This window comes from Alternaria burnsii (assembly GCF_013036055.1).
Source record: "Alternaria burnsii strain CBS107.38 chromosome Unknown 732, whole genome shotgun sequence".
Taxonomy (NCBI): Eukaryota; Fungi; Ascomycota; class Dothideomycetes; order Pleosporales; family Pleosporaceae; genus Alternaria; species Alternaria burnsii.
This window is the reverse complement of record NW_024066113.1, coordinates 891,765-1,805,719: the sequence shown is the minus strand read 5'-3', so window position 1 is coordinate 1,805,719 and position 913,955 is coordinate 891,765. Positions and strand designations below refer to the sequence as shown.

Sequence of the window (913,955 nt, the reverse complement as noted above, 5' to 3'; positions counted from 1 at the left end):
CAGGTATAACGCTATTAAGTTATACTATATTATATTATAGTAGAAGTATACTTCTAAATACTTACTTAGCTTTACTATATATAGCTATATATATACTTATTTAGAAACTTATTAATTATAACTAAAGCTAATACTATAAGTTTTATATAGTTTTAAAGAGCTACTATAAAGTTTTAGAAAGTTACTATAAAGCTTAATATTAAAATAAAAGTATAGTTTTATTAGAGATAACTATAGTTAATAGTAAGTAACTAAAGTTTTAAACTATAGAATTTAAATTCTAAAAAGTATTTAAATATAGACTTAAATATTCTTGTTTTTTCCAACTTCTATATTCTAATATTTTATTTTTAATATATAGTAAGTTCTTATATAAAACTATATTATAAATATAGAGTAACTAGTTATAGAGAGCTCTATAGTTAGCTTAATAATAATAATAATAATAATAATAATTATAAATAATACGCTAATAGCTACTTATTAATATAGTAAAAATTATATTAAGCTTAGTATAGACTACTTTAGAAGTAGTTTTAAGTACTAAGTATAAACTATTATATAGTTAGTTAGCTTATTTAAGTTAAGCTTAAAAGAGCTTAGAAGTAAGTTAAGTAAAAAACTATTTATCTTTAAAGTTCTTTTTATTAGTACTCTTTTTATATAAGCTAAGATAAATATAAGTTAAGAAAATAAAAGCTTTACTTATAATTAGAATATAAGAGTAAAGTAATTATATAATATAGTTATAGCTTACAGCTTAAAAATTAATAAGTAAAATAAATACTTCTAGAATATCTTTAATAGTTTATTTAGTAGCTAGCTAGACTTTATTTATACTATTATTTAAGTTTTAGAATAAGTATAATAAGAAATAGTTATAAATATATAGTAGATACTAATAAAGTAGTAGATAATTAATTTAGTAACTTAAATAGCTTAAGGGATAACTATAAAGAAATTTAATAGACGTATAACTAATATAGTTACTTTAAATAATAGAAATACTACTAAGCTATAAGTATTTATAGCTACTTAGTAGTAATTATAATTATAATTATAATTATAATAGTACTTATACTTACTTTAGTAATAAAGTAATTACTATAATATATATAATACTGTTACTTAATCTAGTAGCTTATTATATAGGAGTAGAAGGTTAGTATTATAACGTTAGTAAAATAAGACATTTAAGTATATTTAAGCTTAACTACTTAAAATTTTCTTAATAACACTATAATATTATGCAATAACGCAATAACATAATAATATATAATATAGAAATACTATAGGCCCTATTCTTAAGGCCTAAGAGGGGAAGACGTTTCTTATATTAATTAGTAATAATATAATATAGTCTTATATAAAATTTTTATTATATAATATAATAAGCTTAAGCTCTTAGTACTATACTAAGTATTATTATTACTTTAAAAACTATAAAAGATAAGTATTATAAAGTTCTAATAGCTAAATACTTAATAAAAAATAAAGTACTTTAAAGATATATTATTTAAAGTTACTTATAATACTTATTAAGCTTAGTATTCTATTCTATTTTAATATCTTATATTTATTAAATATAGAAAATATAACTAATAAAGTATCTTAAATATAAAATACTAAAGCCTTTTTTATTTACTAGTCTTTTACTAAGTATCTATTAATAATTTTTAGAGTTTTTAGATCCTAGTATAGAAACTACTTTATAGTATTAAGCTATTATTAACTATAAAGATATAGTAGAGTACTTAATATAGCTAATATTATAGAATTTTATAACTAAACTGTACTATATTTATAAAAGTAGAAACTACTAAAAGCTAAATAGAAAGAGATAGATCTAATTACATATATCTACATACTATCTCTACGATTGTAATTCCGCTTCTATAAGGCTCTCTGCAACGCCTGGGTAGCTATATATTTGTAGACATTCTAATCCGGCCTTTTGCAGTATCCTTCGCCAATCCGATTCAGTTCTCTCATATACAGAGAGATGTGCTAACATCATCATGTCCATCGATGTGGCAGCAATAGTGGGCTTCTCTTCCGACAACACGATCTCGTTCAGCAACACCCGCGAGTACCCAGGCTTGAGTGCAGGTTTTAAGTTCTCGAGGATCTTGATTCCTTCCTCATCACTCCAATCATGTAGTATAGAATGGAGTGCATATGCCCTTGCGGCCTTGATTGGTTGCGGAGTGAAGAAATCGTGAGCCTTGCTGTCGAATGGCAATTTGTCCTTATCCTGGATACTAGCGATGACAGGTTCTAAGTCCTGGAGCACAGTCCTCCCAGGCTGTGCCTTGTACTGCGTCACGAACTGCTTGACATCATGTCCCCGGCCACCACCTACATCTACCAGCAACACTTCGTTGTTGGCAGGATTGAAGCCTTCGATCAGTCGGTCGGCCACTGGATAGAACCCTGGATCGAACCAGTTCGCCTTACCAGCCCGGTATGCTGACATGAAGTTACCGAATTCATCTAGATGGGGTGGGGTGGCCTCTAGCCATGGAAAGAATGGCAGCTGCGTTCCATGCGCCACTTGGAAAGGCCCATCCGTAGGCGAGGTCGGTGACTTGTATTCCGTCTTCTTAAAGTAGTCGGGAAAGCGATTGAATGACGGCCGTGCAACATCATAGCAGAAGTCGATACTTTTTTGGTAATTCTCTGCTGCAAGCCCATCGCTGAGGTTTGATCCGAGGAAACGGTCATTAGAGAAGGAGACAACCTTCATGGCGATAAGGTGACGCATGATCCGTCGTAGCAAAGTCGACTCAACGCCCGTTTTCCGTGCAAGATCATCAGCGCTGAGGCCAGCTTCGCCTGCATCCTTGAGATATTGGAAGAGCTTGACTTCAACGGCAATCTTGCAATGTGCAGATAATGCAGGCTTCGATACGATTAGCGCAATCGCCTCCATTCGGGGTTAGGCGACCAACCTCTGCCCAAAAACTTCTTTGTAGGAATTCACTGGGAATTTCGAGACTTGCTATGAGGTGTCTAGCAAGGTCGATTAAGTTCTCCCGTGAACCACTTTCGTTGCTTTCGAAAGCCTTGCCGGCCGACATGATGCGCTCGAGAATGATCGGAACTGATGTCGACATACTGCCTGCGTGTAGAATGATGAAGTCGATGTCTTTTGACCTTTATGGAAAAATCAAAGAGTCCAGACCCTTTATATAACAATCCCGTACGTACAGACCCCCTGGTAGAAGTCGTATGCCAGTGCGGCTGCTGTCGTCCTGTCGCGCCATGCGACGCTGCAGGTGTTCATGACTCGCACTATGTGTACGGCTTCCTCACTACCGCTTCAGTGACACAGCCGAGGGTACAAAAACGTTGTGTTGGCACATCAAAGCCACATCCACAAGGCGTCTTATGTCCAGCGCTGGCCGGCCCGAATAAGCGCGACTCTAAGTCAGAGATACCTACGTAGGTACTTGACGAGCTTACAGACAACTTGTTCAAATCATGGAGGGCCGCGCCTGTTACCATTCCATCCTTATCGCAATGTTGGATCGGCAAGGTTTGATCGGATCTGGATAGTTGGGTGACCTACATAGTATTTTTGTGGGGTGCGGGCTAGAGCGATGGCCCCAGGGACACGGCTTGGTCAAGGTTCCGCTACTGTATGAACATCCGAGAGAAGCCATGCACAGTACATAGCAACCTCTCTGGACACCATTATCCAGCACAATTGAGTAAAACCGAAGACATAGTTATAGCTTTGTTCATTTTGACAGAATGCTATCGTGAGTGAGGCGACCCTGCGGGTGGCATGGGGTATTGGGTAAATTTGCGCAGACGCAAACGGAGACATTCGTCCGAAGCAACTGTGCCACAATCTCACAGCATTCAGGATTCTCAAAGGATGAGACTAAACATCAATAAAGATTCTATGGATCATCCCTGTACTCTTCAACCAACGAAGTCAACAACTCTGCCGCTTCTTGGCTTGATGAAATAATGCAGGCCTTTCGATTTGAGGCACGATACATGGACACCGAATGAGCAGGTTCGTAATCCCTTTCCATGTTTCGTAATTTGTACCGTGGCCCTGGGAGTGATTGACCTCATCGTGTTGGTTTTCATCCCTTGACAAGAGTGCCATCCCAATATATATGCTCGCCTCGAGCTCTTCGTCGTATGTTCCTATAAATCGTCTGTCTGCATAGTGAAACTCAGCCGCGATTACCTTCCAATACTCACCAAAGTCTGAGTACTTTGTTTTCAGTTGCCTTGCCTTGCCTCCCTTTCCAATACGTAGAAGGCTCTGCAATGATGTCAGAGTCCGTGGATCCCACCGAGAACAGACAGACAGAGGTTCTGGTTGTAGCATGGGTCATGACTGGAGCTGCCGTTTTGACAGTGGGTATCAAGCTTTTTGCTCGAGTAAGGATAGTCCACGTCATTGGATGGGACGACTTCTTCATCTTTCTGTCACTGGTATGGAGTTGCTTCGCAACCTTTCCATCCAACAAGTCCAGATTCTCATAGTTCCAACAGATTTTCAGTGTCATCGCCTCATCGTTCGTACATTACGGAGTTCAATTGGGATTCGGCCAGCACACAGCAGTAGTGGCCGGAAAGCATGGCACCCAGCGACTGTTCCAGGGTGCTAAGGTTCAAATGCTCGGATATCGTAAGTTCGTCACAACGGTGGTTCTCTTCGAGCATTGTCTGAGCTGATATGTTTGCAGCTTTCAATATCGGTAGGTGACCTGCAACATATCATTACAGTTCCTCTCTCTAAGTAGCATGCGGTAGCTGCATTCAGTTTTCCAAACATATCTATCGCGATACTTGTTTGTCAAATTCTTCCCTTGAACCCACAGCGGACCATCGCCCTACATGCAATGGCGATCTTGCAGGTCATCTTCGCCATCATCACTATCGCCCTAGTGTTTGCACAATGTCAGCCAACTAGCAAGCTGTGGGAGAAAACCCTGCCAGGCTCATGCTGGAGTCCGGATATTGTCAACTACTTCTCTTACTGGCTTTGTGCATACACTACACTTACAGACATGGTTTTAGCAATTGTTCCATCACGCGCATTCTGGAATCTTCAGATGCCTCGTTTTACAAAGGCAGGACTGATTGCCATGATGAGCATGACCATGCTGTCCGCAGTCGTCACTATAGTGAAGGGAACATATCTACCACTTTTTACAGACACTACAGACCCATGTGAGTTCCTCAAGGGATGATGATAGGACAACACTAATCAATACGTAGTATGGAAACCCGTACCGCTCGTCCTGTGGGGCTTGTACGTCACATTCGTTCATCAAAACTGTGAAGCCTATGTACTAATTCTCTGGCAGGGTTGAACAAAACATCGTTATCATAGCTGCTTGCGTTCCCACTATGCGTCCTTTCTTTAATCGTGTTTGGAAACGCGGTCTCACATCGAGATCGGCCCCTCACTCAAGGTCCTTAGCTCTCGATCCCTTCTCGTCTGCAGCTGGAGAAAGGGAGCGATTGGGACGACAAAACAAATCAAACTCAGACCTTGCTCTTGTCGGCGCAGAAGTAGACATGCATACTCTCAACAAAGCGATAGATAAGGACGATGCAGCCAGTGGTGAAAGTCAGCGAGGAATTGTCCGAACAGTGGAAGTCAGAATGGATTGGAATGATAAGGGCATGTAGTAAGACATCATTAGTTGTAAGATGGTACCTTAAGTTTGCGCATTGTATGCACACCGCGTGCAGTTAGCATTTGCTAGAGCACTAGAGTGCTTATGTCTTGCTAAAGAGTTAAACTAAATACTAGCCCTTTGGAAAGGGCTAGGAATCGCGCCTCAATTTTTAGTTGCATGTAAGATGCGGGGTAACTAATCTGCAACGACGCGTATTTAATTGTGGAGATGTCCTCATGTTTCTGATGTAAGAGCACTTTGACAGGTTTTGCTCGCCCTTATCTTCCGTTCGTCACTCCCGCACTGGCTAGCTGTATCTGCAGATTGAGAGTCTGATGACATCGTGCCTCCAACCTTCCCAAATTGCAGGCACGCTGCAGTCTTACGGCTCTTGACACTGCGCTTTCATGGGGGCGGCGGGGCGTCGTGGCTTGCTAAGTCCGTCCGGCTGATGTGTAAGACAGCTGCATGTGAGACCAGCTGGATCTCGTCCACTAGGGATTGTAGCCCGGGCGAGAATCCAAGAAGACCATGGTATTCAGAAAGAAATGAGATGAGCTTCTGACGGAATACAATAAAGCTGGGCAACTGCTTCATCCGCCGGCTAAGTGACCTTGCCTGATCTCTGCTCAACCATCTCTTATCGACAATGAAGAACCTCTGGCTGGTAACCATACCTGCCGCCACGGTTGCTGTTAAAGCTTCGAACGATACGTTTTTACAATGTTTGGAGTCGGCTTGCGGTAACAACACCAACCTTTACTCCCTACCTGAAGACCCACTGTTCTTACAAGGGAACGTGACACCATACAATTTGGATTACGTCGATATTCCAGCTGCAATTATATCCCCAAAGACGCAACAGCAAGTATCGCAAGCTGTCAAGTGTGCGCATACAGCAGGAGTTGCAGTACAGGCGCGCAGTGGCGGCCATAGCTATGCGAACTATGGTAAGGCAAAGTCCACGAAGAAGACCCGTGGCAGTGGAGTTGCTAACAACTGCGTCACAATTAGGACTTGGAGGCTTCAACGGGTCCCTGGTAGTAGATATGAAGAATATGGGTGCTTTCAGTTACAATGAGACTGATCAGACGGCTACTTTTGGTCCAGTACGTCGCCTCCGAACATCAAACAGACTAGAAGACCCTGCGTTATTTCCTCAGCTGACTTGAACAACTTGTGTAGGGGAACCTTCTTGGAAACCTCTCGCAGAAGCTCCAACCCCTCGGGCGGGCTACAGCATACGGTGAAGTGGACGTCATCGGCTCAGGTGGACACATGACCATTGGCGGTCTCGGAACACTCAGTCGACAACTGGGACTGGCAACTGATCAGATTGTATCAGCGCAGTGCGTGGTCGCAAACGGTTCCATTGTGACAGCCAGCGCAAGCACGAACCCTGACCTGTTCTTCGCTATCCGAGGCGCTGGTTTCTCTTTCGCTATTATTACAGAGTTCACCATGAAGACTGCACCCGCGCCATCTGAGATTACCCAGTATGCGTATAAGATCACGGCCAGGGATACGACCTCTTTCACAAGCACATTCCAAGGTTGGCAAAGCCTCGTCTCGCAGCCCAATCTCAGCCGCCTGTTTTCCAGCACTGTCACTCTCAGCCAAGGCTCGATGATCATCAATGGGATCTTCTACGGGCCGCGATCTGAGTTCGATGCGCTAGGCACCAATTCTATCATGCCTACCAATAGCTCAGCCGTATCTGGGCAGAGCACCGTTGTCACGGTGCCATTCGTGGGCCTCGGCGATCCCACTCTTACAGCCACTGGCAGCTTCCCACTGCACTTTTACGCCAAGAGTGTCAAGACGACGAACAAGACACTGATGTCGAACGAAACCATTCAAATGATGTTTTCGTACATCAATGCGACAGAGAAAGGATCACCCGTGTGGCTCGTCATCTGGGATCTCGAAGGCGGCGCTATATCCGATGTTTCTCAGACGGCTACCGCATACTGGCACCGCGATGCGCTCTATTTCATGCAGAGCTACATCGTCAGTCTTACTGAACCCGTCAGCGATGTCTCCAAGAGCTTCTTGGCCGGCCTCAGCCTCCTGGTGCAGAGCGAGACGGGCGCAGATCAGAGTGCGTATCCAGGTTATGTCGACCCTGAGCTTGGGGAACCACAGCGGTCTTACTGGGGCTGCAACATGCCTCGTTTACAGACGGTCAAGGCGGCGCTCGATCCTGATAACGTCTTTCGCAATCCTCAGACTGTGTCGACTACCTATAATGCCTCAATGTGTCCGACTCAACAGTCTCCTCCACCGACTTCGGGCTCCGTGGCACCAGCGTATATGGGACAGTATACCCTGTTGTCTATAGTTGTGTTAGTGGTAGTTTTCTACTTGTGAACTTGAGCGATCTTTCAAATTCGGCTGGATATCCCGCACACAGTACTAGCAATGAGAAGTAGAGCTAGCACTCTAGTTCTTATGTGCGATAGTTGTCCTGAACATTGAGTATCCTTCCCATGAGCTTTTACACGTCCTAGGTCTGGCGTCGGCGCCGACATGTCTGCATGCGGCCGTCATCAAGGCTCTTTGTTTCAACATTGAATGCAAAGGCTTGAGGATGAAACGGGCGTAACCAATACCCGTTGTTGTGTTGCAGTATCGGCTTCTCTAGCCGTGGAGGGGTTCCACATAGTCTTGACGCGCTAAGGCAATCAAGCAGAAGCGATTTCCCGCCGTGCGCGGCTTAGCTGTATCAAGGCTGCACGCCAGCAGGCTTAACGCGTATCGACCAATGACAAGCTCAGACGATCGACGCGACACAGGCGCACGTCTCGGCTGGGACCCACTGCGCCTGTCCTCTTCCAATATCATGATGTACCTCGTTGCCGTTCGTGCCTTGCTACTGGGGCCGCTTAGGGAAGGCTGGATGGACTTGCGGCAAGCAGGCATGATGGTGCTTGCCCGATACGTGATGGAGATTAGAAGGATTGATAGCTTGGTTCGGAAGTCTGTTTGTGTCGATGGGTATTTCTCTTCTTCCTTCCCTCAACCGATCCACCCTCGCTGCGCTTTCTTTCTCCACGGCTCAGGCCTTCACTCGTTACTCACCGGCTCCGTCGCCGTTTGCTCTGTGCTTCTGGCGAGCTAGTGCATCTGCTCAACATCTGCGCAAAGCTATCGCGACCTGTTTTCTCCCGCAACCACACTCGAGGATCCAGCGGCCAAACCCATCACCTGTCGCAGTACTACAAGATGGTTCAGTTCCTATCGCTGAGCCTACTGGCAGGCTTGAGTGCTGTCGCGTCGGCTATTCCTACTATTGAGGTCAAGGGCTCCAAGTTCTTCACCAGCGAGGGCAATCAATTCTTCGTCAAGGGTACGAACGCCAGCTCGTGAAACCAAAACAGCTACTGATAAAAGCCGGCAGGTATCGCCTACCAACTGGTACCCGACGATCCCCTCATCGACGCGACGCAATGTGGTCTCGACTCTGCCCTCATGAAGACCATCGGCGCCAACTCGATCCGTGTCTACCATGTGGATCCTGATGCGGATCACACCGATTGCATGAAGACATTTGCTGACGCTGGAAGTACGTACACCGCACATATGAGATCAAGGCTGTGTCCATTAGGTTGTACTGGGGGCAGTGTATGCCTCTGGGGTACAGTTCGCTTCTAGCTACAACCTAGACATGATGAGCTTTTTAGACTCCATTGGCGCAAAGCAAGAGCTTTGTGGACACACGTCCTCCAAGGTGCATAAGGCTAACTCGTATTTGATAGTCTACATCTGGGTTGACCTGGACACGTTCGATACCCAAGTCGAGCAGAACACTCCTCGCTGGGAGACCGATCAACGCGACGCCTTTGCCAAGGTCATGGATGAGTTCCACCAGTACGACAACGTGGCTGGCTTTTTCATTGGCAACGAGGCTATTACCACTGCCAATGGCTCTGTTACCGCCCCTTACATCAAGGCCGCTGCCCGAGACATGAAGGCTTATCGCGATGAGAAGGGTTACCGCAATATCCCTATTGGGTACTCAGCTGCCGACATCGCATCTCTCCGACCTATGCTTCAGAACTATCTGGCCTGTGGTAGCAATGCGTCTGAGCGCCTAGACTTTTTCAGCCTGAATGCTTACTCTTGGTGTGGACAGAGTACGTACCAACAATCGGGTTATGACCAGCTGGAGAAGAACTCCGAGGATTTGCACATCCCAATCTTCATGTCGGAGACGGGTTGCAACACAGTGAGGCCCCGCGATTTCAAGGATCAGGAGGCGTTATTTGGGGAAATGTCCGATGTTTGGTCTGGAAGCATCATCTACGAATGGATCGAGGAGCAAAACGACTATGGACTCATCAGCTATGGCCCTCACGTCGACCCAGCCAGCCCTTCTGCGCCGCCGGATGGCTTCCCTCGCTCGGGTACGTTCTGTGTAGCGCACTCTACGCATGCATCTAGACTAATGACTTCCTCAGGAAAGCCTACTCCAGTCGAACCTGACTTCCCCAACCTCTCTGCGGTGTGGGCAACACTCAACCCAACGGGCGTGAAGGCTTCAGAATACAACCCAACAAACTCGCCTGTCGCATGCCCAGACTACACTGCATCGGTCTGGGAGGTTGTTCCTACATCGCCACTTCCTACGCTGGGTCAGAAGCATGACTTCAACGGAACCCCTACATCTGCGGGCTCCAGCGCAACAGCGACTGGAGGTTCCGGTGCGCAAGCGTCTGGCTCATCTGGATCTGGTGGAGCAGAAACCTCCGGACCTGCCTCCACTGGTGCTGCTGTGGACAGCCTAGCCAAGGAGCTCAAGGGCATGGGTGCTCTGTTCGCGGGTGTAGTTGCCATCTTCGCCTTGCTTTGAGTGCGTCACATATGACATCTAGAGGCATCTCCCCTGCGACTTGAACGTGGACAATTCTTTTGGTGAGGCATACGCGAGATACACGATAGCAAGTTTCGTTGTACATATCTTGAACCATAGATTTTTGGCATGACATTGTACGTATGATACGGGATTATGGATTGACGAAAAATGATTTTCAGTTGTACACGTTTCAAGAATATTAGTTGCAATCATCGCAGTGTGTTCCAGTTCAGTACCAATCCATCAAGCACCGCACATGGCTCACGCATGGATGAGACAACCCTAAACTTTGGCAGGCTCAAGTATAATCATATCAACAGTGGGGACAGGTGATCGTAGTAGTCATGGTGCAAGGTTCGCATTGAAGGACTGGGCGCCAATTAAGTACAACCCGATCGCCAGCACAGGGCTTTCCCCCATACCTCAAAGAAGCATGGATATCTTTCCCTCGTAAGCGCGTAGCATTGATCATATCCATCAAGACGACCCTCTCCACTGAAAGCATGGTATTCTTGAGTTTTTGTCAAATGGTCTTATTTTTTTCCTTTTCCTTTCCCTACTCCTACGCCGACATGCCAGTGGTTGTCAAAGACAGGGTATGTAAGAGAAGAATTGACGAAGATGCTCAAGATGATATCTACCACTGGGTAGTGGTAGCAGGGGCAGCAGTCTCAGCACCCCAGCCCTCGTTGCCAGTCTGAGCCTCGCCAGACGCAGCCCAGTCGGCGGTGTCAGCGTCCCAGCTGGTGCCGGGGGCAGCGGCGGCCTGGGCAGTGAAAGCACCAGCAGATGCGCCGGAGACCTCCCACTCGCTAGTGAAGCCATCAGCGACGGCACCAGGGCCAACCTCGTCGGCACCAGGGACCTTAGCCTCCTCAACACCAGCGCTGTCCTTGTTCTCCTCAGCCTCGGGGTCGCGGTAGAAGTACAAGTCAGTCATGACGTCCCACTCGGTCTCGCGGTTGGCGAGGGTGCCGCGGAGGCGGAGGACCTCACGGGCAAGCATCCACCAGATCAAACCGATGGCGTGGCGACCCTTGTTGTTGGTGGGGATGGCAACATCGACGTACTCGGTAGGTGAGTCTCCGTCACAGAGGGCCTGTCACATGTTAGTCCGCCTGCTTCAGCCGCTGGTTCCACGCGTTTTCATGCTTACAATGACGGGGATGTTGACGTAGGAAGCCTCCTTGATGGCCTGGGCGTCGGTGCGGGGGTCGGTGACGATAACCAGGCGGGGCTCCCTGAAGGAACGGGTGATGTAGTTGGTGAAGTTACCGGGGGTGAAACGACCAGCGATGGCGGTGGCACCGGTGTGCGATGCGAACTTGAGGACGGCACGCTGTCCGTAGGGACGAGCAGAGATGACACAGACTACACGGTGTCAGCCAAATTCCATTTTCGCACATGGTCGCATCTTTCAAGATTGTCGGTCTCGAATTGCGCGAGCAAACGTACTGTCGGCCGGGTTGTCAATGGCGACGATGATGCGCGCGGCAAGGACAATCTTCTCCCAGGTCTTGCCAATGTTCAAGACGTTGACACCGTCGGGCCTGGTCTTCCACAGGTATGGCTCCATGTGAACCTGGAGGTTCTTGCTGCCGAGATGGCACTGAGCAGCCAGGAGCATCTCAATGTCCTGCTGGGTGGGGTTGAAGATGGCGGGAAGGTTGGAAGGAGCCATTTTGACGGTTTGGCGCTGTACAAGCTGGTTGGTATAGAGAAGTTGTCGTGTTGCGTGCGAGGGAACTTTTGGTGGAGGGACTTGGACGATGCGAATATCCTGTGGGAACGGCTAGTCCCCAACGGGCTTCGCGTCACAGTGCCGCCGGCATCGGCGAAACCAGTCGCCGGTGATGGATCCGCAAAAGATTCGAGGGTGATGGCAGCGAGTGTGTAGCCAGCAATGCCGCCGCGAATACCAGCTTTGTCGTGCCTGCGGGCGCCGACATGTACGTACGATAGAACATTTTCCAGTGCCTCGTACTGACATGGCCCTCCAGCCTCATCCGTGTCATACCAACTCACCCTGCCCATTCGAACTTTCGCCTCCACATCGCGAGTTCACGCCGAATCAATTGAGCGACAGAAGAAGCGCCTGGCCAATGACCCATACATAGTCGCCCAGCGGAACAGAAAGAAGGCTGCCAACCTCACGCGCCGCGCTGAGCTCGAACAAGGCCGGGTTGCCAGTCTTGGAGACCCTGTCCGTGGCGTTTCCACACCATTCGTGCAGTCGTTCGATACTGGAAAGCCGATTGAACATGAACAAGGCAAAGACGTACCAAAGGACCAGAAGCACCTCAACTATGCTTTCGATCCCGAAACCGTTTACCAGCAGCTCCAGAAGAGCCAAGAATTAGCTGTGCCGCTGAGTGACGTTGAAGAGCACACCACACCTGCATCTACCCGATGGGGCAGTGACATATATGGTGGAAGGATAACGAAAATTGAAAAATCGGCTGAGGAGATTGAAGAGCAAAACAAGAAGGATCATGCCCGAGCTGCTGAGGCCATCGCCCGCATTACGGCCCTTGAAAACGGGTCGAGCAAAGATCGTATGCGGGTGAACATCTCACGTTGTATCGAGACATTTGGACGCCACAAGACCGACAAAATATTTCCACCCAAGGCCCCATCGCTGAGTCGGTCTGGTGCCGATGAAACGCGCGTTGTCCGCCCAGAGACGAACAAAGCAGCAGCCGCAAAGCGAGTCGGACCCGATACAGGCTCTTCCGAAGTCCAAATTGCCATCTTGACCGCCAAGATCAAAACCCTGGCAGATTTCTTACAGTCAAGAGGAAAGGGCGACAAGCACAACAAGCGAAACCTGCGGCTACTGGTGCACAGGAGGCAGAAGTTGTTACAGTATCTGAGAAGGAAGGAAAGAGGTGGCCCGAGGTGGCAGCATTGCATTGAAACGCTTGGGTTGACTGAGGGCACCTGGAGAGGCGAGATATCCTTGTGAGAGCATGATGATGAGTGCAGTGTACTTGTGGATAAACCTTGTAGAACAACTTTCGACTCTGTGTGAACATAGCATGCCTGTCTATCACAGCGTTCACGTCCACATTTTGCTGGCATGGACGCCATCGCACAAATGTCTTGTGACTTGTCGAAGCGCCTTTTGCAGTGACCCACGAACAGGTGAGATGGATCGAATTATTCCATCGTTTGTTTAACGGCATCCCCACTAGCCTATCTTAGGCAAGCTTAGTCCTGCATTCTTTCATTCGGCTCATGGCTAGCAAGGGCGTTTTTACGCGAAGGATGTTAGTAAAGGGCGTAATCACACCGAACCCATCATTGCAAGTCATTATCTACCTATCGACATATCTCCCACTCAAGGTCTGCCAAGTTGTTCAGTTCAAAGAACTTTGCAATCACTACTTCACCACAAGCTAAATTACGTATACTTGAACCCCTCGAGACGTCCTTCCTACCATAACCAGAATAGTTAAAAGCATGTCGACAAGGCCCCCGCCTCGGGCTGACCCATGGTCTAGTCAGCGGCTGCACTACCGTGCTATACGCCCAAGTGACATATCAGTCTTCCACGCCATAAGCGCTGATCACTCTGGTTTCGCAAACAGTAACTTCAACAATATCAAACTACCTAGTACTTCCGATTCGGAATCGTTCATGAAAGGGCTGCTCGACGACTGCCTCCTGGGTGCCATCATCTGGCTGCCCCACACAACGGAAACGAACCTCATGAACGAGGAGGAACGATCACAAGACTTTGCGCAACGAAGGAAGAATGGAGAAGTGGTCGACGAACAGCTTGGTACTGCCGTTGGCGAGCTCCACATGCATGCGCTGCCAATGCACAAACAACATCACCGGAACACCGAGATTGGACTTGATATCCTACCGCCATACCAAGGCAAAGGTTATGGTTCTGAAGCCATCAATTGGGCACTTAATTATGCATTCAAACGTGCAGGTCTGCACCGAGTCAAAGTCCGAGCCTTCACCTACAACGAAGGTGCTGTACGGTTGTATGAGAAGTTGGGATTTGTGCTTGAAGGGAGAGAGAGAGAGAGCGTGTGGTACGAGGGACAGTGGTGGGATGTGGTAATCTTTGTTATGCTAGAGAGAGAATGGCAGAGACTCAGTAGCGGATAGTGAACAAAAGCTACTTATGCACAGAACTATAGCTGTGATCCATGATTAGACGATAATGGCTGGGGGTTAAACTAGTTGCCGATAGTCTATATGGATCTTCCCGTCCGCTCAGGACATACCGTACTGCAACCCCTCCATATCTGTAGCTCTGATGACCATCGTAGCGTTATTGGCCCTTCTCTCCGCAGCGTCATAAAGCGCCTGTATATCTTGCTTCCACATTGTCTCGTTCATGCGGATAATCTTCCTGTCGTAAGTCATCATTCCGTTGACTTCCCCCTCCACGTCTGTGGTCTGTGTCCAAACGCCTCCTGAGCATGCGAATAGATCAATTTGCTCGCGCAGTTGCACTAGTAAGTCGTGACAACGATAGTTCCACCATCCGGTCCCATTGGTGAGTTCGTATGCAGTTTGGCTACTCAGCTCTTTGTACCAGGCGTGGTCAAAGTTATTTTCCACAAGTTGGGTTCCAATGCCACCGAACTCGCCTTGAAGGCCAATGCGCGAGCTATCGTAGGCAGAATCATAGCCGCTACCTTGGTTAGACCAGAATGGCGTTCCGCATTGGGGTGTGGAGTAATGGTGATTATCGTCAAAGTCACCTGCTCTGTGGTCGGTCCAGCCGCTGACAGCATTGACTAGACGAGTAGGATCAATCTTCCGGACCATATCCGTCAAATTGAACTCGGGCCACGGGGGGCCATCAGTAGCTTGGCCCCATTCTTCGTTGTAGATTGTCCAAGCAAATATACTAGGGTACGACTTCAACTGCTCGACCATCAAGCCCAGCTCCCGGTCAAACTCTGCTTGCGCGGCTTCGCCTGCTAAGCGCTTGCTGCCACATGCACCGTCTGGCAAGTCTGGTCGCAGCGAAGGCATGTCTTGAATGACCAACATTCCCATCTCGTCGCAAGCTCTGTAGAAGAGCGCCGGTTCTACTTTGATATGTTTACGTACCATGTTGTAGCCGACATTTTTCAGTACCTTGAGATCGTACACCATGGCTTCTACGCTTGGAGGTGTGTAAATTCCGTCTGGCCAGTAGCCTTGATCCAGAGTGCCAAAGGGAAAAATGAATTGTCCGTTTAGAAGCGGGCGCTGGACACCGTTGATGGCACCTCGGGAAACAGTCCTAAATCCAGTGTAGCTCTGGACAGTATCACTACCCATCTTAACCGTGATGTTATACAAGACCGGGCTGTTTGGAGTCCATAGCTCCGGTGAGTTAACAGTGAACGTAAATGAGGATCCACTTGTACCCGTCGCTGTCGCCTTAGCGTCATTAGAGTTCAGTTCATGAACCGTGATCTCGTATGCAGTGCTCGTAGAGTTGGCGCTACTATGCACAAATACATTCACTTCGTCATGTTAGCCATGGCATATGTGAAAACATGCTTTGCATTTACCATTGCCGTTCATGTCTCCTGTCAGATCGAGTTTGGAGATGTGCTCTTTCGGTGTTGATTCAAGCCAGACGGTTTGCCAGATGCCTAGATATACGTGTCCGAAGTCAGTGTATGTCCCACGTGCAGTTCGTACGGTGATAATTCTCACCACTGCAAGGCGTATACCAGATCATTCCGCCTCGGTTCAAGGTTTGCTTTCCGATTGGTATCTGAACATCATCCACATCTGTCGGATCAAAGGAATATACCAGTCTGCATTATCATCAGCTTTGTTCTCAACCCCTGAGCGGGTAAACTCACAGCTCATTCGTCCCGTTCATGTTCAAATACGGTGTCACATCTACACTAAACTCAAAGTATCCACCTCTATGGAAACCAGCTTTCTGGCTATTGACAAAGATGGTGGCTTCATAATCAACAGCGCCAAAGTTCAGAATGACACTGTTGTCACTGGGCCAAGACGTGGGCACTTCGAACATGGTCTGGTACCAACTCCACATGCGACCCTTACCTGTCACACCTTGGCAGCGTCAGTACCGTGTCCAGTAAGAATCCTGAGCGGACTGACCTGAAAGAGCACTCTCGAGACAGAAGGGGACTAGAACAGGACTTTCAAGTGTCTGTCCAAACGGAGGCGATGCGTCTGATCCATTGGTGGTATTTCTGTAACCCCAAACACCATTGAGGTTTTTCCAGTCAGGCCGTTGGAGGCGTGGTCGTGGGTATTCAGGCCATGGATTGGTTCCCACTATATCTGTCCAGTCTGTCTTCAAAGGGGTGTATCCGACCTTGTATTCCGTGCCATTGCTTTGACGTGAATAGATCTTTTTGTCGGTATGAGCGGTAGAGGCCAATGCTAAGAAGCTCGCGAGTATACCAAAATTAAGTTGCATATTGGCAGGACCGGTCACCAGGTGCGCATCCGGGTTGCGTTGAAGAATCGTCAAGATTGACAAGATGATGACGCCTTTTAAGCTTTCCAGCAACGAGGTGACTAATAGCTGCATAGTTCAATGGTACCTAGGTACCTGTGATGGCTGCGTAGCTGCATATCGATAATCTTGGCTCTGGGGATAGCGGCGGGATGATCCTGGTGGCTGTACACCTTGGACGATCACTGCAGTATTGGCATAGCTCGGCGCAGGTTTGCACATGCCAAAATAGTCGCGTGGCTGGACCGGCTGATCAGATACATGACTCCTGGCAAGTAGTTACAGTATGTCCAAGAGTTACTGCATGAGCATGTTGGCTCGAACACAGCAAGGCTGATAGTGCGAAACCACGACATGATTTTAGAGCAACGCAGTAGATGCATACCGGGTTGCATGTCTACCTGCCGGATGTCAGATGCAGAGGAAGTACTGATCAGCTGCGATCTGCGTCTTGGCTGTCAGACCGATGGATTCCCCGCACCATTCGGATCAAATGGGGCCGGATTGTGATTTCGAACCACTCAACAACGACCAGAAGTCAAGTGCAATATCCAGGCTACGCACTACAATGTGTCGAAAAGTGTGAGTATAAGAATCTTTGGGTTTTCAAGTGGACGTCTGCAAAACCGACTGACGTATGCCGAGCTTCTAGCATTGTTGTGTTAATGCTGAGACCTGCGCAAGTGACCTCAATATACTAGCGATGGACTATTCCATAAGGAGTGCAACAGGATCAGGGTTGAGCAGCATGGCCTGGGGTTGGGGTCGGGGTCACTAACAGTGCAGCCTTGAGTTCAGAGTAGATGCAACTAAGCGGGATACCGGGAGGCCCCGCTTCGGCAACTTTGGCTGATCAGAGTCAACCCGTGATGGTTTTGTGTGTGCAAAGCCGATGCTCAAAAGATCACTCGGAGAGACAGTATCTCAGCGTTTTCGTTGTTGGTGTGGATTAAGCATTCTTGCGCTATAGTGTAGTAAGGGTAGAAAGTACGCGTGTGGAACATGGGGTATGCACACGTCCGCGGAAGCACGACAATCCCTGCATCATAGCTCACCAAAGCCTTGTGTTTTCAGCAGCCACGATCCACGTGCATACCCCTCCTTCGCACAACAGCATTGTTTTCCTCGACGATTGCCTTCTTGATCCTGCTTTTCGGGTCACCTTGCGGTCCTGGGGTGAGTACTGCCACGTGCAGCCCAGGCTTGCCAATGTGTAGAACCCCGCAATCTCGCAAAGCACGTAGGGGGCCTAGCTATCTCAAGCTACCGATCATGCAATCGAGTGTTGAAGGGGATGCCTTCCTGAGCCTGATGCTGAGGCCAGACTTCTATCGAATCTCACGGCAACAGCATAAATGGCTTAGACCACGACTTTCCCCTTGATGAAGTCGGCCTCAGGGGGCTAGAAGGGCGGGCAAACGATGGAGATGCAGGGGAACGTGGCGATATAGGCGAAGTGGGAGAGCCTGGAGGCATGAGCGCTTCTCTAGGCGGCTCATAAGATTTGCCAACGTGGCCAGGGGCGATTATGGGCTCTAACGTCTTTATCGAAGAGCTGTCGTCTTCCTCAATCCCATGTAAGGTGGTTCGGTCGGAATAAGAGTTCAGTATCGAGCTCACCCGGGTCGTGCTTGAGCGAATTGTATCCGTGTCCGAGGTACTTGAGCTCATCGAACTCATTGTCGACATCGTCATTAGCGATGCCCTGTCCGAACCGGAGTACGAAGACGTTGCAACGCCAACATCATGCTTGTGGGCGCCACAGTGGATATCAGGAATAGACGTATAGTTGAAAAGAATATCGAATATCTTGTCGCGAACGTCGCGCGCAGCAGGACGTCCTGTGGGCGCTCTGCTAATCATGCTTCGGATGATCTGCAAGATGTGAGGTACTGCACGGAATGCGTCATCGTCATGCTCGAACGAGGCCTTTTCTAGCAGATTTATCCAAGTCTCGACCTTGTCAAGATTGACATGATACGATGAGTCCGTCCGGGAATTCTTGCCGCCAGTGTTGGTCCTTTGTTTCGATGTGCGGTGCTTTACGAAATCGTGCGGTTTCTTCTTGAGCATGAACGTAATGATTTCCAAGAACACGCAACCAAGAGAGAAAATATCTGCCGTCTCGGATTCGTGTACTCGCGATCGTTTCTTTGGCATTGGCTTCTGTTTTGACTTCTTGAATCCGAAGTTAAATCCGGAGAAATCGGTTGTAGGAGCCTTGGTAAGCTTCTGACGTTGTGAGCCACTACTGCTCGATGATCCAGACGAGCTCTTGCTCATTATTGATGCATGTCGAGTACTCGGGACGACGGGTGACGGTGCAGGTCCATTTGGGTCGAACGGCCCTGCGCTGTTGTTTGCCTCCGGTGCGCTGTATATGTAGGCATCCATGGCATCGGGCTTTTTATCCTTTTGAAACATTTCTAGACTACCAATGTCGCTGAAGGCTATAGCGTTTTGTTCGTCAACAAGGATATTGGAAGGTCGAATAGCAGAATGGCAGAACCCGTTCTGATGCAGTGTTGCAATGGCATCCGCCAGACAATGCATCCAATTGAGCACTAGCCATCTTCGATCGGGCTTCGGTAGTTTTTGATATTGGGTGGGATTACGGTGGTCGATGAATGTGCGAAGTGTATGGTGGCCTACGAAGTTGGTGACAATGTAGCCAACCCCTTTAGCGGTATACGAGGCCCAGATTGGCGCAAAGTGCTCATGCTCGACCATTCTAGCGCTCTCAACGTCCATCATGAAATCCTGCTCGAAAGCGTCCGGCATCTCTGCATCACCTAGCGCAAATCTTCTACGAACGAAGATGTCCTTGGGCTTTTTCGGGAGATGCATGCGCGACCAAGCTTGCAAGCTTACTGCCACAGGTAGCGACATGACATTTTCGACTGGAATCTCCTCATTAGGCGCATAGTCTATGTGTATGCCTTCTCGTAATTCTCTCAACAAGAACGTGAACTGGGTGTGATAGAAGCGAACATTGGCGTGATTATCGCGTCGGTTTGAGAGCGAAAGTTGTTCGATGTCGTCCATTTCGAGAGGTAGATCATCGTCGTCCCACGATCTGTCGACGACGGCGAAAATTCGATCCGCTTCGCCAATTTCTACCAATATCAGAAATAGTCGTCGCGCCTTCTCCAGTATCCATTCGATGTAGGTATCGTCGCTCAAGTCGCCGAAGCCTACAGACTGGGTGAGACGTTCCCTTTCTTTTGGCTGCAACCTCGAGGTCACATATTCGTGATTGACTTTCTCGTTGATTCGCTCTTCGGTCCACCATATCTGCTGGAGGGCGTGTTGCGGGGTGACCAGGCTGTGCCCCGCGTATCCGTAAATCAGTGCGTTAAGCGCAACGGTTTGATCGTTCACGACATTCGTTAACGTCCTGGCGCTCATCTTGTCGAGTGGTGGGACTAGGTAAAGCTCTTATGTTGCCGAATCGTGTGTGTTGGTACAAGACATGAGTCGCGCGACCAGTAGTGAGCTGATGATCATCTCCAGTGATGTCAGTGGGAATAAGATTGGATGACGCGGACTGACGCGGAAGAATGGCTTTCAGGCTTCAGCCTTCAGCAAGTAAGACGATACTGTTGTTAGGCGTCAGCGGGGCCAGAAACATCGGCTTTTGATTGTGGTACAGAATTTGATCCGCCTCTCGGAACGCTTCTAGTTGTGGCAAGCGGCATGGCGACGAATACATGGCTTCGGGTCGCCGCCCAGAAGCCAATCACCAGGAGCATAGCAATAGAAGGCGCATGCTCCAGCGCCGTTGGCATAGGGCGAGGTAGGGCCTTTTGCCTCGAAAGGTCTGCGTGGCCCCGAAAGCGGCCGCCATGTGCAATGTGACCAGGGTGTTTCCAGGCGGGAGGTTGATAAGACATGGTGCAACAAGCGAATTACAGACGCAGGGAGACGGATGCTAAACTAGCATGCCAGTGACTTTTGCGGAGGGCCGTTCCTGGAGCGGGGCGGCATCGCGTCTAGCAATGAGCGGTGCCGGGCTTTCTGCACGCCAACCATACCCAAGGGCGGCTAATACGTGACACTCTGTGATGGGTTTCTCATCTGGTCTTGTCCAAGCATTTTACGAGGGGTAAGAGACGTCGCAAGAATCAAGGGGTGGGCATGCTCCACTTCAGGCCTATCGCATATCGCACTCTTGCGGAAGCTGATCGTGCTGACAGAGGAAGGATCAGCACCTAGATGCGGCTCCATTTTGCATCACCCGATGCTCATGGCGCGATACCGCCTGCATTTGCTATCATGCAGTGGTATCATGCAGGTGACAGACGGCGACTGGAGATAGGACACAGCCGGTTGGGTACTCACAACCGAGGCTACACAAACTACCAACTCAACAGGTAAGATGAGAAAATGCAGTTGCTAGATGAAGGCAGATTGCGGCATAGCATTAGCTATGAAGGCTGTGCGGCAGCATCTCGGCTGGATGGTAACACCACCCATCATAGCTGGGTGGCTAGCAAGCGAAAACGGCGCAATGACTCGCGACCACGCGACTGAGGCCTCAGCTGGGGCAGCCTAGACGCAACCAGGCGGCAGTACGGAACAAGGCACAGCAGAGCGCGGCATCACACAAACAGCTGTCGGTCGCCATCCTCTAGAATATTGACATAGTTCCAGCATTGACTATCCTTTCGAGACGAAGTAGTCGAAACTGCTTAAGGGGGGCCGTCACTTGAGTTGGCAAGGCCGCTCGAGATGGTGGCAGGCTGCGCACACGAAGACCCAATTCACTTTCAGAGCACGGCCGACCCCACGCCTTGCACGCTTGACAGTTCGTCCACATTTGTGGCGACTACCACCTTGGACATTTCTGGATGGCTACTGGATTTGGTAGGAGCTCCCGATTCCCACGTGCGCTGTCGGTTGTCGAATCGAGTAGAGTAATGATCGCCCACCATACCGCTGCTAGTTATCCGACGATCGAAATACTTTCTGGGCGGTTCCAACGGCCGTACGACGTGAGCATAAACTCGATTGACTTGAACATGTCTGATAAGTCTTTCACAGATGTCGCTTCATCACGTTGCTCTACTGTGAGGCATCAACGACACACGTGCCGTTGTGGCAGTGACACTTAGTCAATTCCACCGAGCCGTTCTCGGACGTTCTAGTCCCTTGCACCTTCAAGCTATCTTTCAATGCTCAAGCAGCAGGATCGATAGTGAGAAATATGTTTCCCTCGCTCGGGGCTGAAGCGACCTGGCTACCTCCTGGATGAGTCCCGTTTGCCCACACGATGAGACCCCCATTATCTCCAGCAACTTCTAAACGGCTACCAGCAAAAGGATCCCCAAAGACGGTACTGAGGTCGTACCAGACCGAAGCACCATCCAGGTTATATGCCCATACCTGCTGAGGGGCGCCTGTGTACAGACCATCCCCGGTCTTCGTAATTTTGATAGCAATACCTCCAGACTTCTCATCGCGACGCATTTGTTCCCAGTAGATACCACCTGGAATCATCAGCTAGGGTTTGAGTCAAAACCTGTGTTGGTACCTACCAGCCTTAATATCATGACGGGGACCGACTGAGCCGCCAACAGACCACACGTAAACAGGCTCTTTTGAATTGTTTAGTACGACAGCGATACCAACAGCTCCAGCTGAGGCCGTCAATGCCAAGAACTGTGGAATCATGAAGCGCATGCTGTGCAATATGTTCAGAGCGAGTGTGGTGCAATCGAGTTGACTGTAACGACGGGAGTTATGGAAACGATGCCTTCCCAGCGGAGCGATGGATCGTCACGAAGGCTGCATTGCTGCATCTTATACTGTGTCTTAGCTGCCTTTAAGGTTCTCAAAAGAACGATACCGCTAAGTCGCAAGTCATCGTGCCAGCATTGACTATGGGCCCACTCCTTAGCTGACCAACTCACAAATCCATGTCCGGGATGACAGATTCGAGCACCAGTATTGCCAGACCAATCGTGAGTACTGTTCCTGACGACTAAACTTGCTTGGCAGATCCGCCAGCATGTATATTGTGGTTCTGTATTGCGTTCGGATAATTTCAATACTCCGATAGATTGCCAACACCTTGCCGTGCGCTGCCAGCAGAGCAGAGGCAATACATTTAATATGGCTATTCACGTTGACCATGCGGGCATGGGTGTTGACCTGTATACTAAGTATCGGTCGATACGTGCAAGACCATTGCGAAAAGAAGCTCGTAAGACTGTTCAAGGCTTCAAATCTGTTAATCCCTGTTCACTGGTTGTGATAGGAAAGTCGAATGGAGATGAACTTCAGCAGGATGAGTACCGAAGTCCAAACATTAGAGTACTTTGCAAAAGTTCAGAGAGTGACGACTAAGTTACAAACCGTTCTGAGAGCTGGACTCTACAGGCTTTTTCTATAGAATTTTCGTCTTGATCATTACCGAAATCGCTGCACGTGAACCTTATTAACGCCTTTCCTGTCTCTACACTTTTGAGTCATATTCTCTTTCTACCTTGCCGCTTTATCAAAATTCTAGTACATGAGCAAATTGATGCTTCAATGTACAATCGTCAGAAGTTTCTTCATAACGTTAGGTCATTCTTCATGTACCATCACCGTCATGGCTGCACAGATTTGATGCCAAGATTGTTAAAGTTTTTGTGGAACATCGGGTTCAACAACGACAGGTAAGGTACTTCCTCACGTGGTGAAATCGTGAAGTCGTACCTCTCAACATGTGTGCATAGTTGACGGCGACCGGCCTTGGCTTATCACCACTGCAACTGGTCATTGCGTGACGCGTTTTTGTACAATCATCTATTCGTTTTGTGCTCAACACAAGTTGTTACTTCGCTACAAGTCTTCGAAACACGGTTGAATGCGCCAACACATAACGTATCGGCTTTCTACTCATTCGTTCCATGCGTTCCCAGAGATCAGTGCTGGTGGGAGGGTAGCATCGAGCCCATCATAACATGTAGCTGATGCAACAACAACTGTCACACTAAGAATCAAGTATCTGGCGCATAACTCAAGGCACCGGCGTTTCTACGTTTGTGATTTGGTTTTCGCTGCTTCGCCTCAACAGCTGCGTGTTTGACGCAAGCAGCCTTGCGCGTAGCAGCTGTACGCGAACTCCACTCCGCTATTTTGCGTTAGATAGAGAACGCCTGATTCTGACGTAGCCCACTCACAGCAGTCGTCAGCGGCACATACGACAGCTGCACGGGGCTGAGGGCTAGATTTCGATAGCGCTTTGTTACCTGGAGTAGTCTAAGTTTATCGCTATGGGCGCATAATCTCCATTTATATAACATGTCTTCGAGGAACAGTTCTCCAGTTGCTCAGTCGTCGACAACTTTCGCAAACCACAACATATCTACACGATGGCCTCCAAGGGCGAAGACTGCGATTGCCCAACCCAGGCTCTATGGACATTCCCAGCGCCGGGCGACAAATCTCTGATGCCTGACAAGAATCCTCAGAGCTCTAGCTTCTTGGTCGAGCAATACCTTGAAACATCAGCTCATCATCCGCCTACTTCAGGCTTTGGTGCTACTCCCCTGTTCGTAAACGACGTCGTCGAGCTGACATGGCCTGGGGATTTTGATGTTCCTTTTGCGTTGCATCGAAATCTCTACTGCAAACCCTGCCAGCAGAAGATTAGGGATCAGAGTAGTCAGGAACAGTTTGACTGGGAGTCTTGTTGTAAGTTCATCTCGCTGCATGACTTGGATTACCAAGCATTCTCTCTGATGTTTCCAATGACATGAATTTGACCATGGTGTCAGACGAGAGGCCGAACCATGGGGGAATATGGTCTACAAGTTTCGACGTAATGGGATCGGGTATGGTCAAAGTGCCAGTCAAATTTGATTTCACTGCAGAAACGGATACGATGGTCTGCGCGTTTGGGTTCCCTGGAACGATGGAAGGCGGTCTTTCGCAAGCCTTTCCCGTCATCAACAAGACGCCACCACAAGACAGGGGAAGGCGCGCTTTCACGTCTGACGCTCCTCGAGGGCTGCCATATGAAGCTGACGAGGCGAAGCCATCGAGCTTGTACATGGTTGGTGGCATGGTTGTCCTTGGGCTTTGTATGATGTTCTTTGCTCGAATCCTCTGGCAAAGGAGGAAGCAAAGGAATGCGCTGCAAATCCTCCGGGTTGGCACTGAACAAGGCGGTCTTGTAGACGAGGCAAAGACTACAAGATACACCGACGACTTGTAAGCTATTACATGCTCGAGCTAGTTGGTCCGCAATGCGTCCAAGACGCCTGCGGGACACGGCCTTGGCGATGATAGTGATGCACGGCAATACAACTGTTTGGATATGCAGCTATGCAAATGAGTGTGATGAGAGATGCAAATGAGTGTGATGAGAGATGAGATGGGAAGAAGCAGGCTAAAACTAGCGGTGCAAGTGTGGGGACAGACTAGCTGCGGGAGGACGGCAGGCGGAGCATCCCAATCCAGACCGGCCGGCGTTGCGAGTTGACGTGAACACCCACCAACTCTCAGGCTCAGCAAACGACAGCCATTCTATCTTTTTTTGCGCGTCTTCTTGGCCTCGGCAGCGTTCGCAGTCTTTGCTTGCTTGCTTTGCGTGTCTTTGTTTTTCTGCTTCCGAGCCTGCATGCTGGAGGTGGACGCGTGGTAAAATGGCGTCCCCTATGCTCGAGAGTCGTATCGAGCCTCACAAGAAGGCGCACTTCAGCCTGCACATCAGCGACCGCATAGGCAGCAGCGACGATGCTCTCGGAGAACTCAGCAGCGTCAAATGTGAGTCCTGGCCGCCATTTCCCTCGTCCATGGCCGCTGGCTGATGCGCAGCGTAGACAACCACAAACCCTCGCAAACGACGGAATCGCGCTCTACAACGCTGACACCGCCCGCCTCGGCCAACCTCTACAGGCTCCGCATTGACGACACGAGCAGTTCGGGCGACAAGGACGTCTTCACCTTCACCGGCCAAAAGTCACAACTGAAGAAGTCCTATGTCCTCGTCTTCGATGCCGCGAACCAGCAGGCCACGCTTGAGCCTCTTTCCAGCAGCTACACGTTCAACCTCGCCACCAGGAACGGCAAAGACGTGTCGTCGCAGCACGCCAAGATATATCCCAAGAAGCTCAAGGACGATGCCCAAGACAAACACGACCAAGAGGACCTGTTTGGCGAGGCAGCAGCCGACGACCAGGGAGGCGATCCTGACGCGGACAACCCCTACGACTTCCGGCACTTCTTGAGCAAGGAGAAAGAGAAACGCGGCGACGAGTCGGAATATCGCTACGCGTCCTCGCCAGACTACAGGACAGGCACGGGCAGCGCCGTCAACACACCGCAGCTGGGCGCTCGCCCGACTGGGGCTGCGGCTCCCGCGCCGAAGCCCATGACTGCCCCGGGCCCCAAGAAGCGCAAGACAGCGACAGCGAACCCCATGGTGAAGCCCAAGAAGGCGCAAGCCACACCAGCCGTCCGCCTCCAACGCACCGCAACCGAGACTGCGTCAAAGCCCAAGGCCAAGTCTACGGCACCGCCAGCATCCAAGATCAAATCCTCCGAAGTCATACACTCGTCTGACGAATCCGACGGCGAAGTGGCTTCATCCCCCGCGCGCTCATCGCCCCCTCCTGACCAAGGCCAACAACACCACAGTGATGAAGAGGAAGATGATGATCGTCATGACGCAGAGGGTGAGTCAGATGACGACGGCGGTCTGGAGATTGAAGTGCCCGATGCCCGCCCACCACGACGCAACAACGGTGCCTTGGCCTCTCTAGGCCTTGGTCAGAGCCTCGGTGCAGGCTACTTGCGCTCACCCTCAAACGGTCCCATCTCCCTCGCTAGCGCAGCCAACAGCGACATCGAAGGCTCGCCAAACCCACACGCACGCAATCGCAACGCTCAAGATGAGATTGACTTTGGTGATCTGGGCGGCGACGACGCAGAAGGTGAAGACGACGATGACGATGACTACAATAACAGGGACATCGAGCCTATGGACATCGGCCCGCCTGCCCGACAAGAGACAACGGGCCACGATCGAAAGCCTAGCGATGTTGGTGAAGTCGCGGCAGCCGACGACGACGACGAAGATGATCTTGAGGCGCTGATGATGAGAGGCTTGGAGGGCGGAGATAGCAGCGAAGAGAGTGAAGAGGAGTGAAATCATCTTCGATTGATGGTTCTGTCAACTGTGCATCTGACGAGCCATCCTCCCAGCTCATCGCTTGTACGAGCAGATGCATGCTTGCTGGTCATAGCCAAATCACTTCGGATTGCCTTGCGAGCATGACACCTCCGTCTATGAGCCCCGAAGTCTCATCAGCTTGCTCTGTCGAGAGTGAAAGCGAACACTGCTTCTGTCGCTAGTGAAGACTCCAGCGATGTTGGTAGAGCCATTGGCTCAACCTTCACCAGCTGCGACACTACCCGCACTATCTTCTGTTTCTGCTGATAGTAGATTTCCCAATCTTTCTGCACAAGGTTGCAACGAGGTTAGCACCCGGTCCAGAAGCAAGCAATCACTTGGTAGCTCTCCACTTCATACTTCATTGGAAGCTTTCCACAGCTATGCCAAGGTACGAAGAAATACCCAGTCCACCACGTGGCAGAAGATGGAGCAACATGTTTCATGCACTTTGCATATACCATCGGCATGAGAGACGGTCTGTAGAAAGCTCATCAATCGGCACTCAAATTGCAAAATCGAGTCCCGCACCTATATAGCATTCGCGCTACTTCTAGCTACGGTTTACTATAGCGTTACTTAGTTTGTTAAGCCAGCGTGGGAGCTAGGAGGCTAGTAGCAGAGCGAGACATTACCGTCGACAAAGATTGTAAATTTTGTATAACTCCATGCCGTGCTTGAGCCAGGCCGATGACTGAGGAATTGATGAAGAAGCTGGTAGAGCTGCCCTAGCCATATCCCTCTACCCGTCAGTCACAGTATTGTAAGACGTAGTAACAACGTTGTCTTCGAACGAGGTGTATTGTGCTACTCCCTTGTGGATAACAAATCGGTGATGAGCTGCGTTGACTTTGATCAAAGCCGATATACCATTCGTTCTAGAGGGAGATCGGCTTCTAAAATCAGCATCCCCCACGTCGACGGTCCCTGCGCTAGCGTGCCGTAGCCCGAGGCTTGTGTGTACGCGTCGCCCGGCATCGTCGGCCATTTCCCGCCTCCTGGTGCGAACCTCAGCCAAATCGAACATTGGATTTCCTTCTTCTCTCGTTTTCGTTCAGCGTTACCATGCGTTCACTCGCTCTTCTTAGTCTCTCGGCCCTGGCTGCAGCGGCCATCACACCACAGAACATACTGGATCAGGATGAAGTCATCGAGAGGGAGGCGGGCCGGGAATACACCGTGAAACTGGGATGCGTCGGATGCCCTGTTCGTGCCTGGACGAGCCCTGAAAAGGCGGAATGGCTACATCCGTCTCCAAACAGCTCGCTAGTGGGTGTATCCCATCGCATGCAGGAGGCTGCGCTTGCTAACCATAAATCAGTTGCTCAAGTTCGACATGACCGAGTTCAGCGATGCGTTACTCCTCAACGGCAATCGCATCTTCCCCCTGGACCCCATGCCCCTTCATATCAATGCCGTACAGGTATCCACCAATATACAGCAGGACGAGATGGAATCCGGAGACAAAGACAACGACACATTGGAGCTAAACAAGCACAGGAGAATGATGTTTCCGCTCCAATACCAGCATACCATCTTTCGCGCTCAAAAGCCCGAACACTTGTGGCTTCAATTCAACGTGACTGGTCTGCCCTGGGGAGAAGGACCTGAGCCGATCAAGATGGGTCAGAAGGTCGTTCAGATATTATTACACAAGGAATATGATGAGCACCTTGTGTATGACAAGAACTTGGGCGGTCCCTACATCCTCTCCATCCAAGACGTACAAGTTGTTGAGGCAAAGAACAGAATGCAACCACCTAGGATGAAGTGTGGAAAGCTGGCTATGGTGCAAACGTCGTTCGATCCAAGCGAATGGGACGAGTATGGCAAAATTGGCACGTGGTCGAGAACCTGGAACTTCTTCGTTGGTAAGATACAGCTTGGAGGAAACACCCTGCTTCTTCCGCTCTTTGCACTGGTTGCGGCTAGCCTCATCATGGCTCGTCGCCTGTTTTTGCGAAGGCAGCAGGAAAATACAGGCACCGATTCGGATGCTGAGACTGCTTTGTTGGGCCGCGACGCACCTCCACCGTACGCAGACATCCCGGTGATCAAGATTGAAGAGTATGATTAGTTCGTTATGCGGGAAGGGCTGAAGGGCTGGAGCGCAATCAAACCAAGCGCGCCGGAGGCTCGCCCGTATCTCCGCGTCGCATTCGCCCTTTGTGCGCAAGCGGCATCTTGGCTGTATGTACGACATCAATCTCGGGTATTCGCTTTCTTGTTCATTCTTGTGCCCTCTTCATGCTTTTTATTACACCGACATTCTTGCTCCTGCACCCCTCGGGAGCACCCGGGTGAGAAGCGAGAGCGTTTCACAAGCTCGGTAGGTTTAGCCGACACATTGACCTGCTTGACCTCTATCAGGCATCGCCAGCTTGACCGGCTTTGCACTTTACTTTTCCCTTCTATCAGCGACCATGTCTGTCATCATCGAGCAATACAACAAGGAATGGCCGCAGCAATTCGAAAGTATCAAGTCGGAGTTGGAACATTACCTTCAGGACGTCGACTACCTATCGATCCAACACGTGGGTAGCACATCAGTGCCTGGCCTTGTCGCCAAACCTATCATCGATGTTGACATCATAGTTACTCGCGACAATGTCCAGCCTGCTATCGACACTCTCATAGCGAAGGCAAAGTTCGACTACCTTGGGGAACTGGGTATCGAGGACCGTCATGTCTTCAATGACCCCAACCAGTCTTTGCGCCATAACATCTATGTGTGCGTCGACGGTGTTGCACAAACGCGCAATCATCTCAGCTTACGTGACACGCTACGCTCAAACGTCGAGTTGAGGGATGAACTTGCACGTGTGAAGCTCGAACTTGCAGCCAAGACAAACAACATCATCGACTATATGATTGGCAAGGGAAATGTCATTCAGAAGATACTCAAAGCCTCTGGTGTTCTGACAAAGGAAGAACTCGCAGCAATCGCCCGCGCAAATATAAAAGGCGAACGCTTTGGCGCCATCAAAACACGTCGTTTGCTCCTCCGCGAATTCGTCATGAAGGATGAGGAAAGCTACTTTCTTCTCGAGGGAAACGAGCAAAACGCACGTTATCAGGAATGGCCCCCACGTACACGCCAAGAAGCTCGTCAGCTCGTCCTGGAGAACATTCGCAACCACAACGATGTGCCCCGGACCAAGTACGAACTTGCCGTCGAAAACCTCGACGAGCAGTTCATCGGCCGCGTAGGCGCCAAGACGTCTCAAGCAAACTCTGACTCCCTACCAGGAGAAACCACCATCAAGCCAGTCACCCGTGCCAACCTCTGGTTCTCCTTCTTGCCTTCTATGCAAGGTCAAGGTTTCGCAACCGAAGCCATGACGGCTTTCATTGATGCTCTGAAGGAACGACTGCAGGATCAAGGGAAACTAGAAATGGAGATTGAGTGTGATCCAAGGAACGAGGGAAGCTGGAAGTTGGCAGAAAGGCTGGGATTTGAAAGACACAGCCTCACGAAGGAGAAAGAGATGATCAAGGGGGAATGGGTGGATAGTCTGGTCATGAAGAAGGTCGTTGGGGACGTGTAAGTCATACTGTCTTTGGCATATATTTGGCAGAGAGAGGCTAATTTACGACAGGCCATATGCAGCAAAACATGTGAGAAGAGGCAGCAAAGTCAGCAGTAGTATGCGGCTGAGTGCGACGGAGCTATTCGAAAGCTGTCACTGAGAGAGTACTTGTTGCAGACCACCCATGGTGCAGGTTCTTGGCATCAAGGGGTCTTTCATTTATCCTAACGATCGACCTTCAAACCTTTTAAGGTCTAAACGACTTTGGTGCAAAACTTCGGACGCCGATTTCCTTATTCCAGATTCCCCTGTTATTCGTGTGTTGTGTCCAGGATTGCGTGAATGCAGATTACTACCAATGATCTTCCCGACATAACGGCATGAATAGCATTGTTAATGGCGTAAGACTTGGTCAACGCATCAAGCGAGTGTGTTAGGTTCAAGACCCAAAAAAAGACAATATGTACAACGAAACCACTTCCATCACAAGGCAGATCACAGTAATCCTCCAGCTCCGGGTTCTCTGACTATACCAATACAGCACGGTATCGTACCGACGTCTCTTCCGCAACCTTCCTCCAGTCTAATTCCATCTAGATCGGGGTCGCAGTGCTGATGTCGATCAACGTAATTGGCTCGATATTATTTGGTGTAGGTGCGGCGCCATCCGCATCTCCAGTGACGGTAGACAGAGAAAATGCCGTACTGAGATCGATCAATGTGATAGGTGTTAGGATATCACTTGTCTCTTGCGGCGTAGAAGCCTCACTGGGCTGCGTGATCAACGTAGTTGGTGCGAGACCATCGCCGGATGTCGCTGTCACGCTCGTTCCCGTGGTAGTGGTGTTGGGAAACGTTCCGTCATCTGTCGGGATGGCATTGATGGTGACGATCAAAGTCGTCGTTACGGTAATGGTGGCGGTGTCGGGACCATGCGACCAGGACTTCGTTCCCCAATGTGCGTCGCGTTTATAGACATTGGGTTTCAGGCGCTCGAGTGGTGCGACTAGTGCAAGAGTGGAAGGTATGATTGGAAAGAACAGGAGATATTTCATGGTGATGGTAGGGAAGATACGTATCTGGAAGAAAGCTGGAGCTGATGAGTGGTGAAGCAACGATACCATGTTGCGAAGACAAGATATATAGCCTTGCCGACCTCTATGCCACACGTAAGATCAAAGCTGGATGTCACCAAACTTGGGGTCCTGACGCGTGTACCTCCAGCATTTTCCGAATTAATCAAGCCACAGGAAACGCCCGCCGTGTACATCCCCTTGACGTCTTCTAGTATCCTGAGCACATCTCGGACAAGTTTTCAACAAGACTCATTGCTACTAGTACCACTTTATTCATGTCAGCCATTTCATGAGAAGGGTTTAACGATACACCAAAAGTTAGGCGATGTACTTGTATGATACAGGGGTTTCTTCCATCTCTCATATGCACTTGACCAATGCTCACTGTGGATAGCAAAAAGACATTTTGTAGATGTCAACAAACACTTTGAGTACTTCGGATAGGTCTCTCATACCACTGCCATTCTCGCGACATACGCGTCTCTTAGCTATATTCTGATAAATCAACAAAGCCATCAGGACTACGTATGCTGGCAGGCATCGGACTCTGCGTGCACCGGTATGTGCGTGCACGCTCTTGGCTCATACAGTCAGATTTACGGACGGAGGTCACGCAACGGACTTTTGGCGAAATCCGTACTCTGTGTGTCTGAACCTAGGCTGACACGGAGCCCAAGCTTCGGCGTAGCGAGTCAAATAGCTGTGTTGTCATTGCTGACTTTCGGGGCGAGCACATCTGACCCAGCCATGGGTTTCTAGAGTGGCGCAGCGAAGATAAGTCTCTTGCAAGAACGAATGGTTGCACCATGTTGCCAGCAGACATGAGAAGTACCTGCCTTAGCAAAACGACTTAGCAACACAACCTGGCCATTAGCACGCGCCTTCCTCCCGATTTGACCTATACATTCGCCTGAGCGAAACAAACTGGCGCATACCTACATCACTGCGAAGGATTAGAGGTGGGTTCGTTGCGATGTGCGACGAGCTGTCAATGTTTGCGATAAGACAAGGCTGGCGCGTGGCTGGGTTCGGGCATTTCAGCCAATGGCGCAATGCACACATGAGGTCATCGCCCCCTTTGATCAACTCTTCACCATCACGCACTTTACCTTGATCTTTGAACCACTGCAAACAAGAAAAGGTGGCGATCTGCTTCGGAATCTCTTACAAAACTGCATGTACGCATGCTGTTAGCACAGGTAGATCGATACGCATATACACTCGACCAGTTACTGGATCACTACTTTACCAGCGATGAGGATCATTAGCCTGCTGCTCACGGTATAGGTTTGCATGACAGTGGACGTATTTTTCCTGGAGTGTATCCGCCAGGCTCCTTTGCCTGAACTTCAAATTTCCATCAATCTTGATCCCCACGATTTACGATCCCCTCGATGCTACCTAGGAAATATGATATAGGGATAGGACAGCGTAGTTCAACATCCATATGAGTAGCCAAGATGACCTGATCTTGTTTACAGAATCCGCATGGTCTATTGCTAAGATCAAACAGACACGAAAGGCCACAGCAACTATTTACCATACCTACTATCTACGGATTACCACAATGTGTGAACTACCACATCATGCAAAACACGACTCCGTCTAGCTCACCACACATGAACTTAGTCTTCAAGCTACACCAGTGGCTCTGTGTCCGTCAATTCACTAGTGAACGTGAACTTTATGTGCTGGTTGTAGGTTCTTGGAATCTCCTTCTAGACTCATTCAACACACCCGCACCTTCTTCGACACGAACCGCAATTTCTCCAATGGTAACATCTTGGTAGTGTACTCACTTTCCCACACCACGCTGACATCCTTTAGCATCTTATCAATATGGCAACACGGCCACTCGCTTTCAGCGACTTCATGCGCCGTTGTTTCAGGCCATGCAGCGAGCGCGATCCATCCGATAAAGCTCACTGTCCGATATGTACCGAGGAGTACGATCGTGGTATTCATCAGGCGATCCGCATCGTAGTGCAGCCGCCCGCTCAGTGCAACCACGAGTTCTGTCGCCATTGTCTCGAGAAGATCTTCTCCCGTCGCAAAACCCAAGGAACCGCGAACCTTTGTCCGCTGTGTCGCACTAGATGGTTTCAAGCAGAGTACCAGGACGTATCGGCCCGCAATCAGAGCTTGGAAAACCAGGCAAATAATGCGCCTCTCACCCAAGATTCCGCGTCTCGACAACCTGCAACCTCGAATGAAGAGCATCTCAGAAGGCCTGTAACAGTACCACCCTCTCAGCGTGAGGCACGGCCATACATCCGCAATAGTCGACCGTTTGCGCCTGTAGCTCGACCACATGCGCCATCAAGATCACACCACGGTCAGAAACCTACGACTCAATTCTCTGGGGGGTTTCCCTTCTCCGGGGGGGTTCCTTTCTCTGGCGGGTTTCCCTTCTTCGGGACGTTTCCCTTCTCCGAGGGGTCTCCCTTCGCTAATGGGTTTCCCTTCTCCGGGACGTCTCCCTTTGGTCAGCAAGCTGCCCCAGTAACAAGCGCCCCAAACACGTCACAACAGCCGAACGGTAGGCCAACGAACAGACGGCCTGCGCCCGGAACAAGCGATCAGCCTCCAAGTAAGAGAGGTATTATGGGTGGAAGTGGATCAAGTAAGAAAGTACCGTCACCTCGTCCTAGAGAAGCCGAGCTTCAACGCCGTACATCAGCCCTGGATGCTCGTGAGAGAGATCTAGCACAACGCGAACTACGCGTCGAGAGGGATCGCCAAGAACTGCAGCGGCGACAACGGGAGTTTAACGCTATGACTGAGCATGCGCGAGCGTATCGGCGTAATCCAGACGCGAATGTGTAGCTTTTACAGAAAACTGTGAGACTCAACACAGGAAAGTGGCTGCAGGATTGTGTTGCGAAAATTGGTTGAGAGAGGTTGGGCGTGGAACAGCGTGAACAAGAATGGAGACATGTGCGGAAGAGTCAGAGAGGGATCCAGTCGCGTGAACTAGTCGTACTCTATTACCATAGCACGGTTGATGGCAGCCCGATGCAGCAAGCAAGTTACCTCCTTAGCACCTCATAGACTCGACTCTGGCGTGGGTTATATCTGCCAGCCAAAATTGCCATGACCCCAGATGAGTGCAGGATACATTACTACGGCATACATCTATCGATTCGCATACCGATAGCGCTCTCTCTTCCCTCCCCATGGTGTTTGCAAGTTTCCGTCCCAAGCTTTCATGAGTGCCTTTCTCTTGCAGTCCTAACAGCTCTTCTGAGCTCATGTCGCCGGGTCCGATACCTCGACAATCGGCGAGAAACATCCCGGAGCTGACGAAGCGAGTGGAGGGAGGTTAACAGATCCTTCATGAACCCGTTTATACTCCAAATAATGGATACTAAAATTTGTTTGCCTTCGATGCAGCAAGTTGAAGTGGTCGATATAACTTTGATCGTCCGCTAGAGTGGCGTGCGTAGGGGATGTTGAGGCTGCTGCACCGACTGTATCACAGTGAAGACCGAAATGCAGTGAGTGCCCGCTTGATAACACTCAGATTGTCTTGTCGTTCCGACGCAGATATCTAGGCAGCCAGATAGAGACAAGACAACACAAGTGGCTGATTATCTGGGCATACAAAGGAACAACTGGCGAAGAGAACAGTAGTAGACACAGAGAACAGAATTTTGCTTTGACTCACAAACACACGTTCTGGGGGATCACAGTGAGGTTTCTTAGACATGCCATTGTGACCAGAATAGGGCCATTGGGACAATGCGACGAGCTAATGGCTGTTGGCTTTGGATAGTCTCGCAGCTTCATGCCCTTGCCGAGATGTTATGTTACCGTTACCGAGCTTCATAACGCCAAAAAAGCAGCCGTGACGCTGGAGTCAGAGTGATGAAGTGAAATTATCAATGATCACTTCGTGAGACATTTTGCACAGTGGCTGTGTTCTGGCAGAGTACATTAGTGACTGATACTTTCGAGGCTAGCACGGAACCGACCTAGTCTTATCGCTTGCATTCTATCCCTGCAGGCACAATGTCGATCGCATTCAACTTTTGGCGTCTGTTAGGTGAATCCAGAGAAAGCACAACGACATCAGAGACAGCGTTTGACAATTATCACACTCATCTTCTGGAAGCTTTGAATTGTCCATTTCTCGAAAAATGGCGGATCCGACGGCCAACCCAGACGTTGCACCTACCACACAGCCAGAATCATCAAACTCAGCATCGTCACAACCCCCCATTGCAGAGCCAACGCCCACTTCCTCGTCGTCAACAGCACCACCTCAGGCATGTGCGCAATGTGGAAAGTCCCCGGACTCGCTTAAGCAGTGCATCAAGTGCCATAGTGTTACTTACTGCAATAAAGACTGCCAAAAGGCGCATTTTAAGGCGCACAAGAAAGCGTGCCCCATCCTTGCGCAGGAGTATGTGAAATTACACGAGCCGAAGATGGCGTCAAAGTCTAGTGCAAGTACGGCTGGAGGAAGAGAGAGGGGACTGCAGAAGTGGCAAGTACGTTATACCGCGTCTCATTTCCATGTTAAGGTTGGTGCTAATGTGGATAGTTTGATACTTGAATCTATGTCGACACAGTGGTGGCGTAGCAATTCGAGAGAAGTGCCTGGATGAAAAAAGAGCTGGACTAATGAGGAAAGACGGAGGGAACCCCTGAGAACAAGTCATAACAAGCTGCTGCACCACAGCTCACTGTGGGCTGTTGTAGTTTACAAGTGCAAACAGCTTGGCATGGTGTTTACGCTTCTCCGGCCGATTCTCTCATGCAGGCGGGTGAACAAGCAAGGTGGTTCGCTAGATGGTCCTTGTGAGAAATGTCTTGCAGCAGATGCACAAGTGGATCGGTCGCACATTTGATAGCGAACTTTTACGTTTGTAAACCAAGACTGGGATCAAACGATTAAACCCTGAATGCAGTGGCGGCAAGATCGAAATGTGCGCAAACGGAAGATCCCGTGACGAGCAGTACAGCGCTGATCATTAACCAAAGACGCATCCAGCTAAAAAGAAGTTTTCCAACGCTGTCAACCAAAAATGCGCTCGCTAGGCAGAGTTGAGAGACATCTCGATGGAAGCCTAGACTCGCATGACACCTATCCTTGTAGGGCAAAGCGTGTCGCGGCAGCTGAGTGTGGCTGTTTTGTGTGACTGCGGGTAGATAGCTTTGGCTTGTCAGACTATGCGCAGGGAAAGCCAAGGGAGTAGGGACACACGCGCAGTAAGGTCGCACCAAAACGTATGATGAGTGATATTGTGAGCATGGGTTGTGGGGCTGCTTGGGGTTTCTTCAGTTTGCCGACTAGTTGGGCAGAGTCAAAGACAGGCTGCAGTCTTATAGCGCAACGACAGTGCCGCAGTCAGGAAGGTAAGCGCCGTATTCGTGTACACTGGCACGACTGGGTCCCCACGGGAGGCGTGCGTTCAATTCGTATCAAGCAGCTTCAGGACTAGCCGGGCTTGTCGTACAGGAAGGACATGATAGACGTCGGTGGAAACAATCAACGGCACCACAAAGACCGATGGACAGACAGGCTTGACGGTGACCATGTATGCAGGGAGAACCACGCGCGGTCAGGCCATTCTGCTGGTGTGAATTGTTTGTGGCCGAGGTCTAGATCTCTGCTGATGAGACCCTGGTCCCCCAAAACACGCTAGTATCAACCGCAGCGAACATCGGGTATTCACTCCGCGAACCCAACCTAGCCCACCACCACCTAGTCCACTCGCTGCGTTGGCCTGGTGTGCTGCTGTTGCTTTCAAGTCTTGGAGCCAGCAACAGTCTCCCCCAGGCCTCCATTCACTCGTTTACCGCCAGCCCCTACTACCTGTCAATACTTCCACGCGGCCGTTACTGCCGCCGCGGCGCTACCGCGTTTGTACCTGGACGCCAGATCTTTCAGCCACGTCTCCGTGCGTCTGTTCATCCCACTTACCCAACACGTAGCGTGATTGTTCGCGTTACCGGCAAACATCTTAGACCTCGTTGGCCATGATGGCGGATCCCCAGTCTCCTTCACATCTTACACAGCAATTTCATGCTGAGACTGCCCCTCCTCACTTTCAGCAACCCTCCCACGAAGCGCTCCAGCCCAACTCTATCCCACCCACGCCGGATGAAGGCATAGATGCGGGTCCCTGCCCCGACATAGCGGTTCCCAACGACATCTCTTCGTTTCTCGACGCTTCTCTGCCGCAGCCTTTCCCGCAGCCTTCCGCCTTACCCCAGCCTCTTAGGACTCCCACCATCGAGGACCGGCCACATCTTGATCTGACCCTCAACCTTCCTCAAACTAACTTCTCGCTTCCCGCGTCCACGGTCCTTAGAAGTACGCACAATCTGCGTCTACCCTCGTTTGATGTACTAGGCATTGCTGCACCCCACCCTGATCGTATCCCAACTCAAGCACATCAGTCTTTTTCTCCACTAGGCGCTGGACCTCTCTCGAAGCCAGAGGACCCTCTCCATGCACTCAGCCCACCACTCGACTTCTTCAGTCACGCCAACGGGGCCAGCCATACCCCCGTTACCAGTCCCAAGGCAGCTAGAGCCCGCGTCGGACATCTTGTGTCAACTCACACGCCTCCCTCGGATACGGAGCCGGGGACGATCAGTTGGGGATCCTTTGTGAACGTAGGGACGGCTGGTCTGGGTTCACCTCCTAATTCTGAGCCAGGTGTGTCGCCAAACCTACACAGCACTGCCACTTCGACTGCTCCTCCCCAAGCCCCCATCGTTGTACCGACTCACGACGAGTTTCACGACGAGTTCAGCGACGCGCTTAGAATGGCAGCGTGGATAGAGGAGGCCAAACGCACCATCAGTGAGTACTTCTGACACTCGAGTGATGCGTAGTTTCATGTACTGAGCAGCTTAGTAACTGAATCTGGATGCCTGGACTTGGATTCAGTCAAGATACTATCCCATGCGCTTCCTTGCCCCTCGACATCAGGCCATATTTTTGGTCAGATTATTGCTTCGATCCATGACAGATCGTCAACGCAAACTTCATGGATCAATGTATTCCATGCGCTTCCTGGCCGCTACACGCTGATGGACCTGCCCAAGTCTCCACCATCCACCCCTGGTCCTGCCGTGGGAGGGGATTCATACTTTACCAGCAAAGTTTTCGACAGTGCAGTGGCCATTCCTGATTACCAACTCGATTCAAAACTCCTTCCTCCATCGCCTCGGCCCGTTGTGCCACCTGGAAGCATTAATGTCTCTATCGTAGAGCGATACATCCCGCCTACGAACACGAACGAGTTCTCTGAGATGTTCACGTTTCGGGGCAGATCCTTGTTGTACGACCGCCTGATTGAGCTGTCTAGTAACGATGGTGTCCTTCTCTTCATCTACCCGACTAAAACAGGCGCGAGGACATTCATGCAGCAATACCTTGGACCCATTCTCGACCCGCTTCTACGAACCGTAACGGTGGTCCATGATCTTCACTCTGAGCTAGGCAGGAGTCTAGGTCAAATGAGTTCAGTCAATTATCTGGATGAATACGACCACCTAGAAGCGCAAGTCCGCAAATATTGCGAAGCAATGGTTGAAAGACATGCAAACCCCGACAAAAGGGCGAACTACGAGGTCATACATGCGGCGAAAGAGGAGATCCTGTTGCAACGGTCGGCATGGGCGGACGATTGGTGGATCAAGCAGGAGAAGCCTCGTGTACGGGACGTTATTACCAGGTATTTCAGCAAGTCGAAGAAGCTCCCAAGCTCCGAGATGAGTGCAGCGACTCTGATCCAGGCTGTTCTGGAGGGAGTATCGGAGCGAGACTACCACGACGGTGAGCCCAGCAAAGGCGTAGAAGTTGGTGTCTTCATGGTTAAAAAGACAAAAGCTACTGCCAGGGTGCAGAGAGGAACATGAGGAAGCACATGTGGTGAGAAGATATGAACACTGGGCGTGAGGCAACGGTGTCACGGGTGTACGAAGATTATGATCTCGGGTCGCGATGATCTCAAATTTCGCATAGCATTGCGCGGCGTTAGCGGCATCGATTGAGACCTGTCTGGAACAGCACAAAAGGAAGCAAGTAACATAGTAATGATACCCAGTAATGATCGTCAATCCGTCTTTCTTGGGTGTCTTCAGATTTGACTCCAACACTATCGATCGCCACGACATCCCTACCCTCAATGTGCCAAGCCGCTAGCGCGAAAAACTGCCCTTTGCTCACCTACCGGGTCTCACTTTTGGCTCCAACACCATGTAGACGTGACTCTAGCTGGTACCTAGATAGTACGCACTGTTACAACACTCAAAGAAGTATTTTTCCTAAAAGAGCTTCTTCGCAAAGTGCGGTCACTCATTTCAGGTACGCGCTCTTTTAACGCGTTTTCCCGGCTCTAGCCTCTTTCGTCTGTCAAGAATAGAGTTCAAGATCCGGAAACATCACGGAGAGCTCTGCAATGATCACATACGATCTTTCAACATCTTGTCTTTTCTCTTGAACCTGCTAGAGTGAAACAAGCAATTTTTGTTCAAAGGAGTTATCTGACTTGGATATATTAGCAACCGAGGTATACCCGCCACACGAATCAATCTTGTGATCACTTGACACCCACGGTATCGGCTCGGAAGACTGCGTGAGCGCCGCGTGATCATCAACATGCATGTAAGTTCCACATTTGGATTCTGAAATCAATCTTCCAGTTGTATATTCCGATCGTACAATTTTCGCACTCGATCTTCTCCTCAACGTCCATGGATTACTTTGGCATCACCCTGATATTGTTCACTGATACTTCTGTTAGATCAAAACCCCCCAATCCGCCCTACTCTCTAACCATGAAGTCCTCCTGCATCTGCGGCAAGAAGACGCAGAATACACAGGCGCCGATGGGACGGATCGAAAACGCAAGAAGCCGTCTGGTCTCAACCACATGTTGCGAGATGTAGGTGTTCCATGATGCAAAGTATACTTTCGAACAAGACTGACACACGAAAGGGGCTTGCTTATCTGCAAACCCCAGATTACACGACTTCATCACTCGCTGACCAACATCCCGACCGACCCATGACGCTGTACCGAGGACCAAACAGCCTGTTCCGCGCGCTGGCGCCCAAGTACCGGTTGAACAAGGCAGAGTATCTCCAGTTGTATAACTTGAGGCCTACTACGCAAGTCATGCTAGAGTTGGTCATTGAGGAGGTAATGCTTGACTACTGATTAACCTCTTTCGCGTGCACGATCGCTGACGCTCAGAAAGGCGGGTACGCGTTTTACTGAAGACGAACTACATGACATTCTAGCCATTACTCAACAGGTCTTCGATGAGGAAGAAGGCAATATTCCCGCTGGAGTCGAGAACATGGAGATGCCGAAGATTGCCAACAAGCTGCTGGGTGCCAACAAGAAGAGGAGAAAGGCTAAGAGAAAGGCTTGAACTTGTTCTCAATGAGCAGTAGATGGGCGCTTGCTAAGGACAAACAGTTGGATGAAGGGGTCGGAACCACGTATCATATTCATTAACATTAGTCAACGGTACATCACCATACACGCATACAGCCAAGACAGTTGAAGTTTATGAACATGTGATTGTATGCTACCAACTGGCGGGTATCCATCCACCGCATCCCCATCATGCAACGTAAAAGGACTTGGAAAGATAAAACTACAGAAGCCCGAACCCTGATGCGCCACTCGCCTGAACATAGCAAGCTCAAACCCATACAACGCCGTACCCTCTTTTGTAAGAACATGGCTACAGATACACAAGTCTCCGTGGGGTTGCGACGCATCTAGTCCTTGCTCTTCTTCTTTTTCTTCTTCTCTACCTTCTCGTCACCATCGTCGGCTTTCCGCTTCTTGCTATCCTTGGTCTCCTTTCCGGCCTTCTTTGCCTCCTTGGCAGCCTTCTTCGCTTCCTTGGCCTCGCGCTTTGCGGCTCGCTCGGCTTTTCGTGCCTTCTTGGCCTCTTTCTCCGCCTTCTTCGCTGCCTTGTCACCCTTTGCGGCAGGCTTGTCTTCCGATCCGGAGTCGGATGAATCCTCAGCGCCGTCGGCATCTGCCATCTCCTCGTCACTGTCAACCTCTTGTACGAGCTTCTTGGGTGTACCGTTGGTCTTGGCGGACTTTGACTTCTTGGGTGCAGGCGCATCGGCAGCTGGCTCATCACCAGTGAGACCGTCGGCGTCTGGGTTGTACTTCCGTGCCTCCTTGACCTCCCACTTCTTCTGTCCAAGTGTTGTCTGGTTTGCATTTCCGGCAGGAATGCTCTTGAGCGGTTTACCCTCAAGGGCACGTAGTCTCCTCTCAATGGTGAGACGTGCATCGCGACCGAGCTGGGACTTCTCCTCTTCGGTGGGCTCCTTGGAGGTGTCCTCGGATGAGACGCCCCAGGTGCTGAGGGCGTCGACGCGCAGACCCAAGGCGGACTTGGCAGCGAGCATACGGGCAATCTTGCCCTTGTTCTTTCCAGTAGCTTGGCCAATGAGGGATGCGTGGTAGATGAGCTGGTAACATTAGTACAGGCAAAATACATTGGGGAGGTCAAATACATACACCGTACTTGGGTGTGTCGTGCTTGGTCTTCAGGGCACGGAAGAGGGCCTTCTCAGCACCGAGAATCTGGATGGTAGAACCAGGCGACTTGGCGAGGTTCATAAGGGATCCAGCATGGGCAATGAGGCGCGCACCAACGAGCTCGCCAACCAGAGCTGTCAGGTTAGGAGCGAGGGCCTGCATACGGTTGGACAGGTAGCTGCCGAGGTTTTGACGGTGCTCGGTCAGGTCGACAACCTGCTCGGCAAGAGCAGAGGTCGCCTCCAAATCCTCGTCTGTGATCTCGGTACCCATGGAGATCTCTGCAGCGGCCTTGACAGCCGCCTCAATCTCCTCGGGCAGAATCTCCGAGAGGTCGCTCTCACGCGCGTTGGTTCGGAAACCCATCTTAAGAACAACGCGAGAGTAGGCAAGGTTGTCGTTGAGAACTGCAGCAATAGTCAATAACGTGCTAGTGAAGCGGTGGACGTGGGCGCTGGTGAAACTTACTCTTTGCGAGTTCTGGGAAGTGCCAGCCGTACCATTCCTTGACGCGCATGGCGTAGGTGTTCAGCTGCTTGTCGAGCACATCGAGCGATGCGATGGACTGGATGATCATGGTGTCGACCTTGTCGGGCGAGAAGCGCAACTTGTGTCTCGACAGGGAATGGGCAAGACCAAGCCTGGTCGCGGCCTCCTCGGCGGGGAGTAGGTCGGGAAGGAGCGAGGTCAGGTTTTGGCGGATGGCACGGAATACATCTTGAGTGGAAGAGTCTGACACTGTCTTGAGGGAGAGACCTGGGAGTTGGGCAATCGAGTTGGAGAGCTTGGGGTCGGCAACGGCCACTTGAGACATGTTAGCTGCGACGTTGTATTTGCCGTGTCGGAATATGCGTACAAGTGGCTTTGGTCTCATCCTTGAGATGCTCCAAAAGAGACGACAGCATAGGCGTGACTTTTCCATCGTGGAGCGCAGCGGCCTGCTCGAGAGCGTCGACGGCGCTTCCGAACTTTGCGAACTTCTTGAGCTTGAGCTGCTCGACAATGTCTGACGACTCTTTGCTGTCTGCGCCCAAGAGCTTCTTGTCCTTGGACTTGAGCAGGACATAGCCTGCCGAAGTCTCGGAGAGGATGAAAAGACCCATTTTGCGAGTGGTCGGTCGTGGGGTAGGTCCAATGGCGATCGCGAAACGCAACTACCCTCCGTGGTGAATTTGGACGTGGTGTGGGAAGTCGCGATGGGAGTTGTCGCAAGCTCGAACAGTGCGGAATCCCAGCTCGAACTTTTTCCTGAGCTCGGGCCAACCGCCCAGCGCTAACCCTCGAACGCACAAGCTCCGTTTCTGGTAGCTACAGCAGTGACGAACGCCAGGTACAGGCAAGCGAAAGCGACGCTGCTGGGCCATTGAGCTTGTGAGGGCTGCCATGAACTAGCCACTTCCACCCCCCAAACATTGCCGCACTCCAAATGTCCTCTGGCGGCGAGCGCAAAGTCTCGGGCTCCCTGAGCCGCAGCACAAGGGGCACCGCGCCGCGCCTCGCTGACCTGGGAGAGTCGCCGCGAACACCCATCCTACGAACCATCTCATCCTCCTTCGGCTCGCCTGGCGGCTCCTTCCGTACCGAAGACGAATATGTCGTGATCGAAGTTGGCTCACGCTTCGTGCGCGCCGGCTTTCCCGGCGAGAGCGCCCCGCGATGCACCCTTCCGTTTGGGCCCGACGACCAGCGCAGGGTGGGCGACTACAGGCAGTGGGACCCCCAATATACGCACAAGAGACGAAGGCGGAAGCGGCGTCTGGACTGGGGGCACGAGTACGAGCTCTACCGGACGGACCTGAGCAAGGTCGACTTGGGGCTGGTCGAGGACAAGTTCGAGCGGGCAATGCGAGAGGCGTACGGCAAATACTTCTTGCTCGATACGAAGCCACGTCGCGTGCTACTTGCCATGCCGCCCCGCATGCCGCATGCACTCATGTCGACAGTTCTTGATGTGCTGTTTACGAGCTTCCAAGCCCCGAGCATCACCCTCATGTCCACGCCAGTGCTGTCGACCGTGGCAGCAGGATTACGCTCAGCCTTGGTTGTGGACATTGGCTGGGCCGAGACACTGGTAACCGCAGTCTATGAGTATCGCGAGGTGGCTGAGAGGCGCAGTGTACGAGCAGGCAGGCTGTTGAGCGAGGACATGGCCAAGCTACTCAACGCCGAACTCGACGACGCTGAGCCGGGCCCTACCAAGGCAGACGTATCTTTTGAAGAGGCAGAGGAAGTCCTTACGCGCGTCGGATGGTGCAAGCCTGTCCCTAGGTCAAACCGAAGAACCGTATACTTTCCCGCACGAGAAGCGCCTGTGCTAGAGGAGTTTGAAGACGCCGTCGAGTCACCGCCGCCTACCGTCACCATACCCTTCCCGAAACACACCCCTCCTACTGAACTCACCATATCCTTCGCATCACTAGCCAAGCCCACCGAGAATGCTCTCTTTGCACCAGAGTTAGCCATACACGAGTTCGACGACGAAGACCTCCCGCTGCATCACCTCATATACCGCGCCCTCGTCCAGCTGCCCATAGACGTCCGTCGACTATGCATGTCGCGTATCGTCATCACAGGCGGCGTGTCCAACTTGCCCGGTCTCAAGACACGCATACTGAAGGAGCTGGACGCTCTGGTACAACTCAAGGGCTGGGATCCAGTCAAGAGCTATGGGAAAGCAAGCGCGCGTCGCGAAGAGAAACTCCGAAACCAGAGGGAGGATATGGAGATGCGCCGACAAGAAGGTGAGGATACGTTCCCCTCGTCGCTCGATGCGAATGCACCGCCTGCCCAACTACCCGCAGCACTTCAATCGCCCCAAGAAGATCCTATAGACACGAAGTTTGCTCAGATGGCGATACGTCACGGTCCGCCACCTGCTAGCTTGGTCGGTGGCACCATCAGAGGCGTAGATACGTTAGGTGCGTGGGCAGGTGCAAGTCTGATAGCACAGCAGCGCATCAAGGGCATCGTCGAAGTCGAACGCGAAAAGTATCTCAAAGATGGTTTACAAGGAGCCACAAGAGAGAAGGACGTCTCTGTAATCGCACAGAGGCAGAGCATGGGCCCTGGACTTTCTACCAAGGGCGGAGAGAGAGCTAGCTGGACTCTAGGTGTGTGGGCATGAACCGCGTGCGAACTGTTATTGAGCATACTGTTCCTTTTTGATACCCCTTCAATTGTCTCACTTCTCTGCATCATTGGTCCGTCTTCCTTTCAATACATTTGTCCCTTCAGAGTACGGGACTACCGCTACAGCAGGCGTCTGGCTGCACGTTGCTACCATCAGATACACGGGATCTAAGAAGTCACTGTGACCATATAGGTGTCTGAATATGCATATCCTCATCTCAACAATTCAGTCTGGTATTCAAGCGAGTCAAACATAGCATTGACCGCTCTCTCCTGCAGCTCTCAGCCTTGTTTCGGTCTGCTAAATCGCATGTGGCTAGCTGCCCGCGATCTGACCTAATGGCGACCAGGCCTCCATCTACCTTACGCCGCCTCGCTCTGTCAGTGGTCCTTGGCATTTAGCTTGTAAGGCCATCAGGCATCTCTGAAAGTCCGTAAATCCTCAGGTCCTCAGATCGTAAGGTACTTATTTGTGCAAGCCATCTCCCTAAGCAACGCTTCAATTACGATGATTGGTTATGGCCGAGCGTTATAGACCTCGATGCCCACGCTCGTAAGCTTTCTCGATGTCCTCCTCGTCCTTCCTGCCTTGTGCTTGTTATGGCTACCCGAGATACCAATGGTCCTTCGACTTATACTATTCCTCTACAAGCTTCCGAAGGACTTCCATCTTTACGTCCAGGGACCAATGCTGCTCCGGGTGCTCACGTCCTTCCATATGGAGTTACACACGCACAGGAAGAATACCCAGCTCTGCGCCAAGACTTCGACTTTGTTGACCCCCCGCACGCTCCTCTTGCATCCGCATTTGATGTTGATGCGTTCATAGCAACATTTGATTTCACTGACGCCGGCAATTTAGTCGATTCAAACTCACCTCCACAAAAAGCAACTGCGCAGTCTTGGGCCGACAATCTTGAGGCTGATCCTGGTCCAGTACGACAGTCTGTCACGCAGCTCACAGGAAAAAAGAGGACAATTTCTTTGTCTTTGCCTTTGGACATTGTAAATAAGGTTTGCATATCAGTCCGTACTGAGGAGGCATCACTAATGTTGTTCATTATAGCGGCGAAAAAGCACCCGCAAGTCATTCACATCTCAAATCGAACAGCCGACATCATCGTTCTATGGCCTTCCAGCGGACCAACTTGTGACATCACAACAGTCCCCACATGTCTTGCATACCAATGTTCATTTGTCAAGGTCACAATCAACGCCCTCAACCATGACAGAAGAGGTTCAGAAATCCAAGCGCAGCTTACAATGTGCATTCCGGAAAGCTCAGGCAAAACTAGGTTTGCCTTATACATGTACAGCAGCCCCAGTTACTACGGTATCTGCAGTCCGAACGCATTTAACCCGTAGGTTACCCAAAGGAAGGCCTCCGCACTTACCCTTCCTCAAGCTTTGCACAACCTGTAACGAAGACTTACTGGACGAGCACGAATTCGAGGCTTACCATGCCAAAGACGGTCTCAAATGCGAGACCCCACGGCAACAGCGCAAGGGCGATGCGGGGCAACAGGAGCAGTATGATATCTTGTGCTCCAAAGTGGAGACCTACATCATCACTCAAGGAAACCAAAGAAGTGCAACAAACTCCACCACAGCCGAAATCGACGATAGGTTGTTGAGCTCAATGCCAATTTTACATGATCCAGACCTTACTCCAGAGCTCCCTGTGTCGACTCAGGCTTCAGATACAGTAGCTGAGCCTCCTAGCTCACCGCTTCAATGCAAAACGTCTTCATACTCACGCAAGGCAAAAGACAACGTAAGTACTTGAAAGCTTACTTGCCATTGCACTCTGACCGACATTAGTAGCCTCTAGAGGAAGGCCAAAAGCCACCGCTGTTCATGGAGCCTGACTTATGCATGGCCGATAGTCATAGTGGCACCGATGGCAGCGTGATAATAGCAGCGTATCAACACATATCCAACAACGTGGATGGGTCCATGGATGAACCTACGCTGCCCGAACGTCCTGGCGTAGGTTTCGCAACATGTGGATGTACCTCATCCCACGGCATAGATTCGGACGTAGGACGCACCGTCAGCATGGAATCAACCATGGACATTGAATCTATGTCGTGGAATGAGATACATTCACATGTTGCGACGCTGCATGAACCGAGCTGGAATCCGTTGTCCCTATCTCATAGATCTCCACATCCCGCCCAATTCTTCGATCACCCAACGTTCGAGATACGGCTGGCAACGCCACCAGCACGGCTCGTTCCTTCAGTGTCTTTCAGCGAAGACTCGTGGGATTCATCTATACAATCCACAACAGCATTGCAGTCAGAACACAGTACGACGTCCTCTTCGACTGACCCGCCTGAGTCTCATTGCGACATAGAAGGCTGCTCTACCGTATTCAGTGGTGTTCACCGTAAGGGCAACTTATCAAGACACAAGCGACTCAAACATTCAGATAGAGTCTATGTTTGTGAAGATGCATCATGCGGCAGAGTATTCAATCGGCAAGACGCCCGACTTAAGCACTATAGGAAGTATCACCTACAATTAGCTTCGCCGTATCTGGCTCGCCCTCAGCCAAGGCAATCGAACAGAGAGCGATATCCAGATCTTTGAAGCTCAAATTGGGGATGATTCGCTTGTACATAACTGTGCCTCTTAGTTGTATAATATCTTATTTCTGTACACGAAAACTTGTGTCCTTGTCAATATCACTAAACATCATAAGCCTATGTGTTGATTCGAACTTCTTCAGTGCTCGAAAGTGATCTTATCTTGTATAAACTTCGGTAATCGTAGGCATCAAGGAACTCAGCGAGCTCTATACTCTGCTCCAATATACACATGCTCAACGCCTACCTACACTTTCCAACATGAGTTAACTCTTCACGTGTTTCTTGTGACTGTTTCTGTCGTTATGGAACACATTTCGTAAATGCTATTACGATACCCTTGCACATGCATCCTTTAGACTCTAATACATGAATCAGGCTAGACTAAATTTGTAATCAAGCTGCTTGCCAGAATTGAGTCTTCCTGTAGGTATCGTATAACAGTAGCCAGGGAGCAACAATGATCTTAAGGTTATCGAAATAACAGGATTGTATGAAAACCACATTTTTTGCACAGTAAGAAGTGTTCCAAGTATGACAGACGTGGAAGATATGTTGCTTTCCCTGCTCTGGAAAGCATACCCACTTCTGTAACGACATTATCGTGTTATTCCGAGCTGTGTGTCAACATTGTTCATCATCCTTGTCTAGTTGGAACGTGCCATCCAAATACCACATCTTCGTCATATACCCATCCTCACTCATCTCGTCCGTCCAAACAACATCACAAACTGCTTCAAACTATCAGCCAACTGCACCGTACCACAGTGACTAGATTTCTAACCTATTGGTCTACCTCCGCTATCACTAGACTTGAAATTTGTCATTGTCATGCTCAAGATTCTCCTGTAAGTCGAAGGAAGGGTCGTTGCCCCATGTCCGCTTCTGCGCAGATGGTACAGATGAAGATTCACCAGCGCTACTGGCAGAGATAGAACTAGAGCTAGAACTGAGGTAGGACGTCAAGAGCGCGATTTCAATGACCTGGTATGATCCTTGACTGATATGTGAATAATCTGGTACGACTGGGGTTAGTTGAGAACACGCAACAAATGTGAATAGTATAGTTTTGATACGTGGAGGAGACAAAGAGAGGGAAGGTCGATAGAGAAGGAGTTTGCGAGAAAGTACACCATGTCAACCTCATCAAACGAAACAGGGAAGTAGTGATGAAGATGGCATGATTGTTACCATAGGAGCACGACACAACATAGTATAGAGAGGAAACATGATTCAATCCTCGCAACAGCACCAAGATTCTTTGGTGTCATGATTTCTCTCTTGGATCATTTCATTTCATTAAGCGGTAGGGTCTCAATCAACCTCTTTCCCGCGAGCTCATGTATCAACCATCCTAGTTCCGGATGTTCCCCCGAATGGAGTCATCACCACCGTTGTTGTTGATATAAGTCTGATTCCTCTCTTCAGGTGCGCCGACACCTCCGTGAGCAAAGTCACCCGCCTTGGTTGGTTGACCGTTGGCCTTGATGGAACCACCCTCGTCGAGCGGGATCTCGCGGTTGTTGCCAGCGCCGCTGGCAGCGGAGCCGTATTTTACTTCTGCGCCGGGGAACTTGCCCTCTACGTTTGCGGTGTCGACGCCGGATTCGGTGGCTGTGAAAGAGTAGAGTTAGTCGGTGGTTTTGTGCGATGGATTAATAAAGAGACATACTGGAAAGACCAACGTTGTGGCCCTTGGTAGCGCTATCGCTGCTGAGATCCTGCTCAGCCTTCTTGGCGATCTCGTTGACGTTGGTGTTCTTATATTCGGCAGACATTGTGATGTGTATAGGTTGAAGTAGTTTGGAAGGTTGTTGGTGAAGTGTGTACTGAAATCGGAGATATGGGTATCAAAGAAGTTGTGTGTGTGTATGTGATGGAGATACAAGCCGGAAGGACATGTTATAAAGGTTTTTTACCTACTGCTAGCTTTACAGCTCATCGATGATGATGAAAGAGTGGTGGACCCTGATGATGTCACGACGACCTCATAACTGCGGGCCGAGACAGGAAGACCCTTCGCGTTCTGGCAAAGACCTACCGATTAATGAAGGACTGGTAAGCGGGAACTTGAGAATTGTAGGGGCTAGTTGGTAAGTTTGCCGTGGTGGTCGCGTGCTGGTGGGGTGCATTGAAGACATCCAGGTACCAAATCCGAACGATGACGAAACAGATCGTGGAACAAAACACCACACGGTCAAGGAAAACATTTCTGCCAGCACACAATGTTGCATTCGTAACGAAATGCCTACCTAAATACGCCGTCGTTTCTCATAAAGCATGAAGTTCGTCCCTCATCAGCCACTCAAGACTCCCTCCAAACTTCATGCCACAGAAACCATGTCGAAGAACGCTATATAAACGCCATGCTCGCAAAGTGATATATGCGCAGGTATGTAAAGCGAATGAAGCCCATATAACCAATGAAAAGCTTTTGCACATCCCAATATTACTACTCTTCGTACTCTTCGTTCATTCAGCAAATGTCACATGCCTAAGCGGTGACCGCTGTAGCAAACTCTTGCTTGGTCGTTGATGGGAAAGGAAACGTGCGTCGCCCTTCTGTCCATTACTTTCGACCCAGCTATTGACTGCAGTTTGCCTGTTGCTGTGGGTTACAATGCTGGGTTTGAGATGGTTCGCCTAGAAAATCTCGGAATCAAGACTGCTACGGTAGCTCTCTAGAGACTCTTCATCATCTGTCGTACTTGTTAGTAACCTTTCTCAGTCGATACGTCAAGCAACATAAGACTCACCAGCGATAGGCTTCCTGCGAACAACAGTATCCGAGTGTTGCAGCGGACTCTGTGGCTGCGGGCTCTTGCTACCCATGGGCCTGGGACCGGTAACCCTTCGTTGTGGGCTGTCCATGCTAGCCTCAGAGCGGAGGTACTGGCTGCTCGGGCGAGGCGAGGCCGTAGGTGTCATCTTTCGCGTAATGTCAGCATTGTCGGCCATCTTCTGAGGCGTGAGCTGAACTTACGCGATGACCCCGATCGGTTTCAAGTGAGTAACGCACCTCTGCGATAGGTGCAAGCGGTGTCAAAGCGCCTTGGCTACCGAATTCATTCGGAGAGCTGTACATCTGCCTCGTCTGCCCATAGCCGGCAAGCAGCTGTGGCGGCGGGATGAGAGGACCGTCATCCGGGATCTTGGGAGGCCTGGGTGGGCCGGCTTGTTGCTCCGAAGCAGAGTGTTGGCTGTAGCCATCAGACGAAATTGGTGAGAGGTTGCCAGCATTCTGTTGAGCCGAGATACCAGACATCCGGTTTCGCGCAAGCGATGGCATGCTACCCCACTGATCAAAATCTGGAGACCCTATGCTTGAGCGAACAGGATTGTAGATTTGTGCTTGGCTCTCCAGTTGGTTCTGGTGACGACCGGTTGGCCCGGGTCGCGGCTGGGGGTGTTGCAGGTTCAACGAATTGCGATGCGCCTGGTACTTGGGGTCTTCCATCTCGTACTGATGCTCCTCAGGAATGAGAGGCGATGGAGAGCGTAGAGAGCGCGCAGAGCGGACGGACGCCTGATCGTCCCTAGCCAGCGAAGTGTTGGAGCGAAGCCTATCGTCACCATGCTGCTGATACGGCTCGTCATCATCGTAGTAGTCATCCAAAGAAGAAGACCTGGAGTGCGTGGATTGTGGTCGCCTCTCACCAGACACACTGTTGCGCGGCAGACTCTCAGGGTTGGTAGAAGAGGTTGTCTTTGACCATCGAGAGATCTTGGGGATACCGAAGATGGATGATGAGTTGGACTTATGCTTGCGCTTCGGTGTGGTCTCATGGCTTGAGTCTCGTGTCGACTTCGAAGCTTGTGGGGGAGTACCCAAGGATCGACGCTTGTCTGGGAAAGCTTCCTGGGTTGGCGTTGTCATGCGCTCAGTGTTCTCGTATTGGGGATTGCGCTCATCATACTCCTCGTCGCTCTCCTCTCGCACTGTGCTTATACGGTTTGTTGGCACAACGTCAAAGCCAGAGTGAAGATCTTGAATGCGCCGTGAAGAGGAAGGGTTAGAAAAGTAACCCGACTGATCAGGAGAAGGCGCAGTGTTGGCACGACCTTCTGGCTCGTAGCCTGCGTCATCGCTTGCTCGCAGATTCTCGTACGAGTTGAGACTATTCGTCCTCGCTTGTTGGTCCAACGAGAGCTGATTGACTTGCTTCAACCCCTCAACTTCACCGAGCAATTGGACGAGCATTTGCTCGATGTGCTTGATGTCGCCATCGCCCTTGCCAGAGCTTAGTCCCTTCAGAGCACGCCTGAAAACACTCTTCTTCTTGGTCTCAATGTCATCGTCGGAAGATGTGCGATTCATGCGAGGGGGTGTCATGGGCTGAGGGCGAGGGCCACCCAGAATCCTTTGCTCCGCCAAGTTGACTCGCTTGTCAGTGGTATTCATGATCATAGTGTCCTGAGTCTTGATGAACTGCTTCAGATCGTCCAACTGATTGCGCATCTCGGCAGCGCTTCGGACAAGAGTCACCAGGATCTCGGTATCGCGTGCATTACGCTGGGCATCGCGAACGGTGAGGTGGTCCATGAGTGCCACAATGTCTTTCGATTCGATACGATCAATACCTTTGCCGGTAGCTGCGTCGTAAAGAGGTGAAGTCATACCGTGGGAGTTGCCACTAACGTGTCGGTCATGTTTGGCACGAGCAGCAAACATGTCCGGGCTGCCAAGATCCACGCCATTGTACTCATCACCGAAGCCGTCATCATCAAAGATCTTTGAATGATTGCGGTTTTGAGGCGTGTACGCTTCACGTTGGTTAGCCGACTGGTAACCCTCGTCTTTCCAGCCGGTCTGGCCTGACGACAAAGGAGTGCGATTACTCTGCGCATAGCCTGCCTGCTCGTATTGTTGCTCACCTGGATAGGGATGATCATATTCATCTTCTACGGTGGCCTGGTGTCGCTGGTCGAACGAATCCGGAGTCTGTTGCTCCTGCCTTTCATAGGCAGCGGCGGCAGCCATGGCAGCAGCTCCAGCTCCGAGTCCAGTGACGCCTTTGCTGAACGAGGTAGGTGTACGCTCCCGCTCTTCTTGGCGGCTCAGCAGCTCGTCAGTACGATCATGATAACCATCTCCTCCGCCAATTGGCCCTTGGATAATTGATGGGTTGGTAGTCACATCTGAGTCGTCATCCATGCCGTACCCAATCTCGGGCATCATGTCGTCATTGCCAACGGGATAGGCGCTGTGATGCATCTGAGGTGCTTCAGATACAACCGATTGTCCGTCTTCAGACTGCGCAATGCTTTGCCTAGGAGAGTTCTCGCGTGCAATGTTTTGTTTTGGAGATTCCTCAGCACGTCGTTCCTGTACCAGTGCTTCCGCTTTGTCACGGATGGCGGCCCATCTCTGACCAGCAGGCACTTCTTCGGTTTGCACGTAGGCTGGGTTCGTGCTGACTTGCGAAAGCATACTCTTCTTGATCGGGCTTGAAGCCATTGAAGATCGAACACTAATGGTAGACGGGTCGTGTAGGGATGCGACGGCTGATTCTACTGCTAGTGGTGTGTGAACGTATTCAGGATTCGAGCCGACCTTGCGGAGGTCTTGAAGATCACCGATCTTTTGTTGTTGATCAAGATACTCTACGCCTGTGCTGTCATCGGTATACATGGTCATGCGGTTGTAGTTCACAGAGCTGTCCTCTAATTCTCGCCGGTACATTTCATTCTTCTCATGGTTGCGTTCGAAGAACTCATTTGTGTCCTTGGGCGTTGTGGCCTCGTTGAGGATAGACCTCTTGCTTTCGAGAGTGACGCCCTGAGGTCGTTTGCGGGTACGTGCCGCCTTGGTGCTCGCTGTTGAGTCCATTGATGCGATAGAGAGATTAGACTCTCGTCGCTCGAACTGATGGCCAAGAGAAGACACAGATGGCCCACTGCGGATGGAGTTGAATCTTCGTGGTGAGCCTGTGATCTGTGCGTCCCCCCGATAGCTAGCCTCGCTTTGTATCGGGCTGACAGTATCACCACGTCTTGATTGCGTGTCACTCTCAATCTCATACTGCGACGCTTGAGGTTCGGACCGCTCGATTGCGCGGGCTTTGGCCGCAGCTGCAGCTGACAGACTTGCGTCAGTGACTTTCGAGCGGGAGGTGTAGCTGCGATCGCTCTTTGGAGTCGCTGTGCGGACTTCGTTGGTTGATTTGTTACTGTGAGCAGTGCCGAGCGTTTGCTGAAGCGCATTAGGTGTGCGGGTTGGTGTGCGTGGAGATGGTGAGATGTAACCACGAGAGACCTGTTGCAGAGGCGTCTCAGCACCTGTGCCTGTTATGCCAGTGCTCGTTGATGACCTTGACTGCGGCCTCTCCTTAGTCTCAGTTTCTGCGGAAAGGATGGAGTCGCGAGTGAGCTCGGATCCTCCGATAAGCTCGCTGCGGTTGAAGGGTAGAGGTGGTACGCGTTCCTCGTGTACGCTTTCGGATACGCTCTCAGATCGACTGCTGCGAGAGGAGCGATGCTTGCGGTGTTTGCGCTCTTCCTCCTTTTCTTCCCGCGAAGTGTGGTGCTTGAGAGCGGCAGTAGTAAGGCCAGCTCCGGCAAGCCCAATTAGCGCAGAATCCCGTTGGGACAGTGTCTTCTCGTCCTTGCTCTTTCTCCGATGAGACTTCTCATCGCGGGTAGTCGAGTCTGCGTAGCTCGAGATGGAGCCGCGACTGGATCGTCGCTCGCTCTTGCGACTTGATCCGCCAGTCAGTGTCGTCCCTGGGTTGTCACCATCCCTGTTGAGGACGACCTTGGGCTTATTGCTGTGGAGTTTAGGCGCGCTCGAGGATTTGGAAACACGGCGTCTGGATGGGTCGCGAGAGCGGTCGGATTCCATAGTCTCGAATGTGGCTATGCTATCACGGTTGGCACGGTCGAACTTGTCCATATTCCTGGATGTGCGGTTCTCTTCTTTCAGCGCATTCAACTCAGGGAGAATGAGGCGCTTGATGGCGTCTTCAACTGTGGCTAGTAGTTTGGGGTTATTGATCGACGAAGTCCCGGAGACGTGAGAGCGACGGTCGGCGTTGGAGGAGAGCAGACTGGAGTCAGTGCCGCTCACTTGATCGACCTCTTTGCTCCTTCTTCGATGCGATTTGCGCGGTGAGGCGAGGTCATCTTCTCGCCGCCTGGAAACCTCTCTCGACTTTGAGGATCGGTCTCTGGACTTTGTGGTGCCGCCTTCTGCGGCCTGCTGCTGCAGCTTCTCCATGACGCGCTGTGTGATGCGGTCTTTGCTGAGACTTCTGCTTCGGTGGTGGCGGGGTGCTTTGAGGGTGTCCTGGATGGCCTCTGAGACCATGGACTCGGTGACTGCGTCCCTTTCGAGGCTCCGGCTCCTGCGCCGCGCAGGCGGGAGGATTTCTGTTTGGCCAGTCATGCTGTCTGCGGGCATGGACGATATGTCCGAGGGCATGGGGATGTAGCGCCCGCCGTCGCTAGAGTCGTCGTCGCTGTGATCGGGCAGTAGCTCGATGCCGACGGGCGGAAGAGAGGAGATGTTGGAGAGGTCGGAGTAGTCGACGGTGTTGCGGCGCGAGCTGTAGAGCTGGTCGTACGACTTGCTGTGGAGGGAGATGCGCCGCGAGTACGAGGCGGCGTGGGAATGGCGGTGGGTCTGGGTCTGGGTCTGGGTCTGGGTGATGTGGACGTGATCACTGACGGTGCTGTTCCTGCTCTTGCGGGAGGAAGGCGTGACCCGTACGCGCACACTGGGGCGCGAGCGGACTTGGCCTTCGGTTTCGCCTGCTTCAAAGTACTCAATGAGCAGCGACGTCTGCGAGGGGAACTTCTTGTGCAGGACGCGGCTGCCACGGGGCTTGGTGGGCGAGGTGGTGTTGATAGTAATGGGGGTGCCGTCTTCGGGGACCGAGTAGGAGGTCCTGTCGGTGCGGTTGGAGACGTTTGTGTCGACGTCGTCGGTGTAGTTGTTTTCGTCTGCGGAATCGAGAGTCGAGGGTTCAGTAGGTGCCGGAAGAGGAGGTCTGTCTGTATCTAAAACCATCATAGAATCCGAAAGATTCTAGAAGGCGGGGTGGGTGGCGGAAGACATGCCCGGCGCCGTTTTCCTCGAGGACGTTATAAGAGGGAAGTGTTGTTGTTTGAGGTGTGGGTGCAGGGCCGCACGGTGGCTAGTCCCCGTGTGCGCGAACCTGGATGTTGCTGGTGTTGGGTGCGAGCGCGAACAGCGATCGTGGGCGTGGGCGCGGACGATGCGCGGGAGAACCAGGACCTGAGGCCACCTGGTGCATGTGCAGTGCGTGCGACGCTCTGCGACAATGGCGAGCTGGGCGCCGACGGTCGTAGCGAAGCTGGCCAGCCAGTGTTAGCAGCTGCTCGGGCGTGGCAGGGCACGCGTCACGGGACTCACCAGACCAGGCCGCGCAGACAGCTCACTGCCGTCTCTCGGGGGTAGCAATGGCTCTACAAGCTCCGTCGAGCTGGTGGAGAGGCAGTCGTGGGAACCAACTCCAGCTGTGGTGGAGAGAAAGCCGGGCTGGGTCCAAGCCTAGAAGAACAGCAATCCTTGTCGGCGCTAACACGGCCGAGGTGAGGCTTGTTGGCCTGGAAGATCGCTCGCTGGATTTGCGTTGGACTATTAGAGCCGCAAAGGGTATTAGACAATAGTCGGGAAATAACAGCTGATTACGTAGAAAATGGTACAAGAGAGAGACAGAGCCTGCAAGCCCAGTCAGTAGACGTGCGACAGGTCGCGTCGTATCTTTGGGCTACCGACGATACATCATGACTTGTCCACAGCCCAGCCACCTTCCCGCGTCAAGGCCATACAGCGTGCCTGAAGTCCCTCGTGGACGCCGTTGGCCATGCATGTTCCGTCGAGCAGGCGCGTGTTTCGAACCAAACTCTGCCCTCCTAGACGACTGCCCGGCGAATGCCAGCCTCTACCGTCCCTCCACCCGGCTGAGCGCAGCAACAAGATGGCTGGTAGCAGCAAAAGCAATCACGCCGCTTATTCCATTCTATTCTTACCCCTCCCGTCGTCCCGCGCCGGCATGCACTTTTGCTGAAATCAGGTTATGCACACTCTGGGTTTTTTTATCTTCACTCCCATCCCTAGACAACCTGTCACTTCACACGTCTGTCTCACCGCCACATGTCAACACCGTCATGTAGGCCGTCTCGATACTACGACCGCTAGCTAGCTTCTAGCACCCGTGTCGTTACCAGGGGTGATTGTGCCGATTCCCCCGGTGGGCGGACGCATCCGCTTGCTTGTCTGCTCGACGTCATTGGTCATTTCGCTAGAGCGACTTGCCAGCGCATCCCCCATACAATCTGCCGCATAGCTTTTTCAAAAACTCGTAGGGCTGGGCTGCGCTTGCATGTCCATCAAGTAATATGTCAGAAGCCAGATATGCCAGAGAACCATATTCCGAAGGATGCAGACTTGATGAACTGGCAGTTGGCCCGACCTGGGGATATTGCTCTTCTGCTGTCTCAGTGGTTGCTGCCCAAATCCCACTAGCGCTCACCGGTTTGGTGGCGTTGAACTGCCGATTTTCTCAGAGACATTCATTTTGCTAACCATATTTTGCACCCACTAAGTTTCATGAAGCTGCCGAGTAGAGAGACCGTGTCATGGGCGCATCTGATCACGGCTTTCTGTGTGCCACGCTACATCACATTGGCAAATTCCACATCCCAAAAGCTACTCACGTCCTCCTGGGTACTGAATTAGATCATGCAGATAAAGCTATAAACCGTAGATCATTGTCCGTATTTGATTTTGTACGCCAAACTCCGATCGATGCCGTTCAAGCACCGTCTCAAAACCTCTTGCCTCCCCTCATTGGTCGTCGTTGCTGCTGAGGCTGGCTCCCGTATGCTCTCCGTCCCTCTACCTTCTTATCGCGGCTCAGACTCGCTCCAAGACTGATGTCGATACGCGGTGGTGCTGAGAAGCCGAACGACTTGGCTACCTTGACAAGATCCAGCTTATGCACATCGAACACTGAACGCAAGCTGTGTGACGCGTACGACTGGAGATAGGACCGGTAACCGTCCTTCGCACTCTTGTTGAGGTAGTAGTTCTTGTTGATCAAGGCTTCCAGTTGTGACTGTATGTTGAGGATCTTGTTGGAAGGCAGCTCGAACTCTACAAGGGGCACTCGGTTTTCCTTGAGGAGCTTGAGGAATCCCACCTCAGAGGGCAGGAGGAACATCAAACTCCTGCCTTTGCCGTTGGCACCTCGAGCTGTTCGACCGACTCTGTGGATGTAGTCTGCACATGTGTCAGTATATATTTCGTATCCATCGCGCATGTTCAAAACTTACCTCGGGGATCATCAGGCGGGTCGAATTGGATGACCCAATCTACTTCAGGAATGTCCAATCCTCGCGCAGCAACATCGGTACAGATGAGTGTGCCACTTTGTGCGTTGACAAACTCAAAGAAGCGGTTCGTACGGGCCTGTTGCTTAAGCTTGCCGTGCAGTCCAAGCACTGGCAAGTCAATGTAGTTGAGCAGTTCGCTGTAGAAGTCGACTGATGCGCACGAAGACAAAAAGACAATGACCTTCTTCTTCTGGTGCTTCTTGAGGAAGGAGAAGAGGAGCCTGAATCTGGTATCTGAATCGCACAGAACGTAACCCTGCTCCAGTCCCTGGACCGTGCTATGTTCGGCTCGATGATCGACGTTGATGTACAGAGGTCCTGGCTTGAGCGAGATCCTTGCGAGATCCTCAACCTTGGTGGTCTGTGTTGCCGAGAACAGCATGGTCTGACGCTCCGTGGGCAGGATCTTGATAATCGACCTCATCTCATCCTCGAAACCAACCTCGAGAATTCTGTCCGCTTCGTCGATGATGAGCGACCTCAGGTTCTTGAAAACGAAGCCTTGTGTGTTGTGTAGGTGATCGAGAAGACGCCCTGGAGTAGCGATGATCAGGTTCAAGCCCTTCCTGATCTTCTCAGCTTCCGCGTTTCGGTTCGCGCCACCGATACAGATACCAAACGTCTGGCTGTGTGATTCCATGAGCTCGCGAGCTACACCGAAGATCTGCAATGCAAGTTCTCTTGTAGGTGACACAACAATGACACCAGTTCCGTTGCGCGGCTTGAAACGCAATTGCGAAAGCATCTCGATGGCCGGAATAAGGAAAGCCAATGTCTTTCCACTGCCAGTCTTGGCCGCTCCAAGCACATCCCTTCCAGACAGCAGGGGTGGTATAGCCTTCTGCTGGATCTCTGTCATGTTCTCGAAGCCCATGTTCTTGATTGAAGACATGGTCCGCTCGCTCAGGTTGAGCTCATCGAATCGTGTTGGGTTCGCCGAAGGCATGGTAGTGCCTGACGGAAGGTCAAGAGCATTGCTACCCGTGCCAGAAGGAAGTTTGGGGAGCTTGTCGTCGTTGCCTCCATCGTCTTCCTTTTCGCTATCCTCGTCTTCGTCGTTCGCGGCACTGGCCTCGGCGGTAACCTCCTCTGCTACCTTCTCATCTTCTTCCCCATCACTCTCTACCTCGTCTGAAACATCCTCAACCACAGGCTCGGCTACAACGGCTTCCTTTCCCTTGCGCGCCTTCTTGCGCGCCTTGGTGGAATCTACGCCATTATGCGCTGGAACAGCCTCTGCTTCGGCGCTCTTTTTGCTCTTGTGAGACCTCTTCCTCTTGTTGCCTGACTCGATCGCGGCGGGCGACATGGTGTATTGAGCGTCTTGGGGGTGCTATGCAATGCAGTGACACGAAAAGTTCGATTTGGAGCGCATGCCAAAAGTTCGAAGACGGGGAAATAATTGTCGCGCTAGTTCTCTAGCGCGACAATCCCTGTCGGCGGCATCACTCATCGCCGCAGTGTCGAGTGATCACTACGAACACGAACAACGGGACAGAAACCACCTTGGCAGAAACCTCGGTATTTTGTGCACCCGCGCTGTGGCTCCCGAAGATTTTAGTGTAGCCCGATGCAAATGTCACAAATAATACATGCACTCACGCGACTCACCACTGATGCTGATTTCGGGAATCGTATACGCCTGAGCATGCTGAGGTCCACTTTAGCTCATCCTATACGCTTCGGTCTTTACGCTCATTGCTAGGTGTCTGCGCAAGGAAATTCTGTGTTTCGCATTCTCACAATGTCTTCAGATCGAAACTGTCTAACAGTCTTTCCATGCTCGTCAGAACGATCCATCTGTAAAGGCGCTAGAACGTCATTCCAGGCACTATCACACCAAGAGGGACCTGATGCCAAGTTGAATTACCAATCAAGTGGAGTCGCATAACTCCGTATTAATGAGTTGGGCCCTGCTGATAGATTATCTTTAAAGCCGCCTCAAGCATCTTCACTACGTCAACACCTTGAACAACTTTGTGGTATCGTGTTCTTGTCCAGTTGATCTTTGATCATGACACCCAAAGTTTTTCTGTATGTTTACATGCTCGCAGCTTCCAAGACAGACCACTAACTCGCACGCAGTACAGGAGGCACAGGCTACATCGGTGGTTCCGTCTTACATACTATTGCAACCGCCCACCCTGAATACCACATCACTGTTCTGTTACGCAAAACTCCTGAAAACTTCAAATCCACCTATCCCAACATCGACGTCATCACCGGTGACTACTCGAGCGCCGACCTCATTACATCAGCAGCGGAGAACGCTGACATTGTTATCCACAATGGCGATTCAGACCATGAGCCTAGTCTAAACGCTATCATCACGGGTCTTCTCCGCCGTCCAATTCCGGGCTACCTCCTTCACCTCTCCGGAACAGGAATTGTATCTGACTGGACCGATGAAGAGTATCTAGGGAAGTTGAACCCAAAGATATGGTCGGACATTGCTTCTCTGCCTGAGATCCGTCAGCTGCCCCCAAACGCACTCCACCGCAATACAGAGACCATTCTCCATCATACAGTTGCAGAGCACGGCGATAAAATCAACATAGCAGTCATGTGCCCACCGGATATCTACGGTCGAGGCACGGGGCTAGCAAAGACCCAAAGTGCTTTCATCCCGTTTTTCATCAAAGAAGTGAAGAATATGGGTGGTAAGGTAGTTTACCTCAACGAAGGTGCAAACACGCGGAGTTGGGTGCATATCGACGATTTGATGCGTCTGTATCTCCAAGTCGTGGAAGCTGCGGCATCCAATTCAAAGGACCTCTTCAATGATAATGGATACTACTTCGCTAGTACACAGGAGCATTCTCAGATTGATGTTGCGAAAGCGACAGGAGAAGTTCTACACAGACATGGTGTGATCGATGATGCGACACCCGTGCAGATTAGTTTAGAGAGATTGGACGCAATGGCGAATCTCCCTGGATTTCCCAGACTGGCCAGATATCTTTTTGCAAGTAATTCGCGCACGAGGGCAGAGAGAGCGGGGAAGGCTTGGGGATACAAAGGCGAGGCACCAGGCTTGTTAGAGTGCTTGGAAGCGGATATACTGGATGCTGTGCGTACCTAGTGTCTGACCATTGAGTGTGGATAGCGACTTGCACAACTCGAGCAGATTTTCTATGGTACAATGACAGGAGCTTCATACCGTGAGGCACCGTAGACGATTACAACACCATTTGCCAAGTTCATATATTGCGAAGACATTTCGGGGTACATATAAATGAATAGATTTTCGAGAGAAATTACATGGGGCTCAAACATTACCCAAATCCTTCACGCTCTGAACAATGAGAAGTTTCTTGTATCCAACAACATCATCTGGATGCAATCATCGCATGCGACCGTCAAGGCCTTGAAGGTCACGCTCCAAGTCGCTGCCGTTCCATCCACCCTGGTTGAAGGCTTCTTGTGGCCTAGGGTCTTCATAGCCGGCGCGGTCGTAATTGTTGGGTATTGGGACTTGAGGCGCCTGGTTCGCCCCAGCGCCTGCACCGGGTTGTACGCGGACCATCTGGCGGAAGCGGCTGACTTCATCCAAAATCATCTTCTTCATCTCTGGAATCTCCTCAACGACCTCAAACTGGAAATCAAACGTTGTTGGGCAGGAAGGCTCGTCGGAGGCGTCGTGCCAGATTTGTAGATACCTGTGCTCCAGGGCTTCTTCGACTGAGATACGGCTCGATGGGTCAAAAGCGAGCATGCGGTCGAGCAAGTCGAGCGCGTCCGGATTGGCGTTCCTAAATAGTGACTGGAACGAAATCTTTTGCATGTATGGTAAATTGCGAACGTAGTCCTGGGCACGAGGCGAGCCGATACGTGAGAGTGTTTCTTCGTTTGGTGTTCCAAGATAGTGCAGGATCTGGTTCAGTTGGTCGACGTAATCCCGGCCCTTGAAGAAGGGCTTGCCTCCGAGAAGCTCAGCAAGAATACAGCCTACTGACCATACGTCGACTAGCCGAAGTCAGCTATGTATTCAAACGCCGGGGGGGCTAAATTGGGTCCGCTTGTGGTTATGCAGCCCCTGGGTCTGTGGGGTCACCAGAATTTACACGGCAAAGCCATGGAACTCTGACGTGCACGAGTGGAACAAAATGGTAACTACTCACTGGCTTTCGTGTAGCTCTGGAAGCTCAACATGATCTCGGGAGCTCTGTACCATCGCGTAGCGACATATTCAGTCATGTAACCTGCATTCTCCTCGGGATCCATGGAGAAACCTCTTGCGAGACCAAAGTCACAAATCTTGAGCTCGCAGTCGGCGTTGACGAGTAGGTTACCGGGTTTGAGGTCGCGATGGAGGACGTTTGCTGAGTGGATGTACTTCAGACCGCACAGAATTTGGTAGATGAAGGACTGGAAATGGGCGTCGGTAAGCGGCTGGCCAGAGCGGATGATGGCTGCCAGGTCGCACTCCATGAGCTCTGCACCGTGTCAGCATCTCCTTGTCAGATGCCAAGAGGAGAATCTATACCTTCATAGAGGTAGCATTCGTTGAAGTTGTCCGGGCGGGGAATGTCCATGTCGTAGAGACATGTGATCTGTGCGACGGGATTTAGCATCGTGTCGGACGGTCTGCTTCTCGGACCAGGTGTATCTTACGTTGCGGTGGCCTGCCGGATGTTAGTCGTGGCAAAGCCGACGGGTGCGATCTAGACTTGCCTCTGAAGTGTTGCAGCAGCTTGATCTCGCGCAGGGCACGCTTTGCGAGGATCTTCTTGCTAAAGACGTTGGTGACCTTCTTGATGGCCACGCCTTCGCCCGTCTGGTTGTTGGTAGCCGCACTGGAAGGCACGGTCAGTATCCGCATGCGTCGCGCCGTTGCTCGGGTCGTACCAAACGATGCCATAAGCACCCTGTCCTAGCTCCTTGGTCACATTGTAGCGCTCGTCGACAATGAACTCCTGATTGAACACCTGCAGCCTGTAAGTACGCATGCTCGGGTCTGAGAGACGGATGCCACGCTACCTTGAACACCTTGCGGTTGGCGAGGTCGCCCATGATAGCAGATGCGGCGGGGTAAGAGCGAGGGGTAACCAAAGCAAGCTCTTTCAGTTTCTTTCAAAGAAGGAAGTAACGATCGGGGCGGTCGCAGAAGTCGAGCAGCAGAGAGAAGGCGCAGGCGGCAGACGGAAGATATGATATAAGGCTAGGCGCGCGGCCAATGTGATGACTGACAGGAGCTGCTTCAACACAAAGCGGGGCGGCGGCTGTCGAAACCGGGTGGGCGGTGGGACGGTCAAAGAAGGCGCAGAGTCTTCACCGGGAAGTATGAAGCAATAGGAAAGCGATTGACAAAGTGACGATGCAGAAAAGCGGTCGTCCTGTGCCTCGTCGCGGCCTCCGTGATGGCAATGGTGGGGTTGGTATCCAGTCGCAGCGCATACGAGGGGTTCAACTTGGCCCAAGGCGGCAAGGCGCTGCTATAGCCACCTTCCTCAGACCGCTTCGCCCGCGCCCCTGGCTCTGCCCTACAATCAGGACAATTGCCCGTTGCAGGCCCATGACCGTTTAGCCAGCCGACGGCCAGACCGGTGCCTCAGCGCGGTGCATGTCAATCGAGATGAACGCATGAGCCTAGCGCTGCGAGCAGCTTGTTGTGCATTTCTGCCGCACGGACTGCTGCTATGTACGTGGAAAGAGGATATATACAGCATAGACACTAACAAAACGTGGCTCGACTCGTGTCTACCACGTGCCTCCGTCTAGATGGGTATTCAGCCTCTGGCATGTACAAAATCAAAACTATCGTCTCTCAAACGCCATATCCGCAGTAAGCAACGGTGCCGCGTGTCGCTAAGCCAAGAGATCCCCGCCAGTTATGCCAAACAAAGTAAACGCCAGTCGTAACGTCGCTAAACCATCAGCTTTTTGGGTTTCATGACTCGTATGAGAACCGCCGTCGGGACATATCCGTAGACCCTTCCAGAGGCGAGACGGGGGAGAGAGGATCGTCATCCGATTCGGTGCGTCTTCCATCGCGAGCACGATAGGGCGGTAGCTGGAAAAATGTGTCCGAAGGTTCCAAGGACGCACCGTCTCGGGGTAACCGTGGTGTGACGGGCGACACGTTGCCAGTCGGTAGTTGACCGCCCACAATCGCCACTTCTGAGGGAGAGATCGGTGCAAGCCTTCGCGACTCGTCATGTGTAACGGGGGGTGCGTCTGGCATACCGGCCGGATCTACGCCGTTGTATATCCTCTCGCGTACCACCATAGACTCCTTCTCCGACAGTTGACGGCCGCCTGCTTCTGCAAGCACAGGCATGTCGCCAGGCATCTCGTAAATCTCACGCTCCTTGCCGTCTGCCTCATGCACCGGCAATGAACCCTTCTCTTGCGCACTGGAGCTCATCTCGTGATGTACATGAGACGTACCAGGCAGCTCAGCCTTCGGAAAGACAACTACACCCTCGGTACTACTTCGTACTGGAGAGGTCGGAGTTTCCTCCAAAACGGGTGGATCCATCTTGGTGACTGCAGCCGCAGCGGCCTCGGCCTCGTATTTCGCCTTGATGGCTTCCAATTTGCGTTTGTGTCGCCGATGCCAAAACCACCATCCAATTGCACACAACAATAAAGCAACGAAGAAGCCACCTCCCACGGCAATCCCAATGACTGCCGTAGACGATAGAGGCTTCTTTCTCGGGGGAGTGGAATGCGCTACTGCATAGGTAGGCGACACGATGGGAAGGATTTCTGGTGCCTTGCCAAATGTCCAGTCGACAGCTGACACTGTAAAGTTCTGACGTTCCCAATCTACAGTCAGGTAGGCTTCCTGCAGAAAGGTTCTGCCTAGTATCCACTGGCGCGACTCACCACCTCGCCTGATTGGAAAGTACCTTGTCTTCTCTTTTAGTCCTCTGTAGGGAGGGGTTGCCTCCAAGTCTAGGGCAGCATAAGGCAAGGTGATCTGTAGAGTGGCATCGGTACTGAATTTTTGACCAAGAGTGAACGTCACACTGGGGTTCTGCGCGAGGAGACTCTGGTGGAGCTTATCGTCCACAAGGTAGAGATCAGTCGCTTCGTCGTACTGCAATCCGAATGCGTCTTCGAAAGCTTGGCAGATTTCAACTGGCAGGTAGAGTTCTGCAATCGTGGAATCAATGTACATGGTGACGTCGTCAGTTTTCATGAGATCAATGTCTTCTTCCGACGTGGTGTTCGCTGTGATGCCAACTATGCCAACCACCAGGTCGCGCTCATTGTCCGGTGCGAAGATGAAAGTAAGGTCGTTGGGAATAAGGCGGGAGGCATCGTAGCCACCCAGCGTGAGACTTCCGAGGACGGTTTGGTCGCCTATACACACGAGTCAGTGATATACAGGAAGCATGTGGGACTGTCTTACGGTACTGTGCGCCGGCAGTGTAGCCAAAAGATAGACTGGGAATGCTCTTTTGTTCGAACAGAGTAGTTATGTAGCTCGGGACTGGGTCGTCGAAGACGGAGAAGTTGGTTGACTTGGAATGCACGCCTATATGCCCGAGCCAGAAGTTGGCCGTGACCAAGGTGCCGATTGTTGTATTCTGGACAGAGGGCCCCATCTCCCCGGCCCTCCCTAGACCCACCGAATCGAAACCGTACAGTCCGTTACCGACTAGTCCAAGGTACTTCTCAATCCACAGTTGGTAAAAGCCTTTTTGCTCCCATGTTTCCGAGTTGCTGCTGTTGAACAAGTAACCGCGACTAAGCTCGCACTCTGAGTCGAAAACGTTGAATGCTGTGATCTCTCCAGTCGTGGGGTCCGTAATATTTGAGATACAGGCCATGCGATTGATGGCCCATATTTGCTGACTTGCAGTCGACACATAGACCTGCACGTACTCCTGAGGCTCGCCTATGGCCAAGGTGAAGGTGTTCCATGCGCCATCAATTCCGATCCAGGTTTGGTCCGGCGCGACCGCGACGGGTGCTGGCACTGAGGCAATGCCGGGAAGCAACTTGAAGTTGGGCGTCTCGGTGATGTTTGTCTGCACATAGTCGGCGGCCGCAAGTAAGGGCAGGAGCAGGGCGGCGGCGAGGAAGGCGCATAGGGACGTGAGGCAGGCGCGATGCCCTTGCAAAGGGACCATGTTCCGTGACTAAGCGGCGCGTGGAAGGAGGCACGACTGAAGCCACTCAACCTCGAAGATTGCAGCGAACAGCATCACCGAAGGGCATTGTCTGTCCCCGCCAGCGCCACGAGAGAGGGGGGGAAAAGAAGAAGACACGGACAGCATGCAAAAGCACTCTCAGTCCGAAGTCTGGAGTCGAGCCAGATTGGCCGGATCCTGGCATGGATGCCGAGCGAGCAGGCCAAGGCATATATTGCACCAAAATGCTCTAACGGAGTTTGTCACTTGGCTACCGCTCCTTTCGACTTGACGTACCCGCCACTCGCCCCGATAGCACTTTTTGCGGGAACGCCGCAACCGTCGCGCTTTCTTGCGAGTCCTTTGCTGTGCTTCTTGATCATACCGCTTCAATGCTGCGTGGCGGCGGGCAGACAGGCTCGCACCTCGACTCCGTGAGACGGCCATTCTCCTCCCGTCGCTTTCAGCCGGTATTCTTCCGCAGCATCATTAATGAATGCAGCTGAGTGCCGTGAGGCACCCAACCCCTCGTTTCACCCCTACACCGATTGGCACATGTTCGCGCAATCTGGGGTGGGCCTCTGGGCTTTCTGGAGCTCCCATCTGCCACGGCAAGGCGCTGGGCTTTGGCCACCCAAGCCCGGACTCCAAGGCAGCCACCCCGAACGACAAGCTTGAAACAGTAGATTCTCGAGCACTGGAGCAGCGCATTCGCTTAGATTTCCCCTCTTCAGTCTGGCAGATCGGCACGCTTACCAGGAACCTTCCAAACGATCGTCATGCTCAACAGGACAGAACTATGAGTGTCGAGCCGGCATGCGTCGTCCATAGTGCTGGTCCGAATGCTGGTTATGCATTACTCCTGCCTCGCCAACGTGGCGTGTCAATGTCTGTCAGAGCCTCAACAATGCCTGCATGATCGTAATCAAACCTTCAGTACGAGGAACAGTAAGGGATGTCTGCAATGGTGTAGAGGCGCGCCGCACAAATACAAGCAATCGCCCATGCCGAGACAGGAAGGCCGGACTTTTAGTGGCTCCGCGCAAACCTCAGGAGAACCCGCAGTAACTTACTGTAGCAGTTGCGTGCGCCCATGGACCTGCGTGGCAGCTGCATTCGACTTGTTAAAAACCTTGACCGGATTCTTCATGTTCTGCGAGACCAGGGCATGTTATTGGTGACGGCCTGCAACTCACGTGCTGTCCGTCTCTGATCCCTGTCTGAAATAGGAGGGAAAAGGAACGTAACCAATGTACGAGCAGGTCTCGGACTTCGCCCAGGGGCCTAGTCCAGCTGCCTCCCGCGCTGATCTTCCGATAAATATGCATGCCTCTGCTCGGGACCACGCCAGTCGGTGCCGTCGATAGGCCAAAACACGCTGGACCCGCTCACCCAGATTGCCTCTGCTGCACTCTTGTATGTCCACCACTCTCTCGGGACGACTTGAGAGCACGACGTTCGTTATCCGTAGAGTGTCTGCGTGAGCAGCACTCTACAGCCGCCATGTATCTTAATCATCCGCTTTTTGCAGTAGGCTTCGCTTCGTCTGCAGCGGGGGCCGTGTTCCGTCGTGGTAAAGTCAAATCCCATTGCGCCTCGCGGCTTTGAATCGCTGCATGCTAACCGAGCCTCCAAGCCCCATATTCCAACGTTACTCTCGGAACGACCTTGCCTGCATCTGCTTCGACACTCGCAGCTATCCTCCCAGGAACCTTGTTACAAAGCGTTAGCACCTTGGGTACAGGGAGCTCTAGCGAGTATGGAATCCTTCAGCCGACCGATGCGGCCTCGATTGGATCACAGATTTCTTCTGTTCTACAACCGAACAGTACTTCGTCAGACGCCTATAACACAACATTGTCGCAGACCCAGTCTCCACCGCTAGCAACTTCAAGGATCGGCCCGTCTTCCATTAACGACACAGCAACACAGCAAAACCACATCTCCGATGCAACGTGCACAATCAACATTCCAAGTGCGAGTGTGGATTACTGGTTCGCTCCAACTTACAGCCACGTGGTGGGAATCATGACAACAGAGGCATCGAATTTCAGTAATATGAATTCGTATACCCTTGTTCCTTACACGACGACGTTTGATGTATCTAGTGCATTGTCATCAGACTTTGTGTGCAGCTATAGCACGTCGTATTATGCCGAATGGGACTTCACGCTTACGATGTGTGAAGAGTACACGGTAAGACCTAATGCAGCTACTACGTCGGTTGCCTATCGTTCTGCAGCCTACTCGCCTTTTCCCTCTGGAGGTGTCATCCCTACGTCAGATGCCGGACTATATGATCTTTACTATCCGGATACCTTCCCATCGGCCACTGCTACCATTACTCTTGGGCCGAACACCACAATAATTCAAACTTCTGCCACGCCGTTTGTCTACTTCACAGCTTATGAGATCGCATCAGGTCACATAACAGAGACAGTACAGTTGTACTCTCTACAAGCTTATCCTTATTGGTTGAAAGGAATTGAAGAGAAACCTACCATTGTAGGCCCAATACCAGATGGCTTTCTCGAACAGATTCCACAGTCTGCATGTGATGCTGGGCAGCTCCAGGCCGTCGTAACTGTTCTTGTCATTGTCGACCTATACTACCAAAACTGGCCTGGTATGGCCCCTCAACTCATCCACGCTGAGTCTTCTGTTCTTGGGTTTGACGATCTGCCTATCGTCATAAACAATTGGGGCACTGGCACCTCGAAGCCCATTCCACTTACAGTAGCTGACTGGAATCTCTCTGACGTTAACGGCGAACCGACTGCCACTGTTAAGCCAAACAACCGACCTGGCTCGATCCTAACAACCCAGGTGCGCGGTGGGAACAACAACAATGCCGTAAACCCCCCCGAACCCACCCGGGTTACCGTGGGGTTTGTGGGCACCAAAGCTGTCGTGGTTGGCCCGTCCTCCGAAGTCATTGTGGGCTCGCAGACCTTGCGGGCTGGAGCTTCACCTGTTAATGTGGGAGATGGAACTCTGGTTTCTCTCGCTCCATCAGCTACAGCTATTGTTGTGGACGGTCGAACGTCTAGACTTCCTCAGGCTGGTCAATCACGTCCTCCACCCGTCCTGACCATTGGTTCGACGACACTTACACCTAACGCTGCTACTCAGTTCTTTGTCGGTCCAGGACAGACCCTTTCCCCTGGAGGCGTCGCTACTATTGATGGCATCGTTGTCAGTCTGGCACCCTCGGCTTCATTTATAGTTATTGGAGGCTCCACTCAAGCTTTACCAGAATCACTACCAGTCCCAGGCAGTCCGCCGCAATTCGTAATTGGCAGCTCGACAATCACAGCGCAAGTCACTCAGGACAGGTCGAATAACCCCAACGGCCAAAACAATCATATGCCTAGTCCTACCTTTGTGGTTTCGGGGCAGACGCTCGCCCCCGGTGCTCCTGCCATTACCGTCTCGGGCACTACGCTGTCTCTAGCAGCTGCAGGAAGTGTTCTGGTGGTCAATGGGGCATCCTCGACGATACAATCACCGGCCTTTCCCAACATAACACCACCCGCACTCACTGTTGGGAACAGTGTGTTCTCTGCTCTTGATAGTCCGCGGAACTCGTTCGTCATCGCCGGTCAGACACTAGTGCCTGGAGGTTCGGCAATAACTGCGTCCGGTACTACGCTATCATTGGCATCTTCAGCATCTTTCCTTGTCGTGGATGGAGTTACATCCGTTATTCCAGATCCGGCTGCGCTGACTATCAATGTTGGCAACGAGGTCTTCGCTCCTATCTCGGCCCCATCTGGACCGTCATTTGTCGTTGGCGACCAATCTCTCATCCCAGGTGGCCCAGCAATCACCGTCTCGGGGACAACGTTATCGCTCGCGCCTTTTGCCTCATTTATCATTGTCGATGGAACCACCTCCTCACTCGTTACTCCTAGTCTGCAGTTCGGCAACCCTCCCGTGATTACTATTGGCGGCGATGTCATCAGCGCTCTTCCACAGCCTTCAGGGCCTGTTTTCGTGGTAGATGGTCAAACACTCGTTCCCGGTGGTTCAGAAATCACCGTCTCTGGTACCACATTATCTCTCGCTCAATCGGCATCCCTGGTCGTCATCAACGGCGTTACCTCCATTTTGGCTACCCCAGCTGCTCCACTGATTACTGCGCCTCCCTTAACTATCGGACATGCGACTTTTAGACCGCTTCCAGGGACTGGTACTGCATATCTGATTGGTTCAATATTGCTCACTGCAGGTGGGTCTATCGTCGTTTCGGGTACCACCATTTCTCTCGCACACGGAGCTACTGCCCTGACCATCAACGGAAAGACCAGCTTTATCTCGCCCGGGATTCAGCCCATTATCACCAACCCGCCATTACTTACTATCGGTTCGCAGACGTACACAGCACAATCTGGCAGCGGAACAACATTCATCATTGGCGATCAGACATTGACGCCAGGCGGCACGATTACTATCGACGGAACCACGATCAGTCTTGCGCCGGGAGCTACGGAGTTGATTTACGGAAGTTCAGGTCGCACCACAAAAAGTGCTTTGTTTCCCGCTACAACAACACGGCTCCAAAGCGTCACTAGCAGCGCGGCTGCGAGTGTAGGGGGCAGTAGGCCCAATGGAGAGGCTATAGCGACAGGCAAAAAGGAGGGCACAGCATCGCACTCGACGTACGGGAGGTCCATAGTATCTGCAGTCGTCGTGGTCCTTTATTCATATTTTGCTTGAGACAGCACAGCAAGTTCTTTGGTCCTTGGCATGGATTCGCGGTCTACTAATGAGTATAATGAGCATTGAAAGGGCGTTCCTGGGTTGTTGCTAGCAAGAGATACCACGTGTACAACAAGTAATTATCGGCGTTTAATCCAACCGGGGCGGTAGACATACGATGGCGTTGCGACGATGTAAACAATAATATATCTCCTCTGGTGACGAGTGAACTAAAAGTATGAGCGGGCGCATCGGTTTAGACGTGGTGCACCCCCGTAACGGCCGATTCCCAGAAGTTGGGATAGTTGGCAGACAATGAGAATTATTGAGCATATTTTGATCGTTCGACGGGTACTTAAAGCTACAAAGACTCCCGCGTTTCGTTGGGGCCAGGTAACCACAGCGGGCGCGATAATCCTTCATTAACGCCACTACACAGCGTCGTGCATCGGCGCAACGCTCTCCCCACACCAACAGTAAAAACAACGTACAGCAGGAATAGGCTTCGCGTCATATAAGCGCCGCGTTCTTATTCAATCGTCCAGTGACGGTTTCTTTGACAGCATTGCGAGGCACGGGCTGCGGCATTTTGACTGTTCATGCGAAGAGATTTTATAACCGGTGGTTCTTCTCATGTTGAGCACCATCATGAAAAGAAAGCGTCACGACTCAAGCGGGAAACGGTGTTGTTCCATGAAAGCCTCGGAAGTGTCGAAACATCACCATTGTCTTGGCAGGCACTGGCGCGCAATCTCCCCCACTAAAGGATTTCGTTTCATGTCATCTCGCGAACGAACACACCCTTCGCGGAACAATTCGCCCCACCACCGAGGTTGCGTCCCCAAATACTGCAGGTTCTAGAAGATTGGACCATAAAACATGAGAGTCATTGTAGACCGGTAGCACGAAGGGTGAAGAGTAGGGAGATTGCCTATTGCAGCCTTGCTGTTGTGAGGAACAATGCAGCAACGACCAACAATCAGTTCCCGAAAAAACGTTATGGCATAAGCAAACAATCAACTGCGAACATGTCGATGCAGCGTGCAGCGGGTGGTACGGACTGAACAACATGTTGGCGCTTCACCGCATGACGTTTCGTTAAACGCCGCGGCACGATGGTAGACTTCAACCGCTCAAGCTTTTCCGACATGGTTTCACGTTTCCCATGAGGCTCTCCCGTCATTCGACGCTCAGGATGTCGTACAGGCCATTTCCAGGCACATGCATGGAGGCGACGCCTTCAAATCTCGCCCCGACAATACCTCATCACATATTATGGGTCGTGGGAGCGGACAAGGCCTCGATTCAACGTTCTGCGGCAGCTAAACGAAGCCACGCTTCCGCTTGTGGTGCTAGTGCGGCGCGGAATAGATTGACAGGTGCTTGGCATCAATCCACAGACCCGGGTTTCATGCTGTTGGCGCTGTCAGGACTCTGTCAGTAAGGGCACTAGTCTTGTCATGGTGTGAACGTGCCGTGTAGGCGGAAGGAGTATAAGAGAAACAGAAGCCATCGTTGTTGGAAGGGCATCAAGCTTGACGCTGACACTCACTTTCACACGCTCTTTAGCATTACACTCACTTTCAATCCATTCGTCTCTCATTCATTCGTTCTTATTCTATCTTTGAAGATACGCTCAACTTTTGCAATCCAACCAACCAACCAACACAACAACCGCAAACATGTTCACCAAGACCGCTATCATCCTGGCTGCTGCCAACCTCGCTGCTGCGCACACCACCTTCCAGAGCTTCGTCATTGACGGCAAGGACCAGGGCCAGCACTTCGCCGTTCAGACTCCTTCCAACGGCAACAACCCTATCCTCGATGTCACCTCCACTGCCATGATCTGCAACGGTGGCAAGGCTACCGCCGACCAGGTCGAGGTTGCTGCTGGCTCCAAGATCGGCATGCAATGGCACCACAACGACCCCGTTACCACTGGTGACGGTGACGAGCCCATTGCTGCCTCGCACAAGGGTCCCGTCATGGTCTACGTCGCCAAGGCCGACACCAACGGTGAGGGCGCTGTCTGGACCAAGATCTGGGAGGACGGTCTTTCCGGTGGCAAGTGGGGTGTTGACAACTTCATTGCCAACAAGGGTCTCGTCGAGGTCACCCTTCCCGACCTTGAGGCTGGTGACTACCTCATCCGCCCTGAGATGATCGGTCTCCACGAGGCCAGCGCTGAGGGCAAGGCTCAGTTCTACAACGGCTGCGGTCAGATCAAGGTCACCGGCAGCGGCTCTGCCTCCCTCCCCGCCACCGGTGTCGACATGACCAAGGCTTACAAGGCCACCGACCCCGGTGTCTTGTTCAACATCTACGGTGGTGCTACCGAGTACACTGTCCCCGGTCCCGAGGTCTGGGACGGTGCCTCCACCGGTGGAAGCGCTCCTTCTACTCCCTCTAAGCCCGCTGCCTCTGCTACTCCTTCCCCAGCCTCCAGCGCCGCTCCTTCCGCCACTCCCTCTCCCGTTGAGGAGACCGAGCCCGCCACCCCTTCTGCCACCAAGCCCGCTGCCACTCCTGCTGCTCCTTCCTCGGGCAGCGAGTCTGGCTCTGCTCTCCCCGAGACCTTCACCATCGAGCAGTTCATCCAGTGGCTCAAGACCACCACTGGCTCCTCTGCCTCCAAGGCTCGCCGCCACGCCCGCGCTTTCCACTTGTAAGCGCCTTCTACAACGGTCGCAAGACGATCTTTCTTGCATGAACTGGTGTTCATGGTTGGACCTCTTTGAGACGTATCTTCTTTGATGGGAAACCCCCATACCTTTCTTCTAAGTAGACCGCGAGATCGGCTATCACTTCTTTTGATGTAAATATAGCATTCACGACGAATGGAGTTCGAAAAGTCACTGTAACCTTCCCGTCTGCTTGACCTGTGCCTATGCTACCTGTGACTCAGTGACTTGATTCAATACTTCTCATAACATGTTGACAAAACTGTCGTTTCCACTTCCCGCAGTCCCTTAGTATTAGCTCTGTTTCCGGAGCTTCTTTCACCTCCTTAGCTGCTTAGTTTAGGCTGCACCTGACTCCTCGAAAAAGTACAAGTCATCCTCGTATCGCTCCAAGATCAGATAGACATCCAGCCGTCCAATCTCCTGGGCACATCCTTCTCCTCAAACCATGCTACGTCACAGGCTTTCCGTTGTGCCATCTGTGTCGAGTAGACCGAGCATGCTTCGCACACCGAATCTTCTTCCTATCTAAGCCAGATGCACTCTCAACCTGTTGACAGAGTTCAAAGTTTTACGCTGATGGCTTTGGGCTGTGCCCAGAAACCCAAACGTGAAAGCCCCACTAAAATCGATAGCGCAATTTTGTGTTATTTTGCGCCTTCGTCCCTCTTCATACAAGCCTCCAACAACGCTCAACACACCATCTCAACTCGACCTATTCTCCGACCACGAACAAGCTTCTACAAGCTATCTTGGCGAGAGTCGAGCTAGGCACACCTCACTCACGGATCCCGGGCGTCAACTATCACGAACTTCCTATATCGGACTAGCAGCACCGCACCAACCCTTGCCAAGTGCACGCCAACTGATAAGCAACGACAAGCTTCTGATGCAGTTAATATATCCTGCATACCTACGCGACAAGTGCCATCCGTCTATGCGCCGGGCGTGTCCGTACTAGCGATTGCGAAATCCGATGGGGTTGAAGGCTGAGGTTTCGTATGGAATGAGTTTACATCGTAGACAGAAAGCGGCGCGAAAGCCTTGAGTTTGCGATTTCTACCATGTGGTAAGAACCTGTAACATTTCCGAAGATTTCACGAGTTCATCGCGCAGTATACGAACGTCCCCATCACACTTCTGTTTCCCGCAATGGTAGTTTCAACAGAGTGTTCGGATAGCTTCCCAGAAAGGCAGGAGGACCTGTAGATGCAAGCACTACGACCACATAGTCGGACACTGTCTCGTGCAGTTGATGAATATCTGAATGATTTGATAGGTGGACCTCGACCCATACACAAGAAGGTTCGCCCAGGGAGGTCTTCTGATATCGACTGGTCCAATACACATGCAGAATGTTCTACCATACCCTTGTACCGTCCGGAAATACACCGATCTCAAAATTCGAAAGCGCTCCAATGGGTAACTCAAGCTACCAATTAGTGATCTCTATCTCGGCATTTGACCTGATTGATCTTGTAGGCCGCTTTCCAATCCACCAAGAAGGGCGCATCTAGCTGGATAGCTTTGCACCTGACCAGTGGATATCAGGAAGGTATCATCAGGTAATGAGTCTGGACAATCGCGCCATCGTATACCAAAACGGGGCGGATATATACAACATGGTGTTCGGACTTGAGCCTGAGAAATATATAAGGAGCGTCAAACGCCGCTGTCAGACTTATCAACGCAGCAAGTTCCAATAGTCCATCGCTTCCTAAACATCCTCGCTCTCTTCGCCTCTCGTTCCTGAGTCTCAAGTTCACTCATCCTTCAACATGAAGCTTTCTATCGCTGTCCTCGCCGCCATCACAGGCGCAGTCCTGGCCCGTCCCTCAAACCTCGCCGAGCGCGTAAAGTCTCGCGCCGATGGCACTCGTCGTCACAGGACCCAGCCCATGATCTTGGTCGGCACCGCTGCGAAAGAGAACTCCAAGTTTGTCGCTGATGTGGACAACACTACCGCCCACGTTGACTATTCATCCAACTGGTCTGGCGCTGTTCTCGAACAGCCCTCCTCCGGCTACTTCAAGTCAGCCACCGGGCGCTTTACGGTACCAACACCCAAGCACGTTGGCTCCGGTGGAACCGAGTCCGCGTCGGCTTGGGTTGGAATCGACGGCGATTCATGTGCCAGCGGTCTGCTCCAAGCCGGTGTCGACTTCACCGTCAGCAGCTCCGGCGCCGTGTCCTACGATGCTTGGTACGAGTGGTATCCTGACTACGCCTACGACTTTAGCAACTTCGCCGTCAAGGCGGGAAACGTCATTCAAGTCGACATCACCGCCACCTCCACCACCAAGGGTACGGTCAAGCTCACCAATGTGAGCACTGGAAAGAGCGTCAGCCAGACACTTAGCGCACCCAGCGGCTCCGTTTTGTGCCGTCAGAACGCCGAGTGGATTGTAGAGGACTTTGAGTCTGGAGGCAGCTTGGTCGCATTGAGCAACTTTGGCACTGTTGTTTTCACCCAGGCTAGTGCTGCTCTTAGCACTGGTGGAACGGATGGACTGAGCAGCGCTACCATCATCGATCTCAAGCAGGGTAGCACTGTCTACACTGACGTTACTATCAACAGTGGATCCCAAGTCACTGTCCAGTATATCTAAGCGATGAACGGTAAAGAAGGAGACGGGGTCTTTCGAGGTCGGGATGAGTTTGGGATGTTGTATGGACTATGATTGTGGGTGAAACATAGTATTTCAGCATATTTCTGACAGTCATGTGGATTCATTCTTGCTAGTCCCAGCGCTGTATGACCTGATATGTAGACAACTTGAATACATCCAGCGAGTCCTCGTTTATGAAAGCACGTTGCTTCCTGTTCATGACTTTTCCTAGGGTGTATCTTGAGTACCATTTCACTTCTTTTCTCCGGACCCTACTGGCTGCCAGCGTTGGCGTTGCGGCCGCCAGGACCTTGAGCACGTGCCGCGAAGCCACCCGAAGGCACATCGCCGCCGCTTTTGGCCTGTGCGAAGCGAGATTTAGCATCGGAAACTGTACAAGGCTTGGTTTGGTATAGTGGAATGACCTGGTCGAGTAGACTGAATTCTGATCACGTCTGACTTGCCCATTGGGGCGGGAGTCTTTTCCCTACCACCAGTCCCGGACATCTCGTCGGAAGAAACTATGATGGTAGCGTGACGAGTATCATGTAGTTGCCTCGATGAAGTTTCGCCATGAAGCTGTGGTATCGAAGAAAGATTGCGATGCTTTCTTTCCTTTGGAGAGAAAATACCTTTCTATACCACTCTTTGCAGCCATTGTTCTGGTGGTTAGCATATTGCAGCGGAGTTAATCATGATTTGAAGGGTTATGCATAACGTTGTACAGCACTGGCACTTTGCCTTGTATATTAGAACGATAATGTGGGTACAGGGGATAACCTGCACCACTATTCACGATGAAGATAGTCCCACATGTCTAGAAGGGAATTGGAAATGGTTTTGGGTTGAGGAATGTATGAACTATCCGCTGACGAGCTCTCACGAGGGTTCATCTTAGCCGTATCAATCGATTCGACGCAAGCCCAGCTTCTTGCTATTCCTCTCCAGTCAGACTAAGACATTCTTCGCTCGGCAAGAATCAAAATAGGTTTGTACATGGCTCCGAAAATCCGGCATGGTTCCCAATGTATACACACGGCGTAGTAGATCAAATTGACAATGAAGATTAACGTAAATTTAACAAAGTATTGTGTTTAGCCTTCCAAATCTAGCATCTTTAGCATTCCTTCGATTTGGCGCTTATGTACCAAGCGATTTACGGAGCACTCTGCCGACAGTGTGGCAGTTTGTTGCGTATCACAATGATAGATACGATGCGCGTGGTTGTATTTGTACCATGCGCATTATCTGTAGCACTTGATATTCTCGTGACTCAAGATTTAAATCCGAAGTGTCGATCTGTACCCAGCCAATGTGCATCCTCTTCAGACAGAGTGGGCGGTGCGGCTTCGTATGGAAGACGAGAACTCAGATGCCCGGCGGAAACTCCAAATCGGCTTGACATGAAACGATCGAAAATGTCGCCAGCATATACTGAAATTGTCTATCCCATGAACGAAAGAGAAAATCTTCAGCATCTGTTATATACATCGCAATAACACTTTTCGTATGTGGGACAGCTTATCCAGATTAGCAACCACGCAACCCAATTCTATTTCGCGGAATGCTTACTAAACAGGTTCCTGACCAAACATAATATGCCAGAGATATTCAAAAACACGTCCGCTTGTTTCATCCTTCAGTGGAGTTTGCATCAACCACGTGTAATAATTTCTGTATACGTCCGATGGTCGCTTCTGCACTTGCTTGCTCGACACAGCAAATTGCGCACAGCAAGGGGTCGCCAGAACGTGCGGTACATCCGTATTGTTGAACAATTCTCGCCACGCATCTGGCATCGCTGCTTCGATTGTTCGATGCTCCTCAGGCGGATCACGGAACGGCATCACTTCGTGCGGACAGCCAGGATCGTTGACGCAACGCAAATTTGCGTATCCGTTGCTCTGAATAAAGTTGATGTTGAGAGTTTGCAGAGAGACCACATTGGAATGCTCGTTATTGTCGGTGTGCCAGGCGATGGGGTAGCCGTCTTTGTGTGGATGGATGAACGCTATCGTTGAAGGAAGACTATCGTAATTTTGTACGATGTATGCGAGGTATGCATTTGCTTCCATGCCCTTGTTCCGAAGGGTACGTAGAGTGCTGTTAGTGAGCGGATCCAGGGTGGACACATTGTGCGGAGTCTCTGTGTCAATGTCGTAGATAGCTGATTGCCAGTCTCCCAGGTCGGTATGCACCCACCGTGTGTCGTCGGTAGGAAGCTTAGCCATCACTACGACGCGATCAGGTAGCGATGTGCTAGGTGTCGCGACTGCAGTGCTTTTCGTCAGTGTGCTTGTGTGATGAGAGGTGGTGGATATCGACGATGTTTCCTCTTTCGTGCCTCCATGCGTGATTCCTTGCCCAAGTATATTTCGCTCTCCTTCTACTTCTGCTGTCTCAAGTCGTTCCGGCTTCTCCACACCACCAGCCTCAATAGACTCTCTTTGAACGCGATTCAAGCGGGCGTCAAACAGAAACCATGTGCAGAGCGCGAACACTGCTACCACCATGAACTCAGCTCTCCTACGGGAATGCAACATTGCTTGATAATAAGTGAGTGAATTCCTTGAAAAATGCTCGAGTTGGACATGTGATAATCCGTCTTGTACGTGCGTTCGAAGATGATATCGTGATGGCTCAATATTTGCTTCACACACAAGTGCGGGGGTGAAAAAAGTGCCTAGAGGTGACGCGGGTCACCAGGAAGTGAAGAGTGACTGGGTTGCGTGATCTTAAAACACATTCTCAAGAGAGACGCGGAAGGCACCTATTGCAACAAAAGGGGAAGCGTTCGTCGAAGCTAGCAGCCTGGCGACGTAGTATTGCGGCACAGCTCAGGTCTCATGGAAACACGTACAAGGGAGTTGGTGGGGTTAGCACTTGTTCCAGCACTCACCTCAGAGGCAGAGAGCAGCAACATTTTGAAGTCAAGCAATGCGCGGCCCGTTTGAATCCATTAAGTTGCAGAAAGTTCCGCGTCGGCGCTAAGCGGCGCTAAGCAGCGTTGGTCGATTGGTAACTTGACGTAGCTGGCGCTAACCTTCGGTGATTGCGATGCGGCATGGCATAGGCTAAAGAGTGTACAGCACCGAATTCGAATGACATGATAAGCTACCCAAGGAAGGATTATGGCTCGAAACCGCTGACCTGCCTTTTATTTTTCTCCCCTGAGTTGATGATTCCTACTTTAAGTACTTCTCCAGTCCTCTTTTACGTGGTAACCTTTGATAGAGTATTGCAATAGGCCCGCCAATGGGCCTGTTGTCGCCGTCTCTAGGAGACACACATTTCGTAAACTGTGCAAAAAGCCAGTGCCAGCCACAGCCAGTCGTCGCGCCTAATGAGAATGCATCTCTGTCTAATAGAATCGGTTCTCCTGTCAGAGTTGGGGTCTGCTGTAGTGCTGTTTTGGGTACGCTGTGGTGTGCATTCCCACTCAGTTGTTTTCGGGAACTCTAGATAGCTGTACCGAACGAGCGGTAACCGGTCTCTTAGGACGGGTGGCAAGCTCGACCATTCTAGAGCCGATTCAGAGGATTGAGATCCAGAACTTGCTAGGCATAAAGCGAGCCTGAGACGTGAACGAATTAAACCATGCGCAGATGAGACATTTCGTATGAGACTCCAACAGCGTAATCCTGCACCTAAAGCAACGGACATGTAGCAACAAAAAGAAGAAGGAGGCCGCAATAAATACAATCCAATAGCATTTCATAGTCTGACCGGTATGATTCCGGAAAATCAGCCGCGCAACCCCAAGCCTCGAGTTGCCTAACCAATCCAACATGTGCGGCAAGCCCTCCCGACCACCTTCCTTTTCAGGATAGAGATCTTCCAGAAGCCACCCACCACGTCTGTTGCATTGTACCTAATAGCTTTAGCAGTTCGTCTCGGGTCGCAAAGTAGAGGTGGGCTGTCGTCACAAGGCGAATCCCGATCTTACGTGAGCCTCCACACACGCACCACGAAGTCAAGATGGGATTTTGTAGACTAGATGTAACCTGCTCCATCTGAAATGTAAATCATTTGCGTCAGGGAACCGCCTAAACATACAACATGCATCATGCCCTCTCTCAAACAGCGCCCCGCCGACCCTGCGATAAGTGCACTCCACGTGCGAGTCTGGAGCGACCCCGCACACAAGCTTTGTGCAAGCTTTCTTCGACGCGTCGAAGCGTTCGCTAGCGACTTCTTATCAGAAACAAGTGGCCCGAATATCAGCTAGCGTGCCTGTAGCGTACGTTAGCGCTTAATGTGGCTGAGCGGTTCATTGATAACGTGTTGGGGTTTGAGCGATATTTGGGCGTTACGCAATTGCGCAAGTGAATACGTCGCAGGCTAAGATAGGCACAGAAGGTCCGACATTGGTGCTCTTCCAGACCTGCTGATATTCGTCCCCCTGACTCTACCCTGGGATCCCAGTCGGTGGTCCGCCACGCGAACGCGCTTGAAGCCAAAGCATGGTGTGCAGCAAAGAGACGCCAGAAGCACTGTTTCATTTTTGCTTGGAAGCGACAGCGCCATTCAGACTACCCGACACGTTGGAACATAACTTCACAACCACTCACGGAGGCCCCGGATCCGTCAGTCTACCATTGTGTTGCATGACAACATGGGGCGTAACCCTAGACTTACGAGGGTGCATGTACTATACCATTTAAGTACTGAACGCCGTGCGAGAGGGCCTGACATAGTGATTTGTGGGCGAAGATAGGCTCAGTCCCTGTGCGCGAATGCAGCCACCAGATGCCCGCCACTGATTGTCTAGCCGCGAGCTCTCTTCTCGAGTATATTACCGCGTCTCGCGCACACCTCGCAACTTTCACTTGTGCCCTACATCTTGGCCTCCTTTCTTTGATCGCCGCTCGACGTCCCAATCGTCTGCGATTTTTGACGTATTCACTCCGCCTGAGCCTGCCCAGGTGATCTGAGCGTCAAAAGGTCCTCGCCGGTCCTCATCACGTTTCCGCCACCATGAGTCTCGCGCACGAGACGGAAAAGAATCCCTATGGCGACCCGCCTCCAGTGCATTACTCCCTGGGGGATCACGCCAAAGGACATCAGCTCAGTGCCAATGACGAGGATGTCGCTATTGTCATTTCTGATCAAAATGAGCTCAGGAAGGACTTGAAGGGTCGTCATATGCAGATGATTGCCATGTCAGTCTCCCTGAACACTCCTCAATAGGGTAATTATGCTTTACCGCGACTAACATGCCTTGTAGTGGCGGTGCCATTGGCTCCGGTCTGTTTATTGGTTCCGCCTCATCCTTCACCAGTGGTGGACCAGCCTCTGTTATTATCGGATTCACTCTCATCGGCATTATGATGTACTTGATGATGCAGGCATTGGCTGAACTCGCAGTCATGTATCCAATCAACGGAGCCTTCACCATGTACATCTGTCGATTTATCGATCCATCCTGGGGCTTTGCCTGTGGGTGGCAGTACGCTATCAGTTGGCTCACTGTCCTGCCTTTCGAAATATCCGCTGCTTGCAACATTATCCACTACTGGTCAGGATCGCAGGGCATTAACAATGCTGCGTGGATCACACCACTTCTCGTGGCTTTGATCGCTATACAATTTTTCGGAGTCAAAGGTTATGGTGAGGTGAGTGTGCTACCGTGTAGCCGCTATGAGACAGTCAGACTAATATTTTCTTTTAAACAGGTTGAATTTGTACTATCGATCATCAAGGTTTCGGCTTGCATAGGGTTCATGATTCTGGGCATCATTATTGATACAGGAGGCGTGCCAACTGACGACAGAGGTTATATTGGCAACAAGTACTAGTACGTCCTCTTTACCCTGACCGTAGAGTTTTCTACTGACTATTCCTAGCAATATTCCTGGTGTGACCTCCGCAGGGTTCAGTAACGGCTTTCATGGATTCTGCAGTGTCTTCGTTAATGCAGCCTTCGCATACACTGGCACCGAGCTTACTGGCTTAGCGGCAGCTGAGACGGATAACCCAAGAAAGGAGATTCCCAAGGCCGCGAAGCAAGTCATCTATCGAATCATTCTATTCTACGTTGTCAACCTTGCTTTGGTCGGCCTAATCGTGCCGGCCAACAACGAGGCACTGAATGGTAGCGCTGGCGCCAGTTCGCTTCATTCACCTTTCGTAATCGCTATCCAGCTCGCTGGAATCAAGGCTCTTCCGTCGATCTTCAATGCTGTAATTCTCATTGCGGTCATGAGCGTTGCCAATGCTTGTACCTTTGGCTCCACACGCACGATGCAGGCTCTTGCGGCGAACGGTGAGTGTCCTGCACTACACTATGATAGTTCCTTACTGATCATCATCGTTATCTAGGTATGGGTCCGAAAGCCACCGCCTACATTGACAAGAAAGGCCGTCCAGTCGTTGTGGTAGTTATTCAGCTTCTGTTCGGACTGTTGGCATACATCAATCTCGCTCCCAACGGTGGAGATATCTTCACCTGGTTGTTATCCTTGTCTGGCATTACCGTACTTTTCGTCTTCGGTAGTATTGCTGTTGCACATATCCGTTTCCGCAGAGCCTGGTGAGTTCCATGCGACAGTATGCAAAGTCTCTATCGACACTAACGTTCTTTTAGGGCCTTGAAAGGGCACACTCTGGACGAAATCCCATACAGAGCCTCGTTCGGCGTTTGGGGCTCTTGGGTATGCTTCTTCATTTGCGCCATTGCGCTCGTTGCCCAATTCTACGTCGCGCTCTGGCCAGTCAATGGAGACGCTCTCAGCGCCGAGAACTTTTTCGAACTCTACATGGCGGCACCTTTCCTTGTTGTCTTGTACTTGATTTGGAAGGTGTACAGCTGGTTCAAATTCCCTTCACACCGCCCATTGTGGATTCGAACTAAGGACATTGACATCTATACTGGCATGAGGCAGGGACAGAGAGAGATGATCAGTGGCGAAGGTGTGACCGAAGGCCAGAGGCGCGCGAGCATCCAGGAGATGAACGACGAGAAGAAGAAGAAGGGTGTCAAGGCTCACGTTATGGCGGCTATTCATACAGTATTTTAGTGGTGGATCTGTCTTGCTGGTAAGCGTGTCCACAAAAATAAAATATTCTCGAGGGTGCAAGAGTCTGGCGGATTCTCAACATAAATACTCGTAGACATTGAAACGCAATCTATCTCTCCAACCACCAAATCCAATGAACTCCCCAAGCCTACGCCCCATGAGAATGAGAAGAATGGTCGAGAACGCAACGCGAAGGCGAATACGTACACGAACATAATGATACTCACCGCACACTCACACGAAGCGCATGAGGTCTTCTGCTGATTCAAGGGGCGCATTTGGCTTTCCATAAACAGCTGTAGAAGGGTTTCTATCCCTCGGAAAGTCCGTCTGAATGAACCTATCGTGTCAGTTTGGTTAACATGCCTCTCTACGAGAGAAGCTGCCTACACCTATGAGCTGATCAGTCTGTGCTCTATTTTACTAGTCACTAGTCTTGAATCTTGATAGCCCGCTTTAACGAAGAAAGCTGGCTCCTAATGGTCATGTGCGTGGTCACTCCTTTGACTTGACCTTGACCCTGTCAAACGAGCCATGTAAGGTAAAGCCTGATGTGCCTGATTGAAGGTGCTTCAGGCAATGTTAGCTCTTCTGGACACCGGCTGCCCACTACGTGTCTGGGAACCTATAGCAAACTATTGAGGTGTCAGACGGTGTTCGTAGTACTCTTCGCAAGCGTAACATACTCGCATTACTGCCCAATAGACATGCGATAAACTTGCAAAGCTAAACGAGATCATTGTAGCCTCTGCATCGTTGTGGGTGGGCGGGTTGAAATGGCGTATCGTTCAACTGCGCAACCGCCGGTAGGTCAGTGATATCCACTGTAAACTTTATTCTTTGCACTTGATTACAATGGTGTAGCGAAAGAGATGCGAATGCCCGGTTGCGCAGATGTTCTTGTTATACTCTAGTGACTGGGAAACAGGATCGCGCATGATGGCGTATCGGCTGCGCCATGGCCTGGCAGGGGTGGAGTCGGGCGTCTACCAAGTACTGTCGGGAGCCGACACGTGGAGCCGTTAGTACAGAAGTCTGTACGTGCTAAGTACCCCATTCGCCTAACCCGGGGTGCTGCAAACTGGAGAAATATGGGGTTTTACGTCGACGGGACAAGAGACGGTTGGTTCTCTTGTCTCAGCTGTTACCTGTCGTTGTACCGTAAATGGATCATTTACAAGCCCGTGTTTCGGCATCTGGTGTTCGACGAATGACCTCGGCCCCAACCACTGTGCCACATGCGACCATTAACCAAGATTATGCAAATCTCGGAACTGTCCAGCTCATCTATTATTATGACTTGCCCTGCCTTTCCCTTAATTTCACACGCGCGCTTCGCTCTGCTCGCCTTACCCAAGTGACCACAATACTATTGCGTGGGTGTTGGAAACTGTGTCCTGCTCCTTGGTTACTTTTTCCCTTTTCGGGCCTTTTTTTTTTGGATACAGTCTTCTATGCTGAGAACGAAGACACCGCCTGGAAAGGGAAAGCATAATCTTCCGAGCCTGCGCGAGCGTGCGCAAAAACAAAGCGTTCCGCAATCGCTTCCTGCTCATGAAACCGAACTGTGGATGATGGTAGGAACTTTTAGACTATTTCGACATGCTGGAAAGCTATGGAAAAAGTGAGTTCCACCTATCGACTGCCGCGTTAGCAAAAGCCCGTCGCGCCAGTGCGCATTGCAGAAGACCTGGTTCGCTTTCACAACGCGGCAGAAACAATAGTCTGACAGCCAAGTATCAACAGCTGTATGTATCAATTAAGATCTATACGCCTCACTACCAAGAAATAACGCCTTGACAGCTGTTGTACGCAGATGTATAGCCTCAATTTGATCGTTGTGTTGGTGTTCGGAGTGGGCATCCCGCCATCCCGGTACCACGCCGCAACCTCGGTACAGGCTAGCGTAAGCTTCGACCAGACAAGCTGCCATCTCACCAATCTTGTCCGCGCTTGACTACAATGGCTTAACACACCCTCATGGGATGTCCGATACACTCCACAGCACAAGTCCACATTCGCGCCAGGATAAACAGTCCATGGATGGCTTGATCTTTGTTGCCAAGGGAGACTTTTGCCGAGCTCGGGAGTTTCGCATCAGTCAACACTACTTCGTTCGTCGCCACGATAACACGCTTCACTACTCCAAACTCATCTGTGGTGTGGTCCAGAACACCTTCGCCTGTTGATCATGACTCTCTCACAGGAACAGCTTCTCGACCCGCATCGAGTGATCATGCATCTCTCATGCGCTCTTGAGTCGGGTAAGCTCCTACGTCCTGCCTTGGCATCGCTCGACCGGGGCGGGATTCCGGGGTCATGTCCGGTTCAATACTTCTAGAAGGGTTGGTGGCTGAGCCGCACGCCGTATCCAACCAATCAGACGAGTAGCCCTCGATCAGACCTGGCAAGACATTTAGCCTAATAGTGGTAATATCTACCCCGACCTTTGTGATCTCCTCTTGTGCGGCCCGCAATATGGACTCGCATGGATATACAGACTAGCATATAAGAACTCCCCTGCCCAGATGAGCACCAATTCTTCCCCAGTATTCACTCCACCTCCGCCTTGCAATCGTCGTTGGCCGCTGGAACAGTTGGTCAATACTATCCGCAATGAGCCCCCATTTCAAGCGTCCCAACCAGGCCAATGTGGTCGAGGCACAGGAAGCTGCGCCTGAGCTTCCACCGGTATCATGGAGCAAGTCACCCAACATGCGCAAGCTTTACTTCTACTGCATGATTCTTTGCGTCTGTTCGGCCACCACCGGTTACGATGGGTGAGTTCTGGGTTCTGCAAACAGAAAAGGTCCAGTGACTAACTATGCAAAGATCTCTCATGAACACTTCTCAGCTCCTTGACTCCTGGAAGGCCACTATGGACAACCCTTCAGAGGACACTTTGGGTCGTCTCAGTGCCATGTACTCGATCGGTTCCATCGCTTCACTCCCCGTGGTACCATGGCTCAGTGATAGATATGGGCGCAAAACCCCCATTACTGTTGGTTGCATTATTATGGTCATTGCCGCCGCCGTTCAGGCTGCCTCCATGAGCCGCCCACAGTATGAGGGAGGACGTTTCTTCATGGGTTTCGGCAACTCTATGGCTCAACTCTCCTGCCCTATGCTTATTACAGAAATCGCGCATCCTCAGCACCGTGCCAGGATTACCACCGTCTACAACTGCTTGTGGAATCTTGGTGCCCTGATCTGTGGTTGGTTGGCTTTCGGCACACAGCACATCCCCAACACCTGGTCCTGGAGAATTCCGACCCTCATCCAAGGCATCTTCTCTATCATCCAGCTCATGTTCATCTGGTGGATTCCTGAGTAAGCTTCTTCTCTATTACAAACTGTCTTTCGCAATTGGCTAACTTTGATTTCCAGGTCCCCACGTTGGCTGTTGTCCAAGGACAGGAACGACGAGGCGCTCCGCATGCTCTCTCACTACCATGCCGACGGCAACGATAGCGACTCCACTGTCATGTTTGAGTATGCTGAAATGAAGGAAACTATTCGCATCGAATTCTTGCACAAGAAGAACTCGTCATACTTGGACTTTATTAGGACTGCAGGCAACCGCAAGCGGCTCATGATGATCATCTCCCTCGGCCTCTTCTCCCAGTGGTCTGGCAACGCCCTCATTAGCTACTACGCTGGAATTATCTACGAAGGTGCCGGTATCACTCGCCAGACTGACAAACTGGGTTTGGACGCTGGAAACAAGGTTCTCTCCTTGTTCGTCTCCATCTCATGCGCTTTGTTGGTCGACCGTGTTGGTAGACGCCCGCTTTTCCTCGCTGCGTAAGTTTGCACATCCGCTTCATTCGACACATTAACTAACTTACAATAGCACCGGTGGTATGCTCTTGTTCTTGGTTTGCGCTACCATCACTGGTGAGCAATATTCGGAGAAAGGTACCCTTGCAATTGGCTACGTCAACATTGTCTTTGTCTGGCTGCACGGTGTCGCTTACTCCCTGGCTTGGTCTGGTCTCCTGGTTGCCTACACCGTCGAGATTCTGCCCTACAAGCTCCGTGCCAAGGGTGTGTTCATCATGAACATTTCCGTTCAAGTCGCCCTCACGATCAACAACTACGTGAACCCTATTCCCATCTCCGAGGGTGGCGGCTGGTACAATCAGAACTGGAAGCTGTTCGCCTGCTATGCTGGCTGGGTTCTTCTCGAGTTGATCTGGGTCTACTACTTCTATGTCGAGACTCGGTATGTCACATTTTGTCCTCGCCCATTTGAATCAAGGCTAACCTTCCCTCTAGTGGCCCCACTCTCGAGGAGATCGCTCGTATCTTCGATGGCGAGAACGCAGAGGTTGCTGACATTGACATCGATGGCAAGGGTATCACCAACCGCAGTGACAGCATCAAGGAGCCTCATGTGCAAATCGAGAAGGCATAGGTGATTCCACCACTATTCGTCAACCAGGTCATTTTGGGCTATATAGCAATGAAGCATGTGTGCGATTTAGTGTTAGAGCCTATGGCGTTAGCCAGAGAAAGAACAACTTACTAGCATCGAACCAGATACCCATTACCAAACCGTCGTTGCAGTAGACTGTGAATGCTACTTCCTCTTCTTCGAGTTGACGGCTCGTGGTCAGCAAGGATCCACATCCGCATGTCCAAACAAGACCATGGCGCATGCTGAGGTACTATACTTAATTGAATTAAACTCACTTAGTATCCGCGAACAGGACGAAGTTCATTGAGAGAAATTGCCCGAGATTCAATGCCGAAGCGAAGTAAGAGGTCAGAGACAAAAGTCTTGCTAGGAATCTTGATGTGGAGATCTCAAGGGAAGATCGAAGGTTGCCCCTTGCTTGCAGTATCGGACCTGTTGCATGGTCAGAGATAGGATGTTGGCACGCCAAGTTTTCGGAAATCCTCGGACGAGCGTCTGTAGCAAGACCCTTGTGTCTGTTCTCACATGTATGCAGATTGTCGATGAGCCTGTGCATCAAGGTTAGTATGGCCTTGAGTGAGTATGTGCAAGTAGGGTATATAGCCATTTTTTAGTTAGAGAAAGCACATACGACCATAGGACACTGAAAATTAGGCTTCCCGTCCGCTCAGCCATATACAAGCAGTGTACCGGCGGATTAGTAGTTAGGTGGGTGACCACTAGCGAATCCCCGCTGTTGTATGTTTTTACTTTTTGTCCCCTCTTTTCGTTTTGTTCTAGTACGAACGAACAAGTAAGGAAGAAGATGGTAACAACAAGGCCTATGCTCTATGGGCAACTCTGTGACAAATACGCAAGAGCATGCGTTGGAGAAGACCTCGAATTAGCTAGAAACTCATAGCTCTAGTAACGATTCTCAATCAACCAGTTGTGTAAGCACATCAGCAAGTCTGAATTGCGCTGCATCGACCGTTTGCCATCTCGTGACGGCAGTGCCAAGGTGGACAGGGGCTCGGTCGTTTTTGGTCGCGTATCGCCTATCTACGCGTCTTGGAGACTTCAACGGCTCGTTCGGACCTATTTTGTCAAACTCTGAAAGAAGAAAGGAAGGTTCGTCGGTTCCCGAGAAAACGACAGGCATTTGTGTGTCTGATGCCGCGTAAGGATGATATTAGCCTCCAATCGACTGGACAGCAGCGCCCAATTACCCCAGGGTCATTTGCGGAAGCCTGTAACGGACTGAAATGAAATGTTGTGTGCGATTGCACTAGGCCTGTGCAAGAGCCGTAAATCGAAGTGTCTGGAGCATGTTGTTTTGGAGCCCAAGTAAGTCAGGTGTCTGATACCCCACCGAGGAAATGGTTCGAACATGTGGCTGTGCAGGAAAAAAGCAGGGTCTGGAGCTGCGCCACGTCAACCCGCATGTGTAAACAAGGGGTGCCAGCTGAAAGCAACAAAACTCAAATTTTCTCCAGTTCATCTTGCGCGTCACATGCCACTGGCGTGAGCGGTCAGGGATAGGCTGCATACGCAATTTAGATCGTAGACGTAGTGAGACGGGATGTGGCTGCAATCTAGATCGTCGGTTCTCACAGGGGTGGGAGGCTGTCAATCCTTCCCGCTGTGTGTGAGGGGCGGCGGCTGCGTGTCAATCAGGTCAATCAATAGTGGCCATCGCTGCGGGATGAAGATGTCGTGGGCGTGATGTCCTATGTCTGGCTGTATGTTGATAGGGTGCGCGCAGAGTGCGGTGTGATAGCATCGTCATGGTTGCGGTTCGCTAACCCACAAACAACGCATAGTGTGCTCTGTGCCGTGTACGTTCGCGTGTATCACGATCTTGTCGGTCGCTCTTAGTCGAGCCTTGCTTTATTGTAACACGGAGAAGGGGTAGCCGGCAGAAAGCACTCCAATATTGACGTAATGTGCATACCGCTGCCAGGGCGATCGCCAGCGAGGCTGGGAATTGGCTGGGAACTTGGCAATTGTCTCTCAACTGGATTCGCGCCGCATCTCGCGAATCACAAGGTTGCTTTTGCGCCAACTCGGTAATTTCCTTGTGCCCTTGTCGCGCATCTTTACATGGGAACGCGTTTCGTATGCTGACCGATAAGAGTAGCAGTTGTATAGCCTCTTGGACGGCAATGCCGAGATGCATTCAACGCCGCACACTAGCAAGCCCGCGGCAATTGAGGCTGGTGATGCAGGTCTACGACTGCGTCCAGGGTCCAGAAGCTCGATGCGCGCACGCAGAGCTGAGGTTGCTAGCGCACTGACGAGTCGCGCGATAGGGCCGATTTGTGAAGTGTGCTTGGACCATACGTCACACTAGAGGCTTGTGGGGCTCCTTGTATAGCGCCCGCAGTCCTGTTTATTTGTATCTAGTTCCAGGGAGCCTCCTAATTTCCTGTCGAAGCATCTTCCCTTCGCAAAGCCTACACTCTCACCTCACGGGCGCACGACTGCCTAGCTGCCCATCATGTCGAGTTCTGTAAGTTGGAATTCGCTGCGACAACCAAACGCGAGCCTGCGCTGACCATAACGCAGGGTGGAGACATTGGCAGTGCCAAAGAGGGCTCCTCCAATTCCCTCTCCAGTTTCGTATCCACATTGGTACCGACTGCCATCCTCGCCTTCGCCTTCGTGGCCGCCTTCTTCGTTGCGCGCAAGTACTTCCGCCGCGTCTATGCGCCCAGAACCTACCTCAACCATCTGGGGCAGCAGCGACAGACCCCCGCGCCCAGCCCAGGCTTCTTTGGATGGATAAAGGACTTCAAGAACCTCAAGGACGAGTACATTCTCGACCACCAGTCCATTGACGGCTATCTGTTTGTGCGCTTCTTCAAGGTTCTCATCATCACCTGCTTCCTAGGATGCCTCGTCACATGGCCTGTCTTGTTCCCCGTCAATGCCACTGGAGGCGCAGGCCAAGAACAACTCGACCTGCTCTCCATGAGTAATGTCGACCCCGCAGGCACCAACGTCAACCGCTACTATGCGCACGCCGGAATCTCCTTCATCTTTCTCTCAATGGTCATGGCTATCGTTGCCCGCGAGTCTTTCTATGTTGTCAACCTCCGCCAAGCATACCGTCGTTCACCATGGGGAGCTAGCCGCTTGTCTTCGCGTACCATTCTGTTCACAAATGTCCCTACCACTATGTCCCAGTCGGCTCTGTTCGAAATGTTCCCTGGCGTCAAGCACGCCTGGGTTGCGTCCAACACCAAGGAGTTGGATGACTTGGTCGAGGACCGCGACAAGACTGCCATGAAGCTGGAGGAGGGCGAGATCCAGTTGTCTCGCGATGCTAACACAAACCGAATGAAGGCCGAGAAGGGCAAAAAGCACTTCGTTGCGAGCGACGTATCTGACGGCACCAAGTGGATTGACCCCAAGAAGCGACCAACACACAAGCTGAAGTTCTTGATTGGCAAGAAGGTTGACACCATTGAGTACGGGCGTTCGCACTTGGCTGAGCTCCTTCCCAAGATTCAACAAGAGCAGGACAAGCACTGGAATGGCCAAGGCGACTTGGTTGGAGCTGTCTTCCTTGAGTTCGACACCCAAAAGCACGCGCAAGATGCTTGGCAAATGATGCAGAGCAGCAAGACCAGGCCTGACAAGAAGCTCAAGGCGCGTCAGCTTGGTGTCATGCCCCAAGAAGTTGCCTGGGGTAATCTGCGCATCAAGCCCATGGAGCACCTCGTTCGTTGGGCACTAGCTACCGGCTTCATCTCCGTCATGATCATCTTCTTCGCGGTTCCTGGTAAGATCCACAAAACATATCCTACAGCATCCCACTAACGTATGCAGTTGCCTTTGTCGGTCTGATCTCCAACATCAACTACCTCGCTGATCGTTTCACCTGGCTCGAATGGATCCTGGACATTCCCAAGGTGATTCTGGGTGTAGTCACTGGTCTCCTTCCCGCTGTCATGCTTGCTGTTCTCATGGCTCTTGTGCCTATCGTGTGTCGTCTAATGGCCAAGTTGGCTGGATACGTTACATACAGTCAGATCGAACTCAAGTGCCAGAGCTGGTACTTTGCCTTCCAGGTTGTGCAAGTCTTCCTTGTAGCAACTCTCTCTAGTGCCATCACGTCCGTCATCAACCAGGTCCTCGACAACCCGGGCATTGTACTCAGCCTTCTCGCTACCAACCTGCCCAAGGCCTCCAACTTCTACATTAGCTACTTCATCCTGTTGGGTCTCTCATCGGCTGCCGGAACTCTGCTGAACATTGGAGGCTTTGTTGTAGTAGTGCTCCTCGGCCGCATCCTCCCCGGCAAGACACCTCGCAAGATCTTTGAAAAGCTTACCAAGCTCTCTGCTCCTTCATGGGGATCTGAGTACCCCAAGTGGGTCAACTTGGCTGTCATTGGTATCACCTACTCTGGCATCGCACCCCTTATCCTCGGTTTCGCCACGATCGGTTTCACCCTCATCTACATCGCTTTCAGGTACAACTTCCTCTACGTCTATGAGACCAACCTGGACACCAAGGGCGAGGCCTACCAGAAGGCACTTCGCCAGCTACTTACAGGTGTCTACCTCTCTGAGATCTGCCTCATTGGTCTCTTCGCCATTGCAACCGCCGACAACATCCAGGCTGTTGGTCCTCTGGCCATCATGTGTGTCCTTCTCTTCCTCACCATCGTCTTCCAGTTCACTCTGAAGTTCGCCCTGAAGCATGAAGAAGCACGCCTTGCCTATACTGATCCATCCCCTGCCCACGGCGGCCTCAAGGGACACATTGAGGATGGCATGCACACCCAAAATGGCGAGAAGGTCAACACAACCGACGCCACCCCTAGCTACGCACCCAAGCCTACTCGCATGCCCATGTTCCTGCGTAAGATGTTCAACCCCGAGAAGCACTCGATCCACAATCTCTCAGCCTCGCTCGACCAATTCTACCACCAACCGCAGGAGCCACTGCCAATCGAGATCCAGAAGCGTGCTTTCTTCAACCCATCGGTCACTAGCCCTACGCCTGTGTTGTGGATTGTGAGAGATGACATGGGCATCAGCCAGCGCGAGATCAGAGACACGCAAAAGATTGTTCCCGGACTCATCATGACTGACGAGCAGGCCACCTTTAACGAGAAGGGTAAGGTCAGCTGGGATGGTGTTGAGAACGGTCACTCTCGAGAGGCACCCGTCTTCGACGAGCGTATCGTTTACTAGTCTAATGGAGGATGGTGTTTTAACTAACGATGACGGATTACTGGAGTTCGATACCCCAAAGGGATGAAAGGAACGTTGTGCTTTCCTTATATTTGCAGAGTTTCCTAGCATGAGCAAATAGGTGACGGCGAAAAAGGCGTGTTTGCTCCGACACTTTTCTCTTCAGTAAACGAGTACCCCTACTACTTTAGCTATATATGAATAATAATGATCACTGAGTTGCGCATTCAATCTTCCACTGCGGGTACGTGTGAGCGATGCTAGGCACGAATCATGATGACCACACACATGCTGGTTGGGTGGAACTGGTGTATTGGGGTATCATGCTGTTGTGCGCCTCACCAAGATGGTGTAATTCAATCTTCAAACTGCGCCTGCCCTCCTCTTTTCAAGAATCTGCAACTTCAAACCTTCGGCAGCAACCTCGGTCTCCAACACTCTGCCTACACCCTTCTTCCATGTCTCCTCAAGCGTCTTGATCTCGCCGCTTGCGTTGTTTTGCTGCGACTGCCTCAACATGTCTGCCTCCTCTTGCTGCTTCCTCAGATCCGCCAGCTCTGCCTCGATGCCCTTCAGAATGTCCTCGAGCTGCGAATTGCCCACTAGCCACGCGTTCTTGCCAAACTTCTCCAGCAGGCCCAACTGTGTCAGCCTGCCCTGGACGTACTCGGAGCTTGTGTAGGCCTGCTTCAGCGCCTTGTTCCACCTTTGGAGCAGCTCTGGCCTCTCCTCGTCGCTGGTAGGGGTTGTGTTCTCGGGCGCATCGAGATCCTCGTAGCGCTTCAGGTCGACACCCGACAGCTTGGAAGTAGGGTGGTCGTCAAGTCGGGCATGTTCGCGTGCAATGAAGTCGGAAAAGGTAGGTGTGTATTTTGCGGCTGCTGGTATAAGCGCTGGGTGCATGTCTGAGGTATCTACGCCGGCGCTCCTGATATCGGCGTTGATAACGGCTCTGGCAGCAGCCAGGCTTGCAGCATCGAGCTCCGTATCGACATCTACAAGCAGTTAGCAGGCAATAAGTGGTTATCGTCACGCGCGCCTCGGCGGAACAGGGCGCATCGGACATGGGGCTGTTCCAGGCAATGGCAAATTGCACATACAAGGGAGATGGTCGTAGGATTCCTGGATGAGTGGCATTGTTGCAAGGGACCTGCAGGACGAGGGGGAAGAGGGTGTATTGGAGACGGCGAGGTATTGGCAGTGAAGGGTGTCGCGAAACTAGAGGCAGGCCCGGTAAATTTAGGCTACTGGGTCTGTCGCCGGGCCCCCCGCCAACCAGCACACGAGGAGCCCCGCAACGTCATCCTAGGCTCATGCATGTGCCTGGCGCGACTGTCGAGCTTCTGCGAGCTCTGGTGGCCAGCATCTTGTTTCCCCTGTGCCAGACGAGCCCATGTGCAGACATATAGGCGTCCGGCACGCGTAGCTCCATGTACCATCAGTAGCGTACAAGTACTTCTTCTTGCCTCCACAGCCGGCTCCTGCTTTCTTCCGTACACATCCGTCCACACCATACACACCTCATCGCGTGCATGGCGCGCTCACACATCGCCGTGGCCCTGGGCGCTGCCCTTGTCGCCTCATTAATCATCGCACAGCTCGTCATCAACTTGGGATTTCCTGCCGTCGACTTCTGGCACGGAAGGCTCGACAACAGCTACAATGGAGCCCAGCAGGACCGCTTCAACAGCGAGAAGCAGGATGGCGGCCTGGCCGATGACCCATCGTCGTACCTCATCGGTGTTGGCAAGGCGGACATCACGGGGTGAGTGGCGCGAACACACTACATGTGACTGTACTGACGACACCACAGTCCCGTTGTCGAGCTCAACATGATGGGCTATGCCAACTCGTCGCAAATTGGCTCCGGACTCCGCCAACGCCTCTACTCCCGCGCCTTCATCGTCGGCAATCCGAGCGAAACCAGCGAACGATTCGTGTACCTTGTCCTCGACACCCAGTCCGGAGACTCTGCCATCCGCAACGGCATCTTGGAGGGCCTTCAGGCCATGGGCTCCGAGTACTCCATCTATGGAAAGAACAATGTAGCCGTGACAGGTACCCACAGCCATGCCGGGCCAGGAGCCTGGCTGAACTACCTTCTTCCCCAGATCACAAGTCAGGGCTTCGATAAGCAGAGCTACCAGGCTATCGTCGACGGAACACTTCTATCTATCAGGAGGGCACACGAGAGTCTGACCCTAGGAACTGTCAGTGCTGGGACTGCGAAGATTGCCGATGCCAACATCAACCGCAGTCTGTTCGCCTACCTGGCCAACCCACAGGCAGAACGCGATCGCTATACTGACAACGTGGACAAAACCATGACACTCCTGAAGTTTACAAGAGCTAGTGACGGAAAGAGCATTGGAATCCTGAACTGGTTTCCTGTCCATGGTACGAGTTTACTCGGCAACCAGACGCTCATTGCTGGAGACAATAAGGGCGTGGCTGCCTACTTGCTGGAGAAGGACATCGAGGCGGACGCTAGCAACTCAAATGCTGCCGAGGGCTTCGTGGCGGGCTTCTCCCAAGCTAACGTCGGTGACACTACCCCCAATGTACTTGGCGCCTACTGTGAAGACGGCTCGGGCCAACAGTGCCGACTCAATGACAGCACCTGTGGAGGAAAGAGCCAGGATTGCCACGGCCGTGGACCATACTTTGGTCTTGACGACGGAGGCCACAAGTCATGCTACGAGATCGGCAGGCGTCAGGCTCTGGGCGCCAGGAGCATCTATGACTTCAATGAGTTTACGCCTATCTCTGGCAAGGTCCGCTCGTTCCACACCTTTGTCGACTTCTCCAATTTTACCTTCACCCTCAGCAATGGATCCGTCGTTCACACCTGCCCAGCAGCAATGGGTAACTCCTTTGCCGCTGGTACATCTGATGGGCCTGGCGCATTCGACTTTGTTCAGAACGACCCTGGCGCACCTTCGAATCCTTTCTGGAATATAGTTGGCAGCGCCATCGCACCACCAAGCAAGGAGCAGAGGGAGTGCCAATACCCGAAACCTGTCTTACTAAATGTTGGACAGGCTAACATACCGTACCCATGGTCTCCAAATATTGTCGACATCCAAGTTCTTCGTGTTGGCCAGCTGGTAATCATTGTCTCACCAGGTGAGGCTACGACCATGTCTGGTCGCCGCTGGCGCGAGGCAGTACACAACTACATTGTCTCCTCGAACATTGCTTCCTCGCCAATTGTTGTGCTAGGTGGACCAGCCAATAGCTACACTCATTATATTGCGACAGAAGAAGAGTATGGCATCCAGCGCTATGAGGGTGCATCCACCTTGTATGGTCAGCACACTTTGAACGCATACATCAACTCCACCCTAACGTACCTTCCCTACCTCGCCGACGATGCAACAAGCTCTCCGCCACCCGGGCCTTCCCCTCCCGATAACCGCGATAAGAGCATCTCCCTCATCACTGGCGTCGTCTACGATGGTGCAGGCTTTGGACGTTCATTTGGCCAAGTTACCAAAGACGTCCTACCCACCTATGCCCGTGGTGCCACCGTATCTGCCACATTTGTCGGCGCCAACCCGCGTAACAATCTCCGTCTAGAAGGTACTTTTGCTTCAATTGAGAAGCAGAACAGCGATGGAACTTGGGTGCAAGTGAAGAACGATGAAGACTGGGAGCTGGTCTACCAATGGAAGCGGGTCAACGGACTTACAGGAACGAGTGATGTTACAATCACATGGGACACCAGTCTCACAGCACCAGAAGCGGGTACTTACAAGATCCGGTACTACGGCGATGCCAAGAAGGTCGGTGGAACCGTTACAGAGTTTGAGGGTTCGAGCGCATCATTCAAACTGACGTAAACCACGCCTGTAATATGGTTTGATACACGACACTTATATGGGAATGCACAAACGAAGAGAGGAATCTATAATTTATACCCAATGTTGGTCAACGTGAAGAATGACATTATTTTGTTTCTCTATACTCACTTTCCAGCTTATAAAGGATACAAGGGGAACAAAACACCATTACAAAGCCGATGGCATAGGAAATGAGATTGTACACAACATCTTCTTTGGAAGGTGTTGCCTGCTGTCTACCCTCTCGATCACGGTCTTTATCCATTTATCATCCTAGTCATGTCCATGCACGTGACCATCGTCAGGCGGGTTTTTACAGTTCCATTCATTCGTATACCATCGTCCTTTCTGCTGTGTCCTACTTAGCTTCCATATTCTTGCCCTCACGCTCGACCAATTTCAGTGTACCGATCCACCTTGACCTTTCAACAGGCTTGTCATATGTGCTACCAACTTCACGCTTTCGCGTAGAAGCCTGTGCGCCTCTTCGGTCTTTGCCTTCTCTTGTCCGAGTTTGTTCTCAAGCTTGCCGACCTGCATGCCGTTATCTGTCTTCACCTCCTCAAATTTCTCGTTCAAAGCGGCTTCAAACTGTTCTTTCTCGCGCGCTATGCTGTTCTTGTACGCTCGTAGATCGCGTCTAGCATTCTCGCCATCCCTTTGTGCATCTTTCAGTTGTTTCTCTAGCTGGAAGATCTCCATTCTCAAACTTGTGCTTGTGTCGGCCTTCTTTTTGTTGGTTCCAATCTTCTCCAGAGGTACTTTCCTCAGAAGCTCTTGACGAAGTCTGGCCATTTTCTTTTCGAGGTTGGTGACATGTAGCGCACGTTTCTGTTCTTTTGTCAAGGAACCGCCAGCGGGGCTACGGTGAGCTGAATTTAGAGCCTTCTTTTTCTTCCTCTTCCTCTTCCTCTTTGCTTCCTGAGGAACAATAATGGCCTGGTGATGTTACAATTAGCTCATATTACAATAAGCAGTAGTGTGCGCTTGTACGGCCTGCTTCAGAGAGTGAGTACGCTTACATGATTGGCAGGCTCAGCCTTTAGAGCAAGAGTCAGAGCGGGTTTCCCGGGATGTTCTTCCTGCTTTACGTGCACATCATGTTCTCCGTGTTCTTCCCTCTTGACAGTCACTCCATATTGCCGGGGCGGACTCATGGTGGCAGAGTCGCTATGCCGAGTTGGTGTTGAGACGTTGTTGATGAGTCAGTGTTGAGTGTGATGTTTGTGATCTAAGCAGATGCCTGTACGCAGCGCCAAGGGTCAAGAATGGGGAAAGAGCAAGGTGAAGGTGAGTGCGTTGCCGAAGAGACGCGACCAAGAGGGCGGTCAAAGCGCGCATCGGTGAAGATTTATAGATGGAATTCCTCCATTTATGCCTACATATAAGGTCCAAGTGGTTCTTCGGAACTCTAGTTCAGGCTGTCTACATATTGTTTTGTACGATATCCATCGTGTTCCCACTTGTTTCTCAGACTACTTCGTTACGCTAGCCGGATAACCAAGCCACCATATCATCCCATTGCCTCTGCAACTTTGCCAATCGATTCTCGACGTCTTCCTTCTCACGCTTCAGCTCCTGGACCCTGCCCTCATCCCACAGATCTTGCGATTCTGCCTCTTCCTTCATTGACCGCAACTCAGCTTGTAGTGCTGACCTTCGCTGCCTTTCGAGAATCCGGGCTAGCTCATTTGGCCTCGGTTGATTCATCTCACACCACATCTTGACGCGTGTGATATCTTCTTTGTGTTTCATGTTGATCTCCATGAGCTGCCGAGCGTGGTTCTCGTTGACGATCGCGATGTCCTTTGCATAAGCTGCTTTGAGGTCATCGAAATGCTTCTTGTGATCTGCACGCTCTTTCTCGAGGGTGCTTGATAGACTGAGAACCTGCCACTCATGCCTTCTTGGATCCTTGATTAGGGAGGTGAGAGGCGATTCTGCAGAGCTGGCATGTATCGTTGACTGTAGCTTCCATTGTGTTAGTGTCTTCCTCACGGGTACATTGTGGTTTTCTAAACCTACAGAATTCGCTCGTGAAATTGGGTACGTGTCGTTACGAGGAAAAAGGCGTTTGAAGGATGGATTCCGACCACGTTTCGTTGGCTCTGTCCTTGACATTGTGCAGTCGTGGGTAAACGATTGAACAACATCTCGCAAACAGTACAGCTTATCAGAGAAGAGGATCTAGGAGGCTATCTTTAGGCTGCAGCTCTTGTGGGACGTAAGAGTTGGACAATACGACACGAACGGAGACGAGAAAGTTTGTACGAGCGGTGTAATCATGATAGTAAAAGTGAAGGTGAAGTTGGAACCTCAAGCTAATTGTCACAAGACTCATATGCGGTTCCTACTTTATTCCCAAACTTGGATTTGATGCTTTCGCTCCTTGATCTCCAGGTCTCAGCGTCTAGTCTCAATGTCCAGCCTCAGCGTCTTATCTACAAATGTGATAATTCCAACTAAACATGGTTCATGATCGTAGAGCAAGGCAGTCACTGTGTCCAACTCTTCCTCGATGTCCTTCAGCTCTGCCTACGCTCCCGCGATGTTATTCTAAGAAGTAGTAGCAAGATCATACACATAATCTGCTTTTGAATCCAAGCCTACCCACCTTCGGACCTACTACCACGCCTCAGCAGCAACGGTATCGAGGGCATCTTCGTCAACCTCTTAGCCTTCGCGTTCAGGTTTGGGCTCGCCTTTGGTGTCTTGACATTCTGTGCATGTTTTGAATCCTTCAATACCTCACCCTTCCCAGATTTGTGCGGCGCAAGGAGAGAGTCGAACGTCATCTCTGGGTTAGCCCGGAACTTCACTTCCTGGAGTAGCGGACTGCGACCACGTGTGGAGGTGTCGGATGATGATGGTGGACCGTAAGTCGATGCTAGGGATGAGATGCAGTGGACGTTACAGGTGCTTATCCGAGAATTGAAAGGCTGCGAGAAGTAGTCTTCATTGCTTGCTGCTCGAGCCTAAGGATCGACGTATGAAGTTAGCCAGATCTCATGCGCAGTTCATACATGAAGTCACCTACATGTGAGCCGTGATAGCGAGGCACGTTGTTCACAAACTCCTGAAATGATGGTGTGGATTTTGACTCGGGTAGTGGAGATGGTTCTGAAGGCAATAGGGCAGAAGAGCAAAAATTGTAAGTCGACTGACAGGAGGCGCGCCGGGTCTCTGAGTAAGCAGACTCTTCATCCTTTTTGGCGTCAATTGAAGCAATCCTGGTTTGAGCTTGAGATAGGCCCAAAAAATTACGCACCTTCTTTGTCAGCTTTGACAAAGCGCGCTGGCTGTACTGCTTATCATTCCCCATAGTCGTAAGTGCATTGGTTCTCTCCACATTTGGCATCACCCGTGGAACCAAGTCTCCGGGCCTATCATGACGAGTATCGGCGCTCTCGCCCAACCAATCTTGAAGGCTGTCGTCCTCTTTGCCCTGTGCAAGCGCTAGTCTGTCTTCTGCGGACAGTGCTTGGGCGTAGTAGCGCGACTGTTGTCGGGGTTGCTCGCACGAAAGGACTGACATGGAAGGACTTGAGCGATGGTATACGTTCAATCCGAAGGATTGGTGCTGAGTTTGCGATGCAGAATTTGCAGTACGGCCAGCTGCTTTGTTAGCACCAAAAGACGTCAATGGGCGGGAACCGTGTGGGCCGAAAGGCTCTCGTATGGGGATGGTGAAAGGTGATGAAGGAGTGTCCTGTATTGGCAATGCGACTGGCTGACCAAAAGGCTCCCACAAATTTGCAGCTAGATTGTTCGACGTATGGCCATCTGTGACCCTTGAGTCCGGGAGGACACATGACTCCCGCTGCTTCACCGTAAAGTAGGATGATGAAGTCGCATCCCCAGTGCCTACGATAGGCGGCCAATGGTTATCACGGACCTCACCATGACTTACATCCTTCTTGCGTAGCGATGACATTGCACGCAGCAGATGGTCCCTAATGTGCGATTCTTTTCGGCGTCGAAACTTGCGACAAGGTGAAGAAGGGGATGGTTGTGGTGTCGGACAAGCGACTGTGGTAAAGCGTCAGAAGTGGTTCAGGTTCGAAAGCTTGAGCTCGAGCTGCTGTTGCCGCTGGGACATTCTAGCTGGATCAAACGATATACGCGCACTAGTATAGTCATTGTGAGGACCTGTGAGCTCAATGGAACATGCACTGTAGAGATAACGAGTATCATCGTGAACGAACAGGGAAAAGCGACAGCTGATCTGTCAATTGTTTGGTAGTAATTCATTCACTCTTGAATGACACTTCAAATCAATACCCGTTCCCACATCTTGTCCCTATCTCTGGGTAGGTCAAGCCCTCTTTCTTCATACTCTATTCTTCTTTGCATCAGTCTCCTCTTCCCGAAAACCTGGAGTCTTCTCCATCAATGGCACCATATGGAGCTATTAAGCTCATCGACATATGTAATTCCTGGCTTCGTCGTTCCTTTGAGCGGCACCTTGATCACCGGAGTATCAAGCGGGCTGAGCGAGGAGCCCGGGGGTCAGATGCTTCAGCCGAGCCTCATCGTTGAGTTGCATGCTATGCTTAGCGAGCGAACACGAATGTTGATTACCGTCCTTTTTTCCGTCGCTGCACTCATATAACGACCCATTGGAAAAATCCTAGAATCATGGTAGCAGTAACCAGAAATGTTGATGTAAGGGGTGCGTGCCGGCTTCCGAGAGATGTGGGGTCGCCTGTGGGTCTGGGATCATTGTCAGCGTTCACATTCCTGAACTTGGCGGAACTTCCAGATAGGGTAATAGCATCATCGAGAGGCAATCTGCAGCCGCATAGTGGACCGCTCGGGTGAAGTGCGCGTGGGATTTGAACTTACTGCTTCATATGTAGACCCATGTCATCGATGGCATCACACCTCTGCCACTCCAGCTCGGGAACTGCCTCCATGGTCACGTTATTGTCGTCGTTGAAGCTCAGCCTTTGTCCGTTACTTGCGCTAAAGGAGTGCCAGTCCGGACTCTGAAGCTCTGAGCCTTTGGAGACTAAATATTCTGCAGCGTGTGTGTTGGGGTCAAAGCTTCGGATGAAGGACGCCCAGTATGCCTGCACGAAAACGCCAGCGGCCGAAGTAGCATTGTTCCAGATTGGTAGCAATTCTCCGACATGCGACGCACTTCCCACGTTCCACCGGTATTGCCAGGTTGGGTTCGTGTTGTTGATGGCGTAAGTATCGGTGACATTAAGAGCAGGGCAGGTATATCGGATGTACCCATAGACATCAGCGGTCAGTGATCTCCAGCGGGCGTCAGCAGTCGTCGCAATGTTACCTCCCCAAACTTGACGGATTGTATCCCAGTTCAAGGCGGGGTACTGGTCGGTGAGGAAATCCTGAGACCGAGATTGGGACATGATGCTCTTCTGAACGAAATTGATGCCATCATGCGTGGCACTGCCAAAGATAGTGGGCACGTTGACGAAATGACCAGCCTTCAACTCATTAAAAGTGTAGTCTTGCACGAAATCGTAGTCCAGGGTCGGATTCCAGAAGTAAAGCGGTGGATTCTTGCCGCCTGGGAATGGCATCTTCAATGTACTGACAGCATCTTGAAAAGTGACCGCATCGAGACTTGCCATGCAGTTGAGATCGGCGCATCCCGTCTGTTTGAGTAGCTCGTCGAATTGCCATTGGCTGTCTCCTACGTCTCGTAGCGATGGAAAGGCAGGTGATTCGGCAGCGGCAGCGTGGAAGAGACCGTCATCTCGTCCACCATATGCGGTAAGTTGGAAAACAACAGAGCCTCCACCAGCGCTTGCTCCTCCAATGGTAACATGTTTCGGGTCGCCTCCAAACTGTTGGATATGTTTTTGTACCCATTCGAGTGCTTTTCTCTGATCTTTCAGCCCATTGTTTAGACTCAGACTCGAATTCGCAATAATCTCACGTCCAGCTAGGAACCCATAAGGGCCTACTCGGTAGTTGAAGTTCACCACAACCATGCCGTCGTCGCCAGCATCAATCAAGTCCGCACCGTTGTAGTTTGCATTGCCGTTGAGATTGAAGCCACCTCCCTGAATGAAGACGTAGACCGGCAACTTGCTCTTGTTTGTGGCTCTCTCTGGCGCGAAAACGTTGATAAATAGGCAATCTTCTGAGTTGGTTCCCCCAAATTCAGCTTTCAGTGGTCTCTTGGTGCCAATACATAGGGGTCCGAACTAAAATGCTGTTAGTGTGTTGTCAACAAACATGAACGCGTCTTGAATACTTTTGTAGCGTTGACAACACCGGACTCATCTTTGGGATCTTGAGGTGCGGTAAATCGCAGTCCCTCTACACGCGATGGATTGCGTGCATATCGCATACCAGCCCAGCGTATGACACCATTGCCGAGATCTTTTCCGCGGTACTTTGCATATCCAAGGTCGATCGTTTCTTGCAGCGCTAAGGCATGCTGAAATAAGAGTGCTACACAAAGCAGCAGGCGAAACATTGTTGACAGTTGAGTAAACGAAAGGCGAAGGAAGGAAGGAAGGAAGGAAGGCAAGTCGCAAATAGGTACAAACAATGGGGTATCGTATTCGGTGATGTTTCCCCTGGTTGTCGCCGAAGGCTCGTTCCGATACGAGCTATGCTATAGTGCGGCAGGGCTACGTAGATCTTTGTTCTAGGGGAACGGGTCAGAAGTACAAAAGAAACTCAACAGTTGCATCATGCTATCATGACAGGGAGTTCGGTTGGAAGTGTGCTATTTCCGAAGCGTTAGCTTTCACATGTGACGTCTGTCTGCGCCGTGGTGAATAGTACAAACTGTGTGGAGAAGGATCAGTGACATTAGCACCACCGTGCTATTAGCAAACGTCAGCTCGCGGGCTGAGTCGATGGTAGTACAGCAACGAAGATCCACGTCATAAAAGAGCGGGCCCGCGGGTATAAGAGTGCCTGAGTGATTTGTTGTTGCTTCTAGTTATCGCTGCAATAGTCCTATCTGCACCGCCGCACTGCAGCATCGAACCAGGGTTTTGCAAAGATCCAGACCATTTGACTGCATGAGGGCGTGGGCGACTCTGCGACGGGATGACCCCAGGCCTCTGACAAGTGGGTGGTACCGACCAGGGTGATTGACCGACAGGCAGTAGCGCGCGCTGACGGTACAATTACACCGAAACTATTCCATTGCTGTGCCTCGTTGAACTCCTGGGGTCCGCGGATCCCCATTCGAGGATCAAGGACGGCGACAGGGGAAACGCAAAATGACGACTGGTGCTGAACGGGCACGGCAGATGGTGATTGACGACAGCAATGAGATCAGATCTACGATGTGAAAGCGGTTGGCAGGTGCCCAGCATTGTTGATCCAAAAGCCATGTGGGACCTGCAGCCGTGTCCATGATGCGAAGCCTGATCACCTCAAGGATGGGGAGCGGCATCCTTGCCGGCTTTCTACTAGAGGGCAAGATCGGCCGTGCGAACGCGCGAGCAGGACGGCTGAAACCTGGGCACAAAGATGAAACCACGACGCCTTGACGAGATTTTGTGGAAACACTCCAAATTACATTTTCCAAGTATTTTTGCCCTTCGCTTGGCCTCATCATCGAATGATGATGACTTCGTTCAGCATCAGTGCGAGCCTTTGGGATACTCGGCTCCGTCGCGATGCCCGAATGGCGTTTAAAAGCCACGTCGAGACGTGCTTGGTCGGGCCTGTTGCAGCGTCTGTGAATGCGTCGTGGCCCACGTGGTCTGTTGTCAGCCTCGGGCGCGTATTGGAGGTTGTGACAAGCACTTGAAGGCTCGCCAGCTAGGAATCTGCTTATCCTGGCGGCTTGCTTTTTCAGGGTCCACATGCGTCACATCTCAACGTTGTTGGATCAATACATGGCATCCATGGTTTGAGGCGGTCAACCAAACAGCACATCACTCTGCGAACCTACTGGTCTGCGGTGCAACACAGATGATCCCCGCGTTCACGCACACCATCGTGCCGTTAGGTTCGGTGATCCGGAGAAGCCCCAATGCCGCGCGGGATTTCCAAGCTATCCGAACGCCAGGCCTGCAAGCCACTAAGCCATCGTTCTAGAACTTCCACCACTCTTACACTTCACGAAATGTCTTTGAAGATTCTCCAAAGTTCGTAAAAGAGCATTCTACACGCGTTTCACCTTTGCAGAACACCGAGGTTGAAGCGTACTGCAGTGGTTCCGGATTGGGGAGCCGCAACCTGCACTCAACACTCTCCGAGTCCAAACTAGTGATATCTCATTCGCGCGTAGATTGCAGCAGCATGCGTGATTTCCTCAGCACAATCTGTTCCGTTTCCCAACACAATGATGATCTTTCGGAATGCGTATGCGGACCTTGACTCATTCAAGTAAATCATTCATTACATTTCAGTAGAGCGTGATCTTGAGTTCAAAGGTGCTGGATGGCAGTTCCGCAGCAGATGAAGGCGTCAAAGCACGAATTCTCTATAACGGTATCTAAACATCTCTTGGTCTTTGTACACAAGGATGTATCTCACCGCCTAAATCCTAGTTGGTTCTTTCCCTCCAAAGCTGTTCCCCATATATACAGATCCAGAACCCTACGCTGTTTCTGGCATCAATGCTCGTCTTTATTTCCTGTCTTCTCATCTGACACTTGAACCTGCATCTTCCATATCTAGCAACGCTTCTCTCAGAAGTCAGTAACCCTACCATTGTAGCTCCAATCACCCGTCTTTCCAGTGCTTCCCCACCTAAGAGGTTCATTCTTCGGTCCGCCCACCTCTCCCGTCTTGGGATTGACATCACCCTCAAACTCCGGCGGTGCCCCTCTCCTCATATTAGGATGAAACTCCTCTCCCTTCTTGATTTCCTTGCCATTCTCAAATCGTACTTCGGGAGCTGAGTCGAGTGACTGATTTATTTGTGGTCTTGACCTGGAGGCGGGGGAGGCGGGTGTTGGAGATGACGAATCTGGAGACTGGTTGATTTGCATGCGGATGTTTGGTTTGGAGGTTGGTGTTTCAATGTCTTTGGGTGTGCTGAAGGCGCCAGTGCTTTGCTTTTGCAGCTTCTCAAAGAGTTCTTGCTCTTCCTTGGGTAGGCGGGGTGGTGCTGGGCCCGAGCCAAAGGGTGCTTGAGCATGTCGAGCTGAGATGCTGAATGTGCGACGGGAGAGCTGGCGGGGAAGGCGCGCGATTGTGCACGTTGAGGTAGCCATGGTCGGTGGCTAAATGTGTGACGGGACTTTCGGGGGCGAATATACTATGCGAGATCTGTCGTGAGTACGGTGGAAGCTGTTTGCAAGTCGATGGCGAAGACGACCTTCTTGACTATAGATCGGGACCGCGGCTTGACGGAGCCAATCGGAGCCCTGCAGTGGCAACGGAGGTCGGATTTTCGTGCATCGTGGATGTGCATCACACTTCTCTTCTGCAACCTTCCAGTGTAATTGCACCGTGTTCCGAATTATTTTCGTGATATCAAAATCCCCAGTACATGTTGTGTCTAACTTTTCAGAAAGCTATCGTCCCTTCTGGGTCAGAAACGCCCACCGTCCTCTGCATCCAAACGCCAGGCTATCGTACAAAACTACAGCACACCATCTACGCAATGTATCCATTCGTCTCGCCCAGTGCCCGCGCACTCCTTCCTGCGTCCAAGAACAAGTTTTGACATTCTTCCACATCGTCAACCTCGATTTGCTTGTTCTCCCTTCCATTGACCTCTGCTAGTACACTCGCTGGAGCTAGGAGTTGCAGCGCATATCGCAAGCTAATCTTCTCGCCAAGCGCGCTGACCTTCTCCTTAGCTGGACCCGAGATGTTGAGTTTCTCGGTCGTAACCCGGGTGGAGATGATCGACTTGATTTCCGCAGGTCCGTATGGGTGTGTTGGAATAATAAGGAGACGTGCGAGGAGATCGGTCGGGATGCCGTGCGCCGAAGGAGGCAGGTTCTCCCCACCACGAATATGTGTGTTGCCGCGATTCGACGCGAGGATAACAAGAGGTGATAGGGGAGATTCAAGGGCACGGTTCAGGAATGTGAAAGCCTCGAGGTCGAGCATGTGAACCTGCGCATGTTAATCAAACCCAGACGGTAGAGAGTGGTATCTTACCTCATCGATGAAGAGGACACCAGGTACCAGGTCCGCGATACCTTGGTCAATGTACCTATTAACGACCTTGTTGATCTCTAGTCGCAGCTTCTCTGTGATCTCGGTCTTCTTGGGTTTCATCAGCTGTCCCATCATGCTCATGATGTCCTGTCCACCTTGCGGCCGCGCGTTGGCGACGTCTAAGTCGTGCAGAGTGACGTCTTGAACAATCTCCTTCTTCTTGTGAACATCACCCTTTGGTATAGGAACATACTCCTCTGCCTCAAGATCGAACTCGGTCGCGTAGGCATCTGATCGTCCGACACGCTTTACGGCACCCGTGTTGGCTTCGATGTAGATAACATCGCCTAGACGGACGCGCTCCTTCTGTATAGCCTCGTATATGGATGGGTCGAGTCGCAGCTTCTTCGTGCCCTTGGCCGACTTAAGGTTAATGAGGAGATGCGAGATGGTGCGGCCATAGCCTCCAAGCGGGTTTTCAGCTTCCTCAGGCGTAAGCTCCGTCACTTCACCCTCATAGACCTCCTTGGTTTCCTTGACGCGAAGACCTAGCGCAAAGTGTTAGTGCACTCTGTGCCCACAGATTGAGTGAATGCACACCTATTGCTCTCCTGAAGTTCTCCATGAGCGCCTCGGTCTTCTTCACCTCGGCAGAGTAGATCTCGCTGCCAACGATGGGGCAGAACGGCACCTTGGTACCCAACTCCTGGCTCACAGCCAATGCCAATGCCGTCTTTCCAGTTCCAGGACCACCTGCGAGTAGTACAGCTCTGCCGGACATCTTCTTCGCCTTGACAAGGTCGACGACTAAACCACACGCCTGCGCTGGTTAGTACCTAGGCTGAAGCAGCGAGCGAAAGTTGCAAGTACCTCTCGTGCTGCAGCTTGGCCGACGAAGCCACCAGCTGCGGGAGTTGCGCGTCCATCGCTTGATAAGCCAAGTCCTTTGATATGGGAATGCGCCGCGGTTCTGGCTGAGCGATCATGCGTGCTCTTGACTTCGCTGACAGGCACCGTCGTCATTTTTGGCGTCGCAAGCACTCAATTCTATCAAACGATAATAATTTGGTATCGGGATGACGGTCGCGTTCGTGTAGGCGGTGTGGCGATGGTGTGGATAGGTGGGCGCGCGTTGTTTTGGGTGTCTTGAGCTCGAAGTTTTGGGAGGGATGGCAGTTCGCGAAAGGCACAGCTAGCGCGTCGACCGCAGCGCCGGCGCTCTATGTCAGTCACCCGCTTGAATCCCCACCCTCCGCCTCCACTCACAGCAGCAGGGCATTCACGGTCCCAAGCCAGGACACAGGGCTGCCCGCAATACTGCGCTCTCGCTTGCTATCGCATCGCTCTCTGCATCGCAGCCTGCTGTTATGTTGGGGGCTTCCACCATCCCTCCTCCCTCCGTGGCGTCGCCTACCAGTGACCGTCACACGGCGGCGCAGTCAGGGTCACTGCCTGGGCCAAGGGCCAACAGAACGTACAGTATCTGACCTTCCTCTCGCTGTTCCGAGTACTGACCTTGCTGCAGACCACTACCTACAGGAGCACATGTTCGCGCCCTGAGTACCGCCATCACTGATATCCCCCCCTTCGGAACATCCTCTTCCGAACAACCAACGGCCACTCCTTCACCCTGACGGAACACGGACTATCTCGCGAAACGCCCCTAGGTCCGAGGCAAGTACGCACGCAAGACGCCACGGGATACACAACACCCTCAACGGCGATTTCCTTCGGATCCCGCCTCGCCTGATTAGTCGCATCCACTCTCGAGTACACTACCGAGCCAAGACCAGAGATTATGGAACATCACACACCGAGGCACAGCGCACATTTGGCAATATTATCTGGATTTTATTCAGGCCGCCGACCCGAGCAGCATATTCATACAGCAAAAGACTACTCGCATGTCCCCCATTTTCGGTAGAACCACCACGCCAAATGCTTGTTACGGCGGGCAGCCCATGCCTTCGACCAAAAGGACCTAAAAAGACAAACCTCGTCACTCGTAATCCGTTGTCGGCATTGGTACCATGATCATGGCACCTCTAGGGTGGGGTCGGTGGGCAAGAGAATACTATACATCGATGTGTTTGTTGGTTGTGTGTGTGTGTGTGTGTGGGTTTGGTGGTAAGTGAGCGCCTGCAAGCTCGAGCAAGCACTGATCTCTGTCTCAGATCTCTTGCCATGGCTAACGACGCCCGATGCGCACCGACCGCGGTATCAAGAAGAAGGCAAGACGCGCATGTTCGATCATGTCAAAGGAGAAGCAAGGAGATCGGACCAATCACCGAACCAGGATTTCACGCGAGAACAGGAGGACTATTTGCCGGAGAAGATTACTCTTCCTCGCTCTCGGAGCCGCTGGACTCGTCGTCGTCGCTGGATGCATCATGCACTACAAAGGTTAGTTGATGATTGAGAGGTGCACGCACTAACAACTCACCAGGCGGAGACTGGCTGGATCCCGACGCACCACCTTGGAACGACTGCAGCTTCTCCTGGATCTTGCGCATGTTATCCTCCTGTTCACTCTTGCCCATAGGCTTATTCTTCTTCGGTCGAGCCGCAGCTTGCTTCGTCACCTGCCTAGGTGGCTCAAAGTCATCATCGGCTACTGCACCTCCCTTGGGACCGCGCAGAGACTTGATGAACCTCAACAACTCCCGAAGCGTATCATCATTGATCTCGTCCATGTCGAGCTCCATTTCGTCATCGTTCACGGTCGCAAGATGTGGGCAGCCATTTCTGATGATTTGGACTGCCTTACGCATATCAAGGTCACCAAGCGTACTGATGCCTTCTGAGATCTCCTGTTTCTGGGCAAAACTCAGAGGCGCAGGAGCCTTAGCCTTCTTGACCGGTGCAGTCTTGATAGGCTTCGCAGGTGGTGGCACCGCAAGTGGAAGACTCTTCCGCTTGGTTGGTGGCGCGGCGGCCTTCTTCTTCTTGCCAGGCAACTTGGGTGAGGCACGTTTGCCACCAGTTTGCTGCTGCAGAAGTTGTTGCGCTGTGGCGTTCAGTTGTGCGATCTGTTGCTGGATCGCAAGAAACTGGGCCTGAGCAGGGTCTATCTCCTCCTCGTCTTCATCTTCCTCATCATCTTCATCAGAGTAGAGGTCGCTGGGCGAGTGTTCAGGAGCAGGCGCATGCTGGGCAAGCCAGTCGGCCTTCTCTTTCCACAGGCTCTCAAACAGATCCTCCATCTTGTGCCCCATCTGATTGACGGCGTCACCTTCAGGATTGAACTTGTAGCAATTCTGGAAAACGAGCTGCGCATCCGCGTAGAAGTCTTTGGCACTTTGGTAGACGCCATTCTTCAGGTTCTTCTCAATCGTACCAAAGTCCATTGGTTTCTTGATGATCTTGAGATAGGACGGAATGTTGAGCGCCACAGGATCTACCGGAGCAATGAACGGGTAAGTAACTGCACTGTACTTTGGCTTCATGAGCTCGGTAAGCACAGACTCGCAGAACTTGAGTTCTTGCGCAAACTTCTTCCTTCTCGGCTTTGCGTTGGTGTAAGGCAAATCCTTCGAAGGCCTATGAATCTCTCGCTTTGGACGACCGTCTATTGTAGACGAATCACGTCGAATCAACGGCGTACCGTCTTGCTGCAGAGGCCAAGCAGCCTGAGGTGAGGTTGCTGCAGGAGTAGCGACGGCAGGAGATTTGACATTAGGCGGTGCAACACGAGACTCACGTCGAGCCTTTGACGAAGTGTTTACTGATGGCTTCTTTGCCTTTGCCGGCTTGGGTGGCTCTTCAGCAGCAGCACCTCGGGGCATTTTACCCATGCCTTTCAAGAAGTAAGCGCGGAGGTTGTATCCTGCTTGAGTTACAGGATGTTGCTTGTTGTTGAAAAGCTCGCTGTTGGTGATCATCTGATCGAGGTCTGCCATGAAATCCCTGACGTAAGTGTACTTCTTGTCCTTCAGCTTGTGTTCCATAGTAGTCAAGTCCATGGGGTTCTTGACAATATCAGGGTAAGTTGGAATGTTGAGGGCTATGGGGTCAACAGGATCCTTGAACGCTATCGAAACCTTGATCTTCTTTGTGTTCCTTATCCGCTCAAGAAGAAACTTGTTCTGTGCGTCCGTCATCGGAGTGGTTGGCCATTCTTCCCAATCAACAGCCCTGTGAACACCTGATGCCTCGTGTGCAGAGTCGGAAGCCGGTCCTGGAGTACCGCCATTTGTGCTGGGTTGCTCCGTCTGATTGGGCAACTCGGGGAGCTTGAAGTCAGTCTGAGCACTCGTCTCTTCTTCGGTCTTTGTGCGCTTCGCGTCAGGAATGTCGTCATCATCATCCTCGCGGGGACGGACTTTGCCCGAGGACGGAGCATCTTCCATCTCACGATCTACAATAGCTGGAGACTGAGCAGCAACAGATGGGGGCGCAGTAGCCGCATCACTGTCGGTCTTGATTGTTAGGTCGTGCATTGGCTTTGTAGGTGCTCCGGATGACTCTGTAGGTTTCGACTCGCCGGGTGCATCGGCGGTGGTATCCATGCTGTCTTCAGCTGGCGCTTCCTCTTTGGCGACAATCTGGGTCTCGGGTACTTCTTGGGTGCTAGCGGCTGTTGCCTGGGTCGCTGAGGAAAGCTCCTCGACAGTCGCGGGTTCGTCGCGCACGTCTGAAGTTGGCGCTTCTACGGCGTTGGCAATGGTGGCACCAGCATCCTCGTCACCAAACAAGGAGTTATTATCTTGTTGGCTGTCAGGCAGAAACTGTGCGACACCGTCGATTCCAGCAGAGACGTTGGTAGTGGGCTCGACGGCGGGCTCCACTACAGGCGCTGATGCATCCATATCTACGTGATTGCCGTTGGTGGTTGGTTTTGATTGCGCAGTTTCGTTGAGGGTTGTCTTTGGTTCTGGGTCATCAAAGAGCACATCGTGAACGCTACTAGGTATTAGTAGGTGGCGCAAGATGAGAGAGGAGGCGTGATGAAGAGTAAAGGGAAGAGCGACTTACCCGTTTGCCTCAGTGTCTACCGCCATTGCGTCTGCCGGCGCAAAAGCGCTCGCCTTAAGGTCCAGGGAGGTTTTGTCGACAGTCGGAGATGTCATTACTGCCATAGGGCCATGAAAGTGAAAGGCGGGTTTGCGCGCGGCTGACAGAGGATGTATGGTGTTTGATGTTGTTGCTAATCTGGGGTTGTTAGCGATTGCCATTTCGGGCGCAGGCGACTGCGCAAGAATACGCGTGTTGACGACGGACACGGCAATGAGAGGGGTGAGTGGGCGCGTTTGCGGTGAGGGTGGGGTCAGAGGGTGAGGCTAGCGTCGGTAAAGTGACGCGAGGGATCAGGAGGGGCAGTGAGGAATATATGTTGCAGAGGCTGAAACGCACGTGACTACGTACCAGATGGTGGCGGCGGCGAGGTATCAAAGAGTGGACGGCGGTCGGTGATGAGTCAGACTTTATAGCGCCGACGCGTTTGTTATGGTGGGCCAAGCGCGTGGAAGGCAGAGGCAATAACGGAGTGGTGCAGCTGTGCGCCCTCTCTCAAGATGTGCGACAACAACACAAACGTTGGTGATGTAGTGCACGGATGGTGACGGCGGGCTGGATGCTCAGACGGGCGGGCGGTGAGCGCTAGTGTCAAGCGGGTGCAGACAGACGGGGGATGGATGCGCAATATTAATTATGTCGGATTTTACTTGGTGCAGCAGCCTAGACTTTTGTCGAGATATGACGGATCTCGGACAGGTGACGAAGGTGTGGCGGGGGGGTGCGAGTAAGGTTGGGTGATCGGGAGCAGGCGCGTATTGATTGGAGGCAGATCAAGAAAATGGACTCAAGAACGTCGAAGACAGACGCGAGAGGAGAGGCATTGGGGTTAAGTAGCCCGGCCCTTCCATCTCCGAGCCAAGCCTCGCAGCAGCCCCTGACCTGCCACTAACCTGGACGGGTACGTGTCCTTGCCGACCACTTGAGCATCCGCGCCCGCAACGCCGCGTTTTGGCATTATCTGCTCTTTTCCGACACGTGCGCGTTCAACTTGGACGGCTCTGCTACCCTCCCGATGACTCTGTTGCTGGAACAGATGCCGTCGACGCGTCGCAGCGAGTTGGACAGCTCTACACTATGATCCCTGTCAACAAGGCCCGTGCGTGCAGGGGTGGGTAATTCGCTCTTTCCAAATTTTTTGCGACCACTTGCATCTTGCGCATTGCTTCAGGCTGCAGCACCACAGCCTTGAACAAACTTCCGGTCAAGGCATCCACGCGCCCAGTCAGCGACCCCTCGAAATTCACTGTGCCTACCACAATGCCCGCCGCAGTAGCAACCCCGAAGAATCACGACCGCCGGCCGGCGAAGAAGCCCAAGTTGGCGCAATCCTCTGCGACAGTCCGTCAGAATGGTCTCAAAGCGTTAGTGAATGGAAATGCGGCAAAGCCCACAGCAAAGACAAGTGGCCCAAAGAACGCGCGAGCAGACAGAGTCGACGACGCCACTGCTGTTGTCCAAGGCCCGGCCGATGCGCACATGCTGGATGCAGACGTCATTGAGATCAGCAGCGCCGAGGAGGAGAGTGAAGACGATTCAGAGAGTGAGCACGAGGATCCCACACCAAACGGCGCCGCTGCCGATGACGACAATGCCGCCGAGCCGGAAGAGCTTACATTTGGGGACCGGCTGCGCGCAGAAGGCCCCGAGCCTGTTCAAGAATCACGAATCATCAGCGTAGAAGATGCATTTGACCCCAACCCCGAGCGCACAGTAACAACGACCAAGAACCGCCCTCTTGCACCGCCCAACGCAAACTCTCTCGGCACTGTCCTTACCCAAGCCCTGCGAACCAACGACAAGGAGCTTCTTGATTCATGTCTCCAGGTTGTGGATGTAGAGTCAGTATACGCTACTGTAGAGCGGTTGCCATCGCCATTGGTTGGCACATTATTGCAGAGGCTGGCTGAGCGACTTCACCGAAGCCCTGGCCGGGCAGGCATGTTGATGGCTTGGGTACAATGGAGTCTTGCTGTAAGCAATCCGCATCCGATTTGAACGAGGCAACAACTGACACATCAACAGGCCCACGGTGGATACCTGGCTTCCCAACCACAAATCGTCAAGCAGCTCACCGCACTTAACAAAGTTTTGAAAGAGCGCTCGAGCGGTCTCATGCCGCTCATGTCGTTGAAAGGTCGTCTGGATATGCTCCAAGCTCAACTTGATCTGAGGAAACGGAACCAAGCCGCCAACGACGATGCCGACGAAGCGCTGGTCTACGTCGAGGGTCAGGACGACTACGTCTCCGATGATGAGTCTGTTGATGGTGCCACTGCGACCCCGAAACGATCGCGTGCGGAGATGGACGATGAAGATGAAAGCTCCTCAGACGACATGGGCCTGAACATGGAGATGGAGGACGTTTCTGATGAGGGCAGCGAAGGTTCTGACGAGGACCTTATCGACGACGAGGCGGAAGAGACGGACGATGACGAGGGCGAGGATATGTCGGAACCCATGAGCGACGACCTGGAAGATGGCGATTCCGAGAGCGGAGACGAATCGAAACCGGAGCGACGGTCGACTGCCGCACGGGCAGGACTTAAGAGCCGGCGCTGAGTGCAGAAGAGGAGGTTCGTAATATTTGTACAGTCTACGACGGCTCGCGAACCAAACTGCTTGGCGCGTCCGATCATCCAAAATGGGATTCACGCATAGGCGTTCATCTAGGTGGCGTTGATACCTTACTTACGGCAATCTACACGAAGTTTAGATTTCTTCAACGCATCGCTTTTGCAGACACCGTTGGTTTGCATGTCATGGAATTAAAGGTACTTGATACAATCAGTCAGTTTGCTATTCTGAGACATGTCTTTGCCTTCTCGTCAGTCAGAGACAGTCCCTGCTGTGAAGCCTTGTCGCGTTAATTGTGCACAGCGAGCTGTCGTCTTATGGCACAATGTTCTGACGCTGATATTACAACATTTCCATAAATCTGTCAACATGAAATCCAACACACATGACCTCGACGCTATAATCCTGAAACTTAACAGCGAACCGTCCCAATCTGGACTTTATCCACAACTTCGACATAGAGAAAACGGACAGCTTTTCAACCATATCTACCCTGGCCAGCCGGAAAAAGTTTACGCTGCAGTCTTAGATTTTAACGGCGATCTCATCGACCGCAACAAACCGTACCCAAAGCTACGTCACACAGCTTCAGGCCATCTTTTTCGATACAAGATACTAGCTGTTAGGGACGTGAGTCGCGTACCTTCAATTCTCCGCAACTGGTTCCATTGACAATAATTGGACGAACTTACCTAAAGTGTGACTCCAGCCGTTTAGACACCACACTCGCCAGTCTCTCGGCACAACAATTGCGACGAAATAAAGACCGGCAACCCCACTAACCCTCACCAACGACACTAAAGCGGAAAATCATGGTTAATAGACGCAATGTTCGTCCTGCCTTTCGAAGTGAGCGCTTCACCAAAGAACAATTAGAGCAGAGAAACTTGGCTATCGGACACAAAATCCCTACGCATCACACTCGGCCCCTCACAAACGAGGAATTATCAGAGTCGAGAAATTGGACTACCAGTTCAGATACCAGAAATCGGACTAACATACCCATGGTTCCTACATTACACACCCAACGTATCGTACCTAGAGATTCATCACTGCCACAGCCTCAACATCTGACCGGAACGGCGTCTCCGTATACACTGATCCAAGTAGGTCATAGAAATGAATCACGGGCTCAATTTGCTCTGTATACAAACACGTACGATGCTGACCCTAGGCCTAATTCGAATAGAAGGCGTGCGTCGACGATCGTCACCCAACGCACGGCCGACTTGGCTGAGTTGAGTGAAGAGAATGAGACATTGCGTGAGTGGAAGAGGTGGATGGCGAGTAACAAGGACCCCGCTAAAGAAGCTATCGATGACTGGCGTACGACGGAACTTCGCCTCATAAGTAGTTGTTCCGATCTCCGGGCTCGTTTCAAACTTGATGGGGAACTCGCTGTGAACAAAGCTAGGGATAGAACATGCGAGCCCTTTTCCCACAATTTCGGCCACGGCTTTGATCGTGATGGCTTTTACGGCCGGATTAATAACTTACCAAGACTAAGAACCATGACGGTCATGAATTCAAAAACGGGCGAGGAGAAGGTAGTGCGTTTGGATCATCACATGCGTCCTGTTCTTCGTACTGAGGAGGAGGAGAGTTCTGAGACTGATAGTGACGATCTTTGGTCGCAAATTGCTCGCGACCGGAATTAGTTGAGGATGATGAAATATGATGTGAACTCAGCTGCGAGAAGTAGCAGAGCCACTGACTACAAATAGCTGATCTCCACCCTGCGCTGGAAGCAGTTGGATGACAACAAGCTGTTAGGCGTCGAACAGCTGGGTGATGACGAGGTGCGCAAACTAATCCGAGACATTGCTTTGGAGAGCAAGTAGTCTTCCGGATCGAGAATCGGGTCAGCTACATATGTGAGCCCCAACCAGGCGAAATGCATATTGAGTCGAATCACATATCTACATTGAGCTAGATGGTTACAGTACCTCAGTCTCATTGACGCTTGTAAAATTCAACATTATTGAGTCTTTGTCTTCTTCCTCGATTTCACTACTCATATCGCGTCTTTGATCTACACATATTGCGAAAAACAATGCCCTTGTCGAACTAGACCTTAATATACTACTTATGTGATAAGGACAACATACGTACCTGAACATTTTCTACCATATAACTCAGCTCTAATGTACATCTACGCAGCACTTATTCTCTATCGACTGACATGTCTTCCTTGGAAGGCACCGTCCCAGTTAACGCCACTCACACCAACCAGCCTTCGACCTACTGCCCCTCGGCCTGTCATTCAGCGATCTGTCATCCGTCGGCCCATCATCCGTTGACCCATTATCCGTCTTCGTCCTATGATGTATCCCACACAAAAAATGTCGACGATGCCTCGACGTCGTCAGGACATGACCATTACCACTAATCCTCCAGTTCAACAGACCTTCCTCCTCAGTCCAACTCCCACGACCACAACCTTCCATGTCAATCCACCTACCCTCCCTCCATTTGCTGGGTGCCAAACTTTCCTCCTCAGCGCCACTTCGTCTTCGAGCTCAACAAGTATTCGTGGCGATTCTCCTATCCTGCCTCCATCTCCCGTATTACCTCCATCACCACACCTCGCTCTCTTCCGCAATCGTCATCTCTCTACACCCATATCAACACTACCAGCCTATCCGACACCTCGTAGCTTCCACCATGACGGTATAAACTCCAACCCTTCACTATCCGTTCATTCGTCTATTAGCACAGACTTATCTACTGCCGACACAGCTGTGGAAAACAATTTGGCACCCCAGACGACACATTTAAGTGACATACTTCCCAGTGATATGGGTCTTTATGCTGAAGAACATGAAGAACATGAAGAACATGAAGATGGCGAAGATGCGACACGGTGGAGTAGAGACCTTACTGAAGAATTGCTGAATGTTGCTATAGAGCCAGATGTCGCTATCGAACAATTTGAGGAGTTGATACAAGTTGAAGCAATACCTATCCGAGAAGAAAACGTGGATGATGTGGTATTGGGCCCAGAGATTCAGGTCGTATTGCCGATCATCAAGGGACCAGACTTTAACTACTATCCGCCGCCGTCGCACCCAGCGGCGAGGGAGAGTGGGTACCATAAGGTGATTCAAAGACTGAGTCGTAGACTAGTGAAGAAGAACAGGGGTGACGGTAGCGGTAATGGTTTCAGGATTCTATGGAGGAGAATACAACGGAAGATTGAGAAGATAAGGAAGTTATAGTTAGATATGCTGTGCTTGCTTTCAGCATCTCAGACACAGCCTTGCGATCGATGCGTCGTGGGTGACTGAATGGATATCAAATCTCGACGTCTCTTGCACCAAGTTTCATCGGTCCTCCACGACATCTACACATCACTATCGATCACGGCCTCGACATCAGGTGGAGAAATCTCATACAAAGCAAAGCCACATCCGGCTCGAACCACGTGAATTCAAAGACTACACAAGAAACAGTATCTTAATCCCCTAGGGTATCGTATTAACAATATCCCTTTCCCTCTCCACTCCTTAGCAAATTACACTCTACAAGAAGAGAGCAGCAACGGCACCAACACCGGCAAGCGCACCGCCGACCTTGAGGCCGGAAGCAGCGCCAGTGAACTCGGGGTAAGGAGCACCGGTTCCGCTGCCGCTGGGGGCAGCAGTGCCGGAAGCGACGGGCATGGTGCCGACGGAAGACGCATCGGGAACCATGGGAACGCCGGTGCCGCCCATGACGGGGGCGGGGGATGAGGGGGTAGCGGCCATAGGGGTGGTGGTGGGGTAGTAGGCGCTGGACATGGAGGGGGCGACGGGTGTGTGTGCCAGAGTCCTGGAGGGGGTTGTTAACAATTTGACTATAGACGAGAAGGGATTGAATGTGACAGGGTGGCAGGGATATGCAAGGGCAGACGTACTCGGTGACGGTGACAGTGACGGCAGCAGAGCAGACCTCCTCAGAAGCAGAGGGGTACTGAGCAGCGACAGCTGCGATGAGAGAAGCGGCGACGATGGAGAAACGCATTTTGATGGTTGATGGTTTGTTGAAAGGTGTTGGTGAATGTAAGAAGATGGGTATCAAAAGAGACAAACGTCGAGTTGTTGGTAGTAAAGACTGTGGTTGGACTTGGCTTGCAAGGTAAAAAGAGTGGCTAATAGTATACTAAGTACTATTGATTATTGGAGATCGTAGGATGAAGAAGAATGAGAGGTAGGACACGAGGCGGTACACAGGGTCTTATACAGGGCTCATATTAGCAGTCATATGACGGAGAGATGGAAGGGTGGTATCGCATGTGGGTTAGGACGCGCCAGCCTCGCTCAACGATCGACTGCAGTGATTCATTTCCTCGCGGCTGGTGGTCTAGATTGGATGGGAGATCCTTGCACGACAGGTGTGGCGAGCTACGTGAAAGGTTCACAGGTTGGGATGAGCGATAGCGGAGATTGTGTTGGTTGATCGACGGGTGGTAGGAGCGCGATGCTTGAAGTTTTGAAAGCCGTAAAGTTGCGTCAATGGTAGTGGGGGAGTGTTGCGCGTCTTCTGGGCTTTTTGTGGTTTCCGTTTGCGCGCATAACTTTGCGTTGTACTTTTTTTCGTTTCATAGTCGTTGAATTCTTTGGCATCAAGGCACTCAATGTGTCTTTGGAGAACATGTCGTTTCGAAACATCCCCAATCAAACCACCAACTAACAAAGCGGCCGACATATGAAGGTCATTTTGATAGGAGCGGCACGATATTAGCACGCGGCGCCTTCCACCATTCTGAGACGTTGGTGGACCCCTGACGCTAGCCCCTTTCCGTTTAGGTTACTTGCGTGAACATGAATGTTCCGCAGGTAAGGAAATGTACCTGTCGATCTTGCCTCTTATTCTCGCTCAAATCCGCTTTTATGCATGAAAGGAGACCGCAAGCTGTGGGCGGGTAGTCGCAGACGTCATACTGGGAGAGCAAAGGTATTGCGACGAGACAACCATAGTAGGCTGATCGTCAAGTAGACAGAAGGTGATGTGAGGAACTTCGTATTCGCTAATCTAGCAACGAACAGAAATCCGGGGTATACCGTATTGCTCTAGAGTCGTTAGTGATGCCGCGTTCCGGTGGCTGCAACACTGACCCAGTATGAATACACCTCCAACGCCAGACATGCTTACGCCTCAGCAGCCGAAAAATGCCAAGATCAGCTCTACTTCACCCTGCCCATAATCGGATCAGGAGGCGACTCTTCCCCAATAGGTTCTGCAGCCTTTGCTTTAACCGCGTTCAACATGCTCCGGTCAAAGTCGTCCCTCGTCTTCAATACAGCTTCCACCCATGTAATAGTAACATCGCGATAAGCAGTCTTGAATTCAACGTACGCAAACTGCACTTGCGACTTGTCGCATTCAAGCAGCTTGAGGAACTCCTGCACAGCGCGCCATCGCTGCATGATGTCGGCACCTTGCTCGCCGAATGTCCTGAACCATTCGAAGGCTGTGAGAAGATCGTCCTTCATCTTTGCTGCAAACTGGTCCGTTCTCTTGAACTTGGCACCCTTGTTGCGCACGGCCCCAAGATACTGAACAAGCAGCTCATCGGCGAGAGAGTCGATGATAAGATCCCGCAGCGAGCGGTGAATGCGGGGGATAAACTCCTCCACATAGTCTTTGAAAGTTGTGATGATGGAAGCCATATCGGTCCTCGAGTACCACTCCGGTGTAAAGAACTTGCCAAGCACAGGCTTTAGATCGACAATAAAAATGAGCTCGCTAAAAACTTGTATGCAGTGAGATGAAATATCGATGTAACCGTTCTTCGCTTCATCCACGTTCCTGGCCAGCTTGTCGATCATATAGTCTTGCGAGACGATGGGCGTGACTTCGCGTTCAAAGACGGTCAAAAACGAGGCCCCACCACTACCATCGATGTCGTCGTCAATGCAAATGATTTGGTCATTTGCGAGCGCGATAAGCCATTCTTGCAAAACATAGGTCTCATCCTCGTCTTGCACGAAATTTGGTCCGAGATATTTAGTCTTTTCATCATCAATGAGCTGAGTCCATATACGCTGGCGAGACAACAAGGCACGGAACATGGCGTCAACGACGCCGTCAGCAACGTCAGGACGCTGACTACTGGCGGCGACACCAATGTTCTGACTGAAGAGTGTCCACATATCTCCCAGTGACCTAGTTTGGGTGATGCCGTCAAAGTTGGTCTCGTATGCTGTTTTGTCTTGCTGAAGGAACCTTTGTCTATCCTGATTGTTAATGCGTTCCATATATTGGTCAACGGCTTGAATGATGACGGAGCGGTAGGTACGTATCAGCTCGGGACTGCGGTTGTCGATGACATGTGGCTGCAATTGCTCTTCCGAGTACCCAAGCTTCTGCATCTTCACGTAGTACTTGTCCACCCAGTTGATGACAGCTAGCAGGTATTGCGGTCCAAGAGCTTCATCGTCGGCAAACTCCATAAGAAAGTCGTGCATCTGCTTGTGGTAGATGTTGGTATATGTGTCGAAGATGTTCCACTTTTTGGGCATGAGATCGACCATGCCCAACTTGACTGTGTTGAGGTTGTTGAAGTACCATTTGAAGGACTTTTCGATCTTGTCCGGGTCTTGCATGAATTCTTCTCTTGCCGCATCCATTTCCGCCTTGCAAACGTATTCGATGGAAGTAATGAACTTTTCCTTGTAGCCGCGAAGCTCCTTGGGTCCTTGGGTAATAGACTTGAAGCGAGACGCAAGATCACCGAACTCCCTCTGCGCATCCTGCAGGGCCTTGATCTTCTTGTCCGTCTTCTCTTCTTCCTCGACTACGACGGCCAAACGAACCACCATGCCTACATTGTCGGTCTGCACTAGCTGTATGAGATTTATGCATGCCTCCCCAACGTGTCTGTCAAACCACTCTACGACGTCATCCAAGCGTGCGAAGAGGTCTTGGACGGTAACGCCGCTCTCTAGTGTGAGATTGTCGATGAGCTCGGTGGAGGTATCGCTGTTCTTGATCTGGCCCATGGCCTCGTCGCGGATGTCTCGTAGCTGCGTCAGGCCGTAGTGGACTTGCAACAAATTAGGCTGGTTGGCGGGGTCTTGGTCGTCCTGTGCCAGCAGCATCTCGAGGTTCTCCAGGCGGTCTTCGAAAGCCTCGATGTCGTTGCGCATCTTCTCGACGGATTCAAAGTTCTTGTGTGTTTGGGCTACCAAGTTGATGTGCGGGAAGTCCTGAATCATATTCTGGGCCTCGGCGCATAGCTTGTCTATCTTCATCATCTCCTCCTTGATCAGGTTGACGGTGCGCTGGCCCTCGGTGATGCTGCTCATGCCCGATTGGGTCAACTCGAGCTGCTCCTTGAGACCATGGCGGAGCTGGCCGTCGACGGCCGCCTTCTTGCGCGTGAATTCGGCCTTGAGTCCGGGTATCTTGTCGAGGTCCTCCGGGTGTCGCAGCAGCTCCGCGAGCTTGACCGTCGCCGACTCGACATCGTCCATGGTGCTAGACGTGGATCAATTTGGCAGGCACGCGCCCATGGTAGGGGGAAGGTGGCAGACGGAGTGGTGCTATAGGAAGGCGGGCGGGCGGGCGGCGTGTTGCTATACGTGTTCGGAGCTTTTGGTCATGTGAATGGACGGTGGGTAGTAGCAGTCTGGGGCTGATGCAGGTCGAGGGCTAGCGTGCCGGAGGTGTGCTGCGGGCAAAAGTTCCCACCCCGCCACTTCCTCGCAGTCGCCGACAAACTCATCCGCTCTTTGCACGCACGCGCACGCCCACAAGACCATGGCCGACGAAGAAGTCAACCTCTACGACGAAGTCGAGATCGAAGACTGTTTCTACGACGAGACTCTGCACATCTACCACCACCCATGTCCATGTGGCGACCGCTTTGAGATTTCCATCTATGACATGCGCGACGGAGAAGACATTGCGCGCTGCCCCAGCTGTAGTCTGATGATCCGCATCATCTTCGACCCGGTATGCTGTGCCCGTCCTCACATGTCAGAAGCGAAGACTAACAGGCTGCAGTCCGATCTCCCACCCGAGAACGACGATGCGCCCAAGAGCGTTGCGATTACCGCCTAGATTCCCCAGTTCCTATTTTCATACTGTCGCAAGGGGACCTTATCCTAGCCTCGCAGCATCTACGGCGTTGTAATGCATATATCGGGCGTTTGAAGCATGTTGGTTGTACTATGTGGCCGCAGCCTGGGAAGCAGAGTTGAGCGTGCGCAATCAAACTTCATTGTCGCTATTCGCTATTCGCTATTGGCTACCGTTGTCCTAACGCGGGACCTCATCGTCAACACTGACGTCAACGCCCAGCTCTTTCCTGAGAATCTCAGTCAGCGAGCTGCCGTCCCTCAGGTACACCCAGTCGCCGATGCCTCCACCCTCCTTGAAGTCCATGCCCTCTTGTGCCACGACCCAGTCGAAACGCTTGGGACCGGATATCGGGGAGCTGAGCCAGATCTGCTTGTTTGGGGGTTGCTTGTTCAAAACGAAGGTATTCTGTTGCGAAGTGACTTCGAGGACGCCGGCCTGTGGTGGGATTAGTGTCAAGTGCTCGAGTATGCTGTGTAGTGTAGACCTACCGAGTAATCTACTTCAATCGCCGGGTCGTTCTCCTGAGCCTCCTCTAGTCTCTGCAGCAGCTCGCCCAGGTAGTGGTCTGCGCGCTCGTGGAACTCGTCTGTTGAGAGCTCGGTCGGCTTGCCAGGCTCGTCGTGGGCCTCGCTCTCCTTTGGCTTGGGGTCCTCTGAGTCGGGCATCATGCCCACTCTCATGCCCATTGATGCGTGGAAGCTGCGTACTGGAGCAGCATGGCTGATAGCCGGGGTCCTGCTAGCGATGATGCAATTGGCGGGCGACTGGACACGAAGCGAAGTGCGGGCGGCGCGACGGATGGCTGTGCCGGCAAATCGAGTGACTGGCTTCATTGTGATGGATGTGAAGTGGGTAGAGAGCAATTGATAGAATGATTATTGGTGGTGGTGAAGATTGGCGAGTAGGGCTGGAAGCAACTGGAGCTGGAGCATGGACCCTCGCCCATGTCCCCGCATCCTTCGGCGGGACATTGTCCAAAAGCCAATAGCAACACCACCAAAACATCACCACCATGATCAACGCCGTCCTTGTCTTCAACAACGCCGGCCAGCCGCGCCTGACCAAGTTCTACACACAGCTGGAAACCAGCGTCCAGCAGCGACTCATTTCCGAGATCTTCACCCTCGTCGCCAACCGTCCAAACTCAGCATGTAACTTCTTGCCGTATGTCGCCTCGTGAATTCAGCCCCGTACCCCCCTAACACACGTCTAGCCTCCCACCGCTCCTCGCCAGCAGCTCCAAATCTAGCACGCCCACGACTCCTCACAACGACACACCGTCACTCGTCACCTACCGCCACTACGCGACCCTCTACTTTATCGTAATCTCCACGTCTACCGAATCACCTCTCGCGCTGCTCGATCTTATCCAGGTCTTTGTGCAGGCGCTCGACGGCCTCTTCGAAAACGTATGCGAACTAGATCTGATTTTCAACTTCGAGACACTACATGCGACACTGGGTGAGATGATAGTAGGCGGCGTGGTGGTGGAGACGCAGTTAGACAAGGTCATTCAAGGCGTAAAGGCACAGGGAAGAGTAGCCAAGAGACCCGTCAACGAAGGGAAGAACATTGGTGGAGGAGGAGGCGGTGGTGGTGTCATGGGCGGACTGACATTCGGCGGTCTGGGAAGAGGAGACGGTATGTGGGCTGGGAGATGATGAAGATATTCCGCGAGGTTTGCGACGCCAGAACTTTCACTGTCAAAACCATTGGACCCCCCAGCATCACCCGGCAGCCCACATCACTACGCTGCCATCGCACCAAAAAGCGACAAGCAACGGTCCAACTAGAACTTGTTGCTCGAACAGGGCTTGGTTCTGGATCTGGCCCATGGAACGCTGTCAGACTCCTCGGCCCTACTCCAGACGCGCTCATGCCATCCACACCGACTCGGTAGACATTGATATAATTCTTCCAGACATTACGAGGCGTATACAGATGCATGGCGCATGCTTACACAACCTGTGGGGTTACTTCAGGAAATTTCCCCGGACCGGGTAAACACATGGTAAAGGTCAAGGGTCGGGAGATGTTCGAAACGTCGCGCGTGGAGCCTTTGCCGAGCTGGGATTAATGGAAACAAGCTTTTAATCTATACGCCTTTAGTTCCCTTCCAAGCACGACTAGAGGGCGAATAACAACCGTGGGCTCTTCATCTATGCTGTGGCGCCGAAGATGTGGGGAGAAACACTTTATTCCAGAACTGCGTGACCTCATTTCCGCTGCTGCTGATTGCTGGATAGTTTCGGGGAGATCTTCTTAATGCATACGGCATCCCTTGAACCGCACACACGCTTCGGCTGAAGACAAGCTTTATAAGAGGGCCCAATCCCAAGACAATTGAAACCACCCATCCATTCATTCATTCTCTAGTTAGCACCATGCGCTTCCTCACTGCTGTCACCAGCTTCCTATCTGTAGCCGCAGCGGCGACTCTCGGCAAACGTGCCGTGACGCCTGGCACCCTCTCCCAAGTCACCTCATTCGGTGCTGCGCCTACCAAAGCGGGCTTCTATATCTATGTGCCCAAGAAGCTTGCGGCCTCACCAGGAATCATCGTTGCTATTCACTACTGCACTGGATCAGCGCAAGCATACTACACTGGCAGCCCTTACAAGACGTTGTCCGAGCAGTATGGCTTCATTGTCATCTACCCGTCTTCCCCTCATGAGGGTACTTGCTGGGACGTTAGCAGCAAGGCGACGCTTAGCCACGAGGGTGGAGGAGACAGCAACACCATTGCCAACATGGTCAAGTGGACTCTCAGCCAGTACAAGGCGGATGCTTCCAAGGTCTTCGTGACCGGTTCCAGCAGTGGCGCTATGATGACCGTACGCTCGTTCGAATTCCACTTGTATTGACATGCTAACGTCTTTTCAGAACGTCATGGCAGCAACCTACCCTGAACTCTTCAAAGGTGCCATTGTCTACTCAGGTGTAAGCGCTGGCTGCTTCGTCTCTGCATCAGGTGGTGTCGACGCCTGGAACAGCACCTGCGCTCAGGGTAACTCTATCGCCACCCCTGCAGCCTGGGCCAATGTTGTCAAGAACATGTACCCCAGCTACACTGGTGCTCGTCCCAAGATGCAGATCTACCACGGTAGCGCAGACACTACCCTTCGCCCGCAGAACTACCAGGAGACGATGAAGCAATGGGTAAGTAGTTACGCGGTTGTCTGATGAGTCAGTCAGATGCTAACGAGACACAGGCTGGCGTTTTCGGCTACGACTACAACAAGCCACAGAGCACAAAGGCCAATGACCCCCAAAGCGGTTACACGAGGACTATCTATGGTCCTAATGTCCAGGGTATCTATGCACAGAATGTTGGACACACCGTGCCTATTCGGGGCGCGGACGACATGAAGTTCTTCGGCTTTGCCTAGGTCTGTGAAAGCGCAAAGATCTGCCATGCACAATAGCCAAGTCCTTACCGTGGCAGTATCGACGACACAGACCTTTCGATGTACATATTCCATCACTGCGTATATCACCGAGATATGGCAGAAATATATACTTTCTCTCCCCCTATTCATTGAACTTTGCTTTCCTGTTGCACTCACCACTAGAATCTTATTCACGAAGCCTATCGCTCATCTAGCTTCCTTACTCCAAAAAAGACGGCTCCAACGTTTGCGTTTCGGCGACTCTTCTTCATCGCTACTCCAGTCAAACTTACTACTGAGTTCTGGCGTCGGTCCATACGTGGGACTTTCCCCTATTCCCCTATCATACCGCTTTCTGCCTAGTGGCGGCATAGGCTCAGGGTGCGGGTGTGCTAAAGGATTGATGCCAACATGCCTATCTGAATGCAGACTACAACTAGTCTTGCGATACTGCTCATTCATGTACTCTTCGTCGTTATCCCAGTATTTCTGGCTGAGCTCATGGACACGGCGAGAAGGAACGTAATCTTCATACTCACTCTCATCACGATACCTACCATCAGTATATCGATTATTATTTGCTGTTTGCATACGCTCGTATCCCCCCTCCGTGAAATCGAAAATTGGTCCTAATGCCGCACGAGTAGCATTTGCCGTCTCGGAAACCTTTGTACGCCATTCGCGACTCAAGTTAGGTTGTTCTTGATATGCTGTTTTCCGGAAAGTCTTGTATGAAGAAGAGGGTAATGAGGGTTGAGCGAAATGGTATTCTAAACGTGAGCGGTCTTGCAGTTTTACTAGGTAGCGATATTCATCGTCCGGGAGGTAGTCTGAGGGGATGGATGGGCGGCAATGGAGGGCTGGTTGATAGGATTTGGGGTAATATTCTGTGGGTGTGTACGTGTAGGAGAATGTTGGTGACATTGCCAGTGTGATTAAGGGTTCTGGTGCTTTTTTGGGGGTGTTGTTGTCATTGTTTGGATTCTGTCTGGGATAAAGAGACTATTTGGCATCGAAGGGAAAACGTCCCTAGAGTCTATGGTGGAGGATGTTATGTGTATATAGTGTTACTGGGGTCGCACCGTAAGGTTCGTGAACACTGGTGACTGAGCGGGTAGAAATGCCAACATCGTAAACTTACAATACTATCATTCTTCTAATCGAAGCACTCGTACGCGAAACCCATTACTAAAAAATCCTGGGCAGTCTCAACGGTAACCATACCTGATGATAAACTGTTGTCCTTCTCTATAATTTATATCTAGCATGGTTCCTGGTCTGCAAGGTCACATCTACGACGATCCCGTCGGTCGGCTTTTCTTATCAGCCATCATTAGTCAAAACCCGCATCGCCGAAACAAGAGTTGCTGGGCTACACTGGAGACAGTATCTGACATGTGCTTTGATGGCTTGTGGATGTCGCGACATGAAGCTTGCCGTGCTTACCTACAGGAACGATGACGTAATGATCCCTTCCCAGCCTCTTCGACCAGAAGTAACGCTGGATTTCATCTTCCGCGTCCTTTTGCACCATCGTCACAACGCAACTGGTATTGTTGGCTGATGTTGGAAACAATGGCTGTCGCCTGTCTCGATGTTGATCCTTGATGGATGTGGTGAAGAAGCAAAGTTCTCGTGGTGGCAATGAAGGCGAAAACTCGGCTGCTTCGGCAATCTGTACTCAACGGTACCACTTGCAACAAACTGCGCAACACCTGTCTAATATACTTTTACTGAAGCCTATCGGAAGAAGCTATAAGCTAGGGGTCTAGAAGAACTTGGTTCAGAGCACGAAGAGATTGAATATGGCGTCTGCAGCAGTCAACGGCGATCGAGCGACAGATCTTACAGAGACTGTTGTCACGCTTCAACAAACGATACGGAAGTTTATAAGAGACGCAAAAGCAGGACGCGAGGGCTTTGTGTTAAGGCCAATAGCTTCTATCAACGATCAAGCGAACATAGCATACGTAAGCGTAACGTCTGCTGACGAGGAGACGGAGGATCAATTGCAAGTTTTGAAAGAACAGCTACAGATCTCAGAACAGCAGCTGCGATCCAGAGGTGACTGGCAGCCACCACAACAGCTACCCAATCTGTCAATGTCGACTATTCTGGACCTCGCTGACCTTTCCAACGCTGTTACGCTATTGGACCATTTGATCAACTCTACAAAATCAACTCAACAGAATACTCCACAAACTACTTTGTCATCATACACCTGGACTTGGGATCCCACATGGCATGAATTCTACACCTACATACCCGCTCAACAGGTCTGGGTCTATCTTTCACGATGGAAGTTAAACGAAATCAGGAACGTTTGGGAGCACGTGAGCATGTCTGGTGTCAATCTGATGCCGGACGTTGCAGCAGATATGCTTGGTGCTTGGGAAGACTGGGTCTGGGATCCGACTTGGCAACGGTGGTATCTGCAGGTGGACGAATTTGATACTAGCGAGAAGAGCCAGATCTTTGCAAGTCCATGGCGCATACGCGACGATGACGAATGGGTCTATGTTGGCGAAACAGAGGTTGTAATCTAGCTGGATTCGCCTCTTTGATACTGGTGCGATACCATGGACGACATGGCCTGCACTAGCAATAGTCTGTTGAACACCAAGACACATGAGCATTGTGCGTGAACCACACATGTGAGACTAAGAGGTTAGCTCAGCGAACAACAACAAAGCTCAGAGCTTCTATCTTCACAAAGCGAGCTTGCTATTATATCCAACAATTCCTCCAGCAGTTCACTGTTTTCTGACGTCGTTTACACATGTTTTGAGAACGTAGACAGAGCGATGAATAGTCAAACAGGCACACGCGTGGTCACACATTCCGGGACACGCGCACAACTTCGGCCTGTGGCCGCAGAAGACTATGTTTCTTACTGGCCATCGCTCACAAGCAACCGTGGACGTTATCCACCACCATTGCTTCTCAGCAACAAAGAGCCTTGCGGACCACTTGCTGCGGGCCCTAGAGAATGGAAATACACGAAGCTGTCAACACGCTCTCCAGCTTTAGAGTCGTGTCGCGATGATCATGGTGTCAGGTTCAAGCTGCGTGTTACTGTTCGAGATGTGCTGCTGGGTTGTAAATGGCATAAGTTGTTAGACGAAGACGCACCACCGTACAGAGCCAAGGATGATTGTCTAAAATATCTAGAGGTAACTTACAAGTCTTCCAAAGAATGCATGGCGAAATGTGGACGGCGTTTACGCGACTTCTGGACTTGGCTTTGGCGACAGCTAGTCTTCATGCCACCGGAGTTGGAAGAATTGGATAACGACGCCCTGTACATTTACTGGGAAGTCATCGAGCCGGGGACAATGTTCGACACAGAAGATGCTCAGCACCTGTTGGGCCATACTATCTAGCATGTGAGCGGACGGAAGCAACCACTGGAATATGCGTTAACAATCAGGAAGTGATAGAAATGCAGACCGTAGCCTCAAATCTGCAATGAACCGACCTGCTTAATGAGTATTATTTTCGTACTTTGCCTGCTTCGCCTGCTGTGACGCTGCTCTTCGCCGTACTTCCCTCGTACGATCCCGTCGATTGAAACATTAAAACGGCTGATTTCTTGAATCCTGAAAAGCCAGAATCTTCCGACCACGATCTAGTACCAACGATCTGGGACGCCTAAGTCCTAGGTGGGGCATGCGTCAAAGGACCGGCTCGCTAGCGGCAATGTGCTTCGTAGAGAGTATACTACGATCAGTGGCGATGTGACATCGTTATACTACCACACAATAAGTGATACGAACCCTCTCTTTCTAGAAGCAAAAAGATATCCGGTTATCGTAGGCTGATAGCAGTCATGTATAGTGCGACGAGAGGCGCCTGAGGTCAGTTGCACTCGTCGATGCCTTTATTTCCGGCGCCCCTCGGCTCCTGATAAACCGCGTTCTAGCCTGCAGGATTGGAGGCCTGGAAACAACGTAGGCAGGTAGATGCCAGCTTCGTATTGGTATGAGCATACTAAGAACGAGGAAGGAAGGCTGCATGTAACGTGCTGCGATGGTCCTCTACACGGGTGGAAGATCTAGGCAACTTTTAGTATAGTTGCAAGCCACCAACGTTGCGTTACCGGATAGGATACGGCAAAGAAGGCATCCGTCTCCGGCACATTGCTGTTCTGTCTAGTGGCATTAGTTTCTCCTGATAGTACCTGCAGCAGACCTTCCTTGAGAATCCGATGTGTTGGCGCAGGCAAACACGATGGCACGGACTCTCTAGTGGAGCTTCCTAACCATACCATGTGGAGCGTAGCAAGCCACAACATCACTGTACACTAAGGATTTGTGGAGATGACCTGATTGAGGGTGAGAGTCTGTACGAAGTGGTTTGTTAGACGCTGTGCCAGCTGCAAAGCCATTATAAAGTTATCCCCGAAGCATAGATTCGCAAAACACCTCTCTACTTCTCACTCCCAATTCTTCCTTCATCCACGACTACCATCCATCATGAAGACTGCGCCCCTCCTCCTCGCACCTATGCTGGCTGTAGCTAGTCCACTGAACCAGAGAGCGGCTCCAAGACCAGAGGGCAGCATTGATGTGCTCTTCAGAGGCGTCGGCAAGATTTACTTCGGCACGGCTACTGAGTTTGCTCGACTATCTGAAGGAGAAAATCAAGGCATCATCAGCGCCGATTTTGGCCAAGTAACACCAGAATACACAATGAAATGGGCCGAGACTCAACCAGAACGCAACGTTATGACTCTGGACAAGGCGGACAATCTTGTCAAATGGGCTGTAGCGAACCAGAAGAGTATCCGTGGCCACACACTGTTGTGGTGGGACTCAATTCCAGACTACGTGAGAGCCATAAAAGATAAACAAGGGATGAGGGACGCGATCACAGACCATGTGACGAGGTTGGTAGGGCGTGACGGCTGGAAGGGCAAGATCCGCGCGTGGGATGTGGTCAACGAGGCGATTGAGGGTGACCATATGCGCAGCAATCCGTTCTACGATGTCTTGTAAGTGCACTCGAATAAGCGACAAAGGCATACTAAGTTCGAAAAAGGGGAGATGAGTACATCAAAGTCGCCTTCGAAGCTGCTCGCGCTGCCGATCCGGACGCTAGATTGTACATCAACGATTATAATCTAGAGAATGTGATATACGCAGAACACAAGTTCATGGTCGCTAAAGTGAATGAGTGGAATGGCAAATGGCAGGCTGGTGGAAGACCTTTGATTGATGGAATCGGATCCCAGACACACCTTGACGCAGGTATGTTCATTCCATTTGTCCATTACAGCCTCATAAGCGTACTAATAGTGATTATTAGGTCATGCTTCTGGCGTGGAAGACGCGCTGAGATCCTTAGCCGCGGCTAACGTTGCTGAAGTCGCAATCACCGAGCTGGATATTCAAGGAGCTAACCCGCAAGAATACCGGGATGTCGTCAAATACTGTTATTGGGTACCTCACTGCGTCGGGGTAACTACATGGGGTGTCCGTGACAACGAGGCCTCGGGCAAGAACACCCCCGATGAGACACCTCTTCTTTTCGATTCGAATTGGGCCGCAAAGGATGCCTATTTCGCAATACGAGACTACCTCGCAGATCTACCTAAAGTAGACCGTACCTGAAAGCAGGGGATAGATAACTTGTACACGATGGTAACGAATGACGAGCTTTCAATCTACACACTAAGTTAGCTGCAATGAGAACGGGCTGATCAGCCACCTGTATAACAGCTCCGTTAGAATAACCTTGATTTGCTTCGTAACCATAATGTCTCGTCATCTCTGTCAGTCTGGTAGTCTTGTATAGCTCTGATATCTTTTGGATTGCATCGTTGCTTATCAAAGCTTTATATAGTTTGACAAGTCAATGATCCGTGGATGCAATGTGCCGAGGTGCATGTCAAGCCCTATTAACAATATGGAGCTGTGCCATCAGTTGACAGGAAGCGCGACCAGGCGATGAGAGAACTTGGAGCCGTCATCGAGGACGAAGATAATTGGAATGTGGGTAGGTCGGAGCACTGGAAGCTCGTCGCGCAAGAAAGTGAGGTGCTTGCCAACTCAGGACCATGATGTAGGCTCCCTGCTAGTCTCTCCTTCTGTTTCATGGACGCGCGTTCCACTTTCATTCCATTTCACAACCCTCGATTTGTGATTGCGCCGCTTGTGACCACAGTCACTGTTGAGCGCGAGTACCCGTCATGGACATTGCCGGCTGTCTAAGCAATCGTTGACCTTCAGTCTACCCCCTGCTTCCAGCCACCTACCGAAGATGTTAGATTAGGCGATCTATCCGTCAAGACTACTCCGCAAACCCACCAAACACTGTTGAAGCTTTGCTCGGCAGACGCAGTTTACAGGGCATCTTGATTGTGATAATTGCCGGTATGATCTGGGTATCCCACCTAGCATACCGAGAGGCGGGCACTCAGACTACTGGCTAATACCAGAAATTCACCTACGATATTGGGTATCTGCCCTTGCGTCAGCTGCACCCCACAATGCGCTCTCGCAGATATGAGCACTGCGGAGACTTGCTCACCTGCTGGTATTTTGCCGACTGATAACAGCATATTGTTGCGCCGGTCTCAGTCCCATTTTCTTGTGATCACACGACGCCATGTTCGCTCTTCTTGTAATCGTACTGTTCGCACCAGCACACTTGTATGCTCTCCTGCATCATCTCGCAGTTGGTACCACGAACGGACAGGCTTTGTACTCGCTGGAGTTAGATGATGAATCCAGGATGATATATGCTATCCAGGCGAGAGACGCGAGTGGACCGTCGCCGTCTCTGGCTCTCGACGTCGGTACTTTGGTCTCCGATACGAATCGAATCCGTTGACATATAAGCAAGCGTTCAAAGCAGCACCTCTTCAGCAGCCGTCCGAAAGATGGGACTCTGACCCGCCATTCCATCGCCCCAACATATGAGCTTATTAGCGAGGGAACTATGGAAATACCAGCATCTTGTCAGTTCTTTTTGCAGCACCTACATGGATCCATCTAATGATGTTCAGGTAACACTACTAGCTTTGAATCCCTCAAGCTGAGCTCTTCGACTCAGAATACGGCGATATGGGGCACCGCTAGTACTGGTACCTGCAGCATTGTATTTGGTCTGACGCCAGACGGTTACGAAACCCTACGCTCCCAAGAAATCGCCGGTGATGTGCACTCTATCGCTTGGAGTCCTAGCGGTCGCAATTTGCACGCGCTCGACTCACATAGTTCCCAGCAGCTTTCGACATCAATTTCTAACTTTCGCATATCTGAGGACCCAAATCTGCAGGACGTGGTTGGTGTTGACATCCTTGGTAATGTCACGAACGCTTCGCAGATTGTCGCGCACCCCACAGAGACCTTGATGTATATCGCTACCAAGGATGCAAATGAGCTAGTCGTCTTATCGTTGGCAGGTGACACTCTTGTGGACAACTCTACTGTTGTCCTACGATACAGGTTGCTACCGTCTTCTCTAGATTCGACAGAGTTTCATACCACATCCCTGGCTATTTCCGCCTCCAAAAGCACTCTGTGGACACTTTCAGAGTCATCTCGCCAAGCGGTCATCACATCTTTTACTCTCGACGTCACAACAGGCGAGGTAATAGATGTCGCTGCGCGAGCTAGCTGGCAGGGAGTTGGCGAAGGTCAGCTTACAGCAGCACCGTTCACTGGTGGGGATGTGATCGCCATCGCAAACTCTCCAACTGGGTATATCACGGTACTTGGTCTCGACCGATCCGTGTTCGATACCGCCGATGTCGTCCAGGATCCTGCCACCCACAATTACTTACGTCCAATGATTTTTGAGAACGAAGAAAACAAAAGCCTGCACATAGCTGCATCAAAAATCAAAAGCTACGGCCGTGCTCTCATTGACGATTACATCAGCTTGGGTGAAAGTATTTGGATCGACTAAGACCTTCTGCATTCGTTCTGTAACGGCTCACCAGTGGATTAGGGCAGACGCAGTGTGTCAACAAGCGTTAGAAGAACAAGAGGTGATGCGTGGATGATAGCGTTTTGACTGGTTTCTTAGCGTCAGTGTCATTGAGTAGAATGAATACGCAGTAGCAGTAGCGGTGTATCAATGGATACTATGATACAAGAAGATTGCTATTATAACTTACCGCGCTACAGCGCAAAAAACTTCATATTAGCTGTTGAATATCCCATTGTTGCAACTAAAATAGGAAGGTCAAAGTATCAGCAGCGGCATGCAAGGCGTTATCAGATCCTGCTAGGCAGCAGTGGTTATGTCCGAGCTGCGAGAGCTCCGATCTGATAAGATTAGATCCGAACTCCGAGCGCATACATCATATTAGTATATGAATGAAGTCCAGAATGACTAGAATCGGGTCTCAATAACATAAAGAGTTTTACTAGAATGTCGCACTCTGGAGACCTTGAGAAAACAGTTCAGCCTACCATTTTCTATCCAACCAACAACATATCTCAGAACAAGCATGAAGACTACTATGGCGAAAACCCGGAGATATCGTCTGCAATTGTCGACCTTGCCAACGACCGTCCAGTACATTTGAGCAATGAGCACGGAGTATGCCGTCTTTCTAGGTCGATGAAATTTTGCTAACAACCCAGGCAACATGGGCATCTCCAACAGATTCATCGGATCCTTACAACTGGAAGCCTTCACGCAAGTTCGTCATCGGGACGATATTCTCCTTCGGCCAGTTGATCCCCATCATGTCGGCGAGTATGATTGCGCCGTCACTTCCTTCGATCGCTTCAGATCTTGCTATCAGCGCTTCCACAGCCCAGATAACCATGTCGGTATACTTCCTCGGTATGGCCTTTGCGCCGTTCTTGATAGCCAGTGCCAGTGAGGTATGGGGGAGGAAGCCAGTCTGGATGGTTTGTAATGCCTGGTACGTAGTTTGGAACGCGCTGTGTCCAGTGGGCAGAAACACCGGGTTGATGATCGTCGGGAGGTTAATGGCCGGAGCTGGGGCAAGTGTTGGCGTCACGGTAAGTGACAAGGCTGATCAGATCCAACATGAAGATAGCTAATTTAGTACAGTTGAACGGTCCAGTGATGGCCGACATGTATGGCGAAGACGAACGCGGCAAATCTCTGGCCATGGTCAACTTGCTCCCCTTTCTTGGCCCAGCACTTGGACCCATCGTCGGTGGTCTAGTTACCCACTCTATACATTGGCCGTGGGTATTCTGGATCATGAGCACCTTCAATGCCTTCATCCTTGTTGTCGGTTTCTTCTGGATTCGCGAATCGTATACGCCAGTCTTGCTACGTCGTAAAGCGTTAGCTGATGGTGGTAACGTCCCTACTGCTAAAGCAGAACGCGCTCGTATTGCGCGGAACCTCTTGCGTCCGGTTCGCATACTTGTGCGAAGACCTATCATCTGGCTCAATGCACTGACCGCAACGTTGTCCTTCGCTGTTTACACCCTTGTGCTCTCGACATATGCGTCGCTGTGGATCGAGAAGTACGGACAATCTGAGCTGACCAGTAGCTTGCACTACATATCGATTGCGATCGGCGCGACACTTTGCGGCCAGCTGGGCGGTCGTATTATGGACTGGTGGTATCGACACCTGACCAAACGGACTGGTGGTAAAGGTGTACCCGAATTCCGCATCCCGTACATGGTTCCTGGGATGGTCATCATGCCAGCCGGTCTTTTCTGGTATGGTTGGTCGGCCGAACGCACACTCCACTGGATGATGGTTGACGTCGGCGTCATCATATTCACGCTAGGCAGTTTCATTGTGAACCAAGCGACAATCGCGCATATGATCGAGGAATTTGGCCAGTTCGCAGCTTCTGCAGGTGCTGGTGTTCGCTCAGTTTCATATGGTCTTGCGTTTGTGTTCCCGATCTTCGCGCCTGATCTGTACAAAACGCTAGGATATGGGTGGGGTAACAGTACGTTGGGGTTCGTCGCGATTGGTTTGGGACTACCAATGTGCGCTGTCTTGTGGTATTGGGGCGCCAGAATCAGAGCTGTCGGCAGGCCGACGTGAGCACAAAGATTGAATAGACGTATCCATGTAGAATGAAATGACAAGGATGAATGAGTAACGATTCGCGAGATGTGAAAGCTCGCTGCAGCGCTATGCAAGTCCGGACCATAGCTCTCTTATCATACTATCCCATGTTCCATTCTCGCATCTGAGAGACTCTCCTTCAACATGGCTGAATGCATCTCGTTCACTAGGAACAACTTCTGAAGACCCCTACCTTACATCGTGAGCTGAGATCGAGGTAACGCGACAGGGGCGACGCGTTTCGACTTGCGGTTGCAGAACATGAAATAGGCTGAGCGAACCAATCGATCCAAAGTTAGGCGCCTATAAGACGCGTGTTGAAGAGTTCCTATCAAACAGGGTGCAGATCCAGTAGGAGTTCTGGTGGTTGTGTCGACTCGCGATCGCAAAGGCCATTCGCGTGGTTTAAGCCACTAAGCAGATCTTTGCGCACGTCTTTAGTCACAGAGTGCCATGGAGGACATCAGTTCGATAGGTCGGGGACAAGAAATGAATACCAAGGTGATATAGGGAAGAAGCAATGGACGTAGGAACGAGCACGGCAAAGTTTGCGGGTGTTGACGTCATTGTTGATACAGCTGAGCCAAGACCCAAAGGGGCCAGCTTGATGTGTAGAGCCGCCGAATGCATCGGAGTTGCCAGCTGTTTGGTAACCCGAACGCGGTCTGCGCCTCAAGCCGTGGATGGATGTACTCTCCAATGAGCTTCCAATGAAGGGTGTAGCTTACAACCCGCGTATTCGTCTCGCTACGAAACGTCTGATATACGAAATCACAACGTTTGCAGTCAAGTATAGTAATGCGATACATCGAATCACAACATCGAGCGTCCTCAAATTCCAATTTATCAGCCCATAACCTTGACCATAGCTTCTCTCCACTTTCCACCCCATCTGCCCATTGCATAAAGCGCCGCACACCCTGTGACCACGCTCCAAATACCTAAGATCGTCATCAACCATCCGTTTCCTATGGCGCTCAATATCGGCTCTGCAACTACCGCTCCAGTGAAGGAGAAGATGTTTCTCACAAAATTGTTCAGCGCAATTCCAGAGGCAGCCCGCCGAGGCATGAACTCGGTGAGCATAGTGTTGACCAGCGCGAAAATGAGCATACTACCGATGCCGAAAAAGAAATTGCTAATCATGGGTACGATCCAATGGACGCCCTTCTCCGCTGTCCAACCATAAATGATCAGGGCCGAGGGCCAAAGGATAGCAGCAATCCACGCATTCTCCTTCATCCGGTCTTCGGGGCGAAAGATAAGCTTGCCTTTGTCGTCGTAACGTCCCGCTTTTCGGGCTTCGCGGTGCATGATACTGTCAATCCATTTACCGCCGAACAGTGAGGCGAGAAGGTAGCCGGCCGAGTTGGGAATGTAAAGTAGGCCGATGATGAGGGTAGAGAATGAGTAGGGTGGAGCGGCGAAGGTGGATTGGATGCTGATGTTGAGGATGTAGAGACTGCCGAATGTTATGCTGGCGTAATAGACGGTTAGGAGGACTGGTGGGAACCGGAGCCATGCTATGATGCGTAAGGGGTCGATGAAGATATGGCGGAGATGAAGAAGTACGCCTTTGGTCTTTTGAACGGTTGAGGCGCGGGTTGCGCTTCTTCCGAGTGTTGTACTTTGCTCCTTCTCGGTTTCGTTACCGGTTGGTGCTGCTGTCGGATCAGCAGACGGCTTTTCTTTCCTGTGCAGGGTTTCCGGGAGTGCGAAGATGATGAAGATGAGTGTCATGCCGCCATAGATGACCAGGAACCATTGTGTTGATCGCCAACCTAGACCTGAGCCTAAAGCACCACCAATGATGGGGGCGAAGAGTGGGCCGCAGAGAGGTCTGGATGTGCATCCATAAAGTCAGTTTGTGTCTCACGTGCAATTTGTACATGGGGATTACTGACCCAAGATAGAAGATACCCATTGCTCGTCCACGCTCTTTCGTCTCCCAGACATCGGCGATGGTCCCTGCCCCTACCGCTTGTACAGATGCTGCTGCGCCGCCAGACAGAACACGGAAGACAATAAGCATGGCGATGCTTTTGCTGATGGCAGAGAGGATGGCAAATACTACGAAGAGTATGAACGAACTTATGTATATAGTACGCCTGCCCAGTCGCTCCGAAAAAGAGCTCCACCACAAGGGGAAGATGGACATGCTAAGCATGTACACAGCAACGCTCATGTTGGTCACTGTCTCGGTCGCGTTAAAGGCTGTGCTGATTTCCTGCAGCACTGGCATGACAATCGCGCTGCCCATGGGTGCTGCCATGGCGCAGAAGGCGACAATGAAGGTCAGAAACCATTTCGTTTGCCGCGCATAATGCTCTGGGTTTTCGACCTCCGGGATGAGGGTAAAGCGAGCAAGAAGTCCACGCCGTCGCGAGCGTGGAACAACAATAGCATCGGGCAGGACTGAGGCAGTTCTGGCTAGGGTTACTGGACGTTGCTTTGAATTTGATGTTCTGGGCGGATCGGCATTGCTAGAATGCCCTGACGCGGTCGAAGCTCGGGACGATGAGATTGACATTGTTTCTTCTGTGTCTCTCTGGTTTCCCGTCCCCATGATGTCTTTTTCTGGTAAACCTTCATCCTGCTCATATTTTACGTCTTGGTCGGTGCCTCGGTCAGGTTCATCCTCCTGTTTCAACATCCTTGGTGGCGATCTCGACCTGTCATGATCTGCCATTATCGCCCGTCGCAGAGATTGAGGAAAGAAACCCAGACAACGTAACGTCCGAGTCTTTCGTTCAAGCAAAAGCTCGCTCCGGTTTCCGCATGCACTGTCGCTTTTCCGTATGCGTCGTAATACCTCGGTTGTCGACAGCCGCTATCTCTAGCTCTTCAGCATGCTCTCATCGCGCACCTGTACCCTGTGTTCAACACGGTGTATCCTCAACAAGTGAATTGCAAACGAAGGAAAGCTAAAGCCCGCCATGACTCCAGACACAACCCAGCGAGAACGCCGCTGTTGAGCGATAACTAAGCGCAACGGGTTGCCGAACTGGGAGTGTTGCTATGCGGAAACAAACCTGCTCTAATTATATCCGAAGCCATGGTGGGGCTAGAAGGATGCATGCATGCGATCCGGGTAATTGGAGCTTGATTGTACGGGATATCACGTGGGGACCTGTGGATCGACACATCCGTCGTAAGGCGGGCCGCGGCAATCGAGAACAAAGTTTCCGATATTTGTATTTGAACGACTGTCAGCCAAATCCAGAGACACTCGAGGTTGACACTGCAGCATCCGATGGCACCTGCACGGCCGTTAACGTCACCGTTAGCGTTGTCGCACGAGCACGTTTGTGGTGGGGTAAAGATGGGTTAGCTCAACAGCTTGGAGGGGCCTCGGCGTCCCGATTACCAGCTTCCAACTCATCGTCGTTCAAAAGCGGCCACACGACACCGTCAGGCCATTGACATTGAGCACGTACCCCTCCAACTCTCCAAGTAGCACATCGCCGATCAGCCATACCATGGCAACCCAAAACCAAGACCGCCTCCGTTCACACTTCTCCTCAGCTCCCGATGCAGAGCACAACGGCCGCTGGGACGATCTCTGGAGAGAGTCTACGTTCCTGCCTTGGGACCGTGGTCACGCAAATCCTGCGCTAATTGATCTGCTCCGGGAACGTGGTCGCCCGCTCTCTTCACCGGACCCCAATCCCTCCCTCGGTGCACCACCACCAAACAGCGAATCGGCGGGCTACGCTTCTCTCGCTCGGCCACTGAAGGATGACGGGAAAAGGAGGAGGGTGCTTGTCCCAGGTTGTGGGAAAGGATATGACGTAGCACTATTTGCGGCATATGGCTATGACGCTTATGGGCTGGAAGTGTCCTCGCACGCTGCTGACGCTGCGAGAAAGTACCTGGAGGAACCCGGAAAGGGGCCGTTGGAAGGAGAGTATACAGTCAGGGACGAGAAGATTGGAAGGGGCGCGACGAGAGTTGTGTGTGGGGATTATTTCAAAGACGGCTGGTTAGGAGATGTGGAAGGCTGGGAAAGCGATGAGGGGTTTGACATCATCTACGATAACACGGTAAGTGAAGCATTACATGTAGCGTGTGGGATGTGTCTAGCAGCATGTACTGACGCGATGGTCAGTTTCTTTGCGCACTCCCTCCCTCTCTGAGACCGAAATGGGCATCTCGTACCACCACGCTCCTCCGCCGTCCCTCACCAAACACCACTTCTACTGGCGGTGTGCTCATCTGTCTTGAATTCCCCACACATAAGCCCGCATCTTCTGGCGGACCTCCGTGGTCGCTTCCTCCACTTGTACACAGTGAGCTGCTCAAACAACCGGGCCAGGATATCTCGTATGACGACCAAGGGGTCGTAACCAAAATAGATCGAGAGGAGGCAGAGAACGCGCTGGTCAAGATTGCGCACTACACCCCCAAGCGAACTCACGAGATTGGCGTCATCAAGGGTCTCGTAAGAGACTGCGTGAGTATGTGGCGGCACAAGGCGGATTGTCCGGATGATCAGAAATGGCACTGAGTACGGTTGGCTAGGAGGACGTTGTATAGCTCCGGTAGACAGCTTACAAGGCACCCATGTTCGTATCGCCGATCCTATGCTCAGCCTGCCTTGCGTAGTGAATTGTAATGCTCGCCCAACCCATGACTGTGCTTGTAGTATCCCAGCCATATCTCCTCCTTTTCTTTGACCTCGTCTTCAGCCTCTATCTTGTCCACCTGGCCGTCGCTATGCAGTACGCATATCCTCAGACCATATGTCCTGGCCAGCGCAAGCAGCTCCAGATGCCCACCCCATTCACCCGTCTCTCTAATTTTGCGGACGTGCTCGGGCAACGGGTCTTCCATGAAGCCTGTAAAGTCGTCGGCGTGGCTTTGGATCCAGTCTGCCGCTGCGTGTCTGACGGTCTTGTATCCTTGTGGCTTTCTGTCTGACTCCTCGTCGCCCTGTCCGGTAATGGTGACACCTATTCTCGGCTTTAGGCCCAGTTCTCGCGTCTGCAACTGATCCGCGACCGCCGCATACAAACAATGACCGTCGGCTCGTATCTCATGCAGCACCAGCCCATGTTTGTTCAATTGTACCGCCATGCGTTCTCGTTCCAGTTCACGTGGGTTCGGTGCGTTGGCGGCCTCGCGCTCTGCTTCAGCGATCATGGAGGCTTGTTCGGCGGCGCGGCGGGCGAGGCGGGCTTTTGCGCGATTTGGCTTCTTCTTCTTGGGTTCGGCAGAATCGCCATTGGTACTGCTCTCTTTGCTGTCTGAAGCAGAGGCAGTTAAGTTGAGGTTTGCAACGTCGTCTTGTATATCCTGTGCCTCGTCTCTAGAGCTCTGTGCGTCTTCTGCATGCTCCTCAGCATCTACGGCCTCGCCGTTCTGGACAGCGACTTCATGCGCCTGACGCTCCTTCAGTTCGCGCTCAAGCCTTTCGCACTCATCGTTGACACCCTTGCGTGTCTTTTTGCTTGCTTGCTTCTTCTTCTGTGTGATACGAGATACAAGGTCGCGTTGCTCTTTGCGGTGTCGAGATTGTAGCGCTTCGAGGGTTTCTGGTTCGGGTGCAGGCGGCGCGTCGCTCATGGTGATTATGCAAGTGTCTAGTACAGAAGGGAGGCTGAAGACTAAACTAATCGACGCGAGATAAGGACCGTGGGTTATTTGCTGTGAGATCGGCACGAGGGCGGTGGGGTGGTGGGGAGCGCGACATTCTTTGGCGTCTTCGGTGAATGGTTTTGCCGACGTGAACTGTCATGCTTCACGTCCTTCTTCGCGCCAACCTCTCGCCTCTCGCACCCTGGCAGAGCTGGCCATATCTTAGTGTCCAGTACACAACTGGAATATCTACTAATGTCTCTGAGCTACGCAACGCGCAGTGACAAACCCATGCATCCTCCAACTCAATTTTGTCACGTATCCTGCCATCAATCTAGGCCTTAAGAGATGGGTTCAAGTAAGCATCCTTCTGGCATATCATCGTCTCCCCCTCTATTCCCGTCGCAAGAATGTATGGACGCAGCTTGCTCCCGGCTTTGTGAATGAACTGGGCTCAGCGACGTTCAGTCTTTCTGCTGCTCCGCCCTTCCGACATAGAACAGTAAGTTATGAGCGACTTACCATGCCAAGTCAAAATGCCATTGATACTATCGCAAGATGCGAGCTAGATCATGGGTTAGACTGCTCGAAAAGATCACGGTCAGGTGTGGTAAGACTTCCGTGTCTGCTCTTGTCATCAGTCTGAATCAACTTGGTGTGCTGAACTCAATAATTCTCGAAAGCCATCGAATTGCTGCCAATGCCCTCAACAAGATACTCTGAAAATTGCTGTATAAGCTTCGCTGCAGAAATCACGGTAGAATGAAAGTGAGAGCTCAATGTCCCGCTCTTTCACCGCACCTTCCTCGCGGTCCCGCACCTACTGAACGCACAGAACTTATTTCCTACCACAACATCACCACCACCACCATTACCCGCATCGACAACAGACATCTCTAGACATGCCTTTCCGCGACCAGGAATGGGAGGAACTGCAGCGCGACTGCGACATCTTCCCCGCCTATTCCGACTACCTTTACGGACCGGACCCACGCATTATAACAACACAGGAGCCTGGTCTACACCCTATGATATATCCCATAGATGCTTCTGCGCCTATTCGGTACACTAACAGTATGCCATCGCGAACTTGGTCGCACAAGACTACGGAAGACCTCGAGAGGTTAAAGAATGCTACCGCGCAAACGCTGTTGGCTGGACAGAACGAGCCTGGCAGCGACATGAGCGGAGCAAACAATGGTACAAGTACGCCCGGCTCTTATGTACGCCCCCAAACTGGTAGTCTCTTGAACCCGCTGCTACCACCACAAAGCGTTTGCACTATCTCTGAGGAGGAAATGGCGCGACGAAAGACGTTGAATGCATCACGGCGCCGACGTCGGTCTCAAACGGTGGTCCCTTTTAGTTCATCGCAGCAGCAGCCTGTGGGAATGACTGGGCATCAGATGCACACTAGGAATACGCCAGTCATACATAGTGGGGACGTTGAGCCACAACAGCCATCTTTCTTGCGCTCATCTTCTACTACCGACATCGACGAGACTCTAGTGCAAATGGACTCACGTCAAAAGTCTGATGCTCTGTCGTCTTTCGCATCACAGACGACGATGCTACCTCCACCCGCGAATCTTTCTCAACGGCAGCCACTGCATGCCATTGGCCTGTCCAACAACTTGCCTCCGATCCCTGCTCCAAACAATTCTCCAGAACCCAGTCAGCAGACATCTCTCCTACAACCGAATGATGTATTGCGCAACTCTCGCTACGACTGCATCAATCCCGCTAAGCGCTTAGAGATTGCAAAGGTCCTTGTTGACCGTTGGGTCGTCGTGCGAAACTCTGCTGCAGATGATGCTCTAGGGGTAAAGGCCATGTCGGACATTCGAAACATCACCAGAATGGTCAACAATTCAGTCACGAATATGCAAGCTGCAATGGATCTACAACAACAGAGGACACAGCAGCTTCATATGCAGGCGGTTCCAAAGAGAGCGCAGACGGACCATATACAGCATATTCAACAACGCCAACCTACTACTCCAACTCCGCAGGAATACGCCCAACCTCAGCCCCAACCGGGCATCTGGTCCGCTCAACTCACCCAGTCATCTCCAATCCAACCACCTTGGCAGCCAGCTTCGCAGGAATCATACTGCAGTGTTCCACAAGTTTCTCAACAAATGCAGCTGCCTCAACAATCAATACCCCAAGACTTTCAGACGCATCAACAGCCACAGCAGCGAAACCAGGAACAATACGAGCAATTCACAAGCCAAAATATCAATCTAAGCCCTGCACAACTCCACGCAAACACCAGTCGCCACATTCCAGAAATGTGGCGGAATTTCCTGATTACCCAAAACACCTCACTGCCTCTGCAGGACAGGATGAACGCGCGTCAGTGGATGGTGAATCTCAAGAACAATCTACCAGTTGAAGCGCATACGTACATGGTGCAAGTTTTGCAAAGGGCGATGCGGGAGCACAGTCAGGGTAGGGATGCTTTAGCATTCCTAAAGACGGTGAACATGGAAAGCAATTTGTTTGATGGTGGTGAGTCGAAGCATACCAGTGCGCAGGATGGCCTGTAGTAGATCTTCAATCGTCTTAGACGTGCAGAGAGGTGGATATCAATATGGGTTCTTGGACCAAGGATCTTGTAGTTGGCAAATGCCTAACATGAAATGCCAACATTACAACGAACATGCTCGTTGACTATCATGATGGGAATTCTCGCTCGATACCTGTAGAATACTTCAATGTAGTCAAAAAGAAGCTTCATCTCATGACTGAGAAGTTGAAGAATACCCTCGTTCTCCTATCTGCCGTCCACTTTCATGCACGGGATAGCAACACATAGTGGTGACGATGATCATAGTCTGACATACAAATTCGGCTGTGTGAAATTCTGCAGTCCTCCCGACACGATATGAACATAGGCAAGTTAGTTGGAGGCTGCACGTATGGACCTGGATGGAGGATCGGATCAAGTGTTGATGTTGGAATGGCTTACGAGACGTATTCCGTCAGACGCAGGCTGTGCACGCCGCTTTATTCAAAGAAAGCCAGTTTGATGGGATACAGGTGTCAGAAGGAATGTCTCGCTGTTCAATCAGAAGTGAGCCAACACGACGTGTGAGTGAATACGTCGTTCGTCGCTTGGACGATAATCAAATTACGTATCTTCAGCGGCCCCAGATTACGTCCTGCCTATTGCGGCTAGCATGCTGATCCTCCGCCCTTCACCTTCCTCAATGTGCATCTCTACACATCAACCTCCCAACCACCGTAAACACCCAAGAAAGCTTTTGTTTTGCGCAAAAGCTTGTAGCAACATTACAATGAGTGTCACAATGTCTTCGAACCCTTCCACCGTGACCCATGCGGGGTCTGCGCGCGGCTTTAGCGACCTTCCGCAAGGTACCGTAACCAACCTCGGCATAACTCATTCTCAGCTCACAGATGCGCAGAGGTGCGCAACAGGATATACATGCTTGCTGCAAATGACAAGCAGCGCCTTATTGAGCAGCATGTCAGCCGGCGCAGTATCACGACAACAAGTGAAGCTTTTTGGGCGGCTCGCGGTTACTACAGCTTGACCCAGGTGTCTCGACAGACGCGGCGGGAGTTTCGCGAACTGTATCTCAGGGATCGTGCTATATCGGTGCACATTCGTGATGCGCAAGACTACCTGGAGACCATCTACCCCTCGTCTGGCAAACATGCTGTCGATCGCAACACCATTATGGCCTGGCTCACGATTCGTACTGATGTCGAACGCCGTGGTAAATACGATACACCTATCGAAATCAGACCTCTGTTACTAAGTCTTTTCCATACGCCTGGTCTCGACTACGAGTTTACAGGAAAGGGTGGTGCAGTCTTCAACGAATTGTTCGTCGGTTACGAAAGAGAGTGGAAGGCCGCAGTCGACAACGTTTTCAAGAGCGTGGAGCTGAAAGAGCCGAGTGTTTTCGGACTGAGGCTGGTACTGAATCCCAAGAGCCTAATGCCTTGGGTCAAGCAATGTCCAATTTCTGTTACGAGGTTGCCGCACGTACCAGAGGATGCTTTGGAGTGGTTTAGTGCACTTGGACTGGATACGGAGAATGACATGATCTTCGTAAGGAGAGGTGCGCCAAAGTGGCTGCGCGGGGACTTTATCAAGAGTTCGAAATAGAGATGGTGAGGCAAGTCCACTGCACCGGGAAAACTGTCTTCTGGCCCCAAAACATAATCGTGTTAGAAATTCGAATATCGATGTTGACTTTTATAATAGCCTAACACCTGGGCCATGAACGTGATGATGACGACTGGCGGCCAAGTTATGTATAACCATATGGCTACCGTCATTCCGCGTACGCAACGATGAGGTATGCAACCAAGACTGCATGCAGAAGTGGGTAGGTCAATGCTGGGGTTCTACAATCAACCCGTTGCAAGCATGCCGCAGATCTCAGCCGTTGATCCGAGTGACCAAGCATACTGCTCTCTGCCCCGTTTCCCAAGTCTTTGACTACTGACACCGTTCTTGCTCATACATCTCCCTGCTAATCAATACGATGGGTCCGTGTTTTTGGAGTGCCGAAAACACTAGAGAACAGGCCTAAGCGGCAGTGCTTATTCTTTCGTCATCGAGGACGTCAAGGAAATGCGGCCTATGTGTACCGTTCCGAGCATGTACCGCGTACCACGATGATACGAGGACAGCACGTGCCCTGCTCAATATACCTATGGTCTGACCTCAGTAAGTGCTTGTACTCGTTTCATAATACCTGCATGCGCATCCGACTGACCACCTGTCCACGATGAAAGCTACATCCTCGTAGCGGATCATTTTCAGTTTTGCAGCGAATATGTCTACAGGCACACGGACAGACAGTGATGCCGTGGGCTCGAGTGCATTAGTATGAAAGAGCGAACAGGCCTGGCAATTATCGATTAAGAAGGGCCTTTTCCGGACCATCTAGCGCTGCGACACTCACCTTGAGCCTATGTTCAGGCCAAGCGATGCCCGATTATGGACATCGCTCGGACATGGCTCCGAAAAGAAAGCCTGTTACACGTCACTAGAGGTGAAAGCTGCGCTAGGTTCATCTTCATATCACTGCTGCGCGAAGGAACTACTAAACTTTCTTTTCTTATCCTGCTGGCTCGGTTTTCTCTGAAAGCGCGGTGAAATACAATGACATGAAGTTGCGATGTGATTTCGCCAGTGAGGGAACAACAATGGTCTTGAGACACTGGCAAATGCCGGAAGAGGGTACGCGGGTCTTTGTAGTTGTCGCACCATGGTTTCCAAGTGCTGTTAGCAATACCTAGGTATGAAAAGTTATTGTCACAATTATCGCTGTCGCATGCGCCACGGAAACCGGCAAGCTAGCCGGCCTTAGCCGACACGCGAAAGCCACATGACGCGAGCCACAGTTCCGCCTTTTCCGCACCGCTACTGCTTTCACCAATCACGTTGCGACCTGCGCAATACAAGCCGTGCTAAGCTTGGGAATTGTGGCGCCAGTTTGATGAGATTTCTGCAGTGTGATGGCGCGGCTAGTCCTGCATTGTAAGGTAGAGCAGTTGGCACCATGTGGCTAACGAGTGGCTTACGCATACCGTGGGGAGGGGATTGGGCAGAGTATATATAGCGTGACGCCGCTATGTGTGGCTGTGTGAAACGTACTACAACTATCATCGTCTATTACCCTTTTAGTCCATCTAAATCGCAGTGCAGTGCGGAACTAGCTTCATCAGGCTCTGCAAGATAGTCGCCACCATGTCCTTCGAAACCTACATACAACGCGCAGACGATTATATCACAAAGCAGATCCACAAGTTCGAGCAGCAGAAACGTGGTGGAAATAGATCACCACCCCGTGCGAAGGGATACCATCAGATGTCTGGATATCAGCATCAAGGTCGGCCGCCTTCCCAAGGTGGTTACCCTGGCAGCCCTGCTCCACAAGGGGGTCTTCCACCACCAGCGCCCCAAGGTTGGGCACAAGAGTACGATGCGAGGAGTCAACGTTGGTACTACGTTGACAGGGCGACAGGAAGAAGTCAGTGGGAACCTCCCTCTTTTGCACCACCGCGCGCCGCCACCTTTCAGCCTGAGGTCCGTATGCCCAGTCCGTACCAGCAATTCAGCCGGGAAGATGAGCAGAGTCAACGGTGGCGCGAGCGATCCAGTTCTCAGCCTCAACGTCCTGGATCAGGCGTAAGTGGACATGGAAAATTCCTCGATCCCAGGCAGAACGGTGGAAGTGGAGGCGGAAGTGCAAGCCCGGCTGGACTGCATACCCAAATACCACCGGGATCATATCTGGATATGAAGACGGGCAAGATCGTTAGTAGTATGTTCCCAGAAGGTCAGACACATCAGAGTTGGCAACAGGAAATACAAAGAATATGATATCAAGGAGCATGTAAGGAGAGAAATCAGTACGACTCATGATGATAAATGAATGGAGATGATGCGATTGGGAAAGAATAGCTTCGACAAGTCAACATGCTCTGGCGTTACAGGTGTGGGCGTGAACTTGAACTATTAGTGCGAATATGACATGTCTTGTCTTGATGAATACTTTGTCTCATCAACTCGTTAAGAAATATAATCACTTAGTGCTGCGAATGAAGTAATGAAGCAAAGCTGGTCATACGAAAATCCCTCGCCCGTTTCATGGAAGTTCTTCGGCGCTTTTTCGCTGCGAGTACGCATCATTTTCTTAGCTACAGCGCCAAAGTCACTATCGTGAACAAACAGCTTTCTTGCGTCCGTGCAGGAACGTGGGCGCATCACTGTTTTGGTCTCAGTATGGACTGGCAAGCAAGCTATCTAGACCTTGTCGCTCGTCTTGGTGTAGATCATAACGACTTGCTCCCTACTGCTGGTCTCGAGAATTCATCGCTCGGGCTGGTATGTGGCCATTTTCAATTCAGTAGGGAGCTGACGAAGATGCTACCAAGTTCTACACACCGTCAGTATATCTTGTTTGAGAAAAATGAGAACAAGTGACTACTGTTAAATGTAGTGGAGAAGAGAGAGGGAAAGTAGTTGTACCTTCCTTGAATTGTGGTTGCTAAGGTTCGCGAAGCTCTCGCTAGCAGGACTTGGTGCTGAAGGCGAGGTACTCGAGGACGAAAAGCCACAGTCATCTTCACCTTCACGGTACAGAAAGCTTTAAGGCGCAGGAGAAGCATTCATAAGAGTTGTGGACCTGCTTAATATGTACCGCCTGGCTACCATGTCCACTCGACCGCAAGCCCCACGTGAAATGGGCTAGGAAGTCGATTCCTTCTAGGCTGCGACCATGTCGATCGCATCGACACTCATTCCCGGACTCAAGTAGCCAGTAGAAGTTTTTCCAGAGATCACAGAGATCTTCAGCAGCTGGTATTCCCTCGCACTGTTCACCCAAGCACTTGCTGGGACGTTGAACTCATAGACGTAGTTATTGCCGCGATACGTTCCAACAGTCAGACTTCTAGTGTCCCCCTGGCCCTTGTCGGACTGCAAAGGAGCACTCCAACTGTTTATCACAATAGTTGGCCGTCCACCTGCAGAACCTTCTGTGACACCAATCCTGATCTTTGCACCCTTGGCCAATTGCGCATCAGTGAGGCGGAAGTATACGATGTGATCGTTGTTGATATCCTTCCAGATGTAGCCCGGAAAGTTGGCGCTGGTACTGGTACCTATGATGTAGTTTCCTGTGTCCCACTTTGCAAGCCGCGAATCAGACGGATGCATGTACGTCGGCTTCATGGGGCTGTCACCAAAATTGAGAAATCCCTTGGGTGTGCCATCCCATTCACCAATCCGCCATATGGCGGATGTATCTGAAGGGTCATTGCAGGTGATTGTGTTCAGCGCCACGGTTCCTCCAGCAGTGATGGTGACAGTGCTGGTATGAACTTCGAGCTCCTGGAGCGCCGCATTAGTACAATCTCCTTGAGGAAAGGTGTGGCTATCCTTACGCCCTTGTATACGTTCAAAGTGTATGAGCCTGGCAAGACCTTGCTGATCTTCCAGGTGCCGGTCCCTGCAGTAGCCCAGTACTGAGCCTGCGCACTCTTCAAGCCTACAACATACTGGTACCCGCTCTTCACATTCGCCAGACCAACACCAGAGACAGCGCCGCGCTTGCTAGCCGGGGTCCAGCCATCAATCTCGAGGGCATCAAACCAATCCCAGTTGGCATTGCGCGCAAATAGAGCAGTGTTTGGTGCAGCACCACCATCAGTGAAGTGAAGGACAGATGGACCTTGCAGGCCGAAGCGCATCACGTCGGTATGACCTGTAACATATCAGTAATCTCTCTAACTGAAAGCAGAGAGAAGCGCCGACGTACCCATGTTGTAGTGATAGATATCATATAGATCCGGCCCACCACTACCCCCGCGGCGTACTAAGCTACGGAAGAATGGGCCTCCTGACGCCTTCTCATGATTCGAACGAATCATATACATGCCAACATTGCTGTTCGTATATCCGACCCAGTCATAGTCCATTGTGCGACCGAATTTCTTGCCAGAGTAATGTTTGGACCACGTCTGGCCATTTAGACCATTGATATCACCAGATTCGATGGCTGGAGCGCCATCTGGAATCCAGTCAGTGTCCTCGTTAACATTGTTGGTGAATATGTTCGGAGGAATGCGAAGAATGTATCTTGACACAGTGATGCTGGTGTCTTTCTTGTTCATAAATATGTATACGTTGGGATTGCCATATCGAAAGACCAAAGTATGGATGAGAGTGCCAACTTTCATCGTCACCTTGATGATGTTGGCTGGAGTGGTGTATTGCTTGATGGTGACAGTTCCAGGTGCAAGACCAGATTCCACATGCGAGTTTTTACCATTCTGACCATTGTATTCGATGCCGCGGTACTTAATCGACGTCATGTCCCCGTTCGTCTTGCTGACCTTGACTACGAGATTTGCATTCGTATCGATCACATAGTTCTTGCCGTCGTCGGTGTAGCCCCATGCTGCAAAGACAGCAGTCGGCGCAAGAAAAAGAGCAGTGATAGTCGGTAGAAAACGCATTTTGAATGAATGGCTGCGCGCAGACGGTACTCTGCATTGCGCACGCCGACTTTAAAGTAATACTTTCGGAGGTGCAGATGCCTGTAAACCATTTCGATATCAACTTTACCGGTGGTAATATTGTAACAGATGCTTCAGTTAACCATTTCGAGCGGGCTCCGCGATCAGAACAGAGCACCTACGCCTTGCGGAGTAGTGCATGGATCTTATTGCGCGAGAGCCCAGCATGGGTATCTATTTGCCAGACTGTTGCAGTATTTCTCCGAATTTAGCACGTTCAAAAGCAGTATGCGCATTGTGTCATTGGTGGAGTTGGCTCTGGATGTTTCGAATCAAATCCGGGGAAATTCGAAGGATCACGAAGGAAGCTTGGGATGCCAAGCATAAGCGCACAGGTGACCATAAGCAACATAAGCCGTTGTCAGATAAGGACGACAGGATTAAAGCTTTCGCGGACAGGAGTCAAGGAGAATGGCGTGTGTTCAGGGTGGGCGAGGGGCGAGCGCACGACTGAACATGGGACTCGCGCTGCGGGCCGATGCGACTCCGATTGCAGGATGGTGCGCAACTGCCTATCGCAATAAGCACTTGCACAGCGTTCACCAACCTCAATGACCATCTCTCCTCCTTCCTCCATTCATCAGTACAGATCAGAGAACCCTGCATACCTGTATGATTGCCGTCCGCCAAACGAACAACAAAATGAGGAATGTTCGGGGGATAGTCCAGTCCACAGTGTTGTGAAACTTTCGTGCGCCTGGGCGCGACGCTGGCGATCCTGTTGGCAATCTGCGCGAGCGTCGCTGCTCCGAGCACAAACTCAAAGGTGCTATTTGCCTTAGTTTGTCAAAGTTAATGTTCACAACTGTAGTGGAACTCGATGTTTCCGACTTATTATATCAACGCCAACACTCTAAGTACCCTAAGAGCCCCTACAGTATTCTACCTAGATGAGCCAACAAACCAGAAACAGTGCATACTATTAGGGTACGTTTTGGTGTCACGTACTGTCCACAAGGAAATACTGTAGGGCCCCAGGATCAACCAAATCCAGATCCGATGTGGAGCCTACTGACACTGGATGCGTGGCTTCATCCCCATCCCTTCCTTGATGTCTCTTATCGTGAGGTTAATAGGAACCATATATCTAATCCTGACATCTTTGTAACGTCTGGTTGTGAGTTCGGCCACCTTGGCCTACCCCCATGGGGCTTTTTGTCGGACTTACTCATGGGTCTCGGATCTCGCGGTATGATGACCCGACGCGTTTGAGTCTACCAATGAACACAATTCACACCACAGTCTTGAAGCGTTTGGCCATCGGAACGGTGTCGTTAACCTAATGGAAAGATTCAACCGTGGCATTGGCCATTATTCGTGCCACCTTGGTTCATAGCGAAGTTTACCCATATCTCACGATAGTACATGATGGCTCTCAAATTCGAGTCGATACCCGGCAGGACTAGAACCTCTAAGTCGGATTGTAAAAGATCATGCGTTTCTCTCAGGCTGTGCATTCCTTCTGCTCAGGAAGAAACCAATGGCTGGGGTGGCTGAGAATGCGGGAGATCTGCAGACAAATAGCCAATTTGCTCCTCAGGCGGACTAAAACAGTAGCTTTACCAACATCTCTGGATGGTCTAAGCTTAGCAGGGAACGTATACGGTGGTCGTATCAAGACCTTATCATACAGTGTCAATCAGCAGCCTGCAGATGCATCTAAGGGTACCTCTCTTCACAAGAAACGTCAAGTTCGTGCATCACGTCACTACTGCATGACTGCTATGATTTGAACCTCGAATCGAGACGTCATGTGGCCGAGACACCAACCTTTGTACTTTATCTATCGCGGTCAGCTTGCACAACGCTATGACGCCATCGTCGGTACCAGCATTGCACACTTCCAGCCTCGAACCTCAATACTCTTTGGAGATAACAGAAACATTCCTCATTCTTGTTCGCACTTCATGATATACATCAGGATTATCACACATCTGCGTCTTTCCTGGCCTGGTTGTTTTTGTGCCATCCGTGCTCGTTTCGACGTGGTATCGAGGTGCAGTGGTTTGTTCACATTCTGTAAACTGTCGGTGGGCTGTGCGATGAAGGAGCCTGAAGTCCAACAGACTTCCAAGTGCCTCAGTACAAGCTACAGATAGTTCGGCAAACTTTGCCGATCTTCGATGGGCACCTCAACGGCCATTCTACTCCCATGCTACCGTTCACGACAGCATCAGGTTTCGCTTCTAAAGAGTTTCGGTTACGGGACCTCAGGAAATATATCCTATGGATCTCTAGATGCTCTGCAGATCCCCTCCAGTAACGGAAACTTGCATCGATACTCTTGACCGGCAACGACTAATCGGACAATGGGACGAGAACTCATTTACATGGACCTTTACAAGGAAGCTGCGCTGTGTAGTCTTTGGAACCCCTGGTCATCCATATGAATGTCGCATAAACGCGGTGCCACCGACGACCGTTCTAATACTCCCTAGCAAGAGTTCCGTCTGCCATGGCTATATCATTACGTTGATGTCGGACTAGAATGGGGTTGTTCGTGAAGATCATACATGCAACTGTCATGTACTTCATCAGACTCTAATGCAAAGACCTCAGAATGCAGCTACAGATACAGACGCCCTGGGTCATGCGCTAACCCAATGTCTTGCAAGATAGCAGCATGAAACTCCGAACCGCCGATTTACCCGGTTGCAATACGCATTCTTTGAATCCAGCTCCAAAATATAGCCTGACGATTATACATTGCGCAGGTTGCACAAGACTTTTGCGACCGAGTGCTGAGGCTAGGTGTCCCTTCAAGCAGGATGCCGTGTCGTCTCTCTCCTGCTAGGCAGCATCATTTAATTGACGACTGAGTAATCTTGTGTCGGGAGCAGATAGGACTATGTGGTTCAGCTTTGCTCGCTGCAGACTTTCGGATCTGTGATCCACAACCCAACAAGTCGGTCGCAGCATAAGCCGTGGAACAACCCGGACGCTTGTTACGGCCTGACGCGACGGCTTTATTTTCCAGTGAGACTATCAGGGAGATCAGAAGATGATTGGCTCACAAAGAAAAAGGAGCGGTCAGGCGCAGCGAGTTCTTCGTGTAATGGACCAGACTTTTGGTCAATGGAATGGCACACAGGCCAAGGTTGTGACGCTTTGTCTGCTTATCCGGAGTATGAACCATGATATATGTATCTGCGGAACGTTGCGCTTCGACGTGTATATAAAGTGGTCAGGAACCGTTCTTTAACGTCATGCAGGGTTCGAATAAAAACCGGATCGCGTGCTCACCGCTACATCGGAAAGGTGAATCTGCAGGAACTTCCTAAGCCGCTCATGGGCTTCTGGGGTTACACTTTATTGCAAACAAAGGAGCTTGTTCATTCGGCGAAGTCACAAGTGATGGATTGAGCCACGTTGACCGGTTTCAAGCGTGCTTCAAGTCTGGGTTGATCATGTCTTTACAGCACAACGAAAATCACCAGGACCGGGTTGAAAGCATGAAACGACTGACGAGTTTCCTTTCTGGCTCACAGAAGCGATATCATTGGCCATCACTCTGCACAATTCCTGGAGTGGTCGCCATAGAGTGGACCCTCCTCTTGACCCGCAAGTGAAACGACAGAACTGTCCGCTGGTTCCAGTCGACGTTTTCAATGAACATAGCCGCGCATATTCTGTTATCTAGTCCCTTAATGTTCCGCGAGTGGCAGCGCGACAGTCGGTTGAGAACAACCTTGAAAGCTGTTGCAATACACACTGAGACTGATGACGAGTCGTAAGCATGCACATCATCAGCACAGCATCGGAATGTAAGCCATATACTTAGAGTGGCATATAAAACACTTTGCTTCATGACATTACGAGTCGGTGTTTGCTCCACTACGTACTGTTGGCTCTTCTCTGGGCTCCGTTTCCGTGCAAGGCCAAACTCCATTATCAACAAGTTCAATATTCTGCAGATCATCTTATGCCTACTGCAATGTCACACGCATCCAACCAGATGTCTGCGGTCAGTCTAAGCCCACCATCGTGCTTTCTCAATCATCCACAAGCTGTGGTGACCTCCACTTGTCCGCTATGTAAAGGACATCCGTAAGTGCCTACACCTAATCGTATGATCATCGAACCCAACATTCTGACTAGGGTGTAGTCACCGTCAACCGACATGCACCTTATGTAATTCTCAAGGCTTTGTTCAAAAGAATTGCGACCCATGTCTACATTACCGAAATACGCTGCAGATGAAGGTACAGATTGTCCAAGCGTAGCTGGTCGTCAGATATATCAGAAGATCAAAGGCCTGTGGAAACCATTTGAGGAATGTGTCAGAGCTTTGATAACTACAACTTACCGAAATTGTGCACGGCTCTCACACAACAGAAGCCGGCCTCATGTCATTGGGTCTGATGATCATTTTTGTCTTCCCACCCACCGAATTCACCATTCAGGTGTCCCCATGTATCTAGCGTCTTCGGCAAATTCTATCCGAAACTTCCCTTCGTCATGCTCGTTCGGGTGCTCCGAAGCATCCACATACTGACTGGTTACGAAAGATTTATGGAGGCATACATATAAGTACGTAAATGAAGGGAACCTCACATACTGAGGTTACTAATAACTATCACTTAGTATTGGTAAAAAAGCATAAAGGCTAACGATATGTTACAATGTATTAGAACAATTAGTAGAAGATACAAAGGAAATATCATGATTACTCAAACAGGAGACCAAGCCGAGACCCAATATCGTGGCCCTGCCATCGATTTTGAAAAGAACGCCATCCAGTTGCCCAAGTCCCAGTTGTTACGCCACGTTATCTCGCAAATCCCGCATTCCTAGCTGAGTACTTCCTCCCACTCCCCACACTACCAGGCCTGCTAGCAGGTCCCGCACTGATCTGTCTCACCCTCCCCTCAACAACCTCGTAAATCCCATCGGGGAGGTATGTCTCTCGTTCACTCTGCGTCCTCACAACGCCACTTCTACCTCTTCCCCGTTCCTCGCCACCTAGCATGCCAGGGTAGTCGATACTCTCGCGGTCTGTGATGCCATCAGGGTGGTAGTCGTTGGCCTGGTGTTGGAAAGACGAGCTACTAGCTGCTCTACGGGGTAGAGTTTGCTGCTGTTGTTCGGCGAGTAAATCGTGGTTTACGAGCCGATTCAAGGCATTGTTTGACAGGCTTCTTTGAGAGATGCGGGACGAAGGCCGACCGCGGGTTTCCATCGCGTGACCTGTTCTGCTTGAGGATCTACTGCGCTGTGCCACTGGTATCGGGGCAAGATCGTCAGTCCACCATTCTGGTCGTACAGAGTTGAGTGAGTCGGAAGACGTGCTGCGAGTGTGGCGGTGGTGTGGCATGGTTGGTTGATGCGTTTCCGCTGAAAGACTGTTGTCATAGAGACCAAAGACGAGTGGTGGTGGCTGAGACTGGCTCATGTGACTGGCCAAACTGCTAGCGCTACTGTTGCGCTTTTGCAGTTTCCTGCGAGGTCGCTTTTGGCTGGTGATTGTTGTAGTCATTGTCGTTGCTGGACTGAGCCGTGGCGAATGGTGAAGTCGAGGATCCACAGGTGACTCTTCTGACCTCTTCCGTTCGCGCGCGATTGTAGGCGCGGCTGTTTCATCAGAATCCGGGCTCTCACCATTACTCCAAGGTCTCTTTTCAGTGTTACCACTGTTGGTATTGCTTCCACTGCCACTTTCGCGACTCAATATGCTCTCTACAAGTCTCTTGTGCCACGAGCTGTTTGCGTAGTTGAAATTGAGTCGCTTTTCAGGGTCTTTCTTTCCGAACCAAAGCGGCTCGCTTTGGGAGAAGCCAACGGCGGTGAGCCAAGGGTTTCCGGGCGCATCATGTGCGAGCTGAAAGATGACATCGACTTCTTCAAGCGACCGGAAGGCAGTTTCAGGATAGAAAAAATAGACAAGAGGAAGAATGGCAAAGTTAGTGACTGCGAAGATGATCCAAGTGCGATAGGAGATGCGTTGGAATGCGATTGGCGTGATGAAAACAATGCTATCCAATGTTAGTAATGTGACCAGAAAACCCAGATCAGTACAGCAACTTACACAAAGTTGAGCAACCAGTTGGCACTTGTCGAAAGTCCGTTGGCAGGCCCACGGATTCGAAGGGGTACAATTTCCACCTGGTACAGCCAGGCCATACCCTGCCATCCGATGGCGAAGAAAACCGAGAAAATGAACAGGAAAACGGTACTGGCGATCCTGCCAGCTTGCATGCTATGCTCAGACCACAAGTATTGCAGAATAGTGATAAGGATCATGCATACTGACATACCCGCAGCGCCGAACATCATGAGTGAGCGACGACCCCAGAAGCGATCGATACCAACGACGACGATGAACGAGGCAAGAAAGTACACAGTCGCTGAACACGAGGCCAGAAGACGAGCCAGCCATCCCTCATAAGACATGCGTGTGAGGAAGATCCACGAAAGGTATTGCAGAACCAAGTTGATGCCGGTACCTTGCTGGAACACCTGGACAAAGTATGCCAACACCACACGGTGAAAGCCTCTGCGCTCCTTGTTGGAGAACATGCCCGCGCTTGATCCCTGCGCCATAATCAAGATGGCATCCTTGATCTGTAGGAATTCGTCCTTGGTCTCGAAGCTGTCGGGTTCGCCATCATTCAGCGCCGCAAGGACGGTCAATGCTTCTTGTTCGCGTCCGGTAAGAATCAGCCATCGAGGAGACTCAGGAAGAACAAAGAGCATTGCGATGGCCGGGAGCGCAAACATGATCTGTAAGGCAATGGGGACGCGCCATGATGCCGAGGAGCTGGTGATGTACGCGAAGCCGAAGACGAACCAGTACGAAAGCGCAATACCAGCGGATACGAATGCTCCGGCGCTGATCATAAGGATTGTTCCTTTGCGATGAGACTTGACGCATTCTGCTTGGTACGCGGGGGCGGTCGAAGTGGTGAAGCCATTGCCTGTCGCAACGTCAGTTCTCGTGTCTCGAGTTACATTCTGCTGTATATGGGGGAGCTCACCGAAACCGGCTATCGCGCGACCGACGATGAATTGTGGGAAGCTATACGAAGACGTTTGGATGATCTCGCCAATCACCCAGAAGGTAAGGCCGAGAATGAGTGTGCGCCGACGCCCAAGCAAGTCACCAACGAAGATTGTCGCGATAGCTGAGACAATACAGCCCAGATGCCATGTTCCAACGGTAAGACCTGCATGTGTCAGGACCCTGCATTTCGCAGTACCATGTGTTGATGAAGATCAGTTTGACGTACCGGCGACCCACGCATTGTGGAACGAACTCTCGTTCACAATGTCGACCAGAGGAAATCTGTCCAAGAACTGCTGAACGGTCAAGAGACCGCCCATAACACCCTGGGCATAGCCGAAACATCTTTGACAGATTAGTCTACAGATAATCTGCAAGGCACCCAAAAGGGTGGTAACTCACAAAAAGCAAAGTCCACACGTGATGCTGATGGCGCTCGCTAGGCTACGACCTCTGAGACCTAGAAATCTCGCCATTTTGATGAAGCCTCGACAAGTCACGCAAGAGGGAAGAAGGTTGAAGAGACCGTCCTGCGGGCTGTCAAATGCAAGGAACGACCCAAACTCATATCAACGGAGGCGTTGCAGCCCGGAGCGGCACGTCTTTTGGATTAGACATTTGCCCATGTTGCCCGCCCATCCCAGGCCTCCTGGTCTGGCCATCACCCTAACGTCATGCCTGCAGGATCGTCGCAAGCGTGCCGTTAGGAAGTTCATAGCATCCTTGATATCGACATGGTCAGCTAGGCTTTGAAGAGATTAGCGAGCGTCGTCAAGATGCATTACATGTGCTAGACACTGGGGTTACCGCCAACGGCCTGTCAGGTGAAGTATATTTATGAGCATGCCAGCTGAGATTCGGTGATTTTCGCAGTGTAAATTTGATTATACGTGCGATGAGGCGCACAAAATTCTTTCGAAAGTCTTTTCTGCTTCCTATACGAATGCGACTTAGCGATTAGCCAAACGTCATGGCTGCACACTTCCCCCAAGCGTACCGTCCGAAGTATCATGCAACTTATGGTCCGGTACCGTGACACCAGGCTGAGGACAGATTAGCGAGGGATGGAAGCTGCACTAAAGTCTGCTAAGAATCGTTGCTGTCAGGTACGCGAGCTGTAAAGCAAGCCGAGTGGTTCGTGAAAAAAAGCCGATACTTGCGATCTCGATGACCCGCTGATGTCATGGACCTGTTAGCGCCGATCAAGCACGAGATCGAGGCCGTTGATACGCCGCACGGGCTCAGCATCCCACCAGTTGTCCGGACTCGAGATGACTCGCTAGTAGCCGAAACGGCTGAGCAGATACATGGTCGCGAACCTTTCGTGATTGGAAGGTTTGGCCGGCGATTCAATACTTGCTTTTAGACGGGAAGGATGCGTTGCAGCAGATATGAAAACTCCGGGGGCGATGCACATGGGGGTACTGCACCATTGTGGCTCCCAAATATTGGTTGGGAATTATCGGACAAGCCGTCCTGGCGAACGAGCGGGCGTCTTGGCTAACAGCGAATTCTGTCCAGAGCCGACAATTAGGAGATCAGCACCGAGAAGACAAAGGTCGAGCGGAGACGGATATTGGTTTACTATTTGGCTAAGAACTTCTGGAACGCTTCCTGCTCAATAACAACGCTGCCTACAGCCCTCAGCTTCTTCCTACCCTCCTTCTGCTTCTCGAGCAGTTTACGCCGTCTGCTGAGATCACTAGCATGCAGCTTGGCGAGGACATCCTTGCGGTACGGCTTAATGGTAGCCCGCGCCACGATCCTCCTGCCGGCTGCAGCCTGTATGATGACCTCAAACATTTGTCGCTCGACGTGCTCTTTGAACTTCTCAACCCATGTACGACCCACCTTGTCGACCTGTGATGTGTGCAGGACACGCGACACGGCGTCGACTGGGGAGCCGTTGACAAGTAAGTTGAGCTTGATGATGGAAGATTTGTGAAAGCCTGCATCTTCGTAGTCAAGAGATGCGTAGCCTTTGGTGCAGCCCTTGAGTTTGCCGAAGAAGTCATCGACGAGGTGCGACAGGGGGATGTCGTACTTCAAGATGACTTGGGTAGCAGTGAAGAAGGTAAGCTCCTTTTGGTCACCACGATTGGCCTCGCACAGCTTAATGACCTCACCAAGATATTCGTCAGGCATAGTGATGGTGGCAGACACGTAGGGCTCATGGACTTCCTGCACTCTGAAGTGTGCTTGGTCCTGGTCGGGGAAGTCGTTGGGATTGGTGATGATGGACTCGGTGCCGTCCTTCCACACCACCTTGAAGGGTACGGAGGGCGGTGTGATGATGATGTTTGCACCATGCTCCTGACGCAAGCGATCCTCGAAAACGGAGCAATGCAGTGTGCCCAAGAAGCCCAAGCGCCAACCTGCTCCCAACGCATCGGATGACTCCTTTTGCAAAGTGACACTGCGGTCGTTAAGGACGATCTGCTGGATGCTGTCTTCGAGATGTTCGTGGTTGTCCTGGTCGGTGGGAAAGGCAGAAACGAAGACCATGCTTTTGGGCTCCTCAAAGCCCGGGCATGGCTCTACTAGCTTCTCGGACCCGATCGTGGTGTAGGTATCGCCGACCTTGGCCTCTTGCGAGCGCTTCATACCGGGGTTGAAGTAGATGTAGCCCACCTGACCGGCCTTGAGTACTGTCTGGGGCGTCTGGTCAGGGTACATGATGCCGACCTCGCCCACAATGTACTTGAGCTTGGTGGCGAAGGAACGTATGGTATCTCCAGGTCGCACCTGGCCATCGAATATGCGCACCAACAAGATGACGCCCTTGTATACATCGTACCACGAATCGACGAGGAGCATGCGGAGAGGCTTCTTCAGGTCGCCGACTGGCGCGGGTATCTTCTCAACGACGGTAGGAAGGAGGGCTGCCACATTCAGGCCAGTCTTGGCTGAGACCTGTACGGCGTCTTTCGGTTCGAGTTCGAAGGTGTCGCGCATCTGCTCGAGCACCCGCGGCGGGTCGGCGTGAGGGAGGTCGACCTTGTTCAGCACCGGCACCAGCGTGAGGCCCTGGGCGAAGGCGAGGTAGAAGTTGGCGACTGTCTGCGCCTGCACGCCCTGGCTGGCATCCACCAGCAGCAGCGCTCCTCCACAACTGGCATAACTCCGCGACACCTCGGCCCTGAAGTCGACGTGGCCCGGCGTGTCCACCAGATGCAGCAGATAGTCTTCCCCCTCGTGTGTGTATATCATACTGCATGTCTGCGCCTTGACGGTGATGCCACGCTCCCTCTCCACGTCGAGCTTGTCGAGAAACTGCTTCTGGCCGCCGGGTTGGATGGTGCCCGTAATCTCCAGCAGGCGGTCCGACAGCGTCGACTTGCCATGGTCGACGTGGGCGACGATGCAGAAATTGCGGTACCGGTCGATGGGGATCTGGGCGATGCGCTTCTCGAGCTCTCCCTGGGGGCGGAAAGCTTGCGCATAACGTCTGCTGAGGGGCGGCAGGCGCTCAAGCAGGCGTGAGGTAAGCGGGAAGCCATTGCCGCGGACAGAGGCAGAGGCAGAAGGCGTCCGCCAGCCGTACAGAAGGCTGCTCGCAGTTCGAACGCATGATCGCATGAGTGGGCATCAAGTCGAATCCGTGCCTGGCTGCTGCTGCTGCTGCTGCTCGTCGCTCGGGCGATGGTGTCGACGACTTTTTTGATCTCATCTTATCTTATCGGCGGCAGGGACCCACCGCCAGACCAGACCTCTTCCATCCCAACTACGACCCCACAAGCATACTAGGCCTGACTCTGATCTTCCCACCTACTCGGCCACCAATTACGCCCCTCACTCGTCGGCCTCACTGCGCTGCCTCGCCGCTTCCTCTTCTGTCGGGCTTCCCAGCTTGCAGTTACCCATCAACAAACCCGTAAACAAACCCAAGCCAACCTTCACCGCCCACCACCACCGCCACCATGTCTGCACCCAAAACCTCGTCCAAGACCTCATCCAAGACATCTTCCAAGTCCAAATCTGCAAAGAGTGATTCCTCCAAGGTGCACAAGCTTGCCCTGAAGGGTTCTTCCAAAGTCGTCAACGAATTCGTAAGTCAGTCGAGCCAAGCATCGCATCCTACGCTTACCCCAATTAGTTCGAGTATTCCGTCAATACCATACTGTAAGGACAGAGCCCTCTTGCGTCGCCTTCTCTTTGCACAACTGACCCCTGCCAAGCTTTCAAAGAGGTGTTTACCCTGCTGAGGACTTCACCGCGTAAGCCTGTCCCACACTACAGCGCCAATCTTCTAATAACAACATTCAGAGTAAAGAAGTATGGCTTGACCATGATGGGTACGTGACCTGCCAGCTCGACTTTCAGCCTCTCTCTAACCCTCACAGTGACTGCCGATGACCAAGTCAAGGCATACATCAAGAAGATCATGGGTCAGTTGAAGGAGTGGATGTATGGGGGCAAGATCTCCAAGCTTGTCGTTGTCATTACGAGCAAGGAGACTGGCGAGCATGTCGAGCGCTGGCAGTTCGACGTAGGTCATGCAGAGTACGCTACATCCCAGTTTCTGATAGCGTCCAGGTTCAAATATACGGGAAGAACACAAAGGCAAAATCTTCCAAACAAACGGCGGATCAAGAGAATTCTGTCCCAGAGTGAGTGCGCCAGTTGACCCTTCTTGACCATGTGCTAATAGCTCCTAGCACTGGCGAAGCATCAGAAGAGAAGACCGAAGCCGAGATCCAGGCCGAGATCCAGTCTGTATTTCGACAGATCACAGCATCAGTGACCTTCCTACCCATGCTCGACGGAAACTGTACCTTTAACGTTCTAGTCTATGCTGATGCTGATTCTGAGGTGCCCCTCGAATGGGGTGACAGCGACGCCAAAGAAATCAAAAACGGGGAGAAGGTGCAGCTGCGAAGCTTCAGCACTAGTAACCATCGTGTAGACACTCTGGTGAGCTACAGGTGAGTGGAACCATTTTACCCACTACAGGAGCGACATGCTAATTCTTCAGGCTTGCCGACTAAACCTAATTGTCTTTGAGCTTCCGGACTTTCTTCATTGTTTCCAATATCTCGGTTCCCGGTTTCTTCACCCAGGCGCACGGTGTACACGGGTTGCAGCATGTATCTCAGGCATCCAAGAACAAGATTGCAGCATTTCCCAACATGTCCCGAACGATAATACTCATACACCAATGTCAATTACACAGCTGTCCTCGCGTTCCTCCAGACGCCAGCACGTCCAAACTTGGTCGTGCGCCTAGGCCTCAAATGTTTTATGAGTTTCTTGCTGCAACGGCACCCATCCTGGTAGTTGGTCAGTGATTCGTGGTTGCGGTGGCTTTGTTTGCTCGTACATAATTTCCCTTCGCTCTCTTTTGGTTCGTAGATGTGTTGGTGGTGTTACCACTCTTTCCTTGCGAATCAGCGATGCGCATTCGTCAGGCGCAGGGTCTCACTAACAAAGTCACTAGTTCTTGTCAACTTCGAATTGGACATCAAGATGGTTACGCGGTCGGCTCTGCAACTATGACGGAATTTCAAAACTCTTCGTATGCGCCTGGTCCGATGTTGCAATGATCCGCATGCCTATAGCACATCGTACGTAATCGATCTTTGTGTGATTAGGCATGACAAATGTCTTCTCATGTACGTACGGAAAGTGGGCATAGGGCTTTCTCGGATGTGCGATATTTCCTTATCGCCTCGTTACCCACGTTGTCATGGTCGGTACTGTCCCACCCTACGCACGGCCGTGTGCTGTGTCTTCGTACTCTCATTTGCCAGACCAATTCAACGTCTTTGCACGCCTCGGCCGCATTTGTCACTTATACCCAAAGTTGAGTCTTTTTTTTTTTTTGGATAACCTCTCAAGGTTACTGGCTCTCCCGATCCGATAAGGCCTCAACGTTGGTGATGGTGGTGCGCCGTGTCTCCACAAGCAAATCCGTTGCATGGACATTTAGTTGCTGTCGCCACTGGCTCTGGACTATGAGAAAACCATATGGTAGCGCACATGTAACAGAATACAGACACGATTGCCTGTTATAGCGCAGCTAGACTACTGTTATCTTGGGTACTGTGGCACCTTCAAGTTTCAAGTCCACCCAATTTTGCATGGCCCCTCCAAAACAACCTGAATCCAAGCAACTGCCAGAAGACCGGCTGACCCGCAATATATTACACCATTCTTGCAGAATTGTTCACAGAATCGTGAGTCGCTTACGATACTGTGTGTAATTTTTGACTGGATGTGCACTGGCTTCAGAACCATTCCGTTTTTCGATTTCGATATGTGCTTCGTTTTACCTCCTGACCTCCAAAATCTCACCTTCTCTTCTGTCGCTATCTATCATCATTCTAGAGTTAGCAATGGCCTTGAAGGATTTAATTTCTCGCAATGAGGGTGAAAGCTCTCGATCGCGCGACGACGCGCGAAAAAACGAAAGGCCGCCGCCGGAGAATCCTCTTGCACCCAAAACCAGGACTAGCAACGAATCCACGGAATCTGGATCCAAGCCGGCAAGCTTCACACCTATGCAACTTGGCCCATCCAGCGCTCAATCATCTCGCTCGTCTGGTAGCATCAATTGTAGCAATAGCACCGTAAGCTCAGATGCCGTTCGAGATGTCAAGGCCGAGATACTGGCGAACTGGCTCCATACCAAACAGGAGGAGCGAGTATGGACGTTTGGCGACGCTGGCGAAGGCGTATTTATGAAAAAGTCGAAAGGCAGCTACTCCTGTGCGCCTTTTGCGCTGCAAAGCGATGGCACAGGTCTTTATGAGGCAGTCACAGAATTGAATGTCAGGGTAAGCTGAGCATATGCACACCATATCCAGATCATTATCACTAACGTGTCTAGTGTGCCATGACTGTCAACACTAGGGTGATCAAATACATCCTTGAGCGGACCCAGGCCCAATATGTTCAAATCCAGACCGGTCTCCGGTTGCAGGTCGTGCCCGACTTTGAAGCTTTGCCGTACTGTCAAAGGGGCCAGTCGGCTGCATTTGTTGCTTCACGAGGCATATTGATAGTGTGGCAAGACGACCCTAAGTTGACGCTTGAACGTGCAGAATTCATCATCAACTGCTTGATGAGGATGATGTGCGGCGCTGAGTATGGCTATGATGCGCAGGACTTGGAGCTGGAAAAGGCACTAGGCAAGAACCCCATGGTTATAATCGAGGAATACGACGACGGATTCTATTCGGGTGACGGTCAAGAAGATGAACCAAGAGACATGAAGATGTGGCAAGCAGCCTATTGCGGACTGTCAATCCTTCTACTGACGGCTGCTATCGGCTCTGGATGCAGGCAGATTGCTATCGAAGAGTTCCAAGCTCCCAAACACTGGCTTCGACTACTCTTCCTGATCTGTATACCTGCCCAGGTTTGGCTCTCACTAGTAAGATATATCCGTACAATCTGTGTTTACGCTTCTGACTTTGCTAGTTCTTTTTCCAAGCTCTCGTCGGCAATCTTGCCCAGATTTGTGGGCCCACTCACCAGATGAAATCGAACAGCCGATATTATTCAGGCAAAGCGCCCAGGAAAATCAACCGTGATACTTTTGGCAAGCCGCTCCCACACGTTACAGTGCAAATGCCTGTATACAAGGAAGGTCTACACACTGTCATCGAGCCCACAGTGAGATCGCTGAAGCAAGCAATTTCCACGTATGAGTTGCAGGGAGGAAGTGCTAACATCTTCGTAAATGACGATGGAAGTGAGTTCATGCACCGGTACATATCGGGCTACACTAATCTGTTGTAGTGCAACTTCTTGGAGCCGAAGAGGCGCAAGAACGACAGGAGTTCTACGACGAGCACGGCATTGGCTGGGTCGCCCGCCCAAGGCACGATCCTAAAGGCGAGCACGGAGCAAAACCCTTCGTCCGACCTGGAAAGTTCAAGAAGGCATCCAACATGAACTATGCCCTCCGAATCAGCTGCAGAGTCGAAGACCTTATGGCACAACAGCCACGTGGAGAAGGCTGGAGTCAGCTTGAAGAAAATGCTCTTTACAAGGAGGTCATGGAAGCAGTTATGACTGAACATGAAGGCGAGGCCTGGGCCGATGGCAACATTCGTATTGGGGACTACATCCTTTTGGTAGACTCCGACACCCGTGTACCCAGTGACTGTCTGCTCGAAGCCGTCAGCGAGATGGAGCAGGGCCAGGAAGTAGCCATCCTACAATACTCCTCGGGAGTCATGAACGTCACCAACAACTTTTTCGAGAACGGCATCACCTTCTTCACTAACATGATCTACACTATGATCAAATTTGCCGTCGCTGGCGGAGATGTTGCGCCATTTGTTGGACACAACGCTGTTCTGAGATGGGAAGCGGTGCAGAAGATCGCCTACGAAGTCACGGAAGCCAACGGTAACAAGTACGACAAGTTCTGGTCCGAGGAGACGGTGTCTGAAGATTTTGACATGAGTCTGCGACTTCAGAGTGTAGGTTATATTATTCGTCTAGCCTCATACAAAGGCGATGGCTTCAAGGAGGGTGTTTCCCTCACTGTGTATGATGAGCTTGCTCGATGGGAGAAGTATGATTTACCCGTTTCTATCTTCTTAAGCAGATACTAACATAGATGTTCCAGATACGCGTACGGCTGCAACGAACTCATTTTCAACCCTTTGGTCTACTGGCTCACCAAAGGTCCTTTTACGAAGCTCTTCCGCACTTTTATCTTGTAAGTACCCTTTTTCGGGCTATGCCGAGCCTGTCTTTGTATACGTTCCTAGCTAACCTTTCAAAACTAGCTCCAACATGCCTCTTGCATCCAAGATCACTATCATGGCTTATATCGGTACTTACTATGCTCTCGGCTGCTCATGGGCACTTACTATGCTTAACTACTTTTTGATCGGTTTCTTCAACGGATGGCTTGATCATTACTACATCAACTCCTTCCGCGGCAAGTTCCTTACAATCCTTCACTGTGCACTTCTCTAACACCTCTCAGTATACTTCGCCATTGTGATCGTCTTCAGTGTCCTCGGCAACATTGCCCTCGCCGTCCTTCGTCATCGCATCGAAGAGGAAAACATTTTCCGTGGCCTCTGGACAAACATGAAGTGGATCCCTCTCCTCACCATCTTTCTCGGCGGCATCTCCCTGCACGTTTCGCAGGCTCTCCTCGCGCACTTCTTCAGCTGGCCGCTCGAATGGGGTTCCACGTCCAAGGAAAGCGAACGCGTTAGTTTCTTTGTTGCCATCAGCAGGGTACTGAGGAAGTTCAAGTGGAGCTTTATGTTCTGTCTTGGAATGACCGCTACTATGATCACTATGGCGTTCGCGCTGCAAGAGGACTGGAGGATCAAAGAACTTATCGCTGTTTGGCCTATGGGTACTGTGGTCGTTTTCCACTTTTTACTGCCTATTGTGCTTAACCCGCAGTTGATGACATTTACCTGGTAAGCTTTGTCCGAAGAATATATTGCTGGAAGGACGAAGAAAATAGCGGAGGAAATAGTAATTCACCCACGGGTGCTAATGTTTGAACTGTGTTTGGCTCTTCTGTACGAATAGGTACGACGTAGCCATCACTGCAAGCAACAAAACGTCAAAACCCAGCTTTTGTGCCCTATTTGCATGTTTCACCCCTTCAAAGTGTTCTTCTTCGAGACACATCAAGGCTTTCTATTCACCCACACCAAGTGACAAACTTCTCGACAACGAACTCGTCTAGCCCCCACTGTCCGTTCTGCCGTCCAAAACCACTTCCTTTGACACCACCTTGGCTCCCAGTCGGCGAAGTGTAGACCGAGATGCTGTTAGCATGGACTTGGCCGTACTCTAATTCTCGCGACATCTTCATAAAGCGTCCCATGTCGCGTGTCCAAACAGTAGCATTGAGACCATACGCAGAGCGATTCGCCAGCGCGATGGCTTCTTCGTCTGAGGAAACGACGTATAATGATGCGGAAGGACCAAAGGTCTCTTCGTCCAGTATACGGGAGGACGACGAGGGGTTGACGATGACCGTAGGCTTGAGCACAACCCCGCTGCTCGAAGGAGCAGCGTCAATGCCTCCAACGAGAACCTCGTCACCCTTCTCCTGCGCATCCCGAATAACATCCTCAGCATGCTTTGCAATACTCTCGGATACCGCCGATCCAGCCGGACCCTCGGCTCCCTTCATAGCTTCAGCGAGTAGTCCCTTGAACTTCTCCGCCACAGGCTCCATTACAATAATCCTCTCGGTACTGAAACAAATTTGCCCATGATGCAATACCGCACCCATAGCACATTGCTTTGCCGCTTCTTCCAACTCTGCATCCTCGAGTACAATGGCCGGACACTTCCCGCCGAGTTCCATTAATACGGGTTTGAGGTACTTTGCTGCAATCCCCATGATCCTCTTGCCCACCTCCGCACTACCGATGAATTCAATTTTGCGAATGGCTTCATGCGCTATCAACGTCTCGGTAACTTCTGCTGCGTTTTCCCGTCCGCATTGAATCTGATTCAACACACCAGCGGGACAATCCGCTTCTGAGAAGGCTTTTGTGATGAGTCCGTGGGTTTCTGGACATAGTTCACTTGCTTTGAAGACCACAGTGCAGCCTACTGCGATCGCACTTGCTATTCCCCGCGTTGCAAGAACGAGCGCTGCATTCCAGGGTGCGATGCACAAAACCGGTCCAACTGGTTCCTTGAACACAAAACCCTGGGTGTTGGGCTTCTCTGTTGGAGGAATAACGCCATTTACAGAACTTATTTGTGCAGCGATCTCATTGAGGTATGAGATTGATAGGTTGACATTTTGACGCGCCCAGGCTTCTGTGCAGGATGTTTCTGCGATTTGCGCGGCGACGAGAGCGTCGGCGTGGGTGCTATAGTGTGTTGCAACACGCTGGAGAAGGGCGCGTCTGGTGGTGTGCGAGGTTGAACGCCAGGATTTGAAGGCTGAGAGCGAGGAGATGGCGGCTTGAGTCGCTTCGGTGGAGGATGCAGAGGAGGCGTAGTGAGCGATTTCCTTGGATGTAGCTTGGGTTACCGGGATGGTGGTCTTGGTGTGGATGGGCTGGTTGTCGATCCAAAGGGGAATCGTGGAGTCCGTAGGGGAGGACATGGTAGGCAAACCTTTCTCCTAGCTTCTTCGGGACCGATGAAAAGTACACAATTGCTAGACCAACTTGAACCTGTTTATTAGAAACCCAATCTCTTCTGACAAGTGTCAGTATTTCAACGGTGCGGAGCACAGCTGCATGGCGAACATTGCGTCATCGCGAGGCGGCTAGCGGGCGCGAACGCTGATGACGATCTACGGCAGATGGAACAATTTTGCCAGCAAGGGAGATGGCATCGTGGAGGACATGATATGGTTCGCTAGTGACGTATGGAATTGGTGAAAGATACGATCTATGCTCATCGACGAACCTATCAAGACGTAATGCATGTACGCCGTGTAAAGGCTATGGAGAAGGACGCGTACGTAGTTTCGGAGATAAGCTACTGCATAATTCCGCTCTCATACGCGCTCACATTATCTCTCAAACTCCTTCGCAAAGTCTTTGACACGTAAAATATTTCCAGTAAGACTCATTGCGAGTCCTATTGAAGCTCGTTTAGGGACGTCTGTCGTAAAGTCATGGGACGGGTATAAGTAGACACGAGTCGGCTGCCGTCTGCAGTTTGGCCCCCAATGTCGTTTCTTCAGGCCTGACCGCTTGATGAAGCGTTCATGTATCTCATCATTGGCATTTGGGATTAGAAGATCACAAGTCAGCACCTGAGCAATATGGAACAGAACGATTGGGTCGAGCTTGTGATATAAAGAGGATAGTCAGCAAAGGAGCTTACCATGCATACAACACAGCCACACCGGTGAACCAGCAGGGCAATCGTGCTGCGACATCTGTTACATGCAAGAAGCACTTACTCAACCTTCATATTATGTGCGTCTCACTAACTCACAACTTCATCATGTCACATCTCGCTGCCATACTTCAATATAAGACTCTGGGAAGAACTGGAGATCTCTGCGCTAGCCTTCTGAAAGAGCATCAAGAGCTATGATCAACACTCCCTCCTCCAAGCCTTATATTTACCAGCAATTGCTTTCAAATTCGAAATTGATACGCGTTCTCGATGTCGACCCAGCGCAAACGAGCACAGCCGCCATAGTTGGGAGGCTCCGTGTTGTCGACCTAGCGACATCTTCAAGATTCACAGCCCTCTCGTATGTCTGGAGCTCGTCAGAGCCAGATCAAACCATCGAATGCAATGGCATGAACGTCGCTGTATCTGCGAACGGTCATTCTGCACTGCAGCATCTACGAACAAGTCTCGGATCTTATACAATATGGATTGATGCGCTCTGCATCAACCAAGCAGACACGAAGGAGAAAGAGCACCAAGTTTCGCTGATGGGAGACATATATTCGCGAGCTACGAATGTGTACGTTTGGTTAGGTGAGGGTGACGATAGCAGTGATCGCGTAATGGAGTACATGAGGACAGCCGGTTTTCTTCACTATTTTGCTGGGTGCACAAACAATAAGAAGGGCTTAAGTCAACTGTGTCTCGCAGCTCTTTCCGGCAGCATGGCACGGTATAGTCTGACGAGGCATCCCTTTCCTTTACGAGGTAAGATCCCCAAACGTATCCGTCTGACCACACTAAGTAAACCAAGCCTCCCCTGGCACATGGATAGGTCCTTTAGGCCCTACAGTTGTGCGCCTTTGGAACGGGAATCCGAGTTATGTAACCTTAAGGGATGTCGAAAACTTATTGCATTACAAGTGGATCACTCGGCTCTGGACCTATCAAGAAATCCTCCTTGCTGTCAACCCGACCGTCGTCTGTGGGAGGGCACATGTCCCTTGGGATCGCTTTGCAATGAGCCTCATCTTCCTTGATACTGCGATCGAAAGCCTTCGGCGACATCTGCTTCCCTGGAAAAGAGTCGCGTTGAGCAGGCAACAACTCATGGCTGCGGCGAATGTTCCTCCAAACCTTGGAATATCGTCTTCACTAGAACGATACGAAGTGTTTACACGTCGCTTCTGCAAGGCTCACTTTATTGCTTCTTCAACGCTTGACATTCTCTTTGTGATTTCATCGATCATGGCGCTTATACTTGGTCTCAACCAACCAACCAACCCTTTCGCTTCATATCAATCTAGCGCACTACCACCTAGTATTCTCGTAATGGCGGCCCTGTCGATCGCTGCCTACTTCTTTGCTCGATATCAAGCATTGGGCTCACACTTTAGGCCCTTCAAAGTAGACCACGTCTGCGTGGATGATCTCATCGACGGCACTTACCATCGAGAAGCCAAGAATCCTAAGGACATGGCCTTTGGCTTGTGGGCTGTACTGCAGCGACGCACTCAGTCTGTCATGCCGCGCGTGGACTATGGAGAATCGAAGGAAACAATTTATACGGTATTTTCTCGGCTTCTAGTTGAGGCTACTGGCTCGCCCCATCTGCTTCTAATTGCTGCCATGGACAACATGGAAGGACAGCCTTCTTGGGCACCAAACTGGGCATCAGAAGAGAAGCATGATAGTGACTGGAGAGATGTCGAGCACATCATCCGTTCGAACCATGGCGCAGATAGTCTGAAGCGGCGAACCGCAGACAACATACGTATCTCAATGCTGGACAAGCTGGCAGTATGCGTTCGAGGTCGCAGATATGGTGCAGTTGTTGCAACCTTCGTTTTCCAGAAGACGCAGTGTTCTTACCAGCAATCTGAGTTTTGTCAACACGTAAACAACCTGAAGCGAATGGTCCAGCTTCTCGATGCGTGGGACACAACTTGGCTGTACCATACAAACGCCGCGTCTCACAATCGCCTTGATCGTTGGCGACGTCACCTAATCAAGCATCGCAATCGAGACATCTATGAGCTGCTGTCGTTCTTACGAGTCGCGCCAAAGCATGGTAATCGGAATGCTTCCGCGAGTAGAGATCCAGAATTGCTCAGAACCCATATTGCCGTGTGCAATGCTTTGGCGAGAGATGGCCAAGTATTATTCCAAGGATCAGCTCCCGGAACACTCATCCCAGCTAGCATAGGCTGGTGTCGACGAGATGTCAAGGATGGTGACCTGATTGTCCGTTGTCCAGGCGTTCAAATCCCGTTGATCGTCCGTCCTTGTCCTGATGGTGGAAACGCCGTCCAAATTAAAAGCATTGCCTATACTCCAGATTATATGAATCGCGCAGGATTCTCAAAATCCGTCTATAAAAGACTTCCAGGAAGGTTGTGGACTGGCAAGCCTGTGGAAACCGAGCTAGAGGAGTTTCATGTTTACTAGGACTTTAGTCAGCCAGGGCACGCAACCATGATTAGGATCTCTCGTCGCTATCCAAACTAGTACATATGCATTGCGACACGCTAGATCTCAGCCGTGAATAGCAAAGAAGCTCATTTTGCTCTGTTTGGCGAGTGTTTATTTCCCCGAGGATACGATACAGCTCAAAAGGCATGAGTTTCTTCGTACCCAAAGGTCGCGTTGGTGGGTTCGGGCATGAGCCACAACTCCGCCTCAGCGACAGCTCTATCCTAACCGTCCCTCGACAGCCATCCTCACCACCAGCGTGAGCACAGCAACTGTCGGAGCCTCGCGAGTACACCAAATGGCAAAAATCGCATATGCGTATTGATTACAGACTGATGTCATCGCTGAATCCTCTAGCAGCACCCTCGTCCGCTTCCGCCCTTTTGCACAGCCATGCGCCCTCAACTATCGCATAAGGGCGAAGCTCCAAGGACAGTAGGATGCCTTGTGCTGTTGTGCCCAGCATCGCGCATAGCCATCAAGGATCGCTATAATGACGGCTAATCCTGATCCAACTTACACAGCTAGGCCTTTGGTTCGCAAGTCGCTTCAGGACTACCCTTCGACCTCCCCAGAATGAAGCAGAAGACACTCGAATGGGCAGGTCCCTATGGCGCCTGGTGTTCAGTCTGTTCTCCAGAGACCGAAGAGACGCACACGAACCTCCCTTTTGGTCTCGTTACTCTGCCTTCAGAACCCGCGATGAATGCCGCTGGCCGGACTTCAGACCACCCTTTCAAGGACCTTCGTTCCGCCCGCCGCACCTACCAACGTTCCAAGATATACCCTGAGCGCATCTATAGCGGCAACAAGCGTCGTCGCTCCGACAAATCTCTACTCGCTCGAGTAGCAGCATCATCCAAGGATCCGTACAAGCAGATAGAAATCCAAGAATGGGAGGGCGACTGGGACGCCGATTGGGCACATGAAATAGACATGGAGCGCATAGACGACATAGCTGCGTACTACCTCTTCGGCAAGAATGCCGACATCTTCGAATGCTACAATGATGGAGACATAATGGCTGGCGAAGACTTCGGGTCCTGGGCACGACGACGTATCGCAGAAATGCGACAAGTCAAGGAACATCGCATACACAGATACGGTAAACCTACAAGCTCTTCGCCACTATCAGTCTTAACGCATACGATGCGCAACGATTCGCGTCCCGGTCGTACCAGCGCCACCATCCTCACCGCGCCCCACGCAAACTCCCACGAAACAACCCTACCCACGAGTCTCTCGGATATTCGTGCGCACCTCACTCTAGCCTGCGCCCTTGCACCGTCCGAGAACCTCAAACAGCGCTGCTGTAGCCGCAACCTGCCAGCCTTGCCCATCATCTATGGTTTCAATTGGTGGGGCGAATATACTTGGCAATGGCATAGAAACATGTCTGGGTGTTGGTACCTCGGCTACGGGCACGCGTGTCAGGAGAATTGCGAGGAGCCATGCACACGGCCGTGTTGGGGTCATATGCTGTACGAATGCTATTGTGAGGAATTTGGTGTGGGAACGGATTGGGAGGTGCCAGCGCCGGAGGATGTGCAGAGGTGTAGTATCGTGGAGTGGGTTAGTGGAAAATTGAGGGAGGATATGGAGAACGATCACGACGAGGTTGTCTGGTGGAGGCTACAAGGAACAGTGAAAGAGGACGAACAGGATTCAGAAGCTGATCTTGGTCAACAGCGGGAGTATGGGAACTACTTCGAAGATGAATATGTCATCCTAGGAAAGAAAGACGAGGATAGTGATGCATGGAGTCTCATCAGCAGTGTTGACGGAAGGTCTTGTTCATAAACAATGATATGATTGAAGACTTCAACGAGCATTACCTATGCAAGTCGATCAGACTTCTAGCTTCTTCTCATCAACAAAACCGCCCTTTGCCCTCTCCGCTCTCTCGGCAGCCTTCCTCTTCTTCGCATCCACTCTCTCCCTGTCCTCCCTCATCTGCCTGATCAATGCACTCTTTTCTCTGATCTTGTGTCCGTAGAGGTAAAAGACTACCGGAATAGGTATCAGTGCGAACTCGATGAGCGAGAGCATCGTCGCACTCCAATGCGGACCAAGACTCTGGTACATTTTTGGACCTGCAAGGGGAAGGGCTCCACCCATGGCAGAACGCAACACGGCATTTCCAGCGAGAGCAGAAGCGGCGTAGATGCCGTATGAATGCACGAGGTAGTTTGATGCGTAGATAAAGACACCGCAGTTGCCGGCACCGAAGGGAATGCCGGCGATGAGGGGAAAGATCCAGTGGACGTTAGGAGTGCACGTCCTACACCATATTCGTTAGTAATGTAGCTCTTGAGGACGATAACTAATCGTGGAGCTGCACATACCAGGCAAAGATCATCTCGCCAACCGGGACGCAAACTGCAGCGATAACGACCACGCTGACCATGGCCTCTGGGTAGGGCTTGCCAGTCTCTGGATCCTTCTTATGACTGTTGATCATACGGCGAAGGAGAGGCTCTGAAGCTATCGTGATGACACCCCCAATACCAATACCCATATAACCCAGTCCAACAAGTCCAGGCGACCAACCTCGGAGCTCGCCGAAAACAATAGGGTAAGAGACGAAACACAGGTACAAAACTCCATAGACCAATGCTATATACACGTCCCAGAAGATGCAAATCGGTTCGTTGACCGCCATGCTAAGGGGTCGGTAGAGGTTCTCCCGAAGCAGAGGCCAAAAGGCTTTCTTCTCATCGTAGCGCGAGTGATATCGTGAATCAGAGGTTTCCTTGCGCTTGTTTGCTGACTTGGCGCGAAGGATTGCTGGTTTGTATGTTTCTGGGATCATGAAGACCATGAACCAGGATGTACCAGAGCCGATCATGACGACCCAGTTTGTCCATCGCCAACCCAGGGCTTGGAAGACGAATCCGCCAATGAGAGGCCCAATAACGGGACCATTCATTGGCCCCTAGTAGATCGCGATTAGATTCACTCAGCAGCAAAGTTAACAAAGTACTCACTAGAGACCAAATGGAGAATGCAAGGGCGCGATAGTCTTCCTTGGATATGTCAGAAACCGTGCCTGGGGCGTTCGATATCATGGCTGCGCCTGCAATTGCACCGAAGAAGCGCATGACGAGAATCTGGGCTAGATTGTTCGACAGAGCACACGGTATGATAAGGATCGTGAACAAAGCGACTGCGATCAGGTAGACCGGTCTCCTGCCGTACATCTCACTAAGTGGTGCTAGGAGCAGCGATCCAATTGCCAAACCGCAAAGGTAGGTTGTTATCCCCAAGATCACCAGCGTCTTCGACCGTATACCAAACGTCTCCATCATACCCGGTATGCCGCTTGTATAACTCGTCGAGTACATGACTACGACCAGTGTCGAAAAGCTCATAAAGAAGACGACAAAGGCCTTCCTCAACATGGGCCATTCCTCTGGGTCCTCTCCCTCCTCATAATCGACTTCGAAGCGCGGGTCTTGCGTTGCGTTCGTAGTGACCGTTGTAATCGCATCCTCCTTGTCGCCAGGCCACGAGTGCCCGGTGTTCCTGCTCCAAGTATGATGTATAGACGGACGTTGATCTGCTACCGAATTGATTGAGTCGGAATGCGTCGACGCTGACGATATGGAGGCGCGATCATCTTCGGTTTCGATGTCTTCGATGACGCGGGATTTGTCTGAATTATGCGACTTGGTGGACGGTGATGTGGCGTGTTCGTCTCTTCCTGGTGTTCTTGCGACGGCCGTGTCTTTGGCGAAATCGCTATGGGACATGGCGCTGATGACGACGCCGATAAAGACCCGACACGATACTGATAGCGAAATCGCACCACAAGCGAGGAGCTCTCACTGCTGTTTCTGTACGACAGGAACGGTGTAGTGATAATTGAAACGAGGGCAGGGCGTATCAAGCCAGCTGATCGTGGGACATGAGAAAGTGACTCAACCACGAACTGCTATGTCGCGCCATGGAGCTCGAGACGGGCTAGTCGCAAACGCCCTTTCGCACTTTCCCATCTTCATTGTGGCGACAAGTAATCTAGCGGGAATAAACCCACATGGAATAGCGGTGATAGCTGCTTGCCTGAGGGTGTAGCAGTTTAACCGAGGAAGGCAGGTGCTGCAGCCGATATGCCGTTTGCGGGTGATGTTTGCCTCGATTGGAGAGCGAGATCGGCGCCAACTGTATCGAGAGCTCGTTGTCCTCTGAGGGCCTCATTGGGTGAGTTCGAGAAAAGACAATGATTGCCATTGGAGCAGAGAGGTAAATGCAATGAGAATGCGGACTCTGGATAAGTTAGGGGAAAGCGCTATGGTGCTAGTCTTGGAGCTAAGCAAGGGGCTGGGTAAACATGAGATACCTCACGCGTTGTCAAACCTCTCACCACCACGCCTCTCTCAGCTATAGACTCCATAACTCCATCACACATCGTGGCAAAGCTCGCAGAGGTTCGTCAAAGAAATCATCGAGGGGATGTGGCGTGGATCATGCCTCTAATCTTGCCGCTACCCACTCATGCCGCGCCACGACGCGCTCCGACGACGCGCCTGCCTGAATGTCCTTGATGAGTATCCTGTCGACAGTGAATTCATTCCCACACGCCGGAAGGCCACCGAAACGAGCCTTCGCACTTTGGCTCACGATGAAGATTGACGCACCTATACTGACACGCATATACTCTCTTACAGCTTGCACACCACTGCGTCCAGAGTTCTTCAAGTCATTTCCGTTCTGTTCTCATCATCCAGTCTTGTTGCGTTCGTTTCTTTCCTGTCCTTTTCACATTCTACGTTACACAGCGTAGTGGGGTTCTGCTGATCCTTAGTCGTTTCCGCGTCTCAGTCTCTTCATGATTGGGCAGTGAAAACCATCCTTATGCAGGCGTCGAAGATGGCCAAAGACAAGCGTCTGTGATTTGTGTGCCACGTCCAATCGCGAGACTCAGCCTTCTCTGTTCTCTTGGAGCTGGCGAGGCTGAGGCCTCGTTGCGCCGTACAGCGCTTCAATCGACAATGTATTAGCCAGCACTCCATCCTCACGCGGTCTGTTCACCGGCGACATGAGACAATCGCTCCCACATTCCTCATAAAGCTCACTGGTCATCGTTCATCGCTGGGAGAGGCCGGTTGTGCAGTGCTGTCGCCTAATACGGAGATGCTTGGCGTCTAATTCAACCTTGGTACCTACCCTCGCTGAGTAGTCGCGTTTTCAGCAACAACGCGACAACGCGACAACCTGTCGCTTTTGTTACATCGCGACACCGCACCTTCGCTGTCTTGTAAGCTTTGACACAGAATTACCTTGCCCGCTGCCTCGTTGCAGCAGGCACTCTGAACCGTTATGGCAGCCGCCGCGCGTGTACCATTTCTCGAACAGCAGTACAACCATGTCGCGCTACCCCGCAACGTGCCTGGCAAAGAGGACGGAAACCTGCATCGTATCGAAGAAGCCTTGCTGGAACGCATGCTGGATGCTGCTGCAAGACTCACACCTCATGTCGCTACAGATCTCGCTTCCCATATCCAAGGACTCCGGGCGACACTACTCGCATGTCAAGTGCTCCATGTGGGCGGGACTATCGGCAAGGCGGCGCTGACTAGGGAGCTTCGCGATTTGAGCCATCACAAAATGCTTGTGCTGCATATTGCACCTCAGAATTGCGCTTTGCTAGTATACCGTCAAGAACTGTATGTAATCTTCACATGCTAGCATCTACTCCACTGACTTTTACAGGAATCCTGGGGAGCACACAATCGTGTTTGAAGCTTTCGAGACATCCGCGACAGCTGACAAGGTGCTTGCTGCCAAAGGTGCGCTACAATGGGACTGTAAGTGACCAAACTTCAGGCTCGATGCTACACATATGCTATTTACTAATCTCAATCATAGTCCCTGGTTGCGCGGTATCCGTACCGGCTTCGAAATTTTACGAAGAGGCTTTCCAGGAAGCTCTTGCCACCTTCATTGAGCAAGCCAGCAGCGAGCCAGTTACGAAATTCGCTGCTATCACCTGGAAGGCAGCCGCAACTATACCAGAGATCCGAGATACCAGTGATCCGGCTCTCATATCAGGCCTTTTGATGACCATACTAGAGGCCAATGGCACTGCGGTCTCAGTACCATGCTTACGAAAGCGTGTGCGCGACACCGTCGTCTTTGATAATGCTCGTACACCGTGGAGGAGATCCGCTTTTTATCTGGTCTTACGAGTAGCAGTTCAGCGCTACTTGTACTATCACCTAGGTGCAGAGGTCGGCAGACTCTACTACAAGACACTGATGTGTCTTCTGCATGCACAGCTGCTGGAGAACATCCTCAAGAGGATACCTCTCGACGCGGTCTTCTCGTTTCGACAGAAGCTAGGTCGTCGCCTTGCTAAGCTTGCCTCTGATGTCCATGAAACCAACAGGTCGTCCACAGGCAGGTACGCTGATCTTCTGCTCTCTTTCGAAAGCAGCTTCGAGACTACTCTAGTCACGACTGGAGGATACCTAAAGCGAGTCTGGCGCACTCACAGGGAGTCACGGGAACGATTCATTCCATTGTTACGCCAGTACGCCCTTCCACATGAGTTCCACCTTCGCATGAAGAACAGCGGCAGATTCTTGAGGGGTGTTCTATCTGCACGTCCAACTTATCCAAGGTCTGAAGAGCAAACATCTGACGAACGTTTACAATCATACCTCCAGTCGAAGACTTCTGTCAAGCCCTACATGAAAGCTGTTTCCAGCCACATCGCTTCTTCAAAGCTTGTCGAGGATGTGATCTTCCCCGCCAAACAATCAACGCAACCTGAAGGTCTTCTTGCCATACAGATGAGTAGGGTAATCCGGGACTACGTCGCCAGAATTAGCACTATGGACCTGGCGTATCCCAACCAGAAGAGCCAGCATCTCCTTCATGTGATGGAGCTTTGGGTTCTTATGGACCAAGACGCGGTAGCTTGTTATCCCTTGCTGAAAGAATACCATCCTGGGTTCGACGCTGATATCTTGGATCCCATTCAACTGCTTACACGGGAGGAAATGATACGCAGTAAAGAGGTGCGCAAGTACTTACACTCTCGTTATCGCGCACGGTCGAATGCCGAGTCCAAAACCATTTTCGATGATCCCGCTGATGACTGCTTCGCTGTACAGTACTACAACCGCGAAGACCCTCAGGGTGAGCTTCCAGTAATCCGGGAAGAGATCGAACAGGCAGCCGAGGTTGCGCGTGATGCTAAGAGCGTCGAATGGGAGAAGAAGAGTAAACATCATGCGCAAACCATCAACAAGCGAAACGAAAAGGAGTGCATCTATGACACTTCTGTCGGCTGGGACGGCACGACACAATCACGACATCGGCGGCCCTGCGACTGGCATGATCTCCACAACGAGGCCAAGGCATTTCGGATTCAGATTCATGAGCATCCGCTACCAAGCTACGAGCCGGCAGTCAAAGCAGCACTGTTTGAACTGCAATGTCCCGAGGTGTTCGCTGCGTATCGCGATGCAACTTGGCTTCTACTGTCTAAACTGTGTAACCAAACGATCGAGAAGCTCGATAGAATTTCGCTCATCCGAGAGTACTCGCAGCTCCGTCAATACGTCAACAACACCAGCTGTCAAGTGACTCTAGGCTCATACAAAAAGGCCCATCTAGAGTGTCATTACGCGAGCTGGGGCTTTCCAATCGGGTTGGAAGAGGTCATTCGAACCTGCGGTCTCAAGCCCAAGTACTATGACAGGCTCGGTGAGGTTTGGACTCACAAGTCCAAGAAAGCTTCCTTCTGGCATCATTTCCCTGTGAAATGTCCTCTCAACTCGCCGCTGGTGTCTCTTGAGCTTGACTATGCCATGTGGCCAACATCAAATGAAGTCCAGGCAAGTCAAGCCAGGTGTCCCCAAGGTGTCGGTATTCATGAGTTCACGGCGCTTCAAGGTCTTCTGACCGGCACTCATTCGAGATGGCTCGATCTTCTCAGAGAGATGGGATCGACTAATCTTAATTTCTCGTCAGAGTCCACCTGGGTTCTCGTTTTGCGTTTGGTGTTACAGCTGGGACCAAACACTGTAGCAGACTCTCTTTGCACAGACGTTCATCGTGCGTTGTCCGACGATGGCCTTTGCAGCAAGCTCCTGCAGCAGGTCCAATACCGATTAGAAGCGATCCAGCGAAATTGGCGCGAGCCTGTGCAGATGGAACTATTGATCACGGTTCTGCTCAAAGTTACTTCCCTGACTCTAAGCACGACAGTCCGCAACGAAGGCATTAGCCTTCTCCAAGAAGCCCGTAAGATTACCGATGGCTGGCGTAAAGAACTGCAACCCATGGTGACAGAGGATCCAAACGTATTGCAATCAGCTATATGGGCTTCCCTCTTGTGCAAGCGGACAATGCACGTTGATGAACCGCCATGGTTAGACCCTGAAAGCCTTCGCATGTATCTTGATGCTTCTATCTCACTGCAGTACAACCTTGCTGGCAGCTTCGATGCGATGCCATATAATATGCGCAACGCCATCGTGCAGGACATATTGTTCGCTTATGATTACCGCGAGGTTGTGAGCAGCGCTATATTGGCAACCCAAGAGACATTTAGAGCAGCTCTAGAAGCGGTATGGTACATACCTGACGACTACAAACTCAACGAGGCCGGTTTCCAAGGCGTTCCTGGCGCTTGGTACCTTTCATACACACTGCACTCACTTGCTGAGCAGCATTCCTATTTCGTACATTACAATTATGTCTATGGTACCTTACTCATCAATGGACAAGAGATGGGAACACTTCCGCAGTCGTACCGTATGGACAGAACCTACCAACACATTCTCGGTACGAAGAATCCGATCGTTTACCCCTCTCCTCTACGAGGCATGGATTTCGCGTTATCGGAGACCGTGCGTGGCCATCGAATCCATCTCGGCTACCGCGACAATCGCTTGATCATCCGAGCAGACCGGGGCGGCCAACTACTCGAATTCATTCCTAGGCATGCCTTTGGGTTGGAAGGTCCTACGCCCGATCTTCCTAGACCATTAGTGGAAGACTGTTACCACTGGCTTCACGTCTACAGCGGGCACATCGAGATTCGCCAAAGCAGTCAATGGGCATCGAAGCTGATGAATTGGTGGATACGCTGGCACCCCTCAGGCTTCTACCACGCTGTCCGGCGATTCCAAGAGCCAGAGCAGACAACATTGTTGGATACGGGAAGTGATCTAGTCAAGAGCGTCACTCGGATCTTCTCTCACTTTGAGTTTCCATCTCAGATCCTAGTATTCGCATCAGTCGATGGTAAAATCTTTGTGGATCTGAAGCGGATGGAGTTGAGCTTTCACATCAACCAGGAAGGCTTGTTACAGTCGCCAAGACTTGGTGGGATCATTCTGCAGAACCAAGATGCGGGCACCTGGTATGGGCTGATGAATAAGATTGTTGTTCACTCCATTGCCAATCGTCGACAAAAGAGCATATTGGTACCTTGGGGAGGTATCCGAGTCTCTAAAGACGGGCCTCATGTGTCTGTTGACATTGAGATGGGGCAAGGTGTTTACCTCAAATACGCCATCAATGATGTTCTGGGACGTATTGATTGTGCGCCTGAACCACGTCTGCTCTACATGAAAGCTCTACTGCACGCTTACACGTCCCACGCTATTGCCGACCCACTGACGCGGCGGACCGGAACTGAGGAAGCCCTCTACCTTCTCCAGACAGGAACTTACCAGCCTTGGAACCCATTACTGCCCGACGAGATAGCCACATTGCATCGCATCGCAGAGCTGTCGCCAAAGCGGGGTTACTATCCGCCAAACGCTAGGTACATGGAGACGGTACTGTGGGAGCCCAAATGCACTATCCATATGCAAGATGATCGGTATGCTACTGTTGTTGCTACAATACTGCGAAGATCTGCCAACTTGTCTCGGTTTTTCCTCGACCGCGAGGTTCAAGAGATCATCAAATTGGAACCGGACATCACGCATCTAGCTGCCAGGGCGGTTGGGAGGTCCAACCTCCAGATAGGGAAGAAAAATGGCAACCAGGACGTTCCCTATAGCGCACGTGATTCTCGTAGAGCTTCGCAGGATCGCTTGAACGTGCTCGAGGTATCAAAGTTGCTCCTCAACTGGGAGTCAACTTGCTCTTTGGACACTACACTGACTGCACTTCTCCACGATGCTCCAGTTCTGGGCGGTTACGACAAGTACTACCGGAAATGCCTGCTTACTGATCACCTCGCTGTCGACATCAAAGCCGAGTGGGGTGCGCTCGCTCAGAAATCACTCCAGTGTAGTGTTGAGGACAGGTCCAGCCTAATGTTTCTCCTCGGAACCATCGCGTTCTCTTCGGATGCAGACCTCAATCTCTTACGTGTCCTCGTCTCTTTCGCAATGATACCGGAGATACGCGCCATAAAAGCCCCTAGCCACGCGGCGTACTTTCATTTTCGAGCGGATGGAGCTCCTCCCGCATCTTACCTCATCTCGTTGATGGAGAGAGCACGAATGCCGTTTTCCGAGACTGGCTTCAGGAAGCGCTCGCAGTTAGTCAAAGCTGAGAGCTTACATGGTCCGAGTGTTGATCGAGCCTGCGAATTGTTGGCTGGCTCGATCATACAACAATGGCCAGCCTCAGATATCGACTTGCGGAGATTGGTTGCAATTGACCCTACATATCTGAACGTTGACCAGGCTCTAGCCGATGTGGCTTCAGAATGGACCCGCCTTACACGCAATCACGAATTGTCGCTGTATCTAGAGCAGGTGCAGGAAGTTCTCTCCCGTATGACTACTCATCAAACGAAGGCCAGCTTGGTCTTGATTGCAAGCTCTGATACAGAATTAATGCCATCGTCGCTGTATCCCGTACGATCGAGGGAGTATGACGACCAGTCACTCTCAGACTTGATGAAGGCACGAGTAGTCACAATCGAAGAACCCAGAACGACGGCGCCTCCTCACACTTCCTGGTCGTATGCTGGAGCTTTGACTGCCAGGTCAGGTAACACTACACTTCATTCTACCAAGATGCACAACTTCGTGGGTGTCGCTCAAACGAAAAAGGCACCATTGTATCCTCGAGTAGCTCATCCTCCGCCACAAGAGATTGGAATGCTTAGGGATATCGTTGCCAACTTCAAAGATCCGTCTTCTTTCGTGCAGTGTAGATATGCGAAAGAGATGGACGCAAGTATTGATGCTCTCCAAAAACATGTTTTACATGCGCGAGATACGACTCATATCACATTTCCTCAGGTCACCACAGCAGATATCTTGCCAGCCAAAGATGTCATGGCAGCGGCTGCCGATCGCATCCGTTGTTCACTTCAAGATCCGCAAGCGAAGTGGCTGCGGATGGCGGATGCATACCATAAGTTGACAACGATTGAGCTTCTGACGGAGCTTCGAACTACTGCAGGGACTGCTTTTGGCGCAGGCATGAAAGAAGCACTTGTGGCTTTTGGGGTGGCTGTAAGCAAGCTCCAGCGGTTACTTCGTATACAAGATGCTCAGAAGAGGTGGAAGAAGCAGCAAGAGCGAGATGAATGGGCGAATAAGGGGCATGGAAATTGGAGTCCCATGACTTTTCCGGACTGGCTATTGCTGGAGATTGACGGCGATATCCTTCTCCGAGATGAGCAGGTACAAGTCGCTCTAGCGACAGTCTCGCCGCAGACGAATGAGAACTCGGTCCTGCAACTCTTGATGGGTAAAGGAAAGACGTCTTGTATACTCCGTAAGTGCTGAGTTAATTACCTGGGTCATCATAAACTGACGTTTCATAGCTATGGTAGCAGCTCTCCTTGCTGACCAAGCCAACCTCGCTCGCGTTGTGGTACCGAGAGCTCTTCTACTACAGTCAGCGCAAGTAATGCAAGCCAAACTTGGTGGCTTGGTCGATCGCGAATTGATGCATATACCTTTCTCTCGAAAGACTTCTCCTGCCAAAGCCTTGATGAGTCTTTACAGAAAGTTGCACGAACGCTTGAAGGCTCGCCGTGGTATACTTATCGCATTACCGGAGCATATTCTCTCGTTTAAGCTGAGTGGACTACAACAGCTTTGTGACGAGAAACTCGAAACGGCTTCCATAATGATCGAAACACAGCGTTGGTTGGATGAACATACTCGCGATGTTCTAGATGAATGCGACGTATCCTTAGCGATCAGGACTCAACTCATCTATCCATCTGGCACTCAGGCGACAGTGGATGGTCATCCAATGCGGTGGCAGGTAACCCAGGCTGTACTCCACCTAGTCAAGGACTTCTCTTCAAGTGTCCAATCACGCTACCCTCGTAGCATTGAAGTGGTCAACCGTGGGTCCGCTGGCTTCCCTCTTCTTTACTTCTTGCGCAAAGATGCCGAGGATTATCTGATCGAGCTCTTAGTCAAGATCATCTGCAAGGGACAGACTCCGTTGATACTTCCTTGCGCCGAATACCCAGCCGCTCTCATGAAAGATGTACAGGGCTACATCTCGAAACCAGCCGTGCGCAGCCAAACCATATCCAAGATCACTAGCTTCTTTCGGGACAAACCAACTTTGATGCGCGCTGTGAACTTGCTCCGCGGCATGTTCGTGCATCGTATCCTGATAACAACCCTTAAGAAGCGCTGGAACGTACAGTATGGACTACATCCGACACGAGTACCGATAGCAGTTCCGTATTTAGCGAAGGGCGTGCCTTCTCCTACGGCCGAGTGGGGCCACCCCGATGTCGCTATCACCTTGACATGCTTGTCATTCTACTATCAGGGTCTCAGCGTCCATCAGTTCAAAGAAGCCTTTGCTCATCTAGTTAAGACCGACGAGCCGAGCATCCAGTACGAAAAGTGGTTCCCAAAGGGGATCGACATCCCGAAAGAACTAGACGATTATGCGGCAATCAATGCCGAGGATATGCGGCAATTAGGCGAACTTTACCAAGTCGTACGCTATAGTGCCTCCCTCATGGACTTCTACTTGAACAACTTTGTGTTCCCAAAGTATGCAAAGACTTTCAGCCTCAAGCTTCAGGCATCGGGTTGGAACCTTTTTCCGTCCTGTCAAGACAACAAAGGACCCCGTGTTACTGGTTTCTCTGGTACGAATGATTCCAGGCATCAACTTCCTCTACTAGTGCAACAGCAGGATCTTCCTCAGTTAGCGCATACAAATGCAGAAGTGCCATACTATCTACTAGCACCTCGCAACCAGTCATATGTGCGTATGACCTTCGCGAACGGAGCACGTTGGACTGAGACAGACATGATCAACAACCTCGCGAGTAACTACATGCATATACCAAATAACGGCCATTACTCAAACGGATCCGGTCAAGGTGGTCGGGTCAGGATCCTGATCGATGCAGGTGCGCAAGTGCTTGAGCACTCGAATAAAGACTTCGCCAAAGCTTGGCTAGATGCGGACCATGAAGCTGCAGCGGCTGTGTACTTCGACAACGATCATCGAGTATGGGTGTTGTACCGTACGGGTAGACGTATACCACTAGTAGCATCTCCATTTGTTGACGATCTGGATCGATGTGTCGTATACTTAGACGAGAGTCATTGTAGAGGAACTGACATCAAGTTCCCACCAAACGCGAAGGCCGCCTTGACTCTTGGACAGCATCTGACGAAGGATACCCTGGTACAAGCCGCCATGCGATTACGACTTCTTGGCCAGACCCAATCGGTCACCTTTTTCTCGCCCGTTGAGGTTCACCAGGGTATACTGGATCGATTACCCAAGGGGACTAGAGTCCACCACCAGCCAACATCAGGTGACGTGCTTCGCTGGGTGTTCGGTCAGACTTGTGAGACTATGGAACAGCTAGAACCGTCTTATTTCGCTCAAACCTTGCAGTACTTGCAGCAAGAGCAAGCCCGATCAGAGCATCCCGAGTATCTGCAGGACTTGCCATCACGAGAAGCTTTCCTCGCCACTGTTCGCATCAAAGAAGCTCTTTCTTTGAAACAGCTCTATGAGCCAAGGGGCGAGCTCCATCGGCGTGCTGTTGCTAACACAGCCATCATCTCATGGAAACCTGCACTACACAGCATCTACACTGAACTTGTGAATCGCAAGAAACGTTTCCAGGACCGAGGTTCTGCTGTCCATGCATCAGCACTAGAAGAGGTGGAAATTGAGCAAGAGCGCGAGGCCGAGCGTGAGGTGGAGATCGAAGTTGAAAACGTTCGCGAAGTTCAACAAGCACTGCTGTTCAAAGCCCACAAGGTCAAAACGCTGCACGAAGACATCAAGCATTTCGCAGCGTTTGGACGTCTCGTTCCAGGAAGCGATGCTTACCAGCCGATGTTTTCGGTGCTAGGACAAACGACTTCGCTGGGCCGCAAGCATACGGTGAACTCATCGATGAAGTCAGGCTTGCGGATCTCAGCTGAGTATTCTCGCACGATCGAAGTCTACGAGCCCAACGACAACTACGTCCGTTCTTCTCATTGGCTTCTTTGGAGTACAATCGGTCAACAAGCGCTGCTCGTCAGCCCAGAAGAAGCCGATCAGCTCATACCGGCCATGCAAGAGCAGCAGCAAACATCGTTGAATGATGGAAGCGTTCACCTCATCATCTACGCTGCCCCTGTCACCCGAAGGATGCTCCATTTCAACCAGCTAGACTATTACGCGATACCGGCTTTACCCACAGACTTCAAGGCACCTGTCTGGCTTCGTGTCGAGATGGGCCTCTTCGCTGGGCGGCTCTACCTGGAATGGGACGAGTACTATCAACTGCTTGAATACCTTGGTCTTGATGAGAACCTATCTCAGCATCGCGAGAAGAATACATTCGCAAAGAAGCCTCTCACCTTCGGTACGTATGTCGACATGTAGCAGGCAATGATACACTAACATAGGCATAGTACACGAGTGGCTTGCCCTTCGCCGCAAAGGTCAGGACTTCGAGCACACTCCCATGGGCTTTGTTACTACTGGTAAGCCGCTTACGGAGAATCATCCATTCTTCCGCAAACTCGCACACGGAGATGATCCTGCTCTACGTCAGCATGTTGCCCGTGCCGCACCCGGCCAGCTCGATTCTATGGAAGAGGAGGAGGACCATGATGATCATGATGATGAGGAGTTTGTTCCCGCTGTTCAGCATGTCGACGACTCGGAGGGCGAGGACGAAGGCTTTGAATCTAGCGATGAGGAGGCATTCGTTGATGCAGAGGATGGAGAGTGAAGTTGTGCGCTCAGCGCGTCAATTGGCACATGTATAATAGCACAATAGCGACAAGTAAAGACTCATATGCGTTTCGCGGTGGGCTCAAGGTACCGACTTCTCTTGTGCATGATACGATAGGTGGCAATCAGAGGTCTGTGGAATTCAACAGACCCGAGGCTAATGTGTTGTGATCTGCCGAACCAGTCGACTGGTAGGTAATAAATATTGTTATATCCATATACTATGGTACAATCGAAGGGTATCTCCGCACTTGGGGTAAGGGTACATAAGCTGCACGTCCTGTACTCAGCACCCCCTTCACCTCTTGCTCTTCGGGACCGCATTTCTTCTTTGGTGGCAGTGTGACACTGCCCCTTCATTCCGGCTATGCGGCTCTGCTAAGCCACACCTTATCGCGCCAAGCATGCCCAAGACATGTAGTGCGTGTCGAACTCGGGTCCAGCGAGGGAACTGCGCTAGTGGTGCCTCATACGGTTTCGGTCGAGTGGACGCGGGTGTACATGGGGAAGCGCGAGGTCTTCCACACGGCGAACTTCCTCACTGCGAAACTGCACGGTATAAGTCTACATTGTTTCACGATGGCAAGCCCGGAAGTTTTAACGCCACTCCGTCTATCGCGCTTCTACGGAACCACTGTATGGAAATGGACTTACTATATGACGAACAGCACAAAGATGAGAACGAAGATGTTGGCGACAGGATGAGAGATGGTCTGGTGTAGCATGCTCTTCGCGCCAGACGTGCGGTCGCCGCTCTCAGCTTTCTTGGCGAGATCAATGACCCATTGCGCTGCCTCATCACCGAACAGGTCGAAGTAGTTCAGGTGTTTTGACATGTCTTTGTTCTCGCTGTGGGGTGCACAAATCGGGTCGCCGGGCTGGCAGTATTCGCGGAGCTTGCCGGCGTCAGCATAGGGCTGGAGTCCTGCATTCTGCTCGGCTGTTCGTGGTGCGCCGCCGTTTGAGATCTCGCCGCCGCCGTGAGTGAAGGTTTGGTTTGCGGAACGTCGTGTAGGGCCGAATACGACTGCTGCTGCGACTGTGAAGATGTCAGTATGCAATTCAATTTCGATCTCATAGCTGGAACATACCCTTGGAGCCAGGCGCACTTGTAATGTTCATAGCCGGGTTTTCTTCTTGCGTGCAGCCCCATAGCGGACCACCTCCGCCACCAAGCACATCAAGCATGACGCTTCCACCCTGGCTGAAGCCCATCACGATCAAGTGGCTGTCTGGGCAGCGGGCAGTGTAGTTCCTCATCTGCTCGGCGCCGTTCATGGCACCCTCATGCGAGGATATGCACCATCGCTCTCCACCGTTCATGGCCCAATACTGCACGTCCTCATATCCGCAAGCCTTGGGGTTTTCCTTCGTATTGAGGGCATTGCACACTTTGCCGACAGTCTCGATGACGTGACCTGGGTAAGGCGAGGTAGAGCCGCGGGCGAGGAAGTGATGGTAGGTCTGACATTCATCGGTCTTGAGGGCTTCGAATTGGGGACAGTCTTCGAGCTTGGTGCACACAGCGAATGCGGTGGAGGCGTAGAGAAGCGCCGAGAGCGCTATCCGGGGTATCATGGCGGATGTGGAGAAACGAGAAGGCAAGAGCGAGGGACGAAAGAAAGAGCGACTCGTTAAGGACGGGTGGAGCGGTAGGTGTCTCGAGGACGGGTTACTAAGAAAACAGGGAAATCGGCAGCTTGTTCGCTCGAACAGACGACAAGGGAAAAGACGACGACTGAAGGTGAGAAAACAGAGGCGTCACATTGAAGATGGGGTGGACCAGGCTACCGATCTCCCGTTTCACCTCCTGGCATTCCTGGGGAAAGGCATGCGCGTACCAGAAGACGCCAAGAAGGCTGTCGACATGCTTGACGCTCCTGCGCGGCCCTGAATGGTTTGAGAATGGTGATGATAGTCGTAAGCCAAGCTTTTTGGCGCCTTCCCGCCCGGAAAGAACGGCTGGTAGTGCACCCGTGCGCCTGTCAGCCCGCCTCACAGCCACACCAGCGCCGCATCTTGAGGGACGCTGCCGAGCGCGCAATACGAGCGGACGAGGCGCAACACTATGACGATGAAGAAACAAAAGACGTGTTTTATGAGGCGACCCGAACCGCTCCAAATGCAGGATTCTCGCGGCAAAGGTGGGCCAGGTGGGAATTGCAAAGGATGCACGAGAAAATGAAGTCGCATGACTCAGCTTGACGCGTAACCAGAAATGCGTGTCCACTCAGTAAGGGGCCTCTCATCAACCCTTCCCTCCGCCCACGCAACCTTCAACCGAGAATACCCTCGACGGCATCCCACAATGATCACAATCTCTTCTCGTTTGACCTACTCGCTCGAGAGATTGCGGGAAAATACTCGGCATTCTGCTCGATATTCTGACACTGATCTGACAGCTTTCCATGCCAACACGGCCATCCAAGAGCAACACTTTCGTCATCCAGAGCGACATGCCAGCAGTAGAACACTGCGCGATTCCTATGCGACTTCCCACGCGACCCCACAGATACGGCCACTTGGTACCTTGCAGCGGAAATGGAGTGATGATTGATGTGTCGCGACCCACGCGAACTGTCCTGGCTGCCCTCTCGTTCGATTGCAATCCAACGCCGACGGCTACCTTATGCGACTCCTTCTCGGCTCCTGCGGCGTTGTACCTTGCAATAGCGACATCGATGCAGAGGAAATGCTTCCTTGTTCAAGTCTCGCGATCCCATCCGCGCTGTCTGGCTCGGTCTGGAGTTGATTCTCGACCTGCCTGGGAAACTATCAAAACGTATCGCAAACATCTGGCCTCGAGGTTTGTCGCGCGACACCGGGCTTGGCCATCCCAACTCCTCCACCATGCCAACCGTCCGTGCGTCTAGGCTTCCCAATGCCTCACTTTCACTGGATGTAACATGGTGAAATTGAGCATGTCGGCCGACGTTTTACCGCGCGAAATTTTTGCATTCACTGCCAATGCGACCCAGCGTAACCTTGTTCCGGGTGTCGTCTTCCCATCTCCTGGAGGAATTGGCGCAGAGCACTGATTCAACGTCTGTACATCGTCTGAATATTCCGAGAGCTGCTGGCATTGAAAGAACGCTCGCACCACTCGCCTTTTGAGACTGACATACATCGCGAGGTGCCCAGACCTTATGACGATGGTGGCCAAGCTGCCGGATGTCACACCGGCCTTCTTCGGCACGGGTCTCGCATCATCCAATGCGGCTCTCACTAGCGCGTTTGCTCCCGACGTGGATGGACATCAGACGTCACCACGACCCTTCTCCGCATGCGATACAGCTTTTGATAGGAACGGGAGTGTGGGAAGGCTGCGCATCGTCCGGAAGGACCCAGAGTGCCGCACTTGCGCGTTTCGCGAAACACCAAGTCGGTCCCTTTACTAACAGCTTCATCTATACGGCATCTGGGGAGGCCCACATGCCTGAAGTGGATAAAAGAGCCATTCGGCCTCCACGCTTCCAAGAGACCCTGTCCCCGGGTGCCACCAGCTATTGGGTGCACAGTCCCCGTTAGAGTTCGGACGCATTTCTCACCACGCTATCAACAGCTACTGTTCTTGGTCCGAGTGCGATGTGCGGTAGTACGTAATTCTCCATGTCCTTGGATTCCTCCACACTGCGCTGTGACGGTTTCATCTCTTTACCCATCCATCTCTTTATCTGCTCAGCTTAGCCTCCATCAAATCGTCTCCATCAATAACTTAGTCTCTTGACTATTTCCTCGTCATCCCTTCCAATCCTCCCACTTTCACCACATACAACACGAAAACGATATATGCAGGCGTAAGTGCTTGACCTCCTAACCATGGACCACAAAGATCTCGCTTCTGCCCACGGCGACGTTCCTATGCAACATACAAATGAACTCGACGACAAGCCCAATGCTCTCAATGCCCTACCTGTATCTGCCCAGCGACCTACTATTGCCCTTGCAGCAGACCCAACCTACGATCCGCAAGACCCTCTGCGACAGAAGAAGCACGGAGACCCTGAAAAACTCGAAACCTACTCCGAAAACGATACAAACCTAGGCGACGTCACCGACATCCAGAATGCAAGCAAACGACCCACAAGCAGTAGCGACGCGAAGAAACTCAACACCACACAAACTGTTATCATCTTCGTAACGAATGAGGTTGGGATTGGCATTTTGTCGTTGCCAGCCGCTCTCAACACTCTCGGGTTCTTCCCAGGCATCATCACCATCATTGGCATGGGAATGCTTAGCTTGTACACCGCCTACAATCTCATCCAGTACTGGCGCAAGTACCCCTACATGCTCAACATTGTCGACTACGGACGCGTCCTCGGTGGTCCCTGGCTTGAACTCGTCTTTGCCATTGGCTTTTTGATCAACATGGCCCTCATCAGCGCATCCGCGGTCGTCACCATCTCCATCGGTCTCAACACGGTAAGCGACCACGCGACCTGCACGGTCGCCTTCACAGTCGTCGCGGCCATCGCCATGTGGGCTATGTGCGTACCCCATAGCATGCGCTTCGTGTCATGGGCATCGTGGCCCTGCACCATCTCGATCTTTGCGGCTGTAATGTTCGTTATGATTGTCCTTGGTGTCCAAGGCCCCCGGAACGCGGGAGCACCACTTAACCTGAAGGCCATCGGAAGCCCCACTTTCACGGAAGCTGTTGCTGCGTTCTTGAACATCGCCTTTGCTTTCAGCGGGAACCAGGCTTTCCCTACTGTCATCGCTGAGATGGAAAACCCTTCTCGCGACTACCCACGCGCTGTCACGATTGAGAAGTGTGTCTCTACTTCCATCTACTGCATTGTCGCCGCAGTCGTCTACGCACTTTCCGGCGAGTCCGTCGCCTCGCCCGCGCTCGGATCTCTACAGCCTTTGATGGCAAAGATTGCCTACGGACTCATCTTTGTTGGACTTCTTGGAACTGGTTTAGTGTTTGGCATGACCGCCGGACGCTACCTACACGTCTATTTCTTGCGCGTGATTGGTACTCACCAGGCCAAGAAGAATGGTAGCTTCAACGAAGAGGTCTCATCTTCTTCCGGTTCATCACGCGGCCGTCGCGCCTCCGTCGCTATGAGCCACTTGGGCCAGAAAACTGAATGGGCTGTCTGGATCTTCTCTGTGACCTTGTTCTGGGTCGTCGTCTGGATCCTCGCCAACGCTATTCCAGTATTCAGCTCCCTTCTTAACATCTCTGCTGCGCTTTTGCTATCGTGGTTCACCTGGGGTGTTACCGTACTGTTCTGGTTCCACCTCAACTGGAACGGCAAGTGGCGCTCGAGCAAGAAGAAGATTGCGATGGCCGCATTCAACGTCTTCATCATGTGTGTTACCCTTTTCATGGTGGTTCCAGGCATGTATGCCAGTATCGACGCGTTGCTGAACGTGTTTGCCACTACGGATGTCAATGGCGCCTTTACGTGCGCAGACAACAGCATTCTGTAAATGCTATGTGCAACAAGATAAACGAATAAATTTTCCATTTCTACCGACTACAAGGTAGCCTACTTCAAATACTCCTTTCTTGTTGTGTTAACTTGCTCACTACACCGTTCAATTTACTTCGACTCATACGATATACATGATGCAACCCAATAGTTTCGAAGAAAACTGAGTGTTGCACCTCAAGAGACGTTGGCGTCGGCGCCGAACGCACACGCCATGCTTGAGGTTTCCACGATTAGCTCCCGGCTACCACCGAAAAACGGCCGCGACTACCGAGCCACAATCTCTAAACACATCTCTAGGTCCCTGCATATACGTCCATACTACGACGGACATGTTTTTTGTACAGTTCGGACATGAATTTGACATGTCCGCGTCGTGAGTACCGACATGAAAAACGTGGTGAAATGATTACATCACTTCTACATCATCTCGACATCCACCCCAAAACGTCACGCAGTTTTGCCCCCTGTATCTCAGGGTCTAGTCTATCTATTCCCGGACTTGTGCCACCCATGCAGGAACAACGGCTGCGCATAGGCTGTGAATTAATGTAAGTATCATTGCCGCATCATACAAGGTGCTCTGCTATAATGCCGACGACTTGCCGTCGCGTCGATCTGGCTGCCGCGCGAGTATAACACCACGCTGGAGGCAGCAAAGCATCAAAGTCATATTCAACCTCTGATTTCTACTTCATTCTCTTCTTCAGTCACGTTCATCCGTAAAGATGCAGCACGTTCTACAAGCCGGTCTAAGCTCAGGGATGTCAGCCGTGACTGGCATTCACAGCGGCAAGCACACCAAACCCAACGCAGTGGACCCTTCATTTGATGGACTTGCCGCCGTAATGTCAGAGGACTGGGTCCCAACTGCTGACACCAAGGTTGTATACAAGGGCAAGAACGGTAATGTCCATGCACCGCCACTATGCATCGGCGCATGGTCGTGGGGTGACACCTCTACCTGGCACTGGAAGCCTGAGGAAGAGCCCCATGTAGCTGCAGCCTGGAAGCACTGCCTCAGCAAAGGCGTCAATTTCATCGACACTGCCCAAGTCTATGGTACAGGAATGAGCGAAACCATCTGTGGGAGACTAGTCCGGGGCCTTCCCAGAGACAGCTTCGTCATGCAAGACAAATTCTTCGTCGTACCACAAGCAAAAGATGTCCTTCACCCTACAATGGCACCACTGAAGAAGCTCGAAACCTCACTTAAGAACTTTGGCCTTGATTACATCGACATCTACCTTGTCCATGGACCCATCCATCTCCAGACCATCTCCATGATCGCCAAAGGTATGGCAGAATGCGTAGAAAAGGGCATGACCAAGACCGTTGGCGTAGCAAACTACAGCCTCGCAGACATGATCAAGATGTCAGACGAACTAGCCAAGTATGGCGTTCCACTTGCCATCAATCAAGTCGAATTCTCTGTCCTCCGCCGAGAACCGGAACTCTCTGGTCTTCTCAAGGCTTGCAAAGAACGCGGTATCGTCCTGCAGTCATACTCGTCGCTTGCCCAAGGTCGCCTTACAGGTAAATACACGGTAGACAACCCGCCGCCAAAGACATATCGCTTCTCTAGCTATGATATGAAGGATATCGAGCCTGTCAATGCTTTGCTGAAAAAGATTGCCGAAAAGCGCGGCGTGCCACTGAGTGCTGTGGCGCTGAACTACAATATGTGTAAGGGAATCACACCTGTTGTCGGTGTGAGGAAGGAGGAACAGGCGGTCAGCAATTGTGCGGCGTTAGGATGGAGGCTCAGTAACGAGGAAATTAGGGAGATTGATGGGGTTAGCTTCCAAGGTCATACTACGGCTTTGTGGCAGCAGGGTTAATCTGGTAAACTGTGAAGAAATTCAATAAGAGATATTGTGTAGTATCAATTTAGTGATACCCCTTATCCGGAATTCATTCAATTTACTGCCTTGTGTACGGAGTCGATCACTAAGTGCGGTCGCACGTCGTCATCTGCACTTGTGTGAACTGCCTCGTATCGTGGAGATTGGATGCTTTGAAAGACCAAATAGATCGTGGGTGTAGAGTTTTCGTTTGTAGAAGCTTGAATGTCCCTCAGGTCCTGCTAATCCGCGCTAGTCTGCGATTGCAGCTACACCTGTACGTTTGCTTACTGACCTAACAGCTATTCTTCTTGACTCCGAAATTGGCAGGCAATGACCCATCTTCACTACTTGGCTGGAACATATCTGTTCATGTCATCGAATTTGCTTATCCACCTTAGCATCAAATATATTGGAAGATTGCGAGGAAAAAAAGACGACGTCAAGGCAGTGGAACACTGTATTCAGTCCGCAATCGTGGTCTCGGTACTGACCAATCGTGAGTAGTGGAGAAGTTTGTCTAGTGGTGGCCACCCCACGAAGAAGTGTCAGAGCCTCAGGTAATCTTGAACATGTTCATTCTCATCCTTTTCCTTTTCGTGTATTGTTGATGTCTCTCTGTGATCGGCAGTTTCCGTCCCGCACCCAATATCACCTGCCTCAAACACCTGATGTATTTAGAAAAGCACATTTTTGCGATCCCTGACTACTCACCTGACTCTTCATCTGCATTAACTTTCGCATTCGCTACCAGCAGCCGGCGTCCCAATCAGGAGATAAGGCGTTTACTTCTCCACTGCCTATCCGCCACCACCGTTGTCGTAAATTGTCCAGCGATCAATGGATCTTTTTCACACACTTACACTTCCGACAACCAATGAAAGTATCATGACTTCCCTCGCACTCTGCCTCGCCGTTTCAAGGCGTGCTGCTTACACGGTTTATTGGGGTCTGTGCTTGGTGATCTTTCGACACGTACGCGATAGGTGCCATACACTATCTATTAGTGTGTGTCGGCAGGTGGACATACTGACTTAGTCAATGTTGCTACTAGGTACTACGGACGTAGTATGATGAGATGTTCCTAAAGGTTTCAGGAGCTAACTAGTTACGGAAGGTAACTAGGTGCGCTTCACTACCCTGAAAATTATCTGGTAACAACGGATCGTCAGAACAACACGTAACTACTGCAGGGTAGCCTATAACTAGACTCCAGTGGAAACGACAGGCCGTGATAGTTGTCCTCGGAAGATGTACGAAGTACCTAGGTAGAATTCAGATGTGCAACTTGCAGCTTAAATGTCCCTAATTACGCACTAAATCACCGACCTTACTGCCCCCAGCGTCATCTACTTCGGCAGGTCGCAATGCTAAGCACTCGGCTAGTTGCTTAGTCCTGGACAAGAATGCTTAATACACTATGTCCGCTTCTTGTTGCGCTTCCGAGATAGATCGAGAACCTGTTCTCAACATGACGGACAACACAAACATCTTCAGTGTCTACTCGCTTTTGCAAAAGCCAAATCCCACAGCAAACATCTCGCGGCGGTGACGGCATACACAAAATAAGCCTTTGCTCAAGCTTGACAGCTCCATCTTTCGGCGACGTTAATGCAAGGCCCGCGACGCTAATGTAAGGCCCACGGCGTGGCGCTTGCCCTCACGGCTCCACGGCTCCACGGTTCCACGGTTCCACGGCTCCGTCCCGTCGCTCTCTTACCGCATACAATGCTAGTGCATTCCTTCATGAGTCCACTGCTATGTACTCTTCTCCATCTTTTTTCTGTGTTCCAGCCAATGACCGTTGCCATAAGGATCAGGCCTCCAGAAGACCCAAAGGCACATTCTCCGTACTCGTACTGTGTTTCTACGTCACTAAGAGAAGAATTAACATATAAAGGCAGCTTCTGTTCTGCTTCCTTCTTGTCTCACATCTGAACACACACGATCTCTCTTTACAAGAACTCCTACGAGAACAAGAATATACCTTCGAACGAATCTCGATTCCGAACACAATGCAGTTCAAAGCTCTAGCCATCATTGCCTTCATGGCCCTCACCGGCTCTGCCCAGAAGTGTGAAAAGGGCAACAACCACAACGCTGGAACGAGCTGCCACGGCGCGACCGGAAACCTAGCATGCAGCCACAACTTGAAGCACGTAGTAAGTACTTTGGCGACCGCTTCCAATCACGAGACCTCATCTGCTGTCAAGACTGAACTAACACCGTTCTAGCTTCGATGCGGTGAGGATGGCAACTGGGCTAGGACCGAGGACTGTAAGTTATGATCATAAAAGGATGACCTCTGGTGCATTTATTAACGTTTTGCCTGCAGGCGGTGGACTTTGCCTCAGTGGTTCGTGCCACTGTGGTTAAAGGTGATGATCTCTGTCATATTAGGAGATGTTTGATGATCTAAACATATGCGATCCGGTTGAGATGAAGCAAAGGGGGGAAAGGAGTGGTCGGGATTTACTTGAAGTGCTATGCATATAGCTAGAACAAAGAAATGTGAGGGCACCGCTCATCAATCGTTTGGATATGAGGATATGATGTTGTGACTATAAGTGCAAAGTGAGCTGTGATAGATATGATAGCTTGCATTTGCCTTAGCGCATTGTAGCTCGTGGAGGTGACACTGTATACGATGAGCGTCTAATGGCAAGAATGATCTGGTTTGATTATGTGCTAATATCGCGGCCAGCATCTGCTAGACTGAAGCCAGTAATAACCAACAAGTACTGTTCTATTGTAATATGAACTTTGTTATTATTAGAGGGTCTGATAATCTTGGAAGTCCTTCGAGGCAGACTTCCGTCAGTGTGCTCTAACAATGCTCCCCAAGCTGAGTTGATGTCTTAGGTTAATCGCGGACATTACTAGGGCTGCATATATCTACTATGAGGCCAAGTACGAAGTTGTGTCGACTCTTGGATGTATCAAAAACACTCAAGGCGTGTGGCGTATCTATCGACTGAGGAACGGTTAGCGTCTTAGCCTGAGTAGGCATACAGAGCTGAAACCTAAAAAGCAATCCATTGTCTCCGGGAACAGCAGTATCATTACCCCGGACAGTCGGGTTAGGGTCGATAACCAATACCGCTAAGCATACTCGTCCTTTGCCCTATCTTGACTTAAGCCACGTCAGAATAGGCGCCTTTGCCCCTGACCTCAACACCTAGGACTGGATACTGCCCATGCAGAGACATCATATCTGTTACCCATAAGGCACCAAGACACCAGCAGACGATTCCAGATCCGAGGTTGCCTGTCGGAGAGCGAGAAGTCTGTATTGCATACAAAGACAGCTGACCATGAGTCTTTTGATTGGCGCAGCATTTCCAACGAATGAACCCTAAGTACCTGTGGATGGCTGTGCGCCATCTATAAACACTCGAGTCTTGTCTGTCGTTATCAATTTTGCGTCAAAGACCTCACTTTGATTTGGGAGCTGCATCGTACCCGAGTAATTTACAAGTTGGGGGCGGAGGATACTGGGGCACGTATTATACTACGTACTCTTGATATAAAATTGCGCTGCGGCAGCTGTAGCACCCTACGAAAGACAGTGTTTGTGTTCGTCTAAGTAGTTACTGGAGCTCCTGCAAACAGATGGCGGTGCCGCTGATATAACCACAGAAGCATATCGACAAAGTCCTTATGAATAGCAACCAATCGCAGACGCATCGCGAAGGATCAATTCGCTTGCTTGGTCGTTCTGAAGACGATGAACGGGAAAGTCGAACGCACGAGTCACGAAAAGAAGGAAGGACTAGGAGGTGGGTTAAGTTTACACTGAACCGTTCATTGCTCATCCTCATTTCAATATTTTCAACTACTAGGTCGTTGTGCCGTGCTTGGTATGTGCTTGTTGATCGCGTATCCGTCATTTGGATTTTTGTGCGATGCACCCGTGTGGTTTATGAGAGGTTCATGAAATTCTCTTGCCTGACAGGTCCTCATCGTGAACCGTGATCTATCATGACGTCGTGAGTAAGATCTTTCCGCAACCCCAGCGGGGTTAGACTGCGATATCTGGGCAAGCTCGCACGTGCTTAGACGGCCTTGCGTCGAACTAGGAAAGGAGAACTGGAGAGTTCCGCTACGAGTAGTCAGTTGACCGATGCTTTTCTTCGGTGAATTTGTTAGCCTTGTTAGCATCTTATCCGAGATGAAACGGTGGGTGAGCGGGAGCAGGCTTGTAAATAGGAGTGCCTCGCAACCTTGATGAGATTGTAAGGAACGAGCAGACGCAGCATCTGCGCGCGCCGTTCCGCGGACTACCGGCAGGGCGAGAAAATGCGGGCATGATGCCAGCTGATGGAGTCGTGAAAGTGCCGCAGCACGTGTAGATAAGATAGTCAAGGTCAGAAGTGGAGATATCGGCGCCGATCAGGGGTAAAGCACGTACCTCACCCCGGTCATCCCGCTATGATAGCAATCTTACACACCACTTCATTCGCCCAATACGTTTCATCGATCATGGAAAAGGCTTAGCCCTCATTTTCACTAGATGCCGCAATCCTGGCCGGAGGAACATAATAGCTAGGAGACACCCCAAGGTAGATTGTGCCGGTTTACCTACTTTTGTACTACCTGCCCACGGTACTAGTCCTAACATCCACGCACCTTACGTGGTGGTGTGGGAGAGTAACCATGTCGTTTTTGGGCGACCTCTTCAGTTGTGGTCGGGCGAGACGGACGCGCGAGACGTTGACGGAGCCGCTTGAAACAAACGACGCGACGCCCGAGCCCGTCAACGCGCATGGAACTACTGCAACCACCGACCACCCCACGATTGAGAAGCCGAACAACATCCCTGCGTCCAATGAAGACGGTATCGAGCGCGTCGCAGGTCAAGTGCGAGCGGATGCACAGCCTGATGTCGAGAAACGTGGTAGCGGATTAACCAAGGATGGTGATATAGAGCTGGCAGTCATCCCCGAAAAGTCGAAGCCAACTACGGGATGGATGGTCGAGCAAAGGGTCCTTGTCACAGCTACGCCCGCCATCAAGCAGGACACGTCTGTGCCAGAGCCAGAGCAGGAGCCCCAAGAAAAGCATGAGCAAGAACACGAGACTCGCGCACCTACCCCACCTGTTCGTTGCGCCACGCCTGAGCAGGAACCATGGAACTCGACTCCGGTTGCGCAAGCAGCAGAGCCTGGAGTTTTCGACATCGCCATCAGTGCTCCTGTTCAGTGCGCGACGCCCGAACCAGAAACTCGTGCGACCACCCCGGATGAAACAGCGGTTCACGAGCAGACCTCTGAGCAGGCTATCACGCTCGTACAAGATGAGACCTTGGAACCCGCCCTCGCTGAGCCGGTCTCGTCCACCGTTGAACTCGATGATGCTGTTGAGCATGTTCCGACACCGAAGAAGTCTGCGCCAGTCCAGCTGCTTGACTTGCCACCAGGTATGTCAGACCATAGCCGCCTTCCCCATACATGCACTAACAAAACACAGAGATAAGGAACCGCATCTATGAGCGCATGAGCGAGGAGGTGCCCATCAGGATGTGTCGACACGACGACCCGGCGCTGGCTCAACGCGAAGGCGAACTCGCGCGCTCTCCGCGTAGACAGTACTACAACCTCACTCAGGTATGCCAACAGATTCGCAATGAGTTTCTGCCGATATACGCGAAGAAGGCGCACTACATCATCGACCTTTGGAGCCAAAAGTCGAATCTCGTCAAAGTGGATTCTCTCAAGGGCCAAGTTTCCTTGGACATCGATGCGGCGTGCTTCGATATGGAGCCCATCGACTTGTTGCCGCTTATCAGATGCCTCGTCCGCACACGCCGAACCGACTGTCGTTTCACGTCTACCGAGGGTGTAGTCTTCCGCAGTATCTCCGAGATCGTTGCCGAACTTAACAAGCTTCTCCCGAATCCCGAGAACAGCAACCAAAGCTGGCTGACCGCGGTCAACGGACCAATGAAGAGGATTGATTTGCATCTATTCCCTCACGACGACATCCGACAATACTATCGATTCCGAGGTGCTGAGCCTCTGCTGCGTGTAGTCTACCCATCGGCCGTGAGTGAGGAGTGGATGAAGCGGGCTTCCAAGTCGGAGGGATATGAAGCCTACTTACAGAAGACCGGATTGGACAAGTTTGAGATGCACGTTGTTGTCGGCCACGCCTCTCGACGGACTACGAACGAAGGCCGCCTGCCGCTTGATTGGCGCATGAGCTACCAGCTCTCGAGGCACTCAATCGACCGCGCCCCTCGCATGTCCATGGATATTGCAGCCGCTCGCATGTCTATTGACAGAGCCCCGCGGATGTCATGATGATAACTTGATAATGTTTTGATTGAGAGCGTACCTAGCTGCTAGTGCTTACGTTTTTGCACTTTTGCGTGTGAATTGTCTGCCATGTCAGGTATGGCTTTTTATGATTTCCACGAGTCGCAGGGCCCGTTTTCTTGTAATGTATTTATGGGAAGGCAATGTACCTGAAGATGCACGTTGTAAAAGTGCGTTAGGCATCCCTTGGCGAATGACGCTGATCCGCAGCTGTTATGGGCGGCCTCATTGGATTGTCCCTATTTATGTTCCTCCGTATACCCAGAAATCAACTTAGTGTATTTTCGTCGTTTCAATTATTGTATCATGAGTGAGAAAAAACCAGAAGAAGAGCAGTCTGCAGCTCCAAGATGTACGCCCAGCTACGACACCAGTGATCCACTCCAGCAAGAGGTCACCCGCGTACTCAAAGGTTTCAAGAATGACATTCTCGGCATCACATTCCTAGGCAACGATGGCGTCTTGCGCTCACTGACTGCAGATCGAAAAGTGCTATCTGCAGAAGGCCTCAGTAAGCCTCTCTTGTACGAGAACGGCCAGTGTTAATCCAGTCGGACAGGCGCTGAACTCATCGAGGCTTTTTTGGCTCGCTTCCCAGAAGAATACAAGGCCAAGATGACGGATGCTGTGTTTGCGGATGGCACCAAGACACCGAAGGAGAAGTGGTACGAGCCAGACCCAGGGAGCCTGCCGGAGCCGTTATCGCAGGAGGAGATCGAAAAGGTCAAAAACCAACCCGAAGAGCGGAAGAATATACTGCGAAAACGGTTGCAAGAGGACAGGAAGTGAGTTGTGATGGCCTGTTATGATATGGCTACTAACAATGCAAAGCCTCTTAGATTTGACTGGGGTGCTTGCTTGATTGTTCAATTACAGACGTCTGGCGAGCTGTCATGCGACGATGCGCCATGCGAGACGAGTGAGCCTACCAATAACGGGAATGATGGAAGATGGATGAGTTGTTTCAATCACCCAAAGGATATAGTCGCGTTCCGAAGTGTGTAATGTGTGACATCATCCACCCCGCATGTTAGCGAAGACGAATAGGCATTTCAAACCTCAATACCTTGTGCCAAACCGCCCCCATGTATCATGCGCGTCCACGTCAAGAGTGGCTCACAACTTCGTAGCAGACCAGCTTTCGCCTAATATTCACTACGACAAGCACCGTCTAGAGAACTCAGTAATACGTAGCTACATTGCCGTAAGATCCAACTAGCCAGATATCTTCGTAGATCAGATCTCAGCAACGTTGATACTATCTCGTCATCTGTCATACTGGTTCGGGTATAGCAATCATTAGCCACGGACTCATCTCCGCCTGTAACTAGTGATCAGCAATATGATTAGAAAACGGTAGGGTCGACAGAGCTTCAACGGTGCGTACGCCATGTAATCATCGGGGCATTTCCTTATTAACACTACACGAAATCATCAAGCCGGTCCCACTTTACTGCTTGGGGACTCGTACAGACTCTGATTATTACTCCGGAGCCACATGGCGCATCGCCGCATGCTGAATGATTACTGTGCTTGATAATTACATTGCAGTGGGCACAGACTTCACCATGGTGAGCTGCCATTCTGCCGACTTCATATCTCTTGGTCTTCCTCATTCCGCCATTCTATTGACAGGTCTGACATACCAGTGCAAATCCTAAATGTCTCGCAGAGCTTGCGCGATGGCACAAGCTATACTGAAAGACAAATCGAAGCATGACGGCATGAGAGCAGATTGCAAGATGTCCTGGTGACCTCGGAATCTACTTCCAGGTCTAAATAAAAGCTTTGAGCACCCTTATCATGGTTGAAAACTCATGAATCGTGTTGAACGCCGAGAACGCTTTAGAATAGCGCTAACTTGCGACTGGGTATCTGCTCTTGGCCCGAATCGCGGGTCCATATTTGAAGAACAAGAATGGAATGGGTACCATTCCTAGGGAGAGAAAACCGAGCAGCGAAGTCGCCCAACCGATACCGAGAGCGTCATACACTGGTACAAATGTCAGCTTGTGTAATATTGTTATGGTTGCGAGCCTGTCACAGGCGCACATCATGACATACTTTGTACAGTGAAAAGTGGAAAGACAGCCCCAAGTATGTATCTGACTATCCCGTTGGCCGCTATAGCCGATGCACCGTTCATCGCGCCATATACATCCGAAAGATACAGTGCAGAGGATGTCTATAAGAAAACGCTTGTCAGTGCCAACGTATCGCATGTTCAAGTTACGATACGACTTACGAAAACACAGAGATTACCCCATGCGAACGGTATAACCCCAATTATAGTGGGAGCCCAGTGAACGCCCTGATCAGCGGACCAGCCGAACCAGAACAAGCCAATGACCATGCCCCAGGCACCACCCATTGCGCTATACAAGCGATGCTCGGGGTCCACATGTGACTTGCCATTCGAAACTGTCTCTCGATATTTTTTCTGGTAGAGTGTGCGATCGACGATAATGGTAGTTATGCCTCCAAGAATGACGCCAATCAAGATGGGTATAAACACGAGACCAGACTGAGAGGGCGTGAAAGAGTACGGCGGCCTTGTGAAGACGTAGGGGAAAGCTGCGAAGAACAGGAACAGCACTGCAAAGGCAAAACCTGTATAAAGCGAGAAGAAGAATACCACTGGCTACGCAAGATTAGCTGAAGGCCAATTGGGACTGACCAGGCACTGGCAGACATACCTCCGTTGAAATCAGATGGAGAGGCCGAATAAACCTCATCACTATCTCGCTCGTCAGATCTGCAGTCTCCTGTTTTGTGACAATTCCCTGCTTCTTTGCTCGCTTCTTCAAAATCATCGGCTTGTACGTTTCACTCATTGGTAGAGCGGTAACATACACAAACAAAGCAAGGAAGAGGATGCACCATTGGGTCCACTTCCAAGTTTTGTACTGCGCAACGAACCCTCCAACAACAGGTCTGTCACTATCATTAGAATCGTAAATCTCATAGACTACAGGCTTCACCTACCCAATTGAAGGTCCAGCAAAGGGAGCCATCAAGAACAAGCTTGTAGTTAGGGCGCGCTTATGTGGTGGATATAGATCTGCGTTCGTCCCCGCACCGACGGCAAGCCCTGGACTACCCGCTAGGCCTGCGAAGAACCGACATATGATTAGGCTCGCATAGCTTTTTGAAAAGCCTGCACCGAGTGTAAAGAGCATAAAAATAGGAAAGAAGAATAAATAGACAGGTTTTCGGCCTTGTCTTTCGCTGAAGGGTGCGGTGAAGATTGGACCAAACGCGAGACCGAGCGTATACAATGTGACTCCGACAAGCGCAGCGGTTCGCGATACCTGAAAATCTCGCATCACGTCTGCAATTGCAGGTGAATACACAGACGTGCCGAATGTGCTGAATCATTAGTCTTTCTCAATGGTATATAAAAATCGGCTTAAAACTTACACAGCAAATCCAAAGACGGCTGGGATCGTGGTATGATAAGCTGCTTTCCATATAGACCAGTTGTGAGGGTTGTCGGGGTCATCAGGGCCGTTCCAGTCTAGAGAACTAACAGGCAGTGTGCTCGATTTATCCTTATCCGCTACTCGGTCGCTGGCGCGTTGTTCTTCCGAGATATTCGCAGTCTGGCCTGGAGGCTGATGCTCGAAATTGGAATCATCCTGCTTTTCATCAAGGGCATTCTCTGGATCATGGATAAATGTCCCATGTCCATTTTGGTGGTGACGGGAACTCATGACGAAGAGTCCGGTAGGGAGGTTGAGAGCAATGCAGATTGAATAAGGGCTTGTTGGCACTCCCTCTGATATGTAGTAGGCCAAGAATGCACGTCCAATTGTTTACTAGACTTTGTGATCCCATCGCTGTAGGGAGCCCGCAGTACGGCCGCACGATGAAGCGCCACAGATTCAGCTCTGGCATTTTGAATTACTCACCAGCCGTAGGGGGTATGATAAAAGAGAGGTTTCGACTAAGTTAGATTGGAACGGGCGGCATTGATTGGCTGAGTGCTAGGGATCCGAGGCTCGTTATTGTGTTTACTGATCATGCACTGCAGGTCTGAAGCAGTGGCGTGCTCGTATTGAGTCACATCACGAAGCACGTCAGAACCAGAGTAATATCACGTGTACATACTCGATTCCAGTAATCTCGGGGGGGGGGGAGCTGGTAAATGCGTATGTTTGTTGTGGTGATGAGTAGTAAAGAGAAAGGTTGAGAATCGGAGGAGCGAGATGTTGAAAAGCCACGATGACATCATTAGGTACATCGGGAAGTGCTGCCGAGCAACTTCAAACTTCGAGCTTATTACTGGGCATGTATCGGAAGTGCCCATCATGTTTATCTGTCTCTCTTGCTCTACATCAATTCGGAATAACCTTGTCATAGCCTCCCAGCTGCTGGCGGAAGTATCCTCTCAGTCCAAGACAGTTTTGCTGGCTCTATCACCCAAGCCTACGCAGAAGTTAGGCAACCATGCAACCCTGCTGAATGACTATTGCAAGTATTGCGATAAAGGCTGGAGCGAGGAGGAGCTAGAATGACTGAGAAGAAGCAGGAATGCGGGTAAGTAATAATAGAACGTAATGTATGTATATGTTGCGCCATTGTATTGGCAAAACGTATTGCAACGGAACTAGCGTCTAAGTATGCATGGTGATATAGAATGTGTGCGATGATTGTGTTCTTCCAAAGCTTGGAGCGGACGAGTGAGCGATCAACCGCGCGCGCGCATGTTGCTATCTGACGCATCATCGCTCGGCGCACACTCCATCTTGTTGAGCTCGGTGATTAAATTTCGATGCAACTTCGTTCTTTTAATACCAAAAGACACTAATAGACCCACTGCGCCGACAGTCGTGTAAAAGATCCACATCCCTCTCAGTGCACTCATGAACTCGTGGCGAACCACATGGGCCTGAGATTCAGTAAGCTCAGTGATGATGACGCTGTAAGATATAGCTTCGCCTCCAGTAAATTTCGAGGCGATGTCCTTCGTGACACCACTGTCAACAATCTCCTTGGGATATGCAGCCATGAGAAGCTGGAATACCACTTGGCCTAAGACAAGACCAATCGCACCTGAAATCGCGCGTACAAAGCCAAAAGCTGCGGTACCGGAGGCGATATCTGATTCCCGAATCCGTGTTTGCAGAGCGATGAGTGGTGCACCGAAATTGGGACCAAATCTGGTCTATTCATTAGTAGTTGACGTATGTATAGAGATTGCGTACACGAACCCTAGGCCGATGACAATCAGCACCACAATGATGATTTCGAGATTTGGCGAAGTACCCAGCGAGATAAGCAGGCCGACTCCAAGTGTCATAATAAAGAGTCCCATTTGAAGCGGCTCGAGAAAGCGACCAGTCTTTTCGATGACATGACCAGACACAAATGAAATTATCGCTAACGGTATTGCGATTGCGAGCATGTAAACTCCTGTGATACTTCAGATAGAAGGGTGCAAAGTCAGTATATGTTTCACATTTGGTCTTCGAGAATACCACTTACCCAGAGCTGCGACCAAGGACAACTTGGAAGTATAGAGGTAGGAAGTAAGCCACCGAAGTAAAGACTAGAGTGTCGCATGCACAAACAGCTAACGCGCAGAGGTTGCTGATATCTTTGAATATTCGCAATGGCATGATTGGGCTCCCACCATGTTGAGCTACCCAATGTTGTGAGAAAGGAAAGGCAATGTACGCAATCGGTCCAAGCACCAAGCACGTACGAACTCCCGCATTCGAGTATGATGTAATCCCACCTACTTGGAGACCAACAAGCAGCAGTACAGTAGCAGTGACTATTGTGATAGTACCCAGCCAGTCCATAGCTGCGAGGCCGGCCATGAGAGGTACTCGTGGGTTGTGAACGTGCAATGTAAGGTAGAGAACCACGATTGCGAGCGAGACGATTGGCATGTTGATGTAAAAACACCACGTCCAATGAAGACGTTGTGCAAAGACGCCACCAAGTACCGGTCCGAGAGCGGATGCCAGAGCCCAGATGGCGCCGACGGTACCCATGTAGAATGACCGATCCCGGATCGTGAACAGGTCACTGACGCATACATGTACTAGAACCACGACGCCCCCTCCGCCCAGACCTTGGACCACTCGACCAGAGATGAGCATGGAAGAACTTTTACTGATGGCGCACAAGACGCTCCCGCCAAGGAATACAGCGTTGGCTGCCAGGATGACCGGTTTCCTACCAAATACGTCCGAAAGCCTACCCCAGAAAGGGACGGATGAGGCATTCGCGAGAAGGTAGGAAGATCCCGTCCAGGCGTATACGGAGTCGGAGATGCGAAAAGACCGAGAAATCGTGGGAAGAGCCGTTGGTATGAGTACGGTGTCGAGTGCTACCAGGAATATGGAGAGACAGAGTGCGACGAAAGCCGCCAATACATGATGCGTGGGTCTGATCTGCTCCTTTGACCGTACTTCTCCTCGTGCGTTGCTCCTTGCCCACGAACTCAAGAATTTCATGATAATGTCACGGCTTCTTATAGGTTCCAGCTCTAGCGAAGAGTTGATTTTGTTCGTGTTCGATGTATGTGATGCTTCTGGCCTCTGGCTCTTGGTCGTCGTTCTGACCTCGCTCGATTCAAAGGTAATAATGATACGCGCATATGTAATGACAATAAACAAATAATGGCAGAACATAAACGAGGTAAGCCTTACTTATTGAGTAACTGTGAGCAATCTTGAACAGCCTGAAAAAAATGAGTTGGAAGTTCAATCGAGATATTAATAACTTATCCTAAACCTGCATCGCGACAACGCTTATGCGGTCGTCACTAAAGTCCCGCGGAATCAGCCCGGAAATCAGTTCTCCATAGGCGTGCGGATAAACGGGTTACATCCTTGAGTTTGCATGCGTCTTAGGCCTGGATACACCGGAACAAGGTATGGTCGTACTTGCAGGATCTGCCTAGCTGAGCTTAGATATCTGTGCATGAAACACTTAGACGTCTTTGAGACCCTGGGATTGTTAGGTAATGAGAGCTCGTAATTCGATCTTATGTGGGGAACATAGCGCATACCGACTTTGTAGTTCTTTGTTTCTTAGCTAGGTGGCCCAACACGGAGGGATCCTACCAAGGTGGAAATAGGCGAGTTCGGGTAAGGATAGAACAAAGCCATAGCGAAAGCCATCTTTGTATGTTGTAGCTGCAGGCTTGATGTGGCCTAGATGCATCCTATGCGTTTTGTACATTTAGAACTTACCTCAAGCACCGGTCATGTTATCCAATCCTCGGTGTTTGAGAGCCGCATCTCCATCCAGTTTGGTAACTCGATACCGGGATGCTCTATCGCTCAGTTAGACCCTTGCAGAATCACAAGCGCGATCATGCGATGATACTGGTATCGTGGTGTATTGCGTCTCGCCAGCAAAATTGCAGGCCAGTAACATGGGTAGCCAAGTGGGAAATTTTACTGGCACGAGCTTTTAGGCACTAAGAATTGCGCCCCAAGTGAATACATCGCATCCAAGCTGATTAGACAGGGTCAGATTCTGTGCGCCACCAACGCTACCGATATTTCTGGGTTTTATCGCGTGAAGCTATCCTTCCCGTAAAACGTTGCTATAGACGCAACACCATCAGTCGGGAAGCCGGGCGACTCTGAACTATGCTTCTCTAGGCAATGATATTCACACGGCATCTGCCAACGCCATTGTGATACGAGACACGTATGTCTTCATGTTCGCGTATTTGCGACTACCGAATGAGCCTGATGCGTCAAAGCTGCTGTAGAAATTGCTGGAACTTAAGCGGTAACCTGTATCGATCCGGTAGGCTGGTACTACTCTGCTAAGCCGGGTATGGCAACGTATCGGGTGAGCCTGCTCAGTGAGCGTACCAATTTCACCTTCAGTGCTCTATTCTAACGCGAGCTGGATGTGGAATTGCAACTAACTTTGGGCGCAGCTTGGTCCAACAGGATCGGCTGTCATCCATGTCGAAATGTTCTAAAATGATCGGTCTGATGTGGGAAGGTCGCGAAGGCATTAATCTTGCTCGTTATGATGGTGGAACCGGACTAGCTCAGTTGGTGTTCCATGGTGGCGAGCGCAATGCAATAACGGGTATCCTAGGAAGCTGTGATGATAACTAGAGTAGGTGAGCATCAAAGAAACGCGTTCATTTGGGTACTTGAGTGGCATGTAGATAGCTGCTCTCGATCTGCAAACCAGATGTCTTGTTCGAGACATATGAGTTGTTCATCGTCTGAATGCTGGGTTCGTGGAGATATCGTTGGTACAATGCACCTTCCGTGCTCAATGTCGCGCAGGGTGGATACTGTTCGGGAAGAACACGGGGTTCAAGCGCTCGTGTAGCGTTACGGGAACTGAGGGGATGGCACTGGTAGCACAATCGATTTGTATAGGGGATGCCGAGAACAATCCTTCAAAAATCCTCGCCGGGCAGACCCTAGTCCTGCTCTGCGAAGTACGTCGTCCAGCCGTTCCGTATCAAGTCTCCCCCACGTCACTTCACAAAGGATTTGAGACCGAGGAGCTACTGGCTTGTAAAAGACGAGCGTTGGAGAGACGGTGTTGAGCGTAGGGGAATGTAGCGACGCAGTAGCATTTGGAGGAGCTGACACCGGCCAGCAGCGGCCCGAACGCGCCGCCACCCCCAACAGAAACTATCACGAAGCACCCGCTGTACATTTACAACCCTTCCAGCAACGCTCCGACACCGCGCCCGAAACAACTCGCCGTTAAAACGTAGCTATACTAACAAGGCGGGATCTCGCCATATCGACGGCGTGACGACTGCCGCCGGCTGGCATTCGAAACCAGACTGTGGTACCAGGCTCTTACTCCATGACGACCTTCATCCCTACAGACTTCAGCATGCTTGCCATGTCTTGCGCTTCGTGGGACTCTCACGACCGGCCGTTCAAACTGCGGTGGACTTTATATCATATCAGTCGACGACTGATTGGATGAAGTTCACCCAGGCGTCAAAGATCGTATGCTTATGTGACTCGACGATTACTATGCCTTGGTAAATGCAGCGGCCGACACCACGCATACCCACTATACCGCAAGCGTTGACCATAATCACGTGCTGCTTATCCAACACCATGCAAGAACCTATCATCGTGTAAAGTCCTTGGTGAGTATTGTTAGAAACAACTGTCGCATTCCACCAGCATGCGGCGGCCGATGCATGAGAAACTTGAGGGGATTTCGAAGGTCGTCGTTTACATACTCCGATTATGAAGCATGACACCACGTCGTTACAATATACGAATGATATTATATAAGGACAGATGAACAGAGTTGAACTACAGATCATCGAGCAGAATTTGATCCCATTCAACAGGAAGAACCATTCACAATAAGCAGGCCTTCTTATGTCGAGCCACATAAAGACCGTTCTTATCCTCGGAGCATCCGGCTCGGTCGGCGCACCCATCCTCAACGCACTCCTCACCGAATCCTCCTTGAACGTCACCATCGTCAGCCGCGCATCATCATCAGCTTCTTTCCCGTCCGATATCCCGGTCATTAAGATCTCGGACGCCTTCACAACCGAAGAACTTACCGAAGCTTTCAGGGGACAGGAGGCAGTCGTAGTTGCACTTACCACTGGCTCTGTTATCTCAGGCGAAAAGGATGGTCTAGCGTTTCGACTCATCGACGCTGCGCTCGCAGCAGGCGTAAGACGCTTCATTCCTAGCGAGTTTGGCGCGAACAACCTCGACCCTCGAGCTCGTGCACTCGTCCCTACCTACGACCGCAAGGGCGAGATGTTGGAGTATCTTATGAAGGCCTGCGAAAACAGCCAAGGCAAGCTGACGTGGAGCAGCATCTGTTGCGGAAGTTGGCTAGACTGGGCGCTCGATCCTTTAAAGTCTGGCAACTTCCTCGGCATCGATGTGAAAGAGAAGAAGGCAACAGTATATGATTCTGGGACGAAGTGCTTCGCTGTCACAAGCAGCAAGAATACAGGGCTGGCAGTTGCGAAAGCTTTACTTGACCCAGCTATGACAGCGAACAAGCAGATATTCCTGTGTGACTTTTCGGTTAGCACGAGGCAGATCGTAAGCGCGCTAGAAGCGGAGACGAAGACCAGATTTCTTATTGAGGAGAAGCAGAGTGGTCCGGATATCAAAAGGTTTCGAGACCAGTTTGATGCTGGAGACCTGAATGCAACATTTCCTTTGCTAGCTATCAGTTTCGGTGCTGACGTGGATGTCGGGTATGACTTCGAGGCTGAGCAAGAGGTATGGAACAGGAAGCTGGATCTACCCAAGGTGACTCTTGAGGAAATAGTTCACGACGCTGTAGAGCTAGCGGCACGCTCTTAAGGCGTTAGACACATGATGGCCTTGGTAGCTGTGCTAAATTAACCGTTTTCGAGCACACGCTCGTTGCAGCCCTATGAGGACTTGAACATTCATGCAAAGGCAATTGAAGAGAGGATAACTTGGTCTCGTTTTCACACTATAAGATTACCCCTTTTATCTTCTCCAGGTGCTCCATCTGTCTCTCCTATTTGATTTCCTAAATAGTCTTGACAGGTCCGCCAGGTGGTGTATATCCCCTTTGCCCGGCCTGCACCTGCCAAAGCTGCACAAGCACTCCCTCCTTGTCATCTGGATCATACGAACCTGGTAGGCCAACTCCAGCCGGCAACGCCTTCGACCCACTTCCGCCTACGCTGATTTGAACACACGCAGGGTAGAACTGCGCACCCATCCTCGTCCCTGCAACATGCAGTCCCAGAATCTCGTGTCTAAGTAAATACTGCAGGTGTGAAGGCATGAAGTTAGTGTATATTCCATATGCCTTTCGTACAGACATAGCTTACCTCACCTGCCTTCAATCCTGCAGGTATTGTCACAGTCCAACTTGCGCCTTGCTTGGCCAAAAAATCCGAACCCCACGGAGGAGATTTAGTGGTATCGTAGCCCATTTGATCGAATTTGACCCAGGGTGTTCCGGTGTCACCTCTGAAGGTTGAGCAGTTGGTGCCACAGGAGGCGAGGTAGTTCATCACGGGGCCTGAGTGGGAAGAGCCCCATTGGTCCCATTGAAGTTTGCTTGATGGAGGTTAGTATCGAAGACATGAGTTCGTGTTACGGAGGCGACATTGAGGGGGCAAAAGAAGAAAGCGAGCATACACTTTGTCCCCTGGCATAACAGGTATGACACCCTTGGCTGGCAGGTTACCACCAACATTGCAAGTTATGTCTTTTGTAGTGAAATCAGGAACAGGTCCGTTATCCTTGATGCGACGAGCGTAGCGGATAGGCTCAGGAGTCAGATAGTCGTCTTGACCTACTTGCCAGGCTAGGTAGTTTGCGCCGCCGTTGACAGAGATCGACTTGAGGTAGCCATGGGCGGATGCGGTGGTGATAAGACCGAGAAGGGTGAGCGCGTTGACGAACATGGTGCGGCCAATAGATTCTGGGCTGTCTGAATCCTCTGAATTCGATGCCTCTGCTGTAGGCAGTGATTTATATAGCTCCAAATCCACTTCCTGATTCCATTCAGTGCAGATGTGTGTATCGTGCGACAATGCCCGACCCGGTTTCCGTATATTGCACCGAAGCTTGTTTCGAGATCATATGCAGTCTCTTGGTGGATTATTCCACGACTATTCTAGAAGGCGTGGACGTGACCTGAGATAGATTGGGCGGATATTGCTACAAGGCGGAGTGTGGCTTCCGTATCCAAATTGGGTGGCGAGGTGGAACGTCAAATGTCGTTTCCTTACATTACGAAAGCGTCAAGGATGAACAATGAGGAAAGAAGCAGTACAGAGACCAGGAGTTGGGTTGATCCATTTGATGCTGAAGCAGTCGGCAGGTGAGAACAGCCCGTGAATCTTGAGGGCTTCGCCGGTTGGATCGCCGTCTATAGAGTGTGCGGTGACAATGCGGCGGACCGGCTCGCCGTCACCCCACCTGTGTTGCCTTAGTATCGCGGTCTTTTTATTCAAATAAGAAAGTAGAAAATGGTAAAAGAGTTTGTCGCTCGCATGGCCGTGGACTACGTACGTGAGGCCTTTGAATTCCTTGGTAGCGCCATCCCATAGACTAACCCAGGCGGTAGATTCGCGGTCATTCGGGGACTGAGGCTTCTTCTCAACAATACCGAGGAGGATACAGCACGTGCCATGAGTAGGTGAGTAATGTCGGACAGGGTCGGAGGTCAGGTTGGCGACGTCGGGAAAGGCATTCGGCAGCACAGCAGCGGCAGAAACGCTGCAAAAACTTAGGAAGAGCACCAGAATGGCATTCAAGAGCTTCATGGTGAAGGTTTAGTCGTGTCCTTTCATATGCACGTGGGTAGTTGATTGGGGTTGCTGTGGGTTCAGCGATTGCTTTAGGATTGATAACCTTGCAGAAAGGCACAGTAAGGGAAGGAGCTTGGCTAGCAACAGGCTGCACTAGCGAAGATAGATTGATTCGAAGGAGATCCGCTAAGATGCTGAGAGTACAAACGCAGAGAGTATGACTGACTGTTTGTGATGCGCCAAGAAAAGATACAAACGGAAAGAGCACCCCAATGTGCATCAGCATCAGCATCAGCCAGCTGCTTCAACTCAGACTTTTGGTACAATGCGCCAGAAATAAAAGATAAAAGATTCGCTGTCATAAAGAAATACATATCCGGTCATAGCCCGTTCGCTCCAAACGCCAATATTATGCACAACAAAAACGGCTGGCTTAGGCGGAGCTTCTCATCTTTCGGTAGAAAACATAATCAGCCGACGATATATATAAAGGGCTTCAAGCAGCGAGTAATGGTCGTCGTGCATTTCGTGCTTCCTCATTGAGCTCTTCTTCTGTCGGGGGTGTCAAGCGAATGCTTCGAAGCCAGCCGTACCACCGTCAGACATGCTTGAAGATGACCGGGCTCTTCGGCGGGGTATCTACGCTGACTGAATCGATTCTCTTCCTTGGTGTGCCGTCGGGCGAACCCACATTGTCGTACTCGTACCAAACACCCTTTACTCGTCTGTTGAGCTTGCGCGGTGGCGGGCTGATGCGAGTTGCGAGGGCGTTGAATGAAGTGGTGGAGAGTGACTGGTTGCTCGCAGTGTCTGAGATGACATTCGAAGTGAATTGGGTAACGGAGTCGCCGAGGGTCTCGATGCTACGCATCATGCCCTGACATGTTTGTGAAAGCTCGACTTGATTCTTGGACAGAGTCTGGAGTTGAGACACAGTGGTCTTGAGGATGTCTTTAGTCTGCTCTTGAGATTTGCGTGTTTGCTCTTGGGATTTTCGAGTCTGTTCCTGCGCTAGTCTGCTCTGCTCGTGCGACTGGAACGATGTGTTGGAAAGGGCGATGTAGTGCGATGCGTTCTGGTCGACTAGCGCTTGTAGCTTAATCTGGGACTCGGAGATGGCCTTGATCTGGATGCTGTTCGATTCGTTGATCTCTTGCATCGCCTGCAAGCCTGTCGATTGCGCAACTGATAGCGCGTGAACCTGCTCTGCATTGCTTTCCACTACGTGTGCCAGTCGGGTCAAGCTTTCTGCCAGGCTGTCGAGAGCCGATGTGCTCATTTTCTCTTCAGCTGGTTGTGGAGGCGCAACGGCGGGAACACCGTTTGCATGCTGCAGGGGTAGAACTATTGGCGGGCAGGTCGGGCTATCCTGGCATGTGTAGAACCACTTGTTGTGGATGTCGGAGAACTTGGGGTCCTCCATAATGAGTTCCATGTCCTCGCTCCTGACAACGAAATATTGCGGGCTTGGACGCGACGACGATGTGTATTCCTGCTGAACGAGATTCCACCATTGCGAGCAGACTGCGGCCGAGGCGAATGTGAGTATGTACGGGGGAGATGCAGGATAGTCGCTCTATAGCATAAGTCAGTATGCCGCTCTTGCCCGGATGTTGGCACACAGTGCAATTCCATCACTCACTCTCAGCGCATAGGCGTAAAACAGGTTCCCACCCTCTTCCATTTCGACCTTCTTATCCTGGGCGGGTCGGCTCTGGCTGCGTTTGCGCGGCGAAAGTGATCCAGTGGCTGGCGGGGTGTCGGTGTTCATCATGAGTCCAGCAGCCAGCGAGATACTGGGCTTCTTGCGCATATGCTGGGGCTTTCGTTCGGGTGAAGTCTGTCTTCGGCTGTGTATGCGCTTCTCTATGTTCGAACTAGACGACTCAAAGACGGTCTGCGACATGGAAGACTCCATGAGCGCGGCGAAGTCAGGCATGCTCTGTGGTCGCGACATATCTGGATGAGAAGGCGATTTGGGCTCGGAAGTGTGGTGGCAGCAGAACGTATCGTCGAAGTTATTGGCAAAGTGACATCTGAACGACATAAAGGGACATGGGCGGCACGACTGGATATCCTGAACGCCCCAAGAACAAATAAAACCTCGAGCGACCGGGGAGGGGTTGGTGAGCTATGGTAGTGTATGAGGTTTGCGGCTGGCCGTCATCCTGGTCGATGACCTCACAGTACCACGGACTTACTGGGATTCGTGTGCGCTTGTGGGTTCAGTACCAGCGGAAGACGGGAAGTCTAGACGTCAATGGATGTCAATGTATCATCAAAAACCAGCCCATCCTGCTCGCGGGAAAAGCATCGCAGCGAACGAGGGGTTGCAGCCTGCACAGCATGACCTGACGCGCATGCTGTTGCTGTGCTACTCACCAAACGGTCCCTGTCTCATTCGCGAATGCAGGGGGTCGTGCATCAGGGTAGCGAGTTCAGGGGGAAAAGGAACACATTCCGCTGCAGATAGGTGGGTTTGGGGATCGCAGCGCCTGGGACAAGATAGCCGGTGCGATAGGTTCGGGACGAACGTTGGCGCGGAGCCGTGAGCGAAGTTTGGCGCGGCAGCTGTTGGCGAGCCATGACGTCGTGCACGTGCGGTCATGAACACACAGCGTCCTTGGAAAAACGTTATGCGCACCAATATAGACATGCATCGACAGTTTGCATCTCTTGTTCATATCCGAAGCATTGTGGATACCTGAAAAAAGCGTGGCAAAAGCGTTACGACTTCGTGGAGCATCTTGCACTATGATTGGCTGCTATAAAAAAAGACTGTAGATGTTTCTTTTCTGGAAACAAGCTACCTCAGCCACTCCATCTTGACAACCTGTTTAAGTGTATTCTCCGAGATCAGCGGTCACATTGGTGGAGACGAGGACTGGGAAATATTCAATCAAAGTATTGATTCATGCTAGATGTTGCTCAAGGCGTGACGTGCGAGACGCGTCGCCTGCGTATAGTCGTCCACCATCATCAACCTCGGTATGCTATCATATATGGTACCTCGTAAATCTTACCAATTCTGAGCAAGTCAACCAACATTCCGTAAGGATATCGGCCTAGGGGCCAAGAAACTTTCGTATGCGTCCGTATCAGGACGGCAAGTGGAAGAGAATGTCAACGTTGCATCAGACTGTTCAAGTCAATGCCGACAATTCTGATATATCAGCTATTTGGAGGCATTCTGCTCAACGCCGACCTTGACCTCGAAATACTCCATGCTACCAAAGCCGCGCTCCGCTAGCCAATTGGTAGGTGTCTTCGGGACGACAGACTCAAATTCAGTCATCCATGGCTCCGCGGTGTCTGTCTTGAAGATGATGTGAATGAAGGGCTTGATCGCAGCAGGAACAGGAGGCTGGACTCCAGCAAAGGTTGCAGCCGGGGCTGAGGCAGCAGTACGAGGGGCAGGCTTGCGGTGGATGCGGACTGAAGCGAGAGACCTGCTGCGAAGAATTGATCGCCAAAGGTTGTTCATGCTTGAGCAAGAGCGGTTCTTGAGTACGCGGCGGCCAAAGAGACGATAGCTGCAAGATGGTCAGTGGCCATGTTGTTCTGATGCTAAAGACAAGAAGACTCACAGATCCTTGGCTTCACCATCAGTCTCCGGAATGTAGTTGGCCTTGAGATAGCGTCCAAACCCAGCTTCGATCTTGAGGCTGTTGGACCAGATGTCAAGAAGCGGAAAGACTTCGATACCGTCTGAAGCACGCTCCAGATCGTTGGCTTTGTCACCTACAGCAATCGTAAGGTTTCCGACAAAGGGCGCGTCGTTCTGGCGCTCTCCTGGGGGTGCGAGCTGGGATACGACATCGTTAGCGGCAGGATAGAACGTCTGCAGATAGTCCACTATCTCAGTGAGATCCATGCCAATCTCTTGCTTGGCCATGTAGATTGGGCGATACTCGATCCTCATCTGCCGGCAAACTTGAGTGAGACCCCAAAATGGGCGATTGGTCTCGCGGAGCTCGGTCTTGACTTTGGACTTGGCTGAGCGGCCGGACTTGTTGCTGGCGCTCAGGATCTCTTCATCTTGTTCTTGACCAGCGAGGTCGGACGCAAGAGTACGCCCGCGATCTAGACGGGTTCGTGGACGGAGAGATGCGATGCGTGGCCTGTATACAAGCAGAGCTTGCTTCGGGCGACCGTGCGTGTGCATGTATACCTCGTTCCGGATTTCTACTAACAGTCAGCTGATGTCACAGTTGTTCAGAAGTAAAACACTTGCCACCTGGGAGATCCATGAATCGGAAAGGCTTCGGCAGAGCTGGAGCACTGCCACCGGTCTTCTCATTGATAGCAGCATCAATAACCTTCGCCATCTTGTCGTCGGATTTCCTTTTGGTCTGCTTCTTGACGCCAGCACCAGTACGTGCATTGCCCTTGCTCCTGTTCCTGCGAGATGGCATGTCCCGCAAGGGCGCGGCACTCACACTGAGCGATTCGAAGCTAGGAAGAGGCACTCCGGGAGAAGGAGGGACAATGGCATGCTCGGAACCCATCATGATATTGGCGGTGTCGTCAGAACCATTCTGGCGGAGACCTGGTGTTGACGGAGCGGGGCCAAGTGGAGGGTGCTTGAACTTCGTAGAAAACCTAGAAGGGGGCGGAGTGCTCGGACGAGTTGGACTGACTGTATTAGTAGAGTCCATATCTCCGTGCAAGGAAGTGGAACTTACGCCATTGCTTCGTAGTTTTTCGATCTTGTTTCTCGTGCTTGGGAAATTTTCAATAGCTCAAGGATATCAATAGTCAATTGTTGAGAAGTGCTTGCTGGGTGTAGAAGTAAAGGAGGGTGGACGGTCGGAGGGTTTATATGCACCCAACAAGTAAAGGTGAGTGAGGATGGCACGAACGATGATTGTCCCAAGCTGCTCTGACGGTGACTAGGGAAATCGCTAGAATCGAAGGTCACCTAGGCATTAAGCTTATGGTAAGAGAACAGCGGTTCTTGGCGTTACAATTACAGTTCTTTAGATTGGAGAGTAGCCAAGAGATCGATTGTATCGTTGTACAATAGCTGGCGCATGTCGCGTGGCGTAGTCGCGTGGTCGTGGGTGGTGCTTTCCCTTGTATTGTCAGTGTTATCCATAGCTATTGCGACATAATATACTCAAGGAAGCATCAAAAGTCAATGGGAAGGAAAGTTCTGGGCTCTTATCAACGTGATTTGTCGTAGTGAAGCGTCAAGGACGTTTGGGTTCTGCCTCCGATCTCGCAAACAGCCACATGTACACTTGAATCCAAGATGTGTGCCGTCAGCTGATAGGAAATCGTCCTTCTTGAGTCACATGGTTTTCTGCTTATAGATTCAGCATACTAGCGGCAGGTGTTATCGGGTGAGTACCTGAAGTGGGCAGAAAGCACTTTCTGTCAGCCAGCTTGCCAACTCCGGAGGTAGCAGCCAGCCATGCCGTGATAACGCGTGATTTCCTGCGAGCATAAGTATCTAGAGTGATGGAGTCATAAGTAGTCAAGATCGTTGCCGTGGTAGTTGTAGCTGGAAAAAGAGCGAATTTAGTGTGGAAAGTACAAACCATCTCCTTTTGTATACATGACGAACAACAGTGCTACGATTCCGTATAGGTTGTATGAGAGATATCTCAAGGCGATAATACGAGAAGATGTTTTTGAGGGGTAACGACCTGGTCGTGTTTGATATTGTCCGGTAAGGGAGGGGGGGATTGTGTATCGATGACGTGGATTCTGAAGCAGGGCTGAGAGAAGCGAAAGCACAGGCAAGAGCTTGCGCTAAGCGGCCGATGTTAAGCTTACTACGCGGCTATAAGAAATCTCAAGGCCCATGGTAGGCTTTGTACGATTGATTGTGTGATACAGCTACTGCATATAAAGAAGGGTGTATTTGCTGATGTGAAGTTCCAGCTGTTGGTCCATGATTGTCATCTGGAGACACCTACAATTCACTTCACTATGTACATGATAGGAAGTAGAGCTTCGAGTATCGAAACGCGCTCTCAATAATGGCCAATATCAATTCCGTCTTCGCAGTGTTTGACCACAAGGAACTTCCTAAAGTCAGGACTGAACCCCCAAGATTTCCACATATGGTTGAAGAACTCCGCCAACTTTTCTTTATCATCACCTGTACGAAACGCGATGATACCCTGGGGAATGTGACCGGACCCGAAAGACACATGAAGGCCATGAAAAGGCAAGGCCCAGATATATAGTCTGAGCGCAGTGATCTCGTCATTCATTATCTTGTCTCTCCAACATGCGTTTTCGTTGTTCAGCATTTCGTTCAGCGCCGTGACGCAACCTCTCTGGTACTCAATTTGTTGGATGCGACCGAAAGTTTGCAACGATGAATCGCCCTCGCGCTGATCTACATCCGCTTCGAACCTGCACCAAAAGGCAGAATTTGCGACCTTTGCCTTGACAAGAGGCAAGAGATCCTGTGACTTTGTAGTCCAGTTTTGCTCCGAGATGCAGATAGATTTGAAAGGATGGACGCGGTCTTGATCTGTTGTCAGGAAGGTGTTGACAAAGTCGTTGATATCATTGCAGCATATAGTGACATGAGTCACGCTGCGCTGTATCGGTCGATATTCGCTTCTCACTTGTTGGGAAACGCCCGTAAGCCCAGCGAAGACCCCAGATACTTCATCGGCCTTGCGAATCCGTACGTGTCTTTCCTCGTGGACGGCGAAGAAGTAGTAGATACGGTTGCGCAGCTCTACTTTTGTTAATTGACATACCACAGCTAGTGTAACCGCCACTTTTGCGCTTACCCGCTGCGAGCTTGAGAAATGGAAAGACCATCTTGTAGTTTTGTGATGAGATGTTGAGCGCGTCGCTAGGAAGGATCCGCACAAGGTCACTGCTCACATCAATTTGTTGTAATGTTCATGTGTGGGACGTGAAGGAAAGGATCTGGAAACTAGAGGCAGTGGCAACCTTGAGCTCTCCGTTTGCACAACAACCTTCGTTTCCAGAACACGAAGGCCTGTCCCAAGCGTACAAATGATGACCTAGAATCAGGCGCTAACAGAAAAGCAACAATGCCTACTCTTGAGACATGTGTTCTCATAACTCGCATAGTATTGATAAAGCGCGCTCCTTCATGTGTTTTACAAGTTCATCACTCCAACTTTTGCCACTAGAGGAGCGGTTTTGTTGAACAGTCGTAGCTATACAGTTGGTAAAGAAAGACGAATGAGACACCTTCGGCATTGTGATTGGTGTATGCGGAAAAGTGGTCGCAGCTGTAGCATCGGACCTATTGAACATATCTTATGAGTTGGAAACGTCGACAAAGAGTCACATGTGAGTGGAGAATTCTATACAACATTTTCGCACGATAGAGGAGGAAGGCAGTCGTAAGCAGACACCCGACGTAGGATCCCGCGCAAATTCAGAAGGAAGGTAAGCCGACCACCCCGGACACCAACCGAAGCCGGGAATCATCCCGCCGACTCCGGACGACAGTCCTCCAGACTGCCCCGCAACACCACCCCGTGACGCAACACCATCCAATGTGTTCCTTGGCGGGGTAAACGATGGTCCGTAGAAGCTTTCGGCGGTTGAGCCTCACTCGGCAAACTTGCCGCAGCTCTTATTCACGTGTCTAGATACAAAAGCTCTTGACCTCCGAGTCCGACTTCTCATATATAAAACTGTACTTACCATTATTTAAACTTCTCATACCGATATCCCGTGCTTCTTCAGCAAGTCTTCCTCACCAAAACCGCAAACATGTCAATGTCAATCGAAGAATGCCAGACGCCTCGCGCTGGCTTCCCCAAGCCTGTCCCCAACACTCCCACAAATGTCATGCAACAATTTAGTATGGCAGGAAAGACGATTGTCGTAACCGGCGCTGCTGAAGGAATTGGTGGAGCCGTCGCCGACGCCATGGCTGAAGCTGGCGGCAACGTAGCCCTCTGGTACAACTCCAACAGCGCAGCCATCACACGCGCAGAGACCCTCGCAAAGGAGCACAACGTAAAGACAAAAGCTTACAGCGTAAACCAAATCGACGCTGCTGCCGTGCAAAAAGCGGTTCAACAGGTGGTCGAGGATTTCGGCCGCATTGATGTTTTTGTCGCAAACGCTGGAACGGGAGACAGCAAACCACTTCTCGATCAGACACTCGAGAGCTACCACAATCTCATGAAGGTCAACGTCGACGGCCCAGTTTTCTGCGCCAAGTACGCAGGAGAAGTGTTCAAGAAGCAAGGATTCGGCAACTTGATTCTCACAAGTTCGATATCAGCACACATCGTCAACGTCCCCGTTGACCAGCCCATATACAACGGCACAAAGGCCTTTGTATCGCATTTGGGCAAGTCGCTAGCAAGGGAGTGGAGAGAGTTTGCTAGGGTTAATATTGTGAGCCCGGGATTCTTTGACACAAAGATGGGTGCCGGACCACAGGTTATCAACGAGGGACTGAGGATGATTCCACTAGGACGACAGGGAAACGTGAAGGAGATCAAGGGATTGTTCCTGTATCTGGGTAGCGATGCATCCAGCTACATGACTGGTAGCGACTGCATCATCGATGGTGGATACGTACTGCCATAAGCAGGTACTAACGAGAGAAGAGAAGAATTGATACCAAGGACCGTTCTCTATTGAGGGAGAAACATAACCAACAAACATTGTTGCAAACTCATGTATGACTGTGCCTTTTGATCCTGAGCGTTCCGTCGTGATGGAGAAGAAATGATTTCGAATTACAAAGGTATATGTTCGCTAAATGCAAATGGAAAGGTTGAAACAAAACTAAAACCGCTACTCGTCTTTACTCCTCGCCCTATCTATGCTCTCCCTCTCAGTCGTCTCTCCGCTTGCAGCATCAACGCCTTCAGCACCTTTGCTCTCCTCGTCCCTCCTCTTGTCTTGCGCGATATCCGGTGCAGGCGCAAAGGTGCTCCTGCCTCTGATTTTCTTACCATATAGATAGAAAACCACAGGCATTGGTACAAGTACAGCTGCTACACAGCCAAGCAGAGTACTGGCCCATTGGATACCCATACCGTTGAACATGAATGTTGCGAAGAGCGGGAAGACGCCACCGAAGATGGAGCGCATGAAGGTGTTTGCTGCAATGGCGGAGGCAGCAAACATAAGGTACGCGTCGACGATGTAGTTGAGGAGTGAGAGGAAGATGGAGAAGATACCGAAGCCAGTCAACAGACCACTCAGGACAGGAACAATCCAATGGATTTGACCGGTGTAGCCTGTCCAACCGAACCAGAAGAGGCCGCCCGCGAAGAGCACACCACCGACCATGCTGATGGGCAATCGCCACTCCGGGACGGGAATGTTGTTGTTGGCTTCCAGCTTTCGCACATATCGCGGATTGTCAGATACAATGATGATGAAAGCAATGACTTCACCAGCAACCATACCGAAGTATGCAAGTCCGCCAATACCGGCACTCCAGCCATATACTCCCTGGAAGACGAGTGCATATGCGGTAAGAAAGAGGTAGAGGAGGCCGTCTAGTGCTGTTAGCCCAGGTTCTTACAACTCGATGGATAGGTCAAACTTACAGATGAAGCTCATGTAGATGGTGATGAGCAATACAATTGGTTCAGTGAAGAGAATGCGCATAGGCCTGCTGACGTTCTTAACGATCAACTCCTTGAAGTCAACCTCGATTTCTTCCTGCTTCGCGTGTATACCCCAGTTCTTGGTTCGTCTCCTCAGCTCGCTTGCCTTGTTGATGAGTACCACGGGTGGGTATGTCTCTTCCATGAAGAAGAAGAGCAATGCAAACGATAAGAAGCCCATGAAACTACTAATGTATTCTGTCCACCGCCATCCTAGGTCACTCTGCGTGATGAAGCCTCCAATGAAGGGTGCTAGTAGAGGACCCATGAAGACAGTCGCGGAGAAGACTGCGACGGCGAGTCCACGAAGTCTGTTATCAAACATATCCGCAAAGACAGCTGCGACGATAGCGAGTGGGGAAGAGCCAAAGAGACCAGCGAAGAATCGACATATGAGAATTGTCTGAAGATCTTTGGCTACAGCTACGGCGATGCTGAAGATGGCGAAACCGAATGCGGCAATGATGAGGGGAGGTTTTCGGCCGTACAACTCGGAGAAGGGTGCCCACATCTAAGAATCGTTAGCATATTTCGTCCTATTTCTGTGGCTAGCATTGACTCACCAGAGGTCCAAAAGCATATCCGAAGACGAACAGACTTGTTCCTAGGGTACCCACAACATTGGCCACGCCAAATTGCTGTGACACTGCTCCAGTAGCAGCTGAGAAGATACTGCTGCCCATGGTCGCTGTGAGGGCATCGAAGGCTAGGATGGCACCAATACCAATCTTCTTCTTCATGGGCCAGTTCTGCGCGTGCAGTGGGTCTTCCTTGCCATCGAATTCGACAACGTATTCTTCCCTGTCTGGCAGGAGCGGAGGGAAGGGTTTTCCAGCTCCCATGTTGGGCAATGGCTTCTCAGTGCGGCGGCGCGTGAGAGTCCTCGACAAGCGCGAGTCGACGCGCGATGCACCAACAGTACCTGCATGCTGGCTCCTGTGTGTCTCGATGCGGCGGATGGCTTCGGGGTCGCGCTCGGTAGGATGCAATGTCAGGTAGTTGCCGCTCGAGGCTTGTGAATTGACAGTCGGTCGGCGGTCTCGTGGGGTTGAGCGGGCAGTGCGTATTTCTTCGAGGCGCGCGCTGTGTGTCGACGCAGAGCTGGCTGAACTTGCCGTCGAAGCCGAAGATGTGCTGTGTCGTGAGAGAGGCGAGGCGACTTCCTCTTCCTTCTCTCGGATGGGCGATGCGACTGCTTCCTGGGGAAACGACCGCTCACTCACGGTGCGCTCCCCTCGCTCGTGTGCCTCGATGTTCCGTAGCCGCTCATCGGGCGTCTGATCGTGCAGGTGTCGTTGGTGGTATTCTTCGCGGAATTGACGGTGCGGGTCCCAATCTGCGAAGCGCTCAGGGCTCGCATTGGCCTCGTTGCGCAGCATCTCGTAGTCTTCCTCCTGCATCATGGCCACGCTCTTGTTCTTCTTCTTTCCTCAAGGAACGTTGACCACGGCTTCGGCTGCGTCTGGGAACGAAGGAAAATCGCGGTCGTCGGCACTCGGGACCGAGTTCGTGAATGTTCGAGCCTGACGTCGAGCCCGTTGTGGATCGCGTGGATCTAGTGTGCGACGGTGCGACTAGTCGTGACCGTATTCCCGGGAGTTGAGTGCGGGTGCTGTCGATAGTGACAAACAAGCTTCAGCCCCTCTGGTAGGAAGCCGCGCGCCCTATGTATCTGACGTGCGTGGCCATGGGCGAAAGATTTGCTGGCCTATCCATCGCCCGCATCCGTCGCATGCAACATGGCGAGAATATTTGCCAGTATTGCCGACACCAGCGCCCTCATGCGGGATTCTGCAGCCTGAGTAAGCCACACCTAGCCGGGCGTACTAAGGCGGTCAGTGCCACTGCGAGTCTTGATTGGCCGCCAGTGCAAAGAAGTTCGCCGGCCGAAACACATCCTCGACTACGTCATGGGCAGATTTTGCTGTGTCAGCCATCGTGCAGACCGTCATCGTCACCGTGCATAATCTAGCGGCACAATGCAGGTGGGGCATCTCGTCGTCTCTAATTCATTTGCCGTCGCAAAAGGGGGAAATACATACAATTGATGCCCATTTTCTCTCCCACAAGAGCCCTGCTAATTGCAATTTCGTACATGGCAGAGTCTTCAAGCGTACATTGCAACCACCTCCCTCTCAAACATCTTACCTAGATGCGCATGTCGCAGCTCGCCAGCGGGCGACAGCTGCGTTGCGAATATGCCACACGTGCCGCCTTCGCGATCAATCCACCACTTGAGATTAGGTGCACCTCCCCATCGCAACATGCCAGCTTTCAAACCGCCATCCGCATCATTTTCCAATGCTACTAACCCCCCAAGAGCGTGTGTCCATTTCCGAGCGCCAGGAGTACCCATTGGGGCATCGCCAGGTATCATAATGGCAGCGATATGCGGCACAGACAAGGTCTGGTCGAGCGAATCCTGTGCAGTAGACGAAATACATGGCGTAAACATGAGGTCGATGCTCTCCGCCTCAAGGAGCTTGCCATCGTTCCGGAGAAGCGATTTCAAAAGTCGGAGATAGTCCTCCGTGTTGCTGAACAATCCTGCGCCACCATATTCGTCTTGAGGATTCAGCGGCTGTACCAGCAGGTTACCCGATGCTTCGCCAGAGACAAGATCTGCGTCAGGTGCAGGGCGAGTCGTCATTGGCATCAGTTTTTGCTTGATATCGTTGTGTCTGACAAAGAAAGACGTCTTGTCCATACCCAATATGTCCAACACATTGCGTCGCATGTATGCTTCCAGCGTGCAGTTGTTGGCCCTCGCGACCATCAATCCCACAAGATCCAGTCCGCCACCATACGCGAAGCCAGATCCAGGTTCGAATAGAAGAGGCGTTGTGAAGCACTGCGTGATGGGTACTTGCATGGATAAAATTCCTTCTTTGCGAACTTGTCTCCATCTCATCAAGTCAGGCGAGAGAAAATCGTAGCCGATTCCACTCGTATGCGTTAGCAATCTTCTTAATGTGATGCTTTCTTTTGCGGGTTGTAGGACGGGTTCATTGTCCGCCCAGCCAGTCAGGATCATGGGCTTCTTCCATTCAGGCAGTAGACGGTCGACATCAGCAGGCTCGTCTAGTGAGAATAGACCGCGTTCGACGCACTGCAAGGCTGCGACGGTCGTCACTAGCTTAGTACAGGAGGCAAGCCATACAGTCGTCTCGGGCGACACTGGCGGCGACTTGGGGTCCAGCTGCAATGTGCCATATGCAGCAAGAAAGTCCTCGGGATCTGAAATATCAGCTGTGGAAGACGTTAGCGGCGAACGGTGGGCCATGTAACAGAAACACAAATGACAGGCGAGGTCGCCGACGGTGCCAACGGCTACCAACATCCGATGGCTTGGTCGCATTTGCCCAGTCCATCTCAACGTGCCGCTGTCAAACACACGCTAAACTCAACGGCCCTGGCAAGTGTTTTGGAAGAAGCAAACATGCAAAACCAGACCATACCTTTTCCAAGGGCTCTTGCAGCACCGAGAGCCACGCCTGGCAAAAGGCGTTCAGGGCCAGGCGTAACTGCCGACACAAAAGCGTCATTGAAAGAAGTGGAGCTTGACATTTTGACTGTGTATACAATGGGCTGTGTTTGGATTACTGGTTATGAACCTCATCTCCAGGGACCATCCCATTATATCTGTGTGCATCTGAATTGAATCCTTCATCTTCACCTTCTTGTGTGACTCACAAGAGGGCGTCTGTTTGCTCGAGGATAAGGGAGAAGGGCGTCGTAGGAATGAGGATGCTGACATAGCTATCTTGAGTAGGTCTCTCTTGCAGGTTGACTGTCGTCGCACCTTGCCGTTCTAGATACTAGCGCAAGGCTGGAGCCATCGAATCCGCCTGATTACGCGCGGATGTCGTGTTTCTCCGCGCGACGTCTCTTTCTCCTGCGCCCTTCACGCAAGTCCTTCGCCTTACTTGTGCACTCACAGGAACAGGTATCCCAAAGATTGCATCACATGTCGCTCACAGCACCCTATCCTACTTAGGTAGACAGGCCGCTGTTGCAGTTCTCGCGTCCGCTTTCGCGCTCCAGACTCCACGCAGCCCCCACTTTCCGGACCCGATCCCACCACACGCCAAGTCTGATGCACACCAGCCAGGGGGGTGCGAACGCTTCCTCGTCGTCTCACCGGTACCTGACAGCTCCAGATCTATCCGGCTTTACTTTTTTGCTTCAACTCTGTTACCTTTTCCTGCAAATTGCGAGCTTATATTTCTGCGACCTAGCTGCGAACCTGTTATTGCGCACATGTGATGACGGCATGTTGCAACCCCCCGTCATCTCCGCATTTAACTTTCGGACCTGTTGATCTCGTTTTGGTTCAAAGTTGCAGTTCCACCTATTCTTCCCAATTCGAAAGTGACTGCATACACTCGCCACCATATGCAACTTTGTCACATCTGGGCCCTCTACACCACTTTGGACTGCAGACCCGTTTGCCTGCATGGCTGAAGAATTTCTAAGCTCGATAACCGACAAGATCACGTACGATGATATCGATCGAAAGGCGCCACTTCGGATATATTCTTGACAAGGACCACCGTGGCGGGAGTGCCCGACTTCCGTACATTCATATTGGCTCGAAAAATGTCGGTTACGCTTGTTTTACCACCCATGCAAGGCAACTCAAATTCGGATTCGCGTTTCGTCAATATCCCCATGTGTTTTCGTGGTCAAGCAAGGAAGAGCACCCTTAATCCAGTCGACCCGGTCTGACATCGTCACAATGCTCCTTACTCTTCCTGGGGCTCATAGTGTACGCGCAAGGAGCGGCAGTCGACGATAATTTCCTCGCAGCTACCCACACTGAAAAGATACCAGGGTCCAAGGTCGAGTGTTTATGCTGCAGTTACTCCACTTTGCCCCTCAATCAGACCACTGATCAGTAATGACCAGAGTAGGATATGGTCCCTGGAGTGCATGTTGTAGAGCTTGGCGAAGAGTCGGTACACCTGACCGATCAGCATCTTGGACACTAATACCAGCCACGCGAACTATTGCATACGGAGTATATCCCATCTCCGCGTTGAGGTTCGTATATGCGAGTGGGTACATAGCCGGAAAGGCTTTCGACTGCCGTTATGCGCTCGTTCAACGGCTATAATTCCCACCGCCTGCATTGGTCCATTATGTCTTTTTGTTTTTTGTGGTTGACCCACTCCCATCAAGCCCTGGTGGGTTTGTTACGCCTCCCCACGCCCCTACTCCATTTAACATGTCCCACACTTCAAAAGCCACCACGCACATATGGTAGGCATCCCTTCGCTAGAAAAGCCGTTGCTGAACTTTCTTATACTCTGGACGCAACCCGCGGAAGACAAAACTTTCTGACTTATTTACACAATGCCTGGCGGCATACATCCTCCCCTTGATGTCAAGCTTAGTTGGCCAAAACCCAACTACGTCGATCCGGTACTTCGACCAAATACCATCGTGCTGTTGGCCTGCATTATGGGACCAATCACTGTCGTGATGACTCTTGTAAGGATGTGGGTCAGAGTCTTTCATCAACGTTGTGCTGGTTGGGACGGTAAGTCAAGACCCTACGAAATACATGTAAGACATACACTGACTCCGTGCCTTCACATATATAGACTGGCTAATGTTCGCTGCCCTCGTAAGCTGCTCGTAGTGCCTAGCAATGGCTATGCTGACAATGATAGATCCCAACTATCGCATTGACAGTTCTCTATCCTCTCGGTAATATCCCAAGTCTCTCAGTGAAAACAAAGCTAATGCCTTTTAGCGAGTCGTCAAGCGTTCGATCGACACATTTGGGACCTAGACTACCTATTCGACCCCGAAGTTATCGTCATCGCCCGCAAGTACGTTCTGGCAACAGAGTGTATATTTTGTGTCGCAACTGGTCTTATCAAGGTCTCCATTCTGCTCTTCTACCGACGTCTCTCATCGCGAGCCGTCTCGAGGAAGTTTGTCTGGGTGACGTGGGCAAGTATCATCTTCATCATTGCCTACAGTATCGCCTTGACCCTGGCCCCGATTTTTGGTTGCCAACCAATCTCAGCATTCTGGGATCAAGTCAATATCATCAAGGTGCTACAGGGGTACGAATTCCACTGCTTCGATGAAGGTGCCGATGTTTTGGCTGCTAGCATTATATCAGTGGCGCAAGACCTCTTGACCGCTATACTTCCTACCTTCCTCTACTGGAACCTCCAGATACCGTTTCGACAAAAGCTAGCATTGTTTGGTATCTTTGCTATGGGTTATGGTGTTGTTGCCCTGGGATGCGTACGAGCTTACTACAGCTGGTACACATTCTATGGCACGTACGACGTCACATGGTCGACGTGGAACCTATTCCTCACTTGCATGCTTGAGCTTCATATTGGATGCCTGTGTGCGAACGCTCCCGCCATGAAAGTTTTCTTCAAGCATTTCTTCCACGAGAAGCTTACTCAGCGGTCAAGAACTAGGACTCCAGCAGGCTCCGATGATCGCCAGGATAGCGCGCAAACCAAGTCGAAATATTCATGGAGGAAGTTCGCGCCAAACCTCACAACCGGAAGCTGGGCGCACAGCTCCAAAGGGTATCACGACTCTCATACTGGCGTATCTGTCGACCCGCATGGTGGCGTACATGTCCACAAAGAGATACAAGTCACACGTTCGCCAGTGAGTACAGCGTTTCCATCCACCGGTATCCGACCATCTTCAACCATCACAACGGATATGATCTGCGACCGTGATTACGAAGACATCGAGCTTGGTCGCTACACCACGGCGCACAATTCCCATGCATCCAGCATGCGATCCACCAGGCTCTTTGAAGGACATGACTTGGAGGCACTTCCCCCGCTACCCAAATCTCCTGCGTCACCAAGATTCCCAGCTAGCTCTGCCTCCCTCGTGTCACATCCTCATACACCAACGGAGAAGTCGTCTTTGACGCCCTTGCCAGCCATTGTACTGAGTGATGAGGTCGAGAAAGAGAGGAGCGCAACGCCCATGCCACTGTCGAGCATGCATCAGTCGCCCTACCCACCACGGGGCTTAAGCCAGAAGAAGCCAAACTGGCAGTCGTGGTCATGAAGCGTGCCGAGCATGCCGCATGAAAGACTTGTACTATCTAAGATACCCCTGTCAACCTGCATTGATGAAAGGTAGGAGCTGTCGCGTTGATCGCGCAAGATCCTCACATTTTCGTCTCTTTCTGTAGCGTTTTTGTAATGTCCACTTTATGATACCATGTACGCTAGCTTGTTGTCGCCCAAAAGCACGTTTGAGATAGACCAGAAACATGCTTTTTTTCTTCTTCATCCTATTTGCATGACTCCGTCCCTGAATCTGACCTCTGAAGCTCGTCATCACATGAGGCTTCATTTCAATCTTGTTCAAGAATAGGCTTGCGGATCAAACTCCGGTGCTGGTTGTTATCCGAAGCGCTGGAACCTTGGCATACTTCCCGACATCCCAGCATGCTATAGCACCTGATCCAGATTTAAGTTCATCACCTGTTTCAAAAAAAGTAGAATTCTAGGCGGGACGCAAGACGGTTGTCAAAGTACGATGTGAATTCTAGACCGGCCATAGATCAGCCTAAAGAAGGTGTGTTGCCGTCGGAATCGAGAAAAAAAAAGCTATTCCGATTCCGACAAGGCGTCGGCGAGTACACGCCATGAGCCTCCACGCGAGACATCTCCATTATCCGCGCCCTACAGTATGACTCAATGGCGTTCTTCTTAATATGCAGAAGCTTTCTCTATCGAAGCTTGATTTTCGAAAGCGGCACAGCTTGATCGAGTAACCAAACATTCTGACATGACGACACCAAAGCTATCCAGCCCAACTCTTTTTACGCCACCGGAATTGAAGACCAATCCACAGTTATCAACGTCTATTACGCAGCTTGTCAACGACGCGTTCTACCGCTCGAAAGACATCGATCCGGTCAAATGGAGTAACACGACATTCCGCTTTTCGAATGAGGGGGAGCTACATACACTACTTGGAGAGGAAGGCAGCGTCATCGCGTTGATCTTTGATGAATCCGGCGTTGCGAAGGAGGCTGAAAAGGTCAATGGCAAGGAAAACAGGAAACCTGTTGCGTGCGCCGCCGCAGTACCCTGGAAAGGCGGATGGGCAAGAGAAGGCGCTGGGAAAGAGAGCGGGTGGGAAATCAAAATCGTGTCTGTTGATGGTGATTCAAAGTATCACCATCGTGGCCTTGCTGTTCAATTGCTCAACTTTCTCGAGTTGTATCTTGTTGCGAACGCGAGAGCTTCACTTCAAAGAGAGGGGAAACAGGGCGAAGGTGTGTTGACGCTCTGGATCTTGGCCGCGGAATGTATCAATGGGGTGTACTGGCGTAAGAAAGGATATCAAGAAGTGCGCAAGAAGGTAGAAGGGCCGGGTGTTTGGAGCTGTAAAACAAGTTTTGAGATGGTGGTACTACGCAAGGATGTAACTTTCAGTTGACGTTAGGGCAGGGTTATTTGATGAACAGTGTGAGAAAGAGAAGTAGAAGCGAGTGGACGATGATACATGATCTGATTTGTTGCCGAAATCCCATGACACTCACCTTCTCGCCGGGATAGGAGACCTTATTGCTGTGTTCATGGGGAGCGAGTTTCCAGTGGTTGCAAACGACCCCTACAAGCACAACTGCTATAACTTATCTAAACTGGTATCTGAGCTGAGAATGCAATTTCCATGAAGAACTTGAGTTCTCACTAGCAAAGCTTAGGAGAATTCCATGTGATGTGTTACTAGGTGAGACACGGTTCGGCTAGGACACCGGCTCGTACACATTTCGTTATCAACATGATTATCCAACGCGCTCCAAGCCAGGAAAAGCAATGAAGTCGCCCGGATAGATGTCGAGAAGCCCTATCCTCTTGAAGTAAGCATGCTCCATATTCCTGTCTTGTTCTTCCACATCATCCGACTCATCCTCCAGACTCATCCCGTCGATTTTGACATAAAACAAGGCTTGTGGCTCTGCCATTACACCAATATCACACAATAAGATTTTAGTGATCCTGCCGGTTTCGATATCCGATGTCCACTCTTCGCCGCGATGATTCATAACAATTCTTAGTAGCGCAGTATCTGCACAGAGACAATCTGCATGGTCCCCGAAAACAAAGTCTTCGAAATCGTGAGGAAGAACTCCCATCTTTCCCAGGCTTTCACCATAGTGGATGAAGTTACAGGTGAAATCAGGTTGCCGCAGCCCGACTTTGATCATTGGAAGTATGTCGAGCTCAAGTCCATTTCCACCTTGCTCTCCACGCCAAGGCGTTACTATTGTCATGTTCGATGGTATGAGTTCAACATTTTCGATCTTGCCATTGACTGTAGGGAAAAACGTGCGCATATAGCCGGGAACCTTCTGCCAATCGATGATGATGTCTCGCTTGATGCAGATGGGGCGATATTCGATACGAATTTGTTGGCAGGCCTGCGCAAGTGCAAGACATGGGAGTACGCAGCGCGGTAGGTCGGCTTGAGTCTTGGCGGTGAGGTCATATACGCGATTACGCAACTCTACTTAGATATATCAAACTCAGTCGTAAATCGGTTGACAAGCTTGCGCCTACCTGCTGGCAGGTGCAGAAACCGGAAGTAGTCTTCTCGACGACTCATATCGGCACTAGGCTGCTTCATCGGAGGGACTTTGTGGTGGTCGCAGCTCTGAGTAGTAGCTATCAATGTATGTAAAGAACAGTTGAGTGAGTTGAGAGATGGTGAGTGGAAGGGTCTAGAGAAGCAATTCCTCCAAGATTGTTAGCGCGTTACTAGTACTGATGCCTGAGTGGTGTTCATATTTGGAAGGCACGTTGTTTGCTACTAAACGCCGATCTAGCGAGACCTTCAAGAGTGAGAGTAAGTTGCGCCAGATACACCTCACCGGATACCAGACAGGTATGTGAGTCATGAGTATGCCGTACGTATGTGTCTTGGTGCTTTCGAAGATGGGGTGGGATTGACACACGTCGGTCCCGTGTCGTCCTCGCTCGCGACAGCGCTACCACGACACCCCGTGCTCTGAATCTACACACTGCTTTGTAATCCATCTAGGACAACTACCAAGAATAAGGTGAGTATGTTCAAGGTTCATCACAGTGCTACAAGGACCTTTCGTAGGAAAGATTGGATCGTACTGGGTATATACGGTACATGAAGAGCTACTCACTAGCGAACCTACTCGCAGTACAAAACTATGATACTCAGCCCACAACGACGTGCTTCAACTCTAGTCGCCTTTGATTCAACTGGGAAAGTACCGACGAGTTGCCAGAAGCCTCTCTAGCCAGGTAATGAGCGTAAAGTGCTTGTGAAATCTTTGAGCAACACCATAATGCCGATCTCCTTGCCGATATCTTGGGGTGAGACAGCCTTCATTTTCAGAGCAAATTTTGTGCTGAATACGAACTCGAACACTAGAATATTGTCTGCAGCGTTCTGGGTAGCAAAGATATTGGTAATCGTTCGTTCTTGTATAGCTTGCCGCCAAGTACGCTTGGCTTCGGCGGCCACGTTATTGTCTTGCTGGTGGTCTCCACGATTGATGCAACCAAACTGCACCAGTTCTGTGAGAGTTCTCCCAGCGTCGCTCTGGTCGTCGCTTTCCTCGCCCTGGATGAAGCGTATCTGCAACCCGGCAAATGCTAAGCCCAGGCGTACTAGATGTGTGATGTCCGTCGGCTTTCTGAACGTATAGTCGTGTTCCTGGTCGTAATGCAGGATCAATTGCTTAGGACCCTTGCCATAATCGCTCTCCTTTGGATAGAAAGCCTGTAAGAACGCGTGAATGGAGTGCCAATCGATGACGAACGTTGCGTGTTTGAGCCACATGGGCCGGTACTCAGATCGGATCTGCCGAGAGACTTGTGTCATTGCTATCCCAGTAGCGCGTTGGGACTGCTGTTGTAGCTGGAACCTCTCGATCGGTACAAGGAGCTGAGAAGGTGCTTCACTAGCAGCATAGTTGTACACTCGGTTGCGAAGCTCTAGACACGTATGTTACCTAACCGCCCAACCTTTCGCTTACAGGACTTGCTTACCTGCAGGAAGTCGCATGAAGTTAGAAAGAGGTGGTGTAGTCTGGGTGATCTTCTTCAATGGCCGATAGTGATTGCATTGCTGGTCATCGTCACGGCGTCGCTTCAAACGAAGCATCGACAACTCGGGCGCATATCTGTCCATGATACGGGTAAGGAGAATGTGTTGTCAACTCGCAGGTCAGCGCTGTTGATTGCACTTGTATCGTGATTCGCGTCGCGTAGAAGGCGCGTGGCAGGCATGCAGGGTCTTGTCAACTAGCAATATTGAGCTTGTTGTGATGTCACAGCCCGCGGTTGCGAGCGTACACTCAAGCATCTCACGACCGCTGATCCATCAACATTAGTAGTGTACATGATAATCATGTTACTTCCAAGAGGTGGGGAATTAAGATGCAGACATGGAGAAGCATTCCCATACTGGACTGGGTAGAGTGCTTACTCCGGCCCTACTACTGGGCCTCGTCTGCGGCCAGGCAGTGGGAATGGAAAATAGAAAAGGTAAGATATGTCAAGATCTATAAAGATCACACCGCTTGCATTAATGACCAGCCATCACGAGAACAGGAAATATCCTTCGGTTGATATCTGATATGCAATATTGAGCGGTAAATCGAGAAACCTAATCCAAGATTCCAAAAAATCAAAAATATCCTTGCACGAATCTCCATTACCAGGGCGCTGCGTTCACTCACGATGCGCAGCCCATCTCAGTGATTTAGTGTTCATTTATGGAACACTCCATGACCAGCTTATGGTCTTATCCCGATAGTCATCGAAAGGGAACTCGTAGCGACGAACATAAGGGCGCCAACTTGCGTTTTCATCAACATATGCAAGCCTGATTTCACGTATGCCCCGCGTAGGCTCAGCTGCGTCGTCCCAAATTCTAAAGACTGTAGTCTTCCACTGCCTGGCCATTTCTTCGTTCATGGTGATTCTTATTTTCGAATCGTCATTCCAGATCCTAAGCCTCAACTCTTTGATTGCCTTGGCCACGTCGCGCCACTTCGTCTGGGATGGATCAGCAAACAACGCCAGCATGCTGTTCATTTGTGCGACAGCGTGCCGTGCACTAAATCTACGCAAACGCTCATGTAATTCGAATTTGAATTGTACATTAGGCGAACGTGCGACAAGCTGTACCACACGAGCAATATCAACATCGTAGAATTCTTTCTCGCCATACGTATCAGAGCTGTGGTTGATTAAACTGATGATGCTTCCACGGTAACGTAACATAGTATCCTCGTCAGCTGGGGGGTAGAAATCGCGGATATACCGAGCGTAGTGGTATGTGGATTCTAGCCGAATGATTGTTTGGCTCCTATAGAGAGGCTGGAATTCGCGTCGGATTTGTCGACATGTCTGCATTAAGCAGCGGAACTTTCCCACTGGCTCAGTGTTGTCTTCGTGGCGGAGACGTAGCGAGACAGGCACCGGCTCCACGCAAAAGCTGTAGATTTTGTTTCGCAGTTCTGTATACTATGTCAGCCATGTTTGGATTGATCCAAACGAAGCACGCACCGCCCGGAAGGGCAAGGAGCCGACTGTCCTGAGTACTCATTGTGTTCTGCTGCCTCTGCGCTTACGCAATAACCATGAATGAAATTCACGGAATTTTGTTGGTTGTAGGTATTGTGTAAGAGATAAATGAGTGGAGAAGAGCATGCGACCGCCAAGCAACAGGGGAACATGTGTAACGCCAGGCGCTTACATGGTGTTTGGTGGCGGGGCTTCACCTTTACGTGTAGTACGTAATCAATCTGCAAACACGCTAGACAGTTTAGTAGACAGAAAACCTGTTCACATTCGACAACCTAACCATTTGAGTCAGGAGAAGTAAGCGATGAAAAAGATCTGGGCCGGTGAACTCCAGACATGACTACTTAAAGTAGTGGTGCAGAGCGCTTATACACATCCTCAGTCTCAGCTAAGAAAAAGATAGCGAAAGCGTTCATAGGCGGCGCACCCATCTTGATCAGCGCCTGCCGTGGATCCATAGTTCCATCCTGTTCAAAAAGATCCTCCATTGAGCGTCTAGATTGGAAAGTAAAGCGCATCTCAGGAAGCAAGCTGCAGGAGATGTCAACTCTTTTGATAAGGCGTTCCAAGTCCGGACGAAATACACCGGACGAGATTTTGGCGAAGAGGTCATCTAGGACGACAGCAAGACGGAGGGACGCACTTGCATCGGTGAAAGTGACTTTGAAATTGGGATGCTTCATGCAAAGGCGTGCGAGGGGTGTGGCATCGTACCGCTGGTTGAAGTATGACATAATCAGGATGTTGCCTTGTACGCTAGAATCGACGGTACTGCGCTCTAACAGCGACTCTTCGCTGGCGACTTCCGGCTGCCTCAGGTTGGGATAGAAGATTTCGAGAAATGCGTTTGCGGTGATTTGGTGAAGGACCATAACATTCTTGGCCATATATAGTGATCCGAACTCTGCTCGCATTTGCCGACACACATTCCGAAGGCTGCCATACAGTCGACAGCGGGCATGTGCGTAATGCTTCTTTGTACGCTTGGGGTACCTCGGCATGTACAAAGTTTTGGGTTCGACGCAGAATTCGTAGATGCGGTTGCGAAGCTCGCCGGGCAATGCTAGAAGTGGCGGAGCGGACATAGTGATCTCGTAGGTCTGAAGAGAGAGAGAATGGATATCGGATTGCTTGTGATTACCCGTGGCTAGGTATTTGTTTGGATGAAACATGGAATCGCGAATATGTTGCCTTATGAATAGCAGGTAGCCGAAGGGACAAGGGGCGCTAGAGTCCATATAGTTAGTCTGGCATATAGTGCTGGTGGCCTCATCTGGGTATCTCATTCATCTCCTGGTCGACTCTGGTGACCAAGTTTCCCTCCGATTTCGAAACATAGTTGGGTGACGGGTTCACAGGCTCATGAACCGGAAGCTGTTGCTGGACATGGCCATGTAAGCGGTCTTTTGCTAGACTGGAATGCTAGTCGAGAGTTGTACTGATGGTGTTTCGTGCTGCGGCTGTCAAGCTTAAAACCGTGTGGAGGGAGGAGTGGGATACTACTTGGAACTCATCCCGCAACCAGTTGTTGCTCTTGTCAGTACTTCAGGAGAGATGGTGATTGGAACTTTCACTAGCGCTCACAGGTGAGTAGTCGTAGTGAAGTGCCTCCACTTTGCATGTGCTGCAACAGATGCATTCAGCTGGTACTTGAGGATCTGAGATGAAGCTAAAGACAGAACGTGGTATGCCAACTAGCTGAAAGTATGTGTCGCTACATGGCCTTGCCTTCAGGCGTGCTGTTCCAAGCATGCTCGAATTGTTGCCATCCACCTTGTGGCTCCTCGCACATCTTCAGATCGCTGATGACGAAGTCGTAGTATCCGTCCGCTGGAAGTTTCCCTTGGTTCACAGTGCCGCCCATAGCGATGTTGATGAGTATCCTGAAGTCTTCCATGCGTCGGGTGCCCTCAGGTATGCTGCCCTTCATGACTGGCCGACCGTCGATGTACCAGATCATGCGCCCTCTCCACCCAGGTATGCCCTCTTCTTCGATCCAAGCGAAGCCGTAAGTGTGTGGCTGTCGTGCCAAGTCTGGCAGGGATGTCTTGACTACTCGATGCTTTTGTGCGTCCTCGCCGGTGTACGAGCCCCAGTGCAAGCACGAGTGATTCTCTGTCTCGCCGTTCCAACTCTCAGCAAGATCGACCTCGCCGTCCGTCGGCCACTTGAAGGGATCAGCAGGTAGCATCCAGTACGCAGGCCAGATGCCTGGTGCGGAAGGGGGTAGGCAGGTGGCCGTCAAGTATCCGCGCGGTCGCGATAGCGTCTGGTGCGAGGTCAAGCGCGCAGAAGTGTAACTCCCGTTCTGGACGAGGGCGCGTACAATCAGGCGGTTGTCGTGGTGGAACGAGTTTGCGGCATTGTCCGTGTACATCTGCTTTTCGTCGTTGCCCCAACCATGGTCGCCAATCTCATGCCGGAAGTTCTGGGACACGGGCGTCGCGATGTCAAAGGACGGCTTCCAGTACACGCGCTCGCCCTGTGGTGGGGGGATGTTTTGTGGCGGAGGAGGCTGCGCAGACTGCGGTCTGTTCTGTGGAATGGGCGGCGGTCCGCCAGGCTGAGGGGTGTGTGGCTTGCTACCCTGGGGGACGGGTGGTGCAAAAGACTGCTGCTGTTGCGGAGGCGGCGGGCCCCATTGTTGCTGAGGGGCACCACCCCATTGCTGCTGAGGGGGACCCCATTGTTGGTTCTGGGGCGGATACTGCGGGGGATATTGGCTCCCCGTGTACTGCCCTTGGTTTGGCGGAGGATAGCCCTGCGGTGGCTGCTGATAGCCTTGAGGTGGTTGTTGGTAGCCTGGGGGAGGCTGTTGATAACCCTGGGGAGGCTGCTGGCCCGGATAGCCCTGGCCCGGGTAGCCTTGTTGGTGATGGCCGCCTGAAGGCTGCCCAGTAAACTCGGAGAGCTTCGCCTTGCCTTTCGCTAAGAGTTTGTCAAGGGTAGGCATCTTGTTGCGCTGCCGTGGTACAAAGGAAGCGACGGTACGACGAGGTTTCCGCTTCAAGCCGAGCTGCCGAGCCACCATGGCCACGACCTCCCTCTACAACAACACGCCTCTAGGCATACACGTCGTATCAACAGTCTACCATCTCCCTCCAAAGGATACACGTCATGTAGCAATACTAGAAGAACAAACAACAGTGGGTATGCGCTGAATACTGCCATCTTCCTGCAAGGGCTAGCATCCTCTACTCTCATCGCGCCTTCCCTCCAGAACCCTCGTCTGCTTCTCTTTGTTGTCGAATCATCTGTCTCTGCCAATTAAAATCGTGCCTTTTCTGATAATATCTGATTCGTCGTATTTTCTTGCACAAACAGGCGTTCACCCACGTTACACATGTGACGTCACATCTCACCACAACAACGGCCATTCACCCGCAGAGCCAACCAGCAACGCTATGCAAGGCAGGCAAGAGGCAAGCCTCGCCCTCCAGATCGCCGGCAACAGCTGTTTGGAACAGCAAGTTTCACACACTCCCACGTAGGCCCCGCGTCATTCTCCGCATCTTGGAAGTCATCGACATGTCTTGATGGCAGTCGCGCCTTGTCGCACACGAACCAACACAACTTTTCCCACAAACAAGACTCTCCCTCTAAAGCTCCACCGCATCATCTCCACCTAACACTCTCGCCTCAGACCTGTTACACCACGCCACTCACCATTACCCACAAGTACAACCCAACCAACATGTCTTCCATCGTCAACGCGCTCAGCGACCTCTTCAAGTCTCTAGTCGAGCTTGTGTGGTCCTTCTTCACTACTGCCGGAGCACTAGTCCAGAAGACGGCCCAGTTCGCACTCAACTTCGCTACTGAGATCATCGACCTCGTTGTTAACTTCTTCCGTGGGCTTGTGGACCTTGCTGGCGGCATTGTTAGCTTCATACTCGGTAAGTGAGCAAAGAAACTCCCGACTCGCGTGCCAGCCTAAGCGCAAATACTAACCACGCGATAGGCAATGTCCTTATGCTTGGCGTCGTCGCTGCTGCTGTCTTTGGCTTCCTCCGGTACCAGCGCAGCCAAGGCAGACAGGTCACGGTCGGCAACAAGAAGCTAAACTAGCCTCTATTCATACGACTCAACCTCTGGGAATTATGGCGGACCAACCACACGATGTGGACAGACGTGAGTATGCTTAGCCACACGGCAGCTGCGTTTCGAATGGCGAGGAACTGTACGACACCCTTTGATGACGGTACCGATACTGCAGCCAGCGCGGAGAATTGATAGGCTAGTCTTCCAATCGTTTACCGAATCAAGATATCCCTTGTTGTTTTCACTCCGAACGCCCACACCCTAGCGCATCCTTCCCGCGCCCAAGGGCTTACCCTTTTCTATTCTGAATACAGTCTTCAGTCTTGCCAATAGAGTCAATCTAACCAATTTGATATCTCTAGCATGGGCCTTGCCACATGTACATATGAGCTTGCTCTTGACACCGCAGTATAGCGGCGCTTTTTTCTTCTACCATGCAACAATGCTGAGCCTCAACCTCTTCGCACAGAAAGCCAAGTCGTATCGTCGTTTGTCAACCTCGACCGAGGGAGAAGGCGACACATGCATCTCTCCAGGCGTGTCCGCTCAGAAAGAGGAACATGATGCAGATGAAGGCTTGCTGCTCGCTAAAAGGCTCCGACGGCCCTGGCATTGGTCCTGCATGCACATGTGCGGATACCTCTTCGTTGCTCTGCTAAGCTTTTCCATCGGTCTCGGCCTCAGCCAACTGTTCACTTTGGAGAAGGATGTTGATGGGTTTATTGGTATGTTCGCTCCATATCGCCTCCTCTGCATGAGTCTATTAAGCCTGCATGTAGCATTTTTCGCCATACTTACTAGACATCAGCACAATGGGGCAGTTCGCACCGTAATATTGACAACGTGTGGTGGTCGGCTAACGCCAGCTTCGCCGCGGAGCCTAGCCTCGAGACGCAAAAGACTTGGGAGAGCATCATGCCGCAAGGTCGAGGCTTCATTCAACACCCCAAGTTAACAAAAGATGGAGAGGTAAAAGCTATTGCCGTGTTTCATGAGATACACTGTCTGGTATGGTTTCCCACCTCTAGCTCACACGGCCCTCTGTCAATTGAATCAAATAGCACGGTCTTCGAACAGCCTTCTACAAGAACGCATACCAGCTCGCCAAACTCCAACATCAGCAACCTCAAGCAAGATCGCTTCCTAACACCGGCTCTCCCCATAGCGAACCCGAATCATCCTCCGAACATCACGTCGGACACGGCCATGACCATACGTCCCCTACAGTGTTCAAGCCGAACCCATTCATAGAGGCTCTTTTGTCAGCCAAAGATGAGGACGACGATCCTGGCCACATCACTCACTGCTTTGAGTACCTGCGTCAAGCACTCATGTGTGCTGCTGATACCAATCTAGAAGTGACTCACCAGATGGTTGGTGAAGATGGAGAGGAGTTCATCGGGACCGAAGGTTGGGATACAGCGAGGGTATGTAGGGACTACGAAGCGGTCAAGGAGTGGGCGGAAGCGTGGAGGGCGGGAGATGCTGGTGGAATCATCTGAGCAGGGTTACTAGTGATGTTGTCAAAATTGACTGCATTGAAGTTTTGGCATGATTCTTAATTTGGTAATTGACTCGGGCATTCTGTAAGTTCGCCGAGAAGTGTTCTATTGAGGTTGCATGTGTGTTTACTTTGAGTAAGTAAGGATATAGGACTAGATCTGGAAAGGGTAATAATGGTTCTATAGCACCAGTGGTCGCCGAGCCCAAGTTTACCATGTAATCACGAAACAGCCACCGTAAGCGACGACTAAAGAGATGTTGTACATCACACCTCGTCTGTTGTGAAATGCAGGACGTTGCGAAAACTGACAGGAATAGGTGGGAGGATAACACTCAATGCCTCCTGTTACTAACCGAATGCGGGCGAGGCTGAGTGGTGTCGTCGATATTGCATAGCCTCCACCATGCGCAAACGCCTAATGGGTGCTTCTTCGCATCGTGTCGCAGTCATGACAAGATGGCAAGACACTACTGCATAACACATTGTGTAAGATTTTGTAACCGACGGCAGATGTTTGTCTCGTGTAGTTCCGTGCTGGCTGTCTCCTTTCTGCGACTGATGGAACACATCAGCGCGTGTTTGCGGACGAGACTCAGCTCGGTGACGGCATACACGTATCCACCGAGCTGGCACTAGGTCTAGCTCTGAGATTTGATGGCAGACAATAGTCCTGCAAAGGGCATGTGTACTCGATATTTGTATTAAAGTATACAATAAGTAGAAGATAGCGCAATGAAGTGAAAAGAAGAGAAGAAAGGGTTGAGACGTTCCATGCATATATCAAGGCGTATAGGGAGGCGGCGGATCCCGCTCGCCCAACTCAGTGGACACGGTGGGCGCGTAATGTAGCCCTCCACCACCATGGCCATGTCCATATGTCTCCCAGTTGTCATCAATAGTCTGACTAGCACCACCCTGAGGCTCGGTAGCCAACTCGTAGGTCAGCCCAGGAGATGTAGGCGTCGCACCGAAAGCTGGTGTCGACACCGAGAAGCCTGCATTTCCATAGATGCCATGTTGTGGTACAGGTGAAAGACCAGCCGCGGGGCTAGTCTGTTCAGGTATGTCTTGTGGCCGTGAGCCGTTCGCGATAGGCATGCGCGATATCGTCGCAAAGGAATCGGTTCGTTGGAGAGAGGGTTGTATGATGATCTGAGGTTTCCGCTGCGGTACAGGCCGCCGTGGGATGTTGAAGCTATGAGTATGGGGAAGCGCGTGTGGTCGGCATTGAGGTTGGGATTGATACTGAAGCTGAGCCTGAGTTTGACATTGCGGTTGGTATATCGGTGGTCGAGGCTGTGCCGCTGGAGCATAGCACGCATACTTCTGCTGTGGTACCGCAGGTTGTTGCTGCTGCTGCTGCTGCTGCTGCTGCTGCTGCTGATGGTGTTGAGGACGGTGATGAGCTTGCGTGTTCCAGCCATTCTGCTTCGCCGGATTGGCACCAGGAAACGTGTTATGGCGTCTTTTCTGGGCTTCTGCCTCAAGTTGCTCCTTGTCGTTCTTCTTACGGTAGTGTCGGTGGATGAGGTATCCACCTGCAACAATCTCAAGGCCGCCAAAGATCATGATGTCGCCAATGTCACTGTAGCAAAGACAGAAGCAGTAGGGTTAGGGAGGGAAAAGTCTAAGGCTCGAATCTGTCCTCGCAAGGCAAACGGAGGAGGAGTGGGTGGCTGAGGCCATAATATCGGATTTGTGCTCAGCCTCTATTGTCAGACTGAAGACACGAGCTATTGGTGCCGTATCCTCCGGCGTGGTGGCGGAGTCGAGAGGTGCAGCGGCCATACAACCCAATCACAATGCCTCGCTTACCTGCCCGAAGCACTCGGTTGCATGCACCCTTATCAGCAAGCTATTGGGAGCACGAAGAGCTATAGAGCTTCTTATTCCCATCGTCACACCTGACGCCAGACGGGTCGAACGTTGTTTCCGACGACTCCTTATCCCATGGGTGCGGGATACAACAAGGCCTAGTAGCACCAACCGATGAGCGTCTCCCGGGTGCCGCTCCGACCTCCCATCATAGGCGAATTTGCGCGATTTTGATACAAGAGGTAGTGTTGAAGAGTCGTTTGAACATTGGCGATACCAGCTGGGCCCTTTAAAAGCTATTGTTTCAACGCGCAGAGCAAACACGCTAGGCGACTGCAGATGGGGACTAACGGAGAGGTATAGCTTACGCGAAGCCACCGACTCGATGCCATCGCAACAACACATCTCCTCAGTTTGGAGGTGCTGCAACCAACTCTCGCAGGCCAAGTATTCGCATTGCTCTGCTCGTTGACATTCGCATCCAGAATGAAGCAGAAGAAGAGATGGTGTCTACCGGCCTTGGTAGGTATCAGAGCAGTGGCTCGGATCGGGACGCGTACCCAGGACGCGTACTATTCACACTTGATCTCTGCATCTGCCGTCTGCGAGATCCAGATTGACCATAGACTCCGGGGAAAAGGACGATGTGCAGAACTGGTGTTTCTACCCTCGGTTCTGGAGCTAGATCTCAACACACTAGAGGCATCATGATGCAATCACTGAATCAGCGTCCGCAGAACTCCTAACTCCGCAAACGGCACATGCAGGTTTTAAACGTCATGTTCGCGCACGCGGTAGATACGTACAGGGTCAACAGCCGTTTCGTACTGCCTCCTGGACATAAATAAAGAGTAGAACATTGAATCTTCGAAGCGCATACTAGTCCGAGACTTCCGATACTGATCGCTACAAGAGAGAGAGCGAACGCGAGATGCTTAGCAACCAAAGCACACGGACCAGACGTGAAGGATACCAAAAAAATGAGATGGACCTTAAATCCGAACAATGGTATGCGGGGTATGTCTAATATCCAATTTGCGACCTCATCGCTCTTTTGAGGGGTGGATCCTCGGTAACCCATGCCGTCCTTTCTATACAAACCGAGAGCTAGGGGCCGAAGAGTCTCAAATCCCAGTCTTCGGCACATCATGGCAGCCGTTATGTGGCAGCTAGCCAATAGCTGGGTATTCTGTATCCTACCTGGAAAAGCTAGGCGTCATCCCGCCGCAAGGCTTGTTTTTTAGTGTCGCGGATCAACGGACGGCTTCACTCGTAGCATCTAGCACATCTTGGCAAGACGCACGATATTTCACCCGAGAACGGAGTGCCTGGTCAATCAAAGTCCGGTCATCTTCGGTGACGATGCGTCCGAGATTGGTAACCCAGCATGCGCATGCAATTTAAAAGTACCTGTGCATCACGCAGCCGAGCACCAGTTCAGACCTGTGTGTATCGCTTCCACTCATCATCATGCTATTTTCATCCCTCATCGCAAGCGTTGTGACCTTTTCGGGTGCAGTTTCTGCGCTACCTCATTCTCAGCCGTTCAAAGAGGTCTTGGGCAAGAGACAGAGTACTACGGCCAATGCTCTAGAAGTCGATCTGGGCTATGGAATCTACCAGGGTACCAGCAACACGAGTACTGGTATCAACAGTTGGCGAGGGTATGCTTATCCATCACTAATGAGGAATTGATGCTGATCTACTGTTTCAAGAATTCGCTTTGCTGCACCACCGACCGCTAGTTTACGTTGGCAACGACCCCAAGCACCATCCGTCAACCGAACTTCAACCATTTCCGCCGATGCTTATGGACCTCAATGCCAACAAGTCGGCTTCAACGGACAATCGAGCTTGCAATCAAGTGGTGCAACAACACCAACCTCGGAAGACTGCCTTTTCCTGAACGTTCAAAGCCCAGCCAACGCGTCAGATCTTCCCGTCCTTGTTTGGATTCATGGTGGTGGATATGGTGCTGGCAATGGCCGACAAGATTTTACTGAACTCCTTACGACGACTGGAAATAACTTTGTCGTCGTTTCAATCCAATACAGGCTGGGACCGTTTGGTTTTCTCGCGTCTGACGAAGTAGTACGAAAAGGTGTTGCAAACGCGGGACTCTTGGACCAGTTTTTTGCTCTTCAGTGGGTACAGACGTACATCGAACAATTTGGAGGTAACACTTCAGCCGTGACCATATCTGGTGAAAGTGCTGGCGGTGGATCAGTCATGCTTCAAGATATGGCCTATGGTGGCTCTTTGGGCGACTCTCTGTTCCGCAGCACCATCGCCGCGTCGCCATACCTCCCCAAACAGTATGCTTACGACCATTGGATTCCGTCACAGAACTACTATGCTTTTGCCGATCGTGCAAACTGCTCGGTTACCGCATATGGCAACGCATCCTCCACAATCTTTGATTGCTTGATATCACAAGATACGGAGACATTACAGAGTGCTTCTGTCGATGTGACAAACACTGCGACATTCGGAACTTGGGCTTTCTTGCCAGTGACCGACGATATCTTCGTTCAGGATGAGCCCAGCAGCCAGCTGCTTGAGAATCGCGTGAATGGGCGAAATGCATTGATCGGAAACAATGCTAACGAGGGGCCTTTATTTGTACCTCAAGACATCACCTCCGAAGACGACTTCCTTACCTGGCTTCGCAACAACTTGCCCGAATTCACCGACTCTGACATCGCAAAGGTGCTGCGCTACTACCCAATCAGCAACGCTGCAAACGATTCTAATGCTGATGAGTTTGCGACGAATGGTGTCACTGGACCTAGTGCGCTCGATCAAAGTTCGCTTGCTACAGGACAGCAGCAGCGTGCTAACAACCTTTACGCTGAACTGACTTTCGTATGCCCGTCATACTGGATGGCAGAAGCATACACTGGCAACAATCGTACATCATACAAGTACCAATTCAGCCCTCTCCCAGCCACCCATGGTGCGGACGTACAAGGATACTTCGGACAGCTAGGCTCAGTGCCATACCTAAGCGCCGACTTCCAGCGCGCATTCATGAACATGTGGGGAAATTTCATTACTCAAGGCAACCCATCAATATCGGCTTCCGTAGCAGCTGGCTCTACTTCGTCCGAAAATACTGCAGATATCACAGCTGCAACTCAATGGCCAGCCTTCTCGGTCGCTGAACCGTACCAGCTCGATCTCAACCAGACAGGTGGTGAAATGGCTATTGGTTCGCTGAATGTCAACTCACCGGTCAACACGACTTACTTCACCGGACCAGGTCTCATGAATAACTTTACACTTGTTAATGCATACACGTGGGAGGATGGACGCGGCATGAGATGCGACTTCTGGAGGAGCGTGGCCGATATTATTCCTGCGTAAATGATGGGACCTAGTATAGCAATGACTGCTGACTACCGTGTACACGTAAGGTGCTAGTAGGATTACTATAGTATTCCATCAATTCATCGACCATGCGTTCACGACTACTCGTCTTCTCATCTTCCACTTAAATCTTACACAACCATGTAACTCAATCGATTTGTAAATTCGATCTCGAATAGCTCAAAGTGTGTATAATCTAACACCAAAAAAACACCACTGTGTATAGGTATACCCCGCTCGCTCCGCATTTCGGAATACCACTATCACCCGAATCACATGCTAATGACATAAGGCTGCTTGGGGCACCACCTGTACGCTCTGGGCTTCAGTCACCATCTGTTTCTCCTCCCTGTCGGTCTTGAAGATCTCCTCCTAATGCACGTTGTGATACCGGAAATGCACATCCAGCGAGTTCTTCCTACCCAGCTGTCCGGTAATGGTTCTCATAACTTCCTAGAAATTTGTTTGTGTGACGCAAGTCTAGATCCTTGAGTTTGGGCGTGCGGACGGAGATCACCGGATCGTCGGCCAAAGGCATAAGATCAGTTGGGTTTGAGCTGTCAGTGCGACGATTTTGGCCGCCGACGCTAAGCAACAAGATCTTTGCTTATACCACAGAGATGGGTGGGACGCAAGATTCTGTGATAAAAATATCATATTCCAGACGAAGATGCTTGAGATTCGGGCAGGCGCGTGCTAAATATATCACAGTATTTTCACTAGTGGGTACATCCGTTCTATCCAGACGAGCTCCTAGGCCGATTTCTTCTAGATTAACACAAAAAGCTTACTCTGCAGTAGATTTAGTGTCGAGATGCGCGTCGTGACGTGCCTTAGCTGCGCGTGCTAGGTTGGGCCGTCCTTCAGGTCTTGGACCACGGATCTGGTCCGAACTCTATTCCGATGCCTACTATGAACCTCACTCTTCATGCTCTCACTCTTTGAGTTTGCTAGACACGCGTTGCAATTTCATTGGTCCTGCGCTAGCTAACGCACCTGATTGTCGCACGCTGCGTCCACGATTCTGGCCGTGACGCTTTTGGGCTCGCTCGGCTTCCTGCGTGCTGATGTGGCCGTGTACCCTCGCTTCGCTGGCGCTTGATACTCTATGAGACATTGGTGCTCCCATACAAGACGAAGTGAACCACCAGTAAATTGTAGTTTGATCGAAGAAAGATGTTGATGAAGGTGGAAATGCACAAGCTGGGAACGCATTTAAGGCCAAGCAAAGGGTCGTCAAACCGTTGTATAGTCTCGAACACAGATAACAGTGCCTTTCTTTTGGAATCATCAAGTAACGTAGCTCTTGAAACATCTCACACTATTTAAATTCGGGATTTAGTTCACTACTAAGAGTAACGCACACTACATGTCTTCTACGCATAGATGTAGCATAACGGTTCTCCATCTAGTGTGCTCATCATCTCCTCATTGGTTATCGTCGGCATATTAAGGTAGTTCATCTGGATAGGGTCATCAAGCCTGGCATCTCGGCTAGGTGGCTGGTTGAAGATGGTAATCGTGCCAGCAATGGACTTGGCTTGGTTGAGGTGCAGCGCCTGCCAAAGCCTGTAGAGGTAGAGGTACGAAGTCAGTCTTTATCTCACATACATGTCGTCCAGTCGCAACTTACCACCATAAGCGGTCGACCATAGCGTGATGTAGGAAAAAAGCAGGGTCGTTTGGGCTGCTGAAGACATCACCGCCATCACCGCCAATCGAGAAATGACCTGCGGCGTGCATGCCGAGAAAGCCATCGGGAAAGCGCCCCTGAAGTTCATCTTGAAAAAGACCGATGTTTTTGGAGGCTGCCCCAAGGGTGACGTTGTAGAGGTTGTCAAAGGTTAACCAAGTAGAGGATGCGTAGGAGGTAAGATCCCTTTTTGCGCAGCGTGGGTTCCAGGCAAGTGGCGATGATGAGGCAGTCTCTCCGGCCATTGATGGAGAGATAGGACCAAGATTGATTTGAAGACTGATCTTTGTTACAAATTTGCAAGTAAAATTTCTTCGAGGAGATCTTGCACTTACTTCTTGAATGGACCGTCCTTGATGCAACCACCTCCTGCACCGGAAGGTAGCGCAATTGTGCCTTTGCCACCCGCACTTCCGTTGTGCTTTACATATGAACCATCTCCGCCCATGCTCGTCGCAGTGCCGTCGAAGACAGGGTGCTTAGTGAGGTCGTCTGTATGGCTAAACCAGTTCCAGTAAGGCTGGGAGCCATTGTATCCGCACTCGTCTCTCAATGCCTTCTCGTAACCGTACACAAAGTACCTACAGATGTGGAGGCGTGACATCAGTTATACATCTAATATGCGACTTGGACAGCCACGACCTACCGGTGCCAGCTTAGAAAGTTACCAGTTCCGTGGATCGTTGTAGTCTGGTTGATGTGTTGTGCAACAAAGTCATCATAGCGAGTCCTGGCACCAGGTACTAGGGCCGGATCGGATTGGGATGGAGCGTTGTACATGCACTGTACAGCACTAATATATGCTTTTCGCTCGTTCACGCTCATGAAAGCCCTGGACATATGTTACTCTTCTCACGCACTCAGATGTATCAAAACTTTTACCAGTCTTTGCGAACTGTCGCGGTAGAAATAGAGCACTCTCCTATTCTCTCAAGTGTACCGTTTTTCTCTGCAAACTTCAGATTCTCAAGGGCCCGGTTCTGGAGATCCGAAAGCAAGTCCCTCTTCTCGATCACCAGTGATTGGACAGTACCGGCTAACGCCAGGACTGCGGTTGGGAAGTCATGGAAACGCATATTGAGGTTGGTGTAGAACAAGCAAGGAGGAGGCAGCCGAAAAAGACCCTAAACACTTGGCTGAGTGACAAGGACTTCTTTTGTCGCGGGCAGGTGCCATTTAATATGCTCGGCTACCCACATCGCGCAAAGAGCATCGCGAAGGTCTACGCATGCGGGGACGGGGATCGAACACTTCCAGTTAAAAGGCCGCAACTACGTTTCTACATATAGTTGAGGAGGTTCGGCTTTTGCCAGCATTAGACCCGGTGGGTGGGACATATTTTGTCCGGTGCAAGACCCGTTTATGGCATGTCCGGGTAGGCTGGGCCGGTGGGTATGATTTGCGAAACTAATGTTCTCATACGAAGGGTTTGCAGATACGATCTGCAACTTGCGATCTCTGGTCTTCTAAATATTTCTACATCAATAAGTATGATTTGATACTCTTGGTTATAAAAGGCTGGTCGAGTTGTACATGAGGACTTTAGTGGTCCTCTGACGTGCTCTTTGCTTGCTCTGGAAGGACAACTCTCTTAATGCGCAGAATGTTGCTGAAGAAATGAGGCCCACTGCTAAGCGAGCATCCGAAGGATCCCAGTACCAGCGACAGGCCTATGGGCTTGATAAGCTGTGAGTACGACTTTCAGCGCCAACACGCAGTACACGTGGATGGAAGATTTCATGTGTAGGTGCGGATGTTGCGATTGCTGAAGGGAGGGCCCTGATAATTAATCCTACACGGATGGGCTGCATTATCGAGAAGGATCCCGGCTTCATCTTGTATTCTTCCATAGCGGCTTGGTGCTGCAGGTGCTCTGGTGTCCACGGGTTGAGATAATTGCACTGCACCCCTGCACCCCTGCACGCCAGCTGGATCGTGCATCACGGCTGGAATGCATCGAACGCCGCGTCCCGTGTCAGCAAGGGTCAACACCAGTGCCGCCATAAGGGCTTGTTCGACCTACTTGAGAACATCACGGCCACGCACTAGAGCGTAGTACTATCGACTTATTGAAGGGCTGAACTCAACACTTGAGTCATTGCTGCTTCACACCCTGACTGAAGCCCATTTGTGCAAAGTCACCGAGTCGTCGAGTGGAAACCGATACAATTGATTCAAGGAGTGCGACAACTCGCGCGATTGGTAGCAAACCGCTCTTTTGTCCTCGCAAATCGATCTCAACTATGTTGTGTGGCATGTTGGATAGTAGAATGACTGATACAAGTGTTAACGACAAAACATGCGAGAGGCAGATGACGAATGAGGAATTGGCTTGAGCTGTGAAGCATAACATTCACGCTGTCAGCCCGTAATAATGCCTTTTTCTAGATCACCACAATCCTTGCCACGAGTTCCATGGTCTTGGGCTCAATGCTAGGGAAAGTCATTGCCGCTCCTGAAGTTTCTGGTGCTGTGCATCCACTGTTCACGGACTGTCCTTAGCGGCTTCATCACAACTGGCTCCAGTAGATCACGAGCATGCCTCTCCAATAAGGAAGCGATGGCAAATCTCTTCGGCGTGAAAATTTGTCAAACGCAGTTCACTCACAAGAATGGCAGGTGTTCATCCCGTACTAGTGAATGATGATACGTATAGTGTTACCGCTTAAGCGAGTCGTATATAATAACTAAGTGCCTCTCGCGAGGTCTGTCGATCGATCTAATAGAAAAGGACATACAGGCATACTCATACAGATGCCCACCCATCTTATGCTTATACCTAACGCCGACGCCCTGTTGATTAAGATGAAACGAGATCCGTCAATGGTATAGAACAATTCCGCCCAATCCAAAACGCCTGATGTCTGTCCCAAGCAGGACCTATCCAATAGTGGCTCGACTGTGTACTGCAAACTCACGTAATTCTCCTCTTCAAACCTCCAAACAGCCCCTTAAGGCCGCTTGACTCTTCCTTCTTCTTCCTTCTGTCACGTCGGTCCGTCTCACCACGTCTCGGTCTTGGCCGGTCATCGCCATAATCTCGAGCGCGGGGCCGATCAGATTCTACTCGACGACCCGATGGCCTCTCTTTCTCGACGACTGAAATACGGCGTGCCTTGGGGCGTTCTTCCGGTTTCGACATACGCCTGCTTCGACGGCGCTCGCGTCTTTCCTCGTCTGAGATTGAGATCTCACCGACGACGGCAGCTGCGTCCTCGATCACGGGCGATTCAGCCTGCTCAAACAATTCGGGCTCTGGCTCTGGCTCATATTCGAAAGGCTCTGGTGGTGGGGGAGGTAGATCCTCAGGCGGCGGAGGCGGCGGCGGAAGGGAAATCCCTCCATCCCGTCCACCAGACATTTCATGTTCGGGACGGCGCATATAACGTCGCTCTTCTTTCCATTTGTAGTAGTCAGCTTCCTCCTCAGCAGAAGCGAAGCGACGTTGACTGTGTGAGTGACGCCGACTGCGGTGCATGCGCTCGGGGCGCTCTCGGCTCTGGTCTGACGATTGATCTCTGCTTGAGGGTCGTTCGGCTTCAGGTTCTCTTCGCGATGGCTTGACAGGCGTCGTCTCCAGCGTGTTCGCACGGGCGCGAGTTGATCTGGATGGTTTCGAGCTAGGCGGAGTAGGATCAGGCTTTGAGCGACCAAAGATGCCGCCAAAAAGACTGCCGCGCTTCACGTTCGGTGGAGTCTCTCGAGTACTCAAGCGTCGGCGCGGCGCGCTACGAGGTGGTGTTTCGTCGCCTATGGGTGGCAATGGAGGGGGAGGGGAGGCGTTGTCGTCGTCTTCCTCTGCTGCTCGTCTGGCAGCATCGCGAGAAAGTTCAACCAACTCTTCCTTTGGCTTCAAACCAGCCGCTTTGGCTGCTTCTCGCTCCGCCCTCTTTTGCCGCCGTAGCCTCCTCGCCTCCTCTTCTTCACGCGCAGCCTGCTCAATCTTTTCCTGCTCCAAGCGTCTTGCCTCCTTCTCGGCCTCGTGCCGCTGCCGTCTCTTCTCATGTCGAAGACGTCTCTCCTCTTCTTCCATCGCAAGCCTTTTCTCCTCTTTAAGCTTCTTACGTTCCTCCATTGCCCTCATAAGCTCCTCTTCGGCACGCCTGACTGCACGACGTCTTTCACGATGCTCCAACTTTCTTGCTTCTTCCTCAGCCTTCAGGCGGGCAGCGTCTGCTGCAGCGAGACGCTCTCTTTCAGCTCTCTCGGCCCGTCGTAATTCACGTCGCTTTTGCCTTTCAGCTTCTTCGTCGACTTCCTCAACGGGTTGACGTTTGCTGTATCTCTCTTCGCCCCTAGTTTCTCGGTGGCGTGAGCGGTATTCGGGGTAGGCCTTCTCATACGCCTTCTCTCTGTCGCTGCCACTACTGGGCTTCTCAGCCTCGCGAAGTCTTTCCCTTCTTCGCTCAGCTTCACGCTCAGTCATGCTATCGCGCCGTCTTGTCCTTGGCGCATCAGGAACAGCCGAAGATGGCATTATTGGCCGCTCCCTGGTGCTAGCACCGCTTTCTCGCCTACGGCTGGACTGATGCTGGCTCTCGCGACGGGAGTGCGAATATCGACGACGAGTCTTCTCCCGACTGGGAGTGTCGGCGGACGGTTCATCTTCGACTGCGAAATCGCGCTCCCTGACCATATGGTCATCAGTGCTGTTGTCAACCAACGCGGCAACGACAGCAGGTAGTGGTGGTGGCGGTGGAGTTCTGCTCGGACTTTCACCAACATAGAGGGACCTCTCCGCCGTGGCGTCGTCGGCTGGTTGAGGTTCAGGAATATCTTCATTGGCCACTTCCGCTACAACTTCTTCCGTCTCCACTTCTGGGTCTGGTACCGAGACCTCATTGGCACCGTTCTCCACAATTTGCTCGACCTCTGGCTCCGCGGCTGGTTCAGCGGGTTCCTCAGTTTCTGGGGATGGCTCTGGAGCCAATACCGCCTCAGCCGGCTCCTCTGGAGCTGCTTCAGCTGGTGGCTCGGGCTCTTCAGCAGTAGCTGGCTCCTCGGGTTCGGGCTGACCTTCAACAGGGACTTCCTCGGGTGGTGCCTGTGGCTCTTCTTCCTCAGGCTCAGAGGAAGGTGCAGGTACCGGCTCTTCGTCCTGTTGGGGTTCTTCGGCTGCTTGTTCTGACTCTGCTTCGGAAGGTGGGTCTTGGACGACTGCGGCAGCTTCTTCTACAACGGCTTCTTCGAGTACTGGTTCAGCAGACTCCACAGGTGCCTCTACCGCCTCTGCAGCAGCCTCTTCAGGCGGTATATCTTCTGCTGGTGTTGGCTCCGGTGCGGACGGGGCTTCCTCCGGCTGGTCATCCGTCTCTTCGCTCACATCAACCGCTGAAGGTTCATCATCTTCCCCTGCAGCTTCGGAGCCATCATTTGAATTGGCCTCTTCAGCAAGTGAATCTGGTGCGTCTTCAACAGGAGATGAAGGCTGACCATCATCTGATTGCTCTAGAGGTGCAGGTTCGGCCGGTTCGTCCTCTTTGGCTATATCAGGCTCATCTCCAGGGGCCTCATCTGGTGTCGCTGCCAGTTCTTGCGCCTCGTCAGTTTCGTCCACATCAGCCTCTGGCTCAACTGGCTCCGCTTCAGCTTCCGCCGCGACTGATTCTGTCGTTTCTGGTTCAGTGGGCTGTTCCGCCTCTTGCTCAATCGCAGGTACATCCCCTGCTTCAGATGCTTGCGGCTCAGCATCAGCGACCTCATCGATCGCTGTTTGCTCGGGTTCTGGTACACCAGCGTCTACCTCTTCCGAGTCAATTGAAGTTTGAGTAGCGTCGATATCAGCCTCTACATCGTGTTCCGGTGGCGAGACAGACTCTCCAGCCTCGCTTTCGCTGTCGGATCTGCTCGCCAGAGAGACATCATCGGCCTCATCTTCCTCGTGCGCCTCTTCTTCACCCTTGGGTTCGTCGGCCGGTTCGTGCACTTCCACAACTGCGGGCGCCTCTTCTTCCGGCTCGGCGGAGCCTTCTGTTGATACTAGGGAGTCGTCGTTGGCAGAATCGTCCTGGGTGGCAGCACTGGTGTCATCCTCGTCGCCTGCTTGCTCCTCCTCCAAAACCGGTTCGAGAGTGGGAGCAGGTGGATCATCGACCTCTGATGTAGGAGCTTCTGCCTCCGGGATGATCTCAGACGTTGCGACATTGACTTCGAGCGATAGTCCCGGGTGCGTATCCGCGACTGGGGCGGACTCTACTGGTGACTCTGGGCTCTCGGCAACTTCATCATCATCGAGATTGGCAGCCTCCTCTACCGACACAGAGCTCTGTTCCTCTTCTTGGGCCTTTGAAGAAAGCTCGGAAGCAGAGTCGTCATCCAAACCAGCACCATCATCGATATTTAACTGATGATCCTCCGCCGCAGCGTCAGGCTCTACAGCAGCGATGGCAGCGTCTTCACTCGGCGGAGCATCTTCGGCATTGGTCGTTTCATCTTGAGCGAGTGCCGAGTCAGGCGTGTCGTCGAGCTGTGGAACTTCAGATGCAGAAGGCGCAGCAGATGCCTCAGACCCTGACCAGTCATCATCTTCGGACTCAGACCCAGACTCACTTCCCGCATCAGAATCCTGCTCTTTTGCTGACTCATCATCCGGCGATGGCCCAATGTTAGAGTCAACGGAAACCTCCGAAGGTTGAGGTTCCTCAGGCCCAACGTCCTCGGGAACCTATACGTGGTTAGTATACATCATCAAAGACTGAACAAAGTTTTGCGTATGGCAATTCAAAATCAATCGCATCCCCGTACGTACCACTTCCGGTGCTTTCTTGGCCGGCATGTCTGGTGCAGAGTCGTGCTCGGCTTCTGCTAGCGCAATGTTCGCTACAACATCATGATCGGTCTCTTCGGGAATAACTTGAACAACAGATGGATCGCCCACGGCGTTTTCAGTGTGATTCTCTTCGACCGCGAGCTGTTCAATGGGCGTATCAACGTCAGCCTCTTTTGAGACAGGGTCTGGGCTGACTTCGCTGGTCGCGTCAGCTGGGATGCTTGCACATGATTCGTCCGGGTTGTCGTCGAGGTTGGGTAGGGCTGCTTCAGTCTCGGCTACACCGGGTCAGCCGCTGTGGTGCATGGCCACTTTTGAGAGGAGAGAAATGTCGATGGTGTGCAAGTAGAAGTACAATCACAGAAAAAAAAAGAAGTTGAGATTCAGATGTGACGGGGATGTCGGGAGCCAAATCACAAGCGGCAGGGCTAGCGCGGAGCAAAACCACGCATCTTGGGACGTCGACAAATTGCGACGCATGTGTCGCAGCCCGAATTTGATGGCGACAGACAGGCTTCCACGTGACGATAAGCTAGTCGCAGCGGTGGCAGAAAGTCCGCAGAATGTGCTGGCAGGTGGGCCAGAGGAAAATATGGGGCGTCCAATGGGGAATTCCCACCGCTGCTCGCTAGCCCGATTCGCCGCCCAAGGGCGCGCTATCGTGGAAACGTGCGTAATTGAGCCAGCGAAAAGAAGTGCATACGACATAAAGATGTGAAACACAAAAAACATAGCATGTACGTACCTGTGCGTGCGTCTGGATTCTCCACGTCATCGGGTGCAGCCGAGACTATGGCCTGCTCGCTGTCCTTGGCAGCCTCGTCGTTCACCGCTGGCTCCAGATCATCGGCTGGCGATTCATGTGCAGTCGCATCCTCCTGTGCGTCTGTGCTTGAATCGGTGATGTTGTTCTCCTCTGATGCATCTGGCTGGCTAAGATCTGAGTGGGGTTCTGTTGGTGCAGACACATCCTCGATACCCGTAGTCGACTTCGCGTCTTCAATACCGTCTTGATTGGGCGTGTCAATTTCGACTTGAATTGGTTTTTGATCAGCTGCGGCTGTATCAGCTGGAGTGATCGTCTCCGGTGGCTCAGGAGGGTCTGCCGCCGGGCCAGAGGATGAGGGCTCCTCGTCCTTTGTCTGGTCTTCGGTTTGTTGAGTAACATCATTTTGCTCTGACACCTCTGGTTCACGAGTGGTGGATGTATCTTCGACAGTCTGTTCTGCCGCTGTGACTTCAATGAGGACTGCATCGTCCTCGACGGCGACATCGATGGGTGGAACAGAGGCTTCAGTGTCGATCTGCTGGACCTGCTCCACAGCCTCGCACTCTTGCTGATCTGATGGTTTCTCTGTCTCTGGCGTAGGTTCAGATATTTCTTGTGTGATGCGGTCGTCTTCGTAGTCTTGGTGCTCGGAAGGGTTGGTCTCACTCTCACCAGCCTGCGATGAAGCATCGGCATCGTCTTTTTCCCAGTCAGATATCTCTAGGTCGCTGACATTATCTTCGTCTTTTTCCCAATCGGAAATGTCTTGCATAGTCTCTGTGGCCTCCACATCTTCACCGTTTGCTTCAGTCTCCGCTGTCATGACTTCGATGGGCGCGATGATCGCCTCTTCACTCGACTCATTGTTGGCATCTCCCATATCGGCGACGCTTTCTGTCGGTACAACAGACTCGTCGTGTGTTACATCAGCCACGACTTCAGTCGCTTGGGTGTTCTCGGGAGGAGCTGTCGTCAAGTCGTCGTCAGTCGATGGAGAAGCACTTGTTGGGTCTGCTTCTTCAGGGATAGTTGTAGCCTCCGGTTCTTCCGTAGGCACCTTGCCTTCAACCTGCACAGTATTAGGCTCACTGTTGCCTTGACCAGATGTTGTATCGCTAGTGTTCTCGGCCGGGATAGGTTCGTTGGCGTCCACTGCGACTGGATCTTCGATCGTGCTATCGGCTTTCAACTCCTCTGTTATACTATTAGCATTGATAACAAAAGAAACGCAGCTCCGTGTTGCCTGCAGTCCAATGGTGAACCGAAAGTGGACTCACCCGTAATCTCAGCGCTCAAGTTATCTGACTCAGCCACAGCCACCACTGACTCAGCATTTCCTACTTCTCCAGCATCTGTGTCTTTAATCTTATCATCGTTCTCAGTCGATGGCGAGTCGCTGGACGTAACTGTCTCGGGCTCTGGAGCTTCTTCAGAAACGAGAGGCTCGGAGACGGCATCTTCGACAGCTGAAGATTCAGATCCTTGAGATTCCTCTTCGTTCTGAGTACTTTGGGACGCAACATCTGCGTGTTCTTCAACCGGTAAGGTCTCGACTGGAGCCTCTTGATCTGCGATAGGAGATGGTTCGACATCTTTATTCCCTTCCAGTAGGGACTGTTCTTGAGCAGCATCCGGTTCTGGGTTTGACGCGGCGGCATCTTCTACTATCTCAGCAACTAACGCTCCCTGAGCAGCTAGTATTTCCTCGACAACAAGTATATCCTCAACAGCAGGTGTCTCCTCAACAGCGACTGATTCACCAGCAGCTGGTGATTCATCAGCCGTAGGTACCGCTTCAGTGACAGTAGTGGCCTCACTGGCTGGCATCTTTTCTGTAACAGGTACCTCGTCGACAACGATGGCGTCTTCAGCCTTTGGTGCTTCGTCGCCTGCAGATGCTGCTTCGGCAGTAGGTGTGACATCCACAGCTGAGACTTCTTCGGGTACCGGTAGTTCTTCAGTAGGCGGGGTATCGTCAGTGGTGGGATTGTCTGTAGAAGAAATCTCTCCAGTAGCGGGCGTGTCTGAAGCATCAGAAGTACCGTCAGCCTGAGAAGCCTCTTCAACGGCGGCAATTGTCTCCTCAGCAATCGGTGCCGCTTCACTCGCAGGCGATGCTTCGGCCGAGGATGGCTCTTCAGTAACAGGGGTGACTTCAGTGGCTGGAGTATCTCCAGGAGCAGATTGTTCCTCATTGTCAGCCGGTTCTGGAGAAACAACTGTCTCGTCCGCCGCGAGTACCTCTTCGGCCGATGTTTGTATGCCCGCAGAGGTCGGTACCTCACCAGATGATGCTACTTCGCCACTAGAAGTCTCTTCAGCTGTGGATGTTTCCACTTCTCCAACAGCAGAAGTCTCCTCGGTGATTGGCGGATCGTTGATCACCGGAGCTTCTTCAGGAGCAGGAGGTTGTTCCCCGACAGCGGGTGCCTCTTCTACAGCAGAGGGTAGTGCTTCGATTGCAGTCGATTCCTCAGCGGTACTCGTGTCTTCCGCTGCTAATTCACTAGCAGCCTCGCCCACAACTGAGTCCTCTGCCGGTGATGGTGCTGGTGCCGCTTCAGCAGGGCTCTCCGCTTCGACTGGCTGCTCTTCGTCTGGAGAGGCCACCTTAGGCTCGGCCACATCTACACCGTCTGCCGAAGTTTGTTCTTTTTCAGGTTCCGCTTCGACGGGTGGCTTTGTATCCTCACTCATAGTACCTGAACCTTTCACCGGCGGCTCTGGTGTCGCAGCAGGTCCTTCGGAACCCGCGTCTGCTGTCAGCTCGTCCGAAGAGGCAGGGGTGTCTTCGATTACAGGATCGTTTGCGGTAGTCTCCTCTGCTACGGCTTCAGTAGGGGACTCGGCAACGACAGGCCCGTTGCCTTCCGTGGTAGGGCTGTCTGTGACTGCTGCTTCATCCTGTGCCTCCACAGTATCCTCACCAACAGCAACCTCGTTTTCCACAGTTGGAGCATCGTTCGGTGGTGGTGGCGGCGGTACGGCCTCGATTACGATCGATTCTGAAGCGTCTTCGGTAGGTTCCTCGATGATAACGCTTTCGGAAACGACCGAAGGGGATGCATCTCCGTCGATGATCACGACCGACCCGTCGTCACTTGGTGATATACTACCGTCATCACTGCCTCTCTTTCCTCCTGACTTCCTCATATCACCCTTCATCAGCTTCTCACTAGTGAACGCTGAGAACATTGAACCACTTCGCTCCTTTTTCATGATGCTGATTGGAACCATAGCATTTTTCTTTCCGTCCTTCGGCGGCGACGCAAGGGGAACGGATTTCGATGGCTTTCTGGGACGAACAAACGCGGTGGGCTTGCCTTTACCATGCTTCTTCTTCTTGCCAATACTTGCGGCGTCTGGGTCTTTGGTGTCAGAGGCAAAATGGACAAACTTCTCAGTTGGGGATTTCGGGGGCTCTTGAGCGGCCTGCTCGGACTCACCACTCTTCTCACTCTCAACGACTACAGGCTCAGGTGTTGCATCCGCTGGTAGTGCTGGCGGCGGAGGAGGCACGGGCTCACTAGGGGGTACTGGCAAAACCTCTGGTGTCGGTAGCCCTATTACCGGTACTGGCGAAGCTGGTGGAGGCGGCGATACTTCAACGCTCGTGGCATCGCTTGATCCCGGAGGTTCATCTTTGACATCCTCAGTCACAACTTCGGCTGCCACAACATCGTCTCCACTACTGGAGGCAGCCTCTGCTTGTTGTGTCGGTGGGTCTTCGGGTATAGTTTCTACTGGGACTGTTGCTACGGGTGTATCTGTTGTTATTGGAGATTCTCCTGGGGGAGGTACTTCTGGTATGGCTGGAGGTGCGGCCTCTGCTAGCCTGGCTTCTGCCACAGGTGGTAAATCTGAAGCATCTGGTGCTGTCGAGGCGATTCCTGATTCTACAATGGTCAATTAGACATGTTAGACATAACGTATTCCAAGCATACCTGCTTGATCGTCATCGGTGCGCTTATCATCAATCACATGTGCAACGCCCGTATAAGAGAATTTTGGAGGAGGCGCAACCACCCGGCGATAGAGAGGTTGAGCCGGTGGTTTGGGCGCGGTAGCATAGAAGTTATTGCCGGTGTTTGTGTTGGGGCCGGCGTATGGGTTCGCCCATGGCGATATCGAGACATTGTCGAACTGGCGCATGGTGGATCAAACAAAGTCAATGCGGTGTTTTGAAACCAGATATTCGATAAGTTGTGCTACACGCTATAGATGTTTTCTTCGTTCCATAGCTGATGACAACAAAAGGTAGGCATGCAATGGCGACATGAGACGTGGGGTGCGAGCATTGATTGCGGAGAGACGAATGAGAAACGGATCAGTCTAGACGGAAAGCACAGAGGGTGGAGGTATGCAACGTGCGTGGCTTCAATCGGCCAGAGCTGGACGCAGCACTGAGATCAGACGAAAGAGAGGTGCAGGACAACTGTCACAAGACATGATGCGAGAAATCGTAAGGAGATGCCTCGCATTGTGGGCGCAATGGTTCGGTAAGCCTCGGGTTGGCATGCGCGCATGCTTCCACAGGCTCACGCTGAGAAGGCGAGTTTGGCCTGTATGTCTAATTGGTCCACGTAGGGAAACGCAGTTCGTTCAGGTTGATAGAGTTGGAAGTCCGGAAGGTGGGGTTTTCGCTGCGATGGCTTTTCGATTATTGGCTCGATGGCGCTTTAGCTTGCAGTTGTGTCGCCAGCGTGGATCGTGGTGCAGCGTTGGGTTCAACGGCCAAATTTCCGGCACCGGAAGGCCTGAGAGCGTAAAGTGCGGCAAAGCATCAATTAGCAAGGTCTGCCCTTCTAACGACCTTCTCGACACCCAAGGGAGGGCCGGCGCTGCAGGGGCATGCATGAGCACGTATGGGAGAGTCATGGCAAAGAGGGAAAAAGTGAGGTGGTTGATGGATTGAGTGACGTGGCGTGGCACGCACATGGGGCCCGGGGAGCACTAAGCGACTAACTCATGAGGGCCGACCCGACTCAAGTCGTACCTGGCGACGTGGGACGCTCACAAAGAAGACACCATCGTGACCCCACCACCAAAACCCTTGGTACAACAAAGCAAAAGCATTGCGGCGTGGAGGGGCATCCGGTGACGTCGACTCTAGTCGCTGCTCCAGATCGCGATGCTGCGACTAGACTTCCTCGCCACGTCCAATCTACGACCTAGAGCATTGGTGACGTGCATCCAGCCGACGATAGGTGGAATCGGTTATGCAGCGGCTATCGAGGATTTTCGAAAAGGCGAAGAGGATGAGGAAGATTACCCAAGGTGGCGGGCGAATCTATTGTCAGTACGTGTTCGCAGTTCGGTGCTGCACGCCCCAATCAATATAGATGAGTAGATTGCCTATGCTGCCGACGAGCATCTCGTCAGATGCGCTCATGTAAGCAGGCATATATAAACGAAGTCGGATCACGTGTGTAGCTTACTTTGGATCAGAGAATCGTTTCGATGCTCACTAAAAGCGATCTTCGCTACCTAGGAACAGCCCGGAGTGTCTAGCACTCTTTTTTATCACGTGTTCACGTCGGCCCAGCTGTCTGACATGACGATGTCTCGAGACGGTTTGGAGGCTTGCAAACACAAGCCTTTCATCATCGTTCCAAATTCACAATGGTCATCTTGTTCGAGCATCTCCGCCTTGTCTTTTGTCTCGACCGTCATACCCACCTCCATGGCCTCAAGCCACTTCCGATTGACCTCTACGTCTTCTCTGCAAATCTCACAATTTACCTTGTTTCCTCTATGCTTCTTCTTCTCACTCTGCGTCGTTGTGATATGAACATCAGTTGTCGACCACTCGTTCTGCGCAAATGTGTGCCAAGTAGAAAGGTTCATAGTTGGCACTGAGGTTGACGAAGCAGAAGTGAGAGTTATAGCAGGGATCTTTTCGAAATAGTCGCTATCTTGCAACAAGATAATCTGAGGGCTTTGTTCTGCGAGGAATGCGTCTACTCTCAGCGGCGATGTGCAACGTCTTGTTGGATTAAGTGTTCTTACCAAGTCGAACGCTTCCCCCCACTGTGGGCTTCTCTCGGAGCCGCAGCGTTGCCATAATTTTCGTAATTTTGTGGCACTGATAGCGGGTAGGGTCCAGCGTGCTTTTGTTATGTTTGGCCGGAGCAGATGTGTTCTCGGTGACGATGACGATGAGGAGGGTGGAGAGCAGACCAGACATTTTGCTTGGCGTTCTGACTTGGGTTGAGAACATGCCCAGCATGGAGTGATGTTGGAGGACATGGCGTTCGCCTTGGCGTTATGTATGTAGTGCAGTGAAGTATGTGAAGGCGGACACGAAGTCATTTCGAAGACATCATAGGAGAAGACGAGGACAGAGCAAGAGATACTGGAAATATGAAGCAGGTGTCGAAAATTTCTGAGCTGTCCCTCCTTACAGGCCTGTTGGGTTTCCAGGCGTTATCTGGCGCGAAAATTGATATGGATAGAGCAAACCATGGTTCTAGTGCAATCTGTGGCGAAGCACTGCAAAGGCACTTAGGCAACACTTCGATCACAGCTAACGTCTTGCACCCTGTTTTACAGAGGTGCAGTCGTAAAATTCAGTGTTATCTCACTTATCTTCATCACTCTTTCCCAGTCACTCCTACAACGCAAGCCTATGATTTACGCTGCTTGAAATGGGAAGGTGCAAATGGCGACAGGCCTCTGTCCACGTCGATTCTCACATCTCCACTCGACGCCGTATTGCAGAGCCTCTCATCCATATCGCCTCCGTCTTCGCGCTCGCTGTTGGAGAATGGCGAATATCACCTCCGCAACACAAGATGGCGCGCGGTTCACCAAACCAGGTGAGCACCCACCTCCAGGGCTCGACTGCGCCTGCCATGGCATCAATTATATGATTACAAAGAATTTTGCCTAACAAATGCAGCGGATTGGGCTCTCCACATGGTAACCGCTTCACTGAAGTTCTCTTGTTCGAACGACGCACCAGTCTCGTACACCACGCCTGTTGCTGGACGCCTCGATGTGCTTAACGTACTCAATTGGCATGAGGCTCATGACGACTATGAATGGCCTGATTTCATCCAGATTGGTCATGACTTCACTCAGACGATGCGATTTCGGCGCGGTCTCGTGAATGATGTCTTCCTGGCCCTTGAGAAAGCTGGTTTTATCAAGATCACTGGTGAGCCTGGTGTACTCGGAACACCACAGAGCTCCGCGGTTAAGAGAAGAGCTGGCATGAGAGGTAGGTCTCGTGCACCTGCCTAGCCATCGACGTACTAACGAAACGAGTAGTTGCCATGCGTATGTCCGAGCGAAAGCGTCATTGCAGGCGTGAGAGCTCCAGCAACGAGATCACCTCTGATGAAGAAAAACCATACTATGAGACCGATCGTTTTCTTGCTAAGAGTATGCGTTGCTTGATCGAGTACGCTGGCTTTCTTGTTGATGACTGCATCGCTGGCCTTGAGGAGGGCGATCGTCTTTCTGAAGAAGATCTTGCAAACACCATCAAAGACCTTGTGGCCCAGGTCTGGAATGTCGAGGATGACCCACGATCCATGAAGCGTGTTGGGAACATTGCTTTTTCCAAGAGCGGCAGTGGACAGGCACCTAGAATATCGAGCCCCGAGCTCTGAACAAACAACGACAGAGCCCAGTGCAAACACCTGAATGCCACGAGCTCCCCCTTTACTCATTGAGAGAGCCAAGACAGAGGAATGATGGCTGGTGATATCAGTGTGACGATGTCCCAAGGGTTGTCTATTTCGCTGTGACAACAAAACAAGGACACCAGGAACTTGTCAGGACTGAAGAGGAACGAGTGTGAATGTACTTACATGTACCTACTGTACAATTCAAAACAAATCTATTGCATTGTAAATAGAGAGTCGCATTATTGCCGTGTATCTGGGTATAACTCGTCAATCATATCTTCGTAAATGACAATCATTGCCATACTTTCATAATAGCACCCAGTCCACGGCCACTGTCCACCTATCCTCTCCAACATCAACTTCCCACATGGGTGCGCGAATACCGACCACGCTCCCCGTCTTGACGAGCACACCTCCCGAGGCTCTAGCACCGCCTTGACCAGCTAGCAAGATTCTTATCGGGCTATCTTCAGCACCTGTACTCCCTGCTCTCGAAGCATTATACATGCCAGGCTTGGTATTGGCACGTACAAAGACGATGCCGCCTGAATAACACTCCACTTTACCATCTTTCTGCGGTCGGTCCCCGCCTCTCGACAGGTCGGTCACCATTACTCGCAACTTAACGCCATCCTCCTTATCACGACCACAGACGATAGCACTCCTGTCCTGCGCCGCAAAACCAGTGTTTGCCGTCTCTATGATCCAGCTCGTCACTGTCGATGCTAGACCGTTGGGTATGTATTTGCCGTTCTTGCGCGAAGGAGAGAAGATCTCAGGGAGCGGTCGGGAGGGCTTTGGTGGCGATGTAGGTAGCGCGGGAAGTATGAAATGTGGACGTTGCGGCGCAGCGGCTGGCATGGACGTCACTGCTGCAATGCTGGGAAATGGCGCAGGGGTATGTGGTGGGGGAACTTTGAAACGGTGCATCTTTGCGTTTGATACGGGTACCGGTGTAGAGGGTTCAGACAGTCCTTGGAGCGAAGGAGAGCTTTCTGGAGAGATGCGACGACGCTTGTTCGTTTGGACAGATTCGAAAAGCATGTCATCTTCCCGGTCTGCTTCTTGTTCTACCCAATGGCCCAGCTGTGTGTCTCCACCTTCAATGGACTGTATAATAGGCTCACCATTCTCATCCTGCCCTGACTGGCTTGATTGAGATGGTTCCTCTATGCTTTCTATCCGCTCGAATTTCCTTCGCGGCTTTGCAAGCGGCGTGGAGAGGGTGAATGTGTCCTCGTGTGCCTCACCGCGTTTCTCCTTGACGACTCCGACTGCTGGTCGTGGCGGCGCAAGTACAAAACGTTTCGCAGGCGTCAGTTTCTTAAGCGATAGCTCAGATTTTGGCTGCGCTGGTTTGGTAGATGCTGGTGTTTGTACAGCGAGAGCGTTGCGCAGACCGGATTGGGGTTTCTTCAGCTTTTGGGTCGAAGGCGACTTGGGTGCTAGGAAGCGGTGCGGGGAGGGCGTGTGGGTTGACATGGCGGGAGTAACATGGGCGATTCGGGCAGCCCTGGCACGGCAGGTAGGTGACGTTGGAGGTGGTTATTGTGGGCGGAGGTAGGATCGTGGTGGCGAGGCCGCCAACTCCAAAGCCAGCCTGCGCAAGCGCGATGCGGTCGCGATAACACGGATGCGCGCAGTCACGGGACAGGAACGTCACATATGCATCACGCTCACAACGGACGCGTGCAGGACTCTCCTACATTTTGGCAACTGTTCATCGTGGTTTAGCAACAACCTCGGCCGTGTGAGAGGCTGCACAATCTTTTTGCTTGCATAGCAATGACGCGACGCGACGCGACGCTCTCAACGTACTCGATAGGTGCGTGGGTAGCGGCAGTATCAATCGCGGATCACATGTCAACATCAAGGCGACTGAAGAGCATTCGGAACCTCGGGAATCTCTGCAGAGATAAGCTTCAACACGCTTAGATGTCTTGTGGATGTCAATTGTCGCTCGAAGGATGTACTGCATCCAAGCTTGGGCAAAATCCCACGCGCAATCTCCACAAAATGGATGATTCAAGGATCTTTCTTGATGCCGGGCGAATCGGGGTATTGCTGTTGGGCGGCAATTCGCAATCCGGTGATACCAGCCATCTTTCGCAGACCTGATTTGGGTCTGTGGGATCGCAATGGGGTGATCTCACGATTGGCGCCGGGTGATCAACGGTATCCTGGCTGAGCCTCGTCTCCATAGGAACATGCGCCAAACCTAGCACAGAAGAATCGAATAGACGCATGGACTGCGAGTAGCACAGAGAGGCAGCGCATGGAATAACCAAGTCAGGAACGTGTGAGATTTTAGCAGACGTGTTTTGTCTGGAGATGCATGGTCGAGCGTGGAGTGAAGATGATACAGTCGGACAGCTGGGGTCTTGCAGGCTCACGCAAGGCGGGTGCGAAAGCGGGTCAAGGACCAGATGCAGTGTACGTACTGCAGATGGGTGCTACGCGTGTGTGTACATGCCGGAGAGCCCGTTACAGCCGGCAAGTGTCGCGGTTAGTGAGGCGATGGCAGCAGACTGACCGGCCCAGCCACAGAATATGACATAGCCCCAAAGGAGTGCAAACAATAGCGCGACAGGCGTTCGCAGCGAGATGGGGCTAAACAAGAAACTTGAGACTTCGCGTCTGCAAGGGACGACCCTTTCAGCCTTAATGATCTGACCGGGGAAGAGCGTGGTAGGTCCACATGGTGGCTCAGGGCGTGTGATTGGTGCTGCGGGGGCTCAGAGAGGCTGGAGCCAGCCACATGAGGATGCGTAACATAGGAATAGAACAAGACCCGCGAACCCGATCCACCCCAAAACACGCTTGCATCTTGCATCCACGCCTAACCTCTGCTTCTGCACTGTCGCTCTTTTGTTTTGCCTCGCCGCCTATCTCTCTCACTCTCTCTCTCTCTCACTCCCTCGTTGCAGCTTCACCTCCTCCCCTCGTCTTGCAATTGCAGCGAATGCGCCTTATCGCCGCCAACGACGCTGCACTCGCGGCCATCCACGCCCACCACCCACTCTCGCTCGACGCGCCTTCCCGCCCCAAGTCCCTCACCCGGGCCATTGCCGCAGCATGGCGACCAAGGCGATGAATCTCCCCAACTTTGGCGGAGCTCATGCGGCAGGCATCTTCTCCGACATGACGGTCGACGGGCCGGTAATAGGCACTCTGGTTGTCATCATGGATCGCGCCCGAAATCTGCCCAACAAGAGGACCATGGGAAAACAGGACCCGTACTGCGCTGCCCGGTTGGGCAAGGAAGCCAAAAAGACAAAGACGGACAAACGAGGCGGCCAGACGCCCAAATGGTACGTCCCTCTTGGACATATTTCGAATCCGTCGCTGACACATGCAGGGACCAGGAATTGCGCTTCACCGTCCACGACTCGCCCGACTACAACCGCCTCAAGGTCTCCGTCTTCAACGACGACAAGAAGACGGAGCTGATTGGCGAGGCTTTTGCCAATCTCAACTCCGTCATCACGCCCGGCGGAGGACAGAGTGACGAATGGCTCGGCCTCAATTGCAAGGGCAAATACGCCGGTGAAATCCGGATGGAGATTACCTACTACGACACCCGCGAGAAGAACGAAAAGCCAGCACTGCAGAAAAGGAGAGAGTCAGCCAAGCCAGAAGGCAAGGCTGCTGTGGGTGGAGCGCGCGAGATGGCACCCGTCAAGCGACGTCCGCTCCCCAGCGACCCGACAGGCGCCACACCATCGCCCGTGCATACTCCAGAACAACGAGGACTGCGGGGTGTCAGGGCTGGCCCACGAGAGCTGGGCTCGCCGCGACACCAGCGGACACCAACTGAGCCGTCACCAGCACACCGGACCCAGTCGGATGCACCTTCACGCAGGCCTGTGCCAGAATCCTCCCCTCTAAACCCCGCGTCTACGTCGAGCCAGACCACCCCACAGCGCCCCGCCCCGCATGCGTCGTACAGCACACCTCCGAATCCACGCTCGTCGGCCCAGAGGATGCCTATGGCGAGGGAAGAGAGCTTCGACATGTCCTATGCTGCCCCCAAGCCATATGAAGTGAAGCCGATTGATCCTCTACCACAACGCATCAGACACTCGGAGCAGAGGAGGATGTCTCAGGAAGATGGTCAATCTCCAAGAACCCAAGCGTTGCAACACCCCGAGCCAGTACATTCTCACTCGGCCCCAACGGTCCCAACGCAGCACGCCTATGAGTCCCCGGCACAACAGCAAAAACTACAAGAGCAGCAGAAGCAGATTGAGTATCTCCAGCAACAGTTGCTTCAGCACCAGCAGCATGAGCCCCAACGGATCGAGCCGGCCCCGCAGCCAGCCCGGCCAGTTCAGCCACCTCAGTCGTACGCGCAAGACCAGTATCAAGATCCGACATACCAGGTTGCGCCTTTGCGAAGCAGTCGTAGCCGCGAGCATCCTCAGGAGCAGGCTTCTCCAATCGACCAATACTACGGTCAGCGATTCATCGAGGCACCGCCCCTACACGACGAAAGCCCTACGCATCGCAGACGTAGTGCCATGCAGCCCATGGTGGAAGACGAGGATGACATGCCGCCACCGCCGCCCATGCACAAGCGCAATGCCAGCACCTTGCCTCACCCTAACCAAGAGAGCTCTGACCGTTACCGCAACGACGGCCCAGCGCCACTCAGCTTTGCATCAAGGTCGAGAGGAGATTCACTTCCCTACAGCTACGATATGCAGCCTCAGCAATATGACCCCGATAACTACGCACCTCGACAACCCTCTGAACGGCGGTACACTCACCCTCGTATGCCAACACAGGGCTCAAGTCGTCCCGTATCTCGTGATGCTATGGTGCCGTCCCCACTAAGACAGGAAACACTGCGACAGGAACCACCGGCGCTGCCAACCAGTCTCATTGCCGGGCTGAACCCGGTGAGGCAAGAGATCGAGGCGCCACCTTACGAAGCTCCTCCTTCGTATGAGACACCGCCGCAATTGCGCCACTATTCTGAGCCGGCCGAGTATCGGGCCATCACACAATTTGAGGCACCCGTCCAGTCACAGGAGTTGGTCCATCATTCTGCGTACCAATCCAACGACTACTATCCCCATGACCCGCCCGAACAGCCTCGCCAGATGTCACCTCCTGTTTACGACCCCACTCCAATTGTCAAGCCTCGCGCTACAAGTCCTGGTGTAAACCCGCGATACTCTCCCAATCCGACTATGGACCGCTACTCTCCCAACCCGGATATGGATCGTTACTCTCCGAACCCGGTTACCGATCGCTCGTCTAGGATGCCTGCGCGAAGCATGCCGACCCGCAAGTCGGTGTCACCTCGCCCACCACCCGCGAGGGAAGACACAAGTGAACGAAGACTTTCTGGAGTAGCATTCAATCCCGACAGTTTCGATGTCTACAACCCCAGAATGTCCAAGTCTCCAATACCTTCGGACGACGAGCTGGAACGACCAGGTAGCCGCATGGAGTACAACGACAAGGGTCAGATTGTCACATTCAGTGGTCGGGTCGTCGATGCGTCGGACCATCTGCCTGTCGACAACTGGGCACCCGAGCCAGTACCCAAGGGCACAGTGAAGGAAAAAGCTCCTCGCAGCAGAGCGCAGCTTAACGGTAGCAGGGATCTCGAGGCCGCTATGCAACGTGAGGAACGATACCAGCGCGAGCGCGCTGACAGAGAACGCATCCGCCATGCAGCTAGCATGAACTTTGACAACAGCAATGCGCTAGTCACTACGAGACATGACTTCAACAACGATTACAACTCACCTGTCAATGCAGGTGCGTTGGTCCTTGCAAGTCAGAGTCAACACAATGCGCCTCCTAGTTCTACAGCACGTAGCAGGCCTACAAGGCGAGACCAACAACGTCCTGTATCTGCCTACGATACGCCACCGCAGTACAACCTACCAGACAGACAGGTTCTCCGCGAACGCGACAATCCCAACAGCTATGGTAGCAATCCTAGCTATGACAGACGCGGTACCCAGAGGCATAGTGTCGCAGCTCCACCCATTCCCGCCAAGGTACCCATCGATATGAATGGCGGTGGCTACGGCGCACAGAACGAGGACATGGCACTCAGCTTGGAGTTGCAGAGCATTGACATTGGACCAGGCTCTGGTGGACGCAGACCAAGAACCACGACAAGACGACAGTACGGATTCTAATGGCAATATGAAGACTTCATACCACACCTTTACGCATTTGATGGCGTTGTACGATAATGTTTTGTTGGAGAAGAAGCTTTGTTTCTTTACTTCTTTCTTTCCTGTTTCTTTGCTCGATGTCTGGACGCTGGAGCCAGGCATGTCGGAGTCTTTCTTCCTTCCATACTTCTTTCCTTTTTACAAGATGTCTTGCATAGCCTTTGCTTGCGTAGATCGGTTTCTTCACACGCCTTCGTGCGTTACTTTTTATACTTTCCTTGGTCCGAATACAAGAATCGATACCACTTTCCCAATTCAATGCATCTAATACACCATACATTGGTCACTCTGCACCTCTTGCCTCCTGTGATGATGATATTAAGCACAACTAATAAGTCACGAGGTAGCGAAAGAAGAAACGTGTGGTCTTGATAATGCACATACTATATTGTTGATTACATCTATCTCATAGACAATGTAGAGTAAAGGACTCCGAGCTGGGGTATCTGCACGCGAAATGCTCAAGGAAATCTATGCTAAAGCTGTGACCATCTTCTCTTTGCCATCTGCGCTATATGGTTCTTGACTCGTTAAAGACTGCTACGTCGAGTTGACCAATAAGCCTACTCATACAAATCTCTGTCATTTCGATCGTTCTTTGGGGGAGCACTAGCTGCATCAGGTGCAGTGGCCTGTTGTCTGGCTGAGTGGTCTGCTGAAGCATGACTCTCTATCACTGGTGGGATCTGCGGTGCTCCCTGCCCTGCAGCTTGAGGTGAGGATGCCGGCAGAGGGCCTTGGAGTGGAGGACTTGGAGCTCCCGCTAGCGGAGTTCCTACATTCGGTGGGGCACCATACGGCGTGGGCGTGTGCGCGGCGTTCTGATGGGTGGAATAGATTGGCTGAGGGGCTTGAGGGGCCAGGGGCGACACATTTTCCGCCTGGTTTTGCGATTGTGGGTGACTCATGGCGGAAACAGGAGACTGTGAAACGACCGTTCCATCTTTGGTCATGTCGCCATAGTAGCCAGCTTGCTGGGTAGGAGGATACATATAGCCTTGTGGTGGCACAAAGCCTCCGTTTGGCGCTTGAACCCAGCCTGGAGGTGGAGGGCCATAGTAGTAGACCTGACCTGGAGCACCAGGGACGGGCTGCAGAGCACCGCCACCAGACATAGCAGGCTGGAAAGCACCTGGTGTTTGCGCCATGGCTGGATACAACGGCTGGCCGGGTGGTACAATACCGACAGTTGTCTTGCTGAACTGACCCAACAACTCCTCTGGGTACCGATGGCGAAATCCCCATTTCCACCAGGCCTTGAAGGCTGCGCCACTACCCATATTCTTCCACTTCTCAGCCAACAGCTTCTGGTCTTCAGCACTACGACGATCTTGCATGCGAGTGAAGCAGAGCACCCAGAGTGAGATGAGTACCCAGCAGCATGTACCAAATCGCATGGCACTCTTGCCGAGCATGAGGCGGCGGAACCAGAACCAAGATTCGAGGAATCCAAGAAGGAAGAGACCGGGAATTACAGTTGCAATGATGATGATATATACGCGAAGGCGAGAGGTGCAGTAGTAATAATAGCACGAATCGTATGAGCTATCATCATCGTCGTTATTCAAGCTGCCACCGCCTGCACCACCGGAAGAGGAACCAGTGCGATAAGCTGCTGGAGGCGTGCTGCAATCCGCAATGTAGTATGAGTAATAGTAGTCTGATGTTGTGGTGAATGGCGCGGCGCTCTCAGACAGATACCATGTCTCCCAAACGTAGACGGTATTGTCGTAGGTAGTGCTGCTTGAGTACGTCTCAATCGAAGTTGGCGAGATTTGTGCGGTTACCTGGGTCGGAACATCCACAGAGGCGGAAGTAGTTACGGTGACTAGGGAGGCACTCCGAATCAGTATTTTGAAAACTTGGACAGGGAATGTTTTACTTACATGGTGTAGGGCACGAGGCGGGTGCCACCATGGTGACCGGCATGCTGAAATCAATGCTCGTGATTGTAGTTGTCGTCGAAGCCGCCGTTGTAGTGGCATAGTAATCATAATAGTCAGGCTCGAGATCGGACTCTGCCACTGCACTGGTAGTGTAGTAAGCGTACACGATCTGGAGATCATCGTTGTAGTAGCCATATTCGGACGTGGTCGAGTATGGTGAGATCGTGGGGGTGGCCTCGTCCTTCACGGTGCGGGTTACGGTATAGCTATCAGTGGTGACACTGTCGTCATAGTTTGTATACAAACTCTCAGACACGGATTCCACGAAACGGGAAGTGTATGTCCAGTATGCTGAAGCGGAACGAGTGGTAGTAGTGTGAAAGTCATCAGAGAATAACTGTGCCCGTGCAATAGCGGCATTAGCGACCGCCATAAAGACGAATCGGGCAGCCATGATGCTACGTGCTACGAAGGTAAACGATCGTGGGTCGCAAAACGCGAATATTAGAGATTAGCAAAGTCTGTAGGGCTATCTCCAAACATGAGGACAACGCTCTCATCTTAAACACCATCAAGCACCGCGCCGTCAAGCCGAACAACGACACGGCTAGCTCACCGGTCGTGCAAACTGTGCAGAGTTACATTTCGTTTCCCCTTAAGCGATCGATGCAGCCTTGCGCCTCTTCCAGGGTCCGACTCTCTCGACCAATCATATTATCGACGCGATGCGAGTCAGCCAATCCCGCGAAAAGTCTAGACGTTTAGCGGCATTGAGCCGTCTATCTTTGGGTCCATGCGGCTTGTGGCAGACTAGTCGCCGCCAGGGGTGAATGGGGCGCCTGAGAAGGATAAAGGGCTGCACTGCCCTTGCCTTTATTGAAAAGGTGACTCTGACCATGACTGAGCAGTGTAGCCATGCCATATTCGAATGACGTTACTGTAGACTTGCTGCAGGCCATGCACAGAACACGAGCTGGGCGCATCTTGACCTAACAATATGACCAGGTTGGTGATGGTTGTGTGGTGATTGAGTGTGGCGGTTGCGAGAAATGAGAGGTCTTTTTGGTGGCGTTCTCGTATGACAAGTGCACAACAACGTCTTGGCGACACATAAACAGTCATCCTCGGCAACTCCGCTCTACTCACCTGCCTTTCAGGCTTGTCGGCCAGGATACTCGACATGACCACCTCACATCCGTCGTCTATATTCGCAGGGTCCATGCCAACGGCTGCAAAGCACACTTTATGTTTTTCAACTGCGATAGCCACTCTACCATCCGTCTTACAGCGATAAGCGATCGAGGTCACCAACGTAGATGTCCGGTGTCTGGCACTTTCATCAGCTATGACTTCTTATGAAGGCAGACACGGTGCAAAAATCATCTCCCCATAGTGTATGTAACATGTAAGCTGGCAGGATACGGATCTTTGAGGGAACCTGCGGCTCTGTGTAAACAGCCGAGCAACTCGACGGATGGATCGACATACGCCGAGGCCGGTGATGGAACGTTGTAGTACATCGACTTGTTGGTCTGCTTATCGCCTATGCCGTTGATACCAATCTTTCAACTGTGCTTGTGCAACCGTTTGCACAGTCGCTAGAAGTACTCCAGTGCGACTCACATCTGGTCATCAGTCGTGATTCATGCTGGGTATAAAGATAATACTCCAAGTGTGTGTCTTCGAGCATGTCCTTTGAAAACTTCTCGCGAGCATATTCTACCATTGTCCATGCTCACCGACCTGACAATCGCACAATGTGGCAGTGTATCTGCACCCTTTTTGTCGGAAGAGGACCAACTAAGTCAAGTTGCTACAAGTGGAATCCCATCGAAATCTTGGATCGTCACAACGAGCCCAGAGCGAACAAAGTCATCAGTAAGTGCAACTACGATTTCTAGTTAACCTTTCCTAAATCAAGTCCTTGTCTTATAGGTACGCGGGGAATCCCCTCACGGACCGACACAGGAAAAGTCATCCTAGATATTCCTTGACTAGAGCTGGAGACACAGTCAAAATCGAGCGATCAACAGACAAAACCGAAGGAACTGGCTGTTTGGGAAATGGTTGTCCAAACAGGGGTGGCTGATATCGTTTCAAATGCGCTGTAGCACATTGTGGTTTTGAGATTAGGTCATCTTTGGATTCCAACCAGAACTGGGTGTTTAATCCCTAACATTTCACGAGTATCGAAACTCGCTTGTTACCATTAGACAGACAAGTGACGGATTCTGCAATTGTCTTGCTCGGTGATATAGTTCGTCAAAGTAGAGAACAGGCCTGAAGGTATGTAGGTATGACCAGCAACCAGCAAAGATGAGTACCTAACAGCCTGAAGATCAAGGAAGTTGAACGCATCGACTGTGGACCAGCCCAGAGATGATTTGTTTGTCATGGAGCGGTAGCCATCCAGATTGGGCGATCTTAAGCGCTGAATGCATGCTGGTCGTGCGCAGCGGAGCACCATGGGGCAGTGACCAGAAGGGTATAGTGTTGTTGGACCCCACTTTCACCAAGGCATCCAGCCTTCAGCTTCGCGCTGCACCACTGATCACCAACAGCGCTTTGAAAACTTGATGACCATCGCTTTGAAAGAGTCATGGGGTCTAAATCTCCAGAAGATCATCGTCAAGGTCCCGATGGTCAGTAAACTCGAATGGATGAAGGAACGACAGACATGCTGACACTCTTCAGGGTCCTCAGCAGACGCTGCAATCGCTATTATCAATCCACCTAAATCAGCCGCGGCGACTGGACTGCTTACGGGCGTTCTCGAAGGTCAAGGTGAAGACAGCGACGACAACGATGACGATATCGCGAGGCTTGGAGCTGACGTAAAGAACAACGATGGTGAGCTGATGCCAGGCGAGTGTAATGCTAAGACTAACTGCTCAAGGCACAAAGAAGAAAAGAAAGCGCAACAACAAGAAGAAGACCAAGAAAGTGTCACAAAATCAGCAGACGGCACCTCCCAGGGTACCCCTCACTGATTTATTCCTTGGTCGACAATATCCGGAAGGGCAGATTGTTAAGTATAGCATCAAAGATGACAACCTGAAGCGTACAACAGTTGGCGAACTTCGTCAATTAGCCGCCGTGGATAACATGGACAATGACTTTCTAAAGGACTATCGAAAAGCTGCCGAGGTCCACCGCCAGGTCCGCCACTATGCACAGACGATCGCGAAGCCCGGCATGTCTATGACTCGCCTTGCCGAAGAGATTGACGATAGTGTTCGCGCACTTGTCGGCCATGAGGGTCTTGAGACCGGAGATGCACTGAAAGCCGGCCTTGCCTTCCCGACCGGGTTGTGCTTAAACAATGTAGGTGCGCATTGGACGCCCAACGCCGGTGCCAAGGAAGTCATTCTTCAGCATGACGACGTGTTGAAAGTCGACTTTGGTGTTCATGTCAACGGCAGAATCGTGGACAGCGCCTTCACTGTGGCCGCCAATCCAATTTATGACAATCTATTGGCATCTGTCAAGGCGGCTACCAACACAGGCTTGAAAGAAGCCGGGATCGATGCAAGAATTGATCACATCAGTGAGATGATTCAAGAGGTGATGGAGAGTTATGAAGTGGAAATCAGAGGGAAGATCATTCCAGTGAAGGCTGTGCGCAATATCACTGGCCACAACATCCTACGTTATCACATCCATGGTGACAAACAGGTTCCCTTCGTCAAGACCAAGACCACTCAACGTATGGAGGAAGGCGACATCTTCGCCATCGAAACCTTTGGCAGCACGGGCAAGGCCTATCTTCATGACGATGTTGGGGTTTATGGCTACGGACGCAACGAACATGTCAGTGCCACTGGGCTCCACCACACATCTGCGAAGTCGCTCCTGAAGACCATTGACCAGAACTTTGGGACTCTGGTCTTCGCACGCCGTCAACTTGAGCGTTTGCCTGGTGTTGAAAAGTATCATCTCGGCATGCGAACGCTAGTCAACAGTGGCATCGTTGAAGCATATGCACCGCTTGTAGATGTTCCTGGCTCCTTCATTGCACAATTTGAACACGTAAGTTATGCTTCTTCCCAAGATACATGTCCCAACTGACTCAATATGTCCAACAGACTGTGCTACTCCGGCCCAACTGTAAGGAGGTCATCTCCCGAGGAGACGATTATTGAAAATCTACACTTCGCTGAGTCATAAACGACTTCAACAGTCTCTATGATGATATTCTCACATGGTGTTTCAACACACTTTGACTCAATATTCGCTGTTTACTTTTAGTACATATCACGCTCTTTTAAGTAGCTATTGTGAATCATATGACTCCATCAATGCAATCTGCGCATAAGAGGTTTATCATTGAACGTCTGCCGAACAAGACAAACTGATTAAATTCGTAGACACACATCTAACGAGCAAGGCTAAAACTGAAGGGCTAAAAATTCGTGACCAAGGAAGAAAAATATAGTGCCCTCATCCAAATACCAGCGCCCTAACCTCAATACTCTCCCTGCCAACCGCGCCCTCCGGTGTGCGAGGGTCTGTAAAAGCTGTGTGTGGTACGCGTCCCCATTGGCCTACAGTCTCGTCACTGTCAAAACATTTGAGAAGCAGACGGTCCTCGTTCTTCATGCCAGACCAATAGTACCACTTCTGCCCTGGGTTATATGCTACAGCTGCGGTCTGGCCGTTGCGATTGGGATAGCGATGCTCGATGGGTACCAGATCACCATCGCGCACTGTTTGACTATCGGCGACTGCAAGCGGGCTGCCCATGACAGGTCCGTTGAGTGGACGCCAAACGTTGATGATACGGTAACGACCTTGCAGGAGTTGTCCGGCTTCGTCAGGCAAGTGCAGCTTGACTCGTTCAGCGGCCGAGGAAGGTGTTTGGTCGATATGTACGCGTTGAACGGGGTTGCGGTTACCAGTCGGTCGGCGGATTGTGTGATCGAAGAGAAGTACTCTTTGTGCGCCTTGTACGTTCTTCAAGAGTAGATTCTCCACCTCTGGGTAATACACGCGTTTTATTGCGTCGTCGTCTTCAAACCCATCCCTGTCGAGCTCGCTCTTAATGTTCTGGTATGTGTCGAAGGCGTTGTTGTCTAGCGTAAACTTATGTTCTTGGCCTCGTAGATCGTTGAGCTCGACCTCGGTCCATGCATCTCCCCAATTCCGTTGTGGCACGCCTGGAAGCGGCTCAACGTAGTTGTGTGGTGGCGCACCATCCTCTGGGGCTTTGTAAAAAGATAGCGATGCTGTGACGGGGCCGCGAGGAATGGGTAGGCCTTGATAATTGACATCGGAAGAGGTGGTGTGGTTCGAAGTAGGTGTTGGGTTGGAGAGTTGGTGTGCGGGCGTGGGGAGGGACGCGGTGGTCGTCATTGTGGTAGCTGGAATGCTAGGTTCGTTCGCAATTGAAGTAGAGACTATACTGTCGAGAGGTTGCAAGGGCACAATCGTGGAGGAAAATGGCGGTTTGCTGGATCAATGGCTGTGCAATAAGTTGTCTGAGTATGAATCGGGAACATGTACAGATTGGGGGCTGTTATATACGCCTACGCGATTAGAAATGATTTCTACTGTTTGAGGTGTCAGGTCGCCCTTCATCCGCCGATGTTTCCCCTCATTCGACATCTCTGTGGCGATGATGCCATAGCTCTATTCCCGAGGCCAAGACTGTATTACTAAATCCCTGTCGTCCAATGATCGCTCATATGCTGACAAAATACACGTATTGCGTGCCGAGTATAACCATTTGATAATGCGCGTACGATGTTCTAGTGGTTAAGATGGTGGTTTGTAACAGTTCGCGTGGTTTCTAAGCCATGGTCACAAAGGCCATGGGCCGAGCGCCCGGAGACGGCGTGGAGATGATTCGGACTGAGGATTGCGTCATAGCCGCAGATGTGTGGCAGCCTCTACACCATCACATTTTGTTCAACCTTCAGACATCTAGAATGTGGTATTGCCTGTACATGGAGTTGATCTGAACAGTAATTTTTTTTATCGCATCTACTCTGTTGCATTGGATCCGTCTCGTCGCCATGCCTAGGGACAACTGAAGTTATGTGGCTTTGCATACCTAGGTATGGTATAGCTAAGATAGCTTCACAGCGCCTGTAGTCGTCCAAATCAATGGTAGTTTTGATCGTAGGGCATATGCGCCTCATCTTTACATAGCCGAGGCAAGGAACAGTGTCCAGCACATCTAGTTGCATCTGGTATCTGGCATTGCATCTGGCCTTAGCTCGCTCCTGGCCGTGATTGCCGTTCCACGAGCATTAGTCGATGCTAAGGTATGCTATTTGTTGGTGGCTTGCGCTTCCATCATTGGGAATATAGGGTTTCAATAATTGTATGCGCTCATAGTATGCATCGACCCATCGCGCCAGTGCTTAATTCGTTGGACCCCATCTTGGAGTACTCATGCGTCGTCTCAACGTCATCATGTTCGCATGCGAACGGTGACATCGCTCATCCACCTTTAAATCGCATAAAGGAAGCAGACATTACAACCATATCTCAACATGCTCAGACTCTTCTCAAGAAACCTTCCCACAGCTACCAAATCTATCACGTCCACAATACGAACAAATCAATTCATCCCAAGGACTACGTACCAAATCATCAGAAATATGGGTAACGGCAAGGCCAACACCGAGGACCTCAAGGGCTCCAAGCTCTTCGATGTTTCCCACGTCACCGCTCTCGTTACTGGTGGAGGAACTGGTATCGGCCTGATGATCACACAAGCGCTGGTCGCAAACGGTGCGAAAGTATACATCACATCTAGACGCGATGAAGTTTTGAAAAAGACGGAGGAGCTGTATGGAGGTGGCGGTCCAGGCCAAATTATTCCTCTCCAAGCAGATGTCAGGTAAGCACAATCATGTCCGATTTATGGAGAGTGCGGCGCTAACACTACCCAGCGAAAAGGATGATGTCAAGCGTCTTTACGATGAGATGTGTCAAAAAGAGCCAAAGGGAATCCAAATTCTGGTCAACAACGCTGGTATCGCTCGTGATGACAACACCAAGTTTTCCGCAAACGGCCAGCCAAACATGGAGGACGCCCAAGCCATCTCTGACCATTTCCTCAAGTCCCAGCCCGAGAACTGGGCCGACACCATGAAGACTAACGTCGGAAGCATCTTCTGGATGTCAATGACCTTCTTGCCTCTCTTGGCCAAGGGTGGCCAGGTGACTCCTGGATACACCTCACAGGTCATCAACGTTAGCAGTATCTCAGGGTACATGAAGGGTAGCAGCAACGGCCAATTTTCTTACGCGTCTAGCAAAGCAGCCGCCACACATCTGAGTCGCATGCTCGCAACAACCTTTGTTGGTACCAAGGTTCGGGTGAACACTATCGCTCCTGGTGTCTTCCCAAGCGAGGTATGTAGCCTTACTCCATACAGCTTACCAGTACATTATTTGAGCTAACACCACATCCAGATGACCACAGGCTCTTCCGATGAGGACAACAAGAGCCGCATTGAATCTGGCATGAGCAACCCTGCGGGTCGACCTGGTGCTGATACTGACATGGCTGCGACGGTTCTCATGCTGGCTGGACCAGGTGGTGTATTCTACAACGAGCAGGTCATGTACCCTGATGGTGGAAGCACGCTCTCGCAGCCCGCAGCGAGGGCTTAAGTGTCTATCACCCGTGAGCAGCCTCGCGGATATGAACTCAAAGACTACATATCGTGCTCCTAATTAAATAGTAATAATGGAGAATGTATGTTATAATGCATTGTGGTGGTTCTTTTTTCCAACAAGCACTTTCCGCGTTGTGCCCCACCATGCCGAAGTGTTCCGACAACCCCACCACAAGCGCAAACTCTTTCATGCTGCAAAGTTTCTACCCATACCAGCATGAGGATTGATTTTGGAGCTTTTGTAGAGAATGGCGATAAATAAGAGATCATGATTTTTGTTACTCGCCTAATCACCATCAATCAAACAACGGCCTAATGGCCCAATGGCAAGGCGCTTGACTACGATTCGTTCGATATCAAGAGATTCCAGGTTGTAAGTAGCACTTCAAAGCGCAGCCCGTTCGATTACAGACACTAACTATCATCCAGCGACCCCTGGTTAGGTCACAACACGTTGTATATAACAACTTTTTTGCGGTCTTGTGTTCCATGACCCTGTTGGGACACTAATGCCTCGTCCGATTCTCGGACAAGAATTCACGCATCTTTTTGCTTGAATTCTGTCCTTGTCTAGCTCTAGGACAACTGGTACACTCCCCGCCCTTGATAATTATGTGTCAGCCTACAAAATTAGCATGCATTCACACAGGTTGTATAGATCGTACAGATCTCGACATAAGAGGAAGTATTGACATCAAGGTCAGAATGTAGAATTAGGCAACACAAATCAACCTCTAGATGACATGTTATTCTGCCAATCGGGCAGCCATGCTTGAACAGGGATGAGAGAAGCGAGACACCAAAAGAGATGCATGTTGTACTTCTCACTGAAAGCACTAGTTCATGGAGTCGAGTCCAATACTGTACATATGTTTGTCGATATACACGAAAGTAAAATTACTTGCATTTCAACATGATTGAATTACACAGCCGTATATACGAAGTGACATCACATTCTGGTCTCTGCCACAAACCAATTCTAGACGGCTGTCATAGCTATTTACTCAAAGAATTGCAATACAGCACTCAATATAGCTTCGATGCCCGTAGCGCTTCTGTCGTGAAGGATCTCTTCAAGATTCTGCGGAGTGATCGCAGGCCTTTTGTGCTTACTGTCCAGCAAGAAGTCTTCTAACCGAAGCAGTTTGCTTGTTGCTTCTTCCCAATCATCTTTGGCGACGTCATCAACACGTTGTAATTCCACTTTGATCTTTGACGAGGAGCATTAATGGTACCGGTGTTTCCGTCGATTGCATCAGTGCCGTGAAAGTGAGATGCTACCATGTGGAGAGTGGTGACAGCCAGGCGTGGAAATTGCGGAGTCGGCCCGGTCAGCTTACCCTTCACGGTAATGTTGGATGGCGTCTTGGCGCCTCCAACGCGGACCTTTTCAAGTAAGCAGCAAGGGTAGGCGTGGGATCGCCGCAGGGCAGCCGCCCGTCAAACTTCAGACGCGACGTGATACTGCAGTGACACCACCATGGAATTCTACGCACACCGCACCGAACAGAGGCTGGAGGTGCAGTACTTAGGTTCAACTTTAATCCCCAATGACGCCATGTCGTAGATCTCGGCGAGGGCGTGGAGCCGCCACCTAGCGGACCGAGACGCTTTTCAGTCATCATGGCTAAAGATGCAGCGTCTAAGCCATTGGCTGCGCTAGCTTTCCAGATAGCAGCGGGAAGCAAAAGTAATCCTCGTTTGTACAGATACTACTCGGGCATCTGTTCAATGCGCCGGCCGTGTGTCTTGTTGTTATCTTTGCCTGCTCTGCTCTGCGCCGCATGACATGGCCTCGAACGGACAGCTACTTGCGCTGCACAACTACTACGGGACAACCGGCTATGTCTCGCAGCCACCGATGGCCGCGTCTAGGCCCAAGCTGCAGACGGCAGAGCGAGATTTGGCATCTCTAACGCTCCTCGACGCCCTCGACCGCGACGAGCGCCCTTCATTCGCAATCGAAACCTGTCCGTACCTGCGCCGCGACGAAACGCTCGACCTCATATATGCGAACACGGCGCTGCACGCCGTCGGCGGACTGCTGGCCAAGGTATCGGGCAACGATGCAACAAGCCTGTTCACGCAAAGCTCGGCACCGCAACTTGCCTTCAGAGACTGGGTTCGCGGCCATGTGAACGAGGATGATCTACAACGGCGCGGCAACGCGTATACGTTCGAAGGCCATACATGGAGCGCCATAACCCTAGGGCGATACAAGATCGTTAGCGGAGTGCCGACGCGGTTGCTGTGGGTTGACGCTGCACCGGGAGGAAAGAGCCACCGCACCATCATGCGCGAGCGGAAGGCGCCTCGAGGCAAACCTCGCGCCGACGCTCTACCCATGAAACCCCAGCTGTCGCTCGCCCACGCACCCCAAATGTCCGAGCCCAGCACCAGCTCTTCTCCGGACTCATCCGCAATCAACAACACGTCCTTTGACTGTACTTCTGATGTAGTCACGGGCGTGGTGAGAGCCAGCCCGCACATCGATTATTTCCGCAGTGTCGACTGGGCCAAGACGCCGTTGGGACCAATGACTTCATGGCCCTGTGATTTGCGTTGTATAGCCAACACAGTATTGAGCAACAACGTACCTGCTGTCATGTTCTGGGGTGACGAACTTATCATGCTATACAACGAGCCGTATGTTCAGCTGCTTGGCAGCCTCCATCCCTGCATGGGCGAAAGTGTTTGTATCAAGGCACCCGATCACTGGACTTCTTTCCAACCCATGGTCGACCACATCAAAGCCACTGGCGAATCCGTAGCCGAACCCGATATGCTCCTCTTCATAGAGAGGGACAGCCTTCTCGAAGAGACGCACTGGTCCTTCCAATTCGTACCTATATTGAACAGCCATGGCCAAGTGACAGCCTACTACCAGACGTTTTACGAAGTTTCCAACCATTGTATCCTCGAACGCCGTGTCTCAAGTTTGGTGGCCATGGGTACCCAAAGCGCAAATGCGAGAGATTTCCCATCGTTTTGGGATACTACGTTGCGCTCTCTAAGCTTGAATGACAAGGATGTACCGTTTGCCCTGTTGTATGCTGCTGAGCGACATGTTAGCGCTCAAATACCCTCAATGTCATCACCGGGCAGCATCCCCCCGCTGGAAGGTTGCATCCTCAAGGGTACCATTGGCGTGCCCGTCGGCCACCCTATCGCCCCTGCGACTGTCAATATCAACCAGGACTCGTACATTCTCCACGCATTTCTGAGTCGGGCTGCCAAATCTGGGAAAGCTACTGTTGTTCATCTCAATGACCTTCCTGCACCAACAACGGCATTGGAAGGCATTGACTGGAGAGGTTATGGTGACCCTTGTCGTACATTGGTCATATGTCCTATCATTCCAACGACAGGAAATCAAGTAGAAGGCTTTCTCATAATTGGCGTCAACCCTCGCCGACCCTTCGATGATGAGTACCAGCAATACCTCCAGGTCATGGTGCGATTGCTCGCCACGTCTCTTGCGTCCATTGTTCTTTTCGAGGACGAAGTCCGCCAAAGGGAAAACGCTATCATCCAAGCTGCTCAGATTCAAGAACACCTCATGGCTGAGATTCAACTCAAAGAGAGCAAATTTCAGCGCTTCGCTGAACGATCGGACGTAGGCATCTTCATCATCGATCCAATAGGCACCTATACCTATCGAAACCAACGCTGGTACGATATGTTTGAAGTTGCATCTTCTGACACCAACGCCACCGAAGCCTGGTACAGGATCGCTTTCGCCGAGGATGTGGCTTACTGCCAATCTATATTCTCGAAGCTCGTCACCAATCATGAATCTGTTTGCTTCGAACTACGTACGAGGATGCCATGGGTGCCGCCATCGGAGTCCAACGAGCTACAATCTGAAGACACTCAGCACTTCAAATGGATTCTATGCTCAGCCTACCCTGAACTGAGTCCGAATGGCGAGCTTGTAGAAATCGTTGGAAATGTCACAGACATATCAAGTAAGGAATTTGCGAATGGGTATTGAGGTGAAACATATACTGACATTTTACACAACAATTTAGAGCAGAAGTGGGCCGAAGGTATCCAGAAGATTCGCACCGACAGTGCGCTCCAAGGGAAACAGCACCTGGAGCACTTTTTAGACACAACAAGTCATGAGATGCGAAACCCTCTCAGCGCCATCATGCAGTGTGCGGATTCCATTACATCGTCTTATCCTCAAGATGATCGCAATGGCGAACAAAATATTACACCAACTGAATGGTCAGCTTTCATAGCCTCCACCCTGGACGCTGCTCAGACTATAGGGGTTTGCGCGACCCACATGAAGCATATCGTCGATGACATTCTCACTATTTCTAAACTCGATTCCGGTCTTCTAGACATGACACCGGTGATTGCGCAGCCCGAAAGCGGTAAGTCTTGGATGCACGAACGCATATCAAACATAAACTGACTTAGCGTCTCCATCGCTGTAGTGGCGAAGCATGCAGTAAAGATGTTCTCTGCGGAAGCAAGAGCTGCCGGCATCGACCTTGTGTTAGTCGTGGAAAAATCGTACCGGGACATGAACATCGATTGGGCGTCTCTGGACCCAACGAGGGTGCTGCAGATCCTTATCAACCTACTCACAAACGCCATTAAATTTACACGCTTGGAATCAACTAAGCGAGTTACGGTCACCCTCACCGCAAGTGCAACCGAGCCCGCATCGTCGTCAGCAGGGATACAGTTCAACGATGAGAGACTGGTAGGACAGGACTCTCATTTGGAAGATGACTGGAAAAGCGTGCAAGAGCTATTTTATCTCCAATTCTCTGTTACCGATACTGGTCGCGGTCTTTCTGATGAAGAAAAACGTAGCCTCTTCACCCGCTTCTCGCAAGCCTCACCTCGCACGCACATCCACTACGGTGGATCGGGCCTTGGGCTATTCATATCGCGCCGTCTGACCGAACTGCAGGGCGGTTCGATCGGTGTCGCCAGCGAATCTGGAAGAGGTAGCACGTTCTCCTTCTACATCAAATCACGTCGAGCCAGACCAGTGATGGCACGGAAAGGCAGTTTACCCCATGTTTTCCCTGAAGATATCAAACACAGACAGCCAATACCGCTCGTAAGCCTGACACGCCCATCTCCTCCTGTGTGCAAACCCGCAAGCGAGACTGGTCCACGATCTGACTCTGCGAGCCCAAAAGCACGACGCCGATCGATACAGTCAAGATCATCGCAGACTGAACACTCTCATGTTCGCCCCGAAGCTCTTGGGCTACCAGAAGGTCCTAACTTACAAGAATTGAAGCGCACAAAAAGTATACCAGATACGCTACACGTTCTTGTAGTAGAAGACAATCTCATCAATCAGCGTGTTCTCGCCAAACAACTGCGCAATTTAGGATGCATTGTCAGCGTCGCCAACCATGGTCAGGAAGCCCTTGACTTCCTGCCAAAGACCACACTTTGGAACAACGAGCACCCCATGTCGGATTCGATTGCACTAAAGGAAATATACGGCATCCCATCCACAGAGCCTATACCTAGTGGTCACCACGATGCCTTACCTGTCGAACTGAACCTTATCCTCATGGATTGGGAGATGCCTATCATGAACGGGCTGACGGCTGTTGCGGAGATACGAAAACTTGAGGAACAAGGTTTGTTGAGGGAGAGGGTACCTATCATCGGGGTCACAGCGAATGTGCGCCAACAACAGATTGAGCAGGCCATGGCTACAGGCATGGACGATGTTGTTGGCAAACCTTTCAGGGTTGCTGAATTGCTAGTGCGGATGAGGGGGATCGTTGCAGGGATGGGGCCCGAAGGCCCAAATGGCAACGCACATATGACGGAGGGGTATGCGAGCTTCGGGTGAAGCAAGAGCGACCTGATCTCAATTCACAAAAGACGAAGTAGTGTTGACTAGCTTCGGATTAGGGGCCCAGCCACCACTTAATCTGCATTGATCTCAAGGGATCTTCGACTCCCTTGGTGGCTTATCATGATACTGGACCACTAGAGCCACCTAAAATCGCTCTAAACGTCCGTATCGACTTTAGCCAGCTATCTTCATTACCCATACAGAACCGCGAAACAAGAAACCGATATCTCACACGTACAGTTCCATAGCCACAGCTTGTCGAAGCCACCGTGGGTAAAGACGGACCTCTACCTATCCAGCTCAAAAGATTTGTCGCTACTAGCAACTCGGAAGTTGTAATAGTACATTTGCGTTTGCAGATGCCATCAGAGGAGGTAGTGGTGTGGCTATGGTATGGTCAACAGATCGACTATTGCATGTAAGCCAAGGCAGCTGGTGTTCATATCTTGTTCCAATAATGCCATTATAGTGCAAGCTGGTGGCGGAGCCATAGCCACCTGCGTTGCGGCGATGATAGTGGGTATTACAAGAGAAAGTGTAGAAAGATACATAGTGGTCACGCGACAAGACTTTAAAAGACTGTGCCACATATCAAACACTAAGATTCGTGCGAGGGGAAGAAGCGGCTTCATTAGCTTGAGTTCTAGCTTACCTGGTTCGTGTTGTACCACAAGCTGACCGGATTGACTTGGACGAGTCTTGGGCTGGAACGTACATGCTGACCAAATAAGATAAGTCGGCGTTCTGCAAACCTGGTTCTCATTACTGTCATCTGAAGTGTATTGTGATTTCCCTTACAGGCTGATCCCACCACCCCTGCACCTTCTGCACATCTTATCGAGGGGTGGATTTTGTATATGACGGTGTGCGGACAATCACCACCGGGTCGCACCTCAAAGCATCGAATGCTATCTTACAATGTTCGGCATCTGTAGAATAGTTGCATTAGCGCATTCATCGCGTCGAAAGGCCTGCATACACATATACAGGCACCGAACCGAACTTCCCAGGACGAGGGGGTGCGAGCAGCATGCCTCTCCTTCTCTTTCGAATTCAACCGGCACTCTTCCAAGCTCAAACCGCAGTTGCTTGTCGCAGCACGACTCAACATCCCCAAACATGGTTCTTTTGTTGATCCTCAGCGTTTGGAATGCAATTACCGTCGTTTGCGTCATTTTTGGCTACTATGTTAGTTGGGTGATCTACTCGCGCACACTGCATCCACTTGCAAAAGTTCCTGGGCCTGTCTGGCCAGCAGTATCGCGGACATGGCTTATGTACCGGATGTACCAAGGCGGCTTGGAGACACATATGCGCGCAATACACAATAGGTTCGTATTGTGTTGTCGTGAGCACTGGAGTAGCGCTGACTAGCTTTCAGTGGGTATTTCCATTATCGTGGAGACTGCATCGCTCTGCGAAGGAGGCTTGCTTGAAAGTAGTAGAACGATCTGATCATCCGAAGTATGCTCATGGTTTCCTGGCGTATAGAGTACGGCTCGATAGTGCGTACAGCTCCAGACGAAGTTCATGTGAGTGACCCAAAGGTCATTCCCATCATCTTTCCTACCCAGCAACCTCTCAAGAAAACGGACTGGTACCTGACATATAGACCGGTCACTCTTGGTCCTGGTCCCGATCTATCTACCGATGATGATGAGAAGCACCACGCAGCTCACCGGCGAATCGTGGGTCCAGTATATACGCTAAGCAGCATGTTGAAAAATGAGCGCGCTTTGGATGACTTGGTGGAGCTGTTTGGGGACAAGCTTAGCGGCTTTGCGGACTGTCAAGATGCACTTGACTTTGGGCTATGGCTGGAAATGTGAGCCCGAAAACTATTGGGCTCATGGTGTACAAAGTCGTGCTAACATGTATAGGTTCTCGTTCGATGTTGTAGGTGCTGTATTCTTCGGCTCACCGTTTGGCTTTCTAGAAACTAGTTCTGACTACGGTAACTACATCGCCGCGGTACACACCGCCTTGCCACTAAACTCTGTTGTCGCTAAGGCGCCCTTGTAGATTCGCAGATATCTACTCCAGGTAGGCGTTATGATCCCAAAGGTTCTCAAAGCGATTATTGCAACAGATGGCATCCGACAGACTGCTGTCCGAGAGACAGGTGTTGCGCAAGAACGAACATCGAATGCGAACGCAAACCGTACTGACGTTCTGTCTCAATTACTGTCTATCATGCGAGAGAAGAACGACTGCCTCACCATTAGAGAGATTCATGTGGAGATGTGGGCTGCTGTGTAAGGGAGTTCAGAACGGTCTATCAATCTCCGCTCACACACAACAGTATCGCTGGTTCGGACAGTACCTCCGGTGCGCTTCGTGCGATCTTCTACTTCCTCATGAAGCACCCTGATAAATTAGCAAAACTGGTCCAAGAGATTGACACTGCTTATCTAGACGGCACAATCACCCATCCTGTGCAATACAACCAGGCTACTAAGATGTCATACCTCAGAACTGTGATACAGGAGTCACTAAGGCTGTGTCCACCTTTTGCTGTGCCTATGGCACGTTACGTGCCAGTCGGTGGCTTGCAGCTCTTAGGTCATCATATTCCTGCTTCCTTCAAGGTCAGTGATCGCACGTACTTCTTGTACCACAAGATTGCTAATGTAGGCCAAGGTCGGTATGAGTGCAATGGTCACGCAATTTGATGAAACTATCTTCGGCAAAGACGCGCGAGAGTTCCGTCCAGAACGATGGCTTGAGAGTGAGGAGCGATTTAGGCTCATGGAAAAAGCGATGCTTGTATTTGGCGCAGGCACCAGAACCTGCATCAGCAGGCATGTGAGTGTCGCAAACCGTATTTCAATGTAGCATCGCATCGAATGATAGTATTCCAGCTCTCAAATGCTGAGATGTATAAGTTGGTACAACACATACTTCTTCATTTTACTGTAGAGATGGCACACGATGGGCCGTGGAAGACGCATAATGCGATGTTTTTGCTTCAGAGCAACGTGGCTTGCAAGGTAAAACGGAGATCAGTTGAGAATAGACTTTTGTAGAACACAAGTCCGGGGTGGTACATATCATACTTGACATCGGATCCGTTCGCTGAGAAGGATGGGCGATGGTCGTAACGACGGAACAGTGCCACGTGACAGATTATGTCTATTTCAAGGTTTCGTTTCGCGACGCCATGGTTTTTCACATCTAGTCATGATTTGGTGTATGTGAGTTCTTTGTTAACGCTCTGTAAGAGCCTTATGCACGCATCTGCTAGCAAACCAATAGGCGTTGAAGCTACGAGCGATATAAACCCTGCGATGCACTTCTGGAAACATAATTCATGAACTCTCGTGCAATACCATACGCTTCTGGTAGAATACTTCGATGACAAGGAAGCCAGAGATATAATCCAGTCATAGTATATAATCTGCTAATACAATGATGTCATTGATAGTCATTTTCATTAACATGTATATGTATCCTTGTACATAGAACGAGAGTAGAAGAAGTGGTATATCGCTAAGTATTACAAAGATTTCTCAATTAAACCAACAGAGCTCTAGCTGGAGTGGCTGCACTTGGGATTGGTAGGAGGCGAGCTTCCGCCGAAGTACACCTTGTTGTACACGTTGTTGCCAGTCCATTCATCGGATGGAACCTTAGGGGGATTGGCCGGCCCACCTTCTTGCTGAGAGTTGGGGTAGAGGAAGTTGGGCGAGATGACGCTGTCAGGGCAGCCCAGCGCTGTTTTACTAAGGATGGGATCAAGAACGGAAAGAGCCCACGAGACGCCCTTGGAGATGTTCTCTTCAGTACCACCGAGTACAAGTGGAGTAATAGAGTTGATACCCTGGTATACGTCGCAGAGTAGGGTCTGGACGGACAATTTACCTGTACCGACCTGTGCGGCACCAGGAACGATGATGTTACGGGGATATATCTGAAGGAAACCGTCGGCGATGGCCTGTACCGCGCCGTAAGGAGTATCACGACGGTACCAGTTCTCGGGCCAGCGCTCAGGGGCGTACTTGAACTCCTTGGCATTCGCATCATACTCTGCGCCAATGATGCTCATAATGCTCTTGTAGTTGGGCACACCGCCTGCACCGTAGGTGCCGTTGGAGAAGAACTGTGGGTAAAAGGCGAAGGCACCCAGAGAGACAATCTGAGGGAACGGGAAGTAGTAGATGAAAGGGTTGTTATCCTTGGTGAAACCAGCCGATTTTGCGTAGTGTTTGGCCAATACGTCCATGGAAAACTCCTTCTTGGGGTCCTGGGCAGCATACCCGACCATCTGCTTCACGAGACGGGAAGAGAGGTGATGGTTATCACCGCATCCAAGGTAATAATCTATTACAACGTTAGTGATTGCTGTCTGCCTTTTTGATGTTGCAATCACGTACCTTCGCGGTTGGGCGAGACATCAGCCTCCACAACCGAGTGGCGGTTGAGACCACCAATTCCGTTTTTGCCTGAGCCAAGATAGAAAGACAGTCCATCGAGATCTCCACTTCCCAAGACAGCGAAGGTGGCTAGGACCGTTGCAAGGTCTGTACCCATGTTGAAACCACGTGCAGTGGCTTCGAGAACCTGCCCGTAATTGACATAACCATCGCGTGGGAGGTATCCGTAGTTGGCGAGCAAGTTGAGACCTGGGCAAGGACCACGGGAGTCTTTGGGACCGGGAGCTTTGAACTCGTAGCCAGGCTCGGGGCGCTTGTTATCTTGCTTGACAATAGCTTGGCCAACTGAGGACAGGAGTCCGTCGACAATATCGCCAAGCGACTCCAAGAGGTTGCCGACTGGGCTGAGAAGGCCACCTAGCTGAGCTTCAGCGGCACGGTTTGCAAGCTGTTCGCGTTGCATCTCCGCGCGAAGGTACTGCTCCATCTCTGCGCGGGAGCTAGCACCCATCATGCCAGGGTAGGCGGCAGTGATGGCTGGCAATGCCAGAGTGATTGCTTGAGTGAACCTCATGATTCTGGTAACACAGATTCGTGTATCTGAAGAGAGGGAAGGAGAAGAAACCAAAGATGATCCTGGCTGAAGAGCTGGAGATGTCTGCACGGCGAGGTGGATTTATACACTTTCCGTTCGCGCAGCTACTTCAAAGTGTACCCATCAGCTTGATAGGCTCAACACGGGTAGTATCTGTTGAAGTTTTCCACTTCGAGTATGATCTTCATGCACAGTCGCCGAGGAATTGAGTTACGCTACCGTTTTGGACGGTTGTCATCATGATCAGCAACTAGAACTGGGGAAAACCTAGTCGAAACGAGATGTCTGTACAGATCCACAGATAGGTGCGGGAGGACACGGCGATCCAATCATACTTCATCTGATTACTCTGCTCCATCATAGCCTGATGGCTTTCTCAACCAAGTGAGTAAATGCGAGTCAGGCTCATCGGATTCTGGTATTCGGCATAGCCTGGATGATCCACATATACCCACACCGTAGGCCAGCAACTCGCTTAGATCCAACACCAAAACCCCGGAACTAAGGTGAAGAATCGCGATGAGAAAGGAGGTTTTTCGATCGGTAAATACGGCTAGTATTCAGGCGGTCTGATCAAGCCACAATGGCAAATGAGTTCTGCTGTGACCAGAAGAGGACCATGGTGAGATGAGCTACTGAGAAAGTTCATGAGAACTGTATGGAGTACAACTACAAATCCAGACATTTTCATAGTATATGGCTGAAAAGTAAGTGTCTACGACGAGACTGTCTCCTACGAATGGGAAAATGTCTGGGTAATGATATCAGACAATTTCGTCTGACTGACGCAGCATATCTTGGTGCACTATGCAGTAGCTTGCAGCATCGGCAGGTAGAATCATAGCGTCGGCTTTGATGTAGGACGGAGAATTTGTGCTAGTCCTCGCCGAACGCGGATGATGAACAGGGGCTGATCTGAGGCTCGTCGACATCAGACCCAGCTGCCGGCTGACTTCATTGCAGCGTGCCAAGTTTGCACAGTATTTGATTGTTCTAGCGACACCTATGTCATCATGTTGTAGATAGAATTCGGTGAACTCGCCGATTGCGCTATGATGTTGGCTGGGATTAGGTCTGGAAATCGGCATGTTGTCGATACTGCATATGCCTATGGAACGAGTCGGGTAGATTCATGCGTCGATCCGGCTGATTGAGATCGACGGCGCTGCGTCCCGCATTCAGATCGAGTTTGCCTAAAAGATGATGCGAAAGTTGGAAACCCGCGTTCTGGCTGCATGGCGTTAGTCGCTCTGTTTTTGGTGTGCCTGACTGCGGAAAGGGAAAGGTTTTAACTGGCAACGTCATTACCCTACCGCGGAGCTTCCTAGCCGATGCTGATCATCAACGCTAGCTTCAACCTTAACCCGAAAGCGAGACGACGTGGCGCTTTCGCTCCTGACAGCGCAGAATATGGGACACAACCATTATGCCCAGGGGTGTTTTGAGCAGAATACATGCCATGCAGTATCAGTCACAGCGACTTGGCTTCCTAGCTAGGTAATCACCAATCACAATGTTGGGAGCAAGAACCTACGTAATAGTTTGAGCATGGAGAGCTGATTCTTCGTTCGGACAGTACAGCCCACCGGCAGAATTTGCTCAAGCACACACTGCATGCGATTTCTCTTCGTATTCCACTTATGGGGCTAGACATCCGAGCTTTTCTTCTCAGGACCTATTTCATCGGGAGCCTTTCATGACTAGCTTGAGAGTCGCTCAAAGACCGCAAGGTTAGCGACGACAGGCCCTTTTGGAGACCATTCTCTTTTTGAAGACGTATTGGAAGAGGCATGTTGGACATTAGCACAACAGGCCTCTCTGATTGATGAACTGTGAAAGAAGCAAGAGGTTATTGCACAAGACTACAGTGAGTACAGATACAATCCGTTGGTCTGATGCTAACCTTCAATCTTCAATGCACAGTCATGGCAGCTGCATGCAAAGCGTCTTCGATACTAAGCAGAATGCCAAAAGTGTAGCATAACCAGATTCTTTCAGGTGAGAGTGGGGGCACCTTCGAGACGTTTGCGCTGTCAGTGAAGAAAGGCACTGCGCAAACGCCTATACGTTTGACGAAGCGGTGCAATACAAGGTGAAAGAGAGAATTTTCCTACCACGCGACGCTCACTTAAGTCAGCTGCCTGTAAAGGGTTCTTTTTGCTTAACCCAATCTTAAGCTCAGTTAGAAGGCTCACTCGCCCTAACACTCCAGTTGAAGAAGGGTTAGATCCTCCAAGAACCTGGCGGAGATGGAAACGGTAGCTGTTACCCCGATACTCTTACCAATGACTCGTCTAGAGACATGTCTCAGTTCTTTACGGGGATATTTTGAGGCGACAACCAGTGTTTTAAGTTCTTACTGCGACTTGCTCGACTCATATCTATCATACCAAGCCGCCACTTCTGATGCATCACGCTTGATCATCAGGCTGTCAGCAACAGAAGAATGGGCAGAATTGCAGTCGAAGTTGCCGAGCCTACCCATGGGGACGGTCAAAGTGGTCTTGCCAGATTTTGAAGCAATTTGGGCTGAAATAGTGGCAATCATTGACGCTCTCCTGCTTCAAGATCCAACCAAACGCAGTCTGGAGTTCTGGAATCAGCAAGTCAACTACCGTGGTCTGAGAGTACAGCCCGTCGTCATACTAGTATGCGACACGCTCATGGATCTATCACCCGACTTCAAGGATTGGATCATGCATATCATAAACTCTCAGCCGCGCTATTATGATGTTCGGGGTGACCTCCAAGCTCAGTTCAAGGCACGTGAGTTGCCGGGCGCCAACACTATCCCAGAGATGGCTCGGATAATTACCACAAATCCTCATGATTACGAGACGATCAGGAGTGGAGTTGCTGTCTTTGCCAGATTGGTCCAGAATATGATTGATCATCACCAAGAAATGAGAAACTTCTCGGGCGATAATCCCACTCTCAACCAGTACCTCAACGAACTAGTGGATCATCATCGCGTTCTGGTCTCCGACCCCTTCACAATGATGCCCTTAGCACTACGTCAGCAACTTGCATCGTGTGATGTCCGTGGTACAGCCAGGCTACTATTATGGGATGCTGCGACTCTCTCGGACCAACCCTCTTATACTGGCCTTCCTTGGGACATGTTCAAAAAATTCGTCGACGCTCTCATGCACGTTATCGATGCGCTTGGACCAGTGTGTATCGGTCATGTACGAACAGCGCTCTTCGTGCTCCGATTAGATTGCTTCCTGGAACCCGACGCTGCGAAAGATGACACATAGATCTGGCTACCCGAGGAATGGGACAATGAGTACGAGTCTGACGGCGAGTTTGATCCAGATGATCTACCAGAAGTCTGCTTCGAACCTATCGGCCCCACTATCAGGACCGAACAGCACGCCTTCGCTGTCACCAATATTCTTGATCTCCCTGAAGAAGACTGCTCGATTTGCCGTGATACGCTCAACGTTCATGAGACTGTACGCGGCAAAGTCCCGGTCAAGATAGATTGTGGCCACACTTTCCACTACGGCTGTCTGAGTACCCTGATCAACGGTATTTCCAAGTTTTTCAATTTATGTCCTAACTGCAGGCAAAGGGTGTGTCCGAGAAGATCCGAACGGCTGAAGGACGATAAATAACTCCAGAGTACGCGATTTCCGGGAGAACAAGATGAGGTAGAACCAGTGCGTTTCCTCCAGTACAGGTTTGGCGACGTAGTTATGACGGACGAATGAGAATGCGGTTAGTACTACAATAGAGCATATTAAGAGCATAATAAGAGCAATAAAGATAAGATAGAACACCTAATAGACTACTGTTCTACTTATATTTGTAAGTATCCTTGTTAGAATATAGTGTAGGATGTAAGGTAGGAATTGTTGTTTCTGTACCTTTCTAGTGCGGGATAGCGAAGCGGAAGACGGGATGAGTGTCACAAATCTCGACATAGAAGTAGCTTCGGCATCTGATTAGCACCGAGTTGCTACCTCCTAGTTCACTCTGCCAAAGAGAGAAACTAGATATCTGATTTGAGTAGAGTACTCCTTCCTACTACAACAAAGCGTATTAGAGCTATACAGACATATATTCAGAATCTAGAAGTCTATAATAGTATTGATCTTTATTATCTCTCCTGTGAGGAACTAGTGTAAGCTGCAAACTAGAGCTTGCTATCTCTACATGTTCTGCTTTTCTCCTGTATTGGGTGATTGACATATCATACGTTGTAGTGTCTAATTGCTCAGTATTCACATGTACGGATCCTTCCTACACGTCAGTTTATCCGCAAAATTCGATAAAAAACATACCTTCATTCCTCAGTCGCACAGCCAAAGTGATCACTCCAAGGATAAATCGCATCCATGAAAAGGCTCTGATGAGCATCATAACCCAGATACAGCCCAAGAAGCGCTTTTTGTTATCACAGTCATCACCATGTGGAAAGAAGATGACGAGTCGAGAGTTAGAGGACGCAATGAACGTAGTTGAAACTGTGGTGGTGTTGTTGGATCTACATATAATTAAGAAAAGCTGTGACGCTGTTAATGGAAACACGGGTTGAAGTAGAATTCTTGACGGGGATTTAGCACCACATAAGTAAGCTTGTAGGTGTCATATTGCTTGTTAGAGACATGGGCCCGACGAAAAGCGCAATGATAGTAAACACAGTAAATGACAGGATCAGCAGTAGCACGATCTGCAAAGTGTGTAATCGGTATCTACAAGATAAGGCAGTTCGAGCTGAAGGCTTATACATTGCAGCATTGCCCGCATCTGGAGCCTCAGATCCGCAAGAGATACCGTCGTACCAGCGTTACTGCTTCAAGAGAGGATACTATGAATACAGATATCAGTATGACTATCCCTGTGCAGTGATAGGACTATCAATTTTACGCTAATATGGGGTGAAACAGGGTGCCAGATGTCTTTTGTTCGAGATGTTCAAATCTGATCAGCTTCACCGCTGGATATTCCATGTAGGACTACTTCGCCGACTATCAGTCTAGAAGATCTGCCACACGCACTCTGGTAATTTCGATGAAAATGGCGTAAGCTCAAGGCCGTGTTTCCATCTCGTCATGCAGATCGTTGGGAGGAAAACTTCATCCAAACGTGCGAACCGGGTTTGTCTAGTTCATGAAGCAAAACCTTCTACTCAGATCAATATCGAGGCGACGTGTCGGTGGGAAGGAACCGCCTGATCAAGAGCAGGGTACAGCCGTCCATTTAGGTTTTTGCTCGGTCTAATTTGTCCCAAACGAGCTCGTTCTTGAGCACCAATGATCGTACTGGCGATCTTTGCTATAGTCATGTACTTCTGCTGCGTTGCGGCACAGCGGAGCTCGAACTTCCGAACAAAGCTGTGTGACAGGACCTGTCGGCCTGATTGCGGCACACTTCGAACAAGATGCGGAGAGCGGCAGCGGCGGCGTGTTCGCATGGGGCACAGCTTATGAAGGATCGGAACGCAGCGCTTCACCGTTGCGGACGTTCCCGTAGAGCCACAGTTAGGCCTGCGTACACTGAAACACGATGGTGAAAAAGTTCCCCAGAATTGAGTACAAATAGCTGCGCCGTATTTGAGATAGGGTTGGAGGCCAGATGCTTCGCCGTACGTTCACGACTATGCCGTAGAGTCTGTAGCCGTGGGACGCGAATGCTTGGAACATGATACTCATAACATCTCCTTCAGCAAATGACCACGTTCATGGCGCTCGATAGTAATAATGTGTTGGTTTCGTGGAAAAATGATGAAAATTCTTTCGGACCGTTATGTTAATGGGGGGTGTATTGCTTGCGGTGCATTAGCGCGCTTATGCTTCAACGTTCCTGCCATGTGATGACCATTACTGATGCCTCCGATGATGATACGTCGGAGTATCAAAATGTCTTACTATGTTACATGTAGCCACAACGCCGTTCAGAGACATGTGCGAACTCAACCCAGAGGCTTCATCGTTTAGAAGGCCTATCGTTCCTCCTGACCGTATATGTAGCCGATAGACCGACATGTCAGTCTTCGTCAGTGTCCGACTATGTACCATACACTCGTACGTGGTCGTATTGTCGTTACGTTGACATGCGCTACTCAATGACCAGATCTGCGACCGCTGGTAGTGCATTCAAGAGTTTCAGTCTATTATGTCGGCCATCAGTTCGGCCGAACGCACATCTAAGCGCCGGCTCTTGCCACTACGATTGGTAAGATTTCTAACATCGATAGTGTAGTTGAGTTGGTTCCCAACCCAATAGCTGGCCAAAGTGGCTGTCGCGACAGGCTAACACAGTATATTGGCTCGGAAGCATCTTCAGGCAAATTGAAAAGAGGTAAGCTGCAGTAGTCAGGCGGCAGCGTAGCAAGTAGTAGCAGTGCAATGCACTCCGAACACATGGTGACCCGAGAGGAGGTTAGTGAGCTGAGCATGCAACTGACGAGAGATTGTAAAAAGTAAAGCATTGCCACAGCCAATACCTCGATTTAGGAGCTTCACATAGGGCTGAGCTACGTAGTTTGCGCAGGGCTCCAAATTCCAAGCAAGAGGCGTGATGGTGTAACGAGAGAGAAGGAGAGAGTGGTGGCTTGCTCGGCGGCGCTTACAGGTTTCGCGGTTGGGGGACTTGCATCGGCTACGGCTTACCCATTCTACATTATTCATCCAATCGGCGGATGACCAAAGGGCAAGAGTCCACGATGTATAACTCCGTGAGTGCCGGTATCGCGGGACGAGGGACAGCTGCCAGAGACAGTAGCAGGCTCGAGGGGACATGTGGATGCACGGTATTCTGGGCATGGCGGAGCCAGGCACGTGCAAGAGCAAAACAAGTTGCAATAGCATGCGGCTGCCTGCAGGCTTTGTTCCGGCACATGCACGGCTCTATCGGGGATGGAAAGTTGATTGCTAGTATCCGTGGTGCCGTCATTGCAACGAGCGATGCAGATGTCGCGATGATGAGCTGTGTAGTGATGACAGTTTTTGGCGAGGCAGACTTTGTTGGTTCAGCCTCATGGAGAATTAGCCGGAGGGCTAGACATGTAGGAGGAGCTAACTTTAGCAACGGGAAGGAACAGCACTAGGCTTGTTCGAGCACGCGCTTGGTGTGACTGCCCCCCCAGCACGAGATGTGAAAGATAGATATGTACAGCCGTGCGATGGCGGTGAGGCTGTGATGGTTTGGCGCACGATGAGGTAGGGTATGTGTTGATGGTCGACATAGAGGACGCTGCCCGGATGCGCGTATTGCATATCGCAATATTGACCGATGCAGACCAAGTAAGCGGCAGTGGGTGGGTGTAGGTCGATGAAGGATCAACTACCCAGCCGAATCAGATAGCTTTCGCGACAGAAGTGGGGCGCGCACGTGCCTCGCCGTGATTGCATCCTGAGATCAAGCCATGCCCGTTGCGACGGGCATTATCTGCAGCCTGAGGGATCCTACTGGAATTGTCCTGCCGTCTGATATATGCCTCCTCTTCCCAGCGACCTGTTTGCGGGGACGCCGACAATCCAACGCGGCATGGCTCTCGTACGTCATTTCGGCGAGCGCGACAGCGACACAATCACCATGATCTGATAGTGTGCACCATCTCCAGATGTTCAAAGCGGAAAGCCATTCATTGTAGATCTGTGGAAAGTACCGCCGGGATGACTTCGGTGTCTTTCCTGACCTCATGGGAGGAGAGCCAGCCTAGCCACAGCAGCCGCCTGAATCGCGCCATCTGCGGGTCGCGGCAAACAGCTCTCGACCTTCCTGTCTCACCCTGACCCACCAAAGATGCTCCACGCGAGGCAGTCCTCCCTAGACTTTGGACAACAACCAGGGCATGGTTGTGACGAGACTAACTCGGACGGCTGGCACGTGCCTTTCATTTCTCAACATCCCCCACTAAACCATCGCGCTTTGAACCTTTCCGGACGGGTCAACGGTGATCATTGGCCCTCTCGTCGTTGCAGAGAGCCTTGGATTGGTCATGTCGCAGCGCACAGGTCTTTGTCGGACGACGTTGATTGTCTAGCCCTACGGCTATTGAGCATCGAGCTCATAACCCGCCACCTGTCAACAAACACCAGCATCGTGGAGAGGGGCCACAGCTGCAAGTCAAGTCATCTCGCTTGATTTCTGTCTCTGGACACCCTAGGCGCGCTCATCAGCCGATGCGACCCAAGAGCTTGACGGCCTCCAACTCAAACACGTCCCGAAGCGTGGAGCCTGCCGGATCGAGTTTCGCATTCCTCAAGATTACCGGCTATATTGCGACTTACGCCCCCATTGAGCAAACAATGTCATTTATTCACACACATCCGGCTGGGCTTTCACCGCTTCAGTTTCAACGTGTTCTACAAGCGCTCAAAGGGCAGCTCCATAGCATGCGGGACGTTGCAGTTCATTTCCCATAACACTAAGCTGAAGTGGTACTATTAAGCGATTTCTGCCGGCTGGCAGCCTCGCGCAAAGATCGTGGGAGCGAGCGAAACCCGACCCGCCCACTCAACGCTTGAACTAAAACAGCAAATGGCATGGTCTTTCCTGCTAACGGAACGGACAAGGTTGTTGTTCAGTGAATCGCGAGAGCCGCCGACGGAGCATTGCATAGTTCATGAGCCGCCAAAGCATATCGACTTGAACCTGGATTACGCGCCAACTAGAAACTAATAGCTGCTGGATATAACCCACCACACAGGTTGCGATTCGTGTGCCCATGTCAGTCTGCAGAGTGCTTACAAGGGTCATCGCCATTACCCATCGTCTCGGTTGCGGAGGAGCTGAGCCATCATGAAACCGACAGCGGTCCTGGCCCGACAGTCAGGCTCGCCAGCGCCCAAACGCGCAACAAGCTGGTCGTCCCATGTGCAGTCGACAGCCATCGTCAATCTGAAGGCGGCTCTGCCAGCTGGGGAGCTATCCGCATGGGGTTTTGAGTTGCAACTCTCCGATGTGCAAATGCAGGAGCTTGAGCCCTGGAAACCGGTGAAGCCTACGTGACGTGCGTGATGCAGTCGTCCCTCTGTGCCAAGCAAAACGCGTCGACCCTCATCAAATCCTCAGTCCCCCATGCCTGTGCAAGCCAGTGCAAATCAATGCAAAAGTGGGTGGCATCGTCGTCCGGCGCCTTTCATTTGCCTTGTGCCTTGAAAGGCTGGAGAAGCTTGGTCGACGTGTTCCCAAGCTTTGCGCGAGCGGACGCGCTAAACCATAAGGCCCCCCGCTCTCACAAGTAGCCCTACGCCCATAGCGGGCTGCTGTGTGGAGATTGGGCGAGGGTCAGGGACTGCGGGACCACCTGAAGCCGCTTCATGTGCACACGGAGGGACTGCTTACTGTGCTTACGCCCTGGACATTTGCACCTTGACGAATGAATACAGCAAGACAATGGGTGAAATACCGTTTGCCAGAAACTATGCGTTACAGCTTTCGCCGTCATTGCCATCGCCGACTTGTTATTCGGTGACGACATGCCTTGCCGTTGTCCTGCGTGTTGTATGTACTCTGGCGGCATGGATCCCCGGCAGGGCTGGTTGACAGGCGAGACTACACATCTGCCGCTCAGTGCACCTAACAAATGCCATCTCCACCAATTAACTTACATGGCATCGCGAAACTGTCGGGCATATCACCCACTGCAGGGACGGATATCGCAAACCCGACGCCTGCACCAACGCGATTGCTCAGCGTCCCTCGACAACCTTCTCTGCAAGGGGCATCATGTGTCGTCGCGATGACAGCATATTGCGATGGTGCTGCATCTTGGTGTAAGCGGCAGCATGGGCGCCGTTGCAAGAGGGCTGAGCACGGTCATGCTCCACGCGAGTCTCTATTTCGGGTCCCCCATGGCTCTCACAAGCCACGCTCCTCTTAGCATCCAGCGTGAAGTTTGAGGCGGGAACGGTCCGCAGCCTGGCCTAGCGGTGTCCTCCAACTGCCCACTCACATCCTACCCATGTCCCAATTTTGGTGCGCGGATGCCTTGTTGCTCAGTGTGACTAACGGAACCGTTCGCCTGCACGCCCGCAGCCATGCCCGTGGGCTCAAGCCATCGACTTGCTATGAGATCGGCCAATGCACTGCCTATGGCGGATACCCTGGAAAGCACCATGTCTACACCCTGCACATGTTGGCTTGCAGCGTCTATGACCCTCGTCACTTTTCCAACCCCCATACTCGAGTACGCTCCTCGTTCGGGGTTGGCTCAGGCACAGCCCGCAGATATTTACAGTCTCTTCCTCTCCACAAACCTATCCGGGCGCAGCATTTTCTCCTACAATCGTCGCAAATGCCTTGTTTTGGTCCGGCTTTCCTTCCCAATCCAGTCTACTACACACCACGTTAAGTCGTCTCCCCTGGCGGCTGTTCCTTAATTCAACTTTCTATCCCCCGGCTGCCTATCATCACCCCGTAGGAACAGCACCGACTCGTCCAAGACATGATCACTAGCTCATAGCCGTCTGTCGTACCACTAGATCTGGAACGTTTAGCACACATTAACCACGTCCCCACTTGAGCCTCTGATCTTTCCTAGCCCCATCATTCTCCAACTTAAGATATATACCATCCATCGCCTCGTCCGTCCGTCATGTCCGAACCCACTGAGACAGGAGGCCTCCCATTGGATTTGAAGACCCACCAGCAACAGCAACCTCAAGACAGCATTATTCATCAACCAACACTACCCAAAGTCGAAAATTGCACAACATCACAGTCACCTAACAACTCATCCAAGGGAACCAAGGCTGCTAGCCCTCGCCGTCGTCCTGGAACCATCAAACAAGCGCCATCCGGCCCCCACACCGGCTCCTCCCGCTCTGAGCAACAGCCAGCCTTGAGCCCTACAGACATGTCGTCTCACAACCCATCAATCCACTACACGCGGACTGGTCGTATCAGCAAAGCAAAGAAAGGATTGAAAGTACACAACTGCGAGAACTGCGGAAGAGTAAGTCCCAATATACACATACTGCCGTCAGCTCCACGATGCAGACGTCTAGCTGCGTATGAGCTGCAGGTATTGCACCGTACCTTGTTGCAGCCAAACGTATCTGCTCAGTCACTAGATATTACTATCATGTCTGCAGTGTATCTTTGCTGACCAACTACTAGTCTTACACCCGGGCCGAGCACCTAAGGTCAGTTTTTATCCCCATCAGAAACCAAACCGTCACTAACAGCGTATGTCAGACGGCACCAGAAGAACCATGCTCAAGAAGACGCACTTGTCTGTCAGGTGTCAGGATGTGGCAAGACCTTCTTCCGGATTGATCTTCTTCATAGGCATCAGGAACGACAGTATGCGGAACCGATATGACTCCCAAAGACAGTATACTGACTTTGAGCAGCAACGAGCCTGGAAGAGACACTCCCCAGCAGAGTCCGGAGGGCTCACCAGAGCCAGCGTCTATAGCTATATCCGCCTCCATACCCGCTCTCGCGTCACCCATAATGGAAGTGACGTCGAACCCCCCAACGACTTCCTACTACCAGCCCGTATCTCCCATGCTGGAGACGGTGCCATTCACAAGGTACAACCACGCTTCGTTTCGTACTCCCGGAACGCCTCAAAATCTCTCGTCAAGTTCTAGTCTCATTCCTCGTTCTTCACCTCATACTACGTCTAGCCCCAAGTGAGTTTCATTGTACATGATCGAGCACTTCTTTCTTCTTTCTTCTTTCTTCTTTCTTCTTGTCTCGTCTCATATTCTCTACTTGAACGCACACTCATTCTGTTCCAGTCAACTCAAGCATCCCCGTTCACAATACAACCGATCTTCTGCAGCTGTGACTGTGCCCATGGATGCTATGACACCGGGTCTATGGCACGAACCGTACAGTCCCACCCCTGGGTACTCCTCCTCAAGCGGGTATGCATCGCCGATCGCATCGACCGACTTCCCCACATTTGGCAGCGCACCTTACCATCGAGCGCGCACACCTTCGAACGCATCTATTATCGACCCATCATGGTCATACCAATCACGGTCGCCAGCGTCTACCACCTCGACCATGGCATTCACATGGGGTTCGAACGACAAAGGATCGACTGCTTCAAACCTCGCCTACATGAATGCCTGTTCCTACCCAATGACGGCTATGTCGATCCCTACAAGTATGGATACAATGGCTGGATACGGACACTTTGGTCCACGGACAATGATTCAAAGAGACGAAGAGGAGGGGGTGATTCTCTTTGGAGACGAACAATATGGTATGGCTTCGATCGCACACACCCATCCATTTGAGCAATATCTTGACTATTACTGGAGGCTCTTTCATCCCACTTTCCCCGTCGTCCATCGATCTACCTCTGTGAATCCGTCCCCGATGCTGCGCGCAGCCATGATCGCCATAGGCAGCCAGTACTCGACCGGTTCCAGCGACAAGAAAAAGGGCCGAGACCTCCACGACCGATGTTTGAAGTTGCTTGAACGGGTAGGTTAGACGCATGTCCTACTGATCTCGACTGACGTGTAGCAGAGAGACCACGAAGCTTCGACGGAACCAGATCGTTTATGCGATTTCCAGACGATGTTTCTTATCGAGATACTATCCCAGTACCGTGCCCGACGTGCTGCTAAGGTTTTGTCGTCGCGCTTTGACAAAGTGTATCACAAGGTAGGTTGAGTGTCATTCGAGACGGCAGCAGACAGCTGACAATTTCAGGCTATTGAGAACTGCAGGAGCATGACTCCAAAGATGGCGGATTTGGTCGCAAGCCCTTCTCCGAACCATTGGGCTCGCTGGGTCGAGCTAGCCACCTGGCAACGCCTGCTCTTGTCTTGTTTCGTTCTTGAGTCACAGCAGCGTCTCCTACTCGCTCGTGAATCTTTACCTTCCTTGATCCACGATTGTCATTTAGACATTCCGTTGCCGGCAGACCGTTCTCTTTGGGATGCGACAACTTCGACCGAATGGGCTACGGCTGCCCAACAGCATCTCTATACACCATCATACGTTGACGAAATAACTCCCAGGTCTCTAACAGGCCCTCTTGATACTTTCCAATCATTTGTCATACTCGCCGTGCACTACAATCGCAACGAAACCCCGGCACCATACATTTCCTCCTCGACAGCTTCGAACCTTGAATCTCTTCTCGATTCTGCGCCTGCCACCACACGAATGCTTCTCGTAGCAAAACTGGTGCAAGTGACCCCTATCCGTGCACTTGTAGCCGTTGCGAGCGAATCATGGATCTTCTCGGAGAAGGTCGCAACCCCACAAGCCTTTGCTGCACTCAAGACTACACTTCGCACATGGGTCGCACAGCTATGGTCTACCAGCGAGCCAGAAGGTGTACCGGTTAAGGAAGCACTGAAATTATCAATCAAGATTCTGCAACAAGCTGTCGAGGAGCAGCGAGATTCTGTGCCATTGGAGGTGGGTACAGATATGAGCATCTTCTTCGCCGCTCTAGTTCTGTGGATCATCACTGTGGCAGCGAACACACGAACGAAAGGACTACACCAGATAGCCAAACAGCAAAGCCGACGGCAGAGTCATTCCGAATCGTCAACAATCTTCAATTCAGCCTGGGCACCTACAACCCCTTCAGCACCTTCCATAGGCCATGCTTCATCATCATCAGTTCGACACACACTAGCACCTTCCAATAGCCAGCCGCAATCACCAATCATTGAAGCTACAGCGGAAAATCCTCTTCTTTCGCATGCGCAGATCATCATCAACACCATAAGTTTCCTCACCGATACCCTAGCCCTTTCCGATAATACGATTGCCCTGCGCCAGTCTCCCGCAGATCATGCACGTCGTCAAGCAGGCTGTGTAAGCCTACTTCTCTGGGTCAAACTCCGACTTCGTGGCGTCCCGCTTGAAGACCAGAGTGGACCTGCCGATCCGTGGACCAACAAGTCCGGCGATGGGCTTGGCGAGCTTCTCGAAGGTGTCGTCGGATCCATTGAACGCATTCTAAAGAAAGGTTGGAGTGATTGGGGAATATAACCCAGTCGCTTGTTTCGTTCGCTCCTCTTTCCCACTTCTGAACCTGCACTCTGCATCTTAGATTTTCACGTCGCTTTGCATACCCTTTTATACTGTCCAATCTTCTCTGCTCCGATTCTTGTGTTTCGTCTCTGCTTTCTTCATAGCGCGGCATTGGGATGTATGGGCAAGAAGGATACGATTTCACGACTGTTTACGGCGGATACCCCTGTTTACTTGCTTTATGCTTCTACGATTCGTGATTTACAGTTTATACTCTAGAGTACGTCGCGATCACACTCTATATTTCGGTTGCCATACATAAGTTATATCCTATTACTCACGAAGATTGCATTGTTGGGACATTCGAACTAATGTGTTACATACCTGCTCCATGTTGTTTTGATCTTGGTTGAGCATCTTGTATATTACAAAGCCTACAATAAAGGCCATACATGGGCATAGCCCTGATGCTAAGAACCCAATCACCCTTGCGCTTATCACAAATGGAAGATGTTCGTAAGACTAAGAGGGCCATGTCCACTTATCTTCCTAACCAACTTGGCGGTACTCACATGCCGAATCCTGCAGGAATGCATGCTTATATGCCATTAGGCCACCACCACCCAACACGATGTGAAAAACATTCTAGATCATTCCCTGTTAGAGAAGACCTAAAGACCTGTATCCGTTCCAATGCTGAACATTGCCTCTCGGGCTACACGACTACGGCAAGCACCATACGTTAGATGATGTGAATCTGATGAGACGTGATCCCGAATGCCAAGTAAGGCAGGCAAGAATTTACCCCTCATATCCAGCGCCGTCCCCTAAGCCATTGTACCTCCTTTTCAGTCTTCCTCCATCCACGATCCTCAACTCTATTTCCTCTCGTCCTCACAAACACTAGCTCATCCCTTTCCTGCTGCACATGTGCATCATCCGCCTTCTTCTTCTTCTTCTTCCTCTTTTGGACGAGCGGGTATTCAGGTTGACAGTTCGGATAGTATGTAGTATAGCGATTGCTGTATCTTTCTGATCCAAGAGAGTAAATTGAAAAGTGTGACTTGTAGAAATCGTAAGTAAGACTCCTGTGCGCGCTTTCAGCAGCAGACATGGAAGCTGAAAGACGCTTGGGGATATATGGGTATATAGAGCCGCGTGATGTAAACCATGATGGGAGGCGCTCATAGCTGGACGGGTCTTGGGTGTTTCTGAAAGGGGATGGATGCACGATGCGTGTTCGACGTCCTAGTCCTGTTGAAGTTGACTGCATACTTGTATCTTGTCGGTAGTGTTCGTGACCGTGATAGTCGTTAGTCAAGAGCTCTCGCTGCATGGTCCTTGGGCTTTTTCCGTTGAGGAAGAACGGTGTCATTGTTGTAAAGTTGCTGATAGGCTGACTAGCGAACTTGAAATTATGGTTAGTCCGATTTACGGATTTGCTTCTATAATTGTAATATACAACGACTGCAGCAGAAAGTTTGTTGATGGACGTGAGACCTGGTGGTTTGCTTGTTGAGCTGGACACGTCCGGGCGTATCTAGTAGTCTAGAGACAAGCGGGGAGCGGGAGAATGTCTCAGATGGTTGTGGTTGAAGATTTGGCCTAGCAGTCTCGCCATGTGAATAGCACGGTTGTCGGAATGCGAGGTATGATGCGCGAATCCAAGGTGGGTCTTTTGAGTAAGAAGATGAAAGATTATGAACATCGCCAAGGTATACTGCCAGGTATAAACATATCACCCCCTACCATCTGTCTTCGAGATGCATCACCCCACAGCTCGTCCCCTATATCTTTGCCCTCCGCTGCAAATAAAGCCTAATGGCGACGGCCGCTACCTATGTTAGCCTGTGGAATAGTCTCTCTCCATCTTTTCGGATTCATTACTTACCAACGACAGCAGCCAAGCTTTTCAAGCCTACTAGACCCATAAACCACGCACCCCAGCCAAGTGCTCTACCCTGACGATCGAAGTTGGGTTTGACGTCGTTCATGCCAATAAACTTCTTCTGTTTTGCGAGAGTGTATGGCGGGTACCTGACGTCCATGAGACCCTCAAGCCAGGCTGGTGTGGTAGTCACACTCCGGCGGTGGGTAAAGGTATCGAAACTGGCCTTGCCTCTGTATGCGCCCTGGCCACTTGTTCCGACGCCACCAAAAGGCATGGTGGGTATGGAGCCGTGGAAGAAACCGTCGTTGAGAGAGGCACCTCCGCTGCGCGTTTGTCCCATGATTTGTTCCAACTCGGCCTTGTTTCCAAAGGCGTAGGTGCCGAGGGGGGTGTCGTGGATCTCGTTTGCGATGCGGATGGCTTCGTCGAGGTTGGCGACGGGCAGGATGGGTAGGAGGGGGCCGAAGGATTCCGAGGTGACCATGCTGTCGTTCATGTCGTTGATCTGGACGACGGTGGGTTCGATGAAGAGGTCGGATTCGTTCATTGTGCCGCCAATGACAATCTTGCCGTTGCTAGCGTCGAGCATCTTCTTCATGCGCTGGAACTGGCGCTCGTTGACTATGCGGCCATAGTCGGGCGAGTTCCGAGCGCCGTCTGGGTAGAATTCATGGAGCTGCTTCTTCATCTCCTCGATGAAAGCTGGGACGATCTCACGGTCGACAAAGGTGCAGTTCTGGCTGAGGCAGACCTGGCCTGCATTGAGTGTCTTGGCCCATAGCAACCTCCTGGCGGCGAGCTTTGGGTCGGCGTGCTTTGTGACAATGGCGGGGTTCCTGCCTCCCAGCTCGAGCGTGAGGGGCGTGAGCGTCTCGGCCGCCTTCTTCGCGATGATCTTGGCGACGACCTCTCCGCCAGTGTAGAAGATCTTGTCCCACTTCTGGTCGAGCAGGGCCGTCGTCTCGGGAATGGCGCCCTGGATGCACGTGTAGCAGTCCGGGTCGAGGGACTCGCGCAGGATCTTCTCGATTGCGACGGCGGCGTTGGGGGCCGACTCGGAGGGCTTGACGATGGCGGTGCATCCTGCTGCGATGGCGCCGATGAGCGGGCCGAGGGTGAGTTGGATGGGGAAGTTGTAGGCGCCAATGATGAGCACGGTGCCCAACGGGTCCTTCTTGATGCGCGGGCTGAGGGGCATGTTTGTCCACGGGATGTCGGTCGCCTTCTCGTCCTTTGCGAAGCGCGGCACGTTGTTGGCCATCCAGATGCAGTCGTTCATGCACCACGAGATCTCGGTCAGGTATGTCTCGAACGACGGCTTGCCCAGGTCGCGCTTGCACGCCTCCTTGATGAGCTCTTCATTGTCCTTGAAGCCCCAGTACAGCTTCCGCAGCTGCTGGATGCGGTACTCGAGCGGCTTGGTCTTGTGCGAGAGGAAGCTGGCGCGTACCTTGGCGCACGTGGGCGCGATGTCGTCCATGGGCGTGTGTTCCAAAGGGGCTAGTTCCGCCATGATGGTCTGCGTGGTATCGTGTGAGCGGGCAGGAGAACGGGTCCTGGGGCTGGTAGTAGACGCCAATGGCCAGCTATAAGCTTCAGAGCCATGTCAGCGACGGCGTTTCACAGGCGCGCAGTCGTGCCTCGGTCCCGTGCAGGTGCATCAGCAGCGGGGCCTACACTAGCGCCTTCTAGGCTTAGCGCGAACGGCCCCTCTCCAATATGTTCACCCGCCGGCCCGTATGCCATGCGAGTCCCGCCCGATCGACCATCTATACTGACAAGGCTGTTTCGAACCCTCTTGACACTCACATTGATTCGTAATACATGACTAACAACAGTGCGACCTAAACGTTGGGGGTATCTTATATATCTGCCATCTCGTATCGAGGTCGCGGCTGGCCTCGCCGCATTAATGCATATCCCAAAAACTCCGACCCGCATGCTAAGCTTGGACTGAGCTTTCCCTTAAACCTCATCTACTACTCGTGAGGCGTATAAGATCAGGCTCGTCCCCGCCAACCCTGGTCTTCTTGCTCTCCTTGCTCTCCTTGACAAAGTATGTATCCCGCTTTCCATGCAACTCCTGGTGCAGCAAATCAGTCAAGCTCTGCATCATAGCTGCCTCGGTGCTTTGTTTCGTTCGCTGTTTATCGATTGTGTGGTGCCTGATGAACTGGCCTGTACACTTGCTCGTAATCCATGTATGCTCTGTCAGACCCGGGTATCCCATCGCATCATTGCATGGTATCTCGACAATGTTGGTACCGTTCGGATTGAAATCGTATCGAATGTATTCCGAAAACGCCTTCTGCTCGTGTGACCACTCCTTGGCCCACCGCTTGCAGTCTGGATAGCGCACACCAGTCGGGCACTCTTTCCATGCGTCTAGCATATCGAAGGTATGTGGAAGGGACTGTGCAATAACAACGCCAGTGTTGAGGGCGAGCTTCCCGCGGCTATCTTCGGATGCGTGTTCGTCGCCGTTGAGCGTCTGTCGTGTATCGAAGGGCATGGCGATGCTGGTTTCCGGTGTGATGCCCCAGCGATTGAAGAGCCATTCGATCGGGACTTCGAGGTGGCTTATCGTTGCGTCGGCGTCAATAAAGACGACAAACTTGTACTTCTTAAGGAGGGCGTCGAGAACGTGCGGCTTCACCCAGGTGTTGTGCATTCCCTCCATGTCGTGCGCGTTGATGAAGCGGTAGTCGTAGCCGTGTATTTGCGCTGTACAATGTCAGTGCTACAGCGACGACGCCAAAATGGCAAATTGGTACGAACCGTAAAAGAAGTGGTTCATAAAGGCCGCGCTGACCATACCACCATCGCCCTCCGACTTCATCGTCTCCCAGTTCAGACGATCTTTATTCCAGAGCTCATTCTTCTTGTTGGGCACCCTGGTGTCGATGTCCACAATCAATATTTCGCTCCTAAGTGGCTCTCGCCACCACGGCGCGTCTTCTTTCACTTCGTGTATTTTTCCCGACGCGTCGGTATACGATGGATCGTCTATGGGGTGCCGTATGGATTCGTAGAGCCTGAGGAAGGAGTCGCTGATAGTAGGCTTGCCAAAAACTGGGCGGTCGTTGTTGCAGACATCGTTGGCTGCCTCCTTTGCGGATTCCTTAATCTTCTCGACTACCTTGGAACCGCTTTCATGCAGTCCAGCTGTCGTCGAAATTATCAGAATGCATATGATAATAAACACACCACTGACGATCGCCAGTTTGTTGTATGACATGATAGGGCCCGGCATGTTGGTGAAGCCTGGGAGGGTTGCCAGGAGAGAAGAAGTAGAGTTGGGAGGCAGGCCAGTCGTAAGAAGCGTGGCGAAGTCAGACAAGTGGGAGGGGGTGAATTAGCTAGTGGTCAACTCCCAGCCACAGCCTCGTAAAAGGAAAAAATTAGGAAAAGACAATGCAGTCATCACCGACTATGCAGGACTATCGAGCAAGATGCAATCATAAAAGGGGCCAAACCGTTTCCACTAACCAGCACTCCCAAGGCTACCACGGATGGCACCCTAGGAGAAGAACTCTGTTCTTTGTATCGTTACTGGTTCGACATGCAGGGCTGAGCATGCCGGGAGCGGCGGGAAGCCGTTCGAGATGATCGCTGACGCTAGGAGTATACATCACGATTCCCTAGAGCGATAGTGGCGTGTCGTCTAGTCCTTTTTCCCACTAGCTTCCCCATCCGTCAGCCGGCACATCCACGGTGAAATATCCCATACGTTGCCCAATATGTCCGAACCAAATAAACTTTCCGCGATGAAATCATCGCATTCGCGTCTCTCGTGTCGCTTCCTCAACACATCCCAACTCATGGCTGACAGAACCCAGCTGGAAATCTGACAGTACCGTGCACCATGCCGACGGGAGATATAATGCTGGAACAATGATCCCTCTCACATGGCGATGTCAACCTACTACACAACCCCTGAGCCCAGCTGGACAACATGCGCTAAGTAATCCTGGGACCTATCGCATTTATAACCAATCTTGCTGCGCCTCTGCAAGCCCACTCGTCTTCATGCTCCCGAAGTCGAGCCACGTCGTCGCACACTCTTGGCTGAAGCTACCTGGTCTTCACATTTAGCATATTTGACAAGGATCCAAGCTTCCTTTCATCTTTGTCAAGCTTTGTTCATCTGTGGTGATGATAGCGTTTACCACACGCATAATCATGAGACACAGTTTCCTTTGGTCACATCCCCCCCAAAAACGAAGCCTGCATCGAACAGTTGACCTGTATCAGGGCTTGGTATCGTTACTGATATGGTTAGCATTCTAAATGAACGTATCTGAACGTCTTGATAGAGGAGTCCGCAGCGAGTGGGAACGATCTATAAGCAAAGGATCGTGACAAAACATCATAAGGAAAAAGATACTGGATGCCTGATATAGACGCAGCCCTTGCATTTGACTGCTGGAACATGTTGTCTTCAGCTTGCCGCTATGCTTCTTTGATTGTCTGCTGACATTCTGGAAGTACAGCGTCAGATCCTTCGATTCGCGCTTTCCTCATGCGGGCTTACAAATGCGCTACATTACAAAGCAGCCGCCTTATGGGATATCGAAATAATTAAAGCATCACGAAATGGCAAACTCAAAGGTCTGTATTCAAATCTACAAAGGCATCCTTGCAACCATGAAATCAACTACTCAACCAATTCGTGCCGCGCTCATTGGGCTTTCTTCTTCAGCTGTAACATCGTGGGCTTCGGCGGCCCACCTTCCAGCTCTCCTTACTGCAACTGGCCGCTCGAAGATCACCATCAACGCATTGTCAAACAGCAGCGTTGACGCTGCAAAGTCGGCAATTCAGAAATATGGACTTCCAGACAGCACCAAGGCATACGGGTCGCCAGAAGATCTTGCGGCGGATCCAGACATCGATTTGGTAATATGCAATACACGGGTTGATAAGCATTTCGAGACGATCTTTCCAAGTGTCAAAGCTGGTAAGGATGTTTACGTCGAATGGCCAATTGCTGCCAACAGAGAACATATCAATGAGCTCATTGAAGCGGCGAAGAAGAGTGGATCGAGGGTTGCGGTGGGTCTGCAGAGACGCTGGGCGCCACCGGTGGTCAAGTTGCGAGATGTCTTGGATAGTGGAAGAGGTAGATTAGGCAAAGTGCTCAGCTCCGACGTTCGCGCTTTCGGTGGAACGATGGACAGGGAGATTTTACCCACAGGTTTGAAATACTTTGCAGACAAGGACATCGGCGGCAATCCGATCGTGATAGGTGTTGGTCATGGTAGGCACCTCATCAGCGCAAAACTTGTTTAGTGCTAACGGTAGCAGTGCTTGACGCCATACTTTCGGTCGTCGGCCAACTCGATCCAGCATCCGTCCGCTCTAAAACACAGATTCAGCGCCCCAACGTTCGCATAAGCGATCCTAAAAGTATGCAGGTTGTTGAGAACACAACATCAAACGTCCCCGACCTCCTTTCCGTACATGCCGCTATAGAACCCTCGCCGCTTACTGTTCCCAACGCGACACTTTCCTTTCTGTTTCGTCGGGGCCAGCCATTTCCTGGAACGCCGGCCCTCACCTGGACTATCAATTGCGAATATGGCGAGATCCGCGTTACGTCAGCCACGAGTTCGTCTTTCCAGAATAGCGAAAATGATGGTCCAGTAGTGATTCAAGTTCATCACTTTGATACTGAGCAAGTGGAAATTGTCGGCTGGGATTGGAGCGATATGCAGAAGGAGATACCGATTGTTGGAAGGGATGTTATGGGGTGCCTCTTTGCCTTTGCGGATGGCAATGAGGAGGGAGATGGGTGGGTGGGCTTAGGGGACGCTGCAAGGTACGCGCAAACGGTCGAAAGCTTCCTGGAGGAGTAAGCAGTATGATTGCGTGCTATAGTCGCATCAAATCTCCCCACTTTCATCGTTACTTTAGAGGTCACGTATGACCAATGGGCCTCTGAAAGTGTTCCAACTAATTCAATTGAAGCTCTTGCATCTTCATGCATCATACTCTCTCCCTAAGCTTCACGACTAACGGTTTTGCGCCAACCCTTGCTGCCTCTGCATTTAGCGCGTCAACTTCTGCTTGAACCAATGGAATGCCACTCTGCTCTCTTTCCCGCTGTTGTATCTGCTCGAGCTCACCTGGGAAATAGATCCTCTCTACCCCAGCTGCCTTCTCAGCACCCGTGACTCTGTCGTACAAGATCTGCATCCTCTCTCTGAAGTCATCTAAGCTCATGAAAAGGTCTGGTTTCACAGCGACGAGGAAGTGACCAACGTCCGATGGTCTAGACGGATCGTAAGGATTGGTTACATCGCCTGCAAATGCCGAACCGGAAAGTACGCCAGAGAAGACATCCATCATTACAGCTAGACCTGAACCCTTGGGGCCGCCCATAGGAAGCATTACGCCGCCATCTAATGCTGCTTCTGGGTCATCGGTCGGCTTCCCATCTTTATCCAAGGCCCAGTCCAAAGGTATCTTCTCTCCCCTCCTTTTTGCTTTGTAGATCTTTCCTCTAGCTGCAATCGATGGTGCCATGTCCAACACGAACGGCTGGTCTTTGCCAGGCGCGCCACACGCGATTGGCGAAACACCCAGCAGCTTGCTCTTACCACCCCAAGCCGGCAACGCAGGACTAGAGTTTGTGAATACCAAACTCATCATATCGGCATCTAGGGCCTTCTGAACTATCCAAGCGCTCATACCGAAGTGATTGGAATGCTTAATACTGGCCATGCCGATACCATACGTCTTCGCAGACTCGATACATGCAGCCATACCAGCATCGGCGGCAAGGAATCCGAAACCATTGTTGGCATCGATTTGGGCGACGACTGGTGTGACTTGAGTGACAGTAGGTGTTGCTGCGCTATTCAAGACGCCTTGGCGTATGCGTTCCATGTACGAAGGGATCCGGTTCATGCCGTGGGTGTCGACGCCACGGAGGTCGGCTGCTACGAGACATTTGGCGACGACGTTGGCGTTTTCGGGGGCGACTCCATTGCCAACCAGAACTGCAGTTACAAACGATCTGGCATCTTCTCCACTGACATATAGCTTAGTATCCATTGAAGATTCTGCCATGTTTGGGGTAGGAGGTCGAGATTGCCAAGGTGTGGCGAAGCAATTGATGCTTCTGAGAATGCTTGTGTTGTGTCTTATACCCTTCTACGATCAAACAAGTGACTCACGATTCTCGAAAACTTTCCCAGTTACAGATACGCTTGTTGGGGTGAGAGATGTCCAGGTGGTACGTCGGAGTCATCCCGCATGTGGAGACTAAAACCTGCGGACTTTCCCCGCTCTTCTCCGCACCGTCTCCGTTCCGTCACTGTCCAAGCTCATCGAGAGGGAAAACCTAAAGCTTTACCTTGACATCGGTTTCCTACTACTCTGGCCGGAGGTCTCCAACATACAAGTCGTATGGAGTTCAAGTAGATCGCAAGATCGTGAGTGGCTTCTGGTTGGTCGCTGAATGGAGAGAGCGTGGCGCAGCAAACAGAGTTGGGCCTTGGCCATAGCATCTGGATGGGTAGCATTCACTGATATGAGTGTCATTTTCTTCAAGTGCAGATCAATTGAATCTCACATCTTTCTATTGCTGGTTACTTGCTTACCCTTTTCGTAAAATTATTTTCGAGTACACTCATAGCGCAGTCGGTGTCAAGCATCCATACTCATTGCTATGCTTATCTGAACTTCAACAACTGCATCGTGTTTTTCATAGTATTTGAGCTTTTTGAAAAAGCTCGTCGTGTGAAATGTGAGGGTACTCAGGTCTTAGGCGGTTTTTAAGCTGTACAAAGAAGCTCATTTTTTTGGAACTTAATGTCTAAAGCTACCTGGTTCTGACATCGTCTCACTGCTCATCTTTCCTCGGCCTCGCCTAGAGCTTTTTGTCAGTATCAAAAGAGAGTGAGCAGTATGTCGCTTCCAGAAAACGCTGCTGTCGCTGCCTCCTCTTTCGCTGCCAAGCAGCACGTGTTTGCTCGTAACAAGTGCACCTGCCTCAGTACTCTCGCATCTCACCACACATCACTTCATTCCAGCTGGCCATCCGCACCACACGCACCAGAGCCTTGAAACTGACAGCATGGACGACAAAGGCCCTAAGTGGCGTCTCGGTGGGTTCTGAGCGCCATTTCTCACTCGAATGTCTGGTTAACAATCCATAGAGCAAGCTAATAGTGGTCAAGCGATCTGCAACCAGGCAGCCTGCAAGCGCAACAAGGTCAAGATCGTGAAAGGAGAACTACGTATTGGTACTCATACGCTGTACGACGATGGAGAATCGACTAGGTGGTACATGGCCTGGCGCCACTGGTGAGTAATCTACATGCATCTGCAATCCTAGAAGCCTAGAGTAGTGGTCAGCGAAACGTATTAATATGGCTTTAGGGGCTGCGCTACCAAGCACCAGATCGCAGGTTTGAAGGAAATCACCGGAGACGACCCAACAAAGGCACCAGGCTATGATCGACTCAGCCCGGAGAGTCAAGAACAGGTCCGGCTAGCTTTCGAAGAAGGCAAACCTGTCGACAAAGACTTCAAGGGCATACGTGAAGACCTAGCCAAGGACGCTCGGAAATACGCTAAAGAGTACACGGATGTGAGCTTCTACAAGATCGATGTCGCTCGCCGAGTGTGCGCTTGCCGTGGCGGCAACTGTCTCGACAAGAATGTGAAGATCACGAAGGGTGAACTCAGGCTAGGCCTGTCCATTCCGTTCGACGGGGAGCATGAAACCATGGTCTACAAGCACTGGGTGAGTCCTTCTTCAATGCTCATGCAGCACGACTAACGTCGACGAGATATGCATGTCCACCTACGACCTAGAACAAGTGTTGATCCGGGCGGGCGAAGACTCAATCGACGGCGTTGGTTCTCTTCCGGTAGACTTCGAGGAAGTTGTGACCAAGACTTTTGAGACGCGTAAGATCGTTGAACCGCCAGAGCGTAGAATCGAGTCACCCAAGAAGCCAAAGAAGGTGAAAGCCAAGAAGCCTGTTGCGAAGAAAGAGAAGGAGGAAGAGGATGCTGAGGCTTTTGAAGCTACGGCAAAGGCCGAGGAATCAGCACAGGAACTGGATATGAAGCCAGAAGATGTCGCTTCTCTGCCACTCCCTGCAAAGAATGTGCCAGGCATGAGATACCAGGTTGAGGAGATGGTTGTTTCACCGAAGGTTGCATCTGCTACTGTCAAGATGGAAGAAGCAGAAGGAGATGGCTTAGTCAAGACGGAAGATACTACAGCTCCAGTTGCTGAGCCTAAAGCTAAGAAATCGCGAGCGAAGAAGCGTTCTATAAAAGAGGTCGATGCTAGCAGCGAGGAAGAGCCTGAGTACATCCCCAAGAAGTCAAGGAGCCGATCCATTCCATTCAAGGGAGCAGTTGGTCTCGTGTAAATAGAGCTCTTGCGTTTCACGGCAAATATGCGATGGAGAAGAGATTACAGGAAAGGCGTGGCGAGGAGTACGAGAACGACAAGGCAAGGCAGCGTATGGAAGAACATCTAACAGAAGCATATATACATAGCCGAGATAATCTCAAGTGGGCCTTCTCCTGATCAACAGGTGTACTAAGGCCTCTCTGATCATCATGTGACTATCAACAGTGATCTCGAGCTTGTGTTCGCTTCGGCTGAGGATACATAGTAGGATGACGTTCTACCCTCCTAGCATACAGGGATTAGAGCTGACTGCCTGCATGTCTCCAACAACCAGGTTGTCTGGTCTTGTAAGATGTCTGCATATACAGGCACGCCTAGGATGCGAACCTGCATTTATCCGGTAATCCCACCATGACGTCTAGGTTCAAAACCCACCACTGTACTTATTTCAGAGTCTTTCTGGAACCAAAGATCAGATAGCTTGGCTCATCGCAAGGTAATCATGTTGTTACTATTGATCACCTGTTGGGACGTTTGCCTACACAGAAGGAGGATAACATCTGTTGTATATAAATGCAAATTTGGGCCACGAACCGGTGAGTTCGACTGTGCAAGCCACAAATGCGATGCGGTAAGCGTCAGCAGCAGTACACGATAGGATCGGCCCGCCAAGTGCTTGTGACCCGAGGCCTAACTTGTGGAAGCTTATTGAGACGCTAAAAACATCGGGCTGCTAGCTAAAGTCGCAGAACCTCCCGCGATATCAGCATCTCACACGAGCTGATTTCCACTTACAGAGCAAGCAAATGATCAACGCAATGATAGCTCTCCGTTGGATGCGAACCACATCGCAAGACGGACTTTGGTTAGTATCGACGAACCAATCACGTTTACGCTGGACTTTGTCTCTATCAGATATTGGACCCTCTTCAAATCCTTTGAGGTTTGATGTTTTTCTGGGTCACAGTTCATCGCTGAATGCATGACAGACGCGCGTTCAATCTTGCCACGTCGAAGCCAAACAGTCACGGCTAAACTCGATTGAGCGCCTCCATGTGTCATATCTAACATGCCTTACAGTCTTACTCCTTGATTCTTACAGTCTTCAACAGCCTTTGGATTTTTAGGCTTGCTGGATGACGTAGCAATCGTGCGGCTCTCAGGAATGAATTTGACGTGGCCACCTGTAAAATTAGGTGAAAAGTCTTGATGATTCATGCAATTCGTTTTGTATCTCCAGGAGTCTCCTATACTCGTGGGATTGCCCCGACGAACATCGCGCACTGCCTAGAACTTGGCTCGTTTTCTTTGTGCCCGACTATCCCCGAGCTCATATTTCTCATGTTACAAGTAGATCCTTTGCTAGAACACACCAACATCGACTTATCTAGCTCACTAGTATCGCTTCCAGTATCTGACAGCCGCTTTGACACAGTGCTGACACGATTGGTCATGCGTGGGGTACGCCGTGAAGCACTGTACATCCAAGCTCTCATCACCAACAACATCAGCACAAAAAAGGATGTTGCTACGCTTTCCCAATGTCCCAAAAAGTTGTTGGTGTCTCACCTTATCAGACTTTTAGAATGAAATTAGCATTACTCGGGGGATGGGCAGAAGTATAAAGAAGCATTCTCTTTCCGCTCTTCATGAATCTCATCTTCAGCTCAAAACCACAACATTCCATCTCCACTTTTCCCTCACTCAAAATCATCCTCTTGTCAATATGTATGCCCTCACCATCATCTTTGCCGCCCTTAGCCTGGCTACTGCCTCCCCGGCTTCAGATTTAGCATCTCGTCAGGTTGCTGTTGTTGCCTCTGTCGACCGCTTCACCGGTCCTGGCTGCACTGAAACCATTTGCAACATAGCCGGCTCTGGAGATCTTCGCGCCGGATGTAACGCCATCACTGACTCTTGCCAAGGGAGCTTAAGGCTAAACTACGCCAATGTTGGTTGCAAGGGTAAGTGTCTTTCTGATAGAAAAAAGGAGATTGCCTGGGTATAGCAGCTGATTCTAAACAGTGGCCATCTGGACCGACGCGAGTTGCACCAGCGTCACCCAGTTTGCTAACGTCACTACGCCTGGCCAATGCTACGCTCTTGGTCCACCTATCAAGGGTATCTCCGTTACCTGCTAAATTGTTTGTGGTAACAGTTGCTGTTTCACAGAATCAGGACGTGTTCCTAATTCCAGAGCATGTACGAGGTAGAGCACGATCTTCAAAGTAGACTTTGCCGCAAGGCACGATGAGGCTACGTGACTGTTATCCAACATAGCGGTCGGATGTAGCAGCTTGTAGCAATTCAATATACCACATTTCGTATGGATATGTGAAGGTTTGCGACAGTTCTGTAGATAAGGCCAATGATCGCATCTAGGATTGGACAATATTCACTAGTGCCAGTCCTCTACGGGTCAGAGTTAATGCTTTACGGAACAGCGGAAGACGTTTGCTATCGAATAAGAACGTTGCCACTAGGTGGAAATCAGTCACATCGGGAGTTGTAGGACGAAAACATGTTGCTGCCTACGAGCATCTATCTCTCCTTTTTCAGAGCTTAGCTCCGACAACGCTGCCGCCATCAAGCGCAATGGTAGCGCCATTGACGTAAGAACCTGCCCGGCTCGAAAGCCAGATACATGTACCCGCAACATCTTCCGGGCTACCAATTCGCCCTAACGGAATACCGCTCTCAATGACATCTTTGAATTTCTCTAGTGTAGCCTTCATCATCTTGCTTTGGAAAGGTCCGCAAGCAATTGTGTTGCTCGTGATACCGCGCTTGCCCAGGTGGCTCGCCAACACTCTGCTCATGTGGTGGAGACCGGCCTTGGAAGCGGAGTACGCAAAAGTCTCGAGGGCAGGGACGCGCAATCCATCGACGCTGCCAATATTGATGATGCGTGCTGGGGAGCTCGGGGTAGAAGCGGCTTCGAGAAGGGGTGTGACAGCTTGCGTGAGTTGAAAGACACGTTTCAAGTTGAGGTTGAGGACGCGATCCCATGCTGAGGCGGGATACTTGTCGAAGGACTCGCCCCAGTTGCTGCCACTGTTGTTAACGAGGACGTCGAGCTCTGCAATCTGTTAGTTTCTGCCACATTGCGATCTCGATGCTTTCTCTTCAAGACGAGATGCTGAAGACATACTTCCTGCTCGCTTCTTCAACTCGTCGGCGATGTTCTTGGCGGCATCTTCTTTGTAAAGATCTGCTGCGATAAAGTCGGCCTTGCCTTTACCGAGCGCGTTCAATTCTTTGCACGCTTGCTCGCAAGCCTTCGCATCGCGCGACGATATATACACCGTAGCGCCATTCTGAACGAAACCCTCGCTGATCATGCGGCCGATGCCTTTGGCACCGCCTGTGACGAGAACGACCTTGCCCTATGTACTCGTTAGTTGTCAATTGCAAAGGGTAGAGTCCATGTCAACGTTGACGTACTTTGACATCGAAAAGAGAGCTGTTATCCATCTTGAATACTTGAAGATAGTACAGGAAAGGAAGATAGAGTCCAAACAAGGATGAGATAAAACATCGCGACAGACGGGTAGAGGGTCGTCATCGGGGGTTACGCCGGAAGCTGAAAGCTGGGGTTGAGCCGAGGCTCGGTATCTTGTTAATCCGCTGCGCTCTTAAACTTCCGATCGGACATGACATCACGGCAAGCAGGCCCACTCAATCCTAAACATCTTCAGTGCATTATCAAAGTTCATTGATATCTATCACTATGCTGGCTTGATACCCTCAGGGTATCGTCAGACCCAAGTATCAGCTAGTAGAGCCATCAGTATTATTCAACCGTAGTCATGCCTACCGAAGCACATTTCCCATCAATGCTATGTGCTTTGTCACGCCTTGGTTGCATCAACGACGCGACTGTGTGGCTGTCCCAGTCCGCCATCGACAAGCCTCCATGTGCACTTTTCAAGAAAGGGCTGTGCTTATCGGCCAATTTGCTGTCTCCGATCACAGACAAGGGAAGAATAATGTCAATGAAGCAGAGGTAGTAATGATATTTTTGTTTTCTTCATTGAACGTAGATAACCAGTCTCATTACAACGTTACTCATAGGTGTACCAGCTCTTTTTTAGTTCTCTCATTGCGTCCTCTGCCTCCGCATACTTCCTACTTCCCTTTGGTGCATCGCCCAGCCACTCGGCTATCTGTTTCCTGTTCTTCATGTACTTGGCCTCCGCCCTCTTCCTCTCTCTTGCTTGGCTTTTGAGATATGAAAAGTCATCATATTTAAGAGTTTCTCTCCAAACTTCGCGCATCCTCTTACTCCATAGACAGCAACTTGATCCGACATCTGGATCCTCACCAGGCACTAGCTGAATCGACTTGTTGAATAGGTGTGGTATAGGAGACGTTACGGATTTGGACTGGGTGGCAGGCCAGATGAGCTCATCATAGCATTGCTCACACACTGTAAACTCGGGTAGAGAGGGGACAAAATGCCATGGTTTGCGGAATAAAGTCCTGGACCTTGCACACTCGCCCTTGAAAGAGTTTTCCCGGATCAACTTGATGAAGCGATTCAAATCGGGTAGTTGACCGGACAACTCAGCCTCCCTGTCAAGTTCCACGAGTAGGTCCAGGTATTTGGCGAAGCGAGAAGAGCTTGTACGTAAGCTACATGTATCCGAAGAGTCGATATAACCACGCGGAATCTTGGTGAAGCAACCCCGAAGTGATGGCAATAAAGCCTCGATCATTCTCCTATCACTCGAACATATAGCAAAGTTGGCTATGTGGGTGCCATCCCGTTGATTAGGAATGCCGTACCAGCTGACATTACGTTCTGCGCCGGCTTCACGATCTCCAGGGCATGGACTGACTACATAATCCATGATATCCGCGATTGCATAGATCAGATCGAGTGACGTGCGACGTTGCTTTACTGTAAGTAACCATGCAAGACGTGTCCAGGGACTGCTAAAGTCACAGGCCCGCTCGGCTGGCCAGTCGCCCAACCATATCTGTTTGAAATCCACGTCAAAAGGCGTTCCAGCAAAGACGCCTTCGTAACAGCTAGGACAGATGTTAAAGTTCTTGTGGCCTTGTAAAGCATACCAATCATCATAAGGTCCAGATTTAACAGATCTTGGGCAGTCAGGGAGTGGCCTGTCCATAGAAGCAGTCCTCAGAGACGACCTATCACGGCGGCCGTCCTGTGAACGAAGACTATCCGATCTGGTTCTTGTTGTACGTGCCGGCTCCTCTACTATCTCAGGGTCTTGTCTCCTAGGTCGCGAAGGCAATTCTCTCGTATACGGTGAGCCAGGAACCGACGGCGAACTCGCTCTCGGAATATCCACATAGCTGTCTCTTGGCGATCCAACAGTCGAGTGATCGAACTGATAGTGCTCTTCGGGCGGCATGAAGACATCGATGAGCTGATCGTCTATGGGATATGGTAAAGCAGAGTCGGAACTTGATTGTCTCGCCGGGGACGGACTGTGAACATCGATTCGAGGCCTTGGAAGCGGCATGGTATCGTATCTACCATATCGAGAAGGCTGTCTTGATCTGTCGCTGGTAGGTGCGGGAGGATACGTGGAGTGCCAATCCGCCTCTGATATGGGTACCCGACCACGGCCTGGCGAAGAAGGCTGGAATGTCGTTGAGAAAGACAGGGGAGAGGCTGGTCGAGCGCCACCGCGAGAGGATGGTCGAGAGTCTGGAGGAGAATCGCGTAGGCGTGTGGGTAGTTGGGGCGAGGGTGCGCGCTGCGATGGTGAGCCTGGTCTGGATAATGGGCGCGAACTGTTGGCGTAAATAGTGTCGACAGGCACAGGTCTTGATTTTCTTGTGCTGTTCAGCGAGGACGAGGATGAGCGCGGTGACTGAGCATTCGAGTATTCCTTTGAGGAGCCTGACGAATCACCCTTACGTATCGTCGGCAGTGGACGCTGTCCAGAATCCCGCCGATGCGATTCAGGCCTCTCGTGTGTCTCGCGCAGATTTGTCCTTAGGTCCTCCCGTTGTAGGTCGCTCTTGACGAAGCTGTAACGCGCAGGCTTTCGTTCGGTTCGCAGGTGGGTCGTGTTTTCGGTTTCGGATTCGGAGTCGAAGACGTACTCCTTCTTGGACGATCGCGACGTTGTGTAGGAGTTGTGCCGGCTTTCACCTGGTCTCGGTCTCGGTCTCGAGGGGGTCATGGGTTCTGGAGAGCGCATGTACTCGGCAGTAGACGGCACGGTAGACTCCTTCTGGGGCTTGGAATAGCCATAGGGGGTCCTCTCACGTTCGACGAACAGAGGGGGGTCCGGGACGTCAGTGTTGATGTGCGACATGCCCCCACGCTCCGCAAAACTCCTCCGGCGACGGTCCCGAAGCGTGCTGGTCGTATGCGTGCCATAGTCGTCGGGGCTGGTCTCGGACACGAGCACAAAGCGGCGGTCATGGTCTTGTGCGACTCTCGGCTGCTCAATCTCGTCGAGGAGCGAGTCCTGGTCGACGGTGCCCCGCGTGTTGATCGGCGGCTCACCCTCGGCCTGCCCTGACGACCCCACGGAGGAGGGCGCCTCTTTCGCTAGCGCGTCCCTCTCGTCCTCGACACTTGGAGACGGCGGCCATGTCCTCTTCTGCAAGTGCGGCCTGTATGAATGCGGCGCCGACTGTCGGGGTGGGGAAGTGCGGGGTTCGTAGGCGCTGTAGGTGTTGTAGGACGACGTATATGGGTTGCTTTGGCGCATGTCTGCCAGCTGCTCGCGAGCCTCAGCTAAAGTCTGGTCGTGCCGCGAGTAGGCATAGGCGGTGCTGTCGCGAGATGTATAGTGAGAGTCATGGCGCGGGCGCTGGTAGTGCCGGCTGTCGTATTCGTAAGACATGTATTTGGGTACGGGAGAGATGGTCAGGCGAGCAGTGTCAGACTAGTGGCTATCTTATGCATTGAGCTCTGGCGGTTGGCTAGGGCGGCTTCAAGAGTAACGAGATGGAATTCGAGGGCCGGGCAGGTATACATAGCGCGGCAACAACGGGCATTTTGGACGTACAAAGATGCTTGGTGACGCATGGAGCCCCGTCTGTGAATTGCGGGTCGCGCCTTCTTCGCGCAGCGTCCCCACCGCTGGCGGACCCTTATTTGTTCGCTTCATGTTCCCTACACGACGCCCACCGCCTGTTCGCCCGTCTTCGCCTTGCAAAGATGCCTAGGTAGGACCTTGCAGGTACCGTTACGATATCATCTTCTTCACTCTGCGCTTGCTGGTGCCATCATTCACATATGGTATTTTTGCCTGCTGTACTATACAAGTGCCGTATGAAGCATCGGATGCTCCCTCTAGCACCTTCTGAACCCTTGCCCCCAAGCAAAAATAGCAGTATTCGCCATCATGCTACGATGCAGTGACACTATGACTTCACAATACATAAGTGCACTTCTTCTCTTCACATATCCCTATACTTAACATGCCGCACTATTGGCGCAGACGTTGCGCTACATCGTCTATGAGCCTGCAACCCTTTGTGCGCCACCCTGATATGCTCAGGGAAAATCTTTCCAACCGTAGAGCATTTCTTCTATCTATCGTCTTCTTCTATCAGTGACAAGTACAAGTACTGCATGCTCTCCTCAGGTACAGAATCTTCCCTTGTCGCACAACCGGCCGCCTCCGGAAAAGCGGTAAACGGCACTCTAGCACCGCCACATTGTCTGCAGCCACCCTCACTAGCTTCGTCACGCGCCTCACCACTTTCTTAGCCCTTTTACAACCATATCAAGCGCAGTTGTCACATACAACGCGCTATCATTCATACTCGACACCAAACCATACCACACGGCGCGCAATACCGTCCGGAGTCGTCGACCGACCGGTCACAGTCTGCCTTGCGTCTCAATCTCCTGCTATTTGTACTTGGACTAATCCCACCGGTAGCCCAGGGCCCAGTGAAGCTCTCACCGGGTATGCGGCTCTGCATGTGCATCAAGGAATACACTTTTGAGCTTCTTACGATCACGTCAAGGACTAAAGATTTGCTAAGTCATCCGCGTGATGCATGTAACTGCAGGCAGTGTGGCTGTGCAGGGCATCTTTTCCGGAAGCGGCCGGTGACGGAGTAAGCAAGCACCGATGTAAAAGACAAGACTCGGGAACATGAGGTCGACGAGATCTCGACATAGACAGCCGTAGTGGTAACTCCGGTAAATCCAGTTTCCAAGAAAAATGAGTTATTTTCTCGTCGTCTTAAGCCCGGTAACTCCACCTGCAGTTTGACATAATGTATTCTGAGAAAGATCGTATCATTGCAATGACACAGGTGAGGTATCTATATAAAGCGTGGCAAGACTTCAGGTATTGTAGACCAAATCACAGAAATAATCTTTGTATTCATTACAACCATGGCCGACAAAGCTCACCTTTCCAACCTAACCACCCGCGAAGCCATAGCCGACACTCTCCACCGTTGCATCCTAGGTCTCGACAGTAACAACCGGTCTCTGGTGGAATCCGCCTGTCTGAAAAACCCTGAGATGACATTCATATACGGTCCATCAGGCAACCAAGCCACTTTGGCCGGCTGGGATGCCATCAACCCCATGTTCGATCGTGTCTTCGGCCTCATAACCACGCATACTGCAAGCAACATACGCATTGAGCTAGAAGGAGAAAACGCGAGTACGGCCCGAATGACGGCACATGTCATTTCCTACCACGTGAGAGGGGAAGAAGCGTTTGTCGAGGCCGATACCAGTTACACAGCGAGTTCGTTGTACGACATCGAAGTAATCAAAGACGGTAATGACCAAGGACTGTGGAAAATCAAGACATGGAAGGCTACAATGTTGTGGACAACTGGGGATATCAAAGTGTTGCATCCATAAAGACATAACTGCATATCGGCTACATAACGAACTTTCTGCTATAGTTTTTCCAATATCATCATCTTTTTTGTCATCTTTGTTTTATAACATAACGAGATGTTTATCGCAGAGAAACATGTTTCTAATCCAGACGCCGGCGCCGAACCAACATGCCCCATTGATTGCTATTTCCGCACAGACCAAAATTTCGGACGCACATGTGCCGCATACACATGTGCTAGGGTATCAAAAGCAGCTGGCACAGAGCCAAAATGGGAATTGAGAAGAAATCGCTGGATGTGGTCTGGGATTAAGAAGATGAACGAGATAGCCTGGTCCTTGATTGCCGAGCTTAGAAGTAGTTGCCCTTGGGGATGGCGCAGAAGATGCCGACGGCCACGGCGGAGATGATGAGAGCACCGATGATGGCCTGGATGAAGATGGTGTCTTGGATTTGGCGGAGAGCAGGTTCTTGAACCCAGACTTCGCGGTCAAACACCTTTCGGATAACATTGCGCTTCTCATATCTGGCGACCCATGGCTCATCTTCCCAGGAATTGCTTGATGCATGTGAGTCGATGCTCTGGGAAGAGTCGGACTTGATGTCATAGCTTTGCGGCTCGTCATCAGATGCAAAAAGCTCCCATGGACGCAAATGTCGGTGATGCATGCCATGCAAGACCACACACATACCCTTCCATGCTGCGATCAATGTCGAGATACCAATGAAGAATCCGATGAGAGAGATGACGCGCCATGCACGACCGGCACTGCTAAGAGTAAGGATGATCGCGACTATCAAGCCGGCCACGATACCGAAGATACCAAGGCCGCGAGCGAAGATGACACGAGGACGGTTGCCGTTGCAAATAGTCCAGCGGATGAAGTTAGGGTGCGCCTGGCAACGGAGCGACCACTCGACAGTAGTGATGATGTCACTGAATGCGGACGGGTGTGTCGTGTTCTGCAGAGCATGCAACAGTGCTGTGCGCTCTTTTGATGAGAGATTTAGTTGGCGCGAACCATTGTCGGCAATGTAGATGGAGATTATGCGATTGATCTCTTCTCGGTAGGGCTGGACAGATACTGTGGCGGATGAGCGATTGGACACTAGAGAAGAGAGGAGATTAGCAAAGGTTATACTCACGTGGTTTCCACTTTAGTCCTGCGTTGTCAAACGCACCAGCAGCACGTTGAGTGTGATCAACTTTGCCGGTGGTCATGCTCTCATCGTACGAGTCAAGAGAATACTCGCGCCCAGCAGGCTCGACACTGGTAGGTGTACGAGGTGGGGTGAAGAAGGGGTTGTTGCTGCCCTTCTCCGATTCAGCGACCTTGCCCTCGTTGGCGAAGTCGGTTCCTTGCAAGATGGCTGCAGCGTCGGCATTGAAGTTTGCTGGGACGTTTTTGGCGTCAGAGTTCTTTTCGCCAGTCCACTCGGGAGACAGAACCCTCTCGCTTTCTGGTAGCGCATTGAAGCGCTTGACGTAGTCGCGGTACCAGAGGAAGAATTGCAGATTCTCTGCCGACAGCTCAATGTATTTGAGGAAGTTCATAAAGTCACGGACCGTGCAGGGCTGGCAAGAGTCAGCATTGCTCCTCGTGAAGGTGATGCGGAGAAGAGTGGGCACTTACAGGGCAAGCACCGCCTGCGATGATGGTGTCAAAGGACAAGGCCTCGGGAATACCGTTGGACATGCCGCTGCTGCCAGAATTGACTGATTCATGGATCGACCTTCGCTGATGTTCACTCGAGTTGGTCGAGGCAGTGCCAGGACGAGGCACACGTTCAGGACGGCGATAGGACAGTGAGTAGACCATATTGAGCAGCCTCTAGCGTCAGGGTCTGATCAAGAAGGAACGTGGTGATGTTGCGGGGCAGTGACGACAACGCTTGTCAAGTCGCGTGGTCGTTTGTAGGTGATAGGCAAGAGCAACCGTCTACACGCACCGAGCCGCGCGTAGAGATGGAATGCTATATACCTACTCGATCGATGGGGCGAGTGGAGTACCGGGTCCAAGCTAAGGGAAGACTGGAAGAGAGCTATTGGGGTAGCCGTCCAGTAGTTGCGCACAGAGACGACCTTTGTGTAAGACAGGTCGTAGCGCGGACCTGACTAGTGATGGCGAACAAAAAGTGGAATGGAGGTAGAGGAAGTTTGCGCCGTGCGTCTCGAGAGGTCAAGTATGTAGAGATATGGGGTGTTTATACCCGACTCTCGGCATGGCGCTTCATTCGTGACAGGCACATGGCTCTCCACCTCTACTGCTTCCTGCCGCGTACGGGCATTTGCCCAAATGAGAGTCGGCTATAGCGTGGGGTCGTCAACGCCTGGTTGCACATGGGATCCTCGAGGTCGCCGACGAGTAGGCGCGCCCCACAGCAAGCGTAGACTGCAGCACCGCGACAGATGGCAGAGACTAGCATACCGGGACATGAAGATATGCACTAGTGCCACGCGCCGTGAGGAGTCGGTAATCTGGGCAGGACCCGTGTCGATCGTCTGGACCCGGACTAGCCCCCTACCACAATTGCAAATCTCTACCCGGTTTACCAACCTTCTGGCTGTGTAAAACACACCATGGCGCCGACGGTCAAATGTCACATTGCGATGCAGCCGTTGGGAAATGAAGACTCGACACACCCACCTTGTCAGAATGTCTTGGTGTTCTAGTGATGCAAGAGATACCTCAACGTTCGCAAGTGCGGGTGGAGAACCGAAGCGAGCGACAATCACGATGCTACTTTGAGAAGCTGCAAAAGCTACAAAAACGCGGAGTGACGTTCTCTCAGACAGCCACAATGTTCTTTTAGACAGCCACGATTTTCATAATTGTACGCGATCGACAGTGCATGCATAATGCCAGCAGCAAACGAACGCCAACACTCCAATCGGCAGCCGTCATCGTCGGGATTAGCGGTCAGGATGCGCGCATGCAGCCTTTGCCCGCGTCGCGCTCGGCCTCGAATCGTCACCACGCGTACCAAACTATGCGACCACTGCTTCGCTTAAGCCTGGCCATTCTGCAACACCTCATCAACAAAAAGTTTGCTTCGCACTCTCACCACTTAGAGTCGTCTTGTGGCTTGCGAGTCATTGCGATAACGTTGAACCGGTGGATAAGGCAAAAGCAGAGCTGATCGGATCCCAGCTCGCTGCCAATCTGGTATGCAGCAACGGCAGAAGCAAATGTGCCGCCTACGACATACCCAAGCTACAACCGAGATGGGGGAAAACGCCACCATGGCCAGGTCCTTGGAACCTCAAAGTCCGGACTCATTTGGTGCCAGGCTGATAGAGACAAAGGGGTATTACTCGGTGGAATATGTCGCGCGAATCCTATATTCTACTCTACCCCTATAAACAGCATCATCTTCGGCGATGCCTGAAGGGCCTTTTCTGCCGACACCCGTCGACGTCAAAGATGAATCGTGGACACCACGTCTCAACACTTGCGATGCCAGCACCAGGTTCTGAGGATAGCCGAAAGTCAAACCCTGTCCCCGCGGAATGTTGATCGATTATGTGGCTACGAACAAGCGTACGAGATGCGAAACTATCTGTAGCAAGCCCCAATCGTGGGTCCCTTGTGTTGCGCGTTGGTGCTGGGCTGCTAGCTCCAACGCTTCGTATATGCCGTACGATGGTAGAGATGTAGCGCTAGAGCTTAGATCCGCCGAAACTTTAGAATTTCAGAACTTTGACACTGAGTCGCAATCGGTCACTGCCAAAAGCGGATTCACATCTTCAGGGATTTCCTAATCAAGGTATGTGAGACATGATCTGCAGTAGCAACTTTGTACGCGTCCTACGATACTCGCCATCGCAAACTTTCAAAATATGATCTCAAACCTCGTTAACATCGCGCAGCCCGCTACGCATTTGGCCGGTCAAATTTGTCAAATCGCTCAGGCCAACAGCCCCCAATCAGTGGGACTTTCGATGCTAAGATCTAGGCTGCTTCTAGCGGCACGCGCTTTGGCCTCGCCGATTGGACTCAACCCACAGGTTGGGAAATTGACGCGATGTGAGCTACGCGTGGCTTGTACCTCGACGCATTGGACCCTGTGCATCCAGCCCGCGAACGGGATGTGTTTGCATGGAGTTGTTTCTTTCTTCTTCCCGTGCAACGTCCTCGCTATTACTTCCGAAGCCCTAGATCTAGCAAATGCTTTCTGTTGTACCGATAAGATGGGCTCAAGCCAGGATTGCTGTCGTATATCTTTGCTAATCGACTGTATACCAAAAGCTTATGGTGTAAGTTTCTGTACCCCGCTGCTCGGTATCCCTCAAACGTTATCGACCAGCAACATCCTCCCTGAGGAACTTCCATGTCGCAGCACCGAACGTTTCAACAGACGAATAACCGGAAAGAGGGCATGTGTACGCGATGACAGCGGGAGGCTCAGGGGAAAAACTGATGTTCGCGTAGACTGGCATGTAGCGTGACGCCTCCAACAAGTGAGCTCGTGTGACGCGATTGGTGCACTGAGCGGCACATGGGAATTGCGCATATCGCTGGCCCGTCTTTTGCAGAATCCCATGCCCTCATCTCCGTCCCGTGCGCACATACGATCGTGGGCTTCCTTTCGACCTAGGTCCAGCTTCCACACGACTTGAAGGACTGACCGCTTTGTGGCCGATGCTGCAGAAGCTGCTATGGAGTTGACGGCAAGCGGCTTGTATGCTGAAGAGCTGACAAACACAAATGCAATCCCGTACGCCTGGCGTTCTTGGTGGGCGCTAGCGATATATTAAACAGGTAGGTAGCTGGGTACGTCTGTTTGGTCTAGCAATAGAGACATCGGTCGCGAGCCGAGTCTATGCGTTGCAGTCCATGAAGGTGAGTGCGCAGCTCGGTGGACGTTGGGTCAATGCTGAGCGATAGAGGCAATGGCAACGTGTCGATGAATCTATATTGAAGGAACATCCGGTGACATCTGCCACGCTAACCAGTTGCATCCGACGACTGAAGAAGATGCGAACGACTAGAAATCATCGTCACATCACGATAGTACCACTGGTGTGTATATCTCACGGAAGCGTAGAATCGACAAATGCCTTTCGCAACGGATTATTCGACAAACAATGGTCATGTCGATTTCCAATGGCGATGGCGTGTTGTGATCAGAAGAGCATGGATTTGCATAACTTTGAACTTCTGTTCATCTCTCGTGTTCCTTTCAATTCTCCATTTACTGCACGTCGTCCACACATGCCGGACTATCTCCCTCTGATCATGGTGTTCGGAAAAGAGAGGTGAGCAAACGGAGACTCATGGTGAATGAGACCCTTAGAGACGTTCCATTCTTCGAACATGTTTTACGCAAAACAGCCCTTGACAAACAAGTTGTTAATCATCCAAATACTTTACTCCTAATGCTATTTCCTTCCATCTTCGCTCTACACATCGTCTAAATGGCACCTTCCTGGCGGGAACCTCAACATGCCTGCCGTACGCCAATCACCCTGATAGAAAATACCGATGAACAACCGCTCTCCCAGATTCCCCGAATAGGGTTCCAGGTCCTCCATTATCATAGATCTTCCTTGGATCCAGATTCCCCACTTATCGTAAATCTTATCGGCATTTATCACACCTTCGCCCTCGCCCAAGCGGTAGCCTTGTCCGAACTACAGCGTACATTAAACGATTGCCTCCGCATAGGATATCACGGCCGCTATTGCGACCTGATCGATTGCAGTTTTCGGGGGTTGATCACAGTGTGCAAGGAGAGTACGCTGGATGGTTATATGTTCATGCGCGAAATTCCAGTGAGCGAGTTTCGCTTGGAGAAGCTCAACATGTCGCACGACGCATCGCAGGCAGGAACACGTCTTGCAAAGGAGACCAAAACCAGCACGCAAGTGATCGACACCGCATGGCCACTCATTAGGCTGCCCGCCACACCAGAGCAGCACAAAGAACCAACAACTCCGAAACGCATAGCGAGGCGGGGAGAGCACGTTGTGATGCACGAGCCTGCTCCGCTATCTCCGCAGTTCCCTCCACTAGGTGTCCAGTTCGACGAAGAACGTCAGCCAGAGTGGTCACAGACTCGCATGCCATGGTTCGACCGGCGGGACGATGCACCGTTCCGTAGACCGGGCCAGACGCCATATGCGCAAGTCATGGCCTTCTCGACAGCTGCGCCCACTTCATTTACACGTTCTGTTCGGTTAGGATCTGGGCACAGCAGCGAGTACACAGAGGCAGCCTCCTGAGAGCCGAGCAACATATAGCATGAGAGACATTGTCTGGTGTGTGGGAGAAGAGGTCAGATAGCTACCTTGGTAGATGATAAAAGCAGCGTCTTCAGAAGGGCTGCCGATTGGTCATTGCGTATGATCGTGATTAGAGATCGTTCAATCGATACTTGAGTTTAGTACGAATAGTTCACATGCTCGTACAAGGGTCAGAAGCTGACTACTCAGAATGCACTCGAGGTATCAATAATATTTTTGCAGTGAGGAAAGGGCTTGTAATGACGCCGTGTTTGACTGATTGGTCATTTGATCTGGCGACCAGGCTTCATGCTGTAAATACAATGTCGCTGCACCCTTGAAACCTCGTCCCCATTTACAATCCCTTCCGAGAACCCACTCTTCCTGTAGGTTCTCGCCATAAACACTCTCGCGCTCAGTCAATCTGTGACACCCTCCCTACACACTCAAAATTCACGATACCAGTCGCAACAAAATCCACACCCTGCTCTGGCGAATCCTCATTTGGTCACTTTTCTTGGCGCTGCCGCCACTGCCTGGACCCCTGGCAAGTGCGCCCCCGGCACGTACCGCTGGAACCCCACCCTTACTACCATCGAAACGTGTGCTGTGTACGGCTGTATTCTGGTCTTACTTTATAGATCAAACACTTGGATTATCAATGCCGTTGACGGTGTGTTATACTGCCATGATGCTTGAATTCAAGGCAGCATGTGCACTATGGGGTTGAGTATGACGATGCGATTGCTTACTGTGATGCAGCGAACTTCGTTACGCCGATCAGAAAGGAAAGGAAAGGAAGAGCGCCCGTGTACTCACGCGAGGGTGCTTAAGTGGCTTACATGGGAAGGCTAATGTAGATTTCAGGCTAGCACATTCAAGTAGTGAACTGCGTTTTGCCATGCTTCGGTATCTGCTACTCCTGAAGATCTTCTCATATCTACAAGGCATGGGTGACGAATGGCTTAGTCTACTGAGCCTCCACAGACCAATCGGTAAGCATCAGCAACTACTGCACGTTAGAAAAAGGGTGTGTGGGGTTGCACTAACCATCACACAGGTGTGAGTGGGGCTTCGCGGAAGAGGCGCCCAACGAAGAAGCAAAACGGATACACAAATGTGGAGTACTCTTTGGTAAATGAGATCTGAAAGATCTACCTATCGAAATAGCAATTACACTGAATTCGCTGACGCGTGATCATGTGAGCGACCGTCGATGCTTCTCTGACCAGTTGGTTTCTGCGTTGTCGACAAAAGCATAGTAAGACAAAGGAATGACAGGGGGGTGATCTACGCGCGAAATGCCTTGAAAGTCGAAGTAACAGCCCGCGTCGCGTTCAAGTGCCCTGGAAGCGCGGGGATCCAGTCCTGATCACCGATGTCCTCGACGACCTTACGCGGCACGCTACAGTTGTTCATCATCTCCATGCTTTGTGTTTTCATAGACGAGCATCCAACGTAACATTCTTCGTCCATGATCTTCTGCAATGAGTCGTCCTTCCATCCGAAGACATAGTCGCCGTGATTGCCGTACCCGGTATGGTCACCGAAAGAGTAGACAAAGGGCTGGCTACCGTCTTCTGGCCAGAGCGAAGGGTCGTTGAACGGTGCGGTTTCGTAGATGACTTCGTACATGAGTTGAGGCATACGCACGGGATGGGAGGTTGGACAAGGGCCTTGGCTTTCAAAAGTACCAGATACTGGATAGGCCTACAGTACGTTAGATGGCACCATCCCAAGCGAGGTGGGGTTTCTTTTACCATGTGCGCCATGTGGTCTGGTGAATCGAGATCTTTACCATTCCAACAGCTACTACAATCAGCACGGCTCTGGCATCAAGGAGATATGTCATTGCTCACGTTGGAAATCTCAAGTTAACCATGATGCCTGCGGGGCAGGGCTTGGTAGGAAACGCTTTAGTCTCCGGAAAGCGGGTGCCTGGGTTTTGCAGACATGTGTACGTGAGTTGTGGGTACCTATCCGCTTCCGATTTTGTGGTTGCGGTTGGTGAACCGATTAGCATGCGAAAGCCCGGTTGAAAAGCTTTCACTTTCGCCTTCTGCTGGTAGTCGGCAAGTTGGTTCTGCATATAATAAACGGTCTTCATAGGCGGGAACAGTCAGTACACGTCCCTTATCTGGTTTGTGCTTTTGGGACTCACCATGCCACCATTCTGACCTTCGAACCCTGCATTGCCTTTCTGACTGACGCGCTTATATGTTCCGTTCCTTGCGCGAAAATAAAGAGAAGCGGTCCAGTAGTTAGAGAAATCGTCTGCAGGCTGGCATGTGGTGCAGGTGGACATTGCTGGTGGATCATGAACATCCGGGCTCATATCAGGGACGAAAGAGTTTCCTCCAATGATCTGATGGAGATGAGCTGACGGAGCGTTTCCAGGCTCAACCAAGGGATCAAGACGGTCTACCACGAGCTGCGAGCAACCGAACCGGATAAGAGCATGGGTCGGGGCAACGAACGCCAACGCGGTAAGAGACTTCAAAAGCATCTCGAGCTATTTTGTCGTGAGCTGCAGGTAAGTATAGAGAGATATTTTTGCAGGAGCTACTCCGACTTATGTGTTCGAGAAACATCAACTCTTCATAACAGAACGGAAGTAACAGACAACGCTACGGACGGGCCGCAGCGCAATTCATTACTCCGGCTGCATGCTTCAACCGATAAGAACATGAGTGCTACCAATGCCTGGCTCGAAAACTACATTAGCCCCACCTCATATATGTGAACGATTGTCGAATGTACTGTACTGTTCAGAGCAAGTGCCGGGTTTGATGGATCAGCGTTCATTTGGGCTTTGTCGAACACATTGGAATCAACTTTCAGATCCCTGCAATCGTGAATCGAATAAGTGACATCCAGCTCACACGCTGTTATCACTCGGCAGTCCAGAAGGGGAATATGTTGGCTGATAACCCGAATTGTTGGGGTCCACTCCCTTCTCAGTAAAACCGCACAGAATCCATGAGAAGAAAGCGAAGATAGTGGCGAAAGGAGGATAGCGCAAACCTGAGGGACATTCACACCGTATGCCATAAAAACCATGCGAGCGTATCATACACGACTGTATATGACACAGGACAGATGCGAACTCCAGCATGATCTTCCGCGTAACCGAGTTGACCCCACAGACCGTGCCATGAAGTAGATTGGTTTGCGGGGCATCAGCCCTAACAGCCACATTTTTTCAATCGACCTTCTGTTGCTTTGCTAAAGGTTGCTAAAGAGCATAATCGGTCATAGGCTGTAACTAGCCAGCTGTGCAAAGGGCCGCATAGGAATCTTGCGCGGCGAGGTATTGCTCGATCTAGGCATAAGTGGCTCATGGACGTAGCGGAGGGCATAACGCGTATCGCGCGGAACATCGTATCAAGCGTACGGCCGCGGAGTCCTCTACATGGTATAGATAACCTGTGGAGAGATGATGCCCTATCCATGGAAGTCGTAGTGGGATGGTAGGTGACAAGTGCGCGACAGAATGCTTCGCGACGCGACGCCGGTTGCGCCTACCCGAAAACGGCATAGGCAATCCGTAGACACGTGTCAGCCCAACCATCAAACTCACCGCTTGAGCCTCAGCTCCATCACGATCGCTCACTAGATCCTTCGACCTGCAGAAACGTAGATCTCAATGCAGGACCGCACCAATGATAGCTCTTGAAAGTTCAGGGCGCTGCACCAAGGATGCAAACGCTTATGTCTCACGTCGACTCTGCAGCATGAGCCCCACGCGTGAGGGTGCTCCCACGGAATGACTCCTATCGTACGTGCGCGATCGTTGAGGCTGTTGACAAGGCTAAACTTGGATGCAATGATCTCTTGCAGACCGCTCGGTGATGTCTTCCCCATAGCGGTGTGTTGTCTGGAGTGGATCTCGAATCTGGGGACGCGACTATATAGAATTGAACCTGTACTTCACACGTTGAGAATGATCGATACATCTTCCTCTACCGTCATATTGTTAGGTTCATTTTTGATCTTCGTCAGTCGAACACAGCATCATGCCCATCATGTCGCCTCACGTCATCACTGCTTTTCAGCAGTACCTGAGATGGGATAACGATATCAAACGACACCTCGATGCAAAGACTCGGGCGAGAACAGTCTCAATTACAAGGAGTAGCCGCACTGCCTCCATGGAAAGACGAGACCAAAAAGTGTGGCGCCCGAGCAACGTGAGGAGGAACTCAGCGGAGAGTGAATGGTCAGTGTAAATGATGGGAGGTATGGGCCTGAGTTGGAGAGGTATGTCTCACTCTCACTCTACAATTCGAAGACACTTTAGCATGCTTCACCATTCACTATGAGCATATGGCAAGCCCTGTGCCATGACAGAAGTCTTCGAATGAGACAGTTTTCTTGCTCAACCTCATCCTCGCCCAACCTCTAAGAGTTTCATTCTCGAGCATCACAAACTAACAATCAAATTCAGAACACCACAAGCAACTGCCACAGCATGATCAGAAGCCCATACCTCGACTACCTGTACCAAGGCCAGTACGAGTACGAGCTCCTCAACATTAAGAACAACGCCAACCAGCACATTGGCGACTACAAGGCCCTTGCAGCTGAGCCACCAGCCCAACACGATGCTTTCCTAGACACTGTTAGGGACCATGCTTACCACGTCCCCACCTCCTTCGACCTCAGCGAAGCGCCCAAAAATACACATGAGCATGCTAGAGAAGAGGTGAAGCTCGAATTTGACCCTCCACTCAGCCATTATGCGGAGCTTAGAGGTGGTCTGCCGATCGGCTATGTCTGGATCCCACCGAGTTCTCCTGAACCTGAGCGTATGCCGCGCAAGGAAACTCCGGAGCAAGACGTCGTTCCCGTCACTCCGTCAAGGCCAGCCAGGACTGTGACTACTATTAAGAAACCCAAGAGGAAGAAGACTGTCATTTTCGCCTTCAGCCCTTTGCAAAAGAAGCGCAAGCGAGAGACTACCGCCGAATACCATACGCGCTTCACCAGTCCGCTTTCGGAAGAGCTGTCGGATGCGCCTAGTGGTTTGCTGACACCTGAGCCGAGAGAACTCGTACTGCATCGCAGGTAGTAAGTGGGCATGATACGTTCAGTGGATATCGGTGGACAAGACCAAGTGGTAGATCGGGAGTGGGAGAGGTTGCTACGTATAGGAAGTTGGCTGATAATGGGGCTATAGTTCTTTCTTCCCATTTGCCTTCAATGCCGTACCGTTTGGTCTCCTCACACCCGCAAAGCCTTCTAATATACCGACCCACATCTGAACCAACGTAATGACTAACCTCACAACGTGATCTTTCCATTTAAGGAGTGGTTTCGTTCCACGCATGAACTTGGCATCTATCACCTCCCACCCAGCATCACCTCCTAATGCCTCTCCAACCTGCAATCCACTCCGACAACCATCCTCATGAAAGCCATAACCCGTCCATGCGCCTGCGTACCAGATACCTTGCTTTCCTTGAATCTCATGGAGCCGATCTTGCGCAAATACCATGCGGGAGTTGTACAGTGGATGTCGGTATTGGTAGGTTGCATGGGTCAGAGCCGGAGAGGGAGGATGTGGAGGATTGAGAGTGACAAGTACGTTGTTGTAAACTTCGCGCGGGATATGCTGCAGAGTGTTCATGTCGTAGGTCAGGCAGACGGTCTCGAGAGCACCCGAAGAAGTGGTCAGGTTTGCGTACGATGGGGCTTTAGATTTGGATGTGGTGATATAGTTCCAGGCGGACCAAGCTGTGCGTCGTTGGGGCATGAGCTAGACATTGTTAGCTACACTTGCATATATGGGACATTTGAAACTTACTGAAAGATCGGAATGCAGATATGCTGTATTCGGCGTAGTCTCGAATGCATCCATAATCTCCTTCTCTGCCACTGTCGCGTCGTCACCTAGCATCCACCTCGCCTGATCTCCGTGACAAGCAAGCACCACTTGATCGAATACCTCCGTCTTTCCCTCTCCTTTTCCACCCAGCCTTAATTCCACTTTTCCGCTTTTCCTAGTCACAGCCAGGACCGGTGTACCAAGATGGCCTTCACAGTTCCCAGCCAACTCCAATACAGCGTCGATATATTTGCTAGATCCTCCTTCAACGGTCAACCATGGCGGTCTCTCTGCAATCGTGCTGAGCAGGTGGTGATTCCACATAAACCGTACCAATGTCAATGCCGGGAACTCAAGAGCACACTTATCGGCGCCGGTACTCCACACACACGCAGTCATTGGAATCAGATAATCGTCTCTGAACGCGTCTGAATATCCTTCTCTTTCAAGATACTCGCCAATGCTCATCTCTGTAGCGGCGACAGCTGCAGGTGAGCCTGGAGTGATGGCCAGTAGATCCAGAGCAAACTGATTGAACCGAATGATGTCGAAGATCATGCGCCAGAACGAGGGTTTGAGTGCATTTTCAGGTTGCGCAAAAAGCGAGCTGCCTGACGTGCCAGACCATTCGAAAGCACCAGCGTCACGAGATATCCCAAAGGTCATCTCTGAGGCTACAGTCTTGACTTGCAAAGCCGATAGAAACTTTATGAAATTTGCTGGGCTTTGTTAGTACCGAGACAACACGGGCGCAAGTTGTGACAGGAGACGAACGGTATGTAGCGGTGTTGAGAACGATGAAGCCCGTATCCACGGGCGTGCTCTTGCCATTGTGCGTCCATGTCACAGTGTTTGTATGACCACCAAGACGTTCCTCTTTCTCGAAGAGATGCACCTCATGCTGGGTATTACGGAGTGCATAGAGGGCGCTCAGGCCAGATATGCCACTACCAACGATGGCTATGCGCTTCTTTTCCATCTTGCCGCTCATGATCAACTAGCGCGTATCTGTGGCGGGTATACTAACGGCCAGGTACACGATATGAGTTGACGCACCAGAGTGACGAAAGAAATTGAGCAAAGAAAAGAAGTTGCGCAGAGCTCCGAGTCATGATGTCATCGATCTGAAGCGGATGTCGTTTCAGTGGGTGCATGACTAGTACCAAAGGAAAACGAACACGTTCAAAGTGTAGGCATTGTAGATATCGTAAACTCTCAGCTTGATGTCCGGAGCACAGCGACTGGCAAAGAAGTCGACGGCATTGCACGCTGTCACTGGCCCTAGGGTTGGGCCCGCTCTCATGTGGGCACCGCAGATCTTGACCCATGGCAATATCAGAGTTATTGTGGAGTCGGTGTTGCATCTTTGCATGTTGCTGGTGTGTTGAGTATATGAGACGCTTGGGGGATGCTGTGACACGGCTGTTGTGCACACGGCACTGGAACGGCCAGGACGCCACCTACGTAAGGACGGCGACAGCACCAGGAGTGAAACTGACAGTATACTGTGCCAACAGGATAGCGTCAGACGTATCGGCAAAGCAACAAAGGAGAGGTGGAGATGTTACTAGAGCACAGGAACTCGTGGTGTCGTGCACCCCAGTTCTAGAACGGAAGTGACACACGTGACACGGCAGGGATGACCTTGGCAGGTGCGTAATGCGCCTCATGGACTCCGGCCTCCAGACTCGACGTTGCATTCACAAACATATCCAACCACGTCGCTATTCGCATTCACAGGACCATAGACATCGCCGAGCTTACACGACCCGAGCCGGTGCTGCCCATACCACATCGCAGCCATGTCCAATCTCATCGACGCAGATGCAGGCACCGAGCGCTTCAGCGGCTATGAAGCCGAGTTGAAGCTGGTGCAGGCCGACCTCAGCCAGCAAATAGAGCAGATCAAAGAGACAAGCGGAGAGCCCAGGAAAGCCGCCATCAGCAGAGCAGAGCGCGCGCTGGAAGAAGCCGAGGAGCTGGTGAGTTGTCGCCCAAACACTCATGTCGCGCCTATGGACAACAACAGCAGCTGACATAGACATGCGACAGATTGGTCAAATGCGCCTTGAAAAGTCCAACATCCCCGCAAACCTAAAGTCCAAATACAACGCGCGCTTCCGCAACTTTGAACACGACCTCGACTCCCACAAGCGCAAACTAGAAACCTACACCTCGGACAAGTCCAAACTCTTCGGCAACCGCTATACCGACGACCCAGAGAGCGGCGATGCCCAGCTGGAGCAGCGCCAACAACTCCTCTCCGGAACAGATCGTCTGAACCGGTCGAGTGGAAGGCTGAGGGAGAGCCAGAGAATCGCGCTGGAGACGGAGCAGATTGGCGCAGGCACGTTAAGTGACTTGCACAGACAGCGGGAGCAGATTACAAACACAAGAGAGAGACTGCTCGAGAGTGAAAGCTACACTGATCGGAGCATCAAGACGTTGAGGGGCATGGCGAGACGGTATGTGTACCTGCCACTCCCACCTGTCTCCTACTCCAGTTGATGTGGAGTGTAGATGGATGCCCTTTTGATATGGGTGACAAGAGTGCTAACGATTTGTGATTTAGCATGGCTACAAACCGCATCATCACGATTGCCATCATTACTGTTCTGGTGCTGCTTATCATCGCTGTCATTTACAGCAAATTTAGATGATTGTTCTCACGTTCGAGAAGCGTTTTCCGCCTGGCGTCTGGAGTATAATACGCTGTGCGGATGGGTGTTGAAGCTAGGGCTTAGGTATCAAATGGCATCCACTTCAACGGTTTCAAGGGGCAGCCGTTTATCACGGGTACAATAAATTGCAACTCTGCTGTGACGTTATGTGCGCTGATACGCATTAATTATTTTACTAAAACATTAGGTATCTAATTTACGCGTATTACATTACATCTCATTACTCCCAAACGTCCGCCATATTCCGGCTGCACGCGAAGCTCGTTCCCAGCCAGGAGCTATTACAATTAACTCAAACAACCCGGAAATTGTTATGCGTTCCGAAAGGAAGATACATGCTGTAAATCGCCCAGGAAAAACGTTGCTGTGAGAAGAAACCCGTTGTGACAGCGAAGACTCCAAGCCTAGAGTGAACCTGAAGGAAAGTGTATCTGAAATGTGTCGCAGAGCGAAGCATAAGAAACATGGAAAGAATGGCGGGGTCTTGCTATGAGCCTCGTCTAAGGGGTGACAACACATGTGACCTTCTCAGCTTTCCCATTATTGAACGATAAGAGTGTGTAAAGGAAAGGACGCGTGAACTCAGTGGACTAATTCCGCATCGAAAGGCGAATGCCGTCTGTCCACACGACTAAGACCTCTAGGGTTGCATGTGTCGTTATATACACATGGTATGGTAATACGACGAATGTGATAGAGGCATGTCGTGATCGAGAATGACCTCCGATCTGGTCGTGCAAAGCCTGTGCCGTTGGCGTACCCGAAGCAGCTGTGCTTCATATCTTCGGAAGCTATTCAGTCTTGTTCTTGGGTCAGGAGAGAACATATCCTGCGGATTTGGTATTTGTAACGAGCGTATTATTAAGGCTGATGGGTGTAGGCATCCGATTAAGTTGTTCTGCCGAGAGGTCAGCTAGAGGCTATTCAGTCTACTGAGCCGACTGGGAAAGGCGTGAGTGGTAGCTGCTTGTCAGCTCCAGGTGTTCGTGGCGGTAATGGAGAAGGCGCCCTCTGGCTGCTCGGGTGTCGGGTGTGGGAACCCAAGGCCAACGGCGATCCCGTTCGCAACGGGGCGGGCCATGGAGGGCTGAATGGTGTGATGGGTGACATGCGCAGAGGATCAGGCCTTCCTTGAAAGCGTGTAGCAGATCGCCCTCGCGTCGAGCTCTGTGTGCTTTGCGAACTACCGCTTGCATTGCGAGAGTGATTGTTGTAGCTAGGTAGACGTAGCGTTGGTGGACGACTACTGTTTGCGACAGAGAAGCGACCACTTGGGGTGCGAGAGAGCGTTGGCACAAGAGGTTGAAGAGGGATGTCGCTTTGCACCGAGTCGGCCCTCGGAATGGTTGTCTCGAGCTTGAGGGTGTGGGAAGTGCTTGATCGCGTCGTTGTTCGTGCTGTGCTGGGTCTCGTTACATGGGTGACGGTACCCGGCCCAGCCATGGTGGTGCGCACCGTACTGGGTCTTGTCCTAGTAGTAGTAGCAGTAGTTGGACGAATAATGGTTGTCCGTGCCGTGTTCGGTCTCGTCCTGGGCGTCGCCGTAGTAGGTCGGGTGTTCCCTTGGCGACCAGTTCTCTGTTTTTGGCGCTCGATATCGAGAATTCTAGCGTTGGTGTATTGCGGCACTGCTGAGAAGTAATGCGGCGCCAGCAGAGCGAAAAGAGGTCGCATAGCTGGTATGCAAGCGCATATAATGCCGACGTTTACTTCCACTGCAGATAATGTCGCATGATCCACATTATCGAACGATATGTCGGTTGAATTGGCGATATTATCTAGGGTGTACAGCCGTATGATAGAGACCATCGTGACGCTATTGGTGTCAGCATTCGTTGACCTTGCAATGTCTGGTCCTACCTCACCTAGCACCTAACACAAACACAGCCACCAAGCCTTCTTTTTGCGATTTAGGTAGATGAAGAGCCCTAACAATGGATAGCGGCATGAGAAAGATAACCACGTCTTGTGCAATATTGACACCGGCGTTTACAACCCATATGATGAGCTGATTCACACAACGCCCATCATCGATGGACTTATCCCATGAAAAGGCGACGGGGCTGCAGATAAACACGCTCGAGAATGTCGCCCACCCCCCATAAAGTATTACGATACTGAGCATAGCATAGCAAGCTATGCGGAAGCCTCGCACAGGAAATATGCGGAGATATTGCACGAGGATAGAGACCTTTGTGACCGCAAGGGTGAGGTTGTAAACCCAGACGCTTGCCCAGAAGGCCTAACTTCTTGTGAGTTGAAAGCTTGTGGAAGCATGGAGAATGAAGTTTGCTCAGTCAGCGTAAGCTGTGTACCTGCAGCAGATACGGCGTAACTTGCACAGGGCACTGTCGAAGGATAAAAGCGTTGAGGAACTTACTGTACGTAGAGTAATCTGCTCATTGATTTCAAGCCGCGACTTGTGTTCGCCCAACCCATTCATTACTTGTTCCGCCGTCAGCACGGCAAGTGCGACGGAAAGAATCTGTACGTGGTCAGCTAGAAGTGCACAGTTCGTGATTCAGGTTCACCTACCATAGCAACCACGATGCACGCATCCTCAAGCCCGGCTCCCTTCGATATTACCAATCGTGTAAAAAGACGTAGAAACACTATGAGACCAGAAACTAGTGTGAAAGCAAGTACAATGATATTAACCCGGGTACCAGCGGGCGTAGAGCTGTCGAGATCCATGATGGCCTTAGTATTAGATGGACGAGTCGACAGAACAGAAAGGAGAAGAAAGTCGAGACGTAGGACCTGCGAAGACTCGCATGGCTCAAGCCTTCATATTGGGTAATGCGGAGAAAATGGAGAATTAGGATGTTCGCAAGCTGATCGTGTTAGGAGATGCCGTGCGAGGTCAGTAGTACAGTACAAGACTGAGCCAGCCTCGGGAACGAATAGTGCTAGCGAATATGGCTCGTGGGATTGCAGGAAGAACAAGTCCTCATTGGTAAGGAAAGTGGGACGACATTAACCCCCGCACAGCTTGAGAGTGAGACGCAGCTTCCCGACGTTTATGCTGCATTTGGAAGCGCGAACAGGACCAATATCGCGTGGACTCCCCCCACCATGGGCACGTTCCTACAAAGAAGACCGTCTCATACGTGACGATAGTCGCAGTATGCAGATCCCGCAGGGCACTGGCCTAATGGCGCCTTGTGGTAACTGGCCAGGCACCAGGTTTGGCAGAGAACGTGCGAAAATAGTCGAAGAAGGGGGGTATAATGTCACAACTATACCCTTAGGGTCAACTCGTGGCAGCCACCGTTAGGAGGCCACCGGGTTAGCTTAGTTCTAGGTTAGCATGGCTGAGGCGGTGCTACGGAACTGTTGATGTCGCATGTCATTGACTAGATGCCGCTTTTGACAGATCCGTTTCGAAAGCCTGAAGAGTGTCGTACATGTGTGAACATGTCATGTGATGACTTTGTTCTGTGGCTTGTGATTGCAACGTCTGTCGCGCGCGAGTCTTGCATGCAAGAAAGCAGAGACCGCGTACCTGCATGTCCCGTACTGGAGGTGTAGCAGTTCGCGTAGGATGGCGCAAGGCTAATGACCCTGCTGCAGATCTAGCCGAACGCAGACCGTGCACCGAAACCTTGATGTCTTTCTTACGGGTCTGAAACGACCCTAGAGCTATCGGCGCGCTCCCCACCATATAGCGTTTTCTTTCAAGGCAGCTTGTGGCTATTCCTCACCATCTTGGTAGATTTGGCGGAAATAGACGATATTGATGGGTAGTTGACCTCCTTCGGTACCGTACAAAACTAAAAGATCACGCGACTAGCTTCGGCAATTTGGAGCTTGTTTTGCTCTTCGGCAGGCAGGGAACGACTGTGGCTGATATTCGGTTATTCGATCACACATCCGAGTCACGCTGTGCGTGATATACGGCTCTTACCGGCCTCAGACGTAGGTTGAGTTTGGCCGACTACGAACTTTCTTGGCTCACAACCTTCTTTGCATCTTCGGACGGTCAGTGTCTCTCACGATTCAGGCGACACGTGTATTGAACAGGAACGATGCAACCGTTGGGACGACCGGACTTTCAAGCGAGCAAGTAGACGCATCTTCCCATGGCCGCCCACGTCCGCAAAGTTCCGAATAAGGCTCGGTCCCAATTGTAGCCGTAACATTGCGATATAGTTGCAGCGCCTTAACGTCTGTGTAAGGCTGGTGGAGTAAAAAGCGCTGTCAGGGTGAAGAGCGAAGGGAGCGAGAACGAGAACGAGGACAGTAAGCTTCCGTAGTGTGGCGAGCTCGGCGTTGACGTTTCGAAGACGACTGGCCCTCGGTTTGATCTGGCGGAAAGATACTTTCCTATCACACTGTCAAAAAGATCTTTGCAATCAGCAAGGGATCGATCTATAGAGCAGCTGTACAGAGGTCGTGCATAGCCAAAAGAGTTGGATCTATCACGGAAGCCTAGAAACGAAGACGGCAATTTTGTCCGCGTTTTGCGGCCTCCGAAAAAGGTTACAGATCTTCGATATGTACGATGTTCGTGATGGTCACAAGCATATGGCCATGGATCTACCCGGTAGTACCTATTTGTGGGGTACATAGATAAACACTTTCCTTGCGAAAAGCTTGGGTGCTTTTTCTTATGACTCAATGGAGGATTGTCGAGAGCCGCCTGAAGGATCGTCGTGTGGTAGTATCGGTGGGTGCGACACGTAATTCACACGCAAAGCAAGAGCAACGCCGATGCCATGCCGGTAACGGACACTGCGTAGTCCAAGGGCAGTACTGATACACGCCCACTTTGTGCTTATCGTTGGTATGGCCCTTGGTGGGTATCCGGTGCGAGTGTGTAAAAGCGCGGGCATGCCTGCCGAGGAGCGGCCAACGATGGTGATACAACGCAGCAGCCAGACTAGCGACATGGGTTGTGTTGGCTAGGATGCTGACTGTCCGTAAGCGACGAGTACTTTCAGCGCGGAAGGACGAGGGAGAGGGGCGCACACTTAAGTGGGACATCAGGGAAGCTGGTGCCTAGCATAGCCTCAGAGCGTGCAAGCTGGCAAGAACAGCGGCATTATCGGTCAGGTCGGCTTCAGCATACAGGACTAAGGAAGTCTTGTCAAGACGAGTGAATGCGCAGGTGGTAGTGGTGGTGGTTCGGGCGCCGACAAACTCTTCTTCAATCAAGCGGCACGCCGCAAAAATCAACGAAAAGCAGCGCAAAGCTAGCAATGGGTGTCAAAAATTCCCAGCCGACCCTAAGGCCAACTGGAGCGGTCATAGTTGTAGTTTTCAACTAGCAAAAACGCTACCTCGGACGAATCCTCACTGGTAAGCGTAAAGCCCGAGCACTTGGATGCAGACGAGAAAGGAGGACGAGGGGGCGCGAGTTTAAGTACTGCCAGCAGAAGCGCTAGAGACTTGGCGCACTAGAGTCACATGACCGTGCACGTCCGCCTAACAGCGGGTTCACGCCGGCAAAGGCGTTTCCAACCAATGGCAAGGCTGCAGTGCGATGAAGGTGGAGCTAGGCAGCAATTCACACTTTTCTCAGCCTGCACAAGGTCTTGCTTTGTGGTTTCATAGGCACCATTCATAGGCACCAACATAATTCAAGCGTAGGACTTTACCTTCATTGGCCCGCCTGCTCATAAACACATCCAGCTGCAGTTCTTCGGATTACGCCCTACCTGCAGTCCAAGCTCACAAGACTTTTTTTTTTCCAATCTACAAACACGAGTCAAGAGCGCGGCATGAGCGCCATTCTTACGCGCGGTATGCGCATGCTCCTAGGAGAAGACGCTTGCGCACCCAGAGAACCTACATACAGGCGCGATGTTGCAAAGACCGAGAAATTGCAGGCTCGGCTCTGCGGTCATGCAAGAGTTGAGCACCGGCATCCCTTTGCGTGCTTCCTCCACACCGTTCAGGAAAGATACACTAGTCATAGTCGCTTACCCTGTCAAGCTAGCTTCTTGTATTGCATTCCAGGATATACAGAGAAGCAGCATCAACACTAACCTCGTCACTTGTAGCAAGAACAACTCCCGCGGCCGCATCCAATTACCCTGGATCCACTACCACGCTCAGAGTATTAGATACGAAGGATTAAATACATGGACTGATATGGGGCTTAGAGGCCAATCACCATCTTCTGCTATTGGACCCGCCTGCAGAGTGCTCACAGAGAACACCAACTGGAGACCAGACAAAGCCTGGGTACACGACCCGACATATGGTTATGCACGTCCGAGTCAGGATTAGAGCCTTTTGAATCCATAGTCGCTGCAGGATTCCACTCCGGGCACTGTCAGCTGCAGTATTATCCAGTATAGGTCAGGAGTGCCACAAGTTGTGAGGCTTTATTATACCTCCCGCGGCAACGGTTGGTCGCCAAAGCTAGGGTAAAGGCGGATCCAACTCCCGAGTCGTTTCGGTGCCAAATGCCGATCGCGTTCGAAACGAAGCTTCGCTTGTAGAGTTGCGTGAGGGCGTAAACATAGGATATAATACATGCATGTGCTCCCGTTGCGTGATGTTCCGTGCGTGCCTTTCTCCTGCTTTCCTTCGCTAAACGTCGTATTCACCAACACTACCAGTGGTACCACTGCTCATGGAGACAACACTTTTATCGGATATCTGTATCCTGCGCTGCCCGCTACCTCCCTTGCGCGTGTGAGGGGCACTGCCCGTTGCAGCGGCTGATACGTTTCATAGTTCAGGAACATGGCTACCTTGGACAGCAGCAAGCCCGACTTCTATCACTTCTATTGGGAAAGATCGCTTTCAATTACATGTATGTGCCTGCCCTACCTCTTACTAGACGTTCCCCACCTCATTTGGAGATAGAGAGCTCAAAACAAGAAGAACTCGTGCGTCGGTTGATGTACTTCTGCAGGGGTATTGGATACCGGCTGTTGCACCACCGGAAGCTCCCTCCGGTTCCAGAGACCCGAAATGTCGACAGCGTACCGTCTGGCCAAACCCTCAAAACAACTCAAAGCTATGCGATGCGCACGCTCTGCCACCGGGCCCTTCATCATCTGTAGCCAGCGGATCGCCGTCGTAACACAATGGATCATCTTCGCTGCCTCACAGGATGTAGATGTGGGATGTGAAAGGCCAAGAAGACAAACAGAGATAGCTTGCATGATATGGTGCACAAGGCACCACCAAGGGCACTGCTCATATAGCTGAGGACTATACTCATCTGGAAGTGAAGCAACAATCGTACTTGCAGCCTCGATACAGCTGTCCGCCATGCGTCTCGAAAAGCTTGCATCATTTGCATCCCTCCACGGTCGCCGCCTGGCAGTCAGACATGGACGTGTGAGCAGTATTCGTGCGCTGCAGAGTTGGAACCGAAGCAACATGCGCTCGCGGCCGGACACGTGAAGTGTTTTGCGCAACGGTTCATCTGGTCTTATTTCCTGGGGTAACGATGAAGCCCACTGATCGAGACGTTGGCTCAAGAGAGAGGCATCCTGTTGAATATCGATTGGCGACCGGATCATCGTACCCGCGGAGTAAAGGGACGTAAGAATGTTCTGGGTTATGATGGATAATTGAACGACGGCTCTGAAATACAGCCCCGAGTTGACGTGTGTTCCTCTGGGTCGTATCAATATTTGAGAAGCGTTTGAAGCGATGTTCGAAGAGCTGGAAAATATGGCGGATGTTGACGACGATGCGTTCGTCGTACGCATGCTGTGTGCCGCCTCCATTTCCCCCGCTGGATGTTCCTCCGACACTGCCACGGGCAACGGCACTGAACAGCAAGAATCCACGATAATGCTAGGCCTACCGGTAATGATACTCAGCGTTCTTTCGAGAGAGTATAAGCTCCACCACGTTTGTACCAAAGTTTGTCGTTTAGAGGCGCTTGCGGAAGGATCTTCGTTCCGTACGTGAAGGCCGAGGGAAAAGGCTGACCGAAGAGCTACCCCAACAAGCGTCCAAGCCCTACAATGGTCAGAAAACTTGTCCTTCGAACGGTATCTAAGTGTTGAGTGAAACTCACCGACTAACTTGTCCGATACTTAGCCAGTAAAACGCGAGAAGACCCAAGCCTTGGATTCGCGGCACATCAGCATGAGTAGTCAGAGAAGCTTCGTTCAAACCAAACGCCCGTGCCCTGGCTTGGAACACATTGGCGTCTCCTGTCGGCCAGTCCTTATTGTAAAGGTACGAATAATTTGCACCAACGGCGAAGACAAGATTCAAGATGGCCTGCCACTTGAGGTTGAGATGTGGGGCATTCCCCGCACGCAAAGCCGTGAAATACATGCGAGTTTGTTCCTCGAAGTTTCGTGGCAGAATTGGGAAGGAGTCGTGCACCCTGAGCATATAGCATCGTATCAAATGCTCAGCAAAGTCGGGTTGGGGCAGTTCGTATGGGTCCACGTAGAAATTGACACTCACATCGTCACAGTCAGCCCAGAAGCTAAACGAACTTATCTGCTCGCTACCTGGAGCAATCGAAGGGCGGCATTGAGACTCGGATCCAGGCCACTCTGTATCCGTTCTTTCGTGCTGGGCTAGGACCACTGCACGCAACCATTGTACCTCTGAACTCTTTCCAACGAATCCCGTTGATCGGGCCTCGTCTTTGCTATGCAAATCTTCATCCAGGAAGTCCAGGGCTTCGGCCTCATGATGCTCGAAGTATTCAGTACCACTGAGTTCTCCGCTTTCTTGTGAGCCACGCCTATCGTCCACGTCAAGATGCGATGGTGTTGGAGTCGGGGTGAGCCTGTTTTCTGACAAGTCCTCATCGATCTGACCCGTGTGAGTGTTCCAACGTTACTCCTTGCGTGATAGCGATTTGAAACAAACTCACCTCGTCCAGGATGTCAGTAATGCGGTCCCCATCTTCGGCGCTTACACGGTCTCTTATATCCTTAAGAAACTCTGCTAATTGGTGGCATTGTTCGGTGACGCTTTAGTCGTCAGCAATGGAAAGGTGATAGGCTAAGGACTGGACAGACATCTTCAGACGGTCTTTCCGAGGCAGGATGTAGACGCACTCGCGATTCGTCGTCGCGCAATGCTTACACCTTGGCTTCTCGCCAGTGCATTTGATCTTGTGGGAGCGACACTAAATGTGCCACCATTAGAACTCGTACCAAATCATAATGATGCCAGCCTATCGGATGAAGAACACGCCTGGTATTACTACAAGGCGTATAAAACCGGTTACCAATCGCTGCCGTTAGACACCCGTGCGCGATTCAGACTTACTCCGGTACAGGCCCGTGGAACTCGACGTCTGTCTTTCTGTCCACCCTGTCTTTGTTCAAGTCTTTGCAATCGTGGAATTGCAACTTTCCCTTGCCCAGGCAAGGACACTCCATAACTCGTCGAATAATGATGCTCGGGGGTGTTCGATGCCATGATTCAGGACAATGTACCGTGGATCGACGTGGAATTGTTGTTCAAAAGACCAAACGTTGGTCCAGGGTAGATGAAGGCGACGCGGCAACAAAGCGGATAATCCGAGAACCCCAGATTACGTCGGCTACCCGAAATCAACTTCAATCGCGTGCGGGCTCGACCTAGCGAACGCCATCAATCCAAACTTGGGCATGGAAGGTTATCCATAAGAGCCTGCTGGATCCTGGGGTGGGCACATATGGCCCTGGTTACTGCTGGATGTCTATTGAGCTAGAGTTTGTGATTCTTCACAGCTCGTTCGGAAATTTCAACGGAACCCTTCACCGCAGCCAATAAGCGCGATTACTGTAGCCCTGGCCCTGGCTCCTACATCTTGCCATGAATAATTATTGTGGGCTGATGTCAACCTTTTCCTAATATACGTGCTCAATGAAGACCGTGGAGCCAACTGGCATCGATTCAATACCATCGGGATTCGGCAATTGCATAATCAAGACGCTGGCTACCCCCGGGCCCAACCACATGCTATGCAGCCGCCTGTTCACTAGGATGCCTAATTAGGACTTCGCCTTCCTCAACGCTGTAATCGGGGCACTTCTTATGCGGCTACCAACGTCTACTGTACTGGTATTGCCACGAACCAGGATCCTACGTGACGCGGGAAAGCAGATCGGCAGGCAGACAGGATCTATTACTGCATGTGGTCATATAGTCACTTTTTCGTGACAGGTACGAACACCCCGCATGGGAAAAAGAGTACAGCTGGACCACGTAATGCTTACCCAGCCATTATGGAAGCACATCATTCGTACTGTCGTGGGTCATTGGCTTTAGTTGGTATTTTTTTTTGGCACTGTAACACAATCGGACGTGTCAGTAGTGTTGCGGGGCATACTGACTCGACATACAGGACCGCGACAGCACCTTTCTTACTTTGAGTCCGGAACACCTCGAGGGATTGAAGCACGTTTCGGCTCCGCGGAACGATGTCACAAGATAACATCCAGGTGAATCGCTACTTGTGACGACCATTAATCCTTCACCCCGGCTGTCACTCTTTACTCGAATAGACTAGCGAGTCTGCTTAGCGTGGCAAATGTCGCTTTAGGCCACATCCTACCTTCACACCCTCTTGTCGTGTCCTAGAAACTCGTGTCGAGAAAACATGTACGCGAGCATTACGTCGGGCCATTCGGTCCGTAACTCAATGTAAACGAAGCCTATTCGCATTCATCCGTTGCAGTAAGTGAATTCCTGGGTCGTCGTCATCTTGCTCGCGTGGCGGAACAAGTATAGTACTGATTTGACTCAAGGCCTGCATCTTGAGTGTATCAAACCTTATGAAATCTGTAGTCGATGCATGACGTTGGGCGTCCATAGTAACGCCAGCCAATCGTAAATTCGCCAGGATCAGCCTTGCACGTGGGGTCTGTCACCAAAGACCCACATGCCCGTTGTGAATGCGACTCGTTGCCGAATAAGAACTCGTGTTTTGATCTGGAAGATTTATCGGATGGTCACAGCGATGCAGGTGCCTCAATCCCGGTGTCGCAGCATCGGGTAGAGAATCTTCTGCCGCCTCCGCGCGTCTTTACAGCGCTTTGGCAGTACGCAAGGCGGCAATTTTAGTACCTAAAACTTTACGCCGATCCAAGCGCGCATGCGCCGATCTGGAAACGCCTCGCTGTCGCTCACTTCGCTTCGACTCGTGTGCGTTGCACAGTAATATACGGCAAATACGGTAGACTTGGTCAGTAGCCCTACGCCATCGTAAAAGAAGATGATGAGACCTTGAATATGCATCGCAGAATCTTGCTCTAGCCAACGTCGATCTGATTGGAGAGAAGATCGTCAGATTTCAATCTCGGCACAGCTAGCTGTGTCTGGGATCCGACGTCCAAAGTTTGGATGACACCAGCTAGTCGGCCGCGTCGAACACACATCCGCTCTTCCTCCCGCACGGTAACTAATTTACGACCATCGTCTTCACATGCTCGCATCAATGGTCGCATACTTTCAGTAACGATCTCTACGCCACCTTTGGCTCGTTGCTCCTTAGGCACACTTATTGCGCTCTTCCGCCTTCGTTGCCGCCGGTTGCCAACTTGCAACGGGTACCGGAAAGTGCACCATACGACAATTCAGTATTCCTAGGTGTGAGCCTGCGAGCGAGTTAAGAGAAGAACGAAGACTACAATCGCGTCACCGGACACTTCCCATTTTCAGTGCTTGGTACACACTTGGTGGCGCCCTCCCCGCAATTTCTGTCAGACAGTGCTTGCGATTCAGTATCTCCCACCGTTTTTAGCCGCACCGAAGAAGCCCTTGAGAACCTCCACTTCGCATCAACCCCTTGTGGGCAAAGATCTGGCAATTCTACACCATCTATTTGGAATCTGTTCTGAGTTTTCGGGTTCGGATTCGGGGCCTGAACTTGGAATAGCGAATTGGGGGTTGACATGCAACCACCATCTTACTCAAGGCGTGCAGTTGTTGTTAGTCTCTATTGAGCCTGCGACCGGCACTAGTATGCAGCTCGTAAGATGCTTGCATCGGTTGAACAATTCCATATCCCCGCGGCAAGGTCACCATGTAGTAGTTTGGACGAGAACAAGATAAAATTCAAACCCCTGCCTGCATCACTTGACGACGATTTACTCCTGCCACTTCGGGAGCATAGCATGATACAGTAGCGGTTGCGGTTGAATAGAAGGACGGAACCATCGAAGTGCTATGGCCCCCACTTCACATCCTTCAATCTGAGCTTCATACCGTTCCTCGGTTTACTGGTCAGCGTGCCACCCATGACAATCTCCTCGTTAGGATCTGCCAGCTCCATCTCGAAGTTACCCACGAATGTCGCAACAAGCGACCTCATCTCGGCCCGCGCAAACCTCTCTCCAATACAGCCCCTCGGGCCATGCAGAAATGTTAAGAAGCTGTAGTTGCTCTCCGCTCCACCGTTCATCGTCGCGCGACCAGTCGTCGTATCCATCCAGCGCTCTGGTATGAAGTCTTCAGCGTCTGGTCCCCAAAGCTTCGGATTTCGATTAATTGCCCACGGAACAATCCAGAACATGGTGCCACTGGGTATGAAATGGCCGCAGACTGTCGTGTCCCTGACAGCGACGCGCGATGTGAGAGGTACCGGGGGAAAAAGTCGAAGAACTTCGTTGCAAACACAGTTGAGATACGGCATACTCTCTAGAAGCCTGGCGACATTGAAGTCAGGGCTTGACAGAACGCCTGGATCGGGAATATACTTAAGGATTTCGGAGCGGAGCCGAGCTTGAATGGCAGGGTGTTGGGCAAGCAGGTAGGAAGTCCATGTCAGTGCAGAGGATGTGGTTTCGTGACTGTCTTGGTTAGCTCTGTGTCAGGGCGACTCGGAGATCGGGTATACTGACCCTGCTGCGACAAAGGTAAGAAGTTGGTCCACGAGGTTCTTGTCCGTCTGGTCGTTACCGCGAATCATGATGGACAAGATATCGCGACTTTCTCGACCCTCGGCCTTCTCGCATCTGATCTTCATCTTCCTTTCTACCAAAAACTCCGAACAAATCCTCCGCAAGTTCCTAGTCGTAACCGTTACCCTCTCATGCAACCTCCACGGTAGCTTTCTCACCAGCCATGGTGGTAAAATTACGTTGGTAAGATAGTACAGTACCTTCTCGGGTGTCGGCTCAAGGATCTCCTGGTAGTTCTTTGCCAGCTCGTCGTCCTTATTATACAGAGACCCCAAATCTCTGCCCATTCCGGCAATACCAATGATATCCAGCGTAACCCGTGTGGCATAGTAACAGACGTCCAAGACACTATCTGGTTGCGCACCAAGGTCTCTCTTTACCACGGCGCAGAACTCCATTGATTTCCCCCAAAACACCGGATATAACTCCTTGATATGTCGGAAACGGAATGCAGGAATGATGCTTTTGCGCTGCCACACATGCTCCTCTCCTTCACTCATCAACAATCCTTCCCCCAGGAATCTCTTGATAAAATTAGCCCCAACGCGCGGCTTTTCGAAATCATAGCACTTATACACTAGGACATCTGCTAGCGCCGCCGGCGTCGTCAGAAGGAGTTTGGTAGTATGCAGGAATCCTCGTCTGAGAATAATACCATCGTTCGGTACCGTTCTCATCGTGCGAACTTGCCAGTCTCGGCTCGGCTGGTGTTTTTTTAAGAGAAATCGTCCATGGCCAAAGAGTGGTATAAAGCCTCTGGGCTGCGGTAAATTGCATAGAGGACTGAGGAAGAAAGGGTATATGAACCATTTGTGTAAGATGAGGATACTGTTATGGAGAATGGTGAGCGTGAGCCAGTATTTCTTCAAAGACGTGTCTGGGAAAGTATTGGCAAGCAGAATGTATGCGGCGGTTGCTTCAAGAGCCGGGAGGACAAGACAATTTGCAAGGTTGAACTTCATGATCGTTTGGTTGCTTAACATACAACAAAGAGGGTGCAAGATCGCACCCCTCTTATGAAAAAATACTTTGTTCCTCTTTCCAAAGCACTGTTAGTATTTTGATTCACTAGAGTTGTACAATCACCCAACCGGCTAACAAAGAGCCCTGATGTTCCTCATGGTATCGTGCATCTGCTAGACGCCTGACGCTGCTATGGGACCGGGGTTATCGCCGTTCCGGCTAAGCACGAGAACCAACTTTTATTGCGGTGCAGTCGTCTTTGCGTGCAGAGGAACGCAGCTGCTTATCCAACGGTGTTGGTCTCGCATTCTTTTGATCCCTACTAAGGGGTCCGCTTTGTTGCTGTGCAGTCGTGTGGTAAACCTGATCTATTTTGACCTCAATAGGTTATTAGCCGACCTCCAGATACGAATCACCTATTCAGGAGTAAATTAGGAACCATCCGTTCCGCAATCTCGCCTGTATTTATTCCACGCTCTCGTTTCGTCGTAAGTCGCCCCCCTTCTCCATCAACTCAACCTTCTCTTCATCACCCACCAGCTTCTCTGCCAAACCGTCTTTATCGATCCGCGGATCTAACCCAGCACAACGAAGCACAAACCCACCAATGAGCTGCTCTGCCTCAAGAGAATATCTTGTTAATGCATGATCGTCTCGATCAAAAAGCTTCAACTCTTTATCACCTTCTGTACCATACATACGATATAGTTTTTCCGAGCACGAAGGACTCAGCGTTCGATCACCTGTACCGTGGAGGAGTAGAAGTGGTTTCGGCGCAAGTGAGCGTATACCCTCCGTCTCTGCTGTCTGACTAGCGACGGTCACACACCCGACCACTCTTTTATCTTGGCCACCAATAGTAAACACAGGAGCGCCACCAAAAGACCAACCTACCAGCACAAAGCGCTCGATCTGGTAAGGCTCTTCTAATTGTTTCATGGCTGCTAGGACGTCTCTCACGCAATACTTGTTGCGTGCTGGATATCTATAGTCGAGTCGCAATGCCGGCACGGCTTGCTTGAGCGAGGCTAGTTTATCTGCTAGAGAATGATAGATAGCCGATGGTCCTACGACATCGCCTCCTGCGCCAGAAAGGAGTATAGCCGCTGTCTTGGATGCTAATATGGCTGATATTGTGGATGGTAGGTGGAGGATCCCTGATACAGAGCCATCAGGCCCGTCTTCGACTTGTATTGATATCGGTTTGACGACACATGCCTTTTGCGTGCAGGGTGGATGCGATAGGACTACGTAGTCATTTAGACGCGCTGGTCTCGAGGGGGTCGATGGGCGCGAAGTGGCGGATAGAGAAGTACCAGGAGGTGACATGATGCGCGTTAAACTGTCGATGTGCCTTAAAAACCGTTTCATGAAAGAATAATTAGATGCTTCATGTGTCATGAGTGTACCAAACGTCCTCATCCGGGTACACTGTAGTATTCGCCACTCACCACCTGTTGCCTCATGCTTCGTCGGGTATGATGTCACATCACGGGCTATGCTACGCTGCATGCTCTTGATCTATCCGTTTGTCCGCACCGGAGAAATCGTTCTTCAGATGGCGCACTCCCGAAAAAAAAGGGGAACAGGTAGAGAATGAAGACCAGATAAACCAGGCGCGCCGAGTTGTGCCACGCTAACCTTCCGTCCTACCCAGGTTCTGCGTTTCTATAAGGAGTTGGCGAAGATCACGACCACATTACGATACGCAACAAAGGCGCAATACCGAGGTGTATAGTCGCACCAGATTACACGATCAAGTAAGCAAAAAGTGATACTAAGGACTATGATTACGTCTTATGCTACAGTACTAACGTAATATTGTCAGGGGCCAACTAGCCAACCTCCGTCATGCGCCATGTCATGCTCAGCCACGAGCTTTCTTATCATAAACGCCGTTTGCTCTAAATATGCAATGCATTGAACGCCAGTTTAGCCACACCACCTGAAGAAATTGATCCGGGATACCCAAGTCGTACCGAGTTGCGCCCCCATGTCCACCTTCCTACCCTAACCCCTTCATTCCATCGTCAACTTCTCAGTGGTTTCCAAGACCAGAATCTCGGTACCTGATTCAGAATCATCTGTACGACGATTCCCTATGTCTTCACTACCCGCTCTACTCCTTGATGGGTGTTGGGCAACAACAGGTGAATCTGCCCCGTCCGAGAAGTTACCAACGCTGCTCTCGCGTACCCGTTGTGCAACGCTAGCTGCGATTTTCTCGTCGAGCATGTTTACCAATCGTTCTGAATACTGATCCAGCAGCTTGACCATGACCGTCTCCTCAAAGGCCTTGGTTTTCACCTTGTCTCCAATCGCTCTGGCAGTAGCGGCAAGCTCCCTCTCGACCTCTTTTGCGAGTTCCGGGCTCATAGTATCGCTGGTGTTTGCTAGACGTTTCCTGTAGGCTCGAAGCGTTCTACATAGGCTCTCTGTCGACGCTCCTAAGCTGCCAAATTCGTTCACAGGGGCCTTCGTGCGGTTTCTAGCATCTATTGATGCACGGCGTTTACCAAGCTGCGGGTTTCTGGGACTAGGTGGCGATGGAGAGCGGTTCTTGTTTTTGCGCCCTGTGCCTTGTCCTTGCCATGCTGTTATCCGGCCTTCGCGTGAACTACTGGTTATAGGAGACGGTTCGAGTTTCGGCGTCGGGGCCAAGGAGAATTTGGATACCTTTTTCCGCAGCTTTGGTGATTTGTTACCGCTGGACGGTGGTGTTTCTTCTACAGGTGAGCGTTGAAAACGGGCCATTTCAGATTGCGAGAGGACGCGTCGTAATGGTGGCTTGCTAGACAGTAAATCCTGGTTGGAAGGCGTGTTTGGGGCGAGCAAATCCATAGACTTCGAGACGTCGTGACGATTAGGCTGCAAAGCCAGAGCCCATGCAAATATGGTTCCATCCACAGCAACTGTGACTAGCGACTTCTCGCTCGTTTCTTCACTTACGTGCTCAGGCGTCTCTACGAGCGCGATATCGGAAACGCCCTCCGTATGGCCCCAATCGCGAGCGACCAGGGAGCCGCTTTCATCGTAGACGCGTATCGATTTATCAGTGCTTGACACACCCGCAATTAGAGGAGCACCCCAGTTGCGTGGTATGTGGACCAAAGAAGACAGAACGACTGCATCTCCACCATCAGTGTCGCATGCACGGAAGTTGCTGAGTAATTGACCTGTTCGAATGTCAAATTTGTGTACCTGGCGATCGATAGTCGAGACTAAGAGAGCATCGTCCTGATCGATGTCCCAGGCCGATGACACCGGCGTCGCTTTTAACATGATAGCTCGTGACATCACAAAAGCTCGGGTTGTACCACGATCGTCTTCGATAGACAAAAGTTCGCGGACCACCAGACTTCGATCGCTTGAGGACGACACTAGACGCGTGCCATTTCGAGAGAAAGACACTCCATTCACTGCTCCTACGTGCTCGTCCAGAGTTTGCAGTAGATCCCAGGTTTCTTCTAAACGTGTGAACACTTGAACGGTACGATCTCGACTGGCACACGCGACGAGGGTCATATCCGACTCCTCATGTATAGCAATGCTGGTGATTTCGCTGGCATGTGCCTTGAACTCTAACGTGCAGGTTTTAGTGTTGCAATCGATGAAACGTAGAACACCATATTTGTCACCAGCAACGAGGAAAGCTCCATCAGTGGAGGCACGGACTGTCCTTAGCTCGTTAGGGACGGCATCAGGTTCGTCCAGCTGCTCAAGCTGTACTTGAAGCAAGCCCTTGAACGTCCCTTGACTCCAGAAGATAACCGTACCGTCAGCAGCCCATGTATAGTACGAAGCCTCGAACACGTTCGGTTGCGCGAGATCAGCATGTACTCCTAGTACAGCGTTTCCATGCGCAGGTAAGGTGTGGACGACATTACCCACAGCGCCTTCATCATCGTCGGAACACAGTTGTGACAATCGGATGGCTCGATGGGTGTCGACAGTGATGAGATAGTCTTTGAGACAGGCTATCACGCCGATTTGATTGCATTCCGTAACCGAGGTGGAGGGAGATTCAACGCGCGGTGGAGGTGAGGGCGGAGGAGTTAGCCTTCCAATCATCTCCTCGATGTTGAAAGTCTTGAGTGCTCCTTGACTACCAGCAACGTGGAGTCGCCCTTTCACGTCGACAGCTAAAGAGCTTACAGCAAAGCCGGCGTCAACCAATCTCGAGAAGCGATGATTGGATTCGGTGTCGTCAATAAGACATATATCCCCTTTGTCAGAAGCTACGACGGCCTTGTTTCGGGCTATGGCGACCACACTTGTGAATGTCGACTCTTTCAAGCTCTCTAGAATGCAATTCCTTCCTGGTAGCGTTTTGTGTGTGGAGCCGGAGAGAAACGAGACATCGCTTTGACGCGCCTTGGAGATGCGCATTGTCGCATTGAGGTCGTCTACCTTCCAAACTTTGACATGTCGGACACCGACAGTCACCAGCTTGTTTCCCATCCACGCCATTCGGTTGATATGGCTGACGCATTTGTTGCTAGCATGTAGCGTAGCAGCTCCGGTGCGGGAGTTGATGTGCCATATGTACAAAAAGCCATCGTTGGCGGAGCCCAAGCTGGCAAGGAAGCGAGAATCGGGACTGAAGGCTACGCAGTTGACGCCGAAAGTGTGGTCCGAGAGGGAGGTGAGTGGGGTATCTGAGGCGGCATCTGACGAGGCAGAGAAGATGAGTACGCGCGGTTTGTAACCCGTCTAGACTGTGTTAGAATCATACAGCGTGAACTGGATGTGTGTCTCACCTCTCCGACAGCAAAGAATTTGCCATCAGGGCTGAAGCTGACGCAGGTTGCGGCCTTGATCTTGTCTTTGGTACCCCAGGCTCTGTTGCTCGGCGAATCTGCCCAGTCGTGGGCACTAGGGGACGGGAGAGGGGAGCCTCCGAAGCCAGCGTCGCGCAGGGAGACGGCAGTGCGGTTGCGGCTCTCGTTCTGAGTGGGTGTCGAGGGCCCGCCGTATATGGATGCCGAGGGATTGATGGGATTTGTAGTAGGTCGTGCGCGGTAGAAACGCTGGGTGACGTGCCCTTGGGCGTCTATGCACGCAATGACAGCGGCAGCACCCGCCGTGTAACCAAAGCTGCTCCCCGACGGCAGGCTGTCGAAGGCATTGGCCGAGTTTGTCGTGGTCCCAATGACTTGGCGCAATGCAAGACTGGCTTCGGCACGTCCAGCCTTGACGGGCGAGCGCGGGGTGGTCTTGAAGAATGGGGATGGAGAGGGATTGAGCTTGATGCCGGAGCCGATGGCTGGGCTCATCATCCGGGGATTGGAGGGCGTAAGCGACATCGCGGCCTCCAGGTCAGTGGTAGAGGAGGTTTGCGATGGCTAGCAGACATCTCAGAAAGACGTCATGGCACTAGGCGCGCCTGCACGATGGGACGGGGTGAAAGGAATATCGCGTGGTTGGTGAGGGAACCTTTGGCACGCAACTACTGCGACTACGGGGAGTGGCCCGGCAGCTATCCAAAAAGAACGTGAGAGAGCGATTGAGCGGGGGACTACGTGTCCCTGAGTGGTGAGGGTGAAGGAGCAAAGGGCCTGCAGCTTGAGCGGTCGTGCATCAGACGGGCGACGCGCATCTGAGGGTGAATTGGCTCAACGGGGCATTTGTTTGGGCGGTCACGACACGCAAGGAAGCGACGATCTACAGCGCCAGGAACAGGCGGAGTAAAAGAGCTCGCTAACTCGCTAAACCCTATCACCATGCATCCGTCACAATCTCATCACTCAGCACCAGCCACACCAATTTCCCCAAGGCTCTCCTGTCGCCGTTACCACTTCTACATTTTGACGACGTTGCCAGAGATGCCAACATGCAGGGCACCCGCCTCGATGCACGTGTGGTGCGATCCACACATGCATCTCCTAGCTAGCATGTATACGCGCCGGATCAGTATCTGCACCGAGTGTTGCGACGTGGCAGAGCACACGTATCCATATTCCTGGTCCGAATCAATGTTGCGTAGCAACAGAAGAAGTTGTGGATATCCGGATCCCTGGTGTCCACTTGCGCCCGGCGGAGTGGAGTGGACGTGGGACGTGGGAGTCGAAGAGAGATAAAGTGGGGAAAGCACATGTACCCATCTTTTCGAACATCAGATTTCAATCTACTCCATCATGGCAAGAGCAAGACAGTGCGAACAAGCACGAGCTGACCTTATCAGGCAACTGGAACAGACTTATCAACGCAGACGTAGGCAGCGATTTGTCCCCCAAGTCGCACCCAGTACTCCAGCTCTCAGATCAGCGTACTAGCTTCCACCCATTCCCCCGCGCATCCAGCCTTCGAACATTCAGAAGGCATAACAGCGAAAGCGTCAACAACGCAGCGGTATAAACGATAAGTTTCAAGAAGTCTCTCCCCACCAAGTCTTCACCAGCGATCCTGGACACCAATGCACCGGCAATAGGCGTGCCAATAACGAAGCCGATCCCGCGTATGGTAATGGTCGCGCCGCTTTTGGGATAGTACATTTCGGCCCCAAACAGCATCTTCTGCGCAGAGTTCATGACGGTGTTGAAGACACCGCTGCTCAATCCATAGCAAACAGTCATACCAACGTATGATCCCAGATTGCTGGTCATTGCGGATGACAAGAACAACGCCCAGGTTGCAATGGCGTATACGGCGGTTGCAACTATGAGCATATTCAAATGTCCAATCTTGTCTGAGAGCCAGCCGGTACATATTCTTCCCGGAATTCCAATTCCCGAGTTGATGGCCAAGAGATATGATCCGTGGGTGATGCTGGCCCCTATAGACTGGGCAAACTCAGATCCGAATGCCGTAGGGATGGCCAGCGTCAATGCCATGATCAAGTTCACGATTGCGAGAGAAGCAAAAAGAGGATCTCGGAAAACCTTCCAACTGACAATCTCCGTAGACCGCCTTTCGAATTTTCGCGGCGGAAGGGCGAGCGCACTTGAGATGGACAGAATTGCGAAGCTCAATATAGAGAGGAGTCCCAACGTCCACCGGATTCCAATGCTTTCGAGTAATGCCGTTAGTACAAACACCCATACCATACCCCCTAGACCGCCACAAGCGAACATGGCACCCTGTGCAAGTCCGCTCCGTTGTGGGAAATACTCGGGTAAAATAGGCGCAAGAACGTAATTAAGGATGCCAGCTCCAATGCCAACCAGTAATCCTTGGCAGGCGACAAGCGTTGTCAGCTGTATCATTGTAAGCAGTTGTGGCGCTGGGACTGGGAGAACTTTACTTACATTATGGCTTCCTGCAGCAGCCGCGAAGCCAATCGTGATGAAGGCAGTGCCTAGTCCACACAAATATTTGACGTGACCTCCCAACCTAGGTAGGTGTGGATAGTAAAACAGCCCAAAGGCGGCGACGAGTCCACCGTTTCCTAATGAGCCTACGGCAGAGATCAACGAGCGTTGTGACAGCTCGGCTTGAAGAAGGACACCCTCTAGGGCAGATGCTTGCCGTCCGTAGTGTGCCTGGAAAACACCGAAAGACTGGTTGAGGCCTATTATCGTAAAAGCCATGAGGCATGTTGAAGCAAGTATCCTGCATTGCTGTGTCCGGGTTACAAGATCACCGTTATTCTCGAACTTGATTTCGGTGGATGAAATTGACATTCTGGCGTGCGACTTCCCGTCGAGCGAGGACTGGACTTGGCCAACTATCATCAATTTCAGTCCATGTTCATGAAAGCAGTGGACTTGGTAAAGCTTACTGGCTTGTTCGGAGTTGTGGACGCTCATCTTGTATTGCAGTGATAGGATCCTGAATGGTGGAAGGAGAGACGAGGATGCGTATCATGTCACCGATTATAAGTTTTACGTTGAGATTTTTCCGTTGTTTTTGTTCATCGTCGATGTCCCATAGGCAGCAATGTGTAAATTACGGTTCTGTTCAATGTTGAATTCCCCGTCTGCTATCGATCCATGGTACTGTCTGTCCACCTATGGCAAACTCGACCTTTCCAAAATCTACCAGCTACAGCCTGTGTGGACAACTTCAAGCCTTGAGACATTCGGTTGGCGAGCTGAGACGGAGTCAAGTCCTAGTTCAGATCATCCCAGGGTGCGTGGGGACACCATATACACTGCATTGGATAGCCTGCAGTACTGACCCACATATTCCATGGTAGCAACCAAATTCTACAGAATGCTGAGTGAGGCGCCAATGAGACGTCACAGCGCTGCCTGGTGCCGAACTTGAGGCTCATTGCCCCTTCCTAGATGTTGCTCTCGGTGGACATGTGAGTTGTATGGGCTACGTCATTGGCTGCTAATCTATGCGTGAAGGGGGTATACAGTGCAGCTACACCCAGGGAAGCTCAACGTAGTATCGATGTCTGTTCGACGAGACTAGTATGGCAGTTGCCAGGCTCGTCTATGGCAATGTGTTGTGGTAGAGATAGACTCGCAGGGCGGGAATAGCCGGCGTGTGCTTGGCCGTGGACCCTTGTTTAGGGAATATGGAAGAAAGTTGACGATAGTTTATCGCCAACATGCCACCACAGCCTACAACGACCCCTGTAGGCTCCCTCCTCCCCAATTCCTGGGAGTGCTTTCGACGTCCGCATGTACGCGATTCGATGCGCACTGCGAGTGTCTACGAACCGACCTCCAGCGCGCTTTATCCGCGGTCGCCGCTACCCATGCACACCACGACCACGAGCATTCCATACCACCCGCACCCTCGCACAAGCCTCAGATCCGCCGCCCGCTCCCAATAGCACGCCTGCCGATCAAGATGACGTCAACAAGACGGACCGAGACCAGGCGGCAGCAGGCGAGGAGCCAGCAGACAGCGCGGTAGCGCCAGACGACCCCGAGCTTCTCGCCCAGAAACTCCAGCGCTCACGCGAATCTTCACGCAGGTACTCGGCTGCCTTGCGGCGCCAACAGCGGGGGAAGAAGACGCAAGGCCTGCCGCCTGTACACATACCAGACTGGTTCCTGAAGAAGAGGGTAATACGTCGCCAAGACCTGTCCAGAGATCCACAGATACCCAAACCGCCCACGGTTCTGTCTGTGGCAGTCACTCATGCCGAGTCCGGAGAGCACGCCGCGTGCACCATTCCCGCTCGACGCGACTCAGACGCTGCCCAGATCCTCTCGCGACTAGTGCGTGGCCTGTGGAGCAGGCGTTTGGACGACCATGAAAAGCTCAAGGTCGACAAGTATCTCGAAGAGAGGATTGCCCCCGCTGACCACACCGAAACCCACCTGTCGCAATTACGGAACGATGAGGCAGTCGCCAGCACTGAAGCAGGACGACCTGGTGAGGTGCCCATAGCCACAATCACAGAAGACAGTGCTTTCACAGAAGCTTGGTCTAAGCTAAGCAAGCTAAACAACGATACCGACATGGATCCGCGCAACAAGATTGAAGCAATGAGGAAACAGAGTGCCAAGCTAGGCATAGCTGCTAAGAAACGGGAGATCGCCAGGACCCGGCAGATGGGTAGCTCCAGACGCCTATCGTCCTTGGTCATCGCTGAGATTCGCGCCACTATCGCTGCTTCCCTTTGCTCGCTGCAGCCAGCAGCTAGCGACTCGTTCCCAGCTGCAAAGACGAACCTCATACTCCATTCGCCTACAGCCGAGCACGAGGCCTCGATAGATGAGTGCGTAACAGCTACTGCTTCTGAAATGGGATCCGACGTCATCACCCTGAGTGCTCAAGATCTTGCTCACCTAGCTGGGGATTACCTTGGTGAAGGAGCTGAACCATCATCACGTTCAGTTCGCTCGCTGGGCTACGAAACATACCGAATGAACTCGGAGCTGAGCAATCTCGTGAGGGACATAGAGGACTCTTTCCCCGAAGACGAGACCGATTGGACGCAGTCTTCGTCGACAGATCAGTCTGATCCGACCTCAATGCGCCCTCGTGCTATGCCCCTTTCCATCATCGCTCTCACACCTGCTCTGCGCGCTATGACCCAGAACTTGAAGGGTTTTCGCATTCCAGAAGGTCAATTCGGGACAACTACTGATACGTTGACCGACGAATCTGGGCGCAGCCAGAATCCTGCAGACGTACAACTCGAGGATTTGAAGTTAGCTACTCTCTTGGATGCGCTGATCGATTCGAGCGACGTGAAACAAAGTCGTGGTATCGTCGGTGATGGCGGCTTTCCACTTCACTCCTCTGATGAATCACAAATACCTGCCAAGACCCCAGCATTTTTTGACTACTCCCTAACCCAAGAAGGTGCTGAGCTTGAACTCAACTCTACCTTACCAGCTGCGGCAAGGTCGGATATCAACATGGCTGTCAAAATTGGCTCAGCGTCGAACACTCCCAATGTCCCTGCCACTTCTAAGATTATCTATATCAAGGACTTTAAACAACTCAACGCTACGCACTATGGCGGCCGCATCATCCAGAAGCTGGAGGAGCTTGTCCGCAAGCGGCGTAATGCTGGAGAAAGTATCATGATTGTAGGAAGCACATGTTCACGCGATCTCACGTATGAACTATCACACAGGTAAGGAGTTCTTAAACCTTTGATATGGCCGAGCTAACAAGCCTCAGTGGGGTTCACGCTCTCCAGACTGAAGGCGAGAGCACGTTCTTCAGGACCATTGTAATTGCATCTGAGTCTGGCGGTAGCAACACACCAAACTTTGATGAAGCCATTGCATCATTAGGGGGTAGCTCTGCGTCTTCCGCTGATGTCTCACCAGCAGAGAAGAGTAAACTCCGACGCATCAATCTGTACCATATCCAAGATATGCTTCGCTCGTTAGATCCATCTGCGGCTGCCACGATATCGGACCTTGAGCAAAGTCCATCACGCTTCAGTGAATGGGCTCCCATATTCTCCGAGTCACAATTCAACCATGTGCTGACATACGATGAGGTACACAGGGTAGCGTTGACAACTCTTGGCCTGCTCATCACAAGCCCAGCAAGTGTGGCTGAAGTCTCTGCAGATGCACCAGCGCAACTCAGCTGGGCACATGTTGCTCTTGCAATGGGCTTGCTAAAAGCGAGCGATACCGTCAAATACGCCTATTTTGATAAAACTTTACAGGCCCCGAAGCGCTCCAAGAATGCTTTTAGCAATCTAGATGGAGATTTTCAAGCAGACCTAAGCAGAAAACGCCTCGATGAGAAAAGCATAAAACGTCAACAGAATCTACAGCGCATAACTTCTACAGCCAACAAACATGAAAAGCGGTTGATGCCCGGTATTGCGGACCCAGATCAGATCAAAACGACATTCGATCAAGTTCACGTTCCTACTGAAACGGTCGATTCGATACGAACCATCACCTCTTTATCACTATTACGTCCCGAAGCCTTCAGCTATGGTATCCTGGCGACGGAGAAGATATCCGGTGCACTACTGTATGGGCCTCCAGGCACAGGAAAAACGCTTCTTGCCAAGGCTGTCGCGAAGGAGAGCGGCAGTACCGTGCTCGAAGTTTCTGGAAGCCAAATTATGGATAAGTATGTGGGCGAAGGCGAGAAGAATGTAGCAGCAATTTTTTCGTTAGCACGAAAACTGTCACCATGCATCGTATTCCTCGACGAAGCAGATGCCGTTTTTGCATCCCGAGACGCCATGCGGGAACGAACGTCACATCGCGACATACTCAACCAATTTTTGAAGGAATGGGACGGCCTCAACGACCTTTCCGTCTTCGTCATGGTAGCTACGAACCGACCTTTCGACCTGGATGATGCTGTTATTCGCCGATTACCAAGACGATTATTGGTCGATCTACCCACTCAGGCCGACCGGAAGGAGATCTTGCGCATACATCTCAAGGGCGAACAGCTGGACGACTCTGTTGATCTAGCAGATCTCGCCAAACGTACGCCTTTCTACAGTGGAAGTGATCTCAAAAACATTGCTGTATCTGCAGCTCTCGCTTGTGTCAAAGAAGAGAACGAGCAAGCTGCAATTGCCGCAGCCAAGTCTACCGCAGAGCCTGAGCCTACATCAGAACCACCCACGACCTCCACGACCTCCACATCGCCCCAACAGCCTTCCTTGCCACCGAAAGTGCCACATCTCGTGCGCGGTCAAAACTATACTTTCCCCGAAAAGCGTACCCTCCATCCACGACACTTTGACAAGGCACTCCAGGAGATTAGTGCTAGTATTAGCGAAGACATGAGCAGTCTGAGCGCAATCAAGAAGTTTGACGAGCAGTATGGTGATCGCAAGGGTAACAAGCGGAGAAAGGACTTTGGCTTTGGTATGGTTGCTGAAAGAAACGAGAGCGCCGCGCGAGTGAGAATATAGGAACCACTAGCAAGAACATGGAACCGAGGAAAAGAAGCGACGGTGCATGTATATTTGTACGAGTAGACATTAGATATGAGTGATGAGTATATCCCACAGTACTAGCTGCGATTACGTTATGGACATGTGCTTTTTTGCAAGCTTCTACCATGACTGGACCATAATTTCTAGTGGGCTCAACCAATTGAATGGTTATACTACCCATGGTTCAAATCTTACGTCTTCTACGCAGAATTCACGCTTGAGAGATTTCTCCTAAAGCAACTCTCAGCATCTTGTTCTCTCTATCAACTACCATTCCAATTTCTGGCTTTCCAGATCACCGGAAAATCGAACAACGCGACTATAACCTCGATACGAACAGGGAACTATGAGCCCTATAGCATACACCATCAACAAATCCAACAAATCCTCTGCTTTCTGCTGCGACACCAAAGCACGAATTGGCCACTCTCGTTTTCGCATCCAACCAACGACCGCGAGCTTTTACACTCTATACTATTATCATGTCTACTTTCGGGCGTATAGCGCATGTCCGTAGCCACAATAACGTTCCGATTGGGTACTGCAACGCTTTAGCAGAATTGGGGTATTCCTCATACGATACCAAAGTCAATACCAACTGCTTCCTACGATATCGCGGTCACCGAATAGTCGATCTGTTACTCTCAAAATATCAACACGAACGACAAGCAAGTTAACCTGGATAGAAGGAGCATACTACACGGTAACTTCTTGAACAAAAGGCCAAAGAGGTTGCAGAAGATCCCTGGACTAAGACAAAGTAATTCACGAGAGTATCTTTGGATCGGTGACTTGAAGACACTGCAATGGGTCAAATATGAAGGGTGGTTATCGAGCAAGGGAAGGCGCAGTGTGAGCATATGATGTTTATCAGCGTAGTCAGACGATAGTCGTAGAAGAGTTCGATTGCTACTAGTCTGTATAAGGAGCCAGATATGTGAGCCAACTCTTCCTTCTATCGCAGCATCTCTTCGATCGTCTCTTCCAACGGCTTGGGTGTCCTCCCAGCCTCCTTGAGCAGGTTCTCCAATATTGGATCGTTAATCTCACATTCTCCGTCTTTCAACGCGTCATATGAGCTTGACCACCACTCCACACTCGGTCTTTCCATACCTTTACTGTTAACATAAAAGTCCTCATACTCTTTCCTGTCCACGATCTTGAGCTTGATCTCGTCGCCTCTCACCCTGCTAACAATATCTGCGATATCCTTCAGCGACCAGCTCTTCTTCTGGGAGAGATAAAATGTCCTGCCCGCCCACTGCTCACTCGGCGCTGCGAGTATCTTGGCGGTCCCGAATCCCATGTCGGGAATGCTGGTCCAGCTAACCTTTCCGTCACCCGCAACAAGCACTTCTTCCCTTGTTTCTTCTTTCAGCCCAAAATAATATCCAAAATACAACGGCCAACTCTCGTTATAGAGCCCCTCTCTGATGATAGTGACCTTACACTTTCCCTCTTTCTCCAACCCGTGTAGATACTCCTCTGTCCGGATGTGCGCGCGCATGACACTCGCTTTCGAGGGGTTAGCAAAACCAAGGGACGTATAGTATATATGCTGTATGCCGACTTGGATAGCAGCGTCAATGGCAGCACGGTGGTGCGCCTCTCGTCCTTTCCAGAGCGGCGCATTGTTGTAGTCCATAGCTATGCGTGGAGTAGAAACGAGGAAGAGAGATGTGCAGCCATCGTAGGCGCGCGTCAAGGATTCAGGCTTATCGAAGTCGGCCTGGCGGAGGGTTATGGATTGGTTGCGTAGGGAGGTGAAGCGGTCCGAGTTGGGGTCACTAGACGTCTGTAGTATCTGTCAGCTACGTGAAACTCGCACTAGATACGATAAGATCGTGAAGGGAAAACGTACGCATACTACAAGCTCCTTGGGATCAATGAGCTTGTTGTCCAGGATGGCGTTCAGCACGGCACCGCCCAGCTTGCCTGTTGCGCTGGTAAGAGCCAACACCATGATTACTGTATACCTGAGTCTCTAAATCAGACTTCAGTTTTTATCGAGAGGTTTGTTGCTGCTTTGTCAGAGACGCGTCGTGATTTCCAAAATGTTATTGCGATGACTTCATCGCAGATCAGGGTCCACGGCAGTTGCTGTGGGGCACATTGTTGGGTCAACCTCGGATTCGGCATTGCTGCGTCATATAATAAAAGACTGCAGTCGTGGTCATTGGCATGATGGTAAGCCACGAGAACAAATCGCGCTACCTTTCCTAGCACTATGCTTGCGATCAGCCATCGAAGAATCGCATTGCTTGCTGTAATCAACTCAAATAATACTTGTGATAATGAGTCTAGTGCTACGTATGTTGAAATACGGACGAAGAATGCAAGGATGAACTATGGGACTTTAATCATGCTTGCGAACTTTTACCCGTACAATCATACCCTCCTGTCTAGCAAAGAAGGTGTTTCTTGTATGCCATTGCGTCTGTCCCGCATCGTAGAACTCGAAGTGATAGTTCCATACCAATTGCGGCGACAACTTATGCAATTCGATCAGTGCGATATTCTTCCCTATACAGGTTCTTGTTCCACCTCCGAATGACATCATATACTTGTCCATCTGGTTCGCGCGCACTGGATCCATCCAGCGGTCAGGATTGAAGATATCAGCATCTTGACCGAAGACTCGCCGATCGAAATGCATGACTGCTGCGTTGATTCCAACAGTATAGCCTCCGGGTATGAATTGTCCGCAGAGCTCCATGCCCCCACGTGGAACGGTTCGTGGTAGGGAGAGCTGTGCTCCGGGATGAATCCTGAGCGCCTCCTTAATACATGCACACAGATAAGGAAGCTGGCTTGCCTGCTTATAGGTCGGCGGCAGATCCATACGACCTTCTTGGAAAGCCTCGTCAATCTCTTTCTCGAGACGAGCATAGACGTTTGGGCTATGCATTAAATGATAGAAGAGCGATCGGAATGCGATAGCAGTTGTATCGCTGCCTGCAAAGAGTGCGCCGTAAGATTCCTGTTCGACGTCGCCCCACGTGAAGTCCATCTTTTCGCCATTCTTTTCATAGATGTCGAAAACCTGTTGGGCCATGTCCGTTCTATTCACTTCATGGCGGGTTGCGTAAGCTTCTTTCATCAAGCGTGTGGAAGAGGAGCCTATGTTTTTTCTGGTGAAGATGTGTTAGTGTGCGGAAGTGGAAGAAAAAGCACAGTACATCTTACACGCCATTCCTGATATCCTGGCCGGCAGCTGTAAGCATGGTACTCATACCAATCAGCGGCCTTAAGATTGGAGGTGCAACGCCCATCAAGCACACGAATGGTATCATCTTGTCTAGCGACTTGATCCAATCGTTCTGGTCCTTTCCTTCGTCTAGAAAGCCGAAGGCTCTGCCATAGAACAGTTCGCCAATAATGTCAAAAGTGTACCTGTTCCAGTCTTAGTCAAGATACTCTCATCGAGCGAACAGTAGGAATAAATTACCAATGCAACCATTCACCGAGATCACAAGGTTTTCCTGACTTGGCAAACTGACCTAGTCGATCGACGAGGAGATTGCTACACGAGTCGACATATTCTTCAGACTTTGCAACATTCGTCATCGAGTAGATACTGCTGACGATTCTGCGTCTCCGCCCGTGTTTTTTGTCATCCTTGCAGGAGAATATGTCACCATGAACGCTAAATCCGGTCGTGTTGTACGGCTCGTAGAAACCCGACTTGTCCAACGCGTTGGAAAAACGGTAAATACTTGCGAAGGCTTCGGGGCTGCATGCGCATTAATTTCGCGTTCTGATAGAAGAACTGGAAGAAGGCATGTTACTACTCACTCAGAACACGACACCTCATTCGGTGCAATACGTATCAAGGGCCCGTGTTTAGCATGCAGAGCCCTCTCATACTTCTCGACGTCTTCCGTCCAAATCTTGCGCAAATACCAGAGGCGCGAGATCCTGGCCAGAAAGGGTCCCGGGACCCTACTCAGAGGATGTAATGTAATCGTGTAAATGATCCAACCTAAGACAATGATGATCGGCAGTGCCACCACAAGCCAGGCATTTGGAAGGCCAAAATTCAACAACATCGTATTGTGATAAAGAATGGGACAGAAGATAACTAGTGCTCGACAAATGATGGAGGATCCGTGTCAACATTGACAGGAACTTTATACTGTTCCAAAGTTTGAGTGAGCGTTAGTATTCAGAGAAATTGGTTGATGACTACCTGATGTCGGTCCCCAGCAGCCGGTGCCTTGTACGATACCTAGCACGTTCCTTCATGATTCCCCCGACCTCCGATGCTTGTTCGGCTCGATTATCCAGGCAAGTTCGATGTGTCCGTGATGTCCGTAAACACGAGGCTGTGGTTGTGCGGAGTCTTGTAGCAATATCGGCCGACACTGTCACCAAGCTTGGCCATGTACGATCACTGACGCATAACCATCGTACAACACTAAATATCCCTAGGCTGGATGAAATGGACATGCCCCCACTTTTTCGATGTACGACGCTCGATGTACAAATCATAACTGTCAAAGTAGGGAAGGACAAGAAAGTTTCGGTACAACCATGCCACCGACTGGCGCGGAATGCGAGAATCGAACATGTACACAACAAGGGATATATTTCACCGCGTCTATATCGACACTTACTCCTACATCTCACTCTTCTTCGATGCTATACAACAGGATCCCCCAAATGCAACGATAGCCTTCATGCCGACGAAGAAGAACCGCACAAAAGAGATAAAGAACGCCGATAACGATGCAAGTCTGAGCAAAAGCACTCTCAACCCCCAGTTTTGAACTTTCAACTGGGGTGTAAACGACCGTGGTATTGTTTTTCATAACCAAGTTCTAAGAAAGAAAAAAGCTGCTATGCATACCGCACACTACTTCTATGTACTGGTGGCGGCATTGGGACATTCCCGTTTGGCGCATGCGGATTCGGCGCCCACGGCCCAGACGATCCTTGAGATGGTGGTGGGCCTGGGGGAGGAGCAAAGCCATTGTTATATTGGCCCATAGGCGGAGGACCCGTGGGCCCGCCTCGATTGCGCCTGCTGCTGCCCTGGTAAGGCACCGGCGGATGAGCAGCAGCGTATTTCTTAAGCTTTGAGCGACGGCGGTAGGAACGCCAGCAGCAACAGAAGATGCAGAGCAAGAGGGCGCCACCGACTCCCGCGGCGACGCCGATGACGATGGAAAGATGGCGATCGATCCAGGTAGTGATCTCTCGACCGACGGAGCCACCTTCGCAGACACCCTATAGAATATTAGTATATCAGACGAGGCAGACAGGAATCTCGATGAAACTCACGTTGCTACATTTACCCCCACCGGTACAGCTTGTGCCATCTAAGAAGTTCTGCTGGAGTCCATAACATCTTGCTCCAAATTCTGGGCTTGCGCAGCTGAGCATACAATTACTGTTATCGCAAGCGTATGTGTCGTTGCTCTGCGTGTAACTACCCATGATAGTCTTGCACTGCATATCTCTACTCGTGCACTGTCCGGAGGCACAACTAAGGCCATTGCCGCAGCTTGAGCCATCATTCTTGGTCTTATCCTCGGGGCAGTATGGTGAATTGCCAGTACAGGTTTCCTCGGGATCGCACTCTCCGACAGAACTGCGACAGACAGTGTTGGCAGAAGCGAACTGGCAGTCGCGGCAGCAGTCTTCGTTAGAGTCATCGCAGACAGCGTTGTTGATGAAGCGGCAAGTCTCGGGGTTGCAGCAATTGTTGCCCTCGCAGCCCGAGGTGCCGCCGCAATCGCACTGTTCATCGCCTTCAACGATACCGTTGCCGCACCTTTGACCAGTGAGGAGCGTGACGTCGCGATTGTTGGTGAGACACTGGGATTTGACACTGTTCCGTCCAAGCGCAGAGCAGATGTTACCAATGGAGCAAGCGGAGAAGCGCGAGATACCGGGGGAAGTTGAAGGGTTCATAATGAAGCCACCATTGGCGTCGCAGGTGCTTTGGCTGAGGGGACAGCATTGCTGTGAGCTGACAATGTCGCTGTTTCCACATGTGTCGGACGTGCAGTCATGCACTGCGCCGTAAGTATGGCCTGTTTCGTGGGCAATGACCTGCCACTCAGTGCCAGTCTTGATGACAACGTTAGCACCAGCGACAGTCTCGCCAGAGTTGCCGTTGTTGTCCTGAGAGCCTGTTGTACAAGCTTGTCCAAGCCAGGCTAGTCCGACGGCAGATCCGGTGTTGCAGGTAGACAGCAGAGTCCAATGGGAGTAGGTGTCTTGCTGTTGGCCTCTCCATTGGGAAAACTGGTTCAAACGGTCTTGGATGGTAATCTGGCTGCTGCAGCCTTGGTTCCAGGGAGTTGCTTGCTGCTGCGATGTCGGGCATTCGGGTTCGGTGATGAGCACATTGGCCAGGCCAAGAGAGATGTTGAAAGTGCTCTCGAACAATTCGGAAGCCTGGTTCATGGCATCTATGATGTTTGTCTGGGTCCGGTTCTTGTCTCCGTTGAAAGAATTGACATAGGTACAGTCAGCGGCGACACCCACCAGCGCGACCTTGCGGGTACCGGGGCATCCGGCAGTGCTGCCAATGGTGGTGGAAAGGTCAACACCGGCGCCGTTGCCTCCGGACTGGGTGTCGTCGCTGTTGCTCTGGCGCTTGAACATGGCTGAGATGAGGGATGGCGACATGGCGGAGGATTCATCGCGGGCGCGCATGCTGGCATAGACGGGATGGTCCTCCTGCGTGTTGAAGATGAGGTCGTCGGAGGGACATGCGATGTTGTCTCCTCGCTTCCTCAACTCGGTATGCTCGTCGAAGCGGCCCATGTCCGAGTCGCGGAAGACGACCATGTACTCGCGGTCGCGCAGGTCAACGTCTGGGTCCTCGGCCTGGCGCGTCGACTTGTAGCTCGACGCCGTCTTGACATGGTGGTGGTCGTGGTTGACGGTGAAGGTGCCCTCGAACAGCGGTTCCAGCCCGTCCTTGCGTATCCCTATCCGGGCCCAGCCGACATTGTCCCAGCGGTTCCCCCTCTTCAGCCATGCGGTGCCCTTGTAAACCTTGTGCTGCAGCCGCTCAATGGGCTCCTGCCGCGCTATCGAGCCGTCGGCGTTGAGGTGTGTGATTTGGCCGCCGTCGACGAAAAGGTCGTGGTTGGGCTCGAGGCTGAGGCGGATGCGCTGCCCGGAGACGTCAAAGGCAAGGTCGAAGGTCGATACGGCAGTGACGCGGTGTGTCTGTGTGAGGATGTCGGCATTCTTGGCAAGCGCGATGCTTCGCAGCGGCGGGCGGGCGTGGGACGAGGCGGCTGTTATGGTGGCAAGGCCGATGGTGATGGCGGCCCTTAAGGTGCCGAAGATGCGCATTCTCGGGTGGCGGTGCCTCTCCGCTCAGGGAGAAGGTGTATTTGGGGTGGAAAGCGAAAACTAGGACAACGCAACGAGAGACATGGGTAGGCAAAAGTACGTGTATACAGAAGAAACGCTAGCAGAGGCAAAAGGCTATACCGCGTGTCAACGATGGCGAGCGACAATAGAGAGTCGTAATCGTCTGCACAGCCCCTGCCAGCCACCATCTTGGCGCCCGGCTTGCGGAAGAGGAGGGGGGTCTGGGCGCGACACGAATGAAACTATCAGATCTCTCCCCTGCACCGTCTCCGCCGTGCATCTGCTCCTCGTATCTGTATACGCCGTCGCGCCGTCATTCGCGCGTTTGTCCACTCGTTGCTCCACGCAGGCACAAGCCGACGCACAAAATGGCGAGTCAACGTAGAACCTATCGTCTGCATATTCACACTAAACATAGATGGGCGTACAGCGGCCGCCCAAACAAACACAGCATGGTCGTGCCTCAGCGCGCATACTGACTGCGTCTCACTATAGAACCGCCATTGCTCGGCACTTGTCATCCTCCAAGAACCACTGAAGCCGTCCGCCCCCGCCAGACTAGAGGAGCTTCGCCTGCTTGCTTACCATAGCAACCACTGCAATCCGAGCCAAGCAGAGCCGTTTATTTCTTCTTGGACTGGTGCACAATGTCGATGATCTTATCAACAACCGACGGATCCGAAAGCTGTCGGGGCAGTCAGCCAACTCCATCCCACAGAGTACGCGTAATCCTCATCGCCAACGGAAAATCTAAACAAATTTCACTTACTGTCGTGATATCGCCCAACTGGTCCTCCTCGCCTGCCAAGATCTTCCGCATGATACGGCGCATGATCTTGCCGGACCGTGTCTTTGGCAGATCTGGAACCACAAAAATCGCCTTTGGTGCCGCAAACGGTCCAATCGACTTGCGCACTTGCATTACCAAGTCCTTCTTTACCTGGTCATTTGACTCTGTGCCGTCTTTCAGCGCTACAAAAGCGTTGACAGCTTGGCCCGTCAGTTCGTCATTGATCCCCACCACTGCAGCCTCAGCCACTTGGTCTACGCAGCAGTCAGCAATTTGCATATCGGACTTTAGGGAGATAACAACATACGGTGCTCAATAAGCGCGGCTTCAATCTCAGCAGTAGACAGCCTGTGGCCCGACACGTTGACGACATCGTCGACACGGCCCCGGATCCAGTAGTAGCCCTCGTGGTCACGTCCGGCGCCGTCTCCAGTGAACTGCACATGTCAGACCCATACATTTCAATCATCAACTTCCTCAAACTTACATAGTAGCCCTGGTATACGTTCAGGTATGTGTCCATGTATCGCTTGTGTGCTCCCCAGACTGTGCGGGCCATGCTGGGCCACGGCTGCTTAAAGGCCAGTACACCCTCAACATCATTTCCGTGAATCTCGTCGCCAGATACCGGGTCGATGATCGCAGGTTCAATGCCAAAGAATGGCAGGGACGCGGATCCGGGCTTCGTGGGTGTGATACCACCCATAGGCGAGATGACATGCGAGCCAGTCTCGGTTTGCCAGTACGTCTATCTCAGTCAGCAACACATCCACGAGGGTATTCGACAACGACTTACATCAACAACATGTGCCTCCTCCTTTCCGACAGTCTCAAAATACCACTTCCAGACCTCAGCAGCAATTGGCTCACCGACGGATCCAAGAATCCTGAGGTTCTTCATCTGGTGCTTGACGTGCTCGTTGCCAGCACGCTTGAGCAGCCGCAGCGCAGTGGGAGCGACGTAGAACTGGCTAACATTGTACTTGTCGACAATGTCCCAGTAGCGCGAGAAGTTGGGGTAGGCAGGCGTGCCTTCGAAGACAACGGTAGCCACACCGAGCAACAGAGGTGCGTATACGACGTAAGTGTGACCTGTGATCCAACCTACGTCACCGCCGCAGAAGAAGACATCGTTGTCGTGGATGTCGAAGACGTACTTTCCGGTTGCCGCTGCTCCAAGGAGGTAGCCTCCGGTTGTGTGCATGACACCCTTAGGCTTGCCGGTTGAACCAGAAGTGTAAAGCAAGAACAAAGGGTCTTCCGAGTTCATCGGCTCCGGCGCAATGTAGTTGGGGTATTTCTCCACCTCCTCGTGCCACCACCAGTCGCGGCCCTTGGTCCAGGGCACCTCAGCGCCAGTGCGCTTGTAAACCAGACAGTGACTGATGCCAGGACATTGCTTGAGAGCATCGTCGACAATCTTCTTTGTGCTGATGGTTTTGCCGCCACGCTTGCCCTCGTCGGTAGTTATGACGACCTTGCACTCGGCATCGATGATGCGGTCACGTAGCGAATCAGACGAGAAACCTGCAAAGACGACTGAGTGAACGGCGCCGATACGCGTGCAAGCCAAGAAGGAAATGACTGCCTCGGGAATCATGGGCAGGTAAAGAGCGACAGTATCACCCTTTCTTACGCCCATCTCCTTGAGTGTGTAGGCCAGCTTCGAGACCTGGCGGAGAAGCTCTCCGTATGTGATGATGCGGCCATCGCCAGCGTCGTCGGCCTCGTAGATGATGGCAGGCCTGTTGGGATCCTTGAAGGCATGGCGGTCGACACAGTTGTAGCTGGCATTTAGTCTGCCCTCCAAAAACCACGCGACATCGCCATGTTCGAACGAACCCGATTGTACGGTTTGGAAATCGCGTTCCCACGTGAGCAATTCGCGCGCTAGTCGGCCCCAGAAGGCTTTTGGGTCGGTGATGGACTCCTTGTACAGCTTCTGGTACTCTTCAAGGTTCTCAAGATGCGGTTTCGAGTGCGGGTGCTTGCTGTAGTGCGCGCGTTAGCTGGGTGCCTCGTCTGGATGCGATCGCGATGGATGCTTCGGCCAAAAGCTCGGCGGCGCGGGGTCACCCCGCCCATTCGCGCGAGCTCTGGAGCTTGGATGACGCCGCAGCTGTCATTGTCTTGGTACATGATGTAATGACCAAATAAACAGTAGAAACTCACTCGTAAAACGCCTTGGGAACGTGGAAAGTGTCCACCTGGTGGGCTTCGGCCACGACGGGCGCACTGGGCGGCTTGACGTCTCCTTCGGACATGTTGCTTCTGTGGATGTGGACTAGCCGTCTGGCGGGGCAAAGGAGCTCGGCTTCGGCGCGCTGGAATTTCGCGACGATGACAGTCTAGGAGCTTTGCCAACGTAGAAACGTAGTTTGGCAAGACGCGGGACACAGGCCGACGGACGTCTAGAATAGATATATGTCTCAATTCCGGGTAAAGGGGTCGGCGGTACGCTTGGTTGCCGCAGGGGCCAAATTGAAGCTGCTCGCTGAAGATTCGGGGAACAGCTTGTCAGTCCAAGTGGAGCTTCGTGTTTGTATTAGAGAGCCGGGGTCGAGGCGAGACGGTTGGCGTGAAGCGGAAAGGGAAGGGTTTGTAATGCAAGATAGCTAGATGGGCGAACGGCACTCTTATGAACAGCTGCTTTGGCAGGCCGATGGCTATGTTGCCCTACCCCTCGCGTGCCTTCGCTGCGGGGACTGGAATATGGCGCTCATCCCAATGCTGGCCTCTGTCTGGGCCCACACTCCTTCCGTGGGCGGCACCATGATCCAATACGGATAGCATCTTGTGATGCTCTCTCCGTTTCTCCGGATCACTAGCAGAGCACGCCAGTCAGAGGGTACTGTTGTGCCGATCTGGCCGTCAATTGGTTAGACTGTCGATAATTGGCGATGTCCAAAATGCCCTGTATCACTTTTTGTAAATGAGTGCAGCAACGTGTTGGTTGATCAGTGCGGGCACGTCTTCGCCATCACCATATGTGTACGACCCTGAGGAAGGCAACCGGCCCGCAACTTCGCGACCGAACGTTAGCCTTCGGGCAGGCGCAATTGATCAAATTCCAACTAGCGCGTTGGGTCTATAGCGCGACTTGCAACAGTGTCATCAATATCGAAGAGCTCTCAGCAAGCTACCTAGGTACAGCTCGGCCCCAAAGATGCCGAACGCTCCTACGAAGCGCTTGGTATGACACCACACAAGCCGCAAACACCTGATATGGCTGGACTGTCAAGACTACAGTTTGTACACATCTGGAAAATGCTGTAGTTGATCGCACGCTTTTCTCTCCAGCGGATGGCCTGACCACGCGACGCCTGCAAGCATCAGCTTTCGGGCGTGGGGAAGAGGGCCCATCCGAGGCCCCGGCAATTGTTACCGCTGGGCTGGTCGCCATATCTGTTCACGCTTGCTTTACACTGTACTAGCTGTCCTTTATAGTGGAACTCCTTGGACATGACATGCTGGAAAACCACCCGAGTTAGCTGTGCGGGTGCAGAACGTGTGCGGTTCGCGCTAAGCTTTCATCGTCCTCGTGAGTAATATGCAACACCTCGGTTGGGACATCACGTAGACGCCCTCTGGGATGTGCTCCTGAGTCCATACTTGTACCATTCTTCGGTCCTTCATGGAAGTTTGCCGCAGCGTGAGATATGCGATCAACACCGCAATCGCAATGAGCCCACCCATACACAACTTGGCATCCATACGTCCATCGTCACAGCGACCGGCATACCGTATGGGTCTATGCCATGCGCATTGGCGGTTTCTGGGCACGCTGTAGTATGAAGTAGCCAATGGTGATTGACGGAGATATGTTAGCTGGGTGGAGCCCCACAGGACAGCGTAAGGCAGTTCAATTGCGATCGGTGATTCGCGTTTCGCGTCTAATAAGACTACTTAGAGGACTCAATCGCAAAAAATGAGAACACATCTCATTCGGTCTACATAGCAACGACGGCGCCTTCCACCAGCTGAAATATTGAATCATCGCCGTCACCCTCTTGACGTTTCCGTTTCAACAAACTCGGGTTGATGACGATACCTCTCTCTCCAACTCCCTCCCACTCAAATTCATAGGTGTCCAACTGCCCGAAGAGCCATATCCTCATTGTCAGTGTGTCTGTGATGATGCGCGCAAGATCTTCATCTTTGTCTTGGTCGCTGGACATAGGGTTGGCCCACGGGAAGAAAGTAAGAGAGAAGTGTTCCGCTGCTTCACGGATGTTCGATTGAGCCGTCCAAGATCTGCGACGATTTGGCATGCCGGTGATGTTGCTGTAGAGATAGACAGAGATGCGGCGATGCAGCGAAGTAGCTGCTACGAGATCCGGATCTATCTGTGGTGTTAGTTGCAATCTTTCTCAAGTGAAAGATGCATATAAGGAGCTTACCAGAAACAACATTCATACGATTCTCAGCATCCGCTGTGCAAAGCTCTTTGGGAAACAATGTCCCTTCATCGTCGTCTTTCTGCCTCGGCTCCGTTATACCCAGTACATATGTTACGAGGGCATGCTTCAGCGCCGCTGTTGAGCTTGTACATTCTTGCAGAAGTTCTGCCATGTCCACCTCCTTGGCTCCAAACTCGGCAATCTCAGGTTCCATACTCGGTGTAATAATGGCATTGACGTCTCGGTAATACTTTTCTACATGTTCATGCATCAAGGCGAACAAATGAGAGACTTCGTTCCACACCTCTTCGTTGTCTGCCGTAGGTGGTAAGAAAGCAGTGATATCTCGAGACGCACTTGCTGGTATGAAAACAGGGGCAGGAATTGGAGAAGGTGGGTGAGCAGCCAGCGGCGCTGGCAGGGGTATTTGCGAAACCTGTACGTAGGGACTATGTCGCCCTACTAGACTGCTGGCACTCTTGGATTGCATCATAGCTAGATCGGGTGCAGAGTCGCCATAGCTTGGATAATCTTTCCTGTTAACGTTGGCACTTTTGTGCTTGTTTCTTTGCTTAAACAGGAAGAATGCAGCGGCAAACGCCAGAATTGCGCCGAGGATGAAGGTTCCCATAGCGACACCGGTCACTTCTCCGGCGCTGAGTCTGTTGGTGCTGTGGCCATTCTCCGCGGCTTCCACGGTCCCAACAGTTGCTGGACCTGGATCTGGCGTTATCGACGTTGATGTACTGACTGTGGCACTTGGACTCGGTGGTACTGTAACATTGATCGTTGTCCTCATAGTCATGGTAGATCCCGCGTTATCTGTTACCGTAGTCGCGGTGCTAGTAAGATCAGGTTGAAAGAGATTGGGGTCAACGGTTTGTGTGTTGCTAGGCTCGAGGACGCCATTGACAGGAGTTGACAATGGAGCTTGGTTTTCGTCTACTCCCTGGGGATCTAGCGGTGATTCTTGCGGCGTCCATGTCGACAAAATACCATTGACTTCCACTTGTGAGGTGGGTGTAGAAAATGCGAGACATTCATCGTCTTGCCGACATGTCGGTATCATTTGCCTTTCAAATCCAGGAACTCTAGGATCTAGGAACGAGTGGAGCAACATCTTCACAGGAATCCAAGCCCGATAACCAAGGCTTGACTGAAACCACGAGAAGGTAGAAAAGAAGGGAGAATAGCAGAAACCTACAAATCTCGTTCAGCCCCGAGGCCACCATACAATAAGGCGATCCCCAGGGCGCACCCATCAGGCTTCCAGCTCAGCCGCACTGTGCATCCTACAAGCTCCGCCTCACGCACTGCAGCAGCAGCAACAACAACAACAACAACAACGAGCGAAACACCGGTCCTTTCAACAAGCACACACACCTTTGTTGCTTACTGTCGCATTCGTTCCACATGTAATTTGCGAACGTTTTGCTGCAAGTGCAACGCTGTTGGGATGGCATAGTGTGAAGGCAAGTAAGCACCAGTGTAAAGGCAAAGAAACGGCGATCATGTTACGCTAGGGCGAGATTTGGGGGCCATGTCTGGACGCAATGTGGAGAACGATGCGCAGCCTTGTCTGCACAGCCTCCATAAGGGTTGCTCTTGTAAAGGGCTTTTATATTGCTGGTCTCACATGTTGTCCTTAACGGAAAAGCGACATAGGGAGACGGTTCTGGAAAGGATGCATTCTTGATCTAAACCATATATGTTCTAGCGCTTCTCAGTGCTAACTCATGCCGCTCCGGCGAACTTCCCATAAGCCTCCCCATCGCTACAGGCAACTTGTCAGGCCCAGATCCACCAAGTTCGTGTACAGAATCTGGGCTCGCAAGCTCTGCAGTGCTGTATGAACCCTTATGTGCTAGCATTTCTATCCTTTGGTTCTGAGCTGAGACTTGCGCAGCACTCGCATCAGGGGCATGCCGCACTCTTTGTTTTCGTTTCCGGACAACCACAAAGGCGACGAGCGAGCCTACTAGCATCACCGTAACAGCCACGATACCAGCCACTATACCGCCTTTGACGCCAGCAGAAAGACCGTTGGATTTGGAAGGAGCCGCGTTCGTGATAGAGGAAGCGGAAGGCGTCGAGGTCACAGAAGTCGTCGAGCTTGCAGCTGGCGATGTAGATGTCGTTTCGTTCTGTATTCCACCATTCTTGAGAAAGCAACGCCACAGTCCTAACGTTAAACGGTCATCAGACAGCTCGTTCAAGAGGTCAGGCCCCAACATGGCGGCATCAACCACGTAGCCAGGATACACCGCCGTGTCAGCGTCAAACGTAGCGTTCATGAGCCAGCAGTTTTTTTTTGACGTCGCCGAAGGGTCTGAAACCGTATCCGTAACATAGCGGCTCTTTCTTGACGCAGCGAGTTATACAGTCGTACCAAGTCTGTTCGTCCGTCGGGTCCAGGAAGTCGACTACGGCGCCTATGTCTTTGCCGCAGAGGTTTTGAAATGGAACCACCAAGCCAGCATCATTGTAGGTGCTACTGTTGTCTGTGCATCCGACTTCGTCTTGTGCGGAGGTACGTGTGACGACTGTCAAAAGACACGTGAGCCACAGATGTAGGAATATGACAGACAGCATGATGATATATCGTCTCTGATTGGCAAAGTGATTCAAGATGAGATGAAAGATGCAAAAAGGCTCAAGTAGCACAGGAGCTCAGCAAGCTATAGGTGATTCTAGGCGTCTTGATCATTGCTCTAAAGGTCTATGATACGAGGGGTCGGCCCCCCAACAGACGCACTGAAATGCCACAGATGATCCATCCGAGGTCGGGACTCTGATCCTACCCAATGATACATGCTTTCTGTATCTTCACTCCAGCCACACAGACTTGGCAAAGCCCCAGGCGTTCTCAGCCCTGTGTGCTTTTTGAGCTATGTTCAAGAACTATTCCATATACGAAGAGATGAAAAGTAAAATTAGGTTGACGGACGGGAAGAAACAATACTTTGAAGTCCGCAGCATCATCTTAGTCTCAATTCTGCATGAGCTTGGGACCGAGTAATTGGCTAGCCTTGTCATAGCATATGAGATGTACGCCAAGATGTTTCCAGAGCTTATGTGCATTGTGCTGTTATGCTAATTGGTAATAGAAAGACGTTAACGATAGCTATGCAACTCACACTATCCTTGCTCCTGCTCTTGTCAATATGAAAACGGTCTTACATTATAAACGCTCTTCTTCTCCGGTAGTGGTGCAAGAGGCTTATCCAAAAATTCCGGATACAGATACCAGGCAAGATCTCTTTCTTCCATCTGAGCGATACTCCATCCATTACCTAGCCAAGCCATCCTGTTCGCTTTCTTACCCACACCATGTAGGTCGTTGTTAGCGTCTTGGCCCTCTAATTCATCCAGGTAGACGTAGTCGAAATCTTCCCAGCGCGGGCTCCGCATTGCTTCAACGCAGTGTAGTGTACTACCGGGCCAAAGTCCGACGACCTCCCCAGTACCCTTGTTCTTGTACCAACTTCTGCACTCATCGGCGAAGACTGTGCCTTGGAAGTATGCATCAACATACTCTATGAAGTCCTTTTCGCGCGCCTCTTTGACTGTCATGGCTGCAATGTTGTCTTTTTGGATCTTGCGGATTGCTTTGATGATGTAGTCGCCTACTGTTTCGATCATGGTAGTTAGACTACCAGAGCCGATGGCAGCGTTGGGGCCAAGCATCGTGAACATGTTTGGAAAGCCGGCAACAGAGTGCGAGAGATAGTTGACAGCGCGCTTGTTCCACTTCTCCGTGAGAGATAGCCCCTTGCTGCCGGTCAACGGAAACGGAGGCGGGGCAGATGCTTTGAAGCCTGTCGCACACACAAGAGCGTCAATCTCATGCGTCTTACCGTCAGCAGTGTGAATCGCAGATTCGGATATGCGCGTTATAGGTGATGTGACAAAGTCTACATTGGGCTGCGTCAGTGCTTCTAGGTAGCCTGGGCCTGGCGTCAAACGGCGACATCCTGGTGAGAATGACGGTAAGAGGGCTTCGAAGATTTCCGGCTTGCTCTTTAGTCTTTCTTTCATGTGCTTGTGGAACATATCCTTTGCGCCAAGTTGCAGTTCAGTTCCCTTCATCGTGACAGCGTGGATACCATTTCCATCCTCTTCGACTGAAAGCCTGAACTTGTAGTAGTACTCGGGGTCATTCGCAAAACGATCGCGGAGCTCTTGGGGGATTGCTGAGCCATTGAAACCGTATTTGTCGAATAAGTCCTGGCCGAAAGGAGGTGATATCCACGTCTTGCTACGCACAAAGGTGCTGATGTGGGTACCTGGTAGACGTTGTAGCGAAGGGACGATCTGGATTGAAGAAGAGCCGGAGCCAATAATACCAACTCGTTTGTTTTCGAAGTCGTACCTATAAGCCAATTCAGTCAATCTGCTACTCAAGACACATCGTGGGAATGCGCAATACCTCTGGTTCCAGACTGCAGAATGCATGACTTCGCCCTTGAATGTTTTCAGGCCGTCTATCTCAGGCCAGGAAGGTGTATTCAGATTACCTCTCCCTGAGATAATAACGTCCGCCTGATCTTCCAGCACTTCTCCTGTGGCAAGGTTCTTTACCGTGATGTTCCACTTCGCAGTTTTGTCATCCCAGTGGCACGCCTCAATCTGGTGACGCAACTTGATAAACCTGTCCGCGGAAAATTTCTGCGCGACATCTTGGAGGTACGACTGGATTTCCGCTGCCGGGGCGTAAAGCGACGACCAGTTTGGGTTCGGCTGGAACGAATACTGGTAAGAGTGTGCTAGGGGTAGTCAGCAGCGTACGTCTTGGTAAATGTGGGACCCGATACTTACAAGGGACGTCGCACGCGCAACCAAGGTATCTGCAATCAGGTCAGTAAGCACTGTGCAGAATGAAGACAACCAAAGACCAAGCGATGTATCTACAACAGGATCACCCGAAACCAATACTGACATGGCTGATATAGTCGTGATACTAGCGCACCAAGAGTCGTGAGATGGGTGTTTCTTACCTGTTTTCGTACCAAGTCCCCCCAACGCCAGCGTTCTTTTCATAGATTACCAGGTCGACATTTCTCAGTCTTTCTGGTATACGGATCCCGCAGTAGATACCAGAATAGCCGGCCCCAATGACGACAACTTTCAAACGTCGAAGATTCTCTACCGGCGCATCATTGAGCTTGAAAGACAAGTCTGCAGCAACACCATTCGCACCGCCGTTGGTGTGGATGCCGGGCGTGTCGATAGGAAGATTAGGAATAGCCGACATGGTCAATAGGAAAGAGAGAGTTGCACAGCAAGATCTGTCGCACGACACCTATCCAATGCTTAAGGTTTATTTAGAGGCTACACTCTCCGACGTGGGTAGTATACAGTAGGACAGAGAAAGGATTAGAAGACATCGGTCGCATAAGGGCGACAGCGAACCGTCATAGTTACGGACGCCGCTGACTATGCCCCTCGCCCATCGTCAAGGTTGGCCGTGAGGTGCAATTGCCGAAGCAATGGGCCCATCGCTAGCGAGACATCAAGATGTGGACCAGGCTAAAGGCCGGGTTCAACACACGGTAGACGACTTGACTGAAAGATTTAGCCTATCAGGGCGCGAAGGTCTCCGCATCTGACGGAGGCGCCACCCCGGACTCCACATGCGTCCCGCCTCGCGCTCTTTGCGATCTTGCATGCGCGGAATGCCCCCGCAATTGCCTGCGCAATCGACCCGACATGTTTTTCCTTCTTCCTGCACGATGCCGCTGCGACCCTGTGAGGGCCCACAATGTTTTGCGACGCGCTGCACAACGAAGTGATTCCGTTCGAAGGACGACCCCTGGCACTACCTTGGAACCGTGATGATGGCAATCTGTGTCGAGGTCAGTAGATGAGTATTTCTTGAGCTGGATAGTCATACCTGATTTCCGAGTGCAATGGATAGCCTGGAGCTGTCTGGCTCCCAACCAAGACTGAACTCTCCGTCTATACCAGGATTCCATTTGTCGCTTGGAGTTTCACTGGCGCGCCATGAGGCAATTGGGACATCTCTTTTTTCTATATCCCATATGGTGACAGCATCAGGTCCCGCAGCTGCTAAGAGCGAACCGTCTGGGGAAAATGCAGTTTTGAAAGCTTGTGTGCCATCTGTGGTAGGCAGATATTTGACGCATTTGAATGGTTCGTCGGCATTCCAGATGCGCGTTGCACCAGACATGGAGCTTGTTGCAAGCAAGACGGAGGGCAGAGTGGAGCCATTGGTGAGATGGTTGTTCTTTGCTTTGACGCGGAAGCCAAGATCGGTAGGGTATTCGTCGGGATATTCATGGGTTTGCAGTTGCAGCGAATCATTGGGGTGGAGAAAGCCAAGATAATACTTCCTATCCTCAATGCCCAAGACGGCGATGATGCCAGATGCAGCGTCATATTTTACCGTCTCCCATGTTACTGAGGTCTCAAGAGTTTGCTGGGTTGTCAAGGATTCATTGACCTCGTAGATTTTGAAGAGCTTGATACCGCAAACGACAAAAGCTGAGTCGCTTATCCAGTGCGCGTCGAAGATGGCTGTATCGGTGAACTCTGTCCAGGCTGGGATGGAGTCGCTGTCGTTTTTCCACACCTTGATGGAGCCCTTTTCGCCGTCTGTCGAAATGGATAGCAGCAAATTCCGGACCGGATTCCAGCGAAGCGTATTGATGAGGCCGGCGGTAGAAGAGACGACCTGGGAGGCCTGGCCGCCTTCGGTAAGCTTGATGAGCTTGTCCATCATCATCTTTTCGCCCACTTCATTGGATCTCTGCTCTCGCACGGAGACGGTAAGTTCGTTGTCCGAGTGCCAGCACAGCGCCGTGACGTTGAAGTTGTCGACGGGCAGAGGTATGTCGAAATGTTGGGTAGGGGGTTCTTGGCCGAGCTCCTTGCTCACGACGTGAAGCTGGAGGAGGGATTTGCCAGCTGCGAGTAGTACGGGAGACTCTATTGGCCCCCACAGGGTATGCTCGATTACCCGTGCGGGATCCGAGGGCGGGGGAATGGAGACGGTGGTGGGATTCAGATCAGCAATGGCAATGGCTTCGGTCTGGATCTCAGCGTCCTGGCCTATGCTAAGCGTGGATATGGGGATGTCAGCAAGCGAGGGCGACTCTGCTTCCGAGACCATGGGCTCCGACTCGGCCCTCGTGCTGTTTGTGACATGTGCGGCGCCGTTGTGCTCCATGTCCATGGCATCGCCGTTGACGTGGGGCTCGGGGCGCGGCTCGACGCCGTTGGTGGGCTTCGTCTTCTTGCGCTTGAGCGTCTTCTTTGGTGGGGGTTCCTGGACGGCGCCGTTGGCTTCGGCGGCGAGTTGGTGGGCGGGTATGCCCTTGTCGAGGGTCAAGAGGTTGCCATTGCGCGCCGAATATGGTCGTCCGTGGTCGGTGCCGAACCTGTATCGCGGCTCCGTCTGCGGCCGTCAGTACTGCTCTCTGCAGCGCATGCGTGCGACGTACATTGCAGGCCTCGGCCTGTAGCTGGTCGAAGCACATGCCATCCTGCACGAGCCTGATGAGTGTGTGCGGTTCGATGTTCTTCGCAAAGGGAAGCGTGTCGGGGTCGCGGATCCAGCATCGCGAGAGTTGCAGGGCTGCGTTACCGAAGCCAGCCTCCTGGAGATATCGCCATACTGCACACACACGCACACAAGTCAGAGGGGCCAGGCCAATCGAGTCGTCGAATGGGAGGGGGGGGGGAAAGGGTACCGAGATAGTTCATCGCGTTGCTGCTCAGAGTCTCCGCCATGGCGCATCCTGTACGCGCTGCATGCGCCCGTGGAGAGAAGAGGGTGTGTAGGCTGGAATTCGCGGCGTCTTGGTTGCGCGATCCGTGGCCGTCGTGGTCTCGAAGCTTGTTGGAGAATCGAAGGCTACCTGCCCTGCGAACTGCAACTACTCAGCGCTCGAGCACCGTGCACTCGAGCTAGTCCCCACAGATCTCCGTCCGAGCGTTGCTGATCCCTGCCCGCTGCCTTCCTTCACCCTCTCCACTTCAGCACCCGTCTGGAATCTCTCCTCCTCTCCCGGCTGCCCTCTCACCTCCCGGCTGCCCTCTCGCCTCCCGCCATGGCCCGGATCAACCTGCCCCCGCTGACTCGGGGCGTGCTCGCTGCCGTCGTATTCTTTACCCTCGTAAACTTCGCACTGCGTCCGCACGCAGACTGGGTGGAAAAGGTCGAGAAGCCAATCATTGGCGTGGGCAATGGCGTGCCGTGGCTCACCATAGTCCCTGGTTATTCGGTGCCTTGGTATCCATGGGTGTTTGCATTGGCGACGGTCGTGGAGCAGAATGTCCTGGGTCTCATCACCACCGCACTCACCGTCTTCTACGGCGGACGCTATTTGGAAAGAGCATGGGCGTCACACGAGTTCACCAAGTTCATGCTCTTCGTCGCCATGATACCCAACCTCCTCACATACTTGCTCTACATGGTTGGCTTCCTCCTCACGAGCAAAGGTTCCATCTTGTGAGTAGACAATACCCCTCCCTGTACTCTGTACTGACGCCGTCCAGACATACCACAATCTCCGGCGGCATTGCCATCCAAGCTGGTTTCCTCGTTTCCTTCAAGCAGCTCGTCCCCGAACACACCGTTGCCATCGCCAAAGGCCTCATCCGCATGCGCGTCAAGCACTTCCCCGCCATCTTTCTCCTCGCCAACACAATCTCTGGCATGATACTGGGTACTGAGACGGCTATGTTTCTGGCATACTTCGGCTTCTTCACTGCCTGGATCTACCTTCGCTTCTACCGCATAAGCCCATCACTATCGTCCACGGCAACCGGCGACGGATCCGTCATCCGCGGCGACGCCTCAGACACCTTCTCCTTTGCTCACTTTTTCCCGGAACCCATACAAACACCCGTTGGCGCTCTTTCCGACGGCATCTACAACGCACTGGTATCGCTCAAAGTGTGCACGCCCTTCTCAGATCGAGACATCGATGCGGGCAACGAACAGGCAAGCGCCCGTGCCGAAGGAGGTCTCCCAAGCATCATGAACCCCAACAGCAGGGGGGGTCGCGGTGGATCAACCCGTGTAGAAGCAGAGAGGAGACGTGCTCTGGCTCTGGAAGCACTGAATGCGCGATTGAACGCAGCGGCATCTCGAGGCCCAAGTGCTGCTGCTCCATCAGCACCTTCTGTCTCTGGACCTACGGAATCCTTAGGAGAGACGACATACGAACCCGAACGACATGAAATACCAGAAAGGCCGACGGCGTCATAGTACGCTCGCCCTCTATCTCCATCTTATCTCACATCTCTTCGATTCCTGCGCTTTATTAGACCATCACAAAAGTTTAGTGCAATTAGACTCGATGCATTGCGGCGGCGCCTTGTCAGCGTTACAGCGCCTTGTTTGCACTGCGTCAATGGAGCGCGAATGATACCACGGAGAGGACTTGTCACTATTATTGTACTCAATTATCATGTTCTAGCAGAATAGATCAAGGGAAGCGTCGTCGAGACCGCCCATCTCATTCGTCATCGCACATCTTCTAGAAACCATACTCACTGTTCAAGTCTCTACTTCCACAATTAGGTTCCATCCCCAACCCGTCTTGACGTCTCTTATGATCCTGCATCACCCATGCTGTCTCAATATCCTAGTCTTCATATTTGTGAGTCGTGTCTTCGGACAGATGGATGAGAGCAGCCTTCGTTCGTGGAAATTATGTCTCCCGCACCACTCCCGTTCAAGCTTAGTGTACCAGTCAGTTCGTCCGCGATCGTCATTACAATCTTCTTCTTGCCATACGTTCACCACTATATCCCCGCATTGTTTTAATGTTTATAGCTACGCATTCTTCTAGTGTCATGCACTACATCATACAGGTATTGCTTAGCCAATCATAGTGTTGCCACATGGCGTATTATTGCGGCTGTAGAAAGAACAAGATCTTCGCTGAGAGCTTACCCCGGTTTTCCCATACAGCACGTAATATATGCCGAACCCACGATCCAGGTCGCTTCGGAACTGACTCCTACCCGCACGAAGCTAGGAACCGTCTTCCGTGTTAGATTGGAGGCTCAACCACAATGCTATATAGTATTTATATGCCCATAGATGCATTTCCGTGATGCACTGCGCACTCGTTCGCCATCCATCGTCATGAAGCTCATCATCTCTCCGTTTGTACTACTGGCTGCTATCGACCATGTCACTGCCGAAAGATTTCTCGGACGCGTTAATCCGGATACTCGAGAACTGACATGGCCTGGAACCGGCGTATCCTTCACTTTCACAGGCTCATCGGCTAGTATAGAAATCGAAGCTACAACTGGTACCAACAGTGCTCAGCTGACCATCGACGGTGTGGCGACTGTCATCTCGGACGTAAATGGTACCTCCATCACAACACCCGCTGGCCTCCGGAACGGCAACCACACCGTCGAATTGCGTAAACGATCTGAGGCTCTCTTCGGCACCATCTCTGTTGGTAACATCACCACGGATGGCACATTCGGTCCGGACATGTACTCCCCTCGCAAGATCCAGGTCATCGGCGACTCTATTACTGTGGGATATGGCCTTGACGGCGTGAACCCATGCGTGAACACCGCCGCAGTTGAAAACAACCCCAAGACCTATGCTGCCCTCGCCGCGGATGCGTTGAATGCCGACTACGACATTATCGCTTGGAGCGGCATCGGCCTGACGAGGAACTACGTCTCTCCAACCCCAGACACCAGCGACATTATGCCTCAGCGCTGGACCCGGTACGGGGCTCTCGACCCCTTGAATAGCTACACATTCCCCGCCAACGCCACACCAGACGCCGTGGTTATCAATCTCGGCACCAACGACTTTGGTTACCAAACTGGCATCCGGGATCCCATCGTCCCAGCAGAGTACACCGCCGCTATGGTAAACTTTGTCAAGACAATTCAGAAACACTACCCAGACGCTGCATTTTTCCTTCTGACTTCGCCTATGCTCAACGACGGATATCCCTCCACTCAAGATGCGCAGAAGACTACACAGAAGAACGCGCTGAATGCTGCTATCGCGCAACTCCAAAACAGCACGAGCGTTAGCCTAGTGGATATTCCGAGTCAAGGTTCAGATGTTGGCTGTGACTATCATCCTAATGCGGCGACACATGCCGCGATGGCGGAAATTTTGGCTAAAGCTCTTGCTGGTGAGCTAGGTTGGTGAGAGGCGGACAAGAGTTGAGTAAGAATAGCGCAGTGCTTTGAAAACATAGCTGCTTGAGGACTGTGAGCGAATGTAAATCTCTTATGACTATTACATACATCGTTGCTTGATTGCTATGATCAACCTGCTAGTGTTGCGATATGAACAAAATGCTGTTGATTAGTACTGTATGATGATGGCCACAATGTATGCCTAGATATTTTGTATCCACTGCATACGACCAGAAGTTGTTTGAGACTTTTCAAATGAAGCTCAAGTTACCTCTTCCCATACCTGTGAATAGATAAAGAAAATGGTGTAGGTAGACCAACGACGAATTGCTCGTCTAGACGCATGCCGCTCCTATCACTGAATGGACGAGACAGATCGCACAGATTGGTGCATGTTTGCAGCGCGAAATAGCTCACAGATGCAAACCCTAGAAAAGGTCACGTATCTGTAAAGCGTGACGTTACTACAACTTCTGGCAAACACTGTGGGTTCGACGTATAGCTTCTCACCAATACCTATAGTTTGACCATTCACCCGACCATCATCCTAGTGTCTATGCACCATACATGTCTGGAAAGAATACCACGCCAACTATCCAAATCCTGAGCTTCCGATAACCAGACTTTTCACAAAGATAAATCCTACATCAGCTGCCAAGCCACTGGCGATACTACCTCACCTTCCCGCGTCGCACGCTCTGGGCGTACATCAAACCACACCGACTTTGAACCCCCACCCATTCGCTTAGTATTTGCAAATCACGACCTGTGCTCCGCACGCCCCCAAAAGCGCGTCACCTTCCCAGCCTCTCCATAAACTTTGCCTATTCGGGCCGTTATCTGATATAGATCTAGACTAGACCCGAATCTTGCCTCAGGGTCCAAATCGCATGATAGAGTTCACCTTTTCGGACCGCAAGGCTGTTTGTATCACAGTACATGAACCCTTGCCCAGTTTCCAGTATTTTGAGATGTTACTCGTAACGAGGCCTTTTTACCCGGTGGAGCGGGATGTGTCGTACAGCTGAATTGCGCAACATAGGGTTTGTTTTCGGACCGCTGGGAGGAGGGTTTTATGCTTTTGGTTTCTGGACGTGGGGTTTTACCATTTGCAAGGAGTGATGTTTGATACGAGACATGGGGGGCCGGGGGTTATGTGCATACGATCGTTGCACTGAAGCTTTCTTCTGACGCTCATTTTCGCTCGAGCGATGGCTGATTTGGGACCCTAATGCTTTGCTCGGTCATTGGACCTTTGAAGCCTGCTTACTTGTTTGTATGCATACGGTACAATACATGATGCAACGACTCGGACTATGTAAATCTATGAGGCAGCTCGGGGTGCCGAAAACTTTCCCGGACATGTATGGAGGAGTGGATTACTGTAGCTTATTTGACTGCGCGGCGTGCAGTTCCCTTTGTGGATACAGAGGGGTGCGCTTGGGGGTTTTAGACATAAACATTAGCTTCAGCTGAAAGCATGTGTATGAAAATAGTGAATTGGAAAGCAAGCATCGCATAAAGTGCAGGAGCCAATCGACTGAGTAAAAGTGCGTATAGATGGGTCGATTTCCTGCTCATGGGCAAAATTTTCGTTTCCTCGTTCATGTCGTATTGAACAAAATTCTCTCAGACTCACATGTTGATCACGATCCATAATCGTGTGCTTAGTATAGTTGCACAACTCGGTCGTCTACTTCTGCAACCGCTTGCAGACTTATAGCTACGAGCTAACTCATACTTCACCGCATCGCTCGGATCTGTCCTGTTCTAGACAAGCAGCGGTGGCTTCCCAGGTTACACGTAGTTCTTCAGCCACACACTAGACATGCTACCGCAGTGGCTGAACTTCGGCATCGGCACATGCGGCGCCAATGAAGGCCGACATCGTGAAACCTGAAAGTTTAAAAGCCCATCTTTCTCGGAAGTCCCCAGATCGCCTTTCCGGTCAACCCACAAGATAAACTTAGTCACGCATCGGGTCGGAGCGGAAGATCAAAATGGTTCAAGTGGAAATCGTGATCTCCAAGATGGTTTGAGGTCTCTGAATAGCACCGGCAGTCGCAGAAGATCTTCAGGGAATAAAAGCATCTTGACTCGGAAAAGTCTAGTGTGATTACTCATGATGTGACTCGAGTTATGGGAACGGAAACCGCTGAGTAGTGGAAAGTGGAGCTCACGGAGTCCGCCGAGTCTTGATTGCACGATCTCCGTCCGGGCATGCTCGTTGTGATATGTGGAGCGTCTGGAGGTAGCGGAGGCGAGCAAACTTGTCGGAGAACACTAGCCCTGAATGCCCACCTACGCGAGTTCGTCGATCATCGTTTGATGTCAGTTCGCGGGCGCTGACTGTGGCTGCATGCTGTGACTATCACCATGCAGACCAATACGTCGCGTATGCATGGTGCCACTAGACGTCCGCAAGCGATATTTAGCGGCGATCAATCATTCGTACTCAACATGCAGGGTACTGATCACAGAGATCCTGTAAGCCGTGAAACCTCCTTGCGGATGGTAGTATGTAGTTTGACGATGACATAAAGTTTGAACTGCTCCGGGCTAAAAGCAGACTAACCTAGTAGCTCGCATCACGCAACGTGACGGACTAGACAAGTGCCTCACCATGGCGTCCTTTGGCGCCAACATGTCAAACCCGGCTGACAGCGGATTTAGTTTAAACGCACCTGCCATGCGTTTTAGCGGGAAGAGGATGTTATAGAAACGTGCAATTTAATTTATGCACTTAGTGCGACGCCACGTGCTGCAGCAGTGGCTTCACTACTAGTTGCGTGATCTGAAAGGCGATCTGCAGATCTTCATAGACTCATGATGTCTGTCGTGTGAAGAATAGTTCATATCGTGATGTTGATCCTAACGCCTATACCGCCCGTGACGCCGTTAATTCATATGCTAAAGGGCTGCCGTTGGTAGAACGGTAGCGTCTTCCTTAGTCGACAGGCGCGTGCTTGAAGAGGAAACTAACACTCTCGCCATTGTGGGTACGCCTGCAGGCCTCGGCAAGCTGTTTGTTGTTAGAGCGGCAATCTTCGAAGGCATGAGTTACGTACAGTAGGACTGATGTCAATCGTCTCGATACGATCGCACAGCTCCTTCTTATCCTCATGAGGTACGGTATTGGTGACAACGATCTTCTTGAGTTTACTGCCGTTGAGAGCTTCGATGGCGTTGCCACTCAGGATGCCGTGTGTGACAATTGCGAGCGCATCCTTTGCACCCTCGGAGATCAGCACGTCCGCCGCCTTAACGAGCGTTCCGCATGTGTCGGCCATGTCGTCGACCAGGATGGCTGTCTTGCCTCGTACATCTCCGACCAGAACCATTCGCGAAACCTCATTCGGGCGTGTTCGCTCCTTGTGAATGAGGGCAAAGCCAAGGTTCAAGCCATCGGCTATCGAAGTTGCCCTGAAAATGCATTAGCACTAGTACCTTCTCGAAGCCGTGGTGCGGAGAGCAGTCCGACGCTCCAACATGGCACAAGGGAACGCTTCAGGGTCTTGAGTTTGCACCGTTGCATGGTTGCGCACTCTCGCACTCGGCACCAGATAGTCAAACCAGTGTTTGGCGAACGTATGTGGCGTGATCTTACCTCTTTGCACCTCCTGCATCTGGGCTGACAATAACACAGTCCTTGACGTCCAGATTCTCACGAATCCATCTGAGCGTACTCGGTTCTGCGTAGAGGTTGTCTACAGGCACATTGAAGAAGCCCTGAATCTGGCTGGCGTGGAGGTCCATCGTGATGACATGGTTGCAACCAGCAGTTTGAAGCATGTTTGCCATGAGTTTTGCCGTGATAGGCGCGCGTGACTTGTCCTTTTTATCCTGGCGAGCATAAGGGAAGTTTGGAATCACAGCAGTAATGCGGCGAGCAGAAGCCGTTTTGCACGCATTAATCATGATCAGCAGCTCCATGAGCGCATCGTTGATATCGCCTGGTGGCGTAGATTGTAGGATGAAGACTGCGTTGTGGTAAGCTGAGGAAAGCCGGACACATTGGTGCTCGCTCCCAGAGAAAGATGATGCATACCATCTTCGTCTCGGACCGACTCTCCGATAGTCACGGAAGTCTCCTGGTTCGAGTATTGAAGCACGAGGATCTTGGTGAGCTCGATTCCAAGTCTGTGATTCCGTTAGCGATCTTGCTCGAGCAGGTGCGCGACAGTCGAGCACCCTGTTTTAACTCTCGAAAAAGGAAAAATGATATGGTCGTCTAAAAATGTGCTCTATAGCTTTACAAGCCTAGTGATAGCTATATCTGTTGCGTGGTGGTAGTGATGAAGGCGTAACAACCGTTGGGCATGTGCATGCCAAGTCGTAGCCTCGAAGAGCGTCAAGAGGTAAGAACTTGAACGTACCGATCAGCTACTAGAGCTGCGAGCTCAGGATAGCTATTGCCGGTCAGTAACTTGATGCTGTTGGTAGCCATGGTGGCGAGAGTAATGGCGGGAAATATGTCGATTTCTGAAACTCGTCACGTCGTCGCCCAAAGAGTGAACTTTTTCGCGCAAAAACGCGGACAACGGCCCGTGCGGAGAAGGATCGGAGAAAGGTGGCGCCGGCACAAAGACTCTGGATAGTCATACCGCGGCAGAGCAAGCCGACCCCACCGATTACACTTATCTGCGGCATCTCGACCACAATCCACTTTCGCGCCTTCAAAGAGAGCTCATCTCTGCTAAACGGCAAATATACATCTGGTCTTTCAGGTTGGATACTCGATGCGTGCCGTGTGTTGGGATGTACCCAACAGTCATTTAGTCGCCTTCTGAAACTTGACGGCGGCCGAGATCCGTGTCCAGCTCGCGGGGTGTTCTAGGCGTGTCCTCTATCTCCGGACGGGTCCTCAGTTCTTGCTGCCATGTTTCTCGCCAAACCTGCAAAAGCTGGTTCAATCAAACAAGGGTGGGATCAAGAAAATTGACATGATTGCTGCGCGGATGTGCGTGCAGCCTTGCGTAGCACGTATAGACCCCTTGTAACCTATAGAAACGAGACTCTGCGCAAAGTACCCTCTCATGTTCTTGCCCCACCGTATTTCCGTTTCATTGGGCACCTTTCAAGGCGTTGCGATGCCCCCATTGAAACAGACTATAATGGCCATGTTATCACAAGGGCTCCAGCCTGGCCACGTGCGGTACGTAGTTCGATGAAACAATTTGAGCTCTAGAATACACAATTCCTGTCGCGCAAAGTACCGCTTGCTCCGCTGTACCTATGGGCAAATTACTTACTATCCTCGTGACAGTTGCTGTCGCAGGCCTATCCAGAAGAAGGAAGCTGGGCGCCGTACCTACCAGGGTCGTCAGTGTGATATCTCGTACCAGGTTCAAGCCGTGTGCTCGAGGCATGACGATGTCTTGAGTCTGGTTCTGGGCAGGATCAGTGCCACAAAAAATACTGGAAGAAGACTGGAACGTTTGACTTGAGATGTCATTCTTGATTCATCCACCCCTGCAGGTGGTATCTAGATACATACATGGTACGCCACAACAGCGTCCTGCCCTTGTCAAAGCTCAAACGTGAAACGCCACCCCGGCATGGTCATCGCCATTTTTGAAATCGTGATGTAAGAAAGTATTGATGTGCAAAAGAATACTTGGAAAAAAACTGAAAGGATGGGCAAAAGCTTGGGTATAGATGCCAACGTATACGATAAAGCAGAATGTCGATGATGCAATCGTTTCTTTGTGTACACAAACGTCAAGTCGAGCCAGTCCAGAAAGATAGAAGAGATAGCGGTAAGAGGAGCGTGTGCTCAGGTCGTTATGGTACAAATAAATGAAGTCGTGAGATGTCCAGAGGTAGAAATTAATGATAGGCCGTCAAAGGCAAGGAAGAGGGTATCGAAGTTGGTGGAATAGAAGATGTGTTTCTCAAGAAGCCCTTAGCATGTCTGTTCGCACATCTTGCCGATGGCCTTCTCGATGTCAGAGAAGAGATTTAGAACGTGGCCATCGGCGTAAATTTTGATTGACTCGGTCTCTTTTCGTTGATGTCGAGAAGGGCTATCGGCCTTTACAGGACTCCGTGGTGGTGTAGTTTCGGCTACCTGGTCCCGAGCGCTAGGGTTGAGCACGATAGCAGCAGCGACATGCTCAAGTAACTTTTGCCGGAGTCGCAAGCGGCGATTTTCGGCCTGCTCAAGTTTCAGGATGAACTCGTCGATCGAAATGTCCAGCTCGGCTAGGGCCTCTTCTTGTTTGAGGAGTGATTCGCGTGAAAAGATGACTGTTTCTCCACGCCTGAGATAAGCGATCATACGACCGTGCAGCTTTTGGCGACCCGCTCGCAAAGACTTGTAGGTCTTTCGGAGGTAATCGCAGCGCTCGTCGAGAGCTCTGAGTTCCTGTGGCGATGTCAGCTTTAGTCGATTTGACAAGGATGTAAAGAGCTTACTCTTGATAGTGATGCTACATCACGTTTGTGAAGAACCTCAAAATTGCCAGCCTGATCATATGCCTGTTTGTGGAGAAGCTTCTTGTCGGCATCACTCATTCGTCTCGCAGCCTCTGATACGCGCATGCCTTCGGGCAGCTTCCAAGAGTCTGGGATAGCTTCTGCACCGTCGGCCTCGGATACAGTCCTGCTGCGTTCTCTCTTGCTGTTGCGTCGTTTAGGTCGGCCTCTTTCCATGATCGACGACTCTGACATGTTTCGGTTGTGAGCTAACGATTGTGTTGCGATAGGATCTCTCCTCTCAGTGCGTGGCGAGCCTCTGTTGGATGCAGGTGAGGATGCATAGAAAGGATTGGTAAAAGTCGACGGTGGAGTAGGTAGTGGGATACTACCATTGGGCGATCTTCGAAGGTCCATCGCACTCAATGGTGTGTTACCTCCCGAAGTCGTCGAGGCGGGCGTTGTCATCTGTGGCCGACTTGTCTTCGAGTTGAGGATCAGCGGGGCTGGTGAAGTTTTACGCTCGACAGCGGGTGATTTAGGTGGTACTTGTGGACGAGTTTCTTCATCCATGCTGGCGGTCTGGACCTTGAGGTAGGGTCTGGGTGTTGCACCAGGACTAAGGATAGGAGAAAGTGGTCTTCCGGAAGCGTTGGGTAAATCAGAAGGAGGGGCGTTGATGATTTGAGCTGGAACGTGAGAAGGACCTGTTACGCAAGCCATCATTGCATCCCCAAAAGGTCCGGTCCTCCAGTTGGTACCCGGAGCACTACATGATCTCTCATGGCCAAAAGCTTCGTATGAGAGCTTACGAAGGGGTGGCCTCCCAGGGATGGTCGCTGATGACATTGTAAGCAATCGTTCGAACATTGTGGAATTTGAGGAGAAACTTACGGGAGTCGATGGACATCTCTTGTACAGTAGTCATAGTGCTTCCAAGCTCGGGCACACTGACTTTTCTTCTTCTTGACAAGGATCCAGTTCGCTGCCAAAAGGGTAGACTGCTCTCTGGCAGCACGGCTGTATCACTAAGAGATGTAGAAGATCGGCCAGCAGAAAGGGCGGCAAACTTGTCCGAAGATTGGTTTGGCTTAGATAGTCCTACTGGGCTTTTTGCAGAAGGCCAGAGTTGGTACTTGGATGCAGCAGGCTGATGTAGGGCTGCTAGCGAAGGACTCTTGGTGTGGGAAGAAGCACTTGGCGATTGGGAATCTCTGGCAGCCTGAATATCTCTGAGTGAGCGTGAACGTCGGGGCAAATGATAGTTCATTGCAATGGAGAGTGGAGCTGGGTGGCTTACCATCCTGGAGGACGTTTCTAGAGTTATATAAACAGAAGACTTGTCGGAATCAGAGCGCATGCAATTGGCAATGTGTGCCATGACGGACGTTTGAGGTTGCCGTGGCTCACTGTCTGAAGTACAAGGTTGGTGAGACTCGGGAGGCGGGCACGTCAAACATGAAGGCTTTCCCTGCATGTATGTGGTAAAAAAGACACTGCAGCGGGTTAAGTGTGGCTCACAGGCACTAGTGTTGATACCTGCAGCAACGAGGAGAGCCCCTGCAAAGGCAAAGTACCAATAACAGCAAAACTATCTAGGCTGTCGGGGCGCGTCCTAGATGGGGTTGGTGGGAGCTGGATGAAACGCGGGCCTAACCTCGCATGTCTGGCGATTCGTGGGGTAGGCTATATCGTCACGCAATTAATGCCTAGGGTGATCTGCACGATGTGCGCAGCGGCACCACCCTTAGCATCGAGCACAGCGCATGGTCGTGACGGATGGTGCCTTTTGGTTGCAACATGTCGATCTGCAGGATAGTGCGGAGGCGAGTAGCAGAGCTGGTGTGAAGCATCAGGTGCTCGCGTCTAGCGCAATGTAAAGCGGACCTGATGCAGCATATCGGCCATCATCATCTATCGTTACTCTTACGGACCGGCTGCTCAATTGCCAGGTGGTTTATCAATGCCGGTGATTTGCACCAAAGCGGTAGGAAAGCCGGCCCACCAGGTGGGCAGCAGGGAGAGGCAGCAGAGGGCCGCTGGCGATTGAATAATGGCCCTGGCTACTGGTGAGGAGGTGATGCGCGCTTGTGAAGGACGTGTTGTTGAGAAGAAAACATGTGCCCTGTGCTGTCGTAGTGCAATCGACTCGATGGTAGTTCGGTGAGGTTGTGCAGACGGTGCGCGCCTCTCCGCCATGCCGCGAGAACGTTGGTGAGTTCGGGGCAGGAGCGAGGAAGGTGCGCCTCAGGAACAAGGCAGGTGCGAAGCGAACGTTTAGAACTAGCAGGGGTTAGTCATTGGTTGCGGAAGCGGCCTCGTGGCAACCCTGGGCCGGAAACAGGGTCATCACGGCACAGCAGCAACAGCAGCCGCGAGTCGTAAATACTACGAGCTTTTCTAGACGATGACGCTCAAAGCTTATCGCATGCGTTGGTGCGACCCTTTAACACTGGTATGAGCATCTGCTCCACTACTAGCACTCAACCTTCAGCTCATACGAGCGGCCAAATATCGTGAGAAAAACGGCATATTCCACCGACACTGCTTCCCCTGTTGACACTCAGGTTTGGGCGCCCTCCTAGCGAACACTCGAGACGAAGACGATCACGTCTAGCCGTCGTTCCCCTCCGATCACTTCCACCGTCATCCCAAAGAGAGTCGGGCAAATAGAGCCACCATGTCCCACGCAGCAGTTATAGGCGAGGTCTAGTCTTATAGGCTTATAGCCGTCATCCGTCGCTTAAGCGTATGCCACAGCTGCCCAAAAAAATTCGGTTAGTGTGAGGAAAACATAGCAGAGTCTCGTATGGCGAACGTGCCTCGTGTCAATACCGCACTGTTACTAACTCATTCGCTACATATTCACTTGCCAACTACCCTCGACGGTTGCGTGGGATCAAGAGAGGTCCAAGCTGCCCGTGGGCCCTCGACGCTGTCTCTCCATCTTTAAACTTTGCACTATACTCGTGCATGCCTAGCTCTTCCATTCCTAGACGCGAACTGCGTGTTGACTTGCTTCTGCCATGCCGACGCCGACGCCGACGCGATCACGAGCGCGAATCTGAAAGACTCGCCTTGCGCCTTCTGCCTGCGATCGCTGTCTGCCGTGGGCAGCTCTAGAGTTCCAACTTCTGGATACGACTTGCGTCAATCCGCATCTGCCTCTTTCTCCCGAGTCTGGTATGCCGTTTCAGTCTACTATCCGTGCGGTGGCTGGTCATCACATGCCGTAGCCGAGCGTTAGACCCCCACGAAACATCATGCAAAGACATATGTGCCCACCGTCTTTGACATCTGGTCGAGATGATAGCGACGTTGCTGTCTTCAACGACAAAGCTTCATCACGTCAATATGCATGTAACTATGACTGGGTACACCACACTACTCAATTTCGGCTTCCCGCTCCGCTCGCATGCAAGTGCTTTCCGGCTTCACGCCAAGCGATGCAGTGAACGGGCCAGCGTCAGCAAGGAATTGCTGCATGAGGGCCACCAACTTTTTCACAGAGTCATTATCATCCGATTTTGCACCACATGCGGTTACGTTCTTTCCTGTTCCTTATCAAAAGCAACTTTTGTGTGCGGTTCATCTTGCTGCTCAGACTTTTGCTTGGACCGCCTTTCCTGAAAGGGGTCGTCTTGGCTTATCCTAGTGTGGCTCTTAACTGTTCTGAGTGGGGACTGCGTCTGGTCACATTCGGTCGGTTCGCAGGCAACGAACGATGCCCACCATGCAGCAACAGCTGGTCCATGACGGCTAGGTCACCTCGCGCAACAGCACTAGTTGATCCAAAGTAGATGGATTTACATCAATTCACATCGACGTGCATACGAACATTGAATCCTTCGTTAGGATTGCTGGGTCAAATCGACAACTTGTGTGTTTGTTTTGGTGAACGTGTGCCGGTTTCGATTGTTTCGAGAGCGCGCCACTCCATCATCTAAGGCGCGGGTGTCGGCACGCGGCGCTTGATCACCAAGGAAAACACAAGGCCTGTCTCCGATCAAACATCATACGGAGACTGTCCGTCATAGCCTTGCGATATTGCGCCGAACCCATTGACTTGTCTTTTCGAGTCATTCCATGACCAAACCCGCCGCGAGTTGTACCGTAACCGAGATACGAGTGGAACATACACGGCACCTCATTGTAGTAATCGCGACCGTATTGCTACTGCGGATCTTCATTACCATCATCTCCGACGTACACCTTGAGCAATTTGGGCATTTCGCGATTCCAAGCAAAAAACGTCTGTGTTCAAATGTCGCTTCTGTCATAACGCGAGCTTAATGCACATATGGCCCCACTCAAATCATACACTCAACAGTCACACAAGGACACCGAACATGCTCGGCTTGGAGGATGTCCTTGCTATATCAGAGCCAGACAAATGGATTGATCATTACCTCGGGCAATGACTTGATTTTATTTTCGGCATCTTTCACGGGAAATCATTGTGACGCCGAGTGATACGATAAAAGACGTTAGGGTAACATGACTGGCAAGTAGAGCCAGACTGAAAAGCTTGACTCTCGTACTGATGCTCAAAATCCCATAGAGTTTGCATGCTTCCAACGGATTGTTGCCTCGCATCAATCACAAATCCAGATTCTACACTTCTGACTTAGAAAAACAAATATCGACCCCTTACTGTCGCTCAGTATCCAACAACATACATCCCCATTGGTGGTTCTCCACCAACGACATCGCCTTACTTTGTGTGAGCCATTCTTTTCGGCACTTTCGGTTTTCGTGGGGAATCCATGTCAGTATACGCCTCAACTACGATCACCCATGTATGAGACATCTCCTGGTGGTGAGTTACGATAGAGATCGCGATCACAGCTTGATCGTCGACCTCCCCTAGCAGCCGCTCGGCTATGCTACATTGTACAGCAGGGGCAACACGCCACTCTGAGTAGGTTCGGCGGTAGGTCAGTTGGAATACGCATTGTCATGCAGTATCTTATCATTGGAGACACTCATCGTCGTGGTATGGGGATGTGAACACCTCGTATAGCGTGCGGAATTTGCAAATGTGCGCCCACAACACTGTCAACACGTATTCACGTCTCTTGGGGGCTGATCTGACACAAAGAATATGATTCCGAGCGGAGCATAGGTGGTCACACAGCAAGAAAGGAGATTCACGAAATCGACGATGTACAAAGCAAAGTAGAGCTTAAAGCCGCTTGGCATACTAAAGCACAGACAAGCTTACGAGAAACAGCTTCTCGAAGACGCGTGGAAGCCTGAGGCGCAAAAGCAACAGCGAAATTGCGCAAGCACCCGCCACACTTTCCCCTACACAAGCAAGAAACCCCTAAGACGCCAAAAAGTCCGCCATTTTAAGACTCGTACGGCCCTTTTTTCTTTCTCCGGAGTATGCTCCTAGCACCTTGGAACGGCAGCTAGAAGCTCTATCCCGCGCATCTTCTAGCTTCGGAATTCGGAATTTAGGAGTGTCGCTGGTCAGCAAACTAAACTTACACCAAACCTGCGCCAAACTTAGATGCAAAAAGACAAGATGTCGTCTTCAGATCGTTGAGCTAGTTTAGCTAGCGATGTGTTCGTTTCTAGGGAAGTAAGCAAGCCGCTGGCGCCGTGGCAATTAGGGTTTGGTACTCGAAATCCCGCAACTAACTGCAGGTGACGGATTGTGTGTGCATGTGTGTAGGTTCGAACGGCGCATCCCGTATCGAATCTGGTCTTTCTGGATTGAAGGATTGAACAGGGTCCTTGTGCCCCATCAGCTTGCAGCCTGCAGATACATTGAACTTGATGTGTGCAAACCATATTGCTTCCCGCATATTGGGCGAGCACCTCATGAGACACGCATTTGCTGACATGGTACTATTTTTGCCCCATCACCATATTCAAGCGTAGTGTAGTGTTGTCAAACGTTCATGCGCAAAAAGATGCCTTAGCTATGTGTGGAAACAGGATTTTCCTGCACGGTACTTGCATGCCCTGCTTTTTCCCTTCTTAACCGGAGTATGCGGGGTGCCGTGCATAAGGCGGACACCCAGAGAGAACGGTGATGCAGAAAGGAGGCACCGAGTATGGGACCCAACGGTACCAAGTACCAATTTTCAAGATGTAATAATAGATATCGTTATAGTAGAGTTGCGCTGGGGTGACATGTTTCTACACATCTATTGTACATTGCGAGGTTTTACGAGATACGAGCAACAAGACGCAAGCATGCAACCGTTGCCCGCTCCTTCGCTCTGCATGTCGGGCATTCAGCACGGCAGATGATATCGTGGCTAGGATTCCGAGGATGTGAACGTCGTGCATAGTTTCGCCACAAAGTACCACTTCATGCAGTGGACATCGCCGTGAGGAGGGAGAGGGTCGATAGCCGACATTAGTTCCCTTCTCTTGCACACACACACACCTACGCATCCGGCAGTCGTCCGCTCCCTTCGTCTCCGCCCTTTACCACACACGTAGACTCACTCCGCTGGAAACTCCATATTGCGATCGAGATCGTAGAACCCCATGGTCGCCATCCCTACCTTTCACGTGGCCGTGCTGCCTTCACACCCTCTCCTATCCTTATTTTTTCCATATCGGCGAGCTCCTTCCCGCACCGTTTTCCAACACCAAAAAGGATTTCCACCAGCTCCGCCTTCCCGATCAGTACATCTCAAACTCGTACCGTATGCCCCGTAACAGTCCTCCGCGACCGACGCTATCTTAGTTCAATGCCCAGCCTCTCCACAAGCAAGCCCCTCAGCCGCTCGTGCAGCTCATTGGTCTCTTCATTCGTGAGTGTGCGTTCCAGGCTGCGGTAGTTGATGCGATAGCACAAGCTTTTGCGTCCAGTCTTGGGATGCACGAATTCATCCGTGAGACGCACATCTTCCACTAGATCACCGCAGACCTCTCGCGCGATTTCCATCACATCATTTTCATGGAAACTGGAAGATGATGGCGCGGGAGCCGCTGGTGGAATTGGTGCACCGGATGTTGTTGTGGGCGTGTTGTTTGACATGCCTCCTGCAGGTGGATGAACCGCTACGGCTCCACCAGCAGCGTTAGAACTACTTCTCAACCAGAAGCTTACATCCTTGAAACATGCAGGGTGTTTGCTAAAGGGCACGAAGCGGCACATGGTTTTCTGCTCACTAAATTGCGATAAGAACCGATCATCCTTTGACCAGAACAGGCGTATGTCTGGGATAGAGTAGAGCAACATAGCGATGCGTTCCAGACCTATACCGAAAGCCCAGCCTATGCGTGTAGGGACCGAGGCGTTGTTCAAGATGGGTTGTGAGACGATGCCACAACCGAGGACTTCGAGCCAATCGCCTTGCCAAAAGACCTCGAGTTCCCACGAGGGCGAGGTGAAGGGGAAGTAGGCTTCTACCCATCGTACCTTTAGTGGCTCATTTGGTGATTCTGTATCGGTAGCACTCTTTGCAGCATTGAAAACCGTAACTACCATATCTTCGAGACTGCGTTTAAGATGTGCTGCCATGGCTTCGGCCTCTTCTGCTGAGTGACCTGTTTGAAGTGGGTTGCGCTCAGCATGAAAAGGAGGATTTGGATCTTCAACTGCAACATTGTGCTTAGGAATCTTCTCCACATCATCCCAGATGACTTTCGCCAGCGTCTTGCCTTCTCTTTCTGCTTGTTGGCGATCCCAAGTTCGCGCTCCCTCCATCTGATGGAACACGGGATAATGACTTCTGTCAATCGCATCTCTTCGGTATACATCGGCACTGATGAGGTACCCCTCGCTCTCGTTGTTCCGGAATGTGTCGGCTTGATGCGCTGAAGTATGTGTTCGTAGCACAGTGTTCTTGTTTAGGTAGTATGTATCCGTCCTACTACGACCTATGTGATCTAACGGGAAGCCAAGCGAGTCGAAATTTTGTCCAGTTGTGACGATAGGAAAGAGGTCATTGTGAGTCTTGTAACCTGGAAACCGGGACTCGATGAGTTTTCGTGTGATGGTCAAAGGGTGGTCTGGTTGCAGATGCAGGCGTCTTGTTACCACGTCAAGGATTGTTGAAGGGGTATTCATCCATTCGTCAGTTTGGTATGTCCGGCCTTCTATTTTGATCTCTTTTGGGAATGCTCCTGTTCGTACTTAGATGCTATACGGTTCATCGTTCGAATACAAGCTAAGCACGACGACCAGACTGAATAAAGACAGTGGTCTCTTTGATACGACAGATCCCGGATCTTGTATCAATGGATGTGACTATGATCGATTCGGTACAGAAAGCTAGGAGCCGCATCACATGATGACAAACTTACCGGAAGAATTGTGCCTCGCCGCATGACGCGACGGCCAAGGCGACACCGAGCTCCGTGGTATGCGCAGCGAGGCATTCTGACACAATTGACGGCAGAGAGCCGTAGAGGAAAGGGGTATCCGCATCTTTGATGGGGATGTTCGCTCTTTACCGTGGCGTCCACAAAACCGCACGCGACGCCAAGCCCTGCCCACCAGCTCCGAGCTTAAATCCGGAGGCAGCACGTTTTGCCGATGACGTCCGCGTGCCGAATTCTCGGTCTCTCAACTACCACCGACGCTTCACCAAGCTTCCTGACTTTTAAGGCGACAGCTTCCCTGCCCCTGCAGACTACACATGCTGTCGCTGCGCAGCCTTCAACTTGAACATGGCGGACGTCACTAAGAAAGTGAGCGTGGCTGAACTGCGGAAGAGCGAAGATGTGAAGCCTATCAAGAAGACGCCGGTACATTATCCGTTCTGGTTTGGTGGAAGCGCAAGTTGTTTTGCGACTTTCTTTACGCACCCGCTGGATCTTGGTAAGTCTCCCACAGCTATGCACGCAACATTGCACATTTGGCTGATAGTCTGAACAGTCAAGGTAGGCTCTTCAGCTGTCGCGTGCGCCAATTCGTACATACTCACTCGTTCAGGTCCGGTTACAAACACAAGCGACATCTGGCGTACGATTAAACATGATGCAAATGTTTGGTCATGTCATAAAGACTGATGGAGCACTGGGGCTGTACAAAGGCGTACGTGGTCTTGGGTCTTTTTTCACATGTTTCCAGCTAATGCGACACTAGATATCCGCAGCGCAACTTCGCCAAGGAACCTACAGCATGACACGCTTCGGTGTCTACGAAGCCCTTAAAGACCGCATGACGACCGCCGACTCGAAACCCTCGTTCCTGACACTGGTCGGCATGGCCTCTATATCAGGCTTTCTCGGAGGCTTCGCCGGTAACCCAGGAGACATTCTGAATGTCCGGATGCAACATGACGCAGCATTACCGAGAGAGAAGCGACGAGGATACAAGAATGCGATCGACGGGATAATACGAATGTCGCGGGAAGAAGGAGTAGCAAGTCTGTGGAAAGGCGTCTGGCCCAACTCGTCAAGAGCTGTGCTCATGACTGTGGGTCAACTAGCAACATACGATGGATTTAAGCGCGTGTTGCTGAATTACACGCCGTTGCAAGACAACCTCGCAACACACTTCACCGCATCGTTCTTGGCAGGATTCGTAGCTACAACGATATGCTCGCCGGTAGATGTTATCAAGACGAAAGTCATGAGCTCTAGCGAGAACGTTGGGCTCATAAAGACTGTTTCAGATACTATGAGAGCAGAAGGGTTCCGTTGGATGTTCAAGGGCTGGGTACCGAGCTTCATCCGTGTTGGACCCCACACCGTGCTTACGTTCTTGTTTTTGGAGCAACATAAGAAGGTCTACCGGCAACTGAAAAAGCTTGAGTAGGCAAAAGAGGCTCAGCATAAATACGCATGTGTTTTATACAATCTTGGGGTACGCGACAAGACGAATGATACCACATGGGCGGGCGTTTGGCGCTGACAGCATTTTGCGGCGCGAAATCATAGAACACGGTTCGATGCTTCGGCCGATATATATACGATTTATTTGTGCCTGCACGAATCTTTGAAACCCGAAGAGAAGTATACATTCCCGCCGCAGTGTTTCTCAACGCGCTGTTGTGCTTCTCTGATGCATATTAATCAGATCAAGCTTTCTTGGACGCCAAAATCCCACTGTTAATAACGAACCTAGAAGCTAATAAGTGAAGGAAGCAGGAGCTTTATGACGTATGCCTTCAGGTGGAGTGGGTTTAGTGGGTCATGTGTCCATGCTGTGACCGTTGTGGTGGATTGACTTACGGCCGTAGAAAGAGCAGTACGGCGGCAGGACTGCAGCCCGACTAAAACCTTACCACGGTCCATCTACCTTGTCAAAAGTGCGACACAAACCCACAATCATGTTTGTCCGCTTCGTACGAGACGATCTTCAACCCAAGATCCTGGTAGACGTTACGTTCTACGCAACAACGCCAAGTTCTCCGAATGCCGCAGCTATGAGAACATGGGTGTGGTAGTTCTACATATAAGGTGATGTCCATATCCACAATTTGACATTATCCGTTCACAATTTATATGCGTCCACTTGGATTCAAACAATCATGACTGCCATCGACACCGCCTTCTACTCCTCCTGCGCTGTCACTTTTATGATTGTAGGCTGCCCAAATACATTGACCCGATATTGACTAACAAGTTTGTAGGTTTCGCAGGTCATTTATAGACTTTACTTCCATCCATTAGCCAAATACCCTGGACCCTTTCTGGCAAGATGCACGTCTTGGTATGGGGCATACCAATCATATACTGGGAACATCCATCTGGACGTCCAGAGGTGTCATGAGAAATACGGTAAGTCACAAATCATGCGGTGAGATGTCAGGAACACTGACGTGCAGTAGGCGATGTGGTACGCTACAAGCCAGACGGTCTTATTGTGAACACTGTCGAAGGACTACAAGGTATTTCACTAAGCAAAGCTAAGGTTGAATGTGTCTGATAATCACAGACATATATATGCACCCATCCAAGACACAGAAAGCACGAGGCTATATAGGCTTCAGAAATGGCAAGCCTGAAGTCAGCATCATCAATGCGCTCAATCGAGAGGAACATGCGCCAAGGAGAAAGATGCTGAGCCGGGCTTTCTCTACTGTTGCTTTGAGAAAGTACGAGCCAATGATCTACAAAACAGCCAAAGTCTTCGGCGACACGCTCTTGGCGAGTCCTGAATCTTGCGACAAAGCAAGATCTTGTGGTCCTGGGTTAGACATCAGCCACCTAAGTATGTCGAAAAGCCCAGTGAGGATCACAGTACTAAGATTAACAGGCTCTCACTTCACTTTTGATATTATGTCGAGCATCGTATTCTACAGCCCGCAAAATATGATGACCGAAACACACGCTCGACCCTTCCTTGAAACAATCGACAGCTGCATGTTGATGGCTGGTATGGAAGTAATACAGCCACGACTAGCCGATTACCGGAATCTCAGAACTTTCCTCGCGCCGAAACTTAGCAAGAAAATTTCGCAGCTCAACGAACGGATTCGGACACTTGTAATGGGCAGAATAGAACTAGAGAAGAAGCAGCACGTGGACGATATCTTTGGAGACCTGATTGGGCAAGGAGGCCAAGAAGACTCAGGACTTACTAACGAGGAGCTCATGGCTGATGCACTAGTCATGGTAGTTGCAGGTAAGATGAACGAGCTCCATTATGCTGCCTATACCTCGTCGTTTTAACAGCCGCAGGTACCGATACATCTTCTGTTGCCATTTCTAGTTTTTTCTTTTACCTCGCACGTCATCCAGAAGTCTACAAGCGATTAGCTGCTGAAATCCGATCAACCTTCTCGACCCTTAAGGAAATCGCGCCTGGCCCAAAATTGACAAGTTGCTTGTACCTCCTGGCTTGTATCGACGAAGCACTACGGCTTGCGCCTCCAGTAGCCGCCCCACTGTGGAGGGAGACGAGGATGCAAGAGTCGATAGCTGGGAACGCCCTTCCAAAGGGCATAGATGTTGCAACTTGCTGCTACGCCATTCAGCGCAATCCTGCCTACTTCCCAGACCCCGACGAGTTTATCCCTGAACGATGGCTGCCGGACAACCAGAGTGAGGAGGCGCTCAAGTTGGCGAAGAGAGCATTTATCCCTTTTTCGCTGGGATCTCGGGGTTGTCTGGGTAAAAATATTGCTTATATGGAGCTTACCACAGCCTTGGCTCAGATAATGTTCCGAGCGGATTGGAAGCGTGCTGAAGGCCCAATGGGTACGATTGGGGAGACGCGGAGTGGTGCAAAGGGAGCTGTGCACTTCGAGATCAAAGGACATTTCACGAGCGAGAAGCATGGCCCTTACATCCAGTTTATTCCTCGAGATCTCGACGAGCAGGTATCAGCTTAGACGCCAGAAGCTCTTCAGAGATTACAGTGTGTTAAAGAGCTATCGAGAGTGACAGGATGATTCTCTTTAGTATTTGACGCGTATTGAATGCCTAGATTGAGGTCATGTAGTGCTGTCTTATTTGGTTAGAATGGTTAAATAGCTTTATCAAAATGCAATAAGACAGTGGCTTCAGAGGTCTAAGCCGCACTCGAATTTTATATGCTTTGCGCAAAGTAGCTTGATGTCTCATCTTGGCGATCTCAGCTTCACGCCTTCGAAAGGCTTGAATCACGCCCTTTCAAATCCTTGGGATTGCTCCCCTGCATCGTATCTCATAGTACGCAGACTTTTTCTAGCACCATCCCCACGTTGTCAGATTCGAACGATGATTTACGAACACCTGTTTAATCTCTGCTCCTTTCCCCTTGTAATCATTTATAGCCTTGTATTTATCTACCAAGGTGACCACAACTGTACCCATGCGTTTTTCTCTACCGGGTATCCAATTCTCTAAAGGGTTATGCATATGGCTCTCGACTTTGATCACAAGTGATTGTATCGCCACCCAAAGCATGTACCCCTTGTATTCATCGTTCGCCCTAAAGGTGTTTTACTGGAAAATCTAGCGGGAAATCAGCTCGGAAGTGCAAGCATTAAAGCGAGATTTCTGTCTGATCTTGGAGACAGTTCACTGATAATGGCATCTTCCTTGTCTTTTGTGTTTATTTGCCCAAGATCCTTCATCTTTCTCGGACTGACGAGGACGTCTCTGACCGCTTCGATAAAGTGTTGCGAATATCAATGGTGAAGGTGAGAGGGTGTAGGGTTCGTTCTCTCGCTTGCATCTATGGAAGCCATTGAAGACAAACGGAAGGGTGCGGCTCACTGTCTTGGTATAGCAAAAGACTATAATCGATCGCGAAACGGAATGATTACATGCACAGATGACCATAATTGCTTCATTGCATGTGCCACACGTTTGAGTAAGCTCCTTCAAAGGACATTGCAGATAGAAAAAGACGACCATTTTAGCCATCGGGTTTTCCTTCAGGTACTGTTGATAAAGCGACCCAAAACGCGTAGGGCAGCAAAAGCCTACGGTGTATTGCAGATAGTACGAGGCGCACTGAGAGGACTCGATCAGTGCAACACGTATGCGACGACAAAAGTAGGGAGAAGCTTGGTAGGGTGGCAACAGCTGTATGCAAGGCCTGAGGGGCCAAGAGTACTATTTGCAACCAAAATTTAGTACTTCAAGGAAAGGTCCGATGTTCGCTTTAATGTCATGTAATTGGAAGCAAGTACGAAAAGAACAGGATGTGAGGCAGATATATACAGTCAATTAGCCATGACCAACGCGATGGAGAGGGACCGATGAGATACGTCTGCCAATCAGATTTCGTAGTCAAACAAGATCTGGAAGTGTTCGAGTGGAATGCCTGTCGCATACGGCAAGATCATGGAGCGGTGGTGAAGTGATGCAATTGTTTATTGAGACAACTGCCTTAAGCAGTCAGTGGTATGAGAAGCGCCTATTCCCTAGAATGCCCGAAGTTTTCATTCAGATACAGGAGCCCACACCGTTATTTTCGTGCCGACGCCAATGTAATCATTCCACGACCCAATCATGAATTCATGATAACTCTCTAGTGCTTCATGGAAGACGCCCTCCTCTTGCGGGCCTCGTCGTGTGCGGCCTTGGCGTCGTTGATGCGCTTGGAAAGGATCTGAGCGTACTCGTTCTGTATTGGCATTAGTAGTTATTCTGAACGTCATAGTAGGGTATGGACGTACGGCAGCATCCTTGGAAGCCTCCGCGCGACGGCGCTTGAGTGCCAGCCTGTGACGCTTGTGCTGGAGACGCTGAGGAGTAACAAGACGCTGGATCTTGGGGGCCTTGGTGTAGGGCTTCGCGCCCTCCTTCTTGGGCTGGACCTCACGGCGGATGACAAACTTGCGGACCTACACATGCAATGATTAGTCTTCAAACCTTGAAACTTTACTAGCTCACTTCTTGTTGCTCAGACTCAATACGCTGCTTGTAGCAGGACGAGCGAGACTCAATCCGCTATGCGAAGCAGGATTGGCGAAGAAGCTATGAGGTAACTCACATCATCTTCCTTGCTGAGACCGAAGAAGCGGCGGATCTTGGTGGCACGCTTGGGACCGAGGCGCTTGGGGTGGACAATGTCGGTCAGGCCGGGAATGTCCTCGTCACCCTTCTTGACGATGCTGAGAGCAAGGACAGAGAGGTCCATGCCGACAATGCATCCACGGACGGACTTCCTCTTGCGCTCACCAGTGCGGCGGGGGCGGTAGCAGGAGTGGCCCTCAGCGAGGAGGAGGCGGACACGAGTTGGGTGCATGACACCCTGCTTCATCGGGAAACCTTGCTTGTCGTTACCGCCAGTGATCCTGACGATGTAGCCCTTGAACTCGTCGCCAATGCTGTCGGCAGGGACTTCTTGACCCATGCGGCGGTCCATGAAGACGCGGAGCTTGCGCTCATCGTCGACCTCGATCAACTTCTGGGTTCCATTGTTGGGGTAGGAGATGTTGAGCTTCATCTTGACTGCGGCGTCTCGACGGCGTGTGGAAGCTGCAACGTTAGTAGATTGTCGTGGTGTTGAAGGGTCGTCGGGTCGAAATTCATTTTGGAATGCTGTTCGCTTAATGCCAGTGCGCGCTAATCGGGTTTGGCATCATCACGTGCTAGCGCGACTTCCACGTACGGCAGTCGCGATCCGCAAACTAACTCGAGGGGAATCGTCGAGGCCTGGGGCATGACTCGCGTTCTAGTGGCATCATGATGTATATCCTGCTGAATCGTTAGGTTCACTCTGCAGCAAGAAGTCCGGATGCAATCTGTGCAGACATGCGAGCATTTCATCGTGAGGAGCACGATTGGGACTTGGATGTTGGTTCGTACAAAAGTGCGTCTATCGCCTTCGTCTTCGCAGATCGCATCATTCAGCAGCGTTTTGAGCCCAGCAGCGCGGAGCTTACGTTGCGTACACATATTCACCAGATTTTCGGAGCATGTGAAGCAATTGGATGTGCAAAATTTAACGTGTTTATGCTATTCAAGAGGGATATCATTCCATGCCGTGCCATTCCCTGACCATTAGACTCGTTGCGACTAAAGTCTTGCTCAGGTATTCTCAAACCCAAATGCTCGCATTCCCTAGCTTGCAGAGCCGTCCTCAAATCAGCAAGCCACCAACGCCAGAACTATGCATTCGCCATATCATTATGGACACAGGAAGCCTTTTTTGAAAACACAAGGAAAGAAATGATACGCGAGACCACTAAACTGTCTATTGCATGAGCTCGACCGGCGGCCTCGCGGTGCTGACTGTCATGCCCTGTGCCTTCTGCGACGCGATCGGTCCCTCAATCCCTTCCATCGCATCGATGGGGGTCAAAGGCTCAGGTGTCTCTGTTGTGTCTTCAACTGATATAGCTGGAAGGTTCGGTGAATCGCCGTGGTCTTCGGGGTGGTAAACTACAGTCGTGCTGCCGGTCCGCCTCCTTGTAATGGGAGCACCTCCGTGATCGGTCTCGGGTGAGGTCGCCTCGTGGTTTGCATGCAACCGCGCCAGCGCTGCTGCGAGGTCTTCAGGGTGCACAATCTTGTTGGGCGCATCCTCTTCCTTCATTTCCCAGCCCATCGGTGGTGAAGGTGGCGGCGAGATGAAAAATAGGCGATCTGACTTGGGTAGGGCGAGGTGCTGGTCTGAGGGGTTCATGGGTGTGTTTACACCGAAATATACGCGGATGCGATAGCCCATGAGCTGCTCGCCATCGAGGGCTTGTCGAACTTGTATCGCAGAGTCAATGTCGAAAAAGGATACCACGATGCGACGGAAGGACTTGAGCGGCGCCCATGTGTGTACTTTTGCATGTTGGTCGATGGTTTCGCGGATCTCGGTAAGGGTTGATAGTTGGAAGATTTCGGGAGCAAGAAGGTTCTGGATACTGTTAGATGCTGCCGCTGAAGTTGACGAGTGCAACACTTACGGTTATGATGAGTGTGTTTGAGGGTGGTGATGGCTCGACCAGTGGTGGCAGGTCTGAGAAGTCGAGAGAAAGTGGCGACTTGCTGCCCGATGATGCGCGCGAGCGCATTGGTGATGGCAGAGTAGCTTGCATGTTTGCGATTATATGTGTTGCGCAAAGAGTCCTGGGCGTCTGGTGTGGATGAGTTGCTGTGATGAGTTGAAGTGCAATGTCTTGAATGCCTGTGTCTTATACCAAAGTTCGCCTTCGCGGTGGTTGGTGGTTCCAGCTTCCGCATGCAAGCACACTGTTGCTCCGCCTCAATCCGCCAAGGCCAGAACTTCGGCCATGACATGTCCCGCGTCCACGTCCCATGTTCTGCTTCTTTCGCGCCATTTCCTGGGCGTTATTGCACTGCCCCGCCATGTTGCTTCCCAACGCACTGTGCTGTTAGAGGTCTCCGGACCTCGGCGGACGCGTCAATGACGGATTCAACTGACGATAGCACAACACGCAGAGAAAAGGAGAGGCCCTCAGCCTCGCTGATGCTTAGTCGCCCTCAACTCAGCCTCATGTCGACGAAAGAAACATCCATCAGTGTCTCGCTGGTTCCACAGAAGATAGTTTGCAGGCTACTCAAGCACCGAGTCGACTGTTAGTGCCCGACTTATCCATGTTAGGACTACACAGCATGCACACAATACTATCAGGGCCGTTATCTTGTCCGACTGGGCATTTTATAGGTCGTCACTCGGCGGCAGACTCGTCAATCCCCATCTGCCATATGCATGCGACGGTACGACGAGGACAACTGTCAAGTCAGTCAGCTCACTTTGCAGCACAGCCATAGGCGCTTTGCACCCGAGACCTGTGTTGGCCGATAACACCCTCACGTCTTGGTCTTGTCGTCACGCTGCAAGTAGTCTTGAAGTACATCATCCTACAAGAGTGTCTCATGTGCTTAGGAGCAAAGCTGATCGAAGGTCACGTCTTGTCTCGTGACTGTCTCACGCTCCGCGCATGCCGGACACACCCGCGGGCTCTGAGAGCATGTACTTGCTTCATACGTCCTTTGTTTTGCACAAACATACGGCACATCCAAACCTATAGCTCATGTTGTAGCAGCTTGGTTTGTGCCAGGCCATGAAATACCTAGGTATTGAGTAGACGCACGCAAACAGGTTGTCAGAACATTGCCGCTCGGTAAACTTGATTCAGAAGGAGATGAATTTGCGTATCATTGCGGATGCGGTGCAATTTCGTCGATTGTTGACCTGCATGACGATGACCACAAAGGCATGACAGTGGAACAGCTCTGGAAGTGTGGCGTAGGTGTGGCGCATGCTACCAGGCGCTAGGCTACGTTGGCTCCAGACTCACCTCAAAGAATCTCCATCACGGCAACGTCCCTAGCCAGCACACGCCATACACGTCAACACGTCTCTCTCCGCCTCACAATCTAATCGCCTTGCCACCTCGACTTCATCTCTCACGCCGCAAGCACCCAGCTCTCACCTCACTGAAACGACGACGCGATGGACTACGACCCAGATGGCGGCGCAATAAACGTCCGCTTCCTCGAGGTACACCGTCTGCTCTGGCTACCTCGCAACACGTCGAGCTAACACAGCCATGCGTAGGCAAACAGCCAGCGCGCCAACTTCATCGTCCAGAACTTTAATCTCGAAACCGCCAACTCGCTGCGCCGTGTGATGCTCGCTGAGATTCCCACCCTTGCCATCGACGTCGTAGAAGTCTTCGACAACACATCCGTTCTTGCCGACGAGTTCGTCTGCCACCGTCTCGGCCTCGTGCCCTTGTGCTCAAAAGGTGTCGAAGACCTGCTATACTCGCGCGACTGCGACTGCGAAGGCTACTGCGACAACTGCGCCGTTGTCCTCACCCTCAACGCGAAATGCACAGGCAGCGAGATTATGAAAGTGTATGCGCGCGATCTGGTGATTGAGTCCCGGACACCGAATGAGGATGTAGGCAAGCCGGTCATCACTGACTCAGAAGAGACGGGTAGTTGCATTGTCAAACTGAGGAGAGGTCAAGCGATCAGCATGAAGTGCATCGCGAAGAAGGGTATTGCAAAGGAGCATGCGAAGTGGGCACCGAGTGCGGCCATCGGTTTCGAGTATGATCCGGCGAACAAGCTGCATCATTTGGACTACTGGCACGAGGAGGACGCGGATAAGGAATGGTATGTGTGCTCTATTCCTTGCTGAGTACTCGATTACGGGCAGGAACAATCTGACAGCAACTAGGCCCAAAGACGAAGCTCGGATAAACCTTGACGGCGGCCCACCCAACCCAGATGAACCCTTCAACTACGACGCTGTTCCAACCCGTTTCTTCTACGACGTCGAAACAGTCGGTGGTCTTGAACCTGATCAGATTGTCACGCAAGGTATCTCTATCCTACAACGAAAGCTCGCCGAGATTATCAAAGAACTATCCGGCGGTATTGGAGGCCCAGAGGACTTTGGCGGTGCGCAGAGCCCAACACTGAACGGTGCTGGGTATGGTGACGCCGGCGGATATACTCCAGTCGGAGCACCGGGATACGGCGGCGCGAGTTCTTGGGGTGGCGCGGCACAAGGAGGTGCTACGCCGTACGGTGCTACACCATACGGACAGAACTGGTAGACAAGTATGGGCATGTCTGGGTGTACAACATTGCATGGGCTGGCGTTCTAAAAGGATGGGCGTCAACAGACTGCAAAACTGCCATGGAACGTAGTATCGTATCCTTCGCATTAACATTGGACACAGAAAGAAGGTGCAGATGGCTATCAAGAATAAGTTGAAGCAAATTCATTGATACTGCTTTGCTGCTCTTGAGTTTGCTCTTTCGCTCGTAATCTGTCATATCTAATATTACAATACATGCAAAGCCATTTCATCATTGTGCTTGCTCAACTTTTCCAAAATGCGTCTGAGAGGGGAATATTTGTACAATGTCCGATGAAAAACCAAAGTGCACCTTGTGGGTAGCACGAAAACGCCATACCTCCATTGTACCGCCGTGTCAACCAGTCAATAGAGCCGAACCGTAGTAGTCATACACATGCGAATGAAATGGTTGCGACAGTGACATAGGTCATGAACACCACTATCCGCATATATGGAACGTCATTCAGGCCTCGTTCAATCGTGCATTTAGGCGTTCTTGACAACGCCAACCTTGGCCGGTCGCAGTGTCCGTCCGTTGAGCTTGAAACCCTTCTGTTGAGTGTGGAAGCAAGTACCGTCCTCCTTGTCGGGTTGCGGCGCCTGGAAAACGGCCTCGTGAATGTTGGGGTCGAACTTCTCTGCGGCTTCGCTGGGGTCGAATCGCTCCAAGCCGTGCTTCTTAAGTGTGTTGATGAGGATGGTGTCGGTCATCTTGATACCGTCGTGGAGAGCAATGAGGTCGCTGTTGTCGCCCTTGAGCTTCTCTTGCGGGACAGTACTCAGAGCGCGGTCAAGGTTGTCGACAGATTCTACAAGGTCGCGTGCGAAGCGCTGGATGGCGAAGTCTTTTGCGGCCTTGATCTCACGTGCTGTGCGTTCTTGGAGGTTGCGGAAGTCGGCGACTGAGCGGAGGTATTTGTCCTGCAGCCGATTGTTATTTCCTTGTCTTTGTGCATCTAACTGGCTTATATGCGTACCTTGAGCTCGACGACTTCCTTGTCCTTCTTCTCCAGCTGCTCCTTCAATTGTGTTGCCTCGTTGTTCTGTGCGGGCGCATCCTCCTTCTTCTCGGCGGCTTCTCCCTCTTTTGCGGGCGCAGCGTCCGAGTACCATCGAATAGCAGGTGTGGCTACTGCTCTTGTGATGGGTGTTTGTTGACGTAGTGGCGCAAAAGCCCGTATTTGGCGGGCAGTCTGCTGTCTTGAGGCGCGGAGGATAGTTCTTTGCAACATTGTGTAGTGTGTAATATGGAGAAGCAGGAGATGCAAGTTATGTACGAAGGCGAGAGTGTAGGTTCGATGTGTGATGCGATGATGTCGAGGATGTTCGAGAAAAATTCGGAGCAGCTGCCTGTGCTCCCAAACAGGGTCCAGTCTTTCCGTCCCGAGGTCGGATCCTTTCCGAACATTGCCATCTGTCGGCCGCACGTCTTTGGCCCGTTCCTCGACAAGTTCATGCCATGATGCGTTATGCGTCCTTCGCCAGTCTTCTCCCTCCGCATACGCTCCTTCGTCTCTCGACATGATGTCGTTCCGCCAGACGCCACGGTCCAAAAGCCCATTGAGGCAGCTTATTACCGCGGAGGCACGTCGCGAGCTGTAATCATACAACCGCAAGCTCTGCCTAAACACCGCGCAAAATGGCCGGCCATCTTCCGCCAGATAATTGGCAGTGGCGATCCTTATGGCCGACAACTTGATGGCATGGGCGCGGGGATATCGAGTCTCAGCAAAATATGCCTCGTAGAACCCTACGGGAGGAGGATTGCCCTGCCTGAAAGAGGCACCCGTTTCCGTACTGGATTTGGCGGCATTGATGCAGCACGTGAGAGTGCGCAGGTTGCACAAACCCAGAAAGAGGCACACAGGGCGGAGGAAGAGCAGAATTTGGACATTGATTACACCTTTGTTGGCTTGGGTATTGAAAATGACGAAGTTGACATCGCAGGCAATTGTGGAAACATGAGTAGTGCGATTGGTCCCTATGCTTACAATGCTGGTCTTCTCCCAGCCAGAATATATGCTCAAGGTGATGGAGAGGTCACTGTCAAGATACGGAACACGAATACTGGGAAACTGATCGACTCCACCTTCGAGGTCATCGGAGCCGAGGCTGCTGTGGCAGGCGACTACAAAATTGACGGTGTGACCGGATCTGGCTCCAAGATCAAGTTGGACTTCAAACACCCATACGGTAGCAAGACCGGCAAAGTGCTACCAACTGGTAGGAGGGTAGACAAAGTTGGGGGCTACAGAGTGTCTTGCGTGGATGGTGCAAACCCATGTGTCTTCATCCGAGCAGACGATATTGGTGTGGATGGCACGATACTACCCAACGATTTCAACAAACTCCCAGAGAAGCTTGCATTGCTCGAAAGCATACGTAAGACTGCTGCCGTTGCCATGGGTATTGCGCCTACGGAAAACGACGTTCCTCGTACCATACCCAAGATCGGTCTCGTATCCCAGTCATCTTCGCATCCTGTGCTGTCAGGGCAAACACTCAAGTCGTCGCAGATGGATATAGTCCTCCGATTTCTCTCTGATACACAACCTCATCGAGCAATTCCCTTGACTGCTGCGTTGACATCAGCAGTCGCTGCGCGTATTCCCGGCACCATCGTTGAGCAAATGCTGGCCCCTGAACCTCTGATGGAGGGCGCAATCACGATAGGTCACGCAAGCGGTCGACTGCAGGTCAACGCCACTATGGGTACAGAAAACAAGCTTTACCCTGTCAGTGGCACGGTATTCAGAACTGCGAAGAGGCTGTTCGAAGGAAAAACATTCTGGTCGGACAAAACTGACAAGAGGGAAGAGGCTACGAAAAGTGACAGCCTGTACGGGAGCAATGGTAAACATTCCCTGGGCCTAGCTTTCGTGCTGGAGAATCGGGGTAAAAATTCAGCCCATCTTTTCGAAGACTCACAGTCGGCGCAACAACACCAAGGACTCAACGAACTTGATGTGGACGAAGACGCTGCCCAACAACAAACTTTGGAACAGATTGAGCAAAACGAACAATCTCAGTCAGAAGTAAAGGCGCCTATCCTAAGTCATAGACCGCTTCCAGATCCGCACAGAAAACGTCCAGACCTTAGAAAACAGACGAACAAGGAAGATGCACTCACACACGCTCTCCAAGGCCTTCATTTAGAACTTTCTACCCTGCTATCCGACACCGATCTTACGACTACCGCACAACACTCGACAAGCCTTCTCACTGCGGTTCTGAAAGCACATCGCTCAATTCAGATCAATGCCATCGCGCAAAAACGTTCAGCTAAGAAAGCCGTAGGCAAAGAAAAGAAATTGGAGAGAAAGAAAGCACAGACGGACGCTCTCACGCAAGGACGGCCAACGAGAAACGCTGCTGAGAGGATCCAGTAGATGGGGCGGAAGACGGTGAAGGAATGTCGCATGGCTTGAGGTCAACAACATGCAAGCGCACTTGTGTAATGACCAGAAGCAGAATGAGGCGCAAAGGCTGAGTAGGCAGCCCAGATCAATTTATCAACATTGAGACGACTGTGGAAAGATGCTAGCGACATGGCAGAAGAGAAAGAAGCGTTCAGGGTAAGCAAACGAGGATACCGAGGGCGTAAGATACAGGCGCAAATCTGAGAGTGCGGCTAAGGCTGGGAGAGGTGCACGTTAAAAGACTCGGGAAAAGTGAAAGAGGGGACCGGGGTGATGGAAGACCTTAGAAGACGATGACGATACTAGAACACCACTGGCATTCTTCTCTTATGAGCGAATAGTGCCTGGTAGTAGCATGTCAAACACAAAGCCAGTTCTGGATCAGAACCAAGACCTTGCTATACCTGGACTGAGAAGCTATTTTGCTTGCCTTATGCTATTGTCCTACTCGTTCCTCAAGGACTATCTCATATCTATCTGATTACCATTCCTGGCCGCTCAAAGTCACTAGCATAGCGGCCCTCAAGAATATCACTTCCTCCTAACAAGCCTGTAGTCTCACTGCCTAGCAGAGTACCGAAAGCCACACTTCCCCGTCTGTCACTCCAGATTTCATGGAACCGAATTGCCATGTCGCTAGCTGCAACGACGATGCAACCTTCCTCGGCGCCTCTTGTCGACCAGACTCCATCTTCACCCCTGGCCCTTCCACCATCGCGGTCTCCATCTATGTGCGAACCATTCAATGGACCGCCGGGGTAAGCGACTGCACACAGAGCCCGATTCTCATCGTACCACGGCACGGCAACGACTTGTTCGCAACCAGGCCAAGCGAAGACAGCGACACGGTATGGGTGTTCGGGTTGCGCGAAGCCGAACGTCGCTGCTATTTCACGGCGAGTTTGAGACCAGATAAGACTGGTGACTTGAGCTGCACAGTCGATAGTAGCAAGACAAGTGCCTGAGCGTGTGTGATAAAAGCGGATGCAGCGATCATTTGAGCCGCCGCCGACGGCTATAAGTCCGCGTTGCCAGGGGCAGAACGCCATGGCTTTCACAGCTGCATTGAGTGTCCATGTATGTTTCGCCGCCGATTGCGCAAGATGCAAGACGGGGTTGTTGTTGCGGTTGGTTACGGTGTAGATGGACTCACCACGCGGACCTTCACGCACATCCAATATGGCTGCTGTACTCTCGCTAGCAGCGTTTGGTCGAAGCAACTTCTTTGTCTCAAATAGATTGCAGTTGTTGTCGTTCCCTCCACTTGCAAAGAGCTCGCCGTCCGACGACCATGTTAAACCGCAAATCTGTTGGCTATGGATGGATAATCGAGCGAGCAATGTCATGGCACCATTCCAGCCGAAAAGTGCACTGTGTGTCTCCGAAGGCCACTCAACACTGTAGAAGTAGATGTGACTAACCTCATCTCCGATGAGTAATTCTTCGGTTGGTACATTCATTGCTCTATCCCGAAGTGAAGGTCGCTGTACAACAGTCGGTCTCCAAGATACGCATGATACAGGCTTGGGTTGCGTAGCATCGAATCGTGGTTCCGAGTCAAGCGGGCTCCACAGTAAGATACGACCGTCAGCCCGTCCAACCGCAAGAATTGCTTGCCCACCTGCTGTGGACGAGTAGTCCAACGACGTAACATGCTGAACATCTGAAGGTCCATTTGGTGGCACGGCGTTCAGCGAGTCTGGCGTACTGACGCCGCTTCTTTCGGACCATAGATGGACACAGTTCCCTAGGCCCACAGCAAGACACTTGGAGGTATAAGAATATGCGAGCAAGGTACAGTAATAGTCGTCTCGGAGATTAGGGGCATCAAGGACTGTAGGCTGGATTAGTATAAAAAAACCCCCGGTAGGTTAAGGACATATCTGAAAGGTAAAATGGGCACAGGTCTCCGCTTTGGCGGCGTTTTACGGGTATCTTGAGCTTGTGGTCAGCAACGACACAATGCTGAAACGTTCGTAAGGAACATAAACGAACTCGGATCAACTCCGTCCTTTAGCCAAGCTCCGTCTCGCCAGACATGTTTTGTCTGTGATGCAGGGCCGCTATTTTGCGAACGCGGAGAGGCTGCAGATGATGAGTGCTGAAGTATGCGATCAGTTTGATCAATGTCAAGTGCTAGTGCGAGACGTCGTTCATAGGCTTCAAGCTCAGCATCTGGATCTGCGCGGTTCAAGAAAGCAGATTTGTACAGTGGCGCGTTCGTTCCACTACCGAGCATTCCACCTCTGCCAGTGGACACTGCAACTACTGTGTCGCTCACAGCAGAAGGCCCACCAACGTTCCAGATAGCACCAGCGCTGATCTGGCGAGCGCCCAAGGTTAGAGGATTGCGCCTGAAGTTGAAATTCCTTCTATTTGCATTGGCACGCCCTGAAACCACGGAATGTGCCTCTCTGAGCCCGCGTAGTTCCTCATTCATGCGGCCACTTCTGCGCAGTCGGCGACTGAAAGCATCTGAGCCTCTGCGAGTACCACGGTTCATGTTTTGTTCCTTGTCCCTCCGCTCTGCAGGGCTATTGAGCTCGAAGCTTTCTCGAGTAACCGCAGGTGGCCGGCGGCTGGCGATGAAGCGATCTGGCGTGCTGGTTTGGTTTGGACGAGGTGATGGTAAAAGTCCGCCTCGCGTGACCCATTGACTGGGTCTCAGAGGAGAGCTAGCATAGCGCAGAGGTAGTTGACAAAGCTTAGCGGGCCGAGAAGTTACCCCAGAAGAAGCGTCAGTGTAGCGCAGGGGTGTGAAGTTCGAGCTTTCGATTGTAGTGGCAGTATCTGTAGGATTTGGCGAAGGAGATGGGTCGCGACTCAAGATGCTAACCAGGCTATCTGAAGAGCTGCGATTTGTACGCCTTGGTTTTCTTGCAAGAGATACATTTCGAGGCGGACTGGAGTTGCAGGCCTCCCTATCAAGAGGCAATGCAGCTGTAGTAGACGCTAAGGGAACGTTTGAGTGAGCGAGCGTGGTAGAGCGATTGAGAAAGGAAGAATTGAAATCGTTGAGTCTGCGATGATCTGGACAAGTCTGATCGTTTGATTGTTCCACTACAGCTTCACGCTTGATCGGACGAGGGTCTGGAGTAGACAGTGCCTGAAGACGGGAAGTGAATTTTGACTTGCTAGGAGAAGATGGCGAGATTAGACTGGAACTGGTAGTGTCACTGTTATTGTTGTTGTCACTAAAAAAGAGACAGCTGCGACTTTTGCGAGGAGACTGGGGTGTCCTGGGTGACGACCAATCTTCAGTGCAGACAGTCTTGGTGGGAGACAGCGGCGGTGTGAGATAGCCAGATTGAGATGGAGATGTTCCATCATCAGTGTCGCTCATGTTGGAGCGGTTTGCGTCAAGATGAGTAGACTGGAGAGCTTAGTTGTGAGTGTCAGCGCATGTGAAGTCGTTCGAAGGAAAAAGGCTAAAGGACAAGAGGTACTGCCTGCTGTCCCGGTGTTGTCGCTGCGAGGTTAGTAATGCAATGATGGGTCAAGGTCTTAGGATGTTGGCAGCAAACTGAGGGGTGACAGATGCAGCGAGTGTTGACGGCAACCTTCCGCGCGAGATGACGGAGGGGCAGCGGCTGCACGCGTGTAGTGGGGCAACATCCCGCCGAGGCTGCAGTCTGAGGAAACAACAGCCAAGCCTTGTCAACCGCGCAAGAACACATGGCAAGCGTATGTTGACATGAGGATAAATCGGCGACACTCGCTAACATGTATAGCACGGTATATCGCGTGGGTCAGGCCCGATAGTTCGGTCAGAAGAGGCGCGACAGAAGGAGCTTCAACAGATTGCGGATTACAAAGATCTAGCCGATCTGGTGAATGCAAAGGTACGTAATTCAAAATCAGATTGGGTCGTTCGGTGTTGACAGTCGCCCTTTAGGTTGCAGAGAAGCAGTATACCATCGAAGTCTTGGGCCTTGTCACGAAGCTCCTAAACGAAAACCCTGAGTATTACACGATATGGAACCACAGGAGACGCGTCCTGATAGCCCTCTTGACATCAGATGCTCTTGAGCAATCGCCAGAAGATCTTTTGCAAGGCGACCTGCATCTCACCTTTGCGCTGTTACGGAAATTCCCAAAGTGCTATTGGATATGGAACCACCGAAACTGGCTTCTGCGCGAAGGGGAGGCGTTGATGGGCGTGGAAGCATCACATAAGCTTTGGTCGGGAGAACTGCAACTCATAAACAAGATGCTACACGCGGACAGCCGCAATTTTCATGCCTGGGGCTATAGACGATTCGTCGTGTCGCAGATCGAACGGCTGGCGGCGTCTGAAGACATCCTCACGACCGGCACTACACCGAAAAGCCTCACAGAGTCCGAGTTCGAGTACACAACCAAAATGATCAAGACCAATCTTTCCAACTTCTCCGCCTGGCACAACCGCAGCCAGCTTATACCCAAGATGCTCTGCGAGCGCGATGCAGACGCCCAAGCTCGCCGCGCATTCCTCAACTCGGAACTAGCTCTAATATGCGAAGCCATAAACACGGATCCTTTCGACCAGTCTATATGGTTCTACCACCAATACCTCCTCTCGATATTGTCTCCGTCATGTCCATCGGGTTCGCTTGTTGTCCAGGATCTGACCAACGGCGAGCGACAAAAGTACTACGAGCACGAGATGGAGTATATCACGGAGATATTAGAGGACGAGGAGGATTGCAAGTGGATATACGAGGCACTGCTCGGGCTCGCAGAGGCGTACCTGGCGGTAGACGCAGGAACCGGGTCATTTACAACAAAGGACATGAAGTCGTGGTTGGACGAGCTGAAGCGTCTGGATCCGCTGCGGCAGGGGCGGTGGAGCGATCTCGAGCGTCGACTTGATCTTTAAATGCCAGTTACAATACCATCAGGGCTTGCTTTTGGAGTTTTCGGCGTTGCTAGTCGTAGGCACAGTCGCACTTTCCGTCTTGTTATCCTTCTTCCATGCCCAGAGTCCGAGCGTGTTCGACCACGAATTATCAGCAGGCGCAGAAGTGACGATATCTTCTTTCTTAGTCTGTAGCTGTATGGGAGCTCTGCCACCCGGGGCTGCTGGTGGCGGAGTCGCTGTACTTGTGGAAGCGGCAGCAGCAGCGAGTTCCCTGGTATGAGTATAAGTGAAAGCGGGAGAAAGCGCATGTGGAACCGTCGTACCGTTTGTACTCTGCCTCCAATCGTGCTATTCGCTGTTTTTTAAACTCGCCATCAAAAGTAGCCACTCCAATTGATACGCCGACTATCGTCGCCAGCGCGACTGGAAGGATGCGTCCTGCCATTCGGTTTGCTTGTTGTGTGGACTGTTGATTCTTGAATTTGGGGTGTATGACGAAAGCACTCCCGCGGGCAAAAAGTTCAGCCCTCTTCCGCCCCCGGCACACGCTAGGCGGAGCACGGGACGACGCGCCATGCCTTCAACAATCACCCAAAACCTCACTCCGTCAGCCTCGACCTCCGGTACGACATGCAGGCGCGTCCAAATGTCCAAATGGCGACAGAAAGGTTTTGTACAGGACTCGGATGAGGAAGAAGACGAGTCTCAGCTTGAGAGTCAGGGTTCCAGGCAGAATGGTGGCCTGAGTGGACGCGTCGAGCGCGTCGAAGAAGGCGTCGACGCGATCGGACGGCATAAAAAAGCCACGGAAGAGGAACAGGCGACTGTATACGAAGACAGAGAGAGGAATTGTGCTGCTCAAGGTAGTGAAGGAGTAGATAAGGAAGAGACGGTTATTACCACGCCCACCAAACGCAGCCCGCCCAGACGTCCTACGCCATCTCCCTTCACGCCCAGGTCTACGCACAGCTTCAGACGCGAGCTCACCGAGAGCCCCGATCCGCTACTCGGCTCGCAAACGCCAAAGATTCGACGGAATGTACCACCTCAACCATCCCTACGCCCAGCATCGCCAATACTTCAGCCAAGCTCTGCCGTATCCATACCTCAGCTGGACGACAATCATGCCGTTCCTGTTTCCGACAATCCAACCGTTCCCATACAGTCGACCATGGTGGGTGATGCACGAAGTCCCAAACACGTTCCAACCCTATTTCATGAGTTCGGCATTACTCCCTTGTCCGACAATTCCGATGATGATACCTCAGATCTCTCAGATCCACCAACGGATATGGAGTCGCCCCCGCTGGCATTTTCTGAGCCTCATCGTCGCACGGCGGTTCAAATAGTCATACCAGCCTCGACCGCCCTACAGAGGCAGATTGCCGACGACAGGGCAAGACGTGAGTTCCGCCAACGGAAGCCTATTCAGATGCATCCTTATGCGTTGGAGGGTGAGATGTACCGGAGAGAAGTACAGAGCAGAGGACTTAGACCGGTGCGAAGGGAGCGGTCACGATCACCCCAGGGCCATCGTAAGCAGCAGAATGACGAAACCCAGGAGCAAGAGTTTGATCCGAATCAAAGTCCTACAAGCAGTCCCCCAGATGTTGAAATACCAGTCTCTACGCCTGTATTACCACGACCGAGGAATGATCTTCTTCGTCACCCTGCCTCCAATTCTGCTAGACGAGTTTCGTCTACACAGCTCCGTCACCCTCATGCAGCCAAGCGTAGAAAGCTCAACATCTCGTCCACTCAGACTATCGCAGCACCAACAAGTATCTTCGAAGACCGTGACATGCGACGCGATATCTGGTCCATCCCTCCGAACTCACCTCCGTACTCAAGCAGTCCGCCATTGAACGGGAACACGTCAGCTCGTCGTTCGGCTACGCTACGTGCAATGACCCCAGCCCCCAACTTGCCTACGCCTTCCACTTCATCAGTCATGCAAGAAGATCCTCAAATTCTGATGGGATCAGACATCGAGCAGGCCCCACGTAATATGCAGAGGTCCGGTGGACAGCTTCGTCGACCGACCAGGGTAGTGATAACGGACAGCTCATCTTCGGCTGCAGAGTCTGCCAGTGAAGCGGAGAAAAGCGACAACGAGATCAGATACGTGGGCAGAAAGATTAAGGGAGTGTTGCCTGCTTCGTGGTTGCGACAAGATCGTCAAGCACAGGAGCGACGGCAGGCTGAGCAACGCGAACGAGACCGGGTGCGTACGAACACAGCTGCCTCTCCCGAGCCTACTGCGCCTGTGCGTGGGGTTGCTCAAAGGATCATGAGACCAGCCGGCCGACCCCGACAAGATGCAGCTTCTAAAACGCCATCAAGAATTTCCGTTGTCATATCAGACGATTCAGATGACGAGCCAAGACCTCATATCAGCCATCATTTGGAAACGGTGCACGATTCCATGGCTGACGCTTCTGCACTAGCTGCACTGTTTGAGGATCGTTATGCTAACGACAATCTATCGGACATGGAGCACGATCGTCTTCCCCTTCCGACACTTGGTGGAACCGGACCGAAACGGAAAAGACGGACTAAGCTTACAGATGCATTTGGAAAGTCTAAGAAAGCTAGATCGTCGGACGGTCTAGGGAAGAGTGTAGCCTATGAACAACGATTGCTCAACGGGCAGACCGGAAAGAAGAAGCAAGCTAACTCCAGAAGACCACGCAAGACTCCTTTGCCTGCCATGAGTGTCATAGATGCTGATCTCTCGCCATCTCGGCAAGGCGATGCAATACCGCAATTCCTCCGCATTGCCAGGCGGCAAGCGCTCCAAAGACCAGATCTAGCCCGTCAAAAGCCGCGAAACAAACAAATACGACTCCAAAATGCCGAAGATACAGAAGAGGCCAATGTTACTCTCAAACAATGGCAACGAGGCACAATTAGACCAAAGGCAAATGTCCCATCGCAACAACAAAAATCACGACATCCTTTGATCAATGGGATCGATAATCAGCAGCATGCAGAGCAGCTTCCAGTGAATGACGGAGGATCTTTGAAAGAGCTCGACACGCGATCCGAGGCTGCGACCGACGTCTCTCGCTCACGTTCCCGTAAATGCATTCCTACAGATCTTCACATTTTCCAACGCTCTACAACCCAGAATCAGATTAAGATGTCCACAAAAACAGGGAAGAAACGTGCTCAGCCAAACAGAGATCCAGGACGGGTTGTACGTCGGGCGCCTCTTCCTTTCAGAACCGCACAACTAGAAGGCGATGAGAACGACTTTGGCCGAGGTCACCGGAAAATCGCATTCGAAAAGGGCCTGTTACGTGTTGATCAGGAGTTCGGTATTCAGCTTCCTAGCAAAGAGCTTTTCGTAAATCCACAATTAGCTCGATATCTCGCAGATGACGGCATTGAACTGCCACCTCTCCCTTCTGCAAACGAGGTAGGGGAAGGCCAAACAGAAGGTTCGAGACACCAGCACCCTCCACCCAGAAAACGGTTGAAGCGAAAGGTCCAAGCGCAAAGAATTGATGTCGATGCGCGGGAATATCGACAGCCGAGCGAGCCGGCAGTCCAGGAGATACTTAAGACTGCTGATGTTCTTCAAGTACAGGACGCTGAGACTGAACAAGGCTCACCCATACTCCATGGACTGGGTCCTTATGGTACTCGATACCCCGTCACATTCGATGTATATTCGCTAGCGGCTGACACGTATTTTCATTCGTCTACTTTTATCGGGTCTGACGAATTTCGCCGAGCTTTAGTCATCAGCAAGCCCGACGGTCGCAGCTTTGATGATCCGGCTGGTCATTGCACTATTGCCCATGGTGCTCTTTCGATCAGATGCGGCCCATGGAATGACGACACGTTTTCAAAGTTGCAAGACCTTGTAAAAGCGGCGTCTGAGCCTTTGGAAGACCAGGAAGCTGAACGTCATATCCCATCGTCAGTCAATGAGGGTTTGACGCAATTGATTCGGTTGACACGGTCACTCATCAACTGGGTAACTGATCATCTCAGCTTCTTAGACCCGATCGATCGAAATGACTGTGTGTTTAAGTTAATGCGGCTCTACCAATCGCTCTTTGACAGCTTGTCGGTTGCTCAGAGAACTACGGCTTGTCAGAATTCTAGCGGCGTTCATGGCGTCATACATGCTATGGCCTACATCCTCGTCGCGAGCTTTCAGATTCATTGTATTGCTCAACATCCTACTGTTGATCAAGGCAATCGAGTCGAGCTTGTTGGTCTTGTCAAGAACCTGTCTAAGACTATCACCACGCAGCTGGTGCGACATGGTATACCCAATCTAGGCAAGTTTCTGGACCAAAATAAGCGACGCTCCGTACGCGAGAAGGGGATACAAGAGAATGAAATTGTCGTTGAAAGTATAGTCATCTGCACTCATGTATTGGATGAGATGGACATGCCAGCATGTAATTTCTGGGATTTGGTAGGCCAAGACCTGTGCTCTAGACTCGCCAATGCCACATCTTTGCCTACTTTCGAAGCTACGTGGGCTTCGATATTCACTTTCCTCCCCTACAACGAGATCGATGCATCGGGCATTCCGCTTAAAAGCCGGAGAGAGACCTTCCAGAAGGATAATTGGAAGTGTATCCGGGATCTCCTACGTCGGTTATTTGAACTATATCCGAGTACCTATAGGAAGCACAGCGCGTCACTCAACGACTATGTTCGTGCTAACCTCGCACGATGCCACCGGTTGATCACTCACTGGCATTGGAGTCGTCCGGAGCTGATGCTTAATGCCGTGTTGGACTTCTTCGGTAAGAATGGCCTCAAGAACCTGCGACGGGAATCAGGGGACCGATCGGTACCTTTTCTCAACAATCTTGCAACATCACCGTCGTTCGTCATCGAGCAAAACGAGAATTCCTTCCACATCGCACTGACATGTCTTGCTCTGGGCCTCCGGGGTATGACAAACGCTTACCCAGAGAAGAAGATTCGCAGCTTTGTCTTTCGGTCTCTACCTAACCACGGGCGTGCTTATCCAAAAGATCAGCCTCTAGACGAAGAGAATTTGGTAGCACTCCGCAATCATCATGACCTACTTTCCACGCTCTACTTTGCTGCGCCGCCAACCTGTCGTCCGAAATTGGATCACATTCGCGATCTTGTCAGTCACGAAAGCTCTCACCGCGAGGCCTGTAGAGTCAGCGTTCGAGCCTGGGCCAACCTCGCCACATTTCAACTATCGACCGAGGAGCCGTACACCTCTGCACGACCGTTCGCATTATGGTACAAAGACATCATGCATCAAACACTAAGACAGTACAAGCTGGCCAAAACCGAGGCAGATGACTACTTGAAGTCTGGCGTTCTAGATGGTACTACTGATATCTCCGCAGTGATGGTCCGTCAAACAATGGAGAGAAACCAGGAGCAGGTCATTGCGACACTACGAGACTGCATTGCCGGGATGAATAGAGCAATCCTTCATGCAAGAGACCACTTATCCATGAGAGCCCTCCTCATTGATTCCGACATTATGTGCCTGCTTGAGCTCCCTCATCTAGAAGATCGGCGCCTTGTCAGCATCATTCGCGACACTATGAAAGTTCTCCAGAGCTTTGCAAAGTTACAAAAAGCCCATGTGAAGAGGGACGTGAGTCAACAAACGAGTGACGAAAGCCAGGATTACGGCGACTTCCCCGACATGGATGACTTGGAAGGCATCGACTCTGACGTCCCCGCAAAGGTCATCCAGGAATCAGGCCTCGACTTCATTCAGAAGCCCCTCTGGCACCTGCTGTCCAACGCTTTTGGCGCGGAAAACTCCCCTGACGACAACCTCCTCATGGACTGCGTTGACACATGGGTTCTGATCGCAGAAGGTCAGGTAGCGTCAGGTGATAGGTCATGGACGTACTACTTGGATTCGTTCAGTCAGGTATCATGGAGACAGCTACGGCACACCGAGCAGACGCGTAAATTCGGCCCATACTTCATGGCCGCTCTTATCGACTGCGACTCGATCGCTTACGAAGAGCATCACCACGATTTCCTCCAAGCCCTAATGGTATGCTTGGTTGAGCGAGAGTCTTTGCTCAGGTTCCAGCATCGACTGTTTTATGCCATCGCGCGAACAGATGATCATCACCCACTTATGCAGAACCTACCCTTCTTCCGCAATACAGATACCAATGAGTGGGATATCACCGCTGATACTCTACGTACGCGACGCCTTGCGCTTATCTCTAGTATTCTGTCGAATATGCGCGACGACGTTCGATCGGTTGCTCAAGCTGAGCCGGCGCGCCTTGCTAACATAAAGAGATCGTACGCGTCTATGCTGAAGGACTTTATGACAACGATGAAGTACAACTATCAGCAGCTTCGTCAGGGTACGATGGTGACCGGCGCTTACGTCGAGTTCGTGCAGAAGATCGTTCAGTTCCTCAAGCAGTATACAAACGATATCTGTCCCGTCCTACCCTTCTTCACGGACTCCGTCGCTTTCCCACTACCAGCTGGGGATCCCACTTATGTCGTGGCACGCCTTTGTGGGTATGCGCCTAAACTGTCAGACACAGGAATTGCGAAACAACTATCAGTCTTCATACAGACGGTCGTGCAACAGGCTGCTGCCGATAACCAGCAGATTTACCTTGTCAGCCAGCTCACGACTGCTCTGTGTACTGACGAGGCACCAACTCCTGACAGGGTTGCACTGCGATCAGTACTGCTGCAGGGCATCCTTCCGGCGTACCTAGAAGAAGCGTTCTCATCAAGCACAACCTTTGCCATCGTTAGGCCAATATTGCAAGCGCTGCCCTCGTTTCTAGATACGATGATTTTCGATCTCCGTATCACTCAGCCTGACAGTCTCATATCCGCACTGGATTGTATCGTATCGGTTTCGCATGCCTTCATCCGCGGAACAGAACAACTCAAGGACAGTCAGCACTGGCTCCAGCAATCCCATGTCATCGCTGCACTTGCGCATATGATGAATGCTATGAAATCGATTCTTCCACCGTTGGAGTATATATGCAGTCGCACTATGCCCTCTGCATGTCCCAGCCAACCACCGCTCATTACATATATCGACCAACTCAGCATCTTCGTCATCAAACTCCTCCAAGGCACAACGCCGGAGACGATTCCCTCGTACATTGGCGATGCGCATGCGCCAATCCAGCAGAAGCAACACGCAGAACTACTTGCGTTCTGCCGACGAGGCTTGGAGGACGGTGTAAGAACAAACTGGAGCGAGAGCAACGGATCTATTTGGTTTGGCCAAGGTCACGCTCGGAAAGAAGTAGTCTTCGACGTTGGAAGCGTAGAAGAGGAACGGGCAACACTGATTGGTGGGATTCAAAGTTTCCAATCTACGCTGAGGAATTTATATGGTGATGAAGAACAGCCATATGAGGATTGCGAGGGAGAGGGGACCTCTACGTACGATTTCATAGTTTAGTGGTACGAGTTCAGTGGCATGGAATGGCATAAACTGGTCTTTTTGAGTTACATGAATAATCGTATCAACAAACAAGCGATCACAGTATTTTGTTGTTGACTGTACTACGTATTCTAGTTCAACGCGCACGGATTGCATCATCAGAACTGATAAATATTGCAACTACAACCTACTACTACTGCTTACCTACGTTCAAACGATTCGATCAAATAGCTAAACCAATAAGAGTACGAGACTTCAAAGGGAGCTCAACTAGTAGTAGATTTCGTCTGAGTCGCCCTGCCAGTGCAGCAGTCTATATATCAGATTACAGATGCGATATACTCCAATCTCATATCGACTGTTGCTACGATGTTGCTTGTATCTGTTGAAGAAGATAGGCAGTTTCACGCAATGTTGCTCAACCGTGCTGCATGTGGAAAGTCCGTTCATCGTTAAGAACACAGGCGATATATCAGCCTAGGGAGGGATGTAGTCAAGGATAATTAATGTGAGATACTAGTGTAATGAATTCATCGAGAGTCCTCTAGTGATATGAAACGTTGTCCTGCGATGTGTGGTTGTTCTTGAGAAGATATAAATTCATCCCAGGTCTGCCATTCATGGTCACCAAGTGCATCGTTAGGATTCGGTCGGGACGTAGATGTACTATCTATTCGAAACAAGAACGCTAGCTAAAAACTCCAAGCACGCATGAAAACGGAAAGCTCATAGTTTGGCACCGCCCTCTACATCCACGCTTCCTTTAAGCAAATCCCAGTCCGCCATGGTAAAAACAACATAGCCGTCGTCGCTACTAGTCTTGCCCTTGCCAGATCCAAGAGCAGCAGGGTGCCAGTACATGGTGTCGTACTCTACCTCTTCTTTCCCTTGCTCCTTGGCTTCCTTGTCCGCCCTTTCCATAAGCTTCCTCAAATCGATGCCATCGTTCCTCAATGGAACCTTGTTCTGCTTGTTGTTATGCATTGTCGTTTGTTGTTTCTGGACCCTCAAAAACACAGGTACTGCGTACTTTGGCAGCTTCGTCTTCGCATGCGCAAGCAGCGCGTTGAAATTGAAGGAGTCTAGATGAGCAGGATCGATGTAAATGGCTGCACAGCCTGCTCGACCATCAAAGCCAGGCACTTCGACACCATAAACGTTTGCCTCTTGAATTCCTGGGAAGGAGCCAAGTGCTTCGCTGACTTCTGCTGTACTGACGTTCTCAGATTTCCAGCGAAAGGTGTCACCGAGGCGGTCCATGAAGAACCAACGGCCATCAGCGTCGCGGCGGAGTGCGTCGCCAGTGCGGTAATAGAGGTCGCCTTTCTTGAAGACATTGCGCTCGAAGCGTTTCTCTGTGGCATCGGGGTTGTTCCAGTAGCCGACAAAAGCTTGCTCGCTTGGCATCTGGACGAGAATCTCACTTCCCTCCTCGTAGGCCTTTCGTTTGCAGAAGCCGGTCTTGGGATCACGGAGGAGATCTCCTGTCACGATATCGACTTCAACGGGGACGTAGGTATTGTGGGTTCGCCAGCGATCGATGATACCCTGGTGGCCGACTGATGTGGCGGTAAAGGGTCCACGAGAACCGTTGAACAGCGCCATGACGCCTTCTGTGCTGTTGAAGAATTCACCAACGACCTCGATGCCGAAGCGGTCAACAAACCGCTGCCATACGTCAGGGCGAAGGCCATTTCCGAACATGGCTCTGACATTGTGCTTCCGATCCAGATCGGTTGGAGGGGCGTTGAGAAGGTAGCGAGCGGTCTCTCCTACATAGACGATGGCGGTAGATCTCGAATCACGTACGTCGGTCCAGAACCTGGATGTCGAGAACTTGGTTCCGATACAGCATGTGAGACCGGTAACCATGCAGACGAGTGCTGTAGTGCCTCCGGTGCCGTGATATAGAGGCATGCAGACATACCATCTGTCGCCGTTGGGCCCGGACTTGAGCCCCATTGCACCTACACGTTGAGTCAAACCGACTGCTCTCTGGGTTTCGAAAGGACAAGCTTTTGGGTGTCCAGTTGTGCCACTGTCATAATCAGCACAGCTCCAGCAACAACTGCCATGATGCTCACTGACCTTGTATAGAACAGGAAGAGGGGGAACTTCCCCTTCATGCCCACCCGAAGCTCATCCTCGGGCCTCGCGGGTTCCAGCCTGGATATCTCTCCCTTCAGAGCCGTGTCGAGGACCAGGACAGTCATGCCCAGTTCGTTTTCCAGCCTCTCTCTCACAGCTTCGATACGATCTCTGCACTCTTGATCCTCGTCCACAAGCAGCACCTTGGCGCCACTCACTTTCAAACAGTGCACCAGCGCATCGCCTGCGAGGTTGTAGTTGATCCACGCTGGCGCGCTTCCTACGCTCCAGCTACCGAGATGTGCGAACACGAATTCGGGGCGGTTCATCATGTACATGGCGAAGAGCTGACCGGGGACAAGGCCATTTTGGCGGAGGTATTGGCCATATCGGCAGGCATTGGCGTAGGTTTCGGCCCATGTGTAGCAGCCGGTGCGAGACCAGATGCATTCTTCGGTCGAGGGCAGGCGGCGGACTTGGGCTTCGAATTGGTACCACAGAGACTGGCCCTTGCCTTGTGCTGGTGTCTTGTTAGAATCCAGCAGACGGACAGTCTACAGAGCTCGGGCTTACCATTTCTCTCGAGGTCGCGCGCGGCCGCCTTCAGGACGCGTTGGCTCTTGAGGTCTTTGGTGATGTGGTATTTGGCGTCGATGTAGGCGGCAGCTGCGGTAACGCCTGCAATTGCGCCTGCTACGGGTGCTTCAAAGCCGGGTCAGTTTAGATGCACGACGTGAGTTGGGTAGAGACATGGTTGGGGGTTAACGTGACAAGCGCGCCGCGGCTGTGGCTGCACGAAATGGGAACACGCACCGAGAGCCATGATGAGATGTGCTTTCTATGTCTCGTGGCTGGAGAATGTACGAGAGCAAAACACAGAAACACACCGAAAGGATAAGTCGCGACAAAAGTAAGCCGAAGTACGCCCAATGCTCCTAGATAATCTGCGACATGTTCGTCCACAACGTGATCAATTGCCGACGTGCCCTCGGCCTTTAAACCGCCGTTCCACCTGGGCACGCCAATGCACACGGCCCCATGGAGTAACCCCACGGCTAAGAGCCCCACACCCTCCTCTCATCATCCTGTTTACAGTCTTGGAACAGCATTTTCGTGTCATAAAATCATATATATTATTCCTTGTCGACATTGCTTACCTTCACACTAGAGCTTCGCCTCGGAACCCCTAGCCAACTCAGCATCCGACTCTACACTACCGCAGCTCTCGTGTCAAACTCACATGTGCTTGTGGAAGAAGTCCAACACCATCTTATACCCACGCTCATACTCTTTCTTAACCTTCTCCTGCTCAAGGTCACTGCGTGCCGCCATCCAGCCGTGAATCTGGTCTGGGAACCATTCTACAACGTGAGGAACCTTGATACCCTCCTCCCACTTCTTAACATCGTCTTTAGGCTCATCGCCCGAAGGAAGCATGATGTAGGGGATCTTGATGCCGGGAGCGTCGTCGCCAGCAACCATGGCGGGGTGGCACGCAGCGGCGACCTTGAACTTTGTGCCTTCCATGGACGACAAATTGACAATCTGTGCGGTGTTAGCACATGCATCAAGGTTGAATCACTTTGTTCATACCTTTCCGCCCCAGCAGAAGCCAATGATAGCCCACTTCTCAATGCCGTTCTTCTGGCTGAGCTCGTCGACAATCTTCGGAATGCGCGGCAGTGTCTTCGGAGGCGCAGCTTGCGACTTGAAGAACTCCCCCATCTTTTGCTCCTTCTCCTTGGTATCTGGCGGCATCCAGGAGATGTCGGCTGGGTTGCCCTCGAAGAAATCAGGCATGAAAACTTGGTACTTCTGGCTGTCGGTGTAAGCCAGGATATCAGCGCCTTGCAGTGTTTGATTAAAGAATCCGAAAATGTCGTAGACGACTAGAATTCCTTGTTTTGCGTCCTTGGGACCGGTCTGGTCTGTACAAGTTAGTTGGGACGTGACGTGATGTCTTGGTGTTGGACGTACAGGTCTTCAATCCGTCTACCTCAATATAATCACCCTTTGGCTGGTAGCCTTTACTGACCACCGCAGGTGTGTTGCAGCATGCCTGCGACTGTGTAGATTCGGTCGACATATTGGCAATGTGTTGTTTTGGAAGTACTTTGCGCGTTGGTATTGCTTGATAGCTTGTGAATAGTCGCGGCCTTGCGATTGAAGCTCTTCCCAAGTGTTGAGGTAAGAGCCGAGTCGTTGGAGTTTGAAGAGTTGAGGTCGCTCGGGCAATGACGCGCATTATGAGTTGCTACGGTATTTGTCAAGCTGTCAACGACTATTTGGCGGGGAGCTGCGCACCGAACCCCACCATGATGTCACCAATAGCTATGATGAAGTAGGTTCAACTAAGACAGCATCGCCTACTGCAAATCAGTCTGGCTACCAGCGCCATAGATGGATTGAATGCTTTTGGTACAGAAAGCTTGATTTTCATTCTGCTAACCAGGCTTGACAAAATACCTGCCTTATACTCCCTACGCCAGCGTACCCCCTAGTATGGCTCCAGACTTCCAGGCCCATTTCAGCTCATCTAGGATGCTTTTCCTGCTCCGTAACGGTACATTAAATAACATGCTAGACAAATTAGGGGGGCCTTTGGAACCTCATGTAGTGACTAGTGATTGCGGTTTCCCTTGAGTATAGTTGGAAGATGATGTACGCTTCATGGCAGGCAGGGACCATGGCATCCATCCAAAGAGAAGAATTGTAGCATCCACTGACTGTTACTGACGCGTATTCCTCGTCCTCACAGGTATCGAGACTGATTTCCCAACTGGTTGACCTGTGCCATGGACTGTGGAAGTGATCAGAAAAAAGTAAGTGCACTGCTCGCATTTCGCGGCGCCCAAGCCCGTCGCCGTTGTTCGCACGCATGGGCCTGTATCAGTTGAGCAGCCCAAAGCTTCTCTCTACATCCGGCATCCCGAGCGTGAGGCATTAATTCGACGTTCACAATGATGTTACCACCATCGGTTCTCCTTGGCCAGGCACACCGGTAGAACAGCATCGTCTCTGACCAAGGCGTCGCGGCCATTGCACTCTGAGCGCTTTTGACTTCGTTCAAATGCTCGTTCAGGCAAGCATGAACTTCGGTAACAAATTGCCTCAACGTAATAGACCTTCCATCTTCGTTCGAAACGATGAGAGAGGGTAAGGGCCGATAACCGTCGGGCTCTGGGTCAGAATTGTACGAGAGGTCGAACTTTTCGAGACATTCGCTGCTGCTCACCTCAATGAGGCTCAGACCAGGCTCACTGATGTCATCATTCGCAGAGAGGTGGTCATATAGCGGGCTGTCTTCTCTTCGTTTTCAGGCCCCACCACAATTTCGATGTTGTGCAAGTCGGCCAACAAATTCCACCGTAGTCGGCATAAGAGGTCATTACGGATATAGTCGTGTACCAATTCAGATGTCATAATGATGCGAGTCGATGTGAAAACGGCCAAGAAATCTAATAGGAGGTATTCTCCCAATGTGGGGGACAGGTGGATGGAGAAGGTTTCATAGAAACGGGGCGTATTTCTAGAGAGCAAATGATTTTCAACATTCGCTAAACATCTACCTGAGGTCTGGATACGTGCTGGAGATACAACTGTGTCGATAAGTGCGGTTAGGCAGGGGTGTTGCGCCTCTGTATTTTGCGGCACGACGGCAAGACCGTGTGCCTAAAGGGCTACGGTCCATGCAAGTGAATTTGCATTTAGCATGAAGCTTGGTTGGATTCTCTGTCTAAGCATCCAAGTTTAGCTTCTCAAGCAACGTATCTATCTTCCCTAGTAGGATTTGATAATTCATCGCATCTTGAGCAAATTCATCACCGACTTCCTCGCCATCCAGATTTCTAATGACACCAGCAGCAATTTGCTGCTCGACCGACGCCATGTTCTCATCTTGCTGCACCTTATTAGGTATACCGTCCTCTAGCGCAAAATCGCCCATGGCATCAACAAGATCTCCATCGGTACTGGCTTGCATAGCTGCGTTCTCATCCATCATCTCATCCAGCCCGCTGTCCTCAAAGCGAAGCCTGAATCGTTCCGACAGGTAGTATCGGATGTCGTCGACGAGTTCGACAGTATCAGTCTCTTGACGTGCTTTGACGCGATTTGCAGATTCCTGGACTAGCTCTGCAAACTCAGGTTGGTCTATGTAGTGTTCCAGCCGGTAGGCGATGTATCGCGCAGCAAACTCTTCAAGCCGCTGTACTCTTGTGTCCCACCCGGCTCGGATGACTTCATAGATATCCACTGCTTCATCTGCATCTGTAGCACCCCGTGGGTTATCTGACTCGACTGCTGAGGTTGCGCCATTACCCAGTGCGGAAATGATAATGGCGGCGCGTTGCTTCAGCTTCTCGATGAAGAGCTGATCTGCCGCAAAGAGCACATCGATTGCAATATCCAAACCAAAGTCAGCACGTTCGGTGTACATGAATGTAAGGATAGTCTCCAAAACTGCTGGCGAGCAGTCGATGGTCACAATCTGCAGATGCGGTGTGTCTTGTGCTTCCTTGAACTGTGAGCTGAACATGGTCAGGAAGTACTCAGAACGCAATAGCATAGCTCGGTGTGCCGGGAATATGGTTGATTTACGAGGCGCTTGTTGACGCGAAGGCGACCTCGAACGTGCGCGACCAGGTCCGACTGGTATTCCCAACAGAGGCCCTGGAGTGTTTCGCACGGGTGGCGTAGATGACTCTGATGGCCCTGGTGACCGATCGGTGCCCTCAGAATCTTGATCCTCGTCATCATCATCGGCACGCAGTAGTATGTCGGCGAAGATGGAGTTCTCCCTGTCCCATTGTATGTTGTCCACCTTTGCAGTGTCCACGACCCGCTTGTGCCGGAGGACGTTGTTCTTGAACCAGCCTTCTAGTTGATCTCGACCCCGTTCCAGTTCTTCCGCGCGTCGCTGACGCAACAATCTTCGATCCGAGACTTCTGTAATATCTTCGAACAAACGTTCTATCTCTAGCTGCTTGCCAATCTTCTCGATGCCGCTTAGCACCACTAGCTCCTGCTCATCACTTAATCCATGTAACGCTCTGCGTATTGAGACTTCTTGGAAGTAGAGATACTGCAATGCCACGCCTAGCGACTCTGCGGGTATGGTATTTGGTAGCTTCCACGAGGTTGTGTTCGGTGCCGCTTCCAGCTTCTTCGCAAAGTACGGCGATCGTGCCGCGAGGAGGAATTTATGAAGATGAAATTCTTGACCATAGGCTGTGATTGTGATATCCGTCGTCTTAGGCGAAGTCCTCGTGAGGAGTGAAGTAATGTGCGCCGCCAGCGGTTGGAGGGGATTGGAAGCTTTGGCGTAATCGTAGGACAATAGCAAATTGCGTATACGGTCGTTGAGGGCGTTGTACAGGCATCGTTCCCCTTGAAAAGTGTCTCTTTCACAGAGTGCGCCATTTTCAAGGAGCAACCTTATGACTTCGTAGTGACCGCAGAGACTAGCCTTCAGCGGTCAGCGCATTGCTCTTGTTCAGGCAACAAAGTGTCGAGACAAAGCAGAAGGGTGTCTTACTAGGATAAGAGGTGTATAATCGAATTTATCCCTGGCGTTGATGTTCACACCCGTCGAGATCATCTCCTGGCAAACCTTCAAGTCTCCCCTCCGACATGCCTCACAAAAGACCCTGAAATCATCGCTCAAGTCTAGCGGGTTCTCTTCCTTGAGCTGGCCCGACGAGATGGCCTGGGCTTCTGTCGCGAGGGCCGCCTCGATCTCGTACTTCTTCTTGACGTCCATGGCTGTGGCAAAAAAGTGGATTCATTCGCTGGCCCCGACATATTGCGAGAGTGACTACTGATTGTTATGCGATGACGAGTGGCGGCGTAGATCGGCGTGCTATCGATAAGGCCGGCGACGGGGGTGCGTCCCACCTGGCAACTGCAAAACGTGGGCGTTGCTGGGTTGACGGGCGTTAGCGTAAACAGGCCCAAACACCAAGGAAACCTGGCTTCCATCCCACCCATTCATTGTACATAATCTACACCCGTCACTACCTTCGACCTCTACTAACCCAGCAGCTTGCTACCCTTACCTACATTCCATAGTTGCATGTCTTTTGAGCAATAGCAATACCTTCACCATGCCCGAGGAAGAAAAGTACGATGTGCTCGAGAAGATTGGTACGGCCGGACCTTGGGACACGACGGGAGACGCGTACTGACATTGTATAGGCCATGGGTCCTTTGGTATCATTCGCAAGGTCAAGCGAAAGTCAGATGGCTATGTATGCAACCACGACAGAGCCTGCGCACGCGACTTGCTAACCGCCGCCTAGATCCTCTGCCGCAAGGAAATCAGCTATCTTAAGATGTCGCAGAAGGAACGCGAGCAGCTGCAGGCTGAGCTGTCCATCCTGAAGGAGCTCCGACACCCCAACATTGTCGCCTACTTCGAACGCGACCACATCAAGGCATCGCAAGACCTCCACCTCTACATGGAATACTGCGGAAACGGCGACCTCGGACGCGTCATTCGAGACCTAAAGAACAAGAACCAAGTTTGTGAGGAGGAGTTTGTCTGGAGCATTTTCAGCCAAATCGTCAGCGCCTTGTACCGCTGCCATTATGGCGAAGACCCCCCTGCGGCAGGCCGCAACGTCATGGGCCTGGTTGGCAACGCGAAGCCAGTCCGTGACCCACGCAAGCCTATGATTCTCCACAGAGATCTCAAGCCTGAAAACAGTCAGTGTCTGGTCCTTATCTTGTCGCTTGATTGTCCTAACAGCCCGCAGTCTTCCTCGGAGACGACAACAGTGTCAAGCTGGGCGACTTCGGTCTGTCCAAGATCCTCCAATCGCACGATTTCGCCTCTACCTACGTTGGTACCCCTTTCTACATGTCGCCCGAGATTTGCAAGGCGGAGCAATATGGGCCCCATTCCGACATTTGGGCACTCGGTTGCATCATATACGAGATGTGCACCAAGTCACCTCCCTTCAACGCGAAGACTCACTTTGAACTCATCTCCAAGATCAAGCTAGGTCGATACCCTGACATACCTGCTTGTTATTCAGCAGAGCTCCGAAAAGTCATCGCCAGCTGCCTCAACACAACACCCGATCACAGGCCAGACACTGCCGCCCTTCTCAACCTGCCCATTGTCAAGCTCATGCGCAAAGAGCAGGAGGTCGTCAAGCTGGGACAAGATCTCCGAGAGCAACGTATGCTCACAGCGAAGCGAGAGAAGGAAGCAAGCGAGGCCATTTCACGTATTCGTAAAGAATTGGACGACCAATTACGACGAGAGTGGGAAGTCAAGGCACAATTGGAGATCGAGAGGCAAGTGAAGCTCCAAACAGAGCAGCGGGTACAAAAAGAGCTGGCGCACCTTCAGGCGACGTTTGAGGGCGAGGTCAACAGGCGGGTAGAGCGCGCTTTGAAGATGTACCCCAACCGTCTGAGCACATCACCAAAGCTGGCTCCTCGTTCAAACACACCCACCATGGCGGCAACCGAGCCTTCGGCTTTGTTCTCAGCAGAGGCTGAAGGTACCGTTACAAACACTTCCCAGAACACGCTCAACACAGATTCCGACTTCGCAAGTGGAACAGACCTTTCGTCACTCTCCCTAGATGATCACACCGAGGACGTCACCATTGCATCCAAACCAAAGGCAAAGCGACCGTCTCGGGGCCCCCTTGTTCGCGCCCGCACAATGTTCTCCCAGCCTTCCACCACACAAGTACCCGATTCTCCCATGGATGTTCAGATGGCCGAGCCATCGCCCGCGCCTGCCTCACTCAAGGGACTTTCTCTTTCCCCCCGTCGCAACCAGCAACCTAAACAGAACATCTTCGCTGCGGCCAAGGAAGGTGCCAAAAAGTGGGAAGCCGATGTTCCTCCTTCGCCCACTGAAGCTGAGTGGAATGCCGACTTCGACGATGACGACGACCTTCCCGTGCTGCCATCTCCAACCCGCGCACGAAGCGCCTCTGGCGGTCGTCCTATGAGTGAAGACCCTTTCAAGGTGCTCGCGAACGCTCAAGCACCACTACTGAAGGCGAACGCCCGGCTCGGAAGCACACCAAACCTGTTGGGTCCCAGAACTACGAAGCCTCGCCCCGTTTCTGCCGTACCCATTGTCGCTGCATCTCCTTCTCGACAGAAGGCCAGGTCCACCGACAACCCATCGACGTCGCCGCGAAAGACCGGCGCCACAACAAAGTCCATACCATTTGCTGGTCTCCCGTCAAAGAAGGGCAACGAGGCGTTCCGTGTGCAAGCGATGCGCAACAACGGCGGTGTTCAGGGTCGCACATTGGTCGAGCTTCAACAAGCCCGCGGTATCCCTGTGCACACTATGAGTGAAGACGAGGGTGGCGCGAAGAAAGGATTCGGATATGGTGGCCGAAGGAGTCCTGTCAAGAGGACTGGCGGTATCAGTCCGCCTGCAGTATGGGATCCAGAGACCGAGCCGGAGATGCCATCTCCCTTCATTGTCCGCAGCAAACGCATGGTCCGGTAGGACGGACGATCTGTAACAGCTCCGGAACGATTACGACACTTACAACGACACGACGAGGAGTAGATAATGGGTGTGTTGGTTTACACTTCTCATGGCGTTGGGAAACTGGAGGGCAGATACCATTTCCTTTGTTCATCAAACGGAGTGGTGTTTCGGCGTTGATGATTGTGGATTGAAAGCGAGCCATTGGGTCGCGTCCTATCTACCATCTCTTCCCTTTGTCATCACTGCATCTGGTTTTGTTTTTTATCATCACATCTTCTCGCCAGCATACTAGCATCTTTTGGGCGATATTGTGGACTGGATTGGATAGGCGTTGAGGCGTTGCACCGTCATGAAACGGTTTGCATCTATAGTCTTATTTATTTCTCCGCAACGAATGTTACCACTACCATACTTCATTTACGGATGAGAGAACATTCACGATGTGACAGATTCAACGAACACTTATTGGTCGTTGGGGGTATCACCACCCAAAGCTCTCGGTATGCAGGTATACGCCTTGCGCGCCCGTTCCTTTATGCACTGCCCTCTCATCGCTCAAGCAAACGACATCTTGCTTCACATCCGCCACCAACCCCTGCGGCCCACACACCACCACAGCACTTTCTCCCAGCGCCTGTTCCAATGACCTGCGTATAATATCTCGTGTTCTTGGTCGACCCGAGTATACCGCTATCGCAGGATGTACGACAACTTTTTTACTTGGTTCGAGAGATGATGGAGTAGAAGGTACGAAGGAAGTAGGGCGAGATGATGCATTAGCTTTGGGTTTCGAGCAGGCACATACGGTTTTACCCGCTGGAGAAGACTCCGATTCGTCGATGGCAGCGCGGCAACAGCATGTGCTGTTCGGACCACAGGACGTTTGTTGAATATCGAGGCTTTCAGAATTGAGAGACGCGACTTCTTGATAACCTTCCTTCTCTGATTTTGTCGTGCTACTTTCTGTTGTCATCTGTTGAGGCGATCTGTACTGCACTGCGCCGTGCTCAGATTCCTTCTGCTGCTGTGCTGCGTTCGTGTTGGGTGCTGTCACACCCGAGAGTAAAGAATTGTGCTCTTCGGTAAAGGATTCGTCGCAGGTGATGTACACCGTCATCTCGAGCTTGATGTCGCGAAGTTTTTCTTGTAGCGCTTCGAACTCGGTATATATGGAGGAAAGTTGCTCAGAGAACCAACTGAGTTGACCTCTACTCTTAACTACCCATACGAAGCGAATATATCGTGTGACGGCGCCAGTTGGCGCTTTCAAGAACGAAGTGCTGCCTGGGCTATCACGAGCATTCTCCTTCCAGCCTTGGAGTAGATCGCGTAGGAGCGGAAGGGTGAAGGTTCCACCGGTGCTGCCCGCCAGGAGAACGACGCTGTCAAATTGACGAAGTGGTCTCAGAGTGCCATAGGGGCCTTCTATGACCACGTTTCTGGCTTTCGCAGTCACTCCAACCAGACTGCCAGATCTCTCAGCATGCCGAAAGAAACGTTTTGTCCCGCCTTTTTCAGCCTTGACATAGAACTCCATCCTTCCATCTTCTGGGATCGATGCCACGGTGAACGGGTGACTTTGGAGTGGTACTAGGGAATGGCAAGATAGGTATACATGCTGGCCAGGAGTCCAGCCGATAGGAGGGTTGGTGACAACGATACGTGTGGTGTTGTGTGGAAGGGGTGTGAACTCAGCTTTGCATACCCAGAAGCCATCGATCTGACCCCGCTTCTTCAACGATGGATGGAAGAAGGATGTGTTGATGTATAGTAGTCGGAGCGCGCGGAAGACACGGTCAAACAGGAAAAAGGCAACGGGTGCCCAAACATAGCCGTTCATTTCGATAGGGGTATGAATGTAAACGAACGCAAGGAATACCGCAAAGGAGACGATGTGTTGGATAACGAATATTTCGTAGTTCCAGCCACGAATGGGTGTCATAGAGCTGAAGACGATCCACGCCAGCGTGCACCAGGCGGCAAGGCCTTTCCACACAATCTTGTTGTTCTTGAGTTGGTAGCCAATGTAGTCGTACGGTGCCCAGGCACTGAAGAAGTACCCCATGTGCATAGTAGCTGTGAGAAGCATACATCGAGCGCACCACCGGTGAAGCCAATTGAGACGTTCATAGCTGACACCACTAAGACACCCTATTACATTATTCTTGCCCGCTAGTAGGACGATGATAGGTAGTTGGGCGATCGTAACCACACCGCAACGGAAGCCAATATTTTCCATACTGAACTGGTCCGTCACATCGAAGCCGTACAAACATAGGACGACTAGGACTACTACGTTTGCTGAAACCAAGGACGATCGGCCGACTGTTGGTAATCTGAGTACGCGACCCTTTAGTGGTATGTGGAGAGAGAAGTTAGACGCTTCGCGCGTTAATGCGAAGAGTGTCGCGTTTCCAAGAGCGAACCATGACCTCGGCTTTGCGGGTGTCTGCGATCCGCCTCTTATTGTAAGCATTCTTTGGCGGTACAGCACGTAGTTGTAGATGTTGAAAATTGTTGCGACGCCTACTGCTGCCCCTACTACTGCGTAGTAAAAATCTGGCCATTCTGTAAGCTCGGGCAACATGCCCATAGAGCCCATCGACATGTGGTTGTGGCTCATGATGGGCGCTGCTGCGAGTACACCACCGTCGTTTGGCAGATGATATCAGGCCTGGAACAGAAGCGAAGTTGGGCGTTTGCGAATGACGGACGGGCGAAAGCCTAGCCTTGGTGTTTATCGCATGCTGGCTCGGTCGAAAACAAGTCTAAGACGTAACTAGGGTGATGGTCCCGTCGACTGATAAGTTATGGGTACGAAGATATACTCTAGTACTTTCGGAGATGGATAGAATGTAGCAGTGTCATAGGAACAACGAAGACCGATAGTGATGTAGAGGAAGTGTCACACATGGAGCACCTCCAGATACGCTTCTAGCAATAATCCAATGTTTCCGTAGTGCCGAGTGTAATCAACCGCCTCCCACATGCAGGCTCGATGCACTGCGGGGCCTGGATTGAGGGCCAGTGGGCACCATCCTGGCCGTGGCGTAGGTCAAGCTTCGCGTGCTAACCCAAGACGGCTAATTATGCTCAAAGTCGCTCTTGGAACTCACGGCTCTTTGAACGTCGCCCGTCCGTTCATAGTCACCGGCAGCGCGCCATGGCCCACCCAAGCTGCAGGTGCATCGCTGCAGGCCGTCCGTGGCTTCGAGATTGCTCTCTCTTACTTGTAGGCGGGAAGGCAGTGCCGAGAAATGTGCTCACATGCCGTGACGCTTCACGCATCAGCCCAGACTTGACATTTTCTTGAGTGTCGCAAGATCCTACTCAATCACTTAACTCGTATACACTGCAACACGAAATCAACGCCCCCAGGTTATGCGTTCATGCTGAAGCGTCTTTACTTGCGCAATCGGAACCAGCGAACGTACAACCCCCCCAACGTACCAAGGACTCTTAAGCGATCATCTCCCCAGTACCGAGTTAGCAGTCTGGAACTCAGTACCTAGTCTTCGATATCTAATCACCCCACACAACCCAGACGTACACTTTTCTGAACCTCATCTTCGGAAAGATTCTTATCGAATACGCGCACACACACACACACCCAGTTTGGCACCATGGTCGCTCACGAGGGTCACGAAACGGCTACTAGTTCGATGGATATGGGCGGCATGGATATGGGTACTTCGTCACATGGCAGCATGGCGATGGCTTTCTTCACGGCGACGAACACTCCGCTATACTCCGAAGCGTGGACCCCTACGACTGCTGGTCAATACGCTGGGACATGCATCTTCCTTATCTTCCTATCTATCCTCCTCCGTGCAGTCTTTACAGCGAAAACCTTGCTCGAGGTCAGAGCAGTTAAGAGCGCCTTGAAGCGACGATATGTTGTCGTTGCGGGAGAAAGAGCGGTTATCGAGAAAGCTACGGATGACGCCAACTCGATGACTGGTATTCTTACAACAAATGGTGTTCAGGAAGATGTGCGGGTTGTCTCGGCACCTGTATCTCATATTCAGCCATGGAGGTTCAGTGTCGATCTGCCTAGGGCACTCATAATGACGGTTGCAGCCGGTGTCGGATACCTCCTGTAAGTCATATGCATGCTTGTACATTACCTTGGTCGAAACTGACTCCTCAACAGCATGTTGGCAGTTATGACATATAATGTGGGATACTTTTTGTCTGTTTTGGCAGGTGCTTTTGTCGGCGAACTGGCATTTGGCAGGTTCAACCAAGTTGCGGCCCATTGAGTCTCAGATTCTCAACCACACCTATGTATTCATAAGAAAACCTGTCATGAAAAAACTGCTTGATCACACCAGCGCCTCGATTAATTCATGCTTCACGGAACCTTTCTTATCGCTCCGTGCTCGGCCAAACATCTTGACCCGCGAAGTGCTAACGTTATCGTTGGGTCCACAAAGCTTGTTCCACACAAGATCCGAACATGCGATTCATGAACTTGTTATCCCCATGGTTTTGATCTTCAAAGCCAGTGTAGAACCATAGTCCAGGCCTCAGAGTGCCACGGGAATTCTCATGTGTGGAATAGATCCATGTTCGACGCTAGTCGCTTCGGCCATGGAACCACTGCTTTGGTAATAAACTTGCTCAACCAGCGCGCCACAACATACCATACCCTGATAACTTGCACATTAGCGAGTGACGCCGCCGATGCAGAATATGACTCACTTACTGTTCTTTGCTTAGATCGTCGGCCTATTTGAAACGCAGGTTAAATGCATGTGGCCATCAGTGCTCACGCGCGAGGCACGCGGTTCACTGGACGGAATACACGGCATGGTAAGATGTGTTCCAACCTAAGCTGCAATAAATACGGCAGGAGTTCCCAGCGTTCGCTTGCTGTTCATCGTTGCATTTTTGACTTTCTCGCGCTTCTCTATACAAAGTCAACCGCGTCTTCCTCTCTACCTTGACATCAATACCTACATCTACCTCCGAACCGTAAACATGCTTTCCAACAGCATCCTCGCACTCGCGTTCCTACCTTTTTCCCTCGCTCATTTTCAACTCAAGTTTCCTGCGTCGCGTGGGTTCACCGACGACACTGAGGGCAACTTCCCGTGCGGAGGTTACAACGATGTTCAACAACAACGCACCGACTTCCCCATTGGCGGTGGCCCAATACAACTGCACATGGAGCATCCGCAAACGAATGTTGCTGTGTACATGGCCATTGGCGATAACCCGGGGGATGGGTTTAGCATTGTCGCACAACAGCAGCTCCAAGTCTCAGGGCTTGGAGACTTTTGCTTAGGCTCGGTCGCTGTACCAGCAGGATTGAACGTTTCGGACGGCACCAAGGCCTCAATACAAGTCGTTACCAACAACCACGAGGCGGGTGGTCTATACCAGGTAAGCTTACTATTCATGGACTTCCCCATTACAACAGAATCGCTAATATCCATAGTGCGCGGACGTAACCTTGGTCAACAATGCCCAGATCAACTTCAGTGAAGACTGCAAGAACCAAACAGGCATGAGTGTCACCCAGGAGAACATTTCTGGAAACCCCAACGGAACATCATCAACAGACGAAAGCCCGAGCTCGGCGACCAGTGGAGGTGCAGCATCAGCCACACCGACCACCGGCGCAGCAACACAAGCGAAGGTTGCCTCGTGGGCTTTGGGTGCTGTTGGTATGGCTGGAATGGCAATGCTCTAGATAGTGGCGTGTTGAGGTAGAAAGCTGTATACCAATATTGATTAATCCCTTCTGTGCCTTGCGTCATTGTACCAGTAAGTGAAGCATGCATTTACGTGTCTCGAGAAACAGACAAGCATGCCATGTTGCGTAGATGCGCTGCGAGTGAGAATTGGCGCCCGTCGCGAGCTGACGGTCAGTCTTGAGATGCGAGCTTGATGACGGCGTGTTGGCGTTCATGCGTGTGGAATGACACTCTAACGTTGCGGGGATCTGGAGCTTCCAACAAGCGAGGCATGCACACAATCGGCGCTTCCGTAGAGTTTCGCCGATGCCCGCAACAACTTCACCAGCAACACCACACACCAAGTCTCGGCCACGATCCCGAATTTAGGTGCGTACGGATTCCGTGTTCACCCTGAGCTCAAGCCCTCGTTTAGATCTGCGAAGAAACCGAACCCGACCGCTGACCCTCGACTTGCACAGCTCTCCCCACCCAGTCATCCTTCTTCCTCAACACCGCAAATATGGATCAAGCAAAGTTGGCGCGCATGCAAGCGTCAGTGCGCATTGGTATGTACGCCTATTCTGAGCTGGAATTGCCTTGGGCTGCAGGCAGTCATATCACTCAAGATATCCATTGCTAACCTGTGCGTGTATAGGGTAAGCAAGCCTCTTGTCCTCTATTTTTGACAGCCCCGCACCACAAAATATCTTGACACCCCGAAACCACCACCACGACCACCAACCACTAGCGAACGGCATAGCAGGACTCAGATGGACATGGGGGATTCGAGGCTAATTCGATATATAGCGGCAAGGGTACTCCCCGCAGGAAGGTCAAGAAGGTCCACAGGGCCGCTGGTACCGACGACAAGAAGCTCCAGACCGCGTTGAAGAAGCTCAACGTCCAGCCCATCCAGGCCATTGAGGAGGTCAACATGTTCAAGAGCGACGGAAACGTCATCCACTTCTCGGCACCAAAGGGTACGTCATCCTAGAGCTCCGCACTGTGAGGAGGTTGAGAGGGGAGTTTGGACACACAGCAGACATGCTATTATCGAAACCCGCTCTCACATTACCCACATTCGCAACATACCATATACTGACGCGCACATTTGTTTAGTCCACGCCTCAGTACCTGCCAACACCTTCGCCATCTACGGACACGGTGAGGACAAGGAGCTAACAGAGCTCGTCCCCGGCATCCTCAACCAGCTCGGCCCAGATTCGCTCGCATCGCTACGCAAACTTGCCGAGTCCTACCAGAGCATGCAGAAGGAGAAGGGTGAGGACGGCGAGAAGAAGGACGACGACGATGAGGACGATGATGACATCCCCGAACTTGTCGCTGGTGAGAACTTCGAGTCCAAGGCTGAGGTCGAGTAAGAAGTTACATAAAAAGTAGCTTGACAACGACTGGAAAGAGCCAGGGAGGAGTCATGTGCAATGGCAGCCTACCGCATGTATATTGATATGGAGGACTTCATGGATGCAACGACCGTGACGGTCAGCAGTCGCGGTGGGTCTTGCATTCAGATACCGGACTGGCGTTATGTCTCGGAACAGATATGAATGAAAATCTTCTAGCACGCTCCCCATGTCATGACTGCGCACCAAACACAAGATGGGAGTCTCCGCGCATTTGACTCTGCGAATTTCCAAGGCCTATGACGGCGCACATGAATCGAATGTCGCGAATGAAGCTTTTCGAGATGGCAGTGCGACAAAGAGTCGTCGAAGATCCCACGAGTCAGCTGTAACGAATGTGTCAAGCCTCACAGCTCGTGATTTGGGGTATAGGCGCCAGAAGGACGACTTCGTAAGCGCAAATCTGTCTGCTGCCAAAGTTTATGCATCCGTATCATTGTCAGCAAGGGTTCGGCAACAATGGGTTCCGTGGTTAGGCGTAAAACAGCTAGCACGCGATCCCTAGCTTCCTTTTCCCAAGCCTCCAACATCTCACAATTGGAATAAGCAGCGTGGCCATGGTTGCGATTCATAAGCCCAAGCATAAGCAACGTCCAATGTCGGCTAAAATATTGATAAGGAAACTTTGAGAACTATTTATGAAGGGCTAACAACACGCTTACGATAATGAAACGTCTCAGTCACTCGATTCAGCCTCGACTTGACGATTCGGCGGCTCCCCACCTACGGCGTCCCTCAGGCTTGAAGCGCGCCTAGAGTTTATCATCAACGCGTCTCTCAAACGTTTTCTTTTTGCGACGTGTTTGTCCCGCTCATAATCTTTTCTTCACTCAGTATACTCATTTCAAGCGCATCTTTAATCGTCGTTCAATATGAGCACCGAAACTATCCTTATCCTCGGGGGTTCCTTCGCAGGAATCAGCGCCGCGCATTACGCCCTTAAGCATATCCTCCCGCAACTACCGAAGAAGGACGGAGTGACCTACAATGTTACACTCGTCAACCCCTCTAAAGATTTCTGGTGGCGCATCGCAGCACCTAGAGAAAGCGTTTCTAAGCAGATGATGCCTTCAGAGAAGACATTCTATCCAATCGAACCCGCTTTTACCTACGCATTTCCAAAATTCAAGTTCGTCCAGGGGACCGCTACACACGTCGACCCCACCAGCCAGACGGTTGGTGTTGAAACCGCATCAGGCGAGCAACAAAACATCGAGTATGCCGCGCTTGTAATAGCAACTGGATTCACTACACCAAGCCCTCTGTTCACACAAGCTACCGATCGCGAAGCCCTCGAGAAGGTACATACCGCCTTTCAGGAGGGCCTGAAGAGCGCGAAGACAGTAGTAATTGGCGGTGGCGGCCCTGTGGGTGTCGAAACTGCTGGAGAGGTTGCTGAGATTTTGAATGGTCGACCTGGTTTCATGGCGTCTGCGCCCAAGAACCCGAAAGCAAAGGTCACTCTTGTCTGCGGTGACAAGAAGCTTTTGCCTCTCCTCCGCCCAGCCATTGGACAAACTGCTGAGCAATTCCTGAAGCGACTGGGATGCGATGTCACCTATAATACCAGGGTTGTTGCGTCGACCAAAGCGGACGAAGAAGAAGGCGCGAAGACGAGGGTGGAGCTTAGCAACGGCGAAACGGTAGAAGCGGATATTTACATTGATGCAACTGGCTCTCGGCCGAACACTGGCTTCCTTCCCAAGGAGTGGCTCGACACGCGCAATCGCGTAGCCTGCAACGACAAGACGCTCCGCGTCGAACACGAATCCGCCGGTCCGCGTGTCTACGTCGTCGGCGACGCAGGGTCATACACCCGTGGAGGAGTCATGGACATGTCCGATGCTGTGCCTGCTGCCATGACCAACCTCAAGAACGACCTTTTTGCCCACTTGACCGGGGAGCCTCACAAGGGCGATCGTCACTACACAGCAAACCTAAAGGAGCAGCAGATCTGCCCCATCGGGACCCAGAAGGGTGTGGGCGCATTCAATGGATTTAGGGTACCCAGCCAGATGGTATGGATGATCAAGGGTAGGGATTACATGATCAGCCAGCTTGCTGAGGGCACGTTGAGGGGCGATCAATTCAAGAAAGAGGGAAAATGGACGCCTGTACAGCAGGTCGGTAAGGCTGGACTCAGTTCAGGATAGATTCGAAGCTGCACGAAGCTACAACTGCGAAGAGACTGGACAGATTGATCACAGAGATCGGATGTAGCTAGGGTTTGTGTTTGCATGTCGCGTTTCACGCACAGCGTATGGGAATACCCCGGGGCATAGCGCGTGGGTTATATAGTCTTAATTTTGTATCAAGTGGGATTGATTGCTATGATGGCCCAGGTATGCTTAAGATCTCCAGGCCCCACCCATTAAGCTTAACCTTAGCGCGTCATAGCTCAGAGCTCCAAAATTTCCCAGCGTCAACACAGGTGCTAACGACTCGCGCCTCGAATATCCCACCCACACTGAAGTGCAAACTATCGTGCAGTACTCTCGCCATGACCACCACGACCCAATCCTCCCCAGCGCTCACATTTCCTCGCCCAATCTTCGCCGCAGTCTCCCCGCATCCGTTTCTCCAAGCGCATCTCTCCGCTGAGAAGAAAAAGCCAATTCGCGCCAACGGTCGCACCGCAAACGAATTTCGCACACCAGGAATCAACACCGGGAGTCTAACTCACTGCAACGGCAGTGCGGTCGTGCGACTCGGGAACACAAGTGTGGTGTGCGGAGTGCGCGCCGAGATCTTGAAAGAAGAGGACATACCAGGTACCTACAAGTACCCAGGTCAGAATGCAGACAACAAAGACGACGAGGACGATGAGGAAGTGGAAGAGCTGAGGCTCTTGGTCCCAAACGTGGAACTATCTACCGGAAGCACGCCCTCTCACATCCCCGGCAATGCACCGTCCACATATGCGCAAACACTCATAACCCGCATACGCTCTCTCCTCAACTCAACACACCTTCTTCGCGCCTCAGATCTCCGCATACTATATAAGCCATCAACAAACCCCGAAGATCCAGACACGGACCCCGAGACACAACTGAAAGGCTATTGGGTCCTCTACCTCGATGTCTTCTTCATCAGCATTGATGGCAACGCATTCGATGCTGCGTGGATATCTATACTTGCCGCACTCCGCGATACACTTCTCCCACACGCTTACTACGACGAAGAGTACGAGGGAATACTATGCTCGGACGAACCAAATGAGGCGCATCAGCTTCAGCTTCGTGGTCTACCAATACCCAGCACATTCGCAGTGTTCGAAGGCAGGAGAGAAGAGGAAGAGGAAGCAGTAGACTTTGTACTCAGTGATCCAGATGCGTTTGAGGAGGGCGTATGCAGAGAAACAGTCAGTGTGATGGTGGATTGCGCTGGCGGAAACAAGGGTACAAAAGACTTGGTCATCAGGCGAGTGGAGAAGAGTGGTGGGGGTGTTGTGGGGAGAGAGACAATTGGAGCTCTGGTCAAGAGAAGCATTGATCGGTGGGGTGTTGTCGAAAGTGTGTTGAGTGGGAAAGCTTGAACCAGATGACATGCAATCGGCGCCCATCTAACATCGCGACGAATCTAAAATCATCAGGCGAGTTCGAAAGAACATCATGAAACGCTGCTCATCTGCGTGACTGACTCAAGGTTGCCCCAGTAAATGGGGCTTAGTTGGACCTACAGTCCAGACCGACATACGTCTCATCTGCATCAAGCGGTTGTACATTTGATCAATCTCAATATGCACAGCTATGATAGAGACGACGATCAGGACGTCAATTAGATTGATGTCCATGTTTCTCGTCGATTAGATGGTTTACAGGCATGAAGTACAAATACATATTGTACGTGCGAATCGCCAGTACAACCATTCAGGCGTTGATACGCACAGAACCCAAGTTGATGTGCAACAAATCTTCATTCACTCTATGGTTTGCCATTCATGGGCATCCGCCAAGTTGTTTTTCCACCTATGTTGCTCCTTCTCCTAGATACTGGGAATCTATTGGAACTTCCAGAAACAAAAGGCTCTGTTAACCCGACAAAACAAAGTTTTGTTCTTTTGCGGCACGCTGCCGCTCTGTTGTACCGGTCGCTTCGTCCCGTGGAAGCTCAACAATTGTGGTTCATTCACACCCACATATGTTAACACAAGCGCGAAATGTACGGAGCGCCTACCGGTAGTACAGGGATGCTCCACAGCGTATCACAGTACAAGTTTTTGTAGGCTTTCATTACGCGCCTTCCTTGTCGACGTCCTATTCATGGCGTTGAAACATCGCACAGGGAACATTTGCGCGCGTACAGTGCTATCGAGAGATACTGTCCATCGTTAGGTACTACAATGCCGGCCCCATTCGAGACGAATCATGACGACAGCGAAGTTCTTCGACTCCACGTCTGGGCAGGAACACGTGGTATGTCGATCAAGTCTGGTCCAGACCACACGTCTTCTGCTGTGAGTACTGTGCGTTTCACAAATAGTAGGGATGCTAATCTCCCTATCGATACCAGCCGTGTCTTGAGCTGTCGTTGAGACTTCAGACATCGGGCTAAATGGCAAAAGGTCCACGCTCCGACTACTGTGAACTTGTTGAATGGTGGCCGCTCTCTACCGGACGGAGACTTCTGCCAGGTACGCGCAGGAACACGTATCTTGCAGGCTTAGTCTTGAACTAGAGGAGGGCTGCATCGGTTCTCCTGGCTGCTAGACCCAGTCTGCAGGTCACCACAAACTTGTTATTCGACGCCACGCACATGCTGTGCCCAGGTACGGACTGTCATCTCTCACTGTGCCGTGCAGAGTGACAATGAGTTTGGAAAGTCCGTGTGCGGTTCTTATCGATTTACTTCCGCATACAGGATATGACAGGTCGTCAAGATCACCACTGCCCTGGTTCATATCTAAAGACAGCAAGCGGTCCTTGCGAAAATCTCGTTTCCAAATGCCGGGGCGATCCTTTGGGTGACTCCCGTCGCGGCCCAGCGGTAAAAGTACACAGCTCCACTTTGGGTGGGTTCGCTGTAAGAAAGCATCTTTGCCGGATTGTCCTCCTTATCAAAGCCCTTGCCTCGAAGCCCAAAAAGAAACTTTTGCAGCAGATCGAAGCGCGCGCGGACATTAATCTTAGGCAGGGGGAGTCAGCACCGTTTGAAGATCAGCCACCAATGCCTCGCCTCCGACGATCGTGACGCTAAGCGCCCCGAACACCGTCAGGAACGGCATGTGTGTTTCTGTCCTATCGATACGTTGACTACCGTCCAGACTCCGCGAAGCAAACAATGGGCGTCGCGTGAACCGTATATCGACTTGTTTCAGACAGCGACGGCATACTGCAAGCCTCGCTGCAAATTGAAGGCATTTGGGCGTCACTGCTAAGTATTTTTGTGACTCGCGGAGTGGGATCCTCTTATCCTACCCCTGACGCCCGCGCCGCCCACGAACTGCGCGCGGCTCCCCTGGCTTAGATCTCCACCTGGAAACAACGACGCACATACGCGAATCTAGTCACATAGTCAAACTTTTGGAAGCCTCAGCTAATCTCGTCCTAAAATGGGGCGCCTCAAGCGTGGACTGGCCACAGCAGGCTGCATGCAATCCCAGGTGTAGGTGGGTGTCGATGTATATTTACCCAGCACCCTGCCCGTCGTTTCTTACTCTTGTCGCTTGCTCTCCCATCGCTCTCTTTGGCTTCCGGTACGGGAATACCATTCTTTCATTCTTTTGGCTCTTCATATACACTCCTTTGACATCAAGAGCATCTAGAGTCTGTGACTCGGTCCTTTCATTAACAAACAGCTCACTCTTTTCGCTGTCTTAAAATTGAGATCCACTTCCATATACCCGAGCACTACCACTAAACAGCCATGCGTTTCGATATCATCTCCCTCACGGCTGGCTTTGCCGCAACTGCCTCCGCTCAATGCGTTGGCAACTACTTCAGCTTCTACAACCGTGCTGGTAATGCCATGAGCTACCAGCGCCTCGACCCCGGTCTATTCCCCGGAACTGAGAGCCCTCATCTCCACTCTTTCGACGGAGGAAATGGACTCTCCAAGTCCATGGGCTTTGCTGATACCCAGGCCTCGGACTGCACCACTGCTCGTGTCAAAACCGACAAGTCCTTGTACTGGCGCCCTACTCTGTTCTTCACCAACGGAACCAAACTTTACCGCGTACCCGAGCTGTCCACCAAGATCTACTACAAGTACGGGGATGGCAACAACTGGGCAAACGTCACGGCGTACCCAGAGGACTTCAACATGATCGCTGGTAGCCCGCTCAAGCGTTCGGATGGCGACAACCCAGCCGGTGTTCGTTGGGGCTGCCACGAGCCCGACGGTGGCTCCACAGCCATCTTCGCCAATGGTTTCCCCAAGGGCTTCAGCACCTGCAAGTACGGCTTCGCGTCCGAAGTCACCTTCCCCTCCTGCTGGAACGGTGAGAAGATGGACCCCAAGAACCCCAATGCGCACATGGCCTACCCCAATGGCAACGCTGGCATCGGTATCGAGAACTGCCCAACCACTCACAGGGCTGCGCGCTTCCCGACTCTCTTCATCGAGTACTGGTGGGATGTTACCAGCTTTACATTTGGTCCTGATGAGGCTCCTTGGCTCTTGTCCAACGGTGACCCAACTGGCTACGGCTTCCACGGTGACTTTGTAAGTTCTTCTACGCCTCTCTTATATGCCCTTACTAATATGACAACAGATGAACGGATGGGAGACTGGTGTCCTCGAGAAAGCTGTGAGTGAGAACGATGGCTGCAAGTGCGGCTGCGGATGCGGACAGGAAGAAATGGAACAGTGCTTCGGTTCCGAGAATGTCAACAAGGACAGCGACGAGTCCTGGGCAAGCTGCTCTGCCATAGAGGCGTACGGCGGCGATGATGGAAGCGTCCTCGATGCTCTCCCTGGTTGCAACCCTATCCAGTCTGGCCCTGCTTCTGCTACCTCAGCATCTGGCCCAGGCTGCACTGCTGCACCTGCCCCTGCTGGCAACAGCACAGCAACTTATTCCGCCACCATACGCCCAACTTCCGTGGCTGCCGTCTCATCTGTATATGGGGCTGCCCCCTCCGGCGTCTACTCCGCGGCCCTACCCAACGTCTCTTCTGCAGTGTCGGTAGTCGGAGAGGCCGCAACCCCTCTCCCCATGAGCGCCTTCTCATCTTACAGCGCCGTGCTTCCTGATAAGCAGATTGGCAAGCCAACTGGCGGCTACAATGCTGCACAGCCCACCCCAATTGCGTCTGAAGTTGCAGATGCTACTACCTGCACCGGCGGAGTTGTTGTCACTGAGACGGTAAAGGCGACAATCACCGTCACTGTCGACGGACATGCCGCTATGAACACAGGTTCCTACTAAGCTATGCTTTAAAGCAGATGACAGTTCCTCTACGCGTTGCCATGGCGCATCCGCATCTTGGAGCTTCCCTACCACCCAAAAAAGAACACTCAAGTCGTACATTTTCACGTTCTATGTATATACTTTGCCATTAACAGGCACACGAAGACTATAGAGGACAGATGAGATTTCCTCAGCCAATCGTTTACCGAAGACACTTTGCTGTTGCTTAATGACCCAACTTTGCGTATAGCGTGATGGGCAAGTGCTTCTAAAATGCTGGGTGTAGTGCAAGACTATACATGTTGATGTGTCGTGAGCACCACACAATGCACTCCATGTCTACCTCGTTGTCGGCACCAAGATGGTGCTCCAGGACGCGTGACTAAAGTTGCGAACTGGGCCCGCGTAGGGAAAATAGTGAAACCAGACGTGTAGGCTTTCTACGCTGCAGCGTTAAAGCCTTGCACCAAGCAGCCAATATATACGTCGTGCATCGAAGACGTTGTGGACTGTATCAACATTGGAAGAAAAAAAAAAGCCCCAAATTTGCGTTTTGCAACGTCCACCGTCTGCGAGGTCAAAAAGATGCTCACAAAGGTAGAAGCGAGCAAAAAAGGAGAGATGCGCTCTTGCGGACGCCGATGATGACTCATCGGAGGTTTGAACTCCGGACCTTCAGTGTACTGACAAGGCTTTCGAGGGCCTTTGTTAGACTGACGTGATAACCAACTACACCAACGAGCCCTGATTGATGAAATGAGGAGAACAAAGGACCAATATATTCCCAATTTATTGGACTCTTGCTTGCTCTGTCGCCTGGAATATGTTCGAGTTCAAGAAAGTGGGGTGCCGCAAAACTTGACCCGAGGCGGGCATCGTCGATTATTCGACCAGATCCACAAATCAGACAAGGTCCACGAGCTATCAGCTTAGCGTCGCTTCTTTCAATTGGTTGTTCCCTCGCAAGTTACCATGTTGACTCTTGCCAATGTCAAGATATCGAGAAAAGAGATGTCGACCCTGAAGCTGATGGGTCCTGGATCTTGGTCAATACTGATTAGGCGGTCCGAACGGAACTGCGCTTCCAAGATGAAGGTTGCCGTAGCCTGCTAGTAGCACGCACCTGTTGCTAATCCCCGTTGGGATCCGGGGAACCTAGCTCTGGAGAGGCGACCCCGTATCGTTTAAGCAGAAAGTATGTCGACAATGCTGGATTCGTATGGCAGTAGCGGGTGACAGACCAGCCCCTATAACATTACGTGTGCGATCGCATGGCCAACCTGCAAGTGGCAGTTTGTTGAATGTCGTCATACAATGATGCTGTAGGCGCCAGCTGCGTTGCTCTGAATGGGCGCTCGTAATTTGCTTGCAACGTGAACTGGACGCTACGAAGTACTCGCGCATCTAACAGGTATGTCGCGTTCGTCCCGTTCCTGTACCTCGTCTTCGGTATGGCGCAGGTACGCAGGCAAAGAACCAATCTCCTGTATGAAGTGCATGCCGCAGTTTGCAGATGTCGGTAGGATCGTGGACAAAGGTTAGTTGGGTCGAGTGGATAAGAGCTTGCGTTAGAGTTTTCTTGCGATTGGAAAGAACAGTCATCGCTGGTGGCTATGGTGGTTGCCTCTTCGGGCGTGTTTGAGCGCGCAACCGACGCGAGATGGAAGGAACTGACCAAACCATCCGCGCACTTACGGTCATTGGCTAGCATTCGTGCACCGATACCATTGATCCAAAAATAAAAAGAATATCCGTCGAACGTCACGTTGTCACCGTCTGCCAATCTTTCCTACAAAAGTCGCCCATCAAACATCTACGCGACATCCAGATCTCGTCGCTTCGCCGGCAGAGTGTTCTCCAGTTCGGCAGCGAAGCGAACCCCCCAGCAGCAGCACAGCCACGTGCTGTCGTTGACCCACTCAGAACGCTCCCCCAGAACATCCGTGCCAGGATAATCGGCAGCTCGACATGCGATTCGATCAAGAGTGCCATCCGATCTGTGGCTAGTGAGGGGCGAATCTGCGGGTACGCGACCTCATAACCGGCTGACGAAACCCTGGATCTGCATGACATTTTCCAAGTGCAGTAAAGAGACCGGCGGGCTGTGGTGACGATCTATAAGTCAATCGCCACTTTGCAACGACTTTGCTCGCTGCAACGAATTATGGACGTCGACGGCATGCAACAATGTACATGGGTATGAACAGGTCAAAAAGTATGGCCACCGCTGCTGCTGGGCGTCGGCTTCTGGATTGCTTGTACCATTGTTGCCAGACATGAAGCGTTGACACTGCGAACATTGACTCTCCGCCATTTGCTTTTATTACTACTGCTTTCTTTACAACACTCGCTCCGCATATATGCATTCGTTAAGAGGATGGAATTGGTTGGCTCTGGGTGGTCTGGTTGGACTGGTACACAGCGCTGCATTGCCTGTTATTACACCTGCGCCGCAACCAGACCGAGTTGGCATTCGGTCACTAAAGTATAGGCAAGACCCTGATGCGTAAGATGCCCTCTTATGTACAATTAAAAGTGCAACCGCGCTAACGTCACATCAGCATCGAAATATTACAGGTGCTTATTACTGCACTACCACTTTCGCTACGGCAAATCGCTGCGACGAACATACCCGCAGTCTCGAGCATACTATGGGAGGAATTCTTGGACGACAACCGGCCAGACTGGTTCAACGAGCTCCCATATGATATACAGTCTTACTTCATACAAGAATTCGGACCAGCGACGGCAGCGCCACCTGCGAGCGAAGCATTGCCCACTGATGTCACCGCATCCGCAACGGAGGTACCAACAGGGGCAGCCTCGAATACAGATTCGTCAGTGATAGAAACACTGTCCACTAGTGCGGTGGACTCTTCTAGGACATCAGGATCCGAAAGCTTGAGTACAACACCTACGCCTATGCCATCTTCGACTAGTCTCTTGAGCGATACATCCAGTCTGGCGTCATCCTCAGAATCTTCTTCTGCGTCTTCAACTATCTTTTCAACTTCGCCATCGCCATCAAGTTCCTCTGCGACTCCAAGCTCGACCACAGATCCTCTAGCGCCAGCATCCAGCGATTCTGGCCTGACAAGACGCGAGAAAATTGGGCTGGGTGTAGGTGTGCCACTAGCCGTACTTGCGATTGCCGCAATATTGTTTGGATGCTGCTTTATCCTGCGCAGAAGGAGAAGAAGATCCATTGAAGGCAGTCAACCCCCCTCATCACCCGGCTTCATTCCTCGTTTCTCATTCCAGGACCGAGGCCTCAGCGTCGAGAATTTCGAACACAGGCGACCCTTGAACCCCGCAGCACAACAGAAAAGCCGGTTTGTGGAAGACATGAACTGGGAAGATGATGGCTATGACCCGGCACCTATGTCTACAGCCTACCAGGGCCATACGATACCACCGGCTGCAGGCGTGTCTCACCCTAACCAAGGGTATTCTTTGCCAGTAGAATCAACACCAATGACGATGCAAGACAACCACACGCCCATTCTAGCGCCCGCGCTCTATCATAGCCACTCGTCAAACCGAGCCCGTGGCCGACGAACAAGCTACACTAGTCTTCACTCTGTGGCCGAAGTCACAGAACCTGACGACGAAATGAACGGAGAGTCCCCTATCCTAGGGCGTCACAACTCACCCCCCAAGACAGGTCCTCGAAGACCCGGTATGTCTGCCTTGGACACGCTACCTGTTGCCGCTGTAGCGAGCATAAAGCGAAAGCCTGTACCCACAAGTCCGATCAGTAGCCCTGCAGCGGAAGCATCCCGAGGCCTCCTCCGACCCTCTCTGGCACAAAACACCGCCGATCATAGTGGTAGCAGTTCCTCCGGTCTTGCCGTCTCCAGTATGTCTTCCAACTCTGGGCACGTATACCACTCAGACGATTCCGCGCCCATTTCTCCCATTACGCACCAGAAAACGTCTTCGAACCCCTTTGCAGGCGGATATTCCTATCTTGAGGATTACGGCCCTGAGTATTCGAACGATGGGTACAACGACCAGGATGACGAGCTGTATGGCGGACACAGGACTTTGGATCGGTATCCAGACCCCAATCCGCCAATGAGAAAAAGCAGCAAGACAGAATGGCCATTGAGAAACGTCATGGGTGGCGGTGGTCAGAAGAGGACGAGAAGTCCCATGTGGGATCGTGTTTATGAACGTGTATGATGCATGGTAACGAACGATTTCCTTTGTTGTACATATGCACATTTTTGCATGCTATGATCTGGCACTGGCGTTTTGTTTTTCAGGAGAATGAGTGTTGATGAAATCCACTCCTTGAAGCGACGATACACAGCGTCTTTGTACGCATGTTCTTGATTTTGTTCTTGTATACCCCCCTTCACAGTATATATAGGAGCCTCAGCAGTTGGCCCAGGCAAGAATTCATATCACCATCATGTCAGAAATGAAACCTGCTTGCTGAGATAATGATCGATGTGGTAATGTGCATGTAATAAAGCTCGCTAAAAGTTCCGAGTAGTCTACAAGACCTCGTGCATGTACAGTCTACTCAGCAAAAGCCCATTCTCCCAGTCCGACGCAGACCCCTTCCTGCCTGTGCTCCATGACGGCCAAACGCTCCAGTCTGATCACAAGCCAGCTCATCGTAACCGACGCCCACGCTAGTCTCTTAGTCATGGAACTTCCTGTTCTCGTTCTCTCCGAAAAGTGTGACCCTGATGGATGGCAGGGCCTGGGACTCGAGTAGCTTCAATCGTTCTTGGAAAGTGTTGTTGATGTCGATTCGGCCGTTGGTTCCAACAATCATAGCGCCACCAGCACTGTCTAGAATCAGCCATGTGTCAAATATTCCACGGCAACCAAACTTACGATCCCTCAGGCAGTGGGTCGCTCTCATCGATGGTGATGGAGACTTCCTTGCCAATGTTCTTCTTGTACTCGGTCTGCGCCTCCTCGATGGCCTTCTTAGTGAGGTCGTAGTCGGCCTTGCGCACCTTGACCTGCAGCTTGTCCTCGTTGAGCGCATAGGCACCCTCGACGATCAGGTCCTTCATGATGCTCTGGTACTTCTTCTTGTCCTTTGAAACGTCGCCCAGCTTCTTCTCGGCTTGCTCGAACAGCTTGTTGAGCAGCTCCTGGCGGGCAGACAGAATGCGTAATCGGCTCTTGTTGGAGACGGTGGAGCGGGTGATTTGCTGCGACATGCTGGCCTGTTTGAACTTCTTCTCATACGACGAGTCAATCGAGGCCTGTTCCTGGCGCACTAGCTTGGACTTCTCGATGGCGAACTCCTCGTCGGCCTTGAGGCGGATCTCGTTTGCCTTTTCCATGGCTTCTTGGCGGATAAAGGCCGTCATCTTCTTCAGCTCGCCGGCGACCTGCCATCGGGGTCAGTGTTAGCTGTGGTGTTGACGTAGTGGGTGGGGAGCTTGCAGCTGGCTGAAGCTGGGGGAGAGTCGTACCTGGTCGTCGGAGAGGGCGTGTACTTGCGACATGATGGCGGTATTGTGTGGGGGGCCTCTGGTTTACGGGGGGGGGGAGGAGATATATGGGTGCTGGCGTCGAGGGTATCGCGAGTGACGGAGCTTGGAGGTTGATGTTCAAGCTTGGGCCCCAGATGCTGCCCGCGGTTACCCAGGTACGCCCTCGAGCGATGCATGGCACGACGTCGCAGATAGACGCGGGAACAGTCTCAAGAGCATCACTGCAATTATACGTCTCTGCCATATCGTCTCCCTACCGACGCGACATCTTCTCGTTGCTGCACCCGCGCTGTCCTCGTCGACCCAACTACATCATCAGTCGGCTGATCCCTGCCACATGCACGGCGTCGGCTAGTCTTCCCCAACCGTCTCGTGCACTTCACCGACTCAGCGTGACGTTTCGCGACTCCCACGCCTGCGCTGTCCAAGACAGAAGAATACACGTTCCCGACTTTCCACACACACACACACACACACACACACACACACACACACCACACACAGCATGCGCCCGACATCCAGGTAGCCATAGGCGCAGTGCAGCGACGACAACCGACCAGGAAACATGGTGGAACTCTCGCCGGGCGCGAGCGTTGCTGTCAGTATACATGGAGCCATGCCGCCATGGGTATAGAGTGCTAACGCGTGGGCATGCAGCTTGGGGTAATGGTCGGACTCGCCTCCACCAGCATTCAGAGCATCGGCTTGACGCTGCAACGCAAGTCCCATCTCCTAGAAGAGGAAAAGGACGACGACGACGACCGGCGACCTCCATACAAGCGGCGGAGATGGCAGGTACGAACATGGCCAGATGACATGGCATTCACTCACTAATCTACGCAGCTGGGCATGCTCATGTTCGTCGTGGCAAACATCGTCGGCAGCACCATCCAAATCACCACCCTACCCCTTCCCGTTCTCTCCACCCTACAGGCATCCGGCCTCGTCTTCAACTCGATATGCGCCTCCATCATTCTCAGCGAACCGTTTACGCGATACTCCTTTGTTGGCACCATGCTTGTTGCCATAGGCGCACTGCTGATAGCCTTGTTTGGTGCCATTGCAGAACCGTCGCATAATCTCGACCAATTGTTGAGGCTGTTGGGACGGAAAGCTTTCCTCACATGGATGATCTTGACGGGTGTGGTAGTCGTCATGCTGGTCCTTGCGACGTGGCTACTGAAGCGCATGCATCCACGAACCACCCCTCGATTACGCCTTATCCGTGGAATGTTCTTTGGCTGCGTCAGTGGCATCCTCTCTGCGCATTCGCTCCTCATCGCCAAGAGTGCTGTCGAGCTTCTGGTCCGGACCATCATTGACCGTCACAACCAGTTTGACCGTTGGCAGTCGTGGATGATTCTGGTCGGACTAGTCGTCTTCGCCCTGACCCAACTCTACTACATGCATCGTGGACTGAAGTTGGTCAGTACGAGTGTGCTTTATCCTCTAGTATTCTGCGTCTACAACATCATCGCAATCATAGATGGCCTGATCTACTTCGACCAAAGCGATCGCTTGTCGAGTCTGCACGCTGGCCTAATTGCGCTCGGAACTATAATACTGCTCGCTGGAGTTGTCTGCCTGAGCTGGCGTCTCGAAGACAACGAGGAAGAACCCACATCACCAATCGCAAGCAAGCATACGGGCAGAGTTCAGATGCCCCAGACAGTGCTACAACCCGGCATTGGTCTTGCGCACGGCCACTCTTTTGACGACCCTGCATCACCTCTGGATATCGACGAAGAAGCCCCCGGCGCTCATGGCTATGCCTCCGAACAAGCCAAACGGAAAGCTGTCGATGAAAGAACACCACTGTTAGCTCGCGCCCCAACCGGTCCCGCTCTTACCCTCGCCAACCCGAAGAAGCGAGCATCAGTAGACGCTGGTGAACCGAAGAGTCCTCAAACACATTCCCGCAGACCCCAAAGAAGACGGCGGATGACTATTTCAGAAGAAACAAACGAGATCTGGGATGAACTCAACGACAGAGAGACTCTGCCATCTCCTGCCAGGCGATCTGTGGATCTAGAGCGACGACCAAGGTCAGGAACCTTACCGCCACGGAGAAACAATGCACAGTCGGCATGGCTCAATCAGATGCGTCGGCGGTCTTGGTTCGACGGGTTCGGTAGCGGGCGAGGCAGAAGTGTGTCGCAGGGAAAACAGCCCATGAATAGCTCTGCGTCACTTCTTGATCATCCCGATCCAGATGACGGCGATGCATCTGACGCAGACATGGAAGATACATCCCGGAGAAGACAGATTTGGGGATACGGCCAGAGGAGCAAGAGCCAAGATGCTTTGGGAGACTGGTTCAAGCTGAAATGGTGGCGCAAGAAGTGGAGAGAAGATGAAGACCATGAAGAAGAACGACCTATATGATATTACTACAACTTCCAGCAATTTGAATATACCCAGAATGTATTATCAGCATTTCAGACACGCAATACCAATGATTACTGCGCAACATGACTACCCCTCATAGGAAAGAAGAACGTCCACTTTACGAAAGCTAACCCAGTCATACTCGGAAGCCTCGTTTGAGCCTTAACCCACATATGCAGGATCCCAGATGGAGTAATCCTTTCCTGACGATAAGATAATAGCCAATCGCACATTGCGTCTTGTTGCCCCACCTACATCACCCCACTATCCGCGTACACTTCCAACACCTTGGAGCCGTCTTGCTCATCCCTCGCAGGGCGCACTAACAGACGTAAAGCAGTGGATATCGTGGCAAAGCTTAACTAAAATCTAGCCAGATCAGCTAGGTTTTGGTGCAAGCCAAGCGCCGCATCTAGTATCAAAGTCCCAGACACTACGCTGCTCTATGCTAATACAGCGGTTAACTGGATACCGGAAGAAGGGAAACTCCGTTTCACAGGGCGCAGTTGGTAGATGAAGATGCCGTTAGTCTCGATTATTGGGTCACGATGAGTAAGATTGGCGTACATAAAGCTGGCCGTGCTCTTGTAAGTTCCACTTACGGCGACCTTTAGGACACTGCATAGCTCCAGTCATCGTCAGGATCTTACACAACACAATACGAATTATAGGATCAAAAGCAGCATACCTTACTTCGTGCCACTGTGCGTCGAGCTCACAGAACTTGGACTTTGTAGATTTTCACTAACAACAGACAGCCACACCTTTGTTTCATATATCACAGGGTTCTGCTATACAGCCGCCACCATGCCAGCGATGCAGTACTTCGAGAAGGCGCAAACAACGTTCAAGCCGCCGCTAATCGCCAACGAAAACGCCTATCTCGGTGACGTCGTATCATCGTATGCTTGCCCTATATATTCTATCAACCCACCACCACCACTGACTGTTCTCTACCAGAGAGTCTACAGATCCAGAGAAACCCATCAGCGGTGGTTTCTACCGTCTGGAGAAGGGAACGCCGCTCGTGTACACGTATACGTATGATGAGATAAAAATCATCGTTGATGGGCACTTCTACATCAGTGACGAAACGGGCAAAGAAGTCAAAGCCGAGAAGGGTGATGTGTTCTTCTTCCCAAAAGGGAGCAAAATCACGTTCAAGACGGATGATTTTGGACTAGGGTTCTTTGTGGGGCAGAGGAAGAAAGATGGTGCGTAGACAGCGGGTCAGAAGGGAAGAACAAGAATAAGAATACAATGAAAGTCCTGTATCGAACGCACGGTATCGCCATAATTGCACAAATCAGCTAGTATGCCTTGAGATATCTCGCTTTGCTTACCAATATCAGCACGCCGTGTTCATTCGAAGGTATTGCACACATCAAATCGTTTAGCGTGTGCCTTGAGTTTCTCACGTTCAATGAATAGAGTCGTGCCGAAAGTCATCACAAATTACTCTGGATACGTATGGACGGGGAGGTTTCATCGGTGAGGTCAGCTTTGGTCTATGTCGACTACGTTTAGTGTTAACGCAAGCATAACAACGACGTACGGGACTGCTCCCATAGCCTTCGGTGAGTACATACTCATTTACAAGACTCTCAGGCTTCTTACTGGCCCAATGTCAGGCTTTGATCCTCTCTACCAAACCAATACTGGCAGGTACCATGGTAACGACTACTTCAACCACGAAAATCGTAATGCATCTCTAGTAGTATATTCGAACCTTATTGTCACACAGTGCTATGTCTTAAGTCTCATAAATTCTACCCGCCCAACCCCAACCCCAACTCACTCAAGCATACGAGCCAGTCTTTCCTCCAAGGTCTCAGCAATCGCGACTGGATGAGGATGGGATAACCGTTTGATACTAACGATTTACGTGTTTACAGAAGGTTCAGTCAGCTTTTTACTAAAAAAAAATACTATCTGGGAGATGGTGGGGATGGCATAGTCCACGCATACGAACACAAATCTTCCAAAGCACTCGTCGCAGTGAAAACGCCGCACGGGTTCACTTCTGAGTCTGACAGAATCAAGGCAACCAAGCGATTCGAGGCCGAAATTGAAAATCTCTCAGTCGTTCAACAGCACGCACACATCGCAGGGCTGTTGGCGTGGTCCTCTACTCCCATGGCAATCTTCCTTCCGTTCTGCGAGTTGGGTGATCTTACCAGTTACGTGGTCAAGTGGAAATCTGAACAGAGAAGGCAGCGAAAAACCATACAACGTATATCCGAAGTCACGATATGGAAATGTTTACATGATATGGTTCTTGCCTTGGATTATCTGCATAACAAGTGCGAGAATTACGGCTATACGCACAATGATATCAAGCCAGACAACATCCTAGTTGAAATACACAAGAGCTGGAAGATGGAAGACGGAATCACCGATGAGCCTATCTTCAGACTGACCGACTTTGCCCGTATGACGCGAGAGCATCCAACCGAAAGCGCACAGTTGACCTGCTTTTGCGGTACACCCGAATATGCACCACCCTTCAACGAGCGAGGGGCTTTACGACCGTCCGGCGACATCTGGGCTCTAGGCGGTACCTTGCAAACCCTCGCTCTGGGTGTCTACCCCATTCAATCTCACGAAGCTTTCTCCGATAGCAGAAGAAGTCAGGAGAAGTTGGTCCCTCTTCTCATCGACAAAAATACCTGAAAAAAAAAGCCACTGGCGTCATCTCATATCAATCACCTTCCGGGCCCTCTCAGCCACAAAAGAGGAACTGATCAATGACTTCGACGTCCATCATTCTATAGTCATTGAAGAATTCTATTCGAACCGTCCATGGGAGCATAACCCTTATAGCAAACGGCTCGATCGTTGGTATCAGTGGATGTTTGAGAAAGATGAGAAAAAGAGGGCCACTGCGAAGATATTAGTGAGGTATTGTGTGCCATCTATTGCGAGAAAGATTCTCGTGGCAAGGGAAGAGGAGAAGGCACTGGAATGTTTTGAGAGAGCAAAGGCGCTAAGAGACGAGATTGTAATGGAACAGCAGAGCAGGGTAGCAGAGGTCGAAGCGGAGTAGAATAAATGCATCGTCTTTACAATACGATGGTCAAAGAGTGCGTTGAAGATTTCATTCCTTGTTTCATTGCTGTAAATGGTCCATTGCTCCCACTGCTACCAACGAGCGCTCAGATCTAAGGCTTATAGTTCCTGCTTGGAAGAAGTGGAGTTCTTAACTCTGGAGATCTTGAAGCCACCAGGAGCTTGAGTCTGGAACATGCCATTGGGGTCATACTTCTTAGCAGCAGCCAGGATCTTAGCAACATTTGCAGCGCCGTAGCTACCAAGTGGGTCCTGGTAAGCATCGGCATAGTTCAGGTACTGCCAGTCTACTAGAGCATCTTGGCTGGCAGCGAACCTTTGCATATCTTCGGTAGCGGCCCTAAGTGCTTCCCTCGCGCGAACCTCGGTCTCTTCACCCTTGACAGCAATATCGAAAAGGAGCATGATGGCGTTGTCCTTGACGAGATCCAGACCCAAGACGTTGCCCCCACGTTCCGCACTGTGCTTGGCAAAAATGGTCGGAATAGCTTGGAACATGCATTGGGTGATAAAGTCGTGGTCTGTGTTATCCGCCTTCCATGCATCGACAAACTTGGTGTGTGCATCAACAATGTATTTAAACACGATAGGGTCGTTCTTGAAGGTCATCGTGAACCAGATGTCACTAATAGTTGTCAGTTTCATATATGGTAGTGGCCCCCTCTCTCCAATTGCAGGTGGAACATACCGGTATCCAGTGGGTTGCTCAAGCTCATCAGTGAGATTCTTGTGACTCGCCAATCTCGTGGTGTCGGCTATGGCTGGGATAGCCATAAATTTGTCAAAGCCTGCAGGAGCAACATTGCCAGCGACGTCTTCGTACGCAGCGATGATGACAATATCCTCCATGGTGGGAAGATAGCTCCAAAAGACGATACTGGAGCCGTCGGGGTAGTTCTCGACATTGTCGACCCATGCTGTGTAGGCATCGATGTGTTGCTGTGTATGGTTTTTGGTATGGATTCTCGAGCCACCCCAAAGATCTCCCGCGGTGAAAGTCTCCATATCATAACGAGTAACGATGCCAAAGTTGAATGAACCACCTTTGAGGGCTCGGAACAGGTCGCTGTTACATGTGACGTTTGCGTTGACGATTTCGCTACTGCATGTTAGTAACAGACCCCAAATCTTCGCCGCCCAGCTTTTTGGATACTTACCCATCGGCAAGAACGACCTCGTAATTCTGCACTTGGTCACAGGCGAAACCTCGACGAGCAGTGTAGAAGGAGTTTCCTCCTCCTGTCAAGAAACCGGCTACACCAACGCTGCTTGCTCGGCCACCCGCGACAGTGACACCATGAGGCTCAAGTGCTCCGTACACACCACCCCATCGGGTTCCGGGTTGAAACCGTGCGAGGTTTGCTTCCGCATCATAGACGGTTGTGTTCATGAGACCGAGGTCAAGTGTTACTCCATCGTTGATGTTGTTGGAGCCAGCCCAGGTTGCATGACCGCCACTTCGCACGGCGAATTTGCAGTTGCTTTGCGCACCTAGTGTTTTGATGGCAGTAGATACTTCTTCAGTAGATACTGGTTGAACAATACACTTGGGATGCAGCTGAGCGCTCACGGACCAGTACGACGCCGTCCGATTCTTGTACTGCTCATCATCCTCGTAAAAGATGTTTGCTAGTCCAGCATCCTTCAGCGAAGAACACTAAAATTGGTCAGTATTGCATGAACTTTGACCAGGGAGTACATAACGTACACAAGTTTCGTTCTTGCTGCCAAGAACCACGTCCCTGATGGCACCGAATTGGGTAGCATCGGCGCATAAACCCAGAGATGCAACGACGGTCGGTGCGAGGAGCTTCATGCTGTTTCAACTTGAGAACTTGGCACACTCGAAAACGTGGATGTCGAACCGATGCGTTGGGTCTAAGGGATTTTATTGTCGCCATAGCTGCAGATTGACCAGACAATGAGCGGCTAACAGTACCCGCACAAGAAACCGCTCTAACTTGGCATTTAAACCTGATCAGTGACATTCTTATGCGGCTCTTATGCTGATCTTAACTGGTATAGCAAAACGGTAAATATCCGTCCGCCGTCCCAACACGTGCCGTCTGCAACGACCTATTGGAGGTATGTGCTGTTCCTGGTCCCTGAAGTACGAGACGTCGACCCATATATTTTCATCGATATGATAGGCAAATATAATGCTCAAGAACGAGGCGGTCAAATAGAACCTATCAGGCCCCTGGCCGGCGCCGCGAGCGGCCCGAAGAATAAGCCCACAGTTACGGGAACAGTTAGTGCCGTCGGCCTTACCCGCCGAGGTTTTGGTTCCTTCAGATCACGACTCATCGCACGCGTCAGCATCGACTTTTTGCTCGCATCGCAGCCAATCACCTTTCCCCAGGAACGTTGATCAAGAGGGGAGCTGCTCGCATATCGAACACCTAAGCCGGTCGTGATATCTTCCGACTACATGGGGAATTGAGCCAAGTGAACAGAGGATCCTTTCGTAGTGTGCGTTGTTTTGGTCTGCTATACAATTTCGGTTGGTTTGAAGTCAGTAAGTCATTGATTGGATGAGTAGAAAGGTTTGATCGTGGTACTCACATGAAAGTACCTGACTTATCGTGAACATACCTGTGTAAGTAAAAACTCCGAATCGTCGCTTAGTGTTGTATTTAGTGTAATTCCAAGCCCGTGACGAAGTCAGGATTTGCGCGACGAAGTCAACTTTTCCGAGACAGGGCCTTCGTATCCAGGCAAGCAATTATGTGCGATCGACGTCGATATCCCCCACGCCCACTTCCCTCTCCCGCCCCTGGTTTGGGAACCTAGCGCAAACCTCGCTCTCGAGCCTCTAGGCAGTCTTTAGACTGAACCACGTCCCTCCTTTAGTCATAGGAGTAAGTTTCAAAGGTCCTAGGTATACAAGCTCTCCCTCGCAGGAGAGACCTTTAGCTTCCGCTCCCGAGCGACGTTGTGGTTAAATCAACAACACATTCTTTGTCCAGACTTTACTGCGTCATGTCGAATGTCAATGGCGTTATAACCGCCATTCCTCCACCTCATGGCTATGAGGTCAACTTTGCGAACCCGCAGAGAAGGCTGCTCACAGAAGCCTATGTCATCTTCACAATCGAGAACATCCTAGCGCTTATGTTCCTTGGGCAGCGGCTTTATACCAAAGTTCGTCTCATGAAGCAGTTCCAGATTGACGACGGTACTGTGTTTGGTAAAATCAGCCTAGAAAATCTACTGACAAAAGTTAGCCTTGGTTATTCTCGGTTGGGCCTGCTCGGTGGGAACCCAGGGTGTTTTGATCACTGGTTTCTCCACCGGCAGCATGGGCGTACACGCCTGGGAGATTCCAATTGAGAAGTACGCCTTTTACTCACGGGTAAGCTGATATCTTTTTTTAATTACTTGCGTTTTTTGTTCGTGTGCTAATGCAACGACTTCGTAGCTCATTCTCGCCGCCCCACTGGTTTATGCACCTTGCTGCGCCTTGACAAAGATCACGCTCTGTATCTTTTACAGTCGCCTCTCTCCATCCGTAGCCTTCCAATGGGCTGTTTGGACAACTGTCGTTATCTGCGCCAGTTCATACATCGCGATTTTCTTCAGTCTGCTATTCGCATGCAAGCCCATTGCTGCCAGTTGGGACCCATTGTTGCGCCCAACTGCGGCGTGCGTCAACCAAGGAGCGATTTATATCGCTACAGCTGTGATTGGGATCGTAACGGACGTGATGCTGATCTCGATTCCCATTCCGACTATCTGGGGCCTGCAAATGCCGACGAAACAGAAAATTGGACTAACTCTTATGTTCGGTGTCGGATCAATGTAAGTGTTAACCGGGGTGCAAGTCGTGCTCTGAATGGCTGCTGACTTGAGGCAGCACAATGGTCACGTCTATTATTCGCCTCATTGTTTTGATCCCAGCTCTAACAGATATGGACCAAACCTGGATCATAGCCGTAGGCTCTTTGTGGATGTAAGGCTTCCGTTATCGTGGTGTCTCCAGATACCTAGAATTGTTTCAACTGATCAAAACACAGCATCATCGAAAGTAACTTGTTCGTCATATGCTGTTGCTTACCGACCCTGCGGCGCTTCCTCAAGCACGTCGCACCGCGACTTATTGGCGAAAGTCGCTCGTCTGAAAACAAAGACTCGTCTGATCGCAATCACGGACTGCGGACTTGGGGAAGTGAAAACACAGGCCCGAAGCGCAAGTACGATACTTTGATGCGTACAGTAGACGGCACAACGCAAGGGGACGGCGATGACGAGATTCCCCTTGCCAGTGTCCCGAACAAAGCAGGCTTTCGCGACCGAGAACGCAAAGTACCGATCGGAAACGTCGAGATGAAGGGAGACAATGATAGCGAGGAAGCTATCTTGTACGAGCGGACCGTCCAGGTTACTTATGACGGCGGCGCAGGAGGCGACCCCGCGAATCCGTACACACGTCAGGTCTGGGCAGGGGGGCAACAGAGTCCTACAAATCTGTAGGCTTCGGGACAGCTCTATGCTGGAATCTCGGTTCTCGCTATGATCGCTTGCTTACGACAGTGTATGAGACTTCTAGGGGCATTTCGAAATGCAGTTAAGGATCGAGTTCAACCACAGAGCAGACAGATGTTGAGTGTGGTAGGGCTGGTACCTGTGACTAACTGCTTTGTGTTTAGATTTAGATCGTCCGGTAGCTTATATAATCATAGTATCATAGCCCACCCGGACAGTCGGGGCTTGTAGTGGGGCGCCAACGCGCGCACCCGCCTCCTCACGATCAACTCTTTCCATCAAGCATGTCTCAGTCTTGCCTATCCAAAGCTGTCGTTCATAAACCTCCCATTCGACCATCCGTTGACAGGCCATCTGTGATCCTCTACGGAGCCATACAGCCCGATCCCAGTAAAGACTGGCAGACCCATCTTGCAGCCTCACTCTCTGACCTCCCCATCGCTATCCTGAATCCACGCCGAGATGATTGGGATAGTAGTTGGGTTGAAGACATCTCTTTCGCGCCCTTCAAAGAGCAAGTTGAATGGGAAATGGACTACGCGCGCGTAGCCGATGTCATAGTTTTCTATTTCGCAGGTGACGCTAAAGCCTTACAGCCCATCACGCTGCTAGAATTGGGGCTTTATGCGGGAACAGGCAAGGCTATTGTCTGCTGTCCAGAGGGCTTTTGGAAGAGAGGTAACATACAGATTGTCTGCGAGAGATATGGTGTCGACTTGGTTGAATCCGTGGGGGAGTTGGGAGATAAGGTACGAGCGAGGCTGTTGGTAAAGCTTAATGAGGGGTCAACCGCCTCGAAACCAGACAGTACCCTGGAATAGCGTCCCGATCCGCGTCGCGCTTTCGACTACTTACACACATCTCTAGACGCCTGTGCCCAAGGCTGCCAGATTAGGCCATTCAATTTCTAATTGTTCAGCTGCCAAGCAAAGCCACCGTATCGTCCTTCGCGTTGGGTCTCTTGTATTTGCCGCTTAACCTTGTAAGAAATGAGTGCGTGGTTAATCACCCCAGGTCGTGCGCTCGGGCAAAGATGCAAGGTATCACGAGCGTATAGTAGCCTGATATCTGCAAGCCGTCGCATCGTGGGGGTCTAGGGCTAACGCCCTGTTCAAAGACCAGTCTCGAGCTAAACTGCAGATTGGCAGAACAGGCAGAACGCCGCTAACAGTGCTGAATTGCAATTTGTACATTTCAGCAACCTATCGCGAAAGTCCACGCCAGGTCACTGACACATGCGGGTTGAGCCTTGCCTTCGTCTTTTGACACTTTCAGATTCCACTTCTAACACACGCAATCTGCACGCTCCTAATCTCACGAAATCTCCCTGAGCGATCAGTGGTTATGGCTGGAGATCTTCGACTCCTCAGCCTCGATGGAGGAGGCGTACGCGGTTTGGCTTCACTTTATATGTTACGGAAGATATTGTCCTTGGTTGGCAGTCCGAAGCCTTGCGACTATTTCGACATGATCTGTGGAACGAGCACTGGGGGTTTGATTGCTATCATGCTCGGCCGACTGGAAATGTCCGTTGATCAGTGTATTGAGGCATATACCGGTATGATGGACGTTATATTTGACCCCAAAGACAAGAAAAAGCTGCCATTCAAGATTCGTAATGGCAAAGTTCAGCCTCAGTACAAGACAAAGTACATGGAGCAGGCGATCAAGCAGGTGGTAAGTTATGACTGTACGAAATGCATGTGAGACAAACACTGACTTCGTATGTCCACATCCATAGATGTCCAACGCTGGGTGGACATCGGATGACAGATTCAGAGGGTCGAAGAACTCGAGTTGTAAAACGTATGCTATCGATCCCTCCCATTTGGGGACTGGGCACTAACTCGACAAGGGTCGTGATTGCTTTGACGGCAGAAGGCAGAGCTCCGACACGCTTTACAGATTACGAGAGACCTGGCGAGCATTCTAACTTCTATAATGAAGTCAAGATCTGGGAAGTAGCTCGTGCTACATCGGCGGCAACATCTTTCTTCGCACCGATGGAAATCACCCATGCCGGTGAGCCCAGGCGCTTTCTTGACGCAGGTATCGGATCCAACAATCCTATCAATGAATTGTATCTGGAAGCAATGTCGCAATTCGACAAATCTGAAGAAGAGTTTGACAAGCAGATTCGGGTATTAGTGTCTATTGGTACCGGCAGGCCAGTATTGCATGGATTCGGTGAGAAGGTTACCGAAGTTGCAAAGAGCATTGCTTCTATTGCGACTGAAACTCAGGACACAGCGAATACGTTTCACCTGACGCACAGAAAACTGGCCAACCGGGGTGGATACTTCAGGTTTAATCCTCCCGACCTTTCTGGGGTGGCGATTGACGAGTCGAGCAAGAAAGGTATTATTGCATCGCGAACTGATACGTACGGCAACGACGCACTTACCTTGGAGATGGTAGAGCGCTGGGTGGCTGTGGCCGGATTTGAGAAAAGTGCGTCGACCCTCGCTGAATCAATTGAAATGATAGATTTCACCTAACGGTCTCTTACATGGGCTGCGTTACATAGTATATAGATCAATGCTGACTACTGGGATGTGATAGAACAAGTTAGCTCACCAGCGATACAACCAGCTCACGTAAAGTCTCCGACAACCAAACTCTTCTATTCGTTGCACAAGGGGCCTAAGTACATCAAAGAGTATGCGCCGTCGTACTGGCAGCATCTAACGCTCGACTCATACTACGTATACGAAAATATATACGACAGGTGCGGGCCCAAAGATCGAAAAGTCACTTGTATGTATTATCAACCTTGCAGCAGATCCCTGCAAGATCTAACAGCTCTCAAGTCAACGCATTCTTCGAACAATTTGATTCTAATCAGAAACCATCGCCCAACCACGTCTTCGAGACATGGACGCGTCTTCTCCGTGACAAGCAAGACGTGCGCAACAGTGTCCATCGTAAGCCGTTCGTGATGGCAGCATTATACATGATCCACATCGAGTCGAGTCTTGACGTAGCCAAGATGACAACCATAGACCCTAATCGACGCGAAATGCTCAAGCGGTTTACGAAATGGGTTCCATGCCAATGTGACGCTCGCTGTGGTCGTGATTGGAATTTTGTAAATGAAGTTGGGCTATCGCGAGGAGGAATCGGTGGAGAGGATTGCGATCTTCTGAAAGTGTTTAAAAGCAGTAACTGGAAGCTGATGTTCAGGAGCGACAAGGTACGCAAACTGGAGGCTACCAGAAAGATATGGGAGGCAGCACTCTGAAGGAAGTTTATACTCTCTTCACTATCGTCTTTTCCAATCCTATTCAACGTGTCTATAAGCGTCGAAGTTGGGCAGAGTAAAGTAGGATACAGAGTAGGTCGCCATCCATCTATCACGCTGATTCAGCATTCAATTCTATCGTGCTAGAATCATAAAATATCGAGCATACTGTCAGGGCTTATTCCACGGCTATACATCAATAAGACCTGTATCCATAGCCGCTGTGCTGTTCGTGCAGTGTCGCCATTGGCCTCGCCATGTCACTTGCAGTGACACCAGAATAATCACTAGCAGCGACAGATGGTGGCGCGTCCGGATTCGCTCCGAGAGGGGTTCTGCTACTCCAAGAGGGTATGTACTCAGAACGGGGGCCACTTGTGACAGTTGGCTGGTATGGCATCTGTTGAGGCCTGGTTTGTTGAACGATTTCTTTGTCCCGCTGGTGCTGCTTGAAAAACCTTTTCCAGCAACAGCAGTATCCGACCAGCAGAGCAATGATGAGAACAACGGCAGCGGCCACTGATATGAGAGCAATCGCAGTTGTACTGAGTGGACTACTGTTGGCGACAGCGACCGAAGGGCCGTTGGGTGCAGTAGTTGCCCCGGAACCGCTGGTGATTGAACGAAAAAGGTCATCAAGTCCCGTAGTGTCAGATTCCAGTGTTTGAAAAGTGCCATCTGTAACAGTCGCAAGCACGAGGATGTCATCTGAAGCTGTTCCGCATGCCCACGAATAGAATGTTTCCTTTGCTCCGAGTACAGAGCTGCGAGCATAACGGAAGCACTGCTGTGCTTGCTGTGAGCTGTATTCTGCGATCAGCAATCGTCGTTTCGCGAAAGATTTGGGAGACATACCATTGAAGGATCGAGCCGTATATGGAAGAGCAGGTATCCTCTGGTAGGGCTACACCCATACAGTCGGTCTGACCATATGGCCGGCATGTAGCCCAATCATCGAGACACTCGACATTGTTGCAGCATGCAAAGCCGAGTTGTAGGTTCTGTGTAGTGATGCAGGCATAGTCCTCTGCACATGTGATAGGTAGTGCTATTTCGGATCAGATGTGAACTACTTCCAGAAGGTGAAGCACGATGTACCTGAGTTGCCGCGAACGAAGCCGCATGTCGCAATAGACCTCTTGAAGACATCGCCGTGTACTAGAGGTGCTGGTGTGATAACACTCGCTGATATTGTTGCCTGCACTTTTGTGCTCTGTACCTGCAGATCGGGAATATATTTCGCAACGACCAGTGATGCAATCCGTAGGGTGCAGAGATAGAGACACAGTTGCATCGCGATCTATGTATAAATAATATGGTACAACTTCCTATGGTGTTGTAGATGCCAGCGAGAGATGCGTCGATGATCCACGGGTGCTGTACCTGTCCTCGGCTACCCTTGTTCCTCAAGCTGAGAAGGCAAAGCCTCAGCCTTCCTGCACAAGTCTACATGATTGTGACACATCGGTCTGGCCGAGCGCCACCAATAATCGTACCTCGTATCTTTGGGTGTCCTATGCGCCGGCGGCTTGTGGGACATAGGGTCAAGCGTGGGGTATATTCTGTAAGCTTATCAGAGGTGAAAGCGATGGTACGGCGCGATCTGAAAAACTTGTCGCAACAGGTATCTGCCCAACAGACTAGAGTAATATGATTAACGCGAAAATGGTGATGGAGCTTGACCTGCGAGTGGTATTCATGGATATTCAGATTGAGCGCGAAGAGCGTGCAGTCCGTCCCTGAAACGCCGTATGACACAAGGCTGGCACTGATACTGGAGAGAGACATTGGACTAATAATGACGCGAGTGGATCATTGGGAAGGCAGACGTTGGGGTTGAGGCCGACGGGCTGAACGCGCCCATCAGGAACCAGCATGGCTGAGCTGCACTGCAGGCTGTAACGCGCTCTGAAGCACACCCATCTGGCACAGTGCAGTCGGAAAGTAGCATGCGTGGATCAGGAATCAAGGAATGTAGATGAAGCTGTGCTGCCAATGGCCTTTCGCCAGTGAGAGAACTGTGTACTATGACCGTCATCGCATGTGGTAAGGCACCGTGCGAGGGAATGAGGCATCGTGTAACGGTGCTACGTCACATACGACGCTAACTCGTCCCAGCCTCTTCTATTTCCGTAAGTCGTTCCTTTCAACCATCACATACTCCTATCGAACGATAATTCAACAGGAAGGCACTATTAGTCTCAGGTATTAAGATAAACAGGCTTTGAAAGTATCGAAGATAAGTTGAATATGTCTACGCGCGTTTCCGCTTTGACTATTCTTATAAAGTGTACGGCTCCTGCTTCCATGAAACCCTTCTCTCGTCTCTCATCCTGTCAAACCTTATCACACTCTGCAGCAAAACTTGCGCGCCTAACGCACAGTCTTCCTCTTTACAAAATTCCCTTGGGTTGTGGCTCACACCTTCCCTGCATGGCACAAAGATCATGCTCGTTGGGCAGCGTTTACTTGCGTAGACGCTATCGTGTCCAGCGCCAGACGTCATCTCCATAGACTGATTGGGACCGAGGATGCTACGCGCAGATTGGCTGACAGAGGTGATACAATCTGCGTGAAACGTTGTTGCTGGGCTATCAAAATCCTCGATTATCTCAACAGTAAGTGGAAGACCGCCTGTGCAGCCGTGGTTCGAGCCCTCAACGTCTTCACCTGCAGCTATCTTGGGGAAGTCGCGCAAAACTAGCTCTTTCATCTTTGCAACCGTCTCGTCGTTTGGTGATCTGATGTCGAGACTGAATGACACATCTCCAGGTACTGTATTTGTCGAGCCAGGTTTAAGGTTGAGTATACCGGTGGATGCTAACGCAGAGTTGGCGGTTGCGAGGCGATGGGAATGTAAAATCATCTTGCTTGCTGTTAGTAGAGCATCAGCCCGTGACTTGAGATCCGTGGTTCCAGTGTGCGAGTCTCGTCCCTTGACCTTGATTGTCATCCATTTGTAAGCTTGAACTCCAGTGACAACTCCGATCTTTTTGTTTGCCATCTCCAACAAGGGACCCTGCTCGATATGCAACTCAAAGTGCGCCGCCATGGGCATGGACTTGTAGCTCGCTGGCGTACTTCCTAGGTAACCAATTCGCTCAAGTTCAGACTTCATGGTTGCAGCTCCAGGGTGAACTTCGCGGAGATTATGTGCCGTTCCAAGAGGGATTGACCCTGCCCAAACTCCGCTAGAGACCATCGACATTGGAAACCGAGCGCCCTCCTCATTGGTCCAGTTGACTACTCCGACAGGGTATTCAGTCTCTGTCCAGTTGTCGGAGAGCACTCTGAGCATTTCCACACCAGCAGTGACTCCCAGAATCCCATCATATCGCCCACCAGTAGGCTGTGTGTCTAGGTGACTTCCAACAAATGTAGGCGGCTTGTCATTTCTTAGTCCAGGACGAACGGCGAACTGATTTCCCATGGCATCAACAGTGACTTCACAGCCGAGCGACTTTGTGGTCTCTGCGAACCAGTCACGTGCGGCTTTGTCGGCATCAGAGAGCGCCAGTCGACTCATGCCCGTCTCCGTTGACTTCCTGTTATCGTCAGCTGCATGATTATCGAGTGCTTGGGCTACATACTCGCCCCAAGGCTCGCCTATACCCCATTGACATGTATGGTGTATGTCTTCCATCAACCTCGCCTGATTGACTTTCAGATCCTTCATCGAATCATCGTTCAGCTCCTTGGTTCTCATCTGCCATTGTGGCGAATGGGAGAAGCATCTGACATGCTTGCATCCTATCCTTATTCTTGAAGTCGGTACAGCTATCAATGCGGGGTAGCGCCTACTCGCAATGCGGAGCGCAACAGTGAACTTGTTAGCTGACAGAGCCATTTCGTGAAATCAAGTGAGAAAGAGAAGAGACGGAAACCATCGCGGCACGGGCTATGGAAGTCGGCATCTCAAAGGATGGCATGACATGGCAGGCGCCCAGTCGTAGGGAAGGAGTGGGTCGGATGTCCGATAACAGTAGCGCGGGACTATTCCGCTTCCTGATATGCAGGTTATCCGTCGGCTGAGGTGTGTCGGAGTATGCAAGGATAAAATGGTTATAGTAGTCTGAATTTTACCAGCGGCAGTTCTATTTGCTAGTATGTTAGTTGTTCAAGATGGAGACGATGCAGGGTTACAATGGCCAAAAGACCATGCTCCATGTACTAAGAGCATTTTCACTGAAATTGGGTATCTATCGACGAACTGGGTTAAATGATCATGGCGCCTTTGCATGCTGCTCAAAACAAACTCCTTGCTCCAAAACTAATTGCCTTTACGACAAGCCTTAGACGGCCTTTGCTTTTCCTTTCCCTTCAATTACTGGCTTCACGTCCTCCTCAGAGACATCGTCCTCTTCTTCGCTGTCGCTCATGAATTCTTCATCTTCATCGTCCCAGCCAAACATGGCTCGCTGTTGAACAGGCTTCGATGAAGAAGCGGCCGGTCGAGCGTCGTCCTCCTCTTCTGAACTGTCTCTTTGCGCCATAAGCATCTTCTCAATAGCTTCCCTCGTTTTGTTCTCTGCTTCCTCTTTGTCCTCAACCCACTTGCCATCAAGACGTGCTGTGCCTCTGCTATCCTGTAGCTCTTCCTGCTTCCGCTCGGTACTGGCCACAATGTCCTCCCACTTCTTCCGGCGCTCCTCCTTTTCACGTTGCTCCATCTCCGGCTTGATCGCTAGGTATTCGGCGAGTACCTTGGCTTCAGTGACTGTGCGCAGGCGTCGCCCGTCCAAGTTGCGGGACGATCCATTCACGTCGCCCTGCTTCTTCTTGCGCGAGGACATGCGACCACCTTGGGCGCGCAAGATTGACCCGAAACCACCTTTGCCACCACATAGCGGTACCGTCAGACGAAGCGATAAAAAAGTATCTGCGGGCGAGGAGAGGAGTGATGACACTGGTGCAGCGTCGTGGCGAACAGAGCGGCGCGAGTTGGTGGTCAGGATGTAGGACGAATTTTGAATCCATGGCGCACGTTTATAGAGCGTGTCGTAGATGCAAGTAAGAGGCGCGTCTTTTTGCGTTGCGAAGGCGATGTTTTGCCCGCGGATGCTGTTGACGATGATGGTAATCGGAGACTGCATGGTGGCGTCCATGGTTGCAGGTCACGATGCGGAGTGCGAATACAGATTTTGATGCTGTGGATTGCGCGTGGGAAGGGTGAAAGTTGTTTGGTTAGGCAGGGCGGCGGCGGCAGTTGAAGGTTGGGGAGCAGGCTGGCCTTGGCGGAACCACAACAGATGGTCATAGCGCTCGCTTAGACTAGCCTCGCACCTCTGCTCGAAATCGTCTTTCGGCCAGCGAACTTCTGAACTCATCGACCTTCAACCACTCCTAGCATTCCCGAGTCTTTCGCAACCCGTCAAGATGCTCATCCCCAAGGCCGACCGCAAGAAGATCCACGAGTTAGTCTACCCCTACCATCGTCATTGTCACGGCGCAGTCGAGGTCGGAGTTTCGCACGAAATGATACGACTTGATATGAGCTGAGCTACATTTGACTCTACACTATACTCGTCAACAGATTGGCTAACATTTGTCTCTCCAGGTACCTCTTCCGAGGTTAGTATCCCCACGTACTCGCGAGCCATGGCTATGGCACAATTATACATTTTCGCGGCTCTGCTGCATATAAGGACAGGCTGACACACGGTCACCACAGAGGGAGTTCTGGTTGCTAAGAAGGACTTCAACCTTCCCAAGCACGGCGAGATCGACACCAAGAATCTCTACGTTGTCAAGGCTTGTCAGTACCACCGACTGCTCCGCAACTCCGTCAGGTTCTAACAACCAACAGGCCAGTCTTTGACCTCGCGCGGTTACCTCAAGACCCGCTTCTCGTGGCAATGGTACTACTACACCCTCACCCCTGAGGGTCTCGACTACCTCCGCGAATGGCTCCACCTCCCTGCCGAGATCGTTCCCCAGACCCACATCAAGCAGCAGCGTTCTGCTCCTCCCCGGGGTATGCTCGGCGGTGACGACCGTGAGCGCCGTGGTGGAGGCCGTGGTGGACGTGGTGGTGACCGTGGTGGTGACCGCGACGGCTACCGCCGCCGTGACGCCGGCGAGAAGGCTGAGGGCGGCGCCCCTGGCGAGTTCAAGCCCGAGTTCCGTGGTGGCTTTGGCCGTGGACGTGGTGCTGCTCCTGCTTCGTAAGCAGTTGAGGACTTTCTGGAGTAAGGCTAGATACGGTTTCATCTTCATGTCGGGCTTTACTGCATTACAAAATGGGATCGGAAACGGCGAAATGACCGGATGATACTACGAATGGATCGCTTGTCTAAGTTGCGATGACGCAGTCTTGGACGACCATGTCCTCAATGATACCCCATAACACCTTCAGTGAGCCCTTCCTCTGACGTGTTTCCTATGTATGCGTCTCCATGTGGTACCTCGTATTGGGCAGACCCATGTTCGTATCACTGCTAGTAGTCTGGGGGGTTATGAGCTCTTAGTGTTCCGCTTCTGACCTATAACGACATAGACACATGTATCTCAATGCCCGCCTTTCGCAGTCTTCATCAGCCCATCGCCACTCTTCATCCACACGGCGCAAATGTACTCGATAGTCTGCCCGCCCATTTCTCGTTCTACCAAACTCCGCAAGGATGCCAGTTTCTCCTCCATATTTTTGTGGCTATTCCCACCTTCGTCTCCTTTGAGCGACTTCTTCCCCAGCACAGCCATATTCCTCGTACTCGGAATCCTCAAATGTTCTTTTTCGACAAGATACCCCGTCTCCTCGGTCAGATGACACACCCAACTACACAGACTAGCGTATGCAGAAGGCTGCTTGAGCTTCTTCGACGCTGCTGTGGCTGGATCAGCGATGATATATTTGGCGTGCGCCGGCGAGCGAAATCTCGTGCCACCAAAGTCGTGCGAACAACAAGGTATGGCGATGAAAGGCGAAGAGTTTAGTCGGGCTAGCAACGGCGTCCAGGGTGTCAATTCATCGGCGTGATTACTGATGATGAAGGTGCCGGATGGGAAGACACCGTTGTGGTGTGGCGTTGGGGGATCAGTCGAGGTTGAAGAATATGGCTGAACAATCTCCGGTACCAGAAGCATCTCTTTCAGCTTTTGGGCGTGTTCTGATGGGAATGTATCCCATGTCTTTCTGCGACGGGCGTCAAAGCCCCAACCATGCCAGCCTTCGGCGTTGAGAATGTGGACGAGAAGACCGTTTCCACATCCGATATCTACAAAGCCCGGAAAGTTGGCCTGTGCTATTTGCCTTTTCTGCTCCACCTGCTCATCTCCGTCATCTTGCTCGTGTGTACCGTTCTTGGAGCTGTACATGTCTCCCCAAAGCTCCATCAGAAACGCTGCAATGCCTAGATCCTCAAAGACATGTTTTTCGGCGGGTGTCTGCTCCACCCATCCCTCGATCAAATCTTTCGCATATCTGCCCTTTAAGTACGCATATGTATCTTGGAATCTTTTCTGTCCAATTATTTGGTCGTGATGAACACGTTTCGTATACCCAGCCTGCCGACCGCGTGAGTGTTTGTGTATGACTTCCAGAAGCTTAAGAGCCGTGCGGGAGAGACGATTGTCGATCAGAAGGTCCGGGAAGAAAGAGTAATGAATAGACAGATGCCCAGATGCATTGATCAGGGATGTAGGCGGTGAGTGAGAGGAAGTTGGGAAGTGGGTATATAGCATTGCTAAAGAACGAACTTTAGGATGGTAATAGGGGATAGCTTCCGATGTGGCAGCGTGAGGGATGTATACCATCATGTACCGCTCTGCTTTTACAATGTCCTCAGCTCCATCTGGACCGATGATGTTCACGTCCTGATGCGACACAAACATGTGACAGGTTTGCATCAACGAGTCATCCAACTTCGGATTCCGGGGTATGAGTTTCCGCACAACTGTGTACTCTAGCTCGTACCCTTCTATGCCTCCATCGATCAGTTGCGGTCGGCATTCTGGTCGCAGGTGCTTGACAATGCTTGCGAGATCCTCTGAAGTACTGGCTTTGGGGTTGAACGTAGCGTCTGTGAAACTTTGATACGAGAGCTCTGCGCGTGCCAAATGCGTTGAAGTCCGGTTCGGATTCTGAAGCAAATCGCGACTGACCTCGAGGAAATACTGAGGCGCAATATTTGCTGGCGCAGACTGTACGATAGCCCATATCTCGGATGGAAGGCCACTAGAAACTTTGGGTGCACTGGATACGTCGTAAGGTGAGAACTTGTCATTTGTAAGTTCTCGGTTCTCGACTTTCGTTACCGGTTGCGCTTCTTCCACCCCGGAACGATTATCTTGTGCCTCGGTAATGGATGATTCGTTTCTGTGACTCCTTGTTTGTTCGTCTCGACCCATTCTGGTTGATCTATCTCTTGGTTTGGAGTGACTAGCCCACAAACTTGATTCCAAAATTCGCACAGATCAAGCGTTTATCGAGTCGCGGTAATCCAGACAGCATATAAAGGGTTCTGTCACCGGTAGGTATCTGACTTCGAAGATTTTGGTTGGGTTTTATTCCTTCAAGATGGGTGATGGTGACAATGGTGTTGGTGTGAGAAGTGCAACCGAGCAAAATGGGTTCTAGTCGGTCCACCACAGTCCGAAAGAGTAATGAACACGACGGAGACCAACTGGGAACACATATCAAATGCGCTTTTTGATTCATTCTTAGCTGAAGCCCCACACGCGTCATGACGGCCGTACAGTCTAGGTTCCTATCTATGCTTGTACTTCGGGCGCAAATGTCGATGAAACCACGGAACAGTCGGAGCAGGCGCACGTATAAGCCATGACGTAACTCGATGGCTTTTGCACACAGCTTTGAGCCACTATGTCGTGAAAGCTCTAGTATGTAGCTGGAGTCTATCGAATCTCTATCTCTCATAGATCTAATAGTCCCTTCAAGCCCTAGAAAACGCCTCCATAATGCACGTCCCAACCGACCCCAGCTCAGCCCTTAGCGCCCGTAGTAATGCGCCATCTCGAGTCCTGCTCTCTTGAAGCCACACTTGACGTAGAATCCTTCATTTGCTTCTGAACAATCCAGAATAGTCTTGTAGCAGCCCACCTTTTCTGCAACAAAGTCGAGCGCCTGGATAATCCTCAGTCCGAGCTTCTTGCCCTGCTGGTCTTTGGCCACGGCAATATCCTCAATGTGTCCGACAAGGCCGAGCTGATGGATGAACTTGCGCTCGACGATGAGGGCACCAGTGCCGACAATGGCATTGGATGAGTTGGTGATGCAGAGAAGGTAGTATTCGTCGTTGCGAGTCTTCATCCAGTCGTAACGTTCGTTCCATTGCTGGAAAGCATGTTAGTGATACGCTTTACGCATATTTGTGAGGGCCCTGGGACTCTGGGACTCTGGGACTCTGGGACTCTCGTGTGCATATTCCAAGGAAAAGAGAGGATCTCGTACCTCCTCAGTTATGTCTCCCACCGTGGTGAGCACCCTGAGTACATCCAGGAAGCCATTGTGGTAGTCTTTCCTCTCGAGCGGTCGACAGCTGTAGCCCTCTGGGAGTGCTTTGAGGACTTCGGGGGAGATGAGCTCAGAGCTGAAGAGCGGGCCTTCCGTCGATGACATCGTGGGCTGAGATTGAGTTGAATCCGGGAGGTGAGAAGACGAGAGGATGTAGGAGAATAAGCAAGCTTGCGACGCGATCGACCAGTCTTCCGGAGCTGGTGGTACTGCGCGAGACTGGGGGTCGCGGGGCGTTTCTGCGACTTATCGATAAGAGGGGCGGTGAGAACAGAAGCACGATACCGAGGAGGGCTAGGAGCTTCCTGTGAGCTTCAACGATATGTTCAGAGGGCGACGTAAACCAAAAGTTAGAAAAAACTCCAATCTTCTTCAAGTGCAGCAAGGTGGCTACTATATGTGCTGTCGGTAGCTGGAAAACACGCCAAGCATTCAGGAACCAGGGCTAAATTTGGAACTTTCAGGGAAGCTTCGTCATGATCTTCAGGAGCATTCTCGTGTCCATAATGCACCAGCCTTATTCGGTCACAAGCAATCGTGACATCTCGTATTGCGACTTCAGGGTAACAACAGAGACCAACCCAACTTCCTAGTTGCCTCACCTACTGCAATCTCAATCCTCATTGCAAAACCTCAACTTGTCTGAGCGCCTTCAACACATTTTCAGGCCTCAAATCACCGCTCCCAAGTTCGAGCCCTAAAATCTTGGCCAACGCCTCTGTCAACTCCATGTTCTGTCTCTGCAACAGCATGACCCGCTCCTGCATTCGCGCCATCTTATTAATAATACTCTCATCCTCTATGCTTTCATCATGGACACTGTCGATTTCAATATTTGATTCTGAAAGCGGCTCTGGTGTATGCGCTGGTGTTGGCAAGGCTTCCACGACAACATCGGAATGCTGTTCTTTTTGCTCGCAGTATCCTGGTAATGGCTTTCGCTTAACACGCTGCAAGTCTCGCAGCTTCCGAGCTCTGGTTTGATATTCTCGACTTATTCGTGGCCCGAGCGGATGGTCTTCGATGGGTACTGCTTCGGGTGATTTAGGAAGCTCCTTCAAGCTGCGCGGCGATACCGGGATCGGCTCAGAGAATGAACGACTGAGAACTTCAGGGTCGGACATTTTGCGCTCCACGCCTAGGCTGGCGACAGGGCTAAGAATCTCTGTGTTAAACGTAATGGAAATATGTCGAGAGCGTCGTTGTGTCGGAAGCTGCGATGTTGGGACAGCCATCACCTGAGTATTGCAAGGACTCTCAGTAGGTATGACGATTCTGAGATGTTTTGCGCCTCCAGATGTTGTCATCTCGCGAGCGCACGTTGGGATAGGAGACTGTTTGCGTGCTCGCTCGGGAGAGCCTTCCACAGATCCTACGCGAGCAGCTAGGGTTTTGCGCTGTTTGACCTTGAAAAGTACCATCGTCTTCTTGCGCTGCTGTATGGTAGGCTGAGAATCCGTGCCTGGTCCAGTGTGCTTGAGGTAGTAACTGAGATCATTTAGGCCCAGATCAGCGCTTGCTGTCAGTGCATCGTGACTAAGAATTGGTGGCGCCAACCGTCCTACCTGCGAGGAACCTACGTGGCCAGCTTGTCCTACATCGAGGCGTTTTAATATTCGCTTCTTCGGGACGTGGAAATTATCTTCCAGCTTGTCATTCTCGTCACCAGACGAATGTTGCCCGTCAGCTACAAAGGCAAATTCGCCATGCGCAGAGATGGCTGACTCAGTCTGAGCTGGAAACGTTGGGTTTGTGAGCCGCTTCGGGCTACGGCCCGGCACTGTTGGTGGTAGCTCATTCAGATCGAGCTCACCAATAGCATGGATCTCCGTAGGCTTTCTGGTCATCTCAGAAACAGGTGGTTCAGGAGACATGGGAAGAGGAATATCTTGCGGGTCTGGCGAATAAGCGTGGCAAAGTGTTTCCGCTACAGATACTGGACCGCTCGTCTGGCTGTCGAAGTATCTTTGGATCACTCCAAAAGTACCCATTTCTCCAACTTGCTCCGTTTCCATCTCAGGTAGCAGTTCGCTCATAGTGTCGTAGCTAGCCTTGCGTCGGTACTTGGCAACTAGGGGCTCCAGTGGCGCATGTCGTGTAGCATTTGTTAAACTTGGAGTCGTGACTTTGAACGGTATTTGGCGCCGCTGGCGCTTCTTGTCTTGTGGGCGAGTTATTGGTGACCTTGCAATTCGAATGCTGACATCGCGGTCTGCATCTTCACAAGGGAAGGTAGAGCGCGGCTCGTATGTAAGCACTCTGGCCAAAGGGACAGACGACGAGCGTCGACATGTCTTCCCCGATGGCTGATAGACGTCTGATGATGATGGCGACGAGATCTCCTTGGAGTCAGGTTCGGTCGCATTCTCAAACTCGCTTGGAGTGGACTCCCCGGTTGTACGAGACACTATCGATGAGCTATAGGCATGTGGTCTGGTGGTAGTACAATTGTTGCTCACTGAACGAGCTCCTTGGGATGTCCTAGGACGAGAATAGTTCTCCTTCGAAGTTCCTGAAGGTTGATAGACGTTACATGGCTTTGTGGGCTGCATTTCGAAGTCTCGTGGGGTGTGGTTGAGAAAGCTGTGTTTGCGTCTTTGTTGACAGCCAAACTCATCTATAAACCGCACCGGCGGTGAAAGGTCGCAGCCAGTCGGTTGAGTCCCTGCAGTGGTCGGTGGGGTGTTTTCGTCCTGCGTCGACGCCGTTGACTTGCGCATGGACGACTCAGACGTCACGCTTGTGTTCATCTTAGAACTCTCTTCCAGCGCCCAGGCATATTCAAGAACACTCCACCTGGTGTGCCCGAACATTGGAAATGAGTTCAAAAGATTTTCTGTGGAAGTAGACGACATCATATCTGCAACCTGGTTGGCATTTACCCTAAAAACAGATGTCCGGATTGCGATACTCTTCTCGTTTTGATGCCTAAGCGCGAGCCGTGAGTATAGCTTAGCAGGGTACGCTGGGTGATAACGTGGCACAACCAGGAGATCACAAACTCAGCAGATGCAGTCGTGTTGTATTGCATGAAGTATGCTGATTGTTGGCTGCTACCCCAACCAGGGGTAAGATGAAAGGTTCGTATCGTTGATTGGCAGGGGCGGCTTTGATCTGACTTTAGTGTGTGGAAAATATGGCGACCGGCAGCCTTCTTCACGCTCAAGCTTGATGCAGATGAGACAGGTTCTCAGATTTGAGAGGAGGAAAGTCATGTAGTGTAATCAGGGGCGGATCTGAGGGTAAGGATCACTTCTCGAGCTCGTGGTGCTGAGAGGCGAGGCAACGTGACACTACAGCGCGTTGACAGCGAAGCCGGTAGTCGATAACGAGGTCGTGCACAGGTTGGAAGAGGTTCTTTGTCGCGAAAGATATTGAAATTGAATACTGTTAGTGCAAAGGAATGTCGGAAATATGCGTGAAGGAAAGGAAGACTGCATCCGGGGAGTATGAATTATTAGTTCGCTGCTCACAAAACATAGTGAAGATCGCACTAAAATGCATGCTGCAAGTTAGCCACGATCTGGGAAATGTGCGACTGGACGACGATGATAATTGGGTGCATAAGTATGTAGTACAAGTGTGCGAAGGTGATTGGCCGCCCGGTAGTACAAAAGATTGTGAATGCCATGCGGCTTGCCCAATCCGGCGGCAATAGGGAGAGCCTTGCTGATAGTACGCTTTGGTAGAAACTAGAAGAGACGCCATGCTGATTCATGCGTCAGACGGATCGTTGATTCTCGCTTGAAGAGTATGGGGTGCAGGATCCAACAATCGGCAATGGGCGGTGTGCGTCATGGTAGTACGGGAGCGCCTGACTAGCGGGACAAATTCATGGCCCTAGTGCATTCGCGACCACAGCGACCACAAATAGACGCGTTATACACGACGTGCGCAATGGACCAAAGATGTCAATTTCCGCATTTGGAGCCCAGAACATGCTGTAAATGTATGTCCCGGGGAAACGATTAAGCACGCGGCACGCATGTCGATCGTCACTTGCCGGATTTTAGCCACGAAGTGCCTTTTTAGGTTTCGTGGCCGATCTTCGTCCGATGTGATACAGGGCATATGGCCCCAGAAAGAGATAGTCTCGGATAGCTATGTATACATAAAGATATGAATGAACGCCGGGCAATGTTAATGAAAGTGTCCGCCCACTCAGAAGGCGCCAAATGCTAATAGAAAGAGAATATTGCTGAAGCATGCACATAGGAAAATAATGCTACTTCGGCCCCTCCCGCCGGTTCGGTTGTTGTACCGTCAGCCGTTCCTTGGCTTCTTATTTTTGATGAAAGGGTTTGGTGGTTCACGAGGCCGCCTACGGATTTTAGGCTTTGCCATCGACATGCCGCCGATGACATCTCCGGGCGGGGGAGCGACCACACCATTCGTCCCGTTGCTTGTCTCTCCATTGGGTGTCGAGCTCTTGCGCGATACATCAGCAATAGCGGCAGGAGTTGATCGGCCACTGCCTCCATTCATTGTATTGGAGGCAGAATCAGATGGAGCATCCTCCATTTCTGCATCGCTACTCTCAAGCTTGATTTTATCAAGACCAGCGATGTCTTGAAACTTCCGCTTTTCGTGATGTACCAGTATTTGTTCGTCGTTGGTTTCCGTCTTGACCTCTTGTTTGATAGACTTCGAGTCAGAGCCTGAAGATGTACTAGACTGGTTGCTTGCAGACCTGCTCATGGGCTCCGACTTCACTTCTAGTTTGACTTCTGGTTTGACTTCTGATTTGATCTCTGTTGTAGGACGGTGAGGTTGTACATAACCTTCCTTTGGTGCCGGAAATTTACTGGAATGTTGGTTCAGCATCTTTGGCACGTCTTGAGCAGAGAACCGTTTCCTCTCCTTCGCGTCTACTATAAGCTTCTTCCAGAATTCTCCTCGCATAAGCGAGTCAGAGTTTCCTAGAACCCATAGAGACGATTTGGCACGTGTGAGACCGACATTCATACGCCGAATGTCCTGGAGGAAACCAACGCCACCTGCTGGGGAGGCTCGTACGCAGGAGAAGATGATGATCTCGCTTTCACGACCTTGGAAAGCATCTGTGGTATTGAAATCAATGTCTTCAATGATATTCTGACCGTATGCGTTCATAAAACGCTGTTTCAGCTCGCGCAGTTGGCTCTTGTAAGGTGTGATTATGCCAATCTTGCCTTTGAAATCATAATCGGGGTAGTCGGAAGTGACTCGTTTGTACAGCTGCATCGCGACATTGATCTCAGCGATATTTATGAGCGAATGGCCCTTTGGAGCAGCTTGGTGTTGACCTTGGACATCGAAGAAGCGGTAGGGTCCAAGCAACATACTCTGATGCCATGGTCGTTGACGTAGACCAGCCATGTCGTCGCCATCCAGGAGGCGACCATCGTAAAACGTTCGACTAGGAAATAAACTGATTTCCGGGTGCATACGGTATTGTGTGTCCAACAGATGCACATCGTCTGGGTGATTCTTTTGCATGCGAACGAACAAGCTCTGCTCATATTGGAACCCTTTCGCCTTGTCCGAGAAGACTGTTGGAGGAAGTTGCTTTGGATCTCCAACCAGGATACACTTGGCGCAACCGTACTTGAGAGGAATAAGTGCGCTCATCTCAACACACTGAGCAGCCTCGTCGACAATGACAGTTTCGAACTCGATACTTAGCCCTTGGAACATTTCGTGTCCAGAACCGCTGAGTGTCGCACAGATAACGTGCGCGTCGTTCAGAACAGCTTCTTGTGCACGTCGTCTGTTCAGGTCTGCGTTACGACTGGCAAGCTTCTCGTCATCCTTGACATTGTCAATCTTGGTTCCCAAGGCTGTCTTGCGCCTGCGTAGCGCGTTGATGTCGTCGTCCAGCTTGGCCGCAGCTTCTCCTTTAGTCTCACCAGTATCTCGTTGCTGATAGGCTTGTTTCAATTGATCAGAGACTTGTTTGTGTTCCTGGAAGAGCTTCTGTGTCGCTTCTCGGTCGTTGCCGTTCGATGAGTCAACACCGAGGCGTTTATTGACAAGCTCTTCCAGGGTCACATCTTGTACACTGGCTTTGATGGCGTCTCCTCGACCCAAACGTACGATGTTGAGTTTGCGCGACTCGCCATTAAGGGTTTTGATGCCATCTTTGAAACGCATGACCAACTCGTCCACGGCCGCGTTACTGGGCGCGCAGACCAGTAGCTTCTTCTGAGCAGCATTCGAGTTTTGTTGGCCAGGAACAGCGATCGCAGTACCGCGGTTTCGAAGGCTATCGCTCAAGATAGCTCCTACAATAGCAGTGATGGTTTTCGTCTTTCCGGAACCGGGCGGTCTGTGGATATGGTTAGAAATTCACTCACTAATGTATGTATGTTGTGTCTTACCCTTGGATCAAAGTGAACGCATCATTGTCGATGGCGGATTTAATAGCTTTCGCTTGTGCCGGATTCACATTGTAATTAGAAATGAGTGGCTGGATCTGGCTATCCTTGTAGGTCAAAAGCGGAGAAGGCTTCGCCCGGATAATTTCGTCACACAGATCGTAATACTGGAGACCTTTCAGCGCACCGTACTCGCGCTCTAGAGATGTGATTGACTCGAGTTTGAAGCCAAGAATCGTATTGTTTGGTTGCAGTGCGGTCGAGAGAGGGTTACCAGGTACTACGCGGTACGAGACTTCGATGTGTTGCTGCTTTCTCTTTACACGGAACACCCTGGCGAGACATGTTGGCTCATCCGCAGAGGGCGACTTGGATTTGGCAAAGAGTATAATGTCACCTTCGGAGATGAAAACTTCCTTATTCTCAACATGAGTCATCGTACTGCCGACTTCTTGAAACATGTCGACAGCGGCTCGCGAAGTTAACCTTATTTCATAAGGCTTAGCTTGGTTCTCCTCACGAGCTTTGACGAAACCTTGCCATGCTTCTAGGGTCAGAAGCGGTTCGAAGGTATTTTGGTAATCGTTGGGTGTGCGGAAAGTACTGAGGACCTTGGAATACATGTCCGGCCGGGACTTGGGCGGGAACGGACCCTCATGGAAGTAGTTCCAGCTGAGAATAGTTCGATGAAGGCTGCTCAGATCAGGCGCCAGTCGAGCGCGCATGTCTTTGGCAGAACGCTGAGCCCGCTTTTTCTTCGTCGGCATTTGAATTTTGACTTCATTAACAATGTTTGTCTTGGGTCCAGTCTTGACTTTGGTCTTCTTGATGCCAAAGAGGTCTTCATCAATATCGCCTTCTTCGTCCGATGACTCGTCGGAAGAATGCATTAAGCCTTCTCCTTTTGCAGCCTGATCTTTGCCTAACACACCCAGGCCCTCAAGACCTGAGCCAGCTTCGGCAACGTGATTTGAGACGCCCCTAGCTGCCTTCAACTTAGCGATCGCAGCGGCCTTCTCTTTCTCCCGCTGTTGTAATGCAAGCTGCCGCTTGCGTTTGAATTCGGCCTGTTGGGCACTCTTCTTATCGTCGAGAGCTTTCTGCTGGGCGGCCTTCGTTTCAGATGCTCTCATCTGCTCCCGCCGTTCCTGAAACTTACTAGATCCAGAAGTCATACTAGCAAGCAATTTTGCTTTGGCGTCTGCTGGTGATTGTGTCGCACCCGGAGCCATCCATTTGCTGATCATGGCTTGCTTGGGTTTTGCAGGCTCCTCTTCCTTCACGAGTGGGCGGCCGAGATGCTCCTCGAGCGCTTGTTGAAGCTCAGCTTGTTGCGTGTCGCTCAGCTTCGCGCGGACGTCTCCTGAGAGCACGCGTTCCATGTATGAAAGAGCATTGGAATCAATGTCGATAGACACCCGATGCAGCCGAACAAGAAGCTTGCTGATCAAAGTGACGGACTTGCTAGACAAGAACTCGTCACGAAGACGGAGCCATTTCGCCAGACCCTCCATGGCATTCGCCGGCTGTGCCAAAAGCTCTTTGAGGAGAGCAGTCTTCGATGTTGTTTCATCTTCATCGGAAGAAGGCGGCTTCAGGGCAGTAGCAAAGATGCTGCATTGGTCGAACAACACATCAGCAAATTGCATAGTGTCTCGGCAAAAGTCCATCATCATGTTTTTGTCGTAGAAACCCAAGTTGCTCCAGGCTTCAGTAGTGGCGAAAATCATCGTAAGTGAATCCCATAGATTCTCCCATAGATTCATCGTCGCTGCAGCATCACCAGAATCGTATTCCCGCCCTCGCAAAATTCCGTCTTGAGAGTTACAAATAATGTCGATGATATCTGTGCATGTTCGGATCATACTTGGTGTAGGTGCAAACGCCTTCTTGAGTCGAACCTGCCGAACTGAATCTGAGATACCCCGAACGACGTGCCTATAATGAGCTCTCAAGATGTGTTGCAAAGCGCCACGACGTTCCTCTTCTCCACTGATGACCTTCAACAGCTCGATAGCAGAGTTGCGCGTATCTTCTGTGGACGAGAACATCAGGGAAACGATGGCACTTGCTGCAGGCTGTTGTCCGAACAAAGCTTGTAATAGGGTGGGCTCAAATTCTGACATCTTCTCCACGACATCGGTGATTGATTGAGAGAGCAGCCGGAATCGATCGTTGAAGTGTCGTACCTCTGGGGGCACCTTGTCGACACCCGACTTCATCTGAAGTGGTTCGAGCCCGATCAGGCCCCTGCCAGCAATCAGAAGATGTGTTGCAAGCTCTAAGCTGTCTGGACCTATTGCTCGTAGAACTGTCTTCCATATAGGACTGGATGGCGGTGTTTGGGTGGGCGATGGTGCTTTTGCAGAGATAAGTTGCCTCTCGATGATGAGGGACTGTGCTTCCAGCTTGAACGCATGCTCGATCACCGCAAGGGTCAGTTGCATATCCTCTTGATTTTTCTTGTTGTGTTTGAAGTTTTTGAGGCTTGTGACGAGGGACTGTATGAAGGTTGATAGCAGATCCAGCATGCCATTGACGGTTGGCTGCCCAACAAACTTGTCGATGCCTTTACCTTCTCCCATCTTGCGAAAGGTATAATCTAAAACTTTCAGGCCTTCCTTGTAGCAGTAGGCTCGAGCCACTGGGGGGTACCGATCAGACTGGAAGCGACCGAGCAACGCGTGTGCAAATGGCCGGACCGCCGGTCCAAGATTGGATAGTCTGATGGAGTCCAGGAAGACCGGAATCCAGCTGAAGGCAGCATGGAGGTTGTTCATATTCTGTTCGTTGCCCTCTGCAGTTGCGAGAAGGAGTTGATTCAGGATCGGGCTGTTGAACACTTGTTCTACCACTGTAGCGATTGAGGAAGTTACAGCATTCATGCCATCCCAGTAATCGATGGGGGATTTTTCTAGTAACTGCTTCATGGTCGCAATCAGATCCAGAAAGCCTTCGGACTTTAGTGAAAGATGATCAAGCATCAGACGATAGAAGTCTCCGTCAAGGCCGCGCAACGAGTCGGTGATCAGCTCCCTGTCCATCTTTGCTACTATGAGCCGCATGCCGCCCCAAAAGAGCGGTACCACGGGTAAGTCCAGATTGCTCATTTGGACCTTCATCATGACACTTGTGACGTAATCCCGTACAGCCCACTCCCACTCGGACTTGAGTATATTCCGCTTGAAGGTAGACCAGGACTCTGTCGCCCATTTATGCCGCCTATCAACCCTAGAGAATAAGAAACGGGTCATGGCCGGAAGGTATGTCTGAATCTTCAACCGCTTCTTCGTTTGGACCATGTCGAATGGTGCATCGAAATGTCGCTGGAGGAGTTCCTCGTTCCGTATTAGGGCGTCGCAGCTAAGCGCTTCGAAGAAACCATATGTGCATTCGTTGGGCAGCAGGCGGACTGAGCGCGTCTTGGGCTCAGCTTTAGTCAGTATCTCGTTGGCCTCGTCCAAGCCCTTCTGTATGCGCCCCAGGCATTGGTTGTCTACTACTTGTAGAAAGTCCCCAATGTTGTCCTCGTCGTAAGAATCAATCAGCCGTGTTCGCCATTCTGCTCTGCTCTGGTGGAAGACTCTGACGCAGACATCGCAGCTTTGCATGAGGCTGTTGAGGCGGCTGACGAGCCATTCTTTGTGTGGCGCTGCTTCCTCCCCGTCGAAGGCCAATATCTCGGCTGCCTTGAGGGCTGTCCATTTCCGGTCTTCGGCAGCTAGAAGCTTGAGCTTGCGGTCGGCGAGTTCGTTGGCATCGGTTTCGGGGGGATACGCGGCAACGTCTTCATCGTAGTATACTGATCCGTCGTCGCCGACGCGAGGACAGAACAGATGCTGTTCTTCGGGTAGCTCTCGGAGCTCACTGCGAGACACCAGATGGTTAGCCATGTCTGGTGTGCAAGGATGCCGATGGAAGGGAGCCCGAGTACTTACTTTATCTTCTCGAGAATCTCCGCCATGTCTCAGAGGGATGACAGCACGCAATTCGGCATTGGCCGTCCTCAGAGTCTCTACACTAGCACAGCGGAGTTGACAAGAGGAGAGAGAGAGAAGCTGCGCAGGCCGTCGACGAGTCTTGAACGTATTAAGGAGCGTCGGTGAAAGAGCGTGTTAGGCCCAAAGGGGCGAGAGTGAGGGCGCGGACGACGGTGGTTGCGATGTGTTGCGCAGAAGAAAGGCACATGGCAGACGTCAGTGCATCTAAGAATCATCCCCCATGCAAACGCGACGCGATCCACTAGCGCCCCACTCGCGCGCGTTTGACCTGCCAAGCCTATTAACATTCCTCTTTCATCTCCACGGCAACTTGCACACAGCACAAAACCGATATTTTAGACATGAACCCCGAATAAACTATCGACACTGAGCTCAGTGTGTCGAGAATATGACATACTGTGCACGCACACACAGTGTTGCTTCAACATCGCTCCTAATACCCGGGCAGATCCACGATTCTCGGAGCCGGGTTCACCCCTTCCTCCTTCCTTTCGCCGGCAACCACAAACTTCTTCCTCCCTCTAAACAGCCAATCTACACTGGCAATCAAAGCAACAATGGCATAGACAACGCACACATCTACACGTCCCGTCAGTGGTACACATATCAGCCCAATCGGCATCACTTACAGTTCATGTTCCCTGCCTCAACTGGCTTCGCATACGGAAACGAGTACATGATCAGTGTGAACAGCGTCCAGACAAGTAGTACAATATTCGCGAAGAGACCGACCGGACCGAGCCAGAACGGCCCGTGGGATATCTTATCGCGACCGCGGATGAGAAGGCAGATGACCGGAACAGAGTAACTGAGGTACAAAAGAACGATACATGCCGTTATCATCCTACATCTCGTCAGCTTTGGTACCCACACACACACACGAACAGCAGGGTGTCCTACGAGTTGAAAGCTGTCAAAGAAGCCAGATACAGGCATCCCATGATAGCCACGATAACACAACTCACTAAGTGGGCGTTGAGCGGCACGTCAAGTCCTTCATGTACCTTGGCCAGCCAGCGATGAGCAGGAAGCCCCCGATCGCGCGCAAAACTCCAGCATAGTCGACTCTGCCAAGTGTGACTTGCGATCAAGCAACCCAGTCCCGTAGCTATGATAAGCGCCTCAAGAACCGTCGCTCCAGCCTTACTCTGCAGCGCGCGAAAGAAAATCTCCAGAATAGGCACTCCAGTATCTGATGCGCCAATCTCAGCAAAGTCCCCCACAATCGAGAAGAAGATGCCGACGGAGAAGAACCAGCTCGTTACAAACCCAATTCCCACAGTTCCCATAATGGCTATTGGGACCATCTTCTCTGGCCGGTGTACTTCTTCGGCGAGATGCGTGGCGCAATCAAGGCAAGCGAAAGCCCAGTTAGTGTTCACGAGACCGACGATGAAGGCTATTCCATCTTGCTGCCAGCCCGTGTTATTGATAAAGGTCGCGAAGACGAAGCGAGCGTGCTGGTGTGTAGGCGCAACGGCTGGAACGGTGATGAGTATCACGGCGAAGGAAAGCAGTGAGATCCATAGTGTGGTTTTGCCGACTGTGGGAAGTATCTTGCCATAGCAGTTGAAGAAGAAGCAGAAGATGTTCGAGAGTTGGTAAGCCTAGTCATCGGCGTACAAAGTCAGTATTTGTCTCGCATGCAGTTCGTACAGGGACGTTACTTGCCAGGAAGACATGCCAGGGTTGAATGACACTGGGAGAATACTTAGCACAAGTTTCTTAGACTTTCAAGGACCTATCTAGATAAAGCGAAGGTATAGGAAAGAAGTGCTTACAAGTCAGGATGCCCAAGTTGATAACAACCCACCACCGCACTTCCCATAGCCAATGCCACAGACGCACTCGTAAACATAGCACCCCACCACGCCAACCATCCCGTCATGTAACTGGCGAGTCTTGTAAACCGTCTCGGCGCAAGTTCACCAGCCCAGAAGTACTGTCCACCCGCATTCGGCATCGCACTTGCCAGCTCGCTGAGACTGATACCCACGCAGGTCGAGATGAGAGCTATGAGCATAATGCCGTATATGACGAGCAGCGGGCCTCCAGAATTGATGCCAGTTATCAGAGCGGCTGATATACCAAACCAGGAGTTTGTGATTGAAAACCCGACGCCCAAAACGGACCAGACGGTGTACTTTCTCGCCATGTCTTGAGTGTAGCCCATCTCTGCTAGCTTGAGAGCGTCTGCATCAATGGAGGACTTGCCTTGTGTCTCTACATCGTGAGCGATGTGTGGAGTGGGATGTTTTTCTATCTTTGACTCCATGATTTCTGGATTTCTTTGGTGGTGCAGTTGACTTGAAAGCAACGCCCGAGTGACCGACGGATAATATAGTCGGAGCAAGAAGCCACGCTGTTGAAGCAAGTACTTGGCAAAAAGGCTTATCGCATCGCGCCAAGTCGACAACACAGTAACTATAAAGCTTATATGCTTCTCATGATGAATGTCGCGGTCTGGGGGCGGGCTACGCCTGGGCGTCAGACGTGGGGTGATGAGCAGGGGAGAAAGCAACGCTAGATAAGAGATAGCGAATTGAGACAGCGAAGCAATAAAAGCAATCGTAAAAAAGGTATAGCGACGCTCAGATAGTCCGTGGTTTAAGGCCGGGAGTAGCACCGAAGTCAGGATTTCTATACCTGAAAAGCTTGGGCTCATATGCACGAGTTGTTCGAGTCGCTATGCGGGGAACACGTCCGGCTTGGCTTAGTTGTGCTCGGTGGTGGAATCGCGTATCATCACTCGCATGTGTTTGAGTCGCGGATGTGAAGCTTTGCATTATATATTCTGATCAATGTTTGCGGGTGGTCCAGCTCTATGTGTCTGAACAGCAATCTGAAAGCACGACGAGATATCGGCGGAGATGTCAAGCCTAGAGCAACAAAGGTAGGTAGGTATAGCCGTCAAAGCCACGTTCTCTATTGTTTTCGCGACGGCTGGCAGCCTTGTACTAGAAGAGACTGCAATCATTATCTATCAGGTTGCGAGATTGAGCTTCCAATGTGTTGGTAGGAAGTTCCAAAACAGTCTATAGCAATCGCTATCTTGACCAAGGTCGAAGGCCATGGTATGGTAGATAGAAGGTATGAATGTAAAAGTTACGTCTTCATTGCGGAAGAGTGTCTATACGCGCGATTATTAACAGCCGGCATTAGCATGCTAAGGTGCGGGGATCGCTCGAACAAGTAAAGAGGCCTGCTGCGGGTAGACATCCGCACCCGAGAGGCAGGATGACGCGTAGGGTAGCACAGAAGCAATCAACTCCCGAAATCTTGTCAAATGGGTTGCTACTAGGGAATAATGCCGAGGCAAGAGAATAGACAGCTTGACGATCCTATATAAACGCTACACAGACAACATCAGGACTAACAGTAATGAGCAGCGCTTGGTATCGAGGCAACGCGCAGAAGAGGTTGTGCAAAGCGTGAAGCTTTTAGTCACACTACATTGATGCTGTGTCTATCGGCGCAAAATGCAAGTAGCCGTATGTATCTTTCGGCGAATTTCTGCGGCGCGGTCCGTAGTTGTAACCTTGTGTTGTTTGGCAAGAGGAGATCAGCCCTATGACGACAGCTGTCAGCACCAAAACTGGTCCTCTCTTGTATAAGCTTACACCTCGCTCCCACATCTAGAATTTGTTTTAAACACGACGATATCGAGTAAGAAGAGGTAACGGGATCAGATCAGAATGCCGCAGTTACCGCCAATGATACAGAGAACGTCTTCACACTTACACAGCCCCATACGCTTGACTGTGGCGCTCTTTGCATCTCTTCAACAATCTCGTTCTAGGTATCCCAGCCTTCGAGATGCTTCCAAAGTGGTTGGTGGCGCAACCCGTCGCGTCGATCGACTGCCTATGTACCACACGCGTACCTTCTTGTGTAACATATTAGCCAAATGCCGCAGTCACACAGTGACACGCTTGATGGAAGGATAATGCTGCGATCGTCACTCAGGTAGTCTTCATCGCAAGTAATCAAAGCAACGTCGAAAGGGGACGGTACCAGTGTTGCATTGGCTCTGGAAAGCTTCCCAGTACATCGAGTCGAAAAGTGCGCGTGGTCTTACCTGCAACAGTGCAATCTAGAGGATGCACAAGCTAAGTGCGGTCGTACAATTACGGATGTGACATTTCCTCGAGGGCATGCTCGAGTCTCTAGTTCAGACAACAATAGCCTTGCTTTCAGCCGTTATCGAGCCGTCATCGGGGTAGCGCACGAGCCTATGGGTAACGTTGCACCTTTCTTTTTCCTGCGAAACAAATGTTGCTGTCCAGTAGAGAGAGGCAATAGGACATTTTGGAGTGGTCAAGCTTTGTGTATGTGTGTGGTGGATGTCTCCTGCTTTGCTGAGCCAAATGCCGCGATGACTATGAGGAAGGCATGTCGCAAGCTACCTGTTCAAGTCACGTCCAAGACAGGTCCGCGGACACTTCATGATTTTGAGTTGTGGTGGCAAGCTTATTCTCCCAGAAAGGCAAGTTCGGGCGACGAAATAGGAAGCAATGCCCAGACCCGACTAAGCTCTCACGGATAGCGGCCCACGAGGCTAGCTTTGAGTGAATTAACGCACTGAATTCGACCGAGACTATGGGCAGTGGTATAGATCTGGTCTAAACAGCACCTGGTAAATGTGACAGGAGATGCTGAATATGTTGATTGAGAGCAAATGACAAGAATAAAGAAACCACAGACTGCGCCAATATCCACGTAAGACGTACAGTCGTTCGGAAGTGCAACTGCATCCCCCCGACATTGCGTGCCCACATCATATCTTCTCACTCTCACTACACTGTCGCATGCGAAATCGCATACCATGCACCTGCGTATTGCTTGTTGAGCGACACCGTGATTACTTTTGCCATTATGTGGGTATCCATATCCAGTTACTAATGCGCCTTCCGAGTAGTGACCTGCTACCGCGTGGGTAGAGTATGTGTGTATTAGGTTTAACCCAGCTTCTGGTCCTGGGGGTAGTGGCCACCAGGATGGCGGGGCATGCCTTGCTGCGCCATGGGATACTGGTTTGACTGCTGCTGCTGCTGTTGTTGGAGGTAGCTCTGGTAGTGCAGGGCAGCCTCGGGCGTCATGTAGGCTTGGGGCATGGCTTGGTTGTTAGGCGGCATGCCGCGTGGCTGGCCAGGCGGTACTTGGGCGTGGTTGTCCTCTGGCGATTCGACAGTGTCGTTGTCGACGCCATTTGCGTCGCCGCTTGATGGCTCGGGGGCGTTGAGACAGGCCTGCGGGGTGTTAGTAACGCGATGCGACAGCTTGGGCGGTGGCTGCAGCATACCTGGATGAGGTTCTTGCCCTCTGGCTTGGTGACTAGCGGTTGCAGCTTGGGTGTGGTAAAGGTGTAGACAAGACCAGTCTCGGAGACGACGAGCAGCAGCACTTGGGTGCCTGTCAAGACAGACAATTCGTAGGCCTGGGAGTGCCATGGTTAGCGGAGCGCTCGGTGCAGGCAACGGTTTCATGCGACGCGGGAGCAAATGCACCACGATGCGCGCTCAACGAGCACCAACGTACCTTCTTCATGATGCCAGCCTTGCGCTTGGAGAAGGTGATGTGCCGACGCGACTTGTCTTGGATGAACTTGATCTCAATCTTTCTTCGCTCGCGGCCGGGCTTGTCATCATCGTCGTCGTCGTCGTCGGCAGCAGCGCGCGCACGCTTGACGCCGCGGTTCTCCATGCCCATGGTGCCATTGCCGTCGTCGTGGACAGACGGCGACGCGTTCTGGTCGTGCTCGGTGATTTCGCTGGCCATGGTGGTGAGTCGCGACAAAGATTGGTTACCCGCAGTGTTTGGGGGACGAGGGCCCTAAGCTGTGTTGGGCCGAGTGTGGGGAGTTGGCAGGCGTTCTTGCGTGGTTTGGGCAGACGCGCAAAATGTTACAGAAGGAACTGCAGACGGCTTGAGTTGGGTTAGACTCTTAGGACGACCTCATACGGAAAAGGAAGCGCGGCCTGTTAAAAGATCGGGGCTGGTCCCTTTGTGATGGCGCAGCAGGAATGCAAGGAAAAGGTGCGCGGGGGAGGAAACGCTTGGTCGCACTGTGCTCGGTGGAAGGCACTAAATTACTCGGGGGGCCCGTGCTGCGCCAGTGGCTGGGGGGTGCTTGTGGAAGGGCTTGGTGCCGGAGAGCGTGACCTCGCGACAGAGGGCGGGCTGGGAGAGCGAAAAGGGTACGTACCTGGCCAAACGCACAGCGAGATCAGGTGCGGCGTGCTTTGTTTTCGCGCGCCGTTGGGTGGGTAGCAAAAAGACAGGTCGAGTGGTTTCCCGAACCCTGAGCTTGTGGAGCTTGGCGGGCACGCAGGGACAGACGGAGTGGTGCAGGTGTGTTATAGCCCGAGAGCTGTCTGAGGAAGGAAAGGGACGAACGGTATTGGGAATGAAACGGCGGGAGTGGTCAAGTATTTCTCTCGACGGCTGCTTTGGCTGCTTTGGTGCGGGCAGGCCCTCAACTATCCACACAACTGGGGGCGGATGCGCTTGAGCGCGACCCTGGTCACAGCTCTGAGTCGCAGATCGACAATAATTGCCCTGGACGGAGGCCCTGGACTGAGGTGTCGCGCCGCGCATGAAGGCACAATCTGCAGCGCAGCATGGCTTTTGTGCTGATACTGACTTTGACCCCTTCCCACTAGACCTTTGGCCTGTCAGGTCGCTTTTGGAGATGAACAGCAGCGGCCTTTCCACATGAAAAGTGCGCCGTCCATCTCAGGCCGAGAGCTGCGCTAGAGGCAGCTGAGCAGGACCCCGGTGTTTTGTATCATGTTGATTGGTGGAAAGACTGCGCTAGTCCCGCTCAAGTCAGATTGACGGTCAACTGGTGAAGGTCGGTTGCCCACTCTCCGGGCTTACAGGCCACGGTACGAGATGCTTGGGGGCAGTCGAGGAACGACTAAGCTGCAGGCCAGACTCGTCGTACCGAGTGGTTCGCACCGTCCTTGCCATCGTATTCTTTGCCCTGGACGCAGGCGTCGACTGTACCGCTGTTTGCCCTGTTCATGATAGGAGTGGGTCGTCGTGGGTGTCGTGGAAGCCGCGGCTGCACCTAGGCACGACCAAGCAAGTACCACCCTTACGCACCTTCCCCGTTTGATCTCGCTTCGCTTGCAGCGACGGTCTAGCCTGCTCCCTCATCCTGCCTGCCTGCACTGTTGGTGGCGCCGGCCCTGAGGCAGCAGCTCGATTCTCAACACCATCGCGCCTCGTGACAACCATAATGCCGCGGCTCCACCATCTGGTTCCATGTAGCCTGCCATCGAAACTTCGTCGTACTTCTTCTAACATTGTGCTTGTTCCCACTCCACCTCTGCGGCTCACCGACGTCGCAGCGCCAAAACATCGAACCATCATGCCTGTTCCCGTCTGTGATTGGCCCACCCGCAATGCTCCAACACTACTGAAACCACCCACGCATCGCCGTGCTCCAACTGCGACGCGCCCTCGCAGTGCTTCTTAATGCTCATAGTCCCCGTGTCCCCGAATGCCATGCATTTTCCGCGCGAGCGCTGGTCTTGCTACTTTCTCTTCATTTCTATCTAATAATTCTCCTTGCTCGACGCAGTTCACCAGAGTACGCCGGACGGCTCCGCTGCGCTCGACTTACATTCTTTGCTTCAATCCTTCTTTTTGATTTCACTTCAGTCTCTTCCGTCAAGCCGCAAGTCGCAGTACCGCCAACATGCCGACCAAGTTGATGATGGCCTTTGTGGGCATGGACCTACTCTTTGCCGGATGCGGAGGACTGTTGCTGGGCTTCTCCCTCATATCTGAGCAATCGATGCGCGCCACTCCGACCGTGGACAACGTCACACAGAACCTGCTGCTCGGCCAGTGTCCCTTGACAGGTACGACATTTATGAATGGGCCATGGTAGTAATGCTGGGGGAATCGATATCCTGGCACTACTGTGGCGGCGCATTGTCCCACGCATCGCACTGGAACATGCGGTTTTGGCAAACATCAACTAACAAATTATCCAGCTGGCGTAGTCAATGCAATCTTCGTCTTTGTCACATTCTTATTGTCTCTCCCGGCCCTTTTTCTACCAACGAATCGAGGTTGGCTCCGTACTCAGGGCTGGTTGGTAGTCATCTGCGCGACCTTCACACTTGGTCTTGGTATCGCTATCTGGGTAGAGACACTACAAACCCGCACGAACCTCAGCGTCCTTTGGGGACGCGAGACGCCGCTTATTCAAAGTCTTCTGCAACAGAAGGTGAGTTGCCTCGATGATCAGCATCAGCACTAGAAGCGTCCATCCGTACACAATCTTGTGGGGACGCTTAGCAGCCCTGCAAGAATACATCATGATCTACAGAAAGAAGCTGACAGGTAACAGTTCGACTGCTGCGGTTACGTCAACTCAACCACCCCTCCGTTCGTGCAGGATAGCACATGCCAAAACACCCTAGTCGCCGCTCAGAAGGGCGGATGCATTGGTAAATTCTCCTCTTTCGCCAATACATATCTGGATCGAGTGTTCACTGCCGCCTTCGGTATCGTCGGTATCGATATGATCCTTGTGCTTTGTGTCGCCATGGTCCTCAAGTATCGCATGGAGCAGGAACGCTACAGGCACATTGACGAGAAGAACGGACTGGGTGGGCTATAGACGATTGAAGAATCTAAAACAGAAAGAAGAGGGTTTTGGAAGAGCCGGCCAAGCCAAGTCAACGAACACACATGTCAATCGAACGACTCTTTCTTTCCCCCCCATAGTCTACAGCTGGTGATGTGGAAGTAATGACGGAGGTCCCAGCAGTGCTGATGCTCCATACGGCAAGCTTTCTAGGTCTTTGATTCGGTATCTTATTGTTTTTGCATTTAGCGTTCTCATGTATATAGATCTGGATACGACTCCGTTAATATAGTTTCACGACTGTTCTCGCATGGCGAGTGTACATGAATTATAGACTTCACATGGACAGTGTATCGTAAACGGATGACTTGGACATGATTGCACTCATGGCCCCAGCATCCCAGAAACGGCTCTCTCCAACGACTGACCATCGCCCCATCAGCCTCATCTCAAACCAGCTCAAAACCAAACACCAAACTAGCCAAGCCTCACTACACCTGTCACTTTGCACCACCATTCCACTTTTCGCCGTTCCCTCACCGGCAACAACGCTAAACCTCTTTTTCCACTTCCCACTTTACTTTTAACAAGGACCATCCCGCATGCCGCCAAACCGTTCATCGGCAAACGGCAACCTAGTTCAAACTCGGAAACTGCTATCCGAAATACAACGGCAGCCTCCAGGGCTGATACCCAATACCAAGGAACCCGAACGCACTGGCATGCAAGAGACATGGTAGCAAGCACCTGCGGACGGCAAGTAAGCTGGCTAGGCCTAGGGTGGTTTACCCACCGGTACATTCATTGACAGAATGTGGGAGGGATGTCGCGCGCGCGGTATTTATTTATTGTAGGGCTAGCAGATGATGCGATGTGTCTTCACTGGACTAGGCGCGCATATCGCGGTATTCACCCATGATGAGATCTAACTCACGCAACGAACACCCCTCAGCCTACGCATATAAATTACTCAATGTCCGACGCTCCGAAACGTTGTTTGTGGCTTCACGAGCCCGGCATTCTGGCGCGAAATCCGAACCGAGGCGATTTTCACTTTGTAGGTGGCCCCCGAATAACGCTGATTCGCGTCTCCATCACACCGCCTCAGATAGCGAGTCAGCAATTCGCGTGCGCCACAGCTCTTATGCTTGTCAGACATTTCCCACCTGCAGCCGTCATTGCAAGCGTACCCGTGCCGCAAGCCCACCTAGCAATCTATCGCTGTATCGCATCTCTACACGTGGTATTCACGGCACTCTCTGGCCCAGTCACTTGCTTCGTCATTTCGTTCTTGAGCACGTTCGCACGTACAGTAGCTATGTGAGTAAGCCGCCTCATCGCCTTGACTGGCTCGCTCGCTCTCCGACGCCCCGTAATGCAATGTGACAGGAGGAGATGAACTCGTTTCTGGGTCGCGACCGAGCTTCTGCGGACATCAGCTGGATCGAAAAGAGCTAGCTGCATAGTTTTCTCTCTCTTCTAGGCCCTTGACGCTAGCCGCTAGTTTTCGAAGGATTGCAGATTGCAGCGCGTGAAATTGAACTTGGTCTGATATTTCTTGCGAGGCGACGCGGTAGAGCGGAGCGTGAGTTTGAGTTCTCCTGTAGATCCCCCCTGAAGGATGTAGCGGGATGGTATGCCAAGTGCTGTGCCAACGTTGATGCAGGTTTCAGGGGTCACGAGGAGATGAGGTTGCGCGGGGTGCGACAAGTTGCTTGAAACCTTTCACGAAAGCAAGTAGAGGGAGGATATGGTTGTGATAGTGTTGAATGCCCGCAAAGGCTAGTACTATGGTATGGCCTGCATACAACTCGGTAGTATCGGCAAAGCCTTTGTCAAGTCTTTGTGGAATCCGCGACGTCTGACGACGCGTCGTCCTCTCCATCGAAGATGCCACGTAATGGTGCTGGGTTGCAGTTCTGCATTCTTTTCGTGAAGAACTTGTTGACTTTGAGCTGTGTATCCTCGTCATCATTCCCAAACACGTTATGAGCCTTCTTTCCGCCTATCCGTACGGCGTGCTCAAGTCGTGCGCGTAGTCTCTCTATAGAATCCTTCGTGTCCATGATGGTCAAATCCACTACAGCGCCAGCTTCGACAATAGAATTCCCAAGTAGCTGAAATTCTCGAGCTAGTGTATCCACCTGGTTGTTGAAGTCTCTCACCTCAGATGACGCAGGTACTGGAGCGCTGACTGGAGAAGAGCCTGCTTCTGAAGTCGTTGGACTTGATAGGGGTTGGTAAGGAACGTCCAATAAACCGGGCCCAATAGCGATGTCAAGAAGAGCCAAACGTGCAGCAAGATGACTGTAGTTCGTGTTCATGTTTACTTGGAAACTTGGCGAGTTCTTCATATGCTTGTAGATGATGTCGGAAACCTTCGGGTCCGAAAGTGGCATGTCGACTGTCGTCGGGTAAACTAAAAATGCGAGGGCCAGATGACGTTGCAAATATGCTGTCAACGGCGATGTCGTTGGAAAAGAACGAATCAAGTTTCTTTGCAGCAAAGGATGCGTCACTTTTGCAAGTAGTTGAGAGACGACATCGCTGAGCTGTGTAGATATTAGAGTGTGAATGTTGTGTTGTAGTGAAGGGCGCCCTACAGCGGAGGCCAGCTTGTGGTTATTAGCAAAGCTGCATATAATAGCTCCCATAGCGTCCTGTATGGTGTGCAGAATGGCAGCATCTGCCATTACTCTATCATCAAGACACACGTGGCTGAGTATGTATAGCGCACGACTTCGAGTTTCCGATTGCAAGCTGTAAAGAATCAGTAAAGCCCTTTACTCATACATAGTCTGCCTACCATGGTGCTGCTCGCTCAAGTAGCTTGGTGATAGAGATCAAAGGCAGAGGAAGCGAGACTCTGGTTTCGGATCGCGGTACAAAGACCGGCGTAAGTTCAGTTGATGCTTCGAGTTGTGCCATATCAGCGCCTATCTCCCTAAACAATGTTTCTAGTCTTGTACGGTCAAGAAGCGTGTAGAGATGCTTATTGTGTTTTTCAGACTGTAAAGGGTCAAATGTTGCCATGAGTTGAGAATATATGGGACCTTACCTCCAGGATTTCGATATACCTGTAATTGAGCGCCTCATTCCGACTCGAGGAAACTACAAATCTTAGCAGGTGCAAGTGTGCCGTTTGTGTATTACTAACTCTGATCAATCATCCAAGAAGCTAGCTCTGGAGGTAGCTTTTGTAGGTGAAATATCTGTTGAGCGAAGCCGGTCATGAAAGCTTGATCCCTGGCGTACGAGTCTTGAACATGTTAATGACTGACGCGACGTAACAGTATAGAAGCTCTACCTTCAAAGTTCGATACCCATCGATGGTTGGGTAAGCTTCTTATGGGAAATGCGGCCCGCATTGGTATCGAGTTCGAGTCTGAGTTGTCTTTGAAAAAATGGAAAGTGCTTTCTAGCTGCGTAGCGTTCGTTCTCTGCATAGCCTGGAAGAGGCGGTGCGCCTTGTCCGGATCATCATCGTCATCTACGACTTGGCCAAGCGTCTCTTCGTTTATTGTGATGGATGCATTCACAGGTATCTCCAGAGGTGTCTCGAGAGCAGTCTTGTGTTCCAGGATCTGTCGCTCTGTTTCCCGGTTCTTCTGGGCTGTTTGTACCAGTGCGCTGAAGTTGATCCTGTCGCCTTTCGCCTTCTTAACGGGCTTGCGTAATCCATCTACTTGATCTTCGGATGTGCGTTTTGAACGTGTCGTGGTCATGGTAGTCAAGGCCTTGACTTTTGTCACGGGTATACCAAAGTCCAGGTCGGGGAGCGAGTCATCGTCGGAGTCGGAATTCAAGACCATCTGCTGGCCATTGGACTCTATTCGCCTGCTTGTGCCTGAATTTGCGGATGTCTGAGAGGGGTTAAAGGGCGGCGCATCGGCACTTGCAGCTCTTGTTGTGGAAGGCGCAGTCGAAACGGAGGGGTTCGACGAGGAAAGCGGGGGGTGAGTGACGTGCGAGACGGCGTCCGAGAGGGCTGCAGAAGATTTTGGAGGGTTAGACTGACGGGTAGGCGCATGTTTTACATCTGCAGTGGTGGGATGGGTCAGCCTGAGGCAGCAAGTCTCAGACGGCAGGGAGCATGTACTTCTCTGGGGTAGGGTCGATTGCGAAGCAGCAGCAATTGTGGAAGTTGTCGGTACGGGAGAGAAAAAGTCTCGGATGCTTTTCTTGTGGGGTCTCATAGCGGAGAATAATAGAGGGGTGGTGATGTTGACGAGTGGGGGTGGTGCAACCTTGCGACGACGCGTGAGGCGTTTCCAGGCTAGATGCTAGACATGATGCGCGGCACGCTATCACGTGGCTGGAGACAACTTCACCCGGAGCTAAGTATCTGTGCGCAATCCGCCAACGCCTGGCTGCAGATGGGCTAGATTCATTTACCGTTGACGACATGCATCGGAATGCGAGTTCGCCGGCATCCGTACGTCGCGGGAAGCTGGTCAACTCTACACTGCAGAATATTCGTCGCCGCATCCGAGCTATGCCGCCGGCACTGAATGGTGACGTCCTGTTTCAACGGTTTCGCATTGCCCTCTCTACGCTGGCCTGCGACATGTTATATTAAGCACATGGGATACGGCTCTAGAAGCTTCATTAATCCGGGTGCCAGCTGTCCAAAGTCACTTGTACGAAGCACGGAGCTCGAGGATCTCCCGGCTACGACGACATAGACAGCTGGGTCGAGAGACGAGGGAGGGCTGAAATGACGCTCCACCCTGGGTGGTTGCTTAGAAGGGCTGCTGACTGGAGCCCGCGGATGCTCCGCTATGATTAGTCCTCGGACGGTCCCAAGCTGACATGGCTGAAGCAGACCAAGACCTTCGCAGAGTGCGAAGAGCGTTGTTGATGCTGTTATCCGCCGCCCAGAGGGAGTGAGATGGGGATGTGCACTCCATCTACTGTCTCTGTCTCTGCAGGCCCAGGCCACGCGTCGCCAACGCGATTGACAGAAATAAATCCTCCTGTGTTGGTGCGTGAAATGATCAGATCGCAGTGCGGGCCCTTCAAGGGGAACTAGTCTCGCATCTTGTTAAGACCGTAGCGTCCGGCCGAGGGAGTGTGAGGCGTGTGCTTCCCGCGCCGATGCTGTAAGCATATGGAAGCAACTAAAGCCCAGCAACGCATCAATCATTCATCAGGGTCTGCGCAGTACTTGCCGCTCCGCTGCCTTCCCCTCGTGCTGATTCTCCACGGCCCTGCACTCTGACGACCTCGCGCCAGCTAATCACTCCGTCGCATAATCTGACCGTCGCTCCGCCTCCAACGTCGAGTTTAGTGCTCGCAACCGCTGTTTCTCGTCCGGCATCTTTTAATATCCGAATACAACACGGCCGCCCGTCTCCTCGCACCCTTCGCGACGACCACCACCACCACCACCACCACCACCACCACCACGCCCCTCGACCACCGCCCGGCACTACATGCACTGCACCCCTCGCCACGTGCCAGCGTCCTCCGCGAACGAGTTGGCTTGCATTGCAGCGTAGAGCCATTCCGGCTCAGGCCGTCGCCGCCCTCCCTGCAGCGCCGCAGCATCCCCGACGACAAGCACCATGACGCTGCAACCCTACATGGAGCCCAACGAGACCGAGGTGTCACATCCGCAGAAGCGCATACGCTGTGAGTGACGCCCATCCGCTGACAGCACAGAGAGACGACAGTTGAGAGCATTGCGCTGACGGGACATGCAGGGGCAACACATCGCGCGACAGGCATCAAAGCGGCAAACAAGCGACACTCCCTCAAGGAACGTCTCCACCGGCGTATAGGCTCTGGCGGCGAGAAGCAAGACCCGTTGGGCAAGGAAGGCGGACTTCCGACCGACCCGTCTCCTGAGAGCTCAGATGCAGGCGCCGAAGAGGGAGACTCGGGGCGCAAAGTCTACTTCAACGTTCCCCTGCCGCAAACAGAACGCGACGAAGAAGGCCACCCCCTCGCACAGTACGCCCGCAACAAGATAAGAACCGCCAAATACACGCCGCTCAGCTTCATACCCAAGAACCTGTGGTTCCAGTTCCACAACATCGCCAACGTCTACTTCCTGTTCATTATTATCCTGGGCGTGCGTACCCTCCCGTCTCCTCCGAAACATCCGACAGCTAACTGATTTGTTCAGATCTTCTCCATTTTCGGTGCTAGTAATCCGGCCCTTAATGCAGTACCGCTCATCGTCATTCTCGTCGTAACGTCCATCAAGGATGGAGTAGAGGATTGGCGAAGAACCGTCCTAGACAACGAGCTCAACAACGCGCCCGTTCACCGACTCGTCGGCTTCAACAACGTAAACACGGCCGAAGACACGGTATCATTATGGCGGAAGATCAAGAAGGCAACCACAAAGAGCATAATCTCAACATGGCGGCTGATGAAGAGCGCCAAGAGCAAAAAGGGTGCAAAGGGCAAAGGAGGTGAGGACGGCGGCATGGACGGCTCGCGCCCTTCCCACGAGACCCGAAGAGCTTCCATTGCATCACGCAGAGAATCCTACTTTGGAAACGAGAACGACATCCAGATGACACCCGTGCCCTCACCGCTACCAGGCCAATCTCCTACGCATTCTCCTTCACTGACCCATGGACCCGGTGAAGGAGATAAAATTCGCGGCGCCGACTCCAATCCTGGCCCTCAAAAGAAGTTCTGGGGAAGTGTGCTGAACCCGTACAAGAATGCTCCAGAAAAGGCACGTTTCAAGAAAGATGCATGGAAAAATGTCCAGGTCGGTGATTTCGTGCGCCTATACAACGATGAGGAGATCCCTGCCGACGTGATTGTGCTTTCCACTTCTTCCGACGACGGCGCATGCTATGTTGAGACGAAGAACCTGGACGGTGAGACCAACCTCAAGGTGCGTAATGCACTCCACGCCACTCGAGATGTGCGACATGCTCGACACTGCGAGCGCGCTGAATTCGTCATCGAGAGCGAAGGCGCACATTCCAACTTGTACTCGTACAGTGCAGCCATCAGGTGGCAGCAGCACAACGCGAAAGATCCCGAGGCGCCGGCGTACGAAATGGTCGAGCCCATTTCCATTAACAACCTTATTCTCCGTGGCTGTCAACTGCGAAACACCGAGTGGGTATTGGGTGTCGTCGTCTTCACCGGAGAAGAGACAAAGATCATGATCAACTCCGGTATCACGCCCAGCAAGAGAGCCAGGATCTCCAAGGAGCTGAACTGGAACGTTGTATACAATTTCTTCATTCTGGCCGCCATGTGTCTGGTCTCCGGAATCGTGCTTGGTGTGACTTGGGCCCGGGACGACACCACCCATTCATTCTTCGAATATGGTTCCTACGGAGGTGCTCCTGCTACAGACGGTGTAATTGCGTTTTGGGCTGCCGTCATTCTCTTCCAGAATTTGGTTCCTATTTCGCTTTACATTACCCTAGAAATCATTCGTACGCTGCAGGCCCTCTTTATCTACAGCGACATACACATGTATTACGCAAAGCTGGACTATCCCTGTACTCCCAAGTCCTGGAATATCTCAGACGACGTGGGCCAGATCGAATACATCTTTTCGGACAAGACGGGTACACTCACTCAGAATGTCATGGAGTTCAAGAAGGCAACCATTAACGGAGTTCCTTACGGAGAAGCATACACAGAGGCTCAGGCAGGCATGCAGCGGAGACAAGGTATCAACGTCGAAGTTGAGGGTGCCAAGGCCCGCGAACAGATTGCGCGCGATCGTGTGCGGATGCTCGAGGGAATTCGCAAGATGCATGACAACCCCTACTTGTGGGATGAAGATCTGACATTTATTGCTCCGGACTATATTGACGACCTGCGCGGAGAATCTGGGATGGAACAAAAGAGAGCTAATGAGGAGTTTATGATTGCTTTGGCCCTTTGCCATACCGTCGTTACTGAACGCACTCCTGGTGACCCACCGAAGATCGAGTTCAAAGCACAATCGCCCGATGAAGCCGCACTCGTCGCTACTGCCCGTGATTGTGGCTTCACATTCGTTGGCCGCGAAGACGATCGTCTCGTTGTCAATATTTTGGGGCAAGAGCGCAAATACCAAGTCCTCAATACCCTGGAATTCAACTCCAGCAGAAAGCGAATGAGTGCGATCATCAGAATGCCTGATAACAGAATCGTCCTATTCTGCAAAGGAGCCGACAGCATGATCTACTCTAGGTTGATCCCCAACGAGCAACGACAACTCCGTGCCGATACTGGTGAGCATCTTGAGATGTTTGCGCGAGAAGGACTCCGAACACTGTGTATTGCTCAACGAGAGATCTCCGAGGAGGAATACCAAGAGTGGAACAGAGATTACGACATTGCTGCCAACGCTATTCAAGGACGTGAGGACAAGCTGGAAGAGGTATCCGATCGCATCGAAAACCACTTGTGGCTAATTGGAGGAACTGCCATCGAAGACCGACTTCAGGACGGTGTACCAGAGTCCATTTCTCTTCTCGGTCAGGCCGGTATTAAGCTGTGGGTTCTTACAGGTGACAAAGTTGAGACAGCCATCAACATCGGTTTCTCTTGCAACCTGCTCGACAACGACATGGACCTGATTATCCTCAAGGTTACAGACGACAACATCGATTCTATAGAAGCCCAGCTCGACGAGAAATTGAAGATCTTTGGTCTGGAAGGCTCTGAAGAAGAACTGGCCGCCGCTCAAAACGATCACGAACCACCACCACCTACGCATGCCATCATCATCGACGGAGACACTCTCAAGCTGGCTCTAGATGAATCAGTGAAGCGGAAGTTCCTTCTGCTTTGTAGGCGTTGTCGATCCGTTCTTTGCTGCCGTGTGAGTCCCAGTCAGAAAGCAGCAGTTGTCAACATGGTCAAGACTGGATTGGACTGTCTCACTCTTGCCATTGGAGACGGTGCCAACGACGTGGCCATGATTCAAGAGGCGCACGTAGGTGTCGGTATCGCTGGTGTCGAGGGCCGCGCAGCCGTCATGTCTTCTGATTACGCCATTGGTCAATTCCGTTTCCTCACTCGCCTTGTGCTCGTTCACGGTCGATGGTCATACCGTAGGCTCGCAGAAACCATTGCCAACTTCTTCTACAAGAACATCATTTGGACGTTTTCTCTCTTCTGGTACCAGATTTACACCAATTTCGACAGCCAGTATATTTTCGACTACACTTACATTATCTTCTTCAACTTGGCGTTTACGTCACTCCCTGTTATCGTCATGGGTGTTCTGGATCAGGATGTCGATGATAGAGTATCTCTGGCCGTCCCGGAGCTGTACCGTCGTGGTATCGAGCGAAAGGAATGGAGCCAGCCCAAGTTCTGGTAAGCAAAATCGGCTCAAGACACATGAAAGACACTAACATATCACAGGGCTTACATGGTCGATGGTATCTACCAATCCGCAGTTGCCTTCTTCTTCTTGTACGAAATCTTCGCACCCGCAACTTTTGCGACCTCCAACGGATTGGATCTGGCCGAGTTCCGACGCATGGGTATCTACGCTGCAACTACAGCTGTTTGTGCAGCCAACATCTACGTCTTGTACAACACATATCGTTGGGACTGGCTGATCGTCCTGATCGTCGTCATCAGTACCCTCTTCATCTGGTTCTGGACTGGGGTGTACACCTCTTTCACCTCGAGTGCTCAATTCTACAAGGCTGGTGCCGAAGCATACGGCACTCTCAATTTCTGGGCTTACGTTCTGTGCGCTACGGTAGCGTGTTTGCTTCCGCGCTTCATCTTCAAGGTGGTGCAGAAGATCTACTTCCCTCTAGATGCGGACATTATTCGGGAGCAGGTGAAGCAAGGCAAATTCGACTATTTGAGAGACAATGACTCTTACCTTCCTCCTCGACCAGAGAAGGTGGCTGGTGAGCAAGACTCCAACCAGTCATCGGAAGCCGATGCTTCGAAGTACAAAGCCGCTAATGCCGATGTCACGGACGAAGACGTTCGACCCATCTACCCACCATCAGTTGCTCCAACCGCTACGACGCACAACCCAAGAAGCCAGAATGGCAGCAACAGCACCGACTACACTTTCCGCCGTTCTATGGAGGGCCTCCCACCCGCCCCTACAACGGAAGCTCCTCCCCTCGCCCATCGTATGTCGACCGACTACCGCGTACGACCAAGCTTCGATCGCGCACGTATGTCTATGGACCGCGTGCGTCCTAGTTTCGAGCAAAGCAACGACTTTACCTCGGCCGCCATGCTGACACGACTCGAGTCGTCCCACAGCCGTAACAGTTTCCAAGGCCACAGGAACAGCTATCAGGGCGGTCCCCCCAATACACAACCGGCAGTCATGAGCCGGTTACGAAATGCGATCCGCAGAGCGACAATAACACGAGATGAGGCGCCAGAACATCTTCGTCAAGACCAAGAAGATGTACCGGAGGTGCCTGCAGTACCCAAAAGCCCACCACGTAGTCCGCGAAGTCCGCCCAGATAGAACCTGAGGTGACTAGTAGTAGGATGGGGGACGACTTGTTTGCATATTGTCTGTCCCTGTTTCCTCCTTTGACGAGCCTTTACGACTCCTTTTTTGTACATAACCCATCATATTTCTTTTAACTGTCACGTTTCGCATTGCGCTAGCGATCTGACCATGTTCCTCATCCACATATCATCATTACCACTACCACTACGCTTTATTCCCTGTTTGTGGTTTTCTGCCTCTCCATCAAAGATCAAATAGGCGTTTTGGGTCTCGATTTCCCGAAATGTATAGCTTGTGATTCCCTCGTTGAGCTTTCTTTGTTTCTTTCTTAGTCTTTTTCTGTCTACACCGATGTCAGAGCCATGGGGGAGTGATGAGATGTGCTCGTTGTGGGATGGAAGAATAGACCGGTGTTGATGAGTATGGCTGTAGATATTCTAATGATGTGTGACTAGCCTGGTCCTATCCTGGGCTGTCTCGACGTTCTAAGAGATCTTCGTATGAGTGGCTGATTTTCATGATATGTGGTCTATTCAAAACCACCTAGTGAATCTTGCCTTGAGTATATTTGTGTCTAGGTACTGTCACGCTTTCGCAGTCACCACGCTTCTCAGGCTCATTCATTCCCAACTGGCTGTGACTTGCTATGTTTGCAATCAACTCGCGCTAACCTTTCCAGTCACTTGGTACATTCATACCTTACACACTTACGACCTCGCAACACTGCCCACAGAGAAAGGCGTCAGTCACAACTAAAGCGCCAGTGATTGGTTCAGAGCCTTGCTAATTTTCACGTATTATCCTTAGGGGAAACCTTAACTAAACACCTTTTCGTCACGTTGTCGCTTGTTGCCTGGCGTTTTTAGTGGTACAACCACCAAGCGCAAGTGCAGCCTGAACCACGGGTGATATACGCGTGCCTTGTGAAAGAGTGTAATAAGCGTTCTATCTTTAAATGATAATTGGAGGACCGTAATCACCTTCAAGTAACTACAATTGCAACCCCACATCTTACACTCCTTCGACAGCCTCAAGTCTACTTCCGCGTTCGTAACAGACGCGCTTTATCATCCTTCCAAGGCCGAACACCGGTATGGCTTCCATAAATCCCAACAAGGCAAGGAATCTAGGGTCCACAAGGGTGTTGGGTGAGCGAGGCTTTCCGGCTGAGGGCCAGGCCAAGCATTCTTTGTCTATACAAGAAAGGGCCAGGAAGAGGAAATGGAACATATCTGGTGACGAACACCGAGTGTTCGAAGGAGGCGACGTCACCACATGGAACAGTTATACTGAGAGTACAGACAACTATAGAGTTGAAAGTGGGAGACCGCAATTACATGGCCCAGAAAAGACTATAAGGCTATACGCGTCTCATTCGAACGCTCTCGACCCTGATCGTAGCAAACGACATAGACATGGAGCACCAGACTACCCACGACAGAACAACCTCCGGAAACGCAACAAGCAAAATTTGGAGAAGGCACAGCAGCTTGCCCCGAACTATCCTGATCTCCGAGATATCGAAGCATGGCAAAAACTAGGCCAGAACATAGAGCCAAAGCTCCACAGAGAATACACATTTGTATATCGACAGTTGCGTTTGAATCAATGTCCTAAAGCGTTGGCATACATCGAGTGGAGGAAGAGGGTACAGCAAGAGATGATGCGATTGGGCTTGCAAAATGCATATTCTCAGCCTCTTGTAGATAGGATACCTGGAGGTGAAGTAAAAGATAAGGCTAAGGAAGAAATGGCCCAAGAGGCGATGAAGCAAGCGGAGGAAGAACGAGCACGGAGAGAAATGGATAGGATGATTGCGGATGATGGCCTTGATATTGATATCTACGGCGATGAAGAGACGAGGAGGAAGTATGAACCCTGGATCAGGAGTCGAATGGATCGAACGTAGACACCTATCTTCGCGATCCGCCCACGATAGCACTCGACTTCCTTTTTTTTCACGATACTTTGAATTACTTGTGCGATTGCTTTTGTGTCGCTTGACCAGCTTCGTCGATTTGGTCTGATACCACGCAGACAGCGATTAGTAGGGCCGCGGTGGCATGTCATGTTTACATCATAGCTATCCAAAAAAAAAAAAAACTGGCACTTCTATCAGTACCTTCCTAGTGTAAATGAAGCCATTTTAATTCATCATTGCTGGGAGTAGTTGGCTGAGATACTGTGAAGGCAGCAACACTAAAGTTCATGGCAGTGGTGCGGTGACCTATACCACACTCGGGTACTGATATGACCACAGTAAACGTCACAGTGAAGGATAGCCGCCAGCATGTCCGATCTGGCGCATGGTATCCATATTGGACTCACACGATCTGGAAGCGAGTCTGCAGAAAGCAGCTCTGAGAGTCTTGGGATGAGCCTGCCCTGCATGAGACCCCCCAGTGACCGTAGATCGGTAAACCCAATGTGTAGAGCTACACTCTTAATGTCTTGCTAAATTTCAGACCGCAACCGATCTTCCCAAAGGAATAGGCTTGCTACATCGTTGTGCGATCGATTGGCAATCTCCACCCTGTTTGTACAGCACATCAATCTCGATCGGCATGACAGAAACTGTGCACACGTGAGTGCGCAGGTATGACCATCACACAGATTCTCGGTACACGCAAGAGTTGATTTCATCATGATGTCGAATATCTCATGAAGAAGTATGCAAAAGAATGACGATGCCTTACTACGTGTCTGACTTAAGAGACGTGCTATTTGCAGAATTCTGAGACCAACTGGCGGAACAAGACCAACTCGAGAACATATTTGCCCTTTTTGATCTCTTTTTTTCGTAATCATGGACAGACCGAAGCAAGCATCGGCTGATGAGACTTCTTACCTTGTCTCTCTTTCTCACTACGATACACACAGCCTTTGCTCGGACTACGCATTGAGGCGCCACAAATACGAGTCTGAAGCCAACGCTGGATGTTATGAAGCGAGACAGGACTGGATCAAATACGTTGGGCCAATCGAAGAATTCGGAGGATGTAACCCTATCAACGGCAACTTCTCGGCTGTGGTCCTACCACTTACCAAGCCAGAAAGGTTGCGCATCATCGCTTATGTGCTTGAGTGTGCGATACCTGTACCATACGGTTTCCCTATGACCGAGGCAGTTTGCTTACTGACTACAGATGCATTCCTTTAGGGGAAACTTTTTCGGCCGCCCCCAAACGCTATTCGGCCGCCCCTAAAAGATCAGATGAGATGAAAGGAAACTAGACGAGATAGAAGCAAATAGGTGCCTAGAAATACTACCCTAAATTATGAGATAGAAGCAATCCGCTACCTAGAAAGATAGGATAGAAGCAATCCGCCACTTAGAAAGACTAGATAGAAGCAATCCATCCTAAATTATGAGATAGAAGCAATCTGCTACCTAGAAAGATTAGATAGAAGCAATCCTTTACTAAGAACTTGCCTAATTAGGCGATAATATTTTAATATTCTTACTACGTTTTAGTGGCTTAGAAACCTTCTATCTCGTCTAGTTTCCTTTCATCTCATCTGATCTTTTAGGGGCGGCCGAATAGCATTTAGGGGCGGCCGAAAAAGTTTTCCCTTCCTTTACGATAACATGATTGAGCTTGAGAGACCAGAAACGGTATGGTAGAAGTTCAACTGGTGTTTCAGATTGAAGATCACTGATGATCGTAGTCGCGTGCTGATAATCAATACAAAAGAGAGTGGGAAAACACGAACCCGGCACTGGGCAAGACACAGATTCAAGCAAAGATTATGATACAGCTTGCTTCCATCGACCATGCGTGTACTCAACGAGTAAAAAGTGTGTGGAAAGAGATGATTGATACGACTCTACGAGACAAGAACAAGCGCTTTACCCACCTGGAAGAGTACGTGAACTTCCGCATGGTTGATACTGGAGCGCCGTAAGTTTTCTCTTTGCCGTTGAATAAGTAATGCGCTTGTCACGACTGACCGCTTTAGGTTTGTGGAAGCCATGCTGCTGTTTGGCATGGGTGTGACACTCACCAAAGAAGAGGACATTCAACTCGAGCAAATTCGCAAGCCTTGTTACGCAGCTCTCGGCCTGGCGAATGACTTCTTCTCCTTTGACCGCGAATATGCGGACTTCGAAAAATCTGGAAAGTCGCAAACACTGACGAACGCGGTCTGGCTCTACATGCAATGGTACAACAAGGATGTAAATGCGGCAAAAAGTATGACTTTGGAGGCGACGAAAAGATACGAGGAGCAGTTTCTGGGGAGCTGTGCAGAGTTTCGGCAGAAACATACGCCCATACCTCAAGAAACTTGACAGATATTTGGACGCGCTGGCTTACCAGATCAGCGGAAATGTTGTTTGGAGTTTGAGTTGCCCGAGGTACCACCGAATGTACAGATATGACCCGAATGTGGGCATGGAAGATGGACTGACAGCGGAGTCACTTTAAAAGAGACTTTTTCTTGAGTATGATGCTTATATACGAACCGAGGTAAAGGAAGAGCGGGATGAAAGCTCCCGGCATTCGTCTACCGGTTCATCCCTTCAAGCCTCCGAAGACGACAGCTTCACAACGAGGGATGATGTTTCGATCTCTTCTTGTACATATGTCTCTTCTTCGACCTTGAAGGACGATCAGATACTTTGCAACGATCTGTTAGGCCAAGAGAATGTCCAGGCACCTTTCGATTACATCACTTCACTCCCCTCCAAAGGTGTACGAGACACCTTCATCGACGCTCTCAATGTCTGGCTCAACGTACCCGAGACCGTCGTATCCCGCATCAAATCACTAGGCAACCGTCTACACGCTGCATCTCTTATGCTCGATGATATCGAAGATGGGTCTAATCTCCGACGAGGTCAGCCAGCGACACACACGGTCTTCGGTATTGCACAAACGATCAACTCCGGATGTTACGAAATCCTCCTAGCTGTGAGTGAGGCTGAAGAATTGGGCGCCGCAGAGGTGAAGATTGTCCTCGAAGAACTCGCCGAATTGCACATCGGCCAGTCTTATGATCTCTTTTGGACATATCACACCCAGTGTCCGTCCGAGAACGAGTATCTGGAGATGGTGAACAAGAAAACTGGAGGTTTGTTTCGATTGTTGGTGCGGCTTTTGCTTGCGTCTGCAGATTACGAATTGTTGCGAGTTACGCGAGGCGCAGATATTGAGGAGCTTGTAAGCTGTATCGAGATACAATACCAGGTCCGCGATGATTATCAGAACCTTCATTCGGCAGAATACAGTGCTCAAAAGGGATTTTGTGAGGATCTGGACGAGGGTAAAATGTCCTTCCCACTCGTTCACGCGTTGAACAATTGCGAAGACAACGCTGAACTGTATGAGCTTCTTCGACAACGGCGGGATATCGGATATCTATCAGATGAGCAGAAAAGGCTTGTGCTGGGGCAACTTGACCGAGCGAGGAGCATGATGTACACGCGAAATACACTGAAGCGACTACAGGGAGAGATTCATGCTGGCTTGAAGAGAATTGAGAATGTTACTGGAAGGAAAAATTGGATCATGAGGGCTTTGCTGCAGAGACTTGAGGTGTAGATCGAAACGTAGTTGCTGGCGTGCTTTTGGCATGTTTATCGTAGCCACAACTGACCGTGATTGATGTAATAGCCGCCCATACTTCTAGCTCTGCTCTATCGTATTGAATTATATTGGTGTTGAGAAGAGCGTGACAAGCACAAAAGTGAAGGCCGTATCGCATACGCACAAAGAAGCATGGCACGCGCGACGAGTGGGCCAAGAAGCAAAAGGTTGACTATCAGCAGCGAGAGGCAAAACGACGAGAGCAAGCAAAGACGGACATTGGTGCAGAGATGGCAAGTGCCGGAGCTGCGATGGCGACTTCTTGTGAGGGTGACTTCGACATCGATGTTTACGATAATTAAGATACGCGCAAGGAATGCAGCATTGCTTCTTTGCATATTGGCTAGTGAATCACGACGCTATGGGCGGTGAGACTTTGAGACTGTTGCATACTTACGTTCCGCGACGGAAAGTTGCGTCGTTCAGACCCACTGCCAAAAGTATATGGCGCCGTTGCGACAGAACGTTGAAAACTACAGTTGTATGGGCTCTTGACGCTTTCGATGTGACCTCATACAAACTGCGCCTTTTTTTTGAGCATTTGAGGTGTGTAAGAAAAAGATGCTCAGAGTGAAGTGATGCCGGCTGCAGACGGGTGAAGAATGCACTAGCTCAAATTACACTAGCCGACCGATCGACAGGGCAAGTATGTCATCATCGATCGCGTCCCGACCACTTTTCGCGAAGCTCAGAAGCATCAAAAGATTGTCACGAGCATGGCATCTGTTGCTACCCTTCAATTGCTCCTATCGCGATGCCACCGTGGTCGCTGATCTCACCGGCCTCTCGGGGCATAGGCTTCGCACTCGCAAGACGGGTGTTGCAGACTACGAACGCACCTGTTGTTACAACAGCCCGAAAGGATCTCGATAAGATAAAAGAGGAGTTACTCGATGGTATGGATGTTGACGAGAAGCGATTGATGGTGTTGAAATTGGATGTTCTAGGTACGTATTTAGCACATGTGATGATGTGCACAATGGCGCTCGAGTACTCATCTTAGTCTAGACGAGACGACTATTGCAGATGCAGCAGCGACCTGCAAGAAGCAGTTCAGTGATGGCCCTCATCAGCTTCAACTAGCTATGATGGTGCCGGGGATCCTTTTCCCCGAGAAGTCACCCTCCCAGATCAACGCTGACGAAGCGTTATTGACTTTGTGAGTAATGGTCTTATCCAAACCGGACATGCGATGTGTACTGACTACGTACACCAATGCGTAGCCGAACTAACACTCTGGGTCCAATGCTTATGCTCAAGCACTTTTCTTCTTTCCTCCCAAGGAAGAGTGCAGTCGTTGACAAGGACCAAGAGGACATGACGGGCTTACCAGATGTAGCTACAATGGCTATCATGTCAGCTCGCGTTGGTAGTATCAGCGACAACCGTCTAGGAGGATGGTACAGCTATCGTGCATCAAAAGCTGGTGTCAATCAGGTAGTCAAAACCTTTGACAACCATCTGAGGACTGCGTCGGGCGACAACGCGATGGCGATTGCCTTACATCCCGGAACCGTCAAGACTGGTTTGAGTAAAGACTTCTGGAGTAACGTCAAGAAGGAGAAGCTGTTTGAGCGCGACTGGGTTGCAGAAAGGCTAATTGACGTAATTCGGCAAGTGGCGCCTGAAGGACGGGGCAAGTGCTGGGACTGGGATGGGAAGGAAGTGCCGCCTTGAAAGGCATACAAAATGCAAGCGCTCGAATTCACAAAGGCCACCACTTCTTCTATCTCGCAACTTTACTAACATTAGTTTCTTCTTTATCACCACCGCTTGTATCACCAACGGTATCTCTTCTCTGCTATCGTTACTCAACCATCACTCGTCGACTCATCACTACCATGGCAGATCCTGCTCACTCGCAAAGCGACAACAATCTGGACGCCATATCCACGCCCTCCGCCGTACAGACGCATGAATCAGAGCTACAAATCCCACTCGCTACCGAGCCCAAGGAATCTGAGGGTAAATCTGGGAAGGCGGACATAAGGAACTTCTCAAGGCGAGCGTGCTATTCTGACGTTCAAAGTGCTTGTCACTGACAGGCAAACTAGGCCTTCGAGGTCTGACTAGGAGTCAATCAACTCAGAACCGCAACCCGCATCTTCGACCTCCGAACAGGCCATACTCGCACCCGTACCTAGCCGACGAAGACATTCAGAGAGTACAGTGGGTCTTCCAGGCTCCGTCCAAGCCACGCTCAATCCGCGTGGCAACTTCACTCCATCTACCAATGATGCGAATCCAAACACGAACCCTTGGGCCAACTTCGACGGACATCACACTCATCCAGCTCAACGCTCATCGCCTACAATTGCGGGTCGAGATGCAAGTTCGTGGTGGGAGATTGGGGGAACTCCATCCTATGGCAGTATAACATCCGACACTCGGGTGGCTAGTTCCAGATCTGTGGACGGAAATGCTTCCAGCCAAAAATCTGCAGTACCCACTGCATCACCGACAGTCGGTCTCGCGCTACCAGCAGCTGCATCTAGCAATCCATACGAATGCCACGACAACGTGTCGTCCGGCCGCTCGATTCGTATAGAGCGGAGAGCGATGTCAGAGAACGATCTCACCGTGAATGAAGAATGGAGGCTTCCTATACGGGATAGACACTGGCATTCCAGTGCGGTCACCTTGCGAACACCCATATCTTTCTGGATATCGGCGAAGCGGTGGACACCTACTATCAAAGCGCAAGTCAAAGTCAATGTGACAAACAGACTTGCAACCGAAGCACCCGCCAACGCCGCAGCCAGAGCCAGAGCCACAACGGCCTATGGTGCTGGTGGCCCTCCTACCCTATGGAAGTGGCCATCACCAGAGAAGGCATGCACAGAAAGGTTCAAGCGCGGATTTCCAAAGTATCGCATTCGAAAGAACCATACTGATGCACCGCCGGGACAAGACTCAAAGTGCCTGGGCGCCGCTTTTGAAACTTGGATTTCTTCCTCGAGCAATGACGATATTTGGGTTCAGGCATACAGTGCTTGGCACGCTTTGCAGGGAGATATTCAGCAACCTATACTGCGACCGTCGGCACCGAATAATGGCGACCGACAGCTCTTAGGTTCAGGGAAAGGAGCTGAGCAACCTGTACCGCTATGGCGACAGCTACCTTGTCTTCGAGGTGGTGCTGGGACACCTGAACCACTGGACGATGAACCTCTCGAAGAGGACGAACCAGCGAACGGGCCTGGAGGCAGCCATATTCGCGGCCATGAAGACGACCATCTAACGGGAGATATACTCAACGAGCCTAACAATGGCTCCAGGATCGATGACCAAGGCGAATCTGGAAACAGCTCTAGGAACGACTTCATACTTCCCGACATAAACGATCCTTCCTGGATCCCCACGAATGATTATGGAACCTACGTGTACGTACCGGGCTCCCCTAAATCGCACTACTCAGCATTATCCGGGGATTCGAGCGACCTGTCAGATGCTGCCTCTTTGCATTTCCACGAACAAAATGCAAAAGCAGAAGAAGAAAAACGCACGGCTACAAGACTAGATGGAGTGTCAGCAGCATTGGAGCGGCTACCCAATGAGAGCAGAATCTTCACGCCAGGCGACGGCAGAGATGGCGGCAGTGATTACTCCTCTACCAGGGCTACCAGGAGGAGGTTTTCGTTCGAGAGTCGGCCGTCGTCTGGATCACGCAGTAAACGTACAAGCTCAAACCTGGATGGTTCCATAAACTGGCAGCCACAGTCTTCTGCACCACGCGACAGGCGCATAGACTCAGACGTAGATGAGGCCATAGATGCCATGGGTGAAGACGACCCCCTCATTAATCCACATCCAGCCCCCGAACCTCCCACAAACAACATTTCAGCCAGAGTTCCATCCCTTGAACACGCCCACAATCATAATGCGAATGTTCAGCCTGCCGTGCCTTTTGCAGGAGTGCGCAGACGCGATCTGCTTCGTCACGCTCTCAGACGAGATCAGTTGTGGGAACATGTTCTCCGGGCTTTGAGGAATATGCTTGTGATGGGTTCAGAAGAGAAGAAACGCTTACGCAAGAAGAAGTGATGGGTTAGAGGTATTGGTACTTGTACTGAGGTTTCTTGTGGTCATGGGCCACACATGCAGATAGCTGGTCAATTTGACTAATGCGTACAATTTTCTATCCTTGCTTGGTTTTTGCTAGAGTATGAGTAGATGTCTCAACTAGGAAGGTCGCTTTCGTCTATGCGTGGACAACCGTTGGAGAAAAGCCGGAGGGTCAAGGTCATACAGCTTGAATGATGCACAGTACCGCATCATGAAATTGAGCTCGTGTAGCAATTGAACTCTAAGCTACGAGGTAGCTTGTTGGCTTTAATTAAGAAAAATGCCGTGCTACCCCGAGATCACTTGGACCTGCGAACAGCTGCGGGCTGTTAAGAATCTTACAAACTTAGGTCTAGAGACAGCCCAGCATCTGCGCACAGTCGAGTATCTCTCATGCAAGTACTCACATGTTTAGTCTTATCGGATTTCTAACATGGTAGGTGCACATGCAATGGCACTACGTGAAACAAGCCGACTGAATTACTGACTCTACTTGCTCTATACATGTTCAGTACCGCCCAGTGGTAGTGTGCTTTCCAACTCCGACGCTTAGCCTATTCACAGCTAGAAGGCTTCAAGTAAATACTGTGGCGGAGACCTGCGCTAAATGCGAAGGAGGTTGCTCTTTGCGAGCTTCAATCTAATCAAATCCACCCTAGAGATACTTGTGGAGATTTGCTTGTATGGATCAACAGATGAGCAATAGTGCACATCTCTACCTAGGGCACGTATTGAAATCTGTGAGCCATTCGTTTCTTCTATAAAAACAGCTTTCTATCAAGATTTTGAAGAGACAAGAGGGTCCTGATAGCTGACCATTACACGAGTTCATGTCTTGAGCATACTCAGTATCAGCATGCATGGTACCCGTCGTTTCGAAGCGAATTGTCGATGAGCAAGTTAGCACCTCTATTTGAGATGCTTGTAAATGCCGCAGATTTATTGGACACGGTAGATTGCTGTATCGTTTCCATCGAGTCAGCAGCATGTACCGAGTGTACCAGGTGATTATGAAGTTGGGATAAACCATCATGACATAGCTCGCGACCTCTCTCATTCCACTCACACATACTACCAGACCGTCGTCACCAGCCCATCCGAGCAATTTCCTCCAGCCTCCCCCTCTCCTAGGCACCCACCCCGCGTCATCAACCAGAAACCGGCCAAACCGCCGCCCTTCCATATCTCATCTCCACTTTAACCTGACATATCGCGGTCCGGCGCATGAACCCAGATCCCTACCGCACGCACATGGCCCCCCAGCGAGGTCCAGCCGAGCTAACCCCTTTTCCGCTGCAAGAAACACGGTACGCTAGATCCTTGGGGCCGATGCTACAGGGCGCTAAGGATGGAGGCAATGGTGTGGGCAGTGGGCACGGAGAGGGTCAAGCACAGGGTAGGTCAGGGCTTCTTCCCGCTGCTCACCGCTGGTTTCGTTGGATGTGCGATGGATGGGGGGAAGGGAGGGGTATGTGCATACAATGATTTTAAGCGCTGAGAGCTTGTCGATAGTTTTGTTGGTGGTGGTAGGAAGTAGCGTAGTCAGGCATAGGATGATATGGCGTGTTGTGGGATCATGATTATGGCTATTGCGGTTACGCACGGCAGGGATGAAGACGATTCAATCGGCGCGTGTAGCGTAGTTCATTAGAATGAGCAAGGCAAGGCTGCTTGCTTCCTACCATTCTTGTGATGAGATGTGTGATGGGAACGCGGATTTCGACACGCGAGCACACACGGCTCGGGCGGCGGAACTGATGGGGTTGCAGGCGTACGTGGCACATTTGACATATCGGTTACAGCATGGCATGTGTGTTGGTGCATTGCAAGGGATGGCACGGAGGAAATGGGTCCAGGGTCAGAATCCTTTTGCCGGACGGACAGCGGCAACAGCACAGCACATTTGACCTGGCCAACAAGAAAAACTTGTGGAGTTGGGCGTCGTGTGCTTGCTCCCGCAAGCATGCAAAAAAAAAAAAGGATGAGACCATGGGTTGGTGCCAAGCGGATGTGACAGCCAGCCAGCCATGTCTAGCAGTGCGATGCAAGGGCAGCGGAAAACTGCCTTGGAGGCGATTAGCACTCTCGCTTTCCTAGCTTATCTTCCATCGAATTTTTTTAGTAAGCACTACCTACACACACTACAGCTACACTACGAGATCCGGACTTGTCCTCTCCGGAGATGCACTTGCGAAGCCAAAAGAGTGAGAAAGAGAAAGAGCGGTACGCTAACATGAGTAGGCAAGGAAGGGACAAGGTCTGGGCCCGCAATTGCTCGACTCAGCTTAGTTGAGCTTGCGACATCGAGCATCCCGGTTCGAAACTTCTGCTCGCACCGTCCCGTGACGGGCAACGACTATTTAGCTTGTACAGTCCGAATTCGGAGTTAGGGGGATTGACCGGGCACGTACGTTTTCGTCGAACAGCGATGTATCCCAGGCATATGTGAGGGATTGCTATTGCGATCGGCTGAAAGCGAGTCGCAACCACAAAGGCCTCCTTTCCCCCTGTTCCTGGCTCCTTTGTGGAAGCAAGATATTTCTTACTCGACTGAAACGCTGACAGGCTAATATTGATTCGTGACGACGTCGTTCGTTAGCGACGACAAACTTTCCCAGATCCGATTGCATTGCCGAAACCCTGAACCATGAAAAAAGACCTAATGGTCTATCCACATGAAAATTAAGTGATGCAAGCAAAATATGTCAGCTGGGTATTTGTTGTCTCGGCAAGCCAAGGAGAAGCATTCGTGTCGAGGCAGCAAAAGAACGGTACGCTAGGTCGCTTTAGAATCACAGTTTCTTTTTGTTGCAATTTTTGCCCTGCATGCTCTGGCAGTTCTCATGACGGAGTTGCTTCCCAGCGTCACGGCGAATCAAACCCTTCTCTTTCTCTCGCACCGTTCCGTTAGCGAGTCGAGGTTGAGCGGTACGCTATAGCGGCGACACCATGCAACGGCGGGCGTGTCAATAGCCAGTAGATGTGAGACAGGCCTATAGCCAAGCCGTCTGTTCAGTAGGACAACATCGGCGGACTGCGATCCAGAACCTGGCCTTTGGTACGATGCTGCACCGCACGGTAGCAGGAAGGGACGGGAAAGTAATAGAGTTTTGAGGGTTCATCAGCTGCTCCAAGACAATCGTGGTACACTAGGATTCTAGAGCCTCAACTGATATCTGGGGTGACATGTTGGTGCAAGTCAGTGCTGCGATACATTGAACTATTGTCGGATTCGCAATTGATAACCTCCCTGCGTCCGAGCGAGCCGCAGCACAAACTCGACGATACTGGTACTGGTGAAATCATTTGGATTGGAATGATTACATCGTGCATGCTGGAATGCGTCGCAACCAGCGATGACAGACAGCAACGTTCTAGTCCGACGGCCTTGGGTGTTTCCATTTGCCCTTGTACCATGGAAACTCATCCGTCCCGTGCCGATGTAGTTCGAGAATGACAGATCGAGACTTGTCTGATAGCAGCGCTCCGGCACGCCGAGACCCCGAATCTGTACCGTGGTAGACGTACTGTACTGTGCTATGAGAATATGCGAAATTCAGTCATGCACGTACACCTGTCGGGTAGATGTCAGTGAGGTTGTGCTACCGTGGTACGGTAATCATACGATCGAAGCCACGACAAAGTCTGCTCCCCATGGGAACAATATCGATAGGCGCGGATGGCTGAGTTCGGCTGTCCATTCTCTTGCGTGGGGACGTGCTGGCCTGAAATGGTAGGTGCAACACGTGCGTACCCGCTATCGTATACCTGTCATGTCGGGTTGCCCTGCGTGGCTTGTCGTACGTAACGTAACGTACCATGTGATGTCAACGTCCATCAGGCACGTGTCTTGGCATCGTGGTTAGACAGGGCCAGGCTGGGCGGGATCGCAAGCAAGAGCGATGGGTAAGCATGTGTGACGACTGTAGAAGAAGGTGTTTTGACAAGCAAGCCCAGCTCGGGATTCCGGCTATCAAGATCAGCACCGCCCGGTTGACATAGGCCAGGTACGGTGCCGCGTTCACAAAGGTGTGCAAAGAATAGATGGACTAAGCATTACACCAGCGAACATCTCCAATTTAGATAGCTAGTAACGAAAAAAAGAAGCCACTACGTACAGGATGATGCGAGAAACCTCAGCTCTCCCGAGGTGCTTTGCGAGTTTACGATCAGATTGCCACCCACCAGTAATAGTTCCCATATAGACTTTGAAATGCGGTAGAGACAGGCTAAGAAGGGGAATACCGCGAAAAAAAACACAGACGTAATAGGTACGATAGGAAAGAGGTACCAAAAAGCACAAGCGACCACTACCCCAGACAATATGCAGCGAAGCACATTGATACTGGACCCAACCTACGCTACGATGATGCAAATATCAACGAAGCCTCCATGTGATGATGCACCCCTAGTTCTAGATGTTTGCAGGAAAAGACAGAATAACCACCCAGTATAGTAGTTCAGGTCACACTCGAGATGAGATCCGGGAGGGACAGTGGAATGGATCCGTAAGTATTAAAATGGAAAATGTCGGAAGTTCTTTGTCGCTCTTGAAAGTTTCAGATAGCCGCCCAGAAATCACGCTGTTGCCAGCCAGAACTCCTTGCGATAAGCAAACGTCGATTGGACGAAAATACAGATTGTACATGGAAAGCAGTAAACGACGACTGACAGATTTGGAGGAGAAATTTTGCTCCTTGTTCTACGCTTGATGCGGGTGTGTGAAGCGCTCTCGTAAGACCAGCTCCGGAGTGTCTCCACTTGCGCGAGGCAGATTTTTACATGGGCCGGCGGTTGAGCATGTTGAGCATGGACGAATCGGTCGAGCTGCGAGCGGGGCCATTGTCGCTTACGAGGTCATTGATGCGCATGCTGGGTCTAGCCGAGGGCGTCGATGTAGGCGGTGGTGGGGTTCTGCCATCACTGCGCGCAGGCGGTGGCTGCAGGACGCCGTTGGGCTGCGGTGGAGCTGCGTAATAAGGCGTAGGAGGGGCACCGGGGGTGGTTGGTGCTTGAGAGTGTGGCGATGAAGAGGTGCGACTCGGCTCGTAGCGGTAGGCGCTCTGTGGAGAAGCTTGACGCGGCGGCTGTGCGGCGTAGTAAGGTTGGGCGGGAGGAGGCGCGGAGGAGTAAGGGGTGGGAGTGTTTGCTGTTGAAGCAGCCGAAGTTAGAGACGGTGGCTCTGGATAGGCATAGCCTTCTCCAGTGCCTCGATGAGGAGCCTGTGACGCTGAGCCAGGATGTGGCGGGGGCAGAGTAGGGGTATGAGGCTCAGGATGGAGTCTCTTCCTGCCTGCCAGCGCATCACGGCTCGCATCATCTGGAGAAGCACTGGGCGGGCCATAGTCAGAATGAGCTGGGTACGGACCTGCAGTGGGGCTGGGCAGATACTGCGGCTGGCGCGACGGCTGGCCATATGGCTCGCCGTGGCTGGCAGGAGGTAGTGGCTGCCCGTAGGCACCGTACATGGGCGGTGGCTGTCCGACACCGCGCCAGACTGTGTGTGCAGGAACAAAGGCCTGAGTCTGGGCAGAGACTGGGGTGAAGATGCAGTCTTGGTTGAACCTCATGCAGTTGGAGCAGCGGCCGTCTTCAGTCGCCTCGAAGCCGGAGCAGCGAATCTAGGGAGGGTAAGCAGGCATTCTCTGGGGTCAATTGCGTCAAATAGCATGTACCTTGCGGCGCCGGCAGTAGCGACAGGCAATGGCAGTGCGCTGTCGCGGGGCGGGCGGCTGGTGGTGTTGCTGGACATATTGGGGAGGCGGTGGTGGCTGCTGGCGATAGTCTGGCGGAGGAGGAGCGCGTGTCCACTCATTGGGGCCTGGCAGACGGTATGGCTGCTGGTGCTGGTACTGAGGATGTTGGGCCATGTCGGGGCGGGGCTCTTGGGGCGGTGGAGGTGGAGGTGGGAGCGTGGTGTTCATCTAGGTTGACGTCAAGTGTCAGCGAGCTGTCACCCAGACCAGCTTACGAGAGGGACATGACATGACGTGCAGCGCGCGTGACTGTTGGACTGTACTACTTACATGCGGAGGCTGCGCATACGAGCCATTCGCGGGCTGCTGGGCCGTGGGCGGTTGCCAGTGGGCGGGAAGCTGGCCTTGGCCACCCTGGTGAGGGAACATGTTTTGGGCTGCGTGGTGGAGCTGGGTGGTGGTGGTGGTGGTAGATGGCGGGCGCAACGGGGAGCTGTCACGGCGCGCTCTCGCAGTGCAACACAGCGGCCGGCTTGCTCAGCGTGTGTTGTGGGCGAGGGCGAGGGCGAGTGGTGGGTGGTGCGGAAAATGCTCTGGGGCGGCTGAGGTGTCACAAAATACTGGCAAGAGCGGCCCGCAACGTCGGCTGCAGGAGAGTGAGACGATGGGCAGGGCAGGCGGGCGGGTCGGAGGAATTGCTCTGGGCCGCGAGAGGGTGTGAGGCGGCGGTTGTGGTCGAGGCAGCAGTCGTGGCAGAGGTCGGAGAGGTGAGGGAGGCTGTGGAGTGAAAGGCTTCTCGAAGCGCGTGGAGGAGACGGGACCCAAGAGCGTGGAAGCGAAAAAGGAGATTCAGGTTGGAGCGGCCGCTATTACTACCCACCGCGTGCCCGAACTCAACCTTCTCGCCGCTTCTACTGGGATGGCGTTTTTTAACCCTGTCCGCCCCATGCAGCGACGACGGCGACGGTCCGCCAAACGCGCTAAATGCCATGCGGCACCCTCACTTGCAGCCAGACGTGCAGCCCACAACCACCCGCGTAGACGAGCTACACACACGCACACATACGAGGCGCCCCTACCACCTCGCCCGACTCCTCGTCCCGACACGACGACGGCGACGACACCCTTGCGCTGCTGTTTGGCCGGTGGATGATGATGACCTCGCCCATGACAAGGCCCACGGCGCCGCCCATGACCATGGCCGCGAGACAGGCCTTGTCCACCACCCATGTGCATGATGCTGCTGCGGCCCGGCAGCTTGCTTGAGATGTGTGACTCGCCAAGACCTCGGGGACTCCCGTCGCGTTGTGATCTACGAGCCTTTAATTACATACACGGCGCCGCAATAAATACTCAAAAGCCCAAGGCCACATCATCCTAAATGTCTCTCTGCCGCCCGCCTGCACGAGATGCCAGACTCTGCGCTGGCTGCACCGCGCTTGTGCGAGAGCCTACCCGCCGTCTGCACCTCGCATGCGTCTCAAGTGGCACAGTTGCCTCGACTCATGGAACCACCTCGGGCTCTTGAATCGTCTACGGGCCGTCTCTGCGTCCCTCGTGTCGCTTCCTCTGCCAAGCCCATAGCTCGCCCATTCGACAGCTCACGAACCACGGTACGCGCCTGCGTCCGGTCAGCTTGGTCGTACCGTGCGTGCTGGCGCCGGCGACCTGCTGCGAAGCCTGCTGTCCCGACCATGCTATGCTTTTTTGTACACACATGCATCGTGACGGCTTTCGAGCTTCCTCGTCCCAAATCAATCGTTGCTTGCCGCCTCCCGCAGCCTGATCCACGCACAAGCAAGGTTCGCAAATGTGCCTCTCCTCAACCTCCGGGACGCGGCTTGCCGTCTTTTTTCATCTGCCACCATGTCTGATAGGGCTGATCAACTCGGGGCGTCGGTCATTTTGCTTGACAAGGACGGGCACCATCCCTGTCCGACTGTTGGTGTGTACCACTTCGGCAACCACGTCTGCTAAGTGCTTGGACAACTGTGACGTGAGTCCTCTCTGCTTGCTAGTCAAGCACATGCCGGTGCGTCTCGGCGACTTCAGGCACTCCTTCGCGGGGCAGTGTACGGGAGAGCCGATGTCTTGCGCCGGGAGAACCGTTCGTCCAAACCAGCAGCAGTAGTTCGCCTTCTCAGTCCACACGAGCTGGTTGGTAATAGAGCCGATTCTGGCCAGTCTTGCCTGCGAGAAAAAAAATCATGTACCGACTTCCTCATCTTCAGCTGCTATTGCTTCGTGTAAGACGGCTGGCATGCGACGCAGCCCACTTTCGTCCTCGAATCACGCCTCTCAATCTGGCATCCACAATTTGGCAAACCGTTCATCCCTTGCGCCGGCCCAAGGCTTGCGAACTGGTGCCCATGGCAAAACGCTTCCCTGCGCCCTTGATTCGACGCCTCCACAATTGTCGAGACTGACGATACAGACAAGCCAACGGCACTTGTCGAGTCGTCTTGAGTAGTGGCGGTGCCGCATGTCCCGCCTGGTGACGAGTCTCGGACTTGTGCGGATGTAGGCACGGTACCATGGAGAATAGCGAAACGCCCAGTGCGTATTCAGCCTCGGCATCGCGCCGGCCTCTTTCCAGCTGGCCGCATATAGGTGACGACGCCGACACTTTCAACAAAGAATCGTCAGCAGTAGTTCGTGACTATCCACACATGCCAAAACACTCCGTTCTCTGCCTCGAGATTGGGGCGGACGGCCCGCACAATCTCGTGCTTAGTTTTCCACCGTCCAGGTCTCGGTCAAATTTAATCAACCAATCAGCACGTCCCCTGCCTAGTATTCAACTCTCTTGGGCAAATCTCAGCTTCGCAGCTGGCATGTGCCTTGCATCTGCTGCTCGACGGGTAAATCCTAATCGTGGCATGCGAGAGCAAAAAACCTTGCCTTGGTCACAAGACGTGTCTGCACCGGTCAAAGCCGTCATTCCGGACACGGTACCCTTTTCACTTATTGGAACTGTATCAAGCGGGCTGACAGCTTGCAGCCAATCGCATTTAATCTTTGTTGTGATTTGATTGTCTGCCACACCGCATTCCGGCTTTTGAGTCAGTCACCAGCCCATGATAGATGAGGACCGATGCAGTCATTCGTCTGGAGTCAAGTCGGCCTGGAAGAATCGGCCCACTGAGCAAGCTGCTACAATGACAATAAATACATGTCAGCAGCCTTGTCTTGCACACATCGCAAAGTGCCGTTGAATGCCGCTGATGACGGTTACACCAAATGAACGGATTGTGGGGTAGATCAACCGGGATCTGTTCTGGATGTGATCTTCAGCCGCCTCGGTCGGTTCACCCAAGCAAAATAGCCGCGTAACGTCCATGACTGCTGCGGCACGGAGCTTAGGCGATGCTCAGCTATCGTCTTCTTCATGGACGTCGGGGAACAGCGCGAGGGCAACTTGGAGATGCTCAATTGGTACCATGTGTGTCAGCGGCTCGGGACGAGAGTGGAATTCCCGCGTGTATCCCGTTGATATTTAGATTAACGAAGTTTGTGTCACCGAAGCCTTCCCGCAATATGCATAGCATAGCTGGAAATTGCGGAGGCTACCCTTTTGTGTCACCGTACGCAGTGCAAGCGGCCATGTCGCTTGTGCCGCGTTTCGTGTACCGCCATCTGCACGTAAATCCAGATGCAGATGCATCAGGCGGGAAGATATCGTCAAGCCTCCGAGACGAATTGTAGCCTGTGCCACTGTTCTAGTGTCTGACAGGCAGACAGAGTGCAAACGATGCTTCCACAGCGCGACCGTGGCCACTACAAAACAAACAACACTCACCGATCTGTCAAGGTGTGCTGGTGCGATAGAGGCGTAGTCAGTCTGGTGATGGCTATGCATCGGTGTACACGCAGTCTTTCGCATCCTGTTAGTACTCTGAATGCGCCGCAGCACCGCATCATGCTGATGGTTCAGCACAGAAGCTCCGTCCTTGCAGTAGCCATATGAGGGACAACATCCTGTCGGATAAGCGGTATTCCATCTCCGTCCTGTACCGCAGCGTCCGCTTGCCTCATCTTCGGGCAAACCGCCGTGTATATTCGCCTCACAAATCCGACGGGAGTGCTAAAAAGGGTAAGGCGACACGTTCTGGCTTTGCGAGATCCAGCTGTGTCACAAACGCCGGTAAATATCATCAGAGACGCGGAAGGGGTGGATAAGCGGACGCAAGCCATTGCGGGTCGATGGATCAGCCCGAAGCGTGCTAATTCGCGGAAGAACGAAATATCAGCGGCTCATCGGTGTGATGGACGGTGGGATTGAAGGACACAACGAGGTGCCCTACAAACACACCGCCTTTTGATGACGTGCTAAAGCATCAAAAGGCCTCGCAGCTTGGTTGACATGAAGCATGCAGACCTGCGATATACTCGACGCACTTGGTATTGCAGTTGTCAAGGTTTCGTGTTGGAGCTGCTGGCGTCATGCTTACACCATGTCGAGTGTGACCGAACAGTATAAGCCGCTCGACCTTCCGCTTCTTGTGCGTGTATGACGCAGAGCGATGCAGCAACTAACCGCCAGCGACTCAAGGCGCCGATAAAGACTCACTGAAGCCGTCGTCACGAAATGGAGCAGGCCATGATCAGACGCGTTAGGGCGGAAACCTTGCATCCCAGGACAACGAGTGCGCCTCGGGCCGTGGCCGTCTAAAGCCTAACGCAACGTGTGCAGCTTGTCACAGTGTCCAAGAGCATACTATGGAGAGGGCAGGTGATCGGGTGATTATACAAAGCGATTGCTATACGTCTCGCTTCTGCACTGTCATCGATGAGACTTTGGCGTCGATGCGGTCAGCCATGCACACCGGGTCATCATCGAAGACGAGTGAAAAGTGAGCCCCGTGCGCTGCCTCCCCTGGCTCGCTGGAACCAAGCAGAAGCCGCTAAGGAAAGACGGCAGGCCCGCGTTTGAGCGAGAGAACTGGGACCAGGGTCGTAGAGACGCTTTTCCTATTGCGATCTGCTAAACTTTAGTCTCGCATGTCTCGGTCCTACTCAGCCCACTAAGTAACGTGACCTTCTAGCGCCGCAGTGTCCCGCAAGCAGTTTGAACGGGCGTAAAACTAATGCAAGATGAGTTGGGACCAACCAGTCAGCGCCACTGCCGCAGGGTTACACAGGCGTCTATTGGCGGGCTTCGCGCTTGTGTGGCCCACTCCTCCACGCTCCACCAATGTGTGCATCCAAATGACTTCGGCTGGAAGAACCGCGCCTCGAACATGCGTTGTTGAAATTACCTTCATCAAGCCTCGTCATCCTCTGCAGCGCCGCTGTCATTGTCAGGCTCGGCATCGCTTCCATCGCCGTCGCTCGAGTCTGACGTGTCATCGTCGGGCATCGCGATGCTGTTAAGATAGGTGATCTGCCACAGTCGTTAGCGGCTTCGTGTGCAACGCCTCAGCAAGATTGCTCAGGCCTCTCTCCACACCTGGACAATTCCATAATGGGCGGGTGACCGCAATGCCAACACACTACTGGCCAGCATTATAGTCACCCCATAGCTTGCAATGTACAGGCACAACCCTAACAAGTTGCCGCCGCTTTTAACTTCGGCTGTTCAATGAACGTTTTATGCCATCAATGTCAAGAGTACGAATCGCTAGACTTACAAAGGGCACCATATTGGCTACGAGCTCACCCACACGCTCCAAACCTCCGACACCGACAATTTCGTCGTCTGTAAGCTTTCGCCCCATGGTAAAATTGCGGAGCCGCAGAAGTTCAATATCTTTGTGATCATGGTCATATCCCTGAGAGCTGTCAGCAAACTTGAGCAGTTACAGTGAGACTGAAGGTTGTTCGTAATAAACTCCGCAACTTGGCAGTGACGCTGCTACCAGCAGAAAACCCCGCCCGTTGAAAGGGTGCTAGCTATGACATCTCGAATTCAGCTTGAATTGTTGAGTGCGGGGCGATTTGAAACTCTATTTTGCCGGACGGCACACAGTTGTAACGCAAAACTGTCCAGTATGAGACCGAAGTTTAGTTGCACGTCATCGTTGTCGTGTGCCGTTCGCAAGATAATGTAGCGGAAGAGTTTCACAGCAGTGCATCCTTGTAGGCGGGAAGTTCCCGGGCTAGTTTTGGAGTTGATCTGTGCCAGGCTGCGGAGGACACCCGATCCCGCCATAGCTGTCGCAAAATCATCCAGAAATTACTCTGCCCTTGCAGGAAATTGGCAATTGAGACGCGTCTTCCTGCTTGGTGACCGACGTCTGATAAGACAGTCTTATACAAGGAAAGGTAAAGCAGAGGGGACTCGCCTTTGGATTGCGCTTCAGAGCATTTGACTGATTCATTGACAGACTCGTAAAAGCTTTGACAGCCTTCTTCTCGTCCTCTTTCACGCCACCGAGGAATGCCTCCCGAATGCCGGCGTCAGTCAGAACCGCCTTGAACTTGTGCGGTTTACGGTCGATATCGCGTCGAAGTTTGGCGAGGGTCGTCGCGTCCGGCTGCCAGAAGCCACCACCTCCCAAAGTCAGCGTATGCCTGTGCGAGTATGATAACAATAGCGGTAAGACAGTGCTAGAAATACTATCGCGCCATTGAATGTGTTGCTACTTGCGTAGGCAAGATGACAAGGCATTGGCATGCATTAGACAGGAGCACCGTCCCGACGACACAGTACCGAACACGACCGAACTTCGAAGCGATCCGACGCATCTTCCAACGGATATCGCACAGTATGGTATCGGGACTCAAGATGCTACGCTACGCTGTCCGACCGCGGATGCGAACACAAGACCAACAGCGGGGTATGTTGAGCACTCATGTCCCAGGCATGATCATGCTCTTCAGTACTGGCCAGGGTTGCCAATCGCACTAATGACGGTACCTTGTCATGTGTGAAATGGCGGTCGTGCTACGGCAAAATACAGCATGGAGTGCAAGGCTCGGTCACACGAGGACAAAAGCCGCCAGGCCTCGGCCCGTCCTTGATCTCATGGGCGACGGCAACCATTGGGTATACATGCATACATTATGCACATTCGATCGAAAGAAGAACCACGGCGGCCACGGGGTTGCGCTTCGCCTCGGTTGGGGTTTCAGGACAGCTCGTGGCTATAGCAATCGCACACATACAAGAGAAGAAGAGAATCAAACATACCTACAAAGCTCCCGCCTTTGGGTTGCACCTGAACGTAGTAGTGCGCGTAAGGACCTTTTCGTCCCTTGCATTTGTGTCCAATGTCAGTCTGTGGCTCGGATTGACTGCTGCACAAAGATAACTCACAGTCCTCGACCAAGCCGCAGAGAAGTAAGTCTAGATTAGGTCAGTCTGCTTGCACCTTGCCATGACCAAGCATAAGGACAAAATCATCTTTCGAGGCGCAGATGATATTGGGTTAGAGTCAGCTAGATGGCCAACAAGATCTGTCTGTGCATGTCGAGATATGACTTTGAACGCATTGCTCTGCCTTTTCCAATAAAACTTGAGATGCTTTCTCACCTTGTACGGGGTGGGGTCTTTTGAGAATCGAATGTCTTGAGTAGTAAGCGTGGTTCGATACAATCAAGCTTCAAGCTCACCTCTGTAGATACGGTAGATCTGTACGCGTTAGTGATGTCTCTCACGATAGCTAAATCGTCAATACCCACCACGTCTTTGACCGGTAGTTCGGGAATGGTCTCGTCTGCTTCAATAATCTTATCTGATACCTTCTCGGCGAATGTTGTGAAATCTTGAAATGAAACTCTAAAATCAGGGTCGTGGACTGTAACCTTTAGCGGGCGGTCTAGTGAAGTAAGCGTTATGAAGGGTTGCATACGCTTCAACCATTGACGGTCGTTATTAGCTGCTAAGTCCTTGAGGAACAACATTGTGTTTGGATGGATTGTGTGATCCAAATATGGCGTGTCGCCTGCATCTCGGGCCTTTGGCTTCTTGATGACCAGTTGCGTTCCTGGTGCCAATTTTGCTCCCGGTCTCCAAAGCTCTTTCTTATCGGCGGCCTTTTTGTGTATAGGGAGGTTCTTGGTGGTGCGCCCTCTCGGAATTGGCCGCTTGCTCTCGATGTCATCGTCAGTGGCAGTTTCATCGGGCTCAGATTCCGACGATGGATCCTTGTCGCTGTGCTCCTCGTAGTCGGAGGCTACCCCTTCATCATCGTCATAGTCACCGTTGGGTAGTTGAACTTTCCTTGGTCTATCCTCATTATCCGTGTCGCTCTCAGGCTCGACGTACGATTTCCGAATCGCTGCCCGTGCTCTTTTAGACTGCCTCGCTGGAACCTCCGGTGCGGGACGTTTGGAGGAACTCCTGGAAGCCGGCGCACTAGTACTTTTGGTAGCTTTGCGTGGCATGATGTCGATTTAGTTGGTTTGCGGAGCCGACAAGGGGTATGACTGGTTATAACTGCAGACGTCTACGTGGATGCTTGGAAGGGAATGTGAGCACAGACCATGGATGACGCACTCGAACGCGAAAATACGGCGCGTTGTCACGGGTTTCCCACACAGCCACAGTGCACGACAGACATGCCGACTCGCTTCGAAGTACGCAAGCAAAAGATCCTGGAACAACTCGATGCTCCAGATGGCGAGTACCACGATCTGTCCCCAAAAGGCTCCATTGATGCGCCTATCCGAGATCTAATCAGCGAGATCAATAAACTCCAAGGTCTCGTCACAACAAGCAGTTGCTCGGGGCGCATTAGTGTGTTTTTAGAAGGACGTAAAGCAGATGCCGAAGCATCAGACTCGGCTCAAGGGGAAGAATCACGTGCTGGTCCAGGAGGCAAAGGTGGTGGGGGTGCATGGCTGTTCATTTCGCATACGCCAGTTGAATGTGTCGAAGCAAATCATGATCTCATGTCAGAGTTTGGCTTGCAGAAAAACGAGACTGAGGAGAGAACACCTAGTGTTTCTTGCAGATACATTCATCTCAAGTTTGAACCTATGGTAATTTTGGTTCTTGCAAATCTTCGGCAGACTCTGACGAGGTACAGATACTCCATATCTTGAGCGCATCAATGGGCCATGCCCAAAAAGTCCTCACTGCTGCCTTGACTGCGGGATTTCGTGAGAGCGGGGCCGTGAGTCTAGGGTCACCAAACACGGGGGATGCAAATCCTATGGTAGCAGTCCGGTCAGCTGGATATTCATTCGACTCCATCATTGGCTATCAAGATGATGATGGAAGTAACGTTGCCCTGGTAGACCAACAGTATCTGCGAACGTTGACCAAGATTGCCAACGAGCGCTTCAAGATCAACCTTGATCGTATAAGTCGGTTTCGCCAGGCCCTTTTGCAGACCTACGGACCGAGGCTTTTGAACGGGACCAAGGCTGATTGGGAGGATGCAGAGGTCAGGAAGCGGCGCAAGAGAGAAGAAGGCCTTGCGCGGCAACAAGCTTTGCAGAATCAGAACTCTGGGGGCAATGTTGATGTATCGGAGGAAGCAGATGTGGGCAATATGATAGAGATGTTCTCTTGATACCGTACGACACGAACTATATAGGCGCGACGACACAAGATCGTTTCGATAAGAGGTGGTAACCAAGCACGCCAGGAAGGCTAGTAAGAATCGCTACTTTTTCACGATAGCCTCAAGCATTAGTCGTAATGACTCATCCACCATCGGTCATGACGGTGACTCGAAGGTCGCAGTCTACGGAGGCTTCTTTGTACCTTGTGGAGCCATATCACAATGTCTCCGGTAGCTGTGTCCACATCTTAGGTGCAAATTGGGCGATATTCGGAGGAGACCAACTGAAACCACATATGCTTTGACGAATCTGAACGGGGACTTCTTAGCTCCCTTTATTGCCGTATCAAACAGATCCTTTCGTATATCGCGTGGTTCTTGATACACGTTGTGACGCTCGGCCAATATAGGCTTAGCGTGCATATGTCTCCGATGCAGACCGGCGACATTGAATATACCCTCGCAACCTTCTTCAATCCATAAAAGGACAGTCTGATCGTCCCCCAAACCTCAATTGCTTGTTTCTCTTCAATTCCAGAATATTCTATAGATTTAATAACACTGCATCAGCGGCATCACAACCATAAAACAGACTTCTCACTCTTACAGAGAACAGCGTACCATTCAAGATGAGCTACGCAGAGGCAAACCGTCGGTATTTCGAGTACGATACATCATTCTGTGAATTACCACACACATGTATACTGAACATTCCACAGTGCCATATCGGACTCCTACGACAGCAAGCCTTGGTTCAATGTCGTCAACGACCGAGTCGCAGATAGTCTTCGCTCCGATCTATCTTGGGTCGGCATCCCCTTTGCCAACACAGGGTTCAGTACAGATGCCACTCAAGTTCGTCTTCTGGACTATGCATGCGGCACTGGGCTGATGACACGTGTCTTCGGACCCTACGTTACCAAGACCCAGGGTATCGATATCTCACCCAAAATGGTGTCTACATACAACACTCGTGCTCGCGATGCCGGTCTTCCAGAAGACGTTGTCAGCGCCGTGGTTGGTGATTTGTTTGTCAAGTCCGACCCTCAGCCACAATCACTGTCGGGACAGGAGTTCTGGAATTTTGATCTTGCGACTGTTGGATTTGGGTTCCACCATTTCGAGGATGTTGTGTTTGCCGCTAGTCAGTTGAAGGACAGGCTGAGGCCAGGTGGTGTGTTGGTCATCAACGATTTCTTAGAGGGAGGAGATTTATTGGCTGGCGAGGACGGGGAACCGATCGAAGGGAGCGAGGGCAATCATGCTCTACACAATCACAAGCATGGTCATGATCATGGAGGACATGGGCATCATCACGGTCCCGGCGACAAAAAGGCCTCCAATTCGCACGATCACCACCATCACGGGCATCAACGCCATCATAATGCTGAACAAAAGCACGACGTCGGCGACAGCGATCCTGAATTCCGCAGAAAGATGGAAGCTTCTGTCGTAGTCCCGCACTTCACTATTCAAGGTGTGAAACAATTTTTTACCGAGGCTGGGTTTGTGGATATTGATGTCAAAACGATGAAGGAGAGGAACTACATGGAATTCGCTGGCAAGAAACTGTGGCGCACAATCTTGTTTGCTAGAGGCCGGAGACCGATTGAAGAACAGGATGGCAGAGGAAAGAGTGAGTTGTGAGTATCACAAAGAAAGCAAAGTTGCACAATCGAGAAGCATCGCAGTGTGGATGGTAGTAAGATCATATTTAGCAATATGATGTATGTATGGGATATCGACAAATAACACAAATGAAACTCCAGCACCAAACCAGTCACAATTCTATGCAAGTAACGCCGCGTTACCACTTGCCCTCCAACGGTAAGTCTCTGCTCGAGAATCCTACACCAATACCGAACTCGCCATTAGGCAACACCCAGTTCTGCCTCTTTATATCCCAAAAACTCAGATCTCTTCTTGTCACCTCAAACTGCACAAGCTTTCCTGTGTTCTTCTCTAGATGTATCTTCTCAAACCCTCGCAGCACACGGATGGGGAAGTCAATAGGCTCGCCCGTCTCATGATCCTTGTAGTCTTGTGGGAACGCAATGTAGAGTTGGACTACTGACGAGCCATCCACTGGTCCCACATTTTCTAGTGACGCTGATACGGTCAATAGCGTAGTATAGAGATCGGGGTTGCCGCCTGGGCCACCGCCTGCTTCGCTGAGGGGAGATGGTGGGGCGGGGTTCATGGGTTCGGATTTCTTGATGTCCTTCGTAGAGTCGAGCCATGGGTAGATGTATCGCTCTACCTGGTTGAAGCCTTCAGGAAATAGCGCGGACTTAGAATCCGGTAATTCCGTGGAGTAACTGGGCGGTACCAGGCCATCAGGTCGGGGTTTGGGAAAGGGTGTTTTAGCGCCCTTCTCTTCGATCAATAGAGAAGACAGCTTGAAATCTGTGTACGAAAGACCATAGCCGAACTCGAATCGTGGAGTGATGTTCTGTTTGTCAAAGTGACGGTAGTCGATGTAGAGACCCTCTGAGAAGTTCTGTTGAGGCGCCAGACCATCGGATGGACTGGGAAGATACTTAATCTTGCTGCCTGGACCATATTCGTCGTCCTTCTTGGCAATAGTATAGGGTAAACGGCCAGACGGGTTGACATCGCCAAAGAGAATGTCTACAATGGCGTTGCCGGACTCGGTGCCAGGCAAATTGGCGATAATGACGGCCCTGACATTCATGATGTCGATGAAGTTCTCGAGAATGACAGGTCCAACAGTGTGAATGACAACAACGACATCGCCCATGCCTTCTCCACAATCTTTAGCAACGTCTTGGATCAGCTTGTCGCCACCCTTTTGCAGATTGAGGTCGTTCCTGTCACCACGTATGCTTCCGTAATGCTCGTAGCCCTCACCAGCGTCAGAGTTGGCGAAGACGATACAGAGATCCTGGTCTACGAGGATCTCCTTCTGGCTAGGAAGCTTGTTCTCCAGCCAGTCAGTGACGTATACAGTCTCGTTGTCGAAAGCGTCCCGAATGGCCGACATGGGCTCAACTAGATAGGAGAAGTTCACGGCGCCAGATCCCCACCCGGATGCTAGTGTTCCTTCGTCGCAACTTTGATCAGAGCAGTGATTGATTCCTTCATGAGGGAGACGTGCATCTTCACCGAAGACACCGACGCGGAACTTTGTCTTAGCCTTGCCGCCAGTCTTCCAACCCTTGCGGTCCAGGGGTAGCGTCTTGCCCTCGTTCTTCACCAAGACAGTGCCTTCGGCCGCGATGCGACGTACTAGGTGGCTGTGCGCCTCTTTCCCTTCTCCTTGCGCGTTGACGTACTGATTTACCACACCCATCTCATGGTTCGATGGGCTGCCCTCGTGAAGCTTGCCAACCTCGTCGTTGGTCCACGAAGAGAAGTTTGGTCCATCGTTGTCCCACTTGTCCTGTCCAACTTGATACCATGATGCCACGATACGAGTAACCATGTCGTTGACGCGATCGATTGGCACGCTGCCGTTGAGAACTGCCCGCGTGAGCTCAGGACCCCATAGACTATTGCCCTTGGCCCATCGCAAGCCATCTCCTGGCATTGTCATGTCCAAGCCCGCAAGAGCACTAGCCACACCAGAACGTTGTGCCAACCAGTCACTTTGGATGAAGCCCTGGAAGCCGAGCTCATCCTTCAAGACTCCGTTGAGCAACTTGGAGTTTTGACAAGCGTAACTGGAATTGACCTGGTTATACGAACACATGACACTGGTCACTCCAGCTTTGACGGAATCGGCAAAAGGCCATGCGTAGATCTCGTGCAATGTGCGGTCATCGATGTTGCTCGAGATAGCGTTTGGAAGGCCCCACTCCCATGCCTGCCGGAAATGCTCTTGTTCATTGCCGACATAATGTTTCGCGGTAGCCATGACCCCCTCATCTTGTATGCCCTTGATGGTCTGCGCGGCTGCGATACCTTGTAGAACTGGATCCGATCCGAATCCTTCCCAGTTACGGCCACCAGCTGGCATTCTTCCGAGAGGGCCCATAGCGGGACCTAGCAGAACGTTGACGCCCTTGAGTCGTGCCTCTTTGCCGTGTGCCTTTCCACGTAGGTACATGAGTTCTTTGGACCATGTTGCGCCGGTAGTGATACCGGCAGGAAACGCGGTGATATTGTCGGCGAATCGAATACCTAATGGGCCGTCCTGAGCATGTTAGTATAGTCCTAGCCACATGTCAACCGTACGTACCTGAAGACACAGGCTGGGAAATTTCAGCCGGTCTACGCGCCCAGTCTGGCCGACACAGAGGTCCATGCTCCAGCCTGTTCCCGTTGTGATGTTGACCTTTTCAGGCAGTGTCATCTGCTTTACCAGTTCCGCAGCCCTCTTGTAGCTATCCGCCCATGCCTTATCGGTGCCGCCCTTTGGCGAAGGATACCACGGTGGACTCAATCCATCTTCGGGCACCGAGACCTTGTATGCCCATATGCCTCCCGACGCAAGTATCAGGACGGTGGCGGCGATAAACACCAGAAGCCAGCAGCAGCAGCGGCCCGGTGCACATCGCGACTTCCTTTGCTGTGTAGGGAACGGCGCCGCAGACTCATTGTCTCTATACGACGCTTTCCGGACCTTGAGATCTCCGGCGCTCTTTTTGCGCCTGATCTTGCTATCGAACGCAAGTGGGTCGTGCTCTTCGAGATCTTCTAGGGTGCCGGTGGATTCGGAGGAGAAGCGCGTCGGGGTTTCGACATCGTCGACAGGGTCATCGATTCTCGCGTACTTGCCACGACGCATCTCGTGGGCTTCATAAGGCGGCATGGTGGTCGCGAGTCTGCTTCAAAAGCAGGGAAGGAGGCGGGTATGGATGATGCAGTATACGGCTCGATCGGCGCGGCTATCTGTGGCGGCGCGAGCGTGAAGCTCTACTTATCCTAAGACTAGCATTGAAGCGCGGCTGTTCTCCGACAGGCAGCGAGTCGAGAATCACAGGTAATTGTTATACAACGTTCAAGGAGGACAGCAACGTGTCTGTAGGACAAGAGGCACAGCAAACACAGTCGGAGTCGTAGTTGGAGATGGAGGTTTCATCGGGCTTACTTCAGCCGCGATGGCGTCTCGTACCTGGCTAGGCGTCGATCTAGCTCCCGCCGCGCTTGCGTTCACACGGATCTTCTAATCTTGCGCAACAGTGGATCCTCACCAAACCACTCTCAATTTGTTTGCAAAGCATGTCTGAATTTCTGGCTGTATCTCATGATATGTTGGTTAATTTGATGCGAAATTGTTCATTGTCTTCGTGAACCTCCCCGTCGTCCATCTACGACACCTACGCTTACGCGCCAACCTGGTCTAGTATACCCTGGAGATTGATGGACTTTGGACGCTCGATAGGCAGACCCAACGCCCTGTCCCAGATCAGCTGTGCGAGCGGGCCCAGACCACGGCTGACACCGAATGTCGCAGTGTAGTAAAGCGTCTCCTGGAAGCCGTAGTGGTGGAAGAGGACGCCAGATGACGAGTCGACGTTGGGGAAGGGGTTCTTGGTCTACAGTGTGTCAGCAGTGGCTCGGGGTGCTGGGCATGCCATATCTTACCTTTCCGTGCTCCTTGAGTACATCCGGTGCAACCTCAGAGTTCTTCTTGACCAGCTGGTATACAGGGTTTGCTGCAATCTCGGGTCGGGCATTTGCAAAGTCCATGAGAGCTTCGAATCGCGGGTCAGGCTTCCTAAGCACAGCGTGGCCGTAACCAGGAATAACACGTCCAGACTTGAGTACGCTCCAGAGGTACTCATTGACGTCCTTCTCGGTGAACTTCTCGCCGACGACCTTTTGCATGTCGAGGATAAATCGCAACACCTCTTGCGCAGCCAGGCCATGCAAGGGTCCTGCAAGACCTTGGAGACCAGCACTGTAGCTCAAGAACGGATCACTGAGCGCAGACCCGACCAAATGCGTTGTGTGCGCGGAGACGTTACCACCCTCGTGGTCACCGTGCAGAGCAAGGTACAACCTGAGGAGGTCTTGGAAACCCTCGTTCTCCTTGCCTGGCTTGCCCAGCATGGCAGCAAAGTTGTATGACCAATCTTGGTTCAGATCGATCTCGTTGGGGAGGGCGCCTCCGCCACGGTATGCGTTCTGGTAGATCTTTGCAGCAATGGTAGGTAGTTTCGCGAGGAGGCTGATGCAGTCATCGAAGGTAGGCTCCCAGTAGTCGGCCTTGTTAATACCCTTCTCGTAGGCTTTTGCGAACTTGGACTCGTAGTTGAGTGCCGATACAGCGCAGGCGAACTGTGTCATCGGGTGGAGATCTTTGGGGAAGTCGTCGAGCATCTTTTCAACGAACTTGGGAATGCTACCCTTTTCAGCGAGCTCTCGGGACAACGCGCGAGTTTGCGAGACCGAGGGTACTTCGCCTGTGAGTAACAGCCAGAACATTGCCTCGGGAAGCATCTCAGTGCCGGAAGTGCCCTTGGGTAGCACCTTTTGACAGTCCTTGATGGTTTTGCCGTGGAATCGGATGCCCTCGTTCGCATCGAGCACTGATCCTTCCCAGACCATGGCCTTGAGACCTCTTCAATCTCGTCAGAGCATGCTTGCGTTATTGTGTTTGGATATCATACCTCATGCCACCTAGCGCATTCTCGACCTTGACATCTCCAAGCTTCTTGTCGGCATGCGCCTTGACCTTCTTCAGAAGTTCGCGCTTTGCAGGCAGAACCTTCTTGAACGTCTCCTTGAGATCCGGCTCTGAGGAGGAAGAGTAGCTACAGGCTTGTACTGCAACGAACCACGCGTTAGGAACATGACATTTAGACTGGGCGATCTGATTGCATACTGGACACAAAAGGACGCGCCTGTTGAGCAATTGTTAGTTGTTTGTGTATTATACACAATCACACATTGTTCTCTGAGCTTACCTTGGCAGCCCGTAGAGCTCTGGAAGCTGATCGTGCGCTCAATGCCATAGCTCGGTTTACGTGGGGTAGATGCGGGGATAGTAGTTGCACTCGTCAACACATAGGACGTAGAACACAACAAGTAGTTCAAGACAATGGCGTTGCAAACTTCGCGAGTAACAAGCAAAGAAATGTTGACGGCAACTTTCGGCAATGCACCTCAATCCACCAGGCACGCATGGTCCGTTGATGCGAGTACAACATTGAACGAGGACCGAGGGGCAGTTGGACGCGGCTAGACAAGGGCTACATACCTCGGTAGTGACGTCGGTGATGGGGAACCCTGGAGAAGCGTTGCCGCAAACATGACGCGGAACTCACTTTTTCACGCAACACGGCCACGGACTATGCTAATTGCAAGCAAAAGAGACAATTGGACGTAAACACAAAAAGGCGCCTGTGGCAAACATTATCTCCGAGTTCTCTCCGACTTGCGGATATTTTTCCGTCAACAACTGTTGACTAACTCTTGCCGCCATCCTACTAAGATACAGAGCGAGCCTCTGCTGACCGCAGTCTCCCCAGTTCACATACGCCTAAAATGTTCCGAACAATATCGCGCTCAGTCGCGCGCCAGAGTCGATCGTCAAGAGTCACGAGCCGAACACCGCAACTCCTACGCTCCCTCTCTACCACCGCGTATCGCATGTCAAACTCGACACTCGAGAGTGTTAACCCTCCAGTATCGACAGCACTCCCTGGTGATTCCTTCCAACTGCTGCCTGAAGCTTCGAAAGCGGGTCAGGCAGAAGATGCGCTCTTCGAGGAACAGGTACAAGCCGTAAAGGACTGGTGGGCGTCACCACGGTACAAAGGTATCAAGCGCCCATACTCTGCCGAAGATGTTGTGAGCAAGCGGGGGGCGCTTCAACAGTCATATCCCAGTTCACTGATGGCGCGGAAACTGTTCAACCTTCTGGAGGAGAGGGCGGCCAAGGGCGAGCCAGTACACACCAGTGCGTCTATCCTAGTCTGTATAGATAGTATAATGGCTGATTACATGGTTTCAATATCCAGTGGGCGCAATTGACCCCATTCAAATGTCCCAACAAGCTGCCAACCAAGAAGTCCTCTATGTCTCTGGATGGGCTTGCTCTTCAGTCCTGACCACGACGAATGAAGTCTCGGCCGACTTTGGCGACTACCCTTACAACACCGTACCAAACCAAGTGCAGCGCCTGTTCAAGGCTCAGCAGCTACACGACCGCAAGAACTGGGATGCTAGGAGGAAGATGAGTGCAGAAGAACGAGCAAAGACGCCTTACCTAGACTACATGCGGCCAATCATTGCTGATGGCGATACTGGGTACGTAAAGATTGCTCTTGATGTCTGGCTAGAGAACTGACTTGTCACAGCCACGGGGGCCTTTCTGCCGTCATCAAGTTAGCGAAGCTCTTCGCCGAGAATGGAGCCGCAGGTGTTCACTTCGAAGATCAACTTCACGGCGGCAAGAAGTGCGGACATCTTGCAGGTAAAGTCCTCGTGCCAGTTGGTGACCACATCAACCGCCTGGTAGCCGCACGGTTCCAGTGGGATATGATGGGCTGCGAGAACCTTGTCATTGCGCGCACTGATTCAGAGAGTGGCAAGCTCATCTCCAGCGCCGTCGATGTGCGGGATCATGAGTTCATCAAGGGTGTCACAGAAGATAGTGAACCGCTGGCCGAGACGCTACAGAATATGGAAGCAGCTGGCGCACCCGGCAAGGAGATCGACCAATACGAAGCGGCATGGGTCAAGAAGCACAAGCTCGTAACCTTTGACGAGGCCGTGGTCCAGCACCTTGAGAAGGAGAGTGCATCTCAATCAACCATCGACTCATACCTCGATGAGGCCAAGCAGAACCCCAACTACTCTCTTCTGAAGCGCCGAAGCGTTGCGGAGAAATACACCAAAACACCTGTTTACTTCAATTGGGACATTCCCCGTACACGAGAAGGTTTCTACCACTACAAAGCTGGCGTAGCTGCAGCAACAAAACGCGGCAAGGAATACGCTCCATACGCTGATCTCCTCTGGGTCGAAACGGGTGATCCAAACGTCAAGGAAGCAGCAAGGTTCGCAGGTGAGATCCGTGCCGTTCACCCGGGAAAGAAATTTGTGTACAATCTATCTCCCAGCTTCAACTGGATGGGCCAAGGTTTCTCCGAAGAAGCGCTCAAGTCTTTTGTCTGGGATCTGGCGAAACATGGATTCGTATTCCAGCTCATTTCACTTGCTGGTGTACACTCTACGGCTACAATTACATGCGAGCTAAGTCGGGCGTTCAAGGACGAGGGTATGCTTGCTTATGTCAAGTTGGTGCAAGCGAGAGAGAAGGAGTTGGGTTGTGATGTGCTCACGCACCAGAAGTGGTCCGGCGCAGGCTACATTGATGGCATCTTGGGGGCGATACAGAGCGGCAGCTCAGGCAGCAAGAGCATGGGCGAGGGAAGCACTGAGACACAATTCTAAACTCGGAATGTAGAGTAGCATCTTAAGAGATGACCAGAGCGTTCAAAAGAATCGAACCAGTCCACAGCGCTGAGGCTTGTCACGGCTGATTGATGCTCGAATGCTTGACTAAAGAGGAAAGGCCGGATCTGGGGCTCTTGCCTCGGTCCAGCCATTGTTTCCCGACCGAGCAATCCATCACCGCGGTCGGAAGCGCGCCTACGTCCATTTCGCGTCATTTGCATCCGCTGTCTACTCGACTTCACTTTGAAAACGACTGTTGGTTCCACGCATAATGTCCAATAAGCCGGCAATCCCCGACTGGCAACGCGCATCTGCCGATAACGCCGCAGCGTCCCCAGAGCCCGAAGAAGCACGCGCGCAAGACGCCGTCGAAGCGCCAACACCGACCGAAGACGACGTTGAAGGAGAAGATGGGGGAGAGCAGCCGTCTCAAAGCTCAGAGCTGCTAGAACAAGCATCGCGCTTCCTTGAAGATGCCACAATCCGCGATGCGCCGCGAGAGAGGAAGGTCGCATTCTTGCAGTCCAAGGGCGTGAGCACAGAGGACATTGAGACGTTGCTAGGCACAGAGCCACAGGAGGACACTCACACACATGTCGAGGAAGTCGGGCAGCGGGCGTGGTCAGCAGTGAGTACACAACCCCCCTGGCCGCAGAGCAACGATGCTGACATTCGTAGCCGCCGCCGCCTCCACCACGCGAGATACCCCCAATCGTTACCTATCCAGAATTCCTTGCGAATACCGAAAAGCCACCGCCTCTCATCACCACCCAGCGCCTTGCGACAACCGCATACGTCACAGGAGGCATCATGGCAAGCATATATGGACTGTCAAAGTACATCATAGCGCCCATGACACACAGCCTTGCTGAATCAAGACAAGATTTTGCATCACACACTCAAGAACAGCTGAAGGAGTTGAACTCGAGACTAGCCAAGGCAGTGTCCGTTGATCCTGCTAGCAAAGTCAAGGCAATCGCAGACGCTGCAGACGATGTCTCAGAAGCCGACTCCGATCCTACTGAGCTTTACCATCGCGACTATGGCACCCAAACCACACCCAACCTCTCCCGTCGACCCTCTACTTCCGCTGCAGATCCCCACCCTACCGTGACAGCGCAAGAGAATCGCCTCAAGATTATAAAATCACATCTGCAAGAGCTGGAAACGAACCGCACCAACGACGGCAAATCGCGAGATGCGCTGAGGACAAAGGTGTCAGATTTGACCACATATCTGACTGAAATGGACTACCAGAACCAATACTATCCCAGCATGGGCCGCTATGGATCTACCTTCACTTGGTCTGGTCAAGGCGGTAGTGGACACAATGATCAAATGGAGGTGCTGAAGAACGACATTAGGGCTGTCAAGGGGGTCTTTCTGAGTGCAAGGAACTTTCCAGTGGGGGGAAGGGGTGCACCGCCAATACCTACTAGTAGAGTAGGTTCTTGAAGTGATAGTCTGGTTAAAGAAATAAAACCGGTCGAGCTTTGCGCGAGTATGTACTAAGATCAAGTCATTGCTGCGCACAGATGCCGGGACCTTTTCCATAAGATGAAGCCTGTCACGTCCTAAAAAGATACTTGACAATATGTTGATTAGTCCAAATACCTAGACACCCACGTTCACACTACTCCTCGGAAGTGCGGGTGATCTTCGACGTTTGGATGACATTGGACTATTTGTAGCCCCTGCCCCACTATACGTCATATCCAAGCAGCAACATCTCACCCTGTTATGCACATCTCCGCTGCGCAATCACTACACAAACTTCAACCCCTTCTTCAGCCAACTGTCAACTATCATGTCGAGTTGGGCTTCCAAGTTGACTTCCTTGGGCCATTCCAAGTCGGAGGACAAGGATGAGACGTCACTCACTACACTCCTCGATGCAGACCAATGCGCGGATTTGACGTTCTTGATAGCAACTATTACGGCATCCATGCGGCAGTCCTTGGTCGACACCTTCACCGCTGAAGAATTCGCAATCGATCCAAACACTGCCAGATCAGAGGAAGAGGTATTGCGAGACGCACCCTCCAATCTCGACGATGTCGATGTTGCCAAAGAAGACAAGATCAAGAAAGAGAGGGAAGCACGCGAAGAAGATGCAAGAAAAGAGCTCGCGCAACCTGAAGTGCAAGAACTGAAAAAGGAAATGCTCAAGTACTTCGATGGGTGGCGAGGCAACGTCATCAGCAGAATCGGCGAAGTACTCAATTCGAAAGAAAAAGCCAAAGAACAGACACGTCAGGTCGAAGGCAAGGAGGTAAAGCAAATTGCAAAAAAATCGGAAACTGGTCTCAAGAGCATCAGGAAGCTTGACGAGAAGGACGAGGACGAAGACAAGATGTTCAAGGATCTCTACCCCCCTGTATCCAACGCCCTCACTCACTTGGAGGAGAGCAAACGCGCCCTCATATTGCATTCGCTAGTACTCATACTCCTAAGTTTGGAGCACTACTCAGCACATTCTCGTGTCCTGATTCTCTACCTTACCAGTTCTCTCAGGTTGAGTAGAGCCGTTCTGAAGAAAGATGAGGAGACAGTCGCCCAAGGTCTTCTAGAAGCGGCATCTCAACAACTAAATGCTGACGAAGAAACCAAGCAAGCTGCTGAAAAATCACAAGCCGCTCGAAAATGGAAAGTCGGCCTCGCCGGTGTTGCTGGTGCTGCCTTGATCGGTGTAACTGGCGGGCTGGCTGCACCACTTCTTGCGGCAGGTGTTGGAAGTGTGATGGGAGGCATTGGTCTAGGTGCTACAGCAGCCGCAGGGTATCTAGGTACTCTGGCGGGTTCTTCTGTCCTCGTAGGCGGGCTGTTTGGCGCTTACGGTGCGAAAATGACGGGGCGCGCCATGGACGACTACGCCCGACAAGTGGAAGATTTTGCCTTCATACCTATTCACCGTACCCAAGACCCGAGGCATCAAGACAATGAATCTCGCCGCCTGCGCGTCGCAATTGCAGTCTCTGGTTGGTTGCGCGCGCCCGAGGAAGTATCAAAGCCATGGAGATACATCAGCAAGGGAACAGAAGGCTTCGCACTTCGCTGGGAGCTTGAGGCGCTTCTCAAGCTTGGACATAGCCTCGAAACATTCGTGACCAGTGCAGCTTGGGGTTACGCGAAGAAGAAGATTATTGAGCAGACTGTTTTCGCTGCGATGACGGCTGCATTGTGGCCACTAGGCCTGCTCAAGATTGCCACTATGCTCGACAATCCTTTCTCAGTAGCGAAATACCGTTCTGAGAAGGCTGGCGAAGTTCTTGCTGAAGCATTAATCAACAAGGTACAAGGCGAACGGCCGGTCACCCTTGTGGGTTATTCTCTCGGTGCACGCGTCATCTATTCCTGTCTCCAGAAACTGGCAGAGCGGAAAGCTTTTGGTCTCATCGAGAACGTGGTTCTTGTCGGCGCCCCTTGCCCATCTGACGTTGCCGACTGGCGGCGCATCCGCTCTGTAGTAAGTGGTCGCTGTGTCAATGTTTTCTCCAAATCAGACTACATCCTCGGCTTCCTCTATCGCACCTCATCCATGCAGCTTGGTGTCGCAGGTCTGCAGCCCGTCGTTGGCGTACACGGAATTCAAAATGTTGATGTCAGCGACCTCGTGGACGGTCATCTCCAATACCGCTTCATCACCGGGTCTATCCTTCGGAAGATCGGGTTCGAAGACGTCGACATCGAGGAAGTAGAGCGTGCCGAAGCTGATTTAGTGAAGGAGAAGAAGCAGGAAGAAGAAGAAAGGAAGAAGAACGAAGGGAGCAAGGGAGAAGGCGATGAAGAGAAGGAAAAAGAGGAGATGGAGCAGGCTGTGCAGAAGAAGCAAGAACAGAGTTGGATGCAGGTTACGCAGCAAAAGATGCAGGGCTTAGATATTGGTGGGTTTGTTAAGGGTCTACCGGGCAAGGTGGCGCCAGGATATGGAGCAGAAAAGGCAGCGAAGACACATACTGGAGATTTCAAGGATACTCAGTCGTGATCTGGGGCTAATGTGGTTCTGGGAATGGTTGCGGGTCGTGACTCTATACATCAGCTATGGGGGACAGCAGAGACGATTGTTACAATCCGCTCTTGTAACGAATCTACAACAATGATAGGCGTTGCAAGAGCATCAAATGAACACTTGAACACATGTGATCAGGTGCAAATTTAACCCAGCATATGAAACCAATGTACGCTCCTTTCATTCATGTGAAAGCTTTCCCCAGGTTATGTCTCGATATGGTTAGGCGATTTGTGGGGAAGCCGAGGCATTCGTTCACATGTCGCAGGTGACGCTTGTACAGCGTTACCTTCCGCGATACACTGATCTCACCAAACCTTACAACCGGACGCGCGCGGCTTCCTGCACCCTAATAGTTTGTTGCGCAACGGGGGAGACCATCCGCCAGATTATCGTAGTACAAAGTTTCGCAGCACTACCTACTGAGATCTTCCGTCAAGAACGACCACGCCACGACGCTTTGCGCACGGCGTCAACCTCTTGCACAACACCAATGCCTCGTCTACGGTAGCCATGGCTGTCTTTTCAAAACCTCTCTCTTCCCATCGCCTGACCAGCGCGTCTGCCAAAGCCATTGTCAACGACCTTACACGTCTGTACCTCCAACACCGAACACGCATATCGCGCGCCGTGTATCTTACCCTTTTCGTCGCCCTCATAAATCGTATACGAAATGCCATCGCCGAACAGAAAGCCGCTTCTTTACGGCGTGCTTCCAAATCAGCGGACAAGACAACAGCAGGCGAGGGCGAAGCAACAGGTAGGAAGAAGGTAGAGCTGAACAGGGAGTTCTTCAAGAACCTGCTCAGACTACTGAAGATATGCATACCTGGTTGGAAGAGCAAGGAGTTTAGGCTCTTGATCGGGCATAGCGTCTTCTTGGTGCTTAGGACGATGATCAGTCTGTACGTCGCGGAGTTGGATGGAAGATTGGTTAGTGCGCTCGTGAGGGGCAAGGGAAGAGAGTTTCTCCTAGGATTGGTATGGTGGATGGCTGTGGCTGTCCCAGCGACGTTTACGAACAGTATGGTATGTCAATCTTCTCACCTTGCCGCCAAAGCACAACATGCAACGGGAGCCGAAGACATAATAACAAGCCTAGCTCTCCTACCACCAGTGCAAACTCTCCCTCCAATACCGAACGCGCCTGACGAATTACATTCATTCCAAATACCTCTCTCAGATGACCTTTTACACGCTTTCTGCCCTCGACGACCGCATCGCAAACGCCGACCAACTCATCACTGTCGACGTCTCCAAGTTCTCCAATTCGCTTGCGGAACTTTATTCGAATCTCGCCAAACCCGTTCTAGACATCATAATCTACAACTACTCGTTATCGCGGAGCGTCGGTGGCGAAGGACTGTTCTTCATGAGCTTGCTAGTTCAGATCTCGGCCAACGTAATGAGGGCACTTACCCCACCGTTCGGCAAATACGTAGCAGACGAAGCGAGATTAGAAGGCGAATTCAGGTTTCAGCATTCCAGGCTAATCGACTGGAGCGAGGAGGTGGCGCTGTATGCGGGGCATGAGGCGGAGAAGGATACTTTGGATAAGGGTTACTTTACGCTAATCAAGCATGTCAACCGGATACTGAGGAGGAGATTCTATCACGGAGTCATGGAAGACTTTGTGATCAAATACTTCTGGGGCGCTCTGGGTCTGTTGCTTTGCAGTGTGCCAGTGTTCTTCAAAGTGCCAGGCACAGGTGGCATGACTATGGGGGATCGGACGGAGAGTGAGTACCCTCAAACTATACCGCCCCTTGTCCAGGTTGCGAGATATTCCTACTGACAACTGTGACTCCCAAAGGCTTCGTAACCAATCGCCGAATGCTCCTCATGTCTAGTGACGCCTTTGGTCGCGTCATGTTCTCGTACAAAGAAATCACCGAACTCGCTGGTTATACCTCACGCGTATCAACCCTCCTCGATGTAATCGATGATATCCAAGCCGGTCATTTCGAGAAGAAGCTTGTTTCTTCAGCTGACATCGAAGAAAACGCGTCCGTTTTGCGCGGCCGTGGTATCGTAACTGAAGGCGCCGATATCGAGTTCATCGATGTACCTATAGTATCTCCGAATGGTGATGTACTCGTTCGGGCACTTTCCTTCAGTGTAAAACCCGGCGATCACCTACTGATCGTAGGACCAAACGGATGTGGAAAGAGTAGTCTGTTTCGAATCCTTGGAGGTCTATGGCCTGTATATGGTGGTAAGGTACGGAAGCCACCATTCGAAGACATCTTCTATATCCCACAACGACCATACCTCTCGCGGGGTACGCTACGTCAACAGATCATATACCCAGACTCGCTACATGACATGCACTCCAAATCCATTACCGACAACGACATTCTTTCCATACTCGAGACCTTGAACCTCGAATCCCTTATCGACCGCCCCGGTGGCTTTGATGCCGAGGCGCAATGGGAAGACGTGCTTTCTGGCGGTCTTCAACAACGCGTCGCTATGGCGCGACTCTTTTACCACAAGCCTCGGTACGCAATTTTGGACGAATGCACAAGCTCCGTTACCCTGGAAGTAGAAAGAGTCATGTACGAAGAAGCGAAGAGACTGGGTATAACCCTGATGACAGTCAGCCACCGTAGAAGTCTCTGGAAGTATCACACCAGGATACTGCAGTTTGATGGTCAAGGCGGCTTCTATTTTGGAGGGCTCGATGCGGAGAGGAGGGCGATACTCGAAGAGTAAGTGCATTCTACCTTAGTCCGATAGTTGTACTATGTCTGAGGCGAAAACTTGTGCTAACATACTGGCAGTGAGAAAGAAGATATCGACCTGCAGCTCAGAGCTGTTCCTGACATCGAGCAAAGGATCAAGGAATTGGAAGCTTCGCGATGAGTGATAGTGGAAGCGTTATGGAGCAAATCTCATAATTGCGGCTGTGTCGGATCTGAAGGGCGTTATGTGTATGTGTACCATGCATTGAACGAACGTGCATGGAATAGAGAACCACAACGAGATGCCATCGCTTTTTATTTGGATCGCACGATCTGCAGCAAAACAAGAATAAATTCATTTGAGTAAAGCCAAGAGCCTATGATTTTACTAGTATCCAGTTTGTCGTTACAACGACATACGCAGTCGAGAGAATTCTGTTTCTGACGAGACAACGGTAGGTTGGACAAGTAAACAGTTAGTGTGATGTCTACGTAAGGGTAAGAACTGCGTCTGGCTATTGGTTCTATCGCCCCTACAGACCATATGATATTTCCTGCAGTTATGCGAAGAGCAGCTCAAGCTTTGAATTGGGGCGAGCGACGTATGTGGCGGAATGCATGACGACTATCGCCTGCACTAAGACGAAGACACATTGCAGACAGATGTCACCCAGAGTGGATTGGGACTGGCAGTTGTAGAGTGGGCTGATTGTACGTCAGAAAACGCGTAGATTGTGGGTGGGAAGCGCACTACAACGCGCTAGCGCCGGGTGTGTCCGTCGCACCCACGAACTGGCGTTCGTCCGAGCCATCGCCACCAATAGCGCGAGCCATCACCGTTCCTCTTGGCAATCATCCAGAGCTTAGCTAAATACTGCCACATCGCTCCTCTCCTCCACACCACACTTTCTGCAACTGCTCAATGCCACTTTCCACAACAGCACCACTTTTGAGCCGTTACTTCTGCATTGTTGCGTATCTGCTTCTTCTGCTCAGCACGCTCCAAACTTTTTCTGAGTCAGTTGTCCGCGACTGCACTCCTCCCCACTCCCAGCTGCTTCTCGACGCGTCGAGACTGCTCCATACCACCACGCAGTTCTCACCTTCTCCACCCGGCTCTCTCAGCATCGCTCCTGGCTAGCATTCGGGAGTCATGTCTGCCTTGAATATCAAGGTCGGCCAGACGGTCAAGACTACGGGTCATCAGGAGGGCGTCGTCAGATACGTAGGGGCTATTCACGTGTCAGAAGGCACTTTTATCGGAATCGAGCTTCCTACGCCTGACGGCAAAAACGATGGCTCAGTTCGCGGGGAGCGGTACTTTACGTGCGCTCCTGGCCACGGTCTCTTCATTCGCGACACCAGCATAGCCACTATAATTTCCGAGGCAACACCAACCCCACCTACACCCACACCACGAGCAGTTTCAAGAGCAAGAGCCCCAACCACCACTCCCAGGGCTCGGCCTTCCAGTGTGGTTGCTCCAAAGCCCACTACTGCAAGAACAACCACACTGAGCAAGCGACAGTCAGTCGCAGCTCCCTCAGCATCACAGCCACCTTCGCGTGGACCTGTTCGAAAAGCCAGCGTTGCTAGCACATCTAGCAATTCAGCCGCTGAATCCTCCCGCGCACAATTCTCCAGACCCGAGTCTTCCCGCGCAGAACCCACTCGCACCGAATCATCTCGTCCTGAATCATCTCGCCCTGCACCTTCAACATCCAGACCGAGTCTGGGATCCTCAGTCACTAGTAACGCTGGGAAAGCACCCCGGGATGGTCATGTCGAGAGCTTACAAACAACGATCAGACATATGGAGAAGCAGCATGCGGAAGACCAAGAACGGCTGAGAGAATTCGCGCAAGTTCGCGACGAGAAGGACAGGTTCAGCGGCCTAATACAGCGCCTGCAGACCAAATGCCAGTCACAATATACTGAGATTCAAGAACACAAGGAGAAGCTCAAGACCTTACAATCGGAACTAGAAGCCCTCAACAAGTCACTACAGGACCATGAGGTCGACTTAGAGGATGCTCTAGTCGACAAAGAAATGGCGGAGGAGAGGGCGGACCAGGCGGAGGCGGAAATCGAGTCTCTGCGCAAGAGACTAGAAGAGCAGACTCTAGAGCTCGATATTCTTCGAGACGAGGCAGAGCTCTTTACTACAGAAATGTCAGAGGAGCAAAAACAAGAAGCTGGCTACTACCGTCTTCAGCACGAGAACGACCGCCTGAGGGAGGCATTGATAACACTTAAGGAGATGACAGAGGAACGCGAACAGGATTTCAAGGCCAGAATTCTCGGCCTTGAGGGCGATATCTCACAGCTTGAATTCTACGAACGAGAGAATGGCACACTTCATGAACGCTTAAACGCATCTGAGAACCTTGTCGACCACCTTAAACAACAGCTGGACGCTGCAAACGAATGGGAGGACATGGTGGAGGAACTCACACAACAAAATCAAAATCTCCAAGATAGAATCGCGGAGCAAGACATGGTGGTGCAAGATCTCGAAAACTTACGAGAACTTAACGATGAGCTTGAAGCTCAGCACTTAGAGCAAGAAGAGGACATGCTTGCAGAGCTCGAGGCTAAGAACAATGAGCTCGCTGAGCAAGCACGGCAAATCGCAGAACAAACTGCCATCATAACCGATCATGAATCTCTCATCTCAAAATTCCGCGATCTCGTCATGGATCTTCAGGCCAGAATGGCCGACGCTGAGTCTTCAAAGAGCATGACGGAAGCTCAGGTGAAGGACACTACCGGGCGATTCAACGAGGTCATGGATCTCAACCGACAACTCCGTGCAGCGACTGTTTTATCTACCACCAGGGAGATTGAAGCATCACTCATATCGCTGAAGGCAGACCAGCTCGCTGAGCGCCTTGAAATCTGGAACGAGACTGAGTCCAAGGAATTTACTCGGAGCGAATCTCTCCAAGCCTATTTGACCACAGAAAGGATCGCTGGGAAATCTGACCTACTTATCAGTGTGCTGAGAAGCACTAATCGACACATGAGCAACGGTGGCCGCTTGGATGATGCTGTATCTAGGCTTGTTTGTGTCCAGTCCATCGTTTATCTAGAAGTCCTCAAAGATGGAAGCAACCGTCTCTGGTCTGCAGTTCGCGGCTTGTCACTCTCAGACTTTGCAAACATTGGGCCAACCTACCAGGAATTGATCACCGTAGAGCAGGTCCTTGACCAAGGCCTAAACGCGTTGAAGGCGGACACTATTAACTTTGAGGAATTTACTGGATCTTTGGAGCGCTCTACCAAAACCCTCGAGGCAATCCTTTCCAGCCATCAGGACGTCCTAGCCGGTCGACCGGAAGGAGAGATGCTCTCCTTGTTCGTCTCCATACATGCTCGACTTGAACACATAGCGTACATGTACGACCTCGCCACGTTCGTCCTCCAGAAAGTCCCCGATACTATACTCCACGAATGCGAATACACATTGGAGCACTTCAATACCCCTCTGGATAACACGCAAGCTGCGCTTACCGCTGCCGCGAAATTGCTACGTACCGTGCAGGCTCTCGCTCAGGACCACATGTATCCTCAGTTCCCCTATGGTCTCGATGACGCTGTAAAATACGACGAAGCGTTGGCGTCTGCTGCTCGAGGTATCGCCAGATTTGTTCGCGGTTTGATCGAAGAGGTTGCGAAATGCACCAATCTTTCGGACAACGACTCGGCTTCTGCTCGTGAGATCGCCGAGATCAAATACAAGATTGACGATCTCGATAATGACCAGTGCTTTGCCTTTTATACTGCCGGACTGAACGGCCTTACTGCTCATCTCCATGATTGGTCGGACCGTGCTGGCCTACTGGCCAACACCAAAGAGATCGAACACGGGCCTACGCCCTGGGCCCAGAAGGCTAAAGAAGTGGAGGCCTCGCGGAAAAAAGACGACGAAGCAATCCGTCAACTACAGAGTCTTACCGCAGAACATCGCGCTACGGTTCTGAAGATCCACGAGCGCGAACAAGTCATTGCTACAAAGGAACTCGAGATCGAACATTTGTTAGCCAAGATAAAGGATGCTACCAGCAAGACCGAAGGCCTCGAGGCTTTGCAGGAAGAGCTTGAGAGGCGTCATGATAAGATTATGGAGCTCCAGGCCTTGGACCGAACGCAGATGTTGGAGATTGAGTCCCTCAGGGAGCGCCTGGCGAATGCAGACGAGCCTTCACGCCACGATGTTGAACTCACTATGGAGAACACGACTGCTCCAGTTGAACAACCTCGGGAAGAAGAGGACCCACTGAATGTCCCAGGTAGGACTAAGACAATGTTTGATGCTCTTGTTAATGAGAATCATTGGCTACGAAAGCGCGAAAACAGTGTTGCGTTCGGGTGTAACCTGATGGAGTTGTTCGCCAAGATGGAAATGGATCGATCCTCTACCATGCGCAAAGAGTCAATGGCCAAGACGAACGCTATCTTTGAGCAGGCCTTCTACGAGCGAGCTTGCCTCACCGACGACGACTCAGAATCTGTTGAAAGCTCTTCAGAAACATCAAGCCGTGTTTTGGAACAGGAGGACTTGACATACCACATCCATAACACGCAAGGCTCCGGCAGACCTAAGATGTCGGCTGTGGAACTCACGGGAATCAGCCTGGGTTGGGAGCAGCTTGCCCACAGCCATAAGGTGGCATTGGAGCAGGCTGAAGAGGACTTTATGCACATGTCTACACTTGACCTTGACGACGAGGACTATGAAGATTTGTCATTTGTGGCGGCACATATCTAAAACATCATGAGGAAAGGAAGGGGGAGATAACACGATTTCGCATTCGTCATTACATACGCCACGGTTTCGGGAATTAAGCCGTTTTGGCGATACACCAAGAGCATAGCCAGTTACATCTACAGCGTCGGCGTTTATTTTGGCTCTTATCATTGACGTCTTCGAGCGTTGATGTTTTTTTTTTGGGGGGAGCTAGTTTGGTTTCTTGGCTTGGCTTGGTTTGGTGTTTTAGCGCGACGATACCCATGGGTCTGCATTCGTTGCATCATTGTTGTTCTTGTTTGGTTTTCATAGGATTGAGAGACATTATGACATAACCAACTTCACCCAGTTCTTGTCCATCGTGAAATTCTCTACAAAGCACTGCTAATCAACGGTTCCCCATTGTGGTGGCCCTCCTTCAATCTGTCTCACCTCTTTCTGCCGCTTAACATTCCTCTCGTAGTGCTCTTCCTTCTCCTTCAGCATCCTCCTCTCCACAGTGGCTCTGTGTTCCAGCTCCAATTTCCGCTGCTCAATCATCTTGCTTTCTGCCGCCATGGCCTCCCTCACCTTCCTCTCCTCTGCACTTTGTCGCGCAGCAGCAGCATCGCGCTCTTGTTCTTGCAACAGATTATGCCAAGCCACCCTCTCAGAGCGCTTCATGCGTTCCGCCTCTCTCACCCGCTGGACTTCGAATTCATGCTTCTGTTGCTCTAGCGCGGTGTAGTGCTGTGTTGCCTTTGTCTGCAATGCCAGCTCCACATCTTGACTCTCGTGCTTTCTCCTCAATACGTCTTTATGATTTGTCTCTTCCATCGTGCGACTGTGCTCGAACTTCTCCTTCTCGTGACGTATATCGAGTTCGTGCTCTTTTTGTTTGTCGACTAGTTTGGCTATTGAGGGTGGAATGCCCGTAGCGCCGACAGGTTGGAGTGCCGATGAGGAGTAGTACACTGGGACGCAGGCTTTGTCGCGCAGAAGGTCAAGAAGAGCCTGTTTGACAGGGGCGCGGGCAGGCGTGACTACGAGTTCAACGTAGGAGTATGGAGAGTAACGGAGGCCTGAGGCTGGGTCGCAGTAGATGTGTGCTTCGTCATTGAGATCTTGCCATATTTCTGTTTCCAGCAAGGCCTCAGCGACGGGGAGTGCGCTGTAGGCATTATCGAGCGCAAGGATGACAGTCGACTTTTCGTTACGGGCACGGAATTTGGGATTTGCGCGGTTGCGCAGAAGAAGACGTAGAAGCTGGCGAAGCTTTGAGCGATGTGCTGATGTGGTGACCGTTGCCTTGAGACATAGCTCTCCTAGAGCATTTCTACCGCCATGAAGACGGGAAGGATAATTCGGATCATGTGCATGCTCCAACAACACCCTCACTACTTCGATGTTGAGTTGTCTGACCGCCTCGTGTAAGCTCCCATCGTTCCCTAGCACGCGCGGCACTAGCGCCTTCACTGTGGCTTCCCCAGACAAACTGCTACTAGCGTAGTACAGTGCGGATTTGTTCCAGGCATCTCGAAGGTCCGCATCCGTACCCCGCACGACTAGTGCATTTACTATCTCATGACGTCCCTCGCGAGCGGCGAGCATCAGCGCCGTAGTCTCCGAAACAGGAGAAACTCGGGTTACGGATACTCCAGCTTCCAGAAGCGCGGAGATAACGGCGTCCGAAATACGCTTTTGTGGTTGTGCTAGTGCCCACAAGAGTGCGGGGACGGGTTCGGGTCCGCTGGACGAATGGAGAACCATGGGGATGGTAATCTCCGCGTCTAAGCCGTTTGTCAACAATAGTGTGAGGAGTGCACTATTGCGTGGGTACACAGTCATGGCGGTGATGAGTATCGGTGGCTTGTTGTATCCGATACCGACTTCTTCAAGTGTGCAACCGTGATCGAAGCATGATTGTATTGCGGCAACGACTACTTCGTCTTGAAGCTTGGAACTCAACAAGGCTGGGACAACTATGTTGAAATTGGGGTTGTGATGCATGAGCTTGTCAAAGATGGTGTGACTGTGCTTTTGTGCTGCGAAGATGAAGCATGAACCTTCTACCGTATTGACATCGGCATGATTTTGGAGTAACAGATCTACCCATGAGTCCGTGTACTTACTGTCGTAGTCGCTTCCAAGAACCGATCGTAGAGCAGCGTCGATGGCAGATTGTTCTACGCCATGAACCAATAGTTCTTTTGCCATTTCACCAATGTTCTCCTTGCTCCCGTCTAGTGATAATTTGTCGTTGGAGAATAACGTACGGAAGGATCGCGTGACGCTAGATCGTGATGGTTGGTGATGTCCACTGAGTAACAATACCATTAGCGAGCTGTTTCCTGAAGCTACCGCAACACTCAACGCCTCGCCATCGTTATGACTCACAGATGCTCCGTGTCCTAACAGCAACCTAGTACTGGTAGTGTCGTTTGTGGTGATGGCTTGTCGTGTCTCCGTGACAAGAGCCTGGTCGAGTGAGTCCTGCGGTACTCCCAACTTCAAAAGAGCACTGAGTATCGGTGCTTTCTTCTGCGGATCTTGAAGCGCTGAAGTGTACTTGAAAGCAGTGCTCAGTAGCCTAGGGCTTGCAGTAAGGAGTCTTTCGATGATGTCAATATTGTCGGGGCCGCCGTTGATGGCAATTTGCAAGGCTTGACCTGCTGGCTCCTCTTCAACACCGTGACTAAGGAGCAAATCTATAACCTCGAGTGTCTTCGAGTGTCGGCTGGACTGTGAGTCAAAAGCCAGAGGTAGGGCTGCCGAAGTCGACGAAGAATTGGGCCTGGTATTGCAGAGCAACCGCAGAAGAGACATGTCGACTTGTGTAACGGCCAACGACAAAGCCCTTTTATCAACATTTGCCCCTCCTCGAACCAAGTCTGTTATCAGAGCTCCATCCCGTCCAGCCGAAGTGTCTGCAATTGCATCGATTAGAGCCTGATCAACGCCGGGACCCCGTGCACCATGCTCGAGTAACAGTCTTGCGATCTCACGCCGCTCAGATATCGAGATTGCGTCGGTACGGAAAAGAAGGGGAAATAGATTAGCCAGGCTTTCTGGCGGAGGACGAGCGTTGAGAAGGGATCGAAGACTCCGAATATCTCTGTTGACCACTGCAAAATGAAGGGCACTGTTGTCGCTCACATCGACTGGCGCTCCTGCACTAAGGAGGAGATCTATCAACTGAGCGTCTCTCTCCTTAGTAGCTTGTGTGAGTAACGGGCTGAGGGCGGGACCCGTTGCGCCTTTCTTTAGCAAGGCGTCAACTACGCGAAGTCTATCCGACTGCGGGGTATTTGTTGGCAAAACAGAAAGTGCTACTGTCGCATGCTGAGGAGCGATAGGTGTCTGGAGGATAACGTCCACCAGGCCCCAGTTCGAGTTCTCTATGGCCTCTCTTAGACACTCAGCGTCATTAGTTGTGGTCGGTACGCCATAGCTGACCATCATCTTCGCACCAGAAGAGTCGTTACTTCTCGCCAAAAAGATAAGAAAGTCTGGTAGACCACGACTGTCAGGGGGAAGTCCACAGCAGAACAAGAGTTGCAAGAACTGTAGCGTTGCCTGGCGTGTGGGCAGCCGCATGGTAGTATCCAGCGCATGCTGGAGATTTGGCTCGTTTAGTGGTATCGGTCCGGCAACCAAAGCAATAGCTATTTTGTAGGCTTGTCTCCCAATAGCCATATTCAGAGCGCTTGCTGAGTCGAAATTCGGATCAGCACCATATGCAATCAGTAAAGATATGATGGCATCTGAACTTTGCTGAACTGCAGCGGGCAGGCATGATGAAATGATCTGAGGACGAAGTGGCTTCGGTGCTCTCAACAAGAGCTTGACGAAGTTCAGGTCATTTGATCGCACCGCATTCGCTAGCGCGTTGGGGAAATTGTTCAGGTCCGCTCCATGACGTAGTAGCAGACCTATGCTCTCTTGATCGTTGGCAGTGAGAGCAGCTTTCAGTCCTTCGTCTAAAGTTTGTTGGTCCGCGCCAGAGCTAGCGAGGATGTTGACACCATCAGCCTTCCTCAGACTCGCTGCCTGCTGTAAGACCGTGCTACGGCGTCGCAATGCTGTGTTGGCCTGGTTGCTTGATCTTCTCTTCTTGTCAGTTGTCTCGATGATATTGACTTTGGCGCCTAGAGTGAGGAAAGCTTGGATCAGCCCGGGTCCTGTCGTTGGACTGCGAATGACGGCGGATAAAGCTTGGTCGAGCTCCTCTTGCGAGAACTGCCCTGCATCTTGTCCTTTGTCCTTCTCTTTCGAGCTCTTGAAGATGCTTTTCAGCACATTCTTGCTTTCTGGGTTCTTAGCTCTTCGGTCAAGTAGAATGTTCCGGGCCTGGGAGATGTCCTCCTCACTGACTGATACCGCCGGCTGTGTTGGGGCCGGTAGAACTGCTTGGCGCTGGTCAACGGGTATGACGCCAGCATTCCGGATAAGATCTTTGAGACTGACTCTTCGCTCCATGATTGCCTCGGGGATGATTAGAATATCATGTCAGTTGAACTGAGGCAGCGTATTTCTACACAGTAATTACACAAAGGCGTTGCGTAGTGCACACACGTGTAGGCTGAGGCGGAGCTACGGAAAGAGCAAAGCGCTAGCTCGATCCGATTGCGACGAACTCAGGGCCGACGATACGCCCGTCGTATTATGATTCGGACCATGACGACGCGACTCTCCGAATCCCCAGCAACGCCGATAGATCTTACATTGCAATTTACCGTTTTTTCGAGTTCTGCCACGATCGTCATGTACGACTCGGACGAATATCGTTCGCGTCACTCCGCATTTTGCCACAAGTGCCGACAAACCCTTAGAAATCTAGGAAGAGGCTGTCGCACGGTCTCGAACCCGGACATGCAGGTTGACATCCTGATGGTCTTGCACTAATGCGGGACAACTCCTCCCTTCTACACCGGTCTGGGGTTTCTCTTACGTTCGTTGTCTGGGGAAACGGGCGATGACATCCTGCCTGCAGGTGACGAGCGGCACACGTGAATACCAACATTTGGGAAAAGCACTGTGGTTCTGCTTGATGACTGCGGCGTGGTTGGGCAACGGTCACGACTGTTTCAGCGTGATGGCAGACGAACTGTATGTTTCTTACCCACTTCGGCCCGCCGACTCCTCCCCACGTTTCAGGCTTTGTGGCAGGTCCTGCAGGTACCTGTATACCGTTTCAGCATCGTTACCTACCTTTCCTTGATCAGATGCTCCTGTATCCAGGCCGCAGTGTCAGGGTGAGATTGCGGCTCTTTTCAGGCGCGTCGCAACGGAGCTAGCGTTTCTCTTGCCTGAGGCTTGACGACGGAGGATCGTGGCACGTAGTACCACGGATCTTGTAACATGTCACAACCTCCTCCACCTCATCTACCGTTGATTGAGTCACTAGATCTCCAGGATGTTTAACAGCTTGGCAAGCGCAGATGGATCTACGGGTTGCCTGTCTGTGCGAACGCTGCAACCGCTCTTTTACCGCAAGGCTGGATTGATCGTTTCAACTGTCCGTCAACCACCCTGACTCGCGACACATCTCTTTACGCGAGACTTCCCGCCTAACAGCACGGCAACTACAACCGTTAATCCATGACCCAACGTATCCCAATCCTGCCGAAACACCAACATTGACCTAAGGAACATGTCAAACGTTGGAACACCTGGTCACTTGCATTCGCAATCTAAATCCATGTAAAAATTATCAGAGTAGGTCCGAAAAAAGAGAGACAGAGACTGTATATATATGTCTAGACTTCTTCGTTCTAATCGGACCATAGCCAGCACAGTCGTTCCGCTAATATCAAGAGACCCTCTTTTCTCATTCTTCACTCTTTTCCTCGGGCTCTGGTAGCTCTACATTCGTTCGTGTTCGCATTAACTTTGGGACTCAACATCTTCTTTCTTATCCACAGGTTCACGGTACACAAAAGTCTATCAACTCTCAAAAGCATTCGTTGTCAACAGCCATCACTATGCGTACTTCCATCTTCTTCACAGCCATCGCGCTCATTCCCTTCGCTATGTCAGCACCATCTCGCCGTCCATCGTTCTATCCTCGTCAGAACTGTGACAATGGCACTGCCGACACAACCACTCCTGACGAGCCCGCGGAATCCACAACTCCCCTTTGTGACCTCAGTGGCGTCCAGCAACCCCCTTCCAGCTTGCCACCACCAACAGCCGACATGTCTCTTGTCCTCGTTGCCCTTGGCCAAGGCACACAGAATTACACCTGCAGCAACGCAACGGCCATTCCTTCGTCTATTGGTGCAGTAGCCCAACTCTTCAATGCCTCCTGCGAAATCTCCTCCAATCCTACCGCTGGCACCGCCTCTCTAGGTTCCATCGAAGAGACCGCATCCATCGGCGCGCACTTTTTCCTCGACAACACAACGCCTGATTTCGATATTCTCGGCCTCGGTAACACTGTGGCCAAGAAGATTAATGATGTACCCGCGCCTGATGACGCGACCAAGAATGTGAAATGGTTGAGGCTTGAGGCACAAACCGGCTCGAGCAGCGATGTCAAGATGGTGTACCGTCTTAACACCGTCGGCGGCATGGCCCCAGCGTCTTGTGCTGGTTCGGCTCCCGGAGAGGTGGTTACTGTGGATTATGAAGCACAGTATTGGATTTACACTTAGAGCTTCGCGTCTCTAGGATAAAGCAGGCCAAGGAGCTGAGCTCTTTTGGCGTCTTGGAAAAGTATCGCCATGGATGAACAGTGTTATGTTTCGTTTCATTGGAATGGGGGCTCAAGACGATATACTCTTTTGTTTCTTTCTTCTTTATTGTTTTGTATTCACATCGTTCTGGAAGGTGGAAGACGGATTTCATGATCATGTACGATACGGGACCAGGTTAATGGACATTATTACGTAATGAGGAATTCCATCGATTTGACTTGCGAAGCTACTTGAAACCCATCACCACTAAGCTTTGGAGTAGATGAAACCTAACTGGTCGACTTCGCCGCCTGAACGACCAAGGAAACCGACAATGCTGAGGCCAGTATCGGCGGTTCGCGTCACACAGTCGCTGGTCTTGACACCAGCAGATATCGTCTTCCCAGCGCTAGTAGTAAACTGCGCATAGAAGATTCTGGTCTTACCGTCCTTCTGACCCTGACACAGCTGCGCAGAAGTAAGCGTCTCTCCAGTAGCCAAAGTCAAAGTAGTCGCTGTGCCACCAGTCCCACCATGCGAAAGCGTCTGTCCAGAAGCCAGAGTCATGGAAACTGCATCCACGCGCTCCGCACCACGAAGCGTAATTGAAGAAACTTTTGGGCCGGCAAGACCGGCGACGGTGCTCAGATCATTGTACCACGTACCTTCTTCGCCGCCAAAGACATCGGAGACTGCGACGCTGTTGACCAGACTCCAGGAAAAGTCCACGAGCACACCGTTATGGTCACTAAGCAGGTCGCCGTTCTCTTGGAGAAACATGTGACCTGCATAGTCGAAGGTCTTTGCCGTAAGTATCAACGCAGAAGATCCACGGTACCAGGTTTTGTCGACGATTTCGCATGTGTTGGTAGTGGACGGGTTCGAGCAGAGCAGAGCATCAGCACCTTTCGCGGGCGCAACACCGTTGCGGACAAGCTGCAGCCAAACATCTGTCATACCATTCTCGGTCTTGAACACGTCAGGAATGTCGTCGGTGCGCGTGTATCGCGAGTTTGAGTCGCCGAAGACGACCACTGCATTGCCGACTGAGTTGGTTTTGATGTAGTCGGATACCTGGCGGAGGTTCGCCGCGCGGGCCGTATTGTCCGCGGCAGTGGTACTGATGAAACGATGAGTGGGTGGTTCAAAGTTATGGAAGAGTAAAGATGACTTACCCAGCATCGGCGTGTAGGTTGTACATGTCCACCACTGCGCCTTCAGCCAGCTTAACGCGCATGAAAGTGAAGCCTTTTGGTGTGAGACAGTCTGCACTACTGTTCGAGGGGTACTCGTTAGTATCATACTGATGCTAATCTGTCATCCGCGTTTGTGCAGACTTGACTTACTCAAAAGTACTGCATGTGTTCCACTTGACTCTCTGAAAGCCTGTAAAAGGATAATTGCTCAGAGTGTTCAAGCCGCTACCAAAGGGCACTCCCCCGCTTGTAGCTGTTCTATAAGGATGGTCATCATTGGCGTAGAGCGTAGCATGGTAGTTGAAGTCCTCTTGAACGTTGATGACAGAGATGTCATATTTAGAGAACAGCTGGCCGATGCGGGCGGTGTTGGTCTCCTTATCTCCAGGAACATCGTTGCCGTTTAGAAAGGCAGGTAGGCCAGCGACATTGAACGTAAGAGTATTGAACGTCCCAGAGGTTTGGGCGATGGCTAGAGGAAGTAGCGTGGAGAGAGCACAAACAGACGTCAGGAAGGATACATACATCTTGACTTGTGATGAGAACTCGTCAACTTGATGGTGTAATCTTCATGTCAATACACCTTTGCTCTTAAGTATACAAAGACCTTGATGTCTGATGCAGTGACTCGCCGGTGTGGTGCTAGATGGGTTAGGTTACCTCAGACGTCATGGCGAATGGTAGGTCAGAGGGGTAGCATGTGTGTTTACATGCTGCACAGTGCACACATTACTACAGGTACTGGTCCCGGAGGTTTGCCGTTGCAGGAAGGACCAATAGATTAAAGGTCTCGTGTTGGTTAGTATGTCCGAGATCAATGCGAAATCAACCGGGATCCCTGCGCACGTGTGATGAGGATAGACGTTTGGTGGCAAGTTACTCGAGTCTGTTTGAGGAAAAACAAGAGCGTAGAGGACTATCGTAAAAGTGTGTCTGATTCCCGTGGTACATTTGGTACAAGATTGCTGCCCGCAGTTATAGTTTTGCTGCACCGTGAATCTTGACCCACAGTCCTTCCACTTTGAGTAACGGCTTGCCCTGTCGATCCCTCATCGTAGCTTTCGTCCTCATCTTGGTGACTCTGTCTTCAAGTACCTCCGTCTCAATGCCGACAACACCTGGGCAAAGCACCGGCGCCAGGAGTTTCACGTCCATTGTTGCCGTCGCTAATCGGCCCATGAGCACCTCTTGTGCCGACTTTCCATCATGGAGCTGTAGCCTCCAATAGTCTTCCTCAACTTTCATAAAGCCAAGGCCGTTTTCAAGCACTGTATTGGTGACAAGGATGTGCAGCATTGCTTCATCCATGAGCGTCAATAGCGCGCCACCATGACAGATGCCTGGAAAGCCATTCAAGCCGGTACCATATTTGATCAGAGATATGGATTTTGTGACTTTGGCGCCAGGCGCAGGTTTCTCGTAGAGCTCTAGCCAGTATCGGACGCCATTATTCGCGCGCATCGTGTCGCGGCAAAATCGATCCGTATCTTCACCTTTTTCGGTGCCTCGCTGGTGGTCGCAAGCAATCCAGTTCGGGGAAGTGAGGTACGGTGTAGCCCAGGTCAAGAGCGCAAAAGCTTCGAGATGTTCGGACGTTGCCGTCATGGTGGGAAGACAATGGCTAATGCGCGGCGTTGGCAACGATTCAGGCGCAGCGCTGTCTTCGCTCTCATCTCTATCATCATTTCGGTTCTGATCTTCATATGGGCGGTTGGTATTTGACCAAGTGCTGATGGGCGTCTTTCTGCATCAGGTATGTTACTGATGGTAGCTTTCACGTGATGGCTGCTGGTGAGATTGTGGCGAGATTTGGTGCGCAAAAGGGTTACCAAACCAGGACGAGGCGTCAGTAACCAAGGTAGGTATTGTTGGTCATGCTGTTAACCTTGGCTTGTTCGCGATGTCGCGTAACAGGTAGGAAATCTAGGGAGCATAGAAAAGACCATGGCTCGAGTCGTGGAAATCAAGGAAGCAGTATACAGGTACCACTATCAATAACAAAGTCTGCTTGTCATAACATTTGGCTGCGAGCGTAGACGCCGAGAGGGTTTCGCCTTCCGACGATGGGTTTGGTTGTACCAGAGGGAAGTAGCACGATGTGGAGTTGCGGCATCGGCTTGGGAACGGCGCCAAGCCCCAAAGAGCGGGAGTGCAGGTGCGGCGAGGAAAAAAATTGTTTATCATGCTGCCCCTTCCCCACTAGAGAGCTCCTACTTCCAATAACCATGAGCCCGAACGCCATCACCAGCTGGGACAACAATCCCGCGACGACGTTACGAAGACGACGACGCCCACATTGAGCACATCACCGCCAGAGTAGATGGACTGCTGCTACACCTGAGCCCAACGGCCATACTATCAACTCTTCTTCTCTTACCATATCCCCTCTTTGGTGAGACGTGCGAAAAACTTCAGGGTACGTTATTCCCGTTTGTCTTTTGCCTACCCACCGTCCCTATGATGATCTTGTCATATTACAAAGATGTTAGACTTGCGATTCCCAATGAGCGCACAACGACTTCCTGAGAGACCACCCCCCACTTACAAACATTCCGCGTCTTCCGAATTGTTACCGTAAACTGACGCGTCTTGTTAGCATATAAACCTTAGTTTCTGCTCTCAAACCCCTCATACCCCACCATCACGTCGACATGTGCGGTATTATTGCTGTGATCCACGGCGACCCAAAGTCGCAATCGGCTTCGGTCGAGGTGCATGACGCCCTCTACCTTCTCCAACATCGCGGCCAGGATGCTGCCGGAATAGTCAGTTGCAGTGCTGGTGGTCGCTTCCACCAGTGCAAGGGCAATGGCATGGCCTCCAAGGTCTTCCAAGACGGCGCCCGCGTGTCCGACCTTCCCGGCTTCATGGGCCTCGGCCACCTGCGATACCCCACTGCCGGTAGCAGCGCGAACGCTGAAGCTCAGCCCTTCTACGTTAACAGCCCCTACGGTATCTGCATGACCCACAACGGCAACCTCATCAACGCCCCCGCGCTGCGCCAGCGACTGGACCACGAGGCTCACAGGCACATCAACACCGAGAGTGACAGCGAGCTCATGCTCAACATCTTCGCCGATGAGCTCAACGAGACTGGCAAGGCGCGTATCAACGCCGATGATTGCTTCAAGGCGTTGGAGAGGATGTACAAGTTGTGTACCGGTGGATGGGCCTGCACTGCCATGCTTGCTGGTACGTCAACGAGATGCCCAACATCGTGACTGTATAGGTACTGACCATCGTCCCAGGTTTCGGTCTCATCGGTTTCCGCGACCCGTACGGTATCCGCCCCATGGTACTAGGTTCTCGCAAGTCGCAAGACGGCAAGAGCATGGATTACATGATGGCATCCGAGAGCGTAGCGCTGGTTCAGTGTGGCTACAAAGACTTCTTTGATATCCTTCCCGGCCAAGCCGTCATCATCGAGAAGGGCAAGGAGCCTGTCTTCAGGCAAGTCGCCAAACAAGAAGCATACACCCCGGATATCTTCGAGTACGTTTACTTCGCCCGTCCGGACTCAGTTATCGATGGTATCGACGTCGACGAGAGTCGACGCAACATGGGCTTCACCCTTGCAGAGACTATCAAGAAGCAGTTGGGACCCGAGACCATGGCCGAGATTGACGTGGTTATGCCAATCCCCGAGACTTCCATCACTTCTGCCCTGTGCGTTGCTGAAGCTCTTGAAAAACCATACGTACAAGGGTTCGTGAAGAACCGTTACATCTTCCGCACATTCATTATGCCATCACAACAACTGCGACAGAAGGGTGTCCGAGCGAAGCTGAATCCTATGAAGAAGAAGTTCGAAGGCAAGAATGTGTTGCTAGTAGATGACTCTATTGTCAGGGGTACTACCTCGCGCGAGATCGTTCTGATGGCGAGGGAAGCGGGTGCTAAGAAGGTATACTTTACCTCTTGTGCGCCACCTATCACCAACGCCCATATCTATGGTATCGATCTTGCCTCGTCCTCGGAGCTTATTGCTCACCACCGCGACTCAGCAGCGATTGCTAAGCACATCGGTGCTGATGATGTCGTTTACCAGAACCTCGAGGACCTACAGAGTGCTTGCGCACGCCTTTCCCCTCGGGATCCTGCGAACCAAAAGTTCGAAGTTGGTGTCTTCTGCGGGAAATACGTTACTCCGGTTGACGCTGGCTACTTCGAGCATCTGGAGAGAATACGTGGGGAAAGCCGCAAACAGAAGGTCATGGAGAAGGCACGCGAAGCTGTCGTACATGGCACAGCCAATCCCCAGCAGGTGCGCATGGCTGCCAAAGGTGTCGTAAGTTGAAAATCTGAGATGATCACTCGAGAAGACCCACTGTGACTAACACAAATGACAATAGGAGGTTGACCAACATGGCAACGTTATTCCATCGGATGGGAATGGTGAACCCGATTGGCAGCCGACCAACGGTGTCAGCCAGACTTCCACGGGTGACGCCCTGGCTAACGGTAACGGGGAAGAGCGACGCGTTACCAGTAGCCAGGACATCAGCTTACACAACATGAACGATTTCAATTGAGCAGCCGCTCAAGGGTATTAGCGCATGCTTATGCCGCTATAAGTACATACGCGATTTTGTTTTGTGCTATAGACGATGATGATACACACGTACCATTGAAAAGTTACGAAAGACACGACCAGGATACAGCAGAGGATTGCTATGGCGCAGGGGAGGACTTTGTGATCTCACAGGATTTTCCGATATAGACTTTGAGCCGGTGGCCTCAAAGCTGGATCTATGCCGAGATGGAGCATGCGCTGTTGCTTATGCTTTCTTGCTCCAGGATATCAATCCAACAGTCGTTTGCACAAGCCTTTTGGCCAATCATGTCAGCCGGGTCCTTCCGTCTCATTGGTGCATATGCTCGTGTCATTTCCGCACCAACACAGTGTATTATCCGTGCACGTTTTCTCACCGGCTACATTGCATTGCAGTTCGCACATGCGCGTGGTGTAAAGGAACACTACACATCACGTGTTGACGTCGAGAGCTTTTAGCCACGCCCACGAGGTCACAATCTCACAGATTCACCAAAGAAAACGAGCAGATGACGAACGAAGTTTTACACGCAATGCTCACTCTAATACCGAGATGACGTATATAGTGGTTTTCCCAAAACACAGGCCCTTATCGCACGAATGACCCCGGTCAGCCACGGTCCGCTAATGCATCCATTTTTTGGAGAGAAGGACTTCCTTGCGGGCCGGACTCTGCAGTTGCGGCCCGAAGGTCGCTGTGTTTCTGTTGTCAGCCACGTTGCCACGCTCAGCAATTGCGCCAATGGACAGCCTGCTTATAACTTCAAAGCCACGGCGTCAGGCGCGCGAGCAAACTTCCTTATACAATCATCAAACTCCACCTTTTCGGATGTCATCGCACGACGAGGCATATTCTGGTTGAGTCCAGCCACTCAAAGATCAAGCCCATCAGACATGATGATGAGACAGCTTCGTATTCTCTACACTTCGACAAGCCACGATAAGCTTTGTCAAGAGCTTCGAATGCGAGGAGACAGCGGCAAAGGCTGGGGACACTAGAGAATGAGGGTATAAAGACCCCAAAGAAGGACGGGATTGTAGGAACAACCAAGACAACAGCTTCTACCACATCGCTATCTTCAATATATTTTATCCCATCAAACCAACTTCCCAACTCCAATCTACAAGATGCAGTTCACTTCCACTATCGTTGCCGCCATCATGGCCTCAGTTGCCGTTGCTCAAATTCAGCTTGAGAACGTAGCTTCATGTATGCTTCCTTGAGGCCAAAGCAGAGTACATGTCCACTAATATCTACTCCCTAGTCGAGACCTACGCCAACGCCGACTGTGCGCCTCCAGCCAACCAGGTCCAGAACATCAACAGCAACACATGCACGTTCCTGCCCCAGCTGAGCGCCCGCATCTACTACCTGGAGAAGACACGTGCCAACTGCCGCCGTAAGCACTCCTGCGAGAACCAAGATCGTTATTGTAATCACTGCTAATGAATCTGATCACTGAAGTTGAGTTTTACACCGCCGGCGACTGCAGTGGTACACCGACTGATACCATTACCACCGTCCCCAGCGGTTGTATTGATGTGTCGACAAAGTTCTCGTACAAGGCCATCTGCTCTTAAGCAGATCACAAGCTCTTCGCGAACTCCGAAAAGTCATTTCAGAGAGAAAAAAGAACGACGAATCAAGATTAGACAAGAATTAGCTGGCAACAGCGTGCATGAATGGGAGGACAAATCCGGATGACGGTCTTTACAACACTCTTTCACTTCTTATATACTAGATTCAGTTTAGTCTATCTGCTGTATCCAACATATGGTGTGGACTAGACTGTATTGGAATTCATTGGATCACCTTTATGGATGTTCTTGGCTCAAGAAGCGATATTATTCTCGCTGTGATGACGTTTGAACTTACGTGACACGTATAGATCTACTTTGCGAAACCCAAAGCATCTTCTTGTCAGACACCAAACTGCCGCATATGTTGCTCACGACTTACCTTTACTCACAGCGACGACCGTATAGCGTTCTTGAAATTTCCTGGAGTGGACAACATGACCACAGAAATCTGTTCTTACGCTCCCTGTTTGCTATATCTAGCAAGCGCTTACCTTGATGAGACCCACGGGTTGTTTCGATGTGTCATGAGGCCGTGGCCAAGCTACATCTGCTACCACCCAAGGATTAGGTGAGAAGACGTAATCATAATGTTTGAAGGCAGGCATTGGTTTCAGTCAAGATACCTACAGGTGTCTTGGAGTTACCAAGGAATCTTCTGAACTAACGACTTGATGCCTGGCACTGTACCTTTTGGTACCGAAAAGCCAAAGAATATAAACCACCGCCAAATCCCTTCTCTCCGTCATCCCGTTGTGCTTGTACCATTGTCAATCTTACTCTTACTTAGCATCCGGTTCAACCATGCGGCTATTACTTGTTGTATTGGAATTGGTAGCAACCACTCTCGTATCCCCCGTCAGTCTCACCCGCCGCGATCCCATTTCAGATGCAGGATCTTTCACATCATGGCCGTGCTTTGACTGCGCAGTCAACAACCCCTGTCTCTCGTGGCCACACGACAATGTCGTGTCAGAAGCGTGTTTTTCACTTGAGCAAGGACAAGCGAGTCTCCAAGTCACCGCGGTAGCTAGTCCATGTGGTTGAGAAGACACGCAGTACAACTTTGCAACTTCGTAGATTGCTCCGAAGAGGTTAGGGTACCATACACGTTTGGCGACCCACCAACTTGTGACGCAGTGCCAGTGTTCAAGAGAGGCTATAAGATTATTTGCCAGAGACATAGTGTGAGGAGCGGCGAGAAGGATGTTGTAGCTTGGCGTACAGTGCGAAAATTCTCCATTGACTAGCTCCTTATGTTACTCGATTAGCCAAGAGAAATCGGACATGAGATATCGTCAGTTCAACACATGATGAAAACCGGACTCTTGGATTTTTCACTCGCCTTGTCATCTTCGCCCGTCTTGTGAAAGCTATCTGAGCACATGAAAACTCCTAAGTAGGTGCAACATTGGAAGTGTTGCGGCTTAATGATCGAGCATGCGGTGGAACATGCCCTTTCGTACTTCTGCAATCATCTGTTCAGAGCTTCGGTTCCCTTGAATGTCCCGGCACTCAACAACTTTTGCGAGCGATGGTCTTCACGAATTCTAACGAGTCCTCCACCGAGACCTACGGGAAGTCTTCTAGTTACGCACAGATCATAATTTTCTACAACTCACCGATACGATCAGCTCCAACATTGCTGGGTTCATTCAAGTGGCCATATGTGTTGGTCACGACACCCCAAGATACCTAGTAACGTCGGCATCTGCATGCATCACAATATCCTCTCATACTATAGCCAAACCAATGGATTCATTGGTCTCGAAGAAGACTCTGAGGCAAATGGTCTCGCATAATGGGGAATTCCTTGTGTGGTTCTATGGGTTAAATGTGGGGCTTGCCGTAAGTGTCGATCGAAAGCGCTTACTGCGTCAACGCCCGTACGGCCATCATGTGTGCGGGCTGAACCTTTCGGGAACACTGATGCCTCGAGAAGGCCTCCAGACCCAAGCCTTCCATTCAAGGTTTACTGAAGAAGTATGAACGTTTTCACGGGACGTGAGCTCGTACCCATGCTCACCGGTCGTGAACCCAGAAGTGTTGGTAGCTGTTCGTAACCACCATCCGTTGTAGTAAGAAGAGTTGAATCGAACCCATCGTAATGTGCTAGCATGAGCAATGCCGATTTGTATGAAGTTGCCCAGGAACCCACTTTGGAGGAGCACGGCTTCACATAACTCTTTCCAGCACAACCCAACAATCAGCAGTTCTAGCACAGTCTCGAATCAATTCCCAAATGCAGCTCACTTCTACCCTCTTGTCTAGCCTCGCCCTTACAATTGGTGCGCTTACTGTTGAAAAGCCACTATCCTTTACCACCTGGGCTTGCAACAATTGCGCGTCTCCAGCTGATACGGTCAATGGCCCTTGTGCTAGAACCGACCACCAGATCAGGCAAAGCGACATTTGCATCACAACCCCCCTCCCCCCCTTGACCAACCAAGGCAGTCTTGTCGTGGACTTCGCCAAACCCGGATGCACGCGTAAGTGATCACCCGCCTTCGAATACTTTCCAAATTGATGGGATATAAGAGTGATGGATCGATTCTACGGATGATGCTGGCTATACAGGTAGTACGCTAGTGGATGTGGAAGGCATCAATAACAACATGAGGTGGTTCTTTCCATCACAAATGACATGGTATTCCTATCGTACCACGACGTCACAGCTGACCATCGTTGTAGTTTTCATTTACGGCAACTCCAAGTGCGAGGGTCACGGTGATCAAACATGCGGCTTTGTGGTCTCGAATGTTTGCAGACCTATCGTGTTCGGCGCTCGCGCTGCGTACAAAGTCATCTGCTCCTAAGGGGTCATGATGGGGTTTGCCAACATACAAGGAGATATTTGGACAGAAGATAGATGGTTCTGGCAACGGCAAATGGATGAGACCTTTGGAAAACAGTCGTTACTGCATTTACACATCGATTTTCAGAATTTGGCGGGATGACTCTATTCGTTGTTAGTTCAACACATAACCCGGGTGGAACCTCTTCGCATTCGCTCTATCAGATTTTGCTATATCAAAGATGTCCGTGATCAAAGAATGTGCTAATTCATGAGTCCAATTAGATGATGTCTTGAGTTGTATCAGTAAAAGGTGTTGCTCTCTGTAATGTCCTTAGTGTTCGAAGACCGCACGAGACCCGCATTATTAGTGGAGAAATGAGGACACACTTGCAACATATGGTCTTAGTATCCTCCCTTTTATCCAGACCCGGTCAGGCTAGTCTGCATCGGCCCCGTTTCTAGCCTCGCACCCGGACAACACCTCGCAATCAACCTTCAATATCTACTTGCCTACCTCAAAGGCGTATTGCTTGACTCGAGTTACGCAAATTCTAAGCTAAACTTACTTGCTCTTGGTCGTTGTAGTCCATAGTAAATCGAAGTCTTCTCTCTTGACACCGTGTGATACCATTCACGGTAGTACCTCAAAGCACCGCTCGTTGTTCGTTCAATGAATGAGAGGGATGAATTTTGTAAAACCTCTTTTGGCCTACTTGGCCAAGACAGAGGACGCTTTCTAACTTTTGTCTCGGATCGTGACGGAGATAACCCTTATACCTTCCAAGTCGCACCAGGCTCTGCATAATTTTCTGCAAAACCTTCATGATGACTGTCAGTGTCTCACTAGTAGTCAGCTTGTAGTCTCCAGAGTTATGTAAATTATGAATCGAGGTTTCCCATATACTGTAGCCCACAGTGGATCTTTTGACATGGTATTATACACATAATTTGCTCTAATCGACCTTATAAGATATCAGTTGGTCAGAAAACAACTCATCATCCGAGTATCTTTAGTTCCAGTCGTTGTCCAAGTGCTTATGGTAGTGCTTTTGGTTTTCTTTGCGTCACATCCCTTATTACACTGTTCCTGGGTACAGTGGACATTCCCTCCTTCACAAGTTGGGCTGTGGAACTAACACAGGAGCGAAGTCGAATGTTTGAAGCTAATCATAACGAAGATTGTTTGTTGTATGCCTAGAATGCGAATCAAAATCTGGATCAGTGGATTGCTGCTCATTTGTGCTTACTGTAATTACGCCCATGTAACATTGACTAGCCCGGCCTACCTTGTGACCAATACTTGCATAGCGCAAATAATCACCAACTTCTTTCTTGATGTTGGCACGGGTCGCTTAAGGGGTATCACGGTCAAACAGGGTGTGCTTACGCGTTCCTTGTTCACGAGCCGCATTGATCGCAGACGTCAGCGTGGTCACAGTCCAGTAATACCAGTAAGACGATATGAGTTGGAAAATCTGCGAGGGTCCTGTCTTCGACGGAAGTTTCCCATATAAGATTCGACAACATTGCATCCGGGATAGACACATCTCTCGTAACCACCTCTCTTATTTCAACAACACCGGACTTTCTACGCCATCCAGCTTCTCCAACATGCAGTTCTCTACTACTGCTCTCGCGATCATCTCAGCATTCATTGCATCTAGCACTGCCGCAGATACCCTGTCGTTTACGATATCAACATGCTCTGCTTGCAGTACTGCATCCGGATGCTTGATTGAACGACTCGAAAACCTCCCCGCCAATAGGTGCATCAGGATCTTCGACGGCAACAAGAGTCTGGTCATTACCGCCGCCGCAAACCCCAGCTGCAAAGGTAGGGTTCAATCTTGCACCTCATTTTACACGGGAGTATAACAAGCTAATGTGCTGTTGGCAGTCAACCTTTTTACTTCTTCTGACTGCTCTGAGGGCGAGACCCCAGATGTGCACCAGAAGGTTGGTGTGTGTGACGATTTTAGTCCTAAGAACTCGTACATGATCACCTGTTAAACAAGGATCCGTTTTCGACACCGCTGAGTGCGGCGGGTATCTTCGATAGACATAGCTGGCAACGGCAACGGTGGTGACAGGACGACGTTCTCTACTGCTATGATTTTTGCTTCCTAGATAGAGTGGTGCTGCTTGCTGTTAGTTCAACACGTAACACGCGCGTGCCAGCTTTATCGAAAATGTTACATGCGAGATATTAATCTTGTTCACATGTCGGCTGATGTATCGTGTTTACGATGGCTTGCGCGGATCCAGGAAGTGCCGATAGACGTAATCAAGGACAAGAAGATTGATGAGGAAGAAGGGTTTGTCATGATTAATTCGATGCCCTAGGCAGATAGTACCGGCCAGTCCTCCAACAGTGCGGTGGCTATCACATGATATGAGGACCTGTAGTAATGGTTACCACTACGAACCTCCACCGACCTCTACCAAGATCTTGACCTGGTTGTCCTTGTCATTAATCAAACTCTTGAAGCCCTTCTCTTCGACCTCGGTCAAGCCAATTCTCCGTGTGATCATCTCTTTCGGATCCATGGCCCCTCTACTCAGCGCGTCTATGACTTCCTGAAAGTCACCAATCTCATAAGTTGCGATACCCATGTATGTCCGCTCCTTGAAGTTGAAGTCGTTGGTGAAGATAGTGCAAGGCTTTTCCCATATGGCGATGTTTACAATACAACCCCGGGCACGGGTAGCGTGGACAGCTTGATTGAGAGCCGCCTGGACACCAGCACAATCGTAGACTACGTGCACACCTTTGCCTCCAGTGAGTTCGCGACAGCGTTTTGCAAGGTCTTCTTTGGTTGGGTCGATGATGTAGTGCGCTCCGAACTTCCTTGCGAACTCTTGCCTCTTTCTGCTTACTTCAGAAACAATGATCCTATCGCACCCGTTCGCCTTCAGTGCTAGTATCGTCGAGATACCGATAGGTCCACCGCCTAAGACTAATGCAACCTCGCCTTTTTTGAATGGACTGATCTTGACAGCATGCCAGCCAACAGCGAGAGGCTCGACGAGGGCGCCAATCTCAAGTGGTACGTTATCGGGGAGATGATAAAGGGTAGAAGTTGGGACAACAATGTGGTCTGCAAGACCACCGCCCCAACCCGACAGGCCAATAAAGCCATTAGACCAACAGCAGTTCTGCAGACCTTCCTCGCATGCGCCGCAAGTGTCATCGTAGATGATAGGCTGGATGACGACCCTGTCTCCGGGCTTGTAGTCAGTCACACCATCGCCAACCTCTTCCACTGTACCGCTGAACTCATGCCCGAAGGTAAGTGGAACCGTTTCACCGGTGATTGGATGGGGCGTAGTAGGGCAGAGATTCGCGCCACCTAGGTACTCAGTTATGGATCGCATGCTCGTCATTCATGTACATACCCAAGTATTCGTGGAGGTATAAGTTAACGTCAGTCTCAGTGCTTCGACCTTCACATCTGGGTTCATACCTGATCCGCAAATTCCTACCCATGCTGGTTTTACTTTGACTTGTCCTGCTTTGACTTGTGGTATCGGAATTTTCTCGTATCGCAAGTCGTTCTGACCGTGGAATCGAAGCGCGTTCATAGTACCTTCAGCCGCTGGAGAGGCCATTGTGCTTCAATTTGTGCGGTATTATCAGAGGAGTCAAGCTCAGTGTGACCCTGGGACGATGGAAGAGAGGCTGAAGAGGCGGAGAAATAGTAGAACGTGGCGCGGCGGTATCGCTCATGCCATGGTTGGCAAACTGACCTCGCGCTCATTCTCCCGGATTCCGTCAGTCTATCACCTTCCGCTCACCTTCTACTGGCAAAGCGCCTCTTCACGCGTGCTCGTCTCGATCACGGAATGCCCAAACGGGTAAGCCTCTAGCCAATCACCCCGCATCGACAAATGCGGGGTACCGGATAAGAAGGGATTTGGGCGGAGGCTTCAAAGCGCAGGAGGTTCTACCATGGAAGAGTGAGTTTTGGAAAAGCAGATGTACATCACATCGACTTGTGCGCATGCTAATGTACGACAACCGCGTGCCATTATGCATTTTGCACGCTTCGTTAATGCTTTATCTAGCCTCTTTCGTACTCGCAGATTGTCCGACCCATCTTCCATCAACGTTGGTCAGCGCTACCATCAAATCATTTTCAGAGAGAAAGAAAAAGGAAAGAAGACAAACGAGACTGCAAGTTTTGTACGTTGGTGAAAGAGGCTGGGGATGTAATGAAGGTCTTGAAGATGACGTCGGCAACTCGGCACTCGGATCAGCTACTGTCGCACCTTGCCCGATCGAAACGAGCTCGGAAAGACAATCTGTCATCGTTTCTCTGGACTGATTCGCCGGTGTCTACCTACGACATTCTTACAAGAGAATTGTCGACGACAAATACCGCTGAAGCTATCTACATGCGATGACGAACCCCACTACGATTCGGCACGATCGGAAAGACCGAACGTATAGTGTGAGCTAGGGACTGCGACATGGCATGGTCCAGGGCCTAGCCCTCGACACCGTTGGCAGAACGCCGATGCAACGGTTAAAAACACGATCATTGACGCGTCTGTGACGGTTAGAAAAAGGTACAGCTGCGCGCCTCAACAGACAACGCGCTCGTGGCTGGGTGTCTGCCCAATCAGGGAGCGCCAGGAGCCTCAATGGCGGGGACCTTCTAGTTCCCGTCCACTGTTATGACCTCACTGCGCGAAATGCGATGGGCCGACTCTACCAGCTGGCAGGAGATTGACCGATGCTTGAAATACGTGTGCATGCCCCTCAACACCTACCCCTCCATTGTCTCTCATAATTCCCCAACACCAAATCACATACCTCAAAACACAACCACACACAAAAATGCCTTACCCAGAGACTACCGACGCCTTCGCGGTGACTGACATCAAGAACTGGAGCACGTTCAAGCGTCAGGAGGTCAGTAAACAAGCCAATTGACTAGCCCATTGCTGTTCTAACAATCCTACAGCTCCCTCTCAAGAAGTTTGAGGAGTACGACGTCGACATTGCCATTGACGCCTGCGGTGTCTGCGCTTCAGATGTCCACACCATCACTGGAGGATGGGGAGAGGAGCTTCCTCTTCCTCTTTGCGTAGGACACGAGGTTATCGGCAAGGTCGTCAAGGTTGGTGACAAGGTCACTCGCGTCAAGGTCGGAGACCGCGCCGGTATTGGTGCTCAGATCGGTGCCGATCTCACCTGCGACCAATGCAAGAACGACCAGGAGAACTACTGCCCCAACCAAGTCGACACATACGGTGCCAAGCACACCGACGGCACAGTCGCACAGGGTGGATACTCTAGCCATATCCGTGGCCACGAATACTTTGTCTTCAAGATCCCGGACAACCTCGACACTGCCCTCGCCGCGCCCATGCTGTGCGCTGGTCTTACCACATACTCGCCCTTGAAGAGGTTAGGGGCTGGCCCCGGCAAGAAGGTCGGTATCATCGGATTGGGAGGTCTCGGTCACTTCGGTGTCCTCTGGTCAGTAGCTATGGGCGCTGACACCTATGTCATCTCGCACTCTCCCAACAAGAAGGAGGATGCGTTGAAGATGGGTGCCAAAGACTTCATCGTCACCAAGGAGAAGGGTTGGGCTGAGCCCTGGAAGTTCCAGTTCGACTTCGTCATCAACACCGCCGATGCAACCGACAAGTTCGACCTCTCAGAATACTTCTCCATCCTCAAGGTCAACGGAACCTTCCACATGGTCGGCTTCCCTGACAACCCGCTCCCCGCCATGCCCGCCCAGGTCTTCGCACCTAACGGCTGCTACATGGGTGCTTCTCACATTGGTAACAGGCCTGAGATGGAGGAGATGTTCGAGCTCGCGTCCAAGCAGAACATCAAGTCCTGGGTACAAGAAATCCAGCTTAGCGAGGAAGGCTGCAAAGAGGCAGTCGAGCGTGTCTACAAGAACGACAACGTCAAGTACAGGCTCACACTTACTGGCTTCGACAAGGTCTTTGGTAAGAGGGCTTAAACAGCGACAAGAGTGGTGGTGTTGCCTTCTTGAAGCCTATTAAATAGCTATGAATAATAATGAACGTTAAACAAACTTCCTGTTCTCTACCTTCTCGATCTTGATGCTGGGTTGCTAAAGAACAGTGAGAAGAAAATGCACAGAGGGGTAATGACGGTTCGTATTCCAACTATATCCTGCCGGATAAGTGAGATGGCAAATTTCCGCTCTCAATATATGCCTTTTTTGCTTCCTTGTCCTCATTTGGGTGGCCCATCACACAGTGGCGGAGCGTCGCTAGGTTCCTTGGGCGGAGCCTGTCTCTTTCCTTGCACTTTCTCCGCCTTGACAAAAACGGGTATCACACCTCCGGTCTCCAGCGCAAACATCCTGTGACCAAATACCTCGAGCATACTTCTAATTGCTCCAGAATGGCTGGTTACACTCAACCACACGTTGTTGTCCGAAGCGAAGACGTCGTCCAGGAATGTGGCCAGTCGGTATCGTCTTGCGGCCCGCGGTTCACGGTACTCAGCTTCCCAAAGAGGATCTTCGTCCGAGAAACCAGGTTCGAACGTCAATTTCGGGTCGGTGAAGGTGTTTTTGAGGTGAGTTGCTGTACTGCGGCGATCACAGGTGTGTACGCCAAGGGCCTCACGAACGAGTTCCTTTATGTAGGGCGCGTAAGGCTGAGATGGCGGGAGAGGGAGGCCTCCAAACGTCAGGTTTGCTGTTTCGATCGTACGGGTCAAGGGGGAAACGTAATAAGTCTGTGGAGATGGGATCCCAAGGGGAAGTTGTTCAGCCCATAGCTTGTTTACAGCAAGAGCTTGTTCTTGACCTGTAGAGGTGAGGTTGGCATCTGCCCAGGTTATGCCGTCGTAGCCGTCGAGGGCCGCGTAGTAACACTTTATTCATGTCAGCAACATAGCTCTTCAACAGCGACTTTTACAAAACGCAAGTGAGAGCGAGAGAACGGTACAGCAAAAGAGTGAAAAACAACATGGGTGGGAGAGTAGGAGTGAAGCCGTGATCTACGCCTTTCAACAGATTGCCCGATTTGGAAGGAGTTTGAGAGGAGGTGAGATGGAATGTAACAAGTGATAAAGGAATAAACCTACATCCCAAGCTTTCGTTCCGTACTTTGCCTCTGCGACATTGTGCCATCCTTGACCATGACGACCCAGAAAGAGGACTTTGTACTTTTCTCCCTCTTTCTTCGCTGCCTCCAGACTAGCCACACATGTCTCAAAGCGCCTCCATTGTCGGTCTTCGCTGTCGGTCTCTCCAGGATAAGAACGATTGATTAATCCAAAATTTTGTGCCTTCTATTGGACGCGTTAGTCAGCCACCTTGCAAGCCAAGACGGAATGGCGTTTGGAGATGTTATGAAATGTGTCAAGACATGGAGGAAGAAGGCACGAACATACAAAATCAAAAGTCGTGTCATCAGTTTCGTCCTCACTCTGAGCGAAGAAGCCCTTTTGCACGGTATACTTGAAGTGGTAATCCAGTTCCGGTTCAGCCGGAGAAGGCACCAGGGACGAGTGATTAGAAGTGCTCATGCTGAAGTAAAGCAAGAACACGATTACGGTAGAGACGAAAAGGATGGGTCTGGCAGAACATTAGCGCAAATACACTGGGTGGAGGATGAATATGGAAAAGCGCCTGGGTAGTAGGACTGGAATTGAGGGCATGATTTACATAGGAATGCCGAAACCAAAGCTTCTTGTTTTGGATTGATAGGAGGGCACAATCATAGTATAGGAAGAAGTTAGGATATCATGGTTGGTGTGGTTTGCAGAGAGGATGCGTTGTGAATGCGGGCTGACGGCGAGTCGCTAGCGTGCAAGAGCCAATCACGAAATCAAGGCGCGACACGGACAAGCATGTTGTTGCTTCCAAATCTGCTCAGCGCTATATTAAAGAAACCAGGATTCGCTTGCTCGTACGAAAGGTAAACCGAGATCGAACGAGGCACTGTATGCCAGATGGCATCGATGACGTCAAGGGAATAGTTTGTACACAGCTGCAATATTTGCTCGTGAATCGTTGATTTTATCTAGCCTACACAGCTGCTCAATGAGACTAAGCTGCAAAGGCGCGCGATAAAGGCTAAGCCGTAGCTATCGCACGCTGTTCACCATTGTGGTATTCTGCCGTGATGTCCACCAAACGCCCATCCCAAGCCCGCTAATCCAGAAGAGATTTGTTGCAGCCAAAGCTGACTTTTGAAGCGCAAAAGATTGCAACGTCAGAGCCTGACCGTATATCTGCGGCTAGCATGTGACCTTGGCAATAATTCGCTCATTTCTTCTTGGGGAATTTAGGCTGCCCAATCTTGTCACCCCGTAGGATGACGTTGAGCACGCGCTCCATGTTTCCTAGGAGCTTCTGGTCTGGTGCCGCAGTACCGCGCTCAAAGTCCGCAATGATTGTGGGTGTGCTGTTGCACTTGGTAGCCAAATCCTTCTGCGTCATGGTAGTGCCCTTGTCGTTCTTCGCCTCGGAGCGTGCCTTGGAGATGGCCTGGCCAACAACGGTGCCAACGGTCTTGGGCTTGACGATGTCGTCGGAACGGTCGACTTTGGTGAGGCGTTGGCCTTCTGATGAAGCTCCCTGTGGCTGGTTCGTTAGCATTGTTTTGAGTGAACTGGTGGGGAATCACGAAGAACAAAGTGGTTTAGGCTAAGTAGACGTGTCAGGAGTACTCACGGCGTTGGCAGAAGCGAACTTCTTCTCTGTGGCGACGATGCCGCCGCTGCGTTGGGCCGCGTTCAAAGCTGACTTGCCCTTGACTACGGTTTCGCGAGGTCCAGCGGCACCACCGCGAGTGCGGCTGCCGATCTTGGTAACAGAGTTCCAGTCGTCAGACATATTGAATGTGGTATTGAAGGATGAGGGGATGAAGTTGTGGTTATTGTGTGCGGAAGGCTGAGTTGGGCGCAGACGTGGGGTGTTGTGCTTGTGAAGTCGGTGTTTGTTCGTCAACGAATTTGTCAATCGGCGAATGTATGTGTGATGGAAGGTGGTTTGAATGAGAAGAGCAATGGAGTAAAGAAGATTGAGCTTTTGCTTATGTAGAGGCCCAAAGAGCGATGCAAGGCCGCGATGAGTCGGAGCGACAGGTGAGGTCACCGCCACGCGCGCTAAGCTCGCTTAGGGCAGGGTCTCTCGAAGCTTCCACGTTCGCTGAGGCTGCAGCCCTTCTTCCGCCCTTCTTTCACTTCACCCAGCCCTCAACCTTCGCGATGACCGCTGTTACGGGCTTACTCATCGTGCCTCATAGCTCATGGAAGCCGGCTTTAACATACTGGAGCGATCCATCATGTCTGGATCTGACAACCAGTTGAGGAAAATATCCATGTCTGCGTCTTACATTGCGCTCGATCAAGCACGCGACAACGCGATCAGCGCGCTGCGTTCTCCCTTTGCGCTTATTTATAGCAAAAACCTCTTCAGTATACGTCGTCCTTCCTTCTCGATGATGGACTCGTTTGTCAAAAGCAGGAAGATCAGCCACAAACCCGTTTCAAGCCCTTTGCTTGTACTATTGACCTAATGCTTGGGTGTCTGCTCCATTCGTGGACAGGCGCTGGTGCTTGGGGCGGGACATATATAAACCATCTTGAACATGCGCTCACAAGCTTGCTAGTGAAGTTTTCATTGTTGAGGTACATGGTGCTCGGACGCTGAGATAAAGTGTCTATATGTGCCCTGCTCGCTCATGAACTTTTGACAAAGGCTCGTCTAATTTCGACAAGCACCCAACCCGACCGCCGGAACGCCATTGCATGCATACAGCCAAATCGAACCATATCAACCATTCTTCATGAGGTCATATCATTACAAGTTCGACTGCTGCGCGACCTCCCGCTCGACCTCGTACATGAAGTCAAAGTATGGCTTGTCGAAGTGGTGCACGCGCACGTAACCGTCCTCTCCTCCACTGCAGTAGCTGGTACCTTGTGGGTGTACGGCGACATAGTTGAGGGGACCAAAGTGACCACGCACACGACCAATTTCCTCCATGAAGATCTTGTGGTAGAAGCGGGCCTCGAACTTTCCTTGGCGCGCAGATGTGGTTGTGACGTCCATAGCTGCTTGTCCTCCACCAAGAATAACATAGTCCTTTACCGGAGTGATCGCCGCGGAGTTGAGGGGCGTGTCGGCAACGTATGACTTGAGCACGTTGAGCTCTTCGACGTCAACAAGCTTTGCGGTCTTGTCCTTGCTGGCAGTTATGAAATATGTTCGGTCGGGAGCCCACTGAATATCGGCTTCATTTTGTTAGTTCTGCTATAACCTGGGTTTTGTTCGAGGCACTCACTGATCTGCATGTCTGGCTCATGAACATCGTAGTTAGAGCTGAGCAGCTCTCCAGTCTTGCCATCCCACTGAGTTATCGAGCCGTCCTCGTGTCCACTGATGATGTATTTCGCGAGATACGAGAAACCAGCAACCGTCGCCTTGGACTCGTCGCATACGATCCTGAGCAGCTGCTCATCCGATTGTTGCGCTTCTGGGTCGGGGTTGATGGGGTAGACGCAGATGGTCGAAAGATGTCCTGAGCGCTTCTCAGTGACACCGAGTAGCTGCCTGCCGTCTGGAGAGAATTCGCAGCGCTTGATACTGGTGTTGAATTCCCAAGTGTGGAGAAGCTTGCCGGTCTGCACATGCCATAGCCTCATGGTGTTGTCTGCGCCACCGGTGGCTAGCAGCTCGGAAGATGGGTTCACGTCGACGGTCCATAGCGCTCCCTGATGTCCGTGGTATGTGCCTATCCGCTCGCCGTTGTGTGAGTACCATGCGCAAACGACGTGGTCCTACAAAAATCAGCTTCCACATATCAGAAGACTGGGAGAAGCCCGTACCTTCGATACGGAGAAAATGATGTCTCCATCAGCATTGTACTGTCTATTGTCAGTTTTCTCCCTCCCATTCCGCTACGCCTTGCGCATGCGTACCTTGACTTGCGTGAGCGCACGCTCGTGTCCCGAGAGAAGAATGGGCCTCATGATTGCGATGTGTATGTGGAGGTAGGGTGGTGTGACGGCTTATATGTGGCGGGCGGCGTCTCGAAATTCGGGTGACTCTTGTGCATATCGACGTTCAGCGGGCGAAGTGGGCTGCTTGGCGCTAACCGACTAGCGTGCTTTGTCCCGCATCCATGGATCAACCGCCATTCCTATAAACCTCATTCCTCTGTCTTGGCCCAGATCCTCAACACGAAGAGTCCACAGACTACGGGTACTGAGCTGAGGCTACTGGTCTAAATCGTGTTAAACTCAGCGATGCTTGTCAATGTGAGTCACGACGGCTCACCTCACCCCCATTTGGTCGTACATCAGCATGTGTTTACGTACTCGCGAACGACGCAACTTGTTGTGACTCATAGACCAATCTATTCGTACGTTGATTATTTGAAGCCATTCACAGATGATTCAGATAGTAAGTCCAGCTCGGGTGATTCGTCCTCTCTTCTTGATAGTCTACCTCTGAGTCAACACAGCCCTCTTTCTTTGGACCTCACTTCTGTGCTTGTAATTCATTACAAGCTGACGTCTTGACGTATGCCTTTCTTTTACTGTGTCGAAGATGTATACAGCATGGAGACGGAGGGTGCGTCTTTCCACGCTTCACTGCCACCAAGCTTCCATCTTTCTAAATCCAAGCTTGATCACATGCTCGGTACAAACGCCAGCTACGGGCGCTGTTGATAATCCAGGCATACAGTGTGCTTTCGAATTTGCTATTCTCGCTTTGTTTGGAGTTCCGACGTTTCATCGCTTTCATCTCCACCGGTGATGCAGGAATTGCACCTGCCCTTGAGTGTGAGCGCTATCTTGGCGCAAACACGCTCTTGCTTCCCACTTCGCCATTGGTAAGCACACAACACTCGGGCGCAGCTTCCGGAAAAGTCCAACATCGGATCCTTGATTTCTCCTTGTCGTGGGCAGGCAGCCGCGCGCAATTCCCACGTTCGATATGTCCTCCACATCGCCCGATACTGTTATCATAGCAGCTATGCTAGACAGGCTCGAGCCCCTGGCACCCAACGAGTATATAGTAGCCTTGAGTCGAGGCAGCGATCAGTTTATCGCCACACCGAACGGTTACATCTCGTAGGATAAACACGATCGCCCTAACTTAACATCCAGCTGACCGCTACATGCAGCACGTGTCTACCAAACAACTTACTCAGAAAAGTATGCGCAGGTTATATCAAGAGAATTACATGGGCTTCGTACGGCAGCAAACCCGGGTCGTGGTTTTTCGCGTGGGAGTGCAGAGACAGCACATCGGCTTTCATGATTGGACCCGAGATTCCGCCAGCATTACGGTCCTACATCCAAGCAGTAGAAGCTTCCGAGACTCTTCGTTCTGGTATTCGAGTACAACTTGGTGCCGCCGACTCTTTCGTCGTATGGTCAGGCACAGCTTGGGCATGCGCAGATGTTCCGGCGCAACTCGAGGCCAAGTTACGCGAAGGCAGTTCCGGATCCCGTAAGAGCAACCATATCACCAATGGTTCGTTGAGGGACTCTCGTACTCTGGATAATATCCAGTGGCACGCTAATGGGTCGTACTACATCAAGAGCGGCGACCGTCATCTATGGAATTTCCAGGCAAACCTGGTCTCTTTCGAATGGAACAAGCTGTGGAAAGGCGCGAGACAAGATGAGCGAATGATTAGGATCAACAAAGAGCTCGCTGTGAGTGTCCGCGCATGTTATCGTCCATTGCGGCTGACATTTTCTAGTACGTCCTGATTAGCCCGCATACCAAGAAGGGCGAGACCTTCGCATTCATCAAGAAGCACTCTGCCGGCTTGGACACGCCGTATATTGTCCATTTTGAGGGAGAGCCAATTCACACCAACTTTGATGGTGATAACAGCTCTGGCCAGCATACGCTAAGCAGTTCGCCTCCTGGCACTGTCTCTGACACCAACTCTTCTCGGAACTCATGTTCTCGCCCGCTCGCCCGCTACGAACCGCATGTTTCTGACCAGCAAATACGACATGTACCAAGAAAGACCGAGGATGGCATTCCCTTCCAGTGGGCGACTACCAAGAAGTCTGGTCGGCCGCATAGGGCGGATTCATGGGAGCTAGTGTTAAGAAAAGGTGAAAAAGTGAAGGTCATCCGCGACATGGGTCGCAACTGGTTTATGGTCACCGATAAGAAAGACGTCAAGGGGTTTGTACACGGCTCTTGGCTTGTCTTTGGTGATGGTGCAGTGCACAAAGACTCCAAGGCAGCATACGATCAGTTCGTGGAAGATATACGGGAGTTGCTCAAACCCGGGCACCTACAGAGTTTCCTAGCGATGACAAGCTACGTCGACGAGTGCACGGAACGGGACTGTCAGCTGCTCAAGGAAGATGTCTCGAAATTGGGCATCTGCACCCACGATCTGCGAGCATTGCTGCAAGCTTCCGGTAAATATTCGTATGAATGGCTCAAGGAGGAACGAAACCTATGGCACCCGGATAGGTTTGCGCGCTTCATCCACCCAAATCACATGGAGCGTCTTACGCTCATGGCGGAACAGATGTTTGTCATGTATGGAATCTTGATGGAGGCGTGCAAAGCCTGATCCGCAAGCTTAGAATTTTGGTGGCTCCGTTCGACAGTTGCGGATCCGCAGAGGTTTGTACGGAGAATTCAGGACAAGCCAGATGGAGAGCAGGATAACCAGAAGAGCGGGCTGGTTTGGTAGTACCACACTGTGTATGTTGAACCATGTTCGCGTTGCATGTTTTCCCCATTCCGACCGAGGACCCTGAGTGGTACGTAATAACGCGCACACGCGAGTCGCGGAGCAGAAAGTTTGGCGTCGGCGTACTTTGTTCTTTTCCCGGGGTCCATAGTGCTATCTCGTGGGCCAGACTGAGTCATTGAAAACATACATAGAAATGCGTATCATCACGTCGCGCCATACACACTAGACTTGGAAAAGATTCGCAGACAGGATTGGTAGGACGATGAAAGTGTATCCGATCTGCGGCGGACGCGTTGGTGTTCTCGCCCGTTGTTTTCCGCAAGCTACAGCTACCCCGCCGAGAAAATATTGGTGCTCGACTTCTCCCCGCCATCTATATACTGTCGTCAAGACTGCGCATAGTTCCAGGCAGTTTTCCAGCACAGGCTTCAACATGGCTGGACAGAAGATTGACGGCACTGCCATTGCCAAGAGCATCCGCGAGAGGCTGGGTCAGAAGATCAAGGAGAAGCAAGAGAAGAACCCGCGATACCGTCCAAGCCTGAAAATTGTCCAAGGTGAGTCGCGTACCATTGGGGGCGTGTTCAGCGACATGGAATGCTGACAGCAGACAGTGGGTGACAGGTCCGACTCCAGCACCTATGTTCGCATGAAGCTCAAGGCCGCCGAAGAGGCCAACATCGACTGCGAGCTTGTCCATCTCTCCGAAGACCTTACCGAAGGCGAGCTCCTGTACAAGATCTACGAGTACAACAATGACCCTGCTGTTCACGGTATACTCGTCCAACTGCCCCTCCCTAAGCACATCTCCGAACACACAATCACATCTGCCGTCGCGGACGAGAAGGACGTCGATGGCTTCGGCATTCAAAGCATCGGTGAGCTGGCCAAGCGCGGCGGCAAGCCTCTCTTCACCCCATGCACACCCAAGGGTGTCATGGTACTGCTCCAAGAGGCCGGCATCGACATCTCGGGCAAGAATGCCGTCGTACTGGGACGCAGCGATATCGTGGGAAGCCCCGTCAGCTACCTTCTGAAGAACGCCGACGCGACAGTCACTGTATGCCACTCGAGGACAAAGAACCTACCGGAAGTCGTTCGCCAGGCAGACATCGTCATCGCTGCCATTGGCAAGGCGCAATTCGTCAAGGGAGACTGGCTCAAGCCCGGTGCTGTCGTCATTGACGTTGGCACCAACTTCATCCCAGACGACACCAAAAAGAGCGGGCAGAGGCTCGTAGGAGACGTCGACTATGACTCTGCTGTCGAGGTCGCGTCGCACATCACCCCAGTACCCGGCGGTGTAGGTCCTATGACCATCGCCATGCTGCTACAGAACCTTGTCGACTCCGCCGACGCGACCTTTGACAGGCAGAAGAAGCGTAAGATTTCGCCTCTGCCCATTCGCATCGAAGATCCGATACCCGCCGACCATGCTATCTCACGCAAGCAGCACCCAAAGCAGATCACAACCGTAGCGAAGGAGGTTGGTATTCTCCCGCACGAGCTGGAGCCATATGGTGCAACAAAGGCCAAGGTCGACCTGTCTCTGCTGAGGCGACTCGAGCACCGCCGCAATGGAAGGTACATTCTCATTGCTGGTATAACTCCTACCCCGCTCGGCGAGGGTAAGTCAACAACCACAATTGGTGTCGCGCAAGCATTGGGCGCGCACCTGGGCAGGATATGCTTTGCCAATGTGCGTCAACCCAGCATGGGACCGACGTTCGGTATCAAGGGAGGTGCCGCTGGTGGAGGCTACAGCCAGGTCATCCCCATGGACCAGTTCAATCTTCACCTTACTGGCGACATCCACGCCATCACCGCAGCGAACAACTTGCTGGCCGCTGCTATTGAGACGCGCATGTTCCACGAGAACACCCAAAAGGACGCTGCTCTATACAAGCGCCTAGTGCCAGCCAAGAAAGGCAAGCGCGAGTTTGTTCCGGTCATGTTCCGTCGTCTTAAGAAGCTCGGTATCGACAAGACGAACCCAGATGACTTGACTGATGAGGAGATCTCCAAGTTTGCCAGGCTTGACATCGACCCGGAAACCATCACCTGGCGACGTGTGCTAGATGTCAACGACAGGCATCTGCGCAAAATCACAGTCGGTCAAGCGCCAACAGAGAAGGGTCAGACTCGCGAGACTGGCTTTGACATCTCGGTCGCCAGCGAGTGCATGGCTATTCTAGCGCTCAGCAAGGACCTTTCGGATCTCCGCGAGCGTCTTGGTAGCATGGTTGTTGCCAGCTCCCGCGCTGGCGACCCTGTCACTTGCGACGACATCGGTGCTGGTGGTGCCCTGACTGCTCTGCTTGTCGATGCCATCAAGCCCAACATGATGCAAACCCTTGAGGGCACTCCCGTCTTCGTTCACGCCGGTCCCTTTGCGAACATCAGTATCGGCGCTTCTTCTGTAATCGCAGACAGGCTCGCTCTCAAGCTGGCCGGTACTGAGCCAGACGAGGACCACGACGCTCAGACCGGATTTGTTGTTACTGAGGCTGGCTTCGACTTCACCATGGGTGGCGAGCGCTTCTTCAACATCAAGTGCCGCTCCTCCGGTCTTGTGCCCGACACCGTTGTCATCGTCGCGACCGTCCGTGCCCTTAAGAACCACGGTGGTGGCCCTGACATCAGCCCCGGTGCGCAACTCCCCGAAGTCTACCGCACCGAGAACATCGACATCCTCCGCGCTGGTTGCGTCAACCTCAAGAAGCACATTGAGAACGCTAAGCAGTACGGTGTTCCCGTCGTTGTGGCCATTAACCGCTTCGCAACCGATACCCAAGCTGAGATCGACGTGATTCGCGAAGAGGCCATCGCGGCCGGTGCCGAGGACGCCATTCCAGCCAACCACTTCGCCGAAGGTGGAAAGGGGGCTGTAGATCTTGCAGAGGGAATCATCAAGGCCTCTGCAAAGCCTAAGCCCGACTACAAACTTCTCTACGACGTCAACAGTGGTACGGTACAAGAACGCATGGAGACCATTGCCAAGAAGATGTACGGTGCTTCCGCTGTTGAGTTCTCCGAGCTCGCTCAGAAGAAGGTTGACACCTACGTCAAGCAAGGCTTCGGCAACCTACCCATCTGCGTCGCCAAGACACAATACTCCCTTAGCCATGACCCCAGCCTCAAGGGTGCCCCAACTGGCTTCACGGTTCCTATCAGGGATGTCAGGATGGCGGCTGGTGCAGGATACTTGTATGCACTCGCGGCAGATATCCAGACCATTCCCGGTCTTCCTACTGCCCCTGGATATCTGAATATCGATGTCGATGTTGAGACTGGCGAGATTGACGGCATGTTCTAAACTTGACCAAGAAGAGGGTGGCTGAATCGGGTGAAGCGTTCAACAAGCTTTACTTGAAATAATCATGTATGATGATATGAGGTATGGCGTTTTGGGCGCACTAGGCATGTTCAACAACATCTGGGTGGGCTTCTTATTCAACACGAATTGGGATGATATGCATAGCGTTTGGTATGGTGTCGAATCAACTTTGACTGTCTCATCTTTTCCATGATGGACCATTACAGGAATTTAGAAGCATCTTCCAACCTTTCTAACCTCAGAGAGCTGAGAAATTGTGCATGTTTCGTCCCTCCAGACAATCCATCATGGTTGCTCTAACTGTGTGGTATTAAACAACCTATGTCCAATATCGGTCAGCCCTTTCTCTTTGTACTTGTTCTTCGACTTGCGCAATGCAACGACGTGCAGCTCGCGATCGCCTCTCAGCATCTCGGCGAACGCATTGCCAGCCTTGATCTATCCTCTTTATCTGGTTTGATGATCACAGAATCAGCTTAAGCTATTCCTGTAACGACGATGATGTAGATTGACGGACACGACTCCCGCAACGGCGTGATAGAATTGACGAGACTTTCCCGAGTTGATCAACGACTCAATAAGGACGAGGTCACATTTTGCGTTGCAGATGTCTGTGTTAGTGATATCCGTGAATTCTTTCGCGTGACAAAATGCAGCGCGAGGTATCGCCTTGCTAACGCTAAAAGCCATTGGTCCGCCGCCTCTCATCAAAGGAATGATGATAGTGGCTTTAGTAATACAGTTTGGCTCATCATATACACATAGAGATGACTAGCTTGCTACTTATCAACGAGAGCAGATCGGTGTGCCGTTGAAGTTTTGCACGTGCAGAAACGTGTAGAAGACTTAAAAGTATCGTGAACATACTTCGCGACGGAGTTTACATGGAATTTAAACAGATCATCCGATCACGATTGGATCGATTGTACGTGATCCTAGCGAGTATTCTTCTTTTCAAGTCTTGCGGCATGCATGTTGTTCGATAAGTCCATGTCTGCGTAGTCATGTATGCTGTTTGTCTAGCCGAAGCCTAGGTAGTTCACTTATCGTCGTACGGATACACATGCTTACCAGGTCAAAGCGTCATAGCAACGGAAGCGCACGAGACGGTGAAACGATGTGGGGGAGAAGAGTGGCGATGTACTGATTACGGTATTTGTAAATAACAGTGGGGGTATCTAGCGAATGTCCTTTATGGCACGAAAAGAAAATGCGTACCTTCACCACCCATAAGCGCCATGAAACAGATCCCCTTTAGGAAAAGCCAAGTCATCCCCCCAATCCGAATGCCATGTTGTCATACACTGTAAAGTATGCCCTTCTCACAGCTTCGCCTTGACAGCACCCTTTAGCTCCTGCATCCACTCTTTCACATCAACCCTCTTGCTTCCATCCTTCACGAGCACCTTTCCAAACCACGCTAATAAATCGAAACCCAGGTCCCTAGACAAACTCTGCACCCTCTTCATATTCTTGATTCCCTGGTCGTCATGCCTCATGCACTGCAGTGGACATCCTGACTTGATCATCTCCCGTTGTTGGTACTTGTTGGCTTTGAAGACATCATACGGAGAAGAACCCAAGATGAGGAAGAGTAGGGTGATAGCCAAGGACCAGAGATCTGATGTCGCAGAAGGTGGGGTAGTAGATGAGGAACTGATGAGTGAGGGGTCGAGGTAATCCCATGTTCCCGCGCCCAAGGGTGATGCACAAGATTCGATAGTAGCATCAGGGTGGTTGAGAATTGTAGAGGAGAAGTCCGCGTAGACCGGATTTGACATGCTGGCGAAGGTAGACGAGGTGAGGATATTGGAGGGTTTGATGTCCGCGTGTGTGCAGAACTTCTCTTGCATCCATTGCAGACCTGCGAGAAGGGTGATGGCGATATGAGGGAAGACTGTAGCGAGCTTCCTTGCACGCGAGTCCTCGTCGAGTGTATTGAGCATCTTCTGGATCCAGCCTTCTAGCGTATCCTCCATGGCGCGAAGAAGCAGGGAGCCGGTGCGCATATCCAAGCCGTAGAAAGGCACGATGTGGTTTTCTGCATCGGGAAAGCTAGAAAGGTAAGATAGAATTCTTGCTTCTGCGCTGAGCACTTTCTTAGCGCTGGTCATGGCTGGTACCTTGACTGCGTACATGGGTGGCGTTATAGGGAGCCTGGTGAGATCTATGGCCGAGTCTACGGTTCGCACGGGAGTGAGTGGGGGTGTCATTTCTGGTCCACAGGGAGGCTGTGATAGTGACTGTTCGTTTGTCTTAGGAGGACATGGCTTTGCCAGGAATACATCACTCCATGCTCCTTCGCCGATGGTCTTCTTCCGCCCACGGTCGTCTGTCTTGAATTCATAGTCCGTTAAGTGATATGGGAAGGTGGTGAGTTCAGTGCTGCCAGGTTGTGGTGACGCGTCCAGTGACAGTCGAGGCCGGTTTAGTGACGATATAGAATCTCCACGCCGTAAGGTTGACAAAGAGGTCAGAAAGTCGGATGACGTGGAACTGGACTTGGAATGCGACACACTACCGGGTGTGATGGGAGGTGTAACTGCACCACTGTTATGCACGCTTCGAGGATCTGGAGCACCCATGGTCATGGACCGTTTTCTTGTTGGAGACATTGGTGGTGTAGAAAGTGTTTGAACGACAGCCGGTCCTGAGAATATGCTGTCGGAAACGGCAACCTTCTGCTGTTCGTTTGTTGCATTATCCGTAAGTAGGTGAAGCTGTGGTTGTTGCCTTTTTTGCGTAAGTGTTGCTTGTGACTCGAGTACCGCTGGTTCTTCCATTGGAGCAGGGAACGTGAATCGTGCAAGATGCGCCATGTTTATTTTACAGTAATACTTGCTTGAAAGTCTTCAAGTTTGACAAGTAACACTGTACGGTTACAGTGTGCGGGTGGCGCGTTGATAACTGTTGCCTGAACCTTGAAGCACAATGCGGGCAAGAGTTGGACAACGGACCCCAAGAGACGATGCGAGACAGGAATAGGATCTCAAACAGGACAGGAAATATGAAACGTTAAAAAGCGAATAGACGTCTCTTTTTTGTCGGCGTGTGTCGAAGCTGGGTCCGGAACCGAGTGATGCGAACCAACAAAGAAAGCAAGATGGTAGTACTACAGGTAATCGTACACGAGATAAGAGGATGGGTCCACAAACAGGCTTGGGCGCAGCCTAGTAGATGGTAAGAAGCATTGTGGATGACAGCCGCAAAAGATGATGGCGCGTGCGGAAGGCCCGCAGCCAGAGGGTTATGGCTGTGAATCGATGAGTCGAAAAGCGATCGGAGTTGCAAACAGGTCTATAAGCAAAGAAGGCTGCGCCCCGGGGTATCCGGGGACGGGTGGCACACATTCATCCCTACCCGTACCAACGCTGCGCAATCTTAGGCAGCATGTTGGAAGCAGATGATTCGTAGGGGGAAAAGACAAAGCGCGTCCCCTGGAAACAGATGCGTGATTCCAGAAGCGCAACCATTCACACGTCTTTCCTAGCCGGGTTGTCTGGCTTTGGCTAATACCGGTAGCGTGCAGATGGCGCACGATTCTTGGCCTCGGATCCCCAATTACTGGCCAGCATCGTGTAAACGTGCGTGGCTTGATTGGGCTGCGCGACGTCGCCTTGCCCCGTCGAGGATTCGCCTTTGTGTGCGATGGGTTTTGCTGCTGCGTGCCATGCATCGGGCTCTCTGCTTGGACAGATGCGACACTTGACGTCTTCGCTCGGAGGTATTCTGGGGACACTCGGTGCTTCTTCTCTGTGACGTCGGCATGAACACCGTGGCTTGTGGGGATGGGCTGCGCAGCTGTCACAGGTCAAGTCATGAGATCGCAACGAGTGTGGAGCTATCGTGAGTTATCGCTAGCACATCGTTGGCTCAAATCACTGGTGTATCGTTTGGCTGCCGTTCCGTCCGCAAATATGACAGCGTAACGTGGAGATGGGATGCGTTTTTTTTGCACGGCCGAGCATCGGAGAGAAGACTGATCAACTCCCAACTTCGACATCGTTTATCGTGGACGTGCCTGTGTCATCGCTCGAAAGATTCGTCATGCATCGTGACCATCGTTGGATTTTCTAGCCATCGAATTGGAGAAACTGCGCCGACACCCCCTCTTCTGCACTTGCAGCATCGAGCATCGTGAATAAACTACCCCGGATGCACATGCCGGTAGGCCAATAAAGTAATTTTTGTTGACGTCGCTGGGCCTCAAGCTTCGAGCTAAGGTTAGGACAACGGGCGTGGGCTTATCACCTGCAAGTGTAGTTCGCAGATTGCGCTAGGTGAGCACACATGGCTGCATGTGGGGGACCTATCAGGCTACTGTACCATCTCGACCTTGCTCATCGGGCGATTTCCAAGCCACCCGTTCGCTCCAGAGTTCAATCCGGATACCAGCCTCGCGCCTGTTGATATCACGTACCCCCAAAGTAGGCATGGTCAACGCTGATAAGGGAAATTTGACAGCCCGACCATCAACCTCAATAGCCGCCATGCACAAGAGTGGAGCCCAAACCGAACTTCATGCTGCAGGTTATCAGACGAGTATTTGGGGTTAGACCATACTTTGGTTCTCAGATATTGATAAGATTGTGTTGCTTCTTATCAGGGGCATGGTAGGTGTAAAAGGGGGAAATGGATAGTACTTGAATGCTTGAGGGATTGATTTCTCTGCTACTCTATCCCCAACTCTCCTAGTCACTATCCATTGACTATCTGCCCCACACCGGCAGCGCGTGCGATGATGCGAACAGAAACGCTGAAGGGAATTGGTAAATGTTCTCCCGATGCGCCCACGATTTAACAAAGGAGAGAAAGAGACCCAGACACAAGGAGAAAGGAGAAGCCGATGATATGCCAGACGGAGAAAGACTACATATATACGAGACGGATATATAGGTAACGTCGCCCCTCTATCAGTCAACGGAAACCCCAAAGATACAACTCTCTGCCCAACCGGATACAGAGAGGTCGAAGTAAAACGCCGGCTTCATGATGGGTAATCGTGTGATCGCGCCATTTGCACTGATGCCATGTGAACCCATTTCGATTGATGATTACAGTATATTGGTATGGATGCCCAAAATATGCACAAAACGCATAGATAGCTCAGAATCTGTTTTGTTGATTTTGTTGTTGCTGTTGCTGAGCGACCGAGGAGCGTTTGTACGAATCGATAATTTGGCCCACCTGCTCCTCGTGCTCGCTCTGGCGTCAGTGTTCATATCCTGCGCCTCGTTGCCAAGGGCTTGGGCTGTTGTTCTGGCGATACTGCTGCGGTTGGCCTTGACCGTTACTGCCGGGGCGGTATGACGGTGCTGGGCTTCGACGTTCGTAGAAGGATGGGGGTGACGGTGAGACAGTTCCGTCATTGCCTTGGCTTCGTGGTGGTACGGCCGCATAGTGTTCGTTGAAACCACCCTCCTTGGCAGCCATCTGTCGCTGCTCTTCGGAGGAGTAATCATCCTCGTCGTCAATACGGCTCCTTGATCCAGTGTAAGGGTGAGTACCCTTACCCTCACCACGGGCAGTCGCGCCGAGTGCGTCGAGCTCAGTGGTTAGCTGAGTTTGCGACTTGATGAAGGAGCCACGGTCGTCGCGCATGGGCTGGTAGCGGGTATCGGGGTTCTTGGTGAACAAGGCGAATCCGGAAGAGACAAGAAGCATGAGAAGGAGAATCAGAGCAAAGGCGGCGTTGATGATGAAGAAGATGACACCCATGACACCAGTGACGATGGCCTGTGGAGGTTAGCTTGAGCACAGTCACAAGAGTCTGCCTTACTTACCGGCTGGTTGAAGATCTCAGTGAACATCAACAAGAAGAAAGCGCTGAGGAAGTTGACAGCAGCAATGGCAATGTTGAAACCGTTGGTCTTCTTGTCCATCCATGGGCGAAGCACTGATACGCCAACAAGCAGAACAGCCTCGATGAGGACAAGTGCGATAGCCTGGGTCTTGAAGCTGCCTTGGGAGAGACCGACGAACATGGCCTTGATAAGGAGGTATCCGAGCCATGGGATGATGAACCAATAGGCGGCAGCCTTGAATTGGACGTAGAGGAAACCCCACTTGTTGAGCGCGACAGGGTCTGAGTAGAGAATGTATGCAGGGTTCTTGTGCATAGCAATGGAGCGTTGCGCGATTCGAACAACCTTTGAAGAAGCCCAGGCGAGGATGCCAATCATGGTGAGCATGGACAGAATAGCCAGAACGACCAGACCAGCGGAATCACGCTTGGTCAGTTCCCAGAAGCTCAAGACCATCATCTGCGGGAAGCCAATGAGGACAACACGGAAGAGGATACCCTTGAGTACAGTCTGCCAGCCATTGCGGAAGTCAACGAACTTGTCGTTCTTCATCCTGCCAGCCTTGACAAGACCTTCGCAGATGTACTTGAAGGCGACTACGCCAATGACTGTGAAGAGGACGAAGATGACGAAGAAGGTGTATCCGGTAAAGAAGATGTTGGTGGTCTCAATCTTGGCCTTGAAACCAACACGCTCGATGCCATGGAGAACCAAACGGTCTCCACCAGCCTGTGCCTCGGTGGCGGCAGCGTTACTACGGGCCATGAGGCGTCCGACAGCCCCAGTGGTGAAGTCGAGAGCACGCCTCATCTTCCTCTTCTTTTGTACTTCGACGGAGATGTACGACAACTGTGAGAGGTAGGTGGTTGGGCTTCCGCCGGTAGCACGCTGGTACCATGTTGCCATGTCCTGGAGAAACTGGACGCGGATGATACCCATGGTCCATTGGAAGTTCTGGGTCCAGGCGGAGACGATGGGGGGAAGAGGAACAGCGCAGAGACCGATGAAGGCCTGTGCCTGGAAGTAACCGAACAGTGACATGGCGTTGGCTGCGACGTGCGCGGCGGTGTTGGAGTGACCCAGTCCAGAGGTGATAGCAGATGCCATGAGACCCAGACCTGCGATGACAGCCGTCACCCATGCCACGGCCTTTTGGTCGACTGAATGCCCGTTTGACAGTTCTGCCTCAACGCATGCCAGTTGAACATGCGACTCTGCATCCCTAATCTTTACTCGTACAACAGCGTCGAGATCTGGAATTGTGTATGCGATGCCTATATCATGTCAGAAGTGTGCAACCACGACGTTGAAGGCGCGCCTTACCTGGAATTACGCTCATGACGTCCTGGCTAATGTCGATGTTGGATTTGATGGTCAGTGGACCGGCGTTCATGGGACACATGCCCTCGAGCTCCTTCTGGCTGCAGGGGTCGAGCTTCTGGTTCATGGCGGAGTATCCATATACGAGCAACTCAATGTCGGCCTCAATCTTGCCGGCGATGTTTGAGATTCCCTCGATGTTGAAGCCCAGACTGCGATTGCTGGGAGTGAATGCGACATTGAAGAGGGTGGCGGAGAAGCTGGAGTTGGACATGCACGGGTTGAGCGACTTGGATTCGATGACACGCTCAGCGGAGACGAGCGGCGCGGCGACGGCAGCGAGCCATAACAGCGACTTAGATAGGGAGAATTTCATGGTAGGCGGAGTTGCTGGGGTGGAGGTTGTGGTGTATTAGGTGCGCGGAGTCGAGTTGCCTCAGGCGCGGGCGTACTCCTTACGAGTACCGGGGAGGAAGGTCGGCCAAACCAGCGGCGCGAGGTTGTGGTTGGGGAGAGGGTCCGTTTGCGGTTCCTGAGCGTGAAGAAGGGCAGGCGGAGAGCGGGTGAATGTGAGTGTGGGGTGAGCGAGTGGCAGTCGAGAGCGACTAAAGCGGTGGTGATGTCGAAAGTGGTGGTTGCGCAGGACAACTGGGAAGGAAACCGGGAATCAGCGCGCGGCGAAGAGGCGGCTGGGCGACGCTAGTCCAAGGGGATGTGTAAACGACCGGACGGGAGCGATCAGCACTTGCACGCAACCCAATAAAAACAAATCAGCTGGCTATTGTCGTCACCGAACTCAACGTTGGTGTTTTGGAGTTGCCTGAGGAGTGCGAGAAATGGGGCAGACGGTGAGAGGAGGTCAGCTTGAAGGAGCAGAGGTCTATGCACCGCGTGCCGGCTTCAGGGGAGCGAGACGATGTTGGTCGCGGCGAGTGGGCCAGATGAATACGCGCGGCACCTGCTCAGCGCCCAGCCTCAGTCAGACAAGTCGTCCAACGGCTGTCAAGTTTGCGATTGAGGTGTCCTGGAGAGAAGCAGGGCAAGGCTGCGGTCAGTCTATGCCCGTCTGCTTCTCTCAGACTCTCTCCAGCACGACGTTTGCCTTCGCAGCCCTCAATCCGGCCGTCTTCTGCCCTCGCCAGGCTGGAACAGGCGGATGAGGCAGGGGCGAGGGGACAGGGGGCAAAGCTGCTTCGCCACACTCCTACGCAGGAACAATCTCGCCTGGCCAATCAACACGACGCTCTAGGCCTATTCTCGCGCTGACTGAGAGTTTGCGAGCCAGGTCCGCCCAGCGCTTCGTATTTTCTCTCATTTGAGCGCCCTATACGAACAAGACGCTCAACGCGCTCGTCCACCTCATCCCGGCCAGCTACACAGTGGTGCAACCTGAAAGGACGTTAACATTATGCCATTATGCCATCCGGCATCCTGCGGCACACCAAGTCTGGCCACAACCCCATCCGTGCTCTCGGCACCAGCGGATGGCTGCACGCAAATAGAGACGACCCAACCCCCTCAGCCAATCATGGCGGACCAGAGTGTGGCGCCCTTGGCCAGCGAGGTCAATGAGCCGTAGATTCACTACATCGAGATGGACGAGACTACACGCCCGCATGCGCCTGCTGCTGTTTCTGGGCGTTGTACACCACGGCTTCTCCTTCCGCGGCTTGCGTAATGCTCGCACGTGTCGTCAGTCTACACATCATTGTTTCCTCACATCGGACCTCGATTGACTGAACATGTCTAGCCCAACCACCAGCACCATTGTACCACCGAAGGATCATCATTCAGGTGGTGCGCCAAACGTCATTCAACCACATTGCGCAACGCGTGTCTGCGAACTATCAACAAACGTCTCGCCCACATCTGAAACACGGGATCTGCTCGTCTAGAAAATCTTCAAGGTGCTCGGCCCGCTCACATCTATCGATATCGTGCGCGCAGCCTCTACTTCTAACCTCCAGCACTGGATTGACCCTGAAGATCGTCATCTTTTCCATGCGCGCTTGTGGGTGGAGCTGCCCCACCAGCCTTGGAACAAGTGGGCGCAAACGCGTAACCGCACGTTTGGCCAACATCAGCAAAGTGACCCTTCATCTACCTCGCAACATCTGCCATCAGCTCACCCTGAGTAAACATTCTATAAACACGGCGCATTCTTGTACAATACTTCCAGATCGAAGTTTCGCGAAACGACTAAACGTGCCTCACAATAGGCTGTATGCAATCTCGTCAATTTGTTTCATCATCTTCATTCTTTATTTCTTCCAAAAACAACCGCAAATACAATCTATTTCTGGTCTCTGTTGTTCACTTTCTTGGTCCGTGGCTTGTGAAGATACATCGTTGCATCCAATCTTGCGATTCCTTTCCAGGTCAGGATGTGGATGGTAAAAGGCTTTCCTACACGTGTTCAATCTTGGATAGGGTTTAATATATTCAACTTGAACGACAACCGTCTTGGAGGTTTCTATCACACCCTGCATGTTACACAGCTGTTGCAAATCTGATACCTGGCACAGCCGCCTTCCTTCCTATACATCTCTTTGTTGTATTCTCGCGGGTAATGCTATGTACTACACGCCGTATACAGGCGCCACAGCTACCGTGTCTACGCAGCCTTCGTCTCCATCTTCCAACTGAACGCTCACATAGATCGGTTGACGTTGCACATATTCTCACGACTTTCAAAGAACTCTGACTGTTAATATGACCGGATGCTAGACACAAGTACAGATTTTGGTTGTCTCTACTAAAGATATTCAAAGTTGTACAGAAAAGCCTAATAGCGGATGAACTCGTATATGATTTAAGCATATGGGTTCAGGACGCCCCGTCGCCACACTACCCAATTCTCAAGATTATTCTGGTTACTTGTACTTGGTTGCTGTACACCACGTTGTGGCAAGTAAAGAAAGTGAAGAACACACATGGATTGAAGGACAGAACACGATCGATACGTTATGTTTTTTCTTCCACTCCATGATGCGGGAGGTGGGCATCATTTGTTTGCTCGTCAATGTGCAGCGGTGTGCAGGCGCTCGAGAGTATGCATGCTCCCGCCCTTCACCTACCAATTTCCCCACCCAACAAACGAACGGATTTGCGCCATGGCAGCCTGAACGCCGCTCAAGATGGACAGTCATATTTCTACAAGTCATAACGGTAATACACTCACCGCCGCTGCTGATTTTATCGAATACACAAGTCCATGATGCCAACCACCACCGTCGTCTTGGCGCGAAACACACATGGCTTTGACTTTGATGACTCCAAGAAAGCTGAATTGGAACTACTACTCAAGACGAAACTTCAGGGCGTACCAAATCACCATCTCCCTAGCCTCATCCTCAGCGACATACTTGATCAAACGCCACGAGCGCTAAACATTGCAAATATACCTCCAGACATCCAGCTCCAATTCTTCCTACAGAACCGCGCGGCGATCGATAACTACGCCGGAAAGGCGATCAAAGACGACGACAAACAGAGTTTTGATATAACACGGGCGATCTGGTTCTATAGACTCGATGAAGCACATCAATTCCAACGCTTTCACGACATTGTGCGATGGAATACCGCGATTTACGTTGCGCTGTTAGCTCAACATTCGAAAGTAACCAGCAACAAATACTCTTCTCACAGTGAAGTACGAGTGATCCACCATGGGCATAGCAGCAAGGATTCTTACAACCCGCGCAACACCAAAGACACATACAAACCCCTTCCTTCCGCAGCCATTCGTTTTATAACTCAATATCTCACCGCCATTCTCGAGCACCACAACACCCCTACCTCCAGCTTTGCCGCTCGCGAATCTTTTCTTCGAGCCTGGAAATCGGGCCCTTGGGATTTGTTCACAGTTTTTGGCGGTGCGCAGAAGAAGTTGATGAAGAATGCTATGAAGGTTTTGAGTAAGGGTTGGGAGTCTGAATTGGCTATTGCAAAGGAACAGATGGGCAAGGAGCGATATGAGAGGGAGGTAGGAAAGTTTGTTGGGGGGTTGATACCTGGGAGAAAAGATCAAGGTGTGGGTGCGTGGGAGAGGAGGGTTGAGGAGAAGGCCAGGGACGGAGACATCGATATGGAAAATGCAGCGCCCAAAGATCAGGGCGAAGGCAAAGAGTCGCATGGAAACGGGCTACTAGAGGCACTTCTCTCTCCGTATGTTTCACATACTAAGCATACCGAGAAACAAGCTGAAGCGGAAACTAGGGGTGGCATGACTGCGGTTCAAGGTACGCCGGTCATTGATATGAGGTATGCGATCACGATGGTGCAGAGGATGAAGCCTGAAGACATGTTGCCTGTTCTTATCTGTTTATTTCCTGAGTAGCTGCATGTGGTGGAATGAGCCGTGTATGACAGAACTAGTTACCTGAGGCAGCATGGCTCCAAAGAGAAACCGCGAGAATACTCACACCTCCTGGAAGCAATTTGGTTCATAATCACTCAATGAACATGAAGAAGTCGATAATTTCGAAAGATGCTACTGATGGGCAAATGTCACGACTCAGTCATCACAAGACAAGGGACAATAACTGTACGTTCAAACATATGAGATTCGTAAAATCTATCATCGGTATCTTCTGGTCATACTCCGTTCATTAATCTTCCATTATCCCATCAGGAGTGCAAAGCCATCCATCTACTGGGGCTTAAGAACACCACGGTACCTCATCTTGCCATCCCTCAGCGTGGTCATAGCCTCCTCAATACCGCTCTCGGTCAACGGGAACTCCATGGTGATGGGCTTGATGCCGTGTAGCGCGGAGAAAGCCAACATATTGCGGTGTACAGCCCTGGCGGCGACAACGGAACCCTGAACGGTGATACCCTTGGAGATGAGGCCCATGTGGGGGATAGCGAAGTCATCGAAAGAGACAGTCATGGGGAAGATGATGGCGTTCGAGTTGAGGACGGGAAGCATCATCTTCCAGTCTGGCATGACCGAGGTGGTGACAAGGAGAGCGTCAACGGGGCGGCTGACGCTAATCTCAGTCTTTCCCTTCATGGCGATGAACTCCTTTGCGCCGAGCTTCATAGCCTCGTCCTTCTTGTTGTCTGAACCGGAGAAGACGACGACGTCGCAGCCCATCTTGGCGGCGTATTGGATGGCCAAGTGACCAAGACCACCAACACCCATGACACCAACGCGGTCAGTAGGCTTGACGTTGTAGGTGTGGAGGGCGTTGAACACGGTAGCACCACCGCACATCAGAGGTGCGGCGTCAGCGTCGCTCAACTCATCGGGAACCTTGAAGACGAAAGACTCGCGCCAGACAGCGTGGGAAGCAAAGCTACCCTGGTCGAGGTTGTGTGAGCCGTACATCTCGCGCTGGTTGCAGTAGGTCTCACGGCCTGTAAGACATTGGTCGCAGCGGCCGCAGGAGTTGTGCTCGTATCCCCATCCGACACGGTCACCCTTCTTCAGCTCCTTGACGTTGGGACCAAGCTCTTCGACGATACCGACACCCTCGTGGCCGAGAGCCATGTCGGCCTCCTTGTAGTGCTCATCAGTTCCGCAAAGACCGGAGGCGGTTACTTTGATGAGCACCTGGTCATCCTGAAGGTCAGGCTTGGTAGTTTGACCCTTGACAATCTTGCTGTCCTTGGAGCCCTTGTAGACGGTGAAGGAAGGCATCTTGGTGGTGTTGAGATGTAATGTGATATACTGTAAGAGGTGGTGTAATAAGAAAACTTTTGGGTATCTTGTTGCAAAAGGGATGAAAAGTTGATGTTCAGTGGTTTGATGAACTCTCAACAGCAGCTGCGACCTACTATTATATACTTAGTTGTGAACACAATGAACCTACAGCTCATTCTTACATCTGCCATGCATCTCAAGCTACGTTCGAAAAGATTCTCTTGCATGACGTCGCCTATTGATAATACATAGGGTTTTCCGGGTTCAGGGTCTGGATATCGCCGTTGCCCACACATTTGGTGCATCGGCCGCCGCTAAAAAACGTGGTTTTGTGGGTCGCATCTCCAACATGACAGTTTCTGGATCTACCAATTCTGGTATAGTCACGGACTCATATAGTAATGCCTTGACGCAGTCAGCTGTTTATTCAGCGGAAGACCTTGCTCTTGCGACTGCACATTGTTTAGTATAGCATACAGGCGGACACTGATGCAACTTGTTGAGCGCGTCGGATTCGGAGTTCGACAGACATATCGGGGAGATTCGGCCTACCTATCAGATTTGTGTTGGAAAGCCGATACGTCCGCAATAGTGCGACGTGTCTGGACCGCCTCCGACTGATAGGGCTGTCTACGTGCCGATTGTGTGGAGCGATAGACGTGGTTCCTGGTCAGAACGTGGATGCGGCTCTGGGTGAAGGGTCAATGACGTAGGCGGTGCCGGGGTGCCCGTCCGATGGTTGCGCTACATCACCGAAACTGTTCGGCCCTTTAGCTTCATCACCCTGATTTTGGAAGACTACATTACAGATATTTCATCTAACGGCTACCTGTTCCGAGTACATGCATGTGTAGTGCCAATTGATGTGCAGGTCAAGCAGATGCTATGCAGCAGTCTGGAATACCTGACGATTATTGGCAAATGGGAGAGCATATGTCAGCTGCCAAGGCATAGCGGCAGAATTCTCGATGCTTCGCATCTTAAATCCGAACTGGTAATAAACAAAAGGATGCGATAGAATTCCTACAAATGCACAAGATGAATGTCTACGCGATCTGGGTGTAGGTGCTTCGTAATCTCACAACCCCAGACTCCACAAGATGAACAAGGACATGACGCAACAGTCTTCACAGCTGTAGCTCGAGCCTCACCTCTTATACATCTATCACGCTAAGAGCTTCACCAACAGTATCGAGTAATCTATGGCTGATGCGAGCGCTGTTTGTGCTGAGAACATTACCACGTGGGAAGGCGTGATTTTACAAAGTGTTGTAAGGAACGACCGCATAGTGCTAGGTCTCGACCCATGCACTTTGTCACAAATCTCAAACGCTTCAGGGTGCCAAAAAGGTGCAAGTAACTTATGGGATAATGCCTAATTGTCTGAGCAAGTGCAGTGTGCGAAGGAAGGCGGGAGATGACATACTCAAGCGGAAAGTCGGCAACAGTGTGAGGCATTACAAGAGAAGAGATACTGCTTTTATAGCAACATGATACCAGCGTACCGTTACACATATTATTCTCAAATATCGATAAAAGATAGACGATAATACTGTAAAGTTGTTTGCGAAGTTCGTGGACGCAACATGCAAGACAGGAGACGCTATCTTCAAAGCGGTATGGTGCGCGAAGTTTGACACGACTCTTCACAACATCAGAGCTTCAATCTTCACCACATCCCATATTGCACACTATCCCACACCAAGCGTTCTCTGATCTACCCCAGAACTCTGTGCTTACGCTTCGTGTTTGTACACTGCTATTTATTTTCTTGAGTCTTCTCACGACTATGTGTGTCCCTTCTCTCAACAGCCTACGTGCAGCGTAGACGCTATTGTAGGTTCTATTGTCACCCAACGTAAGCCTCGAGGCACTTTGTAGCCGGGTGTTTTCATTCATCCGTCTTTCTCCGGTTATCATTGTTCTTACTCGCTACGGTCGTTGGCTTCTTACCTCGCAATGTTGACGGATCGATTCTCTCGATTCTTTCTTGAGGTTCAAGGCTTGAGGTATACCACTCGCCTGGTCTCCTTGTCTTGTGTCTTTGTTTTATGATTCCCTTGACATTGGGGTCTTCCTTCACGACATTTTAGCCTCATCCTGACTGAGTTTCAAACGATACTCTCTCGCTGGACGACTTCCGGTTTGAGTTCCCTCATCAGATGCTTGCGAGGCTTGATTCTCTCGCTTAGTTTGCGCTTTACGCACTCACTCAGGTGTCGCTCACTCACTTGACCTGCAACCGCGCAGCGACCGCCTTCAGACGCCCTATCCACGTCTGTCACTGCTATAAATACTGTGATCTAGCTTTGGGGTGGGTATTTAAAGGTAATATTCTAGGATTACAATCACTAACCAACACAGCAGCTATAGTCTAAGTACCCCATCCATCATCAGCAGCTTTACTCACTTGAACAGGTAGGGGGTTTGAACTTGGTCGCTAGTTTGAGCCCCCGCCACGTCAGGGTCTGTCATCTCTTTCGAGGCGCTACCTAGGCACTCAAGAGATGGCAGAAGCCGCTTCAAAGATCAAATACCATTTTTTTGCTTCTATGTTTGGAGCTAACTGGGCAAGAGACATTCCTCTTTTTTTTGTTCTCCTCGTTCTCGATAGCGATTCTACTGTGATACGGATCTTGCCTTTATCCGTATTGTGAGATCTCGTTTTACTGCTGTTCTCTGTAACATATCGTTTACTTTCACTTTGTCTACCCCACTTGCAACAGATGACAGAGCCATGGCTTATGTCGCGATCACATGGTCTTATAGCCACTAGCAAGTATATAGCCTGCGTTTTTCGCCCTATCTCTGTCTCCCTGATCATCTTCTCTCGCGACCCGATTATATTGACCACCACTGCCACTACCACATTCCAGACCGCCTCAGTGTTCACCGTCACGGCAATCTTACCGCCGCTCACCTTCGACGATAAGGCTGCTCTAGCAGAGCTGCTTCGCCGTAGAACGGAGTATATTTCAGCCGGTGTAAAGCCTCACATTACTCTTTCTCTCGATACTATCCTTGAGCCCTCAGCGCAGCATCAATTCTTCCCACATCAAAGTGTGAGTTTTCTGACTATCTTCATTATTTCTTCTAATAGCGCGACAGCGACAATGTCAACAAAGGTGCGACTTTCGCCGGCATCCTCAAATACCGAGGCGACATCATGATCGCCCTCAAGAATAACATTCCCATGCAATAATGGAATGAGCAGATGATTCTTGCCTACTTCTGTTCTTCAGTAGAGGTTAATCTCAACTTCTCTAAACACCATCGTCAAACCTGTACCCGCCTACTTGCCAACCTTGCTGCCCGCCTCAACAACAACGACACGCCCCTCCAGGCCGCGTATACACTCGCCTGCATGGAGTATGACCGTCACGCTACCCTAGGCCCACAATTTGACCCCGCAAACCTTACAAAGCATATGTTGCGCTTCGCCTGGCACTTTAAACAGCATCCTGAACACTTCATCGTCCTTGGTCCGAAGCGCACGGATGCCTTCAAGGTCAACACAACTCAATACCTGGCTCAAGTCCGCAACAGTCCCCACTGGGATAAAACTAGGCTGGATACACAGGCGCTCTTCGACTTCTCCTTCAAGGGTGGCTTGGAGGACATCAATCTCGCCGCGGCTAAGGGAAGAAAGAAAAAAAATTAGGGGTAAGGGAAGGAACAAGAAGGGTTCAGGTGCAGCCGCTGATGAACCGTCTGCATCGGTATCTAGCCTTTCGGAGCTTCCCACCTTCTACTACGAGTCCTCGCGCATACATGAGCACTGTAGAGGCAACGCTCTACTACAAGGTCTCGTGGCTGCTATGCCTGGTGTCCGCAACATCGGTTCGCATGTGGAAGTATTCGACATTGGCGATTTGAGCGACTTCAAAGTCATGAACTTAGAGGAGCCGGATCAATCATACGAGGACGAGGTTGACGAGATGACGGCCAGGGATGATGATGCCATGGAGGTTGACGAGGATCTTTGTATCATTGATGGCGCTGATCTGAACCTGTGGATCAGCAAACGTGATGGACCAGACCTGTAGACACGCACGCGTGACTTCTCTTAGGATACCTTGACTTCTTAAAGGAGAAGTAGATGTAGACTTTTACCGTCTTCATGTGTTTTCGGATACATCACACTTTCTTGGTAATCATAGCGCGTAGCTGCTAGATTGGCAATGTAGTAGACTTGGAACTTTACTGAAAAAGCATCACTGTATACATATGTTCCATCTCCAAGCCATGACACTGTTTTGTTCCGAAGCGTATAGTCCCTAAGCTTTCTGTGCATTACACTCAATAGTTTACAAGACAGCATGTATAAGCTGCACCACCACTCTATGACTCTCGTACGCTACCCTGATCATTCATCCAGCCTGGTATACTGGGTTCTCCGTCTTATAATACATAGCCTTCACTGGCTGTTGTTGTGCCGCATACCGTACTCTTGCCTTTGCACTCTCTTCTCTACTCTTCATCTTCCAGTCCACCATTTGAAGTGCAAGGATTTGGTGGTCCGAGAGACCGGCGAGACCTTGTGCTGTACGTGGGGTGGTGATGAGATGAGGGTCATTGTTAGTGGCTCTCAAAGCTAGTTGTCTTGATGATGAGTTCATTGGAGTATCCTGATCTTGGTGCTCTGCTTGAGCGATGGCAGTAGTTTTGTTGGACAAGTGCCGTGAATGCGCGTGTCTTCGTCTGATAGGTTTCGATGTTGTCTCATCACCACGACTGTGTCGAGAGTTGCTGATCAACATGGATGGCAGACGTCTCTCCATCTTTGGGAGCCTCGTAACGGTCGCATCTGTCTGGCCATCCTTATTCTCTTGATCTGCTTCGAGATCCCAGAAATCGCCGAGTTCAGACATGTCGATCATGCAGTGTCCCTTGTCTCGCATGTGCGTTTGCACAGCTTCGACAGTGGCTTTCTCTTGTCCGCAGTATAGACATTCGTGGTATTCAAAGACTATTAATGCTAGGTATGAGAGCAGAGAATCCAGGGAGTAAAGTGCTGAGAGCGATGGGATGAAGAGGCCATGGTGGGTGGACATGTGCTCTAGGGCTGTTGTATAAGTGGAAGTGAGGAAAGGGCAGAAGAGACATTGTGTTGAAGGCGCCTTCCCGGAATGATCATCAGGTATGCCTTCAACATAGGCTTCGGAATTGGTGTCCTTCTTGATGTTGTCGTTGTACAATATTGTCCGCGGCTTCCGTAACATAGTATCATCGTTGTTTCTTGGTCGGTGTGTGACTTCTTCGCTCTTGCATTCTTGCACCTCGAACTCTTGCTCGGTCATGAATGGTAACCCAGCTACCTTGCGTTTTAGGTTGCACACACTGTGCATAACTGTCAGTGTTGTGAATACTAGTTCTTATGCTCAGTGCCATCTTACTGCCAAGGCTGTTGCATGTGTGCACGCTGGAGCGCACTTGTTGTGTATGTAAGAGAACATGTGTTACACGGGAACACAGTCCGCAGTTCTGAAGCCATTTTTGTCATCGCCTTTTCTATTGCTTGTTGGGAAGTCTCGAGCTAGGTAAGATGAAGAGTCTGTGGTAGGAGGGTTAAATTCACTTCTCGTATTGAGGTGAAAGAGTGATGGGAAACAGTCTTGCTGATCGGATCAACTGAGACATTAATGTGTTATATAGTAAGAATGGGAAGGTTGGCATTTGAGAGAGCGCATGTGCAATACTGAGTCACGTGTCCGCTCAGACGAGGCGCAGTCGCTCGAAAGCCACAATGAGTCATTTCCACTCACTTGCAACCATAACGAGCACAACAACTAATCCTTAGTGGCATGTAAATCACTTCCACCAAGACCCCATCATGGAGTCGCATGTTCAAAAGATTAGCAATTAATTGTCAAGTATGATACCCGGCTTCGTGCCAAGAGGCCCCTCCCTCTCTAGCCGCCTTCCTATCACAACTCAGTTTCTCCATCAATCCCAATCCATTCAGCTTGAACAAAACCTTTTCTACAAATCTACCCATGCTATATCTTTTTCGGCCTTCCCCAGCCGACAAAGACAAAAGCTCCTTATCTTCGATACGCAATTCTGCTTGCGGATCATATTCATCCACATCACCGCCGAAGTAATCTGAATGCGCGGACCAGCGGGGAGACGAAATGGAGTTTGATGGGGAACGATGCGCGTGGAAGATATGCCCATCATAGTCATATCTAAAACTTGTCATCTGGTCGTAGCCTGTTATATAGGGACGGCGGAGTGAGTCTAGAGTTTTGGAGTAGCGAGGTGGGTGATAGTCAGCTGTAAAGCCATCTCCGGTTGCATACTGTGCGTGTTGAGGGTCTACTGGTGACTGAATCGATGGGGGAGCTGCGAAGTATTGAGCTTGGCGTCGCGATGGATTGGAAGCTTCTGAAACGACAGAGTCGTGCCACACAAAAGGACCAGAAGTTCCGGCAGGCAAGGACTTGCGTTTAGTTTGCTTAGAGACTGGTTCGTCTGTGGGCAGAGATGGTAGGGATTTCTGCGTACAGGCCGCTGCACTCCTGCGGCCCTGCTTTGCATACGCCTTTCCTAAGCTGCTAGCTTTGCAGTTTAGGGGAGCGGGTGCCAACTGAGGCACTAAAACCTTTTCCACCACAGTCGCCTTTCTTCGGTAAGAAATTGCGGGATACCCACTGCCATCCCAATCGACAATCACGGTGCCTTTGCTCGTCGGTCGATCGTCTGACGCTTGTGAGAATTGCCATGATGCCACATGTTCGTCAATCATCTGAGATAGCTCCGCTGCAGCCCCGTAGCGGGCTCGAATGTAACGTGGAGGTGCGAGACGCTGATTGTTGATTAGAGCGCTATACTGCTCACGTTGTTGCTGTGAAATCTGGGTGTCCCGGTTCCCAGTACCTCTAGAGGAAGGACGGTGTAACATAGTATGGCTGGTCTTCGCGTTGATTGTGTTACTGCGTTCGATCATTCATTTGACTTTTGATTCGAGCTTTTGTCAACGTTAAACTTGTGTTGTTGTTACAGTTGAACGGCTGTCGGTTGTTTTTAATAATCTTTGCAGAACTATGTTATGATACGGTTGGTTTTAAGGGATCTTCTTGTACAGTACCGATGAGTTCTAAGTGAGTGTACAGTGCTGCCATGAACAGTCTCTGCAGATGAGAGTAAATCATGCAGTGAATGCATGCCGTGAGCGACGCCAAATTGGACGGCGTTGGGAATTTGATCTGACCTCACAGAGCGTCAGTCGCTTCGAATACATCGCTTGATCAGGGTGAAGCCCATTTGGCTGATGACGGCTAATAAGAGTGATGAGAGTAGAAAGAGGAGATGATTGTGAAGCAATTCTAACCCATCATCATTAGCAAATTAAATACAATCCCGTTGGTCTGTCAACATCCCATATCTCTTGACATTGACCAACTTATCCCAACTAGCCCAGGTATATTATGACTGCAATCTCTTTCGTCTACCCCAAGCTCGCCTGCTTCTCGAGATGCATATGAACAGAAATGACGCAACAGATTGCTATGGAACATGTCAGACACAGGAAGGAAATGGTATAGACCAAAAGCACAAACTCCGTGACGAACGATGAACAGGAGGGGTAGGAAGCACAGCGCATGGACCCCGGGTATTACGAAGCTCCAAAGACCCTCATGATGGATGAAGACGGCCTAAATGTGCAGACAAGAAACGGATGATCCATCTAGTGCTTGTCCTTGCTGGAAAGCTTGTCCTTGATCTTGCCGAAGAAAGAGCGACGCTTCTTCTTCTTGTCATCGGCACCCGAAGCGATGCTCTGGCTACCAGGTGTGCCCTTGGGAGATACGTCTGAGTCTTTCCTGAGGTTCTTGGCAGGAGATTCTGGTGCCAGCTGTGCAGCTGGGGCGGAGCTTGTAGCCTCAGTCTTGCTTGTTTCTACACCAGTAGTGACGGTTGGCTGGGTCTGCTCGGTGGTAGTTGGCGCTTGCTTGTTGAATGCAACGTCGGTGCTGGAATCGATGGGCCTAGCGTTCGGCGGCTGAGCAGGCTCGGATGCGGGCGCGTTGAGAGCATTGGGCTCGCTAGAAGACTTGAGTGGCTTTGAATCAACAAGAGCCTCATCAGAGAGACCGGCAGCAGCGTTGGGAGCGGGCTCGCCAGTAGCGTCAGTCGACTTTACTTCGTTAAGAAGTTCAGTCTCCATAGCACGCTTCTCGCTAACTGCCTCAGCGTTGGTGGCGGCCTCAGGACTAGCATGGGCTTCCTTTTGGCTCTCGGCGACGACGTTGGGAACCTCACGAGCGACGGCTTCGTTGACAGACTCATTGGCTGTGCCAGATGGAATTGCAGTGGCAGCAGCAGCAGCAGCGACAGGTGCAGTCGCGGTAGTCGCAGCAGTCAGTGCGGGGGCTGGCTCACCCGCTTCATCGGATCTTGGGAGCTTTTCAAGTAGCTCAGATTCTACGGCTGACTTCTCAGCAACAGCCTCACTGTTAGCAGCAGCCTCGGGGCTAACATGCGCCCCGTGTTGGCTATCAGCAACAACCTCGGGTACATCGCGAGAAACAGTCTCTGATTGAGCTACAGGAGCGGTGGTAGCTGTGGCAGCGGAGACAGCGGGCGCTGGCTCACCAGATTCGTTGGCCTTAGGAACCTCGCGCAATAGCTCAGACTCCATAGCGGTCTTCTCTGCGACAACCTCGGGGCTGGATGCTGCTTCTGGGCTTGCATGTGCCTCTTTCTGGCTCTCGGAAACGACAGCTGGGATGGCAATAGCCGGGGCAGGGAGACCTGTCTCGGTGGTCTTGGGAACCTCGCTGAGTAGTTCCTGCTCCATAGCCGACTTCTCAGCAACAGCCTCAGGGCTGGCGGCCGCCTCTGGCGCAGCGTGGGCTGCGGTCTGGCTCTCAGCGACAACGGAGGGTACGTCCTCCGCAGTAGTGGTGGTGGCGCTGGCAATAGCGGGGGCAGGCTCTCCGGTTTCGTTGGTCTTGGGAACTTCGCTGAGTAGCTCCTTCTCCATTACCGACTTCTCAGCAACAACCTCAGGGCTAGCTGCTGCTTCTGGCTCAGCATGGGCTGTGTTCTGGCTCTCAGCGACGATGGAAGGAACCTCGTCAGCAGTGCTGGTGCTGGGACCAGTCATGCCAGTAGCCTCAGCGGCCTTCTCTTTGGCAGAGTAGACGGCCGCAGTGAAGAGACCCGCACCAGCAGCGGCGCCTGCAGCAGCAGTAGCAGCGGCCGCTTTGGCAGTGTCGCTCAGACCAGCATCTCCACTGGCTGCAGGCGCTTCGGATACCTTCTCCTTCAACTCGTGCTCGACCTCCTTCTTGTCCTGAACGGCTTCTGGGTTGGCGGACGCCTCAGGGTCAACGTGGGCCTCTTGTTGGCTGTCAGTCACGGTCTCGGGGACACCACGAGGCTCCTTGGGAACCTGGCCGGCGAGTTGGGCGGTGGTGCTCTGGGTGGCTGAGGACTGAATCGTGACGCCGGTGTCTTGCTCAACCTTGGCATCTGCACCCATTGGCAGGCTTGACTCTGGAATCATGTTGCCCATGACTGGAGGAATGCCAAACATGCCACCATTGGCGTCGCGCTCAGCTTGAGGGGTGAAGGCGAGTGGGGGAAGAGCATCGGCCTTGTCATAAGATGAGGCGTCGGTGTTGATTGTGCTGTCGACGGTATTGGAAGTGAAGGTGCTGGCATCTGGCACCTTCTCGCCAGGCGCAAGGTGAATGGGGTTACCAGCACCTGCGGTGGCCGGGAGCGGCGAGATGCCGAGTGCTGATGGCTCCTGCTCAAGCTCCTTGTCGTGCTTGACAGTTGAGTCTACAGTGTTATCTGTAAGGGTGCTCGCTTCAGGAACGGGCTCGCCAGGCGCAAGCTTAATGGGGTTGCCGAGACCTGAGGTAGCGGGGATGGGCGCGACGTTGAAGGTCTGGGGTTCGCTGCCAGGTGTCTCTGCGTAGGGTGTCTCAGGGAAGGCGCCAGGTACGGGGGAGTTGGATGCATTGGTCTTGGCCTCCTTCTCGCTCTCCTTTGGCACGGCACCGGCTAGCGCAGCGGTTGTGGACTCGGGCGCGGCAGAAGACATGGTGTTGACGGGCTCCTCGTCGACGATGTCTTCGGGAAGGAGGACGTTGTTGATGATGCCGTGACCGTCGTCTTCTTTGCGCGCGCTGTCGTTGGTACACCAGTTACCATTCACAACGAACTGCGGCAGACGTGTTAGCAAAGTTTGCGCAAACGGGGCAGCCGATGCTATGCGATGGGCGGCTGCGTACCTTGTACTGGGTGTGGGTTTTGGGCAGCTCGACAGTCTTCTTGAAGATGCCATCTTCCTTCTCTAGCTTGACCGTCTTCCTCCAGTCATCGAAGGTGCCAGTCACGAAGACCTCATTGGCCGAGTGTTCCCTGCGCGCGTGTAAGCAGTTGCGATGGGCGACTTGAGGCAGTCGCGAACGAACCAGGTGAAGGTATATTTGCCCATATCAGCGCAGCGATGGACGTGGATCGGGGATTGCAAAAGTGGGAGTAGGGAGTAAGACCTGTCTTGGGCGCAGGGAGGAGGAGTAGTTCAGTTGTGGAGGTGGTTGGTAAGTCAGGATCAGGAGCTGCGTTCGGGTGGAGCTAGCTTGCGGCTTGAGGATCAAGCCAGTGCCAGTGCGCGCTCGGACAGTTTGGGGCGACGAAGCTTGCGACTGTTTCTTCAGACCAACAGAAGCGGAGACAATATACAAGCGCAGAGGGTCAAGGAGCGCGACGACTTTTAGATGCAGAATTGGCGAGGCTGGAAGGCTGTTTGGACGCGATATTGCACGGAATCTGCAAGATTAAAGACGGCGCTGTTAGCGGCAGGGAAGCTTGGCGTGATGCCGTTCATCGCGAGCCCTAGAACACGCGGGACCGACGGCCAGCATGTGCAATGACGAAAGACAACTGGCATGGTGCTCAATTGCAGCTACTCTACATAATTCTGAGCTCCGCGTGCACCCTCGAGTTATGCCGTGCATGCAATTCGTATTCGGTCGCTTCCTCTCGCAGCCCACAAATACATCACGGCCCCTCCAGTTTTGCTCCGCGTGCTCGTGCGCCTCACATGGCCGGCTTTGTGCGTCATCGCCATGTCCGGTCGGGATAGCTGGGCAATTCCGGGGTTCGCACGTGAGCAGCTGCTACCCATAGATGGTACCTAGGTACCAGACAACAAGTCTCTGTTATCGTTATATCTCAAATACCCTCCGGGACGCCTCTTTATCAGAGTTTTCGTCCTCTTGCTGCACCGCGCGTCTCAACATATTCATGGATGGATTCACCGCATCGCCTGCGCCGCGTTTGAGTGCCTCACCGCCAATTACAAGGTTGCGCGTATCCATGTCATGCTTCATCGTCGAAACCAATTCTCGTTGCTCTGATTGCGAAAGATGGAAGACGGCATTCACTAAGGAATTGTTTACTTGGGATAAATAGCTTCCACCCGAAATATCCTTGTTGGCAGTGCAGTAACTGAACAATGCACGCGCACCACGGCGTGCGCGACTTGATGACGCGAGCACGACTGCGATGCAGCAACCAAGTCAACACGGCGACTAGAGCTGTCCCAAGCGCGTGTGAGAACATGAACCGATGGCAGTCTTTGTCAATTACAGCTTGGAGCCGTACCTGCCTACATCCATTGTCCTATCTTGACAGTTGACGACTCAGGTGTGGCATATTGTTAGTGCAAGATGCAGTCTACGAGCAGGCCATGGGCGGGAGCTAAAGCACAGCTTGATTGGCATCGGCGGCCTGGTAGCTATCATAGCTGTCCTACACGGTGGCTACGAGAGCGCATTGAGCGTTTGAGTCACGACAGGCAATGCGGGTGGCACCCAATTGCATCTCCCAGAGCGGGCAGCCGTCGCCTATATGTCGCAGTGGGTGCCTACAGCGTGCGCGTGTTTCTAGAGGGCTTCTGGAAGATAATAAGCCCCAGGAAAGCTTGCCTCGATCCTTACCAGTAACTGCCCTGCCCGCCATCCCACACTCGTGATCCCCTCCCGCACCAGTCCCCTCTTCCTGCGCATCCTCACCGCGCTTACTGCGACCAAAGCCACAGCCACAGCCTGCAGCGTGCAATTGCGTTCCTTACTCCCCAATACACTCTGCTTAGACCTCACCTGTCCACCTCGCTGCCCGTCTTGCCGCTGACGCTACGTCCGGACCCTCGCAGCTCTACTGCCTCCATCCCTGCACGTCTCGCGACCGACGTCAAAGAGCTGCGCTTGACCCCTCATCACCACCGCCCTCATGTCCCTCCCTCCTGACTACTCCAACGAGATCTCCACTCTCGACCGCGAAATTCTCAAACACAAGCCCCACGACATCCTCCAGTTCTGCGCAAACTTCTTTAATCGCCGTCTCGAGTCGCAGCGAACCGAATATCTGCTGTCGCAACAGCACTCCAGTCCCCAGGGCCGTGCCGAGAACACCTTTCCCGGCAACAACCCCTTCAGCACCTCCCCCAGCAGCGGTAGCGGCTTCACCAAATCCACAATGCAGCGTCTCGAAGAGGAGGAGGAAAACGACACCATGACCTCCCCCACTGCCTCGACCTTTGCAGCCGTCGACTTTAGCAGGTCTCGCAGCAGCAACAACGACTCGGGTGCGAGCGCGTTTGGCGACTTTGGCGGCTTTGGCGGCTCCTCAAAGAATAACATCACCCAAATGCCGCCTCTTTCAGGCGAAGGCCAGAACTTCCCCAGCAACTACAACACCAACAGGCGCACTTCCGTCTCTGCTGAGTCGCTCAACCCCGCCTCGAGTGCTGCCGACAACTTCACCCCACCTTTCCACCAGAAGACGCAGGACCAGCTATCGCGCCTCAAGTCTGCCGTCTCGGGCAACTTTCTCTTTTCACATCTCGATGACGACCAGTCAGCCATGGTGCTCGGCGCGCTGCACGAGAAGCCGATACCAACAAAGGGCATAAAGGTCATTCAGCAAGGCGACGTGGGAGATTACTTCTACGTCGTCGAAAAGGGCTCATTCGACATTTATGTCAACCAGTCGGGTAAGGTTGAGGGTGGTTTGGATGGTGTTGGCAGCAAAGTAGGCACCGTCGGACCCGGTGGTTCTTTTGGTGAGCTAGCTCTCATGTACAACGCTCCCCGTGCCGCAACCGTCACCTCAACAGAGCCATCCACGCTCTGGGCGCTAGATCGCATTACCTTCCGTCGCATCCTCATGGACAGTGCCTTCCAGCGCCGACGCATGTACGAAGGCTTCCTAGAGGAAGTTCCTCTGCTGTCCACCCTAACGCCCTACGAGCGTTCCAAGATTGCCGATGCTCTCGAAACCAAAAAGTACCCTCCTGGAACAACCATCATTCAAGAAGGCGATGTCGGCGAGTCCTTCTTCCTCCTTGAATCCGGAGAAGCCCAGGTCTTCAAGCGCGGCGTAGACAGCGCCGTCAACCAATACAAAAAGGGCGATTACTTCGGCGAGCTGGCCTTGCTCAATGATGCTCCTCGTGCGGCATCAGTCATCAGCAAGACAGAGGTCAAGGTTGCAACGCTCGGAAAGAATGGCTTCCAGCGACTTCTCGGCCCTGTCGAAGGCATCATGAGGCGGAACGATCCCAGCAAGGCTGCTTTCGAAGGCGATCACGTAGATCCGCTGTCTACGACTTCATAAGCGTGACATCACAGGATATAAGAGGACATGATGCTGCACCTATACGAAAGGTGAGCGGCAATGTTTGCACAGACAGAAGACCAGGGCGTGGACAATGTTGGCCCAGCATGGTGCTGTCACTCTTCGGCGTTTTCGCGTGTATTCCTATACTTCCTACTGTCACTAAACATCGCTTAATGTCATGGAAGAAGGTACAAATTCCTTGGAACGAGGAATAGGCTCTAGTTACGAGCTGCTCTGCTACCTATGTTGCACAGCGTACGATATCATGGTTTAGACTTGTACATCATGTTCCAATCGCGTGCTGCTAGAAGGTGTTGTCGTGTGCTCTGCCCTCAGCCATGTGATGTCACTTAACTGTTGTCGTCCGTGCGTTTTCACCCGCCACGACCACAGGACGCCAGAGCTCCTTCTCTTCACTACTACGCCTCATGATTTTCACCCGCTTCAGCAACTCTAACATGGCAACGACATAAGGTCAAAATTGACAGACAGAAAGACATAATTCAGCGTGAAAACGTATTGGAGCTCGCAGAGTACACCCCTGCTCCACACCGCCCTGACAAATCGTCATGCACAGTCATCGTGGCGAGGCGTTCGCCTCTGAAGACATGGATGTCCAACTCGTTATAGTTCATGTGGACGGTGACTGCCAGATACGACTTACAGATGTAGTTTCGAGGATATTCCAATGCAATGCGCCCATCTACTGACGGAGGTTTAGGCGATTGAGCGTGGGCAACCCATAGCTTGCAGCTCTCTGCCCATCACCCGTTTTCGATGGATGCCTCTCTAGAACGACGTCTTGTATGCAGACTGCTCCACTCCTCGTGTGTATTAGCGAGTCTGTAGCACTCCAAGCAGAAATCACAGCACGCTTCGTGCCGTCGACGACCCACACTCATTACCTGCCGAGGTATTTCTCCTTACAGCTCTTGTGTTTCAACAAAGCAAAGAACGGCCACTCCGAGCAACTGCTGGCAGATGCAGGTGTTTATAAGTGGTAACTCACGCTTCACATCATCTGAAGTAGCAGTGATCTACTATACATACTTTTCTGGGGAAGCAAAACGTCATGCGGCACGGCTTTACAGCCACCACATCCAAGACTACGCGATTGCCGGTCCAGCACGCAGCATCTTGCATGCAAGATCGCAATGTTCAAACTGTTGCTTTTTAACGATACAGGCACGGCAGACGCGCCTAGCTGATAACCTAGTAGTGGGTAACCACCCCTGCATTTAGGGTGACGTCTTCGAATGATCAACGTTTCTGCGATTCACAGTTTGAGCTATAGTTACGATTGGATGATGCGACTAGACAAGCGGTCTCCAAGAAGCTCATAGCGACCCAATGACCAAAAGCCGCTTCAGTCTCCATCGCGTGCACCTGCAGCTTACATGCAGTGACTGGGGTGCGGCTCAACGCTAAGACTAAACTGGGAAAATGGGTTCATTAACTACAAGCATGATGGGGCCCGCTCGAACAAAACTTCGTCTTATCGTTGTGCTTGAAAATGAATCTCTGGACCAAGTGGGCGCAACGAGACGAAATCGACATTCGGATCAGACATGAGAAGCTGGTAGAGTACACAATGTCCCATTGAACGGTACTTTCTGAACCTTGCATGATCACAACGGTTCTTAGTTAGGACTCTTGGCATCATCAATGGCTATTGTAGCGGTCTGTATGCCGTGACAGGCCTGTCCACGTTCCCGGCGCTCGGTCCTCGACGATGTTGCTGCATGCATCAGCCACGCACTACGTTGAGGCTGTTCCTTCCCTCCCGCAGCGTTCTGCGGGTCAGGGAGCTTAGGATGCACCTCGGCACTCCTACGGAAGGGTGGGCGTTCACCGCATTCGCCAGGGAGAGCGAATATGCTCCGCTGTCTGGCATCTGTTCGGGTTTCGTTGTGGCAGGGCAGTCATACCGGCGTGCGCGACGCACGTTGATCATGAGCATCTGCAAACAGCATGTCCGCCTTGTGTATTGCTTGATCCATTTTGGATCGTTGCTACTGGCTCAGCTTAGTTTGAGGGTGGTTCTTGAAACATGGTCTTCCATTCACAGTTGCATGGGAATAACCGAAATTCAGATGGGCAACGGGCCCGGTTGGAGTTCCACCGCTGTCCCAGTGTGGCTATGGCATGTGGCTTCAGGGAAGGTTAGCACTGATCTGAAGCATCGCATACGGTACCTGGATCTTACGTTATCGGTCGACTGCCTACACGTCCCTCTACCTCCATCACCCAACATTGCCAGCAATACATAATGTCTGAAGCAGCATCGGTTCAAGTCGCTTCACAGCTCTGGAGCAACTTACACCTTGTGATTTTCTTTACGACATGGCTTCATCCAGCGATCCAAAGCCAACCAAGAAACGACCCAACCGCCAACGCAAGCCTCCTCTTGCACCAGGCCCTCCGCTCCAATTTGTTGTCGCCAGTCACCCAGATGACTTCAAGACTGGAGGAACCATGAGAAGAGTACGGTCACATGTTATGTATACACATCGTGAAGGGTTATCGCCTACGGACACAGGTGGCAGCCGAGAAGGCAGCAGGACACCCGTTATCAAGACTCGCACACCCAGCCCAGGAACAGGCGATTCTCGTAACACAACACAGGTAGACACTCCACAGGCGCCTGTAACCGGAAGGCGCCATGACACTGTATGGGAGCAGGATCGCTATGAGTTCCATACACTATCACCTTCCACACATCCTGTGCGAGTGCTTGCCGCTCGAATACATTCTGCGATAGCCGAAGCTTCAGCTCATAGCACGCCTCCAGTCTTCGGGGAGGTCTCTGGATATCCTTTTCCAGGGGTCGACGCATTGAGGCGTGAGCCTTTCAGTGAGTTGAAGCGTGATTGGATCCGTGCTACAACCTTCTACTGCTACGGTACGTGCGCATTATCTCTGCAAAATGTACCCACTAACGAATGCAGACCAAGCTTGGATGCAGTATGTTTGCGGCAATCACCTTTCATTCCTCAGTCATGTACACGCTACACTTGTCTATCAAGACCTTGATGAGGGCCTGTTATACGACAGTGACCTTACTGTGTATGCGAAGACCAGGGTTCTAGGATTGTTTCGGACCCGCTTGAACACCGATGATACCACCATAATTAGCATACTCCATATGCTTATCAGCGAGATCGGAAGCCCCGACGAAGACGCATTTGGTGTACACCAGGATGGCTTGGTGACCTGTTTGAGGAATCAACAGGACGGACTAGGTGCCAATATTGCGACATTTATGACTTTGTGAGTAAGGCATACTTAGATCTTGCCATCGACTAATCTTATCGAGGGTTATGCTCACCTTCGCCATCTGTCGAGGACAAGACGTGTCCGCAGAACTCACACCACGAGCGTCTTCTGAGGCCTGGCTTGACCACAACAATCCCATCTCGCCGCTTTTAGCTCCCCAAAATCATACGCCGCCTTCATACCGAGTCTACTCCGCAGCCGTAACTGATATCATATGGAAGATGCAGAGGTGTACCAACACATTTCTGGCAAGATGGAATCACAAAGGAGAACCTCATATGATCTCAAGTGGTCAGTTGGCATTATGCGACACAGAACTCCAGGACATATACTCTGACCTGCTTTTATTGCCTTCAGCCGAGGACGATCACTCGCTAGATTGGGTCTACGAAAGCTGTCGAATCGCCGCCTTGATCTACTGTAGATCGATAGTTCATGGGGCAACACTTGTGGAATCGGCAAACATTATGCACGCGGGCATATCTGGATCTAGTACTGAAAGCGGCACACTTCTATCAGCTTTACACTCCGCCCTTGGAAAGACGAAAGTCCAGACCTGCTGGGGCTCCGAATTGTCTGGCGTTTTTCTCTGGGTAGCTCTCGTGGGCGCAGCAGCATCTCGATCCTCACCGCACTCCTCTTCAGAAGAGACTTTGCAAGCATCGGCATGGATGAGAAAATGCTTTGCGCTATATGCAGTAAGGGCGGCAGTATCAGTTCCTTTCGATTATGCCGACGCCACAATCCACGCCTTACGCACGATGCTGCAGGTCCAACGGTACATCGCCATCAAAACCGGCCTGAATCTCGCTCACTAGTATTGTCGTATGTTTCCATACCTGTTCGCATGGCGTGTTTCCTCGCTGGTCTTCTGTAATTTATCTGGGCATTTTTTTTTGGTTCGGAGCAGTTATGCTTTACGGGTCGGCTGTCGCAGGGCGACACAGATCCAGTGGTTGTTTGCATCTTCTTGGTCACTTGTTCAACCAAAGTTGGTATGGATAAGCTCGCATTCTGCAATTCTTCATATCATTTTCGGTCTTGTATTAGATTGGCTTGCTTCTAGTCCGTCATTGAAGCACGGTGCTTCGAGTCAAATTCCATGCTGGTCATGTAAACATCTCCCACCCTTTCCTTACTGTCAACTCTGACTTCAATCAAATGACTCCAAATCGTCAACTCGGATGTAACAGTGCATGATCATACTCCCGGGCCGACCGGAGTACTTCTGATGTTCGGGCAACAGCCGAAGAGCGTCATGCAGCATGTAAGGCTGGATCGGCCGCACTTCACCGTTCATGCACCGTAGCCAGAACCACCAAACGAGGAACCGCACGACACGCGACAATGGTACCAACTCGCTTAAAGCGATCATGTTCATGGTACAGTCGCAGTCAGCTTCTAGGCCCTGCGTACCCCTGAGTTCCATCAACCAGTAAAATGATGTTGCGAACCCCCACGGTCAGCAGGGGCTACACCGTAGGAGTAGCAGTATGTAAATGAACTCTATCGGTAACCCTGCGGCCGGGTGAACAGATTACTAGCCACATACACCGCCACAGTAATCGACTATAGAATTGCGGCACGGTCTTACCTATCCTTTCTTACACCGCATGTTGGTGAACCGTAAGGTCGTCGTCTCGCTGGCGCGAAGCGCGACACCGATTATCACCCTTGTCATGGCTTGCCATACCACATAGGGCTGACAGGGTATGGGATCCTTCTATCTAGCTTGTAGCGAGCTGAGCTGCTGCTGCTGCTGCGGCTTGCGGGTTGAGATATGCAGCCTTGTGGGGCAGGGCAAGCTGTGGCGGGGTTTTCGTCCGCACCCTGCTCTCCAATCCATGCATACATATCACGATGTCGGAGCGCTTGCTAATCATGAAGAGTTTGGAGACGTCATGGTCAAGGGGCTTATGGCTGATGATGATGTTACGGCTGGTTCGCCGGAGCACGCCGAAGACGGGGATAAGGGAATAAGGCGCGCGACATGGTGAGCTTGTAGACATCATGCGCCTGCTCTCCACAACTTACATGGGTTCATGTAATCCTCATGATCGGTCGTTACTTTGACGACAGCATGCGGAATCAGAAAACAAAATCTGGACATAATATGGCAACGCAAGATCAAGAAAGATACTGGAGTCCATTATTTATACAACTTTCCGAAAAGTCATCACCTTGCCAACTCACAATGTCTAGTGGTTGAATAAATGTGTGAATTTTACCTACTCGCTATGCAGATAACCCCATTTTCGCGAACAAATCAGATGATCTTTACGCCTAGCCCATGCATACATACATCTCTCACCTCCCTTGCAACCCCAACTCCCCTCTCTTTCCATCAGAACTCAATCACAAAGCATCCCAACCCTCTTCAAACATAGTCTTCTTGATCTTGAGCTCCTCAGCACCAAGATACAATGGTCTGACGACTTGCATCGACCCAGTTCCGAGCTTGACACTCTGACCCATAATGATACACTCACTAACACCATCGATAGTATCTGTCTTGCCCCTCGCGGCTGCCTCGAACAGATGATCAGGCGTCTTCTCAAACGATGCAAGCTGCAAGACGGAATCACGCGTCTTCTGCAGACCGAAACGCGTGATACCAAAGACTTCACCCTTGAACGTCATGACATCGGCCAAAAGCTGCATATGACGAGGGTCAATGTCCATGTTACCCATGACGTCGCCGATTTCACGCACGATGGTTGCACGGGCAGCTTCGATGCCGAGGACAGTTTTGACTTCCATGACGTGATTGGACTTTGTGCTGTAAGGTTCTATACCTGGGGTGGTCATACAGTCGCTGAGACCGTAGCCTTCTACGAGGAGTTGACATTCGTATTGACCTTGGGCGTTGGGGCTGCTTTCCTTTTTGATGATGGCTCGAGAGCAGTCTGGGTAGCCCTTGATGACGACGTCGGGGATAAGTGCCTTTACTTGCTGGACGCGTTCGAAGAATTCTTTGTGGTTGCGTGTTGTCTTTGTAGGACGCTTCTTGGCTGCGTTGGGGTCGGGGACTTCGACGCGAATTATGGATGAGGATATGCGGACTTGGGCGCCAGCTTTGCCCCATTTGAGGGGTTTGTGGGCGTTGATCGCCGCGGCGATCTCGTGGGGCTGGACGTCGACGAAAAGCTGGTTGATGGTATCCCAGTCGATGCGCATAGCAATGTACGCGCCGGTAGGATGCCAGACATCTTCAACATACGAAATGACGTCGCGAAGGTAGGTCTTTTCGACACGCGCTTTGACGATTCGCGCCGCAGATTCAGAGACCTTGTTCGAAAGGTCGCAGGCGATGACAGGTGTTGAGATGGTGGAGGAGGCGTTGATAATTTCCTTGATACGGGGCACACCTTGAGTGATGGACATACCAGCGACACCAGCAAAATGGAAAGTCTTCAGCGTCATTTGCGTTCCGGGTTCACCGATAGACTGAGCACCAATGGCCCCGACAGCGTGACCGGGCTGTACTCGTGATCGATGGTATTTAGTTAGACAGAGTGTTATGAAGGCGTCCAGTGCGCTATGTGAAATCTTTGCAATACCATCGGCAAGACTGTACTTCTCCGCATCAGCTGCTGACTGTTTTCTATCCTTTCTGCCATCCGGTTGTACCACCCCGAGGTAAGCAAGGGTAGTCTCAAGCTTCTTTGCCTTCTTGAAAACGTAGTCTTGAACCGTATCGAGGAAGTCACGCATAGACTCCTTCTGGTCGATGCCAGCGTCGGTCCTGTCGCGATACTCCAGCGGCGTCACACCGTCTAGCTTGTATCTTGGGTACTTGTTTCGTTCGGTGTTCAGCCTTGCTTCTGTGTACTCTTTGACTTCTTCAGGCGTCAATCCCGATTCAGAGTTATCCCAGGTCGATGTGACGGCATGTGAGAATGTCCTGTCAAAGTGCACAGGTTTGGCCTTGCCCTCCATGTCCACGGGATCGAGGTTATCGTCTCCATATTGGAACTGGACTACAGTCCCGGACGAGTTCCGGACAGTGTCATCGTATTGTGCAGAAAGATCTTCCAGTGACTTCATCAATCGTCTACTCATGTAACCAGTCTCGGCGGTCTTGACAGCTGTATCGACTAGACCTTCACGACCACTCATAGCGTGAAAGATGAATTCGGATGGTGTCAGTCCCGAGAAGAAACTGTTACTAACGAAACCTTTTGACGCAGGCTGACGAGCGGCTTTGGGAAAGTGGGGTAGCGTTCGATGGTGGAATCCATCAGCGACACGAGCACCGCCAATCATTTGTTGTCCGACGGAAGCGACCATTTGAGAAACGTTGATGTTGGATCCCTTGGAACCACACTTGGCCATGAGCAAGGGCGAATTCCATCTGCTGAGCTCTTCGAAACAAATGTCACCAGCCGCTTGACGAACACCGGACAAGATACCACCTATCCTGTTCTCCATCGTCTGCTCTTCGTCGCAACCGGGATCGCGCTGCAGCTTTCCCTCCTTGAAATCTTTGATCAACTTGTCGCACTTGGCGTAGGCTTCTTGCACAAGGTCCTGCTTCTTCTTGTTGAGCTTTTCTCCAGGGGTGACGTCGGAAATACCAAGAGAGAAGCCGTTGTTGGAAAGCCATCGCGCGGATAACTTGGACAATCTGTTCATACCCTGGACGGCGTGGTCGGGGCCGAAATCTCGCATCATGACATAAAAGACGGAATCTTTCTTACCATCACCAACAGTGGCCTTGTCCATGACACCGCACATGACTTCAGAATTGCGAATGACAAGATAAGCATCGTTCTCGTTAAGATCAGGAGCCTGGTCAGGGGTGTTCTTGAACTGCTTGCATGCAGCTTCAAGGTTGATCAGCACTCTACAGCCCTTGTATGGCTTCATCAAAAGGTTGAAGACCTGCTTTCCAGTCCAAAGTGCTTGAGGCTTCCATACCACAGGAGGCGGAATGTCGATAGGGTGCTTCTTTCCTGTATCTGGATCAAAAGCTCCTTCTCCGTTGAACATGTAGTTTACGATCTGACAGAATGTCCGTCGATCGTAGAAGTTGTTCTTGTTACTTAGAAGATATGCTGCAGTAATGAAATCTTGGATAGCTGCGATAATTGGTGTTCCGTTCTTTGGGGTTGCGAGGTTGTACTTGACGCCCATGAGCTCTGTAGCTTCAGTTCGCGCCTCCTCGGTCTGTGGTACGTGCAAGTTCATCTCGTCACCGTCGAAATCGGCATTGTACGGATTGCAAACACACTCGTTCAATCGGAATGTCCTCCATGGTCGTACTTTCGCTCGATGACTCAGAATACTAAGCTTGTGTAGAGACGGTTGTCGATTGAAGAGGACAATGTCGCCATCCTCAATATGGCGCTCGACGATGTCGCCGATCTTGAGTCGCTTCGAGGCGCCCTCTAGTCGCTCACCGGTTGTGTCGAATCGCGAAAGACCGATAAGTGACGTCTTGCTAGGCTCCTTGTTCGGCCCTTGATCGCTAATAATGTAGTTGGCGCCGGGATATCTGTTTGACCCGTTCTTCACAAGTCTCCTTAGCTTGTCGATGTTGTATCGTGTGGCCTTTTCGGGGTACGTGAGGTTCTTCGCAATGCGCTCTGGGACAGCGACTTCGTCAATGCTCAAATTTGGATCGGGACCAATGACAGTACGTCCAGAAAAGTCGACACGCTTTCCGGAAAGATTTTGTCGGAAACGCCCACCCTTTCCCTTGAGGCGCTGAGAGAAACCGCGCATAGTCTTCTGCAAGCCTTGCTGTTTCAGACCAGGCGCGTCGCTGTTGATGTACATGGCTATCTGCAGCTGCAGGAAATCCCACTGCTCCATCAAGATCTGAAGTGGAAAGCCTCGCGCAAGACCGGCGCGTATTATACTGCTGATCTGGCAGATGTCTCCAATCTTGTTGGTCACATCGTCCTCGGTGGCGCCACCTTCCTGCATGACTGACGGGCGCAGCGCCACGGGCGGTACAGGCATGTACTCCCAGATCAACATCTCGGGTCGCGCATCCTCGGGTATCATGGCTAGGAGCTCGCAGTCCTCCGGGGAGATTTTTTTGAAAAGATTGAGCGTCCTCAGCGGATGCATATCGTCTACGGCCTTCTTCAGGTGTTTGTCTAGGTCTGGGTTGGCGGATTTGGCGGCATCGAAGGACTGGTCAAACTCGATCTTGCCTGCCGGTGGCTTCTTCGTCTTAGCCGTGGATCGGTTGAAGGCATCGTATCGGTTGTGGATGATCTTGAGCGGATGGCCGGGCACTTTTCTGACGGTACCCTGCAAAGCGCCGCAGTAGGGGCACGTCTTCTTCTTCCTGCAGTCGTCGAGGATCTTCTTGGTGACGGCGCCCTTTCGCAGCGTGTCCATGTCTGGCCTGCGCATGCTGCGCAAGTATCTCCGTCGCTCCACCTCATCCAGCAGTACGCGCGAACAATCTTTGCAGATACAGTTGAGCACCTCGATGATGTGCTTCAGGTATCCGACGTGGAATGCAGGCAGCGCAAGCTTGATGTGGCCAAAGTGACCGTTGCACTTGTCCAGGCCTTCTCCGCAGGTTCCACACTTTCCCTGCTTGCTGGATATGCCCATGTGCGTGTCCATGGGCCCGTTGGCCGTGAGGGAGCGCGTGCCGTCGGCGGCGGGCTGGAGGTCGTAGACATTGCGGTCCGAGACTTCGAGGACGGCCTGGTTCACGATGTCCTGGTTGGAACTGGAGAGTGTTACTATGCGTCTTTGAGTAGAGTTGGCACAGTGGTGTCCTACTAGATGCCGAACTGGATGTGCTTGATGCGCGCGGGGATGCGATCCACGACCTGCTGCTTGGCCGAGGTGCGCGGCGCCTCCATGATGGCGGGGATGGGTGTGGTGGGTTAGAGGGGCGAAGTTGATGCTACCGGGAGTCTTCACAGTCGTTGTCTTGTCGCATAGTCGTCGCGTCGTGAGTCATGTTCGGGGGCGACAGAAGCCAGAAGCAGCAGCAGCAGCAGCAGCAACTTTCTCAGTCGCGCCTCTGCAGATTTTGGGTGGGGAAAAGTTCCCGGAGCTAAGCCGCAGGCTAATGCAGGCTGATAAGCTGATAGTACCCCGGAAGGCAGTCGTGACCACGAGCATCACCGCCCGGTCGTCGCTGCCTCACCCCGACAACTCACTCTCTGCCCCGCCTATAGCGACGGTGCATCTTGCTGTCTCTTGCTGTGACGCCTCTCTATTACCGCTGTCCTCGCCCCCTGCAGGCAAGCACCACAACCATTATATACATAGCACTGGCCGCTGCTGCCTCTTGAACCACGGTACTACCTGCGCAGCCGTCCCCGCTCAACTCCACCCCGCCCTCACTTATTGTCCCTCCCAGACCAGGCTGTCTACGCGTCACCGTCTGGCAAGACACACTGCCCCTCATGACTTCCAGTGAGCCTCCTCCTCCTCCTCCTCCTCCACTATCTGCCATGTTTCGCTCCCGGCTCACTGACCTGCCAGTCTTCCGCATCGTCCTCAGGGACACAAAGCGCTACGACACGTACCGATCCCGTGAGTTTGATCTGCCACTCAACGCAGAGTTCCCCATTGGTCGGGCCTCGAGCAACATGTCCAAGAAAGACCTCATGGCCGCGCCTCACAACGCCTACATCGACAGCCCCGTCATCTCCCGCCAGCACGCTGTCTTGTCCGCCAACTCAACCAGCGGCGTTCCCGAAGTCTATCTTACTGATAAGGGCTCCATGCACGGCACCACTGTGAACAACCAAAGGTTGCCTGCCAACAAGCCAACTAAGCTGAAGGTTGGTGATGTACTTCAGTTCGGGACTGACGTTAACCGCAATGAGGGTACGTCCTCTCGTAGGCCCTCCACACAGCCCCTTGTCCAAGCTTCTGAACTGACATTATCTTGTACAGAGTTCTTTGTAGCCCGCACCTACACCTTCGAGTCACAGCTTTCACGTCCATTCTCTCTCGGCTTCACTGTCCCTGACCCCGAGAGCGACGACGAGGAAGTTGCCGAGCGTCGAGGTAGCCAGATCGAGCCCTTCGTCATCGACGACTCCGATGGTGCTGGACATCAGTCTGAGCAGGATGACCAGGAGGTCACAATGATGATGGAGCAGGTCCTCCACCAATCTGAACCCGGCCACTCCTTCAGTCCTGCCCAAGAAGAGTACCCCGAGTCTGCAATGCGTACTACAGTCGTGGACCAAGACTACAATGAAGAGGACAGACAAGATGCGGGTCTAGTCTGCGACTTCACCCCACGCCGCGATGATTCGCTTGTGCCTGCCAGCCCTAACGCATCCAGTGATGGGGAAGACGACGACGCTATTGGTACCGACTCCGACAGCCAGGCCGGAAGCATTGGTAGCTCAGAGATGATGTCCGACTCGGAACCAGAGATCGGGGATTCCGAGGATGAGGATGTGGACGGGACTGACCATAAGAATCCCACCGCATCTTCTTCCAACAAGGAGAACGAGCCTTCTGGCAATGCCGCAATCCCTTCCACGGCTCAGTGCTCTATGCAAAACCCTTCTACTCTTTCACTCCGGGATGTCTATATGTTAGACGACGTAGCCAACAGTCAAGCCTCGCTGCCACGTATCCACATATTTGGCATGCAGGGTTCTGACAACAACCCCACGTCCAACAGCAACGTGTATGCAGAGAGCGCACCTCCACCTCTTCCACCACGTCCTTCGACTTCCAGAGTAGCACCTTGGTGCAACCCATCCTATTCCGCATTCTCATCGCAGAGCGATCTCCAGGATTGGTACTCTGCTGAGGACATGTCGCAGCCGAATTACCTAGGTACAAACTTTGGCGACAGACCTTCTCTGTTCAGTCCAGCGCCTCCTCCAATGCCAGAGTCCTCTGAGACTCGTCTTCCCATGTACCACTTCGGTAACTGCGCTAGCCAGGCAGTCCAAGCCAACCGACTTCAGACGCCTCCACCCATGCCTATATCAGATGTCGAGACCTCCACACCACTGCAGCCAGGTCGTCGGACCAAGGTCTCCATTGAGGAGATAGTTGAGGAGCAGCCGCCCACGCCTGAATCTGTAAACAACATGAAGCGCAAAGCTGACGTGCTCGAGGCAGAGGAGCCTGCAGTAGCCTTGGATGAGACACCTGAAGTCATCATTGGTACCGAGAGTGCACACTCAGAACCGATAGTCGCTGTTCCAGCCGCCGATGTCACTGCCGTCCAGACAGCTGCAATCATCGCCCAACGTCCTAAGAAAACCCCTCGCTCTGTTCTTAGCAAGGTGCTCAACAAGGCTACGTACCCTCTGCTGGGCGCCACCGGTGCGGTCGTTTCTTTCGCTCTTCTTTCTACTCTTCCTGATACCTTCTTTGCCTAGGCTGTGACGGGCGCAATGCCCATGACAGTCCAGCATCTTCCTTCAAGGCGTACAGGGTGGGACCAGGCGTACATGGTGAGGCGATATTAGGATCATGATATCAGTGGAGCATATACTGATTACGGCAGTCAATACTGGTGGCGTTTCGAGTAATGCCAGAAGAGTCGGATTCTGCGCGCTATGGGTGGTGTATGGTTCCGGTCCGGGCGGCGTCCTGACGTTTCGGCTTTATGACACGCCACCATGAATAGCTACATTTCCTTTTGTCATGATAATGAGATATATGCCCTCAAGACACAATCCATGTAAACTGAGCGTGGCTTTCAAGTGATGTGGATGTTTTCCGTAGGTTCGTGTGTCATCTGTCACATAGCTGGCTGTGGAAATTTACCAAAAACGCTTACCCTCAAACGGTAAGGCGCGAGAAGCTTGACAACAACCTAGTTTCCATACAACTCTCAGTCACAAGAACAACAACAATTTGGAAGATACAAGCTGCTCCAAAAATTAATCGAGACCTATGTAATGCCTATAAGTGGCCTGGTAGAAATCTCCTCTTATTCGCCTCTGCCCAACCTTTATCGTGTGCAACTACGACCTCAACCTGCACTTGTCCATTGCCTTCCTCTTTCACGTTACCCTGCTTCAAAAACCTTGCGATCCTTTCCACAGTAGCAGCTGCTGCATCAGTGTCAGCGTGTACACTTCTCAGGCCACCCTTTCCATCGTCATAGAGCGCGATACCCTTCTCGCCACTCAAGATCCTTGGGTCATGACAGCAATCGCCGCCGAGGTACACCCATTCCTTTGGCCCAATGCGAGCGAGAATATTGATGTGTCCGAAAAGGTGGCCTGGCGCATCGATGATGTACAGTGATCCGTCTCCATAGAAGTCTACCGTAGCAGGGAAGCCTGCCAACGGTTTCCACTCGAGTTCTGCCAGTTGGTTCTTGAACGCCCGTGGCCCTTCTTCTTTGCGGACTGGAGGCAACTCGCTCGTTCGATCATCTGGCAACTCATCGGAGTTGAATATCTCAGCTGGATAAAGGGGCCCACCACCATTCGCGAGTAGATGCATAGTCCCACTTCCGACGACAAATTGCGCTTTCGTAAAATCGCCCGGCGTGCCAACGTGATCCCAATGCACATGACTCAGCATGACGGTGTCCACTTCTCTTGGGTCTACACCACCTCTTCGCAGACTTTCGGCCACATCTGGGCTAACACTAGTTGGCTGGCGTTGAGCGATATGATGCTGCTGCGCTTCTCGATAGCCGGCAAAATCGCGTTTGAGACCGAGATCAAAGACGAGATTGGATGAACCATGTCGAACAAGAAAAGAGAGGGAAGGGACTGTTGCACGCCTCTCCGGATCGGCATCTGTAACGAAGAGCTTCTCAGGAAGCGTGAGCTGACCGGCTTCCAGGGCTGATATAGTAACATATGTTTGAGTAGGGGCTGGTGCTGGAAGAACGACGACACCATTACTTAACGTCATGATGGACGACACAAGAAGGGGTTGGCGGGTTCACAAATATTGAAGATGCTGAGATGACGCCAAAGACCACATCGTGGTTGGAGAAGCCGCTTGCCTGCATCTCATCCTGCAGCCCCACCCCGCCTCTTCACTACCCCGCATGCGGGGTTAGTTCTTCTGACAGGAAGATTTGCCAAATGTTTGAGCGACCATAGCATGCAAGTATATCGAAAAACCACAAGCAAACGCAAGCTCGCTACGTCGTGTCAATTTGGCAAGCTTTCAACCCCATGATGTCTTTCACCCAACCCAAATCGATGCAAGCGCAGTATCTGGAAGCGTACAAGGAACCATACAAGCTGAGATCGGTTCCAATCCCTCAGCCATCTGAGTCGCACGATATTCTCATCCGCGTGGATGCTGCTTCGTATTGCCATACCGACTATGTTCTTGCAGAAGGACAGATGCCTGGACTGCCGAAGTCATTCCCACACATTGGATGTCATGAGTTCGCCGGAACGGTAGTTTCGCACTTCGAGAGCCCTAGCAAAGAGGCTAGCGCATTTGAGACCGGTGCAAGAGTTGGCGTACCAGGTCGCTCATTCCATGCTTGCGGTGACTGCTTTGAATGCAGGAACGAACGCGTGGAAGATCCAGTCGCGATGGATGAAGGGGGTTATTCGGTGAACTGTATCAGTGCGGAGAACAATGGGCTGAGTAAAGACGGAGGGTTTGCGGAGTATGCTGTGGTAGATGCAAGGCAATTGGCACCCATACCAGACACTTTAACAGCAGTGGAGACTGCGCCGCTGATGTGCGCTGGTGTGACTATCTATGGAGCGCTCAAGAGAAGTGGGCTGAAGGCGGGTGATAGAATCGGTATCCTGGGAGCTGGTGGCGGTCTTGGACACCTGGGATTACAATACGGCGTGAAGATGGGTTACAAAGTGCTGGGTATCGAGGCAGCAGACGAGCCTCTAAAGCTTGCGCAACATGTCGCTTCAAGACTCGATCCAAGGCCGTATATCGTAGATGCCAGGAAAAGAAAAGCAGCCGACGTTGTTCAGGAGATCGGTGGACAGGACGGCAAGAAGACTCTTGGTGAGATGGGGCTAGACGCAGTGATCGTGCTGCCTGAGAGCCAAGCAGCCTTTGACTACAGCATAACGCTTTTGAAATCACATGGGACGTGTGTCGTCGTGTCATTCCCTGAGAAAGGGTTTCACGTCAACTCGCGAGACATTGTGTTTCGTGACATCAGGATCATCGGCAGCCTGGTAGGAAGCAACAAAGTGCTTCGTGAGATGCTGGAATTCTCAGCAGAACATGGTGTTCGTGCATTGTCGACTTCGTTCCCTTTGGAAAAATTGAACGACCTTGTGTCTGAATACCTCAAGGCCCAGGGTGGAAAGCTGGTAGTGGACATGTCTCTTAAAGCGTAGATCAAGTAACGGGGTGTATCCGCGCCACCCATCTCTACCAGCATAAGGAGACTTCTTTGCACATGATATAGTGACAATAGAGTACCGTGATGGTGAACAAGGGCCTAATCCAGGAAATAATCAACCTTCGACTTGCTAGCTTGAGTCGGCTGCTCACCCCGACTCGAGCATATCAGCGTACAGATTGAGAGAGCTTCCAATCACATCAACTATGGCCCACGTTTGTGAGCCTTTGAAGATCATCGCCCAGACCCTGAGCACTCCTGCGCTTAGGTGTCGCGTAAAGTTGGGCGATTCGGGCGTGACGTCGGCTGGAATAGCAAACTCAGTCTCATCCAACATGCTCTTCACTATCGCAATAATTTTGTGCTCGTCTTCCGTGACCGGCGGGTCTGCTTCTTGTACTGATAGCGCTTCAAGCCATTTGCTCATGAGGTAGGCGCACTCAAGCGTACACAAAGAATGTTGAATGCTCCAGATGAAAGACTGCGTCTTAGCCACAAGACGGTATCCTATCTTGATAGGTATGGAAAGTGCGTGAGCCGAGTGCAGCACTGCCCTTGTAATCTTCGGTGAGCGCCTTATCGCAGGTCCGGCGCGGAAAGCATTGGCAATTAACAAAGGATCCCTTGTTTCTAACGCCCTGCCTGCTGTGTCTACGTATAGACGGATGTACGCTAGACGGAGTAAGGCTGTTGAATTGAAAGCAACAGGACCATTTTGGGACATAGGATCCAGTGAAGACTCGGGGTTTTGACGCCAGCCAATCTGCCAATTCCGCAAAGCGTTCTCGAGCGATGCGACGTCCTCTGTGCTGAGATCGCCAGGTCCTTCAAAACGGCAGCGAGCCACTTGTCGTAGGAAGAAAATATGCTGTATTAGAGCATGAATCAGAGCATAGTTTCCAGACGAGGAGTTACATTCTGTAACATCCCGACCATCTTTTGTAAACAAACGTTTTAGTGCATCCTGAAATAGAACTTCTGGTGCGCCTTTTTTCCTCGCTTCCCTCCACAAAGCTTCTGTAGGTGCCTTGAACTCTGCTGCACTACAAGGTAATGGTAATTTAACCTCGCTCGTTAGCATGAAGGGCGGAATGTTATAGACAATGCAATGTAGGTTAGAAAAGCCATAAACAATAAACTTAGTCCTCTTGGTCGTTTCGCGTCGGACCCAATCTGGCCAGGATATGTTCTCTTGAAGGCTTTCAGTCTCTAGCCCATCGTCTCGAATCAATGTAGCTAGGATGCTCTGGATCGCGAGCGCTTCTCGGAGAATTTCTTTATGCTTGGCCCAAGTACATAGTGCCATAAGCAGAAGTAGGGCTTGCGCGGTTTGCATAAGATCCTCTCCAAGACTAGGGCCATTAACGTCAGATGGCAGACCCAGAGGTCCCGAAACGGAGCCTTTTCGACGGGGACTTTGCGCATCATTCTGTTGGTTTCGTGGTGACGAGCAATCTGATTCAGAATAATGTTGAAGCTGCACCAAGCGCGAATCTCGCTTCCTGATACGCTGCGTTGCAATCGCTTTGCTTACGTTAAACAGCTCAACACCTTTTTCCCCTTCGAAGGTATATTGCGCACCGATAGCTGCTATTGCTAGGAGCAGCTCAATGGAGCATGTCTCCACTGACATTGTGGGTATGTGAAGAAAAGGCATGTGCTCGTGGAATCCGTTGATGTATGCAGCGATATACCTGCACAGCGCTAGGCGGGTGGGTAGGACAAAATCGCTGGGTATGACAGTAGAAAACTGGTGAAGCATTTCGATGATACTTTGCCGGTCCTGATGTGAGATATCTGCAAAGGACCGTCTGCGTGAGGGCTGATCTTCCGGTTGCAAAGAAGGGAATCGAGAACCGAACCGCGATAGCGAAGGCGGCTCCTCTAATTGAGTAGGTCTCCAGCCAGGCGTAGGCGCTGTTGTTCTATCTGGCTCGGTCAAAGCTTGCTGACCGTAGCCAAAAGAGTCTGGCGAGAAGAAAGGCATGGGCTGTTCGGTATTAATCCAGGACGCGAAATGATACGAGTTTAGGGGTTCACTATCGAGAAATGAAGTGAGACTGTCAAGCGACTCGCCAAATGTCGACTCGTAGCTCTGGCCAGAAGGCTCTGTAAGCATTGCTGAAGGTGGAACTTCCACCGACGCAGCGATAGTTCCAGTATGCGAAGGCATTGGTGTCTGCATCGCATCATGAGATAAACGGTTTGCCATGTTACCTTGCAGAGCTTGATACTCGGCTGCCATCGAGAGTGCTGTCAAAGAGTAGCCGCTGTTTTGCCCAAAAGTCAAAGAAGCATGTGACATTGTTGATTGGTGTTGAGACGATGGCATGTCCAAGACTGCGGGTGAGGACATCATGCTGGGTATCTCCGGCACTGGACGTCCAGCATCGAAGCTCGACCGCATTCGCTTGTGCGGCCGAGTTTCGACCGAGCTGTATGTACTCTCAGCTGGGGTATGCTGATGATTCTGCTGGGTAGTCTGCACTTTGCGATGGGTAAGTCGTTCATGGCGGACGAGCAGGTCACTTCAATGCAGTCTTTAGCCGACGCTACTCGTAGATATGAGCGTGCCATACCTGCGTGTGAACGAATAGTTGCATTCTGAGCAGCTGAAGGGCTTCACACCGCTATCTTGATGCATGTCAGAGATAGCTTGCGATACGAATCGCACGACTTACGAATTCGCTCATGGCGCTGCAGATGCTCGAGCCTAGCGAAGGCCCTTTGGCAGTGAGGGCATTGGAAACGCTTTTCCTTCTTCCCAGGCTGAGCTTGCGGAACTTGCTCTTTGCTGGTAGCGGCTTCCATCAAAGACTAATGCCGCCTCTACCACTTACACAAGACCCAATCGCAAAAGGCTTGGTAAGTGATACCCAGATTATGGAGCAGCTTGAGTAGCCAGACGGAGGTTGGAGACTGCAAGTGGTGTTCGACAAGGTCGGAGAATGGTTGTGGGATTGTGGGGAAGAGACGGGAGCGCGGAGACGCGACGGTTCATATGCGGGGTGCTGGAAAGAAGCGGGAGAGCGACCAATCATCACGTTTGTGGCATGTGCCCACAGCCCGAGGTTCACGTATCATGATGAAAAAGATTGGACGCAGCAAGGGTTATCGGACAGTGTCTTGTAAAGGGGAAGGTACTGTGAATGTTTGTATGCGTGTGGCTATAGCGATCATCGTATATGTCATCCCAACCCGGGCCGGATCATCCCGGGTGCCACGTTCCCAGCCACCTCCAGGGCTGCCACGCGATCTGACGCGACGCGTTCCTACTATCATCGTCACCAATTGATCACCACTATGCCCTTTCACTCCTGTTGCCCAATTCTCGCGGCATCTCGCCTTTCTCTGCCATGTCGTTTAGGACCTTTTCAGCTGTTTTCATGGCGTCGACGCCAGCTGGCACCCCACAGTATGTGGTTGCGTGAATGATAGCCTCGCGAATTTCGAGCTCGGACAGACCGTTATTCCTTGCCCCCCGCACATGTACAGCAAGTTCGGGGGCGCGGTTGAGCGCCATGAGCATACCGATGTTGATAAGACTTCTTTGCTTCTTGTCGAGACCTGGCCGCGTCCAAGCGTAACCCCAGCACATCTCAGTAACGAGCTCCTGCCCAGCTCGCGAGAATTCTGTAGAACCATTCTCCAGTGCACGGTCCACATATTCGTCTCCCACTACACTTCGTCTCATCTTCAGCCCCTCATCAAAAAGCTGCTTATGTAGATCGTCAAGCTTGGGGTCGGTCGACATACTGGCGGTGGTACGTCTTGATATGTGAGGAGAATCGATCTGGCTCGGGCGAAGGTAGCTTGTTCGACTTGCACAGAATGAGTATTCGAAGAAGAGAGAAAGATGATTGTTTGTTTCCTGTCGTTTCTCAGTATCAACCCTGCCTACCTAACAAGATATCATGACTACCCCGCGTGGGCCACTTCGTGGCCGGCCTTCGGCCTTTACCCCAAGTATCCCCAACCTACTCCAACTTCAGCATGACACTAACGGGACCGATCACAAACAGTGAATCGCGATCCAACTATGCTGAGATTGAAGAGGATGTATACGATCAATATCTGTTTATGCGCCATTCGTCTCGGTTTGCCAATCTTCCTGCCCACCAAGGTAGCGATACACTACACGCGAATCCAAGTCCCTACAACGCGGATCATTGGCAGCACCATCGTATGTCTGTAAACCAACGTCCCCTAAAACGTTTCGTGACCCTACCTGCTTCGCCATATCCACCGCCAAACCAAAGTCTTTGCGCATTAGCTGCACTTTAAAACCTTGCTTCCAGCCTCCCGACGATGGAGCCTCAGGGTATACATGTGGGACAGGACAGAACTTGTCGCAAATACTGTTCTGAGCAGTACCCGCAGCGTATACTTTGGCCAACGTTCGAGGGTCCAGTCCACTACGCATACCCATATCGAACGCTTCTGAGCAGGCTATGGCGATTATGCCCGAGAGGTAGTTGTTCGACAACTTTGCCGCAAGCCCTAGTGACGGTCCCCCACAGGGTATTACTTGCCCGCCCATCAGACCCATCAGATATGTAAGACGCTCGATATTTGGGTCCGACTCTGCACAGCCTAGAAAGAATGCGATTGTGCCTTTGATGGCTCCTACTACGCCGCCACTGACTGGGGAGTCATAGAACGAGGCCGAGGGAAACGTCTTCGCAATGTGATCCTTCACGGCGAGGCTTGTTGCTGTGTCTATTGTGGAGCAGTCGACGAGCAGCTTGCCCGAGATATCGGTACTACAGACACCATTCTCGGGATGGAGATACACAGATCGTACATGTGAACCTTCGGGAACCATGCTCAAGATTGTGTCCTGCCTGCTTGTCAGCGATCAGCTTATTGCGACGACGTGTAGACCTACAACTTGCTCCGCAACGTCTTTGGCGCTTTTTGCTTTCAACACTCGATCCGGAAACTCTGCACATGCATCGTCTACCATCTGTTCGACTACATCGTAGACCCAAATGCGTGAATCCTGAGGCAGTTTGTTGGCGAGATGTGAGAGCATCGGTTTTCCCATGGCACCAAGGCCGATGAAGCCCAGTCTTTTGAAGTCGTACGAATTCGACATGATGGAGTCGTGTGCTCAACGGGCGTTGAAGCGTTAACCCCAAAGCCCCAGGCTCTTCAGCCTGTTACGAAAGACTAGTGATGAATTCGAAAGGTTGTTTTTGGACGTCGAGAAACAATGCACGTCAACATTGCCGTTCCAGAACGCGTCGTGAACGAGCCGCGGCTGGCAAAGCGGGGTGGGACGTCCCCAACGGACACTACTGACTAGCAACCCTTACCCCAATGTCTCTCAACATCTGGGATGTTCATAGGCTAATCAAACAGAGGTTACACGTGCCATTTCTTTGCATCTGGATGTCTAGAAGAGCACTTACAGATGTCGCCCCAGTCAGCTGTAGTCTTGTGACACTATCTCTGATCGACAATCGCTGCGGACTACTTGACTGTCTCTGTTGAAGGAGATGGCTACCGACAACATATCTATGGATTCTGATCTTACGAACAGAGCTGTTGTTACTGTGCACGCATTGTCGAGCGGCCACTTTTCGCTTCCAGAATACCAATTCGTACACCCCGTTTCTCGAGATGCGCGCCGAACCGTTCCTTCACTGGCGTTTCTAGTGCAACATTACAATCATAGCACAAAGAAGCGGACACGCATTGTCTTTGATCTAGGGCTGAGAAGGGATGTCAAGAGATATGCGCCAGCAATACAAAAGCATGTTGAGACGAGACAGCCAATGAGTACCGACCCGGACGTTACGAAGAGTCTTGCGAGAGGTGGATTAGCACCCAAGGACATTGACTATGTGATCTACTCGCATGTAAGTCATATTACCTCGCGTTACAGATGGTAGGTAACATGGCTCCGGCAGGTACATTGGGATCATATTGGTGAACCTCGAGACTTCTCCACATCGACCTTTGTTGTCGGCCATGGCTCAATTGCTTTGCTACGTGGCACTTCACCATCTCTGCGCGGTGGTCATTCCTTTTTCGAACATGATCTCTTACCAGAGGAGCGGACAATTGAACTATCAGAACCTTCGGCACGCATGGTGAAAAAGCACGATTCATGCATGGCAGTAGGCGACATCAACTTCGGAGGCTCCTGGCAGCCACATGGAAACCTTCCCCAGGTTCTGGATCTCTTCGGAGATGGTTCACTTCTCATCGTCAATGCACCCGGTCATCTGCCAGGCCATATCAATCTTCTCGCACGAACTTCCCCTGATCATCAAATCTACATGGGTGGTGATGCCTGCCACGATAGACGACTCCTGACTGGTGAAAAAACAATTGGAGAATGGAACGATGCTCATGGGCATGTCTGTTGTATACACGCTGACAGAAAGCAAGCTGAGATGACGATTGAAAGGATCAGAACTCTAGAAAAAGAGGGCGTGGAAGTCATCTTTGCACACGACATCGAGTGGGAAAGCGATCCAAAGAACAAGACCCGATTTTTCGGCACGCAGGAAGACATGGATAACTAGCTGCGGAACGCATACATGACTTCTGTTCAACAGCACATGAGCGCACAAATCATCTCTCCCATCATTTACGACTTCGCAGGATCTGGCGTATTGGCGTCAGATGCGTTCCCTGTCATTCAATTAACAGGTGTTACCCTGTACAAGAGAAAGACTGAACAGGTAGAGATAATAAGCTCTACTTTGCAGCTTATGTTAGCTCCTAGCAAGAGAGATTATACAGGTTATTAGTATTGTAGGCTTCTAGATTCTCTATAGATGTCTATATAGCTCTAATACGCTTTGTTGTAGTAAGAAGGAGTACTTGGCTCAAATGAGATATTTAGTTCCTCTCTTTGGTGTAGTGGTGTGGTGTGTCGATCCCTGTGCTTCCCCACACTGAGGAGTTGGGGAAATGTGGGGCACTTCTGCTCACCAGCGCCTCCAACAGTACACCATCCGAGGTAGAAGCTAATGAACGCATGAGAGTGTTCAACTCGCGCCAATAGACGGAACATGGAAACTGGTGTCAGCGGTACTATATGCAACGTCTACTCTAGCTTCAACATTAACATTGCGAAGATTCTTACGAGTCTTCCTAAAGTACCCTTTCAATCGTCCGTACCAAAACAATAAATTTGCTACTTGTAGACCACTATGGAAAAGTCCCTTCTTTCAATTTCTCCAGAGAACCAGCACTTGAAAGACCGCTTCGATGCCGAGCTCGGCGCTGCAGCATTCGATGAGTCTTGGGCTAGGCTACTCAAACACTCCCCAGAGATGTTTGCAGCATCGCTACGCCTGACAGCAGCACCGAGAAAGACTGGTCATCTCTCTCCCAAGACCCAGGCACTGATCTCTCTGGCTGTAAGCTCAGCATCAACACACTTGCACGTTCCCAACATCCATCGATATACGCGTACCGCTCTCGCCACAGGCGCTTCGCGAGAGGAAATCGTCGAAACGCTATGTCTCGCATCCACACTTGGTATTCACGCCTCCACAGTCGGCGTACCGATTCTCTTTGAAGTGCTCGAAGAGCGTGGCGAAGCCATGCCAAAAGGAATGTCAGATATGAATCCCCAACAACTCGCCCTCAAGCAAGATTTCGAGACAAAGCGCGGCTACTGGAATGCGTTGTGGGAAGAAATGTTGCTTCTCGCACCCGAATTTTTCGACGCGTATACAGAGTTTAGTTCGGTTCCTTGGACAAACCAGGGTGGCAAAGGAGTACTTGAGCCCAAGGTCAAGGAGCTGATATATTGTGCATTCGATACTGCAGCAACGCACATGTACCAGCCGGGACTGAAGCTGCACATGCGGAACGTGTTGAACTATGGTGGGACGAAGGAAGAGATTATGGAGGTGTTGGAGCTGGCGACGCTTCTGAGTATTAGTACACTGGATGTGGGATTGAAGGTGCTAGACCATGAGATGGGTACCCCCCTAGTCTAAAGTCACTCTTTGATACGGTGGGTGTTAATATGTAGCCTTGGTAAACTTGAAGAACACCGCACTGATCTGCTAAGATGAGACTCGCAACAACTGCTTACACTTGATGGATTGCACCATGCCATAGTTCGATTGTCATGCCGTGCTTGTACAACGACCTGTCATGGCTCGGTGCTCACTCTATCTTAACGGGCTTACAGATCTTTCTACAGGACTACTTGTCCTTCCCGCGCCTACACCAGAAGCAAGCAGTTCAAGCCTCGAAGCTTGAACCCGATGCTTCTTCATAACTTCTACCCATTCTTCTTCAACATGCTGCTCTTCGGTCTCGTTTGTGTCTTCATTTAACTCCGCCCGCAAGTCTTCTTCCAGCACAGCAATCATCATGCTGAAGTCACCACCCAATCTACCTAGCGAACCAGCACAGTACAAGACCTGCGTGAGAAGCGAATCTCGTTGCGATCGGTCTTGTACGTTTGGGAGATATGTTTGCAGAGTGTCGAACAGCATTTCTACGAGATGTAGTGGGAACGTTGCAAGGGCTGATGGTATGGGTTGGAGGGGATTGGAAGTGGCGACTGGCTTTACAGCTGGGGCGCTTTCATCTGATCCGGGTGCTGGCAAGGCGGAGGGGAAGATGCTCTTGTACATGGATATAATGGCGAAACTCTGCTCGCGAAATACTTCAAGGTACTTCTTCAAGTACTTTTCGGTTTGTTGGCCTACCGCCCAGGCGGCGTCGCTCCTGGCGGGACTTGCCGTTCGCTTCTCTGTCTCTTGGTCGGCAAGTTCGCGTAGAGGATGCAATGCGCTGAGCATCAGCTCAAGGCAGACTAGTCGACAAACGAGAAATAATGCGCCCAGCGTGCCTTCTCCACTGCCTATGCCAGCTTGCTTGGCTGACCATGATTCGTCCAGTTCGGGCGCCACGCGTCTAAGCCATCCAATTGTTCGCATGGCACCTGCCAACTTGATGCCTTGACTCTGGAGTGAGCTTATAAGATTGGTGGTCATGGTCTTCATTTCCTGTTCAGCCTGAGCAGTGAGCGAGGAGACGAGTTCAGAGGTGGGGTATAGGGTGTGGAGGCGCTTGATGTGGGCATGAAGATCGAGAGCCGAGGCGTAGTTCGCGTTGGCGGTGGCCGTAGATGAAGAGGCTTGGGCAGCGGCTGTAGAGGAGCTGATGGCGGAGGAGAGGAGGGTGGGCAGGTCGAGCACATCGGATACGCGGTCAATGTTCCGAGATAGCAGCATGGCCTTTCTCCGTCTGTCTAGGATGGCATTGTCTGCCCCTCTGCTGTATTTATCAGAGAAGCTCTGTGCAGCTGTTTCCAGCCTTGGTAGTTCTTCCTGGACCGTTCCTGCATCTTGTCCTATTTGAGCGAGTGTCTTGCGTAGATGGAGCAGGTGGTCGGTCGAGGATATGATGGGCTTGTGTGAGCGTTTCGAGAGGGCTTGTAACGAGCGTAGTATAGATTGCGAGCTTTGTGACAGTGACTGTTGCTCTGAAGACGAGAGAGCGGCTAGGGGCAGGGTGGTGAGGCGGGCGAGGTACGTGTTGGTGATGGCGTCGTTCGGGGAGGGCCGTAGCTGCGCGTCTTGCGCGTCGAAATAGGGTATCAGCAGTTCGTAGAGGGGGTCGGCCATGGTGCGAGGTTCAATGGCTTGTCGAGAGTAGCCGTGGGGGTCTATCGGGCGGCGGGCGGAGGTGCCACGAGGCTGAACCCTGTCACTTTTAGCGCCCTTTGTACTTCACATGCGGCCTCTGCCGCTGCCGCAGGACTCATGGATCGCGACGACTCCCACGCAGACGACTCCAATCCTCCGGACCACGGCGCACACAGCCCCGAAACGCCCACCGTCGTTGAGCGATTTCTTGCTGAACTGTTCCAGAGCCGCCTTCTCATAGACAACTCGGCTGCCGACGAAGCTTCACCGATTTCGCCGCGACCGCTACAATCGAATATCAATAATCTCGTACCTTTCTTCAGCGCCTCGAGTACTTTCCCAGTGCCGCAGAACCCACAGGATACTACACAAACATCACACGATACAACGCCGCACGCCTCGACACGCCAAATGCAAAGCGCGCAGCATGTCGTCTTCTGCGTCGAGGATACCGTGGGGCTCAAGGACGACAAATACAGCGTGGGCATAATCGAGCGTTCTTTCGGCGACGTCGACTCACACGAGCCCCGGCCACAGCGCGACTATCCCGACGACATCGAGCGCCATGCCGACATTCCCCTCCAAGATTTCACAAAGTTCATGAAGGACGGCATCCCACCGCGGGGTACAGTGCTAGTATCATGGCAGACGCAGTACAAGACGGAATTGATACCAGAGGCAAACCTGCAATTGCTGGATCGTGCGCTGTACGTGGGCGACGTGGTAAAGAGAAAGGCGAAGGATCATATGAGCGGTACTGTCATTGGCACACAGGCAGTCTGCACCCTGTTCCCGGCCTCGCTGTTCAACGGCGGCCAAATCACACAAGCAACCACCGACGACTTATCGATACGGAACGTACCAGCCGACGAGCTAATCAACGTGCACGAGTTCGTCGAGGGCGCTTTGGTCGTCTACGGCGACTGGGTGGGGCGCGTAGAGAACGTATATGACGAGGTTGCCATCAGGCTGGCCAACAACTCGGTCGTAGTGGTCGAGGATCCGACTGAGTTGGAAATGGACGACACTACACTTGACCGATTCAGCGTGGGCGACACGGTCAAGACCAAAAAAGGCAACTTGCGGCGGGGACGCTGGAGATTCGGCGCCTATGATCCCAGTGTACCACCTGTGGGTATGGTTGTCGAGACACGACCATCAGATATCGACGTACAATGGCTATCAAGAAGCATCGGCGCCCGCAACGTCGCTTTCAACGCCGACGAGCCACCGGCAACACTTGGCCGAGACGAATTTGAGAGCCCCACCTTCTACAGATACGACGCCTCCGGAGGCACCGCCACCACACTCCCCGTTTCCGAAAACGGAGTCGACAAATCATACCATGTTACTGACGTGGCTGTGGGTGACCGGGTGCGGTTCAAGGACATTGCCGGCGCTGCTGTCAAGTACGATGGCACCAACACATTGCCCAACGGATATCCACAAGGGAAGGTGACACGCATTGCGCGAACCGAAAGTCTAGGCTATGACCTCAACGTCTTTTTGGTCATGCAGACTCATAGTCAAGTCACCGTACAATGGCAAGACTTGTCCATAACACACGATTTGAGCTCTTCACTACTACCGGATCCCAACATAGAAGACGACGATGAGGTCTGGCCTGGTGAAGTTGTCTTCTCGAAAGAGGGACGCGATGGTGACAATACCGAGAAATCAGAGACAAAGAGGCCTTCGAAAGTAGGTGTCGTTCAGACCGTCCAGGGTCGGGACCGAATAGCCACTGTACGATGGTTCAAGAATCCTTCCATTGAGTTCTTTGGCCCAGACCTACTTCCACCCTCCAAGACAGGAGAACTGAGCGATATTGTTGAGGACGTCAGTTTGTATGACATCTACTCTTTCCCAGCCCTTACACGAAGGCGTGGCGACTTCGTACTAGTACATCCCGATTCAATCGAAGGCGTACAAACACCCCTCAACGTTATAGGCCCCGATTGGTTTGGAGAAGTCATAGACTTGGGCCTAGACGGAAAGCTCACCGTTCGTCTTGGCGCTGCGAAACCTGTTGTAGACGTCAAAGTTCCTTACGAGAGTGTTACACTCGCCTACAGCAGCGACATGGCTGATGACTTCGGTAACATGGATCCGCTTGAGGGTGAATACATCGACGACTCTGAAGAAGAGGATGATTCCGATTTTGATACCGCGTCGTTCAATGAAATGTGGATTGAGTACGAGGGCATGGCTGGAGAGCACCCTGTAGGAGACGAAGGAGACTGGTCCACAGAGGAGGAGGACGATGATGAAGATGATGACGATGATGGCGATACTGATGCATCGATGCCCGATCTGGTGGACATCACAAAAGAAGACGTGGATACATCAAAGACCACTCCTGAAGACAAGTCACCCGAAATCAAAGAAGAGCACTCGATTGCCCAGCCCGCTGAAGAAGACGATACAGCGCCAACAGAACAAGAAAACACGGAATCGCCTGCAGATGGACCAGCATCCTTTCTTATCCTCGAAGACGCCCCACCATCTTCTCATCATTACCTCTCCCAATCGTCAGCTTCGTCATCAGCTTTTATGCGCAGGATAGCAAAGGAGCACAAGATCCTGCGAGGTTCCCTTCCGCCAGGAATCTTTGTCCGCACCTGGGAGTCTCGGCTTGATCTTCTTCGCGTCCTTATGATCGGTCCCAACGATACCCCTTACGAATATGCCCCCTTTGTAATTGACTTCCACCTCGGCTCTTCATACCCACAACAGGCACCAGAGGCCTTTTTCCACAGCTGGACCAATGGCAATGGACCCGTCAACCCGAATTTGTATGAAGATGGCAAGATTTGCCTGAGTCTACTGGGCACGTGGCACACCGACGAGCGTAACGAGAGCTGGAGTCCTGCAAAGAGTACGCTGCTGCAAGTTCTGGTCTCAATCATGGGTCTCGTACTAGTCAAGGAACCATACTACAATGAAGCTGGCTATGATGTCCATCGCTCAGCACCAGAGACAAAGCTGAGCTCCGCTCTTTACACCGAACGAGCATACTTCCGCGCCCGCGCCTTCATACATCATGCACTCACACACGAGGTCGCGCCGTTCAAAGACGAGCTACACTACTTATATCGAAGTCAAGAAGACAGCGCACCAAGACTTCTCGACAAAGCCATCGAAGCCGCCAAAGACATTGTTGATAGAAGCGCCGACGGCAGCGAAGAAGGGGAGCGCGATGGGTTGAGAAAAATAAGTCTAGGTGCTCTTGTCATGCTGAAGAGACAGGTCGAGAAGCTAGAGGCTTTGAAGCAGTCGGGTGCATGACCGGGTAGTAGAGAAGGTCTTGCGTCGGGCTCCAAAGGATATGGCTAATGCTGCTATGACTTGATGTTCTTATATTTTTCGCCTCTAAAAGTGGTTTACACCTTACCATTGTAGCGAAATAACGAAGCAAGAGAAATTAAACAATATACTTACAAGTGCCCATCAGCTGGCCTCAAATGTCACCATAAAAGTGCTTAGCACACTTCAAGAACTTTTGATATCGTACGCATCGCTACAGGAAACCTTGAGGCATATCAGGCTATCCTGTCTGTTGATAAGAACAAGTCATGACATTCCTAATCCAGTATACATCTGACGGAACCGAATATCAGACGATTCAAGCTTCACTTTCGCTCACTCTCGTTCAACCATTTATATACCACCCTTGCGTCTTTCCCTTTGTACCTTTCATCTTGCATCGCTTCGCCAAATGCCTCTAACGTCGGCTTGTCCAGTACAGTGCGTGCTCCCACCATCTCGGCAAGTTGGCTACCCATGCCTAGTACCTTTGCACAAAGCTCAATGCGAAATCCGCCTTCATATCCTCTCGAACTTGGTACGTTGGCTTGTATACCGGGTACTGGGTTACTTTTGCTAGTGACCCAACATTGGCCGCCAGACACATTGATCACATCCGTAAGCAGAGCGACGTCCAAGCCCATCTTTGAGCCAATGTTCAGTGCCTCGGAAGCGGCGAGCGATGTGATGGCACTGAGGTAGTTATTAATGACCTTGAAGGCTGTGCCTGCCCCGATGTCTCCACAGAGAAATATCGCATCTGGTTTGCCCATATGACTCAGATATCGCTTCACGGTAGGGAAGATGTCCTCGTTGTTTGCGCCAGCCATGAAGGCTAGCGTGCCATCCTGCGCACCCATTGGTCCACCTGAAACAGGCGCATCTACAAAGGTCAACATCTTGCTTGCGCTGGAGTTCTCCACTGTCTTCGCGACCTCGAGAATCGTTGCTGTTTCGATAGTACCACACTCCATGATCAGCTTTCCCTCTCCGCCTTCTGGTAGTCTCTCTGCACCAGCAACCACTCCTCTTTCCATATCAAGATACACCTTCTTCACGGCATTCGAATCCGGAAGCATCGTTATGACGGTGTCTGCTTTTTGTACTGCATCATATCCGCTTTGCACTATTTCCACTGGGCCTCGGCCTGAGGCGTCTGATTGGAATTTCTCCAGGGCGGAGGTGGATACGTCGCAGATCAGGAGGGTGTGGGAAGAGTCGAGACCTTTGCGAAGGTTGAGGGCCATGGGATATCCCATTACACCGAGACCTGTGGTTCTTCAGTGTCAGAGGAGATGACCAGATACCTAACCTGGAAGAAACACACCAATGAAGGCCACAGTCTTGCTTGGTGAAGACATGGTTTACAGAACCAGTTCGCTTTTCCGATTTCTGTACATGTGCTGCTGATTTCTTATGAAATATAGGAGTGTCTTTCGCAGGTTGTATCTATGGTTCTCGTAAACAGACGTTAGTGTGAACGACGTGCTGAGTAGCGTAATGTTTATTTTGGAGTCGCAGCTGCGACAAGCACACCAAAATCAATGCCCCCGCAAACATGGTACACCAATGATGTTCCACCGCAGACGATCTCGTCAAGCTCAAAGCTCTTCTTGTTCTGACAGGCGCGAGGATCCCCCAAGCCCAGCCCCGCATTTCACCCCGCTTTGGAGAACCACATGGTTCTCCACCTCCGCAGCGTTCATAGATCGAGAGCCGGCTAATACCTTGAACCTCGCCACCGACGTCGATATGCAGTTCCCTCATGTATTTTGGACTTTAGGCCTCCAGCGTATAGAAGGAAATGATGGAGTACCCATGGAAGTTGGAGAAGAGCTAACCAGCCGTGAACAACGGACTCCAGTAATGGACGCAGGAAAGCGCATGGCGCACCTGCGTGCCGGAAAAGCGTTTCATGGCCAATTATGCATAATGCAAGTAAAGACTTGGATCTGGCATCGAATGGAGCTTTGTAAATTGTTCTGTTCCTGTGTACCCACTAGTTCACCTTCGCTTTCAATCTCTCTTCGACATGGCGACAACAGATCTTCAGCGCTCAGTAACCGACGAGAAGCATGAAGAATTGCAGCGCGAATATCTTGAGCAAGATGAAGGTGCAGAAACGATCGAAAACAAGAAAAAGGAGGATGCGCTGCGTCGCAAACTGGATTGCTTTGTTGCGCCAGTCATGATGATGCTGATGCTCATCAGCTATCTGGATCGTGGGAACATTGGATTTGCTGCGACGCAGGGTATGACGACCGATATTGGGCTGAAGGGAAGCGAACTGAACGTACGATAATCCGCTGGCAGGGAACTGGGATATATATCAAGACTGACAAAATCACAGACTGCTGTATCAGTGTTTTACATCTTCTACATTCTCGCTGAAGTACATTCTGCATCTGACACCTTCAGCTCAGCATATCTGATGACATACAGTTTCCGACATCCCTCCTCGTTAAGCGCCTACAATTCAACCGAGTCATTCCCACGATCACCTTCTGTTGGGGTATTACATGTCTTTGCACAGGCTTTGTGCAAAACTTCGCCGGCCTAGTCACCACGCGCATCTTCCTAGGCTTTTTCGAAGGATGCTTGTTTCCAGCAATGACGCTGTTTCTATGCAACTGGTACACGAGAGAGGAGCTGGGTATTAGAATTGCGTATCTTTTCATAGCATCAGCACTCTCAGGAGCTTTTGGTGGTCTTATCGCATTTGGTATCCTCTACATGAACGGAGTCGCTGGGTGGTCGGGATGGAGGTGGTAAGTCTCAAGCATTACACATTTTAGAGGCCCTATCCTACTAACAGGCATCCAGGCTATATGTCATCGAGGGCATCATTACAGTAATATGGGCATTTTGTTGCATCTTCCTTGTACCAAAATCATTCGAGACCGCGTATTTCCTCAACGACGAAGAGAAGACACTCATGCGCCAGCGCGCACATCGGACACAAGCATACTCCGACTCTGAGGGCTCTGGTCATTACGGAAAGGCTGATATTAAAGAGGCGGCGAAGGACATCAAGAGCTGGGTCCATGGTCTCATCCAGATCGCAGTCGTGACGATTCTGTATGGATTTGGTACATTCTTGCCCATCATCATCAGGAATGGGTTCAATTTTTCTACAAAACAGGTATGCTTAAGTGCCTTATATCTTTTAACACAACGCTCACATGGTTAGGCGCAATATCTCGTCATTCCTGTCAACGTCTGGGGAGCGATCGTATATGCGATCGGCGCATATCTGTCAGATCGCTATCAAACTCGGTTCTTACCACTGATCCTGATGGCACCTATTGGCATTACCGGGTACGCCATTCTACTATCTCCTGTCAGCCCGTACGTACAATACTTCGCTACTTATCTTATTGCGACTGCTTGTTTTCTCTGCACTGGCGGGAACATCACCTGGTTATCCGCAAACTGCGCACCCGATGGCAAACGTGCCGCGTCTTTGGGAATTCTACTAACCCTCACCAATATCGGCGGCGTGGTATCTGGTCAGATTTACCAAAGCAACGCAGCGCCCAAGTATACTTTGGGCCATGCGTGGAGTTTGGGCTGTTTGGCTTTTGCGTGGTGCGGATGGTGGATTATCAGGTCGATCTACAAAAGGAGAGAGAAGAGAAAGGATGCTAAACTTGCACGAGGGTATAGTATGCCTGCTGGAAAGCAATACACAGATCGAGAACCAGACTTTAGGTATCAGATCTAGGCAAAGAATATCTTAAGCCGTAATGACGAACATAGAGTACTGCGATACGTGTTGTTGTATGCTTCAGAAACTTTTTGAGGATTTCATGTTACTCATAATCACATCGAGATACACCGCGTCGCATGATAACATCAAAACTGTTTGAGAACAAAGAGGCAGGTGAACAATGCTGTATAAAAATCTATTCGATAATGATGCGATGGTCACTGAGGTCGCTCCCAGCGAACTGTTGCACGACTGCACCATCCATTGCGCCGTGTATATAACAATCGCTTACGAGCTTGTGCCGGCCCTCTTTCGCTGGTGTAAGGAGAAAGGGGACGATTGCACCAAAAATGATACAACATACATCGCCAACCTCGACTAGTCCACCGTGCGGTATCATCCCTAATCGCCCATTTTCTGTCAAAAATAATTTTGAGCCGTCTAATCCTCTCAGACTATGTTCGAAGTGGAGTGCACGTCGTTTTTCTCTTGCCGTCAACTCTACAGTCTCCACACCACTCGAGCGGGCCACACAGGTCTTTTTCTTGTATGCTTCCAATTTTCCTTTTTGACGTTCGTCAGAAATCGACTCATTGGAACGTTCTGCGGGATAGCCCAACTTCAATGTACGAACGATGTCTTCTCGACGTACTGCAAATCCTAATCCAGTCGTTCTTTGATATACATGATTCAATAGAGTATCGATGGGCAACTCGTCTGATTCGCAGGCCGTCGGGTTCGGATGTGTGTAGCTCAAGCCTGTTCTATCAACCTGTATCGTGTTGGAACTCCAGACGACTTTGTCAAATATGAAACCCCCGACCGTCAAAAAACCTTCTTCGTTAGGACTGATTGTTGTAAAGAACTTCGTAGACCCATTAGCTCTGTACCAGTATTTTGGATCCATGATTCGCACACCATGATCTACACGAACATGCCATGCTGGTACCCATGATGGACAACCACTATTCAGAAGACTTTCTCTACTCCTGTGATAAACAGCTGAGAGTGCGAACGGTCCTTCTGTGGGACTTTTCATTAGCGCATGGGCGAGACGAATATAGAGGACGTGTATCGAGGACGTGTAATCTGCGTCTACCAGCGTTCGACCCTTTCCGTCCTTGGCGACTGGACAGCCCAAGAATGCGTAGACGTGATCTCTAGGATCTGTAGCCTGTAGATTTCGAGAGGCGCCAAGGATTCCACATAGAGTGTGTTTTTTGTACCTAATGGCTGTATAGGCCAATCCAGCTCGAGATTGTTGCCATGATGCTGGCCGGTGGGTATTATAGTGAAAGTAAAGTGCCAGGTCACGGCCAAAACGATATTTGATGCTCCCGACAATTCCTTGAATGGTGGCATAGAAGTCTGATTTTCTATTAAGCCACACACATATCTCCAGTACATCGGATATGTCGACGCTGGCTGAACCCCAGAACATGCGGCATTCGGCGGCGACAGCGACTTCCTGAACGGTCCATACTCTTTGGAACCATGAAAATTTGAAGAGTTTGACAACCCCTGACCATCTGTCCTGATCTATGCTGATAGGATAAGGTTCCTCGAATAGTTCCATTCTGGAAGCTTTGTTGCCCGCCTTCATCAAAGAGTACTTGAAATAGGTGTTGGCCTCGCATATTAGAGCGAACGTATCTTTGGCGACATTGTTGACATCGCATCCGAGCCAAACGAGCACGCACTTTGCGTTGGCGTACACTTGACCCATTCTTTTCACCTGGTGTCCCTTCTCTTGGTCATCTTTCTGGTTGATACACAGGGCATCCGCCCACAGTAGTCGAGGCTCGGAGGGATGTCGAAAGTTTCGAAGAGCGCTTGCAAGGCTGGCAGTAATCGGCACCTGCAGTCCATTACACCAAACGTCGACGGTGTGTTTGGCGTCGCCCCAAACGTACGATATCGCCTCGTATGCGTCCTTCGACGTTCCTATCTGAATGGTGTCGAGGCTGCACTGGATGTCGTCTTCGGCTTTGCCGGGCTGAAGTTTTAGAACACGTATAAATTCGCCCTGTGGGAGTGGTTCGTATATCGTGTTGGCTAGTCCTTTATTGACTTTTTGTAGTCGCTTAGCTTCTAGAGGTGGAGAAGGCGACGAAATGCTGCGTTTGGACATCCTTCGTTAGTAGGGTCTCACGACACAGGTTGTCAACAGATTTGTCGTGTCGGTAGGGGGGGCAGCTCAGAAGGAAGGCTGAGGCTGTGCAAGGGCGTAGCTGCAAGCCACCCACGTGACAATCCGCGAAACGTCATGCCCGCCTTTTGCCCTGGTTCGTCACATATGCTCGATAGACGTCAATGGACACCTGCTTAACAGTAACGAGTAGATATGATTAGACGCTCTAAAGAAGACGCTGTGCCCCAGTAGTATCTAATGCTGAACATAGGAAAAGTCCCAAAGCCGTGTATATGCCCAATACCGCCCCGAGACCAACCAGCCTCGTGGCATCAAGGACTCAACCCAAAGAAAAGTGGTATGCTGTGGTATCATCCCTATGCGAGCCAAACACCAAGAAACGCCATGTAACACCCTCGCAACCGACGCATTGCCTGCCGACTTTGCGAAGTAGTTGCTTACGGACAGGTCAGACTCCTCGTCCTCTTGCTATCGCCCAGACCCAGCACCTCTCCTCTGACATGCTTGGGTACCTGAGCCTTGGCCCAGCACTGCATGGCAACTCTGCGCATGAGCTCTACCTCCTCGTCGCGCAGTCTCAGTTGGCGCTTGGCTAGCTTGCTCTTCCTGAGCTTGACGCCCTTTTCCTGGACTGCTTGTCCTGACACAACAAAAGGAACAGTGGGATGTGTCAAGCCACGCTTTGAGACGGGGCGTTCGGTGGTAGGTGATGAGACGAGGGACTCGAGGTTTACGCATTCGGCGATGAGGGCTTGGATGCCGGCGGAGAGTTGTGTTGCGCGCGAGAGCATGTAGCCCCAGATGTCGGAGCCTTCCCAGAATGGGTCGTTGATAACGGCATGCTGGAGGGCGGGGAGAATGTGAGGGAGCGGTGGAAGGGTCTTGTCTTCAATGTCTTGCGGTGGCTCTTCTTGGGTTGGCGTGGCGATGTTTGCCGTACTAAGCAGGCTGGCTGCAATGGTCAATCGGATGTGGCTGTCGGTGCTCAGAGTTGCGGTGACGACGCATGCGGGACATCCACGTGTGCGGCACCAGTCAGCCTCCTCGGTGATGAAGCATTGGAGGCCAATGAATGCGCTGCGCGATTCGCCCGAGAAGGCGAGCTCGAGATCAGAGGCGCGCTGTGTGCAGAGTGCGGCGGAAGCCAGTGTTGACGCGCGGGAGAAGAGGGTCACGACGGGCATGATGAGGGCGTGGAGCATGTCGCGGTGAAGGAGATATGTCTGTTTGGCCTGGGGAGAACATTGCGAGTGTGCTGCGCAGAAGCTGCCATGTCTGTCAGTGCTGGCTCCTCGAATTGATGCTGTCGTGAGGCTGGGGCAGGAATGTGGAGGTGGAGAGCGATACGGCAGCGCGATAGATAAGCTTGCTTGACGCGGCAAGGGAACAACATACTCGGCATCTCTGGCCAAATGCCTCCTCAGCGCACAAAAGGCCTTGGAAGTGCCCAGCGCCTCGACATCCTCATGTGGGATCACAAAAGGGCTCTCCATGGGTGCAGCGTATCCGTAGTCCATCGTATCTCTCTGTCGGCGTGGCTGTCTCGCTTCGCATCGGTATGCAGTCGGTCTATCTCGAGTCGGCACGAACAAGCTTCTTTAACGAACAAGGCTAAAAAGCAAAACAAGAGGAGAAAGAGGGGAGCGAAGCAAAGCAAGCAAGATGCCAGGGAAAGAAGACTCGACGTTATCATTATTATTAGTATTCCCTGCAACGGACGCCGTTCCCTATTTCACCCCCGAATGACGCGAACGAGCCTCCCTCATGCCAGGAGTCCCACCCGCTGCTGCTGCCGGGGTGGATCCCATTGTAGATCTAGACTTGCATATGGCGCACCCCCCTTTCCTTATCCGCCCACGCTTGTGCATTGCCCGTATCCCACGACAACTCTATGTAGCCAACTAGCTGGCGCCAGATGGCTTCACTGCCGGCCGGGGACTATCTGCGTTTCGGATTCGGAAAGAAAACGCGGCGTTGGCAGTTAGTCGTTGTAGCGCATCAACAACCTTTTACTTTTCCACCGACCTATCGACCGACCGACCAACTTCACCCTCGCCGAAAGGGGTCGACTGTCTCCGTTGCGTCTTCGTTAATTTGAGGGGCGCCATGTTGCTTATCTCATACATCCACGCGTACGTACCCTCGACCTTCTCGCGCCTCTTCCCCTAAGCCAATTTGCGAGCATGATCTTCAAATGATGCAACCCAGCTTCACCGACCCCGACCGCACTGAGGCCGATCAAACCGCGCATCGCGATCGCACGACGCCCACGTCGTGAGTACAGCAGTTTGCTGCCAAGGACGACCTTGTCTTTGCTGCTGCAAACCCCACTGAAACACGTTTCGATAAACATAGTCCCTAGCCCGAGTGTTCGCGAAGCCACTAAAAACATCGCGACAGCGTTGACTGCCGCACTATTGGAATCGCGTAGCGGCAGAATGACAACATCAGCTGCGCCATTTCTCCTCATTCTGCAGAGGCCATGACAGCATCGCTTACACCTCAAGCACGAGGAATACAAAGGCACGACTGAGAAGGAGTCGGTTATGTTGCTGAACATGTCGTCTAGTTTATGAAAAATGGATCCGAATTACGCGTATCACTTGCTGTACCGCGGCTGTGGTCGGTCTCATCACTCGTCATGGTACACAACATGCTACATGATGAGCGATGAGACGATGCCATATTCTGTGGGACCGAAAAACACTCGCGACATCTTCTTAGTCAAGTGTTTTGGTGACACTGCCATGATAGATTCAGGTGCGAGCTGAAAGTACGAGTTTGCTGACGATAACGTTTACGCTACGGGCGACGGGCGCTCCCGTGATCGACACTACAGCACGATACATTCCCATTTTTCCCGCTCTAGATACACTATCTGCTGTCGTGGCGTAAACCATTCATCCTACTATTCCAATGACGCTGCCCAGCCAATATTACTACTGCTCATGTCCACAACTCTAGTCCTTGTTCGTTTTCGTCACTTTATCCTACGCGTATCCACCTCCACAGCCCATGACCCCCTACCACGTGTATGTGGAGATGCACCAGCTTGCAATCCATTAGAATGGTTGCTAGTCAGGAACGGCTGAAACGTGCAATCGCGCTATCGATCAAAATCTTGTCGCGCAAGCCGGAGTGGTGGCCGTTGAAGCATGGCGCCATATATAGCAGCATGACAGTTCCGTGTCGCGGGAAGCGACCCCAAGCTGGTGTAGACTTTGGATCTATCGGACTTGGCTACTAGTATACTGGGTGCCATGTACCAGGTTCCAGTTAGTCAAGTCGGCACGCGCGTGGTACGCATCTGTATCGCCATCTCGATAGTGATAGCTCCAACGAATCGTAACGTGTATCTGGGTCGATATTGCCGTCCAAACCTTCTCTGCCTCATTGAGTCGTCGAGAAGTGGAGAACATAACAACTTGGACGCTTCCTTCACCTGAACCAGAAAACCGAGTATGATCCATCGTTGCTAAGGATGCGCCGTTGGGTGCTGTCGGTGGCCTGTTTTCTTCCAAAAGGGTCCGTAAGGAGCATGGTAAGCTTCTCGGAAATTGGTCCCATTTCTTGCTTCGATACTGGTACAGGTGGGCTCAAAAGGCTCGGGTCAGGCTGGAGGATAGCGAAGATGCTGCTCTTCGACCTGCCGACCATCCGACGATGGACGTCCAGCAAATGATCGTACAGCGGCCAGAGGGTGTCCAGATAACGCGCCGCAACAGGTTCGCATGGCTTGCACGGCTCGAGCATTTCCATACACGATTTCGCATACGCAAGATCTGCCTCAACACTGTCAACCTGACCATCCATGAGTTTAGTAGTTGCGCTGAAGAGGAGGCAGATAGCTGCTGAAAAAGACCAGTAGATGATGATCCAGCAGCGCTTGGTCAGTGTCCCATCGAAGGAGATTAGTCCCAACATGCGAGCAATGTTCTGAGCTGCCATTGCACATTCCTGCCGATATCTCCTGACATCTTCGACCGATATGTTGTTCAAAGGAGATGGCGTGCTGTCGATAAGCTGGGCTTCAGCCGATGCGACCAGCAGCTGGCGATATAACAAGACTAGTGCACCAAGATACATGATATGTACCATGAATACTGCACGTCTTTGGTAGACTGTCAGATCCTGGGCTTCGCTCGAAAGAAGCGTTGGAATTTGTAACGCGTGTGGAATCTCCTCGCGCCATTTCTCCAACTTTGCGGCAAGCATCGTGACGTTTCCCTTGGTAGTCAATTCAGGAGAGGCCAATGTTTTCGCAACCTCGGCAGCGATCAAGTTGATCTTGCTAATTTGCATATGTATGAGCTCGTCAATGGGGAGCTGATCTGGATGGTTTACAACACAGGCAATCTGGCTATATTAGTATCATGGTCACCAAATTATGTGCCTAGCGACATACCTGAACATCATTGGTTGTCACCTCGGAGGGATAACCAAGGGTGTAACAGAGCCAGGAATCCATGAACACGAGGCTACAGAAGATCTTCTTCCAATTCTCGTCCGAGGCTGAGCGAGACCAAGCTTGCGCAGACGGACACTTCCAACGGGCGATCTGCAATCCCGCAGCTGTGGCTTGTTAGCTTGGTGGCGCGGTTGTCAAGAGGCAATGAACATACCAATCAAGTACTTGGCGCTCATGTGCTTCTCAAGTAGCGAGTAGAACGACAGAGAGAGCAATAGACGCATTGTACGGAAGTAGTCTTGTCTCGCAGTCTGCTCATTGAACTGGAGCGTTCCAGATGCGTATAGCAGTCGTCGCATGCGGTCCGGGAAGGCATCAATATCGTAATGTGCGCCCATAGCCGCGACCGTAAAACACTCAGCGAGCGTCATCTGATCCACCGGCTTGTGGGGTCGGTAGATGCGGTCAAGTATCTCGTTGACCTGTTCGTAAGTCCACATGAAGAGAAGCGATCCAGTCCCTCTCACAAACGCATACATGGACCGTCGAACACGATCTTCAGGAGGTAGAAAACCTTGATTGAACTGTTGAACGCCACCTCCGTTGAGTATTTCACCTCTGAGGGTGACCAACTCACTGAATGCGAGCGTCAATGCGTTATGACATGCTTCTGCTTCGAGTCCACCCGATACACTGGAAGATTGGAGCGAGACAGGACTGTCTGAGGAGATTGGGCTGGCACGTGAGTATGGTCTAGTATTGTTAGAAGTATCTGTCGTTGAGCGACTGTTCCCCGGTCGTTGTTTGCTGGAGACTGAGGTTGCTTGCTGTGTCTTGAAGTCGTTCAAGTAAGCTTGATACTTCCGCCAATTATCTGTTTTCTTGTATTCGTCCATCTGGGCTTCAAATTCTTGCATAGCTCGGGCGGCATTGCTCTCCCATACCCGCTTCTTCTCTGCAGGGAGCTCCTGCCATCTTCGGCCGACCTCTCGAGCTATATCCACAAAGGACAGTTGGCTGACCTCAGGGTCGGTGCGGAGCTGGTCAGCGAAGTTGACATCTGACGGCATGTTAGATCAAACACCGATGGTACTTTCGTAAGAAGAGCGTACAAGCCGTTTTTGGCTTCTTTGGCGCGTTTGGATCTGCCCGAGGATGTCGCCTGTACCTCCTCTTCTCTCGTGGCGGTGGGGTTGTTGTCTGTCTCGTGAAGCTTTCCAAAGCGGACGTCGATAAGGAAGTGGGTTCTGGTGAATTGGCTTCTGGCCCCAGCGATAGTGATTGAGGAATCCCACGGTACGTGGCAATCTCGCGCTGTAGTAATCTCCTATGGCCAAGCTTGAACTCGAGCGCCGTCAGATCATCCTCTGTAATGTCTGCAACACTCTCCCAGTTATGGAAACCATTTTTGGATAGTACCTGAGCATACTGCGTCAGACCAATCCGCTCCAGAACTTCGGTGAGGTCTGGGATGGGGGGACTAGAAAAGGTAGAGATCGCCATGATGAGTGACGTCTATGGTGGGAGAAGATGGGAAATGGGAGAAATGGCATATATGAGGGTAGCCACACTGCATGACAGATGCCGCGACTACGGTCTCACGGACAGGCAGAAGCTGAGAAGGACGTTATAGGATAGCGCGCAGTCGTGTCTGGTGGTCTGGACCGTGTAGATGAAAAGAAGTGTGTTCGAGGCTCTCACAGCCCCGACCCACTTTTGACACCCGCCTGTGGCAGAAACCGGCTGCTGCCACTAGCGGGAAATTCCATGGGAATTCAAGACGCCGCCACACGGTGCGTCCATGGTATTTGTATCCTTCCATGAGAGCATTGTTCATCGAATCCAAAAGCCATATTATTAACTCTCCGGGTCTTCTTCTGCCACTACAATTGAGAGTTTTAGTCTCGTTCAGTGCAGAACATGGCATCCCGTTAGCATCGCGCGCTGAGTCCAGACCTCGCACCTCGATGCAAAGACAACCATCAGAATCATGTGGCCCACAGACTCACCACCAGGACGCGCTGTCGCTCAATTTAGCTATCCGCGTCTAAGAGACAACATACGATGCTTCTGTACTATTTGTGGAAGAAACGCTACTCGAGGAGTTCAACGTTGACCGCCTTCACACCACTCAAATACCTGAAGCACCTCCGGAATTGCTTTCCACCTCCCTCTTCCAGTCAGAAGCCATCATCTGCACTGCAGTGTCCCATGAGCGTGTAACGAACGACCGGGGGCCGCTGATCGAAAAGCTGCTCGACGATCGTGTTCGTAAAAGCAACCTGGGAAGGCCTAGACTACTGATGAAGCTCCGGTACAGCGGCGCAGCACCTCGCCAGTCTTCTAGCCCGCCCACTCGGCTTCCCACTTTCCATGTGTGTCTGCGCCACAACTCCGCGCGATAATCAAGGGATATGCCTTCCCGTCAATCGGCACGCTTTCTCCACAAGCTTTTGCTGATCTCAGACATCGTAGATCTACACATCCCGGTCATTGGTAGATGGCATCTGGCCTCCACACACTGAAACAAACAGCCTTGCAACTGTTGTAGCACGTGCGCGAAGATCCGTTCATGATCCTGAAGCATGCAGCCACTTGTAGTCAGGCTCGTGCCTGAATCACACAACGATCCACGCTACACAAGCATTAGTATTCAAATCGGAACGGACTAGCACACCTGCCTTTGCACAGGAGGCTAAATGGTAGGCTTTCTTGCATTGGTATAATTGGTACTTGGCACGACAATCTAAGCCTCGTGCAAACAACTGCAGATGGTTCTATAGACAACGCTCTACTAACGCATTGTTGTACGCATCATATCCATCGAACAGAAACCACATTAGCACGATATCCTAGACGCTACAGGTACTTCTGCATAAGCTCCTTGACTCGACTCAAATTTAGCCCTTCGATCTTGTTTCCGTTGCCTTCCATCGTTTCCGCCATACAGACCACGTTGTATATAGCCTCTTCCACCACATCGGCACTCGCCTCGAATAAGGCATTGATAGTCTGGTCGTCAGTCATCTTTACTGGCACTTCTCTCGCTTTGTACGGATCGACAGAAGCTTGGCCTGCTGTGACAGTCTGAACGTGCAACTCGTTGGCTGTGGAGAAGGCAAGGAAGACATCGCCTGAAGAATTCGTGCCATAGCCGCCTACGCGTGATAGTCCAACGGTTGCACGTTTAGCCAGTCGTTGCAGTTGTTGCGGATGAAGCGGAGCGTCTGTGGCAAGGATTATGATGATAGACCCGTCTTTCTTATCCTTCTCTTTCTTCACTTTAAACAGCAAATTCGCTTGCGCCATCAGATCTGGGTCGTCAGGATTTTCTTCGATCTTACGCTTCTGCTCCTCGTAGATGATTCTGCCAATCGGCGCGCCTCCAATCTTGAAGTCCCACATCTTGCCGTAGTTTGCTTGAACCAGTGCAGCCACGGTATAGCTTTTGCCATCTTCACCCGGCACTACACGAGAACTCGATCCAGTACCTCCTTTGAAGTAATGGCAGATCATACCCGTACCACCTCCCGTGTTCCCTTCTTTTACTGGCTCGCTGCTGGCTTTGTCGATGCCATCCACAACGTGCTTCGGGGTCACAGCGAACTTGGATACATCGTGCAAGAAGCCATCAAAGGTTTCCGCAACGACAGGCAGCAAGAACCAATCGACCTTGCCGCTCTTGTCGCAGTTATCACGGATGGCGGATTCGTAGATGCCGTTATATGCTGAGCCAACGCCGAAGCTACCCGTGATGATGATAGGAGAAAACAAGAGGCCCATTTCCTCGATGAGGTGAGCTCCAGTCATCTCTCCAGAGCCATTGAAACGAAATATGCCTGCAAAACAGGCTTTGTGAAACCAATCTCTGCGCGGCAGAATGGTTGTTACGCCTGTGTTGATGTCGTTTGGTGGTGCGTCAGGATAGGCGGGCGATGAATGGATGGATTCCGTATGCACAAGTACACCAGGAACGTCTGTCAAGCTATTCTTGGGGCCAGGCTGATAACGGCCAAGATACAGCATTGGCAACAGATTACGAATGCGCTGGCGTGGAGTACCAGATGCTGACAGAGAAGACATGATGGGCTGGTTTCTGTGATTGGCAAAAGCGATGATCGTATGTTTGAGATGAAACTTAGAGGAGAAGTGTAGGGTAGATACGTGGCAGCCTGGATGCCTCACAATACTTGTACCTTGTCTTCAACCATTTACCCGCCTATACCAAGCTCACAGTCAGCGGGTTTCCACCTGCGCGCTTCTTGCAGGCACCAGCATAACATCCCTCAGAAGGGCGCAAGGCATGCGAACACCTAACGAGGGCGCCACACGGATGAAGAAGCTGCATCTGGCAGGTACGAAGGACTGTGGACCAATTTTTCGTCGGGGTTCGCGATGAACTTCATTGGACCATGGGGTTACTCGCCTTCGAGAGGTGGTAGATGTATGCTAGCAGCGAAGGAGCCGTGAGACGAAAGAGTCATACACGACGATCCGCTCCTTCGTGCATGATTAGCGTAGTGGCTGCTAATCGGGCGTCGCCCACCTCCTCATTTCTGACTGTTCTCACCGAGTATCGACTGCATCTGAATGCGACAGCTGTCACGGGTCATCATGACTGCACATGACACAAATTGCGAGCGGACAGACTGACGTGCGTAGTGAGCGGCCATTGCGCCCGCACATATCTCCGAACCCGTTCACGACTCAGCTGCCAAGGCCCGTCGAACCGGTTCCTGGATAGCGTATCTCCAACACCACAAGCTTGACCTTCTTCAGTCGACTTGATCTCCGCAATATGCCGTCTCGGGGTTATCTGACGTAGTCGGTCCGCTGTAAGGTACCCCCACCCTTGCAATAGAGAAGAAAAAGGCTGAGGTTCTCTTTGGAGGTTCTTGCGACCCAATCTTCATCACCAACCCGCAAGATGCTCACACGATTCCTTGCGGTAGGGCTCCTGAGCCTCGTGAGGCCTGCCCGAGCCAGCTATGGATTCTATGTCGGAAAAGGTCTGACCCAGGATGGTAGTGTCATGCTAGGTGGAACTGGAGAGGAAGTGTCTTCGCATTGGCTTCAGATTTTCCCAGCCAAAGATCACGCCCCGAACGCGACGATTACAGTTGGGGTAACCGAAGATGCATCGATGCCTGGCCAGTTGATGAACATCTCCCAAGTACCACATACCTTCCGTTATCTCTCTATGGAATACTCCGACTTTGAAGGCTTCCCCCCTCCTCTAACGAACGGCGGCGTGAATGAGAAGGGCGTTGCTGTTCGGGACATCTGGGCTCAAAACCGCGACGACCTCATTGCCATGACGCCGAACCCTCAGACTGGATTGCAATACTCCGACCTAGCTCGTATTGTGATGGAACGGGCAAGCACCGCTCGCGAAGGTGTCGAACTTATCGGCCAGATGATAGCAGAATATGGATATGCCGATTACGGTGGCAATTCACACCTGATTGCAGACGCGAATGAAGGATGGGTCGTATGGCAGATGTCAGGAGGCAAGAAGCTCTGGGCAGCAGAGCGCCTAGGAGAAAACGACGTTCGCGTGCTCTATCCGGGCTACATTGAGGATTTCCCTGTCGATTTCCAGAACAGTTCAGACTACATGGGCAGTCCAAACATTGTGAGCTTCGCTATCGAACAAGGATGGTGGAATCCGAATGATACCGAGCCATTCAACATTTTCAATGCATACGCACCTCAAGAGGAAGGATACACCGCTCGCGACGGAGGCGCGAAGTATATGTCGCAAGCCGCTCTCGAGGACGCTACCCGCGCGATGGCTCCCGTGACGGAGAAGGATCTCATCGAACGCGTTCGCGATTACCGCATCTCGGACGACGAAGCCGGGTATGGCCAAGTTGTCTCTCTCCGCGCAGACATGGATCCGGATCTGATTCGCATCTGGGTTGCACCGACTGGCTCTGTGACGGCACCTTTCAATCCGTGGTGGCTGGGTGTGACGAGCGTTCCACCTGAGTATGGTCTGCACCGCTATCTGTACAAGGACGCCGCCTCGACTTTCTTGGATACCGACTACCAGTACCAGGAGGCCACGCACTTTGCTGGTCGCATCTTCAAACAGGTGCTATATTACACTTGCTCGGATCCGGAAACATACCTACCCATTGTTCAGAATATGTTACATGGATTTGAAAACGCTTCATTTGCGGACATGGAATGGGTAGAGCGCACTGCCAAGACATTGGTTGACAATGGAATGCGCGACGATGCACTCGAATTTCTGACTTTCTATTCGCATACTAGGGCGGAGAAGGCATTGGCTTTGGGGAAGACTATGGTAGACGCGCTCGATGCATATGTCAAGCTCATGGGACAGTTCCGCATGCCGACTGGTGACCGCATCAACGACCCGGGACTTGGAGCTGAGACTGTGAACTGCCTAGTCGGTTGGGATCCTGATCAGCCAGCTGATAAGCAAAGACCGTTGAGGAGGTTCAGACGTCAGCTTTGAGACCATGATAAGAGTGGTGTGAGACAACCAAGGTCTTCATCGTAGTCATGGAAGAATTCGAGTGACATTTACACTGGAACTTGCTTGTGTTTAGTCGTGGAAAGATGCAAGTGACTTTGTGTGTGCTGTTGAGTACCGTCATATAACGTCCGGGTGATTTGATTTGCAGGTGTTGATGATGCTCAGTGGCGAATCGCATGTTGCAGCTTACTAAAGCCATATGCGGATGAGCCTCGGCGGCCGACCCGCTTGAGCTCCGTATGGCGCATCCATGCCGCAAGCTGTCCTCCCCGCCACAGCATCCACCATAGCAACTCGACTTGACGAACTCCCTGATCTGATCTGATCTCCTCGAGCGCTGCCGTAGTGTAACCGATCGTATACTAGAAATCAATCTACGAAATTAAACCCCGCCACCATGCCCGGCAAGATCATACCCGTGACGTCGTCTTCGCACTTCTCCCAGCTCCTCTCGCAGTCGACATACACGGTTGTCGACTTCTACGCCGACTGGTGTGGGCCATGCAAAGCAATCGCGCCCGTCTTCCAAGGCTTGGCAGAGAAGGAGACCAAGCCTGGCAAGATGCAGTTCGTCAAGGTGGACGTGGACAGTCAACAGGAGGTTGCAAAGAAGTACGGCGTTAGCGCGTAAGTGTACCACCACGGACACATATAGGGACTGGGAGCTAATGTCCATGGTGTAGTATGCCAACTTTTCTCATCATCAAATCCTCATCTGTAGTCGACACCATTCGCGGCGCCAACCCTGCCGCCCTCACAGCCGCCGTCCGCAAAGCTGCCAGCGACACATCTGGCCCAGGTGCCGCCTCTGCTGTTTTCCAGACCAAGGGTCGTACACTCGGCTCAGCTTCCGAACCTAGCCGGCCCGTCGGCGAGAGCCTGTTTGCCAATCTACAAAGGATGCTGCTCGGGAACGGCGGACTGAGCGACTTGGTCGTGAGGTTCGCAGCGCTGTACTTTGTCAGCTTGTTCGCCTTCGATTCATACAAAGCCGCAGAAGAGAGTCCCTTCAACGTCCGTGCAAGGCGATAGATGATAGCTGGAGACGGAACGATTAGTCCTGGAGAGCAAGTCGGACAACGCTCCACAGGGGCAGCGAGTTCCGCACCTCATCGGATATATGGCGTTTGGAATAAGAGCATGGCGTTCATGGTATACCATTTCGAGTCTCAGTGCCTTTTCAACACAAATATTGGCTACGACACCATTTACACAAATCACCTTAGATTCATCTTTAAATCTACCAACTTCTCTCCCGTTGCGTCATGCCAAACGTGTTGGCTTCTCTCTTTTGCACTCGTTCACGAATCTAGTGTTTTTCTTCGCACGCCTGTCGTGATATAGGAGTATGCTGGACCCCGCCACGTCTATATTGGGAGCGAGACAGTGCCCCCCCTTTAGAACGTCATAGCAGCCGAACTGTGGTCTGCATGCCTATGATGCTGAGCTTTCACTTTATCAAGTATTGCTGGATGTCTTCACAATTCGGTCCGCCGACGCTCTATAGATTGCCACAATCGGAACTTTACGCGTGATGACTTGAGATCATGTAAGTGCAGCAAACGTGGCACAAACAGCCATGATATACCACTCAAGTATCTTAACACTTGATTTCTTCTCTGCGCCAAGCATCAATTCGCCAGATCCGCCGACCATGCTATCCACAAATTCAACACACTTCACGCCCGAAAAGTACGATGACGCCTGGGAACGTGTCGACCTTGAGAGGAGCTACAAGAATCTTTACAGTGAGTATACCTTTCTTTCCGTGCAGCTTTCACGCGCCACCCGCCCTTTCGGAAGAGAGCGTACGATCCACAACCTACTGAATGCACGACTAAAACTTGAGCATGATCTCAAAAGCCTCAAAAACAAGTATCAAGAGGAGCAAACGGACTTGCAGCGTAATCAAGCAGGGTTGAAGAATGAGCCTCAAACGGACGAAGTAAATTACGACATTGTAGCGGAACTCCGCAAGGAGCTCCAGAGTAGCAAAGATACACTCGAGGATGTTTTGAATGGGATCAACCAATCCCAAGACACTAGCGGAACGGTCCGACTCATGAATGATATCGTGCAGTTGCGAGTTGAGAAGATTAAGCTGCTTGAGCGGCTGACAGACTTGGAAAAGAAGAAAAGAGAACTGGAGAAAGTGATTGACAAAACCGAAATTGGGAACTTGTTGCGACATATACGGCTAGATGAGGAGGAAGATGAAGACAAGGCGCAGCTGCGATTGTTGCTCAACCAATCTATGGACGAATGTGAAACATTGAAGAAGCGAGTCGAATATTATGCAGAGCTTCTGGGTTGAGCAAGGTACACAGACGCGGAAGCTATAACGGCGGCTTGTAGCAAAAGGAGCAAGAATCTTCGAGAGTATCTGTAATCTGGTGATAACATTATCGCGTTACATTCATCCTCATATCCTTCCTTTGATGAGACCACCAGGTCTGTTCCTCGTTGGATGCACTGGTGTATCCCCAATGTCCGCCATCTTATCTTCCAGCAACCGTGTCATATGTTCTACCACACCCCTGTATCCTGCATCGCCGTACACGTTGAACAGTTCTAACGGATCTTCCTGGCAATCGAACAGCTCCCATTCTTTATGCTCGGCATCCGCTGGTCTCGCACCTTCGATCCCAAAGTCCTCATTGTACCAGTAGATGAGCTTGTATCGCTGGTCTCTCACCCCGTAATGCGCATATGCCGCATGAATCATGTCGTTGTGCATCCAGTACCGGTGGTATGCAACTTGTTGCCAATCCGAAGGTGTCTGGCCTTGTAGCAGCTTGCGGAAGGATACGCCCTGCATATAGCTTGGTATGCGCAGACCCGCAGCATCAAGAAACGTTGGCGCGAAATCAACGTTGCAAATGATGTCGTCGCATACGGACCCTGCTTTAATCTCCTTGGGCCAGCGTATCAAAAACGGCATCTGGAAACTCTCTTCATACATGAAGCGCTTATCGAACCAACCATGCTCTCCAAGGAAGAAGCCCTGGTCTGAGGTGTAGATTACGATTGTGTTCTCTGCAAGGCCCTCTGCGTCCAGGTAGTCTAGCATTCGGCCCGTGTTATCGTCAATAGATTGGATGGTGCGAAGATAGCGTTGCATGTATCGTTGGTACTTGAACTCGGCGAGTTCTGCGGGGGTTTTGAAAGTAAAAACGGTTCCGTCGTCTTTATCGAGAAGGCGCATCTTGGTAACATCTTCAGGGTTAGGAATCTTTCGATCATCTAGTACCAAAGTCAGCACGCCGAGAAGTAGAAACGAAATGGGCTGCGCTCACTCCACCAGTATATATCGATCAGTTTCTCACCGACTTCGTTGCCGCCATCTGGCTGGACCAATCCCAAGTCATGATATGTGATGTCGTCTGCAATGCGCATCTTTGCGATCCTGGCAGCCCTGGCTCTATTCTTGTAGTCGTCTGTAAAGGTGTCTGGTAATCGAACTGGATCTTTGTACAGATGCTTGTGCTTCGGATCGCATTCCCAACTACGATGCGGCGCCTTGTGATGGCACATGACGAAGAAAGGTCTCGATTTGTCCCTGTTCTTGATAAAGTCCAGGCTCTTCTCGGCAATGATATCTGTTGCATATCCTGGAACCCGCTTTGTACCTGATGGCTCGATAAACATAGGATCGTAGTACTCGCCCTGCCCAGGCACAATACTCCAGTAGTCAAAACCTGTTGGCTCGTGTCCCTTACCTTCGCCAAGGTGCCATTTCCCCACCATCGCTGTCTGGTAGCCTCCAGCTTGCAGGGCTTTGGCCACATTGGGAAGGCGTTCATTAATCTCGGAGTTGAGTGTCATAACCAGATTGACGTGGTTGTGGGTCCCTGTCAAGATTGCAGCACGCGACGGCGTACAAATACTGTTCGTCACGTAACAATGATTGAACAGCATGCCCTCTTTGGCAATTCTGTCAAGATTCGGGGTGTGGTTGATGCCAGCGCCGTAGGCGGAGATCGACTTTGAGGCGTGATCGTCCGCCATCATGAAGATGATGTTTGGGCGGTCTTGTGTCGCCATCGTCGGTGTAATACTGAGAAAGCTTTTAACGCGCGCTCACTTTCGTAATCTCTGTCAGGATGGTAGGAATAACTTGAACAATCATAAATGAAGGAATGGTGGAAGAAGGGAGATGTCATGCTAGGGCACTACGCGTCTCTTAAACGCGTGATTAGCCGTCATGCGGACGAGCATAAGCCGCAACTGGCTCGAAGAAACTCGGGAACGCATCCTGCACTGTCTCATCGGTAACGCAAACTGATAGTAGCTTGGGCGCAAGAGAGCAGACGGGCTGAGGAGACACGCGATGCGGAGGTCTGAGTGGAGCGATCCCACGCTACGGGTGTCGGGCTCGTCCAAATCTGGTAACCGATGCCTGTCGGTAGCTCAACCAAGTGAGAACTCGTCCGACAAGACTTTGGCGCGTACCACATGATCTTGAGAGAGTACCGCGACTCATGTGGTATCGGATATCGTCATTATGGCCAGAAGCACGACTTGATCGCTGGTTAGGCGCGACCAACCGGAGCTGCAAACGGCCGACAATCCTAGGTGGCTTAATGAAATCCTGCAGGACATCTTTGCATCCCCAGATTTTGCCCCAGCTTCCATTACCCGCTTGCCGAAGAAGGCCCAATGAGGCTTGACCCAGTGCTGTATATAAGGTCGACTAGAAGCGATTCATACAGATATAACGCAGTTCAAACGCTGCGGAAATCATATTCCATTCCTGCCCAGACAAGAACGAAGCACGTTGACAGACTCTGATATTATGGCTCCAGATACCTCACAAGAAGAAAAGAACACGATGACCACGATGGAAGTTATGGAACCAGATAAAGACATTACAGGGTATGAAGACGAAGCTGCCCGAGGCACAGAACAGGAGAAGACAATGCCTCTGAAGGCTGCCTTCAAGTATTATCGAAAAGCCGTGTTTTGGTCTATTACTATCTGTGAGTAAGCGGGGTTGTGATCTTGTAACTATCACTTACGTTATCAACAGCCATGGCCACCATCATGGAGTCTTACGACATGCAGCTCATCAGCTCATTCTACGCATTTCCCCAGTTTAATCGAAAGTACGGTAAGCAATTGCCGAACGGTACATGGCAGGTCGATGCAGACTGGCAGCTGGGTCTAAGTCTAGCGTCACTGATCGGTCTCATCTTTGGCGTGTTTGCTAGTGGACACCTTGGTGATCGCTACGGACCCCGATATGTCATGATTGCAGCGCATTGCTTCCTGGCTGGATTTGTCGCTATAATCTTCACAGCGCAAAGCGTTGAGATACTTTTTGCAGGCGAGTTGTTATGGTATTTGATGGCACCCAAACATGATGTCTGGAGAACTCTAACAAGCGTAGTGCGTGTACCTGGGGCCTCTTCGCTGCAGCAACACCGACATACGCCGCTGAGATCGTCCCTATGGCACTAAGGGGATACCTCACGACATACGTCAATCTTTGCTGGGTTATCGGACGAATCCTTGCGACCGGCGTTCTTCGAGGCATGCTACCGGTGCAGTCAGAGTGGTCTTTCAGAGTTCCGTTCGCGCTCCAGTGGATGTGGCCACCAGTGTTGATTTTTGCCACCTGGTTCTCACCAGAGAGCCCTTGGTGGCTCGTTCGCAAAGGGCGTATCGATGAAGCAAGGAAGACGCTGGACCGCCTGGTAAGCGCACCTTCTGGGATAGTTAACAACGACCATCGTCTTGCCATGATGCAGCATACCATTGCACTGGAGCATAAATTGAAGGTTGGTGGATCTTTCCTGGACTGCTTCAAGGGCACGAATCTGCGCAGGACGGAGATTGCAATGCTCTCTTGGGGCGGACAAATACTTCCTGGCTTCATCATCCAGGGATACACGACCTACTTCTTCACCCTCGCCGGACTTGCTCCAAGCGACTCTTTCAATCTTACGATGGGCGTCTTTGGTATGGCTTTTGTTGGCACATGCGCGTCGTGGTTCTTGCAGCCTCGGATGGGGCGGCGCACCATCTACATTGCAGGTCTAGCCATCATGCTGCCGATCATGTGGATTGTTGCTTTTCTCGAGTTCGCACCAAACGCAGGCAGCAACTCCAGCATCAAATGGGCACAATCATCCATATTAATGATTTGGTTCTTCACCTACGGTAAGTATAAGCTCCTGATTTCGGATACTTGTCAGAGCTAACGCTGTGCTAGGCATAACGATTGGTCCAATTCCTTATGCTATCGCCGCTGAAGTCGGCGCAGTACAGTTGCGCTATAAGACAATCGCTCTTGGTCGTAACATGTACTACTTCCTTTCCATCGTCAACGTCGTTATCTCGCCGTACATGCTCAATCCGAGCAAGTGGGATCTTAAGGGGAAGGCCGCGTTTCCTGCTGCTATATTGAACGTGTGTTTGTTGATTTGGGCCTACTATAGGCTACCAGAAACAAAGGGCATGACACCGGAGACCCTAGATCATCTGTTTCACGAGAAGATTAGCGCTCGGAAGTTCAAAGCAGAGGCATCCAGGTTCCAATAAAATATCATGGAGCGCAGAGTCGCCTGAGTTCGAGAACATTAAGGCGCGAGGATATGGAGTCCATGTAACAGTCCAGTAGATTGCATTCATTTGCGGTATATCAGTCCACAACCATGAGGTGATTACAACTAGAAAAGTATTATCATTGCATTCATGAATTGGTTTACGTTAATGACAAACCTGAGAGTGAGCAGACAGTCCCGGGTTGTACTTCCAAGATCCACGGACGCGCTCGCTCTGGTTGTGCCTCTCGAGGATTGAGAGGACTGGTGCCACTGACAGCTGTCCGGGTCGCACTTGATGAGTGGCAGTCGCAGTTGGGTGATGACTCCCTAATCGTCGTTCAGAGCTATACAAATCACGGTGCTTGGGGAAAAGGCGACGAGTTTTGATGAGCTCAGCTGTCGACTATGTGGTAGAATGGATGGGATTGAACCTTGCAGACGTCAATGTCGTCGGGCTTGCTACAGGCCTGTGTAGTCCGCTCCAGTCATGTGGCCAATCGGCGCTCGTAGATGCCGACAGCCGGACGCTAATTCCTAGTTTGGCTTCATCCACTCTTCGCCATATGCCCCCTGTTTAGACACATCCAGCACGACTCGTAGGCCCGTACCGGATCTCAGTAACCGATGGTCTTGAGAGTATGATCACTGTCCGGAACTGTTGTGTTGCTACCATGTGGTGGTGGCTAGGATCTTTGGTGGCGACAACTCGCTCGGAAATTTGATGATAACGAAAGACTTGGTCCCACCTAGCAAACCTGTTCCGGCTGCAAAGAACGTCCAAAATGGTAGCCTGCGCTCAGTGTAGGCAAAGAAAGGTAGTGATTCTCGACTGTCTATACAGTAAATGCTTACCTCAGGTTACAGGTTCGATGTGAAGGCGGACCAATTAGTTGCGATGCATGTAAGCGACTGGGGTTTCAATGCTCCTTGGGCCTTGCTACCACCCCAATCGCCGACGTTGGCAACCTACTGGTGGCATCTCGAAAGCGAGGCACGCGAGCATGTGATGCATGTCGTTCTCAGAGATCGCGATGCACAGGTGAAACTCCTAGCTGTCGACGCTGTCGAGAGCTCAACCTTCCATGCAACTATACGCTTTCGGTTCGCCAATACCGCGCTGGAGAACGTCACAAAAGAAGTTTGGTTTCTGTCGAACAAGCTGTTAACCAATCGGGAGGGGATGATGTCGGCAGGGCAACGCATGGCACGCCGACAACCGGGAGTGAGGTCACTGCGAGTCCAGATACTTCTTCTACTGAACATATTGACAAGTACATGAACTCACTCAATTGAGACTATTATAGCTAATGGACCCAGAATTCTTGGGTGCGATCGAGCCGTCATCCGACAACATATTGACGCTTATTACGACTACATCTATCCAGTCCCAATTTTCAGCTTCTTGCATCGAGCAGAATTCTTGGGACAGTACACGGCTGGCATTGTTTCACCAGCGCTGCTTCTTGCCGTATGCGGTGTTTCGTCGCGCTTCTTGCCATCTGCTAGGGAACGAGCCGGCATGATCAAATCATGGATCGAGCAGGCTGAGACGATCATATTCCAGAATATGGGGAAAATGAATATTGCTGATGTTCAGGCGTTGATGCTCCTTGAGCTGCATTGCATGTATAATCACCAGAACGGCAAAAGTTTCACTTATATATCGTTGGCAGTCAGGATGGCTTACTTACTCAAGCTGCACAAAGAGAACAGCCAGCTGCCATTTGTTGAACAGGAATCTCGACGGCGGCTCTTGTGGTGCATGTTTGCATTGGATAGACTCCATGCTGGTGGTGTTCCGGTAAGTCTACGCCCAAGACGTCAATCTTCAGCGTTATCCGCTTGAAACTCTTCTGTAAAGAGGGCTCGGCGGATTTCGCATGACTTCACTCACTTGATACTGAATCAGTGTTGATTTGACAGCAGGAATACATCCTTCTGCCCGCGACCTCGGTACAGGTACAACTTCCGTGCCCAGAACACTTTTTCCAAATCGACACTCCTGTCGCGACACCACACATCCATGAAACCCAAGCGGACAACTCCAAGATTACACCCGCGGCGTTTTTACTGCGTATCTTCAACGCCCGCAACCATGTACTCCAGTAAAGCTATCCGACTATGGCCCTGTGTCGAGATTTCGCTAACATGGCAGGTATACAAAACAACTCCTGGACGCTTCGCTTAGCCCGGAGACTTCTCTAGCACAGTATCAAATGCTTGAAGGAGAGCTTAGGGAGATACACCAGTCTTTGCCCGCAGAGCTTGTGTTTAGCACACGTGCCTATCAACTCCGGACGTTCTCTCCCGAGCGCACGACTTTTACTATTCTACATCTTTACTTCCACCACTGTCATTGCGAACTTTATCGGTTGCTCAATCCAGGATACCGCGAGGCTCTTCCGCAATCGGTTATCTACTCCAGTTCACCCGAACTCGTTGCATACGCGCAGTCGAAATGCCTCGAGCACGCAATCTCCATAGGCGAGATCGTTGCATCAACCTACGGTCTGGTGGAGGTCAGTCCTTATGTCAGCGATACATCTTGCTTCGTTATCTTGTATCAGGCCTCGTGTGCTATACTCTACGCATGCCACCGTGACAGTCCTGCTTATGTCATGAAAGCCGAAACCGCACGGCGATACCTAGTCGCATTCATCACGACATTGCAAAGTCTACTCTCTTACTTCCCAAGGTATGCTATATACGTCAAAGACATCCGTAATATGCTTCGTAGCATTGACGAGCCGAATGTACCGCTCCCAGCTCAGAAGGCGTCCAATGAGGTGGACTTCCGCGCACGTATAGTACCTAGCGAAGAGAATTCGGATGAGGACAATTTGGTCAGCGAGATTGCGGTCTCTACTTCTAACGTCAGAGACGATACAGCGCATTCTACGTCTCAGACCGCTGAGGTGCCCGTTGGACCACTACCAGAACTCGTGGAAATGTCGCTTCATACACCATCCACCCTGGAAGGACAGGATCATTCGTTCGCTGATTTGGAGACATATCAGTACAACCTGGACCTTACAATGGATCTTGATCAGGGCTTGCTGTGGAACTGGGCAGATGCTTTGGGATCAGGCTTTAGCATATGAGTTCGATTGGTGAAAGCTCGTCTCAAACTGTTGCGGCATGCCAAGAATACACCGTTCGTTGAATGATATGTATGTGCGTCCATTGGTGGAATACGCTATATAACTTCCGCCAACGGTTCATCATTCGAAATTATCTACACCTGAAGTTCTACCAAGTCTATGCATAACCTTACATTCGATTACAACTAATCACAGCACTGGCTGTACAGCTCTTCCACAGGATCACTAGAGTATATGGGATCGGCGAAGCAAGCATAATTGCAGCAAATTTAAGAAATTTACCAGTTCCTAGGAAGGTTCATGTGGCTACAAAAAACATATATCGTTACCTAGTACGAGGATTTTCGCTTGCTAGACGAAGATGAGCTTGAGCCACTTGACGTGGGTCTGTTGCCAGCAACCCCGGCCTCGTCCTTCTTGCTCCGGACGACACGCTCACACCAGGAGCACCAGCTTCTGAGCTCACCTTTGACCTCGCGCTCGAGATATTGGATCGACTTGGTCTTCTCATCTTCGTATAGCTTGACACACTCTCCAACGCGCACCTGTTTCTTGTGTTTGACTTTTAGTACCCCGCCGATGCCTTCAATCTCCTGAGTGAGGTAGCAAGAACCCCTCCAGCGTTCGGGCGACTCTGGAGTTTGCGATCTCTCGATAGTGTCCAAGAGGTTCTGCTCGCAGGTCTCGTGCTCGACAATACGTGAACCCAAGCACGCACTGCCTCGCCCGCACTCTACGCCCTCGATACCCTCGCCAAACCCAACGCCTAAGCCGCCCAGCATGCGAGTGTACGTCGTGCGATAGCTCCAACCGCGGACATAGTGGGTGTCTGCATTTCGCAGGTCCTTGCCACATGGCGCGCAAAGCCAGACCACATTGTCGCAATTGCAGGGCGTACGTTCGAAAGCTGGGGCTGTGAAGGCTCTCGGTTTGTCACCGTCAAAGAGCACTGGATGTGTGTCCGGGGACCCAGGTGGCGACGACGACGACGACGACGACATTGACAACGTGCGCTGCTTTTGTGCAGCCATCAGCAGTGGGAGGGGCGCTTTGGCGCATGTCCGGCACAGTCGACGATGGCGCGCACGGAGTGTGGGCGTTGGTGGAGGTTTCATAGTGCAGTTCTACGAGGCCCGTTAGCTTCAAGCCTCTCCCTGTATGTTCGAGCGTCATACTCGGCACACAATATCTCCACACCGCTGACAATCGCCCACCATATCGCGTGCGCACTTCCCGACGCGACCAGTCGTCAGTCTATTCTCCAGGACCATACCGTGTCGCCCCTCTTGCAGTCGCGACTCCAGCTTCTCGCCGAGTTCGCTGTCTTCATTCTCGCAATGGAGTGTGTGCTTGACAAGTTGGCTGCGATACTCGAGTAGGTTGGCGCGGAACTGCCTGCAAGTACGCGAGAGGTCATGCAGCGTGTTGAGGTCGAGCTGAGCGGCGAGCTGGCTGACTATCCTGTGTGGTTAATGTGGTTAGCATACATCAAGGCGTGGAGTCAAGTCCATGCTATGGCTGGAGCTCACGAACGGATAGCAGCTCAGTGCCTGGCTGAATCCATTGATATTCGGGTTCGGCCTCTCGTAGCCCGCCGTCACGCTCCCTTCTGTCGGCGCATCAAGAGAGTGATACAACGGCTTAGCGTTAAACCGGCCAGAAGACGGGTGGGGATTCTCTAATGAGGTCGGCTCATCGTCGTCCAGATCAACTAAAACCACCATCGTGGGCAGCCGCAGAACGAGTGTGCAGCATCGAAGCCACACAAGGCTTGTATGTTCAAAAATGAGAGTATTGATGGATAGAGCGATGCCGGAGTCATGACGAACTGGAGACACGCTCCGTCGCGTTGGTGGGGCGCTTGGCGTTGCGCGGCTTTGCTTCCGTTCCACAGATACGCGTCTTTCCCTCATCGTGACGCTCGCAACTGTGCTACCTCAGAATCACGACTTCATCACCATCAGGTGTGCTTGTTTGCTCACGGGTGTTCAAGACTCCACGCAAAGCGGTGCTGGCACGCTGGAAAAATTAGTAACGAGCCTTACAGGGCTTCATGAGATGCAACGCAACCGTGAATGGGCAATATGTTCATATAAAACCACTTGAGCTCTAGATTTGAACTCTTTCTAAACTCTAGGACGAGCCGAAGGTGAATTCGGGAATCTCGATATCTGTGATTGTCCATGTCACACCACCATCACTTGTCGACATCTCGCCAGTGACACCCTGAGCTTTTCCCATGGTCTGGTCGTAGTTGGGATCCGCCTTGTCCAGTGTGATTGTAGTATCAATCCACTTGTGTGCCGCAACGGTACCGCAGTCCTCCGCAGCGCACTCGACAGCGCTGCCCCATCCCATAGCTTGGCCGTCGTCGGTTGACAGCGTGGACACTTGTCGGCCATTGACTGAAACGATCTGTGTATAGTTGCCGGTTGCGTCGTCAAACTTGTCTATAATATATCATCAGCGACTGGAAAGCAGAATGAAAGATACCTTTAACTACTCACAGTACATGGTAATCTTGTCTGCCTCTTGTGCCCTCTCTCCTTCCGTCTGAATCGGCATTTGGGTGGTCTCAGATGTGCTCACGAGCGTGTAGGCGTATATGTCCCAGTCATCTGCGTTGACATTATCCGCGATGGATTGGATTAGGTCACCATTCGAAGTTCCCATTCCAACCCATAGTGCAGTATCGCCTGACGATCCAGTTGGAGCCTTCGGGAGTACGAGTGTCGAGTTGGCTTCACGGATCCAAGAGCCAGTTCCAACAGGACCGGTGCTAAAGGCTGGTCCGAATGCCGCGTTCACCGAAGATGTGAGCACAGCAGTGGTGAGGACGGAGAGAATTTGGCGTGAAGATGGCATCTTGATTCGTTATTTTTTAGCGACGTATCGTGTGTTGTGAAAGTATTGCTTAGTGGTGTGGTGGTACAGATAGCAAGAGAGTGATCGCCTTTGAAGCTTACACATATCCAACCTTTTATGGGCTTAAAACAATTCTCAAAACTGGCAGAGGTGGAGTTGGTAGACAGGCCTCTCGTTCCTGTCATACGAAACCCATCGTACCCTCGAACATCGGTGCATTGCATCCGACCAGACTTGAGCCCTCAGACCATTCTTCGAAACTCGAGCTCGGAATATTTAGTAAATCCCCGATACATTGGTTGAGTTCGTGTATATGTGGAGCGTTTTTACACAGTCACGCATCGTCTCAGAGGTGGAAATTCTCGCGCAAGCTCACTCCGACCCTGGTATCAATGTCGTGTGTTTCACAACTGGGACTTGCTGTTGGTCTGTGGGAGTGGGTCATTCGTTTCAACTACCGACGAACCTTGCGTTGCGTCATAGCCAAAAACCACGCCCCGAGGCCCTCGATGTGGCCCCAATCCACCGTCTACCTTTCCAGGGTTGGACAGTCACGGTCCTTCCTACAGGCATTCTCTCGTTCTCGTGGTCACGGTCATCATGCCGGATTTGGGCTACAACATCATGGATTGCGTCTCCATGTCTTCGCATGAACTTGTAATCCAAAGGAAACTTGGGCCTTCGTATGCTTTCACGATTCCTGACTTTAACGAGTCAGTGTAGTTTCGGTCTGATGTAGATTAGCATCGCAGGTCGTAATTTAGCTTTTTCGGTGCTTGATTACTGAGATATCACACCATTCTCTTCAACAGACTGTCCTGTCTTGATGCATGCTATGCAAAATGGCCTGAGCGACTGAAGTGTTTTTCAATTACGACAATCTGGCGTTCTGCATCCATAGTGTCTCGCAGCTTAATATTGCATTGCTGGATCTGCTGTTAGAAGATTTCTCCCTGCTACCGACAGTCAATCAAGCGCTTGAGTTGTTGATCTTCCGCAATTGTAGCTTGAAGGGCGTGGTCCGTAGTAGACATCGGTTCAGCATTGCTTGAGTGCAAGATATACAGCTCTAACCTGCGGCGGCTGGGCATCACGGAGAGTGCGATACTGTTGCACTGATAAAAAAAAACGAAAAGATCTGGATGCTAGTCATTGGCCTGGCGATGTAACAGCAGATTGTTGAGTGAAAGAAGCAAAAATGGTGCCGGCTGCGGGAAGCGCCTTGACATGAACCGGGAAGAGCGCGACGCGTCTCGATCTTCCCCACCTGGCATGCATGCATGCCACGGCCACTTGTGGGCAAACCACCGCAGCGACACAACGCTCTTCCGAGAAGCAGCTTATGTTGATGGCTGTGCCTGCATTGATATTGTTCCAGCTCTTGCAACCCCTCACGCTGCGGCGGCTCGGCTTCGGCTCTCCACGGTGCTGGCCGAATCGGGAGTCTGCGATAATGAGTAATGACGACACAGCTATCGCGCTCATCCAGTCCCGAACACATTAGAAGATACTATCATGAGAATCCTGCGATACGATATACTGCTTTACGGTACTAGTCTCGCGGGCTTGAGACCCCTTCTATCCGTAGTACGCGGGCTGTATCCGGACGCTAATGCAACGACCCCATACAGGCGGACATAGCATGCAGCAGCCTGACCTAGGCGTAATCTTTTACATAAGCAATGTGTACAATACAGCGATGCGAATTGTTCCGTCTTACTCGCGGCCAGGAAACATCACAAAACTTCAGGCCTCCATCAGCTTACAGCCCATGCCAGGCGGGTATTGACCACTGCTTTTATGAAGACCGGTTTGCATCAGTAGCAAAGCATAGCAACAACGTAATCCCTTGTCCAGGTATCACCTCGAACTTCAACAACGCCTGGAAATATGACCACATTCCTCCTCCGCGATATCCGCATCTTTACTGGCGAAGAGACCATCGACGAAGGGTTCATTCATGTACAAAATGGCAAGATCAAGGCCCTCGGTCGGATGAGTGATGCGCCGCTCGATCCAGTAAAAACCTACTCCAAACCAGGACATACTGTTCTTCCAGGGTTAATTGACTGTCACATCCATGCAGACAAGGCCGATCCAGAAGCCCTGCCTCAAGCTCTACGCTTTGGTGTGACTACCGTGTGCGACATGCACAACGAGTTAGAGAACGTACAGAAGCTGAAGAAGCAGACCATGGAACCCGACACCGCTTCGTACAAGACAGCAGGCCAGGCTGCTACTATTGAGAATGGCTGGCCTATACCCGTCATCACAGCCCATGACAAGACTCCAGAGACCGCAGCGGCGATTGCGAAATGGCCAAAACTGACGGATCGGGATAGCGTGGTGGAGTATCTAGAATGGACTGGGAGAGAGATGCAACCAGATTACATCAAACTCATGCACGAGAGCGGAACTGCCATGGGTCAGAACTTTAGCTATCCTTCGGTCGAACTGCAAAGTACGATCGTTTCAGAGGCCAAAAAGCGGGGATACTTGACCGTCGCACATGCTCTATCCATGCAAGATACACTCGATGTTCTCAATGCAGGTGTCGACGGTCTCACACATACGTTCCTCGACCAGCTGCCGACCCAAGAGCTAGTAGATGCATACAAAAGAAATAATGCATGGGTCAACCCGACACTTGCTGCGATAGGCAGTCTGACGACTGAGGGAAAGGAACTGCAGCATCGATTTGCACATGATCCCAGGGTGGAAGGATTGATCAACGAAGATCGTGTAGGCAACATGTGCAGGTGCATGGGCTTTGCTGCTGGGAAAGGGAAAGTTGAGATCGCATATCAAGGCGTGAAAAGATTGAGAGAAGCGGGCATCGACATTGTGTGGTAAGTGATACTTTTATACCCAAAAGTTCAAATTGCTCACAAGAGTTAGTGGAAGTGATTCCGCAGGTCCTGCAGTAGGGACAGCATTTGGCTTGTCGATGCATCACGAATTGTACCTCCTCGTTAACAAGGTTGACATGACACCTGCCGAGGCTTTGCGCTCGGCCACAAGCCTGATCGCCAAACGCTTCAAATTCACGGATCGTGGTCGCCTGGCTGAGGGGCTGAACGCAGATTTGTTACTGGTAGAAGGAAACCCACTTGAAGACATTGATGCGACTCTAAATATCCGCGGTGTTTGGCGGGAAGGCAGTCTTTGTAGCACGTATCTTGCAAAGCTTGAAGCTGGTGTCGAGCCATTGATGGGTTGATTGGGCAAACCAGTGTTTACTGTTACAGGGCTTGGCTTTACGCTATATAATCGCTCTAAAAACCGAGTTATACTTCCATGTTTTTCAGTTCTGTCTAAAAGACAAAGCTACGAACGTATTCATGTATTGTCCACAATTTCACTGTATATGATTGCTGAACGCTTGAAGACAAAATAAAGCCATCTATGAGTGTCACTCTAGAAGATACGCGATGTTCTCAACATCGAGGAGCGTTGATTACGAAGCACGTTTGGGCGTCGCGCTTCAGGTGCCGGACGAAATTCCGTCTTTTATCCCCGTGCCGTCCGCCAACGTCATCGTTGTCGGCAGTCTGACTTCTCCATCAACGTGTGAGAGGCAACTCCTGGCATCAAGATACTCCCTCAAGAAGACCGCGAAGATGTCTCCATCTGTAAGATTAAGTTCCCATCTCTAAGCATTGCAGTTACCATGACGACCCCAGAGATTGTACTAGACTAGCCCTAACCGCTAACACTTGCAAGAGCACCAGCCATGATTTTGCTGAGAAAGACGGCCAATTTCGTCGGAAACCCTCAGCGTTCCGTAGCTTCATTTCTTCTGATCCAAATTCGGAGTTCCCAGCAGAGAAAGATCGATACGCCCTTTACATCCACATGGGCTGTCCTTGGGCGCATCGCACGAACTTAGTGCGCAGTTTGAAAGGACTTGAGCAGGTTGTGCAGTTGATTGTGTGGGATACCTCTCTGGTACATGAGAAGAAGGGATGGGGTATGTCCGGCAAACCCGGGTTCGAGAAAGAGCCACTCTATGGTTATACAAACTTGAGGCAGCTGTACGAAAGGGCCAATCCGGACTACGAAGGGCGTTACCTCGTCCCAACGCTGTGGGATAAGAAAAGACGTGAGATTCAAGGGTTCTGACGCATCATCAATATGCACTGACTTGCTTGCAGAGACAATTGTAAACAACGAGTCTAGTGAGATCATCCGGATGTTTTATACCAAGTTCGATGCGCTCATCCCAGAACATCTCCGAGAGTCGAGTAAGGGCGACAAAGCTATCTTGCCAGACCACTTGCGCAAGGATATCGACGCCATGAACGAGTGGGTGTACGATACCATTAACAATGGCGTAAGCAATATCCCTGTGCGAACTGCATATGAAACATACACTGAATTCATGAATCTACATCAGGTATATAAGACTGGTTTTGCGCAGAGTCAGGAGGCATACGAAGAGCACGTCTACCCCGTTTTCGAGTCTCTCGATCGGTTGGAGGAACACCTTTGTCAATCAGGCCACGGACCGTATTTGTTCGGCGATCACATCACTGAGGCAGATATTAGGTTGTATCCCACACTCATCAGATTCGATGTTGCATACTTCACAATCTTCAAATGCAACCTAAAGATGATCCGGTATGAATACCCGCAGCTTCACGATTGGCTGCGCAGGTTGTACTGGGATGAGAGTGAAGCGACAAACTACGGTGCTTTCAAGAAGACAGTTGACTTTCAAGCGGTATGTACATAGACGAGCGAAAGAGGTACTTGTTGCTAACTCACTTCTAGTACAAGGAAGGATACTCGAATGCTACGAAGGCGAAGATCGTACCTGCAGGACCCAAACCTGAGATCATGCCCTTATAGATCTTTCGGTCTCTGCTACCGTGGAGAACAACCAAGCAGTTTCTGCGATGGAGTGCGCTGCACTGTGTAGTGGCAAAAGGTAAGATCATGCGAGCGTAAAGACCCTTCGGAGAGCGGCTGCTAGCGTTCTTACTGCTTTTGGATTAGTCCCTGACCAGCACCCCGTCTCCAACCTGCCTTCTTTCTCGGTCGTTCATTTCTTACACCAGACGTACGGCAACCGCGTTTTCAAACACTGTTGTGCAATTTTTTTGTCATCTATTCTCGTGACGTTTTTTCTTGGTACAGCCGGCAGACATATCTCATTACAAATGTGCACAGCACTATGCAATTTCCTACTCATTACTCATCTCGGTGCACTGATGCTTACTGCGAACGCCGAAGCAGCGAACTGAGGATGCCTAATGTTGCACATTTGAAATCTAGTGAACTGTACATTGGTGACCATAGTCAACGAAATTGATATATTAGATGAGACATCCCACGATCATGGCGATACCACGGCACATTCATCGGACCTCCGCATACTCTCTGATGTTCAGTACCCACTCCGATAAGCACTCGTGACCACGACAACTCCTTCATAAGACCATCTTCCAGGTATCTGAAGTGATATCTTGACGATTCAAGATGCCTCACGCCATCGCCGACGTCGTTGATGTCTCGCCCAACCTTCACATACGTTCCAAACTGAAACCAAAGTCGCAGAGTCGCGAGGCGAGATCCCTATCAATTCAGCTAGATCGATACCAACTACACTACGAAGACTCGCAACTGGCGCAAACCATCCACCGGCAGCTGTCAGCGATGTTGAAGAACGCCCAGGGACCAATCACGAAGGTTTTATCGCTTGGTCTAGGTAGTCTTCTGGTTGCTAAGGGACAGTCAAGGCGGTTGAAGCAACTCGTCATCTTGTTAGCAATCCGAGACATCCTGCGACAGATACTGGACATATCGATACAAGTGTACGCCCAAGACCCAACATTCACGAGAAAAGATGAGTCGTTCTTGGAAAACTTGGGTATCCGAATCCTTCGAACGCCTTCCGGTTCGGAGCTCGGCGAGGCCTCGATTGTTCTCGATACTTCAACATTGGTATATTCACCATTCCTAACCCTGGAAGCATATGGACAGCTATTGGGAGACGAAAAGTCGGTGCGATATCTATTTGGAGATGACTTCGATGCGTTGTTACATAAATGGCCAAAACAGAGTGCTGAGCGGATGGAGGTAGAAGAGATAGTGAAGAATGGCTTGGGATCATATCGGAGAAGACCAGTTATTGATGAAGATTTCTGGACGACGGAAGATAGCACGTTTCCCATGGCCATATATGAGAGACCAAGGAAGAGCAGGAAGAGAACGCAGAACGCAAATCTATGAAGAAAGACTATTCGTTAAGACACATTTCATTTGACCTCATTGCAAACTTTTGCCAAACTGGGGATCTTATTCCTTCCTCTGTAACTTGGGCTGACGCTGTGTCTCCTGTGATAGATATGGCGAATATTTCATAAATTGCTACGACAGTGTGTTTTGGTGGATCGACTTGAGAGGCATACCAAGAAAGTAAGAAGGGCTGCGACGAGAAGAATCATCAGAACTGCGTGTTGAGTTATCAAGTGGATCTAAAGAGGGAGAGGTGTAAGCTCGAGGCACAACCGTAGCTGGTTTGCCAAAGAGCGTCACATCATCCTAGGTCTGATGACGCGCAAGTCGGTCCTAGCCTGAAATCTGTTTGAGTCGAGGCGGGGTATTTTTCTGCAGAAAGGCTTTAGACTGCTCATGCTGTTGGACGAATTCTTATCAATGGCTACGACGTGCCCGATGCAGAGATGCGTCGACTACCTTGGGCTTCCTGTCTCCACTATGTGTATAATGCCAGATTTAGGCCGGTGGCTTGATTACACTCCAGTAGAGCTGCAGCGACGATCGTATTCTTTTTCGCTTTGCGAGCGCATACTATCGGTACGTGATCTTGTCCGGCAATGGTCCTGCTACCATGTCCATCCGCGGCGACTCTATCGCATCCGCCTCGACGGGCCCTGGAACGTCCTGATGTGTTTGTCCAAATATGACAGGTTGTGGCTTCGCATAGTGTTGCCTCGTTTCTTGCGCAAAGCCTGTGTTTACGTCTTCAGTGCCTTCGACCTTGCTGTCCTGTCTGCTCACAACACCATGCTCTCCGAATGCGACAGGGTCTCTGCCCACCCAGCCCGTGCTTCTCAGCTTGTCCGTTTTCTCGATGACCTTCCTGCAGACATCGCGGTGGGCTTGCTCCATCTTGCCCTTGACAAACGGCATTAGCCACCATGCGCAGCTGACTTCGACGTCTTCGACGAGCACCCATTGTGCATCGCCCACGCCCATGCCCTCGCCCTCGACCTCGCTGCCCGCCTCGCCGTTTGCAACGACTCTAAACTCTGCCCTGACTATGACGCCTGCCGCTGCATCAGCGCGCGTCTTTATGCCCTGCCTGGTGTCCTGGAAGCAACTTGGAAAGGTAATGTACTTCTTCCCATACTGCCCAATCCCGGGAAACAAGGTTATGCACTCGGTGACGTGGTATGTCGTGATGGGGTATTGGTCGGGCGGGTACCAGTACGTGTCTTTGAGGGTCGAGGGGGCAGTGCCGGGCGCTTTCTCGTGCCCGCAGGTAAGGGCTTGGAGCGTGAGAGCTGTCTCGTGGTCGTGCAACGCGGCGATGACCCAAGCGGGGGACATGTGAGGTGGGATGTGGTGCGCCACGTGTAGGTTGTGTTTTGCGCTCATTGTAGAAGCGCGTTTCTCGAGACGCAAAGAGGACGAGGTTTAGGAGACCAGAACTCGTGCTCGTCGGACTAGTAAGACTGGCGGTATAGAAAGGATGGTGGTTTCGAGGCCAGCTGCGAGGTATTGAAGATGACGATTAACGACTACGATTACTACGTGCTATACAAGGTGGGTATCAGTGTCTTCACAGGATGTCAAAGGAAGAAAATTAAACGGGGAATATGTGCGAACCGCGAAGCTGCAGGGCGAGTAGCTGATGCATATTGCGTTGCTGACTGAGGCGCTTCTATCTTCAGCGCTGGAGCTGAAACAAAAGCATGGGTGTGACGCGACAAACAGGGTCCGGCAGTAAACGTCATCATCGCGCTGCCCTACTCCGTAAATGGCAAAGATCCATGTTCAAGCCCACCATCTTTCCAAAGTCGACTCTGGTAATCTGTGCGCGTTGGACGTGAATCGGCCAAGATCACGTAGCTGTTGAAGGTGTGATTGAAAGCTAGCGATGTGTTGGGACGATTCAGAGTAATCGTGAAAAGACTGCAACATTAGGACGCACTGCCGAAAGAGTACGCTCAAACGCCTTGGTCACCCTTGGTGGCCTATATAGTATAACGAAACCCGGCCTGCCCTTCATTTTCGTCCATAGGCTCGCCGTTCGCCCTCTGTCGATCAACTACCTTGTTTCTCCTCACAAAATACGTAGTAGTGCAGCACAGCACTAACAAAATGTAAATTTGGAGGCCGGTTGTCACCCAAAGCCCAGTAATGTATGTGGGTGCCTCCGTTTGCTTGAACGTCGTCGACGCGAGAATGCCGCCAATTGCACCGAAGCCAATCTGAAGAGCGCTTCCAACGGAACGCTTACTTTGGCCTCGAATATTGTTGCTCTGATACGCAAGGATAGCCGGGACGTTGCCCTGGCAGCCACATACCCCGAGGAATGTGCCAAAGTACCTTGCCCCATTGTTTTCGGCGTATGCAACTATCATGAGGCCGATGATGGCAAGGACTGATTGAGCGGCGATGACGGGAGCACGCACACGGTACTTGTCCCCTAGCCATGCGAATCCGAACGCTGTGATCATTGCGAACAGACTGGGAGGGGCTGAAAGGGCGTTGGCTTGCCCAGCAGAGTAGCCCATGCCGAGGAGGATGACGGGGAGGAAGTAACTGAAGGCGTAGGCGGGCATCGTCGTCGACATGAAGAGCGTGGCGTACGCCCAAAGCCTCAGGTCCTTTAGATGTTGGAAGAACTTAGCCCAGGTCAGAGGATCCGCTACTGAGTCGCCACGATCGTCTTCAATACGCTGCATGATAACAGCGGCCTCGGCAGACGTGAGAAAACCTTTCTTTTCGGCTTTGTCAGGAAAGTCCAAGATGATGAACCAGGCTGCGATTGCAACTAAACAGGTGATGATTCCTTCGATTATGAATATCCTGAATTTGGGTATGTGAGGTCAGCACATATCTCGCATACAGTTCGTACAGGGTATATATTACCATCTCCAGCCTCGAATATCACCGACACCTTCCATTTGCATAAGGCCGTATGCAAGGATGTTTGCAAGGCCACCAATACCGACTGAGAAGAGATAGAAGCCACCAAGTCTGCGTGTCCTGTAAGATACTGCTACCATGATACGGGTTAATGAGGGTCGCATACCGCTTTTGTGTTTCATAGCGACGGTACCAGCAAGTGATGAGATATACACATCCGGGGAAGAAGCCCGCCTCGAACGCTCCGAGCAACACACGGCATATGGCGAGCGAAATCCAACTCTCGACGAAGCCCTGTCCTATCATGACAGCGCCCCATGACACAGCGATAAAGGCCAGCCAGTTGGCACTACCAACTTTTCGAAGAACGATGTTAGACGGAAGTTCGAGCAGGAAATACGTAGGAAAGAAGAGGACCAAGACGATGGTATATCGATCACCGATCTGGAGGTCAAGATCTGTCCCCATTCCAGCAACACGCGCATTGGAAATCTGACAATTCTCTGCTCAGCAAAGTTTCCCTGAACAAGGGGACTAGATAAGGATTTGAACTCACGTTTGTGCGATCTATCAACGCGATAGAGTAGAGTGCACCCAAGATTGGTAGAAGTCTCCAATCAACTTTGCGAATCAACCTCTTCTCTTCAATCTGATCGTAAGCGTAATCCGCGGCATTGCTGTCTGTAGCTGGCGGGCTGTACGCTTCCTTGTGAACAGTGTTTTGCTTGTACTCGTCATCGCTATTCATGGTGGGCAAAGGAGTACTGGTTTAGTTTCTCCTCGGGAAGGATCAAAAAGAAAGGAGATCGTCACAAGGAGACGAGCAGTTGTAGATCATTCTGGCAGTCATGCATCCACTTATATTGATAAGACAATGACGCCTACCGAGGCAAGTTTCGGATTCCAAGCAGAGCGCTGTCTTTAGAGGTCTGGAGGCTTCGTGGCTGGGCATGCCGTGTGTTCCATTCGATCGATCGTATAGCTAACGTATATCGAGCCTAATGGTCCCTTCGTAATTCAAGTACAGATCCATAGGGGTCGAATAGACGAGGATCATGGTTCAATGAGATCTGTACCAAGCTACCAGAAGACCCGGACCTGTAAGAAAAAAAGTCTTGGACAAGGAGAAAAGCCCTAGAGAGGATACTGCTCCTTGTGCCAATCGACCCCGAAGTGCCAAAGTTGCCTTACCTCGCGGGGTTACTGTCATGCCGAGATGCCAACACCGAGAGTCGTCCAATGATGATGGTAGGAGAAAATGAGCGCAGATCTCATGTCCAATAAAAACACCGAGCAAGTCAGTGCTCAGCCTGTCTGGGCGTGCAACGGCGGGTTGGGCATTTTGCGGGGTTATTCTTGGGCCGTCTTGAGGCTCTTAGCCATGTGGTGGGGTTTCCAAGCGCACGTTTGGGGCGCGTGCCGGCGGCGGAACTATGGAATGACAGCTCTAGTATATCACATCGTGAAGACGGTGTCATTAGCGAAGAGCTGTTGATAGCTAGTTAGGGAGAAGGCGCAAACAACAGCTTGGTCGAATGTCTGGGCTCGACTATCTTCAGTGCTGTTCCGACGACATTGAAGGCTTGCATGGGTGCCGCGACATGGACTTGGGGTAGACAAGAAGGACGCGGTTGGGGTTTGCGGAAGATGAGAAGGGAAACGCGGAGGTTTAGCGCCACAGGCGCCTTGGCGTGGAAGGCCCGGATGTGAAAGGAGGTGCTCATGTCCGCACACTCTTCTGTGCACTACCATCACTTACGGGCCGCCACTCATCACCATCGCGAGGCGCTTGGGACTGCTGTCTCCGCAGTTGCGCAATGCGCTGTCATGACCCTTCATGACGTTCTACACAGCGTCATGAAGCCAGTATAAGCCTGTAATAGCTGGTTTACATCTACCACATGTATTTGTAGTACTCGAAGACCTCAATACTAATGATCACAGAGATTTGAAATAACGCTTGCAATCCCCAATTTCTTTCCTCTTGTCGTTTTGTCATACTGGGTGCGTCCAGTGCATGGCAGCGTATCGTTACGTAGAAGGGTTGCCACGATCAGTACTCACAAACACGACCAGTACAGCAGCGAATCTGATAATGTCAGTCGGCTGCCACTTCTTCGAGCTCATGATACGTACGCGGATGTCACGGCAAATACCTCAGCTCGCTTGGCATTGGCAAAGAACGTCAAACAGAAGCTCATTCCCACATTGAAGGCTGCGATCGTCCACAGCTTCGCTTTGAGTGACTCAAGTTGGATCAACACAAGAATGGATGCAATAGGTAGCATGGCTGCGATCATGGAAGTGATCCAAAGTGTGACCTTTACCACGGTAGTATCGTAGTACACTTTTCGACCAAGATGGTGATCTCCCTTGGTGAAGAGACCCAGGCCGTACTTGAAGAGATAAATTGCGCGCTCGGAAACCACACGAGAAAACTTGTCTGGGATGTCACGCGGATGAACGCCGACGATGTCAGGAGGATGATTGTCAGCATCGCCCGTTTTACCCCATATATCTGCATCTATGCCAGTCATATGTTCAGGAGCCATGTTTTCGCCTTCTAAAAAGCTTTGGAGATCGTGAAGATCAAAATGATCCGGCGCCTTGAGCTGTTGAAGAATCGAGATCTGAATAAGAGCTTTGTCTAATATTTTGTAAGATCAGTAAAGGTTTCATGTACAGGGTTTTATCGTCCTCACTGTATTGGTTCAGCTTCTCGTGCATCTTTGCAATCAGTCTGAACTGCTCTGACTCCTCTCCATGCGGCTCCTCCAACATGCACTGATAATCAGTCGCGTACTCAGATCTTCTGCCGCTAGTGCTTTTGTTGTCTTGCTGCTCGAGCCAAAACAAATTCTTTTCCAATGTACACAGCTCGGCCTGGAGATACAACAAGTGTCTTGCATTAAGTCCGTCAAATCGTCGATAAATTCCGGTTTCAGGCTTGAATGAGATGCGTTCAGATAAACGAGGATAGCCGACGGGGTGGTGCGTCCAAGCTGGCAGGTAAGGCGTAGCTTTTCTGGGGTCTCTCTTGATTTTTTCCGCGGCTTTCTCTAACATGCTGGTAGTTCTTGAGGGAAGTTAGTATAGAGGACACGCTGACGCGTAGCAGTGTGCAGAAAACGTCGCTTTGAGAATCGCCCTCGAGTTGTACACTGGCGTACCTTGTTACAATCACACTGCGTTCTGTGACTCTGTCTGTGTAAAGCTTCCTCAGCAAGTTGTCGTGCGCCAATCTCCGGTCGTACCACAGGATTAGATGTTTGCCAAAAACCGACAAGCATAGTGCGACCATGATCTGTGGCTGGAGCATGGCGCTTACATCTTGCAACAGCTGCGATCAGGACGCAAAGCATGCAATCTTCGCTGCGAGTACGCCTGAAATCATGCTTTGGCTCCGAAACTACAGAGAAAGCGTTACTTTCGTTTTATGGCAAGTTCGTCAATCTACGCGCTTAGATCGATCATGATTCAAGAGGCGTCTAAATCAAACCGACTATGAATTGTATCCTCGGCTCCTCTCAAGATTAAACCTATATTGCAATATGCGCTCATGGACGTCATAGCCCTATTTTACGTCGAGTCTGCGACCCAAGACTAATGGGTACATTTCTGATGCCATTACAGGCGGGCTTCAACATACGGAAGCCGCAAGAGCATCACCGTATGTAACATGGATCTAACAGCAACACATTTTACATCAACGAGGTTAGGTGTCGACTCACAACTCATTGTATTGTGAAATAACTGCCAACTCATGACCACGTCTGGTGGACGATGTGCGTGTGAAAATGTTGTCATCCGATGACTTAGAGAACGCAAGCAGACAGGATATATAATATCTTCAAAGCGGTTCCTGAGTACCTGATACCAAATATACCAGAGACATAGAAACAAGATATTGCTAGCAATGACATCGTGTGGATCGCGGAAGAATACCGGGAAGAAACTATTCCCAAGTAAAGGTCATAGCGGTTCTCGTGAACTCCCTGAGAAGCTGGATACGCTTGAGAATCTCGAAAACGCTCAGAAAAAAAAGCAGAAAAGGCAGCTCGGAGACAACCTAAGATGGTAATCAAACCTGGTTGGAGTTGTGGCGGCATTTCACCCACAGTTGGCCCTTGCCATATCAACTATTGTGGAAATGATCATCGGCTGTATGTACCATGTGTTGGCAACGATTGTCAGCATAATCGATGTGATCGTTGCTGGGAGGCGCGAATCTTTGATTCTGGTGTGGATAAGTCCGCAACCGGTTGGTTCCATTCTTCGTGCGGGACGTATTATGCTGGTATGGACTCACTTAAGTATTGTACAAGCTGCAACCACTCAGTTGCCGGTGATTTCAGGTATGTATGTCTGTCAAGGCCTTCACTAGACCCAGATTATGGAGGGAGAGGAAGATAGATAGACGATGTTATTAGCCATGGATGCGAGTTTCAGGAACGGCATGGAGTGTTTGGCTTCTACAAAAATAACTTGTCTCTCAGGAAAACTGTCTTTATAAATGTATACAGCAGTTCATATGATAGTGCATTATAATGTCAGCATGATTCTCGGACTACCTGGTTGCGTTTAAGGTTTGTGAAGATGACATCCCTTGGTTCATAATGTGATGTTTGATCAACGAGCGCTACTTTTACAGCAGCGAATCTGATCAATTACTAGTACTCCTCGTGGACTAAAATACTGCGCACTTACTTTCTGTGCATGTACTCACATTTTCGACTCATCCCACGCCTACGTAAAGTGAAGCTTTGACTACTATGGAGGTATCCTTTAGTCAAGGTACAGATGCCGCCTTGAACGCTGTGGTCTACTTCAACAGTAGAGATGTTTTGGTATAACTTATGCCAATAGTCTCCAAATCCTGACAGTTCGGTGTGTCTCCAGCTGAGTGCGACCTAGGCATAGGTAAACGAAGAAACACTGGTCCTACGGGTATTTGAAGATACATGATTGATGTAGAGCCTCGAGTGATGAGGCGATGGTCATGCGTGATGTGCATCACCGGCTTGTGTAAATCTACAGTCCCTTCGTTTGGAAGATGATGACGTCTAAGGCGAGCCGTGGCATATCCATCGGGATTTAGGAATGTTGTGGATACCTTTTTGACCAGGTGGAAGTCGCCAACTTTTCTCGTTTTTCTCATGAACATTTCCTTTTGATTTGCATATCAATCGCATCGCTCGACGAGCTTGTCAACACAGAAGTAAGATATTGTTGTAGGAATCGACATCAAAAAATTAGCAGGGTGTGATTAGTATCGATGCAGGATAGGTCATGCGCTGGTGTCGAGTTGAAGGCGTCGTTAATATTCACGGTTGGGCTTGGGCCTGCCGGCTGAATGAGAAAGTATGTATTATTGGCGAACCTGAAGACCATGTCAAATGGCCCGCTGTCCACGACACCCTTCTATCGATGAAGAAATCTCTGGAGAAAGAAATAAGCATCCTTTTTGACGCATGATCTATTTAGAAGATCTCTTGGTCGTCATACGCCCTCACACTCTCTAGGCGTTCTCTAACCTTCTTCGGATCCTTGCAGACATGCTTACTGTCCCAACCATCACTGCCACCATTGTGGTCAGGAAATGTCGTCTCCAGCCCTTCAAGAGCCATATCCGCGCTACACATGATAGCTTGGCGCATGTAGTCAAAGCAGTGGATCATGTGCCAGTGATGGTCTTCTTCAAGCTCATGGCCCGAAGTCATACCGGAATAGACTGCGACGACAGCATAGAGGCAGTGGAGCTGGTGGGTCATGGATGTCGTGAAGACAGTAGCGTTGGGCCAGACGATGGGAGTGGGAAGGTCGTGGTAGTTCTCTGGGTCAGGAATGCTCTGAAAGCCCATGCCGACTGTGAGGGATGTTAGTGGAACCTTTGAAGAATTCGGATGTTAGGGGAGTCGTACCAGGCAAGAGTTCGTTCCATGCTCGAAGTACTTCGGGCTTGAAGAACTCTGATGTGTTGTAGGGTGCAAATGTCTGGTTTATCTCGAACTTGGTGATCTGCGTTGGGACTGCATGGCTGTTAAACTGAGTGCGACAGTGGGTCGAATAGCAAGACTCACTGTGTGGGGACCATCCGGTGATATCGCCACCTACATCGTTGGCGCTTGTTGAACGTGCCTTCCACCGTGTTGAGTCGAGCATGCCTTGATCTCTGGCCAGCAGCCCGATGATTACGAGCTGCAACCCTATCACCAGTATCCATCGTATCGCTGCCACCAGCGGCGGGCACATTATTCTTCTTCTTGACAATGGTGCTTTGCTGTGGTATTCGCCTGCTGCCCATTGCTTCTCTCCCCCAACCAAAGATTCAACTTCCGTCGATGAGTCATCATCATGGTGATGGTCCTGCGAACGTACATCTGCGTAGTGGTGTTGTGGCTCCATCATGTCGATTAGTAAGTTGGTGACGCCAGGTCAATCGTAAACTTGGATATTAAAAGCGAAAGTGAGCGCAGCTGAGGAGCCAAAGGCAGTGGCGGCCTCCGTACAGATGTACTCGTACGTCAAACATGCTGGCCCACACCGAAACGCTGAGGCCGTGGTTCCTGGTCGGAGCTGTCATCGCCATTCATGGTAGACGCCGGCGACAGCTCGATGGGTAGTTCTAAGCGTGAGTTGAGAATGCTGAAACGGGTTCCTGGATACGCGATACGTGGGCTATGCCAAGTTTCGTTAGATCGCCGGGATGAAACCGAGGATGAATCGCCAAGAGTATGAAGCTATCTCGTCTTCCGCCTCAAGCGAAGATAGCGTGAAACCCAATGCAAACATCGAGCATGAATGTTTGTATGTAGTCAAATGCGGTTGGTGTTGGTTTATATATTCTTGAAGCGTATTGCCGGCTTGCTGTCCCCTTATTTCAACAAACTAAAGGAACTTGGTAATGATGATTAAACACAATACCAGAGTTGTTACATCAGAGAGGGATAGATTACTTGCGCGATCGAAAGGCACAGAAGAAAGATATGATGGGTCTTGGAGTGAAGCGTAGCGTGGTGTGAGGTAGCTACAAGAGCTAGGAAGCAAGAGGGGAGAATTCGAGAGATCAGGCTCAGTGACTAGAGAGGCAAGAATATTTTGATATATCGGTATTTGAGGAAGGCCATTGTATATATATATATATATATATGTGTGTGTGTGTGGTGGAACATGCCAAACCCGAACTTCGATAGGTGGACTACCCGAGCATGCATTAGTTTCCGGTCGCATGGTTTGACAGCTGTAGCCATGCGATGTCTTGTAGGACTTCATAGTGGGTGTCTACATCGTATTCGTCGATTTCGCAGTGCTGATAGCTGATCTGAGTAAACCTAGCAACACAACATATGGTTAGTGTCGCAGCTACCTGCGTGCATCCGTCGCATTCTCCCAACGGCCCCGTGAGATTACAAACTGCACTGGTAAGTTCAGAGATGTAATCTAGGCTTGCGACACAGATGTCGGGTGGGGTCCAGGAAGGAGTAACCTATCGCATCTAAGTTTTGGCATGCAAACCGCGTAGCTCAATGGCCATGGTAACACACACACAGCAACATACTGTGGCGAGATGTATTCGAATCCGCAAGTTTGGCTTGTTGTTGCGAATGCCAAGGTCAACTCTGTCCACTCGGAATAGCGTTGAAGATGGCGAGTCCTTTGGGGGTCGTTGTCTCCCAGCAGCACGACTCATCGCTTGACACACAAGTCGCTCCTGATGACCCATTTCTCGCCGCCGATGACCTCACGTCCTTCGTGCAGCATGCAGTCTGCGCCATGTCGATGCAGTAGCGCAAGACCAACTTCAAGGTCGACAACGACGGGCTCAGGTGGCGGATCCCTACTCTTCTTTCTTGGCAGGTCTGGGTAAAACACCGTCTCTCCACCCATGCAGCCTGTTGCTGGAGAGGTGAGATATATTAACAAGGTCCAGGTGGTACGCGCTGGTACCGGTTGCGAACCGGAGGGCTGGATCATTACATTATTGGAATCATCATCTGGCTCTGTCAGCATTTGGTCTATGACTGTCAGACGGCTTTGAACAAGCCGTTCAGTAGGGATGATGTACAATGCTGATCGAAGAACTGGCCCTTGGAGTACCTGTAGATGCGAATATTCTGGTTCAGGCCGAGCACCTCACCGCCCCACAGGTCCTTCCGCTGTTCTACACTGAGACCAAGCGCCCCTTCCTCAACATGTCCGCTGACCAGCTTTCTTAGCCCGGTCTGGCTCCACAGTCGTTCAGCGAATGCGGGATCATCAATCTGGTAGCGGTCGTTCACGCGCACCGCATCACCTTTCTTAGGCTTTCCGGGCGTAGTCGTCAGTGGTAGTGACGACAGGAAGGAAACGTACGTCTTGCATAGTGACGCCGTGAAGAAGTTGGGGATAGTGACGATCTGCTTGTGAAGCACTTCCTGCAGGGCAAGGTCCTCTTCTGGTACGAGAGGAGTGAAGGCGGGCCAGTTGGGAGGCTGTCTCGCCGGTTCAGACGAGGGCGCTGGCCGGCTAGATGCGCCTTGCTGGGTCTTCTTCTTGGGCGCCATGTAATGGACGCTTACTGGCAAACCGACGGGTAATGCAGATGTCTTGGTTCTGTATTGCTGCGATTGGTGCGGAAGGTGAAAGTTTGGATGGATCGCTCCTTCTACCAAAGAGCGGCCAAGGGTGCCGAAGAGCGCGTTCACCTGCGAGGCTGTATCTTGCTTGGAGAAGTGTGCACCCTCTTCCCACAGTCTTTTCACCTCGCAATTCCGCCTGCGCCGTCACTTCTTCTCAACCTGCTCTTGCTGCCACCAGAGTCCAATGCACTGACGATGAATCCAACAGAGGGAGGTCCAGAGAACGAGACGCTTTTGCGGCCGCTCAGATTGGAAGGTATCTTGGATGCACAGTCAATGTTCATCTCCCAAGCATCAAGTTGGTCTTTCTCATCGGCGCCGGACCGTGATGCGGAGATGGGCGGCCAAGACCCACGTGCAGCAGGATTAGGCCCGGCGCAAGCCTCTCATGAGCAGCGTCGACCGACATCCTCCGAAGACACCAACCCGCTGCGACAGCACGACGAAGGCCCTTTGCAAACAGAAGACCGCCTAGGCAAGCGCAGCTCCGCCTTGTTCGGACCTCACCTGGCCTGTACGTATTGCGCGACACTGCGACGCGGTTTGCTGGGCGAAAAACAAGCGCGCCGCTAACCACCTGCAGCGGACGGCATCCTAGACCACTATTCCCTCGACTTTGACTTCCCTTTCGCACTCCCCTACGCACTTCCCGACGAAGATGGCGGCGGCAGGATGGCCGTAGCCCCTTCTAACGAGCTTTTACACCATGTCACCCCCGAACATGACACTCCCGACGCCCTTCTCTCGCCTGCCCCCGATAAGCGCATTCCCGACATGGCAGCCGCGACCAGCGATGCGTCGGCCATGCCAGCCCTCGGCGGCGAGAAGCCATCTGCCGACCACAACATGATGGACACAACCCTCACCAACGGACTGCCGCTGCTCGACACACCCATCGACTTTGCGCAGTCCAACAACCTAAATGGCGCCGACATGACCGCCGACATGACTGCCATGCCCATGGACATGACGACCGCCTTCCCGCCCATGAATGCCTTCATGCCGCCCACGACCAATGAGCGCCTCACGGCCTTTGCGCGTCTGCGCTTCGATGACGGCTCCTACTACATGCATACCTATCAGATCACCCTGGGCCGCAATCTCGATCTCGCGCACAGAGACATGAAGCGCCTTATCAAGGCCGAGGCACTGCACGCAAAAGGCCATGTGCAGGCTGCTCGCGAACACTTGACTGGCATGGACGAGGCCAATGCGAAGAAGGACAAGAAGAAGAAGAAACACAAAAAGGGTGGCGCCCGTAGCGTCATCTCCGAGAAGGGCGGCATCCTCAGTGCACCCATCGAGTCGATGCCCATGGAGTACCAGCAGCGTCGCCAGAGCAATGCGTCGCACTCTCTCAGCTCAAACTCACACCCTACGGGCGAATCTGGCGAGGAAAAGCCTGCCGAGCGCGCGCCACAAGACATGATCATGCAGGCCTTCCCCGAAGTACCTGCCCAATTCGACGGCCACGTCCCCGAAGACCCCAACGACTGTCCATTCGTGCCTATACATCCCCAGCAGATCGTAGCCAGGACAGGATCGTTGGGTCCCAAAGGCATATCGCGGGAGCATGCCAAGATCTTTTTTGACTTTGACGCGGGTCACTTCTGTATCCATGTCCTGGGTAACAATGGTTTGCATCACGAGGGAGACTTTTATCCCAAGGGTGAAACTGTACCTTTGGATCATGGCGACCACTTGCAGCTGGGTGCTGTGAACATACACTTCTTCCTCCCAGACGTCGCGCTCACAGAGCAGCAACGCCATCGCCAGGAGTCTGGATCGCGACCTATGAGTTTCTCTTTCGAAAACGGGAACGGTCAGTTGGAAAGTGACGAGCATATCAGTTCTGAGAGCGAAGACCAGCAGAGCGTCAACCCGCGCCATGTCTACTACCACCATCCTGTCAGTGACAGCGATGACGATGACGGACTCGCCGATGAAGAAATGGACGATTATGAAGAGCCTGCTCCCAAACCGCGACAGAAGACAAGTCTCAAGCTCAAGATCAAGAATCTGCCTCCCGCTTCCTCGAAGGAAAGTAAGAAAGCGCACAAGAGGAAGCATCAGCAGCGCGAACTCACGCCTGAAGAGCCACCAACAAAGAAGGTCAAGCTCAAAGTCAAAGACACTGCGAAGCTCAAGGAAGCGATTCGTGAATCCACGAAGGAGCCAAAAATTCAGAAGGAGCGCAAAGAGCCCAAGGAACCAAAGGAACCCAAAGAGAAGGAAGTTGCGCCGCCCAGAGAGCCCAAGGAACCCAAAGAAGCCAAGGAGCCGAAAGACAAGGGCAAAGCACCAGCCAAGACTCCCGCAAAGGCACCTGTCAAGGACGAGACGCCAGTCGAGGAGCCTGTCAAAGATGTTCCCATGGCTCCAAAGCCCGAGCAGCCAAGTAAGCCCCCACCGAACGATAGTCCGCCTTTACTACGCAAGCCACACGAAGGCGAACTCGAAGCCGGAGATATCGATGGGCTCATTACGGAGGAGATGGCGCTTCAGCACAATTTGCCACGGAATCTTATCGGTCATGTCGTTGAGAAGCGCAAAGGACCAGGCAGACCGCCCAAGGATGGCATCATGTCAAAGCGCCAGCGTTCGCAGCTCATTAAGCAGGCTAAGGATATTGAGAGGGCAAGAGCTGCTGGCATCGACCCAGCTGACATTCCGATCCCGACTATCAAGCCGAAAGCACCCAAACGCAAAGAATCAAATGCTGGCGATGGCGAAGATGATGGAGTTATGGAGACAACGGAGCAGGGCGATGGTAGCTTGTCCAGTCTCCAGAAACAAACGAAGCCCATCAGACCGCCTCGGACACCTTCACCTGAGATGCGTATTGAAGACTACACCGAGGAACAGCTGCAACGACCCACAGCCAACTATGTTGTACTGATTCATGAGGCGATTTCGTCTTCACCCACTGGCCAGATGAACCTCCAATCCATTTATACTTACATTGAGCGGAAGTATCCTTGGTACAAGTTCAAGACTACTACGAGCGGTTGGCAGTCTAGTGTGCGCCACAACCTTGGTCAGCACGACGCTTTCATGAAGGGTGATAAGGAGGGTAAAGGCTACCTTTGGAGAATCAACCCCGAAGTCTCGATCGAAAAGGAACGTAGGAAGAGGCAAGCCAGTCCTCCACTTAGCAATGCTCCGCGACAGTACTACCAACCGCCGAATGGATATCAGCCGTATCCCCAGCCTGGATACCCGTATCACCCGGGCATGCCTCATGCGATGCCGCAGCCACCACCACCAAGACTGCCACCTAGTCTCGCGCAACCTCGCTTACCACCTAGTATGGCTCGTAATGAGAGCAACTCAGCTGCATCGAACACGTCTCAGAACGCACCCCATCCATCGCCTTATGCGTCCCCTTGGGGCGGCGGTGGTAACACTGCTGGGAGTCCGCCAGCGCCCAATGCTCCACGACCGTATCCGCAGCCTAACTCGCAGGCTCCGCCAACTTCCTCAGCAGCCGGTTCGAGTGGTCAGTACGGCGTTCTCTATCCCACGGCTGCTCCACAACAATCGCCATACAGCCAACCTCCGGCACCCAGCCCATACGGTGGTCCATATGCTAACACAGGCGCGAGCCCGTATGGCCCTGGTCCGCCTCGTCCCTACGGAGCATATCCACCACAAAGCCAGCAGTCGAATGCTCCTTCGGCGTCGCAGCCACAGCCTTCAGCGTCGCCTTACGGCCCGCCTCCGTCTCAGACGCCCTCACAACCAGGGCCTCCCAACGACGCTTCGGCACCTCATCCGTCTGGACGTTACCCGATTGGAGTTCATCCGGACCTTATTCGCCAGCTCGAAGCGTACCGTCACGTTTACCTTGACAAGAGGCCAGGCCCTGAGGAGCAGAAGAAAGTGGACAATGCTATCAGAGCTTGCGTAGACAGAACTGTACCTGAATCGACATTGACGGACCAAGAAAGAAAGTTGCTTATATCCATCTGCGGAGTGGAGAGCATTAACAAACATGTCAAGAGGGCACCTGATGTCAAAGATGAAGATGAAGCGAGTACTGCGGCAGCGTTCGCCGCAGCAGGTGCAGCCGCAAACACGATGGCTCAGCAATACCAATCAGCACCACAGTCTGCAAACCCAACAGGCACCGCGTCCCCAGCACCGACACGTGAGAACAGCGAGCCACAGAAGTTTACGCCAAACATGACTGGCGCATCACCAGCTCCTCCCATGGCACCTTCACATCGTCCGAGCGTCGAGCCCATCACGCCTGTGCCCGGTTCGCCAGCAGTTCAAAATGGCACCCCGCTGCGGCGTCCAATGACCGAGTTGACCGCAGACAGCGCACCCGGCACGGAAGAAGCCAAGAAGACGGAGAACAGTCAAGATGCATCGAAGAAAGCTGAGTAGCTTTTGTTCTTACGGCGCCTTTTCTATTCTTAATACGCTCGTTTTCAAAACCTCCTCGCCTGGCCTCTGCCTATGCGTGTCACTTATTTCTCTCCCCTCTACTCGGCGCTTCAAGCCTGTTTGGAGCTAGCTAGCATTTGAGTTTGGCGTTTTAGGCGGAAGCATTTTGGCTTTGCCAACATTGATACCCTTGACAGCGTAGCTTGGTTGGGGGTTCTACCAAAAGTGAGATTTCGCGTAGGTTTTTACGTCGAATATGGGATATATGCGTTATGGTATACATGACTGTTTCGAGTAGATAGATGATAGCGACAAGCAGCGGCAGCATCACATCGGCTATAAAAATGATATACAATTCTATAAACTTTGAGTGTCTTGTCTCGATCGTGTAGTATGTGGTGTATTGACACGGTACAGTTTTGCCTAGCCCGGCAACTTGTTTCCAATGTAGCGGAGAAAGCACCCTCTTTCAATCTCGACGCGCGTTCAAGAGCACATTTATTCAAGCTTTTATGGATGCCTGATCTGATAAGCTGTTGCCTGATGGGGTACCTCTGCGGTCGGAAACATGACGCACAGTGCACAGCTGTAGCTGATGGAATAATGAAGCTTTATACGTTTAAAAAAAAAGGGGGGCCAAACGGTAAAGAGTTTGGTATTGCCTGCGTATCTCGTAGGTAGAGTAGGTGCCTCGACACAAATCCAAAGCCCAAATGCTGCGATTATATATAGAAAAGAAGAAGCTTAAGCCCAAGATGCCGCTTCTGCTGATGTCGCCGTACGCCTGAAAACCCCGCCACTCGGACTCGCTATGCTCATTTGATAGCAATAGGTTGAGCCGGCACAGCCGCTTACATGGCCATCTCAGCCTGTAGCTTCCGCAACTCCTCCTCTTCATCGTCCTCCTCAACCCGCTGTGGTGCCTTGGGGTTGGTACTTGGTGCCTGTGGTAGCTTCTGTGACGATGGAGCATCGTGGATGGGCACGTTGCCAGTGTTGAGCATTTGCTCGTCGAGCTTTTCTTGTTGTAGCTCTGCGAGTTCCTCGTCCAGTTCGTCTTCGTCGATGCCGTTGGAGGCGACGCCCGAGGTGATGGCTTCGCTAATCTCTTCGCCGATTGCGTGTTGCTCGCGGAGGTCCTCCCTGCGCACATGGTCAGCAAACTATTCGGTAAGGCTTGTCTTGTGCAAAAAGCATACATGACATTGTCGACCTTGTCGATGGTCAGACCGGCGTGTATCTGCTTCATGGCGGTTCCTGCATTCTTCATGGCATCCAGCGTCTCCTTGTTGATATTGGCCGTCTCGATGGAGTAGATCTCTCTTTCTAGCGTCATGATCTGCGAACTGGTCTGCTCAAGTGAGTGCTCGAACTGCTTCTTTCGCCGTAACGCCGACTTGGCAGCTATGGCAAGCGTCAGCGACAACAGCAGGAAGCGGGATGCATGCGGACTTGCCTTGCTTGTTGGTAGAAACGTGTTTTCGCGCCAGCGCATCTTGCTCGTCCATCTGGTTTTGCAGGTGCTTCTCCCGCTTGTTCAGCATCTCAAGTTGGCCTCGAAGCTGGAGGATGGCCTTCTTTGGCGCCTCCTTCTTCGCCTGGCCACCGCCAAACCAGCCCAGGCCCCAGCCGCTCATGTTGAAGTAGTTCTGGGGGTCTTGAGTTAGCAACCTTGGTTCGCTTGACGCTATCGCAAGCCGATGCAGCTGACTTGAAGCCTATCAGAGTGTGGGTTGGCGGGGCTGCGGGGGGCGGTGCGTAGTTCGCACGTACTTTGTAGGAAATCCGGGTGTGTGTCCGAGTTATGGCAGGTGAGGAGAGTGCGCAGAGGTTCGTGTTGTTGGAGCGGCGGCGTTGGAGTGACTGAAGGGTGCCTGGCTGGTCATGAATCGGGCCTGGATGCACGAGGGTATGATGTCGTCCGCGCTAACCATGGCACGTGCATCTCGGCTCCGGTTTCCACCGCATTCTGCGGCGCCTTCACCACCATGTCTGGTCCCGTTGCCTCGAATTTGGTGCTGTTGGGTGACTTGCCCGCATGCGCGCAAGGCAACAAAGTCCGCTTTCTGGGCTGGTGCACCGAGTCGTCCCCGATCACGTCGCAGAGACTGACTGTATCGCAGCATCGATGACTACGTCACTGAGACCGCAACACTGCGCCTCAAGCACAACTACCCGACATCCAGCCCGCCCGTCATCGCGAACCTCAATGTCCAACACGTACTGGAGCGCATCAAGCATCTCGACGTAGACATCGGCACATGGCTCAACGTCATCGGCTATGTCGAGCGCAGGAAGGAGCAGGGCGTCTTTGTACAGGCCGTCACTGTCTGGAATGCCGGCAATGTCGACCTCAAGGCGTATGAAAAGGCCGTTGAGGCGCGCAAGGCCGTTGCATAAACGTCGCCAGGCTCATGCATTATGCTCATGCACGCTCACCCAAGCAACAATCATAGTATGATTGTGCAACACCAGTATCTAACACCACATGTGAGGTTCTCGTTGCACGACTTTGCCAAATTCAGCCTTGTCTGACAGATGGAGAATTCATTCATGAATATGGTGGGACACTACAAAGAACGCAGTCTGATATCAAACCACTATACTGTCCGAAAACAAACACTTGAAACGATTGATTCCACCGTCCTATCCTGCACGCTGATTGACTACTGATAGCCTTACGTGTTCATTTGGAAGCATATTCCAAGGTGACCTCCAATGGCTTTTTATCCTACGTCGCCGTTAGCATTTGTTACCGCAGAATCTGATCATACGATAGATCGTACCCAAAGTAGATATGTGCACTGCTCTCCCCAATCCCACCTGTCCAGATCATCCTTTAACCTGATATTGAAACTCCACAACAATCTCGCAAGTATCAGTCGCATCTCGTTGTTAGCAACCTTGGCACCTATGCAACTATGTCTACCCACCATAAAAGGCGCAAACGCAGCCATGTTGTCTTGTCCTGGCTTTGGATGTAGGAATCTCTCCGGTATAAAGGAGTTTGGGTTGCGGAAGTTATACGGTTGTCTATAGGCGGAGTATTGATTGTAGGTTACGTAGGTCTATTCAGAAGAGTTTAGTTAGGATGAGGTAGTATGGGAGCATGAATCTCTTACGCCTTCAGGAACCCATTGGTCGCACACAGTGTCTCCGCCTTTGGGAGCAATGCGAGGTACTCCGATGGCGTTGGGAGGGCCAAGTCGCATGCCCTCATTGATGACCGCGTTTAGATAAGGCAAGTTGCTTGTCGATGCTACCGTCATGTCGCTCTCGTTCTGGAAATTACTCCTGATCTCTGCTGTGAGTCGGTGCAAGACACCTCTGTGCTGCAACAACATTCTTACGATCGCAGTCAGAGCACTCGCTGTAGTTTCGCTCCCAGCAAACGCAATTACGAGTAAGTTGATTCCCCACTCAGCGTCTGTGAAGTGATCCTTCTGATCACTATACTTCTTTGTCGGAGTTACCCAGTCCGGCCGCTCTACATCCAGCGCTATTCTCTTCTGAGCTTGTTCCATACTCAACTTACGATGATCCATGCTCCTCTGCAAGATGCGCTTGGGAATGATGTGTCGGAGTAGTTTGTCGATGGGAGGGTAATGGTTGATCGAGCCGATTAAGGCAAGCCCTTTGCCAAAGTCCTGGGCAATGTCGACCCAGGGATGCGCTTTGCCATTTGCAACACAATCCCAAGACTCGCCATAGGTAAAGTCTCCAGAGATATCAAAAGTCAAGTAGTTCAACCATTGCTCAAGATCGACAGTCTTTCTTTTTTTCACTTGTTCCATGAAGAGATCAACATAGCTTTCAATGACTGGTGCTTGTTCTTTCAAGCTTTTCTCTGAGAAGGAATTTGCAAAAGCACGTCTGTACCTCGTATGATCTTCCTCATGCCAGTTCACGATTGAGTTAGGTTCGGTTGGTGACATCTTCTTGAATGAGGTACGGTTACGTTCGAAGGGTAGATGGCCCGGGCGTGTGATATAGATCTCTTTCAATGCACGACTGTCGGCATAGGAAAGTTCGTTAGGGGCCACACGTACAACTGGCCCATACTTGGTGTGGAACTCAGTAAAACGCTTGTGAATTTCGCCGCGGTGCGTCGAGATAACATAGGGAATGCGGAAGGATCGCCAAAGCAGTGGACCGGGGTAGTGACGTAACGGATGGAGGAACGCGTTGTAGAACGCGTATGCGAACGCTAGCTTTGTTGATGGATTAGCATCGAAGGGAGCCACTTTGCATACTGACAGGACACTTACGGCTGAGATGCATAATACACATGCTGCCACTGGATGCACGCGACTGGGTAACGATGACGAAAATTGGAAGCCCAGGGCATCACGACCGCCTTTGTCTGCCATTGCAAAATCTGGACCGAGCTACAAAGCTCAATTTCTTGTGTCGAATGCCCTTATTCTGTGTTACTACATCGCGATAGCAAGCATAGCTATTCGGATGTCGCGTTATCGTGACGAAAGGGTAGTCCTTGGCTTATGAAGTAAGGCACCCCGCTTTAGCCTTTCCTCTTTCGGGCATTATACTTTGCCATGTCCAGACCCAGACCTAGAGTCCTCACGTCGATGATACTCCAATGGGTCCTTTTAATCATTCGGATATGGATTTGACATGTACGAAACATCTTGGGGGAGAGAGGTGGATCGAAGAACACGAGCTGCAGGTTGGCGCACCGCTTCCGCGTTGGATGCGCCCTCAGCATGCGCCGACATCTCAAGTATCAACTCACGCCGGCCCGGCCAGAAGCAAACCCAACTGAACGGATGTAGAGCGGGAGACATATACTGTTGCGGTAGGTGTCACAGTCTTGACTGCCACCATGCAGCCAATGCAGGAGCTGTCAAGAGTTTGAAAAGCACTTCAGGATGCTGACAGGAGCCCAACATCCCGCGCACACGTGTATCCTCACCGTAATGAAGGGTAACTCCTGGAAGCGTTCGAGCGACGTTCATGAGCTGGGGAAGTGTCGCACGTTATGCGGGATCATCGCTGAAACCTTCGCTTGAGCTCTGACACAGCTCACTCTGTGAACTTCATGGGTTTCCAAACACTTGTTACTGTGAAAGATCCTTCGGCCGACCTGTCGTTCACAAGTCTAAACGAAACATTCGACTTACTCGCAATTGGCGTATGCAACGTCGTCCCGCAATGCACCACGAGTTTGCTCGCTAGATAGACGGGTGTGTCACGAGCTTACTGTGGAGCAAAAAAGAAAGGAGGCTAATGTCGCCGCTTCGACAGACTTGCAGGAAGCTAATGAGCCAACATTACCCCTCTTTCATTGCCAATGAGGCGATACCAAAGCTCTGTCAGACGATTAGAGGGCATTTTGTGGCTCGTGGGTAACCTGGTTCTGGGTTTGCTAGTCAATGTCTTCAGTACGTTTCTTACCGGATTGCAGCTTTCGCGAACGCCTTGCCGTGCGCTCATATTGGTATCGAAGACCAATGCGAAGGGACTGGCTGATGAGTGCCACCCCTCGTTTAAACCAACCATGTAATTTATGCCTGATAATAGATATCAGTCTTTGTGCGGAACAGGCATCATGCTCAAGTTCGCAGCATGGCAAGCTTCACAGTCGCCTAACCGCAGCCGTACGTAGCATCGGTGCCACCGCGGATGCAGACTCCCTGAGACGCCGACAAGACTTTCGCCGCATTTCTCTCCCAAGGCTACCCAGTGAACGCCTACACATTCCAGGACTCACAGTTGCCGCATTTTCCGTTAATCTCTGTCGAGTACCCAGTTAATTAACCAACATTTGGGCTTGAAGCGGGGCTTTCGATAGTTCGTGCATGCTACTATCGGGTCATTTACTGACTTTGCTCAGCCAGATCAGGTCATTTACCAGCCGTCCGATGCATGGCGTCTGCAGCGCACAGGCAACGGGTGAATGCCAGGGAGACCCCAGCCTTCTAACCAACCTCCCGTTCAAGCAAGCGCAAACCCAATTCCCAAAATTGAGTGCACTTCTGCCGACGTTTGGTGTTCGTCTGGAGGGCCTGATGCTGAAACTAAAGAATCCTTCGTTGGACGACCACTGAGGGTGTCAGGTCAACTGTGCCGCCTCCCTAAGGCAGAATAGATGCCTCGCTGTCAGACATTGCGATGGATGTGGAGGCCATGTAACAAAAAACCAACGTTCAAAAGACTAGGGAGCGCGAATGGAGGCTCAACACGAAGAGTGGACAGCGCCACTGGAATGCGGCTCACTACAAGGGAAGCAAAGCCCATCGTATCGCTCTCAAAATCCCTGCCTTTGATCGCAAGATTGCACGTATCAGCGCTTACAGCAGACACAAGCCTTTTACCCAGCTTGCCGGGAGCGGCAAGGTGACATGCGGAAAGAGGACTACCCTGAGACGCTAAAGCCACCTCCAGGTCTCACCAATTTGGCGTGCATATCGCTTGAAGGATAATAGTAGGAATCTGGTCAAGATGAAGGCCCGTGTTGACGTACACCCACACATGGCGGCGCATGCATGCCCATGTAGGCCGCCTGTCTAACGGCCAAGCGCGAAGGTTACAGATGAAGGTATAAGTCTGTCGAGCCGCCTGGTCTAAGAGGGAGTGTAACGGCGATATCAGCTTCGAGTTCTTAACAAATACTTATTCACCTTCACCATTGTTCAGAGTCTACCTGTGTTGCACAGATCATCCTCGCAAGATTTTTATACTGCCGCCACCCGACTTGCAGCGCACTTTTTCCACGAGAACAACCCGGATTCAGCAAACCCAAATCATCTTTACAGAACGCATCATCAACAGCGTTCGCTTTTCGCAAGGCTACACGCTATCAGTCACCATGCTGTTCTCCACAGTCACTGCGGCCCTTCTCTGTGTCGCAACTGCCACTGCAGCTGCTCTACCATTGCCTGGCAAGCCACAAACATACACTCCCGCGCGGAACCTCAAGAGCCTCTCCAAACTCTTTCCCCAGAGTACTCTTACTAGCCCAGACACACTCGGCCTAGACCTGAAGTACGTTGTCCTCGGTATCGGCACACAAAACTACACATGTAGTACGCCCGACGACAGCGTGACTCCTGGTACCACTGGTGCATACGGTAAGAACAATAAGAGCTCGACAGTAAAACATCTCTAACAGCCATCTAGCTACCCTATACGACATCGGCACGAAGCTCAACGACGACAAGATGGCCAAATGGAAGATTGGCTCCATTTCGCCTCTTGCACTCTCGCTGAGCGAATGGGCACCTCAAGTTGTTGACATGAGCCTCAGGTCGCAGGGCTACGAACATATCGCGGGTCATCACTTCTTCGCAGATGTTTCAGGAACAAACACGCCAACATTCGCTTTCGACAAGCTCAGCGCACCCTTCCCCATGACCCAAGTGGCCAAAATAGGCAATGTCGACGCACCAGCACACGCATGCCCAGGCAAGAATGGCCTACCTGCTGTTCAGTGGCTGTATCTCCAGCACAAGGCTGGTATCACTCAGGGAGGAATCGACACTGTCTACCGCGTCGAGACTGCTGGTGGTAACAAGCCTGCTACTTGCAAAGGCATGCCAGCTTCTTGGGAGGTCAAATACGCTGCGCAATGTAAGTGTACATGAAACCCTTAGACTGCTGTAGTGGTCCACTAACATCTCGCAGATTGGGTCTATGGTCCAAAGTAGTAGGCGCCTAGCTTGCGACGCTCGTTTCGAGTCAATTACGAATGCTTCTACCCCTCATGCCTTCTTTAGTCCTTCCATAGTTGGGTTAGTCGCGCGCGTCTATATTTGTCCCAGAGACATCTAGACAGTGTGCAGCAGGGCATGTGTTTTTTTTTCTTGCCACTTTTAATTTCGTCTTCTGAACTTACGATACCCTTTCTTTCCCATGGTTCGCACGGCTTTGCTAGGTCTCAATTCTTCTAAAACGGACATTGGCATGGTCATGGGCGTTTGAGGCTGTCAGCATTGGGCCATTATAGTGTACGCCGACTTAGTATAGATCTTGCCCTAATTCTAAAAGACTTCTTTTATCTTTTCCGTTCTTTTCTGATACTTTCGTGATTCCTCGTGGAATAGTTCACGGTACAGTACGCGAGTCGATGCGCGAGAAGCCAACAAGACGTGATATAGTGCAGGTGATCACAACTGCTATCCCACCAACACAACACGCTTACGTGGATTGAGTCTTACGACACGTACTAGATCGACCGATAACATCGTGGCACGACATGTCAGCCAACATGCGAAGCTCGCCGTATATGCCGCAGTAAGGCGCGCAAGGCTGTTTGCGCTATCACGTCCAATTCAACAAGGTTAAGATACTAACAGCCCTCATCTGCCAACCGCACGGCGTATGAGTTGCCAATAAACACTACCGGCCTCTTCACAAGCATTCATGTCTCTTATGGTTCTTTTTCGACTCGACCTCAAGAAAGCCTTGCTCCAATACATGACGTGAACCACTCGCCCAGTCCTGTAAACCCTTTCTTTACCCAAGATACCTGAAAACAATGCAGCCCTCCTGATTGGATGGCTGCTCGATCGAGGAGTGGTTCGTGCTACTTTGGTGGCTGTGGCAGCGGGTATTTCTCTTGGCAAAGCGGGTGTGGTAGGTGTGGCACAAGTCTGGTTTGACGGCGGCTAGAATACATCGGAGGTTTTTCTTAGGGGTTTGTATAGTTTTGGCTTGAACTCTATCCATTGTGTGGTCCTCGGAAAAAGAAACGCCCCATTGGCATGCACGGAAAAAGGGCTTCCGCGCGAATGATTTGGCGTAAATGTATTCTGCTCAATTTGGCGGTATTGTTCCTGTTTGAACCTTTGTCGGATCACATCCACCAAACCCATCGCACCAATGTTCACTCTGGGCCTTCATCTCCGTGTGGCCTACAGCGTATTCTGTAGTGCACCTGATGTCCTGCAGCTCTTTATCATCGACAGTGTTGTCCATGCTTCCAATTCGCTCCTCAGTGATGCTGTAAACCACACTCTTCTTGCCTTGGTCGGGAAACGTGAACTTCTCAATCACACTCTCTCATACACTACTTCTAGCTGATGCCTAGAGATTTTCGTTTTCCGTCTATGTATCATTCGTTTTCAGAAGGATCTTGCGACGCTTAGCATACTTTCCTGCACTTCGAAACACGTTTCGTTCGAGACCATCGTACTTGCTGGTCTTGAAAGAACTCGCGTTCCTCCTGAATAGTGGTTTGAGGGCGGTTACGGAGGTTGCGATACTCCCCACGTGTATTTGCATGCTGAACGAAGGAGGTCAGTGCTGACTCACAGTGCATCATTTTGTAAGAGAGAAAGTCTCAGGAGGATCACGTACGAACCCAGAATGTTCACTCTTTGATCACTAGACATCGTCAACTTGAGGGGTTGATGATTGTTGTAATGACCTTATAAAGTGCAAACCGGTCATTGTTGAAGAGCCAAACTGGTAATAAGCGTCTTTGGTGACTACGGTAGCTGAACTGTAGTCTTATGAGTGATTGAAGACTCGAAGATACAGTAAAAGTACGTACAGCCAGCTTACGCTCAGCAATGCCATGAAGCTCAAACTTGTTGTATCGAGGCATCTGTGGGTTTCGTATGACCGGTATAGATATAGTGGCGCATGCCACATCGGTGAACATGTTGCAAGCCTGGTGACGTTAATGTGATCAGGCATTCTTGGCTGGAAATGGCTGGATTTACCTGTGTTCGCTAACGCAGTACTGACAAAGAAGCCAATGAGTAGCACCTGGCATTGATCGTAGTACTCTAAGTACCAGATACAGGTGAGTATTGCAATGCCAAACTGAAGAATGCGAACAGGGTAAATGCCACGACAAAGGCTATCATTACCCATAATGTGCACCTGAACCAGGCGTTTTTCTTACTCAGCCTTACGAGAAAAAGCGTAATAGTTATTGTTCAGTGGTATTGAAGCAATGATGGCTGGAATACTGGTTTGGTGATAGACAGCCTGGTTGCTCCCTGCAAGATTGGATGGCGCCTAAGGCCATGGCGACTCTGGACGACGAAACATATCATCTTCGTCATTTCATCATCCTGTTTGCATCGAAGTCTCTTAGCGACATGAGGATATGTTTTCTTGGGGACTTACACATACTCACATGTTGAGTGATTATGCATTGCTAGCTTGCGTGACACAAATACGCCGCCCACAGCGATGTAGGTGACGGCATTTCATGGGATTCCCATATTTGTTAGGAACCCGAGGCTGCTATCACCTCCGCTACGCTCATTCTTTCGTGTTCGGCGGCTCGTACAGACTGTGGAGACTCTAAGCCAAAAGACCCAGTATAGCGATCTTTCCCGAGGCCCGCGTTGGATCAGATTCCGCTAGTAACTAGTGCCTGTGAACCCTGCCCAGGTGCTGATGCTGGCTCCACAGCGTCCCGTCTTACGGAACACCATCGAGACTTCCGCGAAGAAAGCGTCGAACATCATCTGCAACCTCTGAGTAGTAGTAGTAATAGTAGTATTAGTAGCTGGCGTCTTCCGTTTGCTTTACCCAGAACAGCACAACGGAGATCGACAGTCGTGGTCGTAAGAGACAGTTTTGCGAGCTCTTCATTTACCCTGCATGAAGAAATCTGCCGTTCCTGCGTGGCTGCAGCGTGCTCATCGGTTTCGCGACCTCGACCCGGCCAAGCCATCCCATCGGGGCTTTACGATTCAGCATTTGCAACCGATTGAACGAATCTCGACTCTCGTATCTTGGACTCATGCGACGCTACTGTATGAACATCTGGTATAATGCAGAAACCACGTTGGTTGCCTTAAATGAAGCCCTATTTCAGTAACTCCGATGCGGAAGACTGCAGAGAGCATCTTTCGCCTCCGCGACCACCTCGGATTCAAGTTAGCGAACCTTGCAAGCGTAGTCGTTGCATGTGTGTACAATTTTGATACGGGGCCAAATCGTATCGTCGACGCATATATAGGACTGTTGGCGCGCAGCTGTCGTCGCTCTATCCTAACGCAGCGCTTTACTTCTCTTGGTGAGATTCTTAGATAAAATGCGATTCTGTGGAATTTCTGCCATTGCGCTGGCTTTGACCAGCGTTGCTTCGTCTGCCGCGGTAATACCTAGAGATGATTTGCTTACAGATCTTCAAAATCAGGCCATGGAGGCACTGAAGCAGGCCGAGGCAAACAGTACACTTGCGAAGAGGAGCTGCTCTCTCTCCAACGCACATGTCCGTCGGGATTGGTGAGTGATTTCAGCATATTACTCGAGAAAATGAGAAGCTGACTTCTGCCACAGGAACTTATTGAGTAAAAAGGAACGAAAGTCCTACATCAAAGCTGTGAAATGTATGATTTCGTCGCCATCAAAAACACCTGCAGGACTTGTATCCGGCGCAAAAACACGATACGACGATTTCGTCGCTCAGCATATCAATCAGACAACGTCGATCCACGGAACGGGCAATTTCTTGAGCTGGCACAGGTACTTTGTGTACGGCTATGAGAAGGCTCTGCGGGATGAATGTGGCTACACAGGTTACCAGCCGTACTGGAACTGGTTTAGTTACCAAAACGATTTGAGCAAATCTCCCCTTTTCGATGGTTCCGAGACTAGTATGGGCGGCGATGGCGCTTTCCTCAAGCACAATGGCAGTGTCAGCGGTGGTGGCTTGATCCCCTTGCCATCAGGAAATGGAGGCGGATGTATAAAGAGTGGTCCTTTCAAGAAGTAAGTCGGGTATTCTCAAGTTCTCAATCATCCATCTAATAGCGGTCAGTCTGCAACTCAACCTCGGTCCTGTCCTCCCTGCTATGGAAGGATACGCTGCCGTAACGGACCCATTTGAGTGGAACCCAAGATGCGCTCGACGCGATTTCATTCCTACTACCGATGACTACACCTTCACCAACCTATTTAACATGACACTCGGCGAAGCTGCTCAGAGCGTATACACGTTTCAGAACGAGCTTCAGGGACGTTTTTCCGACGGATTTCTAGGTACACATACCGCTGGACACGTGAAAGTTGGTGGTGATGCCGCCGATTTCTTCAGCAGCACGAACGACCCTGTGTTCTTCCTGCACCACGCCATGTTAGATCGTGTGTGGTGGATGTGGCAGGCGTTGCATCTCAATCAGGCAAAGACAGTAGCTGGTACCATTACTATCCTCAACAACCCACCAAGTAGGAACACTACGTTACAGGACGTCATCAGCACGAATTTCCTCAACATGCCAGACAGGCCGATCGGAGATCTGCTGGGTTCGCTGGATGGAGAGCCATTCTGTTACATCTACTTGTAGTACATTGAGACATTGTATATACGCTACCTCGAATACAGTACATAGAAATGCACATTTGAATGTTCACATTTACGCCTAGCTGTTGATGACGGTAATACGCAGCAGGCAACGCGCAAAGACCCACAGAGCCGCGAACTAACACGTACCCACATTCCACAGCCCGCTAATTGGTCCGATCACCACTAGCCATCGTGATACTACTATCGACTCTATGACAACCTCTCAATCAATCTCATCATCGTCTTCTCACAACAATCAAGCGAAGCAGATGCTGCAGCCTATTCCCATAATCGGCGCTGGCATCGCCGGTCTAACACTGAGCCGCAGCCTCCTTCATCGCGGCATCCCAACCATTATCTACGAAAAGTCAAGCTCAAGCCCACGCTTCAACTACGCCATCACTCTTCATTCGACTGTCTACCAGCCCCTTCTGGAAGCTCTGAATCTTGATGATGTTTCGTTCAAGAAACGCGTCGCTGTCGATGCCGAAGATGGAGGGGCTGGAACAATCGGAGAGCAAGTAGATTTGCCCAGCCATGGAGGTCTATACGCAACAACATCATCATTTCGCGCCAATAGAGCGAAGCTCGAACACCTGCTTCGTGAAGGTCTCGACATACGTTGGAAACACAGTCTTCAAGGTGTTCAGAGGACTCAAAAAGGACCTAGGATACGTTTCAGTAATGGCGAATCGTGGTCTAGTGGGAAACTTGTTATAGGCGCAGATGGTGTGCATTCCGACCTACGGAAACTCCTGCTCCCAGCTTCATCACATCTGAATGTCCTTCCGTATGTCGTTTTCAATGGGAAAAGGAGAATGGAGAGGGAGGAGTTTGACAATATGTTCCGCGACGTGGCGAGGCCAAGGGAAACGAATGTTTGGGAACTAAAAGCTGGGGATGTGATGCTTAATGTCAGTGTTAACAAGACGACGAGTGAAGAGGTAAGCCTTAGCTGGGTCTACTCGCGTCCTGTGCGTAGCGACGAGGACGCACTGCATCGTCCTAATAGGCCGAACGAGGACGCGCAAAAGACACCCGATGAGCTCTTTCAAGAGATTGGTGAGCTGAGAAGTCTGAAGTCTCCCTTCTCGGACATATTCGATGCGAAGAAGATGCGCGGGGACAGGATACTGCATTGGCTGATGCGAACAACATCTACACCACTGTCGGATTTGCAGGATCTGTTTGCGAGGAGTGGAGTATGCTTAATGGGCGATGCAATTCATGCAGAGCCTATCGTGGGAGGTAACGGAGCTAACGCCGCTATCCTAGACGCATTGGCGCTTGCAGAGGTCATCTCGAGCGAAGAAAAGAGAGGTTTGGAACGTATCAACAGCGACGTGAAGAAAGGCGTATCGAAGTGGTATGACGAACGTTATCCGGACTGGGAGCAAGGGGCTGTAGAAAGTCAAAAAGCCATCACAAGAATGCATGAGCTGTCGTTAGGGGCGGATGCGCGGCTTTAAGTATCCATGTAGGAGTACTCACCGAAGTAAATTAGGGAAGCCACGTCAATGCAGACAAGGGTGACATGCTCGATAGATCTGTGTACTAAGAAACTAGTTCTTTCTGGATTATCCGACACTACAGAAGGTACTCTACAAGCACTTGCTGCACTTCCTAGTAATATACTTGCAGAATTCAAAATGCATTATGCCTTTGAAGCACGTCAAGGACGTGCAGTAGAGTTCAGTAAAACAATACCTGACTGTAACAGCATTTATTGGTCACTACAGAACAGAACGGACTTGGCTGAATAGAAAGCATCTCTGGTATTTTGTAGTCAGGTAAAACTGGGCAGCCACAGCTACCACGCAGTCAGACGACTATCAAGGCGTGTCGTGTCGGTATGGGTCTTTTGCTGGCCATTTAGACCGTGGTCTCTTGTTAGAAGTCGTCACAGGCATCTACCAGCCACCTCCGCCAGTGTCACCTCCCCATGAAGCCTCACCTCCAGCGACAGCAGCAGTATCGCCATCACCCGCACCCGAACCCGCACCCGCACCCGCACCCGCACCCGCACCCGCACCCCAATCACCACCTGAATCACCTCCATCCTCAGCAATAGGCCGCTTGCAGCGCTGCTCAGGTTAGCTTGTCGCACTTGCACATTGGATGATATCGAACATACCTTAACGGTGTGGCCCATCTCGTTACAGTTATTACACTTGACCTTAGACCAGTCCTTGGGTTCAGGACAGTCGCGGGAGAAGTGACCCGTCTTTTCGCAGTTGCGGCAAAGAGTCCTTTCCGGGTTCTTAGGCTGGTCGCAGTCCTTGGCCATGTGTTCGGTGGAATCGCAGTTGCGGCAAGCACGAGCGGCAACGTTGGGACACTGTCAGCTGTTAGTATGGGCTAGAATGATTCGTAGTCCCACGATACTTACATCCTTGGAAAAGTGACCAGTCTCGTTGCACTTGCGGCATTCGACGCCCTCAGCAGAGCGAGGCTCAGGACACTCCTTGGAGTTATGACCCTCCTGCTTACAGTTCTTGCAGGCGTAAGGGTTGACACGCTCCTTGGGGCAGTCACGAGCACGGTGGCCAACTTCCTGGCAGTAGACGCACTGAGCCTCGGGCACGGTGTTCTCGCGCTCAGCCTGCTCTTGCTTGCAGTACTTGCGAACGTGACCAAGCTCACCGCAGTTACCGCATAGCGGGACACCGCAATCCTGGACGTAGCCGCAGGAGGTGAGGCGCTCCAGATTCTCAGTAGGACTCTCAGGCCAGCCTTGAGCCATCTTGGCGCGACGAGGCTTCGCAGAGAGCTGGACGGACAAAACAAACTTGCAATCTGGGTTGCCGATAAGGTCGACGATAGTCATGTTAGGGGCGATCTCCTGCTGCTTGGCGATAAGAAAGATTGCGAGGTCATCCTCGCGAAGAGCCTGCTCGACGGCGGCAAGATTGAACTCATCCATGGTAGCGCGAGCGTAAGCCCTCAAGCAGATGCGGAAGGCGTCGAGGTCCTTCTCTTTGGCAGCATCGATCAGAGCAACCCAGGCAGCGGAGGCATCCATCTCAGGCACACCGGACCAGTCGACAATGCGACGAGACTTGCAGTCGACAGCGCGATGGCCTTGCTGATCGCAGAGTTTGCAGGTACCATCGAAAGCACGCTCTACCCTCTCGTTGGTACAATCTGCCTTGTTGTGACCAACTTGACCGCAGTTGAAGCACTCGCCAGTAAGACCGCCACCGCCCTCAGGCTTATCAGGGCAGTCGCGGGCGAAGTGACCGGGCTGCTTGCAGCTGTTTTATTGTCAGCAACATAAAACGAAGTTGGCTGACGAGGCATTGCTTACATGCGACAACCGTCGTCGTTAGCATCGCCTCCGCCTCCGCCAGCGTCAGCACCACTTCCCCAAGAATCGCCTGCACCGGCACCGGCACCGGCATCATCGCCGTTCCAGCTGTCGCCAGCAGGAGCCGGATCCCATGAGGAGCTGCCGCCTGTTTTTGTGTCAGTAGAGGCTTGAGGCTACCGCAGCATGTCGCATACCTGCAGTTGTACCCGTATCCCAGCTCATAGCTGTGGGTGATGACTGGGGGGATTGGAGTTGATGTCAAGTGTCTGTACGACAGTATGGTTAGCATACGCAACAAGTGGAGAGTTAACGCTGACAATCCGAGACTGTCGTCGTAATATGGAGTGAAGAACCAACCACCGGATGGGAGTGACTGACCTTTTTGTAGTCCAGTGACAGTAACGCGATCTGTCTGCAACAAGCACCGAAGAGATGATCAGAGTGATCAAATAGTAGATTGCGGTCGGTCGATCGACTGCTGGGGAAGAACTGAAAAGTAGGTATTGGGATTGGAAATTGTGTTGTGGACGCAACTTCTCTATTGATATGGGGTAAACAGGCGGAGGGCCCGTGCTGAAGCCCAGCGATAACAATGCAGGTGAAGGTGAGGTCAGTATTGTAAATCGCTATCAGTATCGGGAAGCTGTAGGTGTATCATTGGCGACATGCCACGCGATATGCTGGGTACGGTAAGAGAGGATACGTGTGGTGATATGTAAGGAACGTAAAGCGTCGACGGCCGCTTTGGGACGACAGCGAGAGCAGAGCGATAATCCACTTCAACAGAAAGAACAGGAGCAACGAGAATAGCAGGAAGACGAAAAAGAGAAACAGAGAGTCAGAAGCTCTTGTGAGCGTTGAACTGGCATTTGGCACATGAAATACGTAAATACTCATCCTGCACGCCGAGATCGCGTGCTTTTCCAAGAAGCTGGTATCATGTCATGAACCTCACCAAAGAAAAGGACGGAAGTCCTCACAGCACCACCCATAGTCATTTAAAACCTGAACGCCAAAAATGATTTCAACCCCCCAAACTGTCGACATCGTGTCTGATCATACACCACGGAACTGCAAATCGTTAGTATGTGCCTCACGTCTGGTTGGTGTTGCCCCAAAGCCATTGGTGCGTCACTTACCATTCGTACCACCAAGAACCACATAGCTCCGATGAACCTAAACGCAGCCAAGCCAGCAACACTGTAGAGAACTACTGCCAGGTAAATAGTGGCAGCGTCGTTCTGCTTCTGCTGAGCCTCGTCGGGACTACTGACGGTGAGCTCCAGGCCACCGGACTGCAGAACCAAAGCCGACAAGCCCAAATTGCAGAACATCCAGAAGAGCACGACACCAGATCGAAAGCCCTTGTAGTAATCTTCTTGCTTCTCGCTAGCCGAAGGAACCTTTTTCTCTTCCTTCCACTTAGCGCTGAAGACGCGGAGTTCTGTTTCGTACTGAGTGTTGAGATCGGCGTCGTCAGTTGGCGCCTGGATATCAGCTTTACCATCAGCCTTGGTGGTGACCGAAGGCAACTTTTCCGGTTTGTCGTCTCCCTTAGTGCCCCAAGTGATATCGTGGGTATTGCAGAAGGCGTAGACGTTGAGAATGTTGATGTAGGTGGGTGTCATGAGCAGGTATTGGAAGAACGACGTGAACATGTGCCATGGATCCAGGAAGATGATGGACACCACTAGCCACATCACATACGTTGATAGTAGTGATATAATCAAAGTGGCAAAGATCTTATCCTTGAACAGGTCTGCCGCGTTGAAGCCACCGTTGGTTTCGATCTGTCCCTGGACGGAGCGAACGGTGATGAAGATGGACGCGAACATGAGATAAGCCATGATAATGCACCAGAAGTAGACCATAGACATGTACCACTTGTTGGAACCCTGTGGCCGATTACCGAGTGATAATATGAAACACGTTATCAGCACAGCGATGTAGAGCCACTCAAATACGATAAAGAGTACTTTACCCGCCGTACCGAGTTCGTTCTGCAAGGAGGCCGTAAGGATGCGGAAAACCAGGAAGAAGTTACCAAGAGCAAACCAGGCAAAGATCATGCTAATAGTTTGATAGGCAAACTCAACGAGAAACATGGTTTTGCGCAAGAAAGAGTGGTCACTCCGGAAGATATCGAAAGAGTGAGCCAGGGCGTAGACAGCAGCGAAGAAGGATCCGTTCAACCAACGACGACGTTGACTGATGAATTCGGCCATGGTGGTCGGTACATCTGTCTCTCCGGTAGCAGATTTGACATACTGGAGGATCCAATGGCAATTTCTCTTGGAGACGAGCTCGAAGCAAAGAATACGATCCTCGGCCAGGTACATGTTAGCTGTAAAAATTCCAGCGTTGGCACCGTGCATCTTTTCACCAGCAAAGTACTTCTCCAGTGGCCCTTGTCCAGTCTTGTCGTTTTGGAGCGCTACGTAGCGGTATGCGGAGAAGGCACCAGGAAGCACAGAGATGAAACCAAACGCAGACTCGAGAGGCTTATCCAGGATGTTACTCATCTTGTACTCGAAATTCTGTGTCGCAACCAGCGGGTTCAAGAGCTTTTTACCATGCACTAGCATAGCCTTGATCTCACCACAGGCACCTGCACACATGGGCTCGAGATCAAACGCCTTCCACAGCTGGTAGACTGAGTCTTTTCCAGGCTTTGTACCAGCATCGATAAGCACGCAAACATTGGGATCCAAAACAGCTCCGAAAGCCTGGAAGAACCATCGATGGGAGTTGATCTTCTTCTGGTTCTTTTCTTTCAAACAGAACAGCATTTGGACGGGGGTGTTGCCTTTCTTGACGCCGACGACGCCCTTCTTGATGTCGAGCGTCATTTGCGTGGTGTACTCATATATATGGGCAGTCACATCCTTGCCGTTGACTTGCTGCTTGGCAATGCCGTCCTGGTAGACACCGAGGGCTGCTAGCACGGCGCGGGTCCTCGGGTTGATCTTGGCACGACCATCGCTGACGACGCAGACTACGATCTTCTTCCACGCGTCCTTGCCCCACGTCTTGCTGTTGGTTCGCGAGTTCATATACTCAATGTTCTTGATGACACCAATCATTGTCCGCGCAAACAATTCATCCTCCTCGTTGTACATGGTGATAACAATGAAGAGCTCAGTGTGCCTTGGCTTTGCAAAAAGCTTCTGACGCAAAGTGAAGCGCTCTGCATCGAAGTCTGCAGGGTCGCATGTGGCGGCCGAGTAGCGCATATGAGTGAACTCGTCACGCTCCGGGGGCTGTGCATGTGGAACCTGGTTCAGTAACCGCGGCGGAATTGGACAATCGAGCACCAAATTGCCCTTGAACAATTGGACTTCCTTGACTGTTTTCCATCGCTTGATTGGAGCTGGGCTAGGTGTGGGCGCGGGCTCGTCGTGGAAGGGGTTCTCTGGGTCCATGTCATCTGCGTCATGGGGATCCGGGCCATAGGAATTGGCCCCGTGTATCATCGGTCTGTTCATGTCCTCATCTTGCCAGTAATGCGTCGGTTGTGTGCCGTATCCTGCGCCTGGGCTCTCATCATGCGGAGTTGGGTCGTAAGGCTGGTTGTAGTATGCATCGTGATGCGCTTGGGGGTCGAGCGAGTAATCGGAGTCGTGATGTTGCGGTCGTGGGTCGTAATCGTCGTGATAGTTGCCAGCGGCGTATGGGATGTTCTCTACTGAGTACTGTTCTATGTGTCAGCCTGCCGAATACCTCAATCCACGGTTGAACGATCTGCACAGTCTGCATCGCTCGTCGTCTTCGGGGAGACGCGATACATACACTTGGTTGTAACGGCAAGCGGTCGCCGGAGGCTGCTGCAGGGTTGGGTCCCATTGGGATTTCCAAGATGCCCGAGGGTTGTGGTGACGCATAGCGGTCTTCTAGTTGATAGCCACGGAGAGGCTGCCCTGGCGAAGGAGTGCGCCCAACTTGTCTTCGGGGATCCATCTCGTACGGGTCGTCGCTACCGCCTGGTGCGCCTATGTAGTACGGTCAGCCTGACTGGCAAGTGTGGCACCTCGTGGTGGAAAAGGCTTGTTCGGTGGTTTGCGAAGGTGTCAAGGTTGACTGGCCTCTCCCATGCGACCTCGAGTCTGCCAAGTTATTACTCACCTAATCTGTTGTATGACATGTTGATGTGTTTCCAGCGTATGCTGCTGCGCCTTCAATCTTTCTGCGGCAATGCGACGGGCGGATCAACAGGCCAAAACACAAATACAAGGGGTTGCCCAGTTGAAAAGCCAAAGGTGCGACTGTTATGGTGTGCTATCGTATAGGCGTCGCGGGAAAGGCGACTGGTATATGTTCGGGTTTCAGGATGTGTTTGGTGCGTTTGGCGGGCCGGTAGCGCTCTGGGGTTGTTTACTGTAGCAACCAGCGGGTACGCATGGGCGGTCAAATGATGTAACACCAAGAAGAGCGCAAGTAACCGGCTTTCAGAGATTGTAACGACTGGGGCCTCAAAGCCTATAGAGATGAAGTGGTTGCAGCTGAGTTTAGCTCGTGGAAGACTGGCTCCTTGGAGGGTTCATCCATTCAAGTGCACCTGAGCAGCTGCCAAGGAAGCACTCACTGCGCAATCGTCGTGGGGTGCGCCACACTTCACAGCCCTGCGATTACGAAGCCCCAAGGTCTATTTCCGTCAAAGCTTTGCTCACCAACGGCTGTGAAAAGGCCGAACTTTATCGCTATCGATAGATGATTGGAGCATACATGTTGACTAGACGACATGGCTTTTCCTTCCTGCAATTCTCGTCAGCATGGCACTTTTACTCCTTGAACATCAGGCAAGTCATCAGGCGCATGCTCATGCGTATGCTGCTCTGGCAACTGGACGATTTCGGAAACCCCACCAAGGCCGAAGTGACAGGTCACTCGTACATACGTAGACGTGTGGCTGCCGCAGTGTGAGAATGGCTCGAGTGTGTGTAGATCTTTACACTACACTGCGTATTCCTACAAGTGAGCAGCAAAAGCAACTCAAACCTCAATTCAATATGATACCTGCGTTGTCTTATGATCATAACGCACTGGTGATCGCTCGCTGTCACGTTTGGCGTGCGTGCACAGTACCTGTCGATCCCACGTCATTTGCGGCGGTGCACATCGAGTCTTAAAAGACATCTCACCGTACCTAGAGTGTAATTATTGTCGCGGTATTAGTGTATGATACATGGATCGCCAAAGAATGTCACGCGAATCCAGGTAGCCTACTCTATCGCAAGTGGAAGCGCTTCAACTGTTGCTTGACCTAACAGGCCCAATCCCGACGATACGCCGTCCCAAGATGATCTCCGATCTTCCCAGATTCCTCGCATCCTCGTCTTCCCACAACACTCAATCGCAAAGGAACCTCACGCCTACCCAACCTACCCACACACGACCAAGACACCTCCCATATCGCCACAATGAGCGACTCCAAATCCCCTAGACCCGTCTCCGTCCTATTCGTCTGCCTAGGAAACATCTGTAAACACACCTCCACCCTTTGTATTCCACCACAGCACTAACCTCTCTCAACAGGCCGTTCAACAATGGCAGAAGGCGTCTTCCAGTCTCTTACCGCACCCTCGCACCCTCTGATCTCAACAATCGACTCTTGCGGCACGGGCGCCTACCATGTCGGTTCCAGCCCCGACTCACGCACCATGGCCACCCTAAAAGCGAACAAGATAACCACCTACCGCCACTCGGCACGAAAATTCTCTCCTGGCAGCGATTTCGAAAAGTTCGATTACATACTTGCAATGGACGATGAGAATTTAGAAGATTTAGAAGCATTGAGGCAGAGGGAGCTTAAGAAGAAGGGCGGAAGCGACGAGGGCATTGGGAGGGTTATGCTGTTTGGAGAGTTTGGGGGGAAAATGAGGAAGGGGAGGCGTGGAGAGAAGGGCGAGGAGATTGTGGACCCGTACTATGGAGGAGATGACGGGTTCAAGGCTGCGTACGAGCAGTGCATGAAGTTTGGTAAGGTGTTTTTGGAGAGGCTTGAGAAAGGAGAGCTGAGCTGAAGGGAGACAAGGTCATGGATGGTAGACGATTATTTCAAGTGTGGACTGGTTGTGTGTTTAGATACCCCATAGACTGCCCTAGGCTACAATGCATGTACAATTTCAATTGGACTCTAATAAGCCTCATTACAACGTGTGATGCTTCCAGGGTATAATTCGTTATCGTGTCGTATCGCTATGAGTTCCGCTTAATCTGCCTCTCAAGATCCAGTAGCTTCTCTACCAATTTCCCTCGCATAAAGTCGGTCAATCCCAAACTGCTTGTGTTAGCTTCGCGCCCAACTCTCTGGATTACAACAAAGATACTCACATCCCCTCCCTCGTCACGACGCGGTACGTCCCGCTGTTCTGCCAGCCTCCGTCTCCTCCACTAAAATGACCATTGCCGTCAACTTCGACACTGCCGAAGATGTCCTCGGGCCACGCAATGCGCCCATAGTCTGGTGGATTCCTCAGATCACTGATATGTATCCAACCTCCATGACCTGCTCCTCCCATGCCGCCTTGGTGATTTGCGCCGCCTGCGCCATCGTTCGGTTGCGAAAGGTTAGAGCCGCCTGGTGACGCGTAGACGGCTGCTTGCGATTGTACATATGGGTCAGAGATGGCGTGTGTGGCGAACACCGAGGATAGGATGGGAAGGAACTGTGGGTTCTCGGTGAAGTTCTGGGGCGTGGGTGGGAGAGCAGTGCATGTGCCTATGGCGAGTTGTGGTGTGGGGGGTTCGGTGGGCAGTAGTGACAGCAAACGTTTGCTCGGATCGAACGGATCTTTATGTACATACTGAATCGGGTCAGTAGGTGTTGTTCTAGAAACGTGGGGTACATACAATGTGTGGATTCTCTGGCAATGTCGAAGCATTCCTCGCGCCTCTGAGACGAAGTGTTTGCGCTGAAGGACGTACACGACGCGCAGAACGCACGAAGGTGTTCGCAAACATCTGATACAATACAGGACACATGAGTATATACAATCGTAGGGTCTGAGACTTGTTTACTATCGTTGCTGGAAATGAGGCCGAAACCTTATGCTCAGATGCTCGATTACTAACAATGACGAGGACTCGGGAGTCCGCACTAGCGGCAGATCAAGCCGCCCGTTGCTCCTTCCGTCTTAGTCTCGCAACAAAGTACCTTAGGTACCTCGATTGTCCATGACCGCATATTCGGGATAGCTTAAACAAATTTGCGATGAGTCCTAGATAGTGCCGTTGTCCCGCGTGGACCCTCGGAAAATCACACCTAGTTGTAACCCAAGTCTCGACCGCCGGCCATGATCATTCCCCAAACCATTGCTAGCGCTACCCCACTAGCCATGCAAAATGTTCGCATTGGCGAATGGGAGTGCCCACGCAGTTAGTGGAGGCATGACCGAACGGTGTATCGGCTTAGGTAAGTAGGGAAGGTGCTTCGTTGAGAAGTATCTGTTCCCCTTCGACTCACCAGTCTGTTTCGTGTTGTCGCAGTTCCACATCATGGCTTCGGACGCTGTGGAGATAGCACCCATCGAGAAAAGGGTCGGGGACACGAGCGATGCAAAGCAGACAGGGTTGCACCAGGATGTCGAAGTCGGACCCGAAATGGTCGATATTGATAGAATAGAGAGAGTTTACTCGTAAGTTGTCCATTTTCTCGCCATGAGTTATCGTGGATTATGCTAACAGCCACTCAGCAAGCTCGACCGTCGGATTCTGCCAGCGTTCTGGGTCTTGTACTTCTTATGCTCGGCAATTCGCTCCAACATTGGACTTGCTCAAACTATGAATCTGGCTGAAGGTCACGATCTTGGATCCGTACTCAACATCACGCCGAAACAGGTCTCTACTGGTCTGGCGCTGTTCTACGTCTGCTATGTCATCTTCGACCTTCCTTCCAACCTCATCATGTCGAGGGTTAGTCCTCACGCTTGGATGAGTCGCATCGTCACTTGTGTTGGTATCATCGGCATGTGTCTGACTGCTATGAACGCTGCCTGGAACCTTTAGTAGGTACTTTCCCTGCATGTTCTATTCAAAGACTAATAACAACACAGCCTTCTCCGATTGCTATTGGGTATCGTCATTGCAGGCATGTGGCCCGGTATGTCGTATTACCTGACACTCTTTTACCCTCCGTCTCGCACCGGCAAGCGCATCGGACGTTACTTCACAGCGTCCCAGATGTCTGCGGCGGTTGTGGGTCTTGTCTCAGCTGGTTTCCAGAAGATGGACGGAGTAGGTGGTCTGGTCGGATTCCAGTGGATGTTCCTATTGTACGGTATTGTCGGCTTCATCGTCGGCATATCGCTACTTTGGTGGCTTCCCGATAGGCCACTGCCTCCTGGTGAAGTTCGTCAACCAACTGGATTGGCGAGATGGCTGCCGCAAGGCAAACCAGCCCTAGAAGGCGAAGACGCGCGCATCCATTACGAGGATTTGACCCGCGTCTACAGCCGTAAGCTGTGGAATATGCAGGATCTCTGGCACGTCGTAATTGATTGGAGAATTTACCCCCTTGTCGTCATGTACTTTGGTGTGGTGGGAGTAGGCAATGGAACACAAGCTTACGCGACTGTTATCATACGCGGCATCAACCCAAGCTTGACGGGCATTCAGCTCAGTCTGCTTTCGGCACCCATCTGGATTGTAAGTATCTGAATCTTGTTGTGTGAATTGAGCTAATTGCAACAGATGGACCTCATCGCCATTCTCCTCGTGACGCCAATCTCTGATCGTTTCCACCATCACCGTCCTGCTTTCTTCAGCGGCGCCGTTGTCATACAGATTGCAGGTCTGTTGATCGCCACATTCGCCAAAGACTGGTCGCGTTACGGTGGTGTGCTACTTATCGGCTTCGGACTGGGCCCGACGGTGCCGATTTGTATGGCCTGGTCCAACGAGATCTTCCAGCCCCGCCATGGAGAGGTGGGTGTAGCAGCAGCCAGCGCACTTGTGTCTGGACTTGGTAATCTAGGAAGTATCTTGACTACCTACGCACTCTATTCTGGATGGCCCGAAGATGCCAAGGACGGTCCGCACAAGTACCGCAACAGCAACTTTGTCATGATTGCCATTCTGTGCGCTAGTATACTCAGCGCGGGAAGCATGGTGGTCCTACTGAAGATGTTTGGCGACAACAAAGGAAAGCAGGTTAGTAGTGCAAGCTCGACTAGCGAGTGCGAGGCTGCATACGTGGATGGTGCTGCTCGGCGCGAGGTCCAGCAGAGGGGTCTCGGACGAATGTTTTGGTTCCGATGAAGAGCGGGTGGAGAATGGTCCTGCAGGCGGTGATTGGCAAAGTGGCAGTCATGGAGAAGACATTGGTTGGGATGGGTTTCTGGAATTGCCCATGGGGCAGCCAGAGGGTCACGAGAAGGCGGAGCACTCGCGTGGAGGCGGGAACCAGGTCTACCTGATGCAAGTCAACAATCCCGGGCGGACAGCGCTGCTGCGACTGCTGTAAGACAAGATATACAAGTACCACCAAGCATAGTACGTTGTTCCGATTAGTGTGTCGTTGGGAGTGCCGTCGCAGGTGTGCGTGATAGCAATAGCCGACCGACGCCGGAGCAGCGGTTGTTCAACTCGCAGGCAGAGCCAAGAGGGGCTTCACGATACCCCAAGCTCCGTCACTTTTTGCGCCTAGCCTGCTTCCCCATAACTCCATCTTTTTCTTCACCCTGCTCCGCTTCCGGCGCCTTGCCTCGCGTAGAAATCCTCGCAACCTCTGCTCCCAACATCCAAAGCACCCCGTGTCTCATCAGGAGCGCGCCCCACCACAGCTGTCCATGCACTGCAGTCGACGATCTGACAATCGATAAACCGTGTCACCGACTCGGCCGCCTCACACCGATCAGTCGCACGCAACCGCTGCAAGCACGCGCTCCAGGGAGTCATTGTACACGCCCTTTCCCCTTCGCCCCCCGACACGTTTGATGGTGGCCCTCGCAGCGTAGTAGCGGGGCAGTGAGCCAAGCGCGGTATACTCGCAGCACAGAGCCCCAGGACCACGGCTTGCGCGCCCCGCTGTAAAGAAACAGACAGCAGTGACGTAAGTGCTCGTTGTTTGCCAGCACCCGCGTCCGTCTTCACATGCTTTTGGAGCCACCCGCTTGTCTGGCTCAGCCCTGCATCGGCATACCTGCTAACACCCCATGTATAGTCCCCGCAGGCGCTCACCAGCTACCACCCCGGCCAAAGCTCCAGCCAGTGCTCTCAGGCACGACAAGCCCCACTACATCACCGCCGCTCCATCAACACCACGCGCACCATGTCGGCCGCAATCGACAACGAAGACCTCGAGGAGCTCTCCATCTCCATGCCCGCCCAACGCCGGGGAGCTGGCGCCGCAAGCACCACCAAGGCCCAGGACCATGCCGTCGCGCCGCCCGCTGCGCTCGGCACAGCTGTGCAGGAGAGCAAGAGCAAGGACTCCAAGGCGAACCAGCGGCTCGGACAGTACACCATAGTCAGGACACTAGGCGAAGGCTCGTTCGGTAAAGTCAAACTGGCGACACACCAGGTCAGCGGCCAGAAGGTGGCTCTCAAGATTATAAATCGCAAGCGACTCGTCACTCGAGACATGGCCGGCAGGATAGAGCGCGAGATCCAGTACCTGCAGCTGCTACGACATCCTCACATCATCAAGCTGTGAGTGGACTGCATGTCCCTAGCTTTCGTATACTGACCGCCTGCAGGTACACAGTCATAACGACACCGACAGAGATTATCATGGTCCTCGAATACGCCGGCGGTGAGCTGTTCGACTACATCGTCAACCACGGGAAGCTGCAGGAAGCCCAGGCGCGCAAGTTCTTCCAGCAGATTGTCTGCGCCGTTGAATACTGCCACAGACACAAGATCGTACACCGAGATCTAAAGCCCGAGAACCTCCTGCTCGACGACGAGAGCAACGTCAAGATTGCCGACTTCGGACTCAGCAATATCATGACAGACGGCAACTTTCTCAAGACAAGCTGTGGAAGTCCCAACTACGCCGCACCCGAAGTCATATCTGGAAAGCTCTATGCAGGTCCAGAGGTCGATGTCTGGAGCTGCGGTGTTATCCTCTACGTTCTACTCGTAGGCCGACTACCCTTCGACGACGAGTACATTCCCACTCTGTTCAAGAAGATCGCGGCCGGGCAATACAGCACGCCAAGCTATCTATCCCCTGGAGCCACGTCTTTGATCAGGAAGATGTTGATGGTCAACCCCGTACACCGCATCACAATTCCTGAACTTCGACAGGATCCCTGGTTCACCAAAGATCTGCCTGCGTATCTTGAACCACCTGCCCAAGACTTCTTCGATAGCGGCGCTGACCCGAACAAGGCAATCGATCCCAAGGCTCTGGCGCCATCAGCAGATGCTCCCCGTGTACAGGCGCTACATGAGAATGTTGTCTCGAAGCTTGGCAAGACTATGGGTTATGCAAAACATGATGTGCAAGATGCGTTGGCGCGGGATGAGCCAAGTGCAATCAAGGATGCCTACTTGATTGTTCGAGAGAATGAGATGATGCGGAAGAATCGTAAGCCAGCTCTCACCTAAAACATGTACATGGCTAACAGTCTATCGCAGCTTTATTGACAGGTGCCGAGTGGGATCAAATGTCGCCTCCTACTCACGACAGTCACATGGATAGATTCACGCCCCAATCGCTGAATGCTGCTACTCGTCCACAGTTCATACCGCCATCAAATTCTGAACACGAACGAGTACGTCAAGGCTCGAATGCTAGTAGCCAGCTTGCAAACATTCGAAGTCCTGTCAGCACAGTTGCTATCTTGCCTAGCAGTCTCACGGAATACCACAAAGCCTATATGAAAGGTCATCCGCGACCTCTGAACAAAGTCCAAGAACATGATGGTCTCCCACCCACCCCAGAACAAACTGAAGAACAACGGCAGATCTCAGCTAGAAGGTTGAAACCGAATTTCCGCACGATGCCAGAAGCAGGCAGAAACAAACCCGAGCCAATGACAAGTCTACCAGCCAAGAAACCTCGAGCGACCAAGTGGCAGTTTGGTATCAGATCTAGGAACCAGCCCGCAGAGGCAATGCTTGCGATATTCAAGGCACTCAAAGCGATGGGTGCTGACTGGGAAGTACCTAAGATACGTAGAGCAGGCGGCAGAAGTGGATCTCGTAGCCGCAGTACCTCTCAGACTCCCGACGATCGCTCACCACCTAAGTCACGAAGTCAATCGCAAGACTCGATATCATCGCACTCTTCGCATGAAGATCAAGGAGCTAGAGTGAACTCGCCACATCGTGAGCCGCTTAGTATACGTAACAAAGATGCAAATGAACAGGAGACAAGAGGTCGGCAAAAGAGGCATTACAACCACACCAATGACTGGGGTTACCATGTACCGGAAGATCCGTGGGTCATCAATGCCCGCTTCCGCAAAGAAGGCATGTTCCCTCCTGGCGTCGCACATCCTTCTTCGACGCACTCGTCGCGCGTGGATCTCGCCAACGATCCCTCTGGTGTTCGCAGGCGTAGTTCGACCAACGCAAGCGCATCGAGTATTCACGGAGTGGATGGCATGACTCCGTCTGAGCGTGCAGCTTCTCGCGCCGCTTCCATTAGCGAAGGGCACCCCGACCCCGACGAAGCGGTCTACATATACATGTCCATTCAGCTGTACAGTATCGACCGCGACTTCTTCGTCGTAGACTTCAAATGCGCAGGCTACGAGCGTCTCGTGTCCAATCTTGTCCGTGAAATAAAGGCGTCTCCTTCCATCACATTATCTTCTAGTCATTCAAATCCACACCAAGATGGTTGGGATGACGAACAGGGCGTGTGGCGTAGACTGGGCGAAGGTGAGCCGCTGCCAGAGGATTTGGCGAACAAGCTCCGTGAGGGGGGAACAGATATTCTCCGAGAGCGGACGGAGCTTGTGGGTGCTGGACGGCAGGAAGGAGAGAAGATTGTCACTAGTCCTTTTCCTTTCTTGGACGTCGCCAGCACGCTTATTCTGCAGTTGAGCGGAGAGTAGTCATGGTGTTACAAGACGGATAGACTTGGCGCTGTTGGTATGGGCTTTGTGAGACAGGGAAACAATGCGATGTGCGTAGCATGGGATTCGCAAACTTTTAGATCGCGTATAGAGGCAGATATACGAAGAGGCTTTGATACCAATGTAGTATATTATGCCCAATACAACTACCTGGATCACACGCCTTCTGCCATGTCATCATAATCATCATCAACAAGAACAACAACCATGCGTACATTTACAACTACACACAACCAGGAGCAGAAGAGATATGGCAAACAAACAAAAAAACGCCCTTTTGTTGCTCGATCGTGCATTTCGTGCCCACCCAACTTTGGTCATCTTTCCAATCTCTGCGTCCACGCAACTGCCTATACTAAATACACGTTTTGGAACAAAGGGGTGAGAAGAGCGTAAGAGCAGGCCGCTTGGAGCAGAGAGAAAACAGCGTGCAAAGTGGCGTAGATAGGATAGAGAAGGTGTATTATGAACCGGACGTAGGCATCTATCGCATGCCACCTGCGCCAAAACCGCCAGCAGCGGCGCCCATAGCACCTAGTCTTGAGGCGAGCTTGGGGTATTTTTCTTGTACCTTGAGGAAAGAGTTAGTACTTGTTGTTGTTATCGTCTTGGAAAAGCGTGTTTGGTGACGTACCTCAAGTTGTGTCCTGGTTGCCTCAGCATAGCTAAGTGCGTTGACAATCTCGCCTTCTGTCCTCGACAGCTCGGCAGCACGCTCAAAGTACTTGAGCGCCTCTGTGACCTTTCCTTGTTGCAACAGCAACTGTGCCATGGTGGCAACAGCAATGTCGCACTCTGGATCGATGATGAGCGCCTTCTCGCACAGCTTCTCGGCATCGTCAAAGTCGTTCTTCCATTGGAATAGCGCAAGGGCCTTGTTGATGAGGGGCAGGACGTTCATTCCGAGGGGCTTGCTCGTCTTCTCCATCTCGACAGCAGTGTCAAACTTCTCGATAGCCTCCTGATATTTTTGCTGATCGAGAAGCAGTTCTCCGTAGTAGTTGTAAACGTCGGGTACCTGTGAGAAGTTCTTCATGCAGCGGCGGAAAGTGGCCATGGACGAGGCGATGCTGCCCATCTTGTATTGTGTGACACCAAGTTGGATGTGGGAGAAGATGAAGTCCTTGTCGAGATCGATCGACTTCTGGTAGTCCTTTGCAGCCTCGCCAAACTCGGACTTGATGAAGTGTAGTTGGGCACGGTGGTAGAAGATGTCGGGATCGCTGGAGTTCTGTTCGAGGGCGGCGGCGAAGTCGGCTTCGGCGGCTTCTGGGTTAGCAAGCTCCAAGTGCATGCTGGCGCGCTTGATGAAGCTCTGTGTTAGTGTGGGCTGAAGCTCGATGCTCTTGTCCATGTCCTTGAGCGCGTCCTCGTTGTCGCCCTTGAGGTAGCTGAAGGTTCCACGCATGTTATACGCGAATGCCTCGTGCTCTCCGAGATGTCCAAGCTCGACTGCGCGGTCGAAGGCTGCTGCAGCTTCCGTGTATCCATCGCCGGTCTTTGTTGCCATGGCCTTGAGACCCTTGCGCAGCTGGCCCTTTCCACTCTCCTCATCAAGCTCAGCGTCGTCTTCGAGGCCTTCTGGTGTTGGCTTGGGTCGGAAGCTCTGAAGGTAGTTTGTGACGAAAGTCGGGCTCGGCAGCTTCTTCTCCTTGGAGGCAAGGATGGCCTTGCCCTTGGCATCGGCCACCTTCTTCAGCAGACGCTCGACGCTCTGTGCGCTGCTCTCATTGCGGAAGCCATCGATGATGCAGCTCGCAGTGTAGTCAAGAAGGGCTTCGCTGTTGCGCTCGACCTGCTCGTATGCGTTTGCTCGTCGGTTAAGCGCCTTTACGTATTCGTTGTCGAGGTTGATGGCGGCGGTGGTGTCCTCGATGACCTTGTCCCACTCAGACATGGCATTGTAGCAGGCGGCGCGGTTCGAGTAGAAGACGGGATCTTGCTTGCAGAGGATGGCCTTGCCGTAGAGGTCGATGGCGCGGTTATAGTCCTTGGAGCCGTAGGCCTTGTTGCCTGCAGCCTTGAGTTTGGCGGCATAGTCTTTACGGTCCTGCAAGTCGTCAGCATGGAGACATGGTGGATGACGCATACGAGTGTCGCACCTCGTCTGACAGAGAGCCTACGCTGTTCTCGTCAACGTCTGGAAGCTGGTCTTGGCTTGTTTCTGCTACGGATGCCTTCTTGTCTGTTGCCTGGTCAGTCTATGCTGTGTCGTGGCCATGCATCTACCTACCAGAGTCTGCAGATGGCTTGTTGGGCGCCGAGTCCTTCTCGGCCCTCTCCTTCGCGCGCTTGCGCTCGCGTTGCCTCTTGCGCTTGTTCGCTGCTGTGTCTGCTGCGCTGTCTCTTGAATCATTCGAGAAATAGTAGACGGCACCACCAGCACCAACGACGAGCGTTATACCTGCAATCGTGTAGACGACGCCCTTGTTCTCCGAAGCCCAATTCGACAATCGGTCCCATAGCGAGTTGTTGGTGTCGACAGGAATCTGGACTGGGAAAGGCCCCGGGCCCTGCGGGGCAGGTGCATTCACGGGCGCCATGGTCGGTGTGGTCGAGAGTGGATTAGGTAGATGGAGGTCTAGAGAGCCCGATATTGTAGTGCTCAATGGCGTTGGGCGGTTGTGTGTCGAGTCGCAGAAATTTGGGCTAGGGCAAGCTTGATGTGCAGCGACATGAACGCTGTCGGGCCCGCTCGGACGTCATCAGCCGGACCCACTTGAGACACTCAGCCTGTGGCAGACAAGTGCACACATCTTGCCAACAACTGATTCAGACACGTCCGACAATCCATTATATATATAAACATTACATACACGCATGCAAGCATGGTTACCAAAAGGCTGACCTCACAGCATGCTCCTCCTGTTGGCCAACTTTTGATATTGTCGCGACGTCCTCGTATGACCATCTTCCATCTCATAGTCCGCTGACGCTATGCTACCCGGTCTTACAGTCGCAGGGGCTCGGAGGCTCTCTACACCACTTGCTGGCCGAAGCTTTGTCGGTGCCGAGTCTTTTCTGCTTAACCGCCGCTTGATCACCTCGGATATGTGAGAGAAATAGCCATTGCCAGCTTTGACCTCTCGTGGAGCGGCTTGGTGTACCGGAACGTGGGTATGAGTATGACTATGGCTGTGGCTGTGGTTATGCACATGCGCGTGCCCATGATCACCAAGAAGATGTGACTTTTCGCCAGGTTCCATGTATAAGTGGCTACCCTCATGGTTGACGAACCAATTCACCATGTATTGTTTGCCTTCTGGCCCACCGCCACAAGATCCAGCGAGAACGTGTGATGGAGGAGAGTTGACGGCAAGGGCGAAGAGGTTTGGTGGTTCGCAAAAGTCCGTCACTAGTCCGCGGTGGAGAATGAAGTAGATCAGGACAAAGATGTTCATGGCGAAGACAAGCGCAAGTATGAGGACCCACGCTCTAGAAGCACCTGGCATGCCGCCAGATGCGTATTGCTGGGCTTTAAGAGATGCTTTGAAGAATTGAGTTTGATAATCGTCGAGCATAGGGTGTGTGTAGTTCTATAACCAGGTTAGCAAGCCTGGAAGAGGTAGAGAGAAGAAGTTTGCGTACCCAGAACGTCACAAAGGGCGTATCTATCATACTGAGAAGCAGTGTGCATCCAGCCAAGACAGCTATCGCCTCTCCTATACTAGGTATGGCGTCGCTTAGATCCACTTTGAAACTTTCTGGAGCTGGGTCGCTAGGCTTCAGTATCAACTGTGTTAATAGTCTGGAAGTGCTCGCATTCGCATCCATGAGGCCTGTGCCGAGCGAAAGGCTGTTGGCCCAGTCAGTTCCTATGTCGCGCCAATTAGCCACGCCTTGGGTATTGACGCTGACTGTCTCTCCCGTCTCGACGAAAGCCATTTTGTCGTCACCAGCTTGTTCGCAAAGTGCTTCCATGGTAGCACCGGATCCTGTGACATTGTGTCGTGTACTGCATCCTGGTCGCACCATCAGGTGTATCTTGCACAATGAAAAGATACCTGTTCCGTCCATGCCGACGTCATCTGGGCCACCTTGCCCAAGCATATATATTGCAGGTCGTCCCCAGGCGTTGCTTGAATGATTCATGATCGTGTTGAAAGATATCGGGTATTTCGCAAAGACAGGCGGCCAGTTGAGGGTGGTTGTGTCATTAACGTCCCAGCCGAAAATCTCGTCGACCACAGTCCTATTGGTTGTGGTCGCGTTGTCTCGAATTCCGGGAAGACTCCCCCACGAAAGGAGATCGACCGTTTCATTGTTCCAGGTGTCGTATACGATAGGCTCTAACTCCGTTTTATTCATGTTGACGCATAACACATTCAAAACTGGTGACGGTACCGAAGCACGCAACGAGTAAGTCCCTTCAGAATTCAACTCTTCGGGTTGCAAAATCCCGTTTCTCTGGTCGCGGGCAGCAGCAAACACACCCGAGTGGGGCATTGCCATTGTTACGTTGTTGACAGCTCGACCGTACTTCTTGGATACTTCGGTAGTATTGATGATGTCGATCCACTGCCCACTGACCGTAGTATTCTCGTATAGAAGCCCAAAGCCCTGGGGTCGTAGCTTCTGAATCGCAGTACCGTTGCCATTTCTGGCTGATAGATCCCAATCTGAAAGGTAGCGCTGAAAGTTGTGGTATCCCTGACCAGCATGTTCCATTTGTAGACAAGTCTCTCCTTGAGCTACCTTGTCAGTTCGAATGGGGGTCTGGCACATTTGCTTAAGGTAGTTGATGTTTGCGAAATCGCTCTTAACACGACCAGCCAAGACCAGGCCGTTGTCCCAGTTACCATCTCTTAGCATGGGCTGAACAGTAGCTGCAGCCGCAGATGAATAGAGAGTCGCTAGAATAGCGCTCAGTAAACTCAAGATACCCAGGAAAGACAGTCCAGCATACTTGGCAGTTTCCCAATGCGTGATTAGAGTTCCAGGTTGAACGACCCATCTCCACATGCTGAGTTCTGACAGCGTTACACCGCGACCGTGGTCTTTCATGAACGCTCTTCGACTAAGCACCTGTCCAAGGAAGGCCACAAAAGCCGTGACGAAGGACAGCTCGATAAGTTTGGCCATGACAGTCGTAAGTAGAATAGCGTCAGATGGAGTAATGGGGCCGTGGCTAGTGATGCGCCGACCATAGTGAGGCGCGCGGATAGCCAAGGCTAGAAAGATTCCAGAAAACAAGCACGAGAACAACGAAATGACAATCAGGGACAAGTTAAGCCAGGTAAAGCGCGGATGATAAAAGTCTCGCGTAGTCGCACACTCATGTATTGGGCGAAAGTCGTTCTCATATGCCGACTTGATGGATGGAGCTGCCCCGCCTCCCCTGAGTCCCTCAGTATCTGAGGCATGTATGTACGTTTCGTAATCGTTCACACTGGTGTTGCTTTGCTTTGCGTTCTTCAGTATGCCATGCCGAAAGTCTTCGTATGTGCCAACGTCCGGACTTGCCCTGCCAACGTCGGGGCTGAACCTGTCTCGTCGTAGATCTGGTGTGGACTCATTTGAGCTCTTGGGGAAGCCTCCAAAGTATGGGTCAGCCGAACCTGGAGGCGAGAAAGTGCCAGAGGTCTTTGTGGGTGGGCTTTTGGGTCCAGGACCAACAGCTCGTCGGGGGATGGGTTGTATACTGACACGTCTGGCGGTCTGCGTAGTCGCACCAGACTGTGCTATCCCTAGCCCAGTATCCTTGCCTCTTTGAAAGTTTTCTGAAATATCCTCTTCCTCATCCTCTTCTGGTACGATGCTTGGTGTGTTGCGGCCGACAGCAGCGGTATCGCTCTGGTGCCGTGCGTAGTTCGGTCGTGCAGGCGGTGGGGTAGTAAGCCCCAGAGTGTGGGAGTTATTGGAGAATCCGAGCGAGGGCAGTGCGGGTGTGTTGTCTGAGCTCTCAGAAAGATCCGAGGACTCCTGCATGAGTGGCCGTCGATCGACCATGGTGCCTGGCGTGTACCACCCCTCTTTGTTGTCGCCTACGTTTCAGCCTTCTCTTCTTACAGTGCTCTTGCGGTCCGTATTGGCGGGAGGTTGCGTAGGGTCGCGTTTGCACAACCTAGGGCTGCAAGTGAGCGGCTCAGCGTGGTTGCGGCGGGAAGACTTCACGACAGGGAGTGGAAAAGATAGACTGTCGTAACAAAGTGAAATGACATGGTAAGGTCGGTCTGTGAAAGACCTGAGAGTTAAGGCTGGAGGGGATTACTATAGCCCGGCTGTCCGCAGTTGTCGCACGCACGTTCAGCTGTCTCTGGGCGTCTGCAAGCTATTCGCTTGTGGCGCAGGATTACGGCCCCCAAACTACATCCAGACCCATCTGCTGTGCCCTGTGGTGATCCATAGCCTCCATATTACCTCGCACGACCGGCCGCGAAGACGCCGCTGTCAATCATTGCTGCTTGCGCTTTGCGAGCGCGTCTAGCCGTTCAGGAAGCTTGACGAAGCCTATCCCTCTCTCCATAGTTTGCAGTATGTATGCGGGCCGTAAAGCAAACAATCAGAGTCAGGCTGTAAATTGGCGACATCAGGGTGTCTCAACAAGGCTGGTGCTGCATGGTGACTCTTTGTGACAAGCCGTCGGGTGCGGCGAGGGGGGGTACGCGGTGCCAGGTGGGTTGGAGTGTTGGTGTTAGCACGCGTCCCCGCAAACTCCCATGCCTCGCGTCGCGAGCTAATAAAAGCACGAACGAACACTAGAACTGAAGCCATCGCTACCAACCCCATGATATTCTAACTTTCTAATATCCTACCCAATAGCCTTGACATGGTCATCCACCAGACACTTCCAATCCGCACTCCCATAGTAGACAGTGTGTCCATCGTCATGCGTCAGCTGTCCAGTGCTCTTCACGGTGTCACCCAGCTGCCAAAACAAATCCGCCGCCATACCACTATCCTTCAATGACAGACTAGTCTTTTGCCAGCCACCCTCCACCGGACAATGGTCTTCCTTCTTCGGCACACCATATTCTTCGAACAAACACGGCTTGTTGAGCTTCTTACAAATCTGCGCATGTGCCTTGATCCAGCCGTCGCCAAACGCATTGCTCACGCCCCAGCTGTCAGGGTAGAGGTGGAAGGTACCGAAACTGATATTTCCCACCTTCAAGTTTGCCTCCCAATCTATGCCTTCACCAAACTGGTAAGGATAGGAACCATCGCCCGGGAGACCGAAGCCTTCGTCGCCGACAGTGATCATGTGGTCTGAGTCAAGAGAACGGATGTAGTTACTTGTCTTGCGGATCCATTCAGTCAGGACAGACGTCTGGCAGCCATTACAGCGCGGCTCGTTGGCGAGTTCCCACGCAAACACAGCATTGGAGTTGCGATAGCGGGCAATGACGGCTTTGATGTAGCTCTGGTACATGCCCTGACATCTGGCCGCTGTGTACCATTGTGCGTTGCTGCTTACGCCGCAGGCGGAGAAGTAGGCGGCCATACCCCCATAATCGGTCCAATTATTCACAAAGTTGATTATGAGCTTGATGCCGTGCTTTTCCGCAGCTTTGACTACAGCATCCAGGCGCTGGAGACCGTTTGTACCTGTATTTATGGTGGCAGAGGATCCGGAGAAGGACTGGAAGTATACTGTGCCAGAACCAGGGATGGTTTTGACGTCGTTGAATCCCCATACTCTGAGTATTTTCTGGCCTGACGTAGCAAGATGACCCATGATTACGTCGACATCATTGTCGTTCGTCAGGAAAGGAATCCAATAAGAGTTGGTACCAGCATAGTCTATGGTATTATGAGCGGTGCAAAATGATCATTAGTCTTCAAACTTACACTTCGTCACACCATCGATGTTGAACTTGAGACCGTCGGCTTTTGAGATCGAGGCTCGTGGTGATAGGCTAAATGTTGCAGGTAATGCCGCCGCAGCTGCGCATAGCGAGAGGATTGAAAGTAGCTTCATGGAATCGAGTCGCCGGTTGCTGGTGATGAGTGTCCAGCTACCGTGTTCGAAAGAGCACTTATAAGTGCTCATCACGACTACAGTCAATACCTACCAGAAACAGAACGGTACAAGACACTCCGCTTCATATTAGATCACATGGCAATCGCATGTCGAAGCGGCTCTAGTTTGTGGGGTAGTATGGTAGCCAAGGCCGTGGTATAGTCGTAATTGGTGCACGGAAATCGAGCGGGGCTTCCATTCAATTACCACGTTTAGAATGAACGCGACGGACCGACAGCCTCCGCATTGCATCTAGTAGACTATTTTCCCTCAAGTGCCATGTGAAAGATAGGTTTGCGCAATGGGCGACAGTTGGGCAGAAAAGTCGGCGTCCATGGAGGCAATGTTTCTGAATTCCTCCGGTGCTAACCAACGATGTAATATATCCGCGACGATCTTTCCGGGAACCAGCGTGACAATGAAACGCGAATCATGTCCGACATAGGAGGTGGGAACGAGAAGGCTAGCCATGACCACTCGATCAAGACTTGACAGTAAGAAAATCATATATACTTCTTCCGTGTGACGGTATAGACGTTCCAAACTGCAAGCTCAGCAGTTGTACTCCCATATAAGTCTGGTATTCTCGGGTTGTTCGAGAAAGACAACAGGCTTACTTTCGATGAAGTTCTCGTGCAGGGTTTTCGAGCGCCTATTGCGCGTTACAAGGCAGGGTAAATGAGTTGTATTCGCCCGTCTGAGACTGAAACGACCATGTGCGTCCTGGTCAGAATCGAGAGTGTGATGAGGAGATGAGAGTTGAAAGGAAGAGTCGGCCAGCAAGAAGAATTATTGCAGCGCCCGAAAGAAGAAACACCACGGCCAATTCAGTAATCCGTACGATAATGGAGTTCATTAGCCGGTGGTCGCCTACCGTAAAAGCAAACAGCCCCAGGTTTCGGACAATACTGGAACAACGGAAGAAGTCGTTGAGAAGAAGAAAGTTATTGTCCGCATCTGCCCTGCTGCTCGCTTTACCTGGATGATGTCGAGCATAAGGCTGCAGGACTGCACAAGCGCACGGAAACGTCTGCATGCACGTCGTCAAGCTGAGATATCAGTGCCGGTCCTCCCATTTCATGTCCCTGCGAAGCGATACGGCCTAGGCCATTTCAATGTGACACGAAAGATTGGTGCCGGACCGTGTACCACTGAACTACTCCTGCACTTTGTGTCGAAAGACCAAGCCAAGGATAGCTATGGTGTTGTTTGGCCCTCCCATCTCCATACTAAAGGTTGGAGAAGGCATCCGGAGAAGTTCACCCTATGATTTCATAATTCTCTTGCTGTCTATTAAAGAAAACAATGGGTTATGGAGCTGGAGGGGATATGCTGACGAAACGCCATTTGGAAAGGGTGCCCAAGCTAGACAACAAGTACTACGTGTTAGTCAGGTAGTTTTATCAAGGCGGTGATGGCATGGCAGATGCAATCTCGCGGGACGGACACCTAGTGTGGGGGTTGCTAGAGCTATGCAATGTAGACGAAGTTGACAACGCCGCCAACTGTCAGCAAGTCAGACCTCGATAGTGAGCAAACCACCGGTGAGTTTGCCTGACGTGGGTGGCCAATGTTGGATTCGAGTCATCCAATAGTGGGACAAATATTCGGGGTCACGATCCTTTTGGTAGGCGCCGTTTTGCGCCTTGCCAACTCGGAATATTCACACAGACCGTCGCATGCTCGATGATGCAGTCCATCCTGATCTGACTGAAATCGCGCACTGCCTCCAATGCCGTGCAACCCGCATCTTGCTTAGGGTTGCAGAGAGCTGACCTGGTGTAGCGGTGCACTGAACTAAGATCTGGGCTAGTGCCGTCGCGTGGCGTAGCCGAAGGTAGCGTCAAGGACGATGACCACGAGTCTGGTGTTGCTTGTCTTAGTCCCACACGAGGCGTGGCGTAAGACGTGGGCATCAGTATCGATAGTCGAAAGCGCACGGCGTAACTTGCCGTTCCAGCTAATGCCCCGCAGTGTCGCCGTTGAAGCCACAAAAGGACATGATCAGGGACGTCGTACTAAACGGAGCAAGGAGAGGTCTGTCCTAGGGTGCGTTTCAGACCCAAATTTGAGGATGTGAATGTGGAAGAGGAATGAGACAAGAGGGCAAAGCAAAACGTTGTGTTGTATCATCCCACACATCAGCTCTTCTCCAGGATAGCCCTGGAACGTGCTGCACATTGAGGCTCGGGCCGGTTAGGGCCGGAAATGTGACCTGGGCTATCAAGTCTGACCCCGGGTCCGCGTACACGGTTGATCGACCATAGCGGCCGAACGCGTACAGTATCGAATTTTCCGCGCTCGGATGCGGCAGAGCACTCTCACTGACAAGGATGCTGCACCTCCTGAATAATCTTCGTGTTGGTCAGACGAAACAGTGCGTGACCGGTTGCTTTGCGCTGAATGCTGCTTGATAACCTGTATTGTATTTGTGCTACACATCTCAACGGAGAGTAGCCGCAATTAGAAAAACAATCGCATCGTTCATGGAATTACTTAACGTGGTGTTGCCGAAGACTACCGAATGTCCGTGCTGGAACATTCAAATGGGTGTACGGCATGAAATTCGACAGCAAAGGCTGATCGTCCGTTGTCCGCGGCTCACCACCAGGGCGACATGACACGAGAACCAACATCTCGCGAGAGTATCAGATGGAAACAATAGGCACGAGAAATTGTCGTTCTTACTGGGAGTTTGCTCTGCCAATGACATCCTGTCGAGAATGACGCACAAGCATTTCAGCCACCGCCGATTCCGACTTTCTAAGGCCCGAGCCCTGCGAGCACCGTCACAGTTCCTCACCTCAGCCTCTCCCAAAACAAAATCTCGCCAAGGCTAGGCGGAAGCGGGGGGTAGACCGCGGTGCCCTAAAATCTCCTGCTTCTCTTGCTCCCTGTGATTCCAGCGACTAGCTGGCTTTCTTTGAGCGTCGTTTGTTGTCCCCAGGTCTCCCAGTCGCCATGAGTATTCGGATAAATGCGACGGTGCAAGAGGCCCGAACAGCTGCAAACCACAGCCAGGAACAATGGGACCGATTCTACGTAGGTATGCTCTTGTCGCAAGGGTATGCTTGGCTAACGAGACTAGTTCATAACCAAAGACGAGGCCAGGCAGCTTGCGGAGGCGCACCCTGACTGGAAAAGATGGATCCTCATCCCCGCGAACGAGAAAGAACAAATGCTGGAGAGGATCAACACCCGCCTTCGAGCTGAGGGTATTCCACCAGTCGAGATGATAATTTTGAAATGGCGGGTGTCGCAACTGCTCCGAGACATCCAACGGAAATACGGTATGTGCATTGGTGCCCGACTCTGGTGACTCGACTTAGCGGTCAGCTGTAGGGACACACTGTACAAGTACATTAGCTAATCCAAATGATTTCCAGAAGCCGGCAGTATGCTACAAGGAATGCCGGGTACGAGCTCAGGGTCAGGGTCGGGGTCACCAATACAAGTACAGACAGCCCAATCGCCTCCGGACAGCAGCGTTCAGTCATCGAGCCCACAGCGAACGGAGTATTCACCAAGCGAGACTCGTCCATACGACCCAATACGGGATGTGTAGTACCCAAGCCATCGGAGGAAATCTGTCTTTTACAGTGCGCGTTCAATGTCGAGAAAGGAACACCCGACCAACATTCGGTATTCGAGCCTGATACCCCAACCGCACAGCGCGGTATGGATAACGAGGATAGAGCGAGATAGCGAAACCACCTCACAATGAGACGGAGCGCGATAGGATCCAGCAAGCTATCTTTGTTCGATCGCTGCGGGAGGCTTCGAGGAGACGCATCGGCAAGAGACATCGATTCGTGAGAAGCCGACTATACGACCGCAGTGTTCGGTGCGGCTACACCGAGAGCGGTCGACTCGATCTTGTGTATAGTGCTTTGGTACGTAGCCCAGGCAGTGCTGAGGGTGTGGTGTACCGTCCAACACAGCTCTTGCCTACTTCCAATATCTTTTGCTTTTCCCAGTACCTGCAGTCTTCTAAACGTCTCAATTCTCCGATGCTGGCTACTCACTATTGATTGGTACACAGCCTGCACTTGGTCTTGGCGTGGTGGCTTTTCCGTCCGCGTGCATTGTGCATATGGCCCAATCTCGAAAGAGTCGGAAACAGTCCTAGGTTCTAGACCCTGCGTCCTATCTTCCGATCCCCTCTGGCGTTTTCTTTTGACACTGCGTACTTGCATATCCCAAACTAAGAGCAATGCATCGCAGTAATAGGAGTTATCACAGCTTTGTATACTGTGTTGTTTCAAGGGCACAACTCATTCGCTGCTAACAGTCGAAGATAGTACCACTTGCATCCATGGCTCGTGCCAACGTCGTCGCAGGGTAAGGACCGATGACGGTAGAGTCGAGGTGCGTAAGCGCAACGCAATCTTGTATGACGCAGCTGGAGACAGCATGACGGCGTATCCTTTGGAGCCGTGACCAGAATCCCTTGGTTTTTTTGGATGTTCCTGCTGCCGTGTGAGCTGCTTACCATGTGGGTCTGGTTCTTCTCAGAGGCACTCCTGTCCGTCGCTGGGAGTGCAGGCAATGGATAACCATCACCTGCAGAACCAGTCGGACATGCCTGGAGTGTTGCGATTCAAGGTACCAAAGGGCTACAGGCGTGCACACCTGTTCTCGGCTCGCTGGCGGAGAAGCTCTTGCGGGAGCGTCGTGACATCAGAGAGAAATCGCACGTTGATGTGGCAACCATGCCATCGTGTCGAAGAACATGAGCAGGTATGGCATCTTAGATGGCAATACCGAGATGGATGATAGATCGATGATGAAGATGAAAAGGTCGTGAAGGCTGGTGACAGAACGTGTCCGACGTGACTGCCTCCAGAGTATGGTACCCTAGCAACTAGTACTCCCCTCATCCATGTCAGAGGGCAGCCACACCCACATCCCATCTTCAAACTCTTGTAGACACCGGCCTTTTGCTACCTCTGTACACCACCGCCTTGTTGAGCAGACTGCAACACGCGTCGTGCACTCCACGCTCACGCGTCGTCACCGGGGGTGAACTGGGTTGCATAGTCGCCACTACTCGCATTGCTGTACCGCGTCTGCCAGCTCCTTCCCTATCGACGCCTTGAACACAAATTGGACGTTCCCCCTAATTTGCGTAGGACGAAGGTCAAACAACTCGAGATTTCAGCCAGAGAATAGCCCTAGTGGACTCAGCCTTCTACGAATCGACGAAACGTATTGCGCGCTTTGGACAATGCTTATGATGACTGACGGCCTTGCTGCAGCTCAAATCTAGACATCTCTGATGCCAATTAGTTTAGGTCCTGCCAAAAGAAAAGCTTCGCCCCTTGCCCAAGAGTCTTTCACTCTGGTGAGCTGCCAAGACCCACAAAAGGCGAGCACTAGCCGCCGTTGGACCGCTGCTCCTCTCCGTAGGCTGCTCCAACGCCTTCCCTATTCTCCTTCAGAGCTATGCTGCGTTTTCAATACCGCCGGCCTTATCGCGAGCTGTAAGCTGGGCTCTCTATGGAATCATCGAAAGTTCATGACAGCCGTTGAGATGAGATTGTCGGGTAGTGGCGACTATTTGCCTTTCGCCTGGAGGGAATTTCCGAACAGGACCAGTAAGTGGAACTTACAAACGCATCTCATGTTGACTGTAGGTATCCGTATGGTAGCACGACCGTGTGGCACAGCAGAGTGACGCGAGAAATACTGCCCTGCGACCTGCACCTTCATCGTAGCAACGAGGCGAACCACCCGGTGACCCCTCTACGTAGCGGACGTAGCTCCGTCACCAATACAGTTCACTGCAGACGTGTATCCACCGTATCCACCTCGAACCCGATGCCTGTGTCGAAGGCTCCACCCGCACCGCATTACGATCACGCGAATATGCTCGGTAGCTCGGCTTCGATGCCCACGTATACTTTTTGGTGGAGTACAGAGTAGTGCTGTCAAGATGACTGGGCCTAGCATCTGCAGTTAGGCTGGGCTTGTTACCGACCAGGCGCAGCTTCATGTACATTGGTGGAGCCTGATGCAGGAGCAGGCTTCGTGCTGCGTCTGACAGCACATAGCTTGCTGTAGCCGCATCATGACAGAAGTGAGGATGGGCCTGTACAAACCGTCCCACGTCTCTGACTCTCTGTTACACTATCTGTGACCCGTGCTATACTTTGGTGTGTGCCGTCGTCTGGTTTGAAGACTCCTTCTGGCGAGGACAAGAGTAGTACTGTCCAGCCCTGGGTCTTTGGGCGAAGAGTCGGCGTTGTTAGCTCGGACTGCCGCTTCGGCTTTTCCGCTCTACCATGTCCACAATACAGAGATCATGCTATGTCCAATGGAGCCATGGATTGGCAAGTCTAGGCTCACGCTACACTCACTGAACATACTAGCTATCGCTTCGCGCCAGCACTCGCCGTTGTTCTTGCATACATCGACAATACAGCCCGCGCTAGTCACTCTGTAGTGTTCATAGCTTACACATGTATTGGTGCTTGTGAAGATTAAGTAGGCGCCTTCGGATCAGATTGCTGCTAGAAGCAGGGCAGCACTACGCCGCTAGCTACTGTTCGCGTTGGTGATCAGTAATGGAGGTGCATTCCTAATGGCCTTGCTCACCAGACCACGCAGCTGCATAGATACTTTCAACGAGTACAACCGGCAGCCACGAGCCTCTTGCGTCCTAGAACTTAGTCTGAGAGAGTCCGTTACAATAGAATGAGTGTTGGTGCTAGGGTAAGATAACGCAGTATTTTCAAACAACTCTGTACAATAGTACCAGTGTGGTTGCATACACACTCTGTTCGCTAAATGCCACGTCCATGAGGGGACAGGTAGAATTTGTTCAGCCAATGCATGAGTTTTTTATGCTGAAGGGCCTTCGACCGTTGAGCCAGAGAATGAGTCTCCGAGTTTGTTGCCCCGAGACCTCTAATGGCGACATAATGAAATTACAATAGTGCAGACAACAGATCTAGGCGCGGATTGTCAAATTCTGCGGGACATCACTTTAGTCAGGACATTCAGATCAACAAAGACTTGGAACCGAGACGTTGCCCCATCGCAGGTGGACATAGTGTCCTGGTATCATTGATATCATAACCACAGCCAAACGTAGCTATCCAGAGATCGCAATGATTCCCTTTCCTATGCCACGAATGCATTCATGTCATAATTCATATCCCTTTTCCCCATTTTTCTGCTCTTTCATCTTCCCCTAGTCTGGAATAGACTACCCTTGCATACCGAACCCAGGCTCAATTCCAGCCTGCTTCAGCGCCTTGGCTTTCCGTAAATCGGTTTCCTTTTTCTCTGCTTTTTGAGCTGCCGCCAGCGCCCGTACTTGGTCTTCTTCGGCGAACATTGCGCCTTTGGGGTGTTCTTCTCGGTCGAGGTCGACGGTTGCGCATATGGTGACGTTCTCGCCTCTTACGGTCATAACACCAGGGAGTTTGACGTCGTGTATCAGCCAACGTGGGACAGAGGGATCAGATGCAGGTGGTGCGTCGGGGTTGCGGGCTGCTATCCGCTCATAGCACTCGGTAAGGACGAGGTTCGCTGTAGCTTGTTAGTTCAGATGCCAATGATGCGAAGATAGTTAATGGTAGACGCACCGAATTGGTCGTATGAACGTAATATACCGATATACTCTTTCTCGTCGCGCAGTAATACGTCAACCTTCTCTGAATTGAGTCAACGTTATATCCTCTGGGGCGCAATGCAAGGTATTTCCATACTGTCCACCATATCTAACAGCATCGCCGACGTCAGAAAGGCCTGCGGTGGGAGGTCGACGGGCAACACTGGCGGCGGCGCCTGCCCTCGTGCACCACCAAGTACATTGGGGCCATGCTGTGGTGGTGGAGTGGCACTGTACACGCCTTCGTAACCTGGGGCGGTATTAGCACTGCGCCATTGTGCCTGTCGGCGGTGGTAGTGCCTTACCAATAGACGGCGATGGCCCTCGTGGGGGTTCTGAGACTTGAGGCTGAAGCTGTCCAGGCGCCTGCATAGAGCGCTGAAGCATGGCATTGAAGTCCGGGGCCATATTCGGGGCACCTCCAGCCTGCGCGGGGCCTCGGGGTGGGCGCTGGTTGAAAGCCATTGTGTAGGGTTTGGCGGTAGACGGGGGGTATTGTAGTGAAGTTTCTTTAGCGGTTGCAAGAGGGCGATGGATATTGCGCTATCATGGCGAGGCGGCGTACGTGTTGTTCTACCTCCACTCTGTGTTTACGTCGTTGACGCTGCCCTAAATCGCCAACCGTTCGCGTATGCCAAGCCCCGCTAGTCATGAACATTGGAAGGCACGAGAGGCCCTGCATGCTTGAACCATCTGCTACTCAACTCTGGTCTATCACCTATGTTTCGGTGCGCTTTTTTGTAACCCGAAGAGTTGTCTGCCCAAGGCTGGTCTTATTGGGTGACAAGCCCTTAGGATAAAGACATCCGTCCACATGAACAGACAAGCTGGGTACGATTTACGCAGCTTCGATATTCAGACCAACGCATACACCATACAGACATGACTGCTGTTCTGTAGTCATCAAACGCATGTCTCAGTTAGCCTTGCTCGGGTATATGAGAGTCCCATTCTCTTCCATTGTTCAGTACCCATCGTTGTGCAATCGAGAGAGTTAGGCTATAGGAATGGGCGAATCGGAGCCGAGCTACGCCGCAACATAGCTACGTCAAGGGCCATCCTTGGTCTCTACACACTCTCTCTTCTTCGTCTTCACTCAATGGTAGTTCCGTCTCCCATGCAATAATCGAATTCCAGCATCTCTTTTTTCAACAATACTGTTCAGTCAAGTCCAGCGGTAAATCACGTACCATCGATTCTTCTGTCCACGATGGCTGCTGCTATGTTCAGGGTTTTCAAGAACAAATGGATCACACCACCAAAAGAAGTCCACGAAGACTATACCGGAAGGAACATTATTGTCACAGGTGCGAGCTCCGGGATCGGTGTAGAGGCGGTCTTCAAGTTTGCAAAATTGGGTGCCGCCAAAGTTATCATCGCAGTACGGGATTTGAAGAGAGGCGAATTGACAAAGTCTGCTTTGGAGGCTCGTCTAGGACGCCGTGATCAGCTGGAAGTCTGGGAATTAGACATGATGTCCTATGACAGCGTAGAGGCCTTCGCAACCCGCGCAAATGAGCTTGACCATCTGGACATAGCAGTGTTGAATGCCGGCACTCGACGTGCCAAGTTCATACAGTCAAAACATGGATGGGAGGAAGATATACAAGTCAACACACTGTCTACGACCCTATTGGCCATTTTGCTTCTACCAAAACTCAAAGAATCGAAACAACACACTGGTAAAATTCCAATTCTTGAATTTGTCAACTCTGGCCTGCATCAGAACGCCGTTGTCGCGCCCGAAGTTCGTCAAAAGCCCAGCGTACTTGACCATTACAACAAGAAAGAAAACCACAAGGAGGGAAGCCAGTACAGCTTCTCCAAAGTCTTTCTCATGTACGCGACAAAGAAGCTTGCCGACGAAATATCGTCAGGCGATGTCATCATTACCAGCGTCTGCCCTGGTTGGGTCAATACCGACCTAGGTCGCGATCATTTCTTTCCTGGTGTACACATATTGGCTTTCTTCTTCATCTTTTTGTTCATGAGAACACCTGCTGTTGCAGCAAATATGGTTTTAAGTGGGACGGCACAGGGTGAAGGTTTGCACGGAAGGTTTTGGCAACACGATAAGATTCAGCCGAACGGACCGAGCTTAACAGGGCCAGAGATGAAGGAGCTGAGTGCGAGAATGTGGGTTGAGATTTTGGATGCATTGGACAAGGATGTGGCAGGTGTGAACAAGGCAGTCGACGCGGCGCTACCGAAGCAGCGAAAGCTAGTGTAGCCAGAGTCGAGAGTGAAGACGAACAAGAATGTGGAGAAAGCTGATAGGCAACGATACTGTGCAATGGTGGTAAACTGCCAAACAAGATGCCGTCCGTGCCAGACCCCAGCTGTGGCTGCGTGGCTAAGCACGCGGGCTGGCGCATGCACCTCGACATGACGTATCGCAGCCGAATTGGAGCATCACCAGTGCCTAGGAGATCCGTCTCGTGTCCCCAAAGCCTGCACATATCGATCCTTCTGTAAAGCGAGACAGCTGCAGCCGCTGAGTCGGCTGAATGCCCAAATCGCCCTTTCGCCGCAAGCCCGCCGCCCACGCTCCCTCGTCCCTCTTCCGCTACCTGTTCCCCAGGAGTCGAGCACGCGCCCGCCTCCACCTTTCCAAACTCCGCCACGAGACATTTCCGTCGCTCAAGCAGAACGCCAAGTCGCGCATATACAAATACATCGTCTATCGCCAGGCTGTCAAGGCGCGAGGAAAACAGACCATCTTCCAGCGCCTACGGGGCTACACACGGAGGTTGAGTGGCCGCAGCTACCTGGAAGATGCCGCAAGGTTGCGACGACAACAGATAGCCAAGCGTCCTGAAAACACAGAATCGGGAAGTCGAGCAATGACGTACCAAGAGAGCTACGAGGCGCGGGAGCCTGGCACACGGAGACGCAAGCTGGCGGGCTACCTGAAGGCTGCAAATGAACTCCGACAGACATATACGCAACAGTATGCGTCCAACTGGAGTACCAAGGAAGCACAATACGACTACGAAGACGACACGCCGGGCGGCTTTCCAGATGCAGCCGTCGTCAGAAGCGGCCGCGAGGAGATGATACTCTTTCCTAGCTATGCTAGGAGACACATAAAGAGGAAGCCAGAAGCACAACCAGGCACTATACAAGAAACCGAAGGCGAAGGACGCGACGTTCGAGACTCAACGGGCGCCGGTGACGCCGAATTTTGGAAGCAGCAATGGAACAATTACGAGGACGACAATGCAGTAGTTGACGTTGATGTTCGTGGCTGGATATACTCACCGCACAGGGGGCAGATGTCGCGGAAGCAGAGGCTGTTCATTGGACTTGCACGCCAGCTCGTTGGCGTACAGGCGCCTGCCACGCCCTCCACTTCGTCTGGAGATAATAGCCGGGATACAAGCCCGCAACGGCATGGCTTTCGCGAACGGGCCCACTTGCGCGACGCTCAGCAGGACGAGGCCATTGCGGCCAAGGAAGCTGAGGAAATTCTACGCCGTGGTGAGAGAGAGGCAAGGGCGGCGGCACGCGGTGCTTACAGTGAGAAGCCTGCTAAAGACATGGACGATACACAATTATATCGAACAGAGACAGGGAGCAGCACGCGTCCCAACAATGGCAGGATCCATCAACTCGCCCATAGCACATCCAAAGATTCGATGAGAAGTGAGGCCAGCATTAAACCGCTGCAGAAACGAGGGTCATGGAACCAGCCGTCTGAAATGAGCCCGTCTGAACTCGCCGAGGCCAACGCCAGGCTGATGGCTCGCCTGCGACACTTTCTTGCAATACCAATGGCCAACACACCCATCAGTGTCTTCTTCTACAACGAGAATATATCCAAACAGAGGACTGTGTACACCGACGCTGCAGGACATTTCAGTATGAGCGCGGCTTTGGATTTTGTGCCCACCCACGTTCGCATCTTAGCATCAGACAAGCTCTCGGCAACAGAAGAAGTAATCGTTACTGCCTCGCAGGGAATCAGTGTCATTAGTGACATAGACGACACAATAAAGCACTCCGCTATTGGTAGCGGCGCCCGCGAGATCTTTCGTAATGTTTTCATCCGCGATCTTGTCGATCTCACTATCGACGGTGTCAGAGAGTGGTACAACAGAATGGCGGAGCTGGGGGTCAAATTCCACTACGTCTCCAACTCGCCCTGGCAGCTGTACCCTGTCATCTCAAAATACTTCGAGTTAGCTGGATTACCCCCCGGCTCGTTCCATTTGAAACAATACAGCGGCATGCTTCAGGGAATATTCGAGCCCGTGGCGGAGAGAAAGAAGGTTACTTTGGACAAGATCGCAAGAGATTTTCCAGAGCGAAATTTCATATTAATCGGAGATAGTGGTGAGGCTGATCTGGAAGTTTATACCGACTTCGTACTAGAGAACCCTGGGCGAGTCGTTGCCGTCTTCATTCGCGATGTCACCACAACAGATAGTCTAGGCTTCTTCGATCCTTCTACTGGATTTTCACCAGGTGATCACTCTTTGTCATCGACCCAGCGTACCAGTGGTGGGGGTTCCGCTGCTTCTACTAAGGCTCGACCGCCGTCTGAAGAAACCGATCCTGAACTGAGAGCTGCTATTGCAGCATCATTACGTAACATGGATGCGGACAATAGCAAGCGTTCTAAGTCAACATTTCCGCAGACCAACAATGAGCAACAGCCGAAGTTGCCTGCAAGGAAGCCCTCTTCGCAAAGTATATCACCGAGAGATTCTCCGGCCAATTTAATAGACCTATCATCCGAAGATGAAGTAGACGATTCGCCTGCCCTTAGGAAATTCAACAGCGAAACTCAGGCTGACAACGAAAGATACCGTTCCTCAGCCGGATCGAATGTGAGTACGAAGTTTGCGCCTGCGCCTCCCAAGAAGCCAGTCGCATTACGAAGCCCATCGAGCGAATCTACGTCTTTCAATACCCTGTCCTCCTCGAACCCACGACCACAGCCACCAAAACCTCGAAAGACCTCGACAGCAGTCGGTCAATCCAGCCCACTAGCACAGCAAGATCATGCCACAAAGAGCGCAAACACTTCAGCACATTTCAGACCTCCGGTGGGCCCCAAGCCGGCCGTAAGCTTCCACAGCCAAGCATCACAAGATCAGCAGTCGTACGCTGGCATGGCTCGGGATAAGCTGTGGTCCGTCTACAGTAATTTGCCTGCGTTGCGGTCAACGGAAGAGCCTGGCTCCAATGGGTCCAGTCTAGATGTCACTGGTGTTCGTAAAGGCCCGCCTCCACCTCCACCTCGTCGTGGTAATCGCGATACAGCTTCAAGCGCAGCATCTTACGTGAGCTCCAAAGCATCGTCAGCATGGCAACACGCTCCCTCAATGCCATATCACACTCGTCCACAGGTCACGTCTGCGCAAACATCTCAGCCTTTCTCTACTGCTGTGCCGCGACAAGGTATCAATCGCACCAGTACCGGTAGTACGCTGAGTGGTGCTGCAGGCGAGCAGTACGGCACGAAGAAGGAGCAGCTTTGGCGCCAGAGATGGGCGCACGCGGAACAAGTCCTCGGCGAGCAGGGTGTAATACTTCGAGGATGGAGGGTTGGAAGCGACATTATGGGCGAGGCAGAAAGTATAGTCAAAGATGCAGAGAAGAAATTCAAGCGAGATGAGCGACGAAGTGAAGGTAGCAATGGGAAAGCAAGCGAACGTAGATAGAACACGACAGTGCTTGAGTCGGCTTGATGGTTGCCATATTAGCGGGGGTGCTAAAGAGAGTACACATGAACACGATATTATTCTTCGCCTGCATCAAAACCTCCGATATGTGGAACCACATAGCTCTGCGATTTTCGTGGCGCCGTAATCTCCTGCTAGAGCTGAGATTAAACTTCCCTTCTCGCCAAGCATTCGATAGCGTCGCGGAAACCGGAATGGATGGTACACGGTGGCGCACGTGCAGGTGAAAGCCAATCCAGGAGTCGTGATGTCATTCCTTCTACCGGTATCAAAACAAAGCTACCAAGCGCACCTGGGCAGGTACATAGTTGAGAACGCGACCGCGACGCGACGATTACCTGCATACGAATTGAACTTTCACCTCTGCTACCTAAACAACATCGACAGGTTTATCACAATAACAAGTCCTGCAAAATGTATGTAGGCGTAGTTTTCTTCTCGTGTCGTGGTCGCGATTGCTATGGTGATTGTCCGCGTTTTGGTGGTTGACCTTACGCGCGTTCGAGCAGGTCTCCAGTACTTTGCGGCAAGACTTTTAACGCTTGATCATGTGCAGGACTTATCCATATCAAGTTTGACAATACGCATTTTGAAATTGGGCTGACTATGGATGTTCCCCTGCACAGGCCGTCTAGTAAGGGAAAACCAACAGATCCCAAGCTCAGGGAGAAAGTGAAGGAGGAGGTCAAGAACGAGACCAACAAGGACGGAGGTGGAAAGGGACAATGGAGCGCATGGAAGGTAAGTCTGCAGCCGCTTATGGCTGAGACACATCGCTTTGTACATAGACTAATACGACATGTAGGCTAGCAAGCTATCTAAAGAGTACGAAAAGAAGGGTGGAGGTTACGAGAACGAAGCTGGAAGCAAGAACGAGCCGAAGAAGGGAGCTCCACAACAGAAGTCCAAAGGCAAGAAGAAGGCCGAAGAAAAGGAAGAGAAACAGGGGGGTAAGAAGGAAGAGACAGAGAAATCAAAGGAGGAGGAGCCGTCGAAAGAAGACGACAAAGACGAGGGAAAGAAGGAGGACGACGACGAGAAGGAGAACAGAGATGGTGAAGAACAACAGGAGGAAGAAGAAGAAGAAGAAGAAGAAGAAGAAGAGGCTCCTCCAAGTGCGCAGAAGCCCAAGGCCAACACCGGCGCAAAGAAGACGGGTGCCAAAACTGGTGCTAAGAAAGCAGAGAAATCTGCCGAATCCAAGAAGTCAGCCGCACCGAAGAAGGAAGCAAAGGAGAGGACAGAGGGCACGAGAAAGTCAACAAGGGTTGCTGGGAAGAGGAAGACGTATGACGAAGATGAAGATGACGGTGAGGGAGAGGAGAAATCAACCAAGGCCAAGGCGAAGAAGAGCAAGGCTTGATTATGCGGCGTGCATCTCCATCGGTGTTGTAGTCACACGCACAAGTATTCGATAGTTGCTGAGAAAGCATAGCTTTCTCCCACTCACATGATATCGTCCGTGAGTAGCGCGGAGGGCCCAATGGGTATAATAGGTAGTTTAATTTATTTCCGAAATGTCTGTAGTCAATGAGGATTGCCGTTCGGCTCTAGCTCCTCTATGCAGTCTTTTGTCATCGTCCCTACTAAGCTTACTCGCACCTGCCTGACCGGAAACTGCAAGCCCGACGAGATAATCCGCACCGATGACACTAATATCGACCTCACCACACGTTACGCCCTGGCCCCACTGCACAACGTGGCTGCAGATCGCCAAGGTCTCACACCGATGATGTTGCTGATGCCGAGCTCGAGATGGTCGGACTCTCCGAACAAGTCACTATGCCTCCTCCGGTACCACATTTTCCCCAGGCAAGCGCACCCCGATCCTGCAGTTCAAACTTGGGGTCAGCGCTCTTGCCCGTACATTTCAGGCCTGTTGTTCTCACCAAAGCTCAAAACCAGCAGTATACAGATTGTCCTGTTGCACCTTTTGGGTCGTCGTCAAGGGTGTGTAGCGGACGTAATCCCGTTCCTGAAATCCGGCTTTCGAGACCACCGTGGCACCACAAGGCGTAGCGGATACTCCCTAGATCCTATTAACCGAGTAGCCTTCTCTTTGATCCAGTCGCACATACCAACATCGCATCATCAGAGTCTGCTAGTTGTGTACAAAAGCTCACGAGCCTTCGTGCATGGCCCCTTCGCCAATAACAGGGCGCCACTGCTAAAGTGCAGAGACGCATTCTGCCCTCGAGATGTCTATTGTTTCGCCGTCAGCGATCTCCATTTAGATGTATTGCCCATGCATACTTGAGCTTCGTCGGACGCGTGACCGCATCATAGATATTCGCAGCTTCAATACTTTGGTCTCTCTCGAGGTCATGAGCACTCAGCCGCTCATTGAGGTTAGCAAGCATCTCTGGAGGCTGGAATTGATGGGTATATGCAGATTCGGGTTTAAGCTGAATACTGCACACTCCTACAATGCCTCTTCGTCGCAGCGCTACCGACTTGAAAGACTCGCGTATTGCGTCGTAGACATGCTCAGATTCGTCTTCGTCGATAACGTCTTCGGCGACGAGTACCACACATGTAGGATCTTCCATAGCTTTCTTGTACTGGACAAAGTAAGAAGCTATCGTGTCCAAAGGGAACTTTCGATAATGGATACGCTGAAATTTGAACGTGGGTGACGAAAAGAACGCGGCAGCCGCAACAATTGAAATGCGATCCAAGTCATCTGGTGTGGCTAGGCGTACGCCTTCTACAGATGGGAAAAACATTATTACGCCCCGCTAGCAGTAAAGCAATGTAGTATTCGATTCGAAGACACATGGTGGAATCTACTCTCGCAGCTCGTTTAAAGCAATGCGGCATCGCACCGAAGCATGCTTACTCCGAGGGATGAAAGAAGACTATTCAAGGTTTCTTTGACAACCGTAAGCTGGTTTGCCCTGCCACTACACCCAGTGGTGCATGAAGCAAACTGAGACATTGAAGCCGGGTTAGTAGTCTACTTGAGGTTGGGTACTGGCGATTGGATGGGACAGAACTCCGTAGTTGGATAGATAGGCTTGCTGTCTCGGATGCGATTTTCCTGATCGAAGAACCTCGATACGGACGGATGGGCGGACTTGGTCGACACATTAACGGTAACGACAACAACAAAGGTGCGGCAGCGATTGACAAGCACCCGGATAATCAATAACGAGCTGTTTGGCTGCGGGAGCAAGACGAAAGTTATGTCTCTGTTCGGTACGCGAGGCAGGTTTGCGGGGAGATGCAGCCCTAACGGAAGCTAAGACATGCATGGCACCGACACAATGAACCAGTGTGGTTCTCGACCTGCCCTTGGTGCCTCCTCGAGCCTTCCTACCATCGAACTCGAAAAGCAACGATCTACCGTGTCGGCTTTGCTTTACGGTCCAGGCCGCCATCGTTCCCTGCTACACGGATCTTGCTCATTGCCTCTAAGCGAATGAGCGACACGCACCCTCGCGACACGTCCTCTGAAGTTGTACGCAGTCAGCCGCAGCCCTCCATGTCTACCACCAGTTCGCAGTACAGGAATGCCGCCCAAACTCCTTCGCACTACCAGGACTTCCCCACAAGCAATCACGACCCTTTGTATGGCTTGGGATCATGGCAGCAACATCATAACGCTCCCAGCCACGACTCGTACGCTGCCGGCCCGTCAACGGCGCAATTCATACATTACCCTCCGGTCGGAGTCGACTCCGCTGGTTCACATCCACAGTCTGCGCCAACTGCTTGGGCTGGTTACGTCAGACAAGCACCTCTGGAATGGCAGCATGCTGGACCAGAGCAGAATTACACGGCGCGCTCAACTGTCCCCTATTGCGATGCGGAGGGGACCGCGTCCGTGCCGCATCAACTTCCCACTGTTTCGCGGCACTATCCGCAGCAGCAGCAACAACAACAACAACAACAACAACATCAGTATCAGCACCAGCCAGCGCTAAGTTTAGGGCACACATTACCCCTGGCCTCGCAGGACCATGCGTTTCGAAGTACGGAACGCTTTCACGAGCTGCGCATTTCGTCAGTAAGTGCACACAAGCAATGTTGTGCCCTGCACTAGGTTCGCGACTAAGTCTTCCAGGAGTCCCCCGCCAATACGGTAGACCCACCATACTCGAATCATGCTCAGAAGCTACCTCCAGTCCCACAACTATCGCATTCACAACCACAGGCTGTTCTGTTGCACACAAACAACGCCCCACAGGTTCCATTGCACCATGATGTCTCCTGGGAAGCGCACCAGCAGTATTCGGGTCATGCTGGCGATGTCGTCAATACCAGAGCTTCAGATACGAGACATCATAGTTCATCTACCATTCCCTGGCCCATAGTCGACCCCGTGGAAGCTTCCAATGTGCCCACTGTTTACGAAGCGCCACAGAACATGCGTCGAGAATGGAACGTCGCCGAAGCACCAGCTGAACAGGAACTCTACTCCCAGCACCAGGTTCCAGTCGAGCATGCGGATCGAGCAACGCAATTGCTTGCTCAGCATAGGCCAACACCAAAAAAGAAAGCAGCCAAGGTTCCTTCATCTTTCGTTGAGCGACAGGAGAAGCTGAAGGTGTCCAAGCGAAAAGGCCCTCTCCAGGAAAGGCAAAGGGAGAAGACCCATACTATGCGCAAGACCAAGCGTATATGCGTTCGTTGTAGATTCTACAAATCTGGAGTATGCATATTCATTATTGGGACAGACACAAGACTGACAGACGTAGTGTGACGAAGGAGACCCGTGTGAAAAGTGTGAGAAGATCACAGGGCATGCAAGGTCGTTTCGTGAGCCGTGTTACAGAGAACACCTCGAAGATACAAGTCTTATACGTCGGTGTAAGTCATTGCAGTGCTTCTTGTTCGAAGCATTCTCACTGTTAAACAGGCAACGGACGTGAGCACCAAGAGGAAGCCGAATTCCTCGGTTACGACTGGATACACAACAGTCAATTGTACGAAATGGAGATCATCTGGAACCTCCCTGGCTACGGTCCTATACCCAATGCACAGCCTCTGCGTATCGCCTTCCGACCGTACAGCCCGACACGCGGTTCACTCGATGTAGCGACATCTGTCTGGTCCAACAGAGATGGACAAGTACCATCTGTCGAGCAGCCGGCATACGCCATTTACGACACCGCGAATCTCGTACTGGCTTATGAACGCTACTTCTCTAGCCTCCAACCTGCAATTGAAGAGTGGGTTTTTGCTCGCATTCGGCAGGACGAAGTCGCCTACCATACCTATCAGGAAGTGGTACGCATGCGGAGGGTAACTGGAAGCAAAGCCCTTGACCTCGCAATGCGACTTCAGTGTCTCTCGGTCGTCTCGCAGGGGTATGGTTCAGTATTCTCGGAAAACATACCTGGTATACGCGAGTACGATTATCGCAGACTTGGCCGTAGCGACTACGAAGCATACGACCGAAACTCCTGCGATCGCCCACTCCCAGGCGCCATAACCCACCAGATGGACGTCGCGGCTGTGAAATATCTTCGCAAATTGGAAAAGCTTTTCGTCAAGGAGCTAGCGACACTGATTTTCAAGCCTAGAATCAAGCCTTGGTACGAGCTTTTCCTGGCATTCTATGTCATTTTCTGGAACCTTGAGTATATCCACCATGGTGCGCAAGACTACATCAAGTCGAAAAATGGCACAGTAAGTCTGGCGAGCTTGTTATACAGATTTAGTTTTGTCTGACCCCACTAGTTGATCGAAAACCAGGTCAGCAACGTAGTGACCACTCAGATCAAGAAGTGGGAATTTGCTTTCCCGGTCCTGCTGTATCACTGGCGGTGCATCCTCCGCGGCTACTCGCCCTTCAAGCTAGCACGCGACAATCCGGAGGAACTCCGGGAGCGAGGTCATATTGATGCAGAAGGCTTCGCATATGTCACACTCATTGCGAATCTATTTGACCGAAATAAGCCCGGTAAGTTGGGACTGTAGATCCGCTACTGCAAGTCATTTGCTAACCAGCGTAGATCGCTTCCAGCCGCCGCTTACCGGGTTTGCCGCAACGCACTGGTCCACTTCAAGTGAATGGATTGTAAAGCTTTTCAAGGAAGCTGGAGCGTAACGTTCCGCCCGTGTCATGTCGTTCCACCATATTTTTTGATACCCAGTCATGAGAAATGGCTATCGCGAGTCATTTTCTAGCTTCCAATATACGAGTTGCAATTTATGGGGAGAGGCGTGGAACAAATCTGATGAATATCTGAGTATGTCTACCGTCGGTCTAATTAACAAAGAGGTCCGGGAAAGAGAGACCATGGATACAATAAAGCCACACCAATCCTCGCCTTGCAGTCGCAAGATGCATGCCAAATTGACTATGTCGTTCCAACTGCCACTAAGCCTGTTGTGATGTTTCGGGTAAAATTGCTTGCTAGAGTTAGCGGTTACAGCAGTATCTAGCCATGGCTTTCGCGGCCGCTGATGCTGCGCCATGGGTCCGTGTCGAAGACAGGGAGGCTCTGAGGTCTGCCGGGAGTGAACGGGTCGTCAAACTTGTCACGGCAGCTAGCCGGCTTCTCCCAAGCATTTGTGGAGTCGCGGAGGAACATGCGCAAAAGGTGCCGGGTACTAGCCTGGCCATCAATGCCACGGTACTCTGCACGGGCATGCAAGACAGACAGGTTATGGAGGAATTGGATGTCGCCCTGCTTCCGGTCGACTTTAGTGCAGAAGCGCCTAGCTAGCTCTTCAACGGCGTGCATTGCACGCAGCTGCTTCCGGGTAGCCTTTGGCATGCTAGGGTCACGCGGGATGGTATCAGTACCAAGAAGTGGAGCCTTGACTAGCTGGCACATGGGTTTGCCCTTGGAGAAAAAGAGGGTAGGTCCTAATTCGAGGTAAGGCGCTCCATCCCTGAAGTAAATTAGCAAACTCTCTTAACATCAGATACGACAAAAACATGCTTACTTTTGCTTTAGCTCAAAAGGCCAATTTGGCTCCGCCATCGTCTCCAAAACTTCTGGGTCCTTCTCAAGAAGCTCATTGTAAATCCTCGAAAAGCTCACGACGAATTGCTCGCCACCAGCATTGGGACCGCCGTCGTTGCGCACATACAGGGCGATGACATCGCCAGAGAAGCGGTCACTGTGAAAATCCATGGCGGCAGTGATCTTGGAGCCTGCAAGACCAATATTCTTGCAGTCTTCTGGAACTGTTTTTTTGGTGGCATCGAGAACATGACTCAGCGTTTGGTTTGCATAAGAATCGGTTGCTCGTTCTGGGCAGACGTATGAGCATACGCCCGCAAAAGCAATAACGGCCTCTTCGTCATTGAGGTAAGCACTATCCAGACCCCGGAGGACAACAACGTTTTTACCGTGATGAAGCTCTTTGCTGATAGACGAGAGCTTGCTAGCCAGTTCTGGGTTGCCGAGATCAAAACTTTTCTGGTTTATCTTCGTCCGCGGAAGCAGGGAGACTGGAGGCGTAAATCATCATTTGCTCATAACGATTAATAGGTAGTGCTCACGCTTGAACTTGATTATAGCGGCTCTGATATCCCGGATTTCGCGATCGTTAAGCTGGACTACATACTCGACTGGGTTCAGCTCGTCCCCTTGCCATACCATGGGTCCTGTCACTGCCGGGGCAAGTTTATCAGGAGAACTGAATACGGACGAAGAGTTGCTGTGCAAACTCTCGAAAGAGGACCTCGCGCTGAGTGTGGGAGACGACATATTTGACTGGTCGATTACTGTGAATGATGTAGAGGGAGGTTCAGATGGGATGTTCTAATGTTCGTATCGGTCCGCTGTAGATGTAGCTGTAATGTTGTGACTCAGGAGCGAGCCTGAGGAAGGCGTTCTTATACCGCATTCTCGGTGAATGGGGTTCTTTTGAAGATGTTTATCGCGTAATCGCACGCCGCTGTTGTCACGGTGTGTGAATTTAGAGCTGACGGAGCCGCACTTGCTAACGAGAGACTGACATCGAACTTTAGTCGCCGGATCATGGGAACAGGGCCGAAAACTATTCCCGCTAACCTTGACGGTTGCGGTGGGTGGGTGACCATGTACCTATGTGTATCCTGTCCGTCTTATCGTGATTCGTCACCTGATGCCATCTACGCTAATGCCTGCCAGTCAGCCGCCGTGGCAGTGGGAAAATCTTCACTGAACCACCCTACAACTCGGATCTACACAATCACGGGGGACACAGCGGAACACATCGAAGCTTTGCCACACGGGCGAAATTGGGTCTTCTGCCTCCACCAACTTCCCCACCGCAATGATCGGACTTGCTTACTGGCAGGACCTTCCTCGGGTCAATCATGTGGCCCCCATGATTGCCACAGCATCCACTGTAAGGATCGTTTTCGAGGCTCGCGTAGGCATCCCGGTGGCAGAAAGCAATGCGAAGATCCGCCGGAACGTGGCTCTGATTTCGATAGACGTTCGTGCGGCACATGGAAACTTCGATGTGTGCATGCGACCCTTGAAGAAACTCGGCCGATTATGAGCAGGCACTTCCTCATTGTGCCTAACAACGGTAAGCTCCATGGCATAGGGCTGATGCAAATAAGTGGTCACTATTCGCCCAGCTCTTGCATATGCAAGTGGGTTGAAACGGGCAGGCCTGATATCTTCATCAGATCCTATCTCCATCCACAACTCGCGCCATGTCAGCATGTGATCGATTGCACTAATCTCTGATCTGAGACCAATCCCGCGATTTGCGAAAATGATGGCAAGGGTTCATGTACCTCAGTATTGAGCCTTGGTCCTTCACCGTACTTGAGGAACAGCCAATAATCCAACATATCGACTACCATACATGACAGCGACCGTGGCTCACCGGAATCTCTCTGCAACGAGACGGTATGATAGCGTGCTGCTGAGGCAATACGGGCAGCGGTGGTCCGGGCCACGCTGCAGCTCCAATGCAAAACGCCTCGGAACCGCCCATCTGCGACCACGTTGAGCTGCGCAATGCTCAGGGTCTGCCGACATATGCGCCTTATTGGCCAGGTTGGTTAAAGATGCACTGCCGAGCTTTCAGCTTACGAGGGTGGCCTTTTGCTATTGGTGTATCTCGGCTTTTACAGTGTCTGCACCCCTCCTACTATGTATGCCAACACATCCTAGTGTCGCATCTGTTGGGCCCAGGGTTGCAGTAGTCGAATTCCGAGGAATACGGCCTACGTGTAGCAAGCATCTCCGGCGATTGCGCCATGACCTATATACCTTCGATCGATCGAATCATACATCGATTTGCTCACTGTCAAGGCATGCTACGTTTCCTAGCCGCCCTTATTTCCGATTAACGGAAAACCTATGTGTAGTGGAAGGTACTCCCGTATCGAGATCTAGCTCACCGCTAAACGCACTCGACTTTGCCTGATATGAATATGACACATCCGCTGCCGGGCCGTTCGCTTGTCACACGCATGTAGTGAAGAGCTAGAGCGCTTGGAGAAGGGCGTACTGCATTATGCATGACTAGGGTGGTATCTTTACCGTAGCCTCATGACATGCCTTAGTATGGACGCTTCAACTGCGCATCAGTTTAGTGTCGTATATTGTAGGGTGGATCAGCTGGATTCGCTGGATCCTTCATAATGGGCGTAGTTATTGCATGTATGTGCAGCCAGTCGGCTCATCGTATGTTAGGGAAACACACCATTTATAGCGCCTAGCTCGGTTCTAAGTAGGACGTGATTCTTTGTACTCAGCCTTGCATCCAAACTTCGTCGCTTGCAAAACGTTCAAATCGACCTGGCTTGGCTCTGACAACTTCTGAGGATCCGGCAAAACGCACACTGTCAATTTGGAGACATGTACGCCCGTAATTACACACGTGGGTCGTTGTGGGGTCGGATCAATATCTGCATCGGGATGCGTGTGTATCCATATGACAATTTCACCCTATATTCGCAGGTGGCTGTCATGCCACCGATAGACGGGGTAGCATAAACGTCGGCTCAGCATTAACGGCGCTCTAGACCTGGCTGTGCTTGGAATGAGCACATAGGCATTTAGATACCATGTTGATCGCGCACTGAAGGAAGTTTGGATTGGTGAAAGCCTGCTTGCAACGTCAGCTGAGCTGAGTGTGCTCGACGTCATAAATGAACTCCTAGGCGACATTGTTTGGTGCGCCGTTCTTATGAGTTTATTGCAATACATGCGAGCTTCAAGGATTTATTGCTAAATTGCGGCACAGGCTCGAGAAGACGTTCGGCCCAGTCTTACTAGCGTGTAGTCGGTGAAGTAGAGCATGCTCGCGCGCTTACAATGTGGCGCATACACCGGGCAAGCTCGCCCAGTCTCGAGACTATATCTTTCGGCAATGCAAACGCGCGTGGTCGCGAGCGCTGCCGTGTTAGGCATTGCTCTTCCACGCCTTGCCCATAGTCACCCACGGGACGCCCTGGTCCTTAGGGACGAAAGAAGTATTCGTTTCGTCGAATAAGCATATCTCGCACACGAATTGGAACGATTTTCAGGACGTGTGGCGTTCAATATATCGGCCCCAAATGCCGAGCTAACTCTTTTGATTCGTGGCGACTCCTGTTTTCTTCCAGCCTGCACACGTTCCTACGTCCAGAGTATCCGATAACGTCTATATATGAGGAGCAGCAGCAGCAGCAGCAGCAGCAGCTTTGTTCGCGAAAGCAAATCGTTGGTACTTATGGATGCGGGAGATCTTACCGAACCTAGCGGAAGAGCACCCGTAGGGATAAGGATGAGTTTGTGGGCCAGCACGGGTCGACGCCCTCGCTTGAAAAGCTGCCGACTGTATGGACATGGAGGAGAGCGCATATGGCGACCGTGACGACATGATGTTCCAATGAGGAGGTCTCGTTTGTTGTTGCTGATCGGTGAGCAGAACCTGGAGTGAAACACGAGGTGGGGACAGGGGATGCCGGATCGAGACTTTCGCAACTCTTGTGATTGTTATGGGCTGCGCCCCTGCGAAGAGGCTATCGACGATCCTATGTAGGAGGAGGACTTAGGAAAGAGGTTAGATTTCCTTACAGAGGTAGCGACCTCGCCCTTGTTCATATCCGCTGTTAGCTCGTACCTAGCATCCAATCGATATCCTGGTCAGTCCTTCGATTAGCGTTAGTAGGGATCCGAGCACATGGCCTTTTCATGCACGTCACAAGTGCTATAGATGCTAGCCCCGGCGCGTACCCATAAATACAAGGAGAACTGCCCCAACCTGTGGGTGTATCACAAAAGGGAGGCGCAGACGCCTGCTGTCTCTTACCTGCAGTACCAGACTTATCGCCTTCTTATCGACACCAAAGTTTATCCAGTATCCTAGGATGTTGGTCTCGACTCATCTCTCGATCTCTCAGGTGAGAGAAGTTAGTAGCCAGAAAAACAGCTGACATCCCATCACGAGAGTTGAATCAACTGAAATAGTAGATCATCACGATACCCCTTGAGACGATTCACGCAGGCCATGATTATTCATAGTTATCCTTAATCGATACCGGGATGATATAACTCTACTTGTATTTCGCGTTCGTCACCTCGGTGTATATAGCCCACTTCGGCTTCATGCCGGCTTTCCAGGATGTAGGACTACATATGATATCGTGACTGGGAAGCTATCCTCATATCTGGAGACTTGATGTGGGTATGCGAAGGTCTGGACCGCACCGGAACTTCAAAAGAGGAATGAGGGGGTGTGAGGAACAAAGGGGACTTCGGATGTACGGCGAATTTAGGTTAAGTTGATGTAGGATTCTACTGGCCTGAACCCTACCAATTTCGTTGTACGCGTACTAGCACACGCATCTCCTCCCAAGACCAATATGCTAGTATCACAACGTGCGAGACCAAATCCCCGGAAGGCTTTTCTGGAGACTGGAGAAGGAAAGGGATTCGTAGCGAAAAATCTGTCTGCCGCTCGGGCAGTCGAGACCCAGCTCCAATCTCACCTTTCGGTTGATTCTATTACCTGAATTTCTCCCCGAAGTAACTCAGTGCGGTCGCTAGAACTATGTGAAGTACTCGAGCGATTCCGTGTTATCTGTCTCGAAGGATGTCAGATGACGTCATAACTCCTGCTCTCTTGCTAAAGACACTAATAGTAACTTCGCAAGTGTGACAATCTGAGGATATAAAGATACTGTAGGTTTGGTAGAACATGTTTACCCAGCTAAGTGTGTATCTATGTTTTCATATCTGTATCAGTCAATCGTAGCACTGAAAATGAAACGCGTTCTGCGGCAACACCAGATCAGGACATTCCGGAGATAGCAAGCGATCTTCACTGTAGACGTCACTACCGCCATAGCCAGTCATGATGCAATCAACAAAGATCAAGCCTCGGTCAGCAGAACAACAGCAACGAGACCCCTACGCAAGACCATTTTATGAGTCCTGAAAACAACCTCATAATGTCACCCTCAGGTCTCGCCATTCTCATCGGGGCCGGTCCTGCTACTGTAAGTTGTCCGGCCAACGTAACAGCATATACACGACTCTAATGCCACAGACCTAGGGCACGGGCATTGCACGAATTCTGTCATCTCCTAAACATGGTAACCTCGCCATAGCGCTCCTAGCCCGAAGCCCAGAGAACCTGCAGACTGTCATTTCCAAAGTCCGCTCCACCAACGAGAACGCGGTGCTCGAAGCATTCCCGAGCGACACCTCAAAGGCATCTCTAGAGAAGGTATTCGCAGATATCAAGGCACACGAGAGCTTCAAGGGCCTAAAGCTGAAGCTAGCGATATACAGTATCAAGCACTCGAGCAAGAAGCCGTTCTTGGAGGAGACAAGGGAAGAATTTGAGGAAAGTTTAGAAACGTATGTTGGTGGAGCTTTCACGTTTGCACAGGAAAGTCTGAAGAGATTCTTTAACGATCATGGAGAGGTGGGCTTGATGGATGGAGGGGAGAAGAAAGGGGTAAGCATGGTCTCCGCTACGATGTGATCGAGCGTGAAGCTAACGGTGTAAAACAGACGCTCATATTCACCGGCACTCTTGGTGCGCTCCGATGTAGTGCACAATTCGCTGCGTATGGTGCTGGTCGCGCATCCGTCCGTCAACTAGCGCAAACACTGGCTCGCGAGATGAGTGAGAAGGGCGTACATGTCGTACATACGATTGGAAATGGCGCAATTGTCGACGAGGACGGGGAGGATCAAAAGGTGGGCAAGAAGATGAGCGCTGATGCGGTTGGTGAGACTTACCTTTGGTTGCATTCGCAGAAGCCCTGCTTGTGGACCCACGAGCTGGACATGAGGCCCGCTTGTGAGAAGTTCTAGACATGTCATGCAGAAAAAATAACATTTGAAGAGATCTATAGCGCTAGGATACAAACGAGTGTACAAACAGCAGAAAGCCGCCACGGGTTCAAGAAGAACAAGATAGCGATCAACGCCATCACCAAGAAACATCAAGCCAATCATTCCTCATAATCACCTAGCCGGTGGCTGCGTCCAACGACCCAACATTTGGCCAAGAGCCCAGTTCCATTCGTTGACGAACGCATTGGTGAGCTGAGTGATCTGCTCAGCAGAAGGCGTACGACCTGCCCACATGGCAGGCTGCGATGCCTGATAATGCGCATAATACGGAAGGAGTTGGCTGAGTTACATTAGCGAGGACTTCCGCAAGATAACGCTGGTCGTCAGACGTACTCAGTCTGTATCTTGTTCAGAACCAACCAACACAGATTCCACGAGCGGTTACTTGCAGGATCGGCGTAGACACGCCTCTTGGCTTCGTCCAGGGCATCAGAACTTTGTGTTGATCAGCCAATGCACTAGAAGATCCCCTTACGCATTGTTGGACTTATCGAGGGTAGCTTACCTGAATGGATAGTTCTTCGTCAGTGCGCGGAGCTCGGTCAATAAGCTGTGCGATTCGACGTAGTATCTCCCTGATGAGTGCTGTCAGTCTTCTTTCACAAATTCGCTGGGGCCGTAGCTCTTACAAGCCGATGTCATGGGTTCACTGCAATCTGGCGTACCAAGCTTCGCAAACGCCTGCTCAACGCGGATCAATTCGACTATAGTGTTGAACTGATGAGACCGTAGTGCTCGAATGTATTGTGCCTTTTCGGCCTATTGCGACACAGTGTCAGCATTACTGAGGTCGAAATCTTTACAGCACACAGAAACATACGGGAGTGATCTTTCTGGTAGAAGAAGACATGTTGGCGAACTGTGGTACTCTGTATCTGCGTACTAGTGGATTGCTGTGTTCACTATGCTCGGTGTCGGTGGTGGATGTAGAGCGAATCGACATGTATCGGTGGTTGAGAAGCTGTACTTGACTGAACAGGTGGCGCTGAAGGTTATGTATGCGGAAGAGTGAAAGAAGCTGTTTGTTGCGATGAGTCCATCAGTCAGTAGAAGATATTCAAAAAGTTGTATAAATATCCCCCATTGCTGATATGGCTGTAGCGTACGACTCTCGTAGTGATTAGTCCAGACACACCGAATATGTGCATGTCGTGAGGCAGCTCAAAAGCCAGCAGCCAAGATTCTGTGCAATCAGCAACTCTGAGAAGGTCAGCTTTGGACGCCATATCGTCATGATGAACTTATGGGAGTTCAAGACGTCAATGCCGAGCGTGGAAAGACAGCTGGATGTGGTCAAATGTGGAAGCATCAAGTAAGATTCTGGATCCTACAAGGGCAAATTTGATGAGCCTCGTCCTTGTGGATGTCTCCATGCCTTTGCATTGGATTTTACAGAAGGAGTACCATATTTCTGATAGGCTGGTCATCTTGCATCATATGGTCTGCGACAGATCAAATAACAATGATGTAGTCAGATTACGGGTCGTATATCAGGGCTATGCGACCTGCTGGGGTGTCCAGCGGCCCGATCGATCCTGAGTCAAGGAGCTGCCGTAGGGATACCATGATGGAACTAACCACAGATCTGATGCCGAGAGAATGGGAAGATCGCTCATTGGCCGTGTGTTTGACCCGTCCTAGCCTTGTGGGCAAAAGTGGGTCCGTAACGACGTCTAAAACGAGATCATCGCCGTTGACAGTGCGGATGAAACGGCCTATGGAGTTAGTGCTATGCTAAAGGTCAACACAGAGCGTCGTAGCTGAGCTGGATGTTGTAGTGAAGTGAAGTTGATCAGACCGGCGCAATTCCAACGGAGACTGCGAAACATGTTCGGAAAGTCGAATTCCCGTCGTATATCTGGATATGTCAACGGGACCAGGAACAGCTAAGCAGAATCAGTCGTTGTGAGACTGAGGCTGACGTCTAAATGTCTGTGTGCTGATGATCCAAGGAACCGGGACAGTCGGATTCGTGCGTTGTGGCTGTTTTAGCTTGTGGCTGAGCACTGTTCTTTCTCCAACTTCACCGCTGTTACCTTGGTATCCTCATATAATTCACAATCGCTAACAAGAGCGCTGTCCGGATGACCTCGTTTCCGAGAGATGCCTGATCAATGCGCTGCTGAGCAACTGAGCGCTTTGCGTTCCATGTTTGGCAATGTCCTCGAGCACAACGAACCTTCATCATTCATCTCATCAGCCACAGGCATAAGCACGACGACGAACCTACCTCCCGGGTTGTTCGGCCCGTAGAAGGTCTAGTGGCCTCGGACATTCTTCAGCGATGGCTCTTTGTCGTTCGAGGTTGGGCAGTGGGGCTTGTCGACACTAATCCCCGTAGGGCCTCTCACTGGTTCTTGACACGCGCATGCGGATAGACCCTTGAGGCTGAAATCGGCTTACCAACAGCCCATGTCAGAAAGAGCCTCGAGTGCCTAAGCTAATTTCCACGTGCACGCATCTGGATACAGCCACGTTAAGAATCTGATGATCGCCCGCTAGCAGATATGCTTGATATATCTCACCTCATCCGCAGATCAATCTCGAAGCTACTTCCGGTGCTTCAAGCTTGAAGAGGAATTCTCCAACGGAGACGGGTCAAGACCTCAAGGGGTAGATGCAATCTCTCATCCAATGACTTACACATGACGTGTTGCAGCTGAATTGTGCTAGTCCTTACCTGGTCACTCCCTGTAATGTCTTCCACGTCTTGCAACTGGCAAGTTTCTACTTGAGTTAGTCGCAAACCGCTCACATGCGTCGACAGAATAGCAGCTCGTTGGGCACCAAAGCTTTCGAAAGGGCCAAGGACGGCCACACGGATCTTTCGTGAAGATTCATGCTGATAGATTCTTTTACATGAGCAGGCGGGTAGTCTTTCGACTCCGCGATGCCTTGGAAATCATCATCCACCTTTTACACCCAGACACCTAGACTGGAGCAGCCTATATGCTCAGCGCCATGATGGAGTTTACGATATCGTTGTCGTTCTCCTTGAGGGCCTTGACAGCCTTCTTCCGCGAAACGCTGGCCTGCTGCATGACGAGCTCGATGTCCTTGGCCTCAAGGCCAGAGTCGTCAATCTCCTCATCGTCATCCTCCTCCTCCTCGTCCTTCTTGTCCTCGACGGCCTTGCCCTTGCCCTTGCTGGCCTCGTCGCCGTGGTCGTGGCCGGCGTGGTCGTGGGATGCGGCCTCGGCCTGAGCAAGCTGCTGGGCGGCGGAAGCCTGAGCCTGGGAGTTGAGGTCCTCGATCTTGGCCTCACCGAAGATGCTGGTGCGGGGTCAGCAAAAGTGGCAGGTGCCATGGAGGGGCAGCTACTCACATCCAGGTGTTGCTTGAAGGGGACTTGTAGACGTCGGGCTGGTTGATGACGAAGAGGATCTAGAAGGGGTGTTAGTCTGGTTGCTGGGAAGATGCATTGGTGCTGCCCGCAGCCCTTGTTTGTTGACTTGAGGGCTGCGGCTTCATCGACCCATTGCGCGAGAAACACTCACGTTCTTCGGTCGGCGGAGGGTGACGCGTGTGATGCCGTCGATGTGCTTCAGGCCGAGCTTGGCGATGGCCTTGCGAGCCTTCTTCTCGTTGCGGGAGTGGACAGCGACGGAGGAGCCCGCGGGCACGCTGACCTCGCCCTCCTCGCCCTCAGACTCGTCGCTCGACTCATCCTCCTCGATCTGAACGTTCTTCTTCTCGGGCTCGTCGGGGAGCTCTTCAATGCGGGGGTTGGCCATTTTGTCGGTTTGTGGGTGACTACAGGTGTTGGTGGTGCTGCAATATCGACGTTCGCGGAGTTGGGGTCGGAGCTTCCAAAAATGATTTGTGGGCGGTTTAGCGCGGGCAGCTCTCAGTACACAACTGGCAATGACGAACCATGGCAATCACTCGTTCAGAGCGCTTTCAAGCTCAGGTCGCCCATGTCACGCAAGAAGACATTTCAAAGGGGGAAGGGTATCAAATTGCAATTCTAGTTGCACTTTTCGTGTGTGTTCATGAATTTGTGGATTGAACTCTCTTGCTACATGTGGAATGCATGCGAGAGCCGAGTAAACCTGTCCCAAACCGAATTGCACCGTGCCAAACATTGGACTTATTCACCCGAAACCAGGTCTTGAATTTTTGAATGCCTTTGAGGTCGCCTTCGGAATGCTCATGAAATGCACGTCATGCCTCTCCCTCACCTGCATGCAGCGACCACCGCAACGCCTGTCTCCCGACAGCATCTAGACTACCTATGCCTTTGCGCTGGCGCGGATCTTGGCGAAGGTCTTCTGGACCTCGAAGCGAGCCTGCATCGTGTTAGCCTGCGTCTCTTCCGTCGCATCCAATGTGCCACATGCACCCTAGATTGTCGATTCTGGGGGCACAGATACACGGGGCAACGTACCTGCTTCCTCATCTTCATGACCTTGAAGCGCTCAAAGTCGTTCAGTCCCCGCCTCTTCTGCATAGCCGCACGCTTCTTGGCCCATGCGCTCTCGTCGAACTTTTGTTGGACCTTATGCTCCTCCCACTTCTTCGCGACGTGGCCGACACCGCTGGCGCGGGGAAGCTTGGGGATGACAATGGGTGTCAAAGACAGCTTGGCGAGCGCGACTTCCTGGCGAGGAATGGGTGCCTTCTCTGAGGGACCATCAATGAGGACCTATGTCTCTGTGAGCCGCTGAACAGCACCCGAATCGCGGATTCTCCATACACGCTTGTGGTCAATGATCTCGACAATGGCAGCGAGACGGCCCTCGAATGGACCCTCGTTGAAGAGGACCACACGGCCGACCTCGACCAGCCTCCAGGCGCTCGTTGTGATTTCGGCGTCACCCATTTCGTCGGTATGTGCTGCAATTAAATGTTAGACTACGAGAGACGTCAAGTGTTGCAGCGTCGAGTGCGTACCGGTCGGAAATAGGATTCGGTGTTGATGTTCTTGTCGGGAGTAAGTAAATGGCTGATGATCGGGCGACGAATTTCGCGTGCCCTGTGGTGCCGGGGCCGTGCACAAGCGAAAGGCGCCTTGGCACTAGCGCCGTCCTTAAAGTTTTCTGCGAGCGCGACTTCCGTTGTCTTCTCACCAGCACCGCAAACTCTACACTGTTCGCTCTGCTCTTGACGACCGTTGCGAGACTTTGTGTCGTCTCCAACACGGCTCTCGCGATCGCCTTGGTCTACATCATGCGCTGCGTACACGGTGATGCGATGCACGCTTGCACCTGCCGCTCCGATGCACTAATCTGAAGACCGACAGCTTCGATCCGACACCCATAGCTCCACTGGTAAGCCTCCAACCTCCACACCATACTTCCCCATCCTAGGATGACATAATTTGCGATTGAGCTCGGCGTCGGAGACCCTCGCCGGGGTTTCTTAACGGCGTCGAGTTTATGATATTCAATTTCTTACATATTCTGAGCTTGCTTTACCCATCCAGCCTCTCTCACCGCACCAAGCTCGCGACAAAGGCTGACCGCTACAGGCTTCCAAGAACCTTGATCCTCAGACGCCAAGCTCATTGCATTTGACATGCGACTATTGCAGCACACAGCCATCTTCCACAGGTCAGTCCCACCTCTTCTGCCTCGCAACCCAACCCCCTTCCAATGATTACAACATGCAATAGATAGTATATGATCTCTATGATTACTATTTTATCACCAAGATCACTGAGGAAGACCACAACTACGCATCTGCTCAATAACGCTCAGTTGGATACAACTTACTAACAAGCTTGCAGGTAAATTCTCTATCTAAATCCATGTGCTATCGCAGCCAACTGCAGCATGCGCCACCGGCAGTTGAACCATGACCCGACACTGCTTCAATCAAGCAGGCGTTGCTGTATTAGTAGCCCGCGATATTTATCCTCTGCGAGGAAAGCGTTGACCAAGTGATTTGTATCTGTAATGCTCTGCCCCTTTCATGTAAAGGTAAGCAGTATTTGATGGGTATCTGTTCTATCTTTAGGTATATAAACTGCCAGCATTAATCGTCAATTACATCACCTTCTGCATTTCTCTGCTCAGGCGTCATAGCCCTCCTCCGTGTGATCTTCCTTCCATAGTTCCGGTAAAGGTTCGTCAATAGCTCTCTGACGACACCATTGAACGCCGTCCTTGCATCAAACTTGCTCCCACCATACGGAAAGGGGACAATCTTGGGCCAGTCGGCATTGTCTTCGAAGTAAAACTCGAGGTCGAACGCGGCAGCATCCTTCAGCATGTCTTTGAGCGTCTCCCCTTTGTGGCCGTTAACATCTGCCCACGCCCATAGTGCCGGGTCATAGAAATCCAAAGTGCTTGGGGCCTCTTCGGCAAGAATCTGCGCGTTGAAGAGCAAGTGTCGGATGATGTTGATATTACAACCGCAACGAATGACAGCGTACTGCAGTAATTCGGTAGTAAGACCTTTTGGCACACCCAGAAGTACAGCAAGCGCTGCCACCGCGTGCTCGTTCTCCTCTTTGATAGCCTCTTTGATTCCCGCCTTTGCCGCTTCACCTGCCATACTACCTTCCCAGTCGATCTCTCCGTTCAGACTGACCAGTACGTAAAGCAACGACGCTTTGTCCACAGTCCAGGGTCCATGTAGCAACTTCTCCGGTACATGGAAACCCTGCGCAAAAGCCAGATGCGGGATCTTAGTAAACTTGTATGGCCACAGTCCGTCGAAGTAGGAAACACCTGGAATCGTGACTCCGGTAGCTGCCCAGGCCTTGCCGCGTAATTTGATCATTGCATCCTGGGCGCGCTGCACATATCTTAGGAAGAAGTCGTAGGTGAAGAAACGGCAAGTCAAGATGTCAGATTGAAGCAAAGCGTCGCTAGTTACAAGGCGGTCCCGGTAGTTGGTGCGGTGATCGACTGTGTGAAAGAAGGCTTGCATAGTGAAGTCCATCGCTACCTTGTGAGCAGAGAGCTTCTTGCCAAGATCCGGTGAGCAGCGTGGAAGCGCTGTGTTCATGCTGTAGAGGAAGATTATTTCCAGTAGCTCCTGGGGAAGGCCTTGAAGCGTCGGCATGGCGGGCGTGACGTCTTTCTTTGAGGATGTTGACCTCGTTTTTCGTTGTCGTTTGAGCTGAGATGTAGATGCTGAAGAGTTTTGTGCAGATATTGACGGAGGCTTGCTTTTAGAAGCAGCAAGTGCTGGGTGCAAGTGTCTCCTTTTCTTGCCACGTACGATGATAGGTGTGAGTTCCATCGGCTCATAACTGGCCGTTGTGACCAGGCAGCACTCAAAAGTAAGCCACTTCCGATTGCATGCAGCATACGCAAGGTAGATGGATCGGGAAAGGCTCCGCGTCACCTTGGAGATCGCGCCAGCGCCACACGTAATATGCACAGACCTCAGGTGGCTTTGCCGCGGCGTCCCTGGGGCTAGCGCTAACTTTCCGCTCGTCTTCTCGTCGCATAAACAAAAGACGGGATTACTACACCACGCGCTTTCGCGACAAATCGAAAAGTGAAAACTTAAAGAAGCATCAGGTCAAACATCTCCGAGATGCAGGTTCACGCAGTGCCAGACTCTGAGCGTGCGTTCGATTCGACAGGGAGGAAGCTGCCTTGGGCGTATGAGTTTGCGGAGTAAGTCAGTCTTTCATTGCCATTGCTGAATGGGCATCTTTCTCGTGGAAGGATCTAGCACGGTGGTAGAGAAAACTCGATGGAAATCTACACAAGCTTGTCCCTTTCTCTATTCAGCCTCACCACTATGGACGACCACAACTGCGACACTCCCATCCTCTCGCGCACACAGCTAACATCCACCCCTGATAGTTCAGATCAAAACCAACGGCGCATTCCAGAAGAAAAAGGCCCTTTTGGCAAAGCACGAAAACGCGGTACCTCACGGGCAAAGACGCCGTTGGGCGCCAACAATGCAGCCGACGAAGCGAGACTCCACAACCAGCGCGCAGAAGACGACATATTCGGCCGCTTCAAGGCAGAGGAAGACAAAAGGCGCTCAGTATCCGCGCGCCCGTCCACCGCACTACCTCCAACAGCCTCGGCGCCAAACCTCATAGATGCGAGCAACGGACTGGGCAACTCCTTCGCTGCAGGCGCGTCTACCAATGCTACATTTGCACAAGAACCCAAGGAGGTTATACTATACGGCTTTGGGTCTGAGCAGCAATGGGAAGCAATAGCATATTACGAGAAGGTTTCCAATGGGATGATCTACGAAGAATATGACCGCGAGCCACCCAACCCCAGACTCGGTTACAGTTTAGCTGCGCAACGCTCCTCGTACTATCCATCTCTGGAACCGAAATACATGGCAAGGATCAAGACATATATAGGAGGTAACCACTGGGTTAAGGTCACCTTTGATAGTGCGGAGGCTGCCGAGCGCGCCTGTCATTACAGTGGGAAGAACATCCACGGCTACATAGTACATGCGGAGATGTACCGGGGAACAGGACCACAAGGTGGTGACAGACCGTTGCGTGTAGAGGGAGGCATGTCACAGATCGCATCACCCAACACAGTATCTTCAGGGACATTAGGACTACGCGGCGCATCGCAGTCGTCCGCAACCGCTTCCTCAGCCACAGCAACAGCTTCCCAACCTCTAGCACCGCAAACCCTTGGACCACGATCAAACATGGAATCAGCCTTGCTACGCAGCAAGAGTGGCACTGGTGCTTTCCCAAGTCACATGGATGACATGCCCACTGAGCCCGCTCAACCACGAGAAATGCACCAAGCTCTTGATCCAAATACCGTCCCCGCACAAGCAACTACTACAGCGTTGAACCCCCGGTCTCAACGCGCAACCCTCCGACTCAAAGGCGCAAACGTAAAACCTGTTGTGTTCCTTCCACAAGAAAAGGCATTCCTCCCCGCGAAACCCCGCTGGCAGCAAACGTTTGGCTCGTTACCGGTCATTGGCTGGGTAATTGGTTCGGGGCAGGGCCTTATAGGCGATCATGTGCCGCGAAAGGAAGACGGAAGTTTCGATATGAACAGTGCCAGTCTGTATTGGCGGGTTTGGTATATGGTGGATAACTGCCTTGGCAGTGACTTTTGTGGTGTCAGGGATGCCGAGTACGATGAGTAGTCTAGGTGGGGTCACTTGGTGTGTAAGATCAAGGGTGTTTGATGAGCATTGGGCGGCGTTTTCGAAATGGCATTATAGCGAGGTGACTCGAGTATCGCTTGGAGGAGTGGTATCTCGCGGTTTTGGATGCACATGTAATGAAACACAACATTTCAAGCGAAAGGCGTGCCAACTGTAGCATATTGTTTCCGAGGTGCTCGCATGTAAGCGATATTCGAGCAATGCATAGGCATAACAAGGCGAATGGTCAAAATCTAGGGTGCATTTCCACTCTCTGGAACTATTCACAAATACGTAGGTAATACAACCCAGATCGGGTACATTTTGGCTACATGGAAAGAAGACTCTTAGAGGACGGACAGATCGCCGAACTTCTCCTGCGGGGTTGTTAGTATTCGTATAAAGGCCATTTTGCTGGTTCCATAAACTTGCCTTGTAGCCGGGAACGGCCCAGCGACCCTTGGAGACGAGCTGCTCGGTGCGCTTGTCAATCTCAGGCTGAGCAGCGGCGACCTCGTCCTGTGTTGTTTGGTTAGCTTCTTGTCCCCCACTTGCTCGTAACCGTATATACGTACAACGGTGAGGTCAGCGAATGGCCTGGCATCCTCGATGTTCTTCAGGGTCTTCTGGAGATCGCTCAACTCCTTGTCGACAACAGCCTTGGTCTGCTCTGCGCTCTGGACGGCCTGGGCCTCGAACGCCTCAATGGCCTTGATCTGCCTTCCTACATCGTATGTCTGAGGCTTGAAAGCGTTGAACTGCTTCTCGATGTCGTCGATAACGGCCTGGTTCTTGAGGATGCCGCGGTAGTGGTTGAAGTCGACGGTCTGGGACTGCTCGGAGAGGACGGTGACTTTGCGACGCGCATCGTCGTTGCGCTTCTTGAAGGACTGGAGGGCAGCAGCGGTTTGACCCTTGAGGCCGAGCTGGGTGCCCAGCTTGGTCCAGTCGAGCTTGAGGGCTGCGCTACGCTACAAGAGGGGACATGTTAGTTTTCTTGATCTTCAATTCGGAGGTGCCATTGCGGGCGAGGGGCTACTGCCGGCGCAGCAATGGGACATTCGAGAGCTTCGACGGATCTTCTGGAAGGGGTCTGACGTACTCCGACGGCCATTGTGATGGATTTAGACGGGGATGCGGTGGGTTTAGTTCGGGAGGGTTGATGTCCAAGTTCTTCGCGAGAGCTCGGAACAGCGCCGCCAAGGAAATCGCGCACGGGCCATTCAACTTCCGCCCTCGATCGCGGCCAAGTTCCCCCAACATTGATTGATCTTACCCGTTCACTCTCTACAGCTTGCTGTCATACTCCCAACCAACAGTCTAAACCCGAACACTTCTCGCAAACATGTGGATCATTGACTGGTGAGCACCCTCGTCCTCTACTTGTGCTGGCGTCGGACTAACCTTGGGCCAGGTGTAAGTTTACTACCCTCTCTTGTTGTATCCCGACCTGGACAGACCGACGTGGAAACATTCGTGGCATGATAGACTGAGGACAGTACCGTCGTTCCGCATGATACTGTTGTGTCTTTCCGACCAAGCCCTGCAACACTGTGCTTGAAATTACCAACATTAGGCTTATCACGGGCGCATCGACACTACACCACCGCATGTACCACGAACACCAGCGAGATGGATCAATCGCTTGCTTGTATCGTACTCGAACATGGGCTGATGATGTGCAACAGTTTGGGATGTTCTGTCCTCGCTTGGACTCATGAACAAGGTAGGCACGAGCATGGTCTAGACTCCATCACTGAAGCTGACCCAACATCACAGCACGCCAAACTCCTTTTCCTTGGACTGTATGTATCCTCGCATACTGATCCTTTCGAAAACACGTAGCTGACTAGGCTTCAGTGACAATGCAGGAAAGACCACGTATGGCAGCCCAACTGGACACGCGAGCTTCCGCTAACACAACTAGGCTTCTACATATGCTCAAGAACGACAGAGTCGCTGTCCTGTACGTCGCACATAGTCTTTGCCTCACAACCGTCAGCTCACATTTGTTCTAGCCAGCCGACTCTCCACCCCACCTCCGAGGAGCTCTCGATAGGAAACGTCAAGTTCACAACCTTCGACCTTGGAGGCCACGCACAAGCTCGACGACTCTGGCGCGATTACTGTAAGCCAGTTATGCTCCTCTGTTTCTTTGCATATAACTGACACTCTTCTAGTCCCTGAAGTTTCCGGTATTGTCTTCCTCGTTGACGCTAAGGACCACGAGCGTCTCTCCGAATCCAAAGCAGAGCTCGACGCTCTTCTGGCTATGGAAGAGTTGAAGAACACCCCCTTCGTCATTCTCGGAAACAAGATTGACCACCCCGACGCCATCTCTGAGGACCAGCTCCGTTCCGCGCTCGGACTATACCAGACAACAGGTAAGGGCAAGGTACCACTCGAGGGTATTCGACCGGTTGAGGTCTTCATGTGCAGTGTGGTCATGAGGCAAGGTTACGGAGAGGGTATCAGGTGGTTGAGCCAGTATGTCTAGGTGCAAACCTCCAGCAACCAGAAGGATGTCAGTTTGGCGCAAAGCAGAACAGAAAGCAGAGGGAGAGCATGTGACACTTTAGCTCTTTCGACGGAACGAGCTAGATGCAAGTACAAAACATGATTGTCAAACGTATGTTAGATGTACTCTTATGGGCGTTGGCGTTAGCTCTTGGAATGATATTGCATTGCACGTATCAAGATTGATATCCGTATGAAACGAGATCGTACCGACCAGGAGCGGACCCAGGAAATACAGCGGCATACACTGTGTAAGGCCTAATCAAGATCACAGTTGTAGATTGGACCCCAATCTGTTGGTATCCTGTTCACCAGGGACAGTTATTCCTGCTGCTGTCGAACTCTTCCTGTGGTCCTTTAAGCGAAGAGGAGATAGTACAAGGTGAGTGAGGAATGTCGAAGGAATGATTTCTTTACAGACGGGAAGGCTGACGGGAGTGATGTATGAGGGATACATCCATCCTCTTATACTCGGTGATCGTAGGTGCGAGCGAACTGGTTGATTTACACCTTTCAGAGCAACATTCAGATTGGCACACGAACTGGTTTTCAAAAGAAACGTGCATATCTTTACGATCGTCCAGTTGCGTACCGCTTCTAGGATAAGCAAATCTTGGGTAATAGGGCCGATGAAGCGATGAGCAAATAGGCAAAACGTCAAAATCGCACTTCCTGAACGTGCAGAAAAGAATCTGAAGCTGCGAGGAGGTGGTCTTGATAGAGCATCAGTCTCACACAAAGGGCGCAAGCGTGACAGCACCGTAGCGACCCAAGGAAATGACCTCACTTTCGCTTTACAAATCTTTTGCGACCTCGGCTCGATACTTGCAACAATCACCCACTGGTTCGTTGAGCAAAACTCTGAACCACGAACTCAATCTAGACCCGCCACCAAGCGAGATGGAAGGAAACGAAAGACGGTACGCAGAATCTCGCACCGCCACAGCTAGTGGATCTAGCCTTATCTTGAGCCTATTAATACCTCCAACAAGACTAAAGAGTACTCCATTAGGTACGCTTGAAGATAGTGCACCAGACGGCGCATGCTCCCAACGAATCTAGTGTATGCATGCGTGTCAATCGATAACGCGACATGAAACCTAATCTTTCTTGGTTCGACACGTTGTTTAAGCGATTAGTGGCTGTCGGAGTGAGCTGTCAGATGGGCTGTGTGCTAATGGTTCCAGGGAAGCAGGGACAGAGAGTGCATGCAGGGTGGATGTTGACGACGTTGGTCTTGATATTTCCTTTTTGCTCAACGACAATGACTTGTTTGTTTGACGGTGGTTAGAAGACTTTCACTTGTTGTTTTAGTTGAATATTTATGGCTTTTCAGATGGAAGGGATAATAATCGATGGATTGGACATGACGTGAAGTTGATTTCATAGTCAGCTACTGCTTACATACCACTTATCACTTTAATAATGAAACCTAGAGACGATCTTTACTTTGCCGGAAATCGAGTATTTACTCTGCAGGGATAAGAACAGAAACACATGCACGAAACTGGGCTTTGTGGGTGCATATATACGCAATCGAACAGTGTACTCCAGAATACAGTCGTTGGTGTAACAGCATAAGGTGAGATGGGCAAGACGGTGATTAGGATGTTGAAGCAGCAAATGCATGTTTGCAGCGTTGCGCAGAGTGCATTCTGTTGGATTGTTTCGCTCGGTGACCGCAATGGCTTGCGAGGGACCGAGATGAAAAGCATCGAACGATTGTAAACAACAATTCACGACTTGGGATGCAGACACACAAGACTTTAACCTGCCGAGAGAATATGCCACAATATAGCAAGTTCGTATGATATTATGATCGGGTTGCATTAATATCTTCGTCGCATGGTGGCGCTGTACTACCTATAGAACTAGCTAAAGTCATGGCCTTTTTCTCGAATACAATCATCCAAACACCATTCCGCCTATGCTTTAGGTATGTACATGGATGTCATATATGCATGCAGTCATCAAGGAACGTCGCAAGGAAATCGTATCATCCTCCAATATAACCTTCATTACATGATCGTCAGAGCGACCTGAATCCCTGTTTGGCGCGAGTAATCTCAAGCTGAATTCCCTTACAAGAGGGAGAAAAGGGCGAAGAAACCGGCAGCGAGAGCACCAATGCTGGCAGCGCCAGTGGCGGCAGCACCGGTGTACTCGGGCATGGAAGGCATGGTAGCGTTGCCGCTAACGTTGCTGGCGGGAGCAGATGCTTGGGGCTGGCCGTCAGAGATCTGGGTAACGAGGGGAGCAGAAGCCTGGGGCTGTCCGTCAGAGATCTGGGTGACGACCGGGGCGGAAGCCTGGGGCTGGCCATCAGAGATCTGGGTGACGACAGGCGAAGAGGCCTGGGGCTGGCCGTCAGAGATCTGAGTCACGACGGGACCGGGGGTTGAGGCTTGGGGTTGACCGTCAGAAATTTGGGTAACAGCGGCGGAGGTAGCCTGGGGCTGGCCGTCGGAGATCTGGGAGACTCCGCTAGTGTCTGCAGACATGGTAGCCTGGATATGGATGGGAATGCACTGGGCACCGGTGGACTGGCTGTACAAGTTGTAGAAGTCGCCAGACAAGCACTGGTAGAAGACAGTGGACCCCATCAGGGACATGGATCCGTTGCTGCAGAGACCGAAGCCTGAAGTCTCGCGGGCACCAGCTTGGACAGGAGCATCGAACTGGAACCTGATGGGACGTTAGTATCGATTGAATGTATCCAAGTATTATGCAAGACATACTGGTAGTTGGCGGCGATGTAACCAGTGCGGCCGGCCTGGTCGGTCAACTTTCCGTCTTCAAGGGACAGCTTAAGTGTGCCATCAAGCTGACGCCTCTCGATGCTGCGCCTGGTGGCAGATTGGGTGGCATTGACGGTGGTGATGGCAAAGGTGCCGTCAGCGGAGGACGCACACCCACCATCGGAAGAGGCCTGGGGGTAGGCAGCGACAGCGGCCACGAGGCCAGCAGCAACGAAGGACTTCATTTTCGGAAGTGGTTTTGTCGGTATTAGTGTATTGGGCGTACTTGACAGCGAGAGTAAGTAACGACGCGGAGGAGACTGATGAACGAGGTATCAGTCACTTCAAATATACAAGTAAGCAAGACTGTCGATGCTGGTATTCACTACAACGAGAGTGTGTGATGTTCTGGGTATGTAGAAACGCGGGATGGTAAGACAGCTATATAGCAATACCCAACCGAGTTGTTAGTCTATTCAATCTACCTCATCGAGCATACTATCGCAGATCGGACATGGACAGAAGCCTCAGCGCTCGAGCCAAGGCCATGGATCAACTCCACGCGTCAATGCAAAACTACAGCAGCCTAGCGTTGACGCTTCTGAAGGCAGTAAAAGAAGGCTGGAGTAGGCTCGTTCATGCCGTAACGATAAACGCTGCGGAGCCATCTACTGTATCATTGGACACCCATTCATCCGACCCCTCATTTAGTTCCCCACCATCTCTCTGGGAATGCGCGTGAACAAAGCCCGTCCCGCCTCTCGTCTAAACATATCTCATTCCCAGCCCTCGATTAACTTCGGGACGCAATTGCAGCCATTGATTTGGAAGCTGTGGATGAATAGTTACTGCTTGTCCAATTGATATGACCTGCTCGTAATCACGGCCGGTGAGATTTTGGGTATTGCAAATCTCGAATGTTGTGAGCTTTTTCCGCAATATGCAACATCCAAGACAGGTGCTGAACCGAAGTCTCGTATCAGTAGGCTTAGGACGATCGCTCCGCGGTGCATCCTAGCGTCTGACCTAGGGCAATATGCGTGCGTTCCGTAGGCCTCAAGGCGGAGTGTGGCGGGGCGTCGTTGTTCATCACTTCATCTTGTCTCATTGGCAGTCATGCGCGAGGATCTGCAGGGTGGTGTGTGGTGAGGATGTAGCTCGCTCAATCGGACTATTGAGAGGCAAAATGCAAGGATGGTGCTCGATGGGATTGGTGTCGAGGCGATAAATGCCTAAGTGATGTCAAAGATTGGTTCCCAATCCGGCATGACGCTTACGTGCACTAGCGCAGCACTTGTGGGGTACATGTGGCTTTCGCTTTCTAGAGTGTGTTCAGCCGCCCCATCCACCGTCTCCAGTGGAACCGTTGCTTGGGAACGCTTAAGACGGGCTGGTACGCTGGCCTCGCGGTTGCATACCGATAGTGTGCCGCTTGTTGTCTGGCTGGCTGGTACGCTGGCTGGCGCATTTGCCTTCGTTGGCGGGTTAATTCCAGAAGCCGCTTAGATCGCTCAAAAAGACTGGTCGACTTGGTGCGAATACTGTGCGATGAAAACACGGCATTTCGAAACACCAAGACTACACTTAGCTACGATGTGTAGATGCAGACGTTGCAATGGTCGAACGTACCTAAGATGGGACGCGCATGTCACACGTACCACTGACGTCACACGGATTTACACTCCTCCGCCCTTTGTGCTGCTATATCCCGCAACGATGGCGCTAAGCTTCTGCACGTACTGGACAACTAACAATCAGTAGTCAATCCTATTGCAGCTTCTCACTCCGTCAGTGACACGGTGAGGCTTTTCAGCGAGTGACGAAAGCGGACTTGATCATCTGACCCCGCACAGCTCCTGCCTTTCGCAGACACGCATATGTACATCTAACACCGCGACAAATGCATTACAGCGAACCGAGCCGACCGGGTCTGTGTTGGTGAGGTTATTCGGCCTCGGCGATCACGATCTCACGATGGATGGACCCTTCAGCTAGTCCATGGAACAGTGACGCGCCAGCCTATACTTTAGTCTCCACAAGGACTCCTTACTTCTCTTCGGTGTCCCTTGGACTGGAACTCCGATGCAGAAGCTGGTTGTCTGCGGACTGCGCCATGGTTGTGTTCTGCGTGCGATGCTCGTGTGTCTGTATATGGCAAGATAATCTTTCGGATTGACACATCCGAACAGATCGTCATGCTGTGGAGAACCTTCGGTGTACTCGGCTACAGGAATCTGAAGCATCCGGAAAGCTTCTCGTAGACGTCGCATCTTGTAAGCGCAGACCACTTCGGCGTACTGTTTCGGCAACGCAGTCTTGGACACATGTCTGATCACAATGCCTGCGAAGCCGATTAGAGTTAGTGCAGCATACTGTCGGGTCGCAAGTACCTTGCGAGATATGTAGCGCTAGATTACGTGAAATCACATGCTGGCAGCATCTTGTAGCTGTTTGTATTGCACTCCGCTCTCCAACTGTACGGCATGGCATAGTGGCAACATGATATCAGCCTCAGACCGCCACAGTATCTCCTTCTCTTGCGTAATCCTTGCTCGACGCTCATTTGCCCTCCCCAGCGCGCTTCACGCCTCCTGCTACGTCGTTTGCGCCTTTTTCGATGCTTGTGGAAACATCAGAAATACCTCTCGCAACAGGCCGACCGGCACTGCCCGTGGCGCCTTCAAGCTAAGCAAAGGCGCCCAAAGTCAGTATATGCTTCGAATGCAGTTAGTGGCATTTAATTTACCGTTTCACCAACACCTCGACCAAGTGCGCCAACAACACCTCCCACAGTGTTCGTAACGCCGCCAACCGTGTTGCCTACAGTGGACGTGACAAACTTCACGCCCGAGGTCACACCGCTTTCTTGTTGGCCTATGGGCATGATGACGATTGGGGTTGAATCCTGGTTGGGATCTTTGTTTGTTTCGTATTGCTAGGTGCCGGTGATGGTAGATTTCGTTAGAGTCCGGCTAAGGTGATGCGAGCTTGGTGGTAGTGCCTACAGCGTCTGTGCTGCAGTGGTGCATTTATGGATCAACAGACGGAATGACGTCAGGCGGCTTTGGAACAATAACGCGCAATGCCTTCAGGAAATCTTGCATTGCGCAACCGCCAACTTGCTCCTCGTGATTCAAAGCATGGCCACGATTCGGTCCGTGTCAGATCGCTGTCGCGCAGCTCTGTTATCGCCTTCTCCGCCTCTTTTGAGCAAGTACCAACCCCATATGTGGGAACCACAGGCGTTATCCGGGGAAGCATCACGAACGCCTCATTGGCATAGTTTCTTCGGCAACAGCTGCACGAGAGCCTGCCAATGTTGCGAAGACAATTGCTCTCGATCGGCTTGGCTATGAACTTCCCTGTTAACTTGACAGCGATCTTCCAAGGTTCTTCCTACGCATGTCGTACCAAGGATCTTCGAAAAAAAGCTCTGGGCATTGCGACGTTGTCGTGTGCAAACAGATGCAAAGATGCAGAATGTTCTTTACAGAGGCTGCCTTGGTACGGGCAGATTCGGAGGACGGAGATTCCAGAGCCAGGCGCGCAGGACGCCTGAGAGAACCGCAAGCCACGGAATGCGAGCGCAGCGCTTACCGGAACATCATTGGCAGAAAACTGCCATCGTCTGACAGCCAGTCAAGTTTATCGTAAAGAGACAGCAGGCAGCAATGTTACTTGCGGCCGAAACTCATCGCGACCGGCTTCGTTTTGTCTCCGACTTCAACTTTGCACCGGGGCGCAAGGACAGCGAGAATGCTCACATACATGTAGATAAATTGTGTCGCTCTCGTACAATCTGTACAGAGTATACCTAGAAAACTCCTTCGGATCGACTCTTTACCTCGTGGCACGTTGCGAGGCCCTACAAGCCTACACCATTTCTCAGAGCCCGTCCATCAAAGATCGCATTTGGCTGCATTTGACTCTGTACCCTCGAATCCGAATTTTGACGAGTTGCGCGAAACGTACAACAACATGACATCCCTCTTCCCACATCCACAATACGCCGAAGATCAACCATATGCACGTAGCATCCTCTACCTACACGTCATGCGCGCTTCAGCCATGTCCTTTTCTTTCTTCTCGCTTTTCCAGTTTCCGATCTCCGTCGTTGCAGCTCGTTCCCGCAAAATATCGGTCGATTACAAGACGATACTGTCTCGTACACTCAAAACAACTGGTCGCGGACTGGTTTTAGGCACAGCAGCTGGTGCACTCATGACTTGGGGACGTATGAGGGGTCGAGAGGAAATAGAATGGAAAGATCGTTCATGGAGAATACTGGAGAATGATGGGGAGGTGAAGACAGATTGGGTCACACTTGGCGCCGCTGGTGGAGGAGCTGTTGGGGCTATGTTCGCTGCACGAGGTGGTAGCTTGCCTCTAAGGCTGGGCCACGCCATACTCGGTGGGGCTGGTGTTGGGATGGCCAGTGGGGTACCGTACATGATTGCGACATTCGCATCAGGAAGGAAATAGTGGTTGGGAATGCAAAATTGGGATCGCTCTTCGATGAACGGGAGACCTACGTTGAGCCCTCAGTAGCACCGAAAGACATTTCCTAGCATGTTGTCGCCCCAAACTGGCGACTGATGACTCGAAGCTGACGTGCAGATACTGAATGAATCAGGTACTAAAATATGAAGCTTCATATTGAAAGAACGCTTCATCATCACAAAGTTGATCCTGGCCAATCCAAAGATACATCAGTGTAGACACGATACATTTCTAAGCCGCCGCATAAACACATCTCAGATGTGCAGCTTTATGATCGTCTGTAATTTACTGTGAAAGCTTGGTTTGTCCATCGCGACAAACATGTCATTCACCGGGCGGTGATGGCTAACATTGCGCTAATCTGACGGTCTCTCCTTAGATAGAAATTGAGCCTTCTACCAAGCACTCTTCGTGCTTCACTCCATAGTCCCATAACGTCCTCTGTCATTTCAGGTGTTTCTCTTGCAGGTCCGCTTCGGCACACATGCATGTGTGTTGTGGCCTCACATGCCATGACCGCGCTCTTGATGGAGGAACCTAATCAGGTTCGACTCGCCATGAGATGAAAACCTCGGTCATCACGCAATCGCACTCTCTACATTGTCGTTCACGATTCAACGTGACAAAAGGCTGCCCCGCCAGCCAATGACCTCATACAGTCAGGCTGACCGCCAGCGGCACAATATAAGAACGCACAGATCGTCGGCAGTTGCTTCCTGATCTTGTTCGTCCGACCTCCGCTGTCGCAATGATAGCAAATGAAGGTGTCCAATATGGCGATCTACAATGAGCACGCATGGGAACGTCAGTGTAACGGTCTGAAACGGTCTTGGGCCGAGTAGCTTCCGCCGTCGCATCGAGGGCGCGTTACCCAAATGTGTCTTCTCGAAACATCCCCGGAACGTGATACCTGTTGAACAGGCCTAAGCTCCTGGAATCTCCACGCATTCACGGCGTGACCCACCACGAATCCTTTAGCTCCGAAGGTATATTGCCAAATTGCGCCGTTACCATATCTCATCTTCTTGCTTGTGGGCATCCACACGCTATGTGCTGTTCGCTGCGTCGCATTTACTATGTGCGCCGCCCTTCATTGGGCCATGCACTTTAAGCGGCGGCCCCAGATTCGCTCACAACAGGGATCGGCTACTCGACACGCTGTGATCGGTCCAGGTTCCAGGAAGAATACGTTACACCAAGTCCTCCGTACTAGCGCTGGTGGGCCCCAGGTTGCGTGAGAACAATTGGCGCCTGCACAACACCCACTTCTCACGTCTCTGACAGCCACGAACCGAATCGCGGAAGAGCCCACTCTGATACCGTCCGGCTGCACAATTCCCGAGGCGTCGGAAACCAGCCAACTCGTATGTGGTTCACTGTTCATGTAAGAGAATTCGTCAAGGTAGACGGGAGGAGGGATGTCATGTTTGTCGCACCATGGAATACGACCGGCTTCCATAGCGACACCAAGCCTTTTGAGTGGCAGGTGTATAGTGTAGCTATCAATCAGATCCACGTGAGTGTGACCGACGGAAGACTAGACCGTGGGGCAAGTAGAAGGGCCTCTGCTTAACTCGTTTCTGTAAGTGTTAATATGCGAATTGCGGGGGACGTTTAGAGACGACCGGCTGTGCCTGCCTCGGGCGCGCACAAGTGAACAAGGGTTGCGCTGCCCTTGACCGACCCTGTTTCCAGGTTTATATGAGATTGCCCACCCACAAGCAGCGCGAGATGTGGTTTTCGCGATTTCTTCGGGTTCCTGACAGTAGGTCGTCGAGATGCCTACCTATCCTCTCCAACTCACCTGTCTGGGGGTCATCTACGGCACACCCCTCCTGGCATCGATATTCGTCATCCTGAGGATATATACGCGGCGGAAACTGAACCTACGGTTGAGCTGGGGTATGATAGCCAATGTGTCTTAAGTGAACGATATTAACGCATTCGAACAGATGACTGGCTCATCATACTTCCGTTGCTGCTATCAATAGCCCTCATAGGGCCGTCACATCGACGTAAGTACTAGAATGAGAGTTGATGTTCAGTCTCACTGACTCTGAATAGATGTTAAGATGTGGCACGTGGGTGTACATATCTGGCAGGTACCAGTCGATGAGATAGAACCAAACTACGACGAGTATTATGCTGTCGGTACCAATTCAGCATGCTAGATTGTTTTTACTGACTACTACAGGTTGTCATGGCATTCAATCTCTTGAACATCCCTATACTACCGCTAGTCAAAGCATCCATCATACTTCTCCTCCTTCGCGCTGGTTCAGTCATCGAATGGCTCAAACGGGTACTCTACGCCATCTTGATCTTCACCGTTGGCAGTGCCCTGATACCATGGTTCCTCTACATATTCATTTGTCCCCCTTTAACAGGCAATACCTGGAAACCAAGAACTTTCGGAGGGTTGCACTGCATGGGCAGACACAAAATGGGCGAGATGTTAATCTGGGTCACTTGCGCAAATCTGCTCACCGATGTTCTTATCCTTCCGATACCTTTCATCATCGTACGAAGGATGATGAGCGCTCGACTAAGATCCCGCCTGGTCGTACTGGTAGTCTTTACCTGCAGTCTTGCGTACGCTTTATCTATATGCTGCTTGGACAGATCGACTAACCTTTCTACAGTGTTACTGCAATCGGTGCTGCAAAAATCTACCTTTCGTACCGCGACCGACTTTACACATTGTTCAACCCTGACTGGACATATCCAATCGACTACTGTATCAACCACATCGAGAACAACGTAGCCATCATCGTAGCCAACATACCAATTCTCCGCGGTCTCGTTACACGATGGATCTTCAACTTCCGAACCAAAGCGACGCCCATGGAACGCGAGTTTCGTGGTGATTGGCAACATTCGAACAGATCAAGCTCTTCAGATATCAGCCGTTACACAAGAAAGAATCGTGTGGTACAGAAGATTCTCCCCTGTATACAGGACGACTTCTCAAGTAGCCTGGCTACGCGGTCAAAGGGCGACGTCAGCATTCGAGGAGAATGTCGACAAGACTTCCCGCCTCGAGTCGTCACCACAGGCGAATTACGGCATCAGAAACGAAGTTACTTTCCAAGATCGCGAAGAAATAGCTTGGATCGGTATGAGACGGCCGATTCCTGCGAGAAGGGTGACCTGTTAGAGACGGTTCGGAGTGTGGGTAGTTTGGGGTCCGCGCCGACGCTCGTTGAAAGCAAAGATATGGGTGCTGGGTGGAAGAGTATGGATAGTCCGACGCTGAGTCCGACAACCCCAACAATAAGGTTTTCAAACTCGACGCTCAGCCCAATTGCGCCGTTGACGCCCGCAAGGCTACGAGGTATCGAGGATGGTGAAGATGATGATGAGATATACCCATACCCAAGGTTATAGTGATCCTATAGCGGACGAACAATTTATGTTGAAACATTGACAACCCGAATCCTCCGTTACGTCTGCGCTCGAATACTGTTCTATAGATCTATGAATGGTGTTCCTAAGATGTGAGATACTGGAAAGTGTCCCCGTCTTTCCTAGATCCGCAAAACTGATGGCCCGAAAAACGTCGCAAGCCCAGACCACTCATGTCGGCAGTCGTTCATCTGGTACGTATCTGCCACTTTCGAATCCCGCACGCCCTATCCGCTATGCCGTTGTCTCAATTTTCCGCCAGAGTGACCAAGCCTCCCACCCAACCACACCAGCGCGGCGCTCAGGCCCGTTTGTCCGCAGGGGTGCGCATCAATGAATCTGGGGTCCAACTGTCGCAGTGCACTTACCATGTCAAGACGCAATCCGTGCCGTTCCTTACTGCAGGGGTGGTTTGCTGATCATGCTACCTGTGCGTCAGCGCGTGTCTCGTGTCGCGCCATGCCAGTGCAGTCTTCTTCCTACGATGAAATTGTTCGTGAGGTGATGCGCTACGAACGTTGTTCATGGTCTTTGTGTGTATGGCACTTTTGTTGTTACATTGGCAAAGATACCTTGCAGCCAAGCGTGTCCAGAACAACGAAAGACCGAGCACGAACTTTGTTGGCGATTGTCATTACCTCGGATTCGCGAGTCCGGAGGTTTAGGTCTCTTCTCACAAATCTCGTCTATCATCCAACGGAAACCTTGCTTGAAGCAGTAAGGTCATCCACTTGGGCAGGATTGTAAGACTACCTAGTTGGAGAGGTATCTGCATATAGGTCACCTCCATAGCAGTACCTATGCAGGACTCTCCTTGCGCAAAGCAAGGGAGCTTGAGAGGAAAGAAAGAAAGATCAAGACCTGAACGCCCGTCAACGGCTTTGCGTACAATCACACATCTCACACATGCGATAATGCATTCGACGGAAAGGATCTCACCGCGCCTAAGCGAGGGGTAAGTCGTTGACTTCTCCACTCAACACCCTCCTTCCACCACCCTCTTTTTCATCTTACTGCACCGCACAACGCGGATCACAAACCCTGATTGAGTGGCAAAGACCCCTCACAATCAAATTTTCCATGCCTTTCCCTAGTGCTACATTTTCTTGCCTTCGCTCATCACTTGTCCGTTAGTATCGTTAACAGGTTGCCCATGTAATATATCGGATTTCCCCTAGCGCCCGCGGCTCAATATGGATAATCTCTCTTCTCGGTACGGTGCGCGCGCCCATGGCGGGGGATGTGCAAGATTCAAATACAGAAAACTTGTTCGGTGGTGTCATTTGCCTAAATGAAAAGCGGGATGGGGCGAGTGAGTGGACTGGGCGAACGCGATCGGAAGTCGAGGATGGTGCCGTTGCGTAGGGCGTTTACAATATCCCTCCTCGGCTTTCTTTCTCGGATAGCGTAGGGAAGGGCGTTTTCCTGGAGGAGTATCGTGGCGATTTGTGTCATGAGCAATTCGTGTGAACAAGGGAGGATGCAGACGGTGGCGGCAAATGGTCCGACTATCGTAGGTCTGCTTTTTGTCAATTGGTTCGATTTGGGTGGTTTCTTGACTTTGCGAAGGGCCTTCATTTCAATTCCACCAACCGGTCTGGTTGATTCTTCGCACTAACAGTATACCTGATGAGATCTTCCTCCAACGTCACGCCATAACATGTGTTTTTCAAGCGAGTACAAAGAGGCTTATCATTCGACGTACGTTTTGCGCTGCCTCCATAGCTGCAAAAAAACGCCACTAGATGTCGCTATGCAATAACACAATCGTAATAGCATACAAGAGCCCTTCTCATGAACAAGAAGGGAGAATACGAAGAAAGGAGATTGAAGTCATAACAACATAATCGGTGACTCCGACACTGGAAAGATCGCGGAGATACGACTGCGTGCTGTTCTGGACGCGGTATGCTGTCTGTTCCGACACGAGTCTTTTTATTGGTAGGGTATCCATGCATGGAAGATGGGCTAGCCAGCTCCATCATCTGACATCTCCAGCCAGTCAGCATACGAAGACGAACGACAGAGAGGAATCAAAAGAACGTGACGATAGTAAAAACGGAAGAACGTGATGCAAAGCCTCGCGTCACCGATGCTATATCGATATTAAACCCAGTATGATGACGACGAAGAAAGCCATAGTGGAAGAGCTAGGCGTGAGGCTCTGAGCGGAAGACGCCTCGCCTGCAAGCACTTTATCGTCATTACGGATACAGTTTGTCTTGGCTGTAATTTCCGAAGGACAGACCACCCGTTTGAAATTTGCACTATGTGAAGTTAGCCGATGTACGTCATGTAGCTTTTGGATTGAGATTATGCTTACCTTGGATATGATGCGTCTTTGAACCAATCAAAGCGCCATTCGCAACCGGCTCTTAGATTTTTGGGTAGATTTTGGCAGTCGTCAATGGATTTGACACCCGCCATGTTTTCACCAAAGACAGATTGAGATACGCCATATTGCTGGGCGCATGCATTCGTTGACGTTGTGTTACCACCAGGGACCTAAGTTGATTAGCTTTGTAGTCATAATATCCGAATTGCAATGGCTTACTGCAAGTGAAAACCGATTCGCGTTGGTTACATCGTAGGCGGTATTCGAGGCTTGTACAATCATGCTCTTGCCGATCAAAGGCTCACTGGTGAAGTTGAGTTGATAGCATGCGCAACACCAGGCGTCCTCGATACCTCCATGTGTGAGGTCTGGTGTGATGTAGACACCAGCATAGCCATACGACAGAGTGTCGTTGATGGCCCATGGCTGCTGGTTGGAGCACTGAAACGCACTACCGCCGTTGCAACCAGTACCGGCGGCGATATCCGTAGGCTTGTCGTCGGCCGTACACGATTCTACCGGTCTCGAGAACTGTGCCTTCCCATTCCAACCACAAGACGGTTTGCAACAGTCCCAGAAGCGAGTCGTAACAGCCTCTCCAGTGTAGTTGAGATGTGCACATCGCGCAAGGACCGCGAAGAACTCGATAGTGAGGGCGATATTGCGGAGATGTTGCGGCATCATTGCGGAATGAGAGATGTGAAGTCGAAGTAGAAACCGAATGGCATGGTTTATTAGCTAGAATGATCCGCGCGCAGTGCCAGGAAATGATATTTGAAGGATACCAAAAAAGAGGGGTCCTTTCTTAGTCCGGCTGCAAAGAGAGATTAAACTGCTTTTGATACTCGAGGCCGAGAACCATCATGCTGTACACCTTGCAGGGGTCGGCGGAGCTTGGGTACTGAAACGGTACCCGGGGTAATGGCATCTGAGAGGTCAGACAGCCGCTGTCACTCTTCCCACTTCCTGTCAAGCTACCCGGTGCCTTGACTTGCATTGTCTTACCTTATACAACCGCCCCTGTCATTGCCTCGTGGTTCGTTTTCCCCACACTTCCCACGCAGCGTTGTATCGCTCCCCGCAATTCGGTAATCGCGGTGTCTGTTCACAATGCCGTCTACATGCATGCCGGAAAGGATGCGACAAACCGAGAGTCGTGCAAAGCTGGGGCCGCCCAGTGCGTTGCTCCGCGTTCCCTTTTGTGTTGACTGTAAGGTTTGCCCAATGTCTCACGCTCCGCCCTGCCCCCATCCAGGGCTCATCTCGGCTATTCTCGCGACCGTTCAAAACGAACTTCTCCGCTTCTTCAGCTGCAACCGTTCACACCGCCGTGTGACGCAACCTTGAAGGCTGGCAAAAGTCCGCGCACGCTGAGCACGCGGATCTCGAAGGGGTCGAAGGCCGTAGCTGCAAATGGAAGTGCCGTACCCGATTGGTTGCATTCCCAATATTGCTACCAGAGGCCAGACTCGAGCAGACAATGCATGCTTCGCAGGGTTGGTTTGTGAACAGGTGCCAGCATTGTTCCGGCTGAATGAACGTCGTCAGCATCGTAGTACGACCATGCGTAATAGTGTGTTTGTCATATAGCAATCGCCATCGCCAACATAGCTAGAGGATGTTTGCAGTTTCGCAATTGGGAAAGGACCGATATGCGTGGATACAAGTATGGAGCGGCTGTTTGGTTGAGAAGGGAGGCATGAACGGCTACCATGTCTACTATCCGCCAAGTCTCCGATACACGAACTCTGCCCCACTATACGTTCGCAGACAAAACCCACTTCTATGAGACGTCAAACGCTCAGCAACTTGGATACGAGATGCTGCCTGGGCATGGCTTGCGTTCGCGAGCACGATTGATGGAACAATGGAGTTGCATGCGCACATTGAAGCTGAAACTCATTATGCCGAATCAATGCTACTATTCATACATCGTCAACATGTGTACTTGCTTATGATATCTTCCTGTGCATGCCAAAAATGTAAATGCTCCTCAACGCCGTCAAGATATGCTCTTTATGCATGATAGCCTTGTCTCATCTCCAGTCCCTTTCTGCCACTTTTGTCGAGGCAATTGGAGACGTTCAATCACTTCTCAGCATGCTCTCCACAAGATCACCCAACGGACCCCAGAAGTCCTTGCTTCCACTGGCCAGACCATGTTCGTCAATGAATAGCACATAGTGCTTGAAGCTGGTGTTGAGATGTGGTTCCAGACCCAACTCAATGATGACAGGGTAATGGTGGCAGTAAATATGCGCATAGACACGGTATAGACGCTTGAACATGTTCCGGATGAGAGCAGGGAAAGTCTTGGGGAAGGGTACGCCGATGCGTGAGGGAAACATAGACTCGTTGTCGACGTTGGACTGTATCCATGCCATGAGGTGTTCGATATATTCTGGTGCGGGCATTTTGGTAGGCTTTTTGTAGTTCTCGGAGTCTTGCCAGAGGTACTCGAATCTGCCTACGGTTAGCTTCGCGCATATCAAGAGCTTAGTATAGGCTTACTCGTCGGTTGCCTTCATTTCAGGACAGCTTTGCGGGGAGCAGAACTCAGTGATAGATCCATAGAGCAAGTTGATTTGGTTGTAGAAATCGACAACTGCAATCTCATGTCAGCCTGACTTTCAACACTTCGAGCGATTCCGTATACCATTGACGGCTAGCCACTCATCCTTGTCCTCGCCCTCAGGCAGCTTGACGGCCTTCCTCAAACTGCCGCTACCAAGTGTAGCCTCGGCATACTGCTTCAACTGCCAGCTACTAGTGCCTCGGTTCTTTGACGGTTTGAACGGTGCGCGAGTTCGCGGGTTGCTAAAGAAGGAGACGAGTCAGCTGCCGATCGAGTTGTAGGTCCAAATGCCGTCACAGCCCCATTCGACCTCGACCGCGGTATCCTCAAGCCCCAGTCTTCTGTAAATTTTCCAGTGTCTGTGATGTCCCGCTCTTGACAGTTTGATACAAGTGTACGTATCCTGTGGTTCATGCGGCCTAAGTTAGGGGCGAATGGGGAAAGCATCGACTTCGTTCCGCAGGGCAAACTGGCAGAGGAGAAGAAGGACGACGAACATGGTACTTATGAAGCCCGACATGTCGACTCCCGAACCGTGCTATAGTGCTAAATGTCTCGACGGTGCCGCGTGCGTGCTATCGGCTGTAGCGCATTCCGATGGTCAGCCGGTCAAATAGGGAGAGTATTACGAACAATTGTACATACTAGGAGCACAGGTCTCGATACAATGACCTTTCAAGCGAGCGACAAGAAGAGTGTAGTAGAGAGAGGGAGTGCCAATGACGTTAAATTGCTGGGGTTGATTGTTTGGGCAGCGGGGACGTGGTCCGTCCAAACACCAAGCAAAGCTTATCGATAAGATTTGATTGGCTAGCCAGGCAAACGCCCTTTCGAAAGTCGTCTTCGACTACACCACTGAGTTACGAAATCTTTCTCAGAATGATTCAACCCATAATCCATCGCATGAGGGTATGAATTGGTTAGATTCATGATGTGAGTGATGTCGAGCTTCCTCTACAACTCCATAGTTTCCAACGACACGTTGAGGCAACAATTTTGACTTCAACTTTACCATACCATATGCACCGGATGATGGTAGTTTCATACGATACCTGTGCACCTGGGAGCGTTGAACGGCTCTACTGCAGATGAGATGTACTTGCTGGTGGACTCTCTGATTGAAATGGGAATGTAGGGTGTTTCTATGCGCAGATACATTGTTGCAGACGATTGCGAACTGGCGAACTCGATTACTAGGCATCGGTCAAGTTTGGAAACTTTGCAAAGGGCTCAGAGGACCATTGCGAGGACATGACGTAGGAAACATATTTAAGCCTGAATGAAGATGTCGCTGTATCGTGAAAAGGTCTACTCTAGGTCTAGGATATAGGGTTCGCCTGTTAACAACTTGTAACGCTGATGATTATCACTCCAAACCAGATCCCCAAACACCCTCTGGTGACACTCATTTGCTGAAATAGGGATCTTGCTCGAAGTAGTCACCTTTGTCGCGCCCACGTCCATTGCGACGACCATTCTGCGTTGTTGGCCTTGAGTCGGACCCGCCATCGGTCATGGTCTCGAACTCATCTGGCTCATAATCCTGCATGCCTGTCTTGATGCGCTGAAGCTGACCACTAACATAGTGATGGAGGCGATCTTCCATCGCGGACTTCTGCTCAAGCGCCTCTTGGTCCAGAACACCGACAGAGTTCTTGCGTTTTATCGGGCTTGTGACGTCGTCTTCCTCGCCATTGGTGGATGTCTCACCCCAGTCGCTTCGGAAGCCTATGCTACGGCTTGTCGAAGACCGGCGGAGAGTCTGACGCTTGGTTGGCTTGCCTGTCGTAGTGAAAACATCGTCAAAGTAATGGTCGGCAGCACCTCCTGGCGTACGTGGCGTTTGTGGAAGACGACAAGTCATACTACACATTATTAGTCAATGTATCATACAAATGTTGATTGAACTTACCCAGTGTCATGAATCATCTTCGCAATCAGTCCGGTCCAGCCGCACTGATGTGTCGCTCCCAAGCCACGGCCGGTATCACCATCAAAGAACTCGTGGTACCACATGTAGTCTTTCCAGTTCGGGTCAAAGTCCAACATTTCGTTGCCGTCGTTGATGGCTCTTCTACCGTCATCACCACGAGCAAACAAATGCTGAAGACGATGCTGAATCTCCTCTGCGACGTGACCGAGATGCATGTAGTCACCCGACCCAGTAGGGCACTCTACCTTCAGATCGTTGCCATAGTAGAGATGGAATCTCTGACAAGATTCTATTAGTAGGAAGTTGACGGCTAGCCAAATAGGACCTCGCCAGTTGCTGTTGCCACCAAAAAGTCCGCTGTCCGAGTCACCGGGAAGGTAAGCAACTTCGTACTTTTGGCCGTTCACGTCCATGGAGTAGGGATGGTCCTTGTGATATTTCGAAAGCGATCGGATACCGTGGTCAGCAAAGAACTCATCCTCGTCCAACATCCTCTTCATTATGCGCTTCAGTCGGTCTTCGTTAACAAGTGACAAGAGCATGCGGTTTCCTTGGCCACGCTTTGAGAGCGTATGGATGTTGCGCTTCGATTGTTCCGGGCGGTTGGCTATGAACCATTCGACTCGTTTCTTGAAACTTGGCAGGCGATTGATAACCTCCGGCTCCAGTGTCATGGTTGAGTAGAGAGGGATGAGACCGACCAAAGAACGGACGGGCATCTGGTGAGACCATGGGCCACCCCAAGAGATGGCATCGTAGTAGAAACCGTCCTCCTCATTCCACAGTGGTTTCGACTCGCCCTCGCTGCGGAACTGCATGGCATCGCTGATCATCAAAAAGTGCTCGAAAAACTTGGAGGCCATATCTTCGTAGATGCGTCGTCGCTTGGCAAGCTCGAGGCAAATGTTCAACATGTTCAAACAATAGAAGCCCATCCAGCCAGTACTGTCAGCCTGTTCCAGGACACCACCAGTGGGTAAAGGATCCGAACGATTGAAAAGACCAATGTTGTCGAGACCCAGGAAGCCACCTTCGAAAATGTTCTTTCCGTCAGCATCTTTCCGGTTGACCCACCAGGTGAAGTTTAGCAGTAGCTTCTGGAAAACGCGCTCGAGGCAGTCAAAGTCCTCGCGTCCGTACATCTTGCGCTCGATCTTGAACACCCTGAAAAGCGACCAGGCGTGTACTGGAGGGTTCACGTCGCCAAAATTCCACTCGTATGCTGGCAATTGTCCGTTCGGGTGCATGTACCATTCGCGTGTGAAGAGGTCCAGCTGCTTCTTGGCGAAGTCTGGGTCGATCATGGCAAGTGTAATGCAATGGAACGCGCTGTCCCAGGCCGCGAAAAAGGGATACTCCCAAGAGTCGGGCATAGAAAGGATATCGTCCAAGTACATGTGCTTCCATTCTTTGTTTCGTATAGCCTTCCGACCAGGTGGTGGAGGAGGCATGCCAGGGTCACCGTTCGCCCACTGGTCCCAGATGAAATGGTAATATTGCTTGCACCACATCATACCGGAAAAGGCTTGACGCTGAATGTTGCGCAGATCGTCAGCAATTGGAAGGGGGCTTATTCTGTAGTAGAACTCATCGGCCTCAGCGCGGCGCTGTTCGATGATGTCGTCAAACATTTCCTCGTCAAGGAACCCGTCGTTTCTCTTCGACAGCCTAAAGCGGACAACAGCGCACTCGCCTGGCGGGACACCATCGCCTTCGTCGAAAGCGTACCAGGCGCCACACTTGGTGCCAGTGTTCTCAGGGTTGACAGCGTCCAGCTGCTCATCTACGATGCGGCGATGGATTCCGTCTTTGACAAACGGAACTTTGTTCTCAACATTCCATAGCCCCTTGTAGTTGGTATCGTTGTCGGTGAAGAGAAGTTCAGGCTGAACATCCTCGCCACTTGGGCCGGTGCCAGGGGACGGTGAAAGCTGGAAGTAGCGGTCCCCTAGCTTGTGATGTTTTGACTGTGCCGTTGTTGGACCAATCTTGGTGATGGATGGTTTCAGCTTCTCGTCCTCATGACCCCATGCCCAGGTGTTCCTGAACCAACAGTGAGGTACAATATGCAGCGGCGCTGGTTCTGGTCCCCGGTTGTAAGCCGTGACTCGGAAGCACAACTCCTCAGGATCGTCTGCCTCCTTTGCGGTTTCAATGAAGATATCCCAATACCGATCGTCATCGAAGATGCCGGTGTCGACGAGGTTGTACTCCTTGTCCAATCGCGTTCGTTTTCCATTTGTCTCGATGAGGTCTTCGTATGGGAATTTTCGCTGTGGGAGTTTGTAGAGGAACTTCATGTACGAGTGCTGCGAGCGGAGTTAGCAGCATGTAAACGATGAGCCATTCCAACTTACAGTTGGCGTGTTGTCCAGATGGAAGTGACACTCCTTGAGCGACTCGCCGTGGTTACCCTGGGGGTTCGAGAGACCGAAAAGGCGCTCCTTCAGGAAGTCACTGCAGAGGAGTTAGTATACATTTCAAATACTGCATGCTGCACGCTTACTCCTTCTCGTTCCAGAAAGCAAAGGCAATGTTCTGGAAACCGTGCGAGTCGGACACACCAGCAATGCCGTCTTCGCCCCAGCGGAAGGCGCGCGACCGTGCCATGTCGTGCGTGAAATCTGTATAGCATTAGTGGCTGAGGATTGTGTCGGTCAAGCGTACTTACGGCTCCAGGCATCTCCGTCAGGGCTAGAGAAATTGGTTAGTAGCAGACAATGGCGGTGGCAGCAAGGGTACTCACGAGTAATCTTCGCGGACTGTGTACAAATTAGATTGGCTCGAGCATATTGATTAAGAAAACTGACCAGTTGCCCACTGCCTCTCGGCAACGTAGGGACCCCATCGCTTCCAATAAGCGGTGCGTTCCCGGTCCTGCTTCAGACGCTTCTCCTCTTCGCAGAGGTATTCTTGATTCTCAATGAGAACCATGGTGACAATGTGTGTCGGAGTGGTGTAGGAGGGGTGCTACTTGCGAGAAGTGGGCGAGGTTTAGGTGACGGCGCGTGGAGCGGTGTCGAGGGAATTATTTCCTGCAGGCAGTATGGAGAAAACAATGGGGTAATCAGACGATCGAGATAGTGGAGAAGAGGTGGGTGGGGTAATGTATACCAGATGAGATGTTTGGAGAGGAAGTCCAATGTTTGGAGGAGATGCGCAGAGGAAGAGACTGAATGACGGGAAGGTTTCTGGCAGGGCTCGTGTCTTGATGGTAGCTACCACAAGCCGTCGACGCAGGAACTCGCGATGCATCATAGGACGGCAACCGTGCATCGCGGGACTTATCGCGAACGGCTGACCTAAGCCCACTCTAGTCTAACGCCCTGCTCGGTCAGGTTTCAATCCCATGTCAAACGCGCCGCAAGGAATTGGCCAGAAGCTTGGAAATGCCCATGCCTATGGCGGCAGCAGCGTCGGCTACACGTGTCGGCCTTCTGTTGAGCCGCCTCCAAAATCTCTGCGTCAAAGTGTTGAACGCGCTTGGAACAAGCAACCACGATAAAGACGTTAGTCTCCGGGCCTCCCCACTGTGCCATCGCCGATCCCAACTGGCCAGCCTCGGAGGCCTTCTGGGGTATGGAGCTGTGACAGCGGACCCCGGCATTGCGATTCGCATGGCACCAGTATGCCATTCTGAACGCGGTCGTGTCCCTGCTTCCGCGGCATGCAGCACAGTTGAGAACAGTTGACATGCGCATCTCGTTCTACGCTCTAGACGCCAATTCACGTGATGTACCACCGACAACCATGGGCATACCCGCACCGATGCATGTCCTGAAGACCACGCCTAGCCTCTGGCGCTAGGTCCAGTGTGTGTGATGACGTCACTGATCGCGAGTTGCTAGATGCGGAATTCCGAGTTTGTCGGAATGAGTTGTGCTGTGAAAATGCAAACATGTGAACTGAATCGCCAGGGTTGAGGACAAAGCATAGACACCGGAAGACACGCTAGCAGCCAGCCACAGTGCTCTTGCTTACCATGGTACCCTTCTGTTGGACCAGCTGCGAGAGAGTGCTCAACAGCCATCTTTGATACATCTCTCGCGGCATTGTGGGCACATAGAGTCTCTCCTTGAGAAATGTACACATCAGTTGGAAATGTTTAGTTGTACACTTTAGGTCTTGTCGTCGACTCTGAACTTGGAAAATTCCCCCTAGCAGCACTCGTATGCTACATGGTAGTTGTAGCCAAGTCCATTCCTGTGCAGATACCGGCTGATTGTTCTGTATTCTCCAGTGGTCGATAGTTGGTAAATCATGCAAGGCAAAAGTAACAGGCTGTTGATCACTAGAGACATGACGCCCAGACAAACCTCGAACGACTGAATTTGAACATAGCAGGAACAGACTTCCAACTAAGTAATGATTGGCATGTACTCAGTAGTTTGGACGAGAAGACGCGAATTCTTTTTTTTTTTCTTTGGAGAAGGTTTGCAGGCTACATTGCAGGACATATCGTGGTTGAGCCGGGAGCGTGAGGGCTAGCGCCAAAAGCCCACGGCGATTCTTCGGGCCGCGCCAATGATGGTCAGGTACGCGGCTCAGCTGTACCAAACAATACACGTACGTTCCTGTAGTTCGACAACTTCAGACACTTTAGCACAAAATGCTCGTCTCCCTCACAGTCGGAAAGGTCGACGCCGGAGTAGCAGTGCTACTGACCGAAGACAAGCGTCTTGTGAGCCCCCTCAATGCCTCGCAGCGCCCAGCTCAGCGCAAACGCACCCTTGCAGTTCATCCTGGCTGACGTAGAGCTAGATCGAGTTCCCCTCCATATTGCTACCCCCGGACATCTCGTCTGGCTCTATGGTGGACATCGACGTGGGAAGGAACTACAAAGCCGAAGCCGACGCACAGAAAGCCTTCCACGAGCTCCAGTCTGAGATCTTCCGTACCTTTGGCCAGCGCACCCCCTCAGCCCCCGTCCTCAAGTGTCGCAATGCCACCCAGACTTCCGTCGTCCTCGAGTGGGATCCCATCGACATTGCGACGGCCGAACTGCGCAGCCTCACTCTATACCGTAATGGCAACAAGGCCGGCACAATACCCAAGCCGAGCGACGTACACAGCACCAAGCTCAGTGGCCTGGCAGTCGACACCGAGTACCAGTTTCACCTGGTTCTGAAGACTAGTGCGGGCACCTTCAGCAGTGAGAAGCTGTTGGTCCAGACACACAAGATGACAGACTTGTCTGGTATCACCATCACCCCTGGCCACATGCCCGCCGCTCTCCGCGAGTCGCTGCAGCGTTCCGTTGAACGAATCGGCGCTAAAATTGCGGATAACGTGCGCATCGACACCACGCACTTTGTATGCACTGAGGGCAGGGGACCGGCATGGGAAAAGGCAGTCGAGAACAACATCCCAGTAGTCGTGCCAGACTGGGTCATAGGCTGCGAGCGGGAAGGCAGAATTGTTGGTGTGAGGGGCTACTACCTGAACGCAGACCCCAGGTTACGAAGTGTCGGTCCGGGAGGCTCTCAGCAAGCACCTCAACAATCATCACAGCATCAGCAACCTAGAAGCCCTGTTATGAGCCCGCGCACAGAGGTGACACCACCCACACCCGAGCAACCAAGGCGCGATCGCGATACAGACGGAGCAGCACCGCCTCCTCCACCACCAAAAGACAACGTCAGTGAAAAGAGCGAGCGGAACTCGATCGAGCCCAAGACGCAAACCGAAGAACAAAAAGCCCGAACCGAAGATCTCAAACCACAATCGGACCAGGAGAAACAGCAAGACAGCGAAGAGGAAGATTCCGAGCCTGAACCGAGCGATGAGAAGTCTATAGAAGCAAGTTTACCGCAACGGCCAAAGCCTGGGCAGCCATCGGCCGAAGACGACGGTGACGGAGCAAGCTTTCAGGACGTAGAGATTTGAGGCTAAATCACACTACCGCGTTAATAGTGTTCAACCCTGGCTTTTCGGTCGAACCATTGATTGCAGCCAACCTTATAGCATTTAATGATACCAATTTTTGGCATTAGGATGCTGAACCTCTGAGATCTTCGTGTATACCGCCACCCGGCGACTACAACTAGCTAAACTAGTCATAGGCACACAAGTCAGATCACGGACCCATTCGCTAACGTACTTGAACGATTCTCATTGGACTGAACCAGCATGTCAGCCCTGTCTCCGACTACCCGCTGGACGCTGACAGACATGCCCGATCGAAGGATCGTGTAATTTCTTATTTAAATTTCACAATGTGCCGTCATGTATTAGTTCCTTCAACTGTCACTCCCTCATGCTCGCGACCGCACAACCAAACTCGTAGCAATGGCCCTGTTCCAACTGCCCCCTCAGATCATAACACTGCAAATCCCACTTTTGAACCTAGTCAACGTTCTTACCCTTGCCGTTGGATCCAGGCGTCAATTGCTCCGCGTGAGCATTAGTCTACCACTTATTGTTTTACTCGTCACGCAATCTCTGTATCGAGAATGGCATGCAGGCTGGGGAAATCACTATGCTATCAACTGCGCGGTATGGTGTTGCGTTTTCAATTATGTTGACTGGGTTTTACTGGGTAGTCCCGAAAAAGAAGGGTGGTACAAGATTCAGTACGGCAAGGATGGAAAGAATGGAGATGAAAACAAACACAAGGACAATGACAAGGTGTCAAAAAAGAGTTACGAAGATAAGCCAGGTGGTGCAGGAAGGACATTCCCGAGTAGAATGTGGTGGGCGCTTCGTCTCACGACAACGCCTCGCTACACAGGTTGGAGTAACCAAGTCAAGAACGTGTACATGGAAGTACCGGCCGACTACCCCCGTCTGTACGTACCATGATTTCCAGCTTTCCATTCCTAGCAGGACTAATGTCAACTCAGCACCTTTGTCGCTCGCAAAACCCTGCGAGCCCTCATCTTCTACCTCATGAAAGACGTGATAGTCTCCTACTCCGCCGGCTCTCCTTATGGGTCCTGGGTCGACATCCGCACTATTAAGCCTTTCCAACCCTTCCCACCGTCCTCACCGTTTCTCTCCCGTTTCTGGTATACCTGGATTCATATACTCCTCACAATGACATCAATGGAAATGGCAAACTCGGCTGTCGGTGTTGTGAGCGTAGCTACGCATCTCGCCAACCCACGGGACTGCCCTTCTCTCTTCGGCAAACTTGAAGACCTGTATAGTGTGCGTAGTGCATGGTCGAGGGTATGGCATCAGCAGTGTCGGCGCATCTGCTCCAGTCCTGGTACCTGGCTTACCAGGGATGTGTTGGGTTTGTGCAAGGGCTCTTTCGCGTCCAAATATGTCCAGCTTTTTGTCGCGTTTGGCGTATCTGGATGGGCTCATGGAGCGGCGAGTATGTTGGTGAATCGTGAGTTTGACGATGACGGCGCGCTCAAGTGCTTTCTCGGACAGGCAGCGATCATCATGCTGGAAGATCACATCATTGACTTTGGAAAGCGGATGGGGTTCAGGGATAGTATCTTCTGGCGTGTGCTGGGGTTTTTGTGGATGATGAGCGCGATAGGGTGGGGTATGGAGGAGTGGTTTGTTAAGACTATTGCGAGGGGTATGTGGGTGCATGACAGAGAGAGAGACTTCTTTGGTATAGGGCCTGGGGTTGTTGCATAGAAGTTTTTGGTTGATTCCTCGAAGGAAGGTCTGGTGAAGCGTCAATGTTCTAATGCAGCGTGAACACCTTGAGTGGCTTGCCGCTCTCCAGTGCTTCGCCGTGTATGTAATCATGGATGTAAACATGTCCAATATAACTCAACTCACCGCGCTGACCCTCCACACGAAGCGAAATGAGAGCCAAGCAGCCAAGAGGCACTACAGCGACGCCGTGGTGCTTCATAAAGTCAGTTCTCATACTTATGGGAAAACTTGCAGAGTCTTCAGCTGTCGTGTGTAAGCCAAACTGCAGCTCGTTCGCTAGCCACAACAAAGAATCCATTAGACAGCTATCGGCTACTGTCAGTGTTGCGTGCTCAGGGTGGACGAAGCATGTCTGATGGCAAAACTGTGGCATAATGATTAAAAGCTGGTGACCGGTTCTCGTGACTAGACACGAAGCCCAATTGCCCGGCCGTCTCGAAACCAACCGTGTACGCGCATTTGGCGGGAAACCTACAGCTACTGTACTTGTATCTGTGATGAGAATGAGGATTCTGGTTGGGTTATCTTATGCACAGTGGGCAAAGCATACCAACCGGACATCCGCCCAGCCTAGTCCTCCAAGTGAGCATGCAAAACGGCTCGATCGTAAGGCTCATGTCCCATGACGCCATATATGCATACATTTTTGCAGCTTGATTTACATGCGAACAGCACATGTCATTCCTGTCTCTTTGCATCTATTCGTAACCCTTCATAGCCTCGCCTGCCCTCTGCTCGATGTAGTATCCGGGATCCGGTCTCCTCGCGGCGCGCATTTGCTCCTTAGTCATCGGGTTCTTGACTTCTTTGACATCAACCAATTCCTTTATCCTCATGATTTGACCAGCGACGGACTGTGTTACGGGGTGGTAGACGGTCGTCATGCGTTTGCGGAGGCCGAGCGCTTTGAGTACACCTTGCGTCTTCTCAGGCATGCCAATGCCGGAGCGCATGAGTGTTATCCGGAAATAAGACATTGTGGATATGTGACGTGGACGATGAGTGCCTTCGCGAGGTTTCGGCGCGTTTGCGAGCGTGGGTAGTGGTGGGTGACGGGTTGTGGCGTTTGGCGTGTATTTTGTGACAGCGCAGGGGTGGGATGGGCTGGCGAGATGTCAGATTAAAGTGCAACAAATGCCTTGAACAGCTCCGCCTACCGTCTGTATGGATGGATAGCGTCGACGCTCGCCTGCGCGCTTGCGATGGCTGTCGTCAGTCAACTTTTCCGACTTTGGAGATATGACGCCATTCCTGATGGGGCTTAGATCGCCACGGAATCAAAACCAAACATCCTTCGACGTGCGTACTCCACCCTATCTTTCGTACATCTCATATGTGAGATGCTCATAGTATCATGGCCAGCCGACGCCGCCGAGGAAGTGGCGGTGAGAATATGCTGACAGGGGCAATCGCTACTCCACGCAGGCGGCTTTCCTTCCGTGTCTCTGGAGACGGTACCTATTGCGAATTCCCACCCCCATCGCAGACATGCATTGGTTTTCAGTACTCGGAAGGTACCGCACGCATACAGTCTTCAATATTGTATATTTGACGAATAGGATGCAATACCTGATACATCCCCTAACTGCATCTACCCGCTTACCTGCACGACCCAGTAATTTGGTTTTCATGAAATGACAAATCGGCAGCATCCCTATACACCTCTGACAATCCGAAAACCCAAGATTCAAAGCTTTTGTCCTGCCTCCAGTCCAATCAGGAGCCTCCTTGGAGAATCGGCTTTTCAATGCCGGGTTGGATTTATTGCCGTCACCAATTTTCCATGTCTGCATGTTTTCACTCTTCGTCTATAGTTTATTTCCCTGCTATTCTCATCTTCTTGCGCGATCTCTTCTATTCTAGAGTCTCCGATCAAGACACATCTGTAGTTTCAACTCTGTCTCGCTAAGACCCTTCTACACTGACATGTCTAATCTAAGTATAGGTGTTGCGGGTGAATGCAAGTGACCGTGACCTGCATATCAAACGGACATTGATCGGGAAAGGCATTTGAAGCGTTGACACTGAGGACCTGTACCACATGCACTTGGCCTAAGCTTCTCCACCAAACGAGGAACCCAACTACGGCACTGTACTTCGATACTGAATGTATCACGACGGTCCCCACAACCGGGTTTAACCTGCCGACGGCACGAGGCGTTGTATGTCGCTGTCTCTTTGTTGGCTTTCGGGAAGTCGACACTCGAGCAGACGGAACGATGTCCATGTGCCGTCGGGGAAGGAAGCCAGCATGAACAACGAACTCCTGATTCAGATGCATTTGTACCGTTTGACCGGCTCTTTTGACCGCTTCTCTGCGTATCGGACGTTATACGGGTGTATAGCGATATAAGAAATGATTCTGGTTCCTACTGTAATGATGTCTCCAGAAAAGTTCCCGTTCTTAAGTTTCTGATCACCATTCCTGGAATACGTCTTACAATCCTACAAAGAAGTTCACCTCCAGCAGAATATCTCGTTAGCTACATTCTGTATCCAACCAGAGCTTGTCTTTGGAGACGTATCGAATCCAGTGTCACCATGACAGGTAAGCTTTCAGGTTATTGCAAGTTTTCCCAAAATCATATACTGATATGAAAAACAGCACTCTACACGCCCACGCAGCCCCATCCTACCTATGCACCATCGGGGTCAACTTCTGCTCCTACCGCCTGGCCACCTCAAGTCTACCGCGTGCACCGCACAAACTCTCAGACTCGATACTCCTTCTCCACAGGCTTCAGTTCTAAGAACCAAACCACCATCGTCAACTACACCTCTGCACTGTCTCGATTTGGCCTTGCCCACCTCAACCAGCAAACCAACATCTCCTCTCCGTTCATCAGCGTCTATGACAACCTAGCTCACGCAGAGGTAGTAGCCAAGCACTTTGGTGAGCGGTACGGCGAAGATACGTGGGTCGTTACGGTGGATCCGGCCCATTTTGCTCGGGGTCCAGTGTTTCGTGCGATGGATATACTAAAGGACAGTGCTGGTGGTAAGGATGCAAATGCCGAGTGGCTGCATTATGGGGAGTATCTGGTCATGTATCGCATCCCACCCCAGGCGATACGCGATGAAACGCCTGTTTGCCGGGGTGCGGATCAGCGGTGGAGAGCTGTCGGTGTTATTGGCGGTAGCAAGTAGGTGTGGTGGTGGTGGATAGCAACACTGATACAACCAGATGGTTGCAGCTTACTTCAGCTGCTTACCAGGCTCGGCTACGTCGGCTCGCGTTGTCGAATCTATTTTCCTTTGTCTTTGAGGTGTTCGTTGGTAATTTTGTTCGAGTTCGGCTTGTTCGATAGTCCACCTCCTAATTTTGGCTCTCACTCTCGCGAAAGCTCGTTACAGCTTCCAGCCGTTTGAAAGCCTGATCGAAACACCAATCGATCCCACTCCAGAGTGCCTTGATGCCTAACCACAACGGAAAATATTCAAATCCATGCGTTGGCTCTTCTTCAGGTAGTAAAATTGGTGCAGTGATCTTATAAGCGGCAGCAAGGCTTTTATCTCGTGGCGATGAACGAGAGTTATTATTGCGTCGTTGAGGTGATTTTGGAAAGAAATTAACCTGAAGATTTGAGTGCGAATTTGGCGAGGGCATGATGGGAACGAGTGCGCTGTGTCGGATATCGTCGTCAGTTATGAAATCTAATGATACTTTTTGAAGATGTGGTGTATATGAAACAACCTGTAGTGTGGGTGGCAAGAACATACAAAGTTCTAAACCCAATAGAAGTATATGCGCATGACTCAGAAATTTGCATTGTTGATTGCATCGAATAGCTCTGGTAGGGACCGTGTAGTGGCTGTGATGTGTGAAGTTTGGTATTGGTTCACAGCTCCACGGTACTAGTTACCGCACCGAGAAGTATCATACACGTGAATTGAAATGAGCTCCCAGTACCTTAAATCAATCAAGGCTAATCTCTCAACTCTTTGGAGTGCCCCTAGCCTTGGACCCACGCATTGTCGCCACGTGCCCATCATCGCTTTGCGCTGCCTGCATGGCGTTACGAACATACGACCTAGCGCAGACGACTAACACAAAGGCCATCAGCGAAGTGTCAGACACTTCGGTAGGCCATGCTTTCATGAGGAGATATGCATCAGCTTTCTCGTGTCAGCATTCAACTCAAGACAGACAAACGAAGTTTGCTCACGTCCCATGGCGTACTCAATAACCCCATATAGATTTCTTACGGTATGAGAATGCTGACGATATCTAGGTATATAGCATTTCTAAGTAAAGTAGCTAGTTGAGTGACTTGGGCTTGGGCACTTTGGCACTATACTGGCTTATCCGCATCTGCCAAATCGCAGCTACAGCGATGAAGAATCTGATTATCACCATTTGCAAGCATAAATCTGTAAGAATGACTCCTTTGCTGAGGTTCGCACTGGAGTTGCTATTGCTGCCTGCGAGAATACCACACTCCGTGCAGAATATGGACCCACCAAAGGATGATAGCTCTTTACCTTAACGGAGATGGCATGCTGCTTAAGAATGGCAGCCATCTTCAACCATATTTATAAAGCCTCCTCGTGTGTATCGCCCAAACAACAACTCGCCAAAGAGCACGCTTGCCGTGACCGCAAACAGAAATCCGATATTGTAAGTCATGACAGCAAGCATCCTAACGAAGTATCAGTATTGCGGTCATTTTTGCTACATTTTTCGTCAAAGACATACAGAACATAGCCAATCAGTGCTCGAACAAATTCTAAAGCAGCGCTTATCCCATCTTTTCTTATGCTCCAGGGTGCTTGCGCTATCCAAAAACTCTTTGGGGATACGTGTCGGTGTCGTGGGAGGCCAATTTCCTCAGCCTCTACTAATCGCGGTTCTGCCGGACTCAAGGGCTCGATCTCTTGCCTCTCTTTATCATCCATGTCAAAAGGCTGCTGTCGTACGGCACGGCTCCATTGTCGAGCGTGGCCACGAACATTGTGATCGAGCTTCTCCGTGTTAGGTATGGAGGGCAAGGTGCTCTTAGTCTCGTGCTGTCCTTTCCATTTCATCTCCAACTGGCTTTTGAGCGCACTAAGGAATCGGTTGAAGATACCCAGGAAAAAGAGGAAGAAGATAGTCAACACATAGGTTGACGTTGTTGTCGTTGTCCATTCGGTGAACCATAGGGTGACATGCGTACTGCTCGAGAAGGTCGATGCCATTCCAGACATGCCCATGGCTGGTATGGAGGCTTGAGGACTCGCGGCTGACTTGTGATGTGTATGAGCAGAGGTCGAGGTTGGTGTTGACACCTCCATGTTCATCTCCATCATCGTATCCGTATGGCTCGATATTGAGACGTCATTAATTAGCCTCTATGGGCATCAGATACCAAAGAAAGAGTTGAAGAGACTGGAAAGGCCGATCCTGTAGTGCGAAGGATATGTCAACTGTCACGATATCAAAGAGAGAATCTCTAGGTTATGGACCACAATTAAGAGATGCAATATGATGACAATCGCCAAGATCGCTAGGAACTATGATATGCAGATGTATGCCACCAGATGAGCAGATTTGAGAGCATAGGCACGCTACGGCGCGCAATGCGGATTCACCACAGCCCGTTTTTGGATTCATCGCAATGATACCTATGGAGCTTGGTTGCGCTGTCTCTGAAATTTCATGTCGCTACGAGCTGATGATGGGTTACAGCTTTCAGCCATTTGCGAGAATAATGTCAGCAGGCTCTGCCAGCAAGGATCGTCATATATCCTCCGATATAAAAAAGCAATGTAAACTGTTCCGAACTTCGCATGACCGATCATGACGTCTGCAGTGCATGTGTCTCTGTCGCAAACCAATTCTCTGTGTTGGCAGGCTTCTGTTGATACTATCAGCTTGAGACCAGATTCGAGTACGTCCGCAAACGTTGCAGATCTACACATTCCTCCCACACACATCAGGTTCGACGCAGATCAAGGCTTCTAGAGCCTAGGTTTAGTAAGGAAAGTCTCCCAGAGTTCAGGTAGATAGGCACGCGGCCCCACTAATACTCCTTTTAAAACGGAAGCTGTGAAGTCGCGGAGACATTCGCCGCTCTTGGGCTCCAATGTTGCGATCCGCTATGTCTAAATAGACAGCTGTCTCGGTGTTTTGATGGTGGTACAACGGTGTTAAGGTCGGCCAGAGAGGCGTTCACGGTCGTGTGATGAGGAGCTGTGGCCGCTATAGCGAACCCTTAACGGAAAATGCCACTAGTGCACCGCCATACTGCCCTGCCACGACGCGCATGTTTGCGGCGTATGCAGCCCCATCTGAGGTGGCTCCACCGGCGCGGTTTCATCTCGTGGCTCTGTGCGTGGAGATCGCATGTTGACGAACGTGAAAGGCAAAGGACGCAAGGGGAGACGAACGAACAAAGATACGCAACTCGTGTCATGTAGGAGATATATCTAGCGTGCTCGGACCGTCGCTTGATCTGGAATGAACGTTGGCCGGGTGTGGAGTGGAGTTAGAAGCAAGGCGCCCGTGCTTTCGAAGGTTGGTGGCCCAAAATGAAGCCAAGACAGGCGGGAGATGTGCAACAAAGGTTATTCACCAATTAAACACCGGCTGTACTTTCCCCTGCTTTTCGAGTTCGGATACGTGGTTGCGAAAACGGTCAGATTGTCAGATGTAGAACGTGACGGAGTCAAGGGCCGATGCAAGTTCACGGGGGAGATGCACACATATTCGGTGCATTGACTTGGAACGCGTCGATGTGATGATGATATCCAACACTCGAGGCCAGGGCCATGCTGGCGATGATACGAAGCCTGTGCCCCGAGCGCCATGCATGCACGGCTGCTACCGAATGGCGCAGTCAAAGTTATCAACATTGCTGTCTACGACGAAACTTTTGTTTGCTGTACATAATTTCTTCTGACACGCGAGCCTTTGCCCTTGCACTACCAAAGCCATATTGTAATAACGCTCGCTCAGCTTCAACGTCGGACGTGCCCCGCTGACTGTAATAAGGTTCTGGACAGCATCCCCAGATTTCCCATCGGTAATCCCATCAGGGGCATCCTGTGCAGCGCACCCATCGGCACCCGAATCTGAAACTCTCTGGAAGAGCCCCCGAAACATACAACCTACCGTCAACTGCTCGTGATGCTCTGTCGCCGACTCCCCCCAATATAGCCCGACACGTCTGGTGCCATGCCGAGCTGGAGACCGCTCCCGCGCATCGCGTTCGCAATATGCATATACCCCTTCCAGCCCTCGTCGCCCGCCGACCTACCCCTCGAGATCGGTGACGAATTGTACATAATCGAGCAGGGTGGCCAGGATGGATCATGGTATCGAGGATACTTGGTGGCGCCGCCCTCGCTGCTGGCCGGCTTGACGAGTGTGAAGGGCCAAACACTCGAAGCACGCGTATTCTCTGGCATATTCCCACGGGCATGCGTCGAGGTGCGTGAGGTGCTAGGAGAAGGCAAGGACACGGCGAACCAAGAAGCTGCGAACGATTCAGGGCGTGGAAGTCAGTACGCGCATCCGACCAACGGCATCGTTACGCCTACCGAAAGCACACGCGCGACCTCTCCTTTTGCAAAAGGCTCCGGGCCCAATGCGCGACGAGCCTCGAAGAGTGACACCGTCTCTGTGCTGCCCTCATCCCTGACCCGCCCGCTGTCACGGCGCAAGTCTGCCCGAAAGCGCGCTGGCAGCACCCATTCGCAATGGACCTCCCGCGAAGAACACCTCCAGCAACTAATGCTTCCTCTCTCACCGATATCAGACCCGACCGCCCCCCGACCGCCCGCGCCCGTGCCCATGCTGAAGATTGGTGATGAGACGCCTACATCAGCCCAAGAGCCATTGGTCGACGAAATCGCGTCCTGCCTTCGAGAATGGCATTCCACAAAGGTACACGAGCTGCTGCTAGCACGCAAGTATGGTTCGTTGGACAAGATGTCGAGGCTAGTGAACCGCCTGGACACGGCACGCCGCCAGCTGTTGCACAAGGTGCTCACGGCCAAAGAGCTGGAAAAGGTACGCGAAGCGACCGTCTGGGACCTCGTGGCGGGCAACAAGATGCTCTGTGGGGATGTCATTGTGCGCAGCCCCTCGCAGCGTGGCCGCATCCTGACGGGCGACGACTCGGCCATTGAAGTTACGAAACTGCAGTCCATGATGAGTTTGCTGGACAGCAGACCAACAGCTCAGGTCGATGAGCACAACCTACACCATCTGTTCGTCAGCCTGAAAAACGTGGTGGGGGACGTCGTACAATGTGCGGCTCAGATCAGCATGTATCTGTGCCTGAAGGCGCCGGGGTCAGCACCACAACCACTTTCGGAGGCGTACTCTTTTGATTTGACTGGGCGAGACGGAGCAGCAGTGTCCTTGAGCGGCGACAAACTCCGCGCATTGCTTGTAGACCTCAGTCTGACCGACATTGGCGAAGGCGCAGGATCAGGTACTACCTTGTATCTCGTCTTCAGGCTGATGACAAACGAGCCACTTCGTTCGGCGACAACAACAGCAGCAGAAAAGGTAGGCACGAGCAAGGATACAGCACCAAGCAAAGGGTCTACAGTGCAGCCTTCACAACAAGGCAGCATCAAGGGTGGAAGGCGCAGCGTGATGTTTGGCTCTAAGAGGAAGGAATCAACCAACTCCCGACACACCGAATCACGGCATACAGACTCTTCGGATGAACGCCGCCGCCCAAGCCTTGAACAGACTCGATCGCAGAATTCCGATACGCGGCCAGGCTCCTCAGCAACCGCAAGCACACGAGCCCGGGCTCTCTCTCGAGACCAGAAGACACTCAAGAGGTCTGTTGCAGTCGGCGTAGCATCTGTGAATCAGATACTACAATCCAAGTCAGAGGCGGACCAAACCGTCAGGATGTACAGCACTGCAGTGGCTGGAGAAGACATCTTAGAGAGTGATGGGGGTTGGGACAGCGTGTTGACAGAACTATACCCAAGCGCCAGTGGCAAGTACAAGTTGAGCGCGCACATTAGCCGACTTACCATACACCTGAAGGCCTTTGTCCACGCCGATGCCGAGGGTCTGATTGAGAAGATCCCCACCATGTTGCACAACATCAGGCAATGTCGGAAGATTGGATTCTCAGGTGCGCCAACCAAGCCACGCAGTGACATCTACCTCACGCTTGTCGAGCCTTTCCTCCCAAAAAACGCGTTCCTGGCTCACCCGAAGACTGGTAGCGTTCCGCTGGTGCAGACCTCTCCAATGACTAACCTCCAACTCACGATCGAGGTCCGGAAAAGCTCTGGAGAGCGCATTGAGGGATGCATCTACCCTTCAACTAACAGCGCAGGCCATACAGCCTGGCGCACCACAGCAGCCCAGCGCGGCGAGGGCTGGAACTCGACAATCCGTCTTGCTATTGACCCCCAGGACGTACCCGGGTCACACTTAGTCATGAGCGTTGCCGATGCGCCGGGATTTCCATTTGCCCTTTGCTGGATGCCTCTTTGGAATCAGGACGCCTTTGCTCGTGATGGCGACCATGCTTTAACGCTGTACAGATACGACGAATACACATCGGGTATGATTGCCGGCAAAGGTGCATACCTTGGTCTGCCATGGAGTGCTAAGAAGAAGGACGAGCATGTCATGGGCCCCATGGCATCTGTTCATGTCAAGACCTTCCTGTGCAGTACACGATACTCTCAAGATCCGACTATCCTGGGTCTCATCAAGTGGCAGGAGCAACCACCAGGAGAGCTTGTAGGACTGTTGCGCCGCTTTAACTTTGTTCCAGAGATAGAGATCGTCAAGCTGCTGAGCGAAGTTTTCGATGCCCTGTTCGCCATTCAAAGCCATTACGCCGGTAGTGACGAATATGAGGATCTGGTCTTCAATGCCGTTGTCATAGTACTAGGCATAGTACACGACAGACGCTTCAACCTTGAGCCTCTGGTGGACCAGTATGCGCGAACCAAAGTGTTCCATTCTCTTGTTACTTCGTGCCTGATGCAAAGCCTCGGTCGACTTCTCGCCAAACCTACAGACTCCGAGATTTCTCGACGATTGCGCGCCACGTTCAAAGTCGGCAAACTCATCATGAAGTTCCTGGTCAACGCACGGGAGAAGCAGAAAGCGAAAGAAGAGAGCATTGGCATCAAGGATCGGACTCAGTTCAGTAAAGAGATGAAGACCCTCTTTACATCGCTGCAAGCGCTGATGGAAAATCCCTCGCCTGTTCTCATCGGAACCAAAACCCTCCTCGTACAGAACCTTCACTCGTGGCTTCCCGAACTTGACGGATGTATGCCGGCCACAGAAGTCTTCAAGCTTACGGCAGGCTTCGTTGACTCATGCTCCAAAGTACAGGGAAAGCTGATTCTCTACAAGCTTCTCTTAATACACCACCTCTCTGACCTTCAGATCTTCAGGTCTCCGGACGTACGTCGTCTGCTTTTAGCAAGTACTGTTCAGTGGTTAGCGCCGTACTGGGGTAGAGTGGAGACTGTCACCGACCAGTGGAAGGATCAAGTCCGTCTCTGCTGTTCTGTGGTTGCGTCGCAGGTTGAAGAGCTAGGAAAAGAAGCTTGCGAGTACATGCCAAAGCTTGTAGACTCATACCGCGCAATTCAAGCCACCCCTCGGCCGGCTAAGAAGACACTGTCGCTGCTGTTCCCAACGAGTTATCCATTCCAATCACGAGCGGCGACTGCCGAAGCTCCGTTTGACGAGGCAATGGCCGAGATATCAGCTGTGCTCGCCGCTATGTCTAGCCTGCCTATCCTCTTGCAGCCCGAGCTGCCCAAGGAAGAATCAGCAGAGTTTATCTTCACCGTACTGCAGGTCTACATATCGATTCTGGATTGCGAGGCTTACCCTAGCTCATGGTTGAGTGTACACATCTACCATCATAAAGCCACCATGCGTGCATTAGAGAAGCTTTTCAACATATTGCATGACTCTTTCCTCCCACTCCCTGACGAGGCCGACAGCTTCAATACAGAACTCTGGCGAGCTTTCTTCGATGCGCTGTTAAAACTCGTCGGTAGCGATGCTCTCGCGCTTGAGACTTTTCCGGAGCAGAAACGACGCGCTGTGTGGAAGATTGCTGGCGATGTTCGCGAGCATGGCGCCGACCTGCTACAACGTAGCTGGGAAGCGATTGGTTGGGAGGCCAGCGCTGAAGATAAGGGTCAATACGGGCTTGAAAAGATGGGTGGTTTCCAAGTGCAATACGTGCCCGGACTTGTTGCGCCTATCGTTGAGCTCTGTCTCAGTGTACATGAGGGCCTTCGCAGTGTAGCCATTGAAGTGCTGCAAACGATGATTATCAGCGAATGGACGCTCAGCGAGGATCTTGCTCTTGTACAAGCCGAGATGATCGATTGTCTGGACAATCTCTTCAAAACGAAACACTTGACCGAGGCGGTTTTGCAAAAGCACTTCATCCAGGAGCTGGTAGAACTGTTCGAGCCTCTTGCTCAGGATCCGGAAGAACCATTGCTAGCAGCTTTGAAAGACCTTATTTCGACCATAGATGAGCTACTGGACCTTCTCGTTGCTGTGCATAGCACCGACGCAGCTGGTGAAGTCTTCCACATCATGGACACTCTGCATCTTATGGAGTTCCTGAAGGACATGCAGAAAGAAGATATCTACATCCGTTATGTGCATCAGCTTGTGGAATTGCAGGTGGATGCGGGAAACTACACGGAAGCAGGCCTTGCGCTCAGATTACATGCCGAGCTTTACGAATGGGATCCGAACTCGACTGTGGATCCGCTGACCGAACCCAACATGCCGCCGCAGCCTGCGTTTGAACGTAAAGAGCAGCTATACTTCCAAATGATCGATCACTACGAAACCGGACAGTCATGGAATAATGCGTTAGCCGCCTACACGGAGCTCGCAGCCCAGTATGAACACAACATATTCGACTTCGCCAAGTTGGCTCGTACACAGCACGCTATGGCAAAGATTCACGAAAGTATTGCAAAGGGCGAACGTTCGAATCCACGTTACTTCCGCGTAGTATACAAGGGTTTAGGGTTTCCGCCAGGACTTCGAGACAAGCAATTCATCTTTGAGGGATCGTCCAACGACCGGTTGGCATCATTTACGGATCGAATGCAGCAACAACATCCTTCAGCGCAAATCGTCAACCCAGGTGGAGAGCAAGACCTCGAGGGCCAGTACTTGCAGATCTACCCTGTAAGCCCACAGAAGGACCTTACTCATCCAATCTACCAACGGGCGAAGGTGTCTCAATCCGTCAAGGACTACTATTTACTGTCTCGTCCGTCGCATTTTACATCAGCATCTCGTCGGTCGCCGTCTACCGTCAACGCAAGAGATGCAGCAGCAGAGAAAACGCTCTACACTACGGCAGAGAGTTTCCCTACGATTCTGCGAAGAAGTGAGATAGTAGCGGTTGGTACAGTGACACTTACACCACTGCAAATGGCCATTGAGCGAACCTCGCGCAAGACTGGGGAGCTCCTTGTAATCGAGAAACGAATTACGGATGGCGATGACACTACATTCAACACACTGACTCAAGAACTCATGTACGCAGTGGATATGAATTCTCGGGACTGTGTTGCGAACTATCATGATCTGCTGCCTCCTCCAAGTGAAGAGGATGACGAGGAACATGGTGAAACCGCACGACGGCCCAATCCGCTGGAAAACGGCTTACGGGTGGCGCTGATTGACTACGCTCTGGTCATCCGTCGCTGCCTGTCTTTATATGTGAGGCCTGCCCAGCAAGCCACCAAATCAGACCTCACGCAGCGTATGTACAGTGTCATTCCTACTTCGACTGGCAACTAACTATTTCAGGCTTCGAATCAGCCTTTTTTCGCGAATTGTCTACGCTGCTCCCACCAAACATGGCACCAACACTACGCTCGCCTACAGGGTCGTGGCTCGCAGCAGCTACCTCTCACTCTCAGATAGCGAGTCCGACGCCCGATGAGGCCCAAGTGAACGGCGATAGGGGAACGTCACCGGTTCTCAATGGTCGGGCTTCCCGACAAGACAAGAAGAGGCTCAGTCTAGCCTTTCTGACGAAGGAGTTCCTCATGGGTGAGCCCGAGAAGGAGAAGGAGAAGGAAAAGGAAAAGGAGGCCAAACCTGAAAAACCCTCGGCCGACGACGATGCGTCAACGACAGTGTCATCGCGAAGTCGCAGCAAGGAGACACACACGAGAAACCGCTTAAGTCTGAGCTTCCTCAACCATACGCCAAGCTCGCCTCAACCAGAAGCGTTGCCGAGCTTCTCCAGCCAGGCACCGACAAACCGAAGCGACGCCAGCCTCCAGCGACAAGCTAGCCAGAAGCGGCCAGAAACAATCAAGAGCCAAAAGAGCGACAAATCGCTGTCTTCACGTACCGACAGCGTGAAGAAGAGGCTTAGCTTCATGAATATCTCGAAGAAGAGCAGTAAGAGCAGTGTCCGGGGACGCGTTGATGATATCCTGGTGGAAGAGTAGTCCTTTGTAATTTCTTTCACTTTTGCACACGCTAGTTGGCTTGACTTCGCGGCAACTCACGAGTTGTCTAATGCTTGTTTTCAATAGAGGAGGGAATATAGGGGGCCGACTGGCGATCTGAGAGGGTTCAATGGGCACATTCGTCTGGATACCTGCGAGGCACGCATATTTGTACAAGGTTGGCGATGTTTTTGTTTATACCCTGGTTGTTTTCGTGTGCGCAACAGCGCATGATACTTGCGGAAAGCTTGCGATTACAATATACATTTGGATCGACATGATGAGGCTCTGAAATGATGGACTGCGTGAAATGTGAAGGTGAAAGAAGGTTCTTGGTGGAGCCAGTGGGGTTTAGGGCCGTGCAGGGCTATCGATAGCGTGCGGCAAGATCCCTGCCCTGTCAAAAAAGTTCGAGGCCAAAAAAGCGAAATGTTGCAGCACAGTCGTCTACAACAACGCCAAAGTTGCCCGTCATGTCGCTCGAGGAGAGACTGACCAAGATTCGGGACAGCCCGAAGCTGCAAGGCCAGCAGCATGTATGTCGCATCTCCTTTTTCCACGCGTAGTCGTGTCCTAACCCAAGTTAGACCCATGTCCTGCTCGCGGCCATTGAAGACACGCTCCGCCAGCAGAAATCAGAGTTCACTCCGACGGCCTACTTCGCAGCGCTGTTGTCGCTGCTTGGCCGCCAGATTACCGAGCAAGGGATTGCGAACAAAGACACGGCGACTGCGACCATCTACCTCCTCGACCTCGTCACGCCCAACGTCCCCGCCCCACTGCTGCGGAGCAAGTTCACCGACATCCTCACCAACCTCGCGCCTGCCCTCACAGCCCAAGATGCCGATGCGCCGCTCATCCGATCTTCGATAGGATGTCTCGAGTCACTGCTGGTGGTACAGGATGCGCGCGCATGGGAGCTGCCGCAGACGACTATCAGCCCGCGCAGAGCTGTCGCAGGCCTGTTACAAATCTCTGTCGACCACAGGCCCAAGGTGAGGAAGAGGGCGCAGGAAGCACTGAAGAAGGTGCTGGCGAACCCGCCGCCGAGCCCTGCTCTAGACCACCCAGCTGCCGATATGTGCGCCGAGACGGCCCAGAAGATGCTCAAGGACATCGCGGCAGAGGCGGCAGCCAAGGCGCGCAAACACAAGGGAAAGAAGGACGTAGACAACAAGGACCCCGATTTGATACATGCGCTGCAGCTCATCAAGACGATTGCAACTTCGTCTGGAGGCTGGCCAAGCAGCAAGATCGATGTACTGTGTGAGCTGTTGCTGAACATCTCCAAGTCGACCAACGAGTTCCTGACTATGGCTGCTTTTGAGATCTTCGAGGTCATCTTCGCCGGCATGGCTGATGAACTCGCCTCTGCTAAGCTTCCCAGGCTACTCGAGGTCATCTCTGAACTACAGCCCTCCAAGAACGATTCACAACTTCTTCCTCCATGGATAGCCGTCATCTCGCGTGGATACGAAGTCTCGGCGCAAATCGAGCCCGAAGACACTTTCATGAAGCTACCCGACCTGTTCACCATGATCGCCGAGTTCCTCACGTCCTCATCGCACAACATCCGTATTTCCGCCTCCGAATGCCTCATCTCCTTCCTCGTAAACCTCGTGCCCGACAGTGTTATCCTAGAGCCCTCAATATACGATGAGAAGACACTCGAGAAAGTCGCAAAGATTGCACAGGACCTGTTGAGCGTCAAATACCAGGCTGCGTGGATGGAGGTTTTCAGCGTCTTGTCTGCCATGTTCGAGACTCTAAGGTGGCGTTCAGACCCTATTCTGAAGCCTGTGTTGAAGGTGGTTGGAGACCTGAGGGGTAACGACAGCTTTGCTGGCAAGAAAGAGGCGGATTCAGTCATCTCACGGGCCATCAGCGCAATGGGTCCCAATGTTGTGCTGGACATCCTCCCATTAAACTTGCCGCGACCACCTCCAGGACAAACCGGAAGAGTCTGGATGCTGCCACTTCTCCGCGATTCAGTCCACAACACTAAGCTGGCACATTTCAGGACCGAGATGGTGCCGCTGAGCGAAGAGCTATACCAGAAGGTTATTGATCATGGCGAAAAAGAGAAGACAATGGAAATCAAAGTGTTCGAGACGGTCGTACAGCAAATTTGGTCGATTCTTCCCGGATACTGCGACCTGCCCTTGGATCTGGTTGAGGCTTTTGACCAGAGCTTCTGCGAAATGCTAGCGAACTTGCTCTATGGCCAGGCCGACCTACGAACGGACGTTTGCCGAGCTCTTCAGAACCTGGTTGATAGCAACAAAGCAATCATAGAGCTGGAGTCTGATGATGATCTACTTGCGCAGGCTCGGATATCCAAGGCCGATGCACAGAAGAACCTCGATCACCTGGCGGGTTTTGCGAGCAACATGCTTGCAGTCCTGTTCAATGTTTACAGTCAGACCTTGCCACAGTACCGCGGAACTATTCTCAGGACTATCAATGCCTATTTGAGTATCATCCCCGAGCGCGAGCTCATGGAGACATTCGAGCGAGTTGCGTCTAACCTTGAGGCCTCACTGCCTGAGCCTGGCTCTCAGACGCAGGCAGCTAAGCAGAAGCAAGAGACAGGCCCGAACAAGATGCCACCGATGAGCCATACCCTGATGGATCTTATTATTACCATTGCCCTTTACCTCCCACGCGACAGTTACCGCTCCCTCTTCCGCATGGCAGAGATCATGATTAACAGAGAGAACGAGCCGCAGTTACAAAAGAAGGCGTACAAGCTCATTCCCCGCCTCGCGGAGTCGGAGATGGGTAAAGCCGCTCTGAAAGAGCGTAATGGTGAACTGCAACAGCTGTTGCTAGGAAGCGCGGAGAAAGCATCAACCCCAGCCCGTCGCGACAGACTTAATGCATTGTTCCAAGTCATCGAGTCTCTACCTCAAAGCGATCTGCACTTCATCCCAGCCATTCTTTCCGAGGTAGTCATCTCCGCCAAGGAGACCAACGAGAAGGCGCGCGAGGCGGCCTACAACCTGCTTGTCGCCATGGGTGAGAAGATGGCAGAAGGAGGTCAGGTCGTGCAAGCCAAGGTACCAAACATGCCGGCCGATGCGCCAACCGTCGAAGCCTCGCTTGAAGAATACTTCACGATGGTCTCGGCTGGTCTGGCTGCGACCACACCCCACATGATCTCCGCGTCTATCACCGCCGTCACTCGCATCCTCTACCAATTCCACGCCCAGATTTCCAAGGAAACCATAAAGAATCTTTGCGACCTGATGGACATCTTCCTTCAGAACCCAAACCGAGAAATTGTACGCAGTGTGCTTGGTTTCGTCAAAGTTGAGGTCATCTCACTACCAGAATCGCTTGTACGACCACGTCTGAATACCTTGCTCAAGAACTTGATGGTCTGGAGTCACGAACACAAGGCACACTTCAAGGCTAAGGTCAAGCACATCGTCGAACGAATGGTACGGAAGTTTGGCGTCGAAGAAGTAGAACGCGCCACACCCGCTGAAGATCGCAAACTTATCACCAACATCCGTAAGACACGCGAGCAGCGCAAGAAGAAGAAGCAGCAGGCTACAGAGGATGGCGAGGAGCCGACTGAGAAGCGAAAGGGCAAGTTTGAGAGCGAGTATGACCAAGCTGTGTACGGCAGTGAAAGCGAAGAGAGCGACGGCGACTCGGAGGACGAATTCGTCAAGAGCCAAAGCAAGCAACAGCGAGGCGGTGCAAAGGGCGGAAACACGTACATCATCGAAGACGAAGACGAGCCGCTTGATCTACTCTCCAAACGCGCCCTCGGAAACATCTCTTCTACCAAGCCCCTGCGTCAACGCAAACAACCACAGAAGATGAAGGCCCGCACGAATGAAGACGGCAAGCTTGTTATCGGTGAATCTGATGATGAAGTCGAGACTAAGGGCAAGAAGTCCAAGAAGCAAGACGTCGCCGAAGATGACGTCCTCATGGATATTGACGACCAAAACACATCCCTTGAAGCAGGTATCAACGCATATGTTGATGCAATTCGTGGCCGCGACACAGCCCAGGCTGGCCAGAAAGGTAGACTTAAGTTCAGCAATAAGCGCACACACGAGGATGATGAGATGGACATGGATGACGATGGTGCAGAAGCAGATTGGCAAGAGATTCGAAAAGCAAAATCCGGTTCTGGAATGGGTAGGGGCGGTGTGAAGAGTGGAGGCGCTGGCCAGAAGAGTCAGAGGAGAGGATTAGGTCAGGAACGAACAAGAGGCGGCAACGTCAGTGGTGGAGAGGGCAGAGGAGGAAAGGGTAGAGTTGAGAAGACAAAGAGTCCACGCGGTAGAGGTGGCGCTCGTGGCGGTGGCTTTAGAGGAAGGGGAAACGGCCCAAGTGGCAAGTGGAGTGGTCCCAAGTAGAATGTGACGAGAAGGCAATTACCGCAGTAGTAGGACAAAAGGGAAAGGAGGCGTTGAGGTGTAATCACGATCTTTCTGCCAATTGAATATAGATATCCCCATGTTTCAGCTTCACTCTTTTCTCAAGGAATATGGGTCCAGAAGCCAGCGACGCAACCGCGAACTCGGTCGTCGGTAACGTCAGAGTGCGAACACGATGTGGCTACCAGCATGCTTGCAGGAAACTCCATCCCGCCAGGCGGTGGAGACTGCTGTAAGACGTCGAGATTGGACACTTCCGCTGTTTTACAGGCGGCGGATCTTATTGTGTTGCCGACTACCAGTAAAGTTAGGGCGGAGCAAGGTACATCATCGGTAAGCTTTCTCCACATACCGAGCGGAATCGCGCTATTGCGGGGTCAGCAGAGTGTTGCAGCCCTACAGTGTGCTTGCTACTAGCTAGATGTGTCTCACTATTCCTTGTCAAAACACAAGCATCTTACCCTTTTTGATGACTCCAAAGAGCCTATTGGAGAACAGTGCTAATGCACATGGTAAAGATATCATAGTTGAGCAGGTATTGTTGCGCTTCCCTTTGGCGGAGCTATGCGCCCGGCATGAACTAGGATACCTGTAGTATCTCAGGCACCTTTTACACCGCGAGTCGGAGGCTTGATTGCTGTCGGAGACAAAAATCTGCCGCTTCCGACCTGATCCGAAGGCACATAGCGGAAAATGAGCTCTGCTGGCCATTCTGTAATAGGCGGAGCACTACAGGACTTGGGGTGTCGGCAGATGGGAGTGTGGAGAAAGTACGTATGGTCAGACGATGTTTTGCTATGCTTGAATGAGTAGTTCCATGGGTACATAGAGATCTACGTGTGGATAAGTGTTTACCTGGTAAGTATATAAAGGTTGCTGTGCCGCTTTACACCGAATCCTTTCTATTCTACTACTCGCCCACAGCCGTCCTTCCCGTATACTTCCACCTAAGTAGCGACCATCTTAGCATCTTCCATAATGGCGAACACGGCTGCCGTATCGCTCCCCATTCTTACACGCGATGACTCCGCTATACCTTCTTCATCTCCTGCCAAGTCAGAAACAAAAATGTCCACACTACCACGCGTCCGCCTCCCCGCCGGCGCACCGACACCATACCTCCTTCCCTCACACATGGGCGAACACATAACAATTCCTGGCACAAAAGCAGTCTTCCGAATTATGTGCTCGGCAGCCGAAACCGACGGCACCATGAGTGTCTTCGGCCAAGACGGCGTCCTAGCCGACCCTCCAGGTTTCCACTACCATAATCATGCCCACGACGTATTCATGTGCACAAAAGGCCGGTTGAAGATCTGGGCTGGAGATAAATGTCGGATTCTCTACCCAGGTGATTTCGCGTACGTTCCACCGGGCGTGGTGCACCAACCACAATTACTAGACCAAGGTCCAAATGAATCAATGGGTCTGGTAACGCCGGGAGATTGGGTTGACTTCTTCCGTTTCGTAGGAGAGGATTACCAAGGCGTACTATGCGATGAGTTCGACAATAGGAATACGGGAGCAGTATTTGGACCCAAGATACGTGAGATCAAAGAACGGTTCGATGTTGTCTTCCAACCTCAGTTCCAGGGTGCGGAGGTGGCAGATTTCGAGGAAGGAGAGTGTGTCCTGCCCGAGGATCAGGAAGCGTATTTCCTGAAAGCGAATACTGGGCCATGCTTCTTGCTTGAGGGAGTTCTGTCCAGACCGTTCATTACTATGAAGCAGAGTAAGGGACCTTCGGGTAACTTTGCTATCACTAGTATTGAGTCTGGGAGTGAGTTGGAGAACTCAGTGCTGAGCAAGGGGTTTATGTTCGAGAAGGTACACCAGGTGTATCATGTCCTAGATGGTGCGATATCGCTTACGGTGAATGGCGAGGCAGGACATTTGGTCAGGGCGGGCGAGACGGCATTTATACCAGCAGGCACAGAGGTGGCAGTCGAGTTTGTGGATAGGTATGTGAGGTTCTGGTCATATGCCAGTGGAGATGGACTAGAGACATTGATTGCAGAGGCCGGAGGCGCTTTCGAGGGAAAGATGGTGCCTGATGAGATAAGAAATGTGGATGCGGATAAGGTCCGCGAGGCCGCAAAGCAGTTGAACATCAAGGTCAGCATATAGTTCATCTTGCCATACTCTCACCTGAGCGTGGAGAGATGGGCAGGCGTTGGCTGTTTGTACCAGCGATTGGCCGCTAATGCAAGAACCCAACAAATCTGTTTGCAGAAGGAAATTTTCATATGCATGTGCTGCAGCCGAAGTCCTCATGTGTTGATACAAAGCGAGCACCTCACTCCTGGCATGCATACTCTCTGATCTACTGCGAAAGTGGAGGTGGCAGCTCTATGACTACTCCCGATCTAGCTAGCATCTTTGAGCTAGAGATAGCTTACATAAGCTCAATTCAAGGCTAGTTGATGCTACGTCAGTGTGGTCCGTGTGATTCGATACAGTACTTCTACCCTAGCACGCCAGGGTTGTACACTTATGGAAGTCGGTAACAATGACAACACACATCGCAACTGATGACAACATCTTTGCGGGAAGCGACAGCGACAGTGATCATGAGGGCGGTTACAAACCTCGCCCTCAATTACCGCAGCCGAACGTCAATATGCGAAGTTTGGCGAATCTGATCAGTACCAATTAAACCTAGATGAATAGACGCAGATAGCACTGCTAAAATTTGTCAGAGGAACTCGACAGCGGCGTCATTGACGTTGATCCAGAATATCAACGTGAAGTTGTCTGGACAGGTAAGCACATCCAGTTTGGTCATCACAGAAGCACACTGACAGTGGTAGCCGAGCGTATGACAGGTCTGATCAATTCTTTGATGGGTATAGTTTCCAAGCAACGTCAAAGCCAGATCAGCTTGCTAACGATCGTATAGAGAACTATTACATCCCGCCCATCATTCTGAATAAGAAGCGGAGTGCTGGCACGGATGGTAGTACACCACGCGATACTCTTGTTTGTGTGGATGGCAAGCAGCGTCTGTCTTCTATTAGGGCATTCGTAAAGGGTATGATTCCTTGCCATGATCATAAAGGCGAGAGATGGTAGACAGCCCAAACATTGTCCTACAGTGACTCACTGACAGTCTTAGGTGGTTTTGCAAGACTCCTGGCACCAAACACAAGAGAGTGCTCTCTTTGGAAGCGCAAAAGATGTTCTTGGACAAAGATTTTGTCGCCTTCCAATTCACAGATCTTACTCAGGAACAAGAAGAAGATCTTTTTGCTAGAGTGCAGATGGGTGTTCAACTTACAGTGGCCGAGAAGATGCGCGCGAAGCAGGGCCCATGGCAAGAGTTGGCGAAACTTTTCGTCGATGATTTTCCGGCTATCTACGCCTTGATGAAGGATCGAGCCCGAGCAAAAGACTTTCAAATCACCTTGTCCTGCTTTAGCCAAATCATCGAAGTCAAGCATCCCACTGCTGCAAATGGTCTACCAGTTCTAAAGACGAACTACAACGCACTACCCAAACTATTGAGCAACACTGGTGCTGTAGATGATGCTATCAAATCACATCTTGCGAGCGTCTGGACTACTCTAAGAGAACTTATAGAGCGAGATTCAGACACTTTTACAAATGCTGACAAGCATCTGAGTGGTGTGCAAACGTTCGCGCCCATCGAGATGGTAGCAGCAACCGTTCTTATCTCGATGTACTCGGAAACACGTACCAACGAACTACTGCTTGGAGATATCAGAACTCTTCGAAAGGCGCTTCGTGAGAAGTTCAAGGATCTTCGCTTGAATACGACGGTTTGGAAATTTGTCTGGGACTTCGTCGAAAACCTGGAGGCCATCCGAGGCGCGGTAGATGGCACTACGGTGGATCGAAACCAGCAGGATCAGGCCTCAAAGTTGATGTCTTCTGGCGCCGCGAAAGCAACAGCAACCGTGTCTTCGCCACCTTACCTTGCAAGAAAAAGAGCAACTGCGAAAAAACAAGTCTCCACCTTGCCACCGCGGAGTCCAGTGAAAGTGAAGGAGGAGTCACAATCACACATCGCTACGTCAAAACGAAAGCGAACTGGTCCTGCACCTGCTTCCCTGGCTCCAGCCTCATACTTGTCGAATGTAGCTCCCCAAGCATACCACCAACACCACATACCTCCAACGCAATTGCAAGATCCACAGAAGTCCAACGTGCACACACCTTTCACAACAGAGCCTGAGGACCTGCAGGTCCTAAAGACTGGCATCTCAGGATCTGGCGACTATCGTACACCAATAGCTCCTATGCAGCAGTCAACACAACTCTGTTCAATACCCAATCATATTGCTGAGATGGCCCAAGGCTCACACAACGCTTTCGCGATATCACAACCTCCAAATGTGATATCATATCATCCTACAAGTCGCGGTGCGTTTGCGCCAACTCACACAGACAAGCAGTGGGAGGGCGTCATCGCATCCCCAGCTAAGGCTCCAGTCGCGCCAATTTCAAATCAGCCGAAGCGAAAAAGCGTTACACGCCCTACTCCTGCCCAGTACAAAGAGGACATCGATCTGACAATTGACAACGAGCTCGAAGGTGAACGACAGAATCTTCTATCCTCTTTCAAGGCCAAACCTATTTCTGCAAAGCAACCTTCTGCTCCAGCCATGCCCGCAGCAAAAGCATCCACTGCTCCGACGCGTCGTGATTACGTGGTAGTGCATGATATTGATTCCGACGAAGAACTGGCAACTGCAAATAACCCTTATGAGAAATTCCAGAGTAATCCTAGAGCAGGACTTTCTAGCTCGAGGGGAGGATAATGGCGTAGGGACCGCATCAACAGAGCAGGTCTGGGGGCATTTTCATTTATTTTGGCTTACATCTTAGACTTCTAGCATAGTGATAGCCCATTTGAAGTATATTTATGAACATGTTGTCTACCTATATCTCTTACTATTGGCGTGCATGCTGGGAAGCCGTAAGCACTAGCTGGTACCTACCCACTGTGTAGTAAGCACCTCACGACATAACATACTCGCGCTGGTAACCCGCACGTTGCATCCACATCGCCTTCACGCGTGGATATCAAATTATGAATCACTTTCGACTTGTAGACAGGACCCAAAGGGTTAACGAGACGCGTCCGATGAAAGACGTCATAGCGCGCTTTCGACCTCGGCATTTTCGCGACAAAAGCACCGCGAACGGACCGCTCCGTCAACTGGTACGTACGTAGTAGGCCAACTATGCTCCCGATCCCAGTGGGAGGCGACCAACAGGATATCCACGGAGTCTGAGACTACATCTCTATCGAACGAACAGCCACAACAAAGTACGCGTCCCGGACCAACGTGAAGGGGCATCTTCTATATCTTGTGCCATATCGCAGACCGTCTGTTTGCGCTGCTGTTGAACGGATACAACTTCGTCATACTCGCATCTTGTGAGAAAACAAAGCGCATCAACATGGGGAAGTCTTTCGACCCATCCAAGGATATTGGGAGCCTAGAGGGGAAGGTCATCTTGGTCACGGGTGGTACGTATCTCCCAATGTCTACCAAGCGCTGTCATACCATTGTTCTGACTTACGAGCAGGTAACGCTGGGCTAGGCAAACAAACCATTGCATACCTCGCTGCCCATAACCCTACGCGCATATACCTCGCCGCTCGTACCGAGTCCAAAGCCCGCGACGCTATCACCGACATCAAGACCAGCGTCCCGAATGCCTGCGAAATCGTGCATCTACCACTCGATCTGACATCCTTCTCTTCCATCGCAGACGCAGCATCGACGTTCAAGAGCCAGGAATCGCGACTTGATCTACTCGTTAACAATGCTGGTATCATGGCGTCCCCATATAGCACGACCAAAGAGGGTTATGAGATACAATTCGGCACCAACCACATGGGCCACGCGCTGCTCACAAAGCTCCTTATCCCGACAATGCTAGATACGGCAAAGCAATCCGGCGCCGATGTCAGGATCGTGAACCTGAGCAGCATGGGCGAACGTCTTGCCGTATCCAAAGGCATTGAATTCGACCAAAGAGCGCTCGAGAAGGAAAACACATGGCGTCGCTATGGCGCCTCGAAATTAGCGAACATACTCTTCGCTCGCTCCCTTGCCCTCGAATACCCTACGATAACATCTGTGTCTCTACACCCTGGTGTTATTCTGACAGACCTCTTCAACAACCTGCGCTCGAACGTATTCTTGAAGGTCGGGCTATGGATATATGGACTAGTGGGCATGATACTGCCGGGTCATTACCAGGGCCCTGAAGGTGGCGCGTTGAACACGACATGGTGTGCCACAACTGCAAAGGACCATCTGGAGAATGGCGCGTTTTACATGCCTGTAGGAAAGAAGGGCTCGGGAAGTGGACACGCGAGAGATGAGGGGCTGCGGAAGAAGTTGTGGGAGTGGACTGAGGAGGAGTTGAAGAAGCACGGGTATTGATCTCGAATGTCTTTCAGGTTAACTGAGTACAAGGAAGGAGATGGGAACTATGCCTGCTTGCGATAATACTCTACATTTCTAGCTTATATTATCACAAATGAAGACCAACATCCACGGCTCAGACTGGTTCCGACCGCAGCCTAGGCAACGGTGGTAACTGTTTCCCGCTAGTGATCTCGACTTTGAAGTCTTTCTGAACGTTAACCTGAATGCCATCGCCACTTGGTCGCTTGTTGACAATACGCTTCTGGCTTCCGTCATCACGTTCAGAGCTTATATTGCTGATTTCATCCAAGTCACCTGAAAGTTGGAGTAAGATGTCAGTAGGCGTCTCACACGCAGTTTGTCCGGTGACCTTACTAACCATAGATTTTTGTCTCGACACCCACATCCTTGGATTTATTGCCCAGATGGTTGTTCAGTCCAGTGCTCTCTGGTCGCTCGTCAAGCTCCATCCAGTGTTTCGATGCGGGATCGCCACCACGCAGTGAGCCACGGGCATATGGCTTCTTCGACGAGCCATAATTGCGTGAAGCTCCAGACCGGCTTCGGAACGAAGACGAAAAGTGCGAGATGAGGTTGGTGAGTATGGGACGGCAGGCGGGCAGGTTGGCGACAAACATGCCGACATTCATCTCGGCGCAAGCCCAGGCGAGGATCTCGCCGAGATTCTGTAGAAGCCTGTTCGGATCGTTCAAGCCAATGAGAAACTTAAGACGCACGATTGGAGCAATTGAGGCGCTGTCGTGTATATGTCAGTGGCATGGTCAGGTAGCACTGTTGCGCAAAATTGCAAATCCACTTACAAGACTCCTAGACCAAGCATGGCTATCACGGAGCTTTTGACTCGCCAGTCTAGTTGTACATCCCAAAGTAGGAATATGGGTAGAGTCGCAAAGATCCAGTCCGTTGATATCGACACCACGGCGACGGCGTACGAAAGTGCCGTCTGAATAGTGCGCTCTTTACATGCCCCTGGCATATTAACATACCAGTTCTTTCTGTCTCTTCGTTAGCTTCCAGCGTTTTCAAAACGAGAACCGCAAAACATACTGTACGGGCGAGCATTGGAAGAAAAGGTACATTCCCGTCCCGCCCATAATGATCGCACAAGACAACATGCATGTGTAGATGACCATCTCGATCCATTTCTTGCCGCTTGCGATTCGAATCAAGGCAAATCCGATGCTGCACTTGATCGCGATGAGAGTGAAGCACCACGGCTCTTGGAAAATGTAGAACCACTTTTCGTTGTTAATTCGTCTTCTCAATAACAAGTCTGGTCGAGGCGAGTGAAGACTGCGACATACCATTAAAGAATTAGAGTATTGATACTCGCTCAAAGAGCCATCGTACTGACCAACGCCACTCCAAGCCATAGCGATTGTGGCTATGGTACTCACCGACCAGAACGGCTAGGCTGATGTCAGTAGATGCTGAGCCTTGATATCCGTAATGCTCACCAAGTTGATCAACATAGCCCAGTCATCTGGTCCCCATGCTTTCCTTTTGTAACGGATCCAGAACCGTAAGATGGTCGATACGATGTCGAATGGTAATGGGATCAAGACCGCTAGGGCCATATCGCGAGATGTCGGTGGCGCCATGGCCTTGCTTGACCTTCAGGAAAGACTGAATCGAAGAGAAGGACAATAAGGTTCACCGAATCCACGCAGCGCAAGCACCGGGCATGCAGAACAATAAGAAGTACACAACAAAAGCTGGAGAAAGGAGCGCCACTGGCTCATCCACAGAACGCTCGCCCCCCAGCCTTTCAACACCCCGGATTAGGCTGTGATCGTCGCGGCTCCGAATCTCTGGGACACGATGACCGCTTGAGGCCGTGCAAGTTTGATATTAATAACGGTAACGGGGCGGTAGAGCGGCAGAGGCTTCTTAGTACCGGGACTGTCGTCCGCCTGCAGTAGTTCCCGGTTCGACACATGTCCGATGCTTTTGGATCTATTGATGCTCAGGAAACACACTCTCCACAGCAATCTCATATCGTACCAGCCTCGGAGAGCTAATTCGCTGGAGCTCTATATTGTTGAGCGTGATATGGTCCATGGATTTGTTCTTTGAGTGGTCGAGCATTGTCTGGATGGTGCTCCCATATCATTTCCGAACGAACTGATGCATTTTCAAGACCGAGTCCAGACTTTTGTGCAAGGCGGTGGACCGGAAAAACCCTCCTACGTATGTGCTGCAGTCCTGTTTCAAGAATTGTCCTGTACAAGGATTTGTACATCGCCAAGTGCTTTATGGACGGGGATGTGGTGGAGAACTGCCTGATGTTGGTGAGCGTCCAGGTCCGTTGAACGAATCCACACCCCCACGCACGCTGCTGTCAGGAAGAATGTGACTTCCAACGATACGGAAAGACTCTCGCGTTAGTTCCTGTAGCCCCTCAATCACCTGAAAACGCCAACACAGATACCATCGCAATACTGCCTCGATTGATATAGTCTTCTGATGCTCGGTATAGTTGTGCACGTCAGGCGCTACTTCGGGAAATTTAGTGTAAGACCCACATCATGAAATAAGAGTCTCCACTACCAGGCATTCCTACACAGACCCTAGAGTTTGAAGAAGTCAAGGGTTCCCCGCGCTACCGGTATCGCGCAAGCGGTGGGCGTTGTACACGTACTTCGTCCTTGGATACTTGAATAGGTCGCATACCCGTGATACATACCATAGAACTTAGAAGGTCCAATTATGTCACCACCTAGAGTCTTCGAAGGCAAGCTTGCCATCATTACTGGCGCTTCGCGAAGTACGTCCTATCATGAAATGATACTCCTCTCCTGAGCAATGTGAATACATACCAGTGAATGGGAAACTGACTTACGTCTAGGCTTCGGCGCCGCACTTGCCACACACTTCGCCTCGCGCGGTGCTAACGTTGTGATCAACTATGCAACATCGAGCTCCGACAAGATCGCAGCGGAGTTGGCAAATCATCTCTCCACAACATACAATATCACCGCACTACCCGTACGCGCCGATCTCCTCGACCCTTCCGCTCCCGCGACCATCGTCAATGCGGCAAAGGCTGTTTTCACGAACCCCACAGCCACACCCTCGTTCCAGATCGATATACTGATCAACAATGCTGCGGTCGTGAATGCGCAACCTATCCAAGAACTTGACGTAGAGCTATGGGACCAAACCTTCAATATCAACTGCAAAGCTCCTGCGCTTCTCATCAAAGCCGCATTTCCCTACCTTCCACACGACAGGTCTGGTAGGATCGTCAACATTTCTTCCGCGACTACGACATGGGGTCTGATCCAACAGACGTCCTATGCCGGCACAAAAGGTGCGATAGAGGCTATGACGCGTGTTTGGGCGCGTGAACTCGCTGAGCGCGCAACTGTCAACAGTGTGAGCCCTGGTCCTATGGATACGGGTCTTTTGAACGGGCTGCCGGAGGCGCCGAAGCAAGCGTTAAGAATGTACAACGCATTGATCCCGCTAGCAAAAGAAAGACCAGGAGTGGACAGCGAAGAAACTCTGAGATTAGCGGACGAGATTGGTGGTAGGCCGGGTACGCTCGAGGAGGTGGCAGGTATCGTAGGTATCGCCTGTTTGCCTGAAAGTGGTTGGATGACGGGCAATCAGCTAGGCGCGAGCGGAGGTGGTGCTTTCGTTAGATGAGAATATTCTCTTTGAATATGCGCGTAGCTGCAGGCAGCAAACTATATTGAGTACGGTTCCTTAATTCCTTTTCTAAGGCGTAGTAATGATTGTGACACGAGAAGTCGAGTGCTCTAGTCAGCTACACGATGCCAAGCTTTCTCTAGCGCCTCGTAGCGGAGATAGCATGCCATGCAACAGCAAGCGACATCCGGCTTTCGTGGTCATCATCGCCTGACAACATGACATCTTCATCTCGCTAAGAAGAATCTGTGGCACCCAGGACTCTGATACGACAACACATAAAATCTATAGTGGGGTATTCGTTGCAAGCACTCCAAGTGCGCGATGCGATGAGCGTGCTTGGCGCTTCCTTCGGCAACTGAAATCTGCCGCCTTCCTTGCTCCTGCAGCAACGATTTTCGCCTCACTTATCGCATGTCTACGGCACGGCAGACGGGCTCAGACACATACCTGACGATGAACACAGCCTCAGTTTGGTGTACATGATCCAGTCGGAAAATTTGATGAAAAGCGTCAGGTGAATTGGGACAGAAGCAGGTATCGCCTGCTTACCCGAGAGTGGTTGGATGACGGGAATCAATTAGGTGCAAGCGAAGGTGGTCGTTTCGTTAAGACTGCGATTGAGTTGGCACTCACGTCATCCTGAACATCATCTAGGGTGAGAGTGGCGCTTTCGTCTTCAATTTCGAATGATTTATGCCAGCCATCTAACTCACACTTATATCTTTGGTCACCAGAATATCCTTCGAGTGGCTCACACAACTATGAATGGTTGGCATGACACTCTCAGAATTATGCGCTTCGTCAACACGCCAGGAACGCGCATCGTGACCTTCCGGCGGTCGTGATGAGACCCTGACCGTCGTTTCGCATCCAGCCTTATATTGCCCTAACTCGAGTACTTCGCCAAACTCATCTGTTTGCTTCGCATATCCTAACAATCCAGGTTCTCGGAAGCTGAATCGTGGTGTTGTGGTAGACTGACTCTGTACGGCTGATCGCGCAGCTTCAAGAAAGCGATTGAACAGAGGCCTGAGCGTAGGCAAAGAGGCGGCCAAAATACCGACATCAAGCTCGATGAAGTTCCACATGGAGAATGTGTCATGCACGAAGCGTTCGGGGTCGTTCAAAATGGTTTTGCTTACATGGGCCTTCATTATCCCAGCAACAGATGCAAATATACCGAGCGAGAGGACGAGAGCGAGCATAATTTTGATGCGGATTCGAACTTGAAGACTGAATATGACCGGAATAGGCAGGAGGGCGAGCAAGAAGTCGGTAGCGATGTTGACGACTATAGAAAATTAGCAAAGGTTCATACGGCTCTGGTGTAGAAGACTTACTTGAGTTGAAAAGAGCAATCTGACTAAAGGTACTAACACTTAGACATAACGCGCAGCCTGTGCCCATGGGTGGCGGACGAAGCCTAAAATCCCATATAGCTGCTACTGGGAGGCACATAAAAACCTGGAAGTGGCAACTTGTTAGTGCTCTTCAATTCCCTGAGGAGTGGTGTGCTCCTTCATATGCTGTTCTTGGTAGAAAAAGAACTTACTGCAAGGCTGTCAGTTTGTTCTGTGGCTTGTCAGGGAGAGAACATACCAAGCGTTCCAGTACAAGCAATAATGAAAGCAACCAGAAACACGATCAGACTATACAGGAAGTACACATGACTCTTTTGTACAGCTAACCTCAGAAGCATGTAGCTCACAGAAATCTTGACCACTGTCACACCTGCAGTGACACAGATCTGATGAACCAAGCGGACTTTGAGTAGTTGTCGATATCTAGGTTGATCCATCTGTATGACGGCAAGATGTTTCCCAAGGCCTAAGGGCACTTCCGCAACATAACAACCAAAAGCTATAGTTGATAAGATCTTTGTAATGCATAGTCAGCAGTGTGTCATAGATAGAACGTTCGAGCAGTTCCGCGCACCATAGAGACTATGATGGTCCAATCATCCTTGCCGAAGGATTTGAGCATGACCAGGCGTACATAGCAGCGTAGTAGAGTTATTATCAAAGCGATCCCAAAAACGGTACCTGCCTGGACCATTAGACTCGAGGCATTGCTGTACGCAATATCTGCATCTGAGATGGGGGGGGGAGGTTGCTCATGATGATAGGGGGAAGAAAACACTAGTGTATGGGCTACAAAACAAGAAAGATAAATGCGTAACCAGCCCGGTATACGCAGACGTGTAGCAGACCATATGTACCACGACTTGGGCGTGGCACAGCACCTCGCGCAGGATGAAGATGGTGGCCAATCCGCGTAACATATTAGCCTTCCTCTTGTAATGTTATCACAAGGTGCTCTTTCGCTACTCGGCAGGAAACAGTGTATTTAGTCCCTTGAATCTTCGAAATCCTGCTGTAGAGAACCGGGCGTGTGGCGTGGATCTTGAGATCCCCTGATAGGACATTTGGTGTATTCACTGTGGAATACATATCGGTGATCTGCCAATCACAGGCCTTGTGCAGGAATGACTACCTTGCCGTGAGGTGGTCTGTATGATCTAAGCGACCCGTCTCGGATTATCATACCAGCTTTCGCTACCGACTAGATTCGCACGGTAAGCAGTAGGATGTGCAAGGACAGATACCTCAGCTGTAGGCGAGAGAGCGCGAGAGAAATATCACACAGCCAAGCTACTACCCAACCTCGGCCAGCTCTGACGTGATGAGCTATCTAATTACCTGAGTAAATTTCCCGCAATTACGACGAGTCCTCCCGCGTGTAGCAGTAGCCACAGTATGTTTGTCTCATCCATCCTTCCAAAATCATATTATACAGCGGAGATCATTGTCTCTTTGCGATATTGCAGATGAACCACCGGCAGATTATAGACGCCAGCTGGGCAAAGGGCGCCCCTTGCAGACGAACGCCACTTGCTGCAGAAACGTCTCTCGGTTCGTTTCTTGTATGCGTGCTTGCGACACAGCAACCATCTCGGATGAGCTTCCACGAGTGACCACAACGAAAACTTGCGGCTGGGAAATTGCTGTAAAACTACCTGGATACATCCCATGGTGCAACATAACGAGTGTCAAGAGGAGAGTGCAAAAGACCCAAGCGTCCTTGCTACAACATTCTCCTGGGATGATGTGGCGTAACCGTCCCTCATCATATCTGATATTCTTACATGGCGCCGTTCATGGGAAACTGCGCCACGGAACGTCCCACAACGTCCCACCTACCCGATCCGCCCCCGAACGCTATCGCATTTAGACGGCGCCACCAAGGTCTTGGGCCTGTCCCCAACCGCGGTGATATACCTCCGAGCCGTTAGTTCCTGTACAGGGAACACTACTGCTAGAGAATCCACAGGGATTCGAGAGGGCAACTTTTGCTCCTCTAGGGCTTCTCGAGATCAAAACAGCTGACGGCTAATGCGTAAGTTCCAAGGCTACCTACATAGCTTTAACCTCCACTGGAAAGCTGTACGTACAAGTCTAAGATCTAGAAAGGACACTGACTCGCTGCGAACATAAAGTCGGTCAGCTCGAACGTTATGTTTATGTCTGTCGGTACCACAACATCCAGGAAAGACGTTATCCAGTACCTTGTCATCCGTGCCTCTTAACATGAAGGCTACAACTTTGGCATTAGCTGTATTCTGTGGTGGCACTAGTGCCGCTATTTTAAGAAACGACGCCCTTGCTGCTCAAGCACTGGCAAAACTCTCGCTCAATGTGGCTCAACATGGATACCCAGACGCGGGAAAGTGCACATTGAAGAATGTTGCTGTTCGACAAGAATGGTAAGCAGTACAATCAGTCTGTCCGAAACGGCTCAACTTATGCAAGTTCAGGTCAACTTTATCGGAAAGTCAGAAGCTCAACTACATCGATGCAGTCAAGTGTCTGGGCAAGAAACCGGCAAAAACACCGGCAGCAATAGCTTCAGGTGCAAGGAGCCGGTTTGATGACTTCATTGTTACCCACATTCTGCAAACGATGAGTATTCATGGAACGGTACGTCGGTCAGGTACGACCATATGCACGTGGCTGATGTGCTCAGGGAAACTTCCTCAGCTGGCACCGCTACTACATCTGGGCTTACGAACAAGCTCTACGCAACGAGTGCGGATACAAGGGCTATCTCCCGTACAACAACTGGTCAAGATGGGCAAAGGATCCGCTCGCATCGCCCCTCTTCGACGGCAGCAAGACCAGCATTTCGGGTGACGGAGAGTACGTCGCTGGACGAGGATCTTGGTGCCTACCGAACGAGGTGCGCTGCATGGTCACCTTCCACTCGGCGAACGGTGGAGGCTGCATCAAGTCTGGCCCGTTCAAAGAGTATGTTCCCCTGATCCGAATCAGAATGGCAGCGGGCTAACACAAGCAGTTGGAAAATCAATTTAGGTCCCATACAAACGACCGCGAAGGGTGTACCACCAAACCCACAAGCCGATGGTCTGGGCTACAACCCTCGTTGTCTTAGTCGTGATATCAATTCTCAGGCCTCCAACGAGACACGAGACGAGATGGTTGTCGACCTTATTACGAACTACCCTGACATCCTTAGCTTCCAGAACAAGATGCAGAACTTCACCCTAGGAGTCATGGGCGTCCACAAGTAAGTTCTGCCTACACTAAATGCATGTGAGACATAAACTGACTTCGTATTTCCAAATCTGCAGTGGAGGTCATTACACTATTGGCGGTGACTCTGGAATGGATATGTATGTTACAACCGGCTTTGTTTACCTTATTCCTATCCTTGGATTATTCTTCGTCTTCAGCATAGATCATATATTGACCACACCGCAGGTTCAACTCACCAGCAGATCCATCTTTCTATTTCCATCACGCCATGATCGATCGAGTATGGTGGACGTGGCAAGCCCTGGATCTAAGAAACAGGCCGAATACTATTGCCGGAACCATGACTTTCCTGAACAACCCGCCAAGCCGTAATGCTACTCTTGACGATGTCCTGAGTGTAGGATATGTTGGCAAACCAAATATCACCATCAAAGACGCACAGAGCACGATCGCGGGGCCGTTCTGCTATGTGTATGCTTAGTCTTGAAGTCCTGATATGCAATGTCGTTTTTGTTAAGCTGTACCCTAAGAACGAAAGCCCACCTTAAAGGTACATATTGTTACTTTCGCTATGAATTTTCAATGCGGAATACAATGTATACTTTCAGGGTGTGGTATGAGCGAGGTAAAACCTAGAATACAAGCTCTTTCCGTCCTACACTTCTCTTTTTTGATGCAGGAAAGTGATCCGCTCTGCAGCGTCACCGTCCAGCCCACACAACTCGTTGAAGTTTCCGACTTCTTCTCCCCTTTTCCTTGTTCGGGCGGCAAATTCTGCTAGTGGACAACTCTTTCCGGGGCCACTGTCGCAGCCCGGGATAGCGGTGATACCGTCGTTGATGTTGAGTCTGACAAACTTGCCAGGCGAAGATTGAGTATCTGTCTTGCAGGAAAGTAGTTCGAAGATGATACGTCCATGCATAGGCGCTAAGAGTGGGTATACGAAGTCAGTATAGGTCTCACATGTAGTTCGGAGGGTGACACTTACAAACCTGAGACTTTCGCCATTTACGGTCGTGGGCGATGTGCGTAATGGGCAGATGTTCTTCGTCGTTGATGACATCAAGCGCACACATGAGTGGTGCGATATCACCGTCGTGATTGCTGTCTATGATCAGCTTATGTAGATACGAGTCGGTATAATAGAGGCTTACAAGCTGAAGAACAACGGACCAGCGTCCGGCCCCTCAACCAGCAAATTCGTCGTCGCGTTTAGCCACAGCCACCCCATACTTGCTGCATACTTCTGGCCTGGACCTAAAGTTGGGTGTATGAAGTTAGTGCGTGCCGCATGTATGTTGTACAGGAGACAATACTAACCTGCACGGTAGTAATGCAGAACGTCTCGTGCGTACTCAAAACTGAGGAATTCGTCCTGAGTGAAAACGTCACACCAGTCGCTGCGACCGCGTACTGTAATCTCAAACCCACACATCTCTTGCATGGCATAGATTTCGTGATCCTCGAAGTACATGTCCGTCTGCTTGGCTAGACGTTCGCGAATGGCAGGCATGTAGCTTGCCCGGTACTCATTCAACAGACGATACCCTTTTCGCTGGCCTTCCATCTCGTCTTTTTTGTTGGCTAAACATGTTCGTCCAGGTGTCAACGTATCGGCACCGAGTGAGGAATGTTCGGAAATGACTTGTAGGATAGCTTTGTTGGTGATATTGTAATCGATGCCGAAGAAACCTGCAGCAAAGTGCTTAGCTGTCTCAATGACACGGTTGGAATCACTAGCCCAGAACTTGGTGGGATGTTTTTCAAGAGAGGTACGTTCCAGAAGATGTTGGTATCGGGTGCGCAGACGAACACCAGTAGTGAAAGAACTGAGTGTCCCAGCAAAGATGCCGGTGGATGTGAGCTGCTCTAGATGGGTATCATCCGAAGACCAAAAGAGTTCCCAGTCGTTGAAGAACGCCAGGTTACCTGTGAAAACCCTCCCACTTTCTTTCATACGGTGCACGACTGCTTTCTGGGTACTGCCAGCTTTCATCGTAGGATAACGCTCAGCATGCCGAGACATCATATGGACCTGTTCCACCTCACACCCGTTCGGTAGTTTGATACCTCCATCAACAACATCGATAACCTTCTCTACCCACGGTCCATTGCCCCCAAGGTGGTATAGGATATTCCAATCTTTCGTTACCGCTCCTGCACCAAGACCAGAATTGGCTGCTGTGACGTCGCCTGTATCAGGATGAAACCATGTCGTCCAGCTCGAATGATGAGGTTTTTCGGCGCAATCATGGCCAGGATAATCAGAATGAGTGCTCGAAGCGGCCGATTGGCATGATGGACGACACGGCATTAGACCGAGCGCAGCGAGAAGTATGGACTGGTCATAGCTGTACGTGACTGCTACTATAGCTATAATGACAGCTATCAAAAGGTGCCATGGCATAGACATGGTGGCTTCGAAAATGAAGATGACGCGTGTTTAGAGGTCGAGGATACTCATCTTCGTCGTTGTCGTTGGACGATAACGCGGCGGTGAGAACTCAAACGCTCGTTCCTGCCCAAGAGTGGGTCAAACTTCTTGCATCACAGGTTCATGCCTGCTGAGCATACGCGCACACATGATAGAAAGTGGTAGTCGTGGTTGCCCGGCTGAGGTATGGTCTGCAACGCTCCGTCTGTCCTGCACACAGGGTTGCGTGCAGAACGCAAATGACGATGCAGGGCGCGTGGTGGTCTGGGCCTCGGCATGTCGATCGTTCTCCGCGATCGCGTCCTACGCGTCACTTCACCATTGACCACCCATCGGCTTTGCAACCAGTAAGTCTCCCACGACTTATTCTCGGCTTGCGCTGCAGTCAACTAGCGCTTCATGAGTCTCAGCTTGGATATCGTGAATACAGCACTTCTGGCACTTCACTATGTTTATACATAATATCCTGCATGTCATAGGTCAGATCGGTGTCGCGACCACCACATATTCGCAAATATATCAATCACTTCATAACATGCTTGTTACCTTTCAGTTTTTACGTTTAAGTGTTTTCAAGCGGACATGTAGTTGAATGTCCTGGTAGCAGTTTTGGGATATTTAATTTGAATATAGTTTTCCGTCTGCCTGCTCTCCTTTGACGCCTAAGAACTGTAGAACAAGAAGAGAGTATGGAGTTGATTGTTCCATGTACGAAGGAGAAATCCCTTGTTTATATAGAGAGGAGAGAGTACGCCGGTGCGTGAATGTGAGTGAATCACGTGGGAGGACGCAAACCAACAAGAACGAGAAATGTAGAATGTCGATATTTTTAGTGCTGTGTAGCTAGCTGTAAGATGGAAAGCAAAAACCGCTTCGTTTATGAGAAGACATACGGTAAATTGCAAAGTACATACCGACTTGACCGGAATGAGATGACATCAAATAGCTTAGTCGTCATACAGCGAGTCGTGGTCATCGTCCTCCTGAGCAGTCTGGCCAGCGGCGAACTGCTCATGAAATTGGTCTTCTTCTTCGTCCATGGAGTGATGCTCTTGAATCTCTCGATCTTGCGCCTCCGGCTGTTCTGCAATGCCTTGTGGATCGATTACCTCGTCGCCTTGGTTGATACCGTCCTCCTTTTCATTTTCATCGTCATCAGGCTCTTCAATGTCGCTGATAGCAAAGACTCGCAAAGCCTTGGCCTTTTCAGTAAGCTTGACGCCGATATCTCCCAGATATTGCGGCTGCTGAACGTCGAGCATGCCCTTGGAGCTGAGTCCAAGCACCATCATGAAACCCTGACAAGCGATAATCTTGGTGTTCTCAGTAGGCGGGAGGAGCTCCTCAAAAGTGATGTCTTCAACGTCAGCAGCTGCTTCAGTTCCAAGCACATCAGACATATGTTCTGGATGTGTTTGAACTCCCTCGCGCTTCTCGACAATGCGTTCGTTGACGAAGGTAAGAAAGTTCTCACCTTCTGTTGATAGAGCTTCGCGAATGCGTGCGGATGGTTCTCGAATCACTGGCTCAGGATAGTCCGAGCTGGGGCCTGGTAGGCAAAATTCGTCACCACCGTAATCGACATCGCTCGTGAGGTTCCTCAATCCCCCAAAGGTAATGGGATTCCCACGACCCTGTAGAGGAGAAGCAGAGACAAGGCGACTTCCGGGTCTACCCTGGGTAGCAGAGTGCATGACATCCACGCGTCCGTTCCGGGGTATGGCTGAAGAACCCCAGATGGAAGCACTCACGTTCCATGGCATCGCAGAGAAGATCTGCTGATCATCAAGAGCGGACACACCTTCACGAGGTAATTCGACAGCGATGTCATCGTCGCCAAGTATGGGAAGATCCTCGTTGTCAGCTGAACGACCGATCTCGGGTTCACCGGTTTTTTGACGCACGCGACGAGATTCTTCTTGAGTAGCATCATCAATACCACTATCGCGATCGTGCTTTGCTCCAGCTGTCTTGTTGCGAGTTAAGCCAGTGATAGACTCAAAGAGGTTGTCCCCGATGAACATGTCGAACGGACTAGGGCCTTGGCCACCGAGGATGCGTTGACCAATACCACCGATACCAGACCCCCAGACATAGTGCTCAGCATTCTTCTTGGCTTGGGCAGCAATGTGGCTCTTGGTCTTCTTTTGAGCGGCGGCCTTCATGTTCTGACGGTAGTTCTTTGTCCAATCTGCCAACTCCTTATTACGAAGCTCAATGGCTGAGTCGGTAGGAACAATCCGTGGAACTCGGCGTCGGTGCATGGGCGCGGCGAACGTGTCAGAAGATTCGACAACTTCCGAATGTGCACTGGACTGCTGCTGACCGGCTGAGGAGAATGCCTTGCCTTCAGCCACATCGTCGTCGTATATCGGGAATTCCATGTCGGCTTGATCACCAGGAAACTGGTATGTGTCAGTCTCCATCTTGAAAGACAAAGGTAGCGAGACATGTAACGATGATCAAAAGCGAAAGTTGTGAGAGGGTAGAGGAGATTCGGAGAGAGAAGAGGTGCAGACCACAAGGCAAACAAGGACGTCTTCATGCGCCCGAGTGGGCTCGGGTGGCAGCAGTGAGGTTGTGCGTCGCTGTATCCTGAGCCCAGGTAAGGGCAGCGAGGCCAGACCGCAAGACCAGTGGCTGATATCGCGATGCGAAAAGATATGAAAGAGCGCAGTATAACTTACCTGATTACCAGCCCAATGTCCCTTCATGTGCTCCTCCGGAGCCCACGCGCTCGTTCTAGCATCGCTAGACATCGTCGCGCCTGGGGTTCTAGCTGTGATTCTATCCACCGAACGCCGTGGTGAGAACTGAATGATCTCGCCGTCATCTGCGAACATGAAATCTGGATCTTCGATCTCTATCGTGTTGCGAGAATCCATGACACTTGGCACACCACCACTGCTCATTCCATCGTCGCCTTCGAGTCTAAACTCGCCTGCCACAACAGGAGACGATGTAGGCAAGATGAGTCTACCAATAGCACTAGCATGGGAGGTAGATAGTGATCGCTGGGAGCCGAATGGAGTCAGTGATTGGGAGTCTCCAGAGCGCGTAATGTCGAGATTGAAGTTGTGGTCTAGCTCTGAAAGCAAATTTGGAGGGAGGAGCGCGAGCTCGGGAAGAAAAGATGGATCATCCTCGAAGATGAGCTGCTCTGGTCTGTAAAATCTTGGTGAGCGAAGAGCTCAGGGTGCAATCATGGTGTTTGCTTACCTGGCTTTGCCAGCATCTGGATCAAGTGCAGTGTCCTTGACTGTGCGTAGCATCAGCCGCAGCGTATTATGCGCTTGCTCCGCGTCTGAAAGGATATATCCACATTGTTGTAGGTATACGCGTGATACACCATATCTGCATGCATTAGTGGATTGTTCTCTAGAGGAGGCATGTTGGTGTAACGTACAGCAGATTGCTCTGCAGGCGCAGAGCCATTGGCGCCACAGGATCGACGATGGTCTGGCATGCTTTGGATACGTCAACCTCGAGGATTTGCTTGCGATTGATGCGCCTTAGGCTGCTGGACTGGCCAAGCGTCGCGACAATCCTGCCACCTCTGTCAGGACTGGGAAGGAGTAGCTGGACGTCTTTCCGACATACCACACAGTCGCCACGCCATGTTTGCGCGACGTGAGTACTACGAGTGTTAGTTTTGCTCTTGGCATCTAAGGTCTCGAATTCGAGCTCACCTTCGTGACTGTAAAACATATTGTTGAAACCTAATGCATTGAATTGACAATCGTACTGGCGTAATGATACAGGCAGGAAATCGCGGCGTCTTGCGAGTAACACAACTTATTAAGACGGAAACGCTGTGGTAGACGGAAGAGAAGGAAAGAGCGATCCTCGAGGTGAGCGTAACGACCCTGGAAGAGCTTGGCAGCAGGCTCCGACGCACTTCTAGTACGCGTGGTGAGGTGAGGACGAAAGGGGACGAGAAATATTGAGATATGCCTCCGACACTGAACATGACACAACTCCTCTTGCGTATACATGCTGCATAGGAAAGGGTTTGCTGTACATGAACTGTAAGAGAAGATCCTAACAGAAACACACATCGTTATTGAAGTGCTCTCTTGACATACAGTTTTGTGAATACCTGCGGGATTAGTTGCTTCAAGCAAATACCAATACTGACATATGACACACTCTTGCTCAACAGCGTTGTGCCGGCACCAGCACGTCCATTGGATCAATAAGCTTCAATAACAAAGAGCTTAAGGTAAATGTCTAAGTCCTGGTATCATGGTCGTGAAAACGTGCACTTTGTCAATCTAATATCGTGTCTATTAATGCAAAGTCTTGAAGTCATGCCATCGTTACTTAAGCTCAGCGTACCATCTTGTTGCCTTTGCAGTTCGTACAACGCCGAATGCCATGCATTACATGCTGCGCCGATTCCGTTTACGCTTCGGCTTTCCTGTGGCCATCAGATGCCAGGCGTCAGGCATAAAGTAGAATGTCGAGTCAGCCTACGAGTCGCCCATCTGTACGTCCTCATCGATGACGGGTAGAGGAACGGCGCGGTAGAGGAGGATGAGAGCCGAATGGCTTTGGCCTAGAGCATGTTAGTAAATACTATCTCGAACGATCCGGGACACTTACCTCCACCAGACAAGGTCTGTATCCTCTCTGCATCAACCTCGGATACCTTCTCGTCGTTGAACCACCACCATTTTCCGTCCTCTGCCTTCCGCTTGCCAGTGTTAGGATCTTTGGCACCCTGCTTCTTGACAAAGGAGGTGTAGTGGCCACTGTCAGCGCTGGCGCCCTGATGCGTGATGACGCCCCTCAGTTCATAGAGACCAGTTTGGTTAGCGCCTTCGTCGGCACCCATCTTGGGATCTACGAGAGCGAGGAGCTCCTTCTTGGCAGCGAGGATGGATGCAGCACGTTCCGCCTCAACCTGAGCGTCAGTCTTGTACTCCACCTCCTCCATCTTGGTATCCTCAGCCGGCTTGCTAGCGTCCTCCTTCTTCTGCGCAGCATCCTTCTTCTTCTGCAGAGGCTCCTTGCGAGCAAGAGGATCACTGTCGTTCTCCTCACCAGCCCTCATACGCTTCTGTCGCTTGCGGGCACGCTCCACATCCTCCTCTTCCTTGCGAACTTCACGGATCTTGTCTCGGATGGGGATAAGCATCTTCCTTAGATCGTCTGTACAGAACTCCAACGCGTCCAACTCCTCAGGGAAAGTAACCTTGCGCATGATCTTCGCCTTCTTGTTGGTATCTTTCCGCCAGTCGAAACGCACAAAGTGAACGGGGAGGTGCTTCGGTAGACGGGCGATTTTGGATGTTTTGGTGTAAAGCGCGTTGCGGCCCAAGACGTCTGATCGCTTCTCAATCTGCTCCTTCAGGCCAGCAGCCAAACCGTCCCTCAAGTGGTTTGTCTCGACGTTGATGTGGCAATTGAGCTTGAAGAAGAGGTCCTCACTATGGACGGGCTCTTCGCCGCCCTCCTTTGCCGCAGGCTCATCGCACTCCATGACCGATTCAAACTTGCCCGCCATGTACTTGTCGATCCAAGAGATGTCCCTCTGCTTGTTTGCATCGGACCCTGTCTCGTTGTCGGTAATCTTCAGCTTTTGCCGCAACTGCGCAACTATCTGTGACCAAGCCTCCTCGGCATCCTGCTGTGCGTAGCCGTGGCCGTCCTTTGACTTCTGGGCGAACTGGGGGAATGCGGTTCGGAGAGCGTTGAGGAACATGAGTGGAGGGAACCCATTCTGTGTCTCGGACATCTGCTTGAAGAGGTCGCGGAGGGAGCCCGTAAGATCAGTCGAGGCACCAAGGCCACCGAGACCGAACTGGCTGAGCTGTGCGGCACTGGACGAGCTGGCGCAGTTGCTGGAAACAGTCAGTGGAAGCACATGCGGGCGATGAAAGGAGACGTACCTGTCCGAGTATCGCAGAAGCTCCTCTTGTAGCTCTGGAATAGAGCGTAGCGCCTGTAGGGTAGAGTTCATGTAGCAGGTGTTACCCAGGTTCTGCAGACCGGCGGGCGTGGCGCCCTCCAACTGCGCAGCTTCCGCCTCGTCCATGTCTTCGAGGAACTTGACAGGGACCTTTGGTTTTTCTATGACCATGCCCGAACCCGAGGGCGTGCCCATCATCATGAGGGTCTGGTTTGGCTTCAGGCCCAGCTTGGACATGTCGGCGTCATCCTTGAGTTGGCCGCCCTTGACGATGACCTTTTGGCGCTCTGGCTCGACACCGGTGATGGAGAAGAGTTGGTACTTGAATGTCTCGCCGGTCGAGGTGGTGTCGACGTCGACCTCGTGCTTCTTGCCCTGGTGCTTTACGATTACTACAAACGGTGTGGGTCAGTCGTGCCATGTTGCGAGTGGAGGTGCAGCGCTGGGCGTACCTGGTATAGTCGCCATGATGATGCTCTCAACTATACTGTGGATAGGGTATAGAAGACGGTAGGGGCGGCGAGGCGAGAGAGTGTTTATAATGCAGTCGTGGGGCAAAAGTTAATGGAAGCATGAGGAAGGACGGCCGCGCCAAGGTGAGCCGCCGCCCGGAGCTTCTACCCCACTAGCGCGACGAGCTGCAGGCACCGCCAACTCGCTGTACTGGCATGTCATAGCAGCCCGCTCTCCCCCGACGGCAGCCCTACCCTTCCAACATAGCATAGAGCTGGTGCTGAGCTCTATCCGCAATGGTATTATCCCGTCCTGCCGCTGCCCCTGCCGCTGCCGGCCAGTCGCATGCTCACGCTGACACTCGCAGTCGCAATCACTCCGCCCGTACCTCCAGTGCGTGCGCTCGTCGCTCACAGCCGCCCTCTCCCTCTCCAACTTTGCGTCCCAGGCCTCGGAACGCCACAATGTCCCCGAGATCGAGGCTGCGAGCTCGCCTGAAGTCATCCTGAACCCGCTTACCGTGTCGAGGAACGCCGAGGAACGCGTGTACATCGAGCCCAGTATCAACAGTGTGCGCATAAGCATCAAGATCAAGCAGGCAGACGAGATTGAACACATCCTGGTCCACAAGTTCACACGGTTCCTGACCCAAAGAGCCGAGTCCTTCTACATCATGCGGAGGAAGCCAGTCAAGGGCTACGACATCTCGTTCCTCATCACCAACTTCCACACCGAGGAGATGCTGAAGCACAAGCTGGTCGACTTCATCATCCAGTTCATGGAGGAGGTGGACAAGGAGATCTCAGAAATGAAGCTCTTCGTAAGCCAACCAAGGCCTACGTCTTTGGCCTGGAAGCTGACACATTTCTAGTTGAACGCAAGAGCACGTTTCGTGGCCGAGTCCTTCCTTACACCAGTACGTTGGACGCTAGAGACACCCGTGTACGCACGCTGACCAGAGCATAGTTTGATTGAGCGCATTAGTCATGACGGCGTTTGTATATATGGGCTTATTACGAATACTCGGGCGGACGCAGCTAGGACGGTCAAGGGCCAGAATCGATGCCTACGAACAAGCCATGTTGTGGAAAAGGTTGCAATCCAGGCTGAGCATTCGACCAGCATTCAATACAAATACGAACTTCCAATTCCATGCCGTCCTTGGCCCACACCGCCCATCGTTCCAACATAACTATAAACGCTACATGGATAAAAGTGGGCGACTGACGTGGCAGGACAACATCACATTTACGCTGCGTTTGTACACTGTCATTATTCTTGTTTGGGTATTTCGTCTACAGGGTGCTAGCTAGATCTGTTGACATGTGCAAAAGCCTCTCGACCACTGAGCTTGTAGCGCCTACAACTTGGCCAGAACGGCATCGGCACCAGAAACCTGTACATTGTTAGGAACAGACCATTACTCTCAGGACCACTAGATACTTACCGAAACCTCGCCGGGGCTCTTCTCGTTCTCGGCGTAGATGACCTTGCCGTGATCGAAGACCATAGCCCAGCGACCGTTGCGGTCGCCCATACCCGCAGGCCAACCGTACTCCTTGGAGAAAAAGGTCTTGGTATCGCTAAGGAAAAGGACATCGTCGTTCTTGACGCCATTGACCTTGCCCCAGGCGTTCATGACCCAGCTGTCGTTGCTTGCAATGGTAGCAATGATGTCAACGCCCTTCTCCTTGAACTCCTTGGCCTTTGCAATGTACGGAGGGAGATGGTATGCTTGGCAGCCTGGGGTGAAGGCGCCGGGAACGGAGAAGAGAACGACCTTCTTGTCCGCCCATTCCTTGCTGGCATCGTATTCTTGGGGACGACCGCAGACGGTAGGGTCGCTGTCGGTGATGGGTGCCCATCTGCACGGAGAAAATACAATGTCAGCATAAACCCCAAAAGCTTCGATGGTGAGCGGAGCTCGATACGACTGCACTTACTCGAACTTGACGCCCTCGGGGAGCTTGTCGCCAACTTGTAGAGGAGCCATTATGATTGATTGATTGGTGTTTTTGTGTAAAAGGTTATGTCGATTGAGGAGTTGGAAATTAAACGGCAGAGTGAGGTGAGGGAAAGTGACTTGTTATTGTGGACTACGCCGATTAGTTATTTGGAGGGGCACCCGCCTGCTTCCCAAGCTTGAAGCTTCGAGATCTCGTAGTGGGGCACAGCTCCGGCATGCGCCCGGCCGAGGCGTATGGCGTATGACGCCAGGTACCAGCCAACGCATTCTGACAATGCAGGGTATCTTTGACAAATCTTTTTGGCCTATTAGACAGGCGTCTGGGCGTGTACCTGACTGAGCAGATGGATAGGGCGCTGATGTTACGGACTCGATGCGACCTGTTGTGGTTGATGACATTTAGAAGCTTATTGATGAAAGCTATCTATTGGCACTCGCCAACCACACCCTGTTCTGTTCTCCAAGATTGGACACAGATGCTGGCATGTCTGGACCTCGGCGATTGGTCGGTGTACAACTGAGCGTCTCTATTGCTTCTTCCAGTTCCAGAATCTTCTTCCTCGGTAGAGCTTGTGTTTTCACTCGTCGGACCAACGTTCTACTCGCACTGGCTGTATGTCCTCTGATCCTCTTTAGGCGAGATCTCGGAGGTCTAAATGCTCGATGTCCATTTCGAAGTAACTGAGCTTCTTTCCACGGGGATGCATGTAAGCGCATGCCGAAGTGCCGATACGAGGCATCCATCGAGCGGCATCTCCTCACTCAGCACGACTCAACTTCACAGTGATCGTCTTTGTTGTTTTGATGATCTGCAATTGATTCTTTTTACAATCTGTCTGAATCTGTCTAGCTTTGCTCATTCCGAATATGTCACTCGTACCACCTTTTACTCAACAATCCGCCCATGCCAAGGTCAAGAAGGCACAGGACCTCTGGAATGGCCAGTATGCAGCATTGTGACCAACTACCTCATGCCTGCTAAGTATGCCAGGGATCCCAAGGCAATCGCACAAGCCTATACACCCGACTGTATTTGGCGCAATCGATCGTCTTTCCTCTCTGGTACGGCGGAGATTGAAAACTTCTTAACAAAGAAGTGGGAGAAGGAGAAGAATTACCAGCTGCGCAAAGAACTATTTGCCTTTACTGACAACAAAATCGCCGTGCAATTCTGGTATGAGTTCCAAGATGCCCATGACGGCATGAAGTGGAAGCGTTGCTATGGTCTCGAGGATTGGACATTTGCAGAAGACGGGAAGATGCGCAAGCGGCAGATGAGCGGTAACGATATCGAGATTGGTGAAACCCGTGAGTATTTCAAGCTTGCATGTATAGGCGGAAACATCGACTGAGATTCGCGTAGAACGATGGTTCAAGGACGGTGTGGATGTGAACGCAGTGGAGATTAGTGAGTCTCATTGGTAATTGAGGTTTTTGTTGTATTCAAATCAGAACGACTGGGTATCATAACGCTTGCGGGGATCGGGAAACATGTGCGATGAGTTGGTAGTATGGCCTATGCTGGAGGTGTATCGTGAATAGCGACGAGAATGAACTTGGGATCTGGAGACGTTAGCATAAGCCCCACCACTGCATGTGCGGGGAACATACCTGGCACGATGACCAGTTCGTTCTTCTTTGTCCGCAGTCGGAGAAGCTTGACCTCATCATCCTTGTCCAGCTCGTCTACGAGGCTCCCTGCTGCTGTCAAGAATGACCAGACCATGCTCGCAACGTCTTCAGCGCTGTGTATCCCACTTTCTTTCCTGCCGTTCGAGTAGTTGTCGGATGCAGCTTCCCCGGATGCCGGTAGAGTGCTGTTTGGATTCGCCGACGAGCTATTTGATATGAGGCCCGAAGTGCGTATTATGGTGCCGTTCTCGCGCGACAGAATCAGGGTGCTCTGAACGCCAGGCTTTTGGCTCAGTCGAGTGAGTAGCGAAAGTGTCTCGTCTGGCTATGCAGTCGTTAGTTTTCTGCTACTACAAGTACTGGCTAATACATACAGCGTTCTGAGCCATGTTGCATAACAGGTACAATGGAGACTAAGAGATGCAGTCGCTGTTTACAGATGCTAATAATGGCATGGTCGTACACCACCACGGCTAGACCCTGCCAAGAGCTACATGACCCATGCCTCTTTGGTATTAGCGGCATCTGTAGATCTTCAATTTTCCGCTCATCAGTAGGAAACGCGTCTTCAATCATTAACGCGAAGATTTTCGTTCACCTCCTCGACATTCCACACGCAAGGAGAAGGTCCTCGACTCAGAGGGTCGCGAACTTGATCTGCAGGGTTCCAATAGTCCGACATCATGACCGCCAGCTCAAAGAAGAAGAAGGAGAACAAGAAGAAAGACTTCCAGGTATGCATGTACAGGATCTCTATGAATTACAGAGCTGACCAAAACAGAAACCAAAATTGAAAGTCGGAAAAGCCAGACCCAAGGCAGCGAACAGCACTGATACCAGCTTCCGAGCCAAATGTGAGACTTACAACACTAAATTTCTCATTCTCAACTAACACATCGCAGCAATTTCTCTCAAGCAGCAAGCACTTTCTACCAGTGCTCCAAGTTTAGAAGCGCAATGCGCTCATCACCTGGGTCTACTAAATCACAAGTCAGATGCACAGCGGAAAGAATCCTTGGCCTTTTTAACATCAGCCATCACAAACAACCCACCTACAGCTCCATTACCGCAACCTTCGTCTGTCATCATTCCCGTGGCACAAAAGCTCATTTTGGACGGATCAAATAATGTTCGTCAGCAACTACTCAAGCTTCTGCAAAGTCTGCCACCAATCGATATCGCTAGCCACGCAGATCAGTTGCTACTGCACACAAGAGCTGCAATGACGCACTTAGCAACTGAAATCCGTGTATTTGGCCTCGAGGTGCTGGAATGGCTGCTTGTGGTCACAGGCGATGAAATTGTCAGTTGTGCTGGAGGGTGGGTGAAGATGCTCAAATGCTTCCTCACTTTGCTTGGTTGGCAAAGTGAAGCATCGAGCAAATGGTCGTCTGGAAAATCGTACGGAAAGGCCGATACGAAGATGCAAGTCAAGCAAATGAATGCGTTGACTTCTTTCCTCCGCACCGGGCTCTCTCATGCTCAGACAGCTGCTTCTATCGGCCTCAGCGACAACACTTTTCCGCTTTGGCATACGCAGCATCACGTGCTTTCCGAACGATCGAACGCCTACGCGCATCTGAACCTATTTGGTGCTGCCAGAGACGAAGAAGCAGAGATGTATGAAGACCGTGAAGATCGGCAAAGATTGTTTCGAGACCGAGCTGAGGCTGCAATCATCGCAGGTCTGGAGCAGGCAACCAAAGGTGGTGGGGAACTGGGCAGAGCGGGTGCGCAACTCCGAAAGGCTGTGAAAGAGGGCATGGCGGATTTCTACCGAGAAGAATCGACCGCTTAAGACCACGACTCGTTGCTCGACGCGCTTCAGTGAGTGGTGTGCCGTGGCTTGCCATGAAGTAGATGTGCGCAGCCATCGTTGTCCCTCGTTCTTGTGACCCGTCACAAGAGATCAGCTGAATCATCACCAGAATCGATACCGGATGAAGACTGGTGGTTCCTCCGTACCACGCCGCTTGCACCCCTGGTCAATAAGGGGGACAGACGGGAGGATGAGCGACTTCCCTACCAGCTTCATGCAATGTTGACCCAGCCATACCAAGCGACTACACCTGGTCCATGAGTAATCATATTGCACCAATAGTTAGTCCAATGACTCGGAGTCCGACCGACGAGTACCTGTCCTGCCAGCCTTGCGCATCACATTCTCCTCTACCACCGAGATAAAGAGTTCATTAACCAGTTCTGGCTGCCCCTGTCACCGGGGTCATACCCCTCACTTTGCGTCACCACTCGGATATCTCTTCGCTGCCAACGATGTCGTCTTCAATGTTAATGAACCCATCTCCACCGTTGTGGAAGAGGCATTGGGATCTTCGGACCTGATAAAATATCGAGCAAATTTGTGCACAGCGAGTTTGAAAGAAAGAGGCGCCTGAGAGCAGATCACGTAGAGGATCGAATTATGTGTATGCCATATGAGCATCCGGTCAATAACTATATTGAAAAAGGCGCCTCGCGTCCGGGCCTAATACAGACCATGGACATGGTAGCAGCAGAGTGCAGAATGCAGGAAGACAAGCAAGCAGTAACGACTGAGGCTACTGGCACGAGTATAGTTCCCCAAGAGGGCTGGATTGGAATTCCCCCGTTGCACCATCAGATGGAGCTATGGATCCCCGACACAGCTGAAGAACTCGCTCGCCAAACGGTGTCTTCGGCGGTGCACTTCCCAGAGACCCGACGACGCCATTGCCGCACAGCGTCGCCCAGGAACACCGATGTGTCATGGAAGAATATGCCTACTCACCTCGTCCCTTTTCTTCCTTACATTGAGAAGAGGAACCCAGAGGCAGACACTAGTGTGTTAGCTCAGGACGCTACGATTATGGATGTCGGCATCATCCAAACGTGGATAGATCGTTGCGAAAAACTACATGGAATACGCTGCCATGGTAGCAGAACCTCACAGATGCACTCGCCATTTCCGTCCTATTTGATTGATGTTGAGCGAGGGTGTTTGGTGGCGGCGCCCGAACGCCCACGTTATGTTGCCTTGAGCTATGTTTGGAGTGGGGCAGAGGCTTCAGCTTGCGCCACGATATCGAACCTGAAAGAGCTTCAAGAGCATAACGGACTCTACAACGGGATCATATCGCTACCTAGTCTTATCAGGGACGCCATCAATCTGATCAGGGATTTGGGGCTTCCTTATCTATGGGTGGATCGGATCACAATCATCCAAGACGATGACGCAACTAAACACCATCAACTAAGTGCCATGGGAGAGATATATGCAGGTTCACTCTTTACTTTAGTCGCAGCTCAGAACGAAGAAGCGAGCCTGAGTCTTTATGGACATCGTAGAATGGCGCTTGTTCATGGTGATTCTCCTTCAAAACAAGAGAAGAAAAGGGCAGACGGACAACATCTAGATTGCGCAAAATATATGCTTGATCAAGCGATATCACTCATGCAAACCAAGTGGTATTCGCGAGGCTGGACTTTTCAGGAATACATATTCTCTACACGAAGGGCCATCTTCCAAAGCGATACAGTCAATTGGGAATGTCTATGTGCTTCCTGGCATGAGTGCCAGGATATATCCCGACTTACACTCGCTCCTTCACACACCCCAACACCAAACTCTCATGCTTCTGCAACTGAAATGGATGTACCTGTTGCTGGTCTCAATGATTCACCTTGGCCAGATATGATTCGATACACAAGGCTCATGACTCTATTCAATGAACGGGACTTGACCTTCCCGGAAGATGTTCTTGATGCGTTCGCCAGTTGTCTGGCACATTTGAGCAGCGTGTTCCCAGGAGGTTTCATATCTGGTCTACCAACAATGTGTTTTGACGCCGCGCTATTGTGGCAACCATGGGCATTCCTAAAGAGGCGAAAACCGCGAAGACTGTCTGCTGGCGAAACAATCTTACCTTCATGGTCTTGGGCAGGATGGGAAGGCATTATCAACTTAGAGAGCTGGAAAAGTGCTGCCAATTACCAATTCGAGTATTGGCCTCTCTCAGATATACCACAATACACTTCCTGGCGGACCATCAGTACTATTCAATGGACGTATTCAAAAACGCTGACGTCGGAGCGTTCTCTGATCACTATGCCTTTGCAATTTAGGCGGCCAGCGTTCACCAAACCGGGAGATAGCCTCCCTCCAGGATGGACCTTGTCTACAAGCTTGGGAGAGGACGGATATGTAGTTCGACATTCGTGTGACCCTTCCGTACCCTTTCGCTTCCCCATCCCAATTTTGGACCAGACAAGCCCCCGGCAACCTGTGGTAAACGCTCGGTTTCTACATTGTATTACGAAACACGCCTTCCTTATACTGGGCAAAGAATTCCTCAACACGACGTCAGGCTGTCCTTCCATACAACTTCTTACAGATTCTGGTCGTTGGGCTGGATGTCTCCGACTCAATTTTATACCTTCGCATGCGCGTGACGAAACTTCAACCTCGTCAGCCCCAGCCCTAAAACACCGTTCTCGGGATACCTCTAAATCTCTTCCGAGCTTCTCATTTACTACACCCTTGCACACTGAAGTCGCGGATGCGCTTTACGACCCGGCTCGGATGGGAGATGAGCTATGTGAGCTTATTGAGATATCTGCTGGTTCGGTCGAAGATTGGGAAATCGATGCTCGAAGCTTTGACGAATGGTACCAAGAAGATTGCGGCTGGAAGCAAGGGCTGTACGAGTTCGTCAATGTACTCTGGGTAAGACGGGTGGAAGGAGCTGCATATCGCAAAGCGCTTGGAAGAGTGAGGAAGGACGTTTGGGAGAGCGAGGCAAAGGATAAGGTAGAAATTACACTTGGGTGAGACGCCAATGTGGGTGTGATCACGAAAGGGTCCTGTCAGTGCGAATGGCTTATTGTCTTTGTTCAAGATTGTATTGGCCTATGGTTTCGCGCTATCAGCCTGTTAAGATGCCCGCGCGGTCGAATGAGGTTCAAGATTGGGTATAAGTTAGATTAGCTACATGAAACTTCTATCGGCTAGGTCCAACATCGTTTGCGACTGGATACCTTGTTCTACTCTGCAGCGATTCCTTCAGGACGTAAGATGGCGTACTAGTCGTTTTGCGACGGTCTGACTATTCTTCAGGTGCAATCCAGCAGTTCAGGAAGTACGCATCGACACTGCCATTGGGCCATTCATGAGAAGGAGCTGCAAGGCAAGGTACTATGGAAAAGCGGTCCTAATTAACGCGGTGTTGGGCTGCACGTCTTGATTGACGTCACGGGCGGACGCGGGCTGGGATGGCGGGATGGCGGGACGCGACTTGCCACGGGCGAAACATTGTTGATACTCCCGAAAATAGTCGATGTGCTGGCCACATTGATACACATAACCCTACGCACGCCTCACGCCTCCTCTTCTGCATTTATCCTACCTGCGATAAATTTCATCCTCCTTTTCCATTGTTCAATCGCGGCTGTGGATATTTGTACACCTGATCAACAACGAAATCATGTCGATAGTATCGCAGACCCTGCAGGGCGCAGTGCTCAGCATAACTTCGAATGTGCTTGCGCAAGCCATATCGTCGTATCAAGACGGCGTACGCACAGTTGCGCAATTTGTGATTCTTTGGTGCCTGTAGCTGACACGTGCCCAGACGCCTTTTGCGCTCAATTATGCCACAGTCTTCAAGTTCGCGCTCTTCAGCGTACTCAGCACCCCGCCAAACATTGTCTGGCAAGGCTACCTAGAAGAGCAATTTCCTACCAATGTGCCCTCTGCTGCTCCACCGTCCGAGAAGCCAGGCTCGAAATCCGATCCCGCCAAGACGTCCCTCAACAAGACCAACGTCCTGATCAAGTTCCTGCTTGATCAGACCATCGGCGCAGTCGTCAATACACTCATGTTCTTGGCATATATGGGTTATGTCAATGCGCAGGGGAAATCTGGCGTCAACGCCATGGACGTGGTTACGAGCGACTGCGCGAACAAGCTATGGCCAATGATGAAGGACGGATACAAGTTTTGGCCTGCGATAAGCCTTATCAGCTTCTTGTGGGTGCCAGTAGACAAGAGGGTCCTCTTTGGCTGCTCTGTGGGTGTCGTGTGGGGCATATACTTGAGTCTGGCAGTGGGCGCATAGATGCGTGGGCGAAACAAGCGACGCGCTGTGGTCGTGGGCGTCTTGAGCGCGACATGTCCCTTCGGTGCAGCTGTTACTTCAGAGTGCTGAGGGCGCTGATGCGCTCAAATTACGAAAGAATAAAGGTTCGGTTTCACTGATCTGTATCTCTCAACAGAAAAACCTATTTCACAACCTAGAGGTATTCGCTATTTGTTACATGATCCTGTCGTCATCTTGAGACACGACGAATGCCTGTAAGGTGCTTTCGGTGGTAGATACAACTGTCGAAAAATCGAGCCTTTTCGTGCTGAGTGGCTCATCCAATCGCCGGTTCTCAGCCGTCAATCTTTTCCACAAGTACCCACACAAGACCAACAATCACCATATCTGTCTTATGGTTCGAAGGAAACATGTTCTCTTTACTGTGGAGCCTGGCGAACGGGATCTACTCGTACCAAGGGACTCGGTCGCTCTGTCGCGTAATTGGATTGGACCCCCCATTGAACATTCAGTCAGGCTTACGCTATGCGAACATGCGCTCTGTAAGTACATTGAAATACTGTCTACTGGCCACAGGGTTCCCGATGCGTACACGTGTGGTAAGTTTCGTATTAGGCGAATATCGAATTTGCCTGCTACAAAAAGTCTACTACTTTACATTATTCTCTCCTCCTATACTATAACACCAGCACATTATGCAGAACCTCACAGAAACCCCTGACATCATCACCCCTGTAGCCCGCTCGGGGGGCCCTTCAGAGAAAGTCCACAAATCCAAAAGCACCAACAGCAGGCAAGCCTTCAAGGGCAAGCAAGCCACAGGCTCTGGCTTCCATTACGGACCCGTACCAGGTCAGTATTTCCGCTCACGACGGGTTAAGCCCGAAGATGTGCAGATGCCGTGGCTCGACAAGCCGCACCCCAGGCAGAAATGGGGTACAATCCTTCCTCTCATCGGGCTTGGACTCGGTTTTATGGTAGTGGCTATCATGATCTGGGACGGCTTCAGAGTCATAGGCAGGCACAAATACTGCGAGATCTACCATGACAATTTCACCACGCTGAACGAGAACGTCTGGACTAAGGAAGTCGAGCTGGGCGGCTATGGGTATGTTGCCTCGAACCATTGTTACACCTGGACTGATTGATGTTTGTAGCAACGGCCAATTCGAGATGACTACAGGTACAGACGAGAACGTTTTCATCAAGAACGGCGAGCTCGTTATAAAGCCAACAATCCAGGACGAAACATTCATCGGCAGCAACTACATCATCGATCTCCGTGGACAGGGATGCACTGGCTCCGACTGGACCGACTGCGTTGCCACTACCAACACAACTAACGGTACAATTGTCAATCCTGTCAAATCTGGCCGAATCAATACCAAACTTGGTGCTTCAATCAAGTACGGCCGCGTCGAAGTCGTCGCCAAGATGCCCACTGGTGACTGGCTGTGGCCCGCCATCTGGATGTTGCCCAAGGATAACGTATACGGCGCCTGGCCTCGTTCTGGTGAGATCGATATCGCGGAGTCCCGCGGCAATGCTCCAGGTTATGCGCAAGGCGGCAACAACGTCGTCTCGAGCACGCTGCACTTCGGCCCCGACGCCAACCACAATGGTTGGTGGCGCAACAATGTCAAGCGCCAGGCGCTGCACACTACATATGCAGCCGACTACAACACCTTTGGTGTTGAGGTAATACCCCTACTTTCCTTTACATGTTATCGTGCGCGACAGTATTGACCATGCATTTAGTGGAGCGAGAAGTACATCTTCACTTATATCAATACACGCCTCCTACAAGTCATGTACACGCATTTTGATGAGCCGTTTTTCAAGTACGGTAATTTCCCTCAAGCCGATGCCAACGGCACCCGCCTTGAGAATCCATGGAAGCACACCAAAGGCAACACAGCTCCTTTTGACCAGGAGTTCTATCTTGTCATGAACCTTGCTGTTGGCTCAACAAATGGCTGGTTTGAGGATGGCAAGAGCGGCAAGCCATGGATTGACAGGAGCCCTCGGGCAAAGCTCGACTTTTGGGAAGCTAAGGACCAGTGGCTGCCTACGTGGAAGGACGATGGGCAGATGAAGGTTAAGAGCGTTACGATGTGGCAGCAAAGTGGGCACAAAGGCTGCAAGGCTTGATAAATGGGTGCACCATCTTTGGATTGACGGGCTTCATTCGTCAGATGCGAAAGTACTGTTAAGCACAAGCCCGTAGAAGGATGCTCATTCGTTTTGAGTAGTGCTACCCAATGGAATAACCTATCCCTAAGGTATGCGCCACATCTCCTTCAGTAGGATCATGACTCAGAAGGAAAAAAGGCGAACAACTCCGGGATCCTTTTTTGAGTGGATATTAGAAGAAACGAGCTCCCACGTCCGGACTTGCAGATGACTATTGAAGATGGTTTCTAGGCTGGACTTCAGTTTGGCGAAATCGCTTGTACAGAATGAGATTAGTGCAACGTAACCGCAACCTATGTTCAACGCTCCTTGAACGTACTGAATGTAGTTTCTATTGATACACGCATGACAAAAAGGCTGATGCATACCCTCTGTGGTACCTCGCGGTTGTACAACACGAATGGTCCGTAAACCTACAGGCTAGTGTTCAGTCGGGAAGGTGGGATGGCCGCCGGCTTGCCATTTCGGGTTATCATGATCAAGCAACCCACTTTTTCACTCCTGACGCCTATCTTCAAGCGCCGTGTCCGATGTTCGCATTCCGATACGTTGTGACTAAGCCCGTAATTCTCCGACATATATGCGTTTCGAGTCGTGGCCGAGCTGCTTTCACAATTTACCACCAACAACGTTCTGCATACCATCGGTCCTACCAGCGCCTCGTACACAACACGACCATGCCGTACTCTCCTAAGGTGGGTGACTCACTGGACTCGCTAGACACGCCATCCATGATCGTGGACTTGGACCTCATGGAGACCAACTTAAGTAAACTCATGAAACAACTGCTCCCTACTGGTGTCAATATCCGTCCACACCTCAAGACCACAAAATCTGCCATCATTGCGAAGAAGATGGTCGCAGCGGGTGCAAAAGGTGGATGCGTGGCGAAACTCAGCGAGGCGGAAGTCATGTGTGAGAAGGGTTTCACAGATCTGCTGGTTACATGTGAGATTATTGGTCCTGCGAAGGTGAAGAGGTTAGTGGAATTGGTCAAGAAGTACAAGGATGTAAGAATAGTTGTCGACAGCAAAGAGGGCGCGAGCGCCATTGAACAAGCACTATCAGAAAGCGATTTCGAGGGCACAGTTATGACGCTCATCGATCTCGATGTGGGATTGCATCGTACAGGCGTGCAACCCGGGGGACCAGCTTCGGAACTAGCTCGTTTTGTCACCAGCTCAAAGCATCTCAGACTCATCGGCGTACAAGGGTACGAAGGCCACCTGCAACATGTCCATGGTCTCGAAGAGCGCAAAAGCCAGTGTCTTGAGAGCATGAAGATCCTCACGTCTACTGCCGATGCGCTAAGAAAAGAAGGTCATGCCATCGATGTAGTAACAACCGGTGGAACTGGGACTGCAGAGTTCTGTGTCACCGTCCCTGGAATCACCGAGGTACAGCCTGGTTCTTTCCTCTTCATGGACACGGATTATCGCAACGCCGTTGGTTCTACGAACTACGCTCAGAGCTTGACCATCCTCTCTACAGTTCTCAGCAAACAGGGCGCGAATATCATTACTATTGATGCAGGACTCAAGTCGCTGACAACGGACTCTGGGCTTGCAGAATGCAAGACACCGGGGTATACGTATGGGGTTTTGGGTGATGAGCATGGCAGTCTTGCCTGGGAGGAGGGCAAGGGTGAAGAGTTGAAGATAGGAGATAGGGTCGAGATGGTACCTAGCCATATCGATCCGACGGTGAACTTACATAATGTCTATTATGCGTATCGGAAGGGGGTTATCGAGGAGATCTGGCCAGTGGATAGTCGGGGGTGTGTGCAATAGCAGTCTAGATTGAAAAACGCCTCCTAGACATCGAAAACAGGAACTGGCACATATCATCGTAAACGTGCATTACACTCTGACAGATCCTATTCATTACAACTAAGCTTCATCCAGTAGATTTTCCTTTAGATACTTCACCGGAATTTTTGCAAGGGGATCTTTCCCAGTGAACGACGCAGCTGCTCTGTCTGCCCTGGTCATCTTGGTAATGTCATACTTTTCACCACCCAATGTTTCACCTTGCCTCTCCTTGTATGCGTTGAACTTCTCATTCCAGTGCCATGGGTCTTTCTTCCCATTGTTCGTATCCTTCAAGTTCTCTGCATCGCTCAAACCCCTCTTCCTCTTGCCACTTGAAGTCGGTTGCGAAGAGACAGCCTTGTCGCCTGTGGCCTCTGGGTTTTCGTTCTCTTTGTTCGCGTCGTCGTCTTCAGGGATCATGACTGGATTTGCAGCAGAGCTGCCGACAAGCTTCGCGGTCGCTTTCTCAGCCTGAAGTCTCTCAGAGCTCGTCATCCCAGTCATGACATTCTCAACAAGTCCATTGGTTTCCTCGTAGTCGCCGTCGTCACCATCGAAGTTGCCTACTTTGGACAATTTCTCTATACGCAGCTTTGTTGTATAGGTTCCCTTCTCGGGATCGAGCTTGCCCTTCTTGAAATAATTGACGGCTTCTTTGCGCCAAGCTACACATTCTCCTTCAATGCCATATGCAGGGAGATCGTGCGATAACTCCAGGTAATATGCGATACCAAGAGTCAAGTCGAGAAAGCGGGAATCTGGCTTGAGCTCGCCTGCTGCTTCAATGATCGCAAGCACAGTTAGTAGTGCGCAGCCCAGTACGCCAAATAGCTCGCAGGTTGTCTCGCCATCTTCGTTGTTCGTGAGCGCGTCGATGTTTTCATCGCAATTCATCCAGAGGCCCACTGCGCTAACCACCGACCACATCTTCTCAATGCGGTCATCGTTGGCTCGGAAGCTTTCGTCGAACTCGATCAGCTTTTCATTGTCAGCTTTAGCATACTCCGTTGATTTTCACACATACCATGTTTTCCAAGATCTCCTGTATTCCCCATCCTTGCCAGTCCTGGTATAGCTGCATGCCGAAATCGTCAGGATCGCAATATTTGGTTTTCCTTCCTAGTAAGTCCACCTTCAGCCAAGCATCCCACATCATCACCCATTTGTGCTCCGGGAACTTGCTCGGCGGTGCTTTGAAGACACCATCTTTTCTGAACTTATCGTCAATAGGCTTGTAGAGCTTTTCGAAAACCTCCAATTTGTCTTCGATGTAGGCGTCCGGATCCAATGTCCAATTCAGCCAATTCCTGTCCTCTACGTCGAAGAAAGGATGAGGTATACAGACGTAATCATACGGCGCTGGATATGCAGGCTTGTTTGACTGGGTCTCATTCGTGCTGTTGTTCTTGCTTTTTGCGCCTTTCTCTTTGTCGTTCTTGTGGGTGCGCACCGTCTCAAAAGCAGAACCTGAGCTCTCACTGCCCGACTCCTCCAGGAAAACGCCGGAATCGTGCACGGTCTTCTGTCTCTTCGCTTGAGGCATCTTCACGTATCAGATAGTATGCGACTAGAGTTTAGTAGGATTTAACCGCTGAGTTGAGATGAATGCCTATCAATCTTGATGAGTTGTGATTGTAGCTGATGAGGTCGATTCGGATATTCGTTGAATCATGACATCAACAGGTTTCGTAATCGATCCGGAAGCCCCTGAGCAACGCGGATCTATCACGGCCGCACGTGAACAACGATTTTGTTGCTGTGCGACGCGTCTGACAGAAGACGGATGCCAGAAATTTCTATAATTCGGTATATCTAAGATCCCCTATTGCATTCTTTAATACAGTCGGGATTATACCAGGTGTAGCTGGCGGGCGTTGCACATTCCAAGGATGGTGAGTGCTGGGGGGACGCGTCGATGGCTGATGGCGGGTGGCATCGAGGAAAACATCCATCGATGCGTGCTGTGACCATGCTAGCTCCCCAACACAACTCAATCAGCTAAAAATTGCTTTTGTGTCCATGCTTTCAAACCTACAATGTGCTCCCCGCCAAATCACAATATTTGAGATGATGTATTAACCAACTCTCGTTGTGAGAATGCGGCTGAAATTTCCAAGCAGCACAGCCTTGCCGCAAAGGGAATGCGAGGGAAGAACAATATCAAGTCAAAGAATACCTCGCGACTGGTTTTTGCCTTACTCCTTGCAAACTTGTAACCTGGGGAGCCTGCGACACGTTATCGCGGACAATTCCGAAAAAATCATGACCTGGCAAGTTCTACATGCGTGAACTCGCAAAAACGAAAAAATAAATTGTCCCCTGCCAGACTCGAACTGGCGGCCTTGGGATATCTACTATGATAGTAGTCATATTTGGTGATATGAGACCCACGTGATAACCAACTACACCAAGGAGACTTCTTCGATGGAGAAGCGAGAGAAATATTGCCATATATTGTGGCTACAAATGGGAATACTGCTCTGCGTCGAAAATCTCATCTACCGCTAACGTATGGTCAAAGAACTATAATGACTTTTCAGCCCCACGCAGCGGCAGCGTGATCCTGGGCTTTTCCTTCTTGTCCCAGTCCCCAAAGTCGAGCTCTGATCTGGTGGAACGCCATTCGGCGGCTTCTCTCTCGGCGGCAGCTTTCTTCTCAGCGTCCGCCTTCTGCTTGATACGGCGGCGGACATTGCGCGACTTCTTCTTGCTACGTTCAATCAGTCTCCTGATCTCACAACACAACATGGTGGTAAGGTAGCTCACGCAGGCGGCACATCTTGCGCGTCCTCTTCTCACTTTCGCTTTCGCTCTCGTTCATGTGCCTTCTTCTCTTTCTTCTCTGCCCGGTAGATTTTCTTAACAATATGTTAGCTTGGGTACAAGAGCGTGGCTGCCAGCTCACCGGAGTTGAAAGAGATAGGTAGTGGAACAATGGGCTGTGAAAAGTGCGAGAGGTGAGAAGTGCAAGAGGTAGGAGGTGGTGACGTGGAAGAGCAAGACGTGGAAGAGCGAAGAAATGGAAGAGCAAAGAGATGGAAGGAGCGAGGCAATGTAGTTTTTCGGAGGGTGTGAGGAACTTCCAGTCGACCCACCCAGTCGAGAGGCGTTGGCTTCGCTGGCTTTGTGGTAGCATGAGTCTGCGATACTCGAGTTAGTCCGGTCAATGGTTTACAGGCACGGCATCTCCGCTGTGCAGTCTTACTCACGTTGGTGGCCATGGTGTCGGTTGTGGGCAGTGGAGTGGTGTGACGAAAGAGCAGGAAGTCTTGCAGGAAGACGCGAAGCAGCTACGCGTCACCACTCATCGGATACCCTTAAAGTCCGCTCTTCCAGTCAAAAGGCGCGTGTTGCTCGAGATGGCACAGTGCTGAGCTCAAAAGTGGGTCCATGTTGGTCTTGGAGGAAGGCACGACTTTTGCCACCTCTGCAGCTAAAGACACTCCCCGGCACGGTTCACAGCTACAACCTCTTAGATTCGCCTTTGGCGAAGTTGAGAGACATCTATTGATGGTGTCTGGTCATAGTAGTCGCCCAGCTCCACCCAGGTACACAGAATATGCATAATCAGAGTTGTTTGAAGTCTGGAAGTCTTGCTGAGTTGCTCTTTCAACGTGGGACGCACCTCCCTCTATCGCCCCTTCCTCACGCGTCGCTTCTTCCGCCAGAAGAGACCCGCGCTAGTAATGCAAGACGTGTTAGCCCTGTAAACACGTCAAGCTTCTTGCTGTTGAAGCTCCTTTCCACTTCGTTGTTGTAAGAGAACTGTAGCGTGTGTCTTGTATGCGTGTAAACTTCTAGCTATCGGATCACAGGCATGGTGACAAGACAAAAATGCGGATCAGCCTTGGAGGGTGTGTTTCTTCTTATTCTGTTGTACTTCTATCCAACCCAATCGATCTCCTTCTCGTACTGCCAGAAGCTACCCGTCTTGTTCTGAATGTCATGGATTGCAAGCAGCACCGGCGTTTGAGCTCCTTCTTCTACAGTTCGTGTTCCGTTGCCTAAATTTGGTATGCCAAGTTAGTTAATGCTTCCTTTGAAGTCCGCACAGGGGAAATTCTCACCTTTCGTCATATCGGTATTGACGTAGCCAGGACAGCAGACGTTGATCAACACTTTGCTTCCCTTCTCCTTCTCCTGTCTGGCCAGCGCTCGTGTACCTCCAATTATTCCCGCCTTGCTCACAGCATAACCTGCACTAGGAAATCCAGCGTCCTTCTCTTTGCCAGCCTCCACAGCAGAAACGAACTCCTTCATGATCTTTGTGACATCTTCCTCGGTCTTGGAGGCGAGGAAGCGGTTACGGACTTCTTCGGAGTACTTGTTGAGTTTACCAGCCATGCTGCCGAGGTTTACGATGCGGCCCGTGGGCTTCAGGAGGGGAAGGAAAGCGTGGCATGCCTCGAGCGTCTTGTAGTAATTGCAGTCGAGGGTTGTCTTGACAATATCAGCGTCTGTAGCCGTTAGCATAAGCAATACGTGGTACGGGAAGCGATACGCACTAAAGCCATCCATGGCAATTCCTGCGTTGTTGATGACAAAGTCAATGCCATCTCCGTGCGCCTGCTTCAAGTGGTCTGCGAGGGTTTTGATGCTGCTGCTGCTCGTGATATCAAGCAAGTGGAATTTAATCTCCGACAGCCCTCCGTCGGCCTTCAATGCCTTTGCCTCCTTGAGCTGCGCATCTTGCTCCAGGTCCTTGACGGCAGCTTCTCCCCTGCCTTGATCACGAGCTGTCAGGTATATCAAAAAGGGTCCACTGTTAAGCGGCGACTTGGGATATTGGAGGGCTAGCTGCTGGACGATTGCGCGTCCAATGCCCTATAGGAATCAGTTTAGTACCTGCGAAGGGACCGTGGATATGTATGAGTACCTTGTTCGCGCCGGTCACGACGCCTATTCTGCTGTATGACATGATTGTTGATATGCTTCAATCGATGGACGTTTGAAGAAAGGAAGCGGGGATAGTGATATGCAACACCATCTTCCCCACATCCGTACCATTAATCATCAACGAAAGAGCTACGTTGTTCGGAGTTAACAAGGTCGATGCGTCACTAATCATCGAATCATCGGTGGATCCCCTCGGCGGGTCTCTTCGGTCTCGAAACATGCCATACCCGATGTGGTTAGCACTACCGCGGACAGATCTCTCGCCTCTCTCGCTGTCTTCCAAGATCGATTTGCGGAGGATCACAAAACTATTCATATCACATTTAGATTAGTGATCGAAGGTCGGCGACCTGATGCGAAGCTTCTGCCTTTGCTACTTTGTATCTGTTCTTTCAAGAGCATGAACTACAACAACGAGTGGCCCAGCAGTAACAATCTTCAGCACAGACACGGTAGATGTATTGTCTGGTAATTACTGCACGTCCTTCCACTCGGAACATCGCTTCCGGTCTGAAGGTACAAGTCGTAGTAACTTGCGTCCGTCGATTTGCATACGAGGAAATTTAGCTCTACATCGCTTGTTAGCAACAAAAAGGGCGAAGCGTGCCTTCTACACCTCCTGGGATGCTTACGCCGACCATAGCTGCTACCTTGTGCAGTTATAATGGTGTCACCCTCCAACCCCCATGCTGTCGTATCCCCAGTCGTCCCCCATACCAATGGCTTGTAGCTTGTCGACGTGGTCGCTATGTTCAGGTACAGACTTGTCTTCTTCGATTGAATTGTGCCACCAATGGTAAATTCGTCAGCTGCAGTTTCGGGGCCCAGGACGGGTATGGATGCTATATGTGTTAACGGCAAACTACTGGAGAAGTAGAAAGAGGCAGGCTGATAGATGAGGGGTGGCATACCATTTTTAGAGTTGGCCTGGAGATACAGGTGGTAGATCGGATCGCGAACGCCTCGTATCTTGCCTACGGTTGCTGAATTTCCAGCGTTCTCAACTGGCACCGCAAGTACGCCTGAGACAATGAGCAAGACTTGAGCGAAAAAGGAGAGCATTGCCACAAGAATCCAAATTCACAATTTGAATACACAATGGGGACATTTACCTTGCTCTCCAGGTCTCTTTATATGTGCTCGCGTCTACGCATTGCTTGATCCTGGTCTGCAATATCGCGGATTGATTACAGTCGCGTCACACGTAGGCATAATTGCCACCGGATATGAAACATCCCTGACATTTTACAACTGTCGAGAAAACAACACAGAGCCACTCATGTCATCATCACAGTGATCTATCACTACCAAACAGGAGGTCCATCCTATTTCGGCTGCCGGTCAACCCTCATTTTGACCATCCGCGCTAACCCAAAGCATTAGCGCGAAACGCTAACACCGTCTACTTGGCGGTTGCCTCTCATCTCTATCTATCCGCTCACTGACAACCATTCTCGATCCGTGATCTGGTGCTAAACCGCTTAGGATTTTCGGCTGCTCCTGTCGACTCCAATGGTGATACACGTTTGTGATGGTTGGACTATCATCAATTGAGTTGGCCAATCCATGGGCAGTGGCCAGACATGACCATCGAGCGACACACAAGAAAATGGATAACGCGGCTGATAAAGAGATGAACGACCGTGAAGAAGCTAGGTCTGTGTCTTCAGCGTCTGCCTCTGCAGCGACCGGAGAGTCTACGCCAGTTACTCCAGCGCTCTCACCAACCGACAATAATATCAAAAGTGCGGAGACCAAGGCACAAGACATGGATCAGTACATCGCTCTTGGCTGCCTTCACATCGAGCACCCTATCGATATCATATCAGCTTCACCATCGAGTGGCGATTGGATTGAACTACTGTACCGCGAACTTCCGGACGAAGTCAAAACAGTTATTGGCACAGAAGCATCGAGACTGTTGGAAGCCCGCTGGATTCGCTTGTTTTTCCATAATAAAACGCTCAACAGCGCTTCTCTTCGAAGTCTCCTCCGCGTCTACTTGTTACCAGAAGACTGGGGTCGTCGATTTATCGACCGGAATAGCAAGAGTTTGAAGACGGCTTTGCGACAACTCCTACAAAAGATCGATATCTCATCGACTTCCTGGAACGGTGACTACAGGCAGGGTGAGATATGTTACTTTGATCCTTGGGCCAGCGCAGAACCGTCCTCGTTGTATTACCTGTTCAACAAGCTACCATCCCCTGCGCCAAATTTAGCGGCAATCAAGTGTCGTTATACACGTGCTGCTGTACAAGACGTACTAGAATCTGCAGCGGTATCTGAGTGGTCGGATCTTGGCGAACAGGCGCTGCCGGGGCTCAAAACCAGGCTTTACGCTTATCAGACACGTTCGGCGAGCTTGATGCTGCAACGAGAAGCCTCGCCACAGTTGCAGCTTGATCCACGGTTGGAGATTCGCACCGCACCAAACGGAAAGAGGTTTTACTTCGGGGCTCGAGATGGATCATTTTTGCAGGAGCCGCGCTACTACGAAACGAACCGTTGCGGTATTCTAGCAGAAACTATGGGCTTAGGAAAGACAGTCATCTGCCTAGCTGTTATATTGGCAAGTAAAAACCATCTTCCTAGAATGCCCGCTGCATACCGGCCAGTACCTCCTTCCCGAAATCGACCTGGATCATTGGCAGATATGGCGATCTCCGCCGCGGGCCGGCATTCTATCCCAGCCAAAGCTTTTTTCGAGCAATCTGAGGCAAACGGTGCGGGGGATATGACGAGGTTCATGGAAGCTCTTGACCGAGACATCCCATTCTATGAGATACCACCAGATCTCCCACGTATGAATAGGAACACCCGCATACCACTACCGCGCCAATTGGTGCTCTCTTCCGCTACCATCATTATTGTGCCTCGGAACTTGCTGCATCAGTGGCAGTCGGAGATACAGAAGCATGTTCTTCAAGGTGGACTGAAGATCCTCGTGGTGGATTCTGTGCCCAAGCGCTCAAGTAAGGCCAAGATATCTCAACAACCTAACGAGACTATGGAGTTCCGGAGCGAATTGCCAGCTCCTACCGAACTCATGAAGTTCGATGTGGTTTTGTTTACTCGCAACCGCTTCGAACAGGAGATACAGGACGGCCAAGACGAACTTGGACGACGTATGGTCTCGGGTGTCTCTCGTGTTTGCAACTGCCCTTACATAGGAGCAACCAGGATACCCGATTGTAGCTGTGTTGACACTGATAGAGTCTACGAATCCCCATTGAAGAAGATACATTGGCTACGTATCATCATCGACGAAGGCCATTCATTCTCGAGCTCTGTTTCGAATGCTGTACTGGTTGCTAAACAGATACAGGCCGAGAGACGCTGGGTTGTGTCAGGGAGTAAGTCACAAAGGAGAGTTCCTCATTTACACGTAGACTGACATTTTTTTCACAGCACCTGCGAAGGATCTAGTGGGTGTGGAGGTGGATATGTCCACAGTTGACGTGGAAAGCGACCATGCTTTGCAGCGCGAGCTCGCTATCGACCAGAGGAAATCGTTCGAGTTCAACGCAGATACCAAAGCTGCAAAGGCTCTAGGCATGCTCGCTTCAAACTTTCTCATGGTCAGACCTTGGTGCGACAACTCTGAAGCTAGACTCGATTGGGACGAATACATCTACCGTCACGAGCACCACTACAGAAAGACCTACTCCGGATTTTCATCGTGTTTTAGCCGAACGCTGGAAGGCTTGGTCGTGAAAACACGACCGGAAGATGTTGAGAAAGATATCATTTTACCCCCGATGAGACACCGGGTTGTCTATCTCAAGCCATGTTGGTTTGATAAAATGATAGCCAACCTCTTCGTTCAAGTCCTCCGAGCGAACGCCATTACAAGTGAAAGGACAGATGTCGACTACCTCTTTCACAAAAACAGCGTCAAAGCCCGTCATAGCCTCATCAGGAATTTACGTCAGTCTAACTTTACATGGACTGGATTCAGTCTTTCTGATGTAGTCTCCACGCTTGAGACTACTCACAAGTACCTTGCGAAAGAGGACAAAAGTTGCTCCCTTAATGACGCAAAATCCCTCTTGGAGAGCAGCCAAGTCGTATCAAAACTTACAGCTTCCGCCGAATGGATGGCATTGAGCACATCTCATGAGGTAGGCGTAGCTGTCGAGAGTTGGCCAAAGGAGGCTCAAGAGGCTTTCGCACTTGTTTACCCGGCGAAGCCTATCATGATCGGAGCCACACAACTCATTGAAGGTCAACTTTATGTCGATAGCAGCATACGCTCGCTGGATCCCGCTGCCGGACTGGAGGCTGTTGGGTATGCTGCGAAAGCAAAGGCTATCGCGATGGCTGAGGAAGAGAGCAAGGCCAAAGAGTCGAGCGAGGGTATGGTCGATGGCGCGCCCTTGCAAAGGACTGGAGTTCCAACTTCGTTGGTGCAGCCACTGACTAGTCGACGGGCATCGATTATTACAAGCAAAGCTTCTCCTCCAAAAACAACAGGAGCCAAGCCCGCAAATGGCATCAAAGATCACATAGACAGTGCATCACCTATTCGCTCGAAGAAACGAAAGCTCACCTTTGACGACGAGACAGCGGAACTTGCCAAAGACTCGAGTCTGCGGAACACACGTATCGTGGGTACGACGTCAGCCAAGCTTACCTATCTCTTAGATAAGGTGATGAAACATCAGGCGGAAGATAAAATTATCATCTTCTATGACGGGGATAACGCGGCGTTCTATATTGCCCAATGCCTCGAGTCGATGTATGTCAACCACCGCATCTACGCCAGAACACTGAACAACACTCTACGATCTGAGTACGTACGCTTATTCAACGAGGATCCTGACGTTCGTGTCTTGCTCATCGACGTCGCGTGTGGTGCTCTGGGGTTGAATCTGAATGCGGCGAGCGTTGTGCTCATCGTGAACCCAATCAATAGGCCTAACATCGAGGCCCAAGCCATCAAACGAGCCCATCGCATTGGACAGACGAAAGAAGTGCTCGTTGAAACTCTTGTTCTTGAAAACACGATTGAGCATGCAATCTTCGATCGCGCGAAGAAGATGTCTCGTGCTGATCATCAAGAAGCCAAAGAGCTTGAGGACGATGCTGGCATCGTTGAGATTATTCAGAACGCCCAGATACTGTCTGTAGGGGACGACGAGGGCGAAGGCGTCTCAAGCTTCGCACTATTGCAGACACCGCAGCAAGTTTTTGGGCGCCCGAACCGGCACAGGTACCATCGGTATGGAGTTGCAGAGAAGAAGACCGAAAATGCACCGCAGAAGAAGGCAAAGACTTCCAAGGGTGCAAGAAAAGGCAAGTTGAATAACGTGCATGATGCGCACATTGCGACGACATCCTCTGGGACCGACTCGGATCGTGGCTTGCCACTGCGAGGGCAAACTCACGATGGTAGTATGTCAGCGGCTGGTGCAACCTCATTCGCGCCATCGGCTAGTATCTTCGGCAATGGTTAAGGTACGACGGCCTGTATTTCACGTTCTGCGTACAATTGTAGGCTCATCCACCTCCAGTGACGATGGAGCGTTTCTTCTTTTCATCTATACCCGTCATTCTTGGCTTCGACTTCTGTTCTTACTGCTTCAATGCAATACCGTATCTGAGCGCGAACATCAATAATACACTCCTCTGGATACACTTCAAATTCATCTGCCTCATGCCATTTTGGTGAAATATGTACAATGCTACCTGTCTAGAACGCCGATGAACGCCATGCTAACCAGGACGTGCATTATCGCATCTCCTGTTGACCATCCGTACCCTCGACGTCATCGTGCTTGACCCATACACTCTCCATGGCCTGGCTCAGGATTTGCATACCCTCCTCGATTTCTGCTTCGCTGATGACAAGTGGTGGGACAAACCTCAAGGTGTTTGTACCACAGGTGATGATCAGGAGACCTCTTTCACGAGCAGCGGTAACGATGGGCGTGGGATCTACATCGAGTTGAAGGCCTAGGATAAGTCCCTTGCCTCTGACTTCCTTGATCTGGCTTGAGAAGCGCTTTCGCAAAATATCAAAGTGTCTGCGGAATGCTTGCTCTTTAGCGGGTATCGAGTCGAGAATGTCTGGCGATGACAGACGAGAGAGGATGTATGAAGCGACACGCGATCCGAGAGGGTTGCCGCCGAAGGTGGTGCCGTGGTCACCAGTCTTGATGTGTTCGCAGACAAAATCGTTGACGATAGTGGCGCCGATAGGGAAACCATTGCCAAGTGCCTTGGCCGTGGTGACAATGTCGGGGTGGCATTCCTTGGGATAGCCTGCATGTGCCCAGAAAGTACCTGTTCGGCCCAGGCCGCATTGGATCTCGTCGAAGATGAGTACTGCGCCGACTTGTGTGCATCTCTTTCGCAGCGCGAGAAGAAACTCGGGCGTTGCGACGTTTACGCCACCCTCTCCCTGGATTGGCTCGACAATGACACCACATGTGGCATCGGTGACTAGCTCGTTGACGGCGTTGACGTCGTTGAAGGTGCCGTACTTGAAGCCGGGCACCATTGGGGAAAATGGTGTCTGGTACTTGGGGTTTGGTGTCGCGCTCAGACTTCCCATAGTGCGGCCATGGAATGAGTTGTGGAAAGATACAAAGTCATGCTTGTCCTTGTCTGGTGACATTGACTTGCCAACCTTGCGCGCGAACTTTATGGCAGCTTCGTTGGCTTCGGAACCGCTGTTGCAGATGAAGGTGCGAGTCGCGCTGGCGAAGCCCCCGGTCGCGTGTGTGAGCTGAATGAGCTGCTTGGACAGCAAGCCGGTGTGCGGGTTGTGGTAGAGGTTTGAAGTGTGCATGAGTTGCTTGGCCTGTACAGTTGTCAGTTGGCTGTATCTTTGGTAGTGGTGGCAGACGCACCTGTTCTCCAATGACCTGGGCTACCCCAGCGTCGCAGTGCCCGAGCGCATTGACGGCAATACCAGCTGTGAAGTCCAGGTACCTCCTGTTCTCGATGTCCCACATGTAGCACCCCTCTCCCTTCTCGAACATGGGCGGTGGTCGTACATAGGTTGGGACCATGTACGGTAGCTGCTGGTTGACCAGGCCGGCTGTCTTGGAGGACGAGGACGGGTCGGGCGTGGCCAGTGTAGAATCGCGCTATACCGAGTCATTATGGAAAGCTTCAAAGGAGTGCAAAGTGGCTGTTACTCACGGCTATGGCATCCTTTACATCCTGTGGTAGACTGGATCCCCTAACTGCAGAGGCTGCCGAAGCAAACCGCGCCGACGTGTAGTTGGCGCGCGACGTGCGCAATGCAGCGCATATGCGCTTGGAAGCCATTCGTGAAGCCATTGCAATCTACAAACAAGTTCAAGGCCTCGTCCGATGCACGACAAGTGACTGTTCGCCGTGACGCAACTTCCCAAAATTTTAGCGTGCACGATAAGATAGGCCGACGTCGGAGGGTCCGAGAGGCGCCATGACATGCTGAGAATGACCATGACACTCTGTCTACGACGACTTCACATCGCACCGCACATGCAGTGCAACAACGCTGGTCGGCTCCGTCCCGAGAACTGCAAGCAGTCGGGATAGCAACCGAAAGAGTGTCGTTGCACGAGTCATGGTGGTTGACGCTGCGGGGAAGAGTCCGTCAGACACATCTTGGATATTGTTCTCCGCATCAGCATTGACAGCACCAGACTGCTGCGAGCACAAGGGTTTTGCACATTGCAGTGTGGCTGGCTTGGGTAGCCATAGTACATTCCAAAGCGATACAGGCTAATTCAAATGTGAAAGCAAGTACATATACTAGGGCCCAGCTGATACGCGTCGCGTTCCTGTCCCCACGAGCTCTTCACTGTGCATGCTTCTCGGGGAACCTATCTTGACGTGTTTCTAGTGTCTGAACGATGAGCAACCACGCGCTTGTTTACGGCGCTTCCGGTATCTCAGGGTGGTCTATTGTTAATGCCATCCTCAACGGATATCCCTCCAAAGATGCCTTCTCCAGAGTCACAGCTATGGTCAATCGGCCACTGACACGTGAGATGGCTCTCTGGCCCGACGACCCTAGACTCCAAATCGTATCTGGTGTCGATCTAGTCAGAGGAACGCAGGAGGAGCTGGAGGAGCAAATCAAAGAGAAGGTCAAGGACGTCGAGACTGTGACACAAGTGTACTTCTACTGTAAGTTAAAGGCTCTATGGAAATTTGCCGGGTCTAACACGACCAAGCATACAAGCAGATCGATGACCCCGACTCCGAGTGCAAGACCAATGAAGCCATGCTCGAGCGTGCCGTGACTGCGATCGATCATCTTTCATCCAAATTGTCATACGTAGTTCTTCCTACGGGCACCAAGATCTACGGCTGCCAGATGCTCGACAAGTTTCCATTTGCGGATGCGCTACCACTCAAGGAGACATTGCCACCGATTCCTGAGCCATATCTCTCACAACTTTTCTACTACAACCAGATTGATTGCTTGAAACGCATCTCCAAAGGAAAGAACTGGAGTTGGTGTGAGGTCCGACCAGACAACATCATTGGATTCGTACCAAATAACAACGCATACTGCCTCGCGCAAACGCTTGCCTTGTATCTTTCGCTCTATCAATACATTGAGGGCGAAGGCGCAAAGTGCCCGTTCCCTGGTACTGAGAAATCGTGGGTGAACAAGTACAATGAGTCTCCGCAAGACATGGTCGCGCACTTCTCGATCCATGCGTCTTTGAACCCAGAGAAAACTGCATCACAGAGCTTTAACGTGGGTGGTCAAGAAGACAGCTGGAGCGGCAAGTGGCCGATAATCTGTGATTGCTTTGGTCTAAAGGGTACTGGACCTGAAGAGGGCTCACCTCAGCCTGGAGCGTACATTGACGCGCACAAGAAGGAGTGGGAGGAGCTAGAGAAGAAGCACAACCTCAAGAAGGGCAGCGTAGATAGCGATATCACGCATCCGGGATTCCAGGTAAGTGAAGAGGATTGCTGAGTGTGTCTTTCGCGGGCGTGGTAGCTAACATGCACCAGTACTTCATCATGACGATGTTTGATTTCGACCGCCAGATGAGTATGGAGGCTTCACACAAGGTTGGATATACAGAGGAAATAGCAACTAAGGAAACATGGACGACTGCGTTTGATCGCATGAGGAAAGCGAAGGTTATACCATGATGTTGTGGAGGCAAGGCTCTGCTATTCATGTCAAAGGGTCCGTGCATAGAAGGGTCCGACGTAACGCCTCCTGAAGTCGTTATTGCCGGGCCCAGTGCCGTTTCGACTGGCGCAGCGGAAACTGAAGATGCATCCAGTTCGTGCTTACAACGCGCGTCTCTTAGTAAAAGTAGCACCGTCTATGAATAGCGCAATGCCCCTATATGACTAGAGCTATGACGTTCACCACCGACTTATAGCAAAACCCCTCACAGCTGCACGACCGCAACGCTTGCGAAGCGATTCAGATCTCCGCGACAAATGACAATTCTCAGCATTATACCATGTATCCATCCGTTGGAGGCCCGCGATACAAGGCTGTCCTGAAGGGTATAGGCCTGGTGGGCGTGATTTGCCTAGGTACGTCGCGATGCTAACGCTATGCTAATGCTATGCACGGAGTTGACTCAAATCCCCATTGAAGCATTGAGAACTCCACGACGCTGCTTGGAGAATGTAGTGAATATCTCTGTTCACTCGTGCATCAAGACAATTACATCTTGTGTATCGCTAACATCCTTGCAGTGATCCTACTCATCTTTGGCCTTCCCCACAGACAACCCGGCGCGAACCTCAACCTCCCACTACGCATACTACCACTTGGCGACGCAACAACATGGGGCTGGCAACCAAACCAAGAGAATGGAACAGACGGATATCGCGCGCGACTGCTACGTGAGCTCGTACGTGCGCGTTACCACTCGGTTGACTTTGTTGGCACACAGCACTCTGGGTTCATGGACAACAATGACAATGAGGGGCATGAGGGGCATACAATTAGCCAGCTGCAGGGCGTAATGAGAGACGGGCTACAGATGCGACCAAACTTGGTGCTGCTACACATTGGCACGAATGATCTGGCTCGCCCTGAAAGTATAGCAGAAAGATGGTCTGATGCGCCGAATCGATTAGCAAGTTTACTGGATGAAGTGCTGGATGTATGCCCGGATGCCGTTGTGCTCGTTGCAAAGATCATACAGGCAGAGAAGATGCAGACCAGGGCAAATATCGAGGCCTTCAACGATGCAGTGCCTGTGGTGGTGAGGAAGAAGCTTGAACAGGGCTTCAAGCTCGCGGTCGTCGATCACAGCATCATCGGGCCTAGTGAGTTGGTTGATGGGTTGCATCCGTCGTACGCTGGGTATTTTCACATGGGGGAGATCTGGCTGGAGGCTATCAAGACCATCAGTGCTCAAGGGCTAATAACACCGCCTATTGCGGTACAGTACCACACATGACCACCAAAGATCTCGAACATGCATCATTGGCCAGGTGTCAAGAATCATTTGGTCCGGTGAAGCTTCAAGGCGTATACTGCTACCCGACAGTACTCGGGACATAGGCCGGACGCTTCGTATCATTGATGTCTTACACGCACACTGAATATTGGTTGAGCAATCCATATTGCTAGACCGAGCACAGCAGAAGAGCAATTTGGGTGTGGCTACAAACTCGCTACAGGCGATTCCATCCGCTCCAGTCTTCATCGATGTCATGTAAGGCGCCTTGAATATTGTACTGCCTTTACGATTCAAGCCTCATCGTTCCGATGCGTTTCACGAGTCGCGTATCATTGACTTGCGCTTATTCGCCAGATGCAACTTTGAAATCCTGTGCGGGGTTAACATGCGGGCACGCGGGGCGTTCACGCTACATCACGCTAAAGCATATCCAAACTCCAACTTTGGAAATTCACCCTTCTCAAAGACGAGGTGATTGCTTATCCTAAGTTCGCATTACGGGCAATTACGCCTCAAGGCGACGGCATATGCTGTGAATCAGCACAATTCTGTTTCGAGAACCTCGCTTGACGGTCAGTTCTTATGGTCTGATGCTTTTGGCAAGTCTCCCATTTTCCTTTGCATACAAAGCGTCGGAAATGCTTTGGCGAGCAGCTGCCGCTACAGATAGACCGGATGACTACACATCGCAGTACTGGTAGCGTCATGGTCACAGGAGCCTGTCAGAATTGATATATTCCATCAATCGTTCGATTCAATTTTCTGTTTAACCTTACTTCATTCGATTCCACTTAGCCGTTGTCATCAGTCCTTCCTGGTTCTCGAATGTTGAAAAGATAGGTCAGAAGATAAAATTCGTCATGGGGTTTGTAGATGAAGATCGTCTTCGTCTGCTTGCTATATGGACGCCCGTCGCGGTACGTTCTTATTGAATTCGTGTCTAAGAACTGACCTGATAGCCCTAGTTTGTCACGTATGTAGTTGTGACAGCTGTGTACAACCTCACACTTCACCCGCTTGCCAAATATCCTGGACCGCTGTTATGGCGCATTTCTCCTATACCCTCCATCGTTTCTTTGCTTCGTGGTCGCATTGCCTTTGAGTACAAGATTCATCACGACAGATACGGGCCCGTCGTGCGTGTCATGCCCAACGAGCTCTCTTTCAATACAGCAAAAGCATGGGACGACATTTATGGACACCGGGTTGGACTTGCGAACATGGATAAAGATCCTATTCATGTTGGTGCAGTGGAAGCAATACCAGGTGCCACCAATCTGACAATGGCACCGGATATCCACCATGCGAGGCAGAGGAGAGCACTTGCTCATGCGTTCAGCAAGCAGGCACTGCTGGAACAACAGTCGATCTTGAAGGGATACGTAGATCTGTTTGTAGATCGATTGAGGGAGAAGGCGCACAGAGGTGAACCGGCGAACATGGTATCGTGGTTCAACTTTTGCACTTTCGATATCATTGGCGATCTTAGTTTTGGCGAGCCTTTCGGGTGTCTGCGAGAGGGTACGTTTCACCAAAACAGTACTTATTGCGACCTGTCCCTCACTTTGTACTGACAGACTATGCACAGGCGAAGGTTCGGAGTCGGCAAACTGGGTTGTGTTAATCTACGAAGCCATAAAGTCCGGCGCTATTGAACAAGCTACCCGCCGCTTCGCTAGGCCCGGTTCTGTCGCCCAAAAGTTCCTCATGTGGTGCATTCCTACGGTCGTCCGCGAGCGCCGTTTCCGCCATTTACGCAACTCGACCGAGAAGACTGTGAAGAGATTGAATCAAAAAGACAACGATCATCGCGATTTCATCTGGTATATCTTGAAACAAAGAGAGAAGAAGAACGAAGTCAGCGACGACGAGGTCATCATGAACGCAGCGCTGTTCATCGTAGCAGGGAGTGAAACCACTGCAACAGAGCTTTGCGGGTTGACAAACTACCTCTTGAGGAACCCAGAAATATTCAAGAAGCTAAAAGATGAGCTAAGAGGCGCGTGTAAGACTGAAGCGGATATCAATATGGATGTCCTTGGCAACCTACCGTACATGAATGCCTGCATTGAGGAAGGTCTTCGAATCTTCCCTCCCGTACCTATCGGTCTTCTCCGCACAGTGCCCAAAGGCGGGTCGCTGATCGATGGCCATGCCGTTCCCGAAAACACATCCGTCTGTGTCAGTTCCTGGGGCGCGTCGCACTCGGCGTCCAACTTCGTAGAACCCGACTCTTTCATTCCTGAGCGCTTCCTTGAAACGTCAGAGTCAAAAGGAAAGTTTGCTGGCGACTCCAAGAAAGCGGCGCAGCCCTTTTCAACCGGTCCACGAGGGTGCATTGGCAGAAACTTGACATATGTCGAGCTGCGGTTGATTTTGGGCGCGCTTCTCTGGAACTTTGATATCGAGCTGGCGGATGGAGCGCCGCTTTGGCACCCAAAGAATGAGTTCGAGGGATTGAAGGCGTACAATACTTGGGAGAAGAGTCCGTTGATGGTTAAGTTGACGGACATCAGGGGGCCACCTCGGTGATACCACCCTGTAAAGTTCACGTTTCCAAATAATCCATTTACCGCTATGTAAGCTAGAGAGTGGCTATCATTACCATGTTGCAGCGTGTCGTTTGGTTCTCAGAAGACCATCTAGCCTGTATGTCGCACGTGACCTCGTGATGACGCGAAGTGGGGCTGATGCTGTAGCTCCGAGTCTCATACGTCAGCGTCGACGCTCAATACATGTTGACAATCACTACCAATGCACAGACGCCTGGTTTGTTCCCTGGTAAAACGCATCCCGACCTCGACTCAACCCAGCCCTTGCATCACAGTCCAATCATCCAACCAGACTGTACTCAACAGCTTCCTCCCACGCACCTTCCATACCCGTGCACGACTCGGCGCAGCCTACAACATGCCGCAAGAACCAAAGATCATCAAGGTAGAAGAGCTTCCTGCAACCGAGGCCAAGTGGATCGAGTTCCAGAAAATCTCATGGCAAGATCAAACGGGTAGAGATCGCGTCTGGGAAGCCGCGGCACGCAAGACACGGGGCAAGGCAGGCGTCGATGCTGTAGCCATAACAACGATCATCCGCCACCCCTCGCGCCCGCCTTCCACTATTATCATCCTGCAGTACCGCCCACCTGTCAACGCCGTCTGCGTCGAGCTTCCTGCCGGTCTAGTTGACGAGAAGGAGTCACCTAGTGAGGCCAGCGTACGGGAGCTACACGAAGAGACTGGGTACAAGGGCAAGTTGGCCTTTATCAGCCCGACCATCGTCTCGGATCCTGGTCTGAGCACGGCGAACATGCAGCTGGCCATGGTGGAGATCAACTTGAAGGACGGTGATAAGGAGCCAGAGCAGGTGCTTGACGATGGCGAGTTCATCGAGAGGGTAGTGGTGCCGATTGATGAATTATACGACCGCCTAGTCAAGTACGACCAGGAGGGCAAGACTATCGATGCACGGCTCTGGCATTGGGCAGCAGGATGGCATGCTGCAAAGACTATGCTATGAGGAGGCTTGTCTGGGCCTGAAGCATTCATGTCGTAGGCAACATTAAAGCCTCACTCTACGTTACGATTGCGCCCTATTGCTAATTATTCGGCTCACAAGCACAATGGGCGGTGTGGTGCTGAACGTCACGAGAACACCTAATACCGGAAGTGTCAAGAGACCTGTGAACTACTCACAGTATTGTTCGCCTTCTTGAGCACATTAGACAAACACCCAATATCTGAGGCATTCGATTCTCCCATGACCCAACAACGTGATCTCTGATTTCAAACAACTCGATAGTTTCCATGTTCTGTTTCATGCTCTCCAATCACTGCAGCGAACGCTTTCAGTCTTCTCAGTGCCCTCATTCTCCCCGTGCACCTACCGCCTCCCACTCCACATACGTATTTGTCGCAAAGGTGCTCACATATGTCTTCCGATCGCAAGACCGGTAGGAACACACTGGAATAGCGTCATTAGCGCCAAATCAGTGGCTTGCAACATGTGATCTCCCTCTTGTTCCTTCCTTCTATATCAGCCTCGACTTCCTTGGTAGGCATCTCTCTCCGAAATTTATTTTCATATAGTACTCCATCCTACTCACTTACCTCACTTATCTCACTTATCAGATCTTCCGGGAACAACTAGATCCATTCGTCAAGTACAATATGTACTCTTACAAATTCTTCGCTGGTGAGAGTCTCCTTGGACCCCGTTATCTTCCCTACACTGACCATGTTCAGTTGCGCTCGGCTTCCTGACTGTACTCCTAAACGCTGCACCGACTTCTCCAAATCCCAACCTTATGTCTAAGGATTGGCGCCATGTCCTCACCCCAGACAACTTCCTGGCTTCTACTATCGAACCAGGCTCATCAATGGCCTCCGTTCTTGCCCCTGGCATGGCGAATGATCCAAATGTCCCTCAGATTCGCGGTGAAGTTAGGAACCATTGTTCTTTCTCTGTCTGGGCTCGTCTCTCAATCTCCCCAATCAGCTCTGGACCTAGCCACGAGAAATGCGACAACCCCGGCGAAACCAGCATGGTCGAAATCAAGCCGGGCCAGAGATATAAGGCGCCATTCCCATGCCAGATGAATCAGTGTGGTCACGTCAGTACGTATTCTCACACGTTCTGCACTCATACCCATGTCATTCTCAACAACACCGACTGATGAACATACAGTCAAGGTCGCCTACCACCCAGCGGATCTACGCGTCTACCAAATTGAATACTCTGCGGACGGTCATGATGGCCGCATGTGGTACAACCTTTCCGCTGAGGACGGCGCGCCTTTCCAAGATGTTAAGCGCTATCTGGGTGGCCGCGGCCCTACTTGCCCTTTCGTGCACTGCGCACCCGGCCAGTACGGTAAAGACCCGGTCCATGGATGCGATTGGCCGCTCCAACCCTTGTGTGATAGCCTGGGCAGTGTCGTTGCTGTCATCTGTGGAAGGCTTTAGGGTCGCCGAGATGAGGTCAGCATTTGACGTTGATCATAGATCTCCAGGAGAGCATGTAAGTCATACGGATGCCATGAGGCATATGGAGCGCGTGGACTTTGGATATCAAGACGTTTCGATATACATCAATTTTGGCGATATATGGACATGGTACAAACATTTCGAATTGACACCTCATGTAAACACCTGAAAACGTCGCCTTCTTGTTCTTGTTTTTGTACGTAACGCTGCAGGTATTACCACTCACTAATCTGTCTCGTAGTGGGGTGGTTTTCTTCCCCAAATCGATGGCTACGGATCATCAGCCATCCCAGCATCTGTAATTCTTGCTCTGCTGTATCTCCTGCTTCCTCTCTTTTGCTAATTGTTCGCCGTCTTATCATTGTAGTAATGCACAGTCTGATCAGCACACCCACTTGGCGTCTGATACAAGTAGTTACCCAAGTTGATATACAGTTTCTGCCCAGTGCACACATACCATGCGCTCTTGTTCGGGCGATTGACACCAGAAACACTCCATTGGAGATCGTCCCCACCCCATGCAAACGTTCCGTACGTGTTCTTGCTCTCGGAGAAGCTAACAGCAAGAGACATGCCGTTTATAGAGCGCTCCTCGGATACGACAGCATAGAGAAGCTTGACAGGCTCACCGGGAGCGGATACTAATTCAACTAGTTGACCGTCAACGACTTGAAACTGGCCGGCTGTGGTGTAGTCGCCTAGGAGAGCTGATCCTGTCGAGTAGAGGGGGTTGGTTTGGAAGTATTTGTGGAAGTTGGGCGCGGCGACTGAGCGGATCCAGTAATAGCCGCTCTGAAGTGTCTTGCCCGGTCCGCTTCCCGATGGGGTGCTGCTGACAGTGGGTGCCCCTGGAGAGACGGTTGTAAAGGTTGTAGGTGTCGGTTCTGGAACAGGGTCAGGTTGTGGCTCCGCAGTGGGCGCCGGGGCTGCACCGGGTTGGCATTGAGAGTAGTAGTCACTTGAAGGTTGTCAGACATTTGTCGTGAGAGAAGGATACAACCAGTCTCTCACTTGATCTTGACGCAGCCTGCACCTGAACTGCACGTGGTCTCACCAGACCAACTTATACCACCACCTGATCTTTCATTAGCAAAGGCCTACACACGACTTCGAGACGAGCGTACATTGCTGCCAATCTCCCACAGCGGCATAAGTAGTGCTAGTTAACAAGGCCAACAGAGCCGCAGTTGCGTACTGCATGTTGAGTTTGTGATTAATGGTGCTTCAAACAGATGATGAATTTGCTGAATCTTCCCAAGAAATGACCAGCTTAAAGTATGCAACACAGATACCATATATCTTCTATGTGTGTTCCAGAATATCACCATGTGACCACATATAGTGCATGACCCAAATATAAGTCGGACCGTGGTCGCCGCATAAAGTGGCTAAAGTGCAATATGCCTGCAAGCGAGCACCAGAACCCAGGAACGAGGCTGAACAGCAATATGCTTGTGCGACACCAAATTGCTTAATCAATATTCCGAGTCTTGAGAGGCTCCGATCCAATCCTTGTGGCAGTAGCGAATACGAAGATTGGCAACGGAACGTGTAGCCCGGGAACAGCTCCTATCGCGTACAACGGAGGCTTATTGGACGCTCTCCCAAAAGTCTGCAATGTCGACCTAATCATACTTTTCGCGTTTTTGGGCGTGAAGATTCGCTGATGTGCCCCGTGAATCATTTCGTAACCTTAGAACGAGTGCTCCCGCTAATTTGCGAAGGTTATATCGATGACTTGAGGCCTGTCATATCAGGCACGATATGCAAGTGTATTTCTCATCGTTGCGCGATCGTTCGAAAGATCTTAGACCACCAAGAGTGGTTCTCCTCAACTTCGGATTCGGGCGAAAAAACGTCTTCTCTTTCCTTGCCGATTCTTCATTCCACCTCAGAAACCCCACTAATCGGCTCCGGTCGCGAAGAAAACACAATTTTGTACCTCACCACCTCTACAATCTCCAGCTCTTCTTCCTTCGCACCGTCCTCTTGTTCAAGGCCACCCATGGCTACATCTTCAACATCTTTCTTTTCTTTCTTGCGCATGACCCCATATGGCTTGGGCAACTTCTTGCACTCGCCTGTCATGCGCTGGCCTTTGCCAATGTACATGTATACGCGCTTCATCCATTTTGTGTCGCTTGGATCGTTGATGTTGGGATTGTAGTATGGAAAGACGAGCTTTCCGACTTGTGTAGAGGGCCCGGAGGATTCCGCAGGCGTTGGGAAGTGGATTGTGCCTTGGATTTCTATGAGTGCTAGGCCAGAGGGTGTGTGGAGGAGCTGTGGAAGAGGATTCTCGGTGCGAGAGGGTGTTGCCGAAGGAAGGTGAATCAGCACCGAAGGCATTTTGAAGGTCCAATGGAGGAATGTAGTACTCTTGCGTTTTCTGGTGGCGAACCTAAGCGAATGTTGTGTGGTGAAGGTGGTGCTGGACGAGGGTCACGCCCGTGTCGAAAGGTACGCGACGCGTGGGGTCTTGGTGGGGCGAGCGCGTAGCATGATGATGGGCCACGATCTGTGAGACAGGCTTGCGATACATCACTAGGCACTCATGAGAATTGTGACTGTAAGTTTGTGACACTCCGAAGAGGGCATGGAAAATTAACGTTATTGATGCATTTCGTTTGATCATAGGTATAAGTTACACCGTCATACCAAGTCCAGTCCCTAGCACCATACCGAAAGCTCCTGCAGTACCACATCCTTGGAATTTGCTGTGCTCATACGTCTAGCACTCTCCCTTGGACTTGCAAGCAAAATCCATAAGCATAGCTCAGACAGATTTCCTACTACGCCTCTAACTCGAATCAGGAAGCAGACCTAACATCCAATGCAATGTACATCGTACAGTCGTAACAAAGTAACTGGCAGTCGTTTACATCATACCAAGATCTTCCATGGCTTTTGAGTAGCTGTCCCAATCGGTAAGCGCACCGAGAGCACGGCGCTGGTGTGCGCTGAGGAGCGTGAGACCGTAAACGTAACTTGCGTTGACCCATCCGAAGCTGATTAATGTTAGTTGTGAATGAACAAGAATGTAAAGACTGGACATACCCTTCGCGAGGAACACCCTTGAAGTCACTGCCTTGGTTACCGTACTCGGCCTCTACCCTGTGAGGATCAATCTTCCTCGTGACATCGTATTTCTCAACAACAACGCCGTTGAAGTCAACAAATGCCTTGGTGACCATGAAGAGCCAGCGGTAAGCCAGGCGTTGGGCTTCTGCATCGTACCCGTATCGCTGCATGCCGACCCAAGCGAGCATCTGCTGCGGCGCCCAGCCAAATGGATAATCCCACTGACGATTGGGGCGGTCAAGGCCGACTTTGCCGCGCGATTTCTCTGTACCCGAAACAAGCCCACCAAATGCCTCCAGCTTAGGGAGGGCCTTCTCCACAAGAATGCTAGCCTGGCGAGGAGTAGCAAGACCTGACCACATGGGCCAGAAAGTGGTGGCACTCTCGTAGCCGGTGCGTTCTTGCTTGACTGTATTGTAGTCGAAGTACATGCCAGCTTCTTCATCCCAGAGATACTTGTCCACCTGAACGCGGCGTTTTCTAGCACGGCGCTCCCACGTGGCAGAGTTCTCAACATGGCCAGGCTTCATGTCACCAGTGCGGAAGCCATCTGGGATCTCAAGCTTGTCACCGAAGTGATTGCGGATGCAACGGCCAATGTCCACTTCGTACTTGTAAAGAAGCGCATTGATGTCGACGACTGCAAGATCTGCGGCGACTCTCTCTAGACGGTATGAAGTGTCGTGGCCAGATTCACGTACAGCGCGGTCATGTAGGAAATAATCGTCAAGCTCAGGCTCTTCGACACGTCCGTTGTTGTATGCATCGACGAACTCCTTAAATGTCATACCATGCTTCTCAGCATACGGCATCAGAACATGGTGGAAATGGCTGGCTTCCGTCTCAGGCGGCACACCTCGTCCGCCAGGCCGGTACCTGGTGAGCCCAGTAACGGGGTCTAGGCGAGGCGCGCTCATCCAAACCGAGTGGTATTCCTTGATGGCAGCAAGGATGGCTTCACGTAGGAAGTCGAGCGCACCAGGCTCGTGCTTGATGCGTTCATAGCATCGCAGAGCCATATCAGTGAGGAAGGGAGGCTGAGATCGGCAGAGATAGTAAGTGCGGTTTGCGTTGAGGATCTTGTTATAGTGCTTGATGCAGAAGCAGAAGTGAATGACCATGGATTTGACCAGGTCAACACGGTCGTTGACAAGGAGACCGAGCGACTCCATATAGCTGTCCCATCCGTAGAGCTCGTTGAAGCGGCCACCTGGGACGACGAACGGCAGACCCCTCAGGTCCTTCTTCTTTGTTTCTGGGTCTATCCATTCTTCCATAGCAATAGCGAGCAGACCGGGTGCTTTGTTCAGATCGCGCACGTAATCGTTGTTGTCGCAATCCTTGTCCAGCCAGATGACATCCAGACGCATGTCGGGATGCTCGCGAGCAATGCGGGTGTAGTATTCGTGCTGCTCAGGTGCGCCCTGGGGGATGTATATACGCGGGCGTGGGTCGTCTGTCCAGTCCTTGGGATCGACACCGACTTTGGCGATGTTGGAGCCGTCGATGCGGCGTGTGAGACCGTCCCAGAAGGAGAATTGGATGAGGCGACTCAGGCGGTTTACAGGATTCTCGTTCAAGCGTGACTCGTCAAGCACGATGGTCTTGCGGCCGTAGTCTTTTGCAAGTGTGAGCTCCTGGAGCAGGTTCGAGAGCATATAGGTGCCGCGGACATCGTGCTTCTTGAAGGCGTTGGAGCCAAGAGTACCGAGAGACAAGGTCTGTGTCTTGTCAGCCGTCTTCTCTCTAGAGATGCATCATGTCGTACCTTGGGTCCCTTGTCGTCTATTGTGATCTGGTAGTTCTGGTCCGAGTCTTCGCGGGCGAGAAGCTGCTGGAGCGTTTCTTCGACATTGATCTTGAAGCGGCGAGGCTGCAGGGAGATTTCATCTGGTCTTGTCAGCACGTGTCGCGTCGGGAATGCTGTGGAAGGCACGCACCGTGACTGATGCGTCGGCCAGCAATGGCACCCTCGGCAATTGGGGCATTGCGCGTGGCATTGTCTACGTTCTGCACTCCATTAGTGCCGTCACAGCAGTAGGACAAGGGAGGAGCGCGGTACTCACAGCCGAGTAGGTCCTGGCTCTGGTGTGCTTCCGCGAGTGACTCTCGCCATAGTATATGTGCGGTGCAGCGTACGGGTCGAGAACAGTCGAAGCTCGGCGGGGCTTGGAAGATTGCGAGCTCATGCTACGGGGGAGTTTGGGCGAAGACAGCAGTGTGGGTGGTGAAGATGGTGCTATGGCGTAGGTAGGTACTTCTCTGGGGTTAGCTGGAACGGTGGTCGAGGGCTGGGGTGGGGGTGGGGCGGGACCTTTGTATGAAGATGCTTCAGACTATAGGGACGGAGAAGCGGCGGTCACACGACGATATGTTGTAAGTGCTAGGACGGGTGGCGTATGCGGTGTAGGACTGGAGAGAAAAGACGGATTTCCAATGGGCGGGAGGTGGTAGTTTTGAGGGATTCAAGGCCGGCAGGTCCGCCGATGGCTATAGAAATGCATAGCAGCAGGCGTCAGTGGTGGGTCTGCTATCACGATAGGCAATGACAGACCAGGCGGTGAAGAAGCTGCATTGTGCCAGAACCAAGCGGCGTGACTGCTATCAATGCTTCATCCAGGCGGCATGATGCTGAGCGAGCGAACACGTCCAGAGGATCCCGTGCACGCCGGAACCCCTGGGCGTACCTGCCTCATCACCATCACCACCTGCACCCTCGCGACTTCCACGCGGGCGCCGAGCTTTTTGCCGCTCCCTCGCAGCGCCCCACCGGTACGTCATTGCCCGGCCTCATGCTCCAACAATCGAGCAATCGAGTCGTCTTTTGTTCTTCGCACCCGGCAATCCATCTTGTTGAGCTTCAATGCCTTGTTGTCTGCGGAAATTTTGTTTTTGTCCTGCCTAACTCTCGACGCACCTTCAAAAGGGCTGCGCGTACTGTGACTGGCTCGGTTGCTTGGTCAGGCGGTGCTTGTCCGTCAGCCTGCAGGACGTCCCCCCACGGCATGCATGGACGAGTCCGCAGTACATCCGCAACACCATCGTGACCTCCGAACAAGACGGCTCTTACTCATGGCCCATACATGGGCTGAGCTTATCGCCTGAGATTTCCTCATCAGGTCGTCGAGTCTAGATGTCCGTCGGCCCTTGATGCATCTCCTGATGGTCCTCTCCACATCTCAACCAATGCGAGACGATTATCCTCTCATGTTTCATATCCGGCTCTCCAAGCTTGGCCGTCTGGACTCCGGTCTTCGGGTACTGTAGGGTCACACTGCACAGGTTGCAAGGTACATGTAGTTCATGTTTGTCGAAAAAGGCTTATCAAGGCCGTCTTTTTTGGTATAATATGTACATTAAACACTACAAAGTCGTGCTTTTACCATCGAGCTTGGAGTGGCTCTGCCATTGGCTTCGTGACAAATGAGATGATTCCGCAGTCTTCCATGGTATCCGTAATCCCCCAACGCCTTCGCTAATAAACATATACACAAGAAAAAAATGTAGAGACCGACAGGCCAGCCAATAGATAACTTTTTTCTTTTAAACTTCAATCTTCTTCGCAGCTTGCTTTCGACTCCTCCTCATGCTTCGCCAGCTCCATTTTCCACCTTTGCTTTCCGGTACTGGTACGCCTAATGTAGACGAATCTGGCCGTGGCACGTCGACGTTGCTGCTCCAGCTGCTTGAGGCTGTCTCGAGTGATGTGGCGTTGGAAGCCGTTCTTGACATGTCGACGCTGTATGCGCTCTCGTATGATCTGAGTTTGGATTTTGGCCTTGATGGGAGGGGCTCTTGTAGTGCGAGGAAGCCAGAGGCGAAGCATCCGCCGTACGCCTTCAAGACTTCCAACGATGCCGCTCTTCTCAAGGCGATGGTCTCTCTTTGGCTTTCCACGTTTCCGTCGTCTGACTCAGCAAAGTCACCGTCATATCGGTAGTAAAGTTGATCATCCATTTCACAAGCACTATCGAGCTGTTGTACTGTTAGCAGTGACCTGATAAAGACGTCATCCAAGGCCAAAACATACCTTCTTGTGGGTGGCAGTATGTGTTCGCAAGTTCTCCTCGGTGAGTTGGGTTTGCTTGAAGCAGGTTTCCCAGTTGGGTGTGCGACCAAGGTTCTGATACATCTTGGCTGGTGGTTGGTAGAATGCTCCGACGTATGTTGATGATTGATTGTATTGGTAGTCGAGGGTCTTGATGTAAGGCTAGTAGTTGTTGCTGTGCTGGGCTTTGAGTTTGACTGAACCAAAAGGCTAGGGCGATCAAGTGTTATATACCGAGTGTGACTTGGGTAAAGAATCAGGATGGCATCCACCCCAGCATGCGCCATAGCGCCGCGCTCGCCGATTGACCCCAGGGATCGCGCCCAAAAACGTGGTACATGGCTGCGGCTCTACCGTTTCCGTCATTTCACGCTCTGACCAGATCAGCGTTCGTTGCTTTTAGTTGCCGTCTGCGCAGGGGCCCCGTGGCAGATGCTAGTGTGCTGAGCCTAGGGGCTGGCTGTTCAGGCCTGCACAAACTCCACAATCTCGAGAAGCGTGGCGCCTCTACACGACGAACCTATCACAGGCGTCAGACATGGCATAATTCAAGCCTCAACCCCTCCTGCTGCAATCTGATCGCGGACGCCGATCAGCCACGGATTGGGAACTTGCACCAGACGCCTCAGCCGCACCTTCTGGTCAGTCTGCTGTCAATCTTCCCTACACGCAAGCATGCAGCCCTCAACGCCAGCATGATAGTCCACACTGACAGCTCACCTGACGTAGATAGCGCCATGTCTGCATCTGGGGTGGGTAAGCGAGAGATTCTGTAACGAAAAGCACAGCGGGCATCTGGCCTTCTCGCACGTTCAACATTTCGAAACAACAGCAGCTCATGGCCAAATCTCACCGCCCGCCCTGTCATCGTAGTACAACGCGTCTGGGAGACGTGTACCCCTCCACCTCACGGACGCTGGGCTAACTGCATGTTTCGAGGCGCCAAGGGCGGTGAGAGCAGTATTTGACAGCTGTAGCAAAAAGCACCAAACTGCCTAGCGCAGCGCGCCCCATGCGCCGAACGATGGATCCGCTACCATGTCGAGATGATGGACCTGTGATGCTGTAGCCTGTTCCTGAGAAGATGCATGGAAGTCGTGGTGCGATGCCTGATCGGGATGCGACGCAGGAACAAACTTCTGGGCCGCCTGACGGCGGGGCTCTCCACCAATCCACTCTCGCAAGCTGCCTGGCGATCATTGCCAAGTGTCATCCTGAATCATGGCCATATGCTCGTCATGATTGCCAGCTCACAACTTCGGTCTTTCTGCAAACTATCTTGACCCCTCTGCTCAAAGCAATAAACGATGGGGGTGGGGATTGTTCTGTTCAATATTCACGCGCTGGAATGTGCCGTCTTCCCAACCACAAGCCACTTTCTCGGAGTCAGCGACCACCTCAGCTAGCCAGAGTCGCACCCCTGCCCAGGTTTGCTAGCGTGAAGCTCCCCCCAGTGGCTGGCTCCCATCTGAGAGGCCGAACAGTTGCTGTAGATACCTGTGGCTCCGGATCGCGGCCGAACGAATGAGCCCTCTCCCTTGGGCGCTGGGTCCAGTCAAGCAATCTGATCTCTGATCTCCCGCGAACCAGGCACCCATTTGGCCATGTACCTCGCATTCGGGACTAATGCACCCTTGTGCGAGAAACAGTCAGTCGGACAGCAACGTTCATGAGACATCAACACCAACGCTCGTCTCACTTCTCTCGGGACATGGTAGGACGGTAGACGACACCTGCCTTTCCTGAACAGACCTGCCATGCATCGCGCGCACTGCGACAGCAGCCCGATGCCATCATCACACATTCTGCCCGATTCGCATTCGCAGCGTGATGATGCCCCATCAATGATGACTCTGTACCCTGCTGCCAACACTGCAGCATCTTGGAGTTGCCTTCTGCGGAATACTGTGCGAACCCACAGATCCAATATGCGCAGCCTCGCCGAACTGTCAGGCATCATTTCCAAATCAATGAACCCCAGTCCGATTTTCTGTCCAATGACGCCTTCACCCTTTTAACCCCGGTACATATCCAGCAAGCCGGCGACCTAATCCTCGTACAACAGATACCCATGATGCAAATCTTCACAAATGTCCATGTTCACGATCGTGATTTCCCATCTCAACTGACTCGATACCCCAGTCCGGATCATCCAACTCCGCGGACTTCTAGATCGCCGACGACAGATCAGGAGCGGATTATAGTGAGATGCAGGATTCCACCCCCAGTCCAATACACAGATATCGTGATGAGAATAGCCGCCCTGCCTCTTGACCCGCCTGCCTGGTCGCCGGCCAGATCCACCGGTAGCGCAAATCTATGTGTGACGTCGTACCCGTCTGTAAAGAGAAGGAGTTTGGGCCCCCTTTAGAGGAGCAGAGTGGAGATTTGTGCGACTGTACATATGTTTCGGCTCTTCTCCCACTGCATGGCTTCTGCCCGATGATGAGGCTCGGTGGATCTACGGATCGAAGCCTAGGTCTTAGGAACAAAAAAGTATAATGAGAGCTGTGGCGCATGCTACCACCACTGCCATTCGCGACTCGGTGAGTATTCGGTGGGCGGTTGTTTTTCTTCCACCTTCCTTCGGCAGTCTGGATTCTGCCGCTGTGCTCTCATCGGACCTTTTTTCTTCTCTCTCGAGTAATTTCATTTGAGCGCACAAGGTGAGCTGGGCCTAGATGCTATGCGTTCGATCCCAACATCTTCATGTTTCCTGTCAAAATCGGTGCCTTGTGCGTTGTTTGAAATCGTGAGATGAGCTGACAAGAAAGCAAGGTCGGGTCAATCTAGAGCCAGTCTTTACATGCGCAAATATCAAATCTCGTCAACATGGATATAGATTCAAACAACCCTGTTTAGCCAGGTTATCCCAAGAACTGAACTCCGTACGCCAGTCCTCGCTTCATTAACAACACACAACCTTACATCTCCCGTCTCACTTCTATCGCGAGAAATTAGTACGTGTCGCAGCTACATGAGAGGTTTACTTATTGCCTACCTGCCTTGCGCATTACCTCGGTTTCGCTGCTGCTCTGGTTGTTTAAGCAGCACGGCCGTACACTTCGGCGACATCAGCTAGCCACCTATCCAAGTGTTGTCTAATATGCAGATGTGCATGTGGCATGCGTAAGTGCGGGTGTGGAATGTGGAAGTGGTGCTGCATCGTGTCGGTGCTGAACTTGAAAGATTGGTACGGTATTGTGTAGAGCAACGATTTTGTATTGACTTCTTGTTGGCAGATTGAAGACCAGATGAGATTAGATGCATGACAAGGTAAATTTATATGTCAAGTCTGAAAACGTGGAAAAAATTTTTATCAGCATTACTTGTATCCCCATGGGGAGATGTGTGAGCCATTTCTGAGGTGGCGTTACCATGGTGTTAAGTGGAGTGACTCTTGGGATCACAACCATGAAGTAGGCCAATATGACATTTAGCCGGGAGACTATGGTCACGCCACGTCGACCAACTTCGGAATCCTGCGACACTGTTCAGCTTACTTCCACGAAAACTCGCAAAGACCACGCTTGATCTTTGCGCTCACCTTCTTCTCTTCCTTCAGTTCTTCTTCGGCGGACTGCACATGGTGCATTTACTGCCAAAGTTCTCCCGTAATAGTCAGTTTTGGTATCTAAGTAAGTTTGCAACAGCGGGAGTAGGTGCACGCTAATTTGAATTCATACTATCCGTTTGGAACAAGAATTCAACACCGGTTCGACTATCTTCGTGCGCCTACCTGCTGATTGAGCAGGTTAAGTTAATTCTGTAGTACAACAAATGAAAAATAGCTCACAGAACATCATACCTAGATAATCCCATCTCTCATTTTCACCCGTGTAGTTTATTCTGTGCACATCCCCAAATCATACACTCGGTTACCTGACATATTGCCCATTCCGCACCATGGTTCGCTTTCGCTCATCTATTTTACCATTCCTGTATAGTCTCGGTTACTCGGTATGCGCTCCGGTGATATTCCTGGACCGGGTCCCAGACATAGACAGACTCGGGCCAAGTAGCTTCGTGGTCAAGGTGGGTTACGTACGAGACGAGGAAGAATAGTAGGTGGTGAGGGGAGAGCTTGGGCCGTAAGCGAGGGAAGATGGACCAGGAATGCATGGCGAGACTAGGTTGGACTGCACGTACGGGATAGTCGCGGGGTGGTTTCAGCGGAAGGAGTGGAGATAGAGACGGGAAGGCAAGGTGATGAGGGTCGGTGATTGTCGGCTGAGGCATGGGACTGATGGCGGTAACAGGTATTGAAACTGAACGCTATGTTGAAGCCCTGAGTATGGTAGTAGTAACAAGGGTCCAGGGTCACTAATGCGGCCATTTGTTTCACAAGTATACTTGCTATCGTCGCTGAGGGGAGAGGTTGAGTTCGCCTTGCATTCATATTCGCCCGATCTCCAGGTTAGCATATTCAGGGTTCGAGATCGGAATAAAAAACGGTGAAGACCCTGAGGCTGGACTTGCTGTTGTTTCGTCTGTTGAAACATTCGCTGCGAACGACTTACCTCGCACTGCCCTCTTGCATCCCCGTTGCAAGCCATCGGCTGTTGCTCTTTTCTTTTCGGCACATCCATGGCACGACGTTTAATTCAGGGTAAAACTGTAAAACTTTGTTCTAGGCTTGGAGGAGGCTCTTGCGGTACCTGTCTTGTTTTTTCTTCTAGAACACATGGTACTGTGCGCTGCAGTGAGCGAATGATGGTGGACGTTTTCAACTCCGGTGGTATGGCTTTCAGATGGACTGTGTGTGACTCGCATGGAGCACCTGTATACACGTAGTCAAGGCTTGCTAACCTCGAGTTCTCTTCAGCTCAGGGTCTATTTTGACTTTTTCTTTCACGTTTTTGTTCAGACAAGCAAACATGGCCTGCACCTCGGCACCTGAAGATGAAGCTCGCGATACAGAGACAAGTGTGTGACCTCTAGAGATCGTGAAGTTTATGTTTCCAAGACTGAGACTACAGTCAAAGGAGAGACGAAAAGATACTAAGGCATGAGTCAGCGTGAAAATTTGAGTCACAAGGCTCGCAAGAATGAGCCATTTCCTCATGAAGTTTAACAGACATGAAAATAGACTTGGTAGCCTGAACACGCGCGGCTTTCGCAACACTGCCAACTTCTGCACGCTCGAGACACGATGGCGGGTACCTTCCCTTGAACCCAACCCTTAGCTGGCCGTTTGACATTCGTTTTGCAAAGCGGTAGTTCTTAGGGGCTTCATACTTCGGTTCGGCAGTACCATACCACCATCCCTCGCACCTAAGCACTTTTTTCTTCGGAGATAATGTATCCGCCAAATGACGGAGGATGACGAGGGTTGCTAGTCGTGTTAAACTCGCTGATAAGACCCCTTGAGAAGCTTCTAAACGTGGACTTAGAGCTGTTGTACATCCAAGCCAGTGGTCAACAAGAAACATACATTTCAGGCAACCTGAGAGCGAGTTCAGGAATACTAGGACGAACTCCACCACTACCGTCTTGCCTAAAAGCGGTGTACGCGCAACGCAGCAGTATGAATAAGGATGAGCGAAGTGCATACACCGTCGTGAGCTTTGTCACACCTTAGCGCCATGACGCACATGCACTCGCCATTGTTTTCTTTTTCCACAACTAGGGTCCACACCAACTCCAGTAGACCCTCGAACACTATTTACCCCAACACGAGCTGACTTGCCTCAAACATGCTAGCGTTGAAGCGAAGACGTCGATCATATCACCTTGGACGCAAGGCTACATACTTTCTTCTTACGTCCCCACAAGGTTCCATGCCAGTTTACTTTTTCTGAGGATCACTGCATACTGCAATTTCTCCTCCTGCACGAAACTGACCCTTAGGCCTCCTTACGAAATCTGCATCTAAACTTTGACCACGACTACATTTAGACGTCGGTCCCAGCCTCATTCGGCATATGGGCACTTGGGTTGGGAAGAGGATAGCTGCGAAGGGCTAGTACGACCAACTAAAACTATGCTTGGTTGGAATCTCTCAAGATAGTCCCGGATCACAGCTAATGTGTTGACACCGTCGTCAGCGAAGGTGGCTTCTGTCTGGATAACGTGCTGATCCTCCTGAGTCTACGACGAACATGCTGCACTGATCAGTGAAGGCATGAGTCGCTCTTTGCCGCGATTGTCAGCCTCCTCACTCTCGCCCTGCCCGCCGTTGACCTACTCATGATCGGTTCTAGTCTGTTGACTATTCTCATCATCATCGTTCTTTGTAACACCCGCCCTATCGGTAGCTGAGTTGGTGGCTCCTTTGCTTGCCAACAGATCATTCGTGTTGATATTCTTGATCCAAGGCTTTAAGAAATCTGCCATGTTTTATAGGCTATCGAAAAGACTTTTTTTGAATCCATACATGTGATTCCTGCTTCAACGCTCTTGATGACCTCACATGCTCTCTTATGGCTAGGGCTTGGAGCATTCACATGTTTCTTCTACTCTTCACGTGTCGTACAGACTATCACGTGCCGATATCAGTTCTGCGGGGGTCTAGTTGGAGTCGATTATTGATTCCAAGTATGACCAATGACAATTCTTACACGACCACCATGACACAAGAGCGATTGTAAGTTGAATTGTTGTTCAAAATATCAGACTTGGATACTGTAGGTCTGACTAAACCGAATCTACGAGTACTCCATATCACACGGATGTTTGGGTTGCTATCAGGATTGGGACATGGTGATGAATTGCGGCATGTTAGGTGGTCAAAGTGACGAGGGCAAGACGAGACTTGAGGCGATGAGAGTACAGAACAGGTATCCTAACATCTGGCACAGAACGGGAACAGCGACGAAGACAGAAGACACATGTGAGAAGATATGCAATCTAACAAAGTTGGATATACGAACCGTACCCTAACGCCAGCCAAGATGTTCCTTACTTGGACCCAAACATGCTATTACTACAATGATGCGTACACCTAGAAGACGCTGATGTAGTTGCCAATGCGCTCCTTCTGGTTCTGCGCAATGCACTCGGCTATCCATGTGATGTTACGGATTTCCTGTAGATCATGTTAGTCGACATGTTCTCTTCATGGTAAGATTTGGCAACATACCTGCTCGCGCAGCTTTACCCATGCGTAGACAATGGCGTGGGTGAATTGGTGGGTGAATGCGAGCTTGGAGATCTCCATCTCCTTCTGGTAAAAGAGGTCCTCTAAACTCCTCGTCTCACCACCAACACCACCAGCCATGTTGCCTACGCCGCCACCGCCACCTCCACTGAGACCGGTCTGGTCGAAGAACATCTTGTAGTCGGCGACGCTCTCAACGGCAATACGCACACCCTCGACATCATCTGCTCTCGATAGCATCAAAGTGCCTTCTGGGTACAGCTTGCCAAAAGATGGGTACAACTTCTTCCTGTCTGCCTTGGAAAGCTCTGTGCCGAACGAGTTCAGGGAGATGTTGATGCTCCTGCGGTCGGCCTCGAACTCCAAGACCTCGGACATGACGTCTGACGTGGGTGTTCCGGCAATGTCAGAGCAAGAGTTGATCCACTGGTGGAAGTCCTCGAGGTAGTTCTTATACAGGGTGTTGCGGATAATCTCAATGTTGAGTTCATCGAGATCCTGGTGGCTGAGCGAGCCCTTGAAGTAGGGTGCGAGCGGCGTCTCGATCAGAACCGAGTTGTATAGCTCCTCGATGTTAGTCGCCACGCACAGCACCGGCATGGTCTCGAACCAGCCGAGTGGGTGACACCTCTCGAGCAGCTCTCGCGTATCCCTCTCGTGCAGCGTGCCGGTAATCAGCAGCGCGACGTTGTCGATCATGTAGCCGTACGTGAGGTATTCCATGAACTTGGAGAGCGAGCCGGTAGCGTTGGCCTGGAGATAGCGGAACTCGGCCACGAGCTTGTCGGTGGTCTTTGCGGCGAGGGCAGACGTCGACGGGTTCGGGGGCAATGAGTTGAGGAAGTCGCCGTACGCGGGCGAGAGCTGCAGCTTGACATCTACACCATAGTTAGAGAGGGTACCAAGGCAGCGGCGACTGGATGTGATGCACCGTCGATGGTTTCGCACTGGGTCAAGTTGCTGTAGTTCTGGCTGGTGAGCAGTGCATTGCGGTAACCGCGCACGATGCCCTCGATGTAGCTGCGACAACTGGTTAGACGTGAACAGCAACAGGTCAGCGGCGTGTCTCGTACCCGTATTTGACGTTGTAGTAAAGGCCCTCCATGATGCTGATGCTGGCTGCTGTCGACTGTCGCAGGCAAAGAGCTCCAGCTTGGTCGTCATGCCAAGGCGTGGCCCGTGTCGCGCCTGATCCGAGCCGGGGTGACGCGCTAGCCCCAATGGCCGGAGGTGCAGTGACAACTTTCTTAACTCCATTGCAACTTCCTCTGCCAACTCACACCCCAACACCCCAACCATCCCAACTCCCCCACGCAGTCGCATCTGGCATCACATCATCTACTGCTTCCTGGCAATTGCATCGCAACTGCTCCGTACGTCTCCGCTGCTGCTGCGCATCGCTCTTGCTGACCCCATCAAGGCACAATGTCTACCACTACACGGCGCACTACGCGTCGCACCGCCGCCGCCGCAGTTACCGAGTCCTCGCAGTCCGCATCAAGGCAAAGCTCACAGTCGGCATCGCCTGCTCCAGAGCCGGCACCCAAGAAGAAGCCTGGCCGCAAGCCCAAGGCTGCCAAGGTCGAGTCGCAGACTGTGACGGAGTCGCAGCAGACAGCCACAAAGAGTCGCGCTACGTCACGCGCAAATGCCGCGCCCCAAGTCACTGCCACAACAACCACATCATCCACAACCACCACCACGGCAAAAGCTCCCGTCGTGGCTAAGAAGCTCACCAGAGCCGCTCGCGCAGAATTGAAAGCAGCAGGCGTAGAGGCCTCACCACAGCGCAGTCTAGAACAGACAAAACCTGCGAAGCAGGGTCGCGGTACAGCCCGGCAGAAGGCCACCAGTCAGAAGCGAAAAGCAGTTGCTGCCAAGCTGGCGGCTACAACTGTTGAGAGCAGCGAAGACGAGGCTGCTGCCGATAACGAAGATGGCGTGGGCCTCTTCTTCACCAAAAGTAAGCACCGTTTTCTCCACAGCAACCCATCCCCAGAACACGCCATCGACAATGAGATTCTCAAAGAGGAGAACGCGGAGCAGCTCAGGGAGATTTACCACCTCCGCGCGCGTGTGACAGATCTTGAGGCTTGCAACCAGAATCTTGCCGACATGTTGCATCAGAAAGATCAGCAGATGGCCGAGTATGAGAGCGAGAACCTCCGTCTGCGCATGAAAAATACGCGTCTGCATACAAGTTTGCGAAACCTCACGTCATAGCTACGGATCCCCGGCTAACGTTAACTACGCAGAATTCGACAGTGAACTAGTAGGAATCAGCGAATCATCTCCAGCACAGGGTGTGTTTGTAAACGGCAATGAGGAAGCTCTGGCGCTCCTCCACAAGATTGAGAGCAACGCCAAGGAGACCCGACGTATCGAGCCATCAAGCAACGACAGTGAAACATTTGAAGACAATGACGTTGCTATGGAACCTTCACCACAACAGTCTGTCAAGAGAACATTTCAGGAGGTCTCAGCAACTCCTGATCGCCCCGTCGCGACACCATCCAATATCTTCAGCAGATCATTCTCCGCCTTAAAATCCAAACTCTTCTCCTCGACCCCCAAACCTCCCCCAACCCCCGAGGTCGCTTCACCCACTGTCACAAAACCTCTACCACCTCAGGACACAATTACTGAGACCCTATCACTCCCACCCACACCCGTTGGCGAGCGCGTCAAGACACCAAGAAAGAGGCGTATGCCCACCAACCCATTGATGATTCTTCTACTTAGAGGCATCGACCGTGAGGACAAACAGAAAGCAGAGGAATGGGCCAAGCAAATCATCCCCACATTGAGGAACGATCCCGCTTTTCGCGAGAAGCGTAAGCGTCTTGAGACACCAGTCCTATGCAAGGACCTGCCAAACTTCCCTTCAGCCAAGCCTTGGGAGACTGGCTTTGGCGACCCCCTTGGCGATCTGGACGATGAAGATGAAGTACCAGTCTGGGCTGTCTACATGGACATTGTAGCCGAGGAAGAAGAGCACGCCGCCAAAAAGCACAAGAAGACTCACGATGTCACAATTGCCGATGACGAAGTTCCCACCATTGACGAGCAGTTCGCCGCCAGCAACAGCGCGCGTGCTTCCCCTAATCTCTTTGATAGCCATGGCCAGTCTGCCTCCATCCGCGACTTCCACCCCCGTCGTTCAATCGACCCCTCACCCATGTTCTCCAACTCCATGTCACACAACACCGGCGGTAACATCTTCAGCGAATTGCAAGGACACGATACCGCGGCAGAGATCCGTGAGAAAGATCGCGAGATTCTCAAAGTTGCGACCAAGGAGACTACTGAGGGCGCCCACACTCATAACCCTAACATGGGTTCATTCAGCGTTCCTGATGACTCTGATGAAGAAGATTCAACAATGGGCAGCGAGACATCTGATACCGAGGCTACTCCAGTCTGGACCCAACCACCACCACCAGCCCCCGTTCCTGCGCACGCCCCACTACCTGGAGGGTCTACAGACGATTCGCCTCCCACCCCGACCCGTCAGCAGCCAGGAGATGAGATTGAGCGTCAGCGCCAGAGACTCATGAAGCACACACCTGCTAAGCCTTCTCGTCTCCGAGAGGCGACCTACCCTTCACCAAGCGTTCTTTCTGAAGCTGGTAATGAGTCGCTTCTTGCCGCCACTCCCGCACAGATGGCTGCTTCTGCGGCTACCATGGCCAACATACTGGACGACATGCCGGTAGCAGAGATGATTGAACTTGACGATGAATGCCAAGCCGCTTTCGACGAGCTCATTAACAGTCAAGAGTACCAACAAAAGCTCACCGTCGAATGGCAAACTCCTATCATCACCTACGAATCAGATGAGGAGGAGCCGAGCCCTACCTCCCCTTAAAAATATCGTTCTTATTGCATTGTCACGGCGCTTCTCATCCTTCCTATGAATCCAATACGATTGGCTGGAATCAGATCCCTCGCCTACGGGCAACCTTCATCACTGTATTGCGTTCTCTTGTGTTTGCATAGCCATGCGTTGTTTTGTTCGGGATTAGAACCACTGATGGGATGGAAGATGCATTTTCTTGTTGGCGTTCTCCAGGGGCACAAAAAATGGATGATTCACGATTGCTGTATACCCCTCACGGCCCTTGTGGTCGGACTAGGCGCGCATTTGAGTTTGGTAATTGCGTTGCCTGTTTATTTTCAACGGTAGCGTGTTTTGAAATAGTTTTAATAGTCATTGAGAAACTCGTATGCGTTTTCGATTTAAGCATGGGTTAGATGATGATGTCAGTCCAACATCTTGACATCGAGGCTAAAAAGCAGGTGATGAAAAGAAAAGGTCTGAAGCACCAAGGTACCTTGATTGTTTCCATGAGATCATTTTGCATGTCCTGGGATCCCACGTCGTTATGAAGAGTTGTTTAGGCTAGACAACTAAAGTGTTCCTGTGTCCCGATCTAGTACTCAAGACAGAACGTACGATCGAGATGTCGGTCTGATGCCATCAAAACGCACCAACATCACATTGTACGTCAAGACAATGAGGTCGATATTCTTCAATCCGCCGTACATGGCAAGCTACGTCTATCTGGATCACGCCCTTTGACTCCAATTGACCGGCGCGCGGAATGCCTTCCAGGACCGGCACCTACAAGAAATTCGTGTCCAGGATATGGCAACGTGGTGCCTCATTATAGCTTGATACAGGCGAGGTTCCCTGAAGCCGCATAGGATATGCTCTGTGAGTTGGACAATGAGGGCAGGGTTCTGAGGGGCACCGGATTCGCTATGAAGGTTGTCGACAGAAACAAGGTGGCCAAATTGTCCTGGCTGATGATAACAGCTTTCCTGGTCCAAACTTCGTTGACCAAGAAGAGGAAGAGATGGACATGTATAGCTGCAACAACTCAGACTTAAGAGAAATGAACGACGACCTCGTGTATATTCTAGGAAGAACCATACATGACTCTGAAGGCCCTACCTATGCTAAGAATGTTGCAAGCCTATCCGAGACCGACAGGATGTTGACAACGGAAGGGCTATTTGAGGGTCACGATGAACCCATGGTAGTCCACAAGCGCAAGGCCAAAGAGGATCTCAAGGATGAGATCGATGGTACCAATATCGTTGCCGAAAATAAGTCTGCCGACAACAAGGCAAAAGTGATGGTGAGGCGGGGAGAAGACTAGCTACCAGCAAAGGGCAAACGTCCGCTTTATCAATATCTACAGCATTCATCGCTGTGCCAGCTGCTGCTTCGAGAAAATCCAGACGTCTGATAAGAGCCATACAGCTCCTCAGTCGTCTGTTTTGTCTTGGTTGAAGCATAGCCAATCTGTTGTGGACACACCGTTCGTATCGCTTCGACCGCCTCGCATCTTCCAGATAATTGTACAAATTACACGCTTCCCCCATGTATGCTGGGAACAATCGGTGGCCCTTTGAATCATTTCATGAACGGCGTGTTTTCGCCGTGTTTGCGAGATTGCAAACTGCTATGGCGACTAATTGCGATTTATAACATGGCTCGTTTTGAGGACGTTGGGACAACGAGGTTGTCTTCATCGATGAAGAGGCTTATCAAGTCCAACTCAGTACGAGTCGTTTGTGCTCAGATCGGATGCGAAGAAGGCTGTTTCAGTATCGTGCAGTTTATTGATCGTTAGAAGTGACGCAATGTACGATCTCATAGTACAATACCTTTACGTCCCATGGGAACGGGGAAAGGGAACATTATCATCCGTACCCCTCATAGACCCATGAAGACCAAGTAAGCTTGGAAAAACGGTGCGGAGAAGGTTGACATGTCAAGCGTAGTACTATCTCATCTAGAGAATGTCAGTACAACATCCAAGACAGTGTGTCTTCATCTTTGCATGCTTCTTGTTCGAGTATAGAAATGCCACCTTTAAGAATTGGAAAGAGGTCGGGTCAGCTCCACATTGTGATGTCCAAGGAGCTTGCCGAGGTTTTTGTGAGGCTCACATGTCCGACGCCGCAACAAGCAAAGTGAAGTGGGTCGGTTCGCCAATCTCTAAAGATCGACACTCAGAATGCTTGACTGTTCACCGTGACAGCTATTGGTCGCCCTGCTTCGAGAACAATCAATTACAAACATTTATTCAATTTTGTCGTCTCTACAGAGACACGTTGTTCGGCTCGGGAGTGTAGCCGCGTGTTGAAGCGATTCGTGCCCTGGGCGTAATCGGATCGGCAAACATGAATACATTCTCGGAAATTGTGAAGCCTCACTTTTCAGATAGCGCTCGTTGTGAAGAACTGCTCACAGAAGATTCTGGAGACCATTGGCTAGGCAGTGGATCCTAGGTAGAGTCGCGAACGATGTGCCGTATGCATTACATCGGGGATTAGCAAAGGTAACCGCGCATCGACCAGAGTAGTTGACGTGGCACACGAGATCAACGGTTCACGCTCAACATACCGTTACTGGATCCATAATTGATGTTCTTCTTGGGGGTCGCAAAATAAACCTATGTAGCTCAATGAGGCGGACGCGAACGGTATTGCCATCTTGTTGTCTCCCTATCGACACGAACGGATGAACCCTGTGTCTACTACCAAGCCCCCTAAGTCTTGTGGACTTAGCAGCCCTTTGTTAGTCAACGATAGACCAGTCGTATTCACTCCCAGGATGAAGCGTATGTCATGCGTAGGCCTTTGCGGCTGTGGGATCTCGGTCTCCGAATTAGGGCAGCGGTGTGGAGGTATGAATGAAGCTGACGTGAGTGACTGTCCTGAAACAGTTCTCGTTTGAAAGGATTCCCTTGCTCAAAGAAGGTCTAGATGACAGCATATTCAAGACGGTGGCACAAGTGATCCCAAAAGTTACACCTGCAGTCTTGCTGACTTGTATACTGGTGGCTGTCTCTAAAAAGTCGAACAGAGGATGATTGCACATCATTAGACTATGTTAAGTATTGCTTTGACAGTGTGTTGTCCCATGCATATTGCATTTCCGACTTTACTGGATTGTACTTTGAATGTTCGTCTGAACATTGGTGTCAGGAAGGTCGCAGATGGCGATGGCTAATGGCCCTCCGTCTCCAGTGCGCGGGCAGCCGATAGGAGTGCTCCTTTCGAAGGACCATCAGCCGACCTAGTAGCGCTCCAGTGAGAATCATGGACTTCAGCCAGCACATGCTTGTACAGTGGCTAGCTGGCTACAGGGAGATAGATGATGTTGCCAAGGGTATTATCTCCAACAACCACAAAGAGATTGAGCCTTGTCGATATCCGGTGAGCAAGCTCTGCGTGCCGACTGCCACAGCTGCTCGAGGCCAATCGCATTATGACCAAGAGATAGCAAGACGGCTTCTCAGAATTGTGCTTTCAAAGTCTATGACGAGTCGTTGAGTCTGAGGAAACCAACACCTGGATGCAAACGTAGTTCCTGGCTGAAAGTGGTCGCCGTACCTTGCATGTAGAGTCCTACAACGATTTTCCGTACCTGACTGTGCTTTCCCTTGACACTAGTTGCAGCACTCGCAGGCCGCTTGAAAGTCCCCTGTGCGGTTCTGAATAGTTATAGTAAGTAGACGCTTTCCAACCTTGTATTAGGTGCGGAGCACCTCGGGCTGCGCCATCTTCCGCTGTCTTCCAATGAGGTCGGTGAAATGAGGGCACCGACTCAACTATGGCGTGATTACGCATTCGTGGTCGCAAGGGTACCTTGTGTGCCCGCAGAGAGGCCGGAAACCAGGTTCTTCTTTCCAAATCACAGCCCACGCTGCATCATTTTGTCTCATCCATCGAAGGACATGACGTAGGATAAGGTATTGCGATGGCGTTCTCTTGACGACGGATGCAAGGTGAGCTGGCGTATGGGGGGACTGCATGATACAATCTGCGGGGTAGTCCGGTGCATAGTTTGTTGTAATGTAGCTAGGCTTGCTATAAGAACGCGATGCTTATTGTTGTAATCGAACCTGGACGCTTGGATGTTGGGCATTGGGCACATGTTCGTGTAGTCGCACACGTGTACACGACTCATGCGGCGGTTCCAGAGCCGAGACCGCCGTTACGATGGAGCTCAGAAGACGATCCCATGTTTTCGAGGAATGATTCGCGCTCTACTTAGGTTTGTTGGGTGTGAGAGATGATCTATGCCGAAGTGAACAAAGCCCATGAACACCTCAGACAGGACAGCTTCACATTCGAGGCGATAACGAAGGGCATTGTCGACCACGTCCCTCTCACCATTGATGGTACATGCCGTAATCTATCCGCCCTTCCAGTAGCACCAAAGTAGATCATTGATGACAAGCGGGGTAGACCAGGCTTGCCTCACAGTTAGTTAGAGTATACTCGCCACATCGTGCTGGCGCTTAGTCCGTCTGCGGTAGAAGAAGCCCAATTGCCCGGGTACCGTCGTTGCGTCAACTAAGATACATAGGGTGAGTTCTGTAGGGTCTCGGCTCGGATCTTGGAATATGTGGAACTTGGAACATGCTCGTAGCTTGATGCATTCATACCCAGTGCGTCGCGTGCCTGGAGGGATCTCCCTGACGCGATCGCATCCTTCGCTTAACGGATCTAGCGGTGAAGCTACTTTGACCCAACTTTAGACACCGAGATACTTTTTTTTCATGCAGTGCGATTACCGTGGGGTGACTGGGTGTCACCTATCGTGGAAGCTCAGCCGGGGTATGGATCGGCATTGGGGGTCTCCGCCAGGGTGTCTCTCGTGTGAAGTCCGTTGCACTTGAAGGAACAATATCAGCCGGCTGACTTGGATCTCTGCGGAAGGGTGTAGAGGAAATGACCCATTGCAGAACTCGCCAGAGAGTATGGTGGCAAAGAGATCGTCTTTAAACACCCGTAGTCGTCCTGACAGAACACCACTCTGTAGACGTGGCAGCTGTGTTGGCCGCTTCAGATATTAGCGCCGAGATGTGAAGCATATCGAAACGGCCATAGTACTTCCAAGAGTAGCAGATATACCAAACAATGCAGCGGAATTATTATGAGTGGTCAACCTTGAAGGGTGTTGTGTGACCCGGTCTTCGTCGCTGCCCAATGGCGGTGATTGGGCTTCTGAGGCGAACAATGAGGCGAACGTCAGTGCGCGTCCACGCCCAACGGAGGGACTTAATCGCAGCCGATGCATCGCATCCTCATCCGGACTGGAACCGGTGTAGACAGAATGTATGCAACCGATTAGCCAGTCGCAAGGCTGCCGGTCAGATGTATAAGTTTTCTGCGTGCCCAACCTTACGATCATCTCCCAGCGCACGAACACATAATCCACCTAACAGATACCCTGTCGACGTGATTGCTCCAACATAAACATCATGGCTGTTCCCAACTCGTACTTTGTTCCAGGCTTTGGCATCTCGAGAGCTGTTATCCAGAGCGAAATACGCTACCATTGCGGCCCGGATGCAATCGTTCGACCATACACCTTCCAGGGACGCGACGGGTTTCTGATAACCACTATTGGACCACCATTGACCAAGGTAGCTTGACTCTACCATGACACTGTACTTGGAGGCTAACTCAACAGGCACAAATCGACGACCTAAAGTTGTCTTCCTTAGAATACGAAGAGAAACAGTCTCGCATCGCCGACGAGTCCAATGTCTTCGTAAACGCACCTATCCCAATAAATCAACGGATACGACGGAGTACATGACCGCGGCAGAGAACACAGCTGTGGATTTCGCTTCAGTTCCCGGTCTAGGAGTTCGAAGAGCATTCGCCCTATACCCATAGTTCCACGTATTATACGTTCAATCTCTTTTCGTCAAGTATTTTTTTTAGCGTGCATGTCTTCCCATGGCGGAAACGAGTCGACGAGTTTATGGTATACGGGTTTATATGAAGTCTCGGTATTTCGGTTTGGCGTCTTCGGTCTTGTCAGAATGGATAACACACTAGCCACCACTTTACTGTTGGAGGAGCGCAGCAAAATGTATTCTAGTCCCAACACGAAAGGGTCTTTTTGTTCATCGTATTTGCCAATGCGTCCACAAATGAGTGTGTATCCGTCTAAAGTTGAGCTTTCTTTGGGGTAAAATAGCCATTTTGCAGGATAGACGAGGTCTGAAGGCTATCGCTCTGGGCGTATAGGGGTACAGCAATATCTTCTTATAGGAAGGCGGTCTGGGGGCTATTTCTGATGTGATTCCAGTCTTGTTGTATTGATCTTGGCGGTTGATTATTGGCGTCTTGTCTTCTTGCCTCGCCAGACGACCAGGGTGAGGGAGTTTGGTGAGCGGAAATGTGAACTAAGAGTGTTGCCCAGCACTTGGGCATCCGGTCCGTCATGTATGCAACAACTATCTTGGCGAAAGGAAGCTGGAGGAACGGATTGGTGCCACGTCGCACATCTGACTCTTCATGTATACACACGCAATGAAAGAAAACAAGGACAAACCAGGTGTTGTTGAACTGTTGAGTTGTAGTGATGAGGCGGAGTGTGAGCCGCTTCCAGGACGCAGGGACGAGGGGCGTGTGATTGGTCTGCATGTAAGCGAGCCAGAGGCTGGTGAAGTGTCGTCACAAAACAACGCAGCATCCGTCACATCACGACCTGAAACAGCGCATAGGTATGTCTAGCTGAGATCGCCTACGCCAGTACAGATCTCAAGATCTGGCCCTGGCTCATGATTGCACGAGGCCACTCCTGGATGCGGTCCCTACGCATAGCACTACTCAGAGTGATTTGAGAGTGACTACGTCGAGGAAACCCGGTCTGACCGCTTGCGACATTGCAAAAATCTGGAAATTGTCTGGTTGATCTTTTCGTTGGTGTCTCGCCGAAAACCTACAACCTTGGTTTTTTGCTATGGTCCTAACGCGTTGAGGCCTAGTCTATCCCAGCGGCACTGAGAGAGCAGTAACCAATTTTTCACCTTGTCTCTCACAGTGTAACTTATCGCACGTACGACATGGACGCCAGGAGGTCGTTGTCGCATTCTGGATTGGAGTCGCGTGTCGGAGTTGTAGCGTCGCTGCCAGAAATCCACATACCCCGCATACCCACTTTCTCGCATCTGGCACCCACGCAGGATCACGGCACCACAAAATGATTTTGCTGAATAACAACTTACAGATTCTTCGATTTGTCATCAATCGGCTCAACAGCTGTAAGTCTTGGCACTTTGGCGGAGTGGTTAACGCGCTGGCCTGCTAGTCCTTCACAGGAAAGTCAGCCAGTTCCTTCGGGAGCGTGTGTTCGAATCACACAGGTGTCGCACTAACCTACTTTTTTGCACATTCTCGTAGATCGTGAGTAGTTATTTTTTTGGACATCAGAAGTACGGGAAGAGCATTAAGGCAATAATAACGCAGACGATTCCGCAGCGTTCCACGTCAAGGCTGTGCTCTCATACACACAGCCACATCCACACTCTTCCATAATATGAAATGTTTTTGCATTGTGCTGGGTATAATATATGAAATGTAGAATGCAACCTCCATCGTGGCTTTTAGCCGTTCTGAATCACCTCAACGCCGTCCCAATGCTATTCCGATTCATCCATCGACTCTTAAACTGAGCTGGGATACATCATAACCCTTAGGCTAGCACCAAACGACTTTGGCGGGAGGTTGTTCGCGAAAGAAGCGCGTACGACACCTGAATTGCCTGTTCTTGACTCAACATTTGTGACTTTGGCATGAGAAGATGTACAAACCATGTGTCCTGCGGATCTTGCCCCAGATCACGCGAGGACCATCCTCTTTGCTACCTGCAACGCGGTAGACGTACGCGACGCGCTTGCCGAGGTACCACTGCGCGTCTTGCGTGTTGTCGACACCTTCAAGCGTGAGGAGGCTCACGTTGGGGTTCGTGTTGCGTTTGCCGCGCTGGTAGCTGACATGGCGGGCTTTGACGTATACTGCACACATTGTTACTATGTGCACGACATCATTGCAGCCGTTTTTACTTACGGCGGTGACTCGTTTCTGAAGACATTGCGAATGTTGTACTTGTTTGTGTTGTGCTAGAGATTTTCGATCAATTGGTGCGCGTTCGGTAAAATGCTTACTTAGCGTTTACTACGGGTCGTCGAAGTTCAGACTACCACAACAGCTTATATCACAATCTGTATCCTCTCGCTCAAAATTAGCGCTTCTTCAATTGTGAGAGTCAATGAATCGTTCCCACGGAAGATTGCTTTACGTAGTGTGAATGAGCGTTGCCAGGCACAAGCTGGGGACGCAGCATTTTGGTCATGCTGTGATTTAGAGGAGAGAAGTAAGCATGATAAACAGCAAACATTAGAAGCCAAGGGTAGCAAGAAATCCCAAAATGGTTGTGCTCAATCACGAGGAACCTGTCACGACAAAAGCGCAAGATAGAGGTGACGCGGCAATATCGACTTCAAAATCCCATACATACCCAAACAAGTGGACATTTTCGCACCTGATATGCCGGTTCACGTCGTTTGCCGCGCCTACGCCGACACCTTCAAGTGCCCCTCTTCTGAATGTCGACCCCGCCTTCTAGTAATAGGCAGCTTAGCATCGTGCATCGGCGTCGCAACACTTATCGCACATGATATTCGTCCACTCGGTAGCGAAGCGTGGCTTGACACGCTAAGCCCACCGTCTTCGGGAACCCCGACGATCCCCTAGTCTTGTTCAAGCTCTGGCGTGCGGGAAGACGACGTAAGCGAACAGTATATCCGGAATCCTTGTTTGATAAGGCGATGCCGAATGCATGGAGCTTGGAACGGTGGATATGATGCTGGGCGGTGCATGATCGTGCATGGCGTCTCTGATGATGGTAGCTTTGTGCGATCGATGAGGAGTTTCTAGGAGCAACTACAGCGGTATTGCATTTTGGCTTGAGAGGGTTGCATCGTTGTGAAGCGCATTGGCACACAGTCATCGTTACTGCTCAGCCCTACTACTACGACGTAATGTAGCAGACGTCATACGCTAAGCATCTGCCCTACGACCAGCCGTTTGGTAGAAGCTCCGTTGCATGTCGTCCACGTGCATGACCGGTCGGCTCCGCTGTATGGGATTCGATGGTACGAGCTCGACTCGCAGGTGCCTGTCAAGCTGAAGGTTAGTGCGTAACGCTAAAGACAGTTGGTTCGAGTTACCCAAGTCGCCCTTGCTTCGGCTTCTGACTCTTGGTGAGGAGGTGGTTAGTATGGGTGTGTGTCTTTATGAGGTGGTGTCGAACGTGCTGGGATACCAATAGAAATTATAATATTGACATGAAAAGAAGCAAAGAGACGAATAGAATAGAAGAACTCAAGAGAGACTAGGACATGGAATGCAGCCTAAAAGCAGCGACTGATAGCAGATGGGTAAGAACAAAAGAAAGACTCCAATAAAGACCCATCGGTCATATATCCCCGAAGATTCCCATGCTTTTGCTATGCCATTCTTCGCATACCTGTTGACTTGCTGACCAGTCGCTTGTACTTCCCAGAAGAGAGGAACTTGTTCCATGCACCAAAAACTCCAGACGCCAACGCCAACGCTAAAGCAGGCTATCGTCCCAGGCTACCCCAAAGAAACAAGTGTGTGCTTTCCGAACAATGTGACCAGCACTGGAAATGGAGGAGTGATCGAGTGACCCGGACATACAAGAAGAACGCGCAAGCATAACCTGCCACAGGAGGGCTGTCCGACGAGAAATGTATGGAAAACGACGTAGATGTGACTGGGTTCACCGCGGTATGGAGAGACGGAGGTAGTCGTGAAGCGTTCCAGTAAAACGATCGTACCGTACAGTCGGGCCCGTTTTACGATCGAGTAGTGTCGTCGATGTCTGGATGCTCATCGTCGGGACATGAGTATCTGTTGAATCTGCGCCAGCGAAGGATCCTCGTTCAACCACTTGCCTTGTGCGGCATCCGCAGCACGCAGCGTGTTTTCTACGTAAGCATCGCTGATTGCGAGTAGTTCCTATGAATCGACTGTCAGCGGGGATCCTGTCAAGACTCGCAAGGCTCATCTAACGTACATTTCTCATCGTAGCATCAGCCTGCTGAAGCGCACCCAAATGGCTCGCATTGGGCTTCTGGCCTCGTAGGATGCTGTTGCGGCTGTTCATCCACCGGAGGCCAGCGTGAGCTCGTAAATAAGCACGTTGGCATTGAAAGCGTCGTACAGCCGCGTCTGTGATGATACTGCAGAACTTTGTCAGCTCTTCTTCCACACAGTGCATTACCTCTCTCTACACTCTCTCAACTTGACATGATATAGAAAGGAGTGACTCACGCCCTCAATTGCTGCTTCTCGGACTCGGGGTTCCCTGAACCCGAGCTGGCACTGCCAGAGAAAGGTGTCTGGAGGATACTCTGTGCCTCGCTGGTGCACTGTCTAAGCAGGGAGTAACCTTCAAGGTAATACTCTTCCGCAGTGGGTGTGGCGCGTAACTGAACGAGGTAGTGTTGTAGGTTGCGGAAGTCGGTCATGATCTCGGCAACGCGCATGGCACGGGCATCGTTGACTGTGATGGTGTCAGTCTGCGCAATCTTGATGGTAGTATGGTTTGGTGGTGTTGGAAAGATGAGAATCTCGTGCTGGAGCAGGATGAGACTTACGACCGTCAGACATTATGGCTCTGGTGTTTCGAAATGAAGATCGGCTAGCGACAGATTGTTGAAGTGGCTAATAAGAAGTAAGTTGTAGATGATGGAATGAAACTGAGGCTTGCTGCTGTGGATGAATGGTGAAGGGTGGCGGCGTGGCAAGTATTATATAGCATGTAGAAGACATGTATTCACGATGATGATGGTGGTAGTGTCCATGAGCAAGGCTCTCGATAGCGTAGGGTAGGAATAGCCATACCTGCAGGGCTGCTCCCGCCGCTACCATAAGGACGAGCTCCACTTTGGGACCGCGAGTAGCTCCCAGCTGTACTAGGGCCCTACCTCGATACACCACTCACAAACTGGCATCCCGCACTTGGAGGCTTGTGGAGAGGTGTGAGAATCGGCATAGTAACATGACCATCTGTATCAGTCTCCACTACAACGGGATAGCCAAACATGCAGGAACCGTGCGTCTGCGTCTAACCATGCCTATTTTCGACCCTCCGCTACCATTGCTCTCCAGCTGGAATGGACAGCGTTGTGCTGGACCTTTTCAGCAGCCCTAGAAGCGCCACATCGCGCAATGTAGTTTAGCGAGCAAGCCCTGGTAGCCTGCATCGGGTAACGCAGCCAAGCCAAGGCGTGTATCTCAGCCGCAGTACCCGCTCTGATTGGCTGATGCTTATAATTAGCTGTGCGGCCTTCGCGTGGTCGTCCGCTGAGTGTGAACGTGAAAAGTGCGTGCCCGCGTAGGGTTGAACCTGTGCTTTCAAACGAACAACGCTCGCGAAAGCCACGATCAGCCACGCGACGGCTGTGCTGGGCACTCCGACGACTAGGAGCCAGTAGTATGACGTCGATGGGACAGTTCCTGAGTTGTTGCAGACCGTTGCAGCTGAGGTGGTATGGAAATCTGGTGTCATGGGCAAGTTGAGTCATGGCTGAACTTACGACATCTTCTGGTCCCCGGTTCGGCTGCTTCGTTCACAGTTGCGCTTATGCAGGAGAGTACAGTCTAACGTCTTCATTCATGGTGCTGCTGGAGCACTTTTGACGTCTGAGAGGTCGTATCATGCTACCTGTTGTTATCGTCATGGTTCACGTCTCGGTCATACTTCAGCGACCCACATCCTCCTTACAGCCCCACGGCCGTGGCTCCTTAGTCCTTGTCTGCGATTGACTGCAGTCGCTCATCGATTTCTTCCTCGGTCAGCGCCCTGAAGGTTGGGTCTGTGCCCTCCTGTCCATTGGTCTTGGGCCCTCCTACAATACCGATCTCCAATTCGTTCTTCTTGAAATCGACCGAGAGGACAGTGCTCAATGCGGTGATTGCCAGCTCGACAACCTCCTCCCAGTTACCCTCAGCGTGCTCCTTGTTCTTCAGCTTCTTCTCGAGGAAATTGAGCGCCTCTTGCGTCTTTGGGCCAGAGGCTGTTGCCTTGTATCCTACGTAGTAGCCAGCTGGATCGCACTTGTACAATTGGGGACCAAATTCCGAGTCGAGAGAGATGAGGGTCGTGGCCACACCGAGCGGTCGCATATAAGCCTGTGGTTGCTTAGCATTAACTTGCACCTTGCTTCCATGTCACGACTTACGCGCTGTGTGTAGACCTGGCTGATGTTGGCTATCCTCTTGGCCAGCACGTCGCAGGGCATCTCGTAGCCGTACTTGTAGCGGAACTCGGCAGCCTCACCCCGCGCCCTGCTCACTGAAGCTCTCGCGTCGGCGATGGATCCGGTCATGACACAGCCGACTGAGGGTGACAGGCGGAAGATGTGGGACACGGAGGACGGGTCGATGAGCTTGTCCTGTGTGCAAGTGTCAGTACCATGTGCAGCCCTCGGCATCTGCCATACGTACGGGCACCTTCTTCTGCGAGATGACTACTGCACAGTCCTTGCCCCGCACGCCCAGTGATGTGATGTTTGCTGCCGTAATCGCCTTGAACGCATACTCTGGTGCACGTGTCAGTGGTGCTCGATGGGTGATGTGTGTGTGTGTGTGTGTGTGTGTGTGTGTGTGTGTGTGTGTATATGAGAGAGAGAGTGTGCGTACCGACTTGGTATAGACGACCTTGGTCCGAGAAGATGGTAATGTGTCGGTCGTAGCCTGCGCTTCCTGTATGACGAGGGCAGCTGTTAGCATGAATGCGGCAAACTCCAGGTTATAGCTTCCAACGCACCAGACATGATGGCGGGTCGTGGGGTTGGGTATTTGTAATGGACGTCTTCAGCTTCAGCACGAGGTTGCGGTAATCTGCGTAAGCTCTGCGGGCGGGTGCGGTCTCTGGGTCCAAGGCGAGGTTGTCGGCGTTGGCTGTCACTACACGCGTTGCTTGTGGCCTGGAGCTCTGGGATCGCCGTCACTTGGTCTGTGCCTTCCTAGCATCAGCCCCGAAATTCTCTGCCTGCGACCTCTCATTCGACCTTTCCATACTGGCAAGACGTTGTGCTTCAGCTGATTCGGTCATGCGCGATGCGATTTAACCTCTGCATCTAATGTTACAGATATCCATATTCCCCATCTGATCATGGCTCAAGACGGCGTCAGAGTTCCCGCTTGGAAGCGACTGGGTCTCGCCCTCAAGAACCAAACCTCGTCCGGAGTCGCCGTACCTGAGCAACAAACATCTTCTGCCGACCCACAACCATCTACAGCCTATAGTGCGCATGAGACGTCTCATGAGCCATCTGTTCCATCCGATGAGCCTGCCGTAAATGGCAAATCCTCAAAGCTTGGCAAGCGGAAACACCAACATGAGCCAGCCGACGACCATCAACAGGATGCTAAGAAGAGCCGGAACCATGTTGCCGAGAGCGAGGTGAATGGGGCCGTCAGCCACAGCCTTCCCGTTGTTCCAATCGTTCAAGGTGCTGAGGGAGATGCTGTCATGGAGGAAGCACCAGCATCAGGCAAGCCAATCAAAGGAGATTCGAATTATCGAAAGAAGAAAGAGAAGCCAGTCAAACGCCGGAGAGAGAAACATGATTCTCAGGATGGTGGTTCTCAACCTCAGGCGCGTCCAAAGCACGGATCCGCTACCTCACCAGATGAGCCGGCGTACGCGACAGCGCGCCCAACTTTACTTGCTTCCGCAGAGCTAGATCACACCGACACTACCGCAACCCTGACACCGCAGAAGCTCACCAAGAAATCCAATCGAAAAGACGCTTCAGGTTCACCCCCATTAACGGACCGAAGAAAGTCTGTCGCGTTCACTCCGGACACCAAAAAGTCTGACGGCAACACTGGTCAGGACTACTTTAAAGCCTGGGTTGCTGAACAGAAAGGAACTGGAGCCGTCTCTCAGCCACCAGAAGTCTCTAACTTTGTTCTACACTCTCTGATCGCTGAGGAAGAGAAGACTGCTAGAAGGAACGGACAATTGGACAAGAAGCAGACGACGGTAGAAGCAGAAGCAGAAGCAGAAGAAGCCCCTAAACCGAAAACAGCAGACACTACATCTGAAGAGAAACCAACACCAAAGCCTTCACACAAGCCTGTCGAAGCAAGCACAACCTCAACGCCAGCGCCAGCGCCAAAGGGCAAAAAGAAGGATCCTTCCGTATATATTGCCTACCTTACACAATACTACAACGATCGCGACAACTGGAAGTTCAACAAAGCGAAACAGAACGACGTTGTTGATAACGCCTTGAACATCTTCCGCATTCCTAATGAACAAACTGACGCCTTAGTTGAATATGTCGCTGGTCTAAAGGGAGCTGGTGTAATCGATCGCTTACGTGAACGCTGCAGAGCAACAGTCAAAGATCTTGAGGAGCAAGACGCTCAGATGAACGAAGCTGATGCTAAGAAGGTTGCTCAGGAGGACGCAGAGCATGAGCGGATTCTTAAGGAGCGGAAACGGAGGAAGACAGAGGGCGACATGACAGACCTCGCGAACCACGAGTACAGCCCTGGCTTTATTCGACGACTACAAAGGCGACGAGCGGAAGCGCTCCTTAACGCTTTGGGTCGCGCTGCGCCTGTGTCACCTGCCGTGAATCCGAAGTCAAGCATCAATCCGCTGGTGCAGCATGTTGAGCCAGCGAAACCGATCGCGCGAAAGAGAAAGCGTAGGACAGAAGTCTCTAGTGATGAGAGCAGCTCGGACAGTAGCGATGATGATAGCTCTGACTCTGAAGCTAGCAGCGACTCAGAGTCAGGATCTGACAACGAACTTCCTGCGAAGAGCACAACTAGCTCTGGAAGCTCGTCAGAGAGCAGCGACAGCGACAATGATAGCGATAGCGATAGCGATGGAGACAGCGATTAGGTGAAAATGTGGATGATGGAAACGAACGAAGATAGTACCATCAATGTTGTCTTTTCGATCATTGTGGGAGACAGGCGCGAAGCTGACATGACATTGTGCTGCTTATGCTGCTGCACATGTACATACCCAATGTGCTCGGAAGTTAGCCTCTCTTCCGAGTTTTAAATACCAAAGGCATCTGAAAGTACTGGCCTGAAGTTCAGTAGCATTTCCTACAGTACATTGTGCATACCCAATCGATGCATGTACGAGACCCAACATGGTTAGTGCATCGTCGACGTGCATCGGGATCCCCGCGTATTTGCCTCCACACACTACACGAACTTTCGTTGATTGCTTCACTATCAGTACCAGACCTATTACAACAAGCAGTACCCCAATCCATGGCATTACCACATCTTCCCACCGAACTGATCGAGCACATAACCTCCTATCTTGACCTCCCAACCAGTTGTTCCCTCCGTCTCACCAGCTCATCTCTCAGCGAACAAACCTCACATGTATTCAAAGACCGCTTCTTCTACCAACACACTTTACAATGGACTCAAGAAGCCTTCTCTAGATTACAGGAGATGACTTCACACTCACACTTTGGCAACGGCCTGCGACATCTCATCGTAGACGCCACACCTCGCCACTCGATTCATCTTTGGCAAACACAAACACACATCTCAAATACTCAGGGTATATCCACGCCCTACGGAGTCGTATCAGCCACCCGTGGTCTGGAAGAAAAGTGGGCAGCTGATAGCAAGGTAGCAGATGATATAGCTACCTTCTTTAGCGAAACGAGGTTCGATCGGAAGTGCCTAGTAAGCCTCTTCGAGAGATTGGAGCAGCTAGAGTCCGTTACCTTTGCGTACGAAGGCATGGATGATAGGTACGCCAAATTCGCAACAAGGTACTGTAAGAGCAGCCAGCATGAGATGTCTCGGCCCTTTGTATCCACCATGTCTGCTATCGCGACGTCCAAGATACAAGTTCGCAGCATCAAACTTGATAGCGTGCAAACGTTTGGTGCTGTGGGCATCGGAAGACTTGAGAACATAGCACCCTCGCTTCGCCATTTCGACCACGCTTTCGAGAAGCTAGGTACGCTGCAGTTGCATTTGAGGGATCTGCGGTCTTCGCATTCGGGTTTCGAATTGGAGGCTCCACGCGCACCTTTTGTAGTACGGTTCCTGGCCAAGGCGCGGAATGTGAAGAGACTGGAACTCAGCTGCTATAGCAGTTTGGAAGGCAATGTCTTTGGGGAGATGGCACGACATTGTCGGTTCGAGAAGTTGGAGATGTGCAAACTGTCGACTATGCGTATACAGGCGGCGGAAGATCTTCTCGCTTTTCTTCAGCCATCCGAGAAGACGCTTGCTACTCTTAGTCTGGTCAACATTCTTCTCTCTGATGAGGTTACTACGTGGATGGATCTTCTCAGCACTATCGCTTCGTCAGAGGATGTTCTACCAAAGCTGGATAATTTTTCTCTAGGCAACATGTTTACCCTAAACAGGTTCAACATTTGGTTGAAAGGAAAGAGAGGGTTGTGCTGTGTTGGCGAGGACTGGCGGGGCCAGTTGTTCGACGCCATTAGCGAAATCGAGGAGCGACCCCCGGAACTAATATGGGGTATGGTCGCTGTCGTGTATCCATTTGTTGGGTTCGGCGTGTAAAATACATCAGACAATAGGTAGAACTTCTAACAGATACTGCACTGAGGCTGTGAACCTTCTAGGTATAGTTGATGAAGATTCGAATATACGTCTCCTTCTCTCATGTTTGCTTACTGACATCGGGTGTATGACGTGCAACAACCAGACAGGCGCACAAGTACGTCTATTCTAAATAGCTAGCGCCTGACTAGAACAGAAACCCTCTATCAAGTTGGCTTGCTTCTCATGTATATCATCTAGGCAAAAGAGAAATCGTCAGCGACGCAGTAGAGCAACTTTGAGAAACTTTGATATCAACACATTTTGCCAGCCTATATGTCGAATCAGAATGATACCAGCATGGAAAGAAGTATGACAGGCGCGACCTTAAGACAGATGACGAAGGTGGCCGTGCGAGTAGTAGGTCCCCGAGGATCGCGAGCGATGTGTGATAACCTTTAACTGTGGCCCGATAGCCGTTTCGCATTGCGAACCAGTGACGGACCGCCTCGGCCGTTATTGCGAAGTGGGTCAGATCGCAGAGCCGATCAGCTCAGTTCCCTGCAAAGCATGAAGTAGTTCAAAAGTAAGTCGTCCACTGTCAGAGCCCAGTCTAGGAATCCATGAGCACAAACAACTTTACGCGGCACCGATATGGTAGTATTCGGGTAATGTACATGTTACATGACGGACAGTTCAAAGGGAGATTACTGTGGTGATGAAATTTCAGCAAGACTGTTATTACTTCACACCTATATCATGGTCGAGCAAATCTCGGATGTCAGCAACGGCAAAGCTGACATGAGTGTTCAGCGTCGCATCGTAGCGGTCTCGACCCTTCGCGATCAGCAAGCGTTGAACGGGAGATAATCACCGATGGGTAGTGCAAGGGATACCCCATAACACAGCCAGTACAATAGCAGAAGACTGTGGTACAAAAGTTTCGCACCCCTTGGTCTGACTGGTTGGCGAAGGGAAATGAAAGGGCGGATGCGGAATAACCCCACAGAAAAGGATAAAAATGGACGGCCGTGGTTGGTCGTGTTTCGCATGCATGTTAGCAGTCCGACAAGCCTGCCGAGCAGCATGGGCGGGCAGCATTCTTGCGGTACCTGCGGCTGTAATGGGCTTGACAGGTGCTCAACCAGAGTAGAGGAAGTGTTGCAGATGGGTGGAGCTTTCGGCCAGCTGGGTGGATATGTTTGTGGGAAAGGATACATGCATCCTGAGGCTTGAAAGTGGCTTGCGCGGAATCTGAGGTGTCGCCGTGAATGGGTCAGCAAATGCCATTAGTATCCAGTAGCATGAGTTGGTGAAGGCGTTGCACGTGTGTGGGAGATAAGGTGGATGCTCGATATATTGGCCCTGCGGAGAGACGAATCTAGACGCACAGGTTGGTTATTTATCCAAGAACGAAGGGCCAATAAGGGCTGGGGGAGGCTCTGCTAGCGGCAGCAGCCGCGTACCTCGCCAGCAGCGACGTCCCGGTCAGCACCGGCTGCAGATGGGGTGCAAGTGTGTGCAGCATTCTGCAAGACGTGGTGAAAGAGGTGAGAGGCGCACGAGTACGGGTGATGTGGTGCAAAGTGGTGATATGGGCCTTTGATGCTGGGGCAGGCGTTCGCAGGCACGGCTAAGGCTGCAAAAAATAGATTAAGGTTATGCACCACGAGGGCGGCTTGACCAAGAACGGCCGTGGCTCTGGTGCCAGTCAGCTGCATCAAAGAGAGCAGGTAGATATCGTCGTGTTCCCCTCCGCAACGCTTCGAGTCGGCGGCAACACCATCGCTACCCTGAGGCAACGACAAAAAGAAGAGCGTTTCGGACATTTTTGCTGTGCACATCGACATTGTCGCCCGCCTGCACACCTCATCCTCTGGCCCCAGCGGGAAAGGACGAAACACGCGCGGCTTCCTCAGCGAGCCAGGCCCTGACCCACCCCCAACACACAACCCGACCAAAGGCGCCGGCCGGCACACGCTCATCTTACCACGCTACTGCGCCCTCGTCCTCAGGTTTCCTCACCACCTTTGCGCCGCATCACGCTTTTTGCTTCTTTGTTGCGTCGCCCGCAGCCCGTCTTTGTTCCTAGTCACTCGTTATACACCCTTCTGCTCGCCTTGTTCCTGTCCGCCTCGCCGTTGCCGCCACTCGCACCCGGCTCGCTCGTCCTTATTACCGCCGTCCGCTGCATCGCTCTTTCCTTATCCCCCGTCACCAGACACACGCCAACCACCCAGAAGCGTCGCACCGTGCTCTTTTTCCGCAGTACGACACAGACAGAGCCCGACAGCGTCGCACATTGCTTCTTAACCTGGGGCTGCTGATCCCCTAACCACCCCAACCACCGTTGCCATGTCTATCCGTGCGCTCAGAGGTACGATCTGCGACCCTGCAGCGACATGACAGCATCTGACAGAAAACTAACATGATGCCAGACGCGGAAAACGTCTTCCGGATAGAAAAGCGATGCGTTGCATGTGAACAGGCACCGCTCTCGTGCGAAGGCATCAAATGTCCTGCCAACCAGGTCTGCGTACAAAACTCACGAACATGCGACCAGTGCGCCTCCGTAGGCTGCCAGTTCGACCCCACTGCCGGCGATGCTGCCCCTAGCAAACCAAACGTCGGCGCCATAGCCGGAGGTGTCATTGGAGGCGTCGCCTTCATCGCCATTCTCACATTCGTCGTATGGAAGTACTGTCTGAAGGGCAAGAGGAGGCCAATGTCACAGCAGAGTGAATGGCAAGATGTCGACATGTCACAGCAGGAGAAGGTGGACAACGACTTCCAGTCACGGCGGAGCGCGCGCGCATCTACACACACCGTTGCCTCGATGGCCTCGTCCGTCCTTACCCGTGCCTCCAACATCATCCAAATCGCCTACATTCCCGGTGTCACGAACCGCTCAGGACCCGGATCGCCCGACCTGCTCGTTCCGCCCGTTCCTCCGATTCCTGCCATGTCGCCTTCGTCTGGCATGAGCACCCCGTACTCGACCGCCGACCAGCACTTCTTCGTTCCTGACTTCCGCGACTCGATGATGTCCTCCAGCACCGCCGGCCGCACAAGCATCGCCCCAAGTCTCGCTCAACGAGGCAGCGTTGCATCGACCATGTACCGACAAAACGCCATCGTATCTCCACTCCCTGCTCAGACCATCGTACGCGGAAAGGCAGCTGTCGTCAGCGTCAAGTCAACTGCGACCAATAGTCCCGCAGAGACTCCAAGCATGGAAACACCACCCGTACCTCAAATCGATCCCAAGCACACTGTAAAGCCCATCCGCATCCACATGCCTGGTATCAGTCCCGCAAACTCCGTCCGAAGTACCGCACAACTTGGCCCTGTCCGAGCACTCAACATCACCAAGAAGAAGAGCTCCGACATCACACCACCCAAGAGCTCCTCGAACTCAACAAACAGCGCAGACCGAACCCTCGTCAACACCCCCGAAGTCCTCGTACCCTCTGCGCGACCACTCACCGGCTACTCAACAGCCTCATCAGATGACGGCGCTGCGCACTCGCGTGCACGCAGGGGAAGCTTAGCATCCGACTCCGGCGACGACTCTGACGATGACCACAAGCGTGCGCGACAGACCCTTCTTCGCAGCAACTCGGGCAGTGACCGTGATTCAGAATACACTGAATTCCAGGATAGCACACCTACCAAGGACCGAAGTCCTTTCACAGACAGCTCGTCGCTCGAACCGCCACGACCGATGATGTCGCAGCGTATCACCTCGTACGATACTGAGCGAGGCTTGCGCACACCCATGACGCCTATTGTAGAGGAAGCGTCAGCGTCGAAACGTGGCAGCACCGTCTCAAATAGGAGGGACCAGAGTCCTTTCTCCGATAACAACAAGAGCGAGTTGTAAATGAGGTTCTTTGTTCAACCTGCAAAGACATCAAGCCATTGCGGCAATCACAGTTTCCTTACAATTCTCTTCTATCGAAGATCTGGGCATTACGACTCCCGAGATCTGGCATCTCGCATGCATTAGTCCAACTTTCGTTTTTTTCATTCATTGATATCCAAGCATCTTTCTGTCATGATCTGATTGATCTTCAACTTAACGTCTAGCTTTGACGGACGTAGTGCGATGACCACCGCACGGCTTTATATTCCTGTATGTATGTATTTCGAGCGCTGAGCGAGCAAGCGAAGCGACGTGGATGGAAAGGATTGGAATAAGTAGGATGGGAGATAGGCTGAAATGAAGATATCGACACTACCCCATTACCATCAAACTCTTTTGACTTACTTCAGTGACATGATTGTAGAAATGATAACCATAGAGCTTGGACTAATCAGATGTTTCAACGTGTTCTAGATATAGCGTCTGAAGTGCATCGGAAGCACAGACAGCCGCATTGTGAGACGGCTCTATCCGCGGCACTGGTACATGTGTTCTGCACAAACGTCTTCTATTATACATTGTCGCACGCTGCGCTACCTGTACACTGGTGGCATAGAACTGTTGTATAATGCAAGCTACCGCTGTAACTCACCTAAAGTACGACGACGAGATGGAGATGAGACAGGTGCTACTAACGACCGGACACATATGTGGAGCATGTCGAGAATAAGGTGGATCTGCATGCGGGACGCGGTTCTGGTCAGGTACGCGGCGTCCGGCGTATACAGAAACGGGCGTTGAACAGCATCGGGGAGCTCCGAAGTGGGCTGGAGGGGTAGCTAGCTGTAGGTAGCTACCGCGACGGGAGTAACAGCAGAAAGATACAATAAGTCTTTCTTTTCGTAATTGTCGCTTCTATTGTTATCACTCGCTCTACTCTTCCACAGTATTCAGGTTTCGAATCGTCTTCTGAATATTTACGTCCACATCCTCTCACATACCCCATCAGCTGCATAGCTTCACGACTAACGCATGTCCACCACCAGCGCATCGGCCCGCATCAAAGCCCTCTCAACCCACCTTTCCGTGCCACCTCAGCATTCGATGTCTACTCCAAGCATGTCTACAGAAAAGAAACCCCCAATTACCTGCCATGTCCTCGATACGACCCTGGGTCGCCCCGGCCCAAATATACCCGTCACCCTCACCTTACATCCCGCTACAGCAGCAAACGCAGAGAGCCCTACAAAATTCAGCGGCCTGACAAACACCGACGGGCGCGTAGTCTCCTGGACACCTTCCTCACCATTCTCCTCCGCCAGCTTAGAAGAAGTCTTCAAACAAGAAGGCGACCAGAAGTACACACTGTCGTTTGATACCGAGGCATATTTCGGGGAGAGGGGAGTGAAGACTTTCTTTCCGGAGGTAGAGGTCAAATTCTTGGTTAGGCAGGAGGCAAAAGGGGAGCATTATCATGTGCCGGTGCTGTTAGGGCCCTTTGGATATACTACGTATCGGGGAAGTTGAGAGGTCGCTATATTAGGTATATGACTTTTGCCTTTACATGGGAGGGTTGTAGATGGCCAAGGACAGAGTCAGGGGCTGCCGTTGCTCGAACTGAATCGAGGGGACCATGAGTACTCTCGGACAGTTCTCTTTCATCCCTCCACTTGATGAGCATAGTGTATTGTAGTTATTACGTTTTGATACTGAGACGTAGGCGCAACGCTGTTTGGGAACTCGGACGATGATTGCAATGCAGGTATACATCACAAACACGTACATTGATTGACAGGCGACTGAGAACATCCGTTTGATTCATCGATTGTAGCAAATGCCACAGCAAGCATGGTCTATATGTTTTATCTTACATCGTTACAGTCTTTTCTACCTTCATATCTCATACTTGAGTCACTTGATATACCTATGTATACTTGAAAATTGCTTGATTTGCTCGATTTGCTATTGTTAGCACGTTGGTTTTGACTGAAGTCAAGAGAAGAGCACATCTCATGCTTCACCACACCGCATTCTCTCTAGGCTTTGAGAAGCGCTACTGCTTCACACCAGCATCTTCTCAGATCACTCCAAGACTACCCATTGGTTCCCGGTCACTTGCATCGGTCGATGGTAAAAGGATATCGAAGTAATGCAAAGGTGTATTTGGTAGAATCTGATGCCGCGACGTTTCGCATAGTATTGGAAAGTAAAAGTAAAAGCATGTGGTGTATGGAGATGGGTCCGGTTGGTGTAGTAGCACCTATCAAAAGCATCAATGTGTAGGTTTCAGACAAAACTAGACCATGACATACATGCTCCGTACGGAACAAGCACATGTGTATCGATCAATACGCAAGTATGGCGAGACTCAATGGCTACACCGTCGTCGTTATGCAGCAGGAGAGATCGGTTATCAACAATTACGTCACAATTAAGCTTTGCCGTACACACTGCTGCACGCTCGACGCGCTACGTGCGGACGGTTGTTCGCTCGCATGAGCCAGATGTATGAAATCAAGAAGCAATAGGGTACGGGGAAGCGGAAAAGCCGTCCTCCCTAACGTCCATGATACACGTCTGCATGTCGTAGACTGGCATCGCCCTGTCAATTGCTCACTTTTCAGTGACGGATTTCTAAACATGCGACTTCTCGATTCCAAGCAGTTGGGTTTGTCAAGACCCGTCCGTCGACATCAGGATCTCGATGAGCATCGGGAAAAGGAAGACGATGAAACTTTGCCATGATGTGATTGGGACAGCGGTGTCAAGGTCCGCGCGATGGCTGATACTTTGAGCCGATACAATTAGAGGATGTGTCGATCGGCGAAACATGTGTGCATCGAGGTCTGGAACGGGACCGGCATCTGGCAGAATCCAAGCCGTTGGCCGTCGTGCTGGGTTCGATGGCTTATCTGGGGTGGGGGAAGGGGACATGGGAAGAGTTGGGAGAGAGAGAGTCGCATACACGTGTCATTTGAAACTCTGCTGGGTTTTGGTCGAGGGCCATGGGGAAGGATGATGGGAAGGCATGCAGAAATGCGGTGGGCGGGAATAGGCCAACAGTGAATGGAAGGCTGGCGTGATTCCGCGGGCCAGTGCCGGAGAGGCGTCTCGTGGCAAGCGAGCCAAAAGGGGCTGCGGATCGGCGGTCCATGGACGGCGGTGGGGCCTCGGCCGCAGTGATTGGCTCTAGCGTCTAGCTAGTGGCACCTAGCGGCAGACTTTGATTACGAACCCAAGAAATCACGTTATGCGCTTGGCAGCGCTGCGTCACTCCCAGAAATTGCTCGCTCGTCCTGTCCTCTGACCTCATCGCGAACGCCTCACTGTCATCGTCACCACGAGCACAATCCCCGTCAACGCCTGTTTTG

The 913,955-nt window shown here is 51.4% G+C and overlaps 328 protein-coding genes across 328 annotated transcripts; 166 read left to right on the top strand and 162 right to left on the bottom strand.

Annotated features, from left to right (window-relative positions):
* Positions 1–1,873: 1,873 nt before the first annotated feature.
* On the bottom strand, positions 1,874–3,116 carry GT037_006096 (putative O-methyltransferase; the record flags this gene model as incomplete). Its single annotated transcript, XM_038931143.1, has 2 exons — positions 1,874–2,902; positions 2,952–3,116. The coding sequence occupies 2 exons, from the start codon at positions 3,114–3,116 to the stop codon at positions 1,874–1,876; spliced, it is 1,194 nt and encodes a 397-aa protein (XP_038786832.1).
* Positions 3,117–4,290: 1,174 nt separating this feature from the next.
* GT037_006095 (fad-binding domain-containing protein) lies at positions 4,291–8,024 on the top strand (the record flags this gene model as incomplete). Its single annotated transcript, XM_038931142.1, has 9 exons — positions 4,291–4,458; positions 4,519–4,654; positions 4,713–4,724; positions 4,780–5,199; positions 5,248–5,281; positions 5,337–5,663; positions 6,579–6,604; positions 6,669–6,763; positions 6,840–8,024. The coding sequence occupies 9 exons, from the start codon at positions 4,291–4,293 to the stop codon at positions 8,022–8,024; spliced, it is 2,403 nt and encodes an 800-aa protein (XP_038786831.1).
* An 855-nt stretch (positions 8,025–8,879) lies between these two features.
* GT037_006094 (glycoside hydrolase family 72 protein) lies at positions 8,880–10,506 on the top strand (the record flags this gene model as incomplete). The annotated part of the gene is made up of 4 exons (XM_038931141.1): positions 8,880–9,003; positions 9,055–9,219; positions 9,413–10,060; positions 10,115–10,506. 4 exons carry the CDS (start codon positions 8,880–8,882, stop codon positions 10,504–10,506), a joined length of 1,329 nt encoding a protein of 442 aa, XP_038786830.1.
* Positions 10,507–11,146: 640 nt separating this feature from the next.
* Positions 11,147–12,190, bottom strand: GT037_006093 (40s ribosomal protein s0; the record flags this gene model as incomplete). Its single annotated transcript, XM_038931140.1, has 3 exons — positions 11,147–11,608; positions 11,666–11,880; positions 11,965–12,190. 3 exons carry the CDS (start codon positions 12,188–12,190, stop codon positions 11,147–11,149), a joined length of 903 nt encoding a protein of 300 aa, XP_038786829.1.
* A 222-nt stretch (positions 12,191–12,412) lies between these two features.
* On the top strand, positions 12,413–13,474 carry GT037_006092 (uncharacterized protein; the record flags this gene model as incomplete). Its single annotated transcript, XM_038931139.1, has 2 exons — positions 12,413–12,458; positions 12,510–13,474. The coding sequence occupies 2 exons, from the start codon at positions 12,413–12,415 to the stop codon at positions 13,472–13,474; spliced, it is 1,011 nt and encodes a 336-aa protein (XP_038786828.1).
* A 497-nt stretch (positions 13,475–13,971) lies between these two features.
* On the top strand, positions 13,972–14,637 carry GT037_006091 (acyl-n-acyltransferase; the record flags this gene model as incomplete). Its single annotated transcript, XM_038931138.1, has 2 exons — positions 13,972–14,583; positions 14,635–14,637. The coding sequence occupies 2 exons, from the start codon at positions 13,972–13,974 to the stop codon at positions 14,635–14,637; spliced, it is 615 nt and encodes a 204-aa protein (XP_038786827.1).
* A 105-nt stretch (positions 14,638–14,742) lies between these two features.
* GT037_006090 (glycoside hydrolase family 2 protein) lies at positions 14,743–16,933 on the bottom strand (the record flags this gene model as incomplete). Its single annotated transcript, XM_038931137.1, has 5 exons — positions 14,743–15,992; positions 16,041–16,124; positions 16,189–16,292; positions 16,341–16,560; positions 16,609–16,933. The coding sequence occupies 5 exons, from the start codon at positions 16,931–16,933 to the stop codon at positions 14,743–14,745; spliced, it is 1,983 nt and encodes a 660-aa protein (XP_038786826.1).
* A 1,606-nt stretch (positions 16,934–18,539) lies between these two features.
* GT037_006089 (kinase domain-containing protein) lies at positions 18,540–20,380 on the bottom strand (the record flags this gene model as incomplete). Its single annotated transcript, XM_038931136.1, has 2 exons — positions 18,540–18,677; positions 18,716–20,380. The coding sequence occupies 2 exons, from the start codon at positions 20,378–20,380 to the stop codon at positions 18,540–18,542; spliced, it is 1,803 nt and encodes a 600-aa protein (XP_038786825.1).
* Positions 20,381–22,150: 1,770 nt separating this feature from the next.
* Positions 22,151–22,654, bottom strand: GT037_006088 (uncharacterized protein; the record flags this gene model as incomplete). Its single annotated transcript, XM_038931135.1, has 2 exons — positions 22,151–22,461; positions 22,510–22,654. 2 exons carry the CDS (start codon positions 22,652–22,654, stop codon positions 22,151–22,153), a joined length of 456 nt encoding a protein of 151 aa, XP_038786824.1.
* Positions 22,655–24,333: 1,679 nt separating this feature from the next.
* GT037_006087 (uncharacterized protein) lies at positions 24,334–25,178 on the top strand (the record flags this gene model as incomplete). The annotated part of the gene is made up of 2 exons (XM_038931134.1): positions 24,334–24,655; positions 24,739–25,178. 2 exons carry the CDS (start codon positions 24,334–24,336, stop codon positions 25,176–25,178), a joined length of 762 nt encoding a protein of 253 aa, XP_038786823.1.
* Positions 25,179–25,608: 430 nt separating this feature from the next.
* Positions 25,609–27,113, top strand: GT037_006086 (uncharacterized protein; the record flags this gene model as incomplete). The annotated part of the gene is made up of 2 exons (XM_038931133.1): positions 25,609–25,729; positions 25,786–27,113. 2 exons carry the CDS (start codon positions 25,609–25,611, stop codon positions 27,111–27,113), a joined length of 1,449 nt encoding a protein of 482 aa, XP_038786822.1.
* A 1,089-nt stretch (positions 27,114–28,202) lies between these two features.
* GT037_006085 (arabinogalactan endo-beta--galactanase) lies at positions 28,203–30,755 on the top strand (the record flags this gene model as incomplete). Its single annotated transcript, XM_038931132.1, has 4 exons — positions 28,203–28,412; positions 28,459–29,213; positions 29,518–30,681; positions 30,737–30,755. Coding segments are annotated over 4 exons (2,148 nt in total), but the record flags the coding sequence as incomplete, so codon positions are not given.
* Positions 30,756–31,260: 505 nt separating this feature from the next.
* Positions 31,261–31,791, bottom strand: GT037_006084 (uncharacterized protein; the record flags this gene model as incomplete). Its single annotated transcript, XM_038931131.1, has 1 exon — positions 31,261–31,791. The coding sequence occupies one exon, from the start codon at positions 31,789–31,791 to the stop codon at positions 31,261–31,263; it is 531 nt and encodes a 176-aa protein (XP_038786820.1).
* Positions 31,792–33,582: 1,791 nt separating this feature from the next.
* On the top strand, positions 33,583–34,569 carry GT037_006083 (uncharacterized protein; the record flags this gene model as incomplete). The annotated part of the gene is made up of 1 exon (XM_038931130.1): positions 33,583–34,569. One exon carries the CDS (start codon positions 33,583–33,585, stop codon positions 34,567–34,569), a length of 987 nt encoding a protein of 328 aa, XP_038786819.1.
* A 211-nt stretch (positions 34,570–34,780) lies between these two features.
* GT037_006082 (uncharacterized protein) lies at positions 34,781–34,996 on the bottom strand (the record flags this gene model as incomplete). The annotated part of the gene is made up of 1 exon (XM_038931129.1): positions 34,781–34,996. The coding sequence occupies one exon, from the start codon at positions 34,994–34,996 to the stop codon at positions 34,781–34,783; it is 216 nt and encodes a 71-aa protein (XP_038786818.1).
* Positions 34,997–35,882: 886 nt separating this feature from the next.
* GT037_006081 (uncharacterized protein) lies at positions 35,883–36,301 on the top strand (the record flags this gene model as incomplete). Its single annotated transcript, XM_038931128.1, has 2 exons — positions 35,883–36,236; positions 36,290–36,301. The coding sequence occupies 2 exons, from the start codon at positions 35,883–35,885 to the stop codon at positions 36,299–36,301; spliced, it is 366 nt and encodes a 121-aa protein (XP_038786817.1).
* A 1,427-nt stretch (positions 36,302–37,728) lies between these two features.
* Positions 37,729–41,141, top strand: GT037_006080 (uncharacterized protein; the record flags this gene model as incomplete). The annotated part of the gene is made up of 5 exons (XM_038931127.1): positions 37,729–38,560; positions 38,615–39,561; positions 40,509–40,649; positions 40,703–40,906; positions 40,965–41,141. The coding sequence occupies 5 exons, from the start codon at positions 37,729–37,731 to the stop codon at positions 41,139–41,141; spliced, it is 2,301 nt and encodes a 766-aa protein (XP_038786816.1).
* Positions 41,142–41,496: 355 nt separating this feature from the next.
* On the bottom strand, positions 41,497–43,383 carry GT037_006079 (nucleolar protein 5a; the record flags this gene model as incomplete). Its single annotated transcript, XM_038931126.1, has 4 exons — positions 41,497–42,210; positions 42,260–42,687; positions 42,749–43,084; positions 43,137–43,383. The coding sequence occupies 4 exons, from the start codon at positions 43,381–43,383 to the stop codon at positions 41,497–41,499; spliced, it is 1,725 nt and encodes a 574-aa protein (XP_038786815.1).
* Positions 43,384–43,706: 323 nt separating this feature from the next.
* Positions 43,707–45,404, top strand: GT037_006078 (uncharacterized protein; the record flags this gene model as incomplete). Its single annotated transcript, XM_038931125.1, has 1 exon — positions 43,707–45,404. One exon carries the CDS (start codon positions 43,707–43,709, stop codon positions 45,402–45,404), a length of 1,698 nt encoding a protein of 565 aa, XP_038786814.1.
* Positions 45,405–46,009: 605 nt separating this feature from the next.
* On the top strand, positions 46,010–47,919 carry GT037_006077 (uncharacterized protein; the record flags this gene model as incomplete). The annotated part of the gene is made up of 4 exons (XM_038931124.1): positions 46,010–46,423; positions 46,476–47,183; positions 47,234–47,801; positions 47,912–47,919. 4 exons carry the CDS (start codon positions 46,010–46,012, stop codon positions 47,917–47,919), a joined length of 1,698 nt encoding a protein of 565 aa, XP_038786813.1.
* Positions 47,920–49,354: 1,435 nt separating this feature from the next.
* Positions 49,355–49,778, bottom strand: GT037_006076 (uncharacterized protein; the record flags this gene model as incomplete). The annotated part of the gene is made up of 2 exons (XM_038931123.1): positions 49,355–49,614; positions 49,673–49,778. The coding sequence occupies 2 exons, from the start codon at positions 49,776–49,778 to the stop codon at positions 49,355–49,357; spliced, it is 366 nt and encodes a 121-aa protein (XP_038786812.1).
* An 865-nt stretch (positions 49,779–50,643) lies between these two features.
* Positions 50,644–56,008, bottom strand: GT037_006075 (uncharacterized protein; the record flags this gene model as incomplete). The annotated part of the gene is made up of 3 exons (XM_038931122.1): positions 50,644–50,699; positions 50,757–50,928; positions 50,984–56,008. The coding sequence occupies 3 exons, from the start codon at positions 56,006–56,008 to the stop codon at positions 50,644–50,646; spliced, it is 5,253 nt and encodes a 1,750-aa protein (XP_038786811.1).
* Positions 56,009–57,791: 1,783 nt separating this feature from the next.
* On the bottom strand, positions 57,792–59,668 carry GT037_006074 (mapk protein mps1; the record flags this gene model as incomplete). Its single annotated transcript, XM_038931121.1, has 2 exons — positions 57,792–58,246; positions 58,300–59,668. 2 exons carry the CDS (start codon positions 59,666–59,668, stop codon positions 57,792–57,794), a joined length of 1,824 nt encoding a protein of 607 aa, XP_038786810.1.
* A 705-nt stretch (positions 59,669–60,373) lies between these two features.
* On the top strand, positions 60,374–61,441 carry GT037_006073 (uncharacterized protein; the record flags this gene model as incomplete). The annotated part of the gene is made up of 2 exons (XM_038931120.1): positions 60,374–60,393; positions 60,445–61,441. The coding sequence occupies 2 exons, from the start codon at positions 60,374–60,376 to the stop codon at positions 61,439–61,441; spliced, it is 1,017 nt and encodes a 338-aa protein (XP_038786809.1).
* Positions 61,442–61,702: 261 nt separating this feature from the next.
* On the bottom strand, positions 61,703–66,443 carry GT037_006072 (acid protease; the record flags this gene model as incomplete). Its single annotated transcript, XM_038931119.1, has 9 exons — positions 61,703–62,325; positions 62,481–62,795; positions 62,846–62,912; positions 62,960–63,155; positions 63,208–63,287; positions 63,340–63,429; positions 63,635–63,837; positions 64,408–65,670; positions 65,720–66,443. 9 exons carry the CDS (start codon positions 66,441–66,443, stop codon positions 61,703–61,705), a joined length of 3,561 nt encoding a protein of 1,186 aa, XP_038786808.1.
* A 1,503-nt stretch (positions 66,444–67,946) lies between these two features.
* On the top strand, positions 67,947–71,162 carry GT037_006071 (uncharacterized protein; the record flags this gene model as incomplete). The annotated part of the gene is made up of 2 exons (XM_038931118.1): positions 67,947–68,016; positions 68,080–71,162. The coding sequence occupies 2 exons, from the start codon at positions 67,947–67,949 to the stop codon at positions 71,160–71,162; spliced, it is 3,153 nt and encodes a 1,050-aa protein (XP_038786807.1).
* Positions 71,163–72,826: 1,664 nt separating this feature from the next.
* GT037_006070 (lytic polysaccharide monooxygenase) lies at positions 72,827–73,816 on the top strand (the record flags this gene model as incomplete). The annotated part of the gene is made up of 1 exon (XM_038931117.1): positions 72,827–73,816. One exon carries the CDS (start codon positions 72,827–72,829, stop codon positions 73,814–73,816), a length of 990 nt encoding a protein of 329 aa, XP_038786806.1.
* Positions 73,817–75,606: 1,790 nt separating this feature from the next.
* Positions 75,607–76,437, top strand: GT037_006069 (acid protease; the record flags this gene model as incomplete). Its single annotated transcript, XM_038931116.1, has 1 exon — positions 75,607–76,437. The coding sequence occupies one exon, from the start codon at positions 75,607–75,609 to the stop codon at positions 76,435–76,437; it is 831 nt and encodes a 276-aa protein (XP_038786805.1).
* A 272-nt stretch (positions 76,438–76,709) lies between these two features.
* GT037_006068 (uncharacterized protein) lies at positions 76,710–76,944 on the bottom strand (the record flags this gene model as incomplete). The annotated part of the gene is made up of 2 exons (XM_038931115.1): positions 76,710–76,828; positions 76,863–76,944. The coding sequence occupies 2 exons, from the start codon at positions 76,942–76,944 to the stop codon at positions 76,710–76,712; spliced, it is 201 nt and encodes a 66-aa protein (XP_038786804.1).
* Positions 76,945–78,008: 1,064 nt separating this feature from the next.
* GT037_006067 (uncharacterized protein) lies at positions 78,009–78,980 on the bottom strand (the record flags this gene model as incomplete). The annotated part of the gene is made up of 1 exon (XM_038931114.1): positions 78,009–78,980. The coding sequence occupies one exon, from the start codon at positions 78,978–78,980 to the stop codon at positions 78,009–78,011; it is 972 nt and encodes a 323-aa protein (XP_038786803.1).
* A 2,434-nt stretch (positions 78,981–81,414) lies between these two features.
* On the top strand, positions 81,415–83,456 carry GT037_006066 (uncharacterized protein; the record flags this gene model as incomplete). Its single annotated transcript, XM_038931113.1, has 6 exons — positions 81,415–81,599; positions 81,665–82,052; positions 82,113–82,234; positions 82,284–82,702; positions 82,759–82,969; positions 83,024–83,456. 6 exons carry the CDS (start codon positions 81,415–81,417, stop codon positions 83,454–83,456), a joined length of 1,758 nt encoding a protein of 585 aa, XP_038786802.1.
* Positions 83,457–86,072: 2,616 nt separating this feature from the next.
* On the top strand, positions 86,073–87,873 carry GT037_006065 (uncharacterized protein; the record flags this gene model as incomplete). The annotated part of the gene is made up of 5 exons (XM_038931112.1): positions 86,073–86,236; positions 86,289–86,786; positions 86,844–87,260; positions 87,310–87,681; positions 87,735–87,873. The coding sequence occupies 5 exons, from the start codon at positions 86,073–86,075 to the stop codon at positions 87,871–87,873; spliced, it is 1,590 nt and encodes a 529-aa protein (XP_038786801.1).
* A 2,482-nt stretch (positions 87,874–90,355) lies between these two features.
* GT037_006064 (uncharacterized protein) lies at positions 90,356–93,062 on the top strand (the record flags this gene model as incomplete). Its single annotated transcript, XM_038931111.1, has 3 exons — positions 90,356–90,367; positions 90,424–91,642; positions 91,690–93,062. The coding sequence occupies 3 exons, from the start codon at positions 90,356–90,358 to the stop codon at positions 93,060–93,062; spliced, it is 2,604 nt and encodes an 867-aa protein (XP_038786800.1).
* Positions 93,063–93,425: 363 nt separating this feature from the next.
* On the bottom strand, positions 93,426–94,199 carry GT037_006063 (bcas2 family protein; the record flags this gene model as incomplete). Its single annotated transcript, XM_038931110.1, has 2 exons — positions 93,426–94,057; positions 94,163–94,199. The coding sequence occupies 2 exons, from the start codon at positions 94,197–94,199 to the stop codon at positions 93,426–93,428; spliced, it is 669 nt and encodes a 222-aa protein (XP_038786799.1).
* A 395-nt stretch (positions 94,200–94,594) lies between these two features.
* GT037_006062 (neutral ceramidase precursor) lies at positions 94,595–96,904 on the top strand (the record flags this gene model as incomplete). The annotated part of the gene is made up of 2 exons (XM_038931109.1): positions 94,595–94,827; positions 94,876–96,904. 2 exons carry the CDS (start codon positions 94,595–94,597, stop codon positions 96,902–96,904), a joined length of 2,262 nt encoding a protein of 753 aa, XP_038786798.1.
* Positions 96,905–97,303: 399 nt separating this feature from the next.
* GT037_006061 (para-nitrobenzyl esterase) lies at positions 97,304–103,361 on the bottom strand (the record flags this gene model as incomplete). The annotated part of the gene is made up of 6 exons (XM_038931108.1): positions 97,304–97,843; positions 97,927–98,074; positions 98,562–99,091; positions 99,942–100,857; positions 101,750–103,086; positions 103,137–103,361. 6 exons carry the CDS (start codon positions 103,359–103,361, stop codon positions 97,304–97,306), a joined length of 3,696 nt encoding a protein of 1,231 aa, XP_038786797.1.
* A 2,182-nt stretch (positions 103,362–105,543) lies between these two features.
* GT037_006060 (ruvb-like dna helicase) lies at positions 105,544–107,992 on the bottom strand (the record flags this gene model as incomplete). The annotated part of the gene is made up of 5 exons (XM_038931107.1): positions 105,544–105,986; positions 106,498–106,924; positions 106,970–107,517; positions 107,570–107,789; positions 107,840–107,992. 5 exons carry the CDS (start codon positions 107,990–107,992, stop codon positions 105,544–105,546), a joined length of 1,791 nt encoding a protein of 596 aa, XP_038786796.1.
* Positions 107,993–108,336: 344 nt separating this feature from the next.
* GT037_006059 (uncharacterized protein) lies at positions 108,337–108,603 on the top strand (the record flags this gene model as incomplete). The annotated part of the gene is made up of 2 exons (XM_038931106.1): positions 108,337–108,443; positions 108,495–108,603. The coding sequence occupies 2 exons, from the start codon at positions 108,337–108,339 to the stop codon at positions 108,601–108,603; spliced, it is 216 nt and encodes a 71-aa protein (XP_038786795.1).
* A 702-nt stretch (positions 108,604–109,305) lies between these two features.
* GT037_006058 (uncharacterized protein) lies at positions 109,306–112,038 on the bottom strand (the record flags this gene model as incomplete). Its single annotated transcript, XM_038931105.1, has 3 exons — positions 109,306–109,364; positions 109,413–111,871; positions 111,944–112,038. 3 exons carry the CDS (start codon positions 112,036–112,038, stop codon positions 109,306–109,308), a joined length of 2,613 nt encoding a protein of 870 aa, XP_038786794.1.
* A 1,204-nt stretch (positions 112,039–113,242) lies between these two features.
* GT037_006057 (uncharacterized protein) lies at positions 113,243–114,544 on the top strand (the record flags this gene model as incomplete). Its single annotated transcript, XM_038931104.1, has 2 exons — positions 113,243–113,956; positions 114,008–114,544. The coding sequence occupies 2 exons, from the start codon at positions 113,243–113,245 to the stop codon at positions 114,542–114,544; spliced, it is 1,251 nt and encodes a 416-aa protein (XP_038786793.1).
* Positions 114,545–114,928: 384 nt separating this feature from the next.
* On the top strand, positions 114,929–115,231 carry GT037_006056 (uncharacterized protein; the record flags this gene model as incomplete). The annotated part of the gene is made up of 1 exon (XM_038931103.1): positions 114,929–115,231. One exon carries the CDS (start codon positions 114,929–114,931, stop codon positions 115,229–115,231), a length of 303 nt encoding a protein of 100 aa, XP_038786792.1.
* Positions 115,232–115,371: 140 nt separating this feature from the next.
* Positions 115,372–116,217, top strand: GT037_006055 (uncharacterized protein; the record flags this gene model as incomplete). Its single annotated transcript, XM_038931102.1, has 1 exon — positions 115,372–116,217. One exon carries the CDS (start codon positions 115,372–115,374, stop codon positions 116,215–116,217), a length of 846 nt encoding a protein of 281 aa, XP_038786791.1.
* A 693-nt stretch (positions 116,218–116,910) lies between these two features.
* GT037_006054 (uncharacterized protein) lies at positions 116,911–117,777 on the top strand (the record flags this gene model as incomplete). The annotated part of the gene is made up of 1 exon (XM_038931101.1): positions 116,911–117,777. The coding sequence occupies one exon, from the start codon at positions 116,911–116,913 to the stop codon at positions 117,775–117,777; it is 867 nt and encodes a 288-aa protein (XP_038786790.1).
* A 303-nt stretch (positions 117,778–118,080) lies between these two features.
* On the bottom strand, positions 118,081–118,561 carry GT037_006053 (uncharacterized protein; the record flags this gene model as incomplete). The annotated part of the gene is made up of 2 exons (XM_038931100.1): positions 118,081–118,369; positions 118,455–118,561. The coding sequence occupies 2 exons, from the start codon at positions 118,559–118,561 to the stop codon at positions 118,081–118,083; spliced, it is 396 nt and encodes a 131-aa protein (XP_038786789.1).
* Positions 118,562–119,724: 1,163 nt separating this feature from the next.
* On the bottom strand, positions 119,725–122,016 carry GT037_006052 (exocyst complex component sec6; the record flags this gene model as incomplete). The annotated part of the gene is made up of 1 exon (XM_038931099.1): positions 119,725–122,016. The coding sequence occupies one exon, from the start codon at positions 122,014–122,016 to the stop codon at positions 119,725–119,727; it is 2,292 nt and encodes a 763-aa protein (XP_038786788.1).
* A 286-nt stretch (positions 122,017–122,302) lies between these two features.
* Positions 122,303–122,605, top strand: GT037_006051 (diphthamide biosynthesis protein 3; the record flags this gene model as incomplete). The annotated part of the gene is made up of 2 exons (XM_038931098.1): positions 122,303–122,497; positions 122,549–122,605. The coding sequence occupies 2 exons, from the start codon at positions 122,303–122,305 to the stop codon at positions 122,603–122,605; spliced, it is 252 nt and encodes an 83-aa protein (XP_038786787.1).
* Positions 122,606–122,803: 198 nt separating this feature from the next.
* On the bottom strand, positions 122,804–123,459 carry GT037_006050 (arabinogalactan endo--beta-galactosidase; the record flags this gene model as incomplete). The annotated part of the gene is made up of 2 exons (XM_038931097.1): positions 122,804–123,061; positions 123,115–123,459. 2 exons carry the CDS (start codon positions 123,457–123,459, stop codon positions 122,804–122,806), a joined length of 603 nt encoding a protein of 200 aa, XP_038786786.1.
* A 179-nt stretch (positions 123,460–123,638) lies between these two features.
* Positions 123,639–126,015, top strand: GT037_006049 (alpha beta-hydrolase; the record flags this gene model as incomplete). The annotated part of the gene is made up of 5 exons (XM_038931096.1): positions 123,639–123,790; positions 123,840–124,267; positions 125,003–125,460; positions 125,510–125,785; positions 125,839–126,015. 5 exons carry the CDS (start codon positions 123,639–123,641, stop codon positions 126,013–126,015), a joined length of 1,491 nt encoding a protein of 496 aa, XP_038786785.1.
* A 332-nt stretch (positions 126,016–126,347) lies between these two features.
* GT037_006048 (uncharacterized protein) lies at positions 126,348–126,939 on the bottom strand (the record flags this gene model as incomplete). Its single annotated transcript, XM_038931095.1, has 2 exons — positions 126,348–126,370; positions 126,435–126,939. The coding sequence occupies 2 exons, from the start codon at positions 126,937–126,939 to the stop codon at positions 126,348–126,350; spliced, it is 528 nt and encodes a 175-aa protein (XP_038786784.1).
* An 881-nt stretch (positions 126,940–127,820) lies between these two features.
* Positions 127,821–128,561, top strand: GT037_006047 (uncharacterized protein; the record flags this gene model as incomplete). Its single annotated transcript, XM_038931094.1, has 1 exon — positions 127,821–128,561. The coding sequence occupies one exon, from the start codon at positions 127,821–127,823 to the stop codon at positions 128,559–128,561; it is 741 nt and encodes a 246-aa protein (XP_038786783.1).
* A 1,929-nt stretch (positions 128,562–130,490) lies between these two features.
* GT037_006046 (family 10 glycosyl hydrolase) lies at positions 130,491–131,627 on the top strand (the record flags this gene model as incomplete). The annotated part of the gene is made up of 3 exons (XM_038931093.1): positions 130,491–131,008; positions 131,056–131,264; positions 131,323–131,627. 3 exons carry the CDS (start codon positions 130,491–130,493, stop codon positions 131,625–131,627), a joined length of 1,032 nt encoding a protein of 343 aa, XP_038786782.1.
* A 997-nt stretch (positions 131,628–132,624) lies between these two features.
* On the top strand, positions 132,625–133,929 carry GT037_006045 (uncharacterized protein; the record flags this gene model as incomplete). Its single annotated transcript, XM_038931092.1, has 3 exons — positions 132,625–132,810; positions 132,862–132,976; positions 133,025–133,929. The coding sequence occupies 3 exons, from the start codon at positions 132,625–132,627 to the stop codon at positions 133,927–133,929; spliced, it is 1,206 nt and encodes a 401-aa protein (XP_038786781.1).
* A 468-nt stretch (positions 133,930–134,397) lies between these two features.
* On the top strand, positions 134,398–136,017 carry GT037_006044 (mfs general substrate transporter; the record flags this gene model as incomplete). Its single annotated transcript, XM_038931091.1, has 3 exons — positions 134,398–134,568; positions 134,613–134,999; positions 135,052–136,017. 3 exons carry the CDS (start codon positions 134,398–134,400, stop codon positions 136,015–136,017), a joined length of 1,524 nt encoding a protein of 507 aa, XP_038786780.1.
* An 870-nt stretch (positions 136,018–136,887) lies between these two features.
* GT037_006043 (mfs general substrate transporter) lies at positions 136,888–138,730 on the bottom strand (the record flags this gene model as incomplete). The annotated part of the gene is made up of 2 exons (XM_038931090.1): positions 136,888–137,881; positions 137,946–138,730. 2 exons carry the CDS (start codon positions 138,728–138,730, stop codon positions 136,888–136,890), a joined length of 1,779 nt encoding a protein of 592 aa, XP_038786779.1.
* A 790-nt stretch (positions 138,731–139,520) lies between these two features.
* GT037_006042 (s-adenosyl-l-methionine-dependent methyltransferase) lies at positions 139,521–140,548 on the top strand (the record flags this gene model as incomplete). The annotated part of the gene is made up of 2 exons (XM_038931089.1): positions 139,521–140,084; positions 140,150–140,548. 2 exons carry the CDS (start codon positions 139,521–139,523, stop codon positions 140,546–140,548), a joined length of 963 nt encoding a protein of 320 aa, XP_038786778.1.
* Positions 140,549–140,628: 80 nt separating this feature from the next.
* GT037_006041 (uncharacterized protein) lies at positions 140,629–141,606 on the bottom strand (the record flags this gene model as incomplete). The annotated part of the gene is made up of 1 exon (XM_038931088.1): positions 140,629–141,606. The coding sequence occupies one exon, from the start codon at positions 141,604–141,606 to the stop codon at positions 140,629–140,631; it is 978 nt and encodes a 325-aa protein (XP_038786777.1).
* Positions 141,607–142,520: 914 nt separating this feature from the next.
* Positions 142,521–144,170, top strand: GT037_006040 (uncharacterized protein; the record flags this gene model as incomplete). The annotated part of the gene is made up of 1 exon (XM_038931087.1): positions 142,521–144,170. The coding sequence occupies one exon, from the start codon at positions 142,521–142,523 to the stop codon at positions 144,168–144,170; it is 1,650 nt and encodes a 549-aa protein (XP_038786776.1).
* A 762-nt stretch (positions 144,171–144,932) lies between these two features.
* Positions 144,933–145,759, top strand: GT037_006039 (uncharacterized protein; the record flags this gene model as incomplete). The annotated part of the gene is made up of 2 exons (XM_038931086.1): positions 144,933–144,999; positions 145,050–145,759. 2 exons carry the CDS (start codon positions 144,933–144,935, stop codon positions 145,757–145,759), a joined length of 777 nt encoding a protein of 258 aa, XP_038786775.1.
* A 1,593-nt stretch (positions 145,760–147,352) lies between these two features.
* GT037_006038 (uncharacterized protein) lies at positions 147,353–147,988 on the top strand (the record flags this gene model as incomplete). The annotated part of the gene is made up of 1 exon (XM_038931085.1): positions 147,353–147,988. The coding sequence occupies one exon, from the start codon at positions 147,353–147,355 to the stop codon at positions 147,986–147,988; it is 636 nt and encodes a 211-aa protein (XP_038786774.1).
* An 885-nt stretch (positions 147,989–148,873) lies between these two features.
* Positions 148,874–150,627, bottom strand: GT037_006037 (polysaccharide lyase family 4 protein; the record flags this gene model as incomplete). Its single annotated transcript, XM_038931084.1, has 3 exons — positions 148,874–149,500; positions 149,554–149,873; positions 149,928–150,627. 3 exons carry the CDS (start codon positions 150,625–150,627, stop codon positions 148,874–148,876), a joined length of 1,647 nt encoding a protein of 548 aa, XP_038786773.1.
* A 3,982-nt stretch (positions 150,628–154,609) lies between these two features.
* GT037_006036 (uncharacterized protein) lies at positions 154,610–154,910 on the top strand (the record flags this gene model as incomplete). Its single annotated transcript, XM_038931083.1, has 2 exons — positions 154,610–154,734; positions 154,793–154,910. 2 exons carry the CDS (start codon positions 154,610–154,612, stop codon positions 154,908–154,910), a joined length of 243 nt encoding a protein of 80 aa, XP_038786772.1.
* A 545-nt stretch (positions 154,911–155,455) lies between these two features.
* Positions 155,456–158,163, bottom strand: GT037_006035 (high affinity glucose transporter; the record flags this gene model as incomplete). The annotated part of the gene is made up of 5 exons (XM_038931082.1): positions 155,456–156,659; positions 156,713–157,601; positions 157,662–157,850; positions 157,914–158,032; positions 158,090–158,163. 5 exons carry the CDS (start codon positions 158,161–158,163, stop codon positions 155,456–155,458), a joined length of 2,475 nt encoding a protein of 824 aa, XP_038786771.1.
* Positions 158,164–159,271: 1,108 nt separating this feature from the next.
* GT037_006034 (gtp-binding protein lepa) lies at positions 159,272–161,266 on the bottom strand (the record flags this gene model as incomplete). Its single annotated transcript, XM_038931081.1, has 1 exon — positions 159,272–161,266. The coding sequence occupies one exon, from the start codon at positions 161,264–161,266 to the stop codon at positions 159,272–159,274; it is 1,995 nt and encodes a 664-aa protein (XP_038786770.1).
* Positions 161,267–161,607: 341 nt separating this feature from the next.
* GT037_006033 (mitotic spindle checkpoint protein mad2) lies at positions 161,608–162,616 on the top strand (the record flags this gene model as incomplete). The annotated part of the gene is made up of 7 exons (XM_038931080.1): positions 161,608–161,736; positions 161,784–161,809; positions 161,866–161,904; positions 161,954–161,982; positions 162,031–162,176; positions 162,224–162,297; positions 162,346–162,616. 7 exons carry the CDS (start codon positions 161,608–161,610, stop codon positions 162,614–162,616), a joined length of 714 nt encoding a protein of 237 aa, XP_038786769.1.
* A 1,406-nt stretch (positions 162,617–164,022) lies between these two features.
* On the top strand, positions 164,023–167,089 carry GT037_006032 (glycosyl transferase family 2 protein; the record flags this gene model as incomplete). The annotated part of the gene is made up of 7 exons (XM_038931079.1): positions 164,023–164,463; positions 164,517–165,062; positions 165,110–165,383; positions 165,431–166,214; positions 166,269–166,361; positions 166,432–166,610; positions 166,635–167,089. The coding sequence occupies 7 exons, from the start codon at positions 164,023–164,025 to the stop codon at positions 167,087–167,089; spliced, it is 2,772 nt and encodes a 923-aa protein (XP_038786768.1).
* Positions 167,090–167,315: 226 nt separating this feature from the next.
* GT037_006031 (aldehyde dehydrogenase) lies at positions 167,316–168,746 on the bottom strand (the record flags this gene model as incomplete). Its single annotated transcript, XM_038931078.1, has 1 exon — positions 167,316–168,746. The coding sequence occupies one exon, from the start codon at positions 168,744–168,746 to the stop codon at positions 167,316–167,318; it is 1,431 nt and encodes a 476-aa protein (XP_038786767.1).
* Positions 168,747–169,689: 943 nt separating this feature from the next.
* Positions 169,690–170,535, top strand: GT037_006030 (uncharacterized protein; the record flags this gene model as incomplete). Its single annotated transcript, XM_038931077.1, has 1 exon — positions 169,690–170,535. The coding sequence occupies one exon, from the start codon at positions 169,690–169,692 to the stop codon at positions 170,533–170,535; it is 846 nt and encodes a 281-aa protein (XP_038786766.1).
* A 292-nt stretch (positions 170,536–170,827) lies between these two features.
* On the top strand, positions 170,828–173,767 carry GT037_006029 (uncharacterized protein; the record flags this gene model as incomplete). Its single annotated transcript, XM_038931076.1, has 2 exons — positions 170,828–171,295; positions 172,496–173,767. 2 exons carry the CDS (start codon positions 170,828–170,830, stop codon positions 173,765–173,767), a joined length of 1,740 nt encoding a protein of 579 aa, XP_038786765.1.
* Positions 173,768–173,815: 48 nt separating this feature from the next.
* Positions 173,816–175,719, bottom strand: GT037_006028 (mfs general substrate transporter; the record flags this gene model as incomplete). Its single annotated transcript, XM_038931075.1, has 3 exons — positions 173,816–174,248; positions 174,313–174,902; positions 174,955–175,719. 3 exons carry the CDS (start codon positions 175,717–175,719, stop codon positions 173,816–173,818), a joined length of 1,788 nt encoding a protein of 595 aa, XP_038786764.1.
* A 1,567-nt stretch (positions 175,720–177,286) lies between these two features.
* On the top strand, positions 177,287–187,124 carry GT037_006027 (uncharacterized protein; the record flags this gene model as incomplete). Its single annotated transcript, XM_038931074.1, has 5 exons — positions 177,287–177,633; positions 177,680–177,774; positions 177,836–183,670; positions 183,720–186,752; positions 186,802–187,124. 5 exons carry the CDS (start codon positions 177,287–177,289, stop codon positions 187,122–187,124), a joined length of 9,633 nt encoding a protein of 3,210 aa, XP_038786763.1.
* Positions 187,125–187,593: 469 nt separating this feature from the next.
* GT037_006026 (carbohydrate esterase family 5 protein) lies at positions 187,594–188,704 on the bottom strand (the record flags this gene model as incomplete). Its single annotated transcript, XM_038931073.1, has 3 exons — positions 187,594–187,675; positions 187,781–188,165; positions 188,218–188,704. The coding sequence occupies 3 exons, from the start codon at positions 188,702–188,704 to the stop codon at positions 187,594–187,596; spliced, it is 954 nt and encodes a 317-aa protein (XP_038786762.1).
* Positions 188,705–189,344: 640 nt separating this feature from the next.
* On the top strand, positions 189,345–189,683 carry GT037_006025 (uncharacterized protein; the record flags this gene model as incomplete). Its single annotated transcript, XM_038931072.1, has 1 exon — positions 189,345–189,683. The coding sequence occupies one exon, from the start codon at positions 189,345–189,347 to the stop codon at positions 189,681–189,683; it is 339 nt and encodes a 112-aa protein (XP_038786761.1).
* A 1,262-nt stretch (positions 189,684–190,945) lies between these two features.
* GT037_006024 (amino acid transporter) lies at positions 190,946–192,571 on the top strand (the record flags this gene model as incomplete). Its single annotated transcript, XM_038931071.1, has 1 exon — positions 190,946–192,571. The coding sequence occupies one exon, from the start codon at positions 190,946–190,948 to the stop codon at positions 192,569–192,571; it is 1,626 nt and encodes a 541-aa protein (XP_038786760.1).
* Positions 192,572–193,301: 730 nt separating this feature from the next.
* Positions 193,302–194,414, top strand: GT037_006023 (aldo keto reductase; the record flags this gene model as incomplete). Its single annotated transcript, XM_038931070.1, has 1 exon — positions 193,302–194,414. The coding sequence occupies one exon, from the start codon at positions 193,302–193,304 to the stop codon at positions 194,412–194,414; it is 1,113 nt and encodes a 370-aa protein (XP_038786759.1).
* A 2,018-nt stretch (positions 194,415–196,432) lies between these two features.
* GT037_006022 (uncharacterized protein) lies at positions 196,433–196,793 on the top strand (the record flags this gene model as incomplete). Its single annotated transcript, XM_038931069.1, has 3 exons — positions 196,433–196,579; positions 196,652–196,694; positions 196,753–196,793. The coding sequence occupies 3 exons, from the start codon at positions 196,433–196,435 to the stop codon at positions 196,791–196,793; spliced, it is 231 nt and encodes a 76-aa protein (XP_038786758.1).
* A 1,986-nt stretch (positions 196,794–198,779) lies between these two features.
* GT037_006021 (uncharacterized protein) lies at positions 198,780–201,596 on the top strand (the record flags this gene model as incomplete). The annotated part of the gene is made up of 7 exons (XM_038931068.1): positions 198,780–198,815; positions 198,984–199,836; positions 199,887–200,712; positions 200,765–200,810; positions 200,945–201,245; positions 201,294–201,519; positions 201,566–201,596. Coding segments are annotated over 7 exons (2,319 nt in total), but the record flags the coding sequence as incomplete, so codon positions are not given.
* A 994-nt stretch (positions 201,597–202,590) lies between these two features.
* GT037_006020 (mfs general substrate transporter) lies at positions 202,591–204,447 on the bottom strand (the record flags this gene model as incomplete). The annotated part of the gene is made up of 6 exons (XM_038931067.1): positions 202,591–202,727; positions 202,799–202,919; positions 202,980–203,375; positions 203,431–203,668; positions 203,720–204,103; positions 204,155–204,447. The coding sequence occupies 6 exons, from the start codon at positions 204,445–204,447 to the stop codon at positions 202,591–202,593; spliced, it is 1,569 nt and encodes a 522-aa protein (XP_038786756.1).
* Positions 204,448–205,424: 977 nt separating this feature from the next.
* On the bottom strand, positions 205,425–207,201 carry GT037_006019 (mfs general substrate transporter; the record flags this gene model as incomplete). Its single annotated transcript, XM_038931066.1, has 3 exons — positions 205,425–205,896; positions 205,948–206,157; positions 206,222–207,201. The coding sequence occupies 3 exons, from the start codon at positions 207,199–207,201 to the stop codon at positions 205,425–205,427; spliced, it is 1,662 nt and encodes a 553-aa protein (XP_038786755.1).
* Positions 207,202–210,084: 2,883 nt separating this feature from the next.
* GT037_006018 (uncharacterized protein) lies at positions 210,085–211,041 on the top strand (the record flags this gene model as incomplete). Its single annotated transcript, XM_038931065.1, has 1 exon — positions 210,085–211,041. One exon carries the CDS (start codon positions 210,085–210,087, stop codon positions 211,039–211,041), a length of 957 nt encoding a protein of 318 aa, XP_038786754.1.
* A 196-nt stretch (positions 211,042–211,237) lies between these two features.
* GT037_006017 (uncharacterized protein) lies at positions 211,238–212,990 on the bottom strand (the record flags this gene model as incomplete). The annotated part of the gene is made up of 5 exons (XM_038931064.1): positions 211,238–211,480; positions 211,545–211,776; positions 211,858–212,179; positions 212,498–212,643; positions 212,737–212,990. 5 exons carry the CDS (start codon positions 212,988–212,990, stop codon positions 211,238–211,240), a joined length of 1,197 nt encoding a protein of 398 aa, XP_038786753.1.
* Positions 212,991–213,573: 583 nt separating this feature from the next.
* On the bottom strand, positions 213,574–214,932 carry GT037_006016 (uncharacterized protein; the record flags this gene model as incomplete). Its single annotated transcript, XM_038931063.1, has 2 exons — positions 213,574–214,551; positions 214,618–214,932. The coding sequence occupies 2 exons, from the start codon at positions 214,930–214,932 to the stop codon at positions 213,574–213,576; spliced, it is 1,293 nt and encodes a 430-aa protein (XP_038786752.1).
* Positions 214,933–216,150: 1,218 nt separating this feature from the next.
* On the bottom strand, positions 216,151–217,665 carry GT037_006015 (uncharacterized protein; the record flags this gene model as incomplete). The annotated part of the gene is made up of 4 exons (XM_038931062.1): positions 216,151–216,508; positions 216,563–217,160; positions 217,213–217,610; positions 217,661–217,665. 4 exons carry the CDS (start codon positions 217,663–217,665, stop codon positions 216,151–216,153), a joined length of 1,359 nt encoding a protein of 452 aa, XP_038786751.1.
* Positions 217,666–218,956: 1,291 nt separating this feature from the next.
* Positions 218,957–219,764, bottom strand: GT037_006014 (uncharacterized protein; the record flags this gene model as incomplete). Its single annotated transcript, XM_038931061.1, has 2 exons — positions 218,957–219,678; positions 219,734–219,764. The coding sequence occupies 2 exons, from the start codon at positions 219,762–219,764 to the stop codon at positions 218,957–218,959; spliced, it is 753 nt and encodes a 250-aa protein (XP_038786750.1).
* A 933-nt stretch (positions 219,765–220,697) lies between these two features.
* On the top strand, positions 220,698–221,528 carry GT037_006013 (sorbose reductase sou1; the record flags this gene model as incomplete). Its single annotated transcript, XM_038931060.1, has 1 exon — positions 220,698–221,528. The coding sequence occupies one exon, from the start codon at positions 220,698–220,700 to the stop codon at positions 221,526–221,528; it is 831 nt and encodes a 276-aa protein (XP_038786749.1).
* Positions 221,529–221,738: 210 nt separating this feature from the next.
* On the bottom strand, positions 221,739–223,962 carry GT037_006012 (mfs general substrate transporter; the record flags this gene model as incomplete). Its single annotated transcript, XM_038931059.1, has 3 exons — positions 221,739–222,451; positions 222,503–223,073; positions 223,126–223,962. 3 exons carry the CDS (start codon positions 223,960–223,962, stop codon positions 221,739–221,741), a joined length of 2,121 nt encoding a protein of 706 aa, XP_038786748.1.
* Positions 223,963–224,669: 707 nt separating this feature from the next.
* GT037_006011 (uncharacterized protein) lies at positions 224,670–226,129 on the bottom strand (the record flags this gene model as incomplete). Its single annotated transcript, XM_038931058.1, has 2 exons — positions 224,670–225,811; positions 226,021–226,129. 2 exons carry the CDS (start codon positions 226,127–226,129, stop codon positions 224,670–224,672), a joined length of 1,251 nt encoding a protein of 416 aa, XP_038786747.1.
* A 784-nt stretch (positions 226,130–226,913) lies between these two features.
* Positions 226,914–227,148, bottom strand: GT037_006010 (uncharacterized protein; the record flags this gene model as incomplete). Its single annotated transcript, XM_038931057.1, has 2 exons — positions 226,914–227,022; positions 227,060–227,148. 2 exons carry the CDS (start codon positions 227,146–227,148, stop codon positions 226,914–226,916), a joined length of 198 nt encoding a protein of 65 aa, XP_038786746.1.
* A 769-nt stretch (positions 227,149–227,917) lies between these two features.
* Positions 227,918–229,627, top strand: GT037_006009 (uncharacterized protein; the record flags this gene model as incomplete). Its single annotated transcript, XM_038931056.1, has 4 exons — positions 227,918–228,104; positions 228,169–228,191; positions 228,238–228,274; positions 228,321–229,627. The coding sequence occupies 4 exons, from the start codon at positions 227,918–227,920 to the stop codon at positions 229,625–229,627; spliced, it is 1,554 nt and encodes a 517-aa protein (XP_038786745.1).
* A 729-nt stretch (positions 229,628–230,356) lies between these two features.
* On the top strand, positions 230,357–231,013 carry GT037_006008 (uncharacterized protein; the record flags this gene model as incomplete). Its single annotated transcript, XM_038931055.1, has 1 exon — positions 230,357–231,013. One exon carries the CDS (start codon positions 230,357–230,359, stop codon positions 231,011–231,013), a length of 657 nt encoding a protein of 218 aa, XP_038786744.1.
* On the bottom strand, positions 230,819–233,746 carry GT037_006007 (uncharacterized protein; the record flags this gene model as incomplete). Its single annotated transcript, XM_038931054.1, has 5 exons — positions 230,819–230,986; positions 231,372–232,084; positions 232,138–232,231; positions 232,895–233,550; positions 233,605–233,746. 5 exons carry the CDS (start codon positions 233,744–233,746, stop codon positions 230,819–230,821), a joined length of 1,773 nt encoding a protein of 590 aa, XP_038786743.1.
* A 584-nt stretch (positions 233,747–234,330) lies between these two features.
* Positions 234,331–236,231, bottom strand: GT037_006006 (uncharacterized protein; the record flags this gene model as incomplete). Its single annotated transcript, XM_038931053.1, has 2 exons — positions 234,331–235,079; positions 235,574–236,231. The coding sequence occupies 2 exons, from the start codon at positions 236,229–236,231 to the stop codon at positions 234,331–234,333; spliced, it is 1,407 nt and encodes a 468-aa protein (XP_038786742.1).
* Positions 236,232–236,860: 629 nt separating this feature from the next.
* On the bottom strand, positions 236,861–238,099 carry GT037_006005 (glycoside hydrolase family 16 protein; the record flags this gene model as incomplete). Its single annotated transcript, XM_038931052.1, has 1 exon — positions 236,861–238,099. The coding sequence occupies one exon, from the start codon at positions 238,097–238,099 to the stop codon at positions 236,861–236,863; it is 1,239 nt and encodes a 412-aa protein (XP_038786741.1).
* Positions 238,100–238,840: 741 nt separating this feature from the next.
* GT037_006004 (uncharacterized protein) lies at positions 238,841–239,214 on the top strand (the record flags this gene model as incomplete). The annotated part of the gene is made up of 2 exons (XM_038931051.1): positions 238,841–239,042; positions 239,108–239,214. 2 exons carry the CDS (start codon positions 238,841–238,843, stop codon positions 239,212–239,214), a joined length of 309 nt encoding a protein of 102 aa, XP_038786740.1.
* Positions 239,215–239,629: 415 nt separating this feature from the next.
* GT037_006003 (uncharacterized protein) lies at positions 239,630–240,689 on the top strand (the record flags this gene model as incomplete). The annotated part of the gene is made up of 3 exons (XM_038931050.1): positions 239,630–239,912; positions 239,996–240,195; positions 240,249–240,689. The coding sequence occupies 3 exons, from the start codon at positions 239,630–239,632 to the stop codon at positions 240,687–240,689; spliced, it is 924 nt and encodes a 307-aa protein (XP_038786739.1).
* A 782-nt stretch (positions 240,690–241,471) lies between these two features.
* GT037_006002 (uncharacterized protein) lies at positions 241,472–242,260 on the bottom strand (the record flags this gene model as incomplete). Its single annotated transcript, XM_038931049.1, has 1 exon — positions 241,472–242,260. One exon carries the CDS (start codon positions 242,258–242,260, stop codon positions 241,472–241,474), a length of 789 nt encoding a protein of 262 aa, XP_038786738.1.
* A 1,716-nt stretch (positions 242,261–243,976) lies between these two features.
* GT037_006001 (uncharacterized protein) lies at positions 243,977–245,872 on the top strand (the record flags this gene model as incomplete). Its single annotated transcript, XM_038931048.1, has 2 exons — positions 243,977–244,170; positions 244,222–245,872. 2 exons carry the CDS (start codon positions 243,977–243,979, stop codon positions 245,870–245,872), a joined length of 1,845 nt encoding a protein of 614 aa, XP_038786737.1.
* A 1,379-nt stretch (positions 245,873–247,251) lies between these two features.
* Positions 247,252–248,644, bottom strand: GT037_006000 (di-copper centre-containing protein; the record flags this gene model as incomplete). The annotated part of the gene is made up of 5 exons (XM_038931047.1): positions 247,252–247,444; positions 247,509–247,847; positions 247,904–248,149; positions 248,215–248,400; positions 248,451–248,644. The coding sequence occupies 5 exons, from the start codon at positions 248,642–248,644 to the stop codon at positions 247,252–247,254; spliced, it is 1,158 nt and encodes a 385-aa protein (XP_038786736.1).
* Positions 248,645–250,482: 1,838 nt separating this feature from the next.
* On the bottom strand, positions 250,483–259,258 carry GT037_005999 (uncharacterized protein; the record flags this gene model as incomplete). The annotated part of the gene is made up of 5 exons (XM_038931046.1): positions 250,483–254,232; positions 254,317–254,615; positions 255,083–256,300; positions 256,384–259,002; positions 259,051–259,258. 5 exons carry the CDS (start codon positions 259,256–259,258, stop codon positions 250,483–250,485), a joined length of 8,094 nt encoding a protein of 2,697 aa, XP_038786735.1.
* Positions 259,259–260,629: 1,371 nt separating this feature from the next.
* On the bottom strand, positions 260,630–261,293 carry GT037_005998 (uncharacterized protein; the record flags this gene model as incomplete). The annotated part of the gene is made up of 2 exons (XM_038931045.1): positions 260,630–261,066; positions 261,116–261,293. The coding sequence occupies 2 exons, from the start codon at positions 261,291–261,293 to the stop codon at positions 260,630–260,632; spliced, it is 615 nt and encodes a 204-aa protein (XP_038786734.1).
* A 579-nt stretch (positions 261,294–261,872) lies between these two features.
* GT037_005997 (uncharacterized protein) lies at positions 261,873–262,722 on the top strand (the record flags this gene model as incomplete). The annotated part of the gene is made up of 3 exons (XM_038931044.1): positions 261,873–261,924; positions 262,008–262,328; positions 262,379–262,722. 3 exons carry the CDS (start codon positions 261,873–261,875, stop codon positions 262,720–262,722), a joined length of 717 nt encoding a protein of 238 aa, XP_038786733.1.
* A 324-nt stretch (positions 262,723–263,046) lies between these two features.
* GT037_005996 (uncharacterized protein) lies at positions 263,047–264,222 on the bottom strand (the record flags this gene model as incomplete). Its single annotated transcript, XM_038931043.1, has 1 exon — positions 263,047–264,222. The coding sequence occupies one exon, from the start codon at positions 264,220–264,222 to the stop codon at positions 263,047–263,049; it is 1,176 nt and encodes a 391-aa protein (XP_038786732.1).
* A 467-nt stretch (positions 264,223–264,689) lies between these two features.
* GT037_005995 (uncharacterized protein) lies at positions 264,690–264,986 on the bottom strand (the record flags this gene model as incomplete). Its single annotated transcript, XM_038931042.1, has 1 exon — positions 264,690–264,986. The coding sequence occupies one exon, from the start codon at positions 264,984–264,986 to the stop codon at positions 264,690–264,692; it is 297 nt and encodes a 98-aa protein (XP_038786731.1).
* Positions 264,987–265,815: 829 nt separating this feature from the next.
* GT037_005994 (uncharacterized protein) lies at positions 265,816–268,901 on the top strand (the record flags this gene model as incomplete). Its single annotated transcript, XM_038931041.1, has 2 exons — positions 265,816–266,051; positions 266,099–268,901. The coding sequence occupies 2 exons, from the start codon at positions 265,816–265,818 to the stop codon at positions 268,899–268,901; spliced, it is 3,039 nt and encodes a 1,012-aa protein (XP_038786730.1).
* A 602-nt stretch (positions 268,902–269,503) lies between these two features.
* On the bottom strand, positions 269,504–271,280 carry GT037_005993 (uncharacterized protein; the record flags this gene model as incomplete). Its single annotated transcript, XM_038931040.1, has 2 exons — positions 269,504–270,768; positions 270,827–271,280. 2 exons carry the CDS (start codon positions 271,278–271,280, stop codon positions 269,504–269,506), a joined length of 1,719 nt encoding a protein of 572 aa, XP_038786729.1.
* Positions 271,281–273,402: 2,122 nt separating this feature from the next.
* Positions 273,403–274,968, top strand: GT037_005992 (methionine aminopeptidase 2-like protein; the record flags this gene model as incomplete). Its single annotated transcript, XM_038931039.1, has 4 exons — positions 273,403–273,472; positions 273,521–273,676; positions 273,723–274,855; positions 274,912–274,968. 4 exons carry the CDS (start codon positions 273,403–273,405, stop codon positions 274,966–274,968), a joined length of 1,416 nt encoding a protein of 471 aa, XP_038786728.1.
* A 298-nt stretch (positions 274,969–275,266) lies between these two features.
* GT037_005991 (uncharacterized protein) lies at positions 275,267–276,178 on the bottom strand (the record flags this gene model as incomplete). The annotated part of the gene is made up of 1 exon (XM_038931038.1): positions 275,267–276,178. The coding sequence occupies one exon, from the start codon at positions 276,176–276,178 to the stop codon at positions 275,267–275,269; it is 912 nt and encodes a 303-aa protein (XP_038786727.1).
* A 1,145-nt stretch (positions 276,179–277,323) lies between these two features.
* Positions 277,324–278,452, top strand: GT037_005990 (short chain dehydrogenase reductase; the record flags this gene model as incomplete). The annotated part of the gene is made up of 3 exons (XM_038931037.1): positions 277,324–277,673; positions 277,726–278,191; positions 278,252–278,452. 3 exons carry the CDS (start codon positions 277,324–277,326, stop codon positions 278,450–278,452), a joined length of 1,017 nt encoding a protein of 338 aa, XP_038786726.1.
* A 1,136-nt stretch (positions 278,453–279,588) lies between these two features.
* GT037_005989 (uncharacterized protein) lies at positions 279,589–279,843 on the bottom strand (the record flags this gene model as incomplete). The annotated part of the gene is made up of 1 exon (XM_038931036.1): positions 279,589–279,843. A coding segment is annotated over one exon (255 nt), but the record flags the coding sequence as incomplete, so codon positions are not given.
* A 403-nt stretch (positions 279,844–280,246) lies between these two features.
* GT037_005988 (ethylene receptor) lies at positions 280,247–287,110 on the top strand (the record flags this gene model as incomplete). Its single annotated transcript, XM_038931035.1, has 8 exons — positions 280,247–282,425; positions 282,489–282,842; positions 282,906–284,280; positions 285,771–286,130; positions 286,186–286,276; positions 286,349–286,560; positions 286,608–286,893; positions 286,946–287,110. Coding segments are annotated over 8 exons (5,022 nt in total), but the record flags the coding sequence as incomplete, so codon positions are not given.
* A 724-nt stretch (positions 287,111–287,834) lies between these two features.
* Positions 287,835–289,252, bottom strand: GT037_005987 (uncharacterized protein; the record flags this gene model as incomplete). Its single annotated transcript, XM_038931034.1, has 2 exons — positions 287,835–288,625; positions 288,679–289,252. 2 exons carry the CDS (start codon positions 289,250–289,252, stop codon positions 287,835–287,837), a joined length of 1,365 nt encoding a protein of 454 aa, XP_038786723.1.
* A 2,504-nt stretch (positions 289,253–291,756) lies between these two features.
* Positions 291,757–292,889, top strand: GT037_005986 (uncharacterized protein; the record flags this gene model as incomplete). The annotated part of the gene is made up of 3 exons (XM_038931033.1): positions 291,757–292,461; positions 292,534–292,807; positions 292,882–292,889. 3 exons carry the CDS (start codon positions 291,757–291,759, stop codon positions 292,887–292,889), a joined length of 987 nt encoding a protein of 328 aa, XP_038786722.1.
* Positions 292,890–299,825: 6,936 nt separating this feature from the next.
* GT037_005985 (uncharacterized protein) lies at positions 299,826–303,205 on the top strand (the record flags this gene model as incomplete). Its single annotated transcript, XM_038931032.1, has 7 exons — positions 299,826–300,185; positions 300,350–300,375; positions 300,428–300,535; positions 300,586–300,870; positions 300,979–301,675; positions 301,721–301,858; positions 301,907–303,205. The coding sequence occupies 7 exons, from the start codon at positions 299,826–299,828 to the stop codon at positions 303,203–303,205; spliced, it is 2,913 nt and encodes a 970-aa protein (XP_038786721.1).
* Positions 303,206–303,995: 790 nt separating this feature from the next.
* GT037_005984 (aldehyde dehydrogenase) lies at positions 303,996–308,331 on the bottom strand (the record flags this gene model as incomplete). Its single annotated transcript, XM_038931031.1, has 4 exons — positions 303,996–304,687; positions 305,079–306,597; positions 307,099–307,802; positions 307,857–308,331. The coding sequence occupies 4 exons, from the start codon at positions 308,329–308,331 to the stop codon at positions 303,996–303,998; spliced, it is 3,390 nt and encodes a 1,129-aa protein (XP_038786720.1).
* A 1,343-nt stretch (positions 308,332–309,674) lies between these two features.
* On the top strand, positions 309,675–310,936 carry GT037_005983 (gfo idh moca family protein; the record flags this gene model as incomplete). Its single annotated transcript, XM_038931030.1, has 2 exons — positions 309,675–310,338; positions 310,386–310,936. 2 exons carry the CDS (start codon positions 309,675–309,677, stop codon positions 310,934–310,936), a joined length of 1,215 nt encoding a protein of 404 aa, XP_038786719.1.
* A 130-nt stretch (positions 310,937–311,066) lies between these two features.
* GT037_005982 (malate dehydrogenase) lies at positions 311,067–312,152 on the bottom strand (the record flags this gene model as incomplete). Its single annotated transcript, XM_038931029.1, has 1 exon — positions 311,067–312,152. One exon carries the CDS (start codon positions 312,150–312,152, stop codon positions 311,067–311,069), a length of 1,086 nt encoding a protein of 361 aa, XP_038786718.1.
* A 1,009-nt stretch (positions 312,153–313,161) lies between these two features.
* On the top strand, positions 313,162–314,473 carry GT037_005981 (zf-parp-domain-containing protein; the record flags this gene model as incomplete). The annotated part of the gene is made up of 4 exons (XM_038931028.1): positions 313,162–313,192; positions 313,244–313,391; positions 313,467–313,833; positions 313,880–314,473. 4 exons carry the CDS (start codon positions 313,162–313,164, stop codon positions 314,471–314,473), a joined length of 1,140 nt encoding a protein of 379 aa, XP_038786717.1.
* Positions 314,474–316,183: 1,710 nt separating this feature from the next.
* Positions 316,184–316,598, top strand: GT037_005980 (uncharacterized protein; the record flags this gene model as incomplete). Its single annotated transcript, XM_038931027.1, has 2 exons — positions 316,184–316,421; positions 316,483–316,598. The coding sequence occupies 2 exons, from the start codon at positions 316,184–316,186 to the stop codon at positions 316,596–316,598; spliced, it is 354 nt and encodes a 117-aa protein (XP_038786716.1).
* Positions 316,599–317,012: 414 nt separating this feature from the next.
* On the bottom strand, positions 317,013–317,931 carry GT037_005979 (nad-binding protein; the record flags this gene model as incomplete). The annotated part of the gene is made up of 3 exons (XM_038931026.1): positions 317,013–317,536; positions 317,609–317,843; positions 317,902–317,931. 3 exons carry the CDS (start codon positions 317,929–317,931, stop codon positions 317,013–317,015), a joined length of 789 nt encoding a protein of 262 aa, XP_038786715.1.
* A 590-nt stretch (positions 317,932–318,521) lies between these two features.
* Positions 318,522–321,293, bottom strand: GT037_005978 (uncharacterized protein; the record flags this gene model as incomplete). The annotated part of the gene is made up of 1 exon (XM_038931025.1): positions 318,522–321,293. The coding sequence occupies one exon, from the start codon at positions 321,291–321,293 to the stop codon at positions 318,522–318,524; it is 2,772 nt and encodes a 923-aa protein (XP_038786714.1).
* A 1,511-nt stretch (positions 321,294–322,804) lies between these two features.
* On the top strand, positions 322,805–323,287 carry GT037_005977 (uncharacterized protein; the record flags this gene model as incomplete). Its single annotated transcript, XM_038931024.1, has 1 exon — positions 322,805–323,287. One exon carries the CDS (start codon positions 322,805–322,807, stop codon positions 323,285–323,287), a length of 483 nt encoding a protein of 160 aa, XP_038786713.1.
* Positions 323,288–323,618: 331 nt separating this feature from the next.
* On the bottom strand, positions 323,619–325,087 carry GT037_005976 (regulator of g protein signaling superfamily protein; the record flags this gene model as incomplete). The annotated part of the gene is made up of 3 exons (XM_038931023.1): positions 323,619–324,352; positions 324,414–324,843; positions 324,902–325,087. 3 exons carry the CDS (start codon positions 325,085–325,087, stop codon positions 323,619–323,621), a joined length of 1,350 nt encoding a protein of 449 aa, XP_038786712.1.
* A 3,986-nt stretch (positions 325,088–329,073) lies between these two features.
* Positions 329,074–329,493, top strand: GT037_005975 (uncharacterized protein; the record flags this gene model as incomplete). Its single annotated transcript, XM_038931022.1, has 1 exon — positions 329,074–329,493. The coding sequence occupies one exon, from the start codon at positions 329,074–329,076 to the stop codon at positions 329,491–329,493; it is 420 nt and encodes a 139-aa protein (XP_038786711.1).
* A 1,290-nt stretch (positions 329,494–330,783) lies between these two features.
* Positions 330,784–332,005, bottom strand: GT037_005974 (uncharacterized protein; the record flags this gene model as incomplete). The annotated part of the gene is made up of 4 exons (XM_038931021.1): positions 330,784–331,203; positions 331,254–331,302; positions 331,353–331,594; positions 331,655–332,005. Coding segments are annotated over 4 exons (1,062 nt in total), but the record flags the coding sequence as incomplete, so codon positions are not given.
* Positions 332,006–333,509: 1,504 nt separating this feature from the next.
* On the top strand, positions 333,510–334,564 carry GT037_005973 (uncharacterized protein; the record flags this gene model as incomplete). The annotated part of the gene is made up of 2 exons (XM_038931020.1): positions 333,510–333,716; positions 333,941–334,564. 2 exons carry the CDS (start codon positions 333,510–333,512, stop codon positions 334,562–334,564), a joined length of 831 nt encoding a protein of 276 aa, XP_038786709.1.
* Positions 334,565–334,666: 102 nt separating this feature from the next.
* On the bottom strand, positions 334,667–336,311 carry GT037_005972 (amine oxidase; the record flags this gene model as incomplete). The annotated part of the gene is made up of 3 exons (XM_038931019.1): positions 334,667–335,251; positions 335,300–336,039; positions 336,095–336,311. The coding sequence occupies 3 exons, from the start codon at positions 336,309–336,311 to the stop codon at positions 334,667–334,669; spliced, it is 1,542 nt and encodes a 513-aa protein (XP_038786708.1).
* An 811-nt stretch (positions 336,312–337,122) lies between these two features.
* On the top strand, positions 337,123–337,980 carry GT037_005971 (vesicle transport v-snare protein; the record flags this gene model as incomplete). Its single annotated transcript, XM_038931018.1, has 3 exons — positions 337,123–337,302; positions 337,373–337,785; positions 337,893–337,980. The coding sequence occupies 3 exons, from the start codon at positions 337,123–337,125 to the stop codon at positions 337,978–337,980; spliced, it is 681 nt and encodes a 226-aa protein (XP_038786707.1).
* A 945-nt stretch (positions 337,981–338,925) lies between these two features.
* GT037_005970 (uncharacterized protein) lies at positions 338,926–340,695 on the bottom strand (the record flags this gene model as incomplete). Its single annotated transcript, XM_038931017.1, has 4 exons — positions 338,926–339,817; positions 339,867–340,243; positions 340,382–340,486; positions 340,537–340,695. The coding sequence occupies 4 exons, from the start codon at positions 340,693–340,695 to the stop codon at positions 338,926–338,928; spliced, it is 1,533 nt and encodes a 510-aa protein (XP_038786706.1).
* A 4,130-nt stretch (positions 340,696–344,825) lies between these two features.
* On the bottom strand, positions 344,826–345,932 carry GT037_005969 (fungal specific transcription factor domain containing protein; the record flags this gene model as incomplete). The annotated part of the gene is made up of 1 exon (XM_038931016.1): positions 344,826–345,932. A coding segment is annotated over one exon (1,107 nt), but the record flags the coding sequence as incomplete, so codon positions are not given.
* A 55-nt stretch (positions 345,933–345,987) lies between these two features.
* GT037_005968 (cytochrome p450) lies at positions 345,988–351,793 on the bottom strand (the record flags this gene model as incomplete). Its single annotated transcript, XM_038931015.1, has 5 exons — positions 345,988–346,749; positions 346,811–346,910; positions 347,212–347,326; positions 350,137–350,720; positions 350,772–351,793. 5 exons carry the CDS (start codon positions 351,791–351,793, stop codon positions 345,988–345,990), a joined length of 2,583 nt encoding a protein of 860 aa, XP_038786704.1.
* Positions 351,794–352,259: 466 nt separating this feature from the next.
* On the bottom strand, positions 352,260–359,542 carry GT037_005967 (uncharacterized protein; the record flags this gene model as incomplete). The annotated part of the gene is made up of 7 exons (XM_038931014.1): positions 352,260–353,182; positions 353,246–353,315; positions 353,991–356,507; positions 356,555–357,139; positions 358,067–358,990; positions 359,042–359,460; positions 359,515–359,542. 7 exons carry the CDS (start codon positions 359,540–359,542, stop codon positions 352,260–352,262), a joined length of 5,466 nt encoding a protein of 1,821 aa, XP_038786703.1.
* Positions 359,543–360,367: 825 nt separating this feature from the next.
* GT037_005966 (aaa-domain-containing protein) lies at positions 360,368–364,053 on the top strand (the record flags this gene model as incomplete). The annotated part of the gene is made up of 2 exons (XM_038931013.1): positions 360,368–362,283; positions 362,331–364,053. The coding sequence occupies 2 exons, from the start codon at positions 360,368–360,370 to the stop codon at positions 364,051–364,053; spliced, it is 3,639 nt and encodes a 1,212-aa protein (XP_038786702.1).
* A 979-nt stretch (positions 364,054–365,032) lies between these two features.
* GT037_005965 (adam 8 precursor) lies at positions 365,033–374,998 on the bottom strand (the record flags this gene model as incomplete). The annotated part of the gene is made up of 15 exons (XM_038931012.1): positions 365,033–365,872; positions 365,939–366,045; positions 366,472–367,208; positions 367,264–367,470; positions 367,526–367,810; positions 367,873–368,019; positions 368,927–369,306; positions 369,361–371,417; positions 371,495–371,636; positions 372,185–372,459; positions 372,513–372,642; positions 372,693–372,953; positions 373,002–374,196; positions 374,378–374,476; positions 374,886–374,998. The coding sequence occupies 15 exons, from the start codon at positions 374,996–374,998 to the stop codon at positions 365,033–365,035; spliced, it is 6,975 nt and encodes a 2,324-aa protein (XP_038786701.1).
* Positions 374,999–376,155: 1,157 nt separating this feature from the next.
* On the bottom strand, positions 376,156–384,495 carry GT037_005964 (flavin-binding monooxygenase protein; the record flags this gene model as incomplete). Its single annotated transcript, XM_038931011.1, has 10 exons — positions 376,156–376,547; positions 376,606–377,725; positions 379,786–380,977; positions 381,035–381,371; positions 381,424–381,452; positions 381,603–381,893; positions 382,428–382,450; positions 382,499–384,022; positions 384,069–384,241; positions 384,318–384,495. Coding segments are annotated over 10 exons (5,259 nt in total), but the record flags the coding sequence as incomplete, so codon positions are not given.
* Positions 384,496–384,677: 182 nt separating this feature from the next.
* GT037_005963 (cytochrome c oxidase subunit I) lies at positions 384,678–385,840 on the top strand (the record flags this gene model as incomplete). Its single annotated transcript, XM_038931010.1, has 2 exons — positions 384,678–385,078; positions 385,126–385,840. The coding sequence occupies 2 exons, from the start codon at positions 384,678–384,680 to the stop codon at positions 385,838–385,840; spliced, it is 1,116 nt and encodes a 371-aa protein (XP_038786699.1).
* Positions 385,841–386,725: 885 nt separating this feature from the next.
* Positions 386,726–387,772, top strand: GT037_005962 (uncharacterized protein; the record flags this gene model as incomplete). Its single annotated transcript, XM_038931009.1, has 1 exon — positions 386,726–387,772. The coding sequence occupies one exon, from the start codon at positions 386,726–386,728 to the stop codon at positions 387,770–387,772; it is 1,047 nt and encodes a 348-aa protein (XP_038786698.1).
* A 2,937-nt stretch (positions 387,773–390,709) lies between these two features.
* GT037_005961 (ribose-phosphate pyrophosphokinase 4) lies at positions 390,710–392,209 on the bottom strand (the record flags this gene model as incomplete). Its single annotated transcript, XM_038931008.1, has 5 exons — positions 390,710–390,784; positions 390,831–391,185; positions 391,370–391,742; positions 391,811–391,902; positions 392,139–392,209. 5 exons carry the CDS (start codon positions 392,207–392,209, stop codon positions 390,710–390,712), a joined length of 966 nt encoding a protein of 321 aa, XP_038786697.1.
* A 1,458-nt stretch (positions 392,210–393,667) lies between these two features.
* Positions 393,668–395,560, bottom strand: GT037_005960 (uncharacterized protein; the record flags this gene model as incomplete). Its single annotated transcript, XM_038931007.1, has 3 exons — positions 393,668–394,129; positions 394,180–395,018; positions 395,074–395,560. 3 exons carry the CDS (start codon positions 395,558–395,560, stop codon positions 393,668–393,670), a joined length of 1,788 nt encoding a protein of 595 aa, XP_038786696.1.
* A 5,319-nt stretch (positions 395,561–400,879) lies between these two features.
* GT037_005959 (phenylalanyl-trna synthetase mitochondrial precursor) lies at positions 400,880–402,217 on the bottom strand (the record flags this gene model as incomplete). Its single annotated transcript, XM_038931006.1, has 1 exon — positions 400,880–402,217. The coding sequence occupies one exon, from the start codon at positions 402,215–402,217 to the stop codon at positions 400,880–400,882; it is 1,338 nt and encodes a 445-aa protein (XP_038786695.1).
* A 602-nt stretch (positions 402,218–402,819) lies between these two features.
* Positions 402,820–403,912, top strand: GT037_005958 (mitochondrial carrier; the record flags this gene model as incomplete). Its single annotated transcript, XM_038931005.1, has 4 exons — positions 402,820–402,970; positions 403,028–403,047; positions 403,085–403,186; positions 403,238–403,912. The coding sequence occupies 4 exons, from the start codon at positions 402,820–402,822 to the stop codon at positions 403,910–403,912; spliced, it is 948 nt and encodes a 315-aa protein (XP_038786694.1).
* A 715-nt stretch (positions 403,913–404,627) lies between these two features.
* GT037_005957 (cytochrome p450) lies at positions 404,628–406,433 on the top strand (the record flags this gene model as incomplete). The annotated part of the gene is made up of 6 exons (XM_038931004.1): positions 404,628–404,681; positions 404,730–404,877; positions 404,928–404,987; positions 405,035–405,310; positions 405,356–405,724; positions 405,781–406,433. 6 exons carry the CDS (start codon positions 404,628–404,630, stop codon positions 406,431–406,433), a joined length of 1,560 nt encoding a protein of 519 aa, XP_038786693.1.
* A 1,628-nt stretch (positions 406,434–408,061) lies between these two features.
* GT037_005956 (40s ribosomal protein s6) lies at positions 408,062–408,982 on the bottom strand (the record flags this gene model as incomplete). The annotated part of the gene is made up of 4 exons (XM_038931003.1): positions 408,062–408,157; positions 408,210–408,377; positions 408,427–408,483; positions 408,527–408,982. 4 exons carry the CDS (start codon positions 408,980–408,982, stop codon positions 408,062–408,064), a joined length of 777 nt encoding a protein of 258 aa, XP_038786692.1.
* A 750-nt stretch (positions 408,983–409,732) lies between these two features.
* GT037_005955 (calcipressin-domain-containing protein) lies at positions 409,733–410,567 on the bottom strand (the record flags this gene model as incomplete). The annotated part of the gene is made up of 2 exons (XM_038931002.1): positions 409,733–410,386; positions 410,436–410,567. The coding sequence occupies 2 exons, from the start codon at positions 410,565–410,567 to the stop codon at positions 409,733–409,735; spliced, it is 786 nt and encodes a 261-aa protein (XP_038786691.1).
* A 1,382-nt stretch (positions 410,568–411,949) lies between these two features.
* On the top strand, positions 411,950–413,066 carry GT037_005954 (dna-directed rna polymerase subunit d; the record flags this gene model as incomplete). The annotated part of the gene is made up of 3 exons (XM_038931001.1): positions 411,950–411,997; positions 412,055–412,620; positions 412,685–413,066. 3 exons carry the CDS (start codon positions 411,950–411,952, stop codon positions 413,064–413,066), a joined length of 996 nt encoding a protein of 331 aa, XP_038786690.1.
* A 513-nt stretch (positions 413,067–413,579) lies between these two features.
* GT037_005953 (mitochondrial co-chaperone) lies at positions 413,580–414,325 on the bottom strand (the record flags this gene model as incomplete). Its single annotated transcript, XM_038931000.1, has 2 exons — positions 413,580–414,014; positions 414,071–414,325. The coding sequence occupies 2 exons, from the start codon at positions 414,323–414,325 to the stop codon at positions 413,580–413,582; spliced, it is 690 nt and encodes a 229-aa protein (XP_038786689.1).
* Positions 414,326–414,562: 237 nt separating this feature from the next.
* Positions 414,563–416,482, top strand: GT037_005952 (uncharacterized protein; the record flags this gene model as incomplete). The annotated part of the gene is made up of 1 exon (XM_038930999.1): positions 414,563–416,482. The coding sequence occupies one exon, from the start codon at positions 414,563–414,565 to the stop codon at positions 416,480–416,482; it is 1,920 nt and encodes a 639-aa protein (XP_038786688.1).
* A 503-nt stretch (positions 416,483–416,985) lies between these two features.
* On the bottom strand, positions 416,986–419,855 carry GT037_005951 (meiosis-specific apc c activator protein ama1; the record flags this gene model as incomplete). Its single annotated transcript, XM_038930998.1, has 2 exons — positions 416,986–418,346; positions 418,508–419,855. The coding sequence occupies 2 exons, from the start codon at positions 419,853–419,855 to the stop codon at positions 416,986–416,988; spliced, it is 2,709 nt and encodes a 902-aa protein (XP_038786687.1).
* Positions 419,856–420,187: 332 nt separating this feature from the next.
* On the top strand, positions 420,188–421,370 carry GT037_005950 (protein prenylyltransferase; the record flags this gene model as incomplete). Its single annotated transcript, XM_038930997.1, has 3 exons — positions 420,188–420,196; positions 420,244–420,354; positions 420,408–421,370. 3 exons carry the CDS (start codon positions 420,188–420,190, stop codon positions 421,368–421,370), a joined length of 1,083 nt encoding a protein of 360 aa, XP_038786686.1.
* Positions 421,371–421,388: 18 nt separating this feature from the next.
* On the bottom strand, positions 421,389–421,797 carry GT037_005949 (uncharacterized protein; the record flags this gene model as incomplete). The annotated part of the gene is made up of 2 exons (XM_038930996.1): positions 421,389–421,623; positions 421,676–421,797. The coding sequence occupies 2 exons, from the start codon at positions 421,795–421,797 to the stop codon at positions 421,389–421,391; spliced, it is 357 nt and encodes a 118-aa protein (XP_038786685.1).
* Positions 421,798–421,926: 129 nt separating this feature from the next.
* On the top strand, positions 421,927–428,781 carry GT037_005948 (methyl methanesulfonate-sensitivity protein 22; the record flags this gene model as incomplete). The annotated part of the gene is made up of 1 exon (XM_038930995.1): positions 421,927–428,781. One exon carries the CDS (start codon positions 421,927–421,929, stop codon positions 428,779–428,781), a length of 6,855 nt encoding a protein of 2,284 aa, XP_038786684.1.
* A 708-nt stretch (positions 428,782–429,489) lies between these two features.
* On the bottom strand, positions 429,490–432,937 carry GT037_005947 (acetyl-synthetase-like protein; the record flags this gene model as incomplete). The annotated part of the gene is made up of 7 exons (XM_038930994.1): positions 429,490–430,801; positions 430,852–431,371; positions 431,425–431,553; positions 431,739–431,863; positions 432,092–432,396; positions 432,445–432,779; positions 432,829–432,937. The coding sequence occupies 7 exons, from the start codon at positions 432,935–432,937 to the stop codon at positions 429,490–429,492; spliced, it is 2,835 nt and encodes a 944-aa protein (XP_038786683.1).
* Positions 432,938–433,663: 726 nt separating this feature from the next.
* Positions 433,664–433,891, bottom strand: GT037_005946 (uncharacterized protein; the record flags this gene model as incomplete). Its single annotated transcript, XM_038930993.1, has 1 exon — positions 433,664–433,891. One exon carries the CDS (start codon positions 433,889–433,891, stop codon positions 433,664–433,666), a length of 228 nt encoding a protein of 75 aa, XP_038786682.1.
* Positions 433,892–434,587: 696 nt separating this feature from the next.
* GT037_005945 (ankyrin repeat and btb poz domain-containing protein 1) lies at positions 434,588–436,612 on the bottom strand (the record flags this gene model as incomplete). The annotated part of the gene is made up of 2 exons (XM_038930992.1): positions 434,588–436,318; positions 436,388–436,612. 2 exons carry the CDS (start codon positions 436,610–436,612, stop codon positions 434,588–434,590), a joined length of 1,956 nt encoding a protein of 651 aa, XP_038786681.1.
* Positions 436,613–436,955: 343 nt separating this feature from the next.
* GT037_005944 (kinase-like protein) lies at positions 436,956–439,339 on the top strand (the record flags this gene model as incomplete). The annotated part of the gene is made up of 4 exons (XM_038930991.1): positions 436,956–436,995; positions 437,047–437,099; positions 437,151–437,556; positions 437,607–439,339. The coding sequence occupies 4 exons, from the start codon at positions 436,956–436,958 to the stop codon at positions 439,337–439,339; spliced, it is 2,232 nt and encodes a 743-aa protein (XP_038786680.1).
* Positions 439,340–439,805: 466 nt separating this feature from the next.
* Positions 439,806–441,947, bottom strand: GT037_005943 (ferric-chelate reductase; the record flags this gene model as incomplete). Its single annotated transcript, XM_038930990.1, has 1 exon — positions 439,806–441,947. The coding sequence occupies one exon, from the start codon at positions 441,945–441,947 to the stop codon at positions 439,806–439,808; it is 2,142 nt and encodes a 713-aa protein (XP_038786679.1).
* Positions 441,948–442,947: 1,000 nt separating this feature from the next.
* GT037_005942 (ctr copper transporter-like protein) lies at positions 442,948–443,586 on the top strand (the record flags this gene model as incomplete). Its single annotated transcript, XM_038930989.1, has 2 exons — positions 442,948–443,423; positions 443,478–443,586. The coding sequence occupies 2 exons, from the start codon at positions 442,948–442,950 to the stop codon at positions 443,584–443,586; spliced, it is 585 nt and encodes a 194-aa protein (XP_038786678.1).
* A 721-nt stretch (positions 443,587–444,307) lies between these two features.
* GT037_005941 (uncharacterized protein) lies at positions 444,308–445,022 on the top strand (the record flags this gene model as incomplete). The annotated part of the gene is made up of 2 exons (XM_038930988.1): positions 444,308–444,712; positions 444,768–445,022. The coding sequence occupies 2 exons, from the start codon at positions 444,308–444,310 to the stop codon at positions 445,020–445,022; spliced, it is 660 nt and encodes a 219-aa protein (XP_038786677.1).
* Positions 445,023–445,528: 506 nt separating this feature from the next.
* Positions 445,529–446,390, top strand: GT037_005940 (nascent polypeptide-associated complex subunit beta; the record flags this gene model as incomplete). Its single annotated transcript, XM_038930987.1, has 3 exons — positions 445,529–445,578; positions 445,816–445,988; positions 446,128–446,390. The coding sequence occupies 3 exons, from the start codon at positions 445,529–445,531 to the stop codon at positions 446,388–446,390; spliced, it is 486 nt and encodes a 161-aa protein (XP_038786676.1).
* Positions 446,391–447,304: 914 nt separating this feature from the next.
* On the top strand, positions 447,305–448,585 carry GT037_005939 (fad nad-binding domain-containing protein; the record flags this gene model as incomplete). Its single annotated transcript, XM_038930986.1, has 1 exon — positions 447,305–448,585. The coding sequence occupies one exon, from the start codon at positions 447,305–447,307 to the stop codon at positions 448,583–448,585; it is 1,281 nt and encodes a 426-aa protein (XP_038786675.1).
* Positions 448,586–448,932: 347 nt separating this feature from the next.
* GT037_005938 (3 exoribonuclease family protein) lies at positions 448,933–449,967 on the top strand (the record flags this gene model as incomplete). The annotated part of the gene is made up of 1 exon (XM_038930985.1): positions 448,933–449,967. One exon carries the CDS (start codon positions 448,933–448,935, stop codon positions 449,965–449,967), a length of 1,035 nt encoding a protein of 344 aa, XP_038786674.1.
* Positions 449,968–452,297: 2,330 nt separating this feature from the next.
* Positions 452,298–453,801, top strand: GT037_005937 (uncharacterized protein; the record flags this gene model as incomplete). The annotated part of the gene is made up of 2 exons (XM_038930984.1): positions 452,298–453,095; positions 453,145–453,801. 2 exons carry the CDS (start codon positions 452,298–452,300, stop codon positions 453,799–453,801), a joined length of 1,455 nt encoding a protein of 484 aa, XP_038786673.1.
* Positions 453,802–456,143: 2,342 nt separating this feature from the next.
* Positions 456,144–457,968, top strand: GT037_005935 (uncharacterized protein; the record flags this gene model as incomplete). The annotated part of the gene is made up of 2 exons (XM_038930982.1): positions 456,144–456,289; positions 456,345–457,968. 2 exons carry the CDS (start codon positions 456,144–456,146, stop codon positions 457,966–457,968), a joined length of 1,770 nt encoding a protein of 589 aa, XP_038786671.1.
* On the bottom strand, positions 456,501–456,989 carry GT037_005936 (uncharacterized protein; the record flags this gene model as incomplete). Its single annotated transcript, XM_038930983.1, has 1 exon — positions 456,501–456,989. One exon carries the CDS (start codon positions 456,987–456,989, stop codon positions 456,501–456,503), a length of 489 nt encoding a protein of 162 aa, XP_038786672.1.
* Positions 457,969–458,434: 466 nt separating the features above from the next.
* On the bottom strand, positions 458,435–459,260 carry GT037_005934 (vacuolar atp synthase subunit e; the record flags this gene model as incomplete). The annotated part of the gene is made up of 3 exons (XM_038930981.1): positions 458,435–458,585; positions 458,635–459,143; positions 459,228–459,260. 3 exons carry the CDS (start codon positions 459,258–459,260, stop codon positions 458,435–458,437), a joined length of 693 nt encoding a protein of 230 aa, XP_038786670.1.
* A 553-nt stretch (positions 459,261–459,813) lies between these two features.
* Positions 459,814–461,633, top strand: GT037_005933 (uncharacterized protein; the record flags this gene model as incomplete). Its single annotated transcript, XM_038930980.1, has 3 exons — positions 459,814–459,846; positions 459,906–460,043; positions 460,092–461,633. The coding sequence occupies 3 exons, from the start codon at positions 459,814–459,816 to the stop codon at positions 461,631–461,633; spliced, it is 1,713 nt and encodes a 570-aa protein (XP_038786669.1).
* Positions 461,634–462,443: 810 nt separating this feature from the next.
* On the top strand, positions 462,444–464,309 carry GT037_005932 (uncharacterized protein; the record flags this gene model as incomplete). The annotated part of the gene is made up of 3 exons (XM_038930979.1): positions 462,444–462,538; positions 462,597–462,850; positions 463,636–464,309. 3 exons carry the CDS (start codon positions 462,444–462,446, stop codon positions 464,307–464,309), a joined length of 1,023 nt encoding a protein of 340 aa, XP_038786668.1.
* A 495-nt stretch (positions 464,310–464,804) lies between these two features.
* Positions 464,805–466,521, bottom strand: GT037_005931 (fad-binding domain-containing protein; the record flags this gene model as incomplete). The annotated part of the gene is made up of 4 exons (XM_038930978.1): positions 464,805–465,330; positions 465,394–465,804; positions 465,863–466,362; positions 466,414–466,521. 4 exons carry the CDS (start codon positions 466,519–466,521, stop codon positions 464,805–464,807), a joined length of 1,545 nt encoding a protein of 514 aa, XP_038786667.1.
* Positions 466,522–467,687: 1,166 nt separating this feature from the next.
* Positions 467,688–472,431, top strand: GT037_005930 (phospholipase; the record flags this gene model as incomplete). Its single annotated transcript, XM_038930977.1, has 11 exons — positions 467,688–467,883; positions 467,933–468,060; positions 468,127–468,506; positions 468,562–468,657; positions 468,722–469,174; positions 469,474–469,939; positions 470,466–470,867; positions 470,932–470,996; positions 471,046–471,641; positions 471,753–471,947; positions 472,001–472,431. The coding sequence occupies 11 exons, from the start codon at positions 467,688–467,690 to the stop codon at positions 472,429–472,431; spliced, it is 3,408 nt and encodes a 1,135-aa protein (XP_038786666.1).
* A 196-nt stretch (positions 472,432–472,627) lies between these two features.
* Positions 472,628–476,278, bottom strand: GT037_005929 (n-carbamoyl-l-amino acid hydrolase; the record flags this gene model as incomplete). The annotated part of the gene is made up of 5 exons (XM_038930976.1): positions 472,628–473,234; positions 473,287–473,479; positions 473,530–473,589; positions 474,901–475,976; positions 476,022–476,278. 5 exons carry the CDS (start codon positions 476,276–476,278, stop codon positions 472,628–472,630), a joined length of 2,193 nt encoding a protein of 730 aa, XP_038786665.1.
* A 445-nt stretch (positions 476,279–476,723) lies between these two features.
* On the bottom strand, positions 476,724–477,536 carry GT037_005928 (uncharacterized protein; the record flags this gene model as incomplete). Its single annotated transcript, XM_038930975.1, has 1 exon — positions 476,724–477,536. The coding sequence occupies one exon, from the start codon at positions 477,534–477,536 to the stop codon at positions 476,724–476,726; it is 813 nt and encodes a 270-aa protein (XP_038786664.1).
* A 271-nt stretch (positions 477,537–477,807) lies between these two features.
* GT037_005927 (40s ribosomal protein s10) lies at positions 477,808–478,599 on the top strand (the record flags this gene model as incomplete). The annotated part of the gene is made up of 4 exons (XM_038930974.1): positions 477,808–477,845; positions 477,989–478,002; positions 478,103–478,186; positions 478,238–478,599. The coding sequence occupies 4 exons, from the start codon at positions 477,808–477,810 to the stop codon at positions 478,597–478,599; spliced, it is 498 nt and encodes a 165-aa protein (XP_038786663.1).
* A 339-nt stretch (positions 478,600–478,938) lies between these two features.
* GT037_005926 (duf-domain-containing protein) lies at positions 478,939–482,008 on the bottom strand (the record flags this gene model as incomplete). Its single annotated transcript, XM_038930973.1, has 3 exons — positions 478,939–480,808; positions 481,431–481,723; positions 481,841–482,008. The coding sequence occupies 3 exons, from the start codon at positions 482,006–482,008 to the stop codon at positions 478,939–478,941; spliced, it is 2,331 nt and encodes a 776-aa protein (XP_038786662.1).
* Positions 482,009–482,523: 515 nt separating this feature from the next.
* Positions 482,524–484,653, bottom strand: GT037_005925 (uncharacterized protein; the record flags this gene model as incomplete). Its single annotated transcript, XM_038930972.1, has 1 exon — positions 482,524–484,653. The coding sequence occupies one exon, from the start codon at positions 484,651–484,653 to the stop codon at positions 482,524–482,526; it is 2,130 nt and encodes a 709-aa protein (XP_038786661.1).
* Positions 484,654–486,166: 1,513 nt separating this feature from the next.
* On the bottom strand, positions 486,167–492,223 carry GT037_005924 (uncharacterized protein; the record flags this gene model as incomplete). The annotated part of the gene is made up of 3 exons (XM_038930971.1): positions 486,167–488,210; positions 488,263–492,126; positions 492,198–492,223. 3 exons carry the CDS (start codon positions 492,221–492,223, stop codon positions 486,167–486,169), a joined length of 5,934 nt encoding a protein of 1,977 aa, XP_038786660.1.
* Positions 492,224–492,693: 470 nt separating this feature from the next.
* On the bottom strand, positions 492,694–494,535 carry GT037_005923 (choline transport protein; the record flags this gene model as incomplete). The annotated part of the gene is made up of 5 exons (XM_038930970.1): positions 492,694–492,839; positions 492,890–493,104; positions 493,161–493,867; positions 493,917–493,959; positions 494,042–494,535. 5 exons carry the CDS (start codon positions 494,533–494,535, stop codon positions 492,694–492,696), a joined length of 1,605 nt encoding a protein of 534 aa, XP_038786659.1.
* A 2,683-nt stretch (positions 494,536–497,218) lies between these two features.
* On the bottom strand, positions 497,219–498,038 carry GT037_005922 (srf-tf-domain-containing protein; the record flags this gene model as incomplete). The annotated part of the gene is made up of 3 exons (XM_038930969.1): positions 497,219–497,509; positions 497,563–497,697; positions 497,799–498,038. The coding sequence occupies 3 exons, from the start codon at positions 498,036–498,038 to the stop codon at positions 497,219–497,221; spliced, it is 666 nt and encodes a 221-aa protein (XP_038786658.1).
* Positions 498,039–499,179: 1,141 nt separating this feature from the next.
* GT037_005921 (uncharacterized protein) lies at positions 499,180–499,502 on the bottom strand (the record flags this gene model as incomplete). Its single annotated transcript, XM_038930968.1, has 2 exons — positions 499,180–499,326; positions 499,368–499,502. 2 exons carry the CDS (start codon positions 499,500–499,502, stop codon positions 499,180–499,182), a joined length of 282 nt encoding a protein of 93 aa, XP_038786657.1.
* Positions 499,503–499,965: 463 nt separating this feature from the next.
* GT037_005920 (tetraspanin) lies at positions 499,966–500,898 on the top strand (the record flags this gene model as incomplete). The annotated part of the gene is made up of 3 exons (XM_038930967.1): positions 499,966–500,131; positions 500,267–500,502; positions 500,626–500,898. 3 exons carry the CDS (start codon positions 499,966–499,968, stop codon positions 500,896–500,898), a joined length of 675 nt encoding a protein of 224 aa, XP_038786656.1.
* Positions 500,899–502,700: 1,802 nt separating this feature from the next.
* GT037_005919 (uncharacterized protein) lies at positions 502,701–505,061 on the bottom strand (the record flags this gene model as incomplete). The annotated part of the gene is made up of 6 exons (XM_038930966.1): positions 502,701–503,417; positions 503,469–503,625; positions 503,672–503,874; positions 503,924–503,976; positions 504,023–504,124; positions 504,173–505,061. The coding sequence occupies 6 exons, from the start codon at positions 505,059–505,061 to the stop codon at positions 502,701–502,703; spliced, it is 2,121 nt and encodes a 706-aa protein (XP_038786655.1).
* Positions 505,062–506,432: 1,371 nt separating this feature from the next.
* On the top strand, positions 506,433–520,917 carry GT037_005918 (phospholipid-translocating p-type atpase; the record flags this gene model as incomplete). Its single annotated transcript, XM_038930965.1, has 17 exons — positions 506,433–506,499; positions 506,571–506,941; positions 506,996–510,162; positions 510,211–511,283; positions 511,965–512,026; positions 512,343–513,154; positions 514,817–514,901; positions 514,955–515,187; positions 515,246–515,478; positions 515,924–516,358; positions 516,401–516,608; positions 516,980–517,143; positions 517,353–517,419; positions 517,465–517,820; positions 517,882–518,032; positions 518,097–518,478; positions 518,947–520,917. 17 exons carry the CDS (start codon positions 506,433–506,435, stop codon positions 520,915–520,917), a joined length of 9,837 nt encoding a protein of 3,278 aa, XP_038786654.1.
* Positions 520,918–525,716: 4,799 nt separating this feature from the next.
* On the bottom strand, positions 525,717–527,833 carry GT037_005917 (uncharacterized protein; the record flags this gene model as incomplete). The annotated part of the gene is made up of 5 exons (XM_038930964.1): positions 525,717–526,559; positions 526,614–526,862; positions 526,965–527,071; positions 527,122–527,411; positions 527,691–527,833. The coding sequence occupies 5 exons, from the start codon at positions 527,831–527,833 to the stop codon at positions 525,717–525,719; spliced, it is 1,632 nt and encodes a 543-aa protein (XP_038786653.1).
* A 281-nt stretch (positions 527,834–528,114) lies between these two features.
* Positions 528,115–528,357, bottom strand: GT037_005916 (uncharacterized protein; the record flags this gene model as incomplete). The annotated part of the gene is made up of 1 exon (XM_038930963.1): positions 528,115–528,357. One exon carries the CDS (start codon positions 528,355–528,357, stop codon positions 528,115–528,117), a length of 243 nt encoding a protein of 80 aa, XP_038786652.1.
* A 2,240-nt stretch (positions 528,358–530,597) lies between these two features.
* On the top strand, positions 530,598–530,813 carry GT037_005915 (uncharacterized protein; the record flags this gene model as incomplete). Its single annotated transcript, XM_038930962.1, has 1 exon — positions 530,598–530,813. The coding sequence occupies one exon, from the start codon at positions 530,598–530,600 to the stop codon at positions 530,811–530,813; it is 216 nt and encodes a 71-aa protein (XP_038786651.1).
* Positions 530,814–531,897: 1,084 nt separating this feature from the next.
* GT037_005914 (uncharacterized protein) lies at positions 531,898–534,962 on the bottom strand (the record flags this gene model as incomplete). Its single annotated transcript, XM_038930961.1, has 6 exons — positions 531,898–532,017; positions 532,265–532,405; positions 532,814–533,127; positions 533,767–533,922; positions 534,189–534,207; positions 534,258–534,962. 6 exons carry the CDS (start codon positions 534,960–534,962, stop codon positions 531,898–531,900), a joined length of 1,455 nt encoding a protein of 484 aa, XP_038786650.1.
* Positions 534,963–535,136: 174 nt separating this feature from the next.
* On the top strand, positions 535,137–536,095 carry GT037_005913 (uncharacterized protein; the record flags this gene model as incomplete). The annotated part of the gene is made up of 2 exons (XM_038930960.1): positions 535,137–535,559; positions 535,607–536,095. 2 exons carry the CDS (start codon positions 535,137–535,139, stop codon positions 536,093–536,095), a joined length of 912 nt encoding a protein of 303 aa, XP_038786649.1.
* Positions 536,096–536,715: 620 nt separating this feature from the next.
* On the top strand, positions 536,716–537,733 carry GT037_005912 (uncharacterized protein; the record flags this gene model as incomplete). The annotated part of the gene is made up of 2 exons (XM_038930959.1): positions 536,716–536,750; positions 536,806–537,733. The coding sequence occupies 2 exons, from the start codon at positions 536,716–536,718 to the stop codon at positions 537,731–537,733; spliced, it is 963 nt and encodes a 320-aa protein (XP_038786648.1).
* A 160-nt stretch (positions 537,734–537,893) lies between these two features.
* On the bottom strand, positions 537,894–540,860 carry GT037_005911 (glycoside hydrolase family 3 protein; the record flags this gene model as incomplete). Its single annotated transcript, XM_038930958.1, has 2 exons — positions 537,894–540,242; positions 540,288–540,860. 2 exons carry the CDS (start codon positions 540,858–540,860, stop codon positions 537,894–537,896), a joined length of 2,922 nt encoding a protein of 973 aa, XP_038786647.1.
* A 514-nt stretch (positions 540,861–541,374) lies between these two features.
* GT037_005910 (citrate mitochondrial precursor) lies at positions 541,375–543,009 on the bottom strand (the record flags this gene model as incomplete). Its single annotated transcript, XM_038930957.1, has 5 exons — positions 541,375–541,587; positions 541,637–542,615; positions 542,665–542,821; positions 542,880–542,898; positions 542,962–543,009. The coding sequence occupies 5 exons, from the start codon at positions 543,007–543,009 to the stop codon at positions 541,375–541,377; spliced, it is 1,416 nt and encodes a 471-aa protein (XP_038786646.1).
* Positions 543,010–543,541: 532 nt separating this feature from the next.
* On the top strand, positions 543,542–545,455 carry GT037_005909 (isocitrate lyase 2; the record flags this gene model as incomplete). Its single annotated transcript, XM_038930956.1, has 3 exons — positions 543,542–543,956; positions 544,018–544,306; positions 544,357–545,455. The coding sequence occupies 3 exons, from the start codon at positions 543,542–543,544 to the stop codon at positions 545,453–545,455; spliced, it is 1,803 nt and encodes a 600-aa protein (XP_038786645.1).
* Positions 545,456–545,729: 274 nt separating this feature from the next.
* On the top strand, positions 545,730–549,443 carry GT037_005908 (duf-domain-containing protein; the record flags this gene model as incomplete). Its single annotated transcript, XM_038930955.1, has 3 exons — positions 545,730–546,086; positions 546,137–546,901; positions 547,077–549,443. The coding sequence occupies 3 exons, from the start codon at positions 545,730–545,732 to the stop codon at positions 549,441–549,443; spliced, it is 3,489 nt and encodes a 1,162-aa protein (XP_038786644.1).
* A 537-nt stretch (positions 549,444–549,980) lies between these two features.
* Positions 549,981–552,332, top strand: GT037_005907 (atp-binding cassette protein; the record flags this gene model as incomplete). The annotated part of the gene is made up of 4 exons (XM_038930954.1): positions 549,981–550,496; positions 550,570–551,206; positions 551,281–552,178; positions 552,251–552,332. 4 exons carry the CDS (start codon positions 549,981–549,983, stop codon positions 552,330–552,332), a joined length of 2,133 nt encoding a protein of 710 aa, XP_038786643.1.
* A 972-nt stretch (positions 552,333–553,304) lies between these two features.
* Positions 553,305–556,922, top strand: GT037_005906 (cap-gly domain-containing protein; the record flags this gene model as incomplete). The annotated part of the gene is made up of 1 exon (XM_038930953.1): positions 553,305–556,922. The coding sequence occupies one exon, from the start codon at positions 553,305–553,307 to the stop codon at positions 556,920–556,922; it is 3,618 nt and encodes a 1,205-aa protein (XP_038786642.1).
* Positions 556,923–557,285: 363 nt separating this feature from the next.
* GT037_005905 (uncharacterized protein) lies at positions 557,286–561,359 on the bottom strand (the record flags this gene model as incomplete). The annotated part of the gene is made up of 1 exon (XM_038930952.1): positions 557,286–561,359. The coding sequence occupies one exon, from the start codon at positions 561,357–561,359 to the stop codon at positions 557,286–557,288; it is 4,074 nt and encodes a 1,357-aa protein (XP_038786641.1).
* A 1,505-nt stretch (positions 561,360–562,864) lies between these two features.
* On the top strand, positions 562,865–563,536 carry GT037_005904 (uncharacterized protein; the record flags this gene model as incomplete). Its single annotated transcript, XM_038930951.1, has 1 exon — positions 562,865–563,536. One exon carries the CDS (start codon positions 562,865–562,867, stop codon positions 563,534–563,536), a length of 672 nt encoding a protein of 223 aa, XP_038786640.1.
* Positions 563,537–563,824: 288 nt separating this feature from the next.
* On the bottom strand, positions 563,825–566,496 carry GT037_005903 (uncharacterized protein; the record flags this gene model as incomplete). Its single annotated transcript, XM_038930950.1, has 5 exons — positions 563,825–564,677; positions 564,733–564,831; positions 564,904–565,306; positions 565,487–565,542; positions 565,763–566,496. Coding segments are annotated over 5 exons (2,145 nt in total), but the record flags the coding sequence as incomplete, so codon positions are not given.
* A 908-nt stretch (positions 566,497–567,404) lies between these two features.
* On the top strand, positions 567,405–569,285 carry GT037_005902 (amidophosphoribosyltransferase; the record flags this gene model as incomplete). Its single annotated transcript, XM_038930949.1, has 3 exons — positions 567,405–567,945; positions 568,002–569,041; positions 569,106–569,285. The coding sequence occupies 3 exons, from the start codon at positions 567,405–567,407 to the stop codon at positions 569,283–569,285; spliced, it is 1,761 nt and encodes a 586-aa protein (XP_038786638.1).
* A 1,148-nt stretch (positions 569,286–570,433) lies between these two features.
* GT037_005901 (uncharacterized protein) lies at positions 570,434–570,886 on the top strand (the record flags this gene model as incomplete). The annotated part of the gene is made up of 3 exons (XM_038930948.1): positions 570,434–570,515; positions 570,571–570,705; positions 570,771–570,886. 3 exons carry the CDS (start codon positions 570,434–570,436, stop codon positions 570,884–570,886), a joined length of 333 nt encoding a protein of 110 aa, XP_038786637.1.
* A 2,239-nt stretch (positions 570,887–573,125) lies between these two features.
* Positions 573,126–573,699, top strand: GT037_005900 (uncharacterized protein; the record flags this gene model as incomplete). The annotated part of the gene is made up of 2 exons (XM_038930947.1): positions 573,126–573,372; positions 573,461–573,699. 2 exons carry the CDS (start codon positions 573,126–573,128, stop codon positions 573,697–573,699), a joined length of 486 nt encoding a protein of 161 aa, XP_038786636.1.
* Positions 573,700–575,291: 1,592 nt separating this feature from the next.
* On the top strand, positions 575,292–575,690 carry GT037_005899 (uncharacterized protein; the record flags this gene model as incomplete). Its single annotated transcript, XM_038930946.1, has 2 exons — positions 575,292–575,514; positions 575,578–575,690. 2 exons carry the CDS (start codon positions 575,292–575,294, stop codon positions 575,688–575,690), a joined length of 336 nt encoding a protein of 111 aa, XP_038786635.1.
* A 408-nt stretch (positions 575,691–576,098) lies between these two features.
* GT037_005898 (sorbitol dehydrogenase) lies at positions 576,099–577,289 on the bottom strand (the record flags this gene model as incomplete). Its single annotated transcript, XM_038930945.1, has 2 exons — positions 576,099–577,030; positions 577,145–577,289. The coding sequence occupies 2 exons, from the start codon at positions 577,287–577,289 to the stop codon at positions 576,099–576,101; spliced, it is 1,077 nt and encodes a 358-aa protein (XP_038786634.1).
* A 1,231-nt stretch (positions 577,290–578,520) lies between these two features.
* On the top strand, positions 578,521–579,664 carry GT037_005897 (nadp-dependent alcohol dehydrogenase c; the record flags this gene model as incomplete). Its single annotated transcript, XM_038930944.1, has 2 exons — positions 578,521–578,595; positions 578,648–579,664. The coding sequence occupies 2 exons, from the start codon at positions 578,521–578,523 to the stop codon at positions 579,662–579,664; spliced, it is 1,092 nt and encodes a 363-aa protein (XP_038786633.1).
* A 239-nt stretch (positions 579,665–579,903) lies between these two features.
* GT037_005896 (uncharacterized protein) lies at positions 579,904–581,208 on the bottom strand (the record flags this gene model as incomplete). Its single annotated transcript, XM_038930943.1, has 3 exons — positions 579,904–580,551; positions 580,765–580,971; positions 581,074–581,208. The coding sequence occupies 3 exons, from the start codon at positions 581,206–581,208 to the stop codon at positions 579,904–579,906; spliced, it is 990 nt and encodes a 329-aa protein (XP_038786632.1).
* A 742-nt stretch (positions 581,209–581,950) lies between these two features.
* GT037_005895 (multiprotein-bridging factor 1) lies at positions 581,951–582,520 on the bottom strand (the record flags this gene model as incomplete). Its single annotated transcript, XM_038930942.1, has 2 exons — positions 581,951–582,268; positions 582,359–582,520. The coding sequence occupies 2 exons, from the start codon at positions 582,518–582,520 to the stop codon at positions 581,951–581,953; spliced, it is 480 nt and encodes a 159-aa protein (XP_038786631.1).
* Positions 582,521–582,741: 221 nt separating this feature from the next.
* Positions 582,742–583,205, top strand: GT037_005894 (uncharacterized protein; the record flags this gene model as incomplete). The annotated part of the gene is made up of 2 exons (XM_038930941.1): positions 582,742–582,771; positions 582,933–583,205. 2 exons carry the CDS (start codon positions 582,742–582,744, stop codon positions 583,203–583,205), a joined length of 303 nt encoding a protein of 100 aa, XP_038786630.1.
* A 284-nt stretch (positions 583,206–583,489) lies between these two features.
* Positions 583,490–584,661, bottom strand: GT037_005893 (eukaryotic translation initiation factor 3 subunit i; the record flags this gene model as incomplete). The annotated part of the gene is made up of 4 exons (XM_038930940.1): positions 583,490–583,923; positions 583,974–584,469; positions 584,518–584,556; positions 584,611–584,661. 4 exons carry the CDS (start codon positions 584,659–584,661, stop codon positions 583,490–583,492), a joined length of 1,020 nt encoding a protein of 339 aa, XP_038786629.1.
* Positions 584,662–585,631: 970 nt separating this feature from the next.
* GT037_005892 (uncharacterized protein) lies at positions 585,632–587,246 on the top strand (the record flags this gene model as incomplete). Its single annotated transcript, XM_038930939.1, has 3 exons — positions 585,632–585,768; positions 585,822–586,359; positions 586,407–587,246. 3 exons carry the CDS (start codon positions 585,632–585,634, stop codon positions 587,244–587,246), a joined length of 1,515 nt encoding a protein of 504 aa, XP_038786628.1.
* A 559-nt stretch (positions 587,247–587,805) lies between these two features.
* On the top strand, positions 587,806–590,688 carry GT037_005891 (fthfs-domain-containing protein; the record flags this gene model as incomplete). The annotated part of the gene is made up of 2 exons (XM_038930938.1): positions 587,806–587,929; positions 587,987–590,688. 2 exons carry the CDS (start codon positions 587,806–587,808, stop codon positions 590,686–590,688), a joined length of 2,826 nt encoding a protein of 941 aa, XP_038786627.1.
* A 1,343-nt stretch (positions 590,689–592,031) lies between these two features.
* Positions 592,032–593,528, bottom strand: GT037_005890 (protein kinase domain-containing protein; the record flags this gene model as incomplete). Its single annotated transcript, XM_038930937.1, has 1 exon — positions 592,032–593,528. The coding sequence occupies one exon, from the start codon at positions 593,526–593,528 to the stop codon at positions 592,032–592,034; it is 1,497 nt and encodes a 498-aa protein (XP_038786626.1).
* Positions 593,529–595,920: 2,392 nt separating this feature from the next.
* Positions 595,921–598,209, bottom strand: GT037_005889 (trp-domain-containing protein; the record flags this gene model as incomplete). Its single annotated transcript, XM_038930936.1, has 3 exons — positions 595,921–596,445; positions 596,493–597,787; positions 597,837–598,209. The coding sequence occupies 3 exons, from the start codon at positions 598,207–598,209 to the stop codon at positions 595,921–595,923; spliced, it is 2,193 nt and encodes a 730-aa protein (XP_038786625.1).
* A 1,152-nt stretch (positions 598,210–599,361) lies between these two features.
* Positions 599,362–599,728, top strand: GT037_005888 (uncharacterized protein; the record flags this gene model as incomplete). Its single annotated transcript, XM_038930935.1, has 2 exons — positions 599,362–599,408; positions 599,584–599,728. The coding sequence occupies 2 exons, from the start codon at positions 599,362–599,364 to the stop codon at positions 599,726–599,728; spliced, it is 192 nt and encodes a 63-aa protein (XP_038786624.1).
* A 1,322-nt stretch (positions 599,729–601,050) lies between these two features.
* On the top strand, positions 601,051–602,172 carry GT037_005887 (uncharacterized protein; the record flags this gene model as incomplete). The annotated part of the gene is made up of 1 exon (XM_038930934.1): positions 601,051–602,172. One exon carries the CDS (start codon positions 601,051–601,053, stop codon positions 602,170–602,172), a length of 1,122 nt encoding a protein of 373 aa, XP_038786623.1.
* Positions 602,173–602,484: 312 nt separating this feature from the next.
* Positions 602,485–603,480, bottom strand: GT037_005886 (alcohol dehydrogenase; the record flags this gene model as incomplete). The annotated part of the gene is made up of 1 exon (XM_038930933.1): positions 602,485–603,480. One exon carries the CDS (start codon positions 603,478–603,480, stop codon positions 602,485–602,487), a length of 996 nt encoding a protein of 331 aa, XP_038786622.1.
* A 3,217-nt stretch (positions 603,481–606,697) lies between these two features.
* Positions 606,698–607,529, top strand: GT037_005885 (uncharacterized protein; the record flags this gene model as incomplete). The annotated part of the gene is made up of 2 exons (XM_038930932.1): positions 606,698–607,088; positions 607,174–607,529. 2 exons carry the CDS (start codon positions 606,698–606,700, stop codon positions 607,527–607,529), a joined length of 747 nt encoding a protein of 248 aa, XP_038786621.1.
* A 324-nt stretch (positions 607,530–607,853) lies between these two features.
* On the bottom strand, positions 607,854–608,977 carry GT037_005884 (uncharacterized protein; the record flags this gene model as incomplete). The annotated part of the gene is made up of 2 exons (XM_038930931.1): positions 607,854–608,823; positions 608,880–608,977. 2 exons carry the CDS (start codon positions 608,975–608,977, stop codon positions 607,854–607,856), a joined length of 1,068 nt encoding a protein of 355 aa, XP_038786620.1.
* Positions 608,978–609,395: 418 nt separating this feature from the next.
* GT037_005883 (uncharacterized protein) lies at positions 609,396–610,231 on the bottom strand (the record flags this gene model as incomplete). The annotated part of the gene is made up of 2 exons (XM_038930930.1): positions 609,396–609,407; positions 609,482–610,231. 2 exons carry the CDS (start codon positions 610,229–610,231, stop codon positions 609,396–609,398), a joined length of 762 nt encoding a protein of 253 aa, XP_038786619.1.
* A 942-nt stretch (positions 610,232–611,173) lies between these two features.
* On the bottom strand, positions 611,174–614,888 carry GT037_005882 (uncharacterized protein; the record flags this gene model as incomplete). The annotated part of the gene is made up of 4 exons (XM_038930929.1): positions 611,174–613,663; positions 613,734–613,863; positions 613,958–614,079; positions 614,688–614,888. Coding segments are annotated over 4 exons (2,943 nt in total), but the record flags the coding sequence as incomplete, so codon positions are not given.
* An 850-nt stretch (positions 614,889–615,738) lies between these two features.
* Positions 615,739–617,124, top strand: GT037_005881 (camp-dependent protein kinase regulatory subunit; the record flags this gene model as incomplete). The annotated part of the gene is made up of 1 exon (XM_038930928.1): positions 615,739–617,124. One exon carries the CDS (start codon positions 615,739–615,741, stop codon positions 617,122–617,124), a length of 1,386 nt encoding a protein of 461 aa, XP_038786617.1.
* A 2,346-nt stretch (positions 617,125–619,470) lies between these two features.
* On the top strand, positions 619,471–621,221 carry GT037_005880 (uncharacterized protein; the record flags this gene model as incomplete). The annotated part of the gene is made up of 3 exons (XM_038930927.1): positions 619,471–620,029; positions 620,076–620,397; positions 620,444–621,221. The coding sequence occupies 3 exons, from the start codon at positions 619,471–619,473 to the stop codon at positions 621,219–621,221; spliced, it is 1,659 nt and encodes a 552-aa protein (XP_038786616.1).
* Positions 621,222–622,130: 909 nt separating this feature from the next.
* GT037_005879 (beta and beta-prime subunits of dna dependent rna-polymerase) lies at positions 622,131–627,236 on the bottom strand (the record flags this gene model as incomplete). Its single annotated transcript, XM_038930926.1, has 3 exons — positions 622,131–622,341; positions 622,763–627,100; positions 627,154–627,236. The coding sequence occupies 3 exons, from the start codon at positions 627,234–627,236 to the stop codon at positions 622,131–622,133; spliced, it is 4,632 nt and encodes a 1,543-aa protein (XP_038786615.1).
* A 552-nt stretch (positions 627,237–627,788) lies between these two features.
* Positions 627,789–629,741, top strand: GT037_005878 (uncharacterized protein; the record flags this gene model as incomplete). Its single annotated transcript, XM_038930925.1, has 2 exons — positions 627,789–628,215; positions 628,285–629,741. The coding sequence occupies 2 exons, from the start codon at positions 627,789–627,791 to the stop codon at positions 629,739–629,741; spliced, it is 1,884 nt and encodes a 627-aa protein (XP_038786614.1).
* A 529-nt stretch (positions 629,742–630,270) lies between these two features.
* On the bottom strand, positions 630,271–631,239 carry GT037_005877 (uncharacterized protein; the record flags this gene model as incomplete). Its single annotated transcript, XM_038930924.1, has 1 exon — positions 630,271–631,239. One exon carries the CDS (start codon positions 631,237–631,239, stop codon positions 630,271–630,273), a length of 969 nt encoding a protein of 322 aa, XP_038786613.1.
* Positions 631,240–631,511: 272 nt separating this feature from the next.
* On the top strand, positions 631,512–632,660 carry GT037_005876 (alcohol dehydrogenase; the record flags this gene model as incomplete). Its single annotated transcript, XM_038930923.1, has 1 exon — positions 631,512–632,660. One exon carries the CDS (start codon positions 631,512–631,514, stop codon positions 632,658–632,660), a length of 1,149 nt encoding a protein of 382 aa, XP_038786612.1.
* Positions 632,661–632,813: 153 nt separating this feature from the next.
* GT037_005875 (c2h2 type zinc finger domain-containing protein) lies at positions 632,814–634,970 on the bottom strand (the record flags this gene model as incomplete). Its single annotated transcript, XM_038930922.1, has 1 exon — positions 632,814–634,970. The coding sequence occupies one exon, from the start codon at positions 634,968–634,970 to the stop codon at positions 632,814–632,816; it is 2,157 nt and encodes a 718-aa protein (XP_038786611.1).
* Positions 634,971–635,966: 996 nt separating this feature from the next.
* GT037_005874 (4-carboxymuconolactone decarboxylase) lies at positions 635,967–636,419 on the bottom strand (the record flags this gene model as incomplete). The annotated part of the gene is made up of 1 exon (XM_038930921.1): positions 635,967–636,419. The coding sequence occupies one exon, from the start codon at positions 636,417–636,419 to the stop codon at positions 635,967–635,969; it is 453 nt and encodes a 150-aa protein (XP_038786610.1).
* A 324-nt stretch (positions 636,420–636,743) lies between these two features.
* GT037_005873 (3-hydroxyisobutyrate mitochondrial precursor) lies at positions 636,744–637,763 on the bottom strand (the record flags this gene model as incomplete). The annotated part of the gene is made up of 2 exons (XM_038930920.1): positions 636,744–637,505; positions 637,554–637,763. 2 exons carry the CDS (start codon positions 637,761–637,763, stop codon positions 636,744–636,746), a joined length of 972 nt encoding a protein of 323 aa, XP_038786609.1.
* A 403-nt stretch (positions 637,764–638,166) lies between these two features.
* GT037_005872 (carboxymuconolactone decarboxylase) lies at positions 638,167–640,632 on the top strand (the record flags this gene model as incomplete). Its single annotated transcript, XM_038930919.1, has 2 exons — positions 638,167–638,529; positions 639,829–640,632. The coding sequence occupies 2 exons, from the start codon at positions 638,167–638,169 to the stop codon at positions 640,630–640,632; spliced, it is 1,167 nt and encodes a 388-aa protein (XP_038786608.1).
* A 177-nt stretch (positions 640,633–640,809) lies between these two features.
* On the bottom strand, positions 640,810–642,276 carry GT037_005871 (dor1-like family protein; the record flags this gene model as incomplete). Its single annotated transcript, XM_038930918.1, has 1 exon — positions 640,810–642,276. The coding sequence occupies one exon, from the start codon at positions 642,274–642,276 to the stop codon at positions 640,810–640,812; it is 1,467 nt and encodes a 488-aa protein (XP_038786607.1).
* Positions 642,277–642,414: 138 nt separating this feature from the next.
* On the top strand, positions 642,415–645,585 carry GT037_005870 (uncharacterized protein; the record flags this gene model as incomplete). Its single annotated transcript, XM_038930917.1, has 1 exon — positions 642,415–645,585. One exon carries the CDS (start codon positions 642,415–642,417, stop codon positions 645,583–645,585), a length of 3,171 nt encoding a protein of 1,056 aa, XP_038786606.1.
* A 344-nt stretch (positions 645,586–645,929) lies between these two features.
* GT037_005869 (3-hydroxyisobutyrate dehydrogenase) lies at positions 645,930–646,964 on the bottom strand (the record flags this gene model as incomplete). Its single annotated transcript, XM_038930916.1, has 2 exons — positions 645,930–646,873; positions 646,931–646,964. The coding sequence occupies 2 exons, from the start codon at positions 646,962–646,964 to the stop codon at positions 645,930–645,932; spliced, it is 978 nt and encodes a 325-aa protein (XP_038786605.1).
* Positions 646,965–647,635: 671 nt separating this feature from the next.
* On the top strand, positions 647,636–649,327 carry GT037_005868 (mfs general substrate transporter; the record flags this gene model as incomplete). The annotated part of the gene is made up of 5 exons (XM_038930915.1): positions 647,636–647,896; positions 647,954–647,995; positions 648,046–648,371; positions 648,427–648,745; positions 648,794–649,327. The coding sequence occupies 5 exons, from the start codon at positions 647,636–647,638 to the stop codon at positions 649,325–649,327; spliced, it is 1,482 nt and encodes a 493-aa protein (XP_038786604.1).
* A 181-nt stretch (positions 649,328–649,508) lies between these two features.
* Positions 649,509–651,443, bottom strand: GT037_005867 (uncharacterized protein; the record flags this gene model as incomplete). The annotated part of the gene is made up of 1 exon (XM_038930914.1): positions 649,509–651,443. The coding sequence occupies one exon, from the start codon at positions 651,441–651,443 to the stop codon at positions 649,509–649,511; it is 1,935 nt and encodes a 644-aa protein (XP_038786603.1).
* A 458-nt stretch (positions 651,444–651,901) lies between these two features.
* GT037_005866 (uncharacterized protein) lies at positions 651,902–652,981 on the bottom strand (the record flags this gene model as incomplete). The annotated part of the gene is made up of 2 exons (XM_038930913.1): positions 651,902–652,730; positions 652,860–652,981. 2 exons carry the CDS (start codon positions 652,979–652,981, stop codon positions 651,902–651,904), a joined length of 951 nt encoding a protein of 316 aa, XP_038786602.1.
* A 1,921-nt stretch (positions 652,982–654,902) lies between these two features.
* On the bottom strand, positions 654,903–657,375 carry GT037_005865 (uncharacterized protein; the record flags this gene model as incomplete). Its single annotated transcript, XM_038930912.1, has 4 exons — positions 654,903–655,820; positions 655,870–656,036; positions 656,087–656,932; positions 656,985–657,375. The coding sequence occupies 4 exons, from the start codon at positions 657,373–657,375 to the stop codon at positions 654,903–654,905; spliced, it is 2,322 nt and encodes a 773-aa protein (XP_038786601.1).
* A 1,356-nt stretch (positions 657,376–658,731) lies between these two features.
* GT037_005864 (uncharacterized protein) lies at positions 658,732–659,955 on the bottom strand (the record flags this gene model as incomplete). The annotated part of the gene is made up of 1 exon (XM_038930911.1): positions 658,732–659,955. The coding sequence occupies one exon, from the start codon at positions 659,953–659,955 to the stop codon at positions 658,732–658,734; it is 1,224 nt and encodes a 407-aa protein (XP_038786600.1).
* Positions 659,956–660,799: 844 nt separating this feature from the next.
* GT037_005863 (dipeptidase domain-containing protein) lies at positions 660,800–662,359 on the top strand (the record flags this gene model as incomplete). Its single annotated transcript, XM_038930910.1, has 1 exon — positions 660,800–662,359. One exon carries the CDS (start codon positions 660,800–660,802, stop codon positions 662,357–662,359), a length of 1,560 nt encoding a protein of 519 aa, XP_038786599.1.
* A 418-nt stretch (positions 662,360–662,777) lies between these two features.
* On the top strand, positions 662,778–664,694 carry GT037_005862 (thioredoxin; the record flags this gene model as incomplete). Its single annotated transcript, XM_038930909.1, has 3 exons — positions 662,778–663,007; positions 663,064–663,398; positions 663,958–664,694. 3 exons carry the CDS (start codon positions 662,778–662,780, stop codon positions 664,692–664,694), a joined length of 1,302 nt encoding a protein of 433 aa, XP_038786598.1.
* Positions 664,695–664,802: 108 nt separating this feature from the next.
* GT037_005861 (alkaline phosphatase-like protein) lies at positions 664,803–666,424 on the bottom strand (the record flags this gene model as incomplete). The annotated part of the gene is made up of 2 exons (XM_038930908.1): positions 664,803–665,623; positions 665,677–666,424. 2 exons carry the CDS (start codon positions 666,422–666,424, stop codon positions 664,803–664,805), a joined length of 1,569 nt encoding a protein of 522 aa, XP_038786597.1.
* Positions 666,425–667,142: 718 nt separating this feature from the next.
* GT037_005860 (uncharacterized protein) lies at positions 667,143–672,029 on the top strand (the record flags this gene model as incomplete). Its single annotated transcript, XM_038930907.1, has 6 exons — positions 667,143–667,359; positions 667,410–667,719; positions 667,770–668,542; positions 668,595–668,791; positions 670,852–671,033; positions 671,084–672,029. Coding segments are annotated over 6 exons (2,625 nt in total), but the record flags the coding sequence as incomplete, so codon positions are not given.
* Positions 672,030–672,358: 329 nt separating this feature from the next.
* Positions 672,359–674,894, bottom strand: GT037_005859 (uncharacterized protein; the record flags this gene model as incomplete). The annotated part of the gene is made up of 5 exons (XM_038930906.1): positions 672,359–673,153; positions 673,205–673,490; positions 673,563–673,799; positions 674,170–674,479; positions 674,537–674,894. 5 exons carry the CDS (start codon positions 674,892–674,894, stop codon positions 672,359–672,361), a joined length of 1,986 nt encoding a protein of 661 aa, XP_038786595.1.
* Positions 674,895–676,784: 1,890 nt separating this feature from the next.
* Positions 676,785–678,114, top strand: GT037_005858 (uncharacterized protein; the record flags this gene model as incomplete). The annotated part of the gene is made up of 2 exons (XM_038930905.1): positions 676,785–677,743; positions 677,793–678,114. 2 exons carry the CDS (start codon positions 676,785–676,787, stop codon positions 678,112–678,114), a joined length of 1,281 nt encoding a protein of 426 aa, XP_038786594.1.
* A 211-nt stretch (positions 678,115–678,325) lies between these two features.
* Positions 678,326–679,745, top strand: GT037_005857 (glutathione transferase; the record flags this gene model as incomplete). Its single annotated transcript, XM_038930904.1, has 4 exons — positions 678,326–678,526; positions 678,618–678,996; positions 679,049–679,617; positions 679,668–679,745. The coding sequence occupies 4 exons, from the start codon at positions 678,326–678,328 to the stop codon at positions 679,743–679,745; spliced, it is 1,227 nt and encodes a 408-aa protein (XP_038786593.1).
* A 630-nt stretch (positions 679,746–680,375) lies between these two features.
* Positions 680,376–681,128, top strand: GT037_005856 (uncharacterized protein; the record flags this gene model as incomplete). Its single annotated transcript, XM_038930903.1, has 1 exon — positions 680,376–681,128. One exon carries the CDS (start codon positions 680,376–680,378, stop codon positions 681,126–681,128), a length of 753 nt encoding a protein of 250 aa, XP_038786592.1.
* A 579-nt stretch (positions 681,129–681,707) lies between these two features.
* GT037_005855 (uncharacterized protein) lies at positions 681,708–682,517 on the bottom strand (the record flags this gene model as incomplete). Its single annotated transcript, XM_038930902.1, has 1 exon — positions 681,708–682,517. The coding sequence occupies one exon, from the start codon at positions 682,515–682,517 to the stop codon at positions 681,708–681,710; it is 810 nt and encodes a 269-aa protein (XP_038786591.1).
* A 599-nt stretch (positions 682,518–683,116) lies between these two features.
* GT037_005854 (phthalate transporter-like protein) lies at positions 683,117–684,762 on the bottom strand (the record flags this gene model as incomplete). Its single annotated transcript, XM_038930901.1, has 4 exons — positions 683,117–683,954; positions 684,018–684,125; positions 684,181–684,506; positions 684,571–684,762. 4 exons carry the CDS (start codon positions 684,760–684,762, stop codon positions 683,117–683,119), a joined length of 1,464 nt encoding a protein of 487 aa, XP_038786590.1.
* A 1,283-nt stretch (positions 684,763–686,045) lies between these two features.
* GT037_005853 (phthalate transporter) lies at positions 686,046–687,080 on the bottom strand (the record flags this gene model as incomplete). The annotated part of the gene is made up of 3 exons (XM_038930900.1): positions 686,046–686,103; positions 686,151–686,661; positions 686,717–687,080. 3 exons carry the CDS (start codon positions 687,078–687,080, stop codon positions 686,046–686,048), a joined length of 933 nt encoding a protein of 310 aa, XP_038786589.1.
* Positions 687,081–689,494: 2,414 nt separating this feature from the next.
* Positions 689,495–690,422, bottom strand: GT037_005852 (uncharacterized protein; the record flags this gene model as incomplete). The annotated part of the gene is made up of 3 exons (XM_038930899.1): positions 689,495–689,880; positions 689,936–690,043; positions 690,095–690,422. 3 exons carry the CDS (start codon positions 690,420–690,422, stop codon positions 689,495–689,497), a joined length of 822 nt encoding a protein of 273 aa, XP_038786588.1.
* A 1,278-nt stretch (positions 690,423–691,700) lies between these two features.
* Positions 691,701–692,557, bottom strand: GT037_005851 (oxoglutarate iron-dependent oxygenase; the record flags this gene model as incomplete). Its single annotated transcript, XM_038930898.1, has 2 exons — positions 691,701–692,029; positions 692,080–692,557. 2 exons carry the CDS (start codon positions 692,555–692,557, stop codon positions 691,701–691,703), a joined length of 807 nt encoding a protein of 268 aa, XP_038786587.1.
* An 87-nt stretch (positions 692,558–692,644) lies between these two features.
* On the top strand, positions 692,645–697,024 carry GT037_005850 (forkhead domain-containing protein; the record flags this gene model as incomplete). The annotated part of the gene is made up of 2 exons (XM_038930897.1): positions 692,645–693,146; positions 693,216–697,024. 2 exons carry the CDS (start codon positions 692,645–692,647, stop codon positions 697,022–697,024), a joined length of 4,311 nt encoding a protein of 1,436 aa, XP_038786586.1.
* Positions 697,025–697,875: 851 nt separating this feature from the next.
* Positions 697,876–698,661, bottom strand: GT037_005849 (uncharacterized protein; the record flags this gene model as incomplete). Its single annotated transcript, XM_038930896.1, has 3 exons — positions 697,876–698,167; positions 698,224–698,375; positions 698,422–698,661. 3 exons carry the CDS (start codon positions 698,659–698,661, stop codon positions 697,876–697,878), a joined length of 684 nt encoding a protein of 227 aa, XP_038786585.1.
* Positions 698,662–699,012: 351 nt separating this feature from the next.
* Positions 699,013–699,424, top strand: GT037_005848 (single-stranded telomeric dna binding protein; the record flags this gene model as incomplete). The annotated part of the gene is made up of 2 exons (XM_038930895.1): positions 699,013–699,098; positions 699,148–699,424. 2 exons carry the CDS (start codon positions 699,013–699,015, stop codon positions 699,422–699,424), a joined length of 363 nt encoding a protein of 120 aa, XP_038786584.1.
* A 286-nt stretch (positions 699,425–699,710) lies between these two features.
* GT037_005847 (benzoate 4-monooxygenase cytochrome p450) lies at positions 699,711–701,394 on the bottom strand (the record flags this gene model as incomplete). The annotated part of the gene is made up of 4 exons (XM_038930894.1): positions 699,711–699,755; positions 699,811–700,092; positions 700,147–701,235; positions 701,293–701,394. The coding sequence occupies 4 exons, from the start codon at positions 701,392–701,394 to the stop codon at positions 699,711–699,713; spliced, it is 1,518 nt and encodes a 505-aa protein (XP_038786583.1).
* A 2,459-nt stretch (positions 701,395–703,853) lies between these two features.
* On the top strand, positions 703,854–704,691 carry GT037_005846 (uncharacterized protein; the record flags this gene model as incomplete). The annotated part of the gene is made up of 3 exons (XM_038930893.1): positions 703,854–704,115; positions 704,165–704,614; positions 704,669–704,691. The coding sequence occupies 3 exons, from the start codon at positions 703,854–703,856 to the stop codon at positions 704,689–704,691; spliced, it is 735 nt and encodes a 244-aa protein (XP_038786582.1).
* An 808-nt stretch (positions 704,692–705,499) lies between these two features.
* GT037_005845 (uncharacterized protein) lies at positions 705,500–706,658 on the bottom strand (the record flags this gene model as incomplete). The annotated part of the gene is made up of 2 exons (XM_038930892.1): positions 705,500–705,795; positions 706,550–706,658. Coding segments are annotated over 2 exons (405 nt in total), but the record flags the coding sequence as incomplete, so codon positions are not given.
* Positions 706,659–708,041: 1,383 nt separating this feature from the next.
* On the top strand, positions 708,042–710,764 carry GT037_005844 (di-copper centre-containing protein; the record flags this gene model as incomplete). Its single annotated transcript, XM_038930891.1, has 4 exons — positions 708,042–708,235; positions 708,290–708,721; positions 708,771–709,292; positions 709,456–710,764. 4 exons carry the CDS (start codon positions 708,042–708,044, stop codon positions 710,762–710,764), a joined length of 2,457 nt encoding a protein of 818 aa, XP_038786580.1.
* Positions 710,765–711,205: 441 nt separating this feature from the next.
* On the bottom strand, positions 711,206–716,746 carry GT037_005843 (glycosyltransferase family 2 protein; the record flags this gene model as incomplete). The annotated part of the gene is made up of 8 exons (XM_038930890.1): positions 711,206–711,379; positions 711,430–711,633; positions 711,685–712,549; positions 712,603–712,750; positions 712,800–712,842; positions 713,703–716,297; positions 716,395–716,594; positions 716,728–716,746. 8 exons carry the CDS (start codon positions 716,744–716,746, stop codon positions 711,206–711,208), a joined length of 4,248 nt encoding a protein of 1,415 aa, XP_038786579.1.
* A 781-nt stretch (positions 716,747–717,527) lies between these two features.
* On the top strand, positions 717,528–718,625 carry GT037_005842 (low molecular weight phosphotyrosine protein phosphatase; the record flags this gene model as incomplete). Its single annotated transcript, XM_038930889.1, has 3 exons — positions 717,528–717,672; positions 717,964–718,083; positions 718,138–718,625. 3 exons carry the CDS (start codon positions 717,528–717,530, stop codon positions 718,623–718,625), a joined length of 753 nt encoding a protein of 250 aa, XP_038786578.1.
* Positions 718,626–718,800: 175 nt separating this feature from the next.
* On the bottom strand, positions 718,801–719,586 carry GT037_005841 (uncharacterized protein; the record flags this gene model as incomplete). The annotated part of the gene is made up of 3 exons (XM_038930888.1): positions 718,801–718,882; positions 718,936–719,408; positions 719,455–719,586. 3 exons carry the CDS (start codon positions 719,584–719,586, stop codon positions 718,801–718,803), a joined length of 687 nt encoding a protein of 228 aa, XP_038786577.1.
* Positions 719,587–720,099: 513 nt separating this feature from the next.
* Positions 720,100–721,860, top strand: GT037_005840 (mfs general substrate transporter; the record flags this gene model as incomplete). Its single annotated transcript, XM_038930887.1, has 4 exons — positions 720,100–720,239; positions 720,297–720,608; positions 720,657–721,248; positions 721,294–721,860. The coding sequence occupies 4 exons, from the start codon at positions 720,100–720,102 to the stop codon at positions 721,858–721,860; spliced, it is 1,611 nt and encodes a 536-aa protein (XP_038786576.1).
* Positions 721,861–722,764: 904 nt separating this feature from the next.
* Positions 722,765–725,612, top strand: GT037_005839 (serine threonine protein kinase snf1p; the record flags this gene model as incomplete). The annotated part of the gene is made up of 3 exons (XM_038930886.1): positions 722,765–723,252; positions 723,300–724,135; positions 724,186–725,612. Coding segments are annotated over 3 exons (2,751 nt in total), but the record flags the coding sequence as incomplete, so codon positions are not given.
* Positions 725,613–726,117: 505 nt separating this feature from the next.
* GT037_005838 (uncharacterized protein) lies at positions 726,118–731,582 on the bottom strand (the record flags this gene model as incomplete). Its single annotated transcript, XM_038930885.1, has 6 exons — positions 726,118–726,204; positions 726,268–727,683; positions 727,736–727,818; positions 727,867–728,327; positions 728,871–729,169; positions 729,222–731,582. 6 exons carry the CDS (start codon positions 731,580–731,582, stop codon positions 726,118–726,120), a joined length of 4,707 nt encoding a protein of 1,568 aa, XP_038786574.1.
* Positions 731,583–732,384: 802 nt separating this feature from the next.
* GT037_005837 (glycoside hydrolase) lies at positions 732,385–733,626 on the bottom strand (the record flags this gene model as incomplete). The annotated part of the gene is made up of 2 exons (XM_038930884.1): positions 732,385–733,376; positions 733,425–733,626. The coding sequence occupies 2 exons, from the start codon at positions 733,624–733,626 to the stop codon at positions 732,385–732,387; spliced, it is 1,194 nt and encodes a 397-aa protein (XP_038786573.1).
* Positions 733,627–736,557: 2,931 nt separating this feature from the next.
* On the top strand, positions 736,558–737,301 carry GT037_005836 (uncharacterized protein; the record flags this gene model as incomplete). The annotated part of the gene is made up of 4 exons (XM_038930883.1): positions 736,558–736,638; positions 736,685–736,886; positions 736,963–737,012; positions 737,080–737,301. The coding sequence occupies 4 exons, from the start codon at positions 736,558–736,560 to the stop codon at positions 737,299–737,301; spliced, it is 555 nt and encodes a 184-aa protein (XP_038786572.1).
* Positions 737,302–740,806: 3,505 nt separating this feature from the next.
* On the bottom strand, positions 740,807–741,679 carry GT037_005835 (uncharacterized protein; the record flags this gene model as incomplete). Its single annotated transcript, XM_038930882.1, has 4 exons — positions 740,807–741,132; positions 741,189–741,257; positions 741,312–741,464; positions 741,520–741,679. 4 exons carry the CDS (start codon positions 741,677–741,679, stop codon positions 740,807–740,809), a joined length of 708 nt encoding a protein of 235 aa, XP_038786571.1.
* A 745-nt stretch (positions 741,680–742,424) lies between these two features.
* GT037_005834 (uncharacterized protein) lies at positions 742,425–743,444 on the top strand (the record flags this gene model as incomplete). The annotated part of the gene is made up of 1 exon (XM_038930881.1): positions 742,425–743,444. One exon carries the CDS (start codon positions 742,425–742,427, stop codon positions 743,442–743,444), a length of 1,020 nt encoding a protein of 339 aa, XP_038786570.1.
* A 277-nt stretch (positions 743,445–743,721) lies between these two features.
* Positions 743,722–748,267, top strand: GT037_005833 (actin patch protein; the record flags this gene model as incomplete). Its single annotated transcript, XM_038930880.1, has 3 exons — positions 743,722–746,851; positions 747,461–747,645; positions 747,710–748,267. 3 exons carry the CDS (start codon positions 743,722–743,724, stop codon positions 748,265–748,267), a joined length of 3,873 nt encoding a protein of 1,290 aa, XP_038786569.1.
* Positions 748,268–748,789: 522 nt separating this feature from the next.
* Positions 748,790–749,630, bottom strand: GT037_005832 (uncharacterized protein; the record flags this gene model as incomplete). Its single annotated transcript, XM_038930879.1, has 3 exons — positions 748,790–748,933; positions 748,983–749,106; positions 749,158–749,630. The coding sequence occupies 3 exons, from the start codon at positions 749,628–749,630 to the stop codon at positions 748,790–748,792; spliced, it is 741 nt and encodes a 246-aa protein (XP_038786568.1).
* Positions 749,631–750,388: 758 nt separating this feature from the next.
* Positions 750,389–752,959, top strand: GT037_005831 (uncharacterized protein; the record flags this gene model as incomplete). Its single annotated transcript, XM_038930878.1, has 6 exons — positions 750,389–750,913; positions 750,971–751,558; positions 751,605–751,716; positions 751,766–752,538; positions 752,590–752,812; positions 752,865–752,959. 6 exons carry the CDS (start codon positions 750,389–750,391, stop codon positions 752,957–752,959), a joined length of 2,316 nt encoding a protein of 771 aa, XP_038786567.1.
* Positions 752,960–753,293: 334 nt separating this feature from the next.
* On the bottom strand, positions 753,294–754,574 carry GT037_005830 (clavaminate synthase-like protein; the record flags this gene model as incomplete). The annotated part of the gene is made up of 3 exons (XM_038930877.1): positions 753,294–753,750; positions 753,805–754,315; positions 754,367–754,574. The coding sequence occupies 3 exons, from the start codon at positions 754,572–754,574 to the stop codon at positions 753,294–753,296; spliced, it is 1,176 nt and encodes a 391-aa protein (XP_038786566.1).
* A 4,676-nt stretch (positions 754,575–759,250) lies between these two features.
* Positions 759,251–760,124, top strand: GT037_005829 (uncharacterized protein; the record flags this gene model as incomplete). The annotated part of the gene is made up of 3 exons (XM_038930876.1): positions 759,251–759,298; positions 759,355–759,762; positions 759,819–760,124. The coding sequence occupies 3 exons, from the start codon at positions 759,251–759,253 to the stop codon at positions 760,122–760,124; spliced, it is 762 nt and encodes a 253-aa protein (XP_038786565.1).
* A 153-nt stretch (positions 760,125–760,277) lies between these two features.
* GT037_005828 (uncharacterized protein) lies at positions 760,278–761,184 on the bottom strand (the record flags this gene model as incomplete). Its single annotated transcript, XM_038930875.1, has 5 exons — positions 760,278–760,446; positions 760,500–760,601; positions 760,672–760,741; positions 760,796–760,925; positions 760,987–761,184. Coding segments are annotated over 5 exons (669 nt in total), but the record flags the coding sequence as incomplete, so codon positions are not given.
* A 1,927-nt stretch (positions 761,185–763,111) lies between these two features.
* Positions 763,112–763,900, bottom strand: GT037_005827 (uncharacterized protein; the record flags this gene model as incomplete). Its single annotated transcript, XM_038930874.1, has 3 exons — positions 763,112–763,439; positions 763,492–763,550; positions 763,664–763,900. 3 exons carry the CDS (start codon positions 763,898–763,900, stop codon positions 763,112–763,114), a joined length of 624 nt encoding a protein of 207 aa, XP_038786563.1.
* A 498-nt stretch (positions 763,901–764,398) lies between these two features.
* On the bottom strand, positions 764,399–764,988 carry GT037_005826 (60s ribosomal protein l14; the record flags this gene model as incomplete). Its single annotated transcript, XM_038930873.1, has 3 exons — positions 764,399–764,455; positions 764,554–764,811; positions 764,863–764,988. The coding sequence occupies 3 exons, from the start codon at positions 764,986–764,988 to the stop codon at positions 764,399–764,401; spliced, it is 441 nt and encodes a 146-aa protein (XP_038786562.1).
* A 1,154-nt stretch (positions 764,989–766,142) lies between these two features.
* On the bottom strand, positions 766,143–767,177 carry GT037_005825 (uncharacterized protein; the record flags this gene model as incomplete). Its single annotated transcript, XM_038930872.1, has 1 exon — positions 766,143–767,177. One exon carries the CDS (start codon positions 767,175–767,177, stop codon positions 766,143–766,145), a length of 1,035 nt encoding a protein of 344 aa, XP_038786561.1.
* A 690-nt stretch (positions 767,178–767,867) lies between these two features.
* On the top strand, positions 767,868–769,217 carry GT037_005824 (uncharacterized protein; the record flags this gene model as incomplete). The annotated part of the gene is made up of 1 exon (XM_038930871.1): positions 767,868–769,217. The coding sequence occupies one exon, from the start codon at positions 767,868–767,870 to the stop codon at positions 769,215–769,217; it is 1,350 nt and encodes a 449-aa protein (XP_038786560.1).
* Positions 769,218–769,564: 347 nt separating this feature from the next.
* Positions 769,565–770,331, bottom strand: GT037_005823 (atp synthase d mitochondrial; the record flags this gene model as incomplete). The annotated part of the gene is made up of 4 exons (XM_038930870.1): positions 769,565–769,594; positions 769,665–769,736; positions 769,793–770,188; positions 770,320–770,331. The coding sequence occupies 4 exons, from the start codon at positions 770,329–770,331 to the stop codon at positions 769,565–769,567; spliced, it is 510 nt and encodes a 169-aa protein (XP_038786559.1).
* A 603-nt stretch (positions 770,332–770,934) lies between these two features.
* GT037_005822 (gtp-binding protein) lies at positions 770,935–771,714 on the top strand (the record flags this gene model as incomplete). Its single annotated transcript, XM_038930869.1, has 6 exons — positions 770,935–770,943; positions 770,997–771,022; positions 771,078–771,098; positions 771,145–771,183; positions 771,236–771,345; positions 771,398–771,714. The coding sequence occupies 6 exons, from the start codon at positions 770,935–770,937 to the stop codon at positions 771,712–771,714; spliced, it is 522 nt and encodes a 173-aa protein (XP_038786558.1).
* A 1,952-nt stretch (positions 771,715–773,666) lies between these two features.
* Positions 773,667–774,717, bottom strand: GT037_005821 (covalently-linked cell wall protein; the record flags this gene model as incomplete). The annotated part of the gene is made up of 3 exons (XM_038930868.1): positions 773,667–773,781; positions 773,820–774,419; positions 774,473–774,717. 3 exons carry the CDS (start codon positions 774,715–774,717, stop codon positions 773,667–773,669), a joined length of 960 nt encoding a protein of 319 aa, XP_038786557.1.
* A 2,314-nt stretch (positions 774,718–777,031) lies between these two features.
* GT037_005820 (uncharacterized protein) lies at positions 777,032–777,356 on the bottom strand (the record flags this gene model as incomplete). The annotated part of the gene is made up of 2 exons (XM_038930867.1): positions 777,032–777,157; positions 777,219–777,356. The coding sequence occupies 2 exons, from the start codon at positions 777,354–777,356 to the stop codon at positions 777,032–777,034; spliced, it is 264 nt and encodes an 87-aa protein (XP_038786556.1).
* Positions 777,357–778,450: 1,094 nt separating this feature from the next.
* GT037_005819 (uncharacterized protein) lies at positions 778,451–779,096 on the top strand (the record flags this gene model as incomplete). The annotated part of the gene is made up of 2 exons (XM_038930866.1): positions 778,451–778,917; positions 779,090–779,096. The coding sequence occupies 2 exons, from the start codon at positions 778,451–778,453 to the stop codon at positions 779,094–779,096; spliced, it is 474 nt and encodes a 157-aa protein (XP_038786555.1).
* Positions 779,097–780,338: 1,242 nt separating this feature from the next.
* On the top strand, positions 780,339–782,359 carry GT037_005818 (uncharacterized protein; the record flags this gene model as incomplete). Its single annotated transcript, XM_038930865.1, has 6 exons — positions 780,339–780,488; positions 780,742–780,874; positions 780,925–780,987; positions 781,037–781,119; positions 781,167–781,564; positions 781,615–782,359. 6 exons carry the CDS (start codon positions 780,339–780,341, stop codon positions 782,357–782,359), a joined length of 1,572 nt encoding a protein of 523 aa, XP_038786554.1.
* A 2,113-nt stretch (positions 782,360–784,472) lies between these two features.
* On the bottom strand, positions 784,473–785,396 carry GT037_005817 (endoglucanase 1 precursor; the record flags this gene model as incomplete). Its single annotated transcript, XM_038930864.1, has 3 exons — positions 784,473–784,644; positions 784,701–784,882; positions 784,932–785,396. The coding sequence occupies 3 exons, from the start codon at positions 785,394–785,396 to the stop codon at positions 784,473–784,475; spliced, it is 819 nt and encodes a 272-aa protein (XP_038786553.1).
* Positions 785,397–786,796: 1,400 nt separating this feature from the next.
* GT037_005816 (glycoside hydrolase family 63 protein) lies at positions 786,797–792,154 on the bottom strand (the record flags this gene model as incomplete). Its single annotated transcript, XM_038930863.1, has 11 exons — positions 786,797–787,175; positions 787,224–787,317; positions 787,369–787,529; positions 788,348–788,480; positions 788,731–789,152; positions 789,200–791,529; positions 791,578–791,677; positions 791,727–791,844; positions 791,892–791,914; positions 791,967–791,982; positions 792,031–792,154. 11 exons carry the CDS (start codon positions 792,152–792,154, stop codon positions 786,797–786,799), a joined length of 3,900 nt encoding a protein of 1,299 aa, XP_038786552.1.
* A 910-nt stretch (positions 792,155–793,064) lies between these two features.
* On the bottom strand, positions 793,065–793,250 carry GT037_005815 (uncharacterized protein; the record flags this gene model as incomplete). The annotated part of the gene is made up of 1 exon (XM_038930862.1): positions 793,065–793,250. One exon carries the CDS (start codon positions 793,248–793,250, stop codon positions 793,065–793,067), a length of 186 nt encoding a protein of 61 aa, XP_038786551.1.
* Positions 793,251–793,829: 579 nt separating this feature from the next.
* GT037_005814 (uncharacterized protein) lies at positions 793,830–796,816 on the top strand (the record flags this gene model as incomplete). Its single annotated transcript, XM_038930861.1, has 4 exons — positions 793,830–793,901; positions 793,982–795,094; positions 795,536–796,008; positions 796,063–796,816. 4 exons carry the CDS (start codon positions 793,830–793,832, stop codon positions 796,814–796,816), a joined length of 2,412 nt encoding a protein of 803 aa, XP_038786550.1.
* A 722-nt stretch (positions 796,817–797,538) lies between these two features.
* GT037_005813 (50s ribosomal protein l30) lies at positions 797,539–798,633 on the bottom strand (the record flags this gene model as incomplete). The annotated part of the gene is made up of 3 exons (XM_038930860.1): positions 797,539–797,944; positions 797,998–798,046; positions 798,510–798,633. 3 exons carry the CDS (start codon positions 798,631–798,633, stop codon positions 797,539–797,541), a joined length of 579 nt encoding a protein of 192 aa, XP_038786549.1.
* A 748-nt stretch (positions 798,634–799,381) lies between these two features.
* Positions 799,382–799,987, top strand: GT037_005812 (uncharacterized protein; the record flags this gene model as incomplete). Its single annotated transcript, XM_038930859.1, has 2 exons — positions 799,382–799,388; positions 799,446–799,987. The coding sequence occupies 2 exons, from the start codon at positions 799,382–799,384 to the stop codon at positions 799,985–799,987; spliced, it is 549 nt and encodes a 182-aa protein (XP_038786548.1).
* A 787-nt stretch (positions 799,988–800,774) lies between these two features.
* GT037_005811 (uncharacterized protein) lies at positions 800,775–800,939 on the bottom strand (the record flags this gene model as incomplete). Its single annotated transcript, XM_038930858.1, has 1 exon — positions 800,775–800,939. The coding sequence occupies one exon, from the start codon at positions 800,937–800,939 to the stop codon at positions 800,775–800,777; it is 165 nt and encodes a 54-aa protein (XP_038786547.1).
* A 159-nt stretch (positions 800,940–801,098) lies between these two features.
* On the bottom strand, positions 801,099–802,129 carry GT037_005810 (uncharacterized protein; the record flags this gene model as incomplete). The annotated part of the gene is made up of 2 exons (XM_038930857.1): positions 801,099–801,183; positions 801,537–802,129. The coding sequence occupies 2 exons, from the start codon at positions 802,127–802,129 to the stop codon at positions 801,099–801,101; spliced, it is 678 nt and encodes a 225-aa protein (XP_038786546.1).
* Positions 802,130–803,627: 1,498 nt separating this feature from the next.
* GT037_005809 (uncharacterized protein) lies at positions 803,628–803,897 on the top strand (the record flags this gene model as incomplete). The annotated part of the gene is made up of 2 exons (XM_038930856.1): positions 803,628–803,696; positions 803,814–803,897. 2 exons carry the CDS (start codon positions 803,628–803,630, stop codon positions 803,895–803,897), a joined length of 153 nt encoding a protein of 50 aa, XP_038786545.1.
* A 99-nt stretch (positions 803,898–803,996) lies between these two features.
* On the top strand, positions 803,997–810,277 carry GT037_005808 (90s preribosome component rrp12; the record flags this gene model as incomplete). The annotated part of the gene is made up of 2 exons (XM_038930855.1): positions 803,997–809,577; positions 809,625–810,277. The coding sequence occupies 2 exons, from the start codon at positions 803,997–803,999 to the stop codon at positions 810,275–810,277; spliced, it is 6,234 nt and encodes a 2,077-aa protein (XP_038786544.1).
* A 473-nt stretch (positions 810,278–810,750) lies between these two features.
* GT037_005807 (90s preribosome component rrp12) lies at positions 810,751–814,656 on the top strand (the record flags this gene model as incomplete). The annotated part of the gene is made up of 2 exons (XM_038930854.1): positions 810,751–810,813; positions 810,865–814,656. The coding sequence occupies 2 exons, from the start codon at positions 810,751–810,753 to the stop codon at positions 814,654–814,656; spliced, it is 3,855 nt and encodes a 1,284-aa protein (XP_038786543.1).
* Positions 814,657–815,655: 999 nt separating this feature from the next.
* GT037_005806 (uncharacterized protein) lies at positions 815,656–816,804 on the top strand (the record flags this gene model as incomplete). The annotated part of the gene is made up of 1 exon (XM_038930853.1): positions 815,656–816,804. The coding sequence occupies one exon, from the start codon at positions 815,656–815,658 to the stop codon at positions 816,802–816,804; it is 1,149 nt and encodes a 382-aa protein (XP_038786542.1).
* Positions 816,805–817,186: 382 nt separating this feature from the next.
* GT037_005805 (uncharacterized protein) lies at positions 817,187–819,458 on the top strand (the record flags this gene model as incomplete). The annotated part of the gene is made up of 5 exons (XM_038930852.1): positions 817,187–817,322; positions 817,377–817,439; positions 817,488–817,523; positions 817,577–817,745; positions 817,793–819,458. 5 exons carry the CDS (start codon positions 817,187–817,189, stop codon positions 819,456–819,458), a joined length of 2,070 nt encoding a protein of 689 aa, XP_038786541.1.
* Positions 819,459–820,104: 646 nt separating this feature from the next.
* On the top strand, positions 820,105–821,099 carry GT037_005804 (uncharacterized protein; the record flags this gene model as incomplete). The annotated part of the gene is made up of 2 exons (XM_038930851.1): positions 820,105–820,174; positions 820,234–821,099. 2 exons carry the CDS (start codon positions 820,105–820,107, stop codon positions 821,097–821,099), a joined length of 936 nt encoding a protein of 311 aa, XP_038786540.1.
* Positions 821,100–821,217: 118 nt separating this feature from the next.
* On the bottom strand, positions 821,218–826,226 carry GT037_005802 (uncharacterized protein; the record flags this gene model as incomplete). The annotated part of the gene is made up of 8 exons (XM_038930849.1): positions 821,218–821,399; positions 821,464–821,840; positions 821,906–822,100; positions 822,153–822,343; positions 822,410–822,514; positions 822,563–822,719; positions 825,699–826,053; positions 826,103–826,226. Coding segments are annotated over 8 exons (1,686 nt in total), but the record flags the coding sequence as incomplete, so codon positions are not given.
* On the top strand, positions 823,815–824,756 carry GT037_005803 (3-oxoacyl-reductase; the record flags this gene model as incomplete). Its single annotated transcript, XM_038930850.1, has 2 exons — positions 823,815–823,872; positions 823,954–824,756. 2 exons carry the CDS (start codon positions 823,815–823,817, stop codon positions 824,754–824,756), a joined length of 861 nt encoding a protein of 286 aa, XP_038786539.1.
* A 2,123-nt stretch (positions 826,227–828,349) lies between the features above and the next one.
* On the top strand, positions 828,350–829,796 carry GT037_005801 (di-copper centre-containing protein; the record flags this gene model as incomplete). The annotated part of the gene is made up of 6 exons (XM_038930848.1): positions 828,350–828,525; positions 828,577–828,739; positions 828,786–829,066; positions 829,116–829,346; positions 829,411–829,452; positions 829,541–829,796. The coding sequence occupies 6 exons, from the start codon at positions 828,350–828,352 to the stop codon at positions 829,794–829,796; spliced, it is 1,149 nt and encodes a 382-aa protein (XP_038786537.1).
* A 174-nt stretch (positions 829,797–829,970) lies between these two features.
* On the bottom strand, positions 829,971–831,728 carry GT037_005800 (3-phytase b precursor; the record flags this gene model as incomplete). The annotated part of the gene is made up of 4 exons (XM_038930847.1): positions 829,971–830,242; positions 830,304–830,419; positions 830,470–830,572; positions 830,636–831,728. 4 exons carry the CDS (start codon positions 831,726–831,728, stop codon positions 829,971–829,973), a joined length of 1,584 nt encoding a protein of 527 aa, XP_038786536.1.
* A 968-nt stretch (positions 831,729–832,696) lies between these two features.
* On the bottom strand, positions 832,697–835,457 carry GT037_005799 (uncharacterized protein; the record flags this gene model as incomplete). The annotated part of the gene is made up of 6 exons (XM_038930846.1): positions 832,697–834,154; positions 834,437–834,914; positions 834,969–835,103; positions 835,156–835,296; positions 835,350–835,386; positions 835,439–835,457. 6 exons carry the CDS (start codon positions 835,455–835,457, stop codon positions 832,697–832,699), a joined length of 2,268 nt encoding a protein of 755 aa, XP_038786535.1.
* A 764-nt stretch (positions 835,458–836,221) lies between these two features.
* GT037_005798 (ubiquitin carboxyl-terminal hydrolase 14) lies at positions 836,222–838,131 on the bottom strand (the record flags this gene model as incomplete). Its single annotated transcript, XM_038930845.1, has 4 exons — positions 836,222–836,307; positions 836,355–837,595; positions 837,644–838,055; positions 838,116–838,131. The coding sequence occupies 4 exons, from the start codon at positions 838,129–838,131 to the stop codon at positions 836,222–836,224; spliced, it is 1,755 nt and encodes a 584-aa protein (XP_038786534.1).
* Positions 838,132–838,235: 104 nt separating this feature from the next.
* Positions 838,236–839,091, top strand: GT037_005797 (actin-related protein 2 3 complex subunit 4; the record flags this gene model as incomplete). Its single annotated transcript, XM_038930844.1, has 4 exons — positions 838,236–838,259; positions 838,484–838,936; positions 838,988–839,032; positions 839,083–839,091. The coding sequence occupies 4 exons, from the start codon at positions 838,236–838,238 to the stop codon at positions 839,089–839,091; spliced, it is 531 nt and encodes a 176-aa protein (XP_038786533.1).
* A 385-nt stretch (positions 839,092–839,476) lies between these two features.
* On the bottom strand, positions 839,477–840,109 carry GT037_005796 (tsa family protein; the record flags this gene model as incomplete). Its single annotated transcript, XM_038930843.1, has 3 exons — positions 839,477–839,512; positions 839,564–839,981; positions 840,060–840,109. The coding sequence occupies 3 exons, from the start codon at positions 840,107–840,109 to the stop codon at positions 839,477–839,479; spliced, it is 504 nt and encodes a 167-aa protein (XP_038786532.1).
* Positions 840,110–840,949: 840 nt separating this feature from the next.
* GT037_005795 (uncharacterized protein) lies at positions 840,950–841,507 on the top strand (the record flags this gene model as incomplete). The annotated part of the gene is made up of 3 exons (XM_038930842.1): positions 840,950–841,026; positions 841,074–841,390; positions 841,446–841,507. The coding sequence occupies 3 exons, from the start codon at positions 840,950–840,952 to the stop codon at positions 841,505–841,507; spliced, it is 456 nt and encodes a 151-aa protein (XP_038786531.1).
* A 91-nt stretch (positions 841,508–841,598) lies between these two features.
* GT037_005794 (uncharacterized protein) lies at positions 841,599–842,103 on the bottom strand (the record flags this gene model as incomplete). Its single annotated transcript, XM_038930841.1, has 3 exons — positions 841,599–841,645; positions 841,694–842,039; positions 842,089–842,103. 3 exons carry the CDS (start codon positions 842,101–842,103, stop codon positions 841,599–841,601), a joined length of 408 nt encoding a protein of 135 aa, XP_038786530.1.
* A 294-nt stretch (positions 842,104–842,397) lies between these two features.
* Positions 842,398–843,512, top strand: GT037_005793 (rrna processing protein ipi1; the record flags this gene model as incomplete). Its single annotated transcript, XM_038930840.1, has 3 exons — positions 842,398–842,448; positions 842,496–842,568; positions 842,617–843,512. 3 exons carry the CDS (start codon positions 842,398–842,400, stop codon positions 843,510–843,512), a joined length of 1,020 nt encoding a protein of 339 aa, XP_038786529.1.
* Positions 843,513–844,211: 699 nt separating this feature from the next.
* On the top strand, positions 844,212–846,465 carry GT037_005792 (uncharacterized protein; the record flags this gene model as incomplete). The annotated part of the gene is made up of 2 exons (XM_038930839.1): positions 844,212–846,416; positions 846,463–846,465. The coding sequence occupies 2 exons, from the start codon at positions 844,212–844,214 to the stop codon at positions 846,463–846,465; spliced, it is 2,208 nt and encodes a 735-aa protein (XP_038786528.1).
* Positions 846,466–847,173: 708 nt separating this feature from the next.
* On the top strand, positions 847,174–847,806 carry GT037_005791 (uncharacterized protein; the record flags this gene model as incomplete). The annotated part of the gene is made up of 2 exons (XM_038930838.1): positions 847,174–847,263; positions 847,321–847,806. The coding sequence occupies 2 exons, from the start codon at positions 847,174–847,176 to the stop codon at positions 847,804–847,806; spliced, it is 576 nt and encodes a 191-aa protein (XP_038786527.1).
* A 677-nt stretch (positions 847,807–848,483) lies between these two features.
* On the top strand, positions 848,484–849,939 carry GT037_005790 (glycoside hydrolase family 16 protein; the record flags this gene model as incomplete). Its single annotated transcript, XM_038930837.1, has 3 exons — positions 848,484–848,896; positions 848,946–849,486; positions 849,547–849,939. The coding sequence occupies 3 exons, from the start codon at positions 848,484–848,486 to the stop codon at positions 849,937–849,939; spliced, it is 1,347 nt and encodes a 448-aa protein (XP_038786526.1).
* Positions 849,940–850,658: 719 nt separating this feature from the next.
* On the top strand, positions 850,659–851,771 carry GT037_005789 (uncharacterized protein; the record flags this gene model as incomplete). Its single annotated transcript, XM_038930836.1, has 1 exon — positions 850,659–851,771. The coding sequence occupies one exon, from the start codon at positions 850,659–850,661 to the stop codon at positions 851,769–851,771; it is 1,113 nt and encodes a 370-aa protein (XP_038786525.1).
* Positions 851,772–851,870: 99 nt separating this feature from the next.
* Positions 851,871–855,013, bottom strand: GT037_005788 (uncharacterized protein; the record flags this gene model as incomplete). Its single annotated transcript, XM_038930835.1, has 3 exons — positions 851,871–852,770; positions 852,817–853,335; positions 854,888–855,013. The coding sequence occupies 3 exons, from the start codon at positions 855,011–855,013 to the stop codon at positions 851,871–851,873; spliced, it is 1,545 nt and encodes a 514-aa protein (XP_038786524.1).
* Positions 855,014–855,674: 661 nt separating this feature from the next.
* Positions 855,675–857,750, bottom strand: GT037_005787 (uncharacterized protein; the record flags this gene model as incomplete). The annotated part of the gene is made up of 5 exons (XM_038930834.1): positions 855,675–855,796; positions 855,860–856,249; positions 856,298–856,616; positions 857,244–857,257; positions 857,321–857,750. The coding sequence occupies 5 exons, from the start codon at positions 857,748–857,750 to the stop codon at positions 855,675–855,677; spliced, it is 1,275 nt and encodes a 424-aa protein (XP_038786523.1).
* A 469-nt stretch (positions 857,751–858,219) lies between these two features.
* Positions 858,220–862,147, top strand: GT037_005786 (uncharacterized protein; the record flags this gene model as incomplete). The annotated part of the gene is made up of 2 exons (XM_038930833.1): positions 858,220–860,044; positions 860,100–862,147. The coding sequence occupies 2 exons, from the start codon at positions 858,220–858,222 to the stop codon at positions 862,145–862,147; spliced, it is 3,873 nt and encodes a 1,290-aa protein (XP_038786522.1).
* Positions 862,148–862,422: 275 nt separating this feature from the next.
* Positions 862,423–863,981, bottom strand: GT037_005785 (acetylornithine mitochondrial precursor; the record flags this gene model as incomplete). Its single annotated transcript, XM_038930832.1, has 3 exons — positions 862,423–863,496; positions 863,546–863,785; positions 863,841–863,981. The coding sequence occupies 3 exons, from the start codon at positions 863,979–863,981 to the stop codon at positions 862,423–862,425; spliced, it is 1,455 nt and encodes a 484-aa protein (XP_038786521.1).
* A 560-nt stretch (positions 863,982–864,541) lies between these two features.
* GT037_005784 (carbohydrate esterase family 3 protein) lies at positions 864,542–867,082 on the top strand (the record flags this gene model as incomplete). Its single annotated transcript, XM_038930831.1, has 4 exons — positions 864,542–864,818; positions 864,866–865,602; positions 865,662–865,701; positions 866,370–867,082. The coding sequence occupies 4 exons, from the start codon at positions 864,542–864,544 to the stop codon at positions 867,080–867,082; spliced, it is 1,767 nt and encodes a 588-aa protein (XP_038786520.1).
* Positions 867,083–867,945: 863 nt separating this feature from the next.
* On the top strand, positions 867,946–872,046 carry GT037_005783 (cytochrome p450; the record flags this gene model as incomplete). The annotated part of the gene is made up of 8 exons (XM_038930830.1): positions 867,946–868,002; positions 868,051–868,606; positions 868,674–869,570; positions 869,913–870,519; positions 870,701–870,764; positions 871,213–871,276; positions 871,327–871,698; positions 871,769–872,046. 8 exons carry the CDS (start codon positions 867,946–867,948, stop codon positions 872,044–872,046), a joined length of 2,895 nt encoding a protein of 964 aa, XP_038786519.1.
* A 360-nt stretch (positions 872,047–872,406) lies between these two features.
* On the bottom strand, positions 872,407–879,280 carry GT037_005782 (glycoside hydrolase family 37 protein; the record flags this gene model as incomplete). Its single annotated transcript, XM_038930829.1, has 11 exons — positions 872,407–873,025; positions 873,079–873,142; positions 873,192–873,289; positions 874,010–874,468; positions 874,950–875,075; positions 875,125–876,869; positions 876,917–877,038; positions 877,089–877,158; positions 877,215–877,484; positions 878,698–879,123; positions 879,179–879,280. The coding sequence occupies 11 exons, from the start codon at positions 879,278–879,280 to the stop codon at positions 872,407–872,409; spliced, it is 4,101 nt and encodes a 1,366-aa protein (XP_038786518.1).
* Positions 879,281–880,191: 911 nt separating this feature from the next.
* Positions 880,192–880,517, bottom strand: GT037_005781 (uncharacterized protein; the record flags this gene model as incomplete). The annotated part of the gene is made up of 2 exons (XM_038930828.1): positions 880,192–880,385; positions 880,451–880,517. Coding segments are annotated over 2 exons (261 nt in total), but the record flags the coding sequence as incomplete, so codon positions are not given.
* Positions 880,518–886,139: 5,622 nt separating this feature from the next.
* Positions 886,140–887,400, bottom strand: GT037_005780 (vacuolar atp synthase subunit d; the record flags this gene model as incomplete). Its single annotated transcript, XM_038930827.1, has 4 exons — positions 886,140–886,223; positions 886,278–887,173; positions 887,227–887,315; positions 887,369–887,400. The coding sequence occupies 4 exons, from the start codon at positions 887,398–887,400 to the stop codon at positions 886,140–886,142; spliced, it is 1,101 nt and encodes a 366-aa protein (XP_038786516.1).
* A 320-nt stretch (positions 887,401–887,720) lies between these two features.
* GT037_005779 (uncharacterized protein) lies at positions 887,721–890,163 on the top strand (the record flags this gene model as incomplete). The annotated part of the gene is made up of 2 exons (XM_038930826.1): positions 887,721–888,495; positions 888,551–890,163. 2 exons carry the CDS (start codon positions 887,721–887,723, stop codon positions 890,161–890,163), a joined length of 2,388 nt encoding a protein of 795 aa, XP_038786515.1.
* Positions 890,164–891,005: 842 nt separating this feature from the next.
* Positions 891,006–891,460, top strand: GT037_005778 (uncharacterized protein; the record flags this gene model as incomplete). The annotated part of the gene is made up of 2 exons (XM_038930825.1): positions 891,006–891,012; positions 891,084–891,460. The coding sequence occupies 2 exons, from the start codon at positions 891,006–891,008 to the stop codon at positions 891,458–891,460; spliced, it is 384 nt and encodes a 127-aa protein (XP_038786514.1).
* Positions 891,461–895,582: 4,122 nt separating this feature from the next.
* On the top strand, positions 895,583–895,923 carry GT037_005777 (uncharacterized protein; the record flags this gene model as incomplete). Its single annotated transcript, XM_038930824.1, has 2 exons — positions 895,583–895,747; positions 895,795–895,923. 2 exons carry the CDS (start codon positions 895,583–895,585, stop codon positions 895,921–895,923), a joined length of 294 nt encoding a protein of 97 aa, XP_038786513.1.
* Positions 895,924–897,781: 1,858 nt separating this feature from the next.
* GT037_005776 (60s ribosomal protein l33-a) lies at positions 897,782–898,142 on the bottom strand (the record flags this gene model as incomplete). The annotated part of the gene is made up of 2 exons (XM_038930823.1): positions 897,782–897,879; positions 897,929–898,142. 2 exons carry the CDS (start codon positions 898,140–898,142, stop codon positions 897,782–897,784), a joined length of 312 nt encoding a protein of 103 aa, XP_038786512.1.
* Positions 898,143–900,032: 1,890 nt separating this feature from the next.
* Positions 900,033–900,815, bottom strand: GT037_005775 (uncharacterized protein; the record flags this gene model as incomplete). The annotated part of the gene is made up of 4 exons (XM_038930822.1): positions 900,033–900,161; positions 900,220–900,385; positions 900,477–900,708; positions 900,803–900,815. 4 exons carry the CDS (start codon positions 900,813–900,815, stop codon positions 900,033–900,035), a joined length of 540 nt encoding a protein of 179 aa, XP_038786511.1.
* A 1,137-nt stretch (positions 900,816–901,952) lies between these two features.
* On the bottom strand, positions 901,953–902,983 carry GT037_005774 (n-terminal nucleophile aminohydrolase; the record flags this gene model as incomplete). Its single annotated transcript, XM_038930821.1, has 5 exons — positions 901,953–902,339; positions 902,390–902,602; positions 902,655–902,749; positions 902,850–902,912; positions 902,977–902,983. The coding sequence occupies 5 exons, from the start codon at positions 902,981–902,983 to the stop codon at positions 901,953–901,955; spliced, it is 765 nt and encodes a 254-aa protein (XP_038786510.1).
* Positions 902,984–903,324: 341 nt separating this feature from the next.
* Positions 903,325–905,073, top strand: GT037_005773 (uncharacterized protein; the record flags this gene model as incomplete). Its single annotated transcript, XM_038930820.1, has 1 exon — positions 903,325–905,073. The coding sequence occupies one exon, from the start codon at positions 903,325–903,327 to the stop codon at positions 905,071–905,073; it is 1,749 nt and encodes a 582-aa protein (XP_038786509.1).
* Positions 905,074–905,456: 383 nt separating this feature from the next.
* On the top strand, positions 905,457–906,740 carry GT037_005772 (uncharacterized protein; the record flags this gene model as incomplete). The annotated part of the gene is made up of 1 exon (XM_038930819.1): positions 905,457–906,740. The coding sequence occupies one exon, from the start codon at positions 905,457–905,459 to the stop codon at positions 906,738–906,740; it is 1,284 nt and encodes a 427-aa protein (XP_038786508.1).
* Positions 906,741–908,380: 1,640 nt separating this feature from the next.
* Positions 908,381–909,046, top strand: GT037_005771 (uncharacterized protein; the record flags this gene model as incomplete). The annotated part of the gene is made up of 2 exons (XM_038930818.1): positions 908,381–908,452; positions 908,795–909,046. 2 exons carry the CDS (start codon positions 908,381–908,383, stop codon positions 909,044–909,046), a joined length of 324 nt encoding a protein of 107 aa, XP_038786507.1.
* A 28-nt stretch (positions 909,047–909,074) lies between these two features.
* On the top strand, positions 909,075–910,602 carry GT037_005770 (membrane anchor opy2 protein; the record flags this gene model as incomplete). Its single annotated transcript, XM_038930817.1, has 2 exons — positions 909,075–909,096; positions 909,158–910,602. The coding sequence occupies 2 exons, from the start codon at positions 909,075–909,077 to the stop codon at positions 910,600–910,602; spliced, it is 1,467 nt and encodes a 488-aa protein (XP_038786506.1).
* Positions 910,603–911,703: 1,101 nt separating this feature from the next.
* Positions 911,704–912,111, top strand: GT037_005769 (hydroxyisourate hydrolase; the record flags this gene model as incomplete). The annotated part of the gene is made up of 1 exon (XM_038930816.1): positions 911,704–912,111. The coding sequence occupies one exon, from the start codon at positions 911,704–911,706 to the stop codon at positions 912,109–912,111; it is 408 nt and encodes a 135-aa protein (XP_038786505.1).
* Between the last annotated feature and the right edge of the window lie 1,844 nt (positions 912,112–913,955).